The 975,175-nt window shown below is 40.4% G+C and overlaps 4 protein-coding genes, 2 long non-coding RNA genes, 1 other non-coding gene and 2 pseudogenes across 25 annotated transcripts; 4 read left to right on the top strand and 5 right to left on the bottom strand.

The window, feature by feature from the left end:
- Positions 1–1,913: 1,913 nt before the first annotated feature.
- LOC110260990 (uncharacterized) lies at positions 1,914–525,830 on the bottom strand. Of its 11 annotated transcripts, none has more exons than XR_014810034.1 (9): positions 525,450–525,737; positions 431,348–431,424; positions 302,731–302,820; positions 262,540–262,680; positions 164,373–164,467; positions 162,172–162,286; positions 101,437–101,517; positions 44,214–44,311; positions 1,914–6,734 (listed from the first exon to the last, which is right to left on the bottom strand). It is a non-coding gene; the product is annotated as an uncharacterized LOC110260990 (long non-coding RNA). The 11 variants fall into 11 exon arrangements; XR_014810037.1 differs by lacking the exons at positions 1,914–6,734; positions 44,214–44,311; positions 101,437–101,517; ... (2 more) ...; positions 262,540–262,680; positions 302,731–302,820 and adding exons at positions 362,390–362,968; positions 363,855–364,427; positions 365,440–365,522; ... (2 more) ...; positions 497,708–497,861; positions 498,511–498,625 and having other exon boundaries at positions 431,348–433,682; XR_014810038.1 differs by lacking the exons at positions 1,914–6,734; positions 44,214–44,311; positions 101,437–101,517; ... (1 more) ...; positions 164,373–164,467; positions 262,540–262,680 and adding exons at positions 187,789–190,893; positions 198,274–198,463; positions 226,475–226,614; positions 275,467–275,576; positions 365,440–365,522 and having other exon boundaries at positions 525,450–525,711.
- Positions 238,361–238,895, top strand: LOC100520817 (large ribosomal subunit protein uL23 pseudogene; annotated as a pseudogene).
- Positions 525,831–565,330: 39,500 nt separating the features above from the next.
- On the bottom strand, positions 565,331–739,551 carry VPS13C (vacuolar protein sorting 13 homolog C). 6 transcript variants are annotated; one of them, XM_021094362.2, is made up of 85 exons: positions 739,364–739,551; positions 725,855–725,898; positions 723,456–723,498; positions 719,389–719,484; positions 717,603–717,704; positions 713,550–713,612; positions 708,049–708,114; positions 707,691–707,800; positions 704,070–704,129; positions 700,208–700,267; positions 699,309–699,389; positions 698,110–698,167; positions 695,161–695,288; positions 692,663–692,769; positions 691,958–692,129; positions 690,702–690,764; positions 686,068–686,197; positions 685,412–685,506; positions 684,136–684,278; positions 682,791–682,983; positions 679,615–679,729; positions 678,369–678,505; positions 676,378–676,501; positions 674,897–675,014; positions 671,643–671,778; positions 670,753–670,831; positions 669,947–670,086; positions 665,943–666,096; positions 663,941–664,020; positions 662,589–662,648; positions 660,452–660,614; positions 659,614–659,730; positions 658,237–658,340; positions 657,864–658,031; positions 657,063–657,367; positions 654,717–654,864; positions 653,210–653,318; positions 648,950–649,086; positions 647,675–647,831; positions 646,182–646,261; positions 645,631–645,690; positions 644,534–644,690; positions 641,939–642,055; positions 640,263–640,366; positions 639,759–639,926; positions 637,724–638,025; positions 636,491–636,647; positions 633,906–634,056; positions 631,513–631,625; positions 628,700–628,869; positions 626,793–627,040; positions 624,981–625,210; positions 622,295–622,387; positions 620,697–621,062; positions 620,222–620,308; positions 618,779–618,934; positions 618,324–618,588; positions 617,539–617,699; positions 616,408–616,529; positions 615,615–615,909; positions 613,673–614,062; positions 611,060–611,164; positions 610,024–610,188; positions 607,791–607,919; positions 607,380–607,513; positions 605,206–605,332; positions 603,222–603,457; positions 598,000–598,141; positions 596,569–596,709; positions 595,458–595,539; positions 595,274–595,343; positions 593,650–593,761; positions 593,422–593,535; positions 591,361–591,500; positions 588,488–588,569; positions 587,131–587,244; positions 586,242–586,317; positions 585,656–585,819; positions 584,289–584,334; positions 581,989–582,112; positions 581,365–581,479; positions 575,864–575,952; positions 569,036–569,159; positions 567,624–567,707; positions 565,331–567,302 (listed from the first exon to the last, which is right to left on the bottom strand). In XM_021094362.2, exons 1-85 carry the CDS (start codon positions 739,461–739,463, stop codon positions 567,201–567,203), a joined length of 11,274 nt encoding a protein of 3,757 aa, XP_020950021.2. In that variant the 5' UTR covers positions 739,464–739,551; the 3' UTR covers positions 565,331–567,200. The 6 variants fall into 6 exon arrangements, with proteins under 6 accessions (XP_020950021.2, XP_020950024.2, XP_084824069.1 ...); XM_021094365.2 differs by lacking the exons at positions 708,049–708,114; positions 713,550–713,612; XM_021094370.2 differs by lacking the exons at positions 565,331–567,302; positions 567,624–567,707; positions 569,036–569,159; positions 575,864–575,952 and adding an exon at positions 576,485–580,373.
- On the top strand, positions 739,462–747,624 carry LOC146406325 (uncharacterized). The gene is made up of 3 exons (XM_084967961.1): positions 739,462–739,931; positions 744,021–744,251; positions 747,494–747,624. Exon 1 carries the CDS (start codon positions 739,462–739,464, stop codon positions 739,783–739,785), a length of 324 nt encoding a protein of 107 aa, XP_084824087.1. The 3' UTR covers positions 739,786–739,931; positions 744,021–744,251; positions 747,494–747,624.
- A 58-nt stretch (positions 747,625–747,682) lies between these two features.
- On the top strand, positions 747,683–750,710 carry C2CD4A (C2 calcium dependent domain containing 4A). The gene is given in 3 exon segments (XM_013992909.3): positions 747,683–747,781; positions 748,240–749,165; positions 749,168–750,710. Coding segments are annotated over 2 exon segments (1,134 nt in total). The 5' UTR covers positions 747,683–747,781; positions 748,240–748,289; the 3' UTR covers positions 749,426–750,710.
- A 92,975-nt stretch (positions 750,711–843,685) lies between these two features.
- LOC100738739 (C2 calcium-dependent domain-containing protein 4A) lies at positions 843,686–845,214 on the bottom strand. Its single transcript, XM_003480344.5, has 2 exons — positions 845,128–845,214; positions 843,686–844,926 (listed from the first exon to the last, which is right to left on the bottom strand). The coding sequence occupies exon 2, from the start codon at positions 844,884–844,886 to the stop codon at positions 843,768–843,770; it is 1,119 nt and encodes a 372-aa protein (XP_003480392.1). The 5' UTR covers positions 844,887–844,926; positions 845,128–845,214; the 3' UTR covers positions 843,686–843,767.
- A 2,132-nt stretch (positions 845,215–847,346) lies between these two features.
- Positions 847,347–847,806, bottom strand: LOC102164011 (DNA-directed RNA polymerases I, II, and III subunit RPABC5 pseudogene; annotated as a pseudogene).
- Positions 847,807–876,386: 28,580 nt separating this feature from the next.
- Positions 876,387–906,726, bottom strand: LOC146406324 (uncharacterized). Of its 4 annotated transcripts, XR_014840322.1 has the most exons (6): positions 906,625–906,726; positions 895,980–896,156; positions 890,986–891,222; positions 888,407–888,748; positions 878,287–878,382; positions 876,387–876,647 (listed from the first exon to the last, which is right to left on the bottom strand). It is a non-coding gene; the product is annotated as an uncharacterized LOC146406324 (long non-coding RNA). The 4 variants fall into 4 exon arrangements; XR_014840319.1 differs by lacking the exons at positions 876,387–876,647; positions 878,287–878,382 and adding an exon at positions 890,339–890,464 and having other exon boundaries at positions 883,389–888,748; XR_014840321.1 differs by lacking the exons at positions 876,387–876,647; positions 878,287–878,382 and having other exon boundaries at positions 883,389–888,748; positions 895,973–896,156.
- A 3,870-nt stretch (positions 906,727–910,596) lies between these two features.
- Positions 910,597–910,702, top strand: LOC146406323 (U6 spliceosomal RNA). The gene has a single exon (XR_014833480.1). It is a non-coding gene; the product is annotated as a U6 spliceosomal RNA (small nuclear RNA).
- The last annotated feature ends 64,473 nt before the right edge of the window (positions 910,703–975,175 follow it).

Raw genomic sequence — 975,175 nt, 5'->3', positions numbered from 1 at the left:
TGCCCTCTGTACACTTCCAAGCAAGGAATGCAACATAATAAGACCATTTCCAAAAACAGTTAAATCTGGGTTTAAATTCTGGCATCCTTACCTCTGAGACTCTAAGTTACATAATCTTTCTAATCCATAATTTTGTCACCTATAAAATAGGGATAATAATACCAAGACCAAGTTTACAAGGTAATACTAGATTATAATGAGATGCTGAAATTAAAGTGCAGGGTCTGATGCATAAAGGCTCAATAAATGTTTTTAATCATTATAATAATAAAAACCACCAGACATATGTACAAAACAGGACTGAACTCCTGGCCCTACCTTTCTGCTTTGCTCCTAGAGCTCTGAGAAGATTTGGTTTTCTGTAGCCATGAGATGGTGGCTAAGAACATTGGCTTTGCAGTCAGACCAACCTGAGTTGGAACCCCAGATTTGTTATTTATCAGCTCTATGACCCCAGACATGTTCAACAACTTCTCTAAGCCTTGGTTTCCTCATGGTAAAATAGGGTAGTTGTATGATAAAATGCAGTAACTATTTATAGTCACTATTTATAGGTTCTATTCCTGCCCCATAGAAAGCATCAAATAAATGGTAGTCCTTAGTATCAGAGATAAGAAATACAAAGCATTTGATGACTTGACCATAGGAGTCACTCAAAATGCAGCTGCTTTTATTATCTTTATCAACCAAAAAAAATTATTATTCAATACTTACCAAAGGCCTACTTAAAAGAAATACTATGCCTGGTGGTCTCATGAAGGGCGACAGTCCTTCCACATCAGCAATGGACCAAGCCGGGCCATCCTACTCTAGACGTAGCCTCTTACTGACTGTATCTTTGGCATTATGCTACTTGCTTGCATTGGGGACCAAGGCAAGTTATCATTTGCATGAAAATCACAGCTGGGTTTAAGCAAGAACGTTGTTGAAATCAAGGTCACTCCTTCAAACGGTATTCTTATTTGAGGACTCATAGGAGGAAAATCCCTTATGTTTCAGTTCCTTGAAACGTTGGAAATTTTTGCATTACCTTTAGTGACTTTATTGAAATGTAGAGCATGCGTAACTGCTATTAACCTTGACTTTCTTACTAGCTTCTCTATTTTCTCTTTACATTGTCTTCCTTTTCGGTTTATTTTGTCATGTTTTTGTACTACACATCTGCAAGCAGCCTCAAATCCTTTTGGGAGTGAGGGTGGGAATACATAAATTATTTTATGAAATATTCTTTTAATGCTAATGGTATGCTCTGAAGTGTTTGGATTAATGTTCAAATGGAATCAATCTAGGACCACGTGGAAGCCTACATTTGCCATGTTTCCTCTCTGTACTGCAGGCTCCTACCAGAGCATTCTGACATAAAGAATCTTGCATGGCCTAATGACAGTTACTTAATTGACTAAGACTCAGGTGTTTCCAAATTATAACATGAGAATCATAGCATAATTCTAATAATGATGATAATAAAAGGGAATAATTCTGAACATCTATCATATGTCAGACACTATACAGAGCACTTCACAGGCACATCTAATTTAACTCTTCATAAATGCCTATAGTTACATATTTGACCAATTGGTCAGATATATTTGACCAACTTTACAGATGAGAAAACTGAGGCTCAGGGAAGTTATCTGTCTATAGTGACAGAGCTAAGAAGTGACAGATTATTGGCTGAGCCCAGAAGAACTCACACTATGGCACTCAGAACCACAGTCACATTGTTGTTGCTGATTTGGTTTCAGCAAAATGACATCTATCTCATAATTAATTCAGCAAAAGGACACTGTCTATGACATGCTGTGAACTTGATTTTGGTTATGAAGTTTGATGTAATTTATAACTTTTTATATCATGTAAAATTGTAAAGAATTCTCTTTTATGGCTGTATATTTTAAGTATCATCATAAAGATACTTTTTTTTTTTTTTTTTGTCTTTTTGTCTTTTTTGTTGTTGTTGTTGTTGCTATTTCTTGGGCCGCTCCCGCGGCATATGGAGGTTCCCAGGCTAGGGGTTGAATCAGAGCTGTAGCCACCGGCCTACGCCAGAGCCACAGCAACGCAGGATCCGAGCCGCGTCTGCAACCTACACCACAGTTCACGGCAACGCCGGATCGTTAACCCACTGAGCAAGGGCAGGGACCGAATCTGCAACCTCATGGTTCCTAGTCGGATTCGTTAACCACTGCGCCACGACGGGAACTCCGATAAAGATACTTTTAGTTAACATTAAGGATAAGAGAGACTTTTTTCCCCACTGGAAGGGCGGGATATATTTTTTCAGGTTTGGGAATTATTGATTCCCAATATGGAAGTTTTTATCTTTTATCTGTTTTATCTTAAATCTATTTTAAGATAATCTAGTAGATTTAAAACTACTAAGAAGAAAAAGGAACCCATGGAGAAGGCTGTGAAAGGTGGGATTTGGACTAGGTTTGAAAGAGATAAAGAAAGTAGAATGTGAGTAAGATTGGACAGCAACATCCCCCACCCAGGTGATTCGAGACTGATTTGGCTCACCTGTATGGCAAAGGATATCCTTCATCCCACACTGTTCCAAGTGGAGCCCTTCAAAAGTGAGGGCTTTCGCTAGAAGAGCCCCAGGCACACAAGAGGGAATGAGTAGAACACACTAAGGCCCTAGATAAACTGAGCTGTCAGAGCAAGGAGTTAATGTGGGAGAGTGGAACAAGAATCAGAACCAAGTTAGAACAACATGGTGGGTGACTCTCAAGGCAGAATGAGTTTAGATACAAAACAAAGGGGAGCATTGTTTATCGTTGAGTGGGAATTGGTATGGACTAGATGGCATTTTATTTTATTTTATTTTATTTTATTTTATTTTATTTTATTTTTAGGGCTATACCTGTGGCATATGGAAGTTTCCAGGCTAGGGGTTGAATTGGAGCTGCAGCAATCAGCCTACACCACAGCCACAGCAACACCAGATCTGAGCCACGTCTGCAACCTATACCACAGCTCATGGCAACGCCAAATCCTTAACCAACTGGGGGCAAATGAATTAAAAATCATACGTTGCAATTAAAAACCATTAACAGCAAACATCAGAGCAAGGCCAGGGACTGAACTCACATCCTCATGGATATTAGGTGGGTTTGTTACCGCTGAGCCATGATGGGAACTCCTATATAGCATTTAATACCAAGGCAGATGATGACTAAAAGAAGGGAAAGCTTGCTGGACTTAAAAGAGCATTGGTTGGGTTCACCAGGGTAGAGCTTAAACAAGTGGAATAAAGGCTGGAGGTGAATAACTCTCCTTCACTCCCCAGGTAATGGGGATTCTGACATTCCCATCAAGAAGTAACTTATGGGCACTGGTGAACACAGACTAATTATGGTTAGAGTCTCAGCTTCCCTGATAGCTTCCCACATTTGGGGCAGATCTATAAATTTAATGGAGAGATCTTAAGATTGTACCCTCATCCTGCTGGCAAAGCTTGTGCCTAAAATGTTCCACTGGGACCAAAAATCACACTGAGATTCCACAAGTACATTTTTAACAATGCTGGGCAATAACTTGTTCAGAAAGACTCTGCCCAGGGTAGCTACTGCAATCAACTTTCTCGCTTTGGGTTTCTATCATAAAGAACTTGTCTGAAGGTCTCACGCAGAGAATTCAATTTATAACATACAAATAGGTGAAACATGAAGTGTACCTCACTAACTCCTGGGGTTGGTAGCAGTAACCATGTTTACAGTCACTTTTTTTTTCTGGTTTCTGGGGGCAAATGAATTAAAAATCATACATTGCAATTAAAAACCATTAACAGCAAACATCAGAGAGAACAAGCAATTTGTTAATATATTATTTAAGGCATTATTGCACTTCAGCTATCAAGGGCAATCATTGATTCTGCAAAATATTTTTTTTACCCATTATTAAAAGCTTAAGTGTCTACCAATAACTGAAAATATGTTTGGATTTGCTTGTATTCTACTCTGGGGAGCAATACCCTGACAATATTTCCTGACCTAATACTTTAAAAGCATTAACTTTGAAACACAAATAAAAAACTAGTCTATAAATTTTGCTCTGGATTCTCTGCTGTACATTGATCCATTCATAATTTCTAAGTGTCTGTTCTGTTCAGGGCACTATGCTTGAAGCTGTAGGGTAATTGAAATGTACTTGTTGCCTTCCCAGAGTTTCAACTCTTCTTTATGTTGTATTACTAGCCATTGATAGTGACAATAATAGCAGTAATTACCTGCCTATAGACAGTTCTAAAAAATTTAAGAACTTTCACTTACGATATTTAATCTTTAAATCTTCTATTTAATATTCAAGGGAATTCTTTGAAATAGGAAGTAGATGGAGGCATTACTAGCCACAATATATGAGGGAAAAAGTTTATCTCAGAGAGATTCAAGAACTTACTCAAAGTCATGAAGTTAGTGATAGAACCAGAATGGACATGAATTTCCTAACAAAGAATGAAGTACTCTGTCTACCTACTAACTGAATTTTTAGTTATGTGACACTATCACCTCCCCTATACTGCAGCAGAAGTACTCTGGAATGGTAAGGGGGTTTAGATGGAAGGATCTTTCAAACAAAGAGAAACATTTCTAAACTTTTCAAGTTTTTGGGTTTTCTAGAATGAAATGAGATGGGTCCACTGAGCTGACCATGATTTCCACTGTCTCACTTCAAATATGATATGTTATGGATAGAATGCTGAAAAAACTTTAAAGATGAAGTATGAAGGCAAGAAATGAAAATGACAAAATGCCATAAATAAGGAGGGTATTCAAAATTAGAGTAATAAGAAGTCGATGGTAGGGGGGCCATGGTGTTGTCAGTACCTGTTTGATGCGATGGGGCAGGGAATGGCTGACAAAGAAGGAGTCCAGTAAGTAGGTAGCCTATGCTGCCCTATGCTGATATGGGCCAAATTTATACTACCTGAGTGGCACAGGGGCCTAGGCTTAAAATTACTTAAGGCTATCTCTTTCCAGAATCCAAACTTAAAATTGTCCATTGCTAAAATTTTAAGAGAACCACTAGAAGAATAAAGAATTCATAATTTGCCAACCAGCGGAGGTGAAAAATGGGGCTGAAAAATTCCCTCTAAAACCGTAACTAATTGTAAGAAAAGCCAGGAAAGAGACAAAAAGATAGGGAAAAACATTAAATTTAAAAATATAATAATGTAGTATAAATGTGTCCAAATGTATTATAAATGACCTAAACTCAGTGATTAAATATATTGTCAGATTAGTTAAAAAAATAAGAATTGAGTACTTACATATGAACTGAAAGGTTGAAAATAAAAGAATGAAAAAATAAAATAAATATGAACATACATATACTACATATCTATTAAAATACTGATCAAATAAAGGCTTGATAACTTTATAAAAATATAAGGAATTTTAAGACTAAAAGCATTATTAGAGATAAAGACATTGTCTACAAAATGGTAAAAATGTAATTCACCAAAAAGCCATAATAATTTTAAATTCGAATATCAAAAATATTGACATAGTTATGCGGAAAAACTGGATCATCCATAATCTTAGCAGGAACTGTTAATATGCAATTCACTATGATGAGAACTCTAGAAATTAGAAATTAATAAGAACATGGAATATTTGAACAATACAATCATCACGCTCAACAGAGTGAGTTGAAACAGAACTTTACACCCAACAATTTGAGAATACACATTCTATTCAAAGATTTGTAGATCTTCTATGAAAACTGACCTAGAATCGCATCTCACAAAACAAGGTCATAAAGGAAGTCCCAATAAATTCCAAAGAAATTACATCATACAGATCATAATTCTGCACAAAATGCAAATAACTTGGAAACCAATAAGAAAAAAAAAAACCCTAATCTCAAATATTTGGGAAATTAAAACTTCACTTCTAAATAACTCATAGATCAATGAATAAATCATAGTGGGCAATTAAAAATATTTAGAACCAAATATTAGTGGAATAATACATACAAACTTGTAGGGGTGTAGCTACACTGGTGTATATACATAAGAACATTACACCACAAATTCTGCTATTACTAAAACAAACAAACAAAAAAGGAAACCAATGATTCAAGCATTTACTAAAAAAAAATCAGAAAATAGTGAAATAAAATTATGTATAAAGTTACTTCTATTCTTGTCTATGATGGAAAAATTATGTTACACAACTCTACAACCAATAATAACTATTCAAGAATAATTACACTGGGTAAAAGTAAAAAAGAACCTTTTGAAGTCATTAGAGATCAACCAAGGTAGACAGGACATGAGAATGCAAGATCTTAAAGAGAAGGTAAGCCCATTGAGGGCAACATCACATCAGCCTCCATCCTTAAGAGGATTTGCTGATTTGTGGAATAAAGAAGGGATGTAAAAAGAAGCAGTCTGAGGTTTGTGAAGGTCTCACTGAGCGGAAGAGTTTGGATGACCCAGGTGGCCAGGACTTGAGAAGTCCAGATCTCCAAGTGGGAACTGCACAGAAGTCAGCATAAAATTCTGAGGTACTTTCTTTAGGGCTGTTTTTCAACTCCAAAGCTGCACATGCACTGGGCAAGATGCCAAGAATCCAAGCGGCAAGCAACTTCTGTGCGCTTGAGAAGAGGTTTTGGTTGGAGAAAAAGAGGTTGGAGTTGGGATCTACTGAAGTAGAAAGGCCTTGGTGAACATGCCCGGCATTTCACTGAGACACCTGAAGGGGATGCTCGAGGAGTCAGATCTGTACCTGAGGATAAAAAGCAAATTGAAAATAGAGTCCCTTATTCTCGACAAAGCCTGAAGCCGAGCTTCAACTCATCAAAGTGATCTGCCTGTATTCTGTCCACCTGCCAGAAAAAAATTAAAACCTCTCTCTAGAAAGATAACATCACCTAGAGTCTTTACTTTTTTTTATTGTTATATACAATGTCCAACATTCAATAAAAAATTACCACAGAAAGCTAGAAAGAAGATCAAATGACCAAAACAAAGTTAAAAATATAACAATAGCAATAGCCCCACAAGTGATCGCAATATAACTGTATGATCTAGAAAAAGAGAAGGGAAAATAGAGCATTTCATTAGAGGATGCATCAGAAAAATCTGTAAAAAAGGAATTTAATAGAAATTTTAGATATAAAAGTATAGTAACTAATAATAATTTAATAGATTGTCTTAGTAGTGGATAAAACACAGTAGAAGAAAGGATTAGTGAATTTTAAGAAAGTCAGTAAAACAAAACACATAGAAGTTTGATATACAAACATCAACTGTATTTTTATACATCTGTAATACCTATAGAATATACTTGGAGTGTATCATTGATCATAAAATAAAGTATCTAGCACTAACTCTAATAAAGAGGTACAAGAACTTGCAGATAAATTTATAAAGATCCAAATAACTAGAGAGGGCTTCCATGTTTACGGATTACAACAGAGTTTCCCAAACTTTAATATGCATATGATCTTGTTCAAATGCAGTTTTTGACTCAGCAGATCTGTGGTGAGGCTCGAGAATCAGCAATTTGAGCTATCAAAAATTTTGAAGACTCAATATCATAATTTACGCTAATGTATATAATTAAATAGTATAATTGGTGTAAAATGAATAATTTACACTAATATTTCCATGCAATTCCATGCACAGTTCTTTGGTAGAACTTGATAATATGGCTCCAAAATTTATATGGAAAGGCAATGTGCCCCAAATAGCTAAGGTAACTTTGAAGAAGAATAGGGTTGAACAGGGTTTATTATAAAAGATATAAAATGTGTTTATAAACTACAATAATTAAATTGGCACATAGAAGACAGATAAACAAATGGAAAAGAATAAAAGGCAAGAAACAGACCTATATATGAATGCAAAGTTGATCCATGATAGAGGTAGAACTGTAGAGCAGTTAGAAAAAAAGAAAATTTAATCAAATTACTGGCATAATTAATAATTCATATATAAAAATAAAATTGAATCTTATCTTACCATACTTGAAATAAATTCCATGTGGTTTTAAGTGTTAAATTTAGATAGCAAAACTTCAAAATTAAAAAAAAGTGGGAAAGTATTTTTATGACTCAAAGTGTGGCAAGATTTTTTAACCAGGCAAATAAGTAGAAATGTTAAACTAAATAGATTGAGAGCTTTTACTATATTAAGATGAAAACTTTGGAAGTTCCCATCATGGCTCAGCAGTAACAAATCTGACTAGTATCCATGAGGATGTGTGTTCAATTCCTGGCCTCAGTCATGGGTTAAGGATCCAGCATTGCCATGAGCTGTGCTGTAGGTCACAGATGTGGCTTGGATCTGGTGTTGCTGTGGCTCTGCTGTAGGCTGGCAGCTACAGTTCCAATTTGACCCCTAGGCTGGGAACCTCCGTATATGTTGCAGGTGGTACAGCCCTAAAAAGACAAAAAAAAAAAAAAAAAAAGAAAGAAAGAAAGAAGAAAACTTCTATAAACTCAAAGTCACAAGTGAGACTGGAGGAGATATTTTCAATGCACACTACTGGGAATTCACATCCTGCTAATTGTAATGTAATGCAAACTCAAAAAGAAAAGAAGTTGAGAGAACTGGAATGAAAGGGAGAAACTCAAACAGCAAAGGTACAAGTGTGGAAAGATGGTCCCTCTTACTGGGGACTAGAGAAATAAAACACAAGTGAAAATGACAAGGGGATATGAGTTTAAACCCATAAGAATGGGAAATGTTAACATGTTGATGATTCTAGGAATTAGTGAAGATGAAGAGACAGGTGAAATGGTATTTGTAAGTGGTAGAAGGGTAAATTAGGTGTAACTTTGGGAAGCAGTTTGACAAAATCTATTAAAGTGGACAGAAAAGATATCCTATTATCCAAAAATTCTTTTCCTGGGGATTTTCTCTGGAAAAACTCTTGCATGTGTGTACAAGTTGGCATGCAGAGCAAAGCTGACAGTGGCATTTTTGGTAATTGCAAAATTTAGGAATAATCTAAATATATATATATATATAAACTGTGGAATGAATAATTAAATTATAGTATGCCCATGCCATGGAATATATAAACTGAAAATATATAAACTAAAGATTTATGTATTATTAACATGATTAAATAAAAATCTTAATTGAAAATGAAAGTAGCAAGAGGAGACTGTGTATACCATTTTATAAAGTTTCAAAAGATACAAAGCAACCCTTCATATGATCTGGAGGAATATATGGATGTGTAAGGGACTGAAACCCATCAAATTCAGCACAGTGTTTATCTCTGGAGGTAGGAGGTAGTGGGAAATCCCAACTGAAAGAACATAAGTATTTGTAATATTTTATTTCTTAAGCTAAAGAAAGGCTATACTATTATACTATTCTTTCTATCTTTTGTATGCTTGAAGTATCTTATTATAAAACAATTTTTAAATATTCCAGACTTGATAAATCTGGAGGGCACTCTTAGAAGCAAATGCTTAACTGCTGGGTGAGATCACCTCCACAATCCAGGGCACTACTGAGGAATTACCATGGGAGATGACTGTTGAACCTAAGCTAACAGTAAATAGATATGAAGCACATCAGGAATCCCACTCTTATAAGAGAGAGCCAACAGACACAACAAACAAGAAAATTTTCAGTCGAGAAACTAAAGAAAACAGCAGCTTCCAAAGGACTTCAAAATGATTATGTTAAAAAATGATCAAAGAGATAAATGAATCAACTGAACTCATCATGTTAGAAAAAGACATGATGAAAACAGAGTAAGCAGCCTTGAAGATAAGCATATATTCTAGAAACGAAAAATACTGCTATCATAATTGTAAAATTCAACAGAACCTGTCAAGTAGACCAAAGCAAGAATTAATAAAGTGGAAGATGAATTTAAGAATGCAACTTAGAGACCTCAAAAGATGTATGATAAGAAAGAGGTAATGAGAGATGTGAAGGATAGAATAAGAAATCTCTGTCTAAAAGACTCCCAGTAGAGGAGGGAAAGGCATGCAGGAGCGGTAACATGCAAATATGTTGGTAGAGAATTGTGTAGTAAGCCATGAGTTTTTAGATTAAAAAGTCACACATAAAATCCCAAATCGAAGACAACTAAACTGGAAGGCAGTGGCAGGAGAGACAGAGATAGACAGAGAGAGAGAGAGATAGACAGAGATAGAGACAGAGAGAAACCGTAGTATATCAAATATAAAGAAAAAAATTTAAAAACCACCAGAAGAAATAAGACAGGTAATTTATGAGGAAAAAAAAATCAAGTTGACATTGGGCTTCTCATTAGTCCAAAGGTAATCTGGAAGAAAAAAAGAACAGTGCCTTAAAATGTCAAGGGAAAAATATAACAGCCAATCTGGAATCTTACACTTAATTGAATTAACACTCAAGAATGAAGATGAAATGTCTTTTAAAAAATACAAAGTGATTTTTATCACTATTGAAAGAACTTTCTGATGAGTGAAAGAGAATCTAGAAGGAATAAACAGAACCCATGTGGTGATGATGAGCAAAATATTAGTAAGGATTTCATAAATAAAAATGACACTTGGCAGTGAAAAAATAACTAATATAGGGGCTTAAAATAAGGCAATGAAACATGAATTATTTTGTTAAGGGGGGAGTCATTCAGAAATAATTAGAACATTCTATTTTCCTCATTATTGTTTGGGTGAATAAAGATGATTAATTCTAGGTTTGGTTCAAAAAACACAAAGTTAGATATGGGTCTAAAAAATTTAAGTATTGTGATGACAAAAGTCCTTCTGATGAGGATGTGGAGAAAAGGGAACCCATCCATGGTTCTTAACCATTTAAGGGCAATCACATAAGGAATCAAAATTTATAACTTGCCAACTAGAAAACAGCTAAAAGGTAACTGAGAAACTCACAGTTCAACAGAAGGCATGGAATTAAGAAAGAAGGAGGGAAAGGAGATGGAGTTAGGAGGAAGAGAAAGGGGAAAGGGAAGAGGAGGAGAAGCAGCAACAATAAAAAACCTAGTAAAGAGAAAATCCAGTTAAGATGGTAGAAATTGATCCAAACAGGTTAATGACAACAATATTCTAGTTGTAAGGGCTGGTTTTATGTATCAACTTGACTAGGCTACAAACCACACTTATTCAAACACTATCTAGATGTTGCTATGATGATATCTCATAGATGTGATTAAAGTCCATAATCAATCGACTCTAAATAACAGAGATTATCCTAGTAATCTGTGAGGATCGATTCAATCAGAGGTAAGGCTCCTCGAAAAAGGAGGAAACCAGTCTGTGGCTAGCGGCTTCAGTCCAAGCCTGAGAGTTCCAACCTGCCCTTTCTGGGAGGCTGCCCTGAAATTTCAGCCTCTGTAACTGTGATCTAGTTCCTTGTAATTAATCTCCTAATACATATATCTGACTCTGTTTCTTAAGTGCTGACTGATACATTATGTAAATAGGCTAGCACATCTTCACATGCATAGAGTATCGAATTGCAGTAAGAACAAATAAAAATGCTCTTTGTGAGAAATATACATAAAACATAACAAAGGTTGAAAATTAGGAATCAAGAGAGTGCATACGGCAGGCAAATGTGTACCAAAAGAAAGGAGTGACAGGGATAGACAGGAGTATTGTGACAAGACTACTTCTGATGAGAATGTGGAGGAAAGAGAAGCTGCCTACACTGGGTATGGAAGTTGGTACAGCCACTATGGAAAAAGAGCATGGAGGTTCCCTAAAAAACTAAGAATAGAGTTATATGATCCAGCAATCCCACTCCTGAGTAGAAATATATCCAGACAAAACTGTAATTCAAAAAGATACATGCACCTGCATGTTCACTGCAGTACTATTTACAATAGCCAAGACATGGAAGCAACTTAAATGTGCATCGATAGATGAACAGTGAAAGATGTGTGTGTGTGTGTATACACACACACACACACACACACACACACACACACACACACACACACACACACACATATATGTAATGGAATAATATTCAGCCATAAAAAAGAATGAAATAATGCCATTTGCAGCAACTTGGATACACCTAGAGACAATCAAACTAAGTGAAGTAAATTAGAAAGAGAAAGACAAAAACCATATGATCTCATTTATATCTGGAATCTAAAATATGGAGAGTTCCCTCATGGCTCAGTGGGTTAATGATCTGGCATTTTCACTGCTATGGCTCTGGTTACAGCTGTGGTACTGATTCAATCCTGGGCCTAGGAACTTCTGCATGCCTTGGGCATGGCCAAAAAATTAAATTAAAAAAATAAAATATGACATAAATGAGCCTATCTACAAAGCAGAAACAGACTCACAGATAAGAAAGAGCCTTGTGGTTGCCAAGGTGGAAGGGGTTGGAGGAGGGATGGTGTGGGATGTTGGGGTTAGCAGATGTAAGCTATTGTAAGTGGAGGAGTCCTACTCTATAGCACAAACAACCATATTCAATGTCCTATGATAAACTATAATGGAAAAGAATATTTTAAAAAAGAGTGTATATGTATATATATGTATGTATATATATATATATATATATGTAAAACTGAATCACTTAGCTGTATAGCAGAAATTAACACAACATTGTAAATCAGCTATACTTCAAGTTAAAAAAAAAAAGTACCACTGATGAGCAGTGACCTCATGACCAAGAGAAGAGACTCCCATGAAGTTGCCTATGCCTCCAATGAAGGCCCAGTCCCACAGGTGCCTAGAAAACTTGGTGATTCCTTTTAATTTCTCAGAAGAACCCAGATCACCTCCTAATTTAAACCTGTACAGTTTTTTAACTTTTAATTTTGAAATGATTATAGATTCATAGCAAGTTGCAAAGATTGTATAGAGAGGTCCAGTGTACCTGTTACCCAGTTTCCCCTGATGGTCACACTTTATGTAACTGTAGCAAAATACTGAAATCAGGGAATTGACATTGTTCCAATGTATGTATACATAGGTTTGTTATTTTACCTCATGTGTAGAATTCTTTTTTTTTTTTGGTCTTTTATTATTATTATTATTTTAGGGCTGCACCTGTGGCACATGGAGGTTCCCAGGCTAGGGAGTGAATTGGAGCTCTAGCTGCCGGCCTACGCCACAGCCACAGCAATGCGGAATCTGAGCCACATCTGTGACCTTCACCACAGCTCATGGCAATGCCGGATCCTTAACCCACTGAGCAGGGCCAGAGATTGAACTGGCATCATCATGGATACTAACTGGGTTTGTTACCGCTGAGCCACAGTGGGAACTCCTCATGTGCAGATTCTTGCACTCATCACCCCAATCAAGATACAGAACATCACCAAGAAGACCTCCCTTGTACCACCTTTTATCAAACCCATCCACTTTTCACCATCTCTAACCCCTGACAACCACTAATCTGTTCTCCATCTCAATAATTCTGTCATTTTGACATTTTTTTCAAAGAAGATATGCAAATAGCCAGAGGGACAGGAAAGGTACATAAATAACATCACTAATCATCAGAGAATGCAAATCAAAACCGAATGAGATAATCACCTGTCAGAATGGCTATCATCCAAAAGACTACAAATAACTAACGTTGGCAAGAATATGGAGAAAAGGGAACCCTCCTACACTGTTGGTGGGAATGTAAATTGATGCAGCCACTATGGAAAACAGTATGAAGGTTCCTCAAAAAGCTAAAAATAGAACTACATATAATCCAGCAATTCCACTTCTAGGTATGTATCTTTAGAAAATGAAAATGCTTATTTAAAGATACCTGTACCCCAATATTCATAGAAGTATTATTTACAACAGTCAAGATATGGAAGCAATCTAATTGTCCATAACAGATGAATGGATAGGATAAAGACACACACACACACACACAATGAAATACTACTCAGCCATAAAAAGAATGAAATTCTGCCACTTGCAACATCAATGGACCAAGAGGGTATTAGGCTGAGATGTCAGACAAAGACAAATATTGTATGCTATTATTTATATGTGGAATTTAAAATATAAAACAGGAGTTTCTGCTGTGGCTCAGTGTGTTAAGAATCTGACTGTAGCAGTTCTGCAGCAGCTCTGGTAGAGGTGGAGGTTTGAAACCTAACCTGGTGCAGTGGGTTAAAGGATCTGGCATTGCCACAGCTGTAGCTCAGGTTCAATCCCTGGCCCAGGAACTTCCATATGCTGTGGGTGTGGCCATAAAATAATAAAAAAAAATGAAACGAATTAATATGGCAAAAAAGAAACAAATCACAGATACAGAGAGCAAACTAGTAGTTACCAGTGGGGAGAGGAAAGGAGTTCGGCGTGATAGGGGTAGTGGGTTAAGAGGTAAAACTACTAAGCACAAGGATCTGCAGTTCAGCATAGGAAATAATACTTTAAAATAACTTCATTTGTTTATTTCCTTTTTACAGCCTTACCTGCAGCATATGGAAGTTCCTGGGCCGGGGGTTGAATCAGAGCTGCAGTAGGGGCCTACGCCTCAGCCACAGTCATGGCAAAGCTGGATCCTTGACCCATTGAGCCAGGCCAGGGATGGAACCCGCATCCTCACAGAGACAAGGTCAGATCCTTAACCCACTGAGCAACAACGAGAGCTCCTCAAAAGAACTTTAAATGGGATATAACCTATAAAAAAGGCTGAATCACTAAAAAATAATAATTTTGTCATTTTGAGAATGTTGTGTAACTGGAATCATACAGAACGTTACCTTTAGAGATCTGGCATTTTCATCTAGCATGATGCCATCAAGATCCGATCAACTTGTTGCATGTATTATTAGTTTATTCCTTTTTATTGATGAGCAATACTCCATAAATCTATGTGTATTTTTAAGTTCTAAAAAACCTAGGAATTTTGTTAATTAAAATAACTAATTTTTAAAATATTTTAAAGGTAGGAGCTCTTAGGATTATAGGATTTTAAAATTTTGTTTTAAAATAAGTTGCTTTGGGAGCTTGGGGTTAATAGATACAGACTATTACCTTTGGAATGAATTATCAATGAGATCCTGCTGTGTAGCACTGGGAAGTATGTGTAGTCACTTATGATGGAGCATGAGAATGTGAGAGAAAAGAATGTGTACATGCATGTGTAACTGGGTCACCATGCTGTACAGTATAAAAAAAAATTGTATTGGGGAAATAAAAATTTTAAAAAAAAGTTGCTAATTTCTCAATATTGGGGAAAAGAAATCATTCATAAGCTGAATGGGCATAATTATCCATTTAGAACAGAAATATCTGTTAAGCGCCAGCTACATCTTACTGCGCTAGATGCTGGTAGTGTGGGAAGAGGGGCATGAGATGCTGATCTTGCGCTAAAGCATAGAGCCCAGCACATTGCAGGCCCTCAAGTGCCATGAATAAATCCTGCTTTTAAAAGAAAATTACAATCTGGGGGGCGGAGATAATGTGTGGATACAAATAAACGTGAGTTAGAAAATGGCATGTACATCATGACGAAGGAATTGCAGTGGGACAGTTCACTAGAGAAAGATGATCCTTTGAGTTGTGAGGACAAGAGAAGACTTCAAAAGATGGGGGAATGTGTGTTTGGCACTGAAAAAAGACAAGAATTAGGATAAAAATAAATTGAGGAGGAAACAATAACACCAGTTAATTATGTCTATCTTTCTGTGTGCTGGGCACTCTGTTAAGCTTTTTACTTCCTTAAGTCATCCTCACAGCACAGTATTCATCCCCTCGTTACAAACAAGAGGCTGTGTGCCTTGCCCAGTCTGACAGCATGTAATGGGCGAAATTTGAAAAACTAGGCAGTGAAGTTCCCCAAACTCATCTCTAATAGAGCAAAGGGTGAAGCAGAAAGAAGCATGGGAGCCAGAAATGTGATGTGACTGGAGTCTAGCGTGTGTAATTGGGGGCAGGCACAAAACCCTGGGAAGATAGGTAGGAAGCAGGCCTGGAAATCTCTGAACACGATGCTTAGTACTTTGGACACAATTTGGGGTGCTTTTGAAGGTTTTGAGCACAGGATGACCTGAAGAGAGCTGTTCCATTTGCTTGTTCCATTTTGGACTTTATTCGAAGGGATACTATTAAGAAGAAGCACAGTGATATCAGACATGGGCAAATCAGTACCCTCGGTCCAGGCAGGAGCTTAGAGGGCCTCTGTGAGAATGAAGATGATGCGCAGCTGAGAGATGCTATGAAGAGGGACAACTTAGGACCTGGCGACTGGCTGGAGTGAACAGAGGTGGGTAGGGAACAGGGATGGGAGCACCCAAGGTATCTTCAGGGCTTGTCAGCTGCATGCCTGAGCAGATATGGTACTTCAATATGAACTGAGCTATGTTTCAAGGGGAAAAAAATCGCCAGCTTCAGATACTTTTTTTTTTTTTCTTTTTAGGACTGCACCCAAAGCACATGGAAGTTCCTAGGTTAGGGGTCAAATTGGAGCTGGGGCTGCCAGCCTAAGCCACAGCAACATGTTATGTGAGCCACATCTGCAACCTATCCTGCAGCTCACAGCAATGCAGGAGCCCTAATTAACTGAGCCAGGCCAGGGACTGAAACCGCATCCCTAAGAGTACTAGTCAGGTTTGTTAATGCTGAGCCACGATGGGAACTCCATTCTAGATATGTTAAATGAGGGGTTCCAGAGGCATGTCCAGGCTTGAGGCAAAGGACTGAAACCCTGGAAAGAGTCCAGAGGGGCTGCACATTAGCCCTGCAAGTGAAGGACCTAACTTTGGGCAAGATTTTTATAAATACTCAGTTTTTAAAGAATTTCTACTCAGTAAAGAGATCTCACATTAAATGAACCGAGCACATCTCTGATGATGAAGCTCAAACACCACTGAACCAGGATGTTTCTCAGCGCTTTTTTTAAAAAATGAATTTCCATTAGGATACGCATAAAAAATGGCACAGAAGTGTTTGGACTCATGTCTTAAAGAAGTGGCTATAGGAATTTACACTGGGTTGTAAGGAATAAAACACAACTGTAATTTATTCTGAACTTCTCATCATTTCAAGTTACAAACAGGAGACCGAACAATTCTTGTTAGTAGCCCTTGACCTTTTAAACCACTGGCTGATGCTTTCTTGTGCAGAGTTTGGAAAATCTCAGAATTTGACATGTCACTTCCCTATCTATTATATCTTAGGTACAATTTTAGATTTGGAGAGAAAGAGTGACAAGTATTACAGAAACAGTAATAATTTTAAAAAAAGCAATAATAGTAATTACAACAGCAATTTTTAAAATTTATAATCTTTTGGGCCACGTTGAACCCTTTTAAAATTTAGATGTGTATTGCTAAAGGTTTGGCAGTCCTTGGTACAGGATTCTTGGATGAAAGTCTATTTGTTATTTTCTCATTTTCAAAATCAGTTCCTTTTTGAAATATATGTGTTAGTTGAAGTATTTTAAGTGGAAAAAACCAAAATGACTCCTTTACATATCAGTGATATCCCCTAATAAGATAGTAATGTTTCACCTTTTTCTTAGAATATACCTCTATGTATACCCAAAAAGAGCACCCAAACTCCAGATCTACACAATGGCTTCACACAAGCCCCTGAAATTGATCCTGAAAGTTGGAGTGAGGTGCATGGATTTTCTTGGAAGCTGGTTTTACGGAGCTTCATTATGATCCCAAAGTGGGCTGCTAAACTTCCAGAAGCTAAGACTACCTCCCAGGATCCTTCTCAGTTCAGGTGCTGTAGAACAAGGGCATGCTCTTTCTTGCCCCATCTTGCAGCATGGCGGGCTGTACTGGAAAAAGTTCCAGGCTGGGATCGGGGAGACTTTTATTCTAGTTCCTACTCGACTCTGAACTTCCAGGAACTTCATACAAGTCACTTACCCTCTTTAGGTCTCAGTTTGTTCATCACCCAAATGGAACAGAATGCCTATCCAACATGAATAGACTCAACCAGCTCTCTGAGCATAGGGAATGTACTTTGAATGATGCAAAACATCATAATGAAGTCAGGAGCTTCGCGGTGCCCTTGTGCTCAATTGTTTGCTCCTTCGTTTTCTAGCTTCTTCCCTTCTTTCCTTTCATAGAGGCCATTAGTTCTCTTAAGCCTGCTCTTTTATTCTCATTTTTAGGTGCTTCTTCCAGCAGCAGAGACAGAGAAAAGGATGCCAAGTAGGAAAGGGGTCCCTTTCAGAACTTGCTTCTAAGAGGGAAATATTAATGCTTTGCTTCTGTAGAATGATACTTTCCAAAGCATTTCAAGTTAACTGCCATACTTCTTCATGACCACAAACTCAGGAAGAAGTTTTCATCATGTCCATTTTATTTGATCTGGAAACTGAGGCACAGAGAGGTTAGGAGTCAGGGGTCATTTGAATTGTTCAGGGTGGTGCTAAGACTAGAACTGGGTCTTCTAACACTGGGTTCCAAGCTTTTTCCACAATTATCCTAGGTCTGATCTTAGGTGGGAGATGGAATTAATAATGATAATATTTTGTAGTCATATAGTGAGAAGCTATTCACCAGCAAAGGAAGGAAACATCCCTTTTCCTTGTACAATGATCCAAGGAAAAACTGCCTGTCTGCTGGCGTGTCTGTTTTCAGATGAGGTTTGACCTTGCAGCTGAGTCTCCCTCTTGCTGCTGACTCTGCTCACCCTCCTTCAACCTGATTCATTTGGGCCCCAGTGGGCCCTGTTTGGGGAAAGGCCCATCTGGGAGCACTCAATACATTCCCCTGTCAAGCAGAGGAAAAGAGCTGCACTTGCAGAATAAGGAAACTTCCAAGAGGGCTCTGGCCAGAAGTCAACTTGCAGTTTTTGAAAGCAGCACTTGATCCAGACACTGACATAACATGCCTGTTGCTTATCACTTCACAAATGCTGCTCCATATATTTTTACCATTGCCATGAATTCTCGAAACCGGCATGCTGCTCAAATGTTCAACTAATCATTCAACATGCAAGCAACTCACATATAATTACTGAGCACCATGTGCCAAGTGCTCTGGGGAATGAGAAAATGAAAGTTGATGGGCCTGCTCCAGTGTCTGCTGGTCTACAGGAGACAGCAATGATAAAGTGATGCGTGGAGCTTCTGGAGAGCACTGTGCTCTGCAGAGAGGAGAGACTTGCTAGCCCTAAAATATTATCTGACATGAAAAGATACATTAGAGAAATGCAAATTAAATCAATAATGAAATACCACTACCTGCCTATTAGAATGGCCAAAGTCCAGAACACTGACAACACCAAATGCTGACAAGGATGTGGAGCAACAGGAACTCTTTCTCTCTTTGCTGGTGGGAATACAAAGTGGTACAGCCACTTTGGAGGATAATTTGGCTATTTCTTACAAAACCACACATACTTTTACCCTACCTTCTAGCAACTGTGGTCTTTGGTATGTATCTAAAGGAGTCGAAAACTTTTGTCCTCATAAAAACCTGCATACAGATGGATGTTTATAGCAGCTTTATTTAAAATCATTGATACTTGGAAGCAACAAGATGTCCTTTAGCCAGGAAACAGATAAATAAACTGTGGTATATAAAGACAATGGACTATTACTCCATGTCAAAAAGAAATGAGCTATCAAGCCACAGGAAGACAGGGATAAAACCTCATTACATATTACTAAATGAAAGAAACTATCTGAAAAGGCTCCATACTGTGTAATTTCAACTATGTGACATTCTGGAAAAAGCAAAACTATGGAGACAGTAAAAAGATCAGTGGTTGCTAAGGGTTAGTGGGAGGGAGAGATGAATAGTTGGATCACAGAGGACTTTTAGGGCCATGAAACTACTCTGTATGATACTGTAATGGATACATGTCATTATACATTTGTCAAAAGCTACAGAATGTACAACATCAGGAGTGAAACTTAATGTAAAATATGGACTTTGGTGATAAAGATGTGTTATATAGTTTCAATGATTACAGCAAATATACCACTCTGAGGGTGGGAGGGGATGTAGAAAATACGATAGACTACATAGATATGGGGGCAGAGGTATATAGGAATTCTCTCTACCTTCCCCTCATTTTTGCTGTGAACCTTACACTGCTCTAAAAAAAATAGTCTGTTTTTAAAAAATTACCTCTATGAGAGTTAGGGTCTTGTCTACCTTGATCACTGCTGAATTCTCAGCTCCTAGCCTCGTGTGATGCCTGATGACTAATTCCAGTTTTTTTCTTCCTTTTTTTATTGAAGTATAATTGATGTATAATATTATGTTACAATGTAGTTGTCCTCATTTCTTTTCTAAAATTTATTTTATTGAAGTATAGTTGACTTACACTACTGTGTTAATTTTTGGTGTACATCAAAATGATTCAGTTATCTTCTTTTTCATATTCTTTTCCATTATGGTTTGTCACAGGATACTGGATATTGGTTCCCTGTGCTATTCAGTAGCACCTTGTTGTTTATCTGTTCTGCATATAATAGCTTGCATCTGCTAACCCCAAACTCCCAATCCGTCACTTCCCCAAACTCCTTCCCTCTTGGCAACCATAAGTCTATCCTCCTGAGTCTGTTTCTGTTTTGTAGGTAAGTTGGTATTTTAGATTCTACATACAAGAGATATAGGTATTTGTCTTTCTCTTTCTGCCTTACTTCACATGATAATCTCTAGGTCCATCCATGTTGCTGCACATAGCATTATTTCATTCTTTTTTATGGCTGAGTAATATTTTTTTAAAATAATGGTTTTTATTTTTTCCTTTATAGCTGGTTCACAGTGTTCTGTCAATTGTCTACTTTACAGCAAGGTGACCCAGCCACACATACATGTATACATTCCTTTTTCTCACATTATCATGCTCCATCATAAGTGACTAGATATAGTTCTCAGTGCTATACAGAAGGATCTCATTGCTTACGCATTCCAAAGGCAATAGTTTACATCTATTAATCCCAAATTCCCAGTCTATCCCACTCTCTTCCCCTCCCCCCTTGGCAAGCACAAGTTCTGTTCTCCATGTCCATGATTTTCTTTTCTGTGGAAAGATTCATTTGTGCCATATATTAGATTCCAGCTATAAGTGATATCATATGGTATTTGTCTTTCTCTTTCTGACTTACTTCACTTAGTATGAAAGTCTCTAGCTCCATCCATGTTGGAGAGAGCATTATTTTGCTCTTTCTTATGGATGAGTGGTATTCCATTGTGTATATACACACCACATCTTCTTTTTTTTTTTTTTTTTTTTTTAAATAAATTGTTAGGATTTTTATTGAGATTACATGAATCAATTTAAGTGGGAGAACTAGAGTCTTCACAATATTGACTACTCCTATAGTTCATAGACTATCTCTCCATTTATTCATATCTTATTTGATTTCTTTATCAGAGTTTTGTAGTTTTCCTCATAGATCTTTTCGCGGCATATGGAGGTTCCCAGGCTAGGGGTCGAATCGGAGCTGTAGCCGCCAGCCTATGCCAGAACCACAGCAACATGGGATCCAAGCCGTGTCTGCAGCCTACACCACAGCTCACGGCAACGCCGGATCCTTAACCCACTGAGCAAGGGCAGGGACCGAACCCGCAACCTCATGGTTCCTAGTCGGATTCGTTAACCACTGCGCCACGACGGGAACTCCACACCACATCTTCTTAATCCACTCCTCTGTCGATGGACATTTAGGTTGTTTCCATGTCTTGGCTATTGTGAAGAGTGCTGCAATGAACATGCGGGTGCATGTGCCTTTTTCAAGGAAACTTTTGTCTGGATATATGCCCAAGAGTGGGATTGCTACATCATACACACCACATCTTAATCCATTAATCTGTCAATGAACATTTAAGTTGCTTTCGCGTCTTGGCTATTGGGAATAGTGCTGCTATAAACATAGGGTGCATGTATACCGTTTCAAATTATAGTTTTATCTGGATATATGCCCAGGAGTAGGATTTCTGGATTAATTGGTAGTTCCATTTTTAGTTTTTTAAGGAACCTCCATACTGTGTTCCATAGTGGTTGTACCAATTTACATTCCCACCAACAGTGCAGGAGGGTTCCCATTTCTCCACACTCCCTCCAGCTCAGTGACTAATTTTTAACTTAAAGACTGAAGTATGGAGAAGATGTACCAGAGAACATGAGATTGGGGTAAACTCAGAAATGAGCAGTGTTTCCCTAGGCAGGGAAGTATAGGCGGAGTGTGAATATTGGTGGCAAAAAGAATAACAAGTTGTGTGGGGAATATCAAATGAGTTCCTGTGGCTAGAGCATAGGTTTTTCAGGAGAAAAGTAGAAAGACAACAATATTGATGGATGTCAGATACAAAGTCAATATTATGACCTCATTTTCCAGAGGAGAAACCTGAGGCTCAGAGAAGTCAGGTGATTCATCAAGGATTACTTATGTATTTTAAAAATCTGTGCTCTTTCTGTGTGTGGCCTCATACTATGCATTTTTGCTATACAGAAGAAATTGGCACAACACTATAAATCAACTATAGTTTAATAAAAATTTTTGAAAATGATTTCAAGGGAGTTCCCATTGTGGCTCAACAGAAACGAATCCAACAAGTATGCATGAGGATGCGGGTTTGATCCCTGACCTCATTCAGTGAGTTAAGGGTCTGGCATTGCTGTGAGCTGTGATGAAGGTCACAGACAAGGTTCGGATCCTACGTTGCTGTGGCTGTGGTGTAGGCTGGCAGCTACAGCTCCAATTCGAACTCTAGCCTGGGAACCTACATATGCCATGGTTATAGCCCTTAAAAAAAAAAAAAAAAAAAAAAAAAAGAGGAATTCAAGCCCCAGCAGCAGGTCTAACCTTCCTGTTGCCCATGAAGGTAGTGTACCTGGATGGAACCAACGGTCTAACAGGGGCATGCAAGCACAAACTTGGGCATCCAAATTAAGAGCTGCCAATGTAAGAGGAAGACATTTGCCTTCAACACTTTTAATTAAAACACATTATAAGTAGCAAAGGCTTTGGATCGCCACCTTGGGTCTCCAAGGTGAAATCTGTCTTCTACTATGCCAAACCACCTCCTAAGCCCCTCTTACATGTTCAGCATGTCTGCATCTGCATTCCAGCATTGGAGCAAGCCTTTGAGGGCTAGGTGAAAAGCTGTATGATCTTTGGTCTGGCTTTTTGATCCACCCGACATGTAGCACACATTCAGCACAAAGTCAGTGAGTATCTCTTGGGTACAGAGCCTTCCAGGGCTAGGGGAGCAGGGGACATCTGGAGGAATGGCAAGAGGTTGGAATTTGGAGAGGAGTCAAAATTGACAGTAGTATGCCCAGACCATTGGCTAAACGATTAATGGAGAAGCAGAAGGACACCCTAAAATAGTTAGTTTGAGCCTGATGAGGAATGAGGCCTTGAGCCAGGCCTTGCAGGAATTAGATTTGGTGGATAAGGAGATGGGGCTATGCAGAGGGTGAACCAGAGCCAGGGGGTGGGAAGGAGCAAGGTGTATAGATGAACAGAGAGGGTGATGTGTGACTTGGGGCAGCATCTTCATAGGGGCAAGAGAGCCTGTTTTTCCCAGCTATGAAAGTGGGCTGGGGGCAGATTAGTTTCCCAGGGCTGCAGTAATTTAAAAAACCACATTTGAGTTGTGGCTGCATCACTCTGATCTCTGGCTCTGTTATCACACTGTCTTCCCTGTATGTCTTCACCAGGCTGCCTTCTTAGAAGGACACCAGCCATTGATTGGGTTTAGGACCTACTCTAATCGAGTATGACCTCTTCTTAACTATTTACCTTTGCCAAGACCCCATTTCCCAATCAGATCACATTCTGAGGTTCCAGGTGAACATGAATTTTTAGGGGACATATTTCAATCCAGGACATTCTTTCTCTGGATGGTACCATTTACAAAGTGGCTACTGAGACCCTGCTTCTGGACACAGGGACAGAGTCTCCTGACTCAAAGACAGCTGGCCCCTCAAGGTGATAGCAACGCTTCCTGTGACCACTGAGACTCTCCTAAATGGTGCCTAACCAGCATCCTTTCACTGAGATCACTCTGAGATGCCCACCAAGGCTCAGTTTCATCCCCATCTTATTTGTAATTTCATGTTGTGGGCAATGGGAATGTTGCTAACCTCCCTCAAATAGTTTGCTTCTGCAGACAATGGCACCGCTTTCCTGTTTCTATTTTAAAGCTGCGCACGCATCTGTAACAAGACGGGAGTGTTATGTAATACCTACCATTTTTGTCAAAACCTCATCTCACCCCATTGCCTGATACAGGAGGAAGTTACTGGTGTGAAATGTGCTGTTTTTTTTTTTTTTTCAGGTGAAGAGTATATTCAGATGGATTTCATACCTCACATTCATAAGCAGGTCCATTTTTAAAAGCCTATAGGTACTGTGCTAATGAAAGATGAAATCCACATCTGTCTCCTGTACAGCCCGCCAGCAACGATTGTACAAATATAGCTGAATCCTCTCCTTTTGCCTCTGTAAGTATTTTAAAGAGGTGCCCTAGAGGGAAACATGCAGCTTGACCAACAGAAAACATCTTAGAGGAAGACGACCAAGAAATTTTTCTTCTAACAGGTTATGATGCTGAAGTGTTCATACCTATGGAACTTGTCCTCTGGACTATGTCAGTTTATAAATGAGACCTAGAAGAGGTCTCAGACAGAGGGGATTTCAGGGAGGGAAAAAACAACTTCAGGGAAGATATATCTGTTAGCATCAGGGCTCTGTGAGAGGTGAGATGGGCCAGCCTGAGGAATGCAGGCACTGGGAATCCACTGGAGCTGAAGACAGGGCAAGACCAGATGTCGGGGTATGGGAACCAGAGCTGGGCTTGGGAGCACATGCATGGAGATAAGAGGTTGCTCTGTATATGGAGGCCAGTTTGTGAGGGGAATAGTAGGAAGATGCAAAGTACCATTAGACAGAAGTCCAGAACTATAGTTCAGAATATCATCTACACAGAAAGAAGGGGTATAAAGTTGACTGGAGCCCAGAAATAAAGAGGCATTGATATCAGGAAAGCCTGACATTGGTTTCTGGGATCCCAATTACGGAAGAAGTAGGGGTTCAGGATAAATACATCACGTCCAGCTAAATTCTGCCAGCATTCCGAGCTTGGCCTTGGCAGTGGGATAAAGAAGGGTCCTGGCAACCACTCTATAAGTTGCAGCATCCATAGAAAGGACTGAGTGATACTTTCTCTACTAGATTAAATGACGTTCCTGCAAAATTCATGTCCACTGGAACCTCAGGATGTGAACTATACATGACTTCATTTATTAATTTATTTTATTTTTTTCCCTTTTTTGGCCATCCCACAACACATGGGGTTCCTGGGGGCCAAGAATCAGATCCCAGCTGCAGTTGTGACCTCCACTGTAACTGTAGCTACTCTGGATCCTTTTAATCCACTGTGCTAGTCTGGGGATTGAACCTGTGTCCTGGTGTTGCAGAGACACTGATGATCTCATTGCACCACAGTGGGAACTCCTACATGACCTTATTTAGATAGAGGGCCTATGGGGATGTAATAAGCTAAGCTTAGATGAATTGTACTGGGTCAGGATAGGCCCTAAATGTAATACCTCAGGTTCTCACTAGATGAAGGCCACACGAGTAATGTAGGAAGGAAGACCATGTGGTAATGGAGCAGAGATGGGGGTGACACAGACCAAGAGACACCAAGGACTGCTGGGGCTCAGCAGAAGGTAGGGAGTGGCAAGGAAGGATTCTTCCCTAGAGATTCCTAAGGGAATGGTGCTGCAAGGAACCCCTGAGCCCTGGATGCAGCAGCTTTTGCTGCCATTTCTCTATTTTGGGTCTGGATGTCCCATGGCTGTTGGGTCTTTGAGCAAAAGTATGAGGCCCCAGGGGCAGGGAGGGTGGTTGTACTTGTTGTCTCTTGTTACGTTAGCTTTGGTGCATTGAAAAGAGAACTGGACTTATATTTGGGAGCCATGGACTACGTTTTACTCTCATTCACACATGCTTTTATCCATCCAGCAAATATTTACTGAGCACCTAATGTGGACAAAGACCTGAGATAGGCTCTGGGGAGACAGGGATGAGCACAGAGTCTCTGATATCAAGGGATACATCCAGCCAATCACGTGCTCATGAAATAATGCATCAAGGGCCAAAAGAGAGGATTATGAAAGCCCAGAAGCATGGGAAAGCTCACCAAGAGAAGGGAGGGGCAGAGAAGGGTCTTTGGCTGTGATATGCAGGGGAAGCAGGAGTGAGCCAGACAAAGAGGGGAGAAAAGGATTTCAGAAAGAAGAGACCCAGGAGCAAGCACTGAGGTGACATATGTCGCATTTGCAGAGACCTACAATCAGACTGTGTGGCTCGGAATGAAACATGCAAAGCAGGGAGGAGTGAGAATAAGGGGAGAGACGTATATGGGGCACAGATGGTGGAGAGTCTACGTTATGGAGTCTGGACTTTCTCCATGGCTATGAGAAGCCACTTAGATTTTGAGCAGAGAGCAGAAAGGTCAGAGTTGTGATGTATGGACTGGAACAAAGCTGGAGGCAGAGCCCGGAAGAGGAGATGCTGTGACAGGTGGGGTGAGAGATGGCGCTGCTCTGAACCAGGGCAGTGGGAGCAGAGGGGGCAGTGGTATGGTTTAAGAAAAATGTAGGAAGCCAGCCCAGAATTCCAGTCTCATGAGCTTGTGTACATGGCTTCATTTTTATGAGCCTTAATCTCCTTATCCATAGAATGGGGATAATGATATTCCCATCCACAGAGTTGTCCAAGGATTAAATTAGGTCACCAGTGTGCAAAGGTTTTGCAGTTTTTCTAACAGCCTCCAGGGTGTGGCCATGAGGAGGTGCCCCATAATGTTTGTGAGATGATCCACCTGGTGTCTCAGAGGTGGCCCATCTAGAGAAATACATAAATACTGAATAGGTTCATACACTGATTTAGAAATTTAAAATGTGATTTTTGAAAGCCCAGGTTTATAAGTATTTCTATGCTCTTTCTAAAATATATAATTATGTTCCCTGCTCACACAATTTTATCCATTATAAAAACCGCACATATCACTGTCATTTCGTTGCAGGATACTGGCAGAACTTGCTTTACCTAGCAGATGTGTTCCTGAAAATTTTACTTGTAAATTGATTTTAAAACGAGTCCTATCATACTTTACTCACACTAGGGAGATGAAACATTTCAAAGAACCCTCTGGTCGTGACTCCTTTGGTAAATTAACAACAATGCTTAATTTGGGGGGAAGATTATACATGAACTCCCATAAATCTAGATTGAGTGGTAGTGGTCCATATATAAGGATTATCAAATATGCCTGCCCGTCTCTCTCTCAGCCTGTTGCTGTGTGGCTGCAGTTTTCAACATCTACTCAGTGCAATTTAAGACATTCCCCCACCAAACATGTCAAGTGACTATCTACTTCCATCTTCTCCGTGCCTGATCCAGTCTCAACACGTCCATGACTGACATGAGATCAATTCACTTGCACAATGTAATCTTCTAGGAGACAATAAATTATAAACTTTGTACTTAGCATCTAGTCAGCATCTAATTGCATTTTGATTTGTTTCTCGATGTGCGGGTGGAGTGCTGAGACTTGGACATGGAAAGTCGGATGAGTCATATTTGCCTAATTATAACTTGTAATTGTAAAACATAATAGCATTAATATGATAAGTGATGCAGATTGATACTGGAAGTGTTCAAGCAGGAAAGATTTATGGCAACATGGATTTATAACAAGAACCACCATTATGAAGCACCTACTATGTTCCTGGAACTGAATTTGTTACTATACATGTAACAAATTATACACATACACTATACATAACAAATTATATACACACGTGTTTGTGTGTGTGTGTGTGTGTGTGTATAATTTTTATCTCTCCTCTGACTCTGGCAGATTAACTTATTTTAATTTGGTGGAGGACAAAATGGAGGCTCATCAATATGAAGGAATTTGCTTAATTACCCAGCTAGGATCTGGCAGACATAAAGAAATGTGAACCTAAAACAGATATTATACCTCAGGCCCTCTTAGGTAGGAGATCTGATGTCCATCCCCGTGTGGGCCACTAACTCATCTTTGAATCCCGGACCCTCGCCTATCACAGAGGGGTTTGGGCTCTTTACCTCTGAGATCTCTTCTGCTTCCTGATGTTTTTAGTGAAGTTTCAAGAAGGCCTTGGGCTACTTTTAAACAGCCTGGCATTCCACCTCGCCTCCCCATAGTCAATGAAATCCAACTTGAAATCCAAGAATAGCTAAACCTCTACTTCAGTCCCAAGAGCCATTTCATTTACTGAAATACCTACCACACTACCATCCAATTACTATGTAAAACACCTTGGGATACCATTAATACAAAAGGTTATATATTCTAAAACCCAAATGTCATTTTGTATTAGACATTTTCTTAAGGGCTACTTATCTCAGGGTGAATTCCAAGAATGAGTGCTTAATAATTATTTTGCATTTAAACAACCTACTTATGAATTCCAGGGATACACTGTGTCACAGTACGGCTTCTGCAGGATACAGCAATTATTATAAATGCTGCTGGATTAACTGCCACAGCATTGCAGCCTGACAAAATGACACATCTATATTAGATCACCAGTGGGTCATCAGGCAAAATCTTTCCTCCTCTCAGCCCCCAATCCTCACCCCAGAAAAGAGGGTTGTATATAAAGTGTCTCAGTTGAGTAAGAAATAATATAAATCCCATAAGAACCTATGTGTGTGAACATACACACACACACACAAATATTGGGGCTGATCACAGATATTTTATCATTTGGTGAATCACAATGCAAGCAATTTCTTCTTTAGAAGTGCCAGGGAGATAATTTTTAGAAGTCAAGGTATTTTTACATGAATTTGACTTAAAAGCCAACCCAGTCACAGAAATTTGGAGTTGAAATCTACTTGGCTTTATAAAATCTGTCGTTAAAAGAAGAGGCCATAATTTGGGAGAAAAGAAGGTTTAGATCAAAACATATGGACCTGTTTCTATGTAGATATCGTGTGTGTGTGTGTGTGTGTGTGTGTGTGTGTGTGTGTGTGTGGAGTGCTGGGGCAGGGAGAAAAGTCCAGTTAACCTCTTTTGAACCCAAAGAGCCAAGCTCCATGCAGCTTTAGTAAGTAACCACTTAGTGATGAACATTTAACAGTCTTATTAAATCATAATTTATTTTGTCCCAAATAAATAAAACTCTGCTAAATTCTAATAAGAATATTTGAAACAGCTGTTTTGCACTACAGATTGTGTAATGACCTTATAATTGTATTAGCTGTGGCATGGAAATGTTTATGTTTCTTTTCTAGTCTGAAATGTGCTAAATAACAGAAGCCAAAGAAAAGGGATTCATTATGAATTCCAAGGACACAAGGGCCATGTTTCCAAAGATGAGGGTTCCTTAGTCAAATTCAGATGTGGATGCTAGGCTGCACTGGACCAGATTGAAGTAGGCAAACTGGTGTCCATATAGTTGCAGTCCCTTCTTTGCCTTCCATGGCATCATGCCCTTCACCTCAAACATCTAAACACCTGCCCGGGAAAATCTGCCCTGTTATCACAGACGCCTGGGTTCCAAAAGGCTCCAAAATCCCAGGGACAGCCCTTTCTCCACTCTCAACAAGGTGCTTGACTTTCCTCTACCATGGGGTTGCTGATTTTGCTCCAGATATGCTCTTTAATATTCACCCTTTAGACCTAGAAGATTGGCTTGCATGAATTCTAGCCACTGGCTTCTTGGTCTTCTGGTTCTCATGGGTTTGGCCAATGGGAGCCACGCATCAAAGGTAGGGCAGTTGTGTAAATATCATCCTGGCTCGTTCCCAGTGGAGTTACCATGAGTTAGATCTGAGATCTGTCTTTCTACCAAAGACCCCAGCTCCTGTCCAGAAGCCTTGTCTACAGAGTTCTTTGCTTAGGGGTTCTGAAAATTGCTACCTCCCCTAGTTCTTTCAAGCCTAGAAGTGGTAACCCTTTGTAGCTGTTAATAGCCCTCAGATGCATCTTAGAGTGACGTGCTAGTAAACCAGTTCTCCCAAAACAAAAATGAAAACCCAAAACAAAAACTAAAAAGATTGATTTTTGGTGTTTGATGTAAATGCTCACTCATGGGCAATGTCAAACGAGCAACACAAAGTCTCTCAAGGCAGATGGCACTGGGAAGGCTGTACACCATCTGCTGCCATGGGCCACTTTGAGCCGGCTGCTGCTATAGGCTGCCCATACCTTGTAAATGGCTTCTGTATTCAACTCTGCCCTGATAACCCACTGGGACTGCATTGTCTGCCTTCTCCCAGGACCCCAACTGATGCACCTTTTCTCTAAAAGAGTGAGCCTTCCAGTGGTGGGAAATGGAGAGTTCCTTGTGGGCCAACTCTGACAGAAGTTCTTCAACAGGGGACAGGAGTATCCTCTGCCTTGGGTCCCCAACTTGCACCCAGTATGTTTCTAAAGTACAGATACTGGAGTTCATCTATTTCCCATTAAGGATCTCCTTACAAGTGACTTAGGTGCTGTGAGGAGGATTCATGCTGTTATTGAACCAATGGTGGGCGAATCCCATTCCCTAAACACAGGGGCAGCTGCCCAGAGAGCCCTTCCCCGCCTGATCTCGGATGGGCTCTTCTCAGCCAGCCACTGGTCCCGGGGGGCTCCCTGCCAGCAGCCTTTTCCCCATCCTCTGGCTCCAGCACTTGCTGCTGGGGCTCATGTCTAAGGAGGTTCCTTCCCCTGTGCTATCCCTTTTCTGCCTTCAGGATAAACTCCCTCTCAGTTCTTTCAGCTAATCTGCTCTCACCATTGAACCCAATGGTTCGCCAGGCAGATCTTCAAGTTCTGGGATGGCTCAGACAAGAAAAAGGAAAAAAAAAAAAACTTATGTATTTCTCATGGGGCTAAGGGGTTCTGGGTTGTACTCCTGCTACTTGCACCACCATCACCGCTGCTCATAATAATCCCTGGCATTGACTGAGCACTTACTATGCATCGGGCACTGTCTAAGCACATGGACTTCCCTACAACCTTGTATCAATCAGGGTCTTTTCCAGAAAACATATGGCCTCTTCAAAGGATATAAGTGAAGAGAGTTTAGTAAGGGAGACATTTCACATGCAGACATGTTATCTGGATTAAGGGAACCATCCACGATGCCAAAGCACCCACAGGCTATGGACAATGGGAATCATTACTGCTCATCACAACAATGGGAAAGGGCAAGGCAGGTAGCCGTGTACTTAGAATCTAGAGTGAGAGCTGTGGCCTCCCCCTAAGAGCTGTGGCTGTTGAGGATGGCATCTTCTGCCCTAATTAGGATCTCAGTGAGTGTGGGCTGAGTGGAGGCGCTGGAAGGTAATAAATACCCTGACCATTCTCTTCCCACCTTCTGTCGGCTGAACCCCAGTGGAAGTCGGAGGGTCCTAAGCTGGGTGGTGGAGTCTGTAAATGTAAGTCTCTCGGGTACCAGGTACAGCAGAGAGGGTCATAAATGGATCTGAGATAGGAACTGATCAATCAGTTCAGCTCCAAGAGGTAAACATTACCCTTGTTCACAATAAACAGCAGCAGCTGGATTTGAACCCAGGGAATTTAACGGTGGAATCCATGCCTTCAACACTGCATGGTGCTGCTTTCCAACAGCTCACAACTGAGGGAGAAAGGAAGGAAAATGTTTCCATTTCCTCCAAGTTAGCCACTTCTTACCATCCTACCTCCACCCTCCAGAGAAGTCATGGCCATGAAAATCAGAAGTTAACTTCTCAGAAGCAAGGTCACCCAAGAGTTCCACTTCAGGCAGGGTAACAACTACTGATGGTGTGATGAAATCCATGGACTCATGAGTAGTTTCCACTTATTTATCTTAGCTCTGCTGTTTGGGCTACAGAAACCAAGCTTGTGACCTCTTGCACCTGGCAGCTCTTTGGGTGCCCCAGGGAAGCCTCCCTGCCTTCCCCTGATGTCTTCTGCCTCTCTGCTCATACTTGAATGCTGGTGTTTGGGCTGCCTTCACAGGACGGACCTGTCTCCTATGCATGGGGTCCTATGTGCACCTGTCTTTTTTTTTTTAATTACCCAATGAATTTATTACATTTATAAAGAAAGCTAAGAGCAGAATTCCCGTTGTGGCTCGGAGGTTAACAAATCTGACTAGGAACCATGAGGTTGTGGGTTCAATCCCTGGCCTTGCTCAGTGGGTTGAGGATCTAGCATTGCCGTGACCTGTGGTGTAGGTCGCAGACCTGGCTCGGATCCCACATTGCTGTGGCTGTGGCGTAGGCCAGCGGCTACAGCTCCAATTAGACCCCTAGCCTGGGAATCTCCACGTGCTGCGAGTGCAGCCCTAGAAAAGACAAAAAAAAAAAAAAAAAAAAAAAAAAAGACAAAAGAAAGCTAAGAACAATCCTCTGGGAGAAGTCCTCTATTTGCATATTGGGAGGCAGAAGAAGGAGTAATTTTGGAGAAATGTTGGACCCATCTCCCCAAAGGAAAAGGCTCTATATTTAAAATCCTTCTGTGTTACTGAGAGCAAATTATAAACTCTTCTTCAGATAGATTCTATTTCTCTATGAAGGTAGCAGAAAGCTACACATGCATTGACTGCATTATTTTAACTCACTGAAACACCTTCCTGGAATGACAATTAAGGTCACTCAAAAAACTTTCCTGAAAATTTTGTCAAATCATCACCGTAGGCAGCAACTCTACTGTGTTGTTGAATAGCCTTTATAGAACAATAAGGGAATAAATTATCCTCAGAATGTAGTGCAAGAAGTTGGTCTTTCCTGATAATATGGCTGGCATTCCTTCTTTGACAAGCGAGTGAGAGCTATGAAAGGTATCATTTTCTTTTTTTGCCTTGACTTTTGAGAAGCTCCAAGCTAATTTGTTCATGGCTCAGTTGCTATAACTCGCTGTGCCCTAGCCCTTCTGGTTCCACTCTTACTCCTTTATTCCCCCTTTAACCATCCTATAATAAATGTGCCCTTTATTCTTTTTGTAAGTAAGCTAGCAATAATAGTAATTAGTTTTGTGTGTAGTAAGTTAGCCAAGTAAATTTTATTTTCTTTTTTTATCCTTTCAACAACTGTGTGAGGGCTGCTGGATTACTGTTACTGGAATGTTTTCAGATGACATATAGAGAGGTGAACTAATCTGGCCCAAGTTACCAGCTTGTAAGTACAGCAGCATGATTTCAAGCTCTGGAGTCTGACTGGTTAATAGTGAACCCAGTTGACCTTGGGCAAATCACTTCCCTAAGCATCCCTATCTACCTAAGCTCCAGTGTTCTCATCTTCAAAATGGGGATGAGGCTCATCATACCTAATCCACTGGATTTGTTGAAGGATGAAAGGAGAAAATCCATACAAAGCACTTGGCATCACACTTGGCACTGGTAAGAACCCAACAAATGTCAATGATGATGATGATGAATATTTAAACTCACACTGTCTTCATTTTCCCAAGGCTAGCATTCTTTCTATCCCCATGTTACCTTTCACAGATTCTAAGTAGAGTCTAACTGCACTGCATTCAAAAATTTCTTTTCTTTTCCCAGTTCCCATGTTGACTCACAATCTAGCAGACACTTTGGTTACATAGCAGAACTAGATAAAGGTCTGGCCAGGAGTGGGTCAGATGCACTAGAGAAAAGGCCTGTGTTGGTGCCTGAGGGAGGAGTTTGCCCCATGTCACTGTCTAGGAGGGGTGTTCTCGCCTGCCTCCCAGGGGAACATCCTCTCAGAATGGAGCCTAGAAAGCCATAAGCTATTTGGGCAGGTCACTTCCTTTCCTGGGCTCTGTTTCTCCATCCATAAATAAAGGGGGTGGATGGGGGGAGATGGATTCCATGACTACCAAGTGCCCCTGTCTGACCTACAAACCAGTCGATCTCCTGTGAAGGGAAAGTGGCTAAAAGGCTCCTAGGACTGAAAGAGCCCTTCACCTTCTGGCCTGTCCCAGTGCTCCTGGCATGTTCTATATGGGGCATGGAATTATCTAGGATGGATCAGAGAAGACCAGGATTCATTACCAGATGAATACCTGTTGTCAATCACTGACGCCAGAGAGGAGGTAAATTTGAAGGAATGAGGCACCTCTCTGTGCAGTTTGAAAGCTGGGGGTAGGTGACTACATGACATGAACTTCAAACAATGATAACATATATGGTTGCATTTTACAAAACACTGCCTCATGCATTGTCTTTCATTCTCATTACAAACTCTCAGAAGGAATTGCTATTATGATCCTTACTTTACGAAAAGCTTATGGGAGTTGCCCAAGATCACAGAGAGTGGCCTGCAAAATTGACTTGAATTTAGAGCTTAAATGCCAGGAAATACTGCCATGACACCACCTTTTCTGCTTCAATATAGCTTTTCCCACAGTTCAGTTTTCCTGACACATTGGTCCCCTGTATGTGTGTGTGTGTGTGCATGCGTGTGAATACACACATATATGTGGTCATATCATATATAAAAGTCTGAAAGACCCACCGCCACCATTTCCCTAGACAATCTATAGACATGGCAAAACAAAAAATAGATGATCCTGCCCAAGAGTATATACTGCTGAAGCATAGATACTGCTGAGGCAGCCTGGGAGGCAGGGGTGATATTGGATGTAAAGTTTCTATTTAACATTGTCGCCTTGACTTTCAAGCCATAATTATGTCTGCACCCTCTCCACCCATGGGATCCCATCAGTTCCTCTGAGATTTGGGCTTGTGTCTCATTTTATAGTCAAGTGCTTGAATTTTGTGCCTCTGCAGGTTTTGCTCAATCAGGCTCTCAAGCAGTCAGGGAGCATGTCATGTCCCCAGCGGTGAGGCCTAGACCCTTCAAACCTCAAGTGCTGTGTGGGCTCTCAGAGAGGCATTGTAGTGCAGATCAGTAGTGCTCAACCTTGAGTGAGCATTGGAATCATCTGGAAGGCCTATTAGAGCATACATGCTGGGTCCCACCCCCAGAGTGTCTGGTTCAGCACGTCTGAAGTGAGGCCTACAGGTTTGCATTTCAAACAAGTTCCAGGGTGAGGCTGATGCTGCTGGCGCAGGGGACCACGTCTGAGAATGATTCATATGGAAGTGAAGCATCCTCAAGATCTGGGCACAGCTTTGCCTCAGCTTTTTAGGCAAATTACCCAACGTCCTGGAGGTTCAGCTTCCTCAGTTTCAAATGGTGATACTAAAATCTATTCCACAAGATTGCTGAAAATGTTAAAAGAGATGGTCCAGGTAGGCCCCAGTGGGCTGTTTCTCTTATCATCAGCTCCTGTGTCCCTGCACATTATAGAACTCAGTTCATTTCTTAGACGACCTTGACCCCCAATGATAACTCGCTTGTGGAAAAGCATCAATAAACATTTGAAGTCTGACAAAGATTGTAGAGGGCACCATAAAGGAAGTTACACCACACCCCATAACCAACACCTTCAACTCCCTCCTTGAACACTGTGGTTCTCTCATCTCCCCTCTTTGACCTCTTGGCCATATCCTTTCATCCCTGACCTGGGAATCATGGAGGTCCCACTTTCAATGGATGTCTTCTCTCAATTGTTCCCAATCTGAACTTCTTTGGAGTATATGGAGCCAGGCCATTTTAACTCCTTGCCTTTCTCTTCCCATGAGGATGCCCAAATTCATTGTGACATTTGTAAACCAAGGGCCTCCAGTTCAGAGTACACTCCTTCTTGAAGGCAGGTCTTGGCCATCTTTTGTCACTTGAGCTTGCTTTTGTCCTTCTAGCCCCAATCAAGAGCAGCCATCCCCTCACCCCGCCTCTTGTTTGTTGGCTGCCTCCCAATGAAGACAATGTCTTCTAGGTCCCTACAAACTATTATATGACTATTCTCTCAAGGAAACAATGGCTATGGAAGAGGCAGAATAAGCAGGTGGTACTCAGGCCTCCTCAGACTCAGGCACAGCCTCCCTCACCTTTTCCTACAGGCCCTGAAAGCACGTGCTTCTGAGATTTTGAAATAATTCTCCTGGATCCGATAGCTTATAGGTGAGGAGTGGCCCTCACCCTCCTTGATGACACCCCCAGTTATGTGTCAGCAGGAGCACTGAGAGTGCGTGCAAAGAGAATGGTGTTACAGGGTATTATTGGTCCTCAGGTACGGTGAAGCCATGGCCCGAGCCTTCCCCACACCTCCATACCAGCAGAGCCAGGGCCCATCCAGGGTTTCCCAGACCTCAGCCAGGAGGATGCCTGGCTCCCTTCTCTAGAGCCTCAGCCTCTATCAGGAACCCAAGATTTCCTGTCTGCCAAGACATTTCCCCCCTTAGAATAACTTGCTTTTCCATCTTCTACACTGTATCTGACATGAAGCTGTGGTTCCAGTACCCTTGACCTTACCTTTCAAGGGTCATAATTTTCACCTCCATTTTCCCCCTAACTGAAAATTAGATTCACTAAAAACAAGACCTTGGGAATTCCCAATCCCTATCCCAGTGGAAGTGAGGTATGACTCTCTCCCACCATGTTTGTCATAAATGGCTCTCCTTCTAATTAATTCCATCAAGCCACCTTTTTTCAAACTACACTTAAAATCTTCATGTCTCTTAGTTTCCTGCCACTGTCTCTTGAATCCTGAGGTGAAGGCAGCAGTCTTTTCTCCCCTGAGTGGGTCCATTATCAGCCAAGGTTTGGAGAGTCTCCACACTTATGAGTACCCACATGATTGAGAGCCACAGCGACTGAGGTGGTGTGGAGTTTGGGACCGTGATTAATGCCTGAGGTTGGATCTAATAAGCTTTTCATTAATCTCCTTTGATTATACACCCACACACTACTCTGCCTCCCCTGCAGCCTCAGGTAATTATCTTAGTCTTCTCACAGTCAGAGGAACTAGGATCTAACCTAAGAAAACTCATGAGTTCCAATTTGACGTGCTGCTACATGGATTGTTGGAAAAGGCTGTTGAACCACTCTGAACCTGTGTCCTTATCCAAAGGGTAAAACAGGGATCATGTTCACATCTGCTTCATAAAGGACTGAGTGAGTTCCTGTATACGTGAGGACTTTTGCAAATATTTGGTACGTTCAATACCTGCTCTTCCTATTTCTAGATGTACCCATCTCTTCCTTTCATCTAGATTTTTTCTCCAGCTGACACTGAGTGTTTGGGTAGGATGGATTGAGGCAGATACTCTTTTATCCATTTTTACTCCAAGTGACTAGGCTGCCTTTGCTTCCATGGAGGGAAGCACGTCCAAGTTGTTGTCACGTTAATCACAGGCCAACTGGGAGTAGGCTATTTACACATGTGTCACTTCCTCCAAGATTCGATTACTGTAATTGCCTATTGACTGTGCTCTGCCGGCTTCCACACCAGCTCCAGCTGTCAGGGCAGGAAGCTGTGGGCAGTCTGTGTCCTGGTAAAAGGGGACGATTCCAACATGGACACCCAACAGCTTCTGAGCCTGTCAGTCTATTATCTCCAAACCTTTGTTCAGTGTGCTGATGCTGGAATTGCTCTTTTTACCTCTTGCGGGTCTGCTATGATGCGTCCCTAGCCTAGGATATCTCTCTGGATTTTAACCAGGGATTTTGTGGTCAAATCTTGCCCAAAGCAATTACCCAACGTTACATAGAGTCTTGTTTAAATATATTTATTTTCATTTGGAATTGTCTGATGCCCTAACTGCATTTTTTAGAATTTAAGCTTTCTGATTATCTCATGCTGCTTAAATTGATTTTTATGAATCGTTTGGCTTCTCTACTGATTTTTCCATTTTCTTTCATCAGTGTTTTGGGAGGAGGGTGATAGTGGCCGTTGATTGTTTGCTTTTTCAGTCAATCAAGTCCTGTGCTATCTGACTTCACCCTCACATGAGAGTTTGGGTAAAACTTCCATTTTATTCAATATATAAATCGGTGTGAAAGAGGATCCATGAAGGCATTTCATTCCTGCTATTTCAGGTCTGAGTGCCCTGTTCAACATTCCTGCTGATACCTCAGCCTAAACTTTACACAAGTTGTCCCAGAGCTCAGCTGTCTTCCAGAACTGAATTTAGCTTAAATCACTGCCATCTACTGCGATTGCCCCAGACAAATCTTTTCAGTCATCTAACTCTTAAATGAAAAGTGCTTCCTCACTGCTCATTTGATGGAGGGTAATGAGGTGCTGTTTCTACAAGATTACTTACCTGATGAGACAGGAGGACTCAATTGAAAAGACCCAGGCAGGACCCCAGATGGCTCTGGCTGAGCACTGCTGGAGGATTGAGCTAGTTTTTTGCTGAGGGAAGTCAACGCTTTCTTTCTCTGTTTAAGCCCCAATACATTAATGTTGTTCTTTGTCTTTATAAAATAATCTTTCCATGTTTTCTCTCTCCCCCAGTGCCTACAGCAGCAATTCTCTAACTTTGGCATCCATCAGAATCACCTGAAGGTGATTTTATTAAAATACAAATTCCTAGGTCCTACCCCTGCATTCCTGAGTCAATAGGTCTGGGTTGGGGGCTGAAGATTTACATTTCTAACAACTTCCCAGCTAAGAATGATGCTGCTGGTCCAGATACCACAGTTTGAGAACCACTGGCCTAGAGTGTATAAAGCCAGCAAACCATTATGGCCCATAATGCCCTCAATCATTTGACCCTTTCCTTGAACCATTCCAACCTTGCCTTCCATTGCTGCCACATCCTGACATACACTCAGCCTTCCATTCAACTCTGTGCCTCATACTTAAATCCCTTATAACTCTTGAAAGCAGGAAAGCACTCCCTGCCTCCTTGCCTTTGCTATTGTTGTTGACTTTCTTGACACCATGTCTTTTATACCCTACCTTTCCTATCTGGCTCACCTCCAACCCATCCAAGTTCTATGTCAAACACCAACTTTCCTATAAATCAAGTCCTTCCCTAGTGAGAGCTTGCACTCCTATTTTCCCACTACTGTACCATGTACAATTCTCCACTTATTTCATTGTATTTTGATTGTGTTTTTTATAAGTTTTTGTCTCTGCTAGCCTGTGACCTTCTGAGGGCATGGATGGTACTTCATTTCTTCAACTCCAGAACCCTGAACAATGTTTGGCCCAAGTTCTCTGATTAGTATATGTTTGTGGCTTTGACTATATCAAGGCAGAGACATCCACTTGACTTAATTAATTAGGATCTTGGGTTTAAACATGATCTCCCTTCAACAGATACCAATGGTGTTCAATTGATTGCACAGAGTCCAGTGTGTATGAAAATGAAGGAAGAGAGTTTAGCCTGGCAGAGGTCTGGAAGATTCACTTAATTTCATGATCCATAACCATCACATAGGAAGGGAACCAGACAGTAGAGACATTTTACGTTATTGTCACACTGGAATAACATTCTTGTACATTTTCATATCCCTCAGCATAGTAAATCCTTAACACAAGTCCTACAACATACTATAATGCTCCACTTGCTAAAACATCATTTCATTTGGAAAATGACTCCTTGCAGAGAGCCTTCCACCCATGAGCAGGATGTGAATGGGTGGTCCAGGACAGGGATGGAGATCATAGGAGCAGAGCGGGCACTGCTTCGAGTGAGGAATGAATCCAGCATGGGCCTTAGACAGCACGAGTTCTCTATTCAAGATCCAGCCATGACTGACCATGCAACTGTTTCCTGCTGGTTTCTTTGTCTGCCAAATGAACTAAATGACCTCTCAGGTCTCTTCCAGCTTTGATATCCTATGATAAGATCCTTAGAATAAAACAATAGTTTCATTAACAATTCCCCGATGAACTCTTTTAATGTTGCTTTTTGATCAGCACCCCTGGAACTCTCATTGTTTATATTCTGGTGTGTATCAGATCCCAAACACTATCCAGACACATTTCTGAGAAAAGGGGCTGCCCAGGTAGAGGTCAGCTCCTAGGCAGGGTGCTTGCTACTCAGATATTGGTACAGAGATCAGCTCGGATCCATCCCAGACCTTGTTCTGCCCAATGCTGGGAGTACCCTTAGTTTTCCAAAGGCTAAGAATGTTGCAATGTTTTCCTTTTTGGAGACTTCCATAGATGGAAAGGAAGCCCAGATTCTCTCTGTTGGGTTCTCCTAGTTTATGGCTTCAGTGCATAGCTCAGTGCTGATAATGGCTCAAACCAGATCTCCATCCCTGACCCCTTTTGTTGGCTGCTCAGCATCCATACTAGAGTCTCCTCCTACTACCGTCAAGGCAACCTCTCCAAACTAAACCAGTCTCCTCTCCCAAATATGTTCTTTTCAGGCTTCTCCAATTCTGTTAACAGAACCCTGTTAACACAGGACCAAAATTATAGGCTCCTGTTTGCCTCCTACTTCCCCCAACTCCATCTATCTAAGGGTATTATCTATTTTTTTCCTAGACTATTTCTCCTCTCCCTTCTGTGCCTTTATCACATGGCCACTGTACTAGCCAAGGTCTCTGTGATTTCTTGCCTGGAGTTTCTCAGTAGCTTCCTAACTGGCCTGACTTTAGCACACCTCTCATTCCAACCTATCTGTCTGTTAGAAGCAGACCCTGAGATGAGGATTCATGAGCAAGTAATAAATCAAGGAAGGGCTTCATGGTGAAACTGGAGAGGGAGTGCAGGAAGCAAGGCAAGGAGGGGAAGAATCTAAGCAAAGAAAAGCTTTCACACATAGCCCAGCCCCAGCCTGATCCTGCAGGGAACTTGGAGTGTACACTGCATCTCAGAGTTGGTGCCAAATGGAGGCAAAGGACATGGGCTTTCATATCTCTATACTGCCAATCACTGGCTAAGGGCTGCCTTGAGAGACATCAATTAGCCAACATTTTCAGCACTCTGCTTCTTTTGTTCAAGTTCACCTACAGCCCAAAGATAGTCATCTGAATCAAGTCATAGGTGTGGGCTGTTAGAAGCAAAGCACATAGAAGTTAGGAAGGGAGACACAGAGAAATAGCAAAAGGGTTTGAAGGGACCCAGGCACTTGAAAGAACATTGGCAGTGTCCGCTACATGGACTTTTGCAATACTGCCAGCAAAACATTGCCATATTACTATCCAATTACTGTTCTTCTTAGCAAATATTAGTGACTCCCTAAACTCTCTAAGACCTTTATATCGAAGTCCCAATAATTTAGCATCAAACATTTATCTCTGATGACCATTTTTCTTCCTAAGTCTTATATTCCTAACAAAATGGTTTAGTATTACTTAAGGTATCACAGCTTTCCAGTCCCTATGCATTAGCTCACTCATTTGCCTCTGCCTGGAAGTCTTTAAACCACATATGTGGGAAAAAAAAAAAAAAGATAAATAAATAAATAAATAAATAAGGAGTTCCCGTTGTGGCGCAGCAGAAGCGAATCTGAATAGGAACAATGAGGTTGTGGGCTCAATCTCTGGCCTTGCTCAGTGAGTTAACGATCCAGCGTTGCCGTGAGCTGTGGTGTAGGTCACAGTCACGGCTCGGATCTGGTGTTGCTGTGGCTGTGGTATAGGCCGGCGGCTACAGCTCTGATTAGATCCCTAGCCTGGGAACCTCCATATGCCATGGGTGTGGGCCTGAAAAGAAAAAAGACAAAAATCAATCAATCAGTAAATCACATCTGCAAATCATTCTCATCCTTCAGAGACCAGGAAGACTTTTCTGATCACTTCCCAGGAGATGAGGTCTTTCCCTCTTTGGAACTTCCCTATCTGGCCCTCTGTGTATGTCCTGCATACGAAAGCAGTTGGCTCCTCTCTCCTTGGGAATAATGGTCAGAATCAGCATCCTCTTTCTCTTTGCATCTTTCCAGCACCATCTGCAGTGCCCAGTGCTTGGAACATAAATGATGATATCAAGGCTTGTCGAATAAATGGTTGAAACTCCTCCATTGTTTCTATGTCAATCAAGTGGGTGAACTGGGAAGAGAGCCTGGTCCCCCAAATAAGTTCTTAAAGTTTCAGTCTTTTCAACAGGGGTTTTAGCCCTTTGGAGACAGTGAATCCACTGCACACCTTTCGCATGTCCTGTCATGTCAACCTCTGCTATGGAGGTGATGCTGGTGTAATGGTGAGACTGGGGGTGAAAGGGGAAGCTCCAAGCCACCATGTCCTGAAACAACCCTTTCTTTCAAGAAGTTCTAGAAATAGCTTGAGAAATCACTTAATATGTGAGCCTATCTAACACTCAAGAGTATTTTTATGAATGTAAATGTGAAGCATTTCTCTATCAGGAATAGCACTGAAACGGCATTTAAAGACCTGGGCTCTATCTAGTACTGACATAGTGGGACGTATTGAGGAAGTCAGTTAGCCCTTTGGAGGGTTGTCTTCCCCATGGGTTAGTGGAGTGATTTAGATCAGTTTTCCTCATAAGTCTGTGGTATGATTGGATGAGAGCATTAAAATCTCTAACATTTTATGATTTCACTCAGACCACTCAGACACCAGCCACTGAGTACTGGAGGTGTGAAGACAGATGTCATGGGTTCCCGTGACCACAAAACCCTTGAAAAATTAGCTCTCTAGGACCTCCCTGAAAGCATTAAGCTGCCCCAGAAGAAAACTTGTTCTAGTTTTGAAATTCCTTTCTGTGTCTTTTGCCCTTGAGACTTTTTTGTTTGTTCATTTGCTCTTGTCTTTTTTGGGCTATACTCTCAGCATATTCCCAGGTTGGAATTGGAGCTGGAGCTGCCAGCCTACGCCACAGCCAAAGCAGTGCAGGATCCAAGCCACGTCTGTGACCTACACCACAGCTCACAGCAACGCTGGATCCTTAACAAGGATCCTGAGCAAGGCCAGGGATCAAACCTGCCTCCTCATGAATACTAGCTGGGTTCATTTCTGCTGAGCCATGATGGGAACTCCTTACCCTTGAGTGATAACCAGACCCTTTATTAGATCCAAGGCCTCCTTCCTCTTCTATTGGCAAGTCTTTAACCACAGGAGGCCCCCAAGAACTCTGAAACTAATTTGTCCATGCAATTTCTCCCATAAAACACATATATGGGCATGAGTAAGGAACAAATGTCTATGCCAACTGCAGATGCCAGCACTCTGCCTCACTCAGGAGCCATCTAATGGGATCACACACATTGACTCATCAGTGCATGTAATTCAAACTGGGGCCGGAGTAAAATGGAAATTCCCCACACTATGGACCACTGAGCTCCCTCCTGCATGGATAAAAGTGACCTGTTAAATCGCAGATGCTGCAGGTCTGCTCCTGTACGGACTAAACAAATATCATCATAACCCCATTAACCCACCTGATTCCCCAATCTCTCACTCTTCTGATTGATTCTCTTCAGATGCTCTGAGCCATTAATGTACAAATTTCGTTAACTTATTAAATATTCAGCTGTGCCAGGCACCACAAAGTCCCTATGAGGAGTAAGATACTGACAAAAGGTCTGTGAACTGGAAGAGATTCCACCTAGTATTTCTGAGGTGTCTGCATCAGTTCAGAATTCTGTGCCAGGTCTGGCCACTGGACCCACATAGTTGCCTTAAGTCCATGATTGTGCTTTTCTTCATCTTGTCTATAAAGCTCTCTGGCTTTATATGTTGTTTTGATTGTATTTCTTCTCTGGGTCAGTTACCAGTGCATAATATGCCACTGGATCGCCAAGGGATGAGCTAGTAATTGCCATATGTTTATGCAGAATTATTCTGTTCTGATTTAATGACATCTTGCCAGATAGTGATGATTTCATAGGAGAAGGAGCACTGTTTAAGAGATTCTCTTGTCAAGGGTTAAGGAGAGTTGAATCTTTGGATGGAAATCTCCTCTTTGAAAGAGTTTCGTCTTTCCCCATCACCCCTTCCTATAAGGTACAACCCTGGAGCTTGGAAGCTATAGACTAATCTGGAAGGAACAGGTTCTTGGCATGCAGTCCACCTCACCCGAGTCCAATGTCCCTGTTACATGGAGGACGTATTTTCTAGTGGGGAGGGTGACAGGGCTCAAGATTTGTGATTCTGCTGGAAATAACTACAGTAACGGGAGGCAGGCACTAAAGAGCCCCACTTGCACACAAAGAGTCACTCTTGGGTTTAAACATGTTTGCTAACCCCCAGCTAGCATTTTTAGGACATCAGTGAGAGGAGTCTTCCTCTCCTTTGTCGTTTCCCCTTGCCTGTATCTAGCTGTTTTTGTTTTCCCTCAGGATATGTAATGAACACGAACATTTCAATTAAAGGAAAATGGGAGGGAGAAAACTTCGAAGGAAGCTCAAGTTAGTTTTGTTCAGATAATCATTTCTAGGGGAAGAGTTCCCTCCTAGATAATTTCGTTATCTTTTACCTGGGGATGTGGTGAGGAGATTATAAAACAAAAACTATTAAAAATAATCCTGTAAGAGAATATGGGACTGATTCTAAGCAATAACTTGGCCACATATCTGACAGAAATGTTAGGTAGGTTTCATACCAAAGTAGTCCTTCAGGAAGCAGCTGACAATGGACATGAATGCTGACGTGTCTCTTTCCTGGACATGCATCTGGCTTGACTCTGATTGGAGTACCTTCCTGGAGGATGGATACCAGGGACTATGTTAAGGTGGGAGAGATTTTTACAAGAATGTCCAGAGACTGTTCAGCTAGGGGAGGATTCCAATTGTAGTCACAAGTGGGGGGTGGGGGGGTGGCATCCGCTGGGTAAAGGAAAGAAGATGAAGAAAGAGACAGAATGGCTAGAAATGTGGGAGTTTGGTTGGCAAAACAATATACAAAGTCATTGCAGGTGCCCAGTTCAGAAATGGTGCTGCAAAGAGTGACAGGAGCCCAAATCTCATGTTTCAGGTGGCCTCACCATCCCCTCACATGTGGAATTTACCCCATCTATCTCTTCTCTTATGTAGTCCTTCCTTCTAAAATGGCCTCCCCAGATCTCTCTTCTACCTGCGTGTGTTCTGCTGAAACACACAAGGCCCAGTTCAAGTTCTGTCTCCTCTGAGAGGCTAGCTTCCTGTTTTCATTGCTCCCACATCTCATGGAGCTGTTAACTCTTTGATAACCACGTGGTGGAAATGGCAGAGCATATGCAACCTTCTTTCTTAACAGCCTGAATCACTCTGCTGAGGAGTTTACCTCAGCATATGCTGCTGACAAAGACAATGCTGGGTGCACTAATTATCTCATATGAACAGTACTTGTCTCTTTCAGTTAAATACCTTTGAGGGAGGCAGCAGTGCTGTCTACTTTTAGCCCCGAATGTGTAGCATAGCATTAGATTTTTGCAGTAGCCAACATATTTATTGAGTATTTGCCATGCCTGTGATATTATTCTAAGTATTCTGCATGTGTTAATTCATTTACTCACCACAATGACCTGTGAGCAGCTACTAGCATTATTTTCATTTTACAGATGAGGAAACTGAGGCTTAGAGAAATTCAGCTAATTGCCCAAGACCACATAGCTAGGAAATATGAGAGGAAGGGTTCAAATGTAGGCTGTCCATACATGACCACTTATTGTAAATGGACTATACGAGGTAATCTATAAATGCTGTAGTACTTAAAAATGGTTCTATTGACTTTATCTGAAGAAAAATAAAAATTAATTCCAAAATAAAGCACCCTATGTACAACAGAAAAAGGAGCTCATGCTTAAAAGTATTCCCAATTTCCTGTTACTTGGATTTGATCTGAAAATTGAACAGAAACATTTCATCCTTCTCAGGCTGCCCTTGGGCTTTTTTAAAAACTACAGGAAGCACAGAGTCTGATCAGGGCTTTCAACTGGGTTCCTCCTCATATGAAGGTGAAGTGGAAACTGGGCAAGAGTCCAAATGCTTTACCAAACCAGCTAATGCTACTGGCAGCTCCCTAGAAACCATTTAGGGGCTCACAAAGCCCACAGCACACAGGGAAACCTGGGCTGCTCATTAAAAGAGGAAACAGGAAGCAAGTATCAAAGAACCAGTGCTCTGGATGATGTGTTCATGTTACATATATGAATCATCTCTGAATAGGAGGGACAAAGATGGTCCTTTTCTTCTGGGCTTGTTATGTCCATACCACATCTAAAGTGGTAATGTGGTGTTTGCTAAGGCTGCCCTTTGAAGAGCTCTCCAGGTCTCCCCAGAAATGCAAGCCAGCAGTGGAGCTGATGGGGAGTAATGAGCGGGCCCTTGTGCAGCACGAGGATGATTTTCCCCCATCATCTATTTGTATGTTTATAAATGAGTAATGAGGTCAATTTGGGACAGGCAGGTTTTGTGCCACGATTTGGACAGATGTTCACAGCTCTGGAAAGCACAGCTGCCTGGTCCAAGTGGTGCCTCTTGCCAAAAGTACTAAGTGTTCAAAGGAGAATGTGTCACCAGGGACCATTCAGAGGAGCCCACTGATCATCGGGGAAATCGGCTTGTATCGATTTTTTCCAACCACATTCACACTTGGAGAACCTATGGCTTTCACTAAGAACAAATGCACCAAATTAAAAGAATTTTTTTTTTTTTTTTTTTTTTTTTACCAATTGGCAAATAAAGACTTGATCAATACTGTTTTCAGTCTTTGTTCACATTCAAAAAGATTATGTTTTTGGATTCTCTTAAATTGGCAAAACTGAAATTTGAACCTGTCACAACTGAGGAGTACAAACTCGGTTTTCAGTGATGATACATACATCTTTGCACTTTTGATAATGGGCACCAAATTACAATGTGGAATAGAAAGGCTTTGTTTTTAGGGTGTGTGCAGCTCACATGATATTGGACCAGACATGGCTGACCCATGTATAACTCCTGAGCTGCTGTACTAGGGATATTTAATGCAGCACCCGAGATAAATGTCACGGCATCATAGTTTCTGTCCAAAGGGTAATAGCCATTGTTAGCTAAGACCATATTCAAGTTTTTTTGCTATTACAGACCATGCTAGGATGGTACAGTTTCCTGCATGGTTTTCTGTATATATTTGTTGTTGTTTCTCTAGTGTATCTACTGACAGCGGAAAAGCTGGAATGTATGCAAAGCACATGAATTTTCAACTTTTCTAGATATTTTCAAATTGCCCACTAAAGAAGCAGTATTGATTTGCATTATTACAAGCAGTTCTTGATTGAGAGCCTCCGTCTCCCATGTTGTTGTTCTCTTTCCTGTTTGCCTATCTAATTGGTCTGAACTGGTCTCCAATGATCTTGTTCTGCATTTTCTCAGATTGCAAGTAGGCCTAAATGTTGCTACACTTGTTTACTTCTCATTTTGGTGATTCTTTTCTGGATTGTTATTTATTTGCCATTTTCCCCCTTGGTTTGCTTGTCTTATTATTTCTAGAGTCCTTTATTGGTTTTGGGTATCAATCCTTTGTAAGTTATATGCATTGCAAATATTGGGGTTTGTCTTCTTCATTTTTCTGTGTCTACTGTTGAACAGAATTTAACAATTTTTTAGGTAATTATATTTTGTGTCTTGTTTACATAATCCTTCCTTACCCCATATCATAATATGTACTTCCGCATTTTCATAAAAAATACTTAAATGCTTCTCCCCATAATTACGTCTTTAGTCTACCTAAAATGAGGTGAGATTCTTTGTGTATGGTGTGAGATAGGGATCCAATTTTAACTTTTTTTCATACAGAAAACCAATTGTCCTTACATCTTAGTGTTTTAATAGTCTATTTCTGCCCCCTGATTTGTAATGACAACTCTGTTACTATCAATTTTCCATTTTTGATGGCTTTGTTTCTATTTGCTTTACTGACCTATTTTTTCTGTCTTTATATCTGTAATGTATGGTCTTACTAAGTATACTGTTATAGAGAATCTTGGTATCTGATACGGCAGGCACCACCACCAACCTCAAACTTGCTCTTTTTTCCAAAATTGTATTGGGTATGTTAGGCCTTTTTCTTTCCTCATGAACTTAAGGGTCAGCTTCTTAAGTTCTAAAATCTTTGGGATTTTAACTGGCATTCTTTGCATTTATAGATGAGATTGGGTGAGAACTGACATATATATGATATTGATGACATAATACAATTTCTACTATATCAGAAAATATTTTATGTGATCCAATAATGCTTCAAAGTTTTTTTAGAGCTATAATATACCTATTTGTTGATTTAGTACTAATTACCTGAGATTTGTCATTATTGTGAGTAAAAATTTTATTTTCATTTCGAGAGTTTATTTTTGGTGTGTGTTATATATATATTAGTATATATTGGTATATATAAAATATATTTGAAGTTTATTTTTGGTGTCTATATATATTAGCATATATTAGTATGTCTATATTCATATATATATTAGTCTATATATTAGCATATATATAGTTTGTTTTGGGTGTGTGTATGTATATATTAGTATATATTGGTATATATAAAATGTGTGTGTGTATAATTATTTCCAGCTGTTGTGCTGAGTTTTCTTATTAATTATTAAAGTCTTTGATAAATTTTCCTGGACTTATTTCCTATAAAATTATCAATTTAAATAAAGACATTTCTCTTTTCTCTCCAATACTTAAGGGATTTTTGTTTTCCTAAAGCAATGGCTAGTGATAGTGACTACTCTTGTTCTGTTTCTCAATTTATAGAATTGCATCTATTTTTCATTAAATGTAATATATGACATAGATTTTAAATAGATACCTATTATCAAACGAAGGGAGTTGTCTCCACTATTTAGTTTGCCAAGGATCTATTTCCTCAATAAAGATATAAATTTTATCAAATGATTTTCCTAAATCTATTTACATGGTTACATGTTTTCCCTTTTCATTTGTTAATTCAGTATGTTATATTGATTAATTTTTAAATGCTTTTTTCGATCTTTGGCTTTAGGGATAAAATATATTTGGATTTGGCATATTATTTTTTAAATGCTGCTAAATTATGTGTGTTAATATTTATATGAGGTTTCTGTATCTATGTTTGTAACCGAGATTGGTCTGTAAATTCATTTACATATATATACATATATATCTCTCAAAGCTATAGTAACCTTATAAAATGAGTTGTAAAAGCTTCCCTCATTCCCCCTTATAAATACATATGCTTTTTTAAAAATGATTTTTATTTTTCCATTATAGTTGGTTTATAGTGTTCTGTCAATTTTCTACAGTGAAAAGTGACCCAGTCACACATACATATATACATTCTTTTTCTCACATTATCCTCCATCATGCTCCATCACAAGAGACAAGATATAGTTCCCAGTGCTACATAGCAGAATCTCATTGCATATCCATTCTAAATGCAATAGTTAAATGCATACACTTTTAAAGAGCAAAGTAGTTTCTCTAAGATTTGCTACTGAAAAAAAAATAAAAGCTTCCCTCACCAGTAGCACTTCTACCTTTGTCTACCATTTTTCTCTCCCCAGGGCAAACATTTTTAGCCAATCATTTTGATATTTACCTCAAGATTTCTGAAAAATATGCTTACATTGCCACCTCCAGATTTTTCAGTTTTAGTATTAAGTATTTATTTCTCACTATGAGGGATGAGGATTAATCCTTCTTTCCTTCTTCTGCTCCTACACACATGTACTCCTTCCATCTCTCCCCCTCCCAATGGAGTCATAAAATAATTTTGGTTAAATATGACTCCATCAGTGTGTTATTATAAAGACTACGTAAGCACTGTTCAAAACTGAAACACTGTTCAAAACAACAAGTGCATCTTGTTGGTTTTGTCCACTATAAATAATGGTTGTATTTTTGATTCTTTGCTGAAATTTCTATGAGTCATCACTAATTCAAATTTCAAACTAAACTTCTTACCAACCTCTCCTTTCAGGACTTTCAGATGCAACAGGTATTCTAACAACTTTAAATTTTGAACAAGTCTCTGTGGCAGATTTCTGACCGGCTCTACCATAGACTGGCTGCTCTCTACTCTACACGAGTAGACAGCTATTGTCCAGGGATCTTCTTCATCTGAGGATTCCCTTCACTCCTTTCCTCTTGATATTGTTTCCTTTATCCCATGTTTTCTACTTTCTTGGGGTGAGTAAATATTTTGATACATTGCATTCCTAAAAAGTCTATTATACTCTTCCTTGAATGGTAATTTGGCTTCTTATGGAATTCTAGATTGGAAATGACACTCCTTTAGCATTTTGAAGGAAGGTATTGCTCAACTGCCCAACACCTTCCAATGTCAATTCTGAGAAATCTTAAGACATTTTGACTCCTCATCCTTCTTATGTGACTTGTTCTTTCCCTCCTGCAACTTTATATGCCTTTCTCTTTGAGCTGAGTGTTCCGGAATTTCAGAATGATTTTCTTTGTATGGGTCTGTTGTTATCCACATTCTTGGGCACTTAGCATTTTTGAATGAGAAACTTGGGTTCTTTACCTCTGGAAATTTTTCTTGTATTATTCTACTGATTGTTTCTTTTCATGCATTTTTACTATTCTTCTTTTCTAGAATTTTTAGTTGCTGGGCTTCTTGAACTGGCTTCTTTCTCTACTCTTGGTTTTTGCCTATCTTTTGAGGGGATTGTCCTTCACTTATTTCTGAAAATTCCTATTAATTGTTTTGTTTCCTGTATTTGACTTTAATTTCCCAGAGGTAGTGGTGGTGGTGGTGGCTTTCTTTGAATGATCTTCTTCATAGCACACTGTTCTTATTTCATGGTTAAAGTATCTTCTGTTCTTTCTCTTAGGGCATTGATGATAATCTGAAAGTTTTTTCCTGTTTCGTTTCCTTCCTTCAAGTTTATTTATTTTTGTTTATTTTGGTCTTCAATTTCCATTTTAGAGGCTTTCCCTAGCTATCCTGCATCTTTGTTGTCATTTTACCTTTTTGTTTTAACGTTTCTTCTTGGGCAGTTCAGATCCCTAAGAATTAACCTTTCTGACCTCTGTCTGGCTTCCCTGTCATTGTTTTTCAAAAAGACTGGGGTAGGTTTGAGGGAACTGGAACTCTCAACATTTTAATATGTCCATGTTTTGTTAACTGCCTCAGTTTCTGTAAAGTACTCCCATCCTCAACGGTGCAGACCTCCCCCAAACCAGAGACTCTATTTTACTCTTTTAAGTCTGTTATTGGGAGCAAAGGAAGGGTGGCTCCTGGGCTGTCAAGAATAGAGAAGGGGATCTGGAGACTGAAATGTTCGTTATACTTCCAACCCACCATCCTTAATTTTAACCTCTCCCCCCCACTCCGCCACCGAGCTTCCTGTAAATGATGGGATCAACTTCTAAGTCTTTTGGAGATTCTGTGAAAAGATGGATTCCTGGCAATTTCCTTTGCAAGTTTAGAATTCATTTTCTCAGGCCTGCTATGTTCTTTACGTCTTGCCCCAGTGTTTTCAAGCCTCCACAATTCTACTGTTCTCTGATTATCCAATCGCAGGTTACTTCTGATATCAATTCCACTTTATTCTGACCATTATTTTCTTAGATGGCTCTATAGACCTTATTTTACCACTTTTCAGGTACTAAGAGGTTTCTTCAAAGTTATTTTCAAATTATTTCATATGTAACATGATAGTTATTTCTTTCAGCTTGATTATAAGCCTCTTAAAGTCTTCTCTTCTTTTTTTCTTTGATCATTTCCTCAAAGTACCTAATACACTTCTCATATCTGGGACTTGATGCCTAAAGGTAACTAGTGGAGTTATTTCTAAGTGACATATTCAATGTATCCCCACAAGCTATTCTCGATGTATAAACACAACATTTATGTAGCACTGCATCAGCTTTTTTCCACTCACTAACATAACCTTCAGACAGCTGGCAGTTCATTAAATGATAACAACCACAATGATATGAGAACAATAGCAATATGATGGATAGATAGATAAATAGATAGATAGAGAACATTACAGATGTCTTGATTTTATAAATGAGTGTTTCCCTAAATACACTCTGTGTAGCTCCAGTGCTGTGAAATATATGAATAGGTGTTCATGAACAAAGGATTCTTGATTAAATTAATATGGCAAATACTGGATTAGGCAAATTTAAATAGGTTTCCTTAATATAGTATTTCTCAGAGCTGTTAATATGCTTTCATGGCTGGTACCACATTTTTCAAACTTACTGCTCCTAAAATTATTCTTTCATGTATGGGACACCTTTTCATGTTTCTTAGGGCTTACTTTACATGTAATGAACTTTACAACAGAGTGTTTTCAGGTTCAGTCAGGATTTTTGGTTTTGTTTGTTTTCAGTTGTTGCTGTCACCCTGTATTTTAAAAATATAGTTAGTCCCCAAGTCAGGACAATTATGTGAAATATTAAATGGAATATTTTTTAATCAGCAAAAGAGGAAGAAGCAAGGCCCAAGTCCTGTCTTATCCCATCATGTTTTCTGATTAGGGGCAGGACTCTGAATACAAGCCCAGAGCGCTGAGTAGTGGTTGTGAAGTTCTCACTGTTGGGTCCAGGGTAAACACAGTGAAAATGGTGCCAGGGAGGGTCTGGTGGCTCAGGCTATTATGGGAAGGGTCTTTAAGAATGCCAAGTCCAAGAGGAGTGTTTGTGGGGAAGAGGCACACTGGAATTGGAGGCTTCTTCCCCATGAGGCTCATCTCAACAATGATGAGAAGTGAGGTGCAGGAGCCAAGAAGACCTGAGGTATGAGCAGCTAGGGAGCAAGGCTGGACAGGATGAGAAAGCTCAGAGTGTAGACTGTGATTCATATATAAGGGACTCAGGGTCACATTATTACTGGGTCTTGGCTAGGAAAGCTGGGTTGATAGGTTTAATGGAGTAGGATTGAATCAGGTAATCATTAACATAACAAAAGAAATCTAAAACAGTTCTATTCCCATAGAATGCTTTGTCAAAGATCCTGAAAAGTCGAATGCTTTGTCAAAGATACACAACACAGTTGATGCACAGCTGTCGAGAGAATACAGTTTCTGGACTCTTAGTTCAACCTTCTGGCTACTCTATCACCTTACCTTTCTTCCATGCTTTTTTGGCATCTATGGAGCAACAGAGCTCAGACTTGCCAACAACCTCATCCTGAGAGCTACCATCGATCTCCTGTCAAGCTACAAAGGGGTTACGGTCAAGGCCCAGGACCTTCCACCTTAAGTCCATGATGATACAGACATGTCCCCTGGGATTCTGATGCGTTACCTTCATTTATAGAGGAGCAGCTTATTTGGAAGACTAATGTTACTTGTACATGATAGAGACCAGTTCAGTATATGACACACACAGAAGCACAATCTCCCTGTGTTAACTGCTGCTCATAGAAGGGAGCCAGTCCACAAGAGGCCACAGTGCCCTGCTGGAAAGCTGACGTGCAGGGATGCTGATGTAATTAGGCTTGGGGCAGTCATCCCTGGTGCTGCACACAGCTGGGCATTTTGCTTTCATGATTCTGGGAGCCAGATAACACTAGCTCTAGAGGGCTAGTGAGTGGCCCCTATCACTGGGGTGCCTGGACCTTGGGATCTCCGTCAACATGCAGGCCTTTGGGATGTGGGTCTCTTGCACTCCCAAAGACCAACCAACACCTCATCTCCTCTGGGTGTCTCAGTCACCTCCAAACACATCACCCTGGGAGATCATTCTATTTCATCCTGTTGGTGCTTCCTGCCCAGAATGTCCCTTCCATCTGATACCCCAACTCTACTCCCTCCACTCCAAGTAGGCCCGCTATCCCACCTCCATGCTTCTGGTCGGTACCCTCCACCCTTTAGATCATTACTATGACAAAGCAGACTAGAAATCAAAATTACTGATCACTTTTGGCAAAGCACCTTGAAACATTTCTGCTGTTTTCAAGGGAGAGTGAGGGAGCAGCAGGCTGACTTCGCACGTCCAATTGTGGCAGCTAATTAGAAAGAACTTTCTTCTCTCTCTGATCACTTGTTCTGTAGGTTCACACCATTTTCATCCCACCCCCTTTAAACAAAATGCAAAAGCAATACAGCAACTCAAACTCTGATGAATTTTTAGAAAAAGTGCAAAGTGAACACCTTGGGTTTTCTCTTTCAAAAATTTCCGTCTCTCTTAATCCACATATTTCAATTTTCATATAATATTCATAGCGTAAGAACAATTCCACATTCTTTTTATTTAACATTCTATTTTAGAATCTCTCTTCATGCATACTTTTTTTCAATGTTGCTGCCTACTTGATAGCCTAGAAAGTGAATGGCCCAATCACATTACCTCTACAGAAAAGAGTCAATTTATTTTATGGGCACCATTCCACTAACTATCCCTGTGCTCAAGGCCCATAACTGAGGCAGACACTGTAGCATCTTATCCTCAAGTTGGATTTTCAAAATGAGGATATGAAAAAGAAACAAGTGAGATAAGAAGATGAGCACCAGAGGTCAGGAATCACAGGTTAGAGCCTGGACACTAAGAATTTGGGGCTGAGTCTATGGAGTCAGAGGTTAGGATTAACTACAGGCAGGAGAAAGGGAGCCAGGAAGTCAGCAAGACACAAGATATGGAGGGGTCAAACACAGGGGCCTGCAATGTCCTGGGGATTCAGCCAAGGTATATCCTTCCTGTGTGGGAGTTTGCTGTCTGTTGTCCCTCTCACTATCTGGTGTTGGGTGCTCCTGAGGTCACTGGGGATGGGGGAGTTTAACAGGTGGTACTTGTGGCTGAGGTAGCTGGGTGTGCTAACATTAAAGCATGGACTAGAGAACTGGAATAACAAGCAGGTGTCTGGAATTAACAAGCTGCCCTGCCCCTGACATCTCCCCAAGGATCTACCTCACTCACCATCACTACTGAAAGAGGGGGACAAGGGAGCCACCATCAGATGGACTGGGGTGGTCACCAACTCTAAAGCCATCAATGCCTGACCTGTAAAACAAACTGGGCCAATCTGATTTCTCTTTAAGGAAGTTTGCCATGTGGAAACTGAGAGGTTATATTGCCTGTTAGTAAAGTCTGAGTGTAAAGGGGTATTCGTGCACAGGGAACTATATGAGATTACCTGTGATAGAATATGACAGAAGACAATATGAGAAAAAGAATGTGTGTGTGTATATATATATCTGGATAACTTTTCTATATAGGAGAAATTGACAGAACATTGTAAATCAATACTAAGAGAAAATTTACAAAAAAAAAAAAAAAGAAATAACTATAGAGTAGAGGACCTCCTAGCTGTGATGTAGGATGTTGGGTGATGTTATGAGGAAATGGCAATTAAATGTGGTGGAAATAAAAGCAGAGCAGGCATCTTCATGAAAGAGTAATTGATAAGAGAAGAAAGGCAGTTCCCAAAGATAGTCCTGTTTGTGACTTTGCCATTACCCACTTCTTCAGCTTTTCCTGAGTTAGCATCCACATTATCTTTTCATTTCAGCTCTTCTTTCCCCTCCCAGAAACACTGAATGAATCTGTTCCTTCCAACTAAAAGATTACCGTAGGAAAGATCCTAACAATAAAGTCTCAATAAAGAAGAAATTCCTCAGAGATTCCCATACGAGGTTGCTTAAAGTCACATTTCCAACACATAGGAAATTTGGCAAGGAAAACTGAAAGGGCTTGCTGCCTACCTTTATAAGCAGACAATCAAACCAATTAAGGAGGTAGGTACAGTATGCCTTTTGCCTTCAAGGTCAGGCCTTGACTCACTAGAACCTTGGCAAAGTCTTGCAGTCTGGAGGGAGTAAGAAATCATCCCTGTCAATGACAGACTTCTGAGCAGATGGTTAGTAAATCAAGGTCCTGATGTGAAATGTTGATGCTTTTTAGCCCAGGAAGAAGCAGGTGAAATATTACCAAGTTAATCACATAGAGTAGACTCCAGGAAGCCACTAGTCACCATCCTTAAGGAAAAGGACCATTCGGTGAGAGATGAGATCCTAATTGCTGTGAGAAGAACCGTAAAATGAATTTAGAGCCCCAAAGCCAATGGGATAGAAAGGAGTTATAATTAAGGAGAGATCATTTGTATTTACAAAAGTGTTTAAATAAGAGCCTCCTTATTTTGGTGAATGGACTGTGTATCCTAGGTGTGCATGAAAGAGGGGGCCCCCTACCTTAGGATTGGTATTAATTAAATCCCAATTGCAATGGTGGGTTCAATGTATCCACAATAATCATCATGTAGCTAGAAAGAGTACAGGCTTGAAACGCTGTGTGAATGTCAGCTGTGGGCTGTGGGTCAATCAATTCCTCTTTCTTTGTCAATAAAATGGAACTAATATTCCTCTTCCTTAGGGTGGCCCCACTAGTCTCCCCTTCAGTTAGAATCAAGCAAGAAGGTCCTGGCTGGAGAGAAGCCCCAAGGGCAGATGCCCACAGTCAGAAGAGCCCTAGACTCAGAAGCAGTGCCTGCAGTGACTCTGGCACCTAGTCCAGAGACATCCACCTTCTAGTTCCTGTGATCTAGAGATGATCCACACCACCCATGTCCTTCAGGCAAAGACTGCAGTCAGTCATCAAAAGGCATAGCTTACAAACAGTCGTACTTTTAAGTTTCTTTGTGGGTCATCTTAACATACATGATTTCATTCCATCCGCGCAGCAATCTTCCAAGGGGTGTGTGTGGGATTTCTATTCAACAGATGGAGTTCTGAAAGGTGAAGCGAATGGACCGATGTCACCTAGCACACCGGGGGTAAAGCTAGGATCTGAACCACTCATCTCAGCGTGCAAATACTTCCCATAATCCCATTGATATTCTGCCAAGTGGGCTGGCAGCATGGCACTTCTCCATCAGCTAATGCAGGCTGCCCGGCCTGCCATTCTCAGTTTGTCCTAGTTCAGTGCTTCTCAAACATTAAAGTGCATACAAATCACCTGGGGCTCTTGTTAAATTGCAGACGTAGATTCAGTAGGTCTGGAGGAGGCCTGAATACAAGTGCACAGGTGTGGCTGATGCTGCTGGCTTGTTGAGTGCACTTTGGGTAGCACAGTCATAGCTGACACCCAATGCTTCCAAATTATTCACTTGATGCTGAATATAGGACCTTTTTTTTTTCTTCCCCAAAGCACAGTACCTTCCCTCTCTCACTGAGTGGTTAGTGGCCAGATCTGTGAAGCAGTCTCAAGTAGTTCTTAAAAATTAAAACCAGACTGACATCCCTAATACTCTCCAGCTGTTATCCAGTATATGCCATTAGGGTAATTGTGTGGGAGAACGGAGGATGGAAACTAACTCAATAATCTAACCAGGGTCTATTTAAAGCTTACTTGATTAGTAAGGTAAGGAAATTTAAGGTGAGACCATAGAACATAGGCAATAATAACAGCTGCAGCAGTACTATTAATTAAATAGTCCTTATATGTTAACTTGTATATATATTTTATGGGTAATTCTTTCTGTGGCTGTTTTGTTAAGTTTTATTGTTACTATTATTATTTTTACTGCTGCACCTGTAGCATATGGAAGTTCCTGGGCCAGGGGTCGAAGTGGAGCTGCAGCTGCCAGCTTACACCACAGCTAGGGCAACACTAGATCTGAGCCGCATCTGCAAGCTATGCCACAGCTTGCAGTGATGCTGGATCCTTAAGCCACTGAGGGAGGCCTGGATCAAACCCGCATCCTCATGGAGATTATGTAGGGTCCTTAACCCACTGAGCCACAATGGAAACTCCAAGTTTTATTATTTTTTCATTAAAGTATAGTTGACTTACAATATTGTCTTAATGAAACTGCTGTATAGCACAGGGAACGCTCCTAAATGTTCTCTATGGGAAAAGAATCTGAAAAAGAATGGATATGTGTACATGTATAGCTGTATCAGTTTGTTGTACAGTAGAAATTATCAAAACATTGCAAATCAACTATACCTCAATACAACTTTAAAAAATGAAAAAATTTTGCTTTACTGCAAAGTGATGCAGTTATATATATATATGTAATTTTTAAAAATATTCTTTTCCATTATGTTTTATCATAGGATACTGAATTCTTAAAGTAGTTCAGGAAGATAGAGGCTATTATGAATTTTCAGTTATTCATATTCTACTTTCAGCAATGAACTAACCTGAAGCAATGTCCAAGAATATCTAACACAGGACAAGAGAGCACAAGTTTAAACGTTTGGCCAAGAAGAGAAATTTGTGTGCAAATAGAATAAATCCAGAAATGTAGCTCTCAGTGAGCACACAAGGACTGGATGCCTGCTGGAGGTGAGCCATTCTTGGTTCCCACCTTTCCAGAATCCAATAAGAAAAGAGGAATTTGATCAGTTGAATGATTCACTGTGACCATGTAATTAAAAAAAAACTTTCAAAGAAAGCAATCATTTCATCACACTCAGATCATGTGGGGATCTCTCCCATGGTCCTTCCTACAGGGGGATATGGTGTGCCATAATGAAGGACTTCCTCAACAGTTACTCACATAGCCTCTAGGATGGCTCTCATGGGGTATGTTTACTATGATCCCAGTGGAGGATAATGCATCAAAACCAGGCAGAAATCAGAAATGCAGTCCTTCTGGGATGAATGAGACATGGTCTAGTATCTAGCATTTGGCTGCTCTGATTTGATTCAGAATTACATCTGGGGGAACATGGAGGAATGGAATGATTATGTGTCCTTCAAGAAACCTCTCTCTCTATCATTATCCCTCAGTGCCATTTTCCTAAGCTCAGCTTTAAAATATGCTAACATAGCAGTGAGAGATTACTCAAACGGTAGAGGGCTTTGGTTGAGTGGAGATCCAAGTGAGTTAACTGAAAACTGGGTACAGTTGCTTAATAAGAATACAACTTGAAAGACACTGATAAAGGAAACTGAAGTGACACAAACAGATTGAAGGAAATACCATGATCTTGGATTGGAAGAATCAACACTGTGAAAATGACTATACTACCCAATGCCATCTACAGATTCAGCACAATTCCTATCAACTACCAAAGGCATTTTTTCACAGAACTAGAACAAAAAAAATTTTAACTTGTATGGAAGCACAAAAGACTCTGAATAAGCAAAGCAATCTTAAGAGAGAAAAATGGAGCTGGAGGAATCAAGCCCTTTACTACAAAGCTACCATCATGAAAACAGTATGGAACTGGCACAAAAACAGAAATATAGATCAGTGGAACAGGATAGAAAGTCCAGAAATAAACCCACACACCTATGGTCAGTTAATCTATGGTTGATTAATCTATAACATAGGAGGCAAGATATACAATGGAGAAATGGAGAAAAGACAGCCTCTTTGGTAGGTGGTGCTAGGAAAACTGGACAGCTACATGTAAAAAAAATAAAATTAGAACATTCTCTCACAACATGCACAAAAATAAACTCAAATGGATTAAAGACCTAAATATAAGACCAGATGCTATAAAAATCTTAGAGGAAAATATAGGCAGAACACTCTGACATAAATTCCAGCAATATCTTTTTGGATCCACCTCCTAGAGTAATAAAAATTAAAAAAAAAATAAACTTAAAAGCTTTTGCACAAAGGAAACCATAAAAAAATGAAAAGACAATGAACAGAATGGGAGAAAATCTTCGCAAATGAAGTGATAGACAAGGAATTAATCTCCAAAATATATAAACATTTCACACAGCTTTATATAAAAAAACAGACAACGTAATCAAAATATGCTCAGAAGATCTACATAGATATTTCTCCAAAGAAGACATACGGATGGCAAAAAAAAAAAAAACACATGAAGAAATTATCAACATCATTAATTACTAGAGAAGTGCAAATTAAAACTATAATGAGATATCACCTCATACTAGTCAGAATGGCCATCATCAAAAAGTTTATAAACAATAAATGCTAGAGAAGGTGTGGAGAAAAGGGGACACTGAGGAATGGGAATGTAGGTTGGTACAACCACTATGGAGAGCAATTTGGAGGTATCTTAAAAAATGAAGTAGAGAACTACATTATGATCTAGCAATCCCACTGGGTAAATATTCAGAGAGAATTATAATTTAAAAGGATACACACACCCCGTGTTCATTACAGCACTATTTACAATAGCCAAGACATGGAAGCAACCTAAAAGTCTATCAAAAGAGAATTGCATAAAAAAGATGTGGTACATGTATACAATGGAATACTAGTTGGCCATAAAAAGAATGAAATAATGCTATTTGCAGCAACATGGATGAACCTAGAGATTATCATACTAAGTGAAATAAGTCAGAGGAAGACAAATTATCATGTGAGATTACTATATAAATACACACATATACAAACACAATGGAATACTACTTAGCCATTAAAAATAATGAAATTTTGCCATTTGCAACAACATGGATGGAGTTGAAGGGCATAAGGCTAAGTCAGAAAAAGACAAAGTATGATATCACTTATATATTATATCTAAAAAATACAACCCAGGGAATGTAACAAATAAGAAATAGACTCACAGATACAGAAAACAACAAACTAGTGATTAGCAGTGGAGGGGAGGTGCATACTACTGAGTATATGATAGGCTCAAGGATGTGTTGTGCAACATGAGGAATAAAACCAATATTTTGTAATAACTGTAAATGGAAAAAAGCCTTTAAAATTGTATTAAAAATTAAAACAGCAAAAACAACAACACAGGATCACTGCCCAAATAGAGGTAAAACACCGTGGGAAACCCGACAATCACATAATCACATAAGCACTTAATCACACAAAAAGTCATTATGCCCAAGATATTAATATTCTCCAGTTCTTTCAACCATTCAATATAAATTTAATGTCTTCCATCTGTTCAGCAACAAATAGGGGATATGATGATAAATGATACAAGTAAGTACATAATTATAAAAGGTGCTAAGTACTAGGAGAAAACAACAGACTGCATTTATAGGAGAAAATAAGGGTGATGGGCTGGGAATGGTATGCAAAGAGGTGGTCAGGGAGGTCTCCAAGGAGGTGGTGTTCAAATGAAATTTGCAGAATATGAAGCTCTAAATATGGGTGGATAAGGGAAAGAGTATTCTGGGTGCAAAACTGCTGAAGCTGGAGAAAGCATTCTAGTTAGAGGAGCAGGCAAAAAGCAACTAAATGGTCAAACCTTATGGGATTAGTATTTACCATGCAGTTATGATTGGAAATGTCAACCATATAATTGATTTTAGATTAACTGATCCATAGCTCTTCCTCTATGCAGTAAGTGTTCAGCAAGGCCAGTTGGACAGTCCTCATTTGACATAAAAAAAAAACCTTATCACTTATGTGTAAGATGATGCATGCTATGACATCCAAAATCAGAGCTCTAAGAAACACATATAAAAGCAAGTTCAAGGAGATTATGTGGCCTCCTTGAAGCCTTAAAGTCCACTTAAAGTCCAGTAAGTGGCACCCCCAAGTTTCTGGTTTTCTGGTAGTCTAAGCCTTTGCCTCTACAGGATGTAGGGTGTTCTAGCTGGAAAAGACTTGAGGACCAACTTTAGGACAACCCTCCTTTGAATGAATTCTTTCTCTTGGGGTTCTGAAGAAGGATGGCATTAACTCAGAAGTTGGCATTTCTAGCTCTGCTCTGGACACCAGCCTCAAGGAAAGCTCCACAGGTTCTCCTGACAAGCATGCAACCCTGTTTATCCAATTACTATCCACCAAAAATGATTACATAGTGTCATAATATTCAAATGCCTACTTTCTCTCCAGAATGCAAGCCCTGGGGCCAGAAATTATCCTGCCTAGCAGACCCCCCTCCCCATTTTTCATTAGGTCAGCCCTTTCCCTCTGGCCTTCAGTCTAGATTCTACCTATTATCTTTTCCTTGCAAAAACCTCTGCTCTTCACTCCCTACATCTTATTCCAGACAAGCCCCCAGTACTGGGTAAGCTCAACTTTCTCCTTCTCTGAACTTACCTGAGCTTCTGAATGTAGGTAGAAAAATGCAGTGGAGCTACACAATTACTTTAAATTCATGAGCTCCAGCTTCAAATGGGCACTCAAAACTGCCCAGCAGGTCTTTTATTTTTCCCTTGTTGACTTCCCTATTCCCTGAGATGACTTGATATCTTCTTTTTCCCTCCTGAAACCTCCTACCTTCCTTCCTCTACCCTCAGATGATGACTTCTCATTTCATGGATAAAATTGAAAAATCATCTTCACTTCACTAAACCTGCAATCTTCACTGGGGTCCATTTCTGACTTCTTTGCTCTGGAGAAAATGGAAAAAGTGTCCTTCAGTCTGTCAAAGCCCAATCCTTCTTTCCTACCTGTACCCTGGCTCTCACCACCTCAAATACTGCCCTACTTTGATCGTTTCCTCTTTCAACATTATCAGTTCTTCTCTCTCTTATTGTGTCAGTCCCACCAATTAACAATCATGCTCTATTATCTCCTGCATTTACTGAAAACAAAACAAAACAAAAGTCTCTACTGATCCACATCTCTTTCCAGGTACCATTATCTCTCAAGTTCATAGTCTGGGTTCTCACAAATACAGTTGTCTCTATGTTGGCTTCACATGAACATTTCCCACTTTATTCTGGCTTTTGCCCGCTTCCACCTTCCCAACGATTTCCCTGGAACTGTGCATGCCAAAGTTTCCAGAGACTTTCAGGGTGCTGAGTCAAATGGATGGCTTTCAATTCTCATCTTGTTCAATTTCTGAGAGCCAACCACCCTTTCCTTACACTCTTTCTTCTGACTCCCATGACACCCACTCTCTCCTTTATCTGACCTCTGAAAAAGAATGTTCCCAGGCTTCAGTCTTAGCTGCTTTTCCCCTTCCTTAAGTAAACTCATTCAGTCTTTTGGCTTACTTTAACTGGTTTTTATTTTTATCAAAGAAGCATATGCACAGAGTGAACAGATTTTTAACAGTATTATTTGGCTCTTTGATAATATTACCCCAAAAGCCAACACATTAGATAATCTAAGAGTTTCATTTCTTTCCCTGGAGTCTTTATGCCCATCGCCTTCTGCCTTCCTGCTTCAGTCCATTCTCCTGCACAGCTGACATCTCAAGACTCTTCTTTATCACTTTCCTGTGTTAAATAAAATCTTTCCTGTATCACTTTTCCTTCCTTCCTCCCTCCCTCCCTCCCTTCCTCCATTCCTTTTTTTGATGCAGCAGCTCGATGTGGGATCTCAGTTCCCAGACCAGGGAATGAAGCTGAGCTGCAGTTGTGAAAGCACCATGCCCTAACCATTAGACAACTAGGGAACTCTCCTTTTTCTTGTTTACATTCTTTTTGCTGAAGGACATTCTTCAATAGTTTTTTTTTTTTTTTTTTTTTTTTTGGTCTTATTGCTATTTCTTTGGGCCGCACCCGCGGCATATGGAGGTTCCCAGGCTAGGGGTCCAATCGGAGCTGTAGCCACCGGCCTACGCCAGAGCCACAGCAACGCGGGATCCGAGCCGCGTCTGCAACCTACACCACAGCTCACCGCAACGCTGGATCGTTAACCCACTGAGCAAGGGCAGGGACCGAATCTGCAACCTCATGGTTCCTAGTCGGATTCGTTAACCACTGCGCCACGACGGGAACTCCTTCAATAGTATTTAAGACTAAATCTGTTAGAATAATTACAATTTAGAAAATACATGTATTGTATTTCCATGCTTTTGGTTTAAAAGGTAGCTAGGAATATAATTCTATGTTAAAAATCATGACTCATCAGAATTTTGAAGCAGTGCTCCCTTTCCTTCTAATTTTCAGTGTTGCTGTTGAAAAGTCCAATGTTATCCTGGTTTCTTTTATTTTGTATGTGGTTATTTTCTTCTTGTCAAGAAGCTTTTAGGATCCTCTACTTCTGATTTCAAAACTTCACAATAAAAAGTACCATATGGTAGGTCTTTCCCATTCATTGTGTTGGACACTCAACTGTCTCTATCTTTTTTTTTTTAAACTTGGCCATAGCATGTGGAAGTTCCTGAGTCAGGGATCAAACCTGAGCCACACCAGTGACCCAAGCCACAGCAGTTTATATAACTTTTTTACAAGGCAATGAAAATGCCAGGGCCTTAACCCACTAGGCCACCATGGAACTCCTCATCAGTTCCTCTTAAATTGATGAAATGGGTCTTGTAATTTGGTGAATATTCCCTGAATCAAATTAATGTAATTGTGGGCTTCTTATATTAATCTTCTAATTATTTTCTTTTTTCTTGTTTATTATCTATCACTTTTCCTTGTTTTTTCTTTATGATCTAAGGGATTTCCCTTAATTTATCTTCCATGTCTATACTGATTTAAAAAAATTGATGGTCAGATTATAAACTCATGAATTTGTACTTAATTTTCTGTTCCTTTTTCATAGCATCCTGTACTTGTTTTATGCATATCTCAGCATATTCCAGAATAGTATCGTTTGACTTTAAGGGTTTTTTCCCCTTCGTTCCCCCTTTTTGTATTGTTCAGGTCTATTCTCTCATCCTGGAAATGTTCCTAAGATGTCTGCTCTTCTTATATATTTATTTATATTAAAAAGAGTTAACAAAGCTGCTTGCAAACAGGGAGCTCAGTGGGGCTTGCCAATTGGTATAATTTATTGTAGACCACACCATCTAGACTGGTGTTTTTCTGTTCTTGAAACACATCAAAAGACTTCCTATGTCAGAAATATGGACATCAGGATCTATCTGGAATGCAACTTTTATCCCCTGTTCCCCCTCCCACCACACATATTCTTGCCTGAAGTCTTCTTATCCTTTAGATCTTTGCTTATACATTACCTTTTCAGAGGAGCTTTCTCTAAGCAGTCTATCTAAATAAAAGAGCACTCCATTATTTTCTGTTTCCTTTCTTTATATTATGTACTATGGTTTAATTTATGTAGTTGATAAACTGATGCATTATGTAATTAAGGGCTTTCCTGTCCATTTCCTATTGTCTAGCAAAAAACTTTATGTGGGCAAGTGCCATTTCTATTTTTATTCAATGCTTTGGTCTCAGGGCTTAGCACTGTAATACAGCATGTTGAATTTTCATTATTCATTTAATCAACGGATGGGTGGATAGACGGATGAAAGAATAGGAATTCTAGGTTTTTGGTCAGTCTTTGCTATAAATAGCTCTGTAACCTTAGGTAAGTCATTTAACCTTCCCAAGATTTGTTTTATTTTGCTTCTGCATACCTAGTATAACAGTATTGGCACAAATGGAATAATTGCTGTCAAAGAGCTTAGTAAAAAAGTTTATATAAATATGAGGAATTATAAAGACTAAATGTGGCTTACTTTATCTTTTCTTATTTTTCACTTCTGTTCATATTGAAACTTCAATTTAACACTTCAGGGATCATACCTTGATAGCACCTTCTAAGTGGTGTTGTTATTAAGAGTTCTTTTTAGAACCAAATTAACTAAACTCTTAGATGTGATTCAAATCAGGCATGCCTTATTCAGACTCCTGAGCAAATAATGTCATAAGAAAATTCCAGGTTCTGGAATGAGCAATGTCAACTCCTATTTTACTTTCAAGTACAATGGAGGAAGAGATAAAATAAATTCCTGTTCAGAAATGAGAATGAAATAAACCCTCTATTTGTACCATAAGTGTCCTATAGTATTTGCCCCAAACTAACCAAAAATAATGAAACTCTATTCTCATAAATATGTGGTCAAACTAGAAAGCTTATTAAATGCTAATAGAAATGCAGATTGAAATAACCCTTGTAGAAAACAATTTAGAAATACATATAGCACCTTAAAGGTCTTTTGGGCACCATGTTCTGAGAAATTATTCTATGGAAAAGTCCAAAACTTAAAAATTTGCATTTCTAACAAGTTCATAGGTTGTGCTGATGCTTCTGGTCCAGGTGACCAAGAACTGCTGTTTTAGACCTCAAGCCTTTTAGACCTTGGGTAATTTTCTAGCTCCTTATTGGAGTTACACTTACGTAGACCTCTTATCCTTCCAGCGCTATTCACTGCTAACTAATCTGAGATGCTATTCTGACTTAATAATAAATAATAATAGAATACTTGCTAAATGCCAAGCATATCTGCCACATATTTAGTTACATATAAACTGTTTGCTTTTTCATATGAAACATATTGTGAGGGTTGATCTCCCCCATTCGTGGGTACAGTTCTTATGTCAGGTGTTCTAGTTATGTTTTCTACTTTAGGAGGGATGGTATCAAATTTCCCCATATCTTGGAGTTCCCGTCGTGGCGCAGTGGTTAACGAATCCGACTAGGAACCATGAGGTTGCGGGTTCGGTCCCTGCCCTTGCTCAGTGGGTTAGCGATCCGGCGTTGCCGTGAGCTGTGGTGTAGGTTGCAGATGCGGCTTGGATCCCGCGTTGCTGTGGCTCTGGCGTAGGCCGGTGGCTACAGCTCCGATTGGACCCCTAGCCTGGGAACCTCCATATGCCGCGGGAGCGGCCCAAGAAATAGCAACAACAACAACAACAAAAAAAAAGGCAAAAAGACAAAAGACAAAAAAAAAAAAAAAAAATTTCCCCATATCTTGAGTCCCCTTCCACTATTTGAGATTCTTCCTCTTGCTATCCCAGCTCTACCTCTGGAAATCCTCAGGATAATGTTTCAGTAAGGGGCTGAATAAAAAGGCAAGAATGTCTACCCACATGATGAGTTAAGAGTGCACAAAGTGAAGGAGAGTCCTGCTTTGTCAGAATGGGAGTCTCCTGTGGGGAATGACTGAGTTCATGCAGCTCCAAAGGGGTGTGGACTTTTCTGTTTCTCTCCCATGAGGCTTTGGGAGTAGCTCTCAGCCATACTGTCTCTCCTTGACTCTCTCTCCCTTGGAATGCCGTCTTTGGTTTCTCAAATATGGCAGTTCTTTGAATTGGTTCAATTTTCTTGGATAGCCCTTGTCCCCCAGAACTTATAGAAACTCCTGATCACACCATGGCTTTTTTTTTCCCCCATTATAGCTGGTTTACAGTGTTCTGTCTATTTTCTACTATAGAGCATGGTGACCCAGTTACACATACATGTATACATTTTATTTTCACACATTATCATGCTCTATCATAAGTGACTAGACATAATTCCCAGTGCTACACAGCAGGATCTCATTGCTAATCCATTCCAAAGGCAACAGTCCGCGTCTATCAACCCCAAGCTCCCAAACCATCTCACTCCCTCCCGCTCCCCCTTGGCAACCACAAGTCTTCTCCAAGGCCGTGATTTTCTTTTCTGTGGAAAGGTTCATTTGTGCCATATATTAAATTCCAGATATGACTGATATCATTTTTCTAAATTAAAGTATCATTGATTTACGTCATGCCAATTTCTGCTATACAGCAAAGTGACTCATATTCTATATTTTACACATTTTTTTCCATCATGGTCTATCCCAGGAGAAAGTATCTAGTTCCCTGTGCCAAACAGTAGTTCCTTGCTGTTTCCCTTGGCTTTAGTCTTGCCGATCACTCTTCTTATTTTGATGCCCTAAGCTTTCATTCTCTTCAAGTTATAGTTTTGTTCAATGGATAAAAATTGCCAAATGATTTTTTCCTCTTGTTTTTCTTGTTGCTCAGGTACACTTGCACAAGACACCTCTAAGCTACTTTATGTGTTCTAGAATGGAAAAAATTTTCAGGCATTCAAGACATGTGTGTTGAATGACTCATATATCAGATCCTGTGTTAAGTACTAAGAAGGCCAATGCCTTTAATGTGTAACATTTTCCCTAAGTAACAGCTTGTATTTCACTGAAATCTTGAGGATGCCAATACTGGAAATCAGACTGTTGAAAACACTGGTTTTTTTTTTTTAGTAACTGATCAAATCCAATGTTGTACAATTACATCAATCACTGTCTGACTCAGGGTCAGCCCTACCCATAAATGAAGTGGGAGTGCCTGAGATAGCATGATTTTAGGAGCCTCTTCTCCTAACTGCACAACTTCTCCCACTCTTTGTCACTTTGGTTGGGGGTAAGTAATGCAGATATGAGGGCTCATATTCATTCAGATTCTGTTTTTAATTGCAGTTTATCTAAATGAATAGGGTATAGGTCAAGAGAAGGTGGAGTGTGGCATCATGAAACATGGGTTCATGAATCATGGCTCAAAGGCCAGGAATAACAAAAGAGTTCTTGAAGATTCATACCCTTCCAGGAATTATCTTGAGGATGCTGAGTGTCTGGCAGGAGATGGAAATGAAGATACAGACCAACAAAAATCTCAAGTTGAACTTTACTTATGTAAATTCTGATAAGAGTTTTTCTTTAATGGTCTAAGATTAATCTTATTCACCAGGCCCAACTGCACATATTGTTTCCCTTTATAGCTGAGAACCCTTTCACTTATTTCAAAGTGCATTTCAAGTCCCCATTTCAAAATCTTAGTGGAGCTCTAGACGAGAAGCCTCCAAACCAGAAATTAAGACTCACTGGGAAGATCAGCATATCAGTGAAGAGGACTTTATGACAGAAGTACAAAATATATTTAATAATAAATACAAGGCTCTTGCCAATCAGTAAGAAACATCCAATATCCCAATATTTTAAAAAGGTGTAATAGGGTAATGCTCACAGTTTCAAGAGCAAAATCTCAGTGGCTTATTATAATAGAAACTTTTTCACTCTTGTAAAATCTGACATAAGTGTATGTTCCCCATTGGTGGGAGGCTTTTTTTTCTGGAAAAATTTAGGGCTCAAGCTTTTTCCACTTTTGGCCCCATCACTTTCAACAAGTGGCTTCTTCACAAACCAGTGGAAAAGGACAAATCCAGATGGTTCATGCATGGGATATTTTTACAAGCCTGACCTACAAAGGGCATATGTCACATCTGCTCATATTCTATTGGCTGGAACTAAGTCACACTCACCTGAGAATATTTAAGTGCAAGGGGAGAGAGAAACATTGTAAAGCTGTGTATGTAGGAAGAAGAAGAAATGGTGCATGAACAAGTTTCTCATTTCTGCCACAGCCAAATCCCAAGTCTTAGGGGAGCCACTTATACATACACACATAAAACTAGGTTTAAGCTGTGACCCCAATTTAAGCTGTGACCCTAAGACAGTAGATGTGAGAGTACTATGGAGGATCTGCGAAGAAAGTTTTCACCGTCTTACAACTCAACCTCTCATCCACTCTGGAGTCTAAAAAGAATCTGAAGTTACATCTGCAAAGAGGATTTATTTAGAGAGGAAGAGAGTTATTGGTTTTTTATGAAGCTCCTCTCTCTCTTCCCCTTTTTAAGCCCAGGGAATAGATTTCAATGAGATGCCTTGGAGAATTTAATATATGTCCTCTGTAGTGTTTCATGCATGCCTGAGAATTCTGGAGAGAGAGAAGAGGAAGTAAGTAGCTGGCAGAAGCAGAACAGAGGCTCACTTCACTCCAGTCATGGGGAAAAGTTTTGTTACTTATGGGCTGGATTTGAGGGCCATGTGCCAGAGAGAGTTAGTGAGCAGTTGCCCGAGATCCTGTCCAAGAGGAGCCACCTGGAAGGACACAGGAACCTCAGCAAAGCAAGCTGGAGATGTAGTGCCAGATCTTAGAGGCTGAGAAAGCCATTTTCAATCATCAGCCAGGAGAAAGGCATGCATGTGTACCCAGGGAATTACATGTGAGAAATTCCCCACAGTGGGGTGGAGCAGGGGATATCCAAAAAATCTAGGGAAATGCTCTATGAGAGAAAGAAGCCTAAATGTTTGCCAGGACCAGACAATACTGAGCATCAGTCAAGTAAGAACTCTCCCGTGTCCTATCCTCTTCTCCCTTCTTATGCTCCAGCTTTGCAAAATCAAAAACCAAGCTGGCAAGTGACAAAAGAAGGGAGAAGTGCTGGGTGGGGAAAGAAGAAAAAAGCACTGTAGGCATTGGACCTACATGGGGCAAACTGGAGGGTGGTGAAGGTGCAGGGGACTTTGTCTTTAAGTTAAGATTGAAGTTGATACTGTTACTGTGGGCTGGACATTAATTACTGAACTAAAGTGCTTTGTGCCCAAAAGTGACTGGAGGACTTCTCATTATCTAAAGTGACCAGTTCTAGGGCTAGGGGTCGAAGGGGAGTTACTGCTGAGGCTACGCCACAGCCATAGCAACAACAGATCCCAACTGCATCTGCAACATATGCTGCAGCTTGCAGCAATGCTGGATCCTTCTTAACCCACTGAGTGAGGCCAGGGATCGAACCCCCATCCTCACAGACACTGTGTCAGGCTATTAACCCACTGAGCCACAATGGAAACTCCAGATGAGTAAGTTTTAATGTGCACTGTGAGATTGCATATATGGCTTCAATGCAATCATTTTAACCACACAGGTAAAACGTTTTTGGAAAGCTAATGATAATACGCTAATAGGCTGAATCTCTGGACAGTGTGATTACCGCAAAATGAGTTTCTATATTATGTTAATGTATGTGTATGTTTCTACATCTTTCAGGGTTCCCACAGGACACACTGTACTTACAAATCAGGATGATGTACATAATGTACAGTAGGCAGTAAATCATACATAAGTGTAGGATATTTTTCCACCTTCTCTCTTGCAAGGTGACTGTTTCCTGGATAACTAACCTCAAAAACCATTGAGTGTAAAAGCCATCATAAATTGAATTATGAGCATTAAACTGAACATTAACTTTATTTTATTGGCCATATTGGTATCAGTCCACGTCTTAAAAGTGTCATGTTCACAGGAATGGAGTGATCATTTCACAGTGTATCCATTTCTATGCTTTTACCTTTTTATCTTCTATTTCTATAAGTTCTCTTTCTCTGAGTCCTTAAAAGTTGTCTGCCTTTTTTTTTTTTTTTAGGGTTGCACCTGCAGTGCACACCAAGTTCCCAGGCTAGGGGTGGAATCAGAGCTGTAGCTGAGACCTACACCACAGCCACAGCAACACGAGATCCAAGCCACATCTGCGACCTACACTGCAGCTTGTGGCAGTGCTGGGTCCTTAACCCACTGAGCGAAGCCAGGGATGGAATCCACATCCTCAGGGGGACTATGTCAGGTTTTTAACCTGCTAACCCACAGCAGGAAGTCCAAGTTATCTGCCTTAAGAGGAAATATTTGGTGTCCACCTCAAGCTCTCCATTGTTCAACAAAGTTTCTCTCATATATACAAACATCTCTTCCCATTCCAGACTCCCATAGTGAGTGAATCTGGACCATATCACTGAGCAAATGACTATGTACTGTCTCGTGTAGACAGATGGCTGACTCCTTCCTGGGTGTTAGGCTATTTTTGTAACTAGATGGTATGTTCCTTAAAGCTAGAGAATACCTGTCATCCCTCCCAAGTTCCATGAACACCTAACAACCTATTCCATTAGGAGCAGAGACAAACTGTTACATTAAACTTATTAAGTAAGGAGATGTGCTTTTTTTTTTTTTTTCATTTGTTTCACCTGTGTGATAAGGACACACTCGGAAGTCCTTATTAAGCACCGTTATAAGACTACTGTTGTTTTTCTGATTTATTCTCTTTTGCCTTCTGGTTTCTTTTCCACCAACTTTATCTAGTGGCCTTCATTTGGAAAGGTTCACTGATGCATATGCCAAGTGAAGCTCAAGAAAAGAATGAAGAATGAAAATAGATATCAGAAAACACTTCAAATAATGTACAAATGTTATTTGCTCTGGCGGTGAGTTTGGGGGTGATCAATGGATTATTTGCTTGTGCTAACACTTGTATGCAAATAACAAAGTATTTGAGGCACCATTACTACTACTATTGTGATTATCTTTAGTTATCTTTTATTGAGTTTACCACTGTATTTGAGCATTTTATAAACATTATCTCAAGGATTTCCTGCAACACTGATAAAATATAGTCATTTAACTCATTTGCACCTAGGAAACAGAGGGATTAAATAACTTATCCAGGGCCACTATGCTGCTAAATAGCAGGGATAGGAAGTCAGTTCGAGTCTGTTGGCCTCTAACAGCTGCACTCTTTCCGCTATACCATGATGCTTCTTAAAAAGCAGGTTCTGCTGTACAGTAGAAAATTGACAGAACGCTGTAAACTAGCTATAATGGAAAAAAATAAAAATCATTATATATATAAAAAAGAGGCAAAAAAAGTAGGTTCTTTTAAAGTGTCTTAATGCAAATCAAAACTGCAATGAGGTATCACCTCACACTAGTCAGACTGGCCATCATCAAAAAGTCAACAAACAATAAATGCTGGATTGCGTGTGGAGAAAAGGGAACCCTCTTACATTGTTGGTAGGAATGTAAGCTGGTGCAACCATTGTGGAGAACCGTATGGAGGTTCCTTAGAAAACTAAATATAGACTCACCAATTCTGCATCAACTACCTACAAGAAATGAAAGTGTATGTCTACATAGAGACTTATACATAAATGCTAATAGCAGTTTATTTGGTATAGCCAAAATCTGGGAACAATCCAAAAAATAAATAAATCATTAAATGAAGAGATAAAATGTGGTATGTTCATACAACAGAACACTATTCAGCTATTCGAAGGAAGGTACTACTGATATAAGCAACAATATGGATGAACCTCAAAAACATTATCCTGAATGAAAGAAGTCAGATACAAAAGTCTATTTGTTTCATGATTTCATTTACATGAAATTTCAAGAAAAAGCAAAACTGTAGAAATAAAAACATGATCAGTGATTCATCAGGGATGGAGACAGGTGAGGGTGAACTACATATATGGGAAGGAGGGAAATTTTTAGGGTAATGGTTGTTCAGTTGTTTAATTTATTCAAAATCATAAAACTATAAATGTATAAAGGGAGAATGGTACAGTATTTTGACATCAATAAAATTTTAAAAATGAATGTACCCATTTTAGGTGTATGGTTGAAAAATGCCTCATTCAGTTTATGATACAGGCCCTTTTTATCACTTCCCAAAGTTCTCTTTCACCCCTTACTAGCTAATCCCAATTCTCTCCTGATTTAGGCAAACAGTGATATATATTAGTTCTACCTACTGTAAATTTCAAGCAAATAGGGAGCCATCTAGTATTTTCTCCTTTGTGTCTGACTTTTATCACTAAGTATATATTTTTTGAGTTTTATCTATAGTATTGCATATATTGGTAGTTCATTCCACTTTTCATTGTGTGAATATAACACAATTTATTTATCTATTCATCTGTGGAGGGAAATTCATGTTGTTACTGGTTTGGGACTGCTATGAATAAATATACTACGAACATTCATTTACAAGTCTAAAAGACTATCTTTGCCTTTGTTGATTTTCTCTATTGTTTTATATTTTATTTATTTTTATGCTTATTATTTACTGTCTTCTATTATTTTGCTTTAATTTGCTTTTTTAAAATAGTTTCTTAAAGAGGAAACTTAGACCATTGTTTTATATTTTTCTTCAGTTCTAATATATCCATTTAAATCTAAAATTTTCCTCTAAGCCCTAATAGCAGCATGCTGTAAATTCTGATATAATGTGTTTTCATTATACTTCACTTTGAAATTCTAATTTTCTTTATGATATCATCTTTAACCCATATTTAGTATTGCATTGTTTCCAAATATTGGGACACTTTTAGCTATCTTATTGTTATTGAATTTTATTTTATTTTTTATTTATTTTTTGCTTTTTAGGGCCATACATGTGACATATGGATGTTCCCAGGCTAGGGGTCAAAGGCGTATGCCCAGCCACAGCCACGCCAGATCTGAGCCGCATCTGAGACCTATGACAGCTCACACCAATGTGGGATCCTTAACCCACTGAAAGCCAGGGATCGAAACTGCATCCTCATGGATTCATTACCACTAAGCCATAATCGGAACTACCCCCCCCCCCCTTTTTTAAGGGCCACACCCACATCATATGAAGTTCCCAAGCTAGGGGTCAAATCAGAGCTGCAGCTGCTGGCCACAGCCACAGTCAAAGCAACACCATGTCCAAGCCACGTCTGTGACCTAAACTGCAGATCATAGCAACTCCAGATTCTTAACCCACTGAGAAGGGCCAGGGATTGAACCTGAGCCCTCATGGACACTAGTTGGGTTCCTTACTGCTGAGCCACAACACGAACTCCTGTTATTGAATTTTAATTTAATTCTCTGAAGGTCATAAAACATATTCTATGATTTATATCCTTTGAAAAATAGTAAAACTTGTTCATGGAGTAACCCTTGAAAAGAATATGTATTATATAGTTGTTGGATATAGTTGAATTCTGTAAGTATCAACTAGGCTAACTGGATGATTAATACTGACCAATCTTATAGACTTTCTGATTATCTGGCTACTTAATCTATCAGTTACTGAGAAAAGGGTATTAATTTTCCAACTTTAATAGAGGAATCATCTATACATCTGTTTAGCTGCAAAATTTTTGTTTCACATACTTCGAAACAGAGTCACTAAGGGCTAACACATTTTGAATTATTATGGATTCTTGAATTAATCCTTTTATCATTATGACATGTCTCTCTTTATCTCTAATAATACTCTTTAGCTTCTATTTGCCTAATGTGAACGTTTCTACTAGAGCTTTTTGTTGTTTCATATTTCTCTATTTACTTCTTAATCAGCTGTGTGTTTGATTTTAAGATGTGTTTCTTAACACAGGACACTACTTAGGGTTTTACATTTTGATCTAATGTGACAGTCTCTATGTTTTACTTGAAGTGTTTGGTACTTTTACTATAATTATTTATTTGGGTAGAGACCATCATCTTGGTATTTGTTTTCTTTTTATCTTTTCTGTTTCATTTTTGTCTTTCCTACCTTCCCTGGGTAAACTGAATAATTCTTAGTATTTCATTTTGTCTTTTTTATTTGCTACTTAAATATATCTCATTGTATTGTTTTTAGGTGTTGCTCTAGATATTCAATATACATCTTTTTTTTTTAATTTTTTTTTATTTTCCCACTGTACAGCAAGGGGGTCAGGTTATCCTTACATGTATACATTACAATTACATTTTTTCCCCCACCCTTTCTTCTGTTGCAACATGAGTATCTAGACAAAGTTCTCAATGCTATTCAGCAGGATCTCCTTGTAAATCTATTCTAAGTTGTGTCTGATAAGCCCAAGCTCCCGATCCCTCCCACTCCCTCCCCCTCCCATCAGGCAGCCACAAGTCTCATCTCCAAGTCCATGATTTTCTTTTCTGAGGAGATGTTCATTTGTGCTGGATATTAGATTCCAGTTATAAGTGATATCATCTGGTATTTGTCTTTGTCTTTCTGGCTCATTTCACTCAGTATGAGATTCTCTAGTTCCATCCATGTTGCTGCAAATGGCATTATGTAGTTCTTTTTTATGGCTGAGTAGTATTCCATTGTGTATATATACCACCTCTTCAGAATCCAATCATCTGTCGATGGACATTTGGGTTGTTTCCATGTCCTGGCTATTGTGAATAGTGCTGCAATGAACATGTGGGTGCACGTGTCTCTCTTAAGTAGAGTTTTGTCCAGATAGATGCCCAAGAGTGGGATTGCGGGGTCATATGGAAGTTCTGTGTATAGATTTCTAAGGTATCTCCAAACTGTTCTCCATAGTGGCTGTACCAGTTTACATTCCCACCAACAGTGCAGGAGGGTTCCCTTTTCTCCACAGCCCCTCCAGCACTTGTTATTTGTGGATTTATTAATGATGGCCATTCTGACTGGTGTGAGGTGATATCTCATGGTAGTTTTGATTTGCATTGCTCTTATAATCAGCGATGTTGAGCATTTTTTCATGTGTTTGTTGGCCATGTGTATTCAATATACATCTTTTAATTCATTACAGCATACCTTCAAATATTATAGTTCTCATCCCCAAATGTAGTAAAATTAGTATTAGTGTAGTATAATTAGTATTAATGCAGAACAATTCATTTTACCATTACTACTCTACTGTGTTATCATATATTTTACTTTTTTATATGCTATGAATGCCATAAAGCATTGCTATTTTTGCTATTTTTAAAGATAAAAAATACACATACAAGTAATGAAAACATATTCTTACGTAATCTCTCTGATGGCTTTCATTCTTTCCTGTAAATCTATAATGCCAAATGGTATAAATTTCCAGTTTATTAAACTTCTTTTAGCATTTCTTATGGTGGAGGTATGTTGGAGTGAATTGTCATCTTTGGAATACTTGAACATCTCTTTATTTTGCTTTTAGTTTTGAAAGATATATTCATGGAATATGAGATTCTAGGTTGATGGCATCCCCTGCCCCCTTTAGCATGTTAAAGATGACTTTCCATTGTTTTCTGGCCTCTATTATTTCTAATGGGAAGTCAGCCATCATCCTCATCATTGTTCTTTGGTATTTATCTTTTTTTCATTTTTGCTGCTTTAAAGATGTTCTCTTTAACATCAATTAATTTATGATCAATTTGATATATGTTTGGATTTGGTTTAACTGAACCTCTCTTGGCTGTGGCTTTCAAATTATTTTGGATATGTGGCTTGATATCTTCTATCAATTTTAGAAATATCTAGCTTTTCAGCCATTATGTCTTCAAATATTTTACTACCTACAGTCTTTTCTCTTCTGCTTCTTGAATCTCAAATACAAATGTATTAGATCTTTTGATATTATTACTCAGTTCTCATTAGTTTTGTTTTACTTACTTTTTTTCCATTCTTTTCCATCTCTACATTTGTCTGGTTATTCTCTATTGAACTTTTGAAAAACCTATTGATTGTCTCTTCTGCTTTTCCAGTTGTTTTAAATAATTTTGAAAAAAAAATTCTTTTTTTGATATGACTTTTTCATTTCTAGTATTTCTACCTTGTTCGTTTTTATAGTTTTCACATCTCTGTAGAGATGTCTCACCTGTTAATATGTGCTCCTTATTTTTTCTATTAGATCCTTTAACATATTTATTATAGTTATTTTTTGAAAATTCCATTATTTTGACCATATCCAGCTATGATTCTATTGCCCACTTTCCCTCTTCATCCTGGCTCATATTTAGTTGCTTTTTTGCAACTATCTTTATCATCATCATCATCATCATTGTCATCATCATTACTATTTGCCAGTCACTGTACACAAAATAGTAGAGACTGTCCTAATGAGCATTTACTCTCAGAAAAGAGCATGTTTTTTTTTTCCTATAAGGCCACTACTTGAGGAAACTTATTCAGTCTCTCATGTAGCTTATATGGGTCTATAATTTGACACAGCATTAGTTAGATTCAGTTTACCACTGGCTTTAAATATTTTGAAAGCAGGACCAGGAATTTCTTTTCAGCAAGGTTGTTTCTGGAGAGATTTTTATGCTTTATATTCTGCATTACAGCTTTCCAAATACTTCCAAAGAAGTATTTCTTTGCATTACAACACATTGAATGCAGCTTTTTTGGTTATTAGGAGGTTATTTTACTCTTCAGCTCTGCTGGGACCAGGAATAGAGTGAGGCACCCAGGATGCAAAATTTTCATGATTGTGAGAGTGCACGGTTGGGGCTGCAGCTTCAGTGTACCAGGTTTAGGAGATGGGAATGGTTTAAACCCGTTTGTCTACTTGGTTGGAAACCTGGATTTAAAGGTAGTCAACACTAAAGTTAAAATGAAGTTCCAAAGCATGTTGTAGAGGAAGTTATCTCTATCTAAAGTCTTAGAGAGACTGGATGACAGAGTGGGTTTATCATATAAGATCTGCTCACCTACTTCCTCAACACATCCCCTAAAGAGGTATAAACACACTCATTTTACCAATGGTGTGAACAATACATTTGTGAGGGAGGCTCTGGCCTCCTTAAAGAGATTTGTGGTGGTTGTTCTTATAAAGGCCATTAATAATAGAGAAAACTGCAGTCATTAAACTAGCCCTAGAATCCATAATTAGAATAGAACTACTACAAACTGGGAGAAACTTTATATTGAATCCTCTATCCATTGTATGAGAGCTATAATGGTCAAGTAGAAGCCACTGAAACTGTCTCTAGCCACCAAAATAGTAAGACAAAATCAATACCACATTTCTGGGGGGATTATGGAGATTAGTGACACCATCTTGAAGGATGTAGGGATGGTGATTCCTACCACCTCGCCATTCAACAATGAAGAAGACACAAACATACTGAAGAATAACTGTGGAATTCTTATAAACTTAATAAGCTAGATAAGATAATATGTCCTGGGGACATAAGTGAGTTTCTTTCCTCAGTCACTTCAATTCTGAACAAGTGGACTCACTAACAAAGTAGTTCTGGTGACATGGCTAGAGGTTATGCAAGGGATCAGTGCCATGAACTTCCAATCATGAAGTCCAACCTGGCTTCTTCCCTTAGAGAGTGCCCAACTGCCAACAGCCTGCTGAGACTTTGATATGGCATCTTTCCCCAGGGATATCATTTAGCTACCCAGTGGCAGGTTGTTTATATTGGATCACTTCCATCTATCATGGAAGGAGTAGAGCTGTATTATCACTATAATATACACTTACTCTGAATATAGATTTTTCCTTCCCTACCTGCAATATTTCTATTGAACCCACCATCCACTGACTTGTGAATGTCCTCTTCATCATCACAATATTCTACCCAGCCTATCTTCTGATCAAGGAAATCATTCTAAAGCAAATGAAGTATAGGAATGGGCCCATGCTCATAGTCTTCCTGTACCCCCCAACCCCTCCTAAAGAGGCTGGCCTGATAGAGTAGGTGAATGGCTTTTAAAGGTCAGATACAGTGACAACTGGGTAGCAAAATCTGGTGGGGCTGGGAGAGTGTTCTCCAGGAGGCAGTATGTGATCTAAATCAGCAGCCTATGTGGAAGTGTTTCTCCCAGAGGCAGGATTCATGGGTGAAATGATAAGAAATTTCTCTGTGATCCATAACTAGTGACCCATTAGAAACATTTTTGCATTTTGTCTCCACAAGGGTGGGATCTGCTACAGGTCATACTTTCTGAAGGAGAAATGATTCCACCATGGGACAGAGCAGGGTTTTCTGAAAGTGGAAATGGACACTGCCACCAAGCCAATTTGGGATCCTCAAGCCAGTGAATCAACAGGCAAAAAAGGAGTGATTCTACTGATGGGGGTGACTGGGCCTGACTCCAGGGGAAAACAGGTTTGCCATTACTACACCACGAAGAAAAGGAGGAATACGTTTGGAATGCAAGAAATTCCACGGAGCCTCTTAAGACTCCCCTAACCTATGATTAAACTAAATAAAATACTACAGCAACTCAATACAGGCAAGACTGTTTATGGTCAAGACCCTTCAGGAACAAAAGTTTGTGTCACTTCCCTGGGCAAGGAAGCACAACCAACCAAGACCCTTGCTGAATGCCAATGCAGAGTGGGGAAAAAACGGTTATGTAGAGCAGCTACAACAACAGGACAAGATACAGACATGAGAACTGTGGTAATTTTGAGTATATCTTCCTTATTTTGACATGTAACTATATTTACATATTTAAATATTTGCCTACACATATAGAAGATAAAACAAGAGGCCCTGGCTATCTAGATTTTGAATCTCAACTTTGCCATTTACTAGTTCTGCGAACTGGACTAAGTTTTTTTTTTTTTTTTTTAAACAACACCTCTTTAGGTTTGCCTCTGTAGAATGAGAATAATTATTCTATCTTCCTCAAAGGAGTTCTATGAATTTTAAATGGGTTAATTCCTTTTCTGCACTCAGAACAGTGCCAGGCCCGGAGGAAGCATTCAGGGGTAGCTGTCATTATTAGTCTAGGCAGGTGTACCAGAGAAAGACTCCCATGGATCTAGTTGTCTCCCCTTCAGTGAAAACTTTCCCGGAAGTCATGCCCAGTGTGAAAAACCTACATGGAAATGGACGAATTCTCAGGCTTAAATTTCTTTCTGCTTGCTAGGCATTTTGGGAGGGACCCTTCCCAGCAAATGCCAACCAGCCTTGCCTTTGCATCTGAGCCATCTTCTAGCACTTTTGTGAGGACACTCTGAAAATAGCTCATGCTTGGGAAAAGGACTTAAGGGAGGGTTAAAAAATGCTAAAATTTGACCAAGTCTCCAAATGAAAAAATACAGCTTTAGGGGAAACCAGAGACATCTTCTTTCTCTTTCACTCTCAAAATGCATTATGATGAATAATGCCTCAGGGCTAGTGTATGCAAACTTCCACTATGCTTATGGAGAAAGATTATAATTGAATTCCCTATAATGATGGGGAAAAAAAAAAAAAAAAAGACCCAGACAGACAAGGCTCAGAGGCTGCGGATCAGCCCAGTTTGGCTTCTAGCCCACAGCACCTACAATTATTCTGCAGTGATTTTTATTTATCTATTTAGTGCTCCCACTAGGCAGGGAGAGAGAGAAAGAGACGGGGAATCTAGTCATAATTCAGCCCTCATGGTTAGGCAGCGAGCTCGAAATTGAAAAGTTATTCAAATGGATAATGAAATGGGGCTGAGTTTCTAATGTTCTCCTCCTTGGGAAAATGGCATAAATTGTGGGACTTTGCAAATGGCTTACATGTTGTTTGTGATGAGATTATTTAAGAGTCAGTCCAGTGATGCTATACAAGGGCATTATCCCAGGAAGAGTGGTGGACCTCTGCACCTGAATCAAAGGGTAGAATAGAAACTTTGTATTTGGTTTTGAGAAGGTCAATGACAGTCACCAAATGAAATGAGAACCCCTTTTATGCTACTCAGATCCTCATTGGTAAGAATGCAGGTAAGAATTGTCCCTGAAGACTGTGGTCATGGATGAAATGCAGTCAAATGTGGTCAAGCAATCAGTGTGTGTTCCTGGGTACAGCTGAGGTGAGAAGAGAGGTTGACAACATGAGGCATCTGTCAAAAACAGCAGGCGACCAATCCCAGTGTCTAGTGGAGCTGTGGCCCATACCACATTGCTAACCCCACCTCTTATGAAGAACAGCCCCAAAACTCTTCCCCCCATTTTAAGAGACATGGTGATCACTTCTACTAAGTCCCCCTGTGTGACCCCAACAAAATTCAATGTGCCCTTTGAAGTTACAAAGCACTTTCATAAACAACAGCTCAGGGAAGAAGGCAATACATTTTATCACCATTTTGTATTGAAGTAAAGCTCAAGGAAGTAAAGCAATTTGCTGAAGGTCTAATTTGCTAGTTAGACTGTGGAGCAGAGGCATGACTCTCAGGGTCATCAAGTTCTCACCATATTTCAGCTCATATCCCTCCCATAATCAGAAAATTAACACGCAGGAGTTCCCGTCGTGGCGCAGTGGTTAACGAATCCGACTAGGAACCATGAGGTTGCGGGTTCGGTCCCTGCCCTTGCTCAGTGGGTTAACGATCCAGCGTTGCCGTGAGCTGTGGTGTAGGTTGCAGACGCGGCTCGGATCCCGCGTTGCTGTGGCTCTGGCGTAGGCTGGTGGCTACAGCTCCGATTGGACCCCTAGCCTGGGAACCTCCATATGCCGCGGGAGCGGCCCAAGAAATAGCAACAACAACAACAACAAAAAAAAAAAAGACAAAAGACAAAAAAAAAAAAAAAAAAGAAAATTAACATGCAGCTTTTTAAAATGTGGCACTTCATGATCTAGAACAGTACTCTAGTGTAGACCTTTCCATGATGATGGAAATGCTCTATGATCTGTGCTGTCCAATACAGTAGCTGCTAGTCACTTGTGGCCACTTTGCACTTGGAAAGTGGTTAGTGTGATTAAAGAACTGAATTTTTAATTTTATTTAATTATACTGAATTTAAATTTAAAAATTACACATAGCTAGTAGTTAACCATATTAGGCAACAGAAATCTATTCATCTCTTCAATAATCAGCAATCAGTCCTACTCTAAGCAATTACAGCAATTTAAATTATGAGCTTAGGATCACATAGACTACTTCACATAACATCCAGTTGAATTTAGTACTGTTGAGAAAAGAATGGGGAGCTTTGAAGAAACTTAACAAAATAGCTTATAAATCTGACAAAATTGAGGTCTAGGTATTTCAGATATATTGCTATTATTGTGTTATTACATAAGTGGAAAAAGAAAAATAATATAGGAAAAAGAAACTGAAAAGGAAATGTAATCATTAAATTTTTTTTTTTTTCCCTAGCAGTGTCTCTCTCTTGTAGAACTATGGAGAAATTGTGATGCTTGGAGCAAGAGGCTTAGTGCTGCTTGCAGAGAAAGTAAGTCTGGCCGGCAGAGGGTCCTCACCAGGAAAGTCACAGCAGTGGCTGTGAAGGAGACTGTAGGACAGAAATTTGAGGCCAAATGGCAGATCTGGGACCAAACAGGGAGGCATTCAGCCTCAGTTCCTGGACTACAAGTGGAAAACCTGAGGTGAGAGTCAAGCATTTGTTTCTTTGAAGCAATTAAATTTACAGGGCAAGAATTCAGGAACCTAAGAATTACAAAGAAAAGTGCCAGATGCTATCAGATGTTTATTGTCAGAAGGCAGGGGAAGAAAGACAAGGACCTGGACAGCCACTGTTCCAGGGGTGAGTCCTGAGGGACTAGGCTGCAGCTATTTAAAGGTAACCCTTAGGGAGTTCCCGTCATGGCTCAGCAGTCACAAACTTGACCAGTATCCATGAGGATGTAGTTTCAATCCTGGCCTTGTTCAGTTGGTTAAGGATCCAGCGTTGCTGTGGTGTAGGTAGCAGACGTGGGCTTGGATCCCACATTTCTGTAGCTCAGGCACAGGCCAGCAGCTCTGGCTCTGATTGCACCCTTAGCCTGGGAACTTCCATATGCTGTGGGTGAGGCCCTTAAAAAAAAAAAAAAGTAAAAGGTAAACCTCCAGGCTGGAAGCAGGAAAATGAGGCCCATTGGTCAGGGTGCTCTTGTTGGCAAGGTGAAGAACCCTAGGTAATGTGTTTTAAACCAGAGGGATATTAATTATTTTGCACAACTGACAAGTCCAGAGGTGGGGGTAGATTTGGGATTGGTTACTTTGATCTCATTTCTCATGATAATTTCATGACAGAGTGTTTGTTTGTTTGTTTTAGCACAACACCTGCAGCATAGTTCCCAGGCTAGGGCGTCAAATCGGAGCCACAGCTGTCGGCCTATGCCACAGCCACTGCAGTGTGAGATCTGAGCTGCATCTGTGACCTATACCACAGCCCGAGGCAATGCCAGATCCCCAACTCACTGAGAGAGGCCAGGGATCAAACCTGCATCCTCATGGATACTAGTCAGATTCGTTTCTGCTGCACCACAATGGAAACTCCAGCAGGTTCATTTTACAGCCATGAAGGAATTAAGGTTTGGGGAGATTAAATTATTTGTCCAAAGTACAAAGCTGCTAAGTGGTAGAGTCAGCATTGGACCCATAAAGCTTTGGGGATAGAAGGTAACTAAATACTTCATCCTGGTGAGGTTTCACAGATGGTAAAGGATGTTTAGTGTTTTACGACAGCATGCGAATGAGGCTAGTGCATATAATTTTGCAGAAAAAGTCAGAATTTGCAGTGCACAGAGACTATTAAGATAGAGTTCAAATCACACAGCACATCAAACTGGAAATAAATCCTATGGCTCAAAACACAGAGCTTCCTAACACAACTAGCTGGTATCATTTCATGGTTGCTTCTCCTGACAAAAACCAATAAGCAAACAAACAAAATCCAACAATGCACCCCATGGTGCCTGCCTTGCCTCCCGGCAGCTCTGGGCACATCCAGTGCCCAGTGGCTATGCTCTCTGATGCCAGCCTCATTGCTCTTCCCACATGCTCCCAAGGGCTGTGTTTTGCAGAAATGAAGAGACAGGGTGATGGCGTGTGTGTCAGGCAAAGTGAGGCAGCCAACCCAACATCTGCAGTCAACAAGGATAACCACCCCAGGATAAAGTGACCCCAGTTCCTTCAAGGACAAAAGAGTGTCCCAGCCAAATCGAAGGAAATAGAATCTCAAACGATGAGCCCATCTGACCTTCCCTCTCTACTTAAAGTCTCAAAATGGATCATGCATCAAAAGGTAGCCCGTAAGCTAGCAAAAAACAACAAACTCCTAAGCCTGTATGACAAGAACTTCAAAACAAATGCAGCCTGTATCTAACCTAGTAAAAGAGTATTATTTTCAGCTGCAGAGAACTTCCACAACTGGAAGGCCTAAAATATATTCAGTAGATAGAGCTCAGCTTAGCTTAGCCTATGTGAAGAGCTAACATTATTTTTCAGAAGATAATTATCCATTTATTATCTTATCTGTTGCCAATGTCATGTAACACTGAGAACTTGATCAGCATACGGCCTAAAATGTCTAAGACTTGGGAATGGAAATAACTGCCAAATTTGGATTAAATTGATAAAAATAATTCCCAACATGATTAGAGTCACTCTGTTGTATATCCTGCACAGCAGGTGGGAAATCCTTGAGAAGAATTAGGGAAAGGTTTAGGGAAAGCAGATTAATGGTGAAAAGATTAAATGTGTTTCAAAAGCAGTACAAAACATATTTTAAATGACAATCCTTCCATGGGCAATGTTAAAAGGTACTTGGGCACATGCAAAATTCAAGCCCTGGTTTTAAGTGCTGTGCGGTAATAAATGGAAACGTGTTCTGTGGCCTGAACTGTGCACGTGAGACCCACTTGGAAGTGAAAGCAGAAGGGGTGGTGAAGTGATTTTTATTTTCATTTTTACATTTTATTGTTTACATTTCATTTTTACATTTTATTAAGTGATATAGAAAAGTGTTCTTATTGTAAAAGATTAAAACAGTACAAATGTATATCAAATGAAATGTAAAGATCCCCTGGGTGCCACAACCCCCCATGGCCCTCCCTCCCCCATACACTTATTCCCAGGTGAGTTAACTAGTGCTTCTGATCCTCTTCCTATTCATCTACCTGCATACAGTCACAATTTTTATTTTTGTTTCTTACGTAAATGTAGAAAATAATGTAAATACTGTTTTGTTACTTTTTTTTTCACATACTAATATATCTTGGAGCTATTTTCATGTCAGTACCTACATATATATATATAAATATATATATATATGCTTTATTTTTTAATGGCTAACATGATATCTCAAAGCATGGATATTTCATAATTCATTTAGCTAGTGTCACTGATGATATTGGGTATATTTGCAATGTGTTTTCATAACAGATTTTCAAGGAAGACTTGTTTGCCCATTTGTCAAGAGATATGAGAAAAGGCATCATTTCTCATAGATTCACTGATGAGTATTATACTTCTGCCCCTATGGGACCAAGGCCAGATAAACCCTTCCCTTTGTTCAGTCATTTTAATTAGTGGGACTTAAGAAAGGTGGCCCATCAGAGCTCTGCATCTCATGGAATGTAAAACCAAGTTAATTTCTCGACATCGCTAATTCTCAGTTTTCTTTTGTGAAAGTTAAAGGTGATAACATAACCCCATAGTGTTTATGTGAAGATTAAATGCAGCAAAATGGTATATAATGTAACAAGTGGCCAATAACTTGGGTTTAGTGGTCAGAGAGACCTGGGATTGAATGGCTGCTTCACCACTTACCTACAGAGGGCCCTTGAGGAAATTTTTAACCTCTCTGAAGCTCAACTTCCTTACATATACATAGAATGAGGATATAATTAACTCTGTAATGTGATAGTAAGAGCTAAATAAGATACTCTATCTTAGCATGCAACCTGGCATGTGAGAAATACCAAATAGATACCTTACTGTCAGTTCTCTTCCAGTTTTTCTTCTTGTTGACTGCAAAGCTTCAAGTGAAGCACAAAGTATGACTTGACCAACAAAAGGTGGTGGCATTGTTACTAATGCTTAATTCTCTGTGGTTTTGCAATTACTTTAGCAGCTATAGTGTTTGATCCTCAACCCTTTTGGGAGCCATAGATTCTCATGATTCTTCTTCACAGGGAGACAATTCCTTCTAGGACTCACATTCCTGCATATCTCGTGAGCAGAGGCACGCTGGCCTTTTTGTGGACTGTCTTACTGAGGATATTTCCATAGGGAGTGCCAATCTCTGGAGCAAATGGCAGATTTGCTTGCTGTCCAGTAAAATAAAGACGTCTCCTTCCAGGGAAAAGGACAAGTCAGCCCATTCAAAAGGATTTGCACTTCCTAAGCTTGGTGGTCCTGAGTTGTGATGAGAACCTACTGTGTACTAAGCCCCCTTGAGCACTGCCATGGGATTTGGGGCAAGGGAAACTAATGAAACAAGAAATTCACACTGTTGGGTATGACCTGACTAAGAAAGTCCTTTTCCTCTGGCCCAAGAGTCTCCTGTCTTCTGCCACCATCCATAGTGACGGCAGCAGACTAACTTATTAGCTTCCAAGTAGGGTAAAATCTTACTTAGACCCTTCTTAGTTTTTCACAACCATACAGTGCATGGAACTGCCACTAGAAAGGAAGCACATTCTTGAAACTTCATCTTCTCCACCTTTTTATACAATTCAACATGAAGTCTTGTCAATTTGTGCTGTAAATACAGGACCTTTGAAAAAAAAAAAAAAAAACTGTTCTATTTGCCAGGAATGTTTTTCTCCTACTTCTTCTTGTCCTGTTCACTCATACCAGTTCTTCAAACCCTAGTTTAAGCTTTACTTCCTCAGGGAAGGTCAATCTTCTCTAATTCCATAGCTCTGTAAAATCCTTCTAATATATACCCAATACTCCTTCTATTATATACCCAACACTCCTTCTTCACAGCACCTGCCACAGTTGATTATTTTTAAAAAATCACATCTATTATTCTATATTTATTTACATTATTTGATAATGCAGTTGCTTTCTCCAACTCTGGACTATAAGCTCTATGGAGAGAAGGACCATGCCTATTTTACACTCATTATAGGATACTTATTACCGAGATCACTATACAGCAAATATTGATTAAATGCTGAGTGAAGTGACAGGGTAGAAAATGTTATCCCAGTTTTGTAGATGAGAAAATTGAGGCTCAGAGATGATAAGTGAGTTTCTCCTAGTCACACAGCTACCAAAGTCAGTATAAGGTCTGACATTCAGTTTTCCTAAAAGTGTAAATTTCTTTTCATTAAAGCTGTTTTATGAATCCAGACAGATGAAAAAGGTCTACATAAGGGTAACAGTGTATAGGAGGAGAGTCTGAAGGGTGGTTTATTCAAGGAAGGGTGTCAGGTCCATGTAAACACTAAACAAAGGACATGAAAGGAAAACAGGTGAGAAAGAAGGACCAGAGAACCAGAAGGTACATCAAATGGAAGGGGAGAGAAAGGGCCTAGGTGGGAGAAAGGCAGCAGGGTTTGGTAGCAGAAGGATTTGGGTAGAATAAGAATTGAAAAGTGGGTTTGGATGAGGTTAAGAGATTCCGGATCTGACCATCAAAGACTGGTCTCTGGGCACATGATACAGAACACAGCTTCTCCTTAGGGAAATAAAACTTACAATAAAAGTGATGGTAACTGTCATTTATTGAGTGCCTAGCATGTGTCAAGCATTGTGCTAGATATTTAATATACATTATTTTAGAAGGCCCCCCAGATGGTCCATTAAGAAAGATGTTAGCATTAGAACACTTGCTTGTCCTTTCTTCTATTTGTCTCCAACATTCTAATTAAGTATTTGAAATTTTTCTCACTTCTTGTGTTTTCCCTCACTTTGCCTTCTCTTTGTCTCCTGGTCCCTACACTACCATCATTTTCACAGCCAGGTGCTTAAGACCTTATGATTACACCATGAAATTCCACCAGGTCTGCCTGCGTATTTCCAAACTCATTCTATTAAGCTAATTGCCACTAAAGTTTAAATGACTAGTGGGTTCTTACCTCTCCCAAGGACTACTTTATTATAGTAGAGTACTCTTGGAGAAATATTTAAGGTATTCTTTTAACCCAGTAAATGACTCTAACGATACAATTTCAGTTAAGATATTTTTGAAGGCTATAGGACTTACTAGACATTTGAAATTACATCCACACCTAGATCTCTATTAATTCAACTTACTGGAAGATTGATCCCTCAGTGGTCATCTAGTTTTCCTTCTCCCCTGCCACACACACTTCTGTGTTAAAATTCTCCGACTATTCATGACCCATGGGCAGATACGAACAATTTTGTTCCTAATATAGAGAGTAGGTGATCCCACTGTCAGTGACATCTCCCTGTCCCCCTGGAATCCCTAGTGAGGATGCTAAGCTGTTCCCAAGGTTGTGGTGAGTAAAGGGCAGGTGTTTCATTCCTCTCTTCTACTGTGGAATGATTTAGAGTGAGCAGGACAAAGGCAGTTGGGTGAGACTCACTTTGTGAATATGTACTATAGAACCATTAGAAATCTTCTGAATGGAATGATGAGTTGACTTATAGTTCACTGAAGGTGCAGCTGGGGTTGCCATGTGACATGGGACATTTCTTTCCCCATATATAGTTAAGTTCTTAGGAGCTCCATGTAGAGCTTAGGGATATTCTTTAGGACACACTTCCTTCTCTAGTGGAAATCTTCTCATTCTAACATGGATGAGGATTTCTTGCAATCACTTTGCTCTTGGATTATACCTCTTGGCTTAGGTCCTTTGTCTTGATACTTTGGTTGAACTGACTACTTGGCTTTTGACTTGAGTTTTATTCATCATTGTTGTTTCTTCAACCTTCTTTATTTCTGAGGTTGGTCTCAATTTACTTTTTGCACAGAAAATAAAATATCTTTCTTCTGAGGTTCCAGTGTCTTAGGTTCTCACTTACCTGAGAGGACGACTTCGAAAGGACTCTGCTAAATGTCTTGTTTTGCCCTCACACTACAGGAAGAATTGTTTAGCCAAGTGATTCCAACAGAAGTTAAAGCAAGAGCGCTGCTTAAGCCATTATCGAACTGGATAATTCATGCTCAGTATTTCTTCGTAGACAAAAGAGAAGTCAGAAATCATGTTCAGAGCTTGGACTGAGTATGAGGAGGTATTGCAACAAGCTGGCATAAAACTGAATATTACGTGACAGTGTGTCCAGCCTCAATCAAAATAAAAAGTCAAGCTGTTAAAAGGACCAAGATGAAAGTCAGCATAACATGCCAAGAGGAAGAATCCAGGCACTAAGTAACGGAATCTAAAGATAAACCTTATCAGAGATGGAGACTGGAGATCAACTTTGAGCTTTTGGAGGGAAGCTCCAAGCACTTTTTGTAGGGTGCCTGTAGCCTCAGTTATGCATGTGTAGAGTCTGCTAAGCAGCCAAGGTGGTACAAGCAGGTATGTCATCGAGAGATCACAAGTGTGGTTCTTAAACTCTAGATCTTATTAGAAAAGTTCTTATTAAAAGTGTTTTAGTTAGAAACTGCTGTACAACAAACAACCTCAATACTCAGTGGTTTAAACAATTTATTTTATAAATGTATGGGTAATATTTATTATTATAGCCAGTGCTTCTGGGGGTTGGCCAATGTAGGCTGGGCTTACTTAAGTGACTCTGTTAATCCTGGTTGCACTTATTCATGTATCTATGGGCTGGCTATGGCAGGGGAGTGGTGCTCTAGGCTAGGGTAGCATAGTTAGGGCAATTCCACTCCACATATCTCCTATCCTCCTGAGACTAGAAGGTTAGTCCAGCTTGTTCTCACAGTGCTGGCAGAAGAGCAAGAGCAAAGCAGAAAGACACGAGGCCTCTTAAGGCCTAGGCTGGAAACTGGTACATGTCACAATCTGTCTCATTTCATTGCCCAAATTACACCATAGGACCATACCCAAGACAAGAGGCAATGCCTTGCTCACAGCAGGAGAGAACTATGAAGATGCATATAAGGAATGTGGATTCAAGAAAGGGTGAAGAATTAGAGTCAATAACACAATCTATACAATGTGCTAGGCACTCATCTAAGAGCCTAGAGCTCTTAGATGTTTAATCATTGGTAGGCATTATTACTCTGGTTCTATAGAGAGCTCAAAATGCTTATATCTGTCACTAGGGTAATACAATAACTAAATGGCAAATCATGAATTTCAACCTAGGTCTATCTGGTTTCAAATCTGAAATCTTTTCACCATGAGGTCAGAATTCACCAAACCATCCTGCATTTCTGTTAATTTTTACACAGAATATATGTACAGAGTATATATATGTTCTATTTGACATTTAAACAATTCAATACATAGGGTCCAAATTAAAGTAAAAATTAAAACAAGCCTAATTTCATTGCAAGTTCTTCCTATTTGCTATTTATGCCCATCATCTATTCAATATTTCCTGTAATTTATTCTTTGCACTTACAATATTCTAGAAAGTTAATAACTTTCCTGATGATAATTTTTCTTGTCATTTATAAATACACATATAGAGTTGGTATTCAATATGTTTTAACATGTAGCTCATTAGCAAGGCAATTTTTTCACAGCATGAAAACACCCCATTACTTAAAAGAAAAATGTCTAACATCCTGGTATTAAGTATAGCAATTAGCTATGAAGATGCACCTTTAAAACATATTCAGAGCTTTCATTTAAAGTCCTTCCACCATGGTCAAACCTTTAAAATCTGTAACAACTAGAGTGAATTTAGAGAATTGTGGCCTGAATCATCATGCTCAAAAACATTATTCCTTTTGATAAACGAGCTTTCTCTATGCAAAGTCAAACAAACAATGTGGGTTCTCATGGTAATGTCCCAAGACCACAGATGGAAAGGGGCCTTGATAGTTCTTACTTCATTCTTACTTCTGAAAAGTAACAAGATGATCAATCGCAGCAGCCACTACCTGACCAACTCAAGAAATGAAAAAAAAAAAAAAAATCTCTGCTAAGCTCCTGGTCAACTGTGCATTCTTCCCAAGGTGGGATTCACTAGTATCCATCACTTACAGTAAATATCATCTCTATTCTACTAACCTTGTGTTAAAGACTTAGACCAGGACAAATCCATTCTCACTTCTGAACTTGGCAGAATTATCTACATAATACAGTCTATGGGGTGACTTATGAAAAAGGGTGGTCAACTGTTAACTAAGAGTTGAATAACCCCAGTTCAGGTTCTGGTTTAATACTAACTAGCAGTGAAGCCTGAGTGTATCCCTTCTCCTTTTTGAGTCTTAGTTTTCTCATTTGTCAGGTTAGAGAATAAAAAGCTAACACTTTAGAATTGAACAGTCATAAGTTCCAGTTCTGGTTCAACACAACTAGTAGTTCTTAGGCATGTTAATCTCCCCAAGCCTGTTCACTCATTTCTTTAATAGATAAATAGTCCCCACTTTTCCTTCCCCAGAGGGCTGGGATGAAGAGTTAATGTTCAATAACTGTTAGTTTGCTCCTCCACTTTGATTGTTTTATAACCATAGTGTTCTGTAATTCTAAAAACTAGACTATTGGGTGGTTTAAATAATCCTCTTAATCTAGAAGACATTTCTTCCTAATAAGTTACTAGCAATAACACATCACAATACAGCTCTTTTTAAGACTTTTTCCTACTGGACTCAATCAAATTGACAAAAGACTAACATTCTTATTGTAGACTTTCTCATAGAAATAGTCTCAAACCAATGGAAAGTTATCCCTGGAATTTTTCCCCATCCTTTGATCCGTCTACAGCTTCTTCATATGCTTACATCTCACAAAACTGTGCAAGGTCACAACAAGCTTCATAATAGTAGAGCTAAGAGCCACATTGATCAGCAATGCTTTGGTAAGTCTTAGCCATGATAATCTGAGAAATATGTAGGGAAGACCACAGCTGGAAAAGATAGCCTAACATTTATTTTCCCCTTAATTATCACATTTCCTAAAAGCTTTAGGGGACAGGATTATTCTTTAACATCAATTTTAGTTTTGCTTTTTTTTTTTTTTTTGCCTTTTTTTTTATCTTTTCTAGGGCTGCACCTGCGGCATTGGAGGTTCCCAGGCTAGGGGTCTAATCGGAGCTATAGCCACTGGCCTAGACACCACAGCACAGCCACAGCAACACAGGATCCGAGCCGTGTCTGTGACCTACACCACAGCTCATGGCAATTCTGGATCCTTGACCCACTGAGCAAGGCCAGGATCAAACCCGCAATCTCATGGTTCCTAGTCGGATTTGTTAACCACTGAGCCACGACGGGAACTCCCAATTTTAGTTTTGAACAATAAAATACAATTGGATCTCAAAGGGATTTGGCTTGTGCATAACTTGTTACTTCTATCAGTCTGGACCCCAGTGGTTTGGGGAGCTACGGCAGACAGGGACAAAGGTAACAGGAAGTACATACGTCTGATCTGGCAGATGCCTTAACCAGCTTTGTGCAGCTTCCTTTGGGTTAATAAATCCAAACGGAGATACTGATCAGTGGTCTGCAATACATGGAAAACAATAGATAGCATTAACATGGAGATTTTACATATGTTGTTTCATTTCACTCTTACATCTAAAGAGCAGTGATGGTGAGAAAGGAAATGAACATGTATTTGATCCTTATAACTTAATACCTCTCAAGTATGTATAATTGTTGTCAATACTGCTAACAATGAATACTGATAGTACAAACATTTACTGAGACTTTTGTTGCATGCCAAGTACCATGTTAAAACCTTTACTTCCATGACCAAATTTAGTTCTCCCATGCTACTACCACTCCAATTTATAGATGAAGACTCTCCAAGATTACCCCACTAAAAAATTTGTAAAACTAGTGCTAACACCAAAGACAGAAGGATTTATTAAGGAAAACACTGAGGATCAGAGAATCTCTAATATTATACAGAGAGAAAATACTGAAGGTAAGCATTGGGCTTTTAATATCAACACCATTGCTCATTTCAGTATACCAGAGCTTGGCTTACTTTACTCTGGCAAGATACACTGAAATCCTTGTGCTGGGAAAAGGAGCAGTTAACTTGGGGAGTAAATATGTGAGCAGGTATCATGGAGTCTAAAATACTCAGGTCAGTTTTTCAGGGTGATCTCATGCTTTCATGCGAAGCACTACTTAGGGATATATATACCATAATTTCTCCCATTCCTTGAAAAGAGATCTTTAAAATGATATGGAAAAAGAAGCATACATAAAGCTGAACTATCTGAATTTGTCAATTTACAACCATTTTTTAACCTATACAAATAGTAGATACGCATGGTACAAATCTAAAAAGGAAAGTACTTGAACACCAAAGGTAATTAAAATCACTCCTAAAATCCACTAAAACAAGATGGATTGTTTTTAAAAATATAAACCTAAAAGGAAGGGAAAACAGGAGAGGCAACAATAATTCCAAAGTTGGAAGGCAGAAAAAGTGGCAGGTGAATGATAACTAATCTGGCAATTGTGATAAAACTAAAATGAAGTGAGGAAATCTGATAACCAACTAAAGCTGCACTATAGAATCTTTAAAAGGCTCAGGAACTGTCAGCAGCAGAACTTCTGGAACTAGGAGTTAAAGAAGTAGAAAGGCAAAATCAAACACTTGACAAAGGCACTTTTTTGAAGGAGTTCCTTTCCTTACTCCTCATTCCTAGGTGACTACCCCTTCCCCAGCTCTTTCAAGGTTTGGAGGTTACTCTCTGGAGAAGATATCTGAACAGGTCTTTGGATATGGAGTAGAGAGGCATAGTGGATGACATTGAATGGTTAATCACACACCCTGTGCTGAAAACTTCTAGCCTTCTTCTGAGGTTCAGCTTAGAATGCTGGCAGCCAGCTTTTGTCCTCCAGGCAGGTATCAGAACAGTACTCCCTGGAGTAGGGGACAAGCCCAAGGGAAAAGACCTAAAAATAATCACAAGAGGTTCCCTAAATTTCTCAGAAAATGCTACTGTGGGTCTCAAATTTAATCTACTACCCCATTTCCAATAATCATGAAAAAGTAAGAGTTGCATAACTTATGAGGACAGCCTCTCACACAGAAGAGGAGGCCCAAACAAACAAGCAGAACAATGTAAATCAGAGGTGGCAGATTATACAGGGAGAACAGAACAACAGACTTAGCATTAATCATCATTATCCTCAGAAATGAAACTAGAATAGAATGCTGTGAAAAAGGAAAAGTTAGAACAATCAACCCCATCCTTCCCACCCGCTCCCAACATACTCTTAAGGACATCAAAAACATGATAGCAGAAAAGTCTCAATAAAAGTATTTTTTCTTTTCTTCTTACAGTCTCGCCTGTGGCACATGGCATTTCCCAGGCCAGAGGTTGAATTGGAGCTGTGGCTGCACACCAAAGCATAGCAATGGCAATGTCAGATCCAAGCTGCATCTGCAACCTAAGGCGCTTATGGCAATGCTGGATTCTTAACCCACTGAGCAAAGCCAGGGATTGAACCTGCATCCTCACAGAGACAACATTGGATCCATAACCTGCTGAGCACAATGGGAACTCCTCAATTAAAACATTAAAAAAAAAAAAAAAAAACTAGAGAACTAAATAACTTGTTTCAACATTCGAAAAACAGTCATTCTAGAGAGAAGAGAGTAAATGTAGGAAAGGAAATAATAATATGATTCCAGAATATTTCTTATAATTGAAGGACATGAATTTCCAGATTAAAGGGGCCCATTGAGGGTATAGTAGGAGAAAATGGGCTCTCATCAATGGATGCTATTGTGACATTTCAGGGTGCTTGGCTCAAAGAAAAGACCTTACAAGCTGATGATGAGAATGAACAGGTACACAAAAAGAAGAATCAGAAGAACTTTAGATTTCTAAACAGCATCTTGGAAAACTCAAGGGCAGGAAATCCAACTCAGGAGAAAACTAGAGGAAATTTTTAGCCTGGAACTGTTTCACTGGTCTGGACAATACTCGCTGAGATAGGAGGCAGATAAAGGTATTCCAGATGGATACACCCAAGAAAAAAAATGAAATATTTAAGGTTCTTCATGTGGCTGATTGTGTAAAAAATTGTACCGAAAAGCTTTGGGAAAATGTGGGACAAATCAGTAACATATACAAAGACGATTAATAACATGAAGACGTACACATACATCCATCCACTTTAGAAAAGACAAAAGGCAAACGCACTAGTACTTTACAATACAAAGCTAGAAATGTATACATAGGAATACTGTGGTAATAACTAAATACTGATTTAGCCAAATATAATGGGAAGAAGCAGAAACGGAGCTAAATCCTTATCTATCCTAATAGAAAATTCAGAAAATAATACTTAAAATTTAAGAATCCAGAGAGAGCAATATATGCATATTATTTAGAAATAGGTACACTTAAATGCCAAAAGAAAAAAACCTCAAAACCAAACAGTTGCCTCCAAGGAGTGAGTTTGGGAAAAGTGTGGAGTGGTCAGGCAGGGAATTACTTAGAAGTTGTTATAAGCCTTTTAGAACTATTGACATGCATTACTTTAATAAAACTAGGTATATGTATTACTCTGGTACACGTATTACTTTGATCAGATAAACTAGGTACTAGGTACATGCATTACTTTGATAAAATAAATATTAATAAAAATTCCCAAGTTCCGTAAGTATGATGACACCACCCCTTTGAAAGCAAATGTTTCCCTGGTTTTGACACAGGCCTTTTATCCTTACAAACACTTACAAAATGCACAAAACTTGCAGAGCAGCGTTAAGTACTAGAGTCACAAGGATGCATCATTTAAAATAAACTCATCTTACAAAGTTCAAATCTTTGACCTTACAAGATTAGTTAAAAACAAAGGGTCAACACTTCATGGCTTATTAACCACAGCCATAAACACAAGAAACACTTAGGTGGGGAAATATCACACATGAGAAGCAAATTTTGGTAAAATGAGTATTAATTATTAGGAGATAACATCAAGAAGAAAAATGTTAAACTCGACTGAGTTTTAAATCTTCATTACTTAAAATGATCGTTGTATCTGTGGGGCTGTGTTCATAAATCATTTCACGTCCTGTGGGTGGGTCTTGGGACATTCTTCTCCTTGTGCTTACGAGGAGCAGAGTCATCTTGGCAAGAAGCTGTATGTGTGCTAGCTTTATTTCTCTTAGCTCTGGGTGGATGTCCCTCCAAAGGCGCTTGCTCTGGGCCAAATGTACATGGGTGAAGTGTGAAATAATTCTTATTTTTGCATCTGATCACTTAGAAGAGCCTGTCTTTGTCCTTCAGTTTCAATTCTGACTGGTCACTTTCTGAAGGTCCATTTTAAGGAGTGGTGTTGAGAAACACTGTTCACATAAATACCTTTCATTTTGCTTGGACTCACCTTCCACCCTCCTGTTTTTACATTTTTTTCACCGTTGGCCCTATTGTGCTTGGTTTTCTTTTGTCCATTTGTTGTAACTCCATGCTCTTTTGCCTAGGTCTCTCATCCTCTTGCATTGTCTCCAGTGTGTGTACATTTTGTGGGGTTTTGGTTGGGCATGCATAGGCTCCTTTAGTGAATTCTTAACCATGATGGAAAGGTATCCTTGGATGTCTTTGGTTCTGTTACCACGTTTATGAGTTCAGGGATGTCTTTCACTACTTCTGCAAGCTCTCATTTGTTGTTATTATTTTTCCTATTGTCTGCCAAAGGAGCTTGTAACAGGTGATTCTGCTGCCTGTAAGATGATTCAGCCATTGCTGGTGTCTTCCTCAGTGTTCTTGCTGGTTTTCTCATACTCTGTGGAGTATAAGACAAGTTTCTACCGTGAAAGACTCCCTTCTACTTCCCTCAATTTTACAGGCTCTAGTTTTGAGACTTAGATTCTGAGTTGTGGTTGGTGCATGTCTTCATTTCTGGTATCATTATGTGGGTGTTTGTGGTGGATCTGTTCTCTAAGACTGTGCTCAAGTCTGGAATCAGATGGGGAGAACTGGCAACACTGGAGCTTTAAGTTCAAGAGATGCTGATGGATGGGGGAATATACACAGACCAGGGAAGTCAATGAGGATACGGGAAAGGCTTGGAGAATGGAGCCATCCTGGAAATCTCAAGAGCTCCCAACCCAGACCCAGGCATCCAGGGGGCTCATTTCTACCCTTTCCCTAGCAAAGGTCTCCATGTTATTCTGAAGAACTTTCCCATCTTGCAACTAAAATAAGCAAGGGAAGAACATTTGATTTTCAGAAGTTCTGTTTTCAACCAGTGTGACTAGAATATATACATATAATAAACTAAGGGCAAGTCTATTTTTCTTAAACAGTTTGTATATTCAAGAGATGATTTACATATGTTGCTGATGACATTTATTCATGTATTCATTAAACATTTATTAAGTACTTACCAAGATCTGGTACCATACATTAGCCTAACCTTTCTGGATTATAATTTAATAGCACATATTTAGAATCATTGCTATTTTTACATATTTTGTACTAATAATCTGAGTCTTGGGAATTTATCCTAAGGTAATAACTTACATGGAAAAAGTAATATGAAAAACATATTTATAGAAGCATTATTTGTAATGATTAAAAAAACCCTAAATGCCCAATGATAGGGAATTAAGATAACTGTTTCAAGGACATTAGGTACATATTAAAATGATATAGACAAAGTATAGAAAATGGAAAAGCATATATAAAATGTTAGGGACAAAACTAACACAAGTTGTACAAAGTATGATTGCAACTGCATAAATACATACTCAAAAGTTCTAGACTCCAATGAAAAACGTGCATAGTTGGTCATATTGGTAATATGAGTGGTCATATTATATTCTTATTTTCCTCTTGAAATACTGTAAAGTTGCCTTAAAAGTAAGTAAAAATAATTAATGACCCAGACTGAAAAAATATTTTAAATATCTACTTTTTGTAGTGCATGGTAATGTGCAGTGAATGTGAAACTCTTAGGGTCCGTAATGAATAGTCTGCTTACATACAGAAATATCTTGAACTAGGATGTCAAGGGAAAAGACATTCTCAGAAGCCAGTAGTAATAATCAATATCATGTAACACTCAGGGCATCTACCTCCATAGCCTAAGCTAGTGGTTCCTTTCCCAACCTCACTTCACTGGTTTCTATAATTTTCCACTACCCTGAGGAGCTTATCTCTGCTATTTCTTCCAGATGCTTGAACTCCTTGGAGGTCACTTGGAGTAATGGAGAATTCAGACCAAACTGACTTAATGTTTTTTTGATGGCTGAGTGTCTGTGTAATGCTAAATGAAGCACTTATCACTTTTAAGTCTCAGTTTCTGCATCTGTAGGAGGGGAATGTTAATAGCCCCTCCGACTTAGGGCTGCAATGACAAGGTATTCAAAGCTTCCAATTCAATGCCTGCTCTCTAGTCGGGGGATTCAATAGATATAAATTTCTCAAGATTGAAAAGCCAAGTGGGGGAGCCACGCACTGTAGAGGGGAAGGTTGGTATGAAATTTTGTAAGTTGCTGCCTCTCACTAGCTGGCACCAAGCCCTGCCCATCACACCTTGTGTCCTGATAGCAAGTCTCTGGCAAGACTGTTCTACCATTTATTTTACCACTATAAAGGCAATATGTGCTTTCTAAATAAACTTAGAAAGGAGTAAAAGGTAGAAAACAATCACCTGAAGTCTTCCCACTTGAATAAGGTGGTTGTTAACTTTTTCATATATATATGAATATATTTCATATATTTGCTTCCAGATTTTCCCTGTGCATAGATTTTGACAAGATTTTAAATACAATTGTAATCATGCTGTACATACAATTTTGCCTGCTGAATTTTTCATTTCAATGTAGCAGAAAAGCTGCTTCATGCCATCTCATAGTTTTCAGGGCCATCATTTTTAATGGCTGTATAACATTCCAGTTTGGCAAACTTTCAAAGCAATACACATGCTTTCTCCTTGCCTGTGCCAACATCTTGTATTGAGCCTTTTGTATTGAATGACATCTTTCATTTCCAGGTGGCCCCAGATCACACAAAGACACACAAAGGAAAGGCTGGAGAAAGGATGCAGAAAGGGGAAGTAGAAAAAGGAATGAATGGTGAGAGAAAAACAGAGAAAGAGAAGGGAGAGAAAGACAAAGGGGAAGGAAATAAGGGAGGGATGAAATAAGAAAGAGAGAAAGAAGGTGACACAGAGGGGAAGAAACATAAAGGAGAAGGAAAGGGAAGGGTAAGAGAAGGAATGAAAATGAGAAGAACACAAAGAGGAAGGAAGGAGGAGTGGGGTGGGAAGAGGCAAATAATGGGTATTTTCAGATTTAATATGGTTTACCCTAGATCCTCAGGTGATAGATGCTTTCTAAGGAAGATAAAAATTTCCTTGGTTTCTTGTCGCATTGATGGCTTCTAACAACTTGCCAATCTCTGACACTGTTGTTCTCAATCATTCATAGTTAATGTCATGGCCACTGGACTTCTTGGCACTCATTAATTCTTTATGCTAGCTACGAATGCATTTACCTGACATCCTCCTTTCTAAAAACTCATCATTACTCCAATAAGCAGATGAAGATCTTTGGTGACTGACTCCCTGGGTTTCAAAAGGCTGAGTTCTATATGAGGCACCCTTGAAATCTTCATCAAGGGATTTCATTTGGCTCCTCTTTGACTTCCTGTCTTCGGCTGGGATCAACTTTCTCTTCCCAGTATTTTGCTCCTGTCGCCAAACTTGAATTTCAAGACAATTTGCCACATGCTGGCATTTTACAATCTTTATAGATTCTGGGCCCATCTCCTGTTTTGAGGAAAATATGGTAGATGGGAGACTCTGAAAGCCCCTCATGGTTATCAGTTGACCAGTGCCACTGAAACAAGGGACCTGAGCCTAGCTCCCCTGAGGGACTGCCTGCATGTTGTGAGTCTGGGAACTGCCATCACCCACAGGAGGACTGCAAACATGAGGGGCAGGGGCAGGGCTTCCAGTGAAGGCTGGAGGTGGATGTGATCAGCTTGCCCACAATGCCAGCACATTTCATCATCCCAAGAAGCCAAATGCTCTCCCATGGTGCCTTGACAGGGAGCCCCTTCTACTTAGTGGGTCCACCAGGCCCTCTGTCTTCACAGCAGCCCAGGTCCAGGAAGCAGGCAGACCTCCTCACCCCTCTCAATGGGGTGGGGGTGGGAGTGGGGTGTGGATGGACATGGGAGCTTCTCTGTTAGGGGGAGGTATGCTCATAGCGTCTGGGGTTGAAACCTGACTCTCCCACTTAGGTGCTCTATGATTGGAGTCAATACAATACTTTTTGGACTCAGTATGCTCATCTGTAAAAAGGGACTAAGAATCCCTGTCCTGCTTACTTAACAGAGTTGTTATTAGAATTATCAGGCAGATAACAGAGGTTAAAGTACATGGTAAGCAAAATGTCCTTCACAGGTCAAAGGAGAGGGAGAGAAAGTGCTGCAATGGTGGAAAGAACACTGCTTCCGAACCAGGAGCCCTGAGTTCAAACAACACTGAGCCCTGTGTACCACTTGCCTTCATTAAGTACCCTCATTCTCTAAATAGGCTCACATGCCTGCTCATCCCTCCGCACAGACTTTCTGTGATGATTAGATGAGACCATGGAAGTGAAGCTGGGACATGCTTTAAGACATTATTGATATCCCCGTGGTTGGTGGGGCACTGCTGTCAAGAGCAATGCTCACCCTTGGTATTAGGGAAGAATGTCTGTGCTTCTCTAAAATTCCTGTGTTGTTATGGAGCATGATAAAGATAACGTGAGAAAAAGAACATATATACATGACTGGGTCACCTTGTTGTAGAGTAGAAAATTGAAAGAACACTGTAAACCAACTGTAATGGAAAAAAATAAAAATCATTAAAAATAAAATTCCTATGTTGAAGCCCTAGCCCCCAAAGGGATACTATTTGGAGATGGGCCTTTGGAACATCACTGGGATTAGATGAGGTCTTGAAGGTAGCACCCCCCAATGGGATTAGTATCTTTATAAGAAGATATACTAGAGTGTGTCTCTCTCTGTGCACACCATGAAGGACACAGGGAGAGGGTGGCCGACTGCAAGCCAGGAAGAGAGCCCTCACCAAAAACTTGACCATGCTGGTACCTAGACCTCAGACTTCAAGGCCTGAGAACTACAAGAAAGAAATTTCTGTGGCTTAAGCCCCCCAGTCTGTGGTTTACTGTTATGGCAGCTCCAGTAGACCAAGACACTCAGTGTTTGGCCAGGAAAATCCCTTCTCCCGCCCCAGAGTGTGGACTTGTTCCCATACCCCACCTCCATGGCTGGCAATCACCCAGTGCTGGGACAAGGGAGAGGGCAGTAAGGCATGTACCTTAGAGCAGAATTTAAGGTGGTGGCGAAACTCCATCATCAAGATAAATATTTCCATGTAGTCTTAAAATATTAAATTTAATGCAAAAAAAAAAACCAAAACAAAAACAACAACAACAACCCAGGATGAACAAAATACCAAAATTTTAAGGAAAGGCAAGATCAGTGGCAGGAGCATTCATGAGGTGTACTGGCCCCTGATCCTTGGCCTGTGCCTCCTCATTGACAAGCCCAATTTACTGTCTGCCACCTTGTTTCTCTAGACCCTGTTCAGTCACTCCGTATTGAATATTAATTGCTGACAAAGAGTTTATTCTATTAGAAATTAGCATTTGAACAAGTATCCTGAAAAGGCAATGTTCAAAGCCAAAAGGAAGACCCTCTCATCGTGGATTCTTAATCTTTTACTCAAGAAGTATTTATTAAGTGTCCAAAAGCTGTGTGTCTTGGGCTGGCACTGAGAATATATAGATGAAGAGATACTGTCCCTGATCGGAGAGCTCATGCCTTGTGAGGAAGCCAGGTAATTACTGGAGAAAAGGGAAGGAGCTCTCAGGTCTTGCCTCTGGAATCAGCAAAGTCTTCACAGATGAAGAGATGCTTGAAGTCTCAAAAACTGTTAACTATGCTATTCTGATTCTGAGTCATACAGGTGCAATGCAGCAAAATTGGAAAAGAGAAAAATACAAAAAAGTTAAAATACTGACTCTCACATCTCCAGGATGAAGACTGTTAACATTTAGGTTATTTCCAATTAATATCCATCTTTAGAGTTATATTTATGTTTGTAATGGGTCACAAAAAATAAGATGTGCTCAAATTCAGAACTTCTCAGACTTACTCTAAATGTCTTCACCTTGCTCTGGAGCCGCTATTCCAAGTGATAGAGTTAAAAACAAAAAAGAAAATAAGCATTTCCACATAAGCGATGATGACTTAAAATAGTTTTTTTGATAAACGTTCCATCAATTAAAATTTAAACATCCTAGTGGTAGTTTTCTTACCTCTCAAGCAGCAGCCCCCCTTCCATGATGCCAGAGCGCAGGAGGCAGTGTGTCTGTCTGCTGGGTCTGCCCTGGCCTCCCCTGCAAGGACAACAAATCCTTCTTGGTTACTGGGGATCCTGCTCTGGGGTTCACTGAGGCTGTCTGGTCTGGATGTGCTGATGGTACCACAACTAGGGGTCAGGAACTTGACCAGTGCTCAGGTAGCCATGTCCCCATCCCACATCTTGACCTCAAGCCTCTTCTGCTCGCTGGTCCTGTCAGCACAGCTATGTCCCCAGACCTAAGTATGAAGCACCTTCTCTGACACAACCTAGTTTCATGACAGAAGACAGTCTAGGGATGTGGACATGGGCCAGATCATACAGGGCCTTACGAGGAAGGAAAGGAATTTGGATTCTACCCTAAATGCAGAAGACTCAAGGGCTGCAGTGCTCAATTAACAGATCATGTTCATTGTTCTGTGTGAATGGACTGGAAGGGACAGACATGTGGGCAGGGTAACAGCAGTCAAGGCCAGATATGACAGCCTGAACTTGGAGGCTAGAGATAAAGGTTGGAGTTTGAATATCAGCAAGCTGATGGGCTGGATAAGGGAAGAATGAAAGCTGATATTCAGGAGGACAAAGGGAAGGGTGGGTAGTTGTACTATTACTGAGATGGAGGAATCATCAAGAGTTCTATATGGACAAAAGCTCCAGATGTTCCTGAGATCTCCAAGGAGAGAAGGTAAGTGGATGGGTGGGTGTATGGATGTCATTCGCACATAGTGGGCATGGGAATGAATTCGATTGCATGGTGAGAAAGCTGTAGGGAAAGAAACTGGATTCATCAGGGGCCCAGTGTAGCCTCAACATTTAGAGCTCCAGTAGGAGAGGAAGAGATGGCAAAAGAGTCTAATGAGGAAGGAGCAGTAAGCACAGGGAGGATGACTAAGGTAAGGCTCTTCTGGAAAGCAATGCCAACTTCCACAGCAGAGTCAGGGCTCCTCTCCTCCACACCATCCCCAACCTCGATCCTCTTTAGACACTCATCACATTGAATTAGTTATTGTTAACAGGTGTGCCTCCCTCTCCAGCCTGAGAGTGATCCTAGTTCATTCCCTGAAGGGGCAGCCCAGTGTCTGGTCTTGTGTAAGTTCTCAGGAAATGTTAAGAGAGTTAAAAAGATTGATCACAATCCTGTGCAAGGAGACTGTGCTTGAAGAGATACTTGGGAAGATTAGGATGGGGCCATGACTCGTTTTGGTAAGAAACAAGCAGGCAGACATCATTATTATAGAGACATGGACACTGCTGGCAACTCCAGCCCCAGGGCTGGCTCCTCTGAGCTCCACTGGAAAAGCTCTTTACATCAGAGAAAAGGCATGGGGCTGATAAGGGACAGAGGGTCACAAAGCAGAGTCCATATGAAGCTGCTCTTTCCTCCTCCACAGTGGAAAAGGCCATCGTCTGCTTGGCAATTGTAGCTCCACAATGCACGTGAATTCAAGCTTTGTTTTCCAACTAAATTGAACTCACTGACTACTTTCCTGAGGATTTTTTTTTTCTTCACACAGTGTTAAAACTTCCCTCACTTGCTCATTCTCCTAGATGCTCTTCTCACAGTCAGTAGCCAGAAACTTAAAACCAAATTTCACTTCCACACTGATGTGTTTTTTTCTCTGTGGTGCTTAGAGGTTACAGAAAGAACAGGTAGGGATGGAAATTCATTAAGAGTTCAGACCAGTGGGGATACATTCCTCCCCTTCCCTATCTCCTTTTCTATTTACTACCTTCTTGGTTGGATTTTTATATGCATCTTCCAGAAGAGAAAATGGAAGCCCAGAGAATTATGTATGTTGGCCAGCATCACACAGGAGGGGTGGAGCTGGGAATCAAAGAATTGGACATGACCATAGCTGTGACTTTCTATCCTGGGATCTTGGTGACCCTGGAGTGGCGCTCAGTCCCTGGTACAGCCTCCTGATTGTGGCGGAGAAGGTGGCTCCCTTGGGGATCAGTTCCACAGTGTTCTGGGAGTCATTTTGAAGCAAGGTCAGCATAGAGCCCACTTCTCCCAGCCCTCTGCATGACCTGATAAATCCTTCTCTATATTAAATGTCATTCTATCTGAAATACACAGAGTTCCTGTTTGCTGTTTCCAACCCAACAGCTCTGTTTCCTAACCAGCCTTCTAACCTATAGCCAATAAGAAGGATGGAAGCAAGCACTTAACACTGAATTGATTCCATTCCCTATGTCTGCACCCCCAACTTCTTTTGGGCCCATGACCCAGGAGAGTCTTCCCTTGGAGTAGCTCCTCTCAAATGAAAAACCATGAAGGGTATGGGACTGGGTAATATATGCTGATGTAAGGGTCAAACAGGAACTCGGAGATGAAGGTGAACAAGACAGCCAGCCATTCTGTGTGGGACATTCTGTGCAGGCCTCCAAATTAAATGGAAACAGTGGGGATTAATGGAAGGTTCAGAGCAGGAATTGTGAAATGGCTTCTGGCAGCAGCCTCAGTGTGCTCTGCTCTCTGTCACAATGCCATCGTTTGGGATTTATGAATTTTGCTTGTACTAGGCTTATTTATTTATTTTTTTAAGCGCTACAGAATTCCAAAAGACAAGACAAAGCAGGGTTCAAGGTTTTTTGAAGAAGCAGTAATGGAGAGAAAGGGAAGGGTTCATAATGAATGACATGCTGTGGGTGCCAGGACTTACCTGGTGAAGGATCTGTTAATAAAGAGCTTCCTATCATTTGGCTGCAAGCTCCCGTCCCCATCATTTCTTCTGCTATTGCCCTTTGTCAATCTCCCCTGCCACTGACACTGTTTCCTTGCTGTCTGACTCCTAATGAGAGCCTGCCTCTGCTCCCAGTCCTCTCCCAGCTGGAATGGCTTCTTCCCTGCTTTCTTCCTACCTGCAGAGTCCACACCTGGCAAGGCTTGCATCAAATCCTACAATCTTTTTTAAGCCTCTGATTTTTCTGAGCTTCTCCTCGACTCTGGTCTCACCCTCTCGGAGCTGGCGACACCCTGGGCTTGGCCATCCTTGAGATAGTTTCATCCTGCCGAGTCATGGATCTAGGCTGAGTAATGCTTACCTTGCAGCTAAACACCTGGAAAGGAAACCAGCTCCCTGAGACTTTTCACCTGCCCAAAGCTTTTCAGGCTTAACTCCTTTAATCACCCTATTGACTCTCTGAAGGACACAAGAGCCCTTGGAGTTAAAGAAGCTTTTCCAAGGGCACCTGGCCATTCTGGGAATCACACTGGGTTTGGACATAGGTCTTTTTGACTCCCAGACCTTGGGGTGTCCAGTATTTCATACTGCCTCCATTGACATTAGGGTGCTTTTCCCAATGAGATGGTAAACCTTCTGTGGTCAGGAATCAACTTCTTTCACACTGGTGTCCTGCCTCTGCTTGCAAGTGTCCTGCACACAATGGTTGCTCAAGAAATATTACTTGGCTACTTGGGATTATAAGCCAACTACCTTATAGTCACACAGTGACTGAACCTTTGAATCTTTTTACAATACAATTACATTTGGTAATTAATTCCCTGTGATCAGGATGCTGATGCTGATGAAAAACTCCTCATCACACACATTAAAAAACAAACCAGAAACAACATCAAGGGTAAATGAATTGTCTGAAATCCCATAATAACAAATCCTGGGCCTCTGACACCTAAATTAGTTCTTGTATTGAAGTACCAGCAATGAGATATTTCTGAGACAACTGGGGAAATTTAACTACTGATTGTCTATTAGATGATACTGAGGAATTGCATCAGTTTCCTCTTTCTGTTATAGTAAATGAACACAAACTTAGTGGCATAAAACAACACACATTTATTATCTTACACCTCTGCAAGTCTGAAGTCTGAAATAGCTTTTGCTGGCCTAAAAGCAAGGGGTGAGCAGGGCTGAACCCCACCTGGAGGCTCTAGGTAAGAACCTGTTTCCTTGATTTTTCCAGCTTCAGGGGGCCACCTGCAGTCTTTCATTCCCGTGCCCTTCCTCGACCTCCAAAGCCAGCAGTGTAGCAGCTCCAAAGCTCACCCTGTGTCCCTCCTCACATCACCATCTCTGTCACTTCTGCCTCCCTCTTAGAGTTACCCTGGTGACTACATCAAACTAACCTGGATAGTTGAGGATACGCTCCCCATCACTAGAGGCTTAACATCCTCCACCTGTAAAGTCCCTTTGACTATGTAAGGTAACGTGTCCACAGATTTCAAGGATTAAGCTATGGATGTCTTGAGGGGACCATTATTCATCTTACTACAGAAGTGATCATAATATTTGATAAATATGACCATGGTATAATGACTGTGTTTTTTAAATGTTCTCATGTGTTATAGGTGCTTACTAAAATATTTATGAGTAAAACAGCATGATGTCTTATATTTTCTTTAAAAGTTCCAGAAAAATAACTGGATGTGTGTGCAGGGAAAATGGATGAAATAAGGTTGTCAAAGTGTTTGTTAATTAGTTGATAATTATTGAAGCTGGGTGTTAGGTACCTGGGGGTATGTTTTACTCTTTGTTCCTACTTTTGTGTATGTTTGAAATTTTCCACAATATCTTTTTAAACTACAGACATGATTGAAGTTACCTGTCTAACATTCTCAAATACCATTCTCTTCCTCCCTTCCTCCCCAGAAGACACTGCCATTGTGAATTTGGTGTTTTTCATCCCCTTTCATAATTTTATAGTTTTGCTACACATACATGTCTTAAACAATATACAGAATTGGTTTGCACATTTTTTTTCCAAATTTATATATTGCACATTTCAACAGTTTTTAGATTTATTCGTGTGGAAACATGGATAATTGTAGTTTATTCTTTTTTAAGTGTTATAAAGTATTCAACAGTATGGCTATATCTAAATTTATCCCTTATGTTGATGTGTATTAAAGTTGTTTTCAATTTTTAGTTACCACAAACAATGCTGCAATAGGCCTCCTTATAAATATCTCCTTGTGCACATGTGAGAAATTCCCCCTAGGATGCTAACTCGTGAAATTGCTAGTTTCTTGGGTATATGCATCTTCATCTTTACTAGATCTTGCTAAATATTTAATTATGGGGTGGTGCCAAGTTATACTCTTCAGCAGTATATGAGATTTCCCATTTCTATTCACATCTTCACCCACACTTTGCATTTTAAGACTTTGAATATTTTGCCAAATGAATGGTTGTGAAATAGAATCCACCATTTCAATTTGAAAATCCCTGATAACAAGTGAGGCTGAACATCTTTTTTATCTATTTAGTACTCTTTCATTTTTCTCTTTTGTTAATTTTTCCTTAAACTGTGTCTAAAATTTATCCCTTCTGAGATTTTAATTTTTTTTCACACCTGCAGCATATAAAGGTTCCCAGGTTAGGGATCTAATTGGAGCTGCAGCTGCCAGCCTACACCACAGCCACAACAACGAGGGATCCGAGCTGCATCTGCGACCTATACCATAGCACATGGCAATGCCCAATCCTTAACCCACTGAGCAAGGCCAAGGATCAAACCCATGTCCTCATGGATACTAGTTGAGTTCTTAACCCGCTGAGCCACAACAGGAACTCCCACAGTATTTTCTAATAGCTCTTTAAAAATTTGTTGGCAAACATACATGTGTGTGTGTGTGTGTGTGTGTGTTATATAAATACATATATACATATATACACATATATGTATTTTTTCTTGCTTTCCATAAATTCTCTCTTGTTCTTTGCTTCTTTTCATAGTGGTCCACTTTTGCTTTATAGGGAAAATATACTCAAGCCTCTCTGGGCATACTAATATGAATGTTTTATTATTTTTTTTATAATTATTTTTATTTTCCCACTGTACAGCAAGGGGGTCAGGTTATCCTTACATGTATACATTACAATTACATTTTTTCCCCCACTCTTTCTTCCGTTGCAACATGAGTATCTAGACAAAGTTCTCAATGCTACTAATATGAATGTTTTAAAAGCTTGCTTCTCTTCCCGAGCTCTCTTTGGACCTCCTGGATAACTGGTTGCGGGTGTCCACCTTCTTACTGTTAGGATGCCTTAGCTGTTTGGTTGTTCCCTTGTTCATCCTTCCATGTGTGTAAAAATGAGGGACCATGTTGAGCATCTGACCCAGACTTGTTAGGACTGCTCCCCCTCTGAGTCCCTGGCCTCAGTAGGAATTCTATCTGCCACTTCCTGTCCCAGAGGGGCTCCAAGGCTCTGCACAGAGAGCACCCCTCTCCCCTACCTTCCCACAGCCCTTCTGACTTGGGTCTCCTTTCTCAACCCAGTTTATCAGTTAACATCAGATTCCATCCCCCTAACAGTTCTTCAGAAATTTATCAAAATCCTCTATGGATCTACCTCCCCCCTTTCCTATTCTCAACACTTGGAAAAGTATGTTTCATTCTAAGCTTCCTAAGCCTGATGGGATTTAGGAAGGGGGTGGCTGAGGGGTTGCACTCACTCCACCATCTTGAACGAGAATATCAATTGAACAGCAGCTGATGTTTTGAGAAATTCATTGGCTGCCACGTGGAGAGGGCTTGAGTGGGGGCAGAAGATGGAACTAAAAGTCCAGTTAGTTCCACCTGTTTCAAGTGTAAGATAAGGAGGCCAAATAAGAACTGAGGGAGTAAGAGAAAAAGAGAGAGAGAGAAAGGAAGAGAGGGAGGGAGAGAAGCAGAGATGAGGATATATTTTGGAAGCAGGATGGACAGAGGTCTCCTTTCCCTTCTTGTGAATGCTTCTGGACTTGAGATCCTGGGATAAGAGGGTCCCAGATGTTGAATCTAGGTAAGGAGCATGGCATGGTGAATAGAGCACTGGGTTAGGACAAAGGCAGGCCTGAATCTGAATTATGGGAGTGATTTGTATAGACTACGTCTTAGCCTCAGTGTCCTCATCTATAAAATGGGCCTGCTAATACTACTTCTGTTAGTGAGGCAACAGAATTCCCTTGGACTTCCTTAAAAAGGAGAGACTGCAAAAGTACAAGCAGATTAGCCTGAAAGTGGAAAGCTGTTTAGAATCAGGCCCACACATCTCTTCACTCCTCTCTACTGGCCCAAATGTCTTCTCTTGCAAAGCATTTCCACCACTGTGTCTTCTGCAGCTGTTTTATGAACACCAATGTGAGGAAGAAGATAGTCTGATTGAATTAGATTATTATCAGCCCAGTTGAATAAAGCCCTTTACAGCAGATCACTGGGTGCAACCATGGCCTGAGAGGCCCTATCTTACCTTACTCAGTAAGAGGGCACTTCTGTGCAAAGAGGAGCACAGCCATGCTTCCCTGGCCAGGGAAGGCCCCAAGTATGAAGATCAAAAGGGACCCAGGGGGGCCTAAATACCATGACTAACATGCCAACACCTTATCTATTAAGGTTGATGTGACTAGCAAATAAAACAAGACACGTCAAATGCAGAGGGAGTAATAATTTTAGATGAATCCCACCTCATTAAAAAACAAAACAAAACTTGCATTACACAGTAAAGTGTTCAGTAATGGTTAGACTCCATATTATGGGGCATCCTAATTAGCAAAAATTAGCTTAATTGTGGAAGTGAAAGTTGGCTTTGAAATGTATCTAGAAATAAAGACTGGAGAAATAAAAGAGCTCAGGAATTTGGGGGAATTACTTTGTTTTCTTGGTTGTTTCTTTGTGGGAATCTCTATTGTAGATACAGTGAATTGAATTAATTAGGCCTGATACCAGCTTTCCTTTCTTTATTTTTCTTGAGACTCCGAGTCAAAAAATGATTCATATTTTCAGGACCATAACTGTTCAATATCTATTTCTAAATTTGTCGGTTTAAAAATGTATATGAAAACAGAACCTGTAATACTGTCATTTAATTAATAAAGGCACAGTTCTCAGTTTTTCCACCATATGCATTCTTTTGTTCAGTTGCAAAGTAAGTGCTATTTTCTGTGTTCCTTTTTAACTTTTAATAAGCTTCCTTTCTGCAGAGTGTGGATAATGTTGTGAAAAAGTAGCTAAAACATATTTTCAAAAGGAAAACAATCCTTAAACCAGAAAATGGTCCAAAGGAAGGGGAACAAAGCGAGATGCCATGATACGTGTCTATAAATGCAACAATCGCTATGTGTTACTGCTTATTTGACAGGAAGAGGAGGAAGAGAAACAGGCCTTACTTTTTTTGGCTTTGCATTTTGTTACTCAGTTCTTTTGACACTGCCTTGTTAACGTTGGTACTTTTGTGGGAAATTGGATGTGTATAGGAGACAAAGCACAGACTGAGGGTCTGAAGACCTGGAACTGGGTACCAGCACTGCTGTTACCCTGGGGATGCTGTGAAGGTTATTTCCCCATCATCCTTTAACTAATCATCTGAAGAATAAAGGAAAAGCTTGGATTAGGCTAGGGCTTCCCAAGGGAGCAGAGGCCTAACACTCCCAGTTTGAGATTTGGGGACATTTGATAACATCAAACCACATGATAAAAACATTAATTCCTTTTTTACCTTTCATTCAGTATTTTCTCACATATGTATCATAGAGGAAACCTCAGCTTGGTGCTAGTAGGTCTTTAACATCCCTCAAATCCCTTACTGGTTTTCCTTTTTTAACAGAGCAAACTTCAGGCTTGGAGCCTTTGGCAGGCAGAAGCATCTGCTGGAATTGAAATACCATCTCCCCACCCCAGACCCCACCAGTGGCTTTTGATTTTAAGGTCACCTTCTAATTATGGCAAGTGATCCTACTCTTCCATTGATAGCAGTAGTACAATGTTTTCTTTGAAAATAAATTGAACTTTAAGTTTTAAATGTATGTCTATTGAGCACTATTATTTGTACAAGAAGCAAAGGAATATGGCTGGAATGGTCAATTGATACGACTGAAGGTAGAAAACAACGGTCTGGATGATCACCAAGAGTCCTTACACTACTGCAGCCTAAGCTTTCTCACCTTTCATGCCCTCTGACTGCTGTTTCTATTGATAATGCAAACACATTTACAAAGAACAAGACACCCTTTTCCATTCTCCTTATATGACAAATTCGCTCTGTGGCTCCCAGAATCTTTATACAATAAATGTTGGAACGACTTGTAGTTCAGGACACAGGACTGTAAAAAGAAAGTGGGAAAACAGTTGTTTAAGAGTTTTGGGGAAGGCTGTAGACTCCAGTTAAACAGGACAGATTGAAGACACATTTATTTTAGCTCTCTCTCAAAACTCAACTAAACAGATAGTACAGGGAATCAAACAAGTTTAAGATTATGAGGACAAGGAAAATGGTATAGAAGACACAGAGGACCAGAGATGCTAAAAAGTACTTTGGAAGGTGGAACACCTGGAGGTGAGGGATCACTGGAGCATAAGTACCTGCACAGAGAGGTGCCAGTGAAAAGCCGCTGACTCACTCTTAAAGTTCTTGGAAAAGCTCAGAAATTAGAGATGCCAAGTCCCTCTGGAGATAGCAGAGGGACTGCAAACAGGGTGGCTGCTAGAAATTCTGTCTAAAGCAGGTTCTCAACTTGGATCTGTTGGTATTTGGGGTAAGAGAATTCTCTGTTTGGGGGCTTTCATTATAGGGTGTTCAGCACCATCCCTGAACTCTGTCAGAGGTAGGCAGCACCCCCACTCCAGATGAGACAATCAAAAAAGTCTGCAGACACTATCTAATATCCCTTCAGGTGCAAAATTTCCCCCAGTTGGGAACTACTAATTTAAATGACCCCTCACCCTTCCCTGAACCCATGCAGACAAATCTTTATTGCTTTTGCACCCCAAAAAGGAAGCAGAGGTTTATTCTATGCATACACTGGACCAGAGAAGCTCCAAACCTGGGAACAGCGGGCACAGAGAAGGAAGGGTAGGGAACTGACTGAAAGCCAGGGGTCGGCAGAGTAGATGCTCTCCTCTGTCAAAATTTTGGTGTCTGGCATTGTGTCATATGATTTAGTGATGAGACAAAGAGACCTAAAGACAGTTATTAATTCTATGAAAAACAAAAAAGATGATTGATAAACTAAATGTAATCATAGTACACTACTTGGCTAAGCTGCAAGATTATATATACACACGATATATATGTATATGTACATTATATATGAGCTAGACATATATTCATTATTTATCTATATACATATATTTAATTCCGTGTTCATAATGACAGGGATTAGAAAAATATTACTTTTTCAAAACCGTGATATAATTAAAATACAAGGATGTGTAGACAATTGTGTGAGTGGCTGGGAATGGTGGTGGTGGTTGTTAAATCCTTCTCTTCCATGCTAAGATGTCAATACATGTGATTTTTAAATAAAATTTAAAAATCAAGATATAAAGTATATATATTAAAATAAAGTGTAATCTTCGCTTTCAATGGAAAAAAAATAAAACATAAAAAAACTCTAGATGAAAAGATTAAAGAAGTTGAAAGTAGCTGCTTCTTAGGAGCAGAACTTTAGTGCAGGATAGAGTGGGCAGGGTACCGATATTTTTTAGGATAAATCCTTTAGTCCTGTTTTCCCTTTTGAACTACATACATGCTCACACTGATGCAAATAATTTTTGTTGAATAATGGCTGTGGAATGGCAGTTTGGAGACTTGATGAGAGAATAAAGAAGAGAGAATATTTATAAAAGGAAAAGCACGATACATTTTTTTATATCTATGTGGAACAGAGAATAGGTAGAATACAGTGAGTATATGACAGCAAAATGAAGACATGTAACACCTCAGAATGTATTCTTTTTTTTAATAAAAGAGGGAGTCAGAACTGATAGTTGTAAATGGCAGGCAGAGCATTAGAGATTTGATACATATTATCTTATTTAACTCTCATGAAAATGAAGTAATATATTATCAGTCTCATTTTATAGGTGAGAAAAGTGAGAAGTATAATTGGAAACAGGGAGGTGCCAGAGTGCATGGATGTGGAGCAAGAAGCCCAAGTTTAAATTAAGCCTCCGACTTTCACAAGCTGATGCAACCTGGGGAACACACTGCATTTTCCTGTGCTTTGTGTTCTCTTATGTGAAATGGGAATAGAGCTGAGAATGAGGATTATTATTTCATCTCACAGGAATATTGTGAAGAATTTATGAGTGAATATCTGTAAGACATTTATAAAAAGTGCCAAGCATATCTTAAGTGCTATTATTATAAAAGGCATTCAGTCAATCAAGACTGAATGAAAACAGTAAGAAACATTTTTTTTCTGAAACTCAGTTTCCTCATCTTACTTGACCTCTGGGCCTTTGAATTAGTGACCTTAACCCAAGGTCACATAACAGTTAATTAGTGAAGCTAGACTTTACATTCAAGTCTGTCTGTCTTCAACGCTCAGGCTCTTTCTCCACAATCTGCTGCCTTCTGTTAGCTAACGTGGCCAGGGGTGGAAAGGCCAGCTATGTAAGCAGAAAATATCAACACCAAAAAACAGAGAGAAATGAGAGACGTGGCCCATGAAGGAATTAAACAATATGATGCTGAGTCAGATAGAGAGGGAAGTGTGATCTATGAGGATAAAAATAAGATGGCACGGAGTGGAATGGATTGGGAACTTGGGGTTAATAGATGCAAACTATTGCCTTTGGAATGGATAGGCAATGAGATCCTGCTATATAGCACTGGGAACTATGTTTGGTCACTTATGATGGAGCATGATAATGTGAGAAAAAAGAATGTATACATGTATGTATAACTGGGTCACCATGCTGTACAGTAGAAAACTGACAGAACACTGTAAACTAGCTATAATGAAAAAAATAAAAATAAAAATAAAATAAAACACAATCATCTGTAAAAAAAATAAAATAAAATAAGATGGCAGCACAGGGAGGAAGGGGTAGAAGATTACGTTACTGAGACAGCTAATACCAGAGCAAACTCACACAAGTAGGACATTATGATTGGCAGAGGGGAATTTAAGTGGGGGTGGTCTCGGGAGAAACACTTCATTAGTCTAGGACACGGCTTACTTTGACCCGTGGAATGGTGACAGATAGATCCCAGCTGGACTTGGAGAGGGTTCTACCTTAGGAAGCATGCATTTTCCCTCTGTCTCATGTACTGTTTCCTACTATCCACAATTGTGATCAGTTTTCTACTTTGTGATTATCTGTTTAATATCTGTCTCCTTAACTAGACTGGAATGTTTTTGAAGGCAGGGACTATGTCTGTCCTGTTCAATCATACTTAACTCAGTATCTGTTACAGACTAAAGGAAGGAATAAAGGGAAAGAGACAGGATATGCATTGATATTTAATAAATTACACTGTAATACTGTCTCCCAAGACCAGGAGACCAATGCCAGAAGTAATGGAAACAGTAAACTAGCCAACATTTTGGTACAGGAGTCAGACTGTGCAAGCTGGAAGGATCTTAGCAACCGTTTATCCATCATTCATTCATTCACTCGACTAAGTTGATTAAGTGTTTATAATGTTCAGAGTCAGACACCAGTCACTAAGAACATAGACAAGAATAAGATATAACCCCTGCTCCAAAAGAAGGCGCTTTCGGTTAGGGGGAGAAAGAGGAGATGTATCAATGCTGTAGGAGGTGATGAAGGATACGGTGCCAGGTGAAAGAGAAAGAAAAAATGGAAAGCGATAATTCATTCTCATGGCTTTTCAACAAACATTTTGTATTTGTTTGCTTTGTTCTCAGGCAATGATAATTCTGCAACACACTCAGGAAGCTAGACTTTCCTAGTGAGTAACGGCAGCGGGGGAGCCCCCCAAAGTCTTTCCTTTCGGTGGGCTTGGGGAGGGGGCAGGGGCTCAGTTACCAGACAGCCATCTGTGAGGGACTCCTGCTAGCCCACCTCTTATCTAGAGCAGTGGTTTTCAGACTGGAATTTTAGAAGCACCAATGTGTAGTGAGAGAGAGCTGCTACCTTGAATTCTGCCTCCAAATGGGCATCAAAACAAACAATCCCTAAATAACCTGTCAACTCCTCCCACCATCTCTGTTTTGTTTTAGAAATTAAAAATAACATTTTTTAACATAAAAAATGCAGAAAGGAAGTATTTTGGTACTTGGAACAGTCTTTAAACAGAGATCTCTTCTTTAGTGCACAGAGGCGGCCCCCCGGAAGCCAAGGGACTAAAAAGACTCACTCAAGGCCACAGTGAGTCAGTGGCAGAGGTGGGGACAGAACCTGGCAACTCCCAGGCCAGTGTTTCATCTCCCACAGCAACAGTGTCTAACATGTAATAAGCAAACTACAAACAAGGTTTTTAGTTCAGGATGCATCCTATGACAGCAGGTGTCCAGTCTTGCCTTTGGATGCTGCAGCCAGTTATGGCACAGGCAGAGAGACAGGGAAAAGCAAGTCCTCTCAAATGGAAAACCAGCATAAATAAACTAAGTGACAGGAAATAGCTTCTGAGACAGGGAAAGGCTGCTGTCCATTGACAGTATTTAAGTGTTTCCTTTGGCTTGGCCTCACACTAAACATGAAAGAAGGGGCTCTTCTGAAATGCTGGGCACACACAAAATGCATTGTAATAAAAAGAATTAACCTTTACATACCAAGTCTTTCATTCATTATCTTATTCATTTGTTCTTCATAACACCCCTACAAAGGTGAGGCAGTTGTCATTTCCATTTTAGAAAAGAGAAACTGTGCACAGAGAGGTTAAATCACTTGCCCTTGGTCACTGATCTAGTAAGAGGATCTGAACTCAAGAAGTGTGACTGTATGTAATTCATGACCTTTCCCATTATGTTTGAATGTGTTACGATATGGAGCACTGTCAGACACACATCACTGCCCAGAGATATGACTGATTCATGTCAATCTAAAAAGAATGCAAGCTCTCTCACCTAATGACAGTAACTATAATTTATCTGAAGCTCTGAAGAGTTTACAAAGAATTTTCCACTTGCATTATCTTATTTAATATTCACCCTAACCTATGAAGGAGGTATTTGATTCCTATGAGGAGCTGATGAAGCCCAGGTCAACCAGCTGTGGCCTAACTGAGCCAGGATCCAAACTTCATGTGCCTGCCCACCCCTGTCCCCCACTCCCCCAGCCAGAGCTCTTAGTATGGGACATGCTTTCTCAGTCCTTTTTTTCCTCTGACTTCAAAGGTGGGAGGGATATAAATGCATCATCTCTTGCTAAAATTTTGCAATTTAGTGGGGGTCTTGGAGTACATAACAAACTAACCACACACAGTGAAAATTTACATATCTAGAAAAACTCAGGTAAATGACAATTTCTTTCTTCCAATAATGTATAAGACTCATGATAACCTGTCTATAAAAATGGCACTGATGAATTTTAAAGCTGAAAATGTCAACAAAGAATCATCCCATTATGTTCAGGAGTATCTAAGGTTACCCCTGAAATTAACAGTACCTTACTCAAATGTGTACAGCTCTTTGCAGTTTACAGAGACTTCAGGTTCACTATCTCATCAGACTTTCACACGAAGATGGGTATGACCAATTTTTATTCTGCCCATTTAAAAGAAAAGGATACTGAGATTTAGAGAAGTTAAAGCTAACCTGCAAAAGCCAGAATGGAAGCCTAATACAAATCACCTGATTCCTGGGTTAAAGCTCTTTCTACAACCCAGCTGTGGCATGCTCACTGTATGCTTGTAATCTACTGTGAGGAAGATTCCAGGTGCAGCATGTATGCACCCCTTCTGGCACATCCCACTGCATGCTCTTCCAGGAAACCAGGTTTACAGAACTTTTGGCAACTGTCCCTGGGGGTTAGGCGGTGCCCTCCAGGCAGGAATTTCTCTGCTCGCTGTGGATTGACTGTGCCGATATATTTGGTAGCACACATGGGAACCTGAGGCTTCTGGGGAGGACGTGCTCTCTGCAGAAACACCCACAGCAGAGAAGCATTTGAGAGGAGAGGAGGTATCTGGAAATGACTGAAAGAGATATGACGAGTATGAACAGATACAGCTTGGGGAGTGACTCATCTGCAGATACTAATCAAAAGAAACTTAACACTTGAACAAAGAATAGAATCACCCAGAACTACTGCAAACGTGAACATAAATACCATTGCCTCGACTAAATTTAGCACTCAGGACTGTCAGCACACAACATCAAGTGTACTCCTTCTCAGAGCCCTAGCTGGTCCTCGCCGCCTAGCCCCCAAAATCCAGGGGGAGAGAAGTAAAATGACCAGTTATTGGTCTGGGAATATACTACTGAGAAGTTAATGATCTTTTTAAAAAAATTCTGTGATGCCCTCTCTGCTCTTCGGCAGAAGGATAGCCTGATCCTTTTCAGAGAAAAGAGTCTTTTGTTTCCTTTCTGATCCAGATGAATATCACCTCCTTGGTTAGGCTTTCTCTGATCTCTCCCCTGAGGCAGAATTTAAATCCCACCTTTTGAGTTTTAACTCATCACACTGTATTATAATATTTATATACCTTGATAGCAACCAGTGGACAGGGAACTCATTGAGGCCAAAGTCCAACAGAGTACCTAGCCCAAGCTAAGGGTCCTGAGAGATTTCAGCTGACTGCATGGATGGAGTGGCACTGATAAGGAGATAATTGTCAGTTAATTAGGACATGATGAATGAGAGCAGCACTTTCTACTTAAGGGACATTGTTCAGAGACGTCTACATTTCTTATATAGTTGTAAATAACCTATCTTAATTTTATCTTCCCTCGCTCCTTCTTTACTAGAGAAAATCAGTGACCATCAAGAATCTGTCCTTGTGTCTGAAAGCAGAGTAAGGAGTAATTGATTTTACTCAATGAGATTACAGCAGGTTTCAAAGCCAACATTTCCCCTCTCCTAGCACTGGTGTCACTTGGAATGGCTTGTTTGATACCTGCCTCCCGTATTAGCCTCCGTAAGCTGCGCCAGGATAGGGGCAACTCTGCACTCCTGTATTTATAAGGTCAAGCACAATGCCTGCCACAGTGCAGATTTCAGTAGAATTTGTTTAATGAGCACATAAGTAAAATAATCAATTGAGGACTTCGCAGGAAAGGTGGCACACCTGAACCTTCCATCATTAATACCAACTGCAGGGCTACCCTTTACAGAATATCTATGGAGATCAGCCACTGAGCTCAATACCTTGAAATCCATGTAGGGTAAGGATTAGTGCCTATGTTTTACAGATAAAGAAACTAAGGTTCAGAGAGTTACGTAGCGCACTTAGATTTGTATAACTAATTTTTTGACAGGACTATCCATTATTCAAATCAAGCTCTGGTTGCCTCTGAAAGCCAGCACACGGATAAAGGGAAAAAGCAACTCTTAGTGAAGGAAAGAGCATGGATAAAGCCAGATGTGGAAGCACCTGGGTTCAGAAACTGGTTCAGAAACTGGAGAGTAGGCTACACAGAGACGTAGAGGCTAGACAGGGAGGTAGCTGGGGTTCACTTCAAGATCCAGGACTATAGACTATCCTGGAGCTATACTAACTCCAGGATTTCCCTTGAAATTGCCAAATAAATCCTAGGTAACAGCTTATTTGCCAGGTTTATTGCTAAACACAGAAGTTAAAGAGAAAAAAATTTCAAATACTTTAAGGTTCCAATTAGTTGAGTAGCAATTAATCAAATTTCACTGTGAGAGAAAATGTCCTAGATGGATGCTTACTTACCATTTACATTTTTGTATTTTGAAATAATTATATATTTTCAGAACAGTTGTAAAAATAGTACAGGGAGCTCCTATATACACTTCACCCAGTTTCATAATGTTAACGTCTTAAATAACTACTATACAATGATTGAAACTAGAAAATTAACATTGGCACAGTACTTTTTAACTAACTCCAGACTTTTTTGGACAGTATTTCCTCTAACAGCCTTTTTCTGTTTCATAATCCAACCCAGGATTCCACAATGCTTGCGTTTAGTTGTCATGCCTCCTTAGCCTCCTTCAAATCTTGTAACAGTTCCTCAAACTCTCTTCGTTTTTTATGACCTTGACACTTTTAAAGAGTATTAGTCAGTTAGTCTGTAAACTGCCCCTCAATCGGGGTTTGTCTGATGTGCAATTGTGATTAGATTGAAGTCATACATTTTGGCAAAATATGCTAAACCTTGCCATCTTGGCAAGTGTATCATGGTGCATCATACTAGGAGGTACATGACGTCAAAGTTGACCTTGATCACTAGGGGAAAATATTGCCTTCAGGACACCACCACTGTAAATTTACTATTTCTCCTTTGTAATAAATAAAAATCTTGGGAGAGATACTTTAGAATATATAAACATGCCATTTCTTCTCATACTTTTACCTACTAACTCTCGCATCCAGTGGTAGATCTTGCCAAAAACAATTACTATGGTTATTACGATGATGTTTTAATGTTAATTTCATATTTGGCACCTGGTTTTTACAATGATAAACTGGCAATTTTCAAAAAGTGTCCCTTCTTTCTTGTGTATTTACTTTTGCAATTACTTATTTATATTAACTGACTAATGAATATTTGTTTTATGAGCTCTAATCCAATAATATCATTTTTTTGTTGTCATTGTTTGAATTGTTCGAGCTTTATGGGCATTCCCACTGTGGCTCAGTGGTAACAAACCTGACTACTATCCATGAGGATGTGGGTTCAATCCCTGGCCTTGCTCAGTTGGTTAAAGATCCAGAGTTGCAGTGGCTGTGGTATAGGCCATCAACGACAGCTCCACTTCAGCCCCTAGCCTGGGAACTTCCATATGCCATGGGTGCACCCTTAAAAAAAAAAAAAATTGCTCTGGCTTTGGCCTTTTAGAGCTTTGTGTCCTTATTCTTCTTACTTTGTGGCACCACAGACACTCCAGGGTCATCTTGTATTTTCTCTGCCCCACCCTGGAATCAACCACTTCTCCAAGAAGCCCAGCTTCCTTTTATTGGAGAATGGTATTTAGAAACCAAAATCTGGGTACTAAGGATGTTCACTGCTGCTAGAGTAGCATTTCCTCTAAGTCCTCTCACTGGACAGAGATAGGAAATATGTATACATACATTATATTAACCCACGTACACACATATCTGTAAATATTTTTGTATCTATCACTTTGAATCTACATTACAGAACTATGAGTTCATACTGATACCTCTGACTCCAATCCAACACCACTGGGTGTTGTCAGCCTTTCCCCTTTTCTTTTCTTTTCTGTCTTTTTGTCTTTTAGGGCCACACCCATGGCATATGGAGGTTCCCAGGCTAGGGGTCCAATGGGTGCTGTAGCCGCCAGCCTTTGCCAGAGCCACAGCATCATGGGATCTGAGCCACATCTGCGACCTACACCACAGCTCATGGCAATGCTGGATCCTTAACCCACTGAGTGAGGCCAGGGATCAAACCCACATCCTCATGGATGCTAGTCAGGTTTGTAAACCTCTGAGCCACGATGCGAACTCCCTTTCCCCTTTTCTAAATGGATGTTTACTTTGAGAGACAAATCTCTACCTCTCCCTTTATTCAAACACTGCAGCACATAACACGTCATCAGAATGCAGAAATTCTTGTATGCTTACTAAATTGAGATGAAATATCACCTAGGGCAGACAAGAGTAAAAGCATCCCTTTAAATTTTCATTGGCCAGACAGTTTTATATCACCCATAACTAACACAAAGAGACACTAGCCAGAACCTGTGGCAACTTTAGAGGCTTGCAAAGGTAAAATATTTAACAACCACTTGCAGTTTAAAAGATTCTTCCCTCCACTTTCTTATATACCACCTTCCCACATCATCCTGGATTCAGGGTCATGCTATTAAAGGGCAAAGAGAGATTAGGTATCCCTATTTGTTATCAGAGAAAGTTTCTTGGCTGAGGCCAGAAAAAACAAACAAACAAACAAATAAAAAAAACCAGGATCTTTGCACACCCTTAGGTTAATGTGGCCTAACAGCTTCTCTGGATTATAAAGGGGCTTCTGGAGAAGAAATGAAACATTTTCCAGTTGCACTTATGGTGACCCTTCTAGAACAAAGTAGCCTGTTTGGAAATGAGAAGAGGCACAAAAAAGAGGGACTATGAATGAAAGCTAAAGTTTTTTTACTAAAACACATGAGAAAAATAAGACACCAACATAGAAAATGCTCATTATGGCAGTTTCAGCAGGACTAGGCATTAAATAAGAACCTATTATATTCCAGTCTTATTGGAGATATAAACAGAATACTACTTTTATTAAAAAGTTAAATATATAGGAGAGAGGATTAAGATGGCTGAATAGAAGGACTGGAGCTCAACTTCTCTCCTAAAAACAACAGAATTCACAACTAAAGGCTGAGCAATCTCCACCCAAATGGACCAGAAACCTTAAAAAAGACACCCTACTCCAGAAGAAAAAGAGGAGGCCACATCAAGAGGTAGGAGGGGCGATTGCACAATATAAACAACCCCATACCTCCCAGGTGGGAAGCTCCACAGACTGAAAACTAACTGGTTCACAGAGATTCACCTACAGGAGTGAGAGTTCTGAGCCTCACATCAAACCCTCACATGCGGGGATCTGGCACTGGGACAAAAAGTCCCTGGAGCATCTGGCATTGAAGGCCAGTGGGGCTTGTGTGCAGGAGCTCCACAGGACTGGGGGAAACGGAGACTCCATTCTTAAAAGGCGCACACGGACTTTCACGTGCACTGGGTCCAAGGGCAGAGCGAAGTCTCCATAGGAATCTGGGTCAAACCTGACTGCAGTTCTTGGAGGACATCCTGGGAAAACAGGGGTGAATGTGGCTTGTTGTGAGGGACAGACGTTGAAAGCAAAACTCTCGGGAATATTCAGCAGCAGTGCCTTTCTCTGGAGGTGGCCATTTTTCGAAAATCTGGCCCCACCCATCAGTTAGTGCTGAGAAGCCCCAGGGCAAACAATAATCCAGGTGGGATCACAGCCCCACCCCTCAGTAAACAGGCTGCCTAAAGACCCCTCAGGCACACAGCTGCCTCTAATCCCATCCAGAGACTAAGCCCCATCCACCACAGGGATTAGAATCAGCTCCACCTACCAGCCTCCCCCCCCCCCCAATCAGGAAGCCTACAGCAAGCCCCCACACTGACTTCAGCCACAAGGGGGGCAGACGCCAGAAGTAAGAGAGGCTACAACTCTATTATCTGTAAAAAGGTCACCACACCAAAAACCTATAAAAATGAAAAGACAGAGAACTATAACTCAGATGAGGGAAAAAGGAAAAACCCCAGAAAATCAGCTAAGTGATGAGGAGATTCTCAGCCTCCAGGAAAAAGACTTTAGATTGTTGATGCAAGACATTGGAAATAAACTGGAGGCAAAGATGGATAACTTACAGGAAACACTGAGCAAAGAGATACAAGATATAAAACTTAAACAAGAAGAGATGCAAAATACAATCACTGAAATAAAATTTTCACTAAAAGCAGCTAACAGCAGAATACAGGAGGCAGAAGAACAAATAGCGAGGTGGAGGACAGATTAGTGGAAATTATGGATGCAGAACAGAAAAGAGAAAAAAGATTGAAAAGAAATGAAGAAAGTCTCAGAGAACTCTGGGACAATGTGAAACGCACCAACATCCGTATTATAGGGGTGCCAGAAGGAGAAGAGAGAGAGAAGGAGACAGAAAAAGTATTCCAAGAGATAATAGCCGAAAACTTCCCTCACATGGGAAAGGAACCACTCACTCAAATCTAGGAAGCCCAACGAGTACCATATAAAATAAATCCAAGGAGGAATACACCGAGACATATATTAATCAAACTGACCAAAATTAAAGACAAAGAGAAAATCTTGAAAGCAGCTAGGGAAAAGAAACAAGTAACATACAAGGGAACCCCCATAAGGTTATCAGCTGAAACTCTGCAGGCCAGAAGGGAGTGGCATGATATACTTAATGTGATGAAAGGAAAAAACCTCCAACCAAGATTACTCTACCCAGCAAGGCTCTCATTCAGATTTGAAGGAGAAATCAAAAGATTCACAGATAAGCAAAAGTTGAGAGAATTCAGCAACACTAAACCAGCCTTACAACAAATACTAAAGGAACTTCTCTAGGCAGAAAAGAAAAGATAGCAACAGGAAACAAAAATTCCACAAATGACAAGGCTCACCAGTAAAGGTATGAAATCATCCATGCACAATTATACCACCAAAATCAGAAATCATGAGAAGAGGTGGGTACAAATGCAGGACACTGGAGATGAACTTGCAATTAAGAGAACAACAACTTAAAACAATCTCATATACATACAGACTCTTATGTCAAAACTTCAGAATAACTGCAAACCAAAAGTCTACAATTGATACACAAACAAGGAATCTCTGGAGGAGAAATATATCTCATAGTAAATAAGTGCATAATCCACCATGAAGGGGGTCATTTGACATCATTCTTGGAATGCTGAAGTCTTCTTAGATCTGATTCTGATTTCCTCTCCATCAAAGAATTTATGATAATTATAATTAAATAATGCAACTGTATGATTAAATAATACAGTTTTACAATCGTATTATTAATAACCATTTCTCTCCATGGTACAATGTAAGGTCTATAATGTCTTGTTTATCACATCACCTAGAATGGTGTAATGCCTATATTGAAGAATCAATAAGATGTAACAAATGATGAGGACATATTTATACAGATACACTATTTTTTAACCAATTTATGCATTTTATATTTTACTTATTTCCAGAAGGTGTATTATTTTTGTTATTCTTACTGGTTAAGTTATTCTTTTTATTATGCTATATAAAATATTTAATGGTATATAGGCTTTCTTCTTTATAAATTTTAGTTGCATAATATACACAATTTTAATATAATGCTAATTTTTAAAGAAAAATTGAAATGTAATAGATAATACTAAATAGTAAAGATGAGAGCCATACAAAATGGGATAAAGTATAGACTAAATTTCCTATTTGTCTCAGCATATTTTCCATTCCACTTCTCCAGAGGGAATCAATATGTTTCTTAAGATCCATGATATAATAATCTGTGTGAATGTAATTGTGTTTAAATACATGTATTTTATTATGTAAAAAAATAAAAATAAACTGGTAAAAAATAAAATAAAAAGTTAAATATACAAATTTCTTATATAAAATAAGACCACGTGACATATTAAGGCAAATCAGTTTTCACCAAATCCCTAATTTCACCATCACCCACATCATGATGGTAACCAGCATTTAATGTGTTTACGATTAGAGGTCTGCCACAAACATCATGAAAGTGGCTCAAATAAATACTCTTAATGTTTTAGCTCCAACAGCTCCCGATTCTTCTGAGACAGTGTGGTCCAGTGGAACGAACAGGCACTTTAGAACACAACCCCACCCCTGCTAGCTGGCATGGCTAAAGCAAATCATGTGAATTTTATTTTGAATTAAATTTTATTTTGAAAGAGAAATGAGAGCTGGAGAATGAAAACAGCAAAGGTGGATAGTTGTCCAGAAGCTTCTAAGAAACTGTGGACTGTGCAAATTATTTTCTGGAATGGATAGGATGTGGAAGGGTAAGCAGAGTACATAGTATCTGAGGATGGGAAGAAACAAAAGAAGTCAAGCCCTGGAAGAGAAAATGAATATGGTGGATCTTGGGCAAAGTTGCTTACCCAGCAACTTTACGCTCCCCTTGACCATAGTTCCCTCCAGTTGTTATGCCTCTGGAGTTCTTGAATAAACCTTCCTCTCAGATAGATGCTCTCCTCAGGATTCAGCCTTTTCCTACTTGTTTATATTGCCAGACTGAGGCTACATATTAGAGGGCTTGGAATTTAAAGCTAGCTTGGTTGGATGTGGTCACTTTAAGATGTTATGGGTTGAAAGTGCCCCCTCTAACTTCTGGTACCTATGAATGTGACCTTACTTAGAAATAGAGTCATTGCAGATGTAATTAAAGATGGGGTCCTCCTGGAGAAGGGTGGTCCCTAATCCAACATGACCAGTGTCCCTATAAGAAGATGGCCATACCTGATGTCCCTATAAGAAGAGACACACAAGGAGAGTGTTATGGGATGAGGACGGCAGAGATTGGAATTATGCATCTGTAACCCACAGGATGCCAAAGATTGCCAGAAAAACCCCAAAAGAAGAGCCAAGGAAAGATTTAGAGGGAGCATGGCCCCATCAACACCTTGTTTTTGGACTTCTAGCCTCCTGAACTATGAGACGATACATTTCTGTTATCTTAAACCACCCAGTTTGTGGTTCTTTGTTATAGCAGCCACAGGAAGTGAATATAGAAGGGCAAAGGTTACAGGGATTTTGATTGGCATTGAGAAAGAGGCAGTCCAGGGGGGAGCAGGCAAGCCTCGGTATAACATGGTTCCGAAGGTCAGAGTTCAGGGCGTTGAGGATGGGAGGAGGTCAGAGTGAAGTGCCTTAGACCTACAGTGCTGAGAGGCTTGGTGAACATGGAAACAGCAGGAATTACTCAAAAACACTTAGTTTCTTGCTCGGACAGCCTCCAGCTGTGTAACCTTGGGTAAACCATTTAGTCTATGCTTCTCCTGACCTATCCGTTAATGGAGCCTAAGAGGATGACTTTGGGAGACTAAGAAATTGAGAGTGAGTGTGCTATAGAAGTGCTCTTGGTCCAAAATTCCGATCCAACTTTGACTTAATTCTCCTTACCCTAAAATTTGGTTGGATTTATATGATTTAATTATATGATTTAATAATAATAATTAATAATAATAGAAGACTTAGAGCTAAGCTGATCATTTCATGTTCTGTTTTTGCCCGCATATTTGGTTTTCTGATTTGGTAAGATAATGTGTCCCTTTTATCTTCTGTCAAAAAAATGGGCATGTGCTGTATTCTGCCCAAAGAGATATTCTTCCTTCCCCACCCCCACCCCGTACCCTCTTGATAGTTTAATTTTGCAGAACTTTCTCAGTCCCTAGCACACTTCCTGCCGTGATCCCGATTACACACTCCCCACTCTGTCTACATTGCCAACAGGAATGCAAAACGGGGCCCTTTTCTGCATTAAACACTGAAAAAAAAAAAATAAAGTGACCTAAAAATCCTTTTGAAAAATATGCATTTAATATTTCCAAGTCTTTAGAGGCTTGATAAGCTTTTTTTTTGGGGGGGGAGTAAGATATTGGAGATAGAAAAGAGAAGGGATGGAAGAAAAGAAGGAGCTCATGAAAATTCAGAACTCTGGTATAGATTTCCTCATGTAAACACAATTGCCCTGACACCCTGGTCAGCATATTGTCAAATAAGACTCAAAATATCCAGCCACTTTTACAACTTTATTTTTCTTAAATGATTCCATATCCATAAAAGCCCTATAATAAGGGAGACATTTATCAGCAGTGCTGTTTTTCAAGTACCTTTATGAAGGTTTAAGAAAAGAAAGTAAACTTTAATGTATGTATCAATGAAAACTGTTTACAAGGCAGAAGATTGCACCTGGCATTAGCTTTCTGACACATTTATCACTTCATTCCAAAGCTGGGTGGGAAGGGGCAACCTTCCCCTGACAGCTGATGCCTGGCAAAAAGGATGAAGAAAGTGTCAGAAATTTTATGAATCTTCTGCAGGCAATTGTAATAGTGAAAATGATCATGATTCTTTTCTCCATCCCCATTCATAAATCTCCGTCAGTACTTGAAGATAACACCGACAATCTATTGTAGTCTTTCAACAGAAGGTACCATTGTGGAAGCTTAACTTGGAGCCCAGGAGTGGTACCTGAAATTGGAAGCCTTCCCAGTACAGTATGTACTGATAAGATGCTGAAAAGAGAGAGTAATGGGAAAAGAAGCAGAAAGGGAGTTGGAGCAGGGGTGGGGGAGGCTCGCAGCCCTAGCTATGTGACGGTGAGCAAATCACTTCACACTACCATGATCTCCTCATCTCTGTCAAACAATAATAATATTATTTGCCTTTCCTAACGTACAGGAGAAATGTAAAGAGAAAAACAAGATAATGGATGTAAAACCACTTGAAAAATGTAAAGCACCATGCAAATGGAAAGAATTACTATTCATATTATTGTGCTTTTGTGGTAGGAAAATGTTCAAAAGAGAAGGATCTGACTAATTAGCAGTGAATGTATAGCTTGGAAAAGATAGTATGTGGGTTAGGAAGAGAAGCCCACACGTGGATTTGCAAAGCTGAAATTTGACATGAGCTCAATAATCCACATTGCCAAGCTCAATATGTATGTGCTCAATAAATACTGATTAACTGAGTGATTACTTTTAGTACACTGTGTAATAATTGTTTCTGTAAGTTTCTCCCTTGCTAAGGTAGTTCCTTCAGACAAGAATGACATTTACTTAATTTATTGCTGTTCCCCAGTACTAACCAGCATATGCCATATGGCTGGCATCCAATAAATATGTATTGAATAAGTGAAAAAACAAATGAATAAAAGAAGAAAATAATGGCACACATCTCCATAATTATGGTGAGTCAAGTGAACTAACTGGTTACTTGAAAACTGATTAACTAGGGCGTTCCCGTCCTGGCGCAGCGGAAATGAATCCAACTAGGAACCTTGAGTTTGTGGGTTCAATCCCTGGCCTCACTCAGTGCGTTAAGGATCCAGCATTACTCTGAGCTGTGGTGTAGGTTGCAGATGCGGCTCAGATCCTGTGTGGCTGTGGCTGTAGTATAGGCCAGCGGCTACAGCTCCAATTAGACCCCTAACTTGGGAATCTCCATATGCCTCGGGTTTGGCCCTCAAAAAAAAGACAAAAGACAAAAAAAAAGAAAAAAAAAAGAAAAGAAAAGAAAACTGATTAACTGTAACCAAGCTGATATGCTAATCAATAGAATAGGGAGGGCATTAACAAATGGGTAAACTGATAGATTAATGAGATAAGACATAGAGGGTAGAAACAAACTCACACTTATGTAGTCAAATTTTGACAAGGGATCAGAGCAATTCAGTGAGGAAATAAAGTATTTTCAAAAATGATGCTGGAATCACTGTGTATTCATAGAAAAAGATAAGCTTCAATTCCTACTTCACACTATACACAAAAATTGACAATGGGTCAGAAATTTAAACATAGAGTGAAAACCATAAAACTTCTAGAAGTAAATATAGAAGATCTTCATGACCTTGTATCCAGGCAAAGATTTCATTGAGAGATCACAGAGCATGTTAACCATGAAGGAAAAAAAATAGATTAATTGGACTCCAATAAAATTAAAAACCTCAACCTCATCCAAAGACATGATTAAGAAAATAAACCAATAAGCCTGAGACAGGATGAAAATATTCACAACACATATATCTGATTCTTCTTTAGATACTGTCCTATGTCAGTTCTTTCTTCCACAGACAAGCTTCTTGAAAGAGTGGTTACTGTTGCCTACTCCTCACACTGTCCTGCGACCCTCTGGGTTGTGACTAATGCCTCCATCCTGATGTTACCCCTTCCAGAGTCACCTGGCTGTGAAATCCACAGAACAATTTTCTGCCCCTGTTTCAAGTGTCTTCTATGACTTTTGAGAGGAGTTCCTAGCCCCTCTTGGGCTTGATGTCCATGCAACCTTCCCCCTTCCTTCCTACTTTTCCTTCTCCTCTGCCGTATCCCTCTCAAATTCATTTTGGGCACTTCCTTTTCTTGTCTCTTACATTCAGTGTTCTTTGGGGCTGTAGCCTTGGATCTCCACTCCTATCTCCTGGGGATCTCATCCTAATTCATGATTAAAATTCCACCTATAGATCGATAATTCCCAAATCAACATTTCTTGAGTAGATTTCTCTCAACAGCTCCAGGCCAACATACTCAACTAAACGTCCTCTGATGTCTTCAGGTAGGTCTCAAGTTTAATGTGGTCACCACCAAATGTAACAAGCCACTCCCCTCCTCCAAATCCTCCACTCTCACTATCTTCAACTTCATTAAAAGAGAATACTACCACCAGGTCATCTTCAAATTCAGTCATTCCCAAAACCTATAGATTCTTTGTCCCTAAGTTTTGCTTAAGCTAGTCTGTTGTCATCCATTTCCACCAGTACTGCTTTAGCCTCACCTCTTACAACATCTTTTGTGTTATTATTATAGGAGCTTCCTAATTCTTTTCCTTGCTTAGAGTCTATGCCTTCTTCACTCACACCCCATACACAGCTGGCTCTAAGAGTGATATTTTCTAAACATAAATTTCCTATCACAACTCTGCTCAAAATTTTCCAATGGTTTCCCATTACCTTCTGGACAAAATTCAAACTCTTAAGCTTGATGCACAAAATTTTTCTTACTTCTTTAGCTGTACTGCACCACACACCCTCTTTAATTTCATCTCTCTTGACAGTTCTCTCAGTAGAAGAACCATCTATCTATTCACTTTTTCATTCTTTATGAATTATGGAATATTCATCATTTCCAAGGACCTGTGATATCTCCTTTTCCTTTTTTATGCATATTATCTTGTGTTATTATGTATAGTATAACCCCTTCCTTTAAAGTATTTTTTTCCTTTTTGTATATGACTAACTTCCAAATATCTCTAAATATGTCCTGTATCAAAGGTTCATCAAAGAACTTTGGTCCATCACCTGGCTTTATCACTTACTAACTATGTGATCCTGGGCAAATCTCTGAAACTCAATTTCCTCAGTTGTAAAAAGAAGATAATCTTAATAAATGACTTCCTTAATTTGAATAATAAGTGAGATAATGTATGAGAGGATCTCATTATAAACAAAGCGTTATAGAAATATAACAATTATTATTGATACCCTCTTCTTAAGAAATTTAATCTAGTAAGGAGGACAAGGCATCACTAAATATAGAGAATACTGGCCACTGGGTGAGGGAGTCTGGAAGGGGTGACCCATACAAGTGCCCTTTCGTAAATTTGATTCTGCTCACTTGAGTGAAAGGCGCTTTGTTTTTTGCATTTTGCCTTGTGTTTTTCTTTGTTCTGTCTCCCTTCCCTCTTTGCTGCCTCACTTTCATGTTCTTCCCTTTGTTCTTCCTGTCCTGCTGAGGACGCAAACAAACCTCCAAGCCATGTGGTCTTTTCACCCAGTCTCACTTTTCCAAACTTTCTGATCACAAATTTTTCTGGCCCTGACTTCAGAAATGAGCCACTACAAGGTATTGCTGGCAACTGTGGCCAGAAGAGAAAAATGTGAGTTACAGAAATCAATCCCTGTGTGCATCTGTGACCAGCTTTTTACTCCATTACATTTTCATCTGTTCTAACACACCTGGGAAAAGTGTGAACCAGAAACTATCAGGGAAGATGTGCTTAATTCAGCTGTCTTTGAACATGATAGGGTTTGTGGATATAATAAATATAATTTTTTAAAGCCTGGAGTGCTTGATTAATGAAACAGAGCTTCTTTCTTCCATATCTCATTTACAATCTAATTTACAATGTTCCATTTTTTTGGCTTAATGTTTTATTAAGAGATAATATTTTATTATAAATGATTGGGTTTTTTTCCAATTAATATGTACTTATAATAGATTTTCTGCATTCTTCTAAGGTAATTTTGGGTCCTGGAGCCATACAATTTTTCCCATGATATTACAATGAAAGTAAGTGGGAATGTAGGATTTGGTTTACATTAAAATGTTCATTCATATAGCTATTTTAGAGATCAAGGTAACTCTGTATTAAACTTATTAGAACCATATAAATATAAATACATTAACCTTAAGTTTAGGTATAAGCCCCACTTGTGTTGATAAGCAGGAAGGAATGCCTCAATGGAGAGATGCTTCCTGAATTTATCTTCATAACTCATTTCAGTCTGTGGCATGGACTCATTTTAAGACAGAAGTCCTGCACTGCCTGTGCAGACCTACAGACCCAAGCAGGTACCCTGGATGCTGCCATGAAGAGTAAGGAAAACCCCAAAGAGGTGGAGTTCTGGACTTGGCCAGCTAGAGCCAGGTAAGTTTTGCTTTTATTCAGCTTATTTTACTTTTAACATATTGAGGTTCTACAAATCATTTGAAATAAGAGTTGTGTTATGATAAGGAACAGATTGACTGAGGTTAATCTTAGAATTCATACCAGGGAGTTAACAAGAACTAAATATCAGAGTTACTGCCGTGGCGCATTGGAAATGCAGTGGATTGCTGTGGCTCCAATTTGACCCCTAGCCTGGGAACCTCCATATGCCACAGGTACAGCCCTAAAAAAAAAAAGAAGAAAAGAAATTAAATATCTTGAAAAAGTCCTCCTGTTTCCTTTTTTATTTTTAAATTTTGTATATTTATTTATTTTTGTCTTTTTTTGGTCTTTTTAGGGCCACACCCACAGCATATGGAGGTTCTCAGGCTAGGGGTTGAATTGGAGCTACAGCTGCCAGCCTACACCACAGCCACAGCAATGTGAGATCTGAGCTGCATCTGTGACCTACACCACAGCTCATGGCAATGCTGGATCTTCAACCCACTGAGCAAGGCCAGGGATCGAACCTGCGTCCTCATAGATGCTAGGTGGGTTCGTTAATCACCAAGCCACAATAGGAATTCCTCCTGTTTCCTTTTTAAAAAATTTTTAATTAAAGTATAGTTGATTTACAATGTTTCTTCAATTTCTGCTGCAATGTGACCAAGTCACACACACACACAAACACACACACACACACATACACACACACACTTTTTTTATACTGTCTTTCACCATGTTCTAAACCAAGAGATTGGACATAGCTCCCTGTGCTGTACAGAAGAACCCTATTGCAATCCATCCTAAACATAATAGTTTGCATCCACCAACCCTAAACTCCCTGTCTATCTCCCACCCTCCTTCCCCTTGGCAACCACAAGTCTGCTCTCCCTGCCTCTGGTATGTTTGTATTTTTTAGATAGGATCATTTGTGACATATTTTAGAGTCCACATATAAGTGATATTATATGGTATTTATCTTTCTCTTTTCGACTTACTTCAATTAGTATGAGAATCTCTAGTAGCATTCACGTCGCTGCAAATGGCATTACTGTATCTTTTATATGGCTGAGTATATTTCATTGTGTATATGCACCACATCTTAATCCATTCATCTGTTGATGGACATTTAGGTTGTTTCCATGTCTTGGCTATTGTGAGTAGTGCTGCTATGAACATAGGGTGCATGTATCTTTTAGGATGAATGTTCTGAAACACTTAGAGACACAGGAGAAAATATAACAAAGACATTTAAAGGTTTGGTCAAGTTTACAACCAAACAAGAGAAATCCTTAGGGGCCAAAGACTAAGAAGGAATGGGAATCAAGACTGTTAGATTCCTACTGAAGCTTGGGCTGCTCTCGGGGCCTTTTCTCATCCCTGGGACTCAGTGTGATTTAATGGTTGCCTATGAGGACAAGAGACAAACCTTGGGGCTGTGCAATATACAGAGGTGAAATGAGGACTTCTGTACTGAGGCAAGAACTTTAAACGAGTTTAACTTCAGTCAAAGAGTGTGTAGCCTACTGGCAAGGGGAGAAACTTGCTATCCTAGATATAAGCTCCAGCAAAGAAAAGTCTCTTTTGAGAATTTGTGAACATAGGTCCATGCTTACATGGATTTGGGGTTTATTTCCATAGGTGACTTAGGGGACTTCAGCCAAAAATATTAACTCATAATGATCATGAAAAAAAGAACCTGGCAGAAACAAAAGCAAACTATTCCTATGAAGAAATCACACTCAAAGTGGACTTTGTAGAATTCAAATTGAAATGAATGTAGATTATAATTTCAGTATAATTGAAATGAATAAGAGTTAAGAAACCAAAATTATAAAACTCGGAGTTTCCATCATGGCGCAGCAGAAACAAATCCAACTAGGAACCACGAGGTTGAGGGTTCGATCCCTGGCCTCACTCAGTGGGTTAAGGATCTGGCATTGTCATGAGCTGTGGTGTAGGTGATAGACATAGCTTGGATCTGGTGTTGCTGTGGCTGTGGTTTAGGCTGGAAGCTGTAGCCCCAATTAGACCCATAACCTGGGAACCTCCATGTGCCGCAGGTGAGGCCCTAAAAAGAAAAAAAAAAGAGAGGAAAATTGCACAACTGAGAAAAAACACAAAATGAGTAAGATCTGACAAAACTACAAAAGATCCATGGGCTTCAGGAAGGAATTGCTGGAAAAAGAATTGGCAGTAAAGAAATAAAAGAGAAAACTGAAAATATGACTAAAGAACAATAGATTAAGAAAAAAATACAAGCACATTTTGAGGAAAAAAAACAAATAGATGGCTAGGAATATAAAAAGTCATATAACTCTCAAAATTAAAAATCAATGGATGGACTGAATAACAGAATGGGCAGAGTTAAAGGGAGAATTAGTGAAATGAAAACAATAGCTCTAAGGAAATTGCTTACTGCATACTGAAGCAATTACTTAGTATTCAGAGGAACAAATGAAAATGTAATAGAATATTGAAGATTGAAAGAGAAAGTTAGAAAACATCTAATCAAAATTCCAGAAAAAAGGCCATATAAAGCAAGAAGAATAACATATGAAAAATAAAGAAAATCTTCAGAAATGATAAAAATCACAAAGTCTCAGAGTCAAGAACCACAACAAATCTGAAACAAAATAAATTCCTATCCATAAATAAAATTATAGGATAAAATGGATAAATAAAACAGTCAAAAATTTTTTTAAAAAAATAAAAGATTATCTCCAAAGAAATAAAAATTGGTTTCACATTAGATTCCTTATAGCAATACAAAAATCAAATACAGTGAAATAATATTTTCAAGATTCTAAGGAAAAATAACTACATATATATATATACCCAGGAAAAGGATCTTCCTTTTCTTCTTTCAAAATGAAAATGAAACAAAAATAAGAAATTATGGTGTATTACTGTCAATTTGCTTTGAATTGAGAAAATATACTGCCAAAAAAAAGAGAAAATGAAACAAAAAGATTTTAAGATGATCAAAGTTGGAGTTTACCACACACTCAGGGAATATCTAAATAGGAAAAATATGACTCTAGAATGGAAATATGTTATCAAAAAGGGAATGATGAGTAAAAAGATTGCTTCCAGCCCAGAAATGCTGTGACTCTGTGAAGTGTGCCTGTACCTAAGCAGAAGAGACTATGTGGGGGTGAGAGGAAAAGGGAAAACAAAACCTCTACTCTTACAGGTTTAGTGATACATCACTATAGGAGGCTGGCCACAAATCTTATCCATAGACTCCAATATAACAGAAATGAAGAGAATCTGCGATTCACAGGTACACAACCCTCTCCAGCTGCAACCACTATGTCCCAGTAGATGCCCCTCTCTCACAATGGACATAAAAATTAATTATATACAACATTCTTAATATGTCCCCATATATTTCCTTCTGTGTATTCTTATCCCTTCAAATTAGGGGGCACATCAAGGAGATGTCATCTCTCTATAGAATTTCTGCATTGGGGCTGCCTTCAGTATCATCAGAAACTGTCAGTTTGAAAGTAGCCTGCAGCAGTTGTTGATAAGAGCTCTGTAGGACCCTGCACTGAGAGACCACTGATTCACACCTCTGTTTACACATTTTCAACAGCTTTTACTGAGCCAGCTAGTAATAAAAAATAGCTTATTTAAAAGATGGAAATAAAACGTTATAAACTCATTATTATGTACAGTATCAGCCCAGGTTTGTACACTCTTTTTTTTTTTTTTTTGTCTTTTTAGGGCTGCACTCACAGCATATGGAGGTTCCCAGGCTGGGGGTCTAATAGGAGCTGTACCTGCCAGCCTGCACCACAGTCACAGCAATGCCAGATCCGAGACTCGTCTGCAACCTACACCACAGCTCATGCAACGCCAGATACTTAACCCGCTGAGCGAGGCCAGGGATCAAACCTGCAACCTCATGGTTCGTAGTCAGATTTGTTTCAACTGCGCCATGACAGGAACTCCTGTACACTCTTTATTAGAAATTATAAAAGTATGGTCAAGGGTACAGTGTCAGTCAATTGTCACACTGCCCAGTTAGCGCTGTGTATGATGAGCTGCTTCTTATTCTGGCCAGTTCCTAAGCAAATCCTGGAAGTAGGAGATAGGATTTTTTTAAAAATAAGTGCAGACTCACCAGCTTGTGGATTCTGGAAGTTGCTTTATGACAACTGGCTGCATACCCATGTATAGGAGTGGATGTACCTACCTCAACTCTCTTGACAGAGACCTAGCTCTACTCCCTCTGCCAGCCCACACCCACTTTCCTAGCTACTCTCACTTAGGTAGGGAAATACACTACACACATGACTGGGGAGCAACCTGGGGCAGTCACTGGGCCACATCTACTAGGTGTATCATCATTCCCATTTTGCTGTCCTCTCTTCACTGCTACTGTTGAATAAGCTGACTCTTCTCTCACACATTCCCAAGCACAATGGCCATTCCTTTAGTTTCTTTTCTTTCCTTTGTCTTTTTTTGGGCTCTACCCACAGAATATGGAGGCTCCGAGGCTAGGGGCTGAATTAGAGCTATATAGCCTCTGGCCTACACCACAGCCACAGCAATGCCAGATCTGACCCATGTCTGTGACCTATATCACAGCTCATGGCAATGCCGGATCCTTAACCCACTGATCGAGATCAGGGATCAAGCTCATGGATACTAGTTAGATTAGTTTCCTCTGAGCCACGAAGGGAACTCCCCTTTAGAGTCTAATAAGCCAGGCCAGACATTGTTAAGATCCAATTTTTGGATGTAAGCTTTAGGAAGTAGCAAAGATCACTTAGACTTTAAACTCAAATCATTAGTTCTGCACTGGGCTTCTTAGATGCATACTCTGCCAAGCTAAAAGCAAAGTGGTCCTTTGCTTCCCATTTTCTTCCTGTTCCTACGTATTTCTCTCTTGAGAGATAGTAATAATTGCTAACATTATGTGAATGCTTAATACTTGTTAAATACAGTTCTAAGTGTTTAATGTATATTAATGTTATTACAATAATCCTATGTAGTAGTACTAAAGCATTCTCCTTTTTACAGATGAAGAAATTAAGAAACAGGAAAAGCCAATCAACCAATGGAAAAATGGGCAAAAGACCTGAATAGACTGTTCTCCAAGGAAGATATGCAGATGGCCAGCAAATACCTGAAAAAATGCTCAACATCTCTGATTATAAGAGAAATGCAAATCAAAACTACCATGAGATACCACCTCACACCAGTCAGAATGGCCATCATTAAGAAGTCCACAAACAACAAGTGCTGGAGGGGTTGTGGAGGAAAGGGAGCCCTCCTGCACTGCTGGTGGGAATGTAAACTGATACAGCCACTTTGGAGAACAGTTTGGAGATACCTTAGAAATCTATACATAGAACTTCCATATGACCCCGCAATCTCACTCTTGGGTGTATATCCAGACAAAACTCTACTTAAAAGAGACACATGCACCCGCATGTTCATTGCAGCACTATTCACAATAGCCAGGACATGGAAACAACACAAATGTATATCAACAGATGATTGGATTAGGAAGATGTGGTATATATACACAATGGAATACTACTCAGCCATAAAAAAGAACTACATAATGCCATTTGCAGCAACATGGATGGAACTAGAGACTCTCATACTGAGTGAAACGAGTCAGAAAGACAAAGACAAATACCATATGATACCACTTATAACTGGAATCTAATATCCAGCACAAATGAACATCTCCACAGAAAAGAAAATCATGGACTTGGAGAACAGACTTGTGGCTGCCCGACGGGAGAGGGAGGGAGTAGGGGGGGGAATCAGGAGCTTGGGGTTATCAGATACAACTCAGAATAGATTTACAAGGAGATCCTGCTGAGTAGCATTGAGAACTATGTCTAAATAGTCATATTGCAACAGAACAAAGGGTGGGGGGAAAATGTATACATGTAAGAGTAACTTGATCCCCATGCTGTACAGCGGGAGAAAAAAAAAAAAAAAAGAAAAGAAACAGGGGTTAAGTAACTGGTTCAAGGTCACAGAGATAGTTAACAATGAACCTATCATTTGAACCCAGGCAGTCTGCTCATATCCATTAGAACACTCTCCTCTGTTGGAGTGAATAGGGTGGATGACAGAGCAGGATTTTGCCATTCATGAGACATGACTGAGTCCAGTAAACAGTGGCACTACCCCTCCCCACTGAATGCTGCCTTTCCCAGAACCCACTATTTGCCTATCATGTGTCAGTGGCCTCTGCCTTTGCTTCCCCTATTACCTGATATCTACCAGCTGCCACATCCTAGTTGCTCATCCTCTTAAAAAAACAAGGTGGAAGAACTGAAACCCCCTTTGTGTAATTTTCTTAGAAGCATTCACTTTTTGCTCATCACAACCATGTCCTCTCTTGACTTCGACTTTTTTCCTTTGTTTCTTTAGTCTTGAACCACTTTATCTGGTCTTTCATTTCCAGTCCTGGATTCCTCACAAACCCTTGGATGTGAATGCTCTACTCTGGTTTCTGGCTTGTCACTGGACCCTTTCCAGGACTGTAGCTCACACTCATCATCTGACTCCCCTCTCTGGGCTATTTTGGCTGAAGCGCAGAGCCGACTGTGAATTCTGAGCTCTGGGTTCTCACACCAATCTTGAGGCTCATAGGTGTCTTGTCAAGACGCTCTCAAGGCGCTCATAGGTGTCTCATTCACGCAGAAAAGGCAAACCAGATCTCCAAAGGACTGTGACTTATTAGGCTGGAACTCTGCTGGATGTTGGCCAATATAACTTGGTACCATTTCCCATGCTTCCAGCCACAGCCTGACACTATCCCTCCGATAACTCTCCTTCCTCTTGTGACTCACAGAACATCCACTTCTGTTCCTTTGTCTCACTCTCATATTGGATCTCCTTTGATTCTGAGGCTGGCCTAAATCTAGCACTCTTAGCTGGTCTCCTGACTGCTCATCTTAAGAGTCATCACTGTAGTTCCATAAATTACCCTGGATTTGCATCTTGTCATAATTTCCTTCTCCCACTTATCTAGGCTTCTGAGACCCAATGGGCCTTGCTCCTAAGACTATCTGAGTTCAACCAATAGTTAAGCACAACTCAATGGAAAAACTACCCAGAGGTTTACTAAACAGTGGGGGACCTCTTAGAATCTCAACAGCTGTTATGGAATGTTCTTTGATTCCAACTCTCAGAAGACTGGGTTCATGGCAGTTTTTTCTTCTTTATAGTACTTAGTATGGTGTCAAGAAACATCTGACAAAGAGACAAACAGCATTTTTGTAAGATGAGTCTGTTGGTCAGGACTCTCTTCGCTGCAAGCAGCTAGAAACAACCCACAGAACTAGGAAGTCTAGGGGAAGGATTAGTCTTGGAGGCTCTCAGGCTTTCAGACAGCACTACCTGGCTTTTCTCATTCTGTCTCTGTTCATACTGGGTTTTTGCCTCATTTGATTTTGCTGCACACAGACTTCCTCCACTGACAAGAAGCAGGGCACATGGACACTAACAAAGTCAGATTTATGCCATGCCAGTTTGGGATACTCAGGAGAAAGTGAGGATTTATCTCTTTTAGTCTCTACATGAAATCTATAGAAAGATCCTCCACATTAGGGCATGAGCTCATTCCTAAGCCAATCATCATGGCTAAGGGTTCTTGGTATTATGATCAGCCAAGCAAGGGTCATATGTTTACCCATCACCAAAAGAATATATTGCATATTTACCAAACCCTTCAGAACCCAATGGACTGGAGAATCTAAAGGAACTGAACCCCTATGTCTATATTTGCACTTGGACAGACTTGAGTGATACCTAAACTGTCATATCCTCTTTTCCCTCTTCTAACTTCCAATGGCTTTAAACCAACATGTCCAAACAGAGCTTTTCCTCTTTTGTTGCTTTGGCTGCTTATTGCAAGTGTAGCTTTGTGGTTCTGCAAAAGAGATATCTAGCCATTTCTTTTTCTGCAGTTACCCATTTAGCAACTAATGTTAGAGAAAGTATTTTTTTTTCTTAAGAAAACACCATGAGTTGCCAAACATGTAGCTGGTTCTTTCAATGTTACTTTTTGCTTCTTCTTGATCTCCAGATGTGACATCTATCTTCTTGCCATGCCCCACTCCCCATTTTTTCTCCCTTACACTGGCAAATTTCTTAGGAGTTCATGTGAACACTCTCTTCCAGCCTATAGATGAGTGTGTGAGGATAAAGACAGAGGATGCATGGGACCTGAAGCCCTAGCTACTCCTAGAACTGAGAAAACCATGCCCTCAAGGTAAACTCATTCAGCAGATGCCACCATGTCTACCTCAAAGGCCTAGTCTATCTTTTTTCTTTCTTTTCTTTTTTTTTTTCCTTTTCACTTTTTTGTCTATACCATGGCACATGTAATTCCCAGGCTAGGGATTAGGTCAGAGCCACATTGTATTAGCTTCAACAATGCCAGAACCTTAACCCACTGTGCCAGGCTGGGGATTGAACCTGCATTCCAGCACTGCAGAGACACTGCTGATCCTATTGTACCACAGTGGGAACTCCTGGCCTGGTCTAGTTTCATTGACCCAAATAAGCATTCAGAACAGGACTCTGAGTACAGCCCCTGAGTATGGCCTCTGAATGGGCCTAACCTTAGCCTAGGCTGAATCAGGGATCAAGCAAAGTTTATCTTCAGTGCCACAGTGGATATAGTGCTTACAATGCAGAGTCACATTTGGATTCACATCACAGGTCTTTCATCTTATGAAGGCATTTTTGTGTAATGAATCCTGCAGTTAATACAGGATGGGGTTACATCCCACCTCTGTTACTTACTGGCCATGGATTTAAACCTCATTTCTGGCCATGTGGTCGGACATTCATTTACTCAACAAGCATTTACTGAGTACTTAGGATATGCCAGACCCTGTTCTAGGTGCTAGAGAATCAACAATGAACCCCAAATCCTTGCCCTCCAGAATTTCACTTCTTAGCAGGGAGCAAGAAAATATATTAATTAGTTTGTTAATTAATTATACAGCATGTTAGAAAGTGACAGAAAAAGCACTGTGGACAAAAATCAAGGATGGTGGATGAGAAAAGTAGACAGGGGTAAGGCTGCAACTTTACGTAGGATAGATGAGCTTAAGCATCGAGAAGACATTTAAGAAAATACCTGAAAGATGTAGGGGGATGAGCTAGGTGGGTATATGAGAGAAAAGTATTTGGGCAGAAATTAAGATCTGTGGACCACATACCTTTATTCTTACTGCTAACTGCCCCTGGAAGCTCTGAGCAAACAGAGCTGGATAATATGTGTCAATACCTAGGAGATATATATAGGTATTGTGTTATATGTAAATATATTTCATTCTCTTTCTTTCGTCTATCCAACTATCCATGACTTCACATTGCTTATCTCCAATTCCAACCCAGATGCACAGGGCACATTCTTGCCTCTTCCTTCCCCTAATTATAATCCTCCTCCCGATAGTGAAAAAACTGACTTCCTTTATCCTCAACATATTTGCTCATCTGTGTAAGCCTGGGACACACAGAATACACAGAATGTACTGAAAAGAAAACCTACTAATTTGAGTTCAGTATCAGTTTATGAGTTTCTTCATCTAAAATTTACATATAGTCAAATGCATAAATCTAAACTACACAAATTGTTGATTTGGCAAAACAATACACCTGTGTACACAAAACCCCTGTGGAGACATTTCCATCACCCAAGAAGGTTTCCCCTTATCTTTTCTCAGTTATCCAGAGGCAACCACTGTTCCAATTTTTTTTTCCCCAGAATTGATTTACTTTGTCTGTATGAATGGAATCATTTGTGTCTCTGTCTGGCTTCTTTCACTCAGCATGGTATCTGTGAAACCCAGACAGCATTATACTTTGTGTAAGTCTGCTTTCATCCACCCATGTTGTTGGATCGTTCATTTATTTTCCACTTTATTGCTAAATAGTATTCCATGGCATAAATATATGAATATACCACATTTTATTGTGTTTCTTTGTGTACCATAATTCTATTGCTGAACAACTGGGCTGATTCTAGTTTGAAGCTATTACAAATAAAGATTCTGTGAACATTCTTACACAAGCCTCTGTGAAAATATGCTTTTATTTCTTGGGTAAATACTAGAAGTGGAATTACTGGGTCATGGGGTCATAGATGTTTAAAGAAACTATCCAACTTTAAAAAAACAAGTGGTTATATCATTTTACACTCCCTTCAACAAGCATACCGGTGTCTTTAATCTTCACCATTTCAAAGGTAAGCCATGTATACCTCACAGTGAACTCAACTTGTGTTTTCTTAATGAAAATAACGATGTTATCACTTTTTCATGTGTTTCTTAACCATTCCTGTATTTTCTTTAGTTAAATACCTATTCAAGTCTTTGCCTGTATTTTATGTTTCCTTGCCTTTTGATTGCAGAGCCCCTTCTCTCAGATACATTTTTGCAAACATTTCCTCTCAATCTGTGGCTTACTTACTAATTCCCTTAACCCTCCTTTATGATGAACAAAGTTTTTAGTTTTGATTAGATCTAATTTATTTTCATTGTTGTTGTTTTATGATAATTGCTTTCCTTGTCTTTTCTAAGAAATCTTTGACCAACCATAGGTAACAAAGATACTCTCTTAAGATTTCTTCTAAGATCTTAAAGCTTTAGCTTTCATACTTTATGATTCTTTTTAAGTGCATCTCTGAATTTGAGATGAGGTGATGGTTGAGGTGTTCCTTCTCTTCTTTATAGATATATTTGTCTTTCTATGCCTAACATCACATTGCCTTGACTACTATAGCTTTATAAAACATCTTGAGGTCAGAGAATATAAGTCTTCAAACTTTATTCTTCCTTTTCTTCAGCTTATCTAGATTCTTTGCATTTCTACATAAAATTTAAGATTGGCATTTAAATTATCTTTTGTTGTTTTTTTTGTTTGTTTGTTCATTTTTTTGCCTTTTCTAGGGCCGCTCCTATGGCATATGGAGGTTCCCAGGCTAGGGGTCTAATTGGAGCTGTAGCAGCCAGCCTATGCCAGAGCCACAGCAATGCTGGGATCCGAGCCATGTCTGCAACCTACACCATAGCTTGCAGCAACGCCAGATCCCCAACCCACTGAGCAAGGCCAGGGATCGAACCCGCAACCTCATGGTTCCCAGTTGGATTCGTTAACCACTGTGCCACGACGAGAACTCCTGGTTTTAAATTCTTATAAGGAGTTCTGATAGGATTATGATTGAGATTTTATTATATTGATAGATCAATTTGAGAAGAATGGATATTTTTATAACAGTGTCTTCTAATTCATGAACATAGTATATCCCTCCATTTGTTTAAGACTTTAACAATATCTCTCAGCCATGTTTGTGGTCTTCAGGATATGGGTCTTTCACATAAAAATTATTCCTACATCTGTAGTTTTGGGAGGGTATTATAAAAGAATAATGTTAATTTGTTGGTAGTATGTAGAAACATAATTGATTTTAAATTCTTTCTCTATTTACAAATTCACTGATTTCTGTTATTCATTCTTTCATTCTACTACATGGGTTTTAACGTGCTCTTATTTGCTCTTATTTTTCTAGCTTACTAGACAGTGGAAACTCAGATCATTAATTTTAAACCTTTTAAAAATATGTGTTTAATAAAGGGACAGGTTGCTCTCTAATAACTGTTTTAATTGTAGCTCATAAATTTCACATGCTGTATTTTTATTATCATTTAATTCAAAGTATTTTCTTATTTCTATTGTTACTAAGATTATTGGGTCTGAACTTTTTTTGTTCTTCCACCAAATTTTGGGAAATTTCTTGAAATTTTTTTTTCTGCATCAATCTATTTCCTTTTGGAGACTCTGATTACATGTATATTAGACTGCTTGATATATTCTCATAGGCTGATGAAGTAAATTGCTTAAGTAATTTTTCTCTCTTTTTAAAACTGGTTAACTTGTATTGATCCATCATCAAATTCAGTGACTTTTTTTCTTCCACCTGCAATGTGCCTTTATTTTCTTTTCCTTTTTCTTTTTAGGACCGCAACTGTGGGATATGAAAGTTCCTGGGCTAGGGGTCAAATAGGAGTTGCAGCTGCCGACCTACACCACAACCACAGCAATGTGGGATCTGAGCCATATCTGCGATAACAGCTCAGGGCAATGCCGGATCCTTAACCCATTTGAGTGCGGTTAGGGATCAAACCCACATTCTCATGAATACTAGTCAGGTTCTTAACCTGCTGAGCCACAATGGGACCTCCTGCAATATGCTTTTAAATTCACAGAATTTTAATTTCAATTTTTGTATTTTAAAATTTCAATTACTCTGTCAGATTTTTCATGTTTATTCATCATGAATTTGGCTTCCTTTAATTCCTTGAATTATATGTCAGCTTTAAAGGTCTCATCTATTAATTCCAACATGTAAAAAAAAAATCTCTATTGGTTGTTCTTCTGAGTTGCATCTCAATTCTCCGTTTCTTTAACTGTTAGGTAACTTTTTATTGAATGCCAGACATTGTTACTAAGTTGTAGAGACTCTGGATTCCTTTACCTCCCTATGATGAACACTGACTCAAACTCAAAACTCTGTCTTTCCTGCAGAGGGAATCAGCTGAGATTTCCTCTCAGTTTGTTTAGCTATCATGTGTTCTTTCTGTGGAGCCCTTGGGATACTCTCTCACACACAATTTAATGATTACCCAACTGTTTTAAGAGTTATATTTATATTTTTGGGGTTTGACCCCTCTGCAGACCCTCCTTTCTGGTATTCCCCTCACCTTTAATTTTCAAGTCATTTTGCCAGCCCAAAATTCTATCCTCAGACACCTCAACTCAGCAAGTCTGTGACTTTATCTAGCCCTGCCTCATGTGGATCAGAGAGTGCTCTTAGGCAAATAGGCACAAAAATGTCCATAGTATCATATACAATTTTTGTTTTTCAAGGGACTATACTTCCCTGTCTTTCTACATTTGTTTGCTCTACAGTGCTTTCAAATGTATTCTTTTATAAAGATTTTGTCCAGAGTTTTAAATTGCTATTTGTAGGATGTATAGTCAAACCAAGTTGTTCTACTATTATCAGAAGCTATAATCTACAAATTCGACTTTAAACTTGTTAATTTTGAGATGATTATTAAATATTTCTGCAAAAATACTGAAGATGCAGTTAAATATACAAGTGTGGACTTCAGGGTAGAATCTGGGCTGGTGTTATAAATTAGGTAGTCATCAGGATATAGATGTACTTAAAGCCCTAAGACTAGAAGAGATCACCAAAGGAGTGAGTGTAGACAAAGAAAAATAGTAATATAAGTGCTGAGACTTGGGGCTCTCCAAAAAATTAGAAAATCTGGAACAGAGCTGACAAAGGAGACTGAGATGGAGTAGCAAATGAGATAAAAGAAAAACTATGACATCTGGCACATTGGAATCGAAGTTGAAAAAGTTTTACTAGAAGAACTGATCAACTGTGTTAAATTCTGCTGATCAGCCAAGATGAGAAATGAAACTGATGACTGGAGTTAGCAATATGGAGGTCATTGATGACCTTGGTAAGAGCAGATGTAGTGGTGCCAAGGGTTTGAGTCTGACTTGACTGAGTATTATAGAGAGCACTTTGCTCCATTTCTATTCATTTCTCTCCCCCCATCCTTACATTTTTAATGTAATATTTAGACTTATTTTTGATCAAGTCTTAAAGTTAGTCATTATCTTTACTATTCTCCAAAACTGGAAAAGAGATTTATGATGTGTTTAATTCCCCATCGCCTCATCTTCCATAAGATACTATCTAGGAGTTAAATTCTAGTGTGTCATCAGCATTTTTATTTATTTATTTATTTAAAATTTAGTTTTTATTGTTATTTCCCCAACACACTTTTTTTCCCCCCACTGTACAGCATGGGGACACAGTTACACATACATGTATACATAATTTTTTCTCCCATTGTCGTGCTGCATTGTAAGTATCTAGACATAGTTCTCAATGCTACACAGCAGGATCTCATTGTTAGTCCATTCCAAAAGCAATAGTTTGCATCCATTAACCCCAAGCTCCCAATCCCTCCCACTCCCTCCCTCTCCCTCCCTCTCCTTCCCCACCCCGACCCAGGCAACCACAAGTCTATTCTCCAAGTCCTTGATTTTCTTTTCTGTGAGAAGGTTCATTTGTACTAAATATTAGATACCATATGAGTGATATCATATGGTATTTGTCTTTCTCTTTCTGACTTACTTCAGCATTTTAAAAACATCAACTATAGCCTACCTACATTTAATAATGAGTTTCCTGGATCAGTCTTGCTTCTTATATGGCATGTCTTTCTTTCGGAGCCTATAGTAACATGTGGTATTCTTTTCAGCTTCCCAGCATCCAACCTTCCTCCCTCTATTTTGGAAGAGGAGTGGTTGTTTGGAGGTGGTGGAAAGAGGGTCCACTCCATGTTTTTCTAAGATGCTGCCACGTTTATGTGTTCATAACTTGTGTCCGCAGTCTGTTGTAGTGCTGTAGAGAATTTCCATTGTATAACACAGTATAAAATAGTACAGTTTATTCCTTCATTTTGCTGCTTAGGAACATTTGGGTTGTTTAATTTTTTAATTACAAAAGGAATACTACTCTCAACAGTCCTGAAATGCATTTCCTGGTGCCCATTTTCTGTCCTGGACACTAAAAAAACCATACTCTATTCCAGAAAATTAATTCAGAATATCTAGGGATGAGGTCATAAAATGTATAAAAATCAGATTATTTGTATAAATATCTGACAGTATTACCATTTGTATTATTCACCTTCTAGGTTAATCAACTGAAATCTAGTCCCAGTACTATTAATGCCCTTGTAGTATGGAAGAAATACGTATCCTATATTCATTTTAGCAATAGGAGTAGTCTCTCCCTATTTGGAGGACTTGAGAGGTTTCTGCTGTGATCCTCTGGACCAGTCTTTTCTAGTGACCTTCACTGAAGACAATCTAATGACCTTCTTCATACTCAGGAGTTCGTATACCATTGTGAATTGCCTTTGCTCAGGCTAAGAGGCTGGACAATACACAAATAACACCTTAGTGCAAAGGGAGAAGATTCTAGTAGTTGAATTTTATAACTCATTATCTGGTTAGCTAAAGAGGAGGAGGTGTGTTCTCTTTCTTTCCTCTTCTTCTTATAATGATGCCATCTATGCAGCTGCCTTCTACAGATCAGCCATGCATTCCCTGAGAGCATTCTGAGAAATCTGAGGTTTGGGGCTCATTTGCATTTCTAATGGAAAAGGGGCAAGACATTCCTTGAGCTGAATCCTAGTACAAGTTGGGCTTGGGAAACTGCTTCAGGCAATTGTATTTTTTCAATTCTGTATTGGGAAAAACCTAAAAAGTACTTAGCCAAACACCCTGAGCCCTGAGGCACTTGAGGCAAAATGTAATCCATATGTTTCTGATTCATTTCACTCACCTCAAAGGCTCTTCAGAGTCAAGTTTCATGGCTAAGAAGTCTTCAAACTGTTCAAGTTTCCTCTTTTTCCATAATAAGGAGGACTCATTTACTGAACCCATTTCCCAAAAGACAGTAACATTCAGGCTTAGCATTCAGAACTCTTATTTATAGGGTCCTGCATGCTATTGAATATATCCTGTGTCTTTTAAAATCTGTCCTTTATCAGAAAAAAAAAAGCACCATAGCATCTTAATAAAACACTGCAAAATAAGGAGGAATGATTATACTAAAGAATGATTTTGTTTTAAAGACCCAGGGGTTCTTAGGGTTAGAGGCTGATTCCATACTTTAATTTGGTTCAATTTACTACTCATCTTATACGATGCTTATTCCACTTAATATTTTTTCTCTCATGTGCAATGACTTTTTCCTTTTCCCTTCCTTCCTCCCTCTCTCCCTTCCAACATTCCTTCCTCCCTCTTTTTTTTCTTCTTGTGACACACAAAAAAATTGGCAGTTATACATCCCAGGCAGAACATATTTTGGTCCGTTGTTTAGTATTATTAGAGCATGTTACAGATGATCTGAGCTCCTGTTTTTCCCTCTTAACTGGAAAATGTCATCTTTGAATGCATAAAGAACAAAGTATAAAGGTGTGTATAGAACACAGAAGATCCTCAAAACATTTTGGCTCTCCAGAGAATGACCAGAAATATCCTAGGGGGATATAGTCAGGGAGACCCAAGATGGGATGTGAGTTTAAGCAATAAACTGGCAAATGTATTCAAAGGATCCAGACTCTGTGAGTAAGACTGCTGAATGCTAATGCCAGGGCAGAAACGGCTTGCTTTCTGGCCCATTTTATATCATCTACTATTCATATTATATTTTATAAAATTCCTTTACACTTGTTATTTTGTTTAATCGAGAATAGCCAGGAGAGCATGTTCAAGCATCTGCTTTTACCTCTGCATGCACAGTCAGTTGAAACATTTTGATTAAATGGACTAGTTACTTCTTACTGAGAGTCAATTTAGTCAAATAACTAGTTAATGCCATCAGCCTGCCTGAGTGTTTTTTAAGACCAAAATGAATTTCAACTCAACTCAAGCCAGCCAAGTTAACTGAACTAGTCATAACTTAAGTAAAATAATTATTCTAGTGAGTACTGTCCTTGAGTGTTTCTGAATTGACAACATTTATATTACTGGCCTGGATCTTCACACAACTCAGGTCCAATAGTTTTCCATTCTATCTAGAGCCATTATGACATATGGTAAATGAAATGCAATTTTCCCCAGTAGCTTATAAAAAAAAGCTAAAAATAACTTTTACTTCACCTGCAAAACTTTGCTACCCACATTTTCCCTTATGAGGAAGAAACTCGTCAATAAAGAATAGGACAAAAAAGCCACAGAATGGAAAAATCCAAAGCGAAAGCCTGTGGATTGTCTCTTAAACTGGAGCCCAAACCGTGTTCTGGAATAATCCATTTCCCGTGCTGGTAGTTTACGGGAAAGCAGCCTTGAAAGAAAAGTGTCTTCTAGCTCAGATTCCGTATTCAATATTTCAAAAGTGTGTGGTGCTTATATAATATTTCTAATGAAGTGGAACAATTATTGTTTGGAGACATACTGTTTTCTGTATAACGTTCTCTGATTATATTAAAAATGCATACTTAGTTTAAAACTAGGTGACTACTCCAGATAGCGTTACATAAAAATATTTTGCTATATTCCTGAAAAATTACTACATTTACCAAAACTTGTTTGTAGGTTGCAAGATGTTTAATGGAACAGCAATCTTGGCTACATGTTACTTTAATGGAAACAAGAAATATGGAGTCTGATTAAGTTCAATGCCCCTTTTCCCATATTAATATAGTGCCTAGTTACTATCTATCCTACTCCCTATTAAAAATATTTAGTTACAGAAAGATACTTAGATTCCTCACTGAGTATTCAAGGCCTGTCTGGCCCCGTCTCCCACTATGAAGACCCTACCCCAGCTGCATGAGGATTTCCGTTCTGGGCATAAGCACTTCACCCTATGCCTTATTTACCCCAACCCTCTGCTGTAGTCCTCCTCCATCTGGCCTTTCCTTCCTCTTTCTCCTTTACTCATATGACTCTTACCAATCTTCATGATTCTGTCATGCTTCCGTTCACCAAGCTGGAAGTCTTTTCTTATCCTTAGGATCTGCAAACTTCTCCCTTCCCTGAAATATTTTAGCACCTCATGCTTATTCCCCACATCTGGGAATGACATGCTAATTATTGCTAGATATGATCTCAAATTTTCATACATTTCCCTTCAACTAGACTGCAAGATCATTGGGGGAACAAGCCATGTCTGGATTATCCATGGTTGGATAAATACATGGTAAAAAACTACAGTATTTATCATTATCAAAACCTATGGAACATAGCAAAAGCAGTTACAAGAGGGAAGTTTAGAGCAATCTCACCTCAGGAAATAAGAAAAATATCAAATAAACAACCTTTATTACACATAAAGCAACTAGAGAAAGAAGAATAAACAAAACCAAAGTTAGTAGAAGGAAAGAAATCATAAAGACCAGAGCAGAAATAAATGAAATAGACACAGAGAAAACAATAGAAAAGATCAGTGAAACTAAAAGCTGTTTATTGAAAAGATAAAGAAAATTAATAAATATTTAGCCAGAATCACCAAGAAAAAAATGGAGAGGACTTAAATCAATAAAATTAGAAATGAAAAAGGAGAATTTACTACTAACACCATAAAAATACGAAGCATCAGAAGAGACCACTATCAGCAAATATATTCCAATAAAATGGGCAACCTAGAAGAAATGGAGACTCTTACAAAGGTAGGAACTTCTAAGATGGAACCAGAAGAACTAGAAAATAGAACAGATTAATCACAAGTACTGAAATTGAATCTGTGATTAAAAATCTCCCAGCAGTAGTATCAACGTGGCTCAGCAGAAATCAATCTGACTAGCATCCATGAGGACACAGGTTTGCTCCCTGGCCTTGCTCAGTAGTTAAAGATCCGGTGCTGCCATGAGCTGTGGTATAGGTTTCAGAAGCAGCTCAGATATGGTGTTGCTGTGGCTGTGGCATAGGCCAGTGGCTATAGCTCTGATTTGGTCCCTAGCCTGGGAACCACCAGATGCCACAGGTGCGGCCTTAAAAAAGACACACACACACAAACCAAAACCCCAAATCCTCCCAACCAACAAAAGTACAGGACCAGATGGCTTTGCGTGTGAGTTCTATAAAACATTTAGAGAAGAGTTAACATCTATTCCTCTGAAACTGTTCCAAGCAACTGCTGAGGAAGGAACACTCCCAATCTCATTCTCTGAGGCTACCATCACCCTGATACCAAAACCAGACAAAGATACTACCAAAAAGAAAATTACAGGCCAATATCACTGATGAACATTTACACAAAAATTCTCAACAAAATACCAGCAAACTGAATCCAACAATACATTCAAAAGATCATACACAATGATCAAGTGGGCTTTATATCAGGGATGCAAGAATTTTTCACTATCTGCAAATCAACCAGTGTGATACACCGGAACAACAAAATTGAAGAATAAAAACCATAAGATCATAGCAATACATGCAAAAAAAGCTTTTGACAAAATTCAATACCCTTTTCTAATAAAAACTCTCCAGAGAGGGGGCATAGAGGGAACCTACCTCAACATAATAAAGGCCATATATGACAAACCCACAGCTAACATCATACTCAATGGCAAAACCTGAAAGCATTTCCTCTAAGATTAGGAACAAGACAAGGATGTCCACTCTCATCACTTTTATTCAATATAGTTTTGGAAGTCCTAGCCATAGCAATCAAAGAAGAAAAGGAAATTAAAGGAATCCAGATTGGAAAAGAAGAAGTAAACTGTCACTGTTTGCAGATGACATGATACTATACACAGACAATCCTAAAGATACTATCAGAAAACTATTAGAGCTTATCAATGAATTCAGTAATGTTGGAGGATACAAAATTAATACACAGAAATCTCTTGCATTTCTACACACTAACAATGGAAGATTAGAAAGAGAAATTAAGGAAACAATCTCATTTTCCATCACATCAAAAAGAATAAAATACCTACAAATAAACCTGCCCAAGGAGGCAAAAGACCTGTACTCCAAAAATTATAAGATGTTGATGAAATAAATTGAAGATGACACAAACAGATGGAAAGATATACCATGTTCTTGGACTGTAACCAATATTAACAAAATGACTACACAAAGCAATCTACAAATCAATGTAATCCCTATCAAATAACCAATGACATTATTCACAGAACTAGAACAAAAAAATTTAAATGTGTATGGAAACAACAAATATCCTAAATAGCCAAAGCAAACTTAAGAAAGAAAAAGAGCTGGAGTATTCAGGCTCCCTGACTTGAGACTATTACACAAAGCAACAGTCATCAAAATATTATGGTACTGGGACAAAAACAGACACTTACATCAATGGAAGAGGATAGAAAGCCCAAAGATAAACCCATGCACCTATAGTCAATTAATCTACAACAAAAAAAGGCAAAAATATACAATGGTAAAAAGAGTCTGTTCAATAAGCAGTGTTGGGAAAACTGAACAGATATACCTGTAAAAGAATGAGATTAGAACATTCTCTAACACTACATACAAAAATAATTCAAAATGAATTAAAACCTACATGTAAGGCCAAATACTATAAAACTCCTAGAGGAAAACATAGGCAGAATACTCTTTGACATAAATCACAGCATTACCTTTTGGATGTGTCTCCAAGGGTAAAAGAAATAACAAAAATATGCAAATGGGACCTAATTAACTTAAAATCTTTTGCATAGCAAAGGAAAAAATAAACAAAATAAAAATACAATCTACTGACAAGAAATTAATCTCCAAAATATACAAACAGTTCATAAAGCTCAATATAAAAAAGCCCACAAACACAAAAACCAGACAATCCAATTGAATAATGGGCAGAAGATCAAAATAGACATTTCTTTCATGTAGACATACTGATGTCCTAAAGGCACATGAAAAGATGCTCAACAGTGCTAATAATTAGATAAATGCAAATCAAAACAACAATCAAGTATTATCTTTCAAGGATCAGATTGGTCATCATCAAAAAGTGTACAAATTATAAATGTTGGAGAGAGTATGGAGAAAAAGGAACCCTTCTATGCTGCTGGTGGGAATGTAATTTGGTAGAGTCCCCATGGAGAACAGTATGGAGGTTCCTTAAAAAACTGAAAACAGAGCTACAATAAAAATTGTATGATCCATCAATCCCACTCTTGGACATATACCCAGAGAAAAATCATCATTTGAAAAGTTACATGCACCCCAATGTTCATTGAGCACTACTTTCAATAGTCAAAACATAAAAGCAACCTAAATGTCCATTGACAGATGAAGAGATAAAGAAGATGTGGTACACACATACAATAGAATATTACTCAGCCATAACAAAGAATGAAATAATCCCATTTGCAGCATCACGGATGGACCTAGAGATTATCATACTAGGTGAAGGAAGTCAGAGAAAGACAAACATCACATGATATCACTTATATGTGGAATTTTAAAAAAGAGCAACACAAATGAACTTATTTACAAAACAGAAACAGACTCACAGACTTCAAAAACAAACTTCAGTTACCAAAGGGGACAGGTTGTGGGAAGGGATGGATTACAGCTTTGAGATTAGCATATGAACACTACTGTATATGAACAATGGTCAACAGGGACCTGCTGTGTAGCACAGGAAATTCTACCCAGTATTTTGTGATAACCTGTATGGGAAAAGCATCTGTTAAAGAATGGATATGTGCATATGTATAACTTAATCACTTTATTGCAGAGGAGAAATTATCACAACATTGTAAATCAACTACACTTCAATAAAACTTTAAAAAATGAAAAAAAGATGTGGTACATACATACATACAACGGAATATTACTCAACCATAAAAAAGAATGAAATACTACCGTTTGCAGCAACATGGATGGACCTAGAGATTTTCATACTAAGTGAAGTAAGCCAGACAGAGAAAGACAAATATCATATTATATTGCCTATATGTGGAATCTTAGATAATAAAAGTGAACTTATTTACAAACCAGAAACAGAATCACAGATTTTGAAATCAAACTTACAGTTACTAAAGGGTAAACATGGGGCGAGAGATAAACTAGGAGTTTGGCATTAAAATATACACACTACTATATATAAAGCAGATAATCAACAAGGACCTATTATATAGCGCAGGAAACTGTATTCAGTATTTTGAAATAAACTACAAGGAAAAAGAAAGTGAAAAAGAATATATATATATATATGCCTAACTGAATCACTCTGATGTAGACTTGAAACTAACACGAAATTGTAAATCAAGTATATTTAAGTTAAACAATACATAAAATAAATGCTTAATTTTTTTTAATTGCTAAATGAAGATTTACACATCTTCCTGGTTGAAATACACTATCACTCATTAAGCATGTGCTCTCAACTAAAGCCTTTACACACACGATAGCATTTAATCCTCATCAAATTCCTCAAGGATATTATTACCCCCTTTTTCACAGAAGAGTTTCATCTATTTTAAGTAATTTGTCTCAAGTCACAACAGAAACTGGTGGCCCAGAATATCTAACCTTAGCTAGCCTGATTCCAAAGTTCATTCTTTTTTTTTTTTTTTTTGTGCTACTTCTCTAGATCCCTAGAACAAAAGGAAAAGGATGGAAAGTCTTACAATAAAATCTATTCTGATACTGCTACAATGAAAAGCGGGTCTAAACTCTCTCACATTTTCATTGATTGTATTTTTGTTTGTCATGTCTCACTCATTACTTCCAATCAACTTATATACAATGCTCCAAAAATCATTACACTTGTACTTCCTGCTACAATGAAGTATGAAGTAGACTGTGATATGTATATATAAGTAAAAATGCATACTGTAAACCCTAGAGCAACCAATCAAATAAAAAAAAAAAGAAAAAGAGGTATATAGGAGCAGAGCAAGATGGCAGAGGAGTTAAGAGGTCGCGTACTCCTTCTCCCACAAACACATCAAAAAAAAAAACATCTACATGTAAAACTACGTGCACAGAACATTAACTGAACGCTGGCAGAAGAACTTAAACCTCCAAAAAGGGCAAGACACTCTTGACATAACTGGGTAGAACAAAAGAAAAAAAGAGAGAGAAAAGGAATCAGGACGGGACTAGCATTTCCAAGAGGGAGCCATGAAGGAGAAAGGGAACCCACCTCCTGGGAAGCCACCTAACTGACAAAAGATCAGCTGAGTTGGTGGGACCTCAAAGCCGCCGAGAAAAGCAAAGCACAGCAGACTGAGAACAGCAAAACAGAGTGAGAGCCGCACAGACCATCTGAACCACCAGCCTGACATGACAGCCTGAGACACTAGGGTGGGGGCTGGGCATTGAGACTCAGGCTCCAGAGGTCAGTCCCGGGGAGAGAACTGGGGATGGCATGAAGGGCTAAGAGCAGTGCACCATGGGCTAAGGAGGGGAACATCATGGCAGAGGGACCCGGAAGAAGGTCGGTCCTGACCGCAGGAGAGGTAAGGCACCATTGTTGAGGAGGGAAGAGGAGGAGGGGCGGACTGCCAAAGGAAACTCTGTGCACCAGAGCATGCGCATGCCCGCAGGCTTAGAGGGTGGGATGGCTGGGCAGAGGCTGGGGCAGCAAGAAGCCTCTTTCTTATTTAGGGGAGATTAGGCACTTCTTGTGCCAGCTGCTGGTGGACCTATTATGTGGGCTAAGGGCAACAGGAGGCTAAGGGCAATGTGGTGCCTCTTGAACGATCTACAGGTAGCAGGGACAGACTGTGGCAGTCATCTCAGAGGCCAGAGGGAGGTGTGGCTTGCCACCGCTGGGAGCCTGTGAGTGGGTTCCACCAGCAACCCCAATCACCTCAGGGGTTGGCGAAGAAAGAAAAAAAAGAGGGCATTGCAACGAAGCACCACACGCTATTGCTCTGATTCCCCTGGGAACACACCCACCATGCAGCTGCCACTGACAAATGCTCTGGGTGACGCCCAGACACTTGGTCACTATCCCTTCCCAAGATCCTACAACTAGCAGCAACTGGTGCAGCACCTCCTGCATGGGCAAAGTGGGACAGGGTGCTTCTTGCATGGTCTGCAGGTGGCAGGGGCAAGCTGCCGCATTATCCCTGATTCCACTGCAATTGGAGATAACAAAAATCACCTGCAGCCCCATTCACCTAAAGGGCACCACAGAGGAGGGCATTGTGGTCGAACACCACCTGTTGGTGCTCTTGCATCTCCGGGAACACACCTGCCCTGCTGCTGCCACTGCCAAACATTCTGTGCAGTACCCACACGCCTGATCTCTGTCACTTCCTAGGATCATGCAACTAGGAGCACCCTTTACAATATATCATATGTGGGCTAAGTTAGACGGGTTACTTCATGCATAGTCTACAGATGGCAGGGGAAAACCACTGCAGTTATCACTGACTCTAGAGATGGTCATGGCCTGTCCCAACAAGGGTCCCTGAACAGGCACCACTTGCAGTTCCAATCACCTCAGAGGAGGGCAATGCAATCAAACACAAGGTGTTGCTACTCTCACTCCCCTGGGAACTCATGCACCCTGCTGGTGCTACTGCCAAATGGTCTGGTCTCCTTGAGGATCTTCCCCGAGCTTATTACCACTTCCCAGGACCCTGCAACTGGGAGTAACCTGTGCCACCTTCCTTCAGGTCCTTGCTGCTACTGAGAGCCCAATGACCAGGCACTGACTGCTGCCCCTACCCACTGCCTCCGTCTCCCAGAAAACACACTAAGCATCCTGGGAATAACAGCCTGCTCACACCGAAGAAAGAGACAGAAAATATTCAAACTCCCACACCAAAAATAAATAGTAACCCCCCCAAAAAAAAATACAAAGGGGTATTCTTGCATAGAAGTAGCCTTAAGAGACTACAGTTTGGCTTCCCCGAACTCAGAAAAAGAAAAACACAAGCAAGATGAAGAAGCTCAGAAACCATTCCCAGTTAAAGCAACAGGAGAATTCACCTAAAGCAGTCAACAATGAAGCAGACCTCTGCAGTCTGACAGATGTTGAGTTCAAAAGGGAGGTAACTGAAAATATTGAAAGAATTAAGAGAGGATATGAACAGTAATGCAGATTCCTTTAGAAAGGAACTAGAAAATATAAGGAGGAGCCAAGGAAAACTAGAAAATTCATTTGCAGAGATACAAACTGAGCTTAAGGCAATAAAGAGCAGAATGAATAATGCAGAGGAACGAATTGGTGAAGTGGAAGATAAAATAATGGAAATCACCCAATCAGGACAGCAGACAGAAAACCAAATGAAAAAACATGAAAGCAATATAAGAGACCTATGGGATAATATAAAGTGGGCCAATCTATGCATAATATGAATTCCAGAAGGAAAAGAAAAAGAAAAGGGGATTGAAAATATATTTGAAGAAATTATGGCTGAAAACTTTCCAAATTTAAAGGATACTGATATCAAGATACAGGAAGCACAGAGGGCCCCAAACAAGCTGAACCCAAACAGGCCCACACCAAGATATATTATAATAAAAATGGCAAAACTTAAAGATAAAGAGAGGATTCTAAAGGCAGCAAGGGAAAAGCAAAGCATTAATTATAAGGGAACCCCCATAAGGCCATCAGCTTATTTCTCTACAGAAACACTGCGGGCCAGAAGGGAGTAGCAAAACATATTTAAAGTGCTGAAAGGAAAAAATTTGCAACCTAGAATACTCTATCCAGCAAGAATATCATTTAAATTAGAAGGAGACATAAAGAATTTCTCCAACAAACAAAAGCTAAAAGAATACAGCAATACCAAACCCATTCTAAAAAAAAAATACTAAAAGGGCTTCTCTAAATTTAAAAAAGAGAGAGAGAGAAAAGAGAGAAAAAGAAGAATTAGGATGGAGTTCCCATCATGGTGCAGTGGTTAACAAATCCGACTAGGAACCATGAGGTTGCAGGTTCAATCCCTGGCCTTGCTCAGTGGCTTAAGGATCTGGCGTTGCTGTGAGCTGTGGTGTAGGTTGCAGACGTGGCTCAGATGCCATGTTGCTGTGGCTCTGGCATAGGCTAGTGGCTACAGCTTCGATTCAACCCCTAGCCTGGGAACCTCCATATGCTGTGGGAATGGCCCAAAAAATGGCAAGAAGAAGAAGAAGAAGAAGAATTAGGATGGAGGAAACCACAATTGGAAAGCAATAAGACATCAAATCATACAATGTGGGGAAGGAAAATAAGAAAATATAGATTGTATTTTTATTTTAACGATATGTCTGAGCCTATATGACTATCAGGCAAAAGCATGAAGATATAGGAAGGGCTTAACGTGTTTAAAAAACAGGGCAACCACAAATCAAAACCGGAAGTTACATTCGCAAAAGCTAAAAAGTACTCAAGCATAAAATAAATGGAAATCATCCATCCCAAAAAAGAAAAAAAGAGAAACATAGAATCAACTGGAAAACAAAGGTTAAAATGGCAATAAATACGTACCTATCAATAATCACCTTAAATGTCAATGGACCAAATGCTCCAATCAAAAGACACAGAGTGGCAGAGTGGATAAAAAAGCAAAAACCTTCAATCTGCTGCCTACAAGAAACTCACCTTAGAGCAAAGGACACATATAGATTGAAAGTGAGGGGATGGGAAAAGTTATTTCATGGCAATAGATAAGTCTATTTTGTCTGATATGAGTATTGCAACTCTTGCAATAGACTTTAAAATGAAGGCCATTAAGAAAGACAAAGAAGGACACTACCTAATGGTTAAAGGATCCTTTCAAGAATAGGATATTATAATCATAAATATATATGTCCCTAATATAGGAGCACCCAGGTACCCACAACAAATACTAACCGACATAAAAGGAGATATCGATGAGAAGACAATCATAGTAGGAGATTTTAACACCCCACTCACAACAATGGACAGATCCTCTAGACAGAAAATCAATAAGGCAACAGAGATCCTAAAGGACACAATAGAAAAGTTAGACTTAATTGACATTTTCAGGACATTACATCCAAAAAAATCAGAATATACATTCTTCTCAAGTACACATGGAACATTCTCAAGAATTGATCACGTACTGGGGCACAAAGCTAACCTCAACAAATTTAAGAGTATAGAAATTATTTCAAGTATCTTCTCTGACCACAATGGCATGAAACTAGAAATCAACCACAGGAAAAGAAATGAAAAAATCTTACTACATGGAGACTAAAAAACATGCTACTAAAAAATCCATGGGTCAATGAGGAAATCAAGAAGAAAATTAAAAAAATACCTCGATCATGTTGCAACAGAAGAAAGGGTGGGGGAAAAACTGTAATTGCAATGTATACATGTAAGGATAACCTGACCCCCCTTGCTGTACAGTGGGAAAAAAAAAAATACCTCGAGACAAATGATAATGAAGACACAACCTCTCAAAATCTATGGGATGCTGCAAAAGCAGTACTCAGAGAGAAATTCATAGCAATACAGGCCTTCCTCAAAAAAGAAGAAAAATCTCAAATTGACAACTTAACCCAACACCTAAATGAATTAGAAAAAGAACAACAAAAAAGACCTAAAGTCAGCAGAAGGAAGGGAATCACAAAGATCAAAGAGGATATCAATAAAATAGATTCAAAAAACAATGGAGAAAATTAATAAAACCAAGAGTTGGTTTTTTGAAAAGGTAAAATTGACAAACCTCTGGCCATATTCACCAAGAAGATGAGAGAAAAAAAAACAAATAAAATCAGAAATGAGAAAGGACAAGTCAAAATGGATACTACAGAAATACAAAAAACCATGAGAAAATACTATGAACAATTGTATGCCAACAAATTTGACAACTTAGAAGAAATGGACCACTTTCTAGAGACTTACAGCCTGCCAAAACTGAATCAAGAAGAAATAGATCAACTGAACAGACTGATCACTAGAAATGAAATTGAATCTGTCATAAAAACATTCCCCACAAATAAAAGTTCAGGACCAGCTGGCTTCACAGGTGAATTATACCAAACATATAAAGAGTATCTGGTGCCCATTCTCCTTAAACTTTTTCAAAAGGTTGAAGAAGAAGGAACACTCCCAAAGACATTCTATGATGCCACCATCACCCTAATTCCAAAACCAGACAAAGATAGCACCAAAAAAGAAAACCATAGGCCAATATCTTTTATGAATATAGACACAAAAATTCTCAACAAAATTTTAGCCATCCGAATCCAACAGCTTATGAAAAAGATCATACACCACAACCAGTGGGATTCACCAGGTGCACAAGGATGGTTCAACATATGCAAATCAATCAATGTCATATACCATATTAACAAAAGAAAAGTCAAAAACCACATGATCATCTCAATAGATGCAGAAAAAGCATACGACAAAGTCTGACATCATTCATGATCAAAACTCTTACCAAAGTGGGTATAGAGGAAACATACCTTAACATAATCAAAGCCATTTATGACAAACCCACAGCAAATATAATACTCAATGGAGAAAAGCTGAAAACCTTCCCACTAAAATCTGGAACAAGACAAGGATGTCCACTCTTACCACTCCTATTCAGCATAGTACTGAAAGTCCTAGTCACAGCAATCAGATAAACAATAGAAATAAAAGGCATCCAAACAGGAAGAGAAGAGGTAAAACTGTCACTGTATGCAAATGACATGATACTATATATAGAAAACCCTAAGGACTCAACCCAAAAACTATTTGAACTGATCAACAAATTCAGCAAAGTAGCAGGATATAAGATTAACATTCAGAAATTCATTCACATTTCTGTATACTAATGATGAAATATTAGAAAAGGAATACAAAAATACAATACCTTTTAAAATTGCACCCCCCAAAAATCAAATACCTGGGATACACCTGACCAAGGAGGTAAAAGACTTATATGCTGAGAACTATAAAACATTAATCAAGGAAATTAAAGAAGATATAAAGAAATGGAAAGATATTCCATGCTCCTGGGTTGGAAAAATTAATACTGTAAAAAATGGCTATACTACCCAAAGCAATATATAGATTCAATGAAGTCCCTATCAAATTACCCATGACATTTTTCACAGAACTAGAACAAACAAATCCAAAAAGGTATATGGAACCACAAAAGCCCCAGATTTGCCAAAGCAATTCTGAGGAACAAAAACCAAGCAGGAGGCATAATTCTCCCAGACCTCAGGCAAAATTACAGAGCCACAGTCATCAAGACAATGTGGTACTGGTATCAAAACAGGCAGAGAGACCAATGGAACAGAATAGAAAACCCAGAAATAAACCCAGACACCTATGGTCAATTAATCTTTTTTTTTTTTTTTGGCTTTTTGACATTTCTTGGGCCTCTCCCATGGCATATGGAGGTTCCCAGGCTAGGGGCTGAATCAGAGCTGTAGCCACTGGTCTATGCCAGAGCCACAGCAGCGTGGGATCTGGAGCCACGTCTGCAACCTACACCATAGATCACAGCAATGCTGGATCCTTAACCCACTGAGCAAGGCCAGGGATCGAATCTGCAACCTCATGGTTCCTAGTTAGATTCATTAACCACTGAGCCATGATGGGAACTCAATTAATCTTTGACAAAGGAAGGAAGTACATAAAATGGGAAAAAGACAGTCTTGTCAGCAAGTATTACGGGGAAACCTGGACAGCTGCATGCAAATCAATGAAACTAGAACATACCCTCACACCATGCATGAAAATAAACTCAAAATGGCTTAAAAACTTAAATGTAAGACAAGACACCATCAAACTCCTGGAAGAGAACATAGGCAAAACATTCTCTGACATCAACATCATGAATATTTTCTCAGGTCAGTCTCCCAAAGCAACAGAAGAGCAAAAATAAATCAATGGGACCTAATCAAACTGACAAGCTTTTGTACAGCAAAGGAAACCAAAAAGAAAACATAAAGACAACTTACAGAATGGGAGAAAATAGTTTCAAATGATACACATGACAAGGGCTTAATCTCTAAAATATACAAGCAACTTATACAATTCAACAGCAAAAAAGCCAATCACCCAATTGAAAAATGGACAAAAGACCTGCATAGACATTTTTCCAAGGAAGATGTACAGATGGAAAACAAGCACGTGAGAAAATGCTCAACATCAATGATTACTAGGGAAATGCAAATCAAAGCTACTATGAGGTATTACCTCACACCAGTCAGAATGGCCATCATTAATAAGTCCACAAATAACAAATGCTGGAGGTGGTGTGGAGAAAGGGGAACCCTCCTGCACTATTGGTGGGAATGTAAGTTGCTATAAGCACTATGGAGATCAGTATGGAGGTACCTTAGAAATCTATACACAGAACTACCATATGACCCAGCAATCCTACTCTTGGGCATATATCGACAAAACTTTCCTTGAAAAAGACACATGCTTCTGCATGTTCACTGCAGCACTATTCACAATAGCCAAGACATGGAAACAACCTAAATGTCCATTGACAGATAATTGGATTAGGAAGATGTGGTATATATACATAATGGAATATTACTCAGCCATAAAAAAGAACGAAATAATGCCATTTCAGCAACATGGATGCAATGAGAGACTCTCATCCTGAGTGAAGTAAGTCAGAAAGAGAAACACAAATACCATATGATATCACTTATATCTAGAATCTAATATAAGGCACAAATGAACATTTCCACACAAAAGAAAATCATGGACTTGGAGAATAGACTTGTGGTTGCCAAGGGGGAGGGGGGAAAGGGGTGGTTGGAGAGCTTGGGGTTAACAGATACAAACTATTGCCTTTGGAATGGATTAGCAATGAGATCCTGCTGTGTAGCACTAGGAACTATGTCTAGTCACTTACGATGGAGCATGATAATGTGTGAAAATAGAATGAGTACAAGTATGTGTAAGTGGGTCACCATGCTGTACAGTAGAAAAAAAAATATATTTGGGAAATAACTATTAAAAATAATAATAAAAAAGAAAAAATCAATATGTATACCAAGCATTTAAAGAAAAAGGTATATAGCTATTAGCCAACAGTAGAAACAAAATAGAATTGTTAAACAATTCAATTAGTACAAAAGAATACAGGAAAAAAGAAAGGAACAAGGAATAAATAGGATAAATAGGAAACAAACAGCAAGATGATAAATCTCTACCTCAGTATACTAATATTTTTATTAAATGTAAATATTCTAAACACTAACTAAAAGACAGATTGCCACACTGGATGAAAGAGCAATTATCTCTTTTAAAATCTACTTTAAATATGAAAATATGTTTAAAATAAAAAACAAAATTTTCTTACTTTTTCTAGCTACAGTTCCCATTCTCTGGGCCTGCTCTGTTTTTTAGCCATGCAGGTTCATGGGGAGTATAGGATTCAATATATTATCCAAGCATTCTGTCTAGGTATTAACAAATCTCCTATTCAGCAAAACAAACAAGGTAAAGACTTGCCAAAAATTTCTCCAGTGTTGAACCATAGAACAAGTATTAATTTTTCTTCTAGGCAAACAAAGAGAGAAATATTTATACAGGTGTGCTTTGTTTTGAAATTTAAATACATTATTTTTAATAACAAAAATGACACAAATTCACAGTAGAAAAACTTGGATATCTTTACAAGCAAAACAAAGAAATTAAAATGACACTATATCATGCCATCCATAAAGTAATACCTATAACATTTCAGATATTATTTATAATCAAAACTGAGCATTATATTTATATACATTTCCAAAATAAGATACAACCTTTTTTTTTACTCTAAAATAAATTGTGATTATGTTTTTATGTCAATATATCTTCTATAAATGTCTAATGACCATTATTTTATCATGTGGGATACTTTAATTTATTGCAATAATAATTATGGCTAATGTGTACTGAACTATGTACCAGTCCCTAAGCTAAGAGCTTTGCACGATTCATTTAGTCCCCTTCATCACTGTGTAGCACTACTAATTGCCATGGAATATTCTTTTGTATTGCCAATAGGCCAGTATTCTTTTGTATAGCCAAGTTGCCTTATTTTTCAGTAAATGCTAAATCTTTCTTTGTTACGGGATTGGCATTATGCTCCTCCTTCTACCTCTAAAATGCTGTTTCTTTGTATTCTGAGTCTCCATGTCCACCTAAAATCATATTCCACTTGTTGAATGTATCCATGACAATGTCCCTCAATTGTAATAAAAAAATAATCTCACTCATTGATCCAAATTTACTCTTGTGAATGTTTTGGGCACTTCAGCATTGCACTGTAGTATCTCCTAATCCCCTACGTTTTGTTTCTGAGTTGTATACAAGTTTTTTGTTATCCTGAGCAATGCTGTGATGAACCTCCTTGCAGGCATTTAAGTAAATTGTATCATGATCATACTGTGATTTGCCCGATGTCCAAATGTTCCCACTCACTCTGAAGACCTAAACTACATACTCAGTACATACCTGGTGTTGACTGTGAGAATGAGTTTCTCCCAGTGGCATACTGGAGCTGCCTTTTGTCATCTTGGAGGACTTGATTGTGTGTATCTCTTTCAATTCAGTATGTGGCTACTTCACCCTAAAATCAGCCATAGAGGAGTATTTACAGCAAAGAAATCAGCAAACACTACCAGTTCAGGAGTGCTTTTCCCCTTGAGGGATATACTCATTTATCAGTATATCCCCATACTGTATTAACTTATTGATGAGTTAATACACATATCTTGTATGCAGTACCACACAGTGACTCAGTTGGCATAATTCCTAATCAATATAGTGTTGTCTACCAGCCAAGCTGTCTGCAACATAGCAATGCTGAATATATAGTGTGCCCCAAGGTCACACAGGCTATAAGTGGTAGAGTCAGAACTCTAATCCAAAATGTTCTCTGTCTCCAAGACCATGTTCCTCCGTTCCATCCTGCTGTTTCTAGACACAGACTCCATGGCTTTATCACCTGACCAGCTATGGGACTGTTAGGCAAGTTACCTACCTTTTCTATTCCTAACTTTCTTCATCTGCTAAAAAGGAGTAAGAATAGTATCTACTGCATTGTGGTATTGTGAGGATTAAATGAAATAACAAATCCAAGAAACTCAACACTAGTGCCTGGCACATTAACGAGTGCTCAATAATTAATTATTATTAATACACATATTTAAAGCATATAATGTGATAAACCAGAATATTTTATCTAGCAATTATTTATCTTTTATCTCACAGTGTTCTTTTAAGGTAAAGAATGTTCAACAGTTTCATCTTTTAAAAAATTTTAAAATATAATTGAGCACAGAAATTCTACTTTTTAATAGCTTATACATATTTCAGCATATAAGTTATAGTTCCATTAAAGAAGAGCTATTTACCAGTTCATTTAGTACATCAAGTTCCCTTAAAAGCATAGGAGCCTTAAATATCTGAAGTGGTTTCTTTTTTATAAATTACAGTACCATAATCTGAATACTTTAATTTTAGCTAGTCAGTAGGAATCTGGTTGATGCTACCTTGGACAGAGTCCCCTTTGATTTCTCCTTATGAGAAAGCATGTACTGTAGACATAATATTTTTAGCATTTTAAGGAACCTATCTTGATAAATGGAACTACTGGCTTTCATTGGAGACTCTATTTTGACCAAATTTGCTTAAAATTAGTTTAAATTCTCTCTTAATTCCTCTGTAGTTGATAGTGTGGAAGAAGTTTTAGGGACATGATTATAAAACAAAGACATGGAGTTCCTGTTGTGGCTCAGCAGTAACCAAACCTGACTAGCATCCATGAGGATGAGGGTTCAATCCCTGGCCTCGCTCAGTGGGTTAAGGATACAGTGTTGCTGTGAACTGTGGTGTAGGTCACAGACATGGCTGAGATCCCGAGTTGCTGTGGCTCTGGCATAGGCCAATGGCTACAGCTCTGATTGGACCCCTAGCCTGGGAACATCAAGACAAAACAACAAACAACCCCCCCCCCAAAAAAAAAAAAACAAAGACAGCAACAGACTGAAAAGAAGAGTGCCTGGCATATAGTAAGCCCTCAACACATATTTACTGAATGAATACTTACTCGATCTGCAGTGATCACTGGGGTAATACATGCATACACACCCAGACATAAGCACATAACTGATATATTTGATATACACAGAGTAAAATAATAATCAATAAATCAGTATAAATCTGAAATAAAGTTGTACTGTGTATCATCATTGTATTTCTTGTATTTCATGGGAACAACATTGTGACATATAAAGGGCTTAATCATTTTCTTAATGTTGTCTGGCATCCCCGACACTGAATGTTAAGTAATGGGAAATTGACCTGAGAGGTCATTCATGGGAAGACAGAATTGCTTCCTGGTAATCCATGGTGCCCTTTCTTTGCAATTCATCTGGATGGCAAAGAGCTAGTCCTTTCAGTCAGGAACATTTTACTCCATTGGTACCCAGGCTCTAATGAGATAGTCTGAGAACAAACCCAAAATGTGAAATTTCAGTAGTATTCTTTTTGTTGTTTTCTAGAATTTATATTTCAATGGCCTTTCCTCTGATACTTTAGTGACACTTTAAGACATTTTCTAGTTTTTTGTCAAGTTTTGGCAACTGTAGGCAATTCCTCCCAGCACATATTCAACTTGCCTCTCAAGTCTGTCCCAGGTTGAAAAATCTTACCTACTGAAGGTCCTAGCCAGATTGCTAAAGGTCAGGGGCCAGTAAGGCTTTCCTCTTTTCCCAAAGTTCCCTCAGAGACTTCGCAGCCTAGTTTGCTACAGGAAACAAAAGTACCAAAATAAACAACAACAACAAAACAAACCAGGATAAAATCATAACTTGAAGTCCCATAAAGCACCTAGGGTGACCTGACCCAGCCTAACGGAGACCTCCAACAGCTCAAAGACACTCAGGGCTATCCTGTTCTTCTCACCCTCCTTTATGCTCATCCTGGGCCAGATGAACTAGACAAGAAAGGATGCTGGGAGGTTCTTTAGCTAGTTGTGTCAAGAAACAGGGGGAAGTTTTACGTGCCAAGAAACCTAAGTTCTTCCCTCTCTCTGCATCACTTGTGAAATGAAGTACCCATTTATTTCACTTGTCTGGGCCTCAGTCCCCCCAGCTAAAAAACCAAAAAGGACAATGTGGTTTACCAAAAAATAGTGAACCGTATATGGTCCTTAAGGTTTGCAAAACTGCTATTTTAACGTTTACAAAAATCCTACAATTTACAGAGCATTTATGGTGTTCTGGGAGTTGCTCTAACTCCTTCATATATGTTTTTTCATTTTGCTTTCACAATAGCCCATCCTGCTAATGTGATTCCTACTTTATAGATGAGAAAACTGAAATTCATGAATAGAAGGAAGAACTAGGATTCGACCCCAGGTTAGGCCAGCATGTTCCAAATCCCACATCCTTACCTACTACCCTGAGCTGTGCCTGACACACTCTTCATGTTTCTGTAGCACCTGACAGTATCTTAAAGCACAGACAGACCAACGTCTCAGGAGATCCTCTAGATATTCCTCTAAGTGTCCTTTTTACAATCTTGTGTCCTCTCATCCACTGGTATTAACAATCAGTTCTATATTATGTTCGATGGCAAACATCCCTGCACACAATGAAGTTGCAGGATCTTATCTGGTCATTTCATTTGTGCAAGCAAGGTTCTATGGAGTCCGGACATCTGTGACTCATCCGTCAGTTCTGGAATCTCTTTCAAAATTTACTGATCTCCTGACAGGAATGAGCAATGGCTTCACAGAAAATGGGAAGCTTTGAACCTTTGCCAAAATCTCAACCCCAAACGAAACCCAAGTGCTTATGCTGAGTTATGTTGGGTAATAACTTTGTTCTTCTGGCTCCTGCAGAGTAAAGATGGCCCTCCTTCCCTTCCTTTGGGCTTAATGAATGACAAATTAAAGTGAGCCAAACACGCACCTTGCAAGGAGGAGCTGCCAGCCACTGATTTCTGATCTAATAGCCTTAGGATTTTCTCTGACATGGTTAGGCCTGAGACAGTCCATTTAGAGGAAAAGCAGTTAAGGAAATCTGATAAAAATCTTCCATTACTGCTAAGGCAGAGGTTTTTAGGAGGCTGAGTGGGAAAGAAGGAAGAATGTGCTTTGGTTTCTATGGGACCCAGGCATGAATCTCACTTCTTCCATTTAGTAAATGTGTGTCTTTATAAAAGTTATTCGGCCTCTCTGAGCCCTATATTTTTCATCTATAAAATTGGAATAATGACTACTTATCAATAGATTTCTTGAGAGGATTAAGTGAATTTAATTGTTTAAGAACTTAATATATTTGTTATCCCCAAACTCTACAAAATTATAGGAATTTTAGAGATTAAAAAGACATATGATATTGAGTACAGATATCTGATTTTATAGACTAGAAAGGTAAAGCCCAGGGAATTAAAATTCAAAATCGTATAATTAAGTTCAATGGCAATCTGGTCCATTCTGTTTGTGGCCATCTAGACATTTTGCAAATCCTGCATATAAAGATACACTTGTGCATCAATCAATGCAATTTGTAGAGTACCCTTTATGTGCTTAGCCCTATGTGAAGAACTGTGGAGAATTTTTTAAAAGTCTCAGGCATTATCAAAAATAGGCATTAGGACCTTGATTTTTGCAGTGTTCTGAGCTTTCAGTTTAGGGATGATAAATTAAGTAGAGACATGTTACATTACATCAGGGAAGTTACCATTTAGTTGAGACAACATTAGTCTATATAGAACAAGCAAAGAACCATGTAAGGTGGCTTCTATAAGTGCAAAGAGTGTGGTTTAGATGTGCAAATAGAAGACGAAAGTAAGTAGATATGAGAGGAATTGGAAGAGGCTTACTTAGCCTTGAAGGAGTCTTCTGTTATGAAGAGATAGGCATGGGACAGAAGTAGGTACAGGCTACTTTCCAATCGAAAGAGTCACTTTACCGGAAGCTTTGGTTGCCCTCTCTGATGATGAAAATGAATTAGCTCCTAAAAATTATGGGGGGATTATACTAGATGATAAAAATTATGCACTTAGTACAGGACCTGGAACATGGCGAGAACTTACTTAATACTGTTTCATGTTCACAAATATTGTGAGGTACGTACAACTGTTCTCTCCATTTTATCATTAAGGAACCTGAGTTAAGTGCAAGTATATATGCACTGTGGTGAATTTTGGTCACTAGCATTTGAGCAAAAGTGATATGGGTTACTTCTGGTAAAAAGTGGAAAAGAGGAGTTGCCATTGTGGCTCAGCAGAAACAAATTCAACTAGTAGCCATGGGGTTATGAGTTTGATCCCTGGGCTTGCTCAGTGGGTTAAGGATCCAGCATTGCTGTGAGCAGTGGTGTGTTTCGCAGACGCAGCTTGGATCCTGCATGGCTGTGGCTGTGGCATAGGTCAGCAGCTGTAGCTCATATTAGACCCCTAGCCTGGGAACCTCCATATGCTGCGGATGTGGCCTTAAAAAGCACACACACAAAAAAAAAAGTGGAAAAGAAATGGGGGCACCTTCTCTCCTATTTGCTGGCTTAATGGAGAGTGATCAAAAGACTAAAAGGAGGATGGAGCCACAGGATAGAAGAAGCCTGAATCCCTTAATGACCACATAGAAAGAAATCCAACCAGAAACAGCCCCTGGTGGACTGGAACACAAATATGAAATAAGCTTTTATAGTGCAACCACCAAGATTCCAGGATTTACTTGTTATAACCTCTAACATTAACTAACTAATACATTTACTAAGGTTTTGTTATATTTTGTTTTGGTTCTTTTGTCTTTTTAGGGCCGCACCGCTAGCATATGGAGGTTCCCGGTTTAGGGGTTGAATCAGAGCTGTAGCCACCAGTTTATGCCACAACCACAGTAATGCCAGATCTGAGCCACATCTGTGACCTACACTACAGCTTACTGCAACACCAGAACCCACTGAGTGAGGTCAGGGGTCGAACTTGCGTCCTCATGGATACTAGTCAGATTCGTTTACACTGAGCCATGATGGGAACCCCTAAGGTTTTTGTTTTGTCTTGTTTTGTTTTTAAAGACGGAATTGGGACACACTACAATACTTGCAGCAATAGCATTTAAGTTGGGTAGTGGATAGATATGAAATTTAACTTCTAAATTTCTTGACTTTGGGGAAGACAAAGATATTAAATCTAGCTTCTGATATATTGCAAAGACATACTGTAATCACCCAGGTACCCCTAAAGAACAGAAACAAGATAAAAGATAAAAATTATTAGAATTATTAGTAAGATAAAAATAATTAGTATAAAAACAAATTCATAAGGGTCTAAGAGAAAGCACAAAATATGATGGTAAACATAAATATATCAGCAATTGCATTAGATAGAAATGGATAAATATCCTAAATAAAAGACAAAAATATCAGAATGGATTTTAAAAAGCCAACAATATATTATTTATAAGATATATATCTATAACACATAACTATAGAATGGTTAAAAGTAAAAGGATGGAAAATGCCATACCAGGGAAATTCTAATCAAAAGACAGCCAGTGTAACTACATTGTCATCAGACCAAGGGAACCTAAAGTCAAAGGACAAAAATGCTAAAGATAAAGAGGAAATTTTCATAAAGATAAAAGATTGTACTAACCAGGGAGATAGAATTATTTGAAATTTGTAGTGGTATACAAAGCAAAAATTTACAGAACTACCAAGAGAAAAAGAAAAATCTACAATAATTGTAGAAGTAACTGACAGCCAAACCAACAATACCAACAATAAAATAGTAAATATATGGAAGATGTGAACATGATTAACAGACTTGGTTTAATTGATAAATAGAGAACACAATGCCTAGCAACTGTATACTGTGCATTCTTTTAAGATAGACAGAATATGAATAATTTAATCTATATTGAGCCATAAAGCAATGCTCAACAAATTTCAAAGTATTGAAATTACAAAGAAGGAAAGAAGTTAAAAAGACAAGAATAGGAATGAAAAACAGAAAGAACACATAACAGAGAACACCAACAAAGCCAAAAGTTTATTCTTTAATAAGTTAATAGTTTAAAAATATTTAAAACTAGTTAGATTGATCAAAATTAAAATAAAAGAGATGTTACAAATAATCATTATCTGGAATGAAATGGAAATACACTAATTGTGGTAATGCCAAATAGATAAGGAAATATTATAAATAATTTGGATAAAAGCAACAAATTTCTAGAAAAAATATAACTAAAAATGACTCAAGAATAAGCAGAACTGAATATTTACATTACTATGAATAAAAGTAAAGTAGTAGTCAAACTTTTTTCCACGAAGAAAAGTTTAGACACAATTTCTTCACCTATAAGTTCTAAAAATATTTAAAGAAAAGATCATATCAATTTTCTATGATATTTTCCAAAGAACAGAAAAATAGGGAGTTATCCCCATCTTTTACTGTGTAAGACCACCATAACTTTGCTACCCAGATTGACAAAGACAATTCAAGAAAATTGCAGAGAATCTCATTCATAAATACTGATGAAAATGTCTGAAACAAAATTAACCAACCAAATCAAGAAATTCATAAAAACTGCTAGAATATATCATGACTAGGTAGGATTTATTCCAGAAATACAAGGCTGATTTACATCAAGAAAACAAATTAAATTAATGCAATCACCATATTAACAGTTTAAAGGAAAAAAATACCCAACTCAATAAAGTGACAACCCTTTATAGAATTCAAAATTCATTTGTAATTTTAAAAAATTACTAGCAAATTATATATATATTGGTGAACTACTGACATAATAATGCAATGTAACAAAATGCCAGGTCACCTGATAGTGGGCTAATCTAAAATTGTTCATTCAGGCTTTATTTTGAGTTTTTGGTGGATTCAAGTATGTTCATATCTGGACTATTAGACTATCAAAGATGTGTTCTTTTGCTAGCAGGAGCAACAAAAGAGTAAGCAGAAATACTGATTATCTCCTTATGCTTAGCCTTGGAACTGGCGCACAGTCATTTCTGTGAATATTCTACTAGTTAAAATAAGCATATAGTCAAAGAAGTATCCCTGGGTGTGGGGAAATGCCACCTTAAGTGGGAAGAATTTCAATGTCACGTTGCACTTTTTGCAAAGTCATGGACACGGGGAAAGCGGGAAAGTTAGGAATAATCATTCAGTTTATCATATTAGATAAAGAAGAGAACTTCCTTTAACTGATAAAGGATGTCTACAAAATATTTTAAAAATCTCAGCAATTAACATAGGCGATGATTGAACAGTTTCCCTTTGAGATAGGGAGAAAATAAAGATGTCTGTATTACCACCTTCACTAAATATTTTCATTAGACATCAGAGATCTTACCTAACACAGCAAGAGAACAAAAAGAAATAGCATAATTTTTGATGAAGAAGAAATAAAACTGTCATTTTTGTTTCAGATGTGACTCTATATTCAGAAAATCTGAAAGAATCTACAGATAAATGATTCGAATTATTAAGAGTACAGTTAAGTTTGCTGGGTTAAAAGATCTACATATACAGAAATCATATACTGGCAATGAATCTTTTTTTTAAAGATATAATTAATGCCTTAACAACTTAGGAATGCATATAATGAAATATGTTCAGGATCTTTCAGAGAAGGTTATAAAACTTTACTGAATGACATTAAAGAATAACTAAATTAGAAAAGTATATGGTCTTTTTTATATTTTTTATTGCAGTTGATTTACAATGTTCTGTCAATTTCTGCTGTACAGTAAAGTGACCCAGTTATACATATATATATATATATATATATATATACACACACATTCTTTTTCTCACATTATCCCCCATCACATTCCATCACAAGTAATTACAGTTCCCTGTGCTATACAGCAGGATTTCATCACTTGTCCACTCCAAATGCAATAGTTTGCATCTACTAACCCCAAACTCAAATATTAATTGTTCCAAACTGATCTATATCGTCAATGCATCCCAAGTGAAATCCAGACAGGGTTTGGGGTTGAATTTAAAAGCCAGAACCAAAATGTGTAGGGCTAGAAGCCATGTCTTTTAACTGTATGGAGAGAGGGGATCCTGGGAAGTCAAGAGGAGCTGATGTTCCTAAGAGATGCCTGGATAGAAAGGCAGGGTCATTGGTGCCTTGGAAGAGCTCTATAAATCCATATGGAAAGGGGGGGCAGAGGTTTTTTATGGTTGAGGCGAGAAAAGGGGGGCAGAAGGTTGAGAATAAATTTCCAGAGACTTTTGACAACAAACTGGCCAAAAAAATCATGAGTCATCTCAGTGAGAGTCTGAACCAAGATTTAAGTTAAGGAAGAAGCAATTTATTCACATCTTAAGATTATATTCAGAGCTAGGATTTATGCAAAAGGTCGAGATATTTGATTAAACTTTTTAAAAATAAAAGGTACTTACTTCAACGAGCCTTAAACAATGAACGGTCTAAGAGTAGCCCTATATATCTTCTCATTTAAGTTTGGCTGTGTCAATTACAACTTGTTCTTTTGTAAGAGAAGATGCCTCTGTCTCCCTCTAAGTCACCAGTTCTCAACCTTGGTTCCACTGGAAGTAAGAAGGGAACTTTAAAAAATCCTGATACCCAGGGCACACCAGCCCAATCAATGAGAACCCCTGAGAGTGGGCCCCAGGTATCAGTACTTTTCCAAGTTTCCCAGCTGATTCCAATACATAGTCAATGTGGAGACCCTTTGCTCCAAGTAAAGCCGAGTCTTCAGTGTCCATGGATTACTAAGTTTTCTGAGCCCTCACCCAAACCAATTAAACCAGAATCCTGGGAGGAAGCCAAGGCATTGTGATTAGTTCCAACACTCCCCAGGTGATTCTACTGTGCTGACAGGGATGAGAACCACTAGTTTTAGGCCTTCTGATGGTATCAGCCACCACACGCAGCATTGCCAATACCTCCCAGTGATTTTCAACAACCGTGGTTCCATTCTTAAGCATTTGGATAGCTCTTTGAGAGGTGAAATGACTAAATATGACAAAGAAAAATGTATTGGGGATGTAGTGAAGAAAAAGGATATACTACTTGTCTTCAGGTGGGAAAAAAAATCCCACATACACATTCCAGTTTCTGGTAAATTGTGGGTGGTCCTGGACCGCCAAACTCTGTATAAAGGACTCTATCATGAAGGGCAATTTATTAAGGTACAATGCATGTATACATCTTTTCTTCCAACCCTCAAATACAGCCCAGTCATATGAACCATATAGCACCTCTCCCATTCTCACAGCTTGGGAAAAGAGGAGAGGGGAAGGTGGTGATAATAGAAGGCAACATCACACCAAATATTATAATAGTCCTGCCAGCCCTGTCGTACCTGAGAAGTGTAGTTCACACTCACAGGAGCAGCACAGCAAGTTACGCTCCTCCGGCACCTCCTTGGCAGGCATGTAACTCCTAAATGACTTAGCAAAATCCGGAGCCTACAAGGCTAGAGCACTTATTTACAGCTGAAAACACTTAGAGGAATCATCTGAGGACCCTGCAAAATACATGGTTCTGCGTGGTCCCTCCCCACGTGCCCCTTCACCAGATGCCAGTTCACAGGGCAAGTTCAAGCTGCAATAGCACGCATTCAAAGGACATCTAATTAATAATCTACGTGTTTGAAAACGCTTCACTGTGTTTGTGGTTTATAAAGTTCTTTTGCAGATATTATTGCAGCCATGACAGATCCAGTCAATCTCTGTTTCGTTTTTACTATGAGGATGCAGGTTTCCAGAAAGATGAGGAAGTGGCTGAAGGTCACATCGCTAGTAAGTCCAGAGCTGGGATGTAAAATTGAGTCTTTTCCACTAGAATCCATGTTTTCCCCTCTATTATAATAGGTGTACATGACATCAAAACAGTGTCTTGTGAAGTGCAACGCACACTTTCGATGATTCTTAATGAAGGACCGATGCAAGTAAAACAACAGCACAGCGCCCAGCACATAATAGGGACTCGATGCATAGACTTGCTTCTGCTCCTTTTTATCCATATATTGTTTACTGCTCTCCTTCCCGAAAAGATTTGAGTAGATCATAACTTTTATGATCTAACCACTCAGGGGAGGAAGGTGGAGTGCAGGAACTGAGCAAAAGGAGAGCAGGGGGCTTGGCCTTTTCAGGCACAGTGACCATGCTTGCTGGCCCAGTGCGTGTACTGCACTGACCAACAAGCTGGCTGACTTTCTATCCCAGCTGGGAAAACAGAGTCTGGAAAATGGGTCTAAGTAACCTCACTGAGCCTACAGACTCAGGTTCAATTTTCCCCCCTTTTTTCCTTTCCCTCATTCTTTTGCTGTAAAATAACACCATCCTTATTTTTTTGCAGACCTTGTGTCTTAAAAAAATTAGGATGCGGAGTTCCCGTCGTGGCACAGTGGTTAACAAATCCGACTAGGAACTATGAGGTTGCGGGTTTGATCCCTGGCCTCGCTCAGTGGGTTAAGGATCTGGCGTTGCCATGAGCTGTGGTGTCAGTTGCAGACCTGGCTCGGATCCCACGTTGCTCTGGCTGTGGCGTAGGCTGGCGGCTACAGCTCCGATTCAACCCCTAGCCTGGGAACCTCCATATGCCGTGGGAAGCGGCCCTAGAAAAGACAAAAAGACAAAAAAAAAAAAATTAGGATGAAAATTACCTTTAAAGTAAATAGAAGGCATTGGATACTCTGTAATCATATAGCCCATAATCTTAGATTACTGACCACAGAGATCAATTTATTTTTAAAAGGTGCCACTGCTTCTTTTCCTTGGTCTTATTTAGCAAGGAGAATTTCTTTTTTTATTGAAGTATAGTTGATTTACAATGTTGTGTTAATTTCTACTGTATGGCAAAGTGATTCAATTATGCATACTTTTTAAAAAATACTCTTTTCCCTCATGGTTTATTGCAGAATACTGAATATAGTTCCCTGTGCTATACAGTAGGACCTTGTTGTTTATCCATTCTATAGTAATAGTTTGCATCTGCTAATCCAAAACTCCCAATCCATCCATTCCCCTGCCACCCTTGGCAACCACAAGTCTGTTCTCTATGTCTATGAGTCTATTTCATTGATAAGTTCATTTGGGTCATATTTTAGATTCCACATACAAGTGTTTTCATATGGTATTTGTCTTTCTCTTACTGACCTACTTCACTTAGCATGACAATCTCTCGGTCCATCCATGCTGCTGTAAATGGCATTATTTCATTGTTTTTATGGCTGAGTAGTGTTCCATTGACTACATATATGTATCACATCTTTATCCATTCTTCTGTCAATGGACATTTAGATTGTTTCTATGTCTTGGCTATTGTGAACAGAAGAATTTCTTTCAGAGTTTCTGGGTTTCCACATGAGGAGGGCTATTCTTTTTAGTTCAGGTGTCCCAAGCTATCCGGTTCATGCTTGTGCCTTGGTTTCTCCTTACAATGGACTTTTCCTGACGGACTCCAGGCAAACAGGACCTCTGGGGCCTTCTGTGCCTCATTTTCAAGACTTGTTCCTATGACCTTTTGTCAGTCATACACCATACATTTCAGCTCCTAAATAGCTGTCAGTTCAGTCCCCTCCTCTCTACCCCTGGCCCTACAGCACCAACCTCCTCCTAACTTGCTTCCCAAGCATTCCCCTTCCAGGCCACATGCCCCTCTTCAGATTTAAGATTTCATTCTGGCCATGCTCCTTCCTTGGTAAACATACTTTGGTGATTACCACTGTCTAGAGATGAAAGTACCAGCTCCTTAGCATAGAATGCAGGCTTTTCTATGACCGGGCTCATTTTTAACACTCCACCCTCACTTCCTCTCACTTCATCCTTTCAATTTTATTCTCCAGAAACAGTATTCTGCACACACCACGTTCTTCAACCCCTGTTTCCCTTCTCAGTATGTCTTCTTACCTATATAATGACCTACTCCATTCTTCATTTGATCAACTCTCATTCAGCTCTGGTGCTGTCTTTTCTAGGAAGCATTCTGGCTACGTCACTCCCTTTCTGCTACTGCTTCCAGAAAACATTATCCATCTTTCTGCCATAGCATGCCCGCTATGAAGTTGAAATTTTGTCTTTGTCATTAGGCTACAGAGATCAGGGGCTATTCTCAGTATCCTCAGCCTCTAGACCTCTGAAGTAGGAGACCTTCACACAGATTGCCTGCATCTCTTGGTAGACTTAGACACAGATTTAACAGTTAGCAAGGGAACCAAGCAATTGCTTAAATGGCATGATTTGCAGGCAAAATGGCAGAAAAAGTCACATCTCACACCAATTTCATGGATAAGAGGCAGCTACCTGGACCCGCTCCTCTGACACTTGTGAAGTTGGTAGTGTGAAAAATAGTATGATTGGTGATGCCCATCATTGGGACAGGTCAAGTGTCGGTAAGCTCCCATTTTGGACAGAAGGGACAAGAAACTAACACTCATGATCATTGGATCACCTAACAATACACATAAGGCACTGAAATTATTTTGCTTTTTATGCTTTTATTTTTGCTAATACTCATCAGACTTCTTACCTGTTACTAATCCCTATGTTACTAATAACACACTGGTTCTCAGAGACACTGTAACTTTTGAAAATCATGATTGAGGTAGTGGAATATTAAGTTAAGGGAGTCGGTCTGGAATCCCAACTCTTCTCCACCTAACTTAAAGACCCTGGCTCTATTCATTGTATCAGGCTCTGTCTTCCTTCAAATTGGAGCCATCCAAATCTACTCTGGCTACAGATGATGGAGACACAGCCCCCTGAGCATGTTGCACTGGGAGATAGCCTCCTCAACGGCCCTCAGCTGTATCAGAGAGCTTGACCACGCCTCTGCCTCTCATGGTCATGATATGAACACTTAAATTCTTTTTCTGGACCCCCTCATTATGCTACCTTACCATGCACTAACTGGCTTTCAATAGCCCTGCTGAGACCAGGCCCTGGCTGAGCATGGTGGAATTGCTCTTACTCCTACCCCTACTTCAGGGAGAAGATGCTGCTTCCCTACACTCCAAAACACCTAGACATGGATGCTGATTTCTTCCAAGCTTTCCACATGCCACAGAGAATAATGGTGACTTCAAGTGGGAGCTGAACCAAAGATGAGAAAAATGAAAGTACCGAACACAGAACAATATCACAGCTGTTGGCTTTTGAAATGTCTCATGAGGTCTGTTGTTCGATGGGTTTGATGGGTAATGGGCTTTGGGTCTCCTCACTGAAGCATAACTTCCATGACTCTAGTAAATGATGAACAAGCACTTACTACATATCTATTGTTCCAGGTTTGGCAGTGATAGGAAAATTATGTATGTATGTATGTATGTATGTATGTATTTTTGGCCATACCCACAGTATGTATAAGTTCCTGGGCCAGGTATCAAACCTACACCACAGCAGTGACAATGCCAGATCCATGTTAGGCCAACACGGAACTCCAAAAATTATTCTTCATAGAGGGAAGAAAAGGTGGTCATAAAAAGGACAGAAAAAATGAAATAGGGAAGGAAGGGAGGAAAAAAATGGAAAAGGTGAAAATGGGAGGTTAGAAGTATGAGGCATGCCTATGGACAGGGCTGATTGAGGAAGGAACTAGGTCACTCTGTGGAAACCAATGAGATGGAAAACACAAGTGGAAGGTCCAAAAGGGGGGACAAATCCCAGCTTGTTTAAGGCTACCTGATAGCACCAGCCATGATCACCACCAGCTGCATGCCCTGAGGGCTTGCCACAGTCCACTCATGCACAACACCAGGCAAGCTGAGGCAATGCCATCGGATTGACCCAATTCTCCATGTTCACTAAAGCCTGGTCGCCTAAAGGGATGATGGGACAGATGTTAGAAAGGTGGGGTGAAGGCAGAACAACGTTATGATTCATGGTCATGAATACAGAAGGAAGATAGTCATTAAAAAGCATATTCTTCCCTCAGTGGGTTAAGGATCCGGCATTGCCATGAGCTGTGGTGTAGGTTGCAGACACGGCTCAGATCTGGCATTGTTGTGGCTGTGGTGTAGGCCAATGCCTACAGTTCCAATTAGACTCATATCCTGGGAACCTCCATATGCTGTGAGTGTGGCCCTAAAAAGCACACACACACAAAAATATGTTATATTTTTATTACAAAGCCACAGTAATCAAGACAGTGTGGTACTGGTACCAAAACAGACATATGGACCAATGGAACAGAATAGAGAACCCAGAAATAAACCCAGACACCTATGGTCAATTAATCTTTGACAAAGGGGGCAAGAATATAAAATGGGAAAAAGGCAGTCTTGTCAGCAAGGGGTGCTGGGAAAACTGGAAAGCTGCATGTAACTCAATGAAACTGGAACACACTCTCACACCATGCACATAAAGAAACTCAAAAAATGGCTTAAAGACTTAAATGTAAGACAAGACACCATCAAACTCCTGGAAGAGAACATAGGCAAAACATTCTCTGACATCAGCCTTACAAATGTTTTCTCAGGTCAGTATCCCAAAACAACAGAAATAAGAGCAAAAATAAACCAATGGGACCTAATAAAACTGACAAGCTTTTGCACAGCAAAGGAAACCAAAAAGAAAACAAAAAGACAACTTACAGAATGGGAGAAAGTTTCAAATGATACACATGACAAGGGCTTAATCTCTAAAATATACAAGAAACTTATACAACTCAACAGCAAAAAAGCCAACAATCCAATTGAAAAAGGGGCAAAAGACCTGAATAGACATTTCTTTAAAGAAGAGCGACAGATGGCCAATGAGCACATGAAAAAATGCTCAATATCACTGATTACTACAGAAATGCAAATCAAAGCAGTCAGAATGGCCATCATTAATAAGTCCACAAATAACAAGTGCTAGAGGGGTTGTGGAGAAAAGGGAACCCTCCTGCACTGTTGGTGGGAATGTAAGTTGGTACAACCACGATGGAAATCTATACATAGAACTACCATATGACCCAGCAATCCCACTCTTGGTCATATATCCAGACAAAACTTTCCTTGAAAAAGACACATGCACCCACATGTTCACTGCAGCACTATTCACAATAGCCAAGACATGGAAACAACCTAAATGTCCATCAACAGATGATTGGATTAAGAAGATGTGGTATATATACACAATGCAATACTACTCAGCCATAAAAAGAATGAAATAATGCAATTTGCAGCAACATGGATGGAACTAAAGACTCTCATACTAAGTGAAGTCAGAAACAGAAAGACAAATACCATATGATATCACTTATATCTGGAATCTAAAATACACACAAATGAAAAGAAAAGAAAATCATAGCCATGGAGAACAGACTTGTGGTTGCCAAGGGGGAGGGAATGGGATGGACTGGGAATTTGGGGTTAATATATGCAAACTATTGCCTTTGGAATGGATAAGTAATGAGATCCTGCTGTATAGCACTGGGAACTACATTTAATCACTTATGATGGAGCATGATAATGTGAGAAAAAAGAATGTGTACATGTACGTGTGACTGGGTCACCTTGCTGTACAGTAGAAAATTGACAGAAACCAGCTATAATGGAAATTTACTGTAAACCAGCTATAATGGAAAAAATAGAAATCATTATTTAAAAAGGCATATTCTTCCAACAATGGGAGGATGTCTCTTCTTTGATGTCCAGGTATGTTTTAAGACTGGTCATTAGATAACCTGGTACAAAGGGATCAGTTGCACCTAATTGCTGACTGTATATTTCTCTCCATGCTTTTGTGTGTCATGCCTCTCTGCCTCTTCTGCTCTATTTTCAGACAAAAGGGGCTTAAGCAAAACAAAATTCTTCTGAATATATTCATGAATATTTTACCATGTATTTTGTGTACACATTTAACATTCTTTCCAGGGCACAGAGAGCAAGGAAGCTACGAGAAGAAGCTAGACCACTGTTTGGTGCCAGCTGCCCAACAGCTGATGCTCTCAGGAGGAAGGGGCAGATGCCCTAAGCTGACAGTCTGAAGAGTTTGGCAAGGCCAAAATGAGGACACTGAGCTTTCCTGTACAAAGGCAGAAGGCAGTGTGGGAGCAAGGGAGCAGAGTAATGAAGTAAGGGAGGGAACAAGGGGGCATCTACTGTGTCCCTAAAGAGGTTAATAGTTCTGCTTGCATTCATTCACTTATTCATTCCAAGTAAACTGTGAATACTTGCTATGATCCTGGATTTGTACTAGTTTTAAAGATACAAAGTTGATTAAAGCATAGCCACTGCTGCTAGGAGCAGCTCATAGTTAAGAGGAATGCTAACACACTGATTTACAGGGTTACAAATGCTATGGGAGAAGCATAAATGGGAAATGACAAGCTACCACGTGTGGTATAGCAGGGGGTGTTCAGGAAAGATTTCCTGGGGGAGGAAACACTACAACTGTACCTTGAAGGATGAGTTATTCTTAGAGAGAGGACCTCCACTGAGGAAACCAAATGCACAATGGAAGTGATGCATAGGTAGCTGAAGCAAAGTCCATGACTAGTGTAGTTGGTTCTGCCTGGCTAGGGTGAGTAAAGGGGTGGGGACAAGAAAGAGGCTGGACAGGCAATGATCCATTGTAAAGCGGCTGCTGTGCAGTTCTTAGGAAGATGAACTTGACTAATTTAGAGCCATTGAAGGATTTATAACCTTTTCAGCTTTGCATCTGGAAATGATCACTGTGATGAAAGTTCAGAGGATACATTACAAGGGAGAGGTGAGATTATTGCAATAATGCAGGAGAGAGATGATGAGAGCCTGGATGGAGGCAGTGAGTAGGAAGAGGATGAAGAGATGGAGATGGAAGGATGGGACTAAGAGACATTTACGGGTCAAAGGGACAGGGCAGATGACCAATGAGAGGTTGTGTACATGGGAGACTAGTCCTCTCTCCCACAAGTACCTGTGGGTGAGGTAGCATAGTGATTAAGAGCCAGATGGCCTGGGTTCAAAATCTTGCCTCTACCATGGACCACCTCTGACTTTGGGCAAGTTACTTAAAGTTCCAATGCCTCTGTTTCTGTTCTTATAAAAGGGAAGGAGTTCATGATAAGTTAGTTTAATGCTGATATTAGTAAATATGTGTAAAACACTTAGAACTGTACCTGGAACAAGACAGGTGCCATATAATATGCATTCAATAAAATAAAGAATCTATTCCAAGCTTCTGACCTACAGGAAGGAACTCAGTGGTGATGGGGTGAGGGGGGCTGGTTTCCTAATTGTGCAGGGTGGCCTGGATTGCAGTGTGACTCAGTCCAAGTGTGGCCCAAACACCACTGTTGGCCTGGAAACTCTATGTTACAGGTTTGTGACAAGTCAAGGAACAAATCAAGAATAAGAATTTATCCACTTCTATACCAATTTGACTTTGCTGTTATATTTAAGGCATGCGACACTTTTTAATTTTACAACCAGACGGATTGGAAAGTTACAAGCAAAATGGTCATTCATCAGAGATGGTTTGAGAAGCACTGGTTGAAAACCATGATTCTCAAAATTTGTTTCATATGAAAATCACTCTGGGGAGCTTTTAGAAACCCCGATGTCCAGGCTGACCCTCATACTGATTATATGACAATTTCTGGGAAAGGAACTTCAACCTCCAGTATTTTTAATGTTCCCTAAGTGATTTTAATGTGCCACCACATTTGAGAACTAGTGGTCTAGTCCAGGACTTCTCAACCTTTAATGTTTAAAAGTGAATCACTTGGGATCTTGTTTAAATACAGATTCTGATTCATTATTAGGTCTGGGGTGGGGTCCAAAAGTCTGCATTTCTCATACCCAGGTAAGGCCATGCAGTTGGTCCACGGATCACACTTGGAAAAGGATCTGTGTGAAATAAGCTGTGCTCATCTAACCAAATGATGGGCATTCATATAACAGCATAGAACTGGATCTGTGAAACAAACCTGAAAGGTAGGTACTGCAGGGGAGGAAATGAAAGTTCAGAGAAAATTGCACACCAGGGAGTAGTTACACAAGGACCTGAGCCTAGGTCTCCTAATACTCAAAATCATTTCCCTCAGTCATACCATCATTTCATATCGTCTCTGTAAGTGCTACTATTTCTCTCTCTCCTTTTTAAAGATACATTCATATATATTTCCAAAATAAAATGCCCCAGTAGACCTATGAATTTCCATCTTTGCTACCTTTTTTAAAAATTGAAGTATAGTTGATTTACAATATGTGTTAGTTTCTGGTGTACCGCAAGGTGATTCAGTTTATATATATATATATATATATATATATACACATGTATGTATGTGTGTGTGTATATATATATATATAATATACTCTTTTTAATATCCTTTTACATTATAGTTTATTACAGAATGTTGAATACAGTTCTCTGTGCTATACAAAAGGACCTTGTTGTTTATCTATTTTATATATAGTAGTTTTTACTTGCTAATTCTAAACTCCTAATTTATCCCTCCCACCTCTTTCCTCTTTGGCAACCCTAAGTTTGTTTTCTATGTCTGTGGGTATGTTTCTGTTTTGTAAATAAGTCCATTTGTATTACATTTTAGTTTCCACATATAAGTGATCTCATATGATATTTGTCTTTCTTTCTCTGACTCAAGTCACTTAGTATGATAATTGCTGGGTCCATCCATGCTGCTGCAAATGGCATGAGTAAATGCTACTATTTCTGGTTTGGGTTTTGTGCTTCCATCTGCTGTGTTTCCTCGCTTACCCACCACTCCCACCCCCACCCCAGTCACTGGTTTTCTAATAAAGTAACTTTTGGAAAATCAGGCAATTTTCTTGGCTAAATTAAAGAGAAAAGGAAATTTGCCCACGTGTAGGCCTAATCCTAAATAAGCCTCCATGTGTACCTACCTTCAATCAGAGTTTGTCAGACTCTCCTAGAAGGAGTAAGAAATGATCAAAAAGAAGAAAAGTAGGATAAAGGAATCCAAAAGGACATCTTCTAGGCATGATATGCTTGCTCCCTAAATGATGACAATTCAAACCAATCTCAAACGCTGACATCTCAGCTCTAGCCAAGGCCACAGAGAGCGATCCTAGGAAAGCCCTTCCTGACACCCCTCATCGTTCACCTTCATGCATCTGGGAGCCCCAACGCCTGTACCTGGAACAACAAAGAAGGCCAGGGTGGGGTGGAGGGTGGTCATGAGAGAATCTTGGCTGGAAAATGCTGCTTTCAGAATTCTTTGTTGTCCTCTGATTCTACAGGCCACACTTTTGGCTTCCAGGGTATTCTACCCTGCATTGCAGTGAGGCATATGTGTGGCACTTCTCATCAGACCACACATCCTTTCAACAATAAGGAGCACACCTCATTCAGTCTTATGTGTTTAGTTGCTGGGCCCACAACAAGTGGTTGATCACATTCTGCTGAGCAATAGAACATGTTCCTTTTTTCCCATGTAACATGAGCTAAAATAGCGATGATTCAATTAAGTAGAGAATAAGGCATGACATGCAAATTAGGTGAGACAAGAAGGCCTCCAAGGGAACATCAGGCTCTGGTCCTATCAAGGGTGAAAGCTGGAGAGTGAGGATTTGCAATAGGCTTCAAAGAACACACTCTGACATAAGCAAGGAAAGATAAGACTCTAAAGGCCACAGGTGTCCTGATTTGGACCTGTAGCTTGCAGAAGTTATTTAACCTGAAGCTGAAATGACCCAGTGGCTGCAAAGAAGATGGTGAGTCCTTAAAGATAGGTGGGAAAAGGGGGTGCACCAACCCCAGAAAATGCTGGTGGAGGAGCTTCAGAGGTCATAGTTCTGGGATAGGAGAGACCTCACGCATCTTCAACCACTCTGAGCAAGTTGAAGGACAGACCTGAATCTGAGAACTTGGCTGCCAAGAGGTTGGGGAATTGCCAGCTCCCAATCTAGCTACTGTCTTGCTGGTGTTATACAGTGTTTTATGTTAATTAAATGTCTGCTGTAGTACTGTGCCAAGAGGCCTTGCAAAATCCAGTGTGTGGGGAAAAGAGGACGGGCGTGCTTGCTGCAGCGGCCATTCCCAAATGTCTACTGACAAAGTGGGAGAGTCAAAAAAACCTCCTCTGGGCCTTTGGCAGAGATAACCAGAAACAAAGAAATCCTGCCCAGGCAAACAACAGTTGCAGAGGGTTAAGTAATGATCCTGGGCCTCATGGGATTAGTAAAGATGATTACTAATTTAGAGGTAAACATAGGATTAGCTTCCCATCACTTCATGACGCTCCCTTCTCAGGACACCTCACCTCGTGGTTTGGTTTACTTCCTCTTCAACCTTGGGCCGCATAAGCTGTAGCCCACTTGCTTTGAGTTGTTATGGGGGCCAGGCCTTTTGCTGAGTACAGTACAGATGTGCCCCCCCCCGCCCCAAGGCAATACTCTGAGTTAGACTCAGTCCTTAAGAATAGGAATGAAAAGATGCTGGGTACCCCATGAAGGTTATGCACTGAGTGAGCAGCAGAGCCAGGGCTTAGGCAGCTGTGCGCAGTGACAGCCGTGTGCTTAACCTCTCCACACCCTGCCTCCTGCTCTTTCCTCCACACTCCACAGTATGACAGGAGAGGGTGAGTGGAAGGACTGCCTTCACAGAGCAAGCAAGCCACAGTCTCTCACTCCTCCTCATTTTCTTGCTTCTCTTCCCCCTCTCCACCTCCTGTGAGTCTTCAGGCTCAACATCTGCTCAGGGCGAGAGAGAGGGTTGTCATCGGCGGCTTCTTCAAAGATCTTTTCCGAGCTCCGCCTTAGCAGCCCAAAGTGGCGGCCTTGTCCAAACTGTCAGAGCCATCTGCCTGCCATCCGTGTGGCAGAAAGACCATCTGTCAGCTTCTGACCCGTGCCTTCCCTCTCATGGACCACTCGGGCCGGCTCCAGGCTTGCTGAGAGCCCCCTGAGGTCCCTGCCTCCACCATCCATCTCCCCAAAACTGACAACTCCCACGCAGTTAGCTGAGGGGGTGCAGAGGGTAAACTAACTGAGAAACCAAACACATACACACACACACACAAGGCAAATGCTATTTTATCATTTGGATCATTTTCTTCTAAGAAAATAATTCTTGACCCTAAGTCTTGATTTAACACAAATACCCACAAGATGCCACAGGGGATATATAATAAGAATGAGTATTAGTCTAATTCCTCCTCATCAAGTTAAATCATATCAAGAAAAAAAGTCAGTATTATAGGACTATCTATAATTATTGTTCATGGTTCCTTACCTTTAACCATGTGGCCCAGTCGTTCTCAATTATAGCTGTACAGTAGAACCACGTAGCACACTTTGAAAATAACACCAGTGCTTGGGGCCCATCCCAGACCAATTAAACTTGAATTACAAAATAGGGATTGAAATGTGGTATTTTTTAAAGTTTCCCAAGTGATTCAAATATGCTGCCAGGAGCAAGAATCCCTGAGTAGCCATGATGTAGTGGAGAAGGGGAATGACTAAGGGGCAGGGGGAGAGGGCAGAGGGCATGGCTAATTTATTTTGGATGGTCAGAGAGGGCTTCACTGAATATATGGCTTTGGAGCTTATATATGGAATACAAGAAGCAACAATACATTCTGTGCAATGCAAATATCAAGTGCAGAGGGCCTAGACTGAGATGAAGCATATATTTCTAAGGAACAGCAAGAAAGCAGGGTTATGGAGCAAAAGGAGGGAAAATGAAGGACAAAAGGGGGCAGTGGCTGAATCCCTAGAACCTTGCAGCCTGTTTGGATTTCCTTCCAATTCTACTAGGGACATAGGAGTCATGGAAAAAATAGAATCTGATTTTAATTTTAGAAAGATCATCCTGGCCATAACATGGCAAGTGGATTTGGGAGTGGGAGCATCGTGGAAGCAGAGATGGACTGGAGATCACAGTAGTGTTTTGGAAGGCAGGTGAGGGTAGGTTTGGATGAGCATACTGGCTTGTGATGCCTGGACTCTGGGGTGGTCATTTGTGAACATGGTTGACAAGTATGAGAACAAAAATCCAATACACTATGGGGAATGTTGGAGGAAAAGCCCAGATCCCCAGTGGCATGCTGAGCAGCTGAACCAACACTGACAGATGTCTACCCTAGATTGCTTATTTGAGAAAAACAAACCTCTATTTGTGAAAGCAACAGCAGTCAGATTTTCTGTTCCTAGTAGCTGATGAATTATCAACTAATATAACCACTATTTTGTTCCAGTAATTAGGGGGATCTAGGAATATTGCATCCCTGACTTGCCCAAAATTTTTAGCTGGGTTTTAGACTTAAGAAATTTGCATTTAAAGTTGAAGAAGGCAAACATATTCCATTGTCTGAAACATGGACTAAACTGCTCTCCTTTGGACAGGTCTGAGAATCAAGGACATCAGGCTGAACTAGATGAAGTATTCTTACAAATCTGGCTATGAAGGGCTCACAAAAACAAGCTGGTAGAAATTAACTCATGGGGAGAGAATTACAGTTCAAAGAGCTAGCAGAGGCCTGAAAATCTTGTAGTCCAAGCCTGGTGCAGGAGTCTGCTCAAAGAAAACTTTCTTTTGATTTCGAGAGAGCACTGAAAACCAAGACTTGACTGTGGGCAAGGGGCAAAGGAAAGATTCCAACCACAAGGCAAAGCTGCCCTTCTCCTGATTTGCTTTGCTATTTTCAGTCCTGTGCATTCCTACTAATTCATAATGAGTACGTGCAATGGGGTAAGAAGAGGGTATATATACCATGTATTCTTAATCCATTCATCTGTTGATGGACATTTAGATTGTTTCCATGCATTTGGAATTGATAAGCAATGAGATCCTGCTGTATAGCACAGGGAACTATATCTAGTTACTTGTGATGGAGCATGATGGAGGAAAATGTGAGAAAAAGAATACACACACACACACATATATATGTGTGTATAGGGCCACTTTGCTGTACAGTAGAAAATTGACAGAACACTGTAAATCACCTATAATAATAATAATAATAAAACTCATTTAAAAAAAGAAAAGAAAAGAAGAGGGAAGGGCACAGGAGTCCGGGCTGGGAAAGGAGGGTATTGCACCAGCAATGAGCCCAGGCTCAAAAACATTGCTTCTGTAACTGTCCTCAACACTTCCTCCCCTGCAGCCTGAGGCTGAGTGGGGAAGAGCAAGGGGCAGCTCTGTCCGACTACTGAATGGGGAGATGGGTGCTTGACATCCAAAGCTAGAAGTCTAAACGTATTTTTTTTTCAGAAACATTATTTTATCAGTGACTAAATAACATTAATCTGCATTCCTAGTGCCTTGGGACTTAACAGATCATTAGGGATTGTGCTAGCCTAGGATCTCACTATCTTTCTATAACATTATTTGGGGACCACTGTGGTTCAAGTTCTAAAAACTGGTTTACAAAACAATGTTTTTATAAAGGCATCTTTCTTTGTGAATTGAGGCTTGCCTTTACTATCTTGAATATCATAACACATGACACATATATTTAAATATTCACATTTTGGGTCACCATGTGCTGCTGACATTTTTGATGTTTAATTTTTTGGACATTTTGTTTTAACCCTTAGATTGAGGAAAACATTTTTTAAATGGAAAAAAAATGTTCTTTTAGGTTAAAAATTCTCATTTCAGGATGAAAATATCTTCCTCTCAGAAAAGAATAAGCTTTTTTTTTTTTTTTTTTGGCCATGCCCGCAGCATGTGGAAGCTCTTAGGCAGGGATCAAACCTGCACTACAGTTGCGGCAATTCGGGATCCTTAACCCTCTGCACCACAAGGGAACTTCCAAGGATAACCTTTTTAGCATAAAAAAAGGCTTTGTTCAAAATAAACTTTTAAAAAGTTATGGCTTCATGCACATTTGAGATAGCCAGTTTTTTTCATTTTTGAGTCACTAGTTTCATCAAGTAAGGGAAATAATGTTTATAAGAGTTTTTTCAATCAACTAGAATAAAACAGTTTTTTTTTTTTTTGTCTTTTTTAGGGCTGCTCCTGCAGCATATGGAGGTTCCCAGGCTAGGGGTCTAATCAGAGCTGTAGCCACCGGCCTACACCGGAGCCACAGCAACGCGGGATCTGAGCTGCGTCTGTAACGTACACCACAGCTCTCAGCAATGCCAGATCCTTAACCCACTGAGCAAGGCCAGGGATCGAAACCACAACCTCATGGTTCCTAGTCAGATTCGTTAACCACTGAGCCATGATGGGAACTCCAAAAACAATTTTTTAAAAAAGGTCAGAAAAAGTTTTTTTTTTTTTTTCAATTGACACATTTAGAGAAAACATTTTAGATATTTCACAATATTTTATTTTAAAAAATTAAGATTTTTTTTTCCTGAAATTTAACTTTCATACTTTGGAGTAGTATACAATACCACTGACATGAACAGCCTGATGGGTGATATTCAACTACTATTTGATTTTTTTGTGTATGTTGCAAAAAATGCATAATGTCTTTATTGAAAGCAATGGATTTTGATAAACTGCAATGCAATGACCATATTGCTAGGAGATAAATGTGATAAGAGGGAATGTTAATAAAGTTTGAAGTACAAATGTTGACCCTAAAGAGAATCACGTGCCCCAGTTCAGGAACAGTAACGTATGGTTGGACCACCGTATCCATGGTTTCTGCATCTGTAGATGTAACCAACCAAAATTTTGTCCTCAGGTGGTTGAATCTGTGGATGTAGAAACTGTGGATAAGGAAAGTGAACTATAACCGAAGAATCTACCATATCTGTAATACCACAAACACTATACCATAAAAATGTCATATTTACAAAATTTACATGTTACTAGGTCACATGATAAATAAACAAATTTCAGTGAATTAATATTACAAGTAGCATATTTTTCCACTGAGGTACAATTGTAAATCGGACAGCAAAATAATAGCTAAAGAACTCTAAAAATAAGCCACACATTACTAAATTATTCATGGATGAAAGAGGAAATCATAAAGAAACTGTAAAACATCTAGAACTGAATGGCAATGAAAATTCTTCAAATAAAAACTTTTAGGATATTGCTAGAGAGGTACCAAGAGAAAAATTGCTTCTCTTTAATGCTTACATTAGAAAAGAAGATAAAAAGTTAATGATTTAAGTATTCAACTCAGGAAGTTAGAACAGGTAGGAAAAAGTACTGAAATGGAAAGAAAATAAAGGGCAACTGGTAAAGAACAGAAATTAATGAACAGAAAACAAAGCAACAATAAAGCCTGACATATTTAAGACACATTTTGTTCATTCACTCAGCAAACATTTGTTGACTGTTCCAAGTACTAAGGATTCAGTAGTGATCCAAATGGATAAAAATCTCTGCTCTTATGTTCTTCTTTCAAGACAGACAATAAACAAGATGGACAGATGAAAAATATAGTATGCTACATGCTGATAGGTATTACGAGAAAAAATGAAGCAACAACATTCATACCAAAATAGTATGGGGCCTGGGAGGTAAAAATCTTAGAGGAGATGGCTCTGGAAGATCTCAAAAGAAAGTGACTTGTGTTCTTTTAAAAATGATACAATTGGATGAGTCTGAAAAATTTCATCAAAAATTAATAAAAGAAGAGCAACAGTGTATACCAAAATAATAGTATTGTAATAGATAATACAAATATTTTAAAAGTAATCATATCTAGAATATATACAAACAGTAATAAATATATAAACAATATTAGGAAAGCACTGCATCACATTAGAAAAAAATATATTTTGATTAGAAAATCTCAAGAGAATTCAATGTACTACTTCACACAATTAGAAAGCACAGTCAAAACTAATGCTTTTTTGGAAAAAAACTAAGTATCAAAACAAACTCAAGAAGATGTAGTGAATAGGCTAAAATCATTAAAGAAGTTGAACCAGTATTCAAAACTTTAAACCCAAAACTCCCTCCAGGAACAAATGATTTTAGAGATGAAATCTACTAAACTTTCAAGAAACAGACTGCAGTGGGTTTAAGTGGGTGCCTCCCCAGAAGTTACGTCCATGTCAAATTACTCGCACGTGTGAATATTAACTTATTATTTAAGCAGACAACCATTGCAGATGTAGTTAAGTTAAGGATCCTGAGATTAGGAGACTGTTCTTGAATATCTAGGTGGGACCTAAATCCAATGGTGTGTCCTATACAAGGTACACAGAACAGAAAGGCACAGACAGAATAGGAGGACACAACGGCCATGGAGGCTGACTACTAAGGCAGAAACAGTCACCAGAAGCTGGAAGAGACAGTAGCACCTTCCCTAGAACCTCTGCAAGGGGCAGAGCCCAGCTAACACCTTGATATTAGTCTTTGTTTCTGGAACTGTAAAGAATAAATTTCTGGCTGTTTTTACCCACCAAGTATGTGCTAATTTGTTATGGCATCCTCAAGAAACTAATACACAGATAACAGTATTATTAAAATTGTTCTAAATAATAGGAAAATAGGGAGAAAGCTCGCAAGTCCTTTGATGGGCCTAATACAACCTCAATGCCAAATAAGCTAAGTTCAGTTATGGCAACAGATACATAAATTTCTAACAGAATGTGAGCATCCTGAAAAATAATATACCCTACCTAGGAAGGGATTATCTTTGAAATGCAAGGGTAGTTGAACAGAAGAAAAACTGCTAATCTCCATTAACAACTTAAGGGAAAAATATATAGAATTATCTTAACAGACCAGGAAATGCATTTTATAAAACTCAGACTGCTCACACAATTAAAATAAAATTCTTAGAAAACTAGGAACAGAAGAAGAATAAATACCATCATGTTTCTTTAAAAAGTTATTTAAAACTTAGGGCAAACATATTTATTTGGTGATGAAGTATTTTAAGATCAAGAATACAACAGGTAGTGGGCAAGGATGATGACCTACAGCCCATGACTGACTGACAGGGGTAAAAAAGGCAGGTTCTGCTGATTCCAGGCAGGATAACTGGGAGGGGCCGGTATGCTCCAGAACTCTCAGGTAGGGGTGGGGGTTGGCACTGTGCCTAGGTGTCAGTTCAACGCACATATTTGCCCAGCTACTTCCACTGCCCTCTCCTGATCTCCCCACTCCCTTGCAAGTTTCAATTGAGAGCAATTCCCCTCAATAAATCACTTTGACAAGAAACCACATCTCCGATTCTGCTTCTAGGAAGCCCAACCAAAGACACTGAGCAAATCTCAATGTCAAGTTCTCTGACCAGATTATTCCTAAGAGAAAATACTCCCTGTCATTGCTACATAATAACACAACATAACCATATCTAGTCAGATTCTGTCACAAAAGCATTTTAGGCCAGCTGACTATGTGGACTGAAATGAGGGGTGCTGATCTAAGAAACTGGGTATTTTCCAATATTCCCAAATCATTATGATTTTCTCTCTGCTTTACCAGTTTTCACAAAGACAGTATGTCATTTATTGTCATAGGACTACTAAATTCTCTCAGTGCTTAAACATTATGATTCAAAAACATTAGATTAGATGTTATCTTTGAACTTCAGAACTTGAAAAGGTCTAAGAGACCATTCCATCCATCCCTCTATTTCCCAATGAAGAAGAGGAAAGCAAGAAAAGACAATGACAACCCAACCCAGAATCTTCTCTGTTCTCTTCTCTGAGATCTAGATCCAGCAAAGGAAAGGAGACAAAGGTTCCCCAAAGTGATAAGGGCTCATCTTTGTATAGATGGGCAATAGCAGCAACTCCGTCTCTGAATCTAGTAACACAATGGAAGAGCCAGGCTCAGAACCTGCACCTCCAATCCCAGACAGAGCTCATTTCTGAGGAAAGATGACAGTCATAAGTGGTAGGCCAAATTGCCAATGTCCCAGTCTGAACAATAAAGATTGATGCCACAAAACAGTTCTTTTTCCATTGGTAAAATGGAAAATTGAGTCAAATGTTTAAACAATTCAGACAAAAATTATGACATCAGTAATTGTCACACTATGTTCCAGGCATTCGGTGCCTAGCAATCCTCACAATCCTGTGATGTGTATTTCATTAGTGTCATTTTTACAATGACTTTACTGGACTCCAAAGCCTCTCAACCACTTAACTCCAAACCTTCACAACACAGCTGCTGGTTCTCCACCTGGAATTTACACTAAATTCACCCAGAATTCTTGTTTAAAATACAAAATCCTGGGCTCCATCCTTGGGCAGTTTGATTCTGTAGAGCTAGGACAGATCCAGAACTCTTCACTGAAAAAAAAATAGATGATTTTAATGAAGATGGTCCTATGGTCACAATTTGAGGAACATTGAATTTCATCCCTCTTAGTTTTCTCAATATCTGGATTGCTTCTCCACCCTAGAAACAGGAAAAGAAGCAATAAGATAAACTGCTATGAAACTATAAGAAGAGTTGCTGGAATATCTTATTTTTTTGCAGAGCATTATCTTTTAGGAACTCCTATATCCATCACATAAATATTTAAGAATACTTTTGCAACCTAATGTTGAATTCCTTGGTCAGGTTTAATAATAATGATTTTAATCACATCTTCAGTACAGTTACTTAGGTGCACTATCAAAAGTCAAAAGTTGTTGTAATTATATAGACAAAAATATAATGCTTTAAAAGCTGGCTGGGACAGCGAGCATTAATCCAACTTTATTATTTTACAGATCAGAAATTACTTACTCGGTCACAGCTCACACTTTTTGGCAGTAATCAAAACAAGAACCTACTTCTCTTAATTCCTAACTGTGCTTTAATTACATTTGGCTGTTTCTCCATAAAATATTTTTAGTATATGGCAGTCTAAAAGTCTTCCTAACCCATAATATTTTTAGTCAAATTAAACTGTTTTTTAAAAGCCTAGAATGTGTTTAATGTTCCCTTCATTTTGAAAGCAAAGTCCCTGGGAACAAGTACTTGGCTTGCCTATACATCCAATCAGGAAAACAAAACACATGTAAGAACTTGAGCTATAATTTCCTTACTGACACGCAGACAACCTTGAGTGGGAAGATTTCTGGAGTACAAATTCTACCTAATTCATTTATCACTTTGTGTTATGGCTTAGACTGGAGCTGTGAGATGACCCATAATTTCCAAGGCAAGCCAGTGAAGCACACTCTGCAGAGCTATGAATTTTGGGGTCACCAGGTGATACCCTGAGGACGCAGAGAAGTCTTGGGTTCTCAGCAATCCCACAAAGCATGATGGCTCCACAAGGAAGCCCAAACAAGGAACACTGAGGTCTTAAAGCCAGCACTGAGTCACAACAAGGATATAGGAAAAGTCTTTAAATGAGCTTCATGGGAAAGTTATACTTTAAAAACAATGACTAGACAAAGCATTTCAGTTTTTAAGCCACTTTAGGAAACTTCTGAGTTGATCCATGTCGATGAGACTAAGCCAAAACACTAACGGTGAGCAAAAATGTTCTGTCTAAAAGAGTTGACTCTTGTCTATTACAGTAAAAATGGAGGTGAGAGAGCAGAGGAGAGGTGAGGAGTAAATCATAGGATTTAAATACACGGTGACAAGGCCAGGTGCCCAGGGATACACAAATTACTAAGAAATTTATGATATGGTAATTTCTATTCTGAGTCATGGCAGTGATTTATTTTTAAGTTCAAATGTACTCTGGACATCTTGTAGATACAACCATTTGGAACATTCAATATCCATGAAAAGAATATAAAACAAGAATGTAAAACAGAAAAAAAAGTTGGATTTTTTTCATCCTTCATGTGTTTTCCTTATACTGTACATTTATTTTTTAATTTTTATTAAAATATAGTTGATTTACAATGTTGTGTCAATTTCTGCTGTATAGTGAAGTGATCCAGTCACACACACACACATACATATACGCCCACACATTCTTTTTCTTATATTATCTTCCATCACGGTCTATCCCAAGAGATTGGATATAGTTCTTTGTGTTATAGAGCATGATCTCATTGCCCATTCATTCTATTTTTTTTTTTTTGGTCTTTTTGCCATTTTCTTGGGCCGCTCCCACGGCATATGGAGGTTCCCAGGCTAGGGGTCGAATCAGAGCTGTAGACACTGGCCTATGCCAGAGCCACAGCAACGCGGGATCCAAGCTGCGTCTGCGACCTACACCGCAGCTCATAGCAACACCGGATCCTTAACCCACTGAGCAAGGGCAGGGACCGAACCCGCAACCTCATGGTTCCTAGTTGGATTCGTTAACCACTGAGCCATGATGGGAACTCCCGCATCCATTCTAAATGTAATAGTTTACATCTACTAATTCCCAAATCCCACTCCCACTCCCTCTTCTTTCCCTTTGGCAACCACAAGTCTGTTTTCTATGTCTGTAGGTCTGTTTCTGCTGTGTAGATAGGTTCATTTATGCCACATTTTAGATTCCACATATGAGTGATATCATATGATATTTGTCTTTCCCTTTCTAACTTATTTCACTTAGTATGAGAATCTGTAGTTGCACCGATGTTGCTGCAAATGGCATTACTTTGTTCTTTTTTGCAGCTGGGTACTTACACTGTGTCTTTAGATTCTAAGATGTGTAAGGATTTTCCAGAAAATAACAGCATTTCACATTAGGGATTTAGCAGGGGAATGGATCTACCAGTCTTGGGTGTAGCCAGAATTTTATTATTTAAGGTTCGACAATTAGAATAAGACCTGAGATGGGACAATTCCTATTCCTAGACACAGACCTCTGGGGCTTACCTTGTGTCTCATCTTCAAAACAGACAACAGGATAATTAGGATACAGAAGGGGATGATTCCATCCTCCCTGTATTGATGGGGGAGACTTCAGAGTCAAAGTCAACTTTGCCCTCTCCCTCTCCACTCTATTTTCAGTTTCTGTTCATTTTGCTTTGGAACTATTTCAAAGCATCTAGCCTTTCTTCTCTTTTCCACTCCTTCTTTCTCAGCACCCAGACTATAGTCTTAATGTCCATCTCTACTTCCATTGTCACAGCATGATATGACAGTTCATCTCCTAGAAAACAAATCTGATCATGCCATGCTTATACCTGCCCAAAGATAATATGGCATTAACTACCCTTCACATTTTACATCATGGGTGGGCCAAATGTGGTCCACCAACTCTTTTTTTTCTTTTTTGGAATGCAGAATTTCCTGGGCCAGGGATCGAACCCACACCACAGCTGTAACCAGAGCCAACAACAGTGACAATGCTGGATCCTTAACCACTGAGCCACCAGGGAACTCCTCACCAACTCTTTTTGTAGATACAGTTTTACTGGAACACAGCCATGCCCATTTGTTTTCATATTTTCATATTTTCTATGACTGCTTTCAGACTACAGGTATAGAGTTCCGTAAGTCTCCCCCAAGCCTTAAATGTTTACTATCTGTACAGAAAAAGCGTAATAACTTCGATCTAGGCTTTGATCCACTTTTTCAGTCTCTTTTTATGTCTGTCCCCAACATACGTTTCTAGATCCTAAAATAAGACTGATTTTCTTACCATTGACCAAACATACCACTGTCTTCTAAGATTATTTACTTCTAAACACACATTCATGCTGCTAAAACTCAGCCCCAACATTAGAATCTTTGTGAAGCCTTCCATAATTCTCACAAGCAGATTGGCCCCTCCACCGTCCATTCTGTCTTAGTACTTTATATGTGCTTCTGTGATAGCATCGATCATATCATATTGCAATGATCTAACTCACTGCAGTCCCTTAGCCTATGACCTCTATGAGGGCAGCTGTCTGCATTTTTGTGTTCCAGATATCTTGCAGAGTGCTTCATGTACCTAAGTATTCAATAAGTGTTTGACGAATGAATGAATGATTTGTAGACAATACATATAAATTTGGTACACTGACCATGGTACATTAAACTACATTTTACTAATTTAATTATCTTAGTCATCTCATAGAAAAGTATGCTTTGTTCACAGGGAAAGTTTAAGAGATAGCATCCAAAATGATTTGCAATTTATCCTTACCACAAAAGAATGTAAACATGGAAAGCCAAGGTGAGTAGTTTATACTTTAAGAACAGTGTAGTCCTATCAATGAGCTGTCAAGAAAAAATATGAGTGTTTGTAAAACAGAATCTTTCTATTTGATCGCTTCCCTTTTCCTGTTCCAAAGAAAGAAAGAACAAATGGCAGAGTTGAGCTTTTTAATTAAGGCTGTACACTGGCATCACTTTCCTTTGCCTTAATAAAAATCCACTATACCAAGTAGGGATTTATCATTTTTCAAAAAAAAACACACATAGATCCCTCCTAGGTCCTTTTGTAAATCTCTGTAGTTAGAAATTGACATATTTAATACTGGGTCAACCTTGGTCCAAAATGTACTTGTAGGCACCCATGTTTCTGAATTAGAGTTACTAAAGAGATGTTAGAAGGTAGAATAAATGTGTGGCAATATCTAGCCCAATTTTCTCTCACATTATAATGTTTACCAATAATTCTCAAAACAGAACCAAGCACCTTTCTGAAAGATCAAAGTAATTATTTTTCACTTAACAGGCTCAAACAAATACTGGAATAAAATATTCAATTCATACCACTGAGATTGATTTTTTTTGGTATCTACTGTATAGGGAAATGATTCTGTTTTCATATTTGAAAGAGCACTAGTTCTATAGCTTCTTGGGAAACTAAGATATATAGAAAAAATAATTGGAAGTAAAGTATTAGAAGGTTCCACAAATCCCCCTGGAAAAGACTCTTACACTCAAGTTCGAATACACACATTGGTGGCCCCCACTTGGTCCCCAAGGCAGATGGCAACCCCGTGGCCTTGTGCAGTGTCAGAGCATCCCTCCAACCATTGCTGTTGCACCGGCTAGGGTAGGGGTTCATAAGCCAGACATTATCCTGTTCTTGCCACGTCCTTTAGCCTAGTCCCTGAGATAGCAGGAATTATAGGAGGCTACCATGGTTGAAAATCAAGTTTATATCCTAGCTGCTGGGAATAATGGATTTAGAATCAGAAGACCTGATCTTGAGCCAAGTTTTTAAAATTATTTCTGAGTTTTCATACTGTCATCTAAAAAATGGAAAGGATAATAGTATACCAATTACAAAGATGAATTAATAAGCTAAAGGTGAGAAATCAATCCAGAATAGAGAGCAATTTAAAAAATTAACTCTGGATGAAAGAGGCTTTTCTAAACATGAAAACAAAGGAAACCCCAAAGAGGACAAGATCAGTGGGTCCTCCTCAGAGAGTTTAGAAAGGAAGTTCTCAATCAGAACTGGGTGAGCTGTGTGGGATTATGGACTTAAAAAAGCCCTTAAAGCCCTTTTCTCCCTTCTACATTTGAACAAGGATTTGACATATTTTTTTTTAAACATGGACTAGCCTTAAAAGGCCCAATGTGTGCATATTGGTTTTCTTGTCCCAATTACTTTCGAATGTCTCTACAACATAGTTATTTTTCCTATGCACAGTGTGACAGCGGTCCTATAAATGTGCATATTTTTATTTGCTTTTCTTAATGTATGATGCTAGACACACAGGAAAGGTATGTGAGCATTTTAAAATTATACAGATCAAGAGTCTAGAAGAGTTAAAATCCATGTCTGTGAATGTGAATGACTGGATAGACTTTTTAACAGTCCAAGGTACTGATGAACTGTGAAAAGCATTAGCAGCATTTATGATAAATGCTTAATGTTCCTAATATACAAAGATTTCCAAAACTGTCAGAAAAAATATCGACATGTTCAGAGGTGCATTGTCAGAAACACAGATAATTCGCAAGAGTAGAAATAAAAATAGTTAATAAACAGATAAAAATTAAGTCTACTATTGATTAAGAAGGCAAATTCAAGCAGAGATATTGTTCATTTAGCACAAAGATTCTCCAACTTGGCTGCCTATCACAAGCCTTTGTGGAGTTCTTGAGAAACACAAATGTCTAGGCCCTAGCTCTCAAAGATTCTGATTCACAAGATCAGAAGTGGGAGTAAGAACCTACTTAACACTTTCAAAAATATGGACAGACATCGAGAGCACTTGTTCCCCTTAGAGTATTCAAGTGGTTTCAGGGCCCAAGACCACTATTTATTATTATGTAACTTCTTAATTCTTGAGTTTCTCATTTTGATATAAGTTGTGTGTCTTATCTGTTGAGGTATCACTAGAATTTTCTTTCTGTTGCTGTCACGTATAAGTACTAGAGTTCTGGGTTTAGAAATGTATCACAAACTTTCTTTGTTAAAAATCTGTAGGCATTTCTCCATTGTTTTCTGCGATTTTGTTAGTTTTGTGTGCAGGTGGAGTCTGAGGTAAACCTGGTTTATAGGTAACTTTTTTACTTTCTTATATGTTTTTCCTTGTTTTCAAAATTCAGAAATACTGCTAGGATGTTAAGCCACTCCTAAGCCAAAAGTGGATTTATTTTCTGTTTCTTTGTTTGTTTAAGTTCTTCTAATTCATTGTTTAGTGTAGGAAAATCACCTTCTGTTATATCTTTGATTACTATTTGTTTCTATTGCTTTGGTTTAATCTTTGAAGTTACTTGTAATTCTTTTATTGTAAAGCCAGATTCTGACCTCCTATTGAACAGCTTCTTATTCACTGATTTTTACCCCAGACTTTCTATACATACATTCAGGGTGATTTATTTACTTATATTTGTCACTACATCACTGAGTCTACTTCTGCAGTATCAATGCTGTGCTTTGTGGCTTCAAGTGAGAACTTTTTAAGCTGATCTTAAAATTTGGATGGATCTATATAGACTTTTCTTGTTTTGACCAGAACATTTTGGCATATTTATCCTCCTCTTAGTCACTTACTGTTATGACAACCTGATCTTGTTTCAAAGAAGCCATGTCTTCCTCTATCTTTTTGAAGAAATGAGAGAAATTTAAGATTTTAATTTTAGTTACAGAATGAGTCTCTTCCTCCATGTCTTGAGAATGGCCCTTTATTTTATGTCTTATTATTGGTTCATAAGTACATTTACTTATACATATGTTTCTATCTATAATCTATACCTTTATCTATATCCTTATGCTATTTTTTTCTACCCTCTCTTCCTTCCCTCCTTCCTCCCTCTCTTCCTCCCATCCATCCATCCATCCATCTATCCATCCATCCATCCATCCATTCTTTATCATTTTTAAAGAGAGAAAATGCTCTCAGGGGCTACTGTTTCATCAACAAAAATGATGGCCTCTTTTGATCTCCTTATATGTCCCTGCCACTCATTTGGGTACTGGCAGCTCCTTCTTGGTTGAGTTTGATATGACCTTGCTCAATTTGCCACAGACAGGCTTCTTCCAATGTGGGCATGTGTGGTTCAACTTTGATTTGCTATTTGCTTTTTTGACATGACATGGAGAATCAGACACAGTTTGAAACAACATCCACCATTCACAAATCTCTTCCTGTCTTTACTCTTGTCTGGGATATTTTTTCCACAGACAACTAAGAGCCATTCATGGTGCAATGCAAACTTTGAGTTACAGTGACTGAATGCGTGTGGCAAAACAGCTGATATGAGCAAGGAAGAGCAGGGCTCTGAGCTTGGAGGTCGGTGTTTAATCAGGTGGCACCTCCCTATTTTACTCAGAATAGTGCTGGTTAAGACCAGACAGTGGGTGTGAGTACAGTCTTCTTAGTGAGTCTCTGGCCTGCTCTGGTTCACAGGGTAAGATATATGGTTTGTGTCACATAGTCCTACAATAGGCTTCTCCACCCGTAATCATCAGTGACAAAATTAATGTAAATCCCTTACCATGGCAAGTTTAGTTGACAATTCTGTCACCAGTTTCTATCTTTTTCATGTATCTTTGGAGCATGTGGACAGGAAGCTGGGACAAGGTTTACTAGGCACATCCAGTTTACCACAGTGACAACTCAGAAGTTGAGATTCATGAGTACATTTCCAAAATCTGCCACTCATACATGTATTAGAGGTTTAAAGTCTGTTAAAGAATAAAGAGAGAAAATGGGCTAATTGAAAGTGGTACAAGGGAATTAAAACCTCTCATTTTGCAGAAATGTAGACACTTTATTTCACCGTACCCCCTGAAGGTAAGTAAGCACAGTGTAATTGGGGAATACCACCATTAACAAAGGGTGATAGCTGTGACACTTTTGAATCAGGTTAGAAATTTGGTAATATACTACAAAATGGATTCTGTACATATAAGATCCCTGGCATATTTACAGAACTATAGGACCCAAGTTTGTATTGTTTGTATCTATACTATTTGTTTATGTGTATAATCTGTGTACACATTATCGTAGGTTGGAGCTGTGAGATGAATATACTAGGAGGTCTGCATCCTGGGTATCGTCAACGAGGGAATTCATGCCTGACAGGGAAAAATCAAGTACCACATGCTGTGCCCTATCACCCAAAGCAGTTCAGTTATTAGACCTCAGTAAAATATAAGCGCCTTGGAAAAGACTGGAGAAGGACAACTGAAGAGACTAAGTCTTCCTGCTCAAAGAATTGAGGAATACCTGGAGAAAGTAGAGTGTAAGTTCAAACACTGCCTAGTGATTTTTAGAGGTCCAATAATTTTCTTACTGATATTCTTCCTTCCTTCTTTCCTCCCCCCTTCTTTCCTTCCTTGCTCCTTTCCTCCCTCCCTCCCTATCTCTACATCCTTCTCTTTTCTCTTTCCCTATACATACACATACACACACACACACATAGACTCAGGTAGAAATTTTATAAGTCATACATCATACTCTGTTAATGGACTTAATAATATATTCAGGGGAAGAAGAGTTGTTTGCGGCAGAACCAAACTTTTCAAGGTGACACAGGGAAGGACACCTTGGATGCCGGGGACAGAATCTTGAGCTGGATGGTTGGCTGGACCAGTTCTGTTGCAGCATTTCTGATGCTTTTATGACTGCACACTGCATGATAAGTGCTCTCTTCACCTCTTGCTTCTCCTCTGCTTTCAAATATTTATATGAAATTGGCTGTGGAATTCCTACACTCCCTTGCTGTACTGCTCTTGTAAGGTGCTGATTCTCAGCACTGACTTCAATAGAAAAGAAGGGAGAAATTAGATAAGGAAATACAGCAGAAAATAGGACACAAATAGAAATAAGGAATGCATCCCCTCTTTCTACATTACCTCACATGAACCTTTAAGGGATCATGGGGCAAAATTTCAACAGCAGATGATTCTGCTCTAAAATATAAGGACCAATATGATTACTGAGCATTTTGCAAGACTCTAAACAAGTCCTTAAAAGCACAGTGTGCATTACTGGTATGATTGCCAGCTTATGGTGGATTTTTTTCCCTTTATTTTTAAGAGAGAAAATACATAACTACTATTTATTGAAGGGCAGATAGAATAGGAAGCATTTTATATTATTTCATTGAATCCTCAAAACCATATACCTTCAAGGCGGAATATTGTAAAATATCCTTATTGTATAGATAAATGAGGTTTATAGAAGTTAGAAAACTGCTTAAGTCACACAGCTATCAAATGATGGGGTCAGGATTTGAACTCAGATCTAATTTGCCTCTGAAATGCAAGCTCAGAACCAATGTGCAGCTGAATTACAAAGCAGTGGTGTTAGTCTGCTCGGGTGACAAATAAAATTGTCCACAAATATAGGGAGGACTGTCGGGTGTCAGAAGGAGAAAACCTTACATTGTTGGTCTGACGGTGACGTCAGTTGATGGTGCCATGACAGGTTTAGAGTTTGGGGTCCCTCATACTACTAGAGCCTGCTCCAAGGGCTTATATGCCAGATTGTCCCGTCATGATACCATCCTGACAGCCTTGAGCAGACCACTGTGTCTGGACCTTCTACTCTTCCTGGCTTTCCCTCTTCACCTGTCCCATGGCTTGGAGGTCACCTGTCTTGGGCTCAGCCTGTCATGCTCTCCTTCCTGCTGTGCACATGGTCCCTGGCCCACCCCCAAGTCTACTGACCCTATGGAGGGAGCCACAGTGACCTCTTCTGCTGTTGCTAGTGTCTGACATCAGCCAAGACCAGGGCTCAGCCTGTCAGTCCCTCACTCGTGCTGACAGTTGAAAGGGAGCCCACTCTGTTGCACAGGAAGAAGTTTGTCCCAGGACAAACTTTTTTGTTTCTTCACACCATACGAGGAAGATCTTTCTAGCAGCCAGGGCTACTCAAAGATTGGATGCTCTCCCTGGCATGGCAGGAATAATTTTTGCCACTAAAGGGATTCAAGTATAATTGTGTGAGGATGTGGCAAGAACAGAATCTGAATTCAGGTTCTGATACAGTAACAACGACTCCCCAAACCTCAGTGGTTTGCAACAACTCAGGCTTATTTTTCACTTGGATTACATGCCCACTATGGTTGTCTTGAATCTCTCTTTCATCATCTCCCTCAGAGACCCAGGCTGACAGAGTGGCTCCTACCTGGGACAGTGCAGGCCTCCTATCAGAAGAAAAAGAATCATGACAAACCATAAGTTGTTTCTTAAAGCAACAGCTCAGAAGGGACATTTGTGCTCAGATTTCCTTGACCAAAGCAAGTCCATGGCCACTTCTGAGTTTAAAAGAGTGGGGATCAGAGTTCCCATCATGGCTCAAAAGGTAACAAACCCAACTAGTATCCATGAGGATGCGGGTTCGATCTCTGGCCTCGCTCAGTGGGTTAAGCATCCAGTGTTGCCATAAGCTGTGGTGCAGGTCACAGATGTGGCTTGAATCTGGTGTTGCGATGGCTGTGGTGTAGGCCTGCAGCTGTAGCTCCGATTCGACCCCTAGCCTGGAAACTTCCACATGCTGTGAGTGCGGCCCTAAAAAAAAAAAATAAATAAATAAATAAAAGAGTGGGGATCAATAGTCCTCCCTCAGGGAAGGGCACTACAACTCCTGGGCCAAGCTTGGCACCAATGGGCAGAAAAGCACAAGGGGCAGTGAATCTTTGCAACAGTGACAAAATCTCCACAATGTCCATGCCAAAATAGAGATTATAAAAGTACTATTAGGGTGGTTGAGACTGGATGACTTGTAAGTTTCCTTCCAACCTTGAGATTCTATGATATGCCAGGGTTCCCCAACCTTGTAGTAGGAAGTAATAACTTTCGAAATATTAAAGCAGGGAGATGAGGGCTTGGAATAAGAGAGGTGGTAATGTTCCTGGAGTAGGCTGGCAGCACTTCTCACTACACCCTTCTGTGTAAATGCTATATGAGCTCAGGCAGCACTGCCCAGTGGAAAAACAGTGCAAACCCCCATGTAATTGTAAACTGTCTTGCAGTCGCACTATAAACAGTAAAAAGAAGTGGGTGACAGTCACTTTAATAATATATTCTATTTAATCCAACATATTTAAAATAGTTCCATTTGAATACAAAAGCTATAAAATTATTAATGAGATATTTCACCTTGTTTCAGACTAAGACTTTGAAATATATTTTACCATTCAAGCATCTCTTATTTGGAGTAGCCACATTCTAAGTACTCAGTAACCACATGGAGCGAGTAGCTGCTATGTTGGATAGTGCAACTTTGGTGGAAAGTGGAAAATGGTGAGGCTCTGGCATCAACAAGACCTGGAATTGGGGCCTCCGGTTTGGGGAGGATCCTGAGCTGCTACTATTGAGTAGAGATGGAAAAAGGAACCAAGGATAAAGGTTTTATCTGTTCCCCTCCAGAGGCAGGAATACAGTACAGTGGTTAAAATAGAGGCTGGGTTCAGACAGACTGGATTTGAAACCAACTTGATTGGAAACCAGCTATGCCACTGACCAACTCTGTGGTCTTGACTAAATTATTTAACTTCTCTTAGGCCCAGTTTCCTGATCCTTGAATGGCCTATGCAAGGATGGTTAATAACATACCTATGTGTCCTGGCACATAATAGACAATAAATAGCTATTTACGATAAAGTTTGTATGATTTTTTTGTGAAGAAAGAAGAGGGGTAGAAGGGACAAACATCATGGCCACAAGGAGGGGGGGATGTTACTGGCAGTCAGGGGGCAGGTTAGAGTTTACAGTCAGCAAGTTCTATCAATGAGTGAGCCAACTGCTCAGGTAGAGAACAATGTCCACTCTGCTTTCCTTTACCATTCACTGCACAGATCTAGGTCACTAGCTTCCTTTAGAACTCTCCTCCCTTCAATTCAACTTCTTCCATCTAGCATACTTTCTGCTTTAGTAATCCTAGATAAAAATGCCTTTTTTTTTTTTTTTCTTTTTAGGGCTGCACCCATGGCTTATGGAGGCTCCCAGGCTAGGGGTCGAATTGGAGCTACAGCTGCCAGCCTACGCCACAGCCACAGCAACGCAGGATCTGAGCCACATCTGTGACCTACACCACAGCTCATGGCAATGTCGGATCCTTAGCCCACTGAGTGAGGCCAGGGATCGAACCTGCAACCTTGTGGTTCCTAGTCGGATTTGTTTCTGCTATGCCACAATGGGAACTCCCTGAAACACTTTGAATCTCACAGCGAGTAGGGTTTGAAGAAAGAATATAATTCCTAAAAGAGAACAAGGTCTTGTGTTCTGGAGAAAAACTGATTCAAGATGGTGTCCACAGATCTGACTATGACCTCTGGTATCCTAACTGTTGTTTATAATAGAGTCTCATCTTCAGACAGTGAGCCATTTTGTTTCCGGACAAATCTGGCATCCTGTGCAGGCATGAAAATGAAGGGATCCTTTTCTAACAGTGCATTTTCAGCATCACCGTCAGGGGTCCAGTACAGAGTCCAAGCATGCATAAAAAGACAGAGAGCATACCCCTAAATTAATGTACCTTATCATTAGGGTTGGAAGAGAAAGAATGCTTGGGGGTGGGGGATAAAAATATGACTAAAAGCTGTAGCCAGCCCCACTTCTTTGGCTTTGTCTTAGGAAATTCTTCCCCTAAGTCTTCCTACAAGCCAGCCAGACCTCAAGGTTTTTACAATACGAGCATCTTGGGAGATAGCACACACTGACTTCAAAACTGTTATCAGCACCTACCCTGGGATCAAAAAACAAGCAATACGGATTATCCTCTTGGATGCCAAGTTTGAGAAAGCTCACAATACACTAATTTTCCAGGACAATGAGTGTCTCAAAGTTGATCCCTGATCCTGCAGCAACACAGAGAAAGAGCTACGTCCTCTGGCCAGCCAAGAGGCCCTGTTATCTTAGCAATTGGCACCATTAGCCTAAAAAGGGGATAAGCAACCATTGGAATTTCAAATGGCGAATTTCCCAGAAATGCATTCTTCTTTTCTGAGAACAGCACAGATTGGCTGGCTTAAATGAGGTACCTGGGGTGATATCTTGGCACCCAAAATACAGCAAAAATATTGCCTTGGTGTTTCATAATAAGAATCATTTATAATTTCAATTTGCTATATACCTTTAGCCGACATCATTGAAAAAAATATATTTTTCTAACAGTAAATCACTAAATATCATCTGTAATTTTCCTAGGATCAAATAACAATGTACACAATTGAGATAAATCGCAAAAATAGTTTTTCACTTTCTATTTGATCTCACTATTTTACATGAGTAAGAAAACAAATGAATCTTTTATGAACTTCACTTTCATCATGAATAATATTGTATATGACATTTAAAAATATACTTAATTATTAACCACGTTTTTCTGTTAATTTCTGGGCACTTAAAAATTAATTGAGATTTCTTTTTGGGGGGGAGCGATTTTACATGATCAAACCTTTCAGCTTTTCTCTGAAATCTATTCATTTCAAGGACATTCCAGTATAAGATCCAAATTCTCCATTTCCTTTGCACTGCAGTTTAATGAAACCCCAGCATTTTTCTTGCTCCAAAAATGCCAAATGTAGTTAAGAATGCCTTGATAATATGCTATTGCTAAAAACTATTTATATTCATAGATTCCTGACAGTTTACTGCTTTTTGACATGGTATCTCTCATTGTAGAGCTTTGGCCAACATGTATATGTATATATATTACATGTATATTTATATTACATAATTAACACATACATTATTTTTACTACATTTTAGTCTCTAATTACTATCAAATATATCTACACTCAGAGAAATAAAACTATATTTGTAAAGCTCTTATTATCAGGATACAATCCTAGATATACATCTATAAATCATCTTTAAGTGGTTATGAATATTTTAGAAGTGAAGAATAATGTATAGGAAAGCAGGATGCCCTAAATTTCAACCAATGTCAGTTGTACATTTTACTGCCTCTGTTTGAAATAACTCATTATCATCGAGCATGAAATTAAAAGATGGACAGAACTAGTGGCTACTGTGAGGTCGACGTGTGCAGGTGCATGTGTACGGGTGTGTGTCTTTGTGGGTTTTAAGTGAGGGAAAGAGAGTTGAAACCATTTTGAGAAAGAAGATCATCACATTCCAGTTTCTGGAACAGTGTGCAGTGTCTGTCACAAGCAAATCCACAGGAACCTTTTCTCTTCATTGAAACTGGACTGGAGAGGTTGAGTATGGCTGCCATGGAGAGGTGCTGGTCCAGGGATAAGGAGGATGGGGGAGAGCAGGCAAGCCCACAAACAGGCCATCACAGTCTCCTGGGGGACAGCGTCACTTTTCAGTGGGCAGTTTATTTATGGAATCTTTTCTTGCTGGCCACATAATCAGTTGGTGCTCCCCTGGATAAGCACAGCTAAATGCTGTTTGTATCTCATTTGGGAGCAGAAGACCGGAGCAAGCCTACACATCCTCATCACAGCCACAGAATGGATCCCCCAACCCATGTTTAAGCCAAGAGCAAGACTCTTTATGGGGATGGCCAGAATCTGACATCTTTGGCCTCGTTTTCAAAAGTTAACAGACCATAATGCTGTGCTCATTCTTGCAACAGCGAGTATGTGAAGAACCTAAAAAGAGAGAATGAATTAAAATGCTGTTAATTATGCTTGAGGCAATGACACTCCTTCCCAAGTAATTATGAGAGGGAGACGTGTCCCTAGCGTCTCTGGTTCCTGAGATTACATGGAAAGCGGGGAAGGGGCACTGCATGCAACTCTCAAGTCCTTGGTCTCCCCGCCTCCCTGATAAAGCCGAGATAGGCTCTGCCCAGTATTTGGAAAACTGTCTGCATGTCTTCAGGACCACAAGCTTGCTGTCAAGAGGAGGTTGAATCAGAAGGGTACCTGCGGTGATAGAAATAACCTCATTTTTACTTTGTCATCCTTATTAGAATAGAATCAGAGCAACTTAAGAGTCTGCTGAGGAGTTACCTACTTCACAGAAGCAGCCACTGAGGCCCAAGGTCACACAGCTATTTTGTCAGAACTTTCAGTTGTGCTTTCTGCTGTACACAAAGTCTGCGCTCATCCACTGAGTGAAAATAAAGATGAGAAAGGAAAGCCGATAAGGAGTGGTTAGTGCTGAGCCCTGGGGGCTAAAGTGACTGCATTTTTTTTCTTTAACAAATCTGTCACCTTGAGAGTCTCCCTTGACCCCTTGGCCCAGTTACTGGAGGGAAAGCAATGCCGGGCACAGCTGAAATAGGAAACGTGACACATCTGGTGCATTGTCTTTGGCAAATGGATTACAAGAAACACTGATGCTTTTTGAAGTCGTTTCAGCCGTGCTTGGGGACAGTCTGGAGTTGTGGGGTAGACCTTGGCAGATTACACGTGTACCAGAGTTCAGAGGTTTATTTGTTCTTGTGGAGATTCCAAATACTCTTGAATGTGGCATGGAAAATGAATTAAGAGGGAACAGGGCAGCTACAGGTACTTAGAGACGTGAGGAGACTTAATAAAGCCTCTGTTGAGATGAAAGGACCTTAAACTCCATTAGCAGTATCCTTGGGGGGAGAAAAAAAGAAAAAAAAAAACATACAAGCAGGACATCCTGAAATGACTGTCACTGGAACAACCCACTCCAAAGACTTTCTACCTAATTGAAATTAATGATGCCTCCAGCAGCTGAGATCGAGTCCCAGACCTCCGTCTATGCACATGCAACAGGCAGGACTCAATACTCGGCCAGGGAATCTGGTTTCCACCTGGCCTCTATGTTTTAGTCTTTGCTGGTCTGAGGCAGGGTACCTTCCCTGGAGAAATCAGATGTACATCTAAGAATGTTTGCATGTGACTAGACAGGGCCAGACCATAGGAAAATTGGGAAATTCTCAGAACTTGTGTTTGGCCAGTCTCAAAGTTTCCAGCCTAGAAACTGTGTTTTCTGAACCAAAGGTTTTTTTGTTTGTTCATATTTCTTCAACTGTCAAGTGCAAGAGACAGTCTGGCAGATGTATTTTTCTTTAGTAAAGCAACAAATATTTATTTAATCATAGAAACTCAGAGCTAAAAAAAAAAAAAGGATCTTAAAGATAAGCCTTCATTGGGGCTGAAATCTGTTATTGTCATTTTGTTTTGTTTTGTTTTCCAGTAGATCTCTTTCTTCTAGCACTTTGGTTCTCAAACTGGTATTGTATTGGAACCAACTGGGAAACTTTAAAAATATCAATGCCTAAGGGATTCTCATTTAGTTGGTCTGAGGTACAACCTGATTCAAATATATGGGAATGTTTGAGAAGCACTGTTCTAGTATACACACACACACACGATGTACTATTTCCAGGATATTTATTATTTATTTTGTCTTTTCAGGGCAGTAACCACTGCATATGGAGATTCCCAGGCTAGGTGGTGAATCGGGGCTACAGCCACTGGCCTACACCACAGCCACAGCAACGCCAGATCCGAGCCATATCTGCAACCTACACCACAGCTCATGGCCACAGTGGATTCCTAACTCACTGAGCAAGGCCAGGGATTGAACCTGTGTCTTCATGGATACTGGTCAGATTCATTTTCTGCTGAGCAATGAAAAGAACTCTCATTTCCAGGATATTTTAAGGCAACATCCATGAACCACTACCCACATCAAGGTGGAAGACTTCATTCTGATGCCAAAATATTAAACATCTTAGATGGTTTTATGGAGACAGAATTAAATTCTTGGAATTTGATCTGACTGATCATGTTTTTCCCTGACTCAAGCCAAACGAGAACAAGACCTTGAGGTATATCTCCTCCTTGAGAAATTTGCTTTTTGGGTCATCCAAGGAAGACTGGTAACTGGGGACATCACAGACTCCCTGGGCTGGGGCATCAACACCACTGTTCCCTGACTGACCTAAGGGAATGAAGCAGAAAAGCCCATCCTGACTTTCCCAGTCTTGCCCTCCATGCCAACCAGAGCCCTCAGTGGCAAGATGCTTCCCCTATCAAAGAGTTAATATACTGCCTTAAATAAGCAGAGAGGAGAATTTCCAAATCATTCCTACTTCTAAACGAAAATGCTGCCCTTTTCCCAAGGACAGCTCTAAACACACTAGTAGAGAATGGCCTTGGAAAGAGATGGTCTAACACTTTGTTTGAAAGCCAGAGGAAAATCAGGCTAAGAAACCAAAGTTACTTCATTTTCGGGGGAGACAGATGGAGAGGATAGATACATTTGTGATTAGAATGTAATCTAATTAAGGTGATCAAATATGCCTTCTCCTAAGTCCCCACCCAAAAAACCTTTTCAAGCTTTTAATATGGCTCTGCTATAGAATCTGAAATTTTCATCATCAGCTACCATTTGGGTTAAGACATTGAAGGTATCTGCCAACAGACAAATCTGGGAGGCAGCACTTTCTGTGAGTCTCAATGTCATAACGGGCTGGGGGCGAGATCCTGCTGGGGTGCTGTGCTTTTCTGTACTAAATCTCCACTTTCACTGCTGAGCTGAAATCATAGGGGTGGTGAAGGATGTTGTTACAAATAGGGACTTATTATGTATTTCATGTGCACAGTGTGGAAATATTTTTTAAAAGTGAGAACGATTGTTTTAAACCAAGAGTGATTAACATTTTGGCACAAATTAGTTGATCAGATGCTAGCAAAAGCCCTAGGGACAAGGACAAGGGAGAGGAGGGGTGTGATGAGGAAGGAAGTGGGACAATAAAATCTGAGGCTTGGGGGAGGTGACCCCAGATGGGGTACTGACCCAAGGGGCTTTGGCCAAGAAGGGAACTGGGTAAAGAAAGGTCTGAATAAAAAATGCAAAGCATGGAGGACAAATGTCCATCTTTCCTATTTTCCCTAGCAGTGTCCTGACCGAACTCAATGCAATCAGAAATGAAAACAGTTTTTGTTTGTTCCTTTTGGTAATTTAATAGTAATAGCTAACATTTCCTGAGTGCTTGCCCTGTGCCAGGCACCATTCTAAGTACTTTACATCATGTCTGTGAGGTATGTGCTACCATTGTCCGCATTTAAAAAACAGAGACCAGAGAGGTTAAATAGTTTGCCACAGGTCACACAGGTATAAGTGGCTGAGCTAGGACTACAAACCCAGTGAATGACTCCTGCTCTTCAAGACAACATTCTGTCCATTCTTTATAAAGGTTGGGAGAGCATGGAGGTGTGCATCTCAAAGAAGAAAGAGAATGCCTGCATCTCCTTTCCAGGGACAGCCAACGGGCCATTTATTTTTGAGGCCTTCTCTTAGCCTTGAAAGGAGATGAACAAGTTTTATTTCTTTAAGGGCTATGAGTCCTTTCAGAGAATGATTTCACATAGGCCACTGAGTACTAGTAAAGAAGACAAGAGGCGGAGTTAAAAATTCTGTAGTTAAGTGCAGAAGTGGTATCTATGGGGAATGTGGTGAAGGGAATGTTACTTAGGGGAGGAAGGCTAGGGGAAGAGATAGAAAGGAGCAGAGGGCAGGGCTCAGGGGTCCAGCTTTAGGACACTGAGCCCTCCCTTCTGACAATAGTCTCATAGTTCATGTAGAGCTCACTGAAAGAAAAAAGCCTTCATACGGGGATTCCTTTTTATAGTCGAAAACTGACCCAGCACTAAGATCATGTCCTGGTACTCTTTGCATCAAATGATTCTTATAATCATGTTTCTCTTAAAAAAGAACGAAGGTTTCCAGTCCGAGCTGGAAAGTAAACAGAATGTCATTTGGTTACAGAATGCCTTTCATGTCATATACTCATTACTGAGAAGGAGCACCACATTTGCCTTTATTTTAAAATCATAGTAATTAAAAAAAAAAAGGCCTAAGTGCATCTGCCTACATTGAAAGTCCTTATCTGTTTGATATGATCTTTCTTAGAAAAGAAATTCCTTTGCAATGGCTCAAGCTTTTGTTTCTCTATCTAGTAGTGAAGTTGGCCTCCTAATAGAAAGGCCTAGAATGGCTTAACTTCTGTGTGCAACCAGCAGGGTGACAGCACTATCCCATAGGGACGAAAGCTGGGCTAGTGGCTTCATGAGAGCAGGATGCTACCTGGGTCATTTGCTACTGTGGACCTGATGTCCACTCCAGTTACAAACACAAAGAAGGTCCTTAACGGGGAGACTACAGTTCAAGAGATAAAGGTATCTTTCCAAGATTACTCTATAAGAGTATGCATTATCAAATACACAACAAATACATACAAAATTATTACGAACTTATTACAAATTATCACTAAGGGCACAGAACAACAGGCATGCATTACCTCATAGTTCTGGTGATCAGGAAATACAAGTGCAGCTTATCTGGGTCCTCTGTTTCAGGGTTGCTCACAGTTGCAATCAAGGTATCAGCCAGGACTGCATTACATCTGGAGGCTGTACTGGGGATGGACCTTTTTCCAAGCTCTCTTACTTGCTTGTTAGCAGGATTTAGTTTTTTGCTCACTGTTGGCCAGAGGCCACCCTCCATTCTTTGCCTCAGGCCTCTCCAAAATGTGGTCACTTGCTTCATCAAAAAAAAAAAAAAAAATAGAGAGAGAGAGACTTGGACAGAGGTCCAAGATGGTGGCATAGGAAGACCTTGAGCTCACCTTCTCCCATCAACACACTGAATCTATACTTACACATAGAGAAATTCCTCTTGAAGAAGACTTGAGAACTGAGTGAACAGCTACTGCACATAGAAGGACCATATAGAAAGGCAAAGGAAAGATGTAGACACAGTATTCATAGGAACCCAAACCCAACACGGTCACCTGCATTCAGGAGGGATATTGCTGAGGGGCTCCAGGGCAGACTCCACGGCTCTGGAGTACAGTGAAAAAAACCAAACAGCTGTTTAAAGGGCACATGGACTATATGACCAGGAAATCCAAGAACTAACCCTAGAGCTTCTGTCAAATGAGCAGGGAACTTCTAAAGCCCTCTCTAGGGTTAGAGGCACTGGTGAGTACTATTGTTTGAGTTCCCTCAGGACTCCCCTTGGCCCATGTCTGCTCCAGCTCTACCTGCCCTACCAAGGTGGGTTCAGCCCAGGTGCTGCCCCTGACCAGCATCAGATCCAGGCACAGTTGCCTTGCCAAGTCAGTCTAATATCTCTCCAGGGAATAGCCCTAGTTTAGGCCCACTCCAGTCCCAGTTGGCCTGCCAGGATGGCCTCAGACACAACACTCCCCAGGGATTGCCACCTGCTACAGCTCCAGCTGGCCTGCCAAAGCTTCCAGGTGCAAGCAGTCTATATAAGAGATGCTCCTACACAAGGCCACTCCTTTAAGATAAGGAAAGGTAGTAGTTGTGCCTTATTTGTAGAAACAAAAACTCAAAGTCCAACAGAATGAAGAAAGAGAGGAATATATTCCAAATAAAAGAATAAAATTAACCCCTCCAAAAACCTCTAATTAAACAGAGATAAGCAATTTACCTGATACAGAGTTCAAAGAAACAGTCATAAGAATGCTCACCAAACTCAGTGAGAGAAGAAGGGAGTGACTCAGTGATAACTTCAAGCAAGACTCAGAAAATATAAGAAAGACACAAGCAGAACCAAATATAAAATAACTAAAATAAAAATATACATTATAGGGAATCTACAGCAGATTAGATAATACAAAGGAATGAAAAAATTATCTGTAAGATAAGAGAAAAACACTCAATCAGAACTACAAAAAGAAGAAAGACTTTTTTAAGATGAGCAGAGTTTAAGGAATCTCTGGAACAACATCAAATGTACTAATATTCACATTACAGGTGTTCCAGAAGGAGAAGAGGAAAAGGAGAAAATTCATCTGAGGAACTAATGGTTGAAAACTTTCCTAACCTGGGAGAGGAAACAGACATCCAGGTACAAGAATCCCAGAGAGTTCCAAATAAGATGAACCCAAAGATAACTATACTAAGACATATCATAATTAAAATGGCAAAGTTAAAGATAAAGAGAATTTTAAAGACAGAAAAAAGATACCTAATTATACTCAAGAGAAATCCCTTAAGTTGACTTTTCATCATATACTTTACAGACCAGAAGGGAGTGGCAGGATATATTTAAAGTGCTGGAAGGAAAAAAATGTAATACCTAAAAAAGCCCTATCTGGCAAGGTTATTATTGAGAATTAAAGTATAGACAGTTCCACAGACAAGAAAAAACTAAAGGAGTTCAACAACACTAAATGAGCTTTACAAAAAAAATGTTAATGAGTCTTTTTTAAGCAGAAAAGGAAAAGGCACTAGAAAATTTTTAATATCATATGAAAGGTTTCATATGTTCATCTCACTGGCAACAGCAAATATATAATAAAGGCAGTGGATCAGTCACTTAAAAAAGCTAATGCGAAGGTTAAAAGACAAAAATGTTGTAATTAACTATAACTGCAGTAAGCAGTTAAGGGAAACAAAATAAAACTGTAAAATATGACATAAAACCATAAAACATGGTGGTGAGGAGTAAAAATGCTGTGAATTTAGAATGTCTGCATTATCAGTTGAAGTGACAATTGCTTAAAATAGATTTCTATACAAACACACACACATATAGCTACATATGTACATACATATACATATATGTGAACTTTATGGTAGCAACAAACCAAAAGTTTACAATGGGTGCACAAAAAAATAAAGAAAAAGGAATATAACACTGAAGGAATTCACAAAACCTTTAGGGGAGAAGCCAAGAAAAGAAGATAGGAACAGAGGAACAATCAGAAAACAATTAATAAAATGGCCCATACCTTTCAATTATTATGTTAGATGTAAATGAAACAAATGCTCCAGTCAAAAGACCATAAGGTAGTCTAAGGGATAAAAACAAGACCTATCTATACGTAAACTGTAAGAGATTTACTTCGGATCTAGAGAAACATACAGACTAAAACTGAAGGTATGGAAAAAGATATTCCATACAAACAGAAAAGAAAGCCGGGACTATAACAAAAGTTATACTTTAATAAGAGATCACATCACACAATGACGAAGGGGTTGATCAAACAAGAGATATAGATATAACATTTGTAAAAATTTATGTACCCAACATAGGTGCACCTAAATATATAAAGCAAATGTTTAACAGAGATAAAGGGTGAAACAATAATACAACATATCAGGGGACTTTAACACTCCACTAACATCAAATGTTAGATCATCCAGACAGAAAATTAATAAGGAAACACTTGTTTAAGTGACACATTAGACTAACTTAACAGACATCCAAAACTATAAGGATAAACTTTCTTTTCAAGTTCACATGAAAAATTATCCAAGATAGATCATATCCTAGGCCATAAAACAAGTCTCAATAAATGGAAGAAAACTGTATTCATATCAAACATCTTTTCTGACCACAGTGGGGTGAGACTATAAATCAACTGTAAGAAGAAAACTGGAAAAACAAAAGTATGTGTAGAGTAAATAACCAATGAGTGAACAAAGAAATCAAAGAGAAAGTCAAAAAATACCTTGAGATAAATAAAAATGGAAACACAAATATCCATAATCTACAGGATGCAGCAAAAGCAGTTCTAAGAGAAAAGTTCATGGCAAATGAGACCTATCTTGGGAAACAAGAAAAATCTCTAATTATATATTTAAAGTACATTTAGATGAACTAGTAAAAGAAGAAAAAACAAAGCCCAAACTCAGTAGAAGGAAGAAAATAATATAAAACTAGAGCAGAGATAAATGAAACAAATTAAGAAAAAAAGAAAAGAAACTATCGATAAACTAAGATTGATTCTCTGAAAAGATAAAGAAAACTGACAAACCTTTAGGCAGATTCATCAAGAAAAAAGAGAGCCCAAATAAATAAAATCAGATATGAAAGAGGAGAAATTACAACCAACACCACAGAAATACAAAAGATTCTTAAAGAATACTATAAACAAGTAAATGCCAACAAATTTAGACGTTAGAATAAATGGATAAATTCCTAGAAACATACAATCTTCCAAGACTAAATCATGAAAAATTATAAAAAGACAAATATCATACGATATAAGTTACATGAGCAATCAAAAAATTATACAAATGAGCTTATATACAAAGCAGAAACAGACTCAGAGACACAGAAAACAAACTTACAGTTACCAAAGGGGAATGTCAGGGAGGGATAAATTAGGAGTTTGGGATTAACATATACACAATTCTATATATCAAATAGATGATCAACAAGGACATACTATATAACACAGAAAACTACACTCAATATTTTGTAATTATCTATTCTCTCTCTCTCCAAATATATATAAAAAACTGAATCACTTTTCTATACACCTGAAACACAACATTATAAAGCAACTGTACTTCAATTTAAAAAATAAGGAAATGGGGATAACAGAAAATAAAAAAAAATCTGAATAGACTGATTACTAGTACAAAAATCAAGCAGTAATCAAAACAAACAAACAAACAAACAAACAAAAACTCCACCTGAAAACAAAAGCACAGGTCCAGTTATTTGGTTTCACAGGTGAATTCAACAAAACATTGACAGAGTTAATACCTATCCTTTTCAAATTATTCCAAAAAGTTGAAGAGAAAGGAATAATACTTTCAAACTTATTTTAAAAGGCCAGCATCACTCTGATACCAAAATCAGAAAAAGATTCCACCAAAAAAGAAAACTGCAGGCCGATATCCCTGATGAACATAGATGCAAAAACTCAACAAAATATAAGCAAACTGAATTTGATAATACATTAAAAGAACAGGGATGCAAGGATGGTTTAACATCCATAAATCAAATCATGTGATACACCACATTAACAAACAAAGGATAAATACTGTATGATCATCTTAACAGATATTGAACAGATATACAAAAAGCATTTGACAAAATCTGACCTCTATTTATGATAAAAACCTTCCCAAACGAGGGTATGGAGGAAATATAGATAAACAGGATAGAGGCCATATATCACAAACCCACAGTTAACATCATACTCAATGGTAAAATGCTTTCCTCCTAATATCAGGAACGAGTCAAGGGTGCCCACTCTCACCACTTATATTCAACATAGCATTGGAAGTCCTAGCTACAGCAATTAGGAAAGAAAAAGAAATTAAAGGTATCCAAATTAGAAAGGAAGAAGTAAACTGTCAATATTTGCAAATGACATGACACCATATATATAAACCTCAAACTCCAAAAAATACTACTAGAACTATAAATGAATTAAGTTAAGGTACAGGATACAAAATATACAGAAATCTGTGGTACTTCTCAACACTAATAATGAACTTTCAGAAAGACAAATGAAGATAACAATTCTATTTCAATTGTATCAAAAAGCATAAAATACTGAAGAATAAATTTAATCAAGGAAATGAAAGACCTATACACTGAAAACTATTAAGATATTGAGACAAGAAAACTGAAGATGACACAAATAAATGGAAATACACTGTGCTCATTGTAGAAAAGTCAGTATCACTGAAATATCCACAGCAATCTACACTTCCAATGCAATCTCCATCAAAATACCAATGGCAATCTTTACAAAATTAGAACACATAATCTTAAAATTTGTACAGAACCACGAAAGACCCTGAATAGCCAAAGCAATCTTGAGAAAGAACAAACCTGGAGGTATCATGCTCTGACTTGAAACTATACTTCAAAGTTATAACCATCAAAACAGTATGCTAGAAGCAAAAAAATAAAGACAAAAAATCAGATATATAGATCAATGGAACAGAGAATCTGCAAATAAACCCATGCTCATATAAATCAATTAATCTATGACAAAGGAGGTAAAAATACACAATGAGGAAAAGACAGTTTCTTTAATAAGTTGTGTTCGGAAAACTGGACAGCTACATGCAAAAAAAAAAAAAATGAAACTGGACCATTTTCATATACCATAAACAAAAATTACTCAAATTAGTTTAAAGACTTAAATTTTAGACCCCAAATTATGAAACTTCTAGAAGAAAACATAGGCAGTCACCTCTTTAACATCAGTCTTAGTAGCATTTTAAAAAATATATATCCCCTTAGGCAAGGGAAACAAAAGCAAAAATAAACAAATGGGACTATATAAAACTAAAAATATTTTACACAGAAAATGAAACCACTGACTAAACAAAAAGGCAATCTCCCTAACTGGAGAAGCTATGTGCAAACAATATATCCTGTAAGGGGTTGATAACTAAAATATCAATATCAAATCCAGATCAAATAAGTATCAAATTCAATATCAAAAAAAAAAACAAACAACCCAGTTAAAACTGGGTAGAGGACTTGAATAAACATTTTTCCAAATAAGACATACAGATGGCCAAAAGGCACATGAAAAGATGCTCAACATCCTTAAACATCAAGGAAATGCAAATCAAAACCTCAGTGAGATACCATCTTACACCTGTCTGAATGGCTATTGTCAAAAAACAAGAAACAAATGTTCATGAGGATATGGAGAAAAGGGAACCCTTGTTCACTCTTGGTGTGAATGTAAAATGATGAAGCCACTATGGAAAACTATGAAAGTTCCCCCAAAACACTAAAAATAAAACTATATAATCCAGCAATTCCACTTCTGAAAGAAATTGAAAACACTAATTCAAAAAGAACAAAATCTTGCCATTTGACACAACATGGATGGGCCTGAGGGTATTATGTTAACTGTCAGAAAGAGAAAGAAAAATGTTATCTGATCTCACTTATATGTGGAATCTAAAAAACTAAAAAAGTAAACAAAACAAAACAAAATAGAAACAGACTCATGGATTCAGAGAACAAACTGGTGGTTGCCAGAGGAAAGATAAGGACAAAAGAAAAGATGAAACAAATAAAGGAGATTAAGAGGTACAAACTTCCCACCCTAAGATAAATAAGTCACAAGAATACAAGGTACACATGGGAATACAGTCAATAATATTGCAACAACTTTGCACAGTGATGGATGGTCTTACTATGATGACCATTTCATAATATATAGAAATATGATGTATGCCTGAAACTAATAAAGTAATATATTTTAATTATAACTCAATTAAAAGAGAGAGAGGTGGAGTTCTCTTGTGGTGCAGTGGGTTAAGGATCTGGCATTGTCACTGAAGCAGCTTGGGTTGCTGTTGTGGCACAGGTTTGATCCTTAGCCTGGGGACTTCCCACGTTAGGGAGTGGCCAGAGGAAAAAGAATAGAATAATAAAAATTTTTACATGTATTGAGAGAGAGATAGAGTGGGAGGAAGAGGGAAGGAGGGGAGAGAGAAAAAGACAGACAGACAAAGACTCTGCTAGGAGGATGGAAGTCACACTCTTATAACCTAATTGTGGAAGAAACAGCACATCTTTGCCATATTCTACTGAATAGAAGAAAGTCATAGGTATCACCCACACCTGAAAGCAGGGTATGGGGTGTGGGGGGTTATCCAGGGGCATGAATATCAGGAGTAAATCACTGGAAAGCTATCTTAGATTCTGGCCACCACAATCAAGCAAATAAAATCAGATCTACAACTCACAATAAGCACTGCCTCTGCATTCTCCCCTTTCCTTGGCCACCCATTCATATCTGCTTTGAACACACACAGAGTATACCTTATTTTGAGCAAAGCAATACAAGGATAAGCCACACTTATAGTGAAAGGTTTCACAGCACTTTAGGGATGATGAAAGAAAAAAATACACAATTTGTATCAGAGAATACTAACACAAAGAATTATGGGTGGGTCAAAGGGCATTCAGGTCCCAAAACATAGGAAGTCCAATGAAATAAATTCTACTTTGGGTTGCTATCGCTCAGAAAGTACAGAGATAAGATGTGGTTTGAGCTGAGTCTGGAAGGGTAGATAGTAACCAACATCCATTGCCGTTTGCATGTTTTACGGTGTTAGGTGTTTTATATGATATATTTCACTTGAGTTTCATAGTGATTTCCCTAAGGTAGGTTTTATTATCATCTCCACTTTAAAAATGAGGAAACTAAGGCCCATAGAGATGAAATGACTAGGCCAACGCCACCCAACTTGTAGGTGGTGAATAGCGAACCAATCACATGTAACCCAGAGCTGACACTGCAAGCACTGCTTCAAGTGGGACTGCTCCGCCTAGGCAAGCAGGGAAAGGCATTTCCAGCAGTGGAAATGGCATTAGCAAAGAAGTAAAGATAAGCAAGCATTAGCTAGTCTTTTTGTAGAAGAAACGACAGTTTCCTGTGTCTAGAAAGTCCTTTCCTTACCTCTTCATAGGGCTGGCTCCTCACTGCCTTTGGATCTCAACTCCAGTGTCATTTCCAGATAAACTTGTCAGAAACTCTCTCCCTCTCCCCTCCATCACCATCACCAGCTACTTCTGTCACTTCATTACGTTTTTTTTTCTCATAAGTCAACATAAGCCATAATTATTTTGTCCATTCCTTTCCCTACTTGGTCACTGCTCCCCTACTAAATGTAAGCCCTAAGAGGGAAGTGACCTTGTTTGACCAGTACTACTATGTCCCCATCCCACCCCAAGTCTTCATAGTACCCTGCACAAAGTAAGTACCTGACCCAGTGTGAAGTCATGAAAGGAGAGGGGTGGATATGAAAGCTGAAGCTGGTTTTTGTGCAGGTAAGGAGTTTGGTTTTTTTATTCTATAGGTGATGATAGAGCCTGTGGAGGATTTTTGAACAGAAGAGTGACATAATGACATCAGAGTTCTGAGAAAACGACTGTGTGGATTGCATGCTTCTGGACAATGACATTAAAGAACAGCTTGTTTTCAGAGTTCTTGTGACCCTCTCTATGCCTTCTATCTCTCTAGAACCCAAAGATTTTCAGCTGTCTACTTTTCTCCTGCCAAGGGAAAAACTCATTTTGAGTGAGATATTAAAGACTTACTTTTAATCCTTCCAGAAAATTTTGCATTTCAAAAGGAGAGATGATGCTTGGCCCCTAGGTTTAAGGCCTGGTTTTGGCTCTGGGGTGTTGTGTGATCTCCAGTAAGACCCTTTAGGTCTCTGAGCTCAAGTTTCTTCTATAAAATGAGGAAGTTGGGCTAGATGCCAGTCCTATGATCTCATGCTCACCTCTAATTTAAAGCTGGGAAATTTTGAAATATAATCAAGGATAGAAAGAAAATAACATAATTTTTTGCAGTTCTCTGGAAGCTATCTGTTAAGATTCGGTGTTGTCACTGCTGTGGCTCGGGTTCCTGCTGTGGCATGGGTTTGAGCCCTGGCCCTAGAAGTTCCACATGCTTTGGGTGTGTCAAAAAAAAAAAAAGAAATTTTTTTCTAAGGATAAGTAAAATTCCTATTTATTCACTAAATTTCAAATTTTCTTAACTAGTGGTCAAGAAAAATTGTGGGCTTAAATTTACCTAGAATACAGGTGAGTTGGATTATTTTCACTGATACCTTTATGCATGTCTGCTTCTCCCTCCACAAAAGGTCCACAAACACGCAGCCATCCTTTTGTGAGACACAGTCTCAGGAGGCAGATGGGTGTCCATTGTTTCCAAATTTCTAACACTGTCATGGACCAGAAAACGAGCATGAGCCAGAATTATCTTGGGGAATGGCAAAGACATGGTTGATGAGTGAATGAAATATTACAGGGCTTTCAAAGGATGTGAGAATAAGAGTTACAAGTCATATAATTCCAGAAATCCTACTGCTGCTGTTCAACCCCAAATCTTGCTACTCTTACCTACCTTCCCTCTCTCTCCACCACCCATCCATTCTCAGGATGGGCTTTTTCCCTGCCATGTGGCCTTGCAGCCTCCAACAAAAATGTATTTAGTAACTCCCAGAAAGATTTCCATCTAGGATGTTGCTACAGAATACAAATGGGGCATTTGAGCAGTGTTTTATGGTTAGGAGGTACAACAAATTGCCACATCTGTTTAAATTCCTGTTTCAACTTCTGCCTCCCCCACCCCTTGCAGCTTCCCCACTAATCTCCCCGCCTCCCCATCTACACAAACACAGGCATTCTTCCTACTTCTGGAAGCTGAGATGATTTTCCCTCTAAAACTTCAGAGGAGGAGATGGCCTGGCAGTTTTTGAAAGTTTCCTTGAATTCTATTAAATTAAAATATCATTTTTAGAACATGGAAAATAGGAGTGAGCGCGGTGGTGGTCTTCTCAGAGCATGTCAGGATAATCAATCTTTTTAAAGACCTGCAGGCGTGAAGTGTGACAGTGCTCAGGAGCTCAGATCCGATGAGTCTGTCTTGCTGGAGTCTCTGTTGAGGAGGATAATTCATCATATCTTAACTGTGGAACCAGTTGGATTAATTGTTTCTCATGCATGTATGTAGTTAATCATGCATTAGTATGTCCCTGGGTGTGATAGCATCTCTTGATGGACTATCCTTCCGTTTTGTTTCCTAAGCTAATCTAAGTCTCTCTCTTAACCCAAATCTCCCCACTCTCCCTCCCCTCAAATTCTTAAGGAGCAAAATTCTAATCTTCATATTCAAAACACAAAAACAAAGAGCATATTTCAAAGTCTTCTTCTGACACTCTTTCAGAACAAGAGCAACTTCATTCGATAGAAATTAATCAAATTTTGTTCATAACCACAGTTATTTATTGAAGACTAGAGGGCCTATCCTATGCCATCCTGACAAGGAAGGCAATGCCATGCACAGGAACTGGGGCTGTGTAGGGACTCATCAATCAGTCACCGTGACCTTCAACCTTGCTGTCTTCTAAACAGAGACAGTACTAGAGCTCAGGTTGTGGCCACATAGGCTGGTATCCACTTTGTTCTATGAGAAATTACTCAACACATCTAAACCACAGTTAACTCACATGTAGAACATATATGATAGTGCTCAGATGTCATATGAAGGAAATAAAACACTTCATTTGAAATGCTTAGCTCAGGCACTGGTTTATCCTAAGTACTCCACAAACAGGGCTACTGATGTAATGCTGAGAAAGACACACCCAGAAGCAGCGGTCCCCAAAGTGGGTACCAAGTTAATCCTCTGGAAATGTGAGAAGATATGATTTCTTTCGATAACAGTATTTTATCTCCAAAGAAAATAATATAGCTTCATTAACTCTTAAAATATGGGTTGACCTGTGGCCTCCTTCAGTCTGTGTGTTAGAGTGTCCACGTGACCTGGGAGACAAGCCAGCTACCTTAAGGCAAGAGTGGGCTCATCACAACAAGGGCAGGTGGGCAATGAGGCCCTTGCACTGGTTTTCAGGTCAGTGTGTTGAGATTAGTCAGTGTCTATGCAGTGAGGTGTGTCTGTCAATACTATCTAGCTTTAACCAACCTAACAAGACAAATGACTAAAAAGGATTCCTGCAACACTTAACAAAAAGTCTTAAAGATATCACCAAAAATTATGGGGAGTCTGAAATTTTATCATACTTGCAAGCTAAGTTAGTTTGCCGCATTTCATGGAAACTGGCAGAAGACACAAGAGTCCTAGGTCCGGGACGAAATACTTGACTGCTTGTGGCACAACAGGCAACACAAGTCTCATGTCTGTTCTGGCTCCCCTTGCCCCCCAAGTTCCTCAGGGCCAATGTGGACAGCTTAGGTGTCACGGCTGAACAAAGCTACAGCGAAGGGAACCTAAATACTCCATAATGGAACTGCTAGAAAGCTGCCCACACTCTGCCCCAGAGAAAAACATTATCTTCTTAATAGTGGACAGCAGACAAACCTGCTCTCCACTGCAGAAGGAGCCACTGTTTTTATGTTTCAAGGCTGTTTGCTATACAAACATCCTTGAAAGCACAGCCCCAAAATGAAAGCTGCCAGAGCCTCTGCTACCAAGACAAACAAAAAGAGAGGAGACCCAGGAAGTCCTGTCTTACAGAAGATACTACTGAATTAATGAAGTACAAATGAAAATAAGGTATCTCAGCGTATACTTGTTCTACTCCTAGAATAAACAAGCCCTTGTATATGATATAAACCATGACAAGCTAATTAAAACAAATGAGAGGTCAGCTAAAAAAATTAGAAGTGATAAAGACTGCCTGAAACATGGACTTATATGTACTCCCATGAAGTATAAACTTTGATGCAATTACATAGACTGTGCCTTGAAATATTAGCATATCATACCATGTTTATGTTATTTATCTATGTAAATAACTAAAATTGGGGATCTGGGCTCCATTTGTTTCACTTTGGGGCATATGCATTCACATCCCTGCTCCAGAGACTAGGGTGGTATGATAAGCTGAGTATTGGATGGATTCCACAATGCAAAAGACATATATAATCTTCTCATTTTAAGTCCTTCTTTAGTTATAACAAAAGGAGTATCTTCCAAAAAACTTCTAAACTAAGAGCTTCTATACGTGATTTTGTCATTGCTGTTAAAGAACACCTTTCAGGTCTAAAGAGGGTAGAGGTCATTCCTAAATTCCTTGACTACCTCTCAAATTAGCTAAGAAGACTTAAACCTCCTCCCTCCCCATCTCCAGAAGCCAGCTTCCCCAGGGAATAGAACTCCTCACTGTGCTGAATGAGCCCCTCCCCCTGCTAAGGGAGCAGAGCCTTGCCATGGAGGGTAGGGCCTGTGACAACTAAGACAGATACCGACTAGAGGTAGGGATTTGTGCCTCTTCCCAAATCCCCCCTACCTCAAACTCCTTGATTCACATTGCAGGTAGCATGCAGGTAAAAAGAGAGGGAAGTGACTCAGAGTCAGGAGTGGGGGCCAGGGGTTGGGTAGAGGATGCTCAGGCATGAGTGAGGACACAGTTCTCCTGCGCCTTCCAGAAAAAGGCTTCACCCTTTGCTGTTTTGCCTTGGACTTCCTATGTATTCAAGGCTGTTCCTTGACTTCTGACTTTTCCAGGCTTTGCCATCAGTCCTGGCAATTCCTGAATAGGGAGTTGGGTGCATTTGTTCTTTTTAGAGCCTCTGGGCATGTATTTTTACAACTGTTTTATGCAGAGATACTCAGGAAAGCACAGAGGGGTCATGAGCACCACTGGGAAATGCCTAGCTGCTGAGGCACCTAATACCATTTCTCCATACTTACAGTCATAAGGCTCGAGTAGAAATCCTTATTTTAGTCCCAGACAGTGGGCATCACAGAATTGAGGGCCAATAGTGTTGTGTTTGAATACTGGCTCACCTCTTGCTAGCCATGTGAACTGGGAGTAATTACACTGCCTTTCCACACCTCAGATGTCTTGTCTGTTCACGTGGACTGAAATATACTCATCTCATGAAAATCATGAGGCAAGTACATGGCACGTGGTAGGTGCTCAATAAACACTGGCTCTTCCTCATTTTGTTGTACAAAATAGTTAGGCAGATTAAATTAATAATAGATAGGAATGTTCCTTTTACTATTTAAAGCTATTCTAATTAATTCCTTATTATTATTTGGTGGTTGTTATTTCTTGCCCCAAGTTTTCTCTCAGGCTTCCTGAGTCTAAAACCCTTTGTCCCAATGGAAAGGATCGTTTTTAACTCTTCGGCAATGGGGGATGGTGGTGGTGGAGGGAGTTAATTAGTAAATAGTCAAATATTGGCAGCTGAGACAGAAGACTAGTTCATTAATCTGGGTTTTGGAAAAGCAGAAGCCAAGAAGGGATTAAATGTGCAGGGATTTTATTAGAGGAAGTGCCTGTGTGAGAAAACAGGCAAAGCTGGGAGACGTGAAAGAGCTGTCAGACCGCCAGGCAGTTCTGATCTCTCAGTGGAAAAGGGGGAGAAAAAGAGCACCCCAGACTGCCATGCAAGGTTGCTGGGGAGCCCTCAAACCCAAGCTGCCCGTCAGAGGCATTCTGTGCTTCCCAGAAATGTGTCGGCCCTGTTACATCTGCCATCTTAAGTCTGTGGCTGAAACCCAGGGAAGGCATGGCCTCGGTGCCAATGCGGATGGATTTCAAAGCACAGCCGCTGGGCTCTTGCTCAGCACCCTGTACTGGAAGCCTGGTAGGTGGATTCCCTTCGCCGCCCCAGGCCAGTTCCCTGCACACCTTCCTGTCCTCCTGGGACAGCTTCAGAGTTAGACATGGGAGGCAGTCTCCTTTTCTATAAGATTTGAAGGTGAACTAGGAATGCCTGTTGTGCTAAAAAAAAATATCTCCCATGTCCTGCCAGAGTGACTGAAATTCCACCATTGGCGATTGATCCCCAAAGGTCTCCAAAGTCTCCTTAGGACAGGATTAATTTAATAGCTTCCAAGATAAAGAGCTTATCCAACTGAGCACCAGATAAAGAAGTGAGAGTGGGGGTGGCACTGAGAATGAGGGTGCCATAATGTTGAGAAAGAGCCCTGGGTGAGCCTGGAAAGAAACCTGCAAACAGATGATTTTCCAGAAGAACAGGGGCAGCATTTGCCCCAACTGAGCATCTGATGGATCTTCAGCATCAGGAGATGAAGCATGCGCTTGAGACCTAGTACAGTGCCCAAGCATTCTTTCTAGTGGATTCCTAGGGGCAGCTTCATGTTGGCAAAGCTTGAGAAGGTGCCCTAAGGCTGTTTCAAGTTCCCAAGGGCTTGTGTGTATCTTTTGGCCCATGGAGCACATTCAGGCAAATCTTGGCCCTCAGCTGTGACCACCCCGGCCTCCTTAGTGGCTGAAGGATTATAAGAGCCACACTGTCTAAGCGCAGCACAGTCAGGCTGCATACTAGAGCTCCTAGGTCTAAAGCGTGTATCAGTTATTGGCTAGATCTGAATCTCTGTTAGAGGGCAAACCTAAAAACACCCTGGAAAGCTTCCCAGAGATACATTTCTCCTGGAGCCAAGAGGAAAACATGAGTGATCCATTCTGAACTTATTAATAACTGTCACATTTCTGTCAGGGCACCGGAAGAACCAGTTCAGGGGCTTGGTATCTTGAGCTCTCCACGATAAGTCAGGATGCCAGTATGGCCTAGAGCCATGATTCTGAAATAAGAACGCACTTCAGAGTATTAGGGGGACTCCGAACAAAATACAGACCCCCGGGCCTCATTGGAGAGTCCTATTTAAGAAGAAGGCCTGGGAACCTCTATTTTTAAAAGAATTATCTCTCTCATTCCTTCTTTTTCTTTTCTTTTTTTTCTTTTTTTTTTTTTTGTCTTTTTAGGGCTGCACCTGTGGCATATGGAGGTTCCCAGGCTAGGGGTCAAATTGATTGGAGCTGTAGCTGCCAGCCTACGCCACAGCTACAGCAATGCCAGATCCAAGCTGCATCTGTGACCTACACCACAGCTCATGGCAACGCCGTATTCTTAAACCCACTGAGTGGGGCCGGGGATAGAACCTGCATCGTCATGGATGCTAGTCAGATTTGTTTTCACTGAGCTATCACATGAACTTCTCCCTCATTCATTCTGATGATCCGCCATACGTCTATTAGCCAAATGCTGACTCACCAAAGTAACACCAAAAACCACCACGTTTTGCTTAATCGGATTTTGTCTTGACTGGAATTAAATATTTTTTGGAACAGGCTGCGACATAACCAATGAAATAACATAAAATAAAGCTACTTTACACACATCAAAGTTGAGTGGGTCCCTAGGGAACAGACTCTGAGATGGAGATTAGCACACAGGGGTTTTACCAGGGAAAGCTCCTGGGAGAAGCACCTGGGGAAGGGAAGGGAAGTAAATAGCACTGGGCAGAGAGAGAAGCCAGCTGCAATCAAGTCCCAGGGCAAGCCCCCAGGGACCCAGTGGAGGCTCTGGAGCTTCTAGGGTCTTCTTAAGGTGTTCTCAATTGGGGAAGTGGGCTTCACTTTATACTCTTATGTGGATCAGTCACTGAACTGAATGTGGGCTGCCCAAAGGTGTGAGCTTTGGTGAGAGCTTTCTTGAAGCAAGGCAGTTCCCCCAAAAGGCTCAAGAGCTGCCTTCTGCAAGCACTCCCAGCACTTGGGGGAACATTTTATTTTTATTCCTGAAGATAGATCTGGGCCGAGGGGCTCATCTAACACAATGTGGTTAAACTTCAGCTGGGATTCAATGTATCTAGGCTGGGATGAACCCCAGTATACTTTGCCCTCCCTAAGCTCACTATCTAGTATGAGCCCTGGATGCCAAAGAAGAGTCAAGAGTTGGTACTCTAGTCTTTCCCAGTTTGAGAGACACTGAGTGAGCAACCTATGGGGAATAAATTAAGGCTGGAATGGATTGGGCATTTGACTCTTAGATTTGACAGAGGTGAAAAAAAGGCTATTAGAAGCAAGAATACTCACTTGGTTGGTGTGCTGTGCTAAGAAGACTAAAGCTGTATGCATAACACCCAAGTGGGCTATTGAGATTCATTCTTTTGCTCATCATTAACTCGAGATGAGCATGTATCAGCAGATACTCCGAGGCAAAAGATGATATCAATTCCCAAATCATGTCATGAGAAAACAGTGCTCTACTATGACCACCCCTCCCCCAATAAAACACACCTTACCCCTAACCTTATGCTATTTCCAAGAGAACTAAACTCCAAACAGCATAAAATTCCTGATTAATGAAGTTGAGGCTTATTATGGCAGAAAATAATGTCACCAAGGCTGAATCCCAGATATTTGACTGTGCTGATTTTCACTTGACTCTACCAAATTTCACAGTGGTTAGATTCCCCTAATCCCTCAGTAATTATTAGAGATGTCTAGAAAAAAAAAAAAAACCCACCATATTCTTTTGATGAGAATGATTGTTTGGTATTCCTATTTATTTATTCACTTGTAATGAGCAGGAGACACGTGAGCCTTTTCTGTTCCTCTATCAGATTCCTTTACACATAAATTATTTGAGGGTAAGATTTATGCTCAAAGAATAATGAAGTAAACAGGAGCAAAGGGAATAATTTAAAAGCAATTCATAACAAGGAAGTGATCACATACATACCGAAAGCACGGAGAACCCCATCCTGATGCTCTGTTTTGTTTGAAGTCAGGACAAAGAATTTCATCCCAGGGACCATTTTTCAGTGAAACCCCAAAGTGCTTTATCTCATTTTAACCATGTCGCAACTCAGGATCGGAGTGCTAAGAAAGACAAGCAGTTGGTACCTTCATTAAGATTGTTTGGGCTTACTTTTATTTTCTAAATTAATTCATCCGGACTTTTACTAAAAGTTTTTTCCTGGAGAAAGTGCTCATTGAAACTATGTTTAGTTCGCCAAAGGTCCTGAAGAAATTTACAAAAACTTAAAAGAGAGCCAGGCTTGGAATGCAATTCATATGCAAAGAATTTGGATCAAGCCAAAAGGCATTACTTAAACTATGAACAAATAACTTTGTGACTAGAATTGTAAACAGAAACATAATTTGCTAATGGTTTGTTCCTGAAGTCAGACCTCACTCCTCTTACCTCGTTATTAATCTGGGACATTAGGGAAATGAGATAGAAATAATATATCTGAACTTAATTTAGAATTTGATAAGATTTCTTATGCTATCTGAGTGGACTTAATACAGAAACATGTTCTGGATAATCCACGGCAAACTGCAGGAAGGTCTTTAAAACCATGTTGAAGTCCTGTGTCTTTTTCAATGATTGTATTAGAACTAAAATAGATTGACAGCATCTGTGAATAATAACCTAGGCTAGGAGGAATAGTTCTATAGCTTTAACTACCAAACAGAAACCAATAGGCTCCAAATTGACGTCACTAGCCTGCTTTCTGAACTCTCTATCAGGCATTTCTACATGATACACCAAAAACTCAACATGGCTAAAGCTGAAAGTCAACTATACTCCAATAAAATTTTTAAAAAGACATAAATTTATTAAAAATACATAGAGAAAAATAAAGTCCATTTATCCCTTAAAAAAAATCACTTCTACTTCATCCTCTGCTTCACCTCCTATAAGTCTTAAAAGCTCCATATAGCTTCTCAAGCTAGAATCTTGGAGGCAAACTTGACTCTTCATTTTAATCACACCTAAATATTTAATTGAACAAATCCTGTTGAATCCATCTCCTTGTTTTCTGTCTTATAGTAGGTTTTGGAATTAGTATAAACAAATACTGAAGAAAAGGGAAAACTGAATAAGTGTACTGCCCTTGAGTCAAAACCAAATTAAACTAAAAGCCCAACCTCCAGAATAGAGAAGGGAGACTAAGAGGCTTTTGCCAATGGTGAGTTCATCCTGAATCCATGGCTTAAATTGGCTTCAAAAAGCATTAATATGACCTGAGGCTGCATTAATTAAATTATAGTGTTTAGAAGGTAAGAGGAGATAATTTTGCTGTGCTCTACACTCTCGGATCACAATTATATTCAGTTCTTGGTGACACATTTTAATGTAAAAATAGATACAGCTATATTCAGAAGAGGGGAAAGAATGGTGAAGGGACTCAAAACCATGTCCTATTAGGGATCTTTGCACAGAATGGGAAGCTTTTCCTTGGAAAGAGGAGCTCTTAAGATGACTGTGATGGTGGGCAGTAGTGGTGGTAAAGGGAGGATAAATTGGGAGTTTGGGATTAACAGATACACACCACTACATAAAAAAGTAGCTAAACAACAAGGACCAAATGTATAGTGCAGGAAATTGTACTCAATATTCTATAATAACCTATAAGGAAAAATAATCAGAAAAAATATCTATCTATATCTATCTCTGAATCACTTTGCTGTACACCTGAAACTAACACAAAATTGTAAATTACACTTCAATTTTTTAAATGGTTAAAAAAATTAGAAAAATAAAAAACAAACAATATGGATATGATGAGTACCTACAGTTTACTGAAGAATGTTAACTAGAGCCATGGTCCCAAACTCTATAATCCATATACCAGAGCTGGACTGGTCCTCTAGGAACACCATGAAATAATTCTACAGACACATCAGCCCCACCCCCAAGAGATTATTTAGGTATCCAGGAGGGAGAGCTCCCTCTGTAAATCTGTACACTTTATTTTTTATTTTTTTGTCTTTTTGGGGCCACACCCGTGGCATATGGAGGTTCCCAGGCCAGGGGTCAATTGGAGCTGTAGCCGCTGGCCTATGCCACAGTCACAGCAATGCCAGATCTGAGTGGTGTCTGTGACCTACACTACAGCTCACGGCAATGCCAGATCCTTAACTCACTGAGCGAGGCCAGGGATCGAAACTGCATCCTCATGGATGCTAGTCAGGATCGTTTCTGCTTTGCCATGGCTGGGACTCCAAATCTGTACACTTAAAAAGGTACCTTTAGGTGATTCTGACATACAGCCAGGGCTGGGAACCCCATGTAAATGAGAAATAAGATTTTTCTCAGGATGCAACCAAGAGTGAGTAGATAGTAGATAGGTCTTTGCAGACTATTAGGAGACACTTTTTAAAACATAGAGCAGTCAGCAGATTTGATGGACTCCCTTGGCAGGAAGGGAGGGAGTGTGCATTCATTGGAGGTTCAAATGTGGCTACATGAATGATTTGTAGGCATCTAAGAGGTCTGAGCAAAAACGGTAGTGGTCTCTATGAATTTAAAGGTCCTATGGTATTTGACAAAGGAACCAAGAGTCTATAGACACAAAACAACTTTAAAAATATTTCATTTTATTATATTATATCCAGAGTACAAAATATCCAGTTGTCAGCACCCCACTCATATCCCCTTGAGTCTTAGTTCAGTGTGTGCTAGCCTGATTTCCACCTACTCCTTTTTACCTGAGGTCTTTCTCTGGCCCCCAGAGCCCACTCTGCTTGCATATATAGCAGGCGAGGCATGGAGTGAACTAACCACCCACTGTTCCCCAGCAATCCTGGACTGACGATTGGCAGGGGGTGGTATATACCTCCCCCAGCTCCCCTGCTTCCCAGGTGAGACAACACTGGAGGTGGGGCATGTTTCATGCTCTGGGAGTTCCCAGGTGGGATGAAGCTCCCAATTGCCCACAACAGTAATGCTACTGGCTGCCAGTCTTTCCCTCTCTCCCTTTCCTACACCCCCCTACTGTACCTTCTGGGATCACTTCACAAATAAATGACTTGCACTCAAACCCTTGTCTTAGGGTCTGCCTCTGGGAGAACACCAAGACACCAACCAATTACTGCCAACTCAGCAGAAAATAATTACTCACTAAATCAGAATTTGAGGAAATTGGAATTGAAAAGGCTCCTACTTAAAAATATTTTTTAGGGAGTTCCCACGGTGGCTCAGTGGTTAACGAATCTGACTAGGAACCATGAGGTTGCAGGTTCGATCCCTGGCCTTGCTCAGTGAGTTAAGGATCCGGCGTTGCTGTGAGCTGTGGTGTAGGTCGCAGACGCGGCTCGGATCCCATGTTGTGGCTCTGGCGTAGGCCGGCAGCAACAGCTCCGATTCAACCCCTAGCCTGGGAACTTCCATATGCAGCGGGAGCAGCCCCAGAAAAGGCAAAAAGACAAAAAAAAAAATTTTTTTTTAAAGCTGGCCATTGACAGCACCTGCAGGCTGAGGTGATCTTGGTAGGCACAGCCTTACCAAGATGCCCTTGACTTAGATCCCTATCTAATGAGGGTTGCCATTCATGGATCTCATTAGCACCCATCTCTCTGGGCCTACTTTCTACCACCTGTCCTGCACTCCTTTTTTTTTTTTTTTTTTTTTTTTTTTGGCTTTTTAGGACCACACCCACAGCATATGGAGGTTCCCAGGCTAGGGGTCTAATCGGAGCTGTTGCTGCCGGCCTACACCACAGCCACAGCAACGCCAGATGTGAACCACTTCTGTGATGTGCACCACAGCTCACAGCAACACTGGATCCTTAACCCACTAAGTGAGGCCAGGGATTGAACCCTCAACCTCATGGTTACTAGTCAGATTCGTTTCTGCTGTGCCATGACAGGAACTCCATGTCCTGCACTCTTGATGTTTCAGGAACTACTTATACTTCCCGCCAACATATCCCTGTTTCATGCTGCTATGTCTTTGACTTTTCTATTTGCCACTGTCCTAGAAACTTCTACTTGTCCTTTAAAACACACTACAGCTGCCTCCTCTTCTAGGAATCCTCTTGCCTCAATTCTCTACACCAATGGAGTCGTTTTCCACTCTATTTCCATTTCCTGGTGCAGAATGACACAATTATCAATCAACTGGATATTTAATATTAAAATAGAAGTGAGTTAAATTGGAGGGCACAGAAATCTGCCTTGGCTCTTCTCTTGCACTCACAGCCTGTTAACCGAGTTGGACAGTTCTTTTTTTTATTATTTTTTTTTCTTTTTTCTTTTTAGGACCACAACCACAGCATATGGAAGTTCCCAGGCTAGGGGTCAAAATGGAGTTGCAGCTGACAACCAACACCACAGCCATAGCAATGCTTCCTCTGTAACCTACACTGGAGCTCATGGCAATGCCAGATCCTTAACCCACTGAGCTAGGTCAGGGATCGAAACTACATCCTCATGGATACTAGTTGGGTTCGTTACCACTGAGCCACAGCAGGAACTTCAGGATGGTTCCTACTGATAATTCATTTGTATATTATCATTTATTTCTTCCTCTGTTCCATAGCTAGTTGAGTTAGAATGCAATCATTAAACAAGTGTGCAGAACTTATATTCAGATAGAATACCTTGAAAATGGGAGAATATTATTCAGTATTATAAACCAGTTTTTATAATAAAAGTGAAATGCTTATGTTATCACCTGAATTGAGAAAAGCAAGATACAAAATTCAGTGTGCAGAATAAATTCAAAAATTGTAAGTTTGAAAAAAGTAGAAAGAAAATCCATTAATGGTAATGCAGTGGATTTCAGATGTGGAACCCTGGTGATTATTTTTCTGCTTCTCTCTACTTTTTGTGTTTCCTAAGTTTTCAATAACGAGCAGGTTGCAGAAAATAACAGTGACACCTTTTTCACTTGTAAGGAACGTTTTCCCATAGATCAATTGCCATGGAAAAAAATTTTAAGTTATTAAATAATTATCTACAAACCACGTCAAGAGGCCATAAGGTTTTATGGGTGAATTCTTTCAAACACTGAGGGAACTACATCACATCAGTCTGATGCCACATAATTTGTTTCAGAGCATAGGAAAAGCTGAAAAACAGTTTTTTCATGAAGAAAGTATAACTCTGAAACCCAAACTTATCACACACACACACCCCACTTATGGATCACTGACACTAATCAATGTAGGCAGAAAAATACTAAAAATAATAGCCAATCAAATTCAACAGCATCTAAAAGAATTATCCTCTGCAATCAGATAATCTAGGAATGAATGAGTGATTTAATACCAGGAAAACTATTGCTATAATGAACATCATCAATAGGACAAAGGAGAAAAGTCATGTCAATGAACACTAACCAAGCAGTAGGTAAAAATTTTAAAATATATTTCATAAAACTGGAAATAGAGAGATCTTTAATATGCTCATTGATCATCATACTTAGCCATAAACAATGGTAATTATGGGCATTGTGCTCTGAAATCATCCTGGCCTAGGTTTAAATTCTAGATAGACATTTTCCGCCTATGAGACTTTCACCAAGTTACTTAATCTTTCTGCCTCAGTTCTGTCTGTAAAATTGGTAGTATAATTTCTTATCGCACAAGGTTAGTGTGAGCATAATTTAAAAGACGCATGCTAAATGCTTAGTACAGAACCTGGAACTTAGAGGTACTCAGTAAGTGTTATAAAAATACGTATATTAAGTACTATTTAATACATTGTACATTGTATTTGTACATTGTTATTGATACATTGTACAAATGCATAAAATATTTTAAATAAATTCTATGATGAGGATAATAAATAGCAGTAATGATAATAAAACCGACGTACTTCAGAATTTACTTGTGGAGATTCTTCTCTCCTACATCCCAAATACCCCTTCCTGAGCAGCTTCTCCCAGATGATTCTAATACATATCAAATGTTGAGAGTCACTAAATTAGAGACATTTTTGGTAAAATTAGAAATAAGAGAATATAAAATATTACCAAACTGTTGACTATTGTTCTGAAAAATCTGAGCAATGCCATTGTCATGAAATAGAACGGAGAGATATAATATAGCTGGTGGAGGTATATTTGTTATTTTAAGATGGTCATTCATTAAACAGAGAAAATTCAAGACGATGAAACACTCCCCTCACGATGAGCTCTCTTAGAATCAAACAGAATCAAATCAGGACAGTAGTCAGATACAAGATCAATATATTTAAAAAAAAACAAACTTCCAACCATATCCATTTAGACCATTTAGCCATATAGAAGGAAAAAATCCATACATAATAGTGCTAAACATATAAAGTACCTAGAAATGACTCTGTGAGAAATGTGATATAAAGAAAAGTGTAATATTTTACTCTGATACAAAAGAGTTGTATATAGAGATGTTTAATAGTTCTAGGAGACTGGGCTGAATAATGAAATTTGGGAAGCAGTCTTTATAGGCTTAATGCAATCCCAATAAAAATACTAATAATTTTTTTAAATGAAATTATTTGGGTCCTTTTTGAAGACTAAGTGTGAGAGAATAAACAGCCTGGAGCTTGGTACTTAATAAATGCTAGCTCACTTCCTCTTGCTTCCTAGCAAAGTTCTGATACATCAAACCACAGTGATCGCCTTCTTTAATTCTTATAATTACCATTCATTTGGTACTCACTGTACAATGTTTGGCAGTTCTACTTTACATCAAATTTTTGGTTAATTTATATTACTGGGTCATCCATTTTTTTTCTCTCCAAAATAGACTGTAAGCTCCCTGAAGTCAAGGACTAGGTTTATATATTTGTACACCAATACTTAATACACACTAGTCATCTACAGAGAACTGGGAGTGATATAGAAATAGTTGATGACATAACTGTTATTAGTTCACCACCAAAGAATAAAAATAAGATACTGTTAGTCATAGGTGAGGAAGTCAAGCTTGGGGGCTACCTAAACAATCTAAGTGCCAACCAGTCTTGGTTGGAGTAAGCCTTCTCTTGGCTAGAGCAATTACTGCTGAATATCATGTTGGCTGAGGCATCACTTCATTCCCAAAATATGCCGGAGCCATTAAGAAGTTGAGGGCCAATGAAGATTCTTGCGAAATAGGGGTGACTAATTAGAAGAAACACATGTCTCCTTAATAGCAGTCAATGGCCTAGGAAGCCCAAGGAATGAATGAATTCCCCAATTCCCAAAGCTTCAAGGCAAAACATTTCAGAATCATGCTCTGAGTAGGCCTGGCAGATTCTCAAAGTAGAGTGGCTGCAAAATACTCACTTGATATTTTAAGCATAAAAATTTATGCTTAAATTTGTAAAAATTTCTTAAAGTTGAGGAGAAGATACTGCTAGTCAGGAAGTATATGTGGAGAACATGAGTATTAAATCAGTATGTGTGCAGTTTCCAAGAACTATGAGTAAGCAAACCACTTCTTGACTTCAACTGGATGTCATTTTACCTAAATATATGCAGGGGATATTAATACTATACTTTGTGTTTACTTTAACAACCACCAGGCCTGTGTGAAAATCAGCTTCACAGCCAAATAAAGTGACAAAAATGACAACTCCAAGAACACAGAAACCACTTTGCAAGTTTTGCTTGCATATTCTGTGTAATCTCCAGAAAAGAAGTCTTACACATTTATGCACTGGCTGCCTTTCCTACCGACTTCCTCAAGCCCCCATTTAACACCCTGGGCAGGGGTCTTAACAAAAATGCTAACACTCAAGTCATCTAAATGCCTCTGACCTTCAAAATGTGTCCACTGTTCTAGCTGTTACTAAGTGGGTAAATCGCACCCCTAACTTAGAGCTCCAAATTGCTGAGCAGAACTGTGATGTTCAGAGCAGCCATTCACACACTCCTCAGATGGAGAGAAGGACTGCGAGAGCTAGCCACCAAGTGAGGGTCAGCCTCAATGTGACTAACTGATTGCAATGATGGCCTCTGAGGATGAGAAGGTAGGCCTGCCATCTCTGCATTACTCCCAGATCAGCATGCAATCTGGAGGGCTACAACAAATGTAAATACACTGAAGATATGACCTGCACTTTACCAAAATTTAAAACATATATTTGGGGAGAAGTTTCACCAAGCACAAGAATCAAATGGTAAAGTTAATAAGAGAAATCGTCAAAGTTACATAATACTTATTTGATGATAAGAAGTCCCCAGATATGTGCTGCAGACACACACTAATTCTAACGGCATTCAGAGGACAGAGACTGCACTGTGGACAAGGTCCTTAGAAGAGGCTTTAGGAAGGGTTGGGTCTTTAATTATGAGGCCGCTTAAGCTTAACAATTAAGGAAAAGAGTTCTGGAGCAACACACTCTGCTTTCCAATCTTCAACTCAGAGGAAATGGAAATACTAATAGTATCTACCAGGAAGGGCTAAGTCAAATAACGAATGTGAAGCAGCACCTGGTATATGGTAAGGGCTCAATTAAATACTAGTACACAAAATAAACCAACAAAACAACCTGACCTTGAAAGACAGATTGTGCTGAATAGGATGTGGGGAGAAAGGAACCCTCCCAACTGCTGGTGAAAATATAAATTGGTGCAGCCACCATAGAGAATAGTAATGGAACTTCCTTAAAAAACTACAAGTAGAGTTACTATATGATCTGCAATCCCATTCCTGGGCATGTATCTGGAGAAAACTCTAATTCAAAAAGATACATGCACCCCTATGTTCACAGCAGCACTATTTACAACAGCCAAGACATGGAAGCAATCTAGGTGTCCACTGACAGATGAATGGATAAAGAAGATGTGATATGTAACCACAATGGAATATTACTCAGACATAAAAATAAGGAAATATTGCCATTTCCAGCAACAGCGATGGACCTAGAGATTATCATACTAAGTGAAGTTAGACAAAGACAAATATATGATATCACTTACGTGTGTAATCAGAAGAAAAAAGATAAAAATGAACTTATTTGCAAAGTAGAAAGAGACTCACAGACATAGAAAACAAATTCATGGTTACTAAAAGGGAAGGGGGGATAAATTAGGAAGTTGGGATTACCATGTACACACTACAAAATAGATAAAGAACAAGACCCACAGTATATAGCACAAGGAACATACTCAGTACCTTGAAATAGCTTATAATGGAAAAGAATACGAAAAAGTTATACACACATATGTAACTGAATCACTTTGCTGTACACGTGAAACAAACACAATATGGTAAAATAACTATACTTCAATTTTTAAAGAAGTTTTGAAAAATGACGGATTATTTAGAAGTAGACAAAAGAGGGACAGCTATAGAAGATCAGATGATGCTTGGTGGATAAAAGGTTGGGTCAGACTCTGTTTACTTACATCACTCAACTAAGTTCCTGGATATTTATCATAAATCTCCAGGATTTAGAGGGACTGGGGAGAACACTAACATCCATTGGGCCTTCTCCTTGGAATCTGATGGGGAGGAAACCACATCTTTGTTCCCCAATTTCTCACTGAACACATCTTGAGCCTAGCACACCACCATCAGAATAATATTCCAAATATTCAGAAAGCCCAAGCAGAAAGATCAAAATAATTGCCTGACCCAAAAGAAGAGAGGGAACTGCTGAGTTTTCTTGAAACCAGACCTACGAGTCACTGACACTTAAAAGAGCTGTGTCCCTAACACATCATTAAGAAAGTGCTTTTCAATTAAGTGAAAACCTGAGCCAATCTCAATGTTTGGAATGGTGTAGACAGCTCACTTGCAGTACCCTTCCCCCAATTATTTTCATATCATTTCATTTTTATTTTGTTCTGCAAATAATGGGCTGAAATGCTGGCTCCACAGATCAGATGTTTGGCATTATACAGTCAGAACCAATAAATAGAAAACAACTCACTCAAGAAACATCCTAGCCAAGAAAGGGCAATAAATGGGCCATTTCACTATCATCCATAACGACTCCCCAGTCCCACATTTCTGCATATGATCCGGCAATTATGGCAACAGATTGAGGATTTCAAAGCAATTTCTGCTGTTCCAGGTGCAAACATAGTTGTTTAATTGGTGTTTGTAGCTTAGGAAAAGGGAGTTTATTGGACGCTTCCTCCGTGGCCTCCCAAAATCCAGCTGCAAAATCTAAACTTCCTTGCAAAACAACTTCGCACCTAAGCAGAAAGAGTCAGGGAAATATTTAGAAGAGGGACTGAATAGCAGCTTTCCCAGGAGGAAGGGAAGGGCCAGCCGCGATGTCCTTTGGCTCTGTGTTTCTGGAGGACATGTTTGGCCACTGCATCAGATTGCTGGGTTGGCAGAAGTTCCCAGCAAGCACCGCATCTTGCCTTCAGGGAAGACCTGTGACACTTTTTCTTCTCTCACAGTGTGGGGTGGGAAGCATGTCAGAGAGTCTACAACCAACAGAAAAGTCAATTTTTCTAATCACTTCTCTGCCGAATGGCCCACTTTCCCCCTTGTGCTTGGGGACCTCATCATATTAAGGAGAGGCAGCAAAAGAGGCACGATCTATCCAGCATCCAGATACATCTTCAGGCAATCTCTGTGAGAGAAGAGGGGCCTGCAGACTGGCTTTTGCAACTCCTTAGCAGCCGCTATCCCAGGTTCTGACAGGTCACCTTCAAGCAGAATACAGGGATAAAGGCCTCTCTTTTTAATCATAGGGTATAGTTTTTAATACAGAGAAAGTGTGTTCATACAATATTATCACACTCCTAACTAATGCGTTTTTATTTTACAAAGTAACAGCAAATTCAGGGCTAGGCCAACTCTAATTTCTTCAGTCATAGTCAGTTGAGTGCCTCATCGTACCTCACTTGAATGATTGTAGCCCTTTCCATCTGGCTCACTGTTAACCAGGCTTGTGTTATTCAGTTCACCCTTCATACCAATACCAGCATCGTATGAGAAACAGTGTGAACATCTGAGCCCACTGCTCTAGTAGTGCCCCGCTGCTATGAGATGAAAGCCAAACATGGTTGAATCAAAGCTCCTACCCTCTATTGATGTCTTATAGCCTGGCCTTCTCTTCTCACCCACTCTACCTACAATAATCTTATGACAGCTATTTTCAACTTCCATTTCTGGAAAGCTCCTTTTGGAGATTTAGACTCCTCTTCTAAAAATCACCTCCTCTGTGAAGTCTTCTCAGATGACACTCAGACCTAGAAGGTTAGCATATTCTTCTTACTTGGTGCTCCTGGAGCTCTCATTACCCATTTCTATCACAGTAGTTGTGCAAGATTTGAAGGACTGAAATTCCATATGGGGATGGAGTGAGTTCTACTCCCTTTTCTATCCCCTGGCACACAGCAAGCATTCTAAAAAATGGCCAGTGAGAGAATGCATGAGAGAGTGCCTACTTGCTGCTTAAGAAGCCCTGGGCTTATATCTTCATTTTTCTCAGTGTCTATACTCATGAACTATACCCTGCCCTCAGGCATGCTCTCACCAATGGGTGCCATGGACCCAAGCACCTGGGCTCACCAACTAGACTTAAGGTGCCTATTCCTAATGGTAGATGAATTCCAGCACAAATCCACCAGTCCCACGACTGAGCTATCCAGAATACAGCTCCAAGAGGGCAGGGATTTGGGCCTACAATAGGGCCTTGTTAATAGTAAGTGCTCCCCCAGAGGGAGAACAGAAGGAAATGAGGTGAGGATCAGGGTTATCGCTATCTTGGAGGAATCGCACCTGGGCTCAAGCTGAACTTCCCAACAGGATTGAATGTTCAAACAGTATGCCACCTCTCAGAGGGTGGTAGCTCTGTTTCTTAGAGTTTGAAAATGGCCTAATTCTCCAGAAGTATTTATCTGGTGCAAGCAGCCTACCAGTTGGGGGCCCTTTTCAAGATTTATCATCTCCTTTTCACGAAGATGGTGCCAAAGGCAAAGAAGGAAGCCCCTGCCCCTCCCAAAGCCGAAGCCAAAGCAAAGGCTTTGAAGGCCAAGAAAGCAGCGTTGAAAGGCATCCACAGCCACAAAAAAAGAAGATCCGGACATCACCCACCTTCCGACAGCCCAAAACACTGCAACTCAGAAGGCAGCCCAAATATCCTCGGAAAAGCGCCCCTAGGAGAAACAAGCTTGACCACTATGTCATCATCAAGCTCCCCCTCACCACTGAGTCAGCCATGAAGAAGACAGAAGACAACACACTTGTGTTCATTGTGGATGTCAAGGCCAACAAGCACCAGATTAAACAGGCTGTAAAGAAGCTCTATGACATTGATGTGGCTAAGGTCAACACTTTGATCAGGCCTGATGGAGAGAAGAAGGCATATTTTCGACTAGCTCCTGACTATGATGCTTTGGATGTTGCTAACAAAATTGGGATCATCTAAACTGAGTCCAGCTGGCTAATTCTAAATATAAAAGTCATCACTAAATGCAAAAAAAAAAAAGATTTATCATCTGTGAAGATCCTCCAGTATCAAGTTGGTCCTTCCTTTTCTTAACCTCTCCCAGCATATATCTTGCTAGTTAATTATAATCAATTCTCTGTGTGTTTTAATCTTCTTTTCCCACCTGAGTAGGTGCCAATTTGGACATATAATTTTTAGATTCCACAGTGAGCAGCCCCCATAGCAAGCACAACAGGGGCTCAACCACTTCTTCTTAGACTGAAATGCTGAGGATCTACACGACTGGAGGGATTTAGTGTGTGTGTTAACATAACAGCTAGCATCCCAATTCCTCTTAGAAGGGAACAAACTACACTGAGGAAAATACATCATTGGGCCATTTCGAAGTAAAACTATACAGCTTCCAGAACAAAGTCTAAAAAGATAAAGTGAAACTGAAAGACAAGGGCAGAACAGGAAATTAACTGCTCTGCATAGACAGTGAGAGGATTTCCTTTTAGTCCTGAGAGGAAGATGGGAGAGGGGAGGGAGAAGAGGTCCCACCCATGTGGCCAGAGCCCGGAGCCCAGGTTGGCAGGGATGGACTTTCAAGTAGCCAGATATGCAAGGTCAAGTCTTTAAGGTTTCCCTCATTCTCCTCCTAGATGTTTGAGGTTTTCCTCCCAAACAAGGGCGTGTGCAAGCAATTTGTAGGCATCATTGTTCATTGATGGCAATTAATGAGAAAGTAAAATGCTGTATTGAGATTCACACACATGCGTTATCAACTGAGCAATTTAACCCGAAACAAGAACTCAGAGGATGAGGTGAAAGGAAGATCATGAGCCTTCTCCTCTTCCTACTCTCAACCCTCAGATCCTCTGAGGATGGAGGTCTTATTCCAAGTGAAGTGAGTTTCAAATGAGCTTTAGTAGATCTCAAAGGGCCAGTACTGAAACTGACATGTGCGTTACACATGGACTAGAGTCTGTGAAGACCTATGGTTACAATCAGTATGAATGAGGACACTGTAGGCTGCAGGGGGGAACTGACTTGGCCAAGGCTGTTCAGCTCTTTGGTGAAGGAGTTGGGTCCAACACACAGGCTTTTCTCATACATTATTCCATCTTCTACTCTGTGCTGTGCCTCTGTCCTTAAAGTGACCATGGGGGCCTTGAAATGGCATCTCTCCAAGACTGTGGCATTTGCTGGACTTATAATTGGAAAAATTTAGGTTACTGTCCATGCCAGCAAGGGCTATTGTTTATCTAAAGGCTGCGATCACATCTGTGCCGATTGGCCATCCGGGAGCACCATCTGTCATTTGGGGGAATCCTAAGGGGATCTGGCAGGGGTGATTGAGGTGCTGGGAATGGGCCGGAATGGGGATGCTGCTAGTAGCCTCCAGGCCTCAATTACCAAGAGTCTCTTCACCTTGTACCACCTTTATTTGTCTGTTTCCAGAGCCCAGAAGGGAGCTTCTCATAGCTACTAGTATAGCACATTTGCAGTTAAGGAATACAGAAGATTTGCACCCACCAGTCTCAGGACCAGTATCCAAGAGAGGCCGCCCAAGGGAAGATCCCTGTCTGGGCAGCTGCCTCCTTTGTACATACCATTTATTCCCAGGGGACCAGGGTGGCTCACTGGAGTCTGTGAAATTCATTTACTTCTTCCTGTCTATCAGGTTTCTTTCCTGCCACTGACAATGCCCTGCAGGTACAGAGAGGAATCATAAAGCTGAAATTGTGGCTGAAACAAGGGGATGCTGCAGGTCAAGGCAGCCACAGGCTTAACTGTTAGCTCACAGCCACCAGGTTTGAGCAACAGCTGTCCCCAAAGAGGCAGAGGACCAGAGAGGTCACAGGCAGCCTGTCTCTCAGGGGTCTGTGAAGGCTGGGAGAAGAACTGCCTGTCCAGGATTGATTACAACAGAAAACAGAGCAGAGAGGAAGGAGAATGAAAACACTATGCAAATACAGCAGCCTGCTTTTGTCTCTTCCAACCCCAAGCTCTAAACATTTGATAACAACATCAAAACCGTAAATTTCTTTATCCCTGCTATTGTGTGAAACGATGGCTTCAAGAAAGAGAGGCTAAGGAGATTTAGTCGAGGTCAGCCAGCAAATCAGTAAATCCTGGCAATGATTCAGTCTCTCTGGTCTTCTCCAACTACTACCCTTTACTGTTTTCCACTGCTGTTTAAATATGAGCTGTGTGAGCAAACAGAAGACTCTGTAGGTCCTTTCTGGTTGGAATGCAAACACAGGCTAAAAGCCATTTCCATTTTTGACTGGATGGAAATAACTTTTAGGCATTTTTCTGTCTTTTTAAAAAATGATTACCAGGATAAAGCTTTGAAAGGGGGTCAGGGGGAGGGAGTGTTTCTGAATGAGAAAAGCTGCTCTGGGAGTAATCAGTTTTCTGTAGCGAGAAACAGTTCTCGGATTGACTTGTGTATCTCTTAGCTGCTAATGACCTATTGCAATGCAGGTTTGGATTTGGAAGAGTTCAGGAAGTATGTGTTTGCTGACTTTTAGGAGTCTGAGAAGTTGAAAATGAACTTGCAAACCTATCCCAGACTGCCTTCTGATTTAGGGGTTATCTGATTCTAACAGTGATAAAGGTCTTTATTCCAACATCATTACTTTATGGAGTCTTCCCTGGACAACCCCTCTCCCATTCTACAGCTTCTTCTTAGCTTTGTTTTTTTGCTTTCCTTCACATTTATCACTATTTAACACATTATATATGTTACTTATTTACCACTATCTAAAGTAGTGTATAATTACTTATTTATCTCATTTCTTGTTTTTTTCCCCTAGTAGAATCTAAGCTTCATGATGACAGTGGTTTTTCTTGTTTTGGCCACTGTTTGTCCCCAGAGTCTAGGACAGTGTCTGGCACAGGGAGGTACTCAAATAAGATCCATTGAATAAATGAATTTAAGGAAGATGATCAAAGTGATAAATAATCAAACCACTTACTTACAAAGGATCTGCTATATGCAGAACACTAGTAGCTAAATAAAACAAGTATAAATGATGATAATTCCTTATATTAGTTTGATACGGCTGCCATAACAACACATTACAGACTAGGTGTTAACAAAATAGAAATTTTCTCACTATTATGGTGCTAGAGGTCCAAGATGAAGGTGTCAGCAGGTCTGATTTTTTCTAAGGCCTCTCTCTGTAGTTTGCAGATGGCTACTCTCTCACTGTGTCTTCATGTGATCACCCCTTAGTCTATGAGCATGCACCCTGGGTGTCTCTCTGTGTGTCCAAATTTCCTCTTCTGATAATGATACCAGTCATGTTAGCTTAGGGTACACTCTAACAGTCTCATTTTACTCACCTTGTTAAAGGCTATATTTCCAAATACTGTTACATTCTGAGATACTACAGGTTAGGCCTTCAACGTATGAATATTTTTTGGGGGGAGGGATGACCCATAACATCCCTGAAAAGCATTAAACTATGTTAGGAAAATAAGATATTCCTTGGATATTAAAAAAAAAATTAGATAGAAAGAACAAATTAAACATAAGAAATATAAAATATATTGGAGTTCCCATTGGGCTCAGTGGTTAACAAATCTGACTAGGAACCATGAAGTTGAGGGTTCGATCCCTGGCCATGCTCAGTGGGTTAAGGATCCAGCGTTGCCATAAGCTGTGGTGTAGGTTGCAGATGCGGCTCGGATCCCATGTTGCTCTGGCTCTGGCGTAGGTCAGAGGCTACAGCTCCGATTAGACCCCTAGCCTGGGAACCTCCATATGCCATGGGAGCAGCCCTAGAAAAGGCAGAAAGACAAAAAAAGTATACATATATAAAATATATTGACAAGGTAGATAATGAATTGGTAGAGTGTAGTAGGTTTGCAGTAGCGCCTCCTCTTTATTAAGTACTGGGGAAATTACATATAGCTCTGAGCCTTGTTCCTTATCTGGAAAAATTAGAATAATAGAGCACTGATGAGAAAATTAAATGTGGCACTTTGGAGGAGACAAGATGGCAGAATAGAAGGATACAAGCTCACTGCCTCTCACAAAAACACCAAAACCACAACTAACTACTGAATAACCATTGACAAAAAGATTGGAACCTATCAAAAAAGAAATGCTACATCAAAAGATAAAAAAGAAGCCCCAATCAGTTTATAGGAGGGTGCTTTCATGATATAATCAAATCCCGTACTGTCAAGTAGGTGACCCACAAACTGGAAAATGATTATATATTAGAGATTCTTCCATAAGAGTGAGAATTATGAGCCCAAAGTCAGGTTCTCCAGCTTTGGGGTCTGGAATTGGAAGAAGGAACATCCAGAGTATTTGGCTTTGAAGGCCATTGGGGCTTTAGTACAGGAATCCACAAGACTGGGAGAAACAGAGACTCTACTCTTGGAGGGCACACACAAGGTTTCGCATACACTGGGACCTGAGGCAAAACAGTGACTCCATAAGATACTGGGCCAGACCTATCTGTGGGTCTTGGAGGGTCTCCTGTGGAGGAAGGGGTCAGCAGTGGCTCATTTCGGGGCAAGGACACTGCTGGTGGAGTCCCCAGGGAATAATCATTGGTGTGAGCTCTCTCTGAGGTCACTGTTTTGGCACAGAGACCTGGCTCCAAACAAAAGCCTATAGGCTACAGCATTGGGATGCTTTGGGGCAAACAACCAACAAGGTGGGAACACAGACCCACCCACCAGCAGACATGCTGCTTAAAGTCTTCTTAAGCCCAGAGATGCCACTAAACACACCCCCTGACAGAGCCCTGCCCACCAGGGAGACAAGACCCAGCTCCACCCACCAGTGGGCAGGTACCAGTCCCTCCCACCAGGAAGCCTATACAAGCCCCTGGGCCAATTTCAGCCAATATGGGGCAGACACCAGAAGTAAGAGGAACTATGATCCTACAGCCTAAGGAATGGAGACCACAAACACAGAAAGTTAGACTAAATGAGATGGCAGAGAAATATGTTCTAGATAAAAGAACAAGCTAAAACCCCAGAAGAACAACTAAGTGAAGTGGAGATAGGCAATCTACCTGAAAAAGAAATAAGAGTAATGACAGTAAAGATTATCCAAGACCTCAGAAAAAGGATGGAGGCACAGATGAATAAGATTTAAGAAACGTTTAACAAAGAGCTAGAAGACTTAAAAGAACAAACAGAAGAACACTGAAATAACTGAAAAAAATACACTAGAAGGAATCAATTACAATATAAATGAGGCAGAAGAATGAATAAGTGAACTAGAAGACAGATTGGTGGCAAACACTGCCATGGAACACAATAAAGAAAAAAGAATGAAAAGAAATGAGGACAGTCTCAGGGACTTCTGGGACAACATTAAACACACAAACATTTGTATTATAAGGGGTCCCAGAAGGAGAAGAGAAAGAGAATGGAGGTGAGAAAGTATTTGAAGAGATGATAGCCATAAAGTTCCCTAACATGGGAAAATAAACACTTACTCAAATCCAGGAAGTGCAGAGTTCCATGCAGGATAAAGCCAAGTAGGAACATGCCGAGACATGTATTATTCAAACTGACAAAAATTAAAGACAAAGAGAAAAAAAAGCAATAAGAGAAAAGCAATAAATAACATACAAGGGAATACTGATAAGGTCATCAGCTGATTTTTCAGCAGAAACACTGCAGTACAGAAGGGAGTGGCAAGATATATTTAAAGTGATGAGAGGAAAAAACCCACAACCAAGAATACTCTACCTATCAAGGCTCTTATTCAGATTCAATGGAGAGAACAAAAGGTTTACAGACAAGCCAAAGCTAAGAGAATTTGGAAGTTCCCATTGTGGCTCAGGGGTAATGAACCCCACTGGTATCCATGGAGATGTGGGTTTGATCCTTGGCCTTGCTCAGTGGATTAAGGATCCAGCACTGCCATGAGCTGTAGTGTAGGTCACGGATGCAGCTCAGATCCCACATTGCTGTGGCTGTGGAACAAGCTGGCAGCTGTAGCTCCAATTCAACCCCTAGCCAGGGAACTTTCATGTGCCATAGGTGTGGCCCTAAAATGAAACAAAAACAAAACTAAGAGAATTCAGAACCACCAAACAAGCTTTACAACAAATGCTAAAGGAAATTCTCTAGGTGGGAAAGGAAAGGTCACAAACAGATACAATAAAATTATAAATGATGAAAAAGCTCACCAGTAAAGGCAAACAAGAGTAAAGGTAGGAAATCATCCACACATAAATATAAAATCAAAACCAGTAATTGTGCAAAGAGAAGAGAACAAATGCAGGATATAGAGATGCACTTCAAGGCTGGCAACTTAAAACAATCTTGTGTGTGTATATGTATATAACAATATAAAAATCTCATGGTAACTGTAAAGTAAAAATCTATAATAGATACACACAAAAAAGGAAAAAGCAATCCAAACACAACATTAAAGGTAGTCATCAAATCACAAGAAAAGAGAATAGAGGAAGGGAAGAAAAAAGACTTACAAAAACAAATCCAAAACTATTAACAAAATGGCAATAAGAACATATATATCAATAATTACTTTAAATATAAATGGATTAAAACCTCTAACCAAAACATATAGACTGGCTCAATGGATACCAAAACAAGATATAGATAGATAGAGATAGATAGATAGATAGACAGACAGACAGACAGACAGACAGACAGATAGAGGTAGATATATATCTACTAGAGACCTATCCTCAGAAATAGGGACATACAGACTGAAAGTGAGGATGTAGCAAAGGGTATTCCATAAAAATGAAAAACAAAATAAAGCTGGAGTAGCAATACTCATATTAGACAAAAGAGACTTAAAAGTAAAGAGTGTTACAAGAGACAAAGAAGGACATTACATAATGATCAATCCAAAAAGAAGATATAACAATTGTAAATGTATATGCACTCAAAAAGGAGCCAGCACCTCAACATATAAGGCCTGCTAATAGCTGTAAAAGAAGAAGTCAACAGTAACACAATAATAGTTGGGGACATTAACACCTCATTTACATCAATGGATAGATCATCCACACAGAAAATCACTAAGGAAACCCAGTCCTTAGATGATGCAGTAGACCAGATGGACCTAATTGATAGTTATAGAATATTCCATTCGCAAATGGCAGAATACACATTCCTCTTAAGTGCATATGGAACATTCTCCAGGATAAAACACATGCTGGGTCACAACGCAGACCTCCATAAATTTAAGAAAACTGAAACCAAATCAAGTATCTTGTCCAACCACAACACTATGAGATTAGAAATCAACTACAAGAAAAGACCGTAAAAACTACAAACACATGGAGGCTAAGCAATATGTTACTGAACAACAAATGGATCACTGAGGAAACCAAAGAGGGAAAAAATACCTAAAGACAAATGACAACAAAAACACAAAGATCCAAAACCTATGAGATGCAGCAAAAGCAATTCAAAGAGGGAAATTTATAACAATATAACTTCACTTCAGGCAGTAAGAAAAATCACAAATAAACAACCTAACCTTACACATACAGTAACTGAGGAAAGAAGAGCAAAGGAAACCCAAAGTTAGTAGAAGGAAAGAAATCATAAAATCAGAGCAGAAATAAATGTAATAGCGATGAAGAAAAAAGATCAATGAAACCAAAATCTGGGTCTTTGAAAAGATAAACAAAATTGATAAACCTTTAGCCAAATTCATCAAGAAAAAGGGGAAAGGGCTCAAATCAATAAAATTAGAAGTGAAAAAGTAGAAGTTACCAATGGCACCACAGAAATACAAAGGATCCTAAGAGATTACTACAAGCAAATATATGCCAATACAATGGACACCTAGAAGAAATGGATAAATTCTAAAAAAGGTACAATCTTCCAAAACTGAAACATGAAGAAATATGAAAATATGAAAAAGTACTAAAATTGAATCTGTGATTTAAAAACTTCCAACAGAATATGATGGAGGATAATGTGAAAAAAAAGAAAGTATATAAATGTATAACTGGGTCACTTTGCTGTATAGCAGAAATTGACAGAGCTTTGTAAATCAACTGTAATAAAAAAATTTTAAAATAAACTCCTAATAAACAAAAGTCCAGGACCAGATGGTTTCACAGGTGAACTATATCAAACATTTAGAAAACTCTTCCAAAAAACAAGAAACAGAAACTCTTCCAAAAAGTTGCAGGGGGAGGTATACTCCCAAACTCAATCTATAAAGCCACCAACACTGACAAAGATACCAAAAAAAAAAGAATATTACTGGCCAATATCACTGATGAGCACAGATGTAAAAATCCTCAAAAAAAAAAAAATACTAGCAAACTGAATCCAACAATAAATTTAAAGGATCATACACCATGAACAAGTGGGATTTACCCCACAGATACAAGGATTTTTTCAATATCCTCAAATCAGTGTAGTACACTACATCAACAAAACTGAAGAATAAAAACCATATGATCAAATAAACAGACGCAAAAAAACTTTTGACAAAATTCAAAACCCATTTCTGATAAAAACTCTCCAGAGAGTGGGCAAAGAGGAAACCTGCCTCAACATAATAAAGTCCATATATGACAAGCCCACAACTAAAATCATACTCAATGATGAAAAGCTGTAAGTATTTCCTCTAAGATGAGGAACAAGAGAAAGATGTCCCTTCTCACCACTCTTATTTAACATAGTTTTGGAAGTCCTAGCCATGGCAATCAAAGTAGAAATAGAGGGAGTTCCCGTCGTGGCACAGTGGTTAACAAATCCAATTAGGAACCATGAGGTTGCGGGTTCGATCCCTGCCCTTGCTCAGTGGGTTAACGATCCAGCGTTGCTGTGAGCTGTGGTGTAGGTTGCAGACGCGGCTCGGATCCTGCATTGCTGTGGCTCTGGCATAGGTCGGTGGCTACAGCTCTGATTGGACCCCTAGCCTGGGAACCTCCATATGCCGCGGGAGTGGCCCAAGAAATGCCAAAAAGACAAAAAAAAAAAAGTAGAAATAGAAATAAAAGGTATTTAGATTGGAGGCTAAGTAAAACTGTCACTGTTTGCAGATGACATGATACTATACTTAGACAATCCTAACAATGCTATCAGAAAACTGCTAGAGTTCATCAATGAATTTGGTAAAGTCAGAGGATATAAAATTAATGCTTAGAAATCTCTTTTATTTCTACACACTAACAATGGAAGATCAGAAAGCGAAATTAAAGAAACAATCTCATTTAACATCACATCAAAAAGAATAAAATACCTAAAAATAAAGCTAAGGAGGTAAAAGACCTACACTCCAAAAGTTATGCTGATGAAATAAATTGAAGATGACACAAACAAATGAAAGATATACCATGCTCTTGGATTGGAGGAATCAACACTGTCAAAAATGACAATACTACCCAAGGCAGTCAACAAATTCAATGCTATCCCTATCAAATTATAAATGACATTCTTCTCAGAACTAGAACAAAAAATTTTAAATGTGCATGGAAACACCAAAGACCCCAAATAACCAAAGCAAACTTAAGAAAGAAAAACGGAGTTCCTGTCATGGCTCAGTGGTTAACGAATCTGACTAGGAACCATGAGGTTGCAGGTTCGATCCCTGGCCTTGCTCAGTGGGATAAGGATCTGGCGTTGTTGTGAGCTGTGGTGTAAGTTGCAGACACGGCTCAGATCCTGTGTTGCTGTGGCTGTGGCATAGGCCAGCAGCTACAGCTCTGATTGGACCCCTAGCCTGGGAACCTACATATGCTGTGGGTGTGGCCCTAAAAAGACAAAAAAAAAAAAAAAAAAGGAATTCCCATCGTGGCTCAGTGGTTAACGAATCCGACTAGGAACCATGGGGTTGCGGGTTCGATCCCTGGCCTTGCTCAGTGGGTTGAGGATCCGGCATTGCCGTAAACTATGGTGTAGGTTGCAGACGCAGCTCGGATCCCGCGTTGCTGTGGCTGCAGTGTAGGCTGGTGGCTACAGCTCCAACTGGACCCCTGGCCTGGGAACCTCCATGTGCTGTGGGAAGCAGCCCTAGAAAAGGCAAAAAGACAAAAAAAAATTAACTTCTAATTTGATCCCCTTGCTGTACAGTGGGAAAAAAATTAAAAAAAAAAAGAAAAACGGAGCTGGAGGAATCAAGTTCCCTGACTTCAGACTATACTACAAAGCTACTGTCATAAAAACAGGATGGTACTAGCACAAAAATGGAAATATAGATCAATGGAACAAGATAGAAAGCCCAGAAATAAACCCAAGCACCTATGATCAACTAATCTACAACAAAGGAGGCAAAAATATACAATGGAAAAAAAAAGACAGTCTGTTAAGTAAGTCGTGCTGGGAAAACTGGACAGCTACATGTAAAACAATGAGATCAGAACATTCTCTAACACTATTTACAAAAATAAATTTAAAATGTATTCAAGACCTAAATTTAAGACCAGATATTACAAAATTCATAGAGGAAAACATAAGTAGAACACTCTCAGACATAAAATGCAGCAATATCTTTTTGGATCCACGTCCAAGAGTAATGAAAATAAAAACGAAAACAGACAAATGGGACATAATTAAATTTAAAAGCTTTTGTATGGCAAAGGAAATCATAAAATGAAAAGACAACTACAGAATGGGAGAAAATATTTGCAAATGAAGCAACCAACAGGGATTAATCTCCAAAATATACAAACAGCTCATGCAGCTTTATATCAAAAACAAAAAACACTAAACGACAGGATTAAAATATGGTCAGAATATCTAAATAGACATTTCTCCATAGAGGACACACAGGTGGCCAAAAAACACATGAAAAGATGCTCAACATCACTAATTATCACACAATTGCAAATTCAAACTACAATGAGAGATCACATCATAGTGGTCAGAATAACCATCATCAATAAGTCTATAAACACTAAAAGCTGAAGAGGGTATGGGAAAAAAGGGAACCCTTGTTCATTGTTGATGGGAATGTAAACTGGTACAACCTCTGTGGTTAATAAGTATGGAGGACCCTTAAAAGACTGAAAATAGAACTACTGTATGATCCCACCATCCCACTCCTGGGCATACATCTGGAGAAAACCATAATTGAAAGATACATGCACCCCGATGTTAATTATCACTAATGATAACTACCAAGTCATGGAAGTAACCTAAATGCCCATCAACAGAAGAACAGATAAAGATGTGGTACATATATACAATGGAATATTAGCCATAAAAAGAATGAAATAATGCCATTTGGAGCAACATCAATGAACCAAGAAATAATCATACTAAGTGAAGTATGTCAAAGACAAATACTATATTCCACTTACACATGGAACATAAAAAAGTGACACAAATGGACTTATTTACCAAATAGAAAGAGACTCACAGAATTCAAAAACAAATCTATGGTTACCAAAGGGGAAAGGTTGGGAGAAGGGATAAATTAGGAGTCTGGGATTAACATATACACACTACTATGTATAAAGTAATCAATAAGGACCTACTATATAGCACAGGAAGCTCTACTCAGTATTCTGTAATAACCCACATGGGAAAAGAATCTGAAAAAGAATGGATCTATGTATAACTGAATCACTTTTCTGTATGCTTAAAACTAATACAATATCATAAATCAACTATACTCAAATATAAAGTAAAAATTAAATTAAAAAAAAAAGATTAAATGGGATGCTGTATGCCACATTCCCAACAGCTTGGCATGTAGAAGGTGTTTAGTAAACACTGCTTTCCTTCTTTTTTTCTTATCTCCAAAAATACTACATTCATTTTGGTGCCATGTATTAACAGGAACACTGATAGAATTGTGAAGTCTGTCTTTTATAGGCAGTGTTTTTTAACCACAAAAGTGATGTTATTTTTTTCTGATTATGAAATAATATACACCCATGTTAAAATTCAAATGCTATATAAGTGCATAGCAGAAAGTCAAAGAAACTCCATAACTAATACCCTCCCTGGCAACTGATAACCACTGTTCACAGTTTAATGTATAGCCTTCAATCTTTTTCTCTATTTTTATATAAATATCTTTGCTTTTAACATAGAGGGAAAGTGATCCATGATGGGCATTTTTCTATGCCAATATGTACAGATTCAACCCATTTGGTTTTACATTAATATTTCATTATACTGGGGAAGGGGGAGGGGAGTAAGAAGACCTCTGTCAGTTTGAGGCATGCTCAGTTACATAAAGAGAAGCTGATTTCTTTTCCATTGAATTGGTTAGAGACTTCAGTATACCCAGTGACTATCCATGAGGCTGGTAAACTAAGTGGCATGTGCCAGTTATTAAATTACTGTGTCTCAGCTCTAAACCCACCCTTTTTATTGGGTTTGCAGTGCAGAGACTAGAACCTGGCCTCCTGATACGCTTGGCCACTAGAGGGCGCTGTGGGAGACAGGGAGGATGGAGGAGGAATTTCCTGTTTGTTTCCTCCTTTTTCACTCTGTGCCACCTTAGCAGCACTTCTTTGGGTTGGCAGCAGCAAATACTTCTCATAGCAGCATCTGAATCCAGTTTTTTCTTTTGCTAACACTTGCAGAACCAGCCTCGCCGCATTTGAGATGACAGCATCAGCCAGCTAGCTCCCCTCCTTAGACTCAAGAGGGGCTCCTCCACCTTTGAGCTCAAAGCCTAGACCTGACAAGCTGCACCCCTTCCTCAGAGGTCTAAGTTTCAAGCTTGTCCCTGTTGCAAGCTTTTACAGTTTCATGGAACCAGCCCTATAATACCAGCTGGTATATTTAATAATACCAGTTACAGGGGTGATAGCTACTTCCTGAAGTAGCTACCTCTGTGATAATTTAGTGTTCTTGTTCTGCCTTCTCAGTTACTTGGTTAACAAATTTATATCTTTATATTACCTTCTTTCTGTTCAAAGAGTTGGTAGCTTTCTGTCTCCTGATAGACCTCTGACTGGTATGTGAATTTTTGACCTTTTTTGATTATATCCCTGTTCTCACAGGAGAGTTTAGAAGGCCAGCCTCCTACCAAACACTCTTAAAAAAGATAGCTCTGAGCATTGTTATTAAGTTATATATATATACATACATATATTATATATAACACAAATATATTAATATTTAATACATATGTAAATATAATAAATATATATATATCATCATTATGAAAGGCTCACACAGACTGAAACTTGCTGTACAAATAAGGAAAGTTAGCACGAAGGCTGTATATGCTACCACTTTTAATATGCAACCATCATTTTTCAGCAACTAGATCTGCTATTAGTAAAAAGACTTTGAAGAATCACCGAGATGCAAAGTGAAAGTTAACCCTAAGGGTTTTAGTTTGAGCCAAGACTTCAGATCTCAAACATTTAATCTTCATTTGAGTTCATTTTATCATTTCTTAAAGTCTTTTAGTCATTTTGGCTTAATCATTTATCATGTTCTTTTTCTCTTAGATTTGTGCACTGGGACACCTTTTCTTTAAAATATAGTATTCAACCCAACAAGCCATGAATATTCCCTCTCCACTTTACCAAGCTAATTAAATTCTCTTTCCTACAATAGGATGGATTCTTCCTGCCAATTTTCCTTTAAAATATCCTTCACACTCATCTTTTCCTATTCATTTCAGCTGCCACCAACTTCATTTGCGTTCTTCCTCTCTTGCCTGGCTCACTACAAGAACCTCTCTGTGATTCTCCTAACCTCCAGCTGTTCCCTCTTCTAGTTCACCCTCTATGAACTATGGACGATCTGTAATTGGATCTACGGAGTTTGTAATTCTTCTGGTCAAAACCGTTCAAAGGTTTCCACATGCCTGCATCTCTAACTACTTAGCATCATGTTCAAGTTCTCAAAATGGCTGTGGTGGTTTGATCTCTAGCAACTCACCTTCCTGCATCTAATGCTCCAATCAAACATGGTTACTCTTAGGCAAGAAAGCAAACATGAGGACCAAAAGTATATATCTATTTCATTGTCCTACTGAGAATGCCCTACCTATTCTTACTTCCATCTAAACATTATAAGATCTGAAGGGTCTAACTCAACATCCTCCTCTAAGCGATTGTCCCCTACCAGTATGCTAGGCTCTTCCTTCCTTGAACTCCTATAACGTTAGTGTTTTCACCCCTAAATAAGTAATACCAGCTGCCATTTATTGAGCTCCCACTCTATGACAGTACTCCCCTGGGTACTTTATCATCACTCATCTTCACAATGCTTCATCCTGTTTCAGATGAAGACTGAGACTCAGACTGGTTAAGAGTTTCCTAAGGACATGCACATTATTAAGAGGGGGCATCAGGAGTAGAGGCTTCATCCTTCAACTCTACCATGCTGTGATCCAGTGATCTTCCAGCCAGAAGACCTGAGTTGACTCCAGGTTCTGTCACTACCCAGCAGTCAGATCTTGCATGGATCAATGCCCTCCCCTAACTTTGTTTTCTTATCGCTGAGGCCCCTTCCATAGCTTAACTTTAGAGAGCCAGTTCATAGAGGGTCACAGATCCAATTTTGCTCTTCTAGATGAGATAAAGATCTCTGACAACCCAGCCTGGTGTTTTTATACTGGACCTTTAATTCCCAGGAAAGGGGAGATGTAGTGGGGTCAGGACACTAACTCAGTGATTCTTTGCAGGATGCTTGGAGCATCTTGTCATACTGAATTAGGCATTTATCTTTATTTAGAAACTCCGGAAATTTTACAGGAAGAGTTTGTTAGGAGAGAGTTTAAATTATCAACCTGCCATAGAATCACAGATGAACAAAAGCTGTGGAGGGTTCTTTTTTCCCCTCTTCATAGCAGAGGAGTTTGCCTTTTCATTTGGTGCGCCCTGTGGAAGAGCAGACACATGTCTCTTTTTTCAGCAACTGCCAAAGCAAGCTGGCCCAGCCCCATGGAGGATGCTAGGCTGCTGGACATGTGCAGCTTTTGTTCCAACATATATCCTGACCCTTGGCCTTGCAGGGTGAGACTCCACGGCACAGAGTGCTGTGCACACTGAAATAGGAAACCAATATAAAGATAGCATTATTTTTAAAAATCTTTTTAGGGCCACTCCCATGGCATATAGACGTTCCTAGACTAGGGATCGAGTTGGAGCTATAGCTGCTGGCCTATGCCACAGCCACAGCAACACCAGATCCAAGCCACATCTGAGACCTACACCACAGCTCACAGCAACACTGGATCCTTAACCCACTGAGCAAGGCCGGGGTGGAAACTGCATCCTCATGGATCCCAGTCAGACTCATTTCCACTGAGCCATGACAGGAACTCCATGATAGTGCTATTTAAATCTCAAAACCATGATTAAGTTGAATTCTTTGGTGTACTTACCTTGACTTTAGCTGTGGAAAGAACATGGACTTAGGAGTGAGGCAGATGGAAATGACAACCAGGCCCATGTTATTCACCTCTCTGAGTTTTAGTTTCTTCTTTTGTAAAATGAGGATCATACCACTTGGCTTACTGCATTATTATTCTAGAACTTGGGGAAATGAGGGAGGTAGGGACTCCCCAAAGGTTACTTCTTCTCCCTGTCTATACCTTAAAGAGTTAATCGGATGCCAGCAACTAAACTCTAAGTATTTCTAAATTCAAACTGGGGGGTAGTAGGGGGGAATCTGGATAGTGTGTCTAAGAAAAAGGCCAGAGGAACACTATCTATCTCACTTTGTACATTTTCTCCTCATTTGAATATCCCATTTGTCAATCTTGTAAGAAAGAGAAAAAATCGCTCATTGTTTGGGAGATTTCATGCTCTCCCCTCCATCCTGCTTCTTGAGGTAAATCCTAAAAGAGTCAGCACGGCACTTCTCAGCGCTGCTATGGCCAATCCCAGGAAGCGAGTTCTTCTAGCATGCTTTTAAGTGCTCGCATGACTAATAAAGTGTGACATGGCTGAGATCTGCTAGGCTTCTCTTCGGGAGCGTACATTCTAGCTGACAAAATATAGCTAAATTTAGCTGCCTTTAGACAACAAGCGTCTTCCCAACAAAGAGGGCCTCAAAGGCGAAAATGAGCCATACCATGTCTCTGTCCTAACATGGATTTGCCCAGCCTCTCATCGACACCCCAGCCTTGGGCACAAAGAGACAGAGATGCACACGCTCAAGGGCAGTGTCTGAGCTGTGCTGATGATGACAAGGTGTGCACCAGGGAAGGTGTTCCTCTTATGGCCTCAGACTCAAGAATTTTTACCAGAGTGGGGGAATGGGTGTGGGGGGCAGCAGCTGAACAAGGACAGTTCAAGGAGAGATGGCTGAACAAAGACAGTCATTCCAGCATCCAGAGCTCTGCAAGTGCCACCACTGTGCTGGTCAGTGCTCCAAACACTGGCCTCCACACCTCTCATTGTAACATACCAGGCCTGGAAGGGAGCCCAGAGGCCACCTCACTTAACACCTCTGTTCTGTGCCTGGGACAATCAAGGCCCAGAAAGGGGAAGCAACTTGCCCAGGGTCCCACAGCCAATGGGCACCAATCTAAAACAGGAAGGCCAAGTGCTTAACTCTCAGTTTAAGATTGCTCCAAAGGAAAGAAAGTGTGGGAAGTCTGTTGGGACATATGGGAGGCACTTGGGGGAGAAGACTTGCATGTTGCTGAAGCATTCTGAGAGCTAAAACTGTCTCCCTCCCAGCCCAAAGTTTGTGTACTTGGATCCAAAACACTGTGAATGCATTTGGTGCGGATCACAGAGAAGACCTGTGGCAGGCAGGGGCACTGAGCATGACAGGGGACCCTCCCTGAGTTCAGCCAGAGACCGGACAACAGCCATTCAATTGAGGCTCAGACACAGAAGCTCAAAGAAAGGGAACCACACTCCTCTGTGGGTGTCAGCTACTCAGCATGGAAAGGAAATAGAACGGAGCCTCCCAGTCGATGGGGGGAATTTCAGATCCAGGCACATCTTCTGTGTGCTGTTGGCCCCTGCATCACTCCCAGCCCCTTCCATGCTCTCCCATGTCTGAGCAAACGATAGCTGGGAACTGCATTTCCTAGGTCCCTCAATCGGTCAGCAGGATTCCTGGACTTCAATGAATGTTGGAAGAGAAGCAGAAGTTATTTTTTCTCTGGTAGTGCTAGTGAACATATGGCTTTGGCCACATGTAATCAGTGGCTTCCATGTTCCTCTGACTGTCAGAGGTTGCATGGCCAGCTGTAATCATTGCCCAGGGTGATTTTCTACAGTTTCTTGACCCTGGGAAGTGGCAGTAACTTCCTGATTCTCAGAATCACAGCTACGGTGATAAAGATGAAAGTCAGTGGCCGCCCCCTTGCTTTAACTTATGCAGCCAGTCCTTCGGATGCTTTGCAAAGCACCTAATTCCGTGTTTTTTTGTTTTTTTTCTGTTTGAAAGATCTGCAGTGGCTTCTGTCCTCTCAATTAAACACTGATTACCAATATATTGAGTTATAATAAAACATAATTTATTGAACACATCCCAAATGCCAGGACTATATTTAAGCCTCATCTCACTCCATCTTCACTATAGTACTGTAATTGTTCTCATTTTACAAATGAAAAAATGGAAGATTAGATAGATAGGACGACTTGCCTGGGCTCACCAACCCAGCAAATGGCACGCTAGATTGAACCCGGGCTATCCCACTCCAGAATCTACTGTCTTAGCCACTTTGCAAACCAACCCCCTTTCATTTTAGAATTACAGTCTGCCTCAGAAGAGTCAGGCCTAGGGCCACCATCTGGGACAAGGTGAATCTTAAAGGAAAGAGAAAAAAATCAGGGCTCAAAGGGAGAGGCTGTGGGAGCCATTCTTTGCCTCTCCCGTCTCTCACTCCTGCTGCAGCTGGTGAAATTTCACAAGCAGGTGCCTGACCCATCACCTCATGGAACCTCTCTCCCTAACTCCTCACGGTCATCTGAGTGATGGGGCTTGCTGCCCCCAGAATGTGGATACAGCCAGCTCTGCCCTCCTCTGCATAGCCTTTCTCCACTTGAGCACCCGATGGCTGCCCCAGTTAGAAGGAACCTCCCTGGCACTACTGCCATTTGTGACAAGTGCCTCAATTCACTTCAACTTAGGATGAGTTGCATGTATGCCCCCCCTTACTCATAGGTTTAAAAGTGTCAACTGTCACACACCACCCTTAATTCATACCACAGCAGAATTCTGAAGGTGCTCCCTAACTCTTTCATGGGCTCTTCATGCCAGCAGCACTCTAACCATGGGAATGTGGCTATATGATCCTGGAGCTCCTTTTCATGCTCCTGTTTCCTGACACCTCATCAGCTTCTATTAAGTCTCTGTGCATTGCTCCTGACCACAGCTCAGATTCAGGTATGTGCTCACTTAGCAGTGGGTATCCTTTGACCTGACACCTGGTCATTGCCTGGCAAATGCAAAATGGAGCTGGATCCATGTTGGCAGATTACTCTCACAGCACTCAAGGGTCTGACTTGTCCTTTTCCAGAAATATTTCTGGTACTCACATGGTCCATTACTCCTCAACCCTATCCCTGACTGCCAGACAGCCTTTAGGTTTCTTGCTGACAGCCCAGTGACCCTTTCAAAGGAGAGATTCCTGAAATGTTCACTTAATTGAAATAAAAGTGAATGTCCATAATTTGGAAGAGCCCTCAGAAATGAAAGATTCACTGAAATTGACATTTCCCAAAGGTGTCATCTGCCATCACGGGGGCAGCAGGGAGGTCAAGGAGGATGGAGGTGGCCCCAAATGCATTAAAGAAGGTGTTTGTCCATTTGATTAGACATTTCAGACAGAACAGATTAGATAGGATCCGAAAGAAAGAAGGAAGATACATGAAAAAACCTGGAGGTAGGGACCACATGGGGCTTTATGAAGCTGAAAGGCAGGCCCAGGAAGCAATTGTCAGGGGATAAGTGTCAAGAAAAAGCTTTGTAGGGAAGGGAGAGGCACAGGAGGGAATGGGAGAGGAGAGAGCAAGTTCTCAAAAGATGGAATATAAAATAAGGACATGGGTCACAAGTTTAGGAAACGGATTAAAAGGGAACAGAGATGAATAAAAAAAGAAGAAAGATGATGAAAGAGGGGGAGAAAGACAACTACAGAGTCAACCAGGCATTAAAAATGGCCAGGAAGATCACTGAAAAATCCTTCATATGTGCAAAGTGAGCAATATGCATACTGGGAGATTCCGGTCACTGCTCTGAAGTTTCTGACTTTCCAGAGGCACATCTAGCATTCATTCACATGACATGCTGGTCAAGCTGTGTTAGGGTAAGTGTCAGTAACCAACAGTCTCCATATCTCATTGGTTTAAAACAATGAAGATTTCTTTCTTTTTACCACTAAAGGTCCATTGTGGTTCAAATGATGCTCTGCTCTACACTGTTCTCACTTCGGGACCAAGATTGAAGAGGGTTGTATCTCCCTGAGTGCATGAACATTCAGACAGAAAAAGAGAACACGGTGAACCATTAAAGCTTCTGCCTGGGAGTCAAGTATGTCACATCCACTCATGCTCCATGGACCACCAGCAAGTCACACGGCTCTCACTACCATCAGACGGGGGGAGTGTAATTCTACCTCAAAGAACTAGAACTATTTGATCAAGAGAACTAATGCCTACAATGCAGTAAAGTCCTAGGATCTCTATTTCCAGCCTGGTAGTCTCTTAACCAGAATCCACAGAGCCATAAAGTGGCAGAGCAGGAAGGGATCTAGCAAAGTACCTAGGGTCACTTTCTGAGTTTACTGGTAGGAAAACTGAACCTTGGAGAGATGCAATGACTTATCAAGAACCACACTGCTGGTGGAACTGCCAGGTTCTTGCTTCCCAGCTATTACTGCTGCTTGTACCACACCAGGGCACTTCTATGAGTCTAATAAATATCTACTCATTTGAATTGCCAGATTTATTTCATTTTGCAACAGGCTTTTAATTACTTCTAGAAGTAAAGGAAGGGCTTTTCTTAACAAATGCCTTGGTGCTGCCAAATTCTTTGTATCTCCAAGAATGAACCCCAACCATATAAATAAAGAGAAAGCAACCAGAGTGTGGAAAAAGAATTGGGGGAGCATTAGAGAGAAATGTTTGCTGATTCACATTATCACTTTTGCAAGACAGAATTATTTTTGGCCATAAGAAGGGGTATGCTTAACTCCATATGTGTGTGTAGTTTTTAATATATATTTGCATCTAGGTACAATATTTCCAGAATGATGCCAACAAAAAGTGGTAATGGCGAGAGATCTGCCATCAACAGAGAGACTCGCATTTTCCCATATGCCTTATTGTATCATTTGGCTTTTTCTACCATGTGTGTATTACTTTTTCAAAAAAAATAGTTAATAAAACAATAAAGAAGTTAGATTTTAAAAAGTAACAGATGTCAAAAAAATGCTTAATGGGACTCTGCAGTATCTTTTAGAGTAACATGAAGTAGAACAAGATGAGGGAAAAGACTAAAATGGAAGCAACTGACAGCACTTACCAGCAGGCAGTACATTTTTTAGCAAGTTGCAATATATTTTTATGTCAGACAAGCATAATTTAAATATCATTAGGCTGGGATACTCAAGATCTGGGTTCAAGCCCCCTAAAAGTACTGCAGTGTTCTGCTATGCCTTTGAAAGGCAATCACTGGAACTCCTTTGTGGTACAGATTTTCTATCTGTTAACAGCCCAATATTTGAGTTTTCTGACCAAGGTCCGATGATGTACCGACCACTTGAGTTATACTGAAAAATCAGCCCACATGGTGGAAAGATCAAGAGCCCTGGAAACAGACATTCTCTGGTTTTCATTCTTCAGCAGCCACATATTAACCGTGAGACCTTGAAAAAAGTACATAATCTCTCTTCATTTTTGATATGGTGGGGTAATGGCTGCCTTCAGAATTGCTGCGAAGATGAACTAAATGCCAATGTAAAGAACTCCTGGCACTTGATGGCCCTCAAAAATTTTAAATTTCTATCTCAACAAACAAACTGAAAAGATCTTGCAGCTGAGGAAAACAAAAATTACCCATTTCTGGCATCTAACTCTTTCCTTTAAGTGAGTCTATGTTGATAAACAAGGATGGAATGGGCCCAGACAGAAGTGACAACCTTCTGGTGATCTGAATCTTTAATCCATAACACATGTAGTGCTTGATCCCAGCCAGTATTTCTCTATAGCATTTTCTCAACAAGAAACAGACATCCTAACAAAGCAGACCAATCATGAGAATAACTATAAATATTGCTTTTTTTTTTTTTTTTTTTTTTTTTGTCCATCCTCTCAGCATATGCAAATTCCTTGGTCAGGGATTGAACCCTTGCCACAGCAGTGATTCAGGCTACTGCAATAACAATGCTGGATCCTTAATTTACTGCACTACAGGGTAACTACAAAAATTTTATAGTCTATAAAATGTTCCACAAATACTATTCCATTATATCCCCCAAACTGTGACATCCATTTATTCAATCATCTAATCAATAAATATTTATTGACCATCTACTATGTGTCAGACACTGTATTAAGTGCCAGAAATACACTGAGAGATAAAAGAGCTATATTACCTGCACTAGGAAATCCTACCATTTAATGGGAGGGAGACATACACTAATCAAATTATCACGCAAATAAATCATAAACTGGATTTGAGTGGTTTTCAGGCAGACAGGACAGTGTGTGTGAACATCCCATGGCAGAAAGGGAAAGAATCACACTTTTAGGGACAGAAAAGTATCAAAGTGACATAGGCATAGGATGAGGGGACTGCTAGGAGACCTGGAGAAGTGATCTGGGGTAGTATAGGCTTTGCAATGCCAAGGAGAGATGTCCTTAGAAACCAGACAATTAACACTTGCCAGGGGCTGAATTCAGGGTGCTGAGCTGACAAGGTGCATGAAAGAAGAGGCTGACTTTAAGCAGGTGGAGAAGTAGGTGGGACCCGCAGACATGGGTTAAATCATCTGTGCTTCCTGAACGGAATTCAAAAAGCCTGAGGAAGTCATCGTCCTGTTTGTGTCTCTGAAAAGCTCTACAAGGGAAGGAGACAGGCTGAAGAAGGAAGGAGAGAGTTCATGAGCCTTATTTCCAAGGGAGAGCAAACAAAGCTATACAATACTTTAGGGAGGATGGCGACTTGGTAGCCTTTAATAAGAAATTCAAGGAGTTCTCATCATGGCTCAGAGGTAACAAACTAAACTAGCATCCATGCAGACATGGGTTCAATCCCTGGCCTTGCTCACTGGGTTAAGGAACCAGTGTTGCTGTGAGCTGTGGTGTAGTTCACAGACATGGCTCAGATCCTGAGCTGTTTTGTCTCTGGCTGTGGCTGGCAGCTGCAGCTCTGATTCAACCTCTAGCCTGGGAACCACCATATGCCACAGACGCAGACCTAAAAAGCAAGAAAGCAAGCGATCAAGAAAGAGAGAAAGAAAGAACGATGGAAGGAAGGCAGGCAGGCAAGCAATTCATGAATTCAATACTTTCCTTAGTACTCATATCTTTTCTCAGTTTTTCCTCCTAATCTATAGATACCTACATTTATTACCATTGATGGCCTCTGGAAATTGTCCCAGCTCCCAGAAACAAGATGATCTGCAATTGTATGAAGCATCTTGATGTCTCAGGTACCCCACAAGTTCAGGACTATTGGAATTCCTGTCAATATTTTCTCCAGGAGAGTGGGCTTATGAGTCATAAGACAGACACTGGAAAAGACAGTGGTTCTCAAGCCTCGTTACACATTAGAATCTCCCAGTGACAATTTTAAAAAGTCTAACTCTGACTGGGTTCTAACCACATCAGAGACTCTGGAGTGAAGACCAAGCACTGGTGCTTTCTTAGTGCTCTCGAGTCATTCCGCAGCATAGCCATCGGGAAGAACCACTGGCATGGAGAAGGCACATCTGTGTCCAAGTCCTTGGTTGTTGGTTACGTGAACTCGGGAAAGTCACGTCTCTGGACCTTTGTGTTCCTATCTGTACACTTGGGGAGCTGTTCCTGCTGTCCCCAAAGATCTCTGCCAGTTGCACAGTCTATGACTCCAGCCACTTTAGGAAGCATGGATGCCTCCACCAAAAGTCCTATCCCTGTCCAGGTTCTACTGCCATTTCTGCCAAGTGCTTCCCCCCCAATGTGAGGCCCAGCATCAAGGGAAGAGCACTGAGCCAGAAGCCAGGGGGCCATTTTCCCATCCACACGGTATTAGGTGACCATAGCAAACATCACTCAAACTCTTTTTTTTTTTTTATTCTTTTTCTTTTTTTTTTTTATTCTTTTTCTTTTTTTTTTTTTTTTTATTCTTTTTCTTTTTTTTTTTTTTAGGGCCATACCAATGGTATACGGAGGTTCCCAGGCTATGGGTCCAATTGGAGCTACAGCTGCTGGCCTACACCACAGCCACAGGAACATCAGATCCAAACCATGTCTGTGACCTACACCACAGGTCAGAACAACGCCAGATCCTTAAGCCACTGAGAGGGGCCAGAGATGGAACCCACAACCTCATGGTTCCTAGTTGGATTCATTTCTGCTGCGCCATGACAGAAACTCGAAGCTCTTTAGGCTGCAGTTTGGCCCAGCTGTTAGATGGTGCTCATGTTGACCTTTCTCAGTGCTGAGTGCAGGAAGCTGGACCAGACCATCCCTTCAGGACCTTCCAGCTCCAAGTGTCTCTGAGCATCCCAGACTGGACATGTGAATTATGTTTAAGAAATGCAAATAAGAACATGCAAAATGGTGTTCCCTGTGCTGAATATTCTATGAGATCTGATGGTTTATGATTCCTTCATAGTACAAGTGTTCTTACCTGCATTATGCTGCTCTGACTTGTGACATATTTTTTCAGTACCAACACCTGCCCAGGAACTCAGAAGGAAACCAAGAGCAACTGGGGCTGTAGGATCGATTTTGATCTGCCCACAAGTCACCAAGGGGCTGGTAACTGCAGCTGCAGGGAAGGAAGAGCATCACAAGGTCACCATCAGCAGGGAGAGGGCAAGATGAAGATCCCATATGAATGGGATGAAAGCTGTGGCCCCCGTGATGGGCATCTGTTATGACTTATGTGCTGTGGACCTCAACCTCCCTTCTCTCACCTGAACTCCATGTTTAACTATCTCCAAATCTGCTTATAAAAGGGGGGCATTATCTCATAACATGAAAGTTGGCCAAGAAGCATCCTTCCCCATGACCTTGTGCACTGAGACCTATAACATCTCTTGCTGAACTAGCTCACCTACCCATCCCTGCCCCATCTCTAAGCTTCTCCCAGTCAACAACTCTAGCCTTCCACCTACTCTTCTTGCTCATTGCTCCCCTCAATCAATCCTGGCTGACTGCCTTAGGACACAGTTTAGTCACTCTGCCCCCTACAAAGCTCTTATATCAAGAAATCACCCCATTCTTTCTTTTTCATCACCCTCTTTAGTTCCTTCACAGCACTTACGGCAGTCTACTGTTACTTTCTTCATTTGTTTGTTCATGTCCCTGCTGTATGTCCCTCCCCTAGAATCTCAGCCCCAGGAGGGTAAGATCCTAGTTGGTTTTGCTCTTGTGAGGCCTGAACATTTAACACTCTGCCTGACACATGGTAGGCACTCAATGAATATTCGTTGAGTAAATGAAAGAATCAAAGCTCATTGGGTGGAGTTCCCATTGCAGCTCAGTGGAAATGAACCCAACTAGTATCCATGATGATGAGGGTTTGATCCCTGGTCCCACTTGGTGGGTTAAGGATCTGGCATTGCTGTGTGCTGTGGTGTAGGTCACAGATGCGGCTCAGATCTGGCATTGCTGTAGCTGTGGCTGTGGCCAGCAGCTGCAGCTCTGAGCTAGCCTGGGAACTTCCATAGGGTGAATGTGGCCCTAAAAAGACAAAGAAACAAAAAACAAAAAACCCTCATTGGGTAAAATAAAAATGTGTTAACTTGCATGCTAGCTGCCCTCACCATGTGGCCTGAGCCCACTACCTTGCTCTATCCAAGGCCCCTATTCCCATGCTCTACGATAAGCACAATTCACTGTTCTCCAAACCACCACGGCCTTGAACATTCCTAGGAAGAGAAGTGGAACCTGTCAGTCCCAATGCCTGAAACAACACTCCCACTCTTCCAGTCAAGTCCTCATCATCTTTGAGGAGCAAGCTAATATTTCTCATCTTCTAAAATCCCCTCCCCTAACCCTGCCCTCTGCCAGTCTCTCTCCTGCACCCACCCCCCAATGCTGGTCTGAAATCCCTTTACTGGATTTTTATTGCACCTCATTACACTCATTTGTTGAAGTGACTGCTTCCTACTCTAGACTGTGAGAAATTTGGGAACCAAGATTGTCTTTGTTCAACTTTGTTTTCCATCATGATGGAAAATCCAGTCCATAGCTCATGTCTACGATTATATCTACAGTTCTAGAAGCTGCCCCACATGAACATCAGCCAGTTTAGAAGTTGTGTTAAGAACTAAAGAGCCAGGGGTCCTGGAATTCCTAACTAACCATCTCCAGAGGGCACACCCAGGCACTCCATTTATTTATGAACTTTCAATTATGTCAAGAGGAAGTAGAAAAACAAGTCCACTTTTGGCAATAAAGTCAGATGAGTTTCAAACAAGGAGGTGGTCCTTCACATTATCCTTCTGCTGAAAGGACCTTCTGTCAGCAAACATGACTAAGTGTCTACTAAGTACCAGGCACTATGCTAGGCCCCAGAGTCTCCCAAAGTCAAAGGAGACACGGCCATGACCTGAAGGAACTCATGGTCTCTCAGGGGCAAAGAGAAGACAGCCTTTCTTGTCCCACCCCCCACCGGCCTAGTTTAACTTCAAACCTGACTGTTGTTGATAAGTGAAAACCTCATCCAAGTTGGTGTGCCTGGAGGGCAATTCAAGCAGCTCTGCAGGAGAAGAGGGGCCTCCCTTGTGCTCTCCCAGGCATCATGTCCAAAGACCAAACAGCAGGCAGCACAGCAATGGGGGGCACCTGACCTACTGACAAGGAGGTGTGAGGGAAGGTGCCCACTGTGGAGGAGCTCCCAAAGCACACGGTACCAGGCAGCCTAGGGCACATTCATGGGCTTTAGGGCACCACAAAAGTGCTAATTTCAGAGCTCTGCCCAAGTTGCCCCTCAATCCCTTAAAAATGGATCACTGGGATTTCCTGGATGGCTTGTCCTATTGCCCCAGAATACTGGCAGATTTATAGGCTTAGGATTTTCCTACTTTGGGGGAAAAATGCCTCTAAGTGTGCAGAGGACAGGGACAGATGGACTGCCCTTCCAGCCTGCTACTGTTTCAGCTGTCAACTGGAAGAGAGATAAGCTGTTAGGACAGAATTCTCTGAGTCTGAAAGGCAATACTTGTGCTCCTTAGCCAGGGGCCTTTAGGAAGGTCAGCATCTGCTTGCACAGTTATTCTCTCTTCCTGCCCTCGTGCTAACACAGGGATACATATCCCTGGATGACTCAGCCTAGCTCTGAGCTGCACAGGGAGCCCTCTGAGATTTAGAGAGTCTTTTATGAGCTTTTGGCTTGATCTCCCTTTTTGGTTTTGAAACCCAAATTGCATCTATTACATTCCTCAATAGAAAGGTTCTTCTGGCCAGAAGGGTATAATAAATTTTATAAATTACCTAATTAACTGCAACGGCAAACAAGCTAGTGGGGGTAGTCGGCATCCTACCTTCTTTTTGGAAGGATGTTTTAAGACATACATAATGCCATTGTTAATTTTATTATTGATGTTGCTGTTCCTATTGCTTAAACTTCTTATCAGTCCCTAGAGATCAGCATTAACTAGGCTAATTCATAGTGAAATAAAGCCGATGTGAAATACACCTCTCTGAAAAGTCTATCCTAGTAAAATTTCTCCGGTGTCTTTTATTCCACTTGTGACTTGTTTTTTGGAAGGAGGAAGATGACACTGAATACTCCTGGGGCACAATTCTAAGCACCCTCTTACTCATGGAGCCCACCTATGAGCACAAAGCCAGGCAATTCACAAGTGTTACCACCTCTGGTTTCACAACCTGTGACTTAGAGGATCTGAGACTGGCTGTCCTACTCCCATAGCATCATGCCCACCTTCACCTCCTACTTCAGTTCTGCTTTAAGAACTGAAATTTGGAGATCATCTCACACACTGATCAGATGATCAAACCTCCATACATCCTAGATTCTTTTTTACTGCTTTGGAGGATAAAGTGAGGCCCTGAACAGTGATGACAGAAATGATAATAGTTACCTTTCTCCAGGGCTTCTATATGCCTGGAGTTTATACTCCTATTCTTAGGAGGCATCACAAGTCCTCCATGGTATAAATCACCATACTCCTCTTTCAGCTGCAAAGCTAAGATTCCAAAAAGTTATTTAACTTGCTCAGGGCTGCCGAATGGAGCTAGGCAGGCAACAGAGGGTTTGACATTTGGGAAGACTTACAAGGTGAAACATTCTAGAGCATGTGCTTCAGACAGACACTGGCCATGTGTGTTAAGGTCAAGGGCCAATTTTTTTTGTCTTTTAAGAGACATGCAGAACTGGTGACAATGACTTTGGCTAGTAGGAAGTCACTAGCAGGTATTTTGTAGTATCAGGGTGAGATGTGTGCATGATGAAGGCAGTGAGCTGCTATCCTGCAACATCAGGAATTTAGAGTTGCAGGTGCTTTGAGAGACCATCTAAGACAACCTCTCATTTTGGAGCTGAGAAAGTACAAGACTAGAAAGGGCAAATGACCTATCAAAGTTCACACAGCTTCTGGGAGGCAGAGTAAGGACCAGAAACCAGGTGTCCTATGCCCTAGGCTGATGTCTTTGCACACACATATGCAATATAGTACTGGACACTTATGAAGCAAGTCAAAATAGCCCCTATCCTTTTTTTTTTTTTTTTTTTGGTCTCTTTAGGGCCACACCCCCATGGAATATGGAAGTTCTCAGGTTAGGGGTCAAACTGCAGCTACAGCTGCTGGCCTATGCCACAGCAACTCAGGATCTGAGCCACATCTGCAACCTACACCACAGCTCACAGCATCACCAGACCCTTAACCTACTGAGTGAGGCCAGGGATTGAATCCACATTTCATGGTTCCTAGTTGGATTCATTTCTGCTGCACAATGACAGGAACTCTTTGGGTTTTTTTTCTAGCCCCTATCTTTTTATAAGAGATTATAGCATGGAGACAAAACCAGGAACATATATGATATACAATTTCATCTGGGTGATGGAAGGAAGTTTACTACTGAGGGGGACAAAATTCCAGAGAGAACAGAATTTCCCTAGGTCTTACTGTTGATTAGTGGCAGAGCTAGGACTAAAATTCCTCAAATCTTATCCCCATGCTTTCCCCTCTCTCATGCTTTTTCATCAGCCCTCTTTCCTACTGGCATAAATACAGATAACCATGAGCTTAACAAAATTTTATGAAAAAAATAACCCTTTCCAAATAACAACTAATAAGCACCTCTCTAGAAGAAGGGGAATTTTTAATATCTAAAAGAATCACTGCTGAATGATGAGAAATAAATAATGGAATAATAAAGTAATTGAATCCAGGCTAATACTTATCTGTTTATTGACATTTTATTTATTTCAAACTATGCTGAGTGTATTCTGAGCATGTAAATAACAATAGCTATGCTTTATAATTGCAATAACTACACTTACTGGCCATCATTTTTATACAATATCTCACTTGACCCCCTAAAACAATCTAGCAAGTAAATATCCTTATCCTTGAGGCGCAGAATGCTGGAATACCTCCCTCAGTATCCATTCTGCCTTTCCCTTTAGAAATACAGACTTGAGTTCCAACTGGATATATTTTTTGCCCAGTAAGCTAAGTGTATTTCCCATATAATTTAATATGTAAGTTTGGTTATATAACTAAATTTGGCCAATGAAATACAAGCAGAGTAGTCACAGAAGTCTTCTAAGAAGTTTTCTTAAACAGAGGGGACATATCCTTCTTTGCCTCCTTCCTCTAACCTGCTTCTTAGAACATTCATGTGATGGCTGGAGTGCTAGCTTCCATTTTGAATCATGAGGATAATGGCTACATCTGAGGCATGGTCAAGCAGAAAGCTGTAAGGATTCAGAATCCCTGGCGATTTTGTGGAGTTAATGTACCACTGCTGGACCACCTACTCTGAATATCTTTTGTCTGTGCGGGAAAAATACTTGTTTAAGCAGCGTAACCTTAGGGCTTTTATTATATACCACCAAAACCTAATCCTAACTAATAAACAGCTGACCCTTGAACTATTCAGGGGTAAGGGATGCCAACCCCCTGCACAGCCAAAAATCCATGTATAACTTTTGACTCCCCCAAAATATAACTACGTATAGCCTACTATTGACTGGAAGCCTTACCAATAACTTAAACAGTTAACACATATTTTATATGTTATATTTATTATAACTGTATTATTACAAGAAAGTAGGCTGAAGAAAATGTTAAGAGAATCATAAGGAAGAGAAATTATATTTACAGTACTGTATTGTATTTATCAATACCATAAGTTTACATTGTCTGTTTATAAGAAGAATCATTTGTCAATACCTACATCAATATTGTCTTATTTTGGTAAAAACAATGTAGATGTTAGATGTATTACTAATGCTAGACATCAAAAGTGAAAAGATAATGCAAAAAAGAAATTCTTATTTATTTACAAGTATTCATGCACTGATAACAAACAAACAATATGATTGCTTTATGGTAGTCTAGTATGAGTGATATGATTGTTTCATAGTAGCCTAGCCTATATACTTATAAATAAAAAATGATAAAAACATTATGGCATTCAGTATTAGAGTCATATTCATAATACTGTGCTAGAAACATTGGTACATTAAAAAAAAAAAAACACCAGTGATGAGCAGCTGATGTGCAGTTTCTCCAATTATGAGAGAGTTATATTGTGTGCTAATGTGATTCTTTGAAAGCAAAGTTATAAAACAGTAATAAATATCACTCACCTTATACCTATAAGGATAGACTAGTCTCTACGTATATTTTATGCATTCATGACATAACCTAACCTAACTTTATTCTAATTTTTTCAATATTTCTAAGCTATTTTTTCAATATTTCTGTGAGTTTTGTTCAAATTGTTGAAAATTCCATTTTTTCCAGTATATTTATTGAAAAAAATCACATTTAAGTGGGATCCACAGCTCAAACCCATGTTATACAATTGTCAACTGTCATTCTACTTTGCCTATGAGGAAAAGGAGACAGCGAGGTTAAAGGACTCCTCCCACTTTTGTGACAGAGACGACACTAAAGAGTTGACCTTTGCACAATGTGGGGTTTAGTCCTCATACAATTTAGAGCCAGCCTTCTGTATCAGAGGTTCCTCTCCATCTACAGATTCAACCACCCACAGACCAAGGCGTACTGCAGAATTTACTACTGAAACATATCCCCATTGAAGTGGACCCCTAAAGATAAAACCTGTGCTGTTCAAGGGTCAACTATATATGCAACATAAACCTAGTTCATTTTTCTTCTGGGAGCACAAGAAGAATACATTTCCCAGGTTCCCTTGCTGTTAGATTGGGGCTACTGGCTGAGTTCTGGCTGAGGGAGTATACATGAAAGCGGTTTATCTGCAACTTCCAGGCCAGGCAATAAAATCCTCTGTATGGTCCTCCATGCTTGCTTTCCTATTTGGTAATAATAGTCGATGCCGGAAGATGGGAGTATCACAGACTAGAAGGACTCTGATTCCTGACAGCCTGGGGAGCAGAAACTCCTGCCATGCCCACCAGACACCATTTGATAAACAAGAGAAATAAGCCTCATAATGTTAAGGTACTGATACTGCAGAGCTGTTACTGCAGCCAGTGTTGTTAATCCTTACTAATTCAACTTGACTCAACTAGTGAGTAGAGCAGCTGGAATTTGGTCTCTGGGGTGGAGTCTATAGCCTGTGCTTTGGTCCCTACCTTGGAGCAGTTCAAAGTGTGTCATGAAAAGATGAAGGGTACTCCATTAAGTTCAAGGAAATGTGAGAAAAATGGAATTCTACACAGCATACGATGTGGTATAGAAGAGATAATGGCCAATTCTGAAAGTTTGAGAAAGTCTCTCAAGATGTCAGTTGTTTTCTCCTCTTTTTCTCTCAAAAATATTGAATCCCTTACTCTACCCTTTTCCAAGTGCATTTATGATTTAGTCATGAATATCCATGAACATCCATAAGCAAAAGATTGATAATCTTGACTTGATCAAATTTAAAATGTCTTCTGTTTCAAAACCACTTTTAGGAAAATGAGAAAATAAGCCACGGAGTAGGAGAAAATATTTGAAACATGCTGATAAACATATATTTACAATATATAAAGAGTACTTAAAACTCAACAATTAGAACTCAAATGTCTCAAAAACTGGATAAAAGGTGTGAATGGACGCTTCACTGAGAGTTATGCATGGCAATAACTAAAGAAAAGATGTTAAACATCATCAATCATTGGGATGTGTAAATTAAAACCACAACCAGCTAGTATGCCATACTACTCTGATGGTACAAATTTTAAAAAAGATAATACCAAATTCTAGCAAGAATGCAAACCAAGTGAGACTCTCATACATTGTTGGTGGAAATGCAGAAGCACAGTCATGCTGGAAACCAGTTTGGCAGTTTACTATAAAGTTAAACACACACTTACCATATGACCAGTAATTCTGTTCCTAGGAATCATCCAAGAGACATGATAAGTATATTCACATAGAAACCTATGTACAGATGTTTGTGGAAGCTTTATTTATAATCCCCAAAATGGAAGCAATCCAAAAGTCTATCAACTGGTGACTGGATAACAGTGACACATCCACATAATAAACTACTACTCGGTAATAAAAAGGAACAGATTGCTGATACATGCAACCACAGAGATAAATCTCACTATTTGGCAAAGTGAAAGAAGCCAGGCTCAAAGGTAATTCCCTTCATGTGATATTCTGGAAGCAGCAATACCATGAGGTAAGGAAGAGTTCAGCGGTTGCCAGGAGCACAGACAGCAGGAGAAGACTGACAACAGAAAGGTCAGGGAGAATGGTCTGGAAAGACAGAAATATTCTACATCTGGATGGTGGTGGTGCTTGCATAGGTTTATGTTGTTAATATTCATGGAATTGTCCACCTAATAAAGTGAATTTCTTTCTAGGTAAATCATAAAACTCAGTTACTTTGACCTAAGGAAAAAAATCAAAACAAAACACTACTGCAGGGAGGCACCATCCTCTTAAGCTGCCTGCAGCTATGTCTCTGGACTTGCAGTCCAAGCCTCTTCCCAAGTGACCACTGGCTGACTCTCCTTCCATGTGGCCTTTAATGAAATATAGTAGAAGTCTCTGAACAGACTCTCTAAACCATGGGGAAACCAAGCAGGGGGGCTTCCGATTTCACAATAGAAGAGACTAGGCAGGGCACACTGAATGGAGGAGGGATCTGGGGTTTATGCTGATGCTGCAAATCATAACAAGCCCATTGTTCTTATTCAGGCTGCTTAACATGGATCAAAAAAAAAAAAAAGCAAAACCTCCTGAGGAAGCTTTACTCACACTTTATATCTGACTTAGAAACTGGCCGTGCCAAATTAGATGGTTTAAAATTTGTGGTGACCTGAGAAGGGTTAACACCCCCTCCACACCACCCCCTTTGTCACCCTCATTGCAAGTCAGCTCCTGCTGCACTCACCTGAAGAAGAAATGAGCTGCCTTTACCTGAAAAAGCAAGGCTCTAACCTCAGCTTCCCTCTTCATGTGAACTCCTCAGGGAAGAAAATCTCTTGGCGGGAGGGATCTCAGTCAGGAATGTGTACAGCTCCAGGAACCATGGATTATTCAAATGCCTAGGTCCTGGCCAAGACCTTGAAGGGGCTCATAGGGGGTTTCTTATAACACAAAGCACATCACGCTGCAAGTGGGTTTCTCAGAAACTATCTCTTTTCCTCCTAAGACATCTGAGGGAAATACTTTACAAACTGAAGGATGTTTTCCTGGAGGGCATCATTTCTCCATCTCATTTGATTATCCATGAGGTTTTAAGCACCATAGTTTAAAGGGGTTTCACTAGAGTACATTCAAATGGCTAAGAAATCCCAAAGCACCCCAAGTTGCTTGACTTTAGTAACACACCATGAGCAAGTAGAATTAAAATGGGACCAGAGAAGATAACCTATGCAAAGATAAAGGCAGCTGAAAGGTACAAATAAATGGGAACAAATCAGCCACATTGCAGGACATTCCCACCTCCAGGAAAATAGCAATAAAAGCATTAGCTATGAATATGTCCTGAGGAACTCACACTGGAATCTCCCACTGTCTCTCTCTTACTATTTACCTAGGTGTTTTAATTTGCACCTAATGCAAAACAGTTTTCTTCATAGTTTGGTTTCCCATTTGCTTTATTCCTCTCCAGGCAGAATAATAACTGGATGTTTTAAAACATGCGACTGTTTTGAAAACTTAGAATAAAATTAAGTGAGTTACCTCTTTACCACAAAGGAACCCTATCATTTGGTGATTTGGCACTCAGCTCCCTTCCCTGAGAATTCAGCTTAGCTGAGCACCAACCATGTCTCAGACACTGAGCTAGCCACTGCAGTTACGAATACAGGCACAGTTCAGTTTTAAGGGACTTGTGGTCTTGAAGAGTGTGCAAGGCATGCAAACAAACTGTTATACTTTGTGGTAAGTGACACAGCAAAGGTCCAGTACACAAGGGAGGAGATGAGTACCTCTGTCTGTGAGGAGTCTTTGAAGCAGTCTACTAAGCCACTCTTTGAAGGATCAACAGTAATTCCCCAAGTAAACAAGGGTGGAAGGACATTCCACGCAGAGGAAACAGCACGTGAGGAGGTTGAGAAGTGCTGACAGCATGACGCATTTCAAGGACCACAAGCACTTAGATAATGCAGGACGATCTAGTGCAAGGTAGAAGAGGAACATGAGAGAAGCAAGCAGGGGCCAGATCACAAGGGACTACGTCTGCCACACCGAGTTTAGACCTCACTGGTAGGAGATGCGGCACCGGGGCAAGGGTTCTAAGCAGTGGGCAGACATGATCATATTTCTATTTTAGAAAAGATTACTTTTCCAGCAAAGGAAGAGCCTGAACAGGAAGGAGAGGCCTTGCTGGAGAGGTGTCATAGATATCCAACGATGATAGTGGTTCTGTGGGGTCAGGAGAAGTAAAAGTTAGGACAAGTCCCGGGTTTCTAAGTCAGAAGGCTATATGGTTGATGGCGCCACGCAGAGAGATGGAGAATATGGAAGAGAGACTAGGTTTGAGAGGTAAAGGGTAGGGGTGGAGAAGATGATGACTCCGTTTGGGAGAAATCCAGTTTTCCATCTTGGTGGAGGTATTTGAAGAAGTGATGATTTTAAAATGTAGAGTAAAAAAAATACCTTAGAGGAAGGTGAGAAAAGCAGCGGAAGAAGACAGACCCTGGAGAATGTACCAGAATGTTGCTGGCAAGCAGAAAAAGCAAGTCCAGGCAAGGGCATTAATAACAAGAGCAGTGGTCCAAACTAGAGATTTTCAGACCCTCATTGTCTGATCATGGAGCCCTTTTCTCGAATAAAATCTCATCTGGGCTCGGAATGTAAAACAGAGGTGAAGTTGGTTATCTGAGGGAACCCTGCTAACACTTTAAGCCCACAGAGTACATAGTGAAAGGTGCAGAGCTGAGTGATGCCATGGGAAACAGAAGTGCAAATACCCCATGTCAACATCAGGAGGCACAGATCTCCTCTGATGAGTCAGTTAAGAAAACAAAACCTAGGGAGTTCCCGTCGTGGCGCAGTGGTTAACGAATCCGACTAGGAACCATGAGGTTGAGGGTTCGGTCCCTGCCCTTGCTCAGTGGGTTAACGATCCGGCGTTGCCATTAGCTGTGGTGTAGGTTGCAGATATAGCTCGGATCCCGAGTTGCTGTGGCTCTGGCGTAGGCTGGTGGCTACAGCTTCGATTCGACCCCTAGCCTGGGAACCTCCATATGCCGCAGGAGCAGCCCAAGAAATAGCAAAAAAAAAAAAAAAAAAAAAAAAAAAAAAAAAAAAAAAAAAAGACAATAAATAAATAAATAAATAAAAGAAAACGAAGCCTACATGCTGGAGTTACAGAATTACCAAAAATGACAGACAAAGCTGGGTTCATTGCATGTTTGATGAGTATGAACAAGGGCAAAGACTGGCAGCACCAGGGGACTTCCCCCTCCTCCTTCTCCCACTGAAGAAACGTAAGTCTAGAGCTAGGTATCTGACTGGTTGTCAAACTAGTTCCTAGGACACAAACTAGAGAGGACCGAGCTTCTAGTTGAGGGTTCTTATATACTGTATTTACTCCATTCCAACTTCGATGGAACTCAGTCTGGAACTGAAACCCAAGCCTGAGGTAGAATTGGCAATGCTGTTATAAGCCCTCCTTTGTGGGAGCTTTGACCCCAACTGCAGCGCTGGGCTCTCTGGAAGAGCTCACTAAATGCTTCCTGCTTGAGTGGCAGAACAGATGTGAGCAGACCAGTGGGAATCCAGCTGCTCTTCTAAGGACAGAGGATTTCTGGACCAGAAAGAGTATCTTCACTTATTCAGCATTAACCATCTGGAACCATTCCTTAAACCAAGGTAGATGGCATTGAAGAAATGTTAAGACTTCTGCCCATCAGATGACGAAGCCACCCAGGAGAAGACTGTCTACGGCCCTCACAATAGCACTGTGGAACACCAACCTTCCCTATCTTCAATTATTCCAAGACAATCTCTTAAGAATATCTGTGCCAAGGTGGCAAGACCAGCTATGAGGCCACAAGAGCAGGTCCATCTCCAAGCAGATGGAGGTGGCAGGAACACGGCTGGAAACTGAGGTCCAGCACAGGGGGGAAGTCTGCCCCTTTCTATGCCACACTGCTAAAATACCCTAGTAGGAGTTGGCCGTCATCTAAAAACTCTTGGAAATAGGAGGTAAGCCTGAAAGATTTATTATCCACCAACCTCAAGGGTCAGTCTGAGACAGATACCGGAAGGGGAAGGAGGAACAGGCAAGCAATTTGCCTTTAAATTTATCTTGCTCCTCTGGAGGAGATTAACTTTTGGCTTGCTGCAGCACAATTCTCTAGGTTTGCTGCTGGCGAAGTTAGTGACTTATTGCTTACTGCAGCTTCACCACCATGAAGAGCTTCCCCACCCTGCCTTGTAGGTATATGTGTTTCTCTTTTATACCAGTGGAGCGAAGATGAGGAGTTTCAAGCTTGGTCTGACACAGAATCTCCCACTTGAATAACCAGAGTCTCATCACAGACTTGTGGGGTGGGGGGCGGGTAAGAAGAAAGGGTAAACCTAACTCAGTTTTCCATCCAAAGAAATCCAAACCTCCTTCTTGTCCAGAGGCGGTATCAGAAGTAATTTAAGTAGGCAGGGTAAAAATATGCAAAACGCAATCTGGCTTGGGAGAAAGAAGTTCCACTCTCAATGTTCCCAAGTATTATATTTGGATTTTGAAGATCAAATATAAAACAGAGGCTAGCTAAAGATTGCTTAACTTCTGAAAGTCCCAGCATGTAACCCAAACGAGTTGATGTCCTCCTAAGGCTGTTCTGGAATTCTTAGTGGAACACAGTGTCCCACAGGATTCCAGGAATTTCTACATCTGCAACACAAGTACAAATAATTTTCTCAGTATTTTAGCCTTTGTTCAATAGGAGTTAGTTTTGGGGGGTGGAGTTCACAGAAATTCTTACTGTTGACTTTTTTAAATGGAGCCAGACTGACAGAGGAGAGGCTCTCAACCCACCACAGGAACATGTTGCAGAGTGGGGCTCAAGTCTGGAGGACAGTCCACCAAGTAGCCCTTTGGGAGAAACCAAATGACAGAAAAAGATCAGGATACAACTGCAGGCTGGGGTTACACATTACAGTATTGAGCATGATAATGTACAGAAGCAAATGTCAGGGCATGGATGCGGGTTCCTCTTGGAGTGTAGGGAAAACCAGACAGATGGTGCAGGTGGCCATGACATTTGGCTCTCTGCCTTCTGAGGCTTCCTTATCCAGTTGCCAGTTCTCAGGAGCACATGATAGCAAGAGTACCTGTGGGCTGGACCATGTGCGGCAACCATACTGGCCCTCAGGCAGTGCTTCTGGACTTGGCCTCAACAAGGAGACTAGAGGAAAGGAATGCTATCCATACTGACAGAAGCCAGCCCCTCTACCTACCTGCTTCATCCTTAGAGCCATCTACTAAGGACCTAACCTAGCTCACAGAGAAATAATAGTAATCCATTAGCCTACTGGGCACTATGCAGGTATTGCAGGCATGTATATTTAATTCTTCAACTTAGTCCTTACTACAATCTCATTACATGGCTATTACTTTCAACTCCATTGTACAGGTGAGAAAACAGAGGCTTGTAAGGCTCACAAAACTCCTCTAGAGCTACATAACTACTAGGGTGTCTGCAAAGCTTGGTTGGTCAATTGCCACACCTATGCTCTCTCCACTCTAGAATGTGTGGGGACAGAGTGGCTAGCCTGGGACACACCTTCAGTGACCCATGCTTCCAGCGTTCCTCTTGGGGGAAACCTATCAGCTTACTCCACGTGGCTCACCCTTCTTGCCTTTCTAACCACACCCCACTGATCCTGGTGGTATGGCTGACATCAACGATGGGCCATGGGGAATCCAGGCACTTCTTTCTATTGAACACACGCCCCTGAATGTTGAGTTCTAATCCAGTACGTCCTGTATAATGAAGGGGGCACAATTTACTCAAAGGAAAAGAAAGGAAACTGTATACTGACAAAGCTAGGGAAAGAAAGAAAAAACAAAACAAAACAAAAAAACACGTGCAGACAATGGAGTTACTCGCAGAAGCCAGGCACAGAAAATTAAAGGTGCTGGAGAGGAAAGCAAAAATGTGTCTTTTTAAAATGTTTCTGTGATTTTAGTGATTATCTAACTTGATATACTATTTTTAATCAAACTTCATAAAAATAAGGAACTCATTTTATCCCATGTACTTACATCTCTATCCTAGCTAGTGATTTCTTTAAATATTATTTTCTAGTTAGTTGTGTATGAGTCTGTCTCCCTGAGGGTAGGGCTGGCTTTTCAAATCTGTTTCGCCTGGACCAGTGCCCAGCCCTAGGCTTCCAGTAGAGTTGGTTTCTAACACATATACATTCGATTGGATTTTATTTGTAGGATAAGTGGACATGTTTAAACATTTTTAATATAAAATTCAAATTCTCTTTCTTTGCTTTAAAGAGAAGCAGCTGCCTGTAAAATCCTACTGTTGGCTAATTTCAGCATTTCTAATGTGGGCAGAGACGCTTTGGCTGGTCTGGCTGCAGAGTCATTGTGACCCTCTGGCCTCCTCTGGATGACCAGTGCTGAGCCCTCACTCCGTAGTTCTCCCTTCCACAGAGAATCGGGAACAGTCCATCACTACAACTCTCTCCCCCAACCCACCCTGTCACCCCCTGTTCCTTACTTGGCCATATGATAAATTACCCCCTCCCAACAAACACACTCACATGAAGTTCTTCTATGGGATGGTAAGATATGAAACATTTGGGCCCGGGGGCACAGAGGTACCCAAACCCATCCTCAACTACAACAAAATACTACAGAAGTAACTGGAGGAACCAACCCACACCACTCTGACACACCCCCACTCAATGCCGTTTTCTCTTTCCCACACTTTGTGGCAGATGATATAGGAGCGGGCTGCTTCTTACCCTTGCACCCTGTTTTCTCTGGAAGAAGGAAAAGCCAGGTCTGAGCCCAGAAGAGAAGAGAACAGATAAAGTTCAGGTGGGTTCCCTGGAGGCATAGAAACTATGAATACGGAGGAGGATCCCCTCTCAGTCCTGCTCTCAACCTATTACCCCTGGAATGACTGCTTTAGATAGACGTCCTGGTGGTTAAGCATTTGCCAAAATGTACTCTGTACTAACCCATGCACCCTTCTTAATGACTTATTGATTTGAAAGGCAGCGGGGCATAGCTGTTAAGAACATGGGTGCTTGCATGAGTCTTAACCACAAAGTAGCTGTACTTCTGGTGCAGCATCTCTGTTTCTTTGTACAATGTGGGTGATGATGCTGATAATAGCACCTACATTATAGGATGTTTACGAAGATTTGTGGATCAGGTAGGTATAAAGATTTTAATTTGCCATGTTGAAACTACATTATCCTTTGACATTAAGGGCTATCAGAAGACTCCTAAGATACAACTTCAAGAAATATAAATGCTCCAAAAAAAAAATGACCTATGCACACTAACATCTAAAACCCTGGGTTCAAAGTGCTAACTACTCTACAAAAGGTACCAGGAAGTATTACGGGAATTCTGAGAAGTTATTTCTTCCAAAGTGGTGGAAAAGGGATTAAGGAAACTTTGCAGAAGGTGGCAATGAAACTGGGTCTCAAAAATGATAGGAATTGTAGATGAAGATATGAAAAATGTGGGCATTTAATAAGAAGAAATTGTAGAATCAAAGGTAAAGAGGCAGAAGGAGGTAAGTGTGAAGGAGAGAAATAGTCTGGTTGGTTAAGGCAGGCTAACTTTTAAAAAAAGTACCAATGCTTCTGATTTAATTGACGTCTTTTTGGATCTGAGTGATAGTAAGGCAGTGGCTATAATGGCTGAAAACCAGGGAGGTATGAGCAGTCAGAAGTGAAAGGCTTTGCAGGCTGGGTGGGAGGGAGGCTGGCAAGTCTCCTCAGGAAGATCAAGAGATCTTCATTAAGTAAAATACAGAAAAACATGAAAGAAACAGAACAAGGAATTGTGGGAGGGGTCTCTGGTCTTCTTTGACATCACGTAATATATTCATCACCCATTTTATTTATGGCGACGCCCATGTCATGCAGAAGTTCCCAGGCCAGGGATCAAACTTGAGCCACAGTAGTGATAACACTGGATCCTTTCACCACTAGGCCATCAAAGAATGCGTCATCACTCATATTTTGATGAGAACCATTTATACGGAATTTTACTCCGTGTGTGGATAATAAGCACTGTGAGTGTGGTACCCGTATTCTAAGTAACACTCCTTTTCTTGGTTCCAAACCTGCCTCTCAGCCTCCTCTCCATCTCAGATCTTTACCTTCTGATTCCTCAACCGCTCTTCCCAAATGTCACTAACAGCCCCCTGGATGCAGAGAGCAAGGCTTTGTTGCATACATCTTCACTTACCGGCTCCAATGCCTTCATTCATCTATAGGCAGCTGGCGTGTCCCTTTGCTGCCTGTCTTTCCCCACCAGAGTTTCATCTTTTTTTTGGCCAGCCTCTTGTCCCTTAAACCATTCCTATGCTCTAAAGACTCTGCATCTTCTCCAGTTCCACCTCATCATTCTAGAGATGTGATTGAGGACCTGAAGTAATATTCCACTATCCCAGGGGTGGATTCCAGGTAGTTTCACATAAAATCACCACTCCATCAAATAAATGGCTGTTCCTTTCTCACTGAAACCCACTTCCTAACTTGGATCTGATCAAAGCTCTGGATACATGAGCTTTCCCACCCATTTTATTTAACATACATATTATGTATGTATATATATACACATATATGTATAATAATTTGTTCCAGATTAAAACTAAGTACCTACTATACTTAAAATGCTAATTTCAGAAAAAAGAGGCTTATTTTGAACCAAGTAGAAGGACGTCTTGTCTTAAACACATGAGTCTCCCTTTGATTTCGTTTTCCCTGGTCCCCATCCATCTGAACACTGCTTAGCAAATGAAATTCTGCAGACGAGAAGGAGCTGGGACAGCATCAATGACACCCTCAAAGAACAGAGGAACATTTTTAGCACAAGCACCGTCACACACGTTTTCTACCGCTTCGATGAAATGACATGCACTGTACAAAAATGACACCTGCCACCTATTCCTCAGTACATCACAAAATACAGGGATTTTATACCTAAATCTTCAACAGAGGAAGAACAATGAGACACCAGCTCAGCGCTCCTTTGTTTCCAATCAGTCCTGGTGGTGGTGGCCACAGGGCAAGGTCAGGAACATGCCTGTCCTTACGGCAAAAGGAGACCAGGAACCACAAACCCTTCCTGCACCCACCCAAGCTGGCTGCTTTAAAAACTATTCTTTTTTCCCCTCATTTCAAAATTATCTAAAGACCAATTGGTTCCAGGCAGCTCTTTCTGTATATTAATTTTTAATTGGAGAAATAGCAATTAGATGGCTGCATTGATTGCCAGTTCCCGTAATCTTTTTTAATTTGAGATAACAATCTATTCAAAAAATGAGTTTGTCCCTAAAATATCTTTTCCTAATGGCAATAATAACTGAAGTTATATACAAAACCGGCAGAGCAGCCCACAGGGAAGGGGGGTAAATTATACATGGAATACTCTGCACCTGGCTTGTCAGTTATAACAAAAACCTTACCACGAGTGTCCTATGAAAATTGTCAGGTTCATATGTTGTTTTTATTAATGCCATTTTTGAAACAACCAGATCATCATCTCTGAAGAGAAGCTTTTCATGGCACAAGGGCTGCTTTTCTACACCCAAGAAACTTAAACCAGGTAGATAATAAAATCCTCACTAAGCTCCTCGCTGTGGACCCCGGGAAGATTAACAGGGGGAAAGAGGAATTTAGAGAGGAATGGACTTCCTGCTTGGGAGGGACGCCCAGGCCAGGGCTGAGCAAACAGGAAGGCAGGTTCAGTGCACAAACCAGCAGATCTCAAGCTATCCCCAAATACTCCTAGGAGGCAGGAGCATGGAGGACACTAAGGGAACCAGGCTCTAAGCCATTCGAGAAAGGGAAGAGTCAAGCTGGGGGCCAAGTATCACCTTTATTATTCACAGAAGCTAAGCAAAAATACATAGCTTAGGTGAGAGTTTGGTGGACCAGCCAACTGAACCCCTGAGCCAGGAAGGCTTCTTACCTATACAATCAGAACACGGCAGCCTACCCAGGAGAGAGCTGCATATGGAGGCATACAGACCCCAACTGCTCTCAATAAAAGGAGGGGGAGACGCAACAGAAAGAACCAAGGTGTCGCTGAACTGAGCATGCTTAGTTTTACTTTCTACCTTCACCAACCAGAGCACCACTCCACTTCCCCAGAATGTGAGAAAACAGAGGCCAGGGGTGTGTATAAGGAACATCACTCCTCATGGAATCCAAGATTGAGAAAATGGATTTTCCTCTAAAATAAGGAGAGAAGGAGTTCCCGTCTTGGCTCAGTGGTTAACGAATCCGACTAGGAACCATGAGGTTGCGGGTTCGGTCCCTGGCCTTGCTCAGTGGGTTAAGGATCCGGCATTGCTGCGAGCTGTGGTATAGGTTGCAGACGCAGCTCGGATCCCACATTGCTGTGGCTGTGGCTGTGGCCAGCAGCTACAGCTCCGATTAGACCCCTAGCCTGGGAACCTCCATATGTTGCGGGAGCGGCCCTAGAAATGGCAAAAAAAAAAAAAAAAAAAAAAAAAAGACAAAATAATAATAATAAAATAAAATAAGGAGAGGAAACTAGGGTTCAGAGGGGGTAACACAGAGACTTGCTGCCGCTCAGAATGATTTTTTTTTTTTTTGGAGGACTCTCTCATAGTTTTATCTTAAAATTATATAAGACTTGTCGTCTGTTCCCTAAGATTTCATGGAAAAGGTTGGGGCCAGACTATCTGAAAAATTTTATATTTGGAGAACTCCCTAAAATTGAGCAGATCCAGGATTGAATTCTACTCTTCTCGTTTAAGTTCTGTGTTTCGATGTTCTCATCTGAAAAAATGGGGAAAATGATTGGCTTTACTTAGAAGGCTATCAGAAAGTGATTAGCGAAGTAGGTCCAAGAAAAGGCTCTGGAATGTAGTAAGCACTCAATAAATACTATATCAATTTATGTCAATAATATATTCCAGAAAAATTTCTGTGTTTATTCTATGAGGCTCCTGCTCCTGGTCCCCACTGGGAAGCTGAGAATTCACATCCTCCAGCAGAAGAAGCTTTGTTTTAGCCCCTCGGCTGAACACTCCTTCTCTGCCGTCTGAACCTCACACTTTGCTCCTTCAACCTACACCTCGGCCCATGTCCACTGAAAGCCTGTGATGTCAGGAGTAGGAAGCGAAGATAGAGGGGAAGATACAAAGACCCCTCGAGAACTTCTGATCCAGCAAGGGTGAAAAAAAAAACCTCTTATTCACAAGTGAAGTATAGGGTGGAAGTAACACAGATAGAAATTTATGGTGACCTGGAATGGAAATATGGTGTAAACCCTCCCTCTCCACCCTGCTGTTATCCCTAAGAGGTTTGTCTCGACATGTAAGAAGTTACCACCTATGACCAAAACTTAGAAAATTAGGAGAACACCAGTTTAAGCAGACATGTTCACCAGAACTCATATGAGAATGAGCTGGTCGCCATGAACCTCGAAAGGTGTAATATGTGGAAAAACAATACACATTTTATTCCTAAGGATAATTGCCTCTGAAATACACTATCCACAGAGAATAATAAAGTCTGAGATATAGATAACTTAATGTGATGGATAAACTCATGGAAAATAATAACTAATACTTATTAGAGTTACTCTAACATTAAGGACTTGACTTGCCGTATCTCACTAAAAAAGTGGTAGATTCCCATTCAGCGTGGTTCCAAAGGAGCGAGTCTTAGGTGGAGCTCCCTGGGAAACAGACTCTGAGGCTGAGGTGTGTGAGTAGGAGACCGACAGGGTAGAGCTCACAGGAACAACACTGGTGAGGACAGAGGAAAGCATGACTGGGCAAGGGAGGAATGGAAACACAATGCAGGCACGAAAGTCCCAGGGGATCCCATAGGGAGCTATGAAGCTGAGGTCTCTCCCCCGCCTTTAATGGTCGCACCCTTGGCATATGGGAATTTCTGCACCAGGGATTAAATCTGAGTTAAAGTTTCAACCTACACTACAGCCGTGTCAATGCTAGATCTTTTAACCCATTGTACTGGCTGAGGCTCGAACCCATGCCTCTGCAGCAATCCAAGCTGCTGCAGTCAGATTTTTAACCCACTGTGCCACAGCAGGAACTCTTAATGAGTGACATCCCCAGAGGAGGCAAAAGGGCCAGAACCCACCTCCCTGCAATGTGCAGTTATTGGCTACAGGCTGCTCCTAAGGAGGTGATGCAGCACCCTTCTGCAGAAGCCAATCCGCAGGAAGAGACTCAGCGGTCAGTGGTCATTGCTCAAGGGCTTGTGAATGAGTGTCTTAGTCTTCAAGTGGGGATGCAGAGGTACACTGCAGGGTTCACTCTGGGAGCAAAGGACAAAAGGAAGCTGAACTTACTAAGCCCATCTCCATCCCAGCCACTGCAGAGGGCATTTTCTTATTGTCTCTAACCCTTCTGTGTAGGCATCAGTGACTTACTCCAACCTCCTGAGAGACTTTAAGATCCCCTCCTTCCTCTAAACCAGTGGTTCACAACTGAGGGGGATTTTGCTCCCAGAGAATGCTGCCTGGGCAACGTTGAGACACTTTTGTTTGTCACAACTGGGAGTGGGTACCACTGGCATAGGGAGAAGCTAAGCATGTTACCAAACATCCCACAATTCATAGACGAGCCCCCACAACAAAGAACTATCCCGAATGAAATGTCCATAGGGCTGACAGTGAGAAACTCTGCTGTAATTATGAGGCAGGAGAACTCACAGTTGGGCCACAGTAACTGGGGAAAGAGTCTTCAACCATGTGGCTCATTCGCTTAGACTTTTCCTCTTCTGTTTCTTTTGGCATCTCTAAGCCTCTTGGGTTTTCTGAATGGAAGGCCTCAATCCAGGTGATTGGTACCACAAGGTGGGTTTGGGGTTGCTTCCCCTCTGCCACTCCTCCAGCCTGGCAGGACCACGTGGGTGTCAGGATGGGGGTCTGGGGTTGAGGAGGGAGGTTAGGCCAGTGTTACTCTAGCCTATGGGGGAAGGTATGCTTCATTCCTTGGCTTTATCTTTGTGCTGCTTCTTGCCATCTGACAGCTAAGACTCCAAAAGCCCAGGTGACTTGGGTGAGAGGAGAAGGGCTCAGGAGGATACATTTATTCTAGGTCTCAGGCCAGTGGAGCAAAGCTCTGTTAGCTCTCAGCTTACCAGGAAAGAAGTACAATTAGGGTTATGCTCATAAAAAATATGCTGGAATGTCCCTCTGCTGACCTTCAACAAACTCTTCCAGCTGATGGGCTATTCACAATCCCCAACACCTCTACTCTTTTCCATCAGAAGAATAACTTCGACTCGTCACTAATGTTACCATGTTACAGATGAAAAAAAAAAAAAAAAAAAAAAGGATCACAGAAGTAGCCTGTCCACAGCCACACAGCAAGTTAGTGGCAGGGCTGAGATTTATAACCAGGATTGTCTAGTTATACAAAACCCATGCTCATTTGTTTGAGAAACATATGTACTCTTTGAAATTAATCAGATGGGGCATGCATGTCCTTCTACATGCCCCTTGGCGTCCTGAGACACAAAGTTGGGCTGAATGAATCTTGGGTTGGACCCAGTCTCTTAAGCTTTGTTCTTTTCTTTTTTGAAGTTTAAGAACTCTGAGCTTTCCAATTTCTAAGGGAAGGCAAGAAATGAAAGACAGGCTGGGTGATTTATATAAAGTGATAATGTGAGCCCATCTCCTTACAGCCATCATTTTAGTCGGCAATAAAAATGACTGGTCTGACACCCTCCACTTCCTGAATATCCAGAAGGCCTAACTGCTTGGACTCTCAGACATAAAGCTCTCTGTTAATGGACCTGTCAATTTTTTAAAGTGAGCAGTTTTTCATAACACTCCATAAAACTGGAAAAAAATAAAAATTAAAAAAAGAACATAGCATTTAACATGAAAATACGGGTATCATTTACTGAACATGAGCTAAAAGCAGCAGAAAAAGAAACTGAAAGAGCAACAGTGGCTGGTGATGGAAAACAGACGATTGCCTAGGAAGAGGATCCTCTACCTACCCAACCGGGCCCCTATTTTTAGCAACTTAAAAAAAGAGGCATTCATTAAGTATTAAACTTAAAAGTAAAAAGCTTTATGTTCTTCTAATAACAATCTAGTACCCTTGTTATGATAGATTTACTAACCTCAATTTAGACTCTCGGAGATCAGATTCATGTCCCATAAAACATATAGGGAATACATTACTGAGCAAAAATATAGTAATAGATTATATAAATATCTATGCCCTATTAAATTTTCAGTTATAAACTATGTTCTTTTCTTGAGCCATTTTAATTCATGAAATTATTTACAAGTTTACAGATACCAAAGAACAAACTGCTATACTGTGTTATGCAAATGTTTTTTCCAAATGTGGAAGTTGTAAGAATAGAATACATCTAGTGATCAACATATAATTATAAAGAATATTTCAAGGCTTCATTAATGGCAGCTGTTCACAAGATATTTGGAAGTTTCCAATGATTTTTATGAATCCTCTATAAATGCTGCTAATTTATGAAGGTCATCCCCCTTTACACTGGTCTATTATCTTTTGCCCCAAATTTTAAGTTTGTTCAAATATAGAGGATAGGTCCTCCTATCAATAAAAATCTGAGAATACAGAAGCTAACTTCAATATGATGGTTTTCTATCATTTTTAAGAGATGGTGTAAAATAAACAACCACTGGAGTTTGAGACAGCAGAGATGGGCTAAGGTCTGACTATCACAAATAAGCTTACAACACTGAACAAGACCATGTCTGTTTCTCACCATGTCTGTGTCTTATGCGTAAATGAATGTACTAATCACGTAAATGAATGTACTAATCTCTGCCCTACCTACCACCCCTTAGGGTTGTGAGGACGGGTAAGACAGTTATGTGAAAATAGTTTACGCACTGCAGGAAGGCAAACAAGAATATCAAAATGAGAAATAATTATGTTTTTGAAGAACATTCCATTGAGAAATAAGCAGTGATCCAGTGTAAACATATTCACGTGGGGAGGCTAGATTTGGCAATCCTAAGGCAGAAGGGGTTTGAGAATTCTTTATCCCCCTTCCCCCAGCATGGCAAATCGTCTTGATTACTGATTGACTTCTTGCTTTAGCCCTTGCTTTATTCATCTCAAATATCAAGGGCTTCTCACACACCTGCTCTTCTGACTAAGCCTTCTAGTGAGAAGATACATTGGTTCAATGTGCCTAAGGCTATCATAAGGCTGTGAAAATATTCTGGATGCTATAAAGCAGTACGGAAATGGTAGACAGTAAGAACAGGAGTGAGAACAACATAGTAAGTATCATCACTGACTCAAGATAGTAGAAAAAAAATACACAGGGCATTCAAATTTGAATTTCATATAAATAGTGTTTTATTTTTCACCATAAGCATGCCCCAAATATTGCATGGAACGTACTTTTACTAAAAAGTTATTCATTGTTTACTTGACATTCAAGTTTAACTGGACATCCTGGTTTTGCCTGAAGTGGTTTGGTTGGGGAGGCTATATCTGACAATCCTAAGGTAGAAGGGCTTTGGGAATTTGTTCTCTCTCTTTTCCAAGCATGACAAGCCATCTTGCTTATTGAGAGTATTTATGTCCTTGCCTCGTTCATTTCAAATCTTAAGGACTTACAGTACACCATTTCTCCTGGCCACTCCTTTGAGGTAGCTGAGCATTTGCACTACCATAAACCATTACAATATCAGTATTCTCCAATATATAGTTGGCTAATGAACTGCACAGGTCCACTTAAAACATGGATTTTTGTCAACAGTAAATGCTACAGTACACATCATCAGAGGTTGGTTGAAGCCATAGATGCAGAACTTTTTATATGGAGGGATTGCAGACAGGAAGGGCTGTCTTTCAAAATATAACTGGATTTTCAAATGCATGAGGGGTGCTGGCTAACTCCCAGGTTGATCAAGGATCAACTTGTATTCAATGAGGCATTTTTCTTCCCAACCAAATAGTGAATTAATTGAGGAAAGAGACATTCATTTTGATCACCTAGTGCCTGGTTCAATGCCTGGCACACAGCAGCTGATCAGAAAATGTTTTATAAAATGAAGGTCCACAGCTTTCTTCACACTTCATGCTCTCACCATGGGAAACCTTGTTCATGTCTGCTACTTAAATAATGAAGAACCAACAGACAAATCAACAACGCATGTCTCTCATGTGCCCTTCTCTCTTGACCCGCAGATCCATGCTTTGCAACCAACTATAAGCTGTCTCCACCTAGATTTCCATGGACACCTCAAATGCAAGCTGTCTAAGATGGACCACATCATCCCCCACTTAAAGCTGCTTCTCTCTTAGTGCCATACCCTGTAAACCAGGCTAGAAAAACCAGGGTTCTTCTAGAATACTTCTTTTCCCACACTTCCCTCATCACTAAGCCCTTTTCATCAAAAGTTTTTGAGATGTTTTTGAAAGAAAAGTTGTGATTCTCTGATTTGGTTAGTCTGGCCTGTGTCCAGGGAATGAGTATCTTTTTAAAGTCCTCCATTTGATTCAGTGGTATTTAGGATTGAGTGTCCTCCAGAACATAGCTGAAGACAGAGAAACACCTCCTCTGTATAGACTTAACAATTTGACTAGAAACATGAAAATAACCCCCATCTGTTTTGTATTAATAATTTTGAGAGCTTTACGAGCTTTTGATCTGAAATACTATTTTCATTTATGTATACGAAATTTCAGTATTCTCTGTCTCCTAGGGATTACTTGGGATAACTTCCCACACGCATATATTCCTGAACTAGTTCTCATTTTATAATGCAAAGTGTTACAAAAACTTTAATACAAAAAATAAGGTTGTAAGTAGGTAGTACTTAGGTGGTAAAGTATTCTTTTTCTTCCAAGTCTTCTCACCTAGACTCTGAAAGTACTATCAATTAGAAATGAAAGGAATAGAGAAAATAAAGCTTTTGGATTATTTGGAGTTATTCATTCACACACATACACACATTAGGATAGTTCATCAGCCAGGGATTTAGAGACACCCAACTTACCCACAATCTTTCTTGGAATAGGCTTCAAGACCAGAATATGCTTAAAACTCAGGATGCAGTTTAATTGTAAATACTCAAAAACACTCTCAATTTTGCTATCCTTCTAGAGAGCAAACCAGTTACCTCCATCCTGCATCCTTGCATACAGAAATGGTAACTCTGAAAAACCTTACCATCAGTGAAAAATATGTTTTTTCTAAACTTTTAAAATAAATGGTTTGCCCAAGGGTAAGACCTTTATACCATCTTAGCCAAGAGCAAATTTCCCTAGACAAATTGGCTGGCTGCTTCTTGAATTGTTCTCAGCTAAAATTGAGGCACTCCTATTATTGATATTATCTGGCCATACTTTTTTTTCCCCTTAAATCCACACATTTTGTTATACTGGAAGAAAATTATACTATATTAGGTTGTGTACAACACAGATCTTCAAAACATTCACCCTGTCAAAATAATTTCTTAATTAGTGGTACAACATACTTTTTTGAGACAGAACTTGTCAGAAAAACATCCTGCAGTGGGGAGCTTAAGTGAATTCATTCTCAGGATTTTAATAAGACTACATTTTGCCTCCTATATGGAGAGGGAATAAAGTAATTGTCTGGCAATTTTTTTCTTCCTTGGAGAACCACTTCAGGAAAAAAAAAAGTTTTAGCCATCTTTTTATAAAAAAATTCCCTACATTTTTGTTAAGAAAATAAAAAATGCATTAGGTTATGGCATGTTAAATTGGTGACAAAACTTATGGAATAAAATATTGAAAGAAAAATTAAACCTTTCTTCTCAAAAATAATACCCATCCACTAGTTTGTATAAAATGAAGTCATTACATACAAGGATCCAATTAAAGAACATACTATACCTGAAACTGATGTAAAAATATTTTACCACTTATTCTGTTAGTACTTTAAAGACATTTCTTTATTCCTATCAAGTGTAATATATTAAAGTGTTTAGGTTTAGTAAACAAAAGATCTGGATTTTTCAACCTTAGTCATGATATTTCTGAGTGATATTAAGAAAACCAATTAACTTCTCCAGACTGCCTTTCATTCATCTGTAAAAGGGACATAGGAAGTGCGCCCTACTGGATTCAAAGGGTTATTATGAGGAATAAATGTTCTCATGACTGGAACTATGCTTTGAAAATAAAAGCATTGTCTCTCAGCTGCCATTTACTTACTAGGTCAGGCACTATATTAGATGCTTTATATTTAATCCTCATAATGGAAGAGGAGCAAGACTTTCTTAGCCACAGCTTTTAAGTGAGGAACCAAGACTCAAAGAGGTAATGGAACTTGCCCTGAATCACACATCTATGAAGCACAAAAGAGAGATCGCAACTTGCCTCTACTGTCCCTATCTGCTCTTCCTCACTCCCTTCTCCTCCTCTTACCCTCAAATTTATGGTCTGGGCTTTGGTAGAGGACTGAGAAAAGAGCTTGGGACTGAGCCCTTGGTTGGCACACAAGGGGTGATAACCACATCTTGCTCCTGAAAATTAGTCCCTTGGAGCACTGCCATTCACTAGCATGAAGACCAGACTGGAGTGGGACTGGGGCTCAGCTACTCAATCCTAATTCAAAGGAAAGTTGTAAAATGGGACCCTCGGGGCTCAGGTTCGGGGTCTCCAAAAGCCACGGCTGGCACGGTTAAAAGCAGAGGCAGCTCCTGCACTCACTATTACCCAATGTGGAGGCCACATGGTAATGATGTGTCCTGCTTGTCAGTGACAATATTAATAAGCACCTATGTTGTGCAGGGAGCTCTGATAGGTACCCAGAGGGCTACCTGGAAGTGGAGGACATGGTTCCTGTCCTCAGAGAGGGAAAAAAAGCAGAAATAAACATGTGAAAATGAGAGTGGCAATACATGAACAAACTGTTCAAAACAGTCAAGAAGCCATTACAAGGCAGCATGTAAAGAACTGAAATAACAGTCTGTGCAGCACCATGGATGGACCTAGAAATTATCATGCTAAGTAAAGTCAGTCAGACAGTGAGACACCAACATCAAATGCTATCACTTACACGTGGAATCTAAAAAAAGGACACAATGAACTTCTTGGCAGAACAGACACTGACTCACAGACTTTGAAAAACTTATGGTTTCCAAAGGAGACAGGTTGGGGGTGGGGGGATGTGCTGAGGGTTTGGGATGGACATGCTGTAAAATTTCGTCGTGGTGATTGTTGTACACCTATAAATGTAATAAAATTCACTAAGTAATTTAAAAAAAGAACTGCTATTCATGTGGTACAGATAATAACATGTTGTGGAAAGGCACAGGGGCAGGGGTGGGGGATCTTTCAGGCCAAAAGGTCAGGAAATGCTTTAAAGAGGAGATCAAATGAACCCTTTATGGCATTTCAGGTATTTCCATTTCCTCCACCTTAAGCCGAGTATTCACTCTTCACTCCTTGCAGTATCTTCTAAAACACACCTGCTGGCCAAGGCTCCTTATTGTATGTATAAAGGAACTAAATAAGAACACCAGGGCCAGAGTGCCATTAATGCCCCCTTTGTTAAGGAACAGAGATTCAGACCACAAAGCATTAAGCAGCCACTGTAGAAGAGACGGGAATGTAGAGCGAAGACTTGCTGGGTGGGAGATAACATCAAGAGCAAAAGCATAGGCGAAGATCATGGTAACGTGCCATTATGAAACAGAATGTAATAAGGTCATCTGGCAGGAGGAGAAGCTGCAGGGAGGACCAGTGGATGGTGAGATGGGGATGGTGAGTTAGAAGCCCTTGGGACCAGGCTAAGGAGTTGGGAATTTCATCACATGGGCAATGGGGTGACACTGAAGTTAGGAATTCAGCATGGCCAGGGGTCACTTTACAAATGAATCTAGGGAAGGTGTTCAGGGAAGATGTGATCCAGAAGACAGTAAAGAAAAACAGCTCAGGTAAGAGATTGAGTCTAGAGAGTAGGTATGGCCGGGGGAAGTCAGATCATCAGAGAAGTATCATGTAAATAACTGGATTTGATGAATGACAGGCCAGGGGAAGAAGGGACATTAAGGAAGGCACTATTAATTCATTCAACAAGTATTTATTGAGTGCCCCCAATGGGCTAGGCATTGTTCTAGATGTTTGGGGTCTGTCAATGAAAACCACAGACCCTTGTCCTCACAAGCCAATAGTGGAACAAGAATAGAAAGAGTTAACAAGGGACATAATAAGTATATGGACATAATAAATAAGCATATGGTACGTTAGAAGGTGATTAGTGCCAAGCAGGTGCTGGGGGTGCCAGGAGTAGGATAGGGCAAAAGTTTCACAGAGAAAGTAGCGTTTGAGCAAAAATCTGAAGGTGAGGGCAACAACCATGAAAATATTCCCAAGTGGAGAAAACAGGCAGTACAAATGGCCTAAGGTGGGAGAATTTCTGGCATGCCTAGGAAACCTCAAGGAGGCCAGAATGAGGAGGAAGGCAGGAAGGGATGGAGAAATGGGTGGTAGGAGGATGTGGATCACAACTCCTCAGCGGCCAATGTAAGGACTTGGGCTTTTACTCGGGGTGAGATGGGGCTCCACTGAAGGGTTCTGAGCAAGGGACTGACACGATCCGATTTATGTTTTAAAAGGATCACTCTTGCTACTATATTGAGAAGCTTCTGCGGGGGGCAAGTACAAAAGGAGAGGAACCAGCGAGGAGATCTTAGCAGTAATTCAAGCGAGAGGTGATGGATACTCAAAGGAGAAAGGCAGCGACAGAAGCAGTGAGAAGCAGTAGGATTCTAGATATACTTCTTACAGTAAGGCTAACAGGATATACCCTGAATTGGACTCAGGCTATGAGAGAAAGAATGGAGTGAAGGATGGACATATTAGGAACGAGGTATCTGGACTTCAAATTGGAAACTTCCAGAAGCCAGCTGGATAGAAATGTATGTACTGGAGATACATTCAGGAATTGTTGGCACTTATTTGGTATTTAAAGCATAAGACAGAATGAGGAAAGGAGTCACAATAAAAGGAAGAAGACCAACAGCTGAGCCTTGAAGGAATGAAGAAGGAAGCAATGAGGAGGAACCAGCAAAGGGGGCAGAAGTGGAGCACTCAGGAAAACTGGAAACCAAGTGAAAAAAAAAGTCAGAGGGAGCAATCAACCACGTCAAATGCATGGACAGGCCAAGCAAGGTGAGGTTTAAGAATTTATTACTGGCTTTATTAACCTGGGAGTCACTGGCATGCACTGGTGCAGTTTTAGAGGGTTTCATCAGGAAGGCTAAGAGAGCCTGTTTTAAGCAAAGGCAGGGCAATATTAAGGAAATTGGTTTCAGATAATTTTTGTCTCATTTTTTTTCTTATGTAGGAGGTGCACTTGAAATTCTTCTCTACTTTGTCACTTCTTAAGAGTTGACCAAAATGCTTGTCTAGACTAAAGTGAGGTTCTCTCAAACAGCTGGAACTCCATGAGAAAAGTTCCAAGCAATGCTAATGTCCAATTGCACAGCCTTTAACTGTATTTATTGGTTTGGCTTTTGGTATCCAAAATAGCAAGTTATATATTTTGTTCAAAAGTAACTCCATTCTCTGCAAGCAACTTAGGTCCCAAAACGAAATTGTAGGCAGTTAGTAGGTGCCTGAATTTCCCCTAATCCATAGTCAATTATAGTCAAGTTGACACATATATGGACAGCTCTCCATGGCTTTAGCATGGGACATCAGGTATTCATTCATTTCACAGTTATTTATATAGAGCCCAGATGGAAGCAGTCCATTTGCTAGACCCTGGGGAAACAACCCTGGACAAGGCACAGATGTGGTCCTCAGCAGGTACAGTTGAGTGGAGGTAGTGAATTACAGTTAAGCAACTAATTCCCAGGGTTAAGTCAGAGGACATTCGGAAATGAATGAGAGAAGCTTGGGAGTGTAGGTGGGCACACACAGGGGAGTGAGGAATAGTAAAATGGCAAGTGCATAACTATTTTAAAAACTCACATGACATATTTTAAGTTCCCTCTTGGAAAGTGAATCTGAATAAGTCTATGGATTTGGAGAAATTCAATGCAACCTGATGATTTGCAAATCTGCCCCCTGTACACAGGGAGCAAAGAGAGACAAAGAAAGAGGCAGGTCACTCTAGATTAGTAGGTAGCAGTTTCAATGAGCAAGGGAACTTAAGAAATTCATCATGGGCAGTCACAAGGTCTCTGCATTTGTCACCAGAATCTTAGATGCTTATAGAGAAGCCTTAACTGGGTTCAGTCACCTTTACACTCCACATGGTCTCAACAGCACCTGCTCCCTCAAGGCCACATCCTTGGAACTGTTCCTATTTGAAACAGTGGGAATGGTAGACAGAACACACATTCCAAGGACAGGGAGAGCATATGAGCCTCTGACTACCCAGGTCCAGCTCACCGGTCAACTGGTGGTGGCACTCTCTGGATGACTTCCTCTAATACTACTGGCCACTCTTGCTATGGCTGCACTGGTCACTGATTTATTCATTGACTAAGTGTTCACTAAGCACAGAGACACCACATGGCCAGACTGGTGCCCTGGGAGTACAGAGATGAGAAGGGTGGAATTCTTGTCTCAATTTCATCATTTCCACTCCTCTTCACAGGCCTATCTTCATACTCCTGAGCGTTGAGAGAGTTTCCACCGCCATACTCTCTCATAGCTGGATACAGGGAAACAAAAAGGAAATAGATGGAGAACAACAACAGCTTCTTTCCATCTTCATTTATCAAAATCTGACTTACCCTCCAAAGGTCAGATCAAATGCCACCTCCTTAATGAAGCCTTTCCTAGCAAGCCCAGGGTGACCTCTATCTTATGTAAGTCAAAGCTCCTTTTGTACTATTTCCTATGGCCTTTAGTGCATGGACTCTAAGATTATATGTGTAGTATCCCTCTGTATATCCCCAGCTAAAGTCCATGTTAATTGAGGTCAACTTTCTGATTTACTTTTACTTCTGGCAAAGACTCAATTCAAGGATGTATATATTAGACGGTCAACGAACATTTGGTGAAAGAATGAACAAAAACATGTTCTCAAGGCCTTCCAACTGCTTTTTCCCTCATCCTTGTTATACCCATAATCTGTAAATCAACTATAATGAAAAAAAATAAAAATCATATTTAAAACATCCATAATCCCAGAACATAGCCACTGTTTAACATCTTAGGGTATTTTCTTCAGTAGACACATGTTTAGGTTTCAAACATAATTGTCATCATGCTCTATAAAGTTTTATATTCTAGCTCGGAGATGATGTTAACCAAGAATGTTAATGCCAAGAAATTTCAGGCTGAAATTACACAAGTTAGAAGAGGAGGCTGTCCTAGAGGATTCTTTGATTAAATTGGAGAGTGTAATTCTATTTATTACTTCCACAACCTACTGATGTCACAGTATCTCCTGGTACCTCAGGAGTTGTTCAGATATGAAATTGGGGTCCAGGCACCTATAGGACATTGAGGTCCCCTCACTTCTCATATTGTTGTATGACAACTGAATTCTATTGTATCTGTGGAAATAACTTGGACTATTGCTGAGCCTGGCAGAAATCTTAATTAATCATAATAATGAAGCCATTAATAAACAGCCTCCTCCTAAGGAAGAAAGAACTGAGGCTCAAAGGGGAAAATCCCCTAACAGAGTTCAACTTCACACCACTATCGTCCAACTCCGAGTCTGCTCCTTTTTATTGGTGCTGAGATTCATCCCAGTCAGAGCCAGAACTCAGATGTGATCATGTCTTGCTGGTGGTCATGGAAAAAGATAGAAGGGATCATCAATGCTGAATCAACCTACTGGCCATCTGTGGGTATGTTTCCAGGCACCAGGACAGATGTTGTTCTCGTTCTGGTTCTTGGTTCAAGAAAACAAGGGTGATAGTCCTTTTAAAGGAGTTTATATTATCATTGACAAGGCAGGCTTGTCTCCGAACACTACCACATGCTATCCATGGTGATTTACTAGTCAAGAGCCAATAAGCACTGCAGGACAGGGCGAGTGCAAGCTGTCAAGGCCAGGTGGAAAAGGTAAAGCCAATGACTAGTGGGAAAGTCAGGAGGTTGGAAAGCTAGGAGAGAGCAGGTGGGGTGGCTGATGCCTGGGAGCATAGCGGGAGCCCAAAGCCGAGAGCATGACCAGGTGTAGGATATCAGAATAGCCAACAGAAGACATCAAAGTTCCAGCTCAACAAATGCAAGAGGTGGGCTTTGCAAATCTAGGTTCCAAAATCGGTGAGCAAGCAGCCAAGGTGTATACACCGGGGTTCAAACATTGTTTAGGGCCAAAGTGCCAGCATTCCTTTTGCAAAGTCTATGCTCCTGAGAACCCCATGCACACTTATCTTTAGGGTCTGACCTCTAATTCCACATGACCCCTAGTTCCAGGACCTGCATCATTATATGATGGAACTAAAGAATTGGGCTGAATGTAGGCCAGATGGTTTTGAATAAGACTACTATTTAGCCTCATCCTCAGACCCCTTAGAGTAGCCACCCTGTCATACCCCATGTGACAGACTTTAACAATATTTGTGGGAATACGGTATGGCAAAAAAAAAAAAAAAAAGAGGAAAATTGTGTTTTTTCTTTTATAAAAGAGCTCATTGGTTAAGTGAATTACAGTTTTTTCAGATACTTTATCATTACCCTGAATGGTCAGGAAACCAGGCTTTTGGTCATTCAAAGTGCCTCAGTTCTGGAACTCAGTTTCTTTCAATCTGTAACAATTGTACAGTTTTGTTTCCTCAGTATCCCTTATATTCACATATTACGTCACTATGATTCATTTGCCAAAACTAATAAATCAACAACGGGAAATCACTATTAACTAAAACATAGACTTTATGCTTATTTCACCACATTCATTTTGATTCCAAAATGCTATTGTTTGCAAATATGAAGGCATCTGATTAGATAGTTGTTAAGGGAGTATTTTGAGGTGGATGAAATTTAGTGGATATATATTCACACTTTGGGAACAGACTCAGGGAAAAGTTCCAAAATAGGAAACACATCAGAATGCCTAGGTTGGAGATCCAGGGGCAAAAGACTTGGCTGGTAGGGCCTGGGGCCAGCTATCTTGGGTAAGAAATGGGTATGTGGCGGAAAACCAACCGGTGGTTGCCAGAGGGGAAGGAAGTAGGGGGTTGGGTGAAATAAGAAGGGAATTAAGAGGTAGAAACTTCCAATTACAAAATAAGTCAGTCACAGGGATGTAAAGTATAACATAGGGAATGTAATCGGCAATATTGTAATAACTTTGCATGGTCACGGTTCCCTAGACATATCATGGTGATCATTTCCTGAAGAACATAAAAGTCAAAAGCACTAAATTACACATCTTAAATGAATATAATATTGCATGTCAACTATACTTCAAGAAAAAATTAACAGGAAAAAAAAAAGAAATGAGTATGTGGAATGGCTTTGTATTTTACTCCTATTATTCCAATCTTCTAGCCCCACCCACTGAAATCTCTCAGTCTTAAAATATAGCTTGTTCCCAACAGAGTGGAGCTCATTACATATACACTTGGCAATTCATTCTCTTCCACTTATTTGTAGTTGCTTTTGCTTTGTGTTTTCATTCTTAACAAGGATCTATTCTGGATTAAGATGGTAAAGGACATACAAAAGCTTCTAATTTAAATATGCTCAATGGAGCATCACCATAATCACCATAAGATAATCGACCTTATGTTTTTCATCAACTTTGTATGATCTTCCTTTCCAGTTGTCTCACTCATCCCCTTTCTTGAGAAATGAAGCATTGGTAATTCTAAAAGGGATTCTCTTCAAATGATGCATTTTTAGAGAAAATTAATTAATATATAAAGATTAGCACAATAATCTATTAAAAACTTAGGAAGACCTTTTCTAGACATGCAGGTAAAAAAAATGTGAGGCATTGTACTGACAAAGTTATAAATATTAGCTCTTTAATTCCTCCCAGAATCCATTATTATTCCCATTTTACAGACAGGGCAACAACTGGGAAGGCAATTTGCCCAATCTGCACAGCCATGGCCAACATTAAATCTAGAGCCCGCCTCCTTAATATTTATATAATATAGGCCCCTGTTCTGACAAAGTCTGGACACTAGCCACAGAGCCACAAGCAACATGTTAAGACAAATAGAGGGATACTGAGTGGTACTGCATCCAAAGGAAATATGTGTAGCAGTGCTCCGTGAACCGTACACAACTACTGAGCATCAATGTTTGTTTAGTTGTCATTTGGTGAAACTATAGACAGGAACTATCAATTTCCACCCACTAAATACCAATTTTAGATTGGCACACAATTACTCCAGTTAATTATTGGCCCCCCCTCTTCTAAGTCCTTTGGTGAAAATACCATGTCCACGTACCAACTGTAATAAAGAAGGATGAAGGGGATGTAGGCAACAGAGAAGGGAGAGAAGCTATTTCTCATTGTTCAAAATGTGAACAATAATATCTCATGTTTTAGTACTGGCTCAAAAGACAGAATGCTTTTGCAAACAAAACAAAAACAAAACAAGCTTTCAAAAGTTTCCTTTTCAAAGAGATTATAATTTCTAGAGACAAATCCCAGTCTCCCTTTCCCAATCCATTCTTTTTTCCTTGAGAAACTATTTTTTAAAAAATAAATATATCTGGACAGTTTAGAAAGTCCTCAGAGACTGAAAAACCAGCTCTAACAAGGACTGCACTTGACACATTTTTCTTCAGGCTAAGTTACTTCATTCAAGGTTTTAATGTTTAAATAAACTGCTGCCCAAATCAATAATCTACAAAATCATTCACTCGGGGCGAGGTCTTCAATCCTTCTGCCCCATTTAAGGCTGATTTGTATGGCGAATGAGTGCGTTTTATTATATTTCACACAGTCTGCTCCCAACACTCCTGAAAAAGTGGTGAGCGTATTTTCAGGCAAGAAACTAATATAAAGATCTTAATATGGTGCCGCAAGCAGTACTTAGTCCAACTAAGGCTGAATCTGGTTTGGGAATGTGATGGCGTGGACCTCAGGGAAACACCCCTTGTTCCTTGTCCCTCACAGGCAGAGCAGTGAGATGGTCAAGCAGGAAGACTTTGCAGCTGGATGGACTCAGTTAAATCACAGCGTTGCTAACTGCTCAAAGTGAGACTTCAGGCAAGCTGCTTGTCCTGTATGTACTCCAGTTTCCTTATCTATGAGATGTAGACAATGGAATACTTACTTCATAGGCTATACCACTGATATACAAATGTTGGTCATCATTTTTACCACAGACTTGTGGGAAAAAATTACATCAACTGTATCCCTAAAACCTGCAGTCTCTGAGGCTCAATCATGTTCCAGCTAACCCCTGCCTACTTTGCCCAAGGAAGAACTGCACGGCCCCCTCCTGAAACTGCTTTGCAGATCACTTCCATCTTGCTTCTGCACAGATGAGTGAGTAAGTCCCATGGCAGATCCCAGCTATGCCGAAATTCAAAATTACACTCTGTAAAAAAATCAAATTTTGTGCTTTTCTGGTTAAGACATATTACTGTGAAACCAACAATGATCCCATGAAACTTAAGGTGAAGAATAACAGCTCATAAAAGAGTAAACAGAAGAACATGTACCATGTCTGGAAATGACATGGATGCTACTTTATACTCTTTTATCTGGGAATCAGGGATGGCTTCCTGGACAAGGTAGGACTAGAGTTGAGAACTGATGGAAGGGAGGAAAGAATCCAGACAGAGGGAAAATAAATCCAAAGGCTCTGAGGAGGGGGTGTATCAAGTTTAAGGAAGGGCAGAAGACTAGCAGGCTAGAACACCTAGAGTGCAGTGAGCAAGGGGAAGAACAGTGGAAGATGACATCAGCGAGGGGTAGTGGGGCCTGGCCATATAGGAGCATGTAGGCCTGGGAAAGACTTTGGCTGTTTCTGTGGGAAACCACTGGAGGCTTCTGAGCAGAGGGATGATGATCTGATTTATGCCTCAGAAAGCTTCTCTGGATGCTGGTGGAGAAAAGATCATTAGTGTTCCTTAAAAGGAAGAAGCAGATGGACCAGGAAGGAAGGGACTATAATGAATAGTGGTCTTCTATGATGGTGGTGGCTTGGGTTGTGTTGAAGGAAATAAACGATGCTAGATTTGCTTTGATTTCCAATAGAGAGGCACAGGATTTGATGATAGACTGGATATGCATGTGTATGGAAAGGGGCTATGAGAGAAACAGAGGAGACAGGGGTTACTCAAAATGTTAACATTTATGAGATGGCAATCTCTACATGAGGAGTCTATCTTACTATCTTTATTTCCATCACCAAAACCAGCAGTATACTTTCTTTCCAGGACCATCTAATTCCCCTACAAAGGAACAGTACTTTCAAATCAATATTTCCCAAGAGGTTCTAGACTGAGTACAGAATAGAAAAATGATTACTTCCACCTGAAAGCTTGGCTGTATTTAGGCACTAGCTGAAGGACCATTGGTTAAACCTTCCCATGGACTGTGTGCTGGGCACTGTCCTAGGTGCTGAAGACAGGGATTTCATTAAGACCCTCTCTCTACAGGTAATTCAAAATTATATCTTAGCAAAACTTCCCATTACTCCATATTATAGCCCTTGGTGTTGGCTGAGGGTAGTTAAAATGCAAACATAAAGTGTGAACACTATGAGGGTCCACCAATATGGAGTTCCCTGGGCTCCCCCTGTGATTTCACTGCTCCATGACTCTGCACATTCTGCCAACTCCTCCCCATTGCGTGGGCAAATCCTGGTCCTTTAACTCAATCAACTCAAATTCATCAACTCTTGGAAAGTCTGTTCTGAATTCTTCCTGCTCCCAGCAGGGTTGAGCTCACTCATCATACTTTGTGACCCTCTCCATTACAGCCCTCATCACTCTCTGCTCCAGTTATTGAGTTACATATCCATCTTCCCTGCAGACTGTAAACATCACAGGGACCATGTCTTAATTTTTGTATTTGGGGAGTCTAGAACATAACCTGACATGTAATAAGCACTCAATCACTGCGTGTTGAAAAAAAGGAATGAACCAATCAATTTCATGACTCATTCCTAGAAGCTAGGAATGAGGATTTATACCTCTGAAACATCCATAGTATCTACAGCAAGAAACTGTTTTATATTTACTGCCTGAATTTCTACCCAGGGAGCATCTCATATCTTCATCGGTTCAGATTTTATTAAAAATATGACCTTGAGAAGGGGATTTTTAAGTCTTTGCTACTCCTTGAATTCCTTGGTATTTACAGAATCTGGAAAGAAACTTCATTTTTCTAAAGCCATAAAAATCTTTCTACAACGGTAATACATGGAGTCAAGACAAGAAATTCAGGCTTCATGCAAACCTTATTGTCCCTGGAAGAGAGTGGGTTTTCTGCTATTAAATAAGCACAGAAGAGAATTCTTAGAGAAAATTTAAAAACTAGGCTTCGGATATCAGTATTCATTTCCAGAGGCTAAATATCAATGTGAAGTCAAAGAACATTAAAGGTCTTTGTCATGGAATGTGATATTAAACATTAAAACAAATCAGGCATTAGAGATTCCTGGAAAGATGGCAAAATGACAACATGTGTGACTCGCCTCCATTATCTACTTTGAAATAACACACAGACTAAAAAAAAAAAAATGCAGAAAATTCTGTATCAAATTATAAATTGGGAAAAGAGTATATTGGAAACTTAAGACTTTTTGATTAGCAAAATTTAGGTGGACGGCATGGAAAACAGATTATCTCAGGGGTCAGCAAACTATGAACAGTCTAAGTAAATTTCACTGGAGTATAACCATACCCACTTGTTCATATATTGTGTATGGCTGCTTTCTCAAAACAGCAGATGAGAGTAGTTTTGTCAGAGATAGTTATCTCCTGCAAAGCCTAAAATATTTACTCTCTGGCCCTTTGCATAAAAGGGTTGGGAATTTTTTACCTAATCCTACACTTCCTCACCTATGAAGGAACAGCTCACCTGGAAAAAAAGATAAAGACACCCACTAACTGGAAGGGATGAGGGCTGGAGATTAGAGCAGATGTAGGGAGGCAGCAACCTGCTACTCCTACAATTACCTCTGCAAGCATAAAAACACCAATAGCCATCCCAAGGAGTTAGGCCATTGAAGGTGTGACCCCTGACCTCTCCTGAGTACCATGTGCCTCATTAGGCAAAGAGATGTTGTGGTACCCAAATCATTCCTGTCTGCCATAAATAATCATTAATTTTTCAGCTGAGAGATATAGCCTCCCAATGCACTACCTCTGGATTTGGCATCAGCCCTATACCCCCAGGCTGCTACAAGTACACACTGGTAAAGGGGAAAAAAAGGAAAAATAAACTTCTCCCTGTGGTTGGCAGATCTGAAGTAGAGCACACACAGCATCTGACAAGACCCACCTCAGTCCCCAGTACAAGAAAAGCATAAAACTCCTTTAGAAAGGACAAGCACAAGGAGAAAAAAAAATCACTAGAAAAAACACTTTCAGCTGCTCACAAAATGAGGAACCACACTAAGAAATCAGAGCTTATGTCTTCCTCTGAAAATTACTGCAAGAAAAAACAACTTAGAAACTTGTAACCATGCTACCTTCTCAACATATTCCAAGAGGCTATTGCATAAATAAAGCTAGGACAGGCAGTCACAAAGAGGGAAGAAAAAAATGCACTGATGTGAAAAATGCCATTGCTTAATTAAAAAGTGCCATATAGTTGGTAAACCATGTTACTAGCATGCCAAGGGAATCCTGGCCTCCCAAAAGACAGAGAACCTTCTGGTTTGCAGAGGGTTTGGGAAGTTGGCAACCTCAAGATAAACAGAGGTAGTAAAGAAGCAGAAAAAGCATTTCAGCTTCAAGGACTAAATATGCACAAATACACAAAGAGTTTACACTTTTACTCTCTGAGTAATATCTCTCCCCATTTCCAACCATTTTAGCTCCATCTCTTCTTCTACATCCACAGCAATTGGAAACCTCAGAAAGTAAAGCAGTAGGGCAGGGCATCTGGGAGTTTATCTGGGTAAGCATATTCCACTTGATGCTTTTTACCTTTTTTTGCACCTTGCCATACATACCATTTGCCAAACAGCATTTCAAAGGACGAATGTGAATGACTATAGTGTCTTAGAATCAAGACCTCTAATTATATGCATGCATGTAAAATACACACATTAGATTTGAAAAGTGCCACTGTTAGATAAATCCAATATATCATCGGTGGGGAAAGGAAAGCCCTCAATAAATCTTTCCTAATCCAGTGGTTCTTAGAATCTACAGACAGCATCTGTATCACCTGGTAATTTGTGAGAAATGCAAATCATTGAGCCTTACCTCAAACTCAGTACATCAGATACTCTGAAAGGAGGGACACAGATTTTGTTTTAGGAAGCCCTCCAAATGATTCTGATGCACGCTAAAGCTTGAGAACTTCTGCCAGAATCCCACACACACAAATAGGCTAATAACAGGCCTTAAAGCAGTGGTTCTCAATACTGGTTGCGCATTAGCATGACCTGGGGAGCAGTACACCAGAGTACTGATGCCCTCACCAGAGTAATTAAATCTGAATCTCTGGGAGTAGAGTCCAATGTGTGATGAAGTTAAAGAATTGCTGTTTATTAAACAAAAGAGAATCCTAAACATAAGTAGTGGTGCCCTGGTAAGAGCTGGAAAGACATGCCACTGAAGAAGGTACTAACACAGACAAGAAACAGGAGTTCCTGTGGTGGCTCGGTGGTTAACAAATCCAACTAGGAACCATGAGATTACAGGTTCAATCCCTGGCCTCGCTCAGTGAGTTAAGAATCCAGCATTGCCATGAGCTGTGGTGTAGGTCGCAGACATGGCTTGGATCCTGTGTTGCTGTGGCTGTGGTGTAGGCCAGTGGCTATAGCTCTGATTAGAGCCCTAGCCGGGGAACCTCCATATGCCTCAGGTGCGGCCCTAGAGAAGACAAAAACAAAACAAAACAAAACAAAAACAAACCAAGAAGCAAACCCAAACAGTAAGTTAGGATGTGAACTGTGCCAAAGAAATACAAAGAGAGAGCTGTAAACTTACCCCATCTGGAGAACAAATGGAGAGACATTCAGCCTGACCCAGATCTTCAAGCATCTCTGAACCTTATATTGGGTGCAGAGGGGGGCACACCTGAAAACAAAAAGAAAAAACAGAGGCATGGAAAACAAATCCAGGAAACTCAACACATCTGTGGCTCCCAACGTTGTCTGCATACTGGGATCATCTGGGGAGCTTTAAACACTCCAGATGCCCATGTTCCACCCCGAGAGAATGCGATTTAATTAGACTGGGCATGACCTGGGCATTGGGTGATTTAAAAGATCCCCAGGTGAACTGAATATGTAAACAAGTTTAGAAATCACTACAAAATACGTGAAATAGATTTCCTAGAGAATATGGCAAGCACACAGGAGATAAGCAAAAATAGAAAGAGTGGGAGAAAATGTCCTCAGGTGAAGAAAACCTTGTGCCTCTTTACCAAAGGACCACAGTGATGCTTAGGTAACAAGTTAAAAGAAAGCAACTCAGCTTTAGCCTCATAAATTGTCAAATTTCAAGGACAAATACCATGAAGAATCCAGGCAAAGGAAAAAATCACGTTAATATAAAAACCCTTAAAGAAAAGGAGCAATGTCTACACAGTTCTAACCATAGACATTAATACATAAATAATAACCTGAACACAATAACCAGCCACATTCTCATCCATGTGTAAAGGCAACCAATATTGCCTCCATGTACAGATGCAGAAGAGAATTACCAAAAGAAGAATCAAACTGAGAACTCAAGAATGAGAGATCTTTGCTTCAAAAGAATGGATGACAAGTGATACAATTACTAAACCAATGGGTTCGTAAGCTGGCTGCACACTGGAATCTCTGGTAAACTTCTAAGAGTACTACTGTTTTGTTGCTAAGCCAGATATACTGATTTAATTGGTCTAGAGTGGGCCCCCCAAAAGTAATTTTAAGTGGTTCCCCAGGTGATTCTAATGTGTAGCTATGGTTGAGAATTACTATACTAAAACAGTTAATTAAATAATTATTGTTGATAACAATTATTGAAAGAAGATGTATAATGAAAATAATAATTTAATAACAATCTAGCTCTAAACTTCCATATTGTATTTACTCCTTCCTTGGGGAAAATCAATTAAGTTGGTGTATTATTATACCATCTGAACACTCTGAGAGAGGTTCTCAGTCCCCATAACCATCAGCCCTGGCTGTGAGCATACACACCTCCCTCAGGTTTTAAGGAGTGTCTGGCCCCTGCCCCCAGGTGAGGCTGAGTTCAGCTGGGATGAAGAGGCAGGAAGCAGGGAAGTACTGGGACTCAGGTGAGAGGCCAGAAAATGCCTGATGCCGTCTGTGCTTATATGTGAGTTTGTCTCGATCTGTGAGGGGAATAGTGTCCCTTATATGTGCCACTCTGAGTAACACCTGAATTCCTGGACAGAACATGTGGGGCGGGGGCGGGGGGCAACAAGAGTGAATACATAATTGAAAAGAGATGTTTCGCCACAGGGTTGTGCTGATTTTTAGATAGAACAAATTAAGAAAGATACACTAAGAATGGGAGAGAGAGAACATTATACATGGAATTCTTTTTGTTTTCAAGTTTGAAATTCGAGGAAAAAGTATTTATGGTAATAAAATTTACTTAGCAAGTACAACCAAGCCAAAGTGTAAACCAGGGTTTCTCAGCTGCAGTATTATCAACATTTTTTGCCCAGATAATTCTTTGCTATGGGGACCATAGTGAGCATGGCAGGATGTTTAGCAGCATCTCTGTCCTCTATGCATTTGATGTTTAATGCACAACCCTCCCCTCAGTTGTGGCAACCAAAAATGTCTCCAGATATGGCCAGATATACCCAGAGTGCAAACTCACCATGGGATGAAAACCACTGGTTTAAACTAAATTTCAACAAACTTTTTGAAAAACTAGAGGTTCATTTTCATCCTCTCAAGTTTGTATTAACTATGAGCCTGTATTTTTAAATTTTATTCCTAACATTATTAATTAGGCATAAAAAACTGGGTCATATATATATATATAGTATATATATATACACACTATATATACTATACTATGTATATACCATATATACTATACTGTATATACTATACTATATATACTATATATACTATACTGTATATACTATATATATTATACTACATATACTATACATACTATACTATACTATATATACATACTATACTATATATATACTATATATATACACTGTACTATATATACTATACTATATATACTATATACTATACTATATATATACTATACTATATATGTACTATATATATACTATACTATATATGTACTATATATATACTATATGTACACTATACTATATATACACTGTACTATATATATACTATACTATATATACACTGTACTATATATATATACTATACTATATATATATACTGTACTATATATATATATATATACACTATACATATATAGTGAAAAAATACAAAGGTAACCACTAATAGAAAAGATACTTTCTATCCTCTCAATCACTTAAAATACAAAATAGAAAAAAAAAAACCTAAAGTGTATTTATCAAGTAACATAAAGTATTAAAAACAGAAAATTAAAGCAGGGTGATAGAAGACCAAACATAACTAATGAAAATGAATATGAATGGAAAAAACTTCTCCATTAGAAGAACAGAGTAGGTTCAAAAATCACAAATTCAACTGATCAGAAGAAAAAGGTACAATTAAAAGGCTATGCAAAATATACTTGGCAAAGCAAACCAAAAAGAAACAGCAACAGAGATGGTGTTGTCAAAGTTGAAATGAAAGCTTAAAGCTTTATGGACCCAAAAGGTTTACTCACAGTTAATAGCTTCAAAATACAGTTGAAGACAACAGAATAATGAAGCTATTGTTATTTTCTTCTTCCTACGTTGCTGTGATTTCTAACTTAAGCTCCTTGAAGGCAGCAGCTGTATTTTATTTATTGTGTATTCACAGTGCCACTTTGTCTGCCAAGGAAATCACCCTCATTTATAAATGTTTGTTGGCTAAGTGGATGTGTTTACATGATCCATGGACCCTGATGGAGTTCAATGATTCATTGCATGGGCCTCCGTTTCCTCTCTATAAAATGAGAAGTCTCAGCTCTCCCACCTCTATACTGTGATATTTTTATCTCTCCCCACTCGTCCCTTTTTTTAATGCCAGTTGCCTAAATTATGCCTCAAAATTAGTGTTAAGCTTATGGGACATGCAGACATTAAGGATCTCCCATATTAAGCAGTTTATATCGAGAAAGTAGTTATTAGTCTGAAATGCTATAAGACCCATATTCAGCAAAACTATAAGGTAGTGTTGCTATGAGAACAGTCATGTCAGATGGGATTACATTTTGACAGCTCTTTCCAGCCCCATAACATTCAGAGAGAATATTGCCTTGAGACGGTAGGCAAGGCTGCAAGCTCTGTGAGATTAGCCACACTGTTTTCCATTTTGCTCAGCCCATGCCTGGCTCATAGTAGGTGTTCAGTACATGGGTGTTGATGGTGAATTAAATAAAAGCTGCATGTTTTTATTTCCCGGATGGAGCCCTTCAAAATGCCATTCTTTTCCTCTAAATGTCTCAAAGGCTTTCAGGAGGGCCTTTTAAAAATAGAACTTACATTTGGACAAGAGGACATATGGAACAGTCATGACGATGCCATTCAATTTGTCACCACTCAGCTAGAGTGGCTGCACAGGGGAAGCCACAGGAAAGAAAATCAAGACACTTGCTCCCAGTGACTGACTGAAGGATGTGCCCATCTCTCACCCCGCCTTCCTGTTCCCCACCCCTCCAAATTAAATAACACAAAAGAAAAAATATCAGTCTAACAAGGTCTTATTTAATGTTCCAGACTGCCTCAAATCCATATTGATCAAGTTTCAATTTTAAGCTGGAGCCTGCAGCAATAAGTGAGATCAATATGAGGCCTTCATTCAAATACCTCATCTGCAAAACAAAACAAAACAAAACAAAAAAAGATTCTAACACTGTACAAAAACACTAGGTTGATGGGATAGCCAGGTTTTTTTTTAAAGCTACTTTAAAAAGATGTAACCAAGTATTTATGCTTATGATAGATTTGAATGTTTTTTTAAGAAGAGGAGAAAAGATATTTTTAGGCAGGAAAAAAAGAAGGAAATCACTAAGACTTGCCTAAAGCCCTTACAGATTTAGTTGCAAGGTTTAACTCCTGTGTTTCTACAACTTTTTTTAAATGCAACTCTAAAAATATCTTTTGTGGCTGCTGAATGTGGTGTTTTATATGTATTCAATCAATGAGTGCCTCGTTTGTGCCTAGTATCGTGCAGAGAACTAAGAAGGATGCTGAGGAAAAGTGGGATATAGCTCTACTGTCTAGGAGTGCACAACTCTGGGTGGAAAACAGAAATGCACACACAAAAATGAGTAAGCTCTAAAATGAGGCAATGATGCATTAAAAGCCAAAATAAATGATCCAGAGACCTTAGAAAGGCAATTCAGGAACAATTTAAACCTAAAGAAGGGATATTTGGAGAAGACAGCCCTCTGCTACTTACTGTTTCCTTAAGCAAATGTCCAACCTTTTTGTGTGTTTCCCCAACCCTAAAACATCTACATCATAGGGCTACTGTAGGGTACAGGTGTCAACAACACAGTTGGCTAGTGGAGTTAAACAAAGGGATGCTCCACATGCAACTACACAAGCCAGAAGACCTTGTCAAGGACATATGACTTGGGAGATGGCAGAATTGGTAAGCAGAGAAAAAGGTGAGCTTGGGCAAGTCATTTACCTCTTCCAGGTCTCAGTTTTCTCAGCCCATGACAGTTTTAGCATACTGCCTGATTATCTAGTGCTGAGAAACAAATGACCCCAGGACTTGATGGCTTAAAATCCTGTTTTCACTCACTAGCTGTAATTTGGGCAGCACTTGGTGGGGACAGCCATTTCCGCTCCACTTGGCATTGACCGTGGCAGCTTGAAGACTGGGGCTAGAATCATCCGAAGGTGGATGATGCTGGCTAGAGTCAGAGCTGGAGCTATTGGCGGGAACACCTACATGCTGCCTCTCCATGTGGCCCATGCTTCCTCATAGCTGATGGCTAAGTTCCAGGGGTAACTATCCAAAGAGTGAAAAAATGTACCATTTATGATCTAACCTCAGAAGTCTCATAGCATTACTTCCCCCATATTTCACTGTTTGGAGCCCTTCACAAAGAGGGGAAATTGACATCACTTCTAAAGGAGGAGTGGCAACGATCCAAAAGACATATGACACTAGAAATATGACTGAAGTTATTTGGGGGCAATATAGATGGCCACACCCGGTGTGCTTTCTAAAGTGTCTGTAGGCATCAGCAGTAGCAGCAGTAGCAGTATGGGCAAGGGGAAGTTTGGTGCAGGATGTCAAGAATTAGCAAGGCATTCAGCAAGCATGCATTTATTATGGACATAACTGTAAAATAAGACACAGTCCCTGCCCTCAAGGAATTACAATCTCATGAACAATTCTAAATAATTCAGTATGTTCAATTCTAGAACTGAGAAGACAAAAGGCATTGGAGCAAAGAAGGTTCTTGGAGATGAGAGAAGTTTCAGTGACAAGGTGCCCATCTTGGGGGTTCAGAAGCAGATCCAGGTTTTGTGGGACCAGAAGCTTATACGATATGAAGCCCCTTTTTGCAAAAAAGAACAAAAAATTACAAATGCAAAACCAAGTACAACACATTTGAAAGGGTCTGTGAAAGTGAGAAGCCCTGACACTTTAGCTTTAGCATAAAGTAAAATCAATTCTGATGAGACCTAAATCTGAGAGGTAAGGAGGTGAGGCCAAGAGGGAACTGACAGATTTGGAGAAAAGGGAGGGGTCAAGGGACAAAGAGTCTTAATAAGGTCAAAGAGCTCCAAATAGGGAATCAGTTAGTGAAAAGATAGAAGACAGCTTTGGAGTGGAGGTCACAGCAGAAAATAAGAACTTATTTACAGTTGGGTCTGCTTTGGAGAACACGAAATAGCAGAAATCAAAAGTCGGGATTTTATATTGTGTAGAAGTGAAATTCACTGGAAGATTCTGAAAGTGAGAGTGAAATGATTTATGAAGTTTAGTAGGCAGAAAGGATTGAAGTGGGGAAAATGCTTGTCATAGATAATCTTTTGATACCTATGAGCTATTTGTCAATGTCCCAGAACAGATAATTGGCATTTAGCTTTATTGCTTTTGCTAAAAAGATTACTGGATTGCTTACAACACCTAAAAATGGTAAATCTGAGTATCTTAAAACATGGGGATTATTAGATATATTTTTGGCATATTTGTTCTTTGAGATATTATTATTCACTTATTAAAATCATATTTATGGGAGTTCCCGTTGTGGCGCAGCAGAAACAAATCTGACTAGGAACCATGAGGCTGCGGGTTTGATCCCTGGCCTCGCTCAGTGGGTTAAGGATCTGACGTTGCTGTGAGCTATGGTGTAGGTCACAGATGTGGCTTGGATCTGGCATCACTACAGCTCCACTTCGACCCCTAGCCTGGGAACCTCCATATGCCCTGGGTGAGGCCCTAAAAAGACAAAAAAAATCTTTTTTAATTAAAATCATGTTTACTAAAAGCCTTTATAAACTGAGAAAATACTTAAAATTTCAAGTGAAAAAAGCAAGATTTAAAACTATGTAATGATATATATGTGGGTATGTACATATATAAATGTAGGTACATACATATGCACTTTTAAGTATGTATGTGCTTATATATTTGAGTACATATAAATCTACTGTAAGAAAATACCTCGAAATATAACAATGATGTGTTTAATTGACTGCTATATGGTGAATTTCTTTTACTCCTTGGTTTTTATGTATTTTTAATAGTATACATGTGTTGTTTTAATGATTGGTTATAAAAAATTAATTAAAAACATCCCACTCATTTTTCAAGGTCCATCCCCAAATCCCACTTCCTCAGGAAGATTTCTCTGATGCTTTCCCCCGTAACCCAGACCACAGCAAATAGTTTCTTGTTAAAACACATGAGAAGAGTTCCTGCTGTGGCTCAGTGGAAGTGAACCTGACTAGTATCCTTGAGGCTATGGGTTCGGTCCCTGACCCTGCTTAGTGAGTTAAGGATCCAATGTTGCTGCGAGCTGTGGTGTAGGTCGCAGACTCAGCTCGAATCTGGTGTTGCTATGGCTGTGGCTGTGACCAGAAAATGTAGCTCCAATTCAACCCCTAGGCTGAAAGCCTGGAAACTTCCATATGCCACATTAAAAAAAAATTAGGACTGTTTGTATTTCTCCTGCCACATAATCATATTCAGCACTCTGCACTAGCTTCTGTAGTCGCTCCCATAAGAACATAAACCCATGACAAGGGACTAAGGCTGCAGCCCCATTTCAGTGCCTTGAACATAGTTGGCATTAAGTATTATTGAATTGAATTGGGTTCAGGATATGTTGGCACTTATGTAGGACACAGTGAAAGTTATTCAAGTAATAAGGCCTAAGTTAATGGTTCTGTAAAGGCCAAGGGCGACAGACAATTTTTCAGTGACCAGGAACCATTTACTTTATTATTTTTTTATTTTTACTTTTTGGCTTTTTAGGGCTGCACCCGCGGCATACTACTTGAAATGATGATAATACTACTATTAAGGGCTTTGGCATCCATTGACACTTACAGGAGTTCTGTGGAGGGCAGATATTCTTACCCGCAAGAGTAAATGAGATGTATGTGTAAGCGACTGTGTGCCTGGCCCTGAGTAGGTGAATAAATGGTAATCGTTTTATTTGCTGTGATTTACTCAAAGTCACAGAACTCAACAGTCAAACTGCAGGGACTAGAACACTTTAGCCCTATCTCCTTCTCTTCTACTCTGCCACAATCATAGGCCAGCAAGCAATTGTCTTTTTTCTCTCCAAGGATTCCTGGGTGGATCTGCCCCAGCAGCTAACAAGGGTGAACAGCCTCTTGATAGCTTGTGCTTTTTAATCAAATGATTCAGTCACTTCTCCAGTGACCCTGATCATCATTATGGCTCCAAAAAAGATAATTAGACACTTTGAAAACTGAGGAATATTCTCATATATTTAGTATCATCAGCCCACAGACTTGCCAGTAACAAAATTGAGCTCTTCCTTAATATGAATGCATCTCTCACGGCCATTCTCTGATGAAAATAGCACTTATTTACTGAATCCCAACTACCTGTTCTACCAGGTAACCTACATGGTTTAGCTCCATTTCATTATTAGAGAAACCCTATGAGGTGTGCATTATCATTTCCATTTTTCACATGTTCATTGAGACTCAGGGAGGTCACCTAAACTGTCCAAAGTTTCCAAGCTAGTGAATGGCACAGCTATGTCTGGCTGGCTGCAAAGACCATGCTTGTTTCACTTTGGCTGATAATAGGTAATCAACAAATACACTATAGCAATAACTATATGGTAGGTAATCAATAAAAACCATATAGTAGTGACAATATAGGTGATTTAAAAATACAGTTTGAGGTGAATAACTATGACCTTGAGGTCATCACTGATTTTGCCATCTTCAGATAAGGTGAATGAGAAAAGAGGAAAGAAGGATGAAAGAAATTTTGGTCCCATCAACACTGCTCTATTTATCTACCTCCCACCAGAGTCGAAATAAGCATCAAAACCCAGAAACTCCACAGTTAATCAAAATCTAGTTTAACCTCAATTCCTCTCTAGGCCATTAAAGGATGCACATCACCAGCCTTCCTTCGGCAGAACTTGACCTCCCATCTCCCTCCCTTTCCTAGACTTTCTGCCTGTAACCTCCTGGCACAGTGGCCATCACTGCAGGCACATCAACAAAAGGTGAGTGAATATCTGCAATGAATAAGGAACCTAGGGGACAAGATCAGGAGCTAGGTATCATCAGCCTTGAGGCAATGGGAGCAGAAATGGCAATTGCTGAGGAGAGGAAAAGCCTGTGGTCTTTGGAAACGCAGCTTGGTTGGTTGATGTGGCAGTCCCTTTCCTTTTGGGAGGTAGCAGGCAGAAAAATCACACTGCTCCCCAAAGCTTGAAAGTTTGGGTTTTCTCCTTTTGTGCAGGCTGCAATGCAGTTTCTACCACCTGCCAAGGGCCAGCTGCCAGCTCCTTTGGGAAGCATTGTTTCGTTTTAAAGCAGGGTTGGAGGGAAGATGGAGTGACTCTGGCTCTTTTCTTTCTGGAGAGCATTTTGTTCCTTCGGCTGTCAGGAAGCCTTTGTACAGACAGGTCTTTATTCTCAGGCAGAAGAACTGGAGACACACATTAGACATTTGCCAATTCTTGATCACTTTCCTCACCCTTTATACTTTATTCTCTTGAAATTTGTTTAGACCATGTCTTTTTCTTGAAAGACTTTGAGACCTTTTACAAAATAAGGTTTATCTACACTAAGGCTATAAAATAGGAATAGGAAAGAGGAAGCCCAAGTCCAGGGGAGAAGCTGCAGTATATATTTTAAATGTAAAGATAAGCCAAGCTGCTGTGATTAAGCTTTTAAAAATTAAGCTTTGTAATTAAAGCTAAAAATTAAGCTTTAAAAATGGTCTCTGAGAAGCTTGCCAGCTTGGACAAGAAAGGAAACACGGTATGTTATACAACTGTCAGACTAGGATCAAAGAAGAATTTGATGTGAAATGGCCACTTTGGGCATCTGTTTATACCTGCCTTAACATTGTCCAGGCCACAGTCACTATGGCCGTGTTATATGGAGTTGGCAGTTACGAAGACCCATTTGAGCGGGCAATAGAAAAAGTGGATTCAAAATTATTTTCTACGTTGAATCTTGGCCCAGCCAAAGAGGAGATGGGAAATCTACTGTTTAGGATTCTCGATTCTCTCTCTCTCTCTCTTTTTTTTTTTTTTTTTTTTTTGTCTTTTTGCCATTTCTTAGGCCACTCCTGCAGCATATGGAGATTCCCAGGCTAGGGGTAGAATCTGAGCTGTAGCCACCGGCCTACGCCAGAGCCACAGCAACTCGGGATCTGAGCCACGTCTGCAACCTACACCACAGCTCACGGCAACACCAGATCTTTAACCCACTGAGCAAGGCCAGGGATCGAACCCACAACCTTATGGTTCCTAGTCAGATTCAATAACCACTGAGCCACGACGGGAACTCCAGGATTCTCGATTCTCTTAAAAGAGTATTAACTCATCCTCCTTTTCACGTGGGTCGTATGCCAAGTGGCACCACACTTAACTGGCAACATACAAGAATTACACACTTTGTGTTTGATAAAGAGTATGATCTCAAGCTTTACACCACTCTGTATCCATTGGATTTATTAAGGGAAGTGATATTTATGGAAGAGGCAGGGATACTTCAAAAAATTTCTCACCTAGCTGCTTCCAGATATACAATACCTACCACAGGATGAAGGTGGGTCAGCTAGAAAGTGAATGATTTCCAGGGTACCCTTTTTTTTAAATATACTGAAATATAATCAACAATGTTGCATTAATTTCAAGTGTACAGCAAAGTGATTCAGTTATACATATACATATATCCATTCTTTATCAGATCCTTTTCCCATATAGGTTATTACAGAATACTGAGTAGAGTTCCCTGTGCTAAGAGTAGGTCCTTGTTGATGATCTACCATGATACTCTTTGATGGCCTCTCCCCTACATTCTCCCAGGACCTTCTCAGAATTACATATTTTTATTGAGTTGCCTCCCCAGTCCTGGTGTGATACCATCATCCTGTGATGAGAGGTAATTAAAAAAAAAAAACCCTTAAAACATATTACTGTATCTACCTACAGACATTGAGGCAGGCCTCTGCCCAAGAAGCCTTGAGAGAAATGAATTTCTTACACCAGGAATAGGGCTCTTCTTCTGAGGAACCAGCATGCTCGCATATTTTGGACACAGACTGGTAGGATGGATGTGATTTTCCTTTTAGAATCATCTGATTTGAAGCTCAAAGCTGAATATGGGCCCCAAGTGAGAAAGTGTATAGGCTTCATGGTACCAATGTTTGATTAAGCTTTTAAGCAGAAGACTGTGGATGAGGCTATAAGACTTCTCACTTTGGCTTACCTTTTTTTTTGTTTTCTTCTTCTGACCGGACCTGTGGCATATGAAAGTTCCTGGGGCCAAGGCTGGAATCGGAGCTGCAGCTGCAGCCCTACACCACAACCATGGCAATGATGGATCAGAGACCCCTCTTTAACTGACAATGCAGCTTGCAGCAATGCCAGATCCTTAACCCACTGAGTGAGGCCAGGGATTGAACAGGAATCCTCACAGACACTATGTGGGGTTCTTTACTCACTGAGCCACATTGGGAACTCTAGCCTCACCTTTTTTTAATCTCTTTAATTTTGAAATTTTCTGTATTTCATTATGCTGTTATTAGTGCTTGCTGGAACAGGTGAGATTAACGAGTACACTTTTTAAAAGAAGGGAGTGGGCATACTGATTCCTCAAGGGAGACAAAGGTTTTGCTGGCACTAAACTCAGAAAGAACTATCTAAAATAGCAAGTGAATAGTGGAATGGACAAGATCCTCAACGGTAACTTTATAATAAGTACAGAAACCGCATTTGGACCCCATTTTTTTCATTTTAAAATAAATCTTTGACTAAAGTTAAAGGCCTAGGATGTTGCTCAGTGCCCAGTGACAGCAAAGTGGATAAATAAATTGTGATATATCCCACAAGGAAATACTATACAACAGTAACAATGAGCAATCTACAACTTCATGCAACAATATAGATAAATCTCACTGAGGTAATATTGAACTAAGGAAGGCAAATTAAAAAAGAGCACATATATGTGATTCCCTTGACATAAAATTCAAGGTCAATAGGAGCATCTCTGATGTTAAAGGTCAGGATAATTGCTTCCCCTGGTGGTGGTAGTTCCTGGAAAAGGACTCAAAGGGGCTTCTGAGATGCTACTTCTAGTTTGTTTTTCGATCTGGGTGCCAGTTGCTTACGTAGGTTTACCTAGTAAAAAGTAATCAAACTGAACATTTATGATTTGAGTACTTCCATCATATGCTGTACTTCAATAAAAGACAAAAAAAAAAGCTGAGGAAGACCTACACTGAGTGAGGAGTACACTGAAGACCAGCTTCAGTGTGGGAACTGGCCATAAATCTGATTTCAGCTTCAGCTTTCAAAACTCCAAGTAACCAAATGCTGACTTCAAAGTCATTTCTGGCTGAATTTGTGCATGATCAATGATCATATGACCATAACCATGATTTCTAATTATTACATTTTCATAATGCCAGCAATATTGAATGAGGTGTGTCATTTGATTTTATTGTTATTTTCAAACATAGGAAAGCATCCTAGCTATAATAAGAAAATTCCCCTCATGTGGTTTTTAAGCTGAATATTAATTAATCGGTTAGGACATGTAGCATATTTATGGCAAGAGTAAAATGCTACAGTGATTAATGGCATACAAAGTTTTTTTTGTACCAAAAACAATTTCAGCTTTCAAATGGTTAAACAGAATGTAAGTTGACAATATAAATGCTAGGAGAATATGTTAGCTAGATAACTTACATCCTTTTTGAGCCAACGAATTATTTAAATACATAAATTTAAATAACAATGCAAAGTGGAATAATAGAGATTCAATTGTATCATATTTCTAATCCTTGTAGAATTGTTTGGTGTATTAGCATCCGTTACATTAAAAAACCTTTAAGGAGTGTATTTAAATTGTCATTATTTAATTCCTCTTAGGCCAAGAGTCTTTTAAGAAAAAGTCTTATTTGGGAATTCTTCACATTTTGTGAGGACAAATTAAAAGCAGAATGTCAAATTCACCACTTCAAAATTTCATGAGGAGGAAAAACTCCAGAATCTTGCATAATAACATTCATAATAAATTATCTTTGGTCCAGAAAAAATAAAAAAATTAAAAGAACAGAAAGAAAAAAGGAAATTTTCAGACGCATATGAGGAAACCAAACACAATGTATTCTCACCAAACTTCAACAAAATAACTAACTTGACAAGGCTATTTTAAGAGGACAACCCTTATATTTTTTTCCTCCCACAGAAGGTAAACTTTTAAACCAAAAGCTTCTTTAAAATGATGCTACACCATACCCTACTAAGCACACAGCATTTCCATTATTTAAAGTGAAGAGTTTTCTTAGATGCGTCCTAAAAGCAAAATTCTGTCCAGACATGATACTGAAAAACTTTTATTCTGGATTATGTTTTGTTGTGTACATGAGTCTAGTGATGTTATTAAATATGTCAGTTTAAAGTAAGTTTCTGTGTAGTACTGAAGTTCCTGCACTATAATGACAAACCTTTAAAATCTGACTACTAAAATGTTAATAATAAAATTGTCATTGCACAGTAAAGGAAACCATCAACAAAATGAAAAGGGCACCTACAGAATAGGAGAGAACATTTGCAATCATACATCTGATAAACAGTTAATACTCAAGATTTATAAAGAACCCATATAATTCAATAGCAAAACAACAATCTGATTTAAAATTGGGCAGAGGAGACAATGCAAAGGGCCAAGGGGTAATGAAAATCACTACACCAGGAAAATACAAATCCAAATGACAGCGAGATATCACTCACACACATCAGGATGGCTATTATCAAGAAGACAAGAAATAACAAGTGTTGGCAAGGATGTGGAGGAAATGGAACTTCTGTGCATCATTGGTGGGAATGTAAACTGGTGCAGCCACTACCAAAAACAGTATAGAGATTCCATTATGTGCATATATATACATATACACATATATAATATATATACACAACCACACACATATATGTGTGGTTGTGTATATATATATCTATATCTATATCTTCATTCCATTCCCACAATGGAATCTTAGCCATAAAAAAGACAGAAATCTTGCCTTTTGCAACAACATGGATCAACCCTGAGGGCATTAATCTAAATGAAATGTCAGACAGAGAAAGACAAATGTTGTATAATCTTACATATATGTAGAAGCTAAAAATAAGAAACTTATAAAAACAGAGACCAGATAGGTGTTGCCAGAGGCAAGGGTCGGGAGGGGGAAATAAGTGAAGCTGCAAAATGTACAAATATCCAGTTATAAGATAAATAAGTTCTGGAAGCGAAATGTGCATCCCCACGTTTCACAACATGATGACTACAGTTAACAATACTGTATTGTATATGTGAAAGCTGCTGAGAGATCTTAAAAGTTCTCATCATTAAAAAAGGTAATTATGTGAGATGATTGATGTTAACAGCTTACTGTGGTAATCATTTCACAATATACACATTTATCAAATTATTATGTTGTAGACCTTTGACTAATACAATGTTATATGCCAATTATATCTCAGTAAAACTAGCAAAATTATCAGGATAGTTTATTTTTAAATAATATATCAGATTCATTCTCATCTCCTAGAAGTTCATTCGAAGATGGTTATATTTGGCTTTGAGTACCAATTTTAACACTTGGCCAGGTTTTCATTGCAACATTTCTATTTCTACTACACATGTAATTTAAGCACAACACAGAACAGTGAACCTGCCTGAGGCTAAAGTCTCCTGGTCGAAGAACTTGGCCTTCTCCAAGTTTCAACTGAACGCACCTCAGGACCTTTGCACCCACTGTTTTCTCAGCCTGAAGTACTTTTCACCTAGTTCTCCACATCACTAGTGCCTTGTGACAATTCAGGAATTAGGTCCAAGTCTCTTCTTTTAGAGGCCCACTCTGACATTCTAGTGAAAGCAGAAACACCCAGCCCAGTCACATTTTATCCCAGCCCAGCACTCTGGATTACTTTGCTCCTGTGAGGATTTATCACCAATTCAAACTTCTGTCTTCCCCCGCCCCCATGTTTGTTGCAGGCTTCTGGCCAATCTGGGTCCCAGCCCAGAGGATGGCAGTGAGCAGGGATTCTCTTCTCCTTCCTCCCTCCTCACTGCTGCACTGAAAACCAATGAGCACCTCCTATCATTGTCCACATCCTCCACCGCCCACAGGAGAAGGTGTGACATCACACTACTACAAGACCAAACTAGGTAGGCAACCAGCCCTGGCTCTACTATCTACTAACTCTGTGACTTTGGACAAGTTATTTAACTTTGCCTAGCTTACTTGAAAGGCTAATTTTTAAAAAGTTATGTTTTAATGTCTTTAAGCTGTGTGATTAGATAATAAAGTTGTTTTAAATTTATATATACATATATAATATTATTTATTTTTATATTTTTATTAATTTTTATTGTTATTTTCCCAATACAATTTTTTTCTACTGTACAGCATGGTGACCCAGTTACACATACACGTATACATTCTTTTCCCTCCCATTATCATGCTCCATCATAAGTGACTAGACATAGTTCTCAGTGCTACACAGCAGGATCTCATTGCTAATCTATTCCAAAAGCAATAGTTTGCATCTATTAACCCGAAGCTCCCAACCCTTCCCACTCCCTCCCCTCTCCCTTGGCAACCAAGTCCATAATTTTCTTTTCTGTGGAAAGGTTCATTAGTGCCGTATATTAGATTCCAGTTATAAGTGATATCATATGGTATTTGTCTTTCTGTTTCTGACTTACTTCACTCAGGATGAGAGTCTCTAGTTCCATCCATGTTGCTGCAAATGGCAATATGTCGTTCTTTTTTATGGCTGAGTGGTATTTCGTTGTGTATATATACAACATCTTCCTAATCCAATCATCCCTCAATGGACATTTGGGTTGTTTCCATGTCTTGGCTATTGTGAACAGTGCTGCAATTAACATGCAGGTGCATGTGTCTTTTTTAAGGAAAGTTTTGTCCAGGTATATGCCCAAGAGTGGGGTAAGGGGGTCATATGGTAGTTCCATGTATAGTTTTTTAAGGTACCTCCATGCTGTTCTCCATAGTGGTTGTACTATAAACATACATAATATTTTTCCATGCATTTAATACTTAATTTTAAAAATATATGAAGCACTAGTACAAAACACATAAGCAAAAAAGGTTACTTTCCTTCCCTACAGCTTCTCCTCCATACTTTTTGGGAACATACTATTTTCCTTGTCCAAAATGTCTCTTGCCTTCAATGCACTTTTCTATCTGAAGTTCCTATTCATCCTTTCAATTCTCTTAAAGGAAGTCTTCACTTCCGCTACTGGCAAAATTCGTTGCTCCTTATTTCCTCAACCCCGTACATGCTACATGGACTTATAATTGTTGCTTGAGTGCTCATCTTCCCCAATCCCCAGTAACCTTCAGTGAACAAAATATAGTTTATCTGTCTTCTTAGGTTGAGTACCTATCCCAATTTCCTTTATAAAAAGAAACTCAGCATCTACACATTAATAAGTTAATGAACTGATAACTATGCATGTAACCCTGAACAAATTACTAAATCGCTCTGTACTGCACCAGCTGCTTCCTTTTCCTTAATTTATTTTTGCTTTTTTTTTTTTTTTTTTTTTTTGTCTTTTTTTTCTATTTCTTGGGCCGCTCCAGCGGCATATGGAGGTTCCCAGGCTAGGGGTCCAATCGGAACTGTAGCCACCAGCCTACGCCAAAGCCACAGCAACGCGGGATCCGAGCCGCGTCTGCAACCTACACCACAGCTCACGGCGACGCCAGATCGTTAACCTACTGAGCAAGGGCAGGGACCAAACCCACAACCTCATGGTTCCTAGTCGGATTAGTTAACCACTGCGCCACGACGGGAACTCCTGCTTCCTTTTCAAAATGAGGATCTTATTGCCACCCATAATATAGGGTTATTAGAAAGAATAACTATGAAAGCTCCATAAGGGGAGGGACTTATATTTTTTGTTCACTGCTGAGACCCCAGTGCCTAAAACAATGTCTGACACGCAGCAGACACTTAGTAAATATTTCTAGCCCGACCCAAGTCAGTAGTCCATGCAGAGTGCTTGGCAAAGCCTCTGACCTACAGGCTCTCAATAAATGTTAGCTATTATTAGTAACTTTCTATTCTGGTCAGGGTCCGTGTCATTGAACACACATCAAAGCTGGAAAACTATCAGACGCTTTTTAGATGACATTTTCCTGGTCATGGAGCAATTTCCTTAATCACCCGCCCAAGCCCTCCCTTCTTCACAGTCCCTCCCTGAAAACTGCAGTGCCCGGGGAGAACCTGGCTCTTCGGAACTACTATAGTCTACATTGTTAAGAACCCTTGCTGGATCTGGTCATCCTGAACCCCCAAGCAGCCTGTAAACATCCTGGGATGCCTTCCATAGCCCCCATCAACAAGGCAGAGGGACTGATGGTTGATCCACCTACTTGGTGAACTGAGCTACAATTCAGCGCCACAACCCCCTGCCTTTAATACACCCTCCCCTTGCACACATATTCCAGTCTTCACTCTCTAACCCTGTCTCAACTCCTTCACTTTCTTGCAAAAAATCTGCCCATAATTTACTAGCTCCCATATTTGGGGCACGGTTCAACTCAACTCATTTCAAGTTCACCTTGGCATTTCTCACTCCAAGACTCCCCTTAGACCCTGTAGAACTCCTGAGACTTCGTGAGATCCAGCTTCCGCTAAGAGGAGTGATCGGAGCTGCCAGCTTCCACCATCCTCTACGCAGCCTCTGAAGCTTGGCGCACCCCAATCGATCGTCACAGGGCACATCCTTCTGGCTCCTGCTGCCCCCTGTTTGCCTTCCTGAGAAACCATATACCTTACAAGACCGACGTCGCGACCCACAGGTGTTCCCCTTGGTGTTTAGAAGAGAGAATATTGTATGATGGAGGGGACTGTGTAAAGGGACCAGCTCCCCGATAGCTTAAGGTGTTTAAAAAAGAGAGTACTGACCTGAAGCTGCCCTTCAGGAGAAAAGTTTGAAGAGCAGGCGTGACGGTCTCCAAGGGACGAATTTTAGACGCCTGCAGCTGCTGGGAGGAACAGCTGGCCCCAAGGATGTGCAGTGGAACAGCATAAGCACGTTGCAGCGGCCTTGGACCTTGGCAGGCATCGGACTGGGGCCCAGGTTCCAGCTCCAAAAGCCTCTGCTGCCCGGGCCCTTGAGGCTCCCGCAGGCTTGAGATTTAGGGCCGCACGCATGCGCACCTCACACACCCAGCGTGGCGCCGGAGGTTCCTCCGCGCAGCCCTTGGGTCAGAGCCTTTACACCCACCCCTAGGGTTACCTCTGGAGGGCGAAGCGATGCTACACTATGACTGAGAGGTGGGGTGAGGTGTGGGTGACAGAGGGTGTGGTTTAGACTTAACCAACATCCCAGGTGTAGAGGATAACCCAGATGACTAACACCAAGTGGTTGAGGAGCCCATAGAAGTAAAAGATGCCTTCCTTACTCTTCTGTTTATCTCATCCTGCAGAGCCCCCTAAGGAAACGCCGCCCTCCAGGAAGCTTCTCCGAGGAAGCCACTGGGTTCAGAGTATCCCTTTGTACTGCAGTCCCTCAGGGGCTGTGTGTTGGCAAAGAGGAGGGGAAGAAGGAAGAGGGAGCATCACTAGATTCCGCACTTGTGCCTGGGGTGCCCTGGGTAATCAGGCTTTCCCTGAAGGCCTGGGAGCTGTTGAAGAATTCTCAGCATCTGCATCTCCCAGGAGCTCCTGGCATGCAGTTCGCCCTTGATGATTGTTTGTAACTACAATACTTATGCAAATTTGATTCTTTTCTTAGTATTAAACTAATGTTTCTCCAGAGATTGGAATTGCCCTCCAATCCTGGACTGTTACTTGGGGATATGAAAGGTCTGCTCAGTTAAAGAAGCAGTGAGCACTACTTCAGAAAGCTCCTCCAAGCCCTGCCTGGAAAAACCCTAAGACTCAGGGTCAGTTTCCTGTTCCTGTCTCTCTGGTACACACTGAAAGTGCCAGCTCTCAGCTCATTTCCTAACTCTGATTTATGATCTGTTTAGCCTGGGGAAAGTCAAGCCAACTCTCTAAGCCTTGGTTCTCTCATCTGTAAAATGGAGGTTAATTTACCTTTCATGGTTGTTGTGAGGATTCGAGTAGATGTTTTTAACAGTGCCAGACAGTTTTAGAGTTAATACAGTAAGAATTATAATGCATACAGCCTTTACCCTGTGTTTGGAACTGTTCTAAATGCTTTACATGTGGAGGGAATCAGGATATGGCACCCCCAAATATGCTATATAGGCATAATGATTATTTTGAGTGGATGGCAACTGAGAATCAGCAGATGCAGAAAGAGTTCTCTGCCCTCCACTTATCTGCTTAAAATCAGAGCAAAAATTTTTCTTCCTGAAGGTGTTTCTCCACCCCCTTTCTGTACCAGGAGAGGGAGAATGCTCTTATCACTGAAAGAGTCAACAGAGGTAAGTTTGCATACACAGACCTTGCTAAAATAACTGTTGTCTTCCCTTAGCTCCCCTATATATTTCCCCATATATTTCACTTCCCCTGAAGCCAAAACCTCCTCTCCTTCGTTAAAATTGCCTGTAAGTCCCTAAATCTAACCACTTTTTTTGTGAAACCTTATGCATGCAAATATTAATAAACATTATATGCCTTTTTTCCTGTTAATATGTCTTTTATTACTTTAATTCACAGGCCCCCTGTATAGAACCTAAGAAGGTAGAGGAAAAGCTTTTCCTTCCCAACACATGAATTCACTCATTTAATCCTCCTAACATCCCTACTGAGGAAGGTGTAATTACCTTAATCTTACGGAGGAGGAAGTAGGCACACAAAGAGGTTGTGGAACCTGCCCAAGGTTGCATGGCTTATAAATTGCGGAGTTTGTGAGATTCAAATTGCTCAGGCATTCTGATTCCATGGTCTGTGCTCTTAGCCTCTGCTTAATAAAAAGCAGTTTTTACATTAGCTAATGATAAACTTTAGTTATTCTCATGGCTAAAAATCTATACGTTCTTTAACTGAAAGAAACATTCTGAAGATAGCCCTTTCTGGTTTTCAATTGAAAAATATTTGAAGCTGGGAAAAAAGGACATAGTTTATTCAAAGCTGTTGCTTCAGGGAAAACACAGACATTACTATGTGGAATATTCAGGACCCTGAAATAGTATGTGCAAACCTCAGACTTCCCATTAAACTATTTCCTAGAAAATTAAGTTACAGCATGAAACACTAACTAGAACATACACTTCTCCACAATATTCATTTTAAAACTTCCAATTTAAATAAAACATTTTAATTCCAGCTTTTCATCCCAGGCTTGTCTTGTTTCAACTTCCCCAAAGTCTTCATGCAAATTCAGTTTACTTTTCCATCACAAACTGTGGAGCTATTGTTTTCCTAGAATTGAGGAGAGAATTTATTCAAATTTGACCTAAAACTATAGATAGTAAGCCACTGAAAACTGTTCCCCCAGCCACACAACTATGTCCCTAACCAATATAGTAGCCCCAAAGGAATTCTTATGGCCTAGTTATATCCTCTGGGGATGGGGGTGGGGGTATTCAAACTGAATATGCTGACACTGCACTAACTATATAGCAGGCATCCCATAATGACACCTTTGGATAATACAGAAAATGATTGTGTTCCAAGGATGGGCTGTAATGAGAGGGGAGGGTATAGAGAGCCACAGGCGGCATTGTTTCCAATCTAACAACACAACTGGGGGCAGTGGCAGGTGTGTGCTTGTTTTCAAAATAATAAATACAGCTATGGTGTTTCTGCACAAGGCTTTTGAGGAGAGCATGAAGTTTGAAGAGCCAACCAGCATTAGATTTCTAGTTCCCCTGCAAAGATAAAAGTAGGAAGAACAACTTGACCAATGAAATTCTGAATGTTAGTTGTTGGTCACTGATATATTTTCTACCAAGTTTACAAACTTCCTAGTCACTGAAGCTCAATTACTTTGGCAAATGACTGGGCCTCTTTCCACCTCAGTTTCTTTAGCTGTTAAATAGGTATGAATTATGGCAGCTAACTCATAGGCTATTGTGATACACACACATATGTATATAATACATATGTTTAATGATTAGATAGAAAGATAGGTAAATGGAAAGGAAGGAAGGGAGGGAGGAAGGGAGGGAGGAAGGGAGGGAGGGAGGAAGAAATGGAAGGGGGAAGGACCTACACAATACCTGGCTCATAGGAAATGAATAATATATGTTAGCTTCCCCCTATATTTCCCAAGTTCTCCCTAATTTGATGGAAAAAGAAAAATGAAATCAGCCCATTTGGAACAAAAATGAAACCCAACCTTTCATGTGCTCTATGAAGACAAGATCCATTCAGACAAAAGAAAGAGCTCAAAGCCAAGCAGCATCACTCTATAATCCTCTACAGAATGGTGACACTTGGCTGATTTGTCAAAAATCCTGCTACATATCCACACTGGGTGCTTCTAATGAATGTCAGATTTTAAGAAGCAACGACACTGACATTACTCCATGGAGCAAAGACTGACGGCCCAACTTATAAATTCCCTGATGCATGTATTAGCAAGGAGGCAAGATGAGTTTTCTGTTCACTGGTCTTGTTCTGCTGTCAAATTCTGGGGGACTTGCATTTCAAGCAATATATCTAATCTCTTTAAATTAAATTATCTTCCTTTCACCAGCCAGAAATTTTTTTAGAAGAATATTATCAACTAAGTGGATCAGAAAATGTGGGTTTAAGTCTTGCTTCCTTGGTGAAATGATATTAAAATGAATGTTATTCCCCAGATAAATGATGTGTTCCAAGGGTCATACACTCCAGCTGTTAGAAAGGTTTTTAAAAGAACCGTCAAATCAAAGAAAGAGGCAAACATAAAATTGGAGGGAATTTCCTTCTTCAGAGAAATAGTGGGGGTAATTTAGCTTTTTGTCAGAACAATGATAACTTCCCCATCTCAATCTGGCTCTCCATTGATACTGTTTCATAATCAACACCATTGAATTGTTAGGATATGTGTAAAATATTTTTCTGTAAAAAAAAAAATACTCTCAGTTTACCAATTTACTGAGAAACTGTTTTTAAACTGAAATTCCCACATACCTACCATTAAAAAGTTCTAAGTTCTGCCTTTGCCCTATCCTCTCAGCATATGGCCTATTTACTACCTAAAGCTTTTGCTTTTTTTTTTTAACCTAAAGCTTTTTGGTGGTGATGGTGACAAACACTGACTCCCCTTTTGGTGTAGTAAATGCTCTTTCAGAGTTCCTGCTGAACACATACTTAGACATTAAAAATTTCCTTGAGATTTCAAAGCTAAAACAATCTAAGGCAAATTTGTCCAATGTCTTATATCTAGTGGTTGGAACATAGTCCTCCTGACATCTGAATATAAAACCAAGTTTCAATCTGTACTCTGACCTTTACTTTTAGGCCTTATTATAAGCCTTCCTCGGTGAAGTCCAGACCAGAGATCAGCACATTATTTTCTATTAAGGATAAGCTAGGAAATATTTTAGGCACTGTGAGCCATATGGTTTCTCTTGCAAATATTCAACTCTGCTATGCTGTGAAAGGCAGCCACAGACAATAAGTAAACGAGTGATTGTGATGCATTCCAATAATATTGTGTCTTGGTTATACTTGTAACATACATGTCATTAACTATGTTTATATCTTTCCTCCAGGACTGATTTGTTAGTGTACAGAACCATCTTACCTTGCATTGTCAGCCCATCTATGTCATCTAACATAGTCTTGATATCAAGTAGTTTACTAAAAGACGCCTGATAATTGATCAAGTGAGGAAGGGAGGAAGGAACATACATACTTCAAGGTATTCCTCCTGGAAACACCCGGTCCCTAGTATTAGCATTGTGGCTAGTTTTAGTTCTACAAGTGACGACACATACAATTCCATGTTCTGATGAAGCTCCAGGACCTTAGAATGTTTCATTCATTTTCTGCCTAATCCATCCAATATCTATGTGATAAGGAGTGTTACTGCTAGTAAAGAATTCTAGGAAATCAGATTGCTAGATTAAAAATTACCAAATTGGGAGTTCCCATCATGGCTCAGTGGTAATGAACCTGACTAGTGTCCATGAGGCTGTGGGTTCGATCCCTGGCCTCGCTCAGTGGGTTAAGGATCTGGCATTGCTATGAGCTTTGGTGTAGGTTGCAGATGCAGCTTGGATCTGGTGTTGCTGTGGATATGGAATAGGCTGGCAGCTGCAGCTCTGATTTGACCACTAGCCTGGGAATTTCTACACGCTGAGGGTATAGCCCTAAAAAGACCAAAAAAGGAAAAAAGAAAAAAAGAAAATCACCAAAATGTTTTCTTGCTTAGAAAGTTTTAGGCACACAATTGCTCTTAAGTGAAACTTGCCAATACTGAAGACTGAGGGGATATAATGAACCCTAAAAGAGCTCCCACCATGATTGAACATTGTAGGACTACAGGAAGTCCCTAATGAACTCAGACTTTCAATTGAGATAGGAAGAAAATATTTGCATTATACTTGACAGTTTTCTGGGAGTATCCCTTCTTTTTTTAGCCATGCCTTGGTGTGTGGAAGTTCCCAGCCAGAGATGAAACCCATGCCATGGCAGTGACCCGAGCCACACCAGTGGCAATGTTGGATCCTTAACATGCTGAGCCAGCAGAGAACTCCTGAGAGTACCCCTTCTTGTTTGTATATTAGCTCAGAGAAAGCATGGAGTTTAATACCCAGCCATAGAGGTGCTGTCTCAAAGACAAAGATACCAAATATACTGTGAAACCTATGATAACACGTGTCATTTTACACTTAGAAATTACTAAGTAGTTACTAAATGGCAGGTAGTATTAATTCAACTACTATCCCTGTTCAAGAGATTTCTGCTCTATACTCTCATCAAGTCTAGACTGTCATTACCAAAATGGCAATGGTTTTCACCACACAATACAGTAAGAGATAAAATAACCTTGGGAAGATAGAAATCTTTTTCCTTCCTATCAATGAACTTATACATTGGCTATTATAGTGCTCTTTAAGGTAATTTTTTCTGAAGGCATATAATCTATCATGTGTGGATTTATCCTCTCCAAGGAAGAGGACAAAGCTACCCCTACCCCAGATCAATAACCCAATGTATGACTTCACTATAACCAAGGAGAACATGGATGAATTTTAAGGTGAGATGTACAGCTTTCCATGAAGCATATGAAATGTCTATGTGACCTTAATGAAACCATCAGCCTCCAAGAATTCACCCTCCAAGAAGCATGAAAAAACACCCATCAGTGGTCAAAAGGCTGAAGACTGAGAATGGTTTTAATATTAGGAAGTTACCTAATGCAGTTTCTATGAAATAATAGGCGTAGAAGCCAAATGCAGTAGGTTGGGGAGTCAGAGACTGGTGAGGGAATGTGTTTTGACTCCCCCCCACCACTTTTTAGATGATACTAGTAGGATTTGTTTCCACTCTGCCACAGTGGGAACCCCAATATTTTGAGTTTCCTGAAAGCTAGCCTAACACATCCTTTCATAATGTTGAAATAAGCAATAGAATAAAGGTTTATCATCGGTGACCAATAATTATTGATGAACTGAATTGAAGTTCATTGATAATCATGGTACTTGATACCTCAAAGTCACTACTCTCCTTCTCTGTAACTGCCAAAGATTCTACTGTGAGAGAGGCAAATAGGACATTGCCAGGTCCCTTCTGAGGCATCTGAACTCCATTTATGGCACCTAAAATCTAGAATATGCTTACAGATCTGTAGAATTACACTTGGTAGCTTTAATCCATCCAGGGATTGAGAAACAGTTTATTGTTGTGGTTAAAAGTATCACTTTTAGGAGTTCTCTGGTGGCATAGTGGGTTAAGGATCCAGCCTTGTCACTGCTATGGAATGGGTTTTATCCCTAGTCCAGGGAACTTCTGCATGCTGTGGATGCAGCCAAAAAAAAAAAAAAAAAAAAAAAAAAGTATGGCTTTTAGCAGCCAACAGCAATAGATTCTAGTCTGAGCTCAGTTACTTATTAAGACCATGACCCTCTGTAAATTATTTAGCTTCTCCATCCTCTATTTCCAATATGTTTAAAAAAAAAAGTGGTGGGGGTACAGTATAAATGTCATGGAATCTTTGCTTAAAGCATTTAGCATAGCGCCTCCTGTATAACAAGGTACCAGAACCAGCAGTGACTATTGAGAAACATACACTGCAGTGCACATGCCACCTCTATGTTTTAAGCAAAATTCTGGAGAATTTGGACAGGAGAAAAGAAAAACCTTATGATCTCTACAAATCTTAACCTCTCTTTGCATTAGTCCCCTTATCTGAAAACAATAATAATATACTGCCTACTTCAGAGAGTTGTTACAATCATTCAGTGTATTAATATTTGTAAACCACTTGAACCTCAGAGTACAATAAGCACCATTCATGAATTTTTAGGGACTTTGGGTTTGTGATGAAAGGTTCTGGGGGGGTCAGCTGTTATTTGCAATTTCTTTCTTTTCTTGAAGATTCTTTGAGCCTAATGATGTGAGCAGTAAATGTGCGGCCATTGTCCTATAAGGCCTGGACTATAAGCCAACTTCTCAGAGTGGCTTGTCTACACAAGCTGCCACTCCCATTTTCTTTTATAATTGTCTAAAAGAAAATTACAAACTCTTCTCATTTCTGACTTCTTCTTTCCGTGTTCCCATCAATGCCATCTTGGCCCTTCTCCCAAGCCCATGCGCACACGTCTCCTAAGCTGCTCTGTGCTGGATGTAAGTGTCTTGCCCTATGAAGGTGGCAGATGGTCTGTGCTTGTATCTGAGACTTCTCACAGAGAGAACCAGGTTGACCTTTGAAGCTCCTGCGTTTCTCCAACTTAGGACGTATGAGTAGAGCCCATAGGTGGAGGACTGTGGGAAAATGTCAGAAGATTAGAGTTCAAGTCCATGTAATTTTCTCACACTATACAACCTTAAGCAGTTTGCTTAGCCTCATTGAACCTGGATTCCAAATTTATAACATGGAGATGATGCCAATGGTAACTAGACTTAGAGAACTATTCTGAGTTGCAAATGAGCTAATATGGGTAACGACATCTCCCAGAGGTTGATTATTATGAGAATCATTCTCATTTTCCCATCCTAATTTGACAAAAAAGGGTTGTTTAAAGCAAAGTCTCCAGCACTGTGAAGAAAGTCAGCCAGCCTCTGCCATTTCTTTGACAGGAAGGGAAAATAGACAGTGGTCATTCTGCTTAACACCTCCCCAGGCCTTTATTTTTCTCTACCACAGAGAGGGTATAGAGAGGTGTACCTGCAGCCAAATCAGCCCAAAGAAGCTTCACAATTCATCAGTGGGATGACAAGGGCTTTGCTGGGTCAGCCTCAGAACTGAGTTGGGATGGAATGTGGCAGGGGGAATAATAGAAAAATGATTTTCAAGGATTAAAGAGGAAAAAGAGGATGGCTTCTTTTCATATTTGAAAGCAAAACCACACAGGCTTGTCTTAGCAAAATTGCCAAGTAGGCACATTTCACGGAGAAACACTTTAATCCCTTCTCTCTCCTTCCATTCCTTCCATGCCTTGACTCGTCTAAGATTTTCCTGGCTTCCAGAACTGGCCAAGTTGGCTGCGTTGGCCAAGCACAGATTAGAACACTCACAAAACAGGGACAGTGACATAAAGTGCTATGGAAATATTTTGCTATCAGAGAAAAAAATCAAAATTGAGTTTGACTTGCTTACACTCATTTTATAAAATAAAACTGGCTTTAGTTTACATTGCATACTAGAGGCGATAGGCCATCATGTTTTGCATGCTTGGGGCTCCATGGTTCTGAAAGTGTTGCCTCTGGCCTGCTCCCCTAGGTCTCTAGATCCACTGGTCCCTTGGGGGCCTGATAAAGACTGCCTAAGCTGATAACTAAATGATATCAAAATGTGTATGACTACCAATGCCTTAGGATGGGAATTCCGTTCAGGAAACCCACTTGTATCTTACCAGGAACTTCAAGGGGAGGGATAGATAGATAGATAGATAGATAGATAGATTTAAAAAAGCAAGAGAGAATTCCAGGCACCTTAGGTCAGAAAAGTAGATAGCTGTAGAAATAACTCTTTCTGCTTCCCTCAAATCTTATTACATTAGTGGCTATGGTTGATCCTGGAATCTGTCTTTGCAGGCTATTTTCATCCAACTTTCCAATAACAAGTCTAGCAACAGGGCTTGTTGGTAAGGGTGGGGGAAACACATCATTTGAGTCCTGATCTTCAGTTATCCACAGAAAGTCACCCTAGGCACCTTTCCTACTGTGCTGTTAGTTTATTTTTCTTCTACAGTCTGTACCCAAATATATAATTTTTCCTCTTCTTGGTTTGTAAACGGCTCAGTCACTAAGGGAAAAAAAAGCACAGTGATTACTAATGGGAGATGCCACTAAAGTTCCAGCTGTGAACAGGAGAAATCTAAGATGACCCATCATCTAAATGTCAATGCAAACACCATGCCATTCAGAATGAAACAAGGAAGGCTGCTTGCAGACAGCCAGAATATATTACCAATTGCATATTTAGCTCCGGAACTCGTGAATCTTTGCAAAGAAATTTAGGGGCTTCTCGCTTGATTAAATAGCCTGTGATAGAGGATTCAGTTGTTCCCCACAATAGTTGCATGCAAATGATAGATTCACACGGACTACAGCATCGAGAGCCCTTAGGGGGCTGTACATTTTTAAGTAATTCTGCCATTGTTTTTGCATAGTAATTGGAAACGTACATTCTATTGGGATGTGATTCTTATTAGAAGAGAAGGTAGCTGCTCTCTGCTACAGGATTCTATTCATTTAGGGTCACAGGGACTTAAAAACAGAGGAAGAGCCTACATTTATGCTCTAAATGGGGATCTGCATTAAACACTAGCAAGTCTCTAGCCTGCATTAAAAACGAACTTCCACTTTCTACTTTCATCTGCCTCTTTTCCCAGCTTCCTATTATTTATTTAGCCTGATTCTGCTTTGTGAATAAGTGACTCCCTAATGACCGAGTAGTAACTAGAGTTAAATTAGTCATGTAAGAGCAGCAAATTAGTAAATGGCACCCCAGTTACCAGAGAAAGGCTATATCATGCGATGTATTTAACATGCTATTATCTTCCAGGAGCAGGAGCTGTCCTGTGTGTACGATGACTCTCAGAGGCCCCACTCGCAATACGGCAAGGGACTTGGCTGGGATGGAAAGTCATGGGGTCACCTAACCATACCCTCCCCCCCATTTCTCCCTTGTGCTTCTTGGATATTTGAGTGAATGCTGGCCTTAAGTCAGGGTCACAGAACACAGCTGACAGCCTCACAGGAAAGGTCAAGTCTGTGACATTGTGAAACTCCACTAACATAAATGAGGACAATCAGCCAGCCACTTAAGGGAGGAGGAGGGGGAGCAGAAGGGCTTTGCATCTTGCTATACAAAGTATAACAACCTTGGCATCACCCAGGAGCTTATGAGAAATGCAGGATCTCTAGCCCCACCAAGATTTCCTGAATCAGAATCTGCCTTTTCACGGGATGCTCAGGTGGTTTTCATGCACATTCATGTCCCAGAGGCACTGGCTCACATCTCTAAATGTCAGCATCCAAAACACAAAGACCCTGTGAGCCTAAGTCAATCCTATATTGACAGTTCCTGGACCAGTGCCTGGCACATAGTAGGGACTCAAACATCTGCAAAATGAACTGAATAAGAATGAAGAAAGGGAAGGGGAAGAAACTGCCGGGCAACATAAAGTAACTGTGGCAGCAATAAAAAGGGAGAGAAGAAGGCGAAATCAAGTTCCAAAGGAAACAGGAAAATCAAAAGCAGCACAAAGCATCCAGGGGGTTCCACCTGGCTGGTGGAGATGGGCTGTGGCCCCACCTACTGGCCAGAGTGGCTGGTGTGCCATCCTTGCCCATGACCTTCAGTCACAAGTCTCTGTCTCTCCCACCAGCCTTAGGATGCTGCCCCCCTATCTTGCTCCACCAGGCTTATTAGGCACGGTTATCTCTCCCACACAGCACTATCAGGTTACGTTAAAGCTGAAGCCTAAATGCACCAATGTAAACTCTTTCCAGCGTCTTTAAAGTTCTGACCTCTGGGTTTAAATGGATAGGAGGTCAATGGTGATTTACAGTAATCAGTCTCCTGGGGGGCTCATGAGCCCAGAGCTTGAGCTTTCTGGGTAGAGAGGAAAGCCCCTCACAGGACCCTAAATATTAAGAGATAGAAAATAAGTCAGTGCAGACAAAAAAAATTTAACCCCAAACACTGCTTTGTCCTCAATTCCCTTTTCATCCAGTCTTGTGGAGAGAGTATGGCCATACATGTGAAGGCAGCCAACACAGTGTGCACAAGGCTGGGGTCTGTGCAAGGAGGATATGTCTGTTTTTCTTGACATGACAAAATGAGGCTATTCAGCCCCCCAAATTAGATTAATCCAAATAACTGTTTTCAATTTCTTAATTAGATTGGTATAGGAAGACACAAACTGAGTGGATTTACTGTAGCATGATGCTTTTGATATGACAGTGGTTAACATTTATTGGCATCCTTAATACACTCATTCAATCCTAACAACAACTCAGTGAGATAGAACTATTATTATTATCTTTTTATATTTAAGAAAAACTGAGGCACAGAGAGGTTAAGTAACTTTCTGAGGGTAACACAGCTGGCAGGGAGTAGAAAATACAGGACTTAAACCTTGGCCCATATAATTTCAAGCCAATGTTCTTAACCTGTTATCCTTCATCCCTCATTTTTTTAATAAAAATGAGAGAGAGAGAGAGATCAGAGATAGGAAAAGGAGACTAGCAGATGGCAAATTTCCCCATGTGGCTAGGACTTATCCACACTGTGTAAAGAGAAAAGGCTTTTCAGGAGGATGATGATTTTAGAGAACTATTTGCAAGGTTGAATTCACCTCTTCTGGCTACTCAGAGACAATTTTTTAGACTTCAAGAGTTATTTAGCAAATGGATCTTAGTGACCTGAAGAAAGAAAATGCTGTACTTAAGGAGGAAAAATGTATTATTTTTCTCTGGTAGGATCAGGAGCTACTGCTGATTTGAGAAGAGAAATGGTCTCTAAAATCCAGCAAGACAAGACAATAAGAGAGAGTCACAACTTTCTCTTTCTCTGCCCAATCTTTCTCGGCCTGACTGAGCCAAGCCAGTAATTAGTATAACATCATGTAAAATGCAGTCCCTATTTCTCTGATGGAAGGAAGCTTACAATGGAGGAGATTCTGCTGTCCAGTTCGACTAATCTCTCTGACTCCATTTTTGTGGCTGGGTTGAGGTTTATAAAACTCTTCGTGCAATTCAGTTTAATAATTTAAAAAAAAAGCCTAGAAACTAAAAGTAGCATATGAAAATTTGCAATGCATATAATTGTATTATGATTGGGACCTTCAAAATAAGTCATGGCATTTATTTATTCATGCACCACATACCCAGTGGTCCCCTGGGAAAAGAAATGTTTAAATTAAGATGTATTATAAGACAGAATGCAGTGCCTTCCACACTCAATTACAGCTCACTAGCACGTAGCTAGTGCTTATAGTACTTGCTTGCTTGTGCTCTGGCCCTGACTCTGGACATTTCTACCAAAAAATGTGTCCCCTAGCCTCACTTCAATTTTGGAAAGCTCCTATTATTATTATTATTCTAACATATACTTCAATTTATTTTTAGTTCATTTCCAAGCAGGAAGATCTATTAACTTGATGAGGGGAGAAACATCAAAAAGAAACTCACAGTACATGCAAATAGAAATTAAAATACTCTTTGCTTTATTATAATTTCCACCCTAAAAACATGTGCATAATTCATGATGGGGGATAAGGGGAAAGCATTAGATGGAGGTCTGGGGACCAACTTTTTATTACTGACTAGTGCTGTGAAAGTAGAAGCTTTTTTCTAATGAGTTGAGAGCATGAGAGAGAAGCTCACTGAGGCGATGTCAGTTTGATCTTTCACCTTTACATCGGTGGAAACAGGGAGAACAGAAAAGAAATTTACCCTTTAAACTTTCTGAAATGACCGCACATTTAATGAACTAAAATGTCAAATATTTGAAACTTTTAAGAAATCTTGCTCTTTTGCTTAACACACAAGATCATGTTAAAAAAAAATGCTCAGTAGATATTCACATCCGTAACCTTATCTTGCTACAAGGAAAGGGGAAAAAAAAGGCACAGAACTCTTTGGGGGGTGCCCGGGCTGCTGTTTTATTCCACTTCCACCTTGGCCAAGGACGAGATACGCCTTCAGGAGGCGAGACCTTGACCCAGCCAAAGGGAAATGGCCACTGTGAGAGGGGGCCCTTCTTTTTCCTGGACACAAGCACAAACTTTAATGAATCCTCTCCCTCCACCACGCGCCCCAGACAGCGATGGGGAATCTGAATGCACCTGCTGCATCTCCCTTCATATCACGTTGCTGTTATGAAAAATAGTTTGCTATTTTGGAACCCCCTGGCAGCCAGAGTGAATCGCCGAGGGCCCCAAGCTCGTTTATCTTGTGTCAGAAGCAAAGCCAAATGAACGCCACTTCGCCCAGCACCTGAAGAATGGGAAGAAGCTTGGAGAGAGTAAAAATAACCAAGGGCTCAGCGAAACGGCACCGAGACAAGCGGTCTGTGCGGGTTAAGTAGGGCTTCTTGCAACCCTCTCTGACTTTTTAGAGCACAACACTTGAAGGCAGGAGAGCATTTCCTACAAAGTAGCAAACTTTGTGGGTCTAAGGTCGAGGGTGTAAGGGGTTGTTCCTGCCCAGTTTCATCCAGTTTCTGGAAGCTGGGACTCTACTGGGAGGAACGGGAACTCCCATTGGCATCTGAGCCATTCTTTCTGGGGTCTGCTGGGCTTGGACTAGGGGTGTGGAAACAGACATGGGGCGTTCCTAAGACTTGGGCAAGTCAATCCAGACAGCCAGCATCATGTTCCCTGCCCCTCCCCTCAAACCAGAGGATGGCTGAGGAGGAGATCATGAGACTGGGGCTGAAGTAAAAGATTTAAGTATGAAAGAGAGAGACACACGCACACACAGAAAGAGGGAGAGAGACGAGGAGGTGGAAAGGCTTATGGCAGAGACTAAGCTATTATTGGAGTTTTAAGGACCGATAGGATTGAGGCTGTGAAGAGAACAGTGAAGGTCAATCCCCAGTGGGTGTGGGGTGGGGGAATGAAAACAAATAGGTCATGAGGAAGAGCTTGTCCTTTGCTTATAAATGTTGCTCTCAGGAGCCACCATCAGATGCTTTGGTTTCAAAGCCTCCATACTCCAGTCTTGACTCTGCAAGTTACCACCTTAACAAACTTGAGTCTTCCTCATCTTCAAAATAAAAAGGAGGGATCTATCATCCCATCATATACAAGATAGTCAGAACAAGGATTACGATAGAAACATGAACCTGTCTAGCAAACACCGAACAGAATGTCTTAAATCAATGATGTTGAGTTGCGGAGGGACAGTAGCCCTGAGAGAAAGAGCCAACATCAGGATGGAAAGAAAGAATCAGAAAGGATGTCATGAACTACCTCTGGTCTGCCCAGGAACTACGAAAACTGAAGCCACAAGCATACAGACCTGACAGACTTTTAGCTTACCTTATAAGCAGTATATGGTTCTGAAATCATCCAGGAAAACAAACACTAAGAGCTTACAGGACCCAACACCATGAAACAGAAACAAAGTTTGAGAAAAAAATCAGAAATGATGTTGGGCTCATTAACACCAGAATTTAAGAGTTTTCCATAGATTCAGGTTCATGTTTCAGCACTCCTGGTGTCAGTCATTTACAGTAATTAAACAGTGAAATAACACTGAGATTATGTAGATTAGAAATAAATATGGGTCTTCGGTGAATGACCCGAATCTGTTGCAGTTGAGAGGTACCGGAAGACACTGAGATCTTAGGGCATGAAACCCCTCATCTGCTTTCAGAAAAATCTAGCCCAAGTCAGCAGAAACAGAAAGTTTACCATCTGTTTGTTGGCTTTTGACATGGTTATTTCAGTTCAGTTCCAAAAGGAAAGTTGTATCCAATATAATTATTTTTAGAGTATTTCAAAATTATCCTTATTGGGGGTAAATAAAACAAGGAAAAAGTTATTCAGCAAAATGTAGTCCGTTAGTTTCAAAGACCGTGTCCTATCTTTCCACAAGCAATACTATCTGGCAATGACAACAACCCTTGGATTAGGGGACCAATGACATGCAACAAGGCACCACAACTTTTTCAAATGCCCCAGACTGTCATTCCAACGGAAATGGGATGCCTAGGGCAGAATGTAGACAAGAAGTAGAATACTATGCTTGAAGCAGTCATTCAATCCCACTCATTCCAAGTTAGATGTGCTTAACCAGTTGGAAGTATTGTCACAATGGGAGAGTGTAGCTTTTTAAAGCAAAGTCAGGTAGCACAATTCAAAATGTCATGTGTATGCTCCAGGTGTTCAGATTACAGGTAGGCATTCACAGGAGGAATAAGTTCCAAACTCAGAAACTCCTCACAGTTCTGTAGACAACACCTTAAATGTGTCACCTGTGCCCCAAACAATCTGATTGCATAACTGGTCCGGGTCTTAACCAAAGGGTACCAATGCCCTTACTTTTCATGATTCTATAGAATAAATTCTTATTCTTTCAGAAGAGGCTAATATCCACTTCCATAAGTAGTCACCTAAGGGAAAGTTTGCCTACGGTGGTTGTTGGCAGAAGATGTCTCTGGGTATAGCCTGTTAATACAGATCTTCTGGGAACTCTCTGCAGGTGTTCTGTGAATGGATCTTTATAAAAGTGAAGTGCAGCTAACAATTCATAGATACTGACCTATGGCTACTCCTCCATTGTGGCACTTGGAGTTTCGTCTTACACAACCAACAGTTACCCTAAAGAAGAGTCGGTCATGGTAAATTTGTCTTCAATGATGAAGTACCTGAACTAGTTGAATACGTTGGTTTATCCTTGACTGTACTTGAACTTATGTTTCGGGTTTGCTTGAAAGGTTCTTTTGTACTCCAGCCTTTTGTTTTCAGAAGAAACGCAGAGGAATGCACGTGTAATTTTATCTTCACAAGTCTGTTAGTACTGCTAGACATCAATCCTTATGACAATGTCTCTTCAGTCATTGGGTGTATTCCTTAGCTGTTCCCTGAATTCTTGTATGTCTTCAACATATTGCTACAATCTTTATACATGAAGATGAGTTGGTTGGGTATAAATTCCTTGGTTCACTGCTTATCTTCTTGAGTATCCTAAATATGTTTCTCCATTGTTTTCATATTGAAAAGCACTGCTTTTGAAAAGATGTAAGACAATCTGATTTTTCACCCTCTCTTGTGACTGACTCAGTATCATGGTTTGGATGGTCAAAGAGGCCTTTTCTTTTCATTTTTAGTAGTGAATTTGGCCAAAGTGGATTGATTTTCCCAGAAAAATAAATGTGGGGGTTTTTAGTGTATATTTTTTTATTTACCTTTTATATCAGGAAAGTTTATATGAATTAGAGTTTTTAATATTATTTACTTTCCATGCTTTGGTTTCTTTGGGGAGGGACTTCTATTATACTCATATTGGATCCTCACTGCCTATCTTCTGTACCACTTTCTTTCTTTTTCTTTTTTTTTTCATATTTTCTAGAGCTGCACCTGCGGCATATGGAGGTTCCCAGGCTAGGGGTCTAATTGGAGCTGTAGCCACCGGCCTATGCCACAGCCACAGCAATGTGAGATCTGAGCTGCATCTGCAACCTATGCCACAGCTCACGGCAACACCAGATCCTTAACCCACTGAGGAAGGCCAGGAATTGAACTTGCAACCTCATGGTTCCTAGTCAGATTTGTTAACCACTGAGCCACAATGGGAACTTCTGTACCACTTTCTTTCTAATCTATTTTATTTTTCAATTAAAAAAAAATTTATGGCCACATCTGTGGCATATGGAAGTTCCCAGGCCAAAGACTGAATCCAAGGCACAGCTATGACCCAAGCCACAACTATGGCAATGCTGGATCCTTAACCCATTGTGCTGGGCCAGGGATTGAACCTGCATCTCCAGAGGGAGCTGAGCCACTGCAGTCAGGTTCTTAACCCACTGCACCACAGTGGTAACTCCTCAATTTATTTTTTATTTAAACTTTTTTTCCCTCTCCTCCATCTTCTATATTACTTAAGGAATTTTCTGTGGTGTTTATTCACTCTTGTGTTCCTACTCATCCAATCTTCATTTCTAAAGTAATATTTTAAATTATTTATAATTATTTTCTCAGTTTAGATAGATCTTTGTTCAAACTTCCTTTTCTCTCCTCTCAGTTCATATAATTCCTGAATTTTTCTAATTCATATTTTGGTTGTTCTTTTATATCTTGTTTTCTCACATCTCTTTTAAAATATCACTTTACAATTTATGTCTAATTTTGGGGCATGCATTTCTGGTTTCTTTGATTATCTATATTGATTTTTATGGGGTCTTTATAGTAATTTTTATAGGATTGGTTTTTTCCTTTATAATAATAATTTATATGGGATTTGTCAATAATTCTCTTCCATTTCTTGTTTTAAGGGAAGTAAGTTTTTCTGTGTTGGAAAGGGAAGATGAACCAGAACGGTCTTAGATCCATTAGCTCTACAGCCCCCTTTTCTGTTATTTTTGTTAAGTGCTCAAAATCATTTGCCCTCGTATTTCCTGAAATGTGCTGATTGTGCTTCTCTTCCCTACTTTTTTCTTCTTTTCTTTGTTCCTATTGTCCCTAATCTAACCAATTGCAACTCTACTCACAGAAGTTTCTCTTCCCTAGGGGAATCATGTAAGGAGGACTGAGATGCTTAACATCAAAAGCACATAGGTCCTAGACTTCTTTGGCAACACAAGCCCATGAATTCTAGTTTGCTAACCTCTGTTCCAGTTTTGCCTGCTCTCTCTGGATTAGCTTGCTGAGCTTCCTAGTGAGTGTCTGTTGTCAGCTTGGGGATTCTCACTCAAATCACAATAAGCCCCATCTTTTTTCCCGTCTACCTTCTCCTTACCATGCTGGACCAGTTAATACTGATCATTATTTGGCATTTGTGAGGATACCTTTTCACTTAGTTTTGTTGTAGACATCGTACATGGGTTTTGGGTTTTGTTATCCTAGTTACTGTGGGTTTTTTGGAGGGTGGCTCTAGGGAGATTTTAAAAGTATGTTGTAGCCATGACCATCTCCCAGAGTATTTCCCAGTGCCATTTGGGAAAAGGTCAAAAAATAATTCTGGAAATATACTACATCAATTAATTTAAAAAGAAAAACTAATGATACATGCAACAACATGGGTTAATCTCAAAAACAATATGTTAAGCAAAATAAGGTAGACACAAAAAGTATGTACTATATGATTCCATTTATATAAAGTTCATAAACAGAAAAGCAATATATACTGGTAGAAGTGAGAATATGGTTAGTTCTATAGCAAGGGTAATTAATAGGGAAGGGGCATTGAAGGAACTTTTTGGAGGGGTTAAAATATTCTGTATCTTGATCTGGACCTTGGTACATGAATACAAAAAGTATATCTAGCTGTACACATATGATGTATATATTTTATGCTATGCAGATTATACCTCAACAAGGAATTTTAAAATATTTTAAAAAATAATTCTGATTGCCCCAAAGTAATTTCATACTACATTCTAATTTCCTTCAACTTAGCACAATGCCTGCAGCATAACAGGAATGCAGTAAATAAGTGTTAAATGATGAAATAATGAATTATCCACTGGAGCCATGAATGACCTCATCTCTCACTATCATGTGTCAGCATCTTTTCTAAAATGAATTTATCCATCTTTTATTAGATATGTTGATGACCACAGAAGGCCATAGTAATTTCTTCTGTTCAGTTTAATTTAGAAAATTTTGAATATATATATATGTTGTAAATACTATTTCAGGCACTATGCGGTATAAAAATCATGAATAAAACTATTCTTAACATCCAAGTTCTTAGACCACAGTCCAGTCTCTTAAATAGTACTTCATAAATCTTTTTATTTTATTTTATTTTATTTTATTTTATTTTATTTTATTGTCTTTTTGCCTTTTCTAGGGCCGCTCCCATGGCATATGGAGTTCCCAGGCTAGGGGTCTAATCGGAGCTATAACCGCTGGCCTACACCACAGCCATAGCAATGCAGGATCCGAGCTGCGTCTGTGACCTACACCACAGCTCACGGCAACGCCGGATCGTTAACCCACTGAGCAAGGGCAGGGACCGAACCCGCAACCTCATGGTTCCTAGTCAGATTCGTTAACCATTGAGCCACGACGGGAACTCCTCATAAATCTTAAATGGGAAGATCCTCTCCTAATACACTAGGAACATGTTATAAACTAAACAATGGATTTAAAAATCACTGTTTCCAAAAGGTACTGATCAATGTACTGCTACTTAAAAAAATCAACACAATACTGGCATCATCAGGAAGGAAATGCTGAGGAAGAACAACGATGTGGGTACCAGTTGTTGTGCTGGATGGATGCTGGTGAAAAGGAATCACAACACTGGGAAGGAAACATTTGCTCCAACTCTCTTACCAACTCAGCACCCCAGAATCTAGCAACTTTGGAAACAACAGGAGACAACTTCATGGACATGGGCATAATGTTCTCATGATGACCACATCTAGCAGTGGCTGGAGCATCAACTACCCTTCTTCAGCATCCCCCCCACACACACTAATTAAAACAGCAACACCAAAAGAGAGAACAGTGCATGGGGTCTTCACAAGAATAGATTCAGAAGAAATAGATAAAAGGATATTCTTCTTCATACAGGCAGGAGTCAAAGAGGAAACTTACTGAATCAAGAATAGATATTAATTGAAGATGATAAATTATACATTAATCACTGAACAAAATATGATGAGGCTCTATAAGAGGTGGTTTTTTTTTTGGTTTTTTTTTTTTTTTGGTTTCTGTTCCTACCCTTTTGGTGTCAGCACTGACAGTCTTGAAGCTGTTGTTAGAGCATATTTTGAGCAGGATATGTCTGACCCTAGATCCCATGTCTTATGCTCAGTTAATATTCGTGGGTGAAGTGAGACAGGAAATCTTATGAGAATAGAAAAGGGTGGCTTGCTATTATCCCTCCTCCTATTAGCTTTCTGAAAGGTCAAACTAATGTCTTTCACACTCTTCTTGAACATTAAAAGCTTCAATATGGGATGACAGATCAACAGAAGAGCATCTGTCAAAGCCAAAGGTATCTTTGGTGACTTTTTTTTCAGGCCCAAAGGGGCAAAATTATTTGGGGAAATGAGCTGACAGATCAACAAGATTCTAAATCATTCTTAAGTCAGTACCGCAATTAATTTACTATCACAAAATACCAAAATATTTATAGCTATTTTTCCAAAGCTTAATGCACATAGAACACAGTTAAATATATCACCAGTGTTAATTATAATAATTTGCATTAATATAGAGGAAGTAATTTTAGATTTCCTAGCCAAAGATCACAGACTGTTGACTATGTTCTCTACTTCAGGTTCAAAGTGTCTCTTCAGCTATGCACTAGGAAGGTGAAGGAGCTGATACAAGTTTCAGAATTTATGACTGATGAACTTGGCTGGTTACCAAACTTCTAAGGAGATCAGTTTCAAGGATGTGAGTTTCACTTGAGCCAGTTAGAAGGACTTTGCCTGGACCAGGAGAAAAAAGACCTGTATGCTAATCTTGGTTTTTCCTGCTTTCTAACTGTGATGAGCCTGGAGACCTCAGTGAGACTTCCTCCATCAGATGAGGATCATAAAAATCCTTTTGTCTTCTTCGGCACTCTTTTGATGTCACTTCTAACTCTATATAACAGTTTTGATTCCAACCTACTGACCTTCAAAAACAGGGTCAGTCATCTTGAAACTGTGGTGACAAGGGAGGCTGGATGAGGACAAATCCTAGCCTTCATCGTGAAACCATTTCAAAGCCATCTTCCTGAACAGAGACAGTGTTCTGGGCTGGAAGGAATAGTCCTTTCCTATTCAAACAATGGAGTTAATTAGTGAGGGAAAAAATGCAATTCCCCAAATTTGGTTCTGGCAAGGACATTTTGATTCAGGATTGCCAAGAAATTCTTCTTGGTTTCATAAAGGCCATTTCTACACTAGCAAAGCAAAATGTACCTTGGCAATAGTTCCTCAGAGTAGTGACAATGTAGGTATTTTCTCAAAACATCAACCCACAAAAAATGACCAAAAAACTCCTTTTTGCACACATAAATACTTCACTTGATCACAGAAATCATCTTTTCTCTAATAGAAAATCACCCCAAAATAGTTATTGAGGCTACATAAGCCATCATTATACCATAGTAAGGTGGACTCTCACCCATAACTCCACCTGAGAAACAAAACTACAACCTTACTGGCCTTGGTTTCTAAAAGTATCTCATCTTGAAGTAATGAGGACAGAGAAGGGGCTGATTCTCAGCAGCTGTTTCGTGGCAGCAATAGCACTCAAGGGGAGTGGATGGATAGGTTATGGTGACTTTATAATGAACACTTCATAACCCCATAGTATGTGTGGACACTGTGCCACACGTGAGAGACACAAGAGAGAAGGATTCACCTAAGGAACCAAGTGACCACCTAGTGAGGAAGGCATATCAATAAATAAGGAAGATTATACAATAATATGTAATGAGTATCAGCTCATGATAAGCAGATTATGAGTCAAATATTTCCCAATCTTTTTAAAAGTAGGAACCCCCTTTTAGTTCCTTCAAGTCTTATAATTAACTATAGGGAAAGGAGGAAGAAAGCTAAAATAATTTGTCTTGCAGTCAAATATGTAAGCCTTTGAGGACAATCGGGCTTCGGAAAATCCTGCCACGGGGACTTATAAAACAGTACAAGGAAGAATGGAAACACTGGAAGGTGGGAGAGGTTGCAGGAAGAATCACGAGGCTTGCCTACCTCCTTCTTGCCCAAGTCTACTCATGGGGCCAGAAGGGCCAGGAGAGAAGCACAGCTTTCAGTGATTACAGAGAAGGGAGGAGGTTACCTGGCAGGCCTGTGGGCTGTTTAGGGTGAAACCAAGAACAGAAAACAAGGACAAAAGCCAGAGAAGCGAGGCCAAGTGAGGCTCAATTTCAAGGGATGGGGGTCATGAGGCCAGAAACTGGTGAGATGGGAACAGGAGGTGCTAAAAGCCAGGTGAGTGAGGCAACTGATTTCAAAACTGTGATCCCCCACAATGTCAAGGGACAAGGAGACCAATCCCAACTTAGTGGCTGCTTTGCAGCCTCTATGCCCATGTAACATTTCCAAGAACAGAGGGGCATTGAATGACCAGAAGTAGACAGCCTGCAAAGAGCAGAGCAGAAGAAAGCATTTTTAGAAATAAAATCAACAACTAAGGTAACCAGGTTTATCTAATAAGAAAACATGGAATAAAAATATTTTCACTAGTCAGCCAATCCTTTCCCAAGCCCTTTTTCAGACTTTTTCCTTTTTATCTGGATTGACATCATTTTTAGCAAAACTTATTTTCCCAACCAACCCTCCATGGGAACCTCAATATAAGGAAAACCATATGGACTATATTCCAACAATATCATTTAAGTTAAAAGATATCCAAAATACAATGCAATGACTGAGCCAGATAGAATCAGGGGTGACTTAGCACAGCTTTTGCCTGGTGTGGGAGACTCCTCCTCTGCCATCACCATTGTATCATCATGCTACCATTTGCACGTAGAATTTCTCCATTTTGGTTGTGCTCCTTCTGCATATTCTCTACAAATTACTTGACTATAAATCAGTTTCTAACTTTCCAGTTAAAAGCCAACATGGAATAGTCAATGTCACCCGGTTTACCCTATCCTACCCTCATTTTATACCTGAAAACCAGACTCAGGTAGAGGGTAAGGCACAATGGCCAAGAACAGAATCTAGAGAACAAATCAGGAGGGTTCCAGCTCATCACACCCAACTTGGAGCTATAAGTCTTTCAGAAAAGGATTTTATAGAATTCCTAGCACTTGCATAAAAATTGTCAAATATGTCAAAAATGATTGAATTTGACAGATTCAGTGCCAGTTATTAAGGTTAATGCTGAATAAAACTTCATCATAAAGTAGAATCACATTTGTTTCATTTCGTTAATGTCTAGGCTCTTCAACTCAACATACATTAAACATCCACTATGTATCAGGCTCTGCTAGGCACTAGGAGCATAAATATGAATAAATAGGATAAGACATTGTTCCCATCCTCAAAGCAATCCTGGATTAGTAGAGGGAGATGGATCCATAACCAATGACTTAAATATAATGTGAACTTATCATTGTTATATAAAAGTAAACAAAGGCATATTTATCTATCTATATACATCCCAGATAAAGAAGGAGTTTTCAGATTCTGCTGATGTAGACAACTCAGTAGAAAGTTGGAAGAAAACTACATGGAAGAAAACTACATGGAAGGAAAACTGTTTTTCTACTGTTTCATTATCTGGTCTATCAGACTTAATCATTTCTATTTATTTATTGGGTCTAAAAATCTTTACATTCTCTATTACTCATATCCTGCACTTTCTAATAAGTGGCACTATTCCAAGATCACAGCAGCCTTCTGGGTGGGGGTAGTTGGAAGATCATACCCATTTTCCTGATGAGACTACAGTTAGGAGACAGAGGTGAACTGGTGCTTGGGAATCAAAACAATTCAAGATTGAAACAGGGCTGATTCTGCCTAATTCAGCCCCTCTCTGAGTTTCCCTTGGGGAAAAAGGGGGAAGGAGAAAAACAAAACCCTATGAGTGTAAGACTCTGTAAGCTGTGAAAATAGACTACCCTCCTCTGCCACTGTAGAGCATCAAACCACCCCACACCCAGTCCGAGTTCTGTTAAACGCTCCCTGCTGTCCTGGGTTTTAAATTATTTAAATAATTAACAGACTCTATAGATGTAATGCTGTGAATGGCCTTGTGATCTGGAAGACAGTTACACCTTTGGAGATCTTTAGCAAATAAACTGAAAACGGGGCTGTGTGAATTTTCTCTCTGCCATAATTAGCAGCAGATGGACGACTTTTATGGAGCCACCTGTCAGCAGGAAGACTCTCCTTACAGTTTCTAGTTTCTAGAAGGAGCAGGATTAAAATAGACCAGAGCCTTTTGCTTCAAGTACTCTTAAGGGTCCCAGATGTAATCGGATCTGCCAGAGACTGACAGGATTCAAGAGGCAGCCACTCCTCGTGCACTGGCTCACCTGTGGGGCATAAGGCAGAAATAAGACAGAACATTATTTCTCAGCAAGTTTGGGCAGCTGATCATTTCCGAAAACTTGGAGAGCAAACCGGGAGCCAGTCTGTGCTGAAACGTTCCATTTTACTAACCTTTTTATCCAATTTGAAAATACAAATAGAGCTCTCAGGGTGTAATTAGCGGCAATGACTCTTAATACCTGCTTTCCAAATTTGACCTTAATGGACATTCATTAAAATGGGCTCTGACTTCATAGCCGCGTTAGCAGAAAATGGAAAAGTCCATCTATCACTGTCAGCTCCCATTTTCTGCGTAATCATTCCTGGAAGAAAGAGGCCTGCAAGTATGCACAGGGATGGTGGATGGAGCTGAAGAGGAATTGCAAAGAGCTATGCCAAGAGCTGGTGCTTGATTTTCCCTCAAGAGCACTGGTGCCTTGAGTGAGGCGTGGCCCAGAATCCCAGCCAGAAGTCTGGGACCTGGGTGCCAGATTCTGCTCCACCTTGGCCTTGCTGTGTGAGCTGAGGGGAGTTGCTGCATAGGTTTATGCTTATTACATCTATTTAAGAAGGGTAATAATTCCACACCTGCTGCATAAAGCTTTCTGAGGATCAACCAGAATAATGTATGTAAAAAATGACTTAAAAAGCATTGGGATTTTTAAGAATGACAACATTGGAGTTCCAGCAGTGACTTGGCAGGTTAAAAACCTGATGCTCTCTCTGGAAGGATGAAGGTTTGATCCCTGTCCTTGCTCCATGGGTGTTGCTATGGCTGTGGCATAGACCAGCAGCTGCAGCTCAGACTTGACCCCTATTCAGTGAACTTCTATATGCCACAGGTGTGGCTGTTTTTTTTTTTTTTTTTTTTTTTAAAAAAGGAAAAGAATAACAGTATCAATGACAATGGTGGGGGTGGGGGAAGTAAAATAATCATAGGTTCTATTAAGTCTACTCAGTGGGGATGCACTGATCCTATTTTGTTGAACAAATCTTAGGTGGTTTCCTTGTGGCAGATTGCAATGAATAAAGTATTAGTCAAGACAGATGAGGAGCAGGAGTTCCTATTGTGGCTCAGTGGTTAGCGAACCTGACTAGCATCCATGAAGATGTGGGTTCGATCCCTGGCCTTGCTCATTGGGTTAAGGATCTGGCGTTGCCATAAGCTGTGGCATATAGGTTGCAGATGAAGTTCGGATCCCAAGTTGCTGTGGTTTAGGCTGGCAGCTGACCCTTAGCCTGGGAACATCCATATGCCACAGGTGTGGCCCTAAAGGCAAAAAGACCAAAAAAGAAAAAAGAAAAGAAAGAAAAGAAAGGCAGATGAGAGGCAAGGCAATGGGCTCCTGGCTGAACTCTTTGGGAGGCTGATGGGGAGATGTGTTCTTCCTGAGAGTTCAGGTGAGGGAAAATGCCAGCCCTGGGCCACTGAACACCAAGGGTTCCAAGGTAATTGAAAGAAGAAGAGCCCTGGGCCAGGAGCTGGAAGATGGGGGACCTGCATGGCTCTGACAGTAACACACTCTCATTTTCCTGGCCTATAACCTCCTGACTTCCAAATATCAACTGAAATCAATAGCTGATGCTTTGTGGGACAGAGACAAAGACAGGCAGTAGGAAAATGGAGGGAGTTGAGGACAAATTGGTTTGTACTCTAAATTGGCCCCAGAGGAAAATACATGAGGCAGATATTGACATGAAGCTTCGCAGCAATTCACTTCTTCTGCCCATAGACTTCCTGATTCCTTGTGTCAATAAAGAATCAAGGTCCACAAGAACAAAATGTTCCCCTTGGTGTTTGAAGGAGGTAAGCGTAGGATAAATCAAAGGAAAAACAACTCTACACAGGAAGGTACTAAAATACTGAAGAGTGGGTCCAGGATCTGAATTCACCTAAAAAATCTCCAGGGTGGATTTTCATCCAATTTAATTTGGATAATTGAAGAGCCATCTGTTCTAAGTCACGCTGCCTGAACCTTATCTGATATGAGATTTGTTTGAAGCTTCTGACCCCCTCTAAAGCCTCTCCAAACTCAGTTTCAGCCTCTACTCACCTGTTGGTATCAGGCCCTGTACCTAATGTTTTCATGAACTTCACTGACTTTAATATTCTTAACAAAACCATAAGGAAAATGTTTATGGCTTCGGTATTACACAGGAGGGAACTAGAGTTCAAAGAAGCTAAGTAACTTAACCAGAACCAAAAGTCAGGCTTTAGACCTAGCTACCTGGGTTGCAATCCAATTCTTTTTCCATCACTGCACAGGTGATTCCAGTAAAATCTAGTTCTTCCTTTTAGATGGTCAATTTGGACAGCAAAGCCATTTCTTATATTTGCTGACATGCAGTGGTTTTCTTTAGTTGCCTGGTCATTTTACATATTTCAAGGTAGCTTTCTATCACTTAAATGCAATATTGTTTTGTAAATATTTTGCTCATCAGATGCCTTACCAATCACTGTTGTGTTCTCAGGGCTTAGCATTAAAAGGAACATGTATAAATGTTTGATGAATGAATGAATGATGGAAAAAACTTAAATTACAAGGTCGCCCAGGCACCTGGAGTGGTACCCTGGTGTAAGGCTGAGAAGAACCAGGACTCAGCTATATTCTGGTAGCTGGCCACCTTCAAGGCCCTCAGAGGGTTGCTACAGCTGTGCTACGGGCCAGGTCAGAGAAAAATAAAAACCATCGCATTCCCAGGACACAGGAGAACTCATGCAAAGCCCCTAGTTTGCCTCATGTCAGTTCTCAGGAACATTCCTTCCCAACATCTTGTGATGCACTCTGTGTCCTTAAATGACAAGCATTTTTCTCCGAGTTGTAAAAATAGCTGAACTTGGGAGTTCCTTTGTGGTGCAGCAGGTTAGGGATTGTCACTGCCATGTCTTGGGTCGCTGCTTTGGTGTTGGTTCGATCCCTGGCCTGGAAACTTCCTCATGCCCCAAGTGCAGCCAAAAAGAAAAAAGCTGAACTTGACATACCGTGCTCCTTTCAGTTTAATAACAACTTCAGTTTACAAAAGAATGGTGCCAAGTCCAGGCTCAAACATCTTTGTGCAATGGCGGCATTTAAACAATGCCAAACATAGTATGGAATCCTGCCCCTTAACTGATGACATTTGGAAGAAAAGGAGGAGTTTGCAATTACTGAATGCCTACCGTGGGTCAGGAAATTCACACGGATTTTCTCATGTAATTCTGGGAGGGAGACATTATTATTATCTTCATTTTAAGGATGAGAAAACCGAGACCGGGAAAAGTTACCTAGCTTGACGAGGACTGCTCATCCGTGAGTAGTGGATGGAGGGTTCAAACCCAGATCGGACAGCACAGCAGAAGCCTCTTCCAAGTTCCAAGATGCCCCAGTGGTTCAGATGCCAAAAGAGAAGCCAGCTGTGTTGGGAAGGGATTAGGGAAGGTTGAAATGAGGGAGAATAAAAGGAACAGAAGGTTCTCATAGGCCATGGGAGTGCCAGGTTCCAAACCAGGAGCTGTGTAGAGTAATCCAGATTCTGTGCTGACAGCAGGGTCACTTTGGAAACGGCTCCCCCAACCCGGCCTTAGTGTACTTCCCTCTGACGGATGGGGCAGGGATGTGGCTTCCAGAGTTTCTCAACTCCCCCCCCTCAACTCCCCAGCAGTGGGGAGGATACCGCATTTAGAAGATGGGGAAATAGAACAACTTGAGCATTCACAGTGCTTCTTGTGAAATTGATGTTCTCCTCTGAAAGCGGAGGGGCTTCTTCACATCTGGCTGGCCCCCACATCATTTGTACCTCTGAACCTAAAATGGACAGCCCTGGTTAGAGGTCCAGTTTCAGTCTCCCCCGCCCAAGGGGGCAGAGATTAACAACAAAGGAGTGAAGAAAGGGGAGAGATTCGGCCCAGGCTGTTTTGATAAACGGAAGGGAGTAAAGGCACTGAAGACTTAAGCTACTCGGACAGCTTCCATCTCCTGACGGACGTGCAGGGCTCATATGCTTCAGAGTCTTGGGTGGGGTCTCTAGTGAGAGTCCGTTACTTTAGGATCAGAAATCTGCACTCCTGTGACACACTATTTCATTATCCCCACCCTTAGTACAAACCCAACCCAGTTTCCCCAAGTATGGAAAGGGAAAGCATGTCCCCACTTAGAAGATGTCACCAATGAGCCCTCCTGCTCCCCGCTCCTTAGAAAGTCATGGGTGACACTTTCATAATCCTGTCTAGACTTTGAAATGACATTGCACTGTATCTGCCACTACGGTTTTGGCCAACTCAGATCTCTGCATTGAAAATTTTCCACTCAGCCTCCAAAAAGCAAAAAAGAGAAAAAGAGAAAAAAAGAAAAAGATAAGGTCTTGAAAAGCTGGTCGGCTGCTTTCCTCCAAATCACATCTGAAGGAAATTGAGATGAGGCGTTACCTTGTCACTGGCCTTCCGCCAAGAGAAACTGACTGAGAAAGCAAATCAGACATGTCTCTTGGAAGAGGCTGTGCTCCGGTGGACGCTTGCCGCCTGCTGATGCCCAGGGCCTCTCATTCAGGGCAGCATCCTCCGAGGACAAGCTTCCCCTGAACTTCCTGGAGTTTCAGGCATTGCCCTGCCCCGTGGCTGGCTCTCTCCCTTCCAGTGCTCCAAGGGTGTCCTCTGCTGAGCTGCGAGGGCTGATTATTTATCCATAAAACATGAGATTTGTGGAGAGGGCGGTGGAGAGGCAGAACGGGGGAGGAAGGGAACACTGGTGAAAGGGAGCATAAATAGTTAATTTGATGATGATTTAGAATGACTCTGCTTGCCGTTTGAGATAAAAAAGCTGCAGTGAGTTCAGAAAATACTAAAATAGGGCCTCATACAGGCATTTCATTTAGATTTAATAAGACTGATTATTAAGAGCATATTTCATGACGATTAAGAATTCTGACAGTCTCCCATCCACCAACTTTAATGTGCGCCACAAAAATTAAAATACTTATTTATACAACTAAAGTGCTAATAAGTTCATTTTGAGACATTCTCTTCTGAGTACTTGCATAGGCTTTCACTTTTTATAGGAGAGATAGAAAGACTCTGAGATGCTAGGAGCTGGAAACCAGAGGGAAACTTGGTAGACATTGCCAAGAGAATCCCCTGCCTCCACCCAAGTTATCAAAAAAGCCAGCCAAGCCCCCAGCTCTATCCGCGGCTTGATGAACACACAGAGGAAGACATTCTCACCTGTCAACCACTGCCTCATTTCCTCGGCTCTCTCTAGGAAGAGCACACAGGGCTGGGTGCTCTGGGACCCATCACCCCACCCCCAGCCCATTCTCTTGCCTCTGATCTACTCTTGAGTTTGAAGCAAGAAGAACTGATGTTCTCACTCCTGACTTGAGGAGACTCCTAGAAGAGACAGTCTCTGCATGCCCCATCATCAGGCTACTTCCTTGCAAGAAGCCTGTCTTGCTGCCCTGACTATTCCATGGACAAGGCGGAAGCCACGAGATCTGTGGCAGCTCATGCACACAGCCCTTGGCATCCCTGGGGCTCGGATCCCTGGCCTCTGCCTCAATCCTCACCCAAGTGTGCAGCTGGTTTCCTTGATGAATTCCTAGCTTCAGGTTCTACCATGAACCCCAATTCCTTGACGGAGGCTCTAATTCTTGATGTCTCCCCTCTCCCAGGGCTGACTCTGTGTCCCTTTAGGTCCCCAGGCACCGGCTGAGACCTGCCAGATTTGGGCCGATCTGCACCCATGTGTTCATATATCCCAGGATGTGAAGCCCAGCCCTGCCCCTCACAGGCTGTAAAATAAAGGAATGTTCCTGAACCTCTCCGAGTCTCAGATTCTCCTTTGAAGAATGTTGCCAGGGCTTTTGTGAGGATTACACAAAGTAATGCCAGCAAGCACGTTTAGCACAGAGCCTCCTGATACACAATAAGCATTCCACGAATGGCCCCTATTAATGCTACCAATGATATTATTTATCAATGACAATGATTAATTCCAATACCTAGGCTGCCTTGCTGAATGTTCATTGTTCTTCCCTTTGTTGGCAAAAGTTTTGGACTTGAAACCATTTTTCTAGTCACCAGTCAACCCCAGCCTAGTTTCCCATCAGCTTTCACCACTGTGGTGTCCCCTGGGTCTCAGCATGCTTTGCATCCTGGGCTCTTTTTCCTTGCTAATTCCTAGCCCCAGTCTGTAAACCCCAGGTCTCAGGACTGGCTCAAATATCTTGACTTCCCTATAGGGCCTCACAGAGTAAAAACTCAATACCTCTTGGCTGTTGACGTGGCCTTTTGTCCCAGAGTCCTGACCCCTGACGTGCCAGCAGTGCAGATCTCCTGCTGTCTCCTGCTCCTTTTGTACCCATACGTACCCATACGGTTCTTCCCTATGTCCCTTCTGCCTGCATCTATGCCTTTGCTCATCAAATGCTCTCCTCAGGTCGGTTGAGCCCAGCTGGTAGCATCCAGGACCTCAGCAGGTTGAATATGCCTTACCTCTGAGAACCTATAATGTGACCTTATTTGGAAAAAGATCTCCACTGATGTAATTTAATTAAGGATCTTGGGATGAAATCATCTTAGACCTATGCCCTGAATCCAATAAAGAGAAAGGCAGAGGGAGATGTGTAGCTCTAACACACAGGGGAGAAGGCCACGTGGAGACTGGCAGAAGGTGGCACTGAGCAGCCCCAAGTCAAGGAATGCTGGACCACCAGAAGGTGGGAGAGGCAAAGCAGGGTTCTTCCTAGAGCCTTCAGAGGGAGTGTGGCCCTCATGACACCTGGATTTCAGACTTCTAGACAATACAACTATGTGGAATAAATTCCTAATGTTTTAGGCTGTGTAGTTTGTAGTAATTTGTTATGGCAGCCCTAGAAAACTAATATAGGGGCTAAAGAAATGCTGGCCAATAGTCACTAGCTGTGGTTATCTGTGGAATACCCAGTTCCCTAGCTCACAAAGGCATCAGAAGTAAGGCAGGTGAGCTGGGACAGAGACCAGGGAACCCTGCTAGTGACCTTGACTCTGGGAGTAGAGTCTGGCAATGCCACATCTGTGCACCATGTAAAGAAGGCCCCTCCTGGTCAACATGAAGTGAAACTGTTAAATATTTAGACTTACGGTATGTGGACCTCCATCTGTGCTCTTGTTCCAGCCCCCATGAAAGTCAAGGTGGGGCTGGTTGTGGAGACAGTATTAAAGCTTAGTCTTAGAGTCCTGTGCACCAGCCTGTTTCTCTGCTAAGCCATCTTGGAAGCTGTGCCAGTTTGAGCAAATGATTTCACCTTTCTGAACTTTGGTTTCCTCATCTGTAAAATGGGACAATTAATATCTTCCTTGGAAGTTAAAGGTTAGAAATGGCAAAGAAACCACCCTTCTAGGCACAGAATTAAAACAAAAACAAAAAAACCTGTTTGTTTGTTTTCTTATGGCTGCACCCATGCCATATGGAAGTTCCCAGGCCATGGACTGAATCCAAGCCACAGCTGCAACCTATGCCCCAGATGGAGCAATGCTGAATCCTTTAACCCACTATACCAGGCTGGGGATAGAACCTGTGCATCTGCAGGAACCCAAACTGCTGCAGTCACATTCTTAACCCACTGCACCACAGTGAGAACTCAAAAAATGGGTTTTAGGAGTTCCTATCATGGAGCAGCGGAAATGAATCTGACTAGGAACCATGAGGTTGCGGGTTTGATCCCTGGCCTCACTCAGTGGGTTAAGAACACGGCATTGCCGTGAGCTGTGGTGTAGGTCGAAGGTGTAGCTCCGATCTGGCATTGCTATGGCTGGGGCGTAGGCTGGCAGCTGTAGCTCCAATTCAACCCCTAGCCTGGGAACCTCCATATGCTGCAAGTACAGCCCTAAAAAGACAAAAGACAAAAAAAAAAAAAAAGAAAAAGAAAGAAAAAATGGGTTTTATATTAGTCATATTTTCATGGGTAGAAAGTCCTATACATTCCTAAATCCTTTTCTTGCTCTAAGAAAATAGTAGAGAGGATGGTAATTGAAAGAGAAATTTGGTTGTGATGATCGTTGTACAACTATAAATGTAACTGAGTAATAAAAATAAAACATTAAAGAAAAAGTATTAATTTTACATTAAGCGTTCAGGAAGAAGACTTTTGTAGATTTCACCCATGGCCGTTATCAGGAGCCATAGAATCATGGAATGTTGAGTAAACTATAGAATTCAAGCCCTTTAGTGTGTAGAGGGGGAAAACCGAGGTTCAGGGGGAAAGAAGGCGCCCCAGTCATTCCGTGTTTCTTCCTAACTAAGCTCATGTTAGCACCTGGGCCTCCTGACCCCCTGTCCTAATCTCATTTTATTTCATCAGGTAGTGGTGGTGCCACAGCCACTGGGTACGGCTCTCTCTTCTGAGGTTGGAAGGAGCTTCTGTTGACACAAAAATTCAGCTGTGTGAGCCAACGTCCAAGAATCCATTTAGGATTTGCTTCATGTCCCAGTGCAAAGGAAAAGATTAAAATTTCTTTTGAAACATACCTGCCAAACATTCATCAGAGGCAGAAAATTGTTGTTTCCTTGTAATTTATATCAAACACTATTGTGAGTGAATTAGCTGGGTTTCATCTTTTTAAATGTCAGCCCAGATGACCCATATCTGTGTAGGCATGTGAATATAAGGTTATAACAACATTTGAAAGGATCCTAAAACAGTGTTTTTGCCACAGTTAAAGTGTGATCAAAACATATCATTTTGGAGTCACAATATTTATCATTTTAATATTAATAACATCATTTTGCATAAAGTACCATACAAGGAATAATTCTATTAGGATTATAAAGATTTCCAGGCTGGGGGGAAAAAAAAAGGTAAAATATTCAGAATATGTCAGAGAGAAAGAGAACCAGCAGTGTCACTAACACAAAATCCAATTTCTTTTCTTTGCAGATATTTAAGGCAACCATGCATTCCCAAAGATAGGGACAGAAAACGACAAGGAATAGGAGCAATTTATTTATGAGTCATCTATCCTGCAAGTCAGTAAATGAAACTCACCCAAAAAGGAACTGTGTTTTATGGCTTATGGCCCTATAAATTAAGCTCAGTGAAATCCTTCCAGGATGCTTAGAACAAAACGCTCTGAATTAGGGGCTGGTCAAGGAGAACACATTCAGGGCATTTCCCACAGTCTAATATGACAGGCTTAAACAGTATCTTCATATGCAGGACAAAATGGAAATAAAAAGAAACCCTGGATCATTGAGAAAAGAGAAGCATCAGTCTCAGTAGGAACAGGGCTTTTTTTTCCCAGAGCTTCTCAGTGCAGATGTTGAAAGCCCAGATGTGTAATGAAGCAGCTATAACCACGGGTGTTAGACTCCCTCGGTTAGAGTCACAGATTTAACACTTCCTGGCCATGTGTGCATGGGTCAGTTATCTCAGTCTTCTGCCTTAGCTTCCTTGTCTATGCAGCAGGAATAATACAAGTCCCTACTTCATTGAGTTGTTGTGAGAATCAAGTGAGAGAAAACCTGTGAGTAATGCTGAAGAGTGCTCAGTGCACACTCATTATGATGATGGTTACGGGGGCCTCATCCCATTTGCTCCAGATGCCACATGATGGGTAGGTCAGACAACTTGAGAGCCAGCACTATTATCTAAGCAATGAACTCTCTGTTGCCAGTTTTTTATCTGTAAAATTAGAATAATACAAAAGGCACTGTACTTGGAGACCTAAATTTACACTTTAGCCCTAGCACTTATGAGGAGCATGTCCCCACCCCATCTATAAAACGAATGTAATACAGCTTTATTTGCATGGCTGCCATAAGGATGGGTCATATACTGTAGGCAGGATGTATTGATGCCAGATATTCAATACAAGTTACTTCCCACCCACATCTCTTCTCTTCTTTAGATATCTCAAAGGGAAAAAAATCTTCCTCAATCTCAAATAACACACATACTTTTTTAAAGTAGTATTGCTCAGAGATAAAAGTCTCAAAAATCTCAAAACAATACTTAGGACATTTCCTTGTCTGCACGTACTTCATCTTCAGAACAGGTCATAGGAGTAAACACTCAGCATGTATTTTTGCTTTATTTTCATGGCTTATTTCTAACTTTGGGGGGGGCACAGGTGTGGCATATGGAAGTTCCCAGGCTAGCTGTTGAATCAGAGCTGCAGCTGCTTGCCTACATAGCAACACCAGATCCAAGCTGTGACCGCAACCTTCACCACAGCTCACAGCAACGCCAGATCCTTAATTCACTGATTCACTGAGAGGGACCAGGGATTGAACTCACATCCTCGTGGATACTAGTCAGGTTCATTTCCGCTGAGCCACAATGGGAACTCCACTTGTTTCTAACTTTTGTTTCAAGTTAAAATTTATGCTTAACAAATGGGTCTTCCCATTCTCTTCACAGAAGTTACTTTCTTCTGAAGTGGTTCAAGTGTTTGGTGTCTTCTAGGGGCATTCTCCATGCCAAACCAGTGCCAGACCCATGAAGACTCTTACCATTTCTCCACAAGGTGGGAGCTTAAAAATTCCAAATTGTTTCAGGCAACAAGAAATCTCAAAATGTTGCTCTCACATAAAACAGATTCTCCAAGTGCTTAATAAAGCTTAGCTCCCATTTCCTTGCCTGGGAAACTCCCTTAGTACAACCTCATTCATAAATGATGGCAGAGCAGGAGGAGAACTTAGGAATCTCAGCCTCCAGTGGATTAGGATGTTGCAATTCTTCAGTTCAAGGTGGCCAAGCCCAATAGAAAGTGATAACCAAAGACAGCCCATGCCACAAATGGAATCAAGTGATATTTTCTACCCCAACATTATAAATATTCTGATTGACCAAATGGCAGTCTCTGCTCAAAATTCTTATCTGTACAACTGGAGACAGAAACCAGAGTCTGGAAATGATTGGGGAGCTTCTGAGGGAAATCTCAGGACTCAAATGCAGGTAAAAATCAGGATACACACTTCCTTAAAAACTCAGCCTTCCCACTCAGTAAAGCCTAAATGCTGCAGCATAGCAGGCATCTCAGCTCTGCATGGTTTAGCTTCACTCAACTTTTCCATTCATTCCTCCAAAGTCATGAAGCTTCTCATAACTACAGCTTACCACTCCAAGGCACTGGATAAACTTCTACTTTTCCTTGTTTTTCCATCTTTAGTTTTCCCATGAAGGTCTTTTCCTCGTCTCTAACAACTGAGCTCCAACTCATTGCCCAATGGTCAGCTCCGAAGCTACCTATTATGTGAAATCTTCCCTAATCTTCCCAATCAAAATGGGTTGTTGTGTTCCTGCTTGAAACATCTCAACGACTTGATATTGAACTTAGGATAAAGACCACAACCCAACCTGACGTACAGTGAGGCTCCTGGGTCAGCCTCATTCTGCACAGGGCCCTTGACTCTCTATAGATTCCAGCCTCACTGAACTTTTATATACTAATAGGCACCAGGCAATTTCCTGCCACTGCTGTTCCTGGTATATGGGTTCCCTTCCTATCCATAACATTTTCATCTAGTTAACTCTCTTTAAAAAAAAAAAAAAAATCAGGAGTTCCCATCGTGGCTCAGCGGAAACAAATCCGACCAGGAACCATGAGGTTGTGGGTTTGATCCCTGGCCTCGCTCAGTGGGTTGGGGATCTGGCATTGCCTTGAGCTGTGGTGTAGGTCACCAATGTGGCTCGGATCCCATGTTGCTGTGGCTGTGGTGTAGGCTGGCAGGTGTAGCTCTGATTCAACCCCTAGCCTGGGTACCTCCATATGCTGAAGTTGAGGCTCCAAAAAAAAAAAAAAAATCAGGTCTTCTTTCCTTAGAGGCACCTTCAGAGAACTTCTCTAACAAGGTCAAATGTGCCCTATATTTCTCTCTTACAGAACCTTATTTCCCATTCTTACAGCTCATATCTCTGTTGTAATTTTATATTTCTGCATGTATGGGTGATATCTGACTTAATGTCAGTCTCCACACTAGCCATGAATCATGTCTGCATTTGCTTGCCAATGGATCCCTAGCACCTAGTACAGTGCCTGACACACGCTAGGCACACCATCAGTATGTGTTAGATGAATATATCAAAAGGCCTAAGAACACCAGGGCAGGCTCACTCTTACAGAGCATTAGTGGTGGAGTACGGCTCCAACAATATAAGGGCCATAATTCTATATCACTTCTTTTTTATTGCTTGTATCACAATGTCGTTCATTTTTCTGAGTCCTCTGGACAAGAAGCTCCTGAAAGGCAGGAGCTGTCTGACAACCTTTTTCATCTTCTCTCACCTCCTAACATGCAAGTTCCGGCCCAGAGCATGCCATAACAGGTGTCTAATAAGTGTCTGCTGAAAGGCAAGGAGCTTGAATTACCTGATGTGCACACTGTTTGCTCCATTTGTATAATTGAGAAAGTTGTGCCAGCCATCCCCAGGTAACCCAGGATTTACAGCGGCATACACAGCAGGTTTCAAGGACTTTGCATGCCAAAGAGAGAAGGAGGAGTCACAGAGAAGCTACAGCTCCCTAGAGCTAGAGGACCCAGCAAAACTGAAGTCCTGCTGATAAAGCAGTACAGCTAAGCACCTTGGACCAGTCACAGAAGCCCAGAAAGCTTACAGGAGGGCCCAGGCCCCTATCCAGTCATCAGCTGTAGAGGGAACTCTGCTGGCCAGGGAGTTTATACAATTCACAGAGACCAAAACCCACTTTGTGGTACAGAACTTTCCTCCCTAAAAAATATGCACATATGCATATGCACACAAATTTTTTTTTTTTTTGGTCTTTTTAGGGCTGCTCCCATAGCATATGGAAGTTCCCAGGCTAGGGGTCAAATCGGAGCTACTCCTGCCAGCCTATGCCACAGCCACAGCAATGAGGGATCTGAGCCATGTCTTTGACCTACACCACAGCTCACAGCAATGCCAGATCCTTAACTCCACTGAGCGAGGCCAGGGTTCAAACCCACATCCTCATAAATAATAGTCAGGGGTTCATTACCACTGAGCCACAATGGGAACTCCCAAAATTTTGTTTCTAATTTCAGGGAATTTCTTTACCGTTAAAGCATAGCCATTGGCCCCACATCCTAAAGTCGTCGTGGTTAAGATTTGGAGTTCCCATCATGGCACAGCGGAAATGAATCTGACTAGGAACCATGAGGTTGCAGCTTTGATTCCTGGCCTTGCTCAGTGGGTTAAGGATCTGGCGTTGCCATGAGCTGTGGTGTAGGTTGCAGACACGGCTTTGATCCCTCGGTTGCTGTGGCTATGGCGTAGCCCAGCGGCTATAGCCCCGATTTGACCCTTGGCCTGGGAACCTCCATATGCTGCAAGCACAGCCCTGAAAAAAAAAAGAAAAAGAAAAAGAACACTAGATTTAACCTAGAAAGAAAACAAAACCCAAAGATATTAGAAGTTATTTGGAATATGCAGGAGTTAATTCTTACATGTACATGAAAAGGAGTCAAGTTTCCAAAGGAAACCTCTCAAGCCACACATACAGATACTTTGGAGAGCACCTGGTCCTATCAATGCCTCCTTGGAATGGGTCTGAGTCCGATCTCAGCCTCTCTGTCCCCAGACTACTGACCCACTCAAGCTCTCCTGCTGCATCTTTAGCAACTTTCTAATTCATGAAGGAATTTCCTGCTTCATTCTAAATGGAGGGATGATACTGAACCCTAAGCCTCTCCTTTCTCATGCATCCTGTATTGTTCTACAAGATTCTTAAAATTTATCTTAAAAGGGGAGGGAGTGGGATGGATTGGGAGCTTCGGGTTAATAGATGCAAACTATTGCTTTTGGAATGGATTAGCAATGAGATCCTGCTGTGTAGCACTGGAAACAATCTCTAGTCACTTATGACGGAGCATGATAATGTGAGAAAAAAGAATGTATATATGTATGTGTAACTGGGTCACCATGCTGTACAGTAGAAAAAAAAAATGTCTTGGGGAAATAACAATTTAAAAAAAGCATACATTGATTTAAAAGCATCCTGTATTATTTATCTATCACAGACTCCTGACATTTCATTTCAAATATGCTGGTCCTGACACATCCTAAAGAGCCAATAACAGGGAAGGGCAGCTTCTGAACCAGTCAATACATCACAAAGTATACTGAATGAATTTTGCATCTAAACAAAGCCTTTTCTTTCATAAATACCTCAAGTGCATATCCAGAAAAACTCACAAAAATCTTATGTGAGGTCATTTGTCATTATCTTCATTTTACCAATGAGGAAGCCAAAGCTAAGTGACACAGGTGAATATGAGGATTTTGAACTTGAGGCCAAGAAAGGTCTTCGGACCTCCAGGCCCCCTGCTACTGTGTTTCACCTGATTCTTTAAGATATTAAAGACTATCATATGAAATAAGTGTCCTGTGATCAAACATGTTTAGGAGAAGTCAGTGACTTTATTACAGAACCTCTCAGAGACTTCATATGCCCGTGGGTACTCTGAGCTACTGTGAAGCCTACTGGCCACAGAGCTCTTCTGGAGGCATTTTAAGGAACTAGTGATCCTCAGAATGCACTGAAGGACCCACTTCTCTGTGCCAGGCTTACCCATTGTGGTGGCTGTGCTCCCTCAAAATGTTCTTCTGGCCTGGGATGTTTTCTTTCCTCAGTGGTTGGAATGTGGCCTGGGAGGCCATCTGTGGGAGAAGCACCATTGTCTTGGATGGACTTGGCATGGGATCGTAAGGATGGGGCTGCTCTGGGGTCCTGAGATCTCTGCATGGTCTCACTAAGCTGCCCTGGGGAGGGCCAGGGGTAGGCATTTGCAGCCAGAGCCAAGGAGAGAGGCCAAGGATAGGCATTCACTAGAGTACAATTTCCCAGAGGGCTCAGGAGACAGGGCATAGAGACACGCCTTCCAAAGCTCACCTGGAAGGCATGCACCTCCCTTATGCCGTCACAACTAACAGGTATTAGGTGCCACCTGGAGATGCACAGACCACGGAACTGCAGTGCTATTCGGCAAGAGACATGTTTGGCCATTCGATGAAGATAATGAAGTACTTTTATAGAAAGCAGAGGCACCAACAGGACACTCACGCTGACAAGATTTTCAAAAACAAACAAAAAAGCTGTTCTCTCTGAGGCTTACCCAATGCTGGCAAAAATAAAGATTTAACAGAGCTCTGTATGTCCTAAGTCAAAGGTAGGGCACATGGTCTAGGGATGTATTTTTTTTCTGGTTGCCTGAGGCAATCTAGAAGATACTGTCTACATGCCCAAAATATTGGCACTGTCAGTTTTTCAGTTTTTGTGAGGACAAAGAGACATACTATTTAAAATTAGGGCTGCCCCAGAAAACCCAGGCCACGTGATCATTTTCATTAAGCTAAATCACTTCAAATCAGGTGGGTATACACCTGGATTGCTCAATGAACTAGTTGATTAAATCTCACTGACTGTTAAGTTGTGAATGTGGGTTGGAGGTGGGGTGCGGGGACCAGAGCCAAGGATGTATTTATGAACCAGGTGGGGCAGAGGCAGGCAGAGCAACACAGGGAGGAAGCCATCTCCCCACCCCCGCCCTGCACCACCCACCACCCCACACCCAGGGAACACCCCAGAGTTGAGCTTGAGGGCTAGTGGTCAAGGCAGACCCAGTAGCCAGAACCCAGGGGAGTAGTGAAGGGTCAAGAAACAGAGTAGGAGACAGTCAGGACCTTGTAAGACCCAAGGGCTGGCACTCAAGGGAGGGGGAGGGTCTGCAATCAGACCAAGACACAGCTGCTAGGGAGTGCCAGCAGTGAGGAGACAGGGAGTGACCTCAGCTCAAACAGAGCAACAGCGGCACCATGTATAAGAAACAGCCTGACAGACAAATCCCACTCCCAAGCAGAAAGAGAGGCAGGCTTGAGCCTGAAAGTAAATGTCCAGACTACTTAGTGGATCTCAGGCAAACTTCTCCCCCAAAATTCATGAGCATGAAATCCTTGAAGAGACCAACTTTGAAGCCTAGCTTTGTCACTTACTAGCTGTGTGACTTGGGAAAAGTCACTTAATATCAGGGTCACCATAAAACTCTACTTGCCTAAGATTGTCCTCGTTTATATCTGTATTTTTTGTTTGTTTTTGTTTGTTTGTTTTTGAGAAAGAATTTTATTCTTAATAAGAGCTTTTGAGGAGAATAATTTTTATGTCAAAATATATAATAAAAGGAGTTCCCGTTGTGGCAGAGCAGAGATGAATCTGACTAGAAACCATGAGGTGGCAGTTCGATCCCTGGCCTTGCTCAGTGGGTTGAGGATCCGGTGTTTGTCATGAGCTGTGGTATAGGTTGCAGACGCAGCTCAGATCTAGTGTTGCTGTGGCTGTGTCTGTGGTGTAGGCTGGCAGCTGTAGCTCCTATTCGACCCCTGGCCTGGGAACCTCTATATGCCGCAGGTGGGGCCCTAGACGAGACAAAAAAAAATTATATATACATATATATATATATATAATAAAACAAGTTTCTTAGATAATAAATAGTCTAAGGAGTTCCCTTTTTGTCTCAGTAGTAACAAATCCGACTAGTATCCATTAGGATGCAGGTTCGATCCCTGGCCTTGCTCAGTGAGTTGAGGGTCTATGGTATAGGCCAGCAGCTACAGCCTCAATTCAACCCCTAGCCTGGGAAACTTCATATGCTGTGGGTGCAGCCCTATAAGAAAAAAACAAAAAAAGTTAAAATATACACATGTATGTAATTGTAAGTACTTTCTGAACCTTTCCCATTTTCTCTTAGAAGTTTCCCTAATTGGATGGCTTCATATCAAAGTCTCTGTTTTCTTATGTAGAAATAAGAAAAATGGATCCTTTTCTAATTTTTTTTTATGGATCATGTGTATAAAATAACCCAGCAGAATACTTACCATTATCTTTTTCATGTTAATTCCCTTCTTTGGTTTTCTTAGCAAACTGTATCTGAGGGAATAAGATGCAGTGGTCTCAGGGAGGAAAGAGGGGTACAGAAAACTCATGCTAAGCCCCCTCCCTAAGCCACACATCCCCCAGGCCCACTGGCTAACCTCACTTTCAGCTTCCATCTGTGTTTAAGCAGATAAAACAGCTCTTGGGGGCAGAGATGCAAGAGCAGCCAGCCCTTCTAATAAGTTCACCTAATCCTGAGGCTGAGTTCACTTAATCCGACACCAGGTTTCTGACACTCCTCTGGCTCCTGTCCTTCCAGACACCAGGCCCCAGACAGCCTTGCTTCAGACAAGTTCCCGCCCTCTGAACCCTGCCTAACCCCAGAGATGGCTCTAGCCCATTCAGCAGGTGGATTCAACTTCTTTTTTGCAGAGCATTAACAACAGGCATTGCTCTTGCTATTCTGGAGGAATGTCAGGGAGAGAGATGCCTGCTGCCTGTCCTCCAGAGGTGGGCTGCCCTTCCCTGGGGCCTCCGGGGCCATCTTCAGCCCATACTGCTGCCTCTGCAGCACCACCCACCTAATGTTAGGAAGGAGAGAGTGAAATCAATACCAGGATGTCACTCATGCCCTGGGGACTCATATGGGTGTGTTCTGCCCATCAGTTCAGATGCTTCATGGTCAGGTGGGTGACGACACAATGGCCTTGGACTGGGGACAGGAACCCAGGCAGTGGCTGAGGGTCCAGGACACAGTCTCCTCTCCGTGAGCAGGGGAGTTTTATTTAAATCATGTCTTCGCAATGGTAGGAACATTTCAATTTAACATCTTTCAACATCCCAGATGATTAGGGGAAAAAGAAAAACCATTAGTGATTCTTTAAAATTAGAAGTAAATGTCCCAAGATGTATGTATTTGGTAAATGGGGAAAAAAAAAAATCTCTCCATAGACTGGGCAGATTAGATAATCAGAAATTTCTCATAACCCATTCTGAAAATATAGCCCTTGGAAGCCGCACAAAGTGATTATTTAGGTAAGAGGAGAAGGGTACAGGTGGTGCCTTGGGGGGCTGGAATTTTCTTTCGCAGAGAAGGAAGTCAAGCCTGCCCCCATCTAGCAGATCATTTTCAAGGAAAGGAGAAATCCTCAGAGAGGACGCCCCGTCCCAGCTCTTGCTGGAGCAGGCACAGCCCTGGAGCGAGAGCTTCATGTTGGGGCTCAGCCTAAGGTGGGGAGGTTTCTCATACGGACGCTGGGATTTCAGGGCCATGGACTGGCCCACGAGCCTCTGGCAGCTCTTGGCCAGAATCAGAGCCAGGAGAGTTCAGACAGAGGAAATACCTGTGGAGGTCACAGAGCAGAAAGTTTGGCGTTATCCAGGCAAAAAAGAGAGGCAGCCTTCAATCACACTGCAACACTTTGGCTTTGAAATTGCCACATCAGCCTCTGTGCTCCCAGCTCCAGTTCTGTTCCACTGAGTGTGTGTGCTCGACTAAACCAACAAGGGAACGACTTAAGTGTCTCCTCTCCACGGGAAGGTGGGATCTGGAATTATTCTGCTGCTGAGACTCAGTCTCCATACAAGAAGCCTCCTAGCTGCACTTCCTCTCCTCCAGATGGACTGACCTAGTCTACGCATCTGGGCTACTCCTCCTGCGAACCCCGGCCCATTTTCCCATGACTCTGACATTTGGCCTTGCCTTAGCCAGCCCTCTTGCACAGGGTAGACCCTACTTTTTGTCCCTACAACCATAGCTTCTGGTCTAAATGAGACCACCAAGGCCCAACCTTAAGTCCCACCACCACCAGGACATTCTGTGGCCCTCTGATGCCAGCTTAGCCCAAATCAAGCTCAAGGATGCCATACCCCTTTGGACAACCTGATTTGAACTCTAGCACCCCCTGGAAGCCAACCCTACACTTGGGGCAGTCCTCCCGGTTTGGGTCCATACTTCCCAGCCTAGCCTAGAAGGCCCCTACAACCCAGCCCATGACTATTTCTCCTGCTTCATCTTCTACCATCCCCCCTCAACCTTCACAGGCCAGGGATGCAGAAGGGCTGCATGAGCATGAGCACACCAGGCTGTCTTGTTCTCCACCTCCCCCATTCCCCCTTCTCTGCCCCACTCAGTTCAGCAGTTACCTCCTGCAGGAAACCTTAACAGCTTTCCTCTCAGTCACCACCCCGCTACAAAAATGACCCCTCTTTCTTTCTTCCAGCACTAACCATATAGACTCTCGAAGCCCCCTGCATCACTCCTGTGTCTCCTAGCCCAGCAGTGAGCCCGGAGGTCAGGCATGGTCGGCATCATCTCTCTTTCCTGTCACCCAGCATCGTGCAGGTGCTCACTCCAGACAGTCTTCCCTCTTTTCCTCCCTCATTACTGCTTTTTTGTGGGTAATCTGGAGTCAGGCCAGTAGAAGCCCATCAAGAGTAGGGATTTGGGTGAAGGCCAGGGAGGTGGTCCAGATAAAGGTTGAGTGGCAGGTGGGAGAACCAGAGGGCAGGGCCAGGCAGCTGGCCGAGGCACCCGACACCAATTCAAGGTAAACGGCCCCCTTGGGACTATGTCACCTGCTCCTGATTAGGGCAGAAGCCTGCACACCTGTCCACTCAGTTAGAGGGGGTGTGGCGGCAGACCTCATGGGCAGATATGACAGTCACTCCTTCCACCAGCTTGATGTTGTCCGACTCTTGGAGTGTGCTCTCGTGCCTCTGTGACGATGAAGCTGATTTGGGAGCCCTCATCAGAAGAGTCCACAGGTTTCTACATCATGGGGGCTTCAGAAAGTCTCCACTCTAGTTAGAACAGGAGGGGGGGTGGGTAGGGGGTGTCAACATTTTATGCACAGGGCAGGTCAGGACCCCCAAAGAGGATGCCCTCCTGAAGCATATACCCTCGTCACCTGGACTCCACTCTCCAGTGGCACTGACAGACAAAAGGCCACAAGTAGAAATGGCATCTCATTCAATATGTAAGTTATCAAATCAACACAATGGTACACCTCACACCTACACAATGTCATATGTCAACTAGAGCTCCATAAACCTGGGGGGAATAAAGAAAAGGGTGCCTGGTTGAGGTCCAGGAGGTTTACACTATGGAAATCTACCCTGTCAGGTGCCAGGTGAAAGATATGAAAGACTCCCTTCAAGGCTCCTAAATTCTCACAATTTCTCCTTTTTTTTTTTTTTTTTTGCAGGGGAGAAACACTGCTTTCTTCCATGACAGAGATCACTGCAGAAACGGGTTAGAGTCACCTAGGAAAACCAACTCCTAGCAATCTGCATATTTTTGTGTGACATTGTTTATGGAGAAAGAAGGCAAAGCGTTCTTCACTTTTATCCTCACCCAATCCTCTATGAAACCAGATTTCCTGACTTTCCTGGGGTCCCCGAGAAGTAGGGTTTTGTGTGCTTGAGTCTAAAGGTTTGGCATGGGCTTCTTACGGGCCTTTCTGCTCTGCGTCTTGAACACAAACACAGCCCCTGACAGCTCCCTAGCCCACTCCTTCTAGAGAAACAATGTCACAGCTTCCTACTGACCGCCCCACCTACTGAACTGCCCCAGCTTGGCTTATTCACCAAAGCCATTCACAGCCTTGAGAGCTTGGAGAATTCCTCTGCAATAATACACTCTGCTATTCCCAGCCTCTCCTCTGTTCAGCAGCCCCACCGCCACGCTGAAGACACCAGCGGGTCATTTCAGACTATGCTGAAGAGAAGAAAAGTGCCAAGTTCATGCAAGCATTATGATTATGATTATTGCTGCTTCTGCAGGAAAATGGTCCCCACATGAGGGTCAGCTCACATTCAGCATCTCTGTGGTATGTCTTCCTTCCATCAAAAGGCTGATTCTTTGATTCCATGAAGAAAAGGACTGAGAAGGCGGAGCTGGATTTAAATGGAGAACAAAATTAATGAAGTGATTTCTCCAAGGAGTAAAAACCTTATTCCATATTATTTCCCATCGGCCGTCCTCTCCATTGGCCCACCCTCTGCAAAAACTGCAGGACCTTCTGTGAGCCATTTAAACTTTCTCTTCCTGGGCTTTTTATTTATCAGATGAGGGTTCGAATATTTGCTCTACCTATCTAATGAGGGCAGATGAAACAAGACGAGGTCATCGGACTGCTCTTGACATAGAGAAACATAATACCTCATCACCCTTGTCCTCAGCAGCAGCTTCATGCAAACCACATTTCTGTTCAAATGAAAATAATTCCACAGAACAGTTTGCCCCAACACCGGGGATGAAGAAATGAAAAATTCACTCTCTGGTATCCAGACTTTTCTACTTACTAACAAATAATTGCCGTAGAGAGATGTGGGTAGCAGGGGAGTGGGAAGGAGGGTATGGTTAATCCTGCCAGAGAATTCAGGGCAAAATTTATAGAGAAGGTGAGAACTAAGCTGTCTCTTGAAGGTGGAGAGGATGGATTTTTTATTTAGGTTAAAATATTCACTAAGGAATTAAAGGCCACTAAAGGAATGTTTAAGACGAAGAGAAACAGTGGGGTCGTGAAAGAGCTAGAAAATTGAGGTCAAGGTTTAAAACCAGCAGTCTGTCATTACAACAGTGAGAGCAGAATGCCAAGAAAAAATGGATTGGTGAATTATCAGCTGAGGCTACCAGCAACCACCATCTCCCCCTCTGCAGGGTGCTGTACTCACCCAGCAGAGACTGAATCCTCAATCTCTTTTTACAGCACTTAGCACTCCAAAGGGCAGGTGTTAGTGTCAATTGCTCCTTAAAGGTCCCTCTCCACCATCCATGCCAAAAGTATTTACAAAGGATACATATTTATCCCCAAACAAATCATCACATTTGTCAAACAAATTCAAGTTTATTAGGACTGATGTTGCAAATTACTCATTATGTAAATGAGTAAAATCTGTTTTTAATTAATCTCTAGGCTTTACTTGCATTATAAGAATAAAATCTATTTTTATCTTATTGGGGGTTGCTCTTTTCAACCATTACCAAGAGGGGGACATTGACAATGATCAGAAATGGCAAAATTGATTCATTTAACAAGGTCACTGGTTCGGGAGGCCATTCTAGCAACTCCGTGCAATCTAACGAAATGCCTGACTCGTGATGTGTCATGATCTTAAAACAGGTAGACTTAGTGGAAGGGGGATTCTGCCTCAGTTTAGCTAACTTTAGTCAATATGATCTGTTTGGGGGATAAATCTACTACCCTAAAAAACACTCCAGTTATAGATAGGTAGGTAGGTAGATAGATAGAAAGAATATCTGTGTGTGTGTGTGTGTGTGTAGAGAGAGAGAAAAAGAAAGCAGGGAACGGGGTGGGAGAATTATGTAATTATGTACTCTACAGAGTGTTATAACATGTATATATATGAAGGTGCCATCAAAGAGTTCCTATTTGTATATGTACCTTGATAGTTAATATTTCCTTTGCTCCTCATTCCTTCTTGCATCTCAGACAGTCCTTCTATATCCACTTCTCTTGTTTCAAGAGCACATCGTTTTGAAAATCCCTAAGTAGGAGTTCCCGTCGTGGCGCAGTGGTTAACGAATCCGACTAGGAACCATGAGGTTGCGGGTTCGGTCCCTGCCCTTGCTCAGTGGGTTAATGATCCGGCGTTGCCGTGAGCTGTGGTGTAGGTTGCAGACACGGCTTGGATCCCGCGTTGCTGTGGCTCTGGCGTAGGCCGGTGGCTACAGCTCCGATTCAACCCCTAGCCTGGGAACCTCCATATGCCGCGGGAGCGGCCCAAGAAATAGCAACAACAACAACAACAAAAAGACAAAAAAAAAAAAAAAAAAAAAGAAAATCCCTAAGTGAGAGTCTACTGGTACTAAAATCTCTCTTTTTTCAGCTTTGCTTTTTTGTTCACTTGATTTTTAAAACTGTTCTTTTGCCCTCATTCCCATTTATAACTCTAGATTGTGCGTTACTTTCAAGGCACTGATGGTGCATCCTCTCATCGACTAATGTGCAACACTGCAGACCTGTACACTCTAATCCTCAGTTCTGTGCAACCTGTATTTTCATCCCAGCTGCTTTTAGGATCTCCTCTCTGTGTTTGGCCTATAGTTTTACTAGGATGTGTTTAGGTGTGGGTTTCTGGTATTTATCTTGCATGGAGCTCACCAGGCTTTTTTTTTTTTTTTTTTTTTTTAGGGCCACAGGTGTGACATAAGGAAGTTCCAGGCTATGGGTCAAATCAGAGCTACAGCTGCTGGCCACACCCACAGCCACAGAAACATGGGATCTGAACCGTGTCTGCAACCTATGCTACAGCTCACAGCAATGCCGGATCCTTAACCAGCAAGGCCAGGGATCAAATTCACATCCTCGTGGGTACTCGTTGGGCTCATTACAGCTGAGCCACAACGGGATTTCCTCATCAGACATTCTGAGCCAAAGGATTTGTGTCTTTCTCACAAACTTTTCATCCATTATATCTTCCAGAGCTCTGTACAGACTTCAGTCTGCCATCCATGTCTTTTAGTATCTGCCATTTTTGAGTCTTTGCCTTTCTGTGTTGAATTTTGTCTATTTTTTTAAAGTTCCATTTCACTAATTTTTTCCTTGGTATGTCTAATCTAGTGTTGGGTGGGGTCAAAGGACTTGGAAGATAGGCCACTGAGGTTTTTATTTTTTTATACTGAGGTATAACTCACATTTCACAGTGAAAGCACACATCTTAAGTGTACAGCCTGATGACCTATTACAGGTGTAATACACTCAGATACCCAGCACCTGTATCAAGATATAGAACATTCCAGAACCCCAGAGAGCTCCTTCACGCTCCTTCTCAATCAATGCCCTCCCACGTGAGTTAGCCACTATTCTGACCACCATGATCATGGATTTGGCTTTGAACTTCCTATATATGGAATCAGAGTAGCATATGTACTCTGAATCTGGCTTTTTTGCTTCATAGTATGAAGGCTATGAGGCTTGTCCATGTTGTTGCATCAGCAGTAGTTTGTTCCTTCCATTGCATTGTAACATTCCATCATAGGAATATACCACTTATTTGTTCCTCCTCCTGTTAATGGAGTTCAAGATATTTTTCTTTATGGATATTATTTCAATGAACTTTAAATTTCAATTATTTTTTTAATTTCCACACATTCCCTTTAAAACTTTTTCAAATATCTCATGTCAGATCACTTTTGATAGTTGCCTGCTCCTTACTCCTATTTTTCTTTTTATCTTTTGTTTCTTAAACATGAGAGGTCACTGGTGTTACAAGCTGTCTCTGCCAGCTCTCACTCATCAAGCTTTGTTTTCTTGTATGTTTGGTGATTTCTACTTATGAGTTGATATTCAGTGGGACTCAGCCTAATGGAATTCTTTACAGAATGGACTGAATGTGGGTTGCTCCAGAGATCTGCATTCATGCCTGCCAGGTCAGCTTTAAATGAAAACTCTCATCTTGTGGTTAGTCAGACCATGCAGATTCTGTGAATTCAGTTCCTGAATTCATGTAAAAGCTGGTTCATTAATTACGACTGATTCAGACGTTCAAGAGCCAGTCTGAATCAGTCCAAGTTCTTTGCTGTCTGCCTCCATGGAATGGATATTTTTTGGAATTCACCTTTTCCCTAAGGACATTGCTCTTCCTGGGTTCCAGCTTCACTCATGAGTCCCCAGCTGGCCTTCCTTTGTGTCTGCCTCCCTTACACACAGGCACAACTACTGCAGCCCAAGCTTGAGGCCACCTGGAATCTAGTGGTAGGCAGCAACCTCAGCCCTCACTTAGCCTCTCTGGACTCCTGCTCCTGTTCCATTCTTGACCTTGGAGAAGTTCCCTACTCTCCTGTATGCTTGTCCTTTTATTTAAAAATTATGACTTATTCAACATATTGTCCTGCATATCAAAATAGGCTACATATTTTGCCAAGCAGATTTAGGCAACTTACAAACTATGTAGCCTACTATCATTCCAGACATAGTGGTCCATTTAAGCTTCTCAGTCATCAGTTTTCAACAAGGCAGGTGGAATGTCCTTCAGTGTTCATCTTCCAAAACATCCATTAAGCATCACATCTTTGATCTCCTGCCCTGCACCCCACAAGAACCCATCCCTCTCTTCTAGGTACTTCTTATTGGTGTCTTTATCCTATGATCATTTGATATTCTTTAGCTCACAGGCCTGCCTCTTCCACTAAACTTCACCAGATTCTAAGTTCCCAGAAGTCAGAGCTGTGTGTCTATGTTCCAGTCACAAACTGAGGCACAGAAGGAGCTCCACAAAGTTCTACTGGAATGAACTGATGGTCTAATGTCAACAAACAGTCCCTAAGGAACTGAATCCTGGCATCTCCAAACCCTCAATTAAAAGTATCTGTGGAGAATGGCCATCATCAAAAAGTCTGCAAAAAATAAATTCCAGAGAAGATATGGAGAAAAGGGCACCCTCCTGTACTGTTGGTGGGAATGTAAACTGGTGCAGCCACTATGGAGAAGAATATGGAGGATCCAGCAATCCCATTCCTGGGCATCTGTGTGGAGAAAACCAGGATTCAAAAAGATATATGCACCCCAGTGTTCATTGTGGCACTATTTACAATAGCCAAAACATGGAAGCAACCTAAACATCCATCAAGAGAGGAATAAAGAAGATATGGTACATATATACAATGGAATATTATTCAGCCATAAAAAAGAACAAAATAATGCCATTTGCAGCAATATAGATAGATCTAGAGATTATCATACTGAGTAAAGTAAGTAAAACAGAGAAAGACAAATATCTCGAGGTCACTAATATGTGGAATCTAATAAACATGATACAAAAGAACTTACTCACAAAATGGAAACAGACTCAAAGATTTCAAACCAAACTTGTGGTTACCAAAGGGGAAATGTTGGGGGGGGATAAATTAGAACGTTAGGATTTACATATACACACTACCACATATAAAATAGATAAGTAACAGGAATCTACTTAGAACACAGGGAAATCTACTCAATAGTCTTTATATGTGAGAAAAGAATATGAAAAAGAGTAGATATGTGTATAATATTCACTTTGTTGTACACCTGAAACTATACTGATCTTTTAGTATAATCAACTACACTCCAATAAACTTGAAGGAAAAAAAAACAAAACACCTGTGGAAACTATAAGAAAACCACATACACAAAAGTGACCTCACCACACAAGGCCCATGGAATCAAAACTGAAGTCACAAGAGGCCAAAGTCTAGGACTTGAATATACACAGCAGCAGCAATGACAAGCAAGGCTGAACCCTGATGGGAATAATCATCTCATTCCCTTGGAATCTTTTTCTCTGAGCCTCAAGTTTCAGGGTATGGCAGTATTACCATACTGTTTCTTCAAATATTTACTATGAGATAAAGAATTTTCCCTGTTTTGGCTGATTTTACAATGGAAACTACAGGAGGGGGAAAAAAAAAAAGCACTCAGAGCAACTATTTTCACCAGATTCTTTACTGTAGTTTCCCAGGACAACCCACATTGAGTATTGGGTTGTAACACTGCATGTGTCCAACTTGGTACTGGATCCCAAGGTCCTCAAATACTTTATAGCATTTTCTTTCTTCATGAGAGTTGAGCAAAAATTAAACTACAAAAACCATTGATATGGTGACTAAATTGAATGTTCCAGCCTAAAGCTTATTACCCCGGAGAGTTTGTGCGATGATACCAGAGTGATCTGATTTCAAGGATAAGCGAGATCAACTTAGTGGCCCTTTGGAATGACAGTGATTAGACAGGGCTGCAGATGCCTTTGCTGGGGTATTTTAAGGGCTGCATAAATTCTAATGGATGTAACAGCTACTTCTCCAGGCCAGGCCAGCCTGGGGGCACAGTAAAGGTGGAAGATAAAAATAAACCAGTCATTCCACAGCTCAGCCCTCACCAGCTACCAGAATGCTCTCTCTGGCAAGTGTCTCCTTCAGATTCAAGGGCTAAGCAGAGAGGATGTGGCGGCAGGGGTGGGGGGCAGCTTTGGAGTATGTGGTCCCTGATGTGTCACATCACCTCTTGGTACCACAGTCACCCCAAGAGGAGGTTTAACTGCTCCTGAGGAAGCTAAATACTTAGTGTCCCTCTACAGGAGATGCCCCCATGCCCAGGATCCTTCTAAGCCTGTGTTGGCACGTGGTTGGATTTGCAAGGCGTAGATGATACACTGTTGCAGTAATGCACTCAAATTTCTCACATCCCCTGTCTCCTCCCACACTGACTCTGGGCTTGACCATGTGGCTTGTTTTGGCCCCTGAGACAAACAGCAAACATAAAAAATGAACAGACTTTTTTATTCCCCCACGCCTGCGGCATGTGGAAGTTCCCAGGGCAAGAGAAAGTTCCCAGGCCTGGGATCAAACCCATACCATAGCTGTGACAACACTGAGTCCTTAACCGCTAGGCCACCAGGGAACTCAGCAGAGACTTAAAAAGTGCTTGCACATTAGTGCGTCCTCTTTCTTGCAGTTCTTGGAACTCTTCTACCTGCATAAGAAGAAGTCCAAGCTAGACTGACTTGATCTAGACTAGACTAGAAAAAGTAGTGCAAGTGAGGCATCCCAGCTGAACAACATTATCAGACCAACTAGCCCCAGAAGATCTGGGAGCTGGCTTCAAACATAAGCGTTAGCCTAGCCAAGGCCATAAGAAGGATCACCTGGCCAAGCCCAGCAGCCCAATTTTCCAAGCCACAGAACCATGAGCTAAATATATAATTGTGGTTTGAAGTCACTAAATAATGGAGTAGCTTGTTAGGCAGCAGAAGCTATTTTATATAGCCTTTCACGAGATGTGGAAAGAATAAATTTGAAATGGTTGGTCAAAGAGTATGCATAAAGTAAAACCGTAGACCTTAAGCAAGAAGTTACAGGCCCTTGAAGAAGTATAAAACCCAAGGATTAGGCTATCACTTCCTTCATATAATTTGAAGAGGTTGTTACAAAGCCCACTTATTCCAAATACATCTCTTACCAGGGAACCACGGTATCAAACTCCTACCCTACATCATTCTCAATGAAACTTCCAAGCAGTGTGGTGACAAAGGAGATAGTGAGGCACTGGAGTTAAGAGCTCTAGAATCAGACATTTAAACCAGCACTGGAATCCTCGGTTTCACCCTTTCTAAACTGGGGAGATAACAGCACCTACATCACAGAGCTGTTGTTGTAAAGATTAAACAACGCATATGCAGTGTCTGGTGCAAAGCCTGACATATATAACTGCCAAAAAAATTAGCATGTTTTATTAGCCATAAGGTTTGGCGTAAATAAAAATAATTAGCTACCATTTTATGGAATCCCTACCATGTAAAAGACACAATGCTAATATGTCCCATGTACACTAACCCCATTTAATCATCCTCATATCCCTGTGAGGTGATTATGCTCCCATTTTAGAGTTGAGGAAAATGAGGCACAGAGAGATCAAGTGTCACAAGACTGGAAGGGGCAGAGACTGAGTCAAACCCCTTCAACAACATGCCACATCACCTCCTGCGTCCAATCACTGCATAGTGGTTACAAAGCAATTACAAAGGATTTTCAAAATGTGGCCCCATATGGCATTTTCTCCATTTTAACAGGCTTCTGAGGCTTGCATCTGTACTGGGCACTCTGCCTGGAAAATCTTTCCCCATCTACGATCCTCTCCCATCAACCGTTTTAAAAATCCTTATTATTATGGACTCAGCTCAAAAACTACGTCCTGGAGTTGCCATTGTTGCTCAACAGGTTAAGAACCCGACAGAGTGTCCATGATGATGCAGGCTGGTTCAATCCCTGGCCTCGCCCAGTGGGTTAAGGATCCCTCATTGCTGTGGCTGTGGCATAGGCTGGCAGCTGCAGCTCCAATTCGACACGTAGCCTGGGAACTTGCACTTGCTACAGGTCTGGCCCTAAAAAGGGGGGGAAAAAAACTACAAACAAAACCTACCTTCTGTTGAAATGTTAGATTTCCCTAGTGGATAAGGATTTGACCTCTGGAGTTGGACAACCTCTGTTGGAATCCCAACTTCTGTCACTAATGATGTGAATGTGGGTAAAATACACTGCTCCAGATCTCTTTCTCTGAAAAATGAAAAATGATGCCTGTTTCGCAAAGATAGCTAGATAGAAAACACAGTGCCTAATTGAGTTATCTAGCATCATTTTTATCTACAAGTGGATTTCTATAACATTTATTTTAGCACATTTACATATATTGTAATTAATTATGGACCTCTCTTGTGCTCCCTTACTTAGATCTTGCAACTTTTAAGGTCAGGAATCACATTTCTTGGTTCCTCTATCCTTATCCAACCACATGCCTCATATTTGTTGAAATTGATTTAATCCAACTGACAATTAGTCCTTAGTTCAGGCATTTAATCTCCCTGATGGAAATTTGATTTGTTCACCTATTATTCAAACTTTCATATGTTAGACTACAGTAATTTTCAGACTGTTGTTCAATGTTTACAATGATGCTCTTTTCTCAAAAAATTTATATATAGATACTAAAATATGAAGTGGGAGTTCCCACTGTGGTACAGTGGCTTAAGAATCTGACTGCAGCAGCTTGGATCACTGCAGAGGTATGGATTCAATCTCCAGCCCAGTGCAGTGGGTTAAAGGATCCAGCCTTGCTGCAGCTGCAGCACAGGTCGAAACTGAGGCTTGAATTCAATCCCTGGCCCGGGAACTTCCATAAGCCGTGAGTGCAGTCATAAATAAATAAATAAAATATGAAATGGATTCTGTGTACAGCTGCTGTGGTTGAAGAAGGCTGGGAAATGCAGGTCTTATCTATCAGGCCCCCTCACTTTCTCAGGCACCTGTGAGGAAGCCTGGACCACAGGACCACCTCTTGGGCATTACCCACCACCCGCAACTAGTCCAGACTTCTTCATAAAATAGGGGCCAGATCTCCAGGTGCTCTGTGCCTGCAGATGAGTCCAACTCCAAACATTAATTGGTTAAGGATGAGGAAAGACATTCCGAAGGAGAAAATAAGCCCCCAAATCACCAGAAAGTGCTTCGGGGAAGAAGGATGAGTAACATTTAGTTGATAGCTCTAACAGAGATGGAGCCTGGTGTTGGAAACATAGTGTCTTAAATTCAATCCTCTTGAATTGTCCTCCTGATTACGGGACATGGGAGACTGCTGGCTCCATGAGCTAAACATAAGCGGAAAGTTTTGCAGCTGCCAACCAGAGTTTTAGGTACCAATGGGAACTAAGTCATGGGGATACAGGAGTACTTGAATGTTTCAAAAGGTCAAATGGTAATGTTAGGCTGACTCACCAAGCTCCTTTGCAACTGGTGGGAATGGCATCAATGGGAGAACTCAAGCTCATCAGAACCCTTAATTATCAGGTTTATATGTCTTTGATGAATAAATTATTGCTTCATAAAATAGTTTATTTTGTCCTTTTTCTTATTTTCTAGGGCCACATCGTGGCTTATAGATGTTCCCAGGCTAGGGGTCTAATCAGAGCCGTAGCCACCAGCCCACGCCACAGCCACAGCAATGCTGGATCCAAGCCACATTGTCAACCTATGCCGCAGTTTACAGCAATGCCAGATCCTTAACCCACCGAGTGAGGCCAGGGATTGAACCCACATCCTCATGTATATGAGTTGGGTTCGTTACCACTGAGCTATGATGAGAACGCCCATTAAGTAGTTTCATACAAAAAAAAAAAAAAAAAAACCTTTTAAAAACATAGCATCCATTGAGAAATCAGAGTAGAAAATGTTTACCAAATACTGACTGTGTACCAAGTGATCTCTATTCATATTTATCAAACATGTGAAGCAAGCATTACTCTTTGCAAACAAGGAAATCAAGTCAGGAAGACTAAGTTTATTTGTTATTGTCCCAGAGCAAGCAAATAATGTCACAAGATTTAAAATTGTGCCTTTCTTCTTCTTATATTTCACACCTGATTCTACAAAGGATCACTTCTCTGCTGTTGAAAAGATTGCTGTCTGACTCACACACATCCTCCCCACTGCCTCTAAGATTGACCACTGAATGAAGGCTTTGATAACATTGCTTCTTTCATACTGGCTCTCACAAAGCATAGAAATCTCCCGGGGAGGTGTTAAAATGCAAATTTTAACCCCAAAGATTTTAAACCTTGACCCCAGAGATTCTGATTCCATAGGAACTGATGTGGGTCTGGGGTTTCTATATTTTAACTAGTACCGGAGACCATTCTGGTGCAAGTGGGCTTCAGTTTCTACTTTGAAAACATTATCTCTAGGATATAATCAATGTTATCAACAAAGAGCATTTCCAGAGAGCTTTCTTTAGGCTTACCTTTTATTTTACTATCTGAAAAGTTTCAAAACACTTAGAAGCTTCCAGATCAAGAATTGCTCCTTAGAGTTAATAAGGACAGAATGTGGCTGGTAAAGAGGGCAATCCTAAATTTGTTCCGGTCCCCCATCATCCTGGCCAGGAAGATGTCACTAATCTTCTGGGCTAGCTGTCCCAAGACAGTGCTTACTTGAATAGGGAGAGAAAGAAAGGGCACCCCTGTCTTTCCTCTTTGAAACATAAAAGTAAAGACGGCGAGGAGAAGGCTGATGGTGACAGATGTAAGAAGTTTATTATATATTGCAGAGATCCAGATTAGGAAAAGCTTTCTAAATCCAATTTTTCTGCTTAAAGCAAAAGTAAATAAGGCCATCTTGGGGTGCTACTGGTCTCACAGAGCTCATTGACAGAGAGTCTGCAAGCTGTTTGGAAACCCGGCCATGGTGCCAAATGGATGGAGTTTTGAGGATGTAATCACGGGCCTCATCTTTCTCACTTAAAAGGAATCTGATTAGGGTGAAACATGGTGGAAAGTTGTTTTGCTGAAACGAGTTTCAGGGTAAAGTGACCCAAGACTGCAGACTCAGAATGGGATGGGCAACACCCAGGCAGGGGAGGACAGAGGCTAGAGGACAGAGGCGAGAGGACAGAGTGTCCTTGAAGTGGTAATAAATGTCACCCACACCCCTCCTTTTCTACTTTCTCCCCCAAGTTGAACAGTAAATTGAGTGTCAGATGACAGGGTGCTCTTGAAATTAAGTGGGGAGCTCAAACAAATGCCTTTTATAAGCTCCCACATCCCAGATGATCAAACTAATCATTTTATCTGCCTGGCTGATCACCTTGCCCTTTTTTCCGATCTGAAATAAATACAGGAGAATTCTGGGAAGATGGCTAAGTACTGAAAATACAAGGAAACATCTCTCCCAAATACTCAAGCTATCTGTTAAACCTCATGAAAGGAGACTTCTGTGTGTAACTACAATGAGAAGCAAAAAACAATGGTATGCAAGTGCTCCTGGGAATTCACGAAATGATGGGTCAAATATTAAGAATCAACCTATCACAGGTAGCTTTGAGTCCCATGTATCTATTTTTTTTTTTTTTGCCATGCCTAAGGCATGCAGAAGTTCCCAGGCCAGGAAATGAACCAATGCCACAGAAACAACCCCAGACACAACAGTGACAATACTAGGTCCTTAACCTGCTTAGCCACCAGGGAACTCCCCATGTATCTGTTTTTTCTAACTCCAATGAATATTTGGATCTCCATACTCAAGCATATGTGCCTTTTTCCATGGTGAAAGTTTGACTATTCTTTGAATCTGAATTTTCTCAAACCAAAAGACCAGTCAGTCTCAGCTGAAACTTCCTTCTGCTTTTGTGAACTAGGGGTCTTAGAAGATCATGAGTTACTGGCCAACATCTTCCTTCTTGTCTAGATTCAGAATTACTTTTACAAGGGATATTTTCTTCTCTCCTCAACCTGAATGCTTTGAAACACCAAGAACTCTGCTGACCAATATGGCCGCCTATTCTGATTCAAAGTGAAATTAAATTTACAATTTAGGTCTTTGGTCATGTTAACCACATTTCAAGGGCTTAAGAGCCACATGTGGCAAATGGCTGCTCCAGTGAACAGAGCAGATATAACACCATAAGGATATAGTATCATCTCAGAAAGTTCTACTGGACACCCTGGCTTGGAGGACTGGAAGAACTTGGAGGTGGGCACACAATTTCTCCCACAAGACAAGAACTTCTGTGATCGACTTGGGAGGAGGAAAACACGACTTGGGAGACAGAACACCAAGGAATTGATGGCAGTTCTCACTTCCTGAATCTTTACCACTAGTGAGTCGACATTTCTCCTAAGTCAAGAATAAAGTAACAAAAAAAGAATAAAGTCAAGTGAAGTCTGAAAATCTAGCACAAGGTAACAAGAGGTAATTCCTGCACCAACAAATGAAAGTCTTTCTCTGAAACCGATTTGCTCCAAAATCTTCCCAATATTAGGAAAAAACAACTGCTTCATGTTTTCAATAACTACCATTGGATCTGGTTTTTATTGAATCAAAAAGAGTACTCCAAAATAAAACTGCAGTAGCCAAATGGTTACTGTCTTTTGATTAAAGAAGCAGAGAACAAATCTGAGAAACTCTCCTAAAATTCTGAGGAAGTGAATGAAGAGATGGAATAGATTGCTCTGCAGAGCAAGGGAAAAATGGAATCACAGTTCATTTCACACATACAAATACACACACACAGCATATATACCATACTTCCTGATGAAATCTGCACCAGCTGTCAATTCTGATTGATCTCAAGATATGAGACTTTCCCTTCTACAAACTTTCACTCATAAAATCAGAAGATTAAAAAATTATGGGATAAGTGAAGAGACTAACAACTTGAAAGAGGAGAACCAAGCTGAAAATTTTGAGGCAATAGCTTCCACTGAAATAGAAGGAATTCAGAAAATAATAGATCATGCTTCTTGGATATACATATTTATGTATTCAATAAAAGAAGAGCAAATGGAGCAACTGGAAAATACGGAAGAGTTACTGTCAAATGTTTTAAATCACACTTTTTTTTTTTTGAAGAAATTGAACAAAGGTAGCAAAGAACAATAAAGACACTAAAAAAAAAAAAGGAGACGGAGGAAATAATTTAAAAGACTGGTTCATGACATCCTGGTATAATGAAAAGCAAAATGTAAATGTCAAGAGAACATGTAAGAAGCAAGGAAGATAGATACAATAAATCTAATTCTTTTATGCCAGAATTTAAGGTCAGAAAACTAGCAATAATCAGATTTCTGATTCAAGAAGGAAGTGTGAACACATACATTTAGCAATACTAGAACTCCACTAAAATGACAGCAAAGGATGAAAGATACAGCTGAGGGAAAAGTAAAAGAGATAGAAAATACGGGAAAAGTGAAAAAAAAAATTAGAGGACCAAATCAGGAGAATGGGGAGCAGGAAGTGCACGTTTGTAGTAGAAATAGTAAAGGGAAGTGATAAAACGACTTTCAAAATGGGAATGCAACAGATGATGTCAACAACTATGACTCAAGATGTAATAAAATAGGCATGTGATTGAAAAAAAAGGAGATTGAAAAAATAAGATTTGTAAAACCATGACTCAAAAAGATGCATGTACCCCAGCGTTCATTGTAGCACTACATACAATGCCAAAACATGGAAGCAACCTAAACATCCATCAACAGAGGAGTGGACAAAGAAGATGCAGTACATATACACAATGGAATACTACTCAGCCATAAAAAGGAATGAAATAATGCTATCACTTATATGTGGAATAGAAAAAAAGGATACAGTGAAATTCTTTGCAGAACAGAAACTGACTCACAGACTTTGAAAAACTTACAGTCACCAAAGGAGACAGGTTGGGGGGACAGGAATGGGCTGGGGATTTGGGATGGAAATGTTTTAAAATTGGGTTGTGATGATGGTTGTACAAATATAAATATAATAAAATTCACTGAGTTTAAAAACCAAAACAAACAAACAAAAGAATAAATATATATTAAAAAGGGGGGGGGGAGAGGTCCCATCGTGGCTCAGTGGTCAACAAATCCAACTAGGAACCATGAGGTTCCAGGTTCAACCCCTGGCCTTGCTCAGTGGGTTAAGGATCCAGCATTGCCGAAGATGTGGTGTAGGTCACAGATGCGACTTGGATCCTGTGTTGCTGTGGCTCTGGTGTAGGCTGGTGGCTGTAGCTCCGATTAAACCTCTAGCCTGGGAACTTCCATATGCTACAGGAGCAGCCCTAAAAAAATGGCAAAAAGACCAAAAAAAAAAAAAAAAAAGAAAAAAGAAGATTTGAAAGTAGATGCCTTTGGAAAATAGAAGATTATATAGAAAGGGGGATTGGCTGGTAGGGGGAAGGATGCTCTTCCCAGAAAGTCTTGTAGGATTATTTGGCTTTTTAAATAATCTACATGTAAAACTTTGGAGAAAAGAAAAGCTTATTTCTTCTTTTTTTCTTTCTTTTTTTACTTTCTTTCTTTTTTTTTTTTAGGACTGTACTCACAGCATATGGAAATGCAGTTCCCAGGCTAAGGGTTCAACTGGAGCTACAGCTGCCCACTACACCACAGCCACAGCAACACGAGATCTGAGCTGCACCTGCAACCTGGACCACAGCTCACAGCAATGCCAGATCCTTAACCCACTCAGGGAGACCAGGGATGGAACCCGGGTCCTCATGGATACTAGTTTGGTTCATTACCACTGAGCCACAACAGGAACTCCCAATAAAAGTTAAATTTAAAAAGAACCCATAAGGTAAGGATAGAGGAACATTTTTCCAAGGAAGTTTGACTCTTCATATTGAAAAGGGCTGACTCTGTTAAAAGTAACTTATTGTTGAACAAATTGACATAGGTATAACAAAGAGAAATATAAACTCCAAAGATAAAGAGGAAATCCTTTGTTTTTCAGGCTGGAGGAAAATGATTATGTACAAAGAAAGGAAAAACCAGAATCAAAATAGTAAGTACATTTAATAATTGTACTGTCCATTTCCTAATAATTCATGTGTATGTATTTTTGTATTTAGACAGTAGAATTACTAATTAAAACCAGTATCCAGGTATTTTTTAAAACTATGAGCAGGAATTCCCTTCATGGCTCAGTGGTTAAGGAATCTGACCAGGATCCATGAGAATGTGGGTTCAATCCCTGGCCTCACTCAGTGGGTTAAGGATCCGATGTTGCCATGAGTTGTGGTGTAGGTCACAGATGCGGCTTGGATCCAGCATAGCTGTGGCTGTGGTGTAGGCTGGCAGCTGTAGCTCCAGTTCGACCCCTAGAACTTCCATGAAGTCTATGAACTAAGAACAAAGTCTATGAACAAAGAACAAACTATGAACAAAGTCTATGACATATCAACTGAGAGAGGCCAATGAACATTTTTTTAATGAAAATTAAAATTAGCGACAGATAAACTTGGTTGTAAAAATGAAAGAATATGATTGCATTTGAAAACACCAATGAAATCAGTAATATTCTGAAAATATTACTAAAAAAAGATGCAAGATAAATGCTGAATAGAATAATAAAGATAAAATTTTAAACTGAATAACTAGCCCTTCAAAAATTCCTGACATGAGTTTCTCTTACTGGTGATTTTTTAAAAAACTTTCTAAAGAAAAGAGAAAAAGGTCATTACGAATTTCTATAAAAGTTGATGAACGTAATCTTAAAAGCTGCACAATTCCAAGGAAATACAAAAGTGAGACAAAATCCAAAGCATACAGGATAAAAATTTACAGTTCAGTATTATTTATATACATATACATAAAAATATCCATATAATAGTAAGTAAAATTTAATAAATAATTTAATCACCTGACCATTTTAATCAATCAGGGATTATTTATGAACAGCATGGACAGATCAGTACTAGAAATTATAGTAATTTCTCCAATATGCCAAGTAGGAAAATTGAGACAAACTTATCAGAAAAAGATGAAGAGATAGTAGGTAAAATTCAATACCTACTCTTGATAAAACATCTTGTAACAGTGGAAATAGAAGTGCTGTTTCACTCAACATATAAACATTAGTTTTCTATCAGTGACTGCTACTCTTAAAGTTGATACCACTATAGGCCAGAAATAAGGCACAAACAGATATATCCACAGTAAAGTTCTGACCAGCAATAAGATGGAAATAGAGAGTTATACATATTAGAAAGGAAATAGCAAAATCATTACTATTTTCAGAAATCCATTGAAAATATTTCAATCATTGTTTAAAAATCAATAAAATTGCTAAATAAAGATATAGAACATTTCATGGAGAAGGAAAGAAACCCATTCCCAACAGAACAAAAAATATCAAATATGAAGATGGAATCTTAATGGAAAATGCGTGTGACCTAGATTGAGAGAAGTGGGGGTAGGAGCCTAGAGTATTTAACTGAGAGATATAAAGTTTAGTAGTCAAATGGGAAGACTCGGCATGTTCTTTTATGAAAAGTCTAAATAGTTTAAGGATGTCAATTCTTTTCAATTAAAGCATTGCTTTAAAGCAATTTAAATAGAAATCCCAATAGGGATTTTTTTTTTCTTAAACTGGATAAAATGATTACCAAGTTAATTTGGAAGAATAAAAAAGAAAAAACATGTTTAAAGTATATTAAAAATATGGGGGTGAAAGGATACCTTCCCAATCCAAAACATACAGTAACACATCAATAACTAAAACAGTCTGGTACTGATAACAAAAATGAATGGCTTGATCAGAGCACAGAATAGTCTAATATAAACATAATATATACCATATTTGTACATATAAAGATAAGAATTTGGCAAAGAGACTGAGGGTAGTGAGGCAATTAAGTGTTTATTTAAAGAGAGAAGAGAGTTGGAGTTCCCGTCGTGGTGCAGTGGTTAACGAATACGACTAGGAACCATGAGGTTGCGGGTTCAGTCCCTGCCCTTGCTCAGTGAGTTGTGAGCTGTGGTGTAGGTTGCAGATGCAGCTAGGATCCTGCGTTGCTGTGGCTCTGGCATAGGCCAGAGGCTACAGCTCCGATTTAACCCCTAGCCTGGGAACCTCCATATGCCACGGGAGTGGCCCAAGAAATAGAAAAAAAAAAAAAAAAAGTCTAATATAAACATAATGTATACCATATTTGTACATATAAAGATAAGACAGTTATATATTATCTTATAATAAAGATAATTTAATATTAAATTAGTAATTACATTAATATTAAGTTAAAACTATAAGATAATTTAATATTAAATTATATACTTTAATTATGTAACTTTACATAAATATAAGATAATTTAATAATTACATATAAGATGACCAATAACCAGAGAAAGATGATCTCTCAGAAACATGTTGGCCTTCACTGTGGTTGTATCTGTGGCTCCAGAGAAACAGCACACCTTGAATATGGGGGACAGGGAAGCTTTCTTAGTTTGACTTCACTTAGTAGAAACTTTCCTGCAATTGGCAAAGTGCTTCTTCAACATTCTTGTTCTACATAAGAGTTCCCCACTTTCATGTCCCCCAGGGTAGCTCCACTTCTTTCAGCTCTGCTCCTTAACAAGGCTGGGCTTCATCTTCCTCATTCTTTTTATCTTGTCTACTCCCATCCTACCCTCTTTGATGAACTTTTAAGAAAAAAAATAATGCTGTGATAACTAATTGTTTATATTTTTATGTCATACCATGGGGCAAGATAAATTCCAGAGGAATTGCCTAGCTAAAAAAAATTAGAGGGAGTTCCCACTGTGGCTCAGCAGTAATGAACCCACCTAGTGTCCATGAGGACACGGGTTTAATTCCTGGCCTTGCCAAGTGGGTGGGTTAAGGATCTGGCATTTCCATGAGCTGCAGGAGAGGTCACAGATGTGGCTTGGATCTGGCATTGCTGTGGCTGTGGTGTAGGCTGGCAGCTAGAGCTCCAATTCAACCCCTGTCCTGGGAACTTATATAAGCCTTGGTGCAGCCCTAAAAAAGAAAAAATTTAGAAAACCTAAAAGAATGAAACAATGTTTATGAGACTCCTTAGGATGATATGATATGACTAAGTTATAAACGAATAGATATATTACAAGTAAAAGATCAAATGACTACCTAAAAATCTAAAACATGATACATCTAAAACTTAGTGTAAAAGAAAGGCAAATAACACAAAACGTTGAATAAAGAATAGAATGAATAATTTTATTATATAAGGAGCCCATAAATTGATTATTTTAAATCCCTAATAATATCTCAATAAGTGTGTAAAGGACATGAACAGATAATCCATATAAGATGACATACTACTACTAGTAAATAACACTTATAAAAATACGCAATTCACTAGTAATTAAAGAAATAGAAATTAAAACTAGTTACTATTATTCACCTATAAAAGTAACACTTTCTTTTGGCTGTTCTTGTGGGCAGCATGTAGAAATTCTCAGGCCAGGGACTGAACCCAAGCCACAGTAGTGACCTGAGCCACAGTGACAAGGCCAGATCCTTAACCACTAGGCCACCAGGGAACTCCAAAAGTAACAATTTTTAGAATGGCAACACCAACTGTTGGGAAAAACCCAAGAAAATTGATATTCTTTATATTGCTAGTGGCAGTAAAATTATTACAATATATTTATAAAGTAATGTAACACTCTTGATCAAAAGCTGCCAAAATGTTTTTGACCCAGTAATTCCATTTCTGGGAATCTAGCCTAAGAAAATAATCCGAAGCCTAGAAAAATATTGATGCATGAAGATGTGCAACTCAGCATTATAACTGCAAAAACACAAAACTATATACAAAGTAAAAAATAATGTAATAAATTATGACAGATCCACTGGAATTAAATATTAAATGCCATTCAAAATCGTAGTTATACGGATTAAGTGGCAACATGGAAAAGAGGAATAATTACAATTGATTACAACTGAAACAACTTATACATGGCAAAGTACTGTAAGTATAAGTACAAATACTAATACATAATTAATAAACTATAAATAATAATATATTGAACACCAACTAAGCCAGGTACTTGACACACAAAATCTTTAATCTTCATATCAATTCCAGGAGATAGAGAAACAGGTAACGAGATAATCAACTAATAAGAGCTCTAGCTTCTTCCCCAGAGCACAGATTTATCACTCAGGTCACCCTTCATGCAGGTGTTCCAATGTTCTCCAGGAATTGCCCTCAGCTGAAGAGAAAGGGTCACTCAAGGTCACACCCCATTCCCAGGACAACCTATACCCCCAATATCTAGTCACTGCAGAGAAATAAAGGTCCAGCTCCTTAGCCCCTCCTGGGAAAAATGCTGAAAGGCCACCCCAGGCTCTGGGCTCTTGCGTGATCCACCGAGGCCTCTGTTGAGACATCAGTGAAACCTCAATTCTCCCTCTACCCCATCTTGCTGACTAGCCTTCCCCAGAGGTGTTGATACTCAGAGGATTCTCTGATAAAATCCCTGCACACTGATCTCAACTTAGAACAGTTCATGCCAGCAATGGTCCTAGACAACAACATTAAAATGGGAGCCACATCACAGGCACCATTGCCAGTGGTAAATGGAGCATGGTTTGCAGTGAGCACAAGCTTGCAGTGCAACTGTTAAAACACTCACAAGCAATGAACTGGAGTAGTATACCAGCCAAAGACATGCAGTAGGTCAGGCATTGAGGAAACAGAGGGAAAACAAGAATTTTAAGGACAATAAAATTGGATGACTGTTGCTGGGAACACCTGAGACTTTGGAGAAAGGTAATGAAATGCTGAGGGTGATGAGTCATCAATTCAAAGCTGTGTGTGAAAACCACAGGGCTTCTATGGTGGATGAAAAGGCAAAATTGAGGATAAGGACTAAAACCAGGACTTATTCACAAGAGAGCTGAGCTCCAGAGAAGGTTCACTTCTCCAGCTAGGCAGGTGTACTATGGCAAGGGCAATGGGACCCTGAAATATATGATGGAATCAATAGTGTTGATGCACTAAAATACTTTGATCCCTAGATTTCCCTGCCCCTCTGGCTGCAGAAGTACCCAGCTCCTCCCTGATGAGGCCCTAGCTTCCCATCAACTGCCCATGTGGCAGAGGCCTCGACCCTAAAAGACAATATCTATATTCACCACCACCACCCCTACCCCCCCCCCCCCCAGGTCCACCTCCACTTTCTTTCCCTCATGTCCAACAAACGGGTTATGGTTGAAATATAACCCAGGACTTAAGGCTAGAAATTGTAGCAAGATACACAGAATGATAGTATATGCAGAGAAAATGGACAAGTCAAGAACATATAACGGATGGTCTTCTCTGGTTTTCTTTGCTTCTATAAATCCAAAGATTCCTACTGTCCATTTACTTTCACTGCCCTCTCTCACCCATCCTTTGACTGGCTTCTAGCTCAGCCCTCCCTGTGCAACTTACTGCCCACTTAGTTAAAAGCCTTCTGCCACTGGAAAATCAAGTATTTGGTGAGAATCTTAGGCCCACAAAAAAAAGGGTACGGAGCCAGACCAAAAAAGGCAAACCATGGCACTGAAACTTAGTTCTTTGGCCCGTAGCCCTCCAGCACAGCGCTTTGTAGATCTGGTCAGGAATGATAAGTTTCATTGGCAAGCCACAATTATAGGACCAAATAGTCCAATTCAAGTAGTGCTTGCCTTTTGAAAATTTTATTTTCGTACAAACCAACCTAAGGTTGCACTGAAACCACTAAAAGCTGCCTTTACTATAATTTATCATTCATATGTTAACAATAAGGGCAATATTTGTCTAGACATTATAATATCAACATAGTCTGCCTTAAATATTCCAAAGTTTCTTTTATCATTTTTTTTTCCCCACTGCTATGCGATCTGAACCCAGACGACCCTCTAGGATCAGGGACTGTATAAAAATATAAAATGAAGAAAAATCAACAAATTATCTTGCCATGAATCAAAAGAATAGCATGCAATGATACTAGATTAATGTGAAAATAACCTGTGTTGTAGGAGGGATGAACTTTAAATGACTGGACCTTTTTTATTTTCTAATCTAGGAGCTTCCTTATATGAATTCTTCTTTTAAATTTTTATGTTTTTATTTTATTTTTTGTTTTATTGATGACTTTGGTGTGTGCAGCTTTGGATAGTCAATGTTTTTGGAAAGTGGAGTTACAAGAGAACAGGTAGCCAAGATTCAAATGTTTCAATATGGAGTCTGTCATCACAGGGCCAATACTTCAATCTAACTTTGCTCTGATGCTGAAACCACTGCTGTCGTTTTAAGTCCTCTGGTGCTAGAGAGCTGAGGTCTATGATGCACTTTCTGCTTTGCACTGAGGTGGCTAAAGAATTGGTATTGAATATAAACAGCAGCAAAAAAAAAAAAAAAAAAAAAAAAAAAGAGTGACATTTTGTGTATGTCAATAAAGGAATAAACTATTCTTGGCCTCTAGAAAACAGAAATTAGGACACACCTTAATTATAAAATATTGTAATTTTAATTTAAATTGTTAGGATGCTTGGTGCTAACAGTCTATTTTCTTTTTTTTTTTTTTTTTTTTTTTTTTGTCTTTTTGTCTTTTTGTTGTTGTTGTTGTTGCTATTTCTTGGGCCGCTCCCGCGGCATATGGAGGTTCCCAGGCTAGGGGTTGAATCGGAGCTGTAGCCACCGGCCTACACCAGAGCCACAGCAACGGGGGATCCGAGCCGCGTCTGCAACCTACACCACAGTTCACGGCAACACCGGATCGTTAACCCACTGAGCAAGGGCAGGGACCGAACCCGCAACCTCATGGTTCCTAGTCGGATTCATTAACCACTGCGCCACAACGGGAACTCCTAACAGTCTATTTTCTAATGAAACCTTTAATATATTCCTGAAAAATGTTGAAAGTTGTCGATAGAGAGTGATCATCTAATGCTCTGCCAATAACGGATTTATTTTTTTTTTAGTCAAGTTGCACAAATTAATGAAAAGAGGAATGCATAATGGCCATTATCTAAACATAGCCTTAAAATAACAACACTATGGGAATAACCAGTCAGTTGTTGTTGAATATACTTCTCTCAGAAAGTATAGATAGATGATGTAGACATTGAATTAAAATGTAAACAATCTTAATAACACAACCAATAAAAACTTATATCAGGTGGAGATTAAAAATTCATTTTGAGAAAAAAATAGAAACTTCATAAAAATTACCTATGGAGTTCCCATCATGGCTCAGTGGTTAACAAATCCGACTAGGAACCATGAGGTTGCGGGTTTGGTCCCTGGCCTCGCTCAGTAGGTTAAGGATCCTGTGTTGCCGTGAGCTGTGGTATAGGCTGGTAGCTACAGCTCTGATTAGACCCCTAGCCTGGGAACCTCCATGTACCATGAGTGCGGCCATTAAAAAAAAAAAAAAAAAAAAAAAAAAATTACCAATGTACTGGCTTCAGAAGAAGTTTTGGATAAATTCCAAAGAATTAACATTTTATTGTCTGTTTCTGCAACCATAATACCCACATCAATTAAAAAATGATATATTTGTAAAAGCTCCCTTATATCTGAAAATTAAGTAACACATAGCTATAGGTTAAAGATATGATGGCATGGGAAATTATGAAATACAGTCATTGCTCTTAGAGTACAGATTATGTATTCCTACAAAAGTACTGTGTCATAGAATTTCACACACACACACACACACACACACACAAATAACAGGACTCAAGAGTTTAAAAAAATAAGTGAGGAACAACAACAACAACAAAAATAATAAGTGAGGGGTTATAGTAGGCAGAATTTCTATGCAAGGCTCCCAAGATTCCACTATCTAATCTTGAGTACCTGTGAATTTAATGATATACCACTCTCATCATTCAGTTATATTGCATGGCACAGGTGACCTTAAAAAGGGGAGATTATTAGGATTTCTCAAGCCCCAAAGTCAGTATCCTATTCTTTTTCCATCTGGGACCCCTCAGAGTGCGTACATGAGGTGGCTACAGGGGATGATGGCTTGATGATGGCTGCAACATCAAGACAGTTCTGGAGATGGATCCAAAGAAATATTGCTGTGATTTATGTCGGGGAGTGCTCTGCCTGTGTTTTCCTTTAGGGGTATTGTGGTGTCTGGTTTTACATCGGGTTTTTGGTCCATTTTGAGTTTGTTTTTTTTGTGTGTGTGTGGTGTAGGAGTGTTCTGATTTCATTCTTTTGCACATGGCGGTCCAGCTTTCCTAGTACTTCTTGTAGAGGACACCGCCTCTTCTCCATTGTGTATTCTTGCCTCCATTGTGGGTTGGTGTACCATGAGTACATGGGTTATATATACAATGGAATGCTAACCAGCCACAAAAAAGAATGAAATTTTGCAATTTACAGCAACATGGATGGACTTGGAGGGCATTATGCTAAGTGAAATAAGTCAGACAAAGAGAAAGATTGCATGGTATCACTTATATGTGAAATCTAAAAAATACAATAAACTAGTGAATATAGCAAAGAAGAAGCAGACTCACAGACATAGAGAACAAACTAGTGGTTACCAGTGGGGAGGGGGCAGGAAATATAGTTGTAGGTGGACTGGAAGGTACAAACTATTTGGCATTGGATAGGCTACAAGGATGCATTGTACAACACAGGGAATATAGCCAATATTTTGCAATATTGTAAATGGAATGTAACCTTTAAAATTGTATTTAAAAAAAGACAAAAAAAAATAAAATTGTATTAAAAAACAGAAATAGGAGTTCCCATCGTGGCGCAGCAGAAACATTGACCAGGAACCATGGGGTTTCGGGTTCGATCCGTAGCCTCGCTTAGTGGATTAATTATCCGGTGTTGCCGTGAACTCAGATGTAGGTCGCAGACGTGGCTCGGATCTGGCATTGCTGTGGCTCTGATGTAGGCTGGCAGCTACAGCTCTGATGAGACCCCTTTCCTGGGACCCTCCGCATGCCACAGGTGTGGCCCTAAAAAGACAAAAAGACACGTACACAAAAAAGCAATAATAATAGTCCCCCAAAAAAGATTATCTAGGTGGTCCTAATTTAATCACTTGAGGCCATAAAAGGAGAAAACTTTCTCAGGTGGCAGGAGAAGAAATCAGAGAAATTGGAAGCATGAGAAAGACTGCATGAATCATGGCTGTCTTGAAGATGGAGAGGGCCACGTCAGAAGGAGTACAGGTGGGTCTAAAAGCAGAGAGCAGACACCAGCTGATAGACAGCTAGGAAATGGGGACCTCACTACTCCAACAAGAAAGAACTGAAGTCTGCCAATGAACAGTGAGTTTGGAAAAGGACCTTTAGCCCCAGATGAGAACTGAGCCCTGGTGGATACCTTGATTTCAGCATGATGAGAACCTAAGAAGAAAATCCAGGCACATCATGCTGGACTTCCGACCTACAGAAACTTCTGTGTTTTTACAACCACTATATTTAAGGTAGCTTGTTACACAGCAAGAGAAAGCTAATGCAGAAGTATAACACTCAAAAAACATGTACAATTTTTTAATATAAGTAATACACTAAGAATAAAATTCAAAAACTGCTCTCTGGTTTTAAATATCTTAATTACTTAATAAATAAATAAATACTATAATAAATTCAACATGAGTTTAATTTTGGGCTACAGAATTTCATATACTTTTATTAGACTATCCCTGTCAGTTTTGTTACTCAAACCATCTGCATCTTTGCTAATCTTTTTGTTTGATTGACCTATCCACGAACAAAAGAGGTAAGTTGAAATTCCTCCACTGTGATGGGGAATTTATTCATTTATCTCTGTAGTTGTATCAGAGTTGATTTATGTATTTTAGGGCTATTTTATGCCCTATGCATGTTCAGATTTGTTGTATCTTCTTAATGAATCAAACCTTTTATCATTATATAGTGACATTTTCGAGTCCTAAGGTTTAAGTCCTAAATACCTACTTTTTTCTGATACTGAAATAATTATATCAGTGTTCTTTTGATTAAAATTTACCTGATATCTTTTCCCATCCTTTGATTTTCAGTTTTCTATTTCATTATGACTTAGCCTCTTATTAAAAAAATGTAAAACTGGAGTTTTAATCTGGCAACCTGTCTTTCAGTTTGAGGACTTAGACAATTTATATTCATATGAGTATTTATATATGAGAATTTATTGCTACAACTTCAGTTTCTATTTTCAATTTATTGAACATTTTCTCTTTGCTCTCATGCCTTTTTTTTTTTAATACTGATACCTATAGCTTCCCCCCACCTCCCCAGCAAAACAAAAACCTTACCCTGCTTTCCTATTCCTTGGTTTCCCTACCCACCCACATACTTCATCCCACACTTTCCTCTTAAAACTGTGTAGAATTTTAATTCTGTGTTATTAAGCACATATTTCTCTTAGCTTTAATTTCAGAGACAAAAAATACCCAAGCTTTGCCAAAATATTTAATCATCCTCACTTTACATTTTTCTTTCAGCATCTACTGGATTTGTTTCTCAATTTATTTGAACACTTCCTTCAAAAGTATTTTAATGTGGATATTTGTAGCCTTGCAAATCTGCAAATACTTATGTGTTTATACTTCCATGCTAGGCTAGATATGGCTGGATGTAAAATACATCTGGATATAAAATTATAGGTATAAAATACTCTGGGTCCTTACATGAGAAAGGACAGGGAGATGTGACATGTAGAGAAAGAGGGAGAGATTGGACACATGTAGCCCCAAACTAAGGAACAGCAAGGAATGTCACCAATCCAAAACCTAGGAAAAGGCATGGAAAAAACTCTTCCCCAGAGGCTCCAAAAGGAAACAAGCCTGGTGACATGCTAATTTCAGACTTCTGACTTCAACAACAGTGACAGAATAAATTTTTATGGTTTTAATCTGCCTAGTCTGTGGTCATTTATTGCAGCAGCAAAAGAGAACATAGAGGTTGATAACTGTTCATTGTTTCTTCCCATGAAATCAGGTCATATTTTCCCAACTCTTAATAGGTTGAGTAATTTCGTATTGTATCCTAGACACTGTAAATATTAAGCTGTAAAAATTCTGGATTATATTCTGTTTCTTCAAAGAGTGTTGACATTTTTGTTTTGGAAGACAATTCACTTGGTTAGATGCAAATTACAAGCTGTCAAAACCCAAGGTGAGGAGAGCTCAAAATTGAGCTCTAGTGTTTTAAGTCCTAGCTACATGATGCTTCCAGTTTGTCCCTCGCATTCATGATTTAAGGATTAGCCAGAAACTTGGGCTTAAACACAGAATTTGGAGTTCCCCTTTTCCAGCTCTTTCCTTTTCCTTTTTCCCCTCACACCCTGGCATCTATGGTTAATCTGGGTTCTCTCCCCTACTCCCTCTGTCCAAAGATTCAGAGGAATCATTTTCAGCTGCCCCTGAGCCACAGCACTTACTCTATGGGACTTTCTTGCCTCAAGGTTCAAGTCACCTCCAAAATCTGCCTGCCTCATTTCAGTCTCAAAACCCCTCAAGGAGTTGTTTTTTTGGTATTTTGTTTAGAATTTATAGCTTTTATTTAAGAAAGAATTAGCTTGTTAGATGCTGGCTTCTCCAAATCAGAAGCATCAGCATCGGTGGACAGGTAATCCCCATGTACAAAGAAAATTTACTCTAAGGTTTAACTTAGGGTTTAGATTTCAAGGGTGGGAGCCAGTAACTTGTGTTAATGAGTCAACTAGGCAAGATCTAGAAACCAAGCTACAACCTGGGCTCATGTTAATTTGTCCATGATTTCAGAGCCCATGCTCTTGGAAACTCTTACAATGACCTGAAATAAAAAGTAACTTGAGTTTTAGACCATAGCAACTTTGTAAACATTAAATCCTTCTTAGAAGCTAGGACTTCTAAGACTCTAAGATTTGGTCTCCTACCCACATTAAAAACCAGTTTTGTCTTAATAGTAATTTTCCAAAGTAATGGAAAAAATATATTTATTCTTTTATATTCAGAGCTCCATCACAACATTCATTAAAATAAGAACAAAACTGAGCCAACTTACGCCTATTCTAAGCAGATATCAGAAATCTGTATTTACAATTTTGCCATACAAAGTATTACGGGCAATATGGTGCTTGATAGTGTTAAACCAGTTAACACTACATTTATCAAATGGCTGGTAGTAATTAATAGGCTCTATGTGAAAACTCATTTTTTTTTTAAATAGCAGAAAGAATTTTTCTCAGATCCCCTAGAGGCAACTTCATCAATGGCTTTTCCCTTTGTCACTTAAAAAGGAAAATAGTGAGCCCAGCAAACTCCAATTTGAATCTGTTCATCTTGGCTCCTGCCTTGCATTAGAATTGAAAACGTAATTTCCAGCCCTTCTTCACAAACGGAATTGTTGTTATTATTCAGTTTTCCATATGTGAGAAGCTGTCACCTCTGTCAGCTTCAGCGCATCTCCATTTGTGACTCCAAAACCAGACTCACAGGTCTGAACACACACTGTGCATCTCAAGTGAAAAGGTAATTTCTCTCCCGACGCACCAAGAGCCCTACTGATAAGAGCCAAGTCCCTGGCTTGAATATTTGTTCCCATCATCTCCTAATAACATATTAATGCCTCTAATGTCCTCCACATACACCAGACATTTCTCCTTGGATATTTCGTGACAGGGGATCTAGGAGCTGTTATTACCTAGTGCCGGAAGGGTGCCACTTAGGGCAAGATTATATTTGATTCCCAGTCCTACTCCATGGAAACTAGCCCCTGACTGCTAAAGTCTTGCTCAGACACCCTCTCTCCCTGTGACCATGACCCAGTCCTCATGTAGAACAAAGTCCAGTCCTCTGTAGTTCCTACCACTCCAGAAGCTGGCCAGCTGGAAACAGAGAAACAAGATTTGGCATCAGAAACAGCCTGAGACCCAGGAGGTAACTTCAGGGTGGGGGGCATGGAAGGTGTTAAAGTTATCCCATTCAAAGGGTGTCAGTTAATAATCATCCTAAGCATAGCGGACCAAAACAAAACACTGTCTATAAGCATTTCCAGATTATCAGAGTAAAAATCATGTCTCAGGAATTCAGACAATTTTTAAAGGTTATGGGCCTGCAGTGGGGTTTTTGCAAAGAAGGGGAAAGGCTGAAGCCAGGAAGAACTGAACTAATCTGTATGATAAAGCAGGTCCTTCTGGGCAAAGCTATTGCATTATGAATTGTGTTTAGGGTTCCTTTGGATACTAGGAATTACCAGAGGGAGGCAGAATTAAAGTTAGAAAGACAAAGAGAACAGACTTGTGGTTGCCAAGGGGGAGAGGGGAGTGAGGGGGGATGGACTGGGAGTTTGGGGTTGGTAAATTCAAACTATTATATTTAGAATGGATAAGCAATGGGTCCTACTGTATAGCACATGGAACTATATCCAGTCTCTTGGAACAGAACATGATGAAAATGGTATGAGAAAAGAGAATGTGTATATGTAATATACACACACACATATGTGTGTATGTATGAATGACTGAGTCACTATGCTGTACATCAGAAATTGGCACAATACTGTAAATCAACTATAATAAAAATACAATTAAAAAAGAAAATATAAAAAAGAAAATGAAAGGGAGAATTCTCTCTTTTTTTTTTTTTTGTCTTTTTGCCATTTCTTGGGCCGCTCCCATGGCACATGGAGGTTCCCAGGCTAGGGGCTGAATCAGAGCTGTAGCCACCAGCCTACACCACAGCCACAGCAATGCAGGATCTGAGCCATGTTGGCGACCTACACCACAGCTCACAGCAACACCGGATCCTTAACCCATTGAGCAAGGCCAGAGATTGAACCCGCAACCTCATGGTTCCTGGTCGGATTCATTAACTACTGAGCCATGACAGGAACTCCTAGAATTCTTATTTGAATGAAGTAGAGCATGAGCCCTTAATACTGTGGAGGAAGGATGGGCTACATGGCAGGTCAAGGAGGGGCTTCCAAAGATGGTGCATAATCAGTGATGGGCTTCATGGGCAGGGGTAACTGGTTGGGTTTTCTGTTCTCATGCCCTTGAATAACTCCAGTCCTCAGCCAAGTGTGTTAAACACAAGGGTTTTGTTATGCGCTGGGAAAGCCTAGTCCATACCTGGGACAGTGAGTGACAGGAAGAGCAATCTTGCTCTTGCTCTCCATCTCCTGCAACAAGCATGATGTGGCAGCAGAGTATCTAGACAGAAGAGGGGTCTGAGAGCACCACCAGCAAAGAGAATGGGGGTCTATGGTCAATTAGCAAATGCTGGTGAGTTGTAAAATGACAAAGAACAGAAAACAAATTACCCTTTCCTGCAATATAGCATTAGGGCCAGCCTAGAGCCTTTCGTGATATGTCTAGGACACAGCCAGGTCATGACAACTGGATTATACTGAGTCTAAGTTTTGAGCAAGGCTTGTCATGGGAAGGCAAACACAGGCTACAAAAATCTGAAATCAAATATGGAGTGTTCTGATGCATTTCATCTAACCGCTCACCAGGTGCGGCAGTATTTTTATTGGCTAAGCTGTTGGTAAGTTTGCTTTCATGCTGGGTTCTTATTAAGGGAACCCCTTTCATAACAGGCAGTGCATTGGACATCCATATTTCTTGATTTGTGTGCAGAGGACCTTACTCAGAAAAGACGTCTAACTGAGGCTAACCATTTCATCCTTCTACACTGCAAGGTCCCTAACCACCAAATTCATTGAGTATTAACAATACACAAGCACTCTTGGCAACCCTGAGATTACTGAAATTCAATCCCAAAGCAGCCCCTCAAAGCAATCAGTGTAGACAAGTAAGTTTTTTTTCTCATCCAAGACTAGCTGAACCTAACAGTCACATGGGGCAGGGCCAGACGTTACAAGAAACTGCAAGTATTCTTAGAGACTATGGATCTCAACTTGGTGAGAAATGAGAGCTCATGTTTATCAAAGTCTGACTTTGGGCCAGGGTAAGTTAGACAGTTTCACAAACATGTGATTACTCAATGGTACAATTCCTCTACAAAGTAGGTATTATGAGGAGGCAGGAGCTTACACCAGCCTGGGAACTTCTTGGCCCAGGTCTAACTCCACGGCCCATGATCTTCCTACATTTATATCCTGCCCCAGAGGTACAGCTAAATGATTGCTCGCAGGATGCCCTGCCATTGCTGGATACCATGGAATATTCCAGTGCGTCCAAACCGAGAGTTACAACCTATTTGTATATCATGACTTCGATTTAGTCAGTTTTGACCAATACATTTTTTGGTCCCTTTTTTTTTTTTTTTTTTTTTTTTTTAAGGGCTGTACCCACTGTATATGGAAGCTCTCAGGCTTGGGGTCAAATCAGAGCTGCAGCTGCCAGCCTACACCACAGCCACAGCAATGCCAGATCCTTAACCCACTGAGCAAGGCCAGGGCTTGAACCCGAATGCTCATGGATATTAGTCAGGATTGTTACTGCTGAGCCATGACGGGAACTCCTTGACCAATAGTTTTGAAAAAAATGGAACAGAACAGAAAGGATCACAGTATAGCTGACCATTGAACAATAGGGTTTGAACTGTGTGGACCCACTTGGATGCAGATTGCTTTCAATAATAAATACTACATTACTACATGATCTGTAGGCATGCTGAACTGCAGATATGGAGGGAAAACGGAGTTACATGTGGATTTTTTTTGGCTGTGCCCACAGCATAAAGAAATTCCTCAACCGAGGATCAAAGCCGTACCACAGCAGTAACCAGAGCCAGAACAGTGACAACATGGGATCTTTAACCTGCTGAACCACCAGGGGACTCATACATGTCGATTTCTGATGGTGTAGAGGGTTGGTGCACCAATCCCCATGTTGTTCAAGGATCAACTGTATATTTCATAAAGTATATGTAAATAATAATTTGAGGTACCACATATAAGTACCAACTCCATCATTATATAAAATATGCTTTTTTTTTTGTCTTTTGTCTTTTTAGGGCTGCACCCATGTGATACGGAGGTTCCCAGGCTAGGGGTCGAATCAGAGCTGTAGCCACTGACCTACACCACAGCCACAGCAATGCCAGATCTGAGCCGCATCTGCAACCTACACCACACGGCTCATGGCAATGCCAGATTCTTAACCCACTGAGCAAGGCCAGGAATCAAACCCACAACCTCATGGTTCCCAGTTAGATTCGTGTCTGCTGCACCACAACAGGAACTCCTAAAGTGTGCTTTTTAATGTGAGTTTTGTTTAGTAGAAAAAAAGCTTAGTTGAAATTAAGACAGAGGTGTTCTCGTCATGGTGCAACGGAAACAAATCTGACTAGGAACCACAAGGTTTCGGGTTCAGTCCCTGGCCTCACTCAGTGGGTTAAGAATCCAGCATCACTATGAGATATGGCATAGGTTGCAGACATGGCTCAGATCTGGTGTTGCTGTGGCTGTGGCGTGGGCTGGCAACTACAGCTCTGATTCAACCCCTAGCCTAGGAATCTCCATATGTCACGGGTGTGGGCCTAAAAAGACAAAAGACAAAAAAAAAAAAAAAAAAAAAAGAAAAGAAATTAAGACAGAAACTATTATATAGTAGAATATCAGGATATTTTACTGGCCTGATAGTTTTCTGCGTGCAGTGGGAGTCAGAAAATATCCCGAACCAATCTGAATCACAGGGAGGGACTTCAAAAGGAATGTTTATGTCCCCAGTTCCCATTACCTCCCACTCCTCACGTTACTGGTTGTCATCCATTAAACCACAACCATTAATCCATCACCATAACCCCTGCTTCCATGGGAAGGGAAGGAGAGAGGGTGGATGGACCCCATCAATAAAGAGCACTACTGCTGGGCCCCAAGCCCCTGGTTCCTAGGCGGCTCTGACTCCACCCTCTCCATTGGCCATGGGATGTCCTCACAGAGCTCATACTACCATGTATCCAAATGGGCCACAACCAGGAACCATAGGATTAACCTCAGAATTCCTTAAATCTTGCTTTTATGATAGGATAAAAGCAGATAATCTCCCCTTTCTTACCAAGGACCTTGTCAGCAGCCACCAGGAAGTGTGGTTACTTAACAAAGATGCCCCGACTCTATTTGGACTAACTACAAGTACTTCACAGGGTCTGTCTGGTCAACACTTTCCTGCCTTGAGACATTGTATCAATGACTGGGGGGAGGTGGGGAGACAACTCTGAAATGTGCCCCAGCCCCCTCAAAGTTTATTATCAGTTCTGCTTGGGTATGACACGCCTATGTGCATCATAACTACAGTAGGCATTTGTCTTCTATCCCTTCTATCTTCTCTATCATTCAGGCCTCTCTGATCCAGCTTCTTGGGAGTACACACTATGGACAGAAAATAGAAGAAATGATCCTAGCTCACAGCAGCAATTCCTCACCATTATAGGAAGCTTTGTACAAAAGCAAAGTCAAAGCTTGATCTCAGTTAATCACCTATATGGTAGGCACTAAACTCACACTCCGAACTGTCAGGACTGCAAAAATCACAGGGATAAGTGCCTCTCCCAGGCTCATGCGGTGGCCTGTGTGTGCTGGAGAACTGAAGTCTGGCTCCACTCATTCTAAACACCAAGCTTGGGAAAGAGCCAGCAGGGCTCATAGCAGACAAGCCCCTCCCTCTGGGACCTTAAAAATCACCATAATTATCAGGACATGATATGGAGAATGTGATGGGCTCTGCTCTTTGGATCATGTACAGGGAGATTCTCATATGTTTCTTATTGCAATCTTTTAAGTTAAGGAGCATTTTTCTGCCTTTTTTGTAGATGACCTACTGGAAACTTACACTTACCTGAGACCCCTTGACTAGGAAGGAGCCCACTGGGACTCAAGCCCAGGCAACATCATAAAGTCTCAGGCAACATCATCATACTGCTTAGTTCATCCTTCTTTTATTAATTATTATTATTATTAATTTTTTAACCACCACAGCTGTGGCATATGGAAGTTCCCAGGCTAGTGGTCGAATCAGAACTACAGCTGCAACCTTCACTACAGCTCATGGCAACATTGGATCCTTATCCACTGAGCAAGGCCAGGGATCAAACCTGTGTCCTCATGGATAATAGTTGGTTTCATTACCACTGATCCACAACAGGAAATCCTATTTAATTTATTTATTTTTGGCCTTGCCTGCAGCATGTGGAAGTTCCCAGGCCAGGGATCGAACCCACACCACAGCAGCTACCCAGGCCACTGCCATGACAACACCAGATACTGAACCCACTGCGCCACAAGGGAATTTTCTTCCTTCTTTTAAAACCTTTTAACTCATTGGATTCTCTTCATATTCCTCAGACTGTTTACAGATATTCTTATCCTCTTTTACAAATGAGAAAATAGGCTTAGAAGAAATTGTCAAGAAACAGAGAATTTCAGAGTTTGAAAGGATGCCATGAAGCTCAAGTGTTCACTCCTTTTATTTTCAACAGATGAAGAAACAGGCCCAGAGACATGTAGTGACTGTTCCTATGTCACACAACTTATTAGTGACACAGCCTGGATGAAACTTCTCTCTCCTAACTCCCTACCTCTGTCCTAGGGGACTTCTCCTTATTTTTAAAATGGGGGAAACAGCCATTCCTGGGAAATGTATTTCATTCCCCAAGTCTCAGTGTATGAGTTTGGCCAGAGCTGCTGTAATAAAACAACACAGACTATGCTTACACAACAGAAACTTATTTTAGCACAGCTCTGGAGGCTAAAAGCCTAAGATCAAGGTGTTGGGAGGTTTGGTTTCTTCTGAGGCTTCTCTTCTTGGCTTGCAAATGGTGCCTTCTTGCTCAGTCCTCACATGATCTTTTTATTTTGCAATATGAAACCCTGATGTGCCTCTTCTTAAAAGGACATTAATCCTACTGGCTTAGGGCCCCTTTCTTAAGATTTCGTTAAACCTTAATTACCTCCTTAAAGGCACCTCCACCAAATACAGACCCACTGGGGGGTTAGGGCTTACACATAGGAATTTGGGGGGGATACAGTTCAGTCCATAACACTCAGTTTCCTGATCTCTACAATGGGGACAGTATCATGCCCCTCACTCCCCACACTTCCAAGACTATCGGAGGAGTAAGAGGGTGAACAGAGGTCATCTGACACAGTGTGTGGCTCAGGGCAAACATCTGATCAATGGTTGTTTGCTTCCATCCTGCCCTCTGAGTAGGGTACAGAGCAAAGGATGGAGAATGGAAAAAAGTGCTAATGCATCATCCCTCAGAAGCAGTCTTGCTGGTATCAGGGGAATAACACGTTCTTGAGAGTAAGAAAGCAACTTACTGTTCGTTATGCTTCCAATTGCCATAGTTGGCATATTATATTAAAGACACTTAGAGTTGGGGAGAAGAAAGCTGCTTTGCAGGCATAAAAAACTTTATGGAAGCAGAGATTTTAGCATGCTTCATGCTGATTGACAGAATGTCTTCTCTTTAAGTGAGAGGCTGTCAGGCACCATATTGTCAAGAGCTTATCAAATTTGTACACAGGAAATTCTTTATTGCTTTATTGCATCATTCCATCAGATCCTTGCCATAGTCATGTAAAATCAAATGGAGAGTCATGCTGAATGCTGGACACTGCAACATCTCCATCATCAGGTGACAAATCTCATTCTTTTAGAGACCAATGACCAAATGATCTGCCCCCACTACATAAATCACCCCCCAACCATGAGACACTTTCTTGGCTTTTAATTCTTATCTAGTTGCCCATAATCTCCCACTGTGGCATAGCAGGTTAAGGATCCAGCGTTCCCTGTCTCTGTGGTGGCACGGGCTTGATCCCAGCCTGGTGCAGTGGGTTAAAGATCTGGCATTGCTACAGCTGTGGCATAGGTCACAGCTCCAGTTTAGATTCTATCCCTGGCCCGGCAACTTCCATATCTCATGAGTGTGGCAGAAAGAAAGAAAGATGTGTTCCCATCGTGGCACAGCAGAAACGAATCTAACTAGGAACCATGAGATTGCGGGTTTGATCCCTGGCCCCGATAAGTGGGTTTAGGATCTGGCATTGCTGTGACCTGTGGTGTAGTTCGCAGACACAGCTCAGATCTGGTGTTGCTGTGGCTATGGTGTAGGCTGACAGCTTTAGCTCTGATAAGACCCCTAGCCTGGGAACCTCCATATGCCGTGGGTGCAGCCTTAAAAAAAAAAAAAAAAAAAAAAAAAAAAAAAAAAAAAAAAAAGCAAGGAAAGAAAGAAGGAACTACAAAGGAAAGATGCATGCCTGTAACAGTGGACACATTAAATATTTGTTCATGGGTAGCCACGAGCAACTCATGGGACAAGCAGGTAGAAAGAGCACACAAGCATGGGTTCTAGTCTGAGTTCAGCTATCAATTGCATTTGCACTTAACCTCTCAATTCTCAGTTTGCTCCAAGGACCACCCAACCTGGACGAACCAAATAATGCTATAAAGGCCACCTTCCCCATACCCAGGCCTCTCTCCTTTGCTCCTCTCTGTCCATCTAAGCTCTTTGGCCCACCCCCTGTGGTACCAGTCTGCCCCTTCAGTCCTGACCTCACTCCTTAGCATCAGACCCACGGCTCCCAGGGAGCTTTAGGAATTCCATTGTCATTAAAGTCAAGATGTTTAACAATGGACTTACGTGAGTTTCTCTAAATTGTTCATTCATCTTGGTTTCTCTAATCCTGTCAAGAGCACCCACCGTGGAGCAGAGAGAAGAAGACAGACTCTGCAGTCAGATGGATCTGAGTTTGAAACCTGCTTCCCGAATTTCCAGTTACTTCCTTCATTCCCATGGTTGATGCAGGGCTTGCCCCGTGCCAAGATGTTTTGAAGATACACAAATGAAAAATACCTGCCCAACTTTTAAGGAGCTCCGTGTCCTGATAGAGGACAATAAGAACAACCAACCTCTTCGAGGCAGAATGTCTCATATTTTAGATGGGCTAACAGTCACCTCCTAAGGGGTGGATCCTACTGTATAGCACAAAGAACTATATTCAATGTCCTATAATAAGCCTTAATGGAAGAGAATATTTGAAAAGAGTGCATGTGTGTGTGTATGTATAACTTTGCTGTACACAAGAAAACTGTAACAGAAATTAACACAACATTGTGAATCAACATAGTCCAATTTTTTTTCCTTTTTTGGCTGGCCCAAAAAAGGACATGTGGAGCTCCCAAGCCAGGGATCAGATCTGAGCCACAGCTGCAAACCAAGCCGCAGCTGTGGCAATGCCAGATCCTTAACCCACTGTGCTGGGCCAGGAATGGAACCCACATCCCAACTCTCCCAAGATGCTGCCAATGCCATTGTGCCATAGCAGGAGCTCCCATACTCCAATTTTTTAAAAAGTCACTTCCTTGGGCTGCTGTGAGCTAACCCCTGTAAGTAAAGCCCCATGTTCTGTTTCTGCCTTTCTGTCCTACAGCTCACACCACTTTGTCCCTCTGTTCCCTGAGATGTAAGGCCCAAGGCTCTCTGCTGTTACTACACAGGGCCTGGCCTGACCTCCTTGGGCAGAGGCATCTCACCTCTCTGGAGCCCTCATGGTTCTTCACACAAGAACTGTCACGTGTGCAGTGAGGATGACAAACTTCAGGCTCGAGAGTTTTTAGCTCCCTGAGGACAGGAGTTTTGTTTTTTTTTTAACTCCTCCAGCCTCAGTGCACAGCACAGAGCCTGGCACATAGTACATACTCAATAAATAATCACTGTCACCCTACCAGAGAGGAGGCCCCCTAGGCTCACGGCTCTTCATTTAAACATAGGAGCCCTCTTCTTCGTCTTGCATGTGTCAAGGAAAATTAACGGCATGATTTGGATGAACAACAGAGAAGCCAGTAAAATTCACCCTAACTTCCCCATCACAATTAGTAATAGACTCGTTCCCTCACTTCTCCCTCCCTGGTCCTTTCATTGTTCAGTAAAGAATGAAATGTGCTGATGAAAACTCACAAAAGGTGCTGAAGCCCACTGAAAAGGCAACGAGGGAGGGGAAAAAAAAGATTTTTAGGAAAGAAGGAAGTACAATAGTAGGAATAATAAGGAAAGGCACCAGGAAAATCTCTGCCAGGTGGCCGCAAACGGTTTTCTATTTCTGTCCTTGTCAAGTGCATCGCCGGACGAGACCGTGCACAAATACTTCCTCTCTGATAAGAGACACTTTTGTGTAGCGGGTCCTTCATTAGTTCTGGTCTATCAGGTGATCTCCTGTACCTCTGGGCAGTTTTATTAGCACTCTCGATCCTCAAAACCCTTAAACCAAATCCCCATCACACTGATCATTATTAGCATTGCTCAAAGTACGTGTTCTAAAAACTCATATTAAAAATGCCCTGATTCATTTCCAACTAAAGAGTTTTTTAGCCCAAGGAACTTGGCACATCTGTTTTAGAAATCAGTCATCTATGAAAGGCTTTTCTCTTCTGTACATTCTGTAGGCAGAGAGCAATAACCCAGCAGGCTTTCCTTTATCTTTGGAAAAAGGAGTCAAAATTCCATTTATAAAGCAATCCTTAAAATAACTTGGAGAAACATCTGGTTCAAGCGAGTGGTCCAGGTCAGGATGACAGTCACCAATTAGTTAACCATGGGAAGCAGATGGATCTTCAAATCTGTCTGTCAAGGATGATCTGCTAAGTGCCTGCTTCGAGGGCCAAAGCTGTGCCAGGTGCCCGTGGCCCCAGGTTGGTGATCACCTTGCTGGGAATATGGCAGTGGGAAGTGGGAAGTTGATAGGAAAAATACAAGATCTCCTTATGGTGAAAAGGCGATATTGAGCTAGACCTGAAAGGCTGGGTAGGAACTGGCTGGAGGGAGAGAGGGAAGGCATTGGTGGGACCTGTACACAGGGCCTGGAGGACCCTTTGTTTATCTATCTGACTTTCCACCAGGTGCCAGTGGGGGCAGGCCCAGAGCCAAGAGGATGGAAGCAGAGCAACCATGACACTAATGGTTAAGGTCATATAGTTTTATAAAATTTGCAGCAGGAAGCTTCACTTCAGTTGGTTTACTGCTATCTCTTACCAGTCCAATTTCCCCTGCATTATTATTTCCCCTTCAGAATCAGAGGCCGTTACAATGGTCTTGAGCATTTGGGTGCATGCAGCTTTGGGAAGTAGAGTTGGGGAAACATTTTGAGTTTAGTGGAATGTATTTATGTAGACTACAACTTCCAAGAAAAATTAAGTACTGCTAGCCATTCTAGATTCCAGGATGATTCCTAATAAAAATCAGTTCAAAGATCATTGAAGGTTAGTCAATGAAAAACAACAACAAAGTGAAATGCCCCAAAGTCTTATAGTTATCAGAGAAAAAAACCTGATTTGTTTTCCCAAACTTGACAAAAATCCCAAGAATTTACATGAAATTACTTAGGTGCGAAGCTGAATGAAATTACTCTAAATCATGAATAATAAAAACCAATTTCAATCAACTATGATCAAGAAAAGAGTGAATCACCTTTCAATTTTTGCTATAGACAATATTACAAAATCACGGTCATAGGAGAAAGTGATCAGAGTGTGAAATAAATCAAGAGGTTTATCAGTTGATTCATTGATGAAAACACTGAGCCATTTCCCCAGTTTGTGACACCTGTGGTCTGTATCAGCTTTTTAACATTTGTAATTTGGCATGATTTCTTTGCTCATTCTAAATTAATAATTTTACGCCTAATTTTGTATTCTTTTTCCTAAAGTAGATGCCCCAAGATCAATGGGACAACTCATGAAACATATTTTTTAAAAAGCATGTAAAGGGGTACAATGACAATCCCAAGGAGGGATCTGCTCAGGCAGTCTGAAGTGTTGGAAAGGAGGACAATGGGGAGAGAAAGGGGTCATATTTGGGCAGGTGGCCCCAGAGATGACAGAGCTCAGAAGAGATGGTGGGTAAAGGGGGTGAGGCTGCCCTCAGCTGACAGACCAGGACCATCTGAGGCAGTTGGCTTCTGTTTTACCCACAACAGGATACTCTTATTCTCAACTATCTGAGACCCTCTGAGCCTTGCAACTTCTATCCATGCTTTCCTGTCTTGCCATTGTCTCTAGCTCTTTATCCGAGAGCAGGTTTCCATGTGCCAAAAATCAAAGCTAAAGGTACTATATGAATGCTACTTCTTATGTTAGTAGCAACCATGCGACTGATATACTCAGTTCTAATATTTGCTGCACTATTAGCACTCATGAAGTGAGACCATTTTTCTTCAACCTGTCCTCAGGGAAGACCTCTAACACAGGTCTCCCAGGCCTCCTCGAATGACAGCCTGCTCACCTCCTGTCTGCGCCCTCCTGCGGAAGGGCAAAGGGGCTGTCCCTTCTGCCCACCCTCCATAGTCACAACTAACCCCCTTGGAACACGGTGCTATTGGTTCACATACCATTTTCCATACCATATACAAAAAGGAAATGAAAGGAGGAGATGGTGCGTGATTATATATTGGCAAGTTTCCCGTGGCAGAAGGACGTTAGACAGTGCCTCTGGAAATGAAGACCATTTATTACATACCTACAATGTACTTCACATTATGTTAAACACCTAACAGACATTATAACAATTATTTATCAGGCCAAACTATGCACTCAATGGCAGTATCCCAGAGAGGTTACTTACCTGGCCTGAGATCACATAGCCCACCGGAAGTGACTGTATTTGCCTGGCCTGAAAGTCTGCTTGTTTCAGTACATGCTCAGTCTTTCCTCTCTACCCCTGCCTCCCTTACTTCCCCATTTGGGCCTCTACCTACAAGTGGGAGAACATACAATAGTGTCACTTTGGGTATAGTCCACTTTTCAGTGAATATTCCCTAAAAGGCAGAGATATCACTACTATGGTTAGTTTTCTCTCTCACTGCCCTACTCTTACTTAAGCCAAGTCTCAGAGTGGATCTTCAACTGCAAACACGGAGGAAAACCTAATTTTAAATCAGCACTGGGCCAAGAACCATATTACCTTTTCAAGGTTTACCCAACACTCAGTGTTGACAAGCCATCCTTCAAAGGGAGCAGGAATGGCAAGGTTGAGAGATTCTAAACCCGGCACCACAAAGACTCTATTGAAAAAGAAGAACAGAGTCCTCTGCCTCCTGGGGCAGAAGCCATTCACTCCAGGGACTGGATGTCAGCACAAGCCAAAGCGGATCTCATTCATCCTTGTCCAACCCCAGGGAGCCAGGGCGCTCTATTCAATGCAGAATTTTCAAAGTTTCCCCATTCCCTCCTTGCCATCTCCCTCCAGCCAGGTGGCCAGCTGATTCTGATTGATCCCAACAATGTTTCTTCTCATATCTGAATTTCACAAGCATGTGAGAAGTCTCGGGTGTGGGTTTTTCCCCCTACTGCTTCTAATAAACCAGGTCCTCACACTTGAAATAAAGCCTGCTTCAAGAGACCCTCCCTGGCTAGCCATGCAGCCTCTCGGCAGGGGATTCCACTCTTTGGGGGCTTTCAGAACTTCAGAATCTAAAATCAGACACTTGGATTGACAGCACATGACATGACCCCAGAGGAAATTTGCTTCCCTTTTGGTGGGAAGTCTGCTGTTTTAGAATTCTCCAAGGGACATGCCTAGTGGAAGGAATCTTCCCGGGCTGAGAACAAGAAAGATGGGACCAAGAGATTTCACTATCACTGGCAAGGAGTGTGGGTGGGGGTCCTGCCTGGGAGGCCCCTTGCCGCCCTGGGTGCCACACTTCTAGAGATTTAACAGCCAGAGCAGACTTGGAGTGACAGGAAGCCAGGATGATCAAGGGGAGGCAGGTTCTGCAGCGTTAGGAAAGGTTTCAAATGATACAGCTTCCTCTGCCTGCAAAGACCAGGGCTCAGAAATAATCTAATCAAAGTCTCTGGAGATAATGATGAAGGGAAGTGAGAAGTTGTACATGGCCTGTTCAGCTAACCCTCCACATAAGGACTAGGGAGCAGCCTCCAAATTGGAAGCAAGCCATTTGGGAACAATTGAAAGGAAATATAACTTTACCCAGCAGGTAGGAAACTTAGGGGACTTACTAGCCTTGGAGGTGGTAGAGGCCATTTATAAATAGACTCAAAGCACATTGAGAGGAATTTTTGTGAAATAAGAGATCCACTGTGGATCATGGAGTAGAAGTCAAGATGTTAGACTAGAGTTTGCCCTAATCTTTTGAAACTGACCTAATGTGCAGTTACCAATTTTTTTGTTTCACCTTCATAAACACAACACCTCTCAAATGGATCTCCAGATTCTAGCCTCCAGCAAAGACAAAATATGAGTTGCACCTCCAACTTTATCATCTGCTCAAAACAGGGGTATTAGAATGTGAATTGTTTTCAAAGCAAAAGATTCCTGGGTATCTGGACCTAGGGCCCTGACGGCGTGAGGCTGTATCAATGAGTCAGCCAAGGCAGGTCAGACACCCAGTCTACAGATGATTCCAGACTGACTGAACCATGGCAAGTTTCTGAAACACAGCTAGGCATGGACCTCTGCAATTTGTGACCATGGGCAAGTCTCTTACACTAGGTGAGCCTTGGGTTTTGAATCTGTAAAATGGGTATTACAAATAGTACCTTGCAGTGTTTTTCTAAGATTATATAGTATCTGTGAGACCCTAGAATAGCCTTTCATATATATATATTGTAGAAACATGATAAAGGGTGACTAATACTATTTAATGATTTCCAAAGTGGGGCCAGGACATGGAACGGAGACCTTGCCTCAGGCAAGTCATGCTGCCATGAATTTGATTCCACAGACATTGACTGGTTTATCTGTTGACATCTCCGGTGGCTATCTGGTTATGTGAGGATACCTATGTCAAATACACAATTTGGAACTTGAGTGGGGAGTAGGTGTGTCTTTATAGAACACTGAAAATTTAACAGGTTGTTTTAGGTTGAACTGTGTCCTCTCAAAATTCATACATTAAAGTCCTAACCTCTAGCACCTTAGAACATGACCTTATTTAGAAATAGGGACATTTGAAAATAATGTCACTAGGAAAGGGAATCCTTGTGATAAAGTGGCAGAAAACTTGACTGAATTGTGTTCTACTGTTTGTGGCAAGTGGAACTTGCAAGTCATAAACTTGGATATTTTCTGGAGGAGCTTTCTAAGTGTTGACAATGTGACCTGGTTTCTCCCTGAGGCTTATAGTAAAAGGTGAGAAGACAGAGAGAAATTAAAGAAAGAGCTGCTAAGCAAAAAGAAACCTGAAATTGAAGATCTGGGAAATTCTCAACCTATACATATTACAAAAAAATGTCAATGCGTGCTCTGGAGAGTACATGAAAGGTGTGGCTGGATAACTGTTTGCTACGGAGAACAGTCACACAGCTCATGTTTCCAAACAGCCACCTCAGCAGAAATGCTGCCAGCCTGGATTGAAGGGTACCGAATTAGGGAAGAAATGAAGGAAAGCTGTCATACTTCAGCAGTTCTACAGTCAGGCAAGGGGTGATATTGCTGTAAACGTGTTACCTGCAATATGCGGCTGCAATCATGTTATCCTTCAAGAAAGGCCACCCCCTAAGTTCTAGAAAGAAAAGCCATTTCTTCCATTCCACAGGGCAGGACTGCTGCTCAGGGCTGAGGAGGTGAGGTTCCTACCTAGGTGGGGCCTAGAAGACAGAGCACCCAACCAAAGAGGATTATTCTCCAGCTATAAAATTTGGTGGAATTGACACTGCTAGATTTCTGATTTACTTGCCTTTTCCTTCTCATTCTTGCCTTCTGTAATGGATTATCTATCCTGTGCCTGTCCCATCACTGAATTTTCAAGCAGATAACTTGTCGGTTTTCACAGGTTTACAAAGAAAGAGGAATTTTGCCTCAGGATAAAATTATACCTTGAGTATTCCCCAGACCTAGATGATATTTAGATGAAATTTAAGACTTAAGAGATGATACTGGAATGAGTTGTCTTTTGTAGACATTGGACTAGGGCGACTATACTTTGTAAACAAGAAGGACATAAATTTTGGGGAAAGAGAGGGAAGACTGTGTGAGTTCAATTGTGTCCCCTCAAAATTCATGTGTTAAAGAGTCGATTCACAGTAACTCAGAATGTAACCTTATTTGGAAACAGGGTGTTACAGCTGTAAACAGTTAAGATCAGGTCATGCTCATGTGGAGTAGGCCTCTAATCTAACATGTCTGGTGCCTTTATCAAAAGGGGGGAATGTGGACACAGGCAAGCCTACAGGGAGAATGCCATGTGAAAACTGGAATTATGCTGCCATAAGCCAAGGAACTATCAGCAGCTAGGAGAGGCCTGATAAAAAAACATTCAATAGGACTTTCAGAGGGAACATGTCCACGCCAACATTTGACTTTGGACTTCTGGCTTCTAGAACTGGGAGACAAGAAGTTTCTGATAAGCCACTCGGTTTGTGGTACCTTGTTACAGCAGACATAGCAAGCTAATACACAGGTTTATACAAAACATCTAAACACAAATGACTGAAAACAAACATTTTAGGGATAGTCCTCTTAGAAAAAAGTTAAACTCTTAACTTATTAGCAATTGAGTGCTGTCCACATGGAATGGTTTAGTCTTCCTGAAATCATTAGTGACTTATTAAAGATGAACTGATTAATATTTCCTGGCAGATGAAGATGAGAATTAACCCAATTTGAAAACCTCCAAATTTTCATACCAAATTCAGTGAATTTACCAGCAAAGACTAAGAGGAACTATGACAAAACCCGAGAGCTTTTGTATTATGTAGGTGTCAGAGAGGAAGAAAATTTCCTAGCTTTCTAGGTCCTTTGGGCTGGTCTAAGAATTAAAGTAGCATGGGAGAGATTAACAGGAGAAAATCAAAGTTTACTAGCACATATACATTGAGAGGCTCAGGAAAACTGAGTAACTTGCCAAAATGGCTGAAACTATCACCTCAGCTAAACACAAAAGAGGATGTTGAGAGCCCATTTTAGGAAGTGACAAGGAAAAGCACTGTAAACAAGGGTAAGATTGTTATGCAGATTTAAGTCATTGCCTTCTGCACTGATAAAGAGTTTCTAGAGTTATGGGCATCCTACTCTTCCTGGCTATCTATGACACACCCTCACATATGGAGATTTCTCTCGTAAATAAATGTACATTTTTCTCACAAAAGGGTAACTCCTACTTGGCATTCTGAGTTTTTTACCATCTGCTGTTTCTTAGAAAATAGCCGGCTTACAATAATTAATATGCCAAAGAGATATATTTGGATGGCAAAGTCTATTCCCTTACACAGGCAGGGCAAAGGTTGATTATACAGAGATGATACATATAGATATAGACACCCACACATATTTTTACATACACACGTATACACCAACATACATGTATACGTAGTCACGCATTGTATTTTAAACTACACTGACTTCTCAATCTGAAAGAAATCTATCACTGTAGGTTTGGGTTGGGTGTTTATCCTTTTTAGCATTGAGTTCTGCCTATCTTTCCTTGCTGGCTGTGCTCTAAAGCTCGGCCAGCTCATGGGGACCGTTACCACCAGGCCCACCCCTTCCTGTTGATTCTGACCACTAAATGTCAACCTCTTTTTTTTTTTTTTTCTTTCCTTTTTTAGGGCTGTACCCATGGCACATGGAAGCTCCCAGGCCAGGGGTCAAACTGAAGCTGTAGCTGCCAGCCTATGCCACAGCCATAGCAATGCCAGATCCAAGCCACATCTGTGACCTACACTGCAGCTCACAGCAGGGCTGGATCCTTAACCCACTGAGTGAGGCCAGGAATCAAACCCACGTCCTCATGGATACTAGTAGGGTTCGTTACCACTGAGCCACAGTGGGAATTCCAGAACACGCAACCTTTAAAAGTCAGAGCCAGAGAGACAAGGGCCCAGAAAAAAAAAAAAGAAAAAAAAAAAAAACCAAAAAAAACTGTACTTTAGATCAAAAGACTTTGAGAAGAAAAAAGGAAAGTGAGGGCAAGGAAGATTGAGTGAGATTGATTCTTTTCTCACAAATGAAGTCAAGATTATTCATTCCTGCCCTTTTTTTAAGGACAATTAATAGGAATTTCTAAAACTCAGAATGTCGAAATCATTAGTAGCTGATCACTTGAAGCAAGAATGCAGCTGTTATGATTAAAGGCTGAATTTTAAATATTTCAGACAGATCAAGGAACTCTCCCCCATCCCCCTGCTTGTCATGTGTGCCTCCCCAGGATGCTGGAAGGTGTGATGGCATCTCAACAGGTTCTTCCCTCACTGAAATTTTATGTAATTCAAAAAAAAAAAAAAAACCCTAACTAAAATTCAAATCCATTCATTCATCAGGCAGCATGAGGCAGGAGGGTGTGGGAGAAAGAATATTTATGAATTTGGAAGGAAAAAAAAACCAATTTTGGTCTCTGGCATTTTATGCAACCTGAGATATATCATTCAAGTACCTGATTTTTCTTATTTGTAAAATGGAAGATGATAAAGCCTTCCTTTTCTGACCTATAGAAAAATCGAAAGAGAAAAAATTAGCAACGTATTAAGTGCCATTCAAAGGTAAGGTACTGGCACCTGCTCTGTGCAAGACACATGGATACCTATGTAATAGAACAGGGGAGAAGGGAATTAAGGATGAATAAGGCCTGATTCTGCCCTCAAGGAGACTTCAGGTCAGTAGGCACGGAGAGTCATTTTACAGACCATCATCATTTCAAGTAGAAAAAGGAAATACCATAGAGGTGGGGGGGGGGTTGCCACTTCAGGCTTGGGGGATGGTAACGAATCTAAGAAGGCTTCAGGGAGGAAGTGGCATTTATGATAGAAGTCAGCTGAGATGTGGAGGTCACAGTTGCTGAATTTTGCTGAGTTTGGGGAGCTGGGGGGAAACCAGGGCCACCGAGGGCAAGCGAAACCTTCCATTTCCCTCGTTGAAGCAGGAACCCAGTGTTCTTGTTAAGCCGCTGGAAAGCCTGGCAAAAATAGAACAGGTCAAGCGTGTCTCCATATCAAACCATTTCCATCTCTCCAGCGTTACTAAAAATGAAAGGGCGATCATCTGGATGGGGATGATATGCCCTTGTTCTTGTCTATCAGATGCTTTAAAGCCCCTAAATCCTTGCTACACCCGAGATGAAGGAAAAGGAAACTGCCATGACAGATGACTCTCTCTCTTTTTGTAATTTGTCTAAAAAGAGACCAGTAAAATACAAAGAAATAGTTGAGAAGATGGAAACCATGGGTGAGCACGCCTGGTTCTCCTCTCAGAGAGCACAATGAGAGTAAACCAGGACCCCATTCCAGTCCAGCCCCTGCATCCTTCCAAGGGTCATCTCCTTGAAAAGGCAGTTTTGATTACCTCTTCATTATGCTCCATGGACATGGCTCCCTGGTGCCTCCAAATTAAGCTCACGTTTTAAAAATTAAAATCCTCCATGACAGGATCCCAGCTGATTTTTCCAACATTACCTTCTTTCTTCATCTTCGTTATCTCTTCCCTTTGTTCCTGCCAAACTGGATGACACACTCTCCCTGAATCTGCTCCGAAACTTCCGGCTCCCTTCACGTTCAGGCTCTTGTTTCCTGGTCCTTAAACCCTCTCATCCCATATCCACCTTTCAAAATTGTAGCCACCGTTCCAGGACCAAATGTTATCCCCATCGAATTAAACAATCATTTCACTGGGCCCCTTCCGTGAGTCCCTTTCATCACTGGAGATGCCAACATGAGCAGCACCTGTCCTGCCTTTTACCTGTTGCATCAGAAATAAAAAGACTGGCACATAAACAACTAACTGTAATACACCGTGCTGGTACGCATAGTGCACTGTGTAGACATAGACTCTTTAAATATTAATTCTGCTATTGAAAAGGGAGCTGAGGGAAGCTCAGAAAGGTGATGGGATCTCAGCTGAGGCTCTAAGGAGGAGTAGTGGATTTCCAGGTAAAGATGAGAGACTGGTGCCTGACAAGGCACAGAGGCAAATGTAAACCATGATCAAGAATAGGTTCAAGGTGGTTGGAGCCCAGAGTGTGTGAAGGAGGAGTATGGCACGAGTGTGGAAACGAAATTTAGGACCTAGTCTGTTGGATATGCACAGGTAGGAGTTTTGACCTTAACACATAGATATGGGGTCTTTTATGGGTGATTTTAGGATTACTGTCTATATTCTATGTTTGATGTTACCTGATAACTCTGGTGACAGTAGGGAGGGCAGACTGAAGCCAAAGAGAGAAGTTAGGAAATTACTCTTTGAGTCCAAAGAGACTTGATGTGGGGGGCTGGGCAGGGGGGTACCTTGTAGAGGTGGTGTACATAAAAAAAGAAGGGATGCATACAAAGAACCTCACCTATTAGGACTTTCCTAACCTACCCCTTATCCTTGAGCAGATATTATTTCTTCCTGCTATTTAATTTAAATCACCACTCATGGTTTATATGTATTGGTATTTTGGACTCATAGTTTTATGTTTTATCCTCCCACCAATAAATCAAAAATTCCTGAGCCTGAATTATGGTAGATGATCAAGAAATGATTGAAGGGACTTGTACAAAACTGTCTTTGAATTGTTCAGCTGCCAGAAATAGAATCCCACACAATACAACTCCAAGAAAGGGAGGTTTATTATGAGGATACAAAGATAGCTCATGGAAACTGGCAACAGGACCACACCTAGAGATGGAACTTCCAGATTAGGGACAATGAGGAACCAACTCTCAGGGTCTGGATCACTTAGTTCAAATTCTCAAAAGGGAAGATTTGACTGTCTACCCCAGGTCCAGTCAACAGTGGCCAGGGAGCGCTGGGATCCCATGATGTGAAGAGAGTCCATGCTTTATGCTAGGGTTGATTGTTTCTTGCCTGGATAAGACATTTTTGCCTGGATAAGAAAATTATTATCTTAAGCCATGAGATAATAATTTCAAAGTACTTCCCAGACAGTGGTCTCAACTACTCACAAACCACAGCCCTGTGAAAAGGAAGTGGGTCTTTTTTCTCCCTCCATCTCCTTTTGGCAAACAAGTAAAAAAGCTCAGAGAAGCTGAGTGATGTGCTCATTGTCACACAGGAAGCCATTTGTAGAACAAAACATCTAAATCTAGAAACACACATTTTTCAACCCCAAGACTGTTTTGATCAGATGACATGATATTTCAGAACTTTCCTAACTCATTCATTTATTGAGATAGATGTGCTGGGCACTTAAATGGACCAAACCCTCTTCTTGGGACTGAGGAGAATTTTTTTAAAGCATCTTTTACTCATGCTGATCACAAAAGCAGAGTGCTATCTTTCAATTTACCATTCAAGAAATGGGGCAAAGGGGAAAGTGGTTTATTAAAGTACTGAAACTTCTTCCCAAAGTTTCTATAATTAGTTCAGGTACCTAGTGATATTCTAAAGTTATTTTATTCGGCAATAATATTTAAGATTAATGTATTCTCTCTGGTATCTATAGTAACCGCTCTTGTGGTGTAGTATGAAGATTGGGGATTTATTTATATTTAGGCTTCACCCAAGAGGAAGATTTTTGTATAATTTATTGTTACATTTAGAGAGCATAAAACCTTTAGGCCACAATGTGTAGTTAATATTCAGAATTAAGTCAGTTTATTATGCATCAACTGGTAGGTCAAATTCGGCTTTGTGTGCTATAATTTATAATACAGGTTTTTGCCTGGAGCAACATGGAAGCCCCGGAGCAGTGCTGTGAATTATTACAACTAAATCGGGCACTACCTGCCAAAATATACACTCCTGCTTGTATTTCTATTGCACGAAGACTATAAACATGATTTCCGAGAGCTCTGTGCTGCAAGGACATCTAAATAAAATATCAGTTTCATGACCGGTGTCAGCATTTAGAAACTTCTTTCCTTTATTTGCAGCTGCTGCAAGTCTGGGTTTCTGTGGCAATTCACTTCTTAGCCACTTACAAAATGGCAGTTTACAGGTTTTATGACTACACAGTGTAAGCATATTTCTCTCATTTAATGGGTGCACAAACTACTCTGCAGTACGCTTATGATCATTATTAAAACTGTATTTGGAAAGCACCCTTAAATATGGCATTTAATAAGCCAGGATATTTTAATAAAAGATTCAGAGCGTACTTAAACTATATTATGAATTTCTTTCATTGAATACCACTTGTGTTTTTGATCACTGTTTATCCAGCCCCTTAGCTGAGATTTCTAAACTAAAACATAGACAAAGCTCTTTTCAGGCTTGGGTTCCAACTGTCTTAATCCCTAAGGCCTACTTTATGCTCTGAACAAAGATCACCAAATGTGGACGAGTGGATTTCCTATTTTACAGATCTATAAAAATTATAGAAAACAGTTTTAATCTAAACCTCCCAAGGAAGAAGATTCAGTAAACTCTGGAACATGCAATCTATGTGGATGCCCATTACATGATGTTTACAAAGAGCATACAATCATATTTTTTTTAATTACTAAATTCTGACCTAGCCTATCCCAGTGAAAGTCAAAGTCCAAAATTAATATTAGAAAAATGTTAAAGCTTACCCCTTGCAAAATTACATCACAGGTTACAGGCACTCGGGCGACCAGTAGCTTTCAGCAATCCCTATCTCTCTCTTCTACTGCCAAGAGTACATGCTACTGGCGCCAGTGGGGAAAAGTTAGCCAAGGAGGAAAAGACAACTAGAAACAGATTTTACCCCAATAAAAATTGGATATTTTTAATAGTCATAGGTGTCCAGAAGTCTTCAGAGGAGACAGAAAGGGCAAAGATCCTGGAGGTAGGAAAGAGTTTGGCACAAGCAAGAATGACCAAAAGGTCTATATTTGTAAGGAAAAGGGTCCTGACTCAAATGTTTGGTAAACTAGTAGTTTCAGTTTGGGATACCAAGGTTTAGTAAGCCCTAGAAATTTACACTGTAGAATTCTAATAAGCAAATCTTAGTCTTATATATACAAAACAAAAGTGAGAAAAAAAGGAAACTAATAACATCTTCCATATGGACACAACATTTGCCCATAAGAATCCAAAGAAAAGGACTAGAATTTTAAACCAAATCTTTGCCCATCAGGATGTTGGCCACATTCAAACCTTAAAAATCACCAGACAAGATGGACCTAGAGATGGTTACATTAAATGAAGTAAGCCTGACAGAGAAAGGCAAGTATCATATGATACTACCTATATGTGGAAACTTAGAAAAAAAAAAAGAAAGAAAATGAAACAAATGAATTTATATACAAAACAAAAATAGACCCACCAACAGAACAAACTTCGGATTACCAAAAGGAAAGGGGAGAGTGCTAGGTTATCTGGAAATTAGGAGTTTGGGATTAGTTTTAACACACTACTATATGTAAAATGGACAACCAACAAGGACCTACTGTAAAGCATAGGGAATTCGTCTTCCTTTTTTTTTTTTGCTTTTTAGGGCCACACTTGTGGTATATGGAAGTTCTCAGGATAGGGGTCAAATCAGAGCTGTAGCCACCAGCCTACGCCATACCCACAGCAATAGGGGATCCAAGCTGTGCCTGCGGCCTACACCACAGCTCATGGCAAGGCCAGATCCTTAACCCACTGAGCAAGGCCAGGGATTGAACCTGCATCCTCATGGATACTAGTGGGGTTCATAACCCGCTGAGCCACAATGGCAACTCCAGCACAGGGAATTCTACTCAATATTTTGTAATACTCTATAAGGGAAAAGAATTTGAAAAAAGACTATTTACACATATACATATTTATATGTGTGTGTGTGTGTATATAACTGAATCACTTTGCTATACACATGAAACTAGTACAACATTGTAAATCAACTATACTTCAATAAAATTAAATTTAAAAATCACTAGACAATAGCAGGGCCTCTCACTCTTGTTCCCAGTTGGTGCAGCAGGAGTTGCTCAGAGCTAGGAGCCCAGCTCACTAATGCTGCTGAGCAAGGCTATCTGGAAACGCCCAGGGGAGACCCAACCAGTGATGTGACATCAGCTGTCTCACAGCATGCAGCAGAGAGGAGGCAGAGAGGCAGCGACGACTGTCCAAGCAACTGTGGTGCATGGTTCCCGTGACAGGGTAATCTTTAGGGTCTGACACTGAGCTGCCATATAGCTATACCTCCTGCCTCCCACCCAAAAGGCAGGGATGTGCCAATCCCACAGCAAGCATGCCACAAGAACCTTCTCCAATATGGCACACTGCCTCCAAAATGGCAATAAGCTACTTTGAGGCAGTGATTATATTTAATACACATTGTATATCTTTTTGGCTTGAGCCTGGAGCACACAGGTGTGAAAAGAGGCCACCCCTGTCAGCCACAGGGACTCTTCTCCACCTCAGAGGTAGGCCTGCTTCCTGTCACCTGTGATGGGGGCACAGAGCACACATCTGAAGGTGAAATTTGGCTCGTGCCATCAACACATTTACTTGCCTGACTAAAGAAAACAGGTGCATGGCCACCTCACGTAAGGGAACTGACTGCTCCGGGGGACACATGACTAGGCAAGCTGGAGCAGGTGTGCAGCCTGGCAGGCAGACCCCAGACGAGCTTCTGGAAAGACATAGGATGACTGCCATGTGCTACCTGGCTGCTCTTTTGTGCCACCTCCTAAGACCATGAGGTTGAGAATATGCCAAAGTCCTTGCTGCTGCAACATCAGAGCGAATGGCAGGCAGCAGCCGCTAGGTTTGGGATCAAAGGCAGATGGTCTTTTGGGCAAGTCGTCCCCAACTTGGGAGTCTCCATGCTTCAGGAAGCCTCTAAGCTTCAATGAGGCTCTATCCTCCATCTTCCCAATATTCGACAAATATTTGGTAAGCACCTGCTAGCTTCAGTATTTCCAAATTGTAAAAAAAAAAATGTATTTCCAAAATGTAAGATTTTAAAATCTTACATTTACCACCCATCAGATTTCCCACATTTATGAATACATCACCATATTCTTTCGGCTTGGCCTGGGATTACCTCTTTACAGTGTTTCCTGAACCCCCCAGCAGCATGTATGTTCCCATTTTAATAGTTTAAAAATTCAGAAGCATTACAATTGTTTCTTTTTTTTCCTAAAAATCTCTAATGTGGTACATACTGGATATAATTCTTTTATGGTATCTTAGCAAAAAGAAATACCATGTATCAATTCATTTCTATTGACCATAATTAACTTTTACAAACAAAAAGTTCTAAGACTTTTTTCATTTTATTTTTTGTGTTTAACCTTTTTTATAATAAATGTTATTGGAGGATAGTAGACCCACAAAGCTGTGTCAATTTCAGGTGTACAGCAAAGCAAACCAGTCACATATATACATATGCTCAATCCTCTTCAGATTCTTTTCCCACATAAGTCATCACGCAGTACCGAGTAGATTACCCTGTGCTACACAGCAGGTCCCCATTACTCATATACAGTAGTGTGCTTTTGTCAATCCCAATCCTGCAAATATATACCCGCCTCCATTTCCCCTTTGGTAACCATAAACTTGGTCCCCAAATCTTTGAGTCTGCTTCTGCTTTTTAAGTTCCTTTGCATCATTTTTTCTTAGATTTCACATGTTAGTCATCCCTATAATATCTTTCTCTCTCTGACTTTACTTAGTATAGATAATCTTCAGGTCCACCTATTTGCCACAAATGGCATTATTTTGTTCTTTTTTAAAACTTTTTTTTTTTAATGGGAGAAAGAGAACAAACGACTGATACACACAACAATGTGGGTAAGTCTCAAATACACGACACTTGAGTGAAAGAAATCAGACACAAAAGGCTACATCCTGTTTGATTCCATTTATATGATATTCCTGAAAAGGTGAAGCTAAAAGGATCAAGAACAGTCAGTGGTGGCCACAGGCTTGGGGGAAGAGAGCGTTTGACCACAAAGGAAGATGACAGGATGTTTGGAGGTGATGAAACACTTCTGTATCATGATTGTGATGGTGGTAATATGATGTATAGTTTGTCAACTCTCCTAGAACTATATACTAAAAAGGGTGATTTTTTTCTGGAATAAAAAAAGGGAAATAATTTTCCGATCATTAAAGAACTATGTTATGGGGAATGCAAAAAGAAGCTGAGAGAAGGGCATAATGATTACTGCAATGCATACGGAAGACAAATCCTCTCTATATAAAAGGAATCCACCGTGGTAGAAAGTTCTGAGCCCATTAAGACTATAGGGAAGATCTAGAGTTTACTTTAAATATCCTCAAACGTGCAGACAGTACTTGTAGTCACAGAGCTGCTAAAACATGTTTGTAACCTCAGATATATTCAAGGAAGAGAAGAGAGGGAAGGCTAGGCCCCTTTACCTTTTTTGCAGGGGAAGAAAGAGTCCCTAACATAAAAGAGGTGGTTTCAACTTATAAGAAAATAAGCCTCACAAAGGCAGGGGTTTGAACTATATATGGATGCATAGTTAGTACTCTAGAAAGTATCAACTTCATGTCAGAAATACAGTGTTGAATGAATGACTTGCAGTTGATCTGCCTAGATTTACTCAAACGATCAACCTCTGTTTCCAAATACATGAATACGTCAGATAAAATTTAAATAAAGGATAGTGAGTACATAATGGAGCTCGAAACTAAGGCAAACATGGTGAGCAAAAACCAACTAAAATGGCCCATGGAATTCTTGGATCTGGATTTAAGTCCTAATAGCTGGGAGATGGATTTCTGATGTGTGTAGGGAGGGGAGAGAGAGAGACCATGAGATGGCTTCATGACCCTGAAATGCTAAAACTGATCCTGCCAGGATCCAAGGCTTCTTCAAATCAAGAACAGCGTCTAGAAGAGCTTCACTCACTGGTTTGGGGAAGCATCCAGCAGACAAGAGTGAAAAGAGTCACCTGTATGAAGCTGGGAGCCCCAGCTGTGCCATATAAATGTGTGGAGTCTAAATTCATGACTTTCATATTGCATATTATGTGACCTTCAACCCTAAATGAGAAATTAACATAAATACCCTGGCAATGGCATCCTCCAAGTTACCACTGGCCTATGGGATTCGCAGAGAAAGTAAACCCCACATAAAGCGACCTTATAATCCAAGATTACAGATAATGCAAGATAAAACAACACTATGGGAAAGGTCAGCTAATGCAACCATTGTACCTAGAGATAAAAAGGCAATTTAAAAGAGTCTTTAAAATAATTATGATGAGATGTTCAAAGCCAAGGCAGATTTACTGTAAACCTAATGAAGCTAATGCTTCTAGGCCTCTCACAGGCACAGGCCCTGGGAGGGACTGTAGAAATGTATTCACACAGCCTGTTTTTATAAAATTTACAAAAGGTATTTTAACCTTAATTATTTAAGATAATTATCTCTTTCCATTCTGCCTCCATCACACTTCTATTTTTATCTGAAGATAAGAGAATGGCAATGGGCAGCTTTGGGACTGGACTGGGGTTGAAAATGTATTTAGTTTGGGTTTAGTGGAACATATGTATGTATTCATAGTCATTTCCATGTAATGACATGAAGTTATAGGACCACAGACTAGATACTAGTATAAACTTGTCCTAGAGTATCCAGCACCACAATATGCAGAAAAGGAAAAAAAAAATTGAAATGTAAAGACCCAGAGGCTCATATGCAGAAATTTTTTCCATTCCTACAGATCATATATGAAAGAAATTAGATAGAGATTTTCCCAAATTTGATAGTGATTCTTAAAATGTATGATATTGCCAAAAGCTATGTGTGAAGCTGAAACTAACTTTTATAAACCACCAATAATAAAAGTTAAACTTTTATAAACCACCAATAATAAAAGTTAAATTCTGATCAAATATATTAGAGAAAAGACTGAGTTATCTTTCTGTTCTCCCCTTAAATATTATTATAAACTTGTCATAGGAAGAGGAAATAAAGGATAGAGCTGTGCCAGGCAGTTAACTAACAAAACTAATTTGTTATTTTTCTGGACTTTGTGTGATATTCGTGGTATTTGCTAGCTTTTTGATTGCTAGCATCATTGCTGTGATTTCTTTTCTCTTTCTAAACAAATATTACCCATTGTACTTAATTCCATATTTGTAATTGTTTATTCTTTTTCTTAAAGAGAGGCCTTACAAAATTTATAAGCCTCAGGTTTCACATATCCTTGATCTCCCCTTGGTTCAAAAGCAAGCAGCAGGAATAGAAATTATAAGGCAAAAATAGGGCAGTATGAAAAAGATTCAAAAAAGAATCAAATAGGAAATCTAGAAATAAAAATATAGTCAGTGAAAAAATTTTTCAATGAAAGAATTGAACAGAAAACTATACGGAACCATTGAGAGATTAAGTGAAATATAAAAATAGATATAAGGAAAGTGCTCAGAATGCAACACAGAGGGACAGAAAATATCAAAAAATAGTTAAGACACATTAAAAGTATAATAATTTCCCACATACATATTAGGAGCTCCAGAATATGGAAATATAAAGAATGAAAAAAAAATTCAAAGAAATAACACTTAAGAATTTTCCAGAAATGAGACAAAAGTCCTTATGTTGTGGGAGCATACAGAATTCAGAGAAAAATAAATTAAAGCAAATGTACACTTACACACTTGTAATAAGACAGCACATTATAAACAGAGACAAGTTTAAAAGCCACCAGAGACAAAGAGAAAATAACAAGCAATAACAATTAGAGTGACCAAAGACTTCCTACCAGCAACAGCACATGCTGGAAGACAATGGAATATGGTATTCAGTTAAACCACCATTCAGGAATGAATGCCAAAAATGGCATTTGTAGATAAAGACTGAGAGAGTTTATCATATACAGATCTTTTTTGAAATACCTACTAAAAGTACACTTCAGGAAGAAAGTGAATCTAGAATGAAAGAAAAAGGACTTCAAAAAGTAATGATAAATGAAAATATTGGCAAACTTGTAGAAAAATCTAAATAAGGTTTGACTGCTTATTACAGAAATAATGATGAGAGAGAAGAAAAAAAATCAAGGAAAAGAAATACTGGATAAAAGTAAAATGGAAGGTGTGAATGGAACCATATAAATACTAAAAGAAAATACAGAGAATATATTTCTCTTTAAAACCAGCATAGGGAAAGGTATTCTAACTGTGACCCCAAATCCAGAGGTAGCAAAAGAAAAGATTGATAAGTGTTTCCGTAAAATTTGTTTAGCGAAATAAACATTTTAAAAATATTTTAAGTTTGGAGTTCCTGTTGTAACTCAGTGGAAATGAATCTGACTAGTACCATGAGGACACAGGTTCAATCCCTGGCCTCACTCAGTGGGTTAAAGACCTGGCACTGCCGTGAGCTGTGGTGTAGATTGCAGATGGGGCTCAGCTCTGGCGTTGCTATGGCTATGGTGTAGGCCAGTGGCTACAGCTCCAATTCGACCTCTAGGCTGGGAACTTCCATATGCCACGGGTGTGGCCCTAAAAAGACCAAAAAAAAATTTTTTTTTTTTGGTCTTTTGTTGTTGTTGTTGTTGCTATTTCTTGGGCCGCTCCCGCGGCATATGGAGGTTCCCAGGCTAGGGGTTGAATCGGAGCTGTAGCCACCGGCCTACACCAGAGCCACAGCAACGCTGGATCCAAGCCGCGTCTGCAACCTACACCACAGCTCATGGCAATGCCGGATCGTTAACCCACTGAGCAAGGGCAGGCACCGAACCCACAACCTCATGGTTCCTAGTCGGATTTGTTAACCACTGCGCCACGACGGGAACTCCCCCCCCCAAAAAAAAAATTTTTTAAGTTATTTACAATAAAGAAAAAATATAAGCAAAGTCAAAAGAAACTGACAAACTGGGAGAAAATACGTGCAGAATATAATACAAAGGGCTGATATCACTTACATATAAATAACTCTTAAAAATTGAGGGGCAAAGTACCAAAACCCGAATAAGAAAATGGGAAAAAGACATGAGCAGACAATTTACCAGAAGAAAGACATAAATCTGGCCCCAAACATAAAAAAGTTGTTAAAATCACTCAGAACTTCATAAATGCAAATTAAAACAATGAGTTATCAGAGTTCCCATCATGGCATAGCAGAAATATATTTAAAAGATTTCATATTAAAATTTCAGGAATACCACCAGAAACTAAAAACAAAGAAAAGAGAAGACTTAAGCACTCCAACAGAAAGCAAAAAAAGGGGGGAAACAAGCAAAGAAATTGCTTGCTAAATATAAAATAAAATAAAATGGTGGAAAAAAGCCCAAAGATATAGCAATCACAACAAAAGAGATTAAATTCACTAATTTAAACACAACAGAGACACCTAAATGAATTTTAACCCAGTCATATTCTGCTTTTTTAAATACACATTTAAATCAAGGTTGAACACAGAAGCTGAATGCAAACGAACTGATAAAGTTTGAATAAGAAGGAATTAAAAATGTATATAGGAGGGAAATATTTAAAAAATAGAAAATAGAATTTATAGCAAAAACATAAAAATAAGAGTGTATTTTAGGATAATTAACACTGACAAATTCCTCAAATTCCAATGAATTAATGAATTCTGACATAAGAGGCCTGCCTCTATACTGTAGTTAGGACATCTGGAACATATGGCCTTCAAGCTCTCCAAAAAATTTGTGTTGTGGCTCAGCAGAAACATATCCGACTAGTAACCATGAGGTTACGAGTTCACTTCCTGGCCCCACTCAGTGGGTTAAGGATCCAGCGTTACTGTGAGCTGTGGTGTAGGTCGAAGATGCGGCTCGGATCCCGAGTTGTTGCAGCTGTGGTGTAGGCCCGCAGCTGTAGCTCCAATTCATCCCCTAGCCTAGGAACCTCCATATACTGCAGGTGCAGCCCCCCTAAAAAGAAAAAAAAAAGATCTGCAGAACTAGTCAGAGGGCCCCAGCCTAACAGCAAAGATGCAGAGCAGTAACTACACCTGCCTCAAGGGGGGAAAAACAGGATGTTAAAAGGGAAGTCTGCCAATAAGACATAACGATCATGAATCTGTACCTGCCCAACAGTATCTTCTCACATACAGCAAAAAGTGACAGAATCGGAGTTCCCATCGTGGTGCACTGGTTAACGAATCCGACTAGGAACCATGAGGTTGTGGGTTCAATCCCTGGCCTTGCTCATTGGGTTAAGGATCCGACATTGCCGTGAGCTGTAGTGTAGGTTGCAGATGTGGCTCAGATCCCGCATTGCTGCGGCTCTGGCGTAGGCTGGCCACAGCTCTGATTAGACCCCTACGCTTCCATATGCCATGGGAGCGGCCCTAGAAAAGGCAAAAAGACAAAAAAAAAAAAAAAAAAAAGTGACAGAATCACAGTAGGTTGACAAATTGACACAGTGATGGGAATTTTCTTCACGCATCAATTAGTCAGAGCTCAAGCAGACCAAAAATTAGCCAATAGATAGATGTGACCAGCACTAATGTCTATCGTAACCTAATAATGATACAAAGAGCCCTGAGACCCAAGTGGAGAGTGTGCATTGTTTTCTCATACATGGAACATCCTAAGTTGATCACCTACTAGGTCATAAAGGTTGTTTCCAGAAACCCCATAGAATATATGTCATAAAGAATTTACAATATGACTTGACAGTAATTATAATAAAAATTAAGCAGAAAAGGATAAAAAGCATAAATTTGGAAGGAAAAATCATACTTCTGGGTAACAAATGAGTTAAAGGAAAAAATATATAATGGAGGTTATGAAATATTTGGAACTGAATAACAATGAAAGCACTATATATCAAATTTATAGGAGTCAATGACAGCAGAATTACAGAAAAATTTATAGTCTTAAATTCATGTTTTAAATATTGAAAATAAATGCCAGACAATTCAAAAAGTAGGAGAAAGAAAAACAGATTAAACCCAAAGAAAGTAGAAGAGAAAAAGAGTAGAAATTCATAGAAAGAAAATATATTGGAGTTCCTATCCTAGCGCAGTGGAAACGAATCCAACTAGAACAGTGAGGTTGTGGGTTTGATCCCTGGCCTTGCTTAGTGGGTTAAGGATCCAGCGTTGCCATGAGCTGTGGTGTAGGTCGAAGACACGTCTCGGATCTGGCATTGCTGTGGCTGTGGTGTAGGCCAGCAGCTATAGCTCTGATTAGACCCCTAGGCTAGGAACCTCCATATGCTGCAGGTGCAGCCTTGAAGATAAAGAGAAAAAAGAAAATATATTAATGACCTATAAAACTAAAAGCTGGTTTTTGAATGACCAGTAAAAGAAAAAAAAAAAAAAAAAAAAGAACAAAGAAAGCCTCAAGCAAATCTTCCTAATGAAATACAAAAGAAACAGTGATTAACTGTACCTACATAAGAGTATCCTATGAGGGAAGTGGATTCCTACAAATTCAAACACTTAGATGACAGAAAATTACATTCTCTTAATGCAGGTTAAGGATCCAGCATTGTCAGTACAGCAGCTTGGATCACTGCTGTGGCATGGGTTTGATTCTGGGCCATGGGTGTGGCCAAAAAAAAAAGAGCAGTTCCTGTTGTGGCTCATCAGGTTAAGAACCCAACCTAGTGTCTATGAGGATGCAGGTTCGATCCCTGGCCTCGCTTAGTGGTAAGGATCTGGCAGTTGCCACAAGTTGTGGCGTAGGTCACAGATGCAGCTCAGATCTGGTGATGCTATGACTATGGCATAGCCCTCAGCTGCAGCTCCGATTAAACCTCTGGTCTGGGAACTTATGCCATAGATGCAGTCATAAAAAGAAAAAAAAAAGCAAGAAAATGATAGATAATAGAGAGATATAGCTATGGCTATACAAATAAATGTATGTGTTTTCACACACACACACATAAAAACCCAAGGAAAAAATAGAATATCTGAATAAACCAATAACCATTAAATAAACTGAATTCCAACTCAATTACTGGTTTTCCACACAACAAAAGATAAAGTGAATCTTGGAATCATATTGCACACAAAAATAAACCCTCAGTAAATTAAATGGCTTTATGTAAAAAACCCAATTTTTATTATTATTATAACAAAATAAAGAATATATTTATGAACTAATAGGTAAAGCTAACTCCATGTAAAGAATTCCTAAAATCATTAAGAAAAAGACAAATACACCACTAGCAAACAGTCAAATACATGGGCAAGCAATTCACCAGAAGGGGAAACATATTGTCCCTAATAATAAAAATACACATTTAAAACCACAAGATATCATCAGGTAAGTTCAGTAATACCAAAGGTTGGGAAGCATGTGGGGAAACAGTGTAACTCTCATACAATGCTGGTAGAAGTGTAAATTGGTATCATCACTTTGGTGGGCAATTTAGCAACTGTCTATCTAGTTCAACAATTCCATTTCTAATCAAATATCTTCCAATATTATCAGAGCTCCACTCTCTTTAAAAAGAAAACAAATCCAAATTGCTTATGGGTTTTATCTCACATGTAATTCTTACATATCCAAACAGTTTCAAGAAGGGGGGGATGAAAAATTAAGCTGTTCATTTTAAATGACAGCTTGATACCAAACCCAGAAATCCTCACACATTTTTATAAGAATGACACAAAAATGCTCCCTGCAGTATTATTTAAAATAGCCTTTATCTGCAGAATAGAAACTCCCATCAGTGTGGAAATGAACACGTTATAGAATACTCAGACAATGAACAATTATACAGCCATTAAAATGAATAGATGGGAACCACCTCTATCAACATAGATTGCAACAACACAAAAATGAATGAAAATCTCAAGCTGAGAACACTGAGGTTGGTACAATGGCATCTGTGTTACATAGAAGTAAATAGATAAATATACACCACACCAAATTCCTGTTACTGGAGAGGAAAGGAAGGGAAAGGAAGTAAGGAGGGTTACAATGAGACTTCGATTTGACTGGAGATAAAAAAAGGAATGAAACAAAGTCAAGCTCCCTCCAACTTCTTTCTCCCAGGCCAGTGTCACATACAGGGTCTACCAGAAGACACCTGTGAAGGGACAGAGCTCGCTTTCACCAAATCTGAATCATTTCAACTACTGCATCATCAGTGCTGCAACCAGCATCTCATGGGCTACTCTGTTGCAGTCAGAACTATTTTGTTTCCCAACCTTTTTCCCTTCTAAGGACCAAAGGACTACAGCTGGCTTCCCTGACTTCTGGCAGCCACAAGAATTCTTTCTGTTCTTGGCTGGGACACTGACATACAAGCTCTAGTCTTCCCTTTCCTTTTCAGGCTCTCTTTCCATCTTTGAAGACCTTACCACCTAGAAAAGTTAGTGTGCTCTGCTTTGGTGTGCAGGGCTATGGAAAATTCCCTCTGGCCAAGAGAGCATGGTAATAGCAGAGTGTGGTCTCTAGAGTCCAGGTGTTGGGATTCCTATTCTGTGTGACCCTGCATGAGGCATCTGACTTCTCTGTGCCTCAATTTCAGCCTCCATAAAATGGAAATAAAAATAGGAGCTACTGGGAAGTTTCCTGGGAGGTGTAAATAGTAAGAGTTTTGGAGTTCCCGTCGTGGCTCAGTGGTTAATGAATCCGACTAGGAACCATGAGGTTGTGGGTTCGATCCCTGGCCTTGCTCAGTTGGTTAAGAATCTGGTGTTGCCGTGAGCTGTGGTATAGGTTGCAGACTCGGCTCGGATCCTGCATTGCTGTGGCTCTGGCGTAGGCTGGCGGCTACAGCTCCCATTGGACCCCTAGCCTGGGAACCTCCCTATGCCATGGGAGCAACCCTAGAAAAGGCATTAAAAAAAAAAAAAAAAAAGAGTTTACCTCTGTTGCATGCTTACTATGTGTGGGCCTGTGGGCTAAGTGCTTCACCTATCTTAACTTAGCTAATCCTCTCAACCACCCTGAGAGATAGGCATGTTTCTATCTCCACTCTACATTTGAAAACAAGGAAACACAAAGAGGGTAAATCTTCTATCTAAATTCACGTAGTTAAAAAATGGCTTGCCCCTAGTTGTTGGGTCCCTGACTGCTGCGCTATACTGCCTTGCGGCATAAGAAGGATAAAGAGTCTCTTAGGTAGCACTTCATACGGTGCTTGAGATCCAGAAATCACTCAGTACATGTGAGTTGCTGTAGCTGATATCTATACCCACACTATTCAGCAAACACACACTTCACAGAAGTTGCCAGGCCTTAACCATCAAGTGAATCACTGAGCATAGGACTGGCTCCTGGGAGCAAACCTGTCAAGTCTCAACTTGCTTCTGAAGCTAGGTGTCACAGAGGGGAGAGAGTCACTCCCTATGTTGACCATGTGGCTGTGTCTCTGTGAACCCATCCCTCAATCATCACAGCCTGGTTATGAGCATCTGTTTTAAATTCCTTCTTTAGGTTTCTAAGCCTTATAATAATGTCAACTCTTCATATATGACTGGGTCACTTTGCTGTATAGCCAAAATTGGCATAATATTGTAAATCAACTATTCTCTAATTTTTAAAAAATTGCTAAAAAAAAGAAAAAAAGTGTGCCACTAGGAGTTGTGTGCGCAGTGGTGCAGTGGGTTAAGGATCTGGCGTTGTCACTGCAGTGGCCTGGGTCACTGCTGTGGCAAGGGTTTGATCCTTGACCTGGGAACTTCCAGCTGGACATGGACAAAAAAAAAAAAAGTGTATGCCACTGAATTAAGTAACTAGGTGACCAATATATGCCAAATAATGTAAATGTTCACATATTTCAGGGAAAACCAATTGAACTAATTATTTTGAAGGATTTTTATTTCCAATTTACAAAAATAATTCCTACAGTTGAATAAAACCAGATTTCTTTTACTACTACTTCTGCTACTGCTACTACTAATGTAAACTCTTCAAGAGTAGGGATGTCTCCTGTGTCTCCCCCCTACCCCAACATTATTTCAAACCATAAATTCTTGTTGAAGGATGTGTCTATTGTATATTAAATAAATAAGTGGATAGCCTATTTAGAGACAAACTGTTTCAACCTAAAAGACTGAGAATCTCTGAGATAAGTCAAACTTCGGAAACAGTGTGGGCTGAGATATTGCTTTGGTGTCTGTGGGATCTGAGGAATGAATCAAGAAATTCGTAAGTGGCCAAAGAATAGAGAATGCTGATGTCAATTTGGGTATGCACATATAAAGGAGTATTATGAAGCCAATACAAATCCCAATTATAAGAGTTTTTAATGATATGGAAAAATGCTTATAATATAATGTTAAGTGGAAAAGCAGGATACATAATTGTGTATAAATTGCAATCTCAGCTATATATAAGACAAGCACAGACGAAAGAGTGAAGGAAATGCAGTACATGTTAACAGTGTTTATCTCTGAATGGTGAGAGTCTGGATGATTTGTAGATTTTTTTTTTTTTCTTTAGACCTCTTGGTGTTTTCAGTTTCTACAAAGGACTTAGTACTTTTGTGAGAGAAAGAATGTTAACTTTTACCTTCTAAAATTAACATATTGTTTGTTTTCTTCAAACATTCCTACCAAATGCAGCTTGCTACATACATTGTGTGATGGAAGAGAAGTGAAAGGGCTTTGTAAACTTCAGCTGGTTTTCTCCTCTCTATCACAGATGGCATAGGTTTTGAGTGCTGCCCTCCACTCACGGACGCACTCAAACACATCGTTCTACCTCCAGTACACTTAAGTAAAAGAGAACCCTAAGTACAGCAGCCTTTCACCAGCTCCCATGCCAGTCCACACTCTACCCCTGGGACCCTGCCACCTCAAGCCAGCAATGCATCATCTTCCCAGTGCCCTGCTGGTGCCTAGGGGCTCATAGCCATACCTGCTTACTTAGAGGAGGGTGAGTGTTTAAGGAAAAGGGGTGGCATCATCTTGGGTGCTTCCTAGGAGGTGGGTACCAGGGAAGGGTGGCCTCAGGCAGGTGTAAGAAGAAAAGCAAAGGAGTTCCCGTGGTGGTGCAGTGGTTAATGAATCCGACTAGGAAATATGAGGTTGTGGGTTCAATCCCTGGCCTTGCTCAGTGGGTTAAGGACCCGGCGTTGCTGTGAGCTGTGGTTGTAGGTCGCAGACGCAGCTCAGATCTGGTGTTGCTGTGGCTCTGGTGTAGGTTAGCGGCTACAACTCCGATTGGACCCCTAGCCTGGGAATCTCCATATGCCGCAGAGAACGGCCCTAGAAAAGGCAAAAAGACAAAAAATTTTTAAAAATTTAAAAAAAGAAGAAGAAGAAAAGCAAAAACAGAAGAGGAAACACCAGAATATAGAAGGAAGAGGGCTGCATTTCAGGAACCATGGCTTCTATGGCTCTGGTCTCTCCAAGGCGCCCAGCCAGGGCTGGACCTGGAGAAGGCTTTGTTGCCATCTAGTTGACTTTCCAAATCATCCCTTTTGACTGGCATCCAAATTCACTAACCAAAGAAATCCCAAATTAAGTCAAATATTTCACAACCCTTATAGGTTGCAAAATATTTGGATGCACATTTTCTCTCTTGACCTTCCCAACACATCTGTGAGGAAAATACCACCATCTCCATCACAAGGGTACAAAAGAAAATTAGATCTTGGATAATTGAAACACATCATTCAAGGCCATACATTTTACTATAAATAATCCAGTTGGATCTCAGTTAATCAAATTGTGTCTCATGCCAGTTTTTTTTTTTAAACAAGTGACACCTATTAATGTCACTTATGATATTAATGTTTCCAGATACTGCTTCACCCATTATTTCCAGACTCGGCTCCCATTTTTATTTTTGGTTTTTTTTTAAATTTTAACAGTAGGAATTAGATATCTATTGGGAATTATTCACTCTTTTACACATTTATTGAGAGCCTACCATGAATCAAACACTGTTCCTTGCAACAGAGAGTTGTAGAAAAAGGATGAATTATGTCCCTTACCTTTCTCACCCTCCTTTTTGCAGTAAAAATGCAAGTGTCACATCTCTCTCATCTCTGTCCCTTCATTATCTCCCTTCTGGACTATTTGAATAGGTTCCTAGCTGGTCTCTGGCCTACGGCCCCACCCCACTTCCATCTCTTTTACAGCAGTTCAGGGCCATGCCTCTCTTGTGCTGTGACCCCTATATGTTCCACATGGCTGCAAGAGAAAGAACTAAGCTTTAAGATGGGCTTCAGGGACCCTCCAGGTCTATTTCCTCCTTCTGCCCCCATCTCTTGCCATTCCCCCAGTGATTCAGAATGCTCTGGTGCCAAGCCACTCAGTTCTCCAGCCCAGTTGCTTTTCCTCATTCCCAGTTTTGCCCAAATAGCGCCCTCTGCTGAGCATGCCCCTTCTTTATTCTTGCCTAACCCATTTCTAATCAGCCTTAAAAAAAAAATCTCAGATATGTCCTTAGAATGCTTTTCTTTTTTCTTTTTAATTTTTTATTATAGTTGACTATACACACACACATATATATATATTTTTAAATATTATTTTCCATCATGGTCTATCCTAATAGACTATAGTTCCTTGTGCTATACAGTAGAATCTTATTGTCTATCCATTCTAAATGTAATAGTTAACATCTATTAACCCCAAACTCCCAGTCCATCCCACTTTCCCCATTCCTTGACAACCACAAGTCTGTTCTCCATATCTGTGAGTCTGTTTCTATTTTGTAGATTACCATTCTAGGTGACGTAAGCCAGAAAGAGAAGGACAAATGCCCTATATGCAGAGTTAAAATATGACACATATGAACCTATCTACAAATTAGAATGCTTTTCTGACTGTCTTCCTTGCATCCCCAAAGCTGCATCTCCTCATGTGGAGTTAACTCCTGGTTACATTGCACTGTAAATTTTCTATACCTGACTCTTCTTTAGACTGTGATCCTCAGGTAACAGAGTAGGTCATAGTAACATCTTAACACCTAGCTGGCCTGGAACTAGTAAAGACTCAATAAATAGCTTTTAATTTGAAGTAACTGAATTGAGAGAACAAAGAATGTTCCTAACCATATGCTTACTCCAAAGCTCAGACAAATCTACTCTCGCCTTCAAATATCTTTTAGCCTGGTGGAGGAGTGATCATGTGATTTCACATATTATCTGTTCTAATGTGTTCATCTTAAAAACATTCATTATGTTCATATTCATTACATATTTGTTGGAAGCTGAATGTTCTTTTGGGGTTTTGCATGCGTTAAGAATTAAAAACCAGTTTTTGAGCATCTACTACAGGCTCTGACCTCAAGGCATCCAGTAGTATTAGACATACACTCTACCTGCAAGGAGACCAGGTTGTTCTCAGGATAGGATCTGGGCAAGGGTGGGAGGATGCTCTTCACCCATGGGTCCAAGCCTGCGGAAGAACCAACAGTAGAGTAAAGCCATGAGAGCAAAGAGGACAGAAGCACTCTCTGGGGGAGAGGAAGGAGGGCCAAGAACAAAAGCTTGTGTTTGAGTCCTGGGCACCCTGAGATCTGAATGGATGAGGAAGAGCAGCCACCCATAATGTGAAGTGCAGCAGGAAGGTCAAGGACAAAGAAGACATTCACAGTGGACTACAAGACAGATTGCCTAAGGGCATAGCTCCATGAGTGTTTTTCCATATCGTGTTCTCATCAACTGATGGACAATAAGGCTTCAATGGGCTCCGTGAAGCCCTCATGACAGAGTAGATCCATTTCTCTCACATGCACAATGGGAACATGAGAAGGAGGGGTAGTTCCCCACCGCTGGGCTCCAAAGCCAGCTACCTGCACATTACCAAGAAACACCACATCAGTATTCCAACACTAGACTCCCTCCAAATGCCCATGTAAACATTCATTTACATTTAGATTGTGCTTCTCTGGATTCAGACACTTTCCCTGAAAACTCTAACAATCCAATTATCAAGAAAACCAACATGTCATTTCTAAGCCTTTTGGGTGGAGCCCTTCTCCTCCCCCAGGAAATTCTTCTGAGCACGAAGCTACTTCAAGTATCCCTGTCTGGATGGATCTGGTCAGCATCCAAGCACAGTCGAGGACAAAATTTAAAATATTTGTGCTCCACCATGGCAGATGGAATGATTAACCAATGGGGACCTGCTGTCTAGCACAAGGAACTCTACCCAATATTCTGTGATTAATCTCTATGGAAATAGAATCTGAAGAAAAATGGATGTGTGTACATGTATAACTTAATCACTTTGTTCTATAGCAGAAATCATCACAATATTGTATATCAACTATACTTCAATAAAATTTTAAACAATTAAAAAGAATATGTGTGAGCACTTTAGTAAAGAAAGATGAAGGTTGAGGAAGCATAGGATCAAACTGTTCCTTTCATTTTACTGGGCAGAGAGGGAGGGCTTGTCAGGAAAACTTTAGAGAGGAAAAGCCTTAGAAAAATCACTTAGGATGGTAGAAAGAGCTCTGCTCTGGAATTAGAGAGAGTTCACTTCAAATCCCAGCCCTGTGGCTTCTTAGCCTTTTGAGCTTCAGTTTATCTATACATCTCTACACAGAAGGGTCAAAGAATTTCAGTTAACTGGGTTATTACGTACCTTAAAAGGCTGTCTTGATGATTAAATGGAGCAATGTATATGAATATCCCTGGTACAAAGTGGCCATTCAGTAAATGTTATGCCCTTCTCCGTGAAGAACAGGAATGGCAGGGGGATGGGGAACAGAGATAAACATCCTCCTGGGAAGTGGGAACCTATGAGTCAAATCAGAGGACCATGCACAAAGGACTGGGCCGTGAAGGGATTCATCTGCAAGTTCAATGCTTTGAGAATTACTTGCTCCAATGAAAATAGCAGTTGCTTCATCAAATCTCGGACTAGGACATCCAGGGATGAATTTTAGGACAAGTAAAAGGAACGGAAGTACTTCTTCACTCAGCAGGCGACCAACAGGAGAATGGGTCATCCCTGGGGATGCACCCAATCTATTCCCTCTGAACTACAGCAAGATTTCCCCTCCCCACTTATTAGAAATCCAGGCCAAGTCGGGAGAAGAAAAGGAAGGAAATAAAAAACGGAGTAAGAATAAAACCTCTGACACACATGCTTGAGTGTCTGCACACAAGCAGGCCTGGGGCTGTAAATTCCAGATCACAACTTTGCCATACAACAAAACACTTAGGCCAGTCTCTGTGAAGGTCCCACATGGTCTAACAGACATTAAAAACCTGAATGCCTTCAATGGCCTTCAGTCATCATGTCCAAGCATCTGGTGGTCCAAGACACCTTTCCAGCACTCCTCCTTGTCAACCAGCCCTTACAGCCATCTCTGATGGAGGGAAGAACACTCTGTCTTGTGTATTTTGGAGGTGGGATGGATGACAAAATTAGGACACAGAGGAGAACCTGGTCAAGGAGCATCTGATCTTGTTAGTGCTCACCTGAGATGTGGCTCTAAACCAGTACCCTCTCATTACCCTCATTTCCTCTTTAGTACAAGGAAGATGTTGTTCATGTAGCTCACGACGAACGTCTCAAGAGGAGGCATAACGGCTTACATGGATATGGCCCCCAAAGCACATTCGCACCTATTTTTCTTTTAAGATCCTTGTTGAAAGGAAAGCTGGGGAAATGGCAGTTTCTCCCCTTCACAGCTGAGGAATCTGAAATTCAGAGAATTTAAGTGGCTTCTCAGGAGCAGTTCAGGAGTAGAACTGGCCACAGTCCCAATGCCCATTCCACTCCCCTGCTGCCAATTTTTGCTATAAAAATTGATTGTAAATTATTCATAAAATATGGTGTTTCTTTTTATATAATTTTATTGTTTCCCACTTTAACCAAAGTATTGCATATTCATCATAGAAAATTTAGAAAGAGTAAGTAAAGGGAAGAAAATCATGATTGCCCATAACTCCATTGAAATGTAATGTTGCTTGAAGAAAAGTAAAAAGAAGGTAAGATATATACCAAATCACCTAATATGCAATTCTGAGACTACTGCAAAGATGACGGAGTTCAAGAGTTCCACTGAGCAGCAGCCAGCGATGGTGTTTTTGAGGGGAGGGGCTGCACTGAGAAGTGATAGGGCAGCAGTTAGAGGGAAAAGTGGAAACAGTGTTTTAATTTTTAAGACAGATCTGTTTGCTGTTGGGAATGATTGAGGAGAGAGGGAAATAGCTAACGTTTTAAGGGAGAAACAAGAGAAGCACTAGAGCAGTATGTTCAAGAGACGGTGTCCCATGGGAGGCATGAGACTTACCAGGGTTTTTGTCCAGATCACCAGGAGAGTGAATCAGCACAGGATGGAAGGCGGGGAGATATGGTGGAAAGTCCATGAAAGTTCTTTGCTGATTTCTTCTTTCGTTTTTTTTTTTTTTTTTTTCAGTGAAATAGGCAAGGCCTGAAAGGAGGAAATGAGGAAGAGATCTGGGGGCTTTGAGGAGAAAGGATATAGTGGAAACGGCGTCTCAGAGGGTGGGAGAGAAAAAAGCACTGAGATTTCTGTAGAAGTCCTCAACTTTGGTTTTGTGTTTTCCTCCAGCTGCAAAGGCACAGGACTGTAGGAGACAAATGGATTTAATCAGGTTGGTGGTGAATCAAACCAGAATGTTCTACACAGGAGAGAAGCAAGGGAGGTGTGGACAAAGGAACTGAAATGGTAAAGAGAGAGAAGACTTCTGGAACATTAGAGAGAGACATGATGTAGGTGGATGAATGACCAACAGGTGAAGAAGGTTGGAGCTGGTGTAGGAAAGGATGTCAGTGAGAAAGCAAGAGGTGGTCGGCACAATGGATGTCTGAAATCATGATTGTTGGAGGCACTGCAGTTATTAATGATGACAAGGTCGAGGGTTCCTCCTTGAAAGTGAGTGGCTGAATTAGGGTAGGACAGAATCATCAGCAATAGGACCTCAAAGAACTGAGAGCCAAAATATTGGAAACATCATGTATGTTTATAATGAAGTGATCAAAAATTAAGACAATGTCAGAAAGTGTAAAGGGAAACAGAGATAAATTTGTAGAGAAAACGAGAATAGTGACCCAAAGATAAATAGACAGCTTCCCACTACAGCAGACAATAACACTAGAAACATCACTGGCTACTGAATCTTGGACTACATACAATCAAAAGCATCTATAGTATGGTATTATTAATTTGAAATTATTTAAGGGTAGGAATTTTTTCAATAGATAAAAAAATCAAAGTAACAGGCAATGGATATAAATTTTTAAAATGCATGCATTCTGAGCCTCTTTTACCTGGGGAAGTCCATCATTTAAAGGTATACAGACATTGTAAATGAGACATCGTAGAGCTTCCTTTGAAGAGTGCTGAGTTTTGTCCCTGCAGACATTTAAATTACCAGTGGATCACCTTGAACTAGTGGAAGCATAGTTTCAGGCTTTGTCAGAGCCAGTCTATTTCTGTGCCTTAAGTCCTAAAATGTGATCTTCACTGTAATATGTGATCTTTCTGCGATTTCTTTTGAAGTATAGTTGATTTACAATGTTGGGTCAATTTCTGCTGTACAGCAAAGTGAATCATTTTATCGATGTATGTGTGTGTATTCATTTTCACATCCTCTTACATTATGGTTTATCATAGGATATTAAACATATTTCCCTGTGCTATAGAGTAGGATCTTGTGGTTTATCCATTCTGTATATATTAATTTGCATCTGCTAATCCCAAACTCCTACTCTGTCCCTCCTCCATCCTCTTCCCCCTTGGCAAGAATCTCTGGTTGTTGGGAGTTCCCGTCGTGGCGCAGTGGTTAATGAATCCGACTAGGAAACATGAGGTTGTGGATTCGATCCCTGTCCTTGCTCAGTGGGTTGAGGATCTGGCGTTGCCGTGAGCTGTGGTGCAGGTCGCAGACGCGGCTCGGATCCTGCGTTGCTGTGGCTCTGGCGTAGGCCGGTGGCTACAGCACCAATTCGACCCCTAGCCTGGGAACCTCCATATGCCATGAGAGCGGCCCAGGAAATGCCAAAAATAAAAGACAAAAAAAAAAAAAAGAATCATTCTTTTTATGGCTGTGTAGTGTTCCATTATATTTATGTACCACATCTTCTTCTTCTTTTTTTTTTTTTTTTTTTTTTTTTGGTCTTTTTGCTATTTCTTGGGCTGCTCCCGCAGCATATGGAGGTTCCAAGGCTAGGGGTCTAATCGGAGCTGTAGCCATCAGTCTACGCCAGGGCCACAGCAACGTGGGATCCAAGCCACGTCTGTGACCTGCACCACAGCTCACGGCAACGCCAGATTCCTAACCCACTGAGCAAGGGTAGGGACCAAACCTGCAACCTCATGGTTCCTAGTCGGATTCGTTAACCACTGCACCACGACAGGAACTCCTGTACCACATCTTCTTAATCCATTCATTTGTCAGTGGACATTTAGGTTGTTTCCATGTCTTGGCTATTGTGAACAGTACTGCTATGAACATATGGGTGCATGTATTTTTTGAATTATAGTTTTCTCCAGATGTACACCCAGGAGTAGGATTTCTGCATCATATGGTAATTTTTAGTATGTTAAGGAACCTCCATACTGTTTTCCATAGTGGTTGTACCAATTTGCATTCTCACCAACAGTGTAGGAGGGTTCCCTTTTCTCCACATCTTCTCCAGCATTTGTTATTTGTACCATTTGTACAATGGTACCTCACTGCAGTTTTGATTTGAATTTCTCTAATAATTAGCAAAGTTGAGCATCTTTTCATGTGCTTGTTGGCCATCTGCATGTCTTCTTGGAGGAAAAATAAAACACTTGGGAATAAATCTGATTAAGAAGGTAAAAAACTTATATGCTGAGAACTATAAAACATTAATAAAGGAAACCAAAAATGACTCAAAGAAAGGAAAGATATCCCTTGCTCTTGGATTGGAAGAATATTGTTAAAGTGGCCATATTACCCAAAGCAATCTACAGATTTAATGTGATCCCTCTCAAACTACCCATGATATTTTTCATAGAACTAGAACTAATAACCCTAAAGTGTATATGGAACTTCAAGAGACCCAGAATTCCAAAAGCAATGCTGAGGAAAAAGAACAATACAGGAGGCGCAATCCTCCCAGACTTCAGATAATACTATTAAGCTGTAGTAATCAAAACAGTGTGTTATTAGCACAAAAACAGACATATGGATCAATGAAATAAAACAGACCTACAGACAATGATCAACAAAGGAGGCAAGAATATAAAGTGGGAAAAAGACAATCTTTAGCAAGTAGTGCTGGGAAAGTTGGACAGCTGCATGTAACTCAATTAAGGTAGAACACACCCTCACACTATACATAAAAATAAACTCAAAATGGGTTAAAGACTTAAATATAAAACATAACATCATAAAACTTCTAGAAGAGAACATAGAAAACATTCTCTGACATAAATTGTACCAATTTTTTCTTGGGTCAATCTCCCAAGACAATAGAAATAAAAGCAAAATTAAACAAATGGGACCTAATACAAGCTTTTGCACAGAAAGGGAATCATAAACAAATTGAGAAGACAACCTACAGACTCTCTTTATATTGCAAATATTACAAAAATATTTGCAAATGTGACCAACAATGGCTTAATTTCCAAAATATACAAAAACCTCCTACCAAAAAAACAAAACAAAACAAACAAAAAAACCAACCCAATTGAAAAATGGGCAGAAAACCCAAATAGACATTTCTCCAAAGAAGACATACAGATGGTCTTTCTGGGATTTTAATGGCAAGCCTAAGGGATTTACCCAGTCCCTCGAAGACTTGGCAGTATTCACTTCCTAACTCAGTCTTCCTACAGAAGACAGCAATCTCTGCTGAGCTCTTTTAGTGAGCTACTGTCATTTTCCCTCTGGGCTCCTAGAATCTCATCCTGTATATGCACAGTTCAGGAGGCAGCCAGGGAATGGAGGGAAGTTTGCATTCAGCTTTGATGGTCATCACTTTCCAGTATACCCTGCCAGTTGCCCTGGCAGCCCTGAGGGTCAGTGAGACAGTGGCGTTCCACTCGAGCTCCTCCACCTTGCATCGCATAGACTGAGAAGTGCCCTCAAGAGAAAAGATTTAGGATGGGGGCCTCACCCAACACTGTTCCCATATTTCAGCTGTCAAGTCCCTTCCAGCTTCTGCCTGCTATACATTGCTTTCCACTGCTTTCAAACAAGTATTTCATATTATCATCCATAGGTTACATCAGCAGGAGGGTTAGTTCTATAAAAGACACTTTATTATGACTAGAACTGAAACTCTCAGAATGAGCCTACTAAATACACACCACCTCTTGTTTCTCCTCTACTCGAAAGTCTGCAAAGACTCCCAATCCACTCAGAGTAAAAGTCAAAATCCTTACAATGACTCTACATGGTCTGGCCCCTGGTAGCAAGACAGGTATTTCCAGAGGAGATTTTTTCCTTAAGCTGAGGCATGGCAGGGGGTGGGGTGGGGGTGAACATGAGGACCAAACAGCAAAAGTGCTTTAGGGAATATCATGTACAAAGGTACGACGGCATGAGACTTGGGAGTTTGGGGAACAGAGGTATGATAAGGATAGATAAGAAGAGCCTAGAACAGTTCTCAACCCACAGTGTGCAAGAGCATCACCCAAGCTGCTTGCTAAAATGCAGGTCCCTGAGACAGTCTGATGCATAGCAGCTTCTAGAACTCCAAGCAGAGGTAAACTAGTTCATGAAGGGGCCCATGCATGATAAAGAGTCTAGATTTTCATCTCTGAAAGATGGGAATTATCAAGTACTTCTCACTGAATGCACCAGAGGAGAAAAAAGTGCATCTTCACAACCAAATGCATTTCAAAGCCATGTTCTTTCTCCCTCTCTCAGCCTAGGCAAAGAACTTCCTGATATTCCAAGAAAATACTTCCTGTGCATCACAGTAGACATTAAAAATAGGACCTTGCACACAGTAGGATCTCAATAAATTCTAAACAAATATATATATATATATATATATATATATATATATATAATGTAATGTGGTTGATGTAATTGTCACCTCCACTCAATGTAATTCCACAGTTGATCTTCTCTTTCACAGGCCTTATCTCTATATTGTCCAAGTCCCTTTCCAACCTCTAATCCCACTCAGAAAGCCTTTGGATTGAGCATGCCTTCCTTCACCAAATTTATAGGAAGGACAATCTTGAGCCATCTGGTGCCTATTTAATTTTTAACCACCTTTCCCTTGAAATATTTCTTTCTCCATTCTTATTTTGTCCTAAAAACTTGGCTATGAGCTAAACTGCGCCATCTGTGACTTCCAGTAAATACAACTGTTGCTAATGAAATTACCCAGTTTCATCATTTTGATTTAAACGCCTTGCCTGCTTTTCCTCTGACCTTTTGTTGCTTGCCATCAAACTCAAGCTTTTGTGAATTTAGATACATACATCCATGTAGGTCAGTCCTGAGGAATAAATCTTCTCTGTAAAGCACGAGAACCTCAGCCAAGCCAGCTCAGCAGGCTGACCTGTGAGGTGGGGGCCAAGACTGTGCACAGAAATATGGATGGCACTTGTGCCCATCCGCTCAATGTGCGCAGGGCCCCAGGGCAGACCCCCGCCATGTGACCAAGTGGCTGCTCGGTCTGGCTCTCCGGCCTCCCATTTGTCAGGATGCTGATGATATTAATGAGTTGGGGTGTTGGAGCCCATTCCTTGGCCTTTGGTGTTGGTTCCCCCCTGCACAGGATCGCTTGACCTGATTGAAGAAAAGAAAAGTTCAGAGACTACCAACTTTGCTCAAGTGGGGAGAAGCTCTGGAAGAAGTCAGGTCCCTCACTACTAAGGATAGCTTTTCCATTTAGGTAGCATACTCATCTTTGTCAACTGCCCCATCAAGGGAAAGAAATAAGCATTCATTCAAGTTACTGTCATCATGTTATCATCACTATTGTTAAAGAATTAGAAGGTATTTTTAGTAGCAGCAGCAGCTGACACTTATTGGGACTTTACTGTATACCAGACACTGTGCTAAGCACCACACCAAATCAGTTCATTTAATCCTCATGACAATCCTATGTCTGAGGCTTAAACAGGTTGACTAATTTGCCCAGGGTTCCACAGATTCTAATTCCTGTTCATAACCTTGAAGCTTTTACATTCACTGGTGTTTTCTGTGTGCCAAATACAGTGCTAGAAACTGGGATACAAAAGTGAAAAAGATGTAGTCCACGCCCACTATCAAAGGGAGCAAGAGATAAAAATGCAAATACAGGAGTTCCCGTCGTGGCGCAGTGGTTAACGAATCCGACTAGTAACCATGAGGTCGCGGGTTCGGTCCCTGCCCTTGCTCAGTGGGTTAACGATCCGGCGTTGCCGTGAGCTGTGGTGTAGGTTGCAGACGTGGCTCGGATCCTGCGTTGCTGTGGCTCTGGCGTAGGCCTGTGGCTACAGCTCCGATTAGACCCCTAGCCTGGGAACCTCCATATGCTGTGGGAGCGGCCCAAGAAATAGCAAAAAGACAAAAAAAAAAAAAAAAAATGCAAATACACCATCTGAGTGAGGCTACAACAGAGAAGGAAAATATTCTGAGGTCACACAGAGAAGAGATTCCGTCTGGCAGAGCCAGGGAAAGAGTCACAGCTGAGGAGATGTTAAATAGAGTTTGAAGGTGGAACAGGGGTTCACCCAATCAAATATGAAGGAAGGTGAAGGGGGGCCAGGGCAGAGGCAACAGTGTATTTGAAGGAGGGGAAGTGTGAAAAGCGTGCAAAGGGAGAGCCGACACTGACTGAGCTGGGATTGCGGTGCAAGGAGCTGAGAAAGGCCCTGCCCAGGCAAAGGAGGCTGGGATCTGGAAGTGGGAAATCCACCTCAGTCAACCTCAGGAGACACCAGAGCTTTCTGTCACTGGGTCTCCACAACAAACCAGAGGGGTTGGGGGTTCTCCAAGGCAGCCCAGAAGATATGGTTAACATTTGCCCTAAGCAGCAGCAGGACTCAGCTGCCATTACTCAAATTTCATTAGCCTTAAGGATTTGCCTCTTCCCCCAGCTGGTCAAGTCTTCTATGCAGAGATACACAATAGGTCCAAGGGAATTAAGCAGAGCCCTATTGGATGCCCCCTTCTTACCTCTATCTCTGCTCTCCTTCTAATTTGAGAATGCTGCTCCTATGGACCAGGAAGGAAGTCTGTGAGCAAAAGCTGTTTTCAGTTCTACCAATTGCAAGAACATGTTCAGTCTCTGTAGGTGTTGTGTCAATGCAGTGACTTGAGTGAAGACAAAATTTCCACAATCCAAAATGCATCCCATTGATTTTCCCTTCAGTTTCTACACTGCTTCCTTCTTAGGATATGTCTTTTAAAGGCTGATGCTAAAAAGAGAATGCTATAGATGATGGCTGACACCAGGAAAAACTTTGTAAAGAGAATGTCTCAGATCAGTCAACTTCCTCCAAATGCCCTGAGGGGAGAGACAGATAAGGCAAAAAACCTTGTCTTTGAGCAGGAGTCAGCAAACATTTTCTGTAAAGGACTCAGTAGTAAGTATTTTAGGCTCTGTGGTCCACTTGGCCTCTATAGCAACTATTTAACTACTGTTGTAACATGACAGCAACAATAGGTAACAAGTGAATCAATGAATAAATGGATGTAACCGAGCTCCAGTAAAACTTTACTTACAAAAACAGGGGATGCAGGCTAGATGTGGCCCACTGGCTATAGATTGCCAACCACTACATTAGAGATCCCTACTAAGATAGATCACTGGATGCTCATAAAGGGAAGCTGGATGACAATCTGAAAAGGGATCTGAGGATGCTAAAATTAGGATCTGCTCAATTAATTTGTTGTGTTCAAACATATTAAGTCTCCTAGAGATTGCTCATGGGAATAACCTTTTTTCTGACCTCCAAAAAAAACAGTCTCAGCATCATCTTGGCTTCATTCCTCATCTTCACCTCCTTCAACCAATTTGTCACAAAGTGTTGCTATTTCCTTCATTGAAATCTCTGAAACCAAAGCTTAAGAAGTTAAGAACTATGTTCAGAGTTAGCTACAAAGCACTAAGTGACCAAGCCAAGACTTAAAACCAAGTTTGGCAGATACTAAGGATAGATGAATATCTTCACTGCATCAGTACTTTCCAAGAGCCCCTGGGAAATGTGTTTGGTGTAAAGCAGGCCAGGATGCTAGACCTTTGTGGATGCTAGATCTTTGTGGCAACAACACACAGCATCTCAGGGAACCCTTCTCCTATGACCCTTGCCTTCTGTACCCACACCTGGTCCCCCCTGCAGACTCTGGGAAAGATACCTGGGAAATGAAACACATTTTTAAATATAAGTTTAATTGCTTTTAGATGGTGGGAATGCAGCCCTGGAGTCAAATTGTAGTTTGTAAATAGATGAGTCAGAATGTCAACTTTTAAGTGAAAGGTGTAAGGTTCAAATGACAGTATCAAAAAGTAAAAATTCACATTAAAAAAAAATGCATGTACTGAAAAAAAAAATATATATATATATATATGAGTCAGCAACAGGGGGAAAAACTATTACTCTATAATATCTTAATTTTATTCTTTAATTATCCACACCTTGTCAACTTCTAAAAATGTTGGAGGTGGCTTACATATATACTGAAACAATTAAATCAAGGATAACAAGGTTAGAGCTAAGTAAGAAGAGAAATAAATGAACCATAAAACCAGAGAGTTCAAAATCATGTGAGATAGTCACAATCACTTAGATCTAGAGAAATGCTATTTTCCCTGGTGCAAAACTCTAAAACTGTCGTTCTTAAAAAGGAGGATCCAAAAAAAAAAAAAAAAAGGAGGATCATCCCTAGGAATGATGCAGTGAGCCTGGGTGAAACACGTTTCTGGGATACCTGGCAATTCTGACTCAGTTGTTCTTGCGTGGAGCCCAGGAATCCATGTTTTCAATATCCATTCATAGGAACTTTGATGCAAAGGGTTTAGTGATCATACATGATAAACACTGACAGTCTCTGACAACACAATGTTCATCATCATTATCTCAAGAAGCAACTTAAGGTAAGAAGTGTTCTTGGACAGACTTCAAAAATCTCAACCTTGGTAAAACACAAGACGTTTTACTAGATCTTTCTTTTTTCTTAATGAGGGCATTTATCATACAAACTTCCGTTTTAGAACTTCTTTAAACGTCAGTCCATAGGCTTTGGTTTGTGTTTCCTTTTTTGTTTGTTTGAAGATATTTTTAATTTCCAATTTGATTTCTTCTTTAACCCAGTGCAAGACTACTTTGTTCACTTTCTACATACTCCTGAATTTTTCAGCTTTCCTTATGTTATTGATTTCTGGTTTTATACCATTGTGGTCAGAAAAGATATCTGGTATGATTCCAGTCTTTTGAAATTCTCTAAGACCTGTTTTGTCACCTATTATGTAATCTATCCTAGAAATGTTCTGTGTGCACTTAGAAAAATCTATATTTTGCTGCTATTGGAAGAAATGTTCTCTTCAAGGCCAACGTTTCCTTGCTGATTTTCTGTCTTGAGGATGTATTCATTGTTGAAAGTGGGATAGGGAAGGCTCCTACTATTATTGCATTAGTGTTTACTTCTCCCTTCAGATCTGTTAGTATTTGCTTAATGTAACTGGGTGCCCTAATATTGGGTACAATTTATATTTATAATTGTTTTAGATCCTTGATGAATCATTATATAATGACCTTTATTGTCTCTTGTCACCATTTCTGGCTTAAAGTCTATTTTGTCTTATACAAGTATAGCTACTTTCTGGGTTGAATTACATGGACTATCTTTCCCCATCTCTTCACTTTGAGCCTATATGTGCCCTAAAAATCTTAAGTAAATCTCTTGTAAGGAGCATATAGTTGGATCTTATTTTTTTCCATCCAGCCACTCTATGCCTTTTGATTGGAAAATTTAATTCAGTTACACTTATACTAGTATAATAATAGTAAGGATTTATAGGGCAGCTTATTAATTTTTTTCCTGGTGATTTTGCAGTTCCCTTCTTCTGTTTTTCCTCTTGTGCTGCCTTCCTTTTGAATTGATGATTTTCCAAAGTGCTATGTTTTGATTCCCTTCCCTTTATCTTTTGTGAATCTACTGTATGCCTTTGCTTTGTGGTTACTAAGAGACTTCCCATAAAACATCTTATAGATATGACAGCCAATATTATGCTCAAAAAACTAGAAAGAAAAGAAGAAACTAAGCCCAAAGTTAGCAGAAGGAAGTAACAAAGATCAGAGTTGAAATAAAACAGACAAGAAAAACAATTTAAAAGATTAACAACACTAAGAGCTTGTTTTTGAAAAGATTAAACAAAACTGGCAAAATGTTAGCTAAGTTACCCAAAAAAAAAGCACTGAAATAAAATCATAAATGAAAGAGGAGATATTACAATTAACATCACAGAAATAAAAAGGATTACAAGAGAATACTATGAACAGTTACACGCCAACAAACTGAAAAACCTATTAAAAATTTAAAAATTGAATACCTACAAAAAAATGGATAAATTCCTAGAAACATACAACCTGCCAAGACTGAATCATGAAAAAATAGAATGTCTGAACACACCAGTAACAAATAAGGAGTTTGTGTCAATAATCAAAAACCTCCCAATAAAGAAAACACCAGAACTAGGAGTTCCCGTCATGGCACAGCAGAAACAAATCCAACTAGGAACCATGAAGTTGTGGGTTCGATCCCTGGCTTTGCTCAGTGGGTTAAGGATCCAGCGTTGCCATGAGCTGTGGTGTAGGCCGCAGACACTGCTCGGATCTGGCATTGCTGTGGCTCTGGCATAGGCCGGCAGCAACAGCTCCCATTGGATCCCTAGCCTGGGAACCTCCATAAGCAGTGGGTGCTGCCCTAGAAAGACAAAAATCCAAAAAGAAAAAAAAAAGAAGAAGAAAACACCAGGACTAGATGCATTCACTGATGAATTCTACCAAGTATCCGAAGAATTAACACCAATTATCCTCAAACTCCTCCCAAAAACTGAAAAGAAGGGAATACTTCCAAACTAATTTGAAAAGGTCAACATTACCCTGATATCAAAGCCAGACAAGCACACTACAAGAAAAGAAAACTATAGGCCAGTATTGCTGATGTGTACAGATACAAAAATTCTCAACTAAATAATAGTAAATTGAATTTAACAGTACATTAAAAGGATCATACACAATGATCAAGTGGTACTTATTCCAGGAATGCAAGGATATGAAACCCACTCAATAAATGTGAATTAATATAATAATCAATAAATCAAAATGTGAAACTCCAAATTAATCAAAAAATGTGCAAGCCCAAATTAATAAAAGAAAAAAACATTTTATTATCCTAATAGATGCAGAATAACCATTGGTCAAATACAACATGCTTTTATGACAAAAACTCTCAATAAATTGGGAAAGGAAGGAGTATACCTCAACATAACAGAGGCCATATATGATAAAACCTCAGCTAACATTATATCCAACAATAAAAGTTTAAAATTTTTACTCTAAGGTCAGGAATAAGTCAAGGATGTCCACTCTACCACTGAATTCAAGATAGTACTGGAAGTCCTAGCCAAAGCATTCATGCAGGAAAAAGAAAAAAAGAAAGAAGTGAACCGTCCTTGTTTCCAGATGAATCTTTTATGTAGAAAATCCTTAAGACTCCACTAAAAAGCTGTTAGAAACAATAACAAATTAAGTAAAGTTGCAGGACACAAAATCAATATGCAGAAATTAGTTGCATTTCAATATAATAATTATAAAATACTTGAAAAAGAAGTAAAACAATTGTTATTTATAATAGCATCAACAATAATAAAATATTTAGGAGCAAATTTAACCTATCTGTATACTGAAAACTGTAAGACTTTGATGACAGAAATTGGAGAAGACACAAATAAATGGAAAGATATGCCATGTTAATAGACCAGAAGAATTAATATTATTGAAATGCCCATACTATCCAAAGCTCTCTACAGATTCAATGCAATCTCTATTCAAAACTCCAGTGGCATTTTCATAGAAATAGAAAAACCAATCCTAAATTTGTATAGAACCACAAAAGACTCACAATAGCCAAAGCAATCCTGAAAAAGAACAAAGCTGGAAACATCATACTTCCTGATTTCAAACCATACCACAAAGCTGTATGATAATTAAAACAGTATGGCACTGGCATTAAAAGAGACACATAGAGCAATGGAATAGAACAGAGACCTAAAAATAAACCCTCACATATACAGTCAACTAATATTTGACAATGGAGCCAAAAATCTTCAATGGGAAAAGGATACTCTTTTCACTAAATTGTGTTGAGAAAACTGGATATCCACATGCATAAGAATGAAATTAGACACCTATCATGCCCCGCTCACAAAATTTACTTAAAATGGATTAAAGACTTAAAAATAACACCCCAAACCATCAAACATCTTGAAGAAAACATAGGCAGAAACTCCTTGACGTGTGTATTGGCAATGACTGTTTGGATATGACACCAAAAGCACAAGCAATAAAAGCAAAAATTAATAGTAGAATCACATCAAACTAAAAAGCTTCAGCACAGCAAAAGAAATAATAAAAGAAGAGGCAACATAGGGGATGGGAAAAATATTTGCAAATCATATGTCTGGTAAGGAGTTAATATCCAAAATAGGAGTTCCCGTCGTGGCGCAATGGTTAACGAATCCAACTAGGAACCATGAGGTCGCGGGTTTGATTCCTGCCCTTGCTCAGTGGGTTAACGATCCGGCGTTGCCATGAGCTGTGGTGTAGGTTGCAGATACGGCTCGGATCCTGCGTTGCTGTGGTTCTGGCGTAGGCCAATGGCTGCAGCTCCGACTGGACCCCTAGTTTGGGAACCTCCATATGCCGCAGGAGCGGCCCAAGAAATAGCAAAAAAAGACCAAAAAAAAATCCAAAATATATAAAGAACCCATACAATTCAAGAGCAATAAAAAAATTAATCAATCTGACAAATAAAATGGGCAGAACTGAATAGACATATTTCTAAGGAAGGCATAAAAATGCCCAACAGATATATGAAAAATGCTCAACATCCCTAATCACCAAGGAAATGCAAACCAAAACCACAATGAGATATCACTTCATACCTATTAGAAAGGCTATCATCAAAAGATAAGACATAACAAGCATTGGCAAGAATGTGGAGAAAAGGGAATCCTTGTGCACTGTTAAGTGGATTATTAATTGGTATAGCCACTAAGGAAAATTGATGGAGGTTCCTCAAAAAATTAAGAATAGAGCTACCATATTATCCACCAATCTCACTTCTGGGTGTATATCCAAAGATAATAAAAACAAGATCTCAAAAAGATATCTGCACTTTGATGTTTACTGAAGCAGTAACAACAGCCAAGATATGGAACTAACCTAAGTGTCCATCAAGAGCTGAATGGATAAGGAAGATATGGAATGTATATAAAATGGAATATTTTTCAGCCATGAAAAAGAAGGAAATGCTGCCATTTGGGACAACATGGATGGACTTTAAATGCATTTATGCTAAGTGGAATAAGTTAGAGAAAGTCAAGTACTGTATGTTCTCAAGTACATGTGGAATTTAAAAAGCCTAACTCATAAAAACAGAGGAGCTGAGAGGTGGAAGAAATGGGGAGATAACAGTCAAAGGGTATGAACTTTCAATTGTAAGATGAATAATTTCTAAGAACCTAATGTACAATACAATAACTAGAAGGTAACAATATGATTGTCACCTAGAGTTGACAATACTTTATTGTATACTTGAAAGTTACTAAAAGAGAAGATCTTAAATGATCTCAGCATAAGAAAGTCTATTCAGCAAGCATTGCTGGGAAACCTGGACAGCTGCATGCAAAGCAATGAAACTAGAACACACCCTCACACCATGCACAAAAATAAATTCAAAATGGCTGAAAGACTTAAATATAAGACAAGACACCATCAAACTCCTAGAAGAGAACACAGGCAAAACACTCTCTGACATCAACCTCATGAATATTTTCTCAGGTCAGTCTCCCGAAACAACAGAAATAAGAGCAAAAATAAACCAATGGGACCTAATCAAACTGAAAAGCTTTTGCACAGCAAAGAAAACCAAAAAGAAAACAAAGACAACTTACAGAATAGGAGAAAATAGTTTCAAATGATGCAACCGACAAGGGCTTAATCTCTAGAATATATAAGCAACTTATACAACTCAACAGCAAAAAAGCCAATCATCCAATGGAAAAATGGGCAAAAGACCTGAATAGACTGTTTTCCAAGGAAGATATACAGATGGCCAACAAACACATGAAAAAATGCTCAACATCTCTGATTATTAGAGAAATGCAAATCAAAACTACCATGAGATACCACCTCACACCAGTCAGAATGGCCATCATTAATAAGTCCACAAATAACAAGTGCTGGAGGGGTTGTGGAGAAAAGGGAACCCTCTTGCACTGCTGGTGGGAATGTAAACTGGTACAGCCACTATGGAGAACAGTTTGGAGATACCTTAGAAATCTATACATAGAACTTCCACATGACTCTGCAATCCCACTCTTGGGCATATATCCAGACAAAGCTCTACTTAAAAGAGACACATGCACCCACATGTTCATTGCAGCACTATTCACAATAACCAAGACATGGAAAAAACCCAAATGTCCATCAACAGATGATTGGATTAGGAAGATGTGGTATATATACACAATGGCATACTACTCAGCCATAAAAAACAACTACATAATGCCATTTGCAGCAACATGGATGGAACTAGAGACTCTCATACTGAGTGAAATGAGCCAGAAAGACAAAGACAAATACCATATGATATCACTTATAACTGGAATCTAATATCCAGCACAAATGAACATCTCCACAGAAAAGAAAATCATGGACTTGGAGAACAGACTTGTGGCTGCCCAGGGGGAGAGAGAGGGAGTGGGAGGGATCGGAAGCTTGGGGTTATTGGATACAACTTGGAATGGATTTACAAGGAGATCCTGCTGAATAGCATCAAGAACTATGTCTTGATACTTATATTGCAACAGAACAAAGGGTGGGGGAAAAAATGTATACATGTAAGAGGAACTTGGTCCCCATGCTGCACAGTGGAAAAAAAATTAAAATAATAAAACAAGAAAAAAAAAGAAAGAAATAGTCATTGTATGATGGAGGTGTTAGCTAACATATGGTAGTAATAACGTCACAATATGTAAGTGTATCAAATCAACACATTTTACACCTTAAACCTGTGTAATGTTACATCTCAATTTTATCTTTATTTTAAAAATATTGAGGGTAGGAGTTCCCATGGTGCCTCAGCAGTTAACAAACCTGACTAATATCCATGAGGATGTAGGTTCGATCCCTGGCCTCTCTCAGTGGATTAAGTATCGGCATTGCTGTGAGATGTGGTATAAGGTCGCAGACACGGCTTGGATCCAGCATTGCTGTGGCGGTGGTGTAGGCCAGCAGCTACAGATCTGATTTGACCCCTAGCCTACGAACCTCCATATGCTGTGGGTGTGGCCCTAAAAAGACTAAATAATAAATAATAATAAAAATATTGAGGACAGAGCATGAAGTCACTGCCCTGGGAAGACAACTCCCTTGAGAACTAAGTTCAATACTATCAGCTATCTGGCAATTTCACTTACTTAAGAAAGGGAGCTCAGAGAGCCTAGGAGGAAGTATGGTTGATTCAGAGCTTCATACTGGGTCCCCTACATCACCTCCAACAGAGGCATTCAGTCTGGCTCCTCTCTGAAATTGATACAATGTCACATTACAAATTAACTATATTGAATAAAAAAAAATTTTGTTTAAAGAGCTATGGATCACATGTCCTATTCCCCCTCTTCTCTTGACCTTCTGCCACACCCCCAAATAAACCTCATTCCTCCAAAACAAATGCCTGCTTACATTTCTGAATGCCTGCTGCTCTGGGTGTCTCTATGCACCCTAGTCTCTCTTTCACCACCTCTTTGTGCCCCAAAGACAGAGCACATGGACCATACCAATAGCTTCCTTGCCTTCCAAGTTCTGGTCTGCTTTCTGCTGAGTCGCAGAGTGCCACTGGCTGCATTCACTCGTCTGCCAAAGCTTCCAGCTCCCAACCTATAGCCCTCTCCAATGGCCATCCGCTCCAGGTTCCAGTAACGACTCTCTCGTGTGCTCCTGCAAGCCCATGTAGGAACAGTTCCCCATCAATTTTAATCCTGGTGTAGGGCAGTTTTGGGGGTTGCACTTTCCCCTTGCTCATGCCTTCATAAATCATGCCCTTCCCCAATTTCCCAGTGCTGTGTGCAGGGGTAGAGACTGAGTCAAGGTCACTCAAGAAATGAGAAGGATGTTAGAAGCCAGACCGCTTTCACAGTAGTTAAAGGCTACCCCATGTCCCAAGGCAGGTAGCAGCACCATTACTGTAGAAAGGGGGAAACAAAAAAAATCATTAGCAGAATTTCATGGTTCATTTTTAGCAACTATCCCTCCTTCTGTGGTGTCCAGGCTATCAACAAGATAATTAACAATGAAAGCATGTTAAACTTTGCTTTACAAAGCAAGTTAAAAAGAATAAATATCTAAAGGTGTGATGAATTCTGTAAGTAAAGCCAGTTTTTCTCATCTGCAGAACCACCATGATTATACTTACAGTTGAACAGGTACATGTTACCAAGTGCTTTTACACATATTTTCTCATTTGTGCTCTTCACATCAACTCTAGAAAGTGGATAGTATCATTCTCTACCCACCCATCCACCCCATCCCATAGAGAAGGAGGTTCTGAAAGTTAAAGCTATTTGCTCACAGATTCACATAAATGATACAGGCAGATGTTCAGGGCTCCACCCATTTTCACATTATATAAATTCCCACTGGCTGGCTGTGGCTGCCTAGAGTGCAAAAGGATTGTGAGGCTGAGTTTGGGCTCAAAAGAGTTTGTGATTAATTAGAAATATCTGCCAAGACTTAGAACTGAGGAGTGGGAACACGACTCCCTGGTGTAGTGTTTTCGAGCACAGGTTTTGGAGGTTCACGGACTCAACCTCTCCACTCAACCTCTTGGCCTTGGTTTTCTCATCTACAATCAAAGGACCATAATACTAACTGCCTCATGGACTTGTTTCTTTTCTTTACCAACCTAAATTTATTTTTACATGACAAGAATCTATCATCCATCTAAGAGAAAAAAATCATTCAGAAAAATCTATGAACAGAATCCATCCTAGACTTCACAATTCAATAAAGTAGCAAAGTGCAGTAGTTAAAGGGCTGGGCTTAGAGAGAGGAATCCTGGAGTCTGGCCCAGTTCTGTTTTTATAATTTGTTCTAGAGCTTCAGAGATGTCCGGGAAGAGCTGTCATTCCTAAACTAAGCCCAATGGAATGGACTGATCACAGGAGTCTTTATTAGACACAGGCTGGAGTAACTCAATGCTACTTAAAATTCAGCAAAGAATGCTCCAGTATAATTTATCAGCCTTCCTTAAATATGTGTCCTCTTTGTAGGACTTGATGAGCTCTGTACGAGCTTGTGTCATCATAAGCAAGTTAATTTTTCCAAATAAGAGTTTCTTACTCTATAAAATCAGATAAAAGCAAACAAAAAAAATTTTTAAACAGTACCTTCCGTATTGAGGAAATTGTGGAAACTATTCTCATCCATTTCCTCACTTCCTATAGTGTTATACCCTTTTATAATACTGAAACTAATAGTAATAATAAAGGATTTAATGTCTGTTTGAAATGTTCATTGCCTTAGAATCAACTTATTTTTCCATTGCCTTTGAGTCCCTCTCATACTCTGCAGGTTTTCGCAATACCTTTTTTTTTTTTTTGCTCTTTAGGGCCATGTTTGCGGCATGTGGAAATTCCCAGTCTAGGGGACAAATTGGAGCTGCAGCTGCCAGCCTACACCACAGCCACAGCAACATGGGATCCAAGCCGATTCTGCAATGTACACCACAGCTCACAGCAACGCCCTCAGATACTTAACCCATTGAGTGATGCCAGGGATCAAACCCGTATCCTCATGGATACTAGTCAGGTTCTTTACTGCTGAGCCACAATGGAAATTCTGCAATGCTTTTATCATTTATTTACTTTTGGTAAGCAGCTCTGTTTTCCTTGCAGAACCTGGGGTGTGTACATTATATACATACTTTGTTCACGATAATGAGTGTGCCTAAAGGTCCACTTTTCTTCTAACAGTGGGCTCTGTGGCTCTCATCTTTCTTAGCTCTTCAGTTATAAATGCTCCTGGGAGGGACGGCAGCTTCAATCCCCAAACTGTGGAGTATGTGAGTCAATTAGAGGTTTCCCAGAAGTTACAAAAGTAGCCTGATGGTACTAAGACCCTGAGGAGGGAGAGAAGGCATGTCACAGGATTCCAGAGGCCTGGTCCCAAGCAAGGCTAGAATACAAAATGATGTCTCTCAAATCCCTCTATCTCAAAGCACAGTGTTTTCAATTGGATATGCATCAACCATTAAAACCATCACCTTCATAGGAGTTCACTGCTTACAATTCATATTATAAACACAATTTACATTTTTAAAAACCTTTGTAAGGAAGGAAATCATTCTCACTTGGTCAGAGGCAATGCAAGCTGAACTCAGGTCTACGGCTTTTGGTTATGATCCATAACATGTCGATGGCATGGATTCACTTATTCACTCCCTAGAGCTGCAAAGATGCGGGTTTCTCCTATATTTCTAATTTTCTCTTTTGATCAGTCCAAATGTCATTCTGACATCCAACAATAAATTAATGCATACACATGCATATTTATACAATCCATTATCTACATGCACATATACACATACAACACACGTATCTCACAGGGCACATGTGCTGTTTAAGTGGCTCTTTCAGGAAGATTTATAACACTTTGCTTTACAAAGAAAGTTTTAAAAAAAGAGAAAATGAAACGAAACAGTGACTGTTCCCTAGTGCAATTACTGTGTCAAATATTCCCCTAGGGAAAGGAATTTGCTCTTATTGTGAAATAAATTAATATAGAAACCAGACTCCTGCGGTAACTTTTCTTTATCCTCAGGCAGTATTTTCCCACTACTGCTCTCAAAATTCACTTTTGGCGATACACATATGGGAGGTTGGAAATAGCTAGAAATTGTATGTTAGAATTTTAAATACATTCCCATTTCCAAAAATGTTAGCAGCTCCCCAAACTATCAGGGTGTGCACAATCGCTTAGAGATTGCCTGCCCCAGAAATCAACTGCTTATCTTCTTCATCCTCTGGAAGGGTAAGAGCTTTCCCTCACCATCTTTTCAACTTCCACAAATCAAGATTTCTGTCCCAGCAGCTATCATTTGCCCAGAAAGTGTGGAAGGACAGGGCCTTTTTTGGGCTGCAAGACAAGTGCAGAAATGGCCAAAACTAGTCAGTCTTCTCCCAAACCCACAAGCGGTCAGTCTTTGCTGGATGACTACATTAGCCAGGCTGCCAGCCCAAGCCCTCTGTGATTCCTAACTATATGTTCACTGCTCAGTTAATACCCCCATTAACTTCATACTCTCTTAACCTTAAACCACTGGACAAAATTCTCTTCATCTCGGCTATATTATGAATGAACTTACAATCAAACATTGAAATCCATGCTGGTTCAAATTAAATCAATGATATGAGTATAAGGGCAGTGTATACAAAACTGACTAGGGAAAGTCTTAACCAAACCACAGAGCAAAGCAGGATCTCAATAATATGAGAAAAAGAAGGTATACATGTGTATGACTGGGTCATTTTGCTATACAGCAGAAATTGACACAATATTGTAAATCAACTATAATTTAATAAAATAGATACATACATTTTAAAAAGTAGGGTCTTGAGGAGGAGGTTATTCAGTGAAGGAAATCTGGAATACAGTATAAGGATTATTTTGGTTATGCCCACAGAAAGCAGAAGTTCCTGGGCCAGAAATCGAACTTGTGCCATAGCAGTAACCAGAGCCACAGCAATTGACAATGCTGGATCCTTAACCTGCTGAACCACCAGGGAACTTCATGGAATATACTAGAAGGATTTTTAAATGCCAAAAATTTTAGTAATAAGAAGTAAGATTATCTATCATTTATTAAGCACCAACTGTGTTCCTTTGGGGTGGGTATATGAAAAGAAAGTGTATCTGCACTGTTCTGTTTTTGGAGTCATGCTGACTCTTGCACTCATACATGAAACAATGGTGCAGGATAATGAACTGGTTAAGGGACAAGCTGTGACATCAGAGGCTCTGGAATCAAACTTCAGTACTCCCACTGCTTGCTGTGTGATCTTGCACAAATTACTTGATCTCTCTGAGCCTCATCTATAAAATGAAGACAATAATGGCACCTATTTGATAGAGTGGTTGTGAGGAAGAAAGGAATCCATCTAAGGAAAGTATTTAGAATGTTGCCTGGTGCACAGTAAAAGTTAAATAAATGTTGTGATTATATTCTTCTGTTGACAGAGAAAAAATTTTAAGTGTCAATAGATAGATGCTAATGATGATTCCTCTAAAATATAACTGTTTGCATTCTGGTTTTACACCAATAATCATTAGGATAATAGACTTCTCTTTTTTATGGTGTTGATTTATTTAGTTGATTAGTTAGTTGACTGGTTTTGTTGGGCATTTCAAAGAGCACACCTTTGCCTCATTTCTGTATTTTCTGTGAATCACGTGGACTGAAAGAGACAATGCACTGGAGGGTGAGGGAGGAGGCACAAAACCAAAAAGGAATGCAATTAGCATGGGAAAATTCTGAGAAATTATAGTTTCTGCTAAAAGGAATATTAAGGCATTGTATTCTTTTCTACTACGTCTTATTATAAATAATACATCCTCATTGTGCAGAATTTAGAAAACAGAAAAAGGTACCAAAATGTTTTAAAGACAAAAAGAATACTGGCTCCCATTATTTTAACGCTGTTACTTTTTTGAGACTAGACCAGTTGCAAATAGAAGGTGACAGCTCTGATGGGCTAGTGCTTGCTCTGACAGTTGTTACATGTTTTGAATGTTGCTCCTATGCTTTATGTGTATGTTTCATTGCTATGCATTTGTTTCTAATTATATTAGAAATATACTGAATATTGGTTTGTTCTGATTTTTAAATTCTTTTTATCACTTACATTATCAACTTTTCCTGTCATTAGACATTCTTCGAGGGCATCATTTTAAAATCATCTCCTAATAATGCAATGGAATAGATACACTATAATTTATTTAACCATTCTATTACTGTTCAATATTCATGTAGTTTCCTCGTTTTTTGCTCTTACAAATATCTTTACACATAAAACTTTGAGTAGCTAATGTGTTGTCATTTGAGCACATATTTACTTCCACAGTAAAATAACATTTTAATTTTAGAACAAGCTGTTACTTCCACAAATCACTGGGTTATTTGGTTTGTTTGTGGGGATTCTGCTACTAGGAATGTAATTTATACCAGCCTTGCATATACCACTAAATGTAAATCAATGTAAAAATGTCCTTTAAGAGGCAAATTGCTATACAACGGTGCTATTGCTATCATTTATGGTAGAATTAGTACCATCAATTGCTGATATTATATACTCTGGATTCTACCTTGATTTTTAGTCTCTTAACAACTTTTAACAGCCTTATTTCTCACCTAAAGAACATTATGATGCAATTTGATCTTCTTCCATCCAAAGGTATTTCATATCTTTTTCCTACCATTGATGGTTCCACTATTGCAAAACTCCAAAGTTTGGCATAACAAGCACCTGACCACATTTCATAAAACACATGTCCAGTTAAGAGCAAAAAGGACAATCAAACAGACATCAGTTTTCTAGATATTTGGATATCAACACCCTGAATTTCTGGAACATGCCAGAACCATGATAGGGAACTCTAGAGCTTTCTAGAAACTATGATGTGGAACCTGTGGACAAGGCCAAGCATAGACAGAAAAGACCAGGTCAAACCTGTAGTTCTGGAAAGATGGCAAACTAAAGATAACATGAAAAGCTCTGCTACTACACATACTGAGAAAGGGTGGATACACATTATCTTCTTAATGCAAGTCTGAGCTCACACAGAAGAGAGGATATAATGTGTGAACAAATGTACATATACATACCATACACATGCCCCCTTGTTTTCACTCTCTCTCCCTGAATATGCATTCAGTCAAGTCAGAAGTTAGCATGCTTAATCTCAATCCTATGAAATTAAGTAGGCCAAGGATGATAGAGTGGTAAAGATCTCAAAAGGTGAGTGACCTAGGGGATACTGATTTAGTCAAGGGTAGTCAAATGAGTGATGCCATCTCTATCTTTCTAACTGGTCAAGGAGAACACTTAGCAATAAGGAGGAGTAACCACCACATCAGAGGAACTAGAGATGGGGTTTGCAGAAGAGAAGGTGGAAGACAGGAAGGAAATCATTCCCAGACCTAGTAATATAATTTTAGTATTTTCAAGCAAGTGGATTTATGCTGACTCTCATATTTATGCTGTCATCTTTGCCATATGTTAATGAGATTGCCTGTACATGAGATAATCAATTATTTTCAGCAGCTTGTATCTTAAATGTTATGCTGGTTATCTTGATTATGAGATTAAATACCAGCCTGGTGATGGATTCGCCTTTTAACTCTTCTCCCTTTAAAAGAGCAAAATTGAGAAATCGAAATACACCCAGACAGATTTTTTCAATACGTAGTGAAAGTTAGTAATGGCACAGTTGTAGCTGAGCTGGCATTTAAATACATAATCTGCTGACCTTGAATTCCAAAGCAATTGCTTGTCCCTTAAAAATTTGGAACATATAAAAATTACATTAGCATCAATTATTTTAATCATTTTTGTTAAAATTTATCTTTCTCAATTTCAGTGCATTGGTATTACAACCCACTATCTCTTCTTGTCTCATATTCCCTTATTAATATTCATTGGAAGTATCTGCTACTTCAATAAACCCACACTAACTTTTTATTACATATTCATAAGTATTACTTTTTAAAGGTTTTGTGCTCCTTCCACCTCCTTTGAAAATAATAATTTGTGCTTCATCCTAATATAAGTAATGAATCAAGATGGGCTTCAACTCAGCGAGGATCTACTCTTCTCCATTCTGCAGCAGAGCATCAGATGGTTCTTATGTCAATCAACAATCTTCCTACCTGCTGGGGGTCCAAGAATAAAGACCAGAGTGAACCACTTCAGTCCAAAGTGGGGTTTCTTAATACAGAGCTGTGGCAGGGTTTCAGGCACCTTGTGAAGCCCCTGTAATAGTATGCAGGATTTGAGGGGCAGGTGTTTGGATACATTTGCCTGGTGAAGAATGTCTATAGTTTTTATCAGATTCTCAAAGGAAGCTATGATGATAAGCATGAGGATGACGGCAGCATCAGTGGTGATGATAATTTTGAACCCCCTGCCTACGAAATACTTTGTCTGGACTTACATCAAAGAGTAATGAGAGGCAGCACATAGGAGTTGATAATTATTGTATTGACTAGATGCGTACATGGAAGGTCATATTCTCCATAACAAAAAGTTCTTAAGATAAATAAATGCTTAGGAGCCCGGGGTCACCTCTTGTGGTCCAAAGCTGGAGTAGGTGTATTGAATTAAGAAAGTGCAGCTAAGAAAAAAAAAAGTTCCCGTCATGGCGCAGTGGAAATAATCTGACTGGGAAACATGAGCCGGCAGGTTCGATCCCAGGCCTCACTCAGTGGGTTAAGGGTTAAGGATCCGGCATTACCCTGAGCTGTAGTGTAGGTCGCAGATTCGGCTGGGATCCTGCATTGCTGTGGTGTAGGATTGGACCCTAGCTTGGGAACCTCCATATGCCATGAGCAGCCCTGAAAAGGCAAAAAAAGTCAAAAAAGAAAAAAAGAAAGTGCAGCTTGTGACCTGCTGAGCAAGGGGCACAAGCCATCCACACGGGGGGGTGGCAGGAAGCTTCCTCAACATCCAGCTCCCCTTTGGGGCAAGTGAAACCCACGGGGTTGTTATGAGTGAACACCCAGTCTTAATACATCCATACAAAGGAAATAGTCACGAGATTTATTATTTCAGATCCCAGAAGCCAGGGGACACAACGAGCCAGGGGAAGGGCCATCCTCCATCCCTGGTCCTGAGGGAGGAGGCAGAGGGCAGGGTTCCAAGAGCCTATAATAAGGTGGGTGGGGCAGAGGTCACTAACTTTTTGGGCTTAACTCCAAATGATTTTTTTTTTTTTTTTTTTTTGTCTTTTTGCCACTTCTTGAGCTGCTCCCTCGGCATATGGAGGTTCCCAGGCTAGGGGTCGAATCGGAGCTGTAGCCACTGGCCTACGCCAGAGCCACAGCAACGGGGGATCCGAGCCGCGTCTGCAACCTACACCACAGCTCACGGCAATGCCGGATCCTTAACCCACTGAGCAAGGGCAGGGACCGAACCCGCAACCTCATGGTTCCTAGTCGGATTCGTTAACCACTGCGCCACGACGGGAACTCCCAAATGGTTATTTTTAAAGGTATCCTGGGAAAGGCAAAGCAGGAACTTATGACAGGTATCCTAAACTTAAGTCTTTATCGAAAGGTCCAGACTCTGTGTGTGAGGAGGGTTTTCATATTATAAAATGTCTATGCAGAAACTCTGAAAAACAAGCTGCTTTTCAGGAAAACAGTTGTTTTTCTCATCACATGACTCTCCTGGACCTGTGAGGCCAGGTCGTGTGTGTTTCTTCCAATGCCAACTGATGGATCTTAAGGGGAGAAAGATTTTAAGGAGAACCATGACTACAGACATAGTCAAAAGCATTCTGCAATAGTTCTAATATATCATGCAAAGAAATAATTCACCATAGCCCTGACTGACATACAGGATCCCAGGCATCCAAAGTCACTCTAACAGGAAACAGGCAGTTGTACAAGTCAGACTAAGAAACCCTGGCACCAAAGATGACAAGTCAACTCTCCACAGTGACCTAGGATACTCAAAAGCCAAGACCAAGCTGCCTATGGGGAGGCCCTCCAAAAAAAATCTACAGCTGCCCTATAGAATATGGAGCTTGGGGGCACTGCCAACCCAAAAACCTCTGTGGGAACTGGCCCAGGTGTGACCTTTGCACTGACCTTTTCCACTGCTTCTTGTATTTGATCTGCCAACTCTGCTCCATCCATCACCACACCCCCTCTCTCTGCATGAGGTCCTGATAGGCCATCTCAACCTTTCTAGCTCATATCTCTGGTTGGCCTTCATTTGGGATTTCATTCATTCACTTGGCAGTTACTACCAGCTACTAGAATGCCCTGACCAGCAGCTGTGCCGATACCAAGAAAAGTCACAATCCCTTCCTCCTAATAAGCCTATGGTCCAAATGGTATTTGAATATTTAGCTTTAACACCACCAGGTCAAGCCCTAAAAGAGCCCATAGCTCCTGAAAACACTATTATGACATCCACCTTAAATCCAAAGGTCTTCCCTGAAAAGGTTCCAGTGCTGAGTTACACCCCTCGTTTGAGTCACACTGGTAGGTGGGGTCAAAAACCAACATTCCTACCTTGCCTAGGAACCAGGAAATGTCTCCATAAGGGACCATCCACACTTCTGAAACATATCACTTGTCCAAGAACACACAGGCCTAAAAATCATGACTCCAAAGGAATTTAAACAGGCAGGGAACTCAGATACCCACTTGATTTTCACCTACCATGAATAACTTTGGGATCACTGTGTATCTTTGAACATCTACCTCGTGGCAGTCCCTATACCTCAACCCTACATATCTCCGTAGTCTTCACAACCCTGCAATACTCATGATTACTTTTTTAGAGGTGAAAAGCTGAGACATGGAGAATTTCACAAGCTCATGGTAGCAAAGCTAAGACTGGGCTTCTGTCATTTTTGTCTTATGTGTCTCACAGATATTTTGTGAAAATTATCCTTTTCTGTAAAATTCTCTTAAGATGCCCAGATGAACTCTGCACATCACCTGAAGCCCAGGGTATGTTCCAAGCCATCTACTTACTACATATCATTTCCCTTGTGACAGGCTACAAGAATTAGAGAAGATACAAAGTAATATTTTAAAGAATGAACTGATCCATCCAGAGTTTACTGAACACCTACTCTATGTCAGATGCCATATCGGGAAACCGAGCAGAAACATCACGTTGGCCCTTCACCACCTATGTGTGGAGATGTGGTACTAGAGGAGACTGAGACATTACAACTTCTACAGAGTAGCTGTTGCCCCAGCCACATCTATTGTCCACATCTTGTGTCCCTCTCTCTGTGCCTTTCCCATCTTCTTTTTTCCCATTCACAAAGCGCTCGTGCTCTTTCCCTCCTCCCACATCAAAATTTACTTTAAGAAAGCCCTTGATCAATCATTCCCATTTCAGTAGGAATCTCATTGTCTGAGAGGACATCTCCCAGGGCTTTTCAAACTACCTTTCAACGGAGAAAATAAGTTGGTGCCTTATGTTTAAAATTCGAGACATGGGCAAGAGTGGCTGAAATTGTAACTTAAAAACAGCCCAAATGCCTTCCTAGAATCATATTTGAAAGGATATGGGGGAAAGCATATTTGAGAAAAAACAATTATAACCCCAAAGAGGGAAGAAGCTGCCCTCTTTTTCTTTTTTTTTTTTTTCTGATCTCTCTGGCATGATCATCACAATATAATTATTTTCCTAATTTCACCTGCATTAAATTCCCAGCATAGTGATTCTCTCTGAGGAGAGAGAATCCCTGATGGGGTAGCTCACCCCCCCAGGTGGAACAGGGACCATAAGTAATTGGAGAAAACGCACTCAGTATTATGTTTTTCTAGCTGAAAAATGAAAACACAATCATTATTTTCATATCATGGAAACTAAAGTCCTAAGACAAATTATCTTACCTGGTAGGACACATAGAAGACACTGGTTTTTGATGGAGATGTTCAGAGGTGGGAACTTTCGGTGTATCAAAATATAGCACAAGCTTAAAAATGCTGAAAAAGGCTGGCCTGTTCTGTGCTTGATTTACATGTTGAAAGAGTCAATCAGGGCATCCATCATCCTCTTACCAGTTTCCTGCATGTTTTGCTATGGCCAGATCCCTTTGGTCACGTCTGCAATGCCCAAGGAACAAGCCACGGTGGCTGTAGTCTTGACTTCACCCTGAGCAATTGTTTTGGATCACTCAGCATACTTCCATGGGAGCCATCACACCACAAAAAGGAGAAAGGTAGACTAGTGAGCCTGACCCCAAGATCCATGACCAGAGCCAACAGCAGAGGCAGCCACATCATGTGGAGTCCTGCAGGGCCAAAGCGAACCTTTATGGCCCAGATGCCCTGAATCCATGCCAACAGTGTACAAACAGTTCCCTCCATGGAAGGGCAGGATCCAGTTTGTAACATTTCCTAGTGAACTCACTGGTCTTCTCCATGATATCTTTGCTTCCATCCCTCACTGGGCCTCCAGGCAAGACCTCCACCAGCACCCTCACCACAAGTTCCCTAGCAGCGGCAGTGGTACCTGTGGGCTCTGGGTGATTTGTCACGAGAGGCTGCTCTTCCTCCTTTCCTTGGGGCTTCCAAATGACACCAGGAGAGCTGGGTTCTGTTCAACGGGTATAAACAGCTGGGCGTTCACGAGGAAGCATAACTGAGGGGATTATTCCTTCTGGTTTGTTTTGTTTGTTTTCCTGGAAATCTGAGGACAGAGAGCTGGGGGAACGGATGGGGCCTTTCAATAGTCAGGCTGGCTGGTGACCCCTTGCCAAGGAGGGGGCTGATTCCTGGTAGAACTGAGATGATAACCCACAGTCAGCTACGAGCTGACCTCCGGTGATTCCTATACAGACTTGCAATTGTATAGGAATCACCCGGGCATCATCACATGCAGATTCTAGAGGCCAGGGTGGGGCCTGAAACTCCGCCTTTCTAAGAAGCTCCCAGGTGAGGCTGCTGTTGGGGGAAGGCCCCCAATCCTGAGGAGTCAGGCAATTGGCAATCAATACAACAGCTATTCGGATGGGCCACCCCTGAGGGGGTGGGGGCTGGGGAGGGGCAGGTACTAGGAAGAAAGCAGAAAGTGTATTTGCTATTTGATGCACTTGCGTATTATTTAGTTTTCTTTTTCCTTTGTGTACTCTCTTTGTAATTTTAAAAAAGGTCGAATACATTATTTGCTTTTTAGAAGAAAAAGAAAAGAGGAGCAACTCTGAGTTTTTTCTCCTATGCAGTTGGCATTTGCTCACACCATGCCTGAGGGTATGGCTCCAAAATTCTGGAATATCACAACCTGACACTCAAGCCTGTGGGAAACCAGGAGACTCCCGGATGGAAGAGCAGACCACAGTCCTGGTCAGCTCTCTATGAGATCTGTGCTTCACACACCAAGGAATACAGGTTGTCACATGGAAGGCAGCCCAAGGCCACAGGATGACCAAGGCCATGGCCCTGGATCCACGCAGATTCGGATGGGGGGGCAGTTAACATGCATAATTAAACTACTAAATAATTTAAACCATAATTCATATCACAACAAACATAGATATTTTATGTGGTAGAATTCAGACATTTAATACATTTTTCAGATAAAACAGACACTTGAAAGAAAATTTCTCTTCACTCCCAAGATGTAGGTGCATCTTGGTTAAAAACAAACAAACAAACAAACAAAAAAACTGGAGAAGTAATCACCCACATGAACAACAGTAGGGCTTAGACTAAATACTCCACAGCCATCTCTGGGGACTCAGACAGATTCCCCCAGTAACAGCAGCATTTCCCAAAACTACAGCCCCCGTTCAGTCACCCATGGAGAGTTTGATTGTCCTGTCCCTCCTATGAGTCACCCCTCAGCTCCACAGTCTTGGAGGTTCAACTCAACTAAACATCACCAATTACTTGTCCCACAAATATAACAGCATGTCTATACCTAAAGTCCTCGGTTCTACACCCACCACTTCCACATTTACTCCTCACATTATGTTTATCTCCATCCATCTGGCTTTTTTCTCCTTTGCCCACAAGATCCAGCCACTAAATCCTAACTCATCTCTGATGATGCCATCCATCTTCTGAGCCCATTCCCTCCCCACCCTGGCTCAGCCCTCACCTCCTCTCTCCTGGACCTCAGCCATGACCTCCAGGCCAGTCTCGCTATTCTGGGCGGTTCCCACCTGAGTATTTCCTCCACGCATTGGCTGCTGGAGTGATCTTCCTACAGCAGGAACCCAGGCCTGTCCTTTCCTGTCTAACACCTTTAACTGAGTCCACCCCTTGTCCCCATACTTCTCTCTGGATCAGATTCAAACTCCCAAACCAAGCTTCCTAAAGGCCCTTTATCCTGCAGTCTCCAAACCACGGTCCCAGCCTCAGACCCTCACCCTTTTCCCCACGTCTTCTTCTCCTGGTCATTCTCTAACCACACCTGTTCCAGGACCACTACTGTGCACACGCAGTGCTCCTTCTGCCAAAGAAGATTCTTGTAGCTTCTCCAGCCGATGAGAACCACGTTCCTCCAAAGTCCAATTTATGTTACATAATTTATGAAACATTCTGCACACCTCATGCTGATTTCATCTTCCTCCCTCCTGGCTCCCACCGCACACCTCGTACCTGCACACCTTGTACCTGCCCTTTGCCACTGCATCACAGTCATACGTCTATTGTGACTTCTTTTCAAATAAGAGGTAGGTATCTTTATACCCCCAGAGTCTGGCCCAGAACAGCCCAGTGAATGAATGCATGAATTAATGAAAGGTGGCTTTTCTACCCAGCTTTCGGTTTATTATTTTTTGTTTGTTTTTTAGGGGCTCACCTGCAGCAAATGGAAATTCCCAGGCTAGGGGTTGAATCAGAGCTACAGCTGCCAGTCTTTACACCAGATCCATAGCAATGCTAGATCCAAGCTGTATCTGCGACCTACACCGCAGCTCATAGCAATGCTGGATCTTTAACTCACTGAGGAAGGCCAGGGATCAAACCCACTTCCTCACAGATACAAGTCGGGTTTGTTACCACTGAGCCACAATGGACACTCCCAGCTTTCTGTTTAATTCTAAGTTAGAGCCTGCTGACTCCACTTGAGGCACCACTAACCATTTCCTTGCAGTGGAAAATCCTCCCCTTATCCCAGGGCAATGCCAGGAACTGAAACCTTATGTGGAGACCTTGGTCCTGCTTGCCTGGGTCTCTCATGTTAGTCCAATGTGTGACACTACTCATTTCCAACAGTGGGGTTGGGATAGAGAGGACAGAGAATTTTCTGGGCAAGAATTCAACATAGAAAAATTGGATGTTTCCAACCCCCTCAAATCAAGTGTTTGTAATTTCAAAATGGGTGAGCAAAGAGATCCCACTATATAAGCACTGGGATCTGTATCTAGTCACTTGCGATGGAGCATGATGGAGGAAAATGTGAGAAAAAGAATGTGTGTGTGTGTGTGTGTGTGTGTGTGTGTGACTGGGTCACTTTACTGTACAGTAGAAAACTCACAGAACACTGTAAACCAGCTATAATGGAAAAAATAAAAATAATTTTTAAAAATGCTGTGAATGAATTCCCAGGACACAAAAGAATAAAAGAACTACAAGTCCAGGTAAATGTGATTAGCACTGTCTGCACGGTACATATTAGGTCGCTAATACTGATGTCAACACAATCCAGTGCTGTCATGATGTGTGTCATGACTTCCTAACCAAACTGTAAGCTCATGAGCAAATGCTATATTTTTACCTACATTGGGTAACTGTCTGGGCCAAATGCTGTCCTTTTAACACAGGAGAATTCCAATAAATACTTAATGATCAAGGGCTGGCTGTATACATGCGTGACTATATATACTAAATAATTTTTTCTCTTATACTTCGCCTACAGCTTTCACTGAAAAAATGGAAAAAGATGGAACCAATCAGGTTTTGCAAACAAAACAGGCATAGAGACCTGTGCTGATACCTAAATGGGTTTTGCTTTTGGTCCTGCCGGAGGCAGGGGGATACATTAGTTAACTCCTTCAGGGGCCTTCCAGCCCTGTGGTTTCACTCTGCATCTTTCTCCTGAGAAAGTCTATACAGTCAACTATAAAACTGAATGCCGAAGCGTCACTGTGGATTGGGTCTGGCATCTAGAAACCGCACTGGTGAATCTTAAGTATGTTAATACGGATAATTTAAACCTTATAAATAGCTCTCCATAATGTGTTTCTTGCCTGAGGGAGTCTTTTGGTTGGAATGCAGTACAATCAAGCTGGAGTTTGCAACTTAAAAAGAAAAACAGAATTTGAGAAGTATAAAATTTTATGTAGCTTTTCCTTTCCCAAGCTCATGTTTATTGAAAGGGCTGGTGGGAAGGCCAGGGAAAATGGAGCTGTGAAAGGGACATAGTGAGGCTGCTTCAGCTCTCTCTGGGTTCTTCCTTATTAAACTGGTGTGGTTGCAAAATCAAAAGCTAATTATTCCAGTATTCTCACCTGAGATGGGCAGCCTGCCTGTGCCGTGACGGTTCAGGCTGAATCTTTAACAATAAGCAGGTAAATTTTTGGTGATGACACCAAGAGAATGAATAAAACAGGAATATACATATGTTCATTATTAGGAATAAAACAGGAATAAGTACAGGTTTTTTTATTCCTGTTTTAGATATATATGTGTGTGTGTATATATATACATATATATTCCTGTTTTATATATATATAAAACTTTATTACCCTATTCCTAGCTTAGAAACAAATAAATGCAAACATAAATTGAGCTTTAAGACCTAGCATAATAATTATTTCCACACTGCTTATCTTGTTGAGTACATGCCTTCATAATTTTCTAAAACAAGTGTCCAGACTGTAGAAGAGATTCTTATACAGACTGCTCCTTATGTATATGTAGACATTTCTTTAGCAGGACAGAACTTGCTAGAGAAGTTTCATATCCAGGAGTCCTTCTAAAAGGTGCTCGTGGGTAGTCAGCATCCTCAGAGAGCCGTCTTGAACTAATTCAGGAGGGCGTCTGTCCTGGTATCACCTGGTTATTACCAAACCTAGAAGTCCTCAGCAAAAAATGTTGAGTGACTTCATATATGTTTAATTTGCAGTTCATTTTGTAGTTAGAGAAATCAAACAGCATGACAAGTTCATGAAATTCTTTCTGAAATACGACAAAGTTGGCTGAATAGCAATTTTGAAAATGTCATGTTTCAGAGTCAGGCCATGTTGACCTCAATCAAAGCTCCACCATTTAGAGAGGGTGGAGTCTCAGCCTCCTAATCTAAAAAAAAAATGAGAACATAAATATCAGCTTCACAGGCTACTTGACAGAAATTAAATGGTAAAATGTAATCAAACTGCTTGTATAGGGAATGTTCTCATTACATATTTGCTATCATTATCTTAAACATGTGATATCTGTGGATCCAGTATCCTAACCAATAAAGTAAATAGTGTATGATCTTAACTTCTAGTGGATTTACCAATTATTAAACATGCCTCAATATAGAGAAGTTGAACAAGAATATTTTGTTGCATCTATAATTAATATTTCAATAATAAATTGTTTCTCTACATCCCATGCTTTTTAAACAAACTATAATTAACTATACACTGATTTTATCTGTACACATGATCACCTCAAGAGGGATCAAGGTCTCTGTGGGAAGGCATCTGCTGCATTTGGTGAGATGGGGTGATCAGATCCATGTTTGCTGTTGTTAAACTGCATGAGACTGGATCAGCCCTCTTCACTTCCCTGAGCCTTGATTTTCTCATCCTTAAAATGAAAAGACACAGCTAGGGAGATTCCATCATGGCTCAGTGGTTAACGAATCCAACTAGGAACCATGAGGTCGAGGGTTTGATCCCTGGCCTTGATCAGTGGGTTAAGATCTGGCATTGCCCTGAACTATGGTGTAGGTCGCAGATGTGGCTTAGCTCTGGCATTGCTGTGGCTGTGGTGTAGGCCGGCGGCTGCAGCTCCAATTCAACCCCTAGCCTGGGAACATCCATATGCCATGGGTGTGGCCCTATAAAAGACGAAAAGACAATAAATAAATAAATAAATAAATAAATAAATAAATAAATAAATAAAGATCAGACACAGCTAGATGGCTCTCCTGTCCCTGTCAACTCCCACTAACAACAAAACACTTGCTGTTCTGAATAACTGAATGTTCCCTTTAGTTGACACAAGCACTAAGTCCCATATATGACATGTGTGTAACTGAATTGACTTGTTGTACAGCAGAAATTATCACAACTTTTTAAGTCAACCATAACTCAATACAACTTTGTTTTTAAAAAAGTACCACACGAACTCTTTTTTAAAACTTTTTTTTTACTCGTATTGAAATATAGTTGATTTACAATGTATTAGTTTCAGGTATACAGAAAAGTGGTTCAGTTATACACGCATATTTTTTTCCTGCATTTTCCCCCATTATATAAGATACTGGGTATAGTTCCCTGTGCTACACAGTAGGTCTTTATGGATTAGAGAAATGCTTGATTTGATGACACGAGTGGCACTTGAGGATCTGGTGAAGCCAGAGGTTAGTCATTAGAGGTAAAAAAAATCATAAACTTGTACCACAACGTGTACCTAAGGATGTGAACTTTGCTATGTGGGGTAAGAGGTCTACACAAGCTTAAGTTGTCTGCCCCTGTGTGCTAGCTTTTTAGAAGTTCACAGCACACTTTTTAAGGAATATGTGCAGTGAAAATGTTTCACTGTCATAGGAGTCACGATGCTAAGCACATAATTCTGTATCTGATACTAACTAGTTATAGAACCTTAGCCCTTAGCCAAGAGAAGTAAACCACATCTCCGTTTTCTACATGTAAAATGATGGGAGGATCCAAAGCGCAATAGATGTAAGAACACACTGGAAAGTAAAAACCACCCTACAAATGCCATAAACAATTACTCTGCTCTGTCGAAGAAATGGAATGATCGGTTAATTTGAATGGGGTGAATTCAACAGGTCAGTTCTTTGAGGCAAAAGAGACCTGCCAAATGGATAGATTGTCAGAATTTTCCATCCAGATGCTTGTTGCTGTCAATTTAGCCTGAGTCAACCTGAAAACATCCCTTATGCTACATACACTCCATGCTACATACACTCCTTATCAATTAAGCTCTCATTTAGATACTTGGGTTTTAATTACATGCCAAATCTTGGCTTGTTGCAAAGTAAAAAATAGGAAAAGACAGAGAGTGATCCATCTTTAAAACCCAAAAGCTTGACATCCTGAAGAAATGGAAAGGTAGCTAGGCATTCCCACACAGTGGCCACCCATGAACAGTTACATGAATGAGCAGGTGTCGGGCACATGCTAGATCATCAGCATGGCAGAGAATCACATTCATTTTACTGCAAAACTTATTGTAACCACAACTGAGTCCATTCTTTCTGACCAGCCTATTGCTACAACTTTATGGCATGATTATTTCACATTCTTGGTTTTCAACTGGAGGTAAGAAATAATGTTTTTGGAGCTTTTTACACCTTCAATAAAAAGGGGGAAACACTGGAGTTCCCGTCGTGACTCAGTGGTAATGAACCTGACTAATCACCATGAGGATGTGGGTTCGATCCCTGCTCTCGCTCAGTGGGTTATGGATCCGGCATTGCTGTAAGCTGTGGTGTAGGTCGCAGACATGGCTCGGATCCTGCATTGCTGTGGCTGTGGCGTAGACTGGCAGCTACAGCTCCAATTCAACCCCTAGCCTGGGAACTTTCACATACTGTGGATGTGGCCCTAAAAATCACACACACACACGCACACACACCAGGACAACAAGTAAATGGACCAAGGGACTCTTCTCTAGTCCAGGAAACCTAAATAAAAGTCTCAATTCAAACATCAAACCTACATAAAAGCCTCAACCCAAACACCACTGAAAGAGTTGCAGCATTTAGAAAAGTCAATCACATGCACCTAGGGATAATCTAGACTCCACAAGAATGCCCTCTTAGAAACAAAGTTCCTTTCCTTTCTTCTTACATTCATATCTGATTTTTTGTGATCATTGTCAAACATTAAACTGGATTGATTCAACTGACTGGCTGTATTTTGACAGCTCAAAGTACCAAGTTATTTAATTAACTCATTTTCAATTAACTCTGTTGCTGCTAACCTGGTGTAAATGAAGTCTCCTCAGACTCTAGAAAAAGAGAGAAAGGAGGCCAATGGGACTGAGACTTCTATTGCATATCTCATTCTGTTGGAAGTTTCCAGTTCAGGTCAGACCCATAAAATAATGTCTTTTTTTGTGGTTAAGTGTTAACTCGCAGCCAGGTACTGAAAGAGTGTTGAATCAGCCCAGAGGATGGGGGTTGGGAGCGAGGATGGAAAGAAGAAGAAAGTTTGGTTTATAGGCTGAAGTGAGCAAAGGAAACAGAACCTGGCGAGAGTTATAGATTGCTCGAGGCGGGCACAGGTGGATGGAACTGCAGGCCAGGTCAGAAAAAGAGAAAGATTTATGTTCTGTGCAAACAAAAGGCCAGAAGAAAAATCACCAATCCGGTTGGGCAGCTCTGAAGTGAAGGAAACAGCTGTTCATACAGTGAGGAGATGGTCAGGTAAGACAGGCTGGAAATAGTCATCAGAAGGCCATCTGCTGACCTGGGATGGCATGCCCTCGGGGCATGGAACAAATCCTGGCCTCCAGGAGGCCACGCAGAGGGGCCAGTACCGGCTGGGGAAACAATGCCAGGACAAGGCATTAAAGTTACATGAGCTTCATGGAAGATGTTGCCCTGGTGAGTTTACTTCCGAATGTGAAGTCGAGTGGAAACACAGTGTTTTCTTATTTGAGAACTTGGCAGACCCACTCCTCCGGGCCTCTCTGCGGAGCAAGAATGCGGAGGGGCAGTTCATCAAATGTCAGTGCCCACTACCCAGCAGCTTGTCCCAAGGCTGCTCCTCCGCCTGTCCTGACGGTGGAGGGTGGGGTGGGGGAAGCCATCAGACTCGCACTTGGGACAGCTGCTGGCTTGGGGATAGTGCCACAGCACCCCAAGAACTTGCAGCCCAAGTGAGGAGAGTAGATGGAGATGGTCTTTGACCAAGGAAGGCAGCCCACAGGGCAAGGGGACGGGCCAACCAGAAGGGGCACAAAAAGGCAGGGGAAATGAAAGCAGGAACTGGCAATGACCTTGCATTAATGGGCAGCACACCCCACTGAAATAAAGGACACAGGAGAGGGGCTTTGCTCAGAGGAAGCTGGCAGCAGCTGGCCCCTACCAATACTAATGTGCGTCATTATATCCCCTGTACAAAGGAGCCAACTTTCAGACAAAAGGTGGGAGGGAGAAGAGATGTATGTCCTAAGACAACATACAAAATGTATGACCACATGTCATTACGGGACCAAGTGATCACTGGTGGGGCAGCAAAGGCAATCAGAAGAAGACATCGATTGTCAAAAGCACTAAGACTAATATGAAGGAGGGCGTGTTGTGGCATGATTAGTCAGTGACCAAATACAAAGCTCAGGTCAGATCCCTTGACCACTCTCTCTGCCCTCTCCCTTACCTCATAGTTCTATATCTATGTCCTCATGGTGTTATAATTATACACATACAATATATATTCATGTACATGAAAAGAGTGAAAGTAGTAACATCTGTTGAATTATGATACACACAACACCCTTGTATGTCCTTTAGAGATATTAACTCATTTAATATCCACAACATGCCTATGAGGGAGAAACTATTTCATACCCATTTCACAGGTAAGGAAAATCAAGGACAGATAGTGTGCCAGATAATAGCAGCTGAAGTACCTGAACTGAGATGTGAATTAGGCATTCTAAGTCCAGAGCTAGCATCTTCAACCACAGGGCCATTTCTTCATTGGAGTTCCTAAAACCTCAGACCAAGGACTTTGGTGGGAAGTGATTCATTTTCCACTCTGAGCTCCTCACTGCCAGCCCTCCCCACATACCAGTCCTCAAGCCTACTGCCATCTGGGGTGCCACCCCCTCATCGCCATCCATTCAGATCTTTCTTTTTCTGCCTGCTCTGGCTCATGACTCAAAAAGTTGGCCAGCTGCCCACTGAACGATTTCCTCTTCCTCCTTTGTCCACAGGGAGACTACACTTGCCCATCTCTTGCATTTAAGGGTGGCCTCACAGCACCTTCTAAACAATGAAATTGAGCAGGAGTGAGAAGTGCCACTTCCAGGCTGAGCTTGAGAAATTCTGCACGTGGACTCCTCCTTCTAGTTTGAGGCAGATAAGCCTGGAGAACTGGGAAGCCACCTGTTGAACCCAGTGGAGCCACTGGATAGATGGTCCAAATCCCTGCTTGGAGGGCTACGCACTAATCAGGAACTCCCACGGGGGTCTTTATGGAAGTGGGAAAACAAAGACCATCATATCGGAGTCCTTGTAACCGGGGGTCTGTTTACTACAACAGCCATCAACACCCTAACCAATATGAACTCTGACTGACCTACTTCTACACAAGGTTTTGTGTTTAGAGGCTGTTCCTGACTTTAAAGAATCCACAGGAAAGGCAGAGAAGAGACAGAGAGATAAATAACATAAATGGAATATAAAAAGTTTGCAATAACAGAATGTGTAATAGTTGATGGAAACACTGCTAAAAATCATGAAGTCAGGAAAAGCCACTAGAAACACAGTGACAGCAAAGGAAGAGTTAGGTGGAGTTAGCATCTCCCCCTGATAAACCCCACCCAGTGAGTCCATCCCAGTGAGGATCCTGGGCCTTGATTTATGTTATGTTGTGAAAACTGTCCTAGAAAAGTCAGTCGTGGTGCCTCCCATGCTCACGAGCTCTGTTCAAGGGACATGCCCCCTTTGTGTCTTACACAAAGGGGAGAAGATGCCTCAAGCTCTGCCTTGAGCACATCTGTGCCCCTAATTAGACCAAGGGTGGCCCAAACTCCAGGTTGACTTCAGTCCACTGGGGTGGTCTGGTGTCACACTGTGCCCAGCAGTAATTAACTAGGCCATTCAGATTGTAGCACTCTGGAAGATGAATGAGGCCAGAGGAATCAGCCTGTTGGAGCAGGATGAATGAGAAGAAGGCAGGCAGAGAGGATTGGAGACACAGACTGTGCCATAGCCTCAGAATGCAGATCCCAGCACCGAGGGACTCACTGGTCAGCTTCTTAGTAGCAAGCAGCAGATGGTCTCTTGCTGATTGAAGCAGAAAAGGGATTTGTTAAAAGGATGGCAGAGAGCGCACAGAAGCCCTCTGTCTTGGTCAGCCTGGCTGCTGTAACAAAATTCCATAGACTGAGTGGCTTAGACAAGAGGCATTCACTTCTCACAGTTCTAGAGAATCAAAGTCCACGACCCTGGTGCCAGCAGATCCGGCTTACATAGTTAGCCACCTTCTTGTTTTCCCTTTCACGGCGGGGATGGGGGAGCTCCTCATCTCTTCCTCTTCTCACAAAGGTACTGATGCCATCAGAGGGGCCTCACTCTCATGACTTTATCTAAACCTAATGACCTGCAATGAGCCCACCTCCAAATTACTGACAGATTGGAGATTGGGGCTTCAACATATGAATGTGGTGGGTCGGAATACAAATATTCATCCCATGACAGCCTCACAGAGCAAGCTAGACTTGGGGTTCTGCTGCTAGGAACTGCAGTCACAATCACCCTGTAGTCTGTCCCATAATCCTCTGCCACCAACCACTTGATGAAGCGACTTGTCCCACCAGCATCTGGGTACCAGACACTGCCCAGTTCATCTTCGGTGGCCGTTGCCACCACCCACATTCTGACCACATCTGATCCTCCTCCAAGTACAGTAGATGCATCTCTCTATGCCTCTCATGGCCCCACAGGGAGTCTTCAGCATAGTGCTTAAGTGAATGCATTAATATCTGATGAATAAAAAAGAATTTCCATTTCTTATGACAGCTGCCTAAAGTAATAAAGCCGCAATAACAGTAGCTACAATGTATTGGGTATTTACTAAGTGCCAGTAAATTCATAAGTGCTTTATGTGCAGTCTCTCATTTAATCTTTACAGTAATCTTATAAGGAAGGCATTGTTATTATCTCCATTTTGCAGAAGCAGAGCAGGGACTTAGGGAGGTAAGTGACTTGTCCAGTTTTACTCACCAAGTAAATCAGAGGAACAGGCTTTAAGCTGTTGATCATGTCTCCATAGCTCATGCTCATGACACTTTTAGATCATCTAAAATAGACCCCACCTCCCCCACCACCACCACATGCTCATGTTAAATGCCACCAAGAGAAGAAAAAAATTCCCACAGTCCATGTCTTTTCCTACTCACTCTTCCCTCCTCTCAAAAAACTTAATAATGGAAAGACACATGACATATCCACCACAGATTACTGTGTCAGTCCATTCAGCTAATTTCAAAAAAGATGATGCTAATTATTGGAGATAATGAAAACTTATTCTTCAACCGCAATCCAAGGGGAATAGTCCAATTGATTAACAGGGATTTCAACGCACACATTCAATTTCTCCTGTTTCTTAATGGATGGGAAAAAATTGGTTTGTAGACAGAGATTTTTGAAAGCTAAGTGTCTAAGACACTGAAGGGAGCCACCTCATTAAGTCCTAGGCCTGGTTAGGCAGGCTCTCAAAACCAGAGGCAAAGCCAACGGCAGGTAAAGCCACTACAGGCATTATTTAATGAAAGTCTGCACTTTATCAGAGCCTTCTTCCTGAGTCCTAGATTTTTGTGCATGTTTTTTCGTTCTCTTTTTTAACCATTCATGAGTCTTTTTAAAAATGCAGCATTGAAGCAGTTAAAAATAAATCTAGGCTTTGCAGAACAGTAAGAACTTAATCATGGTAGCACACTAAACCCCAGGGACAATTTTAGTCTCCAAGTTAAAATATGGTGTATCTGACTCCACGTAAATTGACTTTTCACAGAATACTCTAACATGATGCATAATAGGCACTCGAAGAGAAGCTCCTGGGTATTGGTCCAGCTCCCACAACCAGCAGGAAGATCATAGTCTATGTTGAATAAAATTACCCATTCTAAAGGTCCTCAGCTATCTTGAATATTTTATTAGAAACCTTTTTGTGTGGAGACCAACTGGGACTTCTTTCTCCTAGGAGTGAGCTGTCAACAGTAGGAGAATTGAAAACCAGACCAAGTCAAGCTTAATTAGATCCCCCCACTCTCAACCTCGCATTTCTGGTATATTCTTTCCTGACCATGAAACTTGATAAAAATAATAATGCAGTAGAGGACTGAGTCCCCCAAACCTTTCAAAAAAGAAGAGCACAGTCGTGGACAGGTGGAAAGAGAAGATTAAAATGTGGCAAGAGATTTCAAGACTCTAGACAAAATATTAGCTGAATGCTACTAATAATGTAATCATAATAATGTGATCAGAAAACTCACAGTGGTGTCTCAAGGGGGTCACTGGGCAAGGAGTGAGGTGTGATTCAGATCCATGAGTAAACTGTTCCTGAGTCTCTGCTGTAAGGCCACTACTTGCTAGGCAACACAGGAAAAGTGACCTTATGTTCCCGATTTTATGAGAAAACCTTCAATGTCACATCTCCTCTTCCCTCATTGCTGCACATCCACATGGTCTCATTAAAGCCCAAGTCCCATCTCTGGGTTCAGAAAATAGGATTGCTGAAAGGAGAGCAGACATAACTCATTGCACATGAGGAGTTAGAGCTATGGTTGCAGTAGTAAAGGACTAAAATCAAAAGCACTGAGTGTGGACAGGTAATCATCATTCGTTACACCAAGCTCACTTTTAAGGATTGCTATCTTCCGTTTGGTAGCTTTACATTTTTCTAAACCCTCAAGTATGATAACTTCCCTTCTTTCTCACTTGGCAAAGTATAGGAATTCATATAACATTTCGCTTGCCTCATTTTTAAGATGACTTTCCATTGTTTGCGATATAGCCTCCTTTTAGGACATCCCTTCTCCTCTTTGCAAAGATTTTTACAGTGTTGCATTTCACAAACAATTTAATAGGAGCCTGGTTTCTTTTGAAAAACGTGTGCATATCCAATTTTCCCTTAGTTTCACAATACACAACACATCTGTTAGTTCAATGATAACAGATGTTACACTGAAATTGTAATAACTTGTGAGTTAACTATATTCAAAACTTTATAGTTACACATGTCCCAATAACTTAATCCTCTACCATTATCTCTTCAAATTGATTTAGCCCTGCAGAAGTTGGAGAAAATCAAATATTCATTGTGTTTGCTTTGTGCATATATACAAAAATCATATCATGATTTATCTCTCCTGGTATTAATCCTGTCTTTGGAAAGATGTGGTAAAAATCATAACAGGATCCACAATCCCTCTTCTCTCCACTCATGAAGATAAATTTCATAGCCAATTTGGGATTAATATGCATGCATCTGTGTGCAAGCTTTTTTTTGTATGGATTTGTAGGTACCCTATAAATCCGACCTGCCTTTATAGCCATTTACCATTTAAATAAATGAACTTTCCTCTTATTTCAAGGGCACAAGCCTACCCCCATTTGGCCATTTTATCTTTTTTATGGCCACTCCCAATACATATGGAAGTTCCAGGGATTAAACCTGAGCTGCAGCTGTGGCAGTGCCAGATCCTTTAACTCACTGCACTGGGCTGGGGATCAAACCCGAGCCTCTGCAGTGACCAGAGCCACAGCTTCTTAACCCACTATGCCAGAGCAAGAACTCCCCATTTTATCTTTTATTACGGAAGCACCTTTCTTCTCCCAAAGCAAACTACCTTTTATCCTCTCAAGCTTCCCTTTGTCCTTTTTCCCCTAAATCTAGAGATTACAAACCCTGAGCTGAAATGCAGGGGTTACAATAAAACAAGCACCAGCAGACAGTGGGCTAGCATGGTGGGGGATCTGAAGGAGCATGTTAAAGTCAGGATAGTTTCCTTCTAGTACTTTCCATACTGGTACAGAGCAGAGGACACGTGCAACAACCTTGAGTAAAACTACTACTCTCACACCAAAGGATATTGTGTGTGCTGAGGGTTCTTGGTGCTGCTCCCAGGGGGCAGCCAAGCCAAGGACCACAGCTCTGCTCCTCCTCTGCCCTGAGCCAAGCTCTGCCACCCCTTCTCTGCCTGCTCAGAACCCCAGGTCTCCACTCCTGCAACATGAAGTCTCTCAGAGGTACACATTCTTCAGGCAGTGTATTCACAGCTATGTTTATGGTTACAAAACCAGCTTTCTCCAATTTTACACAGGTTGGTTTTTTATTGCTTCACCTTACATCTATCTCCCTCAGGTCAGCTAAGCTCTCTCTGTATTAAAGAAAGCAAGCTGCCCCCTGGCTCTGTGCTCAGGGAGGGTCCTTGTTTTAGATCTTCACTCTCTCAAGTTGGGTGTTCATCCTCCCAGGGCTCCGGCCCAGAACCTATCCAGGTGGATGGCTTCCCAAGTGCAGATCATGCCTACTGAGCTTCTATCCCTGCTCTTGTTCTGATTTCTGGTTCATCATGATGATGTTTTCCTGCTTCAGACCCACAGCCTTGTGCAACTCAAGTTGTCCCTTACACCATCATCCCATCTCCTGCCACTGATACCTGGTTCATCACAACAGTATTCTCAAAACCCACATGCAGGGGTCTTTATTCTGTCTAGCAAAGAAGCGGATAATGATGGCACACACACATGGAGAAACTCACATGGGTCAGGCACTCTTCCAAAGATGGAAAAAGCAATCATCATCCCCTAGGGGCTACAATCCAGTGGGAGAGATAGAGGATTAATAGAAAATCATAACTCAGTGGTGAAAAATGCTAAGATGGCAGTAGAAACAGAGTGTGACGTTTGCTCAGAGAAGGGTAGCTAAGCCAGCACTGAGGAACCGAGGAAGTCTCACATGAGAAGGAAGGAAGAAAGGCCTTAAGGAGGACAGGGAGTTAGCTGGATGAGGGAAAGGGAGAAGAGAGAAAGGGACTGTTCTAAGAAAAGGATTAGCACTTATGGTGACCAAAGGGGAGATGGGAGGGATGGGGGAGCTGGGGGTTTGGGATGGAAATGATCTAAAAATTAGGTTGTGATGATGGTTGTATAACTATAAATATAATAAAAATTCCAAAAAAAAAGACAAAAAAAGATTAGCATGTGTAAGGGGCAGGGAAGAAGAGAGCAGGATTCTGTGACCTGTAAGTAATGCAGTAAAGAATGTAGGAAAACTGGAGTTCCCATCATGGCTCAGTGGTAACAAATCTGACTAGTATCCATGAGGTTGCAGGTTTGATCCCTGGCCTCGCTCAGCGGATTAAGGATTCAGCGTTGCCATGAGCTGTGGCATAGGTCAAAGATGCTGCCCAGATCTGGTGTTGCTGTGGCTGTGGTGTAGGCTGACAGCTGTTGTCCTGATTCAAACCCTAGCCCTAAAAAAAATCAAAAGAAGAAGAAGAAGAGAGCAAGATGGGAAGTGCGAGTGGTCAAAATTGAGACTCTAGGTATAGCCAGAGGTAGACCATGAAAAGTCAAGGATTTGAGACTTTATCCAAGGGACATTAGGAAGTCACTCAACTTGTTTTAACTTTATATCAAATTTGTATTAGAAGGGTCCCTTTGACTACAATATGGACCTAAGCTGGAGGAGAGACAGGTTTGAGCCAAGGAAGTTAGGTAAATAGCCGTTTGCAGAAGTGCTGACGACCTGAACTACTGCAGAGGCAAAGGAGATGGACAGGAATCCCGGATAGATTCAGGAAATATTAAGGACTTGATGAGGGACAGGCAGAAGTGAGGGTCATTGCCATTCCAATTTAGGCAACAGGGACGACTATGGCTCTTTTAGCTGGCACAGGGACCCCAAGAGGAGAAATTTGGAACGTGAGTTCGAGGAGCTTATGAAACATACAAGCAGAAGCATCAATCAGCAAGACATGCATGGACTTAGCAAGTGGGAGCACCACTTCAGCACAACCTGTGTTACCTCCCGGGATAATGAATTCTATAAGTTGCCACTCTCCCTTTCTGAAATAGACTCTCCCCCTTCAAGCATCACAGTCTCACATAAAACAATCCAAAGAAGGAAGAAAAATAACTCCTCTCCTTGTCCTTTCCCCTCTTTTTATAAGAATGGGAAATCTTTTTCAAAGGCTCTTCCATCCAAGACCACCAAAATCTCATCGACCAGAACCTGGCTACAGGGCCAGCCATGAGTGGGTTTGCTTTTATTTGTTTGTTTGTTTTGCTGAAAAAGAGAAATGAAATTGCCAGGACTGGCTGTGCCATCACCATCCAATTCTGAGGCTGGGGAAGAAATCGGCCTTCCTGAGCTTACTGCTGCCCAGGGAAAAATGGAACAAAATCTGTGTTCAGGATGAGCTAAGTTATGTCCCAGGGGCCTAAAACCACAACGTTTAGGAGTTCCTGCTGTGGCTCAGCGGAAATGAATCTGACCATTGTCCATGAAGATGAAGGGTCAATCCTTGGCCTCCATCAGTGAGTTAAGGATCCAGCATTGCCGAGAGCTATAGTGTAGGTCACAGGTGTGGCTCAGATCCCGCGTTGCTTCGGCTGTGGTGTTGGCCAGCAGCTGTAGCTCCGATTTGACCCCTAGGCTGGGAACTTCCATATGCCTCGGGTGTGGCTCTAAAAAGACAAAAACAAACAAACAAACAAACAAACAAAAAACATTAACTCCCCTTCTTGCTATATGTCCAGTGCAGGATAACAAGGGCAATGGTCTGTTATGGTCACCCCACCAGGAGTCAGGCTGATGGATGCTCAACCTAAGTCTGTGACTTCTAGATTACCCTGGCAGGAGAGGAGAACTCCTGAAGTCTCACACTAGCAGTTGCATTTTATGAGCTGGACCTACCACCAGAAGTAGTCATATGGCTGCCCTGGACCACACGTGAGCCAGGAATTTCAGTTTTCTACGTGACAGGAATGAGAGGCAAGTCAGATATTGCAAAGCAGCATTAATGTCCATTGGACCTGCAACCTCTGACAAATCCACAGACTACCCTGGTGTGGGAAACCTACTACCTCCCACGATAACCCATTTCCTTTTTGCTCATCCTTGACTGACCAACAATCCATCTTTCTAATGAATTAAAACTCTCTGTAGCATCTGTCCCTTATTCTGCACACTTTGGGAACAGTGCTTTCCATCTTTCCCATGACAGACCTTCAACTATTCGAAGATAATTATCATGCCCTCCCAGGTCCTCATTTTTACAAATTGAATCAAAATTTCAATTAGTAATTCAAAAGTTCAAGTATCTGAAAATATGGTGACATGGAATTGCAAGTTTGGAAAAAGACAGGAATTTGGACTAACTTCACAGAAAGAGAAACAAGCTGACATGCTGGATCAGATGAAAAGATAATGGATAGGAAAGCAAGCTCCTATCTGAAACTGTGGACAGAGAACCAAATAATATGAGACGTCTTTTCTTCCTTTGACTCAATTCAGCTGTGAAATTCTCATTCCTTGGTTGCCACTGTGCTTCCAGTCTGATAAAATAAGGATATTGTATTACCTTCCTTGACTGCTGGAGGTAGTACCAATGCAAACTTTCCAAAAAAAAACTTGATATCCCTCCAGCTCTACTAACTGACTCATTATGTGTTTAGACAAGTGTTTGGGGAAGCTAAATTACAAGGTCTTAATTCAGAGAGAGACTCTTAGAATCTGCGACTCATGAGTCTTTCTTTTTCAGAAGTGTTTAGCATCCAGACACTTCACTCAAAAGCCTTAAGAGATGGCAAATACAACTCCCCTACTTTCTTGGTGTACTTGTGAATTGTGGGTTAATTGCATAACGAATCGGCCCGTTAACACCTGCCTGTGAATTTACATACTTCCAGCCATATATCATTCCCCACCTGATACAGATTTTGTTGAAACCAGAATGTTTTACCAGGACTGGAAGGTCAGTCCCATTTGTCAAAGCAGGGACAGTCCCTTTGTCTTAGACAGCCTTATCTGGGTTGTGGAGTCGCTCAAGGACATCATCTGCCTTCTGATCAGCAGAGCCTTGAGAAAGAAGAGCTGTGGGAACAGCAGGTCTTTTACTCGTTTATTTCTAGCATCTACTTTTGTCCTTATTAGTAGGCCAGAATCTACAGGCTGATAAGACCCATCATTTGCAAGGACCCAACAGTATAGTTCTCTGAGACACTTGCTAACTATACCAAAACTAATTTCAATGGGTTTTCATAGTGCTCATTGCATGGAAGAGTCTTGTGAGGTCAGTGAATGGGGTGTCCTGTCATGAATAAAGGGGAATACTGACTAATGTCCAATAGGAGACAATAAATAGCAAATTTATTTGGGAAATAGTTATTGAGCACTTACTGTGTGGCAGGCACTGGTGGGCACTAAGAACTACAATGAGAGGGCAAACAAGCCTGTCCCTAGTTTTCCTAAAACTCATATCCTGGAGGGGTAGCCAGGCATTAACCACATAGACACATCAATCATAACACTTAGCTCTGTTCCACACACTTTACATCTAATCATTAGCAAAATCCTTACAACAATCCTATGAAACAGTTATGATCCTTATCCCCCATTTTACAGATGAGCAAACTGAATTATAAAGAGACAAACTTGCCTTAGGTCATGCAGCCAGTAAGTAGCAGAGCTGGGAATGAAACTCCATCAGACAGTCCAGGTTCTAATGCCACACTGTCCGTCAACTGACCTGGAAGCCTTTAGAAAGGCTTTCAACCACACCCTTCCCAGGGGTCCCTGTCCTGTACCTCCCCCTGCACCTGTTCTACTAATCACACACTGCACTTAATAGTTATACAGTCATCCTCAGGTACACATTTCATCTTTTTTTTTTTGAACGTTTCTGAATTCAGGATGCATCCCACAATTGATAGCTAGAGTTTAATAGAGTTGTCGGTCATGTGGCTTTTTTCTAATAAAAGGTAACATAACGGTGCAGAGTACAAAGGAATGTGAGTTAGACTCATTGGAAGATGGTGTTTGTTGCTGATTTGCCTACCCCACTGAGAAAACACAGGGCCAGACCAGAGCAGGGCTCCATTGTGGGAGAAAAGGAGTTACTCTCGTGTCTCATGACAAAAGGAGAAGCATGGAAAGTGACAAGTACATAGTCACACTCTTAGAGGGGGCCTTAGAGGGGGCATCACTTCATATGAGAAACGCCACTCATAGGAGCAGAAATTGAGGCTAGAAACAGTAACTTTGGCTAAAGGTCAAACTCAAGAGCCAGTTCTTAACAGAGACAAACCAGACCAGGTCTCCTGACCTCTACTCAGCTCAAGGCTCCTGCTACCCTTTGTTCTTCCAGCCAAAATTCTCCTGCAAGAAGCCAGACCACAAGAAACCCAAAGACAGCAGCAGCCAGCAAAGAATGTCCTGTTTATATTTCTGTTGTTTAAGTAAACTCCTTTGTTCTAACAACAGTAAAAAAAAAAAAAAAAAAAAAAAAAACCTTTCCTTCAACAAAGGCATTCATAACAATAAATGCATTATTTCCTCCAAGAAAACTTTAAATTTTATTTATAGGGACTCAGGTTTACTCAGTATTTTCTTCAATTATATTTTGTGTAAGATTTGATGTCTGTCATAGGGAACCCTCCTACACTGGTACTGGGAATGTAAATTGGTGCAGCCACTATGGAGAACAGTATGAAGATTTCTTAAAAAAACAAAAATAGAGTTTACCATATGCTACAGCAATCCCACCCCTAGGCATTTATCCTGAGGAAACTCTAACTTGGAAAGACAAATGCACCCCAATGTTCATAGCAGCACTATTTACAAGAGCCAAAACACAGAAGTAACCTAAATGTCTATCAAAATGAATGGATAAAGAAGATGTAGTACATATATACAGTGGAATATTACTCAGCCATAAAAAAGAATGAAATGCCATTTGGAGCAACATGGATAACCTAGACCTTTTCACCCTAAGTGAAGTAAGACAAAAACAAATATCATGTGATATCACCTATATATGGAGTCCAAAAAAATGATACAAACTGACTTATCTACAAAACAGAAATAGAATTGCAGACATAGAAAACAAATTTATAATTACCAAAGAGGAAAAAGGAGAGTGAAGGATAAATAGGAGTTTGGGATTAACATACACACACCACTATATATATAAAACAGACAACAAACGAGGACCCACTATATAGCACAGGAAACTATATTCAATATCCAGTAATAACCTATAATGGAAAAGAATCTTAAAAAGAATAAATATATATATATATATATACACACAGACATACACATATATGCATATATATATGTGTATATATATATCTGAATCACTTTGCTATACACCTAAAACAGTATGTATCAACTACAATAAAAAATAATTTTTAATTAAAAAAAATTTTTTAAAGATTTTGTTTCACAATGCAACCCTCCTTGAGCCAAGAAGTGATCATTCTTCACAAATCCAGCAATCAATTAAGCCATGGTTTTGCAAATGGCATCTTTTTTCCCCTCCATGGAACTTAGCAGTGGTTGAACTACATGGAATATGTGCAAACACATAAAAATCTCTGAACTCAGGAAAAAGTGATTGTACAAGTGGCCTTCTCTCCAGTCAAGGTTGGACGGAGCGGGAAGGCATTTAGGCTACTTCTTTTGCACCCGTCATTAGAATGCTGCCTACCGGCAGTCTCCCTAAAAATAGTTGTCACGCCAGTGGGGTCCTCACTCTGGCAGACTGTTCTGCACTAAGATCCTTTTGAGCTGGTTCTTAAGTTACAAGAATTTTAACTAAATTAGAAAGTTTGCCACTTTGTTCCTTGTAGAATAACAGCTTTTCAAGCCAGAGCTCCTGAAACATAGGTTCAGCTCAGTTTTGAGAAAAAGGAAAATGTCCCCTCCACATCTGGGCATAAAAAATGTTGAAGCTGGAGGGGGTTTAGAACAAATGTAACCTCCTACTTATTAATGCTTAGGTAGTCAATTTCTTCACCCAGCTATTTCCTTTACCACGTGCCTTTTTGCTAATGTTTTATCAGCGCTGGGCCATAAAATGATAAATGCTACCCTATATAAAAAGGTGAAGATGCCTTAAAAACTCGTTCGGGTGTTTCAAAACACAGCTCCCCTTTCTAAAGTGTTTTTATTTTCCCATAGATAAGGCTTGAAGGATTCTAGAACAGAAAGTAGGAATGCCAAGTAAATAAACAATTCAAAATCTGCTCAGTCAGATCTGAAAAGGATTTCCACAGCATTGGTGCCAAGTTGCTCATCTTACTTTTTAAGCTTCTCCTCTGAGCCTTTAACACAGTCCCTGATTTCCAAGAATCTAGCATCAGCTGTTGGGCAGTTTTAAAGTCAAATTCTGTTTGCATCTTTTGGCATGCTCTTAATTTATTTTACATCTTGAGGGTACTTGCATTATCTTACTTTGGCTTTCCATATAAACCAGACTGGCTGGGGTGCTCAAGAGCTGGTGGGAATGTGGCTCATTTTGTGCTTCCAGCTATGGTCCCCACAATTACTCTTCCCAGCAACTGCGGTCATTGTGATACTGTCTTATTCAAAAAGGGTCATTTCACTCTTCCCAATAAAAGCAATTTTGAGATATAGATACATGCTTGTGTGTATTCCTGTCTTACTATGAAAATATACTACCATATTATAAAACATTAACAAAAAATTAATTTGAAAGAAGAGGTTTACAAATCCGAATGTAGCTTCTAGTATTATTTTACTGTGCCTAAACAGATTGCCTAGCATACGCCTCAAAGGATTTGGTTCTATCCTGGAAAAACCAGTTTCAGAAAAGCCCTAACTGTTGAGTGGCATTCAAGACTCTCCTCAAGGGAATCCCAAAGTCTCCAGCATACACTTATTACTGTTCCTCCACCCAGACTGAACCACTGATTGTCTGGATACTCCAAGCTACCCAATGGGCTTTGGAGCCAGGTAGTAAGTCTAGGCTTTTCCATGAATCGGATCACAGGTAGGTCACTCATTCTCCCTCATTTCCTCTTCTGAGAAATAGAGACATCCATGCCCACATTCCTGCTGTAAAATCAAATGAAGATGCACAATGAGATTACATTTGGTAATGGCTAAGTGTGACAGAAATCTTATGAATATATGAATCTTTATAAAACACAGGTTATGTTGAAAGTCATGGGTACAAATAAGAAAAGTTCTGAGTGAACTGTCTTACAAACATCATCTTCCATCAGATTTTTTATTTCAATACTAAGGAGTCCTTTTTAGCTATTTATCAGTCTCATTAACACATCAAAACTCTTAAGTTATGCACAACAATCATCTACTGAATACATAAAAATGAGAGGGGTAGCTTTAGGAGTAGAGAAAAGCCCTGACCAATTGGAAGAATGGAGATGAGTAAGACGGGAAAAGCCAGTTTGGGGTGGTAAAATCAGAAGTCTAATTATAGACATGTCAGGTATGAGATGCCTGTTTGATACTTGCCTGAGGATGTGGACAGAGGAGCTGCCCATAGGAGTCTGGACTCTGGGGAGACTTGTGGCACGAAGATGTGAATTGGGAGTTCCCTTCATGGCTCAGTGGTAATGAACCTGACTAGTATCCATGAGGACGTGGGTTCAATCCCTAGCCTCGCTCAGTGGGTTAAGGACCCCGTGAGCTGTGGTATAGGTCAAAGATGCAGCTTGGATCTGGCGTTGCTGTGGCTGTGGGGTAGGCTGGCAGCTGCAGCTCCAATTTGACCCCTAGCCTGGGAACCTCCATATGCCACAGGTGCCGCCCCGAAATTAAAAACAAAACAAACAAACAAAAAGATGTGAACTGGGGAAAGACATTCTTCTCAACCTTCAAGGACTTGTTTCAAATGCCGCCTCCTCTATGGACCTTTCTCTCACCATCCTAAGCTGCACAAAAGTTCCCCGTCCCTGGATTTTACAATGCTTTCAATACATTTCCTTGAGTACTTCTGCTTCCCTTTTCCCCACATTGTACTTATTTGTGTACTAGACTGTCGACTCCTGGAAGACAAGAACTATGTCACTTTCATCTTTGTGCTGTGTCTAGCAAGCACTATGCCTCTCTCTTTATTTGGAACACAAGAATGTGACACTGGCTTAATTAATTAATTAATCTCCTCTAACTATAATCAGCTCAGCAAAATTCCTTGGAAAAAAAAGTAAGCCCAGAATGCTTTGGCTTCTGAACAAATGACCGATCAATCCTTAAAGTCACACTGAAAGAGCTGGCAAGAATTGGCCCTGTGCAGGACTGAGTGAAGCCTGGTGCCCTCCCAGCCTGACAAAAGGAGTTGCCTGAGGCCCACTGAACTCTCTAGGACTGTCCATCGTGGTGCCCCACTGAGGCTCACCTCCAATTCTGTGCATCGTGGCCTTTCATTTCCTTTCTTACCAAATAAAAATGTGCCAGCCCAGCCAGTGTCAACTTAGAAGTCAGACTCAAGGTGACAGCAAGTCAATTGGACCAGCTAATTCATGCTAGTGGGATCATGGAGCCTAATGCCTAGATATCTTTCTCCTCCTACCCCACAGAGTTGCTTTTTAACCGGAGACTTGAGAGTCTCTACACTTTACAGAAAAGGTGACTTTGGGGCAGGATATACTTGCCTGTACAGCATCCTCAACAAGCTAGGCCTTCGTCCTATGTTTAGTCTGGACATAAGTGCTTAGAAATGATTGAGAGTGTTGGAGTTGGGAACTCCAGTCTGCTCTGGGGTGGCTGTTCTTTTAGCCAGGGTGCCTGTTCCAGCTCTGAGACCAGGGAGTCCTCTGACCCGTGGCAAGTCCCTAGCTCCCTGGGTCCAAGTTTCTACATATAAGAAAATAAGCCTACAGAGCTGGACTTCACAGATCCCTTCTGGTCCCTTAGTTCAATCAAAAACAAAGTTTAATGTTCAAAATGTCAAAACTCATTTATCAAGCTATTCCCCTTTTTGCATTCTGTGACATCCTTGGATAACATGGTTCTAAACCACCATCTCTTCCTCTATACAATGGGGATGATAAAAATGCTGCTTGCCTCCCCAGGTTGTTATGAGGATTTTATCGGAAAGTCCTTTGTAAATTCTGACTTACACCACATTTAGTTGTTATTATTTTGTTATTAAAGAGTCTCCTTCTCTCTTTCCTTTGCAGGTGAGAAGATAAAGATTGCTAACAGTTCCAGGTTAGATTTAAAAAACAAAACAAAACAAAACTAGATAACCTTTTGTCTGAAGCAAGAGTCCTAACTAAACTGTATAGTAGAAATGGAGGAAATGTATGAGGACATTAGGGTTTGAGGAAATCTCAACTCCCTTCAGAGGCCAGGTCATTCTGAGATCCCAGGACAGTAAATTAAGGGCACCACAAAATAAAGGCCTGAAATTCTCATGTTTATGGATTTCTCATGTTTATGGGTTACTCATACATGGGATTAGGAAACACTGGATTACTCATACATGGGATTAGGAAACACTGAATGCTAAAAACAAACACATTATATCAATGGATTCTGAACATTAAGAGCATTTTTAACATTAAATGAATAATACAGTTTCTTTGCACAACTACTGAACAAATCTAAAATTGCACTGAAAATTGAAAGGGAAAAAAATGCTGATTGTGAATCCTGATAGAAAATACACAAAAATGTCATCAATTTAAACAGATTAACTAGGGAAAAGATCTGAAATGGGAACTACTCTTTATTTTTTTTTAATTAATTTATTTATTTTTGTCTTTTTAAGGCCACAACTGTGGCATATGTAAGTTCCCAGGCTAGGGGTTGAATCCAAGCTGCAGCTGCCAGCGTGCACCACAGCCACAGCAATGCCAGATCCAAGCCACAACTCAACCTACACCAGAGCTCACAGCAACACCAGATCCTGAACCCACTGAGCAAGGCCAGGGACTAAACTCATGGATACTACTCAGGTTCATTACTGCTGCACCACCATAGCAACTCCAGGAACCACTCTTTAAAGAAATGTGGCTTGCTTTAGTAATCTCCAGAATTACCGAGAAAACAGGAAACCTGACCAAACATGGCAGGTCAATAATTTTAGGAACTATTTTAAAAGTATAGTAAATATTGTAATTTATACATTTCCACATGTCTCCCTAGTTCCTACTACAAGAGAATAAAAACTGAGATTCTATGAGATGCTCTGTATATTAGGCCTCAGAAATACCCAGTCTTAGATGAGTGGCTAATAAGAGGCCGAGGAAGTAATCCTCATCTCTGAACACAGGAAACTAATGTTTGGCAGAAACAAAGTAGAACTAGAGCATATGGGTGGGGACACCTACAAGTTTTCTGTCTCTGTCATCTTTGAGTTCAGGCTATCTTCAGCTTGCTCTTGTTCCACTTTGTTGGTATACTAATGAGAAGCAATGATCTGTGACGCAGTGAACCCTGAATGCCTCTGCATGCAAGTTTGACCTCGGGAAAAGGAAGGCGTTCTCTGCTTCCTAAAAACTTTTTACCTCTATAAGAACAAAGAGATACCTAAGAAAGATTAACTTCTGTTGGCATTTGCCTAAAGAACTCCAAATCACAAACTGCAGGGATCTGAATAAATTGTCACAAAGTCACCACTTTAAAGCAGGGTCTGAAAAAATAATAGACCCTCTCCTTCATTTCACTCTGAGGTTAAATTTTAAAACAAAACAACACATCACAATGTTGAGGACAACACTACAATCAATCAATGACTCTAAGGCCTGAATCAAGATGTTTGGAGAAGATAAAAAATGAAATGCAATGGACTTACCATCCTAAGGTAGCCATGTCAATCAGTGCATCATAAAAACAAACAAACAAACAAACAAACAAAAAACCATGCAGGGAAGAAATCAATGCTTCCAAATGGGAAAAAAAAAAAAAAAAAACTTCCAATATTCACTGTATAGAAAGCTGTTGGCTTGCCTTTTAAAAATTCTTCCTTGAAAGAATTTTAAAATTATCATGCCAAACTCAGAATTTAAGCTTAAATGCCAGTATATGCTTTCACAGTAGAATCTATTAGTGTAGTAGCATTAATTACATATATTTCATGATATTAGCCCTTGAAAGCTTAGTTGCTCACATATGGTTTTGACTTGTTTTAGAGTGTGAGAAGAAACAGCAGTTGGATTTAGTTAACTCCCAGCTACTTTAAATAATAGGTTGAACTTAATCAAAAACAACTGAGACTTCTGTTTGTAATCACAAGGGAGTTCTTTGTACCAGACTAGTCCTGCTGTTGTAAACAACTCTCAAACTAGACAAAATATATGAATAAGTTATTTTCAGTCACTGGAAAACAGGAGGCACATGACTGTCATCCCTGAGAGAAAGAAGATACATGTGATGATCACCACATCCACCCCCACATTTCTGCTCAGTTAGTTTCTGGAATCCATATAGGGATCCCCTAAGTCTTTGGCAAAACAATAATTTGTATATACTCAGAACATGTACTAGGCTGTACATGCTCTGGCAAGATGAGCTAAATGGAGATTCCAGAAGTCACACAGTGCTGTAAAACATAGGGGTTTTGAACAGCCAGAGTTGAGAGAGCTTGCTGAATACTCCCAGTCACTCAGTTGGTACTCTAGCCAACTATAGTTAGATCTCATCTAGATTTGCTCTAACTAACCTTACAAATAAATCTCAAATGTATCAAACCAATCTGACCATAAATTCACTGTCTGTAAAAAGGAAATTCTTTAAAGAAAGACAAATCCAATCCCACAACAATATACAGCACATCATCTAAAAATATTACATGCATAAAGAAGGAAAATTTAACCCATAACTAGGAGGAAAATCAACAGAAATAGACCCAAGTATGGAAAAGATTTTAAAGTTAGCAGACAATTCAAAATAGCTGTTCTGTTTAATAATTTTTTGGGAAAATGGACATAATGAACAAACATATCTCAGTAAATAAAGGGAAACTAATTTTTTTTAATTTGGAAGTTTTCGACCTAAACAATCTAATAACCAAAAGAAAAATTCACTGGATGAGCTTACAAAAAATTTGCCAGTCCAGAATAAAGTGAACATGAAGATAAGGTATTAGAAATCATCATAACTGAAACAAAGAAAAAGAAGGTCAAAAAGAAATGAACACTCTTGTGAAATGTGGGAAAACATCAAAACAATATATACACATAATTTGAGCCCCACAAGTAAAGGAGAGGAAAAATAGGGCAAAAAAATATTTGGAGAAATACTGGCTTAAATTTCTCTAAATTTGATGAAAAGTATCAACCAATATATACAAAAAGCTCAACAAACCCTACAGTAAAAAGACCCCCAAAAAAATCATACCTATGTATATCAGGGTGAAACAGGTAAAAACCAGAGATGAGGAGACAATCCTAAAAACAGCCAAAGTAAAGCACGCATTTTCTAAAAAGAGCAATGATAAAAATAACTAATGACTTCCTAAAAGAAATGATGCAAGCCAGAAGACAATGGAATGATATATTTAACATGCTAACATAAAGTTCTTGCCAATGTAGAATACTATATCCAGTAAAAAGTATTCTTCAAAAATAGAAGTGAAGAAAATGATAGACCTATAATATAGTAAATGTTAAAGGAAATTCTTTAGATTAATAGAAAACTACGCCAGATGGAAACATGGATCTCCATAAAGAAATGAAAAGCAATGGAGTTCCTGTTGTGGCTCAATGGTTAACGAATCCAACTAGGAACCATGAGGTTGTGGGTTCAATCCCTAGCCTTGCTCAGTGGGTTAAGGATCCGGCATTGCCATGAGCTGTAGTATAGGTCACACATGCAACTCGGATCAAGAATTGCTGTGGCTATGGCATAGGCTGGTGGCTATAACTCCAATTAGACCCTAACCTGGGAACCACCATATGCCAGTGCAGCCCTAGAAAAGACAAAAAAAAAAAAAAAGCAATGGAAATGTAAATATGTGGGTTAAACATAAAAGATTTTGAAAGATAATTAAAGTGTATTATGAGTTGAAAATATGAGTAAAATGTGACAGTAATAGCATAAAGAATGAAATGGGGTAAATGGGAGTACACTATCATAAGTTAATCACATTATAGGTGAAATGGCATAATATTAATTTGTGGTAGTTGTAATATGTTAAGAACAAATATTGTAATCCCTCAAGCAACAATGAAAAAAAGTCAAAGTGGTATAAATAAAATCTAATCAAGGAAGTAAAATGTAATGTAGTCAAGTAATAAAAACAAACAGCAAAATGACAGACTTAATCATGTCAATAACTCATTAACTGAAAGTTGATTAAGACTTTACTCCAAAGTTAGAGGACATCAGGAGTTCCCACTGTGGTGCAACAGAAATGAATCCAACTAGGATCCATGTGGATGTGGGTTCAATCCCCCACCTTGCTCAGTGGATCAGGGATTCGGCACTGCTCTGAGCTGTGGTGTAGGTCACAGATGTGGCTCCGAGCCTGTGTTGCTGTGGCTGTGGTGTAGGCTGACAGCTGTAGCTCCGATTTGACCTCCAGCCTGGGAACTTCCTTATGCCACTGGTGTGACCCTAAAGCAAAAGTAAATAAATAAATAAATATAAAAGCAAAGCTAGAGAATATCAAACTAGATAAAAAAATAAAGATCAACTATATGCTGCTTATATCTTTAAATAATATCTCTGAGTATAAAGATACATAAAAGTTCCAAGTAAAAGATGAGAAGTATTACACATGCAGAAACTAATTGTATGGCTTTATAGACAACAAAGCAGTCTTCAAAACAAGGACTAGAGATAAAAGGGACACTTTATAATGATAAAGGGGTCAATTCAGGGAGAAGACATAACAGTCTTAAATACGTAAACATATAATAAGAGGTTCAAGGTATATGAAGCAAAAACTGACAGAATTGAATATACTAGTTCAAATTCATATTAACAGGTTTTAATACATCTCTCTCAGTAATTAATAGAAATAGACAAAAATTAGTGAGAAAAGAAATTTGAGCAACATTATCAAGTAACTTAATTGATATTTATAGAACATGATACCCACACAACAGTACAACACACGTTCTTTACATGTCAATGCATAAAGAATCCACTGAAGTAGACTAGACCTTGAGCTATAAAACATGGCTTTATAAATTTAGAAAAGTAAAATCATATGAGTATGGCCTCTGAACATAATGGACTTAAACTAGAAAATAGTAATGACATATAGAAAGCCCTCAAATATTTGGAAATTAAGCCAAACACTCCTAAATAACCCATAGGTCAGAGAAGAAATCATGAATAAAATTGTAAAATATTTAAAACTGAATGATAATGAAAATATACCACTTGAAAATTTGTGGGATATAAATAAAGCAGTGCTTAGAGGTAAACATATTGTTTTAAATGCTTCTCTAAGGAGGGGGGGGAGTATAAAACCACATATATGAACCTTCCTTAAGGAGCTAAGCAGAGATGGGCAATTTTATTTATTTATTTATTTGTTTATTTATTTTATTTTATTTATTTTGTCTTTTCTAGAGCCACTCCCACGGCATATGTAGGTTACCAGGCTAGGGGTCTAATCAGAGCTGTAGCCACCGGCCTAAGCCACAGCCACAACAATGCGGGATCCAAGCCGCATCTGCAACCTACACCACAGCTCATGGCAACGCCAGATCCTTAACCCACTGAGCGAGGCCAGGGATTGAACCCGCAACCTCATGATTCCTAGTTGGATTCGTTAACCACTGCGCCACAATGGGAACTCCAAGAGATGGGCAAGTTTAAACCCGCCTAAGTAAAATGATGAAAAAAAGAGTAGAGTAGAAGTCAATGAAATAGGAAATGGACAAATACTACAAATAAATATAAAGAAATACTAGTTCTTTGAAAATACAAAAAAAATGTTATAACCCCTTTAACTAGATTGATCAAGAATAAAACAATAAAGCATAAGGTACCAATATCTAGAATGTAAGAGATGACATCATAGAGATACCATTTTAAAAAAAACAGAATTTTAGGAGTTTCTGCTGTGGCACAGCGGGTTAAGGATCCAGCGTTGTCTCTGCTGTGGCTCAGGTTGCTGCTGAGGCACAGGTTCAATCCTCAGCCCAGTTTTAACATTTTTTACATTCTATAAGTTTTCTATTAGACAATCATGTCATCCACTAAGAGCAACAGTTTTGCTTGTTTTTTTCCAATTTCACCCATTTTATTTTTTTTTCCTTGCCTTTTGCACTGGAAATAAAAAATTAAAAAGCCATCTGCAAGGTTCCAAACTAACTCTTATAATTGGGCCTGAAATTTAACTCATACAACCGTGCCTGCATGAGCGCCAAGCAGTGGGACTACACAGAGGGGAAAAAAAAAACAGTGCAAAGTCACTTCACACTCTTGGGACCAAGTTCTGGTCAGAAATAAGGATTTCCTCCCTTAGAATTTTAGGCACCTGGAGTCCTGGCTGTGGTGCAATGGGTCAGTGACTCAGCTTGTCTCTGTTATAGTGTGGGTTCAATCCCCAGCCTGGTGCATTGGGTTAAGGATCCAGCTTTGCTGCAGCTGTGGCATGGTTCATGGCTCTGGCTTGAATTTGACCCCTGCCCGGGAATTTCCATATGCTGCAGGGGTGGCCAAAGGAGAAAAAAAAAAAAAGAATTTTAGGCACCTGTCTGGTCCCCACTGTTTTCACTGTGATACCTAGAGACCGAGTGTGGAAGAAGAGGGGAAATCCCAGACTTCTCCCACTTTCTCCAACATGCAGTCACCCTTCCCCTGCTTCTCAGACTAAGTAGAGAGGAGTTCTCTACAGTGTTTGGTTCCACACCTAGTGTGCATTTCCAGGTTTGGGGCTGCCTTCGAGATCAGACCTGAAGATATCCGAGAAAAAGAAAAAGAGGAACTCCCTCACCAACAAACAGTTCGGTAGGACTTCCAATTTTGGTCTCCTTTCACAATCTGTCTACTACCATTTAGTTTTCAAAGTCTTCCAACAGCTGTTTCGTGCACTGTGCTGAGGATTTCTCATTGCTTTTAGTGGCAGAGACAGGCTAAGTGTGTTTACTCCATATGCCATAACTCCGGAACACTCCAATCTCATTTTTTAAAACATGTTTTTATTTATCAAACTGTCGAAAGCATGTTGACATGCAAACATGTCATATCCCAAATTTTAACATAAAGAAAAATACCAACATGTTCATTGGAGCTTCTAGGTAATTTCATTTTTATTGCGCCTTCAGAATAAAGCTTTTTGGGCCTTTTCTTTTAATAGAAGAGTATTCTGAGATTTCGAGGTAAATTGTTAGAAAGTGTAGAACTTGTAATTACTGACTTATGTAAATATGGATTTTCCTGATACCGTTCAATCTAAATATGAAAAACAAAAATAGGAGTTCCCGTCGTGGCACAGTACTTAACAAATCCTACTGGGAGCCATGGAGTTGGGGGTTCGATCCATGGCCTCGGTCAGTGGATTAAGTATCCGGCATTGCCCTGAGCTGTGGTGTAGGTCGCAGACGCAGCTCGGATCTGGTGTTGCTGTGACTGTGGTGTAGGTGGGAGGCTACAGCTCCAATGTGACTCCTAGCCTGGGAACCTCCATATGCCGCAAGTAAGGCCCTAGAAAAGACGAAAAGACAAAAAATAAATAAATAAAATGGATACTGAAAGTAATAAAAAAATTCCAACTGTCATCAATCACTAACAGATTCAAATTTCTGTGTTCCTCAAACGCTTCCCTCCTTCCATTGATTAACTATATATCAAGTACCGATCTTATAAAATACATTCTGCTGCTAAAATCCTACTAATCTGTCTGTTAAATATGCTAGTTTCTTATGAGATTTTTGTATGGCCACACCCATGGCACATGGAAGTTCCCAGGCCAGGGATTGAACATAGGTCACAACTGTAGCAATGCCAGATCCTTAACCCACTGTGCTGGGCTGGAGATCAGACCAGGGATAGAACCAGGGCCATCACAGAGACAAGCAGGATCATTAACCTGTGGGAACCTTCTCTTACGAGATTTTTGACAAAGGATTCTGCTACTTAAACAAGCAAAACCTTGGAAAGGCATGACCCTACAATGGGACATAATTTTGTTCAGGCTGAGAGTACCCATCCTCCATCTGACAAGAGCACATGGTCCCTCACACAGGTGCAGACAGACACAGAGAGGGTCAAGATTCTCAAGAACAAAACGCATTTTATCAGTCTCTATCTCAAAAAATCACCTCCTCTGAGTTGAAACCAAGTAGCTCTGTTTTCTTGAGCTGAACTGAACCCATCATTCCTTTCAGCAAGGACCCTGGCTTAACAAACTTGTACCCCAGGGGGACTCAGAGTTCACAGGAATGACAATGTTATAAACAAACTACTTGCAAACCTAGGTGACTAGGTCTATAAAAGATTAATTGTGTGCTTCCTATAGGAACTCCTAAGGTAGGAACTTGATAGAAACTACCAGGCAGTATGGTGGGAAGAAAAATGACAGTCAAGTCGCAGTACCAAAAAAAACCGACATGAGATGCAGGTATTATACTTGACACAGATGAAGGTCATGGAATTGGCTTTTCTTAATGTATCTCGGTTCAGGTTGTTTCCTTATCTCTGTTTAAATGCTGAGGCCATGTGCTCTGGAAACACTCTCCTGTGGATTTAGACTTGAAATATGCCCAGTAGCTCTCAGAAGGACAGGGTCAAATATCTGGGAGGTAAATGCAAGCTCTTTCTTCAAGTGTCACATGGCCATGTCCCCTTTGCTGGAAAATAAACAGGTTGACTATCACTCTATTCACAGGTGTAAAGTATGGACACAGAGGGAGCATTTATCTTCCCAAACGACCTTTATTCAGGACGAAGCCCTGTTCTTGCCTTGTTTCAAAGTCACCCACTTACACACACATTTGCTTGGGAGTCAGAGCCTTTTGCTTAATGGGGGAGAAATGAGTTGACTCTGGAAGGAAAAAACCAGGAAGCTGACTTGCAGGAGACTCTGTTAGCATTTCCCAGAGCTACCACACACACACACACACATTCTGGGCTTCACTTCTCTCCTTCACAAGGGCACAAAATCCCTAATAGTCTTAATGGAGGTTTTTCGCAGGCAGTAAGTGCTTAAAAGTAGACCCTTTATAGGCTACCCTTCAAGCTAAAATTTGGTGTCGGTCAGGCTGGCAGATAGTAAACACTCCTCTGTATTTATAAGAGAATCAAATTGTTCACCACCTTCCTACCAGCTATTTTAAAAAACCCTATTTATTGTGTTTTCTCTAATAATCGTCTTCAAAGAACTTTGCACAAATGCAAGTTTCACTCCATGATATATGGACCATTGGCCATGAAATAACCTGGGTCAGAGAAAAATCCATATTTGGGAATGGCTTGGGAGTTGCTTGGTAGAATACTGAGTGAGGTCCCGGGAGCCTGTGGTTGTGGAGAGTACCAACACCATGGAATCTACAACATCAAGTATTCTCACTCCATCCTCCTAACACCCCATTTCAGGAGGGTTCCTTCATGCTGTATGTCCAGGAATTTTGTTTAGTAGACATTTCTACTATAGATTTTTCCAACAAAAATTTAGTTCAACTATGAAATAGGAACTTATGCTGAGTTCTTGTTATAAGTGAGTGAAAAAGACATAGGATCTGCATTCAAAAGCTTCAACTTATAAGTTAATATTTAGCAAGTTCTGTGTTCACAGGCATGCATGGGGTGCCATGAGATCACAGAAGGAAGTGCCACCCAAACAGAGATTTCAGGAAAGCCTTTCCAGAGTGATGATTCGCTTGACTGTAATCTATAAGAATGACTGTGTTGACCAAGCAGAGAGTAGTGCAAGAGAACACCTGATACAGTGGAGACTTGCATTAACTCATGCTGACAACTGCACATTCTTCACGCAAACTGAAGAAGTATTGTGAGGTTACAGTGCACAGTGTGTTTATGGGAGAGTGATGGTAAATGAGAATAAAAAATTAAGCAAGGGCCAGATTATGAAGAGAGGGTGGTAACCCTATAGGCAAATGAGCAGAGAATAGTGAACAGTTCTAAGCAGGAGAATGCCATGAGGAAGTGTACATTTCTGACATATCCACTCAGCAGCAGTGGAAGGGGCAGTGCCAGCATCAGAGAAGCTCGTCAGAGCTATCACAATAATCCAGGCAAGTGAAGGCATTCCTATTGTGGCTCAGTGGGTTAAGGATCCAACTAGTCTCCATGAGGATGCAGGTTCGATCCCTGGCCTCACTCAGTGGGGTAAGGATCCTGCATTGCCACAAGCTCTGGCACAGGTGGCAGATGCAGCTTGGATGTGGTATTGCTGTGGCTGTGGCATTGCTGTGGCTGTGGCATAGGCTTGCAGCTGTAGCTCTGACTCAACCCCTGTCCCAGGAACTTGTTTGCTACAGGTGTGGCTCTAAAAAGAAAAAAAAAAAAAATCCAGGCAAGTGGAGATAATAGTGTGCATAAAAGAGAAACAGAGGGAATGAAGAGGTAAAGAGAAATTTAGGAATTTTAAAGAAGGAACAACATGTTTGACTTTGCAACTGCTTATAATTGGTGTTGTAGAAAAGGAAGCTATCAATTACAATCCAGATATCAGGGTCAGAGTCCTGGTTGGAGGGTGAAACCAGTTCCTGAAGTAGAGAACCCTGAAGGAGAAGCCATTTGGGGAGGGGGTGGAGACTTTAAGAAAAAAAAAAATTTAATGTGAGATTTATTGAGGTATAATTTACATGTAGTAGATTCACCCATTTTAGATGTTCAGTTCTAATATTTGACAAACATATGTAGTGACATAACTTCCTCCAATGTCAGTATATAGAACCCCTTCCCTCACCTTTGTTTGAAGTCACTCTCTTTCCTTTACCCCAAATCTCACAACCACTGATCTGATTTCTATCCTTACAGTTATTTGCCTTTCCAGAATTTCACACAGTGGAATTATACAATTTGTAGTCTTTTGCTTGACTTGTACACTTAACATCTTTGGAATTCATTTATGTTGTTGCTCAAATCCATAGTTTGTCCGTTTATATGGCTGCACAGCGAGCCATTGTATATATCACAACTTTGTTAATCTGTTCACCAGTTGATGGGCATTTGGGTTGTTTCCAGTTTGGGACTACTACAGATAAATTTGCTATGAATACTCAGGTACAAGTCTATATGTACATTTGTTTTCATTTCTTTTGAATAAAGACCTAGGGGTGGGATTTCTTGGTTGTATAGGAAGTGCGTATTTAACACTAGAAGATGTTGCCAAACTTTCCCACGGTGCCTGTGACACTGCATTCTCATCAGCAATGTAAGAGGGGTTCAGTTGCTCTGCACCTTTATCTGCACTTGGTACTGTCAGTTTTTTTGGGTTTTTATGTTAGCTATTCTAATAGATGTATAGTGGTGTCTCACTATGGTTTCAACTTGAATTTCTGTAATGAATAATGGTATTGAACAACTTTTTGTTTGCTTATAATATCATACCTCCAGCTCTCTGGTAAAGATTGATTCAAATTATTGGCCAATTATTTTGGGGGTTGTTTGTTTTAGCAATGAGTTGTAAGAGCTGTTTATATATTTTGAATACAAGTCCTGTATCATATGTTATTTGCAAATATTTTCTCTCATTTGGTGGCTTGTATTTTTATACTTCTAATGATGCTTTCAAAGAGTAGAAGTACTTTGTTTTGATAAAGTTCAATTTATCAAACTTTTATCATTAGTGCTTTTCGTGTCTTGTCAAGGAAATCACTGCCTTGTCCTTGGCTTTAAATTTTTAATCCTATGTTTTATTCTAGAAGTTTAAGATTTAGCTTTTATATTTTAGGTCTTTGATCCATGTTGATTTTATTTTTGTATCTAGTATGAGTTAAGGATCCATTTATTTACCTGTATATGCACAAATATTCCAGTACCGTTTCTTGAGAGGTTAAAAAGCCAGTTTCAAGAGGGAACAAGATGAATTCTCTTTGGTCCTGCTGTGTTTGAGATGCTCTTGTCCAGTTATTCACATGGTGACCTGCAGTAGGCAGTGAGTTTGAAACTAAGGAAGAGAGATATTAAAGATTTAGGAATCAAGTCTATATGGTATTTGAATCCAGAGGACTTGGTGAATCCTCCAAATGGATCTAGCCAGCAAAGAGAGAGACTAGAGATGTGGCAGGGAGGAACAAAATATAACTTCTTTGATCGAAAAAGCGTCAACTACACTCTAAGGACTTGGAATGGGATTTTAGCATCTAAATTCTATCCGTATTTTCCACGGGGTAGGAAGAAATGAGAGACAGGGCAATAACCTAGGGGGCTACCGAAAAAGACAAAGACAGTTGTGAGGTCCTAAATTAGGGCAGTGGTCATGTTTGAGGGGAAACAAAAGTAAATAATATATACTAGATGTTCATGTAACTTTGATAGGGCGATAGAGACAAGAAAACATTAAGCCTTACAAAGAAGAAAACCTGCTAAGCTTAGACTTATAAACTTTCCTATAGATAGGTCTTATATTATTTACAGACCTACAGTACTCATGATAAATGTTTAAACTTGAACTTCCATTTTTTGTGATAGCCTGTGGTCCAAAAATAAAGTTGTCACCCACATGGTGCATCTAACAACAGCGAACACATGTGTGTTCACATGTTCCAAGACTGCTTTTATTTCTCTCGCATTGTTGAGAATCTTTGTCTCCTTACCTGCATAATTTGATGACAAAGAAAGAAGGATAGTGTAGGCAAAAGTGCGGGACCAGATCATCCTGCATTGGGTCCCCTCTGTCATTGGCTAACTGTGTGACCAGGCTTGCTTTCCCTGTAAAATGGAGATACTCATGTACACTTTTCAAGTATTAAGCAAGATAAAATGTAGAGAAAGCCAGGATTCTAGTAAGTGCTAAAAAATGTTCGCTAGGTAGAACTAAACTGAAATAATTCAAGTACTGCTGCTGTGACAGAGGGATACAGAGCGTGGTGGCGTGATACAGCACACGGAGGAAGAAAAGAGAAAGCTTCTGGGTATCTCCCATTGCCCATTCCAGATTCACCTTTCACTCCCTCCACCCCATTTCCTGCCCATGTGGGGTAACCTCTATCAACATACCAAATGTCTCCCTTGACCATGGTTTCTAGGGGGTTCAGAAAATAAGGGACGTAAGAAAAAATCAAGAGAGGATGAGTTCAGTAGCTATTTATTCCCCAACTGGCTCCCACTCAGTGAGCACAACTTTGGTTGGTATTGCAGTTAGGACAAGGCTTCTTAATTTTTTCCTCTAGTCCACTTTGGTGAGCTGGTGAAGTACATAAACACCTTTGCAGATTAATAGTTTTTTGTTTGCTTGCTTTTTAGGGCCATACCTGCAGCATATGAAAGTTCCCAGGCTAGGGGTTGAATTGGAGCTATAGTTGGTGGCCTACACCACAGCCACAGCAATGTGGGATTCAAGCTGAATCTGCGACCTACACCACAGCTCACGGCAACGCCGGATCGCCCACCGAGTGAGGCAAGGGATCGAACCCACATCCTCATGGATACTAGTTGGATTCGTTTCCTCTGCACCACAACAGGATTGATATTTTAAATGCATAAAATAAAATCAAAGACTACATAGGATGCCAATCATATTGGAATATAGTTCAATATATATTTAGTTACATACTGTGTGAACTTATATATGTATGCACATACAACATATATACTTATTAATACATTGAATACCAAGACAATAATACAAGCAAGTTGAGGTTAAATTTATTTTTTAAGAGGAATGGCAATGCAAGTCCCTTTTTTGAGCATGCAAAATAACATTAAACCCTGGAGAGATCAATGACTGGCAACACATACAAAAAGTTGGATGTGCAATTAGTTTTCACTTTTCATTTTAATGATTATGTATGTTTAAGATTTTCATTCACAAAGACACATTACAAGTAGAATTAGTGCTTGCTCACTTCACAAGAGCAAGGTTAGCTTCTCCCAAGGAACACCAAAGTTTGTCAAGGCCTATTTTAAACTTCCACTGTGGTGCAAAGGGACTGGTGATGTCTTGGGAGTGCTGGGTCACAGGTTCGATCCCTGGCCCAGCACAGTGGGTTAAGGATCTGGCATTGCTGCAACTGCGGCTTTGGTCACAACTACATTTTGGGTCTGATTCCTGGCCTGGGAACTCCATATGCTGCCGGGCATCCAAAAATGAAAATAAATAAATAAGTAGAAATAAACTCCCACTGTAGTGAGTCTTTATCCTATGATCAGCATGTCTCTTTTGGTTCAATCTTCAATATAGTCTATATCAGAAAGAGGAGGACTGTGGATCCCTAATTCAACTTCAGTGCCATCGAGACAGAGATACATTTTGAAAAAATATGAAGAATTTCCATGTGTTTTATGATTTATCTTTTCAAAGAAATTGACAGAATTTTGTATCACAACTTCACCTTGGAAAAGCAACTCTTAAAAGCAGTTGAAAGTGTGTTAGCTCATTAACCTTCACTTGTTTCTTCTCTATCAGTAGCCAAGGCAAGAAAGTTTTTCCAATTTTTTAGTAGCATCCACAATGATAACTTCAAGACCCTGAATTTGAAGATTTATCTAATTTCTGTAGTTAAAAACATCTGCAGGGTAAACCACCTCGTAGATACAATTCTTTCAGGAAGGTTCAAGAATGGGCTTTTTTTTTTTTTTTTTTTGAGAAGTGGTTAAGTTCTGTCTTTAGTTTGTGAGCAGTAGCTAGCAGGCTCTCTCTTGCCAGAGGACCCCTGTGTGGGAGAAAAGTTCCTCATATTCTGCTATTTCTGAACATAGTCTTTTTTAAATACTATGATTCAGAGACCTGCTCCTGATAACATTAATGACTTTATGGCTATTTACCAAACTTCTTTCAGGGTTGCTGGCAGAATCCAGACATGATATAAACACACGTCTGTGTGAAAAGGAGTTAAGTGACACAAAAGTAAGGAGCTTCCAGCTTCGCTATATACCAGAAGCAGATGCTTCATCAGGTATTATAGAAGCGCCATCTGTGCAGAGTCTGAAGCTTTTATTTCCCGGCAAAGTTTTATTGGGGGGAAGGGGGGACTTTTGCCATTTCCAAAAATACTAGAGGGCTTCGTAATTTACAAAAGGGACTCACAGAATAAGAACTCTTCAACAGCATCAGCATGCACACAGGGAGCACAAGCAAGGAGCTGGCTACTGTGTGAGATGTCTGTTTGCATCTGGCCATATACTGAATGCAAACAGCAAAGTTGCCAGTTCTCAATGACAAGCTTCAGATTTTTTTTAAATCATTTTAACTCCAGGCAGTATCTCACCATTTAACAAGGGTGTTTCTATCAGTGTCTCCCTTATGCACCAGTCCACAAACCAGCCCATCTTTATCTAGTGTACCCAGCTTTACCACCATCCCTCTGATAGCTTGGGGCTTCTCTATTTAGTAAATCCAAATTTGGAAGTATCCTACACACAATTAAGAAATTTCATTTGAACCATCCAGTATTCCAAATACTTAGCAACTCTGAAAACTATTATTTTCACAAACTTGTCAAACTATTGTAGACAGGCAACACTGAGAAGCATCATAGGTATCTGCATTACCAAAATGAGAACAAGTCTGCCTTGACCACACCACCACATAAGCATACGTATATAGTAAAGATTATGATCTTATTTCCCCTACCAATATGTCTAAGAGCTGCTATATTTTCAAAGTAGTGATGCATAGATGAAATTTTAAGATATCCACAAACTGTACTGTGTTATTAAAAACTGTGATTTTTCATCCATTACAAAATCACAGGTACTACTAACACTAATATGGATTATTAACCACATTCATGATCAAAAGAAATTCTAAATTTCAGTTAGATGTTAGTGAAAATGGAGGTTTAAATTTTTTTTCAACCAAGTTCATGAACTCCCTGACGTTATATCTCTATGCTAAGATTAAGCAACCTGCAGAAGGATAAATGGCCTTATGTTCAACTCAGTCTCATGGGCAGTAGGTAGGATGGCTAGTCAGAACCAAATTAGGAAAGTGGGAATAGGAAGCCTGAAAGAGAAGTATGGTGACAAATCCTTCACAGAGGGTAAGTAATAGAAAGACATGCATACATTTACACACTCACCAGAGGCATCCACAGTGAAGGCAGCCCTCAATAATAAGGTAGACAAGATGACCAATCCTGTAGATGTCAGATAGCCCCTTTCCCTAGGCATTGTACTCAATGGGTACAATGCCTGCTCACATACAAAGTGGCTTTATTTGCAGGAATGAGCACTATGCATATTTTGAACACCATGGTCATACCCTTATCAAGGCTCTCCAGTTACTTATAATTGAGTATCCAACATGCCATCAGCAAAGACCAATACTCAATAACACTTATTCCCAGGGAGACCAGCTAGCTACCAGGTGGCAAGTTGACGACGTTAGAGCCTCCTGATCATAAAGTGACCAATGATTTCTCACCACAGGATTAGACAAACACATTAGGTATATATTTGCCATTCCTACCCAAACTGCTTCTGTAAAAGCTGGGCTTACAGAATATCTTATCCAAAATTGTGGCATTCCATTAAATGTTGACTCCAACCAGGAGGTGTATTTTATTTAAAAAAAAAAAAAAGAGGGTCAGACATGGGCTCACACTGAGAAATTAAGTGGATTTATACAATTGGATGCAATTAGCTAGATAGACGTGGAATAGCTTGCTAAGGGTTTAGTCAAGTACCAGCTGGAGAAACACCCTGTGAAATTAGGCTACACCCCTGCATGATGTGTAGCATACCTTGAACCAGCAGCCTCTCTATGGTCTTATCTTTCTTAAAGTCAGGAATCCTGGGTTCAAGAAACTAGGAGCAGAGTTGGAATTGGTTCTCCTGACTATTTCTAATAGCTCACTTAAAGAATTTCTGCTTCCCATCCACATAGCTTTGGGCTCAGTGGGTTTGGAAGTCATGGTTCCAATGAATTGGAAGTTGAGACTCCCCCAGTCATTTTGGGGTTCTCATACTATTGAACAAAAAGGAATTTAAAGGGGTTATTCTAAGGGCTGGTATGCATATGCATGATCTCAACTGCTGGGTGGAAAATAAATTGCTGACAATCAATAGGAACAAAAAAGAATTTGGTTTGAAATCCAAAATGCCCACTGGAGTGCCTTTTGGTCCTCCCTTGTCCAAGGCCCTTAATCAACAGAACATAACAAAATCAAGACTGCCAAGAAAAGATACTCACCATCACTAATTATTAGAGAAATGCAAATCAAAACCACAATAAGGTATCATCTCATACCAATCAGGATGGCCATCATCAAAAAGTCTACACAGAACAAATGCTGGAGAGGGTGTGGAGAAAAGGGAACCCTCCTATGCTGTTGGTGGGAATGTAAATTGGTACAGCCACTATGGAGAACAGTATGGAAGTTTCTTAAAAAACTAAAAAGAGAATTACCATATGATCCACCAATTCCATTCCTGGGCATCTACCTGGAAAAAATCATAATTCAAAAAGATACATGCACCCCAACATTCACTGCAGCACTATTAACATTTCTCAAGACATAGAAACAACCCAACAGAGGAATGGATGAAGACATAGAAGCAACCCAACAGAGGAATGGATAAAGACATAGAAGCAACCCAACAGAGGAATGGATAAAGAAGACGTGGTACCCTTACACAATGGAATACTACTCAGCCATAAAAAAGAACAAAATAATGTCATTTGCAACAACATGGATGGACCTAGAGATTATCATACTAAGTGAATTAAGTCAGACATAAAAAGATAAATATCATATGCTATCACTTATATATGGAATCTAACTTTAAAATGACACAAAATAACTTATTTATAAACAGAAAGAGATTCAAAGATTTCAAAATCAAACTTATGGTTCCCAAATTGGAAACCACTGTTGGAAGGAATAAATTAGGGGGATGGGATTAACATATACACACTACTATATATAAAATAGGCAAGTAACAAAGATCTACTATATAGTACAGGGAAATCTACTCAATATTCTATAATAACCTATATAGGAAAAAAGAATGTATATATGTATACATATGTGTGTGTGTGTATATATACATATAAAACTGATTCACTTCACTATACACCTGAAGCTAATTTTATTGTAAGTCAACTATACTCCAATAAAATTAGAAAAAAAAAAAAGATTGCCAAGCTTTCTGATCTTACAGGAATAAAGGTTTGGGTATCCTCAGCAATAAAGTAAGTTAGAATCCCATCCAATCCAAGGGTCTGGAGAAGCCTAAAAGGATGTGGAATGGCGATGAGAGAAAACAGTTGTGATTACTGATGTGGACCTCAAGACTAGCTTAGAAGTAAGGATGGAAACATCTGCGTTTCGGGTTGCTTAATATTTAGTGCCCCCCCCCACAACTACCTGTACAAAGAACATCAGTAGTAGTTAATGGGTCAGGATTTTCATGTGAGTGCAGAGTCTGAATTGATGGAATGTTTGCATTTGTTGCTTAGAGAGTACAAAATTTTCAAATGGGCAGAGAACAAGAATGGATTCTGCAGGACAAAAGGGGTGGACTGTGTTTAGTAATTTCTATTTCTGCTCCAGATCCGCTCTCTCTCCTCCTTTATCTGCCCTGTTCTCTGCCCCCAGACTGATCCACTTGGATCTCAACTATCAGACTCCTATGCCCTCTGGCATCTCGTTGGGTTTGGCTAGTGGGAGCTCCAGTAGCAAATCAAAGGAAGGCAAGGAAGGGAAGAGAGGGAACCCAGAATATTCATTTGCTTAGCTGGGGCTGATTCTCTCCAGGTGGCCTTTTATTCATAACACTCTGCCTCTGAGTTTGAAGTCTTGGAACTATCTCCCTTTTCCCATCCTTTTGGACTTAGAGATGCTGATGGCTCTACATGCTATCCAGTCTTTCCATAACACCTCTACTTTTTCTAATGTTAACTTTATTAAACCCTCTGGGAATTACCCTAATGTGACTATACCCTTGGTTCCCTTTGGAGTCTTGTCTGATATAGAGATTCCCTGGGGAGCTTAACAAGTTGGATCTCTCAGGACACATGGAAGATCATCAGGGCAAAGCACCTATGGCAGAGAAAAGCATCTAGTTCATCAACATTTCAGGACCTACATGATGGACAGAGCCGGAAATTCTAGAAACCACAAGGTTAGCTGGGGCAGGATCTTGGCAGAAACTTGATAGAAGATGAAGCTAGAAAATGCATAGATCATAGACAGCCTCAGTGCCCAAGTGTGGGGTGCCATCCTGGGAGGGGCAGCAAACAGAATCTAAAACTGTTCACTTAATTTTTGTCACTAGGATGTATTACCTTTCCCCTTGGAAAACCATTGCCTTTCTGGAAATAAATTCATATAATGAATATTGCCTCGAATGGGTTAAAAAAAATAGACATTTTAGAAAGGGCAATGACATCCCCTGTACATTTGGCTCAGAAATAACTCTTACCCAGTCAGATGCCAACATGGAACAGTCTGCACCAAAAGAACAATTTCCCCTCTTTCATCTTTCCTTCTCCATTGAGCAGCTGAGCAGGCCCCTGAGACAATCCCTACACTCTTGACTTGGCAGGGTCTGTGGACGTGTGCAGAATAGCATTTTTGCTTTGTTTAGAAACATCTGTGGGAAATCATGGGCATCAACGTGGCATATATGGCAAGAGCTGAGGCTTCCAATACAAAGCCCTTTCTTTGGGCTGAGTGGCAGCCCCTATAATCCTCAGGATTCCTCTGCTAGATGGGTGACTATCTCTGATACCAGCTTGCCTCAAAGCATTTAGCTGGCTTTTACAGAGTTCCTGAGCCAACGTGTCTTAAGTTCCCATTGTGCTTTCCACGACAAGCATTGCTGGACTTTTTGAATGTCACCAATACCCTTCAAAGTACGTGGTCTGCTTAGGAGGCAAGATGTCCACAAGATCCTATTAACTGAATAATCCCCTCTCTTAGTAAAGAAGTGTTTGTTTTTCCAAATACCTAAATGACCATCTGCATTCCATTACCTTAGGCAAATCTGCCCTCCATATCACTCACATTACTAATTAGCACAATCACTCTTTAAGATGCTGGACCACAGGAGCAGTGTGGCATCCACAGACACTGGAAGCCAAGGCTCTCATCTCTAATGCGTCTTCAGCCTCCTCTGCTGCTGAGTGGGCTTCAGCACATTAACGACCCTGTTTCTCAGCTGTCCAAGGACTTGATTTAATTACGCTGCAAGTCTCTGTCTTCATTGGAAGTCTCCACACATGCTGTTTGCTCCATTATTATGGATGGCATTTCCTCTCTGCTCCAATGTCTCATTCTTGTCCTTCCTTGGGCTTTAGTGGCTAATAGAGATTTACATTAATTTTCATTTCTCCTGGTGCTTAATAAATATCCTCTTCGGCACTCATGCTAGAAGTAGGAAATCATCTAGTTCGACCAAAAAATGCTGAGCTCCAGACCCTTCCTAGAACTCAAACTTGTCTCTCTATTGTGACTGCCTGCCTACCTCTCACAGCCTCCAAAGAATGACTCCAGGGACATAGCAGACTCTGACCTTGCCTAAAGTACTTACACCTATCTGAGGCTTTCTGGTTGCCCTTCCTAAGTGCACCTTGTAGAAGTCAGATTTACACACACACACACACACACGCATGCATGCAAACACACATACTCCATGAATAAAGTCCATGGGTGCATCCAGTATTCCAGGAATGGTTAAGTAAACTATGATATTCATTCAACAGAAGATTGTGTAGTTACCAATATGATATATACATAAAGATTACAGAAAATGCTGTATGAAAATATTCACGTTGTGCTGTTAGCAGGAAACAAAATGGTATACACAATATTATCACCACTATGTTTTAAAATATACAAGCATATTTACATTCCCATGTGTAAGAAAAAGATGGAAAGGAGATATACCAAAATATTTACAATGGTTAGGTTAGGATTAGAATTTCTTGGAAAGAATTTTCTTTTCCTTTCACATTTTGAAGAAAGAATATTTCTCTTTAGGACAGAAAATAATAACCTAAAAAATAAAAGACAGTAAGAAAATATATTTTCTCATCATTGAAGATCCCATATAATTAAGCTCAACTGATACAGAGGATAAAACACAGAAAGAGATATAAATTGGGATCACCAGGCAAATAACCAGAAAACTTAGGAGCGAGTCTTCGAGTCAGGATGATTCCAAGAACTTTATTTAACTACTGAGTCTGTCTCTTTTGCAGACACACCACTCTGTTAAAACTGTCAGTGGAAAAGTTCCCATTGCAGCTAAGCAGTAACAAACCCAGCTAGTACCCATGAGGGCGAGGGTTCCATCCCTGGCCTCAGTCAGTGGGTTAAGGATCTGGTATTGTCATGCACTGCGGTGTAGGTCACAGATGTGGCTCAGATCCCACGTTGCTGTGGCTCTGGCATAGGCCAGTGGCTACAGCTCTGATTAGACCCCTAGCCTGGGAACTTGCACATGCCATGGGTGCAGCCCTTTAAAAAAACAAAAACAAAAATAAATACATAAATACATAAATAAAACTATCAGTGGAGAGAGCTGGGAGGTGGGTGACCTCGCCATTATGTAGAGGAGAATGGGGTGAAGCTATGGAGAAAACAGTCACTTTCCTAGTCACCAGGCCAGGAGAGATGAAAAGAATAGGACAGGAAACCAATGTGGATAACAGACACCCCTCTGTGCCTGACTCTGACTGCAAGATTAAAAATATAAATTTAAGAACAAATGTGAATATTTATTCAAAATAAGAGAAGTCACCACAAATTACAAGTCTAAGTAGACGACAAATAGAACATACCACAAAATCCATAATAATAATGTTTTTCATACTTAACCGCTGTACACACCTATATAATGTTGTTTCCCTACAGTTTTGACTGCATGCTTTGTCGTTACCACTTCATGTGACAATTATTCTATAATATTTCCTAACTAAAAATTATAAAGGTAATTCAATCTTTCCTCTGGTGTGGTTAATTGAAAACTTCAAAAAAAATTATTTTAGACTTACAGAAGAGTAACAAAAATAGCAGAGTTCATCAAGCTTCCCCTAATATTAATGTATTAATGTAGCTCTAGGACAACCACTAAATTTAAGAAATTAATATTTGTACAACACTATGGACAAAACTATGGACTTTATCTGGATTTCATTAGTTTTTCTACTTATGCCCTTCCTCTGTCCCAGGATTCGAACCACATTGCATTTTGTTTCTGGTCTTTTAGTCTCCTGCCATCCATGGCAGTTCCTCAGCTTTTCCTTATCTTTCATGGCCTTAACCTTTTTGGAGGGCACTGATCAGGTACCTAGCAAAAGGTCCCTCAGTTGGAATTTTCTGGGGTTTTCTCATGATTAAATTGAACTTATACATCACTGGAAAGAATTCCACAGAGGCAACTCTCCTTGGACCAAGGAAGAAAGCATATGCATGTACATTAACTTTTGTCCATCTATATTTCTATATCTGTGTATTTGCATATTTGTGTGTGTGCATGTGTATACTATGTAAATACTAAGAGTTCCTACTAATTTTCTGAGTCACAATATTCATTTTATACTTTCCTTTATTCGTCCATGTAACTTCTTCCTCTTATGGTAAGAAAGCTGGCTCTTATTATCTACAATACATGGATTTATTTGTTCAACCCTAGTATATATCGAAAGCAGTTATAGGATTGCCAACCCAAATCCTCACAGGAAAAGTGTGTATGTGTAGTACTTTTTCCCTTCAGTTTTATGGTATCAAGTCAAAACACAGATTTCAGTGGGATGGACTGGGAGTCTGGGGTTAACAGATGAAAACTACTGCACTTGCAGTGGATAAGCAATGAGACCTTGATGTATAGCACAGGGAACTCTGTCTAGTCACTTGTGATCGAACATGATACAAGATAATGTAAGAATGTATAGGGAGTTCCCGTTGTGGCTCAGTGGTTAATGAATCTGACTAGGAACTGTGAGGTTGAGGGTTTGATCCCCGGCCTTGCTCAGTGGGTCAAGGATCCAGTGTTGCCGTGAGCCGTGGTGTAGGTTGCAGCCATCTGGTGCTGCTGTGGCTGTGGCATAGGCCAGCAGCTACAGCTCGGATTAGACCCCTAGCCTGGGAACCTCCATATGCCATGGGTGCAGCCCTAAAAAGACCAAAAAAATAATAATAATAATAAGGAAATGTATATATGTGTGTGACTGGGTCACTTTGCTGTATGGTAGAAGTTGACAGAACACTGTAAACTAACTATAATGGAGAAAATAAAAATTATTAAAAATAAAACAAACACAGATTTCCAAAGTAGTTAGCTCCTTTCTTCTCCCAGCTCCCTTCAGTGTAGTCATGTCAGTGGTTCTCAAAAGGAGCTATTGGGAGTTCCCCTCGTGGTGCAGTGGTTAACGAATCCGTCTAGGAACCATGAGGTTGCGGGTTCAATCCCTGCCCTTGTTCAGTGGGTTAACAATCCGGCGTTGCCATGAGCTGTGGTGTAGGTCGCAGACACGGCTCGGATCCCGCGTTGCTGTGGCTCTGGTGTAGGCTGGCAGCTACGGCTCCGATTGGACCCCTAGCCTGGGAACTTCCGTATGCCATGGGAGCGGCCAAAGAACTGGCAAGAAGACAAAAAAAAAAAAAAAAAAAAAAAAAGGAGCTATTATGTCCCCAGGGCACATGCGGGAATGTCTGGAGATATTTTAGGTCATCACAAAGGGGGAAGTAACACTAACATCTAGTGAACACAGGCAATGAATGCCCAGGACAGCTACAGATAAAAATTAAATGGCCTTAAGTGTCATTAAATTTAAAAATGTATCTCTTTCTTAAAGATATCCTTTTAATAGAATCTAAATTTTTTGTTAATAATTGTAACATCGGGAAGCGAAAATTTTTATTGATTCAATCATGTATCTTATTGCTTTCATTTCACAGCCTATTAATCTTCATCTGAGTTTTCTCATAGTTCTTTAATAAATGAAAACAATGATAAAAGGTACTCTTCTTCTAGATCCAAATCAGGAATCTACAAAGTCTTACTGGTTTTAGTGAGATGTTCCAAATGATCTTTGCAAATTAGAGTCAAATTCACCTATTTCCAAAAAACCTTCTTTTAGCAAAGTCCCAAAAGTGTCGGAGGCCACCCCATACTACCTGGACACAAAGGGAAAGAGGAGGAGGAGATGTGACGGAGAAGAGGGTGGATGGAAAGAGACTGGTATTAACTGATTGTTGTTCAAATGTCTTACTTTTGTGAATTTACAGAATCATGAACATGTTGCTCGGGCTCCTCCTGGGACCTTGGATGAGCTCTGAGATGAAGGACCTTAAAAGCTTACACTCTATTAGCTTCAAATAATTCTTTTGTTCCCACACAATAGAGACTGCTGCACAAACTTCATGCACTCATGGAGCTTGTGGTCTAGGAAAGAAGGTGTCTCAGGAGACAGAAACAGCCAAATATTTAGACCAGAACCTCAGACAGCTCTTCTCACACACCCATGAAACTAAATACCCTCCCCCACCCCATGAAACCTTTGCTTCTGCGTGTCCACCCCTCCTCACCATCCACCAGATGATGGCCTCCTTACTCTGACCCCTAGGTGGCTCCGGGGGGGCGAGGGGGGGGGCGGACAAGGCACGGCTGACTTGTGAATTTTTCTTTGCCCTTTTCTTTGTGCATGGGAGTGGGGAGTAGAGCAAGAGCTTGAAAGAGGATAGAGTACATCAAAAATATCATCATCCTAAATACTGTGATTTGAAGTCATTTTTCACTGCCAAGAAAAAAAAAAATAGTAGTCAAGCCTCTGAAGGCAATGTTTATTCTTCTAGGGAGAGGGCATATGGGAGAGCTTCTGACAAGACTGTCAAAGTGTTTTCAGCAATTTAACTAGTAATAATAGTGAAAAACAACAAATAAAGCTTTGAATTAATCCAGCATCTTTCATCTCCAAATATCAAAGAGTGTTGCCAATGTTCCTGATAACGACATGTCTGTGAAACATGGAAGTGGCAGGCAATTGTTGTTCCTCAGTGACAGACAAAAGAACAGAGAAGCTCAGAAACTCTCCCCCTGTGCATCAGCCAGGGACCTGCAGGCACAGATCAGCCTCTCACCAAGCTATCAACACCCCCCTGGGCTGTTGAAGCCCTTGCTCTAAGGTCTTGGTTTCAAGGAGTACCTGGACCTGAGCTACACAGAGCACCTGTGGAAGGCATCGAACCTCCGTTCTCCAGAAATCTGTCCATAAAATGCATCCACCAAGAGAGTTCTGCATCTATGCAGGGGGATCAGCAAGACTCTTTAGAGGTCAATTGTTCATGAACCTTGCTGGATATGCTCTGAGAAAGCACTGGCTCCTGGGAACCTCCCTTTGCCAAGTTCATAATACACAGGGTCAAGCGCCTGCAGGTTCCCCAAGTGCAGAAGCATAGGCCTCTCTGCCTTTGTCCATGCTGTTCCTTCTCCTTTGCTTGTCCCCCTTCATTGACATTATGGAAGCATTGCCAACTCTATCAAGCCACACACACCTCTCCTTCCTTTATGTACCTTTCAGATTCTACATAGATTTCTGTCATTGGCCCAGTAAGTCTATTGCATATATTTGTTTACACATTTGTATTCCCTACCAAATTCTCAGCTCTTTGTCAAGGGATGGTATTTTAATTATCTTTCTATGTCTGTTGCCCAGCACAGTGTCAAGCTCATACAAGATGCTCAGTAATTATTTCTAAAAAGAAGGAAGGAAGGAGGGAAGGAAGAAAGGGGAGAGGAGAAGAGGAGCAGAGGAGAAGGGAAGGAAGGGGAGGGGAGGAGGGGAACAAAGGGAAATAATATCTACTGTATAGCTACTATTTGTTTGCCTGGCCCTGTGCTAGACATCAGCATTTAGTGTGTGCATCTCATCTGAGGACTCGTGTCTTTTTTCAACCTCAAAAATCTTCTCAGGTATTATTTTGTTGAAAACTGCTTTACTCCTATTCCTTCAATTCCCTATTTCTGGAAGCCCATCTGTTGGAGACTCTTGGTCTATCCTCCATGTCTCTTTTCTTTCCAGTTTCTCTCTCTCTATCTCTGGGCAACATCAGGTGACCCCTCCAGTATTACCTCCCAAATTACTGATGCTCACTTAGGCACATTCAGTCCAGAGTCAATCTGGTGTCCTGATCATAGTTTTATTTCAATTACTTGACTTTTTCATTTCCAGTGCCTAATTAGTTTTTCATACACACCTGTTCTTAATTTCTACCTGCCTGTTTTTGTTTCATGATTTCATGCTCTTTAGGTCTTATTTCTTCCTTTGCATCTTTAAAAATCTCAAATGTGCTAATTTAAAAATAATTTTCAGATTGCTCTATTATTCACTTTCAATGGGAGTGAATTCTACTGATTTTTGAGCTTGTTGGCTGTCTTTCTTGGTATCAGTTTTCTTCATGTGCTTTGGAACTTTCCTTGGCAAGTTCATTTGGAATGTTTCCCTCTCAGCACCCCTCTCTCTGCTCTCATCCCTTCCTGTCTGGGAGTTGATCAGTTTCCTGCCTCAGGATTCTGAGCCCAGAATCAGCTCTGACAACAGAAGCTTGGGTTCCTCTCCCAACATGATCTCAGGGATATCAGAGATCTTGCCGCTGAGCCAGCGTTGACTCCTTGAGGTCCTCGTGGCTGCTTCTGCTTCTTCCCTCCACTCAGGCATCCACCTGTACAACATGCTACATCTCCAAGCAGTGACTGTAATTTCTTCTAGCCTTTTTCTTTTTAGGGCTGCAGGTGTTGGCATATGGAAGTCTTCAGGCAAGGGGTCAAATCGGAGCCATAGCCGCTGGCCTACACCACAGCCACAGCAATGAAGGATCTGAGCTGTGTCTGCAACCTACATGACAACTCACGGCAATGCCAGATTCTTAACCCACTGAGTAAGGCCAGGGATCAAACCCGCATCTTCATGAATCCTAGTTGGGAATTCCTAGCCCTTTCTGAAGAGCTGGCAGTGTGCTCTTCAGGTTCACCCAGTGAGCTTGGGTTCAGTCCCCAATCATGAGTCCAAAACTTTTTGTTTCCTGTCATCTCATGGCATCTGTATTTCAAGGCGCCTCTGCATATTTCCAAGTCTAAGAGCCCAGAAAGTCTATTGTGTTTCTGGCCGCCAGACATTTATCTTACTGAACATGGCTATGTTTTAGTTCTTTTTGACGTATTTAATCTAATATTGCAATATATTTGAAATCAAGGGAAATTTAATGTGTGTATTCCTTAAAGTCCCAGCCTAAATCTTTTCACAGCATCACTGAGTCCATGAGCAAGGATGCCCAGATGCCCAGAAAGTACTGTATCACCTGCAGGCTCAACAATCCAGGTCTCAGTCCTGAGCCAATGTGGGCCAGATGGGAGAATATACAGAGCCCTGCCCATGAGCTAGCACAGCCTGCAGATAGTCGCCAGCTTTCATGCTTATGAAGCTCAGGGTGCAGCCAACCCTGAGTAAGCACAGGGAACTAAGCTGTGGCTCCCATAAAGCAAGCACCCACTGTTGGAGCCCACATTGCCAAAGACTGCCTAGAAGTCTCCCTAGCCTTGTCTGGATTTTGTCAGACTCTCACTGAAAAGAAAAAAAAAAAAAAAAACAGACTCCCACCTAATGCTATCACTTCTCAGACCTCTCAGATCAGGCTCCAAAAGCACTGAACTTTAATATTCCCAGACTTGGTCCAGACTCCAGGTCTTTCTCAAGCCCACACCACACTCCTCCAGGCCTGATCCCAGCTGACCCTTCTCCCTGGCAGTTCTCATCCCCACTAAGGGCTCTAATCCCAATTGCAATGTGTATGTGTAGAAGGAAGGGAGTTCCCACATATCCAAACAACACTCCATACCAGCTGGGTGTCCTACCATTCAACTCAGTTCTGACACTATCTCCCTGGACATGGGATCAGATTCCACAGGTCAGGGGCCAGTCCTACCAGACCACCCCCACCCCCACGTCAGATGCCAATCTCAAGTCCAGGTCATCACCTGTGTTTCTGGCTGACTTTCTGACAGACTCGGATAATTAAAAAAACAAAACTATATTTTAATTTTAAAAAACTTAAAGAGTTCCACAGACCCCTGTTAAAGGCTACAAGAGGGCTCATTGTTAAAATGGCTCATTGTACTGACCTTGTAGACAAAGTATGAGGTCACAGTGACCCATGAGACTGATCACCTTGCTCAAGTGACATCCTATTTTTGCTGCTACTTTCCCACAACTACGAAACCCCGCTAGTAGTGCGACACCTCCGGCTTTCTCAAGACTGCGTGAGCACCAGAGTCCAGCTGCAGGCTAAAGATAAACTAACCCCGCTTCGGGGGATCCAGTTTTCCTTCTGCAGGATATAGGAAGGACCCACCATAAGGGCAGCAGGCTAGCTCTTCTGAAGGGTCAGTCATCCCCTCATTTCCCTTTAATAAATTTCCTTCTCTTTGCTTGACCATCCAGCTAGTTCTCTTTTTCTCCACACTTGCCTTAACCCCCTTTTTGGGTTTGACTATTCCACAAGAGCAGCTCACAGAACTCAGAGAAATATTTTACTTAGATTACTGGTTTATTTTACAAGGAGGTAACTTAGGATCAACCAGTTAGAAGAGATGTATAGAGCAGAGTATCAAGAAGGGTCACAGAGCTTTTCATGCCCTCTCCAGGGGCATCACTCTGATCCCCATCTTTGGGGTTTTGGTGGAGACTTTATTACACAGGAATGATTAAGTCACTGGCCTTTAGCAACTGAACCCAATCTCCAGCCCCTCTTCCCTCCCCAAAGGGTGGGGGTGGGACTGAAAGTTCTTGCCCTCTAATCACCTTGGTTGGTTCCCCTGGCAACCAGCTCCCACCCTTAGGCACTTTCTAAAAGTCACCTCATTAACATAACAAAAAGAAACCTTTATGGGTCTCATCACAGGAAATTCCAAGGGTTTTGTGAGATGTGTGCCAGGAAAGGCAACACAGACCAAACATACATATTTCTTATTATAAATTACAATATCACACCCACCCATCTGGAACAGGACAAGAGACACGGCATTCATGCATGCTCTCATATAATTCTTACCATGGTTTTCTAAACAGATCTTGTTACCACTTTTATCTATCATAACTACAATAGTCATATTTATTGTCTACTCAAGGATCTCTGCCTTGTACTTTGCCTGCTATAATCCACCTAATCCTTGCAACAACTCTCGAAGTGTCTACTATTATCATCTCTTCCTTTTATAGATGCAGAAGCTCAAGTTAAGCAACATCTCTAAGACCCTAGAGATACTAGTGAGGCAGAAGAAAGATGGGTCCCAGTCTGAGCAACTAGAATCTGTCCCCTGTGAACAGATGCTTCAAGACAAAGGTTCTGACAGAAGCAAGGAGGAGCTGTGTCCTGCTTGGATGAAAGATAGAGGCCACACATTTCTCATGCTTGAGGTTAAGGAGACCTTTGGAACTACACAGAAAGCTTCCTCAGGGGTCAAAGAAGGGAGGGACACCAGACCATAGTCCATCCAGTCAACTTCCCAGAGACCCCTGCATTAGAATCTATCTTGGATAAAAGACGCAGGTGCCCCCACACAGGGGAGGGCCCTGAGTCAGGCCAGATGTAGGCCCAAGGCTAGACAAAAGCCAGAGGAAACCCAGAAGGACCACCCCCATGCAAGTGATTTAAATCACCTCCAAAGCACTGTGGCTCTCTTCCTCTCTTATTCTTTCTGTCCCTCTCTCTCTGCCCGCCCCCCCAACATGAGCCTGCCTGTGCTTTCTCCACACCTATCTTCTCTCAGTAAACACTTTATTTGCCTCACTACTCTCAGTCTCTTTCTCCAAGGGGACAAGTACCCGGGACCTACATCAAGTGGTTAGGCTTAGCGTGCTCACCCCACAGCCACCTGAGATCACTAGGTGCTGGAACCAGAATGTGAACCCAGGTTCACCTCAAGCCAAAGCCCGTGCATGCCCTTAGCCCAGCGCCTCACAGTCCAATCCACCTTAGCATTGATCTCTGCGGTATGTGGCACTATCCCCAGTGCCTCTTCCTTTATTGGGTTCCAGAAACTGACCTGGAGAGAGCTTCCTCTCACCCCAAACTCTCACACAGGGGCTCCTTGTTCTGCCCATGAATCTTGGGCTCCCCAAATGTCTATGTGCTTCGACACAGAGTGCTCAATTTCAACATTTCAGCATGTTCAATTCTGAACTTATTACTTAAATCCCCTCTCTTGGGGATGTTCCTATAAATACCACATACCCAGGCTTCCAAACCAGAGACCAGAGTCAGCCCTACATGGCCCTGTCAATCTCATAGGCTATCAATGGCCATGGCAGCAGACTCTCCCTCCTGAGTGCTGTGAGGCTGTCCCACCTGACGTTTCCCCCACCTATAGAGCCCCAAGCCTCCCTGGATGCCTAGGGACCACATTTTCATCCTCATCCTTCACTCCCACCATCCATACCCAGAGCCCTGGAGCCCGAGTCATCTCTGTCACCTGCCACTTCCCACATGTGCAGCTCTTGTGGCCCTCGGCCTTTGCCCTCCTGTCCCCACCACCCACTTTTAGTCCAAATACCCCCTGCTCTGTGAAGCCATTCACAAAAACTTTTTCTTGGATCGTGAGCAAGGACAGGATGCTAATACCTCTGCCTTCAGCTTCCCGGGGACTCACCAGCATGGCCTAGTTGGGCTTTCCTCTGACCATCCTGCCCCAACAGCCCACACCAGGCATCAGGAGTTCTCCAACTGGCCAGTGAACACAGGTATTCCCTCCTCCCTTCTGCCTCCAGCCCCATCTCACTTCTAGCCTTCATCCAACATTTAGGTAATTAACTGGCAACTGGTAACAGATACAGAAAAGCAATTTCTCACCCCAACAGGGGCTTGTAAAGTGGAATTCTATTTTTCTAAGGGAAGCAATCAGAAACCCATGCACACATAAGAAACACTTTGACAAAGTCACCAACATAACAGAAACACATCTCAGCTGCAGCTCTACGCAGAAGGCTATAATGCTAAAATTTGCATTTAACAGGGACCACATGTCAGAACCATCCTATCATGACTTAGAGTGCCACAGAATGACGCCAGTGTTGTCTCCAGTTCCCTCAGGCTGTGATCCCACCTACAAACACACACCCCACCATACAACCTGCCCACTTCACACAAAGCCCAACACGTACCCATATGGAGCCAACTCAAAACTTTTGACTCATTGGCCCCCAACAAGTTGTTGAACTACATCTCCTGCTAATCACCAGTCTACTCCTTACCAGGTTAAATCCATATCTTGAAATAGTTCAGGTGGAAAAGTTAACCAAAAAAGAAACATAAAAGGCTAATAAGCATATTAAAAAATTCAACTTTAAATGTACCTTAAGGAGTTCTCTCTGTGGCACCACAGGATCGGCGGCATCTTAGGAGCTCTGGGATGCAGGTTCAATCCCTGTCCCAGCACAGTGGGTTAAGGATCCAGCATTGCCACAGTTGCAACTTAGTTCGTGGCTGTGGCTTGGATCTGATCCCTGGCCTGGGAACTCAGGGCAGCAAAAAAAGGGGGGGGGGCTTAAGACAATACTCTTCTTCATCTATTAATCTGGCAAAACCGAAAGCAATGCTCAAACTCCTCCCTGCTGAAAAGGATGCTATTTGCCTCCCAGCTGTGCCAGGTGTGGATGATGAAGGGAGCAGCCACATCCTAGGACAGAAGAAACCTTGGTAGCCCTTTGCTGGTCTTTAAGAGTCAACTCATCTGTGTCCTTAAACATTTCACTATTAGCAGAACCTTGTTGAGCATGAGGTAGGTGAAGTGTGTGTCTGGGGAGGATGGAGAGGAATGCAGGGAATGACGACACACACACACACACACACAGTCTGACCATGAATGGGGCCATACTTCATCCAGCCCTACAAAACTGATCTGTTAAGGAGGGCATGACCAATTCTGCATTTATAGGCTTACAATTTAAAAGACTCATACCCAAATCTGTAGAAAATAGGTAAACAGAATTAGATGCTGTCAGAGAAGAAAAAGTGCTGGGTGTATTCAGAAAAGAGAAAATTACTTCCAACTAGGCCATCAGGGTGGAAGAGAATTTTGTCAAAGTTATAGACAGAAAAGTATTCCAGGGTCAAAGGAAAGATTAAAGTCACAAAGATATTTAAATATGGATTAATTTAATTACTGAGGTCCTTTCTAGCCTTGACATTTTTATAATCTGATACTTACCTTCCTGTTAGTTGTGTGAGTTGCAATGATGCTGGAAAATGGATGGACACTGCAATTATGTACCAGGCGCTGATCTTATACCCTGTACAGGTAAGCTTGTTTAAGTCTCAAAACACCTTTAGAGTAAGTATCCTTAGGCCTTTTTTACAAACGAGGAATCTCAGACTCAAAGAAGAAGACTTGAGTTGCCCATGATCACAAAGCTAGTCAGTGCTGGAAGGTCAAACGTGAACTGATGTCCACCTGCCTTTGAAGCCTCCATCCATTCTTTCTTCTACACTGTATGGCCTTACTTCAAGATCACTTTCTTTTTAAAAAGAAATGCTTCCAAATTTATCTATAAATTAGATGAAATCTTCATCAAATCCCAGTAAGATTTTTTGATCAAAATGACAAGTTGATCCTAAAATTTGTTTAATAATTCAAAGGATCCAGAAGAACCAAAATAATCCTTAAAAAGAACAAAGTTGAAAAACTTACACTTCAAAACTTCAAAAATTATTACAAAGCTACAGGAATCAAAACTGTGTGGCATAGGAGTTCCCAATGTGTCTCAGTGGGTTAAGAATTCAATGTTTTCTCCATGAGGATGTATGTTCGATCCCTGGCCTTCTCCATGGCTTGAAGATCTGGCATGGCCCCAAGCTTAGGTGTAGGTTGCAGATTCAGCTCGGAGCCAGTGTTGCTCTGGCTGTGGCATAATCCAGCAGCCGCAGCTCCAGTTCTACCCCTAGCCTGGGAACTTCCATGTGCCATAGGTACAGCCATAAAAAGAAAAAAGAAAAAAACAATGTGGCATAAAGTACTGACTCAAGGACAGACAGATGGACCAATGGAATAGAATTAAGAATCCATACATAAACTATTAAGGGCAATTGATTTTTGACAAGGGTGCCAAGACAATTCAATGGGATAAAGAATAGACTTTTGAACAAATGGCAATGGACCAACTAGATCTCCACATGTGAAAGAATGAAGTTGGAACCCTAGCTTATAGCAAATAAAAAAGTGACTCAAAACAAATAAAAGATCTAAACATAAGAGCTGAAACTATGAAACTCTTAGAAGAAAATATAGAGGTTACTCTCTGTGACTCTAGATTAGGCCAAGGCTTCTTAGTACTTGAAGAACAAGCAACAAAAGAAAAACAAAAATAAATAAATAAAAATCAAAAACTTCTGTGTTTCAAAAGAAATTGCCAAGAAAGAATTCTTCTTTATAAATTTTAGTTGCATAATATACACAATTTTAATATAATGGTAATTTTTAAAGAAAAATTGAAATGTAATAGATAATACTAAATAGTAAAGATGAAGGCCATACAAAATGGGATAAAGTATAGAATAAATTTCCTATTTGTCTCAGCATATTTTCCATTCCATTTCTCCAGAGGGAGTCACTTAATCTCTTTCTTAAGATCAATGATCTGTGTGAATGTAATTGTGTTTAAATATATGTATTTTATTCTGTAAAAAAAATAAAAATAAAATTTCAAAAAAAAAAAAGAAAGAAATTGCCAAGAAAGTGAAAAGGAGAATTTACAGCACCTGAGAAAATATTTGCAAATCATGTATATCTGATAAGGGTTTAGTCTCCAGACTACATAAAAAAACCTCTTATAGCACAATAATAGAAAGACAAATAACCAACCTAAAAATGGGCAAGACAACTGAAAACATATATTCACACAAAAACTTGTACATCAATTTTCACAGAAGTATATTCATCACAGTCAGAATGCAGAAACAACTGTCAACTAATGATGGACAGGTGAAAGTGGTATATCCATTCAATGGAACTTTATTCAGCTATAAAAAGGAATGGCATACCAGTAAATGCTACAACTTGATCCTTGAAAACATGATTCCAAAAAAAAAAAAAAAAGCCAGTCAAGAAGACTGCATATCAAAGGATTCTGTTTTTATGAAATGTCCAGGATAAACAAATTTAGGGATACAAAATAGGAGAGAAGGTAGATGGAAAAAATGGGGAAGGACTACTAATGGGTATAGGGCCTGTTTGGGGAGGTAACACAAATATTCTAAAACTGATTATGATGGTGACTACACAACTCTGTGAATATACTAAACAACACTGATTTGTACACTTTAAATGGGTGAATTACATGCATGTGAGTTATAGCTCATAAAGCTGTTCAAATATAAATAGATCAAAAATTAAAACGGTAAAGTACGCATGCTTACTGACAGCTGGAATTTATAGGAAAATCTAAGAAGTCACTCATGATCTCCAGAGCTAAGCATTGCTCACAATTTAGTTTCTTTCCTTCCCAATTTTATTTTCAATGGTTATTTTTATGGGTGAATCATATGTGAACACTATCTTATCTGAATTCGTGTCTTGCCTCAAAATAACCCCTGGTGCTCCAGTCCCTAGACACAACCTCTTTCTACCCCTCTGCCCACCCTCCCCCTTACCCTCCACCCAGCCAGCTCTCCAAGACCATGCTCTCACCCAGACATTGTCCTCCAACTGGAAGGTCCTTCCCCTGATCTCCTGGCTGGAAACCCTACCTCTCCGCCCCCACCCCCAGCCCCACACCATCTGTGCAGATGTCTCATCTGGGCAGCTTCCCCAGAGCCCTCAGCACTGGCTTCTATTGATACTCCTCTCACCCACCACCTATGTTCTGACTGGCTTCTGCTCCCACACTGGGCACCCTAGGCACAAATGCAGTTATTTATTTCTGTCAGGAAAAAGGGGTGAAGGGAAGGAGAGCATTTGTGGGAGGGCATGGAGTGGGGAAGTTAAACCTCCTCTCCCCAAGAGCCACTCCTTCCTCCTGGCTGATGTCCCTTTCAGCACACACAAGGGCCAGGGCCAGGCAGCCTTAGCCTAGGACCTCCCTTTCCACCTTCAAGCTCTTCTTGGATTTCCTGCCCCACGCCACCCCACCTGGGCCCTGTAGCCAGTGGCTTCCAGTCCCTCTGCCCAGGCTGGCCTCCCCCTCGCCTTCACCCTCTCTCTCAGGCAGATGCTCATCACTGATCCTAGAGGACTGGTGTGAGGAGTCCATGAAGAATCCAGGGTAACCCCAATGATGCCTCAGGTTCCAGACTGAGCCTGTCATGTGTCTGCTTGGTCACAAAAATCTGGGTCCAGGGTATTACAACGGACACAAAAAGATCAGTCTCCCCTTCTGTCTCAACAGAGATGGACTTGCTCTCAGATTGCAGAACTCAGGAAATGGAGCCCATCTCCTTGTTATCAATGTAAAAACTGAGCTGAGCTATTTGTGATCTAAATCAAAATAGAACTGTGTCTGGCAAACTCATTTTTCTCAGGCCCCGGCAGCTCCCCAAGATACATTGTCTACTGATGGGGGGGGGGGGGGGACAGACAATGGCAACTGCCAGGAGCCATTGATCACTTGTTTTATGTGCAGAATGAATCCTTAATCACTGTCGCTTCAGAAAGAAAGGGGAAATTGAGATGGATTCGCAAGTGCCAAAGGCAGGGAGCTTGGTAATTGTAGCTCTTTCATTAAAACTTTGGGGCATAGTAAGTTAGCCAGGGGCTGTGCATCTTCGCTTTGGCATCCATAAACCCCATCCTGGCTCATTAATAAGGGGCAACAATGAGGAGTCCTGAGAGCCACAGGTCCTCTCCTGTGAGCTGAGGGTGGGGAGGGTGTCAGAATCCCTTATGTCACCTGGATATGGGACATCAGGTCAGGCTGGCATATGCAGACCTAACAATATGCCAACTTACCCCTCCAACCTGACTTGTCCCTTCAACTCTATCACTTACTACTACTCTCTGAGCCTCGGTTGCTTATTTGTAAACAGGAGCAAAGCCCTGCACTGCCTCAGTCACCTGGCTCTTCTATCCTTCTGCCTCACTTCCTGCAGTAGTTGTTTCTACCAGCAGTGAGACTCATTTTTATATTCATTCATTCTGCAAATCATGACCAACCGATTACTATGGGCTCAATGGTTAGCAAGAAGAGCCTCAACAAGGCATAATATTGTCCCCTTGGTTCTAGGGAACAGAAAAACTCTCTTTTTATGTATGAAGCCCAAATATCCATGCAGTACATAAACAGATATGCAGAATATTTTTAAATTTCATGAAGGGAAGTCAGAATGATTAGGGTAAAGATGTCTGAAAAGGCTCCTCCAGGGCACAATAATGAAAAGAAAGTTACTTGGCGACACTGGCCTGGAGTGACTTTGTCCCTTCTTCATCGATCCCATGTTGCAGAACTCACTAAACGTCTCTTTCTCCAAGAAACCTTCCTGGATTGATCCCACATTCCTCACTGGTCTGCCTCTTTGCTGTCCTCATGACCTCTATACAGCTAGTTCACAGCACTAACCTTGGAGCTCTGAGCCATGACTCTGACCCATGGCTCTGTCTCCCACACTGGTCTGGAGTATGCACTCAGGCAAGACTCTTGTCTTAGTCTATTTTAAACCTTTAGGGCCTTGGTGGGTAGTGTACATAGTAGGTTCTCAGTAAATGTTGAAAAAATAAATCAATGAGTGAGTGACAATACATATCTCACTTTGCTATTCTCAAGGTGCAGAAAAGAGGAGTTAAGGGAAGCAACGTTTATTAAGACCCTCCTGTGTGCTAGGCATCATGATAATCCATGAGACAGCCTACCTCATGCCCATATTTACCACAGCCCTAGAGATCTGGGGGCAGAAATCACTACCTATGCGGAAATGAAGATTAAACAGTGTTCCTTGCAGCAATAAACAAAAGCCAGTCACTGTGGCTCACCAGAGCCTATTAAATTTTCTGAAAATTTTCAAATCAGTTTTTAAACTGTTGACAGCTTGAAATCAGCCATGACAGGGGTATTTACACCATGGCAATAGGAAAACATTACAAATCAAGATTTTTTTCCTTCTCCTCTGAAAGCCAGGTTACCAGCCTCTCACTGGGTCCAGGCCTGGCAAGTGGCCACCAAGAAGAAGTACAGAGTTTTTCCACTGTACCATCCTGCCTGCCTCCTAGTTGAAGATGGAAGGGGCGGGCAGAGGCAGTCAAAGAGGAGACATCCCTCTTTGCATCCTAAGACTTCATCTGGGAGCTCACCTGATACCACTTACCTTTCATTGACATGCCTTTCCTTGCCCTTCAGGTAATTATTGTGAAGAAATGAACAAAGAGGACCCTTGAAAAGTGGCCTTTTGAAAACTTAGAGTCACCACTGCTTTCTAGGAGGCAGAGGTCAGAGGGGAAATTTCAAGAATCCTTCTTCATAAATGATGCCCCAGAGCCAAAGTCCATTTACCCTCACAGGGAGACTTGCAGAAGCCTCACTAGATATTGTGGTCATTTTTTTGCCCATCTCTCTTGAGAGTAGAGGTTCTTTAGGGCACAGACCAAGGGCTTTTGACCTCTGCATCCATCTCTAGATTGCAGCCCAGTGCCTGGCACAACATTGGCACTCAGTAGATGAGTGTCTTATGTAACATCCACCTGATTGAGATGCAGCTCATCAGGGGACCGTCCCATACTAAACCCAGGTATTCTAAGCAACACCTGGGGGAATTTAACCCACTGAGTCAACCTCAAATCTCAAATGTCTCTTTTAATTCCCTAACCCCTGTATTTCCCCTAAGACTAAAATGAAATTTTAAATGCCTTGAGTTGGCACGCCAGCTGTACGTTCTAAATGCTAAATGTCTTATTAGACAAAGAAGTTGGGGTCCAACTCCTCGCTAGAATACAGATCTGCTCAGAGTAGCACTGGCAATAGCTGGTGTTTCACCACATCACAGGATCATTAGCAACCAGACAGAGTTATTCAGCATGTACCTTTTAATGTCGAGTCTCCGTTTGCTGACTGCCTGACAAGCCAGGGAGGATAAATAAAGCGGGCGCCTGGCCCATCAGGTTTTCTCTCACATTAGGTTCTGTGATGGGATCCTTGATTTAAGACCAGGATCCAATTGAGAAGCTGTGCTGATAACACGATAAATAATAGGGAAACATCAGGCCAGAATTGGTGTTCTCCGGTAGTCCAGGACTATGCACTGTGTCATTATTTATATCAAGCAAACCCTTACTTTGGTCTCTAGAAAAGGGCATCATGGAGAGAATTAATATTGAAAATGGAAGGAAAAAGGCATTCATGGGAGGAAGAGTGTTTGTCTTTGTTGAGGAATAAGAGTCAACAGATAAAAAATATTTTCCATGGACATGTCCGAAATAGTTATAAGGGATAGAGAAGGTTCTGTTTGTCCTGGCTGCTTTTGTTGTGATCGCTGCCTATGTCTTCTTGCAACTGACACAAGTAACAAAAAGAATTAAGAGGATTCCTTATCAACTGTGATCAAACAGCCTCGTTTGTTTGATTTTTTTTTTGTTTTTTTGGGTTTTTTTTCTTTTTGCGGAATTCCAAAGTGCTATGAGTCTTTGAAACAAAGATTATTCATTAAATGATACCAAAGTACAGGTTAATTCTGTCCCTTTCCACCACAATAAATTCACAAGCCAGGAAAAAATTATGATAAACCAGTTTTTTTAAAAAAAACTACATGGCCTCAGTATTTTTATTCCCCCCTTGGCCTCCCCTCCTTTTTAAATCTGTGTAACAACCTGTGGGGTACACGGGTCATTGATGCAGGGACTAGGGTTCAGAGGGGTTGTGTTAACTGCACAAAGCTCACAGCCAGCAAGTGCTAGCGGGGGGCTTCCATCCAAGCATGTCCCCCCCACCCCCACCCCATCCTCACTTCCACCTGCATGCCCCAGCCCCTAAGGCCTTTCAAGGAACAGAAGTACCCCACTGAGGGAGGACCAAAGGATGCCCTGGAGATGCCCCTCGCCTCTTCCTCCTACAGTGGTCCTGTCACTTACAGGGAAGCCTGGGGGCACATGCTTGTTACCCTAGTTCCTCCTCACAGATTCCTACAGTAAGTGGAATCGCCCCCATTTTACAGATTAGGCAAATGAAGCTCACTTCCCAGTGTCACACTGCAAACAGCAGAGCCACGACTCCAACTCACATCTTGGATGGCAAGTGCACTAGATTTTTCCACAATAGTAAAAAGTCCCAGTGTGAGCGGCCTGCAGGTGGGAAGGGCTGATTCTCTATATCCGTCCGTTAGACTACAGGTTCTGGAGCCAAGAGCCTTGAGGTAAATACTAGCTGCGAGACCTAGGCAAGCTCCCCCACCTCCCTGCACCCGATTCCCTTTTCTCAAGGGAGGGGGAAAACACCCCCTGCTGGGACTGTTGTCAAGCCCCCAGACAACATCCCAGCAGGGTGAGCAGGAGGTGGGGCGCTCACATGGTCCCCCCTCAGGCGCCCACCTCCTGCTAGGACTTGGAGAGTGTTTAAAGCAGCAGCCAAGGAGCCTCAGCCTGTTAGAGGCGGGAGTGGACACACAATGGCCCCACTCACCTGCACAGGGATCCTTCTGAGAGACCTTGTACAGCTCTGATAAGGGCACAATCCGTGGCAGGAAGTTCACAGCCAGCAGCTGCCTCTCTCTAACCAAGAAGAGAAAACGAGGGCGCCAAAGCCAAGATGACATGGGACACAGGGGCCGGGGATATAGCCAGCCGTCACTTGGGGCCTAATTATCCAGCAGTCAAAGCCCTGGTGACATCGGAGATGCCTATCAACCCCGAAATACTCTCCGATGCCTTCCAAGTTTGAGTTCTCTCTCCAGGCGTCCAAATTAAGCATGGCTCACGGTGGCTACGGCGGCCTCCAGGGGCCATTTCTAGCAGGTGCCCTGTAAATCTCAGGCTCCTAAAAGACCTGCAGGTTTGGGTCTGCAACAGAGAGGGGCCATCAAGCAGGAAAGAACCAGAAACATAAAACAGGTGCTCAGAGCATATCAAATTAAACCTCCTAAATTAACAGGTGAAGAAACTAGGGATGGGAGAGGGAGGTACCTAATAAATAAAACACAGCTAAAAAGTGGCACAGCTGGTGCCTAAACCCCCAGCCCAGCCTCTCTAGCTGGCCTCCTCCCCTTCTCTATACTGCCTCTCGGTCTTTAGATCCTGCCCTTGGCAGAGGTCTATCCCCCTCCACTCTCCTGGAAGCCATCGCCCAGTTTGCCATCACAAAGACTCACTTTTACCCTGTCATCTTCTGCCCAACACTTCCAAAATCTCTTCCACAAACTACTCAATTAAGAACAAAATGCCTAAGCCAGGGTTCAGGGGTCTCTTTTGGCGCAGCTTGATACAATGTTTCTAGCCTTATATATTGTCCCAATTCATTCATTCATTAGTTCATTCATTCCACAAGTATTGAGTACCAAATTGAAGTAGACACCAAGGGTAAAGTAATCAAGAACAAAAATGCCTCTGTCCTTTAAAAGCTCCTAATTTAGTACAAGAAACGGTCATATAAACAAAAAATTATCATATATTGTATCAAGGGCAGGGAGATAGATATTTGCAGATACACAAACCCCAAGAAGGAATCCAATCTGAAGACAGAGGTTACATTTAGGAGAATCTTCCAGGAAGAAAGATGCCCGAGTAGACTTTTGAGTATGTGTCTTTTTAGGGCCAAACCTGCAGCATATGGAGGTTCCCAGACTAGGGGTCAGATTGGAACTGCAGCCTCCAGCCCATGTCATAGCCACAGCAAGGCCAGATCCAAGTCACGTCTGCAACCTACACCACAGCTCATGGCAACACCAAACCCTTAATCCACAGAGCAAGTGAGGCCAGTGATAGAACCTGCATCCTCACAGATACTAGCTGGACTCATTTCTGCTGCACCACAGCAGGAACTCCCCTAAGTGGGATTTTAAAATGGGCAATGGCCAGCTCCCAGAGAAGACTAGAGATGGACCACAAGAGGGTACAGCCGAAGCAAGAGAAAGGCACAGAATTAGAATGTCAAGCCCACGTCACATTCTTTTTCATCTCTCTACTTTTGGCGACTCAGAATAGGTTCTTCCCCCCCCCCCCCATTTTTTACATTAAAACAGTTCCAAACTTATAAGAAAGATTTAGGAACAGTGTATCCCTTTCACCCAAATTTTCCAGTTGTTAACCTTTTATCCTATTTGTCTCATTATCCTTGTTTGTCTTTTTTTTTTTAATTTTTTCATTGAACTATAGTTGATTCACAACATTGTATTAGTTTCTGGTGTATAGCAAAGTGATTCAGTTATACACACACACACACACACACACACACACACATATACACTTAGGAAACAGGTTCCTAATAAATGGTAGGGACTTCCCGTCGTGGCTCAGCAGTAACGAAACCGACTAGCACCCATGAGGACTCGGGTCTGATCGCTAGCCTCACTCAGCGGGTTAAGGATCCGGTGTTGCTGTGGGGTAGGTCGCAAACGCGGCACGGATCTAGTGTTTTTCTGGCTGTGATGTGGGCCGGCAGCTTCAGCTCTGATTTGATCCCCTAGCCTGGGATCTTTCCGTATGTTCTAGGTGTGGCCCTAAAAAAAATAAAATAAAAAAAAAAAAAAACGGTTCACCAGATGAGTGGATGATACATGTGAGGAGCTTCAGGAAGGTCCACGTTGTTTCGACACCAAAGAGTGAGACAGGCGGACGTGATTACAGGCAAGACTAGAAGAAGAGTCATAGATCAGGCCATTGAGGGCCTTGTGTATTTTTCGAAAAGACTTACACCTGGGAGTTCCCATTGTAACGCAGTGGAAACGGATCCGACTAGGAACCATGAGATCGCAGGTTTGATCCCTCAGTGGGTTAAGGATCTGGCGTTGCCGTGAGCTGTGGTGTAGGTCGCAGATGCAGCTTGGATCCCACATTGCTGTGGCTGTGTGTAGGCTGGCAGCTGAAGCTCCAATTGGATCTCTAGCCTGGGAACCTCCATACGCTGCAGGTGCAGCCCCAAAAAGCAGAAAAAAAAAAAAAAAAAAAAAAAAAGCTTATGCTTGGAGTGCCCGCTAAGGAATTCCGAGTTAAAACCTCAGCTAAAATGAAAATGTGTTATCTGAGACAAGCAGCAAATGCAATAGGCTATCATCCTTTGTTAACAGCTGAGTGTAAATTAGCCGGTGAGATTAGCTGTTCACAAATCAAAGATTCAAGGAGCACTAGGAAAGGAGGGGTGGGATGATTGGGGAAAGCCAGGACAATTCCAGATAGGAAGTTAGCACCCAGGGGTCAGAGAACCTGGGCAAAAATACCCTAAACATAATCACTCAGGCCACAGAGCTGTTTGCCATTTTCTATTTGATTTTCCCCTCACAATCAAGGATGGTGCGAGTTATAATTATTCTCCAAAAGGACCAGCGCACATGATAGACCCAGACTGGATCTCAAAGCCCAGCTCTGCCACTCGACCACACAGCTGTGTTATTTGGGCAAGTTATTTAACTTCTCTGTGTCTCCTACTCCTTATCCAAAATATGGAGATAATTCTAGTACCGATCTTGGAGGGCTGCTGTGAAAATTAGATGAGCTAAGTCATGAGACACTCAGGACATGCTTGACACATAGTAAGCACTCAATAAATGTTAGCTGTTACTTAGAAATGAGGATACAGAGCATCAGGAGGTGAAGCTCTTTTGCCAAGGTCACCAGCAACAAAATGGCAAAACCTAGATAATGAAGAGGCTTCGCCTTTCCTGGAAAAAGAATCATCTGGGTGGAGTTTCCCCGTGGCCTAGTGGGTTAAGGTGCTATCATTGCTGAGGCTCTGGTCACTGCTATGGTGAGCGTTCTATCCCTGGCCCGGAAATTTATAAGTGATGCTGGTGTAGCCATAATAAAACCAAAAAAATCATGTGGGAACCTAATTATAAGATAGATATAGATTCCCGGCCCCACCCTGAACAAAAATGTTCAGGTGGGGCAGGTGGAACAGGCAGGCTATGCCACAGGAGGGCAAGAATCTTCACTTCCTTGGAACAGGTACTGCCCACATAATTTCGAGAGAGGGGATCTGCCAAGGACAGACTGGGGAACACTGGTGGGGATTTGGAGACTCCTCCCATAGCCGGTGCCACCGTCCAAGAGAACAAACTGTGGGTCCAAGGCCACCACCTCCACCCAACCCCCAGCCTCACTCTTTCTGACTTACTGTGCATTTTTCTTCCTGTTTCTAAGGGGGAAAGTCCTCTATGACGACCGTCAGAAAGATCAAGAGTGTTTTCTCCAAGACCAAGAGCTTTAAAACCAAACTCCACTTCGGAGTGGGTTTTACCACCGGGTTCTGTAATGGAAATGCTGACATAATCTTAATTATGAGAGAGAATTTCTCTCGGATGGAAATGCAGTGACCTAGAAGACTCCATTTGCAAGTCCTCCTGACCTGTAAGAGAGGATGCCAGGTGGAATATTTGGGGTAATATATTATGCATCTACTTATCCTATGATCCCCATCTGTGGGCTCAGTAACGCGGTATTCTGAGGAAAGGGAGAAAAAAAATACATGAACACCAGGCTTGAGAACACTCGCCTGGATCACAGACCAGGGTGAGCTTTCTACTCTGCAGTGTTTTGCATTTCATATGAAGTGAAATCTATTTCAGGTGCTGCTGAAAATGCAGGAAAAGTACCAGTGACTAGAGCCCTAGGAATTAAACTGGCCTCAGTTCAGAGACAAGGACCGGTCTCACACCATCTTTTCTGCATATTCATAAGTCGCCAATGTTAAGAGGTCTTTGTTACCAAAAAGACAGGAAGGAAGGAAAAAAAGAAAAAGTTCCTTGGGAAGTCTCATCTCATATGAATGAGGCGGTCCCCTCACCCCAGCCCTGGAGGCTCACGCGTGTTACCAGCATCCTCCTCTAGCCTTTGACTTTGTGCTCTTCCTGCCAGTTACTTCCTTGCCGAGGCAAGAGGGATGGTGTGAGCTGCCAGGTGAATGTACTTCTCTGAGAGCAAGGCTGCCTCCCCAAAGATGGAGCAGTGTTTGAAATTTAGCTCAGGCTAGAATAAAAGGGCAGACCCTACTCCCCCGACCCCACTCCCAGTAGGCAGGAATGGATATGGCCATGGTGACTCTATTTCTTTTTTCTTTTTCTTTTTGGCTACACCCATAGCATGCAGAAGTTCCCAGGTCAGGGATCAAAACCTGTGTCACAGCAGTGACAATGCCAGATCCTTAACCTGCTGAGCCACCAGGGAATTCTGTCTTAACAGAACATGTAAACCTGTGAAGCCGTGCCCTCCTGAGAGAGTGGAATAATCAGTAGGCTTCTAGGGTGGGCTATCTGCCTGAAAGCCTCTATCTACATCATCTAAGTACTATTAAGTTGTGGCAAGACTTTTTTTTAAGCATTTCTTTTCAGTGAACTTGTGAAAATCTATACATTCATATAACAACACCCCAGTTGGGAGAGAGAACTTTCCCATCAGAATGTTCCCTTGTGCTCCTTTGCATTCAGTCTCCTCTCCAGAGGCAGCACCATTCTGATGGCTTCTCCCATGGATATGTTTTGCCTATTCTAGAATAATGCTATCAACGGAATCACGTAGGCTGTGTCCTTTGTGTTTGCTTCTCTCAGGCAACATGACATTCTGCAGATTCTTGCCATGTGCCACCAATTCACTATGGACCACCTTTTTTTTTTTTTTTGGAGGGGGGCCCACATCCATAGACAATGGAAATTCCCAGGCCAGGGACAGACTGCAAGCCACAGCTGCAACCTATGCCACAGCTACAGGGACGCCGGATCCTTAACCAACCACACTGGGCGACCAAGCCACCACAGAGACAACTTGGAATCCTTAACCTGCTGCAGCACAGAAGGAACTCCTGGACCACTTTTTAAACACTGGGAGCTTATTCCACAGTCCCACTGCCCACGGAGGCAACCATGTTCCCTAGCAAAGAAAGCCTCGGCTTCCCAGGAGCTCCAGGATCTGTAGCAGCAATTCTGGTTGTGGAGCTCCTGAGAGGGATGCTGGCTTTCAAGGAGTCCTTAACTTCCTGCCTCTTCTCCATCCCTCCCCAGAGCTGTTCCCTGGTTCAGATGTGGAGCAGGGGTATCCTGGCAGCCCCTTGCAGTCCCCAGGTAATGCATGACCTTGACCCATGCACCATGAGGGAGGAGGGCAGGAGAAACTGGAGGTGCTGACAGTGAAAGGTTTTATTAGCTGTGCTAAGAAGCCAGCATGGGGACTAGGAAGGGCGTGCTTTCTGAGGCCTCCAGAGTCTGTGCTCATTTATCCTTCCTCTCAAATTGCCTCCAAACTTCGGTAATAAGCACGCTCATAGTTCACTGATGAAATATATTCTTCCAAAGCAATTTTAAAATAATCGTAGTGTGTGCTAAACCCCCAAAAAAAGAAAGGAAGAAAGAGAAAACCCTGCAGCCAAGTCATCCTAGACTGAGCGGCAACGACAGAATTTCATAATTAGGAAATGCAGTGTCATTTCTGAACGTTATTGCACCTTTGAAAAACGGTATCAAACTGAGGCCTGCATACTTGATACCCGATTGATTTCAGATTTCAAGTCAACTGCAGCAAAATAATGAGCTGCCTCTGTCACGAGGGGCTGAGCTCTAGCTCAGACGGCCTGGGGAGGAAGGCGCGAAGGGGTATGAAGCCCCAGGGCCCCACAGCCTCGAAACAAAGCTGAGGGGCCACTGGGCTGGTGGGCTTTCAGGACCGCCCACTGCCTCCTGCCTTAATGTTTTTGCCTGAGGGGCTGATTCTGAACTCTTCAATTGTGCTTCAATTTTGCTCCCCGGTGCAGAGGCTAGGGATGGGGGATCAAAGCCCTGGGCTAGAAATGGCTTGTGGTTCCCTTGCCTCTTATCCAGGGCTGGCCCCAGCCAGGGAGCATGGGAGACAGAGTGCTCAGCAGGATTCCACTGACCTGCAACCCTTCTGCATTACCACCAGCCTCGTCACCCCCAAGCGGGTGCTCCAGTGTCCTTTAGAATTTCATTCATAAAATGAGAGCATCTTGGACCCAGAAGAGGACAGAATGTCATTCTTTTCAACACTTGGCTCAGAGTCAGAAAGCCTCCACAGCATCTCCTAGATCTGACCCTTCAAGCCCTGCTTCTGGGAGCTGCCTGGCCTGTGACGTCACGGAGTCAGGGCACTCCGACTACTAGAAGAGTTCTCTCCTTTCACCACGAATTTGTTCCCAGTAATTCTCACCCATGTCACAGCCCTTCAAACATCTCAGGATGGTTCTGATGCCCGTGGCACATGTGCTGGTGCCTCCTCCATCAAGCCTTCCCACTGCTGGTGTCCTGTCTCTGAGTCAGGGGCTCTCTCTAAAGCCCGGGATAGACCCCTGGGCACAGCCCTCACCCTTTGGGTGGGAGCAGGAGATGCAGATGCATGCTCCATGCCATTTCCCGAGTTTCTCTGCAGCGTTAAGCCCTAGGGACCCACAGTGGGAGCTGGCTAGATCACACCCTTTACTGGGTGCCTTCCCTTCACTGTCTTCCTTCCCCACTGCCCACCCTGGCCAAGCTTCTCCCTGGCCATTTCTCTTGCAGATGTCTCTCCTAAGTGCACAGATGGAACAGGACACCATGCTCCCAGCGCATCCATCCAATGCCATGCAAGCCCCGGGGTGTCTCTCCCTCTTCCCTTCTTAGTCTTTTATGATATCTTCCTTGGTGATGCTCTGGGAGCATCATGTCCTGTTCCACCTCCGCACTGTAGGAGAGAAGTCTGCAAGAGACATGGCCAGGGAGAAGCCTGGCCAGAGTGGTTACAGGTCTGGGAACAACATCACAGGAGGGATAGAAGGCACAAAGGCTATTTGATTTGAGGAAGAGAACTTAAATAGAGCATCATCTTTTTTGATGTGAAACTCCCAGCTTTCCAACTTGAACTGCTAACACACCCAGGCTTATTTTACTTTGGACTGTATAACCGTGCTCTGTGTCTCTACTGCATGGGTTGATGTAAATGCTAGCTAAGACAGGCCCCAAGACATGAGCCCAGAGCATAGTACCAGGACCTCGGGACAGCAGCAATTCATTAACCAAATGCTGCGGGAACAGTTGATCAGCCCATGACACAAACATCTAATCTTTATCATCTAAACCACATTTGCAATATTAGATCCACAGAATATCACGAAAGACTTTGCAAAGGCCCTACTGAAAGCCAAGCCCATAGTCTAAAATATGAGACTAAATTCCAGACGATTCCACCATACTGCCTGTCCCATCTCCCCTTTTCTTCCCATGCTCCTTGGTATCACCTCCTTTGAGCTACGCCACTATCAAAAAACGCCTCTTATATTTGGTTCCCGGGTTCTGACATGCCTTCATCATGCTCTGGTAGGACAGTAACCATTAACGTAGGAGCCCTAGAAAAACTGACCAACAGGCTGGAGAACAGAGGTCAGCACACTTTTCCTGTAAAGGACCAGAGGATAAATATTTCAGGCTTTGCAGGTCAGACAATCTCTGTCACAGCGTCTCAACTCCATTTTTTCTCACCCCAAAGCAGCCACAGACGGTGTATAAACAAAGGGCATGGCTGTGTTCCAACAAAACTTTATTTATGGGCACCACCATTTGAATTTCATATCATTTTCACATGTCGCAAAATATAATTTTTTTGTTTTTTTTTTTCCCCAACCATTTAACAAATCCATTCTTAGCTCACAGAGCAGACAAAAATAGCCAGGGGGCTGGATTCAGCCCATGGCCATAATTTGCAGCCCTGCTGTAGAGTAAGGGAAAGAACACAAGCTCCATTAATGTCCTGGGTCCCATTATTTGCAGCTATGGGAACTTGGACTCTGACCGTGCATTTGCCCTCTGTGCTCAACTTTCAGAAGAGATGCTAAGGGGGATGAAGGCAGGCAACTCCATGCCCAGGGCTGGGAGGAGGGCATCCATATACACAGGTGCTGATACATCTCAAACCTATTGCCCCAGACTGGCTCCTCTCTTTGCACCTTTTATTTATGAATGCTCAGAATTTAGATTCTGAGCAATCTGGGTTGTAATTGATTTTAACAATCAGCCCACGATTTATACCCAGGATGTTTCCTGCATGAAAAGCCGAATGCCGGCCTGCATCTCTCGCACCACTTTGGCTATCTGTCATCTCTCTAAATTCTCAACAGGAGCTCAAAACACATCTCCAGGGAGCTCTAGCACCCCAAGTTGTATCTGGTCTCAGCCTCAAGGCTGCTAGATTTTGAGGCGCGTGGGTCTCTCTTACACACTGAAGCTTTCACTATCCAGGTTACAGAGATTCTTCCTCAGCAAAAAGAGAGACAAGTGGGAGTTCCATCATGGCTCGGGGGTTAAGAATCCGTCTAGTATCCATGAGGACTCAGGTTCAATCCCTGGCCTTGCTCAGTGGGTTAAGGATCCAGCATCTCTGTGAGCTGTGGTGTTGGTTGCAGGTGCGGCCTGGATCCCATGTTGCCATGGCTTTGGTGTAGCCCAGCAGCTGAAACTCTGATTTGAACCCTAGCTTGGGAACCTCCATATGCCACGACTGTGGGCCTAAAAAGCCAAAAAAAAAAAAAAAAAAAAAAAAGGGAGAGAGAGAGAGAGAAAGAAGACAAGTGACCTGCCCCCTGCTATCCTTGGTGTCCCCACCATTGTGTCTAAATGGCCCTTCAGCCACTTCCCATCTTGGCTTTCCAGGGATTCATGGTTACTTAGGTGTCAACAGCCGCAGGCTAGAGTGCCCAGGGGTTTGTTCAAACACCTGTCTTGATGTCCCTGTGGCTAAGAAAGTCTTTTTAGATGGTTAATATTTCCATGGGTAAACTGAGTACAGCAGATTCCCCTCCTTTATGTATGAGGGCCTCATCCAGGTATTTGAAGACTTTATGGACAAAGACTGAGCTTTCCCAAAGTAGGAGGACATCTCAAGACTGCAGCCTGGGAACCTTGCCTGCTGCTCTGCAGAATTTGGACTCAAGATGGCAAAATCCACTCGTACCTGAATTTCCAATCTGCTGGCTTGCCCTATGGATGTCAGACTTTCCAGCCCCACAATCACGTGTGCCAATTCCTTAAAAGAACTGTGTGTATGTGGGTAGATAGGTGTGTGTGTGTGTGTGTGAATGCCTGCGTGCACACACATCTGTCCCACGTGGATACCCTGACTAAGACACTCCTCTTTGGTGCAGCTTCATCAGTTTCTTTACACACCTCTCCACCTCTTCCTCTCTGGGTCACATACAACTGCATAAGCAGAATGGCCGTGTCAGGCTCCCCGCCCTTGTCACCAGGATGACCTTTTAAGGCTTTCGGGGGAAGAATCACCCCTCTTCTTTCTGACCCCTTTGCACTGGGTCCTGCTCACCTACGGCTGATATGCCCACTCCCTTCTCAGGTCCTCTTCCCTCCTCAAGGGACTCTCAGCCTGGGGCCAGTCTCCTGCGGGCTCATCTTCTCCTACCCCAACCAGACACCTTCTGGTCCCTATTACCAGTGTTCCTCTGGCTTCCCCTCCCTTTGGAGATGAAATTGTCAGCAAGGCAAGACGAGACATTATCTGTTTTTAGCTGCCTGAGTCTCCGGCTGACGCCCAGATGGCTGAAGTCTTCCTTCACTCCTGGGTCCTGCCTCCATGCCAGCTTCATGTTAGGCCCTCAGTGAGTATTATCCACAGGCTCCTAAAATAGGACCCCTCTGCGGCACCTCCCTCCAGGTTGGGATTTGCACTCCCAGGAAAATATGCTGGATCCCCACTCCTCTTCTATGATTTCCACTTCTATTGCGTTAAACACATTATATGGTGTTCCCTCCCATTCACACAGTCCATCGCTGAGTCCCAGAATCAGAGAACCTCAGGGTTAGAAAGGGCTTGCAGTCATCAGACCCCGGGATCCCATCTTGCTGATAAAAACCCCAAGATGTCTGAGTACCTTCAGTGACTAGAAACTCACTTTCTGCCACCCAGGTAGCCCATTTTTTAATAGCTTTTTTTCACCAGGGCTTGACCACGATGACACAGCCTGGAGAAGAGCAGACAGGGTGCTCGTAGTTGAAACGGTCAAACCAGGATTTCCAAAATTAGTCTTTTCAAACCCAAAGATCAATAGAGAAGGTAAGAAAAGACTGGAGGGCTTTTTTGCATTAACTTCCCCATATCAAAATCTGGCCAGGCTTCTACTTGGCAACACCTATGAAATTTATGCTCCTCTTTTGCTACATTTTTTTTTCATTTTGTCACTCAAGCCCTATTTACTGGTATCTCTGAGGTCTTACAGACTTTTTCTAGCTTTCCGCAGCATTAATTTAAATATAAGAATATGGGCAAAGAATTCAGCAGGGATGGTACCATCATATAAAATCACAGGAACAGAGAAAACTGAAATGAATTAACAGATTTTACCAAGTCAAAATGAAACCTTATTTGAAAAGTAAAAAGCATAGTGAAATAGGTTGTAATGCTCAAAGTGTTTATATGTCTTAGACGCAAAAATCTATAATAAATGTATAATAAAAGTACTTTACAGAAAAAAAAAAAAAAAACCTAGGTACATTTGGAGTTCCCATTGCGGTTCAGTGGTTAGCAAACTCGACTAGTATCCATGAGGATGCGGGTTTGATCCCTGGCCCTGCTCAGTGGGTTGGGGAATCTGGCATTGCTGTGAGCTGTGGTGTAGGTTGCAGATGCGGTTCAGGTCCATGGCTGTGGCATAGGCTGGCAGCGGAAGCTCCGAGTGGACCCCTAGCCTTGGAACCTCCCCATGCCATGGGTGCAGCCTTAAACACTCCCCCCCCCCCAAAAAAAACCCCACTAGGTAGAGTAGATGAACAGAAGAAGAAATTAAAATGGCCAACAGAGTTCCCGCTGTGGCACAGCAGAAATGAATCCGACTAGGCATCATGAGGTTTCGGGTTCAATCCCTGGCCTCACTCAGTGGGATAAAGATCCAGAGTTGCCATGAGCTGTGGTATAGGTTGCAGATGCAGCTCAGATCCCCCACTGCTGTGGCGTAGGCCGGCAGCTGTAGCTCCGATTGGACCTCTAGCCTGGGAACCTCCATGTGCCGCGAGTGCGGCCCTGAAAAGATGAAAAAATTTTTAAAAATAAAAAATTTAAAAAAAAAAATGGCCAACAGACAAATGAGAAAATGCTCCAATTTACTTCAAAAAGTGATTAAAAGCAGTGTGAAGGAGTTTCCATGGTGGCTCAGTGTGTTAAGAACCCAAGGGAGTATGTGTGAGAATACAGGTTTGATCCTTGGCCTCATTCAGTGGGTTAAGGGTCCAGCATTGCCACAAGCTGCAGTGTAGGTCACAGATGCAGCTCAGATTCTGTGTTGCAGTGGCTGTGGTGTGGACCACAGCTGTGGCTCCAATTTGACCCCTTCCTGGTAACTTCCAGTTGGGGTTGTACAAATAAAAATACAAAAACAAAAAAATAGGCAGTTCCTTAAAAAATGAAAAATAGAGTTACCATATATCCAGCAATCCCAATAAAAATGAAATACTGCCATTTGTAACAACATGGATGAATTTAGAAATTATTATACTAAGTGAAGTAAGTCAGAGAAAGACAAGTACCATATGATATCACTTATAGATGAAATCTAAAAAAGGCAAATGAATCCATATACAAAAAAGAAATAGGTTCACAGACATAGAAAACAAAATTATTGTTACCAAGGAGGAAAGGAAGGGGGGAGGGATAAATTAGGAGTATAGGCATACCAGATACGAACTACTATACATAAAATAGAAAGATGTATAGCACAGAGAGCTATATACAGTATCTTATAACAACCTCCAGTGGAAAACAATCTGAAAGTATATATATATTTTTTTTTGTTTCTTTGCCATACATCTAAAATTAGCAGAATATTGTAAATCAAGTACATTTCAATTTTTAAAAAAACGATCAATGAAGTGCATATTCAACGAAATACCACTTTTCTCTCATAAGGCCAGAAAATTTTCTTTTTGAAAACTATAAGAACTAATAACAACAGGATCATGGAGAAATACAGTTGGAAATAGAAATTGGTACCATCTTTTTGAATGCTAATTTTGCAGTATTTATAAAGATCAAAATGTAGATGAATCCTGGTCCAAACACCCCACTTATAAGTATGTACTCAACAGAAAGATATGTAAAATTTTTTTACCTATAGAAAGATATGTAAGAAACATTTAATGAGCCATTGTAATAGCAAAATAATAATAATAATAATATCTGAAAAAAGTAAATTACCAACAAGGGAGAGGTAGAAAAACTATATTGCATTCACACACTGAAATGCTAAGCAGAAGTTAAAAGAAACAAGAAGACTGGCCTTACTGTTGTGGCTCAGCAGTTAATGCATCTGACTAGCATCCGTGAGGACTCAGGTTCAATCCCTGGCCTTGCTCAGTGGGTTAAGAATCCGGCATTGCCATGAGCTGTGGTGTAGTTTGCAGACACGGCTCGGATCCTGCGTGGTTGTTGCTGTGGCTGTGGCATAGGCCAGCAGCTACAGCTCTGATTGGACCCCTAGCCTGGGAACCTCCATATGCCATAGGTGTGACCCGTAAAAGGAAAAAAAAAAAAAAGGAAAGAAAAAAACAAGAAGATCAATATCCAACCATCTGGAAAGAAGGATGTCTATATGTTCTAAAAATAAAATAAGACGAAAATAGTTGCAGACCAAATATATGTTTGTAAAGATATGCCTGTTATTGACATAAATTCATCTGTATTATATGGGGGGAAAGTCAGGGAGGACTTAGCAGTGTCCCAAAGGCTACCTGAGATCCCTTTGGACCAAGAGACTGGATGGCCCAGGGGAGGCAGGGGAGCTTTCCTATCTAACTTCACTGATTCATGCTCACCATCCCAGAAGAGCACAGGATTATAGGACATTTAATAGGTGTGTGTTTTTCTGTAGTTTTCAAACAAAGGTTAAAAAATTTTACTCCAGTACCTGACACAAAACAAGTGTTCAAAAGAGAGTAGCCATTATTTTGACCATTATTGTGGTCTGTACCCTGTACAATTCCATCCCTCTACACCTTCGTGTGGCCTGTTGCTATTTTCCAAACATATCTGTCTTCTTAGTGAATTTCCCATCTCCCCCAAAAGACACTCAGTCTCTGACTTAAAGCTTTGCTTCCCCTTCTCCATTCCCCCCAGCTGTAGAGTTGATGCATTTCTTTTCCACATATCAGAAAAAATGAGAAAAAATTGGTAGGATCAATGACTCTGATAGGGTCTTCCTGCCATGTCCCCAACAACCATTAGGAAGACAGCCAAACTCCAGAATATGTCAGTATGCCCCCTCCACATAAGCTCTGACACTTGGAGCCTTGCAGCAGCCACCTACCCGCTATGGGCTCTTGCTTCTGAGGTTTCATGGGGTAGTAGGGTGACCAACACATTTAGGCTGCCCAAGACTTTCTCCATTTTAGCCGTGAAGGTTCCACAACCCAGGTACCCCTTCAGTCCCTTACAAACATGGACAAGTGGTCATCTTCCTGGACGCCCATCACACCTGGCTCTGTATGAAGCACGGGAAGTGACTACAAAAATGTGGTACACATATACAATGGAATACTACTCAGCCATAAAAAGGAATGAAATAATGCCATTTGCAACAATGTGGATGGACCTGCGGATTCTCATACTTAAGTGAAGTCAGAAAGAGAAAGACAAATACCATATGACATCATTTATATGTAGAATCTAAAATAGGGCACAAATGAACCTATCTATAGAACAGAAACAGACTCACAGACCTAGAGAACAGACATGTGGTTGCTGGGAGAAGGTAGGGGTGGGGAGTGGGATGGACTAGGAGTTTGGGGTTAGTAGATGCAAACTATAACATTCAGAATGGATAAACACTAAGGTCCTACTGTATAGCTCAAGGAATTATATCTAGTCTGCTGGGATAGACCATGATGGAAAATATTAGAAAAGAATGTGTGTATGTGCGTGTGTGTGTGTGACAGAGTCACTTTGCTATACAGCAGAAATTGGCACAACATTGTAAATCAACTATACTTTGATTTTAAAAGAAAAAAAGAACAATCTCAAACCACCAGGTCCCCTGGACAGCCAGTCCTTTCCAGATGGGCTTCACCCAGTGAAAGCACGCAGGACATGTGCTGGAGAGAAAAGCACAGGGGGCTAACTCCACCTTCTGAGACCTGGGCCTAACGCTCTCCACCCTCCGGGAAGACCCTTGTGCTGGGGGCACAATTCCAAAGTTCAAATTCTCTTTCCCTGGTCTCTCCCATTTCTAACCCCCCTCCCACAATTACCTCCTCCTCGTGCGGCTCAACTCCCCGGGCCTTCCTCCTGTGGCACCGCAGGATCTTGGAGAACAGCTTCTGTTCTGCCTGTTGGAAAAAAAGGGGGTCGGGCCCCAGGGTCACTGCAATAGTTCCAAATTTCTAGGAATCTTTTGAGGGCCACCCTCAAGATGATGTCTTGGTAAACCGGTCCCTGGGCTCCAGATTTTCAACTGGCCCAGCCATATCCTACCTTCAAGGAAGCACAATTAATTCATTGGCATCACCTCCCAGGACTCAAGAACAAATCTCTTTAGTAGGCACCCTCCCCTCCTGGCGACAAATTTCCCAAACGTGCCCCCCACTTCCCTGTGTTTGCTGCCCTCCCCCGACCTACTCAGCAGGCTTTCTTAGCCCCTAGGGGCCCAGAGAAGTCACAGGTGGAGTGTTTTAAATATACCAACGCTGCTCTTCCTCTGCAGCCAGACAAATTAAATCCCAGTCTCAGGAAAGGGGCCCAATTACTGGTTTGGTTGAAATCCCAGGTGATTTTAATGTCCATCCAGGGCTGAACTCACTGGCCTAAAGAGCTCTTCTGCTTTGTTAAAAGGTACACTGCCCAGGTGTGGTACCTATAAAGCTACAGGTCAGTGGTTATGCACCTGGGCTCCTCCTACCTGCTAACCACATGACTTTGAATGCTGTTCCTCCTCCTCTGTAAAATGTAGCCAATGCCAACATTTGCCACAAAGGGTGGCTGGGAGTATTAAACCAAAAAAATGGAGGTAAAAATACCCAGCATGGTGTCAAACATGCACTAAGCACTATGATGTTAGCTATCAGTCACTTACTCTTTAGTATGAATGAGTGTGTGATTGCTTCCTGGCAGGTGGTCTCGAAAGGGGAAGGAGAATGAAGAACCTGTGTGTCTTGGGGAGGGAGCATCCCAACCAGAGAAAAGGAGAGGGAAGGACTGAAGCGCAGCTTTGCTAATATTATAGGTTTGGCTCATGGATGCCATTTACCCCGATTTGCTTCATCACCTTTTCAGATTACCATTGCTCTCTGGTTCTCCCATTCTTGAGGGTAACAGTATTCTTGAGGCCAGGAAGCAATGAGGTGCAGTGCCTTTTCAAAGGAGCACCATCGGGGGCTTCTCCTTTCTGGTCTGTGAGGTCATTCTTAAGGACAAAGGAAGAAACCAGAACTTTGCCTGCCAGAGACCTGGAGGCACCAGGCCAGATCTGAGCTCAGTTGAATTTGACCAGCCACGAGTCTTTTTCAATGTCATCCAACACATTACAGGCACTTGATGAATATTAAACAATAACAATAACAAATCATTGTCTCCACCCGCAGAGCCCCCTCTGGGTACCAAAGCCAGAGCTCGGACGAGCATTTTTGGAAGGAGATCCAGCTCATCTCCTTGTCCTCCCAGCACCCCTCCTAGGGACAGAGCTTCCAGAGATTAGGGACACTGGGCAGGGTCCAGCTGCTGCCCAAGTGGACAGGCCCCAGGGAGGCAGGAAAGAGGGGCTCAGAAATGGCCCCAAGGGCCACTCCCCATGACCAGAGCCCCTGATTCCCGCCATCGTCCACCAGCCCCACCAGCACAATGGCCAGTTCATTTCACCTCACCTGCCAGTTCTGATCTGTCACTCATGGTTGCCTGGAGAACTGAATCCCAAAAGACTTGGGAAGAAGTTGGTGGTGGTGACTTCCTTGGGGAAGGGAGCGGGGCAGCTTAGGAAGCCCAGAGGGCTGATGACCCTCTTCCAGACATGGCTTTCAGCGTTTCCGTTGAGGTTTGGGTCATGCGCACCTATCATCTATCAAAAAAAGCTAAAATTCAAACATACTAAAGGAAGGATGGAGAAGTTGCCTTTAAGAGAGATGGGACACGGAGTTCCCATTGTGTCTCACCAGTAACAAACCCAATTAGTATCCCTGAGGATGCAGGTTTGATCCCTGGCTTCACTCAGTGGGTTAAAGATCCAGCATTACCACGAGCTGTAGTGTAGATCACAGATGTGGATCAGATTCTTCGTTGCTGTGGCTGTGGTGTAGGCCAGCAGCTGCAGCTCTGATTTGACCCCTAGCCTGGGAACATCCATATGCCACAGGTGCAACCCTGAAAAAAGAAAAAGAGAGAGACATACATATTGAGAGAGAGAGATGGAACAGAGAATTGTGTTCTGTTACAAGGTCAGAGGTTGTGGGGGAGGGGCATGACTGCAGAGATGCACTGAACTTAATTTTCTTCCTAATGGCTAACCTGAAAAAAAAAAAAACAAAACCTGGTTGAGTTACAGATGGCAATGTGTGTTTTATCTTAGATCCCACTCCCTCCGTGTGCAGACTTTTTTTTTTTTTTTGGTCTTTTTGCCATTTCTAGGGCCGCTCCCGTGGCACATGGAGGTTCCCAGGCTAGGGGTCGAATCAGAGCTGTAGCTGCCAGCCTACGCCAGAGCCACAGCAACACGGGATCCGAGCCGCATCTGCAACCTACGCCACAGCTCACGGCAACGCCAGATTCTTAACCCACTGAGCAAGGGCAGGGACTGAACCCTCAACCTCATGGTTCCTAGTTGGATTCGTTAACCACTGCGCCACGACGGGAACTCGTCTTTTGAATCAAGCAGAATCATCACCCATCACTAGTGAAAATACTCCACCTCTGCCCCATGTTTCTGCTTCTCCCTCCCTGCTCAGGAGGATAAAGGATGGAAAAAATAATCCAAGAAGAGAGATTTAAAACAAAAATAAAAGATTCAGAAGAGGTAGGAAGCAGGGGAAACCACTGTTCAGCGTTAGAAAGTGGAAGAACATGTCACAAAGGGGCAAAGGAAAAAAAAAGAAAATCCCAGTGCTCCAAGGCATTCACTGCATGGAGTGAATGTGCTTCTCTCCTCTGCACCCAGAATGGTTCTAGTTACGAACGATCCTGGGCAGAGTTGAGAAAACTGTCCCTCCAATCAGGTTCTATGTGCTGTGGTTCCCAGTGAAGAAGGGCTGCATGGGAACATCCAAGTCAGCAAAGGGGCTCGTGCACACAAGGCAGACGCAGACCTGCCTGGGAAGCAGCAGAGTCACGGGCAGAAGCAAGGATAAAAATTATGGAATTGTCACCATTTTAATGTATATACTGATTTATGTCATTTTTAGGTTTCCTCTGTTTTGCCACTAGACCAGATGCTCCATGGGGACATGGTATAGGTCACTGTGGGTGTGCCCAGGACCAGGACCACAGCAAGGGCTATGTGAATATTCGTTAAAGGGGATGCATGACGGTCCAGCATCAGCAGATCAGAGGAACACAAGAATGGTTGGTCCGCAGAGGGACCCAGAGAAACGCCTTTTATCAACTTGAGAATGAGGCCAGATGTGAACAAGTCTCTCCTCGCCAACCAGCCAATGAGCTCCTTACAGACAGTGGCTCATCTGGGTCATGGCTGCAACCTCTGAACCTAGCCAGTACCTGATATCTACCTGTGTTAACAAGACCTGCAGGACATGGGGTTGAGGGAGCAATCCAGGGAGAGGGCGGCCACCCGGAACCTCACCGTGAGCTCAGATGGAGGTGATGGGTGGAGCCACAGGCAGCACAGCCGAAGCCAGGGCAGAGCCTCCTGAAGAGGCAAGGGGTCAGAGGAATTTCAGGGCCCCTAAGCCCTGCCTTGAGACCACATATTTCCCTTTATGTGGATCTTAAATTTCAGGCAGAAAATGTGCTTTGGGCTGGGAGTAGGTGGAAGAGGCCCCAGGCTCAGGGGCTTCTCCCCAGGAGGCCAAGGTCACCCAATCAGTTAGCTGATCAGTGCAGGAAACCATTGGGCCTGCAGATTTGGTTGAAAGGAAAGGTGACAGGGAAGGCGAGACCCCTATTGGCCCCCCAGTCTGAGGGAGCAGGACACTGGGGGAGGGTTTGCAGAGATTCATGTCTGGGCTGTGATGAGGATGGACAACCTGGGGAATGGCCTGGTGCTCTCATCTGGGGAGACTGGGACCTAGAGGTAGGCAGAGGACATAGTGGGAAGGCCTGGCTGGACCCTGAAGATGGGCCAGCCCCATGGGAGAAGGGTCAGGGCAGCCCAGGCACCAGCGGGACTCACTGACACTGGCCAAGTGCAGTGACAGAGGCAGCGTGACAGTTTTTCTCCCTGTTTTACAGATTTGAAAACTGAGGCCCCGCAGGGCGAGATAATCTGTTTGAGGCTGCCTGGCCAGCAAAGAGTAACCAGGAACTCAGGATCCCTAGTCCCTGCTCCTCTGGGCCTCTCCTCTCCCCTCTCTCCAGCAGGCACAGGGCACCCTTTGATGCACGGCAACCTCTGGCCACAGGGTCACCCACTGCTCATCAGCCACCACAGGTCTGGGCTTAGGGCACAGGAAGCCTGGGTTGCAGCTCACAGCCCTTTGGAGCTATCCTGATAGGCCCTCCCTCAGCAGAGATGAGAGCCTGGGGTCCTTCATTTGTGACCATGGGGAGTCGGGCTCAGGGCACAAGGTCACGGCTCCTCCCTACACACCTTCAGCTTCTGGGGCAGGTGTGGCTCCAGGAAGCCCCAGCTCAAACCCCCAGGCAATGCCCTATCAGGTCACCTTTGCCCCATGGGTGCCAGCAGGGATCTGTGTCCTGATTCCCTGAAAAGTCACCTGGGGCTCCCTGACCTGACTCTCTGAGAAACAGGAGCCCAAGGACATCCCCTGAGGCCCTGCCATCCTGTTATCCTTCTGTTCCTGCAGGTCATGCTCTCCTCGAGGGATGACAGTTTCTGACACAAAAACAATGCCTCAGGAGGATGCAGGCTCCCAGCCAGGCCACCCAGTCACAGGCCAGGGCAGGAGCTGTGGTGTAGGTTGCAGCTTGGATCTGGTGTTGCTGTGGCTGGTGGCATAGGCTGGCAGCTGCAGCTCTGATTCAACCCCTAGGCCAGAGAACTTCCATATGCTGCAGGTGTGACCCTAAAAAGACTGACTAATTAATTAATTAATTAAAGAAGCACTGTGTCCAGCTGCCCTCTGGTCCCCACCCTAGCTGGCCCATGAGCACATGAGGATACCTGTCAGATAGGATGCTGAGAAGCTTCAGGTGACAAAGAGAAAGGAGGAATTGTAAAGGCTAGGTAGCCATTGCATTCTTCCTATGCACACCACGAAAAGCCCTTTATCCTCATCCATCTGTGCTGACAACAATTTCCTGATGTGGGGACTGCTATTGTCCATGGACTGGGTGAGAGGACCAAGTAACGACACCCAGTCAGGAAGAAACGGGCTCAGAACCCCACCCCCGACATCCCCGCCTTTCCTCCCACATAAAGGATGGATTCCCCCCAGGTCTGTCTTTTTCTAAAAATAAGCATGACTCAGATTCATTATAATTTGCCTGGCACACAGTAGGTGTCCTTCGAATATCTATAAAAGATTAATAAATGAACGCTATAAACACGGACACAGAAGCAGATACTGGAGGAGAGAAGAAGCTAAATACACAAGCCTGTGTTCTGAATCTTGAGCAGCAACACCTCCCCCGTTTCATGCTCTGTGTGTGTGTGTGTGTGTGTGTGTGTTTTATATGTGTGTGTCTCATAAACAAACACAAGTAAGCCTGTGCTCACACACACACACACACACACACACACACAGAGAAGTCTACGATCTCAAAATTGGAGAAAATGACTGTTGATCACTTCTACAAAAAATGTTAGAGGCTCTTCCATCCATCAAGTTTTGCTTGAAAAACATTTCCACGTTGAAATTCCACGTTGTTCTGCTAACCTTGCTAAGAGGACTGGATTGAATGGCACCAAATCTCTGTCTTTATACACTGATGTCCAGGGCTTGGCAGAAGGGCAGGAGGTGAGAGCCCAGAGCCTCTGCACGGGCACCTGGGGGATCTATCGGGCTCTTGCTGTCCCCAGCTACCCTCAGGAGCTTGGTACCCGGCCCTCTGGGTCCGACCATGACTCACACCTGCGCTGTGAGGCTCACCAAAAGCCTGCAGGAAATGCCCTTTCAGGTCTTGCGGCCTCTGTGCTGCCATGGTGTGTGAGCAGTGCCTGCGTGTCCCCAGGAGTCTGAATTAGCCCCGTGCTGAAAGATGCCGCACCATCCCCCTACATGCAGCTAGGCCTGTCAGAAACACATATCCAAGTCTGGGGTTCAGAAACGGACTGTTTTGTTACCCCCCTCACTTTATACACACTTAAACAATCCCTTTAATAAGTAATGGGTTTTTTAATGGGGACCAGCAATCTCTAAAAGCAGAGCCACAGGAAAGACAGTTCAGACAGAGAGGGGAGGCAGCAGTTCTGGAATTCTGCAGGACGGAGCTCCCTCAACATCACCAGCTCAAGGGCCAGTGGGCGGATCTGACTTGGCTGCCTGGAGCTGCTTCCAAGGGCCTCTTCTACTGCTTCAGAATCAAGCACGCTCTTTCCTCACTTACCTCCCAACACCGATGTTCTGCAAACTGAGATCTTTATGCTCCCTTTTTAAAAACTTTATAAACATGAAGTCCATGTCACACTGAACTACCTTGTGGTTGCTCCATTTTGCTCCCTTTGACTAAAGCCCTGCTTCCTGTCCTGCGACTGAAAGACAAGAAGCTGAAGTCACTCCGCCACCCTGTGGCCACTTGGAGAACTACACTGTCCACTCGCGGGTAGGAAGAACAATGAAGTCTCAAAGCGGAAAACAATTTTTTAATCTATCACAGAGATGAGCACCTCATAAAAAGCTCCATGGTCGTTATTAATTGGACTTGAAATTGCCTGTTTTCATACAATTATCCATAAACGTTCTGTGTCAAAAGGGACCCATCTGTCTATTTCGGAGGGCTTTCTTCCTGAAGCCACCTCCAGGGTTTGTCCAGTTCATCCTCCTGCCTCAAGGAAGGTCGTCCTTCAACCTGTCCAGGAAAAGGCCATCAATGCCATTTTCTGAAGGGTATCTGGAGGGAATGTCACAATCTCCTGCTAACACACACACAGGCGAAGGTCAGGGAGTCAGAGGTTTTCTCTAAAGTCAAACCCAAGCATGGGTAATCCCTTTCAAATCGGATGTTGTGAGTCCAAGTCAGGGTGTCCACACTTATTTGCTCTGTGCCTTATTCTTCTCGTCTGTGAAATGGGAGGAGTAAGAGATGCATGATCTTTGTATCAAATGACACGTGTACAAAAGGATGTTGGAAGACAGAAATTGGAGACTAGGCTTCTGGTTATTCCCATCAAATGGGTTTTTTTTTTTTTTTTTTTTTTTTTGTCTTTTCTAGGTCCGCTCCAGTGGCATATGGAGGTTCCCAGGCTAGGGATTTAATCGGAGCTGTAGCCACCAGCCTACACCAGAGCCGCAGCGACACGGGATCTGAGCCATGTCTGTGACCTACACCACAGCTCACAGCCTCACCAGATCCTTAAGCCATTGAGCAAGGCCAGGAATCAAACCCGCAACCTCATGGTCCCTAGTCGGATTCATTAACCACTGCAACATGACGGGAACTCCTCCCATCAAATGTTTTCAAAGTGGCAGAAGTAATTCATAGAGGGGCAGGCTGCTCAAAATTAGATCCTCAAACACAGAGCCAGGAGAAACAAAGAATGAGACAGACATTTATCACATCCTCCTGCTTATAGAGCACGCTGAGAGGGAGCCCACCTGTGAACCAGCGACCCATTAATAAGAATCAAGAGTAATCACCCTCATCCACAAGATGCCAATGCAGAAGCAACTCTAGAGGGCAGAGAGACCTAGGGGCTCTGTGACAGAGAGCTTGCCCTGATCAGGGAAACATCTGTTCTGGATTTTCTGGAGTTCTGGTTTCAAATATTCCAGTCTATTGCTCCCATAAGGACATATGTGTTTGGAGCTGTCCGGCAACTGGGGTGCAGGAAAAATAGTTCCCAAAGCCCTGGGACCTATCATAATTGATCCCAGCAGTGCCCTTTTGAAACAAAGAGAGACCTGATAGAAAATGAAAAGCCCTCCTTAGGGCTTCTGAAATTCCAGTCCTGAAGTGTAGGGCTCTCATAGTCCTGGAAGTCAGAGGGTCACCTCTTGAAGGAGCTCTGATCCCCAAGCTGGACCCAGAATCCTTCTGAGTCTGCAGCCGGCCTCCACTGTCCCCTGAGACTAGAATGGGAAAAGACCCCTGCTGGGAGCCCAGGCACAGCTGGTAGGTGGGCGCCCTCTAGTGGATTAAAAGGGAAAGACAGTCTGGAGAGACGCGAAATCAAACCTAACTAACTCAGCAAGCCAAGGGAGTTTTTTTCGCCCAGATTTTCTTTCCTCTCCTACAGAACTGCCAGCTCACATCTGCTTCCACGTTGACTGGCAGGCAGATTCCAGTGCTTCCTACGATCCAGTCCAGGAAACGACCTTCAATTCATAACAAATCACAGAAACCTTGGAAATTTTTCTAAACAGCAGCTCTCTCCACCTCCAAGAAAAACAATGAAGTTGGGTTTGGGGGAAGCCTGATTCCCTTGATGTGTTTCACACATGGTTCTCCCAGTTTAGGGAACTTTCAAGTCTGGGCATCAAATCCAGGCACAGCCCTTTCAAATTGGAGTTCTGAAAACTGAGACAAATAGTGGCTGTTCTTTTAAAAACGCACCACTTCATTTGCAAAGCGTTTCAGTCTTTTTATTAGTTCCGTTAAAGCAGAAAATCTACTCTGCAGAGCCACCCATTCCTGTGAACTAGATTCCAGTAATGCCTCAAGCAGATGCACTCTTTGTATTTGGTGAGCAAGCACAGAGGTGGGCCCACGTTTTCATGTAAGTTTAAAACTCATCAAAATGGAATTATTTAAGCAGTATAGAAGGGTTATTAATCTTTATATTTTTGCAGTTGATTTTTGCGTGGTTTTTGATATTGATAGATCCTATTAAATGTAATAACAGTATTTTAATAAGGATATTTAACATGAATATTGGACCAAATAATAAAATCAAAGATCACTAGGATTTGGGGGGCGGGGGGATGGGTTGGGGGTTTGGGATGGAAATGCTATAAAGTTGGGTGGTGATGTTTGGTGTACAACTATAAATGTAATAAAATTCATTTTCTTAAAAGGTACTTAAAAAAAAAAAGACCACTAGGATTTAATTATTAGCCTTCTTTTACATGGCTGCTCCCAGCATTGACCGCCTTGCCAGGCATATTACATACACAGTCTCGTTTAATCTTCCCAACAACCCCGTGAAGCAGGTATTATTATCTCTATTTTATTGTTAAACAGAGCCACTGAAAAGACTGTGCAGGGATTCACTGCACACCTGTCTGGTAGAAAAGCCTAGGATCTCCCTGCTCTGCTTTACTGCCTCCTGTGTAAATGCCATCAATGCCAGCGAGTATAGCCTACTTCCAAAGTACCTTAAACCAGAGGATGCTGACTGAATGGAAAACGTTTTTTAAGATAAACAGAAATTCAGATCAGAAAAGTCAAATTAAAGTAAACACTTAAAAGAAAAATCGATGTCGTGGCAACAGCAAAAGATTTTCATACCAGGATGTCTTTAGAAACATCCTAAATAGTGTCTCTAATGCACATGACACAAATACACGTGGAACCTTGAAGACCAAAATCAAACTGTACACAAAACGGTGGAACATATTCCCAGGAGGATGCAATAGCCACATGTCCCAAAAGCACAGCTTTCAGAGAACAGACTGGAAAATACAACTAGATGCTCTTTGCAAAAAGAAGAACTTTGGCACACGTACTGAAACATCATTAAATCATGTAAAAAATAACTGAAAATGATTAATTAATCTTAAACTTCACCTTTCCTAAAATTAAATGCCTCCAGTCTAAGGGCCTGGCTGCTTGGTCTGGAAGGAATTTCGTTAGCATTTATAAACTGTCAGTGTAAATATCTTTTCAAGAGACACATATGATTATTTTAATCCAAGAAGCCAATTCAGCGTTTATAAAAGGTAACTAAATCCGTCAGCATGTACATCCATTTTCTTTTTAGCATTAATAAGTCTATGCTTCCTAATTTAATTCTGAGATATACAATTCAAGTGTGTTTAGATTAGTAATAATTATGCACATATTAATATACAGATTTACTTAATGGCAAGAGAATTAAAATAAGGAAACTTTATTCTCAAAATTTCAAGAGCAGTGAAAAGGATGACATTTCATTAGACCCGTTTCTTCCTTACCTTGACACCTCCCAGGCCACATGGCCCAGATAAGCCAGGACTGGTTCCTCCTGCATCTGCAGCCAGCCCTAGGTTTGACATAAGGTTAGTAGTCACTGGCTGCTCCCTTAATTGTAAGAAGTGCTAACAACTTCTGGGTCTTAGGATTGATCCCTAGAAATTTCTCTGAATGTCACCAAAGACTGCCATTCTGTACAACTCCGAGCTCATTGAAGCCAGGGATTTTCATTCTTGGGTCAAAGCACCAAACCCGCCCACGGGCTAGGAGGGCTTTCAGAACCAGTCCCCACCCAGTACACAGGCTCAAGAGGAGAGGGCACCCTGGGAGCCCCAGCCCTAGGCCTCCCCACTGCTAACTGGGGATCCTCTCTCTCCTGTGCAGTCGGAGCCTCAGGATGTGCCCATGTCGCAAAAAAGTAGCATCTTCAAGAGCAGTCCCAACCTCTCTGCCCTCGCACAGTGGAACCAGCTCTCACATTCTCTGAGTCCAGCAGTCCAGGCAAACCTGAGGAGCAGTGTGACCGGCCTTGCTTGATGCCAAGATAGCTGAGTGCAGTCTTCTCGGCAGCTGGGCCTGGGAAAGGGGGCAGATAAAAGGGGGATTTGAGGGGCCAGACAGGAAATCAAAATGTGGAATCAAATGACAGTGGGGGAGATAATCACACACCCCACTAGGGTCCTGTGTTGTGCTGGGTCTCCCACCTGGATGGTCAGCCCCAGGAACCTTTCTGGAAGTAGTCATACAGCATTTCTCTTTTTATTATTATTTTTATTATTATTTGTCTTTTCAGGGCTGTAACCTCAGCATATGGAAGTTCCCAGGCCAGGGGTGGAATCACAGATACAGCTGCCAGCCACAGCCACAGCCACAGCTACGCATGATCCCAGCCGCGTATTTCTGTCCCAGGAGGAATACACAGCACGTATTTCTGTCCCAGGAGGAATACACAGCAAGGAATCAGAGACCAAATGAGGGGAAGATTATTTTCCTACAGGAGGCCGTGTTATCCGCATTTATCTCTGTTTTGACAAAGAAGTTGAATCAAAAGCAAATGTTTCTAGAAGCAACCAGCTGACTTCCCAAAGCCATGGTTTCTTAATTAATTAATCGGATCAGCCCAAAGACATGTCTGTTTCAAATATGTGGGTTCTGCTTTGGAAGAGGGAGGTTTCCAATGGAAGTATATGATCAGTGGCTGAAGGAGGTTAGGCTTAGGGCTGGGCTGCCCCTGTCAATGCTGCATGAGGGCCCTAGATCAGAAGCTTTCTGAATTTGAACCAAATTTCTGTCAGGCCAGACAAGAACCAGAAACATTTTCTTACCCAGAAAACTTCCTTAGCCTGGATTGCTGAAGAAAGTCAAGCCAGGCCTCTGCTCTATCAATGAAATTAAAAAGTTAGGTAGAGCTAATGAAGAGAGTAAAATATCACTTAAATTACCTTTCAAGCATTCTCAATTACCTCAGAAGCAGCAATTGACAATTGTTCAGTATATGAGATATGAATCAACTTTAATTCATTAAAGCGGGTCCCCCGAGCCCTGGCCAGACCATACGTTGATAGCCTAGTTTAAGTGACTGAACCATCTGTACCTGCGAGAAAGAGAATTGCCTTCTGCTAGAAATTCCCTTCCTCAGAGTCAACCTGGTGTGTTTTCACTTCACTCTATGGCATTTCTATCTTCCAGGAAAACAAATACCTGTATTAGCTGTAGTAGTAGGTGTTCGACTTCTCTGTGTTCTCCTGGGCAGACCCCGCCTTCCCCGATGGGACTCCTTACTGTGAAATGAGGGGCTTCCTCTCCCAAGTTCATGGGTCCCCTATGTGGCGGCTGCGGTCCCATGTCAGAATAGGACCCAGCCACTGTGCCAGGAGACCCTCAGTGGTCGGAAATCTCTAACACCAACATTTCAACATGTCAGCAAGCTCTTGGGAAAATCAGTTTCTCCAGCAGAAAAGGATATCCACTTTCCTGTCGGGTTCTGAGCCTAAATGCCAGGGTTTGGGGAACACAAAGAAACAAGATAGGGTGGGCAGGGGTCTGCTTAACTGAGATGTTGGTCCTTCCTTAACTGCTCCCCCTTTTCAGCAGCTCGCCTCCAGGGGACACCCATTTCTGCAGGACCCTGACTCCCGCACCCAGTCTCTCCTCACTCTCTGCACACCTGCCTCCTTCAAAGCCCAAAGCTGCCTGCACAAAGCTAGACTGGATGGGTGGGGATCTAATTACTCATTTTAAGACTTCTAGTCCAGCCTCCTGTGCTCAGTTCCTCCTACAAAAACATGGCCTTCTTTACTAAGGCTCCCCAGTGTTCTCAGGCACTCATGACCCTTTGGCGTTCCCCCAATCTCACGGAATCATCCAAGTGTCTGTTCTATCCAGTTTGCTGAACCAGTTATGGTCAAATCTGTCTGTCACTCTTTGTCACTGTCCTCCCCTTGAAGGTCTGCTCCGTTTCTTTCTTTTGCTGTTTTCTGGGTGGGGTGAGGGGGGGTGGAGGGCTGCAGACACAGTTCCACCTCGCCTGGTTTAAGCAGACATCCCCAGCGGGGGTTCCATCCTGTATTTGATACTCGACCTCCCAGCTTTCCTTTCTTGACATTTGCCAAGACCCAGAATCACTCCCACATCTGCTGTCTCCCTCGCAGCCTCCACCCTCACCAGGAGCCCCCCACCCCACCCCTTGCAGGTCAGTCTTTTGTTTAGAGAGTGTGTGGGGTCCGGCCAGAGAGAGAGCCCTTCCGCACTCTGGGCTCCCTGCCTCCGGGGACAAGGGCGTCCAACTCCCCCAGCTGTGCTAACATCTTCAGTCCAGATATATCACCTCCACCAGGCCATGCTTTGCGTCTGTCTCTCTTTCCGGCCTTCCTCCCTTTCTTTTAAATAAGGAATGCTTTGTGTATATAAAGTGTGAGAAATAATTTTATCAACACTCCTGTCCTTACCACCTGGATTGAACAGATATCACATCTTGCCATCGCTGCTAACCACCTGTCTTTTACTTGTAATGAACAAAATCACCCAAAGCCCATCCCTCTCCTAGCCCCCTCCTCCTCTCACACCCTCTTTCCAGAAAGAATCACTGCCCTGAAGCTGACAGGTACAAATTGCATGTGCCTTAAATTTCTTGCAACTTATTTTCACTCACTGTTTTGTTTTAGATTGTGTGTGTATACAGAGAAAGAAAGCAAGAGTTCACTTCTTATAGCAGCTACTTTAGTATTTTTTGCATGATTTAAATCTACCACCGATAGTTGTTTCCCTATTTTTGTTTTCAAGGGTTGCAGTGAACATCCTTGTATTTGCTTATTTCCTTTTGGCTTGTTTGAGAGGGTTTCCAGGCTGGACATCTAGAGCAGAACCACTGTTTTCTTTTGTATCCATGTGTTCACCTGTGGCGGGTGCTGCCAAAGTGTGCTCTATAGTGATTTTACATCCATCAGCAATGTTTCACTCTGTGCATGTCTCTGTGTCCTGGGAAACATCAGCTGTTTGAGAAATTCCTTTTTTTTTGGCCAATCTGACAGATGTAGAAGAGACTCTCATTGTTTCAATTTGCATGTTCCTGATTACTTTTCAGGTTTCCTTTTCTGTGAATTATCTGTTCATGAACTTTGCCCATTTTTCTATTGGATTGTTTTCCTTTCTTACTGAGATAGAAAGGGGTCATCATATATTCTCGGTAACAACCCTGTCAGTTGTACTAGTTGCAGATATTCCCTCCTGGTTTGTGCCTTGTCATTTAACTTTTTGATGGTCTTTTCTCTCAGAGAATTCTAGCTTCTCAAAGACCATAAAGGTATTCTCCTAGGAGTTCATGCTGCACTGCAGCAGATTAAGGACCTGACATCTCTCTGTGGGAGCTCAGGTTGCTGCTGAGGCTCAGGTTTGATCCGTGGCCTGGGAACTCCCTTGTGCCATGGGTGTGGCCAAAAAAAAAAAAAGATATTCTCCCATATTTTCTTAAAGTTTCAAAGCACTGCATTGCATTTAGCTTTTTAATATACTTGCTATTTTGTATGTGGTATGAAGGAGAAACTCAATTTTACTGTTAGCCATATGAATAAATCAATTACCCAAGCAATGTTTTTTGGTTTATTTTTGCTGACTAAAATTTTTTTGAGGTGAAATTCACATTAACAACCAATTTCAAGTGTGAAATTCAGTGGCATTTAGTGAATTCAGAGTATTGTACAACTCTTAGGTAGACACCGGAAGCATACAGGGTGGGGGGTCCCTGGAGGAAAAGAACTACACATAGCTTTTTGCCATTTTTGCCTTAAGCCATTTGGGGATCTGGCCACAATGTTTGTCCTTGAACAGGTTTCAGGAATAATGATCTTAAGGAAACAAAAGAAGGACTGTTACCAAGCAAGAAAAGTAACAAAAGCAAAGATAATAAATCATTTGTAAAGACTCCCAGCTCTGTCTCAATGGTAAAGATTAGCCTGAAGCACCTTCTTGAGCTGTTTTGCAGAATTTAAACCCTCTTCAACCACCAGATCAACTGGAACCTAAGGGATGATGCTGCTGACCTTTTCTGACCCTCCTGACTTCAGTCAACTAAAGCTTGGACTCTATCGACCTTTGCCCACTTCTGTGCAGACTTCTCCTCTGCTCAAGCCCATTTATGGATATGCACGTACCTTTAGTTAAAGCTTCCCCAATTTTGCTGTTTGGGGAGACACTGCTTTGGGGAAGATCCTAGGTGATCTCCTTACTCCCTGCAAGTAGTAAGTCCTTCCTTCTGATCTTTGGCTTGATTGTGTCTTTTGGCTCAACCTCCACCAAGAGGAGACCCCAGTTTTAGGGTAACACAACTACAGCCTCTCTCTAGTTTGACAACTTTTTCATCACACCAGAACAACAACCCATAATCTTGTAATCACATCCTTTCTCCCCACCCACCCCCCCCAGCCCCAGAAACCACTACTCTGCTTTCTGTCTCTGTGAGTTTGCCCTTTCTGGATATTCCAGGTAAAAGGAATCATACAGAATGTGACGACTTGTGTCTGAATTCTTTCACTCACTGTAATGCTTGTGAGGTTCATCCATCTCGTCGCCTGTATCTGTACTTCATTTCTCTTTGTGGTTGAATATATTCCACCGAATGTGTATACCACAATTTGTTTATCTATGGATCCCTCAAGAGACACTTGGTTTGTTTCCACCTTCGGCTGTTAATGAGTAATGCTGCCGTGTTTGATGGAAATTTAATGTTACTTTTGAGGATGAATGAATGGGAATGTGTAAGGCACCTAGAACAGAGCCTGGAATATAGTAAGAACCAATAGGTTTTATTTACTATTCTTATTATATTACATAGTTCCATATATACATGAGTCTGTTATTAGTCTATATTTTTTCATTTTCCTATGGGTCTATTTCTCAAATAAATATTACCTTCCTTTCATTACCAGGGTTTTTTACTAATCTTTAAAATCTGAAAGAACAAAACATACCTTCCATTTGATCTTATTCCTCAAACTGATTTGGTAATTCTTGGCCTTTCACTTTTCCACATGAATGTTTGGAACAGCCTTTCAAATTGAACAAAAAATGAGTGGAATGTTGATTACAATTGCATTGAATTTGATGAGTTTGAACAATACTCTTGAACAAGTCTTACTCCCCATAAACATTGCATAACTTCACATTTAAGAATATTTAGAATACTACTCAGCCATAAAAAAGGATGACATAATGCCATTTGCAGCAACATGGATGGAACTAGAGAATCTCATCCTGAGTGAAATGAGCCAGAAAGACAAAGACAAATACCATATGATATCACTTATAACTGGAATCTAATATCCAGCACAAATGAACATCTCCTCAGAAAAGAAAATCATGGACTTGGAGAAGAGACTTGTGGTTGCCTGATGGGAGGGGGAGGGAGTGGGAGGGATCAGGAGCTTGGGCTTATCAGATACAACCTAGAATAGATTTACAAGGAGATCCTGCTGAATAGCATTGAGAACTATGTCTAGATACTCATGTTGCAACAGAAGAAAGGGTGGGGGAAAAACTGTAATTGCAATGTATACATGTAAGGATAACCTGACCCCCTTGCTGTACAGTGGGAAAATTTAAAAAAAAAAAACATTTAAACTGTTTCAGTAGTTTTATAATTTTCTCCACTAAGGTCTTAAAAAGTTTTGATAACATTCTTATGCACCTTGGTTGTTATTTAAAATGGTAATTAAAGCTTGCCAATTTCTTTGTTCCCATTGCCTATGATATTTTATTCCTTCTTTCTGGGTTCAACTTCTTTTTTCCTGAAGATCATCCTTTAGTAATTTTTGAAGAAAGGATCTGAAAGTGGAAAAATTTTCCTGAAAATGGACTGACTTATTAACTTTCATTCTTGACTGATAATGTAGCTGATTAAAGATAAATTAGGCAGACAGGTGGTTTTCTCTCAATTTATAGATAAGCCATTGCCTCCAAGGCACTGTTGTTAACAGTTCAGCTATTGTTGATCCTTTGTCTGGTTGTTCTTCAGTTTTTCTCTTTGTGTTTTCGCTGCTGTAGCTTCAATCCATTATGTATTAGGTTTGGATTTATTTTCATTATCAGCTCAATTTGTTTCCTGCATATATAAAATCTTTCTTAAATTCTGGAACATATCAACCATTTTATTCTTTCCTTCTAAAATTTAGATTAGAAATATGTTCAATATCCTCTATGTTGCTTAATTTCTGTTTTATATTCCCATCTATTTTTCTCTGCTGCACTCCAGGAAATTTATTAAGTTCAATCTTCTAGTTCACTAATTTTTACTTTAGCTCTGTTTAATTTACTACTGTGGCTATCCACTGACTTTTCATTTCAATGATATTTTTCATTTCTAGAAAATTTATTTGTTCTCATTCTAGTTGGCCTCTTCTTTCTTTTTTTTTTTTTTTTTTTTAGTAGTATCTTGGGATTGTTTATTTCGGCTGCACCCATGGCATGCAGAAATTCCCAGGCCAGGGATTAAACCCACACCACAGCAGTGACCCAAGCCACAGCAGTGAAAATGCTGGATCCTTAACCTGCTGAGCCACCAGGGAACTCCAACATATCTTGTTTTTAACCTTTCTTTTTAAGCATATCCATTTAATATTTTTATTGAGTATTTCATTTTCTAATTTCTCGGTAATTTAATCCTACCCTTTTGCTGATTTGATAAATTAACTCATGCAAATTAATCCACATGGGTAATATTTGCAATCCTTTATCCAAACCAAGGACTCCAACAAAATTTCAGATGACAGGGCTGGGCAACAGGAGAGTCTTCTGAGTGTGTGATTGTCTTAGTCCATTACATTGCTATAACAAAAATACCATAAACTGGGTGGCTTATAAGCAAAAAGCTTTTTCTCATAGTTTTAGAGTCTGGAAAGTCCAAGATCATAGTGTCAGCAGATTTGTTTCTGGTGAGAGCCCACTTCCTCACAGAGACGATAGTACCTTCTTGCGGGTCCTTGAGTGGAAGAAGCAGGCAAGGAATCTCTTGGGGTCTCTTTCATAAGGGTACAAATCTCATTTGTGAAAGCCTCACCCTCATAACCTAATTACTTTCCAAAGGTCCCAACTCCTAAGACCATCACCTTAGGGGTTACAATTTCAATATTTGAGTTTTGAAGATTGAACTTAAACATTCAGTCCATTGCAGTGTCATCTTACAGAGAGCCTCAGTTTGTTGGTGGGAGCAATGACTGCATTATACAGTGTGGTCCTCAGACAGCTCAATGGCACTGCTAAGGGTATACCTGTGAGAAATAAGGTCAGGATTCCCCTTTTGGAGCAACATCCTGGCTTGAGACTAGGCCATTCCTCTTCACAGACCATCCCAGGGGCTCTCTGTTACCACTCCATTACCTGCCCTCTCCACATCCAGACTGTTCTCACACACAAGGACTAGAGCAACATGATCTCTCACCTCCTCTTGTTCTGGTAAAAGCTTTGTAGTTTGGCAGTTCCCGTCATGGCTCAGTGATTAACAAATCCAACTAGGAACCATGAGGTCTCGGGTTCGATCCCTGGCCTTGCTCAGTGGGTTAAGGATCTGGTGTTTCCATGAGCTGTGGTGTAGGTCACAGACGCAGCTTGGATCCCGCATTGCTGTGGCTCTGGCGTAGGCTGGCGGCTGCAGCTCGGATTAGACCCCTAGCCTGGGAACCTGCATATGCCACAGGTGCAGCTCTAGAAAAGGCAAAAAGACAGAAAAACAAAAACAAAAAAACAAAAACAAACAAACAAAAAATAAATTTAAAAGCTTTGTGGTTAAAAAAAAATTCACTGATCATTAAAAATATGTATTTAGGAATTCGTGGCTCAGTGGTTAACAAACCTGACTAGTATCCATGAGGACATGGGTTTGATTCCTGGCCTTACTCAGTGTGTTAAGGGTCTGGCATTGCTGTTAACTGTGGTGTATGTCACCAATGCAGCTCGGATCCCAGGTTGCTGTGGTATAGGCTGGCAGCTACAGCTCCGATTTGACTCCTGGCTGGGAACCTCCATATGTTGCGGGTACAGCCCTAAAAAGACACACCTCACACTTCAAACTAACAACAATAAAACCCATCACTTTGTCAATATCTGTAAAATCCATACAGAGAACAAATAAAGGCATATCTGGCCCATAGGTCATATTTTCAAATGAAGAAACTGAGGCTGAGAGACATAAAGGGATTTTTTTTTCCACTGGGTCTTTTGATTTTTAGACTTACAGTACCACACAAATTCACTCTCATTTTTAGTAAAAGAAATAAAACAGATAACTCAGCACTGTTCTTGTGTGATAAAGGTTATTAACAAGATTAATCATTTATAATCATGAGGAAAAGTAATATAATACTGGAGACATTTTATTTTATATAAGTAATTAATAGTCTGGGATACTTATTACTATTAGAAAGGTAGTAGAGGTGTTTCCAATTGGCTCAGCAGGTTAAGAACCCGACTAGCATCCATGAGGACGCAGGTTCGATCCCTGGCCTTGCTCAGTGGGTTAAAGATCCAGCGTTACCATGTGCTGCATTGTAGGTGGAAGATACTGCTCGGATACAGCATTGCTCCAGCTGTGGCATAGGCTCAGCTCCAATTCTACCCCTAGCCTGGGAACTACCAGATGCAATAGATGTGGCTGTAAAAGGGGGAAAACAAAAAACAAAAGACAAGAAAGGTAATAGAAAGTATGGGATTACCTAAGTACCACTCTGCCTAAGTTGTCTCTGGAAACACTCACTCAGATGATGTACCATATCTGAGGGGGACATGGATGAATTATTGTGTTTCGTGGAGGGCCATCAAGATTACCTGAACTTATATGTCCAATCAAGGACGGTTTAGGTGGAAAGAGATGAGAACTTGAAGACTTACATCCTTTCCTGAATGAATGGTAGGAGATGAAGCCAGCCTTCAATTCTGTTACTCAGTGTTTCCACACATAGGCTTTCATTTACATTAAGTCATTTTTTAAAAAGAATCATGGTTTTATCCAAGGTCAAAAAGATGGTATATATAATTTCTTAAAGATTCTATGGTTCCATCATGAAAGGCTTAAAATATCTGTGACAGAAGAGACTTCTAAATACTTTTAACATATAAATGGAGTTACTGGGTAAGCTCAGTATCTAGTATTTAAATTAAAGCCACTGGATTTATAGCTAGAATTATGTCTTTAATTTTGAATGTACATAGTTGAAGGTTTTCATCTACTTATGTGTGACTGGACAGAGTAAAGGCTTTCCAAGTCTTCAACTGGAAAAACAGAAGTTCCCACTGTTTAATGAATATTCTCTCATGGGAAACAAAAATCTACATTTCTTCTGTCTGAACTATTATTAATAGTTTGACATTAATATTATAATGTGCTGCTGGGGGAAGTGCATCTCATGAGGACATCAGCCAGGAAATAAAAGAGTAGTAATAACTGGGCCTTATCTATATAAAAAGTCATCCTTATGTGGATGGCCCCAAGGATTGGGACTAAGTTCAATGGATGGAAGCTACAGGAAACAGATTTATGCTCAATATAAGGACCTTCCAACCATGGACTACTGTAATTCTATGAATTTACGGCTAAAACAAAGGCCCCCAAGGGAATTATTTTCTCCCAAAACTGAGTGATAATACTAATTAAAATTAATCCATTTTACATAAAAGTAAGCATTGTTGGTGTTTCCAAAAGAGCTGCATTATAACTCAACATTAATTGATTGAGTCAGTAATTTTAAATATAATAGGCAATATATTCTTATTCACCAGCCTGAGTCGTTATGGCCCTTACAAAACAATGTTTTCAATAGTATCTATTCACCATCTGGATTGCAATAATAGTCATGCAAGATTTCCACTCTGCTCATTTGCAGTCAGCTCCAAAGGGGAGTTTTCTAGGTCTCTAAACTTTAACCATACAAATCTTTTACATGGGCAAGCGATTATTTCCTGCAATGTATCTGTGGCCAATAATTCCAGATATATAATAATCCCAGGTATACTAAAATGTCACACAGACTTTACAGCTATTCCAGAATCTCTCAGGAGTATGACTTCCCTTATCTTGGTTTAAGGAAAAAAAAAAAAATCCACTACTTCTATTACACAGATACTGATATTCAAATGACTGCAGAATCCAGGATGTCTTCAATGAAAAAGTTAACTCTGTTAATCCTCTAACTGAGGCCCCCCCTTTTTTTTTTTCCATTACTTTTGAAATGTGAATCACCCAGAACTGAAAGTAGAAAGAAAGATTTGATCAGAAGCGTCAAAGTAGGTTAAGAATCTAAGTTTCATAGGGAAGGGAAATGTACCTGTTCGAGTATGGCTTCTTAATTTAAACCATCAATAAGTGCTTGCTTAACTGATGTGCAGCAGCATCCTCTGGTGAAGCTCAAATGTTACAGCTTTTCTGAAGTCTTTTTCAGCCCAAAGAGATTCTCGATGTTGAATATTTGAAATGATATAGTCTTGTAAGTGAAGCATAAATTCAAGAACAATAAGCCTAAATTCTACTATAGGAACAATTACTAAGAAAAATGTGCTCCCTCTTTTCTAGGGAGTCTTAATTTCTCCTCAGAGCCAACACACACATAGCCCAGAACTCACTCTCATCAGTATTAGTCGTCATTCTCACAGTGATTTGCAACCAAAAGGGCTTTCCCTCAAGGACAAATTGTAATTCTGATGAGTAACCTCTGATTCCTATTCTTTTTATCCCCAGTAAAAAGACAGTTCTTGGCATTCCCATTGTGGCTCAGTGGAAATGAATACAAGTAGTATCCATGAGAATGCAGTTTTGATCCCTGGCCTTGCTCAGTGGGTCAGGGATCCAGCATTGCCCTGAGGTGTGGTGTAGGCTGCAGATATCGGCTTGGATCCCACATTGCTGTGGCTGTGGTGGAGGCAGGCAGCTACAGCTCTGATTCGACTCCTAGCCTGGAAACTTTCATATGCCATGGGTGAGGCTATAAAAAGGAAAATGGAAAAAAAAAAAAAAAAAAGATGGTTCTTTTTTTCACAATTGTAACCACAATTTCATATTTTAACCTCCATTGATATTTGCAAAGCTCTTTAAGCTACTTTAAATCCAGAGCATTCACTGTTTAGTCCTAACTGTACCTTAGAAATATGTGAGACTTCCTATTGTGGCTCAGCGGAAACAAATCTGACTAGGATCCATGAGGACGCAGGTTTGATCCCTCGCTTCGCTCAGTGGGTTAAGGATCTGGCGTTGCCATGAGCTGCAGTATAGGTCACAGATGCAGCTCGGATCTAGCATGGCTATGGCTGTGGTGTAGGCCAGCAGCTCCAATTCGACCCTAGCCTGGAAACCTCCATATGCTGAGGGTGGGGCCCTAAAAAGACCAATAAATAAATAAGTAAATAAATATATTTATACACAGAGCACTGGTTTGGAAGAATTAATATTGTCAAAATGACTATACTACCCAAGACACACAGAGCACTGGTTTGGAAGAATTAATATTGTCAAAATGACTATATTACCCAAGACACACAGAGCACTGGTTTGGAAGAATTAATATTGTCAAAATGACTATACTACCCAAGACAATCTACAGATTCGGTGCAATCCCTATTAAATTACCAATGGCATTTTTCACAGAACTAGAAAAAATTTCTAAATTTGTATGGAAACACAAAAGATCCCAGATAGCCAAAGCAATCTTGAGAAAGAAAAGCAGAGCTGGAGGAATCACACTTCCAAACCTCAGACTATACTACAAAGCTACAGTCATTAAAACAGCACAGTAATGGCACAAAGACAGAAACGTAGATCAGTGGAACAGGATAGAAAGCCCAGCTATAAACTCACCCACATATGGCCAACTAAACTATGACAAAAGAAGCAAGAATATACAATGGAGATAAGATAATCTCTTCAATAATTGGTGCTGGGAAAACTGAACAGCTACATGAAGAAAGAAGAATGAAGTTAGAACATTTTCTTATACCATACACAAAAATAAACTCAAAATTGATCAAAGACCTAAACATAAGGCTGGATGCTGTAAAACTCTCAGAGGAAAACATGAGTAGCCAAAAATTTTTAAATGGGCTCTAATTAAACTTAGAAACTTTTCCACAGCAAAGGAAACCATAAAAAAAGAAACACAACCCACAGAAAGGGAGAAAATCTTTGCAAATTATGTGATTGACAAGGGATTAATCTCCAAAATATATGAATATCCCATGCAGCTTTATATCAGAAAACCAAACAACCCAATCAAAAATGGTCAGATGATGTAAACAGACATTTCTCCAAAGAAAACATGCAGACAGCCAAAAAGCACATGAAAAGATGCTCAACATCACTAATTAGAGAAATGCAAATCCAAACTACAATGAAGTATCACCTCATACCAGTCAGAATGGACATGACCAAAAAGTCTATAAACAATAAAAGCTGGAGAGAGTGTGGAGGAAAGGAAACCCTCCTACACTGTTGGTGGGAATGTAAATTGGTACAACCACTGTGGAGAACAGTATGGAAGCTCCTTAAAAAACTGCATATAGAACTATCATATGACCTAGCAATCCTAGTCCTGGGCATATATCTAGAGAAAACTATAATTTGAAAAGATAGGAGTTCCCATCATGGCACAGCAGAAATAAATCCGACTAGGAACCATGAGGTTGCAGGTTCGATCCCTGACCTCACTTAGTAGGTTAAGGATCCAGCATTACCATGAGCCATGGTGTAGGTCGCAGACTCTGCTTGGATCCCATGTTGCTGTGGTTGTGGCATAGGCCAGCAGCTACACCTCAGATTAGACTCCTAGCCTGGAAACCTCTATATGCCATGGGTGCGGCCCTAAAAAGACAAAAACAAAAACAAAAACAAAAAAGAGAAAGAAAGAAAGAAAAGAAAAGATATGTGCACCCCAATGTTCACTGTAGCACTATTTACAATAGCCAAGACATGGAAGCAACCTACATGTCCATTAACAAAGGAATGGATAAAGAAGATGTGGTGCATATATACAATGGAATATTACTCAGCCATTAAAAGAACAAAATAATGCCATTTGCAGGAACATGATGGACCTAGATATTGTCATATTAAGTGAAGTCAGACAGAGCAACACAAATATGAGATCACTAATATGTGCAATCTAACAAAAAAGGATATAAAAGAATTTATTCACAAAATAGAAAGAGACTCAAAGATTTTAAAGCCAAACTTATGGTTACAAAAGAGGAAGTGGCAGGGGGAGTGACATATTAAGAGGCTGGCATTAACATATGCACACTACTATACAAGAACCTACTTAGGAGTTCCTGTCGTGGCGCAGTGGTTAACGAATCCGACTAGGAACCATGAGGTTGCGGGTTCAATCCCTGCCCTGCTCAGTGGGTTAACGATCCGGCGTTGCCATGAGCTGTGGTGTAGGTTGCAGACGCGGCTCGGATCTCGCGTTGCTGTGGCTCTGGCGTAGGCCAGTGGCTACAGCTCCGATTCAACCCCTAGCCTGGGAACCTCCATATGCCGCGGGAGCGGCCCAAGAAATAGCAACAATAACAACAACAACAACAACAAAAAAGACAAAAGACAAAAAAAAAAAAAAAAAAGAACCTACTTATAGCATAGGGAAAATGACTCAATACTCTGTAATAACCTAAATGGGAAAGAAATCTGAAAATGAATGGATATACATGTGTAACTGATTCACTTTGCTGTACACCTGAAACGAACACAACATTGTAAGTTAACAAATAAAACTTTAAAAAAATACAGATTTCCAGGTAGCACCAGATAAATATACTTAGAGGCCCAAAGCACCAAAATGGTGACAGTGTCCTTCCTCATACTATTTCAAAATGTAAACAATACCAAATCCTGAAACTAAGAAACTGCTCCCAGATCAAATTTTTATGAATCTTTGAATCTTTTGTTCTTTTTAAAATTTCGCTATATTATTCAGCAAGCACCTGTGCTTCCTATTGGATAACCCAGTACCAGGAGAGCCTTCAAACTTGTAGTCCGAGCACCCAGTGGGAGGCGAGGGAGGGTAGAGACAGAAAAATGGAGAAAGAGAGACAGATTGGGTGTGATGCAGTCTAAGAAAGGTTCTACAGGGCCTTTGAGGAGTCTTCAAGCCAAAGCTACCTCCCAGGAGTGGGCCTGCTCCAGTATCCTTGCCACACAGTCAGTGAGTCATAAAAAGTGTGGAAGCTATACCCTCAACACAAACACACCCATAAAATTAAAGCGCAGCTGTGGGCCCCCGTTCACATCTATTCTCTGTATCCTCTCAGTACTGAAGATCTGTACCCCTGATCTCCAGTGTGGTAAAGGGGCTCCACACCCCAGGAAAAACCTTTTCCTGCCTAGTATCTTTTAAAGCTCTCCATAACTATTAATCTAACTCCTCACTGTTATAGGAGTGGAAGAGGAAAAAAGAAAAACATAAAAGGTAAAGAGCAAATGCTACTGAATATTTAACACAAACCCACAAAGTTTTCACACCTATAAACAATGCACCAAATGTTTTATTTCTCTCAGTTCATATGTAAGCAATTGACTCTCAGAACATTTAAAAAAACACAAATGACATTATTACACTTTACTAATGAAGTACCTCTGTCCCAGGGGATTAAATCAAATGAAAATGGTACAAATATCTGGAAGGTTATTTCTAAGGCAAATGAGATAAATTTATGTTTCTACAAATTAGTTTTTCTAACGTCAATGTTTTGTACATGCCATCAGTACAATATAATTTCTTCAATATTTGGGATATTGTCAGTAGCTGTGATTCATATGAAAACTATAATAGCTCAAACTCCTGATTAAGTCAGTTTTAAGGACACAAAATACTAGTACACTTGAATAAACTGCAATAAAACACTGATAAAGAAATTCTCCTTAAAGCTAGAAGTTTTGAATATAATACTTTTCTTCACAGAAAAAAAAAAGTGATGTTGAAAAGGCAAACACTACCATACTGTATCAAATATTTAGGGCATTAGTTATTATACACCCCCATTTTTGACACTAAATAATAACTAGGAATTTTTTTAAGTTTTAAGGCCAGTCTTTAAAAACCTGAATAAAGAGAGTAGAAACATTACCACACATCAACATAAGCAGAGCAAACCAAGTTTGTCTACACCTTCATTTTATCATTCATTCCATGATCTGAAGAAAAATGCCGTGTTAAAAACGATGAGCAAATTTAAAGGTTAATCCAAGGAAATTAAGCACTTCTGAGCATTTAAAAAAAAAAAAAAAAAAAAAAACAAACAAAAAAAAACCTTTAATAGGCACTGTTTCTCTGTATCTCTGACCAGCATAAATAAGATGCAGAAAGGACAATAATATTGAGCTGATTCTCACAGGTCTACTCGCTCAAAGCACACAATCTACCAATTATTTGCCACAGTGTTGTTAGATGCCTTATTTTATTTATATGTAAAGCTACTAGACTTTTCATTCTTTCTACTATTTAAAAATACATATTTCTAAGTATGCATTAGAATTCTTAATTTACGATGCCCTTAAAAATCTTTCAATCTATAAAAAACAATTGCTGGAAACATAAAAATACTGAATTTTTGATATTTCTGAGTCCTGAAAAACTTTAAAGTGCAATATTTTCATGCATCATCGCATTATAATCATATTAGTTCATCTTGAAAGAACATGTAAATAATTTCTAAAATTTCTACAAAACAGAGTATAAATATTTCAAGGTTTGCTTTTCCATTTGTCTTTATATTACAGTGCAAGAAGGAAAAGTAAGCACCAAAGCAAAGCATGTTTTTATTAGGAGAAAATAATGTTTTCATGACAAAAAGTAGGAAACAGGTCATTTCCCCCTTTAGTGGTTTTTCTTAAGTCAATTATCTAGTCTACCAAAAATGTTACATCAGTTCAATTATTGAACAAATAATTCAAGTATTTGTTCAATTATTATACTTAAACAAAATATCCAGCATTTGTCCAAAGACTTGTCCAAAGCCTCTCAGAGAACACTAGTCATTCTCCTTTCTTGTTCTTCAGTAAAGACTTTAATTAAAAACAAGCCTATTGACCTCTGTGTCACAATTTTAACATTAATGGAACTTTCACTCTGAGTTTAGAGTGGTTTCTCTTTGATGGTCTGACCCAGCTAAGTGGCGGCGTAGAAGTGGACTACTAACACACACACACACAGCTACAAAATCAGAGTCAAAACTAAGGAGGGAGGGAGAATGAAAACCCAGTAATAACCACTCTAGAAAAAGATTCCAGCACTAAAGGATTCCTTGAGAAATGCTCTTTAGCAAGATAAAGAAGTGTGGTTTACAGACAAGACCCTGGTTGGTTTTTCTCCCAGGAGCAGCCCCCTGGGGTCTGTGATTAGGACAGTATCTGGGGCCTGAGAAGTTTCAGTGATGATTGCTTCATCAGTTTTTGCTGGTGTCTCACTGACTGTGCATCCACGATGGCATGACATGCTCTCTGGAAGACAAAATATTTGCCATGAATGGTAAAGACCAGTATACAGGCTCATGTGGTGGAGGATAAAAGTACAAAAGCCAGAGTTTGTGCACTCCACACAGGTCCAAAGACAAGAAAACACAGTCAATACATGTCATGCTGAGACCCTTCTGCCCTACTAAGCCCATAGCATAGTATTTTAAGCTCATATATCCACGCAAAGCTATGACTGGAAGATCTTTGGGGGAAAAGAATGAGTAATGATAATTATAACAGATTTTTTTTTTCATCTTTCAGCTAAAAAACTGGGGGGAGGGGTGTTCTTTAAAATAAAACATTTACCTCTGCTGTGGTGGCATCCTGCAGGTAAATTTTCTGAACATAGCCTTGATTGGCACTGTCCTTTTTTTGGAACAGACCTTGTTTCTGTTTCAAAAGAAACAATGACAGAAAAGAAATTGTTAAGGGAAAGAAAAAAAATCATAACACCTTTAATTGAATGCTTAAATGTCAACTCTATTTTATAACCAGTAGACTAACCAAATACACATATTCAGGTATGATAAGAAACAAATCATTTTGGTACAAGGAGAGTAGTTCCATATGTGAGCTGTTAGAATTTATAAAATTGGATGAGTATATATCTATCTGCATAAAATAATGGCTTTCTGCAGGCGATGGTAAATAGCCTACAGAAACACCACTTGATAACTCATCACATCTGACAAATCAGAAAACCCTTCCTTCATTTCCTTGGCTGACAGATAAAATTCTTACATAATGTAAAATACACTGAGTCAATTCTCACCACTGATGTGAAAGAAAAGCGATAACTGAGGAAACTGTAATATATATGCAGAGTGACACAGTCTGAAAAGTATCTTTCATACACCAAGGCACTCTTTAAATGCTGATACTCTACAATGAGGTAAGGCTGAAATGCAAATTGCTATGGTTTCATGGCAGTTTCTTTTTTATCCTGTAAACTTCTAGGAAAAGGAAGTAAATGTGAATTAAAAGATAACAGTACGCACATCTCTTAAATTTTATGATCAACGTTTTTCAGATAGTTTTAATAATAGAGATAACATCATTATTGTTTAGAAAATACATTACGGAAATTACCATCTTTGGAATAATCCTTTATAGTTTTTAGGGGGTGAAAAGATTTATATCATATATAATAAATTACACATTTCAAAGTAAAGTGAGTCTGAGAACTAAGCAAAAGATGGGGTATCAGTTTTGCTAATTACTTGTGACATAATTTAAAAGCTCTTTAGAAAATGATGGGGAGGAAAAGCATCAAAGTATTTGTTATATACTTAAATGCATTAGCATTCTATAAATGCTGAATGTTACTAAACATGAGTGTTTTAGACATGATAGTTATAATCTCCTAAAAGCCTAAAAAGGAGAATCTTTCCATAAGTATCTAAAATTATAGCAAAACAGTATCCATATAAAACAACAACAAAAGCTTCTATTCTCTATGCTTTATTCTACCAAAAAGGAAATATCAGCCTCCTAATTCTTTCAGTGGATAGATCTGATATTTCACTCAATGCAATCAAGGACTGTCAGAAAGTAAAGTACAGAACACGAAGAGATAACATTTTTTCCTTACATGCAATAATAATAATCCTTCAAACATTTTATGCACTCAACTGTAAATAGTTAGAAAGCATTGGTTTCTTTGGTTTCTATTCTTCTAACAAGTTCTTGGCTCTAAAGGTGTGATTCAGGTTTCTTACCTCAACTGAAATTTTGAGCAGATTGCCATCGACACCAGGAGACTGCACAAAATCTTCAAATGGATATTGCCAGTCAATGGACATATGGCCCAGGATTTCCACTTCCTTTATACACAACACGCGCCTTTTTTGCAAGAGGAAACAAAAACAAACAGGTAGAGACAAAGACAGTGAATTATTCCAATATTCCCCTCTGTTGCATGGCACAGGTATGACCTGCTCTGTAAGCAATATAACCTGGCACACTAAAAAATGAATGCTTCACATTAAAAAAAAAAAGTGTAGATAACTGTCAAATAAAAGCAAACATGACACAACTAACAAAGCAGACTTTCAAAAACTTCCCTTCTGCCAATCTTGTAGAAGTTAGAATAGTATCATTTTTAAAAAAAGCTGACCAAAAAACTAAAATCATTCTCTTTAAAACACATAGGAACAGGATGTACTCTCCTCTGGGAAGCAATAAAGGCAGAAGCCCCTGAAAATGTTTTACTTGGAAAATTATTAATTGCTCTTTATTGTCAATCAAGTATGCCTTCTAATCTAATCAAGAAAGAACATTCAGGAAATGTCACAAGCCTCAAGTGTCAGCAAAGATTCATGTTAGGCCTACTAATAAATATCAGGTTGGAACACTTTAATACTGATATACCATATCACACAGTGAGTATCCCATTTTATTCAACAGCAGTAAAAAAAAAAAAAAAAATTCACAGAATCCTTAAAGGGCATCCACACTGATTTCCCAGAGTGTGATTCAGATTAGTTGCTGATATAACTATACTTGATTCTAAAGTTTCTACTACAGAAAGCAAAACTAGGAAAGTAGAACTGTTCATTCTACAAATATCTAGGGTGCTAGGAAACAAAGAAGACAGGCTTTCTACTTGAGAGGTACTCACAGGCTAGAGGGGGAAGTAAATAAATGCTACAGCACAGGTAGATATGTACAATAACAGAGGGTACAGAAAATTCTTTTGGTGCACAGGAGAAAGGGACTGACCTAGTCGGTAACATAAGTGGCGTAAGAGCTGATTCTTGAAAAGAAGAAGTTCTTTTAGTAGGAAAAGGAAATTATACCATAAACAAAGGGCAGTGCTTTAGCATACACAGGCGTACAAAAAAGGGAAGATATGAGGAATGTGGAGGTCTGCAGCTGGAATACTGGATACACAGAGGTAAGAAAATTAGCTTAGTGCTAGATCTTAAAGGGCTTTTTGTGGGAAGAGGAGATGACCGTTAAGAAATTTGACTTGGTGTTCCCACCTTAGCTCAGCGGAAATGAATCTGACTAGTATCCATGAGGTTGCCGGTTCGATCCCTGTTCTTGCTCAGTGGGTTAAGGATCCGGCGTTGCCGTGAGCTGTGGGTAGGATGGTAGCTGCAGCTCTCATTCCAGGGAACCTCCATATGCCCCGGGTATGGGCCTAAAAAGAAAAAAAAAAAAAAAGGAAGAGTCCGATGAAGGAGAGATGGAGCAGATGATCAAGGTAGGAAGGGACTATGATAGTCCAGTCAGGAAACAGTGAGAGCCTCGCTTAAGGCAATGGCTGTGGGAAGAGCTAGATTCTAGATGTTTAGAAGGTAGAGGTCAATGACTTGGTAGCCAATGGCATGGGGACCAATAAAGACCCCTGGCACTGTACTTTTCAGCACAAGTGCTACTGAAATTGTGGGCATGTTTGGGACTGTGCTGTGCCCTGTAGCATCCTACAAGTGCTTGTGGTGCCCTTCAATCACTGCAATGACCTCCAATACCCCTCACATCCCAAGCAGTCTCTAGGAAGTGGACTCCACCTGCTTCCTCCCACCTCCTGCCTTATAGAGAACCAAATGATAGAGCTAAGAGTTAAAGGTAACTATTACAAATCACGGCTCTAATATAATTCACCACTCTGATTGTCTTCATTTCTACTCCGGAGCGCTCCAACAACATTACTGTCCCACCACCTTCAGTCTTCTTCACTTTCTTCCTCCTGCATCAAGATTGCCAGAGCTCAAATCTTGGTCTTCTCCTAGTTAACACATTCTCTCAGGGTGGTCTCTAAGATCTCAACCCCAGATCTTTACCCAAACTCCAGTTGCCTAGACCTACACCTATATCTACATGTCTCCCTGACTACCAAGGCACCTCTACCATCTCGAAGCTGTGTCAAACTCATAAAGTTCAGAACAAAAATAAAGTCATCATCTTTTCCCTCAAATTACTGTAAATGGTACTCAAGCCAAAACCTAGAAAGTCACCTTGTATTCCCTTCTCTTCCATAGTCAGCCACCGAGCCCTGGTCTCTTAAGGCTGCCCCCTTATATCTATCCTCATTCTTTTAGTTTAGGCCCTCACTGCTTCCTGTCAGGATAACTGCCACCATCTCTGTGGTGGACAAATTCTAAGATAGTCCTTAAGACCTCCCATCCCCTGGTACATAGCTCTGCATAAGCCCCAAGACTATGAACATGATAGATTTCATGGCCAGGATGTGTTTATGTTTGGCCCCACTCATGGCAGGCAGAAGTTAGTTCCCGGGCCAGGAATTGAACCCGTGCCACAGCAATAACCCACTAGGCCAGTAGGAAACTCCACGATGAGGCTTTGTGATAAGCCACGAGTGACTTTAGGAAGAAAGTTTATCTGAGTGGACCCTTTAAATCTGCATCAGAGACCAATAAGCCAGAGATTCAGAGTGCAGTTGCTGGTTTGAAGATGGAGAGAGCCACGTGGCAACGAACGCAGGCAGGCTCTAGTTGCTGAGGACAGCTGCCAAGTGGACAGATCAAGGAAACAGGGATCTTGGTCCTACAACTGCAACAAACTGAATACTGCCAACAACACTAAATGGGCTTGGAAAGGGATTCTTCCCAAGAGCTTCCAGGAAGGAAGCTGACACCCTGATCTCAACCTTATGAGACCCTGAGGAGAGAACTCAGTCATGCTGTCCCTGAATCCAGATGCACAGAAACTGTGAGATAATGAATTTGCTGTTTTAAGCTGCTAATTGTATGGCAATTTGTTGTGCAGCAATAGAAAACTAACAGTCTCTAACTGGTTTCCCTGCCTCCATTCTGATCCTCCTCTAACCCAGTATCCAAACTGCTGCCAGAGACCTTTCTAAACTACAAAACTCATCATATTACTCCTTGTTTACAAGCCTTCAGTGGGAAAGAAAAGGAGACATATGTGTGTACAGTATGCATATATCTCTGTGTGAAAAGCTGCAATGCTGAACAGTAATGAAGTCTACATTTTTTTTAAATTAGTGATTTTCCATCACATTAATGATAAAACCTAAACCCTGCAGATGGCATGAGCAGACACCAAGGACTCTTGCTTCATCTCCCAATACTTCCTCACTAACATCCTAGTCCAGCCATTCCAAACTGCACTTACTGTTCAGAGCACCACACTGTTTTATGCTCTGCTTGCCTTCAGTTTGCCAATATGACAGCTCTATATGCTACAAAGCTCAGTTCAAGAACCTCCTTATCTAGAAAGCCACCCTAACACTTTCCTTGGTTTCCTCCTTACTAGACCAAGAGTTTTTCCTGTCTTCAGTCTCCAAACATTGTTTTATTATAACACCTATCAGGCTGTGATGTCACTTATAATTTGGAGGTCCCCACTTTAGATGGGGATGGGCTGGAAGATGTAGCTTTCATTCCTGTGTCCCTGAACCTGTCATGCATTGACAGTGCAACGGACAGAAAGTTTATGCCCCTCAGGATTCATATGCTGATGTGAGGGTAATGGAGGTGGGGCCTTTGGGAAGTGAACAGATCACCAGGGTGGAGTCTTCACGAGTGGCCTTGTAAAAGAAGCCATAGGAAGCTCCCTTGCCCCATCTGCCATGAGAGGACACAGCTCAAAGATGGCCATCTACGAAGCAGGAAGTGCACCCTTATCACACTCACCATCTGCCAGCACCTTGGACTCCAGAGCTTTGACAATTTAATGTGTGGCCACCCATCTGTGGTATTTTTGTTACAGCAGCCCAAACAAAGACAGATGCTTAAAAAAAAAGTCTGCTCAGAGAACAATTTCCTAATGAAGATTACTACAATAAAATGCTACATAAGATTTAGGACTAACTAGTGGAGTCACAGCTTCATAAATCTAGGTCATGAGAACTTGTATTTTTTAAAATGATAAAAAAAAAAAACTGGGACCACATATTTTCATCTTTTTAATTATTATCCATATCGGGGGTGGGCAAACTCTGACCCATGAGCCAAATCAAGCCCAGTAAATACAATTTTACTGGAATACAGCCATTCCTGTTCATTTACATATTGTTCATGGATATTTTCTTATTAAAAGAGTAAGGTTTAGTAGTTGGGAAAAAAAAGGATGGCCCCAGAAGTCTAAATGTTTACTATGTGTTCTTTAAAGAAGTTTGACTCCTGACCTGTGTTATATGCAATGAATAAGCATAATTTTAGCAATAAAATACAAGAATTATTTTTTTTAAATATTGATTTTGGAAGAAATGCTATTTTTATGTAATCATTAACAGTCAAGCAGATCAGCATAATGATAACTATCTCATAATCAAAAAGAATTTCATTTAGAGTTTGCTACAAGGAAACTAAGTCTTGCACTGGTCAGGAATATTATTTTTCTTTTTTCTTTTTGTCTTTTTTTTTTTTTTTTTTTGTCTTTTAGGGCCGCACTGGCGGCATATGGAAGTTCCCAGGCTAGGGGTTGAATTGGAGCTGTAACTGCCAGCCTACGCCAGAGCCACAGCAACACGGGATCCAAGCTGCATCTGTAACCTACACCACAGCTCATGGCAACGCCAGATCCTTAACCCACTGAGCGAGGCCAGGGATCGAACCCATGTTCTCACAGACGCTAGTCGGGTTTGTTAACCACTAACGGGAACTCCTAGGAATATTATTTTCCTAATTGCCTCCTGAAAAGCTCTATAAGTGATTCAATTTCAAATTACTATGATTTTTCAATTTACTTGAAGAAAGACAAATGTATCATGTTCACAATAATATTCCTACAAAATGTTTAAATCAAAAAAGAACTACATTATTACATATTAACAAACAAAAAAACCATTCTGATTTCCACTGCACCTAGTGAGGTGAGTTACATAAAACGACGTGTACAATTTTATTTTATTTTATTATTTATTTATTTTTACTTTTTAGGGCCACACCTGTGGCATATGGAGGTTCCCAGGCTAGTGGTCTAATTGAAGCTACAGCTGCCAGCCTACACCACAGCCACAGCAACACCAGATCCTACACCACAGATCACAGCAACGTCGAATCTTTAACCAACTGAGCGAGGCTAGGGATTGAACCTGCAACCTCGAGGTTCCTAGTCAGATTCGTTTCCACTGTGCCATGATGGGAACTCCAAGGCACACAATTTTAAAATGAATTAATACATTGCCATTGAAGCCAACTATAATACATAATACAAATAAACACTATTTTTGGTCTAATCTAATGGAGATGATATAAAATCATAAAAATATGTGATTACTTGTCAAATCTGTAAAAACTACTTCTTAGACTGTTTTGTGAATATTTTTACTTCTGAATTGAAGGACAAATCAAAAAACTAACTTTCTCTTAGAAACAGATTGTAGGCTTAATCATGAATCCTATCATTTTAGTTTTCTTTTCTCTCCTTCCCATATAAATATATTTCACTACACTGGTAAGGAATCAAATGCAGATTTTGCCTACCGTAAGTGCTTTGCCTTAGTCCCACCAAATACATAATTTCAAATGTTTTGAAAATTATTAATCTATAATTTTCATTTTAGAACAAGTGATATAGGGTAAATCTCAGGAAAGTAAACTTAGTCATTTAGTCCAAGCTTTTTATTGGGAAAAATTATCTACCACTACCAAAATACCTAAAAAAACTGAACACAAATAGGTAATAATACCATCCTTTCAAAAAGGTATGCTAGGAGCCCCCATTGTAGCTTAGCGGGTTAAGAATCCCACTAATATCCAACAGGATGCAGGTTCGATCCCTAGCCTCATTCAGTGGGTTAAGCATCCAGTGTTGTTGCAAGCTGCAGTATAGATTATAGAGGTGGCTTGAATATAGGAGGCTGTGGCTGTGGTGTAGGCCAGCGGCTGCAGCTCCAATTCAACTCCTAGCCTGGGAACTTCCATATGCCACCGGTGAGGCCCTTAAAAAAAAAAAAAAAAGTATGCTAATCATCCAAAATAAAACCTAGTGAAAAAAATGATTCATAAGGAGTTCCCATCATGGCTCAGTGCTTAGCGAACTCAACTAGCATCCATGAGGACGCAGGTTCAATCCCTGGCCTCACTCAGTGGGTTAAGATTGGACGTTGCCGTGAGCTGTGGTGTAGGCTGCATACACTGCTCGGATCCCGCATTGCTGTGGTTGTGGCCTAGACCAGCAGCTACATCTCCAATTAGACCCCTGGCCTGGGAGCCTCCATATGCCATGTGTGCGGCCCTAAAAAGACGAAACGACCAAAAAAAAAAAAAAAAAATTATTCATGAATTCATTCTCCATTACTGGATTTATATTTCATATATAAAAGCAGCACTACTGCACTTACAAAGTCTATTCTAGACTTTATCCCTCAGAAGTTGTGTCACTTGGTTAAGCCCCTAAACAATGCTGAGTCTCAGTTTCAGCATCTCCAAAATGAGAGGGTCAGAACAGATGATCTGAGGACCTATCTATATCTGTATTTTTGTGATTCTGTGACAATGAATATTTTGCAGTTGAAACACAATCCTCTAGATTTTCTGTCATTTTAATCTTCAAAACTCTTATAATCTGTATAGTTAACATTTGAAAAAAATGTCACTTGAAGTCAATACCTATTTGTAACCATGAGGGTTGTCTTCCTGCTGCTGGGAATAGCACAGTGGTATCGGTAAGTCTCTTCTTTTAACTTTTTGATATGATTCTGAAAAGAAAAGAAAACTCAAGATTTGTGTTGTATATGCATCCAAATAGTATTTACAATACTGTATAGTAGGTTATTATAATAACAGTGCCAGTCACGAAAAAATTATTAGAAACAAAAGCACAATTTTACAGACTGGCACTCGGAGCTAGAAAAATATTCATTGCCTATTCATAAATTAATTTCCACTATATTAAATGCTTACTAAATGATCTTCTAGTAAAATACATCTTGTTGCATGATAACTCAAATTTTTAAATATCTGCTAGAAATAATCACATATTTTCATTAATAAGAACATATACTAAATATAAAACTGGACATTAACATTAAAGGGATCCCCAACCTGGGGTACATGGAAGGACTTTGGAAGGTCTATGAATTATCATAGTAGACTATAAAATTATGAAAATATGTTTCTGAACTTTTTTGAGAGGACAGTTCATATATTTCATCAAATTTTTTAAGGGGTTTCTGGCCCTTCTCAAAGGTTAAAAACTACTGATGTACAGAGAGGTAGATATACACATAATAAAATTCCAAGATAACTGATATTTAATGTTTTTGAGTATTTGGCCTTATACATTAAATACACATAAGAAGTACAAGTATGTATTGAATTATATTGCTGGTAGAAAAGAAAACAACGATCTTAATATGAACATGAAGAATTTCTAAAGTTTCAAATAGCTAGCACAATTTATTACTAAAGACAATAACAAGCATAAAATAATTCAAGTATAAATAGTAGCACATTAAAATACATCTTTTTTTCAACTATCTCAAAACTATTGTGACTTTAGTCAATATACATTAAAAATAAAAATTTATAATTAATGCTAAATATTATTGACATTATATATAATGCATAATTAAAAGTCAGATAATATATATGAAAATACAAAACACAAACATACCTGCTAAATAGGATATTAACATTTTATAATAAAGAATACATTAATATTATCAAAAGGATAACATAATCAAAAATAATCACAAGCAGAGAAAGCACATTTGTTATCATTTCCATACTAAAATACACACTTTTTAAAGACTGTTGGTTCCCAGTCTTTCCTTGACAATTACAAAAAGCCATGAACAAGGAAGATGATTCCCAAAGAACGGGGTCTCATCTTCAGAATGAGTCTCAGAGAAAAGCAGAGTTTAACAGTCACTTGTTTCATATCTTGCCTGTGTGAATTAGCTAAAATCTCGTAACATTTATATCTTAATTCCTTTAAAGAGAATTTGGGAAATAAATATAATAATTTAGTACATTTGTCTTCAGGTTTGAAATTTAAATGTGTTAAAATACTTAGAGTGCAATGTACAAGATACACTACCTACTTTCCACTTGTATGCATTTTCATTAGTTATCAGGTTTTGTGCTTTAAATAACTGAAGCTTTTAAAGTATATTTTATCACCATAAAATATTATAGGAACCTTGCCTTCAACACTTCTAAAACCCACTACATTCTGAGATTCAGATTAAGATGTTTTGCCACTGTGGTGGATTAGCTGATAAAAAACTTACCCTCCCTTCCTAAAATGCAACTTGAAGAATTTACAATATTTAGCAAAAGCATTCAGTTTTTTTCAAGTAAATTCTAAGGAAATAATACAAGTTATGAAAATGCAACACATATAATGATGTTTATCACAGTATTATTACTGTTAGTAAAATAACAACTTTAATGTCAAAAAATGGGAATGGTCAAACATACAATGTAAGGCTACCTCAACAGATAGTAAGGCAAGAATTAAGAATGAAGCATTTCTAAGAACATGGAAAAATGTAATTAAAATGAAAGAGCAAGGGACACCATTTTAAATATTATATACTCATAACTATGTGAATCAAGATGAATACTAAATTAAAACTGGCAATATATATATTATACATATATATATCATAAATATACGTGTGTGTGTGTGTAAATGGTAATTATCCTAGGAGAACAGAGAATAAGTGGAAAACACACTATATGGTTCAGTAACTTTCAAAGCTAAGTATTAAATTAAAAAATACAGAGCAGTATTCAGGAGGGAAAAAAAAGATAAATCAAAAGATTCTCAAATAAATCATTTATAATGTACCCATATTACAACAAGCACTAGAAAGACATAATTTTATCCTCTAATGCTCTTTACTCTTTCCACATTTTTGTTATACTTGGTCCCTTAAAGACAGAAGTCTCATTTCTTTTGTATATCCAGCACAGCCTGGATAATCAAATACTTTGTACCCATCTGATTACAGCAAGATGGACAAGGGATGAAACAGCCTAAATTTCTCCATTATCCATGCCTACCCTGGCTACCATGGAAAAAAAATTCCAAGTTCCCTAGTTAATGTTCATTCTATTTCTTCCAGTTCTGATATCTTAACAAAAACAAATAAATCAGACAGGATGACTATATTTAAATAAAATAATAAAGTTTCTTGAAATGTTGTGCTTATTGACATATAACTGCAAAAAAGGGAAAACACAAGGAAAAGATTAATAACATAAACAGCTAAACAATCAAAAAGGAAATTAATAGGTAAAGAAAAAATTTAACAAGGTGGAAGATTCCACACAAGTCAAGTCTAATTAAAATTGCAATAGATCCAGGAAAATTAAAAACCATTACTTTTACCTAAGAAGGAAGAATAACTATTAGTGATGATTTAAGACAGAATCTTGAATTAGTTATTGTGCTTGATTCTCATAGAAACTGTACATGCGGTGACATGTTTGCCAACTCTCAATTATCTAGGCACAAGAAAAGTTTGTCAGCTGCAGTTTCAGACTGATCTTTGGATGTCATTCTTGCTTCTTTAAAGTGCTTGTCTTAAATATGAAGCATTCAGTGTGTTCTTTTGATAACTACAGTTTAAAATATGTAATCCAACTATCATACTGAGTAAAGTAAGTCAGAAATAGAAAGATTAATACCATACGATATCACTTATATCTGGAATCTAATATACGGCACAAATGAACCTTTCCACAGAAAAGAAAATCATGGACTTGGAGAATAGACTTGTGGTGGCCAAGGGGGAGGGAGTGGGATGGATTGGGAGCTTGGGGTTTACAGATGCAGATTATTGCCTTTGAAATGGATTGGCAATGAGATCCTGCTGTGTAGCACTGGGAACTATGTCTAGTCACTTATGTTGGAGCATGATAATGTGAGAAAAAAGAATATACACATGCATGTGTAACTGGGTCACCATGCTGTACAGTAGGAAAAAAAAAATAAAAATAAAAGGTAAAAACTCAAAAATAAAATAAAATAAAATATGTAATCCAACTGAACAGTTTTATGTTAACAGTTTCATTCTTTTCAAATGTACAACACGTTAAATCTAAGTTTATACTTTGGTTTCAATTTTGGTAGGTATCATGAAAGTTGCTAGATAAGACCCTTCTAAATCAAACATTTCCATCATTTATAAAAAGAGAAATCAAAATATAACTTACACTGAAAATTAACTATGGGGCCACTAATTTCAGAATGATAATTTATAATGTTTTTGTTTTCATTAAGACAATGAATCCTCTCTCTCAGAACTTAAAAACAAAAAGGGTTTGTTTTTAAAAATAAAAATATCTATACACTGAAAACCCACATAATTGCTTAATTATATGTTCAACTTCTATTTACATTAATTAAACCAATAATTGTGAAATAAGCATAACCAACAAGGAGACTTAATCCTTAAAAAGTATAAATACTAATGGCTAAGAATGCATAAAACATAATTAGAAAATAATTTCCATTTATCTAGCAAGATTACCAAGGAGTTAAAAAAAGAAAAAGACATTAAGGGAACATATTCTTAAAATTCATGTGCCAACACTTATTTGAGGTCTAGGGAGAGACCCAGAGCAAATGATACATCATTTACTAAAACATACGCCCAGTCAATGTTCCATAACTTGAGTAAATTTAGGGTGATATGTGAAAATATCTATGTAATTCTGCTCTCAGGATTCAAATACATAAACAACACATGATGGAGTGAACATAAGAACAGTTCTTTTTTTTCCAACTTTACTCAAAATGCATATGAATATCATAAGATGAAATTTTCAAAATGATAGTAAAAGTATCTGTTTGTGAGCTCAATTAAGTGTTCCAACTACTAAATGTAAAAAAGAGTTGATTTCCTGCATCCTTTCATCTTTTATATTGATCTCTTATTACTGTAGAGTATTATCAGGAGTATTGCCATTTTTTGTCTGTAGTCAAGCCACTACAATAAAAAGTTCAGAGAGAAGTGAGAAATGTAAAGAAAATTTCATTAAAATGGACTCTCACTCTAAGTAAATCATGTCACAGTTTGTTAATACCACAGTTTGTTTTGATTTTTTTAAGGATGAAATCAAGTAGTAGTATAGGAAACATTTACTCCTGTACTTCCAGTTCTTGCTGTGTAGGCAGAAGAAAGAAAGAAAATAAAGTTAGAGGTATGCAGAAAGATAAAATGTAATCACATAATATAAAATCCAAAGCTAAAAACAATGAACATTTTATTTTAAAATCAAAGTATTAAATACTGATAATTTTGGAAGAAAGCTAGTTGTGGAAAATTAGCAATTTATATAGGTGTTTATTATTTAAATACAGTAAAATTAAAACTAAAATAAAAGCAAAAAATTCTTTAAAAATTTTTTAAGATTTAAAAAGATTATAATTGTATATAACCTTTTTTTCTTTCCTCCAACTTCTGTGTGTGTCTGTTGTTTTTTTCTTTTTTTAGGGCTGCACCCTTGGCATATGAAAGTTCCCAGGATAGGGGTCAAATCAGAGCTGCAGCTGCCAGCCTACACCACAGCCATAGCCCAGCAGGATCTGAGCCACATCTGCGACCTCATCACAGTTCAAGGCAACATCAGATACTTAACCCACTGAGTAAGGCCAGGGAATGAACCTGCATCTTCATGGATATTAGTCAGGTTCGTTACCACTGAGCCACAACGGTCCCTCTTTCCTCCAACTCCTATTTACCTGAATAAATCTAGATTTACAGTGTAGTCCAAATAAATTAATTTGGTTGGGAGAAAAGGAAGCAGTGAAATTCCAGTAATTGGCTAGCAAGCAGGAGATTGACATTAACAACGCAAACTAAAAGAGCTACCATACAAAGAGTGATAAAGTCTATGACTTCTTTTAACATTATCTTTTCTGCACTAAAAAGCTTCGATCCTGTGTAGCAAAAAAAAGACCAGTTATTCCTTTTTAACATATTATGCTAATATAATTAAACATAAATAATCAAATTCTACTCTACAAACCATGTTTCCTGTGTAATCTTTAAATAAGTTGATGTCAGGAATTTTAGGAACCTCCCATGAAATCCTGATCCTAGAAATATTTAAAATTAAATTTCACTTGTGACCACTAAGAATAGAGTTCATACCTCAAATAAATCACAGCCCTCAGATTCCTGTCTATCATAAGGGCGGATGATACCATCTTCATGAATCAGACGAGGGGAACGGAGCCTGGACACTTCCTCGGTTGACTCTGCAGCCCTGGGTAAGGCAGTGTATAAGAAAAACACATGAGAATTTTTCAGAGTAATACAAATATATGTGTTGATTAAACACTATACTACATAACATGGTATATCTATATTTGATAAGCACAGAGTGATTTTTAAAACTTGCCCAAAATAATGTGACAAGTGTTAAAAAACAAGTCAGTTTGACTCCAAGTTCCCCCATTTTTTCTTAAAGAAAATGTCAAAATTATGAAGGCAGGGAGTAGGTCATCCACTCTTGTATCCATGGTGTCTAACTAGTGCCAGGCATATGGGAGGGACCAATAAACATGTGTTGAGAGAAACTGAGCCATAAACAAAAAACATGTCTCTTCTTACTCCTTTTTGCAGGCACTCTACCTTGTGAATCTGTCATAGCTTTCAATTAATTAGACTATAAGGTCCTTAAGAGCAGGCAGAGTATTTAATCAACTTATGTATTCCTAACAACAGTTTGCACACAGACGCACACCCTGCACATAGTATGTGCTTTTTAATTACCTCTGAATTCCCTGGAAGGTGCTGCTGGCCATATCAATGATTCCACCAGTTGGACGAGCCACAGCACCCACAAGCCCTTTACCAATTCCTTTAAAGAATCCAGCAGCTCCTTCCTTTTTGGCACCTTTATAAAACCAAAGACAACGAAAGCATAAAGATTTTAAAATAAGCACCTCTGAACTCAACAAACACCTAAGCCAAATACTGAACTATTTTACCAAGGAGGCTTGTAGAATTTGGCTTTCTAAGGAAGTTAAATTTAATGCTAACAGGTAATAAATCAGTGGTTCTCAACACACTATCACTTATATCTGGAATCCAATAAACGGCACAAATGAATCCATCTACAGAAAAGAAACAAACACATGGACTTGGAAAACAGGCTTGTGGTTGCCAAGAGGGAGGGGGAGGGAGTGGAGTTTGGGGTCAGTAGAGCAAACTATTGCATGTGGAGTGGATAAGCAATGAGATCCTGCTGTATAGCACAGGGAACTATAACTAGTCACTTGTGATGGAACATGATGGGAGGATAATGTGAGAAAAAGAATAAATGTATATGTATGACTGGGTCACTTTGCTGTACAGCAGAAATTGACAGAATATTCTAAATCAATTATAATAAAAAAATTAAAATCTTAATAAAATAAAAAGCATATTATTAGGCCCTACTCCTAGCCAGCAATCTATGCTTTAATAAGCCCCCAAGGTAACCCGGAGGCACTTTCAAGTTTTACAACTATTGATCCAGGAGTTTAATCTGAGCCTATGACTGGAAAGTCGAAGAGCTGACCAGAAAATATTCTCTTTTTATTATGCCAGCCATCAGGAAAGTTCTCAAGCAGCATACTTTTCTTTTTTAATTATAAGAATTTTATTGAAATATAATTCACATATCATATAACTCACCCATTAAAATATACAAATTAAATGTTTTTAATATATTCAGAATTGTGCAACCATCACTATAATCCATTTAAGAAAATGTGTATTATCTCAAAAATAAACCCCATACCTATTAATCATCATTCCCAATTTCCCCCTAAACCCTCCTTCTAATCTTTTTTTTACATATATATATGATTTTTATTTTTTTCCATTATTATGCAATTTACCTCCTTCTTCCCTGCAGACCTAGACAACCACTAAACTACTTTCTATCTGTATGGATTTGCCATTTCTGGTCATTTCCTACCAATGGAATCATATAATATGTGGCCTTTTGTGATTGGCTTTTTTCACTTAGAATCACGTTTTCAAGGCTCATCCTTCTTGCACTTATACCAATACTTGATTTTTTTAAAATAGATAATATCCCATTATACAGATACAGTACATTTTGTTTATCCATGTATTAGTTGATGGACATTTGAGTTGCTGTTACATTCTGGCTATTATGAATAATGTTTCTATATATATGTGTGCACAAGTTTTTGAGCAAACATAGGTTTTCAGTCCCCTTGAGTACATAACTACAAGTAGAACTATTGGGTCATATAAATAAACTATGCTTACATCCAGTTGTCTGAGCACCATTTGTTTTTGTTTTTTAATTTATTTTCATGGCTATACCCAGGCATGTGGAAGTTCCCATGCCAGGGACGGAATCCATGCCACATCAGTGACAATGCCAAATCCTTAACCACTAGGCCACTAAGGAATTCCCCAGCACCATTTGTTGTAAAGACTATTCTTTCTTTATGGAATTATCTTGGCACCCTTGTCAGAGATCAAGTGACCGTAAATGTAAGGATGCATTTCTGGAATCTAAATTCTATTCCACTTCTCTAGGTGTACCTGTATGCCAGTACCACCTGTCTTAGCTATTTTAACTTTATACTAACTTTTAAAATTGGATAGTGTTAAGTCCTCCAACTTTGTTCTTTTTTTCCAAGATTTTTTTGGCTATTTGGGGTTCCCCTGAATTCCCACATAAATTTTAGAATCAGCTTGTCAATTTCTGTAAAAAAGCTAACTGGGATTGTGATAGGGATTGAACTGAATAAAGTAATGTGCTTTTCTAGATAGGCATTTTAAAAAAAAAAAAAAGAGCCAACTGCTATTGAGAACCTAAAGGAATATAGTCTAACTACGACCCTGCTGAAAATATCCTCTTAAGTCTGAAATAGTCTACAACTTAGCCTTTCCACATTTTGAGGAAAGAATGTTCATTAAACAATTTAAGACTATAAACACAGAATTACTCAGAAATTCTCTCAAATACCTAGTAGGATTAACACCTATCATGTTTACCATGTATCAACTCTTCTTGACTTTGTAAGAAGGAAACAGTCTCAACCTACCTTCTACAGGTTTTGTTATTATGCCGGTCACTCCACCAACAACTCCCTGAGAGAGAAATCAATCATCAGGTCAAGCCTGAATGGAAGGTGCTTAATTTTACACCAACCACTAGAGGTCTCTATAGACATACTAGAAATAACTTTTTTTAAAATGAGGACTTGACAGAGAGAACAATATGCACATTTAAGCAAGTACTATGACTTTAAAATATTATATCATAGCAAATTGTAAACGAAGCCCTTGTAGAAACAGAATTTTATAACAAAAAGAGCAGTAAAGCAGGTGAAAATTTTCTACATCTGAGTCTGACACCAATCAGCAGTTGGTCCAGTTTCTAAATCAGTAAAATGAGTTGAGAAAATTACAAATCTAATTATATTCTAGTGAGATGTCTCTGTCATTTAGTGAAAATGCAGAAAATTGAAAAATAAGGGACCTCTGAAGGATAGCAAATAACCTGACAAATAAAGCACCTTAGAAGAAATAACACACATTACAGATCACTGGCACAAACACAGGAAATTCTCTCTCACATTTAAAAAATAACATGTTTGTACATTCTTTAAATAACTGTCAAGTAATGGTAGTAACTAAAGACACCTGCGTACTATACAAATGTATAGAAAAAGAACTGAAGGATATATACTATATTGAAAAGATTAGATACTTCTCAGAAAATGAGGAGTAATCAGAATACTTTATAGCCTTACCTACATTTCCATTACTTGTTAAAAAAAAAAAAAAAGGAACTTACAAGTTCCTTTTTTTTTTTTTTTTTTTTTTTTTAATTTGGCCGCACCTGGGGCATGTGGAAGTTCCCGGGCCAGGAATTGAACCTGTGCCACAGCAGCAACCTGAGCCACTGCAGTGACAATGCTGGATCCTGTAAGTTCTTATAATCACTTATAAGGAGAATCATCATTTATTACCTGTATAATTAAACAGTATTCATATGTTACCTGTATAATTTTTAAAGTCCTAAAAAGTAGTGGAAGGCAGTTCCTGATTTATAACTCATAAGCTGTAACCTCCTTTCCTTGGGTACAGGTGACCTGAAGAACTGAAGAGCTCCTCCCCACAGCTACCACCATTTACCACATCTCTTTGCCTTACTCCTCCCTCCACCAGTGCTAACCTGCCATCACTGGAGTTTTCCTTCCAGCCCAAGGGCCAAACTAAGTCTAGGATTTGGGGGAGAAAGCTGGTGGCCATAAAGGGGAAAGAGAACAAAAAGAAAACAGAAAGGCCACAATTTATCACTACTGCTACTCTGATAGACCTTTACTGACAGGTTTTAGACAACCAGTACATAATCTGAAGAGCATATAAAACTTAGCGTTTCTTGAAGCTTCAGCAGGAAACTCACCCGCAGTAAGCCCTTTCCCCCTCTGGCCAAGCTGTCACCAAAATCTTTAGGCTGCCGACCCATCTCTTCTCTTCTTTTTTGTTGATATTCTTTGTCCATTGTAATTGCTGCCAAACCTTTTCCAACAGAACCAGTGATTCGAGATACAACCCCTGCTGCTCCACCTATCGAAAGGCCCAGAGAGGTCAATCACACTGTCTCTTGGGAGAACATCGCCACAGTACACAGCATGTGATTGCTTTAAACTAGCAGGGGCTTAAAAATTCAGTCTCATACACAAAAATGCATAGATTTATTTTTCCCATTTCCCACTTAGCAAGAAGAGGAATAAAACTATTTAAAGTGCATCAAATCAACACTACAAGGACATATAAAAAACCCCCAGCAGGTTGGTATTAAATTATTTTCCATTTAGGATCATGGGAGCATTTTTTACAGGAATTATTAGAAAACTGATCCCTCTTTTATTAACCACAACCATTTTTTCATGAACAATGCATTTTGTAATAACTATAATTAATCTATACATACATAAATACACACACACACACACACACACACACACACACAAATATGTGATACATACCTACTGTGTGTCCAAAGAGACTTCTTACTCCAATTACTAACCCCTCAGCAAATTCTTCAGGGCCTTGAACAGCACCCTGGCAAAAAAAAAAAAAAGAAAAAAAAAGTACATATACATATAGATATGGCTACTTAAAATTTACATAAGTTTAAGACTTTTCATCAAGTATTTCAGGGTTTCTGTGAAGATACAGAATCTGTAAAGATCCATAAACATTCTCACTCTATAATCCAAATACTGATGAAACACCTACTGTGAAGATACTTTCAACCCACATGACCTCAGCAACCCATGATAAAAATTGGAGAAGAGTAATGACTGGCTTCAGTCACAACCTGAAGTGGGCCTCCCTATACCAAGTCCCATCACGCTGCTAAAACTACACCAATAACAAGACTAAGAACCCATGGAGTTTTAGCTCTCTTTTCCCCCCACTTATTCTCTTTGCTTTGTACTTCTAAAATCCCTAAAGTCTACACCACGCTGAGCCCCTAGATCCTTTCAATGGAGGTAAACAGGTTAGAGGAAAGCTTGACTATGAAACAAAGTCAGTTTTTAATGCCCCATTAGTCCTTCCTTTCCACCGTGGTAGAAACAGCCTTGAAATGGTCTCAATCTACCTAGCACTTTTCCTTACAACTACATTAAATCCTAGAAAACGTGGGCAAGTTTTATCACCCAGACATTAGAAGTGCTTAATGAATACTAAAACAATCTTTTAATGTCATCTCAAGTCATCTTTAATGTCATCTCAATGACATTTTTGTTATTGCAACATTATTCAGTTCCGAGATACAATTAAAATACAAATTATGTGCCATACATAAAAAGTGAAAGTGAACATCCATTTTTTTACACTACTCTTAAAAAAATAAGTAAAATATACTACCTGGAAGGGTTCATAGAATAAAGCTTCGAATCCTTCAGACAAGCCTCTAATCAATCCAAATGGGTTTCCAAGCACATCTAAGCCCAATACAAGGACATACATCTGCTTCAAGAACTGAAGGGGGAAAAAAAGAAATAAATGAAGACATTTGCAACTGTTGTAGGAAACAACATCATGATGCAATAAGAAAAAAGTGGAATATTGACTAAATTAGGTCATTAAAGCTAGGCAGAATAGCCACCATTATGACCATTAATTGATCTTTCACTATGTACCAGACATTATGCTAGTACTTTACATGAGTCTTTAAAATTGGAGGAAACTAAGTTTGAGGCAAGTCTACCATTTAGCAATTATGTAAACTTGGACAAGTCAGTCTCTACAGGCTTCACTCTTCATATCTATAAAACTGGAGGTCTATTATACTGACTTGTGTGGTTGAGTATACATATTAAATGAATATATACTTCAACAATTGTTCCTCATTTCTGTTATGCTATTATCACTACTGCTATGAAGACAGGTAATAATTAATAACCCAAACAAAAAACAATTGAAAATACATCCTTATTTGAACATGTGAAAAACATAATGTCTATACACACACACCAAAAGACAAAAGACCTCCCGCAAAGGAAGGAAAGGGGAATGTCATCATGGAGTTCCACAGTATAGGAGTGGTACCCTACTGCCCCCAAACAACTACTATGTCTTGTGCATAGAACTCGAATCATGGAGTAACTGCCACAGGGAGGAGCTTGGCTTCCTTACAATTCTACTAGCTACGCTTAGAAACTGTAGTCATGAAGGAATAAAATGTAATGACTCCTAAATCACTATTCTTTCCCAAAGTGGTGAATTTGTAACTTCAAGGGAAAAAACATTAAAGGAAACTTTAAAAATGTTTATAACAGAGGGGAACGAACTAAAATAAAAATTAATCATTCAAGAAAACCACTGAGTGGAATTCCCTTTGTGGAGCAGCAGAAACGAATCCGACTAGGAACCACAAAGTGGCAGGTTCCATCCCTGGCCTCACTCAAGGTTAAGATCCAGAGTTGCCATGAGCTGTGGTGTAGGTCGCAGACGCAGCTCGGATCCCACATTGCTGTGGCTGTGGCGAAGGCTGGCGGCTACAGCTCCAATTAGACCCCTAGCCTGGGAACCTCCATATGCTGTGGGTGCAGCCCTAAAAAGACACATACTCGCACACACACAAAGAGAAAACCACTGAGTAATAGGATTGCGAATTGTGATAATTTAGGTAAATGTCACACACTGTACAGTCACATATAAATGTTTTGCTTTGATATTTTGGGAAGTATATTCCTTATGAGCTACTATGATAGGAAGTTACCTGTTCACTGTAATGTCTAACAACACTCCACATGAGTTGATCTCTGTTGTAAAACTGATATCGAATTTCATAATAAGCCAATCTAGGAGGAGAAAGAATTAATGGTACTAAGATTATTTTTTGGAAAAAAAAAAGACAAAATTTCAATGATTAATTAATCATTGCTAATTCACAATTAGGTTTGTACATGTGCTGCATATAATTTATATTTGAGATAGACAATATTGGAACAAAACTATTATAAAAATATGTAAATCTTTCATAAACACATAAAGAGCAAAAAGGCTTAAAAAAGTTGACTGTAATTCCATTCATTACAGTCAATTTTTAAGTTTTTCTTCTTCTCATTTTCCACTTTGAATTTTTTCTCTTTTCTGTACAACTGAAAAATATTAAAGCATTCTGGGGAGTTCCCATCATGGCTCAGCAGAAACAAATCTGACTAGTATCCATGAGGATGCTGGTTCAATCCCTGGCCTCACTAAGTAGGTTAAGGATCTGGTGTTGCCATGCGCAGTGGTGTAGGTCGAAAACATGGATCAGATCTGGCATTGCTGTGGCTGTGGAACAGGCCAGCAGCTGCAGCTCTGATTTAACCCCTAGCCTGGGAACCTCCATATGCCACAGGTGTGGCCCTAAAAAGACAGAAAGAAAAAAAAATTGTAATTAAAAAAAAATTTTGTATGCATTTTTACACTCAACATTATGGATAAGTATTACTCTATGTTTTAAAATTTCTATGTAACCATTTTTAACAGACACAGCATTCCATCATGTGGAAGTATCATAAATAATTCTTACACAGACAGACATTTCTAAATTTTGACATAATTAGCATTGCCATGTGAATCTTGAATATAACTCTGGTTGCATTTCAAGATTATTTTTTGGACTGAATTCTCCCTCAAAATATTTACTGAGTAAAAGGTTACAGTAACATTTAAGGCTGTTTACGTTCCCATCTCTTGGCGCAGTGGTTAACGAACCCAACTAGGAATCATGAGGTTGCGGGTTCGATCCCTGGCATCACTCAGTGGGTTAAGGATCCTGTGTTACCAAGAACTGCCAGTCGCAGATGCGGCTTGGATCCCACATTTCTGTGGCTCTGGCGTAGGCTGGCGGCTACAGCTCCGACTAGAAGCTTAGCCTTGGAACTTTCATATGCCATGGGTGTGGTCCTAGAAAAGACCAAAAAAAAAAAAAAGGTCATTAGGAATTCCCGTGGTGGCTCAGTGACTAACAATCCAACTAGGAACCATGAGGTTGCGGGTTCATTCCCTGGCCTTGCTCAGTGGTAAAGGATCCAGCATTGCCCTGTGAGCTGCAGTGTAGGTTGCAGATGCGGCTCGGATCCGCATTGCTGTGTCTGTGCCGTAGGCCGGCAGCAACAGCTCCGATTGGACCCCTAGCCTGGGAACCTCCATATGGCGTGGGAGCGGCCCTAGAAAAGGCAAAAAGACAAAAAAAAAAAAAAAAAAAAGGCTGTTTTCACTCATACAAATAGTTTTTTTAAAAAAGTGCCCATTTTTTAGAGTCCTCCCCTCTAGTACTAGGATTTCTCCTATTTTGAAATCTTTGATAATTTGTTTTGCATATATTCTTTGATAATTAATAAAGCTAAACATTTCTGATATCTATTCGCCACTGCAGCTATTCTTTTGTGAATTATCTCATATTGTCCTCTGGTAACCATGGTACTGGAATTTTTAGATTAAAAATTAAGACTATTAACCTTTTGTTATATTTAACATATTTTTCCAGTTGGTTCTTAATTGTTTTCATTAATCTTGTTGTATTTAATTTTTATGTAATGAAATCAATTATTTTTTTATTTTTAATTTTTTTTTTCTGGCTGCACCTATGGCACATGGAAGTTCTGAGGCCAGGGATCAAACCGGTACCACAGCAGTAACCAGAGCCACAGCAGTGACAACACCGGATCCCTAACCCACTGAGCTACCGGGGATATCCTATTGCTTTTAAATGGAGAAAGACTTCCTTTTTTTTTTTGGAGATTTTTACAGCATTAACTTCTATTTTTCCTAAGTTTTTGCTTTCTATTTGAGTTTTGTGTTTAGGCCTTCGATTCCTATGAAATTCTATAGTATGTAAGTGAGGTGAAAATGATATAAATTGATTTTTTTTCCTCCAAGATAACTACTTGTCCCAATACCATTGTTGATTATTCAATAAACATTCATTGAATTTATATTATGTCCGGCATACATATTCTAATATTAAATGTAGCAAGGAATTATTATCTATACTTTGCCATATGATTATACCAAAACCTAACCCTATTGCTATATATTCCTGAATATATTTCCATTTAAAACATAGTAAATTTATAAAATACTACTAAAACAATTCAATGTTTATTCTATATTCATGTATTATCTAGATATTGATAATAAGGAAATATTAAGACTCTTTATTTTTATGAATAAACTAGGTATAAAGAACATAATTAGAAAGTAACCACACTCTTCAAGTTTAAATAGTAAGAAGAATCTTTTTTCCTGAGCTAACATTCTAGCAAAAAAATGGAGAGGATTAGAGTTCCCATTGTGGCTCAGTGGTTAACAAATCCGACTAGGGACCATGAGGTTGCGGGCTTGATCCCTGGCCTCGCTCAGTGGGTTAAGGATCCAGCGTTGCCATGAACTGTGGTATAGGTCGCAGACGTGGTTCGGATCCTGCACTGCTGTGGCTCTGGCGCAGGCCGGCAGCTACACTTCCCATTAGGCCCATAGCCTGGGAATCTCCATATGCTGCGGGTGTGGCCCTAGAAAAAAAAAAAATGGAGAGGATTAATATCCAGAAACATGATTCTGGTATGAAAGCCTCCCAGTACACTTTAACATAAATCTTACTTGAATATAAGGTCATCCACATCAGTCAGAGTAGCACCTATGCTTTTCAATAGCAGGTTGATGGAATGAATTGGAATCATTTCCTGTTCTTCTTTGTCTGATTCTTCACCACCAGAACCCAAAGATAAACTCAAATGCAACTGAAAGAAAAATAATTTCAATAAATGAAAAAAGCAAAAAGTTTATACACATAGAAATCAGACTGTCCAGATACAAACTAATATTGTATCTTTCAATAAGAGTCCTAAAGAATATTATTTGCTACTCTGTATATGACATAGAATAACTCACACTATCTGATTCTCATATTTACTTTTTGATAAAATATAAATCAGTTTGTTCCGAAAATCAAACTGTAATTTTATTCAAAGTATATAAATACCACTGTGTTTATAGGAGGAGCCTAAAACACTTTGCAAAAATTGCAGGGCCATTTGAAGGAAGAAAAAAAAAAAGTCAACTGACTCCACAAGTAGTCTAAAACTCAAAATAATGGATAATCATTTATTTTAATCCAATAAGATAAATAACTTCTGGTAACAATTAACAATAATTACTGTGGTATAGTGATACAATAATAAAAAGTAACAATAACACGACAATTACGGCAACAAACAGCAAGTTCTAAAGAATTTTTTTAAAGGGTAACAAAAATTTTCAGCTTCCACAGACCCCTTAACTCAGTATTTAAACAGAGATTTTCACTTTCTCAATTAGCTTCTTGTACGTTGTGCTGCATCATCATTAGTGCAACAGTGCCAGAAGACACAGGCAGAAGGTAATTCAACATGTCTAAGTAAAGCAGGTAACTCTCCCTTCTCATTCTGCCCTTCTTTTAGGCATTTTCCCTAATCAACAGAGGGCTCAATAGAGGGGGACCTGAGGCAAGGCCAGGAAGGCCCAGTTGCTGGTTATTTTCTTTGACATGGACTTTTGCCCATCTGCAGACTCAGAGATGCTGGGGTCCAGAAAATATAACTCAAGTGAAAAGAGATCCAACCTTTTCCTACAGCAAAGCCACCATGGAATAAGAAAATGACTATGGCTCATGATCTTAAATATTCAACTTCATGGCACAACCCCATGCCTAAAAATATGTATAAGTAAACCACCAAACTTTAATATCCCTGAGATTATACACTCCATGAAGTCATTTTATATCTTCCATAGCAGGCCTTCCTTCAGTACATATTTATTGAAGGTACTGGTCAATCTCAAAAATAACCAATTTTCATTTATAATGAAAAAGAAATTGTGTATAACCTACCACATAAAATCGTATCAATTTTATACCTAACACTATGGGTATATACTACCAAACTAATGTATTGATTTATAATAATAACTGCAGTTTATAAATCTATTCTCTTAGGTGAATGGACTGATGAATACAATTGAAAATAATGTGCTGTACACAGTTTTTGAGAATGTAAAGGATCATCAATATTTTCAGAGTTCCTTAATTGTAAATTTGGCCCATTACACAAGTTTAGAGCTTAACGGTTGAGAGCACTTGTGAATCCACTAAGCAATCACCTTCCCCTATAAAAGCTAAAAAGAACAACAAAAGGAGATAAGGAAATGGGTTCATAAAGAACAAAATCAGGCAAGTGAAAGGTATCCAATTTTCCACTCCTTTGGTTACAATCAAATTTTGAAAGGGTGAAAAACACCACATCAACAGTATAATACCTACTTCAGCGTTTTCACATTCTGGTTAGGGCACCCATTATAGCTTTCTATTCAGACAGTGACAGTAGTTACAAAGTGCAACCAAAACATTAAACATCGGTGAGCACTTTGCTTAATTAAGAAATGCTTCTGTCAGCTTCTTCCTGAATAAAGGGGTTGTTAATTCAAGACTAGAGATCATGCTCTGGTGGTTTCTCTGTGGGAATTATGGATGTACATATGTTACAGAGAATTGTCCTAATTATTTCAGTAAATCAAACAAAATTCCCACCAAATATTTGATACCACACATTAAAACCAACATTTGTACACAGATCCTTTAAAAGTTCTACAATAATTCTGTCAAATTCGCAAAGAATTATGACAAACCTTAATAGGAGAAATATGGAAGTGCTCAAAGAAACTAAGAATGGATGTATCAGTCACTGAAGTCTCCACTAATTCTGTGTTTAGAGCATCAGATTCTTTCTGGATTAACTCTGTCTGAAAAAAATTAATCAAGAATTTGTATTTTAAATTTTTTTCTACTACAATCAGTTCAAATAATGGTTGATTTAATTTTATTTTGTAACTTTCTCCCCAAGTAAAAATTATTACCCGTTTTCTTTCAGCTTCAGGATCAGCTGTTGGAGTAAACAGTGCAGTAATAGCTCCTAGAAACCCCTGATCAACTTTTAAGGCCATTTCCTGAATGAGAACCATAAAATACCTAAGGAAAAAGAAATTTTTTTAAGAGGAAGAATTTTTTTTTTAAAGATAGAAAAGGCTTTCTAACAAATCTTATAATTTTCCCTGTTAAAACTTTGATTTTGGCCAAAAACCACAGCAAGATCTTGATCTCTAAAAAAGTGTTAGTTAACAAGATCAAAGTCTACTTAGATTGAGATCTTTTTTTTTTTTTTTTATTAAAGTGAAGGCTTCACTAGAGGTAATACTACTATATCAACATTTAGCACATAAAGTCCCAAATTTCACATTTATCATGTTATGGAGAGACAAAAACGACTAGACGAAGTGGCATAGTATTATCTAATCTTTTAATTTCACAGAAATTGTTTTAAACGACACACAAACATAGTTATCATTTATAGTTCACTATTTTATATTCTAGTGGGAATTACAAAGGGGAGAAAGCAGTTGAAAGAATTTTACGCCCTGGGAGTTTCAGTTGTGGCTCAGTGGTTAACGAGTCCAACTAGGAACCATAGGTTGCAGGTTCGATCCCTGGCCTCGCTCAGTGGGTTAAGGATCCGGCGTTGCCATGAACTGTGGTGTAGACTGCAGACGCGGCTCGGATCCCATGTTGCTGTGGCTCTGGTGTAGGCTGGTGGCTACAGCTCTGATTGGACCCCTAGCCTGGGAATCTCCATATGCCACAGGAGCAGCCCTAGAAAAGAGAGAAAAAAAAAAAGAATTTTACACTTCGAAATGTACAGAGGCTATTAATTTTTTTTCAATTTATTTTATTGAAGTACAGTTGATTTACAACGTTGTGTGTGTGTGTGGGGGGGTGTGTTTAGGGCCGCACCCACAGCATATAGAAATTCCCAGGCTGGGGGTCGAGTCAGAGCTGTAGCTGCTGCCCTACACCACAGCCATAGCAACTCAAGATCTGAGCTGTGTCTTCAACCTATACCACAGCTCATAGCAACGAGAGATTGTTAACCCAACGACGGGAACTCCTACAATGTTGCATTAATTTCTACTGTACAGCAAAGTGATTCAGTTATACATATATATTCTCTTTCATATTCTTTTCCGTTATGGTTTATCACAATATATTGAATATAGTTCCCTATGCTATACAGTAGGACCTTGTTTATCCATCTACAGATAGGAAATCACTTGACCAAAAGTGGATCGGTATGTTCAGGTGGAAAACAATTTTTATATAGAAGTCACTTTCGAAGGCTCAACAGAAATGAATCTGACTGCTATCCACAAGGACACAGGTTCAATCCCTGGCCTCACTCAGTGGGATCCGGGGTTGCTGTGAGCTGTGGTATAGGCTGCAGGTGCAGCTCAGATCTGGCATTGCTGTGGCTGTGGTGCAGGCCAACAGCTACAGCTCCAATTCGACCCCTAGCCTGGGAACCTCCATATGCTGCAAGTGCAGCCCTAAAAAGACCAAAAAAAGAAGTCATTTTCAAAAGAGTAAAATTTATTTTCAAAGTAGATTCTTATTTTAAATTCCTTTAGAAAAAGGGGAATATTTACTTACTTGAACTGTAAGACTTTACTGTACTCATTAAATCTCGTGATGATACTCACATCAATGAAAGGTTTGGGCTCTAAAAGGGAGAAAGGAAACAGGAAAAAGACAATTAAGCTTTATAGTCTATCAAAATAATGTCTACTCAACTTTCATATGTAGGGTGTATTTCATTTTTTTCTTTTTTTTTTACCTGAATCCAAGGCAATAGATTTTGGAGGGGCCACAGGATGAAATACAACAGGGAACACTGTACCTGGTAACTGACTATCGACCTGAATAAAAAGGAAACTAATTCAGTAGGACTTAAAATAATTTAAACTTTTAAACATGCCACCAATTATATCATAAGTATCTATACATATACATGCTGCTATTAGAAGTTTTCCTTTAAATCTACAATTCCTATATATCTCACCAAGGGCAAGCTTTTGCATAAAGGAATACGTAAACATCCTCATAATTGCATTAAATTGTGCAGGATCAACACTATTAATGGAAACATTTGTACCTACAGATCATGTGAGATTTCAACAGTGTGTAATTTAAACAAAACTTAAGTGGAGACTGGCTATTAAATTAGACGTTAGGTATTAAGAAAAAAAAGAATAAAAATGTCCTACACGGTATTAGTAGATAAAAGGGAGAGATGGAGGGAGGCAGGAAGGGAATAAGCAAACAAGCAGCCAAAACCAAGCTCCAACACAGCCCTGCTCATTCCCATAGAGAATGACAAAAGAAAATCTTATTTGGGGATTTCATGAAAATTCAAAGGAATATTTAAAAATAACAATTTCAGGAGTTCCCATCGTGGCTCAGCATAATCAAATCCGACCAGCATCCATGAGGTTGCAGGTTCAGTCCCTGGCCTCGCTCAGTGGGTTAAGGATCCAGTGTTGCCATAAACTGTGATGTAGGTTGCAGATGTGGCTCGGATCTGGCGTGGCCGTGGCTGTGGTGTAGGCTGGCACTGCAGCTCTGATTCAACCCCTAGCCTGGGAACCTCTATATGTCACAGGTGCGACCTTAAAGAGGAAAAAAAAAAAAAAAAAAAAAATTCAGTATAAGAAAATATTCTGGCAGGTTAACTAGTCAAATTAAAGTCTCAACAGTCACAAAGTCTTTAGTCTTGGCTAATAAGTGTGCTGAATCTGCAGGATCCAAGGGAGGAGGAGAATAAACATATAAGCAAAAAGAAAAATACCAATTACGATGTATGATAGAAACTTGTAAATAAAAAAAGATTCAGACCCAAGATCCCCAAACTGATTAGATATATCTATTGAATAGGAAGACAATGTTACCTGAAGCCAGTACAACCTGGCTCTTAAACTTCTTTGGTGAGGAGACTGCTTAAATTCAACCTGAATTCCTGATAAAAAATCTCGCTTTATAGGGCACCGAAATGGGAGGCGCATTTCCATTAGGTCTTTGCCAAAATTCACCTAGAATAAAAGCACATGTATTTGTGATGAACTGGCCATTAGCAGAGTTGCTCATTTTAAATATCCATTTAGAGAGTTCCTGTCGTGGCTCAGCAGTGTACAAACCTGACTACGATCGATGAGGATGCGGGTTTGATCCCTGGCCTCGCTCAGTGGGTCAAGGATCAGGCATTGCTATGGCTGTGGTGTAGACTGGCAGCTGTAGCTCCAATTTTACCCCTAGCCTGGGAACTTCCATATGCTGCAGATGCAGCCCTTAGAAGCAAAAAATAAATAACTAAATATCCATTTACTCACAAACTTAAAAGGGAAAATATCTTATCTCTAGGTAGCATCAAAAGATCTACCATAGGATGATCTACAGTTGAGATATTTGAAGCAAAATCATCACTTTTCTACCAACGTTACAAGGAAAACAAGAAAACAACTGAGAACTTTTCTATTACATAAACTGTACTGAAGGAAAATGAGCCATGCTGTTTATTTTTAAAAATCCGTAATAGTAATGAGTAATGCCAGATAATACTGAAACTTTACTTTGCTTTAACAAAGTTAAACAATGCATAGTTAATAGCTTGGGTTTGATACTAATTACGTAGATTTTTTTTTTTTCATTTGAGAATGATCAACATTTATAGGGATGGGGGGTAGGGAGCACATCTGGTGACAACAACAAACTCAACTGTCAGTCATCAAAGACAGGACAAGACGGAGAGTAATCTCAGCTGTATGAATGAACCTGCAGCCAAGCTTCTGGAGTCTTCTTGGAGCACAAGTGACTTTCACTTTCAACTGAGGAGGGGCTTGTGTAGAGAACACCTTTATTTGTGGACATCTACTCATGCCCAAAAATCATTCACACTAAATCAATTAAATTGAGCAGGTTTTCTATAGGATTATCATCACTGAAACATACAATTCCGTATAACCTTTATTTAGCAATATATATGCGTATCATTTAAAGTAAAGGAGGAAAAAGTTTCAATAAGCAATTTTAATTTCTCCAAGATTTTCCTAAAAAGTTATATGAAACTATCAACTTTGTAAATAGATGAAATTATAAAAATGCAGACAAGAAACATTTGAAATGTTACACAGTATATGATTTAATGATACTAATTAAAAATGTAGTAAAGAATTTTATTAGTCATACCAATTCCACTAATAAGTTAGTTTCTGCATACACATTTTTACTTGGATAGTAAAATTTCACTATCCAAATTTTTACTTGGATAGTAAAACCAGCAATAACAAAATACATACATAGGAAACAAAACAATTTTGGTATACCTCAAAATTATCATCTACTTTAATCCAGCCATGTTCTCTTGATTCTAGATATTTCTTGTAGGACTTTTCCAACAAAATTATTTGCTTCTGACTAAAGGGCTTCCATTTCTGCTTTGGTTTCATCTCCCAAACAACACCGGAACTAAAATAATTCACAAAGAAAATTAATTAAATTAAATACACATTTAGCCTGTGGAACTATCATTACTCCAAATTATCACAACTGTCAGAGTCCTATGAAAATCACATTTATACAAGAGATTTTTTGTGTGTGTCTTTTTAGGGCTGCGCCCGCGGCATATAAAGCTTCCAGTCCAATCGCAGCTGAAGCCACTGGCCTACGCCACAGCCACAGCCACATGGGATCTGAACCTCGTCTGTGACCTACACCACAGCTCACGGCAACGCCAGACCCTTAACCCACTGAGCAAGGCCAGAGATCAAACCCGTGTCCTCATGGATGCTAGTCCAGTTTGCTAACCTCTGAGCCTTGATGGGAACTCCAAGAGAATTTTTTTAAATGCAAAATACGTGAAATGTAAGTGCATAAAGAAAATAGGCAGGAGAACGTGTTTTTCCATCACACAGTGACATAAATGAAATAAGGGACTGGCAAACTTTTTTTCATAAAAAGCCACAAAGTAAATATTTTAGGCTTTGTGGGCTGAGACAAAAATCGAAGTTACTATGTAGGCACTTTAAAAAATGAAAGAAAAAAACAGTACCACATTTTTTTTTTTTTTTTTTTAGGGCCTCACCCATTGCATATGGAAGTTCCCATATGGAAGGCTAGGGGTCGAATCTGAGCTGTAGTGACCGACCTACACCACAGCTACAGCAACACAGGATCTGAGGCATATCTGCGACCTACACCACAGCTCAGAGCAACTCAGGATCCTTAACCCACTGAGCAAGGCCAGGGATCGAACCCGCATCCTCATGGATACTAATTGGATTCGTTTCCGCTGAGCCGCGATGGGAATTCCGACACCACCACAAAATTTTTAATTGATGAATTTCAAAACATAAAAATAACAACTGGGTACAATTTTTAAAAACCCAAGTCTGTTAATGAGAAAAACACCCTTGCTCCCTCCCTTCCTCTGTCCATTTTTCCTTCTTTCTGTTCTTCCATCCTTCGTTTTTACTGAGGCAGAACTGACATATTATTTAGTTTCAGATATACAACATAATGATTCAGTATTTGTATATACTGTAAAATGATCACTACAATAATATTTAACATTTGTTACCATAAATGGTTACAAAAAAAAATTTATATTTCTTTTGTAGGGGCGACAACTTTTTCTTCATCAGGGTTCAAAGTTGGTGCTCCCTCAGAGTTCCTGTCGTGGTGCAGTGGTTAACGAATCCGACTAGGAACCATGAGGTTGCGGGTTCGGTCCCTGCCCTTGCTCAGTGGGTTAACGATCCAGCGTTGCCATGAGCTGTGGTGTAGGCTGCAGACGCGGCTCGGATCCCAAGTTGCTGTGGCTCTGGCATAGGCTGGCAGCTACAGCTCCGATTGGACCCCTAGCCTGGGAACCTCCATATGCCGCAGGAGCGGCCCAAGAAATAGCAAAAAGACAAAAAAAAAAAAATCCTGTCATGGCTCAGCAGAAACAAATCTGACTAGTATCCTTGAGGATGCAGGTTCCATCCCTGGCCTCTCTCAGTAGGTTAAGGATCCAGCATTGCCGTGAGCTGTGGTATATGTAGGTCACAGATGCGGCTTGGATCTCATGTCGCTGTGGCTGTGGCACAGGCCAGCAGCTACAGCTCCAATTTGACCCCTAGCCTGGGAACCTCTATATGTCGTGGGTGCGGCCCTAAAAAGACAAATATATACATATATTCTCACCTGTAGTTGTTCTCTGACAACTATTTATAGAGGCTTCATTCACTTTCAAACTCAGAACTGGCTTCTCAAATATGCAACTGAACAGTATTGGTAACATCAGTTAACTCATCAAGAGCCAAGGAAAACAACTCAACTATTTGTCTTGTTTTTTAATTAACTACTGATGTTGCTCTGAATGCCCTCAAATCCTCAAGCAACTGCTCTCACCAAAAGGCTAATGCTCCTAAGTTTATTTTCTCTAGACATATTTCTTTAGCTACTACACTCGGACATGATTCAATTAATTCACCATAGGTAAAAGGCTTTCTTTGTGCAGCTAACAAATAGATCACTCAGAAACTAACTTCAGTTGCAGCTTCATTTCAGTTTTTGTTTTATCTTAAGAAATTCTTCTTTGATGAGATATCTTGTCTTAAGTTTTCTTATTTTTCTGGCCATTGCTTTCCTGTGAATTGGATATATCCTAATATGCGCTTAGTTTGGAAATGTAAAATATATTCAGTATAACTAAAATAGTATTCTTTTACTACATACATAGTGTTGTTACATAATAATGCTATGCCATTTTCTTTGATAACTGTGTCTCATAAGAGACATTCAAAATCTATTTTTCTCTTGTTTTGACATGATGAATATGCATTAATAAAAAATAAATAAAAGTTGCAGTATTTCCAGTTACAACTACATTACTGTCATTTGTTGCATACTGAGCAGCAGTGCAAAAGCAGCCATAGGCATGTAAAAGAATAAGCAAGGCTGTTTTCTGATGAAACTTTACTTATGGGCAACAAACTCTAAATTTCATATACTTTTCATGTGTTAAAATGTTATTTTTCTTTTGGTTTTTCAACCATTTAAAAATGTAAAAAAAATCATTCTTAGATAAAGGCTATACAAAAACAGGCAGCAGATGAGGCAAAAACAGGCAAGGTCATACTCTTGTTTGCCTAATGATGAAATATAACTCCATAATGCTTTACATAGCTTATTGACATTAATCATGACAGTATTAGCAATTTCCTCACTACATAAAGTGTTTAAGGGACACCAGTCAATGAACATAAGGAATAAACTATCTGCTATAAATTATACAGGTTCAGCAGAAATTCACGATTAAAAACTTCAGCAAACTAGGAAGAAAAACTTCTTCAATTTAATAAAGAATGTCTACAAAAAGCTACAGTGAACATCATACCTAATGGTGAGAAACTAGGTATTTTCTAAGATCAGGAAGATGAGAAAATATAAGCAAGAAGGTCCACCCTCACCACTCCTAGTCAACACTGTACAGGAAATACTAGGTAAGGTAAATGAGGAGAAAATGAAATAAAAGGTACAGAGATTGAGAAGAAAGAAAGAAAGACCTGATAACTTTGTTCTTAGATGACTGAAGTCTATGTAAGAAAATCCTAAAGACCAACCAACAAACACCTGCAACTAATAAGTTTCAGGATACAGGTTAATAGAAAAAAGCCAAGTACTTTCTTATACACCACAAAACATGAACTCTAAAACACAATAATGTTTACAATAGTACCAAAGAAATTAAATACTTAGGTATAATAAACAAAATCTAACAAATCTGTACAAGATCTATATGAGTCTGATGAAAGAAATCAAAGGTTTAAATAAATCCACATAATATATGTACATGTATATGAAGACTCAATACTGTCAAGATATTGTTCTTCCTGGGTCAATTTATAGATTATATCTGATTCCAATCAAAATTACAGCTAATTATTTCATGGATGTTGGAAAACTGATTCTAAAGTTTATATAGAAAGGCAAAAAAACTCAAAATAGATAATGCAATATAGAAGGAGGGAAAAAAGTCCTAAAGGACTTGCCATAAAACCGGAGAAATCAAGACAGTGTGATATTGATGAAAGAATAGAGAACAAATCAAGAGAACAGAATTGAGAGCCCAGAAATAGATCCAAACAAACACAGTTAACTGGTTTTTGAAAAGGATCAAAAGCAATTCAATGGAGAAAGAATAGTCTTTTCAACATATGGTGATGGAACAACTGGACATCCACATGCCCAAAAAAATGAAACTAGACAAAGAGCTTACATATTTCACACACTAAAAAAAAAAACCCTCAGTTCCCTCTGGGACTCAGCAGTAACAAATCCAACTAGTGTTCCTGAGAATGTGGGTTCGATCCCTGGCCTCGCTTAGTGGGTTAAACATCTGGTGTTGCCATGAGCTCTGCTGTAGGTCACAGACTTGGCTCAGATCCTGCATTGCTATGGGAGCTGGGAGCTTCCACATGCTGCAGTTGCGGCCCTAAACAAAAGCAATAAATAATATGCTGTGGGTGTGGCCATAAAAAAAAAAGATTTTCACTTTTAAAAATATTATACAATAATGAAATATATAGCCAAGAGACTATACTACTCATATATACATAAATATATTAATATTACATTAATGGTATACATGATACCATTTATTGAACCCTTAATCTGTTAGGTGTGCAAAGAGCATTACATACATGATCTCTATATTTACCTAATTTTCTACTTTGTTAAGCACATGATTATCAATAGACCCAATGCTAGTTATAGCTGATGACCATTCCCCCCAACAGCTTCCAAAAAAGAACGAATCTTTTACCAAAGTTAGTTTGATTAAAAAAACAAATAGACAAAAGCAAGTATTTTTCTTATGCAGAACCAGAGAAAACAACTGGTCCCATTACTATTAAAAAGTTCTAAATAACCACATAGTAAAGATTATGTACTCATATCAAATACCACCTCCTCTATGAACCTTTCTTCAAATTTATGTCACCCATTCTTATTGGCTTTTCCAACACTTCCCAGTTTCTCCAGCCTCTATAACATAAAAGTTGCTTCTACTTCTGCTTTCCACGGCAAGAGTATATACTTTATAGCTTTTCTTGATGTTTTTATAATTCCACTTTTTTTTTCCTTTTTTGGCCACCCCCACAGCATATGAATGTTCCCAGGCCAGGTCCAGGGATTAAATCTGAGCTGCACCTGTGACCTACACCGGAGCTGTGGCAATGCTGGATCCTTAACCCACTGTGCCACAGCAGGAACTCTCTATAATTCATTTTTTAAAATATACACAAACAACAAAGAAAGACGCAAACCTCTTTCTTTCCCACCAACAGATGAGTACTGTAAGGGCAAAGACATGATCTTAGTCATCTTTCTATCTTAAGGGCACTTCAACTAGCAGTGAAAACAACTGTTCAGTAAGTTTTGCTGAAAAAAATATACAGTATATCAAATTCAGAAGAGGCATTTGTTTATACTCATCAAACTTGATATTATGAACTTAATGCCTGTTAAATATTCCTGATACCTTATCTTCCTTCTTCCATACCTGGTTATTCCAATGTATGAAACTTCTTGCTTGTTTTCATTGTTAACCAGTGAAAGGCCAAGACTATGGAGAGAAAAATTTATTTCATGGTTGGCTTGCTCCATTTCTTCTGCCTGCAGTGCTTTGGAAACCAAGGCAACATCATCAGTGAAAAGCAAAACTCTCTGGCGCCCATCTAGAAATGATACCCAGTGTATCTGGATGTTTGCGTCATATGGAAACTGTCCACATTCATCCTAGGAGAAAGAGAGATTTTACATTAAAACCACAAAAGCTTTTATTTGTGTAAGTTGTTATTATTACCTAAAGTTGAACTACAGTAAAAGTATGACTACATCAGAAAACTATCAAAGTGACATACATTAACTAAAGTTATAATCTGTTTTAAAACACATTCATCAATTTTTTTCAAACAGTGACAATGGGTATACTTAATTTTTTTTATACCTTAGCTTGAGTTACCTAGTTAGTGCTCAAAGGGCACTGAGCAGGAACAAGAGTGTCCTTCAACAGCACCAATTCCATAAGATGCTTGTCTCTCAGATGGAGAACAGAATCATTTAGAAGTTTATTAGAAAAGTAACCTCAGGTAAAACCAACCTAGTTCATTTTTAGGTTTTAATAATTTATAATACTGCAAACACTTATATAAGTCACACTGATAATTACACTATGGTGATAAGTTTATATTAAGAAGAGCCTTCTTGGCTGACAGTCTCATTTAATACTTAAAAATATGAGGCCTGATTTGGTGATCTTTTTCAGAGATTTAAATAACGATTTCTCTTTACTCTGGACTTTATGTAAACGTCACTACAGTTTATTTCAACAGGCAGTGTAAATACCTACTATGTGCTTTGTGCTTTTCACCTCATGCTTTCTTGGAAAACAAAAACAAAAGCAAACAAATAAAGGATGTTACCAGGAGCATAGGAATAGCAGGCTTTTGCTGCTGTTTAAAATTTATCTAATGCTTTTAATATATGTCAAAACACACAATTTTTTTTTACTCTAACGTGATCAAATTGTATGTTTCAGAGGGACCTATTAAGAAGATAAATTGTTTCTTTGTAAACTACAAAATATGGTATGTATCTTGGTTCAACTTTAGCTGTGGTGTAAGTTGCAGACACGGCTTGGATCCCGAGTTGCTGCAGGCCGGCAGCTACAACTCCGATTGGACCCCTAGCCTCAGAACCTCCGTACGCCATGGGTGCAGCCCTAAAAACACACACAAAAAAATGCACAAATACTCTCTAATCCTATTTGTTTTTCATCTATTTAATCTGTTAAAAATTAGATGAGGTGTGTTAAAATATCCTCAGGCAACTGTGTTTCAGTTGACTTTCAGCACTGTAAGTTTTCCTTGACATTTTAAAAATGCTTTGTGAAGTTCCCATTGTGGCACAGCAGAAACGAATCCAACTAGGAACCACGAGGTTGTGCGCTCGATCCCTGGCCTCACTCAGTGGGTTAAGGATCCACTGCTGCTATGAACTGTGGTGTAGGTCGCAGACGAGGCTCAGATCTGGCATTGCTATGGCTCTAGCGTAGGCCAGCAGCTACAGCTCTGATTAGACCCCTAGGCCGGGAACCTCCATATGCCACAGGTGCGGCCCTAAAAAGACAAAAGACAAAAATGAATAAATAAAAATAAAAACACTTTGTTAGAAGATGCTCATGTTTTTTTTTGTTTTTTTTAGGGCTGCACCTACAGCATATGGAAAGTTTCCTAGACTAGGGGTCAAATCAGAGCTGCAGTTGCTGGCCTACATGAAAGCCACAGGAACTCGGGATCCAAGCCCGGTCTGCAACCTATAATGGCATGAATTATCTGCAATCTAAGACCCAAAAGCAACTTATTTTGAAAACACTTTCAATTCATTTTTAGTTAGTAAAGACAAAGATGACTGTGTGAAGCTAGCTTGTCTATTTCCTTTGCTATCAGGTAATTCCAATAGTGCCCGTTCACATCAAATGATACCTTTAACAGATCGTGTTCCCCAATGTTTGCTGCATAACTCCATGTAAGTTTTCTGGTACCAGTAGGGTCTGCCCAGGCAAAGAGTCGACCTTGCCTTGGCAGCAGTACCATTTCTTCCTGTGACCCCCTGAAACATAAACAACAGATGGAAAATTCAAATATCCTGGTCTTGAGAAACCTGGATCTGTGGTTTACTGAGGAGAAGACTGGCACAAACATTTTATAAAATTGTCTTTGTTAGCAAAACACACTTCTGCCTAAAAATAAGTACCCTAAAATGTTAAAAAAAAAAAAAAACACTAGTGATTTTGAAGCTTGCAGGACTAAACTATTGATTGCCCTTTCTGCTATATACTCTCAAACAGTCCAAACAAGATCATACTAATGGAATTCATTAAGGTAAAAAGATGCTATCTCAGAATTCGCCTACAGAAAAGGTTGTGAATAGTACATTTTTTAGTAGCAGAGGAACTTTACTTGGTGCTCAAATTTAAGAATTTTTTTTTTTTTTGTGTGTCTTTTTGCTATTTCTTGGGCCACTCCCGCAGCATATGGAGGTTCCCAGGCTAGGGGTCCAATCGGAGCTTTAGCCACCGGCCTACACCAGAGCCACAGCAATGCAGGATCCAAGCCGCATCTGCAACCTACACTACAGCTCACGGCAATGCTGGATCCTTAACCCACTGAGCAAGGCCTGAGATCGAACCGTAACCTCATGATTCCTACTCAGATTCGTTAACCACTGAGCCACGACGGGAACTTTTCAAATTTAAGATTTTTAATCAAATGCAATGCACAAAAAATATGGGTCTCAGAGGAAAAATAATTGGGTCCATAACTTTGCTACTCTAAGTATGGTCTATGCACCAGCAGCGTCAGCATTACCTGGAGGCTTGCTGGAAAGTGCAAAATTCTGGGCCCACCTAAAACCTACTAAATCAGAATTTGCATCTTAACAAGATTTCTAAGAGATTTTAATATTGATACTTAAGAAGCATTGCTCTAGGAAGTACAAAAAACTTTTCAGAGGACTAAAATAAAAAATAACCCAATCAGGTTTTCATTTCAATCTATGCTTTATATCTCTCAGCAGATTCAAGGCATGAGCGTTAAGAATAGGTAAATTTAAAAAAAAAGAATAGGTAAATAAAAAAAAAGTATAAGTAAATCTGCAAGGCACTATATTATATATGTAATTCCATATACATATATATATACCTTACAGATTTATAATAATAATTCTTTGCAAATAAGTATTACATATTTTAAGGATTTAAAGTTATCTGCTATATCATTATTTAATCGCATCATCCAAGCCAAATGATGGCACAGTCAAGAACAACAAAATTCCTATCAGCCTGTACATTCAACATCACTACCTAACCTTCTCCTTTAATCTTTCTTTTTTATTTATTTATTTTTTCCACTGTACATCATGGGGACCAAGTTACACATACATGTATACATTCTTTTTCCTCCCATTGTTCTGTTGCAATGTAAGTACCTAGACATAGTTCTCAATGCTACACAGCAGGATCTCATTGTAAACCCATTCCAAGAGCAATAGTTTGCATCTGATAATCCCAAGCTCCTGATCCCTCCCACTCCCTCCCTCTCCCCCCAGCAGCCACAAGTCTATTCTCCAAGTCTATTATTTTTAATCTTTCTTTAATTATCTGCCTTATTTAATCTACTATTCCAAAAAAAAGAAAAAAAAAAACAACTAGATACAGATTTATAGGGAGAGGTTCACTGAGCATCACCAGATTACAAAAGATGATAATATTTAAACAGGTTCATGATTCCTTACTTGCATTTCTGAAATTTAAAAAGCTCAAAAGTCCAAATATTTTCTCTAAGTTTAGTGTTAAAAGTTATTTGGCAACAAAACTTGATCTGAACTGAGGTGAAACTATTAATAGTTTCATTTATTCCATTTGTTATGAATATTCACAGGTTGTTTTGCTGAAGGAATATTAACGTGCTGGATTACAGAATACTGTCTCAAAATCCGCTGAGAGAATTAGTAATAAATAGCATGTATTCCCCATTAGTTTTCTAAAATTTGAAAACACGTGCAATGTAAAACACATGTAGCTCCAAGTATCTCCTAGAAAGGGACTGTGGACCAGTAAAAGCAAATCAGACTTCCCAAGAACATTTGTTTTTCATACCTCTGTTTATATGTGAGAACGTCCCATGGTGTATGGTTTATTATAAGGGCAGGTGCAGATCCCTCATGGTAATCAGAAAAGCTTATGACAGTTGAATGTGTAGCAGTCTCGACATCCACCAAGAGACCCCCATTCTATTGTAGGAAAAAAAAGTATGTTTGAGGTGTTGGTAAACTGAACATGTTACATTTAGAATCTCAATCAGTTACACAGATAGAGAAAGACTATTTTTTTAAGTTCTTCCTAAAAAGTACACTGCCTCTGATTTCTTACAAATATACAAACAGCATTATATATTTATATACTACACCTTCAGATGATTATCAGTATTTTTTATAGTACGGTTTAATAAAATATTTAAAGCAAACTGTAAAAATCAAAGTCACTTTATTTTAAAACAGGAAAACTTACCAGATCTTCTAGGCTCAATAAAGTGCCATTATCCCGCTGGTTATAAAAGAACGGCTTGGAGGATTCCTCATAGCCCACCACTCTCACACAAAGTTTGCCTGAAAATTTTTCAGGCCAAAATGGAAGGCACTAAAAATATAAAAGCTAACATCAGTCTTAAAAACAATACTAGAGTATGAATAAGAGAGCAGCTAATAAAGTTTTCAATTCTCAATTGGTCATGATTCAATTATTACTAAGTTTCTTTTTTAGGTTTTTATTTTTTCTATTATAGTTGATTTTCACTTTTCTTAAAACAGTGCTTCTACATCTCATATTAAGATCATTTACAGTACAACTATTTATGAAGCCAAAGAAACTCCATCAGAAGAAAAGATACATAGGTGTTTACATACTTCTGGACTAATTACAAAATGAGAAACTGAAGCACTATTAAGATTGGCTCAAATAGGAGTTCCCACTGTGGTGCAGCGGAAATGAATCTGACTAGGAACCATGGGGTTGCAGGTTTGATCCCTGGCCTCGCTCAGTGGGTTAGGGATCTGGCGTTGCCATGAGCTGTGGTGTAGGCTGGCAGCTAAAGTTCCGATTGGATCCTAGCCTGGGAACCTCCATATGCCACAGGTTCGGTCCTAAAAAGACAAAAGACAAAAAAAAAAAAAAAAAAAAAAAAAAAAGACTCAAATATCTTGAATATTTAAAAATTATAATCTGAATAACATTTGCTTTTATTCATTCCATCTTAAGATGCACTATGAGTGGAGTTCCCGTCATGGCGCAGTGGTTAATGAATCCGACTAGGAACCATGAGGTTTCGGGTTCGGTCCCTGGCCTTGCTCAGTGGGTTAAGGATCCGGCGTTGCCATGAGCTATGGTACAGGTTGCAGACTTTGCAGCTTGGATGCCACATTGCTGTGGCTCTGGTGTAGGTCGGCGGCTACAGCTCTGTTTGGACCCCTAGCCTGGGAACCTCCATATGCCATGGGAGCAGCCCTAGAAAAGGCAAAAAGACCAAAAAAAAAAAAAAAAAAAAAAAAGATGCACTATGAGTGCACTACAAGTTCTTTCACAGAGTAGCTTATCCTAGATAAGCCAGAAGACAAGTGAAGGCAGAGGACCTTCCTGGAAGTCCTGACACTATCTTCCTAGCTGTTTGCTCTTAATCAAATCATGCTCCTGTTTGAGCCTCAGGTTTCTTATTTGTAAAATTGAGATTTTAGCTCCTAAAACAAAAGTTCCCCTGTTACAGAATACTGGAAAAATTCTATTTCTGAATAAAAAGGCTACTGCTGTCCAACTCACATCAAAGATAAAAACCTAAGAAGCATTTATTTGTTACCAAGTCTACAGAGATCATTCCAAGTGCCTTGGAAAGTCTGTGTCTCTTAAGAGGTTTAACCTCTTAGAAGTTGTTTATATTGTAATTGGAATCCCTCTTAAGTTTTTTTACTAAGTGTTTTAAAAATTTTTAGTTTTCTTTCTTTTTTTTTTTTTTTTTTTTTGGAGATGTACAGAAGAATGGTCCTATCCTTAATTCAGCGGATTTGGTGAAAAATTTGGGCATATCAAGCACTAATGCTTATTTTTTATGCCTGTTCTCTCCTCCACACTTAATCTTTTCATCTTAAATCTTATCAAGTCTTCTTTTTAATTTAAAGGGCAGCTCTTCTAGGAAACTTTCCGTTTTGATCTAGACCACAATGACGTCAACCTCCAATAACTTTACTGACCTAAAAAAGTATGAGATTCAATTTCCTTCCATGTAAAGTACGGGGGTTGAATTTTTGGAAATTGTCAAGGAGACTTCCAGCTCATCTATTCCAAGATTCTACAATCACCTCTCCCTTACTATATATTATTTTCTTCTCCATGTATTAATTTACATGGGTCTTAAGCCCTTCAACAAGTTTAGAAGCTTCTTGAATATAAGGACATTATCTTGACTATTGAGACAATACACAGTACACTATCTTTGTGTACTTTCTACAGTACATACCCATGCTTATACACATAGGAAGAACTAGAGGATAATTTTAACAGTCTAGATTGGGCTAGCAAATGGTATCAATAATTTTTTTCTTTTAACATACTCTTACAGTATGAAAGAAAAGTCTTCCAAAGCTGGCTGTCATATTTTAACACACAAATATGGTAGCAAAGTGAGTATGACAAAGATATATATAATTCTTATTTACATGTCTATACCTATTTGTATATTATAGAAAAACATTACCTCTGAAGAAGCAATATAGTTCCATTTATTAGTTGGCATTGAGCCATCAGATGCAATTTCACCAACTTCTATTTCTAAGGATGACTTGTTCTCAATGGTATAAAAAGGAGTCAAAGTAACTATTCGTGTAAGATTAAAGCTGCTCATTTTGATGCTAACACCAACCTATGGAAAGGAAACAAAAAGCTTAGCATTTCCCAGTACTTTACATAGCTTGAAATATGTACATACACACACACACACACACACACACACACACACACACACAGACCATTCACATACAGATTTCTCAAAATACTGTAAAATAAGATTTCTTAAAATGGTAACTATAAGCCATATTACACGACTGATTATCCTCTCCCTAAGCAGAAAAATTTTGTTTCCTTAGTTTAGCTCCTTCAGAAATCAATTCAAAAAATATCAATCAGTAATTTAAGGAGGACTTGTAATTACAAACAATTTTTTAAAATCCTGTACTTTTTTACATTGCAAAACAAGTTATTTTAAAATTAGTATATGATCACATTTTGCTGCTTTATTATCTGGTGTCAATAAAATAAAATAAAAATTTCAAAGTGGTAATAAAACAAGTCAATTAACATCAGATTATTCAAATTCTCACAGTTAAATTTAAGAAAAGCCTGGCAGAGTGTGGTATGGAGTGATTCTGGTCTATTTTCAAAATTTACCAAGATGCCTGAACAGTGCAACTCACTATCCTTTCTCTCCCTCCTCAGCCATGGCGTGCAGCAACATGATGTGGGATCTCAGTTCCCAGACCAGGGACTGAACCCTGGCTGCAGTGGTGAAAGCACCAGGCCCTAACCACTAGAGCACCAGGAAACTCCTTCAACTCACCATCTTACACTTTGACAACTTTAGGTTTTGCCTTGATACCAGCAGACACAGACAGATGTAACAGTCCTCCACATACTACTTTGAGTTCACATTTCTATACCCCTTGGGATCTTGCTCTTTTACTGAACTGAAGAAAATGTGAATGAAATCAAAGGTAAATAAGCAAACAAAATCTTACCAGGTATTCCATATTGTTGGCAGGACACTTCACACACCCATAATTTCCCACTGTATCCAATGAAAAACTATTAGACCAGGAACTAGTTGAAATTTTTAATTGTACCTACATCAGGGAACACAAATCATCATAAAAAAATCTAAAATACTACATTAATTTTATTTGATAGACACCTGCTAAACCACTAAAAGTTTATTTAGTAACATGAGACACAAGAAAAATATAATCCAAGCCATACTGCAAATGGATAACAGAACCACAGAAACTGTAGGGTCTAGTATAATAAAAGCAGAACTCTGACCTTCCCATTCACCTACGCAATGAGCATAGTGAATTTAAAGATGTATACCAATGATACAGCCACTATGGAGAACAGTTTGGAGATACCTTAGAAATCTATACATAGAACTTCCATATGACCCCGCAATCCCACTCTTGGGCATCTATCCAGACAAAACTCTCCTTAAAAGAGACACGTGCACCCGCATGTTCATTGCAGCACTATTCACAATAGCCAAGACATGGAAACAACCCAAATGTCCATCGATAGATGATTGGATTTGGAAGAGGTGGTATATATACACAATGGCATACTACTCAGCCATAAAAAAGAATGACATAATGCCATTTGAGCAACATGGATGGAACTCGAGAATCTCATCCTGAGTGAAATGAGCCAGAAAGACAAAGACACATACCATATGATATCACTTATAACTGGAATCTAATATCCAGCACAAATGAACATCTCCTCAGAAAAGAAAATCATAGACTTGGAGAAGAGACTTGTGGCTGCCTGATGGGAGGGGGAGGGGTGGGAGGGATTGGGAGCTTGGGCTTATCAGACACAACTTAGATTAGATTTACAAGGAGATCCTGCTGAATAGCATTGAGAACTTTGTCTAGATACTCATGTTGCAACAGAACAAATGGTGGGGGAAAAAATGTAATTGTAATGTATATATGTAAGGATAACCTGACCCCCTTGCTGTACAGTGGGAAAATAAAAAAATTATTAAAAAAAAAGATGTATACCAATGAGACCCTCTGTTATTTAAAAAGGAACTGTAATGTAAAACAATATTTTCCAGTGTTAAGACTTTTAATATAGAGCTATCAAGTTTTTAAAGTCTGAGAATATACAAATCCATGCCTTTAACATTATCCTGCAAACAACAAATGAAAATTTCTTGTGGTGAGCAGACTGCAAGACACAGTTCCTATCTTCAATGAGCGTCCAACTAAACAGAGAGACAGGAAATACATACTACATAACTACGTACATACTAATGATCCAAGATGTACTCAATGTGGTAAGAGCCAGATAAGAGAAATAAAATGATATCAAGGTAAGAGGCTAAAAGGTTTACTTCTGGCTACGGGATTTAGATAGACCAGATCTAATTGTGCCTCTCTATTAACCTCCATCTATTCAACTAGATGATAAATAAAACCTGAGGACAACTAGAGGTCAGACACATAAACAGGTAATTACAGTATCAAGTACTAATCAACACTCTAAGACAGAGGTTCTCAAAGTGTGGTCCCTGGGCCAGCAGCATCAGCATCACCTGGCAATCTGTGAGAAATGCAAACTCTCAGATCCTACTGGATGCACTGAATCAAACTATGGGGCATGACCCAGAAATGTGTTCTCAAAGTCCTCTAGGTGATTCTAATGTACACTGACACTTGAGAAGCACTGCTCTAGGGGAACACAGATGGGCTATCTACCCCAACGTTAGAGGGTCAGAAAATCCTCACACATGTCAGGCCAGAGCAGAATGCCAAGGTATGAACAGCAGATAATGAGGAAACATGAGACAGACGGGGAAACCTTAAGGGAGGAGGCATTCTAGGCAGAGGGTACAGCTATACAAAGGCCCAGACATAAACAGTACCAAGATATGAGTCTGATAAGGAAAGAAGGGACCAGAGCATAAAGGATCAGACCTTAGGCACGAGGCTTCTCTCTTGAAGGCCGACCTTGGTGCTTCACACATAAGAGGGCTCAGTTAAAACAAACCACATTCAACTGCTTTATCTTTTGAAATGCCATTTCATCACTGGTAACCTACATAAAATCAAGCTTTCTACTAGACACTACTTCAAGAACAGAAGTAATTCTAGGGTCACTGGAGAAAAGGGTACATCACTCTTAGGAAACCACTGTTGTTAGTTCCTAATATCTCACTTGATCATGTATTTCTTTTTTCTTTCTTTCTCCCTCTTTTTTTTTTTTTTTGCTTTTTAGGGCTGTACCCGCAGCATATAGAGGTTTCCAGGCTAGGGGTCCAATCAGAGCTACAACTGTTGGCCTAGCAACACAGGATCCGAGTTGCGTCTTAGACCTATACCACAGCCCACGGCAACACTGGATCCTTAACCCACTGTGTGAAGCCAGGGATCAAACCCACATCCTCATCAATCCTAGTCGGGTTTGTTAACTGCTGAGCCATGACGTAAACTCCTTCATCATGTGTTTCTTAAGAGTCCTCTTGGACCTAATTCATACTAGTGGCACTTAGCAAACAAGGAATTATGGCTTTAGATTAATAATAAATAGATAATAAACATAATTTATCTTAATTTGTTATATCAACAAAAACACACCTTGTTTTTACTAAAAATGTTCTTCTTCTTGAAAGAGAATAAAATAATATCCCTAAAATCAGCTGGATGCTTCACATGAATATCTTCCGAACGATATTGGAGAACCCGAGAAGTCTTGTTGATTAGCCAGTAGGGACTAAAGATGGACAGCTCCATCTGGCTGCCAATTCGCTTGACATGTATTGACAAGTCAACTGTTAACGTTTCTGCGGAGTCAGAAGAAAAACACACAAGGAAGAATTCGGGAAGTGTATCACAGATACGGAAATGTCCATTCCAGTTTTTGCCCTGATATTTCATCAGAACTAATTCCATTATTTCTCCACTGATTCTTGAGTGTAGAACATCAGAAGCACAGCCTTCTGCTAGTTCATGAGTTTCTGCTGTTCCCTATAAACAAACAAATAAGAACTAAATTTGCTTACCAATTTTTTAAAGGTCTCTACAATAGCTTCCATATTTTATACAAATCCTAAATAACATACCAGATTCAGATAAACTGACAAGTCTTTAAGGCACCATGTTTACATATTATGAATGTCCAATAATTAGAAAGGACTAAAAAGAAAACACTGTATCACAGCCAAAGGCAGAAACTGTCTTTTGCCAACTAGCAGGCCAATGGCTATAATTTCTGAGAAAAAGTCAGACCATCCAAGAATCAAAGGCTGGATTCAGGAACACTGGCTATTTTCCATTAAGAGCTATGTCATTAGATAAGTCACTTTGCTGTCTTCACTTCAGCTTCATCCTCTATTCACACACTACACCTAATGGTTCTCATATAAACAGAATAAGGAAAGTGTTATCAAACTATTCTGACAAGTGATCTAAAGTGGAAGTACTTTATTTTAGTTTATTTTTTGTCTTTTCTAGGGCCACACCCACAGCACATGGAGGTTCCCAGGCTAGGGGTCTAATCGGAGCTGTAGCCGTTGGCCTATGCCAGAGCCACAGCAATTTGGGATCTGAGCCACATCTGCGACCTACACCACAGTTCATGGCAACACTGGATCCTACCCACTGAGCGAAGCCAGGGATTGAACCTGCAATCTCATGGTTCCTAGTCGGATTCCTTAACCACTGAGCCATAAAGGGAACTCCCTAAGGTGGAAGTACTTTAAAATGAATTACAGCAACATAATAAATCAGGCTTCCTTACTGAAAGCTTTTCTTGTATAAATACTGCTTAGTTCACCTAATTAATTTTATTCTTCATGACTCAGGAGTGGCTCGCTGTCAGATAAAGAAAATTAATTTAGGATCCAGACACTTTCTGGATTTTTATATTTCGAAATGTTGTGGCATGTAGAAATTTAAAAGTATTTATCATACTTCATTACTAGAAAATGTTCCTTAATGTTTCTTTAGACTCATTATTTTTTAGCTCAACAGAAACATGAACCAAATAATTATTTTCAAATAAGAAACTTTAAAATTAACTTTATAATAAATTAAGATGAAGTCTTTTCTCACTAGTGTTTTACTATACTTCAGCTGAGAGAATTTCACTATCTTAAAAAACAGATTATTATAATTATTAATTAATAGCAGATGCAGCGGGGTTCAGTGGTGGAGAACAAGGAGCCAAACTGCTTAAGTTCAAATCCCAGCTCTATGATTTATGAGCCGTGGGATCCCAAGCCTGTCACTTAGCCCCTCTGTGGCTCAGCTTCCTCATCTGTAAAGTGGGTCTAATACCGTTCTTCAGGAAGTTACTATAAGGATTAAATGTGTTAATACATGTAAAACATATGATACAGTGGCTGTCACAAAGCAGATGCTATACCAATTTTTACTATTATTAATATTATTAAAACATTATAAGTATGCGATGTAAAACAATGACTTCAACTGAAAATACCATTAAAAAACAAACAAAAAAAACCTAGAGTTCATGGCCTGCAATAATAAAAGTCAAACAAAAATGCAAGACGTATACCTCGAGTAAATATCTTAGAGAATATGGGAGAAAATTCCTCAAAGTGACAGTAGGATAAAGATGAATGATGTAAGCTGGATCCCAGTCTTCCCCATGTGCACATATATAGCTTAGTTCATCAGGCACAGCAACTGTATTGACTATGAGAGGTAAGAAGTTGATTTCTGTTGATGGACACTGAAGTATACATTTGACTTCCCTGCTTCTATGAAGCTCTTCCTTCCAGGAAATATAGGTGGTGGATACTTTGTATTGACTCTCTAATATACCAGCTGGCTGAATAAACAACTGACATCTACAGAAGAAGAAAAGAATGCGGGGAAAAATTTTCTTAATGAGAACTTAAGGAACAGAATCACATTAGCTCTTCTTGGTAACTCTACAAGATAAGTACTATTATTTCTATTTTCACAGATGAGAAAAACAAGGTTAAGAAAGGTTAGGAAACCTGCTCAACAGCACATAGCTAACTAGTGGAGGTAAGTTGTGGGAGAAAATAGTCTGTAAAAAGTAACTTTTTCAAAAAAATCATTTCAAATACAAAGATAATCAAATAAAACTTGTCTCAGAAAATTCTAAAACATCAAATTTACAACAAGAAATTTTCATCTGGTAAATTCAATAACATAAACGTATTTTTTTTCTAACACTGTGTCTTAAAACTGGTTTACATAAATCTTAAGATAATAAGGATATGAAGTTATTTTTTCTAGATTATAGATCTTAATCCACAGAATTAAAAAGATATCTTCTATAACTTTTCACAGCTTAATGCACTCAAGGACATATCTACCTATATGAATCTAAAGGAACATGGAACTCCTCTTCAGGTCTGGCTACTCCAATGCGTTCCAACAGCTTAACATTCTTAACATACTTATAGATGATGAATGCAATCGAGAAATGGTTTTTAATCTGTTGGACAAAAAGACATACACGTTGTTTAAAAAGATGCAGACATTCAAAAGAAAAATGTCAACTGCACCTGATTACTGTTAGATCTAAAAAGTCTCAAGCCCAATATTGGAAGATATTTTTATGGTAACTGAAAATTTTTAAGATACTGAAGTGCTACATATACAAAACTTGATGTTCACATGGCAGTTATAAATTATTAGGATATTCACATATTCTATTTATTACATATATATTTATTGTTAGTGTATGTTATTATCTTTCAAGTTTGTATTAATCTTTGAATACTTCAGCCATAATATTTTCTTCACTACAACCTTTTCTCATTGCACCATGTGACTACACAGAAAACGATAGTAAAATAAATATGAGGTAAATAAATATGGTATTTTTTTTCTTGACTCCAGTGTAACATAGGCTGGAATTAATAGCAAATGGAGAGACAATAATGGCCAAAATTTGAAATCCTTTTATTTTCATCTGATGCTATAGGTAGGAAGAAATGTTCTTTTGTGGACCATACACTGAAATTTGTAATAATGCACAGAAAAAGAAAAATCGATAAAGCCTTAAAGGTAGAAAAAAATTTACACAGATTAACATGCTAAAAATTTTTTTCTGAGGAGGTCTTTTTTCTGGGATGGTCTGTGTATTCTTTCACACATACTTGAAAAATGCAATATAAGCAGAATGGAATGTTATCCTATTTGACAATCAGTTATTACTATAATATTCCTATAATTTTTAAAGGAATAGACAAAAAGTTTCATTAATTTTAAACCCAGGAGACAACAAAAAACAGTCTTTAACAAGAATGTTTTATGAGATATTTTAAATGAAAAATATTACAAATGTCAGTTGAACAGAAAATAGCAGCCAGTTCAATCTATTATTTATTTCTGAACAATCAATATTGACTAATGAAGTTTTACTATATTCCTATATTTGGCCAAACAATTTAATATTTCTTGATATACTTAAAGAAACACAATTTGCTTTAATGCATTACCTGCAGGGGAGAACGAAGGGTAATTACTTTATTCCCTTCAGTTGCATCAATTTGTACCACGAGTGAGTTGGAATGACTGGCATTAGGATTCGACACATTATATAGCCGCCGTCCAGGTCTGGCCACAGGGACTTTTGCAACTTCTGTATATCCATGAGGTGCTAAGGCAGAGCATAAGTGAGAAGCAGTCCAAATATTAATTTACATATATGTTTATCAGAGAGAATCAGCAGCAGCATCTCAAAATTATGACAAGAGTGTTCTTCCTCATGAGTACAAATGATGACTACACAAAATCCTTTCCTAAGACACAGGAACTAACAAAGAAAGGAAACTAGATACTATTAGAAATTGACCTAAAATAATTTCTCTTGGGATTTTAAATGTATTAAAAAAATCCAACTTGTTCCTCATTGTCTCAACTATATAGCAATAAAAATCACCCTTTTTTGAAATGGTGATACTCTGTCAACATTTTAGGACTTTCAAACATAGTTATTTCCTCTCCTTACTGGACCCCCATCTTTTTTGACACATGCTACATATTGCACTATTTAAGTGCCTAAAAATAATCGAGTTTTCTGTGGTAATCTTTAAATTAATCAAGTTTAATTTTCTCAAGTTTGGAGGAAGAAAATAGAAGACAAAAATTTATCACCTATGTGGTTCAAGCCTTTAGAAATGTTGTCCCTCAAAGTATTTGCAGCAAAATATTTTCCCATACTTTATCAAAAATAAGCTGACAATAATTCCAAAGATGCCCTTAAAAATAAAATACTGCATACCAAATGTCAGAGTGAAGAGGGAGCTTTCCTGACGGCTCAGGATAGAGAGTTTCCCTTGATGTGAAGGCTCCACGTTGGCATATTCCAATTCCAGACTCTGACCAGCACCAACATCACATACATCACTTTTCTCAAGGGAGCCCATCACTTTGAGATTATGACTAGGCTGCACTTTAATGGGAACACCTACAGAATTTGTTACTGTAAAAGGAGCCCGGTCTTTTAAAGAATAGTCAAAAGTAGAAGCAGTGCCCTCCGAAAAGCCCTGTAAAGGAACACAACATCACAGTGAAATTTCTACAAAATTCAAAATTTTCCAAAAACTAAGTTAAGGCTACACCTTTTTTTTTTTTTTTTTTTGGAAACTAACTTTGATGACAACAAACAAACAAACAAAAATTCACAAATCAATTTAAAACTCTATTTGAACTATTCCAAGCAAGAACCAAACATACTTTTGCTAAATTGTTGAAAACGTTGAGACAACTTTTGGATACTGTTATGTTCATTGTATCTCCTGAAGAAATGTTAACTTCTGTTTGAGGCTCAGGAAGTACCATAAAATCATCTCCTGGCATCAAACTTTTATCCTGGACTGGATTCTTCTTTACCTATGAGTAAAAATATGTAACAAATTTATTAGCCAATTAATAATAAAATCAAAATACTGTCAAAAGAGTTAAATTCTCCTAGATTTGTCCCTTTATATTAAGGCTCCATAGTAGAAGTCTCATTTTCAAAGATATTCAATGCTTCACCCTAACTTAGCACAGACCAGCATTCCTTCTTTCAGGGTGTGGCCCCCACACAGGAAAACATTTTGAATTGTGCCAGGAAAGCACTCCAAGTGAGTTACCGTATTTGTCTCCTGCGCATTCCCCAGAGAAAGCTGTTTCGCCAGTGTCACCTGACTAATTGGTCATTTATATGTTGATAGACACTCTAAGATGACCCTGAAGTCTAAATTGAGCCTTACGGGAATAACATCTGGAATTCCTTCTACTTTTTACCAGTAACACCTATAAATAAATAATATGGTAAGCTTTGAACCAGCCATCATATTCCATCACAGCTTCTGTTCTAAAAGCATTTCAAAAGCCTTGGAAAGCATTCTTTGTTAGCCTGCCTATTCCACAGAGAGGTAGGTCAGAGATAGTGCTTCTACTGAAAAGAAACTGGGACACAGGATAAGCGACTGCTCATCTTTAAAATAAGAATTTGCTGAGTCAATTTCAGTGCCTCACACTGGAGTCAGGCCGCCTCAAAGAGGTGTGCTGTGATAATCTGTGAACATGAATGTATGTTCCTGTTAATCTAGAAAGATGTGCTTCAGTACCTAGAATTCTGAAGTTTTCTCAAGAAGTCCATAAAGAGATAACAAAAGAATTCATGAACCAGAAGAGCAACTCTTAGGTTTTCTGGTCTCTTAAAATGAGTGACGATCCCAAAGAGCTTCATTTATGTGGTTATACTTATCAATGTGTACTCTATGAGAAACTAAAACTGAAAAAAATTTAAATATTCATTTAAAATCAATTACAAAGATAACATAAATAATATTTTAATGAAAACTACCTATTAAAAATGCACAGTGAGAAGAGGAGCATTTACAAATCTCTTTGGTGCAAGCCTTAAGAGAAGATAGGTGGTCTCTGCTTCTGTATTCATTCTGTTACAAAATTACATAGTCTGGAAATACCACCATATGCTCATGAGAGAATGAAAATAATATATAATGTCTGGATATTATTTTGAAAAGAATTCTGATCGCATGATCCTCTGAAAGGGCTTCAAGGATCCTGAATGACATCTTGAGAATCTCTGAACTAAAAAATACATACATAGAAATGAAGGTGCCTAGTGTCAGTCTATACAATGATATTTTACGATTTCCTTACAGCAAGCCTTAAATTCCATGGTCTCTTCCCCTCCACTCTCTCAATCAGTGGCTCCCAAACAGCATGGGTCTCATTGTAATAATGAACCTGAAAAGGCACATAATTATAATAAGAATCTTTCAAGTTTAACTACATATTTCCATAATTAATAGGAAAAAATATTAATTGATTGTTGTGCGTCAATAACCATTATAACAATACACCTAAAGACATGAAGAATATATACAACAAAGAAGGTGCATTTTCTTTTACTCTCTTACTTTGCTGCCATTAACAATTTATTTTACAAAAGAACCTTTAAAAGATGATGACCAAATAAATAATACTATACATCCACAAATTAAATATTATAGTGTATTATCTATTCATATATACACTTGCTACGGTCACACACACACACACACACAGCTCATTCCTGAATTCAATTGTACGTTTGAGAAGTTGCCTCTGGAGGTACGAAATGATGTGGTCATACCTCTAATGTCATGTCAGCAGCAGCAGTCATTAGGGAAGTCCAATTTTTAATATTTCCTGAGAATTTAGACTCTGCCAATAATAAAGGCACAGTTCGATGCCCAAGGCCACATTCTAAGGTAACTTGAACTGACTCTATAACAACAGTACAATTTTCCTCTATCAATGGATTTTCAATGTCTTTGAAATTTTCTGTTATTTCTGTTGCCATATCAACTCCAAGAAACCAAGAGTTATAATCACTAATAGATTTGACCCCCCAGAGATTTTCCATTTCCTTAGATGTATCTTTGGATTCATCATCTTTTGTCTTCGGAGACAGAGCAGCCATTATTGTCATCACAGTATTAAGAATTATGGGTGAAATCTTAAAAAAAAAGAAGAAAAAATTTAGAATAAATTATTTCCCATACGAGAAGAATTAATACATAATACAAAAAATTTTAAGTAACTAATTAAAATTTTAAGTATTTCAAATTCATGGCTAAAGAAAACACAAGAGAACACACAAAATCATGTGCCGACTAACCTCCTAACAGTGATTTCTTCCCAGGTTATTTTATTTTTTAATTTTTTTTTGTCTTTTTATCTTTTTACGGCTGCATCAGTGGCATATGAAGGTTCCCAGGCTAGGGGTCTAATTGGAGCTGTTGCTTCTGGCCTATGCTGCAGCCACAGCAATGCCAGATCCAAGCCACATCTGCGACCTATACCACAGCTCACGGCAATGTCAGATTCTTAACCCACTGAGTGAGGCCAGGGATCGAACCTGCAACCTCATGGTTCCCAGTCAGATTCGTTTCTGCTGCGCCATGCCTGGGTATTTTAGAATTAAGTAATTAATGTGTTTGTCATCTGTTGAAACCTAAAGTTAAATTACTTTAGAGTAAAATAATGTTAATGTGAACAAAAAAAATGTAGAAGTGCTACTGAATTTCTCATTTTTGCATTAAATATAACCAAAGTTTGTGATCCTGATTAAGACATAAACACATGGTTTTCCTTTGTCTCACTGAAACAGGAACCCACAGAATCACCAGGGACCCTTTTCACCCTAAGATCTGAAAAGTCTACCTCCTGTTATCTTTGGAGTACCTTTGTTCATCTCTTCACTCCAATCACTGTAACTCAGCTTTACAGAAAGTTGATGTCTTCTAAGTCCACTCAGCACCGTCTCAGTTCACCCATCACATGAATTTTCTAAAACCCAAATCTGAGCACATCATTCCTAGGCCCAACATCCTCAACAACTTCCCATAACTTTTAGCATAAGATTCAAACTCTCTTTAGTTCAGGACACAAACCTCTCTCTATGTGACCTGATGCCTAATCAAATAGCTACCCATGGTTTCCCAAAGTTTAAGCAATATAATGTTTGAGCTGATGATAAAGTTAAATACACTCCTTATCTCAAAATGTCCAAGGGTCAACTGCACTTTTTCAAAGAAAAGAGCAAATATTGGTATTAAAGAAAAATGTATTTTAATGTCAGAGGTATTTATTATTAAATATATGACTAGCATAATGCTGTAGATATGAGAGACATCAAAAGAAAAAGTAAAAATTAATTTTCACCCAAATAATATGACAGGCACTAACCTTAATCGTAAATTCTTCAACTTTAACATTTATATTTTCTTTTCCTGAAGCCCATGTACATTTTTCCATAAATAAAGTACAGGGTTGTAAGACCTAGAAATAAATAAAATTGACTTATGAATATGTCTTATTAATTTGATATCTTTAACAATGGCCTACTACTCAAAATGAAAAGGCAAATTTAATTCTCTGAGAATCTCTGGTGAGAGCTCCTCCAAATTATGACATCATATTATGTGATGATAGTTAAAGGACTTTAAGCAGTTCTGATCACTTCTTTTATGCCAAATTCTTAAGTAATGATGCACATTTACTAGCAGAAGTTTAAAATGTTTCCTTTTGCACCTGAATAGACATTTCTCCAGAGAAGATATACAGATGGTCAACAGGCACATGAAAAAATGCTCAAAATCACTAATTACTAGAGAAATGAAAATCAAAACTACTATGAAGTACCACCACACACCTGTCAGAAAGGCCATCATTAACAAGTCAACAAATAACAAATGCTGGAGAGGATATGGAGAAAACGGAACCCTCCCCTGCACTGTCGGTGGGAATGTAAACTGGTACAAGCACTATGGAAGACAGTATGGAGGTACCTCAGAAAACTAAATATAGAACTACCATATGACCCAGCAATCTCACTCTTGGGCATATATCCGGACAAAACTTTCCTTGAAAAACATACATGCACCCATATGTTCATTGCAGCACTCTTCACAATAGCCAAGACATGGAAACAACCCAAATGTCCACTGACAGATGAATGGATTAAGAAGACATGGTATATATACACAATGGAATACTACTCAGCCATAAAAAGAACAAAATAATGCCATTAGCAGCAACATGGATGGAACGAGAGACTCGTACTAAGTCAAATAAGTCAGAAGAAATACCATATGGTATCACTTATATCTGGAATGTAATATATGGCACAAACGAACCTTTCCACAGAAAAGAAACTCATAGACTTGGAGAACAGATTTGTGGTTGCCAAGGGGAAGGGCGAGGGAGTGGGATGTAACTGGGAGTCTGGGATTAATAGATGCAAACTATCGCATTTGGAGTAGATAAGCAATGAGATCCTGCTGTATAGCTCAGGGAACTATATCTAGTCACTTGTGATAGAGCATGAAGGAGGATAATGTGAGAAAAAGAATGTGTATATATATTTATGTGTGGCTGCGTCACTTTGCTGTACGTAGAAAATTGACAGAACACTGTAAACCAACTAAAATGGAAAAAATAAAAATCATTAAAAAAATGTTTCCTTTTGCTAAAATATCTTTTAAATGATTCCTTGTGTAAAACACATTTTAAAGCTATCTATAAAACTGAGCTAAAGACTATGGTAACGTCTTATATTTGCAAAGAGGTAAATGAGGAAATGAATTCATATTTCATTATAATTTTTAACGATCACTAAATCACTTGAAATTATTATTCTAAATAAATAGTTCTGTTAACACTTTAAAAAAAATGACTATACTAAGGGAGATAAATGAATAGTTTCCAGATGATTAACAACCAGACAGTCCTGAATTTCCCTGTAAGGTTCTTATTTGAGAAAATTTCAAATCTTCAAACTTGATTTACTGAAACCATGAAGACTATATTTCCAAATATCATTAAATAAGTAAATAAAATAATCTTAGACCTGAAACTGAATGGAGGGATTAGCATTGCATAATTTTCATTTAAAAAAATTAGGATGAGTCAGCAGAAATTGACATTATAAATCAACTATAATTTTTAAAAAATTAGGATGAGCTTTAAATGCAATGATTAATATAAGCTTTCTGTGGCAAAAGAAGATGATCCCACTAAAGAATGTTTCATGATAAAGATTAAACTTAGCACTGCATTTCTTTATGCAAGTCACTCTTCCACAATGTTTTTTTTTTTTTTTAACAGCTGTACCTGCAGCATAGGAAAGTTCCCACAATAGGGGTCCATATGGAGCTGCAGCTGAGGGCTTTACCACAGCCACTGCAACAGAATATGAGCCACATTTGTGACCTACACTATGGCTGCAGCAATGCCAGATACTCAACCTACTGAGAGAGGTCAGGGATTGAAATGGCCTCCTCACCGAGACCATGTAGGGTCCTTAACCCACTGAACCATAACAGAAACTCGCTGTCCACAAATTTTTGTAATTTAAAATAACACTGCAAATGAGTCACATTATGTAATGATGCTCTTCAACATAAAATTATCAATTTAACATTAAAAAACAATTGGCATGGTAATTAATGTTACTAAAATCATATTTTTCAACAGTAATGTCAAAGCGTAACTGAAGTTAACTTATAATACAGCAAAACATAATATCTTTTGGTCACATGACTCCAATTAACATTTTGGTTCGTGCACTCATTCACTAGATATACAGTGGTAAACAAAAGCAACAGCTGAAAAGGAATGGTAATTTGTACTAAGATTCAAATACTGTTCTGCACAATATGGTATAAAGAAAAGAAAACAAGTGTAGTCCACAGTTCTGTCACTACGGACAGGGCTAAATCATTTAATATCTTTGGAATTCAATAACCCTCATCTGTAAAATCTCAAGCTGGAGTAAATACTCTCTCAAGTTCTACAGAGCTCTCACAATCTAGGATTCTATGAAGCAACAATTTCTGCCATACTTCAATCCAACTTTTAAGGCAATTCTTACTGTAGTAATGTTTTTTCCTCTCCTTTCTCTGAGAAAAGGGCAGGCAAGCACTTTAAGATCTCTCACAGAAGCTTCCATCATCTGCTCAAGTTTCGATGTTGACAGAGAGAGATTACACTGGAATGAGGCTGTCAGAGCAGGAGCATCAGCCTTGGTCAGGTTGGCAACAAATACCACCTCTGGATCTGTGATCTTGGCCTTTAAGGTCATATTTGGTCTTACAGAATCATCTGAAGAAACAAAAATAGGAACCATGAAAGCTCTAGTAAAGTAAATCTTGTCACTTGGATACATGTTATCTCTATGTTACTAAGTTGCCTCTAGTATCCTGCTATTATGGATACAGTGAAATTAACAGTATTAATACCTGATTGGTTAATACTAATGATAAATGATTATTAACAAATGCTGATTATGTGGGATAATGCGACCTTGATCCCTGCTGTAAGAAGACCATTTGCACTCTGACCTAGCAGAAAAAATCTTGTTTTGAAGTTCTTTTTGTCAGAATTAACGTATATATACAATGCATGTATATACATTCAAGTGTGCATTATGTTATGCTGCAGAAGCAATGAAGGGAAAACAGGAGAGGGGATACCAGGAAGAGGATAGGAGACCCTGCAAAGTACACAGACCATTACTACTTGTTTACTTTGATTTCACTCTTAACTATATAGTCAGTGTCCCACAGTCTATGGTATAAATATATTACATTATATATTAATACAGAGACATGATTACTATTTAAGAAAGGTAAATGGAAAAATGAAATTCTGACCTTGCCAGTAAATGGCAGTTTTCCAATCTTGCTGAGTTACACATTATAGAGAAAAAATGTCTGATCTTAGACAATGATAATTTAACAGAGAAAAATCACTGATCTGCCTGGCAATGCTGGAATAAATCTTTGTAGGTGGAGTAGGATCCGCATACATGGATATCAGACATTTGCAAGCCCTTTGCTAACTGTAAGGAGTCTGAGGTGGTGACCAGAGGCATCAGAGTGGGTCTTCCCAATACCCCGCCCCCCTGCTTGTACGTTTAATTGCTCTTCAGTATGCAATAATTCTTTCAAATATTTTCTTTGTATAAAAAGATTCTCTTTCAGAGTTTCCTGGTGGTCTAGTGGTTAGGACTTGGCGCTTTCATTGCTGTGGGCCAGGTACATTCTCTGGTTTGGGAACTGAGATTCCACATCAAGCTGCTGCACATTGGCAAAAACAAAAATCAAAAAAAAAGGAATTCAAAAAAAAATTTAAAAAGAAGAGTTCCTATCATGGCTCAGCAGTAAAGAATCTGACTAGTATCGACTAGCATCCATGAGGCTATGGGTTAAGGATCCGGTATTGCCATGAGCTATGGTATAGGTCACAGACATGGCTCGCATCCGGCATTGCTATGGCTGCGGCAAAGGCCGGCAGCTGCAGCTCTGATTCAACCCCTAGCCTGGGAACTTCCATATGCCGCAAGTGTGCCCCACACCCCCGAAAAAAAAGCAAAAAAAAAAAAAATTCTCTTTCTATAAAAAAGGCTGCCAACTACAGACCTAGATTAAATCCCTCTATAAAGGAAGAGTAAAGAAATGTTAACGGCAGAGTTGGAACTAGAGTGGGGGTTTCTCGACCCTTCATCAAATACATATTTCTACTTCACCTCTCTCTTAAAAATCTATGCTTAGTGAAGTTTTCCAGTAAAACTTTTGAAAAGTAATGTTACATTCTTAAATTCTCCATTTCTCTTTTTTCCTGTTTTGCAATTTTGGTAAAATAAATGACAAATTGTCATCTATGACAGATAAATCCTGCTAACCTTTCTCCATCTTGATTTTTGCTAAGGCAGTCTGTCGCAGTGGAATCTGTGACTCTTTTGTTGTATTTTCTGGACTCTGAGGTACAGCTTTGATGAAGAAATCTGCCACAGTCATCAGAAATTCCACACTGGCACATACATACAGCTTGTCAAGAACGGCATCAACATGACTTCCATTTTTGCCTTGTTTGTAACTTATGTCAATCATAGAACTATTGTCATTTTGGCCATTTTTTTTATCAATCATTCTGAAAAAAATATATACATATATATACACATTATTTTATTCCTGCTAAAACAATTAAAAAAATGAAGAATTTCCTATACATCTTAATTTTTCCTCCACCTTTTAGTTTCCAATCTGAATAGAAAACAGATCACTGTTAAGTGGAGTCTAATTCGCTAACTGGCAACGAAGACATGGTCTCCTGGTTTCCACAGCAAAGTTTCATGTTAATATGCAATTACAGAGTATTTTATGATTGTAATTCAATACTAGAAAAGCAAATCATTGACTGCTGAAAGCAAGTTTGGCAATTAACAAAACACATTAATGTGGTCCCACAAAATTTCAAAGACAACCTCTTTAAGTTGTTTTATGAAATAAAACCACCCAAAGGAATTTCTCTCCAAAGATCATCCTATACAACTGAGTCCCAAAATATTCAACGTAATTCAAATCAGCCTGTGTTCATCAAGCGCCAGCCATGATAGTTCCCACACTATCATGTGGGAAAGACCAGGCTACAAAATAGAAGAATGGCCTTTATCACCCTTGCATAGACATCTATGAAGGCTACCCCAAGACATGAAATTTGCAAATTAGAAAAGCTGTTGCATGACAGCACTCTATCCTCAGTTATTCTTCTTGTAGAAAAATAAAGGGCTCTGAAGTATCTGACAAGTATTCAATGGAGTCCAACTTTAGGTAGCAGCACAATTTTTCTCCAAAAAACATCAAGGACAAAAATATTATACATCTCATTATTTGAGAAAGGAATAAAAATATTATTAGGCTACTGAAGTTACATATTTCTCACTATACAGTAAGATGATAGAAATTAATCTTTCGAAAATGGGTTGGTAACACAAAAATTAGGGATTCCATTTTACTAAAACTTCTTTTAAAATCCTGTGGGGTCCTTTTTAATTAAATTTAAGTATGGTTGACCTATTAAAACTTTTAAAGAAACCTCACAGAACTGTTTTAAAATATGTAAACAAAATAAATAAGACAAAAGAAAGATCTGTAACTTTAAGGCTTTTATGAAAAAAGATTCTGCCAACTGGGAACAATTTAGAAAAACCTATTACCAACAAACCACTCTATGCGTATTTAACTATTAAAATTCTTATATTTTCAAAGGTCCTAATTTTAAGGCAGTACTCTATTTTATTAAACTTCCCTTTAATTCAAACTTCAAAGCAAATGAACCTAAAATTAGTACTACTTCTTGATGCACTTCAAACTAAAAATTATGACCAAAGGCCTCTTTTGATAATACCAAGGAACAGAATCCCAGAAAGGATGATCAAAAGACCCCTTTTGGGAGTTCCCATCGTGGCTCAGTGGTTAACAAACCCAACTAGCATCCATGAGGACATGAGTTCAATCCCTGGCCTCTTTCACTGGGTTAAGGATCCAGCATTGCCATGAGCTATAGTGTAGGTTGCAGACGAGGCTCAGATCCTGCATTGCTGTGGCTCTGGCGTAGGCTGGAGGCCATAGCTCCAACTGGACCCCTAGCCTGGGAACCTCCATATGCCATGAGTGTAGCCCTAAAAAGACAAAGAAAAAAAAAAAAGACCCCTTTTGACAATCTCAAGCCAAGTAATCAATGCCTGGTAGCGATATCAAGTACAATATCAATCTTGTATAATGTCCAGCAAATTCAGAGATGACAAACCTTGATGTTGCTCTCTCAATTCCTTCTCTGAGATCATCAAGGGTGCATGTCTTAAGTTTAACACTGATATCCATTGAGCCATCCTTAAACATCTTCCCCGCAGAGGCCATAAGATGTAGTCTGAGTTCACCAAGCCGGAAATTGTCATTATGAAATGAAAGTTTGGATTCCTGTGGTATATTTTTCAAGCAAAAGAATCAGTTATCTTTAATTGTTATATAATTACTTTAAAACATATTTTTTAACTCAGAGATTATAAGAAAATTCATACCACAAATTTTTAAAGTATGGGTAAAGTATACAAAACTGGAACAAAGATGAACATGCATGTTTATGATTGCATAAGTACATAAAAATAAATACATAAGTGTGTGTGCTGATATTCAGCCATGGTTAATACATTAAAATTTCTTATTTACAGGTCAATACAAATAAAAATAATCAGGAAACTCTCAACCAGTCATTATAACTTATAAATACATAATAAGCTCTTCTATAAAAATTCCAAAAGGAACTATGGGTTTTATGAGAAAGGACAAGGCAGGCAGGTGATCTCAATGAGCTATACTCTAATCAAAAACACAAAATAGAAATACATTACAAGGAACATCACAAGGGGATGCCAGAAGTTGTAAATAATTTAAAAATAAAAATAACATGCAGTCACTTATTTATTCACACTTATATCCTCCCATGTTCCTCAAAGGATTTTAAGCAATTAGGCAAAGAATATAAATGACAAAAACTCACAGGGTCAAAGAGATCACTGGGGGCTGGGAAAAATTCACAAAGAAGGTGAGAACTAATTAAGGTTCAGAGACTAAGTTGAATCAGATAGGCTAAGAGAGACATTCTAGATGGGGATAAAACATAAGCAAACAACTCAAGATGCTCTGAGGGTACAAGGTACAGGCTGGCATCTTAGACTTAAATATTCCAATTTTTAAAAAAACACAGAGAAGGAGTCTGGAAAGAAATACAGAAGCCTAATCAAGGTCCTAAACTAAGATTTAAGCTTTCAGTTGTAGGAAAAAGAAGCTCTATCTTTATTCCACCATAACACATAGTTCCAAATTCTGTTAGTATTCCTAGACATTAAGAGAACAAAACCCAGTCAACCAATCAACCAAAAAAAAAAAAAAAAAAAAAAAAAAAGAATCTTCAGGGAAACAAAGGTTATCAGTTAAGACATAATTGCTCACTACAGACCACAGCATTGATATAAGGGGTACTGATGATGGACAATTCTTGGCACACTGGTTATAATCCCTCTCATTCATAGCTTCTCTCACTCAAAAGAATACATTGCATGTAAGTGGGTCAGAATGAAACTATTAGTGGAAAACTTGGAATGCCCTTAAATTACAAAAAATGTAATTCATAAACTTGTGATTTGTAACTGTAAAGAGGAATGCCTGTGATCTGTAACCATTAATAGAAATGACTGGGGACATCTACTGATTACAAAATGGTATGTGTTTGTGGTATGGTTACTGATGTAGACACTTTGGAGCCACTGAATATCTGTCTTTAATAAGCTAAAATTCACATAATATAACATGAAGTTATGAGCTTAGAAATTTCAAATAAAACAGCAGGGAAAACTGCCAGGAAAGAACAATGTTCACTCAAAGAAAAACTGACAGTACTCCATATCTAAATGAATACAGAAGGTCAACAAAGAAGGAAGTAAAAGAAGACACTGAGACCTAAGACTGGGGATCCAGTAGAAGGATGGTACCATAAGTAAAATTAAGAATACATTTAACTGTTAATTTTTTCATTTTTGGTCTTCTCATTAACATTAGAAATTAAAGCAGTAAATTGCTCAAGTGACAGATACTAGACCAAGGCTCAATAGTAACAATGTATGAAAACTGTATAACTTTTAGAAAACTATATGAAACATAAGATAACATACAAATGGACATTAACAACAGATATAATACCTATAATCATGCATGTTATGGGTATTATCATATGACAGTGTATTATGAGTATTATGATATAACTAATCAATTGATGTAATCAAGAATACTTATACTATCTGTATAATAAAAGTAGTTTTATAAAATATTAATAATACATTATGGCACTAAACCTTGGTTTCCCAATTCACTATTACTCTTAATATCTATCTACTACATATAAAATTTATTCAAGAGAAAAATAAATAATGGTTATAAATCATGGATAATCATGAATTTAAAAATAATCCTTTAGAGAGTTCCCATTGTGGCTCAGTAGAAATGAATCTGACTAGACTCCATGAGGATGCAGATTCAATCCCTAGCCTTGTTCAATGGGTCAGGGATCTGGCATTGCTGTGAGCTGTGGTGTAGGTTACAGACACAGCTCAGATATGGTATTGCTGTGGCTGTGGCGTAGGCCAGCAGCTGTAGCTCCAATTCGACCCCTAGCCTGGGAACTTTTGCCCTAAAAAGCAAAAAAAAAAAAAAAATCTTCTAAGGTTCCAAAGCCACTACTAAATTATTTCCTTTAAATAGTTAAATATACATATATATCTAGCTATGTTAAAATTGTACATAGAATTAATTACTTATATATAAAATTCTTTGCCTAGAGTTAGGTCTAAGTGTTTTAACCCTAATGTTACTTGGAAAGAAGTAAAAATTTTCCTTGGCCTAGTAAGATCAGAAACACTAATAAAATAAAGAGAGAGAGCATGACCAATGCATATTCTATAGGGCAATATAAATTAATAAACATATAAATTTTAAATGAAGAACAGCATCAATATTGAATATCAAAAGTTAAGGACTTAATGCTAGATATAGATGTTAACTACATACCTGGCTGGTATCACTGTTATAAAGTACAACAGAAAGAGATTCAAAGTGAAAGTCAAACTGGAGAGTAACATTCTGGTCCAAAGAAAGCTTTGAGTCTGTCAAATCTTCTTGTTCTGATAGTGCAAACATAAATATGAAAATTAAAATGCTTTTAGTAGGTATATGATTTTATAGATATTGACAAATATGTACATATCTATATCTATACACAGTATATATACATGTTCAGTATGGGACAAAGTGACAGAGGTAGACCATCTACATTAAAAAGAGGGCATATCAAAGAGTAACAAGACAACTTTTTTTAAAAAGCCCTTCCAGATTATTACAATTATCAAAATATTCATTTAACTGGTTACAAGCCATTGTAATTGAAGGCATATTGAAACTGGAGGCACAAAGAAGTAAAATACTTTGTCCTAGAACACACAGCCTGTCAGTAAAAGACACTCAGTTAATGCAGTGCACTTCTTACCACCTTTACCTTTATCACCCAACCTATTGCCTTTACAAGAACAGAATATAATTCAAAAGCAGAGTCAAAGAGAACTCTGATACAATGTGGGAAAGGAAGCCTTTGGAATTCTGAGCTGAAAGAGACTTCAAGAAATAATTCACTCTTTTCCCTCATCTTTAGGCACAAACTTTTTAGACAAAGAAGAATAGATATTGCTTTCAATCAACATTACAGAGTAATTCTATAATCTCTTCTGGAGATGGAGCCTATTCTTTCGGTCATTTATAGGAAAGGCTATTCTTACAAGTTATTGGAAGAGCAAACACTGCATAACTTTAACCACATAAAGGCTTTTCCAAATTGGAAAACTCTAGGATTTTTTCCTTTACTTTTCCTGAAAACTGTTAACATTCCAATATTTATCATTTTCGTAGTTTTTTCATCTGAAGTCACAGATTTTTCCAGGGACCACATTAAGCATACAGCCTGAACCAGAAACACGAATTGACCATGGCTGAACATAATGAGATCATTAATCACATAAACCTTGCCTGCTATTCTTCTATACATACTTCCCATCTAAACAGGGCAACAGCCTACACATCTAGCATTTGTCCATACAGTGGCATAAACTGAAACTGGGAAGAAGATACTGGCTTCACTAAACTCATGCAGCTGTCCTAACTATCCTGGACCAAGAACCTTATTTTGCACACTGCTCTCATCATTCGTTTTGTGATTTCAAAACACACCAGATCTAACTACAGAAGAAGAAGTGCTGGTACAGTATTATTAACAGGTAGTCTTACCAACTGCTGTCATAAGTAATAGCTGGTGAACTGAGCATCATAAAAGCACAGCAGTCTGGGGTCACTTATTATAAGGACAATGAACATATCTCTTTTTAGTCATGGAAATAGGAATCTATTCTCAGTCCAACAAAACATATGATATTCACATAATTACTTTAAATGATGAAAAATAAGTGAGATTATATTCCATATAATTGTTCAAGAAAGCAAAAAGGAACTCTATATTTTAGAAAAGCTATCTTTTTCAAAAGGGCTGAATTTAAAAGGTTCAGTGCTTTTGAAAGATTCAACGTTAATAATCCAGAAAACTCCCTTATGTATCTGCCAATATCATTCCCCAGTGAAGCCAGGTAAGTAAAGCTGTTACTAAACAAGAATATCTTCCCTTTGCATGGACCAGTCATCTGAGTGTGACACCAAGGTCCTTTTCTCTCTTAACTGTTTTGAGACCTTTTACCATGCTGCATGTCTACTTCGCTTTTTCTCTCAAAATATATCACCTCGGAGTTCCCGTCGTGGCACAGTGGTTAACGAATCCGACTAGGAACCATGAGGTTGCGGGTTCGGTCCCTGCCCTTGCTCAGTGGGTTAACGATCCGGCGTTGCCGTGAGCTGTGGTGTAGGTTGCAGACGCGGCTCAGATCCCGCGTTGCTGTGGCTCTGGCGTAGGCCAGTGGCTACAGCTCCAATTGGACCCCTAGCCTGGGAACCTCCATATGCCGCGGGAGCGGCCCAAGAAATACCAACAACAACAAAAAGACAAAAGACAAAAAAAATATATATATATATATATATATATATATATCACCTCGATGCCCCTTGATTTGGGAAAATTCAGCTTTCACAAATAAAGAGCAAATACACATCATACAGGTAACAAGAGGTGGCCTATGAGCCAAGAGAAGGTAGCGATGAGCCTACCTCCTCCCGGGCTTTTCAAGGCAGCTCCAGCCCCAGCTTTCCACAGTAAATAATACTATTTTTATTTCCACAGTAAATACTACTTCTTTGAATCAGATCATAGCATATTACGCTGAACAACTAAAAAACCAGTAAATATAAATACGGCATTAACATTAATTTTTCTTTATAATCAAAGCAAAAAAATCTCCATCAGTTTGTACCTTTGAGGTGGTCAAGTTTACTTGAAACATCTTTTATTACTCTTACAGCCTCCTGGGTCGGCTGTGTAGGGCTTGGCTGTGAGGAAGCTTCTCCAAGATTCTCTAGCAAAATTCTCATTAAAACTGTTAAGTCATCTTTACTGAGAGCAACCTAGAAACCAACAATAGGTTGTTGTTCACATAAAGTAATAAAAAATGCAAAATGTGTTATATATGCCATAATTTATGGCTCCTCAAATTAACTAATTGTTCATCTAATTAAAAAGAAAGAAATAAAAAAGCAAATTAAGAACAAAAATACCAGGACAGAAGTGTTTATTTTGTATAGTATTAGACACTACTCCTGGTGTGAACACACTTCTGCCTCCACCCATATCCAAGTCTCTGCTTCTGGAACTCTACCCCTCTTGCTGCCTTAACTGTTACTGTCTATCTGCTCCTGTTCCTGGACCTGTGCCTCTTCCCTCCTCTCTCTAGCTCATCTCCATTCTGCCTCTCTTTCTTCTCATTCAGTACCAGCTTCCTCCTCCACATTATTTACTCTCCACATTATTTGAGTTTATTTCTGGACTCAATCCAGGAAGAGTACTGTTGAGGTTCTGGTCTCCACCAAGAAGGAAAAAGATGTTCTCTTGCAATGTAGCTCTTACTCTCAGCACATATGCATCTGGACATACATAAATCATTTGTTTAACTTACCAAGATAATGCCTCTTAGAACGGTAACAAATGCATCTACAAAGAATTTTTAAAAACCAAGACAAAGACCAGCAAATGAGTATCTTGGTAATCTCTAACCTTTACAAAAGGGGATATATGACAAAAAGAAAAGAAAAAAAAACGCAAGAGCTTTTGAGTCAGATCTGTATCGAGAATACCATTTTCAGGCTGTGCTGCTGGCTAATTTTCTTAGCCTCCTAAACTCAAGCTTCTTAATCTTTAAAATAGGAATAATATCATCTTCTTCACAGGTGGCTGCAGAACAACATAAAGATGCTAGAACAAATGAAGATGGTATAGGCTGCTAAGATCCATTAAATCTCTGAATTCTTCCATCTTCTGTACATTTCCCCTACATATACAGTAGTTCAAAAGGCCTTTTTCAAGTACTTAAACACAAATTCATACAAAGTGCATTCATAACACCTTCCCCCCTTAATACCATGCTGCCCACTGTTCCCCGAGTTGGACCCGTAGCCCCAAGGAAATTGCCTGTATCCCAGCCTAAATGAAAATGGGGAGATATTTTAGCATGAGATAATGACCAGGGATTTCTTGCTTTCTCCAAGCCCCAGTACTCAGATAATAAATGTCACTTTAACTCCCTAGTACTTCGAGTATTCATTCCCATTTGCGATATAACCAAGATTATCACAGCTGTCTGAAGAACAGCTAACTTCATCACCTACTAAGAGCTGAAAAGGGTCAAATAGTAAGTCTGGGATCTAATCTTAGCAAGGGCAAATTTAAAAGAGCAGACTCATATTCTGGAACAGAAAAGGCCTCTATCAATACCCTGAAGAGATTCTCTTCTCACATAATGTATCTACTCAGACTTTTAACAGGGACCTTCCATTCCCACAACAAATTCAATTTTAATGTCTTCCTCGTAGAACTCTGCTCCTTTGACCCTTCCTGGGTTTTTTCACAGAACTAACTCTAAAATAATCACAAATATCAAAAACCTCCAAACTGGAGTTCCCATCACAGCTCAGTGGTTAACGAATCCAACTAGGAAACATGAAGATGCGGATTCGATACCTGGCCTTGCTCAGTGGGTTAAGGATCCGGCATTGCCATGAGCTGTGGATACGGCTCAGATCCCGCATTGCTGTGGCTCTGGCTAGGCCGGTGGCGACAGCTCTGATCAGAACCCTAGCCTGGGAACCTCCATATGCCGCAGGAGCAGCCCTAGAAAAGACAAAAAGACAAAAAGACAAAAAAAAAAAAAAAAAAAAAAAAACCTCCAAACTACTCAATCTTCGTCTTTTACACATTCTGTTCAGTCACTCCCTCCCCTTTCCCTATCCCCTATTATTTGGCTTCAACAGTTTCACACAGGCACATAAGAATTGTAAGACTCCTACACTTTTATGACCATCTTCAACTAGTAACATCTCTTCCTGTGAGCCTACATGTGACCTGCTGACTACAGTACTAAAATATTGCTGTCTATATGCTTAGCAAATAAACACATTCGCCCATTTTAAATGTCCACTTTTTTAATTAAAAGAGTGCTTCTATATATTAAAAATACTACTAAGTTCCTCTGAATTTATATCTAAATATCACTTAATGGTGTCTTATAGTTTAACTGCCTTAAAACTTTAATAGAATTTTCTAAAATTATGAATAATATCTTCAGTAGATTCCAGCGGGTTTTAACCTGAGACTTCTTGCTGGCTTTACCAAATATCTGACCAATATGAAATGACGAAAAGTGCAGGAAGCTAAGATAATGTTCACTTTCAGTTAACAACCACTCCCTTTCAATCTATCATTACTTCTGGTGCACATGAGAACTGCACTGTGATCAATCATAAAAGTCTATCTAGCAATTTTCACATATTTTATACATATACTTACCTGCATAGGTTTTAGTTTTCCTTTTATCTCCATCCCTGGAATTTGCCCATACCATGTTGCTGCTAAATTTCTCCGTATGGATAAAAGCATGTTGACTGGTTTTAAAATTTCAATATCATGTTGTGGATGTTGTGGCAAGCCCGCCTGCAAAATTGTTCTAAAATATAAACAAGAATTATTTTTATAGTTTTAAAAGTTACTCTTTTTTTTAGCCATGCCCACAGCATGTGGAAGTTCCCAGGCCAGGGATCAAACCAGCCACTGCAGTGACAATGCCAGATCCTTAACCTGCTGTGCTATAAGAGAACTCCTAAAATCTACATTTTAAAATGAAGACTATCATGTTGTGTAACAGTTCCACACAGCATTTTCCGATAAAGGCTACTATCAGCATTCTTTTAGAACATGTTTCTTTTCATAAATCAATCCAAATAAGAATAAGTCAAGTTTATATGTAGAGCTATATAAAATGAAGCCTACATAATGCTGATTTCAAAGACACAAATTTCACGAAGTATGACTCTCACACTATTTACTATCTCTCACAAGGACTATTTAGTAAGAGGAACTAGTCCAATACATACAAACAAATGTTTCATCCTCCTAAAACTGGAGGGAAAAAGAAAGTGATAGTCTATTCAGCCCTTAGTTTTATGTTATTAGCACTTGTCCAAACTCAAAGGGAAAAGCTCACCAAACCTAGATGTTAAACAAGCATGCTCTAATAGTCATTTCTAGCCTGCCTGCCAACAAATATCTGAACAACCAAATAAGTCACTCTTGTCATTCAAGAGAGCCAACATTTTCCCACTTGGATTCGATAATCTGTTAAATACCTTATTGAGAATTACTAAATGTGACACAGTTTGGAAATGAGCAATGAATCTTAAAATTTATTACATTTTAAGGAGTCTTTTTTCATGTAGAGAGAAGAAAATAGCTATATGCAGAGTAAATTTTTAAAAATCTAAATTGAGTATCATTGAGTAAATTATAATTTTATAATAGGAGAATTTTATAGAATGAAAAAATGGTAAATTTAGTAAGACAAAATGCAGATTGTATGAGGTACACCATTATCAACCACTGACCAAAGACCGATGGTCAAGTTTACAAAATTAGAAGAAACAAGAAATAAGAATGATAAATCATGACAGTATTTTATCCCTGGCAAAGACTCTATGAAAATTCTATTTCAAGTAAGTAATACACAATCAGATTATATATTTATACCTGGACAGCTTCAGCTGAGTGAGTTGGATGTCCATTTTGTCAATGACAGGGGGAAGAGAAGTGTCCATAGAAACTATGCTAAATTTGTTTTCAACTTTGATTAAACCCAAATCTGCTATAACAGCATTAGGTGATACTGAAGACTGAGGAATGATAATGACTGGTGCTTTCAAATTTATATCCATCAAAAGGCGGAAACTCTTTTCAGCCAAGTCTTTCATGCTGGAAGCAGCTCTTTCTGCAGCCTGGACTGTAGCTGTGCTCAAAGCTTCTTTGGCAGTTTGAAAATTGTTGAGGAAGTTCTGTTGAAAGAGACTGATATTTAGAGTTCCCCTCAAAACAGGATTTATTTTTAAAAGGAAAAACTTTTGGAATTCCCATCTTGGCTCAGTGGAAACAAATCTGACTAGCATCCATGAGGATGCAGGTTCGATCCCTGGCCTTTCTCAGTGGGTTAAGGATCCCGCGTTGCCATAAGCTGTAGTGTAGGTCACAGACACGGCTCAGATCTGGCATTGCTGTAGCTGTGATGTAGGCCAGCAGCTACAGCTCCAATTAGACCCCTAGCCTGGGAACCTCCATATGCCACAGGGGCAGCCCTAAAAAGACAATCAATCAATCTTCAGAAAAACCTTTAAAATGAAAAACTAAATAAAAGAAGTGATATAAGAGAGACATTATTTATGATTATATACATGAAGAGAGTCAAGTCTAGAAAGATACACTCTGAAATAATTAACAAGTGGGAGAAAAAGTCCTTTAACTTTCACTTTATATATTTCAGAATTATTGGTTTTCCGACAAGTTTTGGTAACAACTCTTTTTTAAATCTCCCTAATAAGTGCTGGTCATTTTAATTCAAATTTAAATGAGAAATTGGAGGAGAATGCTTTATTTCTCCCAAAGTAGATTCAATTCTTCTTCTAAGTCACAGGAATAAAGTCTATACTTGGACACTAAAGTTTTACCCACTTACTTCTTTAGATTCTTTTCTTACCGGTGGGTATTCCACATGAGCAAAGGTGCTTAAGTGTTTACAATGTTGCAACCATGAATAAGTGTCAACAATTCTTTATTTAGAGTAAAATGACTTTCATCTCAATTTCAAAAAAAGATTTTTCCCAATGAAGAAAAGAACGGCAAGCAATATTCTTGATACACATTCATTAATAACACAAAGTAACTTAAACTAACCTCCCTCCAAAACAATTACTTTCCAGAAAAATGAAACCCGATGTCTTAGGCAGAAATCCATGACTTATAAGATTTGATTAACAGCCCTGCTCACAGGCATAGACAAATTAAACTCTTCAGTCCACATGGAAATAAATAATTAAAAGAAAAGAATTTTATGGCTTTGCTGATCATAATTATAATCAAAAATTGTAAGTTTCAACATTGATTCTTCAAATGCCTGACGAGCTCCTTAAAAGATTCTTTTAGCTAAACACCTTTTAGCTCATAAAACAAATTAATACTGAAAGCCTTAAAATTACTTCCAAAATACGTAACTATGGAAATGTCAAAGAATGGTCATTCATAGGTTCAAAACAATGATAACAAAAATTCATTTAGTTATCCATCATGTGGAAGATTTCCTTAACTATAATATTCCATTCAGGATTTGGGAGTTTATCACACAGTCCTTTTAGTAAAGATTTTTACTATCTAGGAGTTCCCATCGTGGCGCAGTGGTTAACAAATCCGACTAGGAACCATGAGGTTGCAGGTTCGGTCCCTGGCCTTGCTCAGTGGGTTAAGGATCTGGCGTTGCCGTGAGCTGTGGTGTAGGTTGCAGATGCGGCTTGGATCCTGCATTGCTGTGGCTCTGGCGTAGGCTGGTGGCTACAGCTCCGATTCGACCCCTAGCCCGGGAACCTCCATGTGCCGCGGGAACGGCCCAAAGAAATAGCAAAAAAGACAAAAAAAAAAAAAAAAAAAAAAAAAAAGATTTTTACTATCTAGATTCAGTAATGTATAGACAAAGATATTTAGGCCTCAATGAGAAATAAACATATTTTAAAAATAAACTTACCAAAAGAGACATGAAGAATTTATGAACATACACAATCTGAATACAACCCACTTTGAGACTAAGTCTGCCATCTACTTTAGACATATCAGCATAGGCCTTTCCTTCTGTGGCGTCTGGATAAAGAGTCATTTGGAACCTAAAGACTTCATCTCCCAAAATAGAGACAGCCTAAAAGTATTAAATTAAATACTTAAATTAAAATTCAATATTCAACAAATTATTAGTCAAAAAGATTTAACTTGACAATAACTTTTTCCTAAATCTATTCAAAAAAAAAAATTCTGCCAGTGCTATATCAATCACTTAACTGCTGAGAATAACTTTTACAAATCACTTAGTCTTATATACAATGTGAAAATAGACTATGACCATATTTATGACCAATCCCTAATAAAATCCTGACACATAAGAGACAATAAATATATACTGAACAAATGAGTAAAAGGCATCTCAAGCCCAAATAACAAAAATGAATTTCAATATAGAAATATATTTGTAAATTACCTTTTTGTGAATGGACAGCAAATCAACATTTGTAACTATAATATCCTTAAGTCTGGCAAACACGTCAGTCTGCTTTGGCCTCACAGAAACAGAGGCATCCATTCCTATGGGAAACATGACACTGTTCACCTAATCCAAGTGAAGTAATTCAGTGGTATTTAAATTCAACAATAAACTACCAAGATATATGGTGGACAAAAATTACTCACCACTAGATACACTAAAGGTTTCAACATCTACGTAAGAGATACCTAAGAAAGACTATAATATATTTAAAGTGCCAGAGGCACCTTATACATAAGACTTGTGGAAACTTTATTTTTTGTCTTTTTAGAGCCATACCTGCGGCATATGGAAGTTCCCAGGCTAGGGGTCAAACGGGAGCTACAGCTGCCGGCCTACACCACAGCCACAGCAATGGGGATCCAGGCCGCGTCTGTGACCTACACCACAGCTCACGGTAACACTGGATCCTTAACCCACTGAATGAGGTCAGGGATTGAACCCGCATCCCCATTGATACTAGTCGGGTCCAGTTACTGCTGAGCCATGACAGAAACTCCAGATTTATGAAAATCTTAAAACAAAATTTCAAAAAAAATTAATTGCAGGTGTTCAAACACAAATATCCTGTGCAATGGCAAGATCAGAACTGGTCACTGAGGAAGACACCTGACATTTGTAAAACAGCCATCTGACAAACATTATATAATGAAAGCTGCTTCTCCAAAAACTAAGCATAAATGAATACAATTTGATGAATAACTACTATTTTTCCTATAATAAACTGTATCTAAAACACAGTCTTTTAAGATTTCTCTCCCAAAAATGTTTGTCATTCTCATAATTTCTAAAGGCAAAGAAATTGCCTCAGTACAAAGAGAATGCCTACAGCTAAGCCTCCCAAATGAGCCCAAATCATACCATGCTACCCATAAAATAGTTACTTAGGAATATTTTTTGAATAGAACCAATTTTCTAACCTCTTTGTAACTGCTTACTATGTACATTCCAGGCACTTTTCTAAATTAATGTAAATTTGTAAACTCTTAACAAGCCTATGTATAATTATTATAACTATCTTCATTTTACGGAAGAAGGAACTCAGGCAGAGAAACATTTATTAATTTGCTCAAGGTCAGCCAGTAACTCTTATAACCAAAATCTGAACCGTGGCAGGCTGGCTTCAGAACCCACTGTATACTTGAACTCATCCTTACATCAGGCTAACGAGGAAAGCTTACAAAATTTCTTTTAGAAACTTCTTTTCCAAGTGCTATATATGCATGAAAGACAAGGGAAGTAAGTTTAATGAAATTTTCTTTACTCAGTGCGATGTTATAAAATTCATTTCTCAGGGAGTTCCCGTCATGGCGCAGTGGTTAATGAATCCGACTAAGAACCATGAGGTTGCGGGTTCGGTCCCTGCCCTTGCTCAGTGGGTTAACGATCCAGCGTTGCCGTGAGCTGTGGTGTAGGTCACAGAAGCGGCTCGGATCCCACGTTGCTGTGGCTCTGGCGTAGGCCAGTGGCTACCGCTCCAATTCAACCCCTAGCCTGGGAACCTCCATATGCCGTGGGAGCGGCCCAAGAAATAGCAAAAAAAAAAAAAAAAAAAAGACAAAAAAATTCATTTCTCAGTTTAAAGTTATCCACACCAAGGAATAATTACTTACCATGTATTCTAATATCTGCAATGTTACACTTCTGATCACAGACAAAGATATTAAAGGCATTCAATTCAGCTATGACCTTTAAATCAAACACACTGTCTTGAGAAGTGTGGCTGGATACTGAAAAGTAACAGAATCCCTGTGATTAGCAAAGTGCAACAATGATATAACACATGAAATAATCTCAAATTTACTAAAATAAAAATACATTATAAACTATGAAGAAGCAAAAGGTCTTCATTAAGATTATAATTAATGCGTTTTTAAAATCAATTTTCAAATGCCTATCAAACAAGAACTTGCATGTTTCCATGAAAATTAGAAATAAAGGCAACATTTAAGAGCACCTTATAAGTACAATTTTACTAGATGAAAACTTTACTATAATTTTTCTTTTGGGAAAACAGAAAGCCCTCTACATTAGAATTCCAGAATCCCAGTAGAGCCGAATTTTAATTCTGAACCCTTTTCACATCACATATTAGATCAAAGAAAAATATCTTGTGAAAAACTTAGTGATGAATTAATAAAATACGTATTATTAACTATGACACTTACAATACATATTATTAACTGCACAGCCAATTTCTTTAGATTGTATTCTGTTTCTCCATGGTGAATCCTAAAATAAATTCTGTAAGAAATGAACTTTCTAGGAGTTCCCATCGTGGCGCAGCAGAAACAAATCCAACTAGGAACCACGAGGTTATGGGTTCAATCCCTGGCCTCTCTTTGTAGGTTAAGGATCTGGCGTTGCCATGAGCTATGGTGTAGGTCACAGACGCGGCTTGGATCTGGTGTTTCTATGGCTGTGGTATAGGCCGGCAACTGTAGCTCCAAATCGACCCCTAGCCTGGGAATCTCCATATGCTGTGGGTGCAGCCCTAAAAAGACAGAAAAAAAAAAAAAAAAAAAAAAAAAAAAGAAGAAAAAAGAAAAAGAAAGAAAGAAAGAAATGAACTTTCTAAAGTTAAGGAAAAAAACAAAAAAAAATTATAATGTGTGTTTGTGTCTGTGGACATGTATATAAGAATCACAATCAAATGCATTCCCTTAAATTATTTTAGTCCAGGGCTCTGGTTGATAAATTTAAGCTGTAATTTCCCAGACATCTGTCTTGGCTGAGGGAAACAGACTTTTTCCTATAAAACTCTGAAAGCTTGGGGACATCAGTCCTTAATCACCCAGATTATAGAAGAATTTTTTGCCCTTAATATTTATTTATTTATTTAGCTTTTTTTTTTTTTTTTTTTTTTAAAGGGCTGCACCTGAGGCATATGGAAGGCATATTCGACTCCAGGCTAGGAGTCGAATCAGAGCTATAGCTGTCAACCTACATCACAGTCACAGCAATGCGGGACCAGAGCTGCATCTGCGACCCACACAACAGCTCACAGCAATGCTGGATCCTTAACCCACTGAGCTTGGCCAGGGATCAAACCCACGTCTTCAGCGTCTTCATGAATAGCAGTCGGACTCGTTACCACTGGGCCACAAAGGGAACTTCCCGCCTTTAATATTTAAAGTAGCATAATCAAACCTTAAAAAGTGCTATATAGCATAAAGTCAAAAATTGTTTCTTTGGATTAATATTTTTTTGTAGTTTATTGTGAGCTTAAACATTGTTTTTTTATTTATTCACTCTGTGCGTGTATGCATGTACATGTTATGTAAATATTTCCATGAATATTCATGTAACAAGTACATTAAAGACAAAGAGAGTAAAACGCTCTTAGTCTAGTTTATAGCAAAAACATTGCTCTGCTCCCTGGTTAAAAAAATCTTACCCTTGGGAGTTGCCTGGTAGCATAGTGGACTTGGTGCTGTCACTGTTGTGGCTTGAGTTCAACCCCTGGCCTGTTAACTTCTGCATGCTGTGGTCATAGCCAAAAAAAAACCTCACCCTTGTATCAGATCTAATATTACTAAGTTTTATACTTTAAAAATGCTAGTAATAGAGACATAATGCAAACAAGTAATGGCCTGGATATTAGAATACGAGATGTTAGATATTCACATCATGTGATGTGAAAGAAAAATAATTAAAATGATCTTTGGCTTAAAAATAGGTACATGTTCACTCAGGCTACATCACATCTAATATTTCATGACACAAATCATTACATGTGGCCTTATCTCTATGTGATTTAAATAGTTTTGGATAGAAACCAAAGTGAATCTCTCTCTTCCATGAGACTGTTCCTTCTGTATCTTGCAAAGCTTAAAACTGCTGAGTGCCAAGTAGATTTAACTGAGTGACTGAAATTCATGATTGTGTTCATATTTTAATTTCTTCCTTCCTCATTTTCTCTGGAGTAAAGGCTACAGAGATATCAATGAAAAGTAATATACAACTTTATTTTATGTAAAAGCTAGGAAGTGAGTCAAATATATATGATTAATATTAAACATTTACTTAAAATCCCTCACTAAATAACCCTACTATACCATAGGGATAAGATCTGCTTTCTTTTGAAATCGACCTCATCTGACAGAGCAGCTATAACATTAAGCTGCTACATAGTTAAATTAGTTTGAAAATACAAACTATTACATGATTACTGAAGTTCAACAGAAGTATTACTCAAAAGTTAATACCAGTTTTGGCAATGATACTTCTGGACTCCCCAACAAGTGGTTTCAGCGCCGATTCCTTCTTAGAAGGTTCAGAAGATGGAATAGCAGATGATAAAAAATCCATTAAGGACAGTAAAGCTTCCAAATGAAGAACTAAGTCTAAGGATGAAAATGAAACCTAAGATAATGAACAATTAGAGAGGCAGATTTCAGATATAGTAACATTTTTATGTTAAACTTCAACACATACAAATAGCCCAAAAACAGTTCAGTTAAAGGCCTTTTCTTTTTTTTTTTTTTTAAGAAAGAGCTCACTATTATGCTCTTAATCCTTACCATACAATAAACCAACACTGCCCACTCCCACACTCAACCGAACCGTAATCCTAAACTCCACAGAACTTCATGAGCTTTAAGTAGGGATCCAGGAGATATTACCAGCCTTGGGTGAATCCCCTTACAGATGTTTCCAAGACAGACTATATTTGCTCCAAAGGACCGTGAGAGGGAGTTCCCATCATGGCTCAGTGGAAATGAATCTGACTAGTATCCATGAGGATGCAGATTCGATCCCTGGCCTTTTTCAGTGGGTTAACGGAACCGGCGTTGCCATGAGTTGTGGTGTAGGTTGCAGACACGGATCTGGCTACAGCTCCAATTTAAACCCTGGCCTGGGAACCTCCACATGCTATGGGTGCAGCTCTAAAGAAAAAAGAAAAAAAAGGACTGTGAGCAATGTTTGCAAACAAGGCATACTTTTTAGTCTCATGCTTAATTTTATTCTAATCCTAAAGCCAATTAACAATTTGAATGTTTAATGCTTCTATCAACAGTATGCCAAATAACCACAGTGAACAAAGTTCTCTTAAAAAAGTATGTTATTTGTGTACTCAACAAAGAAACATTATTTTGTATCTGGAACACACATAGTCTTTTAGGAAATCAAATCAACTTTTGTAATAATTTTATTTCAACTCTACTTCTTTTATCTACAAGATTAGATCTCTTATTACTGCCACACTTATTCTAATTTTAGAACTCACAATCTCACAACCGAAGACGGCTTTGAATTTAATGTATAACCTACCTAGTCTTAGAGTAAATTAGAAAAGACTTACCTTGAGTCTTTGTTTGGTATTGTCATGAGTGGTTTTAAATTCTGGTCCATCACTGTCCGCCTACAAATAATGGAGGAATAAACCACTGGGTTGCAAACACTAAAAATTCACACAATGAAAAAACATACATATTCTTTACTTTTCAAAGTACGCTATGAAAATACTATATATGTGTCTTTTAAAGGCAAAGAAGAACATGCCATAAAAGGACAATATAAGCATTTCTCACATTCTACAGAGGCAAAAACTCAAACACCTCATCCTACTTGAGAGGAAATACTAAATCAGAGTAGGGGAAAACGTTAGTGTATCTAGATTATAATAGATTTTGCCTTGAATTACCATGGAACTTTGTATACCTCCACATATTCAAAAACACAGGGTTAATTCAGAAGATTATTTCAATTATCCAGATGCCTGCATAATTCACTATAATCAACCAGTTTTAGAATTAATGATTTTAAAGGAGAAAACTGAGATATTACATATGGAGGAATTATATAATTTCATATATTCAAATATTAACAAACCCTAGAAATGAAACCAAGTACCTTTGTCAATAACATTTTTAGAAGGTGTTCATTTGTTGCATTAGAAGAGTTAATAATGTGAAGAGGTTCTCCCTTAGAGTCTAGAAAAAAAAAAGAAAAGTTAGATTTATTAAGTCTTAAATATTTCAAATGTATTTAAAAATAGACCAGCCAGTTACATAAATATATGGATGTCAAAACTCAGAGTTGTACACTAAAAAGGGTGAATTTTACTGTATATAAATTATATCTCAATAAAATTGCTATAAAAAATTAAACAGGCTCCACAAAAAAAAAAAAAAAAAAAACACAGCAGTGGCCAATTATAACTGCTATAACACTTCATACTACTTATTTGAACAAACGAGAATACATTAAAGAACAAAGTGGAGTTCCTGCTGTAGCTTAGTGGATTAAGAATCTGACTGCAGTGGCTCGGGTCACTTCAGATGCGTAGGTTCGATTCCCGTCCCCTGGCTCTGCACCATGAGCTAAAGGATCCGACATCGCTGTCGCAGCTGCAGTTTGGATCCAATTCCTGGGCCCAGGAACCTCCATATGCCACAGGTACGGCCATTAAAAAAAGAAGGGAAGGGAAGAGAAGAGAAGAGGAAAGAAAAAGCTATAAAATACTTAAACTAGGGACTATTCTCAATGCAAGGTGGCTTTACTTAAAATTACCCTATACAGTTTCTATAAACTTTAAACATCCACAGCAACTTTAAAAGCTGAGTTGGTGCAATTTAGAAAGTGAATTAAAAAGGTCGAAGAGACCACAAGGTGATGTTAAATTTTTCCTATGTGTATTTGTTTAATTTTTATTTTTTACAACTATATATTAATGTCATTAAAAACAAATTAAAAACACTAATGTAACTTATAAATAAATTTAAAATTTAAAAAACAAACAGAAAAAGTTACTTCCTAGTAAATTAACTCACCTTTCAAAAAGGGTCCCTGGGGAGTTCCAGTCATGGCTCAGCAGTAATAAACCCAATTAGTATCCATGAGTTCATGGGTTCGATCCCTGGCCTTTTTCAGTGGTGTAGGCTGGCTGCTGTAGCTCTGATTCAACCCCTAGCCTGGGAACTTCCATATGCCACACGTGCAGCCCTAAAAAGACAAAAGACAAAAAAATAAAATAAAATAAAATAAAAGGCTCTTTTGGCTATACTTGGTTATTGCATTTAGGTTCTGATTTCCTAATGTATCAGTTCTCATAGCACAGTTATAATGAAATGCTGCCTTATACATGTACTTTACAGAACTGAAGACATATGCCCCATTTTCTTTTAGATACATCCTACTTTGTGCTAAGTATTTGGATACAGACTTACTTTATGATAAATAACTCCACAGATAATGAATTTTTAAATATAAAATTACTTGGTATAAATGTAATGAATTTAACTAAATAATTATGGTAACACCAGTAAATGTGTTTAATACTGATAAAAAGGTAGGAACCATCTGCCTATTACATGCACTATCCTCAGACTATACTTCACACTTACCAGCAAACTCAAAGCATCGCATACTAATTTTTTTTAAGTAAGCTTCAGCAGTCAGGTCATAGGCTTTAATTCTAGCTTCCAGTCCAAGCTGTAGGACATTTAGTTCATGTAAAGGCTTTCCTTTCTTTTCTGCTTTTTCCATCAAAGTAATCACAACCTAGAAAAAGGTACCAGTATTACCACAAACTATTTCACTGATACACATTATAAATAATGAAGGCTAGTCAACAATTTAATAACCATACAGAGTTAACATAATCAAAAAATCCACACGCTGTAAAGATGTTCCCTTCTATATGTGCCCGGAAATCACCTACGGTTATTTACTTTGGAAAGCACACTTACTTGTTCAGACTTTTAAAGCACTGCCACTATATTCTAGACAGTTGTGAAGAGAGAAAAAAAGCTGTCCTACCTAATTTCCAGAAGTCTTAATCTGATGGATGGCATCAGACTAGATCTGAAAATTTGTGAGATAAACAGTCGATTTTTAAACTGCTCCCAAGGCAAGGTTTCTCAGCCTTGGCACCACTGACATCTGGATGATTCTTTCCAGTCGTGAGCAGTCCCATGTGCTATAGGCTGGTTAGTGGCAACATTGGCCTCTATCCACAGGTCCCTAGTAGCTTCCTCTCTCTGGATAGTGACTGCTTAGATGTCCTCTTCCTACCATCACTGCCAAAAGCCCCCAGGCACATTTTGAATGGGAGTACTTACAAAATTTTTAATTGATTTCTTGTTTGAGTTCAGAGTCTATGCCTTTTAACTCTGTATCCTTAGCACTTACAACACGAAATGAAGATTTGTTATGTACGTTAATAGAGAAGAGGAAAAATCCATTTAATCTTTCCTTAAGAATCAATGGATGGGAAACAGATAATGGTAACACAACATTTTTTAAATGTAGATATACTGTGTTTTGTTCTAGCAATGGTTTCTAAAAAATTTGCAAAGAATTTCTCTGTCACTATTCCCCTTTCTTGCCCTTCCTATATAAAATCAAAAGCAAGCAACATTCCAAATGTCCTAAAATCATTTGGAAAGAATGTTATACAGCATATGGTCATTTTCTCTATGAAATATTATATCCCCCAAATATAACTCATCTTTAACAAACTCTCAAATGTTTAAACATTATTTCTACAAATTACAAATAGCCTATGTAAGATTTTTTTATCCATTTCAATAATCTACAAGTTTACTTAAGTAGAATTAATTCTAAGTACCCATTATTTAATTCACCTCATTTTATAAAAGCAGATGAAAATGACATACCTCTTTGATTTCAAATTTCAGCAGCATATTAACAATGTCTACAGATCTAATTTCTTCCTCTCCAGCTGTTAAAGTGTCTTGTGAAACACGCACATCTTGTTTTAATGTAGAGATTTCAAGTGGCTCTTTAATTTTACCTAAAGATGTTTAAAAGAAAGAAAAACTATGTAAAGATGTTTGGAAAATGCACAAATACAACCCTACTCATTGTAGACATAATAAATGCCCCCAAAGATGTTCATGTCCTTATCCCCAGAACCTGCGAATACATTAGAGTACAAGGCAAGGGTGAGTTAAGGTTGAGAATGGAATTAAGATTAGTAACCCACTGCCCTTAAAATGAGAAGACTGTCCTAGATTATCTGGGTGGGTCCAGTGTAATCATAAGCATCCTTTAAATGTGTAAAGAGGAGGCAGAAATGTCAATGTTAGGGTAATGCAGTGTAAGAAAGATTCTACTGGCTATTGCTGGGTTTGAAGATGCCAGGGACCAAGAACCAAGGGAGGCAGGCACCCTCTACAAGCTGGAGAAGACAAAGAAATGGATTCTCCTTCAGAGCCTCTAGAAGGAACCTTGATTTTAGCTTAGTGAGACTCATTTTGGACTTCTGACTTCCAGAACTGCAAGATAATTTAAGTATAACCTGTTGTTTTAAGCCATCAAGTTTGTGGTCACTTGTTCACACAATTAGGAAAGTAATTGAGCAAATGGAAAAAAACAAAAAACAACAAAAAAAACACTTCCCCCCCTCAAAAAAAAAAGATGTTTAAAAGAAATACATTCACTTCCATTCACACATCTCTTACATGGGTACTCAACAAGGACTTACACGAGTACTCTGGACTTAATGCAGACATTGAAAATTCACAATCAATAGTACACAGCTCCAACCTTTGGAAAGCTCAAAGTTTATGAAAAGAGACATATACATTTAAAATACAAACAAAATAAGCAGGCTAAGCAGGCTGCACATATCACATTAAATGAATAAATGTTATTAGATACTATGTAAAGTGTACAGAAAGCACAGAACTAGGCATGACATTGTTATGAGGAGGTCAATAATAGGCGTTACCATTCAAGTAGAAATGAAGGATCGCCTCATACAGAGGAGACATTCTAAGAATAAAATAAGAGGCAGTGGACAACCACAGAGAGATAACACATCAAAACAGGTTTGCAAACAAAATGGAGTTTGATAGGGTTAAATTATAAGAAGCATAACAAGAGTTAAGGCTTGATTAATGAAAGTGAGGGGTGTTAAAGCCACTTATGTCATACCAAGAACCAAAAGTAAAACCACATGAATATGACCTTGTCCTGATATTCATACACCCTGAAATGCAATAACATTACTTTCTAAACTGTAATACACAACACTAACAACAGCTATCACTTGCTAAGCGCTACCTCTGTGTTAGATGCTGCACTAACAAATATACATGGACTATCTCATTTATCTTAAAACACTGAGGTAAAAACTTTTTTGTCCTCATTTCATTAGATGAGCAAATTGAGGTCCAGAGAGATTCAGTACCTTGTCTAGTGTTTTCCACATGCGAACCACTGCTGTGAATTATTACCTTGGCAAAAGCAATGAGCAGAGCAAGGTTTTTTAACTATCATCTTATTTCAGCACTGTTCCAAACATAATGTGATCCAGGGAAAATAATTCTAGTAAATATTTTGCTTTTACAAAACAATTCCTGGGATAGGCCAAGATTTCTTAAAAAGGAAATAAAAAGCATTGATTACTTTCATAAATGATGTACTAGAATTCATTAAAATTAACGAATTCTAATAACAGAAGAGTCATTAAGAGAATGAAAAGGTAAACCACAGAGAGCGAGAAGATATTTCTATACAGGTGTATAGCTATAACGCATATAACTGGCACAGGACTCCTACCCAGAATGAATAAAGAACGCCTAGACATCAACTGGGAAAAAAGACTACATCTCAAAGATAATAATGGTCAATAGACTTGAATGACCATGTCACAAAAGAGGATATCCAAATGGCCAATAAGCATATGAAAAGGTTCTCAATTTTTTTATTTATCAGGAACAAATAAAAACTATAGAGATACTACTACATAAGCTCCCAGATGGCTAAATTTTACAAGACTCACAATACCAAGGAATTATGAGAATGTGAAGCAACTGGAACTCTTACACATTGCTGATAAGAAAGTAAACTGGTTCAGCCACTTGGAAAACAATATGTTCAGTATAACCTGGCATAAGCCACTAGAGTATAAGAAACTGAATGTTAGCTAACATCTGGCCCAGTAATTCCACTCCTAGCTATAAATCCAAAAGAAAACAATACATAAATGTGCCAGAAGACTGTACAGTAACATTCACAACAATTTTATTCATGACAGTCGAAAACTGGAAACAGTAATAAAAAGAATTGGTGCTATATATAATAACATGGATGACTCTCACAAAATGTTGAATGAAAGGAGCAAAAAGTGAAAGAAATAAACTTGATAAGATTTCATTTATATGAAATTCAAAAATAGGCCAAACTGATCTATCTACGGTATTACAAATTGGAATGATAGAATTAATTCTGGGTGGATTTGGAGGCAGGGTGGGTGTTTGGTACTGACTGGGAAAGGGCACAGGGAAACCCTCTAGGGTGCAGGACTAGAAATGTTCTATATCTTAATCACAGGGTTTACACTGGGGTAGCCATATATAAAAATTCACTGAATTGTACACTTAAGATTTCCACACTCTACTATCTGCATTAACATACTGTAAAGAAGATTTTTCTCCTTAGTTTTTGGTGGGTTTTTTTTTTTTTTTTGAGATATAATTGACTTACAGTATTAAATTAATTTCAGATTAAAAAGTTTTTTTAAAAAATGAAAAAATACAGTGAGATACTATTTATCTCTTAGTAAACTGGCAAAAATTTTAAAATCTGATAATATGCTATGTTAGACAAGGCATAAATGGTTATGTGTATATGCATGATTGAGTCACACTCTGCTGTACTCCCAAAACTAATACAACATTCTAAGCAAGTATATTCCAATAAACTTAACAATAACAAAAAAAGGCATAGAGAACCTGATGGAACAGAAAATGAGTACAAGTTCTATAGAAGTCAACTGGCAAGATCTGTCAAAGTGTTAAATGAAATTAATTTTATTAAATGCATTGATTAAATTAATATGTTAATTTTAATAAAAACTAAACACCCTTTAATCTAGCAGTCCTAGTTTTTCCCCTACAAATAAACATGAACGTGTAAAAGTGTATGTACAAGCACTTTAATATGAAATGGTAAGACTTAAAGATTGAAAACAACCTGAAATGTCCATCAATAAGGACTTGCTAAATAAATTATGATACTTCAACAGAATTTAGTATCATGCAGCCATTACAAAGAATGAGTCAGATCTATACACAGCATTTATACAGATATTGAATGAACACCAAGATATACTATGTATATGTATACACAAAAAACAGCTTAAAAAATGTTTGATAGTTACTCTTCAAAGGATCAATGTATCTAATAATTCAAATTCTCTTTACATTTCTAATGTAGTACATACACCTTTTTCAGTATCTTTGCTGAGTGGTAATTTACCAATCACTTCAGTTCTTATAGATATACTACTAAGCCTTATTTAAAAATCAGATCGGAGTTCCTGTCATGGCTCAGTGGTTGGCGAATCCGACTGGGAACCATGAGGTTGCAGGTTCGGTCCCTGGCCTTGCTCAGTGGGTTAAGGATCCAGCATTGCCATGAGCTGTGGTGTAGGTTGCATACACGACACGGCTCGGATCTGGCATTGCTGTGGCTCTGGTATAGGCCGGCGGCTATATCTCCGATTCGACCCCTAGCCTGGGAACCTCCATAGGCCGCAGGAGCGGCCCTAGAAAAGGCAAAAGGACAAAAAAATTTAAAAATAAAATAAAAATCAGATTAAGTATGCTACACAGCCTCCCACCAACTTGAATTTTTTTCCTACACATGCAAAGTCCGTAATTGTTTCAAGAATTCACCATTAATCTGAAACCCTTCTTTATGGCCTCTCCTAATTCATGCAACTTAAAAATAACCATTTGCTTGCTTAAGAGAAAACTATGGTTTTATTCAACAGGATCTTTATTTGTTTTCTTGGTAATACAAATCTCAGTTTGTAAATATATATTTGTTTACTTCATTTTTACTGAGTGTCTCCCCTACTAACTTGTAAATAGCATGCATTATGCCACCTACTGTCAGCCTCTCACCTGTCTCTTGTACTCTTGGTTCCACTTTATTCAATTCTTCAGTAACCTCACCAAGATTTTCTGCTAGTATTCTACATAAAAGATTAAGATCTTCTTGATTTAGATTAACCTGTGAAACAATTTTGTTCCAAGAAAAAATAAAGATGTTTCATTTTTAAATAAAACAATTTTAATATAGGAAATAAATCCTTAGCAACAAAACACTAAGGACAGAATAATCTTAACACTGACTACAAAAATTATATAACCACAATACACTCGCGTATCTCACCACTTATTTCATGTTAAAAATTTCATTTTTTGGAGTTCCCATTGTGGCTAGCAGTAACAAATCCAACTAGCAACTATGAGGATGAGGGTTCGATCCCTGGCCTCGCTCAGTGGGTTAAGGATCCAGCATTCCCATGAGCTGTGGGGTAGGTTGCAGTTGTGGCTTGGATCTGGTGTTGCTATGGCTGTGGCATAGGCCAGCAGCTGCAGCTCTGATTCAACCCCTAGCCTGGAAACTTTTGTATACCGCAGGCGCGGCCCTAAAAGGACCTCCCCCTGCCCTCCCCCAAGAAAAGATAAAGAAAAAAAGAAAAAAGAAAGAAAAAAATTCATTTTCACAGTTAAGACAATGTTTGGAGAAAAACAATGTGATTTACATGTCAATATAAGTTCCATCTACTTAACCAAAATGATCCTTAGTGAAAGTTAATAACGATTACAGAAATCAGATAACTTTTTTAAAGAAGTGACAATTTCAGAACACACATAAATTCCATTTTTTTTTTCTTTTTCAAGGCTGTACCCATGGCATATTGGATGTTCCCAGGCTAGGGGTTGAACCACAGCCACAGCAATGAGGGATCCAACCCTGTGGCAATGCCAGATCTTTAACCCACTAGTGAGTCCAGGGATTGAACCTGCATCTTCACAGAGACTATGTCACATTCTTAACTGGCTGAGCCACTTTTAAACAATAATACACTTCAAAGTAATAAAAACACCATCTTCAATATAAATTAAAAAAAAAAAAAAAACAGGCATTTCAGGAGTTCTCTTGTGGCATAGAGGGTTAAGGATCTGGCATTGTCACTGCAGCAGCCTAGGTCACTGCTATGGTATGGGCTTGATCCCTGGCCCAGGAACTTCCACATACCATGGGTGTGGAAAAAAAAAAAAAAAAAAAACACAACCAAACCAAAAAAACAGGCATTTCGCCCAATGATTATCTAAAGAGTACTCAGATATCAGTGTGTATATAATATATAGAATGAGATATAATTACAATATACTAATAATTTACAAACAGATCACTACTAATGTGTACATACAGCAAACTTAAAAGGTAACAGCTAAAGTTTAAATTCTACTGAAAATAATAAGCATGCTTCTAGACATTACACTGAAATTTTTCTTAGAACAGTCAGGAAAAAATTCCATATTTCATTTGAATTTATAATGAGAAGGTCCTGAGAGTCTAAATTTTCAATAACAAAGTTATTTTCACTTATATACTCACATTCATTGACTCAAGATGCCCATTAATTTCCATAACAGGCATTTTGTGGTACCAAGATGCAGCTAGATTCCGATTTACAGACAACTCCAAGTTAATTGGATGCAACAGCTGAATATCAGGATGACAGGAGCCTGGCTGGATCACTGTCCTAATGAAAAATATAATTGATACATATGCATAAATGTCGGGTATAAATGCAACATATCATTAAAAAACACAAAGTCCAGATTTGCTAAACACTGGTTTGAAACAGTGCTATTTCAGTGTTTTCTAAACTTCATCTAAAACTAATTTAATCTGTAATACACCAGCATTGGCAAATTAAAGTACAGGTTTTCCTTGAAGAACACGGAGGACTAGGGGCAATGACCCCCTGTAACTTAAGAGCCTGCCCTTCACACCTGTCTGTGGTTCCTCTGTATGTGAGCTTCCTTTATATATTCAGTTCCTCCACATCAGCAGTTCCAAACAATCATGGATTGTCTAACACTGTACTATTTACCACTGAGGAGTTTCACTGTGGCACAACGGGATTGGCAGTGTCTCTGGAGCACTGAAACATAGGTTCAATCCCAAGCCTGATCCCTAGACCAGGCACAATGGATTAAGGATCCATAGTTGCCACAGCTGTGGCATTGCTCACAATAGCAGCTGAGATCTGATCCCTGACCCAGGAACTCTGTATGCTGCAGGGTGGCCAAAAAAGAAAAATACCTGCATTTAAGGAAAACCATGCAGCTCAAAGCCGTGTGGTTCAAGGGTCAACTGTATATGATACACAATTAGCTTTTAAGAACATTTTTTTCCTTTAAACAGAAGATAGGTGGGAAACTGAGTAAATTTTAAAAAGAAATTCCCACTATTGAAGATATGGGAGAAATTATCAATACAGTTGTTCAAGGACTGATATGTGTACTGGTACAGAGATTAAAGAAAAAAATGGCAAGACGAAGCAATTTTTCAGTTTATGAAGCTCTTCACCAGGATTATTTTCTGGACTTGCCTTATAATCATTCCTTTTTTATTCATGATAATTGAATCTCCCTGAATGTAGTAGAAAATGATTTTAAAATGAATTATGTACACATTTTCAAGGGTCCTCTGGTGTGAATCCTAGGGACACACTATTACTTACACAATATTACTGCCAAAAACATATAGGCTCAATTAAAGCAGGTGGGATCACTCAGACAAAACTCAGTTGAGAATCATTCCATGAAATGACTAGACTATACTCTTCAAAACTGTCCTTGTGAAAGACAAAGAGAGGCTGAAGAATGATTCTGGAATAAATGTCTCAGTACAGCAATCCCCTTCACTAGGATGGGATACAATTAAAAGACAATTTTCCTGGATTGAAGGGAAAATTCTTAGAACTGGTAAAATCTGGATACTGAATGCCTATTAAATAATAGATTTTATATCACTGTTAAATTTCCAGAATTTGTTAACTGTGGTATTGTAAGAGGATTAATGTTCTTCTTCTTAGGAGACACATGTTAAGTATTTACAGCAAAGAGTTAAGATCTCTAGTCTCAAACAGTTTAGCAAAAAATGTTTTAACTTCTACTTACAAAATAAATCTTGGTGATGTAATGTACAGGACAGAGACTATAATACTGTATTGTATATCTGAAAGTTACTAAGAGAATAGATCTTAAAAGTTCTCATAACAAGAAAAACAACTTCTGCAAGTGTGTGTGGTGACAGATATTAAGTACACTTATTATGGTGACCATTTCACAGTACTTACAAATATCAACTCTTTATATCGTATACCTGGAACTAATTTGTCAATTATATCTCAATAAAAATTAAATCTTTAAATTTTAAATATTTTATGTGATAAGTATGTACAAAGAGTCAAAGCAAATGTAAATAATTGGTAAATCTAGGTGAAAAATTTTAGGTGCACTCATGGTACTATTTTTGCAATTTGTCTATAGGACTGAGGATTCTTTTTTTTTTTGGTTTTTTTTGTTTTTTAGAGCCACAGGTGTGGCATATGGAGGTTCCCAGGCTAGGGGTTGAATCAGAGCTGCAGCTGCCAGCCTACACCCCAGCCACAGCTACGGCAGAACCAAGCCATGTCTACGAACTACACCACAGCTAACAACAACGCTGGATCCTTAACCCACTGAGCAAAGCCAGGGATCAAACCAACATCCTCAGGGATTCCAGTCAGACTCATTTCCACTGTGCCACAGTGGGAACTCCCAAGATTTTTTTTAATTGATTTTAAAAAGCTGTGCAATAGCAGTATTCAGAGTATGAATTTCAATGGTCACAAAATTTCATAGACCATATTAAATAATACTTAAATCCATAATTGTTGAAAGAGTATACCTAGAAAGCTTAAGCTTTGTTAGCTGCACATCCATTCTATCAATTACTGGAGGGTCTGAGTAGTCTTCACCAGATACCAGACTGAACTGATTCTGAACTCTGATTAATCCAAGATCTACCACTACTGCATTGGTGGAAACAGAAGATTGTGGAATGATTATAACTGGTGCTTTCAAATCAACATTGATAGAAACACGAAAACTCCTCTGGGCAAGATCTTTCACACTTGTGGCAGCCTTTTCTGCAGCCTGGGCAGTGGCAGCACTCAGAGCCTCTTTGGCTGTCTGGAAATTGTTCAGGAAGCTCTGTGGACACAAAGTATAAAGGGAAAAATTCAAACAGGAGTACAAGCACATCATTACTAACACCATCTGCCTTTTTATTTATGCATTAATTTTTTCCCAATAAATAACTTTAAGTTGAGTCCAATTTTTGTAGAGTTAGGAAGGAATTACTGATTAGCCATCCATCTTTCTGAGCTACTTGACAAGAGATAATTATAATTAGATTGAGGAAAAGCGGGGGGAAAAAAACACTTTTAATAGTTTTTGTACTTGAAAATTTGGATTCATTATGTTCTGGCAAAAATAATTCCAGTTCTAGATACTGCTAGGAAAAAATCATTAAATGATTCACACATCAACTGTAAAAGTTTTGACCTCTACCCTAATCCATAAATACTATCAATAATTAAATCAATGAACACCCTAAAATCAAAAGTTTTAAGATGTGCCATCATAATCATCAGTCTGCTTTAAATATTTCTAAGTCAAAAAATTTGGATATAAATAGTGATTTTACCAGAAGTGACATGAGGAATTTATGGAGATAGACAATCTGAATACAGCCAACGTTCAGTGATACCACACCATCCACTTTGGACATGTCAGTATAGGAATCCCCCTCAGTAGCATCTGGATACAAATCCAAGTTAAAATGAAAAACTTCATTTCCCATTATTGACACAGCCTGAAAAGAAGAGATTTGAATGTACTCCATCCAAAGGAAGGACAATGACAAAATAAAATCCCAATTTAAAAGGGTTTATACTTATAATCATTATAGAAACATTTGTCTATCAAAATATATTTCACTGATAGTTTTTAAAATAAAGTATATTTTAAAATAAAATCTCACAGTCATCACAAAATATTAATGATTTTCTATCACTTACTTTTTTATGAACTGTCTTAGGATCAACATCTGTGACAATAATATTTTCCAGTCTGGCAAACAGTGACTGTTTTCTTGACTGAAGAGAAAGGAAAGAATCGAGCCCTGAAAAAAAAATTATATTACCATAGTTTCTATGGATCTACCACATTAAGATCATAAGATTTTTCTTTCATTGCATAATTTTATTTTGTAGGTGATATTTTTATAAATATAGCTATGCTTTAACTTCCAATTGATAAGTAAGTGCAATAGTAGATATTTGCGGGTTTGGTCCTTGGCCTCACTCAGTGGGTTAAGGATCTGGTGTAGTCGTGAGCTGTGGTGGAGGTCACAGATGTAGCTCAGATCTGGTATTGCTGTGGCTGTGGTATATAGGCTGGCAGCTGTAGATCTGATTTGACCCCTAGCCTGGGAACCTCTATATGCTGTAGGTGCAGCCCTAAAAAGAAAAGAAGGAAAAAAAAAAAAAAAAAAAGCATTAAAAAAAATTTATCCAGGAGTTCCCATTGTGGATCAGCAGTAACAAACCCAACTAGTATCCATGAGCACATGGGTTCGATACCTGGCCTTGCTCAGTGAGTGGGTCAAGGATCTAGTGATACTGTGGCTGTGGCATAGGCCAGCTTCTACAGCTCTGATTCAACTCCGAGTCTGGGAACTTCCATATGCCATGGGTGTGGTCCTAAAAAGACATTAATCATCATCATCATCATCATCATCATCATCATCCAAATTTTCAAGCTTCTGACAAATCTGTTACTGCAAACAGATTATCTTGGGATTTTAGTAATCTCTTTATACCTTATATCGTCATTTACATGGAAACTGAAAACTTTCATACATCAAATTCATGATAGTAAATGTACTGCCAGTTTAGAAAAAAAAAAACAAAAAACCCTAGTTTTCTTGTTTTTAAGTTCTTCAAGAATTTTACTAAACATGTTCTTCACCTTTACCAGATCACAAAAAGCTGGTGAAAATGGAGTCAGAGAAAAAGTGGGATTCATTTTAACAGCTTTGGCCTATAAGAACCAAATGGGCTTATAGGTTTTGTTCTTCATTACAAGGCTGTTTGCATTTGTACTAAGATGAAGCATATTCACAGACCTTAACCTGATTTCTGAATTGACACTTACTTCAGCTCATCAACAGCATCCCTACATTGACATTAGTGTCCCTTTCACCTCTGAGACAACTTTCAAAAGGGTCCAAAACACCAGTATGTGTGGTTCAATCTGACCATCATCTACATCTAGAGTTAGAGGGCATGCGGTCCAATTAGTTTTCGCAGCTCAGAGGCTTCCATTTATATTCTTTAACATTGCAAAAAGAAGCTTATCTTTTAAACAACTTTTAACATCATGAGAACTTTTACCTTGAATCTTGATTTCAGCAATATTGGTCTTCTCATCACAAACAAAGACACAGAAAGCATTCAACTTAGCAAACAGCTTGAAGTAAATAATGTCACTGTCTTTAGAGGACACAATCACTGCAAATGAACAAAGAAATTCTATCACAGTGAAATTCTAGTGATACATATCATACTAAAGTTTCTCCTCTATATTAAGTGAATCATAGTTCTGATTAAAATAATTATAAAATTCTCAAGTTCTGAAAGATTTCAAAATCTTTTTTTTTTTTTGCTTTATATATTCAGTAGTTTGCATTTTTAACAGTGAGATAGTAACTTTTATAAAATAGTCAGAAAAACTTAAATAAAAATAAGGACATTTAAACTCTGGAAAGTTAAATAATGTGCTTCTGGTCCCATAGTTTAAGCAACAGAGCTAGGATTTGAACTGAGTTCTTTCTCATCCAAAATCTGGGCTCTTAATCAATTTGATGCTATCCATGCTTCCTAACTTCCTTATTTGTAAAATGTTAGGCAAGATTAACCCTCTATGGAGCCCCTTCAGGAGCCACTGAAAGAGGAGAAAGAGCTCAGAATAAATACAGGTGTTCTTCCTTGTAATACCCTCCTAAAGGCATCCCCCACCAATACCAAAATAAGAACAAAAAATGACTTTTTAAAAACAACAGAATTACATTTATCTTACAGAACAAGCACCCACGTGTGATTTAGTTTGAAGAAAAGAACAAAAGTGGAGAAAATGGTGCATAAATGACTAAGCAGATGGTCTCTCAGGGTCTTCACTTAGCTCTACAATTTGAAAATCCTTACTAACAAGAAACAAAAGTGTTTTTCGTACCTTTCTGCAGAGCTGAATTTTTTTGCTGCTTTTCAGTAGACACTTGCACTTCCTTGGTATCATCCATCTTTTGGCCATCTGATGGAATAATGGTTGTCAGGTAATTAATAGACGAGAGAAGAGCTTGTGTATGCAGCAACAGATTTAAAGATGAAAAAGCCACCTAGAAACATTTAAAAAGAAAATTAGCTTCCCAGGCCAATTATACCAGGAGTCTCCATGAGGGACACAAACGACTCCTAACCAGGCTTGCACCACTGCCTGACAGCACCTGAAAGGTAAAGAGAGGAGAAACAGCCTTACATCCCAGTCTGTAAAGAGGGAATATATGGAGGGCATTGTACTTAAAACTTTTAGGGTTTATATGAGTATCAAAGTAAACTAATTACTCCATTTCCCAACTCTAATTATCATGGAGCCTATAATTTGCTTGTCAATATTCAGGATATGCATGGTTTTTTGAATCTTCAACAAACTGTTCATTATGATTATACAAAACATTTAAGTTAGGACATGAAACTCCAGAATCACCGTATACTACCACTGTGTCGAGAAATGATTTCAAATATGACATTTTTTTTTTTTTTGGGTCTTTTTGCCTTTTCTAGGGCCGCTCCTGCAGCATACGGAGGTTCTCAGGCTAGGGGTCCAACCAGAGCTGCAGCTGCCAGCCTATGCCAGAGCCACAGCAACGCGGGATCCAAGCCGCATCTGCAACCTACACCACAGCTCACGGCAACACCAGATCCTTATCCCACTGAGCAAGGCCAGGGATCGAACCTGCAACCTCATGGTTCCTAGTCAGATTCGTTAACCACTGCGCCACAACGGGAACTCCCCAAATATGACATTTATGAGATTTAAATACTAAAAATGTACTTGAGAGTGAGTTCTCAGTCACTAAATAATCTTTAGCAGTTCTGTGGCACAGCAGAAACAAATCCAACCAGTATCCATAAGGATGCAGGTTCAATCTCTTGCCTTGCTCAGTGGGTCAGGGATCCGGCGTTGCCCTGAGCTGTGGTGTAGTTCGCAGATGCAGCTTGGATTCTCCGTTGCTGTGGCTATGATATTAGCCAGCAGCTGTAGCTTTGATTAAACCCCTAGTCTGGGAACTTCCATATGCTGCAGGTGCAGCCCTAAAAAGCAAAAAAAAAAATCTTCTAGAATCACAATACCTGTCCTAACACTTAAATTAAAACAAAGAATATATAACTTACAGAAAAAAATATTATATTTTTATAATAATAACTCTAGGCAGCAAAACAGAAACACAAATTGCTTTCAAGAATATATGATGTTCTGGAGTTGCCGTCGTGGCACAGTGGTTAACGAATCCAACCAGGAACCATGAGGTTGCGGGTTCGATCTCTGCCCTTGCTCAGTGTGTTAACGATCTGGCGTTGCCATGAACTGTGGTGTAGGTTGCAGATGCGGCTCGGGTCCCACGTTGCTGTGGTTCTGGCAGAGGCCGGAGGCTACAGCTCCGATTGGACCCCTAGCCTGGGAACCTCCACATGCCGTGGGATTTGCCCAAGAAACAGCAAAAAGACAGAAAAAAAAAAAAAAAGAATATATGATGTTCTAATAGCAAAATAAAAATTTTCTAAAAAATCATTTTTTTATACAAAAGAACTTCTTTCCATTGCTTCAAAACACTAAGTGGATATAAAATTATAAAAAGGAAGATTTGATATTCAACAGATTCTCCCACTTCTCAAAAGTACAGTCTGAAACTCATTTCTCTCATTTTCTTTTTACTGTCTCCCCAAATAACTTGCCTCTTCTTCTACCTGACTACCTTAGTATAGCTCCACAAGTGCTCGACATCTCTCCTTACTTCACATACTTTTTAAGCCCTGCATTAAATGACAGTACCTAGTTTGGTTTGTTCAGAACACTGCTGGTTCTCCGTAAATCAAAAGTTCTCTCATTTACAGCATTACCTCCTTCAGAAGTAATTAGGATGTGATACAATAAGTCAAAATAACTGTCTTATTACCCTGAATTATAAACCCAGAGCATAACAGGCATAAAAGGTTAATTTATAACTTTTAATGGTTCCTTAAAAGATCCCAAAGACTTACAGAGTAGGTCATTTTCAAATAGGATCTATTCTTTTAATAGAATTTCTTACCTTAAGTGTTTGTTCAGTTTTTTCAAAAGTAGTTTGAAAACTGGGTCCATTCTTATCAGCCTTAAAAAAAAAAAAAATGAAAGTTCTAAAGAAGGAGTTAAGACCAAAGTAAATAAATCACTTACTTATAATCTTAATTTACTTATGTTTAGTTATAACTATACTTTAAGACACATTATATATTTAATTTTATTATTACTGTTTTAAAGGTACATCCAGTGAAGATGGATGTAACTCTTATTTATTACAAGAGTACAAATTTGTCCTCCTCTTCAAACAGAGGAGACCACAGCATCACTCATTTTTGAGAAACTGCAGCTAGAAATGAGAAAGGTAATCTAGCCCATTTATCACCTAATGCTTGAATCCCTTTAGAAAGGCTTTAGCAAGTATCTTCTAGAAATTGTCCAGTGAAAGAGACCTCATTTTCTTAGAAATCCAAACTTCAAAGAACTTGGATTTAGTGAGGTTTTCACGCTGAATCAAAAATCTGTCTCCCACTATAATTACCAATTGGTTCAAGTTCTGTCCTTTGGAATCACACACAGTAAACTGAAAGTTTTACCTCTTGTGAGAAGCTGGACCAATATCCCTGCCTCCCTGCTCCCACAATGTTTTGTGTTCTTCTTTATTAGAGAATCAAAAATATTTGTCCTGTTATTTACCTACTTCCCACTGGTCTATAAATTCCCTGAGAATAAAAAATGTTTTTCATCTCTGTATCTCAGGTGTCTAAAAGAACCTGACTCATAAGGACATTCAATAAAGAGCTGCTGACTATATGGGATAAGAATCTGAAAAGGAATGGATATGTGTATATATGGAAACGATTTACTTTGCTGTACACCTTAAGCTAACACAACTTTGTAAAGTCAACTATACTCCAGTAAAATAAATAAATAAATAGTTGTTGAATGAGTGAACTAACTGTGAATAAAGCTGAATACCATCAATTCCTTCAGCGTTCCTCATATAACATACTTCTGAATCCTGGCAGTTCTGTACTGAACCAAATCCAACTAGACTTTATCCCTTTTGATATAGGATAGTCACCTACACACACAATGTATGTAGGCAGCTGAATATGCCCCATAAGATAGGATTAGGACCTACTTTACCGCAGGCTTCCATCTTTGGGATCAATAAGTTAGTTTGGTAGCATTTATAAATCCTAGTCCTCTACTTAAGTGAAAGAGAAAGAAGGTGTACAAATGGAAAAAAAAAAATCATAGATATTTCTACAATTAAAACCTATGATACACAAGAGCCTTTAATAATCTATTGTCATCTTTTTCCTTCCAGAGGACAGTGTAGAGCACACAACAAATATATCAACATTCTATGGTCCTTACCTTAATGTACTCCACCTTTAAAAGATCTAATCCAGGTTTGTCAGAAGAACTAATCAAGTGAAGGGGCTTCTTTTTGGATCCTAGAGTAAAGAAAAAGAAAAAAAAAAAATGTTTCAAACAAATTGCTCTTTTTTAAGTTTGGAATTTCCACCACGTCTTTTTCTTTTTTAAAAACTCTGTTAATCAGGCCTTAAAAGACTATCTTCACATATTTTCACAGTTCTTACATATTAAAGTCATCATCAGTAAAGAAATAAGCCAATTCAAATCCTGACCTTATCTCTGAGATCCAACTTACTTACAAACATGCAATTGCACATGTGTTCTTTGATCTTATATCTGTGTTCAAAGGAATCAAAATTTCTCTAGATATTTTTAAGACCATATGTGCATTTATAAGGCACCAGGAAGACTACAGGTGTAAGAATATGAAAATATGGATTCCAGTTCATCCCTACCTTTACCAAAAGCTATTTAACTTCTGTTTTCTCAGCTATATATAACAATGAGGTTGAACTAAAAAAAAAAAAACACATGTAATATTCTTTGAGTTCTAAAATTTCATTCTTATTAAAGAAATTTAAAGAATTTTATTTTGTTTAGACTAAGAAAAGTCAAGAAAGATTTTAAGGGAAGGGAATTGCTAGATTTCTTTTCATTTAAAAACCACAGGTACTACTAGACATCCTTTCTATCCTTACACAGATGTACCAGGGAACTGCCTCCAGAAGCCATGGAGGGACAAGTGATTGATTCTACCTTTAATCCAACTTTTATTATTTGCAGTCTTATAATTCCTGTTTCTGAGAAATCTCAGAATTTTCCATTGAAATAACCTTCTCTAAAGGAAAAAAAACAATAGCCTGGTAAATTTATTCTTTGTACCTTTTTTCCCTTATGACAGTAATGTAAACGCCATGTCTCCATAGTGCTTACAGAAGCTTACTAATACACAAAACATTTTTCTTCTAAACTGAGGTTTATTACAGCTATTTTTTTAAAAAAATAACAAAAAATAGGACTGCACATTTGACTAAAATATTTGGCAAGTACTAGCTAATTTTAATTACGGTAGATTCACCCATTCTTTCATTCATCAAACACCCAATGAGTACACAAGATGTATACTGAAATAAACTATACAGCTCTAAAAGAATTTAATGTCCCACCATTTTTTTATAATCCAATGTTGCTTCTGACATATCAACACTATTCAATTGAAAGAACAAAGACTTCAACAGTATAAGACCAGAGATAAATTCTAGGTTCTGTCATTCATAAGATGCATGATCCTGAATAAGATACTTAATCTCTATTTATGCTACCTTCCTTGGTTTGTAAAATGGGAATAATACTCTCTATATAAGGGGGATTTTTATGGACTCTCTGAGGCAGGAGATCATAGTTGTTATGAATACAGACCATAGGGCCAGATTTCTATGATTTTAGTCACGGTTCAGGAACTAACTAGCAGTGTGACTTTGGGTAAATTTTGTAACCAATCTACAACTTAGTTTCTTCCTTCTTTGGTTTTTGTTTTGTTTTTGTTTTTGTTGTTATTGTTTGTCTTTTCAGGGCTACAACTGCAGCATATGGAGGTTCCCAGGCTAGGGGTCCAATCAGAGCTGCAGCTGCCAGCCTATGCCACAGCAACACAGGATCCAAGCAGCATCTGCGACCTACACCACAATTCATGGAAATGCTGAATCCTTAACTCACTGAGCGAGGCCAGGGATCGAACCCACATCCTCACGAATGCTAGTCCACGGATGCTAGTTAACCATTGAGCCATGATGGGAACTCCAGTTATTTCCTTTTTAAACTAGAGATAATATCATTGCCTATGTTACAGCATTATTACAAGGATTAAAGGAGTAATTATTTATAAAATACTTAGAACATGGCTAGCTATTAATTATTATAATTATTACTGTAAAAATGAATGTGTTTCAGATACTGAAAATCTATTACTATCTATTATTTCTATTTTTATGGCTATTACCTTGAATTTCATGGTAATCCAAGCTGATTTTCCTTAAATAAGATACTGCAGTTAAATCAAATGTTCTCACTGCAGCCTCTGTTCCTAACTGAGTAACATTAAACACCAGAATCGTATCTTCTTCTTTCTGTTGTTTGGTAAACTCCAAAATTACCTATAAGAATCAGGACAGCCAATGAAAGGTTAAGTACTTTGAATCATACTTAAACCAAAATCCCTCTTCATATATATCATCGTGACACAGCAGAAATTTTACTCACACTCCTCTGTTACCATAAAGTTATCTACCATGATTGGAAGTTATCATCTTTACATCTATTATTGAGAATATAACTCCATCCATCTAAAAATTATGATGAAAGTTTATATCCACTATTCATTTACTTTTTTAATTTAGTAAAAATAGGAATATGTGGATTCCTCCTTAATACGATTTTTTTAAAACCTTTAACTCAAAACTAAAAGTCATGTCTGGTGATATAAGAAGAATGTGCATTAAAGTAAAAAAGCAAGACAAGGATGTTTACCGTTATACTACTATTCAAATTTATTGTGGAAATGATAGCCGGTGTGTTTAACCAATGAAAAATAAAACATATTATGTGGCAATTTGTAAAACATGAAAGGTCTTTGATCTCCATTAAGGGATGAAGGTCTTTGTCTCTGCTAATCCCCTTAGAGTTTGGGCAAGGTTATGACTGCTTCAATCAATGGAGTTCCTGTCGTGGCGCAGTGGTTAACAAATCTGACTAGGAACCATGAGGTTACAGGTTCGATCCCTGGCCTTGCTCATTGGGTTAAGGATCTGGCTTTGCCATGAGGTGTAGTATAGGTCGCAGACACAGCTTGGATCCCGCGTTGCTGTGGCTCTGGCGTAGGTCGGTGGCTACAGCTCCAATTAGACCCCTAGCCTGGGAACCTCTGTATGCCATGGGAGCAGCCCTAGAAATGGCAAAAAGACAAAAAAAAAAAAAAAAAAAAAAAAAAAAATCAGTGGAGTACAGAGGAAGTAACACTATAAGGATTTCCAAAGTCATATAAGGCCAAAATGGAGCTCCTTTGAGGTGCAGCGGTTAAGGATACAGTATTGCCACTGCAGAGGCTCAGTCACTGCTATGGCTCAGGTTCAATCCCTGACGCAGGAACTTCCACATGCAGCAAAAATAAAAAATAAAAAAGGCCAGGAGGGGTTCCCTCCTTGTGGCTCAGCAGTAACGAACCTGACTAGTATCCATGAGGATGCAGGTTCGATCCCTGGCCTCCCTCAGTGGGTTAGGGGATCTGGCTTTGCCACAAGCTATAGTGCAGGTTGCAGACATGGCTTGGATCTGGCGTTGCTGTGGCTGGGGTATAGGCCAGCAGGTGCAGCTTCAATTCGATCCCCAGCCTGGGAATTTCCATAGGCCACAAGTGCGGCTCTAAAAAAAGGGTCATGAAACTCCCACCTGGGAATTCTCATTATGGCAGAAGCTAGTTGCTACATAAGAAGTTCAACTACCCAGAAGCTGCTGTGCTCAGGAGGCCATGAGTAGGTAATTTGGTGTCCATAGTCCCAGCCAAGCTCCCAGCCAAGAGCCAGTATCCACTGCCAGTCTCATGCTCAAGTCACTTCTAAAACCCTCTGGAAGTTCAGGTCACAGCTACCCTACTCAAATTTGACTGGAAGCACATGAAAGACTATGCAAAAATTACTAAGCTGGGCCCTTTCAGAATTCCTAACCCACAAAACTGTAGGCAAAATAAAATAACTCTTTTGAGCTACTACATTTTTGGAAAATCTACTAAGCAGCAGGGTAACTGGAGTAACATTAAGTCCTTACCAAAAAAAAAAAAAAAAAAGCAAAATTAGTAGTATTAGCAGTGATATAATTATATGCCAATAAAAACCAGATTGTCAACCGAAAAACAGAAATGGTAACACAGTATAATAAAATATTCAGTATAGAATGAGATACAAAAATAAGTTTCAAATAAATCAATGATTTAAATGAAAGAATTAAAATCACAAAATCATGGGTAAATATTTTTGTAATGAAGAATTTTCTAAACACACACCAAAACTAGAACATAAAGAAAAAATTAGGTAAGTTTTACTACAGAAATATTTAAAACCTCAGAATGGTTAAAAAACAAAAACAAAAAAGAAAGAAAAGCTCAAATTGGGAAAAATATTTCAAATGGGACTACTGTTTTTCCTTAGCTGATTTTGATTATCACTTTATTCATTCACTCAATAAAATATTTATTGAGCATCATCTTCCATGTACGAGGGTGTGCCAACCACTAAGGACACCAAAATGACCAGGGCAGACAAAGTCCTTGTCTTCATAAAGCTCATATTCTAGGGAATATGGGGGAAAGCAAAGGTTGCTATTTTGTAATTAGGTAGTTAGGCCTTTCCATTAAGATAGCATTTCGGAAGGAAGTAAAGAATTAAGTCATGGAGTTCCCGTCGTGGCGCAGTGGTTAATGAATCTGACTAGGAACCATGAGGTTTCGGGTTCGATCCCTGCCCTTGCTCAGTGGGTTAACGATCCAGTGTTGCCGTGAGCTGTGGTGTAGGTTGCAGACGTGGCTCAGATCCGTGGCTCTGGCGTAGGCTGGTGGCTACAGCTCCGATTAGACCCCTAGCCTGGGAACCTCCATATGCCGCGGGAGCGGCCCAAGAAATGGCAAAAAGACAAAAAAAAAAAAAAAAAAAAAAAGAGTCAAGTCATGCAGGCAAAGGAAACGGCAAGCACAAAGAATGTGCTTTGGTAAATACACGGAAGAAAAAAAAGGCAAGTTCCAATTCCCCAAGCCAAGAACTCTGTTCACTGCTGTAGTTCTAGTATTGAAACAACAACTGATACATAATGACACTTGAGAAATATTTACTAAAGGAATGAATGCAATATGGCTGGAGAAGAATGAGCAAAGCAGCAGCAAAGTTCAGATAAAGCCAAAGAATTCACATGATATGACTTGGAGACCATGTAAGGCCTTGTAGGTCATGGGAAGGACTTAGCTCTTTACTGTGAGTGGAGATGGGAAGCCCGTGTAGTGCAATGAGCAAAGCAAAGACAGGATCTGACTTTTTCTTTAAAAGGATCACACTAGCTACTGCATGCAGAACAGAGTACACCATGGAAGCAAAAAGAGAGTTAAGAGGCTACTGCGATAGTCCAAGTGAAAGATGATGGAGACCTGGACAGTGCAGTAGCAATGAAAGGGAGGAATAATCATTTCAATGTATTCTGAAGGAAAAGTCCAGGGTTTTTTTGTATGTTATATGGAAGTATGAGAAAAACAGATAAGCCAAAGAAGCTTAAGGGAGCAAAACAATCTTTCTTTAAATAAGTACAAAATAATACTTAAGATTTGTATACACAATTAAAATCTGATATTTCTGACATTGTATTTTAGGACATGACACACATTGGGATATAAAGCAGCCAATTAAGAAACACCTCCTTTTTTTATCTTTTGTGTTTTATTTCAACGCAATGTATAATCATTAAAATTTTCTTGAATATATAGAAAGCAAACAGGCAAAAGTGAAAAACTGTAATTCTACCACACAGAGATGAAAACTGCTATTTACAAAGGGGAAAAAAAAGTGTGTGTGTGTGTGTGTGTGTGTGTGTGTGTGTGTGGCAGTAGGGAAGACAGAGTACACACTTTTTTTGTCTGTTTCTTAAGGCCACACCTGCAGCTTATGGGAGGAGTCAAATGAGAGCTGCAGCTAAGGCCTATGCCACAGTCACAGCCACGCCAGATTCGAACTGCATCTGTGGCGACCTACACCATAGCTTGTGGCAACGCTAGATCATTAACCCACTGATCATCGACAGAGAGCAAACTTGCATCCTCATGGAGACTGCACTGGGTCTTTAACCTGTTAAGCCACAACAAGAACTCCCAACATTTTAAATATACTTAATGTTTGGGTCTAGCATGAGATAATTTATAAGAACAGTGGTAACAAAAATATATTCGTTTATGGAAAAAAAAAATACACGTACCTCTTTAACTTCAAATTTCAGTAGAAGATTAATCAACTCCTCATTTGGGACCTCAGCACCTTTTTTTAGTCCTGACCCTTTTATGCTTTTATCCATCTGTGTGTCTCCATCCTCAGCATCAAAATATTCATCATCAGACTCTAAAGGAAGAAGGCAATCTACTTGAGAGAATGTCCATTGAAAACTGCATAAAACACTCAAACTGAAACCCCTCAAAAGTAAAATTCATTTATTAGACATAATCTTCATTTGCAGAATCAGAACATAGCTTCTTTTGAAGTCCCACAAAGTGACTCAACCTGGCATGTGATAATCACATAGAAAATCAAAATGCCTTTCTATTTCTTTCTTTAACACTTCTGATTGTTTTTTGCTTTAGTTTTTTTATTCAATTTTTCATAAAACATTTATTAGGTATCATCCACCACACACCAGAGTGACCAGGATAGATATTATTCTTGTCCTCATCAGGTTTACATTCTAGTTCAAAATTTAAAGAGAACAGGTAGACCAGAGACAGAGAAAAGAATCAAGATGGGCCAAAAAAACGTAGCTGATTTAGAATCTTGAACACTGTCAATCACAAAAATCCTTTCATGCAAGTGAAGAAACTTGGCCTTAAATAAAAATAAATGACTCAAAGTCACACTGTTAATACAGCACAAGAAATAAAACCAGTAAATTACTACCATGAAAGGAATGCAAAAGGAACCATGAAAGGAAGGCTCCTTTATTTTCTGAAAATTTCACTCTCTCTATATTAATTTATAGGTTTGGTTTAGTAAAGAATATTTTACTTTCCTTACCTGATTCCACTCCATCCAGCAACAGTGGTGTACCAAGCAGGTCTTTTGTCCTATCTGATATAATAGGAATGGTGGATATCTAGCAAATAATACAAAAAGTTTTCTGAATATACAGTTTAGCAGGATTAAATATACATAAATGAGAGAAATACTAAAAAAAGTGACAGCAGACAGAGAGAGATGGAAAGACACATTCACAGCACACAAATCTTCCAACAAAGAACATTATGCGATCAGCTAAGTAATGGTAAGTTGGAATTTACTAATTAAGACTACCATCTTCAATTACAAGGGCAGAACTATGTACAGCTCTAGTAGCTAAGTCTACCTATCACTGTACATCATTTAGTTGCTATTAAAATATTAACTGTGCATCACTTTGCAGGTTCCTGGAAAATGATATCAGCATTAGCTGGCTCTCTCAAACTTCATTTCAAACTAAGTGGAAATCAAACACTTATTTTATGTTATAAAGATCAATTCCAAGCAAAGTGATCTAGGATTTTAAGTCTAATACATAAGAAAATTTTATAATGATAATTTTATTTTGCAACATTTTAAAGAAGATTTCTATGTCTAGTTTTATTTAAAACACATCTTGTAAATTTGAAAAACATTTTTCATTTATGAAAGTATTTTTGTGTCCATTATTCCCTAAAACAGACTTCCTCCCAAAATTCCAAAACAGTAGCAAAAACAGACTACCTTTATTTATCCAAGTGCCATATGCAGTTCTACACAGACTCAACCACATTAAATCTCAAAAATGTATCAGATAAATGAAACTGGCCCTAAACAACATTGAGAAACAACTTAGCTCATAAAAAGATGAAACACTCACCATATATATAAATGTGAAGACATCTAGAATTTTTATTACATCCATTTACCTGTCTCTCTGGAGTTGGAGTCTGTGCAGATGGTTTCTGTGGCAAGGGTATACTATTAATCAAAGACAGCACATCTTTCATCTTCTGGTCTGAAATTCTCACATGCATCAGAGGAAGCCCTCCGGAGACTTTAAATCTAAAAAACATAATTCAGCTATAAGGTTTCAAGGCCCAGTTTCTCTGTATTACAGAGGAGGGAAGGGAATGGAGCAGAGACTACACTGTGGGGTCAAAGTTACTTTGGGCATGTTTTTTTTGTTTTTTGTTTTTTTTTTTTTGTCATTTTTGTCTTTCTAGGACCGCATCTGCGGCATATGGAGGTTCCCAGGCTAGGGGGTCCAATCAGAGCTACAGCTGCCAGAGTACACCACAGGCAGAGCAACATCAGATCCAAGCTCCATCTGCAACCTACATCACAGCTCAGAGCAACGCGGGATCCTTAACCCACTGAGCGAGGCCGGGGATCGAACCCACAACTTCATGGTTCCTAGTCAGATTCATTAACCACTGAGCCACGATGGGAACTCCAGGCATGTTTTAATCTAAAACATTTATTAATGCCTCAACATTGTCAAGGAATGGGAAGTTGTATGTAAGCCAAGGTTTGTAATCTTCTTAAGCAGCCAAACCTTAAGTTAACTAACTTTCAGGAAAATATTTTCTAATACAAATTGTCTCTGCTTTAAAACTAAAAATCAACATAATTTATTATGTATCAAAGATTTTTCATTATAAACATCAAAAGAGTATCTACCTCACCATTCTCTATCCCTTCAACCTTCCTTTATTTCCTTTACAGCATTTGCTAAAACCTGACATAGCATATGCATACTTATTTTTGTCTCCTCTGGTCATGAGAAGGACATCTGTTTTGTTCACTGCTGAATCACTGTTGTGCTTTCACTGGGCTTCTCTTCTGCTTCCCTATTCCACCTAACTGCCTGGGTTTGCTTGTCTCACAACTTTGTGGGAGCTATTTCTGCTCATAAAGCTCTTTGAGGTTGTTTATCTTTGACTTCCCAACTAAGCTGTAAAGAACTCAAGTTGACAAATAACCTAATAACTAAATGATTTTTCTGTGTAATGCACAGGCCACTATGGTCTAAAACAGGCCAGATGGCTGTTCCTACCTCAAAAGACTAAGCTTTCTGTGAAAGTTGTCTATAAATTAAAAAGCATTGTAAAAATTTAAGACGCTTCTTTATTTCTGAAACATTACATAAAAATAAAATCATCCCCAATAGAGGGAGTGAATAAACCCTAGCACCTAAAATAATTTAAAAATGGGAGAAAATACATAAAGCAATTGTTAAAGACAATGGACATCAGTCAAAAAAGGAAAGTTAAAAGGTAAGAAACAAATGATTAACATCCTACATACATAGTTTACTGACCAAATAGTTTCAAAACATGCAGAATATCGCAAAGCAGCATTTAAAAGGAAATTTAAATGCGTCTATTGGAAAAAAAAAAAGAAAAATCACAAATCAATAGTCTCAGCTTTCACCTTAAGAAATAAGAAAAGTAAAGCAAATAAAACCCCAAGCAAAACAAAAAATCAATAGGTGAGAGTGGAAATTAAAACATAAAAAACAAATACAAGAGTTCCTGTTGCGGCACAGCAGAAACAGATCTGACTAGGAACCATGAGGTTGCAGGTTTGATCCCTGGCCTCACTCAGTGGGTTAAAGATCCAGCATTTCCATGAGCTGTGGTGTACGTCACAGATGCAGCTTGGATCTGATGTTGCTGTGGCTGTGATGTAGGCCGGCAGCTGAAGCTCTGATTGGACCCCCTAGCCTGGGAACCTCCATAAGCCGCAGATGCAACTCAAAAAAGCAAAAAAAAAAAAAAAAAAAAGAGAGAGAGAGAGAGAAAATAATTGATTCTAATTCTTTCAAAGGACTAACAAAAGCTGATTCTGATTCTTTTACAAGATCAACAACATTGGGCTGATCTAGTCAGACTGATCAGAAAAGGCACAAATTATAACATCAGGAATGAGAGAAATACCATCAACACAAATTCCATGTATTTTCTGACAACATACTCAACAACTAAGATATGACAGACAAACTTCCTTCTTTGCAAGGCAAATTACCAAAGATCATCAAAAAAATAGATAATGTGAACAGCAATCTATCTATTAAAGAAACTGAACTTGAGTTAAGGAAATTCAATTTGTAGTTAAAAACTCTCCCCCCTCAAAAAAAACTTCAGGCCCAGAAGAATTCTACCAAACATAACAGGGGAAAAAAAAGAAAACAATTCTACACATCTTCCTTCCATGAAGCCTGATATGATGATGAACAAGCAACTAAAAACTAAAACAAAAATAAAAGCAGAGATCAATATCCCTCAAAAACAGAGATGCAAGGATTTAAAACATCATAACAAAATTTCAGCAAGCCAAATCCAACATTTTAAAAGAGTAATACATCACTGTAAAATGAGGTTTATCTAGTAATGCCTGGCTGGTTTAATATCCAGTTGCTAGAGTATGAATGACCCATACAACGTGAATGAATCTCAAATTAACTATGCTGAAAGAAGCCAAATAGCAAAGAACTGAAATTGTATGATTTTATTTATACTAAATTCTTGAAAATTCTAACAAACCTACAGTGTGAGAAAGCAGATGAATGCTGTATGGAGACTGCGGGGAGAGGAATCAGCAGGTAGGGATCAAAGGGATGGAGTACGAAAGGGACACAAGGACCTCTAAGTGTGATGGGCATGATCATTATCTTGACTGCGATGATAGTTTCATATAAATACTTAAGTCAAAACATCAAAATTACACTTAAAATAGATGTAGCTTACTGACTGTCAATAAGACTTCAATTTAAAGGCTGTTTTTAAGAAGGTAGAAAAAATATTTCAGAATTATCTACTGAAATTCAAAATTCAGTTTCTACTTTCCATTTCCTTAGATTATTCTAAAAATTATATACAGTTCCTAATCAAAATAGCCTCTAATTTTTGAAGATTTTATTTTTCAGTACTGAACCTTGGATTTGATCTATTCAAAAACAGAGATAATCAACGTTTACAGAATGTAAAAGCCCAAATACTTCTAAAATAAGAGAGCTGATAAGTCAAATAAACATTTTCTTAAAAAATGTCTGCCAGAGTAAGTTAATCATTATTTTTTGTGTCCTTCAGAAATCTAGCTTTGCTTTTAAAATTCAGTAACTGATGCACATATAGTTCACCTTGTTGATTTTATAATATAAATGAAACTCATACATTACCTGGCCATTCGAGTATCTTTTTCTACCATTGCCTTTGCGACCTCAACATGAATGTCCATGGGTTGCAATATATGCATAGTTGATGGATGCTGAAATCGACACTTTTTCCAGTTTTCCTCTTTAAAAAAATTTCAAAAATTAAACAAGTTTATTAAATAATTATTTTCAGATCATCAAATGTTCTATGGAAAACTACTCTAACCTATTAGAAAATAATTAACAACTATATTCAATGATACCGACATTTACTTCTTTGAACATACAAGCTAAATGACCTATATTTTTTAATATAGATTAACTAAAGCCAAAGACTATGATATAAAAATAAGTCTAAATATTTGTTTGGAGAATATTTTCACAACATCTTGCATTTTAAAGGAAACAGGGGAAAAAACTCTACAAATTCATTGCCTTGGTTCCAGAATTAGAGATCAAGGTGGTTGGCTGCAGTGAAAAAAGGAAAAGAATAAAAAAAAAAAAAAGGTTCCTGGAGTTTCTAGGTGCAATAATTTTAAAGCAAAGCAGAAATTAGTTCTATCAAGCAAGACTTTATGACATAAAAATATAATAGTCATTTTTCTTCAAATAAGAAGTTTCCAAAGAAAGACTTTAAATGACAGAATCCTACAGAAATCTTAACTAAGGGCGATGACTGAACATCTTCTATCACTTATAATTCAAACAATTATTATTAAGTACATAAAACAAAAGGCAGCTTTAATGGTCTGCATAGGTACTTCTCGTCACAAAATCAATAGGTTCCTAGTCTATAAAACTAAGTAGATTTTACATATTTACATTTTAAAAAAGCTCATCACTCTCCTATAGTATACACACTCTACACAAGGAAATTATGTCTTTTCCTGCTATGAACTACAACAGTGATTACGCAAGAATATTTTGCAAATACTTAACAGCTTCTAGAAACTAATAGGGAACCAGCAATCTTCATTTAAGAAGGAGAAAATACCAAAGCTTTTGGAAACTAATTATATTCACTACCTTTAAGATTATATCCATACGTCTCGGATATCTAAAAAAGTAGAAAATGTAATACTACTCAAATCAACACTAGGTCAGTAGGAAAATATTTAAAAGTAAAAGATGCAAGTGAAAACAACACTGAGACATCCCAAACAGAGTGGGACAGAAGAACATGAGCCAAATGCAATTTTTATCCTGTGTTCTGGTTCTGGACAGTTTTATGTCACATTAAAAAAAAAAAAAAAGAAAAAAAAAAGGCAATGACTGGATTCAAATGGTACTAAGTACCTATCCTAAGATGAATAGTCAAATTTTTATGTCTATTCATAACTATAACAAAGATTTTCACTGATGGGCTCCTATGTGGTTCTCTTAAGTGACCCAGAGTATATAGGTTCAAAATGTCCTCAGAGTTGATATACATGCAAACATACAAATCTATTTACCAAAGCTACTTAACATAATTGAAAAATCCTAAAAAACCAACAATAGTTTACCTGCTCTTGCAAAGAGTAGTTGTACATTTTTTATTTCGACATCAAACTTGTCATATGCTTTATCCATTATTTCTTCCAGAGATGAATTATTAGTCTTCTGCAAACCTTGATCTTTACTATTAAGCTAAAATGAAGAAAAGACTTCAATTTTTTAACAGAAAGGTCTATATATCAACATACTTCAGATGTGTTTTCTTTCTCTCTCTCTTTTTTTTTTTTTTTTTTTGCTTTCTAGGGCCATTCCTGTGGCATATGGATGGTCCCAGGATAGGGGTCTAGGGGTCAAATAGGAGCTGCAGCTGCCGGCCTAAGCCACAGCCACAGCAACTTGGGATCCAAGCCACATCTGAGACCTACACCGCAGATCACAGCAATGCTGGATCCTTAACCACTGAGTAAGGCCAGGGACTGAACCCGAATCCTAATGGATACTAGTCAGGTTCATTACTGCTAAGCCACAACAGGAATTCCTAGTTGTGTTTTCTTAGAACCTAAATAAAATTAAAACATCCCCCTTAATGAATTCACATTTTGCTTAATTTTCTGATAATCATTAGCAAATATTTTATTAGGAATGTATCTCAGCATATCTCTATTATGCTTGGTAATAGGCACACAGCATTTTTTCACTAATTAGGAGATGAGTTATAAAGCCATCTGTCTCAAATAATCTGTCCAGATATGCAACTCTTACTTGGCTCTCAGGAGTTATTGCCGCTTATGGCTCAAGCTCCCCTACTAGATATCCTACACTCTTCACCATGAAACAGCAGGTTTTATTCCTTCTTCTCCCTACTATATCATTAAAATAATAAGGCCATTAGAACTCAGCTCCAATCTCAACTTCCTTTTCCGTCTTCTTAAAGGAAGCAAGAATCAATTCAGGGCTATGTTTCCTTTCATTTTTTTTTTTTTTTGTCTTTTTGTCCTTTTAGGGCCACACCCATGGCATATGGAGGTACTCAGGTTAGGGGTCCAATCTGAGCTGTAGCCACTGACCTACACCACACCCACAGCAATGCCAGATCCTTAAACCACTGAGCGAGGCCAGGGATGGAATCTGCAACCTCATGGATACTGATCAGATTCATTTTTGCTGAGCCACAGGAATTCCCAGGGCTATGTTTCTTGAAATCTTCACTTTTTCTCAAAGAATTGGATTTCTAAGAGGTTCAACACCCAAACTTTTAGAATTCATATGCTATTCAGTTGCTGACAGTGATTTAACAAACACATTCATATGTATATAATTTTCTATTGTCAAGCTATATAAATTAAAAAAGAAGAAAACTACATATAGAATCTGGAAACCTAGGAGTGCTTGAAAACTAGAAGTACTTCCCTCCAATTGCAAAATGACAGCAGTGTGTGGCTGTGGCAGCTCCAATTAGACCCCTAGCCTGGGAACTTCCATATGCCATGGCTGCGGCCCTAAAAAGACAAAAAAAAAACAAAAAAAGAAAGAAAGAAAGGAATGACAGCAGTGGAGTTCCCCATCCTGGCTCAGTGGTTAATGAACCTGACTAGTATCTATGAGGACTCGGGTTCCATCCCTGGCCTTACTCAGTGGGTTAAGGATCTGGTATTGCCGTGAGCTGTGGTGTAGGTCGCAGGCTTGGCTAGGATCCCATGTTGCTGTGGCAGTGGCGTGGGCCTGCAGCTACAGCTGATTCAACCCCTAGGCCTGGGAACCTCCATGTGCCACGGGTACAGCCCTAAATAGACAAAAAGACAAAAAAAGACAGGAGTAATCCAGTCCTCAATGTCAAATTATCCACCAATGTCAAATCACCTATTTCAGAAAATGTTACCTTTTCTTAATAGACATAAAATACATATAAACTGCACAATCTAAGCTAGGCTTGACAAAATGCTAAGAAGAAATAAATCTAGGTTTAGTTTAAGTGAACTCAGAGAAAAACAGCAAACTGTCAGACCAGTAGCTACTAAGCTGAGCAAAAATGGGCAGAGAGAAATGCATATACACCTACCTGAAATGTACCAAAATCTAAAATAAGAAGATCTGACTTTTCGTGGTGGAAACCTGTCTGTGGAACTATTAGGTAAGAAGGCTTCAGATTTATCCTTAAATCAAGGACTTTTCGAGTTTCAATAATATGTGTAAGTCCTAAAAGAAGAAAAAGAAATAATGAAAGATTAGATGGTCAAGCTAAAATATGTAACCATATTATTATTATTATTATTATTATTATTATTTTTGCTTTTTAGGGCCATACCCATGGCATGTGGAGGTTCCCAGGCTAGAGGCCTAATCCAAGCTACAGCTGCTGGCCTACACCATAGCCACAGCAATGCAGGATCCAAGCTGCATCTGTGACCTACAGCATAGCTCATGGCAACCCCAGATCGTTAACCCACTGAGTGAGGCCAGGGATCAAACCCACAACCTCATGGTTCCTAGTTGGATTCATTTCCACTGCACCATGATGGGAACTCCTGTAACCATATTATTAACAACAAGAATAAGAATAAGAGTATCGGGAGTTCCTGTCATGGCACAGCAGAAACAAATCTGACCAGGAACCAAGAGGTTACGGGTTCAATCCCTGGCTTCACTTGGTGGGTTGAGGATCCGACATTGCTGTGAGCTGTGGTGTAGATTGCAGCTGCAGCTCGGATCTCAGGTTGCTATGGCTGTGGTGTAGGCTGGTAGCTATAGTTCTGATTGGACCCCTAGCCTAGGAACCTCCATATGCCATGGGTGCGGCCCTAAAAAGCAACAAAAAAAAAAAAAAAAAAAAATAAGAATATCACTTGAAAAGTATTTGGGAGGAGCATCAGTTCTTTTCAGATTAGAGTCTTCATTCAACACATATGGTCCATGGAAAACAATCCTTTCACAGAGTACAGTAAACCCAACACAGCTAGTATTTTATCCTGAGATAGAAAAATTCATTATTTCTTTAGTTAAGTGACCAGATAAAGTAGTTGGCTTGAGTTTAGAGGCCATATTGTACAAATGTACTTATCTTTAAAATTTGATTCACACACAGTATAGTGAACAGCTGCTTAAGAACTGAGAGAGAGCAATGTTCTCCATCACAAGCACACTCTGCAACACAGGTCGTTGAAGGTTAACAGCAGAGAGACTCATCTGTGCCCCCTATTACTATCTTTCTCATCTACTCTAGGAGGCATATTTGATAAAAAGTAACATATGCTATTTTAAATATAACATTTACATTAGAAAAGAAAAAAATGTTGAGCTTAGTTTACCTGTAGCTGTTCTCTCTTTAATTTCTTCCAGCTTCATCAAGGTAGCTGATGTTATTTGCTCAAGATCTAATCCCTTATTTGATTGAAAGAATTCAACCACTGCATTGATGGTTTTCTGTAAAATAATTTAAAATATAAGCAAGTTAATCACAGTACTTTGATATTATAAATTTTAAAGTTTCAGTTTAATTCTTTTTTTTTTTTTTTTTTTTTTTTTTGTCTTTTTGCTATTTCTTTGGGCCACTCCCGTGGCATATGGAGATTACCAGGCTAGGGGTCTAATCGGAGCTGTGGCCGCTGGCCTATGCCAGAGCCACAGCAACGCGGGATCTGAGCCGCGTCTGCAACCTACACCATAGCTCACGGCAACACCGGATCCTTAACCCACTGAGCAAGGCCAGGGATCGAACCCACAACCTCATGGTTCCTAGTCGGATTCGTTAACTGCTGCGCCACGATGGGAACTCCTAAGTTTAATTCTAATCAACTCTGGCTTTGAACTGAGGAGGTAGCAACAAAGATAATCTACCCTACTGAATCTCCCTCTGGAGTGAAAGAGAACCTGGAAAAAAAAGCCCAATTAAGCTTACTGGAAAGGCAACCAGTGTGTGCATACTGTTAAGGTGATCTCAAGTATGTGCTATGGTATCTTGCTGATATAGCAATGGGGCAGTACTTCTAGTCTTAGCCTCCAGATTAGAAGGGGAAACTCTACCTCTCTACACTACAACTGGACTCCCCCGCACTTTGAAGTTTAGAAAGGAAATAAGAAAGCCATAGAGTCCTTAACCCATATCCAAAACTTGAACTTAAAAATCAGATATTCTGCAGAAAGAATGAGTTCTGGGGACTGGATATACAACAGTATGAAATATCAGCAATATATATAACAATACTCAACAATACCGAAGTATGCACTTAAAAATGGCTAAGATGGTACAAAAAACACATGAAAAAATGCTCATCTCTAATTATTAGAGGAATGAAAATCAAAACTACTATAAGGGAAGTTCCCATCATGGCTCAGCGGTAACAAACTCAACTAGTATCCATGAGGATGCAGGTTTGATTCCTGGCCTCGCTCAGTGGGTGAAGGATCCAACGTTGCCATGAGCTCTGGTGTAGGTCACAGAGACACAGCTTGGATCTGGCATTGTTGTGGCTGTGACAGAGGCTCGCAGCTACAGCTCTGATTTGACCCCTAGCCTGGGAACTTCCATATGCTGCAGGTGCAGCCCTAAAAAGAAAAAAAAAAAAAAAAAACTACTACGTCAGTACCACCTCACACTAGCCAAAATGGCCACCATCAAAAATCATTGTCTACAAACAATAAATGCTGGAGAGGGTGCAGAGAAACAAGAACCCTCTTACACTGTTGGTGGGAAGGTACACTGGTGTAACCACTATGGAAAATAGTTTGGAGGTTCCTCAAAAAACTAAATATAGAACTATCATATGATCCAGCAATCACACTCCTGGGCATATATCCAGAGAAAACTGTAATTCAAAAAGATACATGCACCCCAAAGTTCATTGCAGCACTATTCACAATAGCCAAGACATGGAAGCAACCTAAATATCCATCAACAAAGGAAGAGATAGAGATGTGGTACATATATTCAGTGGAATATTACTCAGCCATAAAAAGAATGACATAATGCCATTTGCAGCAATGGGTTGGATGGACCTGGAAACTATCATACTCAGTGAAGTTAGACAGTGAAAGACAAATACCACATGGTATCACTTACATGTGGAATCTAAAAAAAAAAAAGGATATAAATGAACTTATTTGCAGAACAGAAACAGACTTTGAGAAACTTATGGCTACCAAAGGGGACAGGAATGGGGGCAGAAGGGATGGACTGGGTGTTTGGGACTGGCATATGCACACTGAGGCCAGCGGGGACCTGCTATATAGCACAGAGAAGTCTACCCAATATTCTATGATAATCTACGTGGGAGAAGAATCTGAAAGAGAATGGTATGTGCATATGTATAACTGAATCACTTTGTTGCACAACAGAAATTATCATAACCATTTAAATCAAGTGTACTTCAATAAAACTTTGGGAAAAATAAGTTGAACACAGAGCTGTAACACTATGTAGCCAATCTTGATGTGATGGTAGGGGGGGCATGTTTTATCTATGAGCCTCAAAAGAAATGTCACATATCTTTCAGAAATGGATTAAGAGGAGTTACTGTCATGTCTCAGTGGTAATGAACCCAACCAGGATCCATGAGGACACAGGTTCAATTCCTGGCCTTGTTCAGTGGATCAAGGATCCTGTGTAGCTGTAAACTGTGGTGTAGGTTGCAGATGTGGCTCAGATGCCAAGTTACTGTGGCTGTAGTATAGGCTGGTAGCTGCAGTTATGATTCAACCCTTAGCCTGGGAACCTCCATATGCCCTGGATGCAGCCATGAAAGAAAGAAAAAGAAAGAAAAGAAAGAAAAGGAAGGAAGGAAAGAAGGAGTTAAGAGGTTTATGATTCTGATTTAGGTCAAAAACACGGTGAATTTTTTAAAAATTGGTTAAAATGGTAAATTTTGTTATATGTACTTTACCACAACTTAAAATTAAAAAAAAAAAAAAATCAGAGAATACAGTAAGTTCTACTTTCCACCCACACTATAAATCTACTTCTAAACTGTAAAGTAAAAATAAGTCAGGGATCTCAATAACAGCGTGGGGCCAACCTACAAGTGTTGTAATGATTTATGAGCCCCACCTATCCTGCTGGCTATCTCAAGATGAGGTAAGAGAATCTGAATAAAGATGGAGATACAGATACAGAACTTGAGTCAGTATTTCAATAACACAGAAATGGTAACATGAGGTTGCAGGTTTGATTCCTGGCCTCACTCAGTGGGTTAAGGATCCAGCGTTGCTGTGAGCCGTGTCTGTGTGTGTGTAGGATGCAGAGGCAGCTCAGATCTCTCGTTGCTATGGCTGTGGCATAGGCCAGCAGCTAAAGCTCCAATTCGACCCCTAGCCTGGAAACCTCCGTATGCTGCAGATGCGGCCCTAAAAAACAAAACAAAACAGAAAGCATTGGTAAACTCAGCTAAGTAAATAAAGGTGAAAATATATGAAAAAAGAAAAACAAAAAAACCACATGTCAGAAGCATATGACAAGTTTAATAAAAATTCACTTTCTTCTTATACTCACAGCATCATAGACGACCTCTACAGGCTGAGACTGAACAACCAGAGTCTGGTCAGCAGTACTATTCTCTGGATTGGTTTCAAATTCGATTTTAAGCAAGGATGATGCAGTATCACCAATTGAAGCCACAAGAGATGGTATAATATCTTGCTGTCTCAGACCTGTTATATACCAGTGTTCTAATTTTGCTGCCACCCTACAATCCAATGAGGAAAAAAGTATTATAAATAAGATCTTTTGTAATATAATTAGGTTAAAATAAAAATTTCCCTTAAAAAAAAAAAATTCCTTTAAGAGCCAAGATGAAACCTACTACCCAAAGCTGAAGTCCAAACTCTTTAGCCTGGCATTCAATTACCCACACAATCTGGGAGTTTTATTCTGTCTTGGTTTATTTTTTTGTTCTCCTCATCCTCATGAAAAATCCACTCTGGCCAACCTCAGAACACTGCAGAACTGTGGCATGAATACAAGCTATGGAACCCATCTTCCTATTTCATGCCACTCTCCTCCCTCATCCCTGCTCCTTTCCATGCAGCTAGCCTAAGCCCCAATTCTCCAAGCCCAAGCAATTCTATTCCACAACTGAACTTCTGTAGCATTAACCACAAGGTATTTACAACACCTTATTTAAGAGCTCTTTAATATGCTATACAGTTTTTTTTCTTTATTTTATTTTATTTTCCCACTGTACAGCAAGGGGATCAAGTCATCCTTACATGTATACATTTACATTTTTTTTCCGCTATATAGATTTTAAATTAACATTTCGTATTTCCTCTCTTCTCAACAACAGCATAAACAACTTGAAAATAGAAACATTTTCCTATGCATACATAGCCTTCAGAGTACCAGATCTCTGAATCAGACAATACCCAAAAAATATTGGTGAAAGAAAGGAGGAAAGGGAAAACAAATAATGAGATCCTCACATAGCTCCACAAGAAAGCAAACTCAGGAATTCCCATCGTGGCTCAGTGGTTAACGAATCTGACTAGGAACCATGAGGTTGCAGGTTCGATCCCTGGCCTTGCTCAGTGGGTTAAGGATCCAGCGTTGCCGTGAGCTGTGGTATAGGCTGCAGACGCAGCTTGGATCCTTCGTTGCTATGGCTGTGGTGTAGACTGGCGGCTACAGTTCCGATTGGACCCCTCCTAGCCTGGGAACCTCCATATGCCGAGGAAAGGCAAAAAGACAAAAAAAAAAGAAATAACCACCTTCACAACAAAAGGAAAAGAAATTAGGGAGGAACAACCATTAATCTGTTTTTTATGCTAAATAATACTATATTTTTTGGCCTTAAGTCATACCTAGAAATAAGAACTAAAATAATAACTTTTTTACTTACTTAAGTGCTTGTGCTCCTGGTCGCTGAGATACGTGGGTACCCAGGCCAATTATTTGAATTTTTAGTATTTCTGGAACATTTTTGTTTTCTCTTATTGTAACAGAGGTGCTTACTAGCTTCAGAGCCACTATATAAGCGACATACTAAATGAAAAAACGAATGAAAACTGTGAGCTTTTACGTATTATTTTCTCTAATAATTTCTTATGTAAATTTGTTAAATTATAAAGTGATCCAAAAAACAATATGGTAGGTTTTTGCGTAAATATGTTCATTGAAAAAAAAAAAAAAAGAAGAAGAAGAACATTAGAAAACTCAATGCGGGAATTCCAGTTGTGGCTTAGGTAACGAATCCAACTAGCATCCATGAGGATGTGGATTCAATCCCTGGCCCTGCTCAGTGGGTTAAGGATCCTGCATTGCTGTGGCTGTGGTGTAGACTGGCAGCTACAGCTCTGATCTGACCTACAGTGGGGGAACTTCCAGATGCTACAGGTGTGCCCCCCCAAACCCCCGGAAAAAGCCTAAATAAATAAATAAAATTTAAAACTTCTTAAAAAAAAAAGAAAACTCAATGTAAAATACAACTTTTTTGGGGGGGTGAGGGGCTGCATCTGCAGCATAGGGAGGTTCCCAGGCTAGGGGTTGAATCAGAGCCGCAGCTGCAGGTCTACACCACAGCCACAGCAACACAGATCCAAGTCATGTCTGCAACCTACACCACAGCTCACAGCAATGCCAGATCCTTAACCAACAGAGCGAGGCCAGGGATCAAACCCACATCCTCACTGATACCAGTCAGGTTTTCACCACTGAGCCACCATGGGAACTCCAAATATGACGTTTATGAAAGATTCAAAATTAATTTCCCTTCCTATCTATTGTAAGGTCCATGTTTTATCCTTGACAGTAATTACATAGCTGTTATTTGTAATAAATCAAATGAGCAATACATTTTGGTTTTGCTCATTCTTCTACATGAGTTACATTCCACACAACAAAAAAAAATTTAGGGTAAAATTTTTGAAAGATTCAATTTGCTTCTATAGAAAGTACTTCTTATCAGTTATTCTTACACTCATTAAAGCAACTAAATCTAAATTTAGAGAGTTTTAATTGATAAAGTCTGACTGAAGCATTTAGCAAAATAGTAAAGCATTTATGTTATAAATTGTAACATATTTTTAATAGTTACTTTAAAAATCAACTTATTTAACCCAATTCAGGATAATACAGAAAAATGAAACCATCTAAACAATTACCACCTGAATAATTACCTGCTTTGGTAAAGTCAGGTTGTGGGCACTCTCACTATAGCCAATAGCCGTGAAGAGCTTATCCTTTTCCTCCGGAGTCATAAGGTCATCAATAGCTACAAAAAGACAGTATTTCAAGAAATCAATTGCTTCAGTTTTACATATTCAATCAAAAAGATCAAACCAAACTAACAAGCAGCCCCAAATCAATAGACACAAATGCCGAAGCAAAAGCAGTCAAGTAACTTCCTCCTATATACTCCTTTGACATGTTAAAACAAACATCATGTATTTGGTTGTTTAGGTCAAGGAGAAGCAAAGAGATACCTCGAAGGGCATTTGGACGTCATATAAAAACTTGAGAATTCCCCAAGTAGTTAAAAACTTGAGTGAAACTTTTAATTAAATATCCACGTAAAAAGTAACAATAAGGAACGCTGCATGTGAGATTTCGGAATTTCAACTTTTAAAATTTCACACAAATCATTTTTCTCAAAAATTCAAAAGTTTTATTTAAGCACAGAAATGTCCTAGGCTGATATATTTACTGATAGCATTATTCTGAGCTACTTTTATTTCAAAAATATTATGAAATGAAATGAACTATCTGGCTAAAATAAAATTTACGTATATTTTTCCTTACCACTGTGATATAAATTATCTGACTTGAAACTTACTTTCAGGAATCAGAGATTCTTCATCTTTTTTCTTAGATTCCTTCTTACCCCAAAACCCACTAAACCAGCCTCCACGTTTTTCTCCTGTCTCAGCAGACTTTTTCCTTAATTTCTGCCCAGATCGAATCACCTAAAAATCAAAATCAAAAACTTTAAAAAAAAAAAGCCCCCATCCCTTTCAAGTGTAACCAGGTAAGAACAAAGGCTAATGTTTTTTAACAGTACATTAAGTTAAAAGCAGTCAATAAAGCTAGTTCCTTCCTAAATGATGCTCAACATTATCTGGTTAATATTAGTTAATATTATTTTTGGCCATGCCTGCAGCATGCAGAAGTTCCCAGGCCAGGGACTGAACCCACGTCAGGGACTGAACCCACGTCATAGCAGCAACCTGAGCCACAACAGTGACAACACCAGATCCTTAACTTGCTGAGCCACCAGGGAACTCCAATCGTTCCACTATTAACTCAATTTACTTTCCACACGTACTGATAGCATTTTGATGAAGCTGCATTTTGTGAGTGATCTAATTAAGCTTTCAAGTACAATTTTCCTAAAGAATGTGTCTTGCAAATTTCTAAAATAAGGAGCCACAAGGATAGCAGATCTTGAAAATGAAAAGTACCCTGAGGGAGTTCCCTATGAGGCTCAGAAGTTAATGAACCCAACTAGGATCCATGAGGATGCAGGTTCGATCCCTGGCCTTGCTCAGTGGGTTAAGGATTCAGCATTGCCGTGAGCTGTGGTGTAGGTCACAGACGTGGCTCAGATCCCATGTTGCTGTGGCTATGGTGTAGGCCGGCAACTGTAGCTCTGACTCAACCCCTAGCCTGGGAACTTCCATAGGCCTTGGGTGTGGCCCTAAAAAGACAAAAAAAAAAAAAAAAAAAAAGTACCCTGAAAGGAAGATGCTTCCACATTCAGAAGTAGAATGTAACAATCCTATTTCATAATTCATTCAATTAGTTTGCTAACTATGGATATGTTTGGGAGGTAGACTATAAATAAAAGCAGAAAGTCCTTGAATCTCGTTTCATCCTCTTTTTTCAACAAATCCTGGCTTGATTTTCTGTTATTCCTTGTCTTTACTAACTTTTCAGTAAGATACAGAGATGTATAACCCAAAAGCAGAAAACTGAAGGATAAAAAGAAAAAAGGGGATAAGTAATGTAGACTCTACCTTCTTATCCTTTGAGTAAACTTCTTTGAATAAGTAAATAATTTTACAACTTTAAATATAAAATATTTTAAATTGGTAGTGAATTAATAACATAAATGCAAGCTTTTGTGTGTACCGAAAAGTGAAATAAACCAAAAGAGAAGAGAAGAATTCCATAGTTAAGAGAGTAAGTTTGATTAACAACAACCTAACTTAAACAAAATAAGTTGTCTTTAACAAGTAGACATTAAGGGAGTTCCCATTGTGGCACAGCAGAAACGAATCCGACTAGGAACCATAAGGTTGAAGGTTCGATCCCTGGCCTCACTCAGCAAGTTAAGGATCTGGACTTGCTGTGAGCTGTGGTGTAGGCCGAAGACATGGCTTGGATCCTGCGTTGCTGTGGCTGTGGTGTAGGCCGGCAGCTGTAGCTCCATTTCGACCCCTAGCTTAGGAACCTCCATATGCCACAGGTGTGGCCCTAAAAAGCAAAAAAAGAAAACAAATAAACAAACAAAAAAAAAACAAGTAGACATTAAACAAATAATAAGGGAATAGGTCTACAACTGCCCACAAAATCATTGATGATGCCAGTTTTATCTCAACTATAACTATCTTTTGTCAAGCTTAATCCATTTTTTAGCAGTCAGAAATGTAATGGGTAAAAAGATATATACAGTTGACTAGTTGATATTCTATATGAAAAACTAACTCTTCTGGCATAGAATATTAGTGTGCTTTTTTATTTTTCACAGTAAAATACATCTATATGAGATCAAAAATAAACTTAAACATGCATATAAAACCTAACATGAAGAAAGACAGATGCAGAACCTTTTCATTTTTTCCTAAATATCACCTATGTTGCCATCACTTCCTCCCTGTCCAGCTAAGAGTCCGTGGTAAATAACTTCTGCCAATCCTCTGCCTACATTTTAAACTCTCTGGCCCTACGGAGTTCCACTACAATGAAAGAACATCAATCCTGGGTGAACCTCATTGCCTTCTCTTCATCTACATCCCATTCTTCCTTAGCCACTGCATCTAATAATTAAACTTCTTTCTTCAATTTTTAAACAACTTGTTAAGTGGTATTAAGAACACCCAATTTGGAGGTCCCTTGTGGCTCAGCAAGTTAAGGATCCAGTGTTATCACTGCTGCAGCTCAGGTCACTGCCATGGTGTGTGTTCAGTCCATGGCCTAGGAACTTCTGCATACCATAGGCATGGCCAAAAAAGAAAAAAAATTATGTTGGATAAATGTTTCCGTGGAATAATATATAAAACAGAACACTTTCTTCTTTTTCTTTTTTTTGCTTTTTAGGGCCGCACCTGTGACATGTGGAAGTTCCCATGCTAGAGGTCGAATTGGAGCTACAACTACTGGCCTACACCACAGCCACAGCTACACAGAATCCAAGCCGTATCTTCGAGCTACACCAAAGCTCTCAGCAATGCCATATGCTTAACCCTCTGTGCGAGGCCAGGGACTGAACCTGAATCCTCACGGATACTAATCAGATTCATTTCCACTGAGCCACAACAGGAACCTCCTGTCATTTTTTTTAAAAAAGAAAGAAAATAGGAGTTCCCGTCGTGGTTCAGTGGTTAACGAATCCAACTAGGACCCATAAGGTTGCGGGTTTGATCCCTGGCCTTGCTCGGTGGGTTAAGGACCTGGCATTGCCATGAGCTGTGGTGTAGGTTGCAGGCGCGGCTCAGATCCCACGTTTCTGTGGCTGTGGTGTAGGCCAGCAGCTACAGCTCCAATTAGACCCCTAAGTCTGAGAACCTCCATATGCCGTGGGAGCAGCCCTAGAAAAGGCAAAAAGACAAAAAATAAAAAATTTTTAATTAAAAAATAAATAAATAAAAAAAAGAAAATAAAGTTACAAAACCTCTTCTTGACTCCACATCCCCCACCAGTTGCCACTCCATTTAGCCTGTTTTCCACCTGCAGAGATATATCATACTGTTTGTATCTACTTTCTCCAATTCTTCATCTTCCATCCTCTCTCACTTCTATCAAATTTCTACTCGTAACAGTCTATAAAACTTGCTCTTTAAGTGACTTTTTTATGGCTAAATCTAATGATGGAACTTTCAGTTCCACGATGGTTTAAGCCTTCTACAGCCCATCCTTCACTGCTGATTACAATGAGAAATTGTAGATAAAACACAGAAGACACCTATCACAGACTGTAAAAAAATAAGTAAAGTAGGCAGATGGTGGAGAGGAGTCAACACTTCGAGAAGCGACCTTCACAAGGGTGAGTTCCTCACATTTTTTTCCCACAGGTTGTATCCGCCCTTCACCTGCCCCTGAACTTCTCGCTCCAGGGGTCTTACCCTCGGGTAGTCCCCTTCCCTTGAGTGCAGGCATGACCTGTGACTTGTTTCTAACAAATAAAATAGGGCAAAGGTGCCAAGATTTACATGATTATGTGCACAAAATTGCAGCGGCTGTCTTGCCAGAATATCTCTCTCCCTTAGAAGAAGCAAGCTGCCATGTTGTGGGCTAAGCGGAGAGGCCCAACTGGCAAGAAAGTCAAGTGCTATTGATGAGCTGAGGGCAGCCTCTAGCCAACAGCCAGCAAGAAACTCAAGTCTTCCATCCCACAAACACAAGGAGGTAAATTCTGCCAACAGAAGCAGATTCCTCATCAGCTATTCCCTAAATGAGAACACAGTTTATTCACCACCTTGATGCAATATTTTGTGACCTTAAGCAGAGAACTTGGTGAGCAGAGGGCTGGACTTCTGACCCTCAAAAAACCTGAGATAATAATAGTGTGTTGTTTTAGATCACTAAGTTTTTCAAGCAACCAGAGAAAACTACTTCACACGGCTCTGCCCTGAGAGAGACTGAATCACAGAGCCATGCAGAGGCACAGGCATTGAAACCTGAGAAACTCCAAGGAGCCAGAAAATGGAGTCCATTAGAGCCAGTGCATAGGGGAAATTCCAGTGGGGAAGAGCCAGAGAATGGGAGAGCTCTTTAATTCTGTGTATGAACCTGCCCAAATTTCAGGGAGGGAAAGAAGGAGGGAGAGAGAGACAAAAGAATATGGGTGAAGGAAAGGAAGAAGGAAGGAAGGGAAGAGGGAATAAAGAGAAAGAAACAGGTGATACAGAGAATAAATAAGTCTTTCATGGGAGAAGAATTGAAAGCCTATACATCAAAATGTTAACAGTATTATTCTAGGTGGCTAGGATTATAGATGATTTTTTCTTTCTTTCAGGGAGTTATCAAATTTTTTGTTACCAATTTTAAAACTTTTTCCCTTCATATTAGTGGATTTTTTCCAATATTCAATTTTATTTTCTCCTGAGACTAAATAAAGCCATGAAAACTCAACCTTTATTCTTGAGTAAATATCAACAACTTCCCATGGAATTCAGATTTCTTTATCGCAGGTTTAAAGGGGTTAATATTAACATGTTTAAAACAAAATCAGCCAATAAAAATGATTACCTCAACTTGTGCTTGCTGCCTTGCTAAAATTATGTTAAAAACATCTAGAGTCTTCTCCAAATCCTATAAAACAAAGAGACACTTATAAACAAAGAAAACAATCATTAGATTAAAAAAAATTTTTTTCTTCTATAATTCTAAGTTTATTCTAGTCCATGAACAAACAGCGTCTGTGATCTAATGAAAGTAAGTATAAATTTGGACACAAACTTAGCTTTTACACTTTCTTCTTGTTGCAATGTGAGAAACAGCTTTCCAAGAAAGCAAATCCTCATTACATACAATATGGAGATAAGAATGTTAATGAGACTACTATAATACACAGATAGCCATATATGCAAATGGAAACAAGAATACTTAGGTGGGGGACCTGTTTATCCTTATGGTTGTTACTTCTGACTCCCTCTATTCGACATTATTTATAATCACTGTACTAAAAAGCACCTTAATAAAACACAAAATTTAGGAACGTAAAATTCTGCAAATCAAATAGGCTAAAGCAGAAACTGATCTAGGGAATTTACTTAAGAGGAATCTAACACGTTCTGGGTGACCTGTGTGTCAGGAGCTCTTCTGTGTTATTTCATGCAATTCTCACAACTCTCTAAGATGTATACTGTTTCCGTTTTATGCATGAGAACACCAGACCTGAGAAACTAAGAAATGTGATGCTTTTTCTAATATACAATATAAGTGATTATCATATATTTCAGAATAATAGGAATTCAATTAATTTTTTACACAGTGAATTTGTGGCAAAATAGTTATATAGTTAAGATCAAATGATATTAAGCAAGTTATGCATTCAGTGTATCTTTTTCCCACATTTCAGAAGGGGATAAATAAGACTCGTATCTTGAGGAATAAGGCCAATTTTTCACAAGTAATGTTTGAATTCTTTAAAAAAAAAAAAAGCCACTAACAAAACCAGCAATACACATCTAGCTAATAATAAGCACATATCTGAACATCTCTGATAATGATTTTCTAAATATTATTATAAAAACCAAACACATTTCTCCAAATAGTTTATAGTAACCTTATTTTATCAGATATTAGGATATGAGAGAAAGGTTTTTAAAAGAAGAAAAAAACTAGGAAAAAATATTCTGCATTTTTTTCATAAAATTCTCTCAAAAAGAGATCAGTTCTGTTTTTCCTAAAAATTACATTTTAATTCAAATTAAATTTAGAAGAATTAACATTAAAGGATGATTTAACAGATAACAGCTCTCACCAATACATGAAAGATATACCTGAATTTGCTTCTGTATTTCTTCTGGGACTTTAGTCTGGGTTAGCTTATTTTTGTAGGCACTTTTATAACTCTTGAGCAACTGCCTGTGTTTTTTTATGTTACTCCATGACCACATCTGTGTATGCCTCCTTATATGAACTTCAAGAACAGAATCAATTGCATATTTCCACCTGCAAATGAAGTTTTGTTAATGCACACAAAATATAAAGGAAAATAACTTTAACATTTTAGAGCTATACTGTTAACTTATTTTGTTCTTGTTCACTGTGTTCCTCTAAGAGCTCAGCAATAATATTTCAATTCCGTAGTACAATTCTCGGACTTAAACAGACTATGAAATGAGCAAATCACTCCAGGAAGAGGGTATGCCAAACCATGCCAAAATCATAAAAGCACAAAATGACATATTGCGTGAAAGAGTATCCCAACATGGTTATAACACTGAGTCCACATGTAGGACCAAAGGGCACTAAGACCAGAAAAGTGCTGACAATCTAGAATGCCAAGTTAGGAATTAAGAGGAGGAGTACAAGAGAATGTGTTTATGAAACAAGTAATAAGGACATAATAAAAAAGATATCCCTCTAATGTCTACTTTTTAAAGTAGCTTCATTATATCACTTTAAGAGTCTTTAGCTCTGAGAGTCCCTAACTTATGATTATATGTTTCTTATTTTAAAAAATTTTTTTAAATTTAACTTACCATTGTCGACCATGGTTATGAAGCGGTAAATAAGGTTTGTATTTCCTGTAAGGAGCATTTCTAACCATATAATCCACTGACTCCAAAAAGTCAATCATACTTAAGTACTATTAAAACAAAAATCAAATTATATTTATTACATTGTGCACATGCATAAAGACCAAATTTTATTATATTTCCAGTATAGTGAGACTTCAAATTTCCTGAATGAATACGACAGTTGCCTAAATTCAATAAAATATTTCATCCAATTTAAGACATCAATTATAAGTTGCAAGGTAATCTTTAAGTTTCGCTCCAAAAGAAAACCCAGTGCTGCCAATTAAGCTGCCATTATCACCAATGACAATATATATCCTATTTTCGAGTATGTTGAAATGTGAAATAAATATACATTTTAGAACCAATGAAATATGGTATCTTTAACTACTGACATGGAGCATGATTATTCCTAAAACTACATATTTTTCCTCTGGACCATCATTTCAAGCCTTGGCTATTTATGAACTGAGTTTCAAACTGCTCCAGAATATTACTATATAATGAAGCAAGACAAAGCTATTTAATCACCTATCTTACCACCAAGACAACTGTGTGTGTATCTGGTCAACAGCTCAAATGATTAGAAATATATACACACATACATACACACACCAACACACAACTGTAGATAAGATGAAGAAAGGGGAAGTCCAGCTGGTGCTTCTCTATGGTTCTAAACTCAACTCCACCTAAGAGTTACCGTGTGGCTATTCAGTACTCAGCATACGGATAGTCTGAACTTAAATGTACTAATAAGTGTAAAACATAACCCAGATTTTGAAGACTTAAGGAAAAATAAAAGGATATACAATATCTTAACAACTTCTAATTTTGATTACATGTTGAAATGACAGTACTTAGGGTATGTTAAATAAAATGTTATTAATGTTAATAATTTTCTCTTTTCTTTTTACTTTGCTAAGGTAGCTACTAGAAAATTTTAAATTACATATATGATTTGCATTTTATTTGTAATGAACTGCAATGAGCTAAAAGCTCAATTTGCTAAGTACTCCATCTTCCTTTCACTTCCAGTTTTCTGGATCTGTTATGCAAACTCCCTAAGCACATAACGAAACCTGAGAAACAAATGAAGGAAAAAAACTGCCAACATAGCTGTTTTAAAAATTAAGTGAACAGGAGTTCCCATTGTGGTGCAGTGGAAACGAATGTGACTAGGAACCATGAGGTTGCAGGTCTGTAGGAGAAAATGTCCCAATAAAAACGTAGAAAGGAAAGACCCTGGCCATGATGACTAAGCAAAGTCTAGCCAACTGCCCCAACCACCCCTCCCCCAAGCATCTGCTTCTGTAAATTTGTTTCCGCATCTACTACCTTGCCTGACGTCACTCTGGTCCAACTAGCCAAGCATGGACCCGGAAGAAGCAGCCCATAAAAGCCTTGTGAAACCCTTCTTCCGGGCTCAGACTCTGGAGAGCGATCTCCTCTGAGCCCGCCAGTGTAATAAACCTGAGTTCTCCAACTCTCTGAGTGCTCGCTTGGTTTCTCACCGGGTAAAAGAGCTGATCCCACAGAGCTGCTGGAGCTAGTATGCTACAGCCGCAGGGCTGTCGCCAGAGCTGATATGCTGCAGCACAGGGCTGCTGGGTAGCTGCAATAACAGGTTTGATCCCTGCCTCGCTCAGTGGGTTGAGGATCTGGCGTTGCCGTGAGCTGTGGTGTAGGTTGCAGACATGGCTCAGATCTGGCATTGCCGTGGCTCTGTCATAGGCCGGTGGCTGCAGCTCTGATTAGACCTCTAGCCTGGGAACCTCCATATGCTGCAGGTGTGGCCCTAAAAGGACAAAAGACAAAAAAAAAAAAAATTTAAGTGAACGATATTAACATAAGAGTGTCTGCTATTAAAACCTGAGGAGTTCCTATCTTGGCACATCGGAAACGAATCTGACTAGGAATCGTGAGGTTCCGAGTTCAATCCCTGGCCTCTCTTAGTAGGTTAAGGATCCAGCATTGCCATGAGCTGTGGTGTAGGTCACAGACTCAGCTCAGATTTGGCGTGGCTGTAGCTGTGGCGTAGGCCAGCAGCTGTAGCTCTAATTCAACCCTACCATGGGAAACTCCATATGCTGAGGGTGAGGCCCTAAAAAGCAAAAAAAATAAAATAAGATAAAATAAAATCTGAGGAAGAAAAAATCCACTAAAATCCTCTACCAGCAATTAGGAATTAAATGGGAATCATGTCATTCACTATAATTTGGTAAGATTCTCCACTAACGGGGAAAATCAGATAAAATAAAGGAAAATTATTTCTTAAATTTGATATTTCTTTTAAATATATATATTAAAATTATATATATATATACATTAAAAATAGATAAATATTTAGGAGACCAATATCAACATAACAAACTAAAAGAACCACCAGAGCAATGGAGAAGGAAAAATCACAGAGATTCAAGGCTAATCAAGGCTAGAAATGTCCAAATGAATCTTACCTGAGGTTTGGTCAGTTCAATGGCAATATTTTGTACTTCTATGTTCCAATCAAGTTTAGGTGTTTTGAGTTCTGCTTCTGCATAAGGATTCATGTAGAGTTTTGCAGAGGCTGATATTGGCTGGAAAACTTATACCACATGGGAAAACATAAGATATGTTTATATGCCCTTACATATGAACAACTGTAAATAATTTTGAGAATACTGTTACTCTGAAAGTAAAAATAAAATGATCAAAACTATACAAAAAAAAGTTAAAAAAATAGCTACAAAAACTATTAAAGCATCTACTTAACTGAACACAAACTATCAAACACAATGGTAAAAATGGAATCTCCAAGGAAGAAATTGGTGTTCTATGCTTCTAAATTAGACATGTACAAAATATGGAGTTCCCATCATGGCTCAGTGGTTAACGAATCCGACTAGGAACCATGAGGTTACGGGTTCGATACCTGGCCTCAGTCAGTAGGTTAAGGATCTAACATTGCTGTGAGCTGTGGTATAGCAGACGCGGCTCAGATCCTGCATTTCTGTGGCTCTGGTATAGGCCGAAGGCTACAGCTCCAATTAGACCCAAGCCTGGGAATCTCCATATGCTGTGGGTGCGGCCCTATAAAGACAAAAGACACACATACAAAAAAAGAAAAGAAATGTACAAAATATAGACAATCTAATCTTGGTTATTCACAGTCTATGGAAAACTATGCTTCTCTTCCTTGCTATAAGACATTTAATGATTTTATTATTCATTAAAAATAGGTAGAAAACAAAATTTGACTCATTTCTGTCATACTTAATCACTGTCAGAATTTAGGAATGGAATCATGAATCAAATTCATACTACCCAGAAAAAACCTGCCTATCACTTTATAATTTTCAAAATAATCATTACATATAAATCTTAGACTCAACTAAAAACAGTATTCTTAAAGTTGAGAAGGAGTATGAAGTGTTTTAGGGAGGATGACAGCAAACTAATGTAATAAATTTTAATTATGAATAGTATTAAAATTATACAAATTGTGATACCTTATGGTATGTATAATTTGCAAAAGGTTATTTATAAGTGGAGCATGCCTAAGAATAAAGTTGTAGATTTCCCTGAAGTTCTTTCATGAATGAAACTAAATGCTCTCACAAACTAGCAGCATCTGAAAACTTCATCGTCATTATATAGAGAGGACTATGGACATAAGGTGAAATTGCCAACTCTCATATATGAGTTAGTTATAAAAGAATATTTAGAAAACAATAGTGAATCAGAGTAGTATAAAATATGGATGAATATAGAAATGAAAGCTAAGACAAACATGAAGAGGTAAATTAATTCAAAAAAAAGAATAGCATCTTTAGAACAGAACTGAAATAGAGAAAATGAATGGGATAAATAAATATGCAAGCAGCTCTGTCAGAGATCTGTTTAAAAATAAAGGTGAGGCTGACAAGAAATAGAAAAGTATACTTTAAAAGGATCTCTGGAGAAATTTAAATCAGAACAACAGTGAGATAGCCCCCTCACACCTGTCAGAATGGCTATCATCAAAAAGTCTACAAATTACAAACGTTGCAGAGAATATGGGAAAAAATGTAAATTGGTGCAGCTACCGTGGAAACGGTATGGGAGTTCCTAAAAAAGAACTAAAAATAGAACTACCATATTATCCAGCAATTCCACTCCTGGATATATACCCTAAAAAAACGAAAACACTAATTTGAAAATACATATGCAACCCAATGATCATAGCAGTATTCTTTACTATAGCCAAGACATTGAAGGAACCCAAATACCCATCAACAGATGAATGGATTAAGAAGATGTGGGGAATATATATACAACGAAATACTACTCAGCCACAAAAAGGAATGGAATATTGCCATCTATAGCAATGTGAATGAACTTAGAATATTATGCTTAGTGAAATAAGACAGAGAAGGACAAATAATATACAATTTATATATGGAATCTAAAAATAATACAAATGAACATACATGCAAAACAGAAGCAGACTCACAGAGCAAACAAAGTTGTGGTAACCAAAGAGGAGAGGTAAGGAGATGGGACAAAATAACAGACAGAAACAGTTATACATAAAATAGTTAAGCAACAAGGAGTTACAATATAGCACAAGGAATCATATTCAGGATCTTATAATAATCTATAACTGAGTATAATCTGTAAAAACACAGAATCACTACGCTGTACACCTGAAACTAACGTAATATTGTAAATCAACTATACTTCATTAAAAGAACAACAACAACAACAAAAAACCTCTGGAATGGTTTGTTTTGTCTTAATATCACATTAGTAACACCCTCAGGGGCAACCTGAATATCAACATCTCAGAGATTTTATTAAACAAAGAAAAGAAAATCTAATTCCTAAAACAAAGTAGATTACAACAAGGTAAGAAGAAAAGATGGGAGTCAAGGGGTTTAACTATTGAGAGCAAACTACAGTTATACTGCCCTGCTCTCTCTTACTCTCCAAAGGTGTAAGCACTATAACCCATTGCTTTTTTTTTTCTATTATAGTTAATTTACAATCTATCAATTTCTACTGTACAGCAAAGTGACCCAGTCATACATATATATACATATATATATATATTCTTTTTCTCACATTATCCTCCATCATGTTCCTTTACAAGTGACTAGATATAGTTCCCTGTGCTATACAGCAGGATCTCATTGCTTACCCACTCCAAATGCAATAGTTTGCATCTACTGACCCCAAATTCCTAGTCCATCCTACTCTCTCCCACTCCCCCACAATCCATTTCTAAATACTTTATTACAATTCAAATAGATTGTACCATAAAACTCAGGTATAAAATTAACAGTGTCTCTCTGTCAAAGTTAACTTTATCACAAAAAAGTATATTAGAATAAAATATTTAATTCCATACTTCCTATAATAGGAAATAAATTTTTACTGTTACTTACTGTATTGATGGTTTGGGGGTACACTGCTACTTGTAAGAATTTCACTTTTCAGTTGATCCTAAACAAACCAAAAAAAATGTGAATTATATGAGAATGAAAAAGAAAATGCATATATATTGAGCTACACATTCAAAAAAAATTGGTTCCTTATTTAGTACTTTATTTCTATCTTTGTAAATTAGTAGCCCATAAGAAAAACACACTAAGCATTAAGATATATTTCTTTAGAATAAAACATAGCAGATAATTTTTATAAATTCTAAATATTAAGAAACAATGTTATAACACTGTGTTCCTCTCTGATTTAAAATGTGTATGTATATATAAATATATCCATGAATTAGTATCTCAAACACTTTCTAGACAAAGATAAGTTATTTGTTGCAGTATCTTTGGGAGAAATGAAAGATAGAACCTTGAAATAAATTCAGTTCAGAAAATTCAACTCTTCTTTTTTCTCCTCTAAGTAAATGAACATGACTAAGACTAGCTTAGCATGTTTAGTTTTGAATTAATCGTTTACTATTCAAAAAATGCATCATCACAAATATTTAAAACATTTGCTGAGAATATATTTTTTAGATCTGAAAGGTATTATCTTTCTCTACAATATTCTTCAAGTAATCATTCTCATATGAAACTTCACAATGCAACCAGAATGCCATAAAAATTAGAGTGTAAAAAAACCATAAATGGGAGTTCCCATTGTGGCTCAGTTGGTTAAGGAACTGATGTTGTGCCTATGAGGAGGCAGGTTCGATCAATAGCCTCACTGAATGGGTTAAGGATCCGGCATTGCCGCAAGCTGTGGTGTAGGTCGCAGCTGCGGCTTGGATCTGGTGTTCCTGTGGCTGTAGTGTAGGTAACAGCTGCAGTTCTGATTCAATCTCTGGACCAGGAACTTCCATATGCTTCAGGTGCAGCTATAAAAAGAAAAAACAAAAAAACCAAAAAAAAACCCATAAACACAGTTTTTGATTTAAAGGTTCTCAACTCACTGTATAGTGAATGATTTCACAAAGATCTTCAAAAACACCCTGTGGATTTGAAGGGTGGATTCCAAAAACTGTGTTGCATACCTCTGATTTTGTTACATACAATTTAAACAAAAGACTAACACCCTGTCTCATTAAGGACCTCTTAACATAAAACAAAATTAGGGAGTATAGTTAGCCCTTCCAAGTATAAACTGAAATTACCAAGATCTGCTCCCTTGTTCCCTGGTAAGACATGCTGCAGTTAACATTCCAATAGGCACTGAGACTATCAAGTCGTATAAGCTACAAAAGAAAAATGGAAAAGGTCAAGCAACTAACACAGTGAAATTATGAATCAATATTAAAAGATTATTCTCATGTTCACTGCCCCCAAACAATCCAACTGCCATTTTGAACTTTTAAAGGAAAGAAGATAATGCAAAAATGGAAAAAATATACCTGTGTTATTCAGAGACTTTATTATTCATCTAGCATTTTCTCAATTGTGCTTCTAGGAACTCTACCCCCAAGGGGATTCAGTCATTTGATAATCAAATATTTACTGAGAATTTAGTATTTAAAAGACTCTGTAAATGTTTCACTGAATAAGAAAGACATGATTCCTCCAGCAGATACAAATGGCTGTTTCTACTGAGGGGTGAGAGGAGAAGACACTATTATCAACAAGATGGGAAAAGCTACATACTAAATATTCCCCCTGAAGATTCACAATGTTTATTAGCATACTTAAAGTGTTCTGAAATTTAAAACAAAATAAAACATACCTAACTAGGTACAGCCTTGTACTGTAGTCAGTAATCTTGATCAGAGAATATTTTTTGACAAATCTAATAATATCTCAATTATCTAATGCTCCATGAAGTACGACTGGGGAAATATTTATTTTATCCAGTTTCTTTACATTCTAGGTGAAGGAATCTAAACCCCAGAACAGGCAAGTGATAACAGAAGGTCAGAGAGTAAGTAGCAGAATGAAAACTAGACCCTAAACTTAACTCATGTTCCAGTGGCATATTCTGCTCCATCAAAGTTTCTTCAAGAAAATATATTCATTGTTTGTACCTAGAAAAATAACTAGATTAAAAACTCTAGACTAATACCTTGTATATAATTTTTTCTGCTTCATTTAATATGCATGGAGTCCAATGTTCATTTGCAGTCTAAAAGAAAAAAAAAAGAGAGTAACTGTGAAATGAAGTATCTATATCACAAAACAGTGCTCTAATATTTGTAAACTATGTTAAAGTAACTTAGAAATAAAAAGACATTTGGAGTTCCCGTCGTGGCGCAGTGGTTAACGAATCTGACTAGGAACCATGAGGTTGCGGGTCGGTCCCTGCCCTTGCTCAGTGGGTTAACGATCCGGCGTTGCCGTGAGCTGTGGTGTAGGTTGCAGACGCGGCTCAGATCCCGCATTGCTGTGGCTCTGGCGTAGGCCGGAGACTACAGCTCCGATTGGACCCCTAGCCTGGGAACCTCCATATGCCGCGGGAGCGGCCCAAGAAATAGCAAAAAAAGGACAAAAAAATTAAAAATAAAAAGACATTTAGCTGATGTTGGCTCATGTTAGCTGTTTCTTTACATATTTATGACAAAATCAAAGGAACTGTGAAAACAGAATTGAGGATGTTCTAGTTTTGAGTTCACTGAGAAAACAATTATCGAGCTACTTTGAGCCTCAGTGTGGAAGGTATAGAGTATGAAGAAAAACAGAACTAGCCTTTAAGCTACTGAAGAAAGTCCACATTAAAAAAAAGAAAACTCAAGGAGTTCCCATCGTGGAGTAGCGGAAATGAATCTGACTAGGAACCATGAGGCTGCAGGTTCAACCCCTGGCCTTGCTCAGTGGGTTAAGGATCCAGCGTCACCATGAGCTATGGTGTAGGTCACAGACATGGCTCGGATCCTGCATTGTTGTGGCTGTGGCGTGGACCAGCAGCTGTAGCTCCAATTGGACCCCTAGCCTGGGAACTTCTATATGCCATGGGTGCAGCCCTAAAAAACAAAAACAAAAAATTAAAATTAAAAATAAATAAATAAGTCAAATCAACAATTATCACGAAGTAAGAAGAAAACCAGAAGAGTATGGAAATCACAGCATAACCATGTTTCTAGAACGTCAGTATAGTCAGCAATGCCAGAAGCTTCCATGAAATAAACTAAAATAGACTTATTTAAGTGGGCAGGGCATTATTAATGAACTTAAGAACAGTGTCAGGGAGCAGTAAAGTAAGAGTACAGTGGGTAGGGAGTCATCAGGAGGTGGGGAAATAAAAAGAGCAAAGGAGAAAATTCTCTCAAAAATTTAGTAGAAGAAAAGGAAAAGGCAGTTGTTAGATGGGGCCTGGGTGGAGTGGAACAAGATTAAGAAAAAGCTTTTTAATTTTAATGTAAATGAGAAACTTGAATGTGTTTAAATGCTTACAAGAAGGTGGGGGTGGGGGAAAGAAGATAAGTTGAAAACTTAGGAAAGAGGGAGCTCCCACTGGTGCTGCAGGTTACGAAACTGACTAGTATCCATGAGGATGTGGGTTCAATCCCTGGACTTACTCAGTGGGTTAAGGATCCAGCACTGGCGTGAGCTGTAATGTAAATCACAGATGCAGCTAGGATACAGCCTTGCTGTGGCTGTGGTGCAGGCCAGCAGCTGCAGCTCAGATTTGAGCATTAGCCTGAGAACTTCCATACGCCACAGGTATAGCCCTAAAAAGAGAAGAAAAAAAAAAAGAAAAAGAAAACTTAGGAAAGAAGAAAACTGACAGAAATAAGGAATAAAGGGCAAAAGGTAACAGGGAATGAAAGAGGGAATGAGAGAAAGAGAGGGAAAAGGGCTCCTGAGGACATGGGAGAGAATAGATCCAGATCAGAGATGGGAAGATTACCTTAAATATAAGAGTGAGTGTGTAACTTGAAAGATGGAAAAAAAGAAACGGTATAGATACAGAAAAAGGTAAGTTTGCTACTACTGTTGTTATAATAGACAATGTAGTAGCTGAAGCAGGAATTAAGCCAGACACAAGGTGCCAAATGCTTTACACAAACTAATATCACAAAAACGCTAAAATATAGGTACTATTGTATCAATGAATAAAAGATAGAAGGAGACCAACACCATAACCAGTACATTAATATGTCATGGGTGCTTTTATAAGTATAATGGGGAGCATAATAGAAGGAATGTAAAAACTAAGAAGGAAGTAAAACATGAATGAGAAAGATAAGGTATTACCTCAAGGAAATATTAAAACATGAATAGAAGCACCAGGCAGACTAAGGCAAGAGAATAACACAGGCAGAGGAAAGAGTATGAACAGTCTGTGCACAGATAGAGAGGATCAAACAAGGGTACACACTAAGGAAACCATACATTACCCTTATGCACTAGTATGTCCATTATCTATTTTGACAAAATATGACTATCTTGTATTTTGCATTTGGTCTGTCAGAAACTCAACATTAAATACTGAACTCACATATGTCTATTTGTCTAATTTTTCTAGAACAATTATCTCTCTACCTTTCAGAACACAGATTCTAGTCTCTTTAAAATTGTTATAATATTGCTTCTTTTTTACTGAAAGCTACTTCAAAATTACTTTGGAAACAGGCAGAGGATAAACAATATATTAAAGACTAGACTCCTTGACTCCTTTTCCTTTGCTTCTCTAGTACTTTTTCCTTAATCTTTCTGCTTCAATCTTCAACTTGATGTATAGTTCCACTTCTCTGTATGCATGTATCATTCTTTTTTTTTTTTTTTTTGTCTTTTTGCCATTTCTTGGGCCGCTCCTATGGCATGTGGAGGTTCCCAGGCTAGGGGTCCAATCGGAGCTGTAGTCTCCGGCCTACGCCAGAGCCACAGCAACACAGGATCCGAGCCGCATCTGCAACCTACACCACAGCTCACGGCAACACCAGATCGTTAACCCACTGAGCAAGGGCAGGGACCGAACCCGCAACCTCATGGTTCTTAGTCGGATTCATTAACCACTGAGCCACAACGGGAACTTGCATGTATCATTCTTAAGACCTCCAAGGAACGGTGTCCTTTTTCTGCTTCTCTAATAATCTACTTTTCTCTCCTCTTTTCTTAATCTGCTTTCCCTACTGAGGCAATTTCTATATAACTAATCATAAAGCAAACATGTACCCAGTATAATTTACTGTGTACTCACTGTCCTCAACTTTAAAACATGTTTATTACCACTTAGTTGTCTGTAGTAGAAAAACAACATCCAACCCAGATAAACTCTCTATCCTAAAGACCTTTAAGAAAAAAACCAAACTGCACTATAAAATACTTAATCACAATAAATTAACTTTTATTTTTTGGACTACACCTGTGGCATATGGAAGTTCCCAGGCTAGGGGTCAGGTCAGAGCTGCAGCTACTGGCTGGTGTCACAGCCACAGACACCCAGACCTGAGATGCATCTGTGACCCACATCACAGCTCACAGTAATGCCAGATCCTTAACCCACTAAGCGAGGCCAGGGATCAAACCCGCATCCTCATGGATACTAGTTGGTTTGTTGCCAGTGAGCAACAACAGGAATTCTAAAATAAATCATCTTATGTACTCTAAATATAATTAACACACACATACATGTACATGTAAACAGATACACATATATAAGCTATTTGGAAATTTTACCAAGGATAAGAACATGACTATAGAAATTTATCCTCCTTTATTACACATTTAAGATATAGCTTTTAATATTTTCAAAACCTTTGCTCTTGATATTTTGGCATTTGTTAAATTCAAAGACAAATTAAAATAATTAGAGAATACAATAAAAATATCACAAAATAACTAAACTTCTAGAAAAGCTATAGGAAGATTACACACAAAAATAAAACAGCTATATGTACCAACAGTTGAATTTAGGAAATTCACCCTGTAACTTGAGAATAATATCTTATAGGATCCATATACATTCTAAATAAAGCCAACTTTACCAACAGACTAAGTTCTCCCAGTGTGACACCAAATGAAAGGGGCCGCTTTGGATCTGTCACCTATCAAAGAAAAAAAAAGTGACATTAAAATACAATGATGGCAAGGGTGAAGCCATTTGCCATGCTGAATAATCAACATAGGACAATGAATTTCCAAGAAAGTCACACAACCCAAATGGATCTGTGGAAAAGAAAGGGGAGGAAGACAATAACACGGGATTTTCCATATTTTGTAGACACTAATAATATTACATTAATATTATTAGTAACACTAAAAATATGGCTTTCGAGTGGAACTGTTTTATTACTATAAGTGAAAAGACTCACTAACTGGGACTAAACAGATTCTTGTCTAGATATTCTAGACAAGAACCATTAAAGATGTTATCCATTGATAAATAAAACAAGGAGTTGCCAATAACACTTTCACTAAATTATTTTAAAAACATTTAAGATTTTCACACTTAGAAATGTGAACTGTCGCTTTAAGACTTTAATTTCCTTGACACTTTAAAAATGCTTTGATAGAAGATGCTCATGATTCTTCATATTTAATTTCCTCAGTCCCGTAACCCCAAATCTGCCAATGTTAAACTTTTGATCTATTTCCGATCTTTAATACCTAAGTTATATTTATAGACAATGCTTAAACTGTGTCACAGCATGTATGATGTCATTGCTTCACACATCTCAAAGATGTCCAAAAGTCATAGTGTTTTTTGGTCATGACAGAAACTAGGAAAACTAGAGGGAGGAGAAAAAACACAATGTTCTGAACCACCTGCCAGGGACTTGAGTTTAGTCACATACATCCTTCTCAAAGGGGAAAAGTGCATGCCCTGCTATAGCTGAAAAGCACAAAGTGCTTTGTGAGCTTTGTTTTTAATACCAGATATATTATGATTTGCAGAAAAATACTTTTTCCTTCATTCCCATTTTCATCTTTTGATACCTACGGTTAATTGGCTCAAAAAAACTTGCAGCTATTTCTGAGGAAATTTAATAAAACATAACTCCCCAGCTGCTAACGCACTACCCATTAATTATTGCCATCATACAATGAGCAACTTTATGGTAAATTATTATACATTCCTAACCTCATTTCTATATTTTTCACTATCTTTCAAGATGCAATAACTAAGGTAATCACAGTGAAAGAGGCATAATACAAGGAAGACACCTTTGCACTTTTGATTTTTTCCTTTCAATTATTTTAGTATATTTTGTTACTGACATCAATTGAAACATAAATTCATGTTTATCAATTCTGTGCATCTCTGTGTTTTTTAATTAATGAAAGAGAAACAATGTACCTTTCTAAATGTACTTGCTCAGTAAAAAGCTTAGTATAAGTTTAAACTGAGCATCTCATGCATCAATGTGCCATTATCTGTTTTTTTGTTTGTTTCAGAACCTCCCACACAGCATATGGAGACTCCCAGGCTAGGGATCAAATCAGAGCTGTAGCCACCGGCCTACACCACAGCCACAGCAACTCCAAGAAGCGTCTATAACCTATACCACAGCTTGCAGAAACACCAGATCCTTAACCCACTGAGCGAGGCTAGGGATCAAACCCACATCCTCGTGGATACTAGTTGGGTTCGTTACTGCTGAGCCACAATGGGAATTCCCCATTAGTTTTAAGAATAACTTGTTCACTTTGCAAATGGGTTAAGGAGATTTTACTCTCCTCCATTTGTTTCAAACAAGGCCAGTTATGAATTAGGTTCTTTAGACATTTATTTATTAACAAGATTCAGTTTAATGACTACATAAAACTAAAAGATAAGTCAGTATAAGCTAGAGATGGTACATCGTGAAAAACTACAAGTGTGTCTTACTGAATATTAAGTTACAAAGGGAAACTTATGAGAAAAAATAAATTCTAAATATGTCAGTATGATATTACTCCAATCTGAATTAATCCAAACTGAAAGCAAACTAAAAACAGAAAAGAAAGTACTTCCAATTTGTTGGTTAAATGAAAAAATGCAAGGCATCTCATGTATGTTTCAAACTTTAAAACAAAGCAATTAATATTAAGTTCAAGATATTTATTACATTTTAACTAAAATTAATCACCAAAAGTTCTTAATCAATGAATATTAAGACAACCCACAGAATGGGAGAAAATCTTTGCAAATGAATCAACTGATAAGGGATTAATCTCCAAAATTTATAAACGCCTTCTGCAGCTCCATACCAAAAAAACAAACAACCCCATCAAAAAAATGGGCAGAAGTTCTAAACAGATTGTTCTCCAAAGAAGACATACAGATGGCCAAAATACACATGAAAAGATATTCAACATCACTCACTATTAGAGAAAAGCAAATCAAAACCACGATGAGGTACCACCTTACACCCTGGAGAGGGTGTGGAGAAAAAGGAACCTATCACACTGTTGGTGGGATTGTACATTGGTGCAACCACTGTGGAAAGCAGTATGGAGACTCCTCAGAAAACTGAACATAGAACTACCATTTGATCCAGCAATCCCACTCCTGGACATCTATCCAGAGAAAACCATGACTCACAAAGACACATGTACTCTGATGTTCATTGCAGCACTATTTACAACAGCCAAGACATGGAAACAACCTAAATGTCCATCGACAGAGGAATGGATCAAGAAGATGTGGTACATACACACAATGGAATATTACTCAGCCATTAAAAAGAACGAAATACCAGCATTTTTAGCAACATGGATGGACCTAGAAATTATCATGCTAAGTGAAGTCAGCCATACAATGAGACACCAACATCAAATGCTTTCACTGACATGTGGAATATGAAAAAAGGACAGGCTGAACTTCTTTGCAGAACAGATGCTGACTCCAAAGACACTGAAAAACTTATGGTCTCCTGAGGAGACAGTTTGGGGAGTGGGAGGATGTGCTCAGGTTGTGGGATGGAAATCCTGTGAAATTGGATTGTGATGATCATTATACAACTACAGTTGTGATAAAATCATTGAGTTAAAAAAAAAAAAAAAAAAGCATCTCCACTCCCTAAAAAAAAAAAATATATATTTATTACATTTTAACTAAAATTAATCACCAAAACAGTTCTTAATCAATGAATATTAAATTTCTGATTATAAGAGAAGTTGGTTTCTAAATATCACTGTATATGTGTATGAGTAGTTATGGGTATTAAACACCCAACCTAGAATGTAAAGTGAATGAGACTAGCAGCCAAATGACCTGGATTTTGGTCCCCTCCCTACCAATCACTATTATAACTACTTCATCACATCTAGGAAGTAATTTTCTTTTGTCAGTATATAAAAAAAATTAGTTCCTTAAAGTTATATTAGTCTAAGTCTTATGGCAATAAACAAAACTCAAATAAATAATAGAGGACAATCTGAAAATCTCTTAAATTGCTTTAGAAGGGAACATACGGTAGTTTCACCACATATTTACATATATTAATGCTGGGTGAAAAAATCCTAGCACAAGAAAAGAGATACGACAGCACACTTACCAGAAAAAAACCAATCTCATACTTAAAACCTGGATAGAGATAACCCATGTATGGGCAAATCAAGAATTAACATCATAAAATATATACCTAATCATTAATTTAAATCAGGTAAACTGAATTACTTACATCATCTTCATATTTAATGTGAATGTCTGTGATTTTTACTTGCACATTTTTAATTACTTGAGTTGCCAATTTTTCCAAAAATGTATCCTTTTTGGCTTCTTTTGGTTTGTCTATAAAAGCAGAAAAATACAAGTTTAAGACACAACCTGTAATCAATAACCAAAGAACAGCTAAGGTACTACTCAAAGGAAATTAAAACCTATTTTAGTGCCCTTGTTTTATTTTAGATTTTAATATGCAATTGCAAGAGTTATTTTTGAAGTTACATTGTAATCTAACATTCATTTTACCTTTGAAGACAGAAATCAAGTGGCAATGTGTATAAATAACACATGGCATAAAAACTACTTTTACCTACCTTTTGAGCGATCAAGACCTTTAAAAGGTTTCTTAAAATGTTTTTTGTGCTTTTTACGTTTACGTCCTTCTCAGTGGAAGCATTTTAGTGAGAAAAGGATAAAATTCAAGTTAGCAGACTAGAGGACAGAAAAGAAAACAAGAGACTTCTTCCTGACAGCAAAGCTTGGTATAATTCACCTTACTTTATTCTAAACTGACCTCTTATTTCAATACAAGCAAAAATTCACAAACTTTCTTTAGTCTAGAATAACCTTCCTCAGTCAAGATAATAACTTCGCAGATGCCACTATACAAAAATGGGACGAAATATCCACACACAATGCTTTCTGTAATATTTATGCCTTTGCACAATACAAAATTTAACTTTCAACATTACCAAAATATTGGAAATGTAATCATGACAGAATATAAAACTTTCAGAGAAAAGTTTTGATAAATGTGTGGTAAGAACAGAGGAACGCAAATGAAATGAATGGGTAGGTTGCTGACAGATGACTTCCTCACGAGCAGAATCCTTTAATAACTTGAGGATATAAAGAGAACAAAAAAGGGTAAACAATGAACATGAAATTAATAATTCTTTTAAAACCTTACCCAATTTTATTTGGCACCTCACTTCATGGCATTAACCCATGCATGCCTTATCCAACTTACAAATCTTTACATTCAATTGCCTACTGTGCATCAACTCCAGTCCATGCTCTTGGGACAGCCTCTGTATGGTCCCCATCTCCAACCTCCACTCTTAGCTCTGATCTAACATCATTCTACACTGCTACCAGACCTGCATCTTCTAAAATACTATTCGCAGCCTGTTCATTAATTCCCCGCTCAAAATTCCTTTCAAGGCCCTTTGGAGCCTGCCAGACAAAATGAAAAAATGTTTTGCAAGACACAAAGGTCCTTTCATGATGTAACCCCCTATCTCTCTGTCCTGTTCCATCTCTCCCCACTCATCCTTGCAGTGGATACTTCAGAAATACTACATATACTTTCCAAAACAAGCCATAACTTTCTAATGTCTACTGGCTCTACCTGAAGCATTCTCCAAACTTGGTTTGCTCTCCCTGAAGTTCTTCACCAGGTAAACTCCTAGGAGGCTTCCAAATCTCAGATCCAGCACTACCTCCTGCAGAAAGCCTTCTCTGACTCTTCCAAGCATCTCCAAGGCCATCTACCCCTGCACCTTACATAGACTTCCATTAAGCAGTGATTACACTGTATCTGAAGTATTTGCACAACTGACTTGTCACCAGGCAGGAGCATTAGCAGAGGAATTACCCCAATATCTGGACACAAAACACATGATACATATCTGTTCAAATGAATCCCAAAAATTCACATCTGGAACATTAAAATAAAACATATAAGTTCAGTTGATATTATACATATTTGAGGAAACATACATAGTATTTAGCTTGAAATTTAAATTTGTTCTTCCTTGGTATTTTAAAGCCAATTGTCCTGGTACTACAAAAACTAAGACTTAAATCCTGGACTATAAGCATAAAACCTCAAGTTTCAAGAAGAAAATACTTAATAAACATGCAACAAAATCTGGACTTTGCTATTACCAGTAGTTCTTGCCAAAGTGATGTTACCTAGATCTTTTTCATTTGTAAATTAAATATTCAGAAAAAGTTCTCAAAGAAATACCATTTGAAAAGAAACAATTCAGAAAGCTGGAATAGGCCTGAAAACCACTGTTCTTAGGTAGAAAACTTTTGGAGACAAAAGTCCAGCTGCCTGGGTTTAACATCTTCTTACCTGACCTCCTATCATCTATCTGGCTTCACCTATGTTCTAGCCCTTGTTCTGTCTTTGATCTCAATGTTAGATTCACCACGTTTAAACTTTTCCCAATAGTTTCAATATCTAATGTGAATACTACATATCTCTTTAGGGAGAATTTCTATTTAATCTCATGGATAATAAATTTATGATCCCTGGTCACTCATTAACACGGTTCTCAAATGTTTTGATCTCAGGGTCCCTCTCACACATTTGAGAACCTTAGAGAGCTTTTCATTAGTATAGGTTACAGCTATTGATATTTATCATATTGCAAATCAACACTGAAAATCTTTTTAATATTTATTAGTTCATTTAAAAAAAGTATGTGGTAGTACAGGCAATAGATATTAACAAAAAAAAAACTTTATTTCAACTTTTTTGTTGTAGTAAGAAGAGTGACATGGTTTTAGGATCTAACAAATCTCCTTAACGTCTGGCTTTTGTAGAAGACTACTGGATTCAAATCTCTGCTTCTGTGTTTGCTCTTTTGGGGTATGATGTTCAAATTGAAGTATGTGAAGAGTATCCGACCTGACTATAGACATGTAACAGGAAAAGAAAGGAACATCTTCATGGCCTTTTCATGCGATCATGAATACTACACCCAAACTCAACAAGCGGTAGTTTCTTTCTTAATTTATTTGGCTTTTTAGGGCCTCAGCTGCAGCATATGGAAGTTCTTGGACTAAGGGTTGAATCAGAGCCAGAGCTGCCAGCCTCCACTACAGCCAGAGCAACACGGGATCCAGGATGTCTGTGACCTACACTGCAACTCACAGCAATGCCAGATCCTTAACCCACTGAGCAAGGCCAGGGATTGAACCCGCATCCTCATGGATACTAGTTGGGTTCATTTCCACTGAGCCACACAGGAACTCCAACGAGTAGTAGTTTCTTAAAGTTGCACCTCAGAACCTAAAACTCCATCCATGAAATTTTTTGTCCGAATTAAAATCAGTCTACCATGCACTTTTATACATTCATAATTGGAACTTTTGTAGATTTATAATTTTTACCATATACTGCAAACACCAAACATATGAAAATACTGCTTCACTGAATCATGCAGATACTACAATTGTTGAATCACTACATCATGTAACATCAAAAATCGTAGTTAATACAACTGCAAATTTCATCAGAAAAGTCTCTACACATGGGAAGCCATCGAGCTCAAGGTGGCAAATACAAGTTCCCCAAACTTCCAATTTTTTTCAAAAGCTCAAATCTTACTGCTGGCAACAAACACCGTCAGTTATTTCTTTCTTGAAGTTGTTTTGTTGAAGTGTCTGCCAAACACCCAAATCTGAATAATTATAGTCTGTCAGCCATTCTTCCAAGAAAAACACCTTTCCACGAAAAAAGCAACTAGTTCCACTGACAACTTAAACAACTACACACATATTTTTTCCTTGAGATAATCATCCTACTTCAGGCTGCAGACGTGCCTTACATGTGATTCCTCTTCTGTCACAAAACAAAGACACATCTACTCAAGAGCTTTAGTTTATTAAAATTAAAGTAGGGAATTCTCTGATGGCCTAGCAGTTGAGGCTCCTCCATTCTCACCGCTATGGCTCTGGTTGCTGCTGTGCAGCGTGGGTTAAATCCCTGGCCCAGGAATTCCCACATACTGCCTGTGTGGCAAAAAAAGAAAAGAAAAAAAAATACCAAAAAGGAAAAGAAAAAAAAAAAAAAAAAAAAACCCAAGGGAAAACCTGAAATAAATGTTGCAACTCTCATTTTTAAAAAATTAAATTAAAATTTTTCTATTTCATCAAGGACATTCTTAAGTAAAATGGTGCTTTTTTCCATTTTATTTTGCTTTTCACTGTGAGTGACTCGTAAATGATGACTACTGACAGTACATTTTGGTGCCACTGCCTTGAGAGCCAGCAATTTTATGCAACATTGCTTTTGCATCATGAGCACTAACATCAACAGAGTGAAAAATCAAATAATGTTTCAGGAATAACATGAAAACAGTTTTGACTTTTCGGGAAACACTGCTCTAAAAAAAATTTTTTTTAATGAAGAAAGACTATACACTCAGAAACTGAACAAAGGAAAGGATAATAAAGTATACATTAAATCCTAGCCAACTAAATAAAACTATCATCAACAAATTTACTATTCTCATTTAAGAATCGTCAAATTGGAGTTCCTACTGTGGCACAGTGGAAACGAATCTGACTAGGAACCATGAGGTTGTGGGTTCAATCCTTGGCCTCATTCACTGGGTTAAAGATCTAGTGTTGCCTTGAGCTGTGGTGTAGGTCACAGACCCAGCTCGGATCCTGTGTTGTGGTGGCTGTGGCATAGGGTAGCAGCTGTAGCTCCGATTAGACCCCTAGCCTGGGAACTTCCATATGCCTCAGGTGCAGTCCTAAAAAAAGCAAAAAAAAAAAATCATCAAATTTTAGGCCTAGTTTGTTTTTTGTTGTTTTTGTTTGTCTGTTGCTTTGTTTTGTTAATCCAGGCTACCATACTTTTGGAATAAAAGGAAACTAGATCAAAGAGGTTTTCCTTATAGTGACCTCTGTTTGGGTTTTTTGTTTTGTTTGCTTGTTTGTTTTTAAGCAATGCTGCCCACCCAAAGATTTTGTTACATATTTGAATGGGCCAATGGAATTCATTTGTATCCTGAAGGCACACTGCCACGAGTAGGATCAGAAAACACTGCCCAGCAAAGTACAGAAAGCTGGTTCAAATACCACCTACAAAACTGGACAGTGATTCTTGAGTATCTCCACATTATCTTTTATATTAAAGTACTCTTAAGACAAATTAACACAGTCCACCACACTTACTAAAGGGGCAGAATCATTCAAAGAAACTCCCTTCGGGTTAATTTCATTCAATACTGTGAAATTTGCCAGGCAAATTCTTCTTCCATTTGCCATAATGAATCTAAATATTAAAGAAGTTTCTAGCAGCAGAAGTAATTCTACCATAATGCTTATTACTGTTTACATTTTGAGATAGAGACCCCATTTTCCATTTACTCAATGACTGAGTACAAGCTCCTGAAGTTATAGAAACTATAAATAAATCAAATTACTGTTTAAAATATTAGAAATTATTTCAATGTGCCTATTAAACTTCCTAGAATCCTATTGTAAATCTTAAGGCAGACAGCCTTCAAATTTGCCTTTTATGAAGACTCAAATTTCAATATGCTGTACAGCACAGTAGTCTACAGGTGCCTCCAAAGCTACTAGAGAGGTGAAGCAAATCAGAGAGGATATGAGAAGAAAGGCAGAGAAAGATCTCTTACCAAGGTTCTAAATAAAGTCTCACTCCAAAAAAGCTTCCATGTTTTGCCTTTTAGAAGTTTGAAAACCACTGCTCTAGGGGAGGAAGCGCTTAATTGAGAAACTGCTATACTATAAAACTAAAGTCAAAAGGGCAGTCTGGATAGATCAAATTGTAAGTTTGACAAGGACAGGAGATCATGTCTGTTTCAGCCCATGAACATTCAACATCCATCATAGTGCTTGCCACAGAAAGACAGTATTTGGTGAATGAATAAATGGCTGCAGAAGGGAGGGAAAAAGAAATGATGGTAAAGGGGAAAAACAAGAATTACATTTCCATATTTTCTAAAAGGATGATACGTCACCATATGAATGCCATTAAAAGCACAAGCATGGATAAAAATTTAATTTTATATATAGCTGAATATAATTAACCATGCATACCCACCAGGCTTGATGTCCTTGTAAACAAAGCTTTCCAAGCCATATATGAACTCCCCTGAATGTGCGCCTGCATCCGCATGGCAGCAATAACCAAAACGCAGAGCATTTTAAAAGACACCTTTAATTTCACATGTAAAATATGTCTAAACTAAATACAAAGAATTAGAAATCATGCAGCTGAACAAGTAAAACCCAGTGACACCAAAACCACTTAGTTCTAAGGAAATAGTTTCAATGACACCATTTGCATTCTTTCAACATACAAACTTTGTTTTCATAACCTTAAAACAAAAAAGCCTTAATAATTAAAATTATAACAATTAATAATTTCAAGTCAAGCAAAACAGACGAATATCAATTACGGATAATGTCTCACTGATTTGACAAACCTTCAAACAGAGAAAAAGTCTATTTTGGTTCCTTTTGCCCTCCACTTTGCCATTTTCAGAATGAAATACTGTTGTGATATTTAAGCTAATTTTAGAGACAGGAAGAGCTTCAAGAGGAAAAGGTGGACAGATGGAGTTCCCTCTGTGGCTCAGCAGTTAACGAATCTGACTAGCAACCATGAGGACACAGGTTCGATCCCTGGCCTCACTCAGTGGGTTAAGGATCCAGTGTTGCCATGAGCTGTGGTGTAGGTCACAGACACAGCTCAGATCCCACTTTGCTGTGGCTGTGGTGGAGGCCAGCGGCTACAGCTCTGATTTGACCCCTAGCCTCCATATGTCCAGGGTATGGCCCAAAAAATACAACAAAAAAAAAAAGAAAGAAAGAAAGAAAGAAAGAAAAGGGGGACAGAGAAAGGACCAGCAGTTTGGGCAATTAAAAAATACTGACAGTCATATGATAAATTTTGACTTGTAATTGGCCCAAAATTATGATATCACCATATTATGAGAGAATAGAAGGGGAATTTAGGGTGAAAAAAGATGGTAAGAGTGGTAAACTCCTGTCTACCATAACAAGTAATCCAAAATAATGCCTTACATTAATAAATTAGATAACCACAGAATGTAAATACTTCTGAAACGACAGTTCCCTCTAAGGAGTGCATCCAGCGGGTAGAGAAGTGTGGAACAGGACACTCACACTTTCATCATAAGTCTTTCCAAAAAAACTATTTGACTTTAACGTTAACTCTAAAATTTTAGAGTTTTTGTTAAAATTAACATTTTGAAATACAGAATCCACATAGTATTTGAAAACTCTTCTGGCCTTGCCAGGGATTTAATATCTCCCTTTACCTTACAACAGTCTTTCCAGGAAAATAAACTCACTGCAATGAAACAAAAGAAGAAAGGAGTTTACTTTTATAGCTAAGCAAACTCTCTAGAAATGAGCTTATAGTTATATTTCAATTTTCTTTTTTCCCCCCACACAATAGTGGGCAGCACTCTATTTTAACAAATGAAACAAATAAGTAAAAATACTTTTTTAAAGCAGATCGACCTGATCTATTTTCATTTTTATCATCTGCTGATTAGAGCTGAATCACTTCCTGTCCTTACTCTGGGTCTCCATATGTATGTGATAGTGCTTTCATGCTTTTAAAATCATGAAATGAGTGGAAAAATCATAAGTATGAAGAAAGTAAGGTAATCAAGTAAAAATTATTATTTAATAATTGTGAAATGGAAAGCACCTAAAGGTGAGGGTTGTTTCTTTTCATATGAATAACATTATATGAAAATAGGATTCCATATTCATAGAGACTAGAAAAAATACTTTTATGCAGTCAAGATAATTAAATGTATTTGACAATTAATAAGAAAAAATCTCTATCAACATATTTCCCAGTTCTTGAATTCGTCTCTTTTATACTCAGAAAGTTTTTCTGACAAATCGAATACTACAATGTTAAAACTAAGTTTCACTTTCTGAATTTTACTTCTATCCCCAAAAAACCTAAACTTTACCATCTAAGAAGCTACAGTGCAATCATTATACATACATAAGCCTAAGAGGCCCATTTATACAAGCTTAATACTGCAGATGTTCATTTCCTACAGATAGATCAAATCATCCTTAACAGCCTCTCTGCCAAACTTAAACACAGAAGCTTCATAAGTATTGAAGATTTCAGGGGTCAAAATTTCATAGGCACGTAATACAAAATATATAGCAAGTTATCTCTTTGCTGATTAAGCTGTCAATTCCGAAACCAGGAGAAAGTATATACTATGTTTTTTCTTATACTTCCCTGGAAACACTAAAATATTTTTTAAGCAATCACAGCTATTTCCATTCAAAAAAAAAAAAAATGAGGGAAATATATCTTTATATATATTATAAGTTATAAGTGTACAACTACATGTTATAGCAATATGTCTAGGCATTTATAAATATGCCTACTGCTGATTATGTATGCATTACCAAAATATATTTAATCTGAACTATATCAAGAAAGAAATGAAATTCTAGTACTCTCCAAGCCTTCCTCATTTTTATAATACTATTTCCATACATACTAATTAACCAAAGGTGAATGAAAAGAAATACACTGAATTGTCATAAAACAAAACTACAACCACCTTACTTTATTTGGTACATGAAAGTAACAGAAATGAAGAAAACTGTTTTTGTAGAAATTTAGATCCTTAAGCTTCAGAAGAAACACAAGACATGGTTAAGCATGAAAAGAGAAATGGAAGAAAACGTTTAGGCTTTAAAAATTTCTACCATTCTGAAATCTAATATCCAGCACAAATGAACATCTCCACAGAAAAGAAAATCATGGACTTGGAAAATAGACTTGTGGCTGCCGGATGGGAGACGGAAGGAGTGGGAGGGATCGGGAGCTTGGGCTTATCAGACACAACTTAGAATAGATTTACAAGGAGATCCTGCTGAGTAGCATTGAGAACTATGTTTAAATAGTCATATTGCAACAGAACAAAGGGTGGGGGGAAAAAACATGTATACATGTAAGAATAACTTGATCCCCTTGCTGTACAGTGGGAAAAAAAATAAATTAATAAAAAAAAATTTCTACCATTAAGATAGCCTCTGTATTTTAAGTATTTAAGTATTTTTTTCATGAAAGAATCAATAATTCTGAATAAAAGAAATCATCTGGTCAAAAAAGAATTAGAATCACCGACAAGGAATTTTAATGAGCAAGCTATTTTTAAGATATTTCTTATTAATTTAATTAAATATTAGCAGCCTAAGCTAGGAAAAGAAATATTATTAAATCTAAATATAATTGCTGTCATTTCTAACTCCACAGTTGCCATATCTTTTAAGAGAGACCAAAGAGAAATGACTTAGCATTTCTGGTACCATCTGCTCTCATCACAGAAATATATAAACATGGCACCAAATGATATAAAAATGATATAAAATGCTGGTAACTCTCATACCCCAACTGGCAGTCGGGGTATAATCTGACTTGAAAGAGAAAAACAAACTGGAGGTTTGGAAAAGTCCTTCAGCAAATCACCCACAGACTATTCTTTTTCATCTTATCCTTATTCTTGCCCCATAAACCTTATCAAAACAGTCACCAGAGTTATTTTTAGATAAAAACGAAGCACTAAAACTTAGGCAAGATGTTAAAATGTTGAAATCTGAAGAATAAAATGTATTAAAATATCCTATATAATAGAGATATTTTAATCAATATTAAAGATATATAGCTAGGAATAAAATTACAGCACTATTTCCTCTAAACATTATTTCATATACTGAACTCAATTATCTTCCAAGAACACAGGTGAAAACGTAGACAAAGAAACCATTAACCATGGCAAAAACAAATGGCTTGCAAGCACTCAAAAGAATTTGGGAAGTCTCCATAAAGCAGCATAGTAAAAATGACTAGTTAAGAAAAGCTGGAAAATTAAACTGGCAGTAAGATAAAACAATCACATCAAAGGCAATGTGAGTCACTAAAGTCTTTATAATAAATATTTTGAGATATGATTTTAAAAGAAGGTTCTTTCTTTGGAACTACAGCTTATGAAGGCCTGTGAAAGAATCCTTTTTACAGTGCATTAAATATATCAAAAATATAAGTATATGTACATTTATCTAAAATATAAACTTATTGTACCTTTTTCTGCTGCTTTTTGAAGGGCTTCTTCAATTCGGGATAGCTCTTTCTGTTTACTGTCTTGCAAGGATTTTTCTTCTTTTTCAGCATCATATTTAATACCTAAAAATATATATTTAAATACATAAATAAAAGCAATTAATCAATAAACAAATAAGAAAAGTTCAACCTCATTATGATACTGTGTGCGTAGTATGTCATTTTTTTTTTTTTTTTTGGCTAAGTCAAAAACATTTATATTCTTTGGTTTCGTGAAAAAATTTAAACATAAAGTGATTCCCACTTATATACAAAGCTTATATCAAAAGGAAAAGGAGGAAGGAAAGGAATTAAAAGGAGAAAGAAGATAGTAAAAAGGATAACAGGAGGAAAGGGTGAATAGAAGGGTGAAAGGTAGAACAGAGGGAGGCAGAAAATACATCAAAAAATTCCCAGTTATTATATCTGAGCGGTAAAATTGTAACTGCAAAAAAGAATGTAATATTCAATGCCAGTGGGTATCAGCATAAGACTGATAAAAAGACTTTCAGAAAGTAATTCAAGAATATGTATCAATAATCATTAAAATATATAAATGCTTTTTTATCTAGTAATCTCATTTCTGATTATGCATCCTAAGGAAATAATACTGAAGAATAAATATTATCTAAAGAAGGAGTTTATGATGTTCACGGTAACAGCAAAAAACAGTGGGCAGCCCACAAAAGAGTATCATATAGCTTTTCAAAATTGTTACTACCACCATGAAAACTGTGAGGCATATCAAATATACATATACTAGAGTTCCCTGGTTTTATATATATATAAAACACACTCACACACACACACACACGCACACACGTAGTGAAAAAGACAGATCCATGTTGTATACATAACGGGGTAAATACTAGATCAAATCAAGTATGTATACAAGTAAAGACTGGAAAACAAAACATAAAAATAAAAATTGTGTTTCTTTCATGGTTCAGAATATACAAGTAATTTTTCCCTAAAATATCCAAACTTTTCTTAACATTATATTAAAAAACATTAATAATGAATTTGTTACTTTAAAAATAACATTTTAAAACATTCATTAAAAATTAAAATATTATAATTTATAATGAAAATATTACCTATTTTGCAAACATTTTTGAAAGAACATTCATTCAATCCAAAGCAACAAAATGGGAAAAAAATTTTCATCTGCAGATTAATAAAACAGTACATTTTTTAAAACTTACTTTCATTCCCAAAAGTAAATCTATCTAATGCATCTCAAGCTAATAGGAAGTCTCAGTTTACAAAATAATTATTCAGGAGTTCCCATCGTGATGCAGCAGAAACGAATCCAACTAAGAATCATGAGATTGCAGGTTTGATTCCTGGCCTCACTCAGTGGGTTAAGGATCCGGCATTGCCATGAGCTGTGGTGTAGGTTGCAGACGGGGCTCTGATCCTGCATTGCTGTGACTGTGGCATAGGCCAGCAGCTGTAGCTCTGATTGGACCCCTAACCTGGGAACCTCCATATGCCACAGATGTGGCCCTAAAAAGCAAAAATAAAATAATTATCCATAGAGAATAGAATAATTTCACAAATGGTTGAAATTATTCTTTCCAACAATACTATAAAAATATTTTATATACAAATGTGTGTATATATGTAAAATGTAGGTTTATGTGTAGATATACAGATGATTATTTAAATTAGCTACTATTTTAGTAAACATATTAAAATAATTAGGCTAAGTAAAAATTTAACTTAATTTGATGTTACTGAATGGTTATAATCTAATGTAACATACTTGCTCCTGGGACAATAAGCAGGTATAATCCCTCTAGGGTCGCAACAACAGCTTCTCCATAAAGGTTCTTCCAAGGAATCTTCAAAGTTAATTTATCTAAAGAAACATAATTTCAGCCTTATTTGGTTGCTCATGAAGATACACATTTCTCACTTTCCATCAAGAAAAAACGCATACAAAACCCTTCACACATATAGTATGTATATTACTCAGAAAAAAAGATAAAACCTAACAGTTTAAAAGATCTTTTCCATATTAATTACTATTAAAAGTCACTATTCACATGGTACTTTATATTTTTCAAATTTTTTAAACTATTATTTCATTTAATATTCTCAAACTGTTAGAAGACTGAACCAACTATTACTTCAGTTTTGAAATTAAAAGGAAAAGGCAGGACTTCTCTGCGGGCTCAGCAAAATAAGAATTCGGGGTTGTCACTGCTATAGCTCTAGTTACAGCTGTGGCGAGGGTATGATCTCTGGTCTGAGAACTTCCACATGTTGTGGGTGTGGCCAAAAAGCAAAAAAAAAAAGAAAGAAAAGAAAAGGAAAGGCAGTCACATACAGGTTAAATTAATTGCTTAAATCCACCCAAGTCATCAGTGAAACCAGAAGTGTTACTCTTCTTCACTAAGATTTGATGGTCTGAATACTGTACATGCTGTTCTAGCCACACTTGCAATTACATCTCTACAGCACTAATGCAAAATAATATCTGTACAAGATCCCAGAAACTGAAGAGAAGAGTACCAAAGGAACAGAACTTTGACACTATGCCAAACTGCTACAACTGGGAGAGGCCAACCCTAAGGCATGGTATGCTGTCTTTTGATTAGTAAGTATCATGAGTTACAGTCAGCTGAGATCAATTATATTCCAAATAACTCTGGAATATGTTCTGCCTTTCATGATTAAAGATCACATGAAAGGCAGAACATATCTTCCCTCTTAGATATAACATTATTCATATCAGGTCCTTCAGAGACTTCCCTGCAGGAACTTTTTCACCTGTAATATTGATGAACTGTGCCCCAACTGTCACTAAGCCAAGTTTGGAGTTTCATGGGAAAAGGCTACACAAAGCAGGAGAGAAAAGACAAGATGAACATATTCTCAGCTAAATCTTGAAATGGACAAAATCGGTCTTCGCTATCTTTCCACACTTATTTCTTTACTCTTTTCCCAATCTCTAGTATGCCCTCTTTCCAGGTCTCCAGGCAGTCAAGGTCCCAATCCACCCTCAGCTATATTAGAGCAATTCTATCCAAACCTTTTCCATCCCCAAGGTTTTCCATGTTCCAAAATAAAATAGCCTCTTTCATCACAATTTAAAAAATAACGGCCCTATAAAAGCTTCTCCATGCTAATGATTAAGACTCAAGAGAAAAGAACTAATTCAACTAAATCATGCTAATATGTGAATGGCTAAGTTACTTATACCACCAGAATCACTAGCACTTTCAAATAAAGATGTTGAAAGCTCAAACCACTGTTAAACAGGTAAGAAGCTGTAGAAGAAATAAAATAATGCAGTGTAAGGGAGAGTATCTAGATGGCTATGGAGGTAAACCAGTTTTAGCTGGGAATCTCTTCCCAGGGTTAATAATCTCAAATTACTTCTCCATCTAACTTTTTATTTTTCTTCAGCTTGTAAACCTGCTAAATTTCTTATATGGTTCCCACTTTAGAGGAGCGCAGAGGAAATGCCAGTATACTTCTGGGTCATTTCTAAGTCTTCTGATTTTACAGTGGGTACCACCTATATTCATAATAGATAGTGTTATATTTGTAATTATCTCATCAACTCCTAAAAAACTGATTTGATTGCCTTCTTGGTGAGCCTAAGACTGAAAAAGTGAGATATCCCCCTTAACATTCCAAAAAGAGATTATCTGTTCTCTAAACATTCTCTTCTCTCCATTTACCCGAGCCCATTCATTCAGTTAGTTTTATCACTGCCTACCTTTTCAGAGATCAGGAAATTTTTAAAGTTTTTAAGTAAAAAGAGTACTGATAAATATGCCTAATTCTTAGAAAACCAAAACATCCTTGAGCATACTTAGCCCACTAAGTCTACAAGTTAGGTATAATATTATAACCTAACAGTAAGTTAGTAGCTAACATAAACCCCCTAAAAGCCCCCAAACAGGGATAAGTATAAAGAAAATATGCACTGCATCCTTACATGTAAAGGGTCTCTCATAACTCAATGAGTTACCCTGAGGGAAGACATTAAATTCTTATAATACTTTAAAAGCAAAGAGAATAAATTGTGAACTATTAGAAAAGTTCATCCAAAATATAAATCTAGTTGTAAAATACAATGAATAATGTAAAAATTCTTTAGCCAAATATAACCATCCAACACCCTGGAAATAAGATATCAATATTATGTCCTAATTTTATATCTCTGTAACTTCTTTGAAGACAAAAATATCATATTCACCCTTGCCTCCCCACATCTACATATCTCAAAGGTAAAAGAAGGGGAGTTCCCATAGTGGCGCAGCAGAAACAAATCCAACTAGGAACCATGAGGTTGCGGGTTCGACCCCTGGCCTCACTTAGTGGGTTGAGGATCTGGCGTTGCCAGGAACTGTGGTGTAGGTCACAGATGTAGCTCAGATCTGGCATTGCTGCAGCTCTGGCGTAGGCCTGCAAGCAACAGCTCCAATTAGACCCCTAGCCTGCTAACCTCCATATGGCGCGGGTATGGCCCTAAAAAGACAAAAAGACCAAAAAAAAAAAAAAAAAAAAAAAAAAGGTAAAAGAAGGAATGAATGGCTATAACTTCAATGGAGGATTTCAATTAAGCATGCAAGGTTACAACAGTACTTCCAAAACACTGCTATAACATCACCGCCTCACAAAGCACAAGGCTCTGAATGACAGGCAGAAAAAAAAATTAAATGCATGGGATTTCCCATTGTGGCTCAGCAATAATGAACCCGACTAACATCCGTGAGGACACGGGTTCGATCCCTGGTCTCTCTCCATGGGTTAAGGATCCTGCATGGCCATGAGCTGCAGTATAGGTCACAGCAGCAGCTCAGATCTGATATTGCTGTGGCTGTGGTATAGGCCCGAAGCTACAGCTCCGATTTGACTCCTAGCCTGGGAACTTCCATGTGCTGCAGGTGGGACCCTTAAAAATAAAAAAGACCAAAAAATAATAATAATAATAATGCATGCCTAGGGAGACTTTCAATCTAAGGGAGTGTCTCCTGTTTCAAGACAGAACACATGAAAATTTACATTAAAATTTTTAAATTTACAGAAAAGGAGCACATATACATGATATGATATAGACTCACGGAAGTATTCAAGTACTTACTAAAAGATGGTACAACAGTAAAACACAAGGCCTCCCTTGGTCGTGAACGAAGAAGGAAAGTGAGGTGAAGGTGTAGTGTGATAGGGATGGAAGGACAGTGGCCTAAGTCAAAATTCTAAAGTAAGAATAATTCCTCTGGGGTTGTAATTAAAACCTTTTTTAAAAAGTGAAAATCAGGTAGTATGGACTAGGTGAAAGGACTTGATATACTAAACTTCCTTTAAAAATTCTTCCAACAAAGATGTATGCTTAAATAGGGACGATCTTGGCCTAAAAGATTAGTCACAAAGAAAGACTTCCCACACTGCTACCCAGTATGTTGAGTGAAATGAACAAAACATGAGGGAAATAAGCTGCACTTACATTTTATTTACTAGAATTTGCAAATGACACTACCTTGACATTATAAACAAAAATACCACAAAATTTGCATATCAATTTTGGAAATGAAGATATTTTTGTGTGGTGAAACCAAAACCTCAAAAGTATCACTGCAGTCCAAATGTTCTTCTAATTAAGAGGGTAATTTTTTACACTTCTGTCACAAACTTTGATATATATATTAGGTAGGGTATACGTTAGGCTCATAACTCCAAAAGCTCTAATCAACATAAACCAAAGACCTCTCACTTTTTTGTTCAAGCTAAAAAAGATGTTTTAGATTAAACAGCAGGAAAAAAATAAAAACTACAAGAACCAAAAATAAGTCAAACAAAGAGTGAAGTACTTACCAATCTGGCCAGCCTTGACTTTAAAAGGAACATCCAATTCACTCTTTAGAAAGAAGAAAAAAATGAAAAAACACCAAAATTATTAAGCTCCCCCCGTCACTCTTATATCACCATTTAAATATATAATCATCTCTCAGGAAAAACATAAAACCAACTTTCTCTATTAGAGTAACTAATAAAGGATATGCTTTATGGCTGAAAAAAGTTTTTATTAACTTACACTTGACTTTGAAGAAAGAAATAACAAAAGAAGCAAAATTTTAAATAAGAACAATAGAAAAATCATTTGTAGTTAAAGAAAGTAATTGGGTAAACTGGTTACTTGTTTTAATAAACCAAACCAAGCCAGATGGAAATTCCATGAACTTTTAAAATAACAGATGGATTCTGCTTTTCTGAAATACTACAATAGGAAAAGGAAGAACTTTTCACTTAAGTTGAAGACAATAGCTGAACAATTCTTTCTCAAATAAAGTATTTAGTAAATGAATAAACAAAGCTTAAAAGAAAAGGCAGATTCCCAACATACTATTTACCATATTCAAATTTACTTTAGATAGGTTACTAACAGGTACCAATCAATAATGAACTTTCACTTTAGATTCCAAACCACCAGAAAGTTCAAATAACTTTTTTATTCACAGAGTACTAAATAAATGATATTCACAATGTTCACTTGAATCTTTAGAAATATTAAAAATTAAACCAGTCAGAAGAGCCTTTTTGTTAGGTGTAACTTCCATAGTAATAGTCACTAATACTATGGAAATCTAGCAACTGAAATACCTATTTTAGGTAATAATTAACTAAATTAATCAATCAATGATTAACTTAAATAATCAATTTACCCATTCACGTGACTATCCAAGTATTCTAGCTGAACAGATACTGAACAAAATATTAATAGATTTTGACAAGAAATGTTTTTTTGGACCCAAACAAAAAACCCTCACTGGTGAAGAGAGCGCAGCTCTACCCTCCTTGGGTTGGGCACGGGAAGGGGATATTTAAATTCAAGGGTCTTCACGTCCTACAGGACACAAAGTGAAAATGATACACTTCTACAAGTGTGGTCTCTCTCATTTTAATCCTCCTGAAATAATTTTTCACACAAAATAAATGTAAAGAACTCATATCAAAGTAAAATCTCACAAATCCAATTTAACTGGAGAAAGGATGGCTTGAATTAATAGAGAATATAAGTTACAAAATAATTTATTACATTTAATTATAACTCAAACTCAAATTAGATTAACAGAGTTCAATCTGTCTAAGTATGTTAGATATATATATTCTGTAACCACAATAGTTTAAACCTATTACCTTCCAGAATATTTTCATAAAGAGAGAAAAAACAGAGGATAAAATGTTTAAAGTTATATCAACCTCTAAAAAGAGATAGAAAGGAAATTTAAATATTTTGAGTGTCCACTACTTGCGAGGCTCTACTTTTTATCTAATTCGAGTCACAAAGGCACAGAACTATTATACTATTTTGTATTATTAATTCCATTGTAAAGATGATTAAACTAATGTTCAAAGAAACTGGGAAACTTGCCAAAAGTCACAGGGCCGGTGGGCCAAAGTACAAGGTCCCTGACCTTTCCACTATGTCAGTAACAAAATAAACTATTACTTCTTGAGTTCCACTCCTAGCTCTTCAATATCCAAAACTGCCTTCCACGAGACCAACCATGGGAGCATTTTGTGTATAAGGCTCTCCATAATTACACAGTTCATCACATACAAATTCAACCAGAAATCAAAGCTACAGTTATAAAACATAATTAGGGTAATTATAAATCTGACCTATTGATTAAAGAATAAACTCATTTTTAAGACACTTCATGGACTCAAAACGAGTCCAAGAGGCTAAAGCCAAAACAGGGGTGAGAGTGGGGGTGGGAGTCTTGGAGGATGACAGGAGTTTTGTTTTGCCTTTAACTCAATAGCGAATGACACAATTACTTTCTAGAGCTGGATTCCAAAAATAATCTATTTTACCTCTTAATATGACAAGGCTAGATTGCCAACCTATTTCTAAAAATACAGTCATTCACAGATAAATTGCTAAAATCAAGCCTATTGAAAAATAATATAGACAATCTTAAAGAAACACTATTTCATTAAGACAAATGTCTACTACAAAGCTATACAGTCAAAGTAGATCAAAGAAAAACATTTCACTTTCCAAGAGATATTATTTCAATCATCAGGAAAAAAAATTTTTTTTCTAAATGTTTAATCTCATATTTTCCTAGAGCAAATAGTTAAACAAAATTCTTCTCTGAGTGACTCAATCACTTTATCTGGTACCTAGTACCAGATACCTAGTAAGCAGGGTTTCTAAGAGCTTACCAAATTAAGTTGAGTAGGCAACACAGCTCACAAAAACTTACCAGAGCATTTTCTTTTATTTGTAGATTATCTAAAGCCACATTACCTTAAAAAAAAGATGAAAAATAAAGATTAATATATGAAATAGTATAAACTGTCCTAATGCAGTACCAAACACTCTGACACTATGCTAAATACTAAGAAAGTGAACAAAGCAGACATCAAGAACTTGAGAAGCTAACGGGCACAAGAGAGCTGCTGTATATAAACGAGAAGTATTAGCTGTAGCATATTATAGATTAGCCCAGTGCAAAAGAAATTATGAAATAGTTAAACCAGCTAACATTTTCATAGACAATGAGAAAGAAACATAAGACTTTCAGAGGACCAAAGTATCCATCACTTTGGATGATTAAGCCAAAATCTCAAAAGAAGGAAATAAAGAGGTGACTACCAGAACAGATCAATTATCCTGTAACTCTAAATTCTTTCCTTAATCATGGTACCAATGAATATGTTCTATGGTAAGAATATGGTATTAGTTTCTACCACTTCAAACATCCTATTTTCCCAATTTTTACTGTTTATGGTTCTAATATCCTTTCATTGGTCCAACTTTTCAAAAGTCTATTCGGGTATTAACTTATAAAAACTGAAGTTCCCATTATGGCTCAGCAGTAACAAACCCGACTAATAACGGTGAGGATGTGGGTTTGATCCCTGGCCTTACTCAATGGGTTAAGGCTCCATTGTTGCCCTGAGTTCCAGCCTAGGTCACAGATACGGCTCAGATCTAGTATTGCTGTGGCTGTGGTGCAGGCCTGCAGCTGCAGCTGTGATTCCACCCCTAGACTGGGAACTTCTATATGCTGCAGGTACAGCCCGAAAAAGAAAAAGAAAAAAGAAAAAAAAAAACTAAAGCTGCAATGATATAACTACATTACTCAAATTTTAAATGCTGTACCTATATTTTTTTTATTATTAGGGCCACACCTGCAGCATATGGAAGTTCCCAGGCTAAGAGTCAAATTGTAGCTGCAGTTGCCAAACTGCCACAGACACAGCAATGCTGGATCTTTTCGTGGTCTGCGACCTACACCACAGCTCATGGCAACACCAGATCCTTAACCCACTGAGCAAGGCCAGGGATGGAACCCACATCCTCACGGACACTACATAGGGTTCGTAACCTGCTGAGCCACAACCAGAACTCCTGTACCTATATTTGTAGATACACAATACATAAATATTCTTGTTTACATCAAAACTTCAGCAAAAAGTTTTCATTTCACTTAAATTCTCTAAAGGTTACTAAAATTAGAGATTCAAATTTAAAAATACAAGCGTATTCTATTCAGTTATGCATTTTCTTAAACATTCATGACTTTTTTTTTTTTTTTATAAAACACTATGCTTCTTATGCTCTTCAGAAACATTTCTTAAGTAGTTTTTTCCTCAGAGTATTTTGGAGTCAGTTTAAAAGTATATTTAACTATTACGCCACTGTTAAGAGATGTGCATTTTCCCCAGATCTCAGATTTATCCAAACAAACATTTACCAAACACCTACTATGAGTTAGGTGCTGGAAACACAGAGCTGTCTATAACAACATGCCTGCTGGTGAAGAGCTCACAGCCTGGCAGAGGAGACTAAATTTCTAAAATCTGGGAAATACTCTCCTGGCATTCCAACAAAGACCACGTAAAAAGGAACCATTTAACTCTACCTAAGGATATTAAGAACTTCATACACACAAAAGTTTAGTTTAGAAGACTGAAGAAATATTTACTGGATGGATAAGAAAAGAAGGCAAATAGAAATGCCTGTGTAAGATACCTTAGAGAAAGCACATATGGTTTGTCGCAGCTGGAGGGGTGTGAATAAGGGGAGAAGATAAAGCCAGAAAAGTTGGCAGGGGGTAGGCTAAGAAAGAGTTTTTAGGATGAGAAGTTCAGATTGGTTACAGAGATGAAGTACAACAGGGATGACAAATCTGAGCTAGAACTATTACTATCCCAAGAAATAGATCTGTCCAAAAAATTTAGCTACAGGATATTGCAATATTGGTTATGAGAGCAGAAAGGATTGATGGGAGGGAGGGAAGGAAAGAAGGAGGACCTAAAGATCTAAATGTCCAGGAAGATGGTGTAAATCACAATAACCAACAACACAGAACCACAAAATGTAGACAGATATGGGAAACTGTTCATAACATATTGTTTTAAAATAAGGTTAAAGGATGCCCTGATTGATCCAATTTTAAAATTATATATATGCACATATACATAGATAACAAACAAGTGAAATAGTAGATAACATAGTAATCACAGTGGTTATTTCCATATAATAAATTTCATTTTCTTTGTATATACATATTGTAAACTCTCTAAAATAAACTTAAAAACTGAAATGAAAGGTAAGAAGCCTCACAAATGGGAAGAAAGTTTCTACAATACACTGAAAAGAAATTAAAATCTGAAGTAGGCAGTAACTTTGGGGTTGAAGAGAGACTAAAAATTATTTTGGGGAAGTTCCCATCGTGGTGCAGTGGAAACGAATCCGACTAGGAACCATGAGATTGCGAGTTTGATCCCCGGCCTTGCTCAGTGGGTTAAGGATCCAGCATTGCCGTGAGCTGTGGTGTAGGTCGCAGACAGGGCTCGGATCCTGTGTTGCTGTGGCTGTGGTGTAGGCTGACAGCTGTAGCTCTGATTAGACCCCTAGCCTGGGAACCTCCACATGCCACAGGTGCGGCCCTAAAAAGCAAAAAAAAAAAAAAAAATTATTTTGGGCATTCCCAATGTGGCACAACCTGCCCAAACAATGGATTAAGGTTCTGGTGTTGCAGCAACTGCAACACAGGTTGCAAGTGTGGCCTGTATCTGACCCCTTGCCCTGGGGTGGCCAAAAAGGGGGGAAAAAAGTTACTTTGGAGGTAGAATTGACAAGATATCATCCCTAACCAAATTGCAGGGATAACACAGTAGTTACGGAATAATGACACATATTTGAGAACTGGGGAAAAAAAATCCTTAAAAAGCACTGTATGGAAAATATTTCTGGATTTAATTCTGTCAGAACTACAAAAAATTACAACTGGGAACTCTATTCAAGTCAAAAGAAGTGATTTGCACAGATGCTAGTGCATATCTGAAGCAGTCCAAACCAGCTGAACAAGATCCCAGACCCATATGGGGACTTGTAAACCTGCTCATGAATTTTGATGTTCTACCCAGTAATGCTCAACCAGCAGGTCAAGGGTCACCAGGAGTGCTCAGAAGTAACCTGCAGTAGATATGAAGCATTTTAAAACAATTGTTAAAGCACTAAAATAATGTATTTAAAAATATAAATGTTCTCCTAAAAAGCACACTGTTTCTACTGCAGTGGCACTCTGGTTCTTTAATGAATAGATGGTATTTAAGGTATGAAATACTGAAAACTACCAACACAGCTAACAGAGCTAAACAAGTACATTGAGAAAGGCATACCAAAAAAAAGGTAACAGTAATTATTGCTGGAAGGTAGAATTAAGGATTTTTAAATATATGTTCATCAGTATCTTCAGGTTTTTACAATAAACAGGTATTACTTTAATGTTAAAATTATTATACAAATTGTAATAAGACATGGGGAAACAAAACAAATTCTAATGTCAATATGACCTCAATGTTATATATAAATTTCTCCTATATTTGACTATTTACTTTATGTACAAACACATAAAAAAGATCTATTTCTTTTAGACCATTTAGAGTCTAGTGAAAAACGCATACTTCCTTTCTGAAAAATATGAATGCCATCTAACAAGCGTAAATACAACAATGAAATAAGAATGATAATATTCTATAAATTATTTGCACTGAAGGAGGAGCCACTAATCCTACCATAAAGAAAAAGGAAGGAACAGTAGCATATTACTGATTAACAGGGTAAAAGCATATTCATTCATTCATTCAACCAGTAGATGAATGCCTTATCTAAGTAAGGCACGGTGCTAAGTACTCTTCCACTAAAATGCTTGCTTTTCTAGATATGTAAGGCAGACTTCCTCCCATATAATCAATCATTTTATATTTAACTGACTACTGAGAAAAAAGTAGCCATTTTTTTCCATTTCTACTTTAAGATAACATAATTCTATACATATGCAAATATCTTTACTACTAGAATCAGATCACCTGGGGCTAAGAACATAAAAGGCCACAGGAAGTTCATGAAAACCTAGAGGAAAAGTAAATATTTGTGTCTAATCTTTAGCAACAATGTGAGGGAGGGGGAGATGGATAAATTTAAATCTACCAGCAAGGAAGGCACTAAAGCCAATCCACAATCCAATACCACTAATCCAATAAAGTGGTGTGGTTTTTTTGTTTGGTTTTTCTTTTTTTTTTTTTTGGTCTTTTTAGGGCTGCACCCACGGCATATGGAAGTTCCCAGGCTAGGGATTAAATTGGAGCTGTAGCTACCGGCTGCGGCCACAGCCACAGCAACACTGGATCCAAACCACATCTGCGACCTACACCACAGCTCAGGGGAATGCCTGATCTTTAACCCACTAAGCAAGGCCAGGTATTGAACCTGCATCCTCATGAATACTAGTACAGGAACTCCCATAAAGTTCTAAAGAGAACAAGGAGACAGACAAGTAGGGAAGTTGTATGAAGAGATTTCCTTCTGTGATGGCCTGGCAAGCAAGGATAAAAGTAAGCAATGAGTATAATCTGCTTCAGAAGACAAGGTTCCTGATTTTGGCCCTATATAATACTCATTAATAAACAGAAACATTTTTTTTGAACATACATGACTATAGAGAGTCACATAAAAGTTTCAAAGCTAATTTTGAAGGATATTTTAAGAAGCATCATAAAAGAGTAGATCTTGGATCAAAACTTATAATCATTACGAATGAACATGGAAATGAATCTGAAGAGGGAAATGCAAGTATATCCATTAAATTAGAAAATGAAACCAAAGCAGGCAGAGTTGGCGTCATCTATAAAAAATTTAATAGAAAAAAAAGAAAAACAGCTAAATTAAAGAACAGAAAATAACAACAGTATATTTATGAGTAAAAATCAAATGGCACTTGCATAATTCGGAACAAGCCTGCCTAAGTCCAAGAACAGTTTTAAAAACACATAATGGCCTACAAAATGAATGTAAGAAATATAGTACGGATGTTAAATACCTCCAGTCAAAAATAACCTATCTCAACTTTCATAGAGTTTAGCTGCACCTTTTTTACAGCACCTAACCATATAAATCCTTCAACCTGATTATAAATTCCTTATTGATTCTCCCCAAAGTGGGCACTCAATAAATACTGACCCAATTACTTAGAATACATATTACATGGAAATAAAGATGAGTAAGAACATAAACTTTCTATTTTAGAGAACATTCTCAAATCTATTTCATTACTACTACTACTATTATTATTACTCCTGGTGAAGGAGGCAGAACATAGAAAGAAACTGGTGAGGCTGTTTAGAGAGGTTAAACAACTGGCCTAAGAACACTATGTCAAGGTTAGTAAGAATCAGGGCTCAAATGTCCTGAAGTGCAGTGCTGCATCCAGAACATTATACTATCTCCCTAGGAGCAGAGCAGAAAGGGTAATGAATTTTAATTCTGAAGACAGTTCTATCTTCCCTGAAAAAAAACCTAATGCCATTCAAGAATCTGACTCAAGGAGTTCCCATTGTGATGCAGAGGAAACAACTCCAACTAGGAACCATGAGGTTGTGGGTTCAATCCCTGGCCTCGCTCAGTGGGTTAAAGATCCAGCATTGCCATGAGCTCTGGTGTAGGTGGCAGACACGGCTCAGATCTGGTGTTGCTGTGGCTGTACTGTAGGCTGGCAGCTGGAGCTGCAATTCAACCCCTAACATCCTGGGAACCTCCATATGCCATGGGTGCAGCCCTACAAAGCAAAAAAAAAAAAAGGATTTTGACCCAGCATTGAGAGGCCTGAGTAGTTGGTAGGCCAACTTCTGATCTTTGCATTTTATATTTTTTTTCAGGGCTACACCTGCAGCACATGTAAGTTCCCAGGCTAGGAGTCGAATCACAGCTGCAGCCGCTGGCCTACACCACAGCCACAGCAACTTGGGATCCAAGTCTCCTCTGCAACCTACCTCAGAGCTCAGGGCAACACCAGATCCTTAACCTACAAATGAGGCCAGGGATCAAACCCATGTCCTAAAGGATACTAGTCGGGTTCATACTGTGAGCCACAATGAGAACTCCTGATCTTTGCATTTCAAATGAGTGTAAAGGAATCTGAAAACAAAAAGGGTAACTAAAATCAGTGCAACTAGCAAAGACAAAACCAGAAAGGAAGGTAGAGTCAAGATTTAATTAGGGAATTCGAATAGTGTCACAGTAGAAAATAGAGAAGCAGGAGAGAATGCATCCTAGGAGATGACACTACAAAAGGGTCATTTCAGTACTTTTTAAAATTCCACATTTTTCCAAAAACAAAAGACAGAAATTCACAAGTTATGATTTAGAACTTTTCAGGACCAAAAAGATCTTAAAACCTAATCCTCTCTCACTTTATATATGAAGAAACTGAAACCTAAACAGATTAGATGGTTTATCCAAGGTTATACCATTAATTTGTAGCATTGCTCAGAATAGAACCTATGTCTCCAAACCCATGGGTCAATGTTCTTAATGTAAAACTTAGACATTAATCCAAAACTATGATTCAAAACAAAACAAAAATGCCATGCCCTAATCCATGAAACTAACTTTGCATATTGTAATACAGTGGGGGAAAAAAAAATATGTGGTGCTATGGACATTGTTATTTAAGATTTCTGTTATATATGTGTAACATAAACCACTCATCATTTATTTGAAAATGCATCAAAATATTCAGATACATTGATTTTCCAAGGACATGAGTTAAAGCCAATAAACATTTTTGAAGCATAAATCAAATTATTTTAATAATTAATGTTTTAGCAAAGTATATTGAAGAAAATACTGTATTAATTCATTTCAATTCAATCTAGCTAGCCAAACCAAATTAACCCAGCTAGACTCCTTTTAATAGGAGTTCACAGTGACTGTCTTGGGAGGGGAAAGTTGGAAAGGGAAAAGAAACAAATGACTCTTACTTTTTCCATCTCCCTACTGAAACAGGAAGCCCTGGCAAAGAAAAGTGGAAAGCTGCTGTGTCATCACAGAACTTCCTCTCTTTCAAGTACATTCAGGGATCTCCAAAGAGAAGTGTGGCAGAGACTCCTAGCAGAACACTTAACCGAGTACCAACTTCCAGCTCTACTTGCACAAGTGGGGTGACTTTTAATTTATGATGCTACTTAAATATGTGGAAAGGTGTTTTCAAGAAAATTTTTAAGCACTGCTTAAATGAGCCTAAGGACAGTACAATACTAAACTTTTTGTTGTTTACTTTACATGCTATAGGACAAGAAAATGAGAAATGTGGCCTTCACCATGCCAAGCGGTAGCAGAAAAAAATAAAAAAAACTTCCTCTACAGGCTTAGAAATACTTAACACTGATATGTTTTATGTATCAAGGTAAAAAGAAGCAAAGAAGGCCATTTTTTCTTGCATTCTCAAGCTGCCCATCAGCCATCTGTTAAGACAATATTATATTTGAATTCACAAGTATCAGCATGAGGCTAGAACTTCACTTTTTTTGTCCTATTTCCTGACTGTGGCTCTCTGCTCACCAGGCCTGAGTGAAGAACAAAAAGAAAAGAAACACTATTTGACTACCACTTCTCACCATGAATACAGAGCACGCTGCGGGATAACTTAATGAAGGAGTTCACACTGCTCTGGCCTTGTTCAAGTCACAGAAGCTTAAAATCAGAAGAAATGATCTTGCCTAACCTTCTCATTTACAGATAAGGCGCTACTGGTCACTGGCCAGTGACTTGCCAAAGGCCAATGAACCGGGCAGTAGTGGACATGTAATTAGATCCCAGGCTTCCTCCTTCCTTATGCTGCTCTGCTCCAACAACATCTGGCAGCTGATAGGAAATGTGTCAGGGGTGGAGTGAAGGACAATACAATAATCAGCACAGGCTCAGCCTGGTTGGCCAAGCTACAAATTCTGAGGGCACTCCACCTGGCTCCTGTTCCTACTGCTCCCGCAGGTCACCAAAGCCACTCCTTGCATCCAACACCTCACAGCTTCTTTGTATATTCTACCTGTCAAATGGAAGTGAGAGCAGCAGAATTCTGAACAGAGATTTTCCTGATGATTTTTCAAATCACTCTGAAAAATCATATTGACAAAGGTTCTACATTGTAGCAATCCTACTTCAGCCAAACGGCAAAAGATCTGGTGTTTCAACATACCTTTTCAAATCTTAGCTTAAAAACAATTAAACCTGGACACACCTTAAATAGCTAAGGGCTGTGCAATTTAACTCCTGGTACCGGTTTTCAGGGAACCTTCCTACCTGCAGAGGCAGCAATATGCCCACCAGGCACTTTTCTGAACTTTGAAAATCTGATTTACAAACAGGCAGGTAATGTAAGTATTGTAAGCATAAATTCAAGTCCATTTTTTTTTCTTTTAAGAACTTTGCTTGGTAAATAAGATATGTTTAGACATGTGGTTACCTCCACATAAAATTATCCTGCTACAGAATGTAAAAACGCTAACATCTAAAGTCTAGAAGAAATATACTTACTGAAAATACAGGCGTTCCCATCGTGACACAGAGGAAACGAATCTGACTAGGGATCATGAGGTTGAGTTCGATCCCCGGCCTCATTCAGTGGGTTAAGGGTCCAGCATGGCTGTGATCTGTGGTGTAGGTCGAAGATGTGGCTCAGATTCCGAGTTGCTGTGGCTCTGGCATAGGCCAGCAGCTACAGCTCCGATTCGAACCCTAGCCTGGGAACCTCCATATGCCACAGGAGTGGCCCTAGAAATGGCAAAAAGAAAAAAAAAAAAAAAAGAAAAAGAAAGAAGAAAATACATTTTCACTTTACTAAGCTTCACAGTTACTGCATTTTTTACATATTGAAGGTTTGCGGCAATTCTGTCAAGCAAATCTATTGTCACCATTTTTCCAAAAGCATTGCTCACTTCATGTCTCTGTCACATTTTGGTAATTCTTGCAATATTTTAAACTTTTTCATTATTATATTTGTTATGGTGACCTGTGCTCAGTGATCTTTGATGTTCCTATTGCAAAAAGATCAGGACTCGTGGAAGGCTTGGATGATGGTTAGCATTTTTTATCAATAAAGTATTTTTTAATTAGGTATGTATCTTTTGTAGACATTATGCTATTGTACACATAAGAGACTACAGTATAATCTAAACATTCGCTTTTACTGCACTAGAAAACCAGAAAATTCATGTGACTTGCTTTATTTTGATACTAACTTTATTGCAGTGGTCTGGAACCAAACCTGCAATATCTCCAAGATATGCCTGTAAAATAAAACAAGCAGGCTGCTTTCCATCACTTAGCTAGGTTTGTGTATTATCACTATTACTATCAATGTTAAAAATTTAACAATTATAATTACAAAGATCTTTACATGATTTAACTCAAACACAGAGTGTTATTTCCCCATTTTAAGGAAATTGAGGCTTAAAGAATTAAAATGTTTTGCCCATTGGTCCCACAGGTAATAATCAGGGCCTCATTTCTCCACAACAGAATTTTTTTTTTTTTTGGTCTTTTTGCCATTTCTAGGGCCATTCCCACAGCATATGGAGGTTTCCAGGCTAGGGGTTTAATCAGAGCTATAGCCGCCGGCCTACACCAGAGGCACAGCAACGCAGGATCTGAGCTTACACCGCAGCTCACGGCAATGGCGGATCCTTAACCCACTGAGCAAGGCCAGGGATCGAACCTGCAAACTCATGGTTCCTAGTCGGATTCGTTAACCACTGAGCCACAATGGGAACTCCTCTACAACAGAATTCTTAAAAGATCATTCTGCTTAAATCATTTTTAAAAATACATAGGAACTGCTTGGCATTAATCTTTAAAATAAAAAGAGAAGGCAAATGACAAAGTTCTCTTTTTTTTTTCTTCTCCAATTTAAGGCAATATCCACTGTATACCTCCTGATTCTAGCCACTCCAATAATTTTCTCCATCCTTCTCAGTCGACAACTTTTTATTTATTGTGGAGTTCATTGTGAATGCCTATGTATGCATGAAGGTATGCATAGCACAACACTTCTCAAATTATATCAACACAACATTTTGATTCCCGATAATCATCCAAGCCAAGACTATGCATTTTTACCAACATGTTACCAACACACATCTTAAGGTGTCTGTTTATCTCAAGTTATAAAATTTCATGAAGCATATAAATCCTCTAAGTCTTTTTTACTTCTTACTCCAACCTGGTCAGCAGCAGGTCTCCTATAAAGGCAGAATACAATCTCAATATTCTCCTTAGACTAGGGTTTCTCAACAAACATTTTGGACTGAGTAATTCATTGCTGTGGGGAGTTGTCACGTGTACTGTAGAAGAGAGCAGTATTCGGGGGTTCACCACCAGATACCAAGAGCACACCTCTGTCCCTCAGTGTGACAACCAAAAATGTCTCACACATGCCAAACAGGCTTTTGGGGGCGAAGTCATCCCTGGTGGAAAACCACTGCCATAGACTAGTCAAAGAAGTAAGAACTTAGTTTACCCTTCACTTGGAAAGAATAACAAGATCAGCTATGTGAGATTTTTACAGGCTAAATTCTTCACTTTCTTAAGATTCAAAAATTTAACAAGAAAAAACAAAACTGACAGAGCCAAATTCTATGACTCATAAACCTACGTGCTAAAGCAAACAATTTTCACCTAAGACTATATAAATTATTTTACTCTTTATAAAACTTATCACTACCACAAATATCATAAAAATCAGCTGTTTCATTAGGTTAACTTAATAATCCCACTTGTTCACCATAAAAAGTTTGAGATAAACTTCTTCAAAAAACAGCAATAGTCAACTCACACTTTGCGTCTCTATTTTAATAAGGGAATTGGTGTTACAAAGAAAACATATTGAGCAATAACTGTAAAAAGCTCATGACTTACTGCTTCCAATACACAAAGATAACGCAATACACAAAGATAACACAAAAATAAAAGGCAGCAAAATTTTATAGAAGCACAGCTATGAGCTTATAAACCTGAATGGACTCCCCACTGAAGACATTTCCTAAAAGAAATGTGTGTATTTGTTCAGGCCTATTATAAAGTTGATATTGGCCATGGGTAGACTACTTTATTTAAAAAAAAAAGAAAAGAAAATGAAAGAAAAGAAAGTCTCCCTTCCTATATTTCACCAAAAAATAGGGGAGAAATGTGTCAAATTATGCTTATGGCATTTTAACTTCAGTTGTTAGGAAGTTCAAATTCTCAAGCAGTATACATAACAATTTCACATTATCTTTACAATATCATATCTTTACAACTATCATAGAGTACTGGAAGGACCCTCAGATGTTACCTAGGCCATCCCCTAAGTCTAAAGAAAAAGAAAAAGGAAAATCAGATTTGGTAGGAAAGGAATTTTTGAATGTATCCAGAAACTTTATTTTTAAAAAACCTCTGAGGTCAGTGTGCAGTGGGAGGGATAACAGGGGGTTGGGAGTGACATATACACACTACTATATACAACAGGTAACAAGGACCTACTGTATAGCACAGGGTAATCTACTCAATACTGTATAATAACCTATACAGGGAAAGAATCTGAAAAAGAATGGATATATGTATAACTGATTCACTTTACCGTATACCTGCAATTAACACAACTTTCTAAGTCAGCTATACTCCAAAACAATTTTTTTTTAATCTGAGGTAAATTGGGCAAAACATTGTAACTTGGGTAAGTGATTCTGAGTCGAGATTACATGGAAATATTCTATTTTCTGGTATGATTTTTTTCTGTAAAGATGAAATTAAGAAGGAATTAAGGCCCAGTAAGGTAAATGCACTGTCAAACACAACCTAAAACCCAGGCTTCCTAAGTACTAGCTCAGAACCTTTTCAGATTTCATATAATGTTTACAAACTGCAAAGAGTAATTCATATTAGTAAACAGTAGTCTGAAGAAACAATCCCGGCAGGAGGCACTGAACATTTAATTCCTTAAATGTTACTTCTCTTTCTCTTGGACCACTTTGTGTGAGGGGAGGGCATGTAAACAGAGTATGTGTTGCTGGGCAAACCATGCTGAACCAATAAAATGATCATTAACCTACTAAACGCAGCCTCCATCACTTAGGGCAGCACACTTGCCTAATATAAATATATGGTCCACATATGTAATTATAAATTTTAGGAGTCAGAGTTTTTTTTAAGTAAAAAGAAATGGGGGAATGAATAATTTAATTTATCCATTATATTCAAATATTATCACTGTAGCACATAATCAACATAAAAAATTGTTGATACTACATTCTTTCTCCTACTGAGTATTCTCAAAACTCAGTGTATATTTTATACTTAGGACACACCTCAGTCTGCACTAACTACACAGCAAGTGCTCAATAGGCACAGTGGCTAGTGGCCAAACTATAGGACAGATCGAGCTACCTGTTGAATGAATTAAAAGCAGTTCCAGACATCTGAGTAGTTCTTTCGACTTCCCTCCAAAGCTGACAAAATTCCCAAACGTCTTCTACAGAGTAGAAAGTATCCCCAGAGGTCCCAAAGTTTAACATGTAAATGGTGCACATAATTAAGCTTTTTGAAGAGTGTAAAAGCATACTACTTCTATACACAATCTTTATGATAGAAGAGTTGCTGTAAATAAAAATTCTTGGGCACGCAACCCAGCAGCACCTAATTAATGATGCTTCTGGCTGTGGCTTGAATTTCTCTCTATCGCTCCAAAACAAAATTGAAAGTCCTCTTCTTATTGAGGGAAAAATCAATGTTAAAGGAAGGAGTCACTTTCTCTGAAGCTCCAAGTATTTAAGATAAGAATCCCCACCAACAAGCTTTTCGTAGTGATCTTCCCCTGCCTGCTGATGATCCTTTCCCAAATCCTTCAGTCTTCAAGAGAAGCCAGTTCCTACTAGCTAACAACTGCCAGAAAAAAATAACTGCGGAACACAATTTCCTTTCTCCTCTTCCTTGGTGCCACTTTGAGCTGTGTGACCACACAACCATCCTCCCTGCACACGGTGCGGGAGCAGGGAGAGGTTTTTTTCTGCTGGGGAGTCAAAGGGTTCAGGCTGAGAGCAGTTAGAGGTTCTCCAAGGTGGGCAGGTGGGGCGGGGCAGGGGCTTCGGCCTCAGGGAAGCCAAAGCTGGGAATCCCCGCAGCGTGGGCGCGATCCGGCCGCGCCTCCCCAACATGAGCCCGCTCCCCGAGACCTGCTAATGGCAGAGGCGGGAACAGGCCTCCAGACTTCGCCCACCTGCGGCCCGGGAGGGTGCCCCGCCAAGCACCCTCCTCGGAGGAGGAGCCTCGGGCGGCGAAGGGAGCAGGGCCCCGGCTGGAGCAGGGACGGGGGACGGGAGCAGCCCGCCGCGTGGGCCCCTCGGCCAGCGCTGGCAACCCCCGCAGCCCGCGGCCGCGCCCTCTCGCTTACCGCCCCAAATGCCCAGCTTCAGCTGGGACTTGTTCAGGTTCTCCACATAGTCCCCCAGGAAGCGGTTCAGCAGGTCCGCGACCACCGACTCCAGTACCATGGTGGGGCCGAGGCGCGGGAGAAGGAGGAGCCGGAACCGCCTGGTGCAGCTGAGGGCGGCGACCCGCGCGGAGAATGACAGCCCCCCTGGCGCCGGCCCGCCCCCGCGCCGCGCCGCACCGCGCGTGACCCGGCCAGTGCGCAGGCGCGCCGCCGCCGGGACCGGGGGGTGCGTGAACGCGCCGCAAACTCGCGGCCTGCTGGCGGATGTACACCCAGCCAGCCCAGGGCGGGAGGGAAAGGGACCCGGGAGCCGGCTTTGGGGCTGGCCCAATGGCCTGCACCTGAGGAAGGGGGTGTTGGAGAGGGAAAAGGGAGGGTAGGAGTTACTGAGCACGGGGACATCTTTGTGGCCCCTCTTCTACCATGCGGTAGCCTTCTGTCGGCCTCGGGGCCGCAGAGCGCAGCCGTTCCGGCGGCAGCTCGGTGGAGCCTACGCGACCGGAGCCTGGCGCTTCATAGGCCTTTGGTCAGTACTGAGCGCCTAAATAACCACCCCTTCAGGAGGAATAAAGGAGACCTTTGCACGCTGGTCCTGCTACCTATCAACTGTGCCTGAGATAGCCCTCCGTCTTTTTTTGCTTCCTGAAAACATACTTTAATAATTTACAACTGTAAGGAGAAGGAACAGAACCCCATCAAGATGACAGATAAACTGGGGACTGAGTATGCATTTCGTTAACTTGTTATTTTTCCTCCCTTCTGGGTCTGATTGGCTCTTACTTAACTCATGAGCCACTTCTTAGTTACCTCATTAAGGAAACAAAGAATGAAACATAGTACTTCCTTTTTTATCTTTAGGTGAGGGTTAGCTGTTACTTATTTATCACTTTCATGCAATCACTGAACTGTTACTGGTGTGGCAAGACCTTCAAAGTGAGGCTTTATATAACGTAAGGGCTTTTTTCAGTTAGTAAAATTAAACCACCCACTGACAAGCCAATTCTCTTTGGACTTTTTTCTAATATTTATTTCAAAAAATTGAGGTACTATAAACAGACATAAAACAAATAATTAGATTATTGTAGTCACAAGTTAATTAAATGCTTTGCTACACACAGTGTCTGAAAATATGTGTGAATTGCTTTTAAACATCTTCTATGGACAATGTGTGCCCCCAAAATTCATATGTTGAAATCCTAACCTTCATTGTCCTGGTATGGGAGCAGAGCACGGGCTTTGGGAGGTAATTGGGTCATTGGGTAATTAAGCAGGGCCGTCATGAATGTGAGTAGAATCTTTATAAAAGAGGACTCTTGTAGAAGAGACTCAGAGAGCTCCCTCACCCCTTCTGCCCTGTGAGCATGGAGCAAAAAACAGCTATCTATGAACCAGAAAGTGGGCCCTCACAAGACAGGGAGTCAGCTGGCACCTCCATCTTGGACCTCCTGGCCTCCAGAACTGTGAAAAGTAAATTTGTGTTGTTTTTAAACCACCCAGTCTATAGTATCTTGTGACAGCATCCTAAACAAACTAAGAAGATCAAAAAGGAAAATCATTCCTTTTTGTCTATTGGAGGACAAAAAAGTCAAAATGTCCACAATTGGTGCTACAGAAAATGGATGTAAAAGAGAATCAGCACTAGCCAGTACTGGTGCTGTCAATATCCACCTCCATCCTTCGCTCCTGCACACAGAATATAAATCCTCAACCATTTCTTTTTCCTAGCTTAGTCAACCTGACAAAATACTTGGGATATATTTAGAAATATTTCATACTTCTTTCCTTCAACATCCACAACCAATCAACAGTCCGACCTGGCTATTCTGCTTTCACCATATTTCTTTCTTTATTTCTTTTTTTTTAGGGCCAAACCCCTCGGCATATGGAGGTTCCCAGGCTAGGGGTCAAATCAGAGCTGAAGCTGCTGGCCTACACCACAGCTGCAGCAACACCAGATCCTTAACCCACTGAGAAAGACCAGGGATTGAACCTGAGTCCTCATGGATGCTAGTCAGATTAGTTTCCTGTGAGCCATGATGGGAACTCCTCATCATATTTCCTAAATTATCTCTATGTCTCATCTGAACCATGCAGTCACCCTCTAACTGGCCTCCTGGACTCCAGCTTTTTCCTTTTCCATCCATCTGCTCACTGTCAATGTAGCTAATTTCCCAAAGCACAGGTTACTGTTCTGCTCACAAAGACCTAATACCTTTCTGGTGTAAAGAAAGCCCTCTTCAACTCATCCCAACAACCCCTCTCCTCTTGTTCATGCACAGCAACTACGCACTGAGGAGAAGGCAAAAAATTAATATGTTCTGGTTGGGATAGGCATGTTCCCCAAAAATTTTACAAGGACGTATGAATAATAGTGCAAGATGATACAAAAGATGCCCCAGGCAGAATAATCTGCTGGGAGAAGTGGACAATACTACTCCCTGTGTAATACTAACTTCTCGTACTTTCATAGTACTTTATACTTTTGAAAGGATAATGCATATGCCTGACTTTATAAACATTATTCCATTTTATTAATACTTCTTCAGTTATACCTCATGAGCTAGTATGCCAAGGTATGCATTTTCAAGTAATCTTCACAAAAGATCTGTGAGACAAGTAATGCAGGTGGTAGTATTGTCCTCATAGAAAAATTAAAGTCAGTGGTTTACATAAAATTACACAGCAGGTATTTATTTCCTTCAGCTCCCTGAGGACTGCCACCCTCTTCTCATTCAACAAGTACAGTTAAATCACCACTAGGCTACTTGTAATTTTCAGAGAACTTAGTTTGAAAGGATAATGGAATAGAAAATCTTAGGGTGGAAAAATTCAGCTCAAAATTGTCAGTACAGGGAGTTGCCTTTGTGGTGCAGCAGAGACAAATCTGACTAGTATCCATGAGGATGCAGGTTCAATCCCTGGCCGTGCTCAGTGGGTTGGGGATCTGGTGTTGCCGTGAGCTGTGGTGAAGTTTGCAGATATGGCTCAGATCTGGCATTGCTGTTGCTGTGGTGTAGGCCAGCATCTGTAGCTCCAATTCCACCCCTAGCCTGGGAACCTCCATATGCCATGGGTGCAGCCCTAAAAAGCAAAAAAAAAAAAAAAAAAAAAAAAAAAAAAAAGGTCGGTATAAGTAATGCTATTACCAGATAGGACTAAAAGCTTTTAAGTTTCCAGAGTTCCCATTGTGCCACAGTGGTTAACAAATCTGACTAGGAACCATGAGGTTGCGGGTTCGATCCCTAGCCTTGCTCAGTGGGTTAAGGATCTGGCATTGCAATGAGCTGTGGTGTGGGTCGAAGATGCAGCTTGGATCCCACGTTGCTGTGGTTCTGGTGTAGGCCAGTGCTACAGCTCCGATTAGACCAGTAGCCTGGGAACCTCCATATACCACGGGAGCGGCTCAAGAAAAGGCAAAAAAGACAATAAATAAATAAATAATAAAATAAAAGCTTTTAACTTTTAATATTTTACTTTCAATTGATTAATTAATTTATTTATTTTTGCTTTTTTTTTTTTTAGGGCCATACTCGTGGCATATGGAGGTTCCCAGGCTAGGGGTTGAATCAGACTACACCACAGCCACAACAAGGCAGAATCCAGGCCACGTATGTGACCTACATTAACAGTTCATGGCAACACTGGATCCTTAACTCACTGAGCAAGGCCAGGGATTGAACCCAAAACCTCATGGTTCCTAATCGGATTTGTTTCTGCTCGCCACAACGGGAACTCCAATATTTTACTTTTTAAGTATGTTTTGAGAGACTGGTTTTTAGGTGCAAATGTCCCAAGTCTGCCATACTTCTTGCAAAAGTCAGAAATTTATAGTCCTAATCCAAAACAAACCATAACTAATGTGAAGAAACACCGCTGGCACTCTAATGCACAGCACTGAACCAAAAGGAATTTGGATACAGAGGGTAACTAAAGAAAATGAGCATTCTAGTAATTATAGCTCTTACATCCATTCTGGCTTCAGAAAAATGAGCAGGATAACAAAGGCAATGGCAAAGCTAAACTGCAATGAGGAAATGAGCAGTAAAAACAAAGTGCAAAATATTGTTTCTATTAAAAATGAAAGTCAGAATTAGGGACACTTGTTAAAAATTAACAACTCTTGCTTAAAAATTGAAAAAGAAGAAGCTCTAACATCACATTGTCTTACACCCACACTCCCTTTCCCAACCCTCGAGTTTGTTGGGAAAAGCAAAAGGGGGTTGGGGAAAAAAGGAACTAGAGGAGAAAGCTGGAGAATAAGCATGACACCATGGATTTTCAGAAAGTTTAGGTAGGATGTTTAACTGGGAGAAAGTATGTAAGTGGACTGCAGAATGTCAGAGACAGAGGAAATCAAATCTCGTCTGGTTTATCCAACCCCCTCCTTTGACAGATGGAGACACTTGGAAAATTAAGGGACTTGCCAAAGTCCCACAACAAGTTAGTGACTATCAGAGCTAAAACCCAAGTGTCTCAACTCCAAGTTCTTTCCACTACTCCACACTCTAGTTCTGTTGAATGAGATGGACAAGGCAGAACACCAATATTTTATGTGGTTATAAATTCTCTTCTTCTTGCTTTTCTTGACACCCAATTCTTCTATATTATTTTTCAGGTCTGCTTTGAATTATTTCCTTCTACTCCAAAGGCACCTGTGACCTGGATGATGTGCGATCTATTTATGCTTACTTCGCAGAATTGTTTTCCAGCTCCATCACTGGATGTTCCCAGAGCCATGAGCTCGGAATGATCACGGTCTTCCTCTGGGTAGATTTGGGTGTTCCAGGCACAGGGCCTCATCCTGTTACACCATCCTCCCAGTTATCACATGGCTCATGCTTCCGAGGTAAGTAAAACATAAGGCTTAATGTGGTCACAGAGGACCAGCCATGCGAGGACACATCCCTGCTGTTTTCAAGAATAAAGGAAATGCTTCCAGAGTGTTATTGAAGAAAGTAAATTATTAATAAAAACAAAGCAAATCTGCTTGGCTTGGCCAGAAGGAGAAATGTTTTTCTAAAGGAATCCATGTATGAATCACCTAATCCCTAGTCAAGCAGACGTGTATAATAGTAACAGCCAAATAACAGCCAGCATTTACTGTGTGCCAAGCATTTCGTGCATTTTTAATGCTCACAATAATCTTGCGTGGTAGGAATTATAATCCCCATTGTACAGCTTGGGCTCAAAGAGGTTAATTAACTTGCCCACAGCTCCATTGTTAAAAAGTTGCATAACAGATATGAACCTAGGACAGACTGACTCCAAAATCTCTATTTCCTTACCTTTAAATCATCTCTCCCTTCACAACACAGCTTTGTTTAACAATTTCTCAGACCACTTCTCAGATTGTGAGCTTCACCATTTTAACCAGGAGCTCTCTAGGCTCTTATTTGCAGAGCTAACGTCTTATCTCCTAAGAGATAAGAGATAAGCTGAGTCAAAACACATTTTAAGTATGTAATTTGGTAAACATTCTCCCATAGATTTAGCCCATGCCCAAGAATTTTGGCCAGGAGCAGAGCTGCTATAAAAACATAGAAGTCGCTAGTCAAAGGTATGCCAACCCCAGGACCCAGCAACCCTGCCCCCAGACTAAATATATAGTGTTCAATAGTCTTTGCTCATTCCTGCCTCAGTCAGATGGAGTTCAAATAGTTTATCCTCATTATTTCATTCCTCTTCTAACAAATGTACATAGCTGATATGATCTTGTACAGCCTGGATCTACCTGCCTAGTGTAGTGCCTGGAACCCAGGAGGCATTCAGTAAATATTGCTCTGAATGAATAAGTGAACTAATGAACATTTTCTCTCTACTGTAATAACAGTAAATACCTGACAGTGTATATAAAAGACTCTATGCTAACCTTTTTGTATACATTATCACATTATATCCTCACACAAGCTTATTGGTAAGTACTATTATTGTCAGAAGGGGCAAGGGAGCTCTCCTGGTTCTCTTTTATAAGATCACTAATCTTATTACCTCCCAAAAAGCCCACCTCCTAATTTTACATTTTGATACTGTGGCTTAGAAAGTGTAAGTAACTTGCTTAAGGTCACAGAGGGAGCAGCCATTCTAAAATGGGAACCACTTATTTCAGACCCAATTTTCTTAACCACTACATTCTACTACCTTCCTCTATTATTATTACTAATATTAATATTGTTGTTAGGGGACCATTGACTGAAACCACCCACCTTGGCCAGGCATGCATGATATAATAGCTGCTTGCATGAGTTGTCTCACAATAGGTGGCCCCGATAAGGAACCCCCCAGAACTAATGGGGAGGATTTGAGAGGAACCAGTGGGGGGCGGCAATAGAAAGGAGGAGATGACTCATCTCCCAGAATCCTTGGCGCTGGCATCCATCTTGGCTCAGAGGTGTACTCACCACAAGGAAGGACACTCAGTCAGATCAAGTATGGGCTGAGCAAGACAAATGGCCAGAGACAACCCAGGAACTAACGCCATTCCCATAACACCTGAGTCTGGAAGCCATGTGACAGAGCAGTTCTGGATTCCCTTACCCTGCTGCTCTCCACCCAGATGCCCCTTCGCAGTAAAGTCTTTTGCTTTGTCAGTACATGTGTCTCCTAGGGTAATTTATTTCTGAGTGTTAGACAAGAGCCCTGGAAGGGGTCCCTCTTCTTGCAACATTAATATTAATAATAATCACTGCTTCTACATATTTAGCACTTACCATATCCCAAGCACTGTCCTAAATATTTTACATTATTAGAGTTTTTAAATCCCCAAAATAACTCATTTATGACCATTAGTATATATTTTTCTTTCATTTCCCATCATTATGTGAACTTGGAATAATCATAATTTGTAGGCTTTATGCGACAGTTCTAGAGACCATACATAAATCATCCAGTACAGTGCCTGGGTATGTATATATTTTGGCAACAAAATGCACATGCCCTATCCTGAAATCATCTTTGCACAAATTCAATTTGATTTACTGAACACTGGACAATAAAAAAAAATCAGTGCTCATAATTTAAGAAGTGGGTTGTTATTTTTTTAAATTGAGGTATAAGATACATACAATCTTTTTTTTTTTTTTTTTTCGTTTCGGCCACTTCCACAGCATATAGAAGTTTTCAGGCCAGGGACTGAATCCCAGCCACAGCTGTGCTGCTGGACAGGGATCAAACCCAACCAGCTACAAACACTGGATCATTAACTCACTGGCCACAGTGGGAACTCCTAATATCTAATCTTAATTGTATGCTAGATAATATTTTTACATATGGATACACCCCTGTAACCCCACCCAGAACAAGACATTTCCAGCAGCCCCCTAAGGTTCCCTGTGCCCAGAGTAGTTTGTAATCAACAAACAAAAACCATTTGAAATCAGAACAGAAAACCAGGAGGCAGATAAGGAACTTCGAAAGCTGAGCAACCAAAAGGCTGGATTTGGGGGAAGGATACTAGGTAAGAATAAGATAAACTGGAGTTTCCCGTCGTGGCGCAGTGATTAACGAATCCAACTAGCATGAGGCTGCGGGTTCCATCCTTGGCCTTGCTCAGTGGGTTAAGGATTCCACTTGTCGAGAGCTGTGGTGTAGGTCGCAGACGCGGCTGGGATCCCGCGTTGCTGTGGCGTAGGCGGGCGTCTACAGCTCCGATTGGACCCCTAGCCTGGGAACCTCCATACACCCCAGAAAAGTCAAAAAGACAAAAAAAAAAAAAAGAAAAAAAAAAAAGAATAAGATAAACTTGACTTCTGTTCCCCCGCCCCTTTTTTTTTCCTTTTTTTTTTTTCAATGTCTGCAGCAGTGGCACATGGGTGGAGGTTCCCGAGCTAGGGATTGAATCAGAACTGCAGCTGAGTCCTATGCCTCAGCCACAGGAATCCCCAACCCTCTGAGGAAGGTGGGGGATCTAACCTGCATCCTCACAAAGACGACGTTGAGTTCTTAACCCTTTGAGCCACAATGGGCACTCCAAGCCGCTTATTTCCTCTTAATGGCGGGTGTAGAGTGCTTGTATGATTCCCATTCACTGTGTCCATAGATCCTCACAATGAGTGCGACTTAGTAAAGACTTAACCCTCTTTTGCCTGTCAGGAAACGGAAACATCCCCACCACTAGCTGGAGAGCAAAAGAGCTTGAATTTGCACAGCGGATCCAGCCACGTGGCATTTGGAAAATTGGAAGGCCTGGCCTCAGGTTACCAAGCAGTGCGGCTCAGTCCCGCCTGTTGGCTGGCTTCCCAGGCCCTAAGTATAAAGGCTCAGGCCGGCTGTCATTAAACCGTACTGAGCAGCGCTTTGAATTTCTCCAAGGCTGTGCGCCTCTATGAGTTGGTGCTCCGGGCGGAACGATGCAGAGACCTGAATGACGCCGCACCCCAGGTACATTAGCAGAGACCGATTTCCTTGCTTAACTCCCCCGGGGACCTGTGTGAGGCTCTTTGAGCTTAAAAGGAGGGAGCAAGCCGAATATCCTGGAGAGGATAATAATTATTTTAATTCTGTCCGAGGATTAGAGTGCATTAATCCAAGGCACCGCAAAAGCATAATGCCTCTTGGATTGGAGGACAGCGTGAGCCAACATATTGAGAATCTCCGCCTTGGGGCAGCGAGGGCGGGTCTAGATTTAAGCAGCAAACCCCAAGCGGAATAGAGACAGGACAAAAGAAAAACGATTGTTTTACAATGAAATACTTCAATACATTTGCAATAGCAGTGTGAGAGGCCGTCTGCCTTGTTCAGGGGGGAGGCTGGTGGAATCACCTCTAAGTAGAAGAGACTGGAATTGTTGCGCCCTGCAGGGCTCAGTCTGATGATCCGTGTGCCCTTCTGCGTTTCAGGCTGACCAGCTCCAGTAGTGGGTCGTCTAGCGTCTGGTACCTCCTGCCTGATGTGGTGCCTGGAGCGGCTCCTCTGGGGACCTGAGCGCCTCCTGCGGGGCGGAAACCGGTTTTTCCAGGGTCAGACCGGTGGAGCCACGGCCGTCGCACCCGCCACTTGCGCAAACGTGCTCACCCCGGACCACATCCCCGAATTCTGCATTCCCCCACGACTCGCGCCTTGTCCGACCCTGGCTGTAACCCGCCACACGTGGTGTGACCAAGCAGGAAGAGACGACGGCTTGGGGCGCACGGATTGGGACCCGCGCTCGCAGGCCGCGCTCTCTCTGCCGCACCTGCCCCGCACGCGCACGGCCTATGGTTTCTGCGCGCTGCTCGAAAGCCCGCACACTCGCCGCAGGGAGTCGCTTTTCCTGGGCGGATCTGGCACCGCTGAGCTCCTGCCTGAGCCCCGTCCCCGGGCGCGCACCTACGGCGGCGGGGGCGGAGCCGGAGGAGACACCTTCCTCCCTACCAGACCCGGAGCTCCTGCGGCGCCTCCAGCGGCCCCTGGTGGTCTCCGCTCGCTTCCCGACGCGCTGGTCCCGCAGCCCCGCGGCCGCCGCCTCCTACGCGTGCCCGAGGGGCTGCTGCGCCGTGCCCAGCGGGCCCGAAGGAGCGGTGGCTTGGCTCGCGCCCGCTCTGTCTCCAGCGGGGACAAGGAGGAAGACGACGAGCTTCGCGCCAGCTCTCGGTCCCGGGCCTCGGCCCCCGCCGCGTCCCCTCCGCCGCCCGCCAGCCCGCGGCCAGAGCGCCTAGAGGCCGAGGGCACCGTGGCTCTGGACGACGCTGGTGGCGCCCTGCGCTTGGCCGCCGAATACAGTAGGATCAGCGGGCGTCTCCGCGTCCGTCTGCTCCGCGCCGAGGGCGGGGCGGGAGGGGTCGCCGAGCACCGCACCCCGTCGGCTGCCGCGTCAGCTTCGTCCTCCTGCAGCCGCCGGGCCAGACGCGCACATTGCGCGGCAGCGTAGTTCGGCGAAGTCACCGGGCCGTCTTGGAGCAGGACTTGTGTTTGGACGGGCTCTCGGAGGACGAGGTTCGCCGCCTGGCCGTGCGCATCAAGGCCGAAAACCCGGGCCGCGGCCTGGAGCGGGGCGGCTTGCTGGGCCAGGGCGAGCTGCTGCTGGGCCCCCTCCTGTTCCTCTGAGCGCGTGGCCTGGCCCTGGCCCCTCTCGGACACTAACAACTGCAATGTCCAAAATAAACCTGCGTTTATTCTGCTCAAGCCTTTATTTCAGTCCGGTATTGGCAGAATTGATACTAGATTAATTACCACAGTAAAGGATCTTGTGTAGTTGCTGCCAAAATTCTTTTCAGCAAATGATAAGGTGTTCTGCAGTGTTTCCCAGTGTAGATAGCCTATGGTATTTCTTGTGTTCTCCACAGTCCTAATGGGAAATAATGAATCACATAGAATATTAACATTAGAAGGTGTCTTGGCCATCTTTTTGCTCCAATAACCTTATTTTGAAGTTTGCTCATTTCACAACATCCATTGAGACCATCTAGAACATTTATTACTTTTGAAGCTTTGCTTTAGACCCTGGATAAGAAGACCAGGAAAGAGGAAGTGACTTGTTCAAAGTAAACAGTGAATTATTCCTAAGCTCTCCAATCTGATACTCCTGGCTACATCTTGTTAGAAAACCAAAGGTGTTGAAACCACTTTAATATTTTAAGCTTAAATAATAATTAGAATAGTTTTATAACTAATAGTATCAACATTTAATTTTTAAAACAACCCTAAAAATAAGTATTGCAAACATTTTACAGATGAGGATATAGAGGCACAGAATAAAGAGATGAAATCAGGATTTGCACCTAGGTAATCTGTATTTTACTCATTACTCTATGTAAGTAATACTACAGTGTCCAAAGTCTCAACTCACTAATGTTGTGAAACTGCATCTTATATCTGAAATTGTTGACTCTGAGGATGAGGTCTCCTCAGTTCCTCATACTCTAGTAGAAAAGCAAATAGGTCAAAATGACTGATTGATCATTTCATGCTAATGATCAGGCATTGAAATGACTGGGTCTAAGAAGGAGGAAGAAGTTAAAGATCTCAGAGTCAAAGAAAATGGGGTACCAGCCTTATCCATACCAGAAGAGCTAATGTTCCAGGGCAGTGTGCCTGTAATGTGCCTGTAACATTGTTCTACTTCCTCTGGCTTCTGATGGTAATAATAGTTTTATTATGTTTTAAAGGGTGATTTTCTTTCATTTGTCACATTGATTGCCAGCCAGGCATATTTCTTCCTCATGCATATAAGAGGAAAATCTGTCCTAAATGAGTGTTGGAAATATTTAAATACGTGGTGCATTGTTAAATATGACTGCATTATCAGTCTGGATTCAGAACTGGTTTCTGCTTTCACTAAAATGCTGACAGTTTTATCCATCGATGCTCAAGAGAAATGCTATTTAGAAAAGAGTTTGTTTTGTTTTTTTCTTCCTTCCTTTCTCTCTCTTTCTTGCCGCCCTGCAGCATATGGAGTCACAGGTGAAATCTGAGCCACAGTTTCCATCAGCTGCAGCAACAACTGATCCTTTAACCCACTATGCCAGGCTAGGGATTGAACTTGTGACCTGGTGCTGCAGAGAGCCCATCAATCCCTTTGTGCCAAGGCAAGAATCCAAGAGTTTCAGTTTTAATCACAGCTCAAGCATAAACTGAAAATTGTAGATGCTGTGGTAGATATTTATAAATGACATTCACTGAACAAACATGAAGAGTAACTGAATTAATTAGCTATGAAAATCAGTCACATCCAGAAGCTCAAAGTGGTTGACCAAATGAATGATGACATCACAGTAGTTCAGATATTTAACGTGGTTTTTTTTTTTTCCCACTGTACAGCAAGGGATCAAGTTATCCTTACATGTATACATATTTTTTCCCCCAACATGCTCTTTTATATATTCTCAATTGCCATTTCCTTGGTCTTGAAGCCAAGAATTTTATATATATATACAAAAATTATAAATACATAAATATATACAATATAAAAAACATACATATAAAACCTCCTTAATAATCTTAGAATCATGGTACAGTAAAATAAGGAGTTCCCATCGTGGCACAGTGGTTAACGAATCTGACTAGGAACCATGAGGTTGCGGGTTCTATCCCTGGCCTTGCTCAGTGCGTTAAGGATCCAGCATTGCCGTGAGCTGTGGTGTAGGTCACAGACGTGGCTCGGATCCTACGTGGCTGTGGCTCTGGTGTAGGCCTGTGGCTACGGCTCTGATTAGACCCCTAGTCTGGGAACCTCCATATACCACAGGAGCGGCCCTAGAAAAGGCAAAAAGACAAAAAAAAAAAAAAAAAAAAAAAAAAAAAAAATGGAGAGTAAGAAAAACTTGGATATATATAAGATCATTGCGGATTTTATTTTTATGTTTTTTTAAAATAAAAACAGATTGCATTGATGGCTTAAATCGTAAAATTTATTCCAGAAAATATTGCAATCAGTATTGTCACTGGATTATATACAAATGGGGGCAGAAGCATCTTTTTATTAAGGTAAATCAATGCGTATCAGAGACCTGAGTTGTCCATGAAATAATGCTGGGTATTTCCAAACAGAATCTCCACTGATGTCAAGTTATGGATGATAGACAAATGTAATAGCCTAATCAAAAATATTTTAAATGACTTAAATAGAATCATAAATTATAAAACCATGGAATTTTAGAGTTGAAAAGAATGTTAAAAATCATTTTGTGCAAATCCATTGTTATAAAAGAGGACCAGAGAGGCAAACTGTTGACTGTCCCTAATCACTCAATTAGTAAAAACGCTGGGCCCAGAACCAATTCTGTTTTCATTTTGAACTTGACTACTATTTCAATAAAGGGGAAATACTTGTGCATAAATTATTTTACATCACTAAACTAGTTTGAATTTTTTGTATTTAAGAAATCTTACTTGCAGTACTAATTTTTGTGATAACATCCGCCTTTCTGGGGGCAAATTTAAATTTGGTTTGCATCTTGCTGCCCTCTAGTGGATTCCTGATATATTTTATCAGTGGGTCTACTCTCTATTAGACATCTCAGCTAAAGACCAATCTAATGTCAGAACCTAATGACCTTGAAGATGTGTACTAATATCATATTGTAGGAAGAGCTACGTCAAAAAAATAACTAAATACAACTATGGGAGCATAGAAGGTGCCAAAATAGTTGAGATTAAAAAAAGAAAACATTTCCTAGTAATAATGAAACTGGGCTGTGTGGCAAGGGTGTGTTGATTGCAGAAAACTGCTTTAAGAGTTCCCATTGGGTTTTAGGTATGCATATCTTTTCCACAAATGACATGACCCATGTGGTTTAAATATCTGAACATATTCAAAGAAAACCTCTCCACAACACAATGGGAAATATGCCCATTCATTTAGTATGAATTTAAAATCAAATCAACAGTTTTGTCACTTAGTCTTACAAAGATAATGCATTCCACACTTAAAATACTAGCTTTAATATGGCTCAAACATGCCTAGACGATTATTTTAATTAGAATCTAATTTTCTTTTACCCACATTTCAGTGATTCACAAATATTTTCCCCATATCCATTCCCAAGGCCTAGGTAAAATACTACTGTAATCAAAGATATTTGAAAGGCAGGAGTTCCCGTTGTGGCGGAGCAGAAATGAATCTGACTAGGAACCATGAAGTTGTGGGTTTGATCCCTGGCCTTGATCACTGTTTAAGGATCCAGTGTTGCCATGAGATGTGGTGTAGGTTGCAGATGCAGCTTGGATCTGGACATGCTGTGGTTGTGGTGTAGGCTGGCAGCTGCAGCTCCGATTAGCCTGGGAACCTCCATATGTCGTGAGCGCAGCCCTAAAAAGCAAAAGAAAAAAAAAAGATATTTGAAAGAGCAAAAAGTGGGTACTATGTTATCTCTATGACATTAAAGCAATAAAAATACATAAGTGGATGAAAAGTTATTCAAAAGATTCATTTAGAACATCTAGGAGTTTCCTGGTGGCTCAGCAGGTTAAAGAACCAGTGTAGTCTCTGCTGTGGCACTGGTTCAATCCCTTCCACATGCTTCAGGTGAAGCCAAGAAAAGATAGAGATCATCTACCATGGGGCAAATACTGTTCAGATTCTAGATTTACAGTTGTAAATAAGACACAAAAGGCTCTTACTCATATGGAATTAAATTTTCAAAGGTTGAGGAGGAGACAATAAAAATAATTTCAGTACTGTTACAGAAAATAAAATGTGATAATGGGTAAGAGTGTGACTAGGGTGAAGGACCACCTTAGATCGAACAGCTAAGAAAAGCCTTATGAAGACTCAACACTGGGCTTTTTTTTTGGGGGGGGGTCTTTTTAGGGGCGTGCCCACGGCATATGGAAGTTCCTAGGACAGGGATCAAATCGGAGCTGCAGCTGCCCACTTATGCCACAGCCACAGCCATGTCAGATCTAAGTGGAGTCTAAGACCTACACCATGGCTCACAGCAATGTGGGATCCTTAACCCACTAAACAAGGCCAGGGATCAAACCCACATCATTATGGATACTAGTCAGTTTCTTAACCTGCTGAGCCACAACAGGAACTCCAGGGGTCATGAACATACTGCTGTCATGTTATAAACCAGTGTGCTGATCTGGGGACTCCTAGCCTCCCAGGGGAACTTAACAAATGCTTTCTGAGGAATTCTGCTAGTATGTTACCACTAGTGAGAAATACTTCCTGTGGAGTTCAGCCTTGGCAAGTAGGAGATCTTGTGCCTCCAGGCTTATGAGTTTAACAGGTGGAATAGACCTGAGGCAGCCCTTGGGGTTTGCAAGCCCAGTTTTTACTACCTAGCATAATTCATGTCGCAAAATACCATAGCTAAGAATTTTACTACAGTGCCATTATGGCAGTAATTTGAGAGGATTATAAACTCTGGTCAGATTAGGTCTTTTGGGGTGTTAGGAAGCAAATAACATGATTTTTTTTTTGGAATGTTATTATTTTCAACCAAATTTTTATACCATATATGGAAGTTCCCAGGCCAGGGGTCGAATTGGAGCTACAGCTACCAGCCACAGCCAGAGCAACACAGGATCTGAGCCACATCTGCAACCTACACCACAGCTCATGGCAATGCAGGATCCATGATCCACTGAGCAAGGCCAGGGATCGAACCCACATCCCCATGGATACTAGTCAGATTTGTTTCTGCTGAGCTATGGTGGGAACTCCCTGTTTAAATCTTCTCATCAACAGTTTGGGCTAGTTGTTCCTGGAGTAGATGCTGTAGGTTAGCTCCTTCAACACACAATCCAACCCCTTATTGCTTTACTTTCTATTCTGCAGAGGCTATTGAACAAAAATATGCCTTCCCAGATCCCTTTTCAGCTAAGGACAGCCATGCTGCTCACCTATGGCCAAGGAAAGATAGGGAGAAGTTAGCTGATGGTGCCTCTTCCCCATCCTCCCTCCCCTGCCAGGACAGACAAGTTGCATATGGAAGTTCCCAGGTCCAGGACTGAATCCAAGCCATAGCTGTGACGTATGCTGCAGCTGCAGCAACGTTGGATCCTTAACCCACTGCACAGGGCAAGAATGGAAACCACACCTCCACAGCAACTCAAGCCAGTGCAGTAAGATTCTCAACCCACTGAGCCACAGCAGGAACTCCCTCAGTTATATTTCTTTAAAAATTTATTTAGGCGCTCCTCATTCAGGGGGGCGCCCGCACCTTCACTTCTCCTTTGGGTGTGTATTACTGCTTTACTTCTGCCTTAGCTAAACAGACCAATCCTTTGTATTTCTGTGCTCTCCCACATGCTGTGTTTCTAACAATAAACTTTATACTTGTTTTTACAAAAAAAAAATATTTAGTGGTTGCCCTATTGCTTGCAATGTACACTTACAACTCTATATCCTCTAAATCCACTTTCGAATAACACTACTTTTTTGTGGGTAGGGAAGGTATGGTATAAAAGAGTATTCCCAGTTCCTCCCTCTTATCTCTGACAACATTCTTGTCATTCATTTAATTCATCCAAATGCCGTAATTATCCAATGTATTATTACTATTGCTACTTTAAACAAAGCTATCTGTGAAATCAGTTAAGAAAAAGTTAAGTAAAATATTTCATTTTGCCCTCATTTATTTCTTCTTATATCACTCAAGGAAAGTCTGATAGAGAGAGGGATTAGAGACACTCTTGCTTTTCTGCTTGGTGGGGTAATAGAGATCACCTTTGTCAAAGAATCGACAATCTCTTTTTTCCTTTCTGTATCACCGTGCCGCTGGGGGAGCAGAAATATGAGCTATCTGGTGACATCAGAGCTAGAACACGGCTTCAGAGCCAGCTTCTGACAGTCATCATCCCAAGGTGCCGCTCCACACGCAAATCTGGGCCTGGGTACTCGGCAGTAGCTCTCAAGTGTTGGTTGCTGACAGTAAATTCATTTTTCTTTTCTTTTTTTTTTTAAAGAGGAGTTTGTATTCAAAATCCAAGGGATGTGAGTTCCAGCTTTGAGCTGTTGTTTACTATCCATGTCTCTTGGTCACGTCAGTTAACCTTTCTAAATGTCACCTCTTCCTTCGTAGAGATGAAGTGATATTACCAACCATGTGGGCTTTGTGTAAGGATTAAAGGAGATAATACATTCAGTGTCCTCCACACAGGGCCTGGTGTGGAGAACCACTCAATAAATACAAGTTCTATTTTTGGCTTCTTCATAATGGATGATGTTTCTGGACTTTCCCCCCAAGCTACTAGCATATTCAGTAGGTGTTTATCCTGTAGCTGGGACTCCACCTCTAAGGGTTTGGTAGATAAGTTATACTCATAGGAACCATTTGAGGAACTATACGAAGTACCGAAGCAAGTGTTACAAACAATAGTGCTACAGATAACGATTCTTAAAACTGGGAATCGGGAAATGAGAAAGGCCCTGACGTTTATTTAATACTTATGTTCCAGACATTATACCACCAGAGACACATTCAGTATTAGAATTCTTTGGGAGTTCCCGTTGTGGTGCAGCAGAAACGAATCCGACTAGTATTCATGAGGATATTAATATCCGAATAGTTTGATCCCTGGCCTCTCTCAGTGGGTCGGGGATCCAGTGTTGCTGTGACCCGGCTCGGATCCCAAGTAACTGTGGCTGTGGTGTAGGCCAGAGGCTGCAACTCCAATATGACCCCTAGCCTGGGAAACTCCACATGCTGAAGGTGCTGCCCTTAAAAAAAAAAAAACAGAAAACAAAAAAACAAAAAAAAACCTCTTGTGTCACTGTCACTTGAGGAAAGACTTTACAAGTAGATTCTGATGCTCAGAGAGGATTCGTGGTCATATAGCTGGTAAAGGGGAATACATTGATTTGGAACCATATGCATATGAGCACCCACAGCCTATGCTCGGTTTGGGGTACCCAAGAGGTGGGCTGGATTTGGGCTTAAAGAGAAAAAAGAGAAGGGCGGCCATTTCTGCTTCTTTTTTTGGGGTCCAAGATAAGCAAACTGTGTTCTGGAAACACTGATTCCTAAGTCCCCAACAGGCCCTGGGATCATCTTTCATGATCATGATGCCTTCCTGTGAGAACGTTGATTGCTGGCACATAAAACTAAAGTATAGATTTCATGGTACCTTGCAACATTCAGAATAGAGCAGCTTATCCTATGTTAGCAGTCACCGTTTATTCACTCATAATATCACGTCACCCTTGCACACACTATTTCTCCATCTTTTTTTTTTTTTTTTTTTTTTTTTTGTCTTTTCGCTATTTCTTTGGGCCGCTTCCGCGGCATATGGAGGTTCCCAGGCTAGGGGTCCAATCGGAGCTGTAGCCACTGGCCTACGCCAGAGCCACAGCAACGCGGGATCCGAGCCGCGTCTGCGACCTACACCACAGCTCACGGAAACGCCGGATCGTTAACCCACTGAGCAAGGGCAGGGACCGAACCCGCAACTTCATGGTTCCTAGTCGGATTCGTTAACCACTGCGCCACGACGGGAACTCCTATTTCTCCATCTTTTAAAGACATTTTGCCCTGACACCTATGGTCAATTAATCTTTGACAAGGGAGGCAAGAACATAAAATGGGAAAAAGAAAGTCTATTCAGCAAGCACTGCTGGGAAACCTGGACAGCTGCATGCAAAGCAATGAAACTAGAACACACCCTCACAGCATGCACAAAAATAAACTCAAAATGGCTGAAAGACTTAAATATACGACAGGACACCATCAAACTCCTAGAAGAAAACATAGGCAAAACACTCTCTGACATCAACATCATGAATATTTTCTCAGGGCAGTCTCCCAAAGCAATAGAAATTAGAGCAAAAATAAACCCATGGGACCTCATCAAACTGAAAAGCTTTTGCACAGCAAAGGAAACCCAAAAGAAAACAAAAAGACAACTTTCAGAATGGGAGAAAATAGTTTCAAATGATGTAACCGACAAGGGCTTAATCTCTAGAATATATAAGCGACTTATACAACTCAACAGCAAAAAAAACCAATCAATCAATGGAAAAAAGGGCAAAAGACCTGAATAGACATTTCTCCAAAGAAGATATACAGATGGCCAGCAAACACATGAAAAAATGCTCAACATCGCTGATTATAAGAGAAATGCAAATCAAAACTACCATGAGATGCCACCTCACACCAGTCAGGATGGCCATCATTAATAAGTCCACAAATGACAAGTGCTGGAAGGGCTGTGGAGAAAAGGGAACCCTCCTGCACTGCTGGTGGGAATGTAAACTGGTACAGCCACTATGGAGAACAGTTTGGAGATACCTTAGAAATCTATACATAGAACTTCCATATGACCCCGCAATCCCACTCTTGGGCATCTATCCGGACAAAGCTCTACTTAAAAGAGACACACGCACCCGCATGTTCATTGCAGCCCTATTCACAATAGCCAGGACATGGAAACAATCCAAATGTCCATCGACAGATGATTGGATTTGGAAGATGTGGTATATATACACAATGGCATACTACTCAGCCATCAAAAAGGATGACATAATGCCATTTGCAGCAACATGGATGGAACTAGAGAATCTCATCCTGAGTGAAATGAGCCAGAAAGACAAAGACAAATACCATATGATATCACTTATAACTGGAATCTAATATCCAGCACAAATGAACATCTCCTCAGAAGAGAAAATCATGGACTTGGAGAAGAGACTTGTGGTTGCCTGATGGGAGGGGGAGGGAGTGGGAGGGATCGGGAGCGTGGGCTTATCAGACACAACCTAGAATAGATTTACAAGGAGATCCTGCTGAATAGCATTGAGAACTATGTCTAGATACTCATGTTGCAACAGAAGAAAGGGTGGGGGAAAAAACTGTAACTGCAATGTATACATCTAAGGATAACCTGACCCCCTTGCTGTACAGTGGGAAAAAAAAAATACATTTTGCTGCATGATTTCTTTCTCTTTTTTGGGTCTTTTCAGGGCTACACCAGTGGCAAATGGAGGTTCCCAGGCTAGGGGTCTAATTAGAGCTGTAGCTGCCAGCCTACACCACAGCCACAGCAATGCCAGATCTGAGCCGCGTCAGCAACCTACACTACAGCTCATGGCAATGCCAGATCCCCAACCCACTGAGCGAGGCCAGGGATTGAACCTACAACCTCATGGTTCCTAGTTGGATTCATTTCCGCTGTGCCACGACGGGAACTCCTTGCTGCATGATTAACCATGTAATCTGCTGTAGATTGTTAAGTATTGGGCTTTCTGAAAAATGGATAAGCCAAAACTTTATACTTAAGACAAAATAACTAGTTTTGAAGCAAGACAGATGTATTACTTTTTATTTTATGTAACCTATTTCTCTTAGCTTGAGACTGAGGCCTGAGAATTTCTTTATTGGACAAAGGCCCTTAAACTTGACGTTTACCATCCTCAGATACTTTAAAACATTTTCAAATGTTAATTTAAATGAAGAAGAAAATATGCCCATGAAGATAATAGAATTGAAAATTACAGGTCAGTTTTTAAAAAGTTTCTCATTGTCCTGGTTTTATAGATGAAGAAAGTGAGATCAAACAGTGAAAGGATTTTGAAGGGACATCGTGATAGTGCCATAGCCTGACTCCCAAACTAGGACCCCTTTTTGTCTGCATCTGCCATAATACTAACTCCAAGGGTGAACTATTAACTTTTTAAATCGCTAAAGAACATTTTGAAAAATGATCATCATGAAAGCATAGCTACTTTCTTGCTACTCTCTTCTAAATTTTTTTATTCACTACTTTTCAATCTTTGTTCTTAAGTATACCAATACTTATATAGTTTTGAAAATAGTGTATATACATACAGCATTTTTTCTATTTTTTTTTCTTTTTAGGGCTGTACCTGAAGCATAGGGGTTGAATCAGAGCTGCAGCTGCTGGCCTACACCATAGCAACAGCAACGCAGGATCTGAGGCGCGCTTGTGACCTACACCACAGCTCACAGCAACTCCAGATACTTAACCCTTGTAGTGAGGCCAGGGATCAGACCCACATCCTCATGGGCAGTAGCTGGATTCATAACCTGCTGAGCCAAAATAGGAACTCCCTTTCTTTTTTTCTATTTTTAATTTATGGCTATAATTGGACTTGTTTGTGTTGCTATTGGTCTTTGGTACTATAGCCCTTGAAGTAAATATATAATAATGAATATCACTAGGTCCCTATTGTTGAACATTTCTCACTCTTCCCAATTTTTTTCTTTTGATTTTTTTCTTGAATAAATTCAAAGTGATGAGATTTTGGGGTCAAAGTCTATGAAAAGCATTATGTCTGCAAACACACCTGCCTTTTCTGGTTCATTATATTTTCTTTTACAAAGTGAAATGGGGAAAAGAAGTATTGTGAAGGGAAGGAAAGGAAAAACCCAAAATTTAATAGGTTTTTAAAAAACTGAACATGTTTGTAGTAGGCAGAGTGTTTCCAGAAATAACGTAGCAAGTGAAAGGAAAAGATTTTGGCTTGGTTGCTGTGGTAAAACTATATATTAATGGATATTAGGGCTCTTTCTCAAAGATTTGCTATTTTGGCTGCTTCTGAACAAGGGCTCCCCTTCTTCTCCAATTTCCCCTTCCACATGTCAGGGTCTAGTCTGCAACAAGGACCTCCAAAGACCAAAAATGTTATTTCTGCTGTGCTTTTAAAGAATCCTACTGTCTTTAATTACTCTTTTGTTAAGTGCCCTTTCCAGTTCCTAGAGAAAGAACCAGGATGAACCAATTTGTTTAGATGCATCCAGTTCAGTCTTAAATTATTTGGAGAGGAATAAACTAATTCATGCAAATATGTTTTTCGACTTATGCTTTTTAAATCTAATCATCGTTATGAGTATGGTTGATGTATTTTTCCATATTTAACCATGAAGGTTTTATACATCTGCAGACTCTTTCCATTTGTATGACTGGTGTAGACTATGACAAGTGGTGAGAAGGGGTATGTACTTTAGTAGATTTGGGATAGCCTTTGTGGGCCTCATTATAGTAGCAAAAGCATTTGAAAACTATAAATTTGCACTGACAGATAATTCACAATCATGAATTAAGCTGCCATCCCAGGCAGGCCCAACAATATTAAATTATAATGTCAACAGTATTGTGGAAATGTTCTTCTTTCCAAATACCTGAGTAAACTCAGCCCTAAGAAAGATGGTCACAGGTGTTTGCTGAGCACCCAGTATGAGCTCAGTAACCGTGTCAGGCACCTTCGAGGATATTAACTGCAGCATGTTTAGTGATATTAGAAAAAAGAAGAAGACAAGGAATAAGAGACACCGGTTCTAGTTCTAGTTCAGGCTCTTTGGGAATTGGAAGTCCTCTAATTCATCAGCCAACTTGTGAAAAAGTTATTGGTCAAACTTTGCCTCAGATCTTCTTACAAAATCTTTATGAGGACATCCCTTTTCTTGTAAATTTATGAAACAAGGTCACTTTGTTTAGTCCTCATCTGACGCCGGTGTTGTTGAATTGCTGGTCATAAGTCCTTTCTAGCCTCTGTTCGGCTGGGGTATCCAAGACACTGTCCACACCCATACACCAGTGATGGATGATAGCGGCCTCTTTGATTTTTTTCTTTTTTTTTCCATAAAGAATTGTTTTGGGGAGTTCCCGTCATGGCGCAGTGGTTAACGAATCCGACTAGGAACCATGAGGTTGTGGGTTCGGTCCCTGCCCTTGCTCAGTGGGTTAAGGATCTGGCGTTTCCGTGAGCTGTGGTGTAGGTTGCAGACGCGGCTCAGATCCCGCGTTGCTCTGGCTCTGGCATAGGCCAGTGGCTACAGCTCCGATTCGACCCCTAGCCTGGGAACCTCCATATGCCCGGCCCAAAGAAATAGCAAAAATACAAAAAAAAAAAAAAAAAAAAAAGAATTGTTTTCGGGGGTTCCTGTTGGGGCACAGTGGAAATGAATCCAACTAGTATCCATGAAGATTCAGCTCAGTGGGTTAAGGATCTAGCGTTGCCACGAGTTGTGGTGTAGGCTGCAGCTGTGGCTCAGATCCCTAGTTGCTGTGGCTGTGGTGTAGGCCGGCAGCTGCAAGTCTGATCTGACCCTTATCTTGGGAACCTCCATATGCCACAGGTGCAGCCCCCTTTCCCCCAAAAAAGAGAGGTACGTTCTGTGTCAGTCTCAGCCTCCTCTTGAAAGAGGTTATGCTTCCTGTATAAAGTTGTATTCTTAAGTCTCTTTTTCTTGGTAAAAGTAAAATATTTTGACTTTGAATAAAAATGGCTATTATGGGGCACTTTTGACAAAACCCCAAGTATGTCAATATTTCCTTCTTTAAATGGCATGCCCAGGCCTCAGAACAAAAGCCTACTGGCAAGATAATCTCTCCCAAAGTCTTTGTAACATTCTGAAACCACACTTGCGTTTCTTTCTCTTTCTCTTCACATTTACCTGGCCTCCTTAATGAGCTACCCTTTCTTCAGGGTTTTTTTCGAGAAAACAAAAATCCTACCATAAAATTTCTAGGCCAGAAAACAAATTTATGGAAATCAGGTTAGGATGGGATTAAGACAGCAGAATAGAAGGATTGGAGCTCAACTTCTCTCCTAAAAACAACAAAATTTAGAACCAAATACTGAGCAATCTTCAACCAAATGGACTGGAAACTTTCAAAAGGATATCCTACTCTAGAAGACAAAGAGGAGACCACATCAAGAGGTGGGAGGGGCGATTACACGATGTAAGCAACCCCATACCCCCAACCCCCGGGTGGGAAGCCCCACAGTCTGCAAAGTAACAGTATCACAGAGACTCACCTACAGGAGTGAGAGTTCTGAGCCCCACATCAAACTCCCACCTATGGGGATCTGGCACTGGGAGAAAGAGCCCACAGAGCATCTGGCATTGAAGGCCAATGGGGGCAGTTCCCATCCTGGCTCAGCCGTTAACGAACCTGACTAGGAACCATGAGGTTGCAGGTTCGACCCCTGGCCTGCTCAGTGGGTTAAGGATCCAGCGTTGCCGTGAGCTGTGGTGTAGGTCGCAGACACAGCTGGCTGTGGCGTAGGCCGGAAGCCGCAGCTCCAATTAGACCTCTAGCCTGGGAACCTCCATATGCTGCAGGGGGTGGCCCTAGAAAAGATAAAAAAAGACAAAAAAATAAAAAAATAATAAAAATAAATAAAAAAAGAAAGCCAATGCGGCTTGTGCACAGGAGCTCCACAGGACTGGGGAAAATGGAGACCCCATTCTTAAAAGGCACACACAGACTTTCATGTGCACTGGGTCCCAGGGCAAAGCAAAGTCTCCATAGGGATCTGGGTCAAACCTGACTGCAGTTCTCAGAGGACCTCCTGGGAAAACAGGGGTGAATGTGGCTTGTTGTGGGGGAATGACACTGGAAGCTAACTCTTGGGAATATTCATCAACCTGCCTTTCTCTGAAGGTGGCCATTTTGGGAAAATCTGGCCCCATCCTTCAGCACTGAGAAGCCCCAGGGCAAACAGCAATCCAAGTGGGATCACAGCCCCACCTATCAGTAAACAGGCTGCCTAAAGTCCCCCCCTCCCCACCCCAGGTACACATCCTCCTCTAATCTCACCCAGAGACAAAGCCCCACCCACCAGAGGGATAGGAGTCAGCTCCACCTATCAGTGGGCAGGCATCAGTCCCTCCCATCAGGAAGCCTACAGCAAGCCTCTGAACCAACTTCAGCCACAAAGGTGGCAGACGCCAGAAGTAAGAGAGGCTACAACTCTATTATCTGTAAAAAGGTCGCCACACCAAAAACCTTATAGGTTTCATTTTTATAAAATGAAAAGGCAGAAAACTATAACTCAAATGAGGGAGAAAGAAAAAACCCCAGAAAACTAGCTAAGTGATCAGGAGATTCTCAGCTTCCTGGAAAAAGACTTTAGACTGTTGATACTGAAGATGATGCAAGACGTTGTAAATAAACTGGAGGCAAAGATGGATAATTTACAGGAAGCACTGAGCAAAGAAATACAAGATATAAAACTTAAGAAGAAGAAATGCAAAATACAATAACCGAAATAAAAAATTCATTAGAAGCAGCCAACAGCAGAATACAGGAGGCAGAAGAACGAATAAGGGAGGTGGAAGACAGATTAGTGGAAATCACGGATGCGGAACAGAAAAGAGAAGAAAAATTGAAAACAAATGAAGAGTCTCAGAGAACTCTGGGACAACGTTATATCCATATTATAGGGGTGCCAGAAGAAGAAGAGAGAGAAAGGGACGGAAGTCAGGTTAAAACCCTCTTCCAGAAGCAAATCAAAGACTATAATTAAGGAGTTTCCTAGATCTCAAAAAATAGGCAAAATATTGCTACAGAATCCAGACATTGTTAGATACCTATTATCCTGGATAATAGTCTGTACTGATTAGTTCAATTAATTTTTGATCTCTCAGGTTGAAAATTTATTTAAGATCAGCAGGGTGAAAAAGGAAAGCTATAAATAATCCACTATATAAAATTTTAAATAAATAGAAAATATACTAGATAAGATAGTTTGAGCAGTCTTTCATTCAAGATTAGGTTAAGATTCAAAATTATAAAGTAACAATTTCATGTTAAGCATTTTTAACCACAATTTTTACAAAAAATTCATAAACTTGGGATTTCCCATTGTGTCACAGTGGTTAACGAGTCTGGCTAGGAACCATGAGGTTGCAGGGTCGATTCCTGGACTTGCTCAGTGGGTTAAGGATCCCTCGTTTCTGTGGCTGTGGTGTAGGCCAGTGGCTATAACTCTGATTCGACCCCTAAACTGGGACCCTCCATATCCCGTGGGAGCGGCCCTAGAAAAGGCAAAAAGACAAAAAAAAAAATTCTAAATATGAAAAATAGAGTCCATATTATTTTCACACAATATTCGGGGATAAACCAATACCTGAAATAAAAGGGAATTTTGTCCTCTTTTTTTGTAAATGAGTTTCAACATGAATTAAGGGATTTAAGCAGAAAAATAATTACAATGATAATTGTCTATATAAAAAATTCAGCTTGTGGATAAACTTTTCAATAACCTTATCACGCAAACAAATTAAAAAGCCATATAAATTTATGGATCTCAAGACAAAATGACTCAAATGGCCTCTCTTCTCTAAGATCTGAGCCTATAGATAAGGATGCTTATAGACATAATAAGCAGAAGAGACTTTGAAAATCTCACACTGGCAACAATTAGAAAGACAACCCTTCAAAAATATGTCTGCTAATACCACTCCTAGAGACTTAAGGAATTTTCTGACCTTCCTCTAAATTCCCAAATGAAAATGTCTATGATTATAGATGAACAACAATACATTTTTCTTGTTTATGCCACTATTATCTCTAACTATGCTGAATACTCCAACAACATAGAAGGAAAAAAACGAGAAATTTTGACTTTAAGTAAAAATGACTGGTTGTACTGTATAAAAATGATGACAAAAACAGCAATAATAATGAGACAAAGAGGCATAAAATAACTGTAACTGGTATTTGGGGACTGCTGTTAAAAGACCTTCAGTTTCTGTGGTAAAATACGTATAAACTTAATAAATAAAATCTACTTGCAGATAAAATGTATGACAGCTCATTTGTGCTGTACATGATCCTATTAGAGCTGGTCTAGACATAAGAATATCTATAATATGTAACTTGTTACAAAAAATAATAATAATTAAGGTCCCAGAATCCCTATGGGCAAAAGTCTCTGTGGACAAGACAGATTTTTTTTTTTTGTCTTTTTGTCATTTTCTTGGGCCACTCTCATGGCATATGGAGGTTCCCAGGCTAGGGGTTGAATCGGAGCTGTAGCCGCTGGCCTACGCCAGAGCCACAGCAACACGGGATCCGAGCTGTGTGTGCGACCTACACCACAGCTCACGGCAATGCCGGATCCTTAGCCCACTGAGCAAGGCCAGGGATCGAACCTGCAACCTCATGGTTCTTAGTCGGATTCGTTAACCACTGAGCCACGACAGGAACCCCCTGGACAAGACAGATTAATCAGACCCTTTCAGGGAGTTCAGTGGTAATGAACCCTGAGTATCCATGAGGATGTGGATTTGATCCCTGGCTCTGCTCAGTGGATTAAGGATCTTATGTTGTTGTGGCTGTGGTGTAGGTCTGCAGCTACAGCCCTGATTCAACCCCTAGCCTGGGAACTTTCATGTGCCGAGAGTGTGGCCCTAAAAAAAAAAAAAAAATCAGAACCATTCAAAAGAATTCTTCCTAGATTATACAGAACTTTCCTTACTGAAAGTTTAGGCCATACACTGAGGATGGGACTTCATCAATAGGGCACACATCAAAAACCCATTGCCTATTAATGCCTACCTTTTAATTCAATAACCAATGCTTAGACTTTTTGTCTTAGAGCAATTAGAAGCCTCAAGCAAATCAGGTAAAACATCTTCAGAATTTACATAAAAGCTTTAAATCTATGCTACATATAATACATCCCTACTATTAAGAGGAAGCACTCAGTGTTTTTCTAAGTGTTTAGCTAATTATGAATTGTTGCTTTTTTCTTCTTACCATTACCATCCACTGACGTAATTTTTTTTTTGCTTATTAGGGCCACACCCGCAGCATATGGAAGTTCCCAGGTTACAGGTTGAATTGGAGCTACAACTGCCAGCCTATGCCAAAGCCACCACAACACCAGATCTGAGCAGCATGTGTGACCTACATCACAGCTCATGGCAATACCAGATTGCTGACCCACTGAGTGAGGCCAGGGATCAAACCTCATCCTCTTGGATACTAGTCGGATTCATTTCTACTGCACCACAATGGGAACTCCCGGTGTAACATTCTTAATCCAGCAACACTATTCCTCATATTCAATGAAGATTCCCATGATTGTGGTTTTGTAATTCAAGAAGTGCTTGTGTCCAGAAAAAACTTTTGTGCACTTGGATTTTTTTTTTTTTTACCAACTGGATAGAAGATCACTTCATTGCTAGACATTGTGTTGTACCTGGATTAACACATCAGAGTGAGGTGAAGTAGTTACACAAGACTATCTGCAATAGATACAGGGAGACGGAGACCTTAGGACTTGCTTTCCTACTTGGGCTTAGAAAATCCTGAGTTATGTTCTGTATTATCTTCTAATTCCATTTACAATATAATTTTTCTTTGTTTTTTTTTTTTTTTTTTTTTTGGCTGCACCTGCAGCATGTAGACGTTCCCAAGCCAGGGAGTGCCCGTTATGGGGAAAAGAATTTGACTAATGTTCATGAGGATTGTGGGTTTGATCCTTGGCCTTGCTCAGTGAGTCAGGGATCCGGCATTGCCATGAGCTGTGGTGTAGGTTGCAGATGCGGCTCAGATCCCGGGTTACTGTGGCTGTGGTATAGGCTGGCAGCTGCAGCTCTGATTCAACCCCTAGACTGAAAACTTCCATATTCCATAGGCACAGCCCTAAAAAACAAAACAAAACAAACAAACAAACAAACAAACAAAAAGCAATGGTGAAGTGATCCAGAGATGAATTAACTCTAGATGAGGTACAAGCTTCTAAAGGACTGGTTACATGAAAGTATGCAACTCATGCCAAGACTTCTTCCAGGCACTGGGATACAGAAAGGAACAAGAAAGAGAGCTCTCACCTCCTATGGGACTGGAAACAGACCATAAATGAGTTTTTAAAAATAGATGAACAAGGCCTGGGAAGGAACACAAAGATGCTACAACAGAGTGATGTGATGGATTGGGTTTGGGGAAGGCCTGCCTTAGTGAAGGTGATAGAAATGAGGCTGAGGCAGCTCAGCATCCCTGCCAGGTCTGGGGGAGGGCATCCCAGGCCCCCAAGGGAAAAGCCACCACAACCACCCTGACTGCTCATACCAGAAGGAGGGGCGGCATTATAATGCTGTGGCGCCAGCAGCATAATGTTGTCCCTCTGGGTCAAATTGTTCATCCCAAAACATTAAAATCTCACTGAGAGGATTTCCCATCGTGGCGTAGCAGAAGCAATTCTGACTAGGAAATAATGAGGTTGTGGGTTTGATCCCTGGCCTCCCTCAGTGAGTTAAGGATCCGGAGTTGCTGTGAGCTGTGGTGTAGGTTGCAGACACAGCTTGGATCCCACGTTGCTATGACTGTGGTGTAGATTGGCAGCTGTAGCTCCGATTGGACCCCTAGCCTAGGAACCTCCATATGCTGTGGGTGTGGCTCTAAAAAAGATAAAAAAAAAAAAAAAAAAAAAAAAAGAAAACCTCACTGAGATAAGCATTAGCTCTTCCTTTGTGGATTTTCTTTTCTTTTTTCTTTGTATTTTATTATTTATTTATTGTCTTTTTGCTATTTCTTTGGGCCGGGCATATGGAGGTTCCCAGGCTAGGGGTCGAATTGGAACTGTAGCCACTGGCCTACACCAGAGCCACAGCAACTTGGGATCCGAGCCGCGTCTGCAACCTACACCACAGCTCACGGCAACACCGGATCCTTAACACACTGAGCAAGGGCAGGGACCAAACCCGCAACCTCATTGTTCCTAGTCGGATTCGTTAACCACTGTGCCACGACGGGAACTCCTTTCTTTGTATTTTAAAGTTGTAAACAGGATAAAACCCAGGAAGTATGTCTACGACCCTGGCTGGCTGATTAGCCAACAGGTTTTCTGATAAGGTACCATAAAGAAGAAGAGAAGGGGAAAAAAATCCTGGGGAGGAAAATACAGAACAGATGGTGATGTTTATCACTTCATTAACCTTTGCATATGTGAGAAATGCTTGCGAAATTTCTAGGAATAGGCGTTGCCAGAAGAAAAAAAAATATATATAAGCTAATTGCTAGTAATAAGAGCATCAATAAGGCTGATCACACCTGACGTGGTTGAGCTGGAAACAGAAAACCCGGCTTATCATGTACTTGCAAACCTGTCACTTGTGGTAATCAGAGTTTAAAAAAGAAGAGGGGGAGATTTCCAGAGAGCAGCTCCTGTTACTCCTTCTTGGCAATGAAACTATTGATTGGAATAATTGTGAAATGCTGCTTCTTTAAAAGCAGGTGTAAAGATTTAAGTCAGAAGTAGGAAAGGCAGGACATTGTTCCCTGTGCTGTGCAGTAGGTCCCCATTGCTTATCCATTCCAAATGCAATAATCTACCTACATTAATCTACTAACCCCAAGTAGAGCATGATGGAAAATGGTATGAGAAAAGAAATGTACATATATATATATTATATATATATATGTGTGTGTGTGTCTGGGTCACTATGCTGTACAACAGAAATTGACACAACACTGTAAATCAACTATACGTGAATAAAAAAAAAGAAGTAGGATAGGCACTTAGGTGGGACTGATAAGAGTAAAAGAAACTGACAGGCTGAGATGAAAAATCAGGAGAGATGATTCCTTTTCTGGTTCTGCTCTGAACAGATGTGCAACTCCCCTGGGCCCAGAATCCCTGATCTATGTAAACCAAGCATTGCACCAGAATGGTGGTTTCTGAATGGACTTTTTAGCTGCTGAATCTTTCCTTAAAATGGAACCTCATGCAGAGACCTAACATCAATGTTAATTTTAAAGATGAAGTTTTTTTGGTTAATGAAGAGGTAATGGACCCAGAAACCCATTCATTCATTCACACGCTATTTTAACAAATATTTTTTGAAATCCTATTATGTGCCCAGTGGTGTTCTAACTGCCTGGGAAATTAGTGAACAAAACAGATAAATATCTCTGCCATTAAGAAACTGACTTTTTAACAAGGGGGAAGACAATAGAGTAAATCAACATATAGCAAATATGTATAATATGTTAGTAAATCATGGACAATCAATGGTATGTTAGAAGGTGATAACAATAACAAGAAAAAGGAAAGTAAACCAGAGGAAGGGGACTCCAGAGTGCCTAGCTGATGTGGGGAAATTGCAGTAGAGAAGTAAGTCAGGGGAGGTCTCACAGAGAAAGTGAGGTTAGCAAGCAAAGATTTGAGAAGGGAGGGAGGAAACTGCCAAGCATATCTGGGAGAAGGGCCTTCAGGCAGACAGAGCAGCCTGAGCAAAGGCCCCCGCATGGAAGCACACCTGCACAGTGGAGCAATAGCCAAGACGCCAGGCGGCCTGAGTGCAGTGAGCAAAGAGGAGAGTAGTCAGAGAAGAGACTGGAGAGGCAATGAGGGGCTAGACTGTGCAAGGCCTTGAAGAGTCTGTCCAAGAATTTGGCTTTTATGCTGAGTAAAATGGGCAGGTGCTGCAGGGTTTTGAGCTGAGGAATTGCCTAATGTGCCTTCTGTTTTAACAGGCCCACTGTAGCTGTTGCATTGAAAATAAACTAGATGGCAATGAAGGTGAAAGCAAAGAGACTAATTCAGGGCAGAAATGAGGTGGCTCAGATCAGGATAGCAGCAGTGGAGGTGACGAGACATCTGTTTGGTGTCTGGACATCAGTTCAAGGCCTCACCCCTCAGCCTCACACTCACTACCATAGCTGCTCCTGGGTCCTCCTGAAATCCATCACACTTCTAGAACACAGTTTGCAAATTCATGGGTAATTCTTTTTCTTTTTTCTTTTTCTTTTTTTTTTTTTTTTTTTTTTGTAATGCATTCAATGGATATTTATTGCATGCTTCCTAGGTTCCAGGCACTGCAGACAAAAAGGTAAATGGGAAGGCCAACTGTCCTGGAGTGCTTGGATCAGAGCAGAGCAATCAAAAATCCCCATGGAGAATGTATATATGTATGTGTGACAGAGTCACTAGGCTATACAGTAGAAAATTGACAGAACACTGTAAACCAGCTATAATGGAAAAACTAAAAATCATTAAAAAAAAAAATCCCCATAGGTATTCTGATTCACCAGTTTCCCTACTAGCTTGAGCCCCCTTCACCAGTAGGGCTAGAGCAGTAGTCACTAATGTTCAAGGAGCTGTCTAGGGGATGGTATGATCTGCTGGACTTAACTTTTTTCTAGCCCAAACATTTAAATTTTGGTTAATGAGAACTGTTTTGGTTTAGAAACACCAGGGTCAACCTCGAGCCCACCTCCACACCAGCAGTTCTGGCTAGGAGAACAGCCCCCTGGGCCTCAATGCAGACAAGAGCTCCAGTGAAGACCTCAAATGTTCATCTTCTGTCCTTCCTCCTCCTTGGGATGACAGAAAGGGACCGGCATGCACTTGGCATCTCAACACCCAGATCCCTCCACAGGCTGCCTCTGTGCTTTCTGCACTGTCACATTGGCAGTAACTCCATGTATTTCTTACAGCAAGTTCTCAAAGGAAATAGGTTAATGATGCTTCAAATCTATGCCAGTACCTCCACATAAATACATTGCAAGCAGCAAAACTGCAGAATCAGAATCATAAGATGGATGGAGTTTTGTTTTTGTCCACTTTCATTGGACCTTATACACAGCTTACTTGTGATACGGATACAAGGGGCACCTAGGGCCCACCCACTGAAATTATTTACCTCATAGACTTATGTTATTTCTACAATTATCCATGTTTAAGTCAGGAGGACAAAAATAGAATTTATCTCAAGTAACAAATGTGATCAATTAGTAAAGGCAGTCTGGAGCAATGTGTTGAGAAGGGTAGAGAAGCCACATCCAGGTTCAACAACAAGAAAAAAAAAAAAAAGAACCATAATTGATTAATAAGGTCTGCACATGGTAAGAAGGTATTATCACACATTTTATCCCTATTTTATTTATTTTATTTACTTATTTTTGGCTGCACCTGTGGCATGCAGAAGTTTCCAGACCAGGGATCAAACCTGTGCCATAGCAGGGACCAGAGCCAAAGCAGCAGTGATGTTACCAGATCCTCAACCCACTGAGCCACCTTCACAGAACTCCATCTATCCTTATTTTCAAACTTTGTCTTACATTCAAAGGCCCTGTATTTAGATAGTACCAGTTAAAATACACACGGGAGTTCCTGTCATGGCTCAGCAGTCAACGAACCCGACTAGGAATCATGAGGTTGTGGTTTTGATCCCTGTCCTTGCTCAGTGGGTTAAGGATCCTGTGTTGCTGTGGCTGCGGTGTAGGCCAGTGGCTACAGCTCTGATTGAACCCCTAGCCTGGGAAGCTCCATATACCACCAGTGGGGCCCTAAAGAGCAAAGAAAAAAAACCCAAAAACAAACAAACAAAAACAAAACACAAACATGGATGGAAAAATGACCAGTAATGAAGCTAGGAGAACATCCATACAAATGTTATGTATGTTTTGAGGGGGTACACTCCATTTCTTAAGCATATATCTAAATCCTTAAATTGGATATAGCCTGGCCCAGATCTACTTGGCTAGGAAATAATTGTTTTGTTTGTTTGTTTGTTTTTGTTTTTTTGTCTCTTTGCCTTTTCTAGGGCTGCACCTGTGGCATGAGGAGGTTCCCAGGCTAGGGGTCTAATCAGAGGTGTAGATGCCGGCCTAGCCAGAGCCACAGCAAGGCGGAATCCGAGCCATGTCTGCGATCTACACCGCAGCTCACAGCAACACTGGATCGTTAACCCACTGAGCAAGGGCAGGGACCGAACCCAAAACCTCATGGTTTCTAGTTGGATTCGTTAACCACTGCACCACAACGGGAACTCGGGAAATAATTGTGGAATACAAATCTGGTAACATTCAATCCAGCTGTTTTGTCTATTGCCTTTTGGCACCATACCTTTCACGAAAGTAGCATTTTGAGCACCCTGTATTTTCATGGCACAGTTTAGGTACTTTCCATGTGTTATCTCAAATTCTCACAATCCAGCAAAGTAGGTGTGGCTTAGCTATGCTTTCTACAGAAGGCTCTGGATTTTCACACTTGAACAGATGGCAGATAAAGGTTCTGAACCCACCTCCAATGCTTTGCTCTTTCTTTTTTTCAAATTTGGAATTGGCACTATGAGCTCATGCACATAATTTGCAGAGGTAAATTACCTACTAATGGATGTCACCAGCTGATAAATGATGAAGTTGTTCATCTCAAAGATGGCTTTAGTAGCGTAAGCCTGGTGATCTTTGTGATTTCACTAAGTAAAGCCCCAAGGGCTATTAACACTGATTCAATCAATGCTGAAGCCCTTACCCAATCATTTGTTTGCTTCTCTTCAATAAAATGAAAATGTCAGCTGGACGTGACGTGTCTCATGCTGCTGGTGATATTTTGAAAGAGATGATTGTTTCCTCAGAGCTCATATTTCTTCTCTGGTCCCCTCCCTTCCCAATTTCTCCCCATGCCACCGTCTGTTGGAGTGGTTACAGGGAAGAATGTCAGCTTTTCAAATGCTGAGCCAGGAGTGGGAAATTTCCCAGAAAGTGTGCCTGATTTTCAGGTCTACATTTCTGATTTTATGGAGCAGAAACATTTAATAGCAAGTTTCCAATATCACAGGTAATATGAATTTAGGACATAAAAAGCAAAATTCCAAATGAGCATTTTTGCCTTATGCATCTTTAATAATGCCTGTGAGAGGGGACACTGAGTGGCAGGTTTTACCCACAAGCATTTAAGTTACAAGTGCCTACTGTGTGCTCCCCTACACACACACACACACACACACACACACACACACACACACACACACACACACACTATGTGATAAAGTCATCAGCCTCTTTAGAAAGTGCAAGAGGGACAAAACCCCTAGGATTCAAAGATCTTAAACTCTACCTAGAGAGGCAACATGGACACCAAAAACATTCAGAGAACATCAGGAGGATAACAGCTAACATTTACATAGTAATTGACAGATCCTGCTCTAAATGCCTTACATAGAGTAACATGGTAATACTTGCAACAATGTTAGGAGTTAGGTACTGTTTTTATCCCCACTTCACAAATGAGGAAACTGAGGCTGAGGTCACACTGCTAGTAGATGCCAAGCTAGAAGTTGAACCCACACTCTTTTTTTTTTTTTTCTTTTTAGGGCCATACCCACGGCATATGGAGGTTCCTGGGCTAGGGGTCCACTTGGAGTTGTAGCTGCTCCTACACTACAGCCACAGCAATGCCAGATCTGAGCTGACTCTGCAACCTACACCACAGCTCACACAACGCCAGATTCCCAACCCACTGAGCGAGACCAGGGTCGAACTGGCATCCTCATGGATCCTAATGGTTTTTTGTTTTATTTGTTTTTTTTTCTGCTGAGTCACGATGGGAACTCCTGGACACATTTCTTAACTTCTCTGAGCTTGTTTCCTCAACGATAAACTGGGTAGTATTTCTATTAGGCTAAAAAAATTCTGGAATGGTTATAAGAACAAAATATTACCCTAGGAGTAAAGGGCTTGGCATAGCTTAAACATCATACAAGCTCAGGGAGTGTTCACTGTTATTTCTATTATTATTATTGTATTGTATTGGGTCTGGGATACATATAAACATTGCTTTATGCTGGGAAGAAGATGCACAGGGTATTGTCAAGCAGGATGGGAACTTAGATCTTCAAAAAATATTTGGTCACAGCAACCATGGTCTATGGTTGCTCTCTGCCTCGCTCTCCATCTCCAGCTCTCTTACTGTGATCAGGCTTCTTTCATGGAGTGGAGAAAATGCTGGGTGGAGGCCATGGCTGCCAACATTTCTAGCTTAGATTAAATGAGACTAATAACCCCAGAGGAAAGAAGAACAGCCTGATCCCCGGAGAAGCCTCTGACTGGTTCCGCATAGTCACGTGACCCTCCCTGGGCAAATCACCAGAGTCAAGGAAGGGTACCACTGTTGGCAGAGTTCCCAAGAGGTTCATGGAGCAGTGGAGGGGCACTTCCTCCAAGGAAGGGGGTGTTATCCCAGAAGAGGGCACAGGGATGCCAGGCAAAAACAACAGATGTGCATCCTCCAACACCCACCCCTACTACATAAAAATAGGCTTACTTTGCTGCACATGGGAACATAACTTGATTAATAACCAAATACTATTATTTGTGGTGAAGGAAAAATTACTGCATTTATCAATTTGGACACTTGAAACCAACAGCAATAAAAAGTAAATAAGATATTCTGTCAATATGAAACAAACTTGAAAATGTGAATCAGAACATTGTTAATTTTAAAACTTCCTTTTAATTTAACTCACTTTTAACTCGAAGTTGTGGTCACTAGTTAAGTTTTCTTGTCCTATAGAGTTCCTCAAATAGTTTTTATTTGGGAAGAGAGAAAACATTCTGCTATAGCTATAGTGATACAAACTGTCAAAAATAAAACTTGCACAGAAGATATTAACACAACATTGTAAATCCATTACACTTCAATTTAGAAAAATCAAAAAAACCTTGCAAAAAATATGCTTCAAAAAACCTTACCCTCATTTCGAGGTATGTAATGTTATCATAGTATGTTTACAGATAATTTAAATTTCTCTTTTTGATGAACTTGGGTAAATGGTAATGAAATTGATAATGATTTGCAGGTGATTTGCAATATCTCTCCTGTACCTTTTGTCAAATTTGTATTGATTGATTCAATACATTTCTCTGGAGGTTATATTCTATTATTTTCACCAATTTAAAGGAAATCATTTGGAATCTGGAATGCAAACAAGTCAGCACCACCCTAACCTTGAACTCTTATGACTTGCTGAGCTGTCCTTTGACTTGAAACGCCGCTGGACATTTGAGAGCAGATGAAAAAAACTATTTGATGTCAGTGAAAACCGGTTACCTCTTCAGGGAAAGAGGAGCAGTCATTAGGAGGAAGAACCAGGGAAACTTCTGGGTTACTGGCCATGTTCCTTTTCTATCTTTTTTTAAAAATGTAATTTAATTTAATTTTTATTATAGTTGATTTACAGTGTTGTGTCAATTTCTGCTGTACAGCATAGTAACTCAATTATACGTATATATATATGTACACATGCTTTTTTTCCTGGACAGAGGAAATGATGGTTGGGCATTTGATCTTAAGATCTTGAACATTTAAATCACTGGAAGTGGGAGGAGCAGCAAGAGGAATCCTGCTGAATTGTGGTTACATTGTTGGTAAAAGTATTAGGAGTCAAATGCATCATCTGGGGGTGGGGAGGATACATGACAGCCACCTCTGTTCCTCCCGCTCCCTCACTCACGTCCCAGTCAGTGGACCCTGTGCCACTTGCCCTTAGGGGGAGGGGGTGGGTGAGAGAGTGGGATGTTAATGATGTGCAGGACCACAGCAGCTGGATCATGTTCCAGGAAAGCCACATCAGCCAGGTGCTGGGCAACAGCCATCAGCGTTGTCCCTGGGGTCATGCTCACTTAAGAGAGGAGAGGAAAGACAGGCTCTTTGACAGAACATTTAGGGATCAGGCAGATTAGAGCATTTCATGGCTTAAAGCAGTGGTTTGAAGCAGGGTGATCCCATATCTCATGGGGCATTTTGGGGATTTGAGGAAGGGCTTTTGGTCAGCACAATGAAAACGCTGTCCACATTTAGTGAATAAACTGGGGACCCTAAATGACCTGCAATTTACAGTCCCAGACAATGAAGAATTTTCCCAAGTCTCACATGACTTTTGAATGTTCCAGAAGGCAATGATAGAATGGAAAACCTTTTTTATTTTTAAATCATTATGTGAACTGAGAAACTATCTCTGTTTTTATATTTAAGATGAAGTAGGTTTTGCTTTGTCTTAATATAAACACTGGCTTTCCAAGAATACAACTACTATGCAAATCAGGGGATGTTTGTACTTTGTTTTGTTTGGAAATAGACCAAAAATTGTTTAGGACTGTGGAGAATCACTCCATGGGCTGGCTTTGTACTGCACACACCTGTTAGTTTGTACTTAACAGCTGTTCCATGTAAAGATGTAACAAAAGAAATTTGAGACTCCCTTTAGCAGATTTAGCAGATTCTTAAGCAGATTTAGATCCAAATATTATTAAAATATAGACATATATTATATGCAGACATATCATGGCATTTAATTAATAAAAGTTTTTTAGCATTTACAATTTTACTGTCACTTATTTATAATTTTTTAGAACAATGATGAGAAACCTATTGTGGTGCTGGGAAAACTGGACAGCTGCATGTAAATTAATGAAACTAGAACACACGCTTACACTATGTGCAAAAATAAATGCAAAATGGATTAAGGGCTTAAACATAAGACAAGACACCATAAACCTCCTAGAAGAGAACATAGGCAAAACATTCTCTGACATCAACTGTACAAATATTTTCTTAGGTCAGTCTCCCAAGGCAACAAAAATAAGCCAATGAGACCTAATCAGACTTACAAGCTTTTGTAGAGCAAAGGAAACCATACACATAAAAAAATGAAGATAATATAAGGAATGGGAGAAAACTGCTGCAAATGATGCAACTGACAAGGGCTTGATCTCCAAAATGTACAAACACATACAACTCAACAGAAAAAAAAAAAAGCCCAAATAACCTAATTGAAAATAGGCAGAAGGGGAGTTCCTGTCGTGGCGCAGTGGTTAACGAATCCGACTAGGAACCATGAGGTTGCAGGTTCCGTCCCTGACCTTGCTCAGTGGGTTAAACGATCCGGTGTTGCCGTGAGCTGCGGTGTAGGTCGTAGACGCGGCTCGGATCCCGCATTGCTGTGGCTCTGGTGTAGGCTGGGGACTACAGCTCCGATTGGACCCCCTAGCCTGGGAACCTCCATATGCCTTGGGAGCGGCCCAAGAAATAGCAAAAAAAAAAAAAAAAAAAGAAAAGAAAAATAGGCAGAAGGTATAAATAAACATTTCTCCAAAGAAGACATATGGATGGCCACCAGACACATGAAAAAATGCTCAATATCACTAATTATTAGAGAAATGCAAATCAAAACTATAATGAGGTACTGTCTCACACTGGCCAGAATGGCTGTAATTAATAACAAATAACAAATGCTGCAGAGGGTGTGGAGAAAAGGGAACCCTTCCCACACTGTTGGTGGGAATGTAAATTGGTACAACTACTATGGGAAACAGTACAGAGGTTCCTTAGAAAACTAAATATAAAACTACCATATGATCCAGCAATCCCACTGCTGGGCATATATCTGGATAAAGCTTTCATTCAAAAATATACATGCATCCCTATGTTAATTGCAACACTATTCACAATAGCCAAGACAAGGAAACAACCTAAATGTCCATCCAGAGATGATTGGATTAAGAAGATGTGGTACATAAACACAATGGAATACTACTCAGCCATAGAAAGAACAAAATAATGCCATTAGCAGCAACATGGATGGAACTAGATATTCTCAAATTAAGTGAAGTAAGTCAGAAAGAGAAAGACAAATACCATGTAATATCACTTATATGTAGAATCTAAAATATGGCACTAATTAACCTATCTACAGAACAGAAATAGACTCACAGACATAGTGAACAGACTTGTGGTTGCCAGGGTGTGGGGGTTGGGAAGGGAGTGGGATGGACTGGGAGTTTGGGGTTAGTAAATGCAAACTGTTACATTTAGAATGGATAAGCAAGGAGATCCTGCTGTATAGCACAAGGAACTATATCCAATCACTTATGATAGAAGATGATAGAAGATAATATGAGAAAAATAATGTATATTATATATATATAAATATAAATAAGGTCACTTTGCTGTACAGCAGAAATTGACAAAACATTGTAAATCAACCACAATTAAAATTTTTTAAAAAACTGGAGTTCCTGTGGTGGCGCAGCAGAAATGAATCCGACTAGGAACCATGAGGTTGCAGGTTCGATTCCTGGCCTCCATCAGTAGGTTAAGGATCCAGTGTTGCTATGAGTTGTGGTGTAGGTCACAGACATGGCTCCGATCTGGTGTGGCTGTTGCTGTGATGTAGGCTGGCAGCTGTAGCTCCAATTCGACCCCTAGCCTGGGAACTTCCATATGCCTTGGGTGTGACCCCAAAAAAAAAAAATTAAAAACTATAGAAAAGCAAAATTTTAAAAAAACATAGTATTTCAATTTAGGGTTGCCTTGTTTTTTTCCATCTTACTCTAATAATGACCTTCACCGTCTACTCCTGAATGACTGGTCTTCCAGTCTATCGTTTACTCTCCATCACCTACTGAAGTATATGGACCCCAAAGTCATTCTCATGTACTAGAGATGGAATTAAATATATATATAGGAGTTCCCGTCGTGGCGCAGTGGTTAACGAATCCGACTAGGAACCATGAGGTTGCGGGTTCGGTCCCTGCCCTTGCTCAGTGGGTTAACGATCCGGCGTTGCCGCGAGCTGTGGTGTAGGTTGCAGACGCGGCTCGGATCCAGCGTTGCTGTGGCTCTGGCGTAGGCCAGCGGCTACAGCTCCGATTCAACCCCTAGCCTGGAACCTGGAACCTCCATATGCTGCGGGAGCGGCCCAAAGAAATAGCAAAAAGACAAAAAAGTAAAAAATAAAAAAAATATATATATATATGAATATGTGGCAGGATTTCCAAATAGGAAATTTTCCAAAAAAGAAAAAAAGTGTCTCTCCTCAGTCCCTCTCATAATAAAAGCAACAGCTGATACAGTATTTATAAAAAAGTCCCAGCCTATGAAGGAGACTGTCACATTTCCTCATTTCCTCCACTATGTCAGTATGTAGTTTTTTATCTTGGCATGTTATTCCTACTTCAATTAAGGTTACTTCCCGCTTTCTCTTATCACAGATAAATGACTCTGGTCTATTTTTATGTGTCCGAACATTACTTCCTCCTCCAGCATCCTCCCCAGGTATTACTGCTCTTTTCCTCTCTTTTATATCTTGTATATTAGGTGGTATCTTATCAGCTTCCTCTACTTAAAGCCCAACTTATTTATTAGGCACAGGTGTAACCATCTGACCAATTCACTGTCTTTTAGTGAAAAATCATTTAATTGTTGAAATAAATTTTATCATCATTATTTATTTCTCTGTTATAATTGTGGTATTATATTGCTTTTATTTTATTTATTTATTTATTTTTTTGTCTTTTTGCCATTTCTTGGGCCACTCCTGTGGCATATGGAGGTTCCCAGGCTAGGGGTCCAATCAGAGCTGTAGCTGCCAGCCTACACCACAGCTCACGGCAACACCAGATCCTTAACCCACTGAGCAAGGCCAGGGATCGAACCCACAACCTCATGGTTCCTAGTTGGATTCGTTAACCACTGAGCCACGACGGGAACTCCTATATTGCTTTTTGAAGTTATAAATGTAGCTAAGTTTTATTATCCATTATATATATATGCCTGTGCCTGCAGCATACAGAAGTTCTTGGGCCAGGAATTGAACCTGCACTACATCAATGACAAACAGCTGCAGTGACAACATCAGATCCCTTAACCCATTGTACCACAAGAGAACTCCTATTATCTATGAATTTTATTTCAGGATATATATTATTTATTTTTATGTTTTCTTTTTATGGTTGCACCTGTGACATATGGAAATTCCCAGGCTAGAGGCTGAATTGGAACTGCAGCTGCCAGCCTACACCAGTGCCACAGTAACACTGGATCTGAGCCACATCTGTAAGCTATACCACAGCTTGCAGCAATGCCAGATCCTTAACCCACTAAGTAAGGCCAGGGATTGAACCCATATCCTCACAGAGACAATGTCGGCTCTTAACCCACTTTGCCACAACCGGAACTCCTCATGATATATTTTATGCACTATAACATCAAAAGAAACAAACTGCCAAGGCCAGAAGAAAAATACATTTGGCTAGAAAGCTCCAAATATCTCTGGTCCTTGTCCTTCTGACAACCAGGCAAGATCCTGAGTCATTGAATGGGAATTAAGCACAGGGTAGTGGAGGTGGTCAGGAGTGGGGGGCAGGGAGTGCTTCCTTCCTTCCTTCCCCACTGTTCGCAAGGTGCAGCTAGCCCTGTGCTCCAGGCAGTGATGTGAATCTACTGCCAAGGGTTGGATCTGGAGAGCAGTCATGATGCTGCTTTAGAAATAGGCCACCCAAGATCCAGACCCTGCATTTTCCATCGTATCTACGTGTCAGTAATTTCTCAGACACTTGATTGATCGTTTACCAGTCATTCGGCCACACTTAATTATCCTCAGGTGAACATGTGGCAAGGTGTGCCCGCTGAACCTAACTGGGACTCCGAGAATGGCTCTGGGGCAGGGCCCCACCCACCCTACAGACTCAGGGTCCAACCAGGAAAACATGAACAACCCTGAGTACTTAAGACCCTGGGACTTTAAGGCAAGGAACAAATTACAGAGGTGTTGGGAAAGTAAGGCACTGATAGACTGAGGAGGCAACTCGGAGATTACCAACAGGCCTCTAGACCACTGACAAGCAGGAGAAACTGGAACTGTGGTGGGCTTGTCCAACAGGAGCTGAAGCCACAGAGGAAATTCAGTCACTACTGGAGATGCCCACTGAGTTAGTGGGAGGTGAAGAAATAACTCCCGGCTTCTCCCTTCTCCCCACCAACCTTCCCCCTGTACCTTCCACTGGTGGCAGCCAGCTGATGTGGGAGCATGAGAAATACAACCTGCAGTGGTCCTTACCCTTTCTGGCCCTGTTATTCTGCTCCCTATGACCCCGCTCTCCAGTGATACAGAGCTAAGAAGGGCAAGAAAAGAAGGACAGGATCTTAGAGCAAGCAAGCCCTAGGGGAGGCAAGCCCACCCTGCTATCTCTTTGCATGTATTGATAAACATTGGGGGAAGGAGATGGAAGGAGGAGGAGAAGGAGGAGGAGAAGGAGGAGGAGAAAAGATGAGAGCTAGAGATGGTAGTTGATTGAACTTCAAAATTCAGGATGTCTGAGCCAGGGAGCAGGGGATATTGCTAGGATTTTCCATGACTTGGTACTACTTTCCCAGTAAATAGAGCTGTGACAGCCCCGGGTGATAACACGTGACGGGAATTCCTCCAAGCCTGCAATATGGAGGACACTTTCTCTGGTTTCAGAGTTGATGCACAATGTCTTCTATTTTTATCTTCCTAGATCATCTGAGTCTGTTTCTAGGAAACGTGGGCAGTTGTACTTACATACTTTGGCCTCTGTCTTTCCCAGCATCCTCCCAACTGATGCAGATCTTTGTGTGCGCAGGGCAAATAACCACGCCAATGGGTTCAGTCTCTTCCAAACCCAAATTAATGGATTTTTAAGAGCACTTTGTTCTTTTATACTTTTTAATAATTACTTATTTCTATGTTTACAATATAAAATTTATTTTATTTTTTCATTAAAATGAAAGAAGGTGGGGACTAAAGTGAGATATTTGCAAATGGTGTAGTGTTGGACACATCAACGAACAGCTTTAAACCTTAGATTCTTCAGTGCTAAAATAGGAATATTAAACTTTCCCTGGGAAAAAAGTTTGAAGCATCTTCCATAGTCAAAGATGTAGAAGTTATCCGCAAAGAGTAGATGTTATTACCAAAGTAAGCTTAGCCATATTTAATTTTCACTGAAAGATTTGTGGCAATAGATGAAAAAACAAACATTTGGTAAAACCATCTCCAAAACAGGAGAGTCCTAGAGTTTCCTGGCAGTCTAGCAAGTAAGGATGTGGTATTGTTACTGCTGTCGCTCCTGTTCAACCCCTGGCCCAGGAACTTCTGCATGCCATGGGTGCAGTCCAAAAAAAAAAAAAAAAAAGCCACCATAAAACCCCCCAGCAGAGTCCTCAAATCCAGTGACTTTCATTTTTTTTCTTATTATGCCTCACAATAAGTATGCATTTATTTATTTCGTAATACATTTCATGCATGAAACTAAAACAAATATTACATGGAACAACATCCCTACTCTTACTACTTGTGAAGGATGCTGGTGTTCTTGATTCTATGCCATTCCATTCCATTTACTAAAAAAAAAGAAAAAAAAAAACTTCAAAACCTAAATTCTGGTCATGACTCAATATGTTTCACACAAGCGGAAAATTCTAACCCATTAGATTTTTTTTTTTTTAAGTGTGTTCAGAAGGAAGTCTGCCTAATTCATTGACGTCAGAGGAAGTCAGACAGCCATGGACAACTCAAAAGGAAGTTATTGCTCTCCAGGAGCTTAACATGAATGTCAGCCCCAACCTTAGCTACACTTATTGGGTTTTACCCACCAGAATACGAGTTCTAAATCATGCTTCACGACTGCTTGTCATGTACCATTTGGGCAAGCTCGGAGGAGTCCCATTGACATGGACTTGTCTCTGCCTGAGTCATTACAAATGGCATATGTCTCAACATCTCTATTTGCATCCACCAGGAGAGTGTTAGTGATTTTTCTATTTTAAGCAGTGAAGGATGTGCCTTTGCATTCGAGGTGATTTCTGAGCCCTCTAATTGCCAATAAGTTGGATGCGATAAGTACGCACTTAGTGAAGTCACATTATAAAATGAGTTGCTCAAATATTTAATCAGCTGTGCATAAAGCCCAGCCACATGGTTCTTTCTGTATAGCATTCTACCCACCATGGTGAGGAGTTGCTATGGGTTACAGCTCTCCTGTCAAACAAGAAAAAAACGGATTGGGGAGATGAGTTCCAGAAATGGCCTCCTCTAAACTGAAGAAAGATTTGCACATGAGACTCTGGGGCCAAGAGTCCAGAAGTCATGGATTCTCGTCACACCTATGCTTAAAAAGTTTTTTGGGAGTCATCAATTTTTTCCCTCAGCTTCATTCATTCAGCAGGCAGAACATATATTCTATACCAAGCATGTGCTGAGAGCTTTCATAAAGATTAAAATAATTTGTTCAAGAATTTCTCATCAGCCAGTGAAAGAACTAAGATTCCAAACCTAAATCTGTCTTGCTTATTTTGAGGGACCACTATGTGGCCAGGGATTGTTGGGGAAATGCAATATAAGATTGAAGGAGCTTGAAGTCTAGAGAAGAAGGTAGATTCATAAACCCACTGACACAGACTAAGAAAATGGCTATCGTAATTGGTATGGGCAAAGCAACGTGGGAGCTCAAAGGGCTGAGAGACTGATTCCATCCCAAGTTTTCATGGTCTCTCTATATAGATGGGGATTCTTGATAACCAGGAGGTTGGAGAAGCAGCATTAATAAAAACGATGAGCCAGACTCCCATTGAGTATGCATTTTTCTTTTGAGTAATGTAATTCTAGTATTTCCAAAACTTGCCTTTTAAGAACTCAAACTTTCTGTACATTAAATGTGACTTGAAATAGATGGGTCATTTGGCTAATGTTTTAGGAATGTCCTTGGCTATAGAGAAACTGGCTTGCCCTTGGCTGGGCCCACTTTTTTTCTTTTCTTTTCTTTTTAGGGCCTCACCTGTGGTATATGGAAGTTCCTGGGCTATGGGTTGAATTGCAGCCACAACTGGGACCTATGCCACAGCCACATCAACATGTGATCCCAGCCACATCTGTGACCTACGTCACACTTGGTGATAATACAGGGTCCTTAACCCACTGAGCGAGGCCAGGAATTGAAACTGCATCCTCACCAACGCTACGTCAGGTTCTTAACCTGATGAGCCACGATGTGAACTCCCTGGGCCCACTATTTACTTTTACAGGTCAAGAAGCTGGATGTCTTCCCATTTCTAAGAGAATCAAATTCAGTTTTTCACTCATCCTCTACAGTTCCCTTTTCAGGGTCTTCTTTCCTTTGCTAATAACCTTGACATCTGTTGACCTAACAATGAAATGTAAATTCCCTTTTCCTCCAATATTACAAAGGAGCAAAGTAGGCTAAATTTAGCCTGGTTTTATCCCTTTCTCCAAACCAGCTCATACAGCGCCATCGCTTGGACACTTTAAATACTTTGTCAGAACTTACACCTTAGGAGGGACAAATATCGCCTTCCCATAAGTTTCAGTGAAAGACTAATTGAATATCATGGATTCTGACTAAGTTTGGTGCCCACCCCAGAGCTAAATGTGGTGGCCTGGGGGAATGCAATGTATTGCAGGTCTAGGATATTGGACGGGTGCTCCAACTTGGAATTTTGGGTGTGGGTCCCATAGAACTATACAGACTAATAAAGGAGGAAGAGAAGAAAGACCAAAAATACTGTCACTAGAAATATGGTAAATAGATGTTGGGCCCCCTAAAACAACTAGAGCATAGAAGACCCTAATCAAGGATTGTAGAAATCTTGGGGAGGGCATTTTGCTTTTGTTGTTGTTATTTTTGTCTTTTTTTTTTTTTTTGCCATTTATTGGTCCGCTCCCGCGGTATATGGAGGTTCCCAGGCTAGGGGTGGAATCGGAGCTGTAGCCGCTGGCCTAGGCCAGAGCCACAGCAAGGCGGGATCCAAGCCACGTCTGCGACCTACACCACAGATCACCACAATGCCAATCCCTAACCCACTGAGCAAGGCCAGGGATGAACCCACAACCTCATGGTTCCTAGTTGGATTCGTTAACCACTGAGCCACGATGGGAACTCCAACAAGCTCACTCTTCTTGGATATAAGCTTAAGTGTCCACCCCTTGAACCAACCATCCTATGGGGAAGGGCTAGGCTAACAGATTTAAGCCAATCACAGCCCATTCCTTGGGTGGGGGTGGGGTCAATCCCATCCAAACCACACAAATAGGAGTAGAGCTAATTTTCTAAAGAAACTAGGTGCCTTGGCACCAGGGAGGAGGGGACTAAATGCTGACAGAAAGCAGTAGGTGTCCTAGAGCTGAGACTTGCCTGGAGTGTAAAATTTAAGAGGTCACCAAAAACTCAAGTTAAATAATATTTTAATGAAGCATTTAAAAAAAAAAAACAAACTCAACTGGCAAACTGCAGCCTGTAGGCTGGCTACCTGTTTTTATAAGTAAACTTGTATTAGTGGCTGGACTACCTCCTTTGGGAGTTAGGCTTTGCCTTATCACTGCCTATAAAATTGTTGATGTTCTAGAAGAAAGTGGGCCCTGAGGCCTCCTGGAACACAGGAACTATGAGATGTTCTTATCCTCTGATTCAGTTCTCAATGGTCTCCTGATTCAGAAGGAGATTTTTCATGTCCCTAACAGTTAAGGTCAGCCGTCTTATTAATAGCACAAACCATTCACTTGATTGGGAAGAAGTAAGAATAGTAGGAGGCCTTGGACTCAAGCTAAGCCTCTGTCCACTATTTCTGGCCCCACACTCATCTCTTCCACTCCAAGCTCAGGCAGGCAAGTTGCTGGTGATGGCATATGAGATCTGCGGGGGACAGGCAGAGGTAGAGGCAGACTCCACCCAATTTGCTGCTGGCCTAAGGCAGGCCTTGGTGGTGTGTGTGTTGTGACTTCAGTTACTGAGCCAGATTTTATCCTCTGTGACAGCTCATTAAAAGGAAAAAAAAAAAAATCAGGAGTTCCTGTTGTGGCTCAGCAGAAACAAATCCGACTAGGAACCATGAGGTTGCAGGTTTGATCCCTGGCCTCGCTCAGTGGGCTAAGGATCAGCGTTGCAGATCCTCTGTAGGTCTCAGACATGGCTCAGATCTGGTGTTGCTGTGGCTAGGGTGTAGGCCAGCAGCTACAGCTCTGATTCGACCCCTAGCCTGGGAACCTCCATATGCCGCGGGTGTGGCCCTAAAAAGACCAAAAAAAAAAAATCAACCTAGGCTCATGTTATCAAAAGCTACTGCCTAGAAGTAGCCCCAGGTATTAGTGAAAAACACCTTTTCTTCTGATTGTAGGCATAACTAGAAAGACAACATTTCATTAACAGGCCCACAGGTAGCCTGAAGAAGTGACTAGCAACTCAAAGGTAATACAAACATGTCATTTAAAATAAGAGTCTCTATTTACTTCTAAGAAACACATTCCTGGAAATGTCAGTAAGAGCCATTTGTCAGCTCTGTGACCATGATTTGCCAGCTGGCCACTTAACCATTTGGCTGCCCAGTCTCTCCAGGTGTGAGGTGAGCGGCAGGACTTGAGTGATCACCTCTGAGGTCCTTTCTGGCTCTGACATACTTCATACCTACCAAATGGGGGTCATTTCCCTTCCCTCACTTCCCAGGCAGAGGTAGGCAGCCCCAAGACAACTGTGGCAGCGGGAGGACCCAGACAAGAAACATAGTCAAGGCATAAAACCTGTCTATACTGGAAAGTGGAAGAGATGTGCAAAATAATTTTTTCCAAAAAAATCTGTCACCTAGTATGAGAACTTATTTAAAAATTATCTCAGGAATATATTATACTCCCAAATAATTTTTTTCCACACATTTGTGAGCGTTTGGGTGCTCTGAGAAGCAGATGTCAAGAGGGGCTTAGACAAGAGCATTATTGAGGGAAACACCTCAATGGGGGGGGGGGGAATGAGAAGGGGGAGCCGCCTCCCTAGTGGAGATGGAGAAAGTCTTTCGGTCCCAGAGCAGGTCTGCCCCCTATGAAAGGAGCGGGAGGGGACGACACAGGAAGGCTGGGGGGGAAGATCCTCAGACTGCAGCCCAGCTCTAAGAAGGTTTCAGATAGACTGAAATCAGTTTCCTAGGGTTGCCACATAAAAGGACCAGGAACTGGGCTTAAACAACAGACTTTCTCATGGTTCTGGAGGCTGGAAGTCAGAAATCAAGATGATGACGGAACTGGTTTTATTTCAAGACTTTTCTTCTGGGCTTGTAGATGGCTGTCTTCTCTGTGTCTGGAGACCACCTTTCCCCTACAAAGGTTTAGATCCTAATCTCCTCTTCTTATAAGGATACCAGTCCTATTGCATTAGGGCCCAACATAATCACCTCATTTTAATTTAATTACCTCTTACAAGTCACATTCTAAGGCACAGGGGTTAGGACTTCAACATATGAATGGGGGCAGTGTACAATTCACTCTACAACAGGTAGGTATAGGGTGGCCTCAAAGCAAAATTGCCCATCAGAGTGGCTGGGCATCTCACAGCAATGGAACGCCACGTGAATCCCCAACACGCTCTGTCCTTGGCTGGAAGCAGCCCACAGGAAGTGTGGCTTTGTGCAAACACTGTGGTGGATTTAAAGAGGCCAGCAGCTGGGGCCCGTCACTTAATTATCCTCCTGTTGACAGGAGGTCTGAGGCTCATTTCCACGGTTACTACAACATTCAATCTTCATTTGCTAAACTGCTCAGGAAAAACAAATTGACCACCTATAAGGTACTAGGTGAGTACCTGATTATACGACAACAAAATTACCCCGAGATTTTGTTTCCCAGTGCATTTTTTCTGGGCCCCATATCTGCAGGGAGTCACTGGGCTTAAAAGCTGCTATGCCAGGCGCTGGGTGGGTATGATGCTGAATGGGATGGCCTCTGCCCACCAAGAGATCCAGGCCAGGGGACAGAGCCTCATGCACAGAATCGCAGCCACATTACCACGCCCTTGTTAAATCTGTAGCTAGAATCAGCTGGAGTCAAGACAGACTTGTTTTGACTATTACCCATCAGTAACAGGTGTAAAGTCTCACAGGGATGGGTTCAGAGAGTCAGGCCTCCTGCTTTCTCCCACAGTTCTTCCTTGGCAGGAGCTTAATCTATGCTTCTTCCAGCTGAAACCAGGAGGAATGACTCAGCTCAGACTGCAGTGTGATTCTCTACCAAGGGCAGTAGTAAGGCGTTCATTTCTACTGTGCCACCTGGCTGCCCTCCCACTTTACCTCATGGCTACCATTCTGGTCATGGTCACAGGCCTCCAATGTCATGGAAGCACCTTCTCCTTCTAGAGATAGCAAAGAGAAGAGCTACAGCTCTATCCTCTGCCCCGATGTGGAATGTGAAGGGAAGACCAGGCTTTTCAAGGCCATTTTGCCTTTTACCAGGCAGATCACTTGGAGCAAATTATTTACTTTCTCGATATCTCAATTTCCTCACCTGTAATTTGGAAGTAATAGTTACTTGCCATCTTGCAGAGTTGTTGTGAGGATTAAGAGAGAATGTACAAAAAAAAAAAAAAAAAAAAGAGAGAGAGAGAATGTGACGGCGTTCCTGTCATGGCTCGGCGATAACAAACCTGACTAGTATCATGAGGATTCAAGTTCAATCCCTGGCCTTGTTCACTGTGTTGAGGATCCGGAGTTGCTGCAAGCTGTGGTGTAGGTTGCAGATGAGGCTCAGCTCTGGTGCTGCTGTGGCTGTTGTGTAGGCCAGCAGCAGTAGCTCCTATTCAACTCCTAGCCTGGGAACTTCCAAATGCGGCGGGTGCGGCCCTAAAAAGACCAAAAAAAAAAAAAAAAAAAAAAAAGAGGGAGAGAGAGAGAATGTGAAAATGTCCCCTACCACAGAGAGTTCAGGGAGTTCAGAGTTGGTACTTGATAAATAACGAGCCCTCAGTCCACCATCAATCACCAGAAAACTATTTTTTCTGCAGTTAGAACAAAAATTCTCCTGTCAAAACCATTGAGGAAATCTGAAAACTCCAGTTTCCATTATCCCGGAAATTCCCCCTTTCTATCCATTTACGTACCTGGGGGCCTACCCAGCAGCTAGAACCTACTTTCTGGGAAACTTTTTTTTTTTTCGTCTTTTTAGGGCTACACCCTTGGCATATGGAGGTTGCCAGACTAGGGTTGAAATCAGAGCTGCAGCTACTGGCCTGCACCACAGCCACAGCAACTTGGGATCTGAGCTGCGTCTTCAACCTACACCACAGATCACGGCAACGCCAGATCCATAACCCACTGAGCGAGGCCAGGGATCAAACCAGCATCCTCAAGAATACTAGTCACATTTATTTCTGCTGACCCATGATGGAAACTCCTCTCTGGGAAAGTTCTAATGTCTGTCTTTGCCATCTCATGTGAATTTCTACTTCTCTGAACATTTCTTCCAGAAGTGTATCATGATATCTATTCATCATGGCATCGCAAGAAAAAAAGGTTTTTACCTCTTGGTATATTCAATAGAAAGGACCCTTCTGTTGGCTTCATATCACACCTGTTACAGAGGTGGCCTCAGCTGGAATGACAGTAGGAGTCAGGAGGATTGTCCCCTTAGGGGACACCAAACATTTCCAGTGGGAAACATTGCAATTCTTTCAAACTAAATCTTGCCCTAGATCCTGATATTTGTAAAACAGAAACATATCCTATCTCAAAAATATAAATTCTTTTCAGTGCAACCTGCTCACTGTAACCCAAAAAAAGCATGAACAGGAGACTGTGTTGAAATTGGGACATTAGACGACAGTTAACATTTTCTTTTTTTTAAATTTTTTATTACTCAGATGAATTTATCACATCTGTAGTTGTAGACAGCTACATTTTCTAACATATTCAATATCTTGTTTGGGTTGCTCAGTATCAAGGAAACCCTGCCGCACATGGTTAACGGTCCCAGTCTTTTAACAGCTTTTCTGTCAATCTTAGGAGACACTTTGAGAAAACCTGGCCCTAAAGCTTGAAGATACATATACATATACTCGTACATGTAAAGCAATAAGCACCCAGAAAGCAGAATAATTGCTTAAGTTATCTATAACTTAGATAACTTTCACATTGCAACATGTTTGCAGTTTGCTAGTTATTGCACAAGTGAGAAGGACTCTATAAGGACCTTGGGGAAGCCTTGAATCCAACACCGCACCCTAGGGCTATGCTCAGACACACGCACAGCCCTGACTTGCACACAAGGCCGGTGAGCAGGGGCAACCTTCCAGGTCAACACACATCTATAAGAGATTTAAATATATGCATAGGGGAGATGTCCTGACAAGATTTTTCCAAGGCCACAGGAAAAGTACACATGGAAATATAAATGTGTTCATACCTCCTCCTGTAGTTCAAATGACAGAGTCTATTTGATTATTCCTACTTTATTACTGTGTAAAGATACTTTCATTTTTTAATGACATTTAACTGGAGAGATTACAGATTCCCCCAAAGTGCTTCTGCAGGACTCCGATCCCTACCCAAGCTGAGCCCAGTACAGTTGGAAAGACGAGGCCCAAAGAAGCGTGGGTCTGGCCTGGCTCACACAGCCCATCAGTGACACAACCCCAAGGAGAGCCTTAAACTTCAGCCTCCTTTGTCAGTGCTCCTAACACCAATATTCCCGGAGGCTCCCTCTGCCCTGCAGTCGGGGAAATAGCAGACGCCAGCACGTAGCCAAGCATGAAATCCTTTCCCACCTGGGAGAGAAAAGTCCTAAAATGACCAGAGACCTTTATGACTTAGCTTGTGCTGTGGAGCATAGATAAATAATGGTTTGTTTGGTTTAGTTTTGAGAAACAGAAGAGCCCAGCTACATCACATCAAGGTGTGGAGGTCCTGGGTCTGCACGGAGCCAGTCCCTTCATAAACATAGGGAAGGGACACTGGCCACTGTGGACTGGGGCAAAAGGTGGCAGGTTGGGGGCCAGATTTGAGTCCTGGCCAACGGCCAGGCAAGCCCAGGGGACCTGTGGCAACAATCTCTCCATCTGCCAGACAATTGCAACAGCTATTCTAAGCACTGGCCCGAGGCCAGCATTGATTGATATCAGCAATAAAATTACATCTCCCAAAGCTCATCTGTTTTGGATCATAAATGACAAAGAGAGCTATTACAGAATGTCAGATTTGTCCCTCTGTTTGGGACACGTCTCTGTATTAAGACTTGTTTGGCCTCCACAAATGATTCATTTGAGGCAGCAAAATGACTGAGTCACTGTCAGAATAATTTACTCACATTTCTCTCATTGTTATTGTACATCCTCTGCTAGAGCCAAACATTATTCATGTGTCTCTCTGACCACGTTAATATTAATGCCACTGATGGGCTCTGTTTTCTCTCTGCTGAGCTGAGACGTGGTGAACGTGAGAATAGAATGTGAAGCATTTCCAGCAACGGCTATGAAGCCCCATTGTTAAGGGTCAACCCACATTTTCTAATAATGGGACAGAGGAAGAATGATGAACTTGGTACTAACAAATTCCACCTCCATCCACACCGCAACTATTTCAGATCCTGGATCCTTTTTCTTTTTCTTTCTTTCTTTCTTTTTTTTTTTTTTTTGGTCTTTTTGTGATTTTTTGGGCCGCTCCCACTGCATATGGAAGTTCACCAGGCTAGGGGTCAAATCAGAGCTGCAGCCACTGGCCTACACCACAGCCACAGCAACTCGGGATCCGAGCTGCATCTGCAACCCACACCACAGCTCATGGCAATGCCAGATCCTTAACCCACTGAGCGAGGCCAGGGACCGAACCCGCAACCTCATTGTTTCTAATTGGATTCGTTAACCACTGAGCCATGACGGGAACTCCCCTGGATCCTTTTTCTTTAAAATATTTTTAAATTATAGTTGTGAGTTCTTATTGTGGCTCAGTGGTTAACGAATTTGACTAGGAACCATGAGGCTGCAGGTCGATCCCTGGCCTCGCTCAGTGGGTTAAGGATCCAGCATTGCCGTGAGCTGTAGTGTAGATCGCAGACGCGGCTCGGATCTGGTGTTGCTGTGGCTGTGGTGTAGGCCGGCAATTGTAGCTCCGATTAGACCCCTAGCCTGGGAACCTCCATATGCCATGGGTGCAGCCCTAAAAAGACAAAAGATAAAAAAAAAAAATAAAAATAAAACATAAGGTATAGTTGATTTGCAATGCTGTGACAATTTCTGCCATAAGAAAAGTGACATATATATATGTGTATGTGTGTGTGTGTGTGTGTGTGTGTGTGTATACACACAGTCTTCTTTAATATTCTCTTCCATCATGATCTGTCCCAGGAGACTGGATATAGTTTCCTGTACTATCCAGTAGGACCTTATTCTTTAATTCATTCTAAATGTAATCGTTTGTATCTACTAACCCCAAACTCCCAGTCCATCCCACTCCCTCCCCCTCCTCAACTATTTCAAATGCATTTCCAGTGCTGCCTCAGTGAAGCAGCTTCCCTTTTCCTACCCACAGGCATCTTCTTGCTGCCCAGGGCTCAGGAAACAACTGGGCACCTTCCTTTTGGCTCAGACTCCTTTTTTCAGGCAAAATGAACAGAAAGCCTCTCCAACAAGCTCAACATAAAACAAGGACTGTATTGGAAGGAAACCGGGGTTTCTTTCAGGAAACCGCGGTTTCTTTCAGGAAACTGCATTAATGAGGAGACAGGACCTACCCAGGGGAGCAAGGGTTCCTTCTCTGAAGAGGAACTTTTTCAACAATTTAAGGAGACACATTGGTAATGAGGTCATTGAGCTTGTGTTGGAAGGTTAAAGAAGTGTGATCCAGGGGTTGCTGTGTCTGACACCGGACTTGTCCAGAGTCCAGTCTGTGGCTTGTGGAGAAGGTGGTTCAACAGCAGAACCTGTTGTGCCTTTATTCACCCATCAGCGCTGCGGGGCCTGCCCTCAGCCAGGCCCCAAGCTCCTCATCAGTCACTCGGGGTCAGGCTTAGTTAGCTTTCAACACTCTCCAGGGTTAGACTGTGGCTACACTCTGGTCTCCAGAAACTCCCAAACTGCCTAGAATCCAGCTAGCTTCTCTCTTTGCTTTTCTAAATTATTTCTTACTAGCTTGAAGTATCCTGCCCATTTTCCAGGGCAGTTTTATGACTTTATGTAGAAGTAATCTTGCTCTATAATTACCCCCCAAATGGAAGCCCTAAAACTTGTACGAGATGAAAAGGAAGCTTTCCATCTTTAACGCAGCACACACCAATGCCATTTTGGTGTGTTCCCTCATGCTGGGAGAGGTAACCCCCATGTGTACATTTGGATTTAAGATTTTGTTTCTTCAAGAGGTGGGTGTATTTTTTCAGCCACAGTCACACCATGAATAAGTTTCTGGACCAGGATCGAACCTGTGCCACAGCTGTAACCAGAGCCACAGCAGTGACAACATCGAATCCTTAACCCACTGAGCCATCAGGGAACTCTGAAAGGTGGGATTATTTTCCCGACTTCCCTAGACATATAAACTGAGAATGTTTGTGAGTGGAGGAGAGCAGAGTAGTTGCTTGGCTGTCTACTGGGCAAAAGCTACAGGAGTAGTCTGAGAAGAAAGGGGTCATGTGAAGGGCAAGAAAGTTGGACTACATCTTTGCTGCCACAGGGAAGATGGTTCGTGTCTAAGTATGACTTGATAGGTGAATAGGAAAGACAGACAAATCTCATTCAAACTAACACCCCTGGAGTGCCAGCCAGCTTCTTTGAGGGGCTGGGGGGTGGGGTATTAGGTACAACCACCATGTTGCTGGAGATGGTATTCCATCTCTTGCACAAGGGGATATTCTATTGAATTAATGGCCCTGGAAGGACAACAGGTAGCCATGACCCACCAGCCATGGAGCTGTCCACCCTGGAAGCACCCTCTTAGTCAGGGTTTCCTACAAGAGTGTTTGTCCCTGACACTGCTCAGAACCTGGGCACTGCATCCGGCCTTGGCCAACCTATTGCAGTTGAGAAAATAAAGGAAAAAGAAGAAAGAACAAGAAGCAAGGGAAGGGAGAAGAGTCCAGATGAACTTCCTTTCAAGACTCACTCTGTGCCAGGCATGTGCTTCTCATCAAGCACTTGAGAATCTGCTACTCTCCTGACAACATGAGACGGGGTATCAGCATCCCCTTCAGACGAGAGAGGAGAGAGAGGCTCAAGGAGTTCCTCTGCCCAGCAACAGAGTTGATTAGTGGCAGTGTCAGGATTCAACGCTGAGTCTCCCTGACTTGAAAGCTCATGAGCACTTGTCATTGTCCCCACTTCTGGGGATTACCTCATTTCTCTTGTCTGGCTGTCAAGGAGTAATTACCCTGTAATTCCCTCATGTCTCACTCTTGCAATTACTATCACCCTCACATGTCAGCGCGGATCAGGTTCTGCAGTCACTCCCTGCCAATGGCTGCCCCGCTATTGGTCCTGTAGGCCAAAACACCACCTACCCATCCCACATATTCTGCCCATTAGATGGCCCAGGCATCCCCATGACCTCTTGATTCCACTCACTTTTGCTCTGGTCCAATCTCCACTGGACTCCCAATGGCTCAAGACAGCTCCAGGGACATGTAATACACAGTGAGCAAGACCGTCAGCCCCCTTCCCATAAATCCATGGGAATGAAGGGCCAAGCCCACAGCAAAGGGAGAGCCTGGAGCTCTGGAAGTCAGCCCTCCCAGCCTATCCCTGCTGCCTTCCTCCCCATGGCTGATGCCCACTCAGCCCGTTTGCAGTGTGGAAGGGGACCCCCTGTATACAGGACAGGCCACCAAGCACAAGCCCTGTTCAGTCCATGGAGTCACTTTCCCATGTCCTCTGAAAGGTGTTCTTCAGCCTTGTTTATCTGATAGCTTCTGTGACAGGGAGCTCATTACCTCTTTCTGTTGCCAGACAGCTCTCATCATCAGAAACACCACACCGACATTCTCACTCATCTCTAGTCCTGACCTTCTTACTCAGATTTCTGAAAACAACTCTTAATTTTCCCATAGGTCTTCAGCTTTAGAAGTTAAGCATTCCCAGGAACTTTGATAATCCCTCATAGAATGTTTTCAGGGCCCCAGGACATCCCAGTGTCTGTTCTGGGATATCCTCCAGTGTTTAGAAGTCCCGTTTAACTTACACCACCCAAAACTGAACCCTGTGCTCCAAATGTTACCTGCCCTGCAAACGAAGGATGGAATATTTTTCATCCAAATACCATACTCCTATTTTTAAAAAAAATATATCATTAATTATTTTCTGGTTATTTGATACTAATACTTCCAACAAGATTCCAAGGTTGAAATTCGATTTTCTGGTAGCCAGAACATATTTTGGCTCTCACAGAGCTACTTATCAGTCAATGTAAGACTTTACATTTCTATCTGCCTTGTTGAAATCATACTGCTGTTCCACCTTTCTGAAATTATTTTGGGTCCTAATTCTACCATCAGACTCACTGTCATTCATTTTTATATAAACCTCAAGTTTATACAGCATGCATCTGAGTCATTGATATGAATATTGAACATGACTGTTCAAGATCAAAGCTCTACAGAACACATTCAAAAACCTTCCAGTCTGTCACTCATTCTTCTGTCAATAATGTTTTAGATTCCTTCTTTCCGAAAGTCACATATTAATCTCTCTCCTATCTCAATTAGCATTTCTTCATCTTGTCCAGTTAATGCTGTCTTACAATCCAGATCCACCATAACTGTTGCATACCCCCAATCAGATGGGCCAGTAGTCCTATTGAAAGGGGAAACAGGGAGTTCCCATTGTGGCTCAGTGGGTTAAGAACCTAACACCATCTCTGAAGGATATGGGTTTGGTCCCTGGCTTCGCTCAGTGGGGTAAGCAGCCAGTGTCACCATGAGCTGTGGCGTAAGTTACAGATGTGGCTTGGATCCCCCTCTGCCGTGGCTGTAGTGTAGGCTAGCAGCCGCAGCTCCAATTCAACCCCTAGCTGGGGAACTTCCATATGGCACAGGTATAGCACTTTAAAAAAGGGGTGGAATGGGGAAACATCACTGGATATGATTTACAGTGAGTTGCTGCTGGCTCTTAGTGAATTTCTACTCACTGAACTAAGAATTCAGGAAACATTCAATCAACAACAACTCAGAGAGCTTCTAGATTCTACCTTCTTTCCTTTTTTGACAATTAGGGCAGGGTTTTCTTATCTTCAATCTTTTAGTACTTCTCTGTTTTCCATAGTTCCTCAGAGATGACTGACAGGCATTCTAGTCCATTTACCTGCAATTTGCCTGAACCAGGATATTCAAAACAGCTAGGTGCTTTTCCCCTTCCCCATCTCGGGTTTCCATTTCCCGGTTCCCATGTTTTTCATTGTGTTGATCATTAACCTTGATAGAATGGCAAAGTTAAAAAACAGTTGCATTTTCTCTTCGTCACCTGTCAGCATGACGTCATCTACCCCAAACAATAGACTCAAGCCTTTGCAGTCCTTCCTGTTCTGAACCAAACATAAACAGTCATTATTCTGGTTCTTCAAGTCCAAGTTCATCCTGCACTTGAGTCATCCTGCCTCTATCTTTATAAATGTACTCATTCACTCACCTGCTGGAGAAACTTTTATTAGGAAATCTGTACCTTATCCCCAAATAATGTAAGTGAGTTACATCCTAGTGACACATTCTCCATTTGCCAAATTTTGGTATTTGCATTATTTGCTTCTATATATTTACTCGGCCACCAGAATATCACATGTCACTTCTTGGGCTTCAAATGGGGGGGGGGAGATTGCTGGAGATAAAAAAGTCCATATGGCAGGGTGGGAGTAAAGTTATTTACAATGCATCCTGGGGAGAGATAAGAATGACAAGGAAAGTAAACCCTGGGATTACAACCTCACTCCCCCATTTGTGAAAAGGAACAGGCATGCATTTCAGTGGGTCTCTTCTGGGACAGGGTGGGAGCTGATGACAAGAATCACCAACTTAGCTTCAAGTCATAAAATCAGACAAGGGAAAAAAAAATACTTCTAGGTGTGCATATAGAAGCTTCTTGCTAAAACTGCAATGGAGGCAGATTCTGAAAATTATTATTATTTTTTTTGTCTTTTGTCCTTTTTAGGGCCACACCCACAGCATATGGAGGTTCCCAGGATAGGGGTCTAAACAGAGCTATTGCTGCCAGCCTATACCACAGCCACAGCAATGCCGGATCTGAGCTGCGTCTGCAACCTCTACCACAGCTCATGGCAACGCCGGATCTTTAACCCACTGAGCGAGGTCAGGGATTGAACCCACAACCTCATGGTTCCTACTCAGATTAGTTTCCACTGCGCCACTATGGGAACTCCCAGATTCTGAAAATTATTAAGGGATTATTACTTAATACGTGCAAAAATATTACTGATGGTGAGTTCCCGCTGTGGTGCAGTGTGTTAAGGATCCAACTGGAATGGCTCAGGTTTCTGTAGAGATGCAGGCTCAATTCCCAGTCCCATGAAGTGAGTTAAAGGATCTGGTGTTGCTGCAGCTGCAGCTTGGGTTCAGTCCCTGGCCTGGGAACTTCCATATGCCTCGGATACAGCCATGTGGGGGGAAAAAAAAAAAAATATATATATATATATACATATATACACACCTCAGGTACAGCCATAAAATAAATAAATAAATAAATATAAACTGATGGTTTAGCAATGGTATAGTTCTTATTATTTTAGTTTTATAAAAGTAAAAATTAAAGTAGGGGTGTTTAACAGATCTACAACCTCAGAGTCTCCAGTTCTACATTTTTCACTTATGGCCTTAAGTTATATAACTGCAAAATCCTCCCATCCCACCCCATCCCAGGGGCTTCAGGCACCCAGTCCTTGAGCAAAAGGAGACACTGATGTGCTGAAGCCATGTGGGCATGGCAGTTGCAGGAGCCGACGAGAACCCAGGAGTAAAGAAGCTTCTCAGGGCAGCAGCATTTGAAATAGGCCTTCCAGGATGAGTGGGAGATGTCAGGGCCACCTGGGCAGAGGCCCCGGCCTGTGCTAAGGCACGCAGGGTGACCCGCCTGGTAGGGGAAGGGAAACCAAGCCAAGACCCAACAGGGAAGGAGCAGCAGCAAGAGGGAAGGCCAGGCAGTGGAGCAGGTCTATCTCTGAAGGGCCTCAAACATCCTAGGAGGGAGCCTAGAATTTCTCCTAGAAGGAGAGGGGAATGAACATGATTTGTGAGCCTTCTAGGTAGTATGTTGTGAGCCAACTTGTGATTTCAAAAGACAGGGCGGGAGAGAGTTACTACTGTGGTTTAGAGGATTACGAACCCAACTGGTATCCATGAGGATGCAGATTCGATCCTTGGCCTTGCTCAGTGGGTTAAGGATCTGGCATTGCTGTGGCTGTGGTGTAGGCTGAGAGCTGCAGCTCAGATTCGAACCCTAGCCTGGGAACTTCCATATGCCACAGGAAGACATATGGAAGTTATTTTATCTCTTAAAAGACAAAAAATTAAAATTAAAGAAAACATCGACAGTATGTTAGGCTAGGCCATAAAACAGGAATTTCTTCAGTTCTGTCTCTGCAAAGACATGAATCACTCCTCCTGGTGGCAGTTCCTCTACCTGTTAAGTCAGGCCACAATACCTCCCTAGCTACCTCAGAGCCAAGAAGAACTACCATATTTTTTGTTTGTTTCTTTATCTTTTTAGGGCTGCACCTGTGGCATATGGAGGTTTCCAGGCTAGGGGTCTAATCGGAGCTGTAGCTGCCAGCCAACGCCACAGTCACAGCAATGCCAGATCTGAGCCCTGTCTGCGATCTACACCACAGCTCACAACAATGCTGGATCCTTAACCCACTGAGCAAGGCCAGGGATCGAACCCACATCCTCATAGGTACTAGTCGGATTCTTTAACCACTGAGCCATGATGGGAACTCCAGAGCTACCACATTTTGCACAGGCAGCATGCACACACATTATCCATTTAACCCCCATAACAAGCTTACCGGGGAAGAACTATTAATATCCCCGCTAAACAGATGAGAAAACTGAAGTTCACAGAGCGCAGGTGACTTCCCTTTGTTCTGACAGGTTTAAGTGGTAAAAGCAGGGGGTTCCTTTGCTGAATTTCCCAGTAATTCAAGGGGTGATGGTGTGAGCCTTCCCACACCTGCTGGATTTTAGGTATCACTGTGGTTGTGGGAAGCAGTAGGGAGACCCTTCTGTCCCCCAAGAAAGGTTTCACCTTCTGTACAATATGCTTCCCTTCTCTCTCCCATCAAGCTGGTGCTGCCACTTCATGTTTAGAATATGGGTTACTGCTTTTAATTGTAGTCTCTCCCAGGCGTCTCCAGAATTCACCAGTTTGGGAAACAAAATTCAGCTCTCACCTTTGGCAATCCTGTGACCCCACTGGCCTTTTTTTCCACTTACTCATCACACCCATGACTCAGAAACGTGCTGTTCTTATGGCAATTCGTGCTTGTGCTTCTGTGTACAGGTGTTGGCCATGACTTCCTGTTAGGGCGCTGATCTTATTTTTGCCTGAACTGGGATTAAATGACTTGGCTTATGGCCAAAGGGAACCTGAAGTCCCTGGGAACCCTGGGTCAGAACCGGTCAGGGGGTTCTGAATTTACGATGTTTTTCTTTGATGTAAAATAAGATAACACAATAATGTAATTAACAGGTGGCTGTGCTGTGAGGGGAAGAATATAAGAGCTGAAGAAGACCAAGGCTCCTCCCCTCTTTCAGCTGAATTTGAAGTTGTTTTTGTTAATTAAGACATAATTCACACACCATAAAATTCACCCTTTAAAAGGGTACATTTTGGAGTTCTCTTGTGGCACAGTGGGTTAAGGATCCAGCATTGTCACTACAGTGACTTGGGTCACTGCTGTGGCACCAGCTCAGTTCCTGGCCCAGGAATTTTCACATACTGTGAGTATGGCTAAACAAAATAAATAAAAGGGTACAATTAAATGGTTTTTAGTATTTCTACAAAGCTGTGCAACCATCATCCCTCTCTAATTCCAGAGCATTTTCTCATCCCACAAAGTAACTGCACCCCCACCAGGAATCACTCCCCATGTCCCTTACTGTGTGCCCACAGCACCCAAACTTGCTCGCCCTCCCCTCTCTCCACCCTACTCTGTGAATCCCTCAGTCATCAGCAGCTAGGCCACCAGAGATGAAGTCCCTCTAGCTAAACACAAGGCCAGGGTCATTGTCATTTCACCAGCCCTAGGGATGGCTCTGCCATCCAGCACAATGTCATCCCTGCTGGCAGAGAAGCCCTACCTCCTTGCTACAACCAACATCCAGGTGAATAGGTCAGAGAGCAAAGGGAAGCCCAGAGCATGAGCTGGCCCTGACTGCTAGCAAGGTTCTGTCCATCTAACCATGCTCAAGAGTTGGACTTCAGCATCCGTAAGGTCAGCCTCAGGGATTAGGAACAGGGTGGTGCCCTTCGCTGAGGGCAGAAGTGTCATTCTCAGAACTGATCCACCTTTCCTGCCTCCTGTGTTGCTCCTGTTGAAGGAAACACTTATTCCCCAGCCCAAGTTTTCATAAACAGGGGCAAACTCATGCTCTAAGTCAGAGGAGGTGCAGTGAGTAAGACACACCCCTCTCTCTGGCCCCTCCTTCTCTCCTCTCCAAAGGGAAGAAAGATGCAGCATCACCTTAAAAAAAAGTAGCTATGATATGATACGATATGATGTGATATGATATGTGATATAATGGGATGTGATATATGTGATATGATGTGATGCAATATGATGTGACGTGATATGGTATATTATATAATGTATAATATATACTTACATCTTTGTTTTCATCTGTCCCTGCCCTAGAACATAGTGTCCAAGAGAACAGAGAGTCAGTCCCTTCTCCAGTGTCTAGAATTGTGCCTGAACAAGTTAGATGCTGTATGAATATGTGTTGAATAAACAGGAGAGAGTCAGGAACTAGCAAAGTGGCATGAGGTCAAAGGTCAAAATTGAATACAGAAGAGTCTGTCACTTAAACGAGAAATTCTGAATAGCCAGACTCACATTCCTCTAAAAATTATGTTTTTATCACATTTTAAGATTTTTCTGTTTTAGGACACTTAGCACAACAGGACCATTGTTTGGCGAGCTAAGCCCTGCAACCAGAGTTGGCTGCTTTAGCCTCCAGGTTGCTCTTCTGTTCTCAGGACTCAGCTTTCAGCCCTACCCACCCGTGGTCAGCAGGATGAAAGGACCCCTCAGAGACCCCTCCCCTCTGGCAGCTGAGCCAGTGTGCATACTCGGAGCAGGCATCCTGGCTTTCCTTCCCTGGCACTACTGGTTCTCTCCAGCAGGGATTGCCGGCCAGTCATTCCCCCAGGGAACCCCCCTATGGTCCCTGCATTCCTGTGCTTCTGGTGGGGCAGCACTGAAGCCCCACCAGAAATTCAAGGATGCAGAGACTATCACAGTTACTGCAACACTGTACTGTATGTTTTATAAAATGCTGATATAGACTGTGGAACCCCAAGAGGTGTACTCTGGTACCAACGGGCAGTAAATGTCTCAGCTGCCTTCAGAGGTTTGCTTTGCTGAGATGTCTACGAGTTTGGATCCAGAGTTGAGTGGCCCAGACCAGATAGGAGAGGCTCTTGGTGGTGACAAAACTGCCTCATTGATCTTCCCCCAAGCAAACTACTCCTCCAAATGAACAGTCAATAACGTTAGAAGGGGCTCTAGACTGTCATCCTCCCCAAGGAGTATCATGGTGCCCATGCACCTCAGCTCACTCCTACCCCTTCCTTGTATTGGACCTTGCCATGTGCTATTCCTCCAAATCCATCTTAACTTCCAGCCTTGCCCAGATCCTGTGGGGGTCTCAAGTACTGAGAACTACCACTGGGTAAAAATGACATTTATTTTAGCCCCATCTCCTCGGAAAGAGTCCAATCTCCATCTGATTCTGATGCCTTTTTATATATGTGTATGTGTGTTTGTGTGTATGATGATTTTTTTCATTATAGCTGGTTTACAGTGTTCTGTTAATTTTCTACTGTACAGCATGGTGACCTAGTTACACATACATGTATATATTCTTTTTTCTCACATTATCCTGCTCCATCATATGTGACTAGACATAGTTCCCAGTGCTACACAGCAGGATCTCATTACTAATTCATTCCAGCAACAATAGTCTGCATCTATTAACTCCAGTTTCCCATTCCATCCCAGTCCCTCCTCTTCCCCCTTGGCAACCACAAGTCTATTCTCCAAGCCCATGATTTTCTTTTCTGTAGAAAGGTTTATTTGTGCCATATATTAGATTCCATATGTAAGTGATATCATATGGCATTTATCTTTCTCTTTCTGACTTACTTCACACAGTATGAGAGTCTCTAGTTCCATCCATGTTGCTGAAAGTGGCATTATTTTGTTCTTTTTTATGGCTGAGTGGTATTCCATTGTGTATATATACACCACATCTTCCTAATCCAATCATCTGTAGAGGGACATTTAGGTTGTTTCCATGTCTTGGCTATTGTGAACAGTGCTGCAATGAACATATGGATGCCTATGTCTTTTTCAAGGAAAGTTTTGTCCGGATGTATGCCCAAGAGTGGGATTGCAAGGTCATATGGTAGTTCTATATTTAGTTTTCTGAGGTACCTCCATACTGCCTTCCATAATGAATGTACCCATTTACATTCCCACCAACAGTGTAGGAGGGTTCCCTTTTCTCCACACCCCCTCCAGCATTTGTTATTTGTGGACTTATTAATGAGGGCCATTCTGACGGGTATGAGGTGGTACCTCATAGTAGTTTTGATTTGCATTTCTCTAAAGATCAGTGATGTTGAGCATTTTTCCATGTGCTTCTTGGCCATCTGTATATCTTCTTTGGAGAAATGTCTATTCAGGTCTTTTGCCCACTTTTCAGGTGGGTTGTTGGCTTTTTTGCTGTTGAGTTGATATAAGTTGTTTGTATATTTTAGAGATTAAGCCCTTGGCTGTTGCATCATTTGAAACTATTTTCTCCCATTCCATAGGTTGCCTTTTTGTTTTCCTTTTGGTTTCCTTTGCTGTGCAAAAGCTTGTCAGTTTGATTAGGTGCCATTGGTTTATTTTTGCTTTTATCTCTGTTGTCTTGGGAGCCTGACTTAAGAAAACATTTGTAAGGTTGATGTCAGAGAATGTTTTGCCTATGTTCTCTTCTAGGAGTTTGATGGTATCTTGTCTTACGTTTAAGTCTTTAAGCCATTTTGAGTTTCTTTTTGTGCATATGTGAGGGTGTGTTCTAGTTTAATTGACAATACTGATGCCTTCTAAGGGGATCCCAGGCTCAGCATCATATTTCATGTCAATGGTTCCTCCTGGAGAGATTGCACAATTCATACCAAGTCTTTCACCCAAAGTGACATTTGTCTCTTGGCATCTGTAGTCACCTAAATCCAAGTGTAAAATGAGCAAGTAAAGGCCATGTGGAAACTGGGTCAGCATTCCTCAATGCTGTTGATTCAGCACAGGATTTAGGTCAATGCTATTTTGCCATGGTCCACATTGGCGGAGAGCTCTAGGCAAGTTTGATTCTCTTGACCTCTCTAAATGAATACATTTCCCCTTAAGTGGAAAAACACTTTTAGAAGTCAGTCCACTAACTTTAGCCTTAACAGGTTGGGTGACCTACTTGGCCCTAGGTTTCTACCAGTTGCCCAAAGGCACTGGATGGTTGGTCTGCAGCCACCATGAGTTTGGGTATAGCCCAAGATTTTCAGCATAGAGACTCTTTATCTTTCTCCCTGACCTCAACAGCAGAACAATAGCCAGAGTGTGTTTAAAAACAGAAGAATGAGGGCAAGCAAATTTGATTTTAAGAGTATGACGTCAAACAGGGTACAACATCAGTTTGGTCTTACAGGTGGTTTCACACAGGTTTGAGCCTACATGGTTCATGCAGTGTCAGAATGTAAATTCCCTGACATCAGCCCTATAGATGCACAAGGAGAGTCTGTCAGATTAGGAAGGATGCATATATTAAAAGTAATCTGATCTTGAACATGTGATTGTGGCAAATGTTGCTTTGTGACATCAGTCTTTTTGCAGGCAGCAACATTCACCACCACCACCCCTTAACAAAACCATATGGACTATAAGGTGCAATTTTTTTTCATTTTACTGCTGCACCTGTGGCATATGGAAGGTCCTGGGCCAGGGGCTGAATCAGAGCCATAGTTGGAGCCTATGTCACAGCCATGGCAACACAGGACCCAAGCTGCATTTGCAACCTACGCCACAGCTTGTGGCAATGCTGGATCCTTAACCCACTCAGTGAGACCAAGGACTGAACATGCATCCTCACAGAGAATACATCAGGTTCTTTACACACTGAGTCACAAGGGGAACTCCTAAGGTGCAGTTTTTCACCAAGTAAATTCAAGTCCATAAATATTTTATTGCCTAAAAAAATGCAACTTCTGGCTGTCCAGTAATGATTACTAACATTTTCCAGAATCTTTTGGTTAGGAGGTTACTTTTTTCTGGAAGACCCAGGTCAGTCTTCCTGATTCCCACACCCCTGGGTATGGGGACCACTTTGTTCCCCACAGTGCCCTGTCCATGCCTTTCCTAGAGTGCACACTGTTGATGCCTTCAGTTTTGTCCATCTCTCTCTCTGCCAGGATATAGAGAAATCTCTTTCTCTCTTTCTTCATGGAATCTCATTTCTATCAAATATGTCTGTTGAGTTAGTAAACAAAGTTTCTTGGAATGATACAGAATATATAGTTTATGCATTCAGCTTCATTTTTTTCCATTATCCAAACCATGACCAATAGTGAAGATTGGGAAGAGCTAAAGGATAGACAACAATAACTGCCCCTTTCCCATTTTCTCCAGCTTCCAAATTTTCCTCCTTTTCCTTCAAAGAGCATTTTTTTTTTAGATCCTTAAAAAATTTTTTTATTATATAAGGCTGTAAATTATGCAGTAATGGGTATAGTCAACGATCCAACAGGGACTCTGTTTTTGTCCAGACTCTGACACTAATCCACTGGGTCACACTAGGAAAGTCAATTCCTCATCCGTTGAGTACAACTAGAGGCGGCAAATGGATTTCATTTCAAGGATCCACACCAAACAACTGGTAGTGATCACATAACATACCACACTGGAGGATTCTGAACTCCTAATTGAGTTCTGTGGGAAAGAATGCCATGGCTGATTAATCTGCCATGTGTTGCTGGTGGAAAATAGACTTGATATTTACTATCCTTGTATAAATTATCTCAAGCACCTATTTCAAGTTCTAAACTTCTGATTTATTTTTTTTAGAGTTTATAGACTACCCAGCGTCTTTTAACAATATTTGACAGCTCAGCAGAAACAAATCTGACTAGTATCCATGAGGATGCAGGTTCCATCCCTGGCCTCACTCAGTGGGCTAAGGATCTGGCGTTGCCACGAGCTGTAATGTAGGTCACAGACATGTCTGGGATTCTGCATTGCTGTGACTGTGGTGTAGGCCGACGGCTACAGCTCTGTTTCTAACCCTAGCCTGGGAACCTCCATATGCCATGGGTGTGGCCCTAAAAAGACAAAAAAACAAAAACACAAACAAAAAAACCCCAATATTGCACATGCTATATACAGCCAGGATAGAGTGTTTAGTAGATCCTGGTACTGGGCAAGGTAGTTTCTCTAGATTCTGTCAACCTTATTATGACAAGGTTAGAGGGCCCACTGGATTATTATTCACATTATGCAGGATGAGAAAAAGGAGATCCAAAGAAGTAAAGTGGTTTGCAAGATCACAGGGCTGTAAAAGTGAAACCAGGATTCACATTTGGAGAGTCTCTCTCCAGAAACTCTTCTCAATCACTATGTCAAGGTGGCCATTCCACTTTAGCTTCTTTCTCAACACAAGACTAAGACAAGAGTTCCCGTTGTGGTTCAGCGGGTTGAGAACCCCATTAGAATCCATGAAGATGGGTATTTTCTCAGTGGGTTAAAGGGTCCGGTGTTGCCATGAGCTCCAGTGTAGGCCACAGAAGTGGCTCAGATATTGAGCTATATCTCTGATTTGACCCCTAGCCTGGGAACTTCCATATGCCTCAGGTGTATCCCTAAAAAAAGAAAGAAAAAAAAAAAAGATTAAATCTGCAATAGGAAAAAAAAAAAAAGCGTGTTCAGAGATTTGGACACGGCTTATATTCTACTGACAAGCAACGATTTGGAACCTTAAGTAACACAAGGCTCTGCAAATATTGACTGTTCCTGAATCACTGATATTATAGTCAGGCTGTTTGAAACGCATGAGTACTTGTGAAAATTCAGACACACGATCATTTTGCAGACGTACTTGTGTGTTCAAGAAGTTGTGGTATTATAGGTAAAATGAAACAGGAAATCGTTCCTTATCTCCCTTTTATATATGGAGAGAAGGGTTAAGAATGTCATTTGGGGCCTTGATGTTAATAGGCAGGTATTTCCCAACTTCTTCGACACACCATCCTCAGCCCCATTTGTTTCACACTCCCTGATGCTCAGCAGATGACTCCTCTAACTGGTTCACTTTGTCCCTACTCCTTTAGGCCAAGTAAACTCACCCATGTACTATGGCCTTCCTAGTCGGTCCTTCAAGGCAAGCCTCACCTGCTAGCAGCTTCCTTGGCCAGAAGAGGCTTCACAAAGTTTAGCACGATGAGTTATCAGAGAGTCCATGGCTATTATGGACCAGTTCTCCAGATTTGACTGACCAATAGGTGAGACATGTGGCCTGATCACGTTTCCTTTCACTGAAATCTGAGAAGCACACCCCCAATGTGAAGGTTAGAAAAAGGAATTCCCACTGGAGCCCAGCCAGTGAAAGGATGTACGTATTACTTCCCAGAGAAAAAGGCTACCTTTTGTGGTATTTTATACATCACTCCTGTCTCTACTCATCCTTACCACATTCATTCCTCTCTAGGCAAGGCTAAACCTTGCGTCATTTGTGCTCCAGACCTTATCCTTTAAAAGAATTTGCTTCCCTCCTGTACTGGGTTTTAAATTAATTTCCAGTTATACATTAACTGAACTAGTGGATTCTCCACTTAAGAAGTTAAGATATTACAGGAGTTCCCTGGTGGCACAGCAGCTTAAGGATCTGGTGTTGTCACTGCAGCACCTTGGGCTGCTGCTTTGGTGCAGGTTCAATCCCTGGCCCAGGAACTTCCACATGTCACAGGCATGGCAAAAAAAAAAAAAAGAAGTTAAGATATTACAGATAAGGCTAAAGTCAGGGAGGTCGTTGAAAACATGGTTCTTGAAGGAGAGACTGGATATAACAACTTAAGTGGTCATTGAAGTTGTGGCCATTGATGAGACTCCAGAGAGAATTTTCTCTTCTATCTCAAACAATTTTATTTTGTTAATGTGTTTATTTGTTTATTTTTCAGGGCTGCACCCATGGCATATGGAAGTTCCACAGCTCACGGCAACACCAGATCCTCCACCCACTGAGCAGGCAGGGCTAGGGATCCAATCTGAATCCTCATGGGTAAGAGTTGGGTTCGTTACCACTGAGCCACAACGGGAACTTCTATTTTTTTTTTTTAATGTATTAGAGTGTAGTCGATTTATAATGTGCCAATTTCTGCTGTACAGCAAAGTGACCCAGGCATACACATATATACATTGCTTTTCTCCTATTATCTTCCATCATGTTCTATCCCAAGAGACTGGATATAATTCCCTGTGCTATGTAGTAGGACCACATTTCTTATCCATTCCAAATGTAATAGTTTGTATCTACTAACTCCAAACTCCCAGTCCATCTCTCCCCAACCCCCAACCCCTGCTCTTGGCAAAGGTGAGACAGTTCTCTATGTCTGTGAGTCTGCCAAACACTTTTGAAAACAATGTCACCCCACCAGCATATATAAACTCTAATCACTCTCAGCTTCAGAAACAAAGCCAACAAACCAAACCAAAAAAAGCTCCCCTTTTCCTAAATCTTCCTCCAGTTATCACTTCCTCCAGTTATCTTACCTTCCTCTCCTCTCATCCACTCCCTTAAGGTTTTTTTCTGTATCGTCTAACTTCCATAGTTCAACTACAATGTATTTTGCTTTTGTTTATGTTGGGTTGGACCTAATACAGATAGTATACGTTTACACCAATAGGGTTTTTGTTCTTGTTGTTGTTGTTGTTTTGTCTTTTTAGGGCTGCACCCATGGCATATGGAAGTTCCTAGGCTAGGGGTTGAATCACAGCTACAGCTGCCAGCCTACGCCACAGCCATAGCAACACCAGATCCGAGCTGCATCTGCAACCTACACCACAGCTCACGGCAATGCCGGATCCTTAACCCACTGAGTGAGACCAGGGGTTGAACCTGCGTCCTCATGGATGTTAGATTCATTTCTGCTGAGCCACGATGGGAACTTCTATACAACAGCTTTAGTAAAAACCCAAGCATATTTTATCACTGCCTTCCACTCCCCTTGACCCAGAGACCTGGGAGTAGGAGTAGGGAAGCCAGAAGGTACATGCACAGTTACATCCATCCATCCAGCTGTGGGACAGCAGCGGGACCCCTAAAGGTAAGGAGAAGCTCCTTCCTGCCAGACAACACGGAGCATTTGTGTCTGGAGTTCCTGGCACTGGAGATCCTGGCACTGGCCGTGCTCCACTGAACACTTAGCACAGCTAGAGAGCTGGTCATTGCTAAGATAAGCACATTCATTGTCAAGAGCTTATCAGGTTGTAACTGTGATTACAACCCGAAGTGCCCAGCAAACTCACTTCTCTACTCTACCCAATCAATCACTCTTACATCATCATATATCATCATATATACTGTTTATATTTTTAAGCCTAAGATCCGCCTAATTTAATCTAATGACCCTCTAAAATGAGTCTCAGTATATATATAATGTATTAAGTCAGTGAGCCCCTGGACAAATAGGGAAGACCACAAATTTCCTCTGACTGCATCATTATATATGTACATACACCAAAAAAAAAAAAAAAAAAATCAGGAAAAAGTTCTCTTTATAAAAGGGATAGCAAGTTATTTTGATGAAATTTAATAAATATTACCCATCCTTCTCCCAGAGATTCAAAATACTACTTTCAATTAAAAACCTCATTTTCAGAGTTCCCGTCATGGCTCAGTGGTTAATGAATCCGACTAGGAACCATGAGGTTGCAGGTTCAATCCCTGGTCTTGCTCAGTGGGTTAAGGATCTGGCGTTGCCATGAGCTCTGGTGTAGGTTGCAGACGCGGCTCGGATCCCGAGTTGCTGTGGTTCTGGCATAGGCTGGCAGCTACAGCTCTGATTCGATCCCTAGCCTGGGAACCTCCATATGCCGTGGGAGCGGCCCAATAAATGGCAAAAAGACAAAAAACAAACAAACAAACAAACAAACAAAAAAACCAAAAACCAAAAACCAAAAAACCTCACATTCTGCTAGTCAGAACTACAATAAGGTACCATCTCACACCAGTCGGAATGGCCACTGATAATAATTCTACAAATAACAAATGGGCTAGCAAGGGTGTGGAGAAAAGGGAACCATCCTACACTGTTGGTGGGAATGTAAATTGATACAACCACAGTGGAGAACACATTGGTTCCTTAAAAAACTAAATGTAGAACTAACATATGACCCAGTAATTCCCCCCCTGGGCATGTATCTGGACAACACTACAATTTAAAAAGATGCATATGCCCATATGTTCATAGCAGCACTATTCACAACAGTTCCAAGACATGGAAGTAACCTACATGTCCATCAACAGACGAGTGGATAAAGATGTAGTACATATACAATGAAATATTACTCCGCTATAAAAAGAGTGAAATAATACCATTTGTAGCAACATGAAAACAACTGGAGATTCTTCACTAAGCGAAGTCAGAAAGAGAAAGACAAATACCATATGATATCACTTATATGTGGAATCTAAAATATGGCGCAGGGGAGTTCCTGTCATGGCTCAGTGGAAAAGAATCTGGCTAGTACCCATGAGGATGCAGGTTGGATTCCAGGCCTCACTCAGTGGGTTAAGGATCTGGCATTGCCATGAGTTGTGGTATAGGTTGCAGACATGGCTTGCATGCCACGTTGCTATGGCTGTAGTGTAGGCCAGCAGCTACAGCTCTGATTTGACCCCTAGCCTGGGAATCTCCATGTGGCACGGGTGAGGCCCCCAAAATAAAAAAAGACAAATAAATACATAAATAAATAAGGCACAAATGATCCTATCTACAAAACAGAAACAGACTCACAGACAGAGAACAGACCTGTGGTTGCCAAGGGGGAAAGAGGAGGGAGTTGGATGGACAAGGAGTTTTGGGTTAGTAGATGCAAACTATTACTTTTAGAATGAATAAGCAATAAAGGTCAACTATACAGCCCAGAGAACTATATCCAATCTCTTGGGATAGCATATGATGGAAAATAATATGAGAAAAAGAATGTAACACATGTACGAATGGGTCACATTACTGTACAGTAGAAATTGGCACGATACTGTGAATCATTGTAAATCAACTATACTTTAATTAAAAATGTGCAAAGAAAAAAACAACTATGCAGGAGTCTGTTTTTTTATTGAAGTATAATTGATTTATATTAACTTCTACTACACAGCAAAGTGATTCAGTTATATGTACTACACATTTGTTTTTTTTTTTTTGGTTTTTTTTTTGTCTTTTTAAGGCCACAACCACAGCATATGGAGGTTCCCAGGCTAGGGATCGAATCAGAGCTGTAGCTGCCGGCCTATGCCACAGCCACAGCAACACGGGATCAGAGCCATGTCTCCAACCTATACCACAGCTCACGGCAACGCCAGATCCTTAACCCATTGAGCAAGGACAGGGATCGAACCTGCAACCTCATGGTTCCTAGTCAGATTTGTTTCCACTGCGCCAAGACGGGAGCTCCTACATTCTTTTCTTAAAATGACTTTTATTTTTTCCATTATAGTTGGTTTACAGTGTTGTGTCAATTTTTTACCATACAGCAAAATGACTCAGTCATACAAACATGTACATTCTTTTTCTCACATTATCCTCCATCATGCTCCATCATAAGTGACTAGATAGAGTTCCTGGTGCTATACAGCAGTTTCCATTACTTATCCATTCCAAAGGCAATAGTCTGCATCTTTTAACCCCAAGCTCCCAGTCCATCCCATTCCCTTCCCCACCCCACTTGGCAACCCCAAGTCTGTTCTCCAAGTCCATGAGTTTCTTTTCTGTGAAAAGGTTTATTTGTGCCATATATTAGATTCCAAATATAAGTGATATCATATGGTATTTGTCTTTCTCTTTCTGACTTACTTCACTTAGTATGAGAGTCTCTAGTTCCATCCATGTTGCTGAAAATGGCATTATTTTGTTCTTTTTTATGGCTGAGTAGTATTCCATTGCATATATGTACCACATCTTTTCTTGTTTTTGTTTTTTTTTAGGGCCACACCCGTGGTATATGGAGGTTCCCAGGCTAGGGGTCTGATCCGAGCTACAGCAGCTGGTCTACACCACAGACAAAGCAATGCCAGATCTGAGCTGTGTCTGCAACCTACACCACAGCTCACAGCAATGCTGGGTCCTTAACCCTCTGAGCAAGGCCAGGGATCAAACCATCAACCTCATAGTTCCTAGTCAGATTTGTTTCCATTGGGCCATGACAGGAAATCCTATGCCACATCTTCCTAATCCAATCATCTGTAGAGGGACATTTAGGTTGTTTCCATGTCTTGGCTATTGTGAACAGTGCTGCAATGAACATGCGGGTGCCTATGTCTTTTTCAAGGAAAGTTTTGTCCGGATGTATGCCCAAGAGTGGGATTGCGAGGTCATATGGTAGTTCTATATTTAGTTTTCTGAGGTACCTCCATACTGCCTTCCATAATGAATGTACCCATTTACATTCCCACCAACAGTGTAGGAGGGTTCCCTTTTCTCCACACCCCCTCCAGCATTTGTTATTTGTGGACTTATTAATGAGGGCCATTCTGACGGGTATGAGGTGGTACCTCATAGTAGTTTTGATTTGCATTTCTCTAAAGATCAGTGATGTTGAGCATTTTTCCATGTGCTTCTTGGCCATCTGTATATCTTCTTTGGAGAAATGTCTATTCAGGTCTTTTGCCCACTTTTCAGGTGGGTTGTTGGCTTTTTTGCTGTTGAGTTGATATAAGTTGTTTGTATATTTTAGAGATTAAGCCCTTGGCTGTTGCATCATTTGAAACTATTTTCTCCCATTCCATAGGTTGCCTTTTTGTTTTCCTTTTGGTTTCCTTTGCTGTGCAAAAGCTTGTCAGTTTGATTAGGTGCCATTGGTTTATTTTTGCTTTTATCTCTGTTGTCTTGGGAGCCTGACTTAAGAAAACATTTGTAAGGTTGATGTCAGAGAATGTTTTGCCAGTGTTCTCTTCTAGGAGTTTGATGGTATCTTGTCTTACGTTTATGTCTTTAAGCCATTTTGAGTTTCTTTTTGTACATTCTTTTTCATATTCTTTTCCACTAGTTAATCACAGGACATTGAATATAGTTCCCAGTGCTATATAGTAGGTCCTTGTTGGTTATCCATCCTACATATAATAGTTTGCATCTGCTAATCCCAAACTCCCAATCCTTCCTCTTCCTTGCCTCCCTGCCCTAGCAACCACAAGTCTATTTGCCACATCTGTGAGTTGCAGGGATCCGTTTTGTTTTATTTTTAAGTTCTTTAATCTCTCGTTCTAGTCTAATGTCAATATCATACTATTTTATTTGCTATAATTTTTCATTTAATTTTGATATTTAATAAGTCCTCTTTGTTATTCTTTTTTGGCAAAAATGTTTTGGAGGGGGAAGCTAGCCTACACGCCTTTTCTTCCATGTTAGCGTTAGAATTGGCTTGTTACCTAAATATCTTTTTGGAATTAGCATAGGGGCATACCAAATCAGTGAGGGTGAGCTGGACTTAATATTCCAGAATTGGGGTAACTAGATAGCCACACAGAAAAATGATAAAATTATATCCATGACTTCATTCACCAGGATACTTCAGAGATTTCATGTATCACAGATTTAATTTATTGTTGATACAATGAAAAGATAAGGGGATATAGGCTGTGCCTTCAATCTCAGGTGGGGAGACAGATGCCTGTGTGGGCTGCAGCAAAGACCCATACAGCAGGTTTGCTCAAAGGCCCATAGGGACCCAGGAGGGAGTATCAGCACTGACTGAGGGCATGGAGAAGGCCTCATAGCACTTCTGGATCACAAATGAGAAAGTCAACATGCTCAAGAGAGGAGTAGGTTGGAGTTCCTATCATGGCTCAGCAGTTAACGAACCCGACTAGCATCCAGGAGGATGTGAGTTCAATCCCTGGCCTCACTCAGTGGGTTAAGGATTCAGCATTGCCATGAGCTGTGGTGTAGGTTACAGATGCGGCTTGGATCCCGCATTGCTGTGGCTGTGGCATAGGCCAGTGGCTACAGGTCCAATTTGACCCCTAGCCTGGGAATGTCTATATGCTGTGGGTGCAGCCCTAAAAAGACAAAAAAGCAAAAAAAAAGAAAAAAAAAGGAGAAGAAGAAGTGTAGGTCAATCAGGGGCAAACTTATAAGGATGCAGAAGGGCACCTGCAAGATCAGGGAATTTCAAAGTGTGAGGGATATGTGGCTGGGAGGGCTAGCCTGCACAAGCTCATGAAGAGCTTTGACCCTGGAGAGCTCATCAGCAAAAGAGGTCCAGGCCCATGTCTAGGACTCACCCTTGAGACTTTGGGGCCACAGGAAACCCTGACCTGGTCCCCTGATTGGCTACTGCAGGTATTCACTGCCAATCAGAGAGAAGAAAGGCCTCTACCCTGACACTCCCAACTGCCCCCAACTCCCGGTTTTAATTGTAGCAAAAACCCAACATGTATAACAGGGCCTCTTGCTGCACCTCCGCAGCCTCCGCAGTGGGAATGACCTGGCTCGAGGATTTGTTCCCCTCTGCAGACTTCAGCACTATAGCAATAATCAGGAGACTTTGGGGATTTTCCTCTGGGTTCAAAACACTTCAGTTTCACTTAGTGCCAGCACTGGCCAGGTCTCAAAGTCTGGAGCCTGGAGCCGTCACTAACAAATTCCGTTCAGATAACTGCCATGAGCCTCCCGTTCCCCTTAAACTAACAAAAACACCCTTATCTCCCAGCCAAAAAAGAAAAATAAATCCCCATCATTGTCCAAATGTGCCAACTTCCTATTTCCCTGACCAGCCAATCCTTCTTCTTCATCTCGGTTTCCCAGCAGCAGCCAATATCCCCTGCAACCTGAGCAACCAAGCGGACAGGTTCCCCCAGGTGTGTGCAGGACACGGTGTGTGGGAGGAGACACTGTGGCGGGCATAGCACGGCTCTTCCTAGTTCTCTGAGAACCCGAGGCATTTATAAGCCTGGCCTGGGGAGCCAGCCCACGGCCTGGTCTGAATAAACATTTCCAACCTCGGCTGGAGGTCATCACAAGTCGCATGTATTCAACACTTTGGAGTTTACAAAGCTATTGTCATGTTACCTCTATTCATCCTCACAACCACCTCGAGAGGAAAGATCTGATTTTTGTTTCAAAGATGAGGAAACCGAAACTCAGCGTATTTAAGTGGCTTTTCCCAGGTCACCTGGCAGAGACTGGACCTGAATTTATGAATTCGAACTAAATCCTGTGACTGTGGCCCTACTCTAGGCAACACAGAAAGGATGGAGGGCTTTGAGAAGCCCTAGAAGACATGTGTGAGTGCATACACACACAGACACTATCACAGTAGCTGTTTCACTTTAAGAAGTTCATATTGAAAGAGACAAAGAACTTAGCACAGTGCTTTCATCTGGGAAGGAGATGGCCTTAACGTCACCATCAATTTTTACAAAGGAACTTAACAGCATTGTAACAAGCTGAATGGCAATTATTTGTTTACAAGTCTGTTCCCTTCACCAGGCTATGAGTCACTCGGGTCCACCTGGTGCCCAGCACCACACTGATACTTCAAACACAATTTTTTTCTAAAGAAAAAAAAAATGGTAATGAGAATGAGCAGCATGAGGACAGGCAAACTGCCCGTTCATTTACCTTGCTTAGGCTATTATGCTAACATAATCCTGCTGGGTTAACTACAGTTGTGGCTCCTGCGGTCAGGCCCAGTGGGATGGAGGGGCGAGGAGCAGGTGGGCAAAGGCATTGAGGTGCACCAGGGGCATTGATGGACTGGGTGCCAAGCAGGGGAGCAAAGCTAGCACTGAGACAGGAAGTTCAACAGGAGCTGTCTTGGAGTGAGCAGGGGAGAGGCTCAAACTGAAAAATGGCAGTGCTGATGGGCAATGCCTAGAGGGCAGTGGTGTGACAGCCTCTGGCCTGGAGGAGCACAGGCTAGGCAGTCTGCCCAGATTCACTAAGGTCCAAGGGGTGACCCTCCATCAGGGGAGGGTTCTCTCTGGTCCCCAGTGACTGCACTTCACCCCAAAGGTGACCTGCTCTCTGCTACCCAGAGCTCTAAAAGCAAATGTGTGTATGCCATGCAGCGGTGAGGTCACCTAAGGGAAATGGAGACATTGGTGACAACACCTTCCACTGTCCAGCACCAGGGGAGATGGCAGTCTGAACGCAATCAGGCTGAGGAGAGACACTCAGGCACTTTCACTCCAGGATGGCCAGGAGACCAAAATATGTGAGAAAATGGACTGGCTTTAGGTTACCCAGCTTTGAATCCCAGTCTTGCACCAGACTCACAGGCCAAGATGTGACAATGGAATGACGTCATTCTCAGATCTGGCGGAGACAAAACAATTTGTCCAAGACAATAGGTGCCCACCACTCCCACATAGGCTACGAAGGATTGGAGAAAAGAAGATTCAGAGACAAAAGCATCTAGGAGAGAAAGCAAGTTTACTCTAAAGAGACTTTAAGGGAGTCAGGTTGCAGAGGATAGGTTGGCAAAGATAAAAATAAAATAAAATCCATATAGGTATTTAAAAAGAAAAAAACCCCTCAGTATTAGCAAAATTACCTAGTTTACATTAGCTATCAAGGTAGAAAAGCATGACTTTATCACATGATTGTAATATCCTCAAAGATTATAGCTTATGGTCAGATGTCAGCTTTGCAAAAGTCAGGGTAAATTTTTGTTAGTGTCAAATAAGAAATGAATGATAGCTCTACCCCTGTTGGGAGAGGGAAGGATTAGAGAGGCTGGAAACCTATCTTTACTGGAGGTAAAGGCTTTACTTAAGAGAGGAGAACGAGTGATAGTGATCTATTTATTTTTGTTTTAGCTCCCTGATTTGTTTTTTTGTTTTGCCTGCCTCAGTGTGGGGAAAAAAAAAATGTACACATTACTTAAAATGGCAGTAGCACAAAGTGTCAATTTTGCTTTCAAAATAGGTAGCTGAAACTGTTACCACTTGCAAACTCAAAAAGTTAACAATGGAGGAGGTCCCTGCTAGTCCAGGAGTTTAAAGATCCAGTGATGTCAATGCTGTGGCTCTGATCACTGCTATGGTGCGGGTTTGATCTCTGGCTTGGGGGAATTCCACATGCCCCAGTGAGGACAAAAAACAAACAGAACAAAACAAAATGAACAAACAACAAAATGAAAACAGAAAAAGTTAAGTTGGAGAGCTGGAGAGAAGTTGGAGATTGGTACATCTCTTTGGAGAACTTCCAGCATGCTGTAAGTCATGCCAAAGAGGAAGGGGTGTGTGTGTGTGTGTGTGTGTGTGTGTGTGTGTGTGTGTGTGTGTGTGTGTATGTGTGCGCGCGCATGTGTATGTGTATGTGATAGAGGGAGCAGGGAATGATGGCTATGTTTGTCAGAGAGACAGACAGCCAAAGAGGAGAGGTGGCAGAAGCAGCCTGGGGCAGCAGAAGGGTTGGCTCTTAGGGTGCCAGTGAATGCCTGGATATCCAGTGGGGTGTTGGTGTTTGCAGGACCAGAGGGGGGCCCTGGCAGAAAGACGTTGTCTGGAGACCTTGGGGTTCCACCCCAGGGGTTTGCCCTGCAAGAACGAGGGCTGAAGTTGCACTAAGGTGCATTAAGGCTGAGTTTTACTAAGAGACCAGCCAAGAGAGACATATCCATGGCCAACAAGGGAATGTCAGGGAAAAGACTTTCAGCCTCCAAGCGCATCTCCAAGAGATCCACCAAACAGAAAACATCCTTAAACACTTGCCAGGTTGGAGAAAATTAAGGTCAGACACATGCTGGCCAAACAAGACCCTTCTTGTCCTTTGCCTTTCCTTCCTTTCGTCACTGCAACACTGCAATCATCTGAATTTAGAGCAAGTCTGATACATGAAGAAGCGGTGATGTCAGGAGAGCCAGTGTCCACAGTAGGCTTTGTTCCCCAGGTCCAGGCTGGGGGGAGGGAGAAGATTTAGGCTCAAAATTTAGGGTTTGTGTTTTTTAAATTAATTACATACGTACTGGACCTTTTAATTATTATCTGAGACCATTGAAAATGTTAAGGTGACCAGGGGCTTTCATTATCTTCTAGATAATGAAAGTTATGGCACCGGCATCAGATTTGATCTCAGGCCAGGGAAGAACCAGCCAGACAGCAGGATTGCGGTTGGAAAGGATTAAGTCACTGTAAGATAGTTCTTATGGGTCCTACTCTTTCAATGACCAGTATAGCAGTGTACTAGTCTCCTATGACAGCTCTAAAAAATGACTGTAAACCTACTGGATTAAAACAACACAAGTATATTATCTAATCATTCTGAACATCGGAAATCCAAAATGGGTTGTACAGGCCAAAATCAAGGCCATGTTCCTTCTTGGAGGTTCTACTTGCTTATTCTTTCCAGCTTCTAGAGGCTGTCCACATTCCTTAGCTTGTGGTTTCAAATCACACCACTGGTTCTGGTTCTCTCTCTGTTTCCATCATTACATTGCCTTCTGTCTAGTTGACCCTCCTGCTTCCCTCTTTTTTTTTTTTTTTTTTTTTTTTTTGGCTTTTTAGGGCCACACCTGTGGCACATGAAAGATCCCAGGCTCCCAGGCTAGGGGTCAAATTGGAGCTACAGCTGCTGGCCTATGCCACAGCCACAGCCACACAAGATCCAAGCCATGTCTGTGACCTACACCACAGCTCCTGCCAATGCCGGATCCCCAACTCACTGAGTAATACCAGGGATCAAACCCATATCCTCATGGATACTGGTCAGATTCATTTCCACTGTACCACAAAGGGAACTCCCCTGCCTCTCTCTTAAAAGGACCCTTGTGATTACATTGATGTCCTCCCCCCAAATAATCCAGGATGAGCTTCCCATTTCAACACCCTTAATGTAACACATCTGCAAAATCCCTTTCACTACATGACTTAACACACTCACAGGTCCTGGGAATTAAAATGTGGGCCTCTCTGGGGGGCCATTCTCCAGCCTACCACAAGCGCATGAGTGAACTTGAAAAAAAGTCACTTTATTCTCTGCATCTTTCTTCATTCCTCCTTGAAATAGGAATAATAATACCTATCTTGCAAGACTGCAGAACTTAAAAGAGGCCTGATGTGAAACATGCATAGCATCTCAGGAAGTGTTTTGTAAGAATTCATACTTTTCATTCATTTGCTCAATACATTTGTTGATTATCTACTACGTGCCAGGCAGTTATCAGAGTGCTGGAATACGCCTTGCTCAAGAGGGGAAGGAAGGAGAAAGCAGGGGCTTGGGCTGCTCTAAGAGGTGAGAGCAGGAGTGGTTGCTGGAGTTGGGAAAATGATTCAGAAAAGTGAAGCAATCACCGAGTTAATTCTATCAAGTACTGATGATGATTTATCTAAATGGTGGGGCGGTTCTCATTAAAATACTTGGCTCATATCTGCTTTTTAAGCAATACCGGTGCAAGAATATGTACTAATAGGATACAGAAATTAAAATGTGCAATATTATTATGTCCTAGGCATTTGTGGAGATTAATTCTGAGGCTTAAAGAGACTCAGGCAGAGCAAAGACTACAACCTGGAAGCAATTTAGTACACAGAAGTACAGTACGAGGTTAAGCTCTGGGCTCAGGTCTAAAGGGTTTATATCAAACCTTCTTTGGGTCATCTAAGTGGTGTTAAACTAATTAAACAAGGAGACAATCAAGCTGAGGTGGCTCTAATGCTGTGGAAACCAATGTAAGCAAACCAAACACTACGCCTGTGAACGTCTCGAGGTTACAAAATCAAAACCTAAGGACAACCAATCACAAACAGCCACCAAGGTTTTCAGTGATAACCAATCAATAATCTCCTTATTTAGCTTCCACTCTTCCTCTATAAAATCCTTTCCCTGAGCTTCTATCAGTGGACAGCCCTTAACCACTTCCGGTCTGGCATTGACGTTTGTTCAAATAAATTATTAACAAATTTAACATGCCTTGGCTTTTTTAAAATTATAGTTGGTTTCCAATGTTGTGCCAATTTCTGCTGTACAGCAACTTGACTCAGTAATACATATATATAGTTTATTTTTTTAACAATGGGTACCTACTTGAAGCTGAATCAGAAAGTTGAGGCTGTGACTGTATAGATCTGGTTCCTGGGGTAGAAGATGGAAACCTTTCATTAAATTAAACAAGGAGGCAATCAAAAAGAAAAGAAAGACAAGTTTTCCTAGGGGAAAGAGAAAGATGTCAAAGAATTCCCAAAAAGAGCACAAAAGCTTTGCTACTGGTAGAATTATAACACTCCCTACCTAGAGGAGTCTCAAAAATCACTACTTGCAAAGAGGATGTCTTCTAAAGGGCAAGCAGCGTTCCAGACACATTTTCCTCCTGGGCTTTGATTTTCTTGCACTTAGTAATATATGCTGAATCTTTCTACTTAAGAAGCGAAGAAACACTTTTTTTCCACAATGAATAAATCTGGATGTTTGTGGCACAAGGGAAAGAAGCCAGTGAAGAAAACAAAAAAAACACAAACTATGAAAACTGTAATTATGAAGACCAGAATAATGTGGAAATGTACCACATTGTAGGAAGGGAACAAGTGTAATTTTGAAAAGTAAGCAAGCAGAGGGGGAAGGAACTGTGAAAAGATTCTAACTGTTGTGATAAGGCGATTGAATTGTGATTGATATTGCCTCTTGGTTTTCTAACTTTCTGAAATGTTAGCATAATCTTCAAATCAAAACAATTTCGGAGTTCCTGCTGTGGCTCAATAGGTTAAGAACCCGACTAGTATCTATGAGGGTGCAGGTTTGATCCCTGGTCTCACTCAGTGGTTTAAGTATCTGGCATTGCTATGAGCTGTAGTGTCGGTCACAGACAAGGCTTGGATCCTGCGTTGCTGCGGCTGTGGTGTAGGCTGGCGGCTGTAGCTCTAATTTGACCCCTAGCCTGGGAACCTCCATATGCTGCAGGTGTGGCCCTAAAAAGAAAAAAAAAAAAATCAAAATAATTTCACTAAGTTACTTTTGATAAAACAGTACAGACAAAGGCATATTATTTACCAACTGGGGAACTTGAAACTTCTGACCCCATTTTGTAAGCTTTCCACTGGGCATCATTCCCACTCTTGCTCTCTTAATTCTTCATGTTTTTACTAGGATTCTTCTTCTTCTTCTTTTTTTTTAATCAGATGTGTCACATTTTTATCCTGGTGTCACATTAGAAATTTTTCTCATTCAAGTTAACCCAGCTCTTTGAATACTATTTTTATTTAATTTTTAAAATTCTATGGTCACAGCCTTGGCATATGGAAGTTCTCAGGCCCGGGACTGAATCTGAGCACAGCTATGGCAACACCAGATCTTTTTACCCACTGTGTGGCAGGGGGGAGCGGGGGGGCGGGGGGGCAGCAATGGAATCCGCACCTCCTCAGCAAACCCAGCCACTGAAGTCATATTTCTTTCCCTTTTTTTTTGGGGGGGGGTCTTTTGTCTTTTGAGGGCCGCACCCATGGCATATGGATGTTCCCAGGCTAGGGGTTAAATCAGAGCTATAGCTGCCGGCCTACACCACAGCCACAGCAACGCAGGATCAGAGCTGTGTCTGTGACCTACACCGCAGCTCATGGCAATGCCAGATCCTTAACCCACTGAGCAAGGCCAGGGATTGAACCTGCATCCTCATAGATACTAGTTGGGTTCATTAACTACTGAGCCACAACAGGAACTCCTGAAGTCAGATTTTTAACCCACTGTGCCACAGCGGAAACGCCCAAGAATATTTTTATTTGAATTAGTAGACAACCCATTCTCTCTCTTTGGCATTTTGACAATTTATGGTTAAGCCCCTGAACTCCCTCTTCTGTCACAAATCCCCACTTTAATACAAGTCCACGCTGTTAACACTGACTCACAACAGTGTCATTAGAACTTTCTGAAACCTATATCGTCTAAAATATGCCACAGAGAATATTTACAAAATACTAAAGAGAAGTGGAACTGTAAGAGGATTGTCCATATAGTTAGAAGAAAATCAATAGTAACCAATAGAAACAGGGACCTTGCTCCTCTGGGCAAGCAGAAATAGAGCTGGCTAAGAAATATGGTTCAGGTAGCCTGTTATCAAGACCTGGAAAAATATTTTTTTTTCCTTTTCTGTTAAAACACATGTCCATTGATATCCAGTGGAAATGTAAATATCTTATCAGGAGTTAGGGTTAGGCTGTGGGTTCTGCTCACAGCCTATCAGATATTTCATTGATGTCTTTCTTTACCTTTTAAAATTTGGCTTCAGAGGCCCCTACTCTTATCTGACACAAAAGAGAAAAACCTGACAACATATAGAATACATTTAAAATGTTAGTATTTTTTACATGGCCTCCATTCATAACAACCTCTCCAAATACACATCTTTCCATAGCTGGGGTAATAAATAATTAAAACTCTTTCTCTTACAAGGGTATTGGCTTTGGGCTTCTTAAAAAATAACTTTAGAAACCTCCAATTCTGACAGCCCATTGAAAGCATGATTGTTGTTCTTTTTATGGGCAAACAGACTGAGGTCCAGACAGATAAGTGGCTTTCTAGTGAAGAGGCCAGGACTCTTTCTACATGGCCACACTGGGCATAGGTAGGTATTATCATGGGAATAACATGGAGGCTACAAACAGTAAATGAACTGATGCAGGTGTAAAGCTAAACTATTGCTTCATATTCTCCAGTGGGACTCTCATAGAGTTTGTTTTTTTGTCCACCTCCATGGTATGCAAAAATTCCTGGGCCAGGAATCGAACTTGTACCACAGCAGTGCCAACACTGGATCCTTAGCCACTAGGACACCAGGGAACCCCTCATATAGTTTCTTTCCACCTCCTGAGTACAGAATTATTTCAAGAGTCAACCACTATCTTGTCAGAGCTTTGGGGTCTATTTGGAACTTTCTCCCCTGAGTGGAGCCCACCCACCTGCCAATTCCACCCTCTTTTCCAATCCTGGTCCTGATGTTGGTCTGACCTCAGCCTCTCCTTGAGACCCACACCCACCCCCTGTTTCCTTCTGCCACCAGCACTTCAGTGCTCATCTGTTCCTCTTGACCTTTGCACCCCTACTCTGGAGTTTCTGGTTATAGCACTTCATGGGGCTTCAGAGGAGAAAACAGCACCCAATTCTTTGGCCTTCCTGGGCCTGAATGGAGAATTTTTACTTCTCTTTCATTGTCTCTGAATCACACCAAGCCAAAGTCTCAACCTCCCTTGCAATGACAACCATGGGGAATGAAGGACTCCTGTGCCTTGTCCTAAGCACTCAAACTGATGGGATTCAGAAGTTGCAGGGAAGGGGGGGGAGCGGTCCTTGCGTATGAAATTTCTGGGGGACAGAGGACACGAAGTATTCAGTGAGCAAAACCTAAAATAAAAGGTACATATTCTAAGACTATGAATGTTGGAGGCCTGAGAAGTAGGGCAGAGCCTGGAGTCTAATGCTGCCTTTAGATCTATCTTCCAGAGGAACACAGCCCATGTGGGTCTGTGGGAGAAAGAGTAAAGGCCTATCCAAAATGTGCATCGTGCTCCTTGACTTGACCTTGAGCTACCCCACCTCATATACTTCCCCTCGGAAGATCTCATACACACTGCTTCAAGTTCCATGATTATTCTCTTGTCATTTTCCACCAGGAAACCAGGAAAACACCTTTTTTGAAAATAGGCAAACTACCTAGAATTTTTTTCAATCTTTTTTTGGAGGAGCCACGCCTACAGCATGTAGAAGTTCCTGGGCCAGGGATTGAACCCTTGCCACAGCAGCAACCAGAGCTATAGAAGTGACAACACTGGATCCCTAACCCACTGTGTGCCATGAGGGAACTCCTCAATCTTTTTGTAACTTGAAGGAACCAAGATTCATCAATCCATAGCATACATTCACTGAGTATCAACAAGAAGGTGGGTGGGTGGAGACAGATTTTGGTGGGGGGGAATGGACTGGGAGTGTGGATTGGCATAGGAACACTGGTATATGGAAAGACTAGTCAATAGGGACCTGCTGCATAGTACAGGGAACTCTATCCAATATTCTATAATTATCTATATGAGAAAAGAATCTGAAAAAGAATGGATGTAAGTATACATATAACTGAAACACTTTGTTGTACAGTCGATATTATCACATCAATGTAAATCAACTATGCTTCAATAAAACTTTAAAAAATGAAAAAAAATCTGTAGCACATATTCACTGAGCATCAACAAAAAGGTGGGTGGGGGGCTTGGTAGAAAGAAGTATGCATCATGGTCCCAGCCTTCCAGTCTAGCTGGGGCAATAAGGACAAGGCATGGGGACTCCTAGCACATTGCAATAAGGCAGAAGATGCTGGTACAGACTTTTGGACCCAACCTGTTCCCTGGCCAAAGCTGCAGGATCTGTACCAGCAGGGTCACCCTTGTTCCCAGCTCACAAGCCCTATTTCCATCCAATGCAAAAAGATTTATTAATCAGACTAGTCACACATTGTAGAGTTTAGCACCAAGTTTTTTAGGAAATAGTTTAGCTCCAGTTTTGATAACTGGGTTACTGTTAATATCAACCAGTCCCCTTTGGGAACACCTCGATCCTTACTCAGCTCTCTTTTCTTCTATATTTCTCACTCCACTCCAAGGCCTGGAAGTTTCCTCCATTCCCAGCCTGCTATTCACGCTATCCACTTGTCCTTGTGACCTCCTGAGTGTCTCCTAACCCAGATTCCCAGCTGATATGTTCTGAAAAACAAATCTTGTGGGGGCCCTTGTGGAAAAGCAAGAGCAACAAAAAGATAAAGATACAGCAGCCATGGAGACCCAAGGGTCTCATGTCACCCATGTGAGCATCACAACACCTGCAGCATCTGTAATATCCCATGACTGATATTCATCAAAAATATGCAAATAATAAATGCCAGAGAGGATGTGGAGAAAAGGGAATGCTCCTACACTATTGGTGGGGATATAAATTGGTACAAGAACTGTGGAGAACCCTATGGAAGTTCCTTAAAAAACTGAAAAAAGAACTACCGTATGACTCAACAATTTATATCATACACACACAATGGAGCACTACTCAGCCATAAAAAGGAATGAAATATTGCCATCTGCAGCAACATGGATGGACCTAGAGAACAACATACTAAGTGAAATAAATCAAAGACAAATAGTATATGATATAATTTATATGTAGAATCTAAAAAGTAATACAAATGAATCTATATAAAAGTAGAAACAGATTCAGACATAGAAAACAAACTTATGGTTACCAAAGGGAAAAGGGAGGAAGGAGGATAAATTAAGGTACGGAATTAAAGGATGCAAACTACTATACATAAAATTGCTAAGCAATAGGATTTATGGTATGGCACAGAGAACTATATTCAATATTTTATAATAACCTATAATGAAAAATAATCTGAAAAATAGAATCACTTTGCTGTACACCTGAAACTAACACAATATTGTAAATCAACTATACTTCAACTTAAAAAAGAAAGAAAGAAAGAAAGAGAATAAAGCCAGACACTGGCTTGTGTAACCCAACCTAGGTTTTCACCTCAGCCACCTGTTTCTCTGGAAATTGCCAACTCAGACCAAAGTTCAAACAGGTTAGAATTCCCACAGCAGCTGCATTTCCGATAAATAATTAGTTTTCAAGGTAGCTGTGACCCTGACACCCACCAGGCCAAACCAACTCAAGTTTTTTAGAGAGCACACATTTTAATATTTTGTTTGGTTATCCATGTTATTTTAGAAATCACATGATTTTAAACACTTGAATTGAAGTATCATAAAAGCTGTTTGTCTGGTGGGACTCGTGCACAGTGTGTGTCTAGGTGTTTGGGGTTTAAAGTAACTCAGTAATTTCTTTTTTTTTTTTTTTTTTTTTTGGTCTTTTTGTCTTTTTCTAGGGCCACACCCTCAGCATCTGGAGGTTCCCAGGCTAGGGGCTGAATCGGAGCTGTAGCTGCCAGCCTACACCAGAGCCACTGTAACGCGGGATCCAAGCCACGTCTGCAAACTACACCACAGCTCAGGGGAACGCCTGATCCGTAAACCACTGAGCGAGGCCAGGGATCAAACCAGCAACCTCATGGTTCCTAGTCAGATTCATTAACCACTGAGCCACAACGGGAACTCCGTAACTCAGTAATTTCATATTTAAACACGGTGAATTCAGGGTTAAACTCAGTCTGTTGAGGATTTTCCACCTTTCTCTACCTTTCATCCTTCTTTCCAGTAGGGAGGTAACTGCCCTGGACTGTTGTCAGGGGTAGCTGACTCTGCAGAGTGGTTGCTTAGTGGTCCTTGGGAGGTTCTCATTTTTAGGAAGTGGCCCCTCTACAGATGGCCGTGCCCCAATATGGCCTCTGGTCACTGAACCCACTCACTCTGCTTCTTCCTGGTTCTGATACCAGGCCTTATTGGATGGACCAGCCATCTCTGCCCTTCTTTTTTTTCTTTTTTAATAATTTTTAAAATTTTCCCACTGTACAGCAAGGGGGTCAGGTTATCCTTACATGGATACATTACAATTACATTTTTCCCCCACCCTTTCTTCTGTTGCAACATGAGTATCTAGACAAAGTTCTCAATGCTATTCAGCAGGATCTCCTTGTAAATCTATTCTAAGTTGTGTCTGATAAGCCCAAGCTCCTGATCCCTCCCACTCCCTCCCCCTCCCATCAGGCAGCCACAAGTCTCTTCTCCAAGTCCATGATTTTCTTTTCTGAGGAGATGTTCATTTGTGCTGGATATTAGATTCCAGTTATAAGTGATATCATATGGTATTTGTCTTTGTCTTTCTGGCTCATTTCACTCAGTATGAGATTCTCTAGTTCCATCCATGTTGCTGCAAATGGCATTATGTCATTGTTTTTGATGGCTGAGTAGTATTCCATTGTGTATATATACCACATCTTCCAAATCCAATCATCTGTCAATGGACATTTGGGTTGTTTCCATGTCTTGGCTATTGTGAATAGTGCTGCAATGAACATGCGGGTGCACGTGTCTCTTTTAAGGAGAGTTTTGTCCGGATAGATGCCCAAGAGTGGGATTGCGGGGTCATATGGAAGTTCTATGTATAGATTTCTAAGGTATCTCCAAACTGCTCTCCATAGTGGCTGTACCAGTTTACATTCCCACCAACAGTGCAGGAGGGTTCCCTTTTCTCCACAGCCCTTCCAGCACTTGTTATTTGTGGATTTATTAATGATGGCCATTCTGACTGGTGTGAGGTGGTATCTCATGGTAGTTTTGATTTGCATTTCTCTTATAATCAGCGATGTTGAGCATTTTTTCATGTGTTTGCTGGCCATCTGTATATCTTCTTTGGAGAAATGTCTATTCAGGTCTTTTGCCCTTTTTTCCATTGATTGATTGGTTTTTTTGCTGTTGAGTTGTATAAGTTGCTTATATATTCTAGAGATTAAGCCCTTGTCAGTTGCATCATTTGAAACTGTTTTCTCCCATTCTGTAAGTTGTCTTTTTGTTTTCTTTTGGGTTTCCTTTGCTGTGCAAAAGCTTTTCAGTTTGATGAGGTCCCATGGGTTTATTTTTGCTCTAATTTCTATTGCTTTGGGAGACTGCCCTGAGAAAATATTCATGAGGTTGATGTCAGAGAGTGTTTTGCCTATGTTTTCTTCTAGGAGTTTGATGGTGTCCTGTCGTATATTTAAGTCTTTCAGCCATTTGGAGTTTATTTTTGTGCATGCTGTGAGGGTGTGTTCTAGTTTCATTGCTTTGCATGCAGCTGTCCAGGTTTCCCAGCAGTGCTTGCTGAATAGACTTTCTTTTTCCCATTTTATGTTCTTGCCTCCCTTGTCAAAGATTAGTTGACCATAGGTGTCAGGGTTTATTTCCGGGTTCTCTATTCTGTTCCATTGGTCTGTCTGTCTGTTTTGATACCAGTACCACACTGTTTTGATGACTGTGGCTTTGTAGTATTTCTTGAAGTCTGGGAGAGTTATGCCTCCTGCTTGGTTTTTGTTTCTCAGGATTGCTTTGGCGATTCTGGGTCTTTTGCTGTTCCATATAAATGTTTGGATTGTTTGTTCTAGTTCTGTGAAAAATGTCCTGGGTAATTTGATAGGGATCACATTGAATCTGTAGATTTCTTTGGGTAGTATGGCCATTTTTTACAATATTGATTTTCCCAATCCAGGAACATGGAATATCTTTCCATTTCTTTACATCTTCTTTGATTTCTTTGATTAAAGTTTTATAGTTCTCGGCATATAGGTCCTTTACCTCCTTGGTCAGGTGTATTCCGAGGTATTTGATTTTGTGAGGTGCTCTGCCCTTCTGAGTACCTCTTTGGTTGCTTTGGGGCCTCCCTGTGTGCTTTCAGGGGAATTACTACACAGAGAGCTTTCTCCAAGTCCACAGGCTGGCCCTCCCCCCTCAGCCTCTGCTGTCCCCCATGCATGCCCCAAGATGAGCCATTCGTCTATTCACATTTAAAGTGATCACCATTTCTGTCAGAGATCAAAAAAGAAAGGATATATGGATGCAAAGATATAGACATGTCCCCTTTTTTCCCTAAACAGTTTACTCAAAATAAGCTGACATGTATTTATCAGGTAACAGTGATTGAGTTCCTACTCTGTGCTGAGAACCGGTCCTAGGGATAGGGTAATAATCAAGACGAGCCAGAAATCCTGATCTCACAGAGATTAGATTCTAATGCGTAAAGAGAGACGATAAACAGGATCTCATTTCACAGTGAAGACAGAGCTTATTTTGATTCTTACATCCAAACAACCCATGAAATATTCAACTTCCCCTAAACAGGACATGCCTAAAATCTCTGTAAGTTCTAGGCAATTCTCATGATCTGAGAGTTACACACCCCCAGGACTGTGTGGTGGATCATTTACCAAGGCATTGAAAGCACAGAAATGGCTTCTTTTAAGACAATGTAAGTAGTTACCCATTACTGAGGGCCTGCTAAGTGCCAGGCACCACTCCATGGTCTTTGCATGTGTTATCTCTAATTCTTAGTTGCAATCCTAAATGAGGCAGATGTTATTATTAGTAGCCCCACTTTAAAATGAGAACACTGAGGCTGATGTAAGTGAGATAAATTACCTGAGGTCACTCAGGTATTAAGTGGATGAGCTGTAATGGGACTCAGATGGTCAGGCATCTTTCAGCCTCCATACAAATAGCAGGGAAATGCATAAAGAGAAAAGCAAAAGTCTAAGTAGGAATTCTTGGAGTGTTCCTTTAAACAAAACTAGGCTATTACATTTAAGAGTGTGTACATATGTGCTGAAAGAATTAGGGAGACAGGTAAACAGGCTTGGAGAGGAGAGAATGAAACAGGGAAGTATGTTAAAGCTGAAGTTTCTGGAAACACTGACAATTGAGGCCCAAACAGAAAAGGTCAAACCCCTTAGGAAGCCTAAGATAGGAAGGTGTAAAAATAGAATCCATTTTACAAATATTTTGTTGCCACAGAAGCTTCTGGGAACAGATCTTGAGGAGGTGGGGGAGGAGACGGGGACGCCGACTCAGGGCGACTGCTGTGTGGGCACAGACCCTGCACTAGGCCTTACCCCCAATGCTCATCCTCACCACACTCTCTTCCCTTGTTCCTCACACCCCAAAACTGGGTGTGCCCTTTCCAGGCCCCCTGGAAGCCAGCCCTCCAACAAGATAACAACCCCTTTCCATGCATCCTCAGTCTTGGCCCTGGACCCAGACTCTCAGGCACGTACAGGTTGTGCCAGGCCATTGCCTTTGCCCAGGCCTCCCCATGCCCTGGGTTAACCTCTGGGAAAATCAAATTCTCCACCTGCTTCCCCTTCCCTCATGGTATCCTCCAGTGTGTGCGGGTCAAGTACCCTGAGGACCGTTTAAGCTCCATCAGGACCTGTCCTGGTGCAGTGTTCCCACTTGGGAAGGCCCGAGAGAGGGAGCAGAAGGTAAGAGCACAGATCAGCCCCATCCTTGAGGGGGTCCTGGAGCTAATCAGCCCTTCGGCATCTTGCCTCACCCCCTTCCACATCATCTTGGCTTGTAGAAATGACTTCTCTTCCACAAGATTGGAAGCTCCTTGAAGGCTCCATAAACTTCCCAGAAGAAGAGCTCCATAAACCTTCTCTAAGGGCCCATAAATATTCCCTCCTCTATAGAAGAGCCGGAACCCAGTGGTGGCCTGTCCTCAAAGGAAAACCCAGTCCAGACCAATGCACTTTGGGATATGCTTGGGGCTTCAGGAAACCTCCCTCCTCTCTGCCCTCAGCCTCTCCCTTTTTCTCACCTGATCCTTTCTTTTCCTTTCTACAATGACATTTGACTATGACCACATTACAGTGAATGGAAACACAAAGAACAGAACTGATTAAACTGTTTGGAGTTTCCTGTCATGTGATATACATGAAAACAAATCCACATCAGATGTTCCACTCACGCCTCTTTAAGCATGACTAACTCTTATCTGCCCCCTTTCAAAGAATGTACCTCCTTCTTATTTTAAAAATTTTGTTTTTATTTTATTTTTATTTTTTCCACTATAGTTGATTTACAGTGTTTTGTCAATTTCTACTGTACAGCAAATTGACCCAGTTATACATATATATACATTCTTTTTCTCACATTATCCCCCATCATGGTCCTTCACAAGTGGCTGGATATAGTTCCCTGTGTTATACAACAGGATCTCATTGCCTGTCCACTCCACATGCAACAGTTTGCAACCATTAACTGCAGACTCCCGGTCCATCCCACTCCCTCCCTTCTTATTTTTTTAAGTGTCCTTAAGATATCTGTCTTCAGAAAAAATTTCAGGTAGGTGGATGTATATGTGACTCCTGGTGGAGTTCTAGCACTAATATATCAGGTAAACTGCATCAGGCTCTTCTAAGCTTTGATTTCTGCGGGATTTACTTTTTCAGGCCAGTGCCTGGAAAAAAGCTGGGAGGAGAGTGAAGTTTGTTTTCAAATTCTCTCTCTTTTCCCAACCTACTGTCTGGCAACTCCTCACATTACCTGTCCCTGCCTGCAGCAGGCACACACATCTGGAGTCTTCCATAGAGAGGAACTAGGGTTATGCCCGCCTGCCTGGGTTTAAATGTAAGCCCTAGCCCTTCCTAGTCATGTGACCTTGAGTAAGTTACTAGATTCCACTCTCAGCCTGCTCACCTGCAAAGTAGGAGTAATATGTTGCCGTAAGGATGAAATAAATGAATATTTTTTCTTTTCTTTTTTAGGGCCACACCTAAAGTTCCCAGGCTAGGGGTTGAATCTGGGATGTAGCTGCCGACCTACATCACAGCCACAGCAGTGCAGGATCCCTGAGCCGAGTCTTCGACACACACCACAGCTCACAGCAAAGCCAGATCTTTAACCCAATGAGCGAGGCCAGGGATCAAACCCGCATCCTCCTGGATACTAGTTGGGTTCTTAACCTGCTGTGCCACGAGGAAAACTCTGCAACGAATAAATTTAAAGCACTTAGAACAATGCCTTATACGCATGAGTTGATAGATAATAATACTTTCAAAAGTTGCAGGCCTCTACCCAAATTAAACCTCCAAAAGCAGTACATTATCCACCTCAACAGAGTCCTCATCTTCCCACCCTGGATCACAATTTCCTTTCCTTCTTGTTCTCACCTTTCTTCCAATCACACTTTTGGCAGTTGCACAAAGACAGTGGCTCCAGGGCTCCTGTATTCCACCCTCCCCTTTTCACTGGCACCACCTGCTCCTTTGCTAATCCCCTAGCTCCCTCACACCCTTGTCTTTCTTTGTTCCCAGGCAGCTCTGGGCATGGGCTACACACACCAGCCATAGCTTGGCACCCCCTGCCAGGCTCACCAGGAAGTTTGCAGCCCCTCCTGAAAGGTACCTGCCACGGAAGGCCTTCACGCCCACGGGGTTTGCTAAGACCTCTGGACAGGCTTCCTACTTAGCAGTGGGGAGTGAAATAAGCAGGAAGCCTGATCCTCAGAAGCCAAGTTTGGCTCTGCTTTGGGAGTCTGAGACATCCCCCAGCACTCCCCTTGTTCTCCTACTCAGAGAACCTCACCTCCAGAGGCAGACAGAGTCCAAGCCTTCCTTGCTCAGATGCTGAGGAGAAACGAGATCATTCTGGGGCATAATCATCACTGATTTTTTTCTCCTTGCTTTGAGGAGAGGCACAGCCCTAGATGCCCAAAAGGGGTAAATGTTCTCTCATCTGTCATCACACCCTCCATAGATGAAAATCTGTCCCGCATCGGGCTCAGGGTCTTTCTCCAGCAACCACCTCTCTTCTCCCATCATTGCTCCTCATCCCCTCCCAGTGCCTGAGCTCCTGATGCAGATGGCGTGAGGTGCACACAGCAGTACTCTCCTCACGCTCTCTTCTCCCACGGGCAGGCACACACCCACATGACTGAGACCTGCTGTCCCCGGTGATCACTAGAGCCAGGGATATGCAGTCAGCCTCAGCATCTCCATGACAGGCTGGGATCAGGCAGAGCAGGCCCAGAGGTACCTGAGTCAGAGGATGGGGTGGGGGTGGGGGAATATCAGAACAGAGCTGGGGGCCAAAATACAAGTCCACTTTGGCCTAAGTCAACCAGAAGAGCTGAGCTTCCAGACTTTCAGCTCAGAAGGAGGTCCCACTGTGATTCTGTCTGCAGACAACCTTTTATTTCAGCCCTGGTGTAACAGCAGCAGCCTGACAGGTGCCCAGTATGATGGTAAAGGCTTGGAATGGGCTAGCATTTTACCTGTTAATGATTTAATTCTCATAAGAATTCTCCAGAGTAGATGATGTTACATCCCTATTTCAAAATGAGGAAATCAAGGTACAGAGGGGAAAAGTCAGTCTCTTAAGATCAAGTGGAAGAGATAGTTGAGCACAGCAAAGGAAACCAAAAAGAAAACAAAAAGACAACTTACAGAATGGGAGAAAATAGTTTCAAATGATGCAGCTGACAAGGGCTTAATCTCTAGAATATATAAACAACTTATACAACCCAACAGCAAAAAAGCCAGTCAATCAATGGAAAAATGGGCAAAAGACCTGAATAGACATTTCTCCAAAGAAGATATACAGATGGCCAGCAAACACATGAAAAAATGCTCAACATCGCTGATTATAAGAGAAATGCAAATCAAAACTACCATGAGATATCACCTCACACCAGTCAGAATGGCCATCATTAATAAGTCCACAAATAATAAGTGCTGGAGGGGCTGTGGAGAAAAGGGAACCCTCCTGCACTGTTGGTGGGAATGTAAACTGGTACAGCCACTCTGGAGAGCAGTTTGGAGATACCTTAGAAATCTATACATAGAACTTCCATATGACCCTGCAATCCCACTCTTGGGCATCTATCCGGACAAAACTCTCCTTAAAAGAGACACGTGCACCCGCATGTTCATTGCAGCACTATTCACAATAGCCAGGACATGGAAACAATCCAAATGTCCATCGACAGATGATTGGATTCGGAAGAGGTGGTATATATACACAATGGAATACTACTCAGCCATCAAAAACGATGACATAATGCCATTTGCAGCAACATGGATGGAACTAGAGAATCTCATCCTGAGTGAAATGAGCCAGAAAGACAAAGACAAATACCATATGATATCACTTATAACTGGAATCTAATATCCAGCACAAATGAACATCTCCTCAGAAAAGAAAATCATGGACTTGGAGAAGAGACTTGTGGTTGCCTGATGGGAGGGGGAGGGAGTGGGAGGGATCGGGAGCTTGGGCTTATCAGACACAACCTAGAATAGATTTACAAGGAGATCCTGCTGAATAGCATTGAGAACTATGTCTAGATACTCATGTTGCAACAGAAGAAAGGGTGGGGTAAAAACTGTAATTGTAATGTATACATGTAAGGATAACCTGACCCCCTTGCTGTACAGTGGGAAAAAAAAAAAAAAAAAAGAGATAGTTGAATTCCAAAGTCTATGCTCTTAAACACTGCCTTGTACAAACTGGCTTAGACGCCCAGCTCTGCAGCTGTCTCACTTGAAAATCTAGGCTTTTATTTCTGAGCCTTAGTTTTCACTTCGTACCCATACTGCAGAGAGTGTTGTGAGGATTTAAAAAATCTATGCATGAAGGGTTCTCAGCATGATCCCTTAACAGCAAACAGAGTCAATGTGAGTTATCAACAACATCGTCATCATTACTATTAAGTACCTAATGCCCACGGATCCATGCTGCCAGGTTCACTGGCCTCTCATGCTCTCACTTGCCTGTCCTCTGCACTAAGATAGGCCTCTGACAGCTCAGGGCTGCTCCCAGGCTGCCTCTACCTTAGTTTTCAGGCTGTTATGCAGAGATCTTCATTTCCTTTGATCTTTAAAGTAACACTCAAATGTAAGTAGAGCTGGGGCTTAGCAAGATTAAATACTTTGCTCAAGGATCATTCTTTCAGATTCTAAGATCTTGGTAAAACCAAGTGTTTGATTTTTTTAATTATCAACTCAGATTTGAAAAAAATATTGTGACTAAAGCACAACCACAATCCCACTATTCCAACAGCAGCGATATTTCTGTTATGCGTTACTCATCAAGTTTTGCCCATTCCTGCAAAGACTGACTTTTTTCTTGATTCACTGCCTCTGTGGAGTAGCTGATAGTACTGTTTATCACCAGTGTTGGGATGGCCCAGAAATGGTCACTGAGGGATTCTGGAGTAACTATGGAATAAATTCCAGAATGACTCCAATTTGACCCCAGGAGAATAAAAATATAGTCAAGCATGGATAGGCAGTTAACTTAAGCAAGTGTCCCCTTAGGGACAAATCAGAGTATCTTTAAGCTATTCGTTTAAAAATTTATTTTAACTGATTTTTATGGCCACACCCACGGCATATGGAATTTCAGGGACTGAATCTGAGTTGCAGCTGCAGTAACACCAGATCCCAGACACTGTAGTCAGATTCTTAACTCACTGTACCATGGCAGGAACCCCCTTGATTTATTTTTATCTTTTAGCAAATAAAGATTGTATCTACCTAAGTTATATAAAGTGATGTTTTGATGAGTATGCATTGTGCAATGATTACCACAAACTAATAAATATATCCATCAACTCCTACAGCATTGTGAGTGTGTGTGTGTGTGTGTGTGTGTGTGTTTAGGGCCACACTCGAGCCATATGAAGGTTCCCAGGCTAGGGGTAGAATGAGAGCTATAGCTGCCGGCCTACCCAATAGCCACAGGAATTCAGGATCCCTGAGCCGAGTCTGTGACCTCCATCAGAGGTCACAGCAATGCCATATCTTTAACCCACTGAGTGAGGTCAGGGATTGAACCCTCGTCATCATGGTTACTAATCAGATTGTTACTGCTGAAGCACAATGGAACTCCAAAAATACTTGAAATCTACTTTTTTGGCAAATTTCTAGTGTGTAATATATTACTAATTATAATCAACATGCTGTACATTAGGATTCCAGAATTTATTCATCTTATAACTGCAAGTTTGTAGTCTATGATCAATACCTCTGAGCCATTAGTTTTTCATCTAAACTACACTGCAGCCAAACTCTCTATATGAACTGTTAACATTATGTAGGCATATAACCCAGTGATACATCTATTAATGTGTTCCATAAACCAAAAGTTAAACTATGAAATTTATGGTCCTTTCTTTTTTCTTCTATATAATTATCCAACCATATCAAGTCTGGGGGATGTTTGGTTGTTTTTTTTTTTTTTTAGTGGATGCTTTGTTTTTGCTTTAACCCATTTTTTTCTAAGTTGAGATTTTCAGAAATAAAAACCTCCTATAATCAATTTTACACAGAGTGGTAGAAGTTTGTGACTGATACCCAGAACCTCCTAGAATATGGGTTATGGAAAGTGGGAGAAAAAATGGGGAAGGAAGATTGGCAGTGATAAACTCTAGTCTGGTTTGAGTGGCCTCCCACACCTCTCAGCTACCGGAAGCTCCGTGTGAGCTTCCTCAATTCTGTCCTTCTTTGATTTGATTACCAAATGCCCAGCACTGAAATATTTCATCTGCATTCACTGCAGACTTGCCTCATGCACATACAGCTGGATTGGGGGTAGTGGTAGGAACATACAAAGAATTTGAGAAATTCACCCTGATTCAAGGAGATTACAATTACCCCAGGACTCGGTGATAACACTCAGAAAACCTGATTCCTGGCTCCCTCACTTATTCACTGGGTTTGCAGGAGTAATTTATTACAGTTTTTTTAAAATCTGTGAAATAGGGCAAATGGCAAGAATGATAATAGTACCTACACCTGATTTAACGGGTTAATGTTCAGATCAAAAGGAATAAATTCTGTGAAAACTCTTTACAGACTAGGCAGTGATATTCAGGAACTTACTATTCATATAAAATGCTTTCACAACTTATAACAGCATTTCTCAGGTTTCTGTCACTTTGCAAGTTCATACTTTCCACGGTTACCCTTTCAGAGACCTGTTTCCTACAAGCTTTGGTTCCTGTAATTCAGGTAAGCTGCTGCCAGGGGCAGTCTTACTTGAAAAAGATTTGTCATTTTGACACAGCCATCTTGGTATGGGCATGTTTTTGTTTTGTTTTTTTGTTTGTTTTTGCCTTTTCTAGTGCCGCGCCTGTGGCATATGGAGGTTCCCAGGCTAGGGGCCTAATGGGAGCTGTAGCTGCCAGCCTATGCCAGAGCCACAGCAACGCCAGATCCAAGCTACGTCTGTGACGTACACCACAGCTCACGGCAACACCAGATCCTTAACCCACTGAGCAAGGCCAGGGATCGAACCCACAACCTCATGGTTCCTAGTCGGATTCGTTAACCACTGTGCCTCAACGGGAACTCCGGTGTCGGCATGTTTTGACTTGGCCCACAAACAAAAATATTTTAAACATCTAGATTTATGCTTCTAGATTTTTTTTTAAATAAGCAATCAATGCATGAAATATACTTACTTACCCTATCCTTGAGTCTTGATCTGTCCCTCACTTCACTCCATTGCTGACTTCCTAGTTTAGAAATCAAGGAAATGAGTGAAGTCCACAAGGGGTTGGAGATAGAAAATAAGGTGAACTCAAGTTCTGGCTTATCCAGTCAAGGGTCCTTTTTGATGCAGTGTCAGAAAGTCCAATTTAAATCCAGATTAATGTGAAAGAGATGAGGGTTAACCCAGCAACAGTCACAGCTAGCTTCACTATGCAGATGATGGCACCGGGACACTGACCGTCTCAATTCATCAGGCTACTCTTCCCCACGTTGGCTTTATCCTTGGATTCCACATATTGGGAAGAGGGCAAACTAGAGTCCTGTCAGCTTCAAATTCAGCAGAAAAAGGTGTGGCTCTTGCTCAATGCAAGCCCTGGTCTGGATCTCACTGGACCAAACGTGAATCACACTGGATCACAATTACATCCTTGAACCAATCACTGGGGCACTGGGGGCAAGAGCATAAAGCACTCTCATTGGCCGGACCCAGCCCTGAAAAGATAAGGAATCACAATCATCTGAAACATAGCGACTGAGAGAATTGGTGGGGTGATTCCACTTAAGAAAATCAAGATACTGCTCCCGCAAGGGATAATTACTTACCAGATGATCAAACCCAGTAACTATCCATTACTGATTCAAATAAGGGACAGGGCGCTCATTGGAAGAGAATGGTCAGGGACCACGTGTCAGACAAGTCACAAGTGCAAGGACTCATAAACTTACCATGTTTACTAACCTCAAAAAGGACCAATATGTACACTAAATATTTGCTCATTCTCTATGAGTTCTTCTGCCTCATTCTCTATGAATTCATCTGCTTGTAGTCAAATCTTTCAATTTTCATCAGACTAAAAAATAGACTCAGGTGTTTTCTGTTTTTTTGTTTTTTTAGGGCTGTGCCTGCAGCATATGGAGGTTCCCAGGCTGGGGCTGAATTGGAGCTGCAACTGCCGGCCTCACCACAGCTGCAGCAACTTGGGATCCAAGCCACATCTGCGACCTACACCGCAGCTCATGGCAACACCTGATCCTCAACCCACTGAGTGAGGCCAGGAATTGAACCTCATGGTTCCTAGTTGGATTGTTTCCGATGCGCCACGATGGGAACTCCAGACTCAGGTGTTTTTAATTGTTGTATTAACAAAAGGTCAAATCAGATTTTTCAAAACTGAAAAAAAAAAAACCAGTAATATGTCTTTCCCTCTCACTTCTTCCTCCCTCCCTCCCTCTCGTTTCCTTCCTTCCTTCTATTAAATCAATTAAATCCATTCCATTAGACTGTGATGACCCTAATGCTTTGGGGCCTATAAAAGCAAACCAAAATCTGAGACTGTAAGTGCCGGAAAGTTACACAACTGAAACCTAAGGATACCAAATCATAAACAGCCAACTAGGCTTTAAGCTATAGCCAATCAAATAATTTTCTTTTTGTTTCCACACCCTATGTAAATTCTTCCTTTAGCTCCTAATCACTTCTGATTTGGCACTGCTCAATGTGAATTGATTTTTGCCCAGATAAACCCCTAAAATTTTCAATGTGCCTCACTTTATCTTTCAACACTTTTTTTTCTTTTTTATCCTTTCCTGACCTTTCTCTAGGTCCATTCAGGGGGAGGCAGGAAATATGAAACCTAAGGGGCTGTGAGAGAAAGGGAAGGTGGGGGAAGGAGCACTCCCCATGCCACCTGAGGGGACTTGATGTAGATACATGGGTGACTGGAGGCTAAAAGCAGGGTACTGTGGACCATTGCCACACTTTTCCAGGAACCAACTGTGTCTTGAAGCCCTTCCAAATGCTTAAGGGATTACAGGTTTAGCAAAGGCACCACATCTTCACAAACACAATTTTTCTAGCGTGTTTTCTGTAATGTCTCTAGTATGAAACAAATTGATATTGTGGGCCTCTGATATCGTACATTGAGAGGACACATCCCTTCTGCCATATATATTCCTGCCAGAAACACATACCCTAAATCTAATAACAAGGGAGTATCAGTAATCTGTAAGACATACCACTGAAAAAAAAAAAAAAAAAAAAAAGACCTGAACTTATTAAAAAAAAAAAAAAGTCAAGAAAGTCTGAAATTAAAGAAGATTTAGAGTTTACCCTGTGGTGCAGCAGGTTAAGGATCCGGAATTGTCTCTGTGGGAGCATGGGTTTGGACTGGGGCCTATCTCAGTGGGTTAAGAAGCCTGTGTTGCCACTGCTGTGGCTTAGGTCACAGCTGCGGCTCCGATCTGATCCCTGGTCTGGGAACTCCATGTGCTGAGGGGTGGCCAAAAAAGAAAAAAAAAAAAAAAGAGTTGTTGCCAACCTCCAAAATAAATTCTGCTCTTTTGCCAGATGAAATAAAATATGGATTTTCCGTGTCAGGATAAACACGGATGTGTCTGATCACAGGGGGATGTTTATCAAGGCTTTGATGTTCACGAATGGTGAAAACCTCATGGTGATGGTGGGGTTTTAGAAGTACACATCAGCTGAGCTGTTGTTCCTCTCTCGGGAACATGGCAGATGGAGTCTGAAGGGCACAACCAGTGGAATGGAAAGATGCAATTCTTTGTGTTTGTGTCATTTAGGGCAGCCACCCAGAAGCTTCCCAGTAGCCTGCCCTTTGTACAGACTTAAGACTAGAATCACAGATGAGCATAAAACCATTCAGCAAAATGATTTTCATCAGCATGAGCTAAAAAAGGATATTCACATTTTATTTGAAAACAGAAGGGCACCTCCGTCTGTTAAGGTGAAGCATATGCTGGGACTAAATGCAATTCTCTCATTTAATCCTATCTATCTTCACACCCCATATTTTAGGAATGACAAAACTGAGGTTCAAAGAAGTTAAACATTTACCCCAAGATCTTACAATTAGTTGGCCGCAGAGCCAAGATTTGAAGCTAGGCTTTTCTGGCCTCAGACTTTCTGCTCTTTCTAATACTCCACCTCACTTCCTCTGTCTCACTTCCTAAGAGGAAGAAGCTGACCTCACACTTGGCTATGGACCCAATTTGCGCCAATAAAATATATGGAGAATTTTGCTGGGATTTTCCCTGGAAGTTCTTTCTCAGTCTTATGGGAATGTTTGCAAAAGCAAGCCCTTCTTTCCAGCCTGGACTCTGTCGAGAAATCCTGGTGTAGTCTCAGCTATTGTGGACAGACATCCTAGGACTACAAATGGGATCAGGTTGGAATGACACTTGGATGGCACAATGGAGATATGAAATATGGGTTATTTTTTTGTCTTTTTAGGGCTGCACCAGTGGCGTATGGAAGTTCCCAGGCTAGGGGAATCAAATCAAAGCTACTGCTGCTGGCCTATACCATAGCCATAGCAACACAGGATCTGAGCCATGTCTGTGACCTACACCACAGCTCATGGCAACACCAAATCTTTAACCCACTGAGCGAGCACAGAGATTGAACCTGCATCCTCATGGATACTAGTTGGGTTCATTACTGCTGAGCCACAACAGGAACTCCAGCATTTGGGTTCTTCATCCTGCTTCTAGCTACTTGTGTTCTGGACCCTCTCTTGCTTTTCCAAAGACTGTGCTCCCATAGTTATACTGACTTTCTTTCTCCTCACTATTAATCCCACTCTTCTGGATATTCTAAACATGCATCAGATTCTTTCATATTCAAACAACATAATCATCCTTTGACACTATGTTCTCTTCCAGCTACAGCCCTTGTTCTCTCTTTCTGTCTTCCAAAACCTTGTCTGTCCTCTTACCCACTCATGTTCTAACCCATTCTAGTCTGGTTCCTGACCTCACTATTCTCCTAGATCTGCTCCTGTCAGATTCACCACTGACCTTCATCTTCCCAATGCCAGTGGGCATTTCTCTGTTCTCATTTTTCTGGAGTTCCCTGTAGGATGTAAATGGGTTGAGTATCACTCTCTTCTTGGAACATGTTCCTATCTTGGCTTCCGTGACTCCACTATCCTGGCCTCTCCCCTCACTGGCTGCAGCCTTTCTGTCCTCTATGCTGACTTTTCCTCTTCTATAAAATGTTCAAATGTTAGACTCTATCAAGTCTTGGTCCTAGATCCTCTGCTCTCCTCTAGTTACTCCATCTCTTCCTATATACACTCACTGAATACTTATTTATTATCTACTCTGGAAATAGAGTGATGAAGAAACAAATCACTGCCTTTATAAAGCACACATTCTAGTGGAAGAGAATATAAACAAAAACAACCATAAAGTAAGTGTATAATATAGTGTCAGGCAGTGATAAGTGCTATGGAGAAGAATAAAGCAGTGCCGGGGACAATGATGCTTTTAAAATATAGGATGGCCAGGGGAGGATGCTCCAAGAAGGTAACATTTACACCTGAGGAAAGTGGAGTGTGAGAGAGAGAAGTGAGGGATGATTCCAGGTTTGGGGTGTGAGGGAGAGGAGGGAAGACTAGAGGAACTGGGAATTTGGGGTTAGTAGATGCAAACTATTAAATTTAGAATGGATAAGCAATAAGGTCCTGTTACATAGAACAGGGAACTATATCCAATCTCCTAAGATAGATCATGATGGAAAATAACATCTTAAAAGAATGTATAATGTGTACACATATGTGTGTATACATAGATATACATATATATTTATATATGAATGACTGGGTCACTGCTGTACAGCAAAAATTGGCACAACATTGTAAATCAACTATATTTTAATTTTAAAAAAGATTAGAGGAGGCAGAGATTTGGGAGGGAAAATCAAGAATTCTGGTTTGGATGTATTGATGGGTCATAAGGACACATTAAGTGGTTATTTGGATAGATTAAATTCCTCTTGTGAATGATTCCTTCCTCAGGTTTTAGGGAGACCTTTTCTGATCACCCTGTCTCTGAGAGCATCCTACCTGCCACTTCTCTAGCCCAGAGAAATCTCTGTCACCCTCCCTAGGCTATTGTCTTCATTTAAAATTTTTTTTATTTTTGATTTTTATTTTTGGTCACCTCTGTGGCATGTGGAAGTTCCCAGGTCAGAGATCAAACCCACGCCATAGCAGTAACCACAGCCACAGCAGTGATAACACTGAGTCCTTAAACCATTGAGCCACCAGGGAATTCCCCCTGTTGTCTTCATGATAGTCACCACAATCTGTAGTAACAAAACTTGGCTATAGTTGCTGAATAAAAGAACAAACGGTAGTTCAGTCTTCTGGAGAAGTCAGCAACTTGGTTCTTGGCTAAGCCCAGCTAGTCACTGGCTGTACAGCCTCAGACAAGTCACTTCAGTGGTATTTTCTATTTCAGAAGTTGTTTGATTAGATGATTTCTAAGGGCTAACTTTGTCCACTTTGGGAAATTATGTTTAAAATCCAGCATTCTTATTTCTTTACTCTAACCAAATTTGTACCCAGAACTTCATTCTGGTAATGACATGAAATTATTCTGTTAATTTTATTCTGGTAATTACAGAAAAACTGAAGGGCTTTTTGATGTAGCCTGAGTGCAAACGACTGCTTCTGGGGAAATTCACCACGGGGATCCTGTGAAGGCTTCTATAATCCCACTCCAGGCCTCCCTAAACCCTTAGTCTCAGGTGGCCATCCATCCTGCCAGCCTTCACTCCAGGATCACGGAGAAATGATTGGAAAGAAAGGAGGATTAAAAAAAGAAAAAAGGAGTTCCCATTGTGGCTCAGTGGTTAATAAAACCTGCCCAGTATCCATGAGGATGCCCGTTTCATCCCTGGCCTCACTCAGTAGGTCATGGATCCGGTGTTGCTACGAGCTATGGTGTAGGTCACAGACACAGCTCAGATCCCGTGTTGCTGCGGCTGTGGCATAAACTGGCAGCTACAGCTCCAATTGGACCCCTAGCCTGGGAAACTCCATAAGCCACAATTGTGGCCCTAAAAAAACAAAAAGAAAAAAAAAAAAGAAAAGAAAAGAAAGAAAGAAAGGAGGATAATGAAGGAGTTCACTTTCTGGAACTTACCAGCAGAGTTTAACCCTTTTTAGGCATGCTAAGTATACTTCACAAGTACTTAAGGATTATTTGGATATTAAGGCATATCTTCACCAAATCACAATGAGGTAGGTATTAATACCCTCCCCCCGTTTTCACTGATGAAGGAGATAACAGTTCAGGGAGATGATCTGATCTGACATAGTTCAAATGACAAACAGCAGATAAAAGATTGGAGCAGAAGTTCCCTAGTGGCCTGGCAGTTAAGGACTCCTTGTGGTCACTGCTGTGGCTATTGTTATAGCTATGTTGGGGGTTCATCCCTGGCATGGGGAACTTCCTCATGCTATGCACAGAGCCAAAAAAAAAAAAAAAATGGAGTCTATACTATTTTTAGGGATAGATTGTGCTCATTGTGCTTTCCACACACCATAGATGCCCATAATGAAGGGCATACCCTCTTGGATATAATCAGTTTTCAGTGGACTCAGATCTGTTTGTTGAATCAACAAATGAAAATAACTTGGATTAAAATCACTCTCTTAGAACTCTGTTTAAAAAGTTGACATTTTGGAGTTCCCGTCGTGGCGCAGTGGTTAACGAATCCGACTAGGAACCATGAGGTTGCGGGTTCGATCCCTGCCCTTGCTCAGTGGGTTAAGGATCTGGCGTTGCCGTGAGCTGTGGTGTAGGTTGCAGACGCGGCTCGGATCCCGCGTTGCTGTGGTTCTGGCGTAGGCCGGTGGCTACAGCTCCGATTCAACCCCTAGCCTGGGAACCTCCATATGCCGCGGGAGCGGCCCAAGAAATAACAACAACAACAAAAAAGACAAAAAAAAAAAAAAAAAAAAGTTGACATTTTGTTTCAACTCATTTGGGAAATCATATTGTAAAAGCCGTTAAATTACTATGTGCATATACACAGCTGGGTAGAAACAAAGCCACAAAACTATCACCTTGCTTAGAGAGATAAGAATGATTTGCCTTCTGAAATAGCAAGATTTCTCTGGGCTCCTTCTGGAGCAGGTAGAGGAGGATGCCAGGAGTATCTATTCTCTACATACCATCCATTGGAAGGTCCTTTACTTTGTTTTCTTTTTCCTCAGCAATTTTTGAAGACCTCGCTTTCAAAAGAACTCTATTCTTAATGGAAAAGGAATTATTTTCCCAGCAAGGTATCCGTGTTATAGAAGGTCTCCCACCCTGATGTGTGTGTGTATGCAAATGAGGATAAGAACCGACACCACATCAAATATGGAAAGCTGTCTACATGCATCTTAAACGTTGGGCATGATTTCAAAGGAATAGCATTTTTTAAAACCCATAACCGTTTGGCGTTGAAATATATCAGGAATGGAAAAACAACGGAATGGGGTGTAGGTCCTTTCTCTCCTAGCCACAAACCAACCTTTTTACATAAAAAGTGGTTTGTGAAAAAAAAGACTGGGTTTGAAGAGAGGGGAGTGTCATTATTTTATCCTTCTCTACCAATAAACGAAAACAAAAGTAGACATCTTAGGTTAAAATGGAAATAAAGCAAGAACATGTGTAGAAAAATAAATAAATACATATTTATTTCGTACACAGAGGCTGTCAGTGTCCAAAAGGCGCCAGGGCCCGGGCGCGCGCTCAGAGGAGCAGGAGGGGGCCCAGCAGCAGCTCGCCCTGGCCCAGCAGGCGGCCCCGCTCCAGGCCGTGGCCCGGGTTTTCGGCCTTGATGCGCACGGCCAGGCGGCGAACCTCGTCCTCCGAGAGCCCGTCCAAACACAAGTCCTGCTCCAACACGGCCCGGCGGCTCCGCCGAATCACGTTGCCACGAGGCCCACGCTTCTGGCCCGGCGGCTGCAGGAGGACGAAGCTGACGCGGCAGCCGACGGGGGTGCGGGGCTCGGCGACCGCTCCGGCCGGGCTGTCGGCGCGGAGCAGACGGACGCGGAGACGCCCGCTGACCCTACTGTACTCGGCGGCCAAGCGCAGGGTGCCGCCAGCGTGGTCCAGAGCCACAGTGCCCTCGGCCTCCAGGCGCTCTGGCTGCAGGCCGGCGGGTCGCGGCGGAGGGCCCGCGGCGGGGGGCTGAGGCTGGGACCGGGAGCTGACACGGCGCTCGTCGTCTTCATCTTCGTCCGCGTCCTCGCTGGAGACGGAGCGGGCGCGGGCCAGGCCACGGCTCCTCCGGACACGCAACGCGCGGCGCAGCAGCCCCTCCGGAGCGCGCAAGAGGCGGCGGCCGCGGGGCCGCGGGGCGGGCGCAGCGGGAGGCGCGCAGAGACCGCCAGGGGCCGCTGGAAGCGCGGCAGGGGCTTCTTCCGGGGGCGCGAGGGGGTCGCCTCCGCCGCCGCAGAAGGTGCGCGCCCGGCGGCGGGGCACGGGCAGGAGCGCAGCGGTGCCAGAGCCCCCTAGAAAGAGCGACTCCTTGCGGCGGGTGTGCGGGCTCTCGAGGAGAGCGCAGAAGCCGTAAGCGGTGCGCGCTCGGGGCAGGTGAGGCAGCGAGAGCGCGGCCTGCGAGCGCGGGTCCCAGTCCGTGCGCCCCGCGCAGTCGTCTGCTTCCCGGGGCCACAGGTCCGGCTCGGCGGCGCACCGTCGGGGCAAAGCGGCAGTCGGGGGCGAAGACTCGAGCGCACACGGCGCAGGCAGTCGCGGCGGGATGCAGAACTCAGGGATGCGATCAGGAGTAAGCACATTGGTGAAGGTAGGCTCCTGAACCGCAGTGCCCCCGGCCGAGGCGCGGAGTTTCTCAAGGAGCCTCATCCTCCGAGGCTGGGACTGGGAGAAGTGGGGAAAGGCGCTCCTGTGGGGGTAGAAAAGATGCTGAGTTTGGGCGCCTGGGGTCTCTCGAAAGTGGCCAGACCCCTCCCTGGTGCCCTATTGGGGTAACCAACAAGCCTTCGACCCCCTGGCTGTCCGGGCCGAGCTCTCGAGCACTCACACACCTGCACATCTTCCATTCATTAGCACCAAATAAACGGAGAAGTACAAATCAGACCTTTACCTCTTTTTCAGTTCCTCTGGTTCTTGAGCTGCAAGTTCTATGCCCGAAGCCTCCCGGTCTCTGCTGGCACGCCAGCTTCAGCACTGTGGCCGGGACAGAGGTGCTCCTGTCTTATAAGCAGACCCTGAGTCCCGACCAGCGGGTCGAAGCCCAACCGCTGGCGGCGCTGGATGGCCCGCCCCGCCGGACCACCCCTTCTCGCCAGCGCTGGGCTCTGCCGCGGAGGCTCGCGTGGGAGTGAAGCTGTGGTGTGAGCCGGAATTCTCTGCTCAGCCCTGTGACCGCATCCGCTCTGCGTGCGGAGGAACTGCTTCCGCGGGCCAGTGAAAGGTTGCAGGTGGGGAGGGAGGACGCTCTACCGCCCTCCCAGAAGTGGCGGCTGAAAATGTTTGTGGCTTTTTGGAAAAGGTGAAGCAGGGTGAGGAAACAGGAAGTTCCTTTTTGCTGAGCTCTAAATCCTGCTCCCCTGCATGTTACCTATACGCATTAGGAGCTTCTATTTTACTGCTCCCATGAACCTGCACTATGTAGTCCAGTGTATTTCCCATGGTACTCCTGCACTTATTTACACCCCAGTCTCCCTCTGCTGGACCGTGGCCTTCCTAATAGAATGGGGCCTGGCTCAGTCAATGCCATGTATATTGGTGAATTGAGTGAATTAATGTTTGCAAAAATGTCTGAGTGACTGCAGGCTCTGCCTATCATGTTGATTGTCACGAAAGGTGGGGTTTCTAGCTCATGTTCTAAAAATGATATTTCCAAAGCTATCCCTGTCTCTGCTCTACTATCCAGGTATCCAGTTAGAAAGCACCTTAGAGAAAATTCAGATTGTCCCTTTCCACCATCCCACAACCTTCATTTTCGAAGATGAGAAAACTGGAATTCCAGTGGGATTTGAGGATATTCTATTAACCTTCAATAGAGCTAGTTAATGGCAGAACCCAGAACTAGCAATTTTCTATTTATTAGGCTTCACATGTGATGCTTCCTGTTATCTGAAATACCCTTCTCCACTTTTTATATATATAGGAACTCCTTTTTATTGTTCAGCAGACATCATCCCCTTTAGGACCCTTTACCCAACTCCCCTACTACAGTTGTCAGCCTCTCCACATTTCCTTCATACACAAATGTGCCACCATTGCTGCATATACCAGGCTGCTTTGGAATTTTTGGTGTAGACTAATAGACTGAGTTTGTTTCTTTCTTTTTGTCCTTTTAGGGCTGTATCCATGGTATATGGAGGTTCCCAGGCTAGGGGTCGAATTGGAGCCACAGCTGCTGGCCTGTACTACAGCCACAGCAACACCAGATCCGAGCCGCATCTGCAACCTACACCATAGCTCACGGCAACGCCGGATCCTTAACCCACTGAGCAAGGCCAGGGATCGAACCTGCATCCTCATAGATACTAGTCAGATTCGTTTCTACTGAGCCACAACTGGAATTCCTGGACTATGAGTTTCTTATGGGCAAGGATTGGGGCAACTCAACTAGGACTGGGGGACTTACTATGAATAGATATAAAATAAAAACAAGTGTTATGACCCAGAACCTGGGTTGGCCTCTGTCCCAAAGAAGACCTCTCCAAGAGACAAGTCTGGCTGTCTTATTCATCTCATCCAGTTTCAGCACCTGGAGATACAATACCAAGCAAATAATAAGTGCTCAGTAAATATTTGATGAATTATATTGTGTTGAATTTAACCTGATCTGCAATCCAGGTCTTATGACTGTCATGTGCTTTTAACCACATATCTAACTGCTGTATTCAATTTCTTTCTCATAACAAACCAGTGTAGTGGACATTGCTTCTGTTTACAAGAAAAGAAACTGATGCTCAGATTAAGAGACTCGTCTAAGGTGGTTCAAATTATGCGTCACAGACCATATAGTGTAAGTCCTAATTTTCTGCTAATTTCTTCCTTCCTTCTCTCTTTTGTTCATTCGTTCCTTCCTCCTGCCATCCATCCACTCAGTTCAATATCATTCACTGAGTCTATGTCAGGCGCTGTATGCATGGTTTATATTGCACTTTATGTCTAGAGTATTAATTCTCAAAGCAACTCAGTCTGCTAAGTATTTTCCATTTTTTTTTGCTCTGGATGAGTACTTTTATTTCCAAATCTTTTAAGGACAGTGAATGTTTTGTATGAATTAAGAATTAATGCTTTCTTTTGGAATCAATCACTGTTGACTTTTTCTTTTTCTTTTTTTGTGGTCTTCAAAAGCATTTATTGGATGATTCTTTCCAGAGAGGGAGACATGTGGACAGGGCTGTGGGCAGGCAGGCCTCCAGCTCTCCACCTGGGGAAGGTCTCTGGGCAAAACACTGTGCGTCAGCTGCATGGTCACTTCTCTAGGGGCACGTAGTTGAGCAGCTTCTCAATCAGGTCCAAGTTGGTCAGCAGCCTGCAGTGGCAGCAGTAGCACTTCAGGCCCAACACATCCAGGGCATTCCCCCTTGGTGTACTAGGCCTGCAGCAGCCCCAGGTAGGCCTCCCACTTGTTGTCGACGATCTTGCCACACGTGAAAAAGTAAACAGGAATGATCATGATGATCACTATTGACTTCTAATATGCTTCTTTGATAGGTCAAATATGAATCAATATGCAGCCAATAACCGCTCCTGTTGTAGCCAAACTTGCAGGCATAGAGGAGTCCCCAGGGGTCTCTGATTGAATCATGTTCTGTTGATTCTTCAGGCCAATCTGCAAATTCGTCGGTGAATGGTCTTCTCTAAAGCAGAGCACGCCTGCATTATATCCAGCCCATGTGCCAGCTCATTTCCAATGAGACCTCAGTGAAAATGGCTTTCACTCTCCTGAGGGCGTTTGTGACATGCACACACAAACACTTCATCAGTAAGTCCACTGAAAGCAGGACATGGGATTTGAGAGGCAACACATCCATGTTCATAGAAGAACATAACCACGGCTGTAAACACACTCTCTTTAAAGAGGGATTTCCAAAACCATCAGTTTTCCATGAATCAATATTCTACAGAAGATAAAATAAGATACAAAGAAATTAAATGACTTACGCAGGATACACTCCCATCATTCATTTATCTAAACACATAGCCGCAGGCTGTATCCACATTAGAGGCCTGGTTTCCTTCCTGATTCTTAAATCACAGCAATGGGAGAAAGTAAAAAACAACCCCTCCAGTGGGAACTCTGATCATGTCAGTTGTTTCATTGTTTTGTGCTTTATAACCACGTAAGACTCACCATTATCTAGTATTCAAGCTCTGAAATTATTTCAAAGAAACTATCCCTTTAATAATATTGTTTACAGAACATTCACTAAGTACTGGGTCTTAATTTCTAAGCAACCCCCTAAAGAAGGTAGGGATGTAGAAACTCATAGAGAATAAAAAACTTGTCTAAAGTCTCACATCCAGTAAGAGCAGAGCTGGGACGCAAACCCAGATCCATTGGGCTCATTATCCTGAGTGCTTATAACCACCTCCCTATATGCTTCCCTCAAAACTATTTCTCCTGAACCCATCTCCTCTCTAGGTGGTTAGGTACAAGAAGAAGAGACCCTTGGCCCAAGGCCTTGAATTGAAATGATACACCTTATTGATTTAATAGAGTAAAGCAGGCAGTTTTCATAAGCAGGAAATCACTATGCAGAGTACTGCTGTACCATTTATAGACAGAATACTTGTCCTCCCAGGAAGTGTACAGATTCTCTTTATTTATGCCATACCTTGTTCTAAAACAGGATTTGAGGTGATTTACATAGTAAAGACCCAGGGAATTTATCATCAGCTAAAGCCTAGCATGGTGAAATTAGAAAAGACATGCATTCAGCTATGTAAAGAACACTGAATGAGGTCATAAACTGACACCTTTGACTGATGTGAAGGCAGTTAAAGCTCCAGTGGGAAGGCTGAGGATAGTGCGTATTCAGAAAAAAACAGGCATCGAAAGCATCATCAATAAAATATAGCAGGAGTTCCCATCGTGGCGCAGTGGTTAACGAATCCGACTAGGAACCATGAGGTTGCGGGTTCGGTCCCTGCCCTTGCTCAGTGGGTTAACGATCCGGCGTTGCCGTGAGCTGTGGTGTAGGTTGCAGACGCGGCTCGGATCCCGCATTGCTGTGGCTCTGGCGTAGGCCAGTGGCTACAGCTCCGATTCAACCCCTAGCCTGGGAACTTCCATATGCCCGGGGAGCGGCCCAAGAAATAGCAACAACAACAACAACAACAACAACAAAAAGACAAAAAAAAAAAAAAAGAAAAAAGAAAATATAGCAATGCAGAGAAGTTTCTGATGGAGTATTCAATGAAATGAGCAATATACAAAATTATATATCCTTTTTCATCACAATGGGATAAAGACATGGTTTCCTAAGACCCAGAACTGGAATGGAATATAACATCAAAAAAAATTGTTTTTTGTGGGTAATGAAGTTTTTATCAATTTACGCCCTGGTTCATTGAAAGTTAGTGTGAGTGAGCTTACAAAAATAGGTGCAACATGATCAGATAAAATAAAAAGAGATAAGTGAAGTAATTGGAACAGAAGGAAAATAAGGATAGGGAAGATACGATAAAACTAGAAATGAGGTTAGAATTGAAAATATGCAGTGAAGTTTTGTAACTGCTGTAACATGACAGAAGGAGCCCAGGATCTGGCACCAGGAAAGCTGGCTTAGAGCTCTAGTCAGCAATTTATTTTCTTTATTGTCCTTCAGCAAGTCACTGAACTTCCAATATGCCTTGCTTTCATCTTTAAGATGGGAAAGATAAGGATTCCTTCCTGAAGATAGAATGAAAATTTTGTGTCAAAGTTCATGACTTAGTAAATCATAAAGAGCATAGATCTTTCCACTGCGCTTCCTCACTTCTGTGCCCTTCACATGCATGCTCACTGCCAATCAGCCAGCTCTCCTGACTCCTCCATGAGCTATAAAGCAAACCTGATCATGTCTTTCCCTGACATCAAGCCTTCTGTGGTGCTCCACTGCCTTCAGGATGAAGCCCAAACTCCTTTGCCTTGTTTATCAGAATCTTCATGGTATTTCCCCAGAACCCCCCTGCTCCCCTCCCCCTCACTGTCTCCAGCCTCATCCCCTACTATACCCACCAGGCCTGTCACTGTGCTTGCAGGTCCCTGAAAGCCTATATTCTCTCATCTCTTGTCTTTGCTTATGTTGTTCTCTCTGCCTGGGGAACCCACCTCTCATCTGTTCTATTCAATTCAAGCATCACCTCTGGCTGAAAGCCTTCCCTGATCCCCCACCCCCAGGCTGGTGCAGGCCCTCCTATAATGGCACTTGTCACATGGTATTCAAATTGTTTATTTGCCTCTTTCTCTCCCACAGAGCTCTTTAAAGGAGACTTCAGTTTACCTCCAGCCCTCAGATCCTACACGGCACTGGCACATAATAGTCAAATATTGTTTGCTGAAATTAGACACACACTTGCACTGCTATTTAACTGGATTGAGGGGGTGTGGATGGTTATGTGCTCAGGTATTTTGTCTTTTCAAATAGACTCATTTAAAGTTAAGAATTGTTTCTTATATTTGACCTCTTCCACCTTTTAAGAAATGTGTTTTGTGACCTATATAGGAACCAGGTGAGAAATTAGTATTAACTTTTTAAAAAATTGAAGTTCAGTTGATTTATAATGCTGTTTTGGTTTCAGGTATACAGCCCTCTCTCTATATATAATTTTTGAGATTCTTTTCAGTGTAGGTTATCACAAGGTATTTCATATAGTTCCCTGTGCTATACAGGGGTCCTTGTTAAATATTAACTTTTAGTTTCCACTCTAAGGAATTTAGTATATTCTTTCTTGTGGTGCTTGTCATAATTATTGCTTAATCCAAGTTATGTACAGTGTCACTGATGTTATTTGAATCTCCATAAGGCAAATAGTCTTTTAAAATTTCAACCATTTAGGGAGCTCCCGTCATGGCTCAGTGGTTAACAAATCCAACTAGGAACGATGAGGTTGTGGATTTGATCCCTGGCCTCTGGCCTCGCTCAGTGGGTTAAGGATCCAGTGTTGCCGTGAGCTCTCGTGTAGGTCGCAGACGTGGCTTGGATCTGGCGTTGCTGTGGCTCTGGTGTAGGCCAGCGGCTACAGCTCCGATTCGACCCCTAGCCTGGGAACCTCCATGTGCCATGGGAGCAGCCCTAGAAAAGGCAAAAAGACAAAAAAAATAAAAATAAAAATTCAACCATTTAGGTACATTTATGTTATGACAGTGATTAATTATACCTTTATCATTAGATCAAGTACTTAATATGACTTATTAAATTGATGAGCACAGTAATTAATGTGTAGCAGCTTATACTTCCTTACGGAATGTCTACAAAATAATGCTCTAATCTTGATCCCTAGCACAATGTTTGATCCTAGTTGGTCACTGATTTGTCTTTTCTCCTTCCTATCACCAACTACTTTAATACTGATCAAAAGCAACATTCCTGTGGAAGATTTTTGTGAGACTCTATTCACATTTTATCTTTTATTAATTTTTTAAAAAAATATTTTATATATGCAAAAAACCCAAAGCATAATATAATGAACAATTGTTTACCCACCAATCAGATTAAGAAATAAACTATTTTCAAAACAGTTGAAGATCCCTTAGTAAGCCTTATCAACCACATTCTTGTCTCTTTCTTTCCCAGAGTTAAATACTACCTTGAATTTTGGACTTACTGTTCTTTCTTTCTCTCTCCTCTCTCTTTAAACATATATATATCCCCAAAGTTTTGGGTTCTCTTTTTTATAAAAATGATAATACTGTAAATATTCCTCTGCAATTTGTTTTTCTTCACTCTATATTCTGCTTGTTTGATTTATGTGCACATGTATAGCTCTAGTTCATTTTCACTGATGTATAGCATTTCACTGTATAATTATACTTCAGTCTCTTGCTGATGGATGCTTGGATTGTTTCCTATTTTTCCACTGCTGGTATGATCACCGGTATCATCAATTACCTGTGCAGATGTTTTCTAGAGTATATCTGTAGGAATAGAATAGCTAGTAATAGAGCATTTGCATCTTCAGTTTTAATGCAAAATTACTTCCCTCATAGCTGTGAGATTTCCTATTGCTTTGATCCTCAACTACATGTAGTAGTATGATCAGATTTTAAAATATTGATAATATGGTGAGTGTTGTGGAAGAATTGTGTTCTCCCAAAATTTATATGTGAAGTCACAACTCATAGTAGCTCCAAATATTTAGAGATAGGATCTTTTAAAGAATTAAGGTTAAATGAGGTCATTAGGGTGAGCCTTAATCTGATGAGACTGGCATCCTTATACGGAGAGAATAGATTAGAACTGACAAGCACAGGGGACAGACAATATGAAGATGGCCACCTACAAGCCAAGGAGAGGGTCCCTTAGAAGTCAACCCTGCCAACACCTGGATTTTGACCCCTAGTTCCAGAACTGTGGAGAAATAAATTATTTAAGCCCCCTGGTCTGTAGTTCCTTGTTACGGCGGCCTTAACAAAACTGATACAATGAGTTAAAAATGTTAAGTTATTTTAGTTTTTACATTTCTATTGTTGATAACTGAGTTTAAAAGAAACTGCACGTGTTCGCCTTTCAGCTTTCTCCTATAACATTCTTTTAAATTGTTTTAAAAAGTACTTTTATTTTGTTGTTTCCTCCTCTTATACATACACATATTGAACACTACTTCTTGGTCATTTTTAAGTACTGTAAATGTCTCCCTGTGACTTGCTTTTCATATTTTTATAGTGTCTCTTGAGAAAAAGAAAACAGAAATTTATTGTCTCATAACTCTAGAGCTAGAAATCTAGAAATCCAAAATGAAGGCGTCAGTGGGTCACGCTCCCTCTGAAACTTATAAGGACACTCCTTCCTTGTATCCTCCTGGCTTCTGGTTGCTTGCCAGAAATCCCTGGAGCTCCTTGGCTTGCAGCTGCAACACTTGAGCTTCTGCCTGCCTCATCGCATGGCATTCTCCCCTCCAGGTTCTGTGCCTCTGTATCTCTTCTCTTCTTATAAAGGGGACAAGTCTTATTGGATGAAGGGCCTATCCTATTCCAGTAAGACCTCATCTTAACTAATTATATCTGTAAAGATGCTATTATTTTGTGGGACTGGGGGTTGGCTCTTCAACAAATCTTTCTGGGGACACAGTTCAACCCATTATAATGACTCGATCATACCTTGCCTGATCCATCTGACAGCAACGGCTTGCCAGCCCAACTTAATATATGAGAAGAATAGGGAATAATTTTAGGAACTAAAGAGGAAAGAGTTAGGAATCCTCATAAAAATGGAACTACCCGTTATTCCCAGCACAGGAACCAGAGGTCATTTGTACACCTCTGCTTCTGGGTAGAGAAATTTATAAACTGTTGCCTCTCCAGGGGAAATATGAAAGTTAGCCAGCTCACTTAGGCCTGTGCCACTTTCCTGAGTCTGAGTCTGCTTCAGACTGGCTGACAGCCAAGAGTTGCTGTTTACAGAATAAAATTCCCTCATGATGAATAAGGAAATGGCTGAATAAAGCCTGGAATTTCAAGGAAGGAAATAGGTTGTAGAAGTATTTTTTCCTCCACTTGGGGGGGTGTGGACCCACATTAGTCCAGAGTGGAGCATGGTGGTGGTGGGAGGGGCGGTCCTAGGCCAACACAGAGTAAGGGGTGCCACAAGGGGAATAGCCTGACTGGGAGAAGACTGCTAAGACATGAGCAGGGCCTCCCCACCTCCCCGCCAACTTTTTCTCAGACCTGTGTCCTGGGATCTTGGCAGAGCCCAAATGGTAAGAAAAGAGCCATAGAGAAGGGAAAATCCTAAGTGAAAAGTGAAAAATGGCAAATACAGAATACTTCCAGTTGACTTCTCAAGCACCAGGTCCAAGCCAGATCTAATTTAACCTTGAAGGAAAATATTACATTTCTAGTAACACCAGTATTGTGGAGAAATCTGTAACTATTACAATTAGAACTAAATATTAACTTGCCTCTGTAAGGCATATCATATGCATAAACTCTTTGTCAGATCAGTAAAGTAAACTTCAGTGTCTATTATAGATTGGGTTCCCTGGGAAGCAGAGTAAACTAGAGATGTGCATGTAAGGAGGTTATTGGAAGATGCTCTCGAGAGATACACCTGGGAGAAAGTTGAAGGGGTGGGTAGGGATGAAGAAATGAAAGCAGGATCAGGCAGAGAGAAGAAGAGCTGCGATGCAATCCCAACCCAGGCCTCTGCAGATTCTACAAGGAGCTGAGAGAGCCCTAAAAGGTATTCTCTGGATGAGCAAGGGGGCAGGCAATTATAGCCACCCATCGGTCAATCACTGGCTGAGAGCTCTCCCAGGGAAGGGGAGAAGAATTTATCTGTGACTTGTCAGCAGCTAGGAGACCAACTGCCTAGGAACCGAAGGGGAATGGGGTGGACTGGGCAGCACACCACAGCCTCCACCATGACAATGCTCTCACTCTGGAGTGACATGGGATGGCACTACCAGAGGAGCTGATGCATTCAGTACATACCATGGCCACTCAGCACATCCCCTACTCCACCCTTCTTTCATTTATCACAAATGTATTGTGCTCTTAGGATATATCCAGGTGATAGTCATTCCTTTTCAAGGGCAAGTTCTCAGGTCTAGTAACCTTTGGGCAACAGCAGATGGTTAAGTAAACTGAGGCACATCCATGTTTTAGATCATTACAACTGAAGTTGTAGAAGGTAATAATCATAAGAAAACAACATGTAGCATGTGATCCCATTTCTGGAAAAAAATATGTCTATGAGAAAAAATCTATCAAAATGGCCACTTAGAGTACGTAGTTATCTCTGGACAGTGGGATCATAGATTATTCTCTTTCTCCTTTTGCTTAAGTGTATTTTCTGGATCAACCCAATAAACATGTTACTTTTGTAACAGGGAAAGATATTATCTACTCCTCTAAAGAAGAATAGGCCTTCATAAGGAATAGACCTTGTGATTATATTTATCAAGTAGTGAAATCAGGAAGGAGACTTTAAATGGAATTTGTACATTAATAGTGGCCACTTCAGAGCCCAAGAGATTAAGGACAAGTCTGCATAAAAGAAAGTTTAGACCTCTGCTGTTCAAAACAGTGGCCATTAGCCACAGGTGACTATTGAGCACTTGAATGTGGCTGGTTTGAACTGAGATGTGCTTTAAGTATAAAATATAAGATTTAGTATTAAAAATGTAAAATATCTCATTTTTTTTTTTGTCTTTTTAGGGCCTCCCCGCAGCATATGGAGGTTGCCAAGCTAGGGGTCTAATCCGAGCTGTAGCTGATGGCCTACACCACAGCCTTAGCAATGCCAGATCCAAGCAATGAGCTGAGCGAGGCCAGGGATCAAACCCAAGTCTTCAGGGATCCTAGTTGGGTTTGTTAACCACTGAGCCATGACGGGAACTCCTCATTCGTAATTTTTATATTACATCTTTAGATCACATTTTGGATATACAGGGCAAAAGAAAATACTGAAAATAATTTCTGTTTCTTTTGTATAGTGCTGGTCTGGATATCTGGCAGGAAGCATAAGTTCTCTGAAATACTTCCCCAAAGTACAAGCAATTTGAAAAATTGTCTCAAAGGATATCAACTAACCTTACAGCTTTACTTGGTGCTTTCAGAGGACCACTACTGAAAAGGGCAGTTGATATACCAATGAAGACATCAAATGAGCTCTGGCTGCTACAAAGTCATTCAATGCACTCTATTATGTGTATATCAGTCTATGTAATTGAAGTTCATCAACTCAGGGAAACTTAAGGAAACATCATGTTGTTTAAACAGCTGTTAACATCTTCCCTGGGAAGAGCCTTCGTGCCTGTCCTAGGGTGCTGCATGGGAATGGCCTATTACACCTACACCCCAGATGTTGATTTCTTGAGCTGAACTGAGCATTTGATGGAAGGATTCTGACTTATTCCCAAGGAAGATGATCAATGAGTTGGCAAAGTTCCTTTAAGAAAGAATGGTTTACTTTTTTTTTTTTTTTTTGCCACACCCGTGGCACATGGACGTTTTCAGGCCAAAGATCAAATCCAAGCCGCACCTGTACAACATCAGATCCTTAAACCACTGTTCTTGGCCAGGGATCGAACCCATACCACCACAGAGACAATGCTGGATCTGCTGCACCACAGCAGGAACTCCCCGAAATGGTTTACTCTTAAGGACATGTATTGTTTTGCTTTGGTTAATTTATTTCTTAATTTTGGATACTGGTCAGTATCCAAAATTAAGATGGAGTCAATGGATACTCCAAGCTGAGCTGTTTATATGGAAAAACACAAACTAGTTTACAGTTCCTACAAATCAATGTAAACCTGGGTAAACTCTTTTATGATATCAAGTAATGTTTATAGAAATTTCAGAGAATACTAATTACATCTCAATTATCAATTCATATTCTCAGCTATCTGTGAGGTATTTTTTCTATCAGCATTAACAAAAGAGTGAAACTTGGGTTCCAAACTCCCCTATCTGTAACAACTTTTTATTAGAATAAGATGCAAGTAAAAAGGTGATTACCACCTGCGTACATCTTCCCAAATCACCCCCCCACACACAACCGAGTCCAGGTTTCAGAAATTCCTCCTTGCAGAGTGCCATCTGATGCCTTTCCGGGAACTGTAGTGAACATTAGTAATCAATGACTATTTAGCACTGTGGTTCTCAGACTACCCTCTGTGGAACTAAGGAATTATGTACATTTTCTGTAACTTTTATGAGAAAACTTTTCACATGTGGTAGAACACACAAAACAAAATGTACATGGATTTTTCAGGGGAAATACAAAACTCCAAGAAGTTGCAGCTAGCACCAGATCTCCAGATCTTGAAAGGTACAAGCTAGCAAGTGTTTTCTATTTCTGATGTCTCCATAGGAAGTCTGAGAAAGCCTTGCCCGAGAGTAATGATCTAGGAGTAGATGGTCACAAGCATTTGAGGGAGAAAGCATGAGGCAAAGGGTAGTCCTCAAGGAACCTGGGTGAAAACCCCCCAAAAACAGATGTCACTTATAAACAATTTAGTTCACAACCTGCCACCAGGTACTGCAAAACCAGAGATGAGTCTTAGATTCTGCTCTCAAACAGACCTATTATGTCAAGGCATGGAGGTACAGGACAAGTGTTTTGGAAAATTCAGAGGGTCAATTTTGTCTAGGGAAGACAGAAGACATTACAGGAAATAGTGGTATTTGACCTGATGCCTTATTTTTTAAATTTTTGTTTATTTTTTGTCTTTTTAGGGCCATACCCATGGCTTATGGAGGTTCCCAGGCTAGGTGTCAAATTGGAGCTGTAGCTGCTGGCCTACACCACAGCCACAGCAAAGCCAGATCCGAGCCACATCTGCGACCTACATACACCACAGCTCATGGCAATGCCGGATCCGTAACCCACTGAGTGAGACCAGGGATTGAACCTGTGTCCCCATAGATACTAGTCAGATTCATTTCCGCTGAGCCATGGCAGGAACTCCTTTGACTTGAGTCTTTAGAGATAAATGACAATAGTTAGTTCCAGCCACTTGGAAAATAAAAGTGGGACATTACTCCTATTGCTGTTACTACTGGCAGAAACATCCACTCAAGTCACTTTGAGAAGATGGGACAACTTCAGTGCTGGGACACAGACAGGAGTCATCATAGGGACCAAATCAACTCTTAATAGCATAGCAACCAGAGATGGCCTTTATACCTCTGCTTCTGGACAAGGCTATTCCTCAAATCTACCTCTTAGGGAAACATGAAAGCCCACAAATTAGGCCAAAGCCCCACCTTATTAGGAGTTCCCTGGTGGCTCAGTCAGTTAAAAATCCAGCATTGTCACTTCCATGGCACAAATTCAATTTCTGGTCCAGGAATATCTGCATGCTGTGGGTGTGGCAAAATAAATTAACTCTCTGTTCCCCAATTTTTCTAGACAACAGAGCTAGTTTGTTTTTTCAAAACAACAGCAATAATACATAATCATCTCAGAGGATGCAGAAAAGCCATTTGACATTTGACAAAAATCCAACATCCCTTCCAGATTAAAAATTCTTGGCAAACTAATAACAGAAGACAACTTCCTTAATCTGATAAAGGACATTGAAGAAAATCTACAGCTAACATCATATTTAATTAACACTATTCTGGAGTTTCTAACCAGTACCATAAGGCAAAAAAAAGAAGTCATCTACAATATAAAGGAAATAAAATGTCCTTATTCACAGATAATGGGATTTTCTATATAGAAAATCTGATGGAGTCTTCCAAAAAAAACAAACAAAAAAAAAACACTAGAACTAATAAGAACTTAGCAAAATTTGTGAGACACAAGATCAATATGCAAAACAATTACAATTGTCAAACCAGCAACAAGCAACTGAAAGCTGAAATTTTAAAAACAATGCCATTTACAAAAGCATTAAAATATTAACTACTTAGGATAAATCTGACAAAAGATGTACAAGACCTATAACAAAAGACGTACAAGACCAAAACATTGCTGAAAGAAATTAAACATGATCTAACTAACATGGAAAGTTATTTCATGGTTTGCAGTTCAGAAGACTCATTTTTTTTTTATGGCCACATCTGCAACATATGGAAATTCACAGGCCAGGAGTCAAATCAGAGCTGCAGCTGCTGCTCAGTACCACAGTCACAGCAACACTGGATCTGAGTTACATCTGCAATCTACACCACAGCTTGTGGCAACGCTGGATCCTCAATCCACTGAGCAAGGCCAGGGATCAAACCTGTATCCTTGTGGACACTATGTTGGGTTCTTAACCCACTGAGCCACATTGGGAACTCCAGAAGACTCAGTTTTAATATGGCAATTCTCCTAAAATTGAGCTACAGATTTCTTGTAATCCTAATAAAAATCCCAGCAAGCATTTTGGGAGAAATTGACAAGCTTATTCTAAAATTCATATGAAAATTGCAAAGGACCTATGATAGTCAAAACAACTCTAAAAAGAATTCAGAAGAATAATAAAGGCTATTTTATTTTAAGACTTACTATAAAAGTACTGTAATCAAAACAGCATGGTATTGGCATAAAAATCAGCAAATTAATCAATGGAACACAATAGAAAATCCAGAAATAGAAGCACTCAAATATGAGCAAATGATATTTGACAAAGTTGCAAAGCAGGAGTTCCTGTCATGGCACAGTGGAAACAAATCCAACTAGGAACCATGAGGTTGCAGGTTCCATCCCTGGCCTTGCTCAGTGGGTTAAGGATCTGGTTAAGCTGTGGTGTAGATTGCAGATGCAGCTCAGATCCCATGTTGCTGTGGTTGTAGTGTAGGCCAGCAGCTACAGCTCCGATTAGACTCCTAGCCTAGGAACCTCCATATGCTACAGGTACAGCCCTTAAAAAAAAAAAAAAAAAAAGTTGCAAAGCAGTGGAGAAACAATAGTCTTCTCAATAAATGGTGTTGGAACAGGTGGATCTCCTTATGCCAAAAAAGTTAACTTTGAGCCATATTTTTGAAGAATCATATATAACTTTTTAAACATACACAAAAATTAACTCAGAATGAAACATAAGCCTAAATGTAAAATATAAAGCTATAAATCTTATAGATGAAAACAAAATAAAACCCTTGTAACCTTAAGTTAGGCAACAATTTTTTTAGATACTACTCCAAAAATACAATGCATAAAAAAATCTAACTGAAAAATTAGACTTTATCAAAATTATAAATTTCTGCTCTAAAAGACACTGTTAGGAGTTCCTGTTGTGGCTTGTGGTTAATAAATCTGACTAGTATCCATGAGGATGCAGGTTTGATCCCTGTCTACAATCAGTGGGTTGAGCCATGAGCTGTGGTGTAGGTTGCAGACAGGGCTCGGATCCCATGTTGCTGTGGCTGTGACATAGGCCAGTGGCTACTGCTCCAATTCAACCCCTAGCCTGGGAACCTCCATATGCTGCACCCCTAAAGAGACAGAAAAAAAATGACACTGTTAAAAAACAAGTCACATACTGGGAGAAAATATCAAACACAACATAGCTGATAAAGTGTTCATATCTAAAATATTTTTTAAACATGAATCAAAAGCAAGCTGGAGTAGCAATACACATATCAGACAAAATAGAGCTTAAAATGAAGAATAATTTAAGAGACAAGGCAGGACACTACATAATGATCAAAGGATCAATCCTAGAAGATGATATAACAATTTTAAATATCTATGCACCCAACATAGGTTCACCACAATATATAAGGCAACTGCTAACAACCTTAAAAGGACAAATCGACAATAACACAATAATAGTGGGGGTCTTTAACACCCCATTTACAGCAATGGACAGAACATCCAGACAGAAAATCAATAAGGAAACACAGGCCCTGAATGAAGTATTAGACCAGATGGACTTAGTAGATATTTACAGGACATTCTATCCAAAAGCAACAGAATACACATTCTTCTCAAGTGCACATGGAAAATTCTCTAAGATTGATCACATCCTGGCCTACAAATCAAGCCTTGGTAACTTTATGAAAATTGAAATCATATCAAGCATCTTTTCCAACCACAATGCTATAAGACTGGAAATCAACAACAAGAAAAAACTGCAAAAAACACAAACACGTGGAGACTAAACAACATGCTACTAAACAAACAATGGATCACTGAAGAAATCAAAGAGGAAATTAAAAAATACCTAGAAGCAAATGACAACAAAGATACGACACTCCAAAATCTATGGGATGCAGCCAAGGCAGTTCTAAGAGGAAAGTTTCGAGCAATACAAGCCTACCTCAGGAAATAAGAAAAAGCTCAAATAAACAAGCTAACTTTACACCTAAACCAGCTAGAGAGAGAACAGACAAGACCTAAAGTTAGTAGAAGGAAAGAAATCATAAAGATCAGAGCAGAAATCAATGAAATAGAAACAAAGAAAACCATAGAAAAGATCAATGAAACAAAAAGCTGGTTCTTTGAAAAGATCAACAAAATTGATAAGCCCTTAGCCAGACTTATCAAGCAAAAAAGACAGAGGACTCAAATCAATTAAATTAGAAATGAAAAAGAAGTAACAACAGACATCACAGAAATACAAAGGATCATAAGAGACTACTATATGCAACTATATGCCAATAAAATGGAAAACCCAGAAGAAATGGACAAATTCTTAGAAAAGTACAATCTTCCAAGACTAAACCAAGGTGAAATAGAAAAGGTGAATGGACCAATCACAAAAATTGAAGTTGAAACTGTGATTAAAAAACTTCCAACAAACAAAAGTCCAGGACCAGATGGCTTCACAGGCAAATTCTATCAAACATTTAGAGAAGAGTGAACACCTATCCTTCTGAAACTATTCCAAAAAGTTGCAGAGGAAGGAACACTCCCAAACTCATTCTATGAGGCCACCATCACCCTGATACCAAAACCAGACAAAGATACTGCAAAAAAATAAAATTTCAGGCCAATTTCACTGATGAACATAGATGCAAAAATCCTCAACAAAATACTAGCAAACCGAATCCAACAATATATAAAAAGGATTGTACATCATGATTAAGTGGGATTTATCACAGGGATCCAAGTGTTCTTCAATATCTGCAAATCAGTCAGTGTGATACATCACATTAACAAACTGAAGAATAAAAACCATATGATCCTCTCAAAAGCCACGGAAAAAAGCCTTTGACAAAATCCAACACCCATTTCTGATAAAAACCCTTCAGAAAGTGGGCATAGAAGGAAACTACCTCGACAGAATAAAGGCCATATATGACAAATCCAGAGCTAACATCATTCTCAATGGTGAAAAGCTACAAGAATTCCTGCTGAGATCAGGAACAAAATAAGGATGTCCGCTCTCACCACTACTCTTCAACATAGTTTTGGAAGTCCTAGCCACAGCAATCGGAGAAGTAAAAGAAATAAAAGGAATCCAAATTGGAAAGGAAGAAGTATAACTATTGCTATTTGCAGATGACAAGATACTATACCTAGAGAATCCTAAAGACTCTACCAGAAAATTGTTAGAGCTCATCCATGAATTTGGCAAAGTTGCAGGATACAAAATTAATATAGAAATTGACTGCATTTCTATATACTAACAACAAAAGTTCAGAAAGAGGAATTAGAAAAACAATCCCATTTACCATTGCATCAAATAAAACAAAACACTTAGGAATAAACCTACCTAAAGAGACAAAAGACCATCTGAAAACCATAAGATGCTGATAAAAGAACTCAAAGATGACACAAATAGATGGAAATCAATATTATCGAAATGACTATAGTACCCAAGGCAATCTACAGGTTCCATGCAATCCTTATCAAATTACCAAGGACATTTTTCACAGAACTCGAACAAAATCTTTTAAAGTTTGTTTGGAAGCACAAAGGACCCAGAATAGCCAAAGACATCCTGAAAAAGAAAAATGAAGCTGGAGGAATCAGGCTTCCTTACCTCAGACTATACTACAAATCTACAGTCATCAGGAGTTCCCGTCGTGGCTCAATGGTTAACGAATCCAACTAGGAACTGTGAGGTTGCAGGTTTGATCCCTGGCCTTGCTCAGTGGGTTAAGGATCCGGCATTGCTATGAGCTGTGGTGTAGGTTGCAGATGTGGCTCGGATCCCATGTTGCTCTGGCTCTGGCATAGGCCCACGGCTACAGCTCCGATTCGACCCCTAGCCTGGGAACCTCCATACGCCATGGGAGTGGCCCTAGAAATGGCAAACAGACAAAAAAAAAAAAAAAAAAACTTATGGTTTCCAAATGAGACAGGTTGTGGGGTGGTAGATGCACTGAGGGTTTGGGATGGTAATGCTATAAAATTTGATGTGATGATTTTTGTACAACTATAAGTGTAATAAAATTTAAAAAATAAAATATTTTTTAAAAACCTCTTAAAACTCAGTAAAAAAAAAAAAATGAAGAAGGAGACAACGGATTTGAACAGACACTTTGCCAAAGAAAATATGTGAATGGCAAATAAACACAAGAAAAGATGCTCAACATCACTAGTCATTAGAGAACTACAAATTTAAACCACAATGAGGTATCTCTAAATCTGTCAGAATGCTAAAATTAAAAAGATCTATCAAGTGTTGGTGAGAATATGATGCTCACTATTATAGTGAGAACGTAGAATAGTACCATCAATTCAAAGAATGGTTTGATAGTTTCTTTGGCTATTAAATATACACTCACCATATGATGAGCCAGTCATCCTACATGTACATACAGCCTCAATCCAATTAAAAAAAAATAAAATAGTGAACCCTAATGTCAACTTTAGTTAATAATAATATATTTAAAGAAGTTTAAAAATATAAAGATCTTATGCTTAAAATACCTTATGTGGGGGTGGGGTTTGTGTTCTGGCAAGTCAATCCCATGGTGAAAGGTGGAGGTGGAGCCTCTAGTCCATCAGTCTTGGATCGTAGGAAGTAGCCCAGCAGCTCTCTTCCTGCCCCAATTACCCTGCCTCTTCACCTCAGCAGGCCTTTCTCTCCTTAATCAAGGACAGGCTCCTTGGATGCTCTGCCCCTCCTCCTCACTCTGACACTCCTGCTTTTTCCCTCTTCCCCAAAGCCTGGTTCACTTCTGTCACAGTAGGGTTCCATCCAAATCCAGCTTGGGTCTCACTTTCCTAGAGAATTCAACCTAAGAACTTTAGAAATCTTCAATGTCAAATCCCTTACTTTGCAAATAAGGTAACAGATTCCCTGAAGTAAGGGACTTTTGTAGAGCCATATAGTTAATAATTTTATACCCACCCTCACACTGTAGGCAATTGGATATCTAACGGCTACCATGACTGATATTTTCAGTCCCAGTTTTAAATATTCTGTAACAGTCATCAGGCCTCATTAAGAATTTCACTATTGGGAGTGTCCATTGTGGCTCAGCGGAAACAAATCTGACTAGTATTCACGAGGGTGCAGATTCAATCCCTGGCCTCACTCAGTGGGTGGGTGATTCAGCTTTGTCCTAGGCTGTGGTGTAGGTCACAGATGCAGCTTGGATCTCCTATTGCTGTGACTGTGGCATAGGCCAAGGGCTCTGATTCAACCCCTAGCCTGGGAACTGGGAACTTCCGTATTGCATGGGTGTGGCCCTAAAAAGCCAAAAAAAAAAAAAAAAAAAAAAAAAAAAAAATTCACTATCTAAAAACATTGCAACTAATTCTGCAGATGTGTTAAGAGAGGGCTTCTGAAAGGAAATAATAAACTTATTTCTGTTACTGAATCCAAGTTTCCAATTCTGAAGCACTGTTTTTTTAACTTTTTAGGGCAATGAACCCCCTTTAGGAAACTGATGAAAGCTATGGATCCTCTCCATCTAAAAATATTTACATAGAAACATAAAATTTTGCTCCAGTGTCTTAACGATGCAATATATGACAGGGAAAACCCTTAATCTGATAGCAGAAATGTCATTATATCTGTTATGTGGCCAGGGAATATTTCAAAACAGCTCTTAAATCCTAATAAAAATGTGCAAAGATGTATATAGTCTGACAGATTACTGAGCACATTTAATGTGCACAATAACCCTGTGAGGTAGGTATTGATATCCCCACTTTACCCATGAGGAAACCACAACCCAAAGAAATCTGGAGATGTGCCAAAGGTAATATGGCTAATAAGGACAGTGCTAGGATCAAAACACTTTTTGTTCCTTGTTCAAAACATCTTCACATCTAACATTTTCCATTTTGGAAACAAGGTTCTACCAGAGAAAACTCACTGAAGCCCTTTCAACAAGTAGCACTTTTTGAAACTGAACAAGTATGAGGGGAGTATAGGAGCCTGCAGATTGGAGCCCATCATGCTATTTCTGGCTGCACTCTCCAAGCCTTATTCCCAGGCAGGAAGTATGTTATTGGATCTGCAGGCTTTGGGATCCAGACACTAAACACCATTTAAAAGGAAACAAAACAAAACCAGATGCCAGAAATGGTAAGACACACAGGTTTGTTTTTGCTTTTGTTTTCACCATAGTTAGGAATTATCTGGCCTTTTCCCAAAGGACAGCTGAAAGTTAGTTGTAAGAACAGCCAAAAACATCTTAGCAGAGGCAGAACATACACCATAAGTCAAATGTGAGAACTAGAAAACAAACATGAAAATGTCGTAAAAGGACCAACGTCATGGGAATTTACTAAATGGCCATAGAGAAATACCTCCAGGAGGGGAAAGCAGGGTGAGAACACTTAATCAATAAACCAGAGATTTTAGAATCTCCACAAAGTCTCTGGTCATACTCCTGATGACCCAGAGCTCCTCCTCTGACCATCTGCTCAAAGAAATGAAATTGGGGAAATTCTGTGACTTGCCATTGTTGCTGGGCTGAATCAGTGGAAATTACATGCTGTCCAAGGACTGTGGAATTTTTTGAGAGTTTTCAGTGGCTCGTGGCAAATGACAAAAATATGGTGCTGCTGCTATTACTTTAGTAAAGGTATCTGTCTAAGGTAATCCACTGTCTATCACTATAGGACTTTGGTACACAAAACACTCTTCCAAATGTGTGATAAAATGACAGTAGTGGATCCAATGTACTTCCCCCAACTTTGTGTCCACAGGTTTGAGTGTCCATCTGGCCAGAGTCTTAGTTCCAGGGTCTTGTGGACTCTAGCCAGGCAACTTTAAGACCCTCTCCCAACTAGTTTCAATGGAAGTGAATACCTTCAAAATAGACCACGTAGGAAAGAGTTCCCAGATCCAATCTTAACCTTCCAACGTTGTCTGCCTCAAACTCTGGAAACTCACAGCTACTTTTCAGTGTCCACCTTATAAAACCAAAACTAGATATAGAGCAAACCTTACTCCATCTCTGAGGAAATGGAAGTTCTTAAATACCCTTACAAAAATAAAGACCCCAAAAGTCTCTCCCGTCAAGGGGTGAAAATCTAGGATCTTTCTGTTCTGTCTATATCTCCAGCCTCAGCAAAGACCCTTAACCCACTCTTAAATACTGGTAGTCTCTTCTATAAGAGGGGTATTTGCCCTCTGGCCCTTGGGCTTCCTGGACTTCATGAACACAGAAGTCGAACACCAAAACATTTTTCTTCAGCTTCTTTTTTGTTATTTTAGGATAAAGATGCTTCTTATTCTTCTCTGTATTTTCCAAATTTCTCACAACTCCCTTTTGCTCTCTTTTGCACATAGCATGAAAGCCAAGCAGGAGCCCAAGGTGAGTCACAGCTGAACCCTCTGCAAACAGCACAGAGGTACTTCTCGGAAAGGAGAGGTGCTAACACAACTCCCACCACCACCCCATGCCTGTGGGATGTGGCACTAGGACACAGGAAGCATCCTATCCCTGCCTCACTAAAGACTCCTGCCAGTACCTATAACACAACCCCACTTACCACCCAAAGCAGCAGCCATGAGGAGGGTCTGAACCCTTGGACCATACATGTCAGCTGGTCTTCCACCCTCAGCCCAATACCAATTACAAAGATAACTTCAGAACCCATTCTGGGGGGAGTCCTCCATTTTTCTTAGTCCCCTCCTTACCTACACATAGAAAAAGGAGTTCTAAGAAACACACTTCTCACCCCACACCCTACATTATCTCCCCACTACATATGAACTCTTCTAAAGCAGGGAAGGAGTCTTGTTCATCTTTTATCCGCAGTACCTAGATAGTGCTTGGCATGGAGTCAGCACTCAGTGTTTGTAGGAAGGAAAGAAGGGAAGAAAGAAGGAAAGAGGTGAAGGGAAGGAGGTTTAGTTTTTCCTGTTTTGTCTACGGGTTTCTTACATGTTTCTGCCATCACCACCCCCTCTTAGCCTTTGCCCTCTCGATACTCACTTACCTTTCCTTTTGTATAACCTCTACCTAAATCCATTTTTTTTCTCCCTAATGTTTCTCCTCTCTCTTTTGCTGTAGCCTAACTTCCCTAATATTTTTATTTCCTATAACTTCTTTGGTTCTCCTTTTGCTTACTCTAGTTTTGTCATCCTTCTTGGCCTCATTTATTTTTCCTTCTGGGTAAAGATCAAGAGATCTAAGGCCAGTGAAAAGGGAAGAAATGCTAAAAAGAGGAATACCACAAAACGACGAAAAGGAGAGGCCCATAAAAGCAAGGCCCATGGGTTCAGTAAATAGAAGTACTTAATTCCTTTCCCCCCTTGCCTTATTGCAAAGGACAAGAAATTTCCACTCATGTGTTTTCTAACCTATTCTCTGGCTTTTTCAAAGTTACCCCGAAAGCTCTTCTAGTTACCATCAACCTGGGAACTGATACTTTCAAGGGTACCCCTTGCTCAACATGGGGACACCTGATGCTTTGTCTTTTAGCACAGTGCTCCAAAGAGGTAGCTCCAGGCCTTGTACTGAGTGACAGCAAAGGCTCCAACTAGCACCCTAAGGCTGGAGAAGAGTCAGCACCACTGCCACGTGCCTCATGTCCTTACACCACTTTCTGATCATAGTCCAGAATCTCCCAAGGCTGATACCTCTGTGAACTCCCTCTTCCCAGCTCTAATCTGGGTTCCAAAGATTTGGGGCCTCTTTAGATGATCTCACATTTGGAGACAGAGACAAAACTTAGGATACTTAGAAATTCCATGCCAGGTTTCCACCAGAATCCTGCACTCTTTCCCACCTAGTCTAGTCTAGCAGCACAGAGGGCGGGTTTTCAGTGTGGGAATCTGAAAGCAGAGGCTAACTTTAGGCACTTTGGTGATACTAACATGAAGGGGGCAAGATACAAGATCAAAGAAGCCAATCACCAAAAAAGACTTTTCCAGTTTAGAACATGACATTATACACCCAGGAGCCTTCCTGTTAGAAAGAGGATATAAACAGACCATGGAGTTGCCATTTATAGTGACTACCTGCCCAACAATGCCATGTCTCCTTCTCAACCAAAGACCCTGCCACTCTGACACCACTTGCTAGACCTTGAATACTAAACGGTATGCAATCTCAACAATGGATCCCAAATTCTAAACAACCCTGACAATTGGCTTTGGTCTGCTGTTTAGTTATCTCTGCAATATTGCATCTGTCTTCCAGGGCCACTTACAGAGACTAATTCAGAAAAAAGGAGGAAGTAATCTTCCTCTAATTTCACGTTTCCCTTAGGCCAGGAATGGCTGTCCAGTGATGTCCCACCCTCTCTTCCTTTAGGTCCCTGAGGACTGTGATCAGTCTTTTCTAATGACTATTACCATGAATGTGAACATTATTCCTCTCTAGGTTTAACCAATTTTAAAATAAATCTTAAGAGTGCCCCCACCACAGGACCTTAAAGCCAGCCTTTCTTATTACTCTAGTTGGTATCTACTTTATTCCCCAGTTCTGGTCTCAGGAAAAACACCCCCCTAATCCCACAATGCTCAGCAACTCTAGTAAGCCCACACCCAGATCCAGTCCAGTATCATTTCAGGGTTCCAACTTAGGACCACCACAGATGTTTCCTTCATTAACAAACTTCAGAGCCTTAATGCAGCTCACACTCTCTCTTACCCTACAAGTCGGGATGCCTGCACTAATTACAGAGCAAAGCCAACAGTCCCACTGGGGAGGTTACTCACCTAGGGCAATATTGTTTTGTTTAATCCTAACACCACACTTAACTGTTAAGTGACTTCTCCGATGACATCAAAGTGACTTAAAACTCATTTGGGGAATTAGTTTTCCTTCTATCTAGTAAAAGGGGGGAAATGGTATACACTGCCATATTCTAAGAGATGAGAGGACAAGAGGACTTTGATAAGAAAGGAAGGAAAGGAAAATAGGGATGGCCTGGATGGCAGGAACTCCTAGGCTAGTCTTATGGGGATGGGACTCTGGGGGTAGAGGCTGAGTCCGTGCAACCATAACTGGTTGTAAGCTTTACTAAATTGATGACTATGATCCCAAGGTGCTCATTCATAGCAGGAAGCACGACTGCTCCCCTCTTGTGTCAGAAAAGTTAGCTTAAAATCCTCAACCTTGAGCTAAAGTCATCTGCCTAGTTATCAGCTCAAACTCAGCATTTATGAGTATAACTACAAATTTCATCCAATTTAACCTTCTCTGTATAGTCCCTGCCCAGGACAAGGTTTGAAATGTTCCAGTGGTGACCCCAAGGCCACCCGATAGGCCAGTTGCATTATTTAAGAAGGCTGGCGCAGCTCCGACCTAAATATCCTAGAGACAGAATTTTTTTCCTAAGGCCACTGTCACCACAAGATTATGCGGCTCTGCCACAGTTCAAGGCCTGGGCAACAGTTTAGGTTTTCGAGTCTCCACGTGGACAGAGCTTCCTAGTGGGCCAACAGGTGCTAACTTGCCCCCTGCAGGGAGCTTAACAGACAGAAACCTGGGGTAGGGGGGCGGGGGCGGGCAACGACTTGCAACGGCAGCCAGTGGGGGCTGGCACCGGGCTCTCCCAGCTGATTGGGCAGGGTGCTGCTGGTGTATAGGGTTCCCGGAGCCTCCCTGCAGGGGCTGGGCCAATAGCTGAGCCCATGTCTCGCTGCCCACTGGCCCCTCTCCTGGGCAGCCCTGCTTCCTTCTGCTCATGTGACCTTGGAGTTCGGTACACCGAGCCTTTTTGTGCTCCTTGCGCTGGGCTGCACCCTGAAAACGTTGAGGGTGGCACGTAGAAGCTCGCTGGGAGCAGCCCCGTGGCTCTGTTCTGCCTGTGGTGGCTTCCAGCCCCAGCTTCCTCCCCATTTCCCTGTGTGGGGCCCCTGGGTGCCAGATTAGCAGCTCCCAACTGGACCCAGGGAGGCAGACCCATACAGCCTTCTGCCCTTACCAGCCCTTCTGGCCTCGTTTTCTTCATCTGAATATACTGGACAGTCTCAGATTTTTCTGGATCATGGGAGCCGGGCAGGTGTCCATTTCACACCTCTCAGGCCTCTGCAGAAATGAGGCCATTTCTCTCCCTTTCCCTCCTCTATGCCATTCTGAGTCCTCCTATGAACTTCTTCCTGCCCCTGTGCCCAGCCGTCCCTCCCACTCTCATCTGGGGATAAGGAGGCTCTGGCTGAACAAAAGTGGCCATCCTGTCACCTCCCAGATTGCAGTCCCTTGTTCTGAAGCATCTGAGGCATCTGTGATCCTGTCACCTCCCATGTTTTTGGCCCCTCCTGGGTCTTTCTGGCATTTTCTGTGCTGTCCTTTCATCACCTGCCCCCAGGTCTTAATCACTCACCACACTCACCTTGCTACTCTTTCAAATGCAGAGGCTTTCCGCTTGTGGATAGCGTACTCACCACTATCTGTATGTCTTTTGTGCTTGGCTTATTAAACTCAGGCATTTAATGATTACCATTTTGAAAAACATTTCTACTTGAGCATGTACTCACCGATAGGTTTAATAAACATCTTCTATATACTTAAATGACAATTACAAAGTTCAGATGGTTGTCTTTCAAATGCTTCAATGGCTTAAACAGCAGACACAACTTAAAAGTCTTAGAAAAACCATAATAGCTTTAAAACCCCTCACCTCCCCAAAGGCAACAATTAAGATTTGTTTCTTAAACCCACTCTTTCCCAGGACAGAAGGAGAGAGAGATGCCAACATGGGGACAGTGGTTGTTGGTGAGATGAATGCTTTCCATTTTCCTTTTTGTTAATCTGTGTTTTCTACAAAGCAATTATATTTTAAAAGTTTTTTTTTAAAGAGACATGAAGAGACTGTAGGAACAGGGAAAAAAGCCCTCTGACAATCTGATCAAGGGACTTTCCAGGAACTTCCCCTAATACTTGTGGCGTTTCCCATACATTGTGATTATAACAGAAATGAGAAGCAAGGGCAGCTTAGGGCTGGAGGAGGGGAACCTTTGGAAAAGGTTAATTGGGATTCTGATCCGGGTTTGGAGCAGAGGATCCTGAATGATTCATTAACCTTCCCCCTAAGAGAGGGGCCAGCTGGCCCATACTGCAGATGTATGAACTGGGAGCAGACTGCCCTGTCACCAAGATACTGCCTATATTTTATCTGTTCAATCCTTGGGCTGCTTCCCCACTCACTGTAAGTGTAAGGCCAGATCCCCAGTTATGGCAACCGAAGTATTTGAAATAATTTGGGAAACTCTAGAGGTTAGGACGTGGGCTTTGAAATCACACTGGACCAGCTTTTATCCAAGCTCTTCACACCGGTGAGGTGTGTGACCTTGGGCAAGGCATCCAAACACAAAGCCTCTGATTTTTCATCTCTAAGGGAGTGCTAACAATACTTGTAGTAAGAATTCTCATATATCACAGAGCCTATCTTGGGTCACTGCTTAGACGGTGACCATTAGTAGCCCTTTTCCTGCTTCCACACCGGTGTCTGACCCAGGAGCCTGTGGCCTCCTTTAGCACGTGCCCATTCTTGTCTGTATGCCCAGCATGCTGTGTGGACCCAGTATGAGATCATGGAGGTAAGATGTATCCCTTGCCACAGAACCCTTTGCTGACCCTGAGGAAGGGTGGCCCTGACGCAGTCCCTTAAGGTGTGCCTGGATCTAGGATTCTGGGTCGTGGAGACTCCATCTTCCCCAGGGGGCATGAGACTCTAAACTAGTCTTCTAAATGTCCAGTGCCCAGCTGAGGGCCTGTCCGCTCCCTATCTGAGGCTGACTGTATGCTCAGACACTGTATGCTCCCGGAGAGGAAAGATTTCAGTTGTAAGGCCCAGGATACTATCCCCTCATCCCCAGTCAAAATCCTACATCCTTCGTAGCAGGAAGGACCCTATTGTAGAGCTTAGTCTGCTGTGCTGCCTCCCCAGGGTCTACCCTCCATTCCCACTGCATCCCCCACCATCGCCCCTTCCCCAGCCAAGATCTTCAGGGCTGTTCTTTCCCCTCGTGCTTTCCCCTTCTTCCTGTGAGGCGAGGCCCCCAGCACTCATCTTGCCCTGTGTCCCAGCAGGCTTTGGTGTGGGAGGGTAAGAGCAATACCCTCACCAGACGAGGGTTCTGCGGCCACAGGTCATCCTCTCAGCTTCCCCCTAGTACCTTCTCCAATTTCTCCCCTTCCCAGTGCCCTGGAGCAGCCCTTTTCCTCCTCCCCAGTCAGTCCCCATCTGGCCTCTTCTAAGGGGTCTGATGACAGGTACGTCCCGGCTTGAAAGAGGCACCTCTAGCTCTAAAAGTAGGGTTTGGGGTATCGGTAACTGGGAACTGTCAGCTCTGGTCTGTCTGTGGAGATGGAGCTGGATGGGGTCCTAAAGTCCCACTCTCAGCTCCAAGCCCACTTTGCTTGCCTGCCCCTCTCCCCCACCCAGCCAAGTGGAGCTGGGCTAGGTCATCTCTCTGTGACAACATGTGCAGAATTTGTGGAGGGAATGGAAGAATATTTAGATCTTTCTATTTACTAGAAAAGAAATGTGCATTTGATCACGAGTGTCAGGAACTGGGAGATAATGATAAACAAAATGCAAAAATACAGTAGAATTTCTAAATTAGCCAGGGGAAAAGAGAGAATAAATGGAAAATAAGGAAAGCAAAAAGTGGGGAGGGGAGAGGGGCTACAATTAAGTAAATGGTAAACATAAAGTAGGATGAAGGGAACCAAAAGCAGTATAGAAATATAATAATTATTGTGAAATGTGAGTAGGCTGAATTTCCTTATTAAAAGACACTATGCAATTGGGTTAAAAAAAAAAAAAGACCTGTTATGTGCTGTTGAACAAGAAATACACTTCAAAAAAAACGCTTCCAAAAGGCTTGAAAATTACAAAATGGTCAAATGCAAATATATAAACAAGAAAGCAAAAACAGTAGTATTATGAGGCTAGGTTGAATAAATTATGTCATAAACTTCTATATACCTAGGGATATAGCAGCTAAGTATATCAGGCAAAAACTATTAGCCATGCAGAGAACTGGATTTTTAAATATAGTTATTATGGAAGGCTTAAAAATATCTTGAGAAGCCTTTTATTATTCAAAAATTAGATAAGATGATCTTAAATTTGAGTGGGAGGATAAATGTCTAAAATCGCTTAGAAAATCATGTACAGGAAGACTACGGAAGAAGCTTACCTCCTGAGACATGGCATACGTTCCTCAAAAAAGCACCTGAATGCAAAGGCTTGGGGCACAGGGAGACCGGTGGGATGACTCAGCCAGGGCACCAGTGTGGAGAGGGTGGCTCTAAGCTCCCAAGCTGCTGGACAGTCAGGTTAGGAAGCTGCCTCCACCAGGCAGGGGATCTGAGCAGAGCGTACTCTGCTGGATGGTCTGGTCAGCAACAGAAAATTTAGAATTCACCAAGGTACGGTAAATTTCCCTCTCTGGAGTTGGGGAACATGCAAAGAAATAAATATGAATTGCCTGGACAATGTTAAAATATTCATTCAATAAACAGATACTACAGGCTGGATCCTGGGGTATCACTTCTGCCAGGCAGTGACGTAGTTTTTCTTTGGTTACAGCTGCTGGAGAAGACCTTTTCCTTTAAGAGAGGATGGTGTTTAGAACTGATTGTAGCTTTTCAGAACCCAGCTCATGACCCAAATTCACAATTTCTCAGATGCAATCAGAAAAACCAGACTACTCTTGCATAGGACTCATAGCCCCATACTTTCCTATGCTTCTACATATATTTTATATATAAAATGTGAAAAAAATCTGTCTATGTAGAATATCTATCTAATCCAGATAATCAGCATATATGAATATACACACATATGTATACACATGCACATACACATGTATATACATATATGTCAATAAAACATGAAATTTTTTTTCAGGGCATTGGGAGAGGGAGGAAAAGCCTAAGGAAAGCACACTGTTGTTACAGAACAGTGAGTAAGGCTTACTGATAGGTGAATGGTCGCATCTAAGTTTCCTACCTACAAGTGGAGCCACCAAGGTGGTTGTTGGAAGGATTCCACAAAACTTCTATCTAACCTGACTTTCTTTCATGATTTATTTAAACAAATAGAGGCTAACAAGAGAAGGCCCAGAAGAAATACCCCTAAGAGATCAAATGCTCTTGAGATTTGGAGGATGATGCAGAGATTATTTGGGCTTGTAAAATCCCCAAATCAGCAGAAATGTACCAACATTTCAGAGAATGATGTGGGGAAAGAATAGCTGGTAGGAAAGAATACCAGAAGGAGGTTTTTTTCTATATTCTTCTAAAAGTAAGTCTGGAGTAAATCTTTGCCTTCAAAGAGCTAAGTCTAATGGGGAGACATAGAAGAAAAAAGGCAAATGCAATACACATACCTGTTACTTTATCAGTTGAACAACAGACTGGAAGGCCATATAAAGAGCCATGGAGTCAGTGCAATGGCTCTTGGAGGAAGCAATATCTGAGGCTTGAAGAACGAAAGGTATTTAGCTGAATAGTGGGTTCAGAGTAGTAAAATCTTTCCAGCAGAAGGGATGGTACCTGCAAAGGGCAGAGCATATTTAGGGGAAAAAATTAAGTTCCTTACAGCTGCAGCACCATGTTGGAGGCAGTAGTGGCAGAGAACTTTAAACCATGTTAAAAGAGAATAGGAGTATCTTCTTTTTTTTTTTTAATTTTTTTTTTTTTTTGGTCTTTTTGTTGTTGTTGTTGTTGTTGTTGTTGTTGTTGTTGCTATTTCTTGGGCCGCTCCCCGGGCATATGGAGGTTCCCAGGCTAGGGGTTGAATCGGAGCTGTAGCCACCGGCCTACGCCAGAGCCACAGCAACATGGGATCCGAGCCGCGTCTGCAACCTACACCACAGCTCACGGCAACGCCGGATCGTTAACCCACTGAGCAAGGGCAGGGACCGAACCCGCAACCTCATGGTTCCTAGTCGGATTCGTTAACCACTGCGCCACGACGGGAACTCCTTCTTTTTTTTTTTTTTAAATCTTAGTGAATTCCTGCTCCACTCTTGGCCCTCCCAAAAGAAAAAAATCAGCAATAAAAAAGACATAGACGTACCTTCAGCAAAGTACATATATAAAAAGTAAGTTGAGGAAAAATATCCCAGGGATAAACATGTATCAGAAGAAAGAAAACATGGCAGAGAAAATATAAAACAACAAAAAGCTGGAAATGCACAATGAATGGGGATGGGAGGAGCCACAAGCCAGGAGCATGATAGCAGAGGAGAGGAATGCAAGACAGTGTGATGGACTGGAGGGGGGGAGCTCCCCCCAAGAACATGGAGCAGGTTCAGACATAAGAGCTCAGGCCCTGCTGACCACACAGTGGATCTCTGGCCTTCTGGGGAGGTTTTCTTGCCAAACCAGAGCTTTCCCTCAGTTCTCAGCTCCAAGGGAAGAGAAGAAAGATGTTTGCAAGTCTTCAAGTTTGGAGAGGGGGAAACAGAGTAAGACCAAGTTAGAAGGGGCTGACTGAATGGACCATGGATAGAAGAGTGGGAGAAAATTTTGTCCCTGTAGGACTGAGGGGACAAGAGTAGTCTTCAGCAGCTAAACAAATACAATTGAAGGAAGATGGAAAGGATGAAAAAACCAAAGTGAAGTAAATTTTATCAGAGACATTTCCAGTCACCATGGAAAGATGCCAGCATTAGAGCTCAGTGTCTATAGCTAGACTGCCAGAGTTCAAGCCTTGCTATTATATCAACCGTGTGATGTTGGACAAGGTACTTACCATCTCTTCTGTCTCAGTTTCCTCAACCGTAAAGCGAGAACAAAATAATCAATAATACCGACCTCACTGTGATGCTGGGCAGGTAAAATGAGTTCAATATATGTGGAATGCTTTATATAGTTAGATGTTATACATCTATCGATGTTGGCTGTTACTGTTCCTCTAGCCAGCAATAGTGCTGGTACCCTTTGTGATGTCATATACTTTCAAAGACCCCCAGCAAGGCCTTTCTTGTCTATTGGAGGGAAGAGGTGTGGAGATAAATAAGGAGCAAAAGGGGATCTCGTGGGATTAGGGGGTACCTGTACTTGATATTTAGAAGGGAGAGAGGACCCATCATGCCTTCAGAAATGTGCCATGCCAGGCAGGCTCTGGTCGCAGCTCTCTTTGACAGTGTGTGCCCTGGTGATATGCACCTCTAGTACTTGCTTGGATCTTATTTTCAGAGTTGGCCCAAGGGTCAGCTATACAACAGAGAGGTCTATTTGCAGTCTTTTCATACCCCTTCAAGCTCCCTCTTTCCTCCCAGGTGCCCAGTACCACCTTGTGCTTTCTCTACTCTCCACATGTCCAAACCTGCCCTCACTTATCTTTTCTGAGGGGATATGATCACTCAAGGTAGAAGTGTAAAAAAAGTCTGATGGAAACTGGGAGTCTTCTGGGGATTTAAAAGGGGTTGATCCCTTGAACAGAGTCATGAAGCTGGCTAGAATCTCACCTGTTTGGAAGAAGGTTCTGGCTGAGGAAGACTCTTGAAGATGGGAGGGGTGTAATCCCATTCCCGGTATGCTTCTTTAGAGAATACATTCCTCTTTGGTTGTGGCTTGCAGAATCTATTCCCAGGAGCAAATTTGAAGATGTGGTGGAGGAGTTTTCTTGTAGCACAGTGGGTTAAAGATCTGTGTTGTCACTGCAGCAGCCCAAGTCAATGTTATGACACGGGTTTGATCCCTGGCCTGGGAACCTCTGCATACCACAGCTGAAATGAAAAAAAAAAAATGTAATGGAAAATGTGACTGCTATGTCAACAAAGAGTGGGGTAGGGCAGAGGGTTGAGCTAACTGGCCTTTTCAGATTTTCACTCTTAGAAAAGTCTGACCATTGCCTCAGTGCACAGCCAAAGAAGTGCCAGAGACAGCCTGAGGATTGTAGTTGGTAGAATGATAACAGATTTATTCACTCTCCTAGTGCCCGCTCTACACAGCGTGTCAACTTTCTGAAAGTGCGTGGAACAAAACTGCTACCACAGACTCCATGAGCAGCTACACCCCATCCAAGGAGCTAAAAGATTAAACATGAGATGTTGAGCTTGGAATAAAACCAAGGCTATACAGACTAAGGACCCTGTGGAGGCTGAAGGCAGTCCCCTCCAGCAGGAGAGGTTCAGGAGCAACCTAGGAGCTCTAGGTGGCTGATGCTACATGTCATAAGTTTGACCCAGCTCAGTGCCTTGGATGTGGTCAATATGATCTAAATGCTTGCTGAATGGATGACAGGAGGTGGCCGAGAAAAGCATATGCTAATGGAACTCTGTAGAATCCTACCTAATCATAACCAGCTATTCTCTGAGTCCTTGAAGACACTGCTATGAGATGCTGCCTGCAACTTCTAAACAGCCCACACAGTAAATGCATGGTCTCTGCCAAGGAGTGCTGGAATCCTGAAGTCAGAAGCTTTGGAAATTTTGATAAGTCTTAGAGGTCTTCCAAGGAATTGCTCGACATCCTAACATAAAACCCTAAAACCTCTAAAAGGAAGTCTGGAAATCCCTGTCTGAAATCCTTGGAAACCCTATCAGGAAACCTTGCAGCCCTACTGGGAAGCCCTGGAAATACCGCCAAGAGTGACAGAGACTGCGTGATTGTACTGTCTCTGCCTTTGTAGCAAGAATTTCTGTTGGAGTAGAGTATGAAAGGAAGGTTGTTATTATATTGTTTTAATACCGATGGCTGGGTCTCAATCATTTGGACGCAGAGGGCCCATTCAAAAAGATAGAGCATGGAGTTTCAGGTCTTCAGTAAGATGGTGGGACTTTGGGAAGCCTGATCCTCATAAGCGGTCAGGTGCAGGGTTTGCTTGAATCCATTTCTTAATGTTTTTGATTGAGGGATAGAGACCTTGGCCTTGTGTATATTAGTGTGTTGGGTCAAGATGTAGATTCCCTATAGATAGTCACATCTTTGTTGAAAATGGGAGTGCTTGCAAGCAGCCAGTCTGGAGCACGAATTTTGACAGGAGTGAGTACAATCTAGATAATGATTTCTGACACAATGGAGTCCAGCAGAGAAAAATAAGTTACTCCCTTGTTTGCAAATAGATGATTCAAGTCGTTCCACTCCTGTACTCTGATAGTTTCTTTCTCTAGGCTTCCCCGGAAAAATAATTTGAAATGCATTTAGCTATTAGAGAAAGACACACAAAACATTCAAGTATTGAGATTGTGTCAGAGATGAGAGATTTGTGGACAGTTCTGGGACAAAAAAAAATGAAGATGGAGATGGTAGCTGGGGGAAAGGGAAAAAAATAATTTAAAAGATTAGAAGATTAAAGTAAAAGGCACTGATTATTGAGAAATCAAGGCTTACAGTATCAGAAACCAAGACACAAGAAGGGCACACCTGTCAGCTGGATGGTAGTCTCTAGAACAAACAAGATACCCAGGCCTCGCTGTCCCAGTTGGTGAACTTCTTTAGAAACGATTTCTTTCTGTAATTCTGAGAGAAGGACATATGAGAAAAGATCAGTGGTTTAAGGGGTTTATCTGAATGAGGCAGAAATGAAAAGAGACAAGGGGATATATTGGGATTGAAGCATAGGAAATTTTCTCCCCACCTCCAACAGAATGAAGGAAAAGAAGAAATGGGTGACATATTAGGGACCAAGACCAACCCCAGGTTTGGTGAGTTGCTAGGAGAACTCCAGGCACACAATATATAGTTGTACTCAGAGCTGGGATTTATTACAGTGAAATACAAAACAAAATCAGCAGGAGAAAGTGTGTAGAGCACAGAGTCTGGAGTCTCTTCCCAGTGGAGTCACAGGATGTGCTTGATTTCTCTAGCAATGAGTAATGACAGCACATTTGAAATACTGCCTACCAGAGAAGCTTGTCAGAGACTTAATGCCCAGGTTTTTCACTGGGAACTAGCCATATAGATGTCCTCCACCTGCCATGTCCCAAAATCTCAGACTCACAGACGAAACACAGGGGCTCAGCACAAACCAGATTGTGTCACTTCTGAAACCTGGTATCTTTCCCGCCCTCCATGACCTGATTAACACAGACTTCAACTTGGAGTGCCTCAGGGAGGACTTCCTCTGGTTGTGAGCACCTGCCCTGTAGCCTGGGGGCCTCCTCTTGGTGTCAACAGTGGATGGGTTGGAGAAACGAAGGACTTTCTTCTTTCAGTACCCTCTTCCCACTTGAGTATCCATGTCCATCCCTTTCCTCTGCATCTCCACTCTCAACCATATAAAGGGATATAAACTCACACTGAGATAGACAAGCTTGAAGGCTGTGTTAAATCATTTTTTTAAAAACTAAATTAAATCTACACTTTAATTTAGGGAGATTCCCAAGTAATAAGCGCTGGAAGTGGCTGGCCTCCTAAACGTAGGGATTTAGCCACTCCAGTTTTCTTGCATGGCAGTGGGGTCACTTTTGGTTTCCTTATCTCTCCTTGCAGGGATAAGTGTTCATTGCCTTGGTTGTCAGGGGTTGGGCAAAGTTGGGTCCATCACAGCACTTGTTATTAAAGACCCTTGGGATTAGATCTAATTGTTGGGGGAAAAAAATGGCTCCATCACCTAAAAGGAGAAAAGAAATGGCTGCAAATCAGGAGGTAAAGGCAATTTCAAGTAGGACAACTCGATTTGAAATACGATCTTTCTCATAGTTTTAACAGTTCATATATTTGGCTTAAGGCTATTTTCCCAGATGTGACAATTGTATGAGAATGTATTTTTTAGAAAACATAAGGGACAGGGATTCGTCACAGTAGTCAAAACTATGGGGGTGTAAAATAAAATGTGGAATTGGAATCAGATTGACTCTTTGGTAGGTTTATGTTGAAAGGCTTTTGAGCTGATTGTGCCATTTTAGGTGGGAGTTTAGAGTCTTGAAAATACTTTATCCTCCCCTGATGATGAAAACTGGGAAAGTTTTAGTGTACCCTATCTGGAATCAGAAAATTGTTATACATTCTAAGAAGGATTATTTTAGTGTCCCTTTTGAAACCTCTGTCTCATGACTTTCCCTGGATAAATTGAGGCATTTACCTTCTTTGAGGAAAACTCACATCCTGACTATAGAAGGCAGGTTCTGTCTTTGGATCCTTTTCTCAGAATTCACCCTGGGCCCATTTGTACAATGCAGAAGTGTATTTAAAGATTTCTCAACCTACTCTTTTGTACGCTCTTCTCCCTTTTCCTAGAACCTCTTCTTATGTACCCTTGGCCTTCCTCTTCTCAGAACTTGTATATATACCTTTATAAAGGATCTAATGATTTACCTGCCACTGTGTTTAATTTATAAGATCCTATCCTTTCATCGGAGGAACTGAAGCTCCAATGGTAGACTCTAATGAATTACTAGCAGGGCTTGGTTTAGCTCTTTTAAGGAGTGAGACTTTCCCAGTGCTGTCGTATAGGCATATTCCCAGCATATTCTCAGGGATTAAGACTCTCAGAAGTCCTTATCAAGACCCTAAGGATGGTAGCTCTTCTCATGATTCTTCTAAGGCAGAATCTTGTAAGGAGGATCAGCATTCCTTTTTTTTTTTTTTTTTTTTTTTTTTTTTTGCTTTTTAGGGCTGCAAGTCGACAAAGAATAAATTCTGGAGAGGGTGTGGAGAAAAGGGACCTTTCCTACACTATTGGTGGGAGTGTAAATTGTTAAAATCACTACAGAAAACTGCATGGAGGTACCTTATAAAACTAAATATAGAACTATCATTTGACCCAGCAATCTCACTCTTGGGCATATATCCAGACAAAGCTTTCAAATAAAAAACATACATGCACCCCTGTGTTCATTGCAGCACTATTCACAATAGCCAAGACATGGAAACAACCTAAATATCCAAGACAGATAAATGGATTATGAAGATGTGGTACATATACACAATGGAATACTACTCAGCCATAAAAGAAAACAAAACAATGCCATTTGCTGCAACATTGATGAAACTAGAGACTCTCATCCTAAGTGAAGTAAGTCAGAAGGAGAAAGACAAATACCATATGATATCACTTATATCTGGCATCTAACATATGGCACAAATGAACCTATCTACAGAAAAGAAACAAACTCATGGGCATGAAGAACAGACTTGTCATTGCCAAGAGGGAGGGGACGGAGGGGAGGGGGGGGAGGGAGGGACTGGGAGTTTGGGGTTAGCAGATGCAAGCTATTACATTTAGAGTGGATAAGCAATGAGGTCCTGCTCTATAGCACATTATCCTCTATCCCGTTCCACTTGTGATGGAACAGGATAGAGGATAATGTGAAAAAAGAATGTATATATATGTATAACTGGGTCACTTTGCTGTACAGCAGATATTGACAGAACATTGTAAATCAACTATGATAAAAAAATTTGTTTAAAGGAAAAAAAATAAATTGGACTTCATCAAAATTGAAACTTCCGGGCATCAAAGGACATTATCGAGAAACTGAAAACAGGAGTTACTGTTGTGGTGCAGCAGAAACAAATCTGACTAGTATCCATGAGGATTTAGGTTCAATCCCTGGCCTCAGTGGATCCGGCATTGCCACGAGCTGTGGTGTAGGTCCCAGAAGCGGCTCAGATCACGGATTGCTGTGGCTGTGGCATAGGCCAGCAGCTGTAGCTCTGATTAGACCCCTAGCCTGGGAACCTCCATATTCCCCATGTGTGGCCCTAAAAAGCAAAAAAGAAAAAGAAAGTGAAAATACAATATACAGAATGAGAAAAAATATTTTAAACATATTTCTGATAAGGATCTTTTATCCAAAATATATAAAGAACTCTTATAACTCAACAAAAGACCAAAAGCCCAATGAAAAAAATGGGCAAATGACTTGTATAGTCATTTCTACAAAGAAATAAACAAATGGCCAAAAAGCATATGAAAAGATGCTCAACATCATTTGCCACTAAAGGAAATGCAAAGAAAAACCACAATGGAGTACAACTTCACACCCTTTAAGATGGCTATAACCAAAAATCAGAAAATAACAAATGTTGGTGAGGATATGGAAATACTGGAAACCTCATTTACTGTTGGTGGGACTGTAAAATGGTGCAATCACTGTGGAAAACAGTTTGAAAATCTCTTAATAAGTTAAAGATAGAATTACCATAAAATTCCTCAGTCTCACTCTGAGACTTATACCAAGAAGAACAGAACAGGTGTTCAAACAAAAATTTATACATGAATGTTCATAGCAGCTCTATTTATAATAGCCAAAATGTGAAACAACCCAAATGTTCATCAATAAATCAAATGTGGTATATCCACACAATAGAATACTCTTCTGCCATAAAAAGGAATGAAGTACTGACAAATGCTACAACATGGATGGACCCTGAAAGCCTTAGTCTAGATAAAAGAAACCAGACACAAAAGGTCATACTGCATGATTAATTTTTTTTGTCTTTTGTCTTTTGAGGGCCACACCTGTAGCATATGGAGGTTCCTAGGCTAGGGGTCGAATCGGAGCTATAGCCGCTCCCTGCCTACACCAGAGCCACAGCAACATCGGATCCAAGCCTATGGAGGTTCCTAGGCTAGGGGTCGAATCGGAGCTATAGCCGCTCCCTGCCTACACCAGAGCCACAGCAACATCGGATCCAAGCCAAGTCTTCGAACTACACCATAGCTCATAGCAACGCCAGATGCTTAACCCCCTGAGTGAGGCCAGGGATCAAACCCGAAACCTCATGGTTCTTAGTCGGATTAGTTTCTGCTGCGCCACGAGGGAAATTCCTGCATGATTAAATTTTTAAGAAATATCTAAAATAAGCAAATCTGTCGAGATAGAAAGCAGATTCGTGGTTGCCAGGGTGTGTGGTAGGGGAAGCAGGGTTGGGTGGGGAGTGACTGTTTTTAAGTACAGAGTTTCCTTTTTGGGGGTGAAAATGGTCTGGAACTAAATGTGGTGACAGTTGTACAACACTGTGAATATACTAAGTGTCACCAATGGTAACTTTTACATTAATCATATTTTACTGCAACTTAAAAAAAAAAAAAGATATAGGAACACAGGGCAGGAAGAGTTTAGGCAAGTCAGGGTAAGTTTGAAGAAGCAAGAAACACTGTAGGCATTGTGACCTGAAGAAGGAAGGACTTCTGGAAGCTGCATAGGCAGGAGGGAGCTGTGGGGACTGCTATGAGTGACGGCCACTAGCACCTTCGCTTTGCCCTCTTACATGCACTGCCAGACTCAGTGAGAGGCCTGGCAGAAACTCCAGTTCATAGCCAGCCTTGTGAACAACAGAGTTAACTGTTAGAAGGACTTGGCCTGTTCTCTCTGAAAGAACCAGCACACCCAAAACTCCTGCCAAGAGGCCCCAACACTTACCTGGAAAGCTTGACAGTATCACTAGGATATTTGATGGTCCCCTCGAGGAAACTTGTCAGGAAGCCAAGTAAACCCTGGCTCTGACTCTCTATCTGACTTTAGGGACTGGTATCTGTTAGGACGGAGGAGTCCAAACAGAGAAACAGAGGCTGGAGCAGAGAGATTGCAAGCAGGTTTATTGACCAATAGAGTGGCCAGGAGCACTAAGCAGAGAGAACTCAGCCTCCCCACTATCGGGGCAGGGGCTTTTTTACAGTTAGGGTTGCTTGTGAGGGGTCACACAGTCTCAAGGAGAAAGGGGAAGGAGGATTTAGGTCAGTAAGTGTGAATTTTCCTTTTGGCTCTGTTTATTCTGAGGTTTAAGATCTCCTTAAATTATCTTGGTCCTGGGGCCCTCATGTATGCTGGAGTCTGTTTTTCCTGTTTGTTTGTCAGCTGAAATCGAGTCTGGAGCCTGGGTGGGATCTTGATGACATGGCTGATTTTGTGTCCTCCATTTTGGACTTTCTCTCCATATTACAGATACCACCGAACAGTATCTGCCAGAAATGTCCATTATTTCAGTTACATTTGGTTAAAAGGGGATGGCAAAGATAAATGACTGTGAAGAACCCCTCCTGTGAAGGGGGTTCCCTTAGAAAAGAGCAAGTTGGAAAATCAAAAACCTTGGTAGCTGAGAACTTGAACGTGTGCCTGGGCCCACACCCTCCTGTGTGGGGTGTGACCTGAAGAAAATCCTGACCCTAGAGTAAGTGTGAGCTGCCAGAGTCTGTGAAGCCTATTAATAAGGTCAGTGTGCGGTGGCCTTAAACACCCAAACTCAAACTTCATTGTGGAGAAGAGAATTATATAAAAGATACCCAAGGTGGAAGACATGTACAATTGAATTTAATAGATGTTGAATATAAACCTCAAGGAGGGCAGATGATTTGTTTCATTCAAGTGGAGGTATTTTTTTGATTCCTAATAAGTAGCTCTCTTGACTACAATTGTTGAGGAAAATCTCCTTCTTGTTCCTATGGGGGTCTGCAAGTGACAGATCTCTCCATTCCCGGTCCAGCTACGGTCATCAAAACTTAGACTCTGCTGCCACGTGGGCTATCTTCTGTCCAGGACTCACCTGTTTCCTTTCTGCGCTCTCACGTTCCAATCAGTCCTACTCACTGCTATGCTCTGTACCACGCAGCACCCACTACATGCTTTTCCCCCTATTTCTTACCAAACCTAGAGGAAACACTATAGAGAGCGAACCTTGATTTTTTTTGTTATATATTTAGAGAAATTATTTCAATCAATTATGGAGAGCTTACCTTGTGCTTGGCTCACTGTGAGGCATTAGGGATGAAACAATGGTTGGGGTTTGGCCTCTAAGAATTCTCTTTACAGAAGAGTAACTAACATTGCTTTTTACTAGAGTGAGGAATTTTAGCATGAGGGTTCACCTGGTATAAAAACAGTATAAAACTTTGAGGACTGTTTTCTAAAACAATTTAAGGATTTTTTAAAGAGCTTTCTCACTTTCTTTAAATAAATCATATCTTCATAAAACATTTAGTCAAGTATACTTAACTAAGGCATACTTTTAAATTTCTTTCTAATTTAAATGTTATTTTGTTTTTTATTTAAGTTTAACTGACCCACAACATTGTTAGTTCCAGGTGTACAACACAGTGGTCAGCGTTTCTATACATGACAAAATGATCACCATGAGGATTACCTATTCTTAGGGCTAGCATCTCATGTGGCTTTCAGATGTGTTATTTGAATATTTCACACCATGCAATCGTTTTTCTTTGGGGCAGGGGTAGGCGTCAGCAGAGGTGCTAGTCTGCTGAACTGGGGCTGGGGAAATGGCTCCTGAAATAAGAACTGGGGGCGATGACATCGATGTAAGAGGAAGGTGAAAGGTGGGTGCAAGAAACCAGCCTTTAAGTAGCTGGGTCTGGCGGCAGCTTTCTGCAGTGGAACTGGAGGGCAGAGATCAAGGCTACAGTTTCTGAAGAAAGTAGGCCTTCTATGATGGTGGGACTTGGAGGGGATATAAAGCAACCCGGTGTGAACCCCAAAGGAAATGAGGATGCAGCATTGACTGCAGCCTCAATGTGGCTCAAAGGGTCAGTTCATAAATTAGAAAGGATTTCCTTCCTCTTGCTGCTTTTTGTCCTTACAGGTGTGGATCACAGCACAATTTGAGAGACCAAGAGGAAGACTGAGAACAAGCAAGGAAAACAGAGAAGGGAGGGAGTGTAAGCAATGAAGAAAAGATGACAAGAGGGCAAGAAAAGGGATGACCCTGGCAAAGAGTCAAAGAGACAGGTAAGGTGAGGGGTATAAAGAGAAAAAGAAGAACTGAATTAAGTCCCGAAGCGAGCTGATCAGGCCTCCGTCCTGCACTGGGTTGTTCCCAGGAGACAGCCCTTGAGTGACAGCCTTAGCAGAGGACTGGAACAGAGACGAGGACCATGGAAGGTCTCACCTCTTTGCATTCCTTCTTTGGGCAAGAATTGCTCTTACTATTGTTCTTCAGTCCCTTCTTGCCCTCGTTAGCCTCAGAACCTGCTCTCATCTGCCTTTTTGACCTTTATATTCACTTTGAGCTAAAAAGAAATAGGTTAACCTTGGGAAATCAGAATAATGAAATTTCAGTTACTCAGTTACAGGCCACTGACTTTAAGAGCCTAATTTTGAGGAAGGACAGAAATTTTGTTGGTCTTCCTAATACTCCACCATTAAGGCACATTCTTAACCTATTAAGTACCAGAACTGGACAGGCCCTGAATAACCAGGACCCAAGAAAAGGTCAGGAAAAGTTTTAGACTCAGCTGACTGGAGAGAAGCTCCTGGTTAGAAAAGAAGCCTAGTGTGGCTAGACACAGCCTCTTCCCATGTTGGGGTACAGAGCCAAAGGGCAGAATGACTGCAGGACATAGGTGTTTCTTAAAAACAGAAGCAAATCAGAAGAGGACAGAAACAGAGATACCACTGACATTTCAAGAACTGGCAGGAACTAAATCAAGGGTCAGAGAGTTGAAACTGATGACTTATACAATTCCTACCTATGCCTACAAAGTACACCAAACCCCACGCTCTGCTGAAAGGGAAATTAAAATTAGTGGAATCAGTGTGTGATAATCTAAATAACAATAAATAACAGTGCAAGAATTAAATCCACAAGCATCATTTCAAGAAATCCCCTGGCAAAGCCATTCAAGTTTCTTCTTAGAGTTGAAAGAATTTGGATAGTATCAGAGACTATTAAAACTCCCATAAAAGGGGTTGGTGTCTTAAGCTGCAAGAGTCACTGATTGAGGGTAATAGTGTCAGCCAGATGGCATATTTTGTGTCTGCTTAGATCCTCTTCCCAGACACAGACTCGGGGTTCTGAAAAGGGGAAACACTGCTTTGTGCTCTCCTCCACGTCATTAGAACTCAGGTACACCAGCCTCACAGGTACTCACGGATTGCAATCTGAAAACCTGCCATCTGTGTCTCTACATAGAGCCATGCCTTTTCCACCATCTAAGACTAAAAGACCCAATCTCTGCCTTCCCCTACCTCATTCTGTAACAGGAAGCAACTCCTCTTTCTTTGAACTTTATGTGTATCATAATGCTTAAGGAAATGAACTTTATTATGCCTTTAGGGAAGTTATTCTTCAGAGGGACCTACTCTGGCGAGGCACTCCCTGGTGATGCTGGAATTCATAGCCCCTGCCCTGGGATTCTTTATAGTTAGTGGAGCTGACCTTATGGTGAAGCTGGACTTGGGAGCTGAAGCTGGGATTCACCCCCTTAATTAGGGGTGAATCAGCCTCTGTGCATGTCTTACAAAGTTGCTTAGAAATTTGAGAACCAGGGCTAGACACTGGCATGTGGAATACTCAGATGTCAGCTTCTGGGAAAGTGGACTGTAAAAAACAGGAAGATCTTTTGGCTTTTGTAGAAGTGAGTCTTCATAGTAGAGTACAGGCTGAGAAACAGAGCCTGAGGCACTACCTCAAAGAGGCAGAGCAGAAGAGGACAGAAAGCTAGGTAGGGCCTTCAAGAGTTAGCTCCCTTGTTGATGGTAAATGGTAGATCTGAAGGGCAACCAGAGAGCCCAGAGGGTGATGAGGGCGGGGCAACCCTTGAATGGTCATTTTGGATTCCTTGGGAAAAGGCAAGGGAAGGATGAGTAGGCCTTTCCCTTGTGGGGAATTCTTAGATGATGCCCTTCATCTTAGCTACTCTTTCACCCCTTTATTCTCCTGAAGCCCAGAAATTCCTATTTAAAAGAAAAAAAAAAGGTTATCAGATGATAGAATATAAGCTCAGACAAAGAAAACAGAGAAACAGATGAGATTCACAAAAAAATGGATAAAAGTAGAAATGTCTAGAAAGCAAAGAGGGGTAAGATAAGGCAAAATATAAAGAGATTAAGTGGTACTAAAAGTAAAGAGACTTGGTCACTGAAGAGAATACAGGCAGGAAGAAAGAGAGAGGAAAGGCACGGGTTAGAGTCCTTCAAGAGAAAACAGAGGGCTTAGCTGTATGCAAGCTCTCCCTTCTGTTGCTTAGACATAAGCATATTTTCTCTGCCCTTCACCTCCCTCCTCTTCCTTTTTCCCTTTATTCTTTAAGAAATAAATATTGAGAGCCAACTATACTGTGCAGTAGGCTGAAAACAAGGGAAATAAAATGAATGAGACCAGCTCCTTGCTCTTAAATTCCCTGCTAGCTAATTATGTGATACCCTGCAAAGGGCAGGAGAACGCCAATGTTGTTGCAGTTGGCCTGTGGCTGGGTGCAAAGCTGGGTGGGGTAGAGCATTCTGCATGTGTACTAGGGAGGGATTGATTTCAATCACCCCAAATTTGAGTCCACAGCTGCCTTGTTGGTTAAGACTATACTGGGGACAGGGAGCCAGTGATGTGGGTAGTGGCTCAAGAGGCAGATCTCTAAAGTTTCTAACACCACTAAATATGTTAATTGGGTATTTTAGGTCTGCTGGGCCTGTGGCTGCTGCACCCTCACTGACCATGTAATTTCTGAGACTTCCTCTACTTTTCCTGAATCAGTATCTATCAAGGGGATTAAACAACATATACACACAACTGTGTACTATCATGGTACTTTGATAAAAGAAAAGGCATTTCAATACCAAATTATGGGTCTACATCCCATCTTCTTTGGCACTCATTTGCTTTATGGATGGCACCATGTGGCCTGCATTTGGAGCGTTTCCCGAGATGTGCCCTGGAGTCTATGAAGTTTGGGCATTGTGTCCCAACTCCTCTTCTGTCCTTTGATGTTGTCAGCATTCTCCACAGCAGGGTCCTCTGCAATACCCACTCCCTTGATCTTCTCATAATCCCTCCTGCCCACACAAGCGCTCAGCCATCCTTGGCAAGAGGCCACATAATCCACAGTAAGTGAAATAAAACCTTCCTCCACTGCTGCCTCTCGAAGTTGTCTGCTCCAGGGAGGATACGGGTACAAAGGCAGAGGTCTAAGTCTAAAAAGATGTGCCTTCCATGCCTGGGGAAGAGAGATAGCTGAGGTCACTTGTGAATCTCTGGCTTGTGGAAGGGTTCCCATTCTGCCTGATTTTAGACTCAACGCTCACTCTTGCTGTTGGTATCTTTGGGCAAAATAGAAGGGTCCTTATCTCTTGACCATCTGTGAAGTGTGGTTCTTTCCCAGTTCTCCCACGTCCCTTGCCAAAGCTGAAGCATTTTTCAAGGCTTCCTTTCAGTCAACAAGCACCTTTATGTTTTGTGTCCTCTTCCTTTATCAAAACCAGAAGCTAGGCATCCTTCAGCAAGGGGTCAAGTGTTCTACAGGAAGGTGAAAAAGACCCCACAGTCATTCAACCTACTCCCAAGGGAGGGAGTAATGGCCAACACCATGGTGCCTGGGGTTACACACCTCTCTTCTTCCAGGGAGAGAGGGAAGAGATGCTTTTTTGAAACCTCTGAAGTACAAACGGACTATGCAGTCTTATGCCTGCTCTGGGAAAAGCCACACTGAACTCTAGATTATAGTTAGAAATCTTTCCCCAGAGCTTGCCCTAAATTTCTCTAAGAAAACAAGGTTGTTTTCTTGCTCTCTTTCACCTCTCTGACCTCCCTCTTCTGTCTTCTTGGCAGCCTCCTTCCCCACACCCAGGGTCTTGCTGTCTTCAGCACCAACCTGTCAAAATCTACTTTAAGCTCTTTGGTTAAGAGGGCAGATCCTATGGTCAGAGAGATCCATGGGTTTCAATTTTTGCTTGCAACCTGTTTCCCAAGAAAGCATTCTCTGGGGATTGGGAATGAGGCCTAAGATTTATGGGGATCTATCTACATATTTTCCCTTTTTAGTGAGGAATAACCAGTGTCACTTTTGAAACCACTGACTAATGGGTGCTTTATGGGTTCCCATCCATCCTGCTTTGCCATTTGCCCTCTGTGGCAGGTGGCATCTCTAATAGCCTGTATTTGGAGCATTTCCCGGGGTCTACTACAGACTTTGGTGAAGACTGGAAGTTTGTCTTCTGGCTTTGCCACCACCGCTGCAGTAGATCTCTTTGAGATCTCTCAGTTACCCAGAGCCTTCATGTTCTGCTCTTTTATTCCTTATTCAAACCGCAGTTTTCACATCACTCTTACAATGGCTAAAAAACACAGCTTCTGCTTCTTCTTCTCTTCTTATTCTTTTTAAACCAAGATAGTAACTGGATTTTCCCCACTATCTCTGGAGAAGGGTAATGTATCATTTCCAAAATTCCTGGTTGGTAGATGAATTTGGGTTAAACTTAGACCAAATATATAGTAGCAGGTAAGGGCTTTCCCAAGATGCCCTTCTTCGCATGTATGTGTGTCTGAGGTGGAAGAAGGACCAAAGATGTGGCCCAAGTCTGCCTTTCAGGTGATGTAAGTGTCCAGGCAGGATGTCAAGTGGTGTAGGTATTACCCGCAATGTCAGTTCTCTAAAGATGCTGGCACTTCCCTCGGGGGGCTCAGGATGACTTTGAACAGTGTTTGGGATAAAAGACAGGAGGGGGGTATGGTTGATGGGTATCTTCTGCTCTTACTCTATATCCAAAACAGACCAAAAGAGGGAATGAGGCTACCTCCTTTCCCTCACCTGATTTTGAGCCCTTCTGTTGGTCCACAAAGCTCTAACTCTTCTCCTTCCCCTTCCCTTTTGGCCATTCTACTGTCTGGTCTTTCCTCAATGAAGGTAAAATTAGGGAGGAAAAATTCTGAAAACCTGGTGAATATAAAAGAAAGAAAAAAAAAGTTTTTGTCCAAAGCAATAGCAAGTACTCTAATGAAGAAAAGAAGAAAACTTGTATATATATTTGGAGCCCTGTTTGCAGGCCTGTAAACTCCTAAGGATATACATAGACCCTCGGTCAAGAACTCTTGCTCTCGTTGGTTCTTGCATAGAGTTAGGAACACTCAGTTGAGATGGAACTTGTGGTGGGATGGACTGTGGTCTTTGATCTCACCCCTTGTGAGATAAGAGGAATCCTGGGGAGGGGGTGCTGTCATGAGACTTCCTTGGAGACTTCCATGTGATTTTATGGATGGGGTGGGACTGGGCATGAAGAGGGTGTTCAGATGGGCCACTTTTCTGAGAGAGTCAAATTTTGTGTTTTATCTTGGTTTAGAGTGTAGATACTGGCCATGGTCATGGACTGGGCGGGGGGGGGGTGACTTTAAGAAACAAGGTTGTATAATCAGGCAGTCAGACCAGTAACTCCTTCCTTAGTAATCTCTTCATGTTACCTGGTCCTGTTGATGGTATGTGAAGACACCTTGGCACCCAGTCTGGCCTGAGCCCTAGCACAGCTGAGCACGAATCACTCCCTGGATGGGCCCTACAAATCCATGGAGCAGGTATAGGGAGGGTGGGATGGGTGGGTTCCTGTGTCCATCAGGGAACTATTCCTTGTGGATAGTCAGTGCTCCTCCTCCCCTTGGTTCCTATTCTTCTTATCACCATCTCCAGATCACCCAATGTCCCTGTGAAAAGGGAAAAAAAATTAAGTAGTATCTGTCTACTTCTACATATTAATAAATAGCGCAGTGATACAGGGAAGGTTTGGGGGAATAACTTGGAAAGGAGGTACTGTTCACTGTGACAAGGGAGGGAGTGAGAATTTATCTTTGGGTCACATCCTAGAGGTCTGAAGGGCCAGCAGGTGCTTCCAGAACAATCCTGGGCCCAGAAAATCCATTTGCCAAAGGAGAGAAAAAACAAAGGGAAGAGCAGGTGCAACCTGATATTGGAGAAGCTGTCAAATGACTCCTGCCCCCAAACAGGCCTTTTTTGATACAATGTCAGCTGAGGATGCTGTGAACTAGCCCAGTCGGTCTCGGACTTAGAGTTCATGAACAAGTGAAATTCAACAACAACAGCAGCAAAACAGACAAACTAATGCAGGCATGACACCTTTTACATGGTCTCATAAGAACATTTTAACAAAAATTCATAAAACCACAGTTCCCTTTGTGGCTCAGCAGTTAACAAACCCAACCAGGATCCATGAGGATGGAGGTTTGATCCCTGGCTTTGCTCAGTGGGTTAAGGATCTGGCATTGCCATGAGCTGTGGTGTAGGTCAAAGACATCGCTGGGGTCCTGCATTGCTGTGGCTGTAGCATAGGCAGGCAGATGCAGCTCTCGATTCTACCCCTAGCCTGGGAATCTTCATATGCCATGGGTGCGGCCCTAAAAAGCAAAATAAATAAATTAATTAATTAATTAATAAAACCAAGCAGTTTTGTATTACCTGGTCATTTTATAAAAAATATTTTGACACAAAAAAAAATAAAAAGGACTAAATCTAAGAACACAGGAAAAGTCTTCAAAAGGAATACTCTGGCTTTAAAATTTCCTCCTTTCACTACATCAGTGACAATGTTTTCCTGGATCCTCCTCACTCTTTGGACTGGGATTTGGCATCCACACCACAAATCCAGCTCTAGATCCTCAGAAACCACCTCATTTTCACATATCCCTCTATGCCTCTCCAAGCCACTTGTAAGAAAGAGAGGTTCAAATTCACAATGGGCTTACACAGGTCTGTTCCTCCTGAAATTTGACATACAGAAGGAATGTTCCGTATCCTCATCCTGCCTAGCTTTGAGACATGCCACCTGCTACCACAGGAGCTATTTCAGGAGTGCTGACATCTTTTGTACCACAACTTTCTCCAGACTTTGTCATGAAATACAGCAACCTGTTTCTTTTTCTCCCAACTACTATCTGTGCACTTTTTTCTACTTTCTTAGCTGCCACTTCCTAGGTATTCATTTTCTCTCTTCCACCTGTGCCAAGCCAACTCCAAGTTGTCTTTTTCTAAGAGGCCACAGAAGATCACGGCTCCCTCCCCAACCACAGGTGAATTGTTGAGCTATTTCCCAGGGGAGAAACAAGGGCAGGATCAGGAATGTAGCCTGAGGCTCTTGGAGATCTGTGCTTTTCTCTCATTTTTGCCATTTCTGAAAAAAAAAAAATATATGATTTATAAATATAAGACCTTGTCCTAGAAGCTGTAAACTCTGCCATGCACTCTATAGAGGGCCTCTAGCTTATGTATGGAGTTTTCCCGCAGCCTGCCCTAGACTTGCAGAGGACTTTTGATTATTTGTTTTCCAGCTTCCCCACTTCCCATTTTCAGGCTACATCTTTCTTTCCAGGCTTCCTTCAGGTTCCCAGAGCCGTCACGTTCTGTCTCCCACTCCCTTATCAAAAACAACTGAGACATCCTTAGAGAAGGGGCCAGATTACAAAAGTGAAAAATACACCCCAAGTCCCCCACCTCTATTCTTTCCCCCTTTCGAAGCTGTCACCAAAGGGAGAGAGCAATCACCACAAATCTGGCCTGAAGTACACTGAAATCTGTGCTTTCCCCCCCGCCGCCACCAGGGCAGAAGTAACTGCTGTCACTTCTGAACCTCCTGACTATGGGTGGACCCTCTGGTCCTCATCCTCTCTGCTTTGGGAACTGCCAGCCCCTGCAGCGAGGGGAAGCTCTAGGTTTGCGTAGAATATTCATTCAGGGACTGCCCTTGATCTCTTTATGAAATTTAAAAAAGTTGCTTTCTTGATCTTCCACCTCCTTGTAAAGTGCTGCCTTCCATGTTTTTCACTCTCCTAACAAGTGCTCTGTGCCATCTTGGGATACACACTTCTTCCTGACAAAACTAACTCTCAGCTGTCCATTGGAAGAGGCAGAGTAAAAGGTACGCAGCTCCTCATTTTGTCTATTTGCATTGCTTTACAAGTGATGGGTCCATTGGCTGTAAGTAGTGAGACCACTTGAAATCTCTGACTTCATATACATGGACTTGTACGCTGTCCCACTATACTCATTTAAAATTGTTTTCACTTATGAAATAACTAAAATTTGTTTCCTTGCTCTCTTACCTCCTCTTTGCTAAGATTTTGACAGATGTTCTATCTTCTCCCCACTTTTAAACTCATCTCTCATTTGTTCTTTGGGGAAAAGATTGGACAGAAGAGATCCATGTTTTCTCCGGAAGCAGTGAAAAGCCTTAGATCCAAGGCAATAAAGTTCTAATGATTGCATGTTAGGCAACATCACTTGGGATAATTGTTGGGAAACTGCAGCAATAAGTGCAACTGTCACTTTGTTCTGTGGAAAATGCCCTGGCGGTTATGAGAACTCATCCTGAGTCCAACGAGTCTTGAGTCCAACGAGTCTGCTCTGGGAACTTCCCAGGGGCCTAAAGAAAGTCTAGAGGGTAGCTACAGGGTTATATTCTTCTAGTATCATAAGAGGTTTCATAAGCCTCTTCTTGATACTGCTCTCCAAGTACGTATTTATAAGACCCTAAAAAGATCCACATCTAAAGGCCTGCATTTGATTGTTCTGGAAGGATCCTGAGACAAAACCTCCAGTAGTACAGCTGAAAAAGTGCTGGTGAGAAGGTCTGTTTTGGTTCTGATTCTGCCATTTCTCAGCCAAGTGGAATGGTCTCTTGAACTTTGTGACCCTTTATTTCCTCATGGACAAAATGAGTTTACTGTTACTAACCACGCAGCGCTGGGTGGTTAAAAGGATCACTGTGGTACTTAGGGCTTGAGTACTGTCAGCTCACATGTGCACACCTTTGCCTACCATGGTGCTTCCACACTCTAATCAATGCTGAAATTTCTACTTGCAAATCAGTGTTCGGAACCTATACTTGTAGACATTGGTGGGCTTTAAGTGATCAACTCTTGAAACTGCATGTAGAAGTGTATTTGTGTATATGAGTAGGATTTTCTGGGGAGAAGATTCATAGGTCTCAACAGATTCCCCAAGAGATTCCAACATCTAAAGTGTTCAGTTTTGGAATTTGAGAGTTTGATCTTCAACTTCATCAACAGAAGTCACTCTAATGTAGTGAGTCAAAGGTTCTAGCCAATTGAACAGAGCTGTCTGTGAGATAGAATATGTGAAGTTAAAACTGTGAGGGAAAAATCTGTGACAGGCTCACTGGCGTAAGATTATCTGATTGCCTGAAAGCTGAAGGGCGAGGCAGCAACTCTGCCTGTGTTACAGCACTGTCAGCTGTCTGACCCTGAGCAAGATCTTTCCCTCCCCGATCTACAGTGACCTCACCTGTAAAATGAGGGGATTAACTCAAGGTGTCCCCAAGTCCCTCAACAGCTCTAGAATAGTATAATTCTTTTAGAAAGCAGGATGAAAGCACATCTGAAATGAAGATCTATCATAAATGGAAAAGAATTGGGAGAAAAGGGATCTTTGTTCCTAAGGTTCCCAGAGTCCAGGGACTTCATCCAGATAACTATCTGGATGGAAGGAAGTAGGAGGACTGCTCCAAGAAACTCTGACAAGCCAGACATGGGACCACCCCCCAGTCCAAGGGCCAGGATGGAACTGTCATGGTTACGTCTCTGCCGGACATGGCCTTTCCTCCCCAACTCATTTCACATGTCTCCTGGCAATCAATGCCTGAGCCAGAAGGCCTTCCTGCATGTGTATTTAGACTTGGGCCCTCCCTTGATGGCTGGCTGGGGAGAGTCAACACCTCCCTGCACACCCCTCAGGGCTTGGGTGAGTCTAAGGGCACCAAAAGTCTAAGAGGGGCCTGGGTAGGAGATAACAGAGCTCTTGCCCTTCTGCTTCAGCTTCTGCCTGGATCTGCTAGCATCCAACTCCCCAGCAGGGGTAAAGGGAAGCAGGAGCTTCTGAGAAATGAGCAGTCATACTTAGCTGAGTCAGGAGTATCTTCAACAAGTGATGATATGTTACCTAGCGTGTTTCATGATTTACTTTTTCAAAAACTATTCTTGGATTATTACTAAAGAATTCCGGGGTAGCCTTTCATATATACTGCCACTCATTTTAGGGAAAGAGGCTAATGGGAGGTAGATTCTATTTGGAGAAAAGGTAGGAGTGCATCTTAATATTGTCTATTACCCTCACTGAGGTAGGACACCAGGATGGAGGACTTTTGGATGCCAAAGGAGGTTGAAAAGTAGTAGTGTGTTTACCACAACTTTTCTGAAAGAGAGTGAGGAAGGAAATCGAAAGGCCTCTTGACAAGTGGGAAAAGGAAATCCTCTGCACCACAGTACTGCCATATTGCTATGCATAGATCAGAGCTAGAGAACACCCTTATCCTCCACGTCTGAGGGCCTAGACATTTTTTTAAGATAAAAACAGTTTTTGTATGGTCTCATAAAACATCAAGGAATTGGGCGAAATTTAGAGTAAAAAGCAAAATATCCCATTTACCTCCTACCTGTCCTTCTGAAGTAACACCTGCCAACGACCTCCTGTCCATCTTTCATGGCTTTTCTACGTCTTGACATACATGCAGGCATGAACATGTACCCAATTTTTCACTCATGTTTTTGAGATGGTTTCATGACTGCATATGTAAGTCTTTCTTCTTCTTTCTTGACAGCTGCATGCTAATCTATAAATACATTGATGGACTGTTAGGTTGTTATGCTATTACAATCATTACAATGACATCTGCCTAGGTAGAGTACTTTTTTGATGTACATGTACAAGTACACTATCTCTTAAAAACAGTGAGAAAGCATGTACATTTAAAATAGTTACTCATGGAGTGCCCATCATGGTTCAGCGGAAATGAATATACTATCCATGAGGATTCAGAAATTCAATCCCTGGCCTCACTCAGTTGGCTAAGGATCTGGTGTTGCTGTGAGCTATGGCACAGGTTGGCAGCTGCAGCTCCACTTCAATTCCTAGCCCAAGAACCTCTTTATGCCACGAGTGCAGCCCTAAAAAAAAAAAGTTGCTCATTATATGCTTATTCTTTATAAAGGAAGAACTCTATTCCACTCAACATAAGCCTTTTGACTTAAGAACATAGAACAATATTTTCAAACCTTAAAATAACCGATTTTAAAAATACAACTAATTTACTTATTATACTTATGAGAAATAGAGAAGAAATCAGGTACACAATGGAAAAATAGATAAAATCTAAAGATCTGTTAGGAAAAAATCTATTAAGTCACTACTAAGTACAAAATTATATTCTCAACTTTTAAATTTAAAGAGACTTAGATTTCATATATATTGTACTCTGTTCATTGAAAAAGCAGAGACTACACCTCTTCAAAAGGCCTTGAAATATACACAAAACTGACCATTTATCATACCACAAAGAAACCCTCAATAAACTCTCCAAAGTAGAAATACCATATTGAAAATTGTAAGTCAATATTCTCTGAATATAATTAACAAAACTGAAAGTTTAGGGATTAAAATTTGATCACCTGAAATAAAAGTGAACTCCCTTTGCATTTTTTTTTCTTTTCAGGGCTATACCCTCAGAATTTGAAAGTTTCCTGGCTAGGGGCTGAATCAGAGCTGCAGATGCTGGCCTACACCACAGCCACAGCAACACTGGACCCTTAACCCACTGAGTGAGGTCAGGGATTGAACCTGTATCCTCACAGATACTATGTCAGGTTCCTAACCCGCTGAGCCACAACAAGAATTCCAGAACTCCCTTAGCTCTTGAGTTCAACAGGAAATGAATGCTAAAACTGTAGAATATCCATAAAATAATAAAAGCATCAACTATCATAACCTATGGGATTCAGCAGAAGCCTTTCCCTCAATATAATCCACAGACATAGATTCTTTTATAAAGTAAAAAACAATCATCAAATTATACATTTAGCTCCAAAATCTGGAAAACAGGAAGAAGTAATTTATTAACAAAGATTAAAATGGAAAGCATTAAAGTAGGAAAAGGACAGAACTAATAAATACAAGAACAGGTCCTTTGAAAAATTAAATTTAAAAAATAGGAGTTCCCGTCATGGCGCAGTGGTTAACGAATCCGACTAGGAACCATGAGGTTGCGGGTTCGATCCCTGCCCTTGCTCAGTGGGTTAATGATCCGGCGTTGCTGTGAGCTGTGGTGTAGGTTGCAGACGTGGCTCGGATCTCGTGTTGCTGTGGCTCTGGCGTAGGCTGGCGGCTACAGCTCCGATTGGACCCCTAGCCTGGGAACTCCATATGCCACGGGAGCGGCCCAAACAAATAGCAAAAAGCCAAAATAAATAAATAAATAAAAAGTAAACTTTTCGGGGGGTGGATTCCTGTCATGTCACAGCAGAAATGAATCCAACTAGGAACCATGAGATTTCAGGTTCCATCCGTGACTCGCTCAGTGGGTTAAGGATCTGGCATTGCCATGAGCTGTGGTGTAGGTCGCAGACATGGCCCAGATCCCGTGTTGCTGTGGCTGTGGTATAGGCTGGCAGCTGTAGCTCTGATTGGACCCCTGGCCTGGGAAACTCCATATGCTGCGGGTGCAGCTCTAAAAAGCAAATTAATTAAGTAAGTAAGTAAAAAGTAAACTTTAAAAAATATATATAACCTAATTAATCAAAAGGAGTCCAAATACTCCTAATAAGAAGCAGTAAGAAAATTAACAGGGGGAGGAGACAAGATGGCAGAAAAGTAGGGGGACACGCTCGCCCTCTCCCACTAACACAACAAAAAAAGCACATCTACAGGATAAATGACTGGCACAGAACAGCAACCAATTGCTGGCAGAACCACCTAAACTCCAATAACGGCAAGAAGTTCACAACATTACTAGGTAAAACAAGAGAAAAGAGGAGAGTGAGAGAAGGTGAATCCGAGCGGGACAGGCGCTAACGAAAGGGAACTGAGGAGGAGAAAGAGATCCTGCACCCTGGAAAGTCATCTACTTGGGGGAAAGATCAAACGAACCAGAGGAATCTCCAGATGCAGAGAAGAGTGTAGCAGTAAGTTGGAGTATTGAAAAGCAGATCGAGAACTGAAAGGACCATCTGAACTACGGGCACAGTCACCAAAAATTGAGATGCCTGGGTGGGGGCTGGGCACCGAGACCTCGGCTCCGGAGGTTAGTCCCCGGGAAAGGGCTGGGGGGGGCAGGGCGGAGTGGAGACTGCTTGGGAGGTCTAGAAACGGGTCTGTCAATTTTGACGGGGCAGAGACTGCCTGGGAGACTAGAAAACAAAGCTGTCGCAGAGGAAGGGAGCAATACTCTAGGGGCGGGGAAGTGGAAAGCCACATCAGAGGGAACCTGGGAGAAGAGCCTGGTCTGCGGCCTGTGCTGGGGAGGGGAGAGAAGAAGGGGTGGGTCCCCATAGAATACTCCCCAAGCCGCAGCAAGCTTACAGGCCCACTAGCTAGCAGAAAGCTGTGCTTCCCAGTGCATCCCCTCCCCCCACCCCCACAACCCCTTATGCTCTCGCCGAACTTGGGGCTGCCTGCCATCCAGGAGGGCTGGGCTCAACAATTGCCTGAAGCCTGCCACTGCAAGGGCTGTCCCTGCACAGGCCTTCTTGTCCTTTGGAGGGGCTACAACCCCGCAGAGCAGCACCAAACACCACCAGCCCCCGAGAAAAGGCCTGCAGCCCAGAAAAGCTAGAACAAGCCTAGCCAGGCTGTGAAAAGATCTGCCTAATTCTCGGACGGTCTTTCTGAGTTGGGCTGCCCTGGGGAGGAGCCTCTTGGATTTTCAGCGGCCCAGCTAGCCGCCCAAGCCCTCAGAGGGTGCCGAGCTAGCATGGATCAGCTGCATAGGACTGCCAGCTCCAGGCAGGACCCCCTGCAGCCCAGAAAAGCTGCAACAAGCCTGGCCGGGCCGTGAAAAGATCTCAGACGGTCTTTCTGAGTCGGGCTGCCCTGGGGAGGAGCCTCTTGGGTTGGCAGTGGCCCATCTAGCTACCCACCCAAGCCCTTAGGGGGTGCCACACTCTTGCAGAACAGCTGCAAAGGACTGCCAGCTCTCTGCAGGACCCCCTGCAGCCCAGAAAAGCTACAACAAGCTTGGCCAGACTGTGAAAAGATCTGCCTACATTCTCAGGCCGTCCTTCTGAGTTGAGCTGCCCTAGGGAAGAGCCTCTTAGGTTCTCAGTGACCCAGATAGCTGCTACAGCCCTCAGGGGGTGCTGCACTCCTGAGGAACAGCTGCCCAACACCGCCAACCCCCTGCAAGAACCCCACAGCCTAAAAACACCAGAGCAAGCTCTGCCTGACCGAGTGAAACCTGCTACCATCGTGGTGTGGACCTCCCAGTCCTGTCTGCCCTCAGGAAGTCCTCTTTTGCTTCAAAGAGACCCTGTTAGCCCCATCAACACTCCAGAAAAGCCACACTGCCTCAAAAAAGACTGACCAACAATGCCAGCCCTCAGGAAACATTCCACGACAATGACAAGGCAAACACTGCCCGGTCACAGAGAGTACAACTCCCTCAGGAAAAAGAAAACAACAAGCAAGATGAAGAAGCTGAGAAACCACCCCCAGTCAAACCAACAGGAGAACTCACCTAAAACAGTCAACAATGAAACAGATCTCTGCAGTCTGAAAGACCTGGAGTTCAAAAGAGAAATAGTGAAAATACTGAAGGAATTAAGAGAAGATATGAACAGTAATGCAGATACCCTCAGAAAGGAACTAGAAAATATAAGGAGGAGCCAAGAAAAACTAGAACATTCATTTGCAGAGACACAAACTGAACTAAGGGCAGTAAAAACCAGAATGAATAATGCAGAAGAACGAATCAGTGATATGGAAGATAGAATAATAATAATTTCCATTAGGAAATCACCTAATCAGGTCAGCAGACAGAAAACCAAATCAAAAAACAGGAAAGCAATATAAGAGACCTATGGGATATTATAAAGCAGGCCAATCTATGCATAATAGGAATTCCAGAAGGAGTAGAAAAAGATAAGGGAATGGAAAATATATTTGAAGAAATTATCGCTGGAAACTTCCCAGATCTAAAGGATACTGAGTTCAAGATACAGGAAGCACAGAGGGCCCCAAACAAATTGAACCCAAATAGACCCACACCAAGACACATCATAATAAAAATGGCAAAAGTTAGTGATAGAGGATCCTAAAGGCAGCAAGAGAAAACCAGAATGTTACCTACAAGGGAACCCCCATAAGATTATCAGCTGATTTCTCTACAGAAACACTACAGGCCAGGAGGAAATGGCAAGAGATATTTAAAGTGCTAAAAGGAAAAATATGCAACCTAGAATAGTCTATCCAGCAAGAATATCATTTAAAATAGAAGGGAAAATAAAAATTTTTTCCAACAAACAAAAACTAAAAGAATACAGCAACACAAAACCCAGGTTAAAAGAAATACTGAAAGGGCTTCCCTAAACCAAAAAGAAAGGAAGGAAAGGGAAGAAAAAAAAAAGAAGAGGAGGAAGAACTAGGACTGAGGAAACCTCAATCAGAGAGCAGTCACTCAAATAAGCCAGCATACAGATTTAATCATGAACATGCTTCAAACAAAATAAAATTAAAAAGAAAAAAATAAAAAAGAGTCACCAAAATCATAAAATGTGGGCAAGGGATGTTAGGAAATAAATAACCCTTTTTGTTCGTTTGTATGTTTCTCTTCTTAATTTTAATATAGTAATGAAGTGTTTGAACTTACAGGACCATCAGGCTAAAACACACAATTATAGGAAGGGGTTAGCATACTTAAAAAACAGGGCAACCACAAGCCAAAACCAAATATTGCATTCGCAAAAAATGAAAAAAAAAAAAAAAACGCTCAAGCAGATAATAACAGGAGACCATCCAACCAAAAAAAAAAAAAAAAGAAAGAAAGGAAGAATGGAGAACCATAGAATCAACTGGAACACGAGGTTCAAAATGGCAATAAATAATCATCTATCAATTATCACCTTAAATGTCAATGGACTGAATGCCCCAATCAAAAGACACAGAGTGGCTGAGTGGATAAAAATGCTGGATAAAAATGCTTCAATATGCTGCCTACAAGAAACTCACTTTAGGACAAAGGATACATATAGATTGAAAGTGAAAGGGTAGGGAAAAATATTTCACGCCAATAGACGTGACAGAAAAGCAGGAGTCGCAACACTCATATCAGACAAAATAGACTTTAAAACAAAAGACATGAAGAAAGACAAGGAGAGGATGTTACTATCGTCAACATATATGCCCCAAATATAGGAGCACCCAGATACATACAACAAATATTAACAGACATAAAGGGAGATATTGACGAGAATACAATCATAGTAGGAGACCTAAATACCCCCCTCACATCAATGGACAGATCCTCTAGACAGAAAACCAGTAAAGCAACAGAGATCCTAAAGGAAACAATAGAAAAGTTAGACTTAATTGATATCTTCAGGACACTACATCCAAAAAAATCAGAATACACATTCTTCTCAAATGCTCATGGAACATTCTCAAGAATCGACCACATATTGGGACACAAAGCTAACCTCAATAAATTTAGGAGCATAGAAATTATCTCAAGTATCTTCTCTGACCACAATGCCATGAAATTAGAAACCAACCATGGGAAAAGGAAAGAGAAAAAACCTACTACATGGAGACTAAACAACATGCTACTAAAAAACCAATGGGTCAATGAGGAAATCAAGAAGGAAATTAAAAACTACCTTGAAACAAATGATAATGAAGACACAACCTCTCAAAATCTATGGGATGCTGCGAAAGCAGTGCTCAGAGGGAAATTTATAGCAATACAGGCCTTTCTCAAAAAAGAAGAAAGATCCCAAATAGACAACTTAACCCTCCACCTAAATGAATTAGAAAAAGAAGAACAAAAAAGTCCTAAAGTCAGCAGAAGGAAGGAAATTATAAAGATCAAAGAAGAAATCAATAAAATAGAGACTCAAAAAACAATAGAGAAAATTATTAAAACCAAGAGCTGGTTCTTTGAAAAGGTCAACAAAATTGACAAACCCCTGGCTAGACTCACTAAAAAGAGGAGAGAAAGAACCCAAATCACCAAAATTATAAATGAAAAAGGAGAAATCACAACGGATACAGCAGAAATACAAAAAACCATAAGAGAATACTATGAACAACTATACGGCAACAAGTTTGACAATCTGGAAGAAATGGACAATTTTCTAGAATCTTATGGCCTGCCAAAACTGAATCAGAAGAAACAGACCAACTGAACAGACCGATCACTAGAAATGAAATTGAAAAGGTCATAAAATCACTCCCTACAAATAAAAGTCCAGGACCAGATGGCTTCACAGGTGAATTTTATCAAACATATAAAGAGGAATTGGTGCCCATCCTCCTTAAACTCTTTCAAAAGGTTGAAGAAGAAGGAATACTCCCAAAGACATTCTATGATGCCACCATCACCCTCATTCCAAAACCAGACAGAGATACCACCAAAAAAGAAAACTATCGCCCAATATCATTGATGAATATAGATGCAAAAATTCTCAACAAAATCTTAGCCAACCGAATCCAACAACATACCAAAAAAATTATACACCATGACCAGGTTGGGTTCATCCCAGGTTCACAAGGATGGTTCAACATACGCAAATCAATCAGCATCATACACCACATTAACCAAAAAAACGTCAAAAATCATATGATCATCTCAATAGACGCAGAAAAAGCATTTGACAAAGTCCAACATCCATTCATGATCAAGACCCTCACCAAAGTGGGTATAGAGGGAACATTCCTGAATATAATCAAAGCCATTTATGATAAACCCACAGCAAATATAATACTCAATGGGGAAAAACTGAAAGTCTTCTCACTCAAATCTGGAACAAGACAGGGATGCCCACTCTCACCACTGCTCTTCAACATAGTTTTGGAAGTCCTAGCCACAGCAATTAGACAAACAAAAGAAATAAAAGGCATCCATATAGGAAGAGAAGAGATAAAACTGTCACTGTATGCAGATGACATGATACTATACATAGAAAACCCTAAGGACTCAACCCCAAAACTACTTGAACTGATTAATAAATTCAGCAGAGTAGCAGGATATAAGATTAACATTCAGAAGTCAGTTGCATTTCTGTATACCAGCAATGAAATGTTAGAAAAGGAATACAGAAATACGATACCTTTTAAAATTGCACCTCACAAAATCAAATACCTCAGAATACACCTGACCAAGGAGGTAAAGGACCTATATTCCGAGAACTATAAAACTTTAATCAAAGAAATCAAAGAAGATGTAAAGAAATGGAAAGATATTCCATGTTCCTGGATTGGGAAAATCAATATTGTAAAAAATGGCCATACTACCCAAAGAAATCTACAGATTCAATGCGATCCCTATCAAATGACCCAGGACATTTTTCACAGAACTAGAACAAACAATCCAAACATTTAATTGGAACAACAAAAGACCCAGAATCGCCAAAGCAATCCTGAGAAACAAAAACCAAGCAGGAGGCATAACTCTCCCAGACTTCAAGAAATACTACAAAGCCACAGTCATCAAAACAGTGTGGTACTGGTATCAAAACAGACAGACAGACCAATGGAACAGAATAGAGAACCCGGAAATAAACCCTGACACCTATGGTCAACTAATCTTTGACAAGGGAGGCAAGAATATAAAATGGGAAAAAGAAAGTCCATTCAGCAAGCATTGCTGGGAAACCTGGACAGCTGCATGCAAAGCAATGAAACTAGAACACACCCTCACACCATGCACAAAAATAAACTCCAAATGGCTGAAAGACTTAAATATACGACAGGACACCATCAAACTCCTAGAAGAAAACATAGGCAAAACACTCTCTGACATCAACCTCATGAATATTTTCTCAGGGCAGTCTCCCAAAGCAATAGAAATTAAAGCAAAAATAAACCCATGGGACCTCATCAAACTGAAAAGCTTTTGCACAGCAAAGGAAACCAAAAAGAAAACAAAAAGACAACTTACAGAATGGGAGAAAATAGTTTCAAATGATGCAACCGACAAGGGCTTCATCTCTAGAATATATAAGCAACTTATACAACCCAACAGCAAAAAAACCAATCAATCAATGGAAAAATGGGCAAAAGACCTGAATAGACATTTCTCCAAAGAAGATATACAGATGGCCAGCAAACACATGAAAAAATGCTCAACATCGCTGATTATAAGAGAAATGCAAATCAAAACTACCATGAGATACCACCTCACACCAGTCAGAATGGCCATCATTAATAAATCCACAAATAACAAGTGCTGGAAGGGCTGTGGAGAAAAGGGAACCCTCCTGCACTGTTGGTGGGAATGTAAACTGGTACAGCCACTCTGGAGAGCAGTTTGGAGATACCTTAGAAATCTATACATAGAACTTCCATATGACCCCGCAATCCCACTCTTGGGCATCTATCCAGACAAAACTCTCCTTAAAAGAGACACGTGCACCCGCATGTTCATTGCGGCACTATTCACAATAGCCAGGACATGGAAACCCAAATGTCCATCGACAGATGATTGGATTCGGAAGAAGTGGTATATATACACAATGGCATACTACTCAGCCATCAAAAAGAATGACATAATGCCATTTGCAGCAACATGGATGGAACTCGAGAATCTATTACTGAGTGAAATGAGCCAGAAAGACAAAGACAAATACCATATGATATCACTTATAACTGGAATCTAATATCCAGCACAAATGAACATCTCCTCAGAAAAGAAAATCATGGACTTGGAGAAGAGACTTGCGGCTGCCTGATGGGAGGGGGAGGGAGTGGGAGGGATCGGGAGCTTGGGCTTATCAGACACAACTTAGAATAGATTTACAAGGAGATCCTGCTGAATAGCATTGAGAACTATGTCTAGATACTCATGTTGCAACAGAACAAAGGGTGGGGAAAAAAATGTAATGTATACATGTAAGGATAACTTGATCCCCTTGCTATACAGCGAGGAAAAAAAAAGAAATATGAAAAAAAAAGAAAATTAACAACAAAAAAAGATAAATATAATTGCAAGTGATTCTTTTATTCAACTCTAGGCATTTGAAAACATGCATGAAGCAGATAATTTCCCAGGAAACTGTCAGAGAACCACCACTACCCTCAAAAATGCATGGGCACAGATGGTTTCACAAGTAATTCTAACAAACTGTAGGGAAAAATTTAATACACCCAGAACTTAGAAAAAAGAATAAAAGTTACCAAAAAAAAAAGTTTTGAAGGAAGAGTAACATTAGCAACAGAGAATCTAGGAGTTCCCATAGTGGTGCAGTAGTTAACAAATCCCACTAGAAACCATGAGGTTGCAGGTTCCATCCCTGGCCTTGCTCAGTGGGTTAAGGGTGGGGCATTGCCATGAGCTGTGGTGTAGGTTGCAGACGCTGCTAGGATCCAGCGTTGCTGTGGTCCTGGCGTAGGCCTGCGGCTACAGCTCAGATTCGACCCCTAGCCTGGGAACCTCCATATGCCCCGGGAGCAGCCCTAGAAAAGGCAAAAAGACAAAAACAAACAAACAACAATAACAGAGAATCTAGGAGGGGCAAAAGTATTTTTTAAATGAACAATAAAATTGGAGAACTGGAGTTCCCGACATGCCGCAGTGGAAACAAATCTGACTAGGAACCAGGAGGTTGCAGGTTTGATCCTTGGCCTCGCTCAGTGGGTTAAGGATCCAGTGTTGCTGTGAGCTGTGGTGTAGGTCACAGACACAGCTCGGATCCGGCGTTGCCATGGTGTAGGCCAGCAGCTGTAGCTCCGATTAGACCCCTAGCCTGGGAACTTCCATATGCCGCCAGTGCGGCCCTAAAAAGACAAAAAAAAAAAAAAAAAAATGGAGAACTTATCCTGCCTGATTTCAAGATTTAATATAAAGCTACAGTGACCAAGACAGTGTGGTATCGGCATACAGATCAACAAATGGCTCAATGGAATATAAGCCTAGAAGGAGTTTCACATGTGTGCAGCTGGAGGGTTTTCAAGAGTTTCCAGAGTGATTTAAAGGAGAGAAGAGACCATTTTCAACAAGGAGTGATGTTACCGGCAAAGCCCACTGGGGTCCCTGAGGGGGAAAAATAAGATGGAATCTGGGTGACGAGATTCTTTGCACCAAGTCTTTCACTTGCCTGTAGGTCTGTGTGCAAGGCCTTGCACCTCACACGTCACACTAGCCTTCTCAGCAGAGCCGCTACACCAGAGACTTCCGACCAGAGTTCTCCCGGTGAAATGGCGGCGCTGATCCCTCAGCTCAGGGACCTTGCGCGGAGGCCTTGCGCGCAGCCCCAAAACTCAAGATGGTGGTGCCGGCACTTTGATCTGGAGCGTGAGCAGCGCGCCTGCGCTGGCTGAGGAGAACTCCGCCCCTTTCCCGCTGACCGAAATCCCTGTAGAAAAGCCCGGCCCACAGCCTACGCAGGAGAGCGGCCCTCCGGAGGAGCGCTCTCATCTCTCCGTTCTCTGATCAAAGAATAAAGTTTTCCTTTGCTTCTGACTCCAACTTGGTCTCTTTAGGACTCTGGCCAAATGAACCCTTTTTGGGGCCCCATCATCCCTAACGGTGCTGGCACAAGTGGCTGGATATCTGTGTGGGGAAAAATGAACCTTCACTCTTAGCTCACTTTGTATGAAAGATTCATTCTAAGTGTAGCACTGGGGACCATGTCTAGTCACTTATAAAAGAGCATGATAATGTGAGAAAATAGAATGTTTATATGTATGTGTAACTGGGTCACCATGCTGCACGGTAGGAAAAAAAAGGGTATTGGGGAAATAACTATTTAAAATAATAATAAAAAAGAATCATAAATCTATAAGTGAAATCTAAAACTATTGAAACTTCTAGGTTCCACAAGAAAAGAGAGGAGAAAAATCTTTGTGACCTTGGCTAGGCAAAGACTTCTTAACTATGCTGTCACTGAGAACACTAACAATAAGAAAATATTGCTCTTCAGACCTAGGACCGGGAGACATGGAAACTCTCTACCCAGAACAGAGAACATGGGCAAGGCCATGTCAGTTCTGTCTGGGGTCTCAGAGAACAGCTTGTTTGTGAGTTCTTAATCTTGAGTCCATGAACAGCTTTCCCGCCAAGCTGTTTCTCAGCTGTGAGAGAACTTCCTGAGAGCTTTAAAAGCTACGGCTGTTGAGGCTGCACCCAGTGGAGTTAAATCGGCATCACCGAGGGCGGTGTGGAATGCTGGGTCCTCTCAGATGAGGGGCCCCTCGCACAGCCTTAGCCCCTTATGAATACTGCCCACTGGGAAAGCTCCTCCCCTCCCCAACCAGAAGCACATCTACCCACAAAGCAAGAACTCTAATCTCCCATTTCTATTATTCAGGACTTCGGTGGGCTCAAAGTATATTTATATACATGGTTCAACAACTCAGTAAACAGGCAGAATGGATTTTATCTCCAACAGAAGAAGAACATAAGGTCAAAAAGATTATATGCTGCCATTGTGCACTAGTGGTATCAGTTGATTTAATTTAATACTGAAATAAGACCCTTAAGTACTCCTGCTCCAGATGTCCCAAACCCTTCCCTGGGACCTTGGGGGCCTCATCACAGTCAGCCAAGGAGGGATTAATGTCCAGCACAGCAGGAAGTTTGGGGACGGTCCTCTGATGATCCAGAGCCTGCCTCATATCAGTGGTGACATATTTAACATCATCCCTGGCTGCACAGCTGACCAAGATCCCATGACTACATAACAAATAGGGAGGAAACTTAGATTGAGGTAAAAGATACAAACACTCTCAGTTTAAGGGTGCAGAGTAAAACTTGCCTTAATCAGGGTTTAATCTTCCCTTAGTCTCCGCTTCACAACCTTCTGACATTATGTGTGTACAAAGCATCCAGTGATAATCCACATCCTTTTTAAAAATTTTATAACTAAGATATTCATACAGCTTCCTCTGTGATTAAAAGCATAGTTCAAGAGTTAGAGCTGAGTTATTCCTTTCACCCTATCTGGGTTAAAGGCTTTGCAATTCCAATATTCATCATTTCCATTGATGCAGCGCTTTGGGGAAAATATGTACACATGAAAGCCATTATTGTGGAAGTCAAGATGTCAGAAGGGCCCAGCTACGCTCATAGGCTTTTCTAATGCTCATAGGCAGGTATGTGTGATAAAACATAGGCACCCACAAAAAGAAAACATCGTCTAATGAGACCTGAAAGAACACATAGGCCTGAACTGGGGATTAAGGTCACATTCCCCACTTTCCCTCTCAATAAGGCTTCCTTGCTTATCACTGTATCTGGATTATTAGGATAATGGAAAAGGAACTTAACTAGGATGAGATTGTGAGAAATATTCAATATGGCACATGGGTTTTCGGCTACATTAAGCCTGTGACAAAGAGCCCTCATTTGAGTGAGGCTAGCATCATAGTCAGCCATGCAGCCCATCAGGTGTCCTAGGCTGCTGCAAGTAGAACAAATTCGGTACTCACTATGTGACCCCAATGACTCCAGAGGCCATGGCTACTAATGTGGACGTGGGACGGGCTCTGGAAATTCTCAGAGGTGACCAGCAGAACCATGGCCAGAACTCAGAATTAAAAGGGCATTAATCTTGGGTTGGAAATGCTGTGATGATCATTGTACAACTATAAATGTAATACATTTGTTGAGTAATAAAAAAAATGAAAAAAAAGGGGCATTAATCCAAAGGTTGAGTGGAAATGACAGCAGAGGAAAGATGTCAGTAATGTTATAGATGTTAGAAAGTAGACAGACAAGTGATAACTGGTTTAGCAGACTTGAGAAAGCTGAAAACCAAGGTGAAAAACATACAAGACAGGAATATTTTGGTCGTAGACTCCTCAGGTTGGAGGCCCTGGGTATGTTTGATCATACGGTGCAGGTCAGAGTTGAAGGGGAGAAAGGTGAACTAAAAAATCTTTTTTCCTTTTTCCTTTATTGAAACATAATTTTTTAATTTTTTTTTTTTTTGGTTTTTGGGGGGCCGCACCTGCAGTATATGGGGGTTCCCAGGCTAGGGGTCTAATCAGAGCTACAGCCACTGGCTTACACCACAGCCACAAAAACGCCAGATCCGAGCCACGTCTGCACCTACACCACAGCTCACGGCAACGCCAAACCCTTAACCCACTGAGCAGGGCCAGGGATGGAACCTGCAACCTCAAGGTTCCTAGTTGATTTGTTTCCGCTGCCCCATGATGGGAACTCTTATTTTTAAATTTTATTTATTTATGTGTTTACTTATTTATTTCTTTTTTTTAGGTTCGCACCCACAGCGTACAAAAGTTCCCAGTTAAGGGCTGAGTTGGAGCTGTAGCTGCTGGCCCACACCAGAGCCACAGAAACACTGGATCCAAGCCATGTCTGTGACCTACACCACAGCTCACAGAAACACCAGATCCTTGACCCACTGAGTGAGGCCAGGTGTCAAACCAGAATCCTCATGGATACTAGTTAGGTTCATTACCACTGAACTGCAACAGGAACTCCTAATTTTTTTTAACCACAATTCAATTTTAGAATTTTTTTTTCTTTTTTGGCTGCACCTGCAGCATATGGAAGTTCCCAGGCCTATAGCTGGGGCAACGCCGGATCCTGTAGCCCACTGCACCAAGCTGGCTGGGGATTTAACCCATGCCTCTGCAGAGGCCGAGCTGCTGCAGTTGGACTCTTACCCACTGCACCACAGCAGGAACTCCTCCTTTAGTTTTCAATAACTTCTTGTCAGTAACATCCGTCTTGGAACCCTGGGATAAACAGTGTCACAACCATTGATCCTCCTCTCCCCTAATTATTTGAGTATTGTAGACAATTTAAAATGACAAATGAGGAGTTCCCGTCGTGGCGCAATGGTTAATGAATCCGACTGGGAACCATGAGGTTGTGGGTTCAGTCCCTGGCCTTGCTCAGTGGGTTGACGATCCAGCGTTGCCGTGAGCTGTGGTGTAGGTTGCAGACGCGGCTTGGATCCCTTGTTGCTGTGGCTCTGGCGTAGGCCGGTGGCTACGGCTCCGATTGGACCCCTAGCGTGGGAACCTCCATATGCCACAGGAGCGGCCTAAGAAATAGCAAAAAGACAAAAAAAAAAAAAAAAAAAAAAAGACAAATGGTGCTCACTTCAGCAGCACATATACTAAAACTGGAATGATACAGAGAAGATTAGCATGGCCCCTGTGCAAGGATGTCACACAAATTCGTGATCGTTCCATATTTTTTTAACAATGAGATCCTACTGTGCAGCACTGGGAACTATGTCTAGTCGCTTATGATGGAGCATGATAATGCTCGAAAATAGACTGTGTACATGTATGTGTAACTGCGTCATCATGCTGTACAGTAGGAAAAAAATAATGTATTGGGGAAATAACTATTAAAAAATAATAATTTTTTTTAAATTACAGGGCAAAAAAATAATTTTTAAAAATGGCAAATGGTGACTGAGCAAAGATAACCCAGCTAACTTATTCTTTTTAAAATCCTCTTCCAAGAGCTGCCGCTGTGTCACAACAGGATCGGCAGCGTCACTGCAGTGCTTAAACGCAGGTTGTTGAACCTTTGGTTTGTATCTTGCTATTTTTATATATTTGTCTATATCACCCCTCCCCAGCATCCACATCAAGGCAATTCATCTTCACATCCCCATAGCACTTGACATATGTGCTTTACAAAGAGTAGGTGCTAAATCTTTTGAAAGAATGAATGAGTGAATGAATGAAAACCTGAACTTGAGAGAGGGGATATAAAAAAGAACAGAGTGGGTAACCAATAAAAAGCTGATATGAAGGGATATATTTTTCTCAAGCTAATCAAGATAACATCTATGAATACGGACCTTCGCAGAATTGGTGAGCACACGGATACTGACAACCTTTGGAAATCATTAACCCTTCTTGTCCACCCACAACATAGCTTACTTCTAAGCTCTTTGAACTCGGTGAGAAATATCCCTTTCTTGGCCTTGAGGACAATAATCATTTTTCCATCCATTAAAAATGCATACACCTGCAGAAAGCAGTGCAATCAGGGTAGGAGCACTACTGAATTGCTCCTGCTGCTGCTGCTAATTAAAATGAATTCATCACATTGAGGGTTAAGCCAGAGGTTAGGATGCAAAAGAGCTCAATGCCAACAGCTCTGGCTTCCTAGTTCCACATCTCTTTGTTTTCACAGACCTAAAGGGAAACAAACTTTGCTTAACTGAAAACAGTGGCTTCGCAGGAAAATCTCTTCCCAGGTTTCAGGTGCTTCACTTGTCACTGATCTGGAAGAAAAGCATCCCGTTAATGAATTCCACAGAAATGTATCCTCAAAAGGGAAACATGGAAGGGACAACCAGAAAACCCCAGTTCTTACAACATTCTTCTGAAAAAACTTCACACGTCTGTAGAGGCGACGAGTTCTAACTTAACCCGTGTATCCACATAACACCCCAGTTTTTCCTAGTTATGACTACTCTGTGTAGCGCAGACTCAAACCCTTCTGGGTCAAGCCCTGCCTGCCAGAAGTTGGAAAGGGCCCGCAGTCTTCTTTTGTAAGACGAGCAGCGCCACCTTGTGGCCACTTTGGAGAACTGTATTTAAGGCTGCAGTCTTGCAGAAACTGAGTTAAATGAGGACTAACCCTGGAGGGAGGAGACAGGAAAAAAAAGGCAAGAAAGAGCCTCATTATCAAGGAAACTTGGAAGAAGAGATATTGTGTTTTAAAAAAAAGTAAAGTTTTGGCAACTAAGTTTAGGAAATACTGAGTTAAAAATAAAACAAATTACATCTTTGATCCTCTAATATTTCTGGATTGATCTTGAATCTCTCAGAGTAGTATATGAGGCAATGTTTAAAAATTGATTTGAGGAGTACAGAAATAAATTAGGACCTCGGGATTAACATATACACACTACTATATATAAAACAGATAAACAACAAGGACATACTGTGTAGCACAGGGACGTCTACTCAGTATCTTCTAATAACATATAATGGGAAAGAATCTGAAAAAGAACTATATATTTATCTATATAACTGTGTCTATCTATAGCTTAATCAGTTTGCTGTACCCTTGAAACTAACACAACATTGTAAATTAACTATACTTCAATTAAAAATGATTTTATCAGGGAGCCATTTTTTTATATGAAGCATATCAAGGATTGGTATTTTGTGACCTAAACTTGATAGTTTAGAGCCACATGGTGAATGACGCAGAAATCACACTTACCTGTATGTGGAAGCATTCCCCCAATCTTAGAGAAATCTAAGTATTATTATAACACTAGCCCAAATGATTATGATGTGGAATCAGTGGGACTGTTCCTTCAAGTACATTTGGAATAACTGTACGTTTGTAATAGCAGGGCATTCCCTTCAAACATGCTTGAAAGACGGTCACAGCCAGTGTTGGATGATGTCTTGGACCTCACCATCTTTGGCGTCCCGCCAGTCTGAGGTAACTTACTCCCATTCTGTTTCCCTCTGTTGGACTGAGGTTAGCCTCTACCTCCCATGAATTGGCCTTAGTTCTGCTATTTGAAGGGCCACAGAGTGTCTGATCTTTTTTCCCTGTGACAGTTCTCTCACACATTTACAGAGTTGTTGTTTCATCTCAAAATCTCTTCCAAGGGAGAGTTCCCCAGCCCCTTCCACCATCTGCTCCCTTGAAGTGGTTTTCAGACCTCTCAGGTTCTTGGTCACCAAACTCAAAATCCTTTCTTGTATCAATGTCTTGCTTAAAGAATGTGCAACCTGAAATTGGAAATAGCCCTTCAGGGGTCATCTGACCAGAGCAGTGGGCAGGGGCCGATCTGCCTATTGTGCAAATACAAAAAATATTTGTTAGTGGAATCTAAAAAGGTATCGGGGCCGGGGTGGGGTGGGGGCGGGGGGGGGGCTGACCCTTTTGAGCAGTAATATCCTGAGTCAGTGGAATCTCCCAGGTCAAAAAGACAACAAAAAACATTGCTGTTAAGCCAAGGTCCCCACATTCTGTACTTTGTATATGTGTTGTTTTTCTTTTATAACTGTTACATTCCACTCAGTCTCAAATTTAATTCAGCTGGGGTTAGCCCATCACTTCAGCTTGTTGAGATACTCTCCCCTTCCACCCACCTGTTTGTTATCCTGCCATTCATTCAATAAAGATTTACCGAACAACTTGTGTGTGTTGATCATTTGTTAGGTTCTGGGGATTCAGAGACATTGTCCCTGTTTCATAGGAGCTCGCCGACTAATGGGAGGATGCGCATTATTGTTTTCATAGGGCCTTCAGTTGTCACTAGAAACCTTCCTCCAAAAACTGGATTGACCCGCAGGCCAACCTTGCTTGGTCGGGATGGTCCTATCACCTGATAACTTTCTCTAAAGTTATCAGGAGATGATGGAGGATAATGTGAGAAAAAGAATGTGTACATATGTATAACTGGGTCACTTTGCTATACAGCAGAAAGTGACAGAACATTTTAAATCAACTATAACAAAAAGGATGAATCACACTAAAATTAAATACAGACACAAATCAGCTTAACTGTATATCAAATTGCCAACATAAGACCAGAGGAAGATAATTAATTCAAGTATCTTTGAAAACAATGTAATCTGAGTTGAAAACATCCTGAGGACAAAAAGAACTGCAAAAAAATCTTAAATGTCCTCAGTAGGGTTATTGTTAGTAAATCAGAAACCAGTTTTATAAATTCTGGAACTATTTTATGTATATTTGTAGGGGAGGACAAATGAGCAAATAGATATTTTTGGAATCAAGCCTCTCACTGTGGGAGAATTTGAAATGTGAGAAGGTGAGAAAAAAAAAACATAGTGGTAAAGGATTTCAATTGGAGGTATTAATATAAATTCAATATATTTTAAAATATGTATTCAGGTCTGCCCAATAAATGGATTAGAAACAATGACACTCCAGTAGGTAGGATGCCCAGAATTTGATTTTTAAATATCATTCCTCAGTAAAAGGAATTAGGGCTCCTTGGAAAAACACCTGATTCCAGGGAAGTATAAGATGAGCCTAGAAAAGCTTATTGTTCCTAAGGACATGCTCGAAGACTGCTGGAGACATGTCAAAAGACACAAGAGCTAGCTTGGAAAGGTTCCCATGGTCAAACCCAGGACCACTTGAGCCTCAACATTCGTAGTGACAGTAATGGATTATAATGGACTATATAAAAAATAATCCATTTGTGTAGAGACTAAAACTATAGCGATAGAGTTGGGAGGGGGGAGAAAACCTTTTTTACAAGAGAATATCCATTAATAAATGTAGAAAAATAGGCGTTCCCGTCGTGGCTCAGTGGTTAATGAATCCGACTAGGAACCACGGGGTTGAAGGTTCACTCCCTGGCCTCACTCAGTGGGTTAAGGATCTGGCATTGCCATGAGCTGTGGTATAGGTCATAGACGCAGCTTGGATCCTGCGTTGCTGTGGCTCTGGCGTAGGCCGGTGGCTACAGCTCCGATTAGACCCCTAGCCTGGGAACCTCCATATGCCGCGGGAACGGCCCAAGAAATGGCAAAAAGACCAAAAAAAAAAAAAAAAAAGTAGAAAAATAATAAAATTTTCTTGTCACTACTTTGCCAATGTGTCACCAATGTAATAATTAACAATCGTTGATTCAGAAAAATTTCATCAATAAATGCCAAAGCAGAATGAAAGAAAACATGTGCGAAATCTCTAGGTATTACCTACAATGCAAAGGGAACAAGGAGTGGTTACAATGGAGTATGCGAAGGACACTACCTTACCATGTGATTGAAGTTACACCACCCTACCACCAGTTTCTACCATACATCTACTAGAGCAGCTAATATCAACAAAACTGACAGAGTCCCCGCTGCACAAAAGCATCAACAGTGTCTCTGCAGAGGCAGGGAAGCAGGTTTGATCCCTGCCCCAGGGTGGTAGGTCAAGGAATCCAGCGTTGCTGCAGCTGTGCCATAGGTAGCAACCCTTGGTTGGGCTTCAATCCCTGGCCCAAGAACTCCACATGCTGTGGGGCAGCCAAAAAAGGGAGAAAAAAAAAAAAAAATAGGCAATACCTAGCACTGCTGCCCAGGACATGAAGCAAATAGAATTCTCATACATTGCTGGCCGGAGAACAAAGTGGTACAGGCACTTTGGTACACTGCTGGGCACATTCTTATAAAGCTAAGCACACACTTAACAGACAACCCAGCAATGTCATACTCTGGTATTCCTCAGGAATATACTCAACAGAAATATAAACAAGTCCACACAAATGTTCACAACAGATTTATTCATAATAGCTGAAGGATAGAAATAACCCAAATATCCATCAACCCAGTTAAAGAATTTGCTATATCCGTACAATGAAATGCTAATCAGCAATAAAACAAAACAAACTCTTGATACAGGCAACAATGTGGATACAGCCCCAAAAGCATTAGGCCAAAAGTAAGAAGCCAAACGCAAAAGCGTATATACTGTGTGATTTTTTTTTTTTTTTTTTTTTGGTCTTTTTGCCTTTTCTAGGGCTACTCCTGTGGCATCTGGAGGTTCCCAGGCTAGGGGTCCAATCAGAGCTGTTGCCACCAGCCTACGCCAGAGCCACAGCAACGCAGGATCCAAGCTGCATCTGCAACCTACACCACAGCTCACGGCATGCCGGATCCTTAACCCACTGAGCAAGGCCAGGGATTGAATCTGCAACCTCATGGTGCCCAGTCAGATTCGTTAACCACCGAGCCATGACAGGAACTCCCTGTATGATTCCGTTTATTTTATATTCATGAAAAGGCAAAACTACAGTGACAGAAATCAAATCTATGGTTGCCAGGATCTGGGGATACAAAGTGTGGGAATACAAAGGGGCATGAGGGAACTTTGGGGGATAAAGGAGATGCTCCATATCCAGACTGAAGTTGGGGCAAGACTCATGTATACATTTACACTAAAAAGGGGGAATTGCACTGTATGTATATTATACTTTGATAAACCTCACCAAAGAATTAGCATCACCAGTGACTGGGGGAAAATATATGTACTTTCTTTTTTTTTTTTTTTTTTTTTTTTTTTTGTCTTTTTGCCATTTCTTGGGCCGCTCCTGCGGCATATGGAGGTTCCCGGGCTAGAGGTCGAATCGGAGCTGTAGCTGCCAGCCTACGCCAGAGCCACAGCAACGCAGGATCCGAGCCGCGTCTGTGACCTACACCACAGCTCACGGCAACGCCGGAACCTTGACCCACTGAGCAAGGGCAGGGATCGAACCCGCAGCCTCATGGTTCCTAGTCGGATTCGTTAACCACTGCGCCACGACGGGAACTCCAATATATGTACTTTCTGAAGTGAAGTATAGGAAGGATCACCTCTGCTGTTTTCTTGATAAAAATAACCTACATCTATCCATGGGGAAACAGTCTGACAAACCCAGGTAATGGGACATTCTGCAAGCCAAGGGTCTTAGACTTTGAAAATGTCACTGTCTTGGAAGACCAAGAAAAGGGTGGGAGGGAGGAGCATCTCAAAATAAAACAGGTCTAAAGAAACATGACAATCAAATGCAATAGGAGGACTTCCGTTGTCGCTCAGCAGAAACAAATCTGACTAGCATCCATGAGGACGGACGCAGGTTCGATCCCTGGCCTTGCTCAGTGGGTTAAGGATCCGGTGTTGCCGTGTGCTATGGTGTAGGTTGCAGACACGGCTCAGATTGTGTGTTGCTGTGCCTGAGGTGTAGGCCAACAGCAACAGCTCCAATTCGATCCCTAGCCTGGGAACCTCCATATGCCTTGGGTGTGGCCCTAAAGAGACAAAAAAATAAAAATAAAAATGTTTTAAAATAAATAAATAAAACAAATGCAATGGGAACTTTAATATGATTTTTTAAATAAAAACCAACTAGGAGGGAGTTCCCGTCGTAGCACAGTGGTTAACGAATCCGACTAGGAACCATGAGGTTGCGGGTTCGGTCCCTGCCCTTGCTCAGTGGGTTAATGATCCGGCGTTGCCGTGAGCTGTGGTGTAGCTCGCAGATGCGGCTCTGATCCAGCGTTGCTGTGGGTCTGGTGTAGGCTGGTGGCTACAGCTCCGATTAGACCCCTAGCCTGGGAACCTCCATATGCCACGGGAGCGGCCCAAGAAATAGCAAAAAGACAAAAAAAAAAAAAAAAAACCAACTAGGAGTTCCCACTGTGGTGTAATAGGTTAAGAATCTGACTGCAGGGGCTCGGCTCCCTGCAGAGGAACCCGGCTCCGAACCTGGCTCCATCCCCGGCCCCTAGCAATGGGTTAAAGGGTCCAGTGTTGCCACAGCTGCGGCTCATATTCAATCCCTGGCCTGGGAACTTCCACATACCGTGGGTGCAGCCATAAACACATTAAAAAAAAAAAAACTACAAAGGACATTTGGGGTGTATAATTTGCAAATTTTGACCCTGACTATCTACTTTATAATTCTATTGAATCCATATCAAATTTTCCAATGTCATATGGTGTTGTGATTCTTTAGGAAAATATCTTTGTTCTTGGGAGACACATGCTAAGACACAACCGTAAAGTGCTATGGTGTCTGTAATTTACTTTCCAATGCTTCAACTAAAAAAATACCTGTAGGGTGAGGGGGAGGCAGATACGGCAAAACATTAACATTGGTGAATTTGGAAGAAGGGTGTAAATGTTTTACATGCTTTCATTATACTAGTCTTTCAAATTATAAGGTTTGAAATTTTTCAAGATAAAAGAATGAGAAAACAGTGTCTTATGTTTAAAGTTTAGACCTTTAATTGGACTGAACTTCAGTTATGTGGAAAATCCATATATTTATATAGAATCACTCATGGCAGACAAATGAAGTTTTCCTTACCTGTTCACCCATTACTTTGAAAAGAACTAGCCCAGCTGAGGTTTATCCATTCCTTTTGTTTAAAACAGCCTAGGAGAGGAGTTCCCTGGTGGCTCAGTGAGTTAAGGACACAGCAGTTCTCACTGCTGTGGTGTGGTGCTCCCTGTCCTGGGAGCTCCCACATGATGCACACACAACCAATAAATGAATCAATCAATCAATAAAACAGCCTAGGAGAATCTGAAATGCTGAAGCAATCATTTCCTTGACCTCAATAACATTTTTCCGGACCCAACCTTTGCTGACTATATAAAGCAAAAATACATACAGCAAAATGTGACGGCCCAAGAGAAACTGACAAGTTTGCCATCATGGGGGAGATATCGATATCTCAGTAACTGACATGTTAGACACATAGAAAAGCCGTCGGCAAGTATACAGAAGATCTGGAGAGGACAAGAATGTAGAACACTGTAACAAGGAAACTGAAGAAAAGGCTTTTTTAATGAAAATTGATCATGTAGTAAGCCATAAAGCTAGCCTCAATCAATTTCAAGGAATCAATGCCTAACAATCACCTCCACTAATCACAATATAACTAAGGGGTTTAATTTTTAAATGATATCTTTCAAAATATATACATTTGAAGATATATTGGCACAACATTGTAAACCAAATATTCTTTAATAAAAAAATTGTTTAGGAGTTCCCGTCGTGGCTCAGTGGTTAACGAATCCGACTAGGAACCATGAGGTTGAGGGTTCAATCCCTGGCCTCACTCAGTGGGTTAAGGATCTGGCGTTACCGTGAGCTGTGGTGTAGGTTGCAGACGCGGCTCGGATCCCGCGTTGCTGCGGCTCTGGCGTAGGCCTGTGGCTACAGCTCTGATTCGACCCCTAGCCTGGGAACCTCCATATGCCGCGGGAGCGGCCCAAGAAATGGCAAAAAGACCAAAAAAAAAAAAAATTGTTTAAAGGGAATAAATAGAAAAAAGAAAATATAAAGATATAAATAATTCATAGGTCAATGACCAAAAATTAGTGAAAACAGAGGAAGTCTTAGAACTCCCTTGCCCCCCTTATAAAATATATGAACATCAAAATGTGTTAAACTACAACCAATGGGGGATACTCAAAAAAAAAGTGTAGCTGTACAAGTTTACAAAAAGGTAAATGCAGCTTAGGCTGTGTTTCCTAGAAAGTACAGCCACATAAAACAAGGCATTGTGTTGGAGTGTGATCCCTGGGGAAAAGAGAGAAAGAAGAAGTGGCCGGAGAGATGGGAGAGCAATGTAAGGATGCATTTTTGTGCTGCTACGTGAGATGCTCTGGGTCCCCATTTGAGAAGCTGGATGAAGTGCATGTCTGACCACTGATGGCAAAGAAAGGGGGAAGCAATTGTCCACAGGCTTCATCCACCATCAGTCAGAGGCTTGCCCCCAGAAGGTGCTAAGTCCTTCCACATTTCCAAATCAAGCACCTAGAGCAGGAGGTAAGGGGTACACACCTGAGGCCGAGCACTGTCAGGTGTCACTCACATTAAACCTGTCTGGAATCCACACACTGTCTACGAAGTTAAAGATACACATACTAGATTCCCCTGGTGGCAAAGCGGTTAAGCACTCGTTTACCACTGCTGTGGCTCTGGTTACTGTTGTGGCTCAGGTCTGATCCCTGGCCCAGGAATTTCTACATGCCATGGGCACGGCCAAAAAAATAAGATGTACACACCTAGGTCCCAGTAGTTCCCCCACAAGGTTTCCCTCGGAGAAGCTCAAAAATGTGCACCAGGAAAGCATTCATAAGAGCCCAATTTGTAATTTCCCACATCAGAAACAGCTCAAACCCCATGGAGAATGGATTCAAAATGATGGTATAATCACAATGGAATAATGTAGCACAAAGAAAATGAATGAAATGCAGTTAACACATCTCAAAGGCAATGCTGAAAGAATGAAAAAGCTGGTACCAGAAAAGCACAATGTGATTCCACTTAGGCAAATGTCCACAACATGTAAAGTCTAACAATATAATATTAAAGGCTCCATACCTGTGTGCAAAGCTATAAAGACAAGCAAAGAAAAGGTGGATCAAGATTTTAAGATACCTGTTATGCCTTACAGGAGAGAAAAGGATGCTCTGGAGAAAAGGGGAGGATTCAGGGGGTATTCTAAAGTGTAAGTATAATCTATTTCTAATGCTGAGTGCAGTGTACACAGGGGTATGTGCCATTTTCTTTCTTCAGAAGATACACATGGACTATATAGTCTCTGGTGTGATATACTTCACAAAAACAGTTTTTAAAAATAGTTTTTAAGAAAATCTCATGTCGTATTAACACCCTTACCTTTTTCCAACCTCACGTTGAACAAAAAAGTGTAAGTAACCATATACATCTAGGACTTATTTAAAATTAACTTAGTCTAGGAGTTTCCGTTATGATTCAGTGGGTTAAGAACCCAACTAGTACCTATGAGGATGCAGGTTCAATTCCTGGCCTCAGTCGGTTAAAGGATCCGGCACTGCTGTGAGCAGTGGTGTAGGTTGCAGATGCAGCTCAGATCTGGCTTGATTGTGGTGTGGCACAGGCCAGCAGCTGCAGTTCCTAGCCTGGGAACTTCCATATGCGGCAGGTGTGGCCCTAAAAAAAAAAAAAAAAAAAAGAAGGAAAGAAAAGAAAATTAGGAGTTCCCGTCATGGCGCAGTGGTTAACGAATTCAACTATGAACCATGAGGTTTCGGGTTCGATCCCTGGCCTTGCTCAGTGGGTTAAGGATCCAGCGTTGCTGTGAGCTGTGGTGTAGGTCGCAGATGTAGCTCAGATCCCATGTTGCTGTGGCTCTGGCATAGGCTGGCGGCTACAGCTCTGATTCGACCCCTAGCCTGGGAACTTCCATATGCTGTGGGAGCAGCCCTAGAAAAGACAAAAAGACCAAAAAAAAAAAAAAAAAAAAAAAAAAAAAAAAAAAAAATTAACTTAGCCTAGGAGTCCCCACTGTGACTCAATGGGGCTGGCAGCATCTTTACAGTGCCAGGATGCAGGTTCAATCCCTGGCGGGGCACAGTGGGTTAAATAATCTGGTGTTGCAGCAGTTGAAACTGCCGCTGGGATCTGATCCCTACCATCCAAAGGAACTTCATAAAATTCACTTCGTCTAGATTTCCTCCCATTTTAAAAGTAAAACCTTATATTTTCAGCCCTAAGTACGTACTTACATTAGATTAATATCACTTTTTTTGGGGGGGAGGCGGGGGTCATGCCCTCGGTAAAACCCAAGTCATAGCAGCGACCCAAGCCACAACAGTGACGATGCCAGATCCTTAAAATTTTGTGCCCCAAGAGAACTCCAGATTAACATCACATTCTTTTATTTTTTATTTTTTTTAATTTTTATTTTTAAAATTTTTTTCCGCTGTACAGCATGGGAACCAAGTTATACATATACGTATTACATACTTTTTCCTACCATTGTTGTGTTGCGATGCAAGTAACATCACATTCTTTATGCTTTGGTCCCCGGCTATTTAACATAAATGTGAATTGATTCCACTTATTCAGACTTTTCGGCTTCTACCATATTTCTCACTTTAGCCTCAAGGCATAAATTTTTATATTTATATTTCCTGCCCCAATCACATCAAATAGCTTCCCTGTATACTCAGTAAATGGTGCCTGTTTACACATAACCTGAAAAAAGATATAATGGAGCCATCTTCTACAGTTAAGAAACAAACACCCGGATGCCTAAAGGAAAAGACATTTTGAAAGGATATTTTTCATTACTGCTATAGGCTGTGCTTTTAAGATAGTGTAAAACATGGCTAAAATCATTAAAATTATACAGCCTTGAACTTCTCCTTGTTTGCATTCTCATTATACAGAGAATCAGAATGATGGTAAAAAGTAGCCAGAAATGTGGGCAGCTCTTTTGCTTTGAAACCATAGCCTAGAACCCTGAGCAGCCAGCCTAGTGGTCCGCAAATAAGTGACTGAGCCCTTCCCCTGTGCCAGGGACACTGCCTGTGTTCAGTACCCTGGGGGCAGAGGCAGCCTTGGGCAAAAGTGTCCTTTTAGCCTCCTATCCACGAAACCATCAGAGCCCTTTAGCTGTTCCTGAGCTAAGGCCCCACCCCAACAAGACTTCCTGTGGACTGTGAAAGATAGCTGAAACCCACCCTTATTAAGCTCAGTTTTGTCAAAGGAAGCTCTTTAATGGGACTGCTCTTATTAAATCATCAGAGCTAGCCCATTCATTTCTTAAAGGCACTGCTCTGCTCAGGGTCACCCGGACATTAAAAACTGTTGGTTTTAAGTCGGTTTCTTCGGAAGCAGAGGCCAAGAGAAGTCAAGGGCAAATGGTTTATTAACAAAGTGCTTCCAGAAGACACTGGGAAAGAGATGGGGAATAAGGATCGGGAAAGGTGTGATGGGGTTCAGTATATGCTACCCCCCCGACCCCTGCTGCCGCCCCAGTATGGCATCTTGGCATATTGACCACCCTAAGCTAAAGGAGTTAGAGACTGGTGGAAACAGGAAGGTCACTGTGACCTCATGCTTCTTTCCGAAAGCAGAAGATAAATCTCCCATGTGACAGGTGCTCTCCCTGCACCAGGAGGGAGAAAACATCCTTATCACCAGAGACAGGGAACTTTGGACCGAGATGTCTCTCTAAGCAAACCTTGGTACCTCTTCATCACGTTACTATCCCTAGCCCAAACCCCTTGCCAATTCTTCACAAACTTACTGTTTTTGTTTGTCTAAAAGATATAAAAGCTTTCTGGTCTGTTCACTTCCTTGAGTTTCATGTCTTTATGGAGCTTCCACAGGCATATCTGTGTATTTGTAACTAAAACTGCTTTTCGCTTATTAATCTGTCTTTTATGGCGGGGGGTGGGGGGGTGGTTCCTAGCCAAGAATCTATAGGGAGAGCAGGAAAATTCCATCTCCTCCCCTTCAGCAGGTATGAGCTCAGGCAAACTCCTACAGAAGAGACCTTCAAACTGATGTCACAGGGCAGGTCTGGAGGGTAGTTGTGCCTCAGAGTCCATCATGATATGAGGCAGGGGAACCAGGTTCCTGTGTCACTGGCTGCACAGGAGGAGATTCCCAGGCCTTCCAGGCTCTCTGTGTGGGTGGTCAAGTGACTACAGTAGCCCATGGTTATCTTCCAAAGACCAGTCTCCGGAGTGAGTCACAGGTACCTGAAGTCATAACTCACAGAGGCTGGGGGAGGGGCTTGTAAAAGCATCGCAGGGAGCACTAGAGGTGTCCTACCCTGGCCTTCAGGGCCTTTCCTGAAAAGAAGTGATAGAACGGAGTTCCCGTCGTGGCGCAGTGGTTAACGAATCCGACTGGGAACCATGAGGTTGCGGGTTCGATCCCTGCCCTTGCTCAGTGGGTTAACGATCCGGCGTTGCCGTGAGCTGTGGTGTAGGTTGCAGACACGGCTCAGATCCCGCGTTGCTGTGGCTCTGGCGTAGGCCGGTGGCTACAGCTCCGATTCAACCCCTAGCCTGGGAACCTCCATGTGCCGCGGGAGCAGCCCAAGAAATAGCAACAATAACAACAACAACAACAAAAAAAAAAAAAAAAGACAAAAGAAGTGATAGAAGAATTCCTACCAGGACCCAGACCTTCCCTGGCTGTCTGCCCCCAACCCCTAAATCCCAGGTCCCTGGGCTGTTCTGCCCACCTGAGGGAACCAGTGGAGCTCACCTCCAAGCCTGGGGAGTGTGTGTGGTCTCTTTACCTCTAGTGGAGTCAGTAACACTTATCAGGTTTCAAACCCTGCTTGGGATCGCAGGATCAGAGGATTTAGGCACACTACCCAGGTGGCCATATTTTTAGAGAATTATTGTTCATTTTAACTTGTGTGTCAGGCCTCCTGATCCACTGGTGCTAAGTGAGCCCAGTACATCCCTCAAGAGGAGCCAAACCCCTCCCCAGAAAGCAGCTGAATGGGCTTCACCCCATCCTCATTCCTCTCCCCTGCCGCTAACTCCCACTCTGTCACGGTGGCTGCTCTGTCCTCCCACCCCTCTGCCCTTCCTCGAGCCGGGTGAGCAGTTGTTGGAGCTGGCACCACTGAGACACAGGTGGGGCCACCTGTCCCTGCCAGGCCCTCCTACAGCCCCCAGCAGCTGTTAGCTTGTGGGCATTTCAAAGCCTCAAGGGGGGGGGGACGACACAGGAGGGGGTAGGAGCAGGCCCTGCCAGGCCAAGCCTGAATGCTGGCCAGCAGCCGTCATCAGCCTGTCCTGGAAAATCAGACTGAGAATTTTCAGCCAATTCCAAACCATGGCTCCTGTTAGGAATCATCCAGATTCCTCCAAATTGTATTTACATCTCTGGAGCTTCAGAATGTGCTGAAGCTTGTTCCTACATGAATAGATTTTAAAAATACTCTTTCCAACAGCTAATTTAACTTTAACATTAAAAGAAAAAGAAAAAAAAAGGAAGAAAGAAGGCAGCCTTTTCCCACTGGTGCTGAGATTCTATACCTTGCACTACAGTTGTTACAGGGTTTCTGATATCAGAATGGAATCTGGCTTAGGCTGCTGGATACCCAGGAGGCCATTTGGCACACAGGATATTGTACTGCTTCAATTATTACCCTGCAGCTCAAAGCACAAAGTCATTATGCTGTGTTTCTCTTTATTTCCTTGAGGACTTCGGCTATTTTTATTTATCGCATTAAGATGAGCATTTAAATACAAACAGGGAAAGCACCAAAGAATTCTTTACTCCTACCTCTTTGTGTGGTTTAATCCCAGCACATTTTGTGAAGAAAAGTAGTTTCTGGGGTATTTGCTGCTAATCATACTGCATTGCCAGCATTGGCTGAGGGAAACCATATACTTGCTATTTATGTGATTTATACTGCACAAGGAAATGTTTATCATTAAGATACTGAGAAGTCAAATATGTTATAGAGTAAAGTGGATAAGGAGATAAGCATAATGTGATGAAATATTTGCCCTTTCACCTAATATTTCCTTTGATCTGAAGAAGCAGCACTGGCTGTTTAGGGATAGTGATGAAATTGTGTGTGTGTCTAAGCATATACAGTCAACTAATATGGGACCAGGGAGCCAAGAATATGTTATGGCAGCTGCCCAAGGCCGGAGTGTATCAGCTCTGGCGACAGCCCTGTGCCGCAGTGTACCAGCTCCAGCAGCTCTTTCACCAGGCAAGAAACCAAGAGAGCACTCGGAGAGTTGGAGAACTCAGGTTGATTACGCTGGCGGGCTCAGAGGAGATCGCTCTCCAGAGTCTGAGCCTGGAAGAAGAGTTTCACAAGGCTTTTATGGGCTAGGTCTTGCTTGGCGGACCGGAGTGAGAACTGGCAAAGTAATAGATGAAGGAGTGAGTTTTACAGAAGCAGATGTGTGTGGGAGGGGTGGTTAGAGGTAGTTGGCTGGGTTAGGGGCAGTTAGGCCAGATTTTGCTTAGTCATCATGGCCGGGTTGTCTCCTTTTGACATTTTTGTCAGGACATTTTCCCCTACAAATACTCAACAGGGTAAGGATTTTCTCTTCAAGGAAAGGTCCTGGGAAAACTGGATCATCATCTGCAAAAAAATGAAATTGGACCCCTATTTTACACCATTCACAAAAATTAAGTCGAAGTGGATTAAAGACTTAAATGTAAGATCTGAAACTGTAAAACTCCTAGAAGAAAACATAGCAGAAATGGGCCTTGGCAATGATTTTTCTAATATGACACCAAAAGCACAAGCGACAAAACCAAAAACAAACGGGGGGACTACAACAAATTAAAATTTTCCATACAGAAAAAACAAGCAATCAACAAAATATAACAGAGAAAATATTTGCAAACCATCTATCTGATATTCAAGGAACTCATACATTCAACAGCAAAAACACAAATAATCTGATTTAAAAATGGGCAGAAGACTTGACTAGATATTTTTCCAAAGAAGACATCCAGATGGTTATCAGGTATGTGAATAGATGCTCAACAGCACTTATAATCAGGGAAATGCAAATCAAAATCACAATGAGATATCACATCTGTCTGAAAGGCTCTCATCAAAAAGATAAAGGAGGAGTTTCCGTCGTGGCGCAGTGGTTAACGAATCTGACTAGGAACCATGAGGTTGCGGGTTCGATCCCTGCCCTTGCTCAGTGGGTTAACGATCCGGCGTTGCCGTGAGCTGTGGTGTAGGTCGCAGATGCAGCTCGGATCCTGTGTTGCTGTGGCTCTGGCGTAGGGTGGCAGCTACAGCTCCTATTCGACCCCTAGCCTGGGAAACTCCATATGCCGTGGGAGCAGCCCAAAGAAATAGCAAAAAAGACAAAAAAAAAAGATAAAGGAAAAACTGCAATGAGGTACCACCTCATATACCTCATACACGTTAGTGTGGCCATCATTAACAAGTCAATAAACAACAAATGCAGGAGAGGGTGTGGTGGAAAAGGAACCCTCCTACTCTGGTGGTGGGAATGTAAATTGGTACAACCACTATGAAGAACAGTATGGATATTCTGCAGAAAACTAAATATAGAACTACCATATAATCCAGCAATTCCACTGCTGGGCATATATGCAGACAAAACTCTCACTGAAAAAGATAATGCACCCATATATTCACTGCAGCCCTATTCACAATAGCCAAGGCATGGAAACAATCCAAATGTCCATCAACACATGAAGAGATTAAGGAGATGTGGTACATGTATGTGATGGAATACTGTTCAGCCATAAAAAAGGAATAAATAATGCCATTTGCAGCAACATTGATAGAACTAGAGATTCTCATACTAAGCAAAGTAAGTCAGAAAGAGGAAACAAACACCATATGGTATCACTTATATGTGGAGTCTAAAATATGGCACAAATGGTCTATCTACAAAGCAGAAACAGATCATGGACATGGAGGACAGATTTGCATTTGCCAGAAGGGAGGGGAGAGATGGGGACCAACAGAGTTTGGGGTAGGTAGATACAGACTCTTACGTTTAGAACAGATGGGTGATGGAGTCCTGCTATACAGCACAGGGAATTTTGTCTGGTGGTCTCTTTGGTTAGAACACGACGGAAAAAAAAATAAGAATGTGTTATGTATGGGTGGCTAGGTCACTTTGCTGTATAGCAGAAATTGAAGGAACACTGTAAACCACCTATAATTTAATAAAAAAAAATTTTTTTAAAGAAATGCTACAAGAGTTCCCATCGTGGCTCAGCAGAAATGAACCTGACTAGTATCCAGGAGGACACGAGTTTGATCCCTGGCCTTGCTCAGTGGGTTAAGGATCTGGCGTTGCCATGAGCTGTGGTGTAGGTTGCAGACCCAGCTTGGATCCTGTGTTGCTGTGGCTGTGACATAGGCCAATGGCTACAGCTCTGATTTAACCCCTGGCATAGGAACCTCCATATGCGACCCTAAAAAGACAAAAAGAAAGAGAAAGAAAGAAAGAAAGGCCACAAAAGAGTCAGGCAGATGTGATCAGGCAATTCATAGATACAGGAGCCAGAATGGCAGAATGGCCCCCAGTGTTTTATGAAGCTCACAAATTCCTTAGTGATTATATGAATATAAGGGGAAAAAAATCTCCACACAATATCATAATGCACCCATTCAACTAGCAAAATTTAAAAATGAATAAATCCAAGCATTGATGAGGGCCAGGAAAACCAAGAACTCTCATGAATTCCTCATGTGTAGAGCTGTGTGGAAATAAATCTGGCTGTAGTGAATGAAAAAAAAAAAAAAAGTGACAATAAATGTTGGGGAGGAGGCAGAGAAAAGTGAATTCTTGTATACTATTGGTGAGAATGTAATTTGATACAGCCACTGTGGAAAGCAGTATAGAAGTTCCTCACAGGAGTTCCTGTCGTGGCGCAGTGGTTAACGAATCCGACTAGGAACCATGAGGTTGCGGGTTCGGTCCCTGCCCTTGCTCAGTGGGTTAACGATCCGGCGTTGCCGTGAGCTGTGGTGTAGGTTGCAGACGCGGCTCGGATCCCGTGTTGCTGTGGCTCTGGCGTAGGCCGGTGGCTACAGCTCCGATTCAACCCCTAGCCTGGGAACCTCCATATGCCGCGGGAGTGGCCCAAGAAATAGCAACAATAACAACAACAACAACAACAACAACAAAGACAAAAAAAAAGACAAAAAAAAAAAAAAAAGAAGTTCCTCACAAAATTAAATATTAGAATTACCATGTGGCCCAGCAATCTCACTTCTGGGTATACATTCAAAGGATATGAAGTTACTATCTCAAAGAAGTATTGCTCCCATGTTCATTGCAGCTTTATTCACAGTAGCCAAGACATGGAAGTGTCCATCAATGGATGAATGAATAAAGAAAATGTGAGTTATGTACACACCATGGGACACGGTCATGAGATAGAAGGAAATCCTGTCATTTGCAACAACATAGATAGACTCCAAGGTCATTATGTAAAGTAAAGTAAGTCAGACAGAGAAAGACAAATACTCTCTGAACTCACTTATGTGTGACCCAACATAACCAGACTTGTAGCACCAGAGAGCAGGATGGTGGTTGCCAGGGACTGGTATGTGAAGAAATGGGAAGATGTTAATTCAAGGGTATAGACTTCTAGGAGTTCCCGTCGTGGCTCTGTGGTTAACGAATCCGACTAGGAACCATGAGGTTTCAGGTTCTATCCCTGGCCTTGCTCAGTGGGTTAAGGATTCGGTGTTGCCATGAACTGTGGTGCAGGTTACAGACGCGGCTCAGATCCCACGTTGCTGTAGGCCGGCAGCTACAGCTCCGATTCAACCCCTAGCCTGGGAATCTCCATATGCCGTGGGAGTGGCCCTAGAAAAGGCAAAAAGACAAAAAAAAAAAAGGGTACAGACTTCCAGTTATAAGATGAATACATTCTGGGGAATCTAATATACAGCATGATGACCATAGTTAACAATACTGTATTACATCCTTGAAAGTTGCCGAGAGGGTAAACCTTAAATATTCTCACCACAAAAAGAAGGAAGAGTTGATTATGTGAGATGATGGAGGTTGAATAAATTCACTGTGGTAATCACTTCACAGTATATGTTTATCAAATCATTATGTTATTCACCTTAAACTTGCACAATGCTATATGTCAAATAAATTTAAATTTAAAAAAAAAAGAGGGGGAGTTGTGTCTCAGAGGTGATGAACCCAACTAGTATCCATGAGAATGTGAGTTTCTATCCCTGGACCTGCTCCCTAGCTTGCACTACACCATGAGCAGTGGTGTAGGTCACAGATGTGGCTCGGATCCCACATTGCAGTAGCTGTGGCACAGGCCAGCAGCTATAGCTCCATTTTGACCTCTAGCCTGGTAACTTCCATATGCTGTGGTTGCGGCTCTTAAAAAAAAAAGAAAGGATTTGTGTGGTGTGGTGTGTGTGTGTGTGTGTGTGTGTGTGTGTGTGTAAAGGATTAAAGAAAATAACTCTTGCAAAATGCCTGGGCCACAAGCTCTAAAATATGGTAGTTAACTATGGATAATTTTTTTAATCTCAGAGTCAATTAACTTTTGGAAAATTTGATTTAAACAAAATCAAGCAGGTATATTTACTGAAGCATGTCTCAGAGCCATTTATATACTTACTGGTAGCAACTGAAAAATGTGTATTGGTATCAGCTGAAAAATCTGTATTGTCCCCAAATTCACCGTTGGAATCCTGAGGCCTTTGGGAGATGATTAGGTCAGGAGAGTGAAGCCCTGAGGAATGGGATTATTATTCTAATGACAGAAGCCCCACCCAGATCTCCAGCCCCTTCCACCAAGGGAGAAAACGTCCAGGAGCTGGCAGTTTGCAATCTAGAAAGGAGCCTTAGGCAGAACCCAACCATGCTAGCACCTTGATTTGGTGTAGAGGTTCAGAACAAGCCTCTCCCAAATATGTCACTTTTGCATGAGGATTATTTTAAGATAAAGGCAATGAAGAACTTGCACTGCAGGAGAAACCACTGTCCCTCCCTTAACTACCTAGAAGAATGTAAGTTGGGGATTTTTCCCAGAAAAGAATTATTTCTAGAGATAAATTTTATGTAGGTGGTCCCATCTACAGGGCAGGGCAAACATCTAATTACCAAACACCTGTCTTCTTATGGCCCCGAGAATGACTCTTATGTCCTTGGGAAGCCCCAGGTGGCCCCTGGCCCATTCCTTAGCTCAGGGTGGCCTGCACATTTCATTCTACCTTTCTAGCTCTGACCCTCTCATGTATGTGAGGGTCCCATGCATACGAAATTAAATTTGATTTTCCCCTGTTAGTCTGTCTCATGTCAATTCAATTCTTAAATTAGCCAGAAGAACATATAAAAGCAGAGGAAAGTTTTCTACCTCCCTGACTTTGAACTTCCAGCCTCCGGAACTGTGAGAAATAAATTTCTCTTGTTTACAAGCTGATACGTCTGCAGTATTTTGTTATAACAGCCGGAAACAGCTGACAGTAATATATGTGGCAAATCTTGGAGAGAAGTGAAAATGTCCTCGAAATGCCAGACTCGTGTGAACAGAGAATACTTTATTCCCTCTGTAAAGACCACTTTGGGAAACTCTAACTCGACCTCTTCAGAAATGAAACTTTGTTCAGAAGTCAAATACATTTTAAAACATAGTATCTCTTACTACATATTTTACGAAATGAAGATTTTTCACTCCCATTTACCTACCGCAAGTACCAATCATCATTTTGTCTGTCTCATTAGCTTATGATCAATTGCATCTTTGTACAAATTTTGACAGAGGCAGGTCTTGTCACTAGATGCTAAAATAAATTTTCAAGGTGGTTTTTATTGGATATTAAAATATATGTGATGTATATATACATATATAATACACTATATTATATATTATACATACATATACATATAATATAGATATATATTAGTATATATCTGTTTGTAGGTATGTATGTATATATATGTACTTTACTTAAGTAAAGCCATTTCTTTTTCCTCTCACCATCAACAGAGTTTCCTTGAACTTTGCAAATCTGAATTAATAATGAAAAGATTAAATTAGCATTCAACTAAGGTAATATAGGGGAAATAAGGACATTTTAAAGAGAAAGCCTTTCAACTCAGATTTGAAGGCATGATGAAATGAAATAAAATTTTCATAACTTATATTGCAGTCTTAAATTTCTTTAAAATATGAGCACTTGATTTGACTAAGCATGAAATTTTAATTGGCACTAAGTACTTCATATCATGTGTCTCTTTTTTTAAATGTTTTGTCTTTTTGCAAATTTCACCCTATGAGCAGAGTGTCGGGGGACTGTCTCTAACCCTCAGTGTGCCCTATAAGCTCTTTACACAGCAAATACTGCAACCTGTTCATCTCTAAGGTACACACACACGTTCATTAACTAAAACTACAACCCAGCTATATACAGCACTGTAAAATTATGTCTAAATCATGAACTTGAGGGATTTCCCATCGTGACTCAGCGGAAACTAATCTGACTAGTATCCATGAGGATGCAGGTTCGATTCCTGGCCTCGCTCAGTGGGTTAAGGACATGACTTTGCCATGAGCTGTGGTGTAGGTCACAGGTGCGGTTTGGATCCGGGGTTGCTGAGGCTGTGGTGCAGGCCAGTGGCTACAGCTCCGATTTGACCCCTAGCCTAGGAACCTCCATATGCTACAGGGGCAGCCCTAAAAAATAAATAAATAAAATAAAATACAAACTTGACACACTCAAAATCCTGAAGTTCTTCTGAAATTATTAAAGACTAAATCATTTACGGCTAAATTTTTGCAAAGCATTTTCCAAAATACAGTGTGAAAAACTAGTTCCTCAGGGCCCTGACAGGGTGGTTTCTTTGATCAAACAGGTCTGGAAAAATTGGTTTAAGCCAAAGCTTCTCAAATTCTCTGTCATGAAGGACCAATTTTTCTTTAATTTCCAGTTTGTCTCAGGCCATTTTTTTTTTTTTTTTTTTGGTAAATGTAATAAAACAAATTACCAAATAAATGAAATTTAAGACACACAAATAGACTCTATATCTTTTATCGTTATGGTTGTTGGGGACAAGGCTCGGATTGTCAGTGTCGAAAAATGAGACGTGAACACGGGGAGATCTCGACAAGGCTCTTTACTTCGGCAGAAGCGCGCAGGTACTCCAAAAATTGTGCGCATGGAACAGAGGACCCTCCCCTATTTATCCCTAATGCAGGTGATGTACCCGTCCCCTTCTCATTGGTCAGGTCCGGGCGCACATTCTTCCGGGTTGGCTAATTTGAAACAAATTGTTACTGGGAGAAGAGGGAAAGGTAGGTGTCACAGGAAGGCGAAACTGGAGCAAAATGGAGTAACCAAGATTTCCTTTGATAGAAAAGACGTTATGTTACTTTCCACATGTGAACAAACATCATTCTGTCAAATTTCTCTAAAGTTGCTGAAAGCGTATTCTGTTAATTTAAGTACTTATCAGAGACCAATAAGGAAACAACTTAAACATTCAGCTGACCAACTCCACAGATTATATTTTAAGTTTAAACAAAATGAAAAAATATATGTATATTTTATTACCAAAGTACTTCTTAGAGGTTTTAGTATACCAACTGGCATTGTAAATCTTTTTTTTTTTTTTTTTTTGTCTTTTGTCTTTTTAGGGCTGCAGCCATGGCACATGGAGGTTCCCAGGCTAGGGGTCCAAGCGGAGCTACAGCTGGGAGTGTAAACCTGTAAGAGGGAGATTCTACATGTAATATTTAGGACATTTCCCCAGTTAAGTAAGAGCACAGACCCTCTTCCTCTAATTGGTTTTACCAGCACATCCCATGGAATCTGCGTTCTGTGGGAGATCAAAGAAAACTTTTATTTCTTTAAATGTGAATTCCCCCCAAAATTGTAGCTCCATGCATGTCAGGCAGGTTAATCTTTGTTTCCCAGCACATCAATATTTATAGACAATTCCAAATTATCTAATTAAGGTGGACGAATGAATGGATGGATGGGTGGATGAACAGATGGAAAAGAAAGAGGAAGGAAGGGGGGGGAGGAAGGGAGGGACGGAGGGAAACCTAGTATTTATTTTGTAAGCAGCAGGCATTAATTACATAATTCCTAAAGAGAAAAACAGCCTGAGAGCTAAAAATTATTTGAAAGTTGCTTTTGTCATCAGGCAATTTTCTTTCTCAAGCACTTTCTTTTTCAAATTTTGAAAAGTAGTTGCCAGATATCCTGACATGCGGTGCTAAACATAGAGCCCACCAGAATGCTACAACTCACATTCTGGGAATGTGTTAATAAGTAACAGGTGGAAGCTCATTAGACTGATTCCTCATGCACTAAAGTTCAGGAGGCTAAAATGTGGGGGCAGGTAGTCAGCCAGCCTCCACTGTGCTTTCTACTTACCTAGGCAACAGCGTGGGTTCCTTTGCTATCTTTTCTTCCCCTAACTTTCCCACCTCTGAGACCTCAGAGAAGACAGACACTGGCATCAGCCTGAGCAGCCAAGCTTGAGATTATCTGGTACCGTGTCCCAACCTTCACAGGTGGTCTTCCTGCCACCCTTATAGTCCGCTGATTCTTTAAAAGTACATAAAGAAATGTAGGTGGCTATGTCAAAGATGCCTCATAGGAAACATTTAAGGATGCAGACAGTGGAGAGCTTGAGCATCCTGCATTGCTTACACAAACTGGTTCAGGGCATTTGGCCTATCTGCCCAGAACCCTTGGGCTAAAGTCTAGATTCTGGCACTGCCTAGATGCTGTGTCTCCTCGGACAAGTCAGTCACCCTCTCTGGACCACAATTCTTTAAAGTGATACTAAATGACCTCTGTAGTTCTTTTCAGAATCTAATTCTATAAGCCTAAATAAAGAAACAAGGCCTATGGCAAAAATAAGAATTACGTTATCTAAACTGTAACCCACCATGTAGATGGATGTACCTAGCTTGCCCATTCTTAATTAAGTGGACAATTCACAATTAGATTATGTATTTAAGGCAAATGTGAAAGTGGAGCTTCCATAAAGAGCCTTTGTGTGTGTGTGTGTGTGTGTGTGTGTGTGTGTGTGTGTGTTTAGGGCTGCACCGGCAGCATATAGAGGTTCCCAGGCTAGGGATCTGATTGGAGCTGTAGCTGCCAGCCTACGCCACAGCTACAGCCACAGCAATGCCAGATCTGAGTCGCGTCTGTGACCTACACCACAACTCACAGCAACGCCAGATCCTTGACCCACTGAGCGAGGCCAGGGATCGAACCCCCAACTTCATGGTTCCTAGTCAGATTCATTTCCCCTGCGCCACGATGGGAACGCCGAAAGAGCCATCTTTATGTAGAATTCAAGTTGACAACTGAGTTGATGTGTCTTCAAAAGCCAGGAAGGTCTCTTTACATAATATAAAAAGATCCTGCACAATTGTTGGCAGAGGCTCCAAGCTCCTTTCAGGGACACACAGCCTCCCATTTCGCAGAGCTCAGAATGGAACTTATGCCTATGGCAAAATCCCTGAAAGACAATCTTCCCTGAAAGAAGGTTCCATGGTGGATACAGCCCAGAAAGTCCCTTGTTAGGAAAATTAATCTTACCTAAAAGTCTCACTGCTCAATAGGGTACCCAGGGACCAGCAGCATCAGCATCTACTAGGTGCCTATTAGAAATGCAGACTCCCAGGCCCAACCCAGACCCACTGAATCAGACTCTGCATGTTTACCATCATCATGGGTGATTTGTTTGCACATTTAGTTCCAGAAGCTCGAATGTAACTGTGTACTTTGCACATACAATTGTGAATAAACATTCATTGCTCAGCCTTAAGGGATTCTGTTCAAATCAAACTGAGGCTGGCCGGGTGCAAGCCAGTAAATTTAGAGAGGGGAAAAATGCAGAAAGGGAACCTGAGGGTGGACAGAGATAATTCATTTGCTACATCTGCATAAAATTGGATTAGCTCTTTATGATTTTTCTTCAATTTGATTTTTTATTAATGATTTTTATTTTTTTCCATTATAGCTGGTTTACAGTGTTCTGTTGATTTTCTACTGCACAACAACGTGACCCAGTTACACATACATGTATACATTCTTTTTTCTCACATTATCATGCTCCATCATAAGTGACTAGATACAATTCCCAGTGCTATACAGCAGGATCTCATTGCTTATCCATTCCAAAGGCAATAGTTTGCATCTATTAACCCCAAGCTCCCAATCCATCCCACTCCTTCCTCCTCCCCCTTGGCAACCACAAGCCTGTTCTCCAAGTCCATGATTTTCTCTTCTGTGGACAATTTGATTTTTAAATGGAGCCATTATGACTCAGGTCTAAGAGGTTCAGACTCATCAACCAAAGTGGTACTGAGAATTCAGAGGACACCCCCTTACTCTCCTTTAACATTTTTCTTGTTTGGGGGTGAAGAGGGGTGTAGGGTCCTCAGCTGGTAGCCTGTGATCTGGGTGTGGTGTAGGGGAGATGTCAGGTCCTCGGCATCCAGCTCGCCCATGTTCCAATCTAACTTCTGCAGCTGTGTGGTTTTGGGCAATTTAATCTCTGAGAGTCCTCATTTCCTCTTCCATAAAATGAGAATACTGGTGCTTACAATATCCTCAGGAGCAATTCAGAGATACAAAGACTTAAAGCATCTCCTTTGGGGTAAGCAATAATGTCATTGCAGCAAATGTGAATACTTTTCTCAGACCTAAGGCTTCAGGGAGCCTCAGCTCAATTAACCACCCGCTCCCAACCCCAGCCCCAACCCAGCCCCACCCCAGCCCCACCCCAGTAGGCTTTGTGAACAGTGATTTGACAAACATAAATTGAGTGCCTTGGGTAAGCCAGATAGGTGAATACATAACAGAGCCTTCCATGGGATGGCTTCGCCAAAAATGGGTGCCTATGGAGTTCAATGATTCTGAGATGTTCCTATTTCACAGGTCATTAAAATTTCAAAAATAATTTAGGGCACTGATATAGGGTTGCCAGCTTCTTCCTCTTCTCCTTTTTTCTTTTGTTAAGAAAATCATTTTGGAGTTCCTGTCGTGGTGCAGTGGTTAACGAATCCAACTAGGAAACATGAGGTTTCGGGTTCGATCCCTGGCCTTGCTCAGTGGGTTAAGGATCCAGTGTTGCCCTGAGCTGTGGTGTAGGTCAAAGACGTGGCTCAGAACCCGAGTTGCTGTGGCTCTGGCTTTGGCCGGTGGCTACAGCTCCGATTAGACCCCTAGCCTGGGAACCTCCATATGCCGTGGGAGCGGCCCTAGAAAAGGCAAAAACACACACACACAAAAAAATCATTTTTAAACTTGCACTGTCTCCAAGAGAAAAAACCATTTTAACATCAAAAAAGACACCATAATAGACAATCCTTTTGTATTGAGTAAATGTAACTCTTTGAAAAATAGTGTATTGTCCTGTTGTTTTCACGTTATGAATAGGTGAAAACCTTTTCAAGGACCTGTGGCATTTGGTAACCACTCCCTTTCAAAATCCCAGAAGGTTAGGAAGCGAATAGGTTTTATCCAGAAGTCGTTTAAAGTTGCCAGAAAGTTCTGGGATTTGCTGACCAGATCTGAAGCCCTCCTTCTATCTCCTGCCCCATCTCTGGATTGGAATTGGGGAACATATAACAGGACGGGACAACTGAAAGGTTGGACCCTCCCAGGCATCCCCGATCTGAATGTTGGTTTATTTGCATGAAAAAAGCCTCCACTAGGCCTCTGGTTGGGCTTTGGGAGGACACTGAAGTGACTAGCAGATTGGAGTAGAAATACAATTAGCTAATGCAATTGTGTTATTTAGCGCATTTAGCAAATGTATGTGTTTTTACAAGGACTGAAAGAAACCACATCCAAATGCAGGCAGATGTTATCGCTAGTTGGCTGGGATGACAGTTTATTTTTCTGTGCTTTGGACTTTTCAGTATGCTCCAAGAAGATATATTGTTTATATAATAAGGGGGAAAAAGTTTATCTTGAAAAAATAAGTACATACATTTTTAAACTATAGAAAAAGGGTTCCCAGGAGTTGTGCAGTGAACTACCTGCATAGCCAGAGGCAGTGCGCCTGCATGAAATACATTTAGCTGCATTGTACCTCCCTTTGTATTTTTCAATTTTGTGCCTCATGTATGTATTATCTATTCAAAAAATAATTTTGAAAATGTTCAGAAGGCTAGGAATTCCTCCCATGCAGTATGGTTTACATCATTTTCTACCTGTCCCCTCCCCCACCTCCATCGTGCAACCCCACCCCACCCCTACCCCATCTTTGTGCCTTTGGGGGTTGAGGAGGCGTTTCCTGTGGCCACCCTACTGGTTAACAGGTGCCACTCAATTAGGTGTGGTAAAAGATGTGATCTTTCTCATCTGGCAGCATGATGTTGTCTGGCTTCATTGTTACAATTAGCATTGCAAACCATGACTAAAAACAAAGACCACTTCAAAAATCCAGTGCTTACCAAAACATGATGCTATAATGAGAAATTTAGGTGAAAAAGACAAAAATAAAGAAGAGCTTTGTGAAACCAGAATTTGGGTGGACAGAACTCTGTGGTCTTTTGGGGCTTGTCTCAGTCTCCGAGGTAAGATGAACATTCTTACTCATTAGTAAATATTTGAGATGAAAGCTTTTTTGCTCACCTCCTAATTATCATTTTTTCCAAAGCATCTGCTTCTGGGAGAAGATTAATTAGTTGGCTATTCCTGAAGGATGGATTTGAGGAGATCAAAGGCCCTCAAAATGTAATGGAGACCAAACTAAACTGTGGAAATCTTTTCTTTGGAGGAATGGAGATCCAGATGCATTTGGGGAGTGTCACAGTGGACGAGGTTTGCTTTGTTTTTCTTTTTCTTTTAGAAAATAAAAGCTCCTGCCAGGATACAAATATTTAACTTACTCTGCCTTTTATTATCCTTCTCTTTGAAGGGCTACCACTTAAAATTTCTCTCGTCCTCATTAGATAAACACATGAAAAGACATGTTTTATCTAAGGCTGTATGAGGAGCTCTGTGAGATACTTTGCAGTGAAACATGAAGGTAAAGACTTGAGGATGGCTTCCTTCTGTGCACCTCAGACATTTCCTCCTTTGATCTTTTCTCGTTATGATTTAAACAAGTCAACCAACAGATAGATATTGATAAATCGTGCAAGTTTATCTTATCTCTATACAAAGACACATTGGCTTGGGAAGTGAGCTGGCCAACATCCTCATTCCCCACCCAAGAGACTCCGCTTCTCCAAGGCTTTCCTTCTTTTTTTTTATTTTAGTTTTTTTTAAAATATTTTTATTTTTTTGCTTTTTAGGACTACACCCCCGGGATATGGAAGTTCCCCAGCTAGGGGTCAAATCAGAGCTACTGTTGTAGCGGCTGTCAGCAGCCCAAGGTCGGAGTGTATCAGCTCTGGCGACAGCCCTGTGGCTGTAGAGTACCAGCTCCAGTGGCTCTTTCACCAGGCGAGAAACCAAGCGAGCGTTTGGAGAGTTGGAGAACTCAGGTTTATCATGCTGGCAGGCTCAGAGATCGCTCTCCAGAGTCTGAGCCCCGAAGAAGGGTTTCACAAGGCTTTTATGGGCTAGTTCTTCAGGGTCTGTGCTTGGCGGACCGGAGTGAGAACTGGCAAAGTAAGATGTAGGAGTGAGTTTTACAGAAGCAGATGTGTGGGGGAGGGGTGGTTGGCTGGATTGGGGCAGTTCAGCCAGATTTTGCTTAGTCATCATGGCCGGGGTGTCTCCTTTTGACCTTTTTGTCGGGACATTTTCCCCTACACTACCACAGCAACTCAGGATCCCGAACCCACTGAGCGAGGATTGAACCTGCATCCTCATGGATGCTGGTAGGATTCATTTCCGCTGAGCCACAACAGCAATTCCCTCTCCTTTGCTATTTATAAAGTCATTTCTATAGATTGAAATGTTTGGGTCCCACAGCATTCATATGCTGGAATCTGGTCCCCAAAGGTTCTGGGACTATTAGCATGTGGGGCCTTTGGGAGGTGATTAGGTCCTGAAGGCAAAGCCCTCATGAATGGGATTAGAGGCCTTATAAGACAGACCCCCAAGAACTCCCATGCCCCTTCCGTCATGCTGAGGTCATGGTGAGGAGACGCTCTGTGAACCAGAAAGTGAGCTCTCACCAGACACTGAATCTGCAGCCACCTTGATCTTAGACTTAGCCTCCAAAACTGTGAGGAACAAATATTTGTTGTTTATAAGCTACCCAGTCCATGGTATTCTATTATAGCGCAGAAACAGACTAAGACAAACATCATAGCTTTTACGTTAAAATTTATACCTAATTATATTTGCTATAAATTTTAGAAAATTTGGATTAACAAAGAGGAAATTTAAAATTATTCATAATTCCCACACTCAAAGATAACTATTACATTTCATTATTTAATCTATCCCTCCAGCATTTTTCTAGTCATAAAAATAATTTTCTATATATATTGAATATTAGAGTACAAATATATTTCATCCAAAAATTGTTCTGCACCTAACTAAGCATTTTTCTATACACTAGCCTTCAAAATGACCAGTTGAGCCCACTTGGTGGGCCATCAGGATCCCTGGGCATGAACAGCACTGCAGTGTTGCCCTGTTCTACACCTAACACAGTCATGTGCCTAGAGGTGACCTGGACCCTGTATGGGGTCCCCACCTGGGCCCCAGGGGGCCAGCTAATGTATCTGCAGCAGGCCCTGGCCCTGGAATTGGCCCAGCTGTAGTTTATTTGATCAGATTGGGAAACAATGCCTCGCAACCCTTCCCCATTAATGAAGAAAGGCACCGCTGAGATGTTGGCCTCTTCAGACTCTAAAGGCTGGTGCTGCCTCCCAGCTGGCAAAAGGACACTGGCACGCTAGTCCACCAGCTGTTCTCACAGCCAAGCTCTTGGGATATTGTATAAAATCTATAATTTGATATCCCTAGCTAGTCTACTCAAAGAATGCCCAGCTTTGCCTCCCTAGCTGCCAGTGTACCCAAAACATTCAAACAAGAATCACTGTTCCCAGATTTAGGTACTTTTTCCCCTTCTCCTCTCCCCTTCCTTTGTTCCTCTTTCTTCCTTCCCCCTACCAATCAACTCCCTCACGCCCTCACATGTGAATATACAATTTGCATGTAAAATAAACGTCTCTTAGTTATTCTTTGATACTGATTTCATTGGCATATGCCTTAAACATGTGATTTAAAAGCCACGGAAAATGGAGCACTGCTAATTGCCAGACACTGGGGGGAGCGCTTTAGATTCATGATCCCATTTAATCCTCATAAGAAGCTTTTGAGGAGAGCGCTCTTACCATTCCTAATTCATTGTGAAGGAGCTGAAGCTTGGAGTGTGGGCTGCACAGCTACTTCCTCCACTGTGTTATAAACGGACTGGGGCTCTGCAAACCACTTTTGCCTTGTCAGGCTCTGCCAACAGGGGGCGCAAAGAGGAGGGAGAAGGGACTTAACGGCTGCCCTTTGCTTCCTATTCCTCTCAGCATCCTCCCAGTGATGGCTCTTCCTTCATAGACCTGGGCTCCTCTTCCAAGAGATCCCTCCTACCAGTTTCTAGATTCCAAACCCCCCCAGCTTCTTTTTTGTCTCCCCACCCTCACCCCCAGAGGGGACAAAACTGCTGCTTCCTGCAGTTTTACTCTGTGTTCACACTGGGTTGCATTTTTGCTTTTGTAATCCTCCAGCACCAATTTAAACAATTCCCTATATTAAAATCTCTGGTAAAAATAGCCAGTGGGTTTCTATTTTCCAGACAGACAAAAAAAAAAAAATGAAATAAGTTACTTTAGGACACACAGCAAGAAATGGCAGAATTGGGATTTGAACCTAGTTCCCTCTGACTCCAGAGTGCCCACCCTCCCCTACCCCACTAGGAGCTTCTCTTCAGTTGGCTTAGATTCTCCTAGAGAAAGGAGACTCATCTGACCCTAGCTTCCTTCAAGGAAGCTTGTTCTGAAAAATAAAAGACATCTTTATACCCATTAAAAACAAATTAAAGAAAAATAACTACTGGTGTGTGAAATGGAAAAACGTATAGTGTATTTCAAAAGTGCTTGAGGGTGAGTACTTGCAATGCTGATTAAAATCCTGGATCCTTGAAATAAGAGTGTTTCATGTAGGCCAGTATAGTCATTAAAGCGAAGTTAAATTTTAAGATTTTAAAGGACAATTCACAACTTCATATTAGTGTATGTATCTGTAGTATATGCCAGGTTGTAATTAGTTGCCTAGAGGGGAAAGAGTTTCATGAACTGTGTAATGGAGATCATACAGCTCATCTCGTCTACACCCTGTTCACGTACTTTAGAGGATGGGGAAACTGGAGAAGAGCTCACCCCTCGGTATCATCTGGATCCAGACAGGGAGCCTAGTTCCAGCAAGTCCAGAGCCTGTTTTCTCATCTCCACTCATTTCCTAGTATTAAGTATTAAACTATTGAGTATTTTTTTCCATTTTTTTTATTACTCAAATGAATTTATCACATCTGTAGTTGTATAATGATCATAACAACCCAATTTCACAGGATTTCCATCCCACAGCCCAGGTACATCCCCCCACCCCCCAAACTGTCTCCTCCGGAGACCATAAGTTTTTCAATGTCTATGAGTCAGCATCTGTTCTGCAAAGAAGTTCAGTCTGTCCTTTTTTCAGATTCCACATGTCAGTGAAAGCATTTGATGTTGATGTCTCATTGTATGGCTGACTTCACTTAGTATGATAGTTTCTAGGTCCATCCATGTTGCAAAATATGCTGGTATTTCGTTCTTTTTAATGGCTGAGTAATATTCCATTGTGTACATGTACCACATAAACTATTGAGTATTAAAGATGCCTATGATTGAACAGTGGAGAACACAGAGAAGGCACTTGATGTATTTTAAAGGTATTTTATATATATATATATATATATATGTATTTTTTTGGTCTTTTTGCCTTTTCTTGCTTCCATGGCATATGGAGTTTCCCAGGCTAGGGGTCGAATAGGAGCTGTAGCCACCAGCCTACGCCAGAGCCACAGCAACTCGGGATCCGAGCCGCGTCTGCAACCTACACCACAGCTCACAACAACGCCGGATCGTTAACCCACTGAGCAAGGCCAGGGATCGAACCCACAACCTCGTGGTTCCTAGTCGGATTCGTTAACCACTGTGCCACAACGGAAACTCCTAAAGGTATTCTATTTTTTTATACACACATGCCAGCATCACCAGATATTATTGGAAAGTATAAAAGTAACCCTGAAGAGCATGAACAGGATGAGGAGATAAATTATTCTAGAGATGACGTCTTCATCAAATTAATGTAGAGATTTAATCCAACCCAAATTAAGATATCAAGGGGTTTCCATGGTCCCTGATAATATCATTTTTGTGATTATAAAAATAGTATTTAAAATGTTTAAATTGGAGTTCCCATTGCAGCTTGGTGGGTTAAGGACCTGGCTTAATCTCCATGAGGATGTGGGTTGGATCCCTGGCCTTGCTCAGTGGGTTAAGAAACTGGTATGGCCGCAAGCTGAGGTTACTCAGTTGCAGTCTTCAGCTGCAGCTGATTCAACCCTGAGCCTGGAAACTCCCGTATGCTACACATGTGGCTGTAAAAAGAAAAATTAATCATTAACCAAAATGGAAATACAGAAAGTAGAAAGAAAAAGGTCCTCTCTAATCCCACCTGCCAGAGGTCTCCACTGTGAAGAGACTGGCATACACCCTTTCATACTTTACATACATACAGATACACCGTAACCTCAGTGCTCAGTGGCTGGTTACGTGGGAGGGAGAGTTTGTTTAGTCTGTAACCATAGGCTTACTGATAGGCATTAAGCACATATGCAGCATCCAGAACTATGTGTGAAGAGCAGGGAACCCAGAAATCTAGAAGATTCTGCACACACACACACCCCAAACCACAGTGACAGCTTTTTGCTCCATGGGGAAATGCCTGGACACTGGGAGTAAAGCAATTAGTCACTGATGTGGGATGAGGTTTTGGCTCTCCAGTTCTACTGATGAAAGCCAGTGCTCACTAAGTCAATATGTTCATTTGCACAGTCTCCAAGTAAGTTTGGGGATAATATTTTCCTCTAGATACATCGGGTGCCAGTGTTACACAGGGTCCCAATAACTCTTACCATTGCCTAGGTCAGGGTCCTGGCAAGGAGCCAAAGGCACTGCGCAATAGAATTAAAGGGAAGGACTATCTTCAAAGGTGTGGCCAAGGTAAAGGGATAACAACCAGGAGTAGAGGCTCCCCAGGGCTTTTCTTTATCTCTCACACTAGCTCTCACTCTCATCCTTCTCTCTTTCTCATTCCCAACCCCCTGCCCCTATCACAGCCTCTAGCCCAGAAATTGAATGTGTTAAATACACACCTGCTGTAACTCCACTGCACCTTCCAGCTACCTTATTGCTATCCTCTTAACCTCTCCCTCCACTCCTTGGGTTCTGGGGAAGCTGTGGATTTAATCTGTGAAGACCCAGTTCTCTGACCCCTTCTTTCCAGGGGAGACGGCTATTGAAGCTGCCTCTCTCGGCCCGCTGGATCCCACTGTACCAGCATCCCTGACTCAGATTAAGAATGTTATGCAATGTTGCTCTCAGCTCACTAGACCCAATAACAAGCTAACGCATGGGTACTAGGCATGGCTGGCTGAGTTGAGAGTCTGGCACTGCCTCTCAGGGTTTGAACCTAATGATGCCCTAGGACCCCAGATTCTTTTCCCACCAGTTTTCTGCAGCATCCCCAGCATCACAGAGGGTTTCCTCAGGAAGGGGCCATGGACTGTCACCTGCCAGTTCTGCCCACATTCATGTGGAAGGCTGGAGCAGCCTGAAAGTATCACCTGGATCTTCATGATCCCTGATGCTGTAGTACATGGCCAAAATTTCGCCTGTCTGATTATGAAAGGACCCTATGGTCCTTCCCCTCAATGTCCTCAGCCTGCCTTTTGTCTGTAGAAAAACTTTAGCTGAAGTATAAGATTAATCAGAGAAGTGAATAAGTGCAGAAGCAAAGGAAAAGAGTCAAATGAGACAAAATAATAATTGTTTCTTCGTTAAGCAAAGTCAAGGACCCACCACCTTTACAGCATGTGATTTCTTGGAAGCAAGTCCAACTTAATGAGAAACACCAAGAAAGGAAAGAACTTCTATGAGGGTGACACCAAACTTACATCCCAAATAAGGTCTGAATTTCTTTCTTTTTTCTTTCTTTTTTTCTTTCTTTCTTTCTTTCTTTCTTTCTTTCTTTCTTTCTTTCTTTCTTTCTTTCTTTCTTTCTCTTTTTTCTTTTTAGGGCCATAACTGCGGCATATGGAGGCTCCCAGGCTAGGGGTCTAATCGGAGCTACAGCTGCCGGCCTACACCACAGCCACAGCAACACCAGATCTGAGACCTACATCATAGCTCATGGCAACGCCAGATCCTTAACTCACTGAGCGAGGCCAGGGAATGAACCCGCAACCTCATGGTTCCTAGTCGGATTCATTAACCACTGAGCCACAACGGGAACTCCAAACAATGTCTGAATTTCTTAAAGTCTCATCAAATCCACTTTAAGATGTTATCAAAGTAGAGAATATTATCAAATCCACCTTAACTCCAAATCTTAAGTTAAAACCTGAAATCCAATTTTTCCATCACTCTACACTAAAAGGCCATGCCTAAGTCATGCATTGAAATGACAAAGTGTGTCTTGGGAATCTGGCCACCCCTTCACCTTTTAGTGGTCCCTCTCTTCTACCCACTGCCTCTGTGTCCTCTTCATTCTTCTCTCCTGCTTCTGAACCTCTTCTCGGGATAGTCCCTGATATTGCACTTGGACTGATCTGACACCTGGCTGACTTCCCAAGTCCTCCCTCACTGGCCTGTGAACAGCAGAGGAAACTTCCTTCAGGTGGCTGTCCTCCTGGTAGATATGCTTTTCACCCTGCATTTCCTAACTTTTCTGCCCTGTTTGGGTCTACATCTGGGCCTTTTGCCCTGCCCCCAGCATCTGGGGTTTAGATCATTTAATCTAGCATCTGTATTAGCAAGGTCTAGTTGGGAAATCAGTGCCTGCTCTTCATATTTCATGCAGAGAGCTGGTTGCAAAGATATTGAAGGGGCAGGGGGAACACAGGGAAAAGGGACGACCCAGATATCGGGATGCTGGAGTTCACCAGCACTCACCACTGCCGGCCTGCTGGATGCCTCTTCGCGTACTGCCACTGGAACCCATACTCTTGTCACTGCTAATGATGCCAGACACCGCGCCAAGAGTGAGAGACGGTGTAGGCTGGTTTCCTCTCCTGCTTTTGGCTCATGCTGGTGTTTCTCAGAGGCAGACTCCTACCACGAACAGCTGGCAGAACAGTCTGGGAAGTGTAGCCAGGATACTGTCCCCACTGCTGCTGCCGGCTGCCATGCAAAGCCCCACAGCGCCCCTCCAGACACAGGACCTGCCACCTGGTCTCTGGCCCTTAGCCTTGGCTGCTAGAGGAGCTCCCTCCAGTCAGCCTCTCATCTGCAGAGGGTTTAAATGTTAACAGGAACCAAAGGAAATAATGGAATGAGAGGCTATACCTGCACAGGTGGAGCAAGCTCTGGGCTCATCCAGTGCTCTGAACTTGGGAAGGGCTGGCCCCCATGTGCAACTGGTCACCTGTTAGGGTGGGGGGAGGAACATCTGCAGCCAGGAAAACTTATGCTTTGTTTTTGTTTTCTTAGCAGCCTTTCAGTTCAGCTTCCTTACATTTTTCAGTTTTGATTTGTTCTATATTTCCTAGGAGATACAGTAGAAATTTCTGACTCCGGCATTACACAAGACAGGAAATTGCGTTTCACAGGGTTTTATTATCTCTGGTTCCCATTTGGTCCTGGTGCACTTCTAAGTCGAATGTCTGCCTTTGAACAAGTGGCGACTTTAGCAGTGATCCAGAGACACTTATTGAAAGCTGCTACTGGCCTGACCCTGGATAAAGAAGTGAAAAAAGAAAAGGAAAGGAAAGAAAAGAAAGGAAATGGCCCAGTCCTCACCTTATGGTTTTGTTACAGAGAGAGGCTTATGTGCATGCACCTTCAGAAAACAAATAGATTGAGTAAGTTCCACAGTGTAGAGCCAGTGGTATCCATTCTGAGATTACGGTTGGAAGGAGCAAGCTTTCTCCCTAAAGAAAGGATTCTATTTGGAAGTACAGGAGGGAGAGAGGTGAGTTCTTAGCATGGGGAAATGACAGCCAAAGCAAGAAATGAAAAATTGTATGTGTATTGAGAGTAAGAGGGCTTAGCTGGACAAGAAAACATGGGTGATATTGTGGAGGGTCTTGAACATCTTTTGAGGAAACTGAACTTGAGTCTACGGCATGAAAACAATCACAAGTATAAACCATCTTGTCATCATTCTGGTTCTATAGAATAAAATATAGAAGTAGCCTAAAAGATGCAATATTGTAATAAACATGACCACAGAAATAAATTTAGTTCTATAAGCATAAACATTATATTTTTATAAAATACTGGCTCATTGGGTATCAGATGGAAAATATTGTATCTTACATATCTATGTATTTTTGTCTCCTAATATGGAAAGTGTAAATATCCCTCACGATTCTAATCCATTTGATTCCTGAGTTTGGAAAGTACCTTGAGATAGAGAGGGATACAGTGATCTCAATCTATTTGTCTTTTGTCTTTTTTTTTGTCTTTTGTCTTTTGTCTTTTTTGTTGTTGTTGTTGTTGCTATTTCTTGGGCCGCTCCCACGGCATATGGAGGTTCCCAGGCTAGGGGTCTAATCGGAGCTGTAGCCACCGGCCAAAGCCAGAGCCACAGCAACGCTGGATCCGAGCCGCATCTGCAACCTACACCACAGCTCACGGCAACGCCGGATCGTTATCCCACTGAGCAAGGGCAGGGACCGAACCCGCAACCTCATGGTTCCTAGTCGGGTTCGTTAACCACTGCGCCACGACGGGAACTCCTCAATCTATTTGATCTCTCGGTTCCTGAGTTAGGGAAGTAAAGGATTTGAATCCTAACTCAAAAAAAAAAAAAAAAAAATGTATCCTGGGAGTTCGCATCGTGGTGCAGCAGAAATGAATCCGACTAGTATCCAAGAGAATGCAGGTTTGATCCCTGGCCTCACTCAGGGGGTTAAGGCACTGTCTGTGGGTCACAGACACAGCCCAGATCCTTCGTTGCTGTGGCTGTTGCGTAGGCCAGCAGCTGCAACTCCGATTCAGCCCCGAGCCTGGGAATTCCATATGCCATGACTGCGGCCCTAAAAAACAAACAAACAAAATATATATATATAGCTTTATATAGATAGATTTATCTATCGATAAATATGCTATATATTATCTATATATAAATATATATAGCTTTATATAGATAGATATTGTTTATCTATATATATAAATATACGGATATATATTTATCTATCTATCCTAGTCTGGATTCAGACAAAAAAAGAGATCTGGGCCAGATTTTCCTGCATGTCCTCTCCCTTTCCTCCTGGCTCCCAGGGCCTGAACCAATCTGCCTGAGTAAATACCCAAGGCCCCAGACCAGGTCAGCATCTTCTACCACCTGCTCTTGGGTGAGGAAACTGGTAATGAAGTCTTGAAGCCCACTCCCTACCCAAACACACACACACACACACACACACACACAGACACACACACACACACACACACACACACACACACACACAATCTTTTTCAGCTCTTAGAAGGGTCCCTCTAGTGGCCAATTTATACACTACCCTGTGGAACTGGATGCGCTAGAAGGCTGACAGTTTAAAGTACCTTCTGCACTTGTTTTTCCAAGAGGTATGGGATGAAATGAAGAGGTTGGCCTCAGCCAGATTGTAAAAGTGTTTATGGCTCGACTAAAGATGTTGATCTTTGCATTACAGGCCTTGTGAGACGTGGAACAACAAAAGTTTTAAAGTAAGGGTAGGACTGACCAGTTGTTTTATAAAGGCAAGGCTAGAGAAAAAGAATGTATATATATATGTATATGTATGACTGGGTCACTTTGCTGCACAACAGAAATGGACACAACATTGTAAAGCAACTCTAATAAAAATTAAAAAAATAAAAAAGGAGTTCCTGTCGTGGCTCAGCGGAGGCAAATTTGACTAGCATCCATGAGGCAGGTTCGATCCCTGGCCTTACTCATTGGGTTAAGCATCCAGCGTTGCCATGAGCTGTGGTGTAGGTCACAGATGTGGCTCGGATCCCGCGTTGGCATGGCTGTGGTGTAGACCAGTGGCTACAGTTCCGATTCGACCCCTAGCCTGGGAACCTCCATTAGCTGTGGGTAAGGCCCTAAAAAGACAAAAAAAAAAAAAAAAGGCAATGCTTGCCTTCAGTACTTGGGTAACTAGCAGAGGATAAATGATAAAAATAACAATAGGTAGCTTAAGAAATAGAAAATGAAAATAACTAAAACCTCTTCTACATGCCAGTCCCAGTGCTAAGCTTAGGGAAAGAACTGCCATCATTTTGCCAGGCTAAGCAAAACAAGCACAGAAATCAGCTGAGGAAACAGGCCCTTACCAAGCCTGGGATCCTCACCTCCCTCCTGCTCCGCCTCCTCAATCACCAGGGACAGCTCTCCCCTTTCGCAGCTCCCCACAATTTGACACAGGGAGAGGCTATGAAAACGGAGGTTAAGAACCACTGGAGCAGTTCCCTGGTGGCTCAGTGGGTTAAGGATCCAGCATTGTCACTGCCATGGCTCTGGTCGCAACTGAGGCTCGGATTTGATCCCTGGCCCAGGAAATTCTGCATGCTGTGGTGGGGGGCAAAAAAAAAAAAAAAGAAAAAAGAGTCACAGAAAAGCCAAGGTAGGAGGATGTTATCACTATTAGACACCTGAGGACTCTTATCAGTTAGGATTAATTTGACTCAGGATAATTCCAAAATAACACTGACTTTAGCAGACAAAAGTATTTTTCTTCCTCCTGTAAAAGTCTATAGAGGTTATCAATTCAGGCCCGGAGCAGTGACCCTGTTCCTCAAAGCCCTCAGGATCCAGTCCGTTGCCACATTCCCATTCCACCATCCCTAGGAAGTGGTTCTTATCTCCATGGACCAACATGAATGCTAGAACCCCAGCCATCTCCCAGGCAACAGGGCAAAGGAGAGAGCCAAGAGCTGGGGAAGGACACGTGCTCACTATTTTTCAGGAAGTACTCTGGGAGCTGGTACAGCTCTTTGCTTACAGGAGCTCAATCATATGACCCCACCAGACACAAGGCAGGCTAAGATCCAGAAGCCAGGTGATGAAGTTTGTCTGATGGGAGAGGAGGTGGGTGGGCCTCCTTGAATCCCAGTTAACACACTTTATCTTCTTTTCATCTTTTCAGCTCAAACTCTCTTTGTGTGCTGCCTCTCTGTGTCCAGGATCTACACTGTGGCAATACCCCCATAACAGCTCCTCCCACAATGGTCTGCTGTTACATGGTACCCTCGCTGCTCCATCTTTACTATCTGGGGCCCAAGTTCAGAGGGTTCTTCCTTCCTTACGGCCCAGGCAAGGGCTATGCAGAAACCTTTAGAATAAGCCCTTTATTCCCCAGAACACAGATTGGCAAACATTTTCTATAAAGGATCAGATTGTAAATATTTCTGGCTTTGCTGGCCACACGGTCTTTGTTTGCAACTCTTCAACTCTGCTGTCGTAAAGTAACCACAGACAATATGCAGATGAATGAGCAAGGTGTACTTCTTTTTTTTTTCTTTTTCTTTTCTTTTATTTATTTATTTATTTATTTTGTCGTTTTAGGGCCCCGCCCTCAGCATATGGAAGTTCCCAGGCTAGGGGTCGAATTGAAGATGTAGCTGCCAGCCTACACCACAACCACAGCAACATCAGGTCTGAGCCGCATCTGTGACCTATACCACAGCTCATGGATCTTTAACCCACTGATTGAGGCCAAGGATAGAACCTGTGTCTTCATGGATGCTAGTCAGGTTCATTACCGCTAAGCCACTAGGGGAACTCAAAGCAGGGTGTATTTCAATGAGACTTTACTTTTGGACACTGATATCTGAGTTATATATAATTTTCATGTGTTATGAAATATTACTCTTCTTTGAATTTTTTTCAACCACTGAAAAATGTAAAAACTATTCTCATCTTACAGGCCATACAAAAATATGTTCTGGACCAGATTTGGCCCACAGGCTGTGGTTTACCAAGCCCTGCTCTAAAATCTGAAGGTGTGGGATAGTCACTATAAATGACTATGGAGATGTCATATATAAATGACTAGAGCTGGCATCGAGCTAAACACTGTACAAATCCCTCACAATAACCCCATGATTTAGGTTGGTGTAAGAGTCTGATTTTATGGTTGAGGGAACCAAGGCCCAGAGAGACTAACTAACTTGGCCAAGATCACAGAGCTCATAAGAGTTTAGCATCAGAGTTCCCGTTGTGGTGCCATGGTTAACGAATCTGACTAGGAACCATGAGGTTGTGGGTTCAATCCCTGGCCTTGCTCAGTGGGTTAAGGATCTGTCGTTGCTGTGGGCTGTGGTGTAGGCCAGCAGCTACAGCTCCAATTCGACCCCTAGCCTGGGAACCTCCATATGCCACGGGGGTGGCCCTAGAAAATGCAGAAAGACCAAAAAATTAAAAAAATAAGAGTTCAGTCTCACTCAAATTCTACATGAAATCAGATCATTGTGTCACACAGATGAGCCTGCAAAGCCCACATAGGGAGTCGGGGAAGAAAGAATGGAGAGTACAAGTAGGGGACATCCTCCAGCATGGCTCACTGGCCAGATGCTGCAGGAGGACACACATTCCTGCCCAGAGGAACAAAGAGGTTAAGGGTAGTCTCTGGTATCAAAGACCTGGGTTCAAATCCTCACCCCACCATCTGATAGCTGTGTGGACTTAAGCCAATGACAAGGCCACCCTGAAGCTTATTTCTCTCAGTTGAAAAATAGGGATAATGACACACCTGATTTGTGGAGTTGCTGGGAGGATGTGTGTGAAGGGCTCACACACAGGGCACAGGGTCACATGACTTTTAAATACAGACCCGGGCATTTAGAGAGGGCCAGGCAGTGTCTGGACCATGAGGAAGCAGGAGAAGAGGGGCTTTGGGAATGGTGTTGCTACTTCAGGAAGTATTCATGTAACAAAAGAGAAGCACTCAGGCTTTGGCTGGCTGAGGAGAAAAGACCAGTGTCGGAGTTCCCATCATGGCTCAGCAGAAACGAATCTGACTGGTATCCATGAGGACATGGGTTCGATCCCTGGCCTTGCTCAGTGGGTTAAGGATCCGGCGTTGCCATGAGCTGTGGTGTAGGTCGCAGATGTGGCTCGGATCTGGCGCTGCTGTGGCTGTGGTGTAGGCCAGCAGCCGTAGCTCCGATTCGACCCCTAGCCTGGGAACCTCCATGTGCTGAGGGTGCAGCCCTAAAAAGACAAAAAAAAAAAAAAAAAAAAAAAAAGCCTAGTGTTATTGAACCAGCTTTTCTTGAGCTTCTACCATTGCCTCTGCTTAGGGTCTAAGAGGTTGCAGAGGAGCCGAGCCAAGCAACGCCCTGCCCAGAGGAACTGTCTGTGATAGAGTTTTGAAAAGTAAGAGAGACACGTAAAGCTTTCACCATCTCCTGCCTCTGGCTCTGCTCAACCACAATCACAAAGACCCTGCTGAGGAAATGAAACCCTCTAACCATGGCAGGCAGGACCCTGGGAGCTCCTGCTCTCCCATTTTGGGGGCTTGAGAATAATTTTACTAAGCATTTATTGTGTGAAGGAGCTGTTGTAGAAAGAATTTGCACACATCTCCTTGTTTGTTTCTTTCAAGAGGTACTCTTGGCCCCAATTTACAGATGAGAATACTAAGGCACAGAGCAGTTAAGTAACTCTCCCAAAGTCACTCAGCAGAGCAGGAGTATAGCCCATACCTCCCACTCAGAACCTACCTTCTCACCCTCTGTAAGTCATTGGTTTGAGCTTGGTTATGCAACAGAACCCCCAGAAAGCTGGTTAAAAAATATACAAGCCTGGGTCCTGCCACCCAGAGAGTGTGATTCAGCAGGTGTGGAGAGCAGCCTGGGAGTATGTGTGTTTATCAAACACCCTGGATGATCCTGGAGCATTGCAGAGTTTGAGAAGCACCCCTCTAGGATACACTGTGGTGTTGGAGACTTGAGAACCTTGGTGCAAACTGGACCCAGCTGCAGAGTCTTCAACAGTGATGGGGCTTCAGGAGAATCACAAAACAGACGCTTTGGGAGTTTCCGTTGTAGCTCAGCAGGTTAAGAACCTGGCGTAGTCTCCATGAGGATGCAGGATTGATCCCTGGCCTTGCTCAGTGGGTTAAGGCTCCGGCATTGCCGCAAGCTATGATGTAGGTTGCATACACAGCAGGGCTCACACCGGCCTTGTTGTAGGCTGCAGCTGTGGTTTGACCCTTAGCCAAGGAATTTCCGTATTCCCTGGGGAGCAGCCCTAAAAAGAAAAACAAAACAAAACAAAAATAATGCACGCTTTGTTCTTTACTTTCATTGATAACTGAACTCTGAATACAACTGAGAGTAAAGGCATCTATAACCAAAAGGAAAATTGATCTTAACAGCCTCTTGAGCCAGAAAGGTAAACTGATCTTAATAGCCTCTTGAGCCAGAGGCGGGAGCAAGAAGGTCAACAGCTCAGCCATTTGGGAAGGAAGGCCTGCGCTTCATTCTCAGCTGGGGGTGGCCCAAAGCTCTGAGAGCCTCAAATCTTCTCACCATCAGGGGAGATGTGAGGCAAACCAGGGTGGGAGGGGCCAGGACCACGCACCCAGAGGGCCCTGGGAGGCCCTGCATATCGGCTGTGTCCTGAGCACAGGCTCCTCAGGAGGACCTGATGGGGCTTCTGAGACCAGCTCCCTTGGCTACAGACACGTCCGCTACTGCAGGACTGGAATTGTTTGGATACGGAAGACTTTTAGTTGCAGACCACTGTTCACGGGGTTCCATCTGATTCCTCGCCTTGATTGAGCAGCTAGAGGGAGAGGGAAAAGGAAGAACCAACATCTATTCCTGGGTTTCTATTTTGAGCAACTGGTGGATGATCATGCCATCAACTAACAGGGGATAAAGGAATTGCAGACTCTGTGGAGAAATCTGTTCTGTTTTGTGCTGTTAATGTTTGTAACTGCAGAAAATGACTACTGGCCAATATGTATGAAAGTGTTAACTAAAGAATAGAAGTTAAATCGAGATGATTTATTTATTAAGTTGACAAAGACATGAGATTGAAAATATCCAATATTGGCAGGGACATTGGTCATGAGAGCTCTCATGTGTCATTGATGTAGGTATAATTTGTAGTCATTTTTGTGGGTAATTTGGAAAGATTTATTAAAATGTTTAATGTGCTTTCTGTTTGACTCTGTCAATCCTCTGCAAATAATTTATTTAACAGCTTGCCAAAATAAAAGCTATGCACTGGAGCATTGTATTAGCAAGAACCCCCAGTTGTTCCACTTTCTAACAGTGTGATTTGGGGCAATTAGTCAACCTGCCTATGCATCAGTTTCCTCCCTTATAACATTGATAATAATAGTACCTTCATCACTAGCTTGTTAGGAGGATTTAATGAAATAATCAAAGGCAAGGATTGTAGCTCAGCAGGTTAAGGATCTAACATTTCTGTGAGGATGAGGGTTCTATCCCTGGCCTCACTCAGTGGGTTAAGGATCTGGCACTGCCACAAGGTGCAGCATAGGTCATAGAGGCAGCTCCAATCTGGTGTTGCTGTAGTTGTGGTGTAAGCCTAAGCAGCAACTCTGATTTGACTCCTGGCCCAAGAACTTCCTTATGCCATGTATACAGCCATAAAAAAAAAGAAGAAGAAGAATGTATACATGTATATGTGACTGGGTCACCTTGGTGTACAATAAAAAAAAAAATGGCAGAACACTGTAACCCAGCTATAATGGAAAAAATAAAAACCATTATGAAATAAAAAAATAATAAACAGCTCATCAAAGACCTATTTGTCATAAGCTTTTGAATCTATTGTTGGGACCACATAATAGGACTTTCTTTTTTTTTCTTTTCGCCTTTTCTAGGGCTGCACCCATGGCATATGGAGGTTCCCAGACTAATTGGAGCTGTAGCTGCCGGCCTACGCCAGAGCCACAGCAGTGCAGCATCCAAGCTGCATCTTTGACCTACACCACAGCTCACGGCAACACCAGATCCTTAACCCACTGAGCAAGGCCAGGGATCGAACCTGCAACCTCATGGTTCCTAGTCGGATTCGTTAACCACTGAGCCACAATGGAAACTCCTGTTTTGTTTTTGAAGTTGTGGAAAATCTCTGTATGCACTTTGCTTTTTTATTAAACATATTCTAAGGTTAAAAAAAAAATATCCTGAGCATTGAGCGAGTACTGCTGGGTGAAGCTGAAAGTCCAGAGAGATGGCGGGTAGGAAGATGAAACTGTTTCAGAGGTGTACATTCTATCACAGGAGGGAAGGAAGCGGGAGGCTCAGAGACGGCCTGGACAGACACATAACAGTGATAGCTGGGGAGAAGGAGTCTGGGAACTCTCAGTTTTGTGACAGGGACTGTGTAAGCCAATGAGCCCCAGAGTCTCCTAGCAGATTCTCTAGTGCTCCTATGCTGCAGAAGTGTGGCTTGGCTTCCGGAACAAGCAGGGGTAAGGGATGAGGGTGGCCAAGGACAGGAGCTCCCCTCACTTTGGTTGACACAGTGTTGGAAGCGTGGTTGATTAGTTCTTGGACTCTGCATTGTGTGGACCCTCCTGCTCACCAGTGGAGCAGGTCTGCAGGGTCCTTCCCAGACTTGTTCTTTTTTTTGTCTTTTTGCTATTTCTTTGGGTCGCTCCCACGGCATATGGAGATTCCCAGGCTAGGGGTCCAATCGGAGCTGTAGCCCCCGGCCTACGCCAGAGACACCGCAACACGGGATCCGAGCCGCCTGTACAACCTACATCACAGCTCACGGCATCGCCGGGATCGTTAACCCACTGAGCAAGGGCAGGGACGGAACCCGCAACCTCATGGTTCCTAGTCAGATTCATTAACCACTGCGCCACTACGAGAACTCTCCCAGACTTGTTCTTGACAGCTATGCCTCACAGGTTATTTCATTGCCCATACTTGAATCAGCCTCAGCTCTTTACATCCTCTCTGCCTACTTTTGGTACTGTCACTGCTCATGGGCTCAAAACATCAATGATATCCTGAGTCTGAGAACCTCCTCTTCGGGGACCCACCCAGACATCCATGCTATGGCAAATCTAGAATGGAGTTTAGGAAGCAAGCAGATACCTTATAAGGTAGCTCTTGAACTTTTACTCTCCCAGAGGCCTGTTAGGAGATTCCAAAGTGTATGTTGATGCGCACATTAAGCATTATTTACTTATTCACATCTATTCACATGATATATGCAAATGTATTTAGTTCCATTACTTTTCCCTTTGACCTGTGATCTGATTAGAAAGACAGTGAGAGATCTGATGAGGTGATGGAGAAAAGGGTAATCTTAGAACTTGTGCCTTTCACCGCAGAAGGCAGGTCTCAGCTTGACCATGAGTTTGGGGTTTCCTGGCTGGCACTGGGTCAGCAAAAGAGCAGAGATTCTCCAGGATAAACCTGGCCAGCTCCACAGGGTGGTCTAAGGCTGAAAGAATTTGGAGATCACAGGGCCTGGCGTTGGGAGATCAGCATTCCTGTCTCACCTTTGCAACTTAATAGCTCCTTGAACCCTGAATTCCCATTCCTAACCCTCCCATCTCTCAGCCATCAAGAGGGGTCAGTCATGCCTGCCTCAACCTGTTTAAGTGTGGCTGTGCTTTGAAAAATAATCCCTCTGCCATAAATAATATGTACAAGCACATTTTATTATCATCACTATTGGGAATGTCCCTTGGGGACTGACCTCAGGCAGGTCCAGACAGGATCTTGTCCTGGATGACCAAGGGCAGGAGCCGGCCCTGCAGCCTTGGCTGCATGTCTCTCCCAGCCACACACAGAAGCACTTAAAATGACCCATTTGTCTTTGCAGAGATCACAACCTTCAAGAGAACAAGTTCAGCTGATAATGAGCTTTCCTCAGGGAGATTCAAATGAACAATTCAGGGCCTGCTGATGCTGGGATAATACAGACAAAGAGCTCTGGGCTCCTGCTTCTGGCCGAGGGAACAGAGCTGCCGGTGTAGGTGGAATGGGCCCAAAGAAAACAGGCAAGTGGGACTGTTTCTTAACTGCTTACTCTCAGGCCTGTCCAGGGATCCCAGATCCACCCAGGAGCAGCCAAACAGATGTGGGACGTGGCCTGTGCCAGGGTGAAGTAGATGCCCACTGGATGTGGACAGGATGTGTGGGTACCATAAAGGAAACACAAAGGGCTGACCCTGCCCAGGAGGAAGGGGGTGACTTGGACACACAGCAGGGACAGTTGCATTTCCTAAGTGGAAATGGGTGGTATGGGCTGAAGGAACCTTCACCAGAAGTCAGACCTTGTTCAAGTGCCTCTTCTGCCACACTCAACCTCTCTCAGCCTCAGTTTCCTTATTCATAAATACGGGTGAGATTACCAGTGCTCTCTGACCCACCATTGTCAAGAGTTCCTGGTATTAATAATGATGTGTTATTAGTACTAATGATATATTGTTAATAATTCAGATGCTGGAGGGGTAGGATTTATTTAGCAATTTGATCATCATGAAGGCTACTGATAAGGATTTCTGAAGAATTTTTTTTTTTTTTAGGGCCACACCCACGGTGTATGGAGCTTCCCAGGCTAGGGGTTAGATTGGAGCTATAGCTGCCCAGCTACACCACAGCCACAGCAATGCCAGATCCGAGCTATGTCTGCGACCTACACCACAGCTCACAGCAATCCCTGAGTGGGGCCAGGGATTGAACCTGAGTCCTCATGGATACTAGTCGGGTTCATTAACCACTGAGCCACAATGGGAACTCCTATTTCTGAAGAATTTTTTGTTGCAAACAATTGCTTGATTTTACGCTAACCTCACAAGAGTCACAGAACTTGGGACTGGGAAAAGATGACATAATCATCTAATTCAAACATCTTATTTTACAGACAAGCCAATGGAGGCAGAAATGCCATCTAATTTCTCTTGGCACAGACTAGGTGATCAGTAAATACCTGTGATACAGAACTGAATCCATTCCCCTACCTAGAGTGTAAGCTGTGCAGGCTGGGAACCCACTGTACTGCATCATGAGAGAAGGGGAGAAAGAAAGGGTCTGAGATTCACGTGGGCTTTTTCAGCAGTCCTCAAGTCTCTGGAATATTTACGGTGCCTTTTAGATCACAAATTCAATTGCATTACTCTATAAGTAAAATAGTACATATATGCATTTGCATATTTGCGTGTATATGCATACATTTTTTTCAAGGGGGTGGTGAGGAAAGAGTGACGAAAACGTAAGGAGAGGGTGAAGAGATAACCATAATTCTTGCTGCTTCCATATCCTGACTGTGAGTTTTCAGATATTTTGCTTCCTTCCTTCCTTCTCTTCCTTCTCTTCCTTCCTCTTCCTCTTCCCTCCCTCCTTTCCTTCCTTCCTTCCCCTTCCTTCCTTTCTTTTATTCATTTATTTTTTGTATTTTGTCCTTTTTTTGATGGCACCCACAGCATACAGAAATTCCTGGACCGGGGATCAAACCTGTACCACAGCAGTGACCTGAGCCACAGCAGTGTCAATGCCAGCTCCTTAATCCACAGATCCACCAGAGAATTTCAGATATTTTGATTTAGAGGTATTTTCTTTTCTAACTGTTAGAAAAAAAAATCCTTTAATTGAAAATTAAATAATCTCTCATGGAAATATGGCATACGTATATATATATATAGATATATGTGTATATATCACAGAGTTTGCATTTATTATGGTTAAAAGTCTATCCTTACTAGCTGCAAAATTAACATGGAGTTTTATCACAGTGCTTCCATGTTCTCTTGCCTAGCTACTTCCTCAAATGACCTAGACACATTTTGATCCCTGGATAGGGGTAGCATGCTGCTCTGGGGAAGTTTCTGCAGTAGAAATTTTTCAGAAGGTCTGGGCTGCTTGTCAAGAGTCTGCTGTTCTTTACTGACAAAGAGTTTTCTTGGGGGGGTTGAAGAGGTACCAGACATGGGAACCAGAGTTAATTTATGAACATGTATGTAACTCTTGTTATTTGACAGAAACTTTTCTAAGTGCTCATAAATATTAATGTATTTCATTCTCATAACCCTAAGAATTATTATTATTATTGTCTCTCTTTTATAGATGAGGCTAAGTAATTTGTCTAAATTCTGCAAGAATTTAGGAACTCTTAAAAAAGTCCTCAGCTGGAGTTCCTGTCGTGGTGCAGTGGTTAACGAATCCGACTGGGAACCATGAGGTTGCGGGTTCGATCCCTGCCCTTGCTCAGTGGGTTAAGGATCCGGCATTGCCATGAGCTGTGGTGTAGGTTGCAGACACGGTTCAGATCCTGCGTTGCTATGGCTGTGGTGTAGGCCGGCGGCTATAGCTCCAATTAGACCCCTAGCCTGGGAACCTCCATATGCCACAGGTGCAGTCCTAGAAAAGATAAAAAGACAAAAAAAAAAAAAAGTCCTCTGCCAAGATTAACATCATTCTTAAACAAAAATAAGACCTACCTGAGGGTCTCTCTCTCTTGATGGGTGCTCTTAACTTTTAGGGTCCTACATCCCTTTGAGAATCTGATAAAAGCTTATAAACTCCTTCCTTGGAAAATACAATATGTTAATAAATTAATCTACATTCCAAAGCCGTCCATGGAGCCCAACCAGATTAAAACCCTTGAATATAATGGAGGAACGCATCAGTCTTCTCCGGCAACTTCTCTCCCACAGGAGCCCCAAACCATAGAGAGAGATATTCTGGAATCTACTATCTGCTTTGTGTACCATGCCCCTTCTTTTTCAGTTACTCTAAGTCAGAAATCATCTAGGCAAACTACTAGTCATGGCGGTTATTTATGGAAGGTGGAATTCTTGGGTACTTGAACATTCTGCATGACGTATTTCTGCAATGTTTAGATATTTCCTATGAGCATGATCACTTTTGTGATTGGAAGTAAAATGAAAGATTTTTTTAAGGAATAAAATAAAAATTTGCATTACAGATATATCAAAAAATGTGCAAAATTATGTGTATCCAAGGATATTTATTGCTACATTGCTTGCCAGCCTCTCAAATGGATTCAGTAAAGAAGAAGCTAAATAAACTATGGTGCTTGCTTGGATGGATTGCTGTGTGGCCCTGAAGAAACTGCAAAGGAGCTCTAAATGAGGCTCTCTCAAACCTGAAGATCTACCATTAGGAAAATAAAGCATGATGCTGAATCACCAGTGTATAGGGCACTACAACTTTGTGGAGGTAGGAAAAGGGAATATTGGTTGCTGCATCTAACACCTCCAGAAGGGTCAGAAAACCTGTGACAGTTACTGTCTCTGGCAAGCATGAGCAGAAAGAGAGACTTACTTTCATTCCTTGCCCTTTCCCTTTTGAATTTTGTTTCACTTGCGTATTACCCATTCAATAAATAAATAGGATTTTTTTTTTTTTTAAAGAAAAGGACCTTAAAGGTCATTGAGAAACACCATCACCTGAGAGGTTTCTTTCCACCATAGGACTTTGTACTGTCTGTCCTTCCTCCTGGAATAACCTTCTCCATCCCCATTCAGCCCTTGGCTCTCAGCTCAGTTGAGAATACCTCATCAAAGTCTTCCCTGACCTTCCCACCAGGGTCAAGCACTTTTTTTTTTCCCATTAAAGTATAGTTGATTTACAATGTTGTGCCTATTTGTGCTGTATAACAAAGTGACTCAGTCATACATATATACACATTCTTTTTTATATATTATTTTCCATCATGGCCTATCCCAGAAGATTGGATATAGTTCCCTGTGCTATACAGTAGAACCTTATTCTCCATCCATTCTAAATGTAATACTTTGCACCTATTAACTCCAAACTCCCAGTCCATCCCACTCTCTCCTCTATCCCCTTGGCAACCAAGTCTGTTCTCCTTGTCCATGAGTCTGTTTCTGTTTTGTACACAGGTTTGTTTGTGCCATATTTTAGATTCCACATGTAAGTAATATCATATAGTTATTTGCCTTTCTTTTCTTTTCTTTCTTTCTTTCTCTTTTTCTTTTTTTGGTCTTTTTACAGCAGCTCCCAAGGCATATGGAGGTTCCCAGACTAGGGGTCGAATCAGAGCTGTAGCTGCCAGCCTAACTGGTTCATAGCAGGGTTAATAGTGAATGAGTCCCTTCACTTCCCCTACATTCCTGCCAACAGGTCATCAGGCTTGTTCATAAATGCCTGGGAATCTGGAGCTCAAGATTTCTTCAAGCTGTCCATTATACTTTTAGATACCTCTCATTGTTAAAAATATCAACCTAATACTGTTATGTTGAGCTAAAATGAGTTTCCCTCCATTGGATTTTTTTTTCCCTGAGAGTCATTTTATTTCTACAAACATTGTTGCAATAACTAAGTCCAAGATGGAGCAGCTCCTGGTTATGGGTGCCATGTTGGCAAAATGAATCTTAAATAACTCTCCACTTGTAAGTGCTCCACTTGACCGTAGAAACAGTATACCAAACCCCTCCACTGGATTTAATTCTACCCTAAGTAAGGCAGAGAACAGGACTAGTCCCTCTCCTAGATGATGACCTTTCAAGAATTTGAGCACCTAGGATCTTTGTTTTACCTAGCTACCAGTTTTTTTTTAGCCATCAGTACCTATGATCTTCTTGAGGGCAGAGAGGGTGTCATTCATCTCTATATGGCAAGCTCCCAGTTCAGGGCTTCTCTTAGCATATGTTAATTAAATAGAATAAATATTTTATATGGCATCACTTATATTACTTCTGAACCTACTCTACTTTGCCTGGGTACCTCATACAGTACAAGCCAAAACTCTGGACAAACATCATAAGTGGGGTCTTTCCATTTCACCTCCTCCCTTCCCTTATTTCCACCTCTAAGTAATGACACGAACTCTGAGGGCAGACGCTGAGGATACATAATGAGTCTTGTCTGTGTTGATTCCTTTCTTTCCCTTTGCAGAGCTCCCGTCTCTCCCCTAGAGTGTTACTGGATGTATGACCTTATTTGTTAAAATACTCCCCTCAACTGCTAATGTTAGTATAACTTTGTCTCTCGGACCTTGCAAAACCAGGTCGGCAGCTTCCCGAAATACCAGGAGTTCCACACCAAGAAGGTTAACACCGTCTAAAAATAGACCACTTGGAACCCTCCTACCTTGTTGATGGGAATGTAAATTGGTGCAACTACTATGGAGAATGGTATGGAGGTTCCTTAAAAGACTAAAAATAGATCCGGCAATTCCACTCCTCAGCATATACCTGGAAAAGACAAAAAGCTCTAATTTGAAAAGACAGCATGCTCGGCAATGTTTCTAGAGGCATTATTTGTGATAGGCAAGACATGGAAGCAACCTAAGTTTTCATCAATAGATGAATAAATAAAGAAGATATAATTATATACACACATACATACATACATATATAATGGAATATTATTCATACAAAAAAGAACAAAATGATACTTTTTTTTTTTTGGTCTTTTTGCTATTTCTTGGGCCACTCCCGCGGCATATGGAGGTTCCCAGGCTAGGGGTCGAATCGGAGCTGTAGCCACCGGCCTACACCACAGCCATAGCAACGCAGGATCCAAGCCTCGTCTGCAACCTACACCACAGCTCACGGCAATGCCAGATTGTTAACCCACTGAGCAAGAACAGGGATCGAACCTGCAACCTCATGGTTCCTAGTCGGATTCGTTAACCACTGCGCCACGACGGGGACTCCAATAATACCATTTATAGAGACATGGATGGACTTAGAGATTATCATACTGAGTGAAGTAAGTCAAAGACAAAAATTATATATTGCTTACATAAAGAATCTAGGAAATAGTACAAAAGAACTTATTTACGAAACAGAAACAGACTCACATAGAAAACAAACTTGTGGTTACCAAAGGGGAAAGGAGTGTGGTTAAAAATATGGAGCATGGAGGAGTTCCTGTCTTGGCTCAGGGGAAAAGAATCTGACTAGCATCCAGGAGAACAAGGGTTTTGACCCCTGGCCTTGCTCAATGGGTTAAGGATCCAGTGTTGCCATGAGCTATGGTGTAATCACAGATGTGGCTCGGATCTGGCGTTGCTGTGGCTGTGGCATAGGCTGGCAGCTACAGCTCCGATTAGACCCCTAGCCTGGGAACCTCCACATGCCTCAGGTGTGGCCCTAAAAAGAATAAATAAATAAATAAAAATAAATAGAGAACATGGGATTAACATGCATATTACTGTATATAAAAGAGATAAACAACAAGGATTTACTGTATAGTACAGGCAACTATATTCCCTCTCTTATGATAATGCATAATGGAAAAGAATAAAAAAAGAATATAGATACAAACATACACATGTGTAACCAAATCACTTTGCTGTACACCTGACACAATACTGTAAATCAACTATATTTCAATTAAAAAAGTATGTCCACTTGGTGTGGTAAATACTCCCTGAGGCAGGCCTATGTTTTCCCCCTTTACACCACCTCCCCTCAATGAGCACCTTCAGAGAGGAAAGAGGAGATGTTTGAGCTTCAAGTGAGAGTTTTTTAAAAGGCCAGCCTCTTTAATCATCAACTCCGATGCTCAGAACTGTCACCAGATCCACTCTCGAGGGCTCTCAAAACGCTGAATCTAAGCTCTTAGCACTAGATAACGCCTGGGTAAATGCGGGCATGGGCACATCATTGTTAATGTGCATAGTACTTGGCAGAGTGCCATAAGGCCAGTATGTCCAGGGTAACTTCTCGGTCTTTTAGCCAAGATCAAGAGGAGGACCTGTCAATCTCTAACATTGTAGTAATTCCTCTATGGGGGATGTGTCCTGAACTGGTAAAGGGATGGACGCAATGATTTAGTTTCTTTTTTCCACATTCAGCTTTCCTGAGCTATATGACAAATGGGTAAAGGATCAGAGCATGTTGAGAACTAATGAACCAGAGGGAGAAATTTATTTAATGACTTAAGTGTGCTTTATCTAATGTGAAATGTAGGTCAATTCACTATAAATTTATTCAGGGGGATTATTTGTCCTTAGCCTGATTACATGGCTTATACTGTAAGACTTCAGCCCTGTGTAAAGCTGAACAGACGCTGCTCGGCCCTCCCCATCATTTCCCATCCACACCCCCCACCCCCACCACACACACTGGCAGGAATCTAGCAACATCCATCACTGCTTGTCTCAATAGAAAAACTGCATTTCAGACTGTTCAAAAATTGATTTGGAGCTCTTTATTGCATTTCTGAAGATACTTGGAATAATCTAAAAGCTGAACACCTACACAGCAATTCAGATCTATTGCTGAGTTAGCAGCCAAAACAAAGATGAGGCAAGAAGAAGGGTATTTCATCACTCTATGGTCCAAGCCAGGTCCAAGCCCCTCACTAGAGAGACAAATTTTTCAAATACAGCATCACAGGAAACAAATTTTAATAATGTTTGGCTAGCAACTCCTTCTCAATTCTAATTTAAGAGAGCCCAGACAGCAATCATATGGGGCTTATTGTCATCATTGTTATTATTGTTTTGTAAAATGGAAATTTATAACTGACAGGCCAGCTTGGATGAGTTTGCCATTAACTTCATTACCTCTTAGAATCAAAAAGCAGGTTCAGTCCTTGGCCTTAATAGACAGACCAGTAAAGCAATTTGAAGATTTGAACAAAGTCTTGAGACCAAAAAATATTTACTTGTTCAAAATAGGTATGCACAAGATAAATATTTTCAGAGGAAGAAATTCATGGGACCTGGTTCACATTAGTATAATTAGCAATTTAGTGCAGCAATGTAAAAATCCCATGGTTGTCAAAAGTCACCTTTCTGACTTGAAACAGAGGAAAATGGAACTTAAATTTTTTTTCTTTTTCTAATTCAAGCTTAGGGTTCATTTAAGAAGGAAGATTTAAGGAACTCCTAAAAGACATTAACTTGACATTGAGCACTTGGCAAGGTAAAGCCAAAAATCTCATGCTTTCCACCAAACAAATTTCATCTCTAAGACAAAGTGCTGTGTAGCCTTTTAATGACTCTGTACATTCCAACAAATTTTATAGAAAAGAATGTCACTTTTTTTTTGGTCTCTCTAGTGAAAGAACAGAACAGTTAACTTAGATTATATGCCCGCTCCTTGTCTCCCTTTTGGCACAGTTGTTTAAAACAATGAAGGTCCCTAAAACAATCTCCTAGGTAATTTCTTAAGTCCCATAAGAACCTGCATCCTTCCTGGAAGACCTGGCCTTGGAATATAAGTAATAATAATGTCCTATATTTGTTTGAAAACTTAACAGTTTTTAATGTGCTTTCACTCAACGCTATTTTATCTGATTCTCATATTGTCCTGTGATTCTCAGCAGAGTTTTATCTTGCAGGGCAGGGGATGGGGGTAGGGGTGGTGGTGGAAGGGTTCTGTAGTCATCAGGAAGGACAAACCACAACTATTTAGCATCTCTTGACCACAAAGTACCGAACACATGGTTTGGCGTCTATGTAGTAAGTTAGCTTGGCTTTAGAGACTAGATGTACCCAAACCCTCCACAACTTTAAGCCCAGTGAGGGGCACTAAGCCGGAAGCTTGACTAAAGGGTTTGCTTCTTTCGCTCACCCTTCCTCGAGGCACTGATTCATTGAGATAAATGGCTAGTAGAGTTACCCAAACTGCTTAGATTCTTATTCTCTCCCTCTCTCTTTTGCCAAGTGTTTAGAGTGGCAATAGAGTGTCACCAGGAAAAGAGAAACCACTAGAGGTATTCAAATCTATTTAATATAGATTTAATATAAGGAACTGGTTGCACAGGTGATAGAAGTATTCAGAAGAGAGTTGAGAAGCCAAACAAAAACAGTGAAGCTTCAAAGAAGGTCTCAATTTCTGGAAGCCTCTTCTACCCCTTGGATGGAGGAAAACAGAAAGAGGAAGTGTAACCAAGACCCAGGGGCTGAGATTACTGGAGTTAAACTGGAATAAGGTGGGCCAGCTCTGCAGGAAGTGGAGTCATAGAGGAGTTGCCACCCAAGAAGAGAAGGAGAGGGAGAGAAGGAGAGGGAAGGAGAAGAGGGGGAGAGAGTCTCTCCTTCTTCCTGCCCTCCAGGCACCTACCAGCTTCTCCCCCTGGTGGAACACAGCTGCAAGCCAGCAGACATGAGATCAGCCAGATGCAGCCTGTGGGGGTCAGTCCCCTCACCTGAGACACAGAGCAGATAAAAGATGAGGACTGGAGTTGAAGACAAATAATAGCATAATAACTAAACTTCTCTTGTGGCCAAATTGTAGTCTCTGAAATGTGTATATGAAACGCCATATATATTACCACCTGCAATGTAGAGATGAGGAAGCTAAATTTCAGGTTAAAAAATTTGCCAAAGGAGATCCCGTTGTGGTGCAGCAGAAACGAATCCAACTAGGAACCATGAGTTTGCGAGTTCGATCCCTGGCTTTGCTCAGTGGGTTAAGGATCTGGCATTGCAGTTGCTGTGGTGTAGGCTGGCAGCTGTAGCTCCGATTAGACCCCTAGCCTGGGAACCTCCATATGCCATGGGTGAGGCCCTAAAAAGATAAAAGACAAAATTTTTTTAAAAAAATTAAAAAAAAAAACCCACCTTTATAGACTTTTAGAATGAATCTAGCCCAGGGCATTTCAAGCTGTGTTCCCCAGAGCTCTAAGGTTCACGGGACAGCTCCAGAGTCAACAGGATCTCAAACTCCACCCCCCACAGCAAACTCTGTGGTAATTTAGTCTTTTAGGCATTGAGATTCTAAGATTTTATTTTAAGAAAAAGATTCTGCTAAAAGAGTAAAATAAAATTGTTCTGGTACATCACTCTCACACAGGAAGTCACTGAGGCTCAGAGAGGGTCCAGTAAACAGCAGACTGAAATGCAGGCTTACAGCCAGGTGTTGTAACTTGTCACTAAAGGCTCTTGCCAATGATCCATGCTGCACGTGTCATGATCCGCTAAGAGAGGGCGACAATGAGGCAAGGGAAAGAGGGAGAAGTGACAGGGAAAGGCGGGCAAAAGATAAAGAGCATGCAGGGAAAGATGACCTATGTAAAAAACTCAAGTGAAATGCACATTCTCTTGAAGTAGTGGCCTAAAGGCTTTAAAGCCACTGTGACTCTGCACTTGGGGTGAAAACAAGGATAATTCTGTGGAAATCTCATCCATTCATGGAGGGCCTAAGTGAAGTCGAGGATAATAGCCAAAAAGTGAAAACAATTCAAATGTCCATCAGCTGGTGAATGGATAACACGGGGAACTTCCAATAATGTAAAACTCTTCAGCAGTAAAAGGTGCAGATCCCTCCTACAACACGCATGCATGGCAGAAATGTTATGCCAAATGAAAGAAGCCAGACGCAATTGACCACATACGGTTTGATTCCATTTATATGAAATGTCCCTAATAGGCAAATCTATCAAGATTAGTGGTTGCCTGGGGCTGGACAAGTGAAGCGGGAAGGACCGCAAAAGGGCATGAGGTTTCTTTCGGGCGTGATGGAAAATGTTCTCAAACTAGATTACGGTGATGGTTGCGCATCTCTGTAAATTTACTAAAAATCACTGAGTGGATTTTACAGCTTCTTAATTTCTCTTCGATATACTGATTTTTTTAAACAAAAAAGATAAACTGAGGGCTGACTCTAGCCTGCGGTCTCGAGGGCACAAACAAGAACCCCAAAAATGCCTGTGAGGGAAAAAAATATCTGGCGCAGTGGAAACGAATCCGACTAGGAACCATGAGGTTACAGGTTGGATCACTGGCCTCGCTCAGTGGGTTAAGGATCTGGCGTTGCTGTGAGCTGTGGTGTAGGTCGCAGATGCGGCTGGGATCCTGCATTGTGGTAGGCTGGCAGCTATAGCTCTGATTCGCCCCCTAGCCTGGGAACCTCCATATGCCGTGAGTGTGGCCCTAAAAAGCAAAAACAAAAAAACAAAAAACTTGCAGCATCTGCTCAAGTGGGTGAGGTACAGTCCTCCTACCATTCCTGGGCAGGTCACAGGGGACACCAACCATTACTGTGAGCCCGGTAACAGGTCTGGCATGTGGTGCAATCCTGCTCTGAGATTGCCCAGGACTTCCATTTCTTGCATTTACAGATTATGAAAGCGACCCTGCTGCAGACTTGAGAGGAATATGATATGAGCATAAAAAAAATTCTCACATGATTTCTCAGAACTTGGTACCCCTCCTTATAATGATCTGCTTCTAATCTACATTTCTCTAGGCTGTAAACTCCATGAGAGCAAGAATGGGAACCATCTTTTTCACTGTTTTCTTCCACCAGGCAGCATAGTTCTGGCTCATGGTACATTCTAAATGACTACTTGTTGAAAGAATTAAAAAATTATTAGGATCCTTCTAAAAAAAATAATGATAGTGATTCAGCGGCCATGCATTAATCCAACAACCATATACCAGGAACAAGCTAGGTACATTCTTATATGTCATAATATTTAATCTTCGTAACATCCGTGTTAGGGAGGTAGATGTTATAACCATGTTTTTTGGTTGGGAGCTGAAGCTGAAAACGGTTAAGTGATTGGTTCAAGGTGGCAGAAAAGGTTTTCATTTGTATTTTTTTTAATTTATTTTATTTTATTTTATTTTATTTTTTTTGTCTTTTTGTCTTTTTGTTGTTGCTATTTCTTGGGCCGCTCCCGCGGCATTTGGAGGTTCCCAGGCTAGGGGTTGAATCGGAGCTGTAGCCACCGGCCTACGCCAGAGCCACAGCAACGCGGGATCCGAGCCGCGTCTGCAACCTACACCACAGCTCAGGGCAACACCGGATCGTTAACCCACTGAGCAAGGGCAGGGACCGAACCCGCAACCTCATGGTTCCTAGTCGGATTCGTTAACCACTGCGCCACGACGGGAACTCCTCATTTGTATTTTTAGATTCCACAAATAAGTGACATCGTACGATGTTTTTCTTTGGCTTACTTCACTTAGTATGATAATCTCTAGGTCCATCCATGTTGTTGAAAACGTATTATATCACTCTTTCTTATGGCCAAGTAGTATTACATATATATGTGTGTGTGTGTATATATATGTATATATGTATATATATGTGTGTGTGTATATATATATCCATATATATATATCCCATATCTTTTTATCCATTCATCTTTCGGTGGACATTTATATTGCCTCCATATATTAGCTATTGTGAATAGTGCTGCAGTGAACATTGGGGTGCGTGTATCTTTTTGGATTATAGTTTTCTCTGGATATATACCCAGGAATAGGATTGCTGGATCATATAGTTACTCTATTTTTGGTTTTTAAAGAAGTCTCTATACTGTTCTCTATAGTGGTTTCACCAATTTACATTCCCATCAACAATGTAGGAAGGTTCCTTTTCAAAGAGGATTTTCAAACCAAGGATTCCTGATGCTAAGTCTAGGCACTTTCATCACACCTGAGTTCCACAAGGGCAGAGTTGGGCTCCTGTTTTCCCATCATACATTGCTTTAGGTCTCTCTCATGATGTGTAGCCGCCATACACAAAAGGACTACGTATTAAAGCTCAGTAATTTTTTTTGGGCTGTGCCATGTGGAAGTTCCTGAGGCCAGGAAATCAAACCCACGCCACAACAACAACTCAAGCCACTGCAGTGACAACACTGGATCCTTAACTGGCTGAGCCACATCCAAAAGTTCAGTACTTTTAATCAAAATGGGCTCCTAACTGCTCAATGATTTCAAAAATGCCTAAATAACCAGAATCAGAAGGTGAAGTGTACCACAAAGGTCTCAGATAGGTAACTATCAAATGAAAGATAGATTTTAAAGGTCAGAAATCTGTTCTCAGAATAGATTGAACTAAGAATGAGTGCATGTGAAAGCTTGGACTTTGCGTTAACACCTCTAAACTTTTATTAAATTCTCCTATGAAAAGAAACTAGGAGTTCCTGTCATGGCTCAGAGGGAAGGAATCTGACTCGCATCCATGAGGATGCATGTTCAATCCTAGGCCTAGCTCAGTGGGTTAAGGATTGCTGCCAGCTGTGGTGTAGGTCGCAGATACAGCTTGGATCTGGCATTGCTGTGGCTGTGGTGTAGGCTGCTACAGCTTTGATTCGACCCCTAGCCTGGGAACCTCCATACACCGTGGGTGTGGCCCTAAAAAAAAAAAGAAAAAGAAAAAAGAAAAGAAACTAAACTATGATGCATATTTTTACTGACCAACTGACCAGCTTTTATTTATTTATTTATTTTTTTTTTGTCTTTTTGCCTTTCCTAGGGCTGCAGTGTCTTGTATATTATAATAGAAGTAGTCTGTGTATGCATGAGTATTTATTTATTTATTTTGTCTTTTTTTTTTTTTTCTATTTCTTGGGCCGCTCCTGTGGCATATGGAGGTTCCCAGGCTAGGGGTCTAATCGGAGCCCTAGCTACCAGCCTATGCCAGAGCCAGGGCAACGCAGGATCCAAGCCGAGTCTGCAACCTACACCACAGCTCACAGCAACGCCAGATCGTTAACCCAGTGAGCAAGGGCAGGGATCGAACCTGCAACCTTATGGTTCCTAGTCAGATTCATTAACCAGTGCGCCACGACGGGAACTCCCCAACTGACCAGCTTTTAATACAAGTGTATGATAAACTTTACACCAACCATAGATATGAAGAAATGCAGGCTTCTGGAGGGAGCTGTGGTTGCTTTGTACCTTATTCCTTTTGGCTGTCCCCCCTTGATGTGTGGTCATCACCATGGTGATAAGAGGAAGACAGCATTTGGCTCTTTGCATAGTCTCACCTTCCAGAGTTAGCTGCTTGCTCATGGCCAGTGGCTGGAACATTTTTATAATCCTCTCTTACTTTCCTTCCCACCACTTCTTTCTCTTTGTCCACTGATTCCATCCAGAGCCTTAAATAGGCCCATTCTTTAATCCTTGGGTGAGCTAGTCAAGAATAACGGGTCCCTTCAATATTATTACTCTTACTCAATTCAGAAGAAGAAGAGCATTGTCAGCCATGTATTCCTATGGAAGGAGTGAGCCCAGGGTGTCGTACAGAGGGTCACATCAGATTAGAACTCTGGTCTGTAGGATTCTGATCCAGGGTTTCGCTTCCTCCCATGCTATTTCTTAGCTAAGGAAATAGTTTATTGAAAGCCTAGATGCTCAGAGTTGAGGAAAACTTACAAATGTAGTTCTGATCCATTTCAAAATGTATTTCCAATATGATAATCCCTGCCTCCTAGGCTTCCAATTCCAAAAAAAAGACTCTAGGAAAATTGTTCTCACAACCAGTCAAACGACAAAGTATTCAGGCAAGCCTAGGAGCTTATTTATCCAAATCCAGGTATACTGGATATAGGATTGCATTTTTTTTTTTTTTTTAGGGGCCATACTCTTGGCTTGTGGAAGCTCCCAGGCTAGGGGTTGAATCGGAGCTGCAGCTGCCAGCCTACACCACAGCCATAGCAAGTCGGGATCCCAGCCACATCTGTGACCTCCACCACAGCTCATGGCAACGCTGGATCCCCAACCCACTGAGCGAGGTCAGGGATCAAATCCGCATCCTCATGGAAACTTGTCGGATTTGTTTCTGCCGAACCACAATGGGAACTCCACAATTGGATTTTTACATGTGAAATGTATTTCTCTGGAGAACTAAAACATTTTTAATTTTGCAAGCAGCCTTTTCAGGTGGTAACTTTTCCAGACTTGACTTTCTTCTTTTTTAAAATATCCTCAATAGCATTAGTTGTGACTGTTGGTAAAAAGTTAGGGGAAAAAACACACTAAACCACCTCAGACCAAAAAAAATCGAGAACCAGAATCGGAAACCTTCCGAAGCGCCTCTCTCACCCTGAAGCTCCCTCTATATCTCTCTGAAGGCCCTTCCTACTTGTTGCCTTGCTTAGTATCAACCCCATGCAACCCAGGAGACTTTCACTTCTGATTCTTTTATTTATGGTCTTCACACTTCTCTCACATGGATCAGTGCAGAAATGATGAAGTGAGACAGCAGAAGTTAGGTTATAAAAAGAATTGTGGCTTCTGTCTTGCTGTCTGGAGTCACTCCCTCTGGGGCAAGCCAACTGCCAAAGGACACTCATGCAGAGGTCCATGATGGACGGAACTGAGGCCTCCTGCCAACAACGAGCCCTAACTTGCCAGGCACGTGAATGAGCCGCTTTGGGAGCAGATCCTTCAGCCACAGTCAAGCCCTGAGTCAGCCTTGTGGGTCTGGGAGACATCATAGCTGCCACCTCATGAGAGGCCTCAGGCCATATCACACCATTTAGCTGCTCTGGGATTCTTGACCTACAGAAACTGTGAGATAAGAAATAGTTATAGTTTAGACACATGTACTCCGATGTTCTTTGCAGCACTATTTACAATAGCCAAGACATGGAAACAACCTAAACATCCATCGACAGAGGAGTGGATCAAGAAGATGTGGTACGTATACACAATGGAAGATTACTCAGCCATTAAAAAGAACGAAATACCAGCATTTTTAGCAACATGGATGGACCTAGAAGCTATCATATTAAGTGAAGTCAGCCATACAATGAGACACCAACATCCAATGCTTTCACTGACATGTGGAATCTGAAAAAAGGACAGACTGAACTTCTTTGTAGAACAGATGCTGACTCACAGACATTGAAAAACTTATGGGAGTTCCCGTTGTGGCGCAGTGGTTAACGAATCCGACTAGGAACCATGAGGTTGCGGGTTCGGTCCCTGTCCTTGCTCAGTGGGTTAACGATCCGGCGTTGCCGTGAGCTGTGGTGTAGGTTGCAGACGCGGCTCGGATCCCGCGTTGCTGTGGCTTTGGCGTAGGCCGGTGGCTATGGCTCCGATTCAACCCCTAGCCTGGGAACCTCCATATGCCGCGGGAGCGGCCCAAGAAATAGCAACAACAACAACAAAAAAAAAAAAAAAAAGAAAAAAAAAAGAAAAACTTATGGTCTCCAGAGGAAACAGTTTGGGGGGTGGGGGGATGTGCTTGGGTTATGGGATGGAAATCCTGTGAAATTGGGTTGTGATGATCATTATACAACTACAGATGTGATAAATTCATTTGAGTAATAAAAAAATCATTTGATAGCCAAAAAAAAAAAAAGTTATAGTTTAATCCACCAAACTTGGGATGACTTGTGATATAACAACAGGTAATTGATAGATAAAGTCACCTGAATATGTGACTAATAATGACATAGATTTGGTCAGAAAATTAACCACTACCTTCTAGCTACTGAACTCATTCAGAGTAGGGAGTTAAGAGATTGGGGTGAGAAAGGAAAGATCAGTATATTTTATGTTAATTATCTGGTTATTTGTTTTCTTTTTTCCAACCTCAACATTCCCATGAGGACTGAGAGATTTTTTTTTAAGTTTTATTGAAGTATAGTTGATTTACAATGTTGTGATAATTTCTGCTGTGCAACCAAGTGATTCAGTTATACACATACTCATATCCTTTCTTTTTCAGATTTTTTTCCCATATAGGTTATCACAGAATATTGGATAGAGTTCCCTGTGCTATGTAACAAGTCCCTGTTGACCATCTATTCCATATACAATGGTGTGTACATGCCAATTCCAAACCTCCAATCCATCCCTCCCCCACTACCTGTTCCCTTTGGTATTTGGTATTTTATTTTATTTTATTTCGTTTTGCTTTTTAGGGCCACACCTGCAGCATATGCAGGTTCCCAGGTTAGGGGTCAAATTGGAGCTGCAGCTGCCAGCCTACACCACAGCCACAGCAACGCAGGATGCGAGCCATGTCTGTGACCTACACACAGCTCACAGCAATGCAGGATCCTTAACCCACTGAGAGAGGCCAGGGATTGAACCCACATCCTCATGGATACTAGTCGGATTCGTTTCCACTGACCCATGACAGGAATTCCTGGTATTTTAAAATAATTGTATTATAAAGATAAATGTTTCTGTGTTTTTTATGGAATTCTACCCTCTTACTGTGAAACAGAATTTGACTTGCAAATCATAAAATAAAAAAGAGAAAATTTAAAATCTAGTTTTAGAAGAAAATTAACTTTGTAAGTAAACTTTTTAATAGGAAAAGGATGTGGGATATACCCATAAACATTTCATTTATATGTAGAATCTTTAAAAAAGGTACAATTTGGAGTTCCCATCGTGGCTCAGTAAACGAATCCGACTAGAAACCATGAGGTTGCGTGTTCAATCCCTGGCCTAGCTCAGTGGGTTAAGGATCCAGCATTGCCATGAGCTGTGGTGTAGGTTGCAGACCGGCGGCTCGGATCCCGCGTTGCTGTGTCTCTGGTGTAGGCTGGCGGCCACAGTTCTGATTTGACCCCTAGCCTGGGAACCTCCATAAGCCAAGGGTGCGGGCCTTGAAAAGACAAAAAAAAAAAAAAAAAAGGTACAATTTAACTTATATAGAAAACACAGACATAGAAAACAAACTTATGATTACCAAAGGGAAAGGGAAGGGGGGAGGGATAAATTAGGAGTTTGGGATTAACATACACATACTACTGGAGTTCCCATTGTGGTGCTATGGAAACGAATCTGACTAGGAACCATGAGGACACAGGTTCAATCCCTGGCCTCCATCAGTGGGTTAAGGCTCCGGCATTGCTGAGAGCTATAGTATAGGTCGTAGACATGAATCAAATTCCATGTTGCTGTGTCTGTGGCGTAGGCCGGCAGCTATAGCTCCGATTCAACCCCAGGCCTGGGAACCTCCATATGCCTCAAATGCGGCCCTAAAAAAAAAGACCAAAAAAAACCTGTACACCCACTATGATATATGCGATAAATACCCAACAAGGTACTACTGTATTGCACAGGGAATAAAACTCAATATTTTGTAATAACCTATAAGGGAAAAGAATTTGAAAAAAAAAATATATATATATGAGAATATATGTATGAATCATTTTGCTATACACCTGAAACTAACACAACATTGTAAATCAGCTGCATATCAATAAAAAACCAAGCATTTTTTTTCTTTAAATCTCCACTGTTTGGCATGTGATTGGCAGAATCAGTTTTACTGTTTATTAGTAACACACAATTTGGAGAAGAAACCCTAAGGACATACGAATACAGCCCAGCTCTGCTGCTCTCAGCATGAGCAGTCAAGTATTTCCAGGCATTTCCACAGGTGAGACACCGACAATTGAATTTATGGAGCAGTGACCCAATTCAGTCATTCAGAGAGTTAAAAAAAAAATACAAACATGTCACGACATGGGGAAAAAAATAGGAAAATTATAGTGTGCGGAATACAGTCATGAGAAAGGGAAGAATTCTAGGACTGGAGGAGGCTGGAGGGGACCCCAAGTCCAGGACCTTCATTTACAGGTGGAAAATGGCACCACAAACAGATGGAAGATTGTCTCTGCCCCTGTGATGTCCCAGTGGGACGCAGACCTCTCAGCTCCCAGCTCAGCAGACCAAGGATTACTTGGTTCCTAAAGATGGAGTTTGCACTAACCTACCCCAAGGACAACAGCCTCGGGGGGTCATCACTGCCTTGGAGGGTGGGGCCGGCTGCTCTGCTGACAGGGTGCTGCCTTGAGTAATTACTTTTTAAAAAATTACATCTTTTATTTTGTGCTTCTTGGAATACCTTTTTCTTTTTTGAATAATGTTCTATGATTACAAATCTAAAAATTAAACATCGCACATTGTAATAATAACGTTGTTTTCTTTCTTTCTTTCTTTCTTTTTTTTTTTTCTCCCTTTTTAGGGCCACACCTGTGGCATATGGAAGTTCCCATGCTAGGGGTCCAACTGGAGGTGCAGCTACCGGCCTACAACACAGCCACAGCAATGCGGGACCCAAGCTGTGTCTGG

The sequence above is a fragment of the Sus scrofa genome, chromosome 1 (genome assembly GCF_054392235.1).
Source record: "Sus scrofa isolate SSC_HxYL_T2T_F1_AM1 chromosome 1, Sscrofa_HxYL_maternal_Yorkshire_Landrace_v2.0, whole genome shotgun sequence".
In the NCBI taxonomy this organism is placed as follows: Eukaryota; Metazoa; Chordata; class Mammalia; order Artiodactyla; family Suidae; genus Sus; species Sus scrofa.
This window is presented reverse-complemented; position numbering and strand designations above follow the sequence as displayed.

Excerpts from the sequence above, each read along its gene's own strand:
- VPS13C (XM_021094362.2), bottom strand. The coding sequence starts at position 739,463 with ATGGTACTGGAGTCGGTGGTCGCGGACCTGCTGAACCGCTTCCTGGGG. Across the intron at positions 625,211-626,792 it reads AAAAATCAAGATGGAGAAAG|ATGATTCTGTAAGACCAAAT; the intron begins GTTAGCAGGATT and ends TTGTTTCTTCAG. Across the intron at positions 605,333-607,379 it reads GTTCTCACATATAAACAGAG|GGGGTCACAGGAAGAAATGG; the intron begins GTATGAAAAACA and ends TTTATGTTTCAG.
- LOC146406325 (XM_084967961.1), top strand. The coding sequence starts at position 739,462 with ATGGTGGGGCCGAGGCGCGGGAGAAGGAGGAGCCGGAACCGCCTGGTG.
- LOC100738739 (XM_003480344.5), bottom strand. The coding sequence starts at position 844,886 with ATGAGGCTCCTTGAGAAACTCCGCGCCTCGGCCGGGGGCACTGCGGTT.